The following is a 1,153,433-nucleotide window of genomic DNA, read 5'->3' on the forward strand; positions in this document are numbered from 1 at the left end:
GAATGGAATGGAATGGAATGGAATTCAAGGGAATGGAATGGAATGGAATGGAATGGAATGGAATGGAATGGAATGGAATCAACCCGAGTAGAACGGAACGGCACGCAACGGAACGGAACGGAACGGAACGGGACGGGACGGAACGGAATGGAATATAATGCAACGGAATTCAATGGAATGGAATGGAATGGAATGGAATTCAATGGAATCGAATGGAATCGAATGGAATCGATTGGAATCGAATGGAATCGAATAGAATGGAATGGAATAGAATTTAATCAACCCGAGTAGAACGGAACGGAACGCAACGGAACGGAACGGAACGGGACGGAACGGAACGGAATGGAATGGAATGGAACGGAATTCAATTGAATGGAATGGAATGGAATGGAATTCAATGGAATGGAATGGAATGGAATGGAATGGAATTCAATGGAATGGAATGGAATGGAATGGAATGGAATGGAATGGAATGGAATGGAATGGAATTCAATGGAATGGAATGGAGTGGAATGGAATGGAATCGAATGGAATTGAATGGAATCGAATGGAATCAAATGGGATCGAATGGAATGGAATGGAATAGAACGGAATCAACCCGAGTAGAACGGAATGGAATGGAATGGAATGGAATGGAATGGGATGGAAAGGAATGGAATGGAATGGAATGGAATGGAATTCAATGGAATGGAATGGAATGGAATGGAATGGAATGGAATGGAATGGAATGGAATTCCATGGAATGGAATGGAATGGAATGGAATGGAATGGAATGGAATGGAATGGAATTCCAAGGAATGGAATGGAATGGAATGGAATGGAATGGGATGGAAAGGAATGGAATGGAATGGAATGGAATGGAATTCAATGGAATGGAATGGAATGGAATGGAATGGAATGGAATGGAATGGAATGGAATGGAATGGAATTCAATGGAATGGAATGGAACGGAATGGAATTCAATGGAATGGAATGGAATGGAATGGAATGGAATTCCATGGAATGGAATGGAATGGAATGGAATGGAATGGAATGGAATGGAATTCCAAGGAATGGAATGGAATGGAATGGAATTCAATGGAATGGAATGGAATGGAATCGATTGGAATGGAATGGAATGGAATGGAATGGAATGGAATGGAATGGAATGGAATGGAATGGAATAGAATGGAATCAACCCGAGTAGAACGGAATGGAATGGAATGGAATGTAATGGAATAGAATGGAATGGAATGGAATGGAATGGAATGGAATGTACCAAAGTAGAACGGAATGGAATGGAATGGAATGGAATGGAATGGAATGGAATGGAATGGAATGGAATGGAATGTACCCGAGTAGAACGGAATGGAATGGAATGGAATGGATTGGAATGGAATGGAATGGAATGGAATGGAATGTAACCGAGTAGAACGGAATGGAATGTAATTGAATGGAATGTAACCGAGTTGAACGGAACGGAATGGAATGGAATGGAATGGAATGGAATGGAATGGAATGGAATGGAATTGAGTGCAATGCAATGCAATGGAATGCAATGGAATGGAAAGGAATGGAATGGAATGGAATGGAATGGAATCTACCCGAGTAGAACGGAATGGAATGGAATTGAATGGAATGTAACCGAGTAGAACGGAACGGAATGGAATGGAATGGAATGGAATGGAATGCAATGGAATGGAATGGAATGGAATGGAATGGAATGGAATGGAATGGAATGGAATGGACACCAGTAGAATGGAATGGAATGGAATGGAATGGAATGGAATGGAATGGAATGGAATCTACCCGAGTAGAACGGAATGGAACGGAATGGAATGGAAAGGAATGGACAGGAGCAGAACGGAATGGAATGCAATGGAATGGAATGGAATGTACCCGAGCAGAACGGAATGGAATGAAATGGAAATGGAAAGGGAATGGAAATAGAACGGGAAAGGAAATGGAACGGAATCTACCCGAGTAGAACGGAATGGAACGGAATGGAATGGAATGGAATGGACAGGAGCAGAACGGAATGGAATGCAATGGAATGGAATGGAATGTACCCGAGCAGAACGGAATGGAATGAAATGGAAATGGAAAGGGAATGGAAATAGAACGGGAATGGAAATGGAACGGGAACGGAAATGGAACGGGAATGGAAATGGAACGGGAACGGAAATGGAACGGGAATGGAAATGGAACGGGAACGGAAACGGAACGGGAACGGAAATGGAACGGGAATGGAAACGGAACGGGAACGGAAATGGAACGGGAATGGTAACGGAACGGGAATGGAAATGGAACGGGAATGGAAAAGGAACGGGAATGGAAATGGATCGGGAATGGAAATGGAACGGGAATGGTAATGGAACTGGAATGGAAATGGATCGGGAATGGAAAAGAAACGGGAATGGAAATGGAACGGGAATGGAAATGGAATGGGAATGGAAATGGAATGGAATGGAATGGAATGGAATGGAATGGAATGGAATGTACCGGAGTGGAGTGGAGTGGAGTGGAGTGGAGTAGAGTGCACTGGAACGGAATGGAATGGAATGGAATGGAATGGAACGGAACGGAATGTACCCGAGAAGCACGGAATGGAATGGAATGGAATGGAATGGAATGGAATGGAATGTACCGGAGTGGAGTGGAGTGGAATGGAGTGGAGTGGAGTGGAGTGGAGTGGAATGGAATGGAATGGAATGGAATGGAATGGAATGGAATGCAATGGAATGCAATGGAATGGAAAGGAATGGAATGGAATGGAATGGAATGGAATGGAATGGAATGGAATGGAATGGACACCAGTAGAATGGAATGGAATGGAATGGAATGGAATGGAATGGAATGGAATTCAATGGAATGGAATGGAATGGAATGGAATTCTATGGAATGGAATGGAGTGGAATCGAATGGAATCGAATGGAATCGAATGGAATGGAATGGAATAGAATGGAATCAACCCGAGTAGAACGGAACGGAACGCAACGGAACGGAACGGAACGGAACGGGACGGAAAGGAACGGAATGGAATGGAATGGAACGGAATTCCATGGAATGGAATGGAATGGAATGGAATTCAATGGAATGGAATGGAATGGAATGGAATGGAATGCAATGGAATTCAATGGAATGGAATGGAATCGAATGGAATGGAATGGAATGGAATGGAATGGAATGGAATGGAATGGAATTCAATGGAATGGAATGGAACGGAATGGAATTCAATGGAATGGAATGGAATGGAATGGAATGGAATTCCATGGAATGGAATGGAATGGAATGGAATGGAATGGAATGGAATGGAATGGAATGGAATGGAATGGAATGGAATGGAATTCCAAGGAATGGAATGGAATGGAATGGAATTCAATGGAATGGAATGGAATGGAATCGATTGGAATGGAATGGAATGGAATGGAATGGAATGGAATGGAATGGAATGGAATAGAATGGAATCAACCCGAGTAGAACGGAATGGAATGGAATGGAATGTAATGGAATAGAATGGAATGGAATGGAATGGAATGGAATGGAATGTACCAAAGTAGAACGGAATGGAATGGAATGGAATGGAATGGAATGGAATGGAATGGAATGGAATGTACCCGAGTAGAACGGAATGGAATGGAATGGAATGGATTGGAATGGAATGGAATGGAATGGAATGGAATGTAACCGAGTAGAACGGAATGGAATGTAATTGAATGGAATGTAACCGAGTTGAACGGAACGGAATGGAATGGAATGGAATGGAATGGAATGGAATGGAATGGAATGGAATTGAGTGCAATGCAATGCAATGGAATGCAATGGAATGGAAAGGAATGGAATGGAATGGAATGGAATGGAATCTACCCGAGTAGAACGGAATGGAATGGAATTGAATGGAATGTAACCGAGTAGAACGGAACGGAATGGAATGGAATGGAATGGAATGGAATGCAATGGAATGGAATGGAATGGAATGGAATGGAATGGAATGGAATGGAATGGACACCAGTAGAATGGAATGGAATGGAATGGAATGGAATGGAATGGAATGGAATGGAATCTACCCGAGTAGAACGGAATGGAACGGAATGGAATGGAAAGGAATGGACAGGAGCAGAACGGAATGGAATGCAATGGAATGGAATGGAATGTACCCGAGCAGAACGGAATGGAATGAAATGGAAATGGAAAGGGAATGGAAATAGAACGGGAAAGGAAATGGAACGGAATCTACCCGAGTAGAACGGAATGGAACGGAATGGAATGGAATGGAATGGACAGGAGCAGAACGGAATGGAATGCAATGGAATGGAATGGAATGTACCCGAGCAGAACGGAATGGAATGAAATGGAAATGGAAAGGGAATGGAAATAGAACGGGAATGGAAATGGAACGGGAACGGAAATGGAACGGGAATGGAAATGGAACGGGAACGGAAATGGAACGGGAATGGAAATGGAACGGGAACGGAAACGGAACGGGAACGGAAATGGAACGGGAATGGAAACGGAACGGGAACGGAAATGGAACGGGAATGGTAACGGAACGGGAATGGAAATGGAACGGGAATGGAAAAGGAACGGGAATGGAAATGGATCGGGAATGGAAATGGAACGGGAATGGTAATGGAACTGGAATGGAAATGGATCGGGAATGGAAAAGAAACGGGAATGGAAATGGAACGGGAATGGAAATGGAATGGGAATGGAAATGGAATGGAATGGAATGGAATGGAATGGAATGGAATGGAATGGAATGTACCGGAGTGGAGTGGAGTGGAGTGGAGTGGAGTAGAGTGCACTGGAACGGAATGGAATGGAATGGAATGGAATGGAACGGAACGGAATGTACCCGAGAAGCACGGAATGGAATGGAATGGAATGGAATGGAATGGAATGGAATGTACCGGAGTGGAGTGGAGTGGAATGGAGTGGAGTGGAGTGGAGTGGAGTGGAATGGAATGGAATGGAATGGAATGGAATGGAATGGAATGCAATGGAATGCAATGGAATGGAAAGGAATGGAATGGAATGGAATGGAATGGAATGGAATGGAATGGAATGGAATGGACACCAGTAGAATGGAATGGAATGGAATGGAATGGAATGGAATGGAATGGAATTCAATGGAATGGAATGGAATGGAATGGAATTCTATGGAATGGAATGGAGTGGAATCGAATGGAATCGAATGGAATCGAATGGAATGGAATGGAATAGAATGGAATCAACCCGAGTAGAACGGAACGGAACGCAACGGAACGGAACGGAACGGAACGGGACGGAAAGGAACGGAATGGAATGGAATGGAACGGAATTCCATGGAATGGAATGGAATGGAATGGAATTCAATGGAATGGAATGGAATGGAATGGAATGGAATGCAATGGAATTCAATGGAATGGAATGGAATCGAACGGAATGGAATGGAATGGAATGGAATGGAATTCAATGGAATGGAACGGAATGGATTGGAATGGAATGGAATAGAATGGAATCAACCCGAGTAGAACGGAACGGAACACAACGGAACGGAACGGAACGCAACGGAACGGAACGGAACGGAACGGAACGGAATGGAATGGAATGGAACGGAATTCAGTGGAATGGAATGGAATGGAATGGAATTCTATGGAATGGAATGGAATGGAATGGAATTCCATGGAATGGAATGGAATGGAATGGAATGGAATGGAATGGAATGGAATTCAATGGAATGGAATGGAGTGGAATGGAATGGAATCGAATGGAATTGAATGGAATCGAATGGAATCAAATGGGATCGAATGGAATGGAATGGAATAGAATGGAATCAACCCGAGTAGAACGGAATGGAATGGAATGGAATGGAATGGGATGGAATGGAATGGAATGGAATGGAATGGAATGGAATGGAATTCAATGGAATGGAATGGAATGGAATGGAATGGAATGGAATGGAATGGAATTCAATGGAATGGAATGGAACGGAATGGAATTCAATGGAATGGAATGGAATGGAATGGAATGGAATTCAATGGAATGGAATGGAATGGAATGGAATGGAATGGAATGGAATTCCATGGAATGGAAAGGAATGGAATGGAATTCAATGGAATGGAATGGAATGGAATCGAATGGAATGGAATGGAATGGAATGGAATGGAATAGAATGGAATCAACCTGAGTAGAACGGAATGGAATGGAATGGAATGGAATGGAATGGAATGGAATGGAATGGAATGGAATGCAATGAAATGGAATGGAATGGAATGGAATCGAATGGATTGGACTGGAATGAAATGGAATGGAATGGAATGGAATGGAATGGAATGGAATGGAATGGAATGGAATGGAATGGAATTCAATGGAATGGAATGGAATGGAATGGAATGGAATGGAATGGAATGGAATGGATTTCAATGGAATGGAATGGAATGGAATGGAATTCAATGGAATGGAATGGAATGGAATGGAATTCAATGGAATGGAATGGAATGGAATGGAATTCTATGGAATGGAATGGAGTGGAATCGAATGGAATCGAATGGAATCGAATGGAATGGAATGGAATAGAATGGAATCAACCCGAGTAGAACGGAACGGAACGCAACGGAACGGAACGGAACGGAACGGGACGGAACGGAACGGAATGGAATGGAATGGAACGGAATTCCATGGAATGGAATGGAATGGAATGGAATTCAATGGAATGGAATGGAATGGAATGGAATGGAATGGAATGGAATGGAATTCAATGGAATGGAATGGAATGGAATGGAATGGAATGGAATGGAATGGAATTGAATGGGATTCAATGGAATGGAATGGAATGGATTGGAATGGAATGGAATAGAACGGAATCAACCCGAGTAGAACGGAACGGAACACAACGGAACGGAACGGAACGCAACGGAACGGAACGGAACGGAATGGAATGGAATGGAATGGAATTCAGTGGAATGGAATGGAATGGAATGGAATTCTATGGAATGGAATGGAATGGAATGGAATGGAATTCCATGGAATGGAATGGAATGTAATGGAATGGAATGGAATGGAATTCAATGGAATGGAATGGAGTGGAATGGAATGGAATCGAATGGAATTGAATGGAATCGAATGGAATCAAATGGGATCGAATGGAATGGAATGGAATAGAATGGAATCAACCCGAGTGGAACGGAATGGAATGGAATGGAATGGAATGGGATGGAATGGAATGGAATGGAATGGAATGGAATGGAATTGAATGGGATGGAATGGAATGGAATGGAATGGAATGGAATGGAATGGAATTCAATGGAATGAAATGGAACGGAATGGAATTAAATGTAATGGAATGGAATGGAATGGAATGGAATGGAATGGAATTCAATGGAATGGAATGGAATGGAATGGAATGGAATTCAATGGAATGGAATGGAATGGAATGGAATGGAATCGATTGGAATCGAATGGAATCGAATGGAATCGAATGGAATCGAATGGAATCGAATGGAATGGAATGGAATAGAATGCAATCAACCCGAGTAGAATGGAATGGAATGGAATGGAATGGGATGGAATGGAATAGAATGGAATGGAATGGAATGGAATGGAATTCAAATGGAATGGAATGGAATGGAATTCTATGGAATGGAATGGAGTGGAATCGAATGGAATCGAATGGAATCGAATGGAATCGAATGGGATCGAATGGAATGGAATGGAATAGAATGGAATCAACCCGAGTAGAACGGAGCGGAACGCAACGGAACGGAACGGAACGGAACGGAACGGAAAGGAACGGAATGGAATGGAATGGAACGGAATTCAAAGGAATGGAATGGAACAGAATGGAATTCAATGGAAAGGAATGGAATGGAATGGAATGGAATTCCATGGAATGGAATGGAATGGAATGGAATGGAATGGAATGGAATGGAATGGAATGGAACGGAATTCTATGGAATGGAATGGAGTGGAATTCAATGGAATGGAATGGAATGGAATGGAATGGAATGGAACGGAATTCAATGGAATGGAATGGAATGGAATGGAATTCAATGGAATGGAATGGAATTCAATGGAATGGAATGGAATGGAATGGAATGGAATGGAATGGAATGGAATTCCAAGGAATGGAATGGAATGGAATGGAATTCAATGGAATGGAATGGAATGGAATCGATTGGAATGGAATGGAATGGAATGGAATGGAATGGAATGGAATGGAATGGAATGGAATGGAATAGAATGGAATCAACCCGAGTAGAACGGAATGGAATGGAATGGAATGTAATGGAATAGAATGGAATGGAATGGAATGGAATGGAATGGAATGTACCAAAGTAGAACGGAATGGAATGGAATGGAATGGAATGGAATGGAATGGAATGGAATGTACCCGAGTAGAACGGAATGGAATGGAATGGAATGGATTGGAATGGAATGGAATGGAATGGAATGGAATGTAACCGAGTAGAACGGAATGGAAAGTAATTGAATGGAATGTAACCGAGTTGAACGGAAAGGAATGGAATGGAATGGAATGGAATGGAATGGAATGGAATGGAATGGAATTGAGTGCAATGCAATGCAATGGAATGCAATGGAATGGAAAGGAATGGAATGGAATGGAATGGAATGGAATCTACCCGAGTAGAACGGAATGGAATGGAATTGAATGGAATGGAATGCAATGGAATGGAATGGAATGGAATGGAATGGAATGGAATGGAATGGAATGGAATGGACACCAGTAGAATGGAATGGAATGGAATGGAATGGAATGGAATGGAATGGAATGGAATGGAATGGAATGGAATGGAATCTACCCGAGTAGAACGGAATGGAACGGAATGGAATGGAATGGAATGGACAGGAGCAGAACGGAATGGAATGCAATGGAATGGAATGGAATGTACCCGAGCAGAACGGAATGGAATGAAATGGAAATGGAAAGGGAATGGAAATAGAACGGGAATGGAAATGGAACGGGAACGGAAATGGAACGGGAATGGAAATGGAACGGGAACGGAAATGGAACGGGAATGGAAATGGAACGGGAACGGAAACGGAACGAGAACGGAAATGGAACGGGAACGGAAACGGAACGGGAACGGAAATGGAACGGGAATGGTAACGGAACCGGAATGGAAATGGAACGGGAATGGAAAAGGAACGGGAATGGAAATGGATCGGGAATGGAAATGGAAAGGGAATGGTAATGGAACTGGAATGGAAATGGATCGGGAATGGAAAAGAAACGGGAATGGAAATGGAACGGGAATGGAAATGGAATGGGAATGGAAATGGAATGGAATGGAATGGAATGGAATGGAATGGAATGGAATGTACCGGAGTGGAGTGGAGTGGAGTGGAGTGGAGTAGAGTGCACTGGAACGGAATGGAATGGAATGGAATGGAATGGAACGGAACGGAATGTACCCGAGAAGCACGGAATGGATTGGAATGGAATGGAATGGAATGGAATGGAATGTACCGGAGTGGAGTGGAGTGGAATGGAGTGGAGTGGAGTGGAGTGGAGTGGAATGGAATGGAATGGAATGGAATGGAATGGAATGGAATGGAATGCAATGGAATGCAATGGAATGGAAAGGAATGGAATGGAATGGAATGGAATGGAATGGAATGGAATGGACACCAGTAGAATGGAATGGAATGGAATGGAATGGAATGGAATGGAATTCAATGGAATGGAATGGAATGGAATGGAATTCTATGGAATGGAATGGAGTGGAATCGAATGGAATCGAATGGAATCGAATGGAATGGAATGGAATGGAATGGAATCAACCCGAGTAGAACGGAACGGAATGCAACGGAACGGAACGGAACGGAACGGGACGGAAAGGAACGGAATGGAATGGAATGGAACGGAATTCCATGGAATGGAATGGAATGGAATGGAATTCAATGGAATGGAATGGAATGGAATGGAATGGAATGCAATGGAATTCAATGGAATGGAATGGAATCGAATGGAATGGAATGGAATGGAATGGAATGGAATTCAATGGAATGGAACGGAATGGATTGGAATGGAATGGAATAGAATGGAATCAACCCGAGTAGAACGGAACGGAACACAACGGAACGGAACGGAACGCAACGGAACGGAACGGAACGGAACGGAACGGAATGGAATGGAATGGAACGGAATTCAGTGGAATGGAATGGAATGGAATGGAATTCTATGGAATGGAATGGAATGGAATGGAATGGAATTCCATGGAATGGAATGGAATGGAATTCCATGGAATGGAATGGAATGGAATGGAATTCAATGGAATGGAATGGAGTGGAATGGAATGGAATCGAATGGAATTGAATGGAATCGAATGGAATCAAATGGGATCGAATGGAATGGAATGGAATAGAATGGAATCAACCCGAGTAGAACGGAATGGAATGGAATGGAATGGAATGGGATGGAATGGAATGGAATGGAATGGAATGGAATGGAATTCAATGGAATGGAATGGAATGGAATGGAATGCAATGGAATGGAATGGAATGGAATGGAATGGAATTCAATGGAATGGAATGGAACGGAATGGAATTCAATGGAATGGAATGGAATGGAATGGAATGGAATGGAATGGAATTCAATGGAATGGAATGGAAAGGAATGGAATGGAATTCAATGGAATGGAATGGAATGGAATGGAATGGAATCGAATGGAATCGAATGGAATCGAATGGAATCGAATGGAATCGAATGGAATCGAATGGAATGGAATGGAATAGAATGCAATCAACCCGAGTAGAATGGAATGGAATGGAATGGAATGGGATGGAATGGAATAGAATGGAATGGAATGGAATGGAATGGAATTCAAATGGAATGGAATGGAATGGAATTCTATGGAATGGAATGGAGTGGAATCGAATGGAATCGAATGGAATCGAATGGAATCGAATGGGATCGAATGGAATGGAATGGAATAGAATGGAATCAACCCGAGTAGAACGGAGCGGAACGCAACGGAACGGAACGGAACGGAACGGAACGGAAAGGAACGGAATGGAATGGAATGGAACGGAATTCAAAGGAATGGAATGGAACAGAATGGAATTCAATGGAATGGAATGGAATGGAATGGAATGGAATGGAATGGAATGGAATGGAATGGAATTCAATGGAATGGAATGGAATGGAATGGAATGGAATGGAATTCAATGGAATGGAATGGAGTGGAATCGAATGGAATCGAATGGAATCGAATGAGATCGAATGGAATGGAATGGAATAGAATGGAATCAACCCGAGTAGAACGGAATGGAATGGAATGGAATGGAATAGAATGGAATCAACCCGAGTAGAACGGAATGGAATGGAATGGAATGGAATGGAATGGAATGGAATGGAATGGAATTCAATGGAATGGAATGGAATGGAATGGAATGGAATGGAATGGAATGGAATGGAATCAACCCGAGTAGAACGGAACGGCACGCAACGGAACGGAACGGAACGGAACGGGACGGGATGGAACGGAATGGAATATAATGCAACGGAATTCAATGGAATGGAATGGAATGGAATGGAATTCAATGGAATCGAATGGAATCGAATGGAATCGATTGGAATCGAATGGAATCGAATAGAATGGAATGGAATAGAATTTAATCAACCCGAGTAGAACGGAACGGAACGCAACGGAACGGAACGGAACGGGACGGAACGGAACGGAATGGAATGGAATGGAACGGAATTCAATTGAATGGAATGGAATGGAATGGAATTCAATGGAATGGAATGGAATGGAATGGAATGGAATGGAATTCAATGGAATGGAATGGAATGGAATGGAATGGAATGGAATGGAATGGAATGGAATTCAATGGAATGGAATGGAGTGGAATGGAATGGAATCGAATGGAATTGAATGGAATCGAATGGAATCAAATGGGATCGAATGGAATGGAATGGAATAGAATGGAATCAACCCGAGTAGAACGGAATGGAATGGAATGGAATGGAATGGAATGGGATGGAAAGGAATGGAATGGAATGGAATGGAATGGAATGGAATTCAATGGAATGGAATGGAATGGAATGGAATGGAATGGAATGGAATGGAATGGAATGGAATTCCATGGAATGGAATGGAACGGAATGGAATTCAATGGAATGGAATGGAATGGAATGGAATGGAATTCCATGGAATGGAATGGAATGGAATGGAATGGAATGGAATGGAATTCCAAGGAATGGAATGGAATGGAATGGAATTCAATGGAATGGAATGGAATGGAATCGATTGGAATGGAATGGAATGGAATGGAATGGAATGGAATGGAATGGAATGGAATAGAATGGAATCAACCCGAGTAGAACGGAATGGAATGGAATGGAATGTAATGGAATAGAATGGAATGGAATGGAATGGAATGGAATGGAATGTACCAAAGTAGAACGGAATGGAATGGAATGGAATGGAATGGAATGGAATGGAATGGAATGGAATGTACCCGAGTAGAACGGAATGGAATGGAATGGAATGGATTGGAATGGAATGGAATGGAATGGAATGGAATGTAACCGAGTAGAACGGAATGGAATGTAATTGAATGGAATGTAACCGAGTTGAACGGAACGGAATGGAATGGAATGGAATGGAATGGAATGGAATGGAATGGAATGGAATTGAGTGCAATGCAATGCAATGGAATGCAATGGAATGGAAAGGAATGGAATGGAATGGAATGGAATGGAATCTACCCGAGTAGAACGGAATGGAATGGAATTGAATGGAATGTAACCGAGTAGAACGGAACGGAATGGAATGGAATGGAATGGAATGGAATGGAATGCAATGGAATGGAATGGAATGGAATGGAATGGAATGGAATGGAATGGACACCAGTAGAATGGAATGGAATGGAAAGGAATGGAATGGAATGGAATGGAATGGAATGGAATGGAATGGAATGGAATCTACCCGAGTAGAACGGAATGGAACGGAATGGAATGGAAAGGAATGGACAGGAGCAGAACGGAATGGAATGCAATGGAATGGAATGGAATGTACCCGAGCAGAACGGAATGGAATGAAATGGAAATGGAAAGGGAATGGAAATAGAACGGGAAAGGAAATGGAACGGAATCTACCCGAGTAGAACGGAATGGAACGGAATGGAATGGAATGGAATGGACAGGAGCAGAACGGAATGGAATGCAATGGAATGGAATGGAATGTACCCGAGCAGAACGGAATGGAATGAAATGGAAATGGAAAGGGAATGGAAATAGAACGGGAATGGAAATGGAACGGGAACGGAAATGGAACGGGAATGGAAATGGAACGGGAACGGAAATGGAACGGGAATGGAAATGGAACGGGAACGGAAACGGAACGAGAACGGAAATGGAACGGGAATGGAAACGGAACGGGAACGGAAATGGAACGGGAATGGTAACGGAACGGGAATGGAAATGGAACGGGAATGGAAAAGGAACGGGAATGGAAATGGATCGGGAATGGAAATGGAACGGGAATGGTAATGGAACTGGAATGGAAATGGATCGGGAATGGAAAAGAAACGGGAATGGAAATGGAACGGGAATGGAAATGGAATGGGAATGGAAATGGAATGGAATGGAATGGAATGGAATGGAATGGAATGGAATGTACCGGAGTGGAGTGGAGTGGAGTGGAGTGGAGTAGAGTGCACTGGAACGGAATGGAATGGAATGGAATGGAATGGAACGGAACGGAATGTACCCGAGAAGCACGGAATGGAATGGAATGGAATGGAATGGAATGGAATGGAATGGAATGGAATGTACCGGAGTGGAGTGGAGTGGAATGGAGTGGAGTGGAGTGGAGTGGAGTGGAATGGAATGGAATGGAATGGAATGGAATGGAATGGAATGCAATGGAATGCAATGGAATGGAAAGGAATGGAATGGAATGGAATGGAATGGAATGGAATGGAATGGAATGGACACCAGTAGAATGGAATGGAATGGAATGGAATGGAATGGAATGGAATGGAATTCTATGGAATGGAATGGAGTGGAATCGAATGGAATCGAATGGAATCGAATGGAATGGAATGGAATAGAATGGAATCAACCCGAGTAGAACGGAACGGAACGCAACGGAACGGAACGGAACGGAACGGGACGGAAAGGAACGGAATGGAATGGAATGGAACGGAATTCCATGGAATGGAATGGAATGGAATGGAATTCAATGGAATGGAATGGAATGGAATGGAATGGAATGCAATGGAATGGAATGGAATGGAATGGAATCGAATGGAATGGAATGGAATGGAATTCAATGGAATGGAACGGAATGGATTGGAATAGAATGGAATAGAATGGAAGCAACCCGAGTAGAACGGAACGGAACACAACGGAACGGAACGGAACGCAACGGAACGGAACGGAACGGAACGGAACGGAATGGAATGGAATGGAACGGAATTCAGTGGAATGGAATGGAATGGAATGGAATTCTATGGAATGGAATGGAATGGAATGGAATTCCATGGAATGGAATGGAATGGAATGGAATGGAATGGAATGGAATGGAATTCAATGGAATGGAATGGAGTGGAATGGAATGGAATCGAATGGAATTGAATGGAATCGAATGGAATCAAATGGGATCGAATGGAATGGAATGGAATAGAATGGAATCAACCCGAGTAGAACGGAATGGAATGGAATGGAATGGAATGGGATGGAATGGAATGGAATGGAATGGAATGGAATGGAATTCAATGGAATGGAATGGAATGGAATGGAATGGAATGGAATGGAATTCAATGGAATGGAATGGAACGGAATGGAATTCAATGGAATGGAATGGAATGGAATGGAATGGAATTCAATGGAATGGAATGGAATGGAATGGAATGGAATGGAATGGAATGGAATGGAATTCCATGGAATGGAAAGGAATGGAATGGAATTCAATGGAATGGAATGGAATGGAATGGAATGGAATGGAATGGAATGGAATGGAATGGAATGGAATGGAATCGAATGGAATCGAATGGAATCGAATGGAATCGAATGGAATCGAATGGAATGGAATGGAATAGAATGCAATCAACCCGAGTAGAATGGAATGGAATGGAATGGAATGGGATGGAATGGAATAGAATGGAATGGAATGGAATGGAATGGAATTCAAATGGAATGGAATGGAATGGAATTCTATGGAATGGAATGGAGTGGAATCGAATGGAATCGAATGGAATCGAATGGAATCGAATGGGATCGAATGGAATGGAATGGAATAGAATGGAATCAACCCGAGTAGAACGGAGCGGAACGCAACGGAACGGAACGGAACGGAACGGAACGGAAAGGAACGGAATGGAATGGAATGGAACGGAATTCAAAGGAATGGAATGGAACAGAATGGAATTCAATGGAATGGAATGGAATGGAATGGAATGGAATGGAATGGAATGGAATGGAATGGAATTCAATGGAATGGAATGGAATGGAATGGAATGGAATGGAATTCAATGGAATGGAATGGAGTGGAATCGAATGGAATCGAATGGAATCGAATGAGATCGAATGGAATGGAATGGAATAGAATGGAATCAACCCGAGTAGAACGGAATGGAATGGAATGGAATGGAATAGAATGGAATCAACCCGAGTAGAACGGAATGGAATGGAATGGAATGGAATGGAATGGAATGGAATGGAATGGAATTCAATGGAATGGAATGGAATGGAATGGAATGGAATGGAATGGAATGGAATGGAATCAACCCGAGTAGAACGGAACGGCACGCAACGGAACGGAACGGAACGGAACGGGACGGGATGGAACGGAATGGAATATAATGCAACGGAATTCAATGGAATGGAATGGAATGGAATGGAATTCAATGGAATCGAATGGAATCGAATGGAATCGATTGGAATCGAATGGAATCGAATAGAATGGAATGGAATAGAATTTAATCAACCCGAGTAGAACGGAACGGAACGCAACGGAACGGAACGGAACGGGACGGAACGGAACGGAATGGAATGGAATGGAACGGAATTCAATTGAATGGAATGGAATGGAATGGAATTCAATGGAATGGAATGGAATGGAATTCAATGGAATGGAATTCAATGGAATGGAATGGAATGGAATGGAATGGAATGGAATGGAATGGAATGGAATTCAATGGAATGGAATGGAGTGGAATGGAATGGAATCGAATGGAATTGAATGGAATCGAATGGAATCAAATGGGATCGAATGGAATGGAATGGAATAGAATGGAATCAACCCGAGTAGAACGGAATGGAATGGAATGGAATGGAATGGAATGGGATGGAAAGGAATGGAATGGAATGGAATGGAATGGAATGGAATTCAATGGAATGGAATGGAATGGAATGGAATGGAATGGAATGGAATGGAATGGAATGGAATTCAATGGAATGGAATGGAACGGAATGGAATTCAATGGAATGGAATGGAATGGAATGGAATGGAATTCCATGGAATGGAATGGAATGGAATGGAATGGAATGGAATGGAATTCCAAGGAATGGAATGGAATGGAATGGAATTCAATGGAATGGAATGGAATGGAATCGATTGGAATGGAATGGAATGGAATGGAATGGAATGGAATGGAATGGAATGGAATAGAATGGAATCAACCCGAGTAGAACGGAATGGAATGGAATGGAATGTAATGGAATAGAATGGAATGGAATGGAATGGAATGGAATGGAATGTACCAAAGTAGAACGGAATGGAATGGAATGGAATGGAATGGAATGGAATGGAATGGAATGGAATGTACCCGAGTAGAACGGAATGGAATGGAATGGAATGGATTGGAATGGAATGGAATGGAATGGAATGGAATGTAACCGAGTAGAACGGAATGGAATGTAATTGAATGGAATGTAACCGAGTTGAACGGAACGGAATGGAATGGAATGGAATGGAATGGAATGGAATGGAATGGAATGGAATTGAGTGCAATGCAATGCAATGGAATGCAATGGAATGGAAAGGAATGGAATGGAATGGAATGGAATGGAATCTACCCGAGTAGAACGGAATGGAATGGAATTGAATGGAATGTAACCGAGTAGAACGGAACGGAATGGAATGGAATGGAATGGAATGGAATGGAATGGAATGCAATGGAATGGAATGGAATGGAATGCAATGGAATGGAATGGAATGGAATGGAATGGAATGGAATGGAATGGACACCAGTAGAATGGAATGGAATGGAAAGGAATGGAATGGAATGGAATGGAATGGAATGGAATGGAATGGAATGGAATCTACCCGAGTAGAACGGAATGGAACGGAATGGAATGGAAAGGAATGGACAGGAGCAGAACGGAATGGAATGCAATGGAATGGAATGGAATGTACCCGAGCAGAACGGAATGGAATGAAATGGAAATGGAAAGGGAATGGAAATAGAACGGGAAAGGAAATGGAACGGAATCTACCCGAGTAGAACGGAATGGAACGGAATGGAATGGAATGGAATGGACAGGAGCAGAACGGAATGGAATGCAATGGAATGGAATGGAATGTACCCGAGCAGAACGGAATGGAATGAAATGGAAATGGAAAGGGAATGGAAATAGAACGGGAATGGAAATGGAACGGGAACGGAAATGGAACGGGAATGGAAATGGAACGGGAACGGAAATGGAACGGGAATGGAAATGGAACGGGAACGGAAACGGAACGAGAACGGAAATGGAACGGGAATGGAAACGGAACGGGAACGGAAATGGAACGGGAATGGTAACGGAACGGGAATGGAAATGGAACGGGAATGGAAAAGGAACGGGAATGGAAATGGATCGGGAATGGAAATGGAACGGGAATGGTAATGGAACTGGAATGGAAATGGATCGGGAATGGAAAAGAAACGGGAATGGAAATGGAACGGGAATGGAAATGGAATGGGAATGGAAATGGAATGGAATGGAATGGAATGGAATGGAATGGAATGGAATGTACCGGAGTGGAGTGGAGTGGAGTGGAGTGGAGTAGAGTGCACTGGAACGGAATGGAATGGAATGGAATGGAATGGAACGGAACGGAATGTACCCGAGAAGCACGGAATGGAATGGAATGGAATGGAATGGAATGGAATGGAATGGAATGTACCGGAGTGGAGTGGAGTGGAATGGAGTGGAGTGGAGTGGAGTGGAGTGGAATGGAATGCAATGGAATGGAATGGAATGGAATGGAATGCAATGGAATGCAATGGAATGGAAAGGAATGGAATGGAATGGAATGGAATGGAATGGAATGGAATTGAATGGACACCAGTAGAATGGAATGGAATGGAATGGAATGGAATGGAATGGAATGGAATTCTATGGAATGGAATGGAGTGGAATCGAATGGAATCGAATGGAATCGAATGGAATGGAATGGAATAGAATGGAATCAACCCGAGTAGAACGGAACGGAACGCAACGGAACGGAACGGAACGGAACGGGACGGAAAGGAACGGAATGGAATGGAATGGAACGGAATTCCATGGAATGGAATGGAATGGAATGGAATTCAATGGAATGGAATGGAATGGAATGGAATGGAATGCAATGGAATGGAATGGAATGGAATGGAATCGAATGGAATGGAATGGAATGGAATTCAATGGAATGGAACGGAATGGATTGGAATGGAATGGAATAGAATGGAAGCAACCCGAGTAGAACGGAACGGAACACAACGGAACGGAACGGAACGCAACGGAACGGAACGGAACGGAACGGAACGGAATGGAATGGAATGGAACGGAATTCAGTGGAATGGAATGGAATGGAATGGAATTCTATGGAATGGAATGGAATGGAATGGAATTCCATGGAATGGAATGGAATGGAATGGAATGGAATGGAATGGAATGGAATTCAATGGAATGGAATGGAGTGGAATGGAATGGAATCGAATGGAATTGAATGGAATCGAATGGAATCAAATGGGATCGAATGGAATGGAATGGAATAGAATGGAATCAACCCGAGTAGAACGGAATGGAATGGAATGGAATGGAATGGGATGGAATGGAATGGAATGGAATGGAATGGAATGGAATTCAATGGAATGGAATGGAATGGAATGGAATGGAATGGAATGGAATTCAATGGAATGGAATGGAACGGAATGGAATTCAATGGAATGGAATGGAATGGAATGGAATGGAATTCAATGGAATGGAATGGAATGGAATGGAATGGAATGGAATGGAATGGAATTCCATGGAATGGAAAGGAATGGAATGGAATTCAATGGAATGGAATGGAATGGAATCGAATGGAATGGAATGGAATGGAATGGAATGGAATGGAATGGAATGGAATAGAATGGAATCAACCTGAGTAGAACGGAATGGAATGGAATGGAATGGAATGGAATGGAATGGAATGGAATGGAATGGAATGGAATGCAATGAAATGGAATGGAATGGAATGGAATCGAATGGATTGGACTGGAATGAAATGGAATGGAATGGAATGGAATGGAATGGAATGGAATGGAATGGAATGGAATGGAATGGAATTCAATGGAATGGAATGGAATGGAATGGAATGGAATGGAATGGAATTCAATGGAATGGAATGGAATGGAATGGAATTCAATGGAATGGAATGGAATGGAATGGAATTCAATGGAATGGAATGGAATGGAATGGAATTCTATGGAATGGAATGGAGTGGAATCGAATGGAATCGAATGGAATCGAATGGAATGGAATGGAATAGAATGGAATCAACCCGAGTAGAACGGAACGGAACGCAACGGAACGGAACGGAACGGAACGGGACGGAACGGAACGGAATGGAATGGAATGGAACGGAATTCCATGGAATGGAATGGAATGGAATGGAATTCAATGGAATGGAATGGAATGGAATGGAATGGAATGGAATGGAATGGAATTCAATGGAATGGAATGGAATGGAATGGAATGGAATGGAATGGAATGGAATGGAATGGAATGGAATGGAATTCAATGGAATGGAATGGAATGGATTGGAATGGAATGGAATAGAATGGAATCAACCCGAGTAGAACGGAACGGAACACAACGGAACGGAACGGAACGCAACGGAACGGAACGGAACGGAATGGAATGGAATGGAATGGAATGGAATTCAGTGGAATGGAATGGAATGGAATGGAATTCTATGGAATGGAATGGAATGGAATGGAATGGAATTCCATGGAATGGAATGGAATGTAATGGAATGGAATGGAATGGAATTCAATGGAATGGAATGGAGTGGAATGGAATGGAATCGAATGGAATTGAATGGAATCGAATGGAATCAAATGGGATCGAATGGAATGGAATGGAATAGAATGGAATCAACCCGAGTAGAACGGAATGGAATGGAATGGAATGGAATGGGATGGAATGGAATGGAATGGAATGGAATGGAATTGAATGGGATGGAATGGAATGGAATGGAATGGAATGGAATGGAATGGAATGGAATGGAATTCAATGGAATGAAATGGAACGGAATGGAATTCAATGGAATGGAATGGAATGGAATGGAATGGAATGGAATGGAATGGAATTCAATGGAATGGAATGGAATGGAATGGAATGGAATTCAATGGAATGGAATGGAATGGAATGGAATGGAATCGAATGGAATCGAATGGAATCGAATGGAATCGAATGGAATCGAATGGAATGGAATGGAATAGAATGCAATCAACCCGAGTAGAATGGAATGGAATGGAATGGAATGGGATGGAATGGAATAGAATGGAATGGAATGGAATGGAATGGAATTCAAATGGAATGGAATGGAATGGAATTCTATGGAATGGAATGGAGTGGAATCCAATGGAATCGAATGGAATCGAATGGAATCGAATGGGATCGAATGGAATGGAATGGAATAGAATGGAATCAACCCGAGTAGAACGGAGCGGAACGCAACGGAACGGAACGGAACGGAACGGAACGGAAAGGAACGGAATGGAATGGAATGGAACGGAATTCAAAGGAATGGAATGGAACAGAATGGAATTCAATGGAAAGGAATGGAATGGAATGGAATGGAATTCCATGGAATGGAATGGAATGGAATGGAATCGAATGGAATTCCATGGAATGGAATGGAATGGAATGGAATGGAATGGAATGGAACGGAATTCTATGGAATGGAATGGAATGGAATTCAATGGAATGGAATGGAATGGAATGGAATGGAATGGAACGGAATTCAATGGAATGGAATGGAATGGAATGGAATTCAATGGAATGGAATGGAATTCAATGGAATGGAATGGAATGGAATGGAATGGAATGGAATGGAATTCCAAGGAATGGAATGGAATGGAATGGAATTCAATGGAATGGAATGGAATGGAATCGATTGGAATGGAATGGAATGGAATGGAATGGAATGGAATGGAATGGAATGGAATAGAATGGAATCAACCCGAGTAGAACGGAATGGAATGGAATGGAATGTAATGGAATAGAATGGAATGGAATGGAATGGAATGGAATGGAATGTACCAAAGTAGAACGGAATGGAATGGAATGGAATGGAATGGAATGGAATGGAATGGAATGGAATGTACCCGAGTAGAACGGAATGGAATGGAATGGAATGGATTGGAATGGAATGGAATGGAATGGAATGGAATGTAACCGAGTAGAACGGAATGGAATGTAATTGAATGGAATGTAACCGAGTTGAACGGAACGGAATGGAATGGAATGGAATGGAATGGAATGGAATGGAATGGAATGGAATTGAGTGCAATGCAATGCAATGGAATGCAATGGAATGGAAAGGAATGGAATGGAATGGAATGGAATGGAATCTACCCGAGTAGAACGGAATGGAATGGAATTGAATGGAATGGAATGCAATGGAATGGAATGGAATGGAATGGAATGGAATGGAATGGAATGGAATGGAATGGACACCAGTAGAATGGAATGGAATGGAATGGAATGGAATGGAATGGAATGGAATGGAATGGAATGGAATGGAATGGAATGGAATCTACCCGAGTAGAACGGAATGGAACGGAATGGAATGGAATGGAATGGACAGGAGCAGAACGGAATGGAATGCAATGGAATGGAATGGAATGTACCCGAGCAGAACGGAATGGAATGAAATGGAAATGGAAAGGGAATGGAAATAGAACGGGAATGGAAATGGAACGGGAACGGAAATGGAACGGGAATGGAAATGGAACGGGAACGGAAATGGAACGGGAATGGAAATGGAACGGGAACGGAAACGGAACGAGAACGGAAATGGAACGGGAACGGAAACGGAACGGGAACGGAAATGGAACGGGAATGGTAACGGAACGGGAATGGAAATGGAACGGGAATGGAAAAGGAACGGGAATGGAAATGGATCGGGAATGGAAATGGAACGGGAATGGTAATGGAACTGGAATGGAAATGGATCGGGAATGGGAAAGAAACGGGAATGGAAATGGAACGGGAATGGAAATGGAATGGGAATGGAAATGGAATGGAATGGAATGGAATGGAATGGAATGGAATGGAATGTACCGGAGTGGAGTGGAGTGGAGTGGAGTGGAGTAGAGTGCACTGGAACGGAATGGAATGGAATGGAATGGAATGGAACGGAACGGAATGTACCCGAGAAGCACGGAATGGATTGGAATGGAATGGAATGGAATGGAATGGAATGTACCGGAGTGGAGTGGAGTGGAATGGAGTGGAGTGGAGTGGAGTGGAGTGGAATGGAATGGAATGGAATGGAATGGAATGGAATGGAATGGAATGCAATGGAATGCAATGGAATGGAAAGGAATGGAATGGAATGGAATGGAATGGAATGGAATGGAATGGAATGGAATGGAATGGAATGGAATGGACACCAGTAGAATGGAATGGAATGGAATGGAATGGAATGGAATGGAATGGAATTCAATGGAATGGAATGGAATGGAATGGAATTCTATGGAATGGAATGGAGTGGAATCGAATGGAATCGAATGGAATCGAATGGAATGGAATGGAATAGAATGGAATCAACCCGAGTAGAACGGAACGGAATGCAACGGAACGGAACGGAACGGATCGGGACGGAAAGGAACGGAATGGAATGGAATGGAACGGAATTCCATGGAATGGAATGGAATGGAATGGAATTCAATGGAATGGAATGGAATGGAATGGAATGGAATGCAATGGAATTCAATGGAATGGAATGGAATGGAATGGAATTCAATGGAATGGAATGGAATGGAATGGAATTCCATGGAATGGAATGGAATGGAATGGAATTCTATGGAATGGAATGGAGTGGAATCGAATGGAATCGAATGGAATCGAATGGAATGGAATGGAATAGAATGGAATCAACCCGAGTAGAACGGAACGGAACGCAACGGAACGGAACGGAACGGAACGGGACGGAACGGAACGGAATGGAATGGAATGGAACGGAATTCCATGGAATGGAATGGAATGGAATGGAATTCAATGGAATGGAATGGAATGGAATGGAATGGAATGGAATGGAATTCAATGGAATGGAATGGAATGGAATGGAATGGAATGGAATGGAATGGAATGGAATTCAACGGAATGGAATGGAATGGATTGGAATGGAATGGAATAGAATGGAATCAACCCGAATAGAACGGAACGGAACACAACGGAACGGAACGGAACGCAACGGAACGGAACGGAACGGAATGGAATGGAATGGAATGGAATTCAGTGGAATGGAATGGAATGGAATGGAATGGAATTCTATGGAATGGAATGGAATGGAATGGAATGGAATTCCATGGAATGGAATGGAATGTAATGGAATGGAATGGAATGGAATTCAATGGAATGGAATGGAGTGGAATGGAATGGAATCGAATGGAATTGAATGGAATCGAATGGAATCAAATGGGATCGAATGGAATGGAATGGAATAGAATGGAATCAACCCGAGTAGAACGGAATGGAATGGAATGGAATGGAATGGGATGGAATGGAATGGAATGGAATGGAATGGGATGGAATGGAATGGAATGGAATGGAATGGAATTGAATGGGATGGAATGGAATGGAATGGAATGGAATGGAATGGAATGGAATGGAATGGAATTCAATGGAATGAAATGGAACGGAATGGAATTCAATGGAATGGAATGGAATGGAATGGAATGGAATTCAATGGAATGGAATGGAATGGAATGGAATGGAATGGAATTCAATGGAATGGAATGGAGTGGAATCGAATGGAATCGAATGGAATCGAATGAGATCGAATGGAATGGAATGGAATAGAATGGAATCAACCCGAGTAGAACGGAATGGAATGGAATGGAATGGAATGGAATTCCATGGAATGGAATGGAATGGAATGGAATTCAATGGAATGGAATGGAATGGAATGGAATGGAATGGAATGGAATGGAATGGAATCAACCCGAGTAGAACGGAACGGCACGCAACGGAACGGAACGGAACGGAACGGGACGGGACGGAACGGAATGGAATATCATGCAACGGAATTCAATGGAATGGAATGGAATGGAATGGAATGGAATGGGATGGAATGGAATGGAATGGAATGGAATGGAATGGAATGGAATGGAATGGACACCAGTAGAATGGAATGGAATGGAATGGAATGGAATGGAATGGAATGGAATTCAATGGAATGGAATGGAATGGAATGGAATTCTATGGAATGGAATGGAGTGGAATCGAATGGAATCGAATGGAATCGAATGGAATGGAATGGAATAGAATGGAATCAACCCGAGTAGAACGGAACGGAATGCAACGGAACGGAACGGAACGGAACGGGACGGAAAGGAACGGAATGGAATGGAATGGAACGGAATTCCATGGAATGGAATGGAATGGAATGGAATTCAATGGAATGGAATGGAATGGAATGCAATGGAATTCAATGGAATGGAATGGAATGGAATGGAATTCAATGGAATGGAATGGAATGGAATGGAATTCCATGGAATGGAATGGAATGGAATGGAATTCTATGGAATGGAATGGAGTGGAATCGAATGGAATCGAATGGAATCGAATGGAATGGAATGGAATAGAATGGAATCAACCCGAGTAGAACGGAACGGAACGCAACGGAACGGAACGGAACGGAACGGGACGGAACGGAACGGAATGGAATGGAATGGAACGGAATTCCATGGAATGGAATGGAATGGAATGGAATTCAATGGAATGGAATGGAATGGAATGGAATGGAATGGAATGGAATTCAATGGAATGGAATGGAATGGAATGGAATTCAATGGAATGGAATGGAATGGAATGGAATGGAATGGAATGGAATGGAATGGAATGGAATTCAATGGAATGGAATGGAATGGATTGGAATGGAATGGAATAGAATGGAATCAACCCGAATAGAACGGAACGGAACACAACGGAACGGAACGGAACGCAACGGAACGGAACGGAACGGAATGGAATGGAATGGAATGGAATTCAGTGGAATGGAATGGAATGGAATGGAATGGAATTCTATGGAATGGAATGGAATGGAATGGAATGGAATTCCATGGAATGGAATGGAATGTAATGGAATGGAATGGAATGGAATTCAATGGAATGGAATGGAGTGGAATGGAATGGAATCGAATGGAATTGAATGGAATCGAATGGAATCAAATGGGATCGAATGGAATGGAATGGAATAGAATGGAATCAACCCGAGTAGAACGGAATGGAATGGAATGGAATGGAATGGGATGGAATGGAATGGAATGGAATGGAATGGAATGGTATTCAAAGGAATGGAATGGAATGGAATGGAATGGAATGGAATGGAATGGAATGGAATGGAACGGAACGGAACGGAAAGAATGGAATGGAATGAACCCGAGTAGAACGGAATGGAATGGAATGCAATGGAATGGATTCGAATGGAATGGAATGGAATACAATGGAATCAACCCGAGTAGAATGGAATGGAATGGAATGGAATGGAGTGGAATGGAACGGAATGGAACGGAACGGAACGGAATGGAACGGAAAGGAACGGAATGGAACGGAATTCAAAGGAATGGAACGGAATTCAATGGAATGGAAAGGAATGGAACGGAATGGAACGGAATGGAACGGAATGGAATGGAATGGAATGGAACGGAATTCAATGGAATGGAATGGAATGGAATGGAATTCAATGGAATCGAATGGAATGGAATGGAGTGGAATGGAATTCAATGGAATCGAATGGAATGGAATGGAATGGAATTAAATGGAATGGAATTCAAAGGAATTCAATGGAATGTAATGGAATGGAATGGAATGGAATGGAATGGAATGGATTTCAATGGAATGGAATGGAATGGAATCGAATGGAATCGAATGGAATGGAATGGAATGGAATGGAATGGAATGGAATAGAATGGAATCAACCCGAGTAGAACGGAAAGGAATGCAACGGAACGGAACGGAACGGAACGGAACGGAACGGAATGGAATGGAATGGATCGGAATTCAATGGAATGGAATGGAAGGAAATGGAATTCAATGGAATGGAATGGAATGGAATGGAATGGAATTCAATGGAATGGAATGGAATGGAATCGAATGGAATCGAATGGAATCGAATGGAATTGATTGGAATGGAATGGAATCGAATGGAATGGAATGGAATATAATGGAATCAACCCGAGTAGAACGGAATGGAATGGAATGGAATGGAATGGAATGGAATGGAATGGAATGGATTGGAATTCAATGCAATGGAATGAAATGGAATGGAATCGAATGGAATGGAATGGAATAGAATGGAATCAACCCGAGTAGAACGGAATGGAATGGAATGGAATGGAATGGAATGGATTGGAATTCAATGGAATGGAATGGAATCGAATGGAATGGAATGGAGTGGAATTAAATGGAATGGAATTCAATGGAATTCAATGGAATGGAATGGAATGGAATGGAATGGAATGGAATGGAATGGAATGGAATGGAATTCAAGGGAATGGAATGGAATGGAATGGAATGGAATGGAATGGAATGGAATGGAATGGAATCAACCCGAGTAGAACGGAACGGCACGCAACGGAACGGAACGGAACGGAACGGGACGGGACGGAACGGAATGGAATATAATGCAAAGGAATTCAATGGAATGGAATGGAATGGAATGGAATTCAATGGAATCGAATGGAATCGAATGGAATCGATTGGAATCGAATGGAATCGAATAGAATGGAATGGAATAGAATTTAATCAACCCGAGTAGAACGGAACGGAACGCAACGGAACGGAACGGAACGGGACGGAACGGAACGGAATGGAATGGAATGGAACGGAATTCAATTGAATGGAATGGAATGGAATGGAATTCAATGGAATGGAATGGAATGGAATGGAATGGAATTCAATGGAATGGAATGGAATGGAATGGAATGGAATGGAATGGAATGGAATGGAATTCAATGGAATGGAATGGAGTGGAATGGAATGGAATCGAATGGAATTGAATGGAATCGAATGGAATCAAATGGGATCGAATGGAATGGAATGGAATAGAACGGAATCAACCCGAGTAGAACGGAATGGAATGGAATGGAATGGAATGGAATGGGATGGAAAGGAATGGAATGGAATGGAATGGAATGGAATTCAATGGAATGGAATGGAATGGAATGGAATGGAATGGAATGGAATGGAATGGAATGGAATTCAATGGAATGGAATGGAACGGAATGGAATTCAATGGAATGGAATGGAATGGAATGGAATGGAATTCCATGGAATGGAATGGAATGGAATGGAATTCCATGGAATGGAATGGAATGGAATGGAATGGAATGGAATGGAATGGAATTCCAAGGAATGGAATGGAATGGAATGGAATTCAATGGAATGGAATGGAATGGAATCGATTGGAATGGAATGGAATGGAATGGAATGGAATGGAATGGAATGGAATGGAATAGAATGGAATCAACCCGAGTAGAACGGAATGGAATGGAATGGAATGTAATGGAATAGAATGGAATGGAATGGAATGGAATGGAATGGAATGTACCAAAGTAGAACGGAATGGAATGGAATGGAATGGAATGGAATGGAATGGAATGGAATGGAATGGAATGTACCCGAGTAGAACGGAATGGAATGGAATGGAATGGATTGGAATGGAATGGAATGGAATGGAATGGAATGTTACCGAGTAGAACGGAATGGAATGTAATTGAATGGAATGTAACCGAGTTGAACGGAACGGAATGGAATGGAATGGAATGGAATGGAATGGAATGGAATGGAATGGAATGGAATGGAATTGAGTGCAATGCAATGCAATGGAATGCAATGGAATGGAAAGGAATGGAATGGAATGGAATGGAATGGAATCTACCCGAGTAGAACGGAATGGAATGGAATTGAATGGAATGTAACCGAGTAGAACGGAACGGAATGGAATGGAATGGAATGGAATGGAATGGAATGGAACGGAATGGAATGGAATGGAATGGACACCAGTAGAATGGAATGGAATGGAATGGAATGGAATGGAATGGAATGGAATGGAATTCAATGGAATGGAATGGAATGGAATGGAATTCAATGGGATGGAATGGAATGGAATGGAATGGAATGGAATGGAATGGAATGGAATGGAATGGAATGGAATTCAATGGAATGAAATGGAACGGAATGGAATTCAATGGAATGGAATGGAATGGAATGGAATGGAATGGAATGGAATGGAATTCAATGGAATGGAATGGAATGGAATGGAATGGAATTCAATGGAATGGAATGGAATGGAATGGAATGGAATCGAATGGAATCGAATGGAATCGAATGGAATCGAATGGAATCGAATGGAATGGAATGGAATAGAATGCAATCAACCCGAGTAGAATGGAATGGAATGGAATGGAATGGGATGGAATGGAATAGAATGGAATGGAATGGAATGGAATGGAATTCAAATGGAATGGAATGGAATGGAATTCTATGGAATGGAATGGAGTGGAATCCAATGGAATCGAATGGAATCGAATGGAATCGAATGGGATCGAATGGAATGGAATGGAATAGAATGGAATCAACCCGAGTAGAACGGAGCGGAACGCAACGGAACGGAACGGAACGGAACGGAACGGAAAGGAACGGAATGGAATGGAATGGAACGGAATTCAAAGGAATGGAATGGAACAGAATGGAATTCAATGGAAAGGAATGGAATGGAATGGAATGGAATTCCATGGAATGGAATGGAATGGAATGGAATCGAATGGAATTCCATGGAATGGAATGGAATGGAATGGAATGGAATGGAATGGAACGGAATTCTATGGAATGGAATGGAATGGAATTCAATGGAATGGAATGGAATGGAATGGAATGGAATGGAACGGAATTCAATGGAATGGAATGGAATGGAATGGAATTCAATGGAATGGAATGGAATTCAATGGAATGGAATGGAATGGAATGGAATGGAATGGAATGGAATTCCAAGGAATGGAATGGAATGGAATGGAATTCAATGGAATGGAATGGAATGGAATCGATTGGAATGGAATGGAATGGAATGGAATGGAATGGAATGGAATGGAATGGAATAGAATGGAATCAACCCGAGTAGAACGGAATGGAATGGAATGGAATGTAATGGAATAGAATGGAATGGAATGGAATGGAATGGAATGGAATGTACCAAAGTAGAACGGAATGGAATGGAATGGAATGGAATGGAATGGAATGGAATGGAATGGAATGTACCCGAGTAGAACGGAATGGAATGGAATGGAATGGATTGGAATGGAATGGAATGGAATGGAATGGAATGTAACCGAGTAGAACGGAATGGAATGTAATTGAATGGAATGTAACCGAGTTGAACGGAACGGAATGGAATGGAATGGAATGGAATGGAATGGAATGGAATGGAATGGAATTGAGTGCAATGCAATGCAATGGAATGCAATGGAATGGAAAGGAATGGAATGGAATGGAATGGAATGGAATCTACCCGAGTAGAACGGAATGGAATGGAATTGAATGGAATGGAATGCAATGGAATGGAATGGAATGGAATGGAATGGAATGGAATGGAATGGAATGGAATGGACACCAGTAGAATGGAATGGAATGGAATGGAATGGAATGGAATGGAATGGAATGGAATGGAATGGAATGGAATGGAATGGAATCTACCCGAGTAGAACGGAATGGAACGGAATGGAATGGAATGGAATGGACAGGAGCAGAACGGAATGGAATGCAATGGAATGGAATGGAATGTACCCGAGCAGAACGGAATGGAATGAAATGGAAATGGAAAGGGAATGGAAATAGAACGGGAATGGAAATGGAACGGGAACGGAAATGGAACGGGAATGGAAATGGAACGGGAACGGAAATGGAACGGGAATGGAAATGGAACGGGAACGGAAACGGAACGAGAACGGAAATGGAACGGGAACGGAAACGGAACGGGAACGGAAATGGAACGGGAATGGTAACGGAACGGGAATGGAAATGGAACGGGAATGGAAAAGGAACGGGAATGGAAATGGATCGGGAATGGAAATGGAACGGGAATGGTAATGGAACTGGAATGGAAATGGATCGGGAATGGGAAAGAAACGGGAATGGAAATGGAACGGGAATGGAAATGGAATGGGAATGGAAATGGAATGGAATGGAATGGAATGGAATGGAATGGAATGGAATGTACCGGAGTGGAGTGGAGTGGAGTGGAGTGGAGTAGAGTGCACTGGAACGGAATGGAATGGAATGGAATGGAATGGAACGGAACGGAATGTACCCGAGAAGCACGGAATGGATTGGAATGGAATGGAATGGAATGGAATGGAATGTACCGGAGTGGAGTGGAGTGGAATGGAGTGGAGTGGAGTGGAGTGGAGTGGAATGGAATGGAATGGAATGGAATGGAATGGAATGGAATGGAATGCAATGGAATGCAATGGAATGGAAAGGAATGGAATGGAATGGAATGGAATGGAATGGAATGGAATGGAATGGAATGGAATGGAATGGAATGGACACCAGTAGAATGGAATGGAATGGAATGGAATGGAATGGAATGGAATGGAATTCAATGGAATGGAATGGAATGGAATGGAATTCTATGGAATGGAATGGAGTGGAATCGAATGGAATCGAATGGAATCGAATGGAATGGAATGGAATAGAATGGAATCAACCCGAGTAGAACGGAACGGAATGCAACGGAACGGAACGGAACGGATCGGGACGGAAAGGAACGGAATGGAATGGAATGGAACGGAATTCCATGGAATGGAATGGAATGGAATGGAATTCAATGGAATGGAATGGAATGGAATGGAATGGAATGCAATGGAATTCAATGGAATGGAATGGAATGGAATGGAATTCAATGGAATGGAATGGAATGGAATGGAATTCCATGGAATGGAATGGAATGGAATGGAATTCTATGGAATGGAATGGAGTGGAATCGAATGGAATCGAATGGAATCGAATGGAATGGAATGGAATAGAATGGAATCAACCCGAGTAGAACGGAACGGAACGCAACGGAACGGAACGGAACGGAACGGGACGGAACGGAACGGAATGGAATGGAATGGAACGGAATTCCATGGAATGGAATGGAATGGAATGGAATTCAATGGAATGGAATGGAATGGAATGGAATGGAATGGAATGGAATTCAATGGAATGGAATGGAATGGAATGGAATGGAATGGAATGGAATGGAATGGAATTCAACGGAATGGAATGGAATGGATTGGAATGGAATGGAATAGAATGGAATCAACCCGAATAGAACGGAACGGAACACAACGGAACGGAACGGAACGCAACGGAACGGAACGGAACGGAATGGAATGGAATGGAATGGAATTCAGTGGAATGGAATGGAATGGAATGGAATGGAATTCTATGGAATGGAATGGAATGGAATGGAATGGAATTCCATGGAATGGAATGGAATGTAATGGAATGGAATGGAATGGAATTCAATGGAATGGAATGGAGTGGAATGGAATGGAATCGAATGGAATTGAATGGAATCGAATGGAATCAAATGGGATCGAATGGAATGGAATGGAATAGAATGGAATCAACCCGAGTAGAACGGAATGGAATGGAATGGAATGGAATGGGATGGAATGGAATGGAATGGAATGGAATGGGATGGAATGGAATGGAATGGAATGGAATGGAATTGAATGGGATGGAATGGAATGGAATGGAATGGAATGGAATGGAATGGAATGGAATGGAATTCAATGGAATGAAATGGAACGGAATGGAATTCAATGGAATGGAATGGAATGGAATGGAATGGAATTCAATGGAATGGAATGGAATGGAATGGAATGGAATGGAATTCAATGGAATGGAATGGAGTGGAATCGAATGGAATCGAATGGAATCGAATGAGATCGAATGGAATGGAATGGAATAGAATGGAATCAACCCGAGTAGAACGGAATGGAATGGAATGGAATGGAATGGAATTCCATGGAATGGAATGGAATGGAATGGAATTCAATGGAATGGAATGGAATGGAATGGAATGGAATGGAATGGAATGGAATGGAATCAACCCGAGTAGAACGGAACGGCACGCAACGGAACGGAACGGAACGGAACGGGACGGGACGGAACGGAATGGAATATCATGCAACGGAATTCAATGGAATGGAATGGAATGGAATGGAATGGAATGGGATGGAATGGAATGGAATGGAATGGAATGGAATGGAATGGAATGGAATGGACACCAGTAGAATGGAATGGAATGGAATGGAATGGAATGGAATGGAATGGAATTCAATGGAATGGAATGGAATGGAATGGAATTCTATGGAATGGAATGGAGTGGAATCGAATGGAATCGAATGGAATCGAATGGAATGGAATGGAATAGAATGGAATCAACCCGAGTAGAACGGAACGGAATGCAACGGAACGGAACGGAACGGAACGGGACGGAAAGGAACGGAATGGAATGGAATGGAACGGAATTCCATGGAATGGAATGGAATGGAATGGAATTCAATGGAATGGAATGGAATGGAATGCAATGGAATTCAATGGAATGGAATGGAATGGAATGGAATTCAATGGAATGGAATGGAATGGAATGGAATTCCATGGAATGGAATGGAATGGAATGGAATTCTATGGAATGGAATGGAGTGGAATCGAATGGAATCGAATGGAATCGAATGGAATGGAATGGAATAGAATGGAATCAACCCGAGTAGAACGGAACGGAACGCAACGGAACGGAACGGAACGGAACGGGACGGAACGGAACGGAATGGAATGGAATGGAACGGAATTCCATGGAATGGAATGGAATGGAATGGAATTCAATGGAATGGAATGGAATGGAATGGAATGGAATGGAATGGAATTCAATGGAATGGAATGGAATGGAATGGAATGGAATGGAATGGAATGGAATGGAATGGAATTCAATGGAATGGAATGGAATGGATTGGAATGGAATGGAATAGAATGGAATCAACCCGAATAGAACGGAACGGAACACAACGGAACGGAACGGAACGCAACGGAACGGAACGGAACGGAATGGAATGGAATGGAATGGAATTCAGTGGAATGGAATGGAATGGAATGGAATGGAATTCTATGGAATGGAATGGAATGGAATGGAATGGAATTCCATGGAATGGAATGGAATGTAATGGAATGGAATGGAATGGAATTCAATGGAATGGAATGGAGTGGAATGGAATGGAATCGAATGGAATTGAATGGAATCGAATGGAATCAAATGGGATCGAATGGAATGGAATGGAATAGAATGGAATCAACCCGAGTAGAACGGAATGGAATGGAATGGAATGGAATGGGATGGAATGGAATGGAATGGAATGGAATGGAATGGTATTCAAAGGAATGGAATGGAATGGAATGGAATGGAATGGAATGGAATGGAATGGAATGGAACGGAACGGAACGGAAAGAATGGAATGGAATGAACCCGAGTAGAACGGAATGGAATGGAATGCAATGGAATGGATTCGAATGGAATGGAATGGAATACAATGGAATCAACCCGAGTAGAATGGAATGGAATGGAATGGAATGGAGTGGAATGGAACGGAATGGAACGGAACGGAACGGAATGGAACGGAAAGGAACGGAATGGAACGGAATTCAAAGGAATGGAACGGAATTCAATGGAATGGAAAGGAATGGAACGGAATGGAACGGAATGGAACGGAATGGAATGGAATGGAATGGAACGGAATTCAATGGAATGGAATGGAATGGAATGGAATTCAATGGAATCGAATGGAATGGAATGGAGTGGAATGGAATTCAATGGAATCGAATGGAATGGAATGGAATGGAATTAAATGGAATGGAATTCAAAGGAATTCAATGGAATGTAATGGAATGGAATGGAATGGAATGGAATGGAATGGATTTCAATGGAATGGAATGGAATGGAATCGAATGGAATCGAATGGAATGGAATGGAATGGAATGGAATGGAATGGAATAGAATGGAATCAACCCGAGTAGAACGGAAAGGAATGCAACGGAACGGAACGGAACGGAACGGAACGGAACGGAATGGAATGGAATGGATCGGAATTCAATGGAATGGAATGGAAGGAAATGGAATTCAATGGAATGGAATGGAATGGAATGGAATGGAATTCAATGGAATGGAATGGAATGGAATCGAATGGAATCGAATGGAATCGAATGGAATTGATTGGAATGGAATGGAATCGAATGGAATGGAATGGAATATAATGGAATCAACCCGAGTAGAACGGAATGGAATGGAATGGAATGGAATGGAATGGAATGGAATGGAATGGATTGGAATTCAATGGAATGGAATGAAATGGAATGGAATCGAATGGAATGGAATGGAATAGAATGGAATCAACCCGAGTAGAACGGAATGGAATGGAATGGAATGGAATGGAATGGATTGGAATTCAATGGAATGGAATGGAATCGAATGGAATGGAATGGAGTGGAATTAAATGGAATGGAATTCAATGGAATTCAATGGAATGGAATGGAATGGAATGGAATGGAATGGAATGGAATGGAATGGAATGGAATGGAATTCAAGGGAATGGAATGGAATGGAATGGAATGGAATGGAATGGAATGGAATGGAATGGAATCAACCCGAGTAGAACGGAACGGCACGCAACGGAACGGAACGGAACGGAACGGGACGGGACGGAACGGAATGGAATATAATGCAAAGGAATTCAATGGAATGGAATGGAATGGAATGGAATTCAATGGAATCGAATGGAATCGAATGGAATCGATTGGAATCGAATGGAATCGAATAGAATGGAATGGAATAGAATTTAATCAACCCGAGTAGAACGGAACGGAACGCAACGGAACGGAACGGAACGGGACGGAACGGAACGGAATGGAATGGAATGGAACGGAATTCAATTGAATGGAATGGAATGGAATGGAATTCAATGGAATGGAATGGAATGGAATGGAATGGAATTCAATGGAATGGAATGGAATGGAATGGAATGGAATGGAATGGAATGGAATGGAATTCAATGGAATGGAATGGAGTGGAATGGAATGGAATCGAATGGAATTGAATGGAATCGAATGGAATCAAATGGGATCGAATGGAATGGAATGGAATAGAACGGAATCAACCCGAGTAGAACGGAATGGAATGGAATGGAATGGAATGGAATGGGATGGAAAGGAATGGAATGGAATGGAATGGAATGGAATTCAATGGAATGGAATGGAATGGAATGGAATGGAATGGAATGGAATGGAATGGAATGGAATTCAATGGAATGGAATGGAACGGAATGGAATTCAATGGAATGGAATGGAATGGAATGGAATGGAATTCCATGGAATGGAATGGAATGGAATGGAATGGAATGGAATGGAATGGAATGGAATGGAATGGAATGGAATGGAATGGAATTCCAAGGAATGGAATGGAATGGAATGGAATTCAATGGAATGGAATGGAATGGAATCGATTGGAATGGAATGGAATGGAATGGAATGGAATGGAATGGAATGGAATGGAATAGAATGGAATCAACCCGAGTAGAACGGAATGGAATGGAATGGAATGTAATGGAATAGAATGGAATGGAATGGAATGGAATGGAATGGAATGTACCAAAGTAGAACGGAATGGAATGGAATGGAATGGAATGGAATGGAATGGAATGGAATGGAATGGAATGTACCCGAGTAGAACGGAATGGAATGGAATGGAATGGATTGGAATGGAATGGAATGGAATGGAATGGAATGTTACCGAGTAGAACGGAATGGAATGTAATTGAATGGAATGTAACCGAGTTGAACGGAACGGAATGGAATGGAATGGAATGGAATGGAATGGAATGGAATGGAATGGAATGGAATGGAATGGAATTGAGTGCAATGCAATGCAATGGAATGCAATGGAATGGAAAGGAATGGAATGGAATGGAATGGAATGGAATCTACCCGAGTAGAACGGAATGGAATGGAATTGAATGGAATGTAACCGAGTAGAACGGAACGGAATGGAATGGAATGGAATGGAATGGAATGGAATGGAACGGAATGGAATGGAATGGAATGGACACCAGTAGAATGGAATGGAATGGAATGGAATGGAATGGAATGGAATTCAATGGAATGGAATGGAATGGAATGGAATTCAATGGAATGGAATGGAATGGAATGGAATTCAATGGAATGGAATGGAATGGAATGGAATTCTATGGAATGGAATGGAGTGGAATCGAATGGAATCGAATGGAATCGAATGGAATGGAATGGAATAGAATGGAATCAACCCGAGTAGAACGGAACGGAACGCAACGGAACGGAACGGAACGGGACGGAACGGAACGGAATGGAATGGAATGGAACGGAATTCCATGGAATGGAATGGAATGGAATGGAATTCAATGGAATGGAATGGAATGGAATGGAATGGAATGGAATGGAATGGAATTCTATGGAATGGAATGGAATGGAATGGAATGGAATGGAATTCAATGGAATGGAATTCAATGGAATTCAATGGAATGGAATGCAATGGAATGGAATGGAATGGAATGGAATGGAATGGAATTCAATGGAATAGAATGGAATGGAATGGAATGGAAAAGAATGGAATCGAATGGAATCGAATGGAATCGAATGGAATCGAATGGAATGGAATGGAATAGAATGGAATCAACCCGAGTAGAACGGAATGGAATGGAATGGAATGGAATGGAATGGAATGGAATGCAATGAAATGTTATGGAATGGAATGGAATGGAATTCAATGCAATTCAATTGAATGGAATGGAAGGGAATGGAATGGAGTGGAGTGGAGTGGAGTGGAGTGGAGTGCAGTGGAATGGAGTGGAGTGGAATGGAATGGAACGGAATGGAATGGAATGGAATGGAATGGAATTCAACTTAATGGAATGGAAGGGAGTGGAATGGAGTGGAGTGGAGTGGAGTGGAGTGCAGTGGAGTGGAATGGAATGGAGTGGAATGGAATGGAATGGAATGGAATGGAATGGAATGGAATGGAATTCAATGGAACGGAATGGAATGGAATGGAATGGAATGGAATGGAATGGAATGGAGTGGAATGGAATGCAATGGAATGGAATGGAATGGAATGGAATGGAATGGAATGGAGTCGAATGGAATCGAATGGAATGGAATGGAATAGAATGGAATCAACCCGAGTAGAACGGTACGGAACGGAACGGAACGGAACGGAACGGAACGGAATGGAATGATCAACCCGTGTAGAATGGAATGGAATGGAATTGAATAGAATGGAATCAACCCTAGTTGAACGGAACGGAACGCAACGGAACGGAACGGAACGGAACGGAATGGAATGGAATGGAAAGGAACGGAATTCAATGGAATGGAATGGAATGGAATGGAATGGAATTCAATGGAATGGAATGGAATGGAATGGAATGGAATCGAATGGAATCGAATGGAATCGAATGGAATCGAATGGAATCGAATGGAATCGAATGGAATGGAATGGAATAGAATGCAATCAACCCGAGTAGAATGGAATGGAATGGAATGGAATGGGATGGAATGGAATAGAATGGAATGGAATGGAATGGAATGGAATTCAAATGGAATGGAATGGAATGGAATTCTATGGAATGGAATGGAGTGGAATCGAATGGAATCGAATGGAATCGAATGGAATCGAATGGGATCGAATGGAATGGAATGGAATAGAATGGAATCAACCCGAGTAGAACGGAGCGGAACGCAACGGAACGGAACGGAACGGAACGGAACGGAAAGGAACGGAATGGAATGGAATGGAACGGAATTCAAAGGAATGGAATGGAACAGAATGGAATTCAATGGAATCGAATGGAATGGAATGGAATGGAATGGAATGGAATGGAATGGAATGGAATTCAATGGAATGGAATGGAATGGAATGGAATGGAATGGAATTCAATGGAATGGAATGGAGTGGAATCGAATGGAATCGAATGGAATCGAATGAGATTGAATGGAATGGAATGGAATAGAATGGAATCAACCCGAGTAGAACGGAATGGAATGGAATGGAATGGAATGGAATGGAATGGAATGGAATGGAATTCAAGGGAATGGAATGGAATGGAATGGAATGGAATGGAATGGAATGGAATGGAATGGAATCAACCCGAGTAGAACGGAACGGCACGCAACGGAACGGAACGGAACGGAACGGGACGGGACGGAACGGAATGGAATATAATGCAACGGAATTCAATGGAATGGAATGGAATGGAATGGAATTCAATGGAATCGAATGGAATCGAATGGAATCGATTGGAATCGAATGGAATCGAATAGAATGGAATGGAATAGAATTTAATCAACCCGAGTAGAACGGAACGGAACGCAACGGAACGGAACGGAACGGGACGGAACGGAACGGAATGGAATGGAATGGAACGGAATTCAATTGAATGGAATGGAATGGAATGGAATTCAATGGAATGGAATGGAATGGAATGGAATGGAATTCAATGGAATGGAATGGAATGGAATGGAATGGAATGGAATGGAATGGAATGGAATGGAATTCAATGGAATGGAATGGAGTGGAATGGAATGGAATCGAATGGAATTGAATGGAATCGAATGGAATCAAATGGGATCGAATGGAATGGAATGGAATAGAACGGAATCAACCCGAGTAGAACGGAATGGAATGGAATGGAATGGAATGGAATGGGATGGAAAGGAATGGAATGGAATGGAATGGAATGGAATTCAATGGAATGGAATGGAATGGAATGGAATGGAATGGAATGGAATGGAATGGAATTCAATGGAATGGAATGGAACGGAATGGAATTCAATGGAATGGAATGGAATGGAATGGAATGGAATTCCATGGAATGGAATGGAATGGAATGGAATGGAATGGAATGGAATGGAATTCCAAGGAATGGAATGGAATGGAATGGAATTCAATGGAATGGAATGGAATGGAATCGATTGGAATGGAATGGAATGGAATGGAATGGAATGGAATGGAATGGAATGGAATAGAATGGAATCAACCCGAGTAGAACGGAATGGAATGGAATGGAATGTAATGGAATAGAATGGAATGGAATGGAATGGAATGGAATGGAATGTACCAAAGTAGAACGGAATGGAATGGAATGGAATGGAATGGAATGGAATGGAATGGAATGGAATGGAATGGAATGGAATGGAATGTACCCGAGTAGAACGGAATGGAATGGAATGGAATGGATTGGAATGGAATGGAATGGAATGGAATGGAATGTAACCGAGTAGAACGGAATGGAATGTAATTGAATGGAATGTAACCGAGTTGAACGGAACGGAATGGAATGGAATGGAATGGAATGGAATGGAATGGAATGGAATGGAATTGAGTGCAATGCAATGCAATGGAATGCAATGGAATGGAAAGGAATGGAATGGAATGGAATGGAATGGAATCTACCCGAGTAGAACGGAATGGAATGGAATTGAATGGAATGTAACCGAGTAGAACGGAACGGAATGGAATGGAATGGAATGGAATGGAATGCAATGGAATGGAATGGAATGGAATGGAATGGAATGGAATGGAATGGAATGGAATGGAATGGACACCAGTAGAATGGAATGGAATGGAATGGAATGGAATGGAATGGAATGGAATGGAATCTACCCGAGTAGAACGGAATGGAACGGAATGGAATGGAAAGGAATGGACAGGAGCAGAACGGAATGGAATGCAATGGAATGGAATGGAATGTACCCGAGCAGAACGGAATGGAATGAAATGGAAATGGAAAGGGAATGGAAATAGAACGGGAATGGAAATGGAACGGGAACGGAAATGGAACGGGAATGGAAATGGAACGGGAACGGAAATGGAACGGGAATGGAAATGGAACGGGAACGGAAACGGAACGAGAACGGAAATGGAACGGGAACGGAAACGGAACGGGAACGGAAATGGAACGGGAATGGAAATGGAACGGGAACGGAAACGGAACGAGAACGGAAATGGAACGGGAACGGAAACGGAACGGGAACGGAAATGGAACGGGAATGGTAACGGAACGGGAATGGAAATGGAACGGGAATGGAAAAGGAACGGGAATGGAAATGGATCGGGAATGGAAATGGAACGGGAATGGTAATGGAACTGGAATGGAAATGGATCGGGAATGGAAAAGAAACGGGAATGGAAATGGAACGGGAATGGAAATGGAATGGGAATGGAAATGGAATGGAATGGAATGGAATGGAATGGAATGGAATGGAATGGAATGTACCGGAGTGGAGTGGAGTGGAGTGGAGTGGAGTAGAGTGCACTGGAACGGAATGGAATGGAATGGAATGGAATGGAACGGAACGGAATGTACCCGAGAAGCACGGAATGGAATGGAATGGAATGGAATGGAATGGAATGGAATGTACCGGAGTGGAGTGGAGTGGAATGGAGTGGAGTGGAGTGGAGTGGAGTGGAATGGAATGGAATGGAATGGAATGGAATGGAATGGAATGCAATGGAATGCAATGGAATGGAAAGGAATGGAATGGAATGGAATGGAATGGAATGGAATGGAATGGAATGGACACCAGTAGAATGGAATGGAATGGAATGGAATGGAATGGAATGGAATGGAATTCAATGGAATGGAATGGAATGGAATGGAATTCTATGGAATGGAATGGAGTGGAATCGAATGGAATCGAATGGAATCGAATGGAATGGAATGGAATAGAATGGAATCAACCCGAGTAGAACGGAACGGAACGCAACGGAACGGAACGGAACGGAACGGGACGGAAAGGAACGGAATGGAATGGAATGGAACGGAATTCCATGGAATGGAATGGAATGGAATGGAATTCAATGGAATGGAATGGAATGGAATGGAATGGAATGCAATGGAATTCAATGGAATGGAATGGAATCGAATGGAATGGAATGGAATGGAATGGAATGGAATTCAATGGAATGGAACGGAATGGATTGGAATGGAATGGAATAGAATGGAATCAACCCGAGTAGAACGGAACGGAACACAACGGAACGGAACGGAACGCAACGGAACGGAACGGAACGGAACGGAACGGAATGGAATGGAATGGAACGGAATTCAGTGGAATGGAATGGAATGGAATGGAATTCTATGGAATGGAATGGAATGGAATGGAATGCCATGGAATGGAATGGAATGGAATGGAATGGAATGGAATGGAATGGAATTCAATGGAATGGAATGGAGTGGAATGGAATGGAATCGAATGGAATTGAATGGAATCGAATGGAATCAAATGGGATCGAATGGAATGGAATGGAATAGAATGGAATCAACCCGAGTAGAACGGAATGGAATGGAATGGAATGGAATGGGATGGAATGGAATGGAATGGAATGGAATGGAATGGAATGGAATTCAATGGAATGGAATGGAATGGAATGGAATGGAATGGAATGGAATGGAATTCAATGGAATGGAATGGAACGGAATGGAATTCAATGGAATGGAATGGAATGGAATGGAATGGAATTCAATGGAATGGAATGGAATGGAATGGAATGGAATGGAATGGAATTCCATGGAATGGAAAGGAATGGAATGGAATTCAATGGAATGGAATGGAATGGAATCGAATGGAATGGAATGGAATGGAATGGAATGGAATGGAATGGAATAGAATGGAATCAACCTGAGTAGAACGGAATGGAATGGAATGGAATGGAATGGAATGGAATGGAGTCGAATGGAATCGAATGGAATGGAATGGAATAGAATGGAATCAACCCGAGTAGAACGGTACGGAACGGAACGGAACGGAACGGAACGGAACGGAATGGAATGATCAACCCGTGTAGAATGGAATGGAATGGAATTGAATAGAATGGAATCAACCCTAGTTGAACGGAACGGAACGCAACGGAACGGAACGGAACGGAACGGAATGGAATGGAATGGAAAGGAACGGAATTCAATGGAATGGAATGGAATGGAATGGAATGGAATTCAATGGAATGGAATGGAATGGAATGGAATGGAATCGAATGGAATCGAATGGAATCGAATGGAATCGAATGGAATCGAATGGAATCGAATGGAATGGAATGGAATAGAATGCAATCAACCCGAGTAGAATGGAATGGAATGGAATGGAATGGGATGGAATGGAATAGAATGGAATGGAATGGAATGGAATGGAATTCAAATGGAATGGAATGGAATGGAATTCTATGGAATGGAATGGAGTGGAATCGAATGGAATCGAATGGAATCGAATGGAATCGAATGGGATCGAATGGAATGGAATGGAATAGAATGGAATCAACCCGAGTAGAACGGAGCGGAACGCAACGGAACGGAACGGAACGGAACGGAACGGAAAGGAACGGAATGGAATGGAATGGAACGGAATTCAAAGGAATGGAATGGAACAGAATGGAATTCAATGGAATCGAATGGAATGGAATGGAATGGAATGGAATGGAATGGAATGGAATGGAATTCAATGGAATGGAATGGAATGGAATGGAATTCAATGGAATGGAATGGAGTGGAATCGAATGGAATCGAATGGAATCGAATGAGATTGAATGGAGTGGAATGGAATAGAATGGAATCAACCCGAGTAGAACGGAATGGAATGGAATGGAATGGAATGGAATGGAATGGAATGGAATGGAATTCAAGGGAATGGAATGGAATGGAATGGAATGGAATGGAATGGAATGGAATGGAATGGAATGGAATCAACCCGAGTAGAACGGAACGGCACGCAACGGAACGGAACGGAACGGAACGGGACGGGACGGAACGGAATGGAATATAATGCAACGGAATTCAATGGAATGGAATGGAATGGAATGGAATTCAATGGAATCGAATGGAATCGAATGGAATCGATTGGAATCGAATGGAATCGAATGGAATGGAATGGAATAGAATTTAATCAACCCGAGTAGAACGGAACGGAACGCAACGGAACGGAACGGAACGGGACGGAACGGAACGGAATGGAATGGAATGGAACGGAATTCAATTGAATGGAATGGAATGGAATGGAATTCAATGGAATGGAATGGAATGGAATGGAATGGAATTCAATGGAATGGAATGGAATGGAATGGAATGGAATGGAATGGAATGGAATGGAATGGAATTCAATGGAATGGAATGGAGTGGAATGGAATGGAATCGAATGGAATTGAATGGAATCGAATGGAATCAAATGGGATCGAATGGAATGGAATGGAATAGAACGGAATCAACCCGAGTAGAACGGAATGGAATGGAATGGAATGGAATGGAATGGGATGGAAAGGAATGGAATGGAATGGAATGGAATGGAATTCAATGGAATGGAATGGAATGGAATGGAATGGAATGGAATGGAATGGAATGGAATTCAATGGAATGGAATGGAACGGAATGGAATTCAATGGAATGGAATGGAATGGAATGGAATGGAATTCCATGGAATGGAATGGAATGGAATGGAATGGAATGGAATGGAATGGAATGGAATGGAATTCCAAGGAATGGAATGGAATGGAATGGAATTCAATGGAATGGAATGGAATGGAATCGATTGGAATGGAATGGAATGGAATGGAATGGAATGGAATGGAATGGAATGGAATAGAATGGAATCAACCCGAGTAGAACGGAATGGAATGGAATGGAATGTAATGGAATAGAATGGAATGGAATGGAATGGAATGGAATGGAATGTACCAAAGTAGAACGGAATGGAATGGAATGGAATGGAATGGAATGGAATGGAATGGAATGGAATGGAATGGAATGGAATGTACCCGAGTAGAACGGAATGGAATGGAATGGAATGGATTGGAATGGAATGGAATGGAATGGAATGGAATGTTACCGAGTAGAACGGAATGGAATGTAATTGAATGGAATGTAACCGAGTTGAACGGAACGGAATGGAATGGAATGGAATGGAATGGAATGGAATGGAATGGAATGGAATGGAATGGAATTGAGTGCAATGCAATGCAATGGAATGCAATGGAATGGAAAGGAATGGAATGGAATGGAATGGAATGGAATCTACCCGAGTAGAACGGAATGGAATGGAATTGAATGGAATGTAACCGAGTAGAACGGAACGGAATGGAATGGAATGGAATGGAATGGAATGGAATGGAACGGAATGGAATGGAATGGAATTGAGTGCAATGCAATGCAATGGAATGCAATGGAATGGAAAGGAATGGAATGGAATGGAATGGAATGGAATCTACCCGAGTAGAACGGAATGGAATGGAATTGAATGGAATGTAACCGAGTAGAACGGAACGGAATGGAATGGAATGGAATGGAATGGAATGCAATGGAATGGAATGGAATGGAATGGAATGGAATGGAATGGAATGGAATGGAATGGACACCAGTAGAATGGAATGGAATGGAATGGAATGGAATGGAATGGAATGGAATGGAATCTACCCGAGTAGAACGGAATGGAACGGAATGGAATGGAAAGGAATGGACAGGAGCAGAACGGAATGGAATGCAATGGAATGGAATGGAATGTACCCGAGCAGAACGGAATGGAATGAAATGGAAATGGAAAGGGAATGGAAATAGAACGGGAATGGAAATGGAACGGGAACGGAAATGGAACGGGAATGGAAATGGAACGGGAACGGAAATGGAACGGGAATGGAAATGGAACGGGAACGGAAACGGAACGAGAACGGAAATGGAACGGGAACGGAAACGGAACGGGAACGGAAATGGAACGGGAATGGTAACGGAACGGGAATGGAAATGGAACGGGAATGGAAAAGGAACGGGAATGGAAATGGATCGGGAATGGAAATGGAACGGGAATGGTAATGGAACTGGAATGGAAATGGATCGGGAATGGAAAAGAAACGGGAATGGAAATGGAACGGGAATGGAAATGGAATGGGAATGGAAATGGAATGGAATGGAATGGAATGGAATGGAATGGAATGGAATGTACCGGAGTGGAGTGGAGTGGAGTGGAGTGGAGTAGAGTGCACTGGAACGGAATGGAATGGAATGGAATGGAATGGAACGGAACGGAATGTACCCGAGAAGCACGGAATGGAATGGAATGGAATGGAATGGAATGGAATGGAATGTACCGGAGTGGAGTGGAGTGGAATGGAGTGGAGTGGAGTGGAGTGGAGTGGAATGGAATGGAATGGAATGGAATGGAATGGAATGGAATGCAATGGAATGCAATGGAATGGAAAGGAATGGAATGGAATGGAATGGAATGGAATGGAATGGAATGGAATGGACACCAGTAGAATGGAATGGAATGGAATGGAATGGAATGGAATGGAATGGAATGGAATTCAATGGAATGGAATGGAATGGAATGGAATTCTATGGAATGGAATGGAGTGGAATCGAATGGAATCGAATGGAATCGAATGGAATGGAATGGAATAGAATGGAATCAACCCGAGTAGAACGGAACGGAACGCAACGGAACGGAACGGAACGGAACGGGACGGAAAGGAACGGAATGGAATGGAATGGAACGGAATTCCATGGAATGGAATGGAATGGAATGGAATTCAATGGAATGGAATGGAATGGAATGGAATGGAATGCAATGGAATTCAATGGAATGGAATGGAATCGAATGGAATGGAATGGAAAGGAATGGAATGGAATTCAATGGAATGGAACGGAATGGATTGGAATGGAATGGAATAGAATGGAATCAACCCGAGTAGAACGGAACGGAACACAACGGAACGGAACGGAACGCAACGGAACGGAACGGAACGGAACGGAACGGAATGGAATGGAATGGAACGGAATTCAGTGGAATGGAATGGAATGGAATGGAATTCTATGGAATGGAATGGAATGGAATGGAATTCCATGGAATGGAATGGAATGGAATGGAATGGAATGGAATGGAATGGAATTCAATGGAATGGAATGGAGTGGAATGGAATGGAATCGAATGGAATTGAATGGAATCGAATGGAATCAAATGGGATCGAATGGAATGGAATGGAATAGAATGGAATCAACCCGAGTAGAACGGAATGGAATGGAATGGAATGGAATGGGATGGAATGGAATGGAATGGAATGGAATGGAATGGAATGGAATTCAATGGAATGGAATGGAATGGAATGGAATGGAATGGAATTCAATGGAATGGAATGGAACGGAATGGAATTCAATGGAATGGAATGGAATGGAATGGAATGGAATGGAATTCAATGGAATGGAATGGAATGGAATGGAATGGAATGGAATGGAATGGAATTCCATGGAATGGAAAGGAATGGAATGGAATTCAATGGAATGGAATGGAATGGAATCGAATGGAATGGAATGGAATGGAATGGAATGGAATGGAATGGAATAGAATGGAATCAACCTGAGTAGAACGGAATGGAATGGAATGGAATGGAATGGAATGGAATGGAATGGAATGGAATGGAATGCAATGAAATGGAATGGAATGGAATGGAATCGAATGGATTGGACTGGAATGAAATGGAATGGAATGGAATGGAATGGAATGGAATGGAATGGAATGGAATGGAATGGAATTCAATGGAATGGAATGGAATGGAATGGAATGGAATGGAATGGATTTCAATGGAAGGGAATGGAATGGAATGGAATTCAATGGAATGGAATGGAATGGAATGGAATTCAATGGAATGGAATGGAATGGAATGGAATTCTATGGAATGGAATGGAGTGGAATCGAATGGAATCGAATGGAATCGAATGGAATGGAATGGAATAGAATGGAATCAACCCGAGTAGAACGGAACGGAACGCAACGGAACGGAACGGAACGGAACGGGACGGAACGGAACGGAATGGAATGGAATGGAACGGAATTCCATGGAATGGAATGGAATGGAATGGAATTCAATGGAATGGAATGGAATGGAATGGAATGGAATGGAATGGAATGGAATTCAATGGAATGGAATGGAATGGAATGGAATGGAATGGAATGGAATGGAATGGAATTGAATGGAATTCAATGGAATGGAATGGAATGGATTGGAATGGAATGGAATAGAACGGAATCAACCCGAGTAGAACGGAACGGAACACAACGGAACGGAACGGAACGCAACGGAACGGAACGGAACGGAATGGAATGGAATGGAATGGAATTCAGTGGAATGGAATGGAATGGAATGGAATTCTATGGAATGGAATGGAATGGAATGGAATGGAATTCCATGGAATGGAATGGAATGGAATGGAATGGAATGGAATGGAATTCAATGGAATGGAATGGAGTGGAATGGAATGGAATCGAATGGAATTGAATGGAATCGAATGGAATCAAATGGGATCGAATGGAATGGAATGGAATAGAATGGAATCAACCCGAGTAGAACGGAATGGAATGGAATGGAATGGAATGGGATGGGATGGAATGGAATGGAATGGAATGGAATGGAATGGAATTGAATGGGATGGAATGGAATGGAATGGAATGGAATGGAATGGAATGGAATGGAATTCAATGGAATGAAATGGAACGGAATGGAATTCAATGGAATGGAATGGAATGGAATGGAATGGAATGGAATGGAATTCAATGGAATGGAATGGAATGGAATGGAATGGAATTCAATGGAATGGAATGGAATGGAATGGAATCGAATGGAATCGAATGGAATCGAATTGAATCGAATGGAATCGAATGGAATCGAATGGAATGGAATGGAATAGAATGCAATCAACCCGAGTAGAATGGAATGGAATGGAATGGAATGGGATGGAATGGAATAGAATGGAATGGAATGGAATGGAATGGAATTCAAATGGAATGGAATGGAATGGAATTCTATGGAATGGAATGGAGTGGAATCGAATGGAATCGAATGGAATCGAATGGAATCGAATGGGATCGAATGGAATGGAATGGAATAGAATGGAATCAACCCGAGTAGAACGGAGCGGAACGCAACGGAACGGAACGGAACGGAACGGAACGGAAAGGAACGGAATGGAATGGAATGGAACGGAATTCAAAGGAATGGAATGGAACAGAATGGAATTCAATGGAAAGGAATGGAATGGAATGGAATGGAATTCCATGGAATGGAATGGAATGGAATGGAATGGAATGGAATGGAACGGAATTCTATGGAATGGAATGGAGTGGAATTCAATGGAATGGAATGGAATGGAATGGAATGGAATGGAACGGAATTCAATGGAATGGAATGGAATGGAATGGAATTCAATGGAATGGAATGGAATTCAATGGAATGGAATGTAATTCAATGGAATGGAATGGAATGGAATGGAATGGAATGGAATGGAATGGAATTCCAAGGAATGGAATGGAATGGAATGGAATTCAATGGAATGGAATGGAATGCAATCGATTGGAATGGAATGGAATGGAATGGAATGGAATGGAATGGAATGGAATGGAATAGAATGGAATCAACCCGAGTAGAACGGAATGGAATGGAATGGAATGTAATGGAATAGAATGGAATGGAATGGAATGGAATGGAATGGAATGTACCAAGGTAGAACGGAATGGAATGGAATGGAATGGAATGGAATGGAATGGAATGGAATGGAATGTACCCGAGTAGAACGGAATGGAATGGAATGGAATGGATTGGAATGGAATGGAATGGAATGGAATGGAATGTAACCGAGTAGAACGGAATGGAATGTAATTGAATGGAATGTAACCGAGTTGAACGGAAAGGAATGGAATGGAATGGAATGGAATGGAATGGAATGGAATTGAGTGCAATGCAATGCAATGGAATGCAATGGAATGGAAAGGAATGGAATGGAATGGAATGGAATGGAATCTACCCGAGTAGAACGGAATGGAATGGAATTGAATGGAATGGAATGCAATGGAATGGAATGGAATGGAATGGAATGGAATGGAATGGAATGGAATGGAATGGACACCAGTAGAATGGAATGGAATGGAATGGAATGGAATGGAATGGAATGGAATGGAATGGAATGGAATGGAATGGAATGGAATGGAATCTACCCGAGTAGAACGGAATGGAACGGAATGGAATGGAATGGAATGGACAGGAGCAGAACGGAATGGAATGCAATGGAATGGAATGGAATGTACCCGAGCAGAACGGAATGGAATGAAATGGAAATGGAAAGGGAATGGAAATAGAACGGGAATGGAAATGGAACGGGAACGGAAATGGAACGGGAATGGAAATGGAACGGGAACGGAAATGGAACGGGAATGGAAATGGAACGGGAACGGAAACGGAACGAGAACGGAAATGGAACGGGAACGGAAACGGAACGGGAACGGAAATGGAACGGGAATGGTAACGGAACCGGAATGGAAATGGAACGGGAATGGAAAAGGAACGGGAATGGAAATGGATCGGGAATGGAAATGGAACGGGAATGGTAATGGAACTGGAATGGAAATGGATCGGGAATGGAAAAGAAACGGGAATGGAAATGGAACGGGAATGGAAATGGAATGGGAATGGAAATGGAATGGAATGGAATGGAATGGAATGGAATGTACTGGAGTGGAGTGGAGTGGAGTGGAGTGGAGTAGAGTGCACTGGAACGGAATGGAATGGAATGGAATGGAATGGAACGGAACGGAATGTACCCGAGAAGCACGGAATGGATTGGAATGGAATGGAATGGAATGGAATGGAATGTACCGGAGTGGAGTGGAGTGGAATGGAGTGGAGTGGAGTGGAGTGGAGTGGAATGGAATGGAATGGAATGGAATGGAATGGAATGGAATGCAATGGAATGCAATGGAATGGAAAGGAATGGAATGGAATGGAATGGAATGGAATGGAATGGAATGGAATGGAATGGACACCAGTAGAATGGAATGGAATGGAATGGAATGGAATGGAATGGAATGGAATTCAATGGAATGGAATGGAATGGAATGGAATTCTATGGAATGGAATGGAGTGGAATCGAATGGAATCGAATGGAATCGAATGGAATGGAATGGAATGGAATGGAATCAACCCGAGTAGAACGGAACGGAATGCAACGGAACGGAACGGAACGGAACGGGACGGAAAGGAACGGAATGGAATGGAATGGAACGGAATTCCATGGAATGGAATGGAATGGAATGGAATTCAATGGAATGGAATGGAATGGAATGGAATGGAATGCAATGGAATTCAATGGAATGGAATGGAATCGAATGGAATGGAATGGAATGGAATGGAATGGAATTCAATGGAATGGAACGGAATGGATTGGAATGGAATGGAATAGAATGGAATCAACCCGAGTAGAACGGAACGGAACACAACGGAACGGAACGGAACGCAACGGAACGGAACGGAACGGAACGGAACGGAATGGAATGGAATGGAACGGAATTCAGTGGAATGGAATGGAATGGAATGGAATTCTATGGAATGGAATGGAATGGAATGGAATGGAATTCCATGGAATGGAATGGAATGGAATGGAATGGAATGGAATGGAATTCAATGGAATGGAATGGAGTGGAATGGAATGGAATCGAATGGAATTGAATGGAATCGAATGGAATCAAATGGGATCGAATGGAATGGAATGGAATAGAATGGAATCAACCCGAGTAGAACGGAATGGAATGGAATGGAATGGAATGGGATGGAATGGAATGGAATGGAATGGAATGGAATGGAATTCAATGGAATGGAATGGAATGGAATGGAATGGAATGGAATGGAATGGAATGGAATGGAATTCAATGGAATGGAATGGAACGGAATGGAATTCAATGGAATGGAATGGAATGGAATGGAATGGAATTCAATGGAATGGAATGGAATGGAATGGAATGGAATTCAATGGAATGGAATGGAATGGAATGGAATGGAATCGAATGGAATCGAATGGAATCGAATGGAATCGAATGGAATCGAATGGAATGGAATGGAATAGAATGCAATCAACCCGAGTAGAATGGAATGGAATGCAATGGAATGGAATGGAATAGAATGGAATGGAATGGAATGGAATGGAATTCAAATGGAATGGAATGGAATGGAATTCTATGGAATGGAATGGAGTGGAATCGAATGGAATCGAATGGAATCGAATGGAATCGAATGGGATCGAATGGAATGGAATGGAATAGAATGGAATCAACCCGAGTAGAACGGAGCGGAACGCAACGGAACGGAACGGAACGGAACGGAACGGAAAGGAACGGAATGGAATGGAATGGAACGGAATTCAAAGGAATGGAATGGAACAGAATGGAATTCAATGGAATCGAATGGAATGGAATGGAATGGAATGGAATGGAATGGAATGGAATGGAATGGAATTCAATGGAATGGAATGGAATGGAATGGAATGGAATGGAATTCAATGGAATGGAATGGAGTGGAATCGAATGGAATCGAATGGAATCGAATGAGATCGAATGGAATGGAATGGAATAGAATGGAATCAACCCGAGTAGAACGGAATGGAATGGAATGGAATGGAATGGAATGGAATGGAATGGAATGGAATTCAATGGAATGGAATGGAATGGAATGGAATGGAATGGAATGGAATGGAATGGAATCAACCCGAGTAGAACGGAACGGCACGCAACGGAACGGAACGGAACGGAACGGGACGGGATGGAACGGAATGGAATATAATGCAACGGAATTCAATGGAATGGAATGGAATGGAATGGAATTCAATGGAATCGAATGGAATCGAATGGAATCGATTGGAATCGAATGGAATCGAATAGAATGGAATGGAATAGAATTTAATCAACCCGAGTAGAACGGAACGGAACGCAACGGAACGGAACGGAACGGGACGGAACGGAACGGAATGGAATGGAATGGAACGGAATTCAATTGAATGGAATGGAATGGAATGGAATTCAATGGAATGGAATGGAATGGAATGGAATGGAATGGAATTCAATGGAATGGAATGGAATGGAATGGAATGGAATGGAATGGAATGGAATGGAATTCAATGGAATGGAATGGAGTGGAATGGAATGGAATCGAATGGAATTGAATGGAATCGAATGGAATCAAATGGGATCGAATGGAATGGAATGGAATAGAATGGAATCAACCCGAGTAGAACGGAATGGAATGGAATGGAATGGAATGGAATGGGATGGAAAGGAATGGAATGGAATGGAATGGAATGGAATTCAATGGAATGGAATGGAATGGGATGGAAAGGAATGGAATGGAATGGAATGGAATGGAATGGAATGGAATGGAATGGAATGGAATTCAATGGAATGGAATGGAACGGAATGGAATTCAATGGAATGGAATGGAATGGAATGGAATGGAATTCCATGGAATGGAATGGAATGGAATGGAATGGAATGGAATGGAATTCCAAGGAATGGAATGGAATGGAATGGAATTCAATGGAATGGAATGGAATGGAATCGATTGGAATGGAATGGAATGGAATGGAATGGAATGGAATGGAATGGAATGGAATGGAATAGAATGGAATCAACCCGAGTAGAACGGAATGGAATGGAATGGAATGTAATGGAATAGAATGGAATGGAATGGAATGGAATGGAATGGAATGTACCAAAGTAGAACGGAATGGAATGGAATGGAATGGAATGGAATGGAATGGAATGGAATGGAATGGAATGGAATGGAATGTACCCGAGTAGAACGGAATGGAATGGAATGGAATGGATTGGAATGGAATGGAATGGAATGGAATGGAATGTAACCGAGTAGAACGGAATGGAATGTAATTGAATGGAATGTAACCGAGTTGAACGGAACGGAATGGAATGGAATGGAATGGAATGGAATGGAATGGAATGGAATGGAATTGAGTGCAATGCAATGCAATGGAATGCAATGGAATGGAAAGGAATGGAATGGAATGGAATGGAATGGAATCTACCCGAGTAGAACGGAATGGAATGGAATTGAATGGAATGTAACCGAGTAGAACGGAACGGAATGGAATGGAATGGAATGGAATGGAATGGAATGCAATGGAATGGAATGGAATGGAATGGAATGGAATGGAATGGACACCAGTAGAATGGAATGGAATGGGAAGGAATGGAATGGAATGGAATGGAATGGAATGGAATGGAATGGAATGGAATCTACCCGAGTAGAACGGAATGGAACGGAATGGAATGGAAAGGAATGGACAGGAGCAGAACGGAATGGAATGCAATGGAATGGAATGGAATGTACCCGAGCAGAACGGAATGGAATGAAATGGAAATGGAAAGGGAATGGAAATAGAACGGGAAAGGAAATGGAACGGAATCTACCCGAGTAGAACGGAATGGAACGGAATGGAATGGAATGGAATGGACAGGAGCAGAACGGAATGGAATGCAATGGAATGGAATGGAATGTACCCGAGCAGAACGGAATGGAATGAAATGGAAATGGAAAGGGAATGGAAATAGAACGGGAATGGAAATGGAACGGGAACGGAAATGGAACGGGAATGGAAATGGAACGGGAACGGAAATGGAACGGGAATGGAAATGGAACGGGAACGGAAACGGAACGAGAACGGAAATGGAACGGGAATGGAAACGGAACGGGAACGGAAATGGAACGGGAATGGTAACGGAACGGGAATGGAAATGGAACGGGAATGGAAAAGGAACGGGAATGGAAATGGATCAGGAATGGAAATGGAACGGGAATGGTAATGGAACTGGAATGGAAATGGATCGGGAATGGAAAAGAAACGGGAATGGAAATGGAACGGGAATGGAAATGGAATGGGAATGGAAATGGAATGGAATGGAATGGAATGGAATGGAATGGAATGGAATGTACCGGAGTGGAGTGGAGTGGAGTGGAGTGGAGTAGAGTGCACTGGAACGGAATGGAATGGAATGGAATGGAATGGAACGGAACGGAATGTACCCGAGAAGCACGGAATGGAATGGAATGGAATGGAATGGAATGGAATGGAATGGAATGTACCGGAGTGGAGTGGAGTGGAATGGAGTGGAGTGGAGTGGAGTGGAGTGGAATGGAATGGAATGGAATGGAATGGAATGGAATGGAATGGAATGCAATGGAATGCAATGGAATGGAAAGGAATGGAATGGAATGGAATGGAATGGAATGGAATGGAATGGAATGGAATGGACACCAGTAGAATGGAATGGAATGGAATGGAATGGAATGGAATGGAATGGAATGCAATGGAATGGAATGGAATGGAATGGAATTCTATGGAATGGAATGGAGTGGAATCGAATGGAATCGAATGGAATCGAATGGAATGGAATGGAATAGAATGGAATCAACCCGAGTAGAACGGAACGGAACGCAACGGAACGGAACGGAACGGAACGGGACGGAAAGGAACGGAATGGAATGGAATGGAACGGAATTCCATGGAATGGAATGGAATGGAATGGAATTCAATGGAATGGAATGGAATGGAATGGAATGGAATGCAACGGAATGGAATGGAATGGAATGGAATCGAATGGAATGGAATGGAGTGGAATGGAATGGAATTCAATGGAATGGAACGGAATGGATTGGAATGGAATGGAATAGAATGGAAGCAACCCGAGTAGAACGGAACGGAACACAACGGAACGGAACGGAACGCAACGGTACGGAACGGAACGGAACGGAACGGAATGGAATGGAATGGAACGGAATTCAGTGGAATGGAATGGAATGGAATGGAATTCTATGGAATGGAATGGAATGGAATGGAATTCCATGGAATGGAATGGAATGGAATGGAATGGAATGGAATGGAATGGAATTCAATGGAATGGAATGGAGTGGAATGGAATGGAATCGAAAGGAATTGAATGGAATCGAATGGAATCAAATGGGATCGAATGGAATGGAATGGAATAGAATGGAATCAACCCGAGTAGAACGGAATGGAATGGAATGGAATGGAATGGGATGGAATGGAATGGAATGGAATGGAATGGAATGGAATTCAATGGAATGGAATGGAATGGAATTGAATGGAATGGAATGGAATTCAATGGAATGGAATGGAACGGAATGGAATTCAATGGAATGGAATGGAATGGAATGTAATGGAATTCAATGGAATGGAATGGAATGGAATGGAATGGAATGGAATGGAATGGAATTCCATGGAATGGAAAGGAATGGAATGGAATTCAATGGAATGGAATGGAATGGAATCGAATGGAATGGAATGGAATGGAATGGAATGGAATGGAATGGAATAGAATGGAATCAACCTGAGTAGAACGGAATGGAATGGAATGGAATGGAATGGAATGGAATGGAATGGAATGGAATGGAATGGAATGGAATGCAATGAAATGGAATGGAATGGAATGGAATCGAATGGATTGGACTGGAATGAAATGGAATGGAATGGAATGGAATGGAATGGAATGGAATGGAATGGAATGGAATGGAATGGAATGGAATTCAATGGAATGGAATGGAATGGAATGGAATGGAATGGAATGGAATGGAATTCAATGGAATGGAATGGAATGGAATGGAATTCAATGGAATGGAATGGAATGGAATGGAATTCAATGGAATGGAATGGAATGGAATGGAATTCTATGGAATGGAATGGAGTGGAATCGAATGGAATCGAATGGAATCGAATGGAATGGAATGGAATAGAATGGAATCAACCCGAGTAGAACGGAACGGAACGCAACGGAACGGAACGGAACGGAACGGGACGGAACGGAACGGAATGGAATGGAATGGAACGGAATTCCATGGAATGGAATGGAATGGAATGGAATTCAATGGAATGGAATGGAATGGAATGGAATGGAATGGAATGGAATGGAATGGAATTCAATGGAATGGAATGGAATGGAATGGAATGGAATGGAATTGAATGGAATGGAATGGAATGGAATTCAATGGAATGGAATGGAATGGATTGGAATGGAATGGAATAGAATGGAATCAACCCGAGTAGAACGGAACGGAACACAACGGAACGGAACGGAACGCAACGGAACGGAACGGAACGGAATGGAATGGAATGGAATGGAATGGAATTCAGTGGAATGGAATGGAATGGAATGGAATTCTATGGAATGGAATGGAATGGAATGGAATGGAATTCCATGGAATGGAATGGAATGTAATGGAATGGAATGGAATGGAATTCAATGGAATGGAATGGAGTGGAATGGAATGGAATCGAATGGAATTGAATGGAATCGAATGGAATCAAATGGGATCGAATGGAATGGAATGGAATAGAATGGAATCAACCCGAGTAGAACGGAATGGAATGGAATGGAATGGAATGGGATGGAATGGAATGGAATGGAATGGAATGGAATTGAATGGGATGGAATGGAATGGAATGGAATGGAATGGAATGGAATGGAATGGAATGGAATTCAATGGAATGAAATGGAACGGAATGGAATTCAATGGAATGGAATGGAATGGAATGGAATGGAATGGAATGGAATTCAATGGAATGGAATGGAATGGAATTCAATGGAATGGAATGGAATGGAATGGAATGGAATCGAATGGAATCGAATGGAATCGAATGGAATCGAATGGAATCGAATGGAATCGAATGGAATGGAATGGAATAGAATGCAATCAACCCGAGTAGAATGGAATGGAATGGAATGGAATGGAATGGGATGGAATGGAATAGAATGGAATGGAATGGAATGGAATGGAATTCAAATGGAATGGAATGGAATGGAATTCTATGGAATGGAATGGAGTGGAATCCAATGGAATCGAATGGAATCGAATGGAATCGAATGGGATCGAATGGAATGGAATGGAATAGAATGGAATCAACCCGAGTAGAACGGAGCGGAACGCAACGGAACGGAACGGAACGGAACGGAACGGAAAGGAACGGAATGGAATGGAATGGAACGGAATTCAAAGGAATGGAATGGAACAGAATGGAATTCAATGGAAAGGAATGGAATGGAATGGAATGGAATTCCATGGAATGGAATGGAATGGAATGGAATGGAATTCCATGGAATGGAATGGAATGGAATGGAATGGAATTCCATGGAATGGAATGGAATGGAATGGAATGGAATGGAATGGAACGGAATTCTATGGAATGGAATGGAATGGAATTCAATGGAATGGAATGGAATGGAATGGAATGGAATGGAACGGAATTCAATGGAATGGAATGGAATGGAATGGAATTCAATGGAATGGAATGGAATTCAATGGAATGGAATGGAATGGAATGGAATGGAATGGAATGGAATTCCAAGGAATGGAATGTAATGGAATGGAATTCAATGGAATGGAATGGAATGGAATCGATTGGAATGGAATGGAATGGAATGGAATGGAATGGAATAGAATGGAATCAACCCGAGTAGAACGGAATGGAATGGAATGGAATGTAATGGAATAGAATGGAATGGAATGGAATGGAATGGAATGGAATGTACCAAAGTAGAACGGAATGGAATGGAATGGAATGGAATTGAATGGAATGGAATGGAATGGAATGTACCCGAGTAGAACGGAATGGAATGGAATGGAATGGATTGGAATGGAATGGAATGGAATGGAATGGAATGTAACCGAGTAGAACGGAATGGAATGTAATTGAATGGAATGTAACCGAGTTGAACGGAACGGAATGGAATGGAATGGAATGGAATGGAATGGAATGGAATGGAATGGAATTGAGTGCAATGCAATGCAATGGAATGCAATGGAATGGAAAGGAATGGAATGGAATGGAATGGAATGGAATCTACCCGAGTAGAACGGAATGGAATGGAATTGAATGGAATGGAATGGAATGGAATGGAATGGAATGGAATGGAATGGACACCAGTAGAATGGAATGGAATGGAATGGAATGGAATGGAATGGAATGGAATGGAATGGAATGGAATGGAATGGAATGGAATCTACCCGAGTAGAACGGAATGGAACGGAATGGAATGGAATGGAATGGACAGGAGCAGAACGGAATGGAATGCAATGGAATGGAATGGAATGTACCCGAGCAGAACGGAATGGAATGAAATGGAAATGGAAAGGGAATGGAAATAGAACGGGAATGGAAATGGAACGGGAACGGAAATGGAACGGGAATGGAAATGGAACGGGAACGGAAATGGAACGGGAATGGAAATGGAACGGGAACGGAAACGGAACGAGAACGGAAATGGAACGGGAACGGAAACGGAACGGGAACGGAAATGGAACGGGAATGGTAACGGAACGGGAATGGAAATGGAACGGGAATGGAAAAGGAACGGGAATGGAAATGGATCGGGAATGGAAATGGAACGGGAATGGTAATGGAACTGGAATGGAAATGGATCGGGAATGGGAAAGAAACGGGAATGGAAATGGAACGGGAATGGAAATGGAATGGGAATGGAAATGGAATGGAATGGAATGGAATGGAATGGAATGGAATGGAATGTACCGGAGTGGAGTGGAGTGGAGTGGAGTGGAGTAGAGTGCACTGGAACGGAATGGAATGGAATGGAATGGAATGGAACGGAAAGGAATGTACCCGAGAAGCACGGAATGGATTGGAATGGAATGGAATGGAATGGAATGGAATGTACCGGAGTGGAGTGGAGTGGAATGGAGTGGAGTGGAGTGGAGTGTAGTGGAATGGAATGGAATGGAATGGAATGGAATGGAATGGAATGGAATGCAATGGAATGCAATGGAATGGAAAGGAATGGAATGGAATGGAATGGAATGGAATGGAATGGAATGGAATGGAATGGACACCAGTAGAATGGAATGGAATGGAATGGAATGGAATGGAATGGAATGGAATTCAATGGAATGGAATGGAATGGAATGGAATTCTATGGAATGGAATGGAGTGGAATCGAATGGAATCGAATGGAATGGAATGGAATGGAATGGAATAGAATGGAATCAACCCGAGTAGAACGGAACGGAATGCAACGGAACGGAACGGAACGGAACGGGACGGAAAGGAACGGAATGGAATGGAATGGAACGGAATTCCATGGAATGGAATGGAATGGAATGGAATTCAATGGAATGGAATGGAATGGAATGGAATGGAATGCAATGGAATTCAATGGAATGGAATGGAATGGAATGGAATTCAATGGAATGGAATGGAATGGAATGGAATTCCATGGAATGGAATGGAATGGAATGGAATTCTATGGAATGGAATGGAGTGGAATCGAATGGAATCGAATGGAATCGAATGGAATGGAATGGAATAGAATGGAATCAACCCGAGTAGAACGGAACGGAACGCAACGGAACGGAACGGAACGGAACGGGACGGAACGGAACGGAATGGAATGGAATGGAACGGAATTCCATGGAATGGAATGGAATGGAATGGAATTCAATGGAATGGAATGGAATGGAATGGAATGGAATGGAATGGAATTCAATGGAATGGAATGGAATGGAATGGAATGGAATGGAATGGAATGGAATGGAATGGAATGGAATGGAATTCAATGGAATGGAATGGAATGGAATGGAATGGAATGGAATGGAATGGAATGGAATGGAATGGAATTCAATGGAATGGAATGGAATGGATTGGAATGGAATGGAATAGAATGGAATCAACCCGAGTAGAACGGAACGGAACACAACGGAACGGAACGGAACGCAACGGAACGGAACGGAACGGAATGGAATGGAATGGAATGGAATTCAGTGGAATGGAATGGAATGGAATGGAATGGAATTCTATGGAATGGAATGGAATGGAATGGAATGGAATTCCATGGAATGGAATGGAATGTAATGGAATGGAATGGAATGGAATTCAATGGAATGGAATGGAGTGGAATGGAATGGAATCGAATGGAATTGAATGGAATCGAATGGAATCAAATGGGATCGAATGGAATGGAATGGAATAGAATGGAATCAACCCGAGTAGAACGGAATGGAATGGAATGGAATGGAATGGGATGGAATGGAATGGAATGGAATGGAATGGAATTGAATGGGATGGAATGGAATGGAATGGAATGGAATGGAATGGAATGGAATGGAATGGAATTCAATGGAATGAAATGGAACGGAATGGAATTCAATGGAATGGAATGGAATGGAATGGAATGGAATTCAATGGAATGGAATGGAATGGAATGGAATGGAATGGAATGGAATTCAATGGAATGGAATGGAATGGAATGGAATGGAATGGAATGGAATGGAATTCCATGGAATGGAATGGAATGGAATGGAATTCCATGGAATGGAATGGAATGGAATGGAATGGAATGGAATGGAATGGAATGGAATAGAATGGAATCAACCCGAGTAGAACGGAATGGAATGGAATGGAATGGAATGGAATGGAATGGAATGGAATGGAATGTACCAAAGTAGAACGGAATGGAATGGAATGGAATGGAATGGAATGGAATGGAATGGAATGTACCCGAGTAGAACGGAATGGAATGGAATGGAATGGATTGGAATGGAATGGAATGGAATGGAATGGAATGTAACCGAGTAGAACGGAATGGAATGTAATTGAATGGAATGTAACCGAGTTGAACGGAACGGAATGGAATGGAATGGAATGGAATGGAATGGATTGGAATGGAATGGAATGGAATTGAGTGCAATGCAATGCAATGGAATGCAATGGAATGGAAAGGAATGGAATGGAATGGAATGGAATCTACCCGAGTAGAACGTAATGGAATGGAATTGAATGGAATGTAACCGAGTAGAACGGAACGGAATGGAATGGAATGGAATGGAATGGAATGCAATGGAATGGAATGGAATGGAATGGAATGGAATGGAATGGAATGGAATGGACACCAGTAGAATGGAATGGAATGGAATGGAATGGAATGGAATGGAATGGAATGGAATGGAATGGAATGGAATCTACCCGAGTAGAACGGAATGGAACGGAATGGAATGGAATGGAATGGACAGGAGCAGAACGGAATGGAATGCAATGGAATGGAATGGAATGTACCCGAGCAGAACGGAATGGAATGAAATGGAAATGGAAAGGGAATGGAAATGGAACGGGAATGGAAATGGAACGGGAACGGAAATGGAACGGGAATGGAAATGGAACGGGAACGGAAACGGAACGAGAACGGAAATGGAACGGGAACGGAAACGGAACGGGAACGGAAATGGAACGGGAATGGTAACGGAACGGGAATGGAAATGGAACGGGAATGGAAAAGGAACGGGAATGGAAATGGATCGGGAATGGAAATGGAACGGGAATGGTAATGGAACTGGAATGGAAATGGAACGGGAATGGAAAAGAAACGGGAATGGAAATGGAACGGGAATGGAAATGGAATGGGAATGGAAATGGAATGGAATGGAATGGAATGGAATGTACCGGAGTGGAGTGGAGTGGAGTGGAGTGGAGTAGAGTGCACTGGAACGGAATGGAATGGAATGGAATGGAATGGAACGGAACGGAATGTACCCGAGAAGCACGGAATGGAATGGAATGGAATGGAATGGAATGGAATGGAATGGAATGTACCGGAGTGGAGTGGAGTGGAATGGAGTGGAGTGGAGTGGAGTGGAGTGGAATGGAATGGAATGGAATGGAATGGAATGGAATGCAATGGAATGCAATGGAATGGAAAGGAATGGAATGGAATGGAATGGAATGGAATGGAATGGAATGGACACCAGTAGAATGGAATGGAATGGAATGGAATGGAATGGAATGGAATGGAATGGAATGGAATTCAATGGAATGGAATGGAATGGAATGGAATTCAATGGAATGGAATGGAATGGAATGGAATTCTATGGAATGGAATGGAGTGGAATCGAATGGAATCGAATGGAATCGAATGGAATGGAATGGAATAGAATGGAATCAACCCGAGTAGAACGGAACGGAACGCAACGGAACGGAACGGAACGGAACGGGACGGAACGGAACGGAATGGAATGGAATGGAACGGAATTCCATGGAATGGAATGGAATGGAATGGAATTCAATGGAATGGAATGGAATGGAATGGAATGGAATGGAATTCAATGGAATGGAATGGAATGGAATGGAATGGAATGGAATGGAATGGAATGGAATGGAATTCAATGGAATGGAATGGAATGGATTGGAATGGAATGGAATAGAATGGAATCAACCCGAGTAGAACGGAACGGAACACAACGTAACGGAACGGAACGCAACGGAACGGAACGGAACGGAACGAAACGGAATGGAATGGAATGGAACGGAATTCAGTGGAATGGAATGGAATGGAATGGAATTCTATGGAATGGAATGGAATGGAATCGAATGGAATTCCATGGAATGGAATGGAATGGAATCGAATGGAATTCCATGGAATGGAATGGAATGGAATGGAATGGAATGGAATGGAATTCAATGGAATGGAATGGAGTGGAATGGAATGGAATCGAATGGAATTGAATGGAATCGAATGGAATCAAATGGGATCGAATGGAATGGAATGGAATAGAATGGAATCAACCCGAGTAGAACGGAATGGAATGGAATGGAATGGAATGGGATGGAATGGAATGGAATGGAATGCAATGGAATGGAATGGAATTCAATGGAATGGAATGGAATGGAATGGAATGGAATGGAATGGAATGGAATGGAATTCAATGGAATGGAATGGAACGGAATGGAATTCAATGGAATGGAATGGAATGGAATGGAATGGAATTCAATGGAATGGAATGGAATGGAATGGAATGGAATGGAATTCAATGGAATGGAATGGAATGGAATGGAATTCAATGGAATGGAATGGAATGGAATGGAATTCAATGGAATGGAATGGAATGGAATGGAATTCTATGGAATGGAATGGAGTGGAATCGAATGGAATCGAATGGAATCGAATGGAATGGAATGGAATAGAATGGAATCAACCCGAGTAGAACGGAACGGAACGCAACGGAACGGAACGGAACGGAACGGGACGGAACGGAACGGAATGGAATGGAATGGAACGGAATTCCATGGAATGGAATGGAATGGAATGGAATTCAATGGAATGGAATGGAATGGAATGGAATGGAATGGAATGGAATGGAATTCAATGGAATGGAATGGAATGGAATGGAATGGAATGGAATGGAATTGAATGGAATTCAATGGAATGGAATGGAATGGATTGGAATGGAATGGAATAGAATGGAATCAACCCGAGTAGAACGGAACGGAACACAACGGAACGGAACGGAACGCAACGGAACGGAACGGAACGGAATGGAATGGAATGGAATGGAATTCAGTGGAATGGAATGGAATGGAATGGAATTCTATGGAATGGAATGGAATGGAATGGAATGGAATTCCATGGAATGGAATGGAATGTAATGGAATGGAATGGAATGGAATTCAATGGAATGGAATGGAGTGGAATGGAATGGAATCGAATGGAATTGAATGGAATCGAATGGAATCAAATGGGATCGAATGGAATGGAATGGAATAGAATGGAATCAACCCGAGTAGAACGGAATGGAATGGAATGGAATGGAATGGGATGGAATGGAATGGAATGGAATGGAATGGAATTGAATGGGATGGAATGGAATGGAATGGAATGGAATGGAATGGAATGGAATTCAATGGAATGAAATGGAACGGAATGGAATTCAATGGAATGGAATGGAATGGAATGGAATGGAATGGAATGGAATTCAATGGAATGGAATGGAATGGAATGGAATGGAATTCAATGGAATGGAATGGAATGGAATGGAATGGAATGGAATGGAATGGAATCGAATGGAATCGAATGGAATCGAATGGAATCGAATGGAATCGAATGGAATCGAATGGAATGGAATGGAATAGAATGCAATCAACCCGAGTAGGATGGAATGGAATGGAATGGAATGGGATGGAATGGAATAGAATGGAATGGAATGGAAAGGAATGGAATTCAAATGGAATGGAATGGAATGGAATTCTATGGAATGGAATGGAGTGGAATCGAATGGAATCGAATGGAATCGAATGGAATCGAATGGGATCGAATGGAATGGAATGGAATAGAATGGAATCAACCCGAGTAGAACGGAGCGGAACGCAACGGAACGGAACGGAACGGAACGGAACGGAAAGGAACGGAATGGAATGGAATGGAACGGAATTCAAAGGAATGGAATGGAACAGAATGGAATTCAATGGAAAGGAATGGAATGGAATGGAATGGAATTCCATGGAATGGAATGGAATGGAATGGAATGGAATGGAATGGAATGGAATGGAACGGAATTCTATGGAATGGAATGGAATGGAATTCAATGGAATGGAATGGAATGGAATGGAATGGAATGGAACGGAATTCAATGGAATGGAATGGAATGGAATGGAATTCAATGGAATGGAATGGAATGGAATGGAATGGAATGGAATGGAATGGAATGGAATGGAATTCTATGGAATGGAATGGAATGGAATGGAATGGAATGGAATTCAATGGAATGGAATGGAGTGGAATCGAATGGAATCGAATGGAGTCGAATGAGATCGAATGGAATGGAATGGAATAGAATGGAATCAACCCGAGTAGAACGGAATGGAATGGAATGGAATGGAATGGAATGGAATGGAATGGAATTCAATGGAATGGAATGGAATGGAATGGAATGGAATGGAATGGAATGGAATGGAATGGAATCAACCCGAGTAGAACGGAACGGCACGCAACGGAACGGAACGGAACGGAACGGGACGGGACGGAACGGAATGGAATATAATGCAACGGAATTCAATGGAATGGAATGGAATGGAATGGAATTCAATGGAATCGAATGGAATCGAATGGAATCGATTGGAATCGAATGGAATCGAATAGAATGGAATGGAATAGAATTTAATCAACCCGAGTAGAACGGAACGGAACGCAACGGAACGGAACGGAACGGGACGGTACGGAACGGAATGGAATGGAATGGAACGGAATTCAATTGAATGGAATGGAATGGAATGGAATTCAATGGAATGGAATGGAATGGAATGGAATGGAATGGAATGGAATTCAATGGAATGGAATGGAATGGAATGGAATGGAATGGAATGGAATGGAATGGAATGGAATTCAATGGAATGGAATGGAGTGGAATGGAATGGAATCGAATGGAATTGAATGGAATCGAATGGAATCAAATGGGATCGAATGGAATGGAATGGAATAGAATGGAATCAACCCGAGTAGAACGGAATGGAATGGAATGGAATGGAATGGGATGGAATGGAATGGAATGGAATGGAATGGAATGGAATGGAATTCAATGGAATGGAATGGAATGGAATGGAATGGAATGGAATGGAATGGAATTCAATGGAATGGAATGGAACGGAATGGAATTCAATGGAATGGAATGGAATGGAATGGAATGGAATTCAATGGAATGGAATGGAATGGAATGGAATGGAATGGAATGGAATTCCATGGAATGGAAAGGAATGGAATGGAATTCAATGGAATGGAATGGAATGGAATCGAATGGAATGGAATGGAATGGAATGGAATGGAATGGAATGGAATAGAATGGAATCAACCTGAGTAGAACGGAATGGAATGGAATGGAATGGAATGGAATGGAATGGAATGGAATGGAATGGAATGGAATGGAATGCAATGAAATGGAATGGAATGGAATGGAATCGAATGGATTGGACTGGAATGAAATGGAATGGAATGGAATGGAATGGAATGGAATGGAATGGAATGGAATGGAATGGAATGGAATGGAATGGAATTCAATGGAATGGAATGGAATGGAATGGAATGGAATGGAATGGAATTCAATGGAATGGAATGGAATGGAATGGAATTCAATGGAATGGAATGGAATGGAATGGAATTCAATGGAATGGAATGGAATGGAATGGAATTCTATGGAATGGAATGGAGTGGAATCGAATGGAATCGAATGGAATCGAATGGAATGGAATGGAATAGAATGGAATCAACCCGAGTAGAACGGAACGGAACGCAACGGAACGGAACGTAACGGGACGGAACGGAACGGAATGGAATGGAATGGAACGGAATTCCATGGAATGGAATGGAATGGAATGGAATTCAATGGAATGGAATGGAATGGAATGGAATGGAATGGAATGGAATTCAATGGAATGGAATGGAATGGAATGGAATGGAATGGAATGGAATGGAATGGAATGGAATGGAATGGAATTCAATGGAATGGAATGGAATGGATTGGAATGGAATGGAATAGAATGGAATCAACCCGAGTAGAATGGAACGGAACACAACGGAATGGAACGGAACGCAACGGAACGGAACGGAACGGAATGGAATGGAATGGAATGGAATTCAGTGGAATGGAATGGAATGGAATGGAATTCTATGGAATGGAATGGAATGGAATGGAATGGAATGGAATTCCATGGAATGGAATGGAATGTAATGGAATGGAATGGAATGGAATTCAATGGAATGGAATGGAGTGGAATGGAATGGAATCGAATGGAATTGAATGGAATCGAATGGAATCAAATGGGATCGAATGGAATGGAATGGAATAGAATGGAATCAACCCGAGTAGAACGGAATGGAATGGAATGGAATGGAATGGGATGGAATGGAATGGAATCGAATGGAATCGAATGGAATTGATTGGAATGGAATGGAATCGAATGGAATGGAATGGAATATAATGGAATCAACCCGAGTAGAACGGAATGGAATGGAATGGAATGGAATGGAATGGAATGGAATGGAATGGATTGGAATTCAATGGGATGGAATGAAATGGAATGGAATCGAATGGAATGGAATGGAATAGAATGGAATCAACCCGAGTAGAACGGAATGGAATGGAATCCAATGGAATGGAATGGAATGGAATGGATTGGAATTCAATGGAATGGAATGGAATCGAATGGAATGGAATGGAATGGAATTAAATGGAATGGAATTCAATGGAATTCAATGGAATGGAATGGAATGGAATGGAATGGAATGGAATGAAATTCTATGGAATGGAATGGAATCGAATGGAATCGAATGGAATCGAATGGAATCGAATGGAATCTAATGGAATGGAATGGAATAGAATGGAATCAACCCGAGTAGAACGGAACGGAACGCAACGGAACGGAACGGAACGGAACGGAACGGAATGGAATGGAACGGATTTCAATGGAATGGAATGGAATGGAATGGAATTCTATGGAATGAAATGGAATGGAATGGAATGGAATGGAATGGAATGGAATGGAATTCAATGGAATGGAATGGAATGGAATGGAATGGAATGGAATTCAATGGAATGGAATGGAATGGAATAGAATGGAATCGAATGGAATCGAAAGGAATCGAATGGGATCTAATGGAATGGAATGGAATGGAATGGAATTCAATGGAAAGGAATTCAATGGAATTCAATGGAATGGAATGGAATGGAATGGAATGGAATGGCATGGAATTCAATGGAATTGAATGGAATGGAATGGAATCGAATGGAATGGAATGGAAACGAATGGAATCGACTGGAATCGAATGGAATCGAATGGAATGGAATGGAATAGAATGGAATCAACCCAAGTGGAACGGAACGGAATGGAACGGAACGGAACGGAACGGAACGGAACGGAACGGAATGGAATGGAACGGAATTCAATGGAATGGAATGGAATGAAATGGAATTCAATGGAATGGAATGGAATGGAATGGAATGGAATGGAATGGAATTCAATGGAATGGAATGGAATGGAATGGAATGGAATGGAATGGAATGGAATGGAATTCAATGGAATTGAATGGAATGGAATTCAATGGAATGGAATTCAATGGAATTCAATGGAATGGAATGGAATGGAATAGAATGGAATCAACCCGAGTAGAACGGAACGGAACGGAACGGAAAGGAACGAAGCGGAACGGAATGTTATGATCAACCCGAGTGGAATGGAATGGAATGGAATGGAATGGAATGGAATAGAATGGAATCAACCCGAGTAGAACGGAACGGAATGCAACGGAACGGAACGGAACGGAACGGAACGGAACGGAATGGAATGGAATGTAACGGAATTCAATGGAATGGAATGGAATGAAATGGAATTCAATGGAATGGAATGGAATGGAATGGAATGGAATGGAATTCAATGGAATGGAATGGAATGGAAAGGAATGGAATGGAATGGAATGGAATGGAATTCAATGGAATGGAATGGAATGGAAAGGAATGGAATGGAATGGAATTCAATGGAATAGAATGGAATGGAATGGAATGGAATCGAATGGAATCGAATGGAATCGAATGGAATCGAATGAAAAGGAATGGAATAGAATGGAATCAAACCGAGTAGAACGGAATCGAATGGAATGAAATGGAATGGAATGGAATGGAATTCAATGGAATTCAATGGAATTCAATGGAATGGAATGGAATGGAATGGAGTGGAGTGGAGTGGATTGGAGTGGAGTGGAGTGGAGTGGAGTGGAGTGGAATGGAATGGAGTGGAATGGAATGGAATGGAATGGAATCGAATGTAATCGAATGGAATCGAATGGAATCGAATGGAATGGAATGGAATAGAATGGAATCAACAAGAGTAGAGCGGAACGGAACGGAACGGAACGGAACGGAATGGAATGGAATTCAAAGGAATGGAATTCAATGGAATTCAATGAAATGGAATTCAATGGAATTCAATGGAATGGAATGGAATGGAATGGAATGGAATGGAATTGAATGGAATGGAATTCAATGGAATGGAATGGAATGGAACGGAATGGAATTCAATGGAATGGAATGGAATGGAATGGAATGGAATGGAATTCAATGGAATGGAATGGAATGGAAAGGAATGGAATCGAATGGAATCGAATGGAATCGAATGGAATCGAATGGAATCGAATGGAATCGAATGGAATCAACCCGAGTAGAACGGAACGGAACGCAACGGAACGGAACGGAACGGAACGGAATGGAATGGAACGGAAATCAATGGAATGGAATGGAATGGAATGGAATGGAATGGAATGGAATGGAATGGAATCGAATGGAATCGAATGGAATCGAATGGAATCGAACGGAATGGAATGGAATAGAATGGAATCAACCCCAGTAGAACGGAAGGGAACGGAACGGAACGGAACGGAATGGAATGGAATAGAATGGTATCAACCCGATTAGAACGGAATGGAATGGAATGAATTGGAATGGAACGGAATGGAACAGAGTGGAATGGAACGGAACGGAACGGAAAGGAATGGAATGGAATGAACCCGAGTAGAACGGAATGGAATGGATTCGAATGGAATGGAATGGAATACAATGGAATCAACCCGAGTAGAATGGAATGGAATAGAATGGAATGGAAAGGAATGGAATGGAATGGAATGGAATGGAACGGAACGGAACGGAATGGAACAGAACGGAACGGAATGGAACGGAATTCAAAGGAATGGAACGGAATTCAATGGAATGGAACGGAATGGAACGGAATGGAACGGAATGGAACGGAATGGAATGGAATGGAATGGAACGGAATTCTGTGGAATGGAATGGAACGGAATGGAATTCAATGGAATCGAATGGAATGGAATGGAGTGGAATGGAATTCAATGGAATCGAGAGGAATGGAATGGAATGGAAATAAATGGAATGGAATTCAATGGAATTCAATGGAATGGAATGGAATGGAATAGAATGGAATGGAATGGAATGGAATGGAATGGAATTCAATGGAATGGAATGGAATGGAATTGAATGGAATCGAATGGAATCGAAAGGAATGGAATTCAATGGAATGGAATCGAATGGAATCGAATGGAATCGAATGGAATCGAATGGAATGGAATGGAATAGAATGGAATCAACCCGAGTAGAACGGAACGGAATGCAACGGAACGGAACGGAACGGAACGGAACGGAACGGAATGGAATGGAATGGAACGGAATTCAATGGAATGTAATGGAGTGTAATGGAATTCAACGGAATGGAATGGAATGGAATGGAATGGAATGGAATGGAATGGAATGGAATTCAATGGAATGGAATGGAATGGAATGGAATGGAATGGAATGGAATGGAATGGAATGGAATTCAATGGAATGGAATGGAAAGGAATCGAATGGAATCGAGTGGAATCGAATGGAATCGAATGGAATCGAATGGAATGGAATGGAATAGAATGGAATCCACCCGAGTAGAACGGAAAGGAACGCAACGGAACGGAAGGGAACGGAACGGAACGGAACGGAACGGAACGGAATGGAATGCAATGGAATTCAATGCAATGGAATGGAATGGAATGGAATGGAATGGAATGGAATGGAATGGAATCGAATGGAATCGAATGGAATCGAATGGAATGGAATGGAGTAGAATGGAATCAACCCCAGTAGAACGCAAGGGAACGGAACGGAATGGAACGGAACGGAATGGAATGGAATAGAATGGAATCAACCCGATTAGAACGGAATGGAATGGAATGGAATGGAATGGAACGGAATGGAACAGAATGGAATGGAACGGAACGGAACGGAAAGAATGGAATGGAATGAACCCGAGTAGAACGGAATGGAATGGAATGCAATGGAATGGATTCGAATGGAATGGAATGGATTACAATGGAATCAACCCGAGTAGAATGGAATGGAATGGAATGGAATGGAGTGGAATGGAATGGAATGGAACGGAATGGAACGGAACGGAACGGAATGGAACGGAACGGAACGGAATGGAACGGAATTCAAAGGAATGGAACGGAATTCAATGGAATGGAAAGGAATGGAACGGAATGGAACGGAATGGAACGGAATGGAATGGAATGGAATGGAACGGAATTCAATGGAATGGAATGGAATGGAATGGAATTCAATGGAATCGAATGGAATGGAATGGAGTGGAATGGAATTCAATGGAATCGAATGGAATGGAATGGAATGGAATTAAATGGAATGGAATTCAAAGGAATTCAATGGAATGTAATGGAATGGAATGGAATGGAATGGAATGGAATGGATTTCAATGGAATGGAATGGAATGGAATCGAATGGAATCGAATGGAATCGAATGGAATGGAATGGAATGGAATGGAATAGAATGGAATCAACCCGAGTAGAACGGAAAGGAATGCAACGGAACGGAACGGAACGGAATGGAACGGAACGGAATGGAATGGAATGGAACGGAATTCAATGGAATGGAATGGAAGGAAATGGAATTCAATGGAATGGAATGGAATGGAATGGAATGGAATTCAATGGAATGGAATGGAATGGAATCGAATGGAATCGAATGGAATCGAATGGAATTGATTGGAATGGAATGGAATCGAATGGAATGGAATGGAATATAATGGAATCAACCCGAGTAGAACGGAATGGAATGGAATGGAATGGAATGGAATGGAATGGAATGGATTGGAATTCAATGGAATGGAATGAAATGGAATGGAATCGAATGGAATGGAATGGAATAGAATGGAATCAACCCGAGTAGAACGGAATGGAATGGAATGGAATGGAATGGAATGGATTGGAATTCAATGGAATGGAATGGAATCGAATGGAATGGAATGGAGTGGAATTAAATGGAATGGAATTCAATGGAATTCAATGGAATGGAATGGAATGGAATGGAATGGAATGGAATGGAATGAAATTCAATGGAATGGAATGGAATCGAACGGAATCGAATGGAATCGAATGGAATCTAATGGAATGGAATGGAATAGAATGGAATCAACCCGAGTAGAACGGAACGGAACGCAACGGAACGGAACGGAACGGAACGGAACGGAATGGAATGGAACGGAATTCAATGGAATGGAATGGAATGGAATGGAATTCTATGGAATGAAATGGAATGGAATGGAATGGAATGGAATGGAATGGAATGGAATTCAATGGAATGGAATGGAATGGAATGGAATGGAATGGAATGGAATTCAATGGAATGGAATGGAATGGAATAGAATGGAATCGAATGGAATCGAAAGGAATCGAATGGGATCTAACGGAATGGAATGGAATGGAATGGAATGGAATGGAATGGAATTCAATGGAAAGGAATTCAATGGAATTCAATGGAATGGAATGGAATGGAATGGAATGGAATGGAATGGCATGGAATTCAATGGAATTGAATGGAATGGAATGGAATCGAATGGAATGGAATGGAAACGAATGGAATCGAATGGAATCGAATGGAATCGAATGGAATGGAATGGAATAGAATGGAATCAACCCAAGTGGAACGGAACGGAATGGAACGGAACGGAACGGAACGGAACGGAATGGAGTGGAATAGAATGGAATCAAACCGAGTAGAACGGAATGGAATGGAATGGAATTGAATGTAACGGAATGGAACAGAACGGAATGGAATGGAACGGAACGGAACGGAATGGATTGGAATGAACCCGAGTAGAACGGAATGGAATGGAATGGAATGGAATGGAATGGAATGGAATGGAATCGAATGGAATGGAATGGAATAGAATGGAGTCAACCAGAGTAGAACGGAATGGAACGGAATGGAACGGAATGGAACGGAATGGAACGGAATTCAATGGAATGGAACGGAATGGAATGGATTTCAATGGAATGGAACGGAATTCAATGGAAAGGAACGGAATGGAATGGAACGGAACGGAACGGAATGGAACGGAACGGAACGGAATGGAATTCAATGGAATGGAATGGAATGGAATGGAATGGAATGGAATTCAATGGAATGGAATTCAGTGGAATGGAATGAAATGGAATTCAATGGAATTTAATTCAATGGAATGGAATGGAATGGAACGGAATGGAATGGAATGGAATTTAATGGAATGGAATGGAACGGAATTCAATGGAATGGTATGGAATGGAATGGAATTCAATGGAATGGAATGGAATGGAAAGGAATGTAATGGAATGGAATGGAATGGAATCGAATGGAATCGAATGGAATCGAATGGAATCGAATGGAATCGAATGGAATCGAATGGAATGGAATGGAATAGAATGGAATCAACCCCAGTAGAACGCAAGGGAACGGAACGGAACGGAACGGAACGGAATGGAAGGGAATAGAATGGAATCAACCCGATTAGAACGGAATGGAATGGAATGGAATGGAATGGAACGGAATGGAACAGAATGGAATGGAACGGAACGGAACGGAAAGGAATGGAATGGAATGAACCCGAGTAGAACGGAATGGAATGGAATGGAATGGAATGGAATGGATTCGAATGGAATGGAAAGAAATACAATGGAATCAACCCGAGAAGAATGGAATGGAATGGAATGGAATGGAATGGAATGGAATGGAATGGAATGGAATGGAACGGAACGGAACGGAATGGAACGGAACGGAACGGAATGGAACCGAATTCAAAGGAATGGAACGGAAATCAATGGAATGGAACGGAAAGGAACGGAATGGAACGGAATGGAACGGAGTGGAATGGAATGGAATGGAATTCAATGGAATCGAATGGAATGGAATGGAGTGGAATGGAATTCAATGGAATCGAATTGAATGGAATGGAATGGAATTAAATGGAATGGAATTCAATGGAATTCCATGGAATGGAATGGAATGGAATGGAATGGAATGGAATGGAATTCAATGGAATGGAATGGAATGGAATCGAATGGAATCGAATGGAATCGAATGGAATGGAATGGAATGGAATGGAATAGAATGGAATCAACCCGAGTAGAATGGAACGGAATGCAATGGAACGGAACGGAACGGAACGGAATGGAATGGAACGGAATTCAATGGAATGGAATGGAATGGAATGGAATGGAATGGAATGGAATCGAATGGAATCGAATGGAATCGAATGGAATCGAATGGAATGGAATGGAATAGAATGGTATCAACCCCAGTAGAACGGAAGGGAACGGAACGGAACGGAACGGAACGGAGCAGAACGGAATGGAATGGAATAGAATGTTATCAACCCCAGTAGAACGGAAGGGAACGGAACGGAACGGAACGGAACGGAGCAGAACGGAATGGAATGGAATAGAATGGTATCAACACGATTAGAACGGAATGGAACGGAATGGAATGGAATGGAACGGAATGAAACAGAATGGAATGGAACGGAACGGAACGGAAAGGAATGGAATGGAATGAACCCGAGTAGAACGGAATGGAATGGAATGGAATGGAATGGAATGGAATGGAATGGAATGGATTCGAATGGAATGGAATGGAATACAATGAAATCAACCCGAGTAGAATGGAATGGAATGGAATGGAAAAGAATGGAATGGAATGGAATGGAATGGAATGGAATGGAACGGAACGGAACGGAATGGAACGGAATGGAACGGAATGGAACAGAATTCAAAGGAATGGAACGGAATTCAATGGAATGGAACGGAATGGAACGGAATGGAACGGAATGGAACGGAATGGAATGGAATGGAATGGAACGGAATTCAATGGAATGGAATGGAATGGAATGGAATGGAATTCAATGGAATCGAATGGAATGGAATGGAGTGGAATGGAATTCAATGGAATCGAATGGAATGGAATGGAATGGTATTAAATGGAGTGGAATTCAATGGAATTCAATGGAATGGAATGGAATGGAATGGAATGGAATGGAATGGAATTCAATGGAATGGAATGGAATGGAATCGAATGGAATCGAATGGAATCGAATGGAATCGAATGGAATGGAATGGAATAGAATGGAATCAACCCGAGTAGAACGGAACGGAATGCAACGGAACGGAACGGAACGGAACGGAACGGAATGGAACGGAATGGAATGGAATGGAACGGAATCAACCCGATTAGAACGGAATGGAATGGAATGGAATGGAATGGAACGGAATGGAACAGAATGGAATGGAACGGAACGGAACGGAAAGGAATGGAATGGAATGAACCCGAGTAGAACGGAATGGAATGGAATGGAATGGAATGGATTTGAATGGAATGGAATGGAATACAATGGAATCAACCCGAGTAGAATGGAATGGAATGGAATGGAATGGAATGGAATGGAATGGAACGGAACGGAACGGAATGGAACGGAACGGAACGGAATGGAACGGAATTCAAAGGAATGGAGCGGAATTCAATGGAATGGAACGGAATGGAACGGAATGGAACGGAATGGAATGGAATGGAATGGAACGGAATTCAATGGAATGGAATGGAATGGAATGGAATTCAATGGAATCGAATGGAATGGAATGGAGTGGAATGGAATTCTATTGAATCGAATGGAATGGAATGGAATGGAATTAAATGGAATGGAATTCAATGGAATTCAATGGAATGGAATGGAATGGAATGGAATGGAATGGAATGGGATGGATTTCAATGGAATGGAATGGAATGGAATGGAATGGAATCGAATGGAATCGAATGGAATCGAATGGAATGGAATGGAATAGAATGGAATCAACCAGAGTAGAACGGAAGGGAACGGAACGGAACGGAACGGAACGGAATGGAACGGAATGGAATGGAATAGAATGGAATCAACCCGAGTAGAAAGGAACGGAACGCAACGGAACGGAACGGAACGGAACGGAACGGAATGGAATGGAATGGAACGGAATCAACCCGATTAGAACGGAATGGAATGGAATGGAATGGAATGGAACGGAATGGAACAGAATGGAATGGAACGGAACGGAACGGAAAGGAATGGAATGGAATGAACCCGAGTAGAACGGAAGGGAATGGAACGGAATGGAATGGATTTGAATGGAATGGAATGGAATACAATGGAATCAACCCGAGTAGAATGGAATGGAATGGAATGGAATGGAATTGAATGGAATGGAATGGAATGGAATGGAATGGAATGGAATGGAATGGAATGGAACGGAAAGGAACGGAATGGAACGGAACGGAACGGAATGGAACGGAATTCAAAGGAATGGAGCGGAATTCAATGGAATGGAATGGAATGGAACGGAATGGAACGGAATGCAATGGAATGGAATGGAACGGAATTCAATGGAATGGAATGGAATGGAATGGAATTCAATGGAATCGAATGGAATGGAATGGAGTGGAATGGAATTCAATGGAATCGAATGGAATGGAATGGAATGGAATAAAATGGAATGGAATTCAATGGAATTCAATGGAATGGAATGGAATGGAATGGAGTGGAATGCAATGGAATGGATTTCAATGGAATGGAATGGAATGGAATCGAATGGAATCGAATGGAATCGAATGGAATGGAATGGAATAGAATGGAATAAACCCGAGTAGAACGGAAGGGAACGGAACGGAACGGAACGGAACGGAACGGAACGGAATGGAATGGAATAGAATGGTATCAACCCGATTAGAACGGAATGGAATGGAATGGAATGGAATGGAACGGAATGGAACAGAATGGAATGGAACGTAACGGAACGGAAAGGAATGGAATGGAATGAACCCGAGTAGAACGGAATGGAATGGAATGGAATGGAATGGATTCGAATGGAATGGAATGGAATACAATGGAATCAACCCGAGTAGAATGGAATGGAATGGAATGGAATGGAATGGAATGGAATGGAATGGAATGGAACGGAACGGAATGGAACGGAATGGAACGGAATGGAACGGAATTCAAAGGAATGGAACGGAATTCAATGGAATGGAACGGAATGGAACGGAATGGAACGGAATGGAACGGAATGGAATGGAATGGAATGGAACGGAATTCAGTGGAATGGAATGGAATGGAATGGAATTCAATGGAATCGAATGGAATGGAATGGAGTGGAATGGAATTCAATGGAATCGAATGGAATGGAATGGAATGGTATTAAATGGAGTGGAATTCAATGGAATTCAATGGAATGGAATGGAATGGAATGGAATGGAATGGAATGGAATCGAATGGAATCGAATGGAATCGAATGGAATGGAATGGAATAGAATGGAATCAACCCCAGTAGAACGGAAGGGAACGGAACGGAACAGAATGGAACGGAACGGAGCGGAACGGAATGGAATGGAATAGAATGGTAGCAAACCGATTAGAACGGAATGGAATGGAATGGAATGGAACGGAATGAAACAGAATGGAATGGAACGGAACGGAACGGAAAGGAATGGAATGGAATGAACCCGAGTAGAACGGAAAGGAATGGAATGGAATGGAATGGAATGGAATGCAATGGATTCGAATGGAATGGAATGGAATACAATGAAATCAACCCGAGTAGAATGGAATGGAATGGAATGGAATAGAATGGAATGGAATGGAATGGAATGGAATGGAATGGAACGGAAAGGAACGGAACGGAATGGAACGGAATGGAACGGAATGGAACGGAATTCAAAGGAATGGAACGGAATTCAATGGAATGGATCGGAATGGAACGGAATGGAACGGAATGGAACGGAATGGAATGGAATGGAATGGAACGGAATTCAATGGAATGGAATGGAATGGAATGGAATTCAATGGAATCGAACGGAATGGAATGGAGTGGAATGGAATTCAATGGAATCGAATGGAATGGAATGGAATGGTATTAAATGGAGTGGAATTCAATGGAATTCAATGGAATGGAATGGAATGGAATGGAATGTAATGGAATGGAATGGAATGGAATTCAATGGAATGGAATGGAATGGAATCGAATGGAATCGAATGGAATCGAAAGGAATCGAATGGAATGGAATGGAATAGAATGGAATCAACCCGAGTAGAACGGAACGGAATGCAATGGAACGGAACGGAACGGAACGGAACGGAACGGAACGGAATGGAATGGAATGGAACGGAATCAACCCGATTAGAACGGAATGGAATGGAATGGAATGGAATGGAACGGAATGGAACAGAATGGAATGGAACGGAACGGAACGGAAAGGAATGGAATGGAATGAACCCGAGTAGAACGGAAGGGAATGGAACGGAATGGAATGGATTTGAATGGAATGGAATGGAATACAGTGGAATCAACCCGAGTAGAATGGAATGGAATGGAATGGAATGGAATGGAATGGAATGGAATGGAATGGAATGGAACGGAACGGAACGGAATGGAACGGAACGGAACGGAATGGAACGGAATTCAAAGGAATGGAGCGGAATTCAATTTAATGGAACGGAATGGAACGGAATGGAACGGAATGGAACGGAATGGAATGGAATGGAATGGAACGGAATTCAATGGAACGGAATGGAATGGAATGGAATTCAATGGAATGGAATGGAATGGAATGGATTCTAATGGAATTCAATGGAATCGAATGGAATGGAATGGAATGGAATTATAGGGAATGGAATTCAATGGAATTCAATGGAATGGAAAGGAATGGAATGGAATGCAATGGAATGGATTTCAATGGAATGGAATGGAATGGAATCGAATGGAATGGAATGGAATAGAATGGAATCAACCCGAGTAGAACGGAAGGGAACGGAACGAAACGGAACGGAACGGAACGGAATGGAACGGAATGGAATTTAATAGAATGGTATCAACCTGATTAGAGCGGAATGGAATGGAATGGAACGGAATGGAACAGAATGGAATGGAACGTAACGGAACGGAAAGGAATGGAATGGAATGAACCCGAGTAGAACGGAATGGAATGGAATGGAATGGAATGGATTCGAATGGAATGGAATGGAATACAATGGAATCAACCCGAGTAGAATGGAATGGAATGGAATAGAATGGAATGGAATGGAATGGAACGGAATGGAACAGAATGGAATGGAACGGAACGGAACGGAAAGAATGGAATGGAATGAACCCGAGTAGAACGGAATGGAATGGAATGCAATGGAATGGATTCGAATGGAATGGAATGGAATACAATGGAATCAACCCGAGTAGAATGGAATGGAATGGAATGGAATGGAATGGAATGGAATGGAATGGAATGGAACGGAATGGAACGGAACGGAACAGAATGGAACGGAACGGAACGGAATGGAACGGAATTCAAAGGAATGGAACGGAATTCAATGGAATGGAAAGGAATGGAACGGAATGGAACGGAATGGAACGGAATGGAATGGAATGGAATGGAACGGAATTCAATGGAATGGAATGGAATGGAATGGAATTCAATGGAATCGAATGGAATGGAATGGAGTGGAATGGAATTCAATGGAATCGAATGGAATGGAATGGAATGGAATTAAATGGAATGGAATTCAAAGGAATTCAATGGAATGTAATGGAATGGAATGGAATGGAATGGAATGGAATGGAATGGAATGGATTTCAATGGAATGGAATGGAATGGAATCGAATGGAATCGAATGGAATCGAATGGAATGGAATGGAATGGAATGGAATAGAATGGAATCAACCCGAGTAGAACGGAAAGGAATGCAACGGAACGGAACGGAACGGAACGGAACGGAATGGAATGGAATGGAACGGAATTCAATGGAATGGAATGGAATGAAATGGAATTCAATGGAATGGAATGGAATGGAATGGAATGGAATTCAATGGAATGGAATGGAATGGAATCGAATGGAATCGAATGGAATCGAATGGAATTGATTGGAATGGAATGGAATCGAATGGAATGGAATGGAATATAATGGAATCAACCCGAGTAGAACGGAATGGAATGGAATGGAATGGAATGGAATGGAATGGAATGGATTGGAATTCAATGGAATGGAATGGAATGGAATGGAATCGAATGGAATGGAATGGAATAGAATGGTATCAACCCGATTAGAACGGAATGGAACGGAATGGAATGGAATGGAACGGAATGAAACAGAATGGAATGGAACGGAACGGAACGGAAAGGAATGGAATGGAATGAACCCGAGTAGAACGGAATGGAATGGAATGGAATGGAATGGAATGGAATGGAATGGAATGGATTCGAATGGAATGGAATGGAATACAATGAAATCAACCCGAGTAGAATGGAATGGAATGGAATGGAAAAGAATGGAATGGAATGGAATGGAATGGAATGGAATGGAACGGAACGGAACGGAATGGAACGGAATGGAACGGAATGGAACAGAATTCAAAGGAATGGAACGGAATTCAATGGAATGGAACGGAATGGAACGGAATGGAACGGAATGGAACGGAATGGAATGGAATGGAATGGAATGGAATTCAATGGAATGGAATGGAAAGGAATCGAATGGAATCGAGTGGAATCGAATGGAATCGAATGGAATCGAATGGAATGGAATGGAATAGAATGGAATCCACCCGAGTAGAACGGAAAGGAACGCAACGGAACGGAAGGGAACGGAACGGAACGGAACGGAACGGAACGGAATGGAATGCAATGGAATTCAATGCAATGGAATGGAATGGAATGGAATGGAATGGAATGGAATGGAATCGAATGGAATCGAATGGAATCGAATGGAATGGAATGGAGTAGAATGGAATCAACCCCAGTAGAACGCAAGGGAACGGAACGGAATGGAACGGAACGGAATGGAATGGAATAGAATGGAATCAACCCGATTAGAACGGAATGGAATGGAATGGAATGGAATGGAACGGAATGGAACAGAATAGAATGGAACGGAACGGAACGGAAAGAATGGAATGGAATGAACCCGAGTAGAACGGAATGGAATGGAATGCAATGGAATGGATTCGAATGGAATGGAATGGAATACAACGGAATCAACCCGAGTAGAATGGAATGGAATGGAATGGAATGGAGTGGAATGGAATGGAATGGAACGGAATGGAACGGAACGGAACGGAATGGAACGGAACGGAACGGAATGGAACGGAATTCAAAGGAATGGAACGGAATTCAATGGAATGGAAAGGAATGGAACGGAATGGAACGGAATGGAACGGAATGGAATGGAATGCAATGGAACGGAATTCAATGGAATGGAATGGAATGGAATGGAATTCAATGGAATCGAATGGAATGGAATGGAGTGGAATGGAATTCCATGGAATCGAATGGAATGGAATGGAATGGAATTAAATGGAATGGAATTCAAAGGAATTCAATGGAATGTAATGGAATGGAATGGAATGGAATGGAATGGAATGGATTTCAATGGAATGGAATGGAATGGAATCGAATGGAATCGAATGGAATCGAATGGAATGGAATGGAATGGAATGGAATAGAATGGAATCAACCCGAGTAGAACGGAAAGGAATGCAACGGAACGGAACGGAACGGAACGGAACGGAACGGAATGGAATGGAATGGAACGGAATTCAATGGAATGGAATGGAAGGAAATGGAATTCAATGGAATGGAATGGAATGGAATGGAATGGAATTCAATGGAATGGAATGGAATGGAATCGAATGGAATCGAATGGAATCGAATGGAATTGATTGGAATGGAATGGAATCGAATGGAATGGAATGGAATATAATGGAATCAACCCGAGTAGAACGGAATGGAATGGAATGGAATGGAATGGAATGGAATGGAATGGATTGGAATTCAATGGAATGGAATGAAATGGAATGGAATCGAATGGAATGGAATGGAATAGAATGGAATCAACCCGAGTAGAACGGAATGGAATGGAATGGAATGGAATGGAATGGATTGGAATTCAATGGAATGGAATGGAATCGAATGGAATGGAATGGAGTGGAATTAAATGGAATGGAATTCAATGGAATTCAATGGAATGGAATGGAATGGAATGGAATGGAATGGAATGGAATGAAATTCAATGGAATGGAATGGAATCGAACGGAATCGAATGGAATCGAATGGAATCTAATGGAATGGAATGGAATAGAATGGAATCAACCCGAGTAGAACGGAACGGAACGCAACGGAACGGAACGGAACGGAACGGAACGGAATGGAATGGAACGGAATTCAATGGAATGGAATGGAATGGAATGGAATTCTATGGAATGAAATGGAATGGAATGGAATGGAATGGAATGGAATGGAATTCAATGGAATGGAATGGAATGGAATGGAATGGAATGGAATGGAATTCAATGGAATGGAATGGAATGGAATAGAATGGAATCGAATGGAATCGAAAGGAATCGAATGGGATCTAACGGAATGGAATGGAATGGAATGGAATGGAATGGAATGGAATTCAATGGAAAGGAATTCAATGGAATTCAATGGAATGGAATGGAATGGAATGGAATGGAATGGAATGGCATGGAATTCAATGGAATTGAATGGAATGGAATGGAATCGAATGGAATGGAATGGAAACGAATGGAATCGAATGGAATCGAATGGAATCGAATGGAATGGAATGGAATAGAATGGAATCAACCCAAGTGGAACGGAACGGAATGGAACGGAACGGAACGGAACGGAACGGAATGGAGTGGAATAGAATGGAATCAAACCGAGTAGAACGGAATGGAATGGAATGGAATTGAATGTAACGGAATGGAACAGAACGGAATGGAATGGAACGGAACGGAACGGAATGGAATGGAATGAACCCGAGTAGAACGGAATGGAATGGAATGGAATGGAATGGAATGGAATGGAATCGAATGGAATGGAATGGAATAGAATGGAGTCAACCAGAGTAGAACGGAATGGAACGGAATGGAACGGAATGGAACGGAATGGAACGGAATTCAATGGAATGGAACGGAATGGAATGGATTTCAATGGAATGGAACGGAATTCAATGGAAAGGAACGGAATGGAATGGAACGGAACGGAACGGAATGGAACGGAACGGAACGGAATGGAATTCAATGGAATGGAATGGAATGGAATGGAATGGAATGGAATTCAATGGAATGGAATTCAATGGAATGGAATGAAATGGAATTCAATGGAATTTAATTCAATGGAATGGAATGGAATGGAACGGAATGGAATGGAATGGAATTTAATGGAATGGAATGGAACGGAATTCAATGGAATGGTATGGAATGGAATGGAATTCAATGGAATGGAATGGAATGGAAAGGAATGTAATGGAATGGAATGGAATGGAATCGAATGGAATCGAATGGAATCGAATGGAATCGAATGGAATCGAATGGAATCGAATGGAATCGAATGGAATGGAATGGAATAGAATGGAATCAACCCCAGTAGAACGCAAGGGAACGGAACGGAACGGAACGGAACGGAACGGAATGGAAGGGAATAGAATGGAATCAACCCGATTAGAACGGAATGGAATGGAATGGAATGGAATGGAACGGAATGGAACAGAAAGGAATGGAACGGAACGGAACGGAAAGGAATGGAATGGAATGAACCCGAGTAGAACGGAATGGAATGGAATGGAATGGAATGGAATGGATTCGAATGGAATGGAAAGAAATACAATGGAATCAACCCGAGAAGAATGGAATGGAATGGAATGGAATGGAATGGAATGGAATGGAATGGAATGGAATGGAACGGAACGGAACGGAATGGAACGGAACGGAACGGAATGGAACGGAATTCAAAGGAATGGAACGGAAATCAATGGAATGGAACGGAAAGGAACGGAATGGAACGGAATGGAACGGAGTGGAATGGAATGGAATGGAATTCAATGGAATCGAATGGAATGGAATGGAGTGGAATGGAATTCAATGGAATCGAATTGAATGGAATGGAATGGAATTAAATGGAATGGAATTCAATGGAATTCAATGGAATGGAATGGAATGGAATGGAATGGAATGGAATGGAATGGAATTCAATGGAATGGAATGGAATGGAATCGAATGGAATCGAATGGAATCGAATGGAATGGAATGGAATGGAATGGAATAGAATGGAATCAACCCGAGTAGAATGGAACGGAATGCAATGGAACGGAACGGAACGGAACGGAATGGAATGGAACGGAATTCAATGGAATGGAATGGAATGGAATGGAATGGAATGGAATGGAATCGAATGGAATCGAATGGAATCGAATGGAATCGAATGGAATCGAATGGAATGGAATGGAATAGAATGGTATCAACCCCAGTAGAACGGAAGGGAACGGAACGGAACGGAACGGAACGGAGCAGAACGGAATGGAATGGAATAGAATGTTATCAACCCCAGTAGAACGGAAGGGAACGGAACGGAACGGAACGGAACGGAGCAGAACGGAATGGAATGGAATAGAATGGTATCAACACGATTAGAACGGAATGGAACGGAATGGAATGGAATGGAACGGAATGAAACAGAATGGAATGGAACGGAACGGAACGGAAAGGAATGGAATGGAATGAACCCGAGTAGAACGGAATGGAATGGAATGGAATGGAATGGAATGGAATGGAATGGATTCGAATGGAATGGAATGGAATACAATGAAATCAACCCGAGTAGAATGGAATGGAATGGAATGGAAAAGAATGGAATGGAATGGAATGGAATGGAATGGAATGGAACGGAACGGAACGGAATGGAACGGAATGGAACGGAATGGAACAGAATTCAAAGGAATGGAACGGAATTCAATGGAATGGAACGGAATGGAACGGAATGGAACGGAATGGAACGGAATGGAATGGAATGGAATGGAACGGAATTCAATGGAATGGAATGGAATGGAATGGAATGGAATTCAATGGAATCGAATGGAATGGAATGGAGTGGAATGGAATTCAATGGAATCGAATGGAATGGAATGGAATGGTATTAAATGGAGTGGAATTCAATGGAATTCAATGGAATGGAATGGAATGGAATGGAATGGAATGGAATGGAATTCAATGGAATGGAATGGAATGGAATCGAATGGAATCGAATGGAATCGAATGGAATCGAATGGAATGGAATGGAATAGAATGGAATCAACCCGAGTAGAACGGAACGGAATGCAACGGAACGGAACGGAACGGAACGGAACGGAATGGAACGGAATGGAATGGAATGGAACGGAATCAACCCGATTAGAACGGAATGGAATGGAATGGAATGGAATGGAACGGAATGGAACAGAATGGAATGGAACGGAACGGAACGGAAAGGAATGGAATGGAATGAACCCGAGTAGAACGGAATGGAATGGAATGGAATGGAATGGATTTGAATGGAATGGAATGGAATACAATGGAATCAACCCGAGTAGAATGGAATGGAATGGAATGGAATGGAATGGAATGGAATGGAACGGAACGGAACGGAACGGAACGGAACGGAACGGAATGGAACGGAATTCAAAGGAATGGAGCGGAATTCAATGGAATGGAACGGAATGGAACGGAATGGAACGGAATGGAATGGAATGGAATGGAACGGAATTCAATGGAATGGAATGGAATGGAATGGAATTCAATGGAATCGAATGGAATGGAATGGAGTGGAATGGAATTCTATTGAATCGAATGGAATGGAATGGAATGGAATTAAATGGAATGGAATTCAATGGAATTCAATGGAATGGAATGGAATGGAATGGAATGGAATGGAATGGGATGGATTTCAATGGAATGGAATGGAATGGAATGGAATGGAATCGAATGGAATCGAATGGAATCGAATGGAATGGAATGGAATAGAATGGAATCAACCAGAGTAGAACGGAAGGGAACGGAACGGAACGGAACGGAACGGAATGGAACGGAATGGAATGGAATAGAATGGAATCAACCCGAGTAGAAAGGAACGGAACGCAACGGAACGGAACGGAACGGAACGGAACGGAATGGAATGGAATGGAACGGAATCAACCCGATTAGAACGGAATGGAACGGAATGGAATGGAATGGAACGGAATGGAACAGAATGGAATGGAACGGAACGGAACGGAAAGGAATGGAATGGAATGAACCCGAGTAGAACGGAAGGGAATGGAACGGAATGGAATGGATTTGAATGGAATGGAATGGAATACAATGGAATCAACCCGAGTAGAATGGAATGGAATGGAATGGAATGGAATTGAATGGAATGGAATGGAATGGAATGGAATGGAATGGAATGGAATGGAATGGAACGGAAAGGAACGGAATGGAACGGAACGGAACGGAATGGAACGGAATTCAAAGGAATGGAGCGGAATTCAATGGAATGGAATGGAATGGAACGGAATGGAACGGAATGCAATGGAATGGAATGGAACGGAATTCAATGGAATGGAATGGAATGGAATGGAATTCAATGGAATCGAATGGAATGGAATGGAGTGGAATGGAATTCAATGGAATCGAATGGAATGGAATGGAATGGAATAAAATGGAATGGAATTCAATGGAATTCAATGGAATGGAATGGAATGGAATGGAGTGGAATGCAATGGAATGGATTTCAATGGAATGGAATGGAATGGAATCGAATGGAATCGAATGGAATCGAATGGAATGGAATGGAATAGAATGGAATAAACCCGAGTAGAACGGAAGGGAACGGAACGGAACGGAACGGAACGGAACGGAACGGAATGGAATGGAATAGAATGGTATCAACCCGATTAGAACGGAATGGAATGGAATGGAATGGAATGGAACGGAATGGAACAGAATGGAATGGAACGTAACGGAACGGAAAGGAATGGAATGGAATGAACCCGAGTAGAACGGAATGGAATGGAATGGAATGGAATGGATTCGAATGGAATGGAATGGAATACAATGGAATCAACCCGAGTAGAATGGAATGGAATGGAATGGAATGGAATGGAATGGAATGGAATGGAATGGAACGGAACGGAATGGAACGGAATGGAACGGAATGGAACGGAATTCAAAGGAATGGAACGGAATTCAATGGAATGGAACGGAATGGAACGGAATGGAACGGAATGGAACGGAATGGAATGGAATGGAATGGAACGGAATTCAGTGGAATGGAATGGAATGGAATGGAATTCAATGGAATCGAATGGAATGGAATGGAGTGGAATGGAATTCAATGGAATCGAATGGAATGGAATGGAATGGTATTAAATGGAGTGGAATTCAATGGAATTCAATGGAATGGAATGGAATGGAATGGAATGGAATGGAATGGAATCGAATGGAATCGAATGGAATCGAATGGAATCGAATGGAATCGAATGGAATGGAATGGAATAGAATGGAATCAACCCCAGTAGAACGGAAGGGAATGGAACGGAACAGAATGGAACGGAACGGAGCGGAACGGAATGGAATGGAATAGAATGGTAGCAAACCGATTAGAACGGAATGGAATGGAATGGAATGGAACGGAATGAAACAGAATGGAATGGAACGGAACGGAACGGAAAGGAATGGAATGGAATGAACCCGAGTAGAACGGAAAGGAATGGAATGGAATGGAATGGAATGGAATGCAATGGATTCGAATGGAATGGAATGGAATACAATGAAATCAACCCGAGTAGAATGGAATGGAATGGAATGGAATAGAATGGAATGGAATGGAATGGAATGGAATGGAATGGAACGGAACGGAACGGAACGGAATGGAACGGAATGGAACGGAATGGAACGGAATTCAAAGGAATGGAACGGAATTCAATGGAATGGATCGGAATGGAACGGAATGGAACGGAATGGAACGGAATGGAATGGAATGGAATGGAACGGAATTCAATGGAATGGAATGGAATGGAATGGAATTCAATGGAATCGAACGGAATGGAATGGAGTGGAATGGAATTCAATGGAATCGAATGGAATGGAATGGAATGGTATTAAATGGAGTGGAATTCAATGGAATTCAATGGAATGGAATGGAATGGAATGGAATGTAATGGAATGGAATGGAATGGAATTCAATGGAATGGAATGGAATGGAATCGAATGGAATCGAATGGAATCGAAAGGAATCGAATGGAATGGAATGGAATAGAATGGAATCAACCCGAGTAGAACGGAACGGAATGCAATGGAACGGAACGGAACGGATCGGAACGGAACGGAATGGAATGGAATGGAACGGAATCAACCCGATTAGAACGGAATGGAATGGAATGGAATGGAATGGAACGGAATGGAACAGAATGGAATGGAACGGAACGGAACGGAAAGGAATGGAATGGAATGAACCCGAGTAGAACGGAAGGGAATGGAACGGAATGGAACGGATTTGAATGGAATGGAATGGAATACAGTGGAATCAACCCGAGTAGAATGGAATGGAATGGAATGGAATGGAATGGAATGGAATGGAATGGAATGGAATGGAACGGAACGGAACGGAATGGAACGGAACGGAACGGAATGGAACGGAATTCAAAGGAATGGAGCGGAATTCAATTTAATGGAACGGAATGGAACGGAATGGAACGGAATGGAACGGAATGGAATGGAATGGAATGGAACGGAATTCAATGGAATGGAATGGAATGGAATGGAATTCAATGGAATGGAATGGAATGGAATGGATTCTAATGGAATTCAATGGAATCGAATGGAATGGAATGGAATGGAATTATAGGGAATGGAATTCAATGGAATTCAATGGAATGGAATGGAATGGAATGGAATGCAATGGAATGGATTTCAATGGAATGGAATGGAATGGAATCGAATGGAATGGAATGGAATAGAATGGAATCAACCCGAGTAGAACGGAAGGGAACGGAACGGAACGGAACGGAACGGAACGGAATGGAACGGAATGGAATTTAATAGAATGGTATCAACCTGATTAGAGCGGAATGGAATGGAATGGAACGGAATGGAACAGAATGGAATGGAACGTAACGGAACGGAAAGGAATGGAATGGAATGAACCCGAGTAGAACGGAATGGAATGGAATGGAATGGAATGGATTCGAATGGAATGGAATGGAATACAATGGAATCAACCCGAGTAGAATGGAATGGAATGGAATAGAATGGAATGGAATGGAATGGAATGGAATGGAACGGAATGGAACAGAATGGAATGGAACGGAACGGAACGGAAAGAATGGAATGGAATGAACCCGAGTAGAACGGAATGGAATGGAATGCAATGGAATGGATTCGAATGGAATGGAATGGAATACAATGGAATCAACCCGAGTAGAATGGAATGGAATGGAATGGAATGGAATGGAATGGAATGGAATGGAATGGAATGGAACGGAATGGAACGGAACGGAACAGAATGGAACGGAACGGAACGGAATGGAACGGAATTCAAAGGAATGGAACGGAATTCAATGGAATGGAAAGGAATGGAACGGAATGGAACGGAATGGAACGGAATGGAATGGAATGCAATGGAACGGAATTCAATGGAATGGAATGGAATGGAATGGAATTCAATGGAATCGAATGGAATGGAATGGAGTGGAATGGAATTCAATGGAATCGAATGGAATGGAATGGAATGGAATTAAATGGAATGGAATTCAAAGGAATTCAATGGAATGTAATGGAATGGAATGGAATGGAATGGAATGGAATGGAATGGATTTCAATGGAATGGAATGGAATGGAATCGAATGGAATCGAATGGAATCGAATGGAATGGAATGGAATGGAATGGAATAGAATGGAATCAACCCGAGTAGAACGGAAAGGAATGCAACGGAACGGAACAGAACGGAACGGAACGGAATGGAATGGAATGGAACGGAATTCAATGGAATGGAATGGAATGAAATGGAATTCAATGGAATGGAATGGAATGGAATGGAATGGAATTCAATGGAATGGAATGGAATGGAATCGAATGGAATCGAATGGAATCGAATGGAATTGATTGGAATGGAATGGAATCGAATGGAATGGAATGGAATATAATGGAATCAACCCGAGTAGAACGGAATGGAATGGAATGGAATGGAATGGAATGGAATGGAATGGATTGGAATTCAATGGAATGGAATGAAATGGAATGGAATCGAATGGAATGGAATGGAATAGAATGGTATCAACCCGATTAGAACGGAATGGAACGGAATGGAATGGAATGGAACGGAATGAAACAGAATGGAATGGAACGGAACGGAACGGAAAGGAATGGAATGGAATGAACCCGAGTAGAACGGAATGGAATGGAATGGAATGGAATGGAATGGAATGGAATGGATTCGAATGGAATGGAATGGAATACAATGAAATCAACCCGAGTAGAATGGAATGGAATGGAATGGAAAAGAATGGAATGGAATGGAATGGAATGGAATGGAATGGAACGGAACGGAACGGAATGGAACGGAATGGAACGGAATGGAACAGAATTCAAAGGAATGGAACGGAATTCAATGGAATGGAACGGAATGGAACGGAATGGAACGGAATGGAACGGAATGGAATGGAATGGAATGGAACGGAATTCAATGGAATGGAATGGAATGGAATGGAATGGAATTCAATGGAATCGAATGGAATGGAATGGAGTGGAATGGAATTCAATGGAATCGAATGGAATGTAATGGAATGGTATTAAATGGAGTGGAATTCAATGGAATTCAATGGAATGGAATGGAATGGAATGGAATGGAATGGAATGGAATTCAATGGAATGGAATGGAATGGAATCGAATGGAATCGAATGGAATCGAATGGAATCGAATGGAATGGAATGGAATAGAATGGAATCAACCCGAGTAGAACGGAACGGAATGCAACGGAACGGAACGGAACGGAACGGAACGGAATGGAACGGAATGGAATGGAATGGAACGGAATCAACCCGATTAGAACGGAATGGAATGGAATGGAATGGAATGGAACGGAATGGAAGAGAATGTAATGGAACGGAACGGAACGGAAAGGAATGGAATGGAATGAACCCGAGTAGAACGGAATGGAATGGAATGGAATGGAATGGATTTGAATGGAATGGAATGGAATACAATGGAATCAACCCGAGTAGAATGGAATGGAATGGAATGGAATGGAATGGAATGGAATGGAATGGAATGGAATGGAACGGAACGGAACGGAATGGAACGGAACGGAACGGAATGGAACGGAATTCAAAGGAATGGAGCGGAATTCAATGGAATGGAACGGAATGGAACGGAATGGAACGGAATGGAATGGAATGGAATGGAACGGAATTCAATGGAATGGAATGGAATGGAATGGAATTCAATGGAATCGAATGGAATGGAATGGAGTGGAATGGAATTCAATGGAATCGAATGGAATGGAATGGAATGGAATTAAATGGAATGGAATTCAATGGAATTCAATGGAATGGAATGGAATGGAATGGAATGGAATGGATTTCAATGGAATGGAATGGAATGGAATGGAATGGAATCGAATGGAATCGAATGGAATCGAATGGAATGGAATGGAATAGAATGGAATCAACCAGAGTAGAACGGAAGGGAACGGAATGGAACGGAACGGAACGGAACGGAACGGAATGGAATGGAATAGAATGGAATCAACCCGAGTAGAACGGAACGGAACGCAACGGAACGGAACGGAACAGAACGGAACGGAATGGAATGGAATGGAACGGAATTCAATGGAATGGAATGGAATGAAATGGAATTCAATGGAACGGAATGGAATGGAATGGAATGGAATGGAATGGAATTCAATGGAATGGAATGGAATGGAATGGAATGGAATGGAATGGAATTCAATGGAATTGAATGGAATGGAATTCAATGGAATGGAATTCCATGGAATTCAACGGAACGGAATGGAATGGAATGGAATGGAACGGAATTCAATGGAATGGAATGGAATTGAATGGAATTCAATGGAATCGAATGGAATGGAATGGAATGGAAAGGAATAGAATGGAATCAACCCGAGTAGAACGGAACGGAATGCAACGGAAAGGAACGGAACGGAATGGAATGGAACAGAATGGAATGGAATGGAACGGAATTCAATGGAATGGAATGGAATGAAATGGAATTCAATGGAATGGAATGGAATGGAATGGAATGGAATGGAATGGAATTCAATGGAATGGAATGGAATGGAATGGAATGGAATGGAATTCAATGGAATTGAATGGAATGGAATTCAATGGAATGGAATTCAATGGAATTCAATGGAATGGAATGGAATGGAATAGAATGGAATCAACCCGAGTAGAACGGAACGGAACGGAACGGAACAGAACGAAACGGAACGGAATGTTATGATCAAACCGAGTGGAATGGAATGGAATGGAATGGAATGCAATGGAATAGAATGGAATCAACCCGAGTAGAACGGAACGGAATGCAACGGAACGGAACGGAACGGAACGGAACGGAATGGAATGGAATGTAACGGAATTCAATGGAATGGAATGGAATGAAATGGAATTCAATGGAATGGAATGGAATGGAATGGAATGGAATGGAACGGAACGGAACGGAATGGAACGGAACGGAACGGAATGGAACGGAATTCAAAGGAATGGAGCGGAATTCAATGGAATGGAACGGAATGGAACGGAATGGAACGGAATGGAATGGAATGGAATGGAACGGAATTCAATGGAATGGAATGGAATGGAATGGAATTCAATGGAATCGAATGGAATGGAATGGAGTGGAATGGAATTCAATGGAATCGAATGGAATGGAATGGAATGGAATTAAATGGAATGGAATTCAATGGAATTCAATGGAATGGAATGGAATGGAATGGAATGGAATGGATTTCAATGGAATGGAATGGAATGGAATGGAATGGAATCGAATGGAATCGAATGGAATCGAATGGAATGGAATGGAATAGAATGGAATCAACCAGAGTAGAACGGAAGGGAACGGAATGGAACGGAACGGAACGGAACGGAATGGAATGGAATAGAATGGAATCAACCCGAGTAGAACGGAACGGAACGCAACGGAACGGAACGGAACAGAACGGAACGGAATGGAATGGAATGGAACGGAATTCAATGGAATGGAATGGAATGAAATGGAATTCAATGGAACGGAATGGAATGGAATGGAATGGAATGGAATGGAATTCAATGGAATGGAATGGAATGGAATGGAATGGAATGGAATGGAATGGAATTCAATGGAATTGAATGGAATGGAATTCAATGGAATGGAATTCCATGGAATTCAACGGAACGGAATGGAATGGAATGGAATGGAACGGAATTCAATGGAATGGAATGGAATTGAATGGAATTCAATGGAATCGAATGGAATGGAATGGAATGGAAAGGAATAGAATGGAATCAACCCGAGTAGAACGGAACGGAATGCAACGGAAAGGAACGGAACGGAATGGAATGGAACGGAATGGAATGGAATGGAACGGAATTCAATGGAATGGAATGGAATGAAATGGAATTCAATGGAATGGAATGGAATGGAATGGAATGGAATGGAATGGAATTCAATGGAATGGAATGGAATGGAATGGAATGGAATGGAATTCAATGGAATTGAATGGAATGGAATTCAATGGAATGGAATTCAATGGAATTCAATGGAATGGAATGGAATGGAATAGAATGGAATCAACCCGAGTAGAACGGAACGGAACGGAACGGAACAGAACGAAACGGAACGGAATGTTATGATCAAACCGAGTGGAATGGAATGGAATGGAATGGAATGCAATGGAATAGAATGGAATCAACCCGAGTAGAACGGAACGGAATGCAACGGAACGGAACGGAACGGAACGGAACGGAATGGAATGGAATGTAACGGAATTCAATGGAATGGAATGGAATGAAATGGAATTCAATGGAATGGAATGGAATGGAATGGAATGGAATGGAATTCAATGGAATGGAATGGAATGGAAAGGAATGGAATGGAATGGAATGGAATGGAATTCAATGGAATGGAATGGAATGGAAAGGAATGGAATGGAATGGAATTCAATGGAATAGAATGGAATGGAATGGAATGGAATCGAATGGAATCGAATGGAATCGAATGGAATCGAATGAAAAGGAATGGAATAGAATGGAATCAACCCGAGTAGAACGGAATCGAATGGAATGAAATGGAATGGAATGGAATGGAATGGAATGGAATTCAATGGAATTCAATGGAATGGAATGGAATGGAATGGAGTGGAGTGGAGTGGATTGGAGTGGAGTGGAGTGGAGTGGAGTGGAGTGGAATGGAATGGAGTGGAATGGAATGGAATGGAATGGAATCGAATGTAATCGAATGGAATCGAATGGAATCGAATGGAATGGAATGGAATAGAATGAAATCAACCCGAGTAGAGCGGAACGGAACGGAACGGAACGGAATGGAATGGAATTCAAAGGAATGGAATTCAATGGAATTCAATGGAATGGAATTCAATGGAATTCAATGGAATGGAATGGAATGGAATGGAATGGAATGGAATGGAATGGAATTCAATGGAATGGAATGGAATGGAACGGAATGGAATGGAATGGAATGGAATGGAATGGAATGGAATGGAATGGAATGGAATGGAACGGAATGGAATTCAATGGAATTCAATGGAATGGAATGGAATGGAGTGGAGTGGAGGGGATTGGAGTGGAGTGGAGTGGAGTGGAATGGAATGGAATGGAATGGAATGGAATGGAATGGAATGGAATGGAATGGAATAGAATGGAATTCAATGGAATGGAATGGAATGGAATGGAATGGAATGGAATTCAATGGAATGGAATGGAATGGAATCGAATGGAATCGAATGGAATCGAGTGGAATGGAATGGAATGGAATGGAATAGAATGGAATCAAACCGAGTAGAACGGAACGGAATGCAACGGAACGGAACGGAACAGAACGGAACGGAACGGAATGGAATGGAACGGAATTCAATGGAATGGAATGGAATGGAATGGAATTCAATGGAATGGAATGGAATTCCATGGAATGGAATGGAACGGAATGGAATGGAACGGAATTAAATGGAATGGAATGGAATGGAATGGAATGGAATCGAATGGAATCGAATGGAATCGAATGGAATCGAATGGAATCGAATGGAATGGAATGGAATAGAATGGAATCAACCCCAGTAGAACGGAAGGGAACGGAACGGAACGGAACGGAACGGAACGGAGCGGAACGGAATGGAATGGAATAGAATGGTATCAACCCGATTAGAACGGAATGGAATGGAATGGAATGGAATGGAACGGAATGAAACAGAACGGAATGGAACGGAACGGAACGGAAAGGAATGGAATGGAATGAACCCGAGTAGAACGGAATGGAATGGAATGGAATGGAATGGAATGGAATGCAATGGATTCGAATGGAATGGAATGGAATACAATGAAATCAACCCGAGTAGAATGGAATGGAATGGAATGGAATAGAATGGAATGGAATGGAATGGAATGGAATGGAATGGAACGGAACGGAATGGAACGGAATGGAACGGAATTCAAAGGAATGGAGCGGAATTCAATGGAATGGAACGGAATGGAACGGAATGGAACGGAATGGAATGGAATGGAATGGAACGGAATTCAATGGAATGGAATGGAATGGAATGGAATTCAATGGAATGGAATGGAATGGAATGGAATTCAATGGAATCGAATGGAATCGAATGGAATCGATTGGAATCGAATGGAATCGAATAGAATGGAATGGAATAGAATTTAATCAACCCGAGTAGAACGGAACGGAACGCAACGGAACGGAACGGAACGGGACGGAACGGAACGGAATGGAATGGAATGGAACGGAATTCAATTGAATGGAATGGAATGGAATGGAATTCAATGGAATGGAATGGAATGGAATGGAATGGAATGGAATTCAATGGAATGGAATGGAATGGAATGGAATGGAATGGAATGGAATGGAATGGAATTCAATGGAATGGAATGGAGTGGAATGGAATGGAATCGAATGGAATTGAATGGAATCGAATGGAATCAAATGGGATCGAATGGAATGGAATGGAATAGAATGGAATCAACCCGAGTAGAACGGAATGGAATGGAATGGAATGGAATGGAATGGGATGGAAAGGAATGGAATGGAATGGAATGGAATGGAATGGAATTCAATGGAATGGAATGGAATGGAATGGAATGGAATGGAATGGAATGGAATGGAATGGAATTCAATGGAATGGAATGGAACGGAATGGAATTCAATGGAATGGAATGGAATGGAATGGAATGGAATTCCATGGAATGGAATGGAATGGAATGGAATGGAATGGAATGGAATTCCAAGGAATGGAATGGAATGGAATGGAATTCAATGGAATGGAATGGAATGGAATCGATTGGAATGGAATGGAATGGAATGGAATGGAATGGAATGGAATGGAATGGAATAGAATGGAATCAACCCGAGTAGAACGGAATGGAATGGAATGGAATGTAATGGAATAGAATGGAATGGAATGGAATGGAATGGAATGTACCAAAGTAGAACGGAATGGAATGGAATGGAATGGAATGGAATGGAATGGAATGGAATGGAATGTACCCGAGTAGAACGGAATGGAATGGAATGGAATGGATTGGAATGGAATGGAATGGAATGGAATGGAATGTAACCGAGTAGAACGGAATGGAATGTAATTGAATGGAATGTAACCGAGTTGAACGGAACGGAATGGAATGGAATGGAATGGAATGGAATGGAATGGAATGGAATGGAATTGAGTGCAATGCAATGCAATGGAATGCAATGGAATGGAAAGGAATGGAATGGAATGGAATGGAATGGAATCTACCCGAGTAGAACGGAATGGAATGGAATTGAATGGAATGTAACCGAGTAGAACGGAACGGAATGGAATGGAATGGAATGGAATGGAATGGAATGCAATGGAATGGAATGGAATGGAATGGAATGGAATGGAATGGAATGGACACCAGTAGAATGGAATGGAATGGAAAGGAATGGAATGGAATGGAATGGAATGGAATGGAATGGAATGGAATGGAATCTACCCGAGTAGAACGGAATGGAACGGAATGGAATGGAAAGGAATGGACAGGAGCAGAACGGAATGGAATGCAATGGAATGGAATGGAATGTACCCGAGCAGAACGGAATGGAATGAAATGGAAATGGAAAGGGAATGGAAATAGAACGGGAAAGGAAATGGAACGGAATCTACCCGAGTAGAACGGAATGGAACGGAATGGAATGGAATGGAATGGACAGGAGCAGAACGGAATGGAATGCAATGGAATGGAATGGAATGTACCCGAGCAGAACGGAATGGAATGAAATGGAAATGGAAAGGGAATGGAAATAGAACGGGAATGGAAATGGAACGGGAACGGAAATGGAACGGGAATGGAAATGGAACGGGAACGGAAATGGAACGGGAATGGAAATGGAACGGGAACGGAAACGGAACGAGAACGGAAATGGAACGGGAATGGAAACGGAACGGGAACGGAAATGGAACGGGAATGGTAACGGAACGGGAATGGAAATGGAACGGGAATGGAAAAGGAACGGGAATGGAAATGGATCGGGAATGGAAATGGAACGGGAATGGTAATGGAACTGGAATGGAAATGGATCGGGAATGGAAAAGAAACGGGAATGGAAATGGAACGGGAATGGAAATGGAATGGGAATGGAAATGGAATGGAATGGAATGGAATGGAATGGAATGGAATGGAATGTACCGGAGTGGAGTGGAGTGGAGTGGAGTGGAGTAGAGTGCACTGGAACGGAATGGAATGGAATGGAATGGAATGGAACGGAACGGAATGTACCCGAGAAGCACGGAATGGAATGGAATGGAATGGAATGGAATGGAATGGAATGGAATGGAATGTACCGGAGTGGAGTGGAGTGGAATGGAGTGGAGTGGAGTGGAGTGGAGTGGAATGGAATGCAATGGAATGGAATGGAATGGAATGGAATGCAATGGAATGCAATGGAATGGAAAGGAATGGAATGCAATGGAATGGAATGGAATGGAATGGAATGGAATGGACACCAGTAGAATGGAATGGAATGGAATGGAATGGAATGGAATGGAATGGAATTCTATGGAATGGAATGGAGTGGAATCGAATGGAATCGAATGGAATCGAATGGAATGGAATGGAATAGAATGGAATCAACCCGAGTAGAACGGAACGGAACGCAACGGAACGGAACGGAACGGAACGGGACGGAAAGGAACGGAATGGAATGGAATGGAACGGAATTCCATGGAATGGAATGGAATGGAATGGAATTCAATGGAATGGAATGGAATGGAATGGAATGGAATGCAATGGAATGGAATGGAATGGAATGGAATCGAATGGAATGGAATGGAATGGAATTCAATGGAATGGAACGGAATGGATTGGAATGGAATGGAATAGAATGGAAGCAACCCGAGTAGAACGGAACGGAACACAACGGAACGGAACGGAACGCAACGGAACGGAACGGAACGGAACGGAACGGAATGGAATGGAATGGAACGGAATTCAGTGGAAAGGAATGGAATGGAATGGAATTCTATGGAATGGAATGGAATGGAATGGAATTCCATGGAATGGAATGGAATGGAATGGAATGGAATGGAATGGAATGGAATTCAATGGAATGGAATGGAGTGGAATGGAATGGAATCGAATGGAATTGAATGGAATCGAATGGAATCAAATGGGATCGAATGGAATGGAATGGAATAGAATGGAATCAACCCGAGTAGAACGGAATGGAATGGAATGGAATGGAATGGGATGGAATGGAATGGAATGGAATGGAATGGAATGGAATTCAATGGAATGGAATGGAATGGAATGGAATGGAATGGAATGGAATTCAATGGAATGGAATGGAACGGAATGGAATTCAATGGAATGGAATGGAATGGAATGGAATGGAATTCAATGGAATGGAATGGAATGGAATGGAATGGAATGGAATGGAATGGAATTCCATGGAATGGAAAGGAATGGAATGGAATTCAATGGAATGGAATGGAATGGAATCGAATGGAATGGAATGGAATGGAATGGAATGGAATGGAATGGAATGGAATAGAATGGAATCAACCTGAGTAGAACGGAATGGAATGGAATGGAATGGAATGGAATGGAATGGAATGGAATGGAATGGAATGGAATGCAATGAAATGGAATGGAATGGAATGGAATCGAATGGATTGGACTGGAATGAAATGGAATGGAATGGAATGGAATGGAATGGAATGGAATGGAATGGAATGGAATGGAATGGAATTCAATGGAATGGAATGGAATGGAATGGAATGGAATGGAATGGAATTCAATGGAATGGAATGGAATGGAATGGAATTCAATGGAATGGAATGGAATGGAATGGAATTCAATGGAATGGAATGGAATGGAATGGAATTCTATGGAATGGAATGGAGTGGAATCGAATGGAATCGAATGGAATCGAATGGAATGGAATGGAATAGAATGGAATCAACCCGAGTAGAACGGAACGGAACGCAACGGAACGGAACGGAACGGAACGGGACGGAACGGAACGGAATGGAATGGAATGGAACGGAATTCCATGGAATGGAATGGAATGGAATGGAATTCAATGGAATGGAATGGAATGGAATGGAATGGAATGGAATGGAATGGAATTCAATGGAATGGAATGGAATGGAATGGAATGGAATGGAATGGAATGGAATGGAATGGAATTCAATGGAATGGAATGGAATGGATTGGAATGGAATGGAATAGAATGGAATCAACCCGAGTAGAACGGAACGGAACACAACGGAACGGAACGGAACGCAACGGAACGGAACGGAACGGAATGGAATGGAATGGAATGGAATGGAATTCAGTGGAATGGAATGGAATGGAATGGAATTCTATGGAATGGAATGGAATGGAATGGAATGGAATTCCATGGAATGGAATGGAATGTAATGGAATGGAATGGAATGGAATTCAATGGAATGGAATGGAGTGGAATGGAATGGAATCGAATGGAATTGAATGGAATCGAATGGAATCAAATGGGATCGAATGGAATGGAATGGAATAGAATGGAATCAACCCGAGTAGAACGGAATGGAATGGAATGGAATGGAATGGGATGGAATGGAATGGAATGGAATGGAATGGAATTGAATGGGATGGAATGGAATGGAATGGAATGGAATGGAATGGAATGGAATGGAATGGAATTCAATGGAATGAAATGGAACGGAATGGAATTCAATGGAATGGAATGGAATGGAATGGAATGGAATGGAATGGAATGGAATTCAATGGAATGGAATGGAATGGAATGGAATGGAATTCAATGGAATGGAATGGAATGGAATGGAATGGAATCGAATGGAATCGAATGGAATCGAATGGAATCGAATGGAATCGAATGGAATGGAATGGAATAGAATGCAATCAACCCGAGTAGAATGGAATGGAATGGAATGGAATGGGATGGAATGGAATAGAATGGAATGGAATGGAATGGAATGGAATTCAAATGGAATGGAATGGAATGGAATTCTATGGAATGGAATGGAGTGGAATCCAATGGAATCGAATGGAATCGAATGGAATCGAATGGGATCGAATGGAATGGAATGGAATAGAATGGAATCAACCCGAGTAGAACGGAGCGGAACGCAACGGAACGGAACGGAACGGAACGGAACGGAAAGGAACGGAATGGAATGGAATGGAACGGAATTCAAAGGAATGGAATGGAACAGAATGGAATTCAATGGAAAGGAATGGAATGGAATGGAATGGAATTCCATGGAATGGAATGGAATGGAATGGAATGGAATGGAATTCCATGGAATGGAATGGAATGGAATGGAATGGAATGGAATGGAACGGAATTCTATGGAATGGAATGGAATGGAATTCAATGGAATGGAATGGAATGGAATGGAATGGAATGGAACGGAATTCAATGGAATGGAATGGAATGGAATGGAATTCAATGGAATGGAATGGAATTCAATGGAATGGAATGGAATGGAATGGAATGGAATGGAATGGAATTCCAAGGAATGGAATGGAATGGAATGGAATTCAATGGAATGGAATGGAATGGAATCGATTGGAATGGAATGGAATGGAATGGAATGGAATGGAATGGAATGGAATGGAATAGAATGGAATCAACCCGAGTAGAACGGAATGGAATGGAATGGAATGTAATGGAATAGAATGGAATGGAATGGAATGGAATGGAATGGAATGTACCAAAGTAGAACGGAATGGAATGGAATGGAATGGAATGGAATGGAATGGAATGGAATGGAATGTACCCGAGTAGAACGGAATGGAATGGAATGGAATGGATTGGAATGGAATGGAATGGAATGGAATGGAATGTAACCGAGTAGAACGGAATGGAATGTAATTGAATGGAATGTAACCGAGTTGAACGGAACGGAATGGAATGGAATGGAATGGAATGGAATGGAATGGAATTGAGTGCAATGCAATGCAATGGAATGCAATGGAATGGAAAGGAATGGAATGGAATGGAATGGAATGGAATCTACCCGAGTAGAACGGAATGGAATGGAATTGAATGGAATGGAATGCAATGGAATGGAATGGAATGGAATGGAATGGAATGGAATGGAATGGAATGGAATGGACACCAGTAGAATGGAATGGAATGGAATGGAATGGAATGGAATGGAATGGAATGGAATGGAATGGAATGGAATGGAATGGAATCTACCCGAGTAGAACGGAATGGAACGGAATGGAATGGAATGGAATGGACAGGAGCAGAACGGAATGGAATGCAATGGAATGGAATGGAATGTACCCGAGCAGAACGGAATGGAATGAAATGGAAATGGAAAGGGAATGGAAATAGAACGGGAATGGAAATGGAACGGGAACGGAAATGGAACGGGAATGGAAATGGAACGGGAACGGAAATGGAACGGGAATGGAAATGGAACGGGAACGGAAACGGAACGAGAACGGAAATGGAACGGGAACGGAAACGGAACGGGAACGGAAATGGAACGGGAATGGTAACGGAACGGGAATGGAAATGGAACGGGAATGGAAAAGGAACGGGAATGGAAATGGATCGGGAATGGAAATGGAACGGGAATGGTAATGGAACTGGAATGGAAATGGATCGGGAATGGGAAAGAAACGGGAATGGAAATGGAACGGGAATGGAAATGGAATGGGAATGGAAATGGAATGGAATGGAATGGAATGGAATGGAATGGAATGGAATGTACCGGAGTGGAGTGGAGTGGAGTGGAGTGGAGTAGAGTGCACTGGAACGGAATGGAATGGAATGGAATGGAATGGAACGGAACGGAATGTACCCGAGAAGCACGGAATGGATTGGAATGGAATGGAATGGAATGGAATGGAATGTACCGGAGTGGAGTGGAGTGGAATGGAGTGGAGTGGAGTGGAGTGGAGTGGAATGGAATGGAATGGAATGGAATGGAATGGAATGGAATGGAATGCAATGGAATGCAATGGAATGGAAAGGAATGGAATGGAATGGAATGGAATGGAATGGAATGGAATGGAATGGAATGGAATGGAATGGAATGGACACCAGTAGAATGGAATGGAATGGAATGGAATGGAATGGAATGGAATGGAATTCAATGGAATGGAATGGAATGGAATGGAATTCTATGGAATGGAATGGAGTGGAATCGAATGGAATCGAATGGAATCGAATGGAATGGAATGGAATAGAATGGAATCAACCCGAGTAGAACGGAACGGAATGCAACGGAACGGAACGGAACGGATCGGGACGGAAAGGAACGGAATGGAATGGAATGGAACGGAATTCCATGGAATGGAATGGAATGGAATGGAATTCAATGGAATGGAATGGAATGGAATGGAATGGAATGCAATGGAATTCAATGGAATGGAATGGAATGGAATGGAATTCAATGGAATGGAATGGAATGGAATGGAATTCCATGGAATGGAATGGAATGGAATGGAATTCTATGGAATGGAATGGAGTGGAATCGAATGGAATCGAATGGAATCGAATGGAATGGAATGGAATAGAATGGAATCAACCCGAGTAGAACGGAACGGAACGCAACGGAACGGAACGGAACGGAACGGGACGGAACGGAACGGAATGGAATGGAATGGAACGGAATTCCATGGAATGGAATGGAATGGAATGGAATTCAATGGAATGGAATGGAATGGAATGGAATGGAATGGAATGGAATGGAATTCAATGGAATGGAATGGAATGGAATGGAATGGAATGGAATGGAATGGAATGGAATTCAACGGAATGGAATGGAATGGATTGGAATGGAATGGAATAGAATGGAATCAACCCGAATAGAACGGAACGGAACACAACGGAACGGAACGGAACGCAACGGAACGGAACGGAACGGAATGGAATGGAATGGAATGGAATTCAGTGGAATGGAATGGAATGGAATGGAATGGAATTCTATGGAATGGAATGGAATGGAATGGAATGGAATTCCATGGAATGGAATGGAATGTAATGGAATGGAATGGAATGGAATTCAATGGAATGGAATGGAGTGGAATGGAATGGAATAGAATGGAATTGAATGGAATCGAATGGAATCAAATGGGATCGAATGGAATGGAATGGAATAGAATGGAATCAACCCGAGTAGAACGGAATGGAATGGAATGGAATGGAATGGGATGGAATGGAATGGAATGGAATGGAATGGGATGGAATGGAATGGAATGGAATGGAATGGAATTGAATGGGATGGAATGGAATGGAATGGAATGGAATGGAATGGAATGGAATGGAATGGAATTCAATGGAATGAAATGGAACGGAATGGAATTCAATGGAATGGAATGGAATGGAATGGAATGGAATTCAATGGAATGGAATGGAATGGAATGGAATGGAATGGAATTCAATGGAATGGAATGGAGTGGAATCGAATGGAATCGAATGGAATCGAATGAGATCGAATGGAATGGAATGGAATAGAATGGAATCAACCCGAGTAGAACGGAATGGAATGGAATGGAATGGAATGGAATTCCATGGAATGGAATGGAATGGAATGGAATTCAATGGAATGGAATGGAATGGAATGGAATGGAATGGAATGGAATGGAATGGAATCAACCCGAGTAGAACGGAACGGCACGCAACGGAACGGAACGGAACGGAACGGGACGGGACGGAACGGAATGGAATATCATGCAACGGAATTCAATGGAATGGAATGGAATGGAATGGAATGGAATGGGATGGAATGGAATGGAATGGAATGGAATGGAATGGAATGGAATGGAATGGACACCAGTAGAATGGAATGGAATGGAATGGAATGGAATGGAATGGAATGGAATTCAATGGAATGGAATGGAATGGAATGGAATTCTATGGAATGGAATGGAGTGGAATCGAATGGAATCGAATGGAATCGAATGGAATGGAATGGAATAGAATGGAATCAACCCGAGTAGAACGGAACGGAATGCAACGGAACGGAACGGAACGGAACGGGACGGAAAGGAACGGAATGGAATGGAATGGAACGGAATTCCATGGAATGGAATGGAATGGAATGGAATTCAATGGAATGGAATGGAATGGAATGCAATGGAATTCAATGGAATGGAATGGAATGGAATGGAATTCAATGGAATGGAATGGAATGGAATGGAATTCCATGGAATGGAATGGAATGGAATGGAATTCTATGGAATGGAATGGAGTGGAATCGAATGGAATCGAATGGAATCGAATGGAATGGAATGGAATAGAATGGAATCAACCCGAGTAGAACGGAACGGAACGCAACGGAACGGAACGGAACGGAACGGGACGGAACGGAACGGAATGGAATGGAATGGAACGGAATTCCATGGAATGGAATGGAATGGAATGGAATTCAATGGAATGGAATGGAATGGAATGGAATGGAATGGAATGGAATTCAATGGAATGGAATGGAATGGAATGGAATGGAATGGAATGGAATGGAATGGAATGGAATTCAATGGAATGGAATGGAATGGATTGGAATGGAATGGAATAGAATGGAATCAACCCGAATAGAACGGAACGGAACACAACGGAACGGAACGGAACGCAACGGAACGGAACGGAACGGAATGGAATGGAATGGAATGGAATTCAGTGGAATGGAATGGAATGGAATGGAATGGAATTCTATGGAATGGAATGGAATGGAATGGAATGGAATTCCATGGAATGGAATGGAATGTAATGGAATGGAATGGAATGGAATTCAATGGAATGGAATGGAGTGGAATGGAATGGAATCGAATGGAATTGAATGGAATCGAATGGAATCAAATGGGATCGAATGGAATGGAATGGAATAGAATGGAATCAACCCGAGTAGAACGGAATGGAATGGAATGGAATGGAATGGGATGGAATGGAATGGAATGGAATGGAATGGAATGGTATTCAAAGGAATGGAATGGAATGGAATGGAATGGAATGGAATGGAATGGAATGGAATGGAACGGAACGGAACGGAAAGAATGGAATGGAATGAACCCGAGTAGAACGGAATGGAATGGAATGCAATGGAATGGATTCGAATGGAATGGAATGGAATACAATGGAATCAACCCGAGTAGAATGGAATGGAATGGAATGGAATGGAGTGGAATGGAACGGAATGGAACGGAACGGAACGGAATGGAACGGAAAGGAACGGAATGGAACGGAATTCAAAGGAATGGAACGGAATTCAATGGAATGGAAAGGAATGGAACGGAATGGAACGGAATGGAACGGAATGGAATGGAATGGAATGGAACGGAATTCAATGGAATGGAATGGAATGGAATGGAATTCAATGGAATCGAATGGAATGGAATGGAGTGGAATGGAATTCAATGGAATCGAATGGAATGGAATGGAATGGAATTAAATGGAATGGAATTCAAAGGAATTCAATGGAATGTAATGGAATGGAATGGAATGGAATGGAATGGAATGGATTTCAATGGAATGGAATGGAATGGAATCGAATGGAATCGAATGGAATGGAATGGAATGGAATGGAATGGAATGGAATAGAATGGAATCAACCCGAGTAGAACGGAAAGGAATGCAACGGAACGGAACGGAACGGAACGGAACGGAACGGAATGGAATGGAATGGATCGGAATTCAATGGAATGGAATGGAAGGAAATGGAATTCAATGGAATGGAATGGAATGGAATGGAATGGAATTCAATGGAATGGAATGGAATGGAATCGAATGGAATCGAATGGAATCGAATGGAATTGATTGGAATGGAATGGAATCGAATGGAATGGAATGGAATATAATGGAATCAACCCGAGTAGAACGGAATGGAATGGAATGGAATGGAATGGAATGGAATGGAATGGAATGGATTGGAATTCAATGGAATGGAATGAAATGGAATGGAATCGAATGGAATGGAATGGAATAGAATGGAATCAACCCGAGTAGAACGGAATGGAATGGAATGGAATGGAATGGAATGGATTGGAATTCAATGGAATGGAATGGAATCGAATGGAATGGAATGGAGTGGAATTAAATGGAATGGAATTCAATGGAATTCAATGGAATGGAATGGAATGGAATGGAATGGAATGGAATGGAATGGAATGGAATGGAATTCAAGGGAATGGAATGGAATGGAATGGAATGGAATGGAATGGAATGGAATGGAATGGAATCAACCCGAGTAGAACGGAACGGCACGCAACGGAACGGAACGGAACGGAACGGGACGGGACGGAACGGAATGGAATATAATGCAAAGGAATTCAATGGAATGGAATGGAATGGAATGGAATTCAATGGAATCGAATGGAATCGAATGGAATCGATTGGAATCGAATGGAATCGAATAGAATGGAATGGAATAGAATTTAATCAACCCGAGTAGAACGGAACGGAACGCAACGGAACGGAACGGAACGGGACGGAACGGAACGGAATGGAATGGAATGGAACGGAATTCAATTGAATGGAATGGAATGGAATGGAATTCAATGGAATGGAATGGAATGGAATGGAATGGAATTCAATGGAATGGAATGGAATGGAATGGAATGGAATGGAATGGAATGGAATGGAATTCAATGGAATGGAATGGAGTGGAATGGAATGGAATCGAATGGAATTGAATGGAATCGAATGGAATCAAATGGGATCGAATGGAATGGAATGGAATAGAACGGAATCAACCCGAGTAGAACGGAATGGAATGGAATGGAATGGAATGGAATGGGATGGAAAGGAATGGAATGGAATGGAATGGAATGGAATTCAATGGAATGGAATGGAATGGAATGGAATGGAATGGAATGGAATGGAATGGAATGGAATTCAATGGAATGGAATGGAACGGAATGGAATTCAATGGAATGGAATGGAATGGAATGGAATGGAATTCCATGGAATGGAATGGAATGGAATGGAATTCCATGGAATGGAATGGAATGGAATGGAATGGAATGGAATGGAATGGAATTCCAAGGAATGGAATGGAATGGAATGGAATTCAATGGAATGGAATGGAATGGAATCGATTGGAATGGAATGGAATGGAATGGAATGGAATGGAATGGAATGGAATGGAATAGAATGGAATCAACCCGAGTAGAACGGAATGGAATGGAATGGAATGTAATGGAATAGAATGGAATGGAATGGAATGGAATGGAATGGAATGTACCAAAGTAGAACGGAATGGAATGGAATGGAATGGAATGGAATGGAATGGAATGGAATGGAATGGAATGTACCCGAGTAGAACGGAATGGAATGGAATGGAATGGATTGGAATGGAATGGAATGGAATGGAATGGAATGTTACCGAGTAGAACGGAATGGAATGTAATTGAATGGAATGTAACCGAGTTGAACGGAACGGAATGGAATGGAATGGAATGGAATGGAATGGAATGGAATGGAATGGAATGGAATGGAATTGAGTGCAATGCAATGCAATGGAATGCAATGGAATGGAAAGGAATGGAATGGAATGGAATGGAATGGAATCTACCCGAGTAGAACGGAATGGAATGGAATTGAATGGAATGTAACCGAGTAGAACGGAACGGAATGGAATGGAATGGAATGGAATGGAATGGAATGGAACGGAATGGAATGGAATGGAATGGACACCAGTAGAATGGAATGGAATGGAATGGAATGGAATGGAATGGAATGGAATGGAATTCAATGGAATGGAATGGAATGGAATGGAATTCAATGGAATGGAATGGAATGGAATGGAATTCAATGGAATGGAATGGAATGGAATGGAATTCTATGGAATGGAATGGAGTGGAATCGAATGGAATCGAATGGAATCGAATGGAATGGAATGGAATAGAATGGAATCAACCCGAGTAGAACGGAACGGAACGCAACGGAACGGAACGGAACGGGACGGAACGGAACGGAATGGAATGGAATGGAACGGAATTCCATGGAATGGAATGGAATGGAATGGAATTCAATGGAATGGAATGGAATGGAATGGAATGGAATGGAATGGAATGGAATTCTATGGAATGGAATGGAATGGAATGGAATGGAATGGAATTCAATGGAATGGAATTCAATGGAATTCAATGGAATGGAATGCAATGGAATGGAATGGAATGGAATGGAATGGAATGGAATTCAATGGAATAGAATGGAATGGAATGGAATGGAAAAGAATGGAATCGAATGGAATCGAATGGAATCGAATGGAATCGAATGGAATGGAATGGAATAGAATGGAATCAACCCGAGTAGAACGGAATGGAATGGAATGGAATGGAATGGAATGGAATGGAATGCAATGAAATGTTATGGAATGGAATGGAATGGAATTCAATGCAATTCAATTGAATGGAATGGAAGGGAATGGAATGGAGTGGAGTGGAGTGGAGTGGAGTGGAGTGCAGTGGAATGGAGTGGAGTGGAATGGAATGGAACGGAATGGAATGGAATGGAATGGAATGGAATTCAACTTAATGGAATGGAAGGGAGTGGAATGGAGTGGAGTGGAGTGGAGTGGAGTGCAGTGGAGTGGAATGGAATGGAGTGGAATGGAATGGAATGGAATGGAATGGAATGGAATGGAATGGAATTCAATGGAACGGAATGGAATGGAATGGAATGGAATGGAATGGAATGGAATGGAGTGGAATGGAATGCAATGGAATGGAATGGAATGGAATGGAATGGAATGGAATGGAGTCGAATGGAATCGAATGGAATGGAATGGAATAGAATGGAATCAACCCGAGTAGAACGGTACGGAACGGAACGGAACGGAACGGAACGGAACGGAATGGAATGATCAACCCGTGTAGAATGGAATGGAATGGAATTGAATAGAATGGAATCAACCCTAGTTGAACGGAACGGAACGCAACGGAACGGAACGGAACGGAACGGAATGGAATGGAATGGAAAGGAACGGAATTCAATGGAATGGAATGGAATGGAATGGAATGGAATTCAATGGAATGGAATGGAATGGAATGGAATGGAATCGAATGGAATCGAATGGAATCGAATGGAATCGAATGGAATCGAATGGAATCGAATGGAATGGAATGGAATAGAATGCAATCAACCCGAGTAGAATGGAATGGAATGGAATGGAATGGGATGGAATGGAATAGAATGGAATGGAATGGAATGGAATGGAATTCAAATGGAATGGAATGGAATGGAATTCTATGGAATGGAATGGAGTGGAATCGAATGGAATCGAATGGAATCGAATGGAATCGAATGGGATCGAATGGAATGGAATGGAATAGAATGGAATCAACCCGAGTAGAACGGAGCGGAACGCAACGGAACGGAACGGAACGGAACGGAACGGAAAGGAACGGAATGGAATGGAATGGAACGGAATTCAAAGGAATGGAATGGAACAGAATGGAATTCAATGGAATCGAATGGAATGGAATGGAATGGAATGGAATGGAATGGAATGGAATGGAATTCAATGGAATGGAATGGAATGGAATGGAATGGAATGGAATTCAATGGAATGGAATGGAGTGGAATCGAATGGAATCGAATGGAATCGAATGAGATTGAATGGAATGGAATGGAATAGAATGGAATCAACCCGAGTAGAACGGAATGGAATGGAATGGAATGGAATGGAATGGAATGGAATGGAATGGAATTCAAGGGAATGGAATGGAATGGAATGGAATGGAATGGAATGGAATGGAATGGAATGGAATCAACCCGAGTAGAACGGAACGGCACGCAACGGAACGGAACGGAACGGAACGGGACGGGACGGAACGGAATGGAATATAATGCAACGGAATTCAATGGAATGGAATGGAATGGAATGGAATTCAATGGAATCGAATGGAATCGAATGGAATCGATTGGAATCGAATGGAATCGAATAGAATGGAATGGAATAGAATTTAATCAACCCGAGTAGAACGGAACGGAACGCAACGGAACGGAACGGAACGGGACGGAACGGAACGGAATGGAATGGAATGGAACGGAATTCAATTGAATGGAATGGAATGGAATGGAATTCAATGGAATGGAATGGAATGGAATGGAATGGAATTCAATGGAATGGAATGGAATGGAATGGAATGGAATGGAATGGAATGGAATGGAATGGAATTCAATGGAATGGAATGGAGTGGAATGGAATGGAATCGAATGGAATTGAATGGAATCGAATGGAATCAAATGGGATCGAATGGAATGGAATGGAATAGAACGGAATCAACCCGAGTAGAACGGAATGGAATGGAATGGAATGGAATGGAATGGGATGGAAAGGAATGGAATGGAATGGAATGGAATGGAATTCAATGGAATGGAATGGAATGGAATGGAATGGAATGGAATGGAATGGAATGGAATTCAATGGAATGGAATGGAACGGAATGGAATTCAATGGAATGGAATGGAACGGAATGGAATTCAATGGAATGGAATGGAATGGAATTCCATGGAATGGAATGGAATGGAATGGAATGGAATGGAATGGAATGGAATTCCAAGGAATGGAATGGAATGGAATGGAATTCAATGGAATGGAATGGAATGGAATCGATTGGAATGGAATGGAATGGAATGGAATGGAATGGAATGGAATGGAATGGAATAGAATGGAATCAACCCGAGTAGAACGGAATGGAATGGAATGGAATGTAATGGAATAGAATGGAATGGAATGGAATGGAATGGAATGGAATGTACCAAAGTAGAACGGAATGGAATGGAATGGAATGGAATGGAATGGAATGGAATGGAATGGAATGGAATGGAATGGAATGGAATGTACCCGAGTAGAACGGAATGGAATGGAATGGAATGGATTGGAATGGAATGGAATGGAATGGAATGGAATGTAACCGAGTAGAACGGAATGGAATGTAATTGAATGGAATGTAACCGAGTTGAACGGAACGGAATGGAATGGAATGGAATGGAATGGAATGGAATGGAATGGAATGGAATTGAGTGCAATGCAATGCAATGGAATGCAATGGAATGGAAAGGAATGGAATGGAATGGAATGGAATGGAATCTACCCGAGTAGAACGGAATGGAATGGAATTGAATGGAATGTAACCGAGTAGAACGGAACGGAATGGAATGGAATGGAATGGAATGGAATGCAATGGAATGGAATGGAATGGAATGGAATGGAATGGAATGGAATGGAATGGAATGGACACCAGTAGAATGGAATGGAATGGAATGGAATGGAATGGAATGGAATGGAATGGAATCTACCCGAGTAGAACGGAATGGAACGGAATGGAATGGAAAGGAATGGACAGGAGCAGAACGGAATGGAATGCAATGGAATGGAATGGAATGTACCCGAGCAGAACGGAATGGAATGAAATGGAAATGGAAAGGGAATGGAAATAGAACGGGAATGCAAATGGAACGGGAACGGAAATGGAACGGGAATGGAAATGGAACGGGAACGGAAATGGAACGGGAATGGAAATGGAACGGGAACGGAAACGGAACGAGAACGGAAATGGAACGGGAACGGAAACGGAACGGGAACGGAAATGGAACGGGAATGGTAACGGAACGGGAATGGAAATGGAACGGGAATGGAAAAGGAACGGGAATGGAAATGGATCGGGAATGGAAATGGAACGGGAATGGTAATGGAACTGGAATGGAAATGGATCGGGAATGGAAAAGAAACGGGAATGGAAATGGAACGGGAATGGAAATGGAATGGGAATGGAAATGGAATGGAATGGAATGGAATGGAATGGAATGGAATGGAATGTACCGGAGTGGAGTGGAGTGGAGTGGAGTGGAGTAGAGTGCACTGGAACGGAATGGAATGGAATGGAATGGAATGGAACGGAACGGAATGTACCCGAGAAGCACGGAATGGAATGGAATGGAATGGAATGGAATGGAATGGAATGTACCGGAGTGGAGTGGAGTGGAATGGAGTGGAGTGGAGTGGAGTGGAGTGGAATGGAATGGAATGGAATGGAATGGAATGGAATGGAATGCAATGGAATGCAATGGAATGGAAAGGAATGGAATGGAATGGAATGGAATGGAATGGAATGGAATGGAATGGACACCAGTAGAATGGAATGGAATGGAATGGAATGGAATGGAATGGAATGGAATTCAATGGAATGGAATGGAATGGAATGGAATTCTATGGAATGGAATGGAGTGGAATCGAATGGAATCGAATGGAATCGAATGGAATGGAATGGAATAGAATGGAATCAACCCGAGTAGAACGGAACGGAACGCAACGGAACGGAACGGAACGGAACGGGACGGAAAGGAACGGAATGGAATGGAATGGAACGGAATTCCATGGAATGGAATGGAATGGAATGGAATTCAATGGAATGGAATGGAATGGAATGGAATGGAATGCAATGGAATTCAATGGAATGGAATGGAATCGAATGGAATGGAATGGAATGGAATGGAATGGAATTCAATGGAATGGAACGGAATGGATTGGAATGGAATGGAATAGAATGGAATCAACCCGAGTAGAACGGAACGGAACACAACGGAACGGAACGGAACGCAACGGAACGGAACGGAACGGAACGGAACGGAATGGAATGGAATGGAACGGAATTCAGTGGAATGGAATGGAATGGAATGGAATTCTATGGAATGGAATGGAATGGAATGGAATTCCATGGAATGGAATGGAATGGAATGGAATGGAATGGAATGGAATGGAATTCAATGGAATGGAATGGAGTGGAATGGAATGGAATCGAATGGAATTGAATGGAATCGAATGGAATCAAATGGGATCGAATGGAATGGAATGGAATAGAATGGAATCAACCCGAGTAGAACGGAATGGAATGGAATGGAATGGAATGGGATGGAATGGAATGGAATGGAATGGAATGGAATGGAATGGAATTCAATGGAATGGAATGGAATGGAATGGAATGGAATGGAATGGAATGGAATTCAATGGAATGGAATGGAACGGAATGGAATTCAATGGAATGGAATGGAATGGAATGGAATGGAATTCAATGGAATGGAATGGAATGGAATGGAATGGAATGGAATGGAATTCCATGGAATGGAAAGGAATGGAATGGAATTCAATGGAATGGAATGGAATGGAATCGAATGGAATGGAATGGAATGGAATGGAATGGAATGGAATGGAATAGAATGGAATCAACCTGAGTAGAACGGAATGGAATGGAATGGAATGGAATGGAGTCGAATGGAATCGAATGGAATGGAATGGAATAGAATGGAATCAACCCGAGTAGAACGGTACGGAACGGAACGGAACGGAACGGAACGGAACGGAATGGAATGATCAACCCGTGTAGAATGGAATGGAATGGAATTGAATAGAATGGAATCAACCCTAGTTGAACGGAACGGAACGCAACGGAACGGAACGGAACGGAACGGAATGGAATGGAATGGAAAGGAACGGAATTCAATGGAATGGAATGGAATGGAATGGAATGGAATTCAATGGAATGGAATGGAATGGAATGGAATGGAATCGAATGGAATCGAATGGAATCGAATGGAATCGAATGGAATCGAATGGAATCGAATGGAATGGAATGGAATAGAATGCAATCAACCCGAGTAGAATGGAATGGAATGGAATGGAATGGGATGGAATGGAATAGAATGGAATGGAATGGAATGGAATGGAATTCAAATGGAATGGAATGGAATGGAATTCTATGGAATGGAATGGAGTGGAATCGAATGGAATCGAATGGAATCGAATGGAATCGAATGGGATCGAATGGAATGGAATGGAATAGAATGGAATCAACCCGAGTAGAACGGAGCGGAACGCAACGGAACGGAACGGAACGGAACGGAACGGAAAGGAACGGAATGGAATGGAATGGAACGGAATTCAAAGGAATGGAATGGAACAGAATGGAATTCAATGGAATGGAATGGAATGGAATGGAATGGAATGGAATGGAATGGAATGGAATGGAATGGAATTCAATGGAATGGAATGGAATGGAATGGAATGGAATGGAATTCAATGGAATGGAATGGAGTGGAATCGAATGGAATCGAATGGAATCGAATGAGATTGAATGGAGTGGAATGGAATAGAATGGAATCAACCCGAGTAGAACGGAATGGAATGGAATGGAATGGAATGGAATGGAATGGAATGGAATGGAATGGAATGGAATGGAATGGAATGGAATGGAATGGAATTCAAGGGAATGGAATGGAATGGAATGGAATGGAATGGAATGGAATGGAATGGAATGGAATCAACCCGAGTAGAACGGAACGGCACGCAACGGAACGGAACGGAACGGAACGGGACGGGACGGAACGGAATGGAATATAATGCAACGGAATTCAATGGAATGGAATGGAATGGAATGGAATTCAATGGAATCGAATGGAATCGAATGGAATCGATTGGAATCGAATGGAATCGAATAGAATGGAATGGAATAGAATTTAATCAACCCGAGTAGAACGGAACGGAACGCAACGGAACGGAACGGAACGGGACGGAACGGAACGGAATGGAATGGAATGGAACGGAATTCAATTGAATGGAATGGAATGGAATGGAATTCAATGGAATGGAATGGAATGGAATGGAATGGAATTCAATGGAATGGAATGGAATGGAATGGAATGGAATGGAATGGAATGGAATGGAATGGAATTCAATGGAATGGAATGGAGTGGAATGGAATGGAATCGAATGGAATTGAATGGAATCGAATGGAATCAAATGGGATCGAATGGAATGGAATGGAATAGAACGGAATCAACCCGAGTAGAACGGAATGGAATGGAATGGAATGGAATGGAATGGGATGGAAAGGAATGGAATGGAATGGAATGGAATGGAATTCAATGGAATGGAATGGAATGGAATGGAATGGAATGGAATGGAATGGAATGGAATTCAATGGAATGGAATGGAACGGAATGGAATTCAATGGAATGGAATGGAATGGAATGGAATGGAATTCCATGGAATGGAATGGAATGGAATGGAATGGAATGGAATGGAATGGAATTCCAAGGAATGGAATGGAATGGAATGGAATTCAATGGAATGGAATGGAATGGAATCGATTGGAATGGAATGGAATGGAATGGAATGGAATGGAATGGAATGGAATGGAATAGAATGGAATCAACCCGAGTAGAACGGAATGGAATGGAATGGAATGTAATGGAATAGAATGGAATGGAATGGAATGGAATGGAATGGAATGTACCAAAGTAGAACGGAATGGAATGGAATGGAATGGAATGGAATGGAATGGAATGGAATGGAATGGAATGGAATGGAATGTACCCGAGTAGAACGGAATGGAATGGAATGGAATGGATTGGAATGGAATGGAATGGAATGGAATGGAATGTAACCGAGTAGAACGGAATGGAATGTAATTGAATGGAATGTAACCGAGTTGAACGGAACGGAATGGAATGGAATGGAATGGAATGGAATGGAATGGAATGGAATGGAATTGAGTGCAATGCAATGCAATGGAATGCAATGGAATGGAAAGGAATGGAATGGAATGGAATGGAATGGAATCTACCCGAGTAGAACGGAATGGAATGGAATTGAATGGAATGTAACCGAGTAGAACGGAACGGAATGGAATGGAATGGAATGGAATGGAATGCAATGGAATGGAATGGAATGGAATGGAATGGAATGGAATGGAATGGAATGGAATGGACACCAGTAGAATGGAATGGAATGGAATGGAATGGAATGGAATGGAATCTACCCGAGTAGAACGGAATGGAACGGAATGGAATGGAAAGGAATGGACAGGAGCAGAACGGAATGGAATGCAATGGAATGGAATGGAATGTACCCGAGCAGAACGGAATGGAATGAAATGGAAATGGAAAGGGAATGGAAATAGAACGGGAATGGAAATGGAACGGGAACGGAAATGGAACGGGAATGGAAATGGAACGGGAACGGAAATGGAACGGGAATGGAAATGGAACGGGAACGGAAACGGAACGAGAACGGAAATGGAACGGGAACGGAAACGGAACGGGAACGGAAATGGAACGGGAATGGTAACGGAACGGGAATGGAAATGGAACGGGAATGGAAAAGGAACGGGAATGGAAATGGATCGGGAATGGAAATGGAACGGGAATGGTAATGGAACTGGAATGGAAATGGATCGGGAATGGAAAAGAAACGGGAATGGAAATGGAACGGGAATGGAAATGGAATGGGAATGGAAATGGAATGGAATGGAATGGAATGGAATGGAATGGAATGGAATGGAATGTACCGGAGTGGAGTGGAGTGGAGTGGAGTGGAGTAGAGTGCACTGGAACGGAATGGAATGGAATGGAATGGAATGGAACGGAACGGAATGTACCCGAGAAGCACGGAATGGAATGGAATGGAATGGAATGGAATGGAATGGAATGTACCGGAGTGGAGTGGAGTGGAATGGAGTGGAGTGGAGTGGAGTGGAGTGGAATGGAATGGAATGGAATGGAATGGAATGGAATGGAATGCAATGGAATGCAATGGAATGGAAAGGAATGGAATGGAATGGAATGGAATGGAATGGAATGGAATGGAATGGACACCAGTAGAATGGAATGGAATGGAATGGAATGGAATGGAATGGAATGGAATTCAATGGAATGGAATGGAATGGAATGGAATTCTATGGAATGGAATGGAGTGGAATCGAATGGAATCGAATGGAATCGAATGGAATGGAATGGAATAGAATGGAATCAACCCGAGTAGAACGGAACGGAACGCAACGGAACGGAACGGAACGGAACGGGACGGAAAGGAACGGAATGGAATGGAATGGAACGGAATTCCATGGAATGGAATGGAATGGAATGGAATTCAATGGAATGGAATGGAATGGAATGGAATGGAATGCAATGGAATTCAATGGAATGGAATGGAATCGAATGGAATGGAATGGAATGGAATGGAATGGAATTCAATGGAATGGAACGGAATGGATTGGAATGGAATGGAATAGAATGGAATCAACCCGAGTAGAACGGAACGGAACACAACGGAACGGAACGGAACGCAACGGAACGGAACGGAACGGAACGGAACGGAATGGAATGGAATGGAACGGAATTCAGTGGAATGGAATGGAATGGAATGGAATTCTATGGAATGGAATGGAATGGAATGGAATTCCATGGAATGGAATGGAATGGAATGGAATGGAATGGAATGGAATGGAATTCAATGGAATGGAATGGAGTGGAATGGAATGGAATCGAATGGAATTGAATGGAATCGAATGGAATCAAATGGGATCGAATGGAATGGAATGGAATAGAATGGAATCAACCCGAGTAGAACGGAATGGAATGGAATGGAATGGAATGGGATGGAATGGAATGGAATGGAATGGAATGGAATGGAATGGAATTCAATGGAATGGAATGGAATGGAATGGAATGGAATGGAATGGAATGGAATTCAATGGAATGGAATGGAACGGAATGGAATTCAATGGAATGGAATGGAATGGAATGGAATGGAATTCAATGGAATGGAATGGAATGGAATGGAATGGAATGGAATGGAATTCCATGGAATGGAAAGGAATGGAATGGAATTCAATGGAATGGAATGGAATGGAATCGAATGGAATGGAATGGAATGGAATGGAATGGAATGGAATGGAATAGAATGGAATCAACCTGAGTAGAACGGAATGGAATGGAATGGAATGGAATGGAATGGAATGGAGTCGAATGGAATCGAATGGAATGGAATGGAATAGAATGGAATCAACCCGAGTAGAACGGTACGGAACGGAACGGAACGGAACGGAACGGAACGGAATGGAATGATCAACCCGTGTAGAATGGAATGGAATGGAATTGAATAGAATGGAATCAACCCTAGTTGAACGGAACGGAACGCAACGGAACGGAACGGAACGGAACGGAATGGAATGGAATGGAAAGGAACGGAATTCAATGGAATGGAATGGAATGGAATGGAATGGAATTCAATGGAATGGAATGGAATGGAATGGAATGGAATCGAATGGAATCGAATGGAATCGAATGGAATCGAATGGAATCGAATGGAATCGAATGGAATGGAATGGAATAGAATGCAATCAACCCGAGTAGAATGGAATGGAATGGAATGGAATGGGATGGAATGGAATAGAATGGAATGGAATGGAATGGAATGGAATTCAAATGGAATGGAATGGAATGGAATTCTATGGAATGGAATGGAGTGGAATCGAATGGAATCGAATGGAATCGAATGGAATCGAATGGGATCGAATGGAATGGAATGGAATAGAATGGAATCAACCCGAGTAGAACGGAGCGGAACGCAACGGAACGGAACGGAACGGAACGGAACGGAAAGGAACGGAATGGAATGGAATGGAACGGAATTCAAAGGAATGGAATGGAACAGAATGGAATTCAATGGAATCGAATGGAATGGAATGGAATGGAATGGAATGGAATGGAATGGAATGGAATTCAATGGAATGGAATGGAATGGAATGGAATGGAATGGAATTCAATGGAATGGAATGGAGTGGAATCGAATGGAATCGAATGGAATCGAATGAGATTGAATGGAGTGGAATGGAATAGAATGGAATCAACCCGAGTAGAACGGAATGGAATGGAATGGAATGGAATGGAATGGAATGGAATGGAATGGAATTCAAGGGAATGGAATGGAATGGAATGGAATGGAATGGAATGGAATGGAATGGAATGGAATGGAATCAACCCGAGTAGAACGGAACGGCACGCAACGGAACGGAACGGAACGGAACGGGACGGGACGGAACGGAATGGAATATAATGCAACGGAATTCAATGGAATGGAATGGAATGGAATGGAATTCAATGGAATCGAATGGAATCGAATGGAATCGATTGGAATCGAATGGAATCGAATAGAATGGAATGGAATAGAATTTAATCAACCCGAGTAGAACGGAACGGAACGCAACGGAACGGAACGGAACGGGACGGAACGGAACGGAATGGAATGGAATGGAACGGAATTCAATTGAATGGAATGGAATGGAATGGAATTCAATGGAATGGAATGGAATGGAATGGAATGGAATTCAATGGAATGGAATGGAATGGAATGGAATGGAATGGAATGGAATGGAATGGAATGGAATTCAATGGAATGGAATGGAGTGGAATGGAATGGAATCGAATGGAATTGAATGGAATCGAATGGAATCAAATGGGATCGAATGGAATGGAATGGAATAGAACGGAATCAACCCGAGTAGAACGGAATGGAATGGAATGGAATGGAATGGAATGGGATGGAAAGGAATGGAATGGAATGGAATGGAATGGAATTCAATGGAATGGAATGGAATGGAATGGAATGGAATGGAATGGAATGGAATGGAATTCAATGGAATGGAATGGAACGGAATGGAATTCAATGGAATGGAATGGAATGGAATGGAATGGAATTCCATGGAATGGAATGGAATGGAATGGAATGGAATGGAATGGAATGGAATTCCAAGGAATGGAATGGAATGGAATGGAATTCAATGGAATGGAATGGAATGGAATCGATTGGAATGGAATGGAATGGAATGGAATGGAATGGAATGGAATGGAATGGAATAGAATGGAATCAACCCGAGTAGAACGGAATGGAATGGAATGGAATGTAATGGAATAGAATGGAATGGAATGGAATGGAATGGAATGGAATGTACCAAAGTAGAACGGAATGGAATGGAATGGAATGGAATGGAATGGAATGGAATGGAATGGAATGGAATGGAATGGAATGTACCCGAGTAGAACGGAATGGAATGGAATGGAATGGATTGGAATGGAATGGAATGGAATGGAATGGAATGTAACCGAGTAGAACGGAATGGAATGTAATTGAATGGAATGTAACCGAGTTGAACGGAACGGAATGGAATGGAATGGAATGGAATGGAATGGAATGGAATGGAATGGAATTGAGTGCAATGCAATGCAATGGAATGCAATGGAATGGAAAGGAATGGAATGGAATGGAATGGAATGGAATCTACCCGAGTAGAACGGAATGGAATGGAATTGAATGGAATGTAACCGAGTAGAACGGAACGGAATGGAATGGAATGGAATGGAATGGAATGCAATGGAATGGAATGGAATGGAATGGAATGGAATGGAATGGAATGGACACCAGTAGAATGGAATGGAATGGAATGGAATGGAATGGAATGGAATGGAATGGAATCTACCCGAGTAGAACGGAATGGAACGGAATGGAATGGAAAGGAATGGACAGGAGCAGAACGGAATGGAATGCAATGGAATGGAATGGAATGTACCCGAGCAGAACGGAATGGAATGAAATGGAAATGGAAAGGGAATGGAAATAGAACGGGAATGGAAATGGAACGGGAACGGAAATGGAACGGGAATGGAAATGGAACGGGAACGGAAATGGAACGGGAATGGAAATGGAACGGGAACGGAAACGGAACGAGAACGGAAATGGAACGGGAACGGAAACGGAACGGGAACGGAAATGGAACGGGAATGGTAACGGAACGGGAATGGAAATGGAACGGGAATGGAAAAGGAACGGGAATGGAAATGGATCGGGAATGGAAATGGAACGGGAATGGTAATGGAACTGGAATGGAAATGGATCGGGAATGGAAAAGAAACGGGAATGGAAATGGAACGGGAATGGAAATGGAATGGGAATGGAAATGGAATGGAATGGAATGGAATGGAATGGAATGGAATGGAATGTACCGGAGTGGAGTGGAGTGGAGTGGAGTGGAGTAGAGTGCACTGGAACGGAATGGAATGGAATGGAATGGAATGGAACGGAACGGAATGTACCCGAGAAGCACGGAATGGAATGGAATGGAATGGAATGGAATGGAATGGAATGTACCGGAGTGGAGTGGAGTGGAATGGAGTGGAGTGGAGTGGAGTGGAGTGGAATGGAATGGAATGGAATGGAATGGAATGGAATGGAATGCAATGGAATGCAATGGAATGGAAAGGAATGGAATGGAATGGAATGGAATGGAATGGAATGGAATGGAATGGACACCAGTAGAATGGAATGGAATGGAATGGAATGGAATGGAATGGAATGGAATTCAATGGAATGGAATGGAATGGAATGGAATTCTATGGAATGGAATGGAGTGGAATCGAATGGAATCGAATGGAATCGAATGGAATGGAATGGAATAGAATGGAATCAACCCGAGTAGAACGGAACGGAACGCAACGGAACGGAACGGAACGGAACGGGACGGAAAGGAACGGAATGGAATGGAATGGAACGGAATTCCATGGAATGGAATGGAATGGAATGGAATTCAATGGAATGGAATGGAATGGAATGGAATGGAATGCAATGGAATTCAATGGAATGGAATGGAATCGAATGGAATGGAATGGAAAGGAATGGAATGGAATTCAATGGAATGGAACGGAATGGATTGGAATGGAATGGAATAGAATGGAATCAACCCGAGTAGAACGGAACGGAACACAACGGAACGGAACGGAACGCAACGGAACGGAACGGAACGGAACGGAACGGAATGGAATGGAATGGAACGGAATTCAGTGGAATGGAATGGAATGGAATGGAATTCTATGGAATGGAATGGAATGGAATGGAATGGAATGGAATGGAATGGAATGGAATGGAATGGAATTCAATGGAATGGAATGGAGTGGAATGGAATGGAATCGAATGGAATTGAATGGAATCGAATGGAATCAAATGGGATCGAATGGAATGGAATGGAATAGAATGGAATCAACCCGAGTAGAACGGAATGGAATGGAATGGAATGGAATGGGATGGAATGGAATGGAATGGAATGGAATGGAATGGAATGGAATTCAATGGAATGGAATGGAATGGAATGGAATGGAATGGAATGGAATTCAATGGAATGGAATGGAACGGAATGGAATTCAATGGAATGGAATGGAATGGAATGGAATGGAATGGAATTCAATGGAATGGAATGGAATGGAATGGAATGGAATGGAATGGAATGGAATTCCATGGAATGGAAAGGAATGGAATGGAATTCAATGGAATGGAATGGAATGGAATCGAATGGAATGGAATGGAATGGAATGGAATGGAATGGAATGGAATAGAATGGAATCAACCTGAGTAGAACGGAATGGAATGGAATGGAATGGAATGGAATGGAATGGAATGGAATGGAATGGAATGCAATGAAATGGAATGGAATGGAATGGAATCGAATGGATTGGACTGGAATGAAATGGAATGGAATGGAATGGAATGGAATGGAATGGAATGGAATGGAATGGAATGGAATGGAATTCAATGGAATGGAATGGAATGGAATGGAATGGAATGGAATGGATTTCAATGGAATGGAATGGAATGGAATGGAATTCAATGGAATGGAATGGAATGGAATGGAATTCAATGGAATGGAATGGAATGGAATGGAATTCTATGGAATGGAATGGAGTGGAATCGAATGGAATCGAATGGAATCGAATGGAATGGAATGGAATAGAATGGAATCAACCCGAGTAGAACGGAACGGAACGCAACGGAACGGAACGGAACGGAACGGGACGGAACGGAACGGAATGGAATGGAATGGAACGGAATTCCATGGAATGGAATGGAATGGAATGGAATTCAATGGAATGGAATGGAATGGAATGGAATTCCATGGAATGGAATGGAATGGAATGGAATGGAATGGAATGGAATTCAATGGAATGGAATGGAATGGAATGGAATTCCATGGAATGGAATCGAATGGAATTGAATGGAATCGAATGGAATCAAATGGGATCGAATGGAATGGAATGGAATAGAATGGAATCAACCCGAGTAGAACGGAATGGAATGGAATGGAATGGAATGGGATGGGATGGAATGGAATGGAATGGAATGGAATGGAATGGAATTGAATGGGATGGAATGGAATGGAATGGAATGGAATGGAATGGAATGGAATGGAATTCAATGGAATGAAATGGAACGGAATGGAATTCAATGGAATGGAATGGAATGGAATGGAATGGAATTCAATGGAATGGAATGGAATGGAATGGAATGGAATTCAATGGAATGGAATGGAATGGAATGGAATCGAATGGAATCGAATGGAATCGAATTGAATCGAATGGAATCGAATGGAATCGAATGGAATGGAATGGAATAGAATGCAATCAACCCGAGTAGAATGGAATGGAATGGAATGGAATGGGATGGAATGGAATAGAATGGAATGGAATGGAATGGAATGGAATTCAAATGGAATGGAATGGAATGGAATTCTATGGAATGGAATGGAGTGGAATCGAATGGAATCGAATGGAATCGAATGGCATCGAATGGGATCGAATGGAATGGAATGGAATAGAATGGAATCAACCCGAGTAGAACGGAGCGGAACGCAACGGAACGGAACGGAACGGAACGGAACGGAAAGGAACGGAATGGAATGGAATGGAACGGAATTCAAAGGAATGGAATGGAACAGAATGGAATTCAATGGAAAGGAATGGAATGGAATGGAATGGAATTCCATGGAATGGAATGGAATGGAATGGAATGGAATGGAATGGAATGGAATGGAACGGAATTCTATGGAATGGAATGGAGTGGAATTCAATGGAATGGAATGGAATGGAATGGAATGGAATGGAACGGAATTCAATGGAATGGAATGGAATGGAATGGAATTCAATGGAATGGAATGGAATTCAATGGAATGGAATGGAATGGAATGGAATGGAATGGAATGGAATGGAATTCCAAGGAATGGAATGGAATGGAATGGAATTCAATGGAATGGAATGGAATGCAATCGATTGGAATGGAATGGAATGGAATGGAATGGAATGGAATGGAATGGAATGGAATAGAATGGAATCAACCCGAGTAGAACGGAATGGAATGGAATGGAATGGAATGGAATAGAATGGAATGGAATGGAATGGAATGGAATGGAATGTACCAAGGTAGAACGGAATGGAATGGAATGGAATGGAATGGAATGGAATGGAATGGAATGGAATGTACCCGAGTAGAACGGAATGGAATGGAATGGAATGGATTGGAATGGAATGGAATGGAATGGAATGGAATGTAACCGAGTAGAACGGAATGGAATGTAATTGAATGGAATGTAACCGAGTTGAACGGAAAGGAATGGAATGGAATGGAATGGAATGGAATGGAATGGAATGGAATGGAATTGAGTGCAATGCAATGCAATGGAATGCAATGGAATGGAAAGGAATGGAATGGAATGGAATGGAATGGAATCTACCCGAGTAGAACGGAATGGAATGGAATTGAATGGAATGGAATGCAATGGAATGGAATGGAATGGAATGGAATGGAATGGAATGGAATGGAATGGAATGGACACCAGTAGAATGGAATGGAATGGAATGGAATGGAATGGAATGGAATGGAATGGAATGGAATGGAATGGAATGGAATGGAATGGAATCTACCCGAGTAGAACGGAATGGAACGGAATGGAATGGAATGGAATGGACAGGAGCAGAACGGAATGGAATGCAATGGAATGGAATGGAATGTACCCGAGCAGAACGGAATGGAATGAAATGGAAATGGAAAGGGAATGGAAATAGAACGGGAATGGAAATGGAACGGGAACGGAAATGGAACGGGAATGGAAATGGAACGGGAACGGAAATGGAACGGGAATGGAAATGGAACGGGAACGGAAACGGAACGAGAACGGAAATGGAACGGGAACGGAAACGGAACGGGAACGGAAATGGAACGGGAATGGTAACGGAACCGGAATGGAAATGGAACGGGAATGGAAAAGGAACGGGAATGGAAATGGATCGGGAATGGAAATGGAACGGGAATGGTAATGGAACTGGAATGGAAATGGATCGGGAATGGAAAAGAAACGGGAATGGAAATGGAACGGGAATGGAAATGGAATGGGAATGGAAATGGAATGGAATGGAATGGAATGGAATGGAATGTACTGGAGTGGAGTGGAGTGGAGTGGAGTGGAGTAGAGTGCACTGGAACGGAATGGAATGGAATGGAATGGAATGGAACGGAACGGAATGTACCCGAGAAGCACGGAATGGATTGGAATGGAATGGAATGGAATGGAATGGAATGTACCGGAGTGGAGTGGAGTGGAATGGAGTGGAGTGGAGTGGAGTGGAGTGGAATGGAATGGAATGGAATGGAATGGAATGGAATGGAATGCAATGGAATGCAATGGAATGGAAAGGAATGGAATGGAATGGAATGGAATGGAATGGAATGGACACCAGTAGAATGGAATGGAATGGAATGGAATGGAATGGAATGGAATGGAATTCAATGGAATGGAATGGAATGGAATGGAATTCTATGGAATGGAATGGAGTGGAATCGAATGGAATCGAATGGAATCGAATGGAATGGAATGGAATGGAATGGAATCAACCCGAGTAGAACGGAACGGAATGCAACGGAACGGAACGGAACGGAACGGGACGGAAAGGAACGGAATGGAATGGAATGGAACGGAATTCCATGGAATGGAATGGAATGGAATGGAATTCAATGGAATGGAATGGAATGGAATGGAATGGAATGCAATGGAATTCAATGGAATGGAATGGAATCGAATGGAATGGAATGGAATGGAATGGAATGGAATTCAATGGAATGGAACGGAATGGATTGGAATGGAATGGAATAGAATGGAATCAACCCGAGTAGAACGGAACGGAACACAACGGAACGGAACGGAACGCAACGGAACGGAACGGAACGGAACGGAACGGAATGGAATGGAATGGAACGGAATTCAGTGGAATGGAATGGAATGGAATGGAATTCTATGGAATGGAATGGAATGGAATGGAATGGAATTCCATGGAATGGAATGGAATGGAATGGAATGGAATGGAATGGAATTCAATGGAATGGAATGGAGTGGAATGGAATGGAATCGAATGGAATTGAATGGAATCGAATGGAATCAAATGGGATCGAATGGAATGGAATGGAATAGAATGGAATCAACCCGAGTAGAACGGAATGGAATGGAATGGAATGGAATGGGATGGAATGGAATGGAATGGAATGGAATGGAATGGAATTCAATGGAATGGAATGGAATGGAATGGAATGGAATGGAATGGAATGGAATGGAATTCAATGGAATGGAATGGAACGGAATGGAATTCAATGGAATGGAATGGAATGGAATGGAATGGAATTCAATGGAATGGAATGGAATGGAATGGAATGGAATTCAATGGAATGGAATGGAATGGAATGGAATGGAATCGAATGGAATCGAATGGAATCGAATGGAATCGAATGGAATCGAATGGAATGGAATGGAATAGAATGCAATCAACCCGAGTAGAATGGAATGGAATGCAATGGAATGGAATGGAATAGAATGGAATGGAATGGAATGGAATGGAATTCAAATGGAATGGAATGGAATGGAATTCTATGGAATGGAATGGAGTGGAATCGAATGGAATCGAATGGAATCGAATGGAATCGAATGGGATCGAATGGAATGGAATGGAATAGAATGGAATCAACCCGAGTAGAACGGAGCGGAACGCAACGGAACGGAACGGAACGGAACGGAACGGAAAGGAACGGAATGGAATGGAATGGAACGGAATTCAAAGGAATGGAATGGAACAGAATGGAATTCAATGGAATCGAATGGAATGGAATGGAATGGAATGGAATGGAATGGAATGGAATGGAATGGAATTCAATGGAATGGAATGGAATGGAATGGAATGGAATGGAATTCAATGGAATGGAATGGAGTGGAATCGAATGGAATCGAATGGAATCGAATGAGATCGAATGGAATGGAATGGAATAGAATGGAATCAACCCGAGTAGAACGGAATGGAATGGAATGGAATGGAATGGAATGGAATGGAATGGAATGGAATGGAATTCAATGGAATGGAATGGAATGGAATGGAATGGAATGGAATGGAATGGAATGGAATCAACCCGAGTAGAACGGAACGGCACGCAACGGAACGGAACGGAACGGAACGGGACGGGATGGAACGGAATGGAATATAATGCAACGGAATTCAATGGAATGGAATGGAATGGAATGGAATTCAATGGAATCGAATGGAATCGAATGGAATCGATTGGAATCGAATGGAATCGAATAGAATGGAATGGAATAGAATTTAATCAACCCGAGTAGAACGGAACGGAACGCAACGGAACGGAACGGAACGGGACGGAACGGAACGGAATGGAATGGAATGGAACGGAATTCAATTGAATGGAATGGAATGGAATGGAATTCAATGGAATGGAATGGAATGGAATGGAATGGAATGGAATTCAATGGAATGGAATGGAATGGAATGGAATGGAATGGAATGGAATGGAATGGAATTCAATGGAATGGAATGGAGTGGAATGGAATGGAATCGAATGGAATTGAATGGAATCGAATGGAATCAAATGGGATCGAATGGAATGGAATGGAATAGAATGGAATCAACCCGAGTAGAACGGAATGGAATGGAATGGAATGGAATGGAATGGGATGGAAAGGAATGGAATGGAATGGAATGGAATGGAATTCAATGGAATGGAATGGAATGGGATGGAAAGGAATGGAATGGAATGGAATGGAATGGAATGGAATGGAATGGAATGGAATGGAATGGAATTCAATGGAATGGAATGGAACGGAATGGAATTCAATGGAATGGAATGGAATGGAATGGAATGGAATTCCATGGAATGGAATGGAATGGAATGGAATGGAATGGAATGGAATTCCAAGGAATGGAATGGAATGGAATGGAATTCAATGGAATGGAATGGAATGGAATCGATTGGAATGGAATGGAATGGAATGGAATGGAATGGAATGGAATGGAATGGAATGGAATAGAATGGAATCAACCCGAGTAGAACGGAATGGAATGGAATGGAATGTAATGGAATAGAATGGAATGGAATGGAATGGAATGGAATGGAATGTACCAAAGTAGAACGGAATGGAATGGAATGGAATGGAATGGAATGGAATGGAATGGAATGGAATGGAATGTACCCGAGTAGAACGGAATGGAATGGAATGGAATGGATTGGAATGGAATGGAATGGAATGGAATGGAATGTAACCGAGTAGAACGGAATGGAATGTAATTGAATGGAATGCAACCGAGTTGAACGGAACGGAATGGAATGGAATGGAATGGAATGGAATGGAATGGAATGGAATGGAATTGAGTGCAATGCAATGCAATGGAATGCAATGGAATGGAAAGGAATGGAATGGAATGGAATGGAATGGAATCTACCCGAGTAGAACGGAATGGAATGGAATTGAATGGAATGTAACCGAGTAGAACGGAACGGAATGGAATGGAATGGAATGGAATGGAATGGAATGCAATGGAATGGAATGGAATGGAATGGAATGGAATGGAATGGACACCAGTAGAATGGAATGGAATGGGAAGGAATGGAATGGAATGGAATGGAATGGAATGGAATGGAATGGAATGGAATCTACCCGAGTAGAACGGAATGGAACGGAATGGAATGGAAAGGAATGGACAGGAGCAGAACGGAATGGAATGCAATGGAATGGAATGGAATGTACCCGAGCAGAACGGAATGGAATGAAATGGAAATGGAAAGGGAATGGAAATAGAACGGGAAAGGAAATGGAACGGAATCTACCCGAGTAGAACGGAATGGAACGGAATGGAATGGAATGGAATGGACAGGAGCAGAACGGAATGGAATGCAATGGAATGGAATGGAATGTACCCGAGCAGAACGGAATGGAATGAAATGGAAATGGAAAGGGAATGGAAATAGAACGGGAATGGAAATGGAACGGGAACGGAAATGGAACGGGAATGGAAATGGAACGGGAACGGAAATGGAACGGGAATGGAAATGGAACGGGAACGGAAACGGAACGAGAACGGAAATGGAACGGGAATGGAAACGGAACGGGAACGGAAATGGAACGGGAATGGTAACGGAACGGGAATGGAAATGGAACGGGAATGGAAAAGGAACGGGAATGGAAATGGATCAGGAATGGAAATGGAACGGGAATGGTAATGGAACTGGAATGGAAATGGATCGGGAATGGAAAAAAAACGGGAATGGAAATGGAACGGGAATGGAAATGGAATGGTAATGGAAATGGAATGGAATGGAATGGAATGGAATGGAATGGAATGGAATGTACCGGAGTGGAGTGGAGTGGAGTGGAGTGGAGTAGAGTGCACTGGAACGGAATGGAATGGAATGGAATGGAATGGAACGGAACGGAATGTACCCGAGAAGCACGGAATGGAATGGAATGGAATGGAATGGAATGGAATGGAATGGAATGTACCGGAGTGGAGTGGAGTGGAATGGAGTGGAGTGGAGTGGAGTGGAGTGGAGTGGAATGGAATGGAATGGAATGGAATGGAATGGAATGGAATGGAATGCAATGGAATGCAATGGAATGGAAAGGAATGGAATGGAATGGAATGGAATGGAATGGAATGGAATGGAATGGAATGGACACCAGTAGAATGGAATGGAATGGAATGGAATGGAATGGAATGGAATGGAATTCAATGGAATGGAATGGAATGGAATGGAATTCTATGGAATGGAATGGAGTGGAATCGAATGGAATCGAATGGAATCGAATGGAATGGAATGGAATAGAATGGAATCAACCCGAGTAGAACGGAACGGAACGCAACGGAACGGAACGGAACGGAACGGGACGGAAAGGAACGGAATGGAATGGAATGGAACGGAATTCCATGGAATGGAATGGAATGGAATGGAATTCAATGGAATGGAATGGAATGGAATGGAATGGAATGCAACGGAATGGAATGGAATGGAATGGAATCGAATGGAATGGAATGGAGTGGAATGGAATGGAATTCAATGGAATGGAACGGAATGGATTGGAATGGAATGGAATAGAATGGAAGCAACCCGAGTAGAACGGAACGGAACACAACGGAACGGAACGGAACGCAACGGTACGGAACGGAACGGAACGGAACGGAATGGAATGGAATGGAACGGAATTCAGTGGAATGGAATGGAATGGAATGGAATTCTATGGAATGGAATGGAATGGAATGGAATTCCATGGAATGGAATGGAATGGAATGGAATGGAATGGAATGGAATGGAATTCAATGGAATGGAATGGAGTGGAATGGAATGGAATCGAAAGGAATTGAATGGAATCGAATGGAATCAAATGGGATCGAATGGAATGGAATGGAATAGAATGGAATCAACCCGAGTAGAACGGAATGGAATGGAATGGAATGGAATGGGATGGAATGGAATGGAATGGAATGGAATGGAATGGAATTCAATGGAATGGAATGGAATGGAATTGAATGGAATGGAATGGAATTCAATGGAATGGAATGGAACGGAATGGAATTCAATGGAATGGAATGGAATGGAATGGAATGGAATTCAATGGAATGGAATGGAATGGAATGGAATGGAATGGAATGGAATGGAATTCCATGGAATGGAAAGGAATGGAATGGAATTCAATGGAATGGAATGGAATGGAATCGAATGGAATGGAATGGAATGGAATGGAATGGAATGGAATGGAATGGAATAGAATGGAATCAACCTGAGTAGAACGGAATGGAATGGAATGGAATGGAATGGAATGGAATGGAATGGAATGGAATGGAATGCAATGAAATGGAATGGAATGGAATGGAATCGAATGGATTGGACTGGAATGAAATGGAATGGAATGGAATGGAATGGAATGGAATGGAATGGAATGGAATGGAATGGAATGGAATTCAATGGAATGGAATGGAATGGAATGGAATGGAATGGAATGGAATGGAATGGAATGGAATGGAATGGAATGGAATGGAATTCAATGGAATGGAATGGAATGGAATGGAATTCAATGGAATGGAATGGAATGGAATGGAATTCTATGGAATGGAATGGAGTGGAATCGAATGGAATCGAATGGAATCGAATGGAATGGAATGGAATAGAATGGAATCAACCCGAGTAGAACGGAACGGAACGCAACGGAACGGAACGGAACGGAACGGGACGGAACGGAACGGAATGGAATGGAATGGAACGGAATTCCATGGAATGGAATGGAATGGAATGGAATTCAATGGAATGGAATGGAATGGAATGGAATGGAATGGAATGGAATGGAATGGAATTCAATGGAATGGAATGGAATGGAATGGAATGGAATGGAATTGAATGGAATGGAATGGAATGGAATTCAATGGAATGGAATGGAATGGATTGGAATGGAATGGAATAGAATGGAATCAACCCGAGTAGAACGGAACGGAACACAACGGAACGGAACGGAACGCAACGGAACGGAACGGAACGGAATGGAATGGAATGGAATGGAATGGAATTCAGTGGAATGGAATGGAATGGAATGGAATTCTATGGAATGGAATGGAATGGAATGGAATGGAATTCCATGGAATGGAATGGAATGTAATGGAATGGAATGGAATGGAATTCAATGGAATGGAATGGAGTGGAATGGAATGGAATCGAATGGAATTGAATGGAATCGAATGGAATCAAATGGGATCGAATGGAATGGAATGGAATAGAATGGAATCAACCCGAGTAGAACGGAATGGAATGGAATGGAATGGAATGGGATGGAATGGAATGGAATGGAATGGAATGGAATTGAATGGGATGGAATGGAATGGAATGGAATGGAATGGAATGGAATGGAATGGAATGGAATTCAATGGAATGAAATGGAACGGAATGGAATTCAATGGAATGGAATGGAATGGAATGGAATGGAATGGAATGGAATTCAATGGAATGGAATGGAATGGAATTCAATGGAATGGAATGGAATGGAATGGAATGGAATCGAATGGAATCGAATGGAATCGAATGGAATCGAATGGAATCGAATGGAATCGAATGGAATGGAATGGAATAGAATGCAATCAACCCGAGTAGAATGGAATGGAATGGAATGGAATGGAATGGGATGGAATGGAATAGAATGGAATGGAATGGAATGGAATGGAATTCAAATGGAATGGAATGGAATGGAATTCTATGGAATGGAATGGAGTGGAATCCAATGGAATCGAATGGAATCGAATGGAATCGAATGGGATCGAATGGAATGGAATGGAATAGAATGGAATCAACCCGAGTAGAACGGAGCGGAACGCAACGGAACGGAACGGAACGGAACGGAACGGAAAGGAACGGAATGGAATGGAATGGAACGGAATTCAAAGGAATGGAATGGAACAGAATGGAATTCAATGGAAAGGAATGGAATGGAATGGAATGGAATTCCATGGAATGGAATGGAATGGAATGGAATGTAATTCCATGGAATGGAATGGAATGGAATGGAATGGAATTCCATGGAATGGAATGGAATGGAATGGAATGGAATGGAATGGAACGGAATTCTATGGAATGGAATGGAATGGAATTCAATGGAATGGAATGGAATGGAATGGAATGGAATGGAACGGAATTCAATGGAATGGAATGGAATGGAATGGAATTCAATGGAATGGAATGGAATTCAATGGAATGGAATGGAATGGAATGGAATGGAATGGAATGGAATTCCAAGGAATGGAATGTAATGGAATGGAATTCAATGGAATGGAATGGAATGGAATCGATTGGAATGGAATGGAATGGAATGGAATGGAATGGAATAGAATGGAATCAACCCGAGTAGAACGGAATGGAATGGAATGGAATGTAATGGAATAGAATGGAATGGAATGGAATGGAATGGAATGGAATGTACCAAAGTAGAACGGAATGGAATGGAATGGAATGGAATGGAATGGAATGGAATGGAATGGAATGTACCCGAGTAGAACGGAATGGAATGGAATGGAATGGATTGGAATGGAATGGAATGGAATGGAATGGAATGTAACCGAGTAGAACGGAATGGAATGTAATTGAATGGAATGTAACCGAGTTGAACGGAACGGAATGGAATGGAATGGAATGGAATGGAATGGAATGGAATGGAATGGAATTGAGTGCAATGCAATGCAATGGAATGCAATGGAATGGAAAGGAATGGAATGGAATGGAATGGAATGGAATCTACCCGAGTAGAACGGAATGGAATGGAATTGAATGGAATGGAATGGAATGGAATGGAATGGAATGGAATGGAATGGACACCAGTAGAATGGAATGGAATGGAATGGAATGGAATGGAATGGAATGGAATGGAATGGAATGGAATGGAATGGAATCTACCCGAGTAGAACGGAATGGAACGGAATGGAATGGAATGGAATGGACAGGAGCAGAACGGAATGGAATGCAATGGAATGGAATGGAATGTACCCGAGCAGAACGGAATGGAATGAAATGGAAATGGAAAGGGAATGGAAATAGAACGGGAATGGAAATGGAACGGGAACGGAAATGGAACGGGAATGGAAATGGAACGGGAACGGAAATGGAACGGGAATGGAAATGGAACGGGAACGGAAACGGAACGAGAACGGAAATGGAACGGGAACGGAAACGGAACGGGAACGGAAATGGAACGGGAATGGTAACGGAACGGGAATGGAAATGGAACGGGAATGGAAAAGGAACGGGAATGGAAATGGATCGGGAATGGAAATGGAACGGGAATGGTAATGGAACTGGAATGGAAATGGATCGGGAATGGGAAAGAAACGGGAATGGAAATGGAACGGGAATGGAAATGGAATGGGAATGGAAATGGAATGGAATGGAATGGAATGGAATGGAATGGAATGGAATGTACCGGAGTGGAGTGGAGTGGAGTGGAGTGGAGTAGAGTGCACTGGAACGGAATGGAATGGAATGGAATGGAATGGAACGGAAAGGAATGTACCCGAGAAGCACGGAATGGATTGGAATGGAATGGAATGGAATGGAATGGAATGTACCGGAGTGGAGTGGAGTGGAATGGAGTGGAGTGGAGTGGAGTGTAGTGGAATGGAATGGAATGGAATGGAATGGAATGGAATGGAATGGAATGCAATGGAATGCAATGGAATGGAAAGGAATGGAATGGAATGGAATGGAATGGAATGGAATGGAATGGAATGGAATGGACACCAGTAGAATGGAATGGAATGGAATGGAATGGAATGGAATGGAATGGAATTCAATGGAATGGAATGGAATGGAATGGAATTCTATGGAATGGAATGGAGTGGAATCGAATGGAATCGAATGGAATGGAATGGAATGGAATGGAATAGAATGGAATCAACCCGAGTAGAACGGAACGGAAGGCAACGGAACGGAACGGAACGGAACGGGACGGAAAGGAACGGAATGGAATGGAATGGAACGGAATTCCATGGAATGGAATGGAATGGAATGGAATTCAATGGAATGGAATGGAATGGAATGGAATGGAATGCAATGGAATTCAATGGAATGGAATGGAATGGAATGGAATTCAATGGAATGGAATGGAATGGAATGGAATTCCATGGAATGGAATGGAATGGAATGGAATTCTATGGAATGGAATGGAGTGGAATCGAATGGAATCGAATGGAATCGAATGGAATGGAATGGAATAGAATGGAATCAACCCGAGTAGAACGGAACGGAACGCAACGGAACGGAACGGAACGGAACGGGACGGAACGGAACGGAATGGAATGGAATGGAACGGAATTCCATGGAATGGAATGGAATGGAATGGAATTCAATGGAATGGAATGGAATGGAATGGAATGGAATGGAATGGAATTCAATGGAATGGAATGGAATGGAATGGAATGGAATGGAATGGAATGGAATGGAATGGAATGGAATGGAATTCAATGGAATGGAATGGAATGGAATGGAATGGAATGGAATGGAATGGAATGGAATGGAATGGAATTCAATGGAATGGAATGGAATGGATTGGAATGGAATGGAATAGAATGGAATCAACCCGAGTAGAACGGAACGGAACACAACGGAACGGAACGGAACGCAACGGAACGGAACGGAACGGAATGGAATGGAATGGAATGGAATTCAGTGGAATGGAATGGAATGGAATGGAATGGAATTCTATGGAATGGAATGGAATGGAATGGAATGGAATTCCATGGAATGGAATGGAATGTAATGGAATGGAATGGAATGGAATTCAATGGAATGGAATGGAGTGGAATGGAATGGAATCGAATGGAATTGAATGGAATCGAATGGAATCAAATGGGATCGAATGGAATGGAATGGAATAGAATGGAATCAACCCGAGTAGAACGGAATGGAATGGAATGGAATGGAATGGGATGGAATGGAATGGAATGGAATGGAATGGAATTGAATGGGATGGAATGGAATGGAATGGAATGGAATGGAATGGAATGGAATGGAATGGAATTCAATGGAATGAAATGGAACGGAATGGAATTCAATGGAATGGAATGGAATGGAATGGAATGGAATTCAATGGAATGGAATGGAATGGAATGGAATGGAATGGAATGGAATTCAATGGAATGGAATGGAATGGAATGGAATGGAATGGAATGGAATGGAATTCCATGGAATGGAATGGAATGGAATGGAATTCCATGGAATGGAATGGAATGGAATGGAATGGAATGGAATGGAATGGAATAGAATGGAATCAACCCGAGTAGAACGGAATGGAATGGAATGGAATGGAATGGAATGGAATGGAATGGAATGGAATGTACCAAAGTAGAACGGAATGGAATGGAATGGAATGGAATGGAATGGAATGGAATGGAATGTACCCGAGTAGAACGGAATGGAATGGAATGGAATGGATTGGAATGGAATGGAATGGAATGGAATGGAATGTAACCGAGTAGAACGGAATGGAATGTAATTGAATGGAATGTAACCGAGTTGAACGGAACGGAATGGAATGGAATGGAATGGAATGGAATGGATTGGAATGGAATGGAATGGAATTGAGTGCAATGCAATGCAATGGAATGCAATGGAATGGAAAGGAATGGAATGGAATGGAATGGAATCTACCCGAGTAGAACGTAATGGAATGGAATTGAATGGAATGTAACCGAGTAGAACGGAACGGAATGGAATGGAATGGAATGGAATGGAATGCAATGGAATGGAATGGAATGGAATGGAATGGAATGGAATGGAATGGAATGGACACCAGTAGAATGGAATGGAATGGAATGGAATGGAATGGAATGGAATGGAATGGAATGGAATGGAATGGAATCTACCCGAGTAGAACGGAATGGAACGGAATGGAATGGAATGGAATGGACAGGAGCAGAACGGAATGGAATGCAATGGAATGGAATGGAATGTACCCGAGCAGAACGGAATGGAATGAAATGGAAATGGAAAGGGAATGGAAATGGAACGGGAATGGAAATGGAACGGGAACGGAAATGGAACGGGAATGGAAATGGAACGGGAACGGAAACGGAACGAGAACGGAAATGGAACGGGAACGGAAACGGAACGGGAACGGAAATGGAACGGGAATGGTAACGGAACGGGAATGGAAATGGAACGGGAATGGAAAAGGAACGGGAATGGAAATGGATCGGGAATGGAAATGGAACGGGAATGGTAATGGAACTGGAATGGAAATGGAACGGGAATGGAAAAGAAACGGGAATGGAAATGGAACGGGAATGGAAATGGAATGGGAATGGAAATGGAATGGAATGGAATGGAATGGAATGTACCGGAGTGGAGTGGAGTGGAGTGGAGTGGAGTAGAGTGCACTGGAACGGAATGGAATGGAATGGAATGGAATGGAACGGAACGGAATGTACCCGAGAAGCACGGAATGGAATGGAATGGAATGGAATGGAATGGAATGGAATGGAATGTACCGGAGTGGAGTGGAGTGGAATGGAGTGGAGTGGAGTGGAGTGGAGTGGAATGGAATGGAATGGAATGGAATGGAATGGAATGCAATGGAATGCAATGGAATGGAAAGGAATGGAATGGAATGGAATGGAATGGAATGGAATGGAATGGACACCAGTAGAATGGAATGGAATGGAATGGAATGGAATGGAATGGAATGGAATGGAATGGAATTCAATGGAATGGAATGGAATGGAATGGAATTCAATGGAATGGAATGGAATGGAATGGAATTCTATGGAATGGAATGGAGTGGAATCGAATGGAATCGAATGGAATCGAATGGAATGGAATGGAATAGAATGGAATCAACCCGAGTAGAACGGAACGGAACGCAACGGAACGGAACGGAACGGAACGGGACGGAACGGAACGGAATGGAATGGAATGGAACGGAATTCCATGGAATGGAATGGAATGGAATGGAATTCAATGGAATGGAATGGAATGGAATGGAATGGAATGGAATTCAATGGAATGGAATGGAATGGAATGGAATGGAATGGAATGGAATGGAATGGAATGGAATTCAATGGAATGGAATGGAATGGATTGGAATGGAATGGAATAGAATGGAATCAACCCGAGTAGAACGGAACGGAACACAACGTAACGGAACGGAACGCAACGGAACGGAACGGAACGGAACGAAACGGAATGGAATGGAATGGAACGGAATTCAGTGGAATGGAATGGAATGGAATGGAATTCTATGGAATGGAATGGAATGGAATCGAATGGAATTCCATGGAATGGAATGGAATGGAATCGAATGGAATTCCATGGAATGGAATGGAATGGAATGGAATGGAATGGAATGGAATTCAATGGAATGGAATGGAGTGGAATGGAATGGAATCGAATGGAATTGAATGGAATCGAATGGAATCAAATGGGATCGAATGGAATGGAATGGAATAGAATGGAATCAACCCGAGTAGAACGGAATGGAATGGAATGGAATGGAATGGGATGGAATGGAATGGAATGGAATGCAATGGAATGGAATGGAATTCAATGGAATGGAATGGAATGGAATGGAATGGAATGGAATGGAATGGAATGGAATTCAATGGAATGGAATGGAACGGAATGGAATTCAATGGAATGGAATGGAATGGAATGGAATGGAATTCAATGGAATGGAATGGAATGGAATGGAATGGAATGGAATTCAATGGAATGGAATGGAATGGAATGGAATTCAATGGAATGGAATGGAATGGAATGGAATTCAATGGAATGGAATGGAATGGAATGGAATTCTATGGAATGGAATGGAGTGGAATCGAATGGAATCGAATGGAATCGAATGGAATGGAATGGAATAGAATGGAATCAACCCGAGTAGAACGGAACGGAACGCAACGGAACGGAACGGAACGGAACGGGACGGAACGGAACGGAATGGAATGGAATGGAACGGAATTCCATGGAATGGAATGGAATGGAATGGAATTCAATGGAATGGAATGGAATGGAATGGAATGGAATGGAATGGAATGGAATTCAATGGAATGGAATGGAATGGAATGGAATGGAATGGAATGGAATTGAATGGAATTCAATGGAATGGAATGGAATGGATTGGAATGGAATGGAATAGAATGGAATCAACCCGAGTAGAACGGAACGGAACACAACGGAACGGAACGGAACGCAACGGAACGGAACGGAACGGAATGGAATGGAATGGAATGGAATTCAGTGGAATGGAATGGAATGGAATGGAATTCTATGGAATGGAATGGAATGGAATGGAATGGAATTCCATGGAATGGAATGGAATGTAATGGAATGGAATGGAATGGAATTCAATGGAATGGAATGGAGTGGAATGGAATGGAATCGAATGGAATTGAATGGAATCGAATGGAATCAAATGGGATCGAATGGAATGGAATGGAATAGAATGGAATCAACCCGAGTAGAACGGAATGGAATGGAATGGAATGGAATGGGATGGAATGGAATGGAATGGAATGGAATGGAATTGAATGGGATGGAATGGAATGGAATGGAATGGAATGGAATGGAATGGAATTCAATGGAATGAAATGGAACGGAATGGAATTCAATGGAATGGAATGGAATGGAATGGAATGGAATGGAATGGAATTCAATGGAATGGAATGGAATGGAATGGAATGGAATTCAATGGAATGGAATGGAATGGAATGGAATGGAATGGAATGGAATGGAATCGAATGGAATCGAATGGAATCGAATGGAATCGAATGGAATCGAATGGAATCGAATGGAATGGAATGGAATAGAATGCAATCAACCCGAGTAGGATGGAATGGAATGGAATGGAATGGGATGGAATGGAATAGAATGGAATGGAATGGAATGGAATGGAATTCAAATGGAATGGAATGGAATGGAATTCTATGGAATGGAATGGAGTGGAATCGAATGGAATCGAATGGAATCGAATGGAATCGAATGGGATCGAATGGAATGGAATGGAATAGAATGGAATCAACCCGAGTAGAACGGAGCGGAACGCAACGGAACGGAACGGAACGGAACGGAACGGAAAGGAACGGAATGGAATGGAATGGAACGGAATTCAAAGGAATGGAATGGAACAGAATGGAATTCAATGGAAAGGAATGGAATGGAATGGAATGGAATTCCATGGAATGGAATGGAATGGAATGGAATGGAATGGAATGGAATGGAATGGAACGGAATTCTATGGAATGGAATGGAATGGAATTCAATGGAATGGAATGGAATGGAATGGAATGGAATGGAACGGAATTCAATGGAATGGAATGGAATGGAATGGAATTCAATGGAATGGAATGGAATGGAATGGAATGGAATGGAATGGAATGGAATGGAATGGAATTCTATGGAATGGAATGGAATGGAATGGAATGGAATGGAATTCAATGGAATGGAATGGAGTGGAATCGAATGGAATCGAATGGAGTCGAATGAGATCGAATGGAATGGAATGGAATAGAATGGAATCAACCCGAGTAGAACGGAATGGAATGGAATGGAATGGAATGGAATGGAATGGAATGGAATTCAATGGAATGGAATGGAATGGAATGGAATGGAATGGAATGGAATGGAATGGAATGGAATCAACCCGAGTAGAACGGAACGGCACGCAACGGAACGGAACGGAACGGAACGGGACGGGACGGAACGGAATGGAATATAATGCAACGGAATTCAATGGAATGGAATGGAATGGAATGGAATTCAATGGAATCGAATGGAATCGAATGGAATCGATTGGAATCGAATGGAATCGAATAGAATGGAATGGAATAGAATTTAATCAACCCGAGTAGAACGGAACGGAACGCAACGGAACGGAACGGAACGGGACGGTACGGAACGGAATGGAATGGAATGGAACGGAATTCAATTGAATGGAATGGAATGGAATGGAATTCAATGGAATGGAATGGAATGGAATGGAATGGAATGGAATGGAATTCAATGGAATGGAATGGAATGGAATGGAATGGAATGGAATGGAATGGAATGGAATGGAATTCAATGGAATGGAATGGAGTGGAATGGAATGGAATCGAATGGAATTGAATGGAATCGAATGGAATCAAATGGGATCGAATGGAATGGAATGGAATAGAATGGAATCAACCCGAGTAGAACGGAATGGAATGGAATGGAATGGAATGGGATGGAATGGAATGGAATGGAATGGAATGGAATGGAATGGAATTCAATGGAATGGAATGGAATGGAATGGAATGGAATGGAATGGAATGGAATTCAATGGAATGGAATGGAACGGAATGGAATTCAATGGAATGGAATGGAATGGAATGGAATGGAATTCAATGGAATGGAATGGAATGGAATGGAATGGAATGGAATGGAATTCCATGGAATGGAAAGGAATGGAATGGAATTCAATGGAATGGAATGGAATGGAATCGAATGGAATGGAATGGAATGGAATGGAATGGAATGGAATGGAATAGAATGGAATCAACCTGAGTAGAACGGAATGGAATGGAATGGAATGGAATGGAATGGAATGGAATGGAATGGAATGGAATGGAATGGAATGCAATGAAATGGAATGGAATGGAATGGAATCGAATGGATTGGACTGGAATGAAATGGAATGGAATGGAATGGAATGGAATGGAATGGAATGGAATGGAATGGAATGGAATGGAATGGAATGGAATTCAATGGAATGGAATGGAATGGAATGGAATGGAATGGAATGGAATTCAATGGAATGGAATGGAATGGAATGGAATTCAATGGAATGGAATGGAATGGAATGGAATTCAATGGAATGGAATGGAATGGAATGGAATTCTATGGAATGGAATGGAGTGGAATCGAATGGAATCGAATGGAATCGAATGGAATGGAATGGAATAGAATGGAATCAACCCGAGTAGAACGGAACGGAACGCAACGGAACGGAACGTAACGGGACGGAACGGAACGGAATGGAATGGAATGGAACGGAATTCCATGGAATGGAATGGAATGGAATGGAATTCAATGGAATGGAATGGAATGGAATGGAATGGAATGGAATGGAATTCAATGGAATGGAATGGAATGGAATGGAATGGAATGGAATGGAATGGAATGGAATGGAATGGAATGGAATTCAATGGAATGGAATGGAATGGATTGGAATGGAATGGAATAGAATGGAATCAACCCGAGTAGAATGGAACGGAACACAACGGAATGGAACGGAACGCAACGGAACGGAACGGAACGGAATGGAATGGAATGGAATGGAATTCAGTGGAATGGAATGGAATGGAATGGAATTCTATGGAATGGAATGGAATGGAATGGAATGGAATGGAATTCCATGGAATGGAATGGAATGTAATGGAATGGAATGGAATGGAATTCAATGGAATGGAATGGAGTGGAATGGAATGGAATCGAATGGAATTGAATGGAATCGAATGGAATCAAATGGGATCGAATGGAATGGAATGGAATAGAATGGAATCAACCCGAGTAGAACGGAATGGAATGGAATGGAATGGAATGGGATGGAATGGAATGGAATCGAATGGAATCGAATGGAATTGATTGGAATGGAATGGAATCGAATGGAATGGAATGGAATATAATGGAATCAACCCGAGTAGAACGGAATGGAATGGAATGGAATGGAATGGAATGGAATGGAATGGAATGGATTGGAATTCAATGGGATGGAATGAAATGGAATGGAATCGAATGGAATGGAATGGAATAGAATGGAATCAACCCGAGTAGAACGGAATGGAATGGAATCCAATGGAATGGAATGGAATGGAATGGATTGGAATTCAATGGAATGGAATGGAATCGAATGGAATGGAATGGAATGGAATTAAATGGAATGGAATTCAATGGAATTCAATGGAATGGAATGGAATGGAATGGAATGGAATGGAATGAAATTCTATGGAATGGAATGGAATCGAATGGAATCGAATGGAATCGAATGGAATCGAATGGAATCTAATGGAATGGAATGGAATAGAATGGAATCAACCCGAGTAGAACGGAACGGAACGCAACGGAACGGAACGGAACGGAACGGAACGGAATGGAATGGAACGGATTTCAATGGAATGGAATGGAATGGAATGGAATTCTATGGAATGAAATGGAATGGAATGGAATGGAATGGAATGGAATGGAATGGAATTCAATGGAATGGAATGGAATGGAATGGAATGGAATGGAATTCAATGGAATGGAATGGAATGGAATAGAATGGAATCGAATGGAATCGAAAGGAATCGAATGGGATCTAATGGAATGGAATGGAATGGAATGGAATTCAATGGAAAGGAATTCAATGGAATTCAATGGAATGGAATGGAATGGAATGGAATGGAATGGCATGGAATTCAATGGAATTGAATGGAATGGAATGGAATCGAATGGAATGGAATGGAAACGAATGGAATCGACTGGAATCGAATGGAATCGAATGGAATGGAATGGAATAGAATGGAATCAACCCAAGTGGAACGGAACGGAATGGAACGGAACGGAACGGAACGGAACGGAACGGAACGGAATGGAATGGAACGGAATTCAATGGAATGGAATGGAATGAAATGGAATTCAATGGAATGGAATGGAATGGAATGGAATGGAATGGAATGGAATTCAATGGAATGGAATGGAATGGAATGGAATGGAATGGAATGGAATGGAATGGAATTCAATGGAATTGAATGGAATGGAATTCAATGGAATGGAATTCAATGGAATTCAATGGAATGGAATGGAATGGAATAGAATGGAATCAACCCGAGTAGAACGGAACGGAACGGAACGGAAAGGAACGAAGCGGAACGGAATGTTATGATCAACCCGAGTGGAATGGAATGGAATGGAATGGAATGGAATGGAATAGAATGGAATCAACCCGAGTAGAACGGAACGGAATGCAACGGAACGGAACGGAACGGAACGGAACGGAACGGAATGGAATGGAATGTAACGGAATTCAATGGAATGGAATGGAATGAAATGGAATTCAATGGAATGGAATGGAATGGAATGGAATGGAATGGAATTCAATGGAATGGAATGGAATGGAAAGGAATGGAATGGAATGGAATGGAATGGAATTCAATGGAATGGAATGGAATGGAAAGGAATGGAATGGAATGGAATTCAATGGAATAGAATGGAATGGAATGGAATGGAATCGAATGGAATCGAATGGAATCGAATGGAATCGAATGAAAAGGAATGGAATAGAATGGAATCAAACCGAGTAGAACGGAATCGAATGGAATGAAATGGAATGGAATGGAATGGAATTCAATGGAATTCAATGGAATTCAATGGAATGGAATGGAATGTAATGGAGTGGAGTGGAGTGGATTGGAGTGGAGTGGAGTGGAGTGGAGTGGAGTGGAATGGAATGGAGTGGAATGGAATGGAATGGAATGGAATCGAATGTAATCGAATGGAATCGAATGGAATCGAATGGAATGGAATGGAATAGAATGGAATCAACAAGAGTAGAGCGGAACGGAACGGAACGGAACGGAACGGAATGGAATGGAATTCAAAGGAATGGAATTCAATGGAATTCAATGAAATGGAATTCAATGGAATTCAATGGAATGGAATGGAATGGAATGGAATGGAATGGAATTGAATGGAATGGAATTCAATGGAATGGAATGGAATGGAACGGAATGGAATTCAATGGAATGGAATGGAATGGAATGGAATGGAATGGAATTCAATGGAATGGAATGGAATGGAAAGGAATGGAATCGAATGGAATCGAATGGAATCGAATGGAATCGAATGGAATCGAATGGAATCGAATGGAATCAACCCGAGTAGAACGGAACGGAACGCAACGGAACGGAACGGAACGGAACGGAATGGAATGGAACGGAAATCAATGGAATGGAATGGAATGGAATGGAATGGAATGGAATGGAATGGAATCGAATGGAATCGAATGGAATCGAATGGAATCGAACGGAATGGAATGGAATAGAATGGAATCAACCCCAGTAGAACGGAAGGGAACGGAACGGAACGGAACGGAATGGAATGGAATAGAATGGTATCAACCCGATTAGAACGGAATGGAATGGAATGAATTGGAATGGAACGGAATGGAACAGAGTGGAATGGAACGGAACGGAACGGAAAGGAATGGAATGGAATGAACCCGAGTAGAACGGAATGGAATGGATTCGAATGGAATGGAATGGAATACAATGGAATCAACCCGAGTAGAATGGAATGGAATAGAATGGAATGGAAAGGAATGGAATGGAATGGAATGGAATGGAACGGAACGGAACGGAATGGAACAGAACGGAACGGAATGGAACGGAATTCAAAGGAATGGAACGGAATTCAATGGAATGGAACGGAATGGAACGGAATGGAACGGAATGGAACGGAATGGAATGGAATGGAATGGAACGGAATTCTGTGGAATGGAATGGAACGGAATGGAATTCAATGGAATCGAATGGAATGGAATGGAGTGGAATGGAATTCAATGGAATCGAGAGGAATGGAATGGAATGGAAATAAATGGAATGGAATTCAATGGAATTCAATGGAATGGAATGGAATGGAATAGAATGGAATGGAATGGAATGGAATGGAATGGAATTCAATGGAATGGAATGGAATGGAATTGAATGGAATCGAATGGAATCGAAAGGAATGGAATTCAATGGAATGGAATCGAATGGAATCGAATGGAATCGAATGGAATCGAATGGAATGGAATGGAATAGAATGGAATCAACCCGAGTAGAACGGAACGGAATGCAACGGAACGGAACGGAACGGAACGGAACGGAACGGAATGGAATGGAATGGAACGGAATTCAATGGAATGTAATGGAGTGTAATGGAATTCAACGGAATGGAATGGAATGGAATGGAATGGAATGGAATGGAATGGAATGGAATTCAATGGAATGGAATGGAATGGAATGGAATGGAATGGAATGGAATGGAATGGAATTCAATGGAATGGAATGGAAAGGAATCGAATGGAATCGAGTGGAATCGAATGGAATCGAATGGAATCGAATGGAATGGAATGGAATAGAATGGAATCCACCCGAGTAGAACGGAAAGGAACGCAACGGAACGGAAGGGAACGGAACGGAACGGAACGGAACGGAACGGAATGGAATGCAATGGAATTCAATGCAATGGAATGGAATGGAATGGAATGGAATGGAATGGAATGGAATGGAATCGAATGGAATCGAATGGAATCGAATGGAATGGAATGGAGTAGAATGGAATCAACCCCAGTAGAACGCAAGGGAACGGAACGGAATGGAACGGAACGGAATGGAATGGAATAGAATGGAATCAACCCGATTAGAACGGAATGGAATGGAATGGAATGGAATGGAACGGAATGGAACAGAATGGAATGGAACGGAACGGAACGGAAAGAATGGAATGGAATGAACCCGAGTAGAACGGAATGGAATGGAATGCAATGGAATGGATTCGAATGGAATGGAATGGATTACAATGGAATCAACCCGAGTAGAATGGAATGGAATGGAATGGAATGGAGTGGAATGGAATGGAATGGAACGGAATGGAACGGAACGGAACGGAATGGAACGGAACGGAACGGAATGGAACGGAATTCAAAGGAATGGAACGGAATTCAATGGAATGGAAAGGAATGGAACGGAATGGAACGGAATGGAACGGAATGGAATGGAATGGAATGGAACGGAATTCAATGGAATGGAATGGAATGGAATGGAATTCAATGGAATCGAATGGAATGGAATGGAGTGGAATGGAATTCAATGGAATCGAATGGAATGGAATGGAATGGAATTAAATGGAATGGAATTCAAAGGAATTCAATGGAATGTAATGGAATGGAATGGAATGGAATGGAATGGAATGGATTTCAATGGAATGGAATGGAATGGAATCGAATGGAATCGAATGGAATCGAATGGAATGGAATGGAATGGAATGGAATAGAATGGAATCAACCCGAGTAGAACGGAAAGGAATGCAACGGAACGGAACGGAACGGAATGGAACGGAACGGAATGGAATGGAATGGAACGGAATTCAATGGAATGGAATGGAAGGAAATGGAATTCAATGGAATGGAATGGAATGGAATGGAATGGAATTCAATGGAATGGAATGGAATGGAATCGAATGGAATCGAATGGAATCGAATGGAATTGATTGGAATGGAATGGAATCGAATGGAATGGAATGGAATATAATGGAATCAACCCGAGTAGAACGGAATGGAATGGAATGGAATGGAATGGAATGGAATGGAATGGATTGGAATTCAATGGAATGGAATGAAATGGAATGGAATCGAATGGAATGGAATGGAATAGAATGGAATCAACCCGAGTAGAACGGAATGGAATGGAATGGAATGGAATGGAATGGATTGGAATTCAATGGAATGGAATGGAATCGAATGGAATGGAATGGAGTGGAATTAAATGGAATGGAATTCAATGGAATTCAATGGAATGGAATGGAATGGAATGGAATGGAATGGAATGGAATGAAATTCAATGGAATGGAATGGAATCGAACGGAATCGAATGGAATCGAATGGAATCTAATGGAATGGAATGGAATAGAATGGAATCAACCCGAGTAGAACGGAACGGAACGCAACGGAACGGAACGGAACGGAACGGAACGGAATGGAATGGAACGGAATTCAATGGAATGGAATGGAATGGAATGGAATTCTATGGAATGAAATGGAATGGAATGGAATGGAATGGAATGGAATGGAATGGAATTCAATGGAATGGAATGGAATGGAATGGAATGGAATGGAATGGAATTCAATGGAATGGAATGGAATGGAATAGAATGGAATCGAATGGAATCGAAAGGAATCGAATGGGATCTAACGGAATGGAATGGAATGGAATGGAATGGAATGGAATGGAATGGAATTCAATGGAAAGGAATTCAATGGAATTCAATGGAATGGAATGGAATGGAATGGAATGGAATGGAATGGCATGGAATTCAATGGAATTGAATGGAATGGAATGGAATCGAATGGAATGGAATGGAAACGAATGGAATCGAATGGAATCGAATGGAATCGAATGGAATGGAATGGAATAGAATGGAATCAACCCAAGTGGAACGGAACGGAATGGAACGGAACGGAACGGAACGGAACGGAATGGAGTGGAATAGAATGGAATCAAACCGAGTAGAACGGAATGGAATGGAATGGAATTGAATGTAACGGAATGGAACAGAACGGAATGGAATGGAACGGAACGGAACGGAATGGATTGGAATGAACCCGAGTAGAACGGAATGGAATGGAATGGAATGGAATGGAATGGAATGGAATGGAATCGAATGGAATGGAATGGAATAGAATGGAGTCAACCAGAGTAGAACGGAATGGAACGGAATGGAACGGAATGGAACGGAATGGAACGGAATTCAATGGAATGGAACGGAATGGAATGGATTTCAATGGAATGGAACGGAATTCAATGGAAAGGAACGGAATGGAATGGAACGGAACGGAACGGAATGGAACGGAACGGAACGGAATGGAATTCAATGGAATGGAATGGAATGGAATGGAATGGAATGGAATTCAATGGAATGGAATTCAGTGGAATGGAATGAAATGGAATTCAATGGAATTTAATTCAATGGAATGGAATGGAATGGAACGGAATGGAATGGAATGGAATTTAATGGAATGGAATGGAACGGAATTCAATGGAATGGTATGGAATGGAATGGAATTCAATGGAATGGAATGGAATGGAAAGGAATGTAATGGAATGGAATGGAATGGAATCGAATGGAATCGAATGGAATCGAATGGAATCGAATGGAATCGAATGGAATCGAATGGAATGGAATGGAATAGAATGGAATCAACCCCAGTAGAACGCAAGGGAACGGAACGGAACGGAACGGAACGGAACGGAATGGAAGGGAATAGAATGGAATCAACCCGATTAGAACGGAATGGAATGGAATGGAATGGAATGGAACGGAATGGAACAGAATGGAATGGAACGGAACGGAACGGAAAGGAATGGAATGGAATGAACCCGAGTAGAACGGAATGGAATGGAATGGAATGGAATGGAATGGATTCGAATGGAATGGAAAGAAATACAATGGAATCAACCCGAGAAGAATGGAATGGAATGGAATGGAATGGAATGGAATGGAATGGAATGGAATGGAATGGAACGGAACGGAACGGAATGGAACGGAACGGAACGGAATGGAACCGAATTCAAAGGAATGGAACGGAAATCAATGGAATGGAACGGAAAGGAACGGAATGGAACGGAATGGAACGGAGTGGAATGGAATGGAATGGAATTCAATGGAATCGAATGGAATGGAATGGAGTGGAATGGAATTCAATGGAATCGAATTGAATGGAGTGGAATGGAATTAAATGGAATGGAATTCAATGGAATTCCATGGAATGGAATGGAATGGAATGGAATGGAATGGAATGGAATTCAATGGAATGGAATGGAATGGAATCGAATGGAATCGAATGGAATCGAATGGAATGGAATGGAATGGAATGGAATAGAATGGAATCAACCCGAGTAGAATGGAACGGAATGCAATGGAACGGAACGGAACGGAACGGAATGGAATGGAACGGAATTCAATGGAATGGAATGGAATGGAATGGAATGGAATGGAATGGAATCGAATGGAATCGAATGGAATCGAATGGAATCGAATGGAATGGAATGGAATAGAATGGTATCAACCCCAGTAGAACGGAAGGGAACGGAACGGAACGGAACGGAACGGAGCAGAACGGAATGGAATGGAATAGAATGTTATCAACCCCAGTAGAACGGAAGGGAACGGAACGGAACGGAACGGAACGGAGCAGAACGGAATGGAATGGAATAGAATGGTATCAACACGATTAGAACGGAATGGAACGGAATGGAATGGAATGGAACGGAATGAAACAGAATGGAATGGAACGGAACGGAACGGAAAGGAATGGAATGGAATGAACCCGAGTAGAACGGAATGGAATGGAATGGAATGGAATGGAATGGAATGGAATGGATTCGAATGGAATGGAATGGAATACAATGAAATCAACCCGAGTAGAATGGAATGGAATGGAATGGAAAAGAATGGAATGGAATGGAATGGAATGGAATGGAATGGAACGGAACGGAACGGAATGGAACGGAATGGAACGGAATGGAACAGAATTCAAAGGAATGGAACGGAATTCAATGGAATGGAACGGAATGGAACGGAATGGAACGGAATGGAACGGAATGGAATGGAATGGAATGGAACGGAATTCAATGGAATGGAATGGAATGGAATGGAATGGAATTCAATGGAATCGAATGGAATGGAATGGAGTGGAATGGAATTCAATGGAATCGAATGGAATGGAATGGAATGGTATTAAATGGAGTGGAATTCAATGGAATTCAATGGAATGGAATGGAATGGAATGGAATGGAATGGAATGGAATTCAATGGAATGGAATGGAATGGAATCGAATGGAATCGAATGGAATCGAATGGAATCGAATGGAATGGAATGGAATAGAATGGAATCAACCCGAGTAGAACGGAACGGAATGCAACGGAACGGAACGGAACGGAACGGAACGGAATGGAACGGAATGGAATGGAATGGAACGGAATCAACCCGATTAGAACGGAATGGAATGGAATGGAATGGAATGGAACGGAATGGAACAGAATGGAATGGAACGGAACGGAACGGAAAGGAATGGAATGGAATGAACCCGAGTAGAACGGAATGGAATGGAATGGAATGGAATGGATTTGAATGGAATGGAATGGAATACAATGGAATCAACCCGAGTAGAATGGAATGGAATGGAATGGAATGGAATGGAATGGAATGGAACGGAACGGAACGGAATGGAACGGAACGGAACGGAATGGAACGGAATTCAAAGGAATGGAGCGGAATTCAATGGAATGGAACGGAATGGAACGGAATGGAACGGAATGGAATGGAATGGAATGGAACGGAATTCAATGGAATGGAATGGAATGGAATGGAATTCAATGGAATCGAATGGAATGGAATGGAGTGGAATGGAATTCTATTGAATCGAATGGAATGGAATGGAATGGAATTAAATGGAATGGAATTCAATGGAATTCAATGGAATGGAATGGAATGGAATGGAATGGAATGGAATGGGATGGATTTCAATGGAATGGAATGGAATGGAATGGAATGGAATCGAATGGAATCGAATGGAATCGAATGGAATGGAATGGAATAGAATGGAATCAACCAGAGTAGAACGGAAGGGAACGGAACGGAACGGAACGGAACGGAATGGAACGGAATGGAATGGAATAGAATGGAATCAACCCGAGTAGAAAGGAACGGAACGCAACGGAACGGAACGGAACGGAACGGAACGGAATGGAATGGAATGGAACGGAATCAACCCGATTAGAACGGAATGGAATGGAATGGAATGGAATGGAACGGAATGGAACAGAATGGAATGGAACGGAACGGAACGGAAAGGAATGGAATGGAATGAACCCGAGTAGAACGGAAGGGAATGGAACGGAATGGAATGGATTTGAATGGAATGGAATGGAATACAATGGAATCAACCCGAGTAGAATGGAATGGAATGGAATGGAATGGAATTGAATGGAATGGAATGGAATGGAATGGAATGGAATGGAATGGAATGGAATGGAACGGAAAGGAACGGAATGGAACGGAACGGAACGGAATGGAACGGAATTCAAAGGAATGGAGCGGAATTCAATGGAATGGAATGGAATGGAACGGAATGGAACGGAATGCAATGGAATGGAATGGAACGGAATTCAATGGAATGGAATGGAATGGAATGGAATTCAATGGAATCGAATGGAATGGAATGGAGTGGAATGGAATTCAATGGAATCGAATGGAATGGAATGGAATGGAATAAAATGGAATGGAATTCAATGGAATTCAATGGAATGGAATGGAATGGAATGGAGTGGAATGCAATGGAATGGATTTCAATGGAATGGAATGGAATGGAATCGAATGGAATCGAATGGAATCGAATGGAATGGAATGGAATAGAATGGAATAAACCCGAGTAGAACGGAAGGGAACGGAACGGAACGGAACGGAACGGAACGGAACGGAATGGAATGGAATAGAATGGTATCAACCCGATTAGAACGGAATGGAATGGAATGGAATGGAATGGAACGGAATGGAACAGAATGGAATGGAACGTAACGGAACGGAAAGGAATGGAATGGAATGAACCCGAGTAGAACGGAATGGAATGGAATGGAATGGAATGGATTCGAATGGAATGGAATGGAATACAATGGAATCAACCCGAGTAGAATGGAATGGAATGGAATGGAATGGAATGGAATGGAATGGAATGGAATGGAACGGAACGGAATGGAACGGAATGGAACGGAATGGAACGGAATTCAAAGGAATGGAACGGAATTCAATGGAATGGAACGGAATGGAACGGAATGGAACGGAATGGAACGGAATGGAATGGAATGGAATGGAACGGAATTCAGTGGAATGGAATGGAATGGAATGGAATTCAATGGAATCGAATGGAATGGAATGGAGTGGAATGGAATTCAATGGAATCGAATGGAATGGAATGGAATGGTATTAAATGGAGTGGAATTCAATGGAATTCAATGGAATGGAATGGAATGGAATGGAATGGAATGGAATGGAATCGAATGGAATCGAATGGAATCGAATGGAATGGAATGGAATAGAATGGAATCAACCCCAGTAGAACGGAAGGGAACGGAACGGAACAGAATGGAACGGAACGGAGCGGAACGGAATGGAATGGAATAGAATGGTAGCAAACCGATTAGAACGGAATGGAATGGAATGGAATGGAACGGAATGAAACAGAATGGAATGGAACGGAACGGAACGGAAAGGAATGGAATGGAATGAACCCGAGTAGAACGGAAAGGAATGGAATGGAATGGAATGGAATGGAATGCAATGGATTCGAATGGAATGGAATGGAATACAATGAAATCAACCCGAGTAGAATGGAATGGAATGGAATGGAATAGAATGGAATGGAATGGAATGGAATGGAATGGAATGGAACGGAAAGGAACGGAACGGAATGGAACGGAATGGAACGGAATGGAACGGAATTCAAAGGAATGGAACGGAATTCAATGGAATGGATCGGAATGGAACGGAATGGAACGGAATGGAACGGAATGGAATGGAATGGAATGGAACGGAATTCAATGGAATGGAATGGAATGGAATGGAATTCAATGGAATCGAACGGAATGGAATGGAGTGGAATGGAATTCAATGGAATCGAATGGAATGGAATGGAATGGTATTAAATGGAGTGGAATTCAATGGAATTCAATGGAATGGAATGGAATGGAATGGAATGTAATGGAATGGAATGGAATGGAATTCAATGGAATGGAATGGAATGGAATCGAATGGAATCGAATGGAATCGAAAGGAATCGAATGGAATGGAATGGAATAGAATGGAATCAACCCGAGTAGAACGGAACGGAATGCAATGGAACGGAACGGAACGGAACGGAACGGAACGGAACGGAATGGAATGGAATGGAACGGAATCAACCCGATTAGAACGGAATGGAATGGAATGGAATGGAATGGAACGGAATGGAACAGAATGGAATGGAACGGAACGGAACGGAAAGGAATGGAATGGAATGAACCCGAGTAGAACGGAAGGGAATGGAACGGAATGGAATGGATTTGAATGGAATGGAATGGAATACAGTGGAATCAACCCGAGTAGAATGGAATGGAATGGAATGGAATGGAATGGAATGGAATGGAATGGAATGGAATGGAACGGAACGGAACGGAATGGAACGGAACGGAACGGAATGGAACGGAATTCAAAGGAATGGAGCGGAATTCAATTTAATGGAACGGAATGGAACGGAATGGAACGGAATGGAACGGAATGGAATGGAATGGAATGGAACGGAATTCAATGGAATGGAATGGAATGGAATGGAATTCAATGGAATGGAATGGAATGGAATGGATTCTAATGGAATTCAATGGAATCGAATGGAATGGAATGGAATGGAATTATAGGGAATGGAATTCAATGGAATTCAATGGAATGGAAAGGAATGGAATGGAATGCAATGGAATGGATTTCAATGGAATGGAATGGAATGGAATCGAATGGAATGGAATGGAATAGAATGGAATCAACCCGAGTAGAACGGAAGGGAACGGAACGAAACGGAACGGAACGGAACGGAATGGAACGGAATGGAATTTAATAGAATGGTATCAACCTGATTAGAGCGGAATGGAATGGAATGGAACGGAATGGAACAGAATGGAATGGAACGTAACGGAACGGAAAGGAATGGAATGGAATGAACCCGAGTAGAACGGAATGGAATGGAATGGAATGGAATGGATTCGAATGGAATGGAATGGAATACAATGGAATCAACCCGAGTAGAATGGAATGGAATGGAATAGAATGGAATGGAATGGAATGGAATGGAATGGAACGGAATGGAACAGAATGGAATGGAACGGAACGGAACGGAAAGAATGGAATGGAATGAACCCGAGTAGAACGGAATGGAATGGAATGCAATGGAATGGATTCGAATGGAATGGAATGGAATACAATGGAATCAACCCGAGTAGAATGGAATGGAATGGAATGGAATGGAATGGAATGGAATGGAATGGAATGGAACGGAATGGAACGGAACGGAACAGAATGGAACGGAACGGAACGGAATGGAACGGAATTCAAAGGAATGGAACGGAATTCAATGGAATGGAAAGGAATGGAACGGAATGGAACGGAATGGAACGGAATGGAATGGAATGGAATGGAACGGAATTCAATGGAATGGAATGGAATGGAATGGAATTCAATGGAATCGAATGGAATGGAATGGAGTGGAATGGAATTCAATGGAATCGAATGGAATGGAATGGAATGGAATTAAATGGAATGGAATTCAAAGGAATTCAATGGAATGTAATGGAATGGAATGGAATGGAATGGAATGGAATGGAATGGAATGGATTTCAATGGAATGGAATGGAATGGAATCGAATGGAATCGAATGGAATCGAATGGAATGGAATGGAATGGAATGGAATAGAATGGAATCAACCCGAGTAGAACGGAAAGGAATGCAACGGAACGGAACGGAACGGAACGGAACGGAATGGAATGGAATGGAACGGAATTCAATGGAATGGAATGGAATGAAATGGAATTCAATGGAATGGAATGGAATGGAATGGAATGGAATTCAATGGAATGGAATGGAATGGAATCGAATGGAATCGAATGGAATCGAATGGAATTGATTGGAATGGAATGGAATCGAATGGAATGGAATGGAATATAATGGAATCAACCCGAGTAGAACGGAATGGAATGGAATGGAATGGAATGGAATGGAATGGAATGGATTGGAATTCAATGGAATGGAATGGAATGGAATGGAATCGAATGGAATGGAATGGAATAGAATGGTATCAACCCGATTAGAACGGAATGGAACGGAATGGAATGGAATGGAACGGAATGAAACAGAATGGAATGGAACGGAACGGAACGGAAAGGAATGGAATGGAATGAACCCGAGTAGAACGGAATGGAATGGAATGGAATGGAATGGAATGGAATGGAATGGAATGGATTCGAATGGAATGGAATGGAATACAATGAAATCAACCCGAGTAGAATGGAATGGAATGGAATGGAAAAGAATGGAATGGAATGGAATGGAATGGAATGGAATGGAACGGAACGGAACGGAATGGAACGGAATGGAACGGAATGGAACAGAATTCAAAGGAATGGAACGGAATTCAATGGAATGGAACGGAATGGAACGGAATGGAACGGAATGGAACGGAATGGAATGGAATGGAATGGAATGGAATTCAATGGAATGGAATGGAAAGGAATCGAATGGAATCGAGTGGAATCGAATGGAATCGAATGGAATCGAATGGAATGGAATGGAATAGAATGGAATCCACCCGAGTAGAACGGAAAGGAACGCAACGGAACGGAAGGGAACGGAACGGAACGGAACGGAACGGAACGGAATGGAATGCAATGGAATTCAATGCAATGGAATGGAATGGAATGGAATGGAATGGAATGGAATGGAATCGAATGGAATCGAATGGAATCGAATGGAATGGAATGGAGTAGAATGGAATCAACCCCAGTAGAACGCAAGGGAACGGAACGGAACGGAACGGAACGGAATGGAATGGAATAGAATGGAATCAACCCGATTAGAACGGAATGGAATGGAATGGAATGGAATGGAACGGAATGGAACAGAATAGAATGGAACGGAACGGAACGGAAAGAATGGAATGGAATGAACCCGAGTAGAACGGAATGGAATGGAATGCAATGGAATGGATTCGAATGGAATGGAATGGAATACAACGGAATCAACCCGAGTAGAATGGAATGGAATGGAATGGAATGGTGTGGAATGGAATGGAATGGAACGGAATGGAACGGAACGGAACGGAATGGAACGGAACGGAACGGAATGGAACGGAATTCAAAGGAATGGAACGGAATTCAATGGAATGGAAAGGAATGGAACGGAATGGAACGGAATGGAACGGAATGGAATGGAATGCAATGGAACGGAATTCAATGGAATGGAATGGAATGGAATGGAATTCAATGGAATCGAATGGAATGGAATGGAGTGGAATGGAATTCCATGGAATCGAATGGAATGGAATGGAATGGAATTAAATGGAATGGAATTCAAAGGAATTCAATGGAATGTAATGGAATGGAATGGAATGGAATGGAATGGAATGGATTTCAATGGAATGGAATGGAATGGAATCGAATGGAATCGAATGGAATCGAATGGAATGGAATGGAATGGAATGGAATAGAATGGAATCAACCCGAGTAGAACGGAAAGGAATGCAACGGAACGGAACGGAACGGAACGGAACGGAACGGAATGGAATGGAATGGAACGGAATTCAATGGAATGGAATGGAAGGAAATGGAATTCAATGGAATGGAATGGAATGGAATGGAATGGAATTCAATGGAATGGAATGGAATGGAATCGAATGGAATCGAATGGAATCGAATGGAATTGATTGGAATGGAATGGAATCGAATGGAATGGAATGGAATATAATGGAATCAACCCGAGTAGAACGGAATGGAATGGAATGGAATGGAATGGAATGGAATGGAATGGATTGGAATTCAATGGAATGGAATGAAATGGAATGGAATCGAATGGAATGGAATGGAATAGAATGGAATCAACCCGAGTAGAACGGAATGGAATGGAATGGAATGGAATGGAATGGATTGGAATTCAATGGAATGGAATGGAATCGAATGGAATGGAATGGAGTGGAATTAAATGGAATGGAATTCAATGGAATTCAATGGAATGGAATGGAATGGAATGGAATGGAATGGAATGAAATTCAATGGAATGGAATGGAATCGAACGGAATCGAATGGAATCGAATGGAATCTAATGGAATGGAATGGAATAGAATGGAATCAACCCGAGTAGAACGGAACGGAACGCAACGGAACGGAACGGAACGGAACGGAACGGAATGGAATGGAACGGAATTCAATGGAATGGAATGGAATGGAATGGAATTCTATGGAATGAAATGGAATGGAATGGAATGGAATGGAATGGAATGGAATTCAATGGAATGGAATGGAATGGAATGGAATGGAATGGAATGGAATTCAATGGAATGGAATGGAATGGAATAGAATGGAATCGAATGGAATCGAAAGGAATCGAATGGGATCTAACGGAATGGAATGGAATGGAATGGAATGGAATGGAATGGAATTCAATGGAAAGGAATTCAATGGAATTCAATGGAATGGAATGGAATGGAATGGAATGGAATGGAATGGCATGGAATTCAATGGAATTGAATGGAATGGAATGGAATCGAATGGAATGGAATGGAAACGAATGGAATCGAATGGAATCGAATGGAATCGAATGGAATGGAATGGAATAGAATGGAATCAACCCAAGTGGAACGGAACGGAATGGAACGGAACGGAACGGAACGGAACGGAATGGAGTGGAATAGAATGGAATCAAACCGAGTAGAACGGAATGGAATGGAATGGAATTGAATGTAACGGAATGGAACAGAACGGAATGGAATGGAACGGAACGGAACGGAATGGAATGGAATGAACCCGAGTAGAACGGAATGGAATGGAATGGAATGGAATGGAATGGAATGGAATCGAATGGAATGGAATGGAATAGAATGGAGTCAACCAGAGTAGAACGGAATGGAACGGAATGGAACGGAATGGAACGGAATGGAACGGAATTCAATGGAATGGAACGGAATGGAATGGATTTCAATGGAATGGAACGGAATTCAATGGAAAGGAACGGAATGGAATGGAACGGAACGGAACGGAATGGAACGGAACGGAACGGAATGGAATTCAATGGAATGGAATGGAATGGAATGGAATGGAATGGAATTCAATGGAATGGAATTCAATGGAATGGAATGAAATGGAATTCAATGGAATTTAATTCAATGGAATGGAATGGAATGGAACGGAATGGAATGGAATGGAATTTAATGGAATGGAATGGAACGGAATTCAATGGAATGGTATGGAATGGAATGGAATTCAATGGAATGGAATGGAATGGAAAGGAATGTAATGGAATGGAATGGAATGGAATCGAATGGAATCGAATGGAATCGAATGGAATCGAATGGAATCGAATGGAATCGAATGGAATCGAATGGAATGGAATGGAATAGAATGGAATCAACCCCAGTAGAACGCAAGGGAACGGAACGGAACGGAACGGAACGGAACGGAATGGAAGGGAATAGAATGGAATCAACCCGATTAGAACGGAATGGAATGGAATGGAATGGAATGGAACGGAATGGAACAGAAAGGAATGGAACGGAACGGAACGGAAAGGAATGGAATGGAATGAACCCGAGTAGAACGGAATGGAATGGAATGGAATGGAATGGAATGGATTCGAATGGAATGGAAAGAAATACAATGGAATCAACCCGAGAAGAATGGAATGGAATGGAATGGAATGGAATGGAATGGAATGGAATGGAATGGAATGGAATGGAACGGAACGGAACGGAATGGAACGGAACGGAACGGAATGGAACGGAATTCAAAGGAATGGAACGGAAATCAATGGAATGGAACGGAAAGGAACGGAATGGAACGGAATGGAACGGAGTGGAATGGAATGGAATGGAATTCAATGGAATCGAATGGAATGGAATGGAGTGGAATGGAATTCAATGGAATCGAATTGAATGGAATGGAATGGAATTAAATGGAATGGAATTCAATGGAATTCAATGGAATGGAATGGAATGGAATGGAATGGAATGGAATGGAATGGAATTCAATGGAATGGAATGGAATGGAATCGAATGGAATCGAATGGAATCGAATGGAATGGAATGGAATGGAATGGAATAGAATGGAATCAACCCGAGTAGAATGGAACGGAATGCAATGGAACGGAACGGAACGGAACGGAATGGAATGGAACGGAATTCAATGGAATGGAATGGAATGGAATGGAATGGAATGGAATGGAATCGAATGGAATCGAATGGAATCGAATGGAATCGAATGGAATCGAATGGAATGGAATGGAATAGAATGGTATCAACCCCAGTAGAACGGAAGGGAACGGAACGGAACGGAACGGAACGGAGCAGAACGGAATGGAATGGAATAGAATGTTATCAACCCCAGTAGAACGGAAGGGAACGGAACGGAACGGAACGGAACGGAGCAGAACGGAATGGAATGGAATAGAATGGTATCAACACGATTAGAACGGAATGGAACGGAATGGAATGGAATGGAACGGAATGAAACAGAATGGAATGGAACGGAACGGAACGGAAAGGAATGGAATGGAATGAACCCGAGTAGAACGGAATGGAATGGAATGGAATGGAATGGAATGGAATGGAATGGATTCGAATGGAATGGAATGGAATACAATGAAATCAACCCGAGTAGAATGGAATGGAATGGAATGGAAAAGAATGGAATGGAATGGAATGGAATGGAATGGAATGGAACGGAACGGAACGGAATGGAACGGAATGGAACGGAATGGAACAGAATTCAAAGGAATGGAACGGAATTCAATGGAATGGAACGGAATGGAACGGAATGGAACGGAATGGAACGGAATGGAATGGAATGGAATGGAACGGAATTCAATGGAATGGAATGGAATGGAATGGAATGGAATTCAATGGAATCGAATGGAATGGAATGGAGTGGAATGGAATTCAATGGAATCGAATGGAATGGAATGGAATGGTATTAAATGGAGTGGAATTCAATGGAATTCAATGGAATGGAATGGAATGGAATGGAATGGAATGGAATGGAATTCAATGGAATGGAATGGAATGGAATCGAATGGAATCGAATGGAATCGAATGGAATCGAATGGAATGGAATGGAATAGAATGGAATCAACCCGAGTAGAACGGAACGGAATGCAACGGAACGGAACGGAACGGAACGGAACGGAATGGAACGGAATGGAATGGAATGGAACGGAATCAACCCGATTAGAACGGAATGGAATGGAATGGAATGGAATGGAACGGAATGGAACAGAATGGAATGGAACGGAACGGAACGGAAAGGAATGGAATGGAATGAACCCGAGTAGAACGGAATGGAATGGAATGGAATGGAATGGATTTGAATGGAATGGAATGGAATACAATGGAATCAACCCGAGTAGAATGGAATGGAATGGAATGGAATGGAATGGAATGGAATGGAACGGAACGGAACGGAATGGAACGGAACGGAACGGAATGGAACGGAATTCAAAGGAATGGAGCGGAATTCAATGGAATGGAACGGAATGGAACGGAATGGAACGGAATGGAATGGAATGGAATGGAACGGAATTCAATGGAATGGAATGGAATGGAATGGAATTCAATGGAATCGAATGGAATGGAATGGAGTGGAATGGAATTCTATTGAATCGAATGGAATGGAATGGAATGGAATTAAATGGAATGGAATTCAATGGAATTCAATGGAATGGAATGGAATGGAATGGAATGGAATGGAATGGGATGGATTTCAATGGAATGGAATGGAATGGAATGGAATGGAATCGAATGGAATCGAATGGAATCGAATGGAATGGAATGGAATAGAATGGAATCAACCAGAGTAGAACGGAAGGGAACGGAACGGAACGGAACGGAACGGAATGGAACGGAATGGAATGGAATAGAATGGAATCAACCCGAGTAGAAAGGAACGGAACGTAACGGAACGGAACGGAACGGAACGGAACGGAATGGAATGGAATGGAACGGAATCAACCCGATTAGAACGGAATGGAATGGAATGGAATGGAATGGAACGGAATGGAACAGAATGGAATGGAACGGAACGGAACGGAAAGGAATGGAATGGAATGAACCCGAGTAGAACGGAAGGGAATGGAACGGAATGGAATGGATTTGAATGGAATGGAATGGAATACAATGGAATCAACCCGAGTAGAATGGAATGGAATGGAATGGAATGGAATTGAATGGAATGGAATGGAATGGAATGGAATGGAATGGAATGGAATGGAATGGAACGGAAAGGAACGGAATGGAACGGAACGGAACGGAATGGAACGGAATTCAAAGGAATGGAGCGGAATTCAATGGAATGGAATGGAATGGAACGGAATGGAACGGAATGCAATGGAATGGAATGGAACGGAATTCAATGGAATGGAATGGAATGGAATGGAATTCAATGGAATCGAATGGAATGGAATGGAGTGGAATGGAATTCAATGGAATCGAATGGAATGGAATGGAATGGAATAAAATGGAATGGAATTCAATGGAATTCAATGGAATGGAATGGAATGGAATGGAGTGGAATGCAATGGAATGGATTTCAATGGAATGGAATGGAATGGAATCGAATGGAATCGAATGGAATCGAATGGAATGGAATGGAATAGAATGGAATAAACCCGAGTAGAACGGAAGGGAACGGAACGGAACGGAACGGAACGGAACGGAACGGAATGGAATGGAATAGAATGGTATCAACCCGATTAGAACGGAATGGAATGGAATGGAATGGAATGGAACGGAATGGAACAGAATGGAATGGAACGTAACGGAACGGAAAGGAATGGAATGGAATGAACCCGAGTAGAACGGAATGGAATGGAATGGAATGGAATGGATTCGAATGGAATGGAATGGAATACAATGGAATCAACCCGAGTAGAATGGAATGGAATGGAATGGAATGGAATGGAATGGAATGGAATGGAATGGAACGGAACGGAATGGAACGGAATGGAACGGAATGGAACGGAATTCAAAGGAATGGAACGGAATTCAATGGAATGGAACGGAATGGAACGGAATGGAACGGAATGGAACGGAATGGAATGGAATGGAATGGAACGGAATTCAGTGGAATGGAATGGAATGGAATGGAATTCAATGGAATCGAATGGAATGGAATGGAGTGGAATGGAATTCAATGGAATCGAATGGAATGGAATGGAATGGTATTAAATGGAGTGGAATTCAATGGAATTCAATGGAATGGAATGGAATGGAATGGAATGGAATGGAATCGAATGGAATCGAATGGAATCGAATGGAATCGAATGGAATCGAATGGAATGGAATGGAATAGAATGGAATCAACCCCAGTAGAACGGAAGGGAATGGAACGGAACAGAATGGAACGGAACGGAGCGGAACGGAATGGAATGGAATAGAATGGTAGCAAACCGATTAGAACGGAATGGAATGGAATGGAATGGAACGGAATGAAACAGAATGGAATGGAACGGAACGGAACGGAAAGGAATGGAATGGAATGAACCCGAGTAGAACGGAAAGGAATGGAATGGAATGGAATGGAATGGAATGCAATGGATTCGAATGGAATGGAATGGAATACAATGAAATCAACCCGAGTAGAATGGAATGGAATGGAATGGAATAGAATGGAATGGAATGGAATGGAATGGAATGGAATGGAACGGAACGGAACGGAACGGAATGGAACGGAATGGAACGGAATGGAACGGAATTCAAAGGAATGGAACGGAATTCAATGGAATGGATCGGAATGGAACGGAATGGAACGGAATGGAACGGAATGGAATGGAATGGAATGGAACGGAATTCAATGGAATGGAATGGAATGGAATGGAATTCAATGGAATCGAACGGAATGGAATGGAGTGGAATGGAATTCAATGGAATCGAATGGAATGGAATGGAATGGTATTAAATGGAGTGGAATTCAATGGAATTCAATGGAATGGAATGGAATGGAATGGAATGTAATGGAATGGAATGGAATGGAATTCAATGGAATGGAATGGAATGGAATCGAATGGAATCGAATGGAATCGAAAGGAATCGAATGGAATGGAATGGAATAGAATGGAATCAACCCGAGTAGAACGGAACGGAATGCAATGGAACGGAACGGAACGGATCGGAACGGAACGGAATGGAATGGAATGGAACGGAATCAACCCGATTAGAACGGAATGGAATGGAATGGAATGGAATGGAACGGAATGGAACAGAATGGAATGGAACGGAACGGAACGGAAAGGAATGGAATGGAATGAACCCGAGTAGAACGGAAGGGAATGGAACGGAATGGAATGGATTTGAATGGAATGGAATGGAATACAGTGGAATCAACCCGAGTAGAATGGAATGGAATGGAATGGAATGGAATGGAATGGAATGGAATGGAATGGAATGGAACGGAACGGAACGGAATGGAACGGAACGGAACGGAATGGAACGGAATTCAAAGGAATGGAGCGGAATTCAATTTAATGGAACGGAATGGAACGGAATGGAACGGAATGGAACGGAATGGAATGGAATGGAATGGAACGGAATTCAATGGAATGGAATGGAATGGAATGGAATTCAATGGAATGGAATGGAATGGAATGGATTCTAATGGAATTCAATGGAATCGAATGGAATGGAATGGAATGGAATTATAGGGAATGGAATTCAATGGAATTCAATGGAATGGAATGGAATGGAATGGAATGCAATGGAATGGATTTCAATGGAATGGAATGGAATGGAATCGAATGGAATGGAATGGAATAGAATGGAATCAACCCGAGTAGAACGGAAGGGAACGGAACGGAACGGAACGGAACGGAACGGAATGGAACGGAATGGAATTTAATAGAATGGTATCAACCTGATTAGAGCGGAATGGAATGGAATGGAACGGAATGGAACAGAATGGAATGGAACGTAACGGAACGGAAAGGAATGGAATGGAATGAACCCGAGTAGAACGGAATGGAATGGAATGGAATGGAATGGATTCGAATGGAATGGAATGGAATACAATGGAATCAACCCGAGTAGAATGGAATGGAATGGAATAGAATGGAATGGAATGGAATGGAATGGAATGGAACGGAATGGAACAGAATGGAATGGAACGGAACGGAACGGAAAGAATGGAATGGAATGAACCCGAGTAGAACGGAATGGAATGGAATGCAATGGAATGGATTCGAATGGAATGGAATGGAATACAATGGAATCAACCCGAGTAGAATGGAATGGAATGGAATGGAATGGAATGGAATGGAATGGAATGGAATGGAATGGAACGGAATGGAACGGAACGGAACAGAATGGAACGGAACGGAACGGAATGGAACGGAATTCAAAGGAATGGAACGGAATTCAATGGAATGGAAAGGAATGGAACGGAATGGAACGGAATGGAACGGAATGGAATGGAATGCAATGGAACGGAATTCAATGGAATGGAATGGAATGGAATGGAATTCAATGGAATCGAATGGAATGGAATGGAGTGGAATGGAATTCAATGGAATCGAATGGAATGGAATGGAATGGAATTAAATGGAATGGAATTCAAAGGAATTCAATGGAATGTAATGGAATGGAATGGAATGGAATGGAATGGAATGGAATGGATTTCAATGGAATGGAATGGAATGGAATCGAATGGAATCGAATGGAATCGAATGGAATGGAATGGAATGGAATGGAATAGAATGGAATCAACCCGAGTAGAACGGAAAGGAATGCAACGGAACGGAACAGAACGGAACGGAACGGAATGGAATGGAATGGAACGGAATTCAATGGAATGGAATGGAATGAAATGGAATTCAATGGAATGGAATGGAATGGAATGGAATGGAATTCAATGGAATGGAATGGAATGGAATCGAATGGAATCGAATGGAATCGAATGGAATTGATTGGAATGGAATGGAATCGAATGGAATGGAATGGAATATAATGGAATCAACCCGAGTAGAACGGAATGGAATGGAATGGAATGGAATGGAATGGAATGGAATGGATTGGAATTCAATGGAATGGAATGAAATGGAATGGAATCGAATGGAATGGAATGGAATAGAATGGTATCAACCCGATTAGAACGGAATGGAACGGAATGGAATGGAATGGAACGGAATGAAACAGAATGGAATGGAACGGAACGGAACGGAAAGGAATGGAATGGAATGAACCCGAGTAGAACGGAATGGAATGGAATGGAATGGAATGGAATGGAATGGAATGGATTCGAATGGAATGGAATGGAATACAATGAAATCAACCCGAGTAGAATGGAATGGAATGGAATGGAAAAGAATGGAATGGAATGGAATGGAATGGAATGGAATGGAACGGAACGGAACGGAATGGAACGGAATGGAACGGAATGGAACAGAATTCAAAGGAATGGAACGGAATTCAATGGAATGGAACGGAATGGAACGGAATGGAACCGAATGGAACGGAATGGAATGGAATGGAATGGAACGGAATTCAATGGAATGGAATGGAATGGAATGGAATGGAATTCAATGGAATCGAATGGAATGGAATGGAGTGGAATGGAATTCAATGGAATCGAATGGAATGGAATGGAATGGTATTAAATGGAGTGGAATTCAATGGAATTCAATGGAATGGAATGGAATGGAATGGAATGGAATGGAATGGAATTCAATGGAATGGAATGGAATGGAATCGAATGGAATCGAATGGAATCGAATGGAATCGAATGGAATGGAATGGAATAGAATGGAATCAACCCGAGTAGAACGGAACGGAATGCAACGGAACGGAACGGAACGGAACGGAACGGAATGGAACGGAATGGAATGGAATGGAACGGAATCAACCCGATTAGAACGGAATGGAATGGAATGGAATGGAATGGAACGGAATGGAAGAGAATGTAATGGAACGGAACGGAACGGAAAGGAATGGAATGGAATGAACCCGAGTAGAACGGAATGGAATGGAATGGAATGGAATGGATTTGAATGGAATGGAATGGAATACAATGGAATCAACCCGAGTAGAATGGAATGGAATGGAATGGAATGGAATGGAATGGAATGGAATGGAATGGAATGGAACGGAACGGAACGGAATGGAACGGAACGGAACGGAATGGAACGGAATTCAAAGGAATGGAGCGGAATTCAATGGAATGGAACGGAATGGAACGGAATGGAACGGAATGGAATGGAATGGAATGGAACGGAATTCAATGGAATGGAATGGAATGGAATGGAATTCAATGGAATCGAATGGAATGGAATGGAGTGGAATGGAATTCAATGGAATCGAATGGAATGGAATGGAATGGAATTAAATGGAATGGAATTCAATGGAATTCAATGGAATGGAATGGAATGGAATGGAATGGAATGGATTTCAATGGAATGGAATGGAATGGAATGGAATGGAATCGAATGGAATCGAATGGAATCGAATGGAATGGAATGGAATAGAATGGAATCAACCAGAGTAGAACGGAAGGGAACGGAATGGAACGGAACGGAACGGAACGGAACGGAATGGAATGGAATAGAATGGAATCAACCCGAGTAGAACGGAACGGAACGCAACGGAACGGAACGGAACAGAACGGAACGGAATGGAATGGAATGGAACGGAATTCAATGGAATGGAATGGAATGAAATGGAATTCAATGGAACGGAATGGAATGGAATGGAATGGAATGGAATGGAATTCAATGGAATGGAATGGAATGGAATGGAATGGAATGGAATGGAATTCAATGGAATTGAATGGAATGGAATTCAATGGAATGGAATTCCATGGAATTCAACGGAACGGAATGGAATGGAATGGAATGGAACGGAATTCAATGGAATGGAATGGAATTGAATGGAATTCAATGGAATCGAATGGAATGGAATGGAATGGAAAGGAATAGAATGGAATCAACCCGAGTAGAACGGAACGGAATGCAACGGAAAGGAACGGAACGGAATGGAATGGAACAGAATGGAATGGAATGGAACGGAATTCAATGGAATGGAATGGAATGAAATGGAATTCAATGGAATGGAATGGAATGGAATGGAATGGAATGGAATGGAATTCAATGGAATGGAATGGAATGGAATGGAATGGAATGGAATTCAATGGAATTGAATGGAATGGAATTCAATGGAATGGAATTCAATGGAATTCAATGGAATGGAATGGAATGGAATAGAATGGAATCAACCCGAGTAGAACGGAACGGAACGGAACGGAACAGAACGAAACGGAACGGAATGTTATGATCAAACCGAGTGGAATGGAATGGAATGGAATGGAATGCAATGGAATAGAATGGAATCAACCCGAGTAGAACGGAACGGAATGCAACGGAACGGAACGGAACGGAACGGAACGGAATGGAATGGAATGTAACGGAATTCAATGGAATGGAATGGAATGAAATGGAATTCAATGGAATGGAATGGAATGGAATGGAATGGAATGGAACGGAACGGAACGGAATGGAACGGAACGGAACGGAATGGAACGGAATTCAAAGGAATGGAGCGGAATTCAATGGAATGGAACGGAATGGAACGGAATGGAACGGAATGGAATGGAATGGAATGGAACGGAATTCAATGGAATGGAATGGAATGGAATGGAATTCAATGGAATCGAATGGAATGGAATGGAGTGGAATGGAATTCAATGGAATCGAATGGAATGGAATGGAATGGAATTAAATGGAATGGAATTCAATGGAATTCAATGGAATGGAATGGAATGGAATGGAATGGAATGGATTTCAATGGAATGGAATGGAATGGAATGGAATGGAATCGAATGGAATCGAATGGAATCGAATGGAATGGAATGGAATAGAATGGAATCAACCAGAGTAGAACGGAAGGGAACGGAATGGAACGGAACGGAACGGAACGGAATGGAATGGAATAGAATGGAATCAACCAGAGTAGAACGGAACGGAACGCAACGGAACGGAACGGAACAGAACGGAACGGAATGGAATGGAATGGAACGGAATTCAATGGAATGGAATGGAATGAAATGGAATTCAATGGAACGGAATGGAATGGAATGGAATGGAATGGAATGGAATTCAATGGAATGGAATGGAATGGAATGGAATGGAATGGAATGGAATGGAATTCAATGGAATTGAATGGAATGGAATTCAATGGAATGGAATTCCATGGAATTCAACGGAACGGAATGGAATGGAATGGAATGGAACGGAATTCAATGGAATGGAATGGAATTGAATGGAATTCAATGGAATCGAATGGAATGGAATGGAATGGAAAGGAATAGAATGGAATCAACCCGAGTAGAACGGAACGGAATGCAACGGAAAGGAACGGAACGGAATGGAATGGAACGGAATGGAATGGAATGGAACGGAATTCAATGGAATGGAATGGAATGAAATGGAATTCAATGGAATGGAATGGAATGGAATGGAATGGAATGGAATGGAATTCAATGGAATGGAATGGAATGGAATGGAATGGAATGGAATTCAATGGAATTGAATGGAATGGAATTCAATGGAATGGAATTCAATGGAATTCAATGGAATGGAATGGAATGGAATAGAATGGAATCAACCCGAGTAGAACGGAACGGAACGGAACGGAGCAGAACGAAACGGAACGGAATGTTATGATCAAACCGAGTGGAATGGAATGGAATGGAATGGAATGCAATGGAATAGAATGGAATCAACCCGAGTAGAACGGAACGGAATGCAACGGAACGGAACGGAACGGAACGGAACGGAATGGAATGGAATGTAACGGAATTCAATGGAATGGAATGGAATGAAATGGAATTCAATGGAATGGAATGGAATGGAATGGAATGGAATGGAATTCAATGGAATGGAATGGAATGGAAAGGAATGGAATGGAATGGAATGGAATGGAATTCAATGGAATGGAATGGAATGGAAAGGAATGGAATGGAATGGAATTCAATGGAATAGAATGGAATGGAATGGAATGGAATCGAATGGAATCGAATGGAATCGAATGGAATCGAATGAAAAGGAATGGAATAGAATGGAATCAACCCGAGTAGAACGGAATCGAATGGAATGAAATGGAATGGAATGGAATGGAATGGAATGGAATTCAATGGAATTCAATGGAATGGAATGGAATGGAATGGAGTGGAGTGGAGTGGATTGGAGTGGAGTGGAGTGGAGTGGAGTGGAGTGGAATGGAATGGAGTGGAATGGAATGGAATGGAATGGAATCGAATGTAATCGAATGGAATCGAATGGAATCGAATGGAATGGAATGGAATAGAATGAAATCAACCCGAGTAGAGCGGAACGGAACGGAACGGAACGGAATGGAATGGAATTCAAAGGAATGGAATTCAATGGAATTCAATGGAATGGAATTCAATGGAATTCAATGGAATGGAATGGAATGGAATGGAATGGAATGGAATGGAATGGAATTCAATGGAATGGAATGGAATGGAACGGAATGGAATGGAATGGAATGGAATGGAATGGAATGGAATGGAATGGAATGGAATGGAACGGAATGGAATTCAATGGAATTCAATGGAATGGAATGGAATGGAGTGGAGTGGAGGGGATTGGAGTGGAGTGGAGTGGAGTGGAGTGGAATGGAATGGAATGGAATGGAATGGAATGGAATGGAATGGAATGGAATGGAATGGAATAGAATGGAATTCAATGGAATGGAATGGAATGGAATGGAATGGAATGGAATTCAATGGAATGGAATGGAATGGAATCGAATGGAATCGAATGGAATCGAGTGGAATGGAATGGAATGGAATGGAATAGAATGGAATCAAACCGAGTAGAACGGAACGGAATGCAACGGAACGGAACGGAACAGAACGGAACGGAACGGAATGGAATGGAACGGAATTCAATGGAATGGAATGGAATGGAATGGAATTCAATGGAATGGAATGGAATTCCATGGAATGGAATGGAACGGAATGGAATGGAACGGAATTAAATGGAATGGAATGGAATGGAATGGAATGGAATCGAATGGAATCGAATGGAATCGAATGGAATCGAATGGAATCGAATGGAATGGAATGGAATAGAATGGAATCAACCCCAGTAGAACGGAAGGGAACGGAACGGAACGGAACGGAACGGAACGGAGCGGAACGGAATGGAATGGAATAGAATGGTATCAACCCGATTAGAACGGAATGGAATGGAATGGAATGGAATGGAACGGAATGAAACAGAACGGAATGGAACGGAACGGAACGGAAAGGAATGGAATGGAATGAACCCGAGTAGAACGGAATGGAATGGAATGGAATGGAATGGAATGGAATGCAATGGATTCGAATGGAATGGAATGGAATACAATGAAATCAACACGAGTAGAATGGAATGGAATGGAATGGAATAGAATGGAATGGAATGGAATGGAATGGAATGGAATGGAACGGAACGGAATGGAACGGAATGGAACGGAATGGAACGGAATGGAACGGAATTCAAAGGAATGGAACGGAATTCAATGGAATGGATCGGAATGGAACGGAATGGAACGGAATGGAACGGAATGGAATGGAATGGAATGGAACGGAATTCAATGGAATGGAATGGAATGGAATGGAATTCAATGGAATCGAATGGAATGGAATGGAGTGGAATGGAATTCAATGGAATCGAATGGAATGGAATGGAATGGTATTAAATGGAGTGGAATTCAATGGAATTCAATGGAATGGAATGGAATGGAATGGAATGGAATGGAATGGAATGGAATGGAATTCAATGGAATGGAATGGAATGGAATCGAATGGAATCGAATGGAATCGAATGGAATCGAATGGAATGGAATGGAATAGAATGGAATCAACCCGAGTAGAACGGAACGGAATGCAACGGAACGGAACGGAACGGAACGGAACGGAACGGAATGGAATGGAATGGAACGGAATCAACCCGATTAGAACGGAATGGAATGGAATGGAATGGAATGGAACGGAATGGAACAGAATGGAATGGAACGGAACGGAACGGAAAGGAATGGAATGGAATGAACCCGAGTAGAACGGAAGGGAATGGAACGGAATGGAATGGATTTGAATGGAATGGAATGGAATACAATGGAATCAACCCGAGTAGAATGGAATGGAATGGAATGGAATGGAATTGAATGGAATGGAATGGAATGGAATGGAATGGAATGGAATGGAATGGAACGGAAAGGAACGGAATGGAACGGAACGGAACGGAATGGAACGGAATTCAAAGGAATGGAGCGGAATTCAATGGAATGGAATGGAATGGAACGGAATGGAACGGAATGCAATGGAATGGAATGGAACGGAATTCAATGGAATGGAATGGAATGGAATGGAATTCAATGGAATCGAATGGAATGGAATGGAGTGGAATGGAATTCAATGGAATCGAATGGAATGGAATGGAATGGAATAAAATGGAATGGAATTCAATGGAATTCAATGGAATGGAATGGAATGGAATGGAGTGGAATGCAATGGAATGGATTTCAATGGAATGGAATGGAATGGAATCGAATGGAATCGAATGGAATCGAATGGAATGGAATGGAATAGAATGGAATAAACCCGAGTAGAACGGAAGGGAACGGAACGGAACGGAACGGAACGGAACGGAATGGAATGGAATAGAATGGTATCAACCCGATTAGTACGGAATGGAAAGGAATGGAATGGAATGGAACGGAATGGAACAGAATGGAATGGAACGGAACGGAGCGGAAAGGAATGGAATGGAATGAACCCGAGTAGAACGGAATGGAATGGAATGGAATGGAATGGATTCGAATGGAATGGAATGGAATACAATGGAATCAACCCGAGTAGAATGGAATGGAATGGAATGGAATGGAATGGAATGGAATGGAATTGAACGGAACGGAATGGAACGGAATGGAACGGAATGGAACGGAATTCAAAGGAATGGAACGGAATTCAATGGAATGGAACGGAATGGAACGGAATGGAACGGAATGGAACGGAATGGAATGGAATGGAATGGAACGGAATTCAGTGGAATGGAATGGAATGGAATGGAATTCAATGGAATCGAATGGAATGGAATGGAGTGGAATGGAATTCAATGGAATCGAATGGAATGGAATGGAATGGTATTAAATGGAGTGGAATTCAATGGAATTCAATGGAATGGAATGGAATGGAATGGAATGGAATGGAATGGAATCGAATGGAATCGAATGGAATCGAATGGAATCGAATGGAATGGAATGGAATAGAATGGAATCAACCCCAGTAGAACGGAAGGGAACGGAACGGAACAGAATGGAACGGAACGGAGCGGAACGGAATGGAATGGAATAGAATGGTAGCAAACCGATTAGAACGGAATGGAATGGAATGGAATGGAACGGAATGAAACAGAATGGAATGGAACGGAACGGAACGGAAAGGAATGGAATGGAATGAACCCGAGTAGAACGGAAAGGAATGGAATGGAATGGAATGGAATGGAATGCAATGGATTCGAATGGAATGGAATGGAATACAATGAAATCAACCCGAGTAGAATGGAATGGAATGGAATGGAATAGAATGGAATGGAATGGAATGGAATGGAATGGAATGGAACGGAACGGAACGGAACGGAATGGAACGGAATGGAACGGAATGGAACGGAATTCAAAGGAATGGAACGGAATTCAATGGAATGGATCGGAATGGAACGGAATGGAACGGAATGGAACGGAATGGAATGGAATGGAATGGAACGGAATTCAATGGAATGGAATGGAATGGAATGGAATTCAATGGAATCGAACGGAATGGAATGGAGTGGAATGGAATTCAATGGAATCGAATGGAATGGAATGGAATGGTATTAAATGGAGTGGAATTCAATGGAATTCAATGGAATGGAATGGAATGGAATGGAATGTAATGGAATGGAATGGAATGGAATGGAATTCAATGGAATGGAATGGAATGGAATCGAATGGAATCGAATGGAATCGAAAGGAATCGAATGGAATGGAATGGAATAGAATGGAATCAACCCGAGTAGAACGGAACGGAATGCAATGGAACGGAATGGAACGGAACGGAACGGAACGGAATGGAATGGAATGGAACGGAATCAACCCGATTAGAACGGAATGGAATGGAATGGAATGGAATGGAACGGAATGGAACAGAATGGAATGGAACGGAACGGAACGGAAAGGAATGGAATGGAATGAACCCGAGTAGAACGGAAGGGAATGGAACGGAATGGAATGGATTTGAATGGAATGGAATGGAATACAGTGGAATCAACCCGAGTAGAATGGAATGGAATGGAATGGAATGGAATGGAATGGAATGGAATGGAACGGAACGGAACGGAATGGAACGGAACGGAACGGAATGGAACGGAATTCAAAGGAATGGAGCGGAATTCAATTTAATGGAACGGAATGGAACGGAATGGAACGGAATGGAACGGAATGGAATGGAATGGAATGGAACGGAATTCAATGGAATGGAATGGAATGGAATGGAATTCAATGGAATGGAATGGAATGGAATGGATTCTAATGGAATTCAATGGAATCGAATGGAATGGAATGGAATGGAATTATAGGGAATGGAATTCAATGGAATTCAATGGAATGGAATGGAATGGAATGGAATGCAATGGAATGGATTTCAATGGAATGGAATGGAATGGAATCGAATGGAATGGAATGGAATAGAATGGAATCAACCCGAGTAGAACGGAAGGGAACGGAACGGAACGGAACGGAACGGAACGGAATGGAACGGAATGGAATTTAATAGAATGGTATCAACCTGATTAGAGCGGAATGGAATGGAATGGAACGGAATGGAACAGAATGGAATGGAACGTAACGGAACGGAAAGGAATGGAATGGAATGAACCCGAGTAGAACGGAATGGAATGGAATGGAATGGAATGGATTCGAATGGAATGGAATGGAATACAATGGAATCAACCCGAGTAGAATGGAATGGAATGGAATAGAATGGAATGGAATGGAATGGAATGGAATGGAACGGAATGGAACAGAATGGAATGGAACGGAACGGAACGGAAAGAATGGAATGGAATGAACCCGAGTAGAACGGAATGGAATGGAATGCAATGGAATGGATTCGAATGGAATGGAATGGAATACAATGGAATCAACCCGAGTAGAATGGAATGGAATGGAATGGAATGGAATGGAATGGAATGGAAAGGAATGGAATGGAACGGAATGGAACGGAACGGAACAGAATGGAACAGAACGGAACGGAATGGAACGGAATTCAAAGGAATGGAACGGAATTCAATGGAATGGAAAGGAATGGAACGGAATGGAACGGAATGGAACGGAATGGAATGGAATGGAATGGAACGGAATTCAATGGAATGGAATGGAATGGAATGGAATTCAATGGAATCGAATGGAATGGAATGGAGTGGAATGGAATTCAATGGAATCGAATGGAATGGAATGGAATGGAATTAAATGGAATGGAATTCAAAGGAATTCAATGGAATGTAATGGAATGGAATGGAATGGAATGGAATGGAATGGAATGGAATGGATTTCAATGGAATGGAATGGAATGGAATCGAATGGAATCGAATGGAATCGAATGGAATGGAATGGAATGGAATGGAATAGAATGGAATCAACCCGAGTAGAACGGAAAGGAATGCAACGGAACGGAACGGAACGGAACGGAACGGAATGGAATGGAATGGAACGGAATTCAATGGAATGGAATGGAATGAAATGGAATTCAATGGAATTTAATGGAATGGAATGCAATGGAATTCAATGGAATGGAATGGAATGGAATCGAATGGAATCGAATGGAATCGAATGGAATTGATTGGAATGGAATGGAATCGAATGGAATGGAATGGAATATAATGGAATCAACCCGAGTAGAACGGAATGGAATGGAATGGAATGGAATGGAATGGAATGGAATGGATTGGAATTCAATGGAATGGAATGAAATGGAATGGAATCGAATGGAATGGAATGGAATAGAATGGAATCAACCCGAGTAGAACGGAATGGAATGGAATCGAATGGAATGGAATGGAATGGAATGGATTGGAATTCAATGGAATGGAATGGAATCGAATGGAATGGAATGGAATGGAATTAAATGGAATGGAATTCAATGGAATTCAATGGAATGGAATGGAATGGAATGGAATGGAATGAAATTCTATGGAATGGAATGGAATCGAATGGAATCGAATGGAATCGAATGGAATCGAATGGAATCTAATGGAATGGAATGGAATAGAATGGAATCAACCCGAGTAGAACGGAACGGAACGCAACGGAACGGAACGGAACGGAACGGAACGGAATGGAATGGAACGGAATTCCATGGAATGGAATGGAATGGAACGGAATTCTATGGAATGAAATGGAATGGAATGGAATGGAATGGAATGGAATGGAATGGAATTCAATGGAATGGAATGGAATGGAATGGAATGGAATGGAATTCAATGGAATGGAATGGAATGGAATAGAATGGAATCGAATGGAATCGAAAGGAATCGAATGGGATCTAATGGAATGGAATGGAATGGAATGGAATGGAATGGAATTCAATGGAAAGGAATTCAATGGAATTCTATGGAATGGAATGGAATGGAATGGAATGGAATGGCATGGAATTCAATGGAATTGAATGGAATGGAATGGAATCGAATGGAATGGAATGGAAACGAATGGAATCGAATGGAATCGAATGGAATCGAATGGAATGGAATGGAATAGAATGGAATCAACCCAAGTGGAACGGAACGGAATGGAACGGAACGGAACGGAACGGAACGGAACGGAATGGAATGGAACGGAATTCAATGGAATGGAATGGAATGAAATGGAATTCAATGGAATGGAATGGAATGGAATGGAATGGAATGGAATGGAATGGAATGGAATTCAATGGAATGGAATGGAATGGAATGGAATGGAATGGAATGGAATGGAATTCAATGGAATTGAATGGAATGGAATTCAATGGAATGGAATTCAATGGAATTCAATGGAATGGAATGGAATGGAATAGAATGGAATCAACCCGAGTAGAACGGAACGGAACGGAACGGAAAGGAACGAAGCGGAACGGAATGTTATGATCAACCCGAGTGGAATGGAATGGAATGGAATGGAATGGAATGGAATAGAATGGAATCAACCCGAGTAGAACGGAACGGAATGCAACGGAACGGAACGGAACGGAACGGAAAGGAACGGAATGGAATGGAATGGAATGTAACGGAATTCAATGGAATGGAATGGAATGAAATGGAATTCAATGGAATGGAATGGAATGGAATGGAATGGAATGGAATTCAATGGAATGGAATGGAATGGAAAGGAATGGAATGGAATGGAATGGAATGGAATTCAATGGAATGGAATGGAATGGAAAGGAATGGAATGGAATGGAATTCAATGGAATAGAATGGAATGGAATGGAATGGAATCGAATGGAATCGAATGGAATCGAATGGAATCGAATGAAAAGGAATGGAATAGAATGGAATCAACCCGAGTAGAACGGAATCGAATGGAATGAAATGGAATGGAATGGAATGGAATTCAATGGAATTCAATGGAATTCAATGGAATGGAATGGAATGGAATGGAGTGGAGTGGAGTGGATTGGAGTGGAGTGGAGTGGAGTGGAGTGGAGTGGAATGGAATGGAGTGGAATGGAATGGAATGGAATGGAATCGAATGTAATCGAATGGAATCGAATGGAATCGAATGGAATGGAATGGAATAGAATGGAATCAACCCGAGTAGAGCGGAACGGAACGGAACGGAACGGAATGGAATGGAATGGAATTCAATGGAATGGAATTCAATGGAATTCAATGAAATGGAATTCAATGGAATTCAATGGAATGGAATGGAATGGAATGGAATGGAATGGAATGGAATGGAATTGAATGGAATGGAATTCAATGGAATGGAATGGAATGGAACGGAATGGAATTCAATGGAATGGAAAGGAATGGAATGGAATGGAATGGAATTCAATGGAATGGAATGGAATGGAAAGGAATGGAATCGAATGGAATCGAATGGAATCGAATGGAATCGAATGGAATGGAATGGAATAGAATGGAATCAACCCGAGTAGAACGGAACGGAACGCAACGGAACGGAACGGAACGGAACGGAACGGAATGGAATGGAACGGAAATCAATGGAATGGAATGGAATGGAATGGAATGGAATGGAATGGAATGGAATCGAATGGAATCGAATGGAATCGAATGGAATCGAACGGAATGGAATGGAATAGAATGGAATCAACCCCAGTAGAACGGAAGGGAACGGAACGGAACGGAACGGAATGGAATGGAATAGAATGGTATCAACCCGATTAGAACGGAATGGAATGGAATGGAATGGAATGGAACGGAATGGAACAGAGTGGAATGGAACGGAACGGAACGGAAAGGAATGGAGTGGAATGAACCCGAGTAGAAGGGAATGGAATGGATTCGAATGGAATGGAATGGAATACAATGGAATCAACCCAAGTAGAATGGAATGGAATGGAATGGAATGGAAAGGAATGGAATGGAATGGAATGGAATGGAACGGAACGGAACGGAATGGAACGGAACGGAACGGAATGGAACGGAATTCAAAGGAATGGAACGGAATTCAATGGAATGGAACGGAATGGAACGGAATGGAACGGAATGGAACGGAATGGAATGGAATGGAATGGAACGGAATTCAGTGGAATGGAATGGAATGGAATGGAATTCAATGGAATCGAATGGAATGGAATGGAGTGGAATGGAATTCAATGGAATCGAAAGGAATGGAATGGAATGGAAATAAATGGAATGGAATTCAATGGAATTCAATGGAATGGAATGGAATGGAATGGAATGGAATGGAATGGAATGGAATGGAATGGAATGGAATCGAATGGAATCGAATGGAATCGAAAGGAGTGGAATTCAATGGAATGGAATCGAATGGAATCGAATGGAATCGAATGGAATGGAATGGAATGGAATGGAATAGAATGGAATCAACCCGAGTAGAACGGAACGGAATGCAACGGAACGGAACGGAACAGAACGGAACGGAACGGAATGGAATGGAATGGAACGGAATTCAATGGAATGTAATGGAGTGTAATGGAATTCAATGGAATGGAATGGAATGGAATGGAATGGAATGGAATTCAATGGAATGGAATGGAATGGAATGGAATGGAATGGAATGGAATGGAATGGAATTCAATGGAATGGAATGGAAAGGAATCGAATGGAATCGAGTGGAATCGAATGGAATCGAATGGAATCGAATGGAATGGAATGGAAAAGAATGGAATCCACCCGAGTAGAACGGAAAGGAACGCAACGGAACGGAAGGGAACGGAACGGAACGGAACGGAATGGAACGGAATGGAATGCAATGGAATTCAATGCAATGGAATGGAATGGAATGGAATGGAATGGAATGGAATGGAATCGAAAGGAATCGAATGGAATCGAATGGAATGGAATGGAGTAGAATGGAATCAACCCCAGTAGAACGCAAGGGAACGGAACGGAACGGAACGGAACGGAATGGAATGGAATAGAATGGAATCAACCCGATTAGAACGGAATGGAATGGAATGGAATGGAATGGAACGGAATGGAACAGAATGGAATGGAACGGAACGGAACGGAAAGAATGGAATGGAATGAACCCGAGTAGAACGGAATGGAATGGAATGCAATGGAATGGATTCGAATGGAATGGAATGGAATACAATGGAATCAACCCGAGTAGAATGGAATGGAATGGAATGGAATGGAGTGGAATGGAATGGAATGGAACGGAATGGAACGGAACGGAACGGAATGGAACGGAACGGAACGGAATGGAACGGAATTCAAAGGAATGGAACGGAATTCAATGGAATGGAAAGGAATGGAACGGAATGGAACGGAATGGAACGGAATGGAATGGAATGGAATGGAACGGAATTCAATGGAATGGAATGGAATGGAATGGAATTCAATGGAATCGAATGGAATGGAATGGAGTGGAATGGAATTCAATGGAATCGAATGGAATGGAATGGAATGGAATTAAATGGAATGGAATTCAAAGGAATTCAATGGAATGTAATGGAATGGAATGGAATGGAATGGAATGGAATGGATTTCAATGGAATGGAATGGATTGGAATCGAATGGAATCGAATGGAATCGAATGGAATGGAATGGAATGGAATGGAATAGAATGGAATCAACCCGAGTAGAACGGAAAGGAATGCAACGGAACGGAACGGAACGGAACGGAACGGAACGGAATGGAATGGAATGGAACGGAATTCAATGGAATGGAATGGAAGGAAATGGAATTCAATGGAATGGAATGGAATGGAATGGAATGGAATTCAATGGAATGGAATGGAATGGAATCGAATGGAATCGAATGGAATCGAATGGAATTGATTGGAATGGAATGGAATCGAATAGAATGGAATGGAATATAATGGAATCAACCCGAGTAGAACGGAATGGAATGGAATGGAATGGAATGGAATGGAATGGAATGGATTGGAATTCAATGGAATGGAATGAAATGGAATGGAATCGAATGGAATGGAATGGAATAGAATGGAATCAACCCGAGTAGAACGGAATGGAATGGAATGGGATGGAATGGAATGGATTGGAATTCAATGGAATGGAATGGAATCGAATGGAATGGAATGGAATGGAATTAAATGGAATGGAATTCAATGGAATTCAATGGAATGGAATGGAATGGAATGGAATGGAATGGAATGGAATGAAATTCAATGGAATGGAATGGAATCGAATGGAATCGAATGGAATCGAATGGAATCTAATGGAATGGAATGGAATAGAATGGAATCAACCCGAGTAGAACGGAACGGAACGCAACGGAACGGAACGGAACGGAACGGAACGGAATGGAATGGAACGGAATTCAATGGAATGGAATGGAATGGAATGGAATTCTATGGAATGAAATGGAATGGAATGGAATGGAATGGAATGGAATGGAATGGAATTCAATGGAATGGAATGGAATGGAATGGAATGGAATGGAATGCAATTCAATGGAATGGAATGGAATGGAATGGAATGGAATGGAATTCAATGGAATGGAATGGAATGGAATAGAATGGAATAGAATGGAATCGAAAGGAATCGAATGGGATCTAACGGAATGGAATGGAATGGAATGGAATGGAATGGAATGGAATTCAATGGAAAGGAATTCAATGGAATTCAATGGAATGGAATGGAATGGAATGGAACGGAATGGCATGGAATTCAATGGAATTGAATGGAATGGAATGGAATCGAATGGAATGGAATGGAAACGAATGGAATCGAATGGAATCGAATGGAATCGAATGGAATGGAATGGAATAGAATGGAATCAACCCAAGTGGAACGGAACGGAATGGAACGGAACGGAACGGAACGGAACGGAATGGAGTGGAATAGAATGGAATCAAACCGAGTAGAACGGAATGGAATGGAATGGAATTGAATGTAACGGAATGGAACAGAACGGAATGGAATGGAACGGAACGGAACGGAATGGAATGGAATGAACCCGAGTAGAACGGAATGGAATGGAATGGAATGGAATGGAATGGAATGGAATCGAATGGAATGGAATGGAATAGAATGGAGTCAACCAGAGTAGAACGGAATGGAACGGAATGGAACGGAATGGAACGGAATGGAACGGAATTCAATGGAATGGAACGGAATGGAATGGATTTCAATGGAATGGAACGGAATTCAATGGAAAGGAACGGAATGGAATGGAACGGAACGGAACGGAATGGAACGGAACGGAACGGAATGGAATTCAATGGAATGGAATGGAATGGAATGGAATGGAATGGAATTCAATGGAATGAAATGGAATGGAATAGAATGGAATCGAATGGAATCGAAAGGAATCGAATGGGATCTAACGGAATGGAATGGAATGGAATGGAATGGAATGGAATGGAATTCAATGGAAAGGAATTCAATGGAATTCAATGGAATGGAATGGAATGGAATGGAATGGAATGGCATGGAATTCAATGGAATTGAATGGAATGGAATGGAATCGAATGGAATGGAATGGAAACGAATGGAATCGAATGGAATCGAATGGAATCGAATGGAATGGAATGGAATAGAATGGAATCAACCCAAGTGGAACGGAACGGAATGGAACGGAACGGAACGGAACGGAACGGAATGGAGTGGAATAGAATGGAATCAAACCGAGTAGAACGGAATGGAATGGAATGGAATTGAATGTAACGGAATGGAACAGAACGGAATGGAATGGAACGGAACGGAAAGGAATGGAATGGAATGAACCCGAGTAGAACGGAATGGAATGGAATGGAATGGAATGGAATGGAATGGAATCGAATGGAATGGAATGGAATAGAATGGAGTCAACCAGAGTAGAACGGAATGGAACGGAATGGAACGGAATGGAACGGAATGGAACGGAATTCAATGGAATGGAACGGAATGGAATGGATTTCAATGGAATGGAACGGAATTCAATGGAAAGGAACGGAATGGAATGGAACGGAACGGAACGGAATGGAACGGAACGGAACGGAATGGAATTCAATGGAATGGAATGGAATGGAATGGAATGGAATGGAATTCAATGGAATGGAATTCAATGGAATGGAATGAAATGGAATTCAATGGAATGGAATTCAATGGAATGGAATGGAATGGAACGGAATGGAATGGAATGGAATTTAATGGAATGGAATGGAACGGAATTCAATGGAATGGTATGGAATGGAATGGAATTCAATGGAATGGAATGGAATGGAAAGGAATGTAATGGAATGGAACGGAATTCAATGGAAAGGAACGGAATGGAATGGAACGGAACGGAATGGAATGGAACGGAATGGAACGGAATGGAATTCAATGGAATGGAATGGAATGGAATGGAATGGAATGGAATGGAATTCAATGGAATGGAATTCAATGGAATGGAATGAAATGGAATTCCATGGAATGGAATTCAATGGAATGGAATGGAATGGAACGGAATGGAATGGAATGGAATTTAATGGAATGGAATGGAACGGAATTCAATGGAATGGTATGGAATGGAATGGAATTCAATGGAATGGAATGGAATGGAAAGGAATGTAATGGAATGGAATGGAATGGAATCGAATGGAATCGAATGGAATCGAATGGAATCGAATGGAATCGAATGGAATCGAATGGAATGGAATGGAATAGAATGGAATCAACCCCAGTAGAACGCAAGGGAACGGAACGGAACGGAACGGAACGGAACGGAATGGAAGGGAATAGAATGGAATCAACCCGATTAGAACGGAATGGAATGGAATGGAATGGAATGGAACGGAATGGAACAGAATGGAATGGAACGGAACGGAACGGAAAGGAATGGAATGGAATGAACCCGAGTAGAACGGAATGGAATGGAATGGAATGGAATGGAATGGATTCGAATGGAATGGAAAGAAATACAATGGAATCAACCCGAGAAGAATGGAATGGAATGGAATGGAATGGAATGGAATGGAATGGAATGGAATGGAATGGAACGGAACGGAACGGAATGGAACGGAACGGAACGGAATGGAACGGAATTCAAAGGAATGGAACGGAAATCAATGGAATGGAACGGAAAGGAACGGAATGGAACGGAATGGAACGGAATGGAATGGAATGGAATGGAATTCAATGGAATCGAATGGAATGGAATGGAGTGGAATGGAATTCAATGGAATCGAATTGAATGGAATGGAATGGAATTAAATGGAATGGAATTCAATGGAATTCAATGGAATGGAATGGAATGGAATGGAATGGAATGGAATGGAATGGAATGGAATGGAATTCAATGGAATGGAATGGAATGGAATCGAATGGAATCGAATGGAATCGAATGGAATGGAATGGAATGGAATGGAATAGAATGGAATCAACCCGAGTAGAATGGAACGGAATGCAATGGAACGGAACGGAACGGAACGGAACGGAATGGAATGGAACGGAATTCAATGGAATGGAATGGAATGGAATGGAATGGAATGGAATGGAATCGAATGGAATCGAATGGAATCGAATGGAATCGAATGGAATCGAATGGAATCGAATGGAATGGAATGGAATAGAATGGTATCAACCCCAGTAGAACGGAAGGGAACGGAACGGAACGGAACGGAGCAGAACGGAATGGAATGGAATAGAATGGTATCAACCCGATTAGAACGGAATGGAACGGAATGGAATGGAATGGAACGGAATGAAACAGAATGGAATGGAACGGAACGGAAAGGAAAGGAATGGAATGGAATGAACCCGAGTAGAACGGAATGGAATGGAATGGAATGGAATGGAATGGAACGGAATGGATTCGAATGGAATGGAATGGAATACAATGAAATCAACCCGAGTAGAATGGAATGGAATGGAATGGAATGGAAAAGAATGGAATGGAATGGAATGGAATGGAATGGAATGGAATGGAACGGAACGGAACGGAATGGAACGGAATGGAACGGAATGGAACAGAATTCAAAGGAATGGAACGGAATTCAATGGAATGGAACGGAATGGAACGGAATGGAACGGAATGGAACGGAATGGAATGGAATGGAATGGAACGGAATTCAATGGAATGGAATGGAATGGAATGGAATGGAATTCAATGGAATCGAATGGAATGGAATGGAGTGGAATGGAATTCAATGGAATCGAATGGAATGGAATGGAATGGTATTAAATGGAGTGGAATTCAATGGAATTCAATGGAATGGAATGGAATGGAATGGAATGGAATGGAATGGAATGGAATGGAATGGAATGGAATGGAATTCAATGGAATGGAATGGAATGGAATCGAATGGAATCGAATGGAATCGAATGGAATCGAATGGAATGGAATGGAATAGAATGGAATCAACCCGAGTAGAACGGAACGGAATGCAACTGAACGGAACGGAACGGAACGGAACGGAATGGAACGGAATGGAATGGAATGGAACGGAATCAACCCGATTAGAACGGAATGGAATGGAATGGAATGGAATGGAACGGAATGGAACAGAATGGAATGGAACGGAACGGAACGGAAAGGAATGGAATGGAATGAACCCGAGTAGAACGGAATGGAATGGAATGGAATGGAATGGATTTGAATGGAATGGAATGGAATACAATGGAATCAACCCGAGTAGAATGGAATGGAATGGAATGGAATGGAATGGAATGGAATGGAACGGAACGGAACGGAATGGAACGGAACGGAACGGAATGGAACGGAATTCAAAGGAATGGAGCGGAATTCAATGGAATGGAACGGAATGGAACGGAATGGAACGGAATGGAATGGAATGGAATGGAACGGAATTCAATGGAATGGAATGGAATGGAATGGAATTCAATGGAATCGAATGGAATGGAATGGAGTGGAATGGAATTCTATTGAATCGAATGGAATGGAATGGAATGGAATTAAATGGAATGGAATTCAATGGAATTCAATGGAATGGAATGGAATGGAATGGAATGGAATGGAATGGAATGGGATGGATTTCAATGGAATGGAATGGAATGGAATGGAATGGAATCGAATGGAATCGAATGGAATCGAATGGAATGGAATGGAATAGAATGGAATCAACCAGAGTAGAACGGAAGGGAACGGAACGGAACGGAACGGAACGGAATGGAACGGAATGGAATGGAATAGAATGGAATCAACCCGAGTAGAAAGGAACGGAACGCAACGGAACGGAACGGAACGGAACGGAACGGAATGGAATGGAATGGAACGGAATTCAATGGAATGGAATGGAATGAAATGGAATTCAATGGAACGGAATGGAATGGAATGGAATGGAATGGAATGGAATTCAATGGAATGGAATGGAATGGAATGGAATGGAATGGAATGGAATTCAATGGAATTGAATGGAATGGAATTCAATGGAATGGAATTCAATGGAATTCAACGGAACGGAACGGAATGGAATGGAATGGAATGGAATTCAATGGAATGGAATGGAATGGAATGGAATTCAATGGAATCGAATGGAATGGAATGGAATGGAAAGGAATAGAATGGAATCAACCCGAGTAGAACGGAACGGAATGCAACGGAACGGAACGGAACGGAATGGAACGGAACGGAATGGAATGGAATGGAACGGAATTCAATGGAATGGAATGGAATGAAATGGAATTCAATGGAATGGAATGGAATGGAATGGAATGGAATGGAATTCAATGGAATGGAATGGAATGGAATGGAATGGAATGGAATGGAATTCAATGGAATTGAATGGAATGGAATTCAATGGAATGGAATTCAATGGAATTCAATGGAATGGAATGGAATGGAATAGAATGGAATCAACCCGAGTAGAACGGAACGGAACGGAACGGAACAGAACGAAACGGAACGGAATGTTATGATCAACCCGAGTGGAATGGAATGGAATGGAATGGAATGCAATGGAATAGAATGGAATCAACCCGAGTAGAACGGAACGGAATGCAACGGAACGGAACGGAACGGAACGGAACGGAACGGAATGGAATGGAATGTAACGGAATTCAATGGAATGGAATGGAATGAAATGGAATTCAATGGAATGGAATGGAATGGAATGGAATGGAATGGAATGGAATTCAATGGAATGGAATGGAATGGAAAGGAATGGAATGGAATGGAATGGAATGGAATTCAATGGAATGGAATGGAATGGAAAGGAATGGAATGGAATGGAATTCTATGGAATAGAATGGAATGGAATGGAATGGAATCGAATGGAATCGAATGGAATCGAATGGAATCGAATGGAAAGGAATGGAATAGAATGGAATCAACCCGAGTAGAACGGAATCGAATGGAATGAAATGGAATGGAATGGAATGGAATGGAATGGAATTCAATGGAATTCAATGGAATGGAATGGAATGGAATGGAATGGAGTGGAGTGGAGTGGATTGGAGTGGAGTGGAGTGGAGTGGAGTGGAGTGGAATGGAATGGAGTGGAATGGAATGGAATGGAATGGAATCGAATGTAATCGAATGGAATCGAATGGAATGGAATGGAATGGAATGGAATAGAATGGAATCAACCCGAGTAGAGCGGAACGGAACGGAACGGAACGGAACGGAATGGAATGGAATTCAATGGAATGGAATTCAATGGAATTCAATGGAATGGAATTCAATGGAATTCAATGGAATGGAATGGAATGGAATGGAATGGAATGGAATGGAATGGAATGGAATTCAATGGAATGGAATGGAATGGAACGGAATTCAATGGAATGGAATGGAATGGAATGGAATTCAATGGAATCGAATGGAATGGAATGGAGTGGAATGGAATTCAATGGAATCGAATGGAATGGAATGGAATGGAATTAAATGGAATGGAATTCAATGGAATTCAAAGGAATCGAATGGAATGGAATGGAATGCAATGGAATGGATTTCAATGGAATGGAGTGGAATGGAATCGAATGGAATCGAATGGAATCGAATGGAATGGAATGGAATGGAATGGAATGGAATGGAATGGAACGGAATGGAATTCAATGGAATTCAATGGAATGGAACGGAATGGAGTGGAGTGGAGGGGATTGGAGTGGAGTGGAGTGGAGTGGAGTGGAATGGAATGGAATGGAATGGAATGGAATGGAATGGAATGGAATGGAATAGAATGGAATTCAATGGAATGGAATGGAATGGAATGGAATGGAATGGAATTCAATGGAATGGAATGGAATGGAATCGAATGGAATCGAATGGAATCGAATGGAATGGAATGGAATGGAATGGAATAGAATGGAATCAAACCGAGTAGAACGGAACGGAATGCAACGGAACGGAACGGAACAGAACGGAACGGAACGGAATGGAATGGAACGGAATTCAATGGAATGGAATGGAATGGAATGGAATTCAATGGAATGGAATGGAATTCCATGGAATGGAATGGAACGGAATGGAATGGAACGGAATTAAATGGAATGGAATGGAATGGAATGGAATGGAATCGAATGGAATCGAATGGAATCGAATGGAATCGAATGGAATCGAATGGAATGGAATGGAATAGAATGGAATCAACCCCAGTAGAACGGAAGGGAACGGAACGGAACGGAACGGAACGGAACGGAGCGGAACGGAATGGAATGGAATAGAATGGTATCAACCCGATTAGAACGGAATGGAATGGAATGGAATGGAATGGAACGGAATGAAACAGAATGGAATGGAACGGAACGGAACGGAAAGGAATGGAATGGAATGAACCCGAGTAGAACGGAATGGAATGGAATGGAATGGAATGGAATGGAATGCAATGGATTCGAATGGAATGGAATGGAATACAATGAAATCAACCCGAGTAGAATGGAATGGAATGGAATGGAATAGAATGGAATGGAATGGAATGGAATGGAATGGAATGGAACGGAACGGAATGGAACGGAATGGAACGGAATGGAACGGAATGGAACGGAATTCAAAGGAATGGAACGGAATTCAATGGAATGGATCGGAATGGAACGGAATGGAACGGAATGGAACGGAATGGAATGGAATGGAATGGAACGGAATTCAATGGAATGGAATGGAATGGAATGGAATTCAATGGAATCGAATGGAATGGAATGGAGTGGAATGGAATTCAATGGAATCGAAAGGAATGGAATGGAATGGTATTAAATGGAGTGGAATTCAATGGAATTCAATGGAATGGAATGGAATGGAATGGAATGGAATGGAATGGAATGGAATGGAATGGAATTCAATGGAATGGAATGGAATGGAATCGAATGGAATCGAATGGAATCGAATGGAATCGAATGGAATGGAATGGAATAGAATGGAATCAACCCGAGTAGAACGGAACGGAATGCAACGGAACGGAACGGAACGGAACGGAACGGAATGGAATGGAATGGAACGGAATCAACCCGATTAGAACGGAATGGAATGGAATGGAATGGAATGGAACGGAATGGAACAGAATGGAATGGAACGGAACGGAACGGAAAGGAATGGAATGGAATGAACCCGAGTAGAACGGAAGGGAATGGAACGGAATGGAATGGATTTGAATGGAATGGAATGGAATACAATGGAATCAACCCGAGTAGAATGGAATGGAATGGAATGGAATGGAATGGAATGGAATGGAATGGAATGGAATGGAATGGAACGGAAAGGAACGGAATGGAACGGAACGGAACGGAATGGAACGGAATTCAAAGGAATGGAGCGGAATTCAATGGAATGGAACGGAATGGAACGGAATGGAACGGAATGCAATGGAATGGAATGGAACGGAATTCAATGGAATGGAATGGAATGGAATGGAATTCAATGGAATGGAATGGAATGGAAAGGAATGTAATGGAATGGAACGGAATTCAATGGAAAGGAACGGAATGGAATGGAACGGAACGGAACGGAATGGAACGGAATGGAACGGAATGGAATTCAATGGAATGGAATGGAATGGAATGGAATGGAATGGAATGGAATTCAATGGAATGGAATTCAATGGAATGGAATGAAATGGAATTCAATGGAATGGAATTCAATGGAATGGAATGGAATGGAACGGAATGGAATGGAATGGAATTTAATGGAATGGAATGGAACGGAATTCAATGGAATGGTATGGAATGGAATGGAATTCAATGGAATGGAATGGAATGGAAAGGAATGTAATGGAATGGAATGGAATGGAATCGAATGGAATCGAATGGAATCGAATGGAATCGAATGGAATCGAATGGAATCGAATGGAATGGAATGGAATAGAATGGAATCAACCCCAGTAGAACGCAAGGGAACGGAACGGAACGGAACGGAACGGAACGGAATGGAAGGGAATAGAATGGAATCAACCCGATTAGAACGGAATGGAATGGAATGGAATGGAATGGAACGGAATGGAACAGAATGGAATGGAACGGAACGGAACAGAAAGGAATGGAATGGAATGAACCCGAGTAGAACGGAATGGAATGGAATGGAATGGAATGGAATGGATTCGAATGGAATGGAAAGAAATACAATGGAATCAACCCGAGAAGAATGGAATGGAATGGAATGGAATGGAATGGAATGGAATGGAATGGAATGGAACGGAACGGAACGGAATGGAACGGAACGGAACGGAATGGAACGGAATTCAAAGGAATGGAACGGAAATCAATGGAATGGAACGGAAAGGAACGGAATGGAACGGAATGGAACGGAATGGAATGGAATGGAATGGAATTCAATGGAATCGAATGGAATGGAATGGAGTGGAATGGAATTCAATGGAATCGAATTGAATGGAATGGAATGGAATTAAATGGAATGGAATTCAATGGAATTCAATGGAATGGAATGGAATGGAATGGAATGGAATGGAATGGAATGGAATGGAATGGAATGGAATGGAATTCAATGGAATGGAATGGAATGGAATCGAATGGAATCGAATGGAATCGAATGGAATGGAATGGAATGGAATGGAATAGAATGGAATCAACCCGAGTAGAATGGAACGGAATGCAATGGAACGGAACGGAACGGAACGGAATGGAATGGAACGGAATTCAATGGAATGGAATGGAATGGAATGGAATGGAATGGAATGGAATGGAATCGAATGGAATCGAATGGAATCGAATGGAATCGAATGGAATCGAATGGAATGGAATGGAATAGAATGGTATCAACCCCAGTAGAACGGAAGGGAACGGAACGGAACGGAACGGAGCAGAACGGAATGGAATGGAATAGAATGGTATCAACCCGATTAGAACGGAATGGAACGGAATGGAATGGAATGGAACGGAATGAAACAGAATGGAATGGAACGGAACGGAAAGGAAAGGAATGGAATGGAATGAACCCGAGTAGAACGGAATGGAATGGAATGGAATGGAATGGAATGGAATGGAACGGAATGGATTCGAATGGAATGGAATGGAATACAATGAAATCAACCCGAGTAGAATGGAATGGAATGGAATGGAATGGAAAAGAATGGAATGGAATGGAATGGAATGGAATGGAATGGAATGGAATGGAACGGAACGGAACGGAATGGAACGGAATGGAACGGAATGGAACAGAATTCAAAGGAATGGAACGGAATTCAATGGAATGGAACGGAATGGAACGGAATGGAACGGAATGGAACGGAATGGAATGGAATGGAATGGAACGGAATTCAATGGAATGGAATGGAATGGAATGGAATGGAATTCAATGGAATCGAATGGAATGGAATGGAGTGGAATGGAATTCAATGGAATCGAATGGAATGGAATGGAATGGTATTAAATGGAGTGGAATTCAATGGAATTCAATGGAATGGAATGGAATGGAATGGAATGGAATGGAATTCAATGGAATGGAATGGAATGGAATCGAATGGAATCGAATGGAATCGAATGGAATCGAATGGAATGGAATGGAATAGAATGGAATCAACCCGAGTAGAACGGAACGGAATGCAACGGAACGGAACGGAACGGAACGGAACGGAATGGAACGGAATGGAATGGAATGGAACGGAATCAACCCGATTAGAACGGAATGGAATGGAATGGAATGGAATGGAACGGAATGGAACAGAATGGAATGGAACGGAACGGAACGGAAAGGAATGGAATGGAATGAACCCGAGTAGAACGGAATGGAATGGAATGGAATGGAATGGATTTGAATGGAATGGAATGGAATACAATGGAATCAACCCGAGTAGAATGGAATGGAATGGAATGGAATGGAATGGAATGGAATGGAACGGAACGGAACGGAATGGAACGGAACGGAACGGAATGGAACGGAATTCAAAGGAATGGAGCGGAATTCAATGGAATGGAACGGAATGGAACGGAATGGAACGGAATGGAATGGAATGGAATGGAACGGAATTCAATGGAATGGAATGGAATGGAATGGAATTCAATGGAATCGAATGGAATGGAATGGAGTGGAATGGAATTCCATGGAATCGAATGGAATGGAATGGAATGGAATTAAATGGAATGGAATTCAATGGAATTCAATGGAATGGAATGGAATGGAATGGAATGGAATGGAATGGGATGGATTTCAATGGAATGGAATGGAATGGAATGGAATGGAATCGAATGGAATCGAATGGAATCGAATGGAATCGAATGGAATGGAATGGAATAGAATGGAATCAACCAGAGTAGAACTGAAGGGAACGGAACGGAACGGAACGGAACGGAATGGAACGGAATGGAATGGAATAGAATGGAATCAACCCGAGTAGAAAGGAACGGAACGCAACGGAACGGAACGGAACGGAACGGAACGGAATGGAATGGAATGGAACGGAATTCAATGGAATGGAATGGAATGGAATTCAATGGAATGGAATTCAATGGAATTCAACGGAACGGAACGGAATGGAATGGAATGGAATGGAATTCAATGGAATGGAATGGAATGGAATGGAATTCAATGGAATCGAATGGAATGGAATGGAATGGAAAGGAATAGAATGGAATCAACCCGAGTAGAACGGAACGGAATGCAACGGAACGGAACGGAACGGAATGGAACGGAACGGAATGGAATGGAATGGAACGGAATTCAATGGAATGGAATGGAATGAAATGGAATTCAATGGAATGGAATGGAATGGAATGGAATGGAATGGAATTCAATGGAATGGAATGGAATGGAATGGAATGGAATGGAATTCAATGGAATTGAATGGAATGGAATTCCATGGAATGGAATTCAATGGAATTCAATGGAATGGAATGGAATGGAATAGAATGGAATCAACCCGAGTAGAACGGAACGGAACGGAACGGAACAGAACGAAACGGAACGGAATGTTATGATCAACCCGAGTGGAATGGAATGGAATGGAATGGAATGCAATGGAATAGAATGGAATCAACCCGAGTAGAACGGAACGGAATGCAACGGAACGGAACGGAACGGAACGGAACGGAACGGAATGGAATGGAATGTAACGGAATTCAATGGAATGGAATGGAATGAAATGGAATTCAATGGAATGGAATGGAATGGAATGGAATGGAATGGAATGGAATTCAATGGAATGGAATGGAATGGAAAGGAATGGAATGGAATGGAATGGAATGGAATTCAATGGAATGGAATGGAATGGAAAGGAATGGAATGGAATGGAATTCAATGGAATAGAATGGAATGGAATGGAATGGAATCGAATGGAATCGAATGGAATCGAATGGAATCGAATGGAAAGGAATGGAATAGAATGGAATCAACCCGAGTAGAACGGAATCGAATGGAATGAAATGGAATGGAATGGAATGGAATGGAATGGAATTCAATGGAATTCAATTGAATGGAATGGAATGGAATGGAGTGGAGTGGAGTGGATTGGAGTGGAGTGGAGTGGAGTGGAGTGGAGTGGAATGGAATGGAGTGGAATGGAATGGAATGGAATGGAATCGAATGTAATCGAATGGAATCGAATGGAATTGAATGGAATGGAGTGGAATGGAATAGAATGGAATCAACCCGAGTAGAATGGAACGGAATGGAACGGAACGGAACGGAATGGAACGGAATTCAAAGGAATGGAACGGAATTCAATGGAATGGAAAGGAATGGAACGCAATGGAACGGAATGGAACGGAATGGAATGGAATGGAATGGAACGGAATTCAATGGAATGGAATGGAATGGAATGGAATTCAATGGAATCGAATGGAATGGAAAGGAGTGGAATGGAATTCAATGGAATCGAATGGAATGGAATGGAATGGAATTAAATGGAATGGAATTCAATGGAATTCAATGGAATGGAATGGAATGGAATGGAATGGAATGGAATGGAATCGAATGGAATCGAATGGAATCGAATGGAATGGAATGGAATGGAATGGAATAGAATGGAATCAACCCGAGTAGAAAGGAAAGGAATGCATCGGAACGGAACGGAACGGAACGGAACGGAACGGAACGGAATGGAATGGAACGGAATTCAATGGAATGGAATGGAATGAAATGGAATTCAATGGAATGGAATGGAATGGAATGGAATGGAATCGAATGGAATCGAATGGAATCGATTGGAATGGAATGGAATGGAATGGAATCGAATGGAATGGAATGGAATAGAATGGAATCAACCCGAGTAGAACGGAATGGAATGGAATGGAATGGAATGGAATGGATTCGAATGGAATGGAATGGAATACAATGGAATCAACCCGAGAAGAATGGAATGGAATGGAATGGAATGGAATGGAATGGAATGGAATGGAATGGAACGGAACGGAACGAACGGAATGGAACGGAGCGGAACGGAAAGGAACGGAATTGAAAGGAATGGAACGGAATTCAATGGAATGGAAAGGAATGGAACGGAATGGAACGGAATGGAACGGAATGGAATGGAATGGAATGGAAACGAATTCAATGGTATGGAATGGAATGGAATGGAATTCAATGGAATCGAATGGAATGGAATGGAGTGGAATGGAATTCAATGGAATCGAATGGAATGTAATGGAATGGAATTGAATGGAATGGAATTCAATGGAATTCAATGGAATGGAATGGAATGGAATGGAATGGAATGGAATGGAATGGAATGGATTTCAATGGAATGGAATGGAATGGAGTCGAATGGAATCGAATGGAATCGAATGGAATGGAATGGAATTGAATGGAATCAACCCAAGTGGAACGGAACAGAACGGAACGGAGCGGAACGGAACGGAACGGAATGGAGTGGAACAGAATGGAATCAAACCGAGTAGAACGGAATGGAATGGAATGGAATTGAATGGAACGGAATGGAACAGAACGGAATGGAACGGAACGGAATGGAATGGAATGGAATGGAATGAACCCGAGTAGAACGGAATGGAATGGAATGGAATGGAATGGAATGGAATGGAATGGAATCGAATGGAATGGAATGGAATAGAATGGAGTCAACCTGAGTAGAACGGAATGGAACGGAATGGAACGGAATGGAACGGAATGGAACGGAATTCAATGGAATCGAACGGAATGGAATGGATTTCAATGGAATGGAACGGAATTCAATGGAGTGGAACGGAATGGAATGGAACGGAACGGAACGGAATGGAACGGAACGGAACGGAATGGAATTCAATGGAATGGAATGGAATGGAATGGAATGGAATGGAATGGAATGGAATCGAATGGAATCGAATGGAATCGAATGTTATCGAATGGAATGGAATGGAATAGAATGGAATCAACCCCAGTAGAACGGAAGGGAACAGAACGGAACGGAACGGAACGGAACGGAATGGAAGGGAATAGAATGGAATCAACCCGATTAGAACGAAATGGAATGGAATGGAATGGAATGGAACGGAATGGAGTGGAATCGAATGGAACGGAACAGAACGGAAAGGAATGGAATGGAATGAACCCGAGTAGAACGGAATGGAATGGAATGGAATGGATTGGAATGGATTCGAATGGAATGGAATGGAATACAATGGAATCAACCCGAGTAGAATGGAATGGAATGGAATGGAATGGAATGGAATGGAATGGAATGGAATGGAATGGAAGGGAATGGAACGGAACGGAACGGAATGGAACGTAACGGAACGGAATGGAACGGAATTCAAAGGAATGGAAAGGAATTCAATGGAATGGAACGGAAAGGAACGGAATGGAACGGAATGGAACGGAATGGAATGGAATGGAATGGAATTCAATGGAATCGAATGGAATGGAATGGAGTGGAATGGAATTCAATGGAATCGAACTGAATGGAATGGAATGGAATTAAATGGAATGGAATTAAATGGAATTCAATGGAATGGAATGGAATGGAATGGAATGGAATGGAATGGAATGGAATGGAATGGAATGGAATTCAATGGAATGGAATCGAATGGAATCGAATGGAATCGAATGGAATCGAATGGAATCGAATGGAATGGAATGGAATAGAATGGAATCAACCCGAGTGGAACGGAACGGAATGCAACGGAACGGAACGGAACGGAACGGAACGGAATGAAATGGAATGGATGGAATTCAATGGAATGGAATGGAATGAAATGGAATTCAACGGAACGGAATGGAATGGAATGGAATGGAATGGAATGGAATGGAATGGAATTCAATGGAATGGAATGGAATGGAATGGAATGGAATGGAATCGAATGGAATCGAATGGAATCGAATGGAATCGAATGGAATCAACCCGAGTAGAACGGAACGGAACGCAACGGAACGGAACGGAACGGAATGGAATGGAACGGAATTCAGTGGAATGGAATGGAATGGAATGGAATGGAATGGAATGGAATGGAATGGAATCGAATGGAATCGAATGGAATCGAATGGAATCGAATGGAATGGAATGGAATAGAATGGAATCAACCCCAGTAGAACGCAAGGGAACGGAACGGAACGGAACGGAACGGAATGGAATGGAATAGAATGGAATCAACCTGATTAGAACGGAATGAAATGGAATGGAATGGAATGGAATAGAACGGAATGGAACAGAATGGAATGGAACGGAACGGAACGGAAAGGAATGGAATGGAATGAACCCGAGTAGAACGGAATGGAATGGAATGGATTCGAATGGAATGGAATGGAATACAATGGAATCAACCCGAGTAGAATGGAATGGAATGGAATGGAATGGAATGGAATGGAATGGAATGGAACGGAACGGAACGGAATGGAACGGAACGGAACGGAATGGAACTGAATTCAAAGGAATGGAACGGAATTCAATGGAATGGAAAAGGAATGGAACGCAATGGAACGGAATGGAACGGAATGGAATGGAATGGAATGGAACGGAATTCAATGGAATGGAATGCAATGGAATGGAATTCAATGGAATCGAATGGAATGGAAAGGAGTGGAATGGAATTCAATGGAATCGAATGGAATGGAATGGAATGGAATTAAATGGAATGGAATTCAATGGAATTCAATGGAATGGAATGGAATGGAATGGAATGGAATGGAATGGAATGGAATGGAATGGAATCGAATGGAATCGAATGGAATCGAATGGAGTGGAATGGAATGGAATGGAATAGAATGGAATCAACCCGAGTAGAACGGAAAGGAATGCATCGGAACGGAACGGAACGGACCGGAACGGAACGGAATGGAATGGAACGGAATTCAATGGAATGGAATGGAATGAAATGGAATTCAATGGAATGGAATGAAATGGAATGGAATGGAATCGAATGGAATCGAATGGAATCGATTGGAATGGAATGGAATGGAATGGAATCGAATGGAATGGAATGGAATAGAATGGAATCAACCCGAGTAGAACGGAATGGAATGGAATGGAATGGAATGGAATGGAATGGATTCGAATGGAATGGAATGGAATACAATGGAATCAACCCGAGTAGAATGGAATGGAATGGAATGGAATGGAATGGAATGGAATGGAACGGAACGGAACGGAACGGAATGGAACGGAACGGAACGGAAAGGAACGGAATTCAAAGGAATGGAACGGAATTCAATGGAATGGAAAGGAATGGAACGGAATGGAACGGAATGGAACGGAATGGAATGGAATGGAATGGAACCGAATTCAATGGTATGGAATGGAATGGAATGGAATTCAATGGAATCGAATGGAATGGAATGGAGTGGAATGGAATTCAATGGAATCGAATGGAATGGAATGGAATGGAATTGAATGGAATGGAATTCAATGGAATTCAATGGAATGGAATGGAATGGAATGGAATGGAATGGAATGGAATGGAATGGAATGGAATGGATTTCAATGGAATGGAATGGAATGGAATCGAATGGAATCGAATGGAATCGAATGGAATGGAATGGAATTGAATGGAATCAACCCAAGTGGAACGGAACAGAACGGAACGGAACGGAACGGAACGGAATGGAGTGGAACAGAATGGAATCAAACCGAATAGAACGGAATGGAATGGAATGGAATTGAATGGAACGGAATGGAACAGAACGGAATGCAACGGAACGGAACGGAACGGAATGGAATGGAATGAACCCGAGTAGAACGGAATGGAATGGAATGGAATGGAATGGAATGGAATCGAAGGGAATGGAATGGAATAGAATGGAGTCGACCTGAGTAGAACGGAATGGAACGGAATGGAACGGAATGGAACGGAATGGAATGGAATTCAATGGAATCGAACGGAATGGAATGGATTTCAATGGAATGGAACGGAATTCAATGGAGTGGAACGGAATGGAACAGAACGGAATGCAACGGAACGGAACGGAACGGAATGGAATGGAATGAACCCGAGTAGAACGGAATGGAATGGAATGGAATGGAATGGAATGGAATCGAAGGGAATGGAATGGAATAGAATGGAGTCGACCTGAGTAGAACGGAATGGAACGGAATGGAACGGAATGGAACGGAATGGAATGGAATTCAATGGAATCGAACGGAATGGAATGGATTTCAATGGAACGGAATGGAATTCAATGGAATGGAATGGAATGGAATGGAATGGAATGGAATGGAATCGAATGGAATCGAATGGAATCGAATGGAATCGAATGGAATCGAATGTTATCGAATGGAATGGAATGGAATAGAATGGAATCAACCCCAGTAGAACGGAAGGGAACGGAACGGAACGGAACGGAACGGAACGGAATGGAAGGGAATAGAATGGAATCAACCCGATTAGAACGGAATGGAATGGAATGGAATGGAATGGAACGGAATGGAACAGAATGGAATGGAACGGAACGGAACGGAAAGGAATGGAATGGAATGAACCCGAGTAGAACGGAATGGAATGGAATGGAATGGATTGGAATGGATTCGAATGGAATGGAATGGAATACAATGGAATCAACCCGAGTAGAATGGAATGGAATGGAATGGAATGGAATGGAATGGAATGGAATGGAATGGAATGGAACGGAACGGAACGGAATGGAACGTAACGGAACGGAATGGAACGGAATTCAAAGGAATGGAAAGGAATTCAATGGAATGGAACGGAAAGGAACGGAATGGAACGGAATGGAACGGAATGGAATGGAATGGAATGGAATTCAATGGAATCGAATGGAATGGAATGGAGTGGAATGGAATTCAATGGAATCGAACTGAATGGAATGGAATGGAATTAAATGGAATGGAATTCAATGGAATTCAATGGAATGGAATGGAATGGAATGGAATGGAATGGAATGGAATTCAATGGAATGGAATCGAATGGAATCGAATGGAATCGAATGGAATCGAATGGAATCGAATGGAATGGAATGGAATAGAATGGAATCAACCCGAGTAGAACGGAACGGAATGCAACGGAACGGAACGGAACGGAACGGAACGGAATGAAATGGAATGGAACGGAATTCAATGGAATGGAATGGAATGAAATGGAATTCAACGGAACGGAATGGAATGGAATGGAATGGAATGGAATGGAATGGAATGGAATTCAATGGAATGGAATGGAATGGAATCGAATGGAATCGAATGGAATCGAATGGAATGGAATGGAATAGAATGGAATCAACCCGAGTAGAACGGAACGGAATGCAACGGAACGGAACGGAACGGAACGGAACGGAATGAAATGGAATGGAACGGAATTCAATGGAATGGAATGGAATGAAATGGAATTCAACGGAACGGAATGGAATGGAATGGAATGGAATGGAATGGAATGGAATGGAATTCAATGGAATGGAATGGAATGGAATCGAATGGAATCGAGTGGAATCGAATGGAATCGAATGGAATCGAATGGAATCGAATGGAATGGAATGGAATAGAATGGAATCAACCCTAGTAGAACGGAACGGAACGCAACGGAACGGAACGGAACGGAACGGAACGGAACGGAATGGAATGGAACGGAATTCAATGGAATGGAATGGAATGGAATGGAATGGAATGGAATGGAATGGAATCGAATGGAATCGAATGGATTCGAATGGAATCGAATGGAATCGAATGGAATGGAATGGAATAGAATGGAATCAACCCCAGTAGAACGCAAGGGAACGGAACGGAACGGAACGGAACGGAATGGAATGGAATAGAATGGAATCAACCTGATTAGAACTGAATGGAATGGAATGGAATGGAATAGAATAGAACGGAATGGAACAGAATTGAATGGAACGGAACGGAACGGAAAGGAATGGAATGGAAAGAACCCGAGTAGAACGGAATGGAATGGAATGGAATGGAATGGATTCGAATGGAATGGAATGGAATACAATGGAATCAACCCGAGTAGAATGGAATGGAATGGAATGGAATGGAATGGAATGGAATGGAATGGAACGGAACGGAACGGAATGGAACGGAACGGAACGGAATGGAACGGAATTCAAAGGAATGGAACGGAATTCAATGGAATGGAAAGGAATGGAACGGAATGGAACGGAATGGAACGGAATGGAATGGAATGGAATGGAACGGAATTCAATGGAATGGAATGGAATGGAATGGAATTCAATGGAATCGAATGGAATGGAAAGGAGTGGAATGGAATTCAATGGAATCGAATGGAATGGAAAGGAATGAAATTAAATGGAATGGAATTCAATGGAATTCAATGGAATGGAATGGAATGGAATGGAATGGAATGGAATCGAATGGAATCGAATGGAAACGAATGGAATGGAATGGAATGGAATGGAATAGAATGGAATCAACCAGAGTAGAACGGAAAGGAATGCATTGGAACGGAACGGAACGGAACGGAGCGGAACGGAATGGAATGGAACGGAATTCAATGGAATGGAATGGAATGAAATGGAATTCAATGGAATGGAATGGAATGGAATGGAATGGAATGGATTGGAATTCAATGGAATGGAATGGAATGGAATGGAATGGAATGGAATCGAATGGAATGGAATGGAATAGAATGGAATCAACCCGAGTAGAACGGAATGGAATGGAATGGAATGGAATGGAATGGAATGGAATGGATTGGAATTCAATGGAATGGAATGGAATCGAATGGAATGGAATGGAATGGAATTAAATGGAATGGAATTCAATGGAATTCAATGGAATGGAATGGAATGGAATGGAATGGAATGGAATGGAATGGAATGGAATGGAGTGGAATGTAATTCAATGGAATCGAATGGAATCGAATGGAATCGAATGGAATCGAATGGAATCGAATGGAATGGAATGGAGTAGAATGGAATCAACCCGAGTAGAACGGAACGGAACGCAACGGAACGGAACGGAACGGAACGGAACGGAACGGAACGGAATGGAATGGAACGGAACTCAATGGAATGGAATGGAATGGAATGGAATGGAATGGATTCGAATGGAATCGAATGGAATCGAATGGAATCGAATGGAATCAACCCGAGTAGAACGGAACGGAACGCAACGGAACGGAACGGAACGGAATGGAATGGAACGGAATTCAATGGAATGGAATGGAATGGAATGGAATGGAATGGAATCGAATGGATCGAATGGAATCGAATGGAATCGAATGGAATGGAATGGAATAGAATGGAATCAACCCCAGTAGAACGCAAGGGAACGGAACGGAACGGAACGGAACGGAATGGAATGGAATAGAATGGAATCAACCTGATTAGAACGGAATGGAATGGAATGGAATGGAATAGAATAGAACGGAATGGAACAGAATTGAATGGAACGGAACGGAACGGAAAGGAATGGAATGGAATGAACCCGAGTAGAACGGAATGGAATGGAATGGAATGGAATGGATTCGAATGGAATGGAATGGAATACAATGGAATCAACCCGAGTAGAATGGAATGGAATGGAATGGAATGGAATGGAATGGAATGGAACGGAACGGAACGGAAAGGAAAGGAACGGAACGGAATGGAACGGAATTCAAAGGAATGGAACGGAATTCAATGGAATGCAAAGGAATGGAACGGAATGGAACGGAATGGAATGGAATGGAATGGAACGGAATTCAATGGAATGGAATGGAATGGAATGGAATTCAATGGAATCGAATGGAATGGAAAGGAGTGGAATGGAATTCAATGGAATCGAATGGAATGGAAAGGAATGAAATTAAATGGAATGGAATTCAATGGAATTCAATGGAATGGAATGGAATGGAATGGAATGGAATGGAATGGAATGGAATGGAATCGAATGGAATCGAATGGAAACGAATGGAAAGGAATGGAATGGAATGGAATAGAATGGAATCAACCCGAGTAGAACGGAAAGGAATGCATCGGAACGGAACGGAACGGAACGGAACGGAATGGAATGGAACGGAATTCAACGGAATGGAATGGAATGGAATGGAATTCAATGGAATGGAATGGAATGGAATGGAATGGATTGGAATTCAATGGAATGGAATGGAATGGAATGGAATGGAATGGAATGGAATCGAATGGAATGGAATGGAATAGAATGGAATCAACCCGAGTAGAACGGAATGGAATGGAATGGAATGGAATGGAATGGAATGGAATGGAATGGATTGGAATTCAATGGAATGGAATAGAATCGAATGGAATGGAATGGAATGGAATTAAATGGAATGGAATTCAATGGAATTCCATGGAATGGAATGGAATGGAATGGAATGGAATGGAATGGAATGGAGTGGAATGAAATTCAATGGAATCGAATGGAATCGAATGGAATCGAATGGAATCGAATGGAATCGAATGGAATGGAATGGAATAGAATGGAATCAACCCGAGTAGAACGGAACGGAACGCAACGGAACGGAACGGAACGGAACGGAACGGAACGGAATGGAATGGAATGGAATGGAACGGAATTCAATGGAATGGAATGGAATGGAATGGAATTCTATGCAATGGAATGGAATGGAATGGAATTCTATGGAATGGAATGGAATGGAATGGAATTGAATGGAATGGAATTCCATGGAATGGAATGGAATGGAATGGAATGGAATGGAATGGAATTCAATGGAATGGAATGGAATGGAATGGAATGGAATGGAATAGAATGGAATCGAATGGAATCGAAAGGAATCGAATGGGATCTAATGGAATGGGATGGAATGGAATGGAATGGAATGGAACGGAATTCTATGGAATGGAATGGAATGGAATTCAATGGAATGGAATGGAATGGAATGGAATGGAATGGAATGGAATGGAATTCAATGGAAAGGAATTCAATGGAATTCAATGGAATGGAATTGAATGGAATGGAATGGCATGGAATTCAATGGAATTGAATGGAATGGAATGGAATGGAATCGAATGGAATGGAATGGAAACGAATGGAATCGAATGGAATCGAATGGAATCGAATGGAATGGAATGGAATTGAATGGAATCAACCCAAGTGGAACGGAACAGAACGGAACGGAACGGAACGGAACGGAATGGAGTGGAACAGAATGGAATCAAACCGAGTAGAACGGAATGGAATGGAATGGAATTGAATGGAACGGAATGGAACAGAACGGAATGGAACGGAACGGAACGGAACGGAATGGAATGGAATGAACCCGAGTAGAACGGAATGGAATGGAATGGAATGAAATGGAATGGAATGGAATCGAATGGAATGGAATGGAATAGAATGGAGTCAACCTGAGTAGAACGGAATGGAATGGAATGGAATGGAATGGGATGGAATGGAATGGAACGGAATGGAACGGAATGGAACGGAATTCAATGGAATCGAACGGAATGGAATGGATTTCAGTGGAATGGAACGGAATTCAATGGAGTGGAACGGAATGGAATGGAACGGAACGGAACGGAATGGAACGGAACGAAACGGAATGGAATTCAATGGAATGGAATGGAATGGAATGGAATGGAATGGAATGGAATCGAATGGAATCGAATGGAATCGAATGGAATCGAATGGAATCGAATGTTATCGAATGGAATGGAATGGAATAGAATGGAATCAACCCCAGTAGAACGGAAGGGAACGGAACGGAACGGAACGGAACGGAACGGAATGGAAGGGAATAGAATGGAATCAACCCGATTAGAACGGAATGGAATGGAATGGAATGGAATGGAACGGAATGGAACAGAATGGAATGGAACGGAACGGAACGGAAAGGAATGGAATGGAATGAACCCGAGTAGAACGGAATGGAATGGAATGGAATGGAATGGAATGGATTCGAATGGAATGGAATGGAATACAATGGAATCAACCCGAGTAGAATGGAATGGAATGGAATGGAATGGAATGGAATGGAATGGAATGGAATGGAATGGAACGGAACGGAATGGAACGGAACGGAACGGAATGGAACGGAATTCAAAGGAATGGAAAGGAATTCAATGGAATGGAACGGAAAGGAACGGAATGGAACGGAATGGAACGGAATGGAATGGAATGGAATGTAATTCAATGGAATCGAATGGAATGGAATGGAGTGGAATGGAATTCAATGGAATCGAACTGAATGGAATGGAATGGAATTAAATGGAATGGAATTCAATGGAATGGAATGGAATGGAATGGAATGGAATGGAATGGAATGGAATTCAATGGAATGGAATCGAATGGAATCGAATGGAATCGAATGGAATCGAATGGAATCGAATGGAATCGAATGGAATGGAATGGAATAGAATGGAATCAACCCGAGTAGAACGGAACGGAACGCAACGGAACGGAACGGAACGGAACGGAACGGAACGGAATGGAATGGAACGGAATTCAATGGAATGGAATGGAATGGAATGGAATGGAATGGAATGGAATCGAATGGAATCGAATGGAATCGAATGGAATCGAATGGAATCAACCCGAGTAGAACGGAACGGAACGCAACGGAACGGAACGGAACGGAATGGAATGGAACGGAATACAATGGAATGGAATGGAATGGAATGGAATGGAATGGAATGGAATCGAATGGAATCGAATGGAATCGAATGGAATCGAATGGAATGGAATGGAATAGAATGGAATCAACCCCAGTAGAACGCAAGGGAACGGAACGGAACGGAACGGAACGGAATGGAATGGAATAGAATGGAATCAACCTGATTAGAACGGAATGGAATGGAATGGAATGGAATGGAATAGAACGGAATGGAACAGAATGGAATGGAACGGAACGGAACGGAAAGGAATGGAATGGAATGAACCCGAGTAGAACGGAATGGAATGGAATGGAATGGAATGGAATGGAATGGAATGGATTCGAATGGAATGGAATGGAATACAATGGAATCAACCCGAGTAGAATGGAATGGAATGGAATGGATTGGAATGGAATGGAATGGAATGGAAGGGAATGGAACGGAACGGAACGGAATGGAACGGAACGGAACGGAATGGAACGGAATTCAAAGGAATGGAACGGAATTCAATGGAATGGAAAGGAATGGAACGCAATGGAACGGAATGGAACGGAATGGAATGGAATGGAATGGAACAGAATTCAATGGTATGGAATGGAATTGAATGGAATTCAATGGAATCGAATGGAATGGAATGGAGTGGAATGCAATTCAATGGAATGGAATGGAATGGAATGGAATGGAATTGAATGGAATGGAATTCAATGGAATTCAATGGAATGGAATGGAATGGAATTAAATGGAATGGAATGGAATGGAATGGAATGGATTTCAATGGAATGGAATGGAATGGAATCGAATGGAATCGAATGGAATCGAATGGAATCGATTGGAATGGAATGGAATCGAATGGAATCGAATGGAATGGAATGGAAGAGAATGGAATCAACCCGAGTAGAACGGAATGGAATGGAATGGAATGGAATGGAATGGAATGGAATGGATTGGAATTCAATGGAATGGAATGGAATGGAATCGAATGGAATCGAATGGAATCGAATGGAATCGAATGGAATGGAATGGAATAGAATGGAATCAACCCGAGTAGAACGGAACGGAATGCAACGGAACAGAACAGAACGGAACGGAACGGAACGGAACGGAATGGAATGGAATGGAACGGAATTCAATGGAATGGAATGGAATGAAATGGAATTCAATGGAATGGAATGGAATGGAGTGGAATGGAATTCAATGGAATCGAATTGAATGGAATGGAATGGAATTAAATGGAATGGAATTCAATGGAATTCAATGGAATGGAATGGAATGGAATGGAATGGAATGGAATGGAATGGAATGGAATTCAATGGAATGGAATGGAATGGAATCGAATGGAATCGAATGGAATCGAATGGAATCGAATGGAATGGAATGGAATAGAATGGAATCAACCCGAGTAGAACGGAACGGAATGCAACGGAACGGAACAGAACGGAACAGAACGGAACGGAACGGAATGGAATGGAATGGAACGGAATTCAATGGAATGGAATGGAATGAAATGGAATTCAATGGAATGGAATGGAATGGAATGGAATGGAATGGAATGGAATGGAATGGAATGGAATTCCATGGAATGGAACGGAATTCAATGGAATGGAACGGAATGGAATGGAACGGAACGGAACGGAATGGAACGGAACGGAACGGAACGGAATGGAATGGAATGAAACCGAGTAGAACGGAATGGAATGGAATGGAATGGAATGGAATGGAATGGAATGGAATGGAATCGAATGGAATGGAATGGAATAGAATGGAGTCAACCTGAGTAGAACGGAATGGAACGGAATGGAACGGAATGGAACGGAATGGAACGGAATTCAATGGAATGGAACGGAATGGAATGGATTTCAATGGAATGGAACGGAATTCAATGGAATGGAACGGAATGGAATGGAACGGAACGGAACGGAATGGAACGGAACGGAACTGAATGGAATTCAATGGAATGGAATGGAATGGAATGGAATGGAATGGAATGGAATTCAATGGAATGGAATGGAATTCAATGGAATGGAATGGAATGGAATGGAATGGAATGGAATGGAATCGAATAGAATCGAATGGAATCGAATGGAATCGAATGGAATCGAATGGAATGGAATGGAATAGAATGGAATCAACCCCAGTAGAACGGAAGGGAACGGAACGGAACGGAACGGAACGGAACGGAATGGAAGGGAATAGAATGGAATCAACCCGATTAGAACGGAATGGAATGGAATGGAATGGAATGGAACGGAATGGAACAGAATGGAATGGAACGGAACGCAACAGAAAGGAATGGAATGGAATGAACCCGAGTAGAACGGAATGGAATGGAATGGAATGGAATGGAATGGAATGGATTCGAATGGAATGGAATGGAATACAATGGAATCAACCCGAGTAGAATGGAATGGAATGGAATGGAATGGAATGGAATGGAATGGAACGGAACGGAACGGAACAGAACGGAACGGAATGGAACGCAATTCAAAGGAATGGAACGGAATTCAATGAAATGGAACGGAAAGGAACGGAATGGAACGGAATGGAACGGAATGGAATGGAATGGAATGGAAATCAATGGAATCGAATGGAATGGAATGGAGTGGAATGGAATTCAATGGAATCGAATTGAATGGAATGGAATGGAATTAAATGGAATGGAATTCAATGGAATTCAATGGAATGGAATGGAATGGAATGGAATGGAATGGAATGGAATGGAATGGAATGGAATGGAATTCAATGGAATGGAATGGAATGGAATCGAATGGAATCGAATGGAATCGAATGGAATCGAATGGAATGGAATGGAATAGAATGGAATCAACCAGAGTAGAACGGAACGGAATGCAACGGAACAGAACGGAACGGAACGGAACGGAATGGAATGGAATAGAACGGAATTCAATGGAATGGAATGGAATGGAATGGAATTCAATGGAATGGAATGGAATGGAATCGAATGGAATCGAATGGAATCGAATGGAATCGAATGGAATCGAATGGAATGGAATGGAATAGAATGGAATCAACCCGAGTAGAACGGAACGGAACGCAACGGAACGGAACGGAATGGAATGGAACGGAATTCTATGGAATGGAATGGAATGGAATGGAATGGAATGGAATGGAATGGAATCGAATGGAATCGAATGGAATCGAATGGAATCGAACGGAATGGAATGGAATGGAATGGAATAGAATGGAATCAACCCGAGTAGAACGGAACGGAATGGAATGGAATGGAATGGAACGGAATGGAACAGAATGGAATGGAACGGAACGGAACGGAAAGGAATGGAATGGAATGAACCCGAGTAGAACGGAATGGAATGGAATGGAGTGGAATGGAATGGATTCGAATGGAATGGAATGGAATACAATGGAATCAACCCGAGTAGAATGGAATGGAATGGAATGGAATGGAATGGAATGGAATGGAATGGAATGGAACAGAACGGAACGGAATGGAACGGAACGGAACGGAATGGAACGGAATTCAAAGGAATGGAACGGAATTCAATGGAATGGAACGGAATGGAACGGAATGGAACGGAATGGAACGGAACGGAATGGAATGGAATGGAACGGAATTCAATGGAATGGAATGGAATGGAATCGAATGGAATCGAATGGAATGGAATGGAATGGAATGGAATGGAATGGAATAGAATGGAATCAACCCGAGTAGAACGGAACGGAATGCAACGGAACGGAACGGAACGGAACGGAATGGAACGGAATGGAATGGAACGGAATTCAATGGAATGGAATGGAATGTAATGGAATTCCATGGAATGGAATGGAATGGAATGGAATGGAATTCTATGGAATGGAATGGAATGGAATGGAATGGAATGGAATTCTATGGAATGGAATGGAATGGAATCGAATGGAATCGAGTGGAATCGAATGGAATCGAATGGAATCGAATGGAATGGAATGGAATAGAATGGAATCAACCCGAGTAGAACGGAACGGAACGCAACGGAACGGAACGGAACGGAACGGAAAGAAACGGAATGGAATGGAACGGAATTCAATGGAATGGAATGGAATGGAATGGAATGGAATGGAATGGAATGGAATCGAATGGAATCGAATGGAATCGAATGGAATCGAATGGAATCGAATGGAATCGAATGGAATGCAATGGAATAGAATGGAATCAACCCCAGTAGAACGCAAGGGAACGGAACGGAACGGAACGGAATGGAATGGAATAGAATGGAATCAACCCGGTTAGAACGGAATGGAATGGAATGGAATGGAATGGAATGGAATGGAAAGGAATGGAACAGAATGGAATGGAACGGAACGGAACGGAAAGGAATGGAATGGAATGAACCCGAGTAGAACGGAATGGAATGGAATGGAATGGAATGAAATGGAATGGAATGGAATGGAATGGAATGGAATGGAATGGAATTCAATGGAATGGAATGGAATGAAATGGAATTCAATGGAACGGAATGGAATGGAATGGAATGGAATGGAACGGAATGGAACAGAATGGAATGGAACGTAACGGAACGGAAAGGAATGGAATGGAAAGAACCCGAGTAGAACGGAATGGAATGGAATGGAATGGAATGGAATGGATTCGAATGGAATGGAATGGAATACAATGGAATCAACCCGAGTAGAATGGAATGGAATGGAGTGGAATGGAATGGAATGGAACGGAACGGAACGGAATGGAACGGAACGGAACGGAATGGAACGGAATTCAAAGGAATGGAAGGGAATTCAATGGAATGGAAAGGAATGGAACGGAATGGAATCGAATGGAACGGAATGGAATGGAATGGAATGGAACGGAATTCAATGGAATGGAATGGAATGGAATGGAATTCAATTTAATCGAATGGAATGGAATGGAGTGGAATGGAATTCAATGGAATCGAATGGAATGGAATGGAATGGAATTAAATGGAATGGAATTCAATGGAATTCAATGGAATGGAATGGAATGGAATGGAATGGAACGGAATTCAATGGAATGTAATCGAATGGAATCGAATGGAATCGAATGGAATCGAGTGGAATGGAATGGAATGGAATGGAATAGAATTGAATCAACCCGAGTAGAACGGAACGGAATGCAACGGAACGGAACGGAACGGAATGGAACGGAACGGAATGGAATGGAATGGAACGGAATTCAATGGAATGGAATGGAATGAAATGGAATTCAATGGAATGGAATGGAATGGAATGGAATGGAATGGAATTCAATGGAATGGAATGGAATGGAATGGAATGGAATGGAATGGAACAGAATGGAATGGAACGGAACGGAACGGAAAGGAATGGAATGGAATGAACCCGAGTAGAACGGAATGGAATGGAATGGAATGGAATGGAATGGATTCGAATGGAATGGAATGGAATACAATGGAATCAACCCGAGTAGAATGGAATGGAATGGAATGGAATGGAATGGAATGGAATGGAATGGAACGGAACGGAACGGAATGGAACGGAACGGAACGGAATGGAACGGAATTCAAAGGAATGGAAGGGAATTCAATGGAATGGAAAGGAATGGAACGGAATGGAATCGAATGGAACGGAATGGAATGGAATGGAATGGAACGGAATTCAATGGAATGGAATGGAATGGAATGGAATTCAATTTAATCGAATGGAATGGAATGGAGTGGAATGGAATTCAATGGAATCGAATGGAATGGAATGGAATGGAATTAAATGGAATGGAATTCAATGGAATTCAATGGAATGGAATGGAATGGAATGGAATGGAACGGAATTCAATGGAATGTAATCGAATGGAATCGAATGGAATCGAATGGAATCGAGTGGAATGGAATGGAATGGAATGGAATAGAATTGAATCAACCCGAGTAGAACGGAACGGAATGCAACGGAACGGAACGGAACGGAATGGAACGGAACGGAATGGAATGGAATGGAACGGAATTCAATGGAATGGAATGGAATGAAATGGAATTCAATGGAATGGAATGGAATGGAATGGAATGGAATGGAATGGAATGGAATTCAATGGAATGGAATGGAATGGAATGGAATGGAATGGAATGGAATGGAATGGAATGGAATTCAATGGAATTGAATGGAATGGAATTCAATGGAATGGAATTCAATGGAATTCAATGGAATGGAATGGAATGGAATAGAATGGAATCAACCCGAGTAGAACGGAACGGAACGGAACGGAAAGGAACGAAACGGAACGGAATGTTATGATCAACCCGAGTGGAATGGAATGGAATGGAATGGAATGGAATGGAATAGAATGGAATCAACCCGAGTAGAACGGAACGGAATGCAACGGAACGGAACGGAACGGAACGGAACGGAATGGAATGGAATGTAACGGAATTCAATGGAATGGAATGGAATGAAATGGAATTCAATGGAATGGAATGGAATGGAATGGAATGGAATGGAATTCAATGGAATGGAATGGAATGGAAAGGAATGGAATGGAATGGAATGGAATGGAATTCAATGGAATGGAATGGAATGGAAAGGAATGGAATGGAATGGAATTCAATGGAATAGAATGGAATGGAATGGAATGGAATCGAATGGAATCGAATGGAATCGAATGGAATCGAATGAAAAGGAATGGAATAGAATGGAATCAACCCGAGTAGAACGGAATCGAATGGAATGAAATGGAATGGAATGGAATGGAATGGAATGGAATTCAATGGAATTCAATGGAATGGAATGGAATGGAATGGAGTGGAGTGGAGTGGATTGGAGTGGAGTGGAGTGGAGTGGAGTGGAGTGGAAAGGAATGGAGTGGAATGGAATGGAATGGAATGGAATCGAATGTAATCGAATGGAATCGAATGGAATGGAATGGAATGGAATGGAATAGAATGGAATCAACCCGAGTAGAGCGGAACGGAACGGAACGGAACGGAACGGAATGGAATGGAATTCAATGGAATGGAATTCAATGGAATTCAATGGAATGGAATGGAATGGAATGGAATGGAATGGAATGGAATGGAATGGAATTCAATGGAATGGAATGGAATGGAGCGGAATGGAATTCAATGGAATGGAATGGAATGGAATGGAATGGAATGGAATTCAATGGAATGGAATGGAATGGAAAGGAATGGAATCGAATGGAATCGAATGGAATCTAATGGAATCGAATGGAATGGAATGGAATAGAATGGAATCAACCCGAGTAGAACGGAACGGAACGCAACGGAACGGAACGGAACGGAACGGAACGGAACGGAATGGAATGGAACGGAAATCAATGGAATGGAATGGAATGGAATGGAATGGAATCGAATGGAATCGAATGGAATCGAATGGAATCGAACGGAATGGAATGGAATAGAATGGAATCAACCCCAGTAGAACGGAAGGGAACGGAACGGAACGGAACGGAACGGAATGGAATGGAATAGAATGGTATCAACCCGATTAGAACGGAATGGAATGGAATGGAATGGAATGGAATGGAACGGAATGGAACAGAGTGGAATGGAACGGAACGGAACGGAAAGGAATGGAATGGAATGAACCCGAGTAGAACGGAATGGAATGGAATGGAATGGATTCGAATGGAATGGAATGGAATACAATGGAATCAACCCGAGTAGAATGGAATGGAATGGAATGGAAAGGAATGGAATGGAATGGAATGGAATGGAATGGAACGGAACGGAACGGAATGGAACGGAACGGAACGGAATGGAACGGAATTCAAAGGAATGGAACGGAATTCAATGGAATGGAACGGAATGGAACGGAATGGAACGGAATGGAACGGAATGGAATGGAATGGAATGGAACGGAATTCAATGGAATGGAATGGAATGGAATGGAATTCAATGGAATCGAATGGAATGGAATGGAATGGAATGGAATTCAATGGAATCGAAAGGAATGGAATGGAATGGAAATAAATGGAATGGAATTCAATGGAATTCAATGGAATGGAATGGAATGGAATGGAATGGAATGGAATGGAATGGAATTCAATGGAATGTAATGGAATGGAATCGAATGGAATCGAATGGAATCGAAAGGAATGGAATTCAATGGAATGGAATCGAATGGAATCGAATGGAATCGAATGGAATCGAATGGAATGGAATGGAATAGAATGGAATCAACCCGAGTAGAACGGAACGGAATGCAACGGAACGGAACGGAACGGAACGGAACGGAACGGAACGGAATGGAATGGAACGGAATTCAATGGAATGTAATGGAGTGAAATGGAATTCAATGGAATGGAATGGAATGGAATGGAATGGAAAGGAATGGAATTCAATGGAATGGAATGGAATGGAATGGAATGGAATGGAATGGAATGGAATGGAATGGAATGGAATTCAATGGAATGGAATGGAAAGGAATCGAATGGAATCGAGTGGAATCGAATGGAATCGAATGGAATCGAATGGAATGGAATGGAATAGAATGGAATCCACCCGAGTAGAACGGAAAGGAACGCAACGGAACGGAAGGGAACGGAACGGAACGGAACGGAACGGAATGGAATGCAACGGAATTCAATGCAATGGAATGGAATGGAATGGAATGGAATGGAATGGAATCGAATGGAATCGAATGGAATCGAATGGAATGGAATGGAGTAGAATGGAATCAACCCCAGTAGAACGCAAGGGAACGGAACGGAACGGAACGGAACGGAATGGAATGGAATAGAATGGAATCAACCCGATTAGAACGGAATGGAATGGAATGGAATGGAATGGAATGGAACGGAATGGAACAGAATGGAATGGAACGGAACGGAACGGAAAGAATGGAATGGAATGAACCCGAGTAGAACGGAATGGAATGGAATGCAATGGAATGGATTTGAATGGAATGGAATGGAATACAATGGAATCAACCCGAGTAGAAAGGAATGGAATGGAATGGAATGGAATGGAATGGAATGGAATGGAATGGAACGGAATGGAACGGGACGGAACAGAATGGAACGGAACGGAACGGAATGGAACGGAATTCAAAGGAATGGAACGGAATTCAATGGAATGGAAAGGAATGGAACGGAATGGAACGGAATGGAACGGAATGGAATGGAATGGAATGGAACGGAATTCAATGGAATGGAATGGAATGGAATGGAATTCAATGGAATCGAATGGAATGGAATGGAGTGGAATGGAATTCAATGGAATCGAATGGAATGGAATGGAATGGAATTAAATGGAATGGAATTCAAAGGAATTCAATGGAATGTAATGGAATGGAATGGAATGGAATGGAATGGAATGGAATGGATTTCAATGGAATGGAATGGAATGGAATCGAATGGAATCGAATGGAATCGAATGGAATGGAATGGAATGGAATGGAATAGAATAGAATGGAATCAACCCGAGTAGAACGGAAAGGAATGCAACGGAACGGAACGGAACGGAACGGAACGGAACGGAACGGAACGGAATGGAATGGAATGGAACGGAATACAATGGAATGGAATGGAATGAAATGGAATTCAATGGAATGGAATGGAATGGAATGGAATGGAATGGAATTCAATGGAATGGAATGGAATGGAATCGAATGGAATCGAATGGAATCGAATGGAATTGATTGGAATGGAATGGAATCGAATGGAATGGAATGGAATATAATGGAATCAACCCGAGTAGAACGGAATGGAATGGAATGGAATGGAATGGAATGGAATGGAATGGAATGGAATGGATTGGAATTCAATGGAATGGAATGAAATGGAATGGAATCGAATGGAATGGAATGGAATAGAATGGAATCAACCCGAGTAGAACGGAATGGAATGGAATCGAATGGAATGGAATGGAATGGAATGGATTGGAATTCAATGGAATGGAATGGAATCGAATGGAATGGAATGGAATGGAATTAAATGGAATGGAATTCAATGGAATTCAATGGAATGGAATGGAATGGAATGGAATGGAATGGAATGAAATTCTATGGAATGGAATGGAATCGAATGGAATCCAATGGAATCGAATGGAATCGAATGGAATCTAATGGAATGGAATGGAATAGAATGGAATCAACCCGAGTAGAACGGAACGGAGCGCAACGGAACGGAACGGAACGGAACGGAACGGAATGGAATGGAACGGAATTCAACGGAATGGAATGGAATGGAATGGAATTCTATGGAATGAAATGGAATGGAATGGAATGGAATGGAATGGAATGGAATGGAATTCAATGGAATGGAATGGAATGGAATGGAATGGAATGGAATTCAATGGAATGGAATGGAATGGAATAGAATGGAATCGAATGGAATCGAAAGGAATCGAATGGGATCTAATGGAATGGAATGGAATGGAATGGAATGGAATGGAATTCAATGGAAAGGAATTCAATGGAATTCAATGGAATGGAATGGAATGGAATGGAATGGAATGGCATGGAATTCAATGGAATTGAATGGAATGGAATGGAATCGAATGGAATGGAATGGAAACGAATGGAATCGACTGGAATCGAATGGAATCGAATGGAATGGAATGGAATAGAATGGAATCAACCCAAGTGGAACGGAACGGAATGGAACGGAACGGAACGGAACGGAACGGAACGGAACGGAATGGAATGCAATGGAATTCAATGCAATGGAATGGAATGGAATGGAATGGAATGGAATGGAATGGAATGGAATCGAATGGAATCGAATGGAATCGAATGGAATGGAATGGAGTAGAATGGAATCAACCCCAGTAGAACGCAAGGGAACGGAACGGAACGGAACGGAACGGAATGGAATGGAATAGAATGGAATCAACCCGATTAGAACGGAATGGAATGGAATGGAATGGAATGGAACGGAATGGAACAGAATGGAATGGAACGGAACGGAACGGAAAGAATGGAATGGAATGAACCCGAGTAGAACGGAATGGAATGGAATGCAATGGAATGGATTCGAATGGAATGGAATGGAATACAATGGAATCAACCCGAGTAGAATGGAATGGAATGGAATGGAATGGAGTGGAATGGAATGGAATGGAATGGAATGGAACGGAACGGAACGGAATGGAACGGAACGGAACGGAATGGAACGGAATTCAAAGGAATGGAACGGAATTCAATGGAATGGAAAGGAATGGAACGGAATGGAACGGAATGGAACGGAATGGAATGGAATGGAATGGAACGGAATTCAATGGAATGGAATGGAATGGAATGGAATTCAATGGAATCGAATGGAATGGAATGGAGTGGAATGGAATTCAATGGAATCGAATGGAATGGAATGGAATGGAATTAAATGGAATGGAATTCAAAGGAATTCAATGTAATGTAATGTAATGGAATGGAATGGAATGGAATGGAATGGATTTCAATGGAATGGAATGGAATGGAATCGAATGGAATCGAATGGAATCGAATGGAATGGAATGGAATGGAATGGAATAGAATGGAATCAACCCGAGTAGAACGGAAAGGAATGCAACGGAACGGAACGGAACGGAACGGAACGGAACGGAATGGAATGGAATGGAACGGAATTCAATGGAATGGAATGGAATGAAATGGAATTCAATGGAATGGAATGGAATGGAATGGAATGGAATTCAATGGAATGGAATGGAATGGAATCGAATGGAATCGAATGGAATCGAATGGAATTGATTGGAATGGAATGGAATCGAATGGAATGGAATGGAATATAATGGAATCAACCCGAGTAGAACGGAATGGAATGGAATGGAATGGAATGGAATGGAATGGAATGGATTGGAATTCAATGGAATGGAATGAAATGGAATGGAATCGAATGGAATGGAATGGAATAGAATGGAATCAACCCGAGTAGAACGGAATGGAATGGAATGGAATGGAATGGAATGGATTGGAATTCAATGGAATGGAATGGAATCGAATGGAATGGAATGGAATGGAATTAAATGGAATGGAATTCAATGGAATTCAATGGAATGGAATGGAATGGAATGGAATGGAATGGAATGGAATGAAATTCAATGGAATGGAATGGAATTGAATGGAATCGAATGGAATCGAATGGAATCGAATGGAATCTAATGGAATGGAATGGAATAGAATGGAATCAACCCGAGTAGAACGGAACGGAACGCAACGGAACGGAACGGAACGGAACGGAACGGAATGGAATGGAACGGAATTCAATGGAATGGAATGGAATGGAATGGAATTCTATGGAATGAAATGGAATGGAATGGAATGGAATGGAATGGAATGGAATGGAATTCAATGGAATGGAATGGAATGGAATGGAATGGAATGGAATGGAATTCAATGGAATGGAATGGAATGGAATAGAATGGAATCGAATGGAATCGAAAGGAATCGAATGGGATCTAACGGAATGGAATGGAATGGAATGGAATGGAATGGAATTCAATGGAAAGGAATTCAATGGAATTCAATGGAATGGAATGGAATGGAATGGAATGGAATGGCATGGAATTCAATGGAATTGAATGGAATGGAATGGAATCGAATGGAATGGAATGGAAACGAATGGAATCGAGTGGAATCGAATGGAATCGAATGGAATGGAATGGAATAGAATGGAATCAACCCAAGTGGAACTGAACGGAATGGAACGGAACGGAACGGAACGGAACGGAATGGAGTGGAATAGAATGGAATCAAACCGAGTAGAACGGAATGGAATGGAATGGAATTGAATGTAACGGAATGGAACAGAACGGAATGGAATGGAACGGAACGGAACGGAATGGAATGGAATGAACCCGAGTAGAACGGAATGGAATGGAATGGAATGGAATGGAATGGAATGGAATCGAATGGAATGGAATGGAATAGAATGGAGTCAACCAGAGTAGAACGGAATGGAACGGAATGGAACGGAATGGAACGGAATGGAACGGAAATCAATGGAATGGAACGGAATGGAATGGATTTCAATGGAATGGAACGGAATTCAATGGAAAGGAACGGAATGGAATGGAACGGAACGGAACGGAATGGAACGGAACGGAACGGAATGGAATTCAATGGAATGGAATGGAATGGAATGGAATGGAATGGAATTCAATGGAATGGAATTCAATGGAATGGAATGAAATGGAATTCAATGGAATGGAATTCAATGGAATGGAATGGAATGGAACGGAATGGAATGGAATGGAATTTAATGGAATGGAATGGAACGGAATTCAATGGAATGGTATGGAATGGAATGGAATTCAATGGAATGGAATGGAATGGAAAGGAATGTAATGGAATGGAATGGAATGGAATCGAATGGAATCGAATAGAATCGATTGGAATCGAATGGAATCGAATGGAATCGAATGGAATGGAATGGAATAGAATGGAATCAACCCCAGTAGAACGCAAGGGAACGGAACGGAACGGAACGGAACGGAACGGAATGGAAGGGAATAGAATGGAATCAACCCGATTAGAACGGAATGGAATGGAATGGAATGGAATGGAACGGAATGGAACAGAATGGAATGGAACGGAACGGAACGGAAAGGAATGGAATGGAATGAACCGGAGTAGAACGGAATGGAATGGAATGGAATGGAATGGAATGGAATGGAATGGATTCGAATGGAATGGAAAGAAATACAATGGAATCAACCCGAGAAGAATGGAATGGAATGGAATGGAATGGAATGGAATGGAACGGAACGGAACTGAATGGAACGGAACGGAACGGAATGGAACGGAATTCAAAGGAATGGAACGGAAATCAATGGAATGGAACGGAAAGGAACGGAATGGAACGGAATGGAACGGAGTGGAATGGAATGGAATGGAATTCAATGGAATCGAATGGAATGGAATGGAGTGGAATGGAATTCAATGGAATCGAATTGAATGGAATGGAATGGAATTAAATGGAATGGAATTCAATGGAATGGAATGGAATGGAATCGAATGGAATCGAATGGAATCGAATGGAATGGAATGGAATGGAATGGAATAGAATGGAATCCACCCGAGTAGAACGGAAAGGAACGCAACGGAACGGAAGGGAACGGAACGGAACGGAACGGAACGGAACGGAATGGAATGCAATGGAATTCAATGCAATGGAATGGAATGGAATGGAATGGAATGGAATGGAATGGAATCGAATGGAATCGAATGGAATGGAATGGAGTAGAATGGAATCAACCCCAGTAGAACGCAAGGGAACGGAACGGAACGGAACGGAACGGAATGGAATGGAATAGAATGCAATCAACCCGATTAGAACGGAATGGAATGGAATGGAATGGAATGGAACGGAATGGAACAGAATGGAATGGAACTGAACGGAACGGAAAGAATGGAATGGAATGAACCCGAGTAGAACGGAATGGAATGGAATGCAATGGAATGGATTCGAATGGAATGGAATGGAATACAATGGAATCAACCAGAGTAGAATGGAATGGAATGGAATGGAATGGAGTGGAATGGAATGGAATGGAACGGAATGGAACGGAACGGAACGGAATGGAACGGAACGGAACGGAATGGAACGGAATTCAAAGGAATGGAACGGAATTCAATGGAATGGAAAGGAATGGAACGGAATGGAACGGAATGGAACGGAATGGAATGGAATGGAATGGAACGGAATTCAATGGAATGGAATGGAATGGAATGGAATTCAATGGAATCGAATGGAATGGAATGGAGTGGAATGGAATTCAATGGAATCGAATGGAATGGAATGGAATGGAATTAAATGGAATGGAATTCAAAGGAATTCAATGGAATGTAATGGAATGGAATGGAATGGAATGGAATGGAATGGATTTCAATGGAATGGAATGGAATGGAATCGAATGGAATCGAATGGAATGGAATGGAATGGAATGGAATGGAATGGAATAGAATGGAATCAACCCGAGTAGAACGGAAAGGAATGCAACGGAACGGAACGGAACGGAACGGAACGGAACGGAATGGAATGGAATGGAACGGAATTCAATGGAATGGAATGGAATGAAATGGAATTCAATGGAATGGAATGGAATGGAATGGAATGGAATGGAATTCAATGGAATGGAATGGAATGGAATCGAATGGAATCGAATGGAATCGAATGGAATTGATTGGAATGGAATGGAATCGAATGGAATGGAATGGAATATAATGGAATCACCCCGAGTAGAACGGAATGGAATGGAATGGAATGGAATGGAATGGAATGGAATGGATTGGAATTCAATGGAATGGAATGAAATGGAATGGAATCGAATGGAATGGAATGGAATAGAATGGAATCAACCCGAGTAGAACGGAATGGAATGGAATGGAATGGAATGGAATGGATTGGAATTCAATGGAATGGAATGGAATCGAATGGAATGGAATGGAATGGAATTAAATGGAATGGAATTCAATGGAATTCAATGGAATGGAATGGAATGGAATGGAATGGAATGGAATGGAATGGAATGAAATTCAATGGAATGGAATGGAATCGAATGGAATCGAATGGAATGGAATGGAAACGAATGGAATCGAGTGGAATCGAATGGAATCGAATGGAATGGAATGGAATAGAATGGAATCAACCCAAGTGGAACGGAACGGAATGGAACGGAACGGAACGGAACGGAACGGAATGGAGTGGAATAGAATGGAATCAAACCGAGTAGAACGGAATGGAATGGAATGGAATTGAATGTAACGGAATGGAACAGAACGGAATGGAATGGAACGGAACGGAACGGAATGGAATGGAATGAACCCGAGTAGAACGGAATGGAATGGAATGGAATGGAATGGAATGGAATGGAATCGAATGGAATGGAATGGAATAGAATGGAGTCAACCAGAGTAGAACGGAATGGAACGGAATGGAACGGAATGGAACGGAATGGAACGGAAATCAATGGAATGGAACGGAATGGAATGGATTTCAATGGAATGGAACGGAATTCAATGGAAAGGAACGGAATGGAATGGAACGGAACGGAACGGAATGGAACGGAACGGAACGGAATGGAATTCAATGGAATGGAATGGAATGGAATGGAATGGAATTCTATGGAATGGAATTCAATGGAATGGAATGGAATGGAACGGAATGGAATGGAATGGAATTTAATGGAATGGAATGGAACGGAATTCAATGGAATGGTATGGAATGGAATGGAATTCAATGGAATGGAATGGAATGGAAAGGAATGTAATGGAATGGAATGGAATGGAATCGAATGGAATCGAATGGAATCGAATGGAATCGAATGGAATCGAATGGAATCGAATGGAATGGAATGGAATAGAATGGAATCAACCCCAGTAGAACGCAAGGGAACGGAACGGAACGGAACGGAACGGAACGGAATGGAAGGGAATAGAATGGAATCAACCCGATTAGAACGGAATGGAATGGAATGGAATGGAATGGAACGGAATGGAACAGAATGGAATGGAACGGAACGGAACGGAAAGGAATGGAATGGAATGAACCCGAGTAGAACGGAATGGAATGGAATGGAATGGAATGGAATGGATTCGAATGGAATGGAAAGAAATACAATGGAATCAACCCGAGAAGAATGGAATGGAATGGAATGGAATGGAATGGAATGGAATGGAATGGAACGGAACGGAACGGAATGGAACGGAACGGAACGGAATGGAACGGAATTCAAAGGAATGGAACGGAAATCAATGGAATGGAACGGAAAGGAACGGAATGGAACGGAATGGAACGGAGTGGAATGGAATGGAATGGAATTCAATGGAATCGAATGGAATGGAATGGAGTGGAATGGAATTCAATGGAATCGAATTGAATGGAATGGAATGGAATTAAATGGAATGGAATTCAATGGAATTCAATGGAATGGAATGGAATGGAATGGAATGGAATGGAATGGAATGGAATGGAATGGAATGGAATGGAATGGAATGGAATTCAATGGAATGGAATGGAATGGAATGGAATGGAATGGAATGGAATTCAATGGAATGGAATGGAATGGAATAGAATGGAATCGAATGGAATCGAAAGGAATCGAATGGGATCTAACGGAATGGAATGGAATGGAATGGAATTGAATGGAATGGAATTCAATGGAAAGGAATTCAATGGAATTCAATGGAATGGAATGGAATGGAATGGAATGGAATGGCATGGAATTCAATGGAATTGAATGGAATGGAATGGAATCGAATGGAATGGAATGGAAACGAATGGAATCGAGTGGAATCGAATGGAATCGAATGGAATGGAATGGAATAGAATGGAATCAACCCAAGTGGAACTGAACGGAATGGAACGGAACGGAACGGAACGGAACGGAATGGAGTGGAATAGAATGGAATCAAACCGAGTAGAACGGAATGGAATGGAATGGAATTGAATGTAACGGAATGGAACAGAACGGAATGGAATGGAACGGAACGGAACGGAATGGAATGGAATGAACCCGAGTAGAACGGAATGGAATGGAATGGAATGGAATGGAATGGAATGGAATCGAATGGAATGGAATGGAATAGAATGGAGTCAACCAGAGTAGAACGGAATGGAACGGAATGGAACGGAATGGAACGGAATGGAACGGAAATCAATGGAATGGAACGGAATGGAATGGATTTCAATGGAATGGAACGGAATTCAATGGAAAGGAACGGAATGGAATGGAACGGAACGGAACGGAATGGAACGGAACGGAACGGAATGGAATTCAATGGAATGGAATGGAATGGAATGGAATGGAATGGAATTCAATGGAATGGAATTCAATGGAATGGAATGAAATGGAATTCAATGGAATGGAATTCAATGGAATGGAATGGAATGGAACGGAATGGAATGGAATGGAATTTAATGGAATGGAATGGAACGGAATTCAATGGAATGGTATGGAATGGAATGGAATTCAATGGAATGGAATGGAATGGAAAGGAATGTAATGGAATGGAATGGAATGGAATCGAATGGAATCGAATGGAATCGATTGGAATCGAATGGAATCGAATGGAATCGAATGGAATGGAATGGAATAGAATGGAATCAACCCCAGTAGAACGCAAGGGAACGGAACGGAACGGAACGGAACGGAACGGAATGGAAGGGAATAGAATGGAATCAACCCGATTAGAACGGAATGGAATGGAATGGAATGGAATGGAACGGAATGGAACAGAATGGAATGGAACGGAACGGAACGGAAAGGAATGGAATGGAATGAACCGGAGTAGAACGGAATGGAATGGAATGGAATGGAATGGAATGGAATGGAATGGATTCGAATGGAATGGAAAGAAATACAATGGAATCAACCCGAGAAGAATGGAATGGAATGGAATGGAATGGAATGGAATGGAACGGAACGGAACTGAATGGAACGGAACGGAACGGAATGGAACGGAATTCAAAGGAATGGAACGGAAATCAATGGAATGGAACGGAAAGGAACGGAATGGAACGGAATGGAACGGAGTGGAATGGAATGGAATGGAATTCAATGGAATCGAATGGAATGGAATGGAGTGGAATGGAATTCAATGGAATCGAATTGAATGGAATGGAATGGAATTAAATGGAATGGAATTCAATGGAATGGAATGGAATGGAATCGAATGGAATCGAATGGAATCGAATGGAATGGAATGGAATGGAATGGAATAGAATGGAATCCACCCGAGTAGAACGGAAAGGAACGCAACGGAACGGAAGGGAACGGAACGGAACGGAACGGAACGGAACGGAATGGAATGCAATGGAATTCAATGCAATGGAATGGAATGGAATGGAATGGAATGGAATGGAATGGAATCGAATGGAATCGAATGGAATGGAATGGAGTAGAATGGAATCAACCCCAGTAGAACGCAAGGGAACGGAACGGAACGGAACGGAATGGAATGGAATAGAATGCAATCAACCCGATTAGAACGGAATGGAATGGAATGGAATGGAATGGAACGGAATGGAACAGAATGGAATGGAACTGAACGGAACGGAAAGAATGGAATGGAATGAACCCGAGTAGAACGGAATGGAATGGAATGCAATGGAATGGATTCGAATGGAATGGAATGGAATACAATGGAATCAACCAGAGTAGAATGGAATGGAATGGAATGGAATGGAGTGGAATGGAATGGAATGGAACGGAATGGAACGGAACGGAACGGAATGGAACGGAACGGAACGGAATGGAACGGAATTCAAAGGAATGGAACGGAATTCAATGGAATGGAAAGGAATGGAACGGAATGGAACGGAATGGAACGGAATGGAATGGAATGGAATGGAACGGAATTCAATGGAATGGAATGGAATGGAATGGAATTCAATGGAATCGAATGGAATGGAATGGAGTGGAATGGAATTCAATGGAATCGAATGGAATGGAATGGAATGGAATTAAATGGAATGGAATTCAAAGGAATTCAATGGAATGTAATGGAATGGAATGGAATGGAATGGAATGGAATGGATTTCAATGGAATGGAATGGAATGGAATCGAATGGAATCGAATGGAATGGAATGGAATGGAATGGAATGGAATGGAATAGAATGGAATCAACCCGAGTAGAACGGAAAGGAATGCAACGGAACGGAACGGAACGGAACGGAACGGAACGGAATGGAATGGAATGGAACGGAATTCAATGGAATGGAATGGAATGAAATGGAATTCAATGGAATGGAATGGAATGGAATGGAATGGAATGGAATTCAATGGAATGGAATGGAATGGAATCGAATGGAATCGAATGGAATCGAATGGAATTGATTGGAATGGAATGGAATCGAATGGAATGGAATGGAATATAATGGAATCACCCCGAGTAGAACGGAATGGAATGGAATGGAATGGAATGGAATGGAATGGAATGGATTGGAATTCAATGGAATGGAATGAAATGGAATGGAATCGAATGGAATGGAATGGAATAGAATGGAATCAACCCGAGTAGAACGGAATGGAATGGAATGGAATGGAATGGAATGGATTGGAATTCAATGGAATGGAATGGAATCGAATGGAATGGAATGGAATGGAATTAAATGGAATGGAATTCAATGGAATTCAATGGAATGGAATGGAATGGAATGGAATGGAATGGAATGGAATGGAATGAAATTCAATGGAATGGAATGGAATCGAATGGAATCGAATGGAATGGAATGGAAACGAATGGAATCGAGTGGAATCGAATGGAATCGAATGGAATGGAATGGAATAGAATGGAATCAACCCAAGTGGAACGGAACGGAATGGAACGGAACGGAACGGAACGGAACGGAATGGAGTGGAATAGAATGGAATCAAACCGAGTAGAACGGAATGGAATGGAATGGAATTGAATGTAACGGAATGGAACAGAACGGAATGGAATGGAACGGAACGGAACGGAATGGAATGGAATGAACCCGAGTAGAACGGAATGGAATGGAATGGAATGGAATGGAATGGAATGGAATCGAATGGAATGGAATGGAATAGAATGGAGTCAACCAGAGTAGAACGGAATGGAACGGAATGGAACGGAATGGAACGGAATGGAACGGAAATCAATGGAATGGAACGGAATGGAATGGATTTCAATGGAATGGAACGGAATTCAATGGAAAGGAACGGAATGGAATGGAACGGAACGGAACGGAATGGAACGGAACGGAACGGAATGGAATTCAATGGAATGGAATGGAATGGAATGGAATGGAATTCAATGGAATGGAATTCAATGGAATGGAATGAAATGGAATTCTATGGAATGGAATTCAATGGAATGGAATGGAATGGAACGGAATGGAATGGAATGGAATTTAATGGAATGGAATGGAACGGAATTCAATGGAATGGTATGGAATGGAATGGAATTCAATGGAATGGAATGGAATGGAAAGGAATGTAATGGAATGGAATGGAATGGAATCGAATGGAATCGAATGGAATCGAATGGAATCGAATGGAATCGAATGGAATCGAATGGAATGGAATGGAATAGAATGGAATCAACCCCAGTAGAACGCAAGGGAACGGAACGGAACGGAACGGAACGGAACGGAATGGAAGGGAATAGAATGGAATCAACCCGATTAGAACGGAATGGAATGGAATGGAATGGAATGGAACGGAATGGAACAGAATGGAATGGAACGGAACGGAACGGAAAGGAATGGAATGGAATGAACCCGAGTAGAACGGAATGGAATGGAATGGAATGGAATGGAATGGATTCGAATGGAATGGAAAGAAATACAATGGAATCAACCCGAGAAGAATGGAATGGAATGGAATGGAATGGAATGGAATGGAATGGAATGGAACGGAACGGAACGGAATGGAACGGAACGGAACGGAATGGAACGGAATTCAAAGGAATGGAACGGAAATCAATGGAATGGAACGGAAAGGAACGGAATGGAACGGAATGGAACGGAGTGGAATGGAATGGAATGGAATTCAATGGAATCGAATGGAATGGAATGGAGTGGAATGGAATTCAATGGAATCGAATTGAATGGAATGGAATGGAATTAAATGGAATGGAATTCAATGGAATTCAATGGAATGGAATGGAATGGAATGGAATGGAATGGAATGGAATGGAATTCAATGGAATGGAATGGAATGGAATCGAATGGAATCGAATGGAATCGAATGGAATGGAATGGAATGGAATGGAATAGAATGGAATCAACCCGAGTAGAATGGAACGGAATGCAATGGAACGGAACGGAACGGAACGGAACGGAATGGAATGGAACGGAATTCAATGGAATGGAATGGAATGGAATGGAATGGAATGGAATGGAATCGAATGGAATCGAATGGAATCGAATGGAATCGAATGGAATCGAATGGAATCGAATGGAATGGAATGGAATAGAATGGTATCAACCCCAGTAGAAAGGAAGGGAAAGGAACGGAACGGAACGGAACGGAGCAGAACGGAATGGAATGGAATAGAATGGTACCAACCCGATTAGAACGGAATGGAACGGAATGGAATGGAATGGAACGGAATGAAACAGAATGGAATGGAACGGAACGGAACGGAAAGGAATGGAATGGAATGAACCCGAGTAGAACGGAATGGAATGGAATGGAATGGAATGGAATGGAATGGAATGGATTCGAATGGAATGGAATGGAATACAATGAAATCAACCCGAGTAGAATGGAATGGAATGGAATGGAAAAGAATGGAATGGAATGGAATGGAATGGAATGGAATGGAATGGAATGGAACGGAACGGAACGGAATGGAACGGAATGGAACGGAATGGAACAGAATTCAAAGGAATGGAACGGAATTCAATGGAATGGAACGGAATGGAACGGAATGGAACGGAATGGAACGGAATGGAATGGAATGGAATGGAACGGAATTCAATGGAATGGAATGGAATGGAATGGAATGGAATTCAATGGAATCGAATGGAATGGAATGGAGTGGAATGGAATTCAATGGAATCGAATGGAATGGAATGGAATGGTATTAAATGGAGTGGAATTCAATGGAATTCAATGGAATGGAATGGAATGGAATGGAATGGAATGGAATGGAATTCAATGGAATGGAATCGAATCGAATGGAATCGAATGGAATCGAATGGAATCGAATGGAATCGAATGGAATGGAATGGAATAGAATGGAATCAACCCGAGTAGAACGGAACGGAATGCAACGGAACGGAACGGAACGGAACGGAACGGAATGGAACGGAATGGAATGGAATGGAACGGAATCAACCCGATTAGAACGGAATGGAATGGAATGGAATGGAATGGAACGGAATGGAACAAAATGTAATGGAACGGAACGGAACGGAAAGGAATGGAATGGAATGAACCCGAGTAGAACGGAATGGAATGGAATGGAATGGAATGGATTTGAATGGAATGGAATGGAATACAATGGAATCAACCCGAGTAGAATGGAATGGAATGGAATGGAATGGAATGGAATGGAATGAAATGGAATGGAACGGAACGGAACGGAATGGAACGGAACGGAACGGAATGGAACGGAATTCAAAGGAATGGAGCGGAATTCAATGGAATGGAACGGAATGGAACGGAATGGAACGGAATGGAATGGAATGGAATGGAACGGAATTCAATGGAATGGAATGGAATGGAATGGAATTCAATGGAATCGAATGGAATGGAATGGAGTGGAATGGAATTCAATGGAATCGAATGGAATGGAATGGAATGGAATTAAATGGAATGGAATTCAATGGAATTCAATGGAATGGAATGGAATGGAATGGAATGGAATGGAATGGATTTCAATGGAATGGAATGGAATGGAATGGAATGGAATCGAATGGAATCGAATGGAATCGAATGGAATGGAATGGAATAGAATGGAATCAACCAGAGTAGAACGGAAGGGAACGAAACGGAACGGAACGGAACGGAACGGAACGGAATGGAATGGAATAGAATGGAATCAACCCGAGTAGAACGGAACGGAACGCAACGGAACGGAACGGAACGGAACGGAACGGAATGGAATGGAATGGAACGGAATTCAATGGAATGGAATGGAATGAAATGGAATTCAATGGAACGGAATGGAATGGAATGGAATGGAATGGAATGGAATGGAATTCAATGGAATGGAATGGAATGGAATGGAATGGAATGGAATGGAATTCAATGGAATTGAACGGAATGGAATTCAATGGAATGGAATTCCATGGAATTCAACGGAACGGAATGGAATGGAATGGAATGGAACGGAATTCAATGGAATGGAATGGAATGGAATGGAATTCAATGGAATCGAATGGAATGGAATGGAATGGAAAGGAATAGAATGGAATCAACCCGAGTAGAACGGAACGGAATGCAACGGAAAGGAACGGAACGGAATGGAACGGAACGGAATGGAATGGAATGGAACGGAATTCAATGGAATGGAATGGAATGAAATGGAATTCAATGGAATGGAATGGAATGGAATGGAATGGAATGGAATGGAATTCAATGGAATGGAATGGAATGGAATGGAATGGAATGGAATTCAATGGAATTGAATGGAATGGAATTCAATGGAATGGAATTCAATGGAATTCAATAGAATGGAATGGAATGGAATAGAATGGAATCAACCCGAGTAGAACGGAACGGAACGGAACGGAACAGAACGAAACGGAACGGAATGTTATGATCAACCCGAGTGGAATGGAATGGAATGGAATGGAATGCAATGGAATAGAATGGAATCAACCCGAGTAGAACGGAACGGAATGCAACGGAACGGAACGGAACGGAACGGAACGGAACGGAATGGAATGGAATGTAACGGAATTCAATGGAATGGAATGGAATGAAATGGAATTCAATGGAATGGAATGGAATGGAATGGAATGGAACGGAATGGAATGGAGTCGAATGGAATCGAATGGAATCGAATGGAATGGAATGGAATAGAACGGAATCAACCCCAGTAGAACGCAAGGGAACGGAACGGAACGGAACGGAACGGAATGGAATGGAATAGAATGGAATCAACCTGATTAGAACTGAATGGAATGGAATGGAATGGAATAGAATAGAACGGAATGGAACAGAATTGAATGGAACGGAACGGAACGGAAAGGAATGGAATGGAATGAACCCGAGTAGAACGGAATGGAATGGAATGGAATGGAATGGAATGGAATGGAATGGAGTCGAATGGAATCGAATGGAATCGAATGGAATGGAATGGAATAGAATGGAATCAAACCCAGTAGAACGCAAGGGAACGGAACGGAACGGAACGGAACGGAATGGAATGGAATAGAATGGAGTCAACCTGATTAGAACTGAATGGAATGGAATGGAATGGAATAGAATAGAACGGAATGGAACAGAATTGAATGGAACGGAACGGAACGGAAAGGAATGGAATGGAATGAACCCGAGTAGAACGGAATGGAATGGAATGGAATGGAATGGATTCGAAGGGAATGGAATGGAATACAATGGAATCAACCCGAGTAGAATGGAATGGAATGGAATGGAATGGAATGGAATGGAATGGAATGGAACGGAACGGAATGGAACGGAACGGAACGGAATGGAACGGAATTCAAAGGAATGGAACGGAATTCAATGGAATGGAAAGGAATGGAACGGAATGGAACGGAATGGAACGGAATGGAATGGAATGGAATGGAACGGAATTCAATGGAATGGAATGGAATGGAATGGAATTCAATGGAATCGAATGGAATGGAAAGGAGTGGAATGGAATTCAATGGAATCGAATGGAATGGAAAGGAATGAAATTAAATGGAATGGAATTCAATGGAATTCAATGGAATGGAATGGAATGGAATGGAATGGAATGGAATCGAATGGAATCGAATGGAAACGAATGGAATGGAATGGAATGGAATGGAATAGAATGGAATCAACCCGAGTAGAACGGAAAGGAATGCAACGGAACGGAACGGAACGGAACGGAACGGAACGGAACGGAATGGAATGGAATGGAACGGAATTCAATGGAATGGAATGGAATGAAATGGAATTCAATGGAATGGAATGGAATGGAATGGAATGGAATTCAATGGAATGGAATGGAATGGAATCGAATGGAATCGAATGGAATCGAATGGAATTGATTGGAATGGAATGGAATCGAATGGAATGGAATGGAATATAATGGAATCAACCCGAGTAGAACGGAATGGAATGGAATGGAATGGAATGGAATGGATTGGAATTCAATGGAATGGAATGAAATGAAATGGAATTCAATGGAATGGAATGGAATGGAATGGAATGGAATGGATTGGAATTCAATGGAATGGAATGGAATGGAATGGAATGGAATAGAATGGAATCAACCCGAGTAGAACGGAATGGAATGGAATGGAATGGAATAGAATAGAACGGAATGGAACAGAATTGAATGGAACGGAACGGAACGGAAAGGAATGGAATGGAATGAACCCGAGTAGAACGGAATGGAATGGAATGGAATGGAATGGATTCGAATGGAATGGAATGGAATACAATGGAATCAACCCGAGTAGAATGGAATGGAATGGAATGGAATGGAATGGAATGGAACGGAACGGAACGGAAAGGAACGGAACGGAACGGAATGGAACGGAATTCAAAGGAATGGAACGGAATTCAATGGAATGCAAAGGAATGGAACGGAATGGAACGGAATGGAACGGAATGGAATGGAATGGAATGGAACGGAATTCAATGGAATGGAATGGAATGGAATGGAATTCAATGGAATCGAATGGAATGGAAAGGAGTGGAATGGAATTCAATGGAATCGAATGGAATGGAAAGGAATGAAATTAAATGGAATGGAATTCAATGGAATTCAATGGAATGGAATGGAATGGAATGGAATGGAATGGAATGGAATGGAATGGAATGGAATCGAATGGAATCGAATGGAAACGAATGGAAAGGAATGGAATGGAATGGAATAGAATGGAATCAACCCGAGTAGAACGGAAAGGAATGCATCGGAACGGAACGGAACGGAACGGAACGGAACGGAATGGAATGGAACGGAATTCAACGGAATGGAATGGAATGGAATGGAATTCAATGGAATGGAATGGAATGGAATGGAATGGATTGGAATTCAATGGAATGGAATGGAATGGAATGGAATGGAATGGAATGGAATCGAATGGAATGGAATGGAATAGAATGGAATCAACCCGAGTAGAACGGAATGGAATGGAATGGAATGGAATGGAATGGAATGGAATGGAATGGATTGGAATTCAATGGAATGGAATAGAATCGAATGGAATGGAATGGAATGGAATTAAATGGAATGGAATTCAATGGAATTCAATGGAATGGAATGGAATGGAATGGAATGGAATGGAATGGAATGGAATGGAGTGGAATGAAATTCAATGGAATCGAATGGAATCGAATGGAATCGAATGGAATCGAATGGAATCGAATGGAATGGAATGGAATAGAATGGAATCAACCCGAGTAGAACGGAACGGAACGCAACGGAACGGAACGGAACGGAACGGAACGGAACGGAATGGAATGGAATGGAATGGAACGGAATTCAATGGAATGGAATGGAATGGAATGGAATGGAATTCTATGCAATGGAATGGAATGGAATGGAATTCTATGGAATGGAATGGAATGGAATGGAATTGAATGGAATGGATTTCCATGGAATGGAATGGAATGGAATGCAATGGAATGGAATGGAATGGAATTCAATGGAATGGAATGGAATGGAATGGAATAGAATGGAATCGAATGGAATCGAAAGGAATCGAATGGGATCTAATGGAATGGGATGGAATGGAATGGAATGGAATGGAACGGAATTCTATGAAATGGAATGGAATGGAATTCAATGGAATGGAATGGAATGGAATGGAATGGAATGGAATGGAATGGAATGGAATTCAATGGAAAGGAATTCAATGGAATTCAATGGAATGGAATTGAATGGAATGGAATGGCATGGAATTCAATGGAATTGAATGGAATGGAATGGAATGGAATCGAATGGAATGGAATGGAAACGAATGGAATCGAATGGAATCGAATGGAATCGAATGGAATGGAATGGAATTGAATGGAATCAACCCAAGTGGAACGGAACAGAACGGAACGGAACGGAACGGAACGGAATGGAGTGGAACAGAATGGAATCAAACCGAGTAGAACGGAATGGAATGGAATGGAATTGAATGGAACGGAATGGAACAGAACGGAATGGAACGGAACGGAACGGAACGGAATGGAATGGAATGAACCCGAGTAGAACGGAATGGAATGGAATGGAATGAAATGGAATGGAATGGAATCGAATGGAATGGAATGGAATAGAATGGAGTCAACCTGAGTAGAACGGAATGGAATGGAATGGAATGGAACGGAATGGAACGGAATGGAACGGAATTCAATGGAATCGAACGGAATGGAATGGATTTCAGTGGAATGGAACGGAATTCAATGGAGTGGAACGGAATGGAATGGAACGGAACGGAACGGAATGGAACGGAACGGAACGGAATGGAATTCAATGGAATGGAATGGAATGGAATGGAATGGAATGGAATGGAATGGAATCGAATGGAATCGAATGGAATCGAATGGAATCGAATGGAATCGAATGTTATCGAATGGAATGGAATGGAATAGAATGGAATCAACCCCAGTAGAACGGAAGGGAACGGAACGGAACGGAACGGAACGGAACGGAATGGAAGGGAATAGAATGGAATCAACCCGATTAGAACGGAATGGAATGGAATGGAATGGAACGGAATGGAACAGAATGGAATGGAACGGAACGGAACGGAAAGGAATGGAATGGAATGAACCCGAGTAGAACGGAATGGAATGGAATGGAATGGAATGGAATGGATTCGAATGGAATGGAATGGAATACAATGGAATCAACCCGAGTAGAATGGAATGGAATGGAATGGAATGGAATGGAATGGAATGGAATGGAATGGAACGGAACGGAACGGAATGGAAAAGAACGGAACGGAATGGAACGGAATTCAAAGGAATGGAAAGGAATTCAATGGAATGGAACGGAAAGGAACGGAATGGAACGGAATGGAACGGAATGGAATGGAATGGAATGTAATTCAATGGAATCGAATGGAATGGAATGGAGTGGAATGGAATTCAATGGAATCGAACTGAATGGAATGGAATGGAATTAAATGGAATGGAATTCAATGGAATGGAATGGAATGGAATGGAATGGAATGGAATGGAATGGAATTCAATGGAATGGAATCGAATGGAATCGAATGGAATGGAATGGAATAGAATGGAATCAACCCGAGTAGAACGGAACGGAACGCAACGGAACGGAACGGAACGGAACGGAACGGAACGGAATGGAATGGAACGGAATTCAATGGAATGGAATGGAATGGAATGGAATGGAATGGAATGGAATGGAATGGTATCGAATGAAATCGAATGGAATCGAATGGAATCGAATGGAATCAACCCGAGTAGAACGGAACGGAACGCAACGGAACGGAACGGAACGGAATGGAATGGAACGGAATACAATGGAATGGAATGGAATGGAATGGAATGGAATCGAATGGAATCGAATGGAATCGAATGGAATCGAATGGAATGGAATGGAATAGAATGGAATCAACCCCAGTAGAACGCAAGGGAATGGAACGGAACGGAACGGAACGGAATGGAATGGAATAGAATGGAATCAACCTGATTAGAACGGAATGGAATGGAATGGAATGGAATGGAATAGAACGGAATGGAACAGAATGGAATGGAACGGAACGGAACGGAAAGGAATGGAATGGAATGAACCCGAGTAGAACGGAATGGAATGGAATGGAATGGAATGGAATGGAATGGAATGGATTCGAATGGAATGGAATGGAATACAATGGAATCAACCCGAGTAGAATGGAATGGAATGGAATGGAATGGAATGGAATGGAATGGAAGGGAATGGAACGGAACGGAACGGAATGGAACGGAACGGAACGGAATGGAACGGAATTCAAAGGAATGGAACGGAATTCAATGGAATGGAAAGGAATGGAACGCAATGGAACGGAATGGAACGGAATGGAATGGAATGGAATGGAACCGAATTCAATGGTATGGAATGGAATGGAATGGAATTCAATGGAATCGAATGGAATGGAATGGAGTGGAATGGAATTCAATGGAATGGAATGGAATGGAATGGAATGGAATTGAATGGAATGGAATTCAATGGAATTCAATGGAATGGAATGGAATGGAATTAAATGGAATGGAATGGAATGGAATGGAATGGATTTCAATGGAATGGAATGGAATGGAATCGAATGGAATCGAATGGAATCGAATGGAATCGATTGGAATGGAATGGAATCGAATGGAATCGAATGGAATGGAATGGAATAGAATGGAATCAACCCGAGTAGAACGGAATGGAATGGAATGGAATGGAATGGAATGGAATGGAATGGAATGGAATGGAATGGATTGGAATTCAATGGAATGGAATGGAATGGAATCGAATGGAATCGAATGGAATCGAATGGAATCGAATGGAATGGAATGGAATAGAATGGAATCAACCCGAGTAGAACGGAACGGAATGCAACGGAACAGAACAGAACGGAACGGAACGGAACGGAACGGAATGGAATGGAATGGAACGGAATTCAATGGAATGGAATGGAATGAAATGGAATTCAATGGAATGGAATGGAATGGAGTGGAATGGAATTCAATGGAATCGAATTGAATGGAATGGAATGGAATTAAATGGAATGGAATTCAATGGAATTCAATGGAATGGAATGGAATGGAATGGAATGGAATGGAATGGAATGGAATGGAATTCAATGGAATGGAATGGAATGGAATCGAATGGAATCGAATGGAATCGAATGGAATCGAATGGAATGGAATGGAATAGAATGGAATCAACCCGAGTAGAACGGAACGGAATGCAACGGAACGGAACAGAACGGAACAGAACGGAACGGAACGGAATGGAATGGAATGGAACGGAATTCAATGGAATGGAATGGAATGAAATGGAATTCAATGGAATGGAATGGAATGGAATGGAATGGAATGGAATGGAATGGAATGGAATGGAATGGAATTCCATGGAATGGAACGGAATTCAATGGAATGGAACGGAATGGAATGGAACGGAACGGAACGGAATGGAACGGAACGGAACGGAACGGAATGGAATGGAATGAACCCGAGTAGAACGGAATGGAATGGAATGGAATGGAATGGAATGGAATGGAATGGAATGGAATCGAATGGAATGGAATGGAATAGAATGGAGTCAACCTGAGTAGAACGGAATGGAACGGAATGGAACGGAATGGAACGGAATTCAATGGAACGGAACGGAATGGAATGGATTTCAATGGAATGGAACGGAATTCAATGGAATGGAACGGAATGGAATGGAACGGAACGGAACGGAATGGAACGGAACGGAACTGAATGGAATTCAATGGAATGGAATGGAATGGAATGGAATGGAATGGAATGGAATTCAATGGAATGGAATGGAATTCAATGGAATGGAATGGAATGGAATGGAATGGAATGGAATGGAATGGAATCGAATAGAATCGAATGGAATCGAATGGAATCGAATGGAATCGAATGGAATGGAATGGAATAGAATGGAATCAACCCCAGTAGAACGGAAGGGAACGGAACGGAACGGAACGGAACGGAACGGAATGGAAGGGAATAGAATGGAATCAACCCGATTACAACGGAATGGAATGGAATGGAATGGAATGGAACGGAATGGAACAGAATGGAATGGAACGGAACGCAACAGAAAGGAATGGAATGGAATGAACCCGAGTAGAACGGAATGGAATGGAATGGAATGGAATGGAATGGAATGGATTCGAATGGAATGGAATGGAATACAATGGAATCAACCCGAGTAGAATGGAATGGAATGGAATGGAATGGAATGGAATGGAATGGAATGGAATGGAACGGAACGGAACGGAACAGAACGGAACGGAATGGAACGCAATTCAAAGGAATGGAACGGAATTCAATGAAATGGAACGGAAAGGAACGGAATGGAACGGAATGGAACGGAATGGAATGGAATGGAATGGAAATCAATGGAATCGAATGGAATGGAATGGAGTGGAATGGAATTCAATGGAATCGAATTGAATGGAATGGAATGGAATTAAATGGAATGGAATTCAATGGAATTCAATGGAATGGAATGGAATGGAATGGAATGGAATGGAATGGAATGGAATGGAATGGAATGGAATGGAATGGAATCAACCAGAGTAGAACGGAACGGAATGCAACGGAACAGAACGGAACAGAACGGAACGGAATGGAATGGAATGGAACGGAATACAATGGAATGGAATGGAATGGAATGGAATGGAATGGAATGGAATCGAATGGAATCGAATGGAATCGAATGGAATCGAATGGAATGGAATGGAATAGAATGGAATCAACCCCAGTAGAACGCAAGGGAATGGAACGGAACGGAACGGAACGGAATGGAATGGAATAGAATGGAATCAACCTGATTAGAACGGAATGGAATGGAATGGAACGGAATGGAATAGAACGGAATGGAACAGAATGGAATGGAACGGAACGGAACGGAAAGGAATGGAATGGAATGAACCCGAGTAGAACGGAATGGAATGGAATGGAATGGAATGGAATGGAATGGAATGGATTCGAATGGAATGGAATGGAATACAATGGAATCAACCCGAGTAGAATGGAATGGAATGGAATGGAATGGAATGGAATGGAATGGAAGGGAATGGAACGGAACGGAACGGAATGGAACGGAACGGAACGGAATGGAACGGAATTCAAAGGAATGGAACGGAATTCAATGGAATGGAAAGGAATGGAACGCAATGGAACGGAATGGAACGGAATGGAATGGAATGGAATGGAACCGAATTCAATGGTATGGAATGGAATGGAATGGAATTCAATGGAATCGAATGGAATGGAATGGAGTGGAATGGAATTCAATGGAATGGAATGGAATGGAATGGAATGGAATTGAATGGAATGGAATTCAATGGAATTCAATGGAATGGAATGGAATGGAATTAAATGGAATGGAATGGAATGGAATGGAATGGATTTCAATGGAATGGAATGGAATGGAATCGAATGGAATCGAATGGAATCGAATGGAATCGATTGGAATGGAATGGAATCGAATGGAATCGAATGGAATGGAATGGAATAGAATGGAATCAACCCGAGTAGAACGGAATGGAATGGAATGGAATGGAATGGAATGGAATGGAATGGAATGGAATGGAATGGATTGGAATTCAATGGAATGGAATGGAATGGAATCGAATGGAATCGAATGGAATCGAATGGAATCGAATGGAATGGAATGGAATAGAATGGAATCAACCCGAGTAGAACGGAACGGAATGCAACGGAACAGAACAGAACGGAACGGAACGGAACGGAACGGAATGGAATGGAATGGAACGGAATTCAATGGAATGGAATGGAATGAAATGGAATTCAATGGAATGGAATGGAATGGAGTGGAATGGAATTCAATGGAATCGAATTGAATGGAATGGAATGGAATTAAATGGAATGGAATTCAATGGAATTCAATGGAATGGAATGGAATGGAATGGAATGGAATGGAATGGAATGGAATGGAATTCAATGGAATGGAATGGAATGGAATCGAATGGAATCGAATGGAATCGAATGGAATCGAATGGAATGGAATGGAATAGAATGGAATCAACCCGAGTAGAACGGAACGGAATGCAACGGAACGGAACAGAACCGAACAGAACGGAACGGAACGGAATGGAATGGAATGGAACGGAATTCAATGGAATAGAATGGAATGAAATGGAATTCAATGGAATGGAATGGAATGGAATGGAATGGAATGGAATGGAATGGAATGGAATTCCATGGAATGGAACGGAATTCAATGGAATGGAACGGAATGGAATGGAACGGAACGGAACGGAATGGAACGGAACGGAACGGAACGGAATGGAATGGAATGAACCCGAGTAGAACGGAATGGAATGGAATGGAATGAAATGGAATGGAATGGAATCGAATGGAATGGAATGGAATAGAATGGAGTCAACCTGAGTAGAACGGAATGGAATGGAATGGAATGGAATGGGATGGAATGGAATGGAACGGAATGGAACGGAATGGAACGGAATTCAATGGAATCGAACGGAATGGAATGGATTTCAGTGGAATGGAACGGAATTCAATGGAGTGGAACGGAATGGAATGGAACGGAACGGAACGGAATGGAACGGAACGGAACGGAATGGAATTCAATGGAATGGAATGGAATGGAATGGAATGGAATGGAATCGAATGGAATCGAATGGAATCGAATGGAATCGAATGGAATCGAATGGAATCGAATGTTATCGAATGGAATGGAATGGAATAGAATGGAATCAACCACAGTAGAACGGAAGGGAACGGAACGGAACGGAACGGAACGGAACGGAATGGAAGGGAATAGAATGGAATCAACCCGATTAGAACGGAATGGAATGGAATGGAATGGAATGGAACGGAATGGAACAGAATGGAATGGAACGGAACGGAACGGAAAGGAATGGAATGGAATGAACCCGAGTAGAACGGAATGGAATGGAATGGAATGGAATGGAATGGATTCGAATGGAATGGAATGGAATACAATGGAATCAACCCGAGTAGAATGGAATGGAATGGAATGGAATGGAATGGAATGGAATGGAATGGAATGGAATGGAACGGAACGGAACGGAATGGAAAAGAACGGAACGGAATGGAACGGAATTCAAAGGAATGGAAAGGAATTCAATGGAATGGAACGGAAAGGAACGGAATGGAACGGAATGGAACGGAATGGAATGGAATGGAATGTAATTCAATGGAATCGAATGGAATGGAATGGAGTGGAATGGAATTCAATGGAATCGAACTGAATGGAATGGAATGGAATTAAATGGAATGGAATTCAATGGAATTCAATGGAATGGAATGGAATGGAATGGAATGGAATGGAATGGATTTCAATGGAATGGAATGGAATGGAATGGAATGGAATCGAATGGAATCGAATGGAATCGAATGGAATGGAATGGAATAGAATGGAATCAACCAGAGTAGAACGGAAGGGAACGAAACGGAACGGAACGGAACGGAACGGAACGGAATGGAATGGAATAGAATGGAATCAACCCGAGTAGAACGGAACGGAACGCAACGGAACGGAACGGAACGGAACGGAACGGAATGGAATGGAATGGAACGGAATTCAATGGAATGGAATGGAATGAAATGGAATTCAATGGAACGGAATGGAATGGAATGGAATGGAATGGAATGGAATTCAATGGAATGGAATGGAATGGAATGGAATGGAATGGAATGGAATGGAATTCAATGGAATTGAACGGAATGGAATTCAATGGAATGGAATTCCATGGAATTCAACGGAACGGAATGGAATGGAATGGAATGGAACGGAATTCAATGGAATGGAATGGAATGGAATGGAATTCAATGGAATCGAATGGAATGGAATGGAATGGAAAGGAATAGAATGGAATCAACCCGAGTAGAACGGAACGGAATGCAACGGAAAGGAACGGAACGGAATGGAACGGAACGGAATGGAATGGAATGGAACGGAATTCAATGGAATGGAATGGAATGAAATGGAATTCAATGGAATGGAATGGAATGGAATGGAATGGAATGGAATGGAATTCAATGGAATGGAATGGAATGGAATGGAATGGAATGGAATTCAATGGAATTGAATGGAATGGAATTCTATGGAATGGAATTCAATGGAATTCAATAGAATGGAATGGAATGGAATAGAATGGAATCAACCCGAGTAGAACGGAACGGAACGGAACGGAACAGAACGAAACGGAACGGAATGTTATGATCAACCCGAGTGGAATGGAATGGAATGGAATGGAATGCAATGGAATAGAATGGAATCAACCCGAGTAGAACGGAACGGAATGCAACGGAACGGAACGGAACGGAACGGAACGGAACGGAATGGAATGGAATGTAACGGAATTCAATGGAATGGAATGGAATGAAATGGAATTCAATGGAATGGAATGGAATGGAATGGAATGGAACGGAATGGAATGGAGTCGAATGGAATCGAATGGAATCGAATGGAATGGAATGGAATAGAATGGAATCAACCTGATTAGAACGGAATGGAATGGAATGGAATGGAATGGAATAGAACGGAATGGAACAGAATGGAATGGAACGGAACGGAACGGAAAGGAATGGAATGGAATGAACCCGAGTAGAACGGAATGGAATGGAATGGAATGGAATGGAATGGAATGGAATGGATTCGAATGGAATGGAATGGAATACAATGGAATCAACCCGAGTAGAATGGAATGGAATGGAATGGAATGGAATGGAATGGAATGGAAGGGAATGGAACGGAACGGAACGGAATGGAACGGAACGGAACGGAATGGAACGGAATTCAAAGGAATGGAACGGAATTCAATGGAATGGAAAGGAATGGAACGCAATGGAACGGAATGGAACGGAATGGAATGGAATGGAATGGAACCGAATTCAATGGTATGGAATGGAATGGAATGGAATTCAATGGAATCGAATGGAATGGAATGGAGTGGAATGGAATTCAATGGAATGGAATGGAATGGAATGGAATGGAATTGAATGGAATGGAATTCAATGGAATTCAATGGAATGGAATGGAATGGAATTAAATGGAATGGAATGGAATGGAATGGAATGGATTTCAATGGAATGGAATGGAATGGAATCGAATGGAATCGAATGGAATCGAATGGAATCGATTGGAATGGAATGGAATCGAATGGAATCGAATGGAATGGAATGGAATAGAATGGAATCAACCCGAGTAGAACGGAATGGAATGGAATGGAATGGAATGGAATGGAATGGAATGGAATGGAATGGAATGGATTGGAATTCAATGGAATGGAATGGAATGGAATCGAATGGAATCGAATGGAATCGAATGGAGTCGAATGGAATGGAATGGAATAGAATGGAATCAACCCGAGTAGAACGGAACGGAATGCAACGGAACAGAACAGAACGGAACGGAACGGAACGGAACGGAATGGAATGGAATGGAACGGAATTCAATGGAATGGAATGGAATGAAATGGAATTCAATGGAATGGAATGGAATGGAGTGGAATGGAATTCAATGGAATCGAATTGAATGGAATGGAATGGAATTAAATGGAATGGAATTCAATGGAATTCAATGGAATGGAATGGAATGGAATGGAATGGAATGGAATGGAATGGAATGGAATTCAATGGAATGGAATGGAATGGAATCGAATGGAATCGAATGGAATCGAATGGAATCGAATGGAATGGAATGGAATAGAATGGAATCAACCCGAGTAGAACGGAACGGAATGCAACGGAACGGAACAGAACCGAACAGAACGGAACGGAACGGAATGGAATGGAATGGAACGGAATTCAATGGAATAGAATGGAATGAAATGGAATTCAATGGAATGGAATGGAATGGAATGGAATGGAATGGAATGGAATGGAATGGAATGGAATTCCATGGAATGGAACGGAATTCAATGGAATGGAACGGAATGGAATGGAACGGAACGGAACGGAATGGAACGGAACGGAACGGAACGGAATGGAATGGAATGAACCCGAGTAGAACGGAATGGAATGGAATGGAATGAAATGGAATGGAATGGAATCGAATGGAATGGAATGGAATAGAATGGAGTCAACCTGAGTAGAACGGAATGGAATGGAATGGAATGGAATGGGATGGAATGGAATGGAACGGAATGGAACGGAATGGAACGGAATTCAATGGAATCGAACGGAATGGAATGGATTTCAGTGGAATGGAACGGAATTCAATGGAGTGGAACGGAATGGAATGGAACGGAACGGAACGGAATGGAACGGAACGGAACGGAATGGAATTCAATGGAATGGAATGGAATGGAATGGAATGGAATGGAATCGAATGGAATCGAATGGAATCGAATGGAATCGAATGGAATCGAATGGAATCGAATGTTATCGAATGGAATGGAATGGAATAGAATGGAATCAACCACAGTAGAACGGAAGGGAACGGAACGGAACGGAACGGAACGGAACGGAATGGAAGGGAATAGAATGGAATCAACCCGATTAGAACGGAATGGAATGGAATGGAATGGAATGGAACGGAATGGAACAGAATGGAATGGAACGGAACGGAACGGAAAGGAATGGAATGGAATGAACCCGAGTAGAACGGAATGGAATGGAATGGAATGGAATGGAATGGATTCGAATGGAATGGAATGGAATACAATGGAATCAACCCGAGTAGAATGGAATGGAATGGAATGGAATGGAATGGAATGGAATGGAATGGAATGGAACGGAACGGAACGGAATGGAAAAGAACGGAACGGAATGGAACGGAATTCAAAGGAATGGAAAGGAATTCAATGGAATGGAACGGAAAGGAACGGAATGGAACGGAATGGAACGGAATGGAATGGAATGGAATGTAATTCAATGGAATCGAATGGAATGGAATGGAGTGGAATGGAATTCAATGGAATCGAACTGAATGGAATGGAATGGAATTAAATGGAATGGAATTCAATGGAATTCAATGGAATGGAATGGAATGGAATGGAATGGAATGGAATGGATTTCAATGGAATGGAATGGAATGGAATGGAATGGAATGGAATCGAATGGAATCGAATGGAATCGAATGGAATGGAATGGAATAGAATGGAATCAACCCGAGTAGAACGGAAGGGAACGAAACGGAACGGAACGGAACGGAACGGAACGGAATGGAATGGAATAGAATGGAATCAACCCGAGTAGAACGGAACGGAACGCAACGGAACGGAACGGAACGGAACGGAACGGAACGGAATGGAATGGAATGGAACGGAATTCAATGGAATGGAATGGAATGAAATGGAATTCAATGGAACGGAATGGAATGGAATGGAATGGAATGGAATGGAATTCAATGGAATGGAATGGAATGGAATGGAATGGAATGGAATGGAATGGAATGGAATTCAATGGAATTGAACGGAATGGAATTCAATGGAATGGAATTCCATGGAATTCAACGGAACGGAATGGAATGGAATGGAATGGAACGGAATTCAATGGAATGGAATGGAATGGAATGGAATTCAATGGAATCGAATGGAATGGAATGGAATGGAAAGGAATAGAATGGAATCAACCCGAGTAGAACGGAACGGAATGCAACGGAAAGGAACGGAACGGAATGGAACGGAACGGAATGGAATGGAATGGAACGGAATTCAATGGAATGGAATGGAATGAAATGGAATTCAATGGAATGGAATGGAATGGAATGGAATGGAATGGAATGGAATTCAATGGAATGGAATGGAATGGAATGGAATGGAATGGAATTCAATGGAATTGAATGGAATGGAATTCAATGGAATGGAATTCAATGGAATTCAATAGAATGGAATGGAATGGAATAGAATGGAATCAACCCGAGTAGAACGGAACGGAACGGAACGGAACAGAACGAAACGGAACGGAATGTTATGATCAACCCGAGTGGAATGGAATGGAATGGAATGGAATGCAATGGAATAGAATGGAATCAACCCGAGTAGAACGGAACGGAATGCAACGGAACGGAACGGAACGGAACGGAACGGAACGGAATGGAATGGAATGTAACGGAATTCAATGGAATGGAATGGAATGAAATGGAATTCAATGGAATGGAATGGAATGGAATGGAATGGAACGGAATGGAATGGAGTCGAATGGAATCGAATGGAATCGAATGGAATGGAATGGAATAGAACGGAATCAACCCCAGTAGAACGCAAGGGAACGGAACGGAACGGAACGGAACGGAATGGAATGGAATAGAATGGAATCAACCTGATTAGAACTGAATGGAATGGAATGGAATGGAATAGAATAGAACGGAATGGAACAGAATTGAATGGAACGGAACGGAACGGAAAGGAATGGAATGGAATGAACCCGAGTAGAACGGAATGGAATGGAATGGAATGGAATGGAATGGAATGGAATGGAATGGAGTCGAATGGAATCGAATGGAATCGAATGGAATGGAATGGAATAGAATGGAATCAAACCCAGTAGAACGCAAGGGAACGGAACGGAACGGAACGGAACGGAATGGAATGGAATAGAATGGAGTCAACCTGATTAGAACTGAATGGAATGGAATGGAATGGAATAGAATAGAACGGAATGGAACAGAATTGAATGGAACGGAACGGAACGGAAAGGAATGGAATGGAATGAACCCGAGTAGAACGGAATGGAATGGAATGGAATGGAATGGATTCGAATGGAATGGAATGGAATACAATGGAATCAACCCGAGTAGAATGGAATGGAATGGAATGGAATGGAATGGAATGGAATGGAACGGAACGGAATGGAACGGAACGGAACGGAATGGAACGGAATTCAAAGGAATGGAACGGAATTCAATGGAATGGAAAGGAATGGAACGGAATGGAACGGAATGGAACGGAATGGAATGGAATGGAATGGAACGGAATTCAATGGAATGGAATGGAATGGAATGGAATTCAATGGAATCGAATGGAATGGAAAGGAGTGGAATGGAATTCAATGGAATCGAATGGAATGGAAAGGAATGAAATTAAATGGAATGGAATTCAATGGAATTCAATGGAATGGAATGGAATGGAATGGAATGGAATGGAATCGAATGGAATCGAATGGAAACGAATGGAATGGAATGGAATGGAATGGAATAGAATGGAATCAACCCGAGTAGAACGGAAAGGAATGCAACGGAACGGAACGGAACGGAACGGAACGGAACGGAACGGAATGGAATGGAATGGAACGGAATTCAATGGAATGGAATGGAATGAAATGGAATTCAATGGAATGGAATGGAATGGAATGGAATGGAATTCAATGGAATGGAATGGAATGGAATCGAATGGAATCGAATGGAATCGAATGGAATTGATTGGAATGGAATGGAATCGAATGGAATGGAATGGAATATAATGGAATCAACCCGAGTAGAACGGAATGGAATGGAATGGAATGGAATGGAATGGATTGGAATTCAATGGAATGGAATGAAATGAAATGGAATTCAATGGAATGGAATGGAATGGAATGGAATGGAATGGATTGGAATTCAATGGAATGGAATGGAATGGAATGGAATGGAATAGAATGGAATCAACCCGAGTAGAACGGAATGGAATGGAATGGAATGGAATAGAATAGAACGGAATGGAACAGAATTGAATGGAACGGAACGGAACGGAAAGGAATGGAATGGAATGAACCCGAGTAGAACGGAATGGAATGGAATGGAATGGAATGGATTCGAATGGAATGGAATGGAATACAATGGAATCAACCCGAGTAGAATGGAATGGAATGGAATGGAATGGAATGGAATGGAACGGAACGGAACGGAAAGGAACGGAACGGAACGGAATGGAACGGAATTCAAAGGAATGGAACGGAATTCAATGGAATGCAAAGGAATGGAACGGAATGGAACGGAATGGAACGGAATGGAATGGAATGGAATGGAACGGAATTCAATGGAATGGAATGGAATGGAATGGAATTCAATGGAATCGAATGGAATGGAAAGGAGTGGAATGGAATTCAATGGAATCGAATGGAATGGAAAGGAATGAAATTAAATGGAATGGAATTCAATGGAATTCAATGGAATGGAATGGAATGGAATGGAATGGAATGGAATGGAATCGAAAGGAATCGAATGGAAACGAATGGAAAGGAATGGAATGGAATGGAATAGAATGGAATCAACCCGAGTAGAACGGAAAGGAATGCATCGGAACGGAACGGAACGGAACGGAACGGAACGGAATGGAATGGAACGGAATTCAACGGAATGGAATGGAATGGAATGGAATTCAATGGAATGGAATGGAATGGAATGGAATGGATTGGAATTCAATGGAATGGAATGGAATGGAATGGAATGGAATGGAATGGAATCGAATGGAATGGAATGGAATAGAATGGAATCAACCCGAGTAGAACGGAATGGAATGGAATGGAATGGAATGGAATGGAATGGAATGGAATGGATTGGAATTCAATGGAATGGAATAGAATCGAATGGAATGGAATGGAATGGAATTAAATGGAATGGAATTCAATGGAATTCAATGGAATGGAATGGAATGGAATGGAATGGAATGGAATGGAATGGAATGGAGTGGAATGAAATTCAATGGAATCGAATGGAATCGAATGGAATCGAATGGAATCGAATGGAATCGAATGGAATGGAATGGAATAGAATGGAATCAACCCGAGTAGAACGGAACGGAACGCAACGGAACGGAACGGAACGGAACGGAACGGAACGGAATGGAATGGAATGGAATGGAACGGAATTCAATGGAATGGAATGGAATGGAATGGAATGGAATTCTATGCAATGGAATGGAATGGAATAGAATTCTATGGAATGGAATGGAATGGAATGGAATTGAATGGAATGGATTTCCATGGAATGGAATGGAATGGAATGCAATGGAATGGAATGGAATGGAATTCAATGGAATGGAATGGAATGGAATGGAATAGAATGGAATCGAATGGAATCGAAAGGAATCGAATGGGATCTAATGGAATGGGATGGAATGGAATGGAATGGAATGGAACGGAATTCTATGAAATGGAATGGAATGGAATTCAATGGAATGGAATGGAATGGAATGGAATGGAATGGAATGGAATGGAATGGAATTCAATGGAAAGGAATTCAATGGAATTCAATGGAATGGAATTGAATGGAATGGAATGGCATGGAATTCAATGGAATTGAATGGAATGGAATGGAATGGAATCGAATGGAATGGAATGGAAACGAATGGAATCGAATGGAATCGAATGGAATCGAATGGAATGGAATGGAATTGAATGGAATCAACCCAAGTGGAACGGAACAGAACGGAACAGAACGGAACGGAACGGAATGGAGTGGAACAGAATGGAATCAAACCGAGTAGAACGGAATGGAATGGAATGGAATTGAATGGAACGGAATGGAACAGAACGGAATGGAACGGAACGGAACGGAACGGAATGGAATGGAATGAACCCGAGTAGAACGGAATGGAATGGAATGGAATGAAATGGAATGGAATGGAATCGAATGGAATGGAATGGAATAGAATGGAGTCAACCTGAGTAGAACGGAATGGAATGGAATGGAATGGAATGGGATGGAATGGAATGGAACGGAATGGAACGGAATGGAACGGAATTCAATGGAATCGAACGGAATGGAATGGATTTCAGTGGAATGGAACGGAATTCAATGGAGTGGAACGGAATGGAATGGAACGGAACGGAACGGAATGGAACGGAACGGAACGGAATGGAATTCAATGGAATGGAATGGAATGGAATGGAATGGAATGGAATGGAATGGAATCGAATGGAATCGAATGGAATCGAATGGAATCGAATGGAATCGAATGTTATCGAATGGAATGGAATGGAATAGAATGGAATCAACCCCAGTAGAACGGAAGGGAACGGAACGGAACGGAACGGAACGGAACGGAATGGAAGGGAATAGAATGGAATCAACCCGATTAGAACGGAATGGAATGGAATGGAATGGAACGGAATGGAACAGAATGGAATGGAACGGAACGGAACGGAAAGGAATGGAATGGAATGAACCCGAGTAGAACGGAATGGAATGGAATGGAATGGAATGGAATGCATTCGAATGGAATGGAATGGAATACAATGGAATCAACCCGAGTAGAATGGAATGGAATGGAATGGAATGGAATGGAATGGAATGGAATGGAATGGAATGGAACGGAACGGAACGGAATGGAAAAGAACGGAACGGAATGGAACGGAATTCAAAGGAATGGAAAGGAATTCAATGGAATGGAACGGAAAGGAACGGAATGGAACGGAATGGAACGGAATGGAATGGAATGGAATGTAATTCAATGGAATCGAATGGAATGGAATGGAGTGGAATGGAATTCAATGGAATCGAACTGAATGGAATGGAATGGAATTAAATGGAATGGAATTCAATGGAATGGAATGGAATGGAATGGAATGGAATGGAATGGAATGGAATGGAATTCAATGGAATGGAATCGAATGGAATCGAATGGAATCGAATGGAATCGAATGGAATCGAATGGAATCGAATGGAATGGAATGGAATAGAATGGAATCAACCCGAGTAGAACGGAACGGAACGCAACGGAACGGAACGGAACGGAACGGAACGGAATGGAATGGAACGGAATTCAATGGAATGGAATGGAATGGAATGGAATGGAATGGAATGGAATGGAATCGAATGAAATCGAATGGAATCGAATGGAATCGAATGGAATCAACCCGAGTAGAACGGAACGGAACGCAACGGAACGGAACGGAACGGAATGGAATGGAACGGAATACAATGGAATGGAATGGAATGGAATGGAATGGAATCGAATGGAATCGAATGGAATCGAATGGAATCGAATGGAATGGAATGGAATAGAATGGAATCAACCCCAGTAGAACGCAAGGGAATGGAACGGAACGGAACGGAACGGAATGGAATGGAATAGAATGGAATCAACCTGATTAGAACGGAATGGAATGGAATGGAATGGAATGGAATAGAACGGAATGGAACAGAATGGAATGGAACGGAACGGAACGGAAAGGAATGGAATGGAATGAACCCGAGTAGAACGGAATGGAATGGAATGGAATGGAATGGAATGGAATGGAATGGATTCGAATGGAATGGAATGGAATACAATGGAATCAACCCGAGTAGAATGGAATGGAATGGAATGGAATGGAATGGAATGGAATGGAAGGGAATGGAACGGAACGGAACGGAATGGAACGGAACGGAACGGAATGGAACGGAATTCAAAGGAATGGAACGGAATTCAATGGAATGGAAAGGAATGGAACGCAATGGAACGGAATGGAACGGAATGGAATGGAATGGAATGGAACCGAATTCAATGGTATGGAATGGAATGGAATGGAATTCAATGGAATCGAATGGAATGGAATGGAGTGGAATGGAATTCAATGGAATGGAATGGAATGGAATGGAATGGAATTGAATGGAATGGAATTCAATGGAATTCAATGGAATGGAATGGAATGGAATTAAATGGAATGGAATGGAATGGAATGGAATGGATTTCAAAGGAATGGAATGGAATGGAATCGAATGGAATCGAATGGAATCGAATGGAATCGATTGGAATGGAATGGAATCGAATGGAATCGAATGGAATGGAATGGAATAGAATGGAATCAACCCGAGTAGAACGGAATGGAATGGAATGGAATGGAATGGAATGGAATGGAATGGATTGGAATTCAATGGAATGGAATGGAATGGAATCGAATGGAATCGAATGGAATCGAATGGAATCGAATGGAATGGAATGGAATAGAATGGAATCAACCCGAGTAGAACGGAACGGAATGCAACGGAACAGAACAGAACGGAACGGAACGGAACGGAACGGAATGGAATGGAATGGAACGGAATTCAATGGAATGGAATGGAATGAAATGGAATTCAATGGAATGGAATGGAATGGAGTGGAATGGAATTCAATGGAATCGAATTGAATGGAATGGAATGGAATTAAATGGAATGGAATTCAATGGAATTCAATGGAATGGAATGGAATGGAATGGAATGGAATGGAATGGAATGGAATGGAATTCAATGGAATGGAATGGAATGGAATCGAATGGAATCGAATGGAATCGAATGGAATCGAATGGAATGGAATGGAATAGAATGGAATCAACCCGAGTAGAACGGAACGGAATGCAACGGAACGGAACAGAACGGTACAGAACGGAACGGAACGGAATGGAATGGAATGGAACGGAATTCAATGGAATGGAATGGAATGAAATGGAATTCAATGGAATGGAATGGAATGGAATGGAATGGAATGGAATGGAATGGAATGGAATGGAATGGAATTCCATGGAATGGAACGGAATTCAATGGAATGGAACGGAATGGAATGGAACGGAACGGAACGGAATGGAACGGAACGGAACGGAACGGAATGGAATGGAATGAACCCGAGTAGAACGGAATGGAATGGAATGGAATGGAATGGAATGGAATGGAATGGAATGGAATCGAATGGAATGGAATGGAATAGAATGGAGTCAACCTGAGTAGAACGGAATGGAACGGAATGGAACGGAATGGAACGGAATGGAACGGAATTCAATGGAATGGAACGGAATGGAATGGATTTCAATGGAATGGAACGGAATTCAATGGAATGGAACGGAATGGAATGGAATGGAATCGAATGGATCGAATGGAATCGAATGGAATCGAATGGAATGGAATGGAATAGAATGGAATCAACCCCAGTAGAACGCAAGGGAATGGAACGGAACGGAACGGAACGGAATGGAATGGAATAGAATGGAATCAACCTGATTAGAACGGAATGGAATGGAATGGAATGGAATGGAATAGAACGGAATGGAACAGAATGGAATGGAACGGAACGGAACGGAAAGGAATGGAATGGAATGAACCCGAGTAGAACGGAATGGAATGGAATGGAATGGAATGGAATGGAATGGAATGGATTCGAATGGAATGGAATGGAATACAATGGAATCAACCCGAGTAGAATGGAATGGAATGGAATGGAATGGAATGGAATGGAATGGAATGGAAGGGAATGGAACGGAACGGAACGGAATGGAACGGAACGGAACGGAATGGAACGGAATTCAAAGGAATGGAACGGAATTCAATGGAATGGAAAGGAATGGAACGCAATGGAACGGAATGGAACGGAATGGAATGGAATGGAATGGAACCGAATTCAATGGTATGGAATGGAATGGAATGGAATTCAATGGAATCGAATGGAATGGAATGGAGTGGAATGGAATTCAATGGAATGGAATGGAATGGAATGGAATGGAATTGAATGGAATGGAATTCAATGGAATTCAATGGAATGGAATGGAATGGAATTAAATGGAATGGAATGGAATGGAATGGAATGGATTTCAATGGAATGGAATGGAATGGAATCGAATGGAATCGAATGGAATCGAATGGAATCGATTGGAATGGAATGGAATCGAATGGAATCGAATGGAATGGAATGGAATAGAATGGAATCAACCCGAGTAGAACGGAATGGAATGGAATGGAATGGAATGGAATGGAATGGAATGGAATGGAATGGAATGGATTGGAATTCAATGGAATGGAATGGAATGGAATCGAATGGAATCGAATGGAATCGAATGGAATCGAATGGAATGGAATGGAATAGAATGGAATCAACCCGAGTAGAACGGAACGGAATGCAACGGAACAGAACAGAACGGAACGGAACGGAACGGAACGGAATGGAATGGAATGGAACGGAATTCAATGGAATGGAATGGAATGAAATGGAATTCAATGGAATGGAATGGAATGGAGTGGAATGGAATTCAATGGAATCGAATTGAATGGAATGGAATGGAATTAAATGGAATGGAATTCAATGGAATTCAATGGAATGGAATGGAATGGAATGGAATGGAATGGAATGGAATGGAATGGAATGGAATTCAATGGAATGGAATGGAATGGAATCGAATGGAATCGAATGGAATCGAATGGAATCGAATGGAATGGAATGGAATAGAATGGAATCAACCCGAGTAGAACGGAACGGAATGCAACGGAACGGAACAGAACCGAACAGAACGGAACGGAACGGAATGGAATGGAATGGAACGGAATTCAATGGAATAGAATGGAATGAAATGGAATTCAATGGAATGGAATGGAATGGAATGGAATGGAATGGAATGGAATGGAATGGAATGGAATTCCATGGAATGGAACGGAATTCAATGGAATGGAACGGAATGGAATGGAACGGAACGGAACGGAATGGAACGGAACGGAACGGAACGGAATGGAATGGAATGAACCCGAGTAGAACGGAATGGAATGGAATGGAATGAAATGGAATGGAATGGAATCGAATGGAATGGAATGGAATAGAATGGAGTCAACCTGAGTAGAACGGAATGGAATGGAATGGAATGGAATGGGATGGAATGGAATGGAACGGAATGGAACGGAATGGAACGGAATTCAATGGAATCGAACGGAATGGAATGGATTTCAGTGGAATGGAACGGAATTCAATGGAGTGGAACGGAATGGAATGGAACGGAACGGAACGGAATGGAACGGAACGGAACGGAATGGAATTCAATGGAATGGAATGGAATGGAATGGAATGGAATCGAATGGAATCGAATGGAATCGAATGGAATCGAATGGAATCGAATGGAATCGAATGTTATCGAATGGAATGGAATGGAATAGAATGGAATCAACCACAGTAGAACGGAAGGGAACGGAACGGAACGGAACGGAACGGAACGGAATGGAAGGGAATAGAATGGAATCAACCCGATTAGAACGGAATGGAATGGAATGGAATGGAATGGAACGGAATGGAACAGAATGGAATGGAACGGAACGGAATGGAAAGGAATGGAATGGAATGAACCCGAGTAGAACGGAATGGAATGGAATGGAATGGAATGGAATGGATTCGAATGGAATGGAATGGAATACAATGGAATCAACCCGAGTAGAATGGAATGGAATGGAATGGAATGGAATGGAATGGAATGGAATGGAACGGAACGGAACGGAATGGAAAAGAACGGAACGGAATGGAACGGAATTCAAAGGAATGGAAAGGAATTCAATGGAATGGAACGGAAAGGAACGGAATGGAACGGAATGGAACGGAATGGAATGGAATGGAATGTAATTCAATGGAATCGAATGGAATGGAATGGAGTGGAATGGAATTCAATGGAATCGAACTGAATGGAATGGAATGGAATTAAATGGAATCGAATTCAATGGAATGGAATGGAATGGAATGGAATGGAATGGAATGGAATGGAATGGAATTCAATGGAATGGAATCGAATGGAATCGAATGGAATCGAATGGAATCGAATGGAATCGAATGGAATCGAATGGAATGGAATGGAATAGAATGGAATCAACCCGAGTAGAACGGAACGGAATGCAACGGAACGGAACGGAACGGAACGGAATGGAATGGAATGTAACGGAATTCAATGGAATGGAATGGAATGAAATGGAATTCAATGGAATGGAATGGAATGGAATGGAATGGAATGGAATGGAATGGAATCGAATGGAATCGAATGGAATGGAATGGAATAGAATGGAATCAACCCCAGTAGAACGCAAGGGAATGGAACGGAACGGAACGGAACGGAATGGAATGGAATAGAATGGAATCAACCTGATTAGAACGGAATGGAATGGAATGGAATGGAATGGAATAGAACGGAATGGAACAGAATGGAATGGAACGGAACGGAACGGAAAGGAATGGAATGGAATGAACCCGAGTAGAACGGAATGGAATGGAATGGAATGGAATGGAATGGAATGGAATGGATTCGAATGGAATGGAATGGAATACAATGGAATCAACCCGAGTAGAATGGAATGGAATGGAATGGAATGGAATGGAATGGAATGGAAGGGAATGGAACGGAACGGAACGGAATGGAACGGAACGGAACGGAATGGAACGGAATTCAAAGGAATGGAACGGAATTCAATGGAATGGAAAGGAATGGAACGCAATGGAACGGAATGGAACGGAATGGAATGGAATGGAATGGAACCGAATTCAATGGTATGGAATGGAATGGAATGGAATTCAATGGAATCGAATGGAATGGAATGGAGTGGAATGGAATTCAATGGAATGGAATGGAATGGAATGGAATGGAATTGAATGGAATGGAATTCAATGGAATTCAATGGAATGGAATGGAATGGAATTAAATGGAATGGAATGGAATGGAATGGAATGGATTTCAAAGGAATGGAATGGAATGGAATCGAATGGAATCGAATGGAATCGAATGGAATCGATTGGAATGGAATGGAATCGAATGGAATCGAATGGAATGGAATGGAATAGAATGGAATCAACCCGAGTAGAACGGAATGGAATGGAATGGAATGGAATGGAATGGAATGGAATGGATTGGAATTCAATGGAATGGAATGGAATGGAATCGAATGGAATCGAATGGAATCGAATGGAATCGAATGGAATGGAATGGAATAGAATGGAATCAACCCGAGTAGAACGGAACGGAATGCAACGGAACGGAACAGAACCGAACAGAACGGAACGGAACGGAATGGAATGGAATGGAACGGAATTCAATGGAATAGAATGGAATGAAATGGAATTCAATGGAATGGAATGGAATGGAATGGAATGGAATGGAATGGAATGGAATGGAATTCCATGGAATGGAACGGAATTCAATGGAATGGAACGGAATGGAATGGAACGGAACGGAACGGAATGGAACGGAACGGAACGGAACGGAATGGAATGGAATGAACCCGAGTAGAACGGAATGGAATGGAATGGAATGAAATGGAATGGAATGGAATCGAATGGAATGGAATGGAATAGAATGGAGTCAACCTGAGTAGAACGGAATGGAATGGAATGGAATGGAATGGGATGGAATGGAATGGAACGGAATGGAACGGAATGGAACGGAATTCAATGGAATCGAACGGAATGGAATGGATTTCAGTGGAATGGAACGGAATTCAATGGAGTGGAACGGAATGGAATGGAACGGAACGGAACGGAATGGAACGGAACGGAACGGAATGGAATTCAATGGAATGGAATGGAATGGAATGGAATGGAATGGAATGGAATGGAATCGAATGGAATCGAATGGAATCGAATGGAATCGAATGGAATCGAATGTTATCGAATGGAATGGAATGGAATAGAATGGAATCAACCCCAGTAGAACGGAAGGGAACGGAACGGAACGGAACGGAACGGAACGGAATGGAAGGGAATAGAATGGAATCAACCCGATTAGAACGGAATGGAATGGAATGGAATGGAATGGAACGGAATGGAACAGAATGGAATGGAACGGAACGGAACGGAAAGGAATGGAATGGAATGAACCCGAGTAGAACGGAATGGAATGGAATGGAATGGAATGGAATGGATTCGAATGGAATGGAATGGAATACAATGGAATCAACCCGAGTAGAATGGAATGGAATGGAATGGAATGGAATGGAATGGAATGGAATGGAATGGAATGGAACGGAACGGAACGGAATGGAAAAGAACGGAACGGAATGGAACGGAATTCAAAGGAATGGAAAGGAATTCAATGGAATGGAACGGAAAGGAACGGAATGGAACGGAATGGAACGGAATGGAATGGAATGGAATGTAATTCAATGGAATCGAATGGAATGGAATGGAGTGGAATGGAATTCAATGGAATCGAACTGAATGGAATGGAATGGAATTAAATGGAATCGAATTCAATGGAATGGAATGGAATGGAATGGAATGGAATGGAATGGAATGGAATTCAATGGAATGGAATCGAATGGAATCGAATGGAATCGAATGGAATCGAATGGAATCGAATGGAATCGAATGGAATGGAATGGAATAGAATGGAATCAACCCGAGTAGAACGGAACGGAATGCAACGGAACGGAACGGAACGGAACGGAATGGAATGGAATGTAACGGAATTCAATGGAATGGAATGGAATGAAATGGAATTCAATGGAATGGAATGGAATGGAATGGAATGGAATGGAATGGAATGGAATCGAATGGAATCGAATGGAATGGAATGGAATAGAATGGAATCAACCCCAGTAGAACGCAAGGGAATGGAACGGAACGGAACGGAACGGAATGGAATGGAATAGAATGGAATCAACCTGATTAGAACGGAATGGAATGGAATGGAATGGAATGGAATAGAACGGAATGGAACAGAATGGAATGGAACGGAACGGAACGGAAAGGAATGGAATGGAATGAACCCGAGTAGAACGGAATGGAATGGAATGGAATGGAATGGAATGGAATGGAATGGATTCGAATGGAATGGAATGGAATACAATGGAATCAACCCGAGTAGAATGGAATGGAATGGAATGGAATGGAATGGAATGGAATGGAAGGGAATGGAACGGAACGGAACGGAATGGAACGGAACGGAACGGAATGGAACGGAATTCAAAGGAATGGAACGGAATTCAATGGAATGGAAAGGAATGGAACGCAATGGAACGGAATGGAACGGAATGGAATGGAATGGAATGGAACCGAATTCAATGGTATGGAATGGAATGGAATGGAATTCAATGGAATCGAATGGAATGGAATGGAGTGGAATGGAATTCAATGGAATGGAATGGAATGGAATGGAATGGAATTGAATGGAATGGAATTCAATGGAATTCAATGGAATGGAATGGAATGGAATTAAATGGAATGGAATGGAATGGAATGGAATGGATTTCAAAGGAATGGAATGGAATGGAATCGAATGGAATCGAATGGAATCGAATGGAATCGATTGGAATGGAATGGAATCGAATGGAATCGAATGGAATGGAATGGAATAGAATGGAATCAACCCGAGTAGAACGGAATGGAATGGAATGGAATGGAATGGAATGGAATGGAATGGATTGGAATTCAATGGAATGGAATGGAATGGAATCGAATGGAATCGAATGGAATCGAATGGAATCGAATGGAATGGAATGGAATAGAATGGAATCAACCCGAGTAGAACGGAACGGAATGCAACGGAACAGAACAGAACGGAACGGAACAGAACGGAACGGAATGGAATGGAATGGAACGGAATTCAATGGAATGGAATGGAATGAAATGGAATTCAATGGAATGGAATGGAATGGAGTGGAATGGAATTCAATGGAATCGAATTGAATGGAATGGAATGGAATTAAATGGAATGGAATTCAATGGAATTCAATGGAATGGAATGGAATGGAATGGAATGGAATGGAATGGAATGGAATGGAATTCAATGGAATGGAATGGAATGGAATCGAATGGAATCGAATGGAATCGAATGGAATCGAATGGAATGGAATGGAATAGAATGGAATCAACCCGAGTAGAACGGAACGGAATGCAACGGAACGGAACAGAACGGAACAGAACGGAACGGAACGGAATGGAATGGAATGGAACGGAATTCAATGGAATGGAATGGAATGAAATGGAATTCAATGGAATGGAATGGAATGGAATGGAATGGAATGGAATGGAATGGAATGGAATGGAATTCCATGGAATGGAACGGAATTCAATGGAATGGAACGGAATGGAATGGAACGGAACGGAACGGAATGGAACGGAACGGAACGGAACGGAATGGAATGGAATGAACCCGAGTAGAACGGAATGGAATGGAATGGAATGGAATGGAATGGAATGGAATGGAATGGAATGGAATCGAATGGAATGGAATGGAATAGAATGGAGTCAAACTGAGTAGAACGGAATGGAACGGAATGGAACGGAATGGAACGGAATGGAACGGAATTCAATGGAATGGAACGGAATGGAATGGATTTCAATGGAATGGAACGGAATTCAATGGAATGGAACGGAATGGAATGGAACGGAACGGAACGGAATGGAACGGAACGGAACTGAATGGAATTCAATGGAATGGAATGGAATGGAATGGAATGGAATTCAATGGAATGGAATGGAATTCAATGGAATGGAATGGAATGGAATGGAATGGAATGGAATGGAATGGAATCGAATAGAATCGAATGGAATCGAATGGAATCGAATGGAATCGAATGGAATGGAATGGAATAGAATGGAATCAACCCCAGTAGAACGGAAGGGAACGGAACGGAACGGAACGGAACGGAACGGAATGGAAGGGAATAGAATGGAATCAACCCGATTAGAATGGAATGGAATGGAATGGAATGGAATGGAACGGAATGGAACAGAATGGAATGGAACGGAACGCAACAGAAAGGAATGGAATGGAATGAACCCGAGTAGAACGGAATGGAATGGAATGGAATGGAATGGAATGGAATGGATTCGAATGGAATGGAATGGAATACAATGGAATCAACCCGAGTAGAATGGAATGGAATGGAATGGAATGGAATGGAATGGAATGGAATGGAATGGAATGGAACGGAACGGAACGGAACAGAACGGAACGGAATGGAACGCAATTCAAAGGAATGGAACGGAATTCAATGAAATGGAACGGAAAGGAACGGAATGGAACGGAATGGAACGGAATGGAATGGAATGGAATGGAATGGAATCGAATGGAATGGAATGGAATAGAATGGTATCAACCCGATTAGAACGGAATGGAATGGAATGGAATGGAATGGAACGGAATGGAACAGAATGGAATGGAACGTAACGGAACGGAAAGGAATGGAATGGAAAGAACCCGAGTAGAACGGAATGGAATGGAATGGAATGGAATGGAATGGATTCGAATGGAATGGAATGGAATACAATGGAATCAACCCGAGTAGAATGGAATGGAATGGAATGGAATGGAATGGAATGGAACGGAACGGAACGGAATGGAACGGAACGGAACGGAATGGAACGGAATTCAAAGGAATGGAAGGGAATTCAATGGAAGGGAAAGGAATGGAACGGAATGGAATCGAATGGAACGGAATGGAATGGAATGGAATGGAACGGAATTCAATGGAATGGAAAGGAATGGAATGGAATTCAATTTAATCGAATGGAATGGAATGGAGTGGAATGGAATTCAATGGAATCGAATGGAATGGAATGGAATGGAATTAAATGGAATGGAATTCAATGGAATTCAATGGAATGGAATGGAATGGAATGGAATGGAACGGAATTCAATGGAATGTAATCGAATGGAATCGAATGGAATCGAATGGAATCGAGTGGAATGGAATGGAATGGAATGGAATAGAATTGAATCAACCCGAGTAGAACGGAACGGAATGCAACGGAATGGAACGGAACGGAATGGAACGGAACGGAATGGAATGGAATGGAACGGAATTCAATGGAATGGAATGAAATGGAATTCAATGGAATGGAATGGAATGGAATGGAATGGAATGGAATGGAATTCAATGGAATGGAATGGAATGGAATGGAATGGAATGGAATGGAACAGAATGGAATGGAACGGAACGGAACGGAAAGGAATGGAATGGAATGAACCCGAGTAGAACGGAATGGAATGGAATGGAATGGAATGGAATGGATTCGAATGGAATGGAATGGAATACAATGGAATCAACCCGAGTAGAATGGAATGGAATGGAATGGAATGGAATGGAATGGAATGGAATGGAACGGAACGGAACGGAATGGAACGGAACGGAACGGAATGGAACGGAATTCAAAGGAATGGAAGGGAATTCAATGGAATGGAAAGGAATGGAACGGAATGGAATCGAATGGAACGGAATGGAATGGAATGGAATGGAACGGAATTCAATGGAATGGAATGGAATGGAATGGAATTCAATTTAATCGAATGGAATGGAATGGAGTGGAATGGAATTCAATGGAATCGAATGGAATGGAATGGAATGGAATTAAATGGAATGGAATTCAATGGAATTCAATGGAATGGAATGGAATGGAATGGAATGGAACGGAATTCAATGGAATGTAATCGAATGGAATCGAATGGAATCGAATGGAATCGAGTGGAATGGAATGGAATGGAATGGAATAGAATTGAATCAACCCGAGTAGAACGGAACGGAATGCAACGGAACGGAACGGAACGGAATGGAACGGAACGGAATGGAATGGAATGGAACGGAATTCAATGGAATGGAATGGAATGAAATGGAATTCAATGGAATGGAATGGAATGGAATGGAATGGAATGGAATGGAATGGAATTCAATGGAATGGAATGGAATGGAATGGAATGGAATGGAATGGAATGGAATGGAATTCAATGGAATTGAATGGAATGGAATTCTATGGAATGGAATTCAATGGAATTCAATGGAATGGAATGGAATGGAATAGAATGGAATCAACCCGAGTAGAACGGAACGGAACGGAACGGAAAGGAACGAAACGGAACGGAATGTTATGATCAACCCGAGTGGAATGGAATGGAATGGAATGGAATGGAATGGAATAGAATGGAATCAACCCGAGTAGAACGGAACGGAATGCAACGGAACGGAACGGAACGGAACGGAACGGAATGGAATGGAATGTAACGGAATTCAATGGAATGGAATGGAATGAAATGGAATTCAATGGAATGGAATGGAATGGAATGGAATGGAATTCAATGGAATGGAATGGAATGGAAAGGAATGGAATGGAATGGAATGGAATGGAATGGAATTCAATGGAATGGAATGGAATGGAAAGGAATGGAATGGAATGGAATTCAATGGAATAGAATGGAATGGAATGGAATGGAATCGAATGGAATCGAATGGAATCGAATGGAATCGAATGAAAAGGAATGGAATAGAATGGAATCAACCCGAGTAGAACGGAATCGAATGGAATGAAATGGAATGGAATGGAATGGAATGGAATGGAATTCAATGGAATTCAATGGAATGGAATGGAATGGAATGGAGTGGAGTGGAGTGGATTGGAGTGGAGTGGAGTGGAGTGGAGTGGAGTGGAATGTAATGGAGTGGAATGGAATGGAATGGAATGGAATCGAATGTAATCGAATGGAATCGAATGGAATCGAATGGAATGGAATGGAATAGAATGGAATCAACCCGAGTAGAGCGGAACGGAACGGAACGGAACGGAACGGAATGGAATGGAATTCAATGGAATGGAATTCAATGGAATTCAATGGAATGGAATGGAATGGAATGGAATGGAATGGAATGGAATTCAATGGAATGGAATGGAATGGAGCGGAATGGAATTCAATGGAATGGAATGGAATGGAATGAAATGGAATGGAATTCAATGGAATGGAATGGAATGGAAAGGAATGGAATCGAATGGAATCGAATGGAATCGAATGGAATCGAATGGAATGGAATGGAATAGAATGGAATCAACCCGAGTAGAACGGAACGGAACGCAACGGAACGGAACGGAACGGAACGGAACGGAACGGAATGGAATGGAACGGAAATCAATGGAATGGAATGGAATGGAATGGAATGGAATGGAATGGAATCGAATGGAATCGAATGGAATCGAATGGAATCGAACGGAATGGAATGGAATAGAATGGAATCAACCCCAGTAGAACGGAAGGGAACGGAACGGAACGGAACGGAACGGAATGGAATGGAATAGAATGGTATCAACCCGATTAGAACGGAATGGAATGGAATGGAATGGAATGGAATGGAACGGAATGGAACAGAGTGGAATGGAACGGAACGGAACGGAAAGGAATGGAATGGAATGAACCCGAGTAGAACGGAATGGAATGGAATGGAATGGATTCGAATGGAATGGAATGGAATACAATGGAATCAACCCGAGTAGAATGGAATGGAATGGAATGGAAAGTAATGGAATGGAATGGAATGTAATGGAATGGAACGGAACGGAACGGAATGGAACGGAACGGAACGGAATGGAACGGAATTCAAAGGAATGGAACGGAATTCAATGGAATGGAACGGAATGGAACGGAATGGAACGGAATGGAACGGAATGGAATGGAATGGAATGGAACGGAATTCAATGGAATGGAATGGAATGGAATGGAATTCAATGGAATCGAATGGAATGGAATGGAGTGGAATGGAATTCAATGGAATCGAAAGGAATGGAATGGAATGGAAATAAATGGAATGGAATTCAATGGAATTCAATGGAATGGAATGGAATGGAATGGAATGGAATGGAATGGAATGGAATGGAATTCAATGGAATGTAATGGAATGGAATCGAATGGAATCGAATGGAATCGAAAGGAATGGAATTCAATGGAATGGAATCGAATGGAATCGAATGGAATCGAATGGAATCGAATGGAATGGAATGGAATAGAATGGAATCAACCCGAGTAGAACGGAACGGAATGCAACGGAACGGAACGGAACGGAACGGAACGGAACGGAACGGAATGGAATGGAATGGAACGGAATTCAATGGAATGTAATGGAGTGAAATGGAATTCAATGGAATGGAATGGAATGGAATGGAATGGAAAGGAATGGAATTCAATGGAATGGAATGGAATGGAATGGAATGGAATGGAATGGAATGGAATGGAATGGAATTCAATGGAATGGAATGGAAAGGAATCGAATGGAATCGAGTGGAATCGAATGGAATCGAATGGAATCGAATGGAATGGAATGGAATAGAATGGAATCCACCCGAGTAGAACGGAAAGGAACGCAACGGAACGGAAGGGAACGGAACGGAACGGAACGGAACGGAATGGAATGCAACGGAATTCAATGCAATGGAATGGAATGGAATGGAATGGAATGGAATGGAATCGAATGGAATCGAATGGAATCGAATGGAATGGAATGGAGTAGAATGGAATCAACCCCAGTAGAACGCAAGGGAACGGAACGGAACGGAACGGAACGGAATGGAATGGAATAGAATGGAATCAACCCGATTAGAACGGAATGGAATGGAATGGAATGGAATGGAATGGAACGGAATGGAACAGAATGGAATGGAACGGAACGGAACGGAAAGAATGGAATGGAATGAACCCGAGTAGAACGGAATGGAATGGAATGCAATGGAATGGATTTGAATGGAATGGAATGGAATACAATGGAATCAACCCGAGTAGAATGGAATGGAATGGAATGGAATGGAATGGAATGGAATGCAATGGAACGGAATGGAACGGAACGGAACAGAATGGAACGGAACGGAACGGAATGGAACGGAATTCAAAGGAATGGAACGGAATTCAATGGAATGGAAAGGAATGGAACGGAATGGAACGGAATGGAACGGAATGGAATGGAATGGAATGGAACGGAATTCAATGGAATGGAATGGAATGGAATGGAATTCAATGGAATCGAATGGAATGGAATGGAGTGGAATGGAATTCAATGGAATCGAATGGAATGGAATGGAATGGAATTAAATGGAATGGAATTCAAAGGAATTCAATGGAATGTAATGGAATGGAATGGAATGGAATGGAATGGAATGGAATGGATTTCAATGGAATGGAATGGAATGGAATCGAATGGAATCGAATGGAATCGAATGGAATGGAATGGAATGGAAAGGAATAGAATAGAATGGAATCAACCCGAGTAGAACGGAAAGGAATGCAACGGAATGGAACGGAACGGAACGGAACGGAATGGAACGGAATGGAATGGAATGGAACGGAATTCAATGGAATGGAATGGAATGAAATGGAATTCAATGGAATGGAATGGAATGGAATGGAATGGAATTCAATGGAATGGAATGGAATGGAATCGAATGGAATCGAATGGAATCGAATGGAATTGATTGGAATGGAATGGAATCGAATGGAATGGAATGGAATATAATGGAATCAACCCGAGTAGAACGGAATGGAATGGAATGGAATGGAATGGAATGGAATGGAATGGAATGGATTGGAATTCAATGGAATGGAATGAAATGGAATGGAATCGAACGGAATGGAATGGAATAGAATGGAATCAACCCGAGTAGAACGGAATGGAATGCAATCGAATGGAATGGAATGGAATGGAATGGATTGGAATTCAATGGAATGGAATGGAATCGAATGGAATGGAATGGAATGGAATTAAATGGAATGGAATTCAATGGAATTCAATGGAATGGAATGGAATGGAATGGAATGGAATGGAATGAAATTCTATGGAATGGAATGGAATCGAATGGAATCGAATGGAATCGAATGGAATCGAATGGAATCTAATGGAATGGAATGGAATAGAATGGAATCAACCCGAGTAGAACGGAACGGAACGCAACGGAACGGAACGGAACGGAACGGAACGGAATGGAATGGAACGGAATTCAATGGAATGGAATGGAATGGAATGGAATTCTATGGAATGAAATGGAATGGAATGGAATGGAATGGAATGGAATGGAATGGAATTCAATGGAATGGAATGGAATGGAATGGAATGGAATGGAATGGAATTCAATGGAATGGAATGGAATGGAATAGAATGGAATCGAATGGAATCGAAAGGAATCGAATGGGATCTAATGGAATGGAATGGAATGGAATGGAATGGAATGGAATTCAATGGAAAGGAATTCAATGGAATTCAATGGAATGGAATGGAATGGAATGGAATGGAATGGAATGGCATGGAATTCAATGGAATTGAATGGAATGGAATGGAATCGAATGGAATGGAATGGAAACGAATGGAATCGACTGGAATCGAATGGAATCGAATGGAATGGAATGGAATAGAATGGAATCAACCCAAGTGGAACGGAACGGAATGGAACGGAACGGAACGGAACGGAACGGAACGGAACGGAATGGAATGGAACGGAATTCAATGGAATGGAATGGAATGAAATGGAATTCAATGGAATGGAATGGAAAGGAATGGAATGGAATGGAATGGAATTCAATGGAATGGAATGGAATGGAATGGAATGGAATGGAATGGAATGGAATGGAATTCAATGGAATTGAATGGAATGGAATTCAATGGAATGGAATTCAATGGAATTCAATGGAATGGAATGGAATGGAATAGAATGGAATCAACCCGAGTAGAACGGAACGGAACGGAACGGAAAGGAACGAAGCGGAACGGAATGTTATGATCAACCCGAGTGGAATGGAATGGAATGGAATGGAATGGAATGGAATAGAATGGAATCAACCCGAGTAGAACGGAACGGAATGCAACGGAACGGAACGGAACGGAACGGAACGGAACGGAATGGAATGGAATGTAACGGAATTCAATGGAATGGAATGGAATGAAATGGAATTCAATGGAATGGAATGGAATGGAATGGAATGGAATGGAATTCAATGGAATGGAATGGAATGGAAAGGAATGGAATGGAATGGAATGGAATGGAATTCAATGGAATGGAATGGAATGGAAAGGAATGGAATGGAATGGAATTCAATGGAATAGAATGGAATGGAATGGAATGGAATCGAATGGAATCGAATGGAATCGAATGGAATCGAATGAAAAGGAATGGAATAGAATGGAATCAACCCGAGTAGAACGGAATCGAATGGAATGAAATGGAATGGAATGGAATGGAATTCAATGGAATTCAATGGAATTCAATGGAATGGAATGGAATGGAATGGAGTGGAGTGGAGTGGATTGGAGTGGAGTGGAGTGGAGTGGAGTGGAGTGGAATGGAATGGAGTGGAATGGAATGGAATGGAATGGAATCGAATGTAATCGAATGGAATCGAATGGAATCGAATGGAATGGAATGGAATAGAATGGAATCAACAAGAGTAGAGCGGAACGGAACGGAACGGAACGGAACGGAATGGAATGGAATTCAATGGAATTTAATTCAATGGAATTCAATGAAATGGAATTCAATGGAATTCAATGGAATGGAATGGAATGGAATGGAATGGAATGGAATGGAATGGAATTGAATGGAATGGAATTCAATGGAATGGAATGGAATGGAACGGAATGGAATTCAATGGAATGGAATGGAATGGAATGGACTGGAATGGAATTCAATGGAATGGAATGGAATGGAAAGGAATGGAATCGAATGGAATCGAATGGAATCGAATGGAATCGAATGGAATGGAATGGAATAGAATGGAATCAACCCGAGTAGAACGGAACGGAACGCAACGGAACGGAACGGAACGGAACGGAATGGAATGGAGCGGAAATCAATGGAATGGAATGGAATGGAATGGAATGGAATGGAATGGAATGGAATGGAATCGAATGGAATCGAATGGAATCGAATGGAATCGAACGGAATGGAATGGAATAGAATGGAATCAACCCCAGTAGAACGGAAGGGAACGGAACGGAACGGAACGGAACGGAATGGAATGGAATAGAATGGTATCAACCCGATTAGAACGGAATGGAATGGAATGGAATGGAATGGAACGGAATGGAACAGAGTGGAATGGAACGGAACGGAACGGAAAGGAATGGAATGGAATGAACCCGAGTAGAACGGAATGGAATGGATTCGAATGGAATGGAATGGAATACAATGGAATCAACCCGAGTAGAATGGAATGGAATGGAATGGAATGGAAAGGAATGGAATGGAATGGAATGCAATGGAACGGAACGGAACGGAATGGAACGGAACGGAACGGAATGGAACGGAATTCAAAGGAATGGAACGGAATTCAATGGAATGGAACGGAATGGAACGGAATGGAACGGAATGGAACGGAATGGAAAGGAATGGAATGGAACGGAATTCAGTGGAATGGAATGGAATGGAATGGAATTCAATGGAATCGAATGGAATGGAATGGAGTGGAATGGAATTCAATGGAATCGAAAGGAATGGAATGGAATGGAAATAAATGGAATGGAATTCAATGGAATTCAATGGAATGGAATGGAATGGAATGGAATGGAATGGAATGGAATGGAATGGAATGGAATGGAATTCAATGGAATGGAATGGAATGGAATTGAATGGAATCGAATGGAATCGAAAGGAATGGAATTCAATGGAATGGAATCGAATGGAATCGAATGGAATCGAATGGAATGGAATGGAATAGAATGGAATCAACCCGAGTAGAACGGAACGGAATGCAACGGAACGGAACGGAACGGAACGGAACGGAACGGAATGGAATGGAATGGAACGGAATTCAATGGAATGTAATGGAGTGTAATGGAATTCAATGGAATGGAATGGAATGGAATGGAATGGAATGGAATGGAATTCAATGGAATGGAATGGAATGGAATGGAATGGAATGGAATGGAATGGAATGGAATGGAATGGAATTCAATGGAATGGAATGGAAAGGAATCGAATGGAATCGAGTGGAATCGAATGGAATCGAATGGAATCGAATGGAATGGAATGGAATAGAATGGAATCCACCCGAGTAGAACGGAAAGGAACGCAACGGAACGGAAGGGAACGGAACGGAACGGAACGGAACGGAACGGAATGGAATGCAATGGAATTCAATGCAATGGAATGGAATGGAATGGAATGGAATGGAATGGAATCGAATGGAATCGAATGGAATCGAATGGAATGGAATGGAGTAGAATGGAATCAACCCCAGTAGAACGCAAGGGAACGGAACGGAACGGAACGGAACGGAATGGAATGGAATAGAATGGAATCAACCCGATTAGAACGGAATGGAATGGAATGGAATGGAATGGAACGGAATGGAACAGAATGGAATGGAACGGAACGGAACGGAAAGAATGGAATGGAATGAACCCGAGTAGAACGGAATGGAATGGAATGCAATGGAATGGATTCGAATGGAATGGAATGGAATACAATGGAATCAACCCGAGTAGAATGGAATGGAATGGAATGGAATGGAGTGGAATGGAATGGAATGGAACGGAATGGAACGGAACGGAACGGAATGGAACGGAACGGAACGGAATGGAACGGAATTCAAAGGAATGGAACGGAATTCAATGGAATGGAAAGGAATGGAACGGAATGGAACGGAATGGAACGGAATGGAATGGAATGGAATGGAACGGAATTCAATGGAATGGAATGGAATGGAATGGAATTCAATGGAATCGAATGGAATGGAATGGAGTGGAATGGAATTCAATGGAATCGAATGGAATGGAATGGAATGGAATTAAATGGAATGGAATTCAAAGGAATTCAATGGAATGTAATGGAATGGAATGGAATGGAATGGAATGGAATGGATTTCAATGGAATGGAATGGAATGGAATCGAATGGAATCGAATGGAATCGAATGGAATGGAATGGAATGGAATGGAATAGAATGGAATCAACCCGAGTAGAACGGAAAGGAATGCAACGGAACGGAACGGAACGGAACGGAACGGAACGGAATGGAATGGAATGGAACGGAATTCAATGGAATGGAATGGAATGAAATGGAATTCAATGGAATGGAATGGAATGGAATGGAATGGAATTCAATGGAATGGAATGGAATGGAATCGAATGGAATCGAATGGAATCGAATGGAATTGATTGGAATGGAATGGAATCGAATGGAATGGAATGGAATATAATGGAATCAACCCGAGTAGAACGGAATGGAATGGAATGGAATGGAATGGAATGGAATGGAATGGATTGGAATTCAATGGAATGGAATGAAATGGAATGGAATCGAATGGAATGGAATGGAATAGAATGGAATCAACCCGAGTAGAACGGAATGGAATGGAATGGAATGGAATGGAATGGATTGGAATTCAATGGAATGGAATGGAATCGAATGGAATGGAATGGAATGGAATTAAATGGAATGGAATTCAATGGAATTCAATGGAATGGAATGGAATGGAATGGAATGGAATGGAATGAAATTCAATGGAATGGAATGGAATCGAATGGAATCGAATGGAATCGAATGGAATCGAATGGAATCTAATGGAATGGAATGGAATAGAATGGAATCAACCCGAGTAGAACGGAACGGAACGCAACGGAACGGAACGGAACGGAACGGAACGGAATGGAATGGAACGGAATTCAATGGAATGGAATGGAATGGAATGGAATTCTATGGAATGAAATGGAATGGAATGGAATGGAATGGAATGGAATGGAATGGAATTCAATGGAATGGAATGGAATGGAATGGAATGGAATGGAATTCAATGGAATGGAATGGAATGGAATAGAATGGAATCGAATGGAATCGAAAGGAATCGAATGGGATCTAACGGAATGGAATGGAATGGAATGGAATGGAATGGAATGGAATTCAATGGAAAGGAATTCAATGGAATTCAATGGAATGGAATGGAATGGAATGGCATGGAATTCAATGGAATTGAATGGAATGGAATGGAATCGAATGGAATGGAATGGAAACGAATGGAATCGAGTGGAATCGAATGGAATCGAATGGAATGGAATGGAATAGAATGGAATCAACCCAAGTGGAACGGAACGGAATGGAACGGAACGGAACGGAACGGAACGGAATGGAGTGGAATAGAATGGAATCAAACCGAGTAGAACGGAATGGAATGGAATGGAATTGAATGTAACGGAATGGAACAGAACGGAATGGAATGGAACGGAACGGAACGGAATGGAATGGAATGAACCCGAGTAGAACGGAATGGAATGGAATGGAATGGAATGGAATGGAATGGAATCGAATGGAATGGAATGGAATAGAATGGAGTCAACCAGAGTAGAACGGAATGGAACGGAATGGAACGGAATGGAACGGAATGGAACGGAAATCAATGGAATGGAACGGAATGGAATGGATTTCAATGGAATGGAACGGAATTCAATGGAAAGGAACGGAATGGAATGGAACGGAACGGAACGGAATGGAACGGAACGGAACGGAATGGAATTCAATGGAATGGAATGGAATGGAATGGAATGGAATGGAATGGAATTCAATGGAATGGAATTCAATGGAATGGAATGAAATGGAATTCAATGGAATGGAATTCAATGGAATGGAATGGAATGGAACGGAATGGAATGGAATGGAATTTAATGGAATGGAATGGAACGGAATTCAAAGGAATGGTATGGAATGGAATGGAATTCAATGGAATGGAATGGAATGGAAAGGAATGTAATGGAATGGAATGGAATGGAATCGAATGGAATCGAATGGAATCGAATGGAATCGAATGGAATCGAATGGAATCGAATGGAATGGAATGGAATAGAATGGAATCAACCCCAGTAGAACGCAAGGGAACGGAACGGAACGGAACGGAACGGAACGGAATGGAAGGGAATAGAATGGAATCAACCCGATTAGAACGGAATGGAATGGAATGGAATGGAATGGAACGGAATGGAACAGAATGGAATGGAACGGAACGGAACGGAAAGGAATGGAATGGAATGAACCCGAGTAGAACGGAATGGAATGGAATGGAATGGAATGGAATGGATTCGAATGGAATGGAAAGAAATACAATGGAATCAACCCGAGAAGAATGGAATGGAATGGAATGGAATGGAATGGAATGGAATGGAATGGAATGGAATGGAACGGAACGGAACGGAATGGAACGGAATTCAAAGGAATGGAACGGAAATCAATGGAATGGAACGGAAAGGAACGGAATGGAACGGAATGGAACGGAGTGGAATGGAATGGAATGGAATTCAATGGAATCGAATGGAATGGAATGGAGTGGAATGGAATTCAATGGAATCGAATTGAATGGAATGGAATTCAATGGAATCGAATGGAATGGAATGGAGTGGAATGGAATTCAATGGAATCGAATTGAATGGAATGGAATGGAATTAAATGGAATGGAATTCAATGGAATTCAATGGAATGGAATGGAATGGAATGGAATGGAATGGAATGGAATGGAATTCAATGGAATGGAATGGAATGGAATCGAATGGAATCGAATGGAATCGAATGGAATGGAATGGAATGGAATGGAATAGAATGGAATCCACCCGAGTAGAACGGAAAGGAACGCAACGGAACGGAAGGGAACGGAACGGAACGGAACGGAACGGAACGGAATGGAATGCAATGGAATTCAATGCAATGGAATGGAATGGAATGGAATGGAATGGAATGGAATGGAATCGAATGGAATCGAATGGAATCGAATGGAATGGAATGGAGTAGAATGGAATCAACCCCAGTAGAACGCAAGGGAACGGAACGGAACGGAACGGAACGGAATGGAATGGAATAGAATGGAATCAACCCGATTAGAACGGAATGGAATGGAATGGAATGGAATGGAACGGAATGGAACAGAATGGAATGGAACGGAACGGAACGGAAAGAATGGAATGGAATGAACCCGAGTAGAACGGAATGGAATGGAATGCAATGGAATGGATTCGAATGGAATGGAATGGAATACAATGGAATCAACCCGAGTAGAATGGAATGGAATGGAATGGAATGGAGTGGAATGGAATGGAATGGAACGGAATGGAACGGAACGGAACGGAATGGAACGGAACGGAACGGAATGGAACGGAATTCAAAGGAATGGAACCGAATTCAATGGAATGGAAAGGAATGGAACGGAATGGAACGGAATGGAACGGAATGGAATGGAATGGAATGGAACGGAATTCAATGGAATGGAATGGAATGGAATGGAATTCAATGGAATCGAATGGAATGGAATGGAGTGGAATGGAATTCCATGGAATCGAATGGAATGGAATGGAATGGAATTAAATGGAATGGAATTCAAAGGAATTCAATGTAATGTAATGGAATGGAATGGAATGGAATGGAATGGATTTCAATGGAATGGAATGGAATGGAATCGAATGGAATCGAATGGAATCGAATGGAATGGAATGGAATGGAATGGAATAGAATGGAATCAACCCGAGTAGAACGGAAAGGAATGCAACGGAACGGAACGGAACGGAACGGAACGGAACGGAATGGAATGGAATGGAACGGAATTCAATGGAATGGAATGGAATGAAATGGAATTCAATGGAATGGAATGGAATGGAATGGAATGGAATTCAATGGAATGGAATGGAATGGAATCGAATGGAATCGAATGGAATCGAATGGAATTGATTGGAATGGAATGGAATCGAATGGAATGGAATGGAATATAATGGAATCAACCCGAGTAGAACGGAATGGAATGGAATGGAATGGAATGGAATGGAATGGAATGGATTGGAATTCAATGGAATGGAATGAAATGGAATGGAATCGAATGGAATGGAATGGAATAGAATGGAATCAACCCGAGTAGAACGGAATGGAATGGAATGGAATGGAATGGAATGGAATGGATTGGAATTCAATGGAATGGAATGGAATCGAATGGAATGGAATGGAATGGAATTAAATGGAATGGAATTCAATGGAATTCAATGGAATGGAATGGAATGGAATGGAATGGAATGGAATGGAATGAAATTCAATGGAATGGAATGGAATCGAATGGAATCGAATGGAATCGAATGGAATCTAATGGAATGGAATGGAATAGAATGGAATCAACCCGAGTAGAACGGAACGGAACGCAACGGAACGGAACGGAACGGAACGGAACGGAATGGAATGGAACGGAATTCAATGGAATGGAATGGAATGGAATGGAATTCTATGGAATGGAATGGAATGGAATGGAATGGAATGGAATGGAATGGAATGGAATTCAATGGAATGGAATGGAATGGAATGGAATGGAATGGAATGGAATTCAATGGAATGGAATGGAATGGAATAGAATGGAATCGAATGGAATCGAAAGGAATCGAATGGGATCTAACGGAATGGAATGGAATGGAATGGAATGGAATGGAATGGAATTCAATGGAAAGGAATTCAATGGAATTCAATGGAATGGAATGGAATGGAATGGAATGGAATGGCATGGAATTCAATGGAATTGAATGGAATGGAATGGAATCGAATGGAATGGAATGGAAACGAATGGAATCGAGTGGAATCGAATGGAATCGAATGGAATGGAATGGAATAGAATGGAATCAACCCAAGTGGAACGGAACGGAATGGAACGGAACGGAACGGAACGGAACGGAATGGAGTGGAATAGAATGGAATCAAACCGAGTAGAACGGAATGGAATGGAATGGAATTGAATGTAACGGAATGGAACAGAACGGAATGGAATGGAACGGAACGGAACGGAATGGAATGGAATGAACCCGAGTAGAACGGAATGGAATGGAATGGAATGGAATGGAATGGAATGGAATCGAATGGAATGGAATGGAATAGAATGGAGTCAACCAGAGTAGAACGGAATGGAACGGAATGGAACGGAATGGAACGGAATGGAACGGAAATCAATGGAATGGAACGGAATGGAATGCATTTCAATGGAATGGAACGGAATTCAATGGAAAGGAACGGAATGGAATGGAACGGAACGGAACGGAATGGAACGGAACGGAACGGAATGGAATTCAATGGAATGGAATGGAATGGAATGGAATGGAATGGAATTCAATGGAATGGAATTCAATGGAATGGAATGAAATGGAATTCAATGGAATGGAATTCAATGGAATGGAATGGAATGGAACGGAATGGAATGGAATGGAATTTAATGGAATGGAATGGAACGGAATTCAATGGAATGGTATGGAATGGAATGGAATTCAATGGAATGGAATGGAATGGAAAGGAATGTAATGGAATGGAATGGAATGGAATCGAATGAAATCGAATGGAATCGAATGGAATCGAATGGAATCGAATGGAATGGAATGGAATAGAATGGAATCAACCCCAGTAGAACGCAAGGGAACGGAACGGAAAGGAACGGAACGGAACGGAATGGAAGGGAATAGAATGGAATCAACCCGATTAGAACGGAATGGAATGGAATGGAATGGAATGGAACGGAATGGAACAGAATGGAATGGAACGGAACGGAACGGAAAGGAATGGAATGGAATGAACCCGAGTAGAACGGAATGGAATGGAATGGAATGGAATGGAATGGATTCGAATGGAATCGAAAGAAATACAATGGAATCAACCCGAGAAGAATGGAATGGAATGGAATGGAATGGAATGGAATGGAATGGAATGGAATGGAATGGAATGGAACGGAACGGAACGGAATGGAACGGAACGGAACGGAATGGAACGGAATTCAAAGGAATGGAACGGAAATCAATGGAATGGAACGGAAAGGAACGGAATGGAACGGAATGGAACGGAGTGGAATGGAATGGAATGGAATTCAATGGAATCGAATGGAATGGAATGGAGTGGAATGGAATTCAATGGAATCGAATTGAATGGAATGGAATGGAATTAAATGGAATGGAATTCAATGGAATTCAATGGAATGGAATGGAATGGAATGGAATGGAATGGAATGGAATGGAATTCAATGGAATGGAATGGAATGGAATTCAATGGAATGGTATGGAATGGAATGGAATTCAATGGAATGGAATGGAATGGAAAGGAATGTAATGGAATGGAATGGAATGGAATCGAATGGAATAGAATGGAATCGAATGGAATCGAATGGAATCGAATGGAATCGAATGGAATGGAATGGAATAGAATGGAATCAACCCCAGTAGAACGCAAGGGAACGGAACGGAACGGAACGGAATGGAATGGAAGGGAATAGAATGGAATCAACCCGATTAGAACGGAATGGAATGGAATGGAATGGAATGGAACGGAATGGAACAGAATGGAATGGAACGGAACGGAACGGAAAGGAATGGAATGGAATGAACCCGAGTAGAACGGAATGGAATGGAATGGAATGGAATGGAATGGATTCGAATGGAATGGAAAGAAATACAATGGAATCAACCCGAGAAGAATGGAATGGAATGGAATGGAATGGAATGGAATGGAATGGAATGGAATGGAATGGAATGGAACGGAACGGAACGGAATGGAACGGAACGGAACGGAATGGAACGGAATTCAAAGGAATGGAACGGAAATCAATGGAATGGAACGGAAAGGAACGGAATGGAACGGAATGGAACGGAGTGGAATGGAATGGAATGGAATTCAATGGAATCGAATGGAATGGAATGGAGTGGAATGGAATTCAATGGAATCGAATTGAATGGAATGGAATGGAATTAAATGGAATGGAATTCAATGGAATTCAATGGAATGGAATGGAATGGAATGGAATGGAATGGAATGGAATTCAATGGAATGGAATGGAATGGAATCGAATGGAATCGAATGGAATCGAATGGAATGGAATGGAATGGAATGGAATAGAATGGAATCAACCCGAGTAGAATGGAACGGAATGCAATGGAACGGAACGGAACGGAACGGAACGGAATGGAATGGAACGGAATTCAATGGAATGGAATGGAATGGAATGGAATGGAATGGAATGGAATGGAATCGAATGGAATCGAATGGAATCGAATGGAATCGAATGGAATCGAATGGAATCGAATGGAATGGAATGGAATAGAATGGTATCAACCCCAGTAGAACGGAAGGGAACGGAACGGAACGGAACGGAACGGAGCAGAACGGAATGGAATGGAATAGAATGGTATCAACCCGATTAGAACGGAATGGAACGGAATGGAATGGAATGGAACGGAATGAAACAGAATGGAATGGAACGGAACGGAACGGAAAGGAATGGAATGGAATGAACCCGAGTAGAACGGAATGGAATGGAATGGAATGGAATGGAATGGAATGGAATGGATTCGAATGGAATGGAATGGAATACAATGAAATCAACCCGAGTAGAATGGAATGGAATGGAATGGAAAAGAATGGAATGGAATGGAATGGAATGGAATGGAATGGAATGGAATGGAATGGAACGGAACGGAACGGAATGGAACGGAATGGAACGGAATGGAACAGAATTCAAAGGAATGGAACGGAATTCAATGGAATGGAACGGAATGGAACGGAATGGAACGGAATGGAATGGAATGGAATGGAACGGAATTCAATGGAATGGAATGGAATGGAATGGAATGGAATTCAATGGAATCGAATGGAATGGAATGGAGTGGAATGGAATTCAATGGAATCGAATGGAATGGAATGGAATGGTATTAAATGGAGTGGAATTCAATGGAATTCAATGGAATGGAATGGAATGGAATGGAATGGAATGGAATGGAATGGAATTCAATGGAATGGAATGGAATGGAATCGAATGGAATCGAATGGAATCGAATGGAATCGAATGGAATGGAATGGAATAGAATGGAATCAACCCGAGTAGAACGGAACGGAATGCAACGGAACGGAACGGAACGGAACGGAACGGAATGGAACGGAATGGAATGGAATGGAACGGAATCAACCCGATTAGAACGGAATGGAATGGAATGGAATGGAATGGAACGGAATGGAACAGAATGTAATGGAACGGAACGGAACGGAAAGGAATGGAATGGAATGAACCCGAGTAGAACGGAATGGAATGGAATGGAATGGAATGGATTTGAATGGAATGGAATGGAATACAATGGAATCAACCCGAGTAGAATGGAATGGAATGGAATGGAATGGAATGGAATGGAATGGAATGGAACGGAACGGAACGGAATGGAACGGAACGGAACGGAATGGAACGGAATTCAAAGGAATGGAGCGGAATTCAATGGAATGGAACGGAAAGGAACGGAATGGAACGGAATGGAATGGAATGGAATGGAACGGAATTCAATGGAATGGAATGGAATGGAATGGAATTCAATGGAATCGAATGGAATGGAATGGAGTGGAATGGAATTCAATGGAATCGAATGGAATGGAATGGAATGGAATTAAATGGAATGGAATTCAATGGAATTCAATGGAATGGAATGGAATGGAATGGAATGGAATGGAATGGATTTCAATGGAATGGAATGGAATGGAATGGAATGGAATCGAATGGAATCGAATGGAGTCGAATGAAAAGGAATGGAATAGAATGGAATCAACCCAAGTAGAACGGAATCGAATGGAATGAAATGGAATGGAATTGAATGGAATTCAATGGAATTCAATGGAATTCAATGGAATGGAATGGAATGGAATGGAGTGGAGTGGAGTGGATTGGAGTGGAGAGGAGTGGAGTGGAGTGGAGTGGAATGGAATGGAGTGGAATGGAATGGAATGGAATGGAATCGAATGTAATCGAATGGAATCGAATGGAATCGAATGGAATGGAATGGAATAGAATGGAATCAACAAGAGTAGAGCGGAACGGAACGGAACGGAACGGAACGGAATGGAATGGAATTCAATGGAATGGAATTCAATGGAATTCAATGAAATGGAATTCAATGGAATTCAATGGAATGGAATGGAATGGAATGGAATGGAATGGAATGGAATGGAATTGAATGGAATGGAATTCAATGGAATGGAATGGAATGGAACGGAATGGAATTCAATGGAATGGAATGGAATGGAATGGAATGGAATGGAATTCAATGGAATGGAATGGAATGGAAAGGAATGGAATCGAATGGAATCGAATGGAATCGAATGGAATCGAATGGAATGGAATGGAATAGAATGGAATCAACCCGAGTAGAACGGAACGGAACGGAATGGAATGGAACGGAAATCAATGGAATGGAATGGAATGGAATGGAATGGAATGGAATGGAATGGAATGGAATCGAATGGAATCGAATGGAATCGAATGGAATCGAACGGAATGGAATGGAATAGAATGGAATCAACCCCAGTAGAACGGAAGGGAACGGAACGGAACGGAACGGAACGGAATGGAATGGAATAGAATGGTATCAACCCGATTAGAACGGAATGGAATGGAATGGAATGGAATGGAACGGAATGGAACAGAGTGGAATGGAACGGAACGGAACGGAAAGGAATGGAATGGAATGAACCCGAGTAGAACGGAATGGAATGGATTCGAATGGAATGGAATGGAATACAATGGAATCAACCCGAGTAGAATGGAATGGAATGGAATGGAATGGAATGGAAAGGAATGGAATGGAATGGAATGGAATGGAACGGAACGGAACGGAATGGAACGGAACGGAACGGAATGGAACGGAATTCAAAGGAATGGAACGGAATTCAATGGAATGGAACGGAATGGAACGGAATGGAACGGAATGGAACGGAATGGAATGGAATGGAATGGAACGGAATTCAGTGGAATGGAATGGAATGGAATGGAATTCAATGGAATCGAATGGAATGGAATGGAGTGGAATGGAATTCAATGGAATCGAAAGGAATGGAATGGAATGGAAATAAATGGAATGGAATTCAATGGAATTCAATGGAATGGAATGGAATGGAATGGAATGGAATGGAATGGAATGGAATGGAATGGAATTCAATGGAATGGAATGGAATGGAATTGAATGGAATCGAATGGAATCGAAAGGAATGGAATTCAATGGAATGGAATCGAATGGAATCGAATGGAATCGAATGGAATCGAATGGAATGGAATGGAATAGAATGGAATCAACCCGAGTAGAACGGAACGGAATGCAACGGAACGGAACGGAACGGAACGGAACGGAACGGAATGGAATGGAATGGAACGGAATTCAATGGAATGTAATGGAGTGTAATGGAATTCAATGGAATGGAATGGAATGGAATGGAATGGAATGGAATGGAATTCAATGGAATGGAATGGAATGGAATGGAATGGAATGGAATGGAATGGAATGGAATGGAATGGAATTCAATGGAATGGAATGGAAAGGAATCGAATGGAATCGAGTGGAATCGAATGGAATCGAATGGAATCGAATGGAATGGAATGGAATAGAATGGAATCCACCCGAGTAGAACGGAAAGGAACGCAACGGAACGGAAGGGAACGGAACGGAACGGAACGGAACGGAACGGAATGGAATGCAATGGAATTCAATGCAATGGAATGGAATGGAATGGAATGGAATGGAATGGAATGGAATCGAATGGAATCGAATGGAATCGAATGGAATGGAATGGAGTAGAATGGAATCAACCCCAGTAGAACGCAAGGGAACGGAACGGAACGGAACGGAACGGAATGGAATGGAATAGAATGGAATCAACCCGATTAGAACGGAATGGAATGGAATGGAATGGAATGGAACGGAATGGAACAGAATGGAATGGAACGGAACGGAACGGAAAGAATGGAATGGAATGAACCCGAGTAGAACGGAATGGAATGGAATGCAATGGAATGGATTCGAATGGAATGGAATGGAATACAATGGAATCAACCCGAGTAGAATGGAATGGAATGGAATGGAATGGAGTGGAATGGAATGGAATGGAACGGAATGGAACGGAACGGAACGGAATGGAACGGAACGGAACGGAATGGAACGGAATTCAAAGGAATGGAACGGAATTCAATGGAATGGAAAGGAATGGAACGGAATGGAACGGAATGGAACGGAATGGAATGGAATGGAATGGAACGGAATTCAATGGAATGGAATGGAATGGAATGGAATTCATTGGAATCGAATGGAATGGAATGGAGTGGAAAGGAATTCAATGGAATCGAATGGAATGGAATGGAATGGAATTAAATGGAATGGAATTCAAAGGAATTCAATGGAATGTAATGGAATGGAATGGAATGGAATGGAATGGAATGGATTTCAATGGAATGGAATGGAATGGAATCGAATGGAATCGAATGGAATGGAATGGAATGGAATGGAATGGAATGGAATAGAATGGAATCAACCCGAGTAGAACGGAAAGGAATGCAACGGAACGGAACGGAACGGAACGGAACGGAACGGAATGGAATGGAATGGAACGGAATTCAATGGAATGGAATGGAATGAAATGGAATTCAATGGAATGGAATGGAATGGAATGGAATGGAATTCAATGGAATGGAATGGAATGGAATCGAATGGAATCGAATGGAATCGAATGGAATTGATTGGAATGGAATGGAATCGAATGGAATGGAATGGAATATAATGGAATCAACCCGAGTAGAACGGAATGGAATGGAATGGAATGGAATGGAATGGAATGGAATGGATTGGAATTCAATGGAATGGAATGAAATGGAATGGAATCGAATGGAATGGAATGGAATAGAATGGAATCAACCCGAGTAGAACGGAATGGAATGGAATGGAATGGAATGGAATGGATTGGAATTCAATGGAATGGAATGGAATCGAATGGAATGGAATGGAATGGAATTAAATGGAATGGAATTCAATGGAATTCAATGGAATGGAATGGAATGGAATGGAATGGAATGGAATGGAATGAAATTCAATGGAATGGAATGGAATCGAATGGAATCGAATGGAATCGAATGGAATCGAATGGAATCTAATGGAATGGAATGGAATAGAATGGAATCAACCCGAGTAGAACGGAACGGAACGCAACGGAACGGAACGGAACGGAACGGAACGGAATGGAATGGAACGGAATTCAATGGAATGGAATGGAATGGAATGGAATTCTATGGAATGAAATGGAATGGAATGGAATGGAATGGAATGGAATGGAATTCAATGGAATGGAATGGAATGGAATGGAATGGAATGGAATTCAATGGAATGGAATGGAATGGAATAGAATGGAATCGAATGGAATCGAAAGGAATCGAATGGGATCTAACGGAATGGAATAGAATGGAATGGAATGGAATGGAATGGAATTCAATGGAAAGGAATTCAATGGAATTCAATGGAATGGAATGGAATGGAATGGAATGGAATGGCATGGAATTCAATGGAATTGAATGGAATGGAATGGAATCGAATGGAATGGAATGGAAACGAATGGAATCGAGTGGAATCGAATGGAATCGAATGGAATGGAATGGAATAGAATGGAATCAACCCAAGTGGAACGGAACGGAATGGAACGGAACGGAACGGAACGGAACGGAATGGAGTGGAATAGAATGGAATCAAACCGAGTAGAACGGAATGGAATGGAATGGAATTGAATGTAACGGAATGGAACAGAACGGAATGGAATGGAACGGAACGGAACGGAATGGAATGGAATGAACCCGAGTAGAACGGAATGGAATGGAATGGAATGGAATGGAATGGAATCGAATGGAATGGAATGGAATAGAATGGAGTCAACCAGAGTAGAACGGAATGGAACGGAATGGAACGGAATGGAACGGAATGGAACGGAAATCAATGGAATGGAACGGAATGGAATGGATTTCAATGGAATGGAACGGAATTCAATGGAAAGGAACGGAATGGAATGGAACGGAACGGAACGGAATGGAACGGAACGGAACGGAATGGAATTCAATGGAATGGAATGGAATGGAATGGAATGGAATGGAATTCAATGGAATGGAATTCAATGGAATGGAATGAAATGGAATTCAATGGAATGGAATTCAATGGAATGGAATGGAATGGAACGGAATGGAATGGAATGGAATTTAATGGAATGGAATGGAACGGAATTCAATCGAATGGTATGGAATGGAATGGAATTCAATGGAATGGAATGGAATGGAAAGGAATGTAATGGAATGGAATGGAATGGAATCGAATGGAATCGAATGGAATCGAATGGAATCGAATGGAATCGAATGGAATCGAATGGAATGGAATGGAATAGAATGGAATCAACCCCAGTAGAACGCAAGGGAACGGAACGGAACGGAACGGAACGGAACGGAATGGAAGGGAATAGAATGGAATCAACCCGATTAGAACGGAATGGAATGGAATGGAATGGAATGGAACGGAATGGAACAGAATGGAATGGAACGGAACGTAACGGAATGGAACGGAATTCAAAGGAATGGAACGGAATTCAATGGAATGGAAAGGAATGGAACGGAATGGAACGGAATGGAACGGAATGGAATGGAATGGAATGGAACGGAATTCAATGGAATGGAATGGAATGGAATGGAATTCAATGGAATCGAATGGAATGGAAAGGAGTGGAATGGAATTCAATGGAATCGAATGGAATGGAAAGGAATGAAATTAAATGGAATGGAATTCAATGGAATTCAATGGAATGGAATGGAATGGAATGGAATGGAATGGAATCGAATGGAATCGAATGGAAACGAATGGAATGGAATGGAATGGAATGGAATAGAATGGAATCAACCCGAGTAGAACGGAAAGGAATGCATTGGAACGGAACGGAACGCAACGGAGAGGAACGGAATGGAATGGAACGGAATTCAATGGAATGGAATGGAATGAAATGGAATTCAATGGAATGGAATGGAATGGAATGGAATGGAATGGATTGGAATTCAATGGAATGGAATGGAATGGAATGGAATGGAATGGAATCGAATGGAATGGAATGGAATAGAATGGAATCAACCCGAGTAGAACGGAATGGAATGGAATGGAATGGAATGGAATGGAATGGAATGGATTGGAATTCAATGGAATGGAATGGAATGGAATGGAATGGAATGGAATGGAATGGAATGGAGTGGAATGTAATTCAATGGAATCGAATGGAATCGAATGGAATCGAATGGAATCGAATGGAATCGAATGGAATGGAATGGAGTAGAATGGAATCAACCCGAGTAGAACGGAACGGAACGCAACGGAACGGAACGGAACGGAACGGAACGCAACGGAACGGAATGGAATGGAACGGAATTCAATGGAATGGAATGGAATGGAATGGAATGGAATGGATTCGAATGGAATCGAATGGAATCGAATGGAATCGAATGGAATCAACCCGAGTAGAACGGAACGGAACGCAACGGAACGGAACGGAACGAAATGGAATGGAACGGAATTCAATGGAATGGAATGGAATGGAATGGAATGGAATGGAATCGAATGGATCGAATGGAATCGAATGGAATCGAATGGAATGGAATGGAATAGAATGGAATCAACCCCAGTAGAACGCAAGGGAACGGAACGGAACGAAACGGAACGGAATGGAATGGAATAGAATGGAATCAACCTGATTAGAACGGAATGGAATGGAATGGAATGGAATAGAATAGAACGGAATGGAACAGAATTGAATGGAACGGAACGGAACGGAAAGGAATGGAATGGAATGAACCCGAGTAGAACGGAATGGAATGGAATGGAATGGAATGGATTCGAATGGAATGGAATGGAATACAATGGAATCAACCCGAGTAGAATGGAATGGAATGGAATGGAATGGAATGGAATGGAACGGAACGGAACGGAAAGGAACGGAACGGAACGGAATGGAACGGAATTCAAAGGAATGGAACGGAATTCAATGGAATGCAAAGGAATGGAACGGAATGGAACGGAATGGAACGGAATGGAATGGAATGGAATGGAACGGAATTCAATGGAATGGAATGGAATGGAATGGAATTCAATGGAATCGAATGGAATGGAAAGGAGTGGAATGGAATTCAATGGAATCGAATGGAATGGAAAGGAATGAAATTAAATGGAATGGAATTCAATGGAATTCAATGGAATGGAATGGAATGGAATGGAAAGGAATGGAATGGAATGGAATGGAATCGAATGGAATCGAATGGAAACGAATGGAAAGGAATGGAATGGAATGGAATAGAATGGAATCAACCCGAGTAGAACGGAAAGGAATGCATCGGAACGGAACGGAACGGAACGGAACGGAACGGAATGGAATGGAACGGAATTCAACGGAATGGAATGGAATGGAATGGAATTCAATGGAATGGAATGGAATGGAATGGAATGGATTGGAATTCAATGGAATGGAATGGAATGGAATGGAATGGAATGGAATGGAATCGAATGGAATGGAATGGAATAGAATGGAATCAACCCGAGTAGAACGGAATGGAATGGAATGGAATGGAATGGAATGGAATGGAATGGAATGGATTGGAATTCAATGGAATGGAATAGAATCGAATGGAATGGAATGGAATGGAATTAAATGGAATGGAATTCAATGGAATTCAATGGAATGGAATGGAATGGAATGGAATGGAATGGAATGGAATGGAATGGAGTGGAATGAAATTCAATGGAATCGAATGGAATCGAATGGAATCGAATGGAATCGAATGGAATCGAATGGAATGGAATGGAATAGAATGGAATCAACCCGAGTAGAACGGAACGGAACGCAACGGAACGGAACGGAACGGAACGGAACGGAACGGAATGGAATGGAATGGAATGGAACGGAATTCAATGGAATGGAATGGAATGGAATGGAATGGAATTCTATGCAATGGAATGGAATGGAATGGAATTCTATGGAATGGAATGGAATGGAATGGAATTGAATGGAATGGATTTCCATAGAATGGAATGGAATGGAATGCAATGGAATGGAATGGAATGGAATTCAATGGAATGGAATGGAATGGAATGGAATAGAATGGAATCGAATGGAATCGAAAGGAATCGAATGGGATCTAATGGAATGGGATGGAATGGAATGGAATGGAATGGAACGGAATTCTATGGAATGGAATGGAATGGAATTCAATGGAATGGAATGGAATGGAATGGAATGGAATGGAATGGAATGGAATGGAATTCAATGGAAAGGAATTCAATGGAATTCAATGGAATGGAATTGAATGGAATGGAATGGCATGGAATTCAATGGAATTGAATGGAATGGAATGGAATGGAATCGAATGGAATGGAATGGAAACGAATGGAATCGAATGGAATCGAATGGAATCGAATGGAATGGAATGGAATTGAATGGAATCAACCCAAGTGGAACGGAACAGAACGGAACGGAACGGAACGGAACGGAATGGAGTGGAACAGAATGGAATCAAACCGAGTAGAACGGAATGGAATGGAATGGAATTGAATGGAACGGAATGGAACAGAACGGAATGGAACGGAACGGAACGGAACGGAATGGAATGGAATGAACCCGAGTAGAACGGAATGGAATGGAATGGAATGAAATGGAATGGAATGGAATCGAATGGAATGGAATGGAATAGAATGGAGTCAACCTGAGTAGAACGGAATGGAATGGAATGGAATGGAATGGGATGGAATGGAATGGAACGGAATGGAACGGAATGGAACGGAATTCAATGGAATCGAACTGAATGGAATGGATTTCAGTGGAATGGAACGGAATTCAATGGAGTGGAACGGAATGGAATGGAACGGAACGGAACGGAATGGAACGGAACGGAACGGAATGGAATTCAATGGAATGGAATGGAATGGAATGGAATGGAATGGAATGGAATGGAATCGAATGGAATCGAATGGAATCGAATGGAATCGAATGGAATCGAATGTTATCGAATGGAATGGAATGGAATAGAATGGAATCAACCCCAGTAGAACGGAAGGGAACGGAACGGAACGGAACGGAACGGAACGGAATGGAAGGGAATAGAATGGAATCAACCCGATTAGAACGGAATGGAATGGAATGGAATGGAACGGAATGGAACAGAATGGAATGGAACGGAACGGAACGGAAAGGAATGGAATGGAATGAACCCGAGTAGAACGGAATGGAATGGAATGGAATGGAATGGAATGGATTCGAATGGAATGGAATGGAATACAATGGAATCAACCCGAGTAGAATGGAATGGAATGGAATGGAATGGAATGGAATGGAATGGAATGGAATGGTATGGAACGGAACGGAACGGAATGGAAAAGAACGGAACGGAATGGAACGGAATTCAAAGGAATGGAAAGGAATTCAATGGAATGGAACGGAAAGGAACGGAATGGAACGGAATGGAACGGAATGGAATGGAATGGAATGTAATTCAATGGAATCGAATGGAATGGAATGGAGTGGAATGGAATTCAATGGAATCGAACTGAATGGAATGGAATGGAATTAAATGGAATGGAATTCAATGGAATGGAATGGAATGGAATGGAATGGAATGGAATGGAATGGAATGGAATTCAATGGAATGGAATCGAATGGAATCGAATGGAATCGAATGGAATCGAATGGAATCGAATGGAATCGAATGGAATGGAATGGAATAGAATGGAATCAACCCGAGTAGAACGGAACGGAACGCAACGGAACGGAACGGAACGGAACGGAACGGAACGGAATGGAATGGAACGGAATTCAATGGAATGGAATGGAATGGAATGGAATGGAATGGAATGGAATGGAATCGAATGAAATCGAATGGAATCGAATGGAATCGAATGGAATCAACCCGAGTAGAACGGAACGGAACGCAACGGAACGGAACGGAACGGAATGGAATGGAACGGAATACAATGGAATGGAATGGAATGGAATGGAATGGAATCGAATGGAATCGAATGGAATCGAATGGAATCGAATGGAATGGAATGGAATAGAATGGAATCAACCCCAGTAGAACGCAAGGGAATGGAACGGAACGGAACGGAATGGAATGGAATGGAATAGAATGGAATCAACCTGATTAGAACGGAATGGAATGGAATGGAACGGAATGGAATAGAACGGAATGGAACAGAATGGAATGGAACGGAACGGAAAAGAAAGGAATGGAATGGAATGAACCCGAGTAGAACGGAATGGAATGGAATGGAATGGAATGGAATGGAATGGAATGGATTCGAATGGAATGGAATGGAATACAATGGAATCAACCCGAGTAGAATGGAATGGAATGGAATGGAATGGAATGGAATGGAAGGGAATGGAACGGAACGGAACGGAATGGAACGGAACGGAACGGAATGGAACGGAATTCAAAGGAATGGAACGGAATTCAATGGAATGGAAAGGAATGGAACGCAATGGAACGGAATGGAACGGAATGGAATGGAATGGAATGGAACCGAATTCAATGGTATGGAATGGAATGGAATGGAATTCAATGGAATCGAATGGAATGGAATGGAGTGGAATGGAATTCAATGGAATGGAATGGAATGGAATGGAATGGAATTGAATGGAATGGAATTCAATGGAATTCAATGGAATGGAATGGAATGGAATTAAATGGAATGGAATGGAATGGAATGGAATGGATTTCAATGGAATGGAATGGAATGGAATCGAATGGAATCGAATGGAATCGAATGGAATCGATTGGAATGGAATGGAATCGAATGGAATCGAATGGAATGGAATGGAATAGAATGGAATCAACCCGAGTAGAACGGAATGGAATGGAATGGAATGGAATGGAATGGAATGGAATGGAATGGAATGGATTGGAATTCAATGGAATGGAATGGAATGGAATCGAATGGAATCGAATGGAATCGAATGGAATCGAATGGAATGGAATGGAATAGAATGGAATCAACCCGAGTAGAACGGAACGGAATGCAACGGAACAGAACAGAACGGAACGGAACGGAACGGAACGGAATGGAATGGAATGGAACGGAATTCAATGGAATGGAATGGAATGAAATGGAATTCAATGGAATGGAATGGAATGGAGTGGAATGGAATTCAATGGAATCGAATTGAATGGAATGGAATGGAATTAAATGGAATGGAATTCAATGGAATTCAATGGAATGGAATGGAATGGAATGGAATGGAATGGAATGGAATGGAATGGAATGGAATTCAATGGAATGGAATGGAATGGAATCGAATGGAATCGAATGGAATCGAATGGAATCGAATGGAATGGAATGGAATAGAATGGAATCAACCCGAGTAGAACGGAACGGAATGCAACGGAACGGAACAGAACGGAACAGAACGGAACGGAACGGAATGGAATGGAATGGAACGGAATTCAATGGAATGGAATGGAATGAAATGGAATTCAATGGAAGGGAATGGAATGGAATGGAATGGAATGGAATGGAATGGAATGGAATGGAATGGAATTCCATGGAATGGAACGGAATTCAATGGAATGGAACGGAATGGAATGGAACGGAACGGAACGGAATGGAACGGAACGGAACGGAACGGAATGGAATGGAATGAACCCGAGTAGAACGGAATGGAATGGAATGGAATGGAATGGAATGGAATGGAATGGAATGGAATCGAATGGAATGGAATGGAATAGAATGGAGTCAACCTGAGTAGAACGGAATGGAACGGAATGGAACGGAATGGAACGGAATGGAACGGAATTCAATGGAATGGAACGGAATGGAATGGAACGGAACGGAACGAAATGGAACGGAACGGAACTGAATGGAATTCAATGGAATGGAATGGAATGGAATGGAATGGAATGGAATGGAATTCAATGGAATGGAATGGAATTCAATGGAATGGAATGGAATGGAATGGAATGGAATGGAATGGAATGGAATCGAATAGAATCGAATGGAATCGAATGGAATCGAATGGAATCGAATGGAATGGAATGGAATAGAATGGAATCAACCCCAGTAGAACGGAAGGGAACGGAACGGAACGGAACGGAACGGAACGGAATGGAAGGGAATAGAATGGAATCAACCCGATTAGAACGGAATGGAATGGAATGGAATGGAATGGAATGGAATGGAATGGAATGGAATGGAATGGAATTCAATGGAATGGAATGGAATGGAATTGAATGGAATCGAATGGAATCGAAAGGAATGGAATTCAATGGAATGGAATCGAATGGAATCGAATGGAATCGAATGGAATCGAATGGAATGGAATGGAATAGAATGGAATCAACCCGAGTAGAACGGAACGGAATGCAACGGAACGGAACGGAACGGAACGGAACGGAACGGAATGGAATGGAATGGAACGGAATTCAATGGAATGTAATGGAGTGTAATGGAATTCAATGGAATGGAATGGAATGGAATGGAATGGAATGGAATGGAATTCAATGGAATGGAATGGAATGGAATGGAATGGAATGGAATGGAATGGAATGGAATGGAATGGAATTCAATGGAATGGAATGGAAAGGAATCGAATGGAATCGAGTGGAATCGAATGGAATCGAATGGAATCGAATGGAATGGAATGGAATAGAATGGAATCCACCCGAGTAGAACGGAAAGGAACGCAACGGAACGGAAGGGAACGGAACGGAACGGAACGGAACGGAACGGAATGGAATGCAATGGAATTCAATGCAATGGAATGGAATGGAATGGAATGGAATGGAATGGAATGGAATCGAATGGAATCGAATGGAATCGAATGGAATGGAATGGAGTAGAATGGAATCAACCCCAGTAGAACGCAAGGGAACGGAACGGAACGGAACGGAACGGAATGGAATGGAATAGAATGGAATCAACCCGATTAGAACGGAATGGAATGGAATGGAATGGAATGGAACGGAATGGAACAGAATGGAATGGAACGGAACGGAACGGAAAGAATGGAATGGAATGAACCCGAGTAGAACGGAATGGAATGGAATGCAATGGAATGGATTCGAATGGAATGGAATGGAATACAATGGAATCAACCCGAGTAGAATGGAATGGAATGGAATGGAATGGAGTGGAATGGAATGGAATGGAACGGAATGGAACGGAACGGAACGGAATGGAACGGAACGGAACGGAATGGAACGGAATTCAAAGGAATGGAACGGAATTCAATGGAATGGAAAGGAATGGAACGGAATGGAACGGAATGGAACGGAATGGAATGGAATGGAATGGAACGGAATTCAATGGAATGGAATGGAATGGAATGGAATTCATTGGAATCGAATGGAATGGAATGGAGTGGAAAGGAATTCAATGGAATCGAATGGAATGGAATGGAATGGAATTAAATGGAATGGAATTCAAAGGAATTCAATGGAATGTAATGGAATGGAATGGAATGGAATGGAATGGAATGGATTTCAATGGAATGGAATGGAATGGAATCGAATGGAATCGAATGGAATCGAATGGAATGGAATGGAATGGAATGGATTAGAATGGAATCAACCCGAGTAGAACGGAAAGGAATGCAACGGAACGGAACGGAACGGAACGGAACGGAACGGAATGGAATGGAATGGAACGGAATTCAATGGAATGGAATGGAATGAAATGGAATTCAATGGAATGGAATGGAATGGAATGGAATGGAATTCAATGGAATGGAATGGAATGGAATCGAATGGAATCGAATGGAATCGAATGGAATTGATTGGAATGGAATGGAATCGAATGGAATGGAATGGAATATAATGGAATCAACCCGAGTAGAACGGAATGGAATGGAATGGAATGGAATGGAATGGAATGGAATGGATTGGAATTCAATGGAATGGAATGAAATGGAATGGAATCGAATGGAATGGAATGGAATAGAATGGAATCAACCCGAGTAGAACGGAATGGAATGGAATGGAATGGAATGGAATGGATTGGAATTCAATGGAATGGAATGGAATCGAATGGAATGGAATGGAATGGAATTAAATGGAATGGAATTCAATGGAATTCAATGGAATGGAATGGAATGGAATGGAATGGAATGGAATGGAATGAAATTCAATGGAATGGAATGGAATCGAATGGAATCGAATGGAATCGAATGGAATCGAATGGAATCTAATGGAATGGAATGGAATAGAATGGAATCAACCCGAGTAGAACGGAACGGAACGCAACGGAACGGAACGGAACGGAACGGAACGGAATGGAATGGAACGGAATTCAATGGAATGGAATGGAATGGAATGGAATTCTATGGAATGAAATGGAATGGAATGGAATGGAATGGAATGGAATGGAATTCAATGGAATGGAATGGAATGGAATGGAATGGAATGGAATTCAATGGAATGGAATGGAATGGAATAGAATGGAATCGAATGGAATCGAAAGGAATCGAATGGGATCTAACGGAATGGAATAGAATGGAATGGAATGGAATGGAATGGAATTCAATGGAAAGGAATTCAATGGAATTCAATGGAATGGAATGGAATGGAATGGAATGGAATGGCATGGAATTCAATGGAATTGAATGGAATGGAATGGAATCGAATGGAATGGAATGGAAACGAATGGAATCGAGTGGAATCGAATGGAATCGAATGGAATGGAATGGAATAGAATGGAATCAACCCAAGTGGAACGGAACGGAATGGAACGGAACGGAACGGAACGGAACGGAATGGAGTGGAATAGAATGGAATCAAACCGAGTAGAACGGAATGGAATGGAATGGAATTGAATGTAACGGAATGGAACAGAACGGAATGGAATGGAACGGAACGGAACGGAATGGAATGGAATGAACCCGAGTAGAACGGAATGGAATGGAATGGAATGGAATGGAATGGAATCGAATGGAATGGAATGGAATAGAATGGAGTCAACCAGAGTAGAACGGAATGGAACGGAATGGAACGGAATGGAACGGAATGGAACGGAAATCAATGGAATGGAACGGAATGGAATGGATTTCAATGGAATGGAACGGAATTCAATGGAAAGGAACGGAATGGAATGGAACGGAACGGAACGGAATGGAACGGAACGGAACGGAATGGAATTCAATGGAATGGAATGGAATGGAATGGAATGGAATGGAATTCAATGGAATGGAATTCAATGGAATGGAATGAAATGGAATTCAATGGAATGGAATTCAATGGAATGGAATGGAATGGAACGGAATGGAATGGAATGGAATTTAATGGAATGGAATGGAACGGAATTCAATCGAATGGTATGGAATGGAATGGAATTCAATGGAATGGAATGGAATGGAAAGGAATGTAATGGAATGGAATGGAATGGAATCGAATGGAATCGAATGGAATCGAATGGAATCGAATGGAATCGAATGGAATCGAATGGAATGGAATGGAATAGAATGGAATCAACCCCAGTAGAACGCAAGGGAACGGAACGGAACGGAACGGAACGGAACGGAATGGAAGGGAATAGAATGGAATCAACCCGATTAGAACGGAATGGAATGGAATGGAATGGAATGGAACGGAATGGAACAGAATGGAATGGAACGGAACGTAACGGAATGGAACGGAATTCAAAGGAATGGAACGGAATTCAATGGAATGGAAAGGAATGGAACGGAATGGAACGGAATGGAACGGAATGGAATGGAATGGAATGGAACGGAATTCAATGGAATGGAATGGAATGGAATGGAATTCAATGGAATCGAATGGAATGGAAAGGAGTGGAATGGAATTCAATGGAATCGAATGGAATGGAAAGGAATGAAATTAAATGGAATGGAATTCAATGGAATTCAATGGAATGGAATGGAATGGAATGGAATGGAATGGAATCGAATGGAATCGAATGGAAACGAATGGAATGGAATGGAATGGAATGGAATAGAATGGAATCAACCCGAGTAGAACGGAAAGGAATGCATTGGAACGGAACGGAACGGAACGGAGAGGAACGGAATGGAATGGAACGGAATTCAATGGAATGGAATGGAATGAAATGGAATTCAATGGAATGGAATGGAATGGAATGGAATGGAATGGATTGGAATTCAATGGAATGGAATGGAATGGAATGGAATGGAATGGAATCGAATGGAATGGAATGGAATAGAATGGAATCAACCCGAGTAGAACGGAATGGAATGGAATGGAATGGAATGGAATGGAATGGAATGGATTGGAATTCAATGGAATGGAATGGAATGGAATGGAATGGAATGGAATGGAATGGAATGGAGTGGAATGTAATTCAATGGAATCGAATGGAATCGAATGGAATCGAATGGAATCGAATGGAATCGAATGGAATGGAATGGAGTAGAATGGAATCAACCCGAGTAGAACGGAACGGAACGCAACGGAACGGAACGGAACGGAACGGAACGCAACGGAACGGAATGGAATGGAACGGAATTCAATGGAATGGAATGGAATGGAATGGAATGGAATGGATTCGAATGGAATCGAATGGAATCGAATGGAATCGAATGGAATCAACCCGAGTAGAACGGAACGGAACGCAACGGAACGGAACGGAACGAAATGGAATGGAACGGAATTCAATGGAATGGAATGGAATGGAATGGAATGGAATGGAATCGAATGGATCGAATGGAATCGAATGGAATCGAATGGAATGGAATGGAATAGAATGGAATCAACCCCAGTAGAACGCAAGGGAACGGAACGGAACGAAACGGAACGGAATGGAATGGAATAGAATGGAATCAACCTGATTAGAACGGAATGGAATGGAATGGAATGGAATAGAATAGAACGGAATGGAACAGAATTGAATGGAACGGAACGGAACGGAAAGGAATGGAATGGAATGAACCCGAGTAGAACGGAATGGAATGGAATGGAATGGAATGGATTCGAATGGAATGGAATGGAATACAATGGAATCAACCCGAGTAGAATGGAATGGAATGGAATGGAATGGAATGGAATGGAACGGAACGGAACGGAAAGGAACGGAACGGAACGGAATGGAACGGAATTCAAAGGAATGGAACGGAATTCAATGGAATGCAAAGGAATGGAACGGAATGGAACGGAATGGAACGGAATGGAATGGAATGGAATGGAACGGAATTCAATGGAATGGAATGGAATGGAATGGAATTCAATGGAATCGAATGGAATGGAAAGGAGTGGAATGGAATTCAATGGAATCGAATGGAATGGAAAGGAATGAAATTAAATGGAATGGAATTCAATGGAATTCAATGGAATGGAATGGAATGGAATGGAAAGGAATGGAATGGAATGGAATCGAATCGAATGGAATCGAATGGAAACGAATGGAAAGGAATGGAATGGAATGGAATAGAATGGAATCAACCCGAGTAGAACGGAAAGGAATGCATCGGAACGGAACGGAACGGAACGGAACGGAACGGAATGGAATGGAACGGAATTCAACGGAATGGAATGGAATGGAATGGAATTCAATGGAATGGAATGGAATGGAATGGAATGGATTGGAATTCAATGGAATGGAATGGAATGGAATGGAATGGAATGGAATGGAATCGAATGGAATGGAATGGAATAGAATGGAATCAACCCGAGTAGAACGGAATGGAATGGAATGGAATGGAATGGAATGGAATGGAATGGAATGGAATGGATTGGAATTCAATGGAATGGAATAGAATCGAATGGAATGGAATGGAATGGAATTAAATGGAATGGAATTCAATGGAATTCAATGGAATGGAATGGAATGGAATGGAATGGAATGGAATGGAATGGAATGGAGTGGAATGAAATTCAATGGAATCGAATGGAATCGAATGGAATCGAATGGAATCGAATGGAATCGAATGGAATGGAATGGAATAGAATGGAATCAACCCGAGTAGAACGGAACGGAACGCAACGGAACGGAACGGAACGGAACGGAACGGAACGGAATGGAATGGAATGGAATGGAACGGAATTCAATGGAATGGAATGGAATGGAATGGAATGGAATTCTATGCAATGGAATGGAATGGAATGGAATTCTATGGAATGGAATGGAATGGAATGGAATTGAATGGAATGGATTTCCATGGAATGGAATGGAATGGAATGCAATGGAATGGAATGGAATGGAATTCAATGGAATGGAATGGAATGGAATGGAATAGAATGGAATCGAATGGAATCGAAAGGAATCGAATGGGATCTAATGGAATGGGATGGAATGGAATGGAATGGAATGGAACGGAATTCTATGGAATGGAATGGAATGGAATTCAATGGAATGGAATGGAATGGAATGGAATGGAATGGAATGGAATGGAATGGAATTCAATGGAAAGGAATTCAATGGAATTCAATGGAATGGAATTGAATGGAATGGAATGGCATGGAATTCAATGGAATTGAATGGAATGGAATGGAATGGAATCGAATGGAATGGAATGGAAACGAATGGAATCGAATGGAATCGAATGGAATCGAATGGAATGGAATGGAATTGAATGGAATCAACCCAAGTGGAACGGAACAGAACGGAACGGAACGGAACGGAACGGAATGGAGTGGAACAGAATGGAATCAAACCGAGTAGAACGGAATGGAATGGAATGGAATTGAATGGAACGGAATGGAACAGAACGGAATGGAACGGAACGGAACGGAACGGAATGGAATGGAATGAACCCGAGTAGAACGGAATGGAATGGAATGGAATGAAATGGAATGGAATGGAATCGAATGGAATGGAATGGAATAGAATGGAGTCAACCTGAGTAGAACGGAATGGAATGGAATGGAATGGAATGGGATGGAATGGAATGGAACGGAATGGAACGGAATGGAACGGAATTCAATGGAATCGAACTGAATGGAATGGATTTCAGTGGAATGGAACGGAATTCAATGGAGTGGAACGGAATGGAATGGAACGGAACGGAACGGAATGGAACGGAACGGAACGGAATGGAATTCAATGGAATGGAATGGAATGGAATGGAATGGAATGGAATGGAATGGAATCGAATGGAATCGAATGGAATCGAATGGAATCGAATGGAATCGAATGTTATCGAATGGAATGGAATGGAATAGAATGGAATCAACCCCAGTAGAACGGAAGGGAACGGAACGGAACGGAACGGAACGGAACGGAATGGAAGGGAATAGAATGGAATCAACCCGATTAGAACGGAATGGAATGGAATGGAATGGAACGGAATGGAACAGAATGGAATGGAACGGAACGGAACGGAAAGGAATGGAATGGAATGAACCCGAGTAGAACGGAATGGAATGGAATGGAATGGAATGGAATGGATTCGAATGGAATGGAATGGAATACAATGGAATCAACCCGAGTAGAATGGAATGGAATGGAATGGAATGGAATGGAATGGAATGGAATGGAATGGTATGGAACGGAACGGAACGGAATGGAAAAGAACGGAACGGAATGGAACGGAATTCAAAGGAATGGAAAGGAATTCAATGGAATGGAACGGAAAGGAACGGAATGGAACGGAATGGAACGGAATGGAATGGAATGGAATGTAATTCAATGGAATCGAATGGAATGGAATGGAGTGGAATGGAATTCAATGGAATCGAACTGAATGGAATGGAATGGAATTAAATGGAATGGAATTCAATGGAATGGAATGGAATGGAATGGAATGGAATGGAATGGAATGGAATGGAATTCAATGGAATGGAATCGAATGGAATCGAATGGAATCGAATGGAATCGAATGGAATCGAATGGAATCGAATGAAATGGAATGGAATAGAATGGAATCAACCCGAGTAGAAAGGAACGGAACGCAACGGAACGGAACGGAACGGAACGGAACGGAACGGAATGGAATGGAACGGAATTCAATGGAATGGAATGGAATGGAATGGAATGGAATGGAATGGAATGGAATGGAATCGAATGAAATCGAATGGAATCGAATGGAATCGAATGGAATCAACCCGAGTAGAACGGAACGGAACGCAACGGAACGGAACGGAACGGAATGGAATGGAACGGAATACAATGGAATGGAATGGAATGGAATGGAATGGAATCGAATGGAATCGAATGGAATCGAATGGAATCGAATGGAATGGAATGGAATAGAATGGAATCAACCCCAGTAGAACGCAAGGGAATGGAACGGAACGGAACGGAATGGAATGGAATGGAATAGAATGTAATCAACCTGATTAGAACGGAATGGAATGGAATGGAACGGAATGGAATAGAACGGAATGGAACAGAATGGAATGGAACGGAACGGAAAAGAAAGGAATGGAATGGAATGAACCCGAGTAGAACGGAATGGAATGGAATGGAATGGAATGGAATGGAATGGAATGGATTCGAATGGAATGGAATGGAATACAATGGAATCAACCCGAGTAGAATGGAATGGAATGGAATGGAATGGAATGGAATGGAAGGGAATGGAACGGAACGGAACGGAATGGAACGGAACGGAACGGAATGGAACGGAATTCAAAGGAATGGAACGGAATTCAATGGAATGGAAAGGAATGGAACGCAATGGAACGGAATGGAACGGAATGGAATGGAATGGAATGGAACCGAATTCAATGGTATGGAATGGAATGGAATGGAATTCAATGGAATCGAATGGAATGGAATGGAGTGGAATGGAATTCAATGGAATGGAATGGAATGGAATGGAATGGAATTGAATGGAATGGAATTCAATGGAATTCAATGGAATGGAATGGAATGGAATTAAATGGAATGGAATGGAATGGAATGGAATGGATTTCAATGGAATGGAATGGAATGGAATCGAATGGAATCGAATGGAATCGAATGGAATCGATTGGAATGGAATGGAATCGAATGGAATCGAATGGAATGGAATGGAATAGAATGGAATCAACCCGAGTAGAACGGAATGGAATGGAATGGAATGGAATGGAATGGAATGGAATGGAATGGAATGGATTGGAATTCAATGGAATGGAATGGAATGGAATCGAATGGAATCGAATGGAATCGAATGGAATCGAATGGAATGGAATGGAATAGAATGGAATCAACCCGAGTAGAACGGAACGGAATGCAACGGAACAGAACAGAACGGAACGGAACGGAACGGAACGGAATGGAATGGAATGGAACGGAATTCAATGGAATGGAATGGAATGAAATGGAATTCAATGGAATGGAATGGAATGGAGTGGAATGGAATTCAATGGAATCGAATTGAATGGAATGGAATGGAATTAAATGGAATGGAATTCAATGGAATTCAATGGAATGGAATGGAATGGAATGGAATGGAATGGAATGGAATGGAATGGAATGGAATTCAATGGAATGGAATGGAATGGAATCGAATGGAATCGAATGGAATCGAATGGAATCGAATGGAATGGAATGGAATAGAATGGAATCAACCCGAGTAGAACGGAACGGAATGCAACGGAACGGAACAGAACGGAACAGAACGGAACGGAACGGAATGGAATGGAATGGAACGGAATTCTATGGAATGGAATGGAATGAAATGGAATTCAATGGAAGGGAATGGAATGGAATGGAATGGAATGGAATGGAATGGAATGGAATGGAATGGAATTCCATGGAATGGAACGGAATTCAATGGAATGGAACGGAATGGAATGGAACGGAACGGAACGGAATGGAACGGAACGGAACGGAACGGAATGGAATGGAATGAACCCGAGTAGAACGGAATGGAATGGAATGGAATGGAATGGAATGGAATGGAATGGAATGGAATCGAATGGAATGGAATGGAATAGAATGGAGTCAACCTGAGTAGAACGGAATGGAACGGAATGGAACGGAATGGAACGGAATTCAATGGAATGGAACGGAATGGAATGGATTTCAATGGAATGGAACGGAATTCAATGGAATGGAACGGAATGGAATGGAACGGAACGGAACGAAATGGAACGGAACGGAACTGAATGGAATTCAATGGAATGGAATGGAATGGAATGGAATGGAATGGAATGGAATTCAATGGAATGGAATGGAATTCAATGGAATGGAATGGAATGGAATGGAATGGAATGGAATGGAATGGAATCGAATAGAATCGAATGGAATCGAATGGAATCGAATGGAATCGAATGGAATGGAATGGAATAGAATGGAATCAACCCCAGTAGAACGGAAGGGAACGGAACGGAACGGAACGGAACGGAACGGAATGGAAGGGAATAGAATGGAATCAACCCGATTAGAACGGAATGGAATGGAATGGAATGGAATGGAACGGAATGGAACAGAATGGAATGGAACGGAACGCAACAGAAAGGAATGGAATGGAATGAACCCGAGTAGAACGGAATGGAATGGAATGGAATGGAATGGAATGGAATGGATTCGAATGGAATGGAATGGAATACAATGGAATCAACCCGAGTAGAATGGAATGGAATGGAATGGAATGGAATGGAATGGAATGGAATGGAATGGAACGGAACGGAACGGAACAGAACGGAACGGAATGGAACGCAATTCAAAGGAATGGAACGGAATTCAATGAAATGGAACGGAAAGGAACGGAATGGAACGGAATGGAACGGAATGGAATGGAATGGAATGGAAATCAATGGAATCGAATGGAATGGAATGGAGTGGAATGGAATTCAATGGAATCGAATTGAATGGAATGGAATGGAATTAAATGGAATGGAATTCAATGGAATTCAATGGAATGGAATGGAATGGAATGGAATGGAATGGAATGGAATGGAATGGAATGGAATGGAATGGAATCAACCAGAGTAGAACGGAACGGAATGCAACGGAACAGAACGGAACAGAACGGAACGGAATGGAATGGAATGGAACGGAATACAATGGAATGGAATGGAATGGAATGGAATGGAATGGAATGGAATCGAATGGAATCGAATGGAATCGAATGGAATCGAATGGAATGGAATGGAATAGAATGGAATCAACCCCAGTAGAACGCAAGGGAATGGAACGGAACGGAACGGAACGGAATGGAATGGAATAGAATGGAATCAACCTGATTAGAACGGAATGGAATGGAATGGAATGGAATGGAATAGAACGGAATGGAACAGAATGGAATGGAACGGAACGGAACGGAAAGGAATGGAATGGAATGAACCCGAGTAGAACGGAATGGAATGGAATGGAATGGAATGGAATGGAATGGAATGGATTCGAATGGAATGGAATGGAATACAATGGAATCAACCCGAGTAGAATGGAATGGAATGGAATGGAATGGAATGGAATGGAATGGAATGGAAGGGAATGGAACGGAACGGAACGGAATGGAACGGAACGGAACGGAATGGAACGGAATTCAAAGGAATGGAACGGAATTCAATGGAATGGAAAGGAATGGAACGCAATGGAACGGAATGGAACGGAATGGAATGGAATGGAATGGAACCGAATTCAATGGTATGGAATGGAATGGAATGGAATTCAATGGAATCGAATGGAATGGAATGGAGTGGAATGGAATTCAATGGAATGGAATGGAATGGAATGGAATGGAATTGAATGGAATGGAATTCAATGGAATTCAATGGAATGGAATGGAATGGAATTAAATGGAATGGAATGGAATGGAATGGAATGGATTTCAAAGGAATGGAATGGAATGGAATCGAATGGAATCGAATGGAATCGAATGGAATCGATTGGAATGGAATGGAATCGAATGGAATCGAATGGAATGGAATGGAATAGAATGGAATCAACCCGAGTAGAACGGAATGGAATGGAATGGAATGGAATGGAATGGAATGGAATGGATTGGAATTCAATGGAATGGAATGGAATGGAATCGAATGGAATCGCATGGAATCGAATGGAATCGAATGGAATGGAATGGAATAGAATGGAATCAACCCGAGTAGAACGGAACGGAATGCAACGGAACAGAACAGAACGGAACGGAACGGAACGGAACGGAATGGAATGGAATGGAACGGAATTCAATGGAATGGAATGGAATGAAATGGAATTCAATGGAATGGAATGGAATGGAGTGGAATGGAATTCAATGGAATCGAATTGAATGGAATGGAATGGAATTAAATGGAATGGAATTCAATGGAATTCAATGGAATGGAATGGAATGGAATGGAATGGAATGGAATGGAATGGAATGGAATTCAATGGAATGGAATGGAATGGAATCGAATGGAATCGAATGGAATCGAATGGAATGGAATGGAATAGAATGGAATCAACCCGAGTAGAACGGAACGGAATGCAACGGAACGGAACAGAACGGAACAGAACGGAACGGAACGGAATGGAATGGAATGGAACGGAATTCAATGGAATGGAATGGAATGAAATGGAATTCAATGGAATGGAATGGAATGGAATGGAATGGAATGGAATGGAATGGAATGGAATGGAATTCCATGGAATGGAACGGAATTCAATGGAATGGAACGGAATTGAATGGAACGGAACGGAACGGAATGGAACGGAACGGAACGGAACGGAATGGAATGGAATGAACCCGAGTAGAACGGAATGGAATGGAATGGAATGGAATGGAATGGAATGGAATGGAATGGAATCGAATGGAATGGAATGGAATAGAATGGAGTCAACCTGAGTAGAACGGAATGGAACGGAATGGAACGGAATGGAACGGAATGGAACGGAATTCAATGGAATGGAACGGAATGGAATGGATTTCAATGGAATGGAACGGAATTCAATGGAATGGAACGGAATGGAATGGAACGGAACGGAACGGAATGGAACGGAACGGAACTGAATGGAATTCAATGGAATGGAATGGAATGGAATGGAATGGAATTCAATGGAATGGAATGGAATTCAATGGAATGGAATGGAATGGAATGGAATGGAATGGAATGGAATGGAATCGAATAGAATCGAATGGAATCGAATGGAATCGAATGGAATCGAATGGAATGGAATGTAATAGAATGGAATCAACCCCAGTAGAACGGAAGGGAACGGAACGGAACGGAACGGAACGGAACGGAATGGAAGGGAATAGAATGGAATCAACCCGATTAGAACGGAATGGAATGGAATGGAATGGAATGGAACGGAATGGAACAGAATGGAATGGAACGGAACGCAACAGAAAGGAATGGAATGGAATGAACCCGAGTAGAACGGAATGGAATGGAATGGAATGGAATGGAATGGAATGGATTCGAATGGAATGGAATGGAATACAATGGAATCAACCCGAGTAGAATGGAATGGAATGGAATGGAATGGAATGGAATGGAATGGAATGGAATGGAACGGAACGGAACGGAACAGAACGGAACGGAATGGAACGCAATTCAAAGGAATGGAACGGAATTCAATGAAATGGAACGGAAAGGAACGGAATGGAACGGAATGGAACGGAATGGAATGGAATGGAATGGAATGGAATCGAATGGAATGGAATGGAATAGAATGGTATCAACCCGATTAGAACGGAATGGAATGGAATGGAATGGAATGGAATGGAACGGAATGGAACAGAATGGAATGGAACGTAACGGAACGGAAAGGAATGGAATGGAAAGAACCCGAGTAGAACGGAATGGAATGGAATGGAATGGAATGGAATGGATTCGAATGGAATGGAATGGAATACAATGGAATCAACCCGAGTAGAATGCAATGGAATGGAATGGAATGGAATGGAATGGAACGGAACGGAACGGAATGGAACGGAACGGAACGGAATGGAACGGAATTCAAAGGAATGGAAGGGAATTCAATGGAAGGGAAAGGAATGGAACGGAATGGAATCGAATGGAACGGAATGGAATGGAATGGAATGGAACGGAATTCAATGGAATGGAAAGGAATGGAATGGAATTCAATTTAATCGAATGGAATGGAATGGAGTGGAATGGAATTCAATGGAATCGAATGGAATGGAATGGAATGGAATTAAATGGAATGGAATTCAATGGAATTCAATGGAATGGAATGGAATGGAATGGAATGGAACGGAATTCAATGGAATGTAATCGAATGGAATCGAATGGAATCCAATGGAATCGAGTGGAATGGAATGGAATGGAATGGAATAGAATTGAATCAACCCGAGTAGAACGGAACGGAATGCAACGGAACGGAACGGAACGGAATGGAACGGAACGGAATGGAATGGAATGGAACGGAATTCAATGGAATGGAATGGAATGAAATGGAATTCAATGGAATGGAATGGAATGGAATGGAATGGAATGGAATTCAATGGAATGGAATGGAATGGAATGGAATGGAATGGAATGGAACAGAATGGAATGGAACGGAACGGAACGGAAAGGAATGGAATGGAATGAACCCGAGTAGAACGGAATGGAATGGAATGGAATGGAATGGAATGGATTCGAATGGAATGGAATGGAATACAGTGGAATCAACCCGAGTAGAATGGAATGGAATGGAATGGAATGGAATGGAATGGAATGGAATGGAACGGAACGGAACGGAATGGAACGGAACGGAACGGAATGGAACGGAATTCAAAGGAATGGAAGGGAATTCAATGGAATGGAAAGGAATGGAACGGAATGGAATCGAATGGAACGGAATGGAATGGAATGGAATGGAACGGAATTCAATGGAATGGAATGGAATGGAATGGAATTCAATTTAATCGAATGGAATGGAATGGAGTGGAATGGAATTCAATGGAATCGAATGGAATGGAATGGAATGGAATTAAATGGAATGGAATTCAATGGAATTCAATGGAATGGAATGGAATGGAATGGAATGGAACGGAATTCAATGGAATGTAATCGAATGGAATCGAATGGAATCGAATGGAATCGAGTGGAATGGAATGGAATGGAATGGAATAGAATTGAATCAAACCGAGTAGAACGGAACGGAATGCAACGGAACGGAACGGAACGGAATGGAACGGAACGGAATGGAATGGAATGGAACGGAATTCAATGGAATGGAATGGAATGAAATGGAATTCAATGGAATGGAATGGAATGGAATGGAATGGAATGGAATGGAATGGAATGGAATTCAATGGAATGGAATGGAATGGAATGGAATGGAATGGAATGGAATGGAATTCAATGGAATTGAATGGAATGGAATTCAATGGAATGGAATTCAATGGAATTCAATGGAATGGAATGGAATGGAATAGAATGGAATCAACCCGAGTAGAACGGAACGGAACGGAACGGAAAGGAACGAAACGGAACGGAATGTTATGATCAACCCGAGTGGAATGGAATGGAATGGAATGGAATGGAATGGAATAGAATGGAATCAACCCGAGTAGAACGGAACGGAATGCAACGGCACGGAACGGAACGGAACGGAACGGAATGGAATGGAATGTAACGGAATTCAATGGAATGGAATGGAATGGAATGGAATTCAATGCAATGGAATGGAATGGAATCGAATGGAGTCAAATGGAATGGAATGGAATAGAATGGAATCAACCCGAGTAGAACGGAACGGAACGCAACGGAACGGAACGGAACGGAACGGAACGGAATGGAATGGAATGGAATGGAATGGAATGGAATGGAATGGAGTGGAATGGAATGCAATGAAATGGAATGGAATGGAATGGAATGGAATGGAATGGAACGGAGTCGAATGGAATCGAATGGAATGGAATGGAATAGAATGGAATCAACCCGAGTAGAACGGTACGGAACGGAACGGAACGGAACGGAACGGAACGGAATGGAATGATCAACCCGTGTACAATGGAATGGAATGGAATTGAATAGAATGGAATCAACCCTAGTTGAACGGAACGGAACGCAACGGAACGGAACGGAACGGAACGGAATGGAATGGAATGGAAAGGAACGGAAATCAATGGAATGGAATGGAATGGAATGGAATTCTATGGAATGGAATGGAATTCAATGGAATGGAATGGAATGGAATGGAATGGAATGGAATGGAATGGAATTCAATGGAATGGAATGGAATGGAATGGAATGGAATTCAATTGAATGGAATGGAATGGAATGGAATGGAATCGAATGGAATCGAATGGAATCGAATGGAATCGAATGGAATCGAATGGAATCGAATGGAATGGAATGGAATAGAATGCAATCAACCCGAGTAGAATGGAATGGAATGGAATGGAATGGGATGGAATGGAATAGAATGGAATGGAATGGAATGGAATGGAATGGAATTCAAATGGAATGGAATGGAATGGAATTCTATGGAATGGAATGGAGTGGAATCGAATGGAATCGAATGGAATCGAATGGAATCGAATGGGATCGAATGGAATGGAATGGAATAGAATGGAATCAACCCGAGTAGAACGGAACGGCACGCAACGGAACGGAACGGAACGGAACGGGACGGAACGGAACGGAATGGAATATAATGCAACGGAATTCAATGGAATGGAATGGAATGGAATGGAATTCAATGGAATCGAATGGAATCGAATGGAATCGATTGGAATCGAATGGAATCGAATAGAATGGAATGGAATAGAATTTAATCAACCCGAGTAGAACGGAACGGAACGCAACGGAACGGAACGGAACTGGACGGAACGGAACGGAATGGAATGGAATGGAACGGAATTCAATTGAATGGAATGGAATGGAATGGAATTCAATGGAATGGAACGGAATGGAATGGAATGGAATTCAATGGAATGGAATGGAATGGAATGGAATGGAATGGAATTCAATGGAATGGAATGGAGTGGAATGGAATGGAATCGAATGGAATTGAATGGAATCGAATGGAATCAAATGGGATCGAATGGAATGGAATGGAATAGAATGGAATCAACCCGAGTAGAACGGAATGGAATGGAATGGAATGGAATGGAATGGGATGGAATGGAATGGAATGGAATGGAATGGAATGGAATGGGATGGAATGGAATGGAATGGAATGGAATGGAATGGAATTCAATGGAATGGAATGGAATGGAATGGAATGGAATGGAATGGAATGGAATGGAATGGAATGGAATTCAATGGAATGGAATGGAACGGAATGGAATTCAATGGAATGGAATGGAATGGAATGGAATGGAATTCAATGGAATGGAATGGAATGGAATGGAATGGAATGGAATGGAATTCCAAGGAATGGAATGGAATGGAATGGAATTCAATGGAATGGAATGGAATGGAATCGATTGGAATGGAATGGAATGGAATGGAATGGAATGGAATGGAATGGAATGGAATAGAATGGAATCAACCCGAGTAGAACGGAATGGAATGGAATGGAATGTAATGGAATAGAATGGAATGGAATGGAATGGAATGGAATGGAATGTACCAAAGTAGAACGGAATGGAATGGAATGGAATGGAATGGAATGGAATGGAATGGAATGGAATGTACCCGAGTAGAACGGAATGGAATGGAATGGAATGGATTGGAATGGAATGGAATGGAATGGAATGGAATGTAACCGAGTAGAACGGAATGGAATGTAATTGAATGGAATGTAACCGAGTTGAACGGAACGGAATGGAATGGAATGGAATGGAATGGAATGGAATGGAATGGAATGGAATTGAGTGCAATGCAATGCAATGGAATGCAATGGAATGGAAAGGAATGGAATGGAATGGAATGGAATGGAATCTACCCGAGTAGAACGGAATGGAATGGAATTGAATGGAATGTAACCGAGTAGAACGGAACGGAATGGAATGGAAAGGAATGGAATGGAATGCAATGGAATGGAATGGAATGGAATGGAATGGAATGGAATGGACACCAGTAGAATGGAATGGAATGGAATGGAATGGAATGGAATGGAATGGAATGGAATGGAATGGAATGGAATGGAATCTACCCGAGTAGAACGGAATGGAACGGAATGGAATGGAATGGAATGGACAGGAGCAGAACGGAATGGAATGCAATGGAATGGAATGGAATGTACCCGAGCAGAACGGAATGGAATGAAATGGAAATGGAAAGGGAATGGAAATAGAACGGGAATGGAAATGGAACGGGAACGGAAATGGAACGGGAATGGAAATGGAACGGGAACGGAAATGGAACGGGAATGGAGATGGAACGGGAACGGAAACGGAACGGGAACGGAAATGGAACGGGAACGGAAACGGAACGGGAACGGAAATGGAACGGGAATGGTAACGGAACGGGAATGGAAATGGAACGGGAATGGAAAAGGAACGGGAATGGAAATGGATCGGGAATGGAAATGGAACGGGAATGGTAATGGAACTGGAATGGAAATGGATCGGGAATGGAAAAGAAACGGGAATGGAAATGGAACGTGAATGGAAATGGAATGGGAATGGAAATGGAATGGAATGGAATGGAATGGAATGGAATGGAATGGAATGTACCGGAGTGGAGTGGAGTGGAGTGGAGTGGAGTAGAGTGCACTGGAACGGAATGGAATGGAATGGAATGGAATGGAACGGAACGGAATGTACCCGAGAAGCACGGAATGGAATGGAATGGAATGGAATGGAATGGAATGGAATGTACCGGAGTGGAGTGGAGTGGAATGGAGTGGAGTGGAGTGGAGTGGAGTGGAGTGGAATGGAATGGAATGGAATGGAATGGAATGGAATGGAATGCAATGGAATGCAATGGAATGGAAAGGAATGGAATGGAATGGAATGGAATGGAATGGAATGGAATGGAATGGAATGGAATGGACACCAGTAGAATGGAATGGAATGGAATGGAATGGAATGGAATGGAATTCAATGGAATGGAATGGAATGGAATGGAATTCTATGGAATGGAATGGAGTGGAATCGAATGGAATCGAATGGAATCGAATGGAATGGAATGGAATAGAATGGAATCAACCCGAGTAGAACGGAACGGAACGCAACGGAACGGAATGGAACGGAACGGGACGGAAAGGAACGGAATGGAATGGAATGGAACGGAATTCCATGGAATGGAATGGAATGGAATGGAATTCAATGGAATGGAATGGAATGGAATGGAATGGAATGCAATGGAATTCAATGGAATGGAATGGAATGGAATGGAATGGAATGGAATGGAATGGAATGGAATGGAATTCAATGGAATGGAACGGAATGGATTGGAATGGAATGGAATAGAATGGAATCAACCCGAGTAGAACGGAACGGAACACAACGGAACGGAACGGAACGCAACGGAACGGAACGGAACGGAACGGAACGGAATGGAATGGAATGGAACGGAATTCAGTGGAATGGAATGGAATGGAATGGAATTCTATGGAATGGAATGGAATGGAATGGAATGGAATTCCATGGAATGGAATGGAATGGAATTCCATGGAATGGAATGGAATGGAATGGAATGGAATTCAATGGAATGGAATGGAGTGGAATGGAATGGAATCGAATGGAATTGAATGGAATCGAATGGAATCAAATGGGATCGAATGGAATGGAATGGAATAGAATGGAATCAACCCGAGTAGAACGGAATGGAATGGAATGGAATGGAATGGGATGGAATGGAATGGAATGGAATGGAATGGAATGGAATGGAATTCAATGGAATGGAATGGAATGGAATGGAATGGAATGGAATGGAATGGAATGGAATTCAATGGAATGGAATGGAACGGAATGGAATTCAATGGAATGGAATGGAATGGAATGGAATGGAATTCAATGGAATGGAATGGAATGGAATGGAATGGAATGGAATGGAATTCCATGGAATGGAAAGGAATGGAATGGAATTCAATGGAATGGAATGGAATGGAATCGAATGGAATGGAATGGAATGGAATGGAATGGAATGGAATGGAATAGAATGGAATCAACCTGAGTAGAACGGAATGGAATGGAATGGAATGGAATGGAATGGAATGGAATGGAATCGAATGGAATGGAATGTACCAAAGAAGAACGGAATGGAATGGAATGGAATGGAATGGAATGGAATGGAATGTACCCGAGTAGAACGGAATGGAATGGAATGGAATGGATTGGAATGGAATGGAATGGAATGGAATGGAATGTAACCGAGTAGAACGGAATGGAATGTAATTGAATGGAATGTAACCGAGTTGAACGGAACGGAATGGAATGGAATGGAATGGAATGGAATGGAATGGAATGGAATGGAATGGAATGGAATTGAGTGCAATGCAATGCAATGGAATGCAATGGAATGGAAAGGAATGGAATGGAATGGAATGGAATCTACCCGAGTAGAACGGAATGGAATGGAATTGAATGGAATGTAACCGAGTAGAACGGAACGGAATGGAATGCAATGGAATGGAATGCAATGGAATGGAATGGAATGGAATGGAATGGAATGGAATGGACACCAGTAGAATGGAATGGAATGGAATGGAATGGAATGGAATGGAATGGAATGGAATGGAATGGAATGGAATGGAATGGAATGGAATGGGATGGAATGGAATGGAATGGAATGGAATGGAATGGAATTCAATGGAATGGAATGGAATGGAATGGAATGGAATGGAATGGAATGGAATGGAATGGAATGGAATTCAATGGAATGGAATGGAACGGAATGGAATTCAATGGAATGGAATGGAATGGAATGGAATGGAATTCAATGGAATGGAATGGAATGGAATGGAATGGAATGGAATGGAATTCCAAGGAATGGAATGGAATGGAATGGAATTCAATGGAATGGAATGGAATGGAATCGATTGGAATGGAATGGAATGGAATGGAATGGAATGGAATGGAATGGAATGGAATAGAATGGAATCAACCCGAGTAGAACGGAATGGAATGGAATGGAATGTAATGGAATAGAATGGAATGGAATGGAATGGAATGGAATGGAATGTACCAAAGTAGAACGGAATGGAATGGAATGGAATGGAATGGAATGGAATGGAATGGAATGGAATGTACCCGAGTAGAACGGAATGGAATGGAATGGAATGGATTGGAATGGAATGGAATGGAATGGAATGGAATGTAACCGAGTAGAACGGAATGGAATGTAATTGAATGGAATGTAACCGAGTTGAACGGAACGGAATGGAATGGAATGGAATGGAATGGAATGGAATGGAATGGAATGGAATTGAGTGCAATGCAATGCAATGGAATGCAATGGAATGGAAAGGAATGGAATGGAATGGAATGGAATGGAATCTACCCGAGTAGAACGGAATGGAATGGAATTGAATGGAATGTAACCGAGTAGAACGGAACGGAATGGAATGGAAAGGAATGGAATGGAATGCAATGGAATGGAATGGAATGGAATGGAATGGAATGGAATGGACACCAGTAGAATGGAATGGAATGGAATGGAATGGAATGGAATGGAATGGAATGGAATGGAATGGAATGGAATGGAATCTACCCGAGTAGAACGGAATGGAACGGAATGGAATGGAATGGAATGGACAGGAGCAGAACGGAATGGAATGCAATGGAATGGAATGGAATGTACCCGAGCAGAACGGAATGGAATGAAATGGAAATGGAAAGGGAATGGAAATAGAACGGGAATGGAAATGGAACGGGAACGGAAATGGAACGGGAATGGAAATGGAACGGGAACGGAAATGGAACGGGAATGGAGATGGAACGGGAACGGAAACGGAACGGGAACGGAAATGGAACGGGAACGGAAACGGAACGGGAACGGAAATGGAACGGGAATGGTAACGGAACGGGAATGGAAATGGAACGGGAATGGAAAAGGAACGGGAATGGAAATGGATCGGGAATGGAAATGGAACGGGAATGGTAATGGAACTGGAATGGAAATGGATCGGGAATGGAAAAGAAACGGGAATGGAAATGGAACGGGAATGGAAATGGAATGGGAATGGAAATGGAATGGAATGGAATGGAATGGAATGGAATGGAATGGAATGTACCGGAGTGGAGTGGAGTGGAGTGGAGTGGAGTAGAGTGCACTGGAACGGAATGGAATGGAATGGAATGGAATGGAACGGAACGGAATGTACCCGAGAAGCACGGAATGGAATGGAATGGAATGGAATGGAATGGAATGGAATGTACCGGAGTGGAGTGGAGTGGAATGGAGTGGAGTGGAGTGGAGTGGAGTGGAGTGGAATGGAATGGAATGGAATGGAATGGAATGGAATGGAATGCAATGGAATGCAATGGAATGGAAAGGAATGGAATGGAATGGAATGGAATGGAATGGAATGGAATGGAATGGAATGGAATGGACACCAGTAGAATGGAATGGAATGGAATGGAATGGAATGGAATGGAATTCAATGGAATGGAATGGAATGGAATGGAATTCTATGGAATGGAATGGAGTGGAATCGAATGGAATCGAATGGAATCGAATGGAATGGAATGGAATAGAATGGAATCAACCCGAGTAGAACGGAACGGAACGCAACGGAACGGAATGGAACGGAACGGGACGGAAAGGAACGGAATGGAATGGAATGGAACGGAATTCCATGGAATGGAATGGAATGGAATGGAATTCAATGGAATGGAATGGAATGGAATGGAATGGAATGCAATGGAATTCAATGGAATGGAATGGAATGGAATGGAATGGAATGGAATGGAATGGAATGGAATGGAATTCAATGGAATGGAACGGAATGGATTGGAATGGAATGGAATAGAATGGAATCAACCCGAGTAGAACGGAACGGAACACAACGGAACGGAACGGAACGCAACGGAACGGAACGGAACGGAACGGAACGGAATGGAATGGAATGGAACGGAATTCAGTGGAATGGAATGGAATGGAATGGAATTCTATGGAATGGAATGGAATGGAATGGAATGGAATTCCATGGAATGGAATGGAATGGAATTCCATGGAATGGAATGGAATGGAATGGAATGGAGTGGAATGGAATTCAATGGAATGGAATGGAGTGGAATGGAATGGAATCGAATGGAATTGAATGGAATCGAATGGAATCAAATGGGATCGAATGGAATGGAATGGAATAGAATGGAATCAACCCGAGTAGAACGGAATGGAATGGAATGGAATGGAATGGGATGGAATGGAATGGAATGGAATGGAATGGAATGGAATGGAATTCAATGGAATGGAATGGAATGGAATGGAATGGAATGGAATGGAATGGAATGGAATTCAATGGAATGGAATGGAACGGAATGGAATTCAATGGAATGGAATGGAATGGAATGGAATGGAATTCAATGGAATGGAATGGAATGGAATGGAATGGAATGGAATGGAATTCCATGGAATGGAAAGGAATGGAATGGAATTCAATGGAATGGAATGGAATGGAATCGAATGGAATGGAATGGAATGGAATGGAATGGAATGGAATGGAATAGAATGGAATCAACCTGAGTAGAACGGAATGGAATGGAATGGAATGGAATGGAATGGAATGGAATGGAATCGAATGGAATGGAATGTACCAAAGAAGAACGGAATGGAATGGAATGGAATGGAATGGAATGGAATGGAATGGAATGTACCCGAGTAGAACGGAATGGAATGGAATGGAATGGATTGGAATGGAATGGAATGGAATGGAATGGAATGTAACCGAGTAGAACGGAATGGAATGTAATTGAATGGAATGTAACCGAGTTGAACGGAACGGAATGGAATGGAATGGAATGGAATGGAATGGAATGGAATGGAATGGAATGGAATGGAATTGAGTGCAATGCAATGCAATGGAATGCAATGGAATGGAAAGGAATGGAATGGAATGGAATGGAATCTACCCGAGTAGAACGGAATGGAATGGAATTGAATGGAATGTAACCGAGTAGAACGGAACGGAATGGAATGCAATGGAATGGAATGCAATGGAATGGAATGGAATGGAATGGAATGGAATGGAATGGACACCAGTAGAATGGAATGGAATGGAATGGAATGGAATGGAATGGAATGGAATGGAATGGAATGGAATGGAATGGAATGGAATGGAATCTACCCGAGTAGAACGGAATGGAACGGATTGGAATGGAATGGAATGGACAGGAGCAGAACGGAATGGAATGCAATGGAATGGAATGGAATGTACCCGAGCAGAACGGAATGGAATGAAATGGAAATGGAAAGGGAATGGAAATGGAACGGGAATGGAAATGGAACGGGAACGGAAATGGAACGGGAATGGAAATGGAACGGGAACGGAAACGGAACGAGAACGGAAATGGAACGGGAACGGAAACGGAACGGGAACGGAAATGGAACGGGAATGGTAATGGAACGGGAATGGAAATGGAACGGGAATGGAAATGGAACGAGAATGGAAATGGATCGGGAATGGAAATGGAACGGGAATGGTAATGGAAATGGAATGGAAATGGAACGGGAATGGAAATGGATCGGGAATGGAAATGGAACGGGAATGGTAATGGAACTGGAATGGAAATGGAACGGGAATGGAAAAGAAACGGGAATGGAAATGGAACGGGAATGGAAATGGAATGGGAATGGAAATGGAATGGAATGGAATGGAATGGAATGGAATGGAATGTACCGGAGTGGAGTGGAGTGGAATGGAGTGGAGTGGAGTGGAGTGGAGTGGAATGGAATGGAATGGAATGGAATGGAATGGAATGGAATGGAATGCAATGGAATGCAATGGAATGGAAAGGAATGGAATGGAATGGAATGGAATGGAATGGAATGGACACCAGTAGAATGGAATGGAATGGAATGGAATGGAATGGAATGGAATTCAAAGGAATGGAATGGAATGGAATGGAATTCAATGGAATGGAATGGAATGGAATGGAATGGAATTCAATGGAATGGAATGGAATGGAATGGAATGGAATGGAATGGAATGGAATGGAATGGAATGGAATGGAATTCAATGGAATGGAATGGAGTGGAATGGAATGGAATCGAATGGAATTGAATGGAATCGAATGGAATCAAATGGGATCGAATGGAATGGAATGGAATAGAATGGAATCAACCCGAGTAGAACGGAATGGAATGGAATGGAATGGAATGGGATGGAATGGAATGGAATGGAATGGAATGGAATGGAATTCCATGGAATGGAATGGAATGGAATGGAATGGAATGGAATGGAATGGAATGGAATGGAATGGAATTCAATGGAATGGAATGGAATGGAATGGAATTCCATGGAATGGAATGGAATGGAATGGATTTCCATGGAATGGAATGGAATGGAATCGAATGGAATGGAATGGAATGGAATGGAATGGAATGGAATGGAATGGAATGTACCAAAGTAGAACGGAATGGAATGGAATGGAATGGAATGGAATGGAATGGAATGGAATGTACCCGAGTAGAACGGAATGGAATGGAATGGAATGGATTGGAATGGAATGGAATGGAATGGAATGGAATGTAACCGAGTAGAACGGAATGGAATGTAATTGAATGGAATGTAACCGAGTTGAACGGAACGGAATGGAATGGAATGGAATGGAATGGAATGGAATGGAATGGAATGGAATGGAATTGAGTGAAATGCAATGCAATGGAATGCAATGGAATGGAAAGGAATGGAATGGAATGGAATGGAATCTACCCGAGTAGAACGGAATGGAATGGAATTGAATGGAATGTAACCGAGTAGAACGGAACGGAATGGAATGGAATGGAATGGAATGGAATGCAATGGAATGGAATGGAATGGAATGGAATGGAATGGAATGTAACCGAGTAGAACGGAATGGAATGTAATTGAATGGAATGTAACCGAGTTGAACGGAACGGAATGGAATGGAATGGAATGGAATGGAATGGAATGGAATGGAATGGAATTGAGTGCAATGCAATGCAATGGAATGCAATGGAATGGAAAGGAATGGAATGGAATGGAATGGAATGGAATCTACCCGAGTAGAACGGAATGGAATGGAATTGAATGGAATGTAACCGAGTAGAACGGAACGGAATGGAATGGAATGCAATGGAATGGAATGCAATGGAATGGAATGGAATGGAATGGAATGGAATGGAATGGAATGGAATGGACACCAGTAGAACGGAAAGGAATGGAATGGAATGGACAGGAGCAGAACGGAATGGAATGCAATGGAATGGAATGGAATGTACCCGAGCAGAACGGAATGGAGTGAAATGGAAATGGAAAGGGAATGGAAATAGAACGGGAATGGAAATGGAACGGGAACGGAAATGGAACGGGAATGGAAATGGAACGGGAACGGAAACGGAACGGGAAGGGAAATGGAACGGGAACGGAAACGGAACGAGAACGGAAATGGAACGGGAACGGAAACGGAACGGGAACGGAAATGGAACGGGAATGGTAACGGAACGGGAATGGAAATGGAACGGGAATGGAAAAGGAACGGGAATGGAAATGGATCGGGAATGGAAATGGAACGGGAATGGTAATGGAACTGGAATGGAAATGGAACGGGAATGGAAAAGAAACGGGAATGGAAATGGAACGGGAATGGAAATGGAATGGGAATGGAAATGGAATGGAATGGAATGGAATGGAATGGAATGGAATGTACCGGAGTGGAGTGGAGTGGAGTGGAGTGGAGTAGAGTGCACTGGAACGGAATGGAATGGAATGGAATGGAATGGAACGGAACGGAATGTACCCGAGAAGCACGGAATGGAATGGAATGGAATGGAATGGAATGTACCGGAGTGGAGTGGAGTGGAATGGAGTGGAGTGGAGTGGAGTGGAGTGGAATGGAATGGAATGGAATGGAATGGAATGGAATGGAATGCAATGGAATGCAATGGAATGGAAAGGAAAGGAATGGAATGGAATGGAATGGAATGGAATAGAATGGAATGGAATGGACACCAGTAGAATGGAATGGAATGGAATGGAATGGAATGGAATGGAATGGAATGGAATGGAATGGAATGGAATTCAATGGAATGGAATGGAATGGAATGGAATTCAATGGAATGGAATGGAATTCAATGGAATGGAATGGAATGGAATGGAATGGAATGGAATGGAATGGAATGGAATGGACACCAGTAGAATGGAATGGAATGGAATGGAATGGAATGGAATGGAATGGAATGGAATGGAATGGAATGGAATTCAATGGAATGGAATGGAATGGAATGGAATTCAATGGAATGGAATGGAATGGAATGGAATTCAATGGAATGGAATGGAATGGAATGGAATTCTATGGAATGGAATGGAGTGGAATCGAATGGAATCGAATGGAATCGAATGGAATGGAATGGAATAGAATGGAATCAACCCGAGTAGAACGGAACGGAACGCAACGGAACGGAACGGAACGGAACGGTACGGAAGGGAACGGAATGGAATGGAATGGAACGGAATTCCATGGAATGGAATGGAATGGAATGGAATGGAATGGAATGGAATGGAATGGAATGGAATGGAATTCTATGGAATGGAATGGAATGGAATGGAATGGAATGGAATGGAATGGAATGGAATGGAATGGAATGGAATGGAATTCTATGGAATGGAACGGAATGGATTGGAATGGAATGGAATAGAATGGAATCAACCCGAGTAGAACGGAACGGAACACAACGGAACGGAACGGAACGCAACCGAACGGAACGGAACGGAACGGAACGGAATGGAATGGAATGGAACGGAATTCAGTGGAATGGAATGGAATGGAATGGAATTCTATGGAATGGAATGGAATGGAATGGAATGGAATTCCATGGAATGGAATGGAATGGAATGGAATGGAATGGAAGGGAATGGAATTCAATGGAATGGAATGGAGTGGAATGGAATGGAATCGAATGGAATTGAATGGAATCGAATGGAATCAAATGGGATCGAATGGAATGGAATGGAATAGAATGGAATCAACCCGAGTAGAACTTAATGGAATGGAATGGAATGGAATGGGATGGAATGGAATGGAAAGGAATGGAATGGAATGGAATTCAATGGAATGGAATGGAATGGAATGGAATGGAATGGAATGGAATTCAATGGAATGGAATGGAACGGAATGGAATGGAATGGAATGGAATGGAATGGAATGGAATGGAATGGAATTCAATGGAATGGAATGGAATGGAATGGAATGGAATGGAATGGAATGGAATGGAATTCCATGGAATGGAATGGAATGGAATGGAATTCCATGGAATGGAATGGAATGGAATGGAATTCTATGGAATGGAATGGAATGGAATCGAATGGAATGGAATGGAATGGAATGGAATGGAATGTACCAAACTAGAACGGAATGGAATGGAATGGAATGGAATGGAATGGAATGGAATGGAATGGAATGTACCAAACTAGAACGGAATGGAATGGAATGGAATGGAATGGAATGGAATGGAATGGAATGGAATGGAATGGAATGTAATTGAATGGAATGTAACCGAGTTGAACGGAACGGAATGGAATGGAATGGAATGGAATGGAATGGAATGGAATGGAATGGAATGGAATTGAGTGCAATGCAATGCAATGGAATGCAATGGAATGGAAAGGAATGGAATTGAATGGAATGGAATCTATCCGAGTAGAACGGAATGGAATGGAATTGAATGGAATGTAACCGAGTAGAACGGAACGGAATGGAATGGAATGGAATGGAATGCAATGGAATGGAATGGAATGGAATGGAATGGAATGCAATGGAATGGAATGGAATGGAATGGAATGGAATGGAATGGAATGGAATGGAATGGACACCAGTTGAATGGAATGGAATGGAATGGAATGGAATGGAATGGAATGGAATGGAATCTACCCGAGTAGAACGGAATGGAACGGAATGGAATGGAATGGAATGGACAGGAGCAGAACGGAATGGAATGCAATGGAATGGAATGGAATGTACCCGAGCAGAACGGAATGGAAGGAAATGGAAATGGAAAGGGAATGGAAATGGAACGGGAATGGAAATGGAACGGGAACGGAAATGGAACGGGAATGGTAATGGAACGGGAATGGAAATGGAACGGGAATGGAAATGGAACGGGAATGGAAATGGATCGGGAATGGAAATGGAACGGGAATGGTAATGGAACTGGAATGGAAATGGAACGGGAATGGAAAAGAAACGGGAATGGAAATGGAACGGGAATGGAAATGGAATGGGAATGGAAATGGAATGGAATGGAATGGAATGGAATGGAATGGAATGTACCGGAGTGGAGTGGAGTGGAGTGGAGTGGAGTAGAGGACACTGGAACGGAATGGAATGGAATGGAATGGAATGGAACGGAACGGAATGTACCCGAGAAGCCCGGAATGGAATGGAATGGAATGGAATGGAATGGAATGGAATGCAATGGAATGCAATGGAATGGAAAGGAATGGAATGGAATGGAATGGAATGGAATGGAATGGAATGGAATGGAATGGAATGGAATGGAATGGAATAGAATGGAATCAACCTGAGTAGAACGGAATGGAATGGAATGGAATGGAATGGAATGGAATGGAATGGAATGGAATGGAATGGAATGTACCGAAGTAGAAAGGAATGGAATGGAATGGAATGGAATGGAATGGAATGGAATGGAATGGAATGGAATGGAATGGAATGGAATGGAATGGAATGGAATGGAATGTACCCGAGTAGAACGGAATGGAATGGAATGGAATGGATTGGAATGGAATGGAATGGAATGGAATGGAATGTAACCGAGTAGAACGGAATGGAATGTAATTGAATGGAATGTAACCGAGTTGAACGGAACGGAATGGAATGGAATGGAATGGAATGGAATGGAATGGAATGGAATGGAATGGAATGGAATGGAATGGAATTGAGTGCAATGCAATGCAATGGAATGCAATGGAATGGAAAGGAATGGAATTGAATGGAATGGAATCTACCCGAGTAGAACGGAATGGAATGGAATTGAATGGAATGTAACCGAGTAGAACGGAACGGAATGGAATGGAATGGAATGGAATGCAATGCAATGGAATGGAATGGAATGGAATGGAATGGAATGGACACCAGTTGAATGGAATGGAATGGAATGGAATGGAATGGAATGGAATGGAATGGAATGGAATCTACCCGAGTAGAACGGAATGGAACGGAGTGGAATGGAATGGAATGGACAGGAGCAGAACGGAATGGAATGCAATGGAATGGAATGGAATGTACCCGAGCAGAACGGAATGGAATGAAATGGAAATGGAAAGGGAATGGAAATGGAACGGGAATGGAAATGGAACGGGAACGGAAATGGAACGGGAATGGAAATGGAACGGGAATGGAAATGGAACGGGAAAGGAAACGGAACGAGAATGGAAATGGAACGGGAACGGAAACGGAACGGGAACGGAAATGGAACGGGAATGGAAATGGAACGGGAACGGAAACGGAACGGGAACGGAAATGGAACGGGAATGGTAATGGAACGGGAATGGAAATGGAACGAGAATGGAAATGGAACGGGAATGGAAATGGATCGGGAATGGAAATGGAACGGGAATGGTAATGGAACTGGAATGGAAATGGAACGGGAATGGAAAAGAAACGGGAATGGAAATGGAACGGGAATGGAAATGGAATGGGAATGGAAATGGAATGGAATGGAATGGAATGGAATGGAATGGAATGTACCGGAGTGGAGTGGAGTGGAGTGGAGTGGAGTAGAGTGCACTGGAACGGAATGGAATGGAATGGAATGGAATGGAACGGAACGGAATGTACCCGAGAAGCACGGAATGGAATGGAATGGAATGGAATGGAATGGAATGGAATGTACCGGAGTGGAGTGGAGTGGAATGGAGTGGAGTGGAGTGGAGTGGAGTGGAATGGAATGGAATAGAATGGAATGGAATGGAATGGAATGGAATGCAATGGAATGCAATGGAATGGAAAGGAATGGAATGGAATGGAATGGAATGGAATGGAATAGAATGGAATGGAATGGACACCAGTAGAATGGAATGGAATGGAATGGAATGGAATGGAATGGAATGGAATGGAATGGAATTCAATGGAATGGAATGGAATGGAATGGAATTCAATGGAATGGAATGGAATGGAATGGAATTCAATGGAATGGAATGGAATGGAATGGAATTCTATGGAATGGAATGGAGTGGAATCGAATGGAATCGAATGGAATCGAATGGAATGGAATGGAATAGAATGGAATCAACCCGAGTAGAACGGAACGGAACGCAACGGAACGGAACGGAACGGAACGGGACGGAACGGAATGGAATGGAATGGAATGGAACGGAATTCCATGGAATGGAATGGAATGGAATGGAATTCAATGGAATGGAATGGAATGGAATTCAATGCAATGGAATGGAATGGAATGGAATGGAATGGAATTCAATGGAATGGAATGGAATGGAATGGAATGGAATGGAATGGAATTCAATGGAATGGAATTCAATGGAATTCAATGGAATGGAATGCAATGGAATGGAATGGAATGGAATGGAATGGAATGGAATTCAATGGAATAGAATGGAATGGAATGGAATGGAAAAGAATGGAATCGAATGGAATCGAATGGAATCGAATGGAATCGAATGGAATGGAATGGAATAGAATGGAATCAACCCGAGTAGAACGGAATGGAATGGAATGGAATGGAATGGAATGGAATGGAATGCAATGAAATGTTATGGAATGGAATGGAATGGAATTCAATGCAATTCAATTGAATGGAATGGAAGGGAATGGAATGGAGTGGAGTGGAGTGGAGTGGAGTGGAGTGGAATGGAATGGAGTGGAATGGAATGGAATGGAATGGAATGGAATGGAATGGAATTCAATTTAATGGAATGGAAGGGAGTGGAATGGAGTGGAGTGGAGTGGAGTGGAGTGCAGTGGAGTGGAATGGAATGGAGTGGAATGGAATGGAATGGAATGGAATGGAATGGAATGGAATGGAATGGAATTCAATGGAGTGGAATGGAATGGAATGGAATGGAATGGAATGGAATGGAATTCAATGCAATGGAATGGAATGGAATCGAATGGAGTCAAATGGAATGGAATGGAATAGAATGGAATCAACCCGAGTAGAACGGAACGGAACGCAACGGAACGGAACGGAACGGAACGGAACGGAATGGAATGGAATGGAATGGAATGGAATGGAATGGAATGGAGTGGAATGGAATGCAATGGAATGGAATGGAATGGAATGGAATGGAATGGAATGGAGTCGAATGGAATCGAATGGAATGGAATGGAATAGAATGGAATCAACCCGAGTAGAACGGTACGGAACGGAACGGAACGGAACGGAACGGAACGGAATGGAATGATCAACCCGTGTAGAATGGAATGGAATGGAATTGAATAGAATGGAATCAACCCTAGTTGAACGGAACGGAACGCAACGGAACGGAACGGAACGGAACGGAATGGAATGGAATGGAAAGGAACGGAAATCAATGGAATGGAATGGAATGGAATGGAATTCTATGGAATGGAATGGAATTCAATGGAATGGAATGGAATGGAATGGAATGGAATGGAATGGAATGGAATTCAATGGAATGGAATGGAATGGAATGGAATGGAATTCAATGGAATGGAATGGAATGGAATGGAATGGAATCGAATGGAATCGAATGGAATCGAATGGAATCGAATGGAATCGAATGGAATCGAATGGAATGGAATGGAATAGAATGCAATCAACCCGAGTAGAATGGAATGGAATGGAATGGAATGGGATGGAATGGAATAGAATGGAATGGAATGGAATGGAATGGAATTCAAATGGAATGGAATGGAATGGAATTCTATGGAATGGAATGCAGTGGAATCGAATGGAATCGAATGGAATCGAATGGGATCGAATGGAATGGAATGGAATAGAATGGAATCAACCCGAGTAGAACGGAGCGGAACGCAACGGAACGGAACGGAACGGAACGGAACGGAAAGGAACGGAATGGAATGGAATGGAAAGGAATTCAAAGGAATGGAATGGAACAGAATGGAATTCAATGGAAAGGAATGGAATGGAATGGAATGGAATTCCATGGAATGGAATGGAATGGAATGGAATGGAATGGAATGGAATTCCATGGAATGGAATGGAATGGAATGGAATGGAATGGAATGGAATGGAACGGAATTCTATGGAATGGAATGGAATGGAATGGAATGGAATGGAATGGAATGGAATGGAATGGAACGGAATTCAATGGAATGGAATGGAATGGAATGGAATTCAATGGAATGGAATGGAATTCAATGGAATGGAATGGAATGGAATGGAATGGAATGGAATGGAATGGAATGGAATGGAATGGAATTCAATGGAATGGAATGGAATGGAATGGAATGGAATGGAATTCAATGGAATGGAATGGAGTGGAATCGAATGGAATCGAATGGAATCGAATGAGATCGAATGGAATGGAATGGAATAGAATGGAATCAACCCGAGTAGAACGGAATGGAATGGAATGGAATGGAATGGAATGGAATTCAATGGAATGGAATTCAATGGAATGGAATGGAATGGAATGGAATGGAATGGAATGGAATGGAATGGAATCAACCCGAGTAGAACGGAACGGCACGCAACGGAACGGAACGGAACGGAACGGGACGGAACGGAACGGAATGGAATATAATGCAACGGAATTCAATGGAATGGAATGGAATGGAATGGAATTCAATGGAATCGAATGGAATCGAATGGAATCGATTGGAATCGAATGGAATCGAATAGAATGGAATGGAATAGAATTTAATCAACCCGAGTAGAACGGAACGGAACGCAACGGAACGGAACGGAACGGGACGGAACGGAACGGAATGGAATGGAATGGAACGGAATTCAATTGAATGGAATGGAATGGAATGGAATTCAATGGAATGGAACGGAATGGAATGGAATGGAATTCAATGGAATGGAATGGAATGGAATGGAATGGAATGGAATGGAATGGAATGGAATTCAATGGAATGGAATGGAGTGGAATGGAATGGAATCGAATGGAATTGAATGGAATCGAATGGAATCAAATGGGATCGAATGGAATGGAATGGAATAGAATGGAATCAACCCGAGTAGAACGGAATGGAATGGAATGGAATGGAATGGAATGGGATGGAATGGAATGGAATGGAATGCAATGGAATGGAATTCAATGGAATGGAATGGAATGGAATGGAATGGAATGGAATGGAATGGAATGGAATTCAATGGAATGGAATGGAACGGAATGGAATTCAATGGAATGGAATGGAATGGAATGGAATGGAATTCAATGGAATGGAATGGAATGGAATGGAATGGAATGGAATGGAATGGAATGGAATTCCAAGGAATGGAATGGAATGGAATGGAATTCAATGGAATGGAATGGAATGGAATCGATTGGAATGGAATGGAATGGAATGGAATGGAATGGAATGGAATGGAATGGAATAGAATGGAATCAACCCGAGTAGAACGGAATGGAATGGAATGGAATGTAATGGAATAGAATGGAATGGAATGGAATGGAATGGAATGGAATGGAATGTACCAAAGTAGAACGGAATGGAATGGAATGGAATGGAATGGAATGGAATGGAATGTACCCGAGTAGAACGGAATGGAATGGAATGGAATGGATTGGAATGGAATGGAATGGAATGGAATGGAATGTAACCGAGTATAACGGAATGGAATGTAATTGAATGGAATGTAACCGAGTTGAACGGAACGGAATGGAATGGAATGGAATGGAATGGAATGGAATGGAATTGAGTGCAATGCAATGCAATGGAATGCAATGGAATGGAAAGGAATGGAATGGAATGGAATGGAATGGAATCTACCCGAGTAGAACGGAATGGAATGGAATTGAATGGAATGTAACCGAGTAGAACGGAACGGAATGGAATGGAATGGAATGGAATGGAATGCAATGGAATGGAATGGAATGGAATGGAATGGAATGGAATGGAATGGAATGGACACCAGTAGAATGGAATGGAATGGAATGGAATGGAATGGAATGGAATGGAATGGAATGGAATCTACCCGAGTAGAACGGAATGGAACGGAATGGAATGGAATGGAATGGACAGGAGCAGAACGGAATGGAATGCAATGGAATGGAATGGAATGTACCCGAGCAGAACGGAATGGAATGAAATGGAAATGGAAAGGGAATGGAAATAGAACGGGAATGGAAATGGAACGGGAACGGAAATGGAACGGGAATGGAAATGGAACGGGAACGGAAATGGAACGGGAATGGAGATGGAACGGGAACGGAAACGGAACGGGAACGGAAATGGAACGGGAACGGAAACGGAACGGGAACGGAAATGGAACGGGAATGGTAACGGAACGGGAATGGAAATGGAACGGGAATGGAAAAGGAACGGGAATGGAAATGGATCGGGAATGGAAATGGAACGGGAATGGTAATGGAACTGGAATGGAAATGGATCGGGAATGGAAAAGAAACGGGAATGGAAATGGAACGGGAATGGAAATGGAATGGGAATGGAAATGGAATGGAATGGAATGGAATGGAATGGAATGGAATGGAACGTACCGGAGTGGAGTGGAGTGGAGTGGAGTGGAGTAGAGTGCACTGGAACGGAATGGAATGGAATGGAATGGAATGGAACGGAACGGAATGTACCCGAGAAGCACGGAATGGAATGGAATGGAATGGAATGGAATGGAATGGAATGTACCGGAGTGGAGTGGAGGGGAATGGAGTGGAGTGGAGTGGAGTGGAGTGGAATGGAATGGAATGGAATGGAATGGAATGGAATGGAATGCAATGGAATGCAATGGAATGGAAAGGAATGGAATGGAATGGAATGGAATGGAATGGAATGGAATGGAATGGAATGGACACCAGTAGAATGGAATGGAATGGAATGGAATGGAATGGAATGGAATTCAATGGAATGGAATGGAATGGAATGGAATTCTATGGAATGGAATGGAGTGGAATCGAATGGAATCGAATGGAATCGAATGGAATGGAATGGAATAGAATGGAATCAACCCGAGTAGAACGGAACGGAACGCAACGGAACGGAACGGAACGGAACGGGACGGAAAGGAACGGAATGGAATGGAATGGAACGGAATTCCATGGAATGGAATGGAATGGAATGGAATGCAATGGAATTCAATGGAATGGAATGGAATGGAATGGAATGGAATGGAATGGAATGGAATGGAATTCAATGGAATGGAACGGAATGGATTGGAATGGAATGGAATAGAATGGAATCAACCCGAGTAGAACGGAACGGAACACAACGGAACGGAACGGAACGCAACGGAACGGAACGGAACGGAACGGAACGGAATGGAATGGAATGGAACGGAATTCAGTGGAATGGAATGGAATGGAATGGAATTCTATGGAATGGAATGGAATGGAATGGAATGGAATTCCATGGAATGGAATGGAATGGAATGGAATGGAATGGAATGGAATTCAATGGAGTGGAATGGAGTGGAATGGAATGGAATCGAATGGAATTGAATGGAATCGAATGGAATCAAATGGGATCGAATGGAATGGAATGGAATAGAATGGAATCAACCCGAGTAGAACGGAATGGAATGGAATGGAATGGAATGGGATGGGATGGAATGGAATGGAATGGAATGGAATGGAATGGAATTCAATGGAATGGAATGGAATGGAATGGAATGGAATTCAATGGAATGGAATGGAACGGAATGGAATTCAATGGAATGGAATGGAATGGAATGGAATGGAATTCAATGGAATGGAATGGAATGGAATGGAATGGAATGGAATGGAATTCCATGGAATGGAAAGGAATGGAATGGAATTCAATGGAATGGAATGGAATGGAATCGAATGGAATGGAATGGAATGGAATGGAATGGAATGGAATAGAATGGAATCAACCTGAGTAGAACGGAATGGAATGGAATGGAATGGAATGGAATGGAATGGAATGGAATGGAATCGAATGGAATGGAATGTACCAAAGTAGAACGGAATGGAATGGAATGGAATGGAATGGAATGGAATGGAATGGAATGTACCCGAGTAGAACGGAATGGAATGGAATGGAATGGATTGGAATGGAACGGAATGGAATGGAATGGAATGTAACCGAGTAGAACGGAATGGAATGTAATTGAATGGAATGTAACCGAGTTGAACGGAACGGAATGGAATGGAATGGAATGGAATGGAATGGAATGGAATGGAATGGAATTGAGTGCAATGCAATGCAATGGAATGCAATGGAATAGAAAGGAATGGAATGGAATGGAATGGAATGGAATCTACCCGAGTAGAACGGAATGGAATGGAATTGAATGGAATGTAACCGAGTAGAACGGAACGGAATGGAATGCAATGGAATGGAATGCAATGGAATGGAATGGAATGGAATGGAATGGAATGGAATGGAATGGAATGGAATGGACACCAGTAGAATGGAATGGAATGGAATGGAATGGAATGGAATGGAATGGAATGGAATGGAATGGAATGGAATGGAATGGAATCTACCCGAGTAGAACGGAATGGAACGGATTGGAATGGAATGGAATGGACAGGAGCAGAACGGAATGGAATGCAATGGAATGGAATGGAATGTACCCGAGCAGAACGGAATGGAATGAAATGGAAATGGAAAGGGAATGGAAATGGAACGGGAATGGAAATGGAACGGGAACGGAAATGGAACGGGAATGGAAATGGAACGGGAACGGAAACGGAACGAGAACGGAAATGGAACGGGAACGGAAACGGTACGGGAACTAAAATGGAACGGGAATGGTAATGGAACGGGAATGGAAATGGAACGGGAATGGAAATGGAACGAGAATGGAAATGGATCGGGAATGGAAATAGAACGGGAATGGTAATGGAACTGGAATGGAAATGGAACGGGAATGGAAATGGATCGGGAATGGAAATGGAACGGGAATGGTAATGGAACTGGAATGGAAATGGAACGGGAATGGAAAAGAAACGGGAATGGAAATGGAACGGGAATGGAAATGGAATGGGAATGGAAATGGAATGGAATGGAATGGAATGGAATGGAATGGAATGTACCGGAGTGGAGTGGAGTGGAATGGAGTGGAGTGGAGTGGAGTGGAGTGGAATGGAATGGAATGGAATGGAATGGAATGGAATGGAATGGAATACAATGGAATGCAATGGAATGGAAAGGAATGGAATGGAATGGAATGGAATGGAATGGAATGGAATGGACACCAGTAGAATGGAATGGAATGGAATGGAATGGAATGGAATGGAATGGAATGGAATGGAATTCAAAGGAATGGAATGGAATGGAATGGAATTCAATGGAATGGAATGGAATGGAATGGAATGGAATGGAATGGAATGGAATGGAATGGAATGGAATTCAATGGAATGGAATGGAGTGGAATGGAATGGAATCGAATGGAATTGAATGGAATCGAATGGAATCAAATGGGATCGAATGGAATGGAATGAAATAGAATGGAATCAACCCGAGTAGAACGGAATGGAATGGAATGGAATGGAATGGGATGGAATGGAATGGAATGGAATGGAATGGAATGGAATGGAATTCAATGGAATGGAATGGAATGGAATGGAATGGAATGGAATGGAATGGAATGGAATGGAATGGAATTCAATGGAATGGAATGGAACGGAATGGAATTCAATGGAATGGAATGGAATGGAATGGAATGGAATTCAATGGAATGGAATGGAATGGAATGGAATGGAATGGAATGGAATTCCATGGAATGGAATGGAATGGAATGGAATTCCATGGAATGGAATGGAATGGAATCGAATGGAATGGAATGGAATGGAATGGAATGGAATGGAATGGAATGGAATAGAATGGAATCAACCCGAGTAGAAGGGAATGGAATGGAATGGAATGGAATGGAATGGAATGGAATGGAATGGAATGGAATGTACCAAAGTAGAACGGAATGGAATGGAATGGAATGGAATGGAATGGAATGGAATGGAATGGAATGTACCCGAGTAGAACGGAATGGAATGGAATGGAATGGATTGGAATGGAATGGAATGGAATGGAATGGAATGTAACCGAGTAGAACGGAAAGGAATGTAATTGAATGGAATGTAACCGAGTTGAACGGAACGGAATGGAATGGAATGGAATGGAATGGAATGGAATGGAATGGAATGGAATTGAGTGCAATGCAATGCAATGGAATGCAATGGAATGGAAAGGAATGGAATGGAATGGAATGGAATCTACCCGAGTAGAACGGAATGGAATGGAATTGAATGGAATGTAACCGAGTAGAACGGAACGGAATGGAATGGAATGGAATGGAATGGAATGCAATGGAATGGAATGGAATTGAATGGAATGGAATGGAATGGAATGGAATGGAATGGAATGGAATGTAACCGAGTAGAACGGAATGGAATGTAATTGAATGGAATGTAACCGAGTTGAACGGAACGGAATGGAATGGAATGGAATGGAATGGAATGGAATGGAATGGAATGGAATTGAGTGCAATGCAATGCAATGGAATGCAATGGAATGGAAAGGAATGGAATGGAATGGAATGGAATGGAATCTACCCGAGTAGAACGGAATGGAATGGAATTGAATGGAATGTAACCGAGTAGAACGGAACGGAATGGAATGGAATGCAATGGAATGGAATGCAATGGAATGGAATGGAATGGAATGGAATGGAATGGAATGGAATGGAATGGAATGGAATGGACACCAGTAGAATGGAAAGGAATGGAATGGAATGGAATGGAATGGAATGGAATGGAATGGAATGGAATGGAATGGAATCTACCCGAGTAGAACGGAATGGAACGGAATGAAATGGAATGGAATGGACAGGAGCAGAACGGAATGGAATGCAATGGAATGGAATGGAATGTACCCGAGCAGAACGGAATGGAATGAAATGGAAATGGAAAGGGAATGGAAATGGAACGGGAATGGAAATGGAACGGGAACGGAAATGGAACGGGAATGGAAATGGAACGGGAACGGAAATGGAACGGGAATGGAAATGGAACGGGAACGGAAATGGAACGGGAAGGCAAATGGAACGGGAACGGAAATGGAACGAGAACGGAAATGGAACGGGAACGGAAACGGAACGGGAACGGAAATGGAACGGGAATGGTAACGGAACGGGAATGGAAATGGAACGGGAATGGAAAAGGAACGGGAATGGAAATGGATCGGGAATGGAAATGGAACGGGAATGGTAATGGAACTGGAATGGAAATGGAACGGGAATGGAAAAGAAACGGGAATGGAAATGGAACGGGAATGGAAATGGAATGGGAATGGAAATGGAATGGAATGGAATGGAATGGAATGGAATGGAATGTACCGGAGTGGAGTGGAGTGGAGTGGAGTGGAGTAGAGTGCACTGGAACGGAATGGAATGGAATGGAATGGAATGGAACGGAACGGAATGTACCCGAGAAGCACGGAATGGAATGGAATGGAATGGAATGGAATGGAATGGAATGTACCGGAGTGGAGTGGAGTGGAATGGAGTGGAGTGGAGTGGAGTGGAGTGGAATGGAATGGAATGGAATGGAATGGAATGGAATGGAATGGAATGCAATGGAATGCAATGGAATGGAAAGGAATGGAATGGAATGGAATGGAATGGAATGGAATAGAATGGAATGGAATGGACACCAGTAGAATGGAATGGAATGGAATGGAATGGAATGGAATGGAATGGAATGGAATGGAATGGAATGGAATGGAATGGAATTCAATGGAATGGAATGGAATGGAATGGAATTCAATGGAATGGAATGGAATTCAACGGAATGGAATGGAATGGAATGGAATGGAATAGAATGGAATGGAATGGACACCAGTAGAATGGAATGGAATGGAATGGAATGGAATGGAATGGAATGGAATGGAATTCAATGGAATGGAATGGAATGGAATGGAATTCCATGGAATGGAATGGAATGGAATGGAATTCAATGGAATGGAATGGAATGGAATGGAATTCTATGGAATGGAATGGAGTGGAATCGAATGGAATCGAATGGAATCGAATGGAATGGAATGGAATAGAATGGAATCAACCCGAGTAGAACGGAACGGAACGCAACGGAACGGAACGGAACGGAACGGGACGGAAGGGAACGGAATGGAATGGAATGGAACGGAATTCCATGGAATGGAATAGAATGGAATGGAATGGAATGGAATGGAATGGAATGGAATTCAATGGAATGGAATGGAATGGAATGGAATGGAATGGAATGGAATGGAATGGAATGGAATGGAATGGAATTCTATGGAATGGAACGGAATGGATTGGAATGGAATGGAATAGAATGGAATCAACCCGAGTAGAACGGAACGGAACACAACGGAACGGAACGGAACGCAACGGAACGGAACGGAATGCAACGGAACGGAATGGAATGGAATGGAACGGAATTCAGTGGAATGGAATGGAATGGAATGGAATTCTATGGAATGGAATGGAATGGAATGGAATGGAATTCCATGGAATGGAATGGAATGGAATGGAATGCAATGGAATGGAATGGAATTCAATGGAATGGAATGGAGTGGAATGGAATGGAATCGAATGGAATTGAATGGAATCGAATGGAATCAAATGGGATCGAATGGAATGGAATGGAATAGAATGGAATCAACCCGAGTAGAACGGAATGGAATGGAATGGAATGGAATGGGATGGAATGGAATGGAAAGGAATGGAATGGAATGGAATTCAATGGAATGGAATGGAATGGAATGGAATGGAATGGAATTCAATGGAATGGAATGGAACGGAATGGAATGGAATGGAATGGAATGGAATGGAATGGAATGGAATTCAATGGAATGGAATGGAATGGAATGGAATGGAATGGAATGGAATGGAATGGAATTCCATGGAATGGAATGGAATGGAATGGAATTCAATGGAATGGAATGGAATGGAATCGAATGGAATAGAATGGAATGGAATGGAATGGAATGGAATGGAATAGAATGGAATCAACCTGAGTAGAACGGAATGGAATGTAATGTAATGTAATGTAATGTAATGTAATGGAATGGAATGGAATGGAATGGAATGGAATGGAATGTACCAAAGTAGAACGGAAAGGAATGGAATGGAATGGAATGGAATGGAATGGAATGGAATGGAATGGAATGGAACGGAATGTACCCGAGTAGAACGGAATGGAATGGAATGGAATGGATTGGAATGGAATGGAATGGAATGGAATGGAAAGTAACCGAGTAGAACGGAATGGAATGTCATTGAATGGAATGTAACTGAGTTGAACGGAACGGAATGGAATGGAATGGAATGGAATGGAATGGAATTGAGTGCAATACAATGCAATGGAATGCAATGGAATGGAAAGGAATGGAATGGAATGGAATGGAATCTACCCGAGTAGAACGGAATGGAATGGAATTGAATGGAATGGAATGCAATGGAATGGAATGGAATGGAATGGAATGGAATGGAATGGAATGGACACCAGTAGAATGGAATGGAATGGAATTGAATGGAATGGAATGGAATGGAATGGAATGGAATTCAATGGAATGGAATGGATTGGAATGGAATGGAATGGAATGGAATGGAATGTAACCGAGTAGAACGGAATGGAATGTATTTGAATGGAATGTAACCGAGTTGAACGGAACGGAATGGAATGGAATGGAATGGAATGGAATGGAATGGAATGGAATGGAATTGAGTGCAATGCAATGCAATGGAATGCAATGGAATGGAAAGGAATGGAATGGAATGGAATGAAATCTACCCGAGTAGAAAGGAATGGAATGGAATTGAATGGAATGTAACCGAGTAGAACGGAACGGAATGGAATGGAATGGAATGGAATGGAATGCAATGGAATGGAATGGAATGGAATGGAATGGAATGGAATGGAATGGAATGGAATGGAATGGACACCAGTAGAATGGAATGGAATGGAATGGAATGGAATGGAATGGAATGGAATGGAATGGAATGGAATGGAATGGAATCTACCCGAGTAGAACGGAATGGAACGGATTGGAATGGAATGGAATGGACAGGAGCAGAACGGAATGGAATGCAATGGAATGGAAAGGAATGTACCCGAGCAGAACGGAATGGAATGAAATGGAAATGGAAAGGGAATGGAAATGGAACGGGAATGGAAATGGAACGGGAACGGAAATGGAACGGGAATGGAAACGGAACGGGAACGGAAACGGAACGAGAACGGAAATGGAACGGGAACGGAAACGGAACGGGAACGGAAATGGAACGGGAATGGTAATGGAACGGGAATGGAAATGGAACGGGAATGGAAATGGAACGGGAATGGAAATGGATCGGGAATGGAAATGGAACGGGAATGGTAATGGAACTGGAATGGAAATGGAACGGGAATGGAAATGGATCGGGAATGGAAATGGAACGGGAATGGTAATGGAACTGGAATGGAAATGGAACGGGAATGGAAAAGAAACGGGAATGGAAATGGAACGGGAATGGAAATGGAATGGGAATGGAAATGGAATGGAATGGAATGGAATGGAATGGAATGTACCGGAGTGGAGTGGAGTGGAATGGAGTGGAGTGGAGTGGAGTGGAGTGGAATGGAATGGAATGGAATGGAATGGAATGGAATGGAATGGAATGCAATGGAATGCAATGGAATGGAAAGGAATGGAATGGAATGGAATTGAATGGAATGGAATGGAATGGAATTGCATGGAATGGAATGGAATGGAATGGAATTCAATGGAATGGAATGGAATGGAATCGAATGGAATGGAATGGAATGGAAAGGAATGGAATGGAATGGAATAGAATGGAATCAACCCGAGTAGAACGGAATGGAATGGAATGGAATGGAATGGAATGGAATGGAATGGAATGGAATGGAATGTACCAAAGTAGAACGGAATGGAATGGAATGGAATGGAATGGAATGGAATGGAATGGAATGTACCCGAGTAGAACGGAATGGAATGGAATGGAATGGATTGGAATGGAATGGAATGGAATGGAATGGAATGTAACCGAGTAGAACGGAATGGAATGTAATTGAATGGAATGTAACCGAGTTGAACGGAACGGAATGGAATGGAATGGAATGGAATGGAATGGAATGGAATGGAATGGAATTGAGTGCAATGCAATGCAATGGAATGCAATGGAATGGAAAGGAATGGAATGGAATGGAATGGAATCTACCCGAGTAGAACGTAATGGAATGGAATTGAATGGAATGTAACCGAGTAGAACGGAACGGAATGGAATGGAATGGAATGGAATGGAATGCAATGGAATGGAATGGAATGGAATGGAATGGAATGGAATGGAATGGAATGGAATGGACACCAGTAGAATGGAATGGAATGGAATGGAATGGAATGGAATGGAATGGAATGGAATGGAATGGAATGGAATCTACCCGAGTAGAACGGAATGGAACGGAATGGAATGGAATGGAATGGACAGGAGCAGAACGGAATGGAATGCAATGGAATGGAATGGAATATACCCGAGCAGAACGGAATGGAATGAAATGGAAATGGAAAGGGAATGGAAATGGAACGGGAATGGAAATGGAACGGGAACGGAAATGGAACGGGAATGGAAATGGAACGGGAACGGAAACGGAACGAGAACGGAAATGGAACGGGAACGGAAACGGAACGGGAACGGAAATGGAACGGGAATGGTAACGGAACGGGAATGGAAATGGAACGGGAATGGAAAAGGAACGGGAATGGAAATGGATCGGGAATGGAAATGGAACGGGAATGGTAATGGAACTGGAATGGAAATGGAACGGGAATGGAAAAGAAACGGGAATGGAAATGGAACGGGAATGGAAATGGAATGGGAATGGAAATGGAATGGAATGGAATGGAATGGAATGGAATGGAATGTACCGGAGTGGAGTGGAGTGGAGTGGAGTGGAGTAGAGTGCACTGGAACGGAATGGAATGGAATGGAATGGAATGGAACGGAACGGAATGTACCCGAGAAGCACGGAATGGAATGGAATGGAATGGAATGGAATGGAATGGAATGGAATGTACCGGAGTGGAGTGGAGTGGAATGGAGTGGAGTGGAGTGGAGTGGAGTGGAATGGAATGGAATGGTATGGAATGGAATGGAATGCAATGGAATGCAATGGAATGGAAAGGAATGGAATGGAATGGAATGGAATGGAATGGAATGGAATGGACACCAGTAGAATGGAATGGAATGGAATGGAATGGAATGGAATGGAATGGAATGGAATGGAATGGAATTCAATGGAATGAAATGGAATGGAATGGAATTCAATGGAATGGAATGGAATGGAATGGAATTCTATGGAATGGAATGGAGTGGAATAGAATGGAATCGAATGGAATGGAATGGAATGGAATGGAATAGAATGGAATCAACCCGAGTAGAACGGAACGGAACACAACGGAACGGAACGGAACGGAACGGGACGGAACGGAACGGAATGGAATGGAATGGAACGGAATTCCATGGAATGGAATGGAATGGAATGGAATTCAATGGAATGGAATGGAATGGAATGGAATGGAATGGAATGGAATTCTATGGAATGGAATGGAATGGAATGGAATGGAATGGAATGGAATGGAATGGAGTGGAATTCAATGGAATGGAATGGAATGGATTGGAATGGAATGGAATAGAATGGAATCAACCCGAGTAGAACGGAACGGAACACAACGTAACGGAACGCAACGGAACGGAACGGAATGGAACGGAACGGAATGGAATGGAATGGAACGGAATTCAGTGGAATGGAATGGAATGGAATGGAATTCTACGGAATGGAATGGAATGGAATCGAATGGAATTCCATGGAAAGGAATGGAATGGAATGGAATGGAATGGAATGGAATTCAATGGAATGGAATGGAGTGGAATGGAATGGAATCGAATGGAATTGAATGGAATCGAATGGAATCAAATGGGATCGAATGGAATGGAATGGAATAGAATGGAATCAACCCGAGTAGAACGGAATGGAATGGAATGGAATGGAATGGGATGGAATGGAATGGAATGGAATGGAATGGAATGGAATTCAATGGAATGGAATGGAATGGAATGGAAAGGAATGGAATGGAATGGAATGGAATTCAATGGAATGGAATGGAATGGAATGGAATGGAATGGAATGGAATTCCATGGAATGGAAAGGAATGGATTGGACTGGAATGAAATGGAATGGAATGGAATGGAATGGAATGGAATGGAATAGAATGGAATCAACCTGAGTAGAACGGAATGGAATGGAATGGAATGGAATGGAATGGAATGGAATGGAATGGAATGGAATGGAATGGAATGCAATGAAATGGAATGGAATGGAATGGAATCGAATGGATTGGACTGGAATGAAATGGAATGGAATGGAATGGAATGGAATGGAATGGAATGGAATGGAATGGAATGGAATGGAATTCAATGGAATGGAATGGAATGGAATGGAATGGAATGGAATGGAATTCAATGGAATGGAATGGAATGGAATGGAATTCAATGGAATGGAATGGAATGGAATGGAATTCAATGGAATGGAATGGAATGGAATGGAATTCTATGGAATGGAATGGAGTGGAATCGAATGGAATCGAATGGAATCGAATGGAATGGAATGGAATAGAATGGAATCAACCCGAGTAGAACGGAACGGAACGCAACGGAACGGAACGGAACGGAACGGGACGGAACGGAACGGAATGGAATGGAATGGAACGGAATTCCATGGAATGGAATGGAATGGAATGGAATTCAATGGAATGGAATGGAATCGAATGGAATGGAATGGAATTCAATGTAATGGAATGGAATGGAATGGAATGGAATGGAATGGAATGGAATGGAATGGAATTCAATGGAATGGAATGGAATGGATTGGAATGGAATGGAATAGAATGGAATCAACCCGAGTAGAACGGAACGGAACACAACGGCACTGAACGGAACGCAACGGAACGGAACGGAACGGAATGGAATGGAATGGAATGGAATTCAGTGGAATGGAATGGAATGGAATGGAATTCTATGGAATGGAATGGAATGGAATGGAATGGAATTCCATGGAATGGAATGGAATGTAATGGAATGGAATGGAATGGAATTCAATGGAATGGAATGGAGTGGAATGGAATGGAATCGAATGGAATTGAATGGAATCGAATGGAATCAAATGGGATCGAATGGAATGGAATGGAATAGAATGGAATCAACCCGAGTAGAACGGAATGGAATGGAATGGAATGGAATGGGATGGAATGGAATGGAATGGAATGGAATGGAATTGAATGGGATGGAATGGAATGGAATGGAATGGAATGGAATGGAATGGAATGGAATGGAATTCAATGGAATGAAATGGAGCGGAATGGAATTCAATGGAATGGAATGGAATGGAATGGAATGGAATTCAATGGAATGGAATGGAATGGAATGGAATGGAATTCAATGGAATGGAATGGAATGGAATCGAATGGAATCGAATGGAATCGAATGGAATCGAATGGAATCGAATGGAATCGAATGGAATGGAATGGAATAGAATGCAATCAACCCGAGTAGAATGGAATGGAATGGAATGGAATGGGATGGAATGGAATAGAATGGAATGGAATGGAATGGAATGGAATTCAAATGGAATGGAATGGAATGGAATTCTATGGAATGGAATGGAGTGGAATCGAATGGAATCGAATGGAATCGAATGGAATCGAATGGGATCGAATGGAATGGAATGGAATAGAATGGAATCAACCCGAGTAGAACGGAGCGGAACGCAACGGAACGGAACGGAACGGAACGGAACGGAAAGGAACGGAATGGAATGGAATGGAACGGAATTCAAAGGAATGGAATGGAACAGAATGGAATTCAATGGAAAGGAATGGAATGGAATGGAATGGAATTCCATGGAATGGAATGGAATGGAATGGAATGGAATTCCATGGAATGGAATGGAATGGAATGGAATGGAATGGAATGGAATGGAATGGAACGGAATTCTATGGAATGGAATGGAATGGAATTCAATGGAATGGAATGGAATGGAATGGAATGGAATGGAACGGAATTCAATGGAATGGAATGGAATGGAATGGAATTCGATGGAATGGAATGGAATTCAATGGAATGGAATGGAATGGAATGGAATGGAATGGAATGGAATGGAATGGAATGGAATGGAATGGAATTCAATGGAATGGAATGGAATGGAATGGAATGGAATGGAATGGAATGGAATGGAATCAACCCGAGTAGAACGGAACGGCACGCAACGGAACGGAACGGAACGGAACGGGACGGGACGGAACGGAATGGAATATAATGCAACGGAATTCAATGGAATGGAATGGAATGGAATGGAATTCAATGGAATCGAATGGAATCGAATGGAATCGATTGGAATCGAATGGAATCGAATAGAATGGAATGGAATAGAATTTAATCAACCCGAGTAGAACGGAACGGAACGCAACGGAACGGAACGGAACGGGACGGAACGGAACGGAATGGAATGGAATGGAACGGAATTGAATTGAATGGAATGGAATGGAATGGAATTCAATGGAATGGAATGGAATGGAATGGAATGGAATTCAATGGAATGGAATGGAATGGAATGGAATGGAATGGAATGGAATGGAATTCAATGGAATGGAATGGAGTGGAATGGAATGGAATCGAATTGAATTGAATGGAATCGAATGGAATCAAATGGGATCGAATGGAATGGAATGGAATAGAATGGAATCAACCCGAGTAGAACGGAATGGAATGGAATGGAATGGAATGGAATGGGATGGAATGGAATGGAATGGAATGGAATGGAATGGAATTCAATGGAATGGAATGGAATGGAATGGAATGGAATGGAATGGAATGGAATGGAATTCAATGGAATGGAATGGAACGGAATGGAATTCAATGGAATGGAATGGAATGGAATGGAATGGAATTCCATGGAATGGAATGGAATGGAATGGAATGGAATGGAATGGAATGGAATGGAATTCCAAGGAATGGAATGGAATGGAATGGAATTCAATGGAATGGAATGGAATGGAATCGATTGGAATGGAATGGAATGGAATGGAATGGAATGGAATGGAATGGAATGGAATGGAATGGAATAGAATGGAATCAACCCGAGTAGAACGGAATGGAATGGAATGGAATGTAATGGAATAGAATGGAATGGAATGGAATGGAATGGAATGGAATGTACCAAAGTAGAACGGAATGGAATGGAATGGAATGGAATGGAATGGAATGGAATGGAATGGAATGGAATGGAATGTACCCGAGTAGAACGGAATGGAATGGAATGGAATGGATTGGAATGGAATGGAATGGAATGGAATGGAATGTAACCGAGTAGAACGGAATGGAATGTAATTGAATGGAATGTAACCGAGTTGAACGGAACGGAATGGAATGGAATGGAATGGAATGGAATGGAATGGAATGGAATGGAATTGAGTGCAATGCAATGCAATGGAATGCAATGGAATGGAAAGGAATGGAATGGAATGGAATGGAATGGAATGGAATCTACCCGAGTAGAACGGAATGGAATGGAATTGAATGGAATGTAACCGAGTAGAACGGAACGGAATGGAATGGAATGGAATGGAATGGAATGCAATGGAATGGAATGGAATGGAATGGAATGGAATGGAATGGAATGGAATGGACACCAGTAGAATGGAATGGAATGGAATGGAATGGAATGGAATGGAATGGAATGGAATGGAATGGAATGGAATCTACCCGAGTAGAACGGAATGGAACGGAATGGAATGGAATGGAATGGACAGGAGCAGAACGGAATGGAATGCAATGGAATGGAATGGAATGTACCCGAGCAGAACGGAATGGAATGAAATGGAAATGGAAAGGGAATGGAAATAGAACGGGAATGGAAATGGAACGGGAACGGAAATGGAACGGGAATGGAAATGGAACGGGAACGGAAATGGAACGGGAATGGAAATGGAACGGGAACGGAAATGGAACGGGAATGGAAATGGAACGGGAACGGAAACGGAACGAGAACGGAAATGGAACGGGAACGGAAACGGAACGGGAACGGAAATGGAACGGGAATGGTAACGGAACGGGAACGGAAATGGATCGGGAATGGAAATGGAACGGCAATGGTAATGGAACTGGAATGGAAATGGATCGGGAATGGAAAAGAAACGGGAATGGAAATGGAACGGGAATGGAAATGGAATGGGAATGGAAATGGAATGGAATGGAATGGAATGGAATGGAATGGAATGGAATGTACCGGAGTGGAGTGGAGTGGAGTGGAGTGGAGTAGAGTGCACTGGAACGGAATGGAATGGAATGGAATGGAATGGAACGGAACGGAATGTACCCGAGAAGCACGGAATGGAATGGAATGGAATGGAATGGAATGGAATGGAATGTACCGGAGTGGAGTGGAGTGGAATGGAGTGGAGTGGAGTGGAGTAGAGTGGAATGGAATGGAATGGAATGGAATGGAATGGAATGGAATGGAATGCAATGGAATGCAATGGAATGGAAAGGAATGGAATGGAATGGAATGGAATGGAATGGAATGGAATGGAATGGAATGGAATGGACACCAGTAGAATGGAATGGAATGGAATGGAATGGAATGGAATGGAATGGAATTCAATGGAATGGAATGGAATGGAATGGAATTCTATGGAATGGAATGGAGTGGAATCGAATGGAATCGAATGGAATCGAATGGAATGGAATGGAATAGAATGGAATCAACCCGAGTAGAACGGAACGGAACGCAACGGAACGGAACGGAACGGAACGGGACGGAAAGGAACGGAATGGAATGGAATGGAACGGATTTCCATGGAATGGAATGGAATGGAATGGAATTCAATGGAATGGAATGGAATGGAATGGAATGGAATGGAATGGAATGGAATTCAATGGAATGGAATGGAATGGAATGGAATGGAATGGAATGGAATGGAATGGAATGGAATTCAATGGAATGGAACGGAATGGATTGGAATGGAATGGAATAGAATGGAATCAACCCGAGTAGAACGGAACGCAACAGAACGGAACGGAACGGAAAGGAACGGAACGGAATGGAATGGAATGGAACGGAATTCAGTGGAATGGAATGGAATGGAACGGAATTCTATGGAATGGAATGGAATGGAATGGAATGGAATTCCATGGAATGGAATGGAATGGAATGGAATGGAATTCCATGGAATGGAATGGAATGGAATGGAATGGAATGGAATGGAATTCTATGGAATGGAATGGAGTGGAATGGAATGGAATCGAATGGAATTGAATGGAATCGAATGGAATCAAATGGGATCGAATGGAATGGAATGGAATAGAATGGAATCAACCCGAGTAGAAAGGAATTTAATGGAATGGAATGGAATGGGATGGAATGGAATGGAATGGAATGGAATGGAATGGAATTCAATGGAATGGAATGGAATGCAATGGAATGGAATGGAATTCAATGGAATGGAATGGAACGGAATGGAATTCAATGGAATGGAATGGAATGGAATGGAATGGAATGGAATTCAATGGAATGGAATGGAATGGAATGGAATGGAATGGAATGGAATGGAATGGAATGGAATTCCATGGAATGGAATGGAATGGAATGGAATGGATTGGAATGGAATGGAATGGAATGGAATGGAATGTAACCGAGTAGAACGGAATGGAATGTAATTGAATGGAATGTAACCGAGTTGAACGGAACGGAATGGAATGGAATGGAATGGAATGGAATGGAATGGAATGGAATGGAATTGAGTGCAATGCAATGCAATGGAATGCAATGGAATGGAAAGGAATGGAATGGAATGGAATGGAATCTACCCGAGTAGAACGTAATGGAATGGAATTGAATGGAATGTAACCGAGTAGAACGGAACGGAATGGAATGGAATGGAATGGAATGGAATGCAATGGAATGGAATGGAATGGAATGGAATGGAATGGAATGGAATGGAATGGACACCAGTAGAATGGAATGGAATGGAATGGAATGGAATGGAATGGAATGGAATGGAATGGAATGGAATCTACCCGAGTAGAACGGAATGGAACGGAATGGAATGGAATGGAATGGACAGGAGCAGAACGGAATGGAATGCAACGGAATGGAATGGAATATACCCGAGCAGAACGGAATGGAATGAAATGGAAATGGAAAGGGAATGGAAATGGAACGGGAATGGAAATGGAACGGGAACGGAAATGGAACGGGAATGGAAATGGAACGGGAACGGAAAGGGAACGAGAACGGAAATGGAACGGGAACGGAAACGGAACGGGAACGGAAATGGAACGGGAATGGTAACGGAACGGGAATGGAAATGGAACGGGAATGGAAAAGGAACGGGAATGGAAATGGATCGGGAATGGAAATGGAACGGGAATGGTAATGGAACTGGAATGGAAATGGAACGGGAATGGAAAAGAAACGGGAATGGAAATGGAACGGGAATGGAAATGGAATGGGAATGGAAATGGAATGGAATGGAATGGAATGGAATGGAATGGAATGTACCGGAGTGGAGTGGAGTGGAGTGGAGTGGAGTAGAGTGCACTGGAACGGAATGGAATGGAATGGAATGGAATGGAACGGAACAGAATGTACCCGAGAAGCACGGAATGGAATGGAATGGAATGGAATGGAATGGAATGTACCGGAGTGGAGTGGAGTGGAATGGAGTGGAGTGGAGTGGAGTGGAGTGGAATGGAATGGAATGGTATGGAATGGAATGGAATGCAATGGAATGCAATGGAATGGAAAGGAATGGAATGGAATGGAATGGAATGGAATGGAATGGAATGGAATGGACACCAGTAGAATGGAGTGGAATGGAATGGAATGGAATGGAATGGAATGGAATGGAATGGAATTCAATGGAATTGAATGGAATGGAATGGAATGGAATGGAATGGAATTCCATGGAATGGAATGGAATGGAATGGAATGGAATGGAATGGAATGGAATGGAGTGGAATTCAATGGAATGGAATGGAATGGATTGGAATGGAATGGAATAGAATGGAATCAACCCGAGTAGAACGGAACGGAACACAACGTAACGGAACGCAACGGAACGGAACGGAACGGAACGGAACGGAATGGAATGGAATGGAACGGAATTCAGTGGAATGGAATGGAATGGAATGGAATTCTATGGAATGGAATGGAATGGAATCGAATGGAATTCCATGGAATGGAATGGAATGGAATGGAATGGAATGGAATGGAATGGAATTCAATGGAATGGAATGGAGTGGAATGGAATGGAATCGAATGGAATTGAATGGAATCGAATGGAATCAAGTGGGATCGAATGGAATGGAATGGAATAGAATGGAATCAACCCGAGTAGAACGGAATGGAATGGAATGGAATGGAATGGGATGGAATGGAATGGAATGGAATGGAAAGGAATGGAATTCAATGGAATGGAATGGAATGGAATGGAAAGGAATGGAATGGAATGGAATGGAATTCAATGGAATGGAATGGAATGGAATGGAATGGAATGGAATGGAATGGAATTCCATGGAATGGAAAGGAATGGATTGGACTGGAATGAAATGGAATGGAATGGAATGGAATGGAATGGAATGGAATGGAATAGAATGGAATCAACCTGAGTAGAACGGAATGGAATGGAATGGAATGGAATGGAATGGAATGGAATGGAATGGAATGGAATGGAATGCAATGAAATGGAATGGAATGGAATGGAATCGAATGGATTGGACTGGAATGAAATGGAATGGAATGGAATGGAATGGAATGGAATGGAATGGAATGGAATGGAATGGAATGGAATGGAATGGAATGGAATGGAATGGAATTCAATGGAATGGAATGGAATGGAATGGAATGGAATGGAATGGAATTCAATGGAATGGAATGGAATGGAATGGAATTCAATGGAATGGAATGGAATGGAATGGAATTCAATGGAATGGAATGGAATGGAATGGAATTCTATGGAATGGAATGGAGTGGAATCGAATGGAATCGAATGGAATCGAATGGAATGGAATGGAATAGAATGGAATCAACCCGAGTAGAACGGAACGGAACGCAACGGAACGGAACGGAACGGAACGGAACGGAACGGAATGGAATGGAATGGAACGGAATTCCATGGAATGGAATGGAATGGAATGGAATTCAATGGAATGGAATGGAATCGAATGGAATGGAATGGAATTCAATGGAATGGAATGGAATGGAATGGAATGGAATGGAATGGAATGGAATGGAATGGAATGGAATTCAATGGAATGGAATGGAATGGATTGGAATGGAATGGAATAGAATGGAATCAACCCGAGTAGAACGGAACGGAACACAACGGAACGGAATGGAACGCAACGGAACGGAACGGAACGGAATGGAATGGAATGGAATGGAATTCAGTGGAATGGAATGGAATGGAATGGAATTCTATGGAATGGAATGGAATGGAATGGAATGGAATTCCATGGAATGGAATGGAATGTAATGGAATGGAATGGAATGGAATTCAATGGAATGGAATGGAGTGGAATGGAATGGAATCGAATGGAATTGAATGGAATCGAATGGAATCAAATGGGATCGAATGGAATGGAATGGAATAGAATGGAATCAACCCGAGTAGAACGGAATGGAATGGAATGGAATGGAATGGGATGGAATGGAATGGAATGGAATGGAATGGAATTGAATGGGATGGAATGGAAAGGAATGGAATGGAATGGAATGGAATGGAATTCAATGGAATGAAATGGAGCGGAATGGAATTCAATGGAATGGAATGGAATGGAATGGAATGGAATTCAATGGAATGGAATGGAATGGAATGGAATGGAATTCAATGGAATGGAATGGAATGGAATGGAATGGAATCGAATGGAATCGAATGGAATCGAATGGAATCGAATGGAATCGAATGGAATGGAATGGAATAGAATGCAATCAACCCGAGTAGAATGGAATGGAATGGAATGGAATGGGATGGAATGGAATAGAATGGAATGGAATGGAATGGAATGGAATTCAAATGGAATGGAATGGAATGGAATTCTATGGAATGGAATGGAGTGGAATCGAATGGAATCGAATGGAATCGAATGGAATCGAATGGGATCGAATGGAATGGAATGGAATAGAATGGAATCAACCCGAGTAGAACGGAGCGGAACGCAACGGAACGGAACGGAACGGAACGGAACGGAAAGGAACGGAATGGAATGGAATGGAACGGAATTCAAAGGAATGGAATGGAACAGAATGGAATTCAATGGAAAGGAATGGAATGGAATGGAATGGAATTCCATGGAATGGAATGGAATGGAATGGAATGGAATTCCATGGAATGGAATGGAATGGAATGGAATGGAATGGAATGGAATGGAACGGAATTCTATGGAATGGAATGGAATGGAATTCAATGGAATGGAATGGAATGGAATGGAATGGAATGGAACGGAATTCAATGGAATGGAATGGAATGGAATGGAATTCAATGGAATGGAATGGAATTCAATGGAATGGAATGGAATGGAATGGAATGGAATGGAATGGAATGGAATGGAATGGAATTCAATGGAATGGAATGGAATGGAATGGAATGGAATGGAATGGAATGGAATGGAATCAACCCGAGTAGAACGGAACGGCACGCAACGGAACGGAACGGAACGGAACGGGACGGGATGGAACGGAATGGAATATAATGCAACGGAATTCAATGGAATGGAATGGAATGGAATGGAATTCAATGGAATCGAATGGAATCGAATGGAATCGATTGGAATCGAATGGAATCGAATAGAATGGAATGGAATAGAATTTAATCAACCCGAGTAGAACGGAACGGAACGCAACGGAACGGAACGGAACGGGACGGAACGGAACGGAATGGAATGGAATGGAACGGAATTCAATTGAATGGAATGGAATGGAATGGAATTCAATGGAATGGAATGGAATGGAATGGAATGGAATTCAATGGAATGGAATGGAATGGAATGGAATGGAATGGAATGGAATGGAATGGAATTCAATGGAATGGAATGGAGTGGAATGGAATGGAATCGAATGGAATTGAATGGAATCGAATGGAATCAAATGGGATCGAATGGAATGGAATGGAATAGAATGGAATCAACCCGAGTAGAACGGAATGGAATGGAATGGAATGGAATGGAATGGGATGGAATGGAATGGAATGGAATGGAATGGAATGGAATTCAATGGAATGGAATGGAATGGAATGGAATGGAATGGAATGGAATGGAATGGAATGGAATTCAATGGAATGGAATGGAACGGAATGGAATTCAATGGAATGGAATGGAATGGAATGGAATGGAATTCCATGGAATGGAATGGAATGGAATGGAATGGAATGGAATGGAATGGAATTCCAAGGAATGGAATGGAATGGAATGGAATTCAATGGAATGGAATGGAATGGAATCGATTGGAATGGAATGGAATGGAATGGAATGGAATGGAATGGAATGGAATGGAATGGAATGGAATGGAATAGAATGGAATCAACCCGAGTAGAACGGAATGGAATGGAATGGAATGTAATGGAATAGAATGGAATGGAATGGAATGGAATGGAATGGAATGGAATGTACCAAAGTAGAACGGAATGGAATGGAATGGAATGGAATGGAATGGAATGGAATGGAATGGAATGGAATGTACCCGAGTAGAACGGAATGGAATGGAATGGAATGGATTGGAATGGAATGGAATGGAATGGAATGGAATGTAACCGAGTAGAACGGAATGGAATGTAATTGAATGGAATGTAACCGAGTTGAACGGAACGGAATGGAATGGAATGGAATGGAATGGAATGGAATGGAATGGAATGGAATGGAATGGAATTGAGTGCAATGCAATGCAATGGAATGCAATGGAATGGAAAGGAATGGAATGGAATGGAATGGAATGGAATCTACCCGAGTAGAACGGAATGGAATGGAATTGAATGGAATGTAACCGAGTAGAACGGAACGGAATGGAATGGAATGGAATGGAATGGAATGCAATGGAATGGAATGGAATGGAATGGAATGGAATGGAATGGAATGGACACCAGTAGAATGGAATGGAATGGAATGGAATGGAATGGAATGGAATGGAATGGAATGGAATGGAATGGAATGGAATCTACCCGAGTAGAACGGAATGGAACGGAATGGAATGGAATGGAATGGACAGGAGCAGAACGGAATGGAATGCAATGGAATGGAATGGAATGTACCCGAGCAGAACGGAATGGAATGAAATGGAAATGGAAAGGGAATGGAAATAGAACGGGAATGGAAATGGAACGGGAACGGAAATGGAACGGGAATGGAAATGGAACGGGAACGGAAATGGAACGGGAATGGAAATGGAACGGGAACGGAAATGGAACGGGAATGGAAATGGAACGGGAACGGAAACGGAACGAGAACGGAAATGGAACGGGAACGGAAACGGAACGGGAACGGAAATGGAACGGGAATGGTAACGGAACGGGAATGGAAATGGAACGGGAATGGAAAAGGAACGGGAATGGAAATGGATCGGGAATGGAAATGGAACGGGAATGGTAATGGAACTGGAATGGAAATGGATCGGGAATGGAAAAGAAACGGGAATGGAAATGGAACGGGAATGGAAATGGAATGGGAATGGAAATGGAATGGAATGGAATGGAATGGAATGGAATGTACCGGAGTGGAGTGGAGTGGAGTGGAGTGGAGTAGAGTGCACTGGAACGGAATGGAATGGAATGGAATGGAATGGAACGGAACGGAATGTACCCGAGAAGCACGGAATGGAATGGAATGGAATGGAATGGAATGGAATGGAATGTACCGGAGTGGAGTGGAGTGGAATGGAGTGGAGTGGAGTGGAGTAGAGTGGAATGGAATGGAATGGAATGGAATGGAATGGAATGGAATGGAATGGAATGCAATGGAATGCAATGGAATGGAAAGGAATGGAATGGAATGGAATGGAATGGAATGGAATGGAATGGAATGGACACCAGTAGAATGGAATGGAATGGAATGGAATGGAATGGAATGGAATGGAATTCAATGGAATGGAATGGAATGGAATGGAATTCTATGGAATGGAATGGAGTGGAATCGAATGGAATCGAATGGAATCGAATGGAATGGAATGGAATAGAATGGAATCAACCCGAGTAGAACGGAACGGAACGCAACGGAACGGAACGGAACGGAACGGGACGGAAAGGAACGGAATGGAATGGAATGGAACGGATTTCCATGGAATGGAATGGAATGGAATGGAATTCTATGGAATGGAATGGAATGGAATGGAATGGAATGGAATGGAATTCAATGGAATGGAATGGAATGGAATGGAATGGAATGGAATGGAATGGAATGGAATGGAATTCAATGGAATGGAACGGAATGGATTGGAATGGAATGGAATAGAATGGAATCAACCCGAGTAGAACGGAACGGAACACAACGGAACGGAACGGAACGCAACAGAACGGAACGGAACGGAAAGGAACGGAACGGAATGGAATGGAATGGAACGGAATTCAGTGGAATGGAATGGAATGGAACGGAATTCTATGGAATGGAATGGAATGGAATGGAATGGAATTCCATGGAATGGAATGGAATGGAATGGAATGGAATTCCATGGAATGGAATGGAATGGAATGGAATGGAATGGAATGGAATGGAATTCAATGGAATGGAATGGAGTGGAATGGAATGGAATCGAATGGAATTGAATGGAATCGAATGGAATCAAATGGGATCGAATGGAATGGAATGGAATAGAATGGAATCAACCCGAGTAGAAAGGAATTTAATGGAATGGAATGGAATGGGATGGAATGGAATGGAATGGAATGGAATGGAATGGAATGGAATTCAATGGAATGGAATGGAATGCAATGGAATGGAATGGAATTCAATGGAATGGAATGGAACGGAATGGAATTCAATGGAATGGAATGGAATGGAATGGAATGGAATTCAATGGAATGGAATGGAATGGAATGGAATGGAATGGAATGGAATGGAATGGAATGGAATGGAATGGAATGGAATGGAATGTACCAAAGTAGAACGGAAAGGAATGGAATGGAATGGAATGGAATGGAATGGAATGGAACGGAATGGAATGGAATGGAATAGAATGGAATCAACCTGAGTAGAACGGAATGGAATGGAATGGAAAGTAATGGAATGGAATGGAATGGAATGGAATGGAATGGAATGGAATGGAATGGAATGTACCAAAGTAGAACGGAAAGGAATGGAATGGAATGGAATGGAATGGAATGGAATGGAACGGAATGTACCCGAGTAGAACGGAATGGAATGGAATGGAATGGATTGGAATGGAATGGAATGGAATGGAATGTAACCGAGTAGAACGGAATGGAATGTAATTGAATGGAATGTAACCGAGTTGAACGGAACGGAATGGAATGGAATGGAATGGAAAGGAATGGAATGGAATGGAATGGAATTGAGTGCAATGCAATGCAATGGAATGCAATGGAATGGAAAGGAATGGAATGGAATGGAATGGAATCTACCCGAGTAGAACGGAATGGAATGGAATTGAATGGAATGTAACCGAGTAGAACGGAACGGAATGGAATGGAATGGAATGGAATGCAATGGAATGGAATGGAATGGAATGGAATGGAATGGAATGGAATGGAATGGAATAGAATGGACACCAGTAGAATGGAATGGAATGGAATGGAATGGAATGGAATGGAATGGAATGGAATGGAATGGAATGGAATGGAATGGAATCTACCCGAGTAGAACGGAATGGAACGGATTGGAATGGAATGGAATGGACAGGAGCAGAACGGAATGGAACGGAACGGAATGGAATGGAATGGAATGGAATGGAATGCAATGGAATGGAATGGAATGGAATGGAATGGAATGGAATGGAATGGAATGGACACCAGTAGAATGGAATGGAATGGAATGGAATGGAATGGAATGGAATGGAATGGAATCTACCCGAGTAGAACGGAATGGAACGGAATGGAATGGAATGGAATGGACAGGAGCAGAACGGAATGGAATGCAATGGAATGGAATGGAATGTACCCGAGCAGAACGGAATGGAATGAAATGGAAATGGAAAGGGAATGGAAATGGAACGGGAATGGAAATGGAACGGGAACCGAAATGGAACGGGAATGGAAATGGAACGGGAACGGAAACGGAACGAGAACGGAAATGGAACGGGAACGGAAACGGAACGGGAACGGAAATGGAACGGGAATGGTAACGGAAAGGGAATGGAAATGGAACGGGAATGGAAAAGGAACGGGAATGGAAATGGATCGAGAATGAAAATGGAACGGGAATGGTAATGGAACTGGAATGGAAATGGAACGGGAATGGAAAAGAAACGGGAATGGAAATGGAACGGGAATGGAAATGGAATGGGAATGGAAATGGAATGGAATGGAATGGAAGGGAATGGAATGGAATGGAATGTACCGGAGTGGAGTGGAGTGGAATGGAGTGGAGTGGAGTGGAGTGGAGTGGAATGGAATGGAATGGAATGGAATGGAATGGAATGCAATGGAATGGAATGGAATGGAATGGAATGGAATGGAATGGAATGGAATGGAATGGAATGGACAACAATAGAATGGAATGGAATGGAATGGAATGGAATGGAATGGAATGGAATGGAATGGAATGGAATGGAATGGAATGGAATTCAATGGAATGGAATGGAATGGAATGGAATGGAATGGAATGTACCAAAGTAGAACGGAATGGAATGGAATGGAATGGAATGGAATGGAATGCAATGGAATGTACCCGAGTAGAACGGAATGGAATGGAATGGAATGGATTGGAATGGAATGGAATGGAATGGAATGGAATGTAACCGAGTAGAACGGAATGCAATGTAATTGAATGGAATGTAACCGAGTTGAACGGAACGGAATGGAATGGAATGGAATGGAATGGAATGGAATGGAATGGAATGGAATGGAATTGAGTGCAATGCAATGCAATGGAATGCAATGGAATGGAAAGGAATGGAATGGAATGGAATGGAATGGAATGGAATGGAATGGAATCTACCCGAGTAGAACGGAATGGAATGGAATTGAATGGAATGTAACCGAGTAGAACGGAACGGAATGGAATGGAATGGAATGGAATGGAATGCAATGGAATGGAATGGAATGGAATGGAATGGAATGGAATGGAATGGAATGGAATGGAATGGACACCAGTAGAATGGAATGGAATGGAATGGAATGGAATGGAATGGAATGGAATGGAATGGAATGGAATGGAATCTACCCGAGTAGAACGGAATGGAACGGAATGGAATGGAATGGAATGGACAGGAGCAGAACGGAATGGAATGCAATGGAATGGAATGGAATGTACCTGAGCAGAACGGAATGGAATGAAATGGAAATGGAAAGGGAATGGAAATAGAACGGGAATGGAAATGGAACGGGAACGGAAATGAAACGGGAATGGAAATGGAACGGGAACGGAAATGGAACGGGAATGGAAATGGAACGGGAACGGAAACGGAACGAGAACGGAAATGGAACGGGAACGGAAACGGAACGGGAACGGAAATGGAACGGGAATGGTAACGGAACGGGAATGGAAATGGAACGGGAATGGAAAAGGAACGGGAATGGAAATGGATCGGGAATGGAAATGGAACGGGAATGGTAATGGAACTGGAATGGAAATGGAACGGGAATGGAAAAGAAACGGGAATGGAAATGGAACGGGAATGGAAATGGAATGGGAATGGAAATGGAATGGAATGGAATGGAATGGAATGGAATGGAATGTACCGGAGTGGAGTGGAGTGGAGTGGAGTGGAGTAGAGTGCACTGGAACGGAATGGAATGGAATGGAATGGAATGGAACGGAACGGAATGTACCCGAGAAGCACGGAATGGAATGGAATGGAATGGAATGGAATGGAATGGAATGTACCGGAGTGGAGTGGAGTGGAATGGAGCGGAGTGGAGTGGAGTGGAGTGGAATGGAATGGAATGGAATGGAATGGAATGGAATGGAATGGAATGGAATGCAATGGAATGCAATGGAATGGAAAGGAATGGAATGGAATGGAATGGAATGGAATGGAATGGAATGGACACCAGTAGAATGGAATGGAATGGAATGGAATGGAATGGAATGGAATGGAATGGAATGGAATGGAATTCCATGGAATGGAATGGAATGGAATGGAATTCCATGGAATGGAATGGAATGGAATGGAATTCAATGGAATGGAATGGAATGGAATGGAATGGAATGGAATGGAGTGGAATCGAATGGAATCGAATGGAATCGAATGGAATGGAATGGAATAGAATGGAATCAACCCGAGTAGAACGGAACGGAACGCAACGGAACGGAACGGAACGGAACGGGACGGAAAGGAACGGAATGGAATGGAATGGAACGGAATTCCATGGAATGGAATGGAATGGAATGGAATTCAATGGAATGGAATGGAATGGAATGGAATGGAATGGAATGGAATTCAATGGAATGGAATGGAATGGAATGGAATGGAATGGAATGGAATGGAATGGAATTCAATGGAATGGAACGGAATGGATTGGAATGGAATGGAATAGAATGGAATCAACCCGAGTAGAACGGAACGGAACACAACGGAACGGAACGGAACGCAACAGAACGGAACGGAACGGAACGGAACGGAATGGAATGGAATGGAACGGAATTCAGTGGAATGGAATGGAATGGAATGGAATTCTATGGAATGGAATGGAATGGAATGGAATGGAATTCCATGGAATGGAATGGAATGGAATGGAATGGAATTCCATGGAATGGAATGGAGTGGAATGGAATGGAATCGAATGGAATTGAATGGAATCGAATGGAATCAAATGGGATCGAATGGAATGGAATGGAATAGAATGGAATCAACCCGAGTAGAAAGGAATTTAATGGAATGGAATGGAATGGGATGGAATGGAATGGAATGGAATGGAATGGAATGGAATTCAATGGAATGGAATGGAATGGAATGGAATGGAATGGAATTCTATGGAATGGAATGGAACGGAATGGAATTCAATGGAATGGAATGGAATGGAATGGAATGGAATTCAATGGAATGGAATGGAATGGAATGGAATGGAATGGAATGGAATGGAATGGAATTCCATGGAATGGAATGGAATGGAATGGAATTCAATGGAATGGAATGGAATGGAATGGAATGGAATGGAATGGAATGGAATGGAATTCAATGGAATGGAATGGAATGGAATCGAATGGAATGGAATGGAATGGAATGGAATGTAATGGAATGGAATAGAATGGAATCAACCTGAGTAGAACGGAATGGAATGGAATGGAATGGAATGGAATGGAATGGAATGGAATGGAATGGAATGGAATGTACCAAAGTAGAACGGAAAGGAATGGAATGGAATGGAATGGAATGGAATGGAATGGAACGGAATGTACCCGAGTAGAACGGAATGGAATGGAATGGAATGGATTGGAATGGAATGGAATGGAATGGAATGTAACCGAGTAGAACGGAATGGAATGTAATTGAATGGAATGTAACCGAGTTGAACGGAACGGAATGGAATGGAATGGAATGGAAAGGAATGGAATGGAATGGAATGGAATTGAGTGCAATGCAATGCAATGGAATGCAATGGAATGGAAAGGAATGGAATGGAATGGAATGGAATCTACCCGAGTAGAACGGAATGGAATGGAATTGAATGGAATGTAACCGAGTAGAACGGAACGGAATGGAATGGAATGGAATGGAATGCAATGGAATGGAATGGAATGGAATGGAATGGAATGGAATGGAATGGAATGGAATAGAATGGACACCAGTAGAATGGAATGGAATGGAATGGAATGGAATGGAATGGAATGGAATGGAATGGAATGGAATGGAATCTACCCGAGTAGAACGGAATGGAACGGATTGGAATGGAATGGAATGGACAGGAGCAGAACGGAATGGAACGGAACGGAATGGAATGGAATGGAATGGAAAGGAATGCAATGGAATGGAATGGAATGGAATGGAATGGAATGGAATGGAATGGAATGGACACCAGTAGAATGGAATGGAATGGAATGGAATGGAATGGAATGGAATGGAATGGAATCTACCCGAGTAGAACGGAATGGAACGGAATGGAATGGAATGGAATGGACAGGAGCAGAACGGAATGGAATGCAATGGAATGGAATGGAATGTACCCGAGCAGAACGGAATGGAATGAAATGGAAATGGAAAGGGAATGGAAATGGAACGGGAATGGAAATGGAACGGGAACCGAAATGGAACGGGAATGGAAATGGAACGGGAACGGAAACGGAACGAGAACGGAAATGGAACGGGAACGGAAACGGAACGGGAACGGAAATGGAACGGGAATGGTAACGGAACGGGAATGGAAATGGAACGGGAATGGAAAAGGAACGGGAATGGAAATGGATCGGGAATGGAAATGGAACGGGAATGGTAATGGAACTGGAATGGAAATGGAACGGGAATGGAAAAGAAACGGGAATGGAAATGGAACGGGAATGGAAATGGAATGGGAACGGAAATGGAATGGAATGGAATTGAATGGAATGGAATGGAATGTACCGGAGTGGAGTGGAGTGGAATGGAGCGGAGTGGAGTGGAGTGGAGTGGAATGGAATGGAATGGAATGGAATGGAATGGAATGGAATGGAATGCAATGGAATGGAATGGAATGGAAAGGAATGGAATGGAATGGAGTGGAATGGAATGGAATGGAATGGACACCAGTAGAATGGAATGGAATGGAATGGAATGGAATGGAATGGAATGGAATGGAATGGAATGGAATGGAATGGAATGGAATGGAATGGAATTCCATGGAATGGAATGGAATGGAATGGAATTCAATGGAATGGAATGGAATGGAATGGAATGGAATGGAATGGAATGGAATGGAGTGGAATCGAATGGAATCGAATGGAATCGAATGGAATGGAATGGAATAGAATGGAATCAACCCGAGTAGAACGGAACGGAACGCAACGGAACGGAACGGAACGGAACGGGACGGAAAGGAACGGAATGGAATGGAATGGAACGGAATTCCATGGAATGGAATGGAATGGAATGGAATTCAATGGAATGGAATGGAATGGAATGGAATGGAATGGAATGGAATTCAATGGAATGGAATGGAATGGAATGGAATGGAATGGAATGGAATGGAATGGAATGGAATGGAATTCAATGGAATGGAACGGAATGGATTGGAATGGAATGGAATAGAATGGAATCAACCCGAGTAGAACGGAACGGAACACAACGGAACGGAACGGAACGCAACAGAACGGAACGGAACGGAACGGAACGGAATGGAATGGAATGGAACGGAATTCAGTGGAATGGAATGGAATGGAATGGAATTCTATGGAATGGAATGGAATGGAATGGAATGGAATTCCATGGAATGGAATGGAATGGAATGGAATGGAATGGAATGGAATTCCATGGAATGGAATGGAGTGGAATGGAATGGAATCGAATGGAATTGAATGGAATCGAATGGAATCAAATGGGATCGAATGGAATGGAATGGAATAGAATGGAATCAACCCGAGTAGAAAGGAATTTAATGGAATGGAATGGAATGGGATGGAATGGAATGGAATGGAATGGAATGGAATGGAATGGAATTCAATGGAATGGAATGGAATGGAATGGAATGGAATGGAATTCTATGGAATGGAATGGAACGGAATGGAATTCAATGGAATGGAATGGAATGGAATGGAATGGAATTCAATGGAATGGAATGGAATGGAATGGAATGGAATGGAATGGAATGGAATGGAATGGAATGGAATTCAATGGAATGGAATGGAATTCAATGGAATGGAATGGAATGGAATGGAATGGAATGGAATGGAATGGAATGGAATTCAATGGAATGGAATGGAATGGAATCGAATGGAATGGAATGGAATGGAATGGAATGTAATGGAATGGAATAGAATGGAATCAACCTGAGTAGAACGGAATGGAATGGAATGGAATGGAATGGAATGGAATGGAATGGAATGGAATGGAATGTACCAAAGTAGAACGGAAAGGAATGGAATGGAATGGAATGGAATGGAATGGAATGGAATGGAACGGAATGTACCCGAGTAGAACGGAATGGAATGGAATGGAATGGATTGGAATGGAATGGAATGGAATGGAATGTAACCGAGTAGAACGGAATGGAATGTAATTGAATGGAATGTAACCGAGTTGAACGGAACGGAATGGAATGGAATGGAATGGAAAGGAATGGAATGGAATGGAATGGAATTGAGTGCAATGCAATGCAATGGAATGCAATGGAATGGAAAGGAATGGAATGGAATGGAATGGAATCTACCCGAGTAGAACGGAATGGAATGGAATTGAATGGAATGTAACCGAGTAGAACGGAACGGAATGGAATGGAATGGAATGGAATGCAATGGAATGGAATGGAATGGAATGGAATGGAATGGAATAGAATGGACACCAGTAGAATGGAATGGAATGGAATGGAATGGAATGGAATGGAATGGAATGGAATGGAATGGAATGGAATGGAATCTACCCGAGTAGAACGGAATGGAACGGATTGGAATGGAATGGAATGGACAGGAGCAGAACGGAATGGAACGGAACGGAATGGAATGGAATGGAATGGAAAGGAATGCAATGGAATGGAATGGAATGGAATGGAATGGAATGGAATGGAATGGACACCAGTAGAATGGAATGGAATGGAATGGAATGGAATGGAATGGAATGGAATGGAATCTACCCGAGTAGAACGGAATGGAACGGAATGGAATGGAATGGAATGGACAGGAGCAGAACGGAATGGAATGCAATGGAATGGAATGGAATGTACCCGAGCAGAACGGAATGGAATGAAATGGAAATGGAAAGGGAATGGAAATGGAACGGGAATGGAAATGGAACGGGAACCGAAATGGAACGGGAATGGAAATGGAACGGGAACGGAAACGGAACGAGAACGGAAATGGAACGGGAACGGAAACGGAACGGGAACGGAAATGGAACGGGAATGGTAACGGAACGGGAATGGAAATGGAACGGGAATGGAAAAGGAACGGGAATGGAAATGGATCGGGAATGGAAATGGAACGGGAATGGTAATGGAACTGGAATGGAAATGGAACGGGAATGGAAAAGAAACGGGAATGGAAATGGAACGGGAATGGAAATGGAATGGGAATGGAAATGGAATGGAATGGAATTGAATGGAATGGAATGGAATGTACCGGAGTGGAGTGGAGTGGAATGGAGTGGAGTGGAGTGGAGTGGAGTGGAGTGGAATGGAATGGAATGGAATGGAATGGAATGGAATGGAATGGAATGCAATGGAATGCAATGGAATGGAAAGGAATGGAATGGAATGGAATGGAATGGAATGGAATGGAATGGAATGGAATGGACAACAATAGAATGGAATGGAATGGAATGGAATGGAATGGAATGGAATGGAATGGAATGGAATGGAATGGAATGGAATTCAATGGAATGGAATGGAATGGAATGGAATTCAATGGAATGGAATGGAATGGAATGGAATTCAATGGAATGGAATGGAATGGAATGGAATTCTATGGAATGGAATGGAGTGGAATCGAATGGAATCAAATGGAATCGAATGGAATGGAATGGAATAGAATGGAATCAACCGGAGTAGAACGGAACGGAACGCAACGGAACGGAACGGAACGGAACGGGACGGAACGGAACGGAATGGAATGGAATGGAACGGAATTCCATGGAATGGAATGGAATGGAATGGAATGGAATGGAATGGAATGGAATGGAATGGAATTCAATGGAATGGAACGGAATGGATTGGAATGGAATGGAATAGAATGGAATCAACCCGAGTAGAACGGAACGGAACACAACGGAACGGAACGGAACGCAACGGAACGGAACGGAACGGAACGGATGGAATGGAATGGAACGGAATTCAGTGGAATGGAATGGAATGGAATGGAATGGAATGGAATGGAATGGAATTCAATGGAATGGAATGGAGTGGAATGGAATGGAATCGAATGGAATTGAATGGAATCGAATGGAATCAAATGGGATCGAAAGGAATGGAATGGAATAGAATGGAATCAACCCGAGTAGAACCGAATGGAATGGAATGGAATGGAATGGGATGGAATGGAATGGAATGGAATGGAATGGAATGGAATTCAATGGAATGGAATGGAATGGAATGGAATGGAATGGAATGGAACCCGAGAAGCACGGAATGGAATGGAATGGAATGGAATGGAATGGAATGGAATGTACCGGAGTGGAGTGGAGTGGAATGGAGTGGAGTGGAGTGGAGTGGAGTGGAATGGAATGGAATGGAATGGAATGGAATGGAATGGAATGGAATGCAAAGGAATGCAATGGAATGGAAAGGAATGGAATGGAATGGAATGGAATGGAATGGAGTGGAATGGAATGGAATGGAATGGAATGGAATGGAATAGAATGGAATCAACCTGAGTAGAACGGAATGGAATGGAATGGAATGTAATGGAATGGAATGGAATGGAATGGAATGGAATGGAATATACCAAAGTAGAACGGAATGGAATGGAATAGAATGGAATGGAATGGAATGGAATGGAATGGAATGGAATGTACCCGAGTAGAACAGAATGGAATGGAATGGAATGGATTGGAATGGAATGGAATGGAATGGAATGGAATGTAACCGAGTAGAACGGAATGGAATGTAATTGAATGGAATGTAACCGAGTTGAACGGAACGGAATGGAATGGAATGGAATGGAATGGAATGGAATGGAATTGAGTGCAATGCAATGCAATGGAATGCAATGGAATGGAAAGGAATGGAATTGAATGGAATGGAATCTACCCGAGTAGAACGGAATGGAATGGAATTGAATGGAATGTAACCGAGTAGAACGGAACGGAATGGAATGGAATGGAATGGAATGCAATGGAATGGAATGGAATGGAATGGAATGGAATGGAATGGAATGGACTGGACACCAGTTGAATGGAATGGAATGGAATGGAATGGAATGGAATGGAATGGAATGGAATGGAATCTACCCGAGTAGAACGGAATGGAACGGAGTGGAATGGAATGGAATGGACAGGAGCAGAACGGAATGGAATGCAATGGAATGGAATGGAATGTACCCGAGCAGAACGGAATGGAATGAAATGGAAATGGAAAGGGAATGGAAATGGAACGGGAATGGAAATGGAACGGGAACGGAAATGGAACGGGAATGGAAATGGAACGGGAAAGGAAACGGAACGAGAACGGAAATGGAACGGGAACGGAAACGGAACGGGAACGGAAATGGAACGGGAATGGAAATGGAACGGGAACGGAAACGGAACGAGAACGGAAATGGAACGGGAACGGAAACGGAACGGGAACGGAAATGGAACGGGAATGGTAATGGAACGGGAATGGAAATGGAACGAGAATGGAAATGGAACGGGAATGGAAATGGATCGGGAATGGAAATGGAACGGGAATGGTAATGGAACTGGAATGGAAATGGAACGGGAATGGAAAAGAAACGGGAATGGAAATGGAACGGGAATGGAAATGGAATGGGAATGGAAATGGAATGGAATGGAATGGAATGGAATGGAATGGAATGTACCGGAGTGGAGTGGAGTGGAGTGGAGTGGAGTAGAGTGCACTGGAACGGAATGGAATGGAATGGAATGGAATGGAACGGAACGGAATGTACCCGAGAAGCACGGAATGGAATGGAATGGAATGGAATGGAATGGAATGGAATGGAATGTACCGGAGTGGAGTGGAGTGGAATGGAGTGGAGTGGAGTGGAGTGGAGTGGAGTGGAATGGAATGGAATGGAATGGAATGGAATGGAATGGAATGCAATGGAATGGAAAGGAATGGAATGGAATGGAATGGAATGGAATGGAATGGAATGGAATGGACAACAATAGAATGGAATGGAATGGAATGGAATGGAATGGAATGGAATGGAATGGAATGGAATGGAATTGAATTCAATGGAATGGAATGGAATGGAATGGAATTCAATGGAATGGAATGGAATGGAATGGAATTCAATGGAATGGAATGGAATGGAATGGAATTCTATGGAATGGAATGGAGTGGAATTGAATGGAATCGAATGGAATCGAATGGAATGGAATGGAATAGAATGGAATCAACCCGAGTAGAACGGAACGGAACGCAACGGAACGGAACGGAACGGAACGGGACAGAACGGAACGGAATGGAATGGAATGGAACGGAATTCCATGGAATGGAATGGAATGGAATGGAATGGAATGGAATGGAATGGAATGGAATTCAATGGAATGGAACGGAATGGATTGGAATGGAATGGAATAGAATGGAATCAACCCGAGTAGAACGGAACGGAACACAACGGAACGGAACGGAACGCAACGGAACGGAACGGAACGGAACGGAATGGAATGGAATGCAACGGAATTCAGTGGAATGGAATGGAATGGAATGGAATGGAATGGAATGGAATGGAATTCAATGGAATGGAATGGAGTGGAATGGAATGGAATCGAATGGAATTGAATGGAATCGAATGGAATCAAATGGGATCGAATGGAATGGAATGGAATAGAATGGAATCAACCCGAGTAGAAAGGAATTTAATGGAATGGAATGGAATGGGATGGAATGGAATGGAATGGAATGGAATGGAATGGAATTCAATGGAATGGAATGGAATGGAATGGAATGGAATGGAATTCAATGGAATGGAATGGAACGGAATGGAATTCAATGGAATGGAATGGAATGGAATGGAATGGAATTCAAGGGAATGGAATGGAATGGAATGGAATGGAATGGAATGGAATTCCATGGAATGGAATGGAATGGAATGGAATTCCATGGAATGGAATGGAATGGAATCGAATGGAATGGAATGGAATGGAATGGAATGGAATGGAATGGAATGGAATGGAATAGAATGGAATCAACCTGAGTAGAACGGAATGGAATGGAATGGAATGGAATGGAATGGAATGGAATGGAATAGAATGGAATCAACCTGAGTAGAACGGAATGGAATGGAATGGAATGGAATGGAATGGAATGGAATGGAATGGAATGGAATGTACCAAAGTAGAACGGAAAGGAATGGAATGGAATGGAATGGAATGGAACGGAATGTACCCGAGTAGAACGGAATGGAATGGAATGGAATGGATTGGAATGGAATGGAATGGAATGGAATGGAATGTAACCGAGTAGAACGGAATGGAATGTAATTGAATGGAATGTAACCGAGTTGAACGGAACAGAATGTAATGGAATGGAATGGAATGGAATGGAATGGAATGGAATGGAATTGAGTGCTTGCAATGCAATGGAATGCAATGGAATGGAAAGGAATGGAATGGAATGGAATGGAATTTACCCGAGTAGAACGGAATGGAATGGAATTGAATGGAATGTAACCGAGTAGAACGGAACGGAATGGAATGGAATGGAATGGAATGGAATGCAATGGAATGGAATGGAATGGAATGGAATGGAATGGAATGGAATGGAATGGACACCAGTAGAATGGAATGGAATGGAATGGAATGGAATGGAATGGAATGGAATGGAATGGAATGGAGTCTACCCGAGTAGAACGGAATGGAACGGAATGGAATGGAATGGAATGGACAGGAGCAGAACGGAATGGAATGCAATGGAATGGAATGGAATGTACCCGAGCAGAACGGAATGGAATGAAATGGAAATGGAAAGGGAATGGAAATGGAACGGGAATGGAAATGGAACGGGAACGGAAATGGAACGGGAATGGTAATGGAACGGGAATGGAAATGGAACGGGAATGGAAATGGAACGGGAATGGAAATGGATCGGGAATGGAAATGGAACGGGAATGGTAATGGAACTGGAATGGAAATGGAACGGGAATGGAAAAGAAACGGGAATGGAAATGGAACGGGAATGGAAATGGAATGGGAATGGAAATGGAATGGAATGGAATGGAATGGAATGGAATGGAATGGAATGTACCGGAGTGGAGTGGAGTGGAGTGGAGTGGAGTAGAGTGCACTGGAACGGAATGGAATGGAATGGAATGGAATGGAACGGAACGGAATGTACCCGAGAAGCACGGAATGGAATGGAATGGAATGGAATGGAATGGAATGGAATGTACCGGAGTGGAGTGGAGTGGAATGGAGTGGAGTGGAGTGGAGTGGAGTGGAATGGAATGGAATGGAATGGAATGGAATGGAATGGAATTGAATGCAATGGAATGCAATGGAATGGAAAGGAATGGAATGGAATGGAATGGAATGGAATGGAATGTAATGGAATGGAATGGAATGGAATAGAATGGAATCAACCTGAGTAGAATGGAATGGAATGGAATGGAATGTAATGGAATGGAATGGAATGGAATGGAATGGAATGGAATGTACAAAAGTAGAACGAAATGGAATGGAATAGAATGGAATGGAATGGAATGGAATGGAATGGAATGGAATGGAATGGAATGTACCCGAGTAGAACGGAATGGAATGGAATGGAATGGATTGGAATGGAATGGAATGGAATGGAATGGAATGTAACCGAGTAGAACGGAATGGAATGTAATTGAATGGAATGTAACCGAGTTGAACGGAACGGAATGGAATGGAATGGAATGGAATGGAATGGAATGGAATGGAATTGAGTGCAATGCAATGCAATGGAATGCAATGGAATGGAAAGGAATGGAATTGAATGGAATGGAATCTATCCGAGTAGAACGGAATGGAATGGAATTGAATGGAATGTAACCGAGTAGAACGGAACGGAATGGAATGGAATGGAATGGAATGCAATGGAATGGAATGGAATGGAATGGAATGGAATGGAATGGAATGGAATGGACACCAGTTGAATGGAATGGAATGGAATGGAATGGAATGGAATGGAATGGAATGGAATCTACCCGAGTAGAACGGAATGGAACGGAGTGGAATGGAATGGAATGGACAGGAGCAGAACGGAATGGAATTCAATGGAATGGAATGGAATGTACCCGAGCAGAACGGAATGGAATGAAATGGAAATGGAAAGGGAATGGAAATGGAACGGGAATGGAAATGGAACGGGAACGGAAATGGAACGGGAATGGAAATGAAACGGGAAAGGAAACGGAACGAGAACGGAAATGGAACGGGAACGGAAACGGAACGGGAACGGAAATGGAACGGGAATGGAAATGGAACGGGAACGGAAACGGAACGAGAACGGAAATGGAACGGGAACGGAAACGGAACGGGAACGGAAATGGAACGGGAATGGTAATGGAACGGGAATGGAAATGGAACGAGAATGGAAATGGAACGGGAATGGAAATGGATCGGGAATGGAAATGGAACGGGAATGGTAATGGAACTGGAATGGAAATGGAACGGGAATGGAAAAGAAACGGGAATGGAAATGGAACGGGAATGGAAATGGAATGGGAATGGAAATGGAATGGAATGGAATGGAATGGAATGGAATGGAATGGAATGGAATGTACCGGAGTGGAGTGGAGTGGAGTGGAGTGGAGTAGAGTGCACTGGAACGGAATGGAATGGAATGGAATGGAATGGAACGGAACGGAATGTACCCGAGAAGCACGGAATGGAATGGAATGGAATGGAATGGAATGTACCGGAGTGGAGTGGAGTGGAATGGAGTGGAGTGGAGTGGAGTGGAGTGGAATGGAATGGAATGGAATGGAATGGAATGGAATGGAATGGAATGGAATGGAATTCCATGGAATGGAATGGAATGGAATGGAATGGAATGGAATTCCATGGAATGGAATGGAATGGAATGGAATTTAATGGAATGGAATGGAATGGAATCGAATGGAATGGAATGGAATGGAATGGAATGGAATGGAATGCAATGGAATAGAATGGAATCAACCTGAGTAGAACGGAATGGAATGGAATGGAAAGTAATGGAATGGAATGGAATGGAATGGAATGGAATGGAATGGAATGTACAAAGTAGAACGGAAAGGAATGGAATGGAATGGAATGGAATGGAATGGAATGGAATGGAACGGAATGTACCCGAGTAGAACGGAATGGAATTGAATGGAATGGATTGGAATGGAATGGAATGGAATGGAATGTAACCGAGTAGAACGGAATGGAATGTAATTGAATGGAATGTAACCGAGTTGAACGGAACGGAATGGAATGGAATGGAATGGAAAGGAATGGAATGGAATGGAATGGAATTGAGTGCAATGCAATGCAATGGAATGCAATGGAATGGAAAGGAATGGAATGGAATGGAATGGAATCTACCCGAGTAGAACGGAATGGAATGGAATTGAATGGAATGTAACCGAGTAGAACGGAACGGAATGGAATGGAATGGAATTTAATGCAATGGAATGGAATGGAATGGAATGGAATGGAATGGAATGGAATGGAATGGAATGGAATGGAATAGAATGGACACCAGTAGAATGGAATGGAATGGAATGGAATGGAATGGAATGGAATGGAATGGAATGGAATGGAATGGAATGGAATCTACCCGAGTAGAACGGAATGGAACGGATTGGAATGGAATGGAATGGACAGGAGCAGAACGGAATGGAACGGAACGGAATGGAATGGAATGGAATGGAATGGAATGCAATGGAATGGAATGGAATGGAATGGAATGGAATGGAATGGAATGGACACCAGTAGAATGGAATGGAATGGAATGGAATGGAATGGAATGGAATGGAATGGAATCTACCCGAGTAGAACGGAATGGAACGGAATGGAATGGAATGGAATGGACAGGAGCAGAACGGAATGGAATGCAATGGAATGGAATGGAATGTACCCGAGCAGAACGGAATGGAATGAAATGGAAATGGAAAGGGAATGGAAATGGAACGGGAACGGAAATGGAACGGGAACGGAAATGGAACGGGAATGGAAATGGAACGGGAACGGAAACGGAACGAGAACGGAAATGGAACGGGAACGGAAACGGAACGGGAACGGAAATGGAACGGGAATGGTAACGGAACGGGAATGGAAATGGAACGGGAATGGAAAAGGAACGGGAATGGAAATGGATCGAGAATGAAAATGGAACGGGAATGGTAATGGAACTGGAATGGAAATGGAACGGGAATGGAAAAGAAACGGGAATGGAAATGGAACGGGAATGGAAATGGAATGGGAATGGAAATTTAAATGGAATGGAATGGAAGGGAATGGAATGGAATGTACCGGAGTGGAGTGGAGTGGAATGGAGTGGAGTGGAGTGGAGTGGAGTGGAATGGAATGGAATGGAATGGAATGGAATGGAATGCAATGGAATGCAATGGAATGGAAAGGAATGGAATGGAATGGAATGGAATGGAATGGAATGGAATGGACAACAATAGAATGGAATGGAATGGAATGGAATGGAATGGAATGGAATGGAATGGAATGGAATGGAATGGAATGGAATGGAATGGAATTCAATGGAATGGAATGGAATGGAATGGAATGGAATGGAATGTACCAAAGTAGAACGGAATGGAATGGAATGGAATGGAATGGAATGGAATGGAATGCAATGGAATGTACCCGAGTAGAACGGAATGGAATGGAATGGAATGGATTGGAATGGAATGGAATGGAATGGAATGGAATGTAACCGAGTAGAACGGAATGGAATGTAATTGAATGGAATGTAACCGAGTTGAACGGAACGGAATGGAATGGAATGGAATGGAATGGAATGGAATGGAATGGAATGGAATTGAGTGCAATGCAATGCAATGGAATGCAATGGAATGGAAAGGAATGGAATGGAATGGAATGGAATGGAATGGAATCTACCCGAGTAGAACGGAATGGAATGGAATTGAATGGAATGTAACCGAGTAGAACGGAACGGAATGGAATGGAATGGAATGGAATGGAATGGAATGCAATGGAATGGAATGGAATGGAATGGAATGGAATGGAATGGAATGGAATGGAATGGAATGGAATGGAATGGACACCAGTAGAATGGAATGGAATGGAATGGAATGGAATGGAATGGAATGGAATGGAATGGAATGGAATCTACCCGAGTAGAACGGAATGGAACGGAATGGAATGGAATGGAATGGACAGGAGCAGAACGGAATGGAATGCAATGGAATGGAATGGAATGTACCCGAGCAGAACGGAATGGAATGAAATGGAAATGGAAAGGGAATGGAAATAGAACGGGAATGGAAATGGAACGGGAACGGAAATGAAACGGGAATGGAAATGGAACGGGAACGGAAATGGAACGGGAATGGAAATGGAACGGGAACGGAAACGGAACGAGAACGGAAATGGAACGGGAACGGAAACGGAACGGGAACGGAAATGGAACGGGAATGGTAACGGAACGGGAATGGAAATGGAACGGGAATGGAAAAGGAACGGGAATGGAAATGGATCGGGAATGGAAATGGAACGGGAATGGTAATGGAACTGGAATGGAAATGGAACGGGAATGGAAAAGAAACGGGAATGGAAATGGAACGGGAATGGAAATGGAATGGGAATGGAAATGGAATGGAATGGAATTGAATGGAATGGAATGGAATGTACCGGAGTGGAGTGGAGTGGAATGGAGTGGAGTGGAGTGGAGTGGAGTGGAGTGGAATGGAATGGAATGGAATGGAATGGAATGGAATGGAATGCAATGGAATGGAAAGGAATGGAATGGAATGGAATGGAATGGAATGGAATGGAATGGAATGGACAACAATAGAATGGAATGGAATGGAATGGAATGGAATGGAATGGAATGGAATGGAATTCAATGGAATGGAATGGAATGGAATGGAATTCAATGGAATGGAATGGAATGGAATGGAATTCCATGGAATGGAATGGAATGGAATGGAATTCTATGGAATGGAATGGAGTGGAATCGAATGGAATCGAATGGAATCGAATGGAATGGAATGGAATAGAATGGAATCAACCCGAGTAGAACGGAACGGAACGCAACGGAACGGAACGGAACGGAACGGGACGGAACGGAACGGAATGGAATGGAATGGAACGGAATTCCATGGAATGGAATGGAATGGAATGGAATGGAATGGAATGGAATGGAATGGAATTCAATGGAATGGAACGGAATGGATTGGAATGGAATGGAATAGAATGGAATCAACCCGAGTAGAACGGAACGGAACACAACGGAACGGAACGGAACGCAACGGAACGGAACGGAACGGAACGGAATGGAATGGAATGGAACGGAATTCAGTGGAATGGAATGGAATGGAATGGAATGGAATGGAATGGAATGGAATTCAATGGAATGGAATGGAGTGGAATGGAATGGAATCGAATGGAATTGAATGGAATCGAATGGAATCAAATGGGATCGAATGGAATGGAATGGAATAGAATGGAATCAACCCGAGTAGAAAGGAATTTAATGGAATGGAATGGAATGGGATGGAATGGAATGGAATGGAATGGAATGGAATGGAATTCAATGGAATGGAATGGAATGGAATGGAATGGAATGGAATTCAATGGAATGGAATGGAACGGAATGGAATTCAATGGAATGGAATGGAATGGAATGGAATGGAATGGAATTCAAGGGAATGGAATGGAATGGAATGGAATGGAATGGAATGGAATTCCATGGAATGGAATGGAATGGAATGGAATTCCATGGAATGGAATGGAATGGAATCGAATGGAATGGAATGGAATGGAATGGAATGGAATGGAATGGAATAGAATGGAATCAACCTGAGTAGAACGGAATGGAATGGAATGGAATGGAATGGAATGGAATGGAATGGAATAGAATGGAATCAACCTGAGTAGAACGGAATGGAATGGAATGGAATGGAATGGAATGGAATGGAATGGAATGGAATGGAATGTACCAAAGTAGAACGGAAAGGAATGGAATGGAATGGAATGGAATGGAACGGAATGTACCCGAGTAGAACGGAATGGAATGGAATGGAATGGATTGGAATGGAATGGAATGGAATGGAATGGAATGTAACCGAGTAGAACGGAATGGAATGTAATTGAATGGAATGTAACCGAGTTGAACGGAACAGAATGGAATGGAATGGAATGGAATGGAATGGAATGGAATGGAATGGAATTGAGTGCTTGCAATGCAATGGAATGCAATGGAATGGAAAGGAATGGAATGGAATGGAATGGAATTTACCCGAGTAGAACGGAATGGAATGGAATTGAATGGAATGTAACCGAGTAGAACGGAACGGAATGGAATGGAATGGAATGGAATGGAATGCAATGGAATGGAATGGAATGGAATGGAATGGAATGGAATGGAATGGAATGGAATGGAATGGAATGGAATGGACACCAGTAGAATGGAATGGAATGGAATGGAATGGAATGGAATGGAATGGAATGGAATCTACCCGAGTAGAACGGAATGGAACGGATTGGAATGGAATGGAATGGACAGGAGCAGAACGGAATGGAATGCAATGGAATGGAATGGAATGTACCCGAGCAGAACGGAATGGAATGAAATGGAAATGGAAAGGGAATGGAAATGGAACGGGAATGGAAATGGAACGGGAACGGAAATGGAACGGGAATGGAAATGGAACGGGAACGGAAACGGAACGAGAACGGAAATGGAACGGGAACGGAAACGGAACGGGAACGGAAATGGAACGGGAATGGTAATGGAACGGGAATGGAAATGAAACGGGAATGGAAATGGAACGGGAATGGAAATGGATCGGGAATGGAAATGGAACGGGAATGGTAATGGAACTGGAATGGAAATGGAACGGGAATGGAAAAGAAACGGGAATGGAAATGGAACGGGAATGGAAATGGAATGGGAAAGGAAATGGAATGGAATGGAATGGAATGGAATGTACCGGAGTGGAGTGGAGTGGAGTGGAGTGGAGTAGAGTGCACTGGAACGGAATGGAATGGAATGGAATGGAATGGAACGGAACGGAATGTACCCGAGAAGCACGGAATGGAATGGAATGGAATGGAATGGAATGGAATGGAATGGAATGTACCGGAGTGGAGTGGAGTGGAATGGAGTGGAGTGGAGTGGAGTGGAGTGGAATGGAATGGAATGGAATGGAATGGAATGGAATGGAATGGAATGCAATGGAATGCAATGGAATGGAAAGGAATGGAATGGAATGGAATGGAATGGAATGGAATGGAATGGACACCAGTAGAATGGAATGGAATGGAATGGAATGGAATGGAATGGAATGGAATGGAATGGAATTCAATGGAATGGAATGGAATGGAATGGAATTCAATGGAATGGAATGGAATGGAATGGAATTCAATGGAATGGAATGCAATGGAATGGAATGGAATTCAATGGAATGGAATGGAGTGGAATGGAATGGAATCGAATGGAATTGAATGGAATCGAATGGAATCAAATGGGATCGAATGGAATGGAATGGAATAGAATGGAATCAACCCGAGTAGAACGGAATGGAATGGAATGGAATGGAATGGGATGGAATGGAATGGAATGGAATGGAATGGAATGGAATGGAATTCAATGGAATGGAATGGAATGAAATGGAATGGAATGGAATGGAATGGAATGGAATGGAATGGAATTCAATGGAATGGAATGGAACGGAATGGAATTCAATGGAATGGAATGGAATGGAATGGAATGGAATTCAATGGAATGGAATGGAATGGAATGGAATGGAATGGAATGGAATTCCATGGAATGGAATGGAATGGAATGGAATTCTATGCAATGGAATGGAATGGAATCGAATGGAATGGAATGGAATGGAATGGAATTGAATGGAATGGAATAGAATGGAATCAACCTGAGTAGAACGGAATGGAATGGAATGGAATGGAATGGAATGGAATGGAATGGAATGGAATGGAATGGAATGGAATGGAATGTACCAAAGTAGAACGGAATGGAATGGAATGGAATGGAATGGAATGGAATGGAATGGAATGGAATGGAATGGAATTGAATGGAATGTAACCGAGTTGAACGGAACGGAATGGAATGGAATGGAATGGAAAGGAATGGAATGGAATGGAATGGAATGGAATTGAGTGCAATGCAATGCAATGGAATGCAATGGAATGGAAAGGAATGGAATTGAATGGAATGGAATCTATCCGAGTAGAACGGAATGGAATGGAATTGAATGGAATGTAACCGAGTAGAACGGAACGGAATGGAATGGAATGGAATGGAATGCAATGGAATGGAATGGAATGGAATGGAATGGAATGGAATGGAATGGAATGGACACCAGTTGAATGGAATGGAATGGAATGGAATGGAATGGAATGGAATGGAATGGAATGGAATCTACCCGAGTAGAACGGAATGGAACGGAATGGAATGGAATGGAATGGACAGGAGCAGAACGGAATGGAATGCAATGGAATGGAATGGAATGTACCCGAGCAGAACGGAATGGAATGAAATGGAAATGGAAAGGGAATGGAAATGGAACGGGAATGGAAATGGAACGGGAACGGAAATGGAACGGGAATGGTAATGGAACGGGAATGGAAATGGAACGGGAATGGAAATGGAACGGGAATGGAAATGGATCGGGAATGGAAATGGAACGGGAATGGTAATGGAACTGGAATGGAAATGGAACGGGAATGGAAAAGAAACGGGAATGGAAATGGAACGGGAATGGAAATGGAATGGGAATGGAAATGGAATGGAATGGAATGGAATGGAGTGGAATGGAATGGAATCGAATGGAATTGAATGGAATCGAATGGAATCAAATGGGATCGAATGGAATGGAATGGAATAGAATGGAATCAACCCGAGTAGAACGGAATGGAATGGAATGGAATGGAATGGGATGGAATGGAATGGAATGGAATGGAATGGAATGGAATTCAATGGAATGGAATGGAATGGAATGGAATGGAATGGAATGGAATGGAATGGAATGGAATGGAATTCAATGGAATGGAATGGAACGGAATGGAATTCAATGGAATGGAATGGAATTCAATGGAATGGAATGGAATGGAATGGAATGGAATGGAATGGAATTCCATGGAATGGAATGGAATGGAATGGAATTCTATGGAATGGAATGGAATGGAATCGAATGGAATGGAATGGAATGGAATGGAATGGAATGGAATGGAATAGAATGGAATCAACCTGAGTAGAACGGAATGGAATGGAATGGAATGGAATGGAATGGAATGGAATGGAATGGAATGGAATGTACCAAAGTAGAACGGAATGGAATGGAATGGAATGGAATGGAATGGAATGGAATGGAATGGAATGGAATTGAATGGAATGTAACCGAGTTGAACGGAACGGAATGGAATGGAATGGAATGGAATGGAATGGAATGGAATGGAATGGAATGGAATGGAATTGAGTGCAATGCAATGCAATGGAATGCAATGGAATGGAAAGGAATGGAATTGAATGGAATGGAATCTATCCGAGTAGAACGGAATGGAATGGAATTGAATGGAATGTAACCGAGTAGAACGGAACGGAATGGAATGGAATGGAATGGAATGCAATGGAATGGAATGGAATGGAATGGAATGGAATGGAATGGAATGGAATGGAATGGAATGGACACCAGTTGAATGGAATGGAATGGAATGGAATGGAATGGAATGGAATGGAATGGAATGGAATGGAATCTACCCGAGTAGAACGGAATGGAACGGAATGGAATGGAATGGAATGGACAGGAGCAGAATGGAATGGAATGCAATGGAATGGAATGGAATGTACCCGAGCAGAACGGAATGGAATGAAATGGAAATGGAAAGGGAATGGAAATGGAACGGGAATGGAAATGGAACGGGAACGGAAATCGAACGGGAATGGTAATGGAACGGGAATGGAAATGGAACGGGAATGGAAATGGAACGGGAATGGAAATGGATCGGGAATGGAAATGGAACGGGAATGGTAATGGAACTGGAATGGAAATGGAACGGGAATGGAAAAGAAACGGGAATGGAAATGGAACGGGAATGGAAATGGAATGGGAATGGAAATGGAATGGAATGGAATGGAATGGAATGGAATGGAATGGAATGTACCGGAGTGGAGTGGAGTGGAGTGGAGTGGAGTAGAGTGCACTGGAACGGAATGGAATGGAATGGAATGGAATGGAACGGAACGGAATGTACCCGAGAAGCACGGAATGAAATGGAATGGAATGGAATGGAATGGAATGGAATGGAATGGAATGTACCGGAGTGGAGTGGAGTGGAATGGAGTGGAGTGGAGTGGAGTGGAGTGGAATGGAATGGAATGGAATGGAATGGAATGGAATGGAATGGAATGCAATGGAATGCAATGGAATGGAAAGGAATGGAATGGAATGGAATGGAATGGAATGGAATGGAATGGAATGGAATGGAATGGAATAGAATGGAATCAACCTGAGTAGAACGGAATGGAATGGAATGGAATGTAATGGAATGGAATGGAATGGAACGGAATGGAATGGAATGTACCAAAGTAGAACGGAATGGAATGGAATAGAATGGAATGGAATGGAATGGAATGGAATGGAATGTACCCGAGTAGAACGGAATGGAATGGAATGGAATGGATTGGAATGGAATGGAATGGAATGGAATGGAATGTAACCGAGTAGAACGGAATGGAATGTAATTGAATGGAATGTAACCGAGTTGAACGGAACGGAATGGAATGGAATGGAATGGAATGGAATGGAATGGAATTGAGTGCAATGCAATGCAATGGAATGCAATGGAATGGAAAGGAATGGAATTGAATGGAATGGAATCTACCCGAGTAGAACGGAATGGAATGGAATTGAATGGAATGTAACCGAGTAGAACGGAACGGAATGGAATGGAATGGAATGGAATGCAATGGAATGGAATGGAATGGAATGGAATGGAATGGAATGGAATGGAATGGAATGGAATGGACACCAGTTGAATGGAATGGAATGGAATGGAATGGAATGGAATGGAATGGAATGGAATCTACCCGAGTAGAACGGAATGGAACGGAGTGGAATGGAATGGAATGGACAGGAGCAGAACGGAATGGAATGCAATGGAATGGAATGGAATGTACCCGAGCAGAACGGAATGGAATGAAATGGAAATGGAAAGGGAATGGAAATGGAACGGGAATGGAAATGGAACGGGAACGGAAATGCAACGGGAATGGAAATGGAACGGGAAAGGAAACGGAACGAGAACGGAAATGGAACGGGAACGGAAACGGAACGGGAACGGAAATGGAACGGGAATGGAAATGGAACGGGAACGGAAACGGAACGGGAACGGAAATGGAACGGGAATGGTAATGGAACGGGAATGGAAATGGAACGAGAATGGAAATGGAACGGGAATGGAAATGGATCGGGAATGGAAATGGAACAGGAATGGTAATGGAACTGGAATGGAAATGGAACGGGAATGGAAAAGAAACGGGAATGGAAATGGAACGGGAATGGAAATGGAATGGGAATGGAAATGGAATGGAATGGAATGGAATGGAATGGAATGGAATGTACCGGAGTGGAGTGGAGTGGAGTGGAGTGGAGTAGAGTGCACTGGAACGGAATGGAATGGAATGGAATGGAATGGAACGGAACGGAATGTACCCGAGAAGCACGGAATGGAATGGAATGGAATGGAATGGAATGGAATGGAATGTACCGGAGTGGAGTGGAGTGGAATGGAGTGGAGTGGAGTGGAGTGGAGTGGAATGGAATGGAATGGAATGGAATGGAATGGAATGGAATGGAATGGAATGCAACGGAATGCAATGGAATGGAAAGGAATGGAATGGAATGGAATGGAATGGAATGGAATGGAATGGACACCAGTAGAATGGAATGGAATGGAATGGAATGGAATGGAATGGAATGGAATGGAATGGAATGGAATTCAATGGAATGGAATGGAATGGAATGGAATTCAATGGAATGGAATGGAATGGAATTCAATGGAATGGAATGGAATGGAATGGAATTCTATGGAATGGAATGGAGTGGAATCGAATGGAATCGAATGGAATCGAATGGAATGGAATGGAATAGAATGGAATCAACCCGAGTAGAACGGAACGGAAAGCAACGGAACGGAACGGAACGGAACGGGACGGAACGGAACGGAATGGAATGGAATGGAACGGAATTCCATGGAATGGAATGGAATGGAATGGAATTCAATGGAATGGAATGGAATGGAATGGAATGGAATGGAATGGAATGGAATGGAATTCCATGGAATGGAATGGAATGGAATGGAATTCTATGGAATGGAATGGAATGGAATGGAATGGAATGGAATGGAATGGAGTGGAATCGAATGGAATCGAATGGAATCGAATGGAATGGAATGGAATAGAATGGAATCAACCCGAGTAGAACGGAACGGAACGCAACGGAACGGAACGGAACGGAACGGGACGGAAAGGAACGGAATGGAATGGAATGGAATGGAATGGAATGGAATTCAATGGAATGGAATGGAATGGAATCGAATGGAATGGAATGGAATGGAATGGAATGGAATGGAATGGAATAGAATGGAATCAACCTGAGTAGAACGGAATGGAATGGAATGGAATGGAATGGAATGGAATGGAATGGAATGGAATGGAATGTACCAAAGTAGAACGGAAAGGAATGGAATGGAATGGAATGGAATGGAATGGAATGGAATGGAACGGAATGTACCCGAGTAGAACGGAATGGAATGGAATGGAATGGATTGGAATGGAATGGAATGGAATGGAATGGAATGGAATGGAATTCAATGGAATGGAATGGAATGGAATGGAATGGAATGGAATTCAATGGAATGGAATGGAACGGAATGGAATTCAATGGAATGGAATGGAATGGAATGGAATGGAATTCAATGGAATGGAATGGAATGGAATGGAATGGAATGGAATGGAATGGAATGGAATTCCATGGAATGGAATGGAATGGAATGGAATTCAATGGAATGGAATGGAATGGAATCGAATGGAATGGAATGGAATGGAATGGAATGGAATGGAATGGAATAGAATGGAATCAACCTGAGTAGAACGGAATGGAATGGAATGGAATGGAATGGAATGGAATGGAATGGAATGGAATGGAATGGAATGTACCAAAGTAGAACGGAAAGGAATGGAATGGAATGGAATGGAATGGAATGGAATGGAATGGAACGGAATGTACCCGAGTAGAACGGAATGGAATGGAATGGAATGGATTGGAATGGAATGGAATGGAATGGAATGTAACCGAGTAGAACGGAATGGAATGTAATTGAATGGAATGTAACCGAGTTGAACGGAACGGAATGGAATGGAATGGAATGGAAAGGAATGGAATGGAATGGAATGGAATTGAGTGCAATGCAATGCAATGGAATGCAATGGAATGGAAAGGAATGGAATGGAATGGAATGGAATCTACCCGAGTAGAACGGAATGGAATGGAATTGAATGGAATGTAACCGAGTAGAACGGAACGGAATGGAATGGAATGGAATGGAATGCAATGGAATGGAATGGAATGGAATGGAATGGAATGGAATGGAATGGAATGGAATGGAATGGAATGGAATAGAATGGACACCAGTAGAATGGAATTTAATGGAATGGAATGGAATGGAATGGAATGGAATGGAATGGAATGGAATGGAATGGAATCTACCCGAGTAGAACGGAATGGAACGGATTGGAATGGAATGGAATGGACAGGAGCAGAACGGAATGGAACGGAACGGAATGGAATGGAATGGAATGGAATGGAATGCAATGGAATGGAATGGAATGGAATGGAATGGAATGGAATGGAATGGAATGGACACCAGTAGAATGGAATGGAATGGAATGGAATGGAATCTACCCGAGTAGAACGGAATGGAACGGAATGGAATGGAATGGAATGGACATGAGCAGAACGGAATGGAATGCAATGGAATGGAATGGAATGTACCCGAGCAGAACGGAATGGAATGAAATGGAAATGGAAAGGGAATGGAAATGGAACGGGAATGGAAATGGAACGGGAACCGAAATGGAACGGGAATGGAAATGGAACGGGAACGGAAACGGAACGAGAACGGAAATGGAACGGGAACGGAAACGGAACGGGAACGGAAATGGAACGGGAATGGTAACGGAACGGGAATGGAAATGGAACGGGAATGGAAAAGGAACGGGAATGGAAATGGATCGGGAATGGAAATGGAACGGGAATGGTAATGGAACTGGAATGGAAATGGAACGGGAATGGAAAAGAAACGGGAATGGAAATGGAACGGGAATGGAAATGGAATGGGAATGGAAATGGAATGGAATGGAATTGAATGGAATGGAATGGAATGTACCGGAGTGGAGTGGAGTGGAATGGAGTGGAGTGGAGTGGAGTGGAGTGGAGTGGAATGGAATGGAATGGAATGGAATGGAATGGAATGGAATGGAATGCAATGGAATGGAAAGGAATGGAATGGAATGGAATGGAATGGAATGGAATGGAATGGAATGGACAACAATAGAATGGAATGGAATGGAATGGAATGGAATGGAATGGAATGGAATGGAATGGAATGGAATGGAATGGAATGGAATGGAATTCAATGGAATGGAATGGAATGGAATGGAATTCAATGGAATGGAATGGAATGGAATGGAATTCAATGGAATGGAATGGAATGGAATGGAATTCTATGGAATGGAATGGAGTGGAATCGAATGGAATCGAATGGAATCGAATGGAATGGAATGGAATAGAATGGAATCAACCCGAGTAGAACGGAACGGAACGCAACGGAACGGAACGGAACGGAACGGGACGGAACGGAACGGAATGGAATGGAATGGAACGGAATTCCATGGAATGGAATGGAATGGAATGGAATGGAATGGAATGGAATGGAATGGAATTCAATGGAATGGAACGGAATGGATTGGAATGGAATGGAATAGAATGGAATCAACCCGAGTAGAACGGAACGGAACACAACGGAACGGAACGGAACGCAACGGAACGGAACGGAACGGAACGGAATGGAATGGAATGGAACGGAATTCAGTGGAAAGGAATGGAATGGAATGGAATGGAATGGAATGGAATGGAATGGAATTCAATGGAATGGAATGGAGTGGAATGGAATGGAATCGAATGGAATTGAATGGAATCGAATGGAATCAAATGGGATCGAAAGGAATGGAATGGAATAGAATGGAATCAACCCGAGTAGAACGGAATGGAATGGAATGGAATGGAATGGGATGGAATGGAATGGAATGGAATGGAATGGAATGGAATTCGATGGAATGGAACGGAATGGAATGGAATGGAATGGAATGGAATTCTATGGAATGGAATGGAATGGAATGGAATGTACCAAAGTAGAACGGAAAGGAATGGAATGGAATGGAATGGAATGGAACGGAATGTACCCGAGTAGAACGGAATGGAATGGAATGGAATGGATTGGAATGGAATGGAATGGAATGGAATGGAATGTAACCGAGTAGAACGGAATGGAATGTAATTGAATGGAATGTAACCGAGTTGAACGGAACGGAATGGAATGGAATGGAATGGAATGGAATGGAATGGAATTGAGTGCTTGCAATGCAATGGAATGCAATGGAATGGAAAGGAATGGAATGGAATGGAATGGAATTTACCCGAGTAGAACGGAATGGAATGGAATTGAATGGAATGTAACCGAGTAGAACGGAACGGAATGGAATGGAATGGAATGGAATGGAATGGAATGCAATGGAATGGAATGGAATGGAATGGAATGGAATGGACACCAGTAGAATGGAATGGAATGGAATGGAATGGAATGGAATGGAATGGAATGGAATCTACCCGAGTAGAACGGAATGGAACGGAAAGGAATGGAATGGAATGGACAGGAGCAGAACGGAATGGAATGCAATGGAATGGAATGGAATGTACCCGAGCAGAACGGAATGGAATGAAATGGAAATGGAAAGGGAATGGAAATGGAACGGGAATGGAAATGGAACGGGAACAGAAATGGAACGGGAATGGAAATGGAACGGGAACAGAAACGGAACGAGAACGGAAATGGAACGGGAACGGAAACGGAACGGGAACGGAAATGGAACGGGAATGGTAATGGAACGGGAATGGAAATGAAACGGGAATGGAAATGGAACGGGAATGGAAACGGATCGGGAATGGAAATGGAACGGGAATGGTAATGGAACTGGAATGGAAATGGAACGGGAATGGAAAAGAAACGGGAATGGAAATGGAACGGGAATGGAAATGGAATGGGAAAGGAAATGGAATGGAATGGAATGGAATGGAATGTACCGGAGTGGAGTCGAGTGGAGTGGAGTGGAGTAGAGTGCACTGGAACGGAATGGAATGGAATGGAATGGAATGGAACGAACGGAATGTACCCGAGAAGCACGGAATGGAATGGAATGGAATGGAATGGAATGGAATGGAATGGAATGGAATGTACCGGAGTGGAGTGGAGTGGAATGGAGTGGAGTGGAGTGGAGTGGAGTGGAATGGAATGGAATGGAATGGAATGGAATGGAATGGAATGCAATGGAATGCAATGGAATGGAAAGGAATGGAATGGAATGGAATGGAATGGAATGGAATGGACACCAGTAGAATGGAATGGAATGGAATGGAATGGAATGGAATGGAATGGAATGGAATGGAATTCAATGGAATGGAATGGAATGGAATGGAATTCAATGGAATGGAATGGAATGGAATGGAATTCAATGGAATGGAATGGAATGGAATGGAATGGAATGGAATGGAATCTACCCGAGTAGAACGGAATGGAACGGATTGGAATGGAATGGAATGGACAGGAGCAGAACGGAATGGAATGGAATGGAATGGAATGCATTGGAATGGAATGGAATGCAATGGAATGGAATGGAATGGAATGGAATGGAATGGAATGGACACCAGTAGAATGGAATGGAATGGAATGGAATGGAATGGAATGGAATGGAATGGAATGGAATCTACCCGAGTAGAACGGAATGGAACGGAATGGAATGGAATGGAATGGACAGGAGCAGAACGGAATGGAATGCAATGGAATGGAATGGAATGTACCCGAGCAGAACGGAATGGAATGAAATGGAAATGGAAAGGGAATGGAAATGGAACGGGAATGGAAATGGAACGGGAACCGAAATGGAACGGGAATGGAAATGGAACGGGAACGGAAACGGAACGAGAACGGAAATGGAACGGGAACGGAAACGGAACGGGAACGGAAATGGAACGGGAATGGTAACGGAACGGGAATGGAAATGGAACGGGAATGGAAAAGGAACGGGAATGGAAATGGATCGGGAATGGAAATGGAACGGGAATGGTAATGGAACTGGAATGGAAATGGAACGGGAATGGAAAAGAAACGGGAATGGAAATGGAACGGGAATGGAAATGGAATGGGAATGGAAATGGAATGGAATGGAATTGAATGGAATGGAATGGAATGTACCGGAGTGGAGTGGAGTGGAATGGAGTGGAGTGGAGTGGAGTGGAGTGGAGTGGAATGGAATGGAATGGAATGGAATGGAATGGAATGGAATGCAATGGAATGGAAAGGAATGGAATGGAATGGAATGGAATGGAATGGAATGGAATGGAATGGACAACAATAGAATGGAATGGAATGGAATGGAATGGAATGGAATGGAATGGAATGGAATGGAATGGAATGGAATGGAATGGAATGGAATTCAATGGAATGGAATGGAATGGAATGGAATTCAATGGAATGGAATGGAATGGAATGGAATTCTATGGAATGGAATGGAGTGGAATCGAATGGAATCGAATGGAATCGAATGGAATGGAATGGAATAGAATGGAATCAACCCGAGTAGAACGGAACGGAACGCAACGGAACGGAACGGAACGGAACGGGACGGAACGGAACGGAATGGAATGGAATGGAACGGAATTCCATGGAATGGAATGGAATGGAATGGAATGGAATGGAATGGAATTCAATGGAATGGAACGGAATGGATTGGAATGGAATGGAATAGAATGGAATCAACCCGAGTAGAACGGAACGGAACACAACGGAACGGAACGGAACGCAACGGAACGGAACGGAACGGAACGGAATGGAATGGAATGGAACGGAATTCAGTGGAATGGAATGGAATGGAATGGAATGGAATGGAATGGAATTCAATGGAATGGAATGGAGTGGAATGGAATGGAATCGAATGGAATTGAATGGAATCGAATGGAATCAAATGGGATCGAAAGGAATGGAATGGAATAGAATGGAATCAACCCGAGTAGAACGGAATGGAATGGAATGGAATGGAATGGGATGGAATGGAATGGAATGGAATGGAATGGAATGGAATTCGATGGAATGGAATGGAATGGAATGGAATGGAATGGAATGGAATTCTATGGAATGGAATGGAATGGAATGGAATGTACCAAAGTAGAACGGAAAGGAATGGAATGGAACGGAATGGAATGGAACGGAATGTACCCGAGTAGAACGGAATGGAATGTAATGGAATGGATTGGAATGGAATGGAATGGAATGGAATGGAATGTAACCGAGTAGAACGGAATGGAATGTAATTGAATGGAATGTAACCGAGTTGAACGGAACGGAATGGAATGGAATGGAATGGAATGGAATGGAATGGAATTGAGTGCTTGCAATGCAATGGAATGCAATGGAATGGAAAGGAATGGAATGGAATGGAATGGAATTTACCCGAGTAGAACGGAATGGAATGGAATTGAATGGAATGTAACCGAGTAGAACGGAACGGAATGGAATGGAATGGAATGGAATGGAATGGAATGCAATGGAATGGAATGGAATGGAATGGAATGGAATGGAATGGAATGGACACCAGTAGAATGGAATGGAATGGAATGGAATGGAATGGAATGGAATGGAATGGAATGGAATCTACCCGAGTAGAACGGAATGGAACGGATTGGAATGGAATGGAATGGACAGGAGCAGAACGGAATGGAATGCAATGGAATGGAATGGAATGTACCCGAGCAGAACGGAATGGAATGAAATGGAAATGGAAAGGGAATGGAAATGGAACGGGAATGGAAATGGAACGGGAACGGAAATGGAACGGGAATGGAAATGGAACGGGAACGGAAACGGAACGAGAACGGAAATGGAACGGGAACGGAAACGGAACGGGAACGGAAATGGAACGGGAATGGTAATGGAACGGGAATGGAAATGAAACGGGAATGGAAATGGAACGGGAATGGAAATGGATCGGGAATGGAAATGGAACGGGAATGGTAATGGAACTGGAATGGAAATGGAACGGGAATGGAAAAGAAACGGGAATGGAAATGGAACGGGAATGGAAATGGAATGGGAAAGGAAATGGAATGGAATGGAATGGAATGGAATGTACCGGAGTGGAGTGGAGTGGAGTGGAGTGGAGTAGAGTGCACTGGAACGGAATGGAATGGAATGGAATGGAATGGAACGGAACGGAATGTACCCGAGAAGCACGGAATGGAATGGAATGGAATGGAATGGAATGGAATGGAATGGAATGTACCGGAGTGGAGTGGAGTGGAATGGAGTGGAGTGGAGTGGAGTGGAGTGGAATGGAATGGAATGGAATGGAATGGAATGGAATGCAATGGAATGCAATGGAATGGAAAGGAATGGAATGGAATGGAATGGAATGGAATGGAATGGACACCAGTAGAATGGAATGGAATGGAATGGAATGGAATGGAATGGAATGGAATGGAATGGAATGGAATGGAATGGAATTCAATGGAATTCAATGGAATGGAATGGAATGGAATGGAATTCAATGGAATGGAATGGAATGGAATGGAATGGAATTCAATGGAATGGAATGGAGTGGAATGGAATGGAATCGAATGGAATTGAATGGAATCGAATGGAATCAAATGGGATCGAATGGAATGGAATGGAATAGAATGGAATCAACCCGAGTAGAACGGAATGGAATGGAATGGAATGGAATGGGATGGAATGGAATGGAATGGAATGGAATGGAATTCAATGGAATGGAATGGAATGGAATGGAATGGAATGGAATGGAATGGAATGGAATGGAATGGAATTCAATGGAATGGAATGGAACGGAATGGAATGGAATAGAATGGAATCAACCTGAGTAGAACGGAATGGAATGGAATGGAATGGAATGGAATGGAATGGAATGGAATGGAATGGAATGTACCAAAGTAGAACGGAATGGAATGGAATGGAATGGAATGGAATGTAATTGAATGGAATGTAACCGAGTTGAACGGAACGGAATGGAATGGAATGGAATGGAATGGAATGGAATGGAATGGAATGGAATGGAATGGAATGGAATTGAGTGCAATGCAATGCAATGGAATGCAATGGAACGGAAAGGAATGGAATTGAATGGAATGGAATCTATCCGAGTAGAACGGAATGGAATGGAATTGAATGGAATGTAACCGAGTAGAACGGAACGGAATGGAATGGAATGGAATGGAATGCAATGGAATGGAATGGAATGGAATGGAATGGAATGGAATGGAATGGAATGGACACCAGTTGAATGGAATGGAATGGAATGGAATGGAATGGAATGGAATGGAATGGAATGGAATCTACCCGAGTAGAACGGAATGGAACGGAATGGAATGGAATGGAATGGACAGGAGCAGAACGGAATGGAATGCAATGGAATGGAATGGAATGTACCCGAGCAGAACGGAATGGAATGAAATGGAAATGGAAAGGGAATGGAAATGGAACGGGAATGGAAATGGAACGGGAACGGAAATGGAACGGGAATGGTAATGGAACGGGAATGGAAATGGAACGGGAATGGAAATGGAACGGGAATGGAAATGGATCGGGAATGGAAATGGAACGGGAATGGTAATGGAACTGGAATGGAAATGGAACGGGAATGGAAAAGAAACGGGAATGGAAATGGAACGGGAATGGAAATGGAATGGGAATGGAAATGGAATGGAATGGAATGGAATGGAATGGAATGGAATGGAATGGAATGTACCGGAGTGGAGTGGAGTGGAGTGGAGTGGAGTAGAGTGCACTGGAACGGAATGGAATGGAATGGAATGGAATGGAACGGAACGGAATGTACCCGAGAAGCACGGAATGGAATGGAATGGAATGGAATGGAATGGAATGGAATGGAATGTACCGGAGTGGAGTGGAGTGGAATGGAGTGGAGTGGAGTGGAGTGGAGTGGAATGGAATGGAATGGAATGGAATGGAATGGAATGGAATTGAATGCAATGGAATGCAATGGAATGGAAAGGAATGGAATGGAATGGAATGGAATGGAATGGAATGGAATGGAATGGAATAGAATGGAATCAACCTGAGTAGAATGGAATGGAATGGAATGGAATGTAATGGAATGGAATGGAATGGAATGGAATGGAATGGAATGTACCAAAGTAGAACGGAATGGAATGGAATAGAATGGAATGGAATGGAATGGAATGGAATGGAATGGAATGGAATGTACCCGAGTAGAACGGAATGGAATGGAATGGAATGGATTGGAATGGAATGGAATGGAATGGAATGGAATGTAACCGAGTAGAACGGAATGGAATGTAATTGAATGGAATGTAACCGAGTTGAACGGAACGGAATGGAATGGAATGGAATGGAATGGAATGGAATGGAATGGAATTGAGTGCAATGCAATGCAATGGAATGCAATGGAATGGAAAGGAATGGAATTGAATGGAATGGAATCTATCCGAGTAGAACGGAATGGAATGGAATTGAATGGAATGTAACCGAGTAGAACGGAACGGAATGGAATGGAATGGAATGGAATGCAATGGAATGGAATGGAATGGAATGGAATGGAATGGAATGGAATGGAATGGACACCAGTTGAATGGAATGGAATGGAATGGAATGGAATGGAATGGAATGGAATGGAATCTGCCCGAGTAGAACGGAATGGAACGGAGTGGAATGGAATGGAATGGACAGGAGCAGAACGGAATGGAATTCAATGGAATGGAATGGAATGTACCCGAGCAGAACGGAATGGAATGAAATGGAAATGGAAAGGGAATGGAAATGGAACGGGAATGGAAATGGAACGGGAACGGAAATGGAACGGGAATGGAAATGAAACGGGAAAGGAAACGGAACGAGAACGGAAATGGAACGGGAACGGAAACGGAACGGGAACGGAAATGGAACGGGAATGGAAATGGAACGGGAACGGAAACGGAACGAGAACGGAAATGGAACGGGAACGGAAACGGAACGGGAACGGAAATGGAACGGGAATGGTAATGGAACGGGAATGGAAATGGAACGAGAATGGAAATGGAACGGGAATGGAAATGGATCGGGAATGGAAATGGAACGGGAATGGTAATGGAACTGGAATGGAAATGGAACGGGAATGGAAAAGAAACGGGAATGGAAATGGAACGGGAATGGAAATGGAATGGGAATGGAAATGGAATGGAATGGAATGGAATGGAATGGAATGGAATGGAATGTACCGGAGTGGAGTGGAGTGGAGTGGAGTGGAGTAGAGTGCACTGGAACGGAATGGAATGGAATGGAATGGAATGGAACGGAACGGAATGTACCCGAGAAGCACGGAATGGAATGGAATGGAATGGAATGGAATGGAATGGAATGGAATGGAATGTACCGGAGTGGAGTGGAGTGGAATGGAGTGGAGTGGAGTGGAGTGGAGTGGAATGGAATGGAATGGAATGGAATGGAATGGAATGGAATGGAATGGAATGGAATGGAATTCCATGGAATGGAATGGAATGGAATGGAATTTAATGGAATGGAATGGAATGGAATCGAATGGAATGGAATGGAATGGAATGGAATGGAATGCAATGGAATAGAATGGAATCAACCTGAGTAGAATGGAATGGAATGGAATGGAAAGTAATGGAATGGAATGGAATGGAATGGAATGGAATGGAATGGAATGTACAAAGTAGAACGGAAAGGAATGGAATGGAATGGAATGGAATGGAATGGAATGGAACGGAATGTACCCGAGTAGAACGGAATGGAATGGAATGGAATGGATTGGAATGGAATGGAATGGAATGGAATGTAACCGAGTAGAACGGAATGGAATGTAATTGAATGGAATGTAACCGAGTTGAACGGAACGGAATGGAATGGAATGGAATGGAAAGGAATGGAATGGAATGGAATGGAATTGAGTGCAATGCAATGCAATGGAATGCAATGGAATGGAAAGGAATGGAATGGAATGGAATGGAATCTACCCGAGTAGAACGGAATGGAATGGAATTGAATGGAATGTAACCGAGTAGAACGGAACGGAATGGAATGGAATGGAATGGAATGCAATGGAATGGAATGGAATGGAATGGAATGGAATGGAATGGAATGGAATGGAATGGAATGGAATGGAATGGAATAGAATGGACACCAGTAGAATGGAATGGAATGGAATGGAATGGAATGGAATGGAATGGAATGGAATGGAATGGAATGGAATGGAATGGAATGGAATGGAATCTACCCGAGTAGAACGGAATGGAACGGATTGGAATGGAATGGAATGGACAGGAGCAGAACGGAATGGAACGGAACGGAATGGAATGGAATGGAATGGAATGGAATGCAATGGAATGGAATGGAATGGAATGGAACGGAATGGAATGGAATGGAATGGAATGGAATGGAATGGAATGGAATGGAATGGAATTCAATGGAATGGAATGGAGTGGAATGGAATGGAATCGAATGGAATTGAATGGAATCGAATGGAATCAAATGGGATCGAAAGGAATGGAATGGAATAGAATGGAATCAACCCGAGTAGAACGGAATGGAATGGAATGGAATGGAATGGGATGGAATGGAATGGAATGGAATGGAATGGAATGGAATTCAATGGAATGGAATGGAATGGAATGGAATGGAATGGAATGGAATTCAATGGAATGGAATGGAATGGAATGGAATGTACCAAAGTAGAACGGAAAGGAATGGAATGGAATGGAATGGAATGGAACGGAATGTACCCGAGTAGAAAGGAATGGAATGGAATGGAATGGATTGGAATGGAATGGAATGGAATGGAATGGAATGTAACCGAGTAGAACGGAATGGAATGTAATTGAATGGAATGTAACCGAGTTGAACGGAACAGAATGGAATGGAATGGAATGGAATGGAATGGAATGGAATGGAATTGAGTGCTTGCAATGCAATGGAATGCAATGGAATGGAAAGGAATGGAATGGAATGGAATGGAATTTACCCGAGTAGAACGGAATGGAATGGAATTGAATGGAATGTAACCGAGTAGAACGGAACGGAATGGAATGGAATGGAATGGAATGGAATGCAATGGAATGGAATGGAATGGAATGGAATGGAATGGAATGGAATGGAATGGACACCAGTAGAATGGAATGGAATGGAATGGAATGGAATGGAATGGAATGGAATGGAATGGAATCTACCCGAGTAGAACGGAATGGAACGGATTGGAATGGAATGGAATGGACAGGAGCAGAACGGAATGGAATGCAATGGAATGGAATGGAATGTACCCGAGCAGAACGGAATGGAATGAAATGGAAATGGAAAGGGAATGGAAATGGAACGGGAATGGAAATGGAACGGGAACGGAAATGGAACGGGAATGGAAATGGAACGGGAACGGAAACGGAACGAGAACGGAAATGGAACGGGAACGGAAACGGAATGGGAACGTAAATGGAACGGGAATGGTAATGGAACGGGAATGGAAATGAAACGGGAATGGAAATGGAACGGGAATGGAAATGGATCGGGAATGGAAATGGAACGGGAATGGTAATGGAACTGGAATGGAAATGGAACGGGAATGGAAAAGAAACGGGAATGGAAATGGAACGGGAATGGAAATGGAATGGGAAAGGAAATGGAATGGAATGGAATGGAATGGAATGTACCGGAGTGGAGTGGAGTGGAGTGGAGTGGAGTAGAGTGCACTGGAACGGAATGGAATGGAATGGAATGGAATGGAACGGAACGGAATGTACCCGAGAAGCACGGAATGGAATGGAATGGAATGGAATGGAATGGAATGGAATGGAATGTACCGGAGTGGAGTGGAGTGGAATGGAGTGGAGTGGAGTGGAGTGGAGTGGAATGGAATGGAATGGACACCAGTAGAATGGAATGGAATGGAATGGAATGGAATGGAATGGAATGGAATGGAATGGAATTCAATGGAATGGAATGGAATGGAATGGAATGGAATGGAATGGAATGCAATGGAATGCAATGGAATGGAAAGGAATGGAATGGAATGGAATGGAATGGAATGGAATGGAATGGACACCAGTAGAATGGAATGGAATGGAATGGAATGGAATGGAATGGAATGGAATGGAATGGAATTCAATGGAATGGAATGGAATGGAATGGAATTCAATGGAATGGAATGGAATGGAATGGAATTCAATGGAATGGAATGGAATGGAATGGAATGGAATTCAATGGAATGGAATGGAGTGGAATGGAATGGAATCGAATGGAATTGAATGGAATCGAATGGAATCAAATGGGATCGAATGGAATGGAATGGAATAGAATGGAATCAACCCGAGTAGAACGGAATGGAATGGAATGGAATGGAATAGGATGGAATGGAATGGAATGGAATGGAATGGAATGGAATTCAATGGAATGGAATGGAATGGAATGGAATGGAATGGAATGGAATGGAATGGAATGGAATTCCATGGAATGGAATGGAATGGAATGGAATTCTATGGAATGGAATGGAATGGAATCGAATGGAATGGAATGGAATGGAATGGAATGGAATGGAATGGAATAGAATGGAATCAACCTGAGTAGAACGGAATGGAATGGAATGGAATGGAATGGAATGGAATGGAATGGAATGGAATGGAATGGAATGGAATGGAATGTACCAAAGTAGAACGGAATGGAATGGAATGGAATGGAATGGAATGGAATGGAATGGAATGGAATGGAATGGAATTGAATGGAATGTAACCGAGTTGAACGGAACGGAATGGAATGGAATGGAATGGAATGGAATGGAATGGAATGGAATGGAATTGAGTGCAATGCAATGCAATGGAATGCAATGGAATGGAAAGGAATGGAATTGAATGGAATGGAATCTATCCGAGTAGAACGGAATGGAATGGAATTGAATGGAATGTAACCGAGTAGAACGGAACGGAATGGAATGGAATGGAATGGAATGCAATGGAATGGAATGGAATGGAATGGAATGGAATGGAATGGAATGGAATGGACACCAGTTGAATGGAATGGAATGGAATGGAATGGAATGGAATGGAATGGAATCTACCCGAGTAGAATGGAATGGAACGGAATGGAATGGAATGGAATGGACAGGAGCAGAACGGAATGGAATGCAATGGAATGGAATGGAATGTACCCGAGCAGAACGGAATGGAATGAAATGGAAATGGAAAGGGAATGGAAATGGAACGGGAATGGAAATGGAACGGGAACGGAAATGGAACGGGAATGGTAATGGAACGGGAATGGAAATGGAACGGGAATGGAAATGGAACGGGAATGGAAATGGATCGGGAATGGAAATGGAACGGGAATGGTAATGGAACTGGAATGGAAATGGAACGGGAATGGAAAAGAAACGGGAATGGAAATGGAACGGGAATGGAAATGGAATGGGAATGGAAATGGAATGGAATGGAATGGAATGGAATGGAATGGAATGGAATGTACCGGAGTGGAGTGGAGTGGAGTGGAGTGGAGTAGAGTGCACTGGAACGGAATGGAATGGAATGGAATGGAATGGAACGGAACGGAATGTACCCGAGAAGCACGGAATGGAATGGAATGGAATGGAATGGAATGGAATGGAATGTACCGGAGTGGAGTGGAGTGGAATGGAGTGGAGTGGAGTGGAGTGGAGTGGAATGGAATGGAATGGAATGGAATGGAATGGAATGGAATGCAATGGAATGCAATGGAATGGAAAGGAATGGAATGGAATGGAATGGAATGGAATGGAATGGAATGGAATGGAATGGAATAGAATGGAATCAACCTGAGTAGAACGGAATGGAATGGAATGGAATGTAATGGAATGGAATGGAATGGAATGGAATGGAATGTACCAAAGTAGAACGGAATGGAATGGAATAGAATGGAATGGAATGGAATGGAATGGAATGGAATGTACCCGAGTAGAACGGAATGGAATGGAATGGAATGGATTGGAATGGAATGGAATGGAATGGAATGGAATGTAACCGAGTAGAACGGAATGGAATGTAATTGAATGGAATGTAACCGAGTTGAACGGAACGGAATGGAATGGAATGGAATGGAATGGAATGGAATGGAATTGAGTGCAATGCAATGCAATGGAATGCAATGGAATGGAAAGGAATGGAATTGAATGGAATGGAATCTACCCGAGTAGAACGGAATGGAATGGAATTGAATGGAATGTAACCGAGTAGAACGGAACGGAATGGAATGGAATGGAATGGAATGCAATGGAATGGAATGGAATGGAATGGACACCAGTTGAATGGAATGGAATGGAATGGAATGGAATGGAATGGAATGGAATGGAATGGAATCTACCCGAGTAGAACGGAATGGAACGGAGTGGAATGGAATGGAATGGACAGGAGCAGAACGGAATGGAATGCAATGGAATGGAATGGAATGTACCCGAGCAGAACGGAATGGAATGAAATGGAAATGGAAAGGGAATGGAAATGGAACGGGAATGGAAATGGAACGGGAACGGAAATGGAACGGGAATGGAAATGGAACGGGAAAGGAAACGGAACGAGAACGGAAATGGAACGGGAACGGAAACGGAACGGGAACGGAAATGGAACGGGAATGGAAATGGAACGGGAACGGAAACGGAACGAGAACGGAAATGGAACGGGAACGGAAACGGAACGGGAACGGAAATGGAACGGGAATGGTAATGGAACGGGAATGGAAATGGAACGAGAATGGAAATGGAACGGGAATGGAAATGGATCGGGAATGGAAATGGAACGGGAATGGTAATGGAACTGGAATGGAAATGGAACGGGAATGGAAAAGAAACGGGAATGGAAATGGAACGGGAATGGAAATGGAATGGGAATGGAAATGGAATGGAATGGAATGGAATGGAATGGAATGGAATGTACCGGAGTGGAGTGGAGTGGAGTGGAGTGGAGTAGAGTGCACTGGAACGGAATGGAATGGAATGGAATGGAATGGAACGGAACGGAATGTACCCGAGAAGCACGGAATGGAATGGAATGGAATGGAATGGAATGGAATGGAATGGAATGTACCGGAGTGGAGTGGAGTGGAATAGAGTGGAGTGGAGTGGAGTGGAGTGGAATGGAATGGAATGGAATGGAATGGAATGGAATGGAATGGAATGCAATGGAATGCAATGGAATGGAAAGGAATGGAATGGAATGGAATGGAATGGAATGGACACCAGTAGAATGGAATGGAATGGAATGGAATGGAATGGAATGGAATGGAATGGAATTCAATGGAATGGAATGGAATGGAATGGAATTCAATGGAATGGAATGGAATGGAATGGAATTCAATGGAATGGAATGGAATGGAATGGAATTCTATGGAATGGAATGGAGTGGAATCGAATGGAATCGAATGGAATCGAATGGAATGGAATGGAATAGAATGGAATCAACCCGAGTAGAACGGAACGGAACGCAACGGAACGGAACGGAACGGAACGGGACGGAACGGAACGGAATGGAATGGAATGGAACGGAATTCCATGGAATGGAATGGAATGGAATGGAATTCTATGGAATGGAATGGAATGGAATGGAATGGAATGGAATGGAATGGAATGGAATTCCATGGAATGGAATGGAATGGAATGGAATTCCATGGAATGGAATGGAATGGAATGGAATGGAATGGAATGGAATGGAATGGAGTGGAATCGAATGGAATCGAATGGAATCGAATGGAATGGAATGGAATAGAATGGAATCAACCCGAGTAGAACGGAACGGAACGCAACGGAACGGAACGGAACGGAACGGGACGGAAAGGAACGGAATGGAATGGAATGGAACGGAATTCCATGGAATGGAATGGAATGGAATGGAATTCAATGGAATGGTATGGAATGGAATGGAATGGAATTCCATGGAATTCCATGGAATGGAATGGAATGGAATGGAATGGAATGGAATGGAATGGAATGGAATTCAATGGAATGGAACGGAATGGATTGGAATGGAATGGAATAGAATGGAATCAACCCGAGTAGAACGGAACGGAACACAACGGAACGGAACGGAACGCAACAGAACGGAACGGAACGGAACGGAATGGAATGGAATGGAATGGAACGGAATTCAGTGGAATGGAATGGAATGGAATGGAATTCTATGGAATGGAATGGAATGGAATGGAATGGAATTCCATGGAATGGAATGGAATGGAATGGAATGGAATGGAATGGAATTCAATGGAATGGAATGGAGTGGAATGGAATGGAATCGAATGGAATTGAATGGAATCGAATGGAATCAAATGGGATCGAATGGAATGGAATGGAATAGAATGGAATCAACCCGAGTAGAAAGGAATTTAATGGAATGGAATGGAATGGGATGGAATGGAATGGAATGGAATGGAATGGAATGGAATTCAATGGAATGGAATGGAATGGAATGGAATGGAATGGAATTCAATGGAATGGAATGGAACGGAATGGAATTCAATGGAATGGAATGGAATGGAATGGAATGGAATGGAATTCAAGGGAATGGAATGGAATGGAATGGAATGGAATGGAATGGAATTCCATGGAATGGAATGGAATGGAATGGAATTCCATGGAATGGAATGGAATGGAATCGAATGGAATGGAATGGAATGGAATGGAATGGAATGGAATGGAATAGAATGGAATCAACCTGAGTAGAACGGAATGGAATGGAATGGAATGGAATGGAATGGAATGGAATGGAATAGAATGGAATCAACCTGAGTAGAACGGAATGGAATGGAATGGAATGGAATGGAATGGAATGGAATGGAATGGAATGTACCAAAGTAGAACGGAAAGGAATGGAATGGAATGGAATGGAATGGAACGGAATGTACCCGAGTAGAACGGAATGGAATGGAATGGAATGGATTGGAATGGAATGGAATGGAATGGAATGGAATGTAACCGAGTAGAACGGAATGGAATGTAATTGAATGGAATGTAACCGAGTTGAACGGAACAGAATGGAATGGAATGGAATGGAATGGAATGGAATGGAATGGAATGGAATGGAATTGAGTGCTTGCAATGCAATGGAATGCAATGGAATGGAAAGGAATGGAATGGAATGGAATGGAATTTACCCGAGTAGAACGGAATGGAATGGAATTGAATGGAATGTAACCGAGTAGAACGGAACGGAATGGAATGGAATGGAATGGAATGGAATGCAATGGAATGGAATGGAATGGAATGGAATGGAATGGAATGGAATGGAATGGAATGGAATGGACACCAGTAGAATGGAATGGAATGGAATGGAATGGAATGGAATGGAATGGAATGGAATCTACCCGAGTAGAACGGAATGGAACGGATTGGAATGGAATGGAATGGACAGGAGCAGAACGGAATGGAATGCAATGGAATGGAATGGAATGTACCCGAGCAGAACGGAATGGAATGAAATGGAAATGGAAAGGGAATGGAAATGGAACGGGAATGGAAATGGAACGGGAACGGAAATGGAACGGGAATGGAAATGGAACGGGAACGGAAACGGAACGAGAACGGAAATGGAACGGGAACGGAAACGGAACGGGAACGGAAATGGAACGGGAATGGTAATGGAACGGGAATGGAAATGAAACGGGAATGGAAATGGAACGGGAATGGAAATGGATCGGGAATGGAAATGGAACGGGAATGGTAATGGAACTGGAATGGAAATGGAACGGGAATGGAAAAGAAACGGGAATGGAAATGGAACGGGAATGGAAATGGAATGGGAAAGGAAATGGAATGGAATGGAATGGAATGGAATGTACCGGAGTGGAGTGGAGTGGAGTGGAGTGGAGTAGAGTGCACTGGAACGGAATGGAATGGAATGGAATGGAATGGAACGGAACGGAATGTACCCGAGAAGCACGGAATGGAATGGAATGGAATGGAATGGAATGGAATGGAATGGAATGTACCGGAGTGGAGTGGAGTGGAATGGAGTGGAGTGGAGTGGAGTGGAGTGGAATGGAATGGAATGGAATGGAATGGAATGGAATGGAATGGAATGGAATGCAATGGAATGCAATGGAATGGAAAGGAATGGAATGGAATGGAATGGAATGGAATGGAATGGAATGGACACCAGTAGAATGGAATGGAATGGAATGGAATGGAATGGAATGGAATGGAATGGAATGGAATTCAATGGAATGGAATGGAATGGAATGGAATTCAATGGAATGGAATGGAATGGAATGGAATTCAATGGAATGGAATGCAATGGAATGGAATGGAATTCAATGGAATGGAATGGAGTGGAATGGAATGGAATCGAATGGAATTGAATGGAATCGAATGGAATCAAATGGGATCGAATGGAATGGAATGGAATAGAATGGAATCAACCCGAGTAGAACGGAATGGAATGGAATGGAATGGAATGGGATGGAATGGAATGGAATGGAATGGAATGGAATGGAATGGAATTCAATGGAATGGAATGGAATGAAATGGAATGGAATGGAATGGAATGGAATGGAATGGAATGGAATTCAATGGAATGGAATGGAACGGAATGGAATTCAATGGAATGGAATGGAATGGAATGGAATGGAATTCAATGGAATGGAATGGAATGGAATGGAATGGAATGGAATGGAATTCCATGGAATGGAATGGAATGGAATGGAATTCTATGCAATGGAATGGAATGGAATCGAATGGAATGGAATGGAATGGAATGGAATTGAATGGAATGGAATAGAATGGAATCAACCTGAGTAGAACGGAATGGAATGGAATGGAATGGAATGGAATGGAATGGAATGGAATGGAATGGAATGGAATGGAATGTACCAAAGTAGAACGGAATGGAATGGAATGGAATGGAATGGAATGGAATGGAATGGAATGGAATGGAATTGAATGGAATGTAACCGAGTTGAACGGAACGGAATGGAATGGAATGGAATGGAAAGGAATGGAATGGAATGGAATGGAATGGAATTGAGTGCAATGCAATGCAATGGAATGCAATGGAATGGAAAGGAATGGAATTGAATGGAATGGAATCTATCCGAGTAGAACGGAATGGAATGGAATTGAATGGAATGTAACCGAGTAGAACGGAACGGAATGGAATGGAATGGAATGGAATGCAATGGAATGGAATGGAATGGAATGGAATGGAATGGAATGGAATGGAATGGACACCAGTTGAATGGAATGGAATGGAATGGAATGGAATGGAATGGAATGGAATGGAATGGAATCTACCCGAGTAGAACGGAATGGAACGGAATGGAATGGAATGGAATGGACAGGAGCAGAACGGAATGGAATGCAATGGAATGGAATGGAATGTACCCGAGCAGAACGGAATGGAATGAAATGGAAATGGAAAGGGAATGGAAATGGAACGGGAATGGAAATGGAACGGGAACGGAAATGGAACGGGAATGGTAATGGAACGGGAATGGAAATGGAACGGGAATGGAAATGGAACGGGAATGGAAATGGATCGGGAATGGAAATGGAACGGGAATGGTAATGGAACTGGAATGGAAATGGAACGGGAATGGAAAAGAAACGGGAATGGAAATGGAACGGGAATGGAAATGGAATGGGAATGGAAATGGAATGGAATGGAATGGAATGGAGTGGAATGGAATGGAATCGAATGGAATTGAATGGAATCGAATGGAATCAAATGGGATCGAATGGAATGGAATGGAATAGAATGGAATCAACCCGAGTAGAACGGAATGGAATGGAATGGAATGGAATGGGATGGAATGGAATGGAATGGAATGGAATGGAATGGAATTCAATGGAATGGAATGGAATGGAATGGAATGGAATGGAATGGAATGGAATGGAATGGAATTCAATGGAATGGAATGGAACGGAATGGAATTCAATGGAATGGAATGGAATTCAATGGAATGGAATGGAATGGAATGGAATGGAATGGAATGGAATTCCATGGAATGGAATGGAATGGAATGGAATTCTATGGAATGGAATGGAATGGAATCGAATGGAATGGAATGGAATGGAATGGAATGGAATGGAATAGAATGGAATCAACCTGAGTAGAACGGAATGGAATGGAATGGAATGGAATGGAATGGAATGGAATGGAATGGAATGGAATGTACCAAAGTAGAACGGAATGGAATGGAATGGAATGGAATGGAATGGAATGGAATGGAATGGAATGGAATTGAATGGAATGTAACCGAGTTGAACGGAACGGAATGGAATGGAATGGAATGGAATGGAATGGAATGGAATGGAATGGAATGGAATGGAATTGAGTGCAATGCAATGCAATGGAATGCAATGGAATGGAAAGGAATGGAATTGAATGGAATGGAATCTATCCGAGTAGAACGGAATGGAATGGAATTGAATGGAATGTAACCGAGTAGAACGGAACGGAATGGAATGGAATGGAATGGAATGCAATGGAATGGAATGGAATGGAATGGAATGGAATGGAATGGAATGGAATGGAATGGACACCAGTTGAATGGAATGGAATGGAATGGAATGGAATGGAATGGAATGGAATGGAATGGAATCTACCCGAGTAGAACGGAATGGAACGGAATGGAATGGAATGGAATGGACAGGAGCAGAACGGAATGGAATGCAATGGAATGGAATGGAATGTACCCGAGCAGAACGGAATGGAATGAAATGGAAATGGAAAGGGAATGGAAATGGAACGGGAATGGAAATGGAACGGGAACGGAAATCGAACGGGAATGGTAATGGAACGGGAATGGAAATGGAACGGGAATGGAAATGGAACGGGAATGGAAATGGATCGGGAATGGAAATGGAACGGGAATGGTAATGGAACTGGAATGGAAATGGAACGGGAATGGAAAAGAAACGGGAATGGAAATGGAACGGGAATGGAAATGGAATGGGAATGGAAATGGAATGGAATGGAATGGAATGGAATGGAATGGAATGGAATGTACCGGAGTGGAGTGGAGTGGAGTGGAGTGGAGTAGAGTGCACTGGAACGGAATGGAATGGAATGGAATGGAATGGAACGGAACGGAATGTACCCGAGAAGCACGGAATGAAATGGAATGGAATGGAATGGAATGGAATGGAATGGAATGGAATGTACCGGAGTGGAGTGGAGTGGAATGGAGTGGAGTGGAGTGGAGTGGAGTGGAATGGAATGGAATGGAATGGAATGGAATGGAATGGAATGGAATGCAATGGAATGCAATGGAATGGAAAGGAATGGAATGGAATGGAATGGAATGGAATGGAATGGAATGGAATGGAATGGAATGGAATAGAATGGAATCAACCTGAGTAGAACGGAATGGAATGGAATGGAATGTAATGGAATGGAATGGAATGGAACGGAATGGAATGGAATGTACCAAAGTAGAACGGAATGGAATGGAATAGAATGGAATGGAATGGAATGGAATGGAATGGAATGTACCCGAGTAGAACGGAATGGAATGGAATGGAATGGATTGGAATGGAATGGAATGGAATGGAATGGAATGTAACCGAGTAGAACGGAATGGAATGTAATTGAATGGAATGTAACCGAGTTGAACGGAACGGAATGGAATGGAATGGAATGGAATGGAATGGAATGGAATTGAGTGCAATGCAATGCAATGGAATGCAATGGAATGGAAAGGAATGGAATTGAATGGAATGGAATCTACCCGAGTAGAACGGAATGGAATGGAATTGAATGGAATGTAACCGAGTAGAACGGAACGGAATGGAATGGAATGGAATGGAATGCAATGGAATGGAATGGAATGGAATGGAATGGAATGGAATGGAATGGAATGGAATGGACACCAGTTGAATGGAATGGAATGGAATGGAATGGAATGGAATGGAATGGAATGGAATCTACCCGAGTAGAACGGAATGGAACGGAGTGGAATGGAATGGAATGGACAGGAGCAGAACGGAATGGAATGCAATGGAATGGAATGGAATGTACCCGAGCAGAACGGAATGGAATGAAATGGAAATGGAAAGGGAATGGAAATGGAACGGGAATGGAAATGGAACGGGAACGGAAATGGAACGGGAATGGAAATGGAACGGGAAAGGAAACGGAACGAGAACGGAAATGGAACGGGAACGGAAACGGAACGGGAACGGAAATGGAACGGGAATGGAAATGGAACGGGAACGGAAACGGAACGGGAACGGAAATGGAACGGGAATGGTAATGGAACGGGAATGGAAATGGAACGAGAATGGAAATGGAACGGGAATGGAAATGGATCGGGAATGGAAATGGAACGGGAATGGTAATGGAACTGGAATGGAAATGGAACGGGAATGGAAAAGAAACGGGAATGGAAATGGAACGGGAATGGAAATGGAATGGGAATGGAAATGGAATGGAATGGAATGGAATGGAATGGAATGGAATGTACCGGAGTGGAGTGGAGTGGAGTGGAGTGGAGTAGAGTGCACTGGAACGGAATGGAATGGAATGGAATGGAATGGAACGGAACGGAATGTACCCGAGAAGCACGGAATGGAATGGAATGGAATGGAATGGAATGGAATGGAATGTACCGGAGTGGAGTGGAGTGGAATGGAGTGGAGTGGAGTGGAGTGGAGTGGAATGGAATGGAATGGAATGGAATGGAATGGAATGGAATGGAATGGAATGCAACGGAATGCAATGGAATGGAAAGGAATGGAATGGAATGGAATGGAATGGAATGGACACCAGTAGAATGGAATGGAATGGAATGGAATGGAATGGAATGGAATGGAATGGAATGGAATTCAATGGAATGGAATGGAATGGAATGGAATTCAATGGAATGGAATGGAATGGAATTCAATGGAATGGAATGGAATGGAATGGAATTCTATGGAATGGAATGGAGTGGAATCGAATGGAATCGAATGGAATCGAATGGAATGGAATGGAATAGAATGGAATCAACCCGAGTAGAACGGAACGGAAAGCAACGGAACGGAACGGAACGGAACGGGACGGAACGGAACGGAATGGAATGGAATGGAACGGAATTCCATGGAATGGAATGGAATGGAATGGAATTCAATGGAATGGAATGGAATGGAATGGAATGGAATGGAATGGAATGGAATGGAATTCCATGGAATGGAATGGAATGGAATGGAATTCTATGGAATGGAATGGAATGGAATGGAATGGAATGGAATGGAATGGAATGGAGTGGAATCGAATGGAATCGAATGGAATCGAATGGAATGGAATGGAATAGAATGGAATCAACCCGAGTAGAACGGAACGGAACGCAACGGAACGGAACGGAACGGAACGGGACGGAAAGGAACGGAATGGAATGGAATGGAACGGAATTCCATGGAATGGAATGGAATGGAATGGAATTCAATGGAATGGAATGGAATGGAATCGAATGGAATGGAATGGAATGGAATGGAATGGAATGGAATGGAATAGAATGGAATCAACCTGAGTAGAACGGAATGGAATGGAATGGAATGGAATGGAATGGAATGGAATGGAATGGAATGGAATGTACCAAAGTAGAACGGAAAGGAATGGAATGGAATGGAATGGAATGGAATGGAATGGAATGGAACGGAATGTACCCGAGTAGAACGGAATGGAATGGAATGGAATGGATTGGAATGGAATGGAATGGAATGGAATGGAATGGAATGGAATTCAATGGAATGGAATGGAATGGAATGGAATGGAATGGAATTCAATGGAATGGAATGGAACGGAATGGAATTCAATGGAATGGAATGGAATGGAATGGAATGGAATTCAATGGAATGGAATGGAATGGAATGGAATGGAATGGAATGGAATGGAATGGAATTCCATGGAATGGAATGGAATGGAATGGAATTCAATGGAATGGAATGGAATGGAATCGAATGGAATGGAATGGAATGGAATGGAATGGAATGGAATGGAATAGAATGGAATCAACCTGAGTAGAACGGAATGGAATGGAATGGAATGGAATGGAATGGAATGGAATGGAATGGAATGGAATGTACCAAAGTAGAACGGAAAGGAATGGAATGGAATGGAATGGAATGGAATGGAATGGAATGGAATGGAACGGAATGTACCCGAGTAGAACGGAATGGAATGGAATGGAATGGATTGGAATGGAATGGAATGGAATGGAATGTAACCGAGTAGAACGGAATGGAATGTAATTGAATGGAATGTAACCGAGTTGAACGGAACGGAATGGAATGGAATGGAATGGAAAGGAATGGAATGGAATGGAATGGAATTGAGTGCAATGCAATGCAATGGAATGCAATGGAATGGAAAGGAATGGAATGGAATGGAATGGAATCTACCCGAGTAGAACGGAATGGAATGGAATTGAATGGAATGTAACCGAGTAGAACGGAACGGAATGGAATGGAATGGAATGGAATGCAATGGAATGGAATGGAATGGAATGGAATGGAATGGAATGGAATGGAATGGAATGGAATGGAATGGAATAGAATGGACACCAGTAGAATGGAATTTAATGGAATGGAATGGAATGGAATGGAATGGAATGGAATGGAATGGAATGGAATGGAATCTACCCGAGTAGAACGGAATGGAACGGATTGGAATGGAATGGAATGGACAGGAGCAGAACGGAATGGAACGGAACGGAATGGAATGGAATGGAATGGAATGGAATGCAATGGAATGGAATGGAATGGAATGGAATGGAATGGAATGGAATGGAATGGACACCAGTAGAATGGAATGGAATGGAATGGAATGGAATCTACCCGAGTAGAACGGAATGGAACGGAATGGAATGGAATGGAATGGACAGGAGCAGAACGGAATGGAATGCAATGGAATGGAATGGAATGTACCCGAGCAGAACGGAATGGAATGAAATGGAAATGGAAAGGGAATGGAAATGGAACGGGAATGGAAATGGAACGGGAACCGAAATGGAACGGGAATGGAAATGGAACGGGAACGGAAACGGAACGAGAACGGAAATGGAACGGGAACGGAAACGGAACGGGAACGGAAATGGAACGGGAAAGGTAACGGAACGGGAATGGAAATGGAACGGGAATGGAAAAGGAACGGGAATGGAAATGGATCGGGAATGGAAATGGAACGGGAATGGTAATGGAACTGGAATGGAAATGGAACGGGAATGGAAAAGAAACGGGAATGGAAATGGAACGGGAATGGAAATGGAATGGGAATGGAAATGGAATGGAATGGAATTGAATGGAATGGAATGGAATGTACCGGAGTGGAGTGGAGTGGAATGGAGTGGAGTGGAGTGGAGTGGAGTGGAGTGGAATGGAATGGAATGGAATGGAATGGAATGGAATGGAATGGAATGGAATGGAATGGAATGGAATGCAATGGAATGGAAAGGAATGGAATGGAATGGAATGGAATGGAATGGAATGGAATGGAATGGACAACAATAGAATGGAATGGAATGGAATGGAATGGAATGGAATGGAATGGAATGGAATGGAATGGAATGGAATGGAATGGAATTCAATGGAATGGAATGGAATGGAATGGAATTCAATGGAATGGAATGGAATGGAATGGAATTCAATGGAATGGAATGGAATGGAATGGAATTCTATGGAATGGAATGGAGTGGAATCGAATGGAATCGAATGGAATCGAATGGAATGGAATGGAATAGAATGGAATCAACCCGAGTAGAACGGAACGGAACGCAACGTAACGGAACGGAACGGAACGGGACGGAACGGAACGGAATGGAATGGAATGGAACGGAATTCCATGGAATGGAATGGAATGGAATGGAATGGAATGGAATGGAATGGAATGGAATTCAATGGAATGGAACGGAATGGATTGGAATGGAATGGAATAGAATGGAATCAACCCGAGTAGAACGGAACGGAACACAACGGAACGGAACGGAACGCAACGGAACGGAACGGAACGGAACGGAATGGAATGGAATGGAACGGAATTCAGTGGAATGGAATGGAATGGAATGGAATGGAATGGAATGGAATGGAATTCAATGGAATGGAATGGAGTGGAATGGAATGGAATCGAATGGAATTGAATGGAATCGAATGGAATCAAATGGGATCGAAAGGAATGGAATGGAATAGAATGGAATCAACCCGAGTAGAACGGAATGGAATGGAATGGAATGGAATGGGATGGAATGGAATGGAACGGAATGGAATGGAATGGAATTCGATGGAATGGAACGGAATGGAATGGAATGGAATGGAATGGAATTCTATGGAATGGAATGGAATGGAATGGAATGTACCAAAGTAGAACGGAAAGGAATGGAATGGAATGGAATGGAATGGAACGGAATGTACCCGAGTAGAACGGAATGGAATGGAATGGAATGGATTGGAATGGAATGGAATGGAATGGAATGGAATGTAACCGAGTAGAACGGAATGGAATGTAATTGAATGGAATGTAACCGAGTTGAACGGAACGGAATGGAATGGAATGGAATGGAATGGAATGGAATGGAATTGAGTGCTTGCAATGCAATGGAATGCAATGGAATGGAAAGGAATGGAATGGAATGGAATGGAATTTACCCGAGTAGAACGGAATGGAATGGAATTGAATGGAATGTAACCGAGTAGAACGGAACGGAATGGAATGGAATGGAATGGAATGGAATGGAATGCAATGGAATGGAATGGAATGGAATGGAATGGAATGGACACCAGTAGAATGGAATGGAATGGAATGGAATGGAATGGAATGGAATGGAATGGAATCTACCCGAGTAGAACGGAATGGAACGGAAAGGAATGGAATGGAATGGACAGGAGCAGAACGGAATGGAATGCAATGGAATGGAATGGAATGTACCCGAGCAGAACGGAATGGAATGAAATGGAAATGGAAAGGGAATGGAAATGGAACGGGAATGGAAATGGAACGGGAACAGAAATGGAACGGGAATGGAAATGGAACGGGAACAGAAACGGAACGAGAACGGAAATGGAACGGGAACGGAAACGGAACGGGAACGGAAATGGAACGGGAATGGTAATGGAACGGGAATGGAAATGAAACGGGAATGGAAATGGAACGGGAATGGAAATGGATCGGGAATGGAAATGGAACGGGAATGGTAATGGAACTGGAATGGAAATGGAACGGGAATGGAAAAGAAACGGGAATGGAAATGGAACGGGAATGGAAATGGAATGGGAAAGGAAATGGAATGGAATGGAATGGAATGGAATGTACCGGAGTGGAGTCGAGTGGAGTGGAGTGGAGTAGAGTGCACTGGAACGGAATGGAATGGAATGGAATGGAATGGAACGGAACGGAATGTACCCGAGAAGCACGGAATGGAATGGAATGGAATGGAATGGAATGGAATGGAATGGAATGTACCGGAGTGGAGTGGAGTGGAATGGAGTGGAGTGGAGTGGAGTGGAGTGGAATGGAATGGAATGGAATGGAATGGAATGGAATGGAATGCAATGGAATGCAATGGAATGGAAAGGAATGGAATGGAATGGAATGGAATGGAATGGAATGGACACCAGTAGAATGGAATGGAATGGAATGGAATGGAATGGAATGGAATGGAATGGAATGGAATGGAATGGAATTCAATGGAATGGAATGGAATGGAATGGAATTCAATGGAATGGAATGGAATGGAATGGAATTCAATGGAATGGAATGGAATGGAATGGAATGGAATGGAATGGAATCTACCCGAGTAGAACGGAATGGAACGGATTGGAATGGAATGGAATGGACAGGAGCAGAACGGAATGGAATGGAATGGAATGGAATGCATTGGAATGGAATGGAATGCAATGGAATGGAATGGAATGGAATGGAATGGAATGGAATGGAATGGACACCAGTAGAATGGAATGGAATGGAATGGAATGGAATGGAATGGAATGGAATGGAATGGAATGGAATCTACCCGAGTAGAACGGAATGGAACGGAATGGAATGGAATGGAATGGACAGGAGCAGAACGGAATGGAATGCAATGGAATGGAATGGAATGTACCCGAGCAGAACGGAATGGAATGAAATGGAAATGGAAAGGGAATGGAAATGGAACGGGAATGGAAATGGAACGGGAACCGAAATGGAACGGGAATGGAAATGGAACGGGAACGGAAACGGAACGAGAACGGAAATGGAACGGGAACGGAAACGGAACGGGAACGGAAATGGAACGGGAATGGTAACGGAACGGGAATGGAAATGGAACGGGAATGGAAAAGGAACGGGAATGGAAATGGATCGGGAATGGAAATGGAACGGGAATGGTAATGGAACTGGAATGGAAATGGAACGGGAATGGAAAAGAAACGGGAATGGAAATGGAACGGGAATGGAAATGGAATGGGAATGGAAATGGAATGGAATGGAATTGAATGGAATGGAATGGAATGTACCGGAGTGGAGTGGAGTGGAATGGAGTGGAGTGGAGTGGAGTGGAGTGGAGTGGAATGGAATGGAATGGAATGGAATGGAATGGAATGGAATGCAATGGAATGGAAAGGAATGGAATGGAATGGAATGGAATGGAATGGAATGGAATGGAATGGACAACAATAGAATGGAATGGAATGGAATGGAATGGAATGGAATGGAATGGAATGGAATGGAATGGAATGGAATGGAATGGAATGGAATGGAATTCAATGGAATGGAATGGAATGGAATGGAATTCAATGGAATGGAATGGAATGGAATGGAATGGAATTCTATGGAATGGAATGGAGTGGAATCGAATGGAATCGAATGGAATCGAATGGAATGGAATGGAATAGAATGGAATCAACCCGAGTAGAACGGAACGGAACGCAACGGAACGGAACGGAACGGAACGGGACGGAACGGAACGGAATGGAATGGAATGGAACGGAATTCCATGGAATGGAATGGAATGGAATGGAATGGAATGGAATGGAATTCAATGGAATGGAACGGAATGGATTGGAATGGAATGGAATAGAATGGAATCAACCCGAGTAGAACGGAACGGAACACAACGGAACGGAACGGAACGCAACGGAACGGAACGGAACGGAACGGAATGGAATGGAATGGAACGGAATTCAGTGGAATGGAATGGAATGGAATGGAATGGAATGGAATGGAATGGAATTCAATGGAATGGAATGGAGTGGAATGGAATGGAATCGAATGGAATTGAATGGAATCGAATGGAATCAAATGGGATCGAAAGGAATGGAATGGAATAGAATGGAATCAACCCGAGTAGAACGGAATGGAATGGAATGGAATGGAATGGGATGGAATGGAATGGAATGGAATGGAATGGAATGGAATTCGATGGAATGGAATGGAATGGAATGGAATGGAATGGAATGGAATGGAATTCTATGGAATGGAATGGAATGGAATGGAATGTACCAAAGTAGAACGGAAAGGAATGGAATGGAATGGAATGGAATGGAACGGAATGTACCCGAGTAGAACGGAATGGAATGTAATGGAATGGATTGGAATGGAATGGAATGGAATGGAATGGAATGTAACCGAGTAGAACGGAATGGAATGTAATTGAATGGAATGTAACCGAGTTGAACGGAACGGAATGGAATGGAATGGAATGGAATGGAATGGAATGGAATTGAGTGCTTGCAATGCAATGGAATGCAATGGAATGGAAAGGAATGGAATGGAATGGAATGGAATTTACCCGAGTAGAACGGAATGGAATGGAATTGAATGGAATGTAACCGAGTAGAACGGAACGGAATGGAATGGAATGGAATGGAATGGAATGGAATGCAATGGAATGGAATGGAATGGAATGGAATGGAATGGAATGGAATGGAATGGACACCAGTAGAATGGAATGGAATGGAATGGAATGGAATGGAATGGAATGGAATGGAATCTACCCGAGTAGAACGGAATGGAACGGATTGGAATGGAATGGAATGGACAGGAGCAGAACGGAATGGAATGCAATGGAATGGAATGGAATGTACCCGAGCAGAACGGAATGGAATGAAATGGAAATGGAAAGGGAATGGAAATGGAAAGGGAATGGAAATGGAACGGGAACGGAAATGGAACGGGAACGGAAATGGAACGGGAATGGAAATGGAACGGGAACGGAAACGGAACGAGAACGGAAATGGAACGGGAACGGAAACGGAACGGGAACGGAAATGGAACGGGAATGGTAATGGAACGGGAATGGAAATGAAACGGGAATGGAAATGGAACGGGAATGGAAATGGATCGGGAATGGAAATGGAACGGGAATGGTAATGGAACTGGAATGGAAATGGAACGGGAATGGAAAAGAAACGGGAATGGAAATGGAACGGGAATGGAAATGGAATGGGAAAGGAAATGGAATGGAATGGAATGGAATGGAATGTACCGGAGTGGAGTGGAGTGGAGTGGAGTGGAGTAGAGTGCACTGGAACGGAATGGAATGGAATGGAATGGAATGGAACGGAACGGAATGTACCCGAGAAGCACGGAATGGAATGGAATGGAATGGAATGGAATGGAATGGAATGGAATGTACCGGAGTGGAGTGGAGTGGAATGGAGTGGAGTGGAGTGGAGTGGAGTGGAATGGAATGGAATGGAATGGAATGGAATGGAATGCAATGGAATGCAATGGAATGGAAAGGAATGGAATGGAATGGAATGGAATGGAATGGAATGGACACCAGTAGAATGGAATGGAATGGAATGGAATGGAATGGAATGGAATGGAATGGAATGGAATGGAATGGAATGGAATTCAATGGAATTCAATGGAATGGAATGGAATGGAATGGAATTCAATGGAATGGAATGGAATGGAATGGAATGGAATTCAATGGAATGGAATGGAGTGGAATGGAATGGAATCGAATGGAATTGAATGGAATCGAATGGAATCAAATGGGATCGAATGGAATGGAATGGAATAGAATGGAATCAACCCGAGTAGAACGGAATGGAATGGAATGGAATGGAATGGGATGGAATGGAATGGAATGGAATGGAATGGAATTCAATGGAATGGAATGGAATGGAATGGAATGGAATGGAATGGAATGGAATGGAATGGAATGGAATTCAATGGAATGGAATGGAACGGAATGGAATGGAATAGAATGGAATCAACCTGAGTAGAACGGAATGGAATGGAATGGAATGGAATGGAATGGAATGGAATGGAATGGAATGGAATGTACCAAAGTAGAACGGAATGGAATGGAATGGAATGGAATGGAATGGAATGGAATGGAATGGAATGGAATGTAATTGAATGGAATGTAACCGAGTTGAACGGAACGGAATGGAATGGAATGGAATGGAATGGAATGGAATGGAATGGAATGGAATGGAATGGAATGGAATTGAGTGCAATGCAATGCAATGGAATGCAATGGAACGGAAAGGAATGGAATTGAATGGAATGGAATCTATCCGAGTAGAACGGAATGGAATGGAATTGAATGGAATGTAACCGAGTAGAACGGAACGGAATGGAATGGAATGGAATGGAATGCAATGGAATGGAATGGAATGGAATGGAATGGAATGGAATGGAATGGAATGGACACCAGTTGAATGGAATGGAATGGAATGGAATGGAATGGAATGGAATGGAATGGAATGGAATCTACCCGAGTAGAACGGAATGGAACGGAATGGAATGGAATGGAATGGACAGGAGCAGAACGGAATGGAATGCAATGGAATGGAATGGAATGTACCCGAGCAGAACGGAATGGAATGAAATGGAAATGGAAAGGGAATGCAAATGGAACGGGAATGGAAATGGAACGGGAACGGAAATGGAACGGGAATGGTAATGGAACGGGAATGGAAATGGAACGGGAATGGAAATGGAACGGGAATGGAAATGGATCGGGAATGGAAATGGAACGGGAATGGTAATGGAACTGGAATGGAAATGGAACGGGAATGGAAAAGAAACGGGAATGGAAATGGAACGGGAATGGAAATGGAATGGGAATGGAAATGGAATGGAATGGAATGGAATGGAATGGAATGGAATGGAATGTACCGGAGTGGAGTGGAGTGGAGTGGAGTGGAGTAGAGTGCACTGGAACGGAATGGAATGGAATGGAATGGAATGGAACGGAACGGAATGTACCCGAGAAGCACGGAATGGAATGGAATGGAATGGAATGGAATGGAATGGAATGGAATGGAATGTACCGGAGTGGAGTGGAGTGGAATGGAGTGGAGTGGAGTGGAGTGGAGTGGAATGGAATGGAATGGAATGGAATGGAATGGAATGGAATTGAATGCAATGGAATGCAATGGAATGGAAAGGAATGGAATGGAATGGAATGGAATGGAATGGAATGGAATGGAATGGAATGGAATGGAATAGAATGGAATCAACCTGAGTAGAATGGAATGGAATGGAATGGAATGTAATGGAATGGAATGGAATGGAATGGAATGTAATGGAATGGAATGTACCAAAGTAGAACGGAATGGAATGGAATAGAATGGAATGGAATGGAATGGAATGGAATGGAATGGAATGGAATGTACCCGAGTAGAACGGAATGGAATGGAATGGAATGGATTGGAATGGAATGGAATGGAATGGAATGGAATGTAACCGAGTAGAACGGAATGGAATGTAATTGAATGGAATGTAACCGAGTTGAACGGAACGGAATGGAATGGAATGGAATGGAATGGAATGGAATGGAATGGAATTGAGTGCAATGCAATGCAATGGAATGCAATGGAATGGAAAGGAATGGAATTGAATGGAATGGAATCTATCCGAGTAGAACGGAATGGAATGGAATTGAATGGAATGTAACCGAGTAGAACGGAACGGAATGGAATGGAATGGAATGGAATGCAATGGAATGGAATGGAATGGAATGGAATGGAATGGAATGGAATGGACACCAGTTGAATGGAATGGAATGGAATGGAATGGAATGGAATGGAATGGAATGGAATCTGCCCGAGTAGAACGGAATGGAACGGAGTGGAATGGAATGGAATGGACAGGAGCAGAACGGAATGGAATTCAATGGAATGGAATGGAATGTACCCGAGCAGAACGGAATGGAATGAAATGGAAATGGAAAGGGAATGGAAATGGAACGGGAATGGAAATGGAACGGGAACGGAAATGGAACGGGAATGGAAATGAAACGGGAAAGGAAACGGAACGAGAACGGAAATGGAACGGGAACGGAAACGGAACGGGAACGGAAATGGAACGGGAATGGAAATGGAACGGGAACGGAAACGGAACGAGAACGGAAATGGAACGGGAACGGAAACGGAACGGGAACGGAAATGGAACGGGAATGGTAATGGAACGGGAATGGAAATGGAACGAGAATGGAAATGGAACGGGAATGGAAATGGATCGGGAATGGAAATGGAACGGGAATGGTAATGGAACTGGAATGGAAATGGAACGGGAATGGAAAAGAAACGGGAATGGAAATGGAACGGGAATGGAAATGGAATGGGAATGGAAATGGAATGGAATGGAATGGAATGGAATGGAATGGAATGGAATGTACCGGAGTGGAGTGGAGTGGAGTGGAGTGGAGTAGAGTGCACTGGAACGGAATGGAATGGAATGGAATGGAATGGAACGGAACGGAATGTACCCGAGAAGCACGGAATGGAATGGAATGGAATGGAATGGAATGGAATGGAATGGAATGGAATGTACCGGAGTGGAGTGGAGTGGAATGGAGTGGAGTGGAGTGGAGTGGAGTGGAATGGAATGGAATGGAATGGAATGGAATGGAATGGAATGGAATGCAATGGAATGCAATGGAATGGAAAGGAATGGAATGGAATGGAATGGAATGGAATGGAATGGAATGGACACCAGTAGAATGGAATGGAATGGAATGGAATGGAATGGAATGGAATGGAATGGAATGGAATTCAATGGAATGGAATGGAATGGAATGGAATTCAATGGAATGGAATGGAATGGAATGGAATTCAATGGAATGGAATGGAATGGAATGGAATGGAATTCAATGGAATGGAATGGAGTGGAATGGAATGGAATCGAATGGAATTGAATGGAATCGAATGGAATCAAATGGGATCGAATGGAATGGAATGGAATAGAATGGAATCAACCCGAGTAGAACGGAATGGAATGGAATGGAATGGAATAGGATGGAATGGAATGGAATGGAATGGAATGGAATGGAATTCAATGGAATGGAATGGAATGGAATGGAATGGAATGGAATGGAATGGAATGGAATGGAATTCCATGGAATGGAATGGAACGGAATGGAATTCAATGGAATGGAATGGAATGGAATGGAATGGAATTCAATGGAATGGAATGGAATGGAATGGAATGGAATGGAATTCCATGGAATGGAATGGAATGGAATGGAATGGAATGGAATTCCATGGAATGGAATGGAATGGAATGGAATTCTATGGAATGGAATGGAATGGAATCGAATGGAATGGAATGGAATGGAATGGAATGGAATGGAATGGAATAGAATGGAATCAACCTGAGTAGAACGGAATGGAATGGAATGGAATGGAATGGAATGGAATGGAATGGAATGGAATGGAATGTACCAAAGTAGAACGGAATGGAATGGAATGGAATGGAATGGAATGGAATGGAATGGAATGGAATGGAATTGAATGGAATGTAACCGAGTTGAACGGAACGGAATGGAATGGAATGGAATGGAATGGAATGGAATGGAATGGAATGGAATTGAGTGCAATGCAATGCAATGGAATGCAATGGAATGGAAAGGAATGGAATTGAATGGAATGGAATCTATCCGAGTAGAACGGAATGGAATGGAATTGAATGGAATGTAACCGAGTAGAACGGAACGGAATGGAATGGAATGGAATGGAATGCAATGGAATGGAATGGAATGGAATGGAATGGAATGGAATGGAATGGAATGGACACCAGTTGAATGGAATGGAATGGAATGGAATGGAATGGAATGGAATGGAATCTACCCGAGTAGAATGGAATGGAACGGAATGGAATGGAATGGAATGGACAGGAGCAGAACGGAATGGAATGCAATGGAATGGAATGGAATGTACCCGAGCAGAACGGAATGGAATGAAATGGAAATGGAAAGGGAATGGAAATGGAACGGGAATGGAAATGGAACGGGAACGGAAATGGAACGGGAATGGTAATGGAACGGGAATGGAAATGGAACGGGAATGGAAATGGAACGGGAATGGAAATGGATCGGGAATGGAAATGGAACGGGAATGGTAATGGAACTGGAATGGAAATGGAACGGGAATGGAAAAGAAACGGGAATGGAAATGGAACGGGAATGGAAATGGAATGGGAATGGAAATGGAATGGAATGGAATGGAATGGAATGGAATGGAATGGAATGGAATGTACCGGAGTGGAGTGGAGTGGAGTGGAGTGGAGTAGAGTGCACTGGAACGGAATGGAATGGAATGGAATGGAATGGAACGGAACGGAATGTACCCGAGAAGCACGGAATGGAATGGAATGGAATGGAATGGAATGGAATGGAATGTACCGGAGTGGAGTGGAGTGGAATGGAGTGGAGTGGAGTGGAGTGGAGTGGAATGGAATGGAATGGAATGGAATGGAATGGAATGGAATGCAATGGAATGCAATGGAATGGAAAGGAATGGAATGGAATGGAATGGAATGGAATGGAATGGAATGGAATGGAATGGAATAGAATGGAATCAACCTGAGTAGAACGGAATGGAATGGAATGGAATGTAATGGAATGGAATGGAATGGAATGGAATGGAATGTACCAAAGTAGAACGGAATGGAATGGAATAGAATGGAATGGAATGGAATGGAATGGAATGGAATGTACCCGAGTAGAACGGAATGGAATGGAATGGAATGGATTGGAATGGAATGGAATGGAATGGAATGGAATGTAACCGAGTAGAACGGAATGGAATGTAATTGAATGGAATGTAACCGAGTTGAACGGAACGGAATGGAATGGAATGGAATGGAATGGAATGGAATGGAATTGAGTGCAATGCAATGCAATGGAATGCAATGGAATGGAAAGGAATGGAATTGAATGGAATGGAATCTACCCGAGTAGAACGGAATGGAATGGAATTGAATGGAATGTAACCGAGTAGAACGGAACGGAATGGAATGGAATGGAATGGAATGCAATGGAATGGAATGGAATGGAATGGAATGGAATGGAATGGAATGGAATGGAATGGAATGGACACCAGTTGAATGGAATGGAATGGAATGGAATGGAATGGAATGGAATGGAATGGAATGGAATCTACCCGAGTAGAACGGAATGGAACGGAGTGGAATGGAATGGAATGGACAGGAGCAGAACGGAATGGAATGCAATGGAATGGAATGGAATGTACCCGAGCAGAACGGAATGGAATGAAATGGAAATGGAAAGGGAATGGAAATGGAACGGGAATGGAAATGGAACGGGAACGGAAATGGAACGGGAATGGAAATGGAACGGGAAAGGAAACGGAACGAGAACGGAAATGGAACGGGAACGGAAACGGAACGGGAACGGAAATGGAACGGGAATGGAAATGGAACGGGAACGGAAACGGAACGAGAACGGAAATGGAACGGGAACGGAAACGGAACGGGAACGGAAATGGAACGGGAATGGTAATGGAACGGGAATGGAAATGGAACGAGAATGGAAATGGAACGGGAATGGAAATGGATCGGGAATGGAAATGGAACGGGAATGGTAATGGAACTGGAATGGAAATGGAACGGGAATGGAAAAGAAACGGGAATGGAAATGGAACGGGAATGGAAATGGAATGGGAATGGAAATGGAATGGAATGGAATGGAATGGAATGGAATGGAATGTACCGGAGTGGAGTGGAGTGGAGTGGAGTGGAGTAGAGTGCACTGGAACGGAATGGAATGGAATGGAATGGAATGGAACGGAACGGAATGTACCCGAGAAGCACGGAATGGAATGGAATGGAATGGAATGGAATGGAATGGAATGGAATGTACCGGAGTGGAGTGGAGTGGAATAGAGTGGAGTGGAGTGGAGTGGAGTGGAATGGAATGGAATGGTATGGAATGGAATGGAATGGAATGGAATGCAATGGAATGCAATGGAATGGAAAGGAATGGAATGGAATGGAATGGAATGGAATGGACACCAGTAGAATGGAATGGAATGGAATGGAATGGAATGGAATGGAATGGAATGGAATTCAATGGAATGGAATGGAATGGAATGGAATTCAATGGAATGGAATGGAATGGAATGGAATTCAATGGAATGGAATGGAATGGAATGGAATTCTATGGAATGGAATGGAGTGGAATCGAATGGAATCGAATGGAATCGAATGGAATGGAATGGAATAGAATGGAATCAACCCGAGTAGAACGGAACGGAACGCAACGGAACGGAACGGAACGGAACGGGACGGAACGGAACGGAATGGAATGGAATGGAACGGAATTCCATGGAATGGAATGGAATGGAATGGAATTCTATGGAATGGAATGGAATGGAATGGAATGGAATGGAATGGAATGGAATGGAATTCCATGGAATGGAATGGAATGGAATGGAATTCCATGGAATGGAATGGAATGGAATGGAATGGAATGGAATGGAATGGAATGGAGTGGAATCGAATGGAATCGAATGGAATCGAATGGAATGGAATGGAATAGAATGGAATCAACCCGAGTAGAACGGAACGGAACGCAACGGAACGGAACGGAACGGAACGGGACGGAAAGGAACGGAATGGAATGGAATGGAACGGAATTCCATGGAATGGAATGGAATGGAATGGAATTCAATGGAATGGTATGGAATGGAATGGAATGGAATTCCATGGAATTCCATGGAATGGAATGGAATGGAATGGAATGGAATGGAATGGAATGGAATGGAATTCAATGGAATGGAACGGAATGGATTGGAATGGAATGGAATAGAATGGAATCAACCCGAGTAGAACGGAACGGAACACAACGGAACGGAACGGAATGCAACAGAACGGAACGGAACGGAACGGAATGGAATGGAATGGAATGGAACGGAATTCAGTGGAATGGAATGGAATGGAATGGAATTCTATGGAATGGAATGGAATGGAATGGAATGGAATTCCATGGAATGGAATGGAATGGAATGGAATGGAATGGAATGGAATTCAATGGAATGGAATGGAGTGGAATGGAATGGAATCGAATGGAATTGAATGGAATCGAATGGAATCAAATGGGATCGAATGGAATGGAATGGAATAGAATGGAATCAACCCGAGTAGAAAGGAATTTAATGGAATGGAATGGAATGGGATGGAATGGAATGGAATGGAATGGAATGGAATGGAATTCAATGGAATGGAATGGAATGGAATGGAATGGAATGGAATTCAATGGAATGGAATGGAACGGAATGGAATTCAATGGAATGGAATGGAATGGAATGGAATGGAATTCAATGGAATGGAATGGAATGGAATGGAATGGAATGGAATGGAATGGAATTCCATGGAATGGAATGGAATGGAATGGAATTCAATGGAATGGAATGGAATGGAATCGAATGGAATGGAATGGAATGGAATGGAATGGAATGGAATGGAATGGAATAGAATGGAATCAACCTGAGTAGAACGGAATGGAATGGAATGGAATGGAATGGAATGGAATGGAATGGAATGGAATGGAATGGAATGGAATGGAATGTACCAAAGTAGAACGGAAAGGAATGGAATGGAATGGAATGGAATGGAATGGAATGGAATGGAATGTACCCGAGTAGAACGGAATGGAATGGAATGGAATGGATTGGAATGGAATGGAATGGAATGGAATGTAACCGAGTAGAACGGAATGGAATGTAATTGAATGGAATGTAACCGAGTTGAACGGAACGGAATGGAATGGAATGGAATGGAAAGGAATGGAATGGAATGGAATGGAATTGAGTGCAATGCAATGCAATGGAATGCAATGGAATGGAAAGGAATGGAATGGAATGGAATGGAATCTACCCGAGTAGAACGGAATGGAATGGAATTGAATGGAATGTAACCGAGTAGAACGGAACGGAATGGAATGGAATGGAATGGAATGCAATGGAATGGAATGGAATGGAATGGAATGGAATGGAATGGAATGGAATGGAATGGAATGGAATAGAATGGACACCAGTAGAATGGAATGGAATGGAATGGAATGGAATGGAATGGAATGGAATGGAATGGAATGGAATCTACCCGAGTAGAACGGAATGGAACGGATTGGAATGGAATGGAATGGACAGGAGCAGAACGGAATGGAACGGAACGGAATGGAATGGAATGGAATGGAATGGAATGCAATGGAATGGAATGGAATGGAATGGAATGGAATGGAATGGAATGGAATGGACACCAGTAGAATGGAATGGAATGGAATGGAATGGAATGGAATGGAATGGAATGGAATGGAATCTACCCGAGTAGAACGGAATGGAACGGAATGGAATGGAATGGAATGGACAGGAGCAGAACGGAATGGAATGCAATGGAATGGAATGGAATGTACCCGAGCAGAACGGAATGGAATGAAATGGAAACGGAACGAGAACGGAAATGGAACGGGAACGGAAACGGAACGGGAACGGAAATGGAACGGGAATGGTAACGGAACGGGAATGGAAATGGAACGGGAATGGAAAAGGAACGGGAATGGAAATGGATCGGGAATGGAAATGGAACGGGAATGGTAATGGAACTGGAATGGAAATGGAACGGGAATGGAAAAGAAACGGGAATGGAAATGGAACGGGAATGGAAATGGAATGGGAATGGAAATGGAATGGAATGGAATTGAATGGAATGGAATGGAATGTACCGGAGTGGAGTGGAGTGGAATGGAGTGGAGTGGAGTGGAGTGGAGTGGAGTGGAGTGGAATGGAATGGAATGGAATGGAATGGAATGGAATGGAATGGAATGCAATGGAATGCAATGGAATGGAAAGGAATGGAATGGAATGGAATGGAATGGAATGGAATGGAATGGACAACAATAGAATGGAATGGAATGGAATGGAATGGAATGGAATGGAATGGAATGGAATGGAATGGAATGGAATGGAATTCAATGGAATGGAATGGAATGGAATGGAATTCAATGGAATGGAATGGAATGGAATGGAATTCTATGGAATGGAATGGAGTGGAATCGAATGGAATCGAATGGAATCGAATGGAATGGAATGGAATAGAATGGAATCAACCCGAGTAGAACGGAACGGAACGCAACGGAACGGAACGGAACGGAACGGGACGGAACGGAACGGAATGGAATGGAATGGAACGGAATTCCATGGAATGGAATGGAATGGAATGGAATGGAATGGAATGGAATGGAATGGAATTCAATGGAATGGAACGGAATGGATTGGAATGGAATGGAATAGAATGGAATCAACCCGAGTAGAACAGAACGGAACACAACGGAACGGAACGGAACGCAACGGAACGGAACGGAACGGAACGGAATGGAATGGAATGGAACGGAATTCAGTGGAATGGAATGGAATGGAATGGAATGGAATGGAATGGAATGGAATTCAATGGAATGGAATGGAGTGGAATGGAATGGAATCGAATGGAATTGAATGGAATCGAATGGAATCAAATGGGATCGAAAGGAATGGAATGGAATAGAATGGAATCAACCCGAGTAGAACGGAATGGAATGGAATGGAATGGAATGGGATGGAATGGAATGGAATGGAATGGAATGGAATGGAATTCGATGGAATGGAATGGAATGGAATGGAATGGAATGGAATGGAATTCTATGGAATGGAATGGAATGGAATGGAATGTACCAAAGTAGAACGGAAAGGAATGGAATGGAATGGAATGGAATGGAACGGAATGTACCCGAGTAGAACGGAATGGAATGGAATGGAATGGATTGGAATGGAATGGAATGGAATGGAATGGAATGTAACCGAGTAGAACGGAATGGAATGTAATTGAATGGAATGTTACCGAGTTGAACTGAACGGAATGGAATGGAATGGAATGGAATGGAATGGAATGGAATTGAGTGCTTGCAATGCAATGGAATGCAATGGAATGGAAAGGAATGGAATGGAATGGAATGGAATTTACCCGAGTAGAACGGAATGGAATGGAATTGAATGGAATGTAACCGAGTAGAACGGAACGGAATGGAATGGAATGGAATGGAATGGAATGGATTGCAATGGAATGGAATGGAATGGAATGGAATGGAATGGAATGGAATGGAATGGACACCAGTAGAATGGAATGGAATGGAATGGAATGGAATGGAATGGAATGGAATGGAATGGAATGGAATCTACCCGAGTAGAACGGAATGGAACGGATTGGAATGGAATGGAATGGACAGGAGCAGAACGGAATGGAATGCAATGGAATGGAATGGAATGTACCCGAGCAGAACGGAATGGAATGAAATGGAAATGGAAAGGGAATGGAAATGGAACGGGAATGGAAATGGAACGGGAACGGAAATGGAACGGGAATGGAAATGGAACGGGAACGGAAACGGAACGAGAACGGAAATGGAACGGGAACGGAAACGGAACGGGAACGGAAATGGAACGGGAATGGTAATGGAACGGGAATGGAAATGAAACGGGAATGGAAATGGAACGGGAATGGAAATGGATCGGGAATGGAAATGGAACGGGAATGGTAATGGAACTGGAATGGAAATGGAACGGGAATGGAAAAGAAACGGGAATGGAAATGGAACGGGAATGGAAATGGAATGGGAAAGGAAATGGAATGGAATGGAATGGAATGGAATGTACCGGAGTGGAGTCGAGTGGAGTGGAGTGGAGTAGAGTGCACTGGAACGGAATGGAATGGAATGGAATGGAATGGAACGGAACGGAATGTACCCGAGAAGCACGGAATGGAATGGAATGGAATGGAATGGAATGGAATGGAATGGAATGTACCGGAGTGGAGTGGAGTGGAATGGAGTGGAGTGGAGTGGAGTGGAGTGGAATGGAATGGAATGGAATGGAATGGAATGGAATGCAATGGAATGCAATGGAATGGAAAGGAATGGAATGGAATGGAATGGAATGGAATGGAATGGAATGGACACCAGTAGAATGGAATGGAATGGAATGGAATGGAATGGAATGGAATGGAATGGAATGGAATGGAATGGAATTCAATGGAATGGAATGGAATGGAATGGAATTCAATGGAATGGAATGGAATGGAATGGAATTCAATGGAATGGAATGGAATGGAATGGAATGGAATTCAATGGAATGGAATGGAGTGGAATGGAATGGAATCGAATGGAATTGAATGGAATCGAATGGAATCAAATGGGATCGAATGGAATGGAATGGAATAGAATGGAATCAACCCGAGTAGAACGGAATGGAATGGAATGGAATGGAATGGGATGGAATGGAATGGAATGGAATGGAATGGAATGGAATGGAATGGAATGGAATGGAATAGAATGGACACCAGTAGAATGGAATGGAATGGAATGGAATGGAATGGAATGGAATGGAATGGAATGGAATGGAATGGAATGGAATCTACCCGAGTAGAACGGAATGGAACGGATTGGAATGGAATGGAATGGACAGGAGCAGAACGGAATGGAACGGAACGGAATGGAATGGAATGGAATGGAATGGAATGCAATGGAATGGAATGGAATGGAATGGAATGGAATGGAATGGAATGGAATGGACACCAGTAGAATGGAATGGAATGGAATGGAATGGAATGGAATGGAATGGAATGGAATGGAATCTACCCGAGTAGAACGGAATGGAACGGAATGGAATGGAATGGAATGGACAGGAGCAGAACGGAATGGAATGCAGTGGAATGGAATGGAATGTACCCGAGCAGAACGGAATGGAATGAAATGGAAATGGAAAGGGAATGGAAATGGAACGGGAATGGAAATGGAACGGGAACCGAAATGGAACGGGAATGGAAATGGAACGGGAACGGAAACGGAACGAGAACGGAAATGGAACGGGAACGGAAACGGAACGGGAACGGAAATGGAACGGGAATGGTAACGGAACGGGAATGGAAATGGAACGGGAATGGAAAAGGAACGGGAATGGAAATGGATCGGGAATGGAAATGGAACGGGAATGGTAATGGAACTGGAATGGAAATGGAACGGGAATGGAAAAGAAACGGGAATGGAAATGGAACGGGAATGGAAATGGAATGGGAATGGAAATGGAATGGAATGGAATTGAATGGAATGGAATGGAATGTACCGGAGTGGAGTGGAGTGGAATGGAGTGGAGTGGAGTGGAGTGGAGTGGAGTGGAATGGAATGGAATGGAATGGAATGGAATGGAATGGAATGCAATGGAATGCAATGGAATGGAAAGGAATGGAATGGAATGGAATGGAATGGAATGGAATGGAATGGACAACAATAGAATGGAATGGAATGGAATGGAATGGAATGGAATGGAATGGAATGGAATGGAATGGAATGGATTGGAATTCCATGGAATGGAATGGAATGGAATGGAATTCAATGGAATGGAATGGAGTGGAATGGAATTCCATGGAATGGAATGGAATGGAATGGAATTCAATGGAATGGAATGGAATGGAATGGAATTCTATGGAATGGAATGGAGTGGAATCGAATGGAATCGAATGGAATCGAATGGAATGGAATGGAATAGAATGGAATCAACCCGAGTAGAACGGAACGGAACGCAACGGAACGGAACGGAACGGAACGGGACGGAACGGAACGGAATGGAATGGAATGGAACGGAATTCCATGGAATGGAATGGAATGGAATGGAATGGAATGGAATGGAATGGAATGGAATGGAATCAACCCGAGTAGAACGGAACGGAACACAACGGAACGGAACGGAACGCAACGGAACGGAACGGAACGGAACGGAATGGAATGGAATGGAACGGAATTCAGTGGAATGGAATGGAATGGAATGGAATGGAATGGAATGGAATGGAATTCAATGGAATGGAATGGAGTGGAATGGAATGGAATCGAATGGAATTGAATGGAATCGAATGGAATCAAATGGGATCGAAAGGAATGGAATGGAATAGAATGGAATCAACCCGAGTAGAACGGAATGGAATGGAATGGAATGGAATGGGATGGAATGGAATGGAATGGAATGGAATGGAATGGAATTCGATGGAATGGAATGGAATGGAATGGAATGGAATGGAATGGAATGGAATTCTATGGAATGGAATGGAATGGAATGGAATGTACCAAAGTAGAACGGAAAGGAATGGAATGGAATGGAATGGAATGGAACGGAATGTACCCGAGTAGAACGGAATGGAATGGAATGGAATGGATTGGAATGGAATGGAATGGAATGGAATGGAATGGAATGTAACCGAGTAGAACGGAATGGAATGTAATTGAATGGAATGTAACCGAGTTGAACGGAACGGAATGGAATGGAATGGAATGGAATGGAATGGAATGGAATTGAGTGCTTGCAATGCAATGGAATGCAATGGAATGGAAAGGAATGGAATGGAATGGAATGGAATTTACCCGAGTAGAACGGAATGGAATGGAATTGAATGGAATGTAACCGAGTAGAACGGAACGGAATGGAATGGAATGGAATGGAATGGAATGGAATGCAATGGAATGGAATGGAATGGAATGGAATGGAATGGAATGGAATGGACATCAGTAGAATGGAATGGAATGGAATGGAATGGAATGGAATGGAATGGAATGGAATCTACCCGAGTAGAAGGGAATGGAACGGATTGGAATGGAATGGAATGGACAGGAGCAGAACGGAATGGAATGCAATGGAATGGAATGGAATGTACCCGAGCAGAACGGAATGGAATGAAATGGAAATGGAAAGGGAATGGAAATGGAACGGGAATGGAAATGGAACGGGAACGGAAATGGAACCGGAATGGAAATGGAACGGGAACGGAAACGGAACGAGAACGGAAATGGAACGGGAACGGAAACGGAACGGGAACGGAAATGGAACGGGAATGGTAATGGAACGGGAATGGAAATGAAACGGGAATGGAAATGGAACGGGAATGGAAATGGATCGGGAATGGAAATGGAACGGGAATGGTAATGGAACTGGAATGGAAATGGAACGGGAATGGAAAAGAAACGGGAATGGAAATGGAACGGGAATGGAAATGGAATGGGAAAGGAAATGGAATGGAATGGAATGGAATGGAATGTACCGGAGTGGAGTGGAGTGGAGTGGAGTGGAGTAGAGTGCACTGGAACGGAATGGAATGGAATGGAATGGAATGGAACGGAACGGAATGTACCCGAGAAGCACGGAATGGAATGGAATGGAATGGAATGGAATGGAATGGAATGGAATGTACCGGAGTGGAGTGGAGTGGAATGGAGTGGAGTGGAGTGGAGTGGAGTGGAATGGAATGGAATGGAATGGAATGGAATGGAATGCAATGGAATGCAATGGAATGGAAAGGAATGGAATGGAATGGAATGGAATGGAATGGAATGGAATGGAATGGACACCAGTAGAATGGAATGGAATGGAATGGAATGGAATGGAATGGAATGGAATGGAATGGAATGGAATTCAATGGAATGGAATGGAATGGAATGGAATTCAATGGAATGGAATGGAATGGAATGGAATTCAATGGAATGGAATGGAATGGAATGGAATGGAATTCCATGGAATGGAATGGAGTGGAATGGAATGGAATCGAATGGAATTGAATGGAATCGAATGGAATCAAATGGGATCGAATGGAATGGAATGGAATAGAATGGAATCAACCCGAGTAGAACGGAATGGAATGGAATGGAATGGAATGGGATGGAATGGAATGGAATGGAATGGAATGGAATGGAATGGAATGGAATTCAATGGAATGGAATGGAATGGAATGGAATGGAATGGAATGGAATGGAATGGAATGGAATGGAATTCAATGGAATGGAATGGAACGGAATGGAATTCAATGGAATGGAATGGAATGGAATGGAATGGAATGGAATGGAATTCCATGGAATGGAATGGAATGGAATGGAATTCAATGGAATGGAATGGAATGGAATGGAATTCCATGGAATGGAATGGAATGGAATGGAATTCAATGGAATGGAATGGAATGGAATGGAATTCCATGGAATGGAATGGAATGGAATTCCATGGAATGGAATGGAATGGAATGGAATTCAATGGAATGGAATGGAATGGAATGGAATTCTATGGAATGGAATGGAGTGGAATCGAATGGAATCGAATGGAATCGAATGGAATGGAATGGAATAGAATGGAATCAACCCGAGTAGAACGGAACGGAACGCAACGGAACGGAACGGAACGGAACGGGACGGAACGGAACGGAATGGAATGGAATGGAACGGAATTCCATGGAATGGAATGGAATGGAATGGAATGGAATGGAATGGAATGGAATGGAATTCAATGGAATGGAACGGAATGGATTGGAATGGAATGGAATAGAATGGAATCAACCCGAGTAGAACGGAACGGAACACAACGGAACGGAACGGAACGCAACGGAACGGAACGGAACGGAACGGAATGGAATGGAATGGAACGGAATTCAGTGGAATGGAATGGAATGGAATGGAATGGAATGGAATGGAATGGAATTCAATGGAATGGAATGGAGTGGAATGGAATGGAATCGAATGGAATTGAATGGAATCGAATGGAATCAAATGGGATCGAAAGGAATGGAATGGAATAGAATGGAATCAACCCGAGTAGAACGGAATGGAATGGAATGGAATGGAATGGGATGGAATGGAATGGAATGGAATGGAATTCGATGGAATGGAATGGAATGGAATGGAATGGAATGGAATGGAATGGAATTCTATGGAATGGAATGGAATGGAATGGAATGTACCAAAGTAGAACGGAAAGGAATGGAATGGAATGGAATGGAATGGAACGGAATGTACCCGAGTAGAACGGAATGGAATGGAATGGAATGGATTGGAATGGAATGGAATGGAATGGAATGGAATGTAACCGAGTAGAACGGAATGGAATGTAATTGAATGGAATGTAACCGAGTTGAACGGAACGGAATGGAATGGAATGGAATGGAATGGAATGGAATGGAATTGAGTGCTTGCAATGCAATGGAATGCAATGGAATGGAAAGGAATGGAATGGAATGGAATGGAATTTACCCGAGTAGAACGGAATGGAATGGAATTGAATGGAATGTAACCGAGTAGAACGGAACGGAATGGAATGGAATGGAATGGAATGGAATGGAATGCAATGGAATGGAATGGAATGGAATGGAATGGAATGGAATGGAATGGAATGGACATCAGTAGAATGGAATGGAATGGAATGGAATGGAATGGAATGGAATGGAATGGAATGGAATGGAATCTACCCGAGTAGAACGGAATGGAACGGATTGGAATGGAATGGAATGGACAGGAGCAGAACGGAATGGAATGCAATGGAATGGAATGGAATGTACCCGAGCAGAACGGAATGGAATGAAATGGAAATGGAAAGGGAATGGAAATGGAACGGGAATGGAAATGGAACGGGAACGGAAATGGAACGGGAATGGAAATGGAACGGGAACGGAAACGGAACGAGAACGGAAATGGAACGGGAACGGAAACGGAACGGGAACGGAAATGGAACGGGAATGGTAATGGAACGGGAATGGAAATGAAACGGGAATGGAAATGGAACGGGAATGGAAATGGATCGGGAATGGAAATGGAACGGGAATGGTAATGGAACTGGAATGGAAATGGAACGGGAATGGAAAAGAAACGGGAATGGAAATGGAACGGGAATGGAAATGGAATGGGAAAGGAAATGGAATGGAATGGAATGGAATGGAATGTACCGGAGTGGAGTGGAGTGGAGTGGAGTGGAGTAGAGTGCACTGGAACGGAATGGAATGGAATGGAATGGAATGGAACGGAACGGAATGTACCCGAGAAGCACGGAATGGAATGGAATGGAATGGAATGGAATGGAATGGAATGGAATGTACCGGAGTGGAGTGGAGTGGAATGGAGTGGAGTGGAGTGGAGTGGAGTGGAATGGAATGGAATGGAATGGAATGGAATGGAATGCAATGGAATGCAATGGAATGGAAAGGAATGGAATGGAATGGAATGGAATGGAATGGAATGGAATGGAATGGACACCAGTAGAATGGAATGGAATGGAATGGAATGGAATGGAATGGAATGGAATGGAATGGAATGGAATTCAATGGAATGGAATGGAATGGAATGGAATTCAATGGAATGGAATGGAATGGAATGGAATTCAATGGAATGGAATGGAATGGAATGGAATGGAATTCCATGGAATGGAATGGAGTGGAATGGAATGGAATCGAATGGAATTGAATGGAATCGAATGGAATCAAATGGGATCGAATGGAATGGAATGGAATAGAATGGAATCAACCCGAGTAGAACGGAATGGAATGGAATGGAATGGAATGGGATGGAATGGAATGGAATGGAATGGAATGGAATGGAATGGAATTCAATGGAATGGAATGGAATGGAATGGAATGGAATGGAATGGAATGGAATGGAATTCAATGGAATGGAATGGAACGGAATGGAATTCAATGGAATGGAATGGAATGGAATGGAATGGAATGGAATGGAATTCCATGGAATGGAATGGAATGGAATGGAATTCAATGGAATGGAATGGAATGGAATGGAATTCCATGGAATGGAATGGAATGGAATGGAATTCAATGGAATGGAATGGAATGGAATGGAATTCTATGGAATGGAATGGAGTGGAATCGAATGGAATCGAATGGAATCGAATGGAATGGAATGGAATAGAATGGAATCAACCCGAGTAGAACGGAACGGAACGCAACGGAACGGAACGGAACGGAACGGGACGGAACGGAACGGAATGGAATGGAATGGAACGGAATTCCATGGAATGGAATGGAATGGAATGGAATGGAATGGAATGGAATGGAATGGAATTCAATGGAATGGAACGGAATGGATTGGAATGGAATGGAATAGAATGGAATCAACCCGAGTAGAACGGAACGGAACACAACGGAACGGAACGGAACGCAACGGAACGGAACGGAACGGAACGGAATGGAATGGAATGGAACGGAATTCAGTGGAATGGAATGGAATGGAATGGAATGGAATGGAATGGAATGGAATTCAATGGAATGGAATGGAGTGGAATGGAATGGAATCGAATGGAATTGAATGGAATCGAATGGAATCAAATGGGATCGAAAGGAATGGAATGGAATAGAATGGAATCAACCCGAGTAGAACGGAATGGAATGGAATGGAATGGAATGGGATGGAATGGAATGGAATGGAATGGAATGGAATGGAATTCGATGGAATGGAATGGAATGGAATGGAATGGAATGGAATGGAATGGAATTCTATGGAATGGAATGGAATGGAATGGAATGTACCAAAGTAGAACGGAAAGGAATGGAATGGAATGGAATGGAATGGAACGGAATGTACCCGAGTAGAACGGAATGGAATGGAATGGAATGGATTGGAATGGAATGGAATGGAATGGAATGGAATGTAACCTAGTAGAACGGAATGGAATGTAATTGAATGGAATGTAACCGAGTTGAACGGAACGGAATGGAATGGAATGGAATGGAATGGAATGGAATGGAATTGAGTGCTTGCAATGCAATGGAATGCAATGGAATGGAAAGGAATGGAATGGAATGGAATGGAATTTACCCGAGTAGAACGGAATGGAATGGAATTGAATGGAATGTAACCGAGTAGAACGGAACGGAATGGAATGGAATGGAATGGAATGGAATGGAATGCAATGGAATGGAATGGAATGGAATGGAATGGAATGGAATGGAATGGACATCAGTAGAATGGAATGGAATGGAATGGAATGGAATGGAATGGAATGGAATGGAATCTACCCGAGTAGAACGGAATGGAACGGATTGGAATGGAATGGAATGGACAGGAGCAGAACGGAATGGAATGCAATGGAATGGAATGGAATGTACCCGAGCAGAACGGAATGGAATGAAATGGAAATGGAAAGGGAATGGAAATGGAACGGGAATGGAAATGGAACGGGAACGGCAATGGAACGGGAATGGAAATGGAACGGGAACGGAAACGGAACGAGAACGGAAATGGAACGGGAACGGAAACGGAACGGGAACGGAAATGGAACGGGAATGGTAATGGAACGGGAATGGAAATGAAACGGGAATGGAAATGGAACGGGAATGGAAATGGATCGGGAATGGAAATGGAACGGGAATGGTAATGGAACTGGAATGGAAATGGAACGGGAATGGAAAAGAAACGGGAATGGAAATGGAACGGGAATGGAAATGGAATGGGAAAGGAAATGGAATGGAATGGAATGGAATGGAATGTACCGGAGTGGAGTGGAGTGGAGTGGAGTGGAGTAGAGTGCACTGGAACGGAATGGAATGGAATGGAATGGAATGGAACGGAACGGAATGTACCCGAGAAGCACGGAATGGAATGGAATGGAATGGAATGGAATGGAATGGAATGGAATGGAATGTACCGGAGTGGAGTGGAGTGGAATGGAGTGGAGTGGAGTGGAGTGGAGTGGAATGGAATGGAATGGAATGGAATGGAATGGAATGGAATGCAATGGAATGCAATGGAATGGAAAGGAATGGAATGGAATGGAATGGAATGGAATGGAATGGAATGGAATGGACACCAGTAGAATGGAATGGAATGGAATGGAATGGAATGGAATGGAATGGAATGGAATGGAATGGAATTCAATGGAATGGAATGGAATGGAATGGAATTCAATGGAATGGAATGGAATGGAATGGAATTCAATGGAATGGAATGGAATGGAATGGAATGGAATTCCATGGAATGGAATGGAGTGGAATGGAATGGAATCGAATGGAATTGAATGGAATCGAATGGAATCAAATGGGATCGAATGGAATGGAATGGAATAGAATGGAATCAACCCGAGTAGAACGGAATGGAATGGAATGGAATGGAATGGGATGGAATGGAATGGAATGGAATGGAATGGAATGGAATGGAATTCAATGGAATGGAATGGAATGGAATGGAATGGAATGGAATGGAATGGAATGGAATGGAATTCAATGGAATGGAATGGAACGGATTGGAATTCAATGGAATGGAATGGAATGGAATGGAATGGAATGGAATGGAATTCCATGGAATGGAATGGAATGGAATGGAATTCTATGGAATGGAATGGAATGGAATCGAATGGAATGGAATGGAATGGAATGGAATGGAATGGAATGGAATAGAATGGAATCAACCTGAGTAGAACGGAATGGAATGGAATGGAATGGAATGGAATGGAATGGAATGGAATGGAATGGAATGTACCAAAGTAGAACGGAATGGAATGGAATGGAATGGAATGGAATGGAATGGAATGGAATGGAATGGAATGTAATTGAATGGAATGTAACCGAGTTGAACGGAACGGAATGGAATGGAATGGAATGGAATGGAATGGAATTGAGTGCAATGCAATGCAATGGAATGCAATGGAATGGAAAGGAATGGAATTGAATGGAATGGAATCTATCCGAGTAGAACGGAATGGAATGGAATTGAATGGAATGTAACCGAGTAGAACGGAACGGAATGGAATGGAATGGAATGGAATGCAATGGAATGGAATGGAATGGAATGGAATGGAATGGAATGGAATGGACACCAGTTGAATGGAATGGAATGGAATGGAATGGAATGGAATGGAATGGAATGCAATGGAATGGAATGGAATGGAATGGAATGGAATGGAATGGAATGGACACCAGTTGAATGGAATGGAATGGAATGGAATGGAATGGAATGGAATGGAATGGAATGGAATGGAATGGAATCTACCCGAGTAGAACGGAATGGAACGGAATGGAATGGAATGGAATGGACAGGAGCAGAACGGAATGGAATGCAATGGAATGGAATGGAATGTACCCGAGCAGAACGGAATGGAATGAAATGGAAATGGAAAGGGAATGGAAATGGAACGGGAATGGAAATGGAACGGGAACGGAAATGGAACGGGAATGGTAATGGAACGGGAATGGAAATGGAACGGGAATGGAAATGGAACGGGAATGGAAATGGATCGGGAATGGAAATGGAACGGGAATGGTAATGGAACTGGAATGGAAATGGAACGGGAATGGAAAAGAAACGGGAATGGAAATGGAACGGGAATGGAAATGGAATGGGAATGGAAATGGAATGGAATGGAATGGAATGGAATGGAATGGAATGGAATGTACCGGAGTGGAGTGGAGTGGAGTGGAGTGGAGTAGAGTGCACTGGAACGGAATGGAATGGAATGGAATGGAATGGAACGGAACGGAATGTACCCGAGAAGCACGGAATGGAATGGAATGGAATGGAATGGAATGGAATGGAATGGAATGTACCGGAGTGGAGTGGAGTGGAATGGAGTGGAGTGGATTGGAGTGGAGTGGAATGGAATGGAATGGAATGGAATGGAATGGAATGGAATGGAATGCAATGGAATGCAATGGAATGGAAAGGAATGGAATGGAATGGAATGGAATTCCATGGAATGGAATGGAATGGAATGGAATGGAATGGAATGGAATGGAATAGAATGGAATCAACCTGAGTAGAATGGAATGGAATGGAATGGAATGTAATGGAATGGAATGGAATGGAATGGAATGGAATGGAATGGAATGTACCAAAGTAGAACGGAATGGAATGGAATAGAATGGAATGGAATGGAATGGAATGGAATGGAATGGAATGGAATGGAATGTACCCGAGTAGAACGGAATGGAATGGAATGGAATGGATTGGAATGGAATGGAATGGAATGGAATGGAATGTAACCGAGTAGAACGGAATGGAATGTAATTGAATGGAATGTAACCGAGTTGAAAGGAACGGAATGGAATGGAATGGAATGGAATGGAATGGAATGGAATGGAATTGAGTGCAATGCAATGCAATGGAATGCAATGGAATGGAAAGGAATGGAACTGAATGGAATGGAATCTACCCGAGTAGAACGGAATTGAATGGAATTGAATGGAATGTAACCGAGTAGAACGGAACGGAATGGAATGGAATGGAATGGAATGCAATGGAATGGAATGGAATGGAATGGAATGGAATGGAATGGAATGGAATGGAATGGACACCAGTTGAATGGAATGGAATGGAATGGAATGGAATGGAATGGAATGGAATCTACCCGAGTAGAACGGAATGGAACGGAGTGGAATGGAATGGAATGGACAGGAGCAGAACGGAATGGAATTCAATGGAATGGAATGGAATGTACCCGAGCAGAACGGAATGGAATGAAATGGAAATGGAAAGGGAATGGAAATGGAACGGGAATGGAAATGGAACGGGAACGGAAATGGAACGGGAATGGAAATGGAACGGGAAAGGAAACGGAACGAGAACGGAAATGGAACGGGAACGGAAACGGAACGGGAACGGAAATGGAACGGGAATGGAAATGGAACGGGAACGGAAACGGAACGAGAACGGAAATGGAACGGGAACGGAAACGGAACGGGAACGGAAATGGAACGGGAATGGTAATGGAACGGGAATGGAAATGGAACGAGAATGGAAATGGAACGGGAATGGAAATGGATCGGGAATGGAAATGGAACGGGAATGGTAATGGAACTGGAATGGAAATGGAACAGGAATGGAAAAGAAACGGGAATGGAAATGGAACGGGAATGGAAATGGAATGGGAATGGAAATGGAATGGAATGGAATGGAATGGAATGGAATGGAATGTACCGGAGTGGAGTGGAGTGGAGTGGAGTGGAGTAGAGTGCACTGGAACGGAATGGAATGGAATGGAATGGAATGGAACGGAACGGAATGTACCCGAGAAGCACGGAATGGAATGGAATGGAATGGAATGGAATGGAATGGAATGTACCGGAGTGGAGTGGAGTGGAATGGAGTGGAGTGGAGTGGAGTGGAGTGGAATGGAATGGAATGGAATGGAATGGAATGGAATGGAATGGAATGCAATGGAATGCAATGGAATGGAAAGGAATGGAATGGAATGGAATGGAATGGAATGGAATGGAATGGACACCAGTAGAATGGAATGGAATGGAATGGAATGGAATGGAATGGAATGGAATGGAATTCAATGGAATGGAATGGAATGGAATGGAATTCAATGGAATGGAATGGAATGGAATGGAATTCAATGGAATGGAATGGAATGGAATGGAATTCTATGGAATGGAATGGAGTGGAATCGAATGGAATCGAATGGAATCGAATGGAATGGAATGGAATAGAATGGAATCAACCCGAGTAGAACGGAACGGAATGCAACGGAACGGAACGGAACGGAACGGGACGGAACGGAACGGAATGGAATGGAATGGAACGGAATTCCATGGAATGGAATGGAATGGAATGGAATTCAATGGAATGGAATGGAATGGAATGGAATGGAATGGAATTCAATGGAATGGAATGGAATGGAATGGAATGGAATGGAATTCAATGGAATGGAATTCAATGGAATTCAATGGAATGGAATGCAATGGAATGGAATGGAATGGAATGGAATGGAATGGAATTCAATGGAATAGAATGGAATGGAATGGAATGGAAAAGAATGGAATCGAATGGAATCGAATGGAATCGAATGGAATCGAATGGAATGGAATGGAATGGAATGGAATAGAATGGAATCAACCCGAGTAGAACGGAATGGAATGGAATGGAATGGAATGGAATGGAATGGAATGCAATGAAATGTTATGGAATGGAATGGAATGGAATTCAATGCAATTCAATTGAATGGAATGGAAGGGAATGGAATGGAGTGGAGTGGAGTGGAGTGGAGTGGAGTGGAGTGGAATGGAATGGAGTGGAATGGAATGGAATGGAATGGAATGGAATGGAATGGAATGGAATTCAACTTAATGGAATGGAAGGGAGTGGAATGGAGTGGAGTGGAGTGGAGTGCAGTGGAGTGGAATGGAATGGAGTGGAATGGAATGGAATGGAATGGAATGGAATGGAATGGAATGGAATGGAATGGAATTCAATGGAACGGAATGGAATGGAATGGAATGGAATGGAATGGAATGGAGTGGAATGGAATGCAATGGAATGGAATGGAATGGAATGGAATGGAATGGAATGGAATGGAGTCGAATGGAATCGAATGGAATGGAATGGAATAGAATGGAATCAACCCGAGTAGAACGGTACGGAACGGAACGGAACGGAACGGAACGGAACGGAATGGAATGATCAACCCGTGTAGAATGGAATGGAATGGAATTGAATAGAATGGAATCAACCCTAGTTGAACGGAACGGAACGCAACGGAACGGAACGGAACGGAACGGAATGGAATGGAATGGAAAGGAACGGAATTCAATGGAATGGAATGGAATGGAATGGAATGGAATTCAATGGAATGGAATGGAATGGAATGGAATGGAATCGAATGGAATCGAATGGAATCGAATGGAATCGAATGGAATCGAATGGAATCGAATGGAATGGAATGGAATAGAATGCAATCAACCCGAGTAGAATGGAATGGAATGGAATGGAATGGGATGGAATGGAATAGAATGGAATGGAATGGAATGGAATGGAATTCAAATGGAATGGAATGGAATGGAATTCTATGGAATGGAATGGAGTGGAATCGAATGGAATCGAATGGAATCGAATGGAATCGAATGGGATCGAATGGAATGGAATGGAATAGAATGGAATCAACCCGAGTAGAACGGAGCGGAACGCAACGGAACGGAACGGAACGGAACGGAACGGAAAGGAACGGAATGGAATGGAATGGAACGGAATTCAAAGGAATGGAATGGAACAGAATGGAATTCAATGGAATCGAATGGAATGGAATGGAATGGAATGGAATGGAATGGAATGGAATGGAATTCAATGGAATGGAATGGAATGGAATGGAATGGAATGGAATTCAATGGAATGGAATGGAGTGGAATCGAATGGAATCGAATGGAATCGAATGAGATCGAATGGAATGGAATGGAATAGAATGGAATCAACCCGAGTAGAACGGAATGGAATGGAATGGAATGGAATGGAATGGAATGGAATGGAATGGAATTCAAGGGAATGGAATGGAATGGAATGGAATGGAATGGAATGGAATGGAATGGAATCAACCCGAGTAGAACGGAACGGCACGCAACGGAACGGAACGGAACGGAACGGGACGGGACGGAACGGAATGGAATATAATGCAACGGAATTCAATGGAATGGAATGGAATGGAATGGAATTCAATGGAATCGAATGGAATCGAATGGAATCGATTGGAATCGAATGGAATCGAATAGAATGGAATGGAATAGAATTTAATCAACCCGAGTAGAACGGAACGGAACGCAACGGAACGGAACGGAACGGGACGGAACGGAACGGAATGGAATGGAATGGAACGGAATTCAATTGAATGGAATGGAATGGAATGGAATTCAATGGAATGGAATGGAATGGAATGGAATGGAATTCAATGGAATGGAATGGAATGGAATGGAATGGAATGGAATGGAATGGAATGGAATTCAATGGAATGGAATGGAGTGGAATGGAATGGAATCGAATGGAATTGAATGGAATCGAATGGAATCAAATGGGATCGAATGGAATGGAATGGTATAGAACGGAATCAACCCGAGTAGAACGGAATGGAATGGAATGGAATGGAATGGAATGGGATGGAAAGGAATGGAATGGAATGGAATGGAATGGAATTCAATGGAATGGAATGGAATGGAATGGAATGGAATGGAATGGAATGGAATGGAATTCAATGGAATGGAATGGAACGGAATGGAATTCAATGGAATGGAATGGAATGGAATGGAATGGAATTCCATGGAATGGAATGGAATGGAATGGAATGGAATGGAATGGAATGGAATTCCAAGGAATGGAATGGAATGGAATGGAATTCAATGGAATGGAATGGAATGGAATCGATTGGAATGGAATGGAATGGAATGGAATGGAATGGAATGGAATGGAATGGAATAGAATGGAATCAACCCGAGTAGAACGGAATGGAATGGAATGGAATGTAATGGAATAGAATGGAATGGAATGGAATGGAATGGAATGGAATGTACCAAAGTAGAACGGAATGGAATGGAATGGAATGGAATGGAATGGAATGGAATGGAATGGAATGGAATGTACCCGAGTAGAACGGAATGGAATGGAATGGAATGGATTGGAATGGAATGGAATGGAATGGAATGGAATGTAACCGAGTAGAACGGAATGGAATGTAATTGAATGGAATGTAACCGAGTTGAACGGAACGGAATGGAATGGAATGGAATGGAATGGAATGGAATGGAATGGAATGGAATTGAGTGCAATGCAATGCAATGGAATGCAATGGAATGGAAAGGAATGGAATGGAATGGAATGGAATGGAATCTACCCGAGTAGAACGGAATGGAATGGAATTGAATGGAATGTAACCGAGTAGAACGGAACGGAATGGAATGGAATGGAATGGAATGGAATGGAATGGAATGGAATGGAATGGACACCAGTAGAATGGAATGGAATGGAATGGAATGGAATGGAATGGAATGGAATGGAATTCAATGGAATGGAATGGAATGGAATGGAATTCAATGGAATGGAATGGAATGGAATGGAATTCAATGGAATGGAATGGAATGGAATGGAATTCAATGGAATGGAATGGAATGGAATGGAATTCAATGGAATGGAATGGAATGGAATGGAATGGAATTCCATGGAATGGAATGGAGTGGAATGGAATGGAATCGAATGGAATTGAATGGAATCGAATGGAATCAAATGGGATCGAATGGAATGGAATGGAATAGAATGGAATCAACCCGAGTAGAACGGAATGGAATGGAATGGAATGGAATGGGATGGAATGGAATGGAATGGAATGGAATGGAATGGAATGGAATTCAATGGAATGGAATGGAATGGAATGGAATGGAATGGAATGGAATGGAATGGAATGGAATGGAATTCAATGGAATGGAATGGAACGGAATGGAATTCAATGGAATGGAATGGAATGGAATGGAATGGAATGGAATGGAATTCCATGGAATGGAATGGAATGGAATGGAATTCAATGGAATGGAATGGAATGGAATGGAATTCCATGGAATGGAATGGAATGGAATGGAATTCAATGGAATGGAATGGAATGGAATGGAATTCCATGGAATGGAATGGAATGGAATTCCATGGAATGGAATGGAATGGAATGGAATTCAATGGAATGGAATGGAATGGAATGGAATTCTATGGAATGGAATGGAGTGGAAAGGAATGGAATGGAATGGAATGGAATGGAATGGAATGGAATGTACCGGAGTGGAGTGGAGTGGAATGGAGTGGAGTGGAGTGGAGTGGAGTGGAATGGAATGGAATGGAATGGAATGGAATGGAATGGAATGCAATGGAATGCAATGGAATGGAAAGGAATGGAATGGAATGGAATGGAATGGAATGGAATGGAATGGAATGGAATGGAATAGAATGGAATCAACCTGAGTAGAACGGAATGGAATGGAATGGAATGTAATGGAATGGAATGGAATGGAATGGAATGGAATGTACCAAAGTAGAACGGAATGGAATGGAATAGAATGGAATGGAATGGAATGGAATGGAATGGAATGTACCCGAGTAGAACGGAATGGAATGGAATGGAATGGATTGGAATGGAATGGAATGGAATGGAATGGAATGTAACCGAGTAGAACGGAATGGAATGTAATTGAATGGAATGTAACCGAGTTGAACGGAACGGAATGGAATGGAATGGAATGGAATGGAATGGAATGGAATTGAGTGCAATGCAATGCAATGGAATGCAATGGAATGGAAAGGAATGGAATTGAATGGAATGGAATCTACCCGAGTAGAACGGAATGGAATGGAATTGAATGGAATGTAACCGAGTAGAACGGAACGGAATGGAATGGAATGGAATGGAATGCAATGGAATGGAATGGAATGGAATGGAATGGAATGGAATGGAATGGAATGGAATGGAATGGACACCAGTTGAATGGAATGGAATGGAATGGAATGGAATGGAATGGAATGGAATGGAATGGAATCTACCCGAGTAGAACGGAATGGAACGGAGTGGAATGGAATGGAATGGACAGGAGCAGAACGGAATGGAATGCAATGGAATGGAATGGAATGTACCCGAGCAGAACGGAATGGAATGAAATGGAAATGGAAAGGGAATGGAAATGGAACGGGAATGGAAATGGAACGGGAACGGAAATGGAACGGGAATGGAAATGGAACGGGAAAGGAAACGGAACGAGAACGGAAATGGAACGGGAACGGAAACGGAACGGGAACGGAAATGGAACGGGAATGGAAATGGAACGGGAACGGAAACGGAACGAGAACGGAAATGGAACGGGAACGGAAACGGAACGGGAACGGAAATGGAACGGGAATGGTAATGGAACGGGAATGGAAATGGAACGAGAATGGAAATGGAACGGGAATGGAAATGGATCGGGAATGGAAATGGAACGGGAATGGTAATGGAACTGGAATGGAAATGGAACGGGAATGGAAAAGAAACGGGAATGGAAATGGAACGGGAATGGAAATGGAATGGGAATGGAAATGGAATGGAATGGAATGGAATGGAATGGAATGGAATGTACCGGAGTGGAGTGGAGTGGAGTGGAGTGGAGTAGAGTGCACTGGAACGGAATGGAATGGAATGGAATGGAATGGAACGGAACGGAATGTACCCGAGAAGCACGGAATGGAATGGAATGGAATGGAATGGAATGGAATGGAATGGAATGTACCGGAGTGGAGTGGAGTGGAATAGAGTGGAGTGGAGTGGAGTGGAGTGGAATGGAATGGAATGGAATGGAATGGAATGGAATGGAATGGAATGCAATGGAATGCAATGGAATGGAAAGGAATGGAATGGAATGGAATGGAATGGAATGGACACCAGTAGAATGGAATGGAATGGAATGGAATGGAATGGAATGGAATGGAATGGAATTCAATGGAATGGAATGGAATGGAATGGAATTCAATGGAATGGAATGGAATGGAATGGAATTCAATGGAATGGAATGGAATGGAATGGAATTCTATGGAATGGAATGGAGTGGAATCGAATGGAATCGAATGGAATCGAATGGAATGGAATGGAATAGAATGGAATCAACCCGAGTAGAACGGAACGGAACGCAACGGAACGGAACGGAACGGAACGGGACGGAACGGAACGGAATGGAATGGAATGGAACGGAATTCCATGGAATGGAATGGAATGGAATGGAATTCTATGGAATGGAATGGAATGGAATGGAATGGAATGGAATGGAATGGAATGGAATTCCATGGAATGGAATGGAATGGAATGGAATTCCATGGAATGGAATGGAATGGAATGGAATGGAATGGAATGGAATGGAATGGAGTGGAATCGAATGGAATCGAATGGAATCGAATGGAATGGAATGGAATAGAATGGAATCAACCCGAGTAGAACGGAACGGAACGCAACGGAACGGAACGGAACGGAACGGGACGGAAAGGAACGGAATGGAATGGAATGGAACGGAATTCCATGGAATGGAATGGAATGGAATGGAATTCAATGGAATGGTATGGAATGGAATGGAATGGAATTCCATGGAATTCCATGGAATGGAATGGAATGGAATGGAATGGAATGGAATGGAATGGAATGGAATTCAATGGAATGGAACGGAATGGATTGGAATGGAATGGAATAGAATGGAATCAACCCGAGTAGAACGGAACGGAACACAACGGAACGGAACGGAACGCAACAGAACGGAACGGAACGGAACGGAATGGAATGGAATGGAATGGAACGGAATTCAGTGGAATGGAATGGAATGGAATGGAATTCTATGGAATGGAATGGAATGGAATGGAATGGAATTCCATGGAATGGAATGGAATGGAATGGAATGGAATGGAATGGAATTCAATGGAATGGAATGGAGTGGAATGGAATGGAATCGAATGGAATTGAATGGAATCGAATGGAATCAAATGGGATCGAATGGAATGGAATGGAATAGAATGGAATCAACCCGAGTAGAAAGGAATTTAATGGAATGGAATGGAATGGGATGGAATGGAATGGAATGGAATGGAATGGAATGGAATTCAATGGAATGGAATGGAATGGAATGGAATGGAATGGAATGGAATTCAATGGAATGGAATGGAACGGAATGGAATTCAATGGAATGGAATGGAATGGAATGGAATGGAATGGAATTCAAGGGAATGGAATGGAATGGAATGGAATGGAATGGAATGGAATTCCATGGAATGGAATGGAATGGAATGGAATTCCATGGAATGGAATGGAATGGAATCGAATGGAATGGAATGGAATGGAATGGAATGGAATGGAATGGAATAGAATGGAATCAACCTGAGTAGAACGGAATGGAATGGAATGGAATGGAATGGAATGGAATGGAATGGAATAGAATGGAATCAACCTGAGTAGAACGGAATGGAATGGAATGGAATGGAATGGAATGGAATGGAATGGAATGGAATGTACCAAAGTAGAACGGAAAGGAATGGAATGGAATGGAATGGAATGGAACGGAATGTACCCGAGTAGAACGGAATGGAATGGAATGGAATGGATTGGAATGGAATGGAATGGAATGGAATGGAATGTAACCGAGTAGAACGGAATGGAATGTAATTGAATGGAATGTAACCGAGTTGAACGGAACAGAATGGAATGGAATGGAATGGAATGGAATGGAATGGAATGGAATGGAATGGAATTGAGTGCTTGCAATGCAATGGAATGCAATGGAATGGAAAGGAATGGAATGGAATGGAATGGAATTTACCCGAGTAGAACGGAATGGAATGGAATTGAATGGAATGTAACCGAGTAGAACGGAACGGAATGGAATGGAATGGAATGGAATGGAATGCAATGGAATGGAATGGAATGGAATGGAATGGAATGGAATGGAATGGAATGGAATGGAATGGACACCAGTAGAATGGAATGGAATGGAATGGAATGGAATGGAATGGAATGGAATGGAATCTACCCGAGTAGAACGGAATGGAACGGATTGGAATGGAATGGAATGGACAGGAGCAGAACGGAATGGAATGCAATGGAATGGAATGGAATGTACCCGAGCAGAACGGAATGGAATGAAATGGAAATGGAAAGGGAATGGAAATGGAACGGGAATGGAAATGGAACGGGAACGGAAATGGAACGGGAATGGAAATGGAACGGGAACGGAAACGGAACGAGAACGGAAATGGAACGGGAATGGTAATGGAACTGGAATGGAAATGGAACGGGAATGGAAAAGAAACGGGAATGGAAATGGAACGGGAATGGAAATGGAATGGGAATGGAAATGGAATGGAATGGAATTGAATGGAATGGAATGGAATGTACCGGAGTGGAGTGGAGTGGAATGGAGTGGAGTGGAGTGGAGTGGAGTGGAGTGGAATGGAATGGAATGGAATGGAATGGAATGGAATGGAATGCAATGGAATGGAAAGGAATGGAATGGAATGGAATGGAATGGAATGGAATGGAATGGAATGGACAACAATAGAATGGAATGGAATGGAATGGAATGGAATGGAATGGAATGGAATGGAATGGAATGGAATGGAATGGAATGGAATGGAATGGAATTCAATGGAATGGAATGGAATGGAATGGAATTCAATGGAATGGAATGGAATGGAATGGAATGGAATTCTATGGAATGGAATGGAGTGGAATCGAATGGAATCGAATGGAATCGAATGGAATGGAATGGAATAGAATGGAATCAACCCGAGTAGAACGGAACGGAACGCAACGGAACGGAACGGAACGGAACGGGACGGAACGGAACGGAATGGAATGGAATGGAACGGAATTCCATGGAATGGAATGGAATGGAATGGAATGGAATGGAATGGAATTCAATGGAGTGGAACGGAATGGATTGGAATGGAATGGAATAGAATGGAATCAACCCGAGTAGAACGGAACGGAACACAACGGAACGGAACGGAACGCAACGGAACGGAACGGAACGGAACGGAATGGAATGGAATGGAACGGAATTCAGTGGAATGGAATGGAATGGAATGGAATGGAATGGAATGGAATGGAATTCAATGGAATGGAATGGAGTGGAATGGAATGGAATCGAATGGAATTGAATGGAATCGAATGGAATCAAATGGGATCGAAAGGAATGGAATGGAATAGAATGGAATCAACCCGAGTAGAACGGAATGGAATGGAATGGAATGGAATGGGATGGAATGGAATGGAATGGAATGGAATGGAATGGAATTCGATGGAATGGAATGGAATGGAATGGAATGGAATGGAATGGAATGGAATTCTATGGAATGGAATGGAATGGAATGGAATGTACCAAAGTAGAACGGAAAGGAATGGAATGGAATGGAATGGAATGGAACGGAATGTACCCGAGTAGAACGGAATGGAATGTAATGGAATGGATTGGAATGGAATGGAATGGAATGGAATGGAATGTAACCGAGTAGAACGGAATGGAATGTAATTGAATGGAATGTAACCGAGTTGAACGGAACGGAATGGAATGGAATGGAATGGAATGGAATGGAATGGAATTGAGTGCTTGCAATGCAATGGAATGCAATGGAATGGAAAGGAATGGAATGGAATGGAATGGAATTTACCCGAGTAGAACGGAATGGAATGGAATTGAATGGAATGTAACCGAGTAGAACGGAACGGAATGGAATGGAATGGAATGGAATGGAATGGAATGCAATGGAATGGAATGGAATGGAATGGAATGGAATGGAATGGAATGGAATGGACACCAGTAGAATGGAATGGAATGGAATGGAATGGAATGGAATGGAATGGAATGGAATCTACCCGAGTAGAACGGAATGGAACGGATTGGAATGGAATGGAATGGACAGGAGCAGAACGGAATGGAATGCAATGGAATGGAATGGAATGTACCCGAGCAGAACGGAATGGAATGAAATGGAAATGGAAAGGGAATGGAAATGGAAAGGGAATGGAAATGGAACGGGAACGGAAATGGAACGGGAACGGAAATGGAACGGGAATGGAAATGGAACGGGAACGGAAACGGAACGAGAACGGAAATGGAACGGGAACGGAAACGGAACGGGAACGGAAATGGAACGGGAATGGTAATGGAACGGGAATGGAAATGAAACGGGAATGGAAATGGAACGGGAATGGAAATGGATCGGGAATGGAAATGGAACGGGAATGGTAATGGAACTGGAATGGAAATGGAACGGGAATGGAAAAGAAACGGGAATGGAAATGGAACGGGAATGGAAATGGAATGGGAAAGGAAATGGAATGGAATGGAATGGAATGGAATGTACCGGAGTGGAGTGGAGTGGAGTGGAGTGGAGTAGAGTGCACTGGAACGGAATGGAATGGAATGGAATGGAATGGAACGGAACGGAATGTACCCGAGAAGCACGGAATGGAATGGAATGGAATGGAATGGAATGGAATGGAATGGAATGTACCGGAGTGGAGTGGAGTGGAATGGAGTGGAGTGGAGTGGAGTGGAGTGGAATGGAATGGAATGGAATGGAATGGAATGGAATGCAATGGAATGCAATGGAATGGAAAGGAATGGAATGGAATGGAATGGAATGGAATGGAATGGACACCAGTAGAATGGAATGGAATGGAATGGAATGGAATGGAATGGAATGGAATGGAATGGAATGGAATGGAATGGAATTCAATGGAATTCAATGGAATGGAATGGAATGGAATGGAATTCAATGGAATGGAATGGAATGGAATGGAATGGAATTCAATGGAATGGAATGGAGTGGAATGGAATGGAATCGAATGGAATTGAATGGAATCGAATGGAATCAAATGGGATCGAATGGAATGGAATGGAATAGAATGGAATCAACCCGAGTAGAACGGAATGGAATGGAATGGAATGGAATGGGATGGAATGGAATGGAATGGAATGGAATGGAATTCAATGGAATGGAATGGAATGGAATGGAATGGAATGGAATGGAATGGAATGGAATGGAATGGAATTCAATGGAATGGAATGGAACGGAATGGAATGGAATAGAATGGAATCAACCTGAGTAGAACGGAATGGAATGGAATGGAATGGAATGGAATGGAATGGAATGGAATGGAATGGAATGTACCAAAGTAGAACGGAATGGAATGGAATGGAATGGAATGGAATGGAATGGAATGGAATGGAATGGAATGTAATTGAATGGAATGTAACCGAGTTGAACGGAACGGAATGGAATGGAATGGAATGGAATGGAATGGAATGGAATGGAATGGAATGGAATGGAATGGAATTGAGTGCAATGCAATGCAATGGAATGCAATGGAACGGAAAGGAATGGAATTGAATGGAATGGAATCTATCCGAGTAGAACGGAATGGAATGGAATTGAATGGAATGTAACCGAGTAGAACGGAACGGAATGGAATGGAATGGAATGGAATGCAATGGAATGGAATGGAATGGAATGGAATGGAATGGAATGGAATGGAATGGACACCAGTTGAATGGAATGGAATGGAATGGAATGGAATGGAATGGAATGGAATGGAATGGAATCTACCCGAGTAGAACGGAATGGAACGGAATGGAATGGAATGGAATGGACAGGAGCAGAACGGAATGGAATGCAATGGAATGGAATGGAATGTACCCGAGCAGAACGGAATGGAATGAAATGGAAATGGAAAGGGAATGCAAATGGAACGGGAATGGAAATGGAACGGGAACGGAAATGGAACGGGAATGGTAATGGAACGGGAATGGAAATGGAACGGGAATGGAAATGGAACGGGAATGGAAATGGATCGGGAATGGAAATGGAACGGGAATGGTAATGGAACTGGAATGGAAATGGAACGGGAATGGAAAAGAAACGGGAATGGAAATGGAACGGGAATGGAAATGGAATGGGAATGGAAATGGAATGGAATGGAATGGAATGGAATGGAATGGAATGGAATGTACCGGAGTGGAGTGGAGTGGAGTGGAGTGGAGTAGAGTGCACTGGAACGGAATGGAATGGAATGGAATGGAATGGAACGGAACGGAATGTACCCGAGAAGCACGGAATGGAATGGAATGGAATGGAATGGAATGGAATGGAATGGAATGGAATGTACCGGAGTGGAGTGGAGTGGAATGGAGTGGAGTGGAGTGGAGTGGAGTGGAATGGAATGGAATGGAATGGAATGGAATGGAATGGAATTGAATGCAATGGAATGCAATGGAATGGAAAGGAATGGAATGGAATGGAATGGAATGGAATGGAATGGAATGGAATGGAATGGAATGGAATAGAATGGAATCAACCTGAGTAGAATGGAATGGAATGGAATGGAATGTAATGGAATGGAATGGAATGGAATGGAATGTAATGGAATGGAATGTACCAAAGTAGAACGGAATGGAATGGAATAGAATGGAATGGAATGGAATGGAATGGAATGGAATGGAATGGAATGTACCCGAGTAGAACGGAATGGAATGGAATGGAATGGATTGGAATGGAATGGAATGGAATGGAATGGAATGTAACCGAGTAGAACGGAATGGAATGTAATTGAATGGAATGTAACCGAGTTGAACGGAACGGAATGGAATGGAATGGAATGGAATGGAATGGAATGGAATGGAATTGAGTGCAATGCAATGCAATGGAATGCAATGGAATGGAAAGGAATGGAATTGAATGGAATGGAATCTATCCGAGTAGAACGGAATGGAATGGAATTGAATGGAATGTAACCGAGTAGAACGGAACGGAATGGAATGGAATGGAATGGAATGCAATGGAATGGAATGGAATGGAATGGAATGGAATGGAATGGAATGGACACCAGTTGAATGGAATGGAATGGAATGGAATGGAATGGAATGGAATGGAATGGAATCTGCCCGAGTAGAACGGAATGGAACGGAGTGGAATGGAATGGAATGGACAGGAGCAGAACGGAATGGAATTCAATGGAATGGAATGGAATGTACCCGAGCAGAACGGAATGGAATGAAATGGAAATGGAAAGGGAATGGAAATGGAACGGGAATGGAAATGGAACGGGAACGGAAATGGAACGGGAATGGAAATGAAACGGGAAAGGAAACGGAACGAGAACGGAAATGGAACGGGAACGGAAACGGAACGGGAACGGAAATGGAACGGGAATGGAAATGGAACGGGAACGGAAACGGAACGAGAACGGAAATGGAACGGGAACGGAAACGGAACGGGAACGGAAATGGAACGGGAATGGTAATGGAACGGGAATGGAAATGGAACGAGAATGGAAATGGAACGGGAATGGAAATGGATCGGGAATGGAAATGGAACGGGAATGGTAATGGAACTGGAATGGAAATGGAACGGGAATGGAAAAGAAACGGGAATGGAAATGGAACGGGAATGGAAATGGAATGGGAATGGAAATGGAATGGAATGGAATGGAATGGAATGGAATGGAATGGAATGTACCGGAGTGGAGTGGAGTGGAGTGGAGTGGAGTAGAGTGCACTGGAACGGAATGGAATGGAATGGAATGGAATGGAACGGAACGGAATGTACCCGAGAAGCACGGAATGGAATGGAATGGAATGGAATGGAATGGAATGGAATGGAATGGAATGTACCGGAGTGGAGTGGAGTGGAATGGAGTGGAGTGGAGTGGAGTGGAGTGGAATGGAATGGAATGGAATGGAATGGAATGGAATGGAATGGAATGCAATGGAATGCAATGGAATGGAAAGGAATGGAATGGAATGGAATGGAATGGAATGGAATGGAATGGACACCAGTAGAATGGAATGGAATGGAATGGAATGGAATGGAATGGAATGGAATGGAATGGAATTCAATGGAATGGAATGGAATGGAATGGAATTCAATGGAATGGAATGGAATGGAATGGAATTCAATGGAATGGAATGGAATGGAATGGAATGGAATTCAATGGAATGGAATGGAGTGGAATGGAATGGAATCGAATGGAATTGAATGGAATCGAATGGAATCAAATGGGATCGAATGGAATGGAATGGAATAGAATGGAATCAACCCGAGTAGAACGGAATGGAATGGAATGGAATGGAATAGGATGGAATGGAATGGAATGGAATGGAATGGAATGGAATTCAATGGAATGGAATGGAATGGAATGGAATGGAATGGAATGGAATGGAATGGAATGGAATTCCATGGAATGGAATGGAACGGAATGGAATTCAATGGAATGGAATGGAATGGAATGGAATGGAATTCAATGGAATGGAATGGAATGGAATGGAATGGAATGGAATTCCATGGAATGGAATGGAATGGAATGGAATGGAATGGAATTCCATGGAATGGAATGGAATGGAATGGAATTCTATGGAATGGAATGGAATGGAATCGAATGGAATGGAATGGAATGGAATGGAATGGAATGGAATGGAATAGAATGGAATCAACCTGAGTAGAACGGAATGGAATGGAATGGAATGGAATGGAATGGAATGGAATGGAATGGAATGGAATGGAATGTACCAAAGTAGAACGGAATGGAATGGAATGGAATGGAATGGAATGGAATGGAATGGAATGGAATGGAATTGAATGGAATGTAACCGAGTTGAACGGAACGGAATGGAATGGAATGGAATGGAATGGAATGGAATGGAATGGAATGGAATTGAGTGCAATGCAATGCAATGGAATGCAATGGAATGGAAAGGAATGGAATTGAATGGAATGGAATCTATCCGAGTAGAACGGAATGGAATGGAATTGAATGGAATGTAACCGAGTAGAACGGAACGGAATGGAATGGAATGGAATGGAATGCAATGGAATGGAATGGAATGGAATGGAATGGAATGGAATGGAATGGAATGGACACCAGTTGAATGGAATGGAATGGAATGGAATGGAATGGAATGGAATGGAATCTACCCGAGTAGAATGGAATGGAACGGAATGGAATGGAATGGAATGGACAGGAGCAGAACGGAATGGAATGCAATGGAATGGAATGGAATGTACCCGAGCAGAACGGAATGGAATGAAATGGAAATGGAAAGGGAATGGAAATGGAACGGGAATGGAAATGGAACGGGAACGGAAATGGAACGGGAATGGTAATGGAACGGGAATGGAAATGGAACGGGAATGGAAATGGAACGGGAATGGAAATGGATCGGGAATGGAAATGGAACGGGAATGGTAATGGAACTGGAATGGAAATGGAACGGGAATGGAAAAGAAACGGGAATGGAAATGGAACGGGAATGGAAATGGAATGGGAATGGAAATGGAATGGAATGGAATGGAATGGAATGGAATGGAATGGAATGGAATGTACCGGAGTGGAGTGGAGTGGAGTGGAGTGGAGTAGAGTGCACTGGAACGGAATGGAATGGAATGGAATGGAATGGAACGGAACGGAATGTACCCGAGAAGCACGGAATGGAATGGAATGGAATGGAATGGAATGGAATGGAATGTACCGGAGTGGAGTGGAGTGGAATGGAGTGGAGTGGAGTGGAGTGGAGTGGAATGGAATGGAATGGAATGGAATGGAATGGAATGGAATGCAATGGAATGCAATGGAATGGAAAGGAATGGAATGGAATGGAATGGAATGGAATGGAATGGAATGGAATGGAATGGAATAGAATGGAATCAACCTGAGTAGAACGGAATGGAATGGAATGGAATGTAATGGAATGGAATGGAATGGAATGGAATGGAATGTACCAAAGTAGAACGGAATGGAATGGAATAGAATGGAATGGAATGGAATGGAATGGAATGGAATGTACCCGAGTAGAACGGAATGGAATGGAATGGAATGGATTGGAATGGAATGGAATGGAATGGAATGGAATGTAACCGAGTAGAACGGAATGGAATGTAATTGAATGGAATGTAACCGAGTTGAACGGAACGGAATGGAATGGAATGGAATGGAATGGAATGGAATGGAATTGAGTGCAATGCAATGCAATGGAATGCAATGGAATGGAAAGGAATGGAATTGAATGGAATGGAATCTACCCGAGTAGAACGGAATGGAATGGAATTGAATGGAATGTAACCGAGTAGAACGGAACGGAATGGAATGGAATGGAATGGAATGCAATGGAATGGAATGGAATGGAATGGAATGGAATGGAATGGAATGGAATGGAATGGAATGGACACCAGTTGAATGGAATGGAATGGAATGGAATGGAATGGAATGGAATGGAATGGAATGGAATCTACCCGAGTAGAACGGAATGGAACGGAGTGGAATGGAATGGAATGGACAGGAGCAGAACGGAATGGAATGCAATGGAATGGAATGGAATGTACCCGAGCAGAACGGAATGGAATGAAATGGAAATGGAAAGGGAATGGAAATGGAACGGGAATGGAAATGGAACGGGAACGGAAATGGAACGGGAATGGAAATGGAACGGGAAAGGAAACGGAACGAGAACGGAAATGGAACGGGAACGGAAACGGAACGGGAACGGAAATGGAACGGGAATGGAAATGGAACGGGAACGGAAACGGAACGAGAACGGAAATGGAACGGGAACGGAAACGGAACGGGAACGGAAATGGAACGGGAATGGTAATGGAACGGGAATGGAAATGGAACGAGAATGGAAATGGAACGGGAATGGAAATGGATCGGGAATGGAAATGGAACGGGAATGGTAATGGAACTGGAATGGAAATGGAACGGGAATGGAAAAGAAACGGGAATGGAAATGGAACGGGAATGGAAATGGAATGGGAATGGAAATGGAATGGAATGGAATGGAATGGAATGGAATGGAATGTACCGGAGTGGAGTGGAGTGGAGTGGAGTGGAGTAGAGTGCACTGGAACGGAATGGAATGGAATGGAATGGAATGGAACGGAACGGAATGTACCCGAGAAGCACGGAATGGAATGGAATGGAATGGAATGGAATGGAATGGAATGGAATGTACCGGAGTGGAGTGGAGTGGAATAGAGTGGAGTGGAGTGGAGTGGAGTGGAATGGAATGGAATGGTATGGAATGGAATGGAATGGAATGGAATGCAATGGAATGCAATGGAATGGAAAGGAATGGAATGGAATGGAATGGAATGGAATGGACACCAGTAGAATGGAATGGAATGGAATGGAATGGAATGGAATGGAATGGAATGGAATTCAATGGAATGGAATGGAATGGAATGGAATTCAATGGAATGGAATGGAATGGAATGGAATTCAATGGAATGGAATGGAATGGAATGGAATTCTATGGAATGGAATGGAGTGGAATCGAATGGAATCGAATGGAATCGAATGGAATGGAATGGAATAGAATGGAATCAACCCGAGTAGAACGGAACGGAACGCAACGGAACGGAACGGAACGGAACGGGACGGAACGGAACGGAATGGAATGGAATGGAACGGAATTCCATGGAATGGAATGGAATGGAATGGAATTCTATGGAATGGAATGGAATGGAATGGAATGGAATGGAATGGAATGGAATGGAATTCCATGGAATGGAATGGAATGGAATGGAATTCCATGGAATGGAATGGAATGGAATGGAATGGAATGGAATGGAATGGAATGGAGTGGAATCGAATGGAATCGAATGGAATCGAATGGAATGGAATGGAATAGAATGGAATCAACCCGAGTAGAACGGAACGGAACGCAACGGAACGGAACGGAACGGAACGGGACGGAAAGGAACGGAATGGAATGGAATGGAACGGAATTCCATGGAATGGAATGGAATGGAATGGAATTCAATGGAATGGTATGGAATGGAATGGAATGGAATTCCATGGAATTCCATGGAATGGAATGGAATGGAATGGAATGGAATGGAATGGAATGGAATGGAATTCAATGGAATGGAACGGAATGGATTGGAATGGAATGGAATAGAATGGAATCAACCCGAGTAGAACGGAACGGAACACAACGGAACGGAACGGAATGCAACAGAACGGAACGGAACGGAACGGAATGGAATGGAATGGAATGGAACGGAATTCAGTGGAATGGAATGGAATGGAATGGAATTCTATGGAATGGAATGGAATGGAATGGAATGGAATTCCATGGAATGGAATGGAATGGAATGGAATGGAATGGAATGGAATTCAATGGAATGGAATGGAGTGGAATGGAATGGAATCGAATGGAATTGAATGGAATCGAATGGAATCAAATGGGATCGAATGGAATGGAATGGAATAGAATGGAATCAACCCGAGTAGAAAGGAATTTAATGGAATGGAATGGAATGGGATGGAATGGAATGGAATGGAATGGAATGGAATGGAATTCAATGGAATGGAATGGAATGGAATGGAATGGAATGGAATTCAATGGAATGGAATGGAACGGAATGGAATTCAATGGAATGGAATGGAATGGAATGGAATGGAATTCAATGGAATGGAATGGAATGGAATGGAATGGAATGGAATGGAATGGAATTCCATGGAATGGAATGGAATGGAATGGAATTCAATGGAATGGAATGGAATGGAATCGAATGGAATGGAATGGAATGGAATGGAATGGAATGGAATGGAATGGAATAGAATGGAATCAACCTGAGTAGAACGGAATGGAATGGAATGGAATGGAATGGAATGGAATGGAATGGAATGGAATGGAATGGAATGGAATGGAATGTACCAAAGTAGAACGGAAAGGAATGGAATGGAATGGAATGGAATGGAATGGAATGGAATGGAATGTACCCGAGTAGAACGGAATGGAATGGAATGGAATGGATTGGAATGGAATGGAATGGAATGGAATGTAACCGAGTAGAACGGAATGGAATGTAATTGAATGGAATGTAACCGAGTTGAACGGAACGGAATGGAATGGAATGGAATGGAAAGGAATGGAATGGAATGGAATGGAATTGAGTGCAATGCAATGCAATGGAATGCAATGGAATGGAAAGGAATGGAATGGAATGGAATGGAATCTACCCGAGTAGAACGGAATGGAATGGAATTGAATGGAATGTAACCGAGTAGAACGGAACGGAATGGAATGGAATGGAATGGAATGCAATGGAATGGAATGGAATGGAATGGAATGGAATGGAATGGAATGGAATGGAATGGAATGGAATGGAATAGAATGGACACCAGTAGAATGGAATGGAATGGAATGGAATGGAATGGAATGGAATGGAATGGAATGGAATGGAATCTACCCGAGTAGAACGGAATGGAACGGATTGGAATGGAATGGAATGGACAGGAGCAGAACGGAATGGAACGGAACGGAATGGAATGGAATGGAATGGAATGGAATGCAATGGAATGGAATGGAATGGAATGGAATGGAATGGAATGGAATGGAATGGACACCAGTAGAATGGAATGGAATGGAATGGAATGGAATGGAATGGAATGGAATGGAATGGAATCTACCCGAGTAGAACGGAATGGAACGGAATGGAATGGAATGGAATGGACAGGAGCAGAACGGAATGGAATGCAATGGAATGGAATGGAATGTACCCGAGCAGAACGGAATGGAATGAAATGGAAACGGAACGAGAACGGAAATGGAACGGGAACGGAAACGGAACGGGAACGGAAATGGAACGGGAATGGTAACGGAACGGGAATGGAAATGGAACGGGAATGGAAAAGGAACGGGAATGGAAATGGATCGGGAATGGAAATGGAACGGGAATGGTAATGGAACTGGAATGGAAATGGAACGGGAATGGAAAAGAAACGGGAATGGAAATGGAACGGGAATGGAAATGGAATGGGAATGGAAATGGAATGGAATGGAATTGAATGGAATGGAATGGAATGTACCGGAGTGGAGTGGAGTGGAATGGAGTGGAGTGGAGTGGAGTGGAGTGGAGTGGAGTGGAATGGAATGGAATGGAATGGAATGGAATGGAATGGAATGGAATGCAATGGAATGCAATGGAATGGAAAGGAATGGAATGGAATGGAATGGAATGGAATGGAATGGAATGGACAACAATAGAATGGAATGGAATGGAATGGAATGGAATGGAATGGAATGGAATGGAATGGAATGGAATGGAATGGAATTCAATGGAATGGAATGGAATGGAATGGAATTCAATGGAATGGAATGGAATGGAATGGAATTCTATGGAATGGAATGGAGTGGAATCGAATGGAATCGAATGGAATCGAATGGAATGGAATGGAATAGAATGGAATCAACCCGAGTAGAACGGAACGGAACGCAACGGAACGGAACGGAACGGAACGGGACGGAACGGAACGGAATGGAATGGAATGGAACGGAATTCCATGGAATGGAATGGAATGGAATGGAATGGAATGGAATGGAATGGAATGGAATTCAATGGAATGGAACGGAATGGATTGGAATGGAATGGAATAGAATGGAATCAACCCGAGTAGAACAGAACGGAACACAACGGAACGGAACGGAACGCAACGGAACGGAACGGAACGGAACGGAATGGAATGGAATGGAACGGAATTCAGTGGAATGGAATGGAATGGAATGGAATGGAATGGAATGGAATGGAATTCAATGGAATGGAATGGAGTGGAATGGAATGGAATCGAATGGAATTGAATGGAATCGAATGGAATCAAATGGGATCGAAAGGAATGGAATGGAATAGAATGGAATCAACCCGAGTAGAACGGAATGGAATGGAATGGAATGGAATGGGATGGAATGGAATGGAATGGAATGGAATGGAATGGAATTCGATGGAATGGAATGGAATGGAATGGAATGGAATGGAATGGAATTCTATGGAATGGAATGGAATGGAATGGAATGTACCAAAGTAGAACGGAAAGGAATGGAATGGAATGGAATGGAATGGAACGGAATGTACCCGAGTAGAACGGAATGGAATGGAATGGAATGGATTGGAATGGAATGGAATGGAATGGAATGGAATGTAACCGAGTAGAACGGAATGGAATGTAATTGAATGGAATGTTACCGAGTTGAACTGAACGGAATGGAATGGAATGGAATGGAATGGAATGGAATGGAATTGAGTGCTTGCAATGCAATGGAATGCAATGGAATGGAAAGGAATGGAATGGAATGGAATGGAATTTACCCGAGTAGAACGGAATGGAATGGAATTGAATGGAATGTAACCGAGTAGAACGGAACGGAATGGAATGGAATGGAATGGAATGGAATGGATTGCAATGGAATGGAATGGAATGGAATGGAATGGAATGGAATGGAATGGAATGGACACCAGTAGAATGGAATGGAATGGAATGGAATGGAATGGAATGGAATGGAATGGAATGGAATGGAATCTACCCGAGTAGAACGGAATGGAACGGATTGGAATGGAATGGAATGGACAGGAGCAGAACGGAATGGAATGCAATGGAATGGAATGGAATGTACCCGAGCAGAACGGAATGGAATGAAATGGAAATGGAAAGGGAATGGAAATGGAACGGGAATGGAAATGGAACGGGAACGGAAATGGAACGGGAATGGAAATGGAACGGGAACGGAAACGGAACGAGAACGGAAATGGAACGGGAACGGAAACGGAACGGGAACGGAAATGGAACGGGAATGGTAATGGAACGGGAATGGAAATGAAACGGGAATGGAAATGGAACGGGAATGGAAATGGATCGGGAATGGAAATGGAACGGGAATGGTAATGGAACTGGAATGGAAATGGAACGGGAATGGAAAAGAAACGGGAATGGAAATGGAACGGGAATGGAAATGGAATGGGAAAGGAAATGGAATGGAATGGAATGGAATGGAATGTACCGGAGTGGAGTCGAGTGGAGTGGAGTGGAGTAGAGTGCACTGGAACGGAATGGAATGGAATGGAATGGAATGGAACGGAACGGAATGTACCCGAGAAGCACGGAATGGAATGGAATGGAATGGAATGGAATGGAATGGAATGGAATGTACCGGAGTGGAGTGGAGTGGAATGGAGTGGAGTGGAGTGGAGTGGAGTGGAATGGAATGGAATGGAATGGAATGGAATGGAATGCAATGGAATGCAATGGAATGGAAAGGAATGGAATGGAATGGAATGGAATGGAATGGAATGGAATGGACACCAGTAGAATGGAATGGAATGGAATGGAATGGAATGGAATGGAATGGAATGGAATGGAATGGAATGGAATTCAATGGAATGGAATGGAATGGAATGGAATTCAATGGAATGGAATGGAATGGAATGGAATTCAATGGAATGGAATGGAATGGAATGGAATGGAATTCAATGGAATGGAATGGAGTGGAATGGAATGGAATCGAATGGAATTGAATGGAATCGAATGGAATCAAATGGGATCGAATGGAATGGAATGGAATAGAATGGAATCAACCCGAGTAGAACGGAATGGAATGGAATGGAATGGAATGGGATGGAATGGAATGGAATGGAATGGAATGGAATGGAATGGAATGGAATGGAATGGAATAGAATGGACACCAGTAGAATGGAATGGAATGGAATGGAATGGAATGGAATGGAATGGAATGGAATGGAATGGAATGGAATGGAATCTACCCGAGTAGAACGGAATGGAACGGATTGGAATGGAATGGAATGGACAGGAGCAGAACGGAATGGAACGGAACGGAATGGAATGGAATGGAATGGAATGGAATGCAATGGAATGGAATGGAATGGAATGGAATGGAATGGAATGGAATGGAATGGACACCAGTAGAATGGAATGGAATGGAATGGAATGGAATGGAATGGAATGGAATGGAATGGAATCTACCCGAGTAGAACGGAATGGAACGGAATGGAATGGAATGGAATGGACAGGAGCAGAACGGAATGGAATGCAGTGGAATGGAATGGAATGTACCCGAGCAGAACGGAATGGAATGAAATGGAAATGGAAAGGGAATGGAAATGGAACGGGAATGGAAATGGAACGGGAACCGAAATGGAACGGGAATGGAAATGGAACGGGAACGGAAACGGAACGAGAACGGAAATGGAACGGGAACGGAAACGGAACGGGAACGGAAATGGAACGGGAATGGTAACGGAACGGGAATGGAAATGGAACGGGAATGGAAAAGGAACGGGAATGGAAATGGATCGGGAATGGAAATGGAACGGGAATGGTAATGGAACTGGAATGGAAATGGAACGGGAATGGAAAAGAAACGGGAATGGAAATGGAACGGGAATGGAAATGGAATGGGAATGGAAATGGAATGGAATGGAATTGAATGGAATGGAATGGAATGTACCGGAGTGGAGTGGAGTGGAATGGAGTGGAGTGGAGTGGAGTGGAGTGGAGTGGAATGGAATGGAATGGAATGGAATGGAATGGAATGGAATGCAATGGAATGCAATGGAATGGAAAGGAATGGAATGGAATGGAATGGAATGGAATGGAATGGAATGGACAACAATAGAATGGAATGGAATGGAATGGAATGGAATGGAATGGAATGGAATGGAATGGAATGGAATGGATTGGAATTCCATGGAATGGAATGGAATGGAATGGAATTCAATGGAATGGAATGGAGTGGAATGGAATTCCATGGAATGGAATGGAATGGAATGGAATTCAATGGAATGGAATGGAATGGAATGGAATTCTATGGAATGGAATGGAGTGGAATCGAATGGAATCGAATGGAATCGAATGGAATGGAATGGAATAGAATGGAATCAACCCGAGTAGAACGGAACGGAACGCAACGGAACGGAACGGAACGGAACGGGACGGAACGGAACGGAATGGAATGGAATGGAACGGAATTCCATGGAATGGAATGGAATGGAATGGAATGGAATGGAATGGAATGGAATGGAATGGAATCAACCCGAGTAGAACGGAACGGAACACAACGGAACGGAACGGAACGCAACGGAACGGAACGGAACGGAACGGAATGGAATGGAATGGAACGGAATTCAGTGGAATGGAATGGAATGGAATGGAATGGAATGGAATGGAATGGAATTCAATGGAATGGAATGGAGTGGAATGGAATGGAATCGAATGGAATTGAATGGAATCGAATGGAATCAAATGGGATCGAAAGGAATGGAATGGAATAGAATGGAATCAACCCGAGTAGAACGGAATGGAATGGAATGGAATGGAATGGGATGGAATGGAATGGAATGGAATGGAATGGAATGGAATTCGATGGAATGGAATGGAATGGAATGGAATGGAATGGAATGGAATGGAATTCTATGGAATGGAATGGAATGGAATGGAATGTACCAAAGTAGAACGGAAAGGAATGGAATGGAATGGAATGGAATGGAACGGAATGTACCCGAGTAGAACGGAATGGAATGGAATGGAATGGATTGGAATGGAATGGAATGGAATGGAATGGAATGGAATGTAACCGAGTAGAACGGAATGGAATGTAATTGAATGGAATGTAACCGAGTTGAACGGAACGGAATGGAATGGAATGGAATGGAATGGAATGGAATGGAATTGAGTGCTTGCAATGCAATGGAATGCAATGGAATGGAAAGGAATGGAATGGAATGGAATGGAATTTACCCGAGTAGAACGGAATGGAATGGAATTGAATGGAATGTAACCGAGTAGAACGGAACGGAATGGAATGGAATGGAATGGAATGGAATGGAATGCAATGGAATGGAATGGAATGGAATGGAATGGAATGGAATGGAATGGACATCAGTAGAATGGAATGGAATGGAATGGAATGGAATGGAATGGAATGGAATGGAATCTACCCGAGTAGAAGGGAATGGAACGGATTGGAATGGAATGGAATGGACAGGAGCAGAACGGAATGGAATGCAATGGAATGGAATGGAATGTACCCGAGCAGAACGGAATGGAATGAAATGGAAATGGAAAGGGAATGGAAATGGAACGGGAATGGAAATGGAACGGGAACGGAAATGGAACCGGAATGGAAATGGAACGGGAACGGAAACGGAACGAGAACGGAAATGGAACGGGAACGGAAACGGAACGGGAACGGAAATGGAACGGGAATGGTAATGGAACGGGAATGGAAATGAAACGGGAATGGAAATGGAACGGGAATGGAAATGGATCGGGAATGGAAATGGAACGGGAATGGTAATGGAACTGGAATGGAAATGGAACGGGAATGGAAAAGAAACGGGAATGGAAATGGAACGGGAATGGAAATGGAATGGGAAAGGAAATGGAATGGAATGGAATGGAATGGAATGTACCGGAGTGGAGTGGAGTGGAGTGGAGTGGAGTAGAGTGCACTGGAACGGAATGGAATGGAATGGAATGGAATGGAACGGAACGGAATGTACCCGAGAAGCACGGAATGGAATGGAATGGAATGGAATGGAATGGAATGGAATGGAATGTACCGGAGTGGAGTGGAGTGGAATGGAGTGGAGTGGAGTGGAGTGGAGTGGAATGGAATGGAATGGAATGGAATGGAATGGAATGCAATGGAATGCAATGGAATGGAAAGGAATGGAATGGAATGGAATGGAATGGAATGGAATGGAATGGAATGGACACCAGTAGAATGGAATGGAATGGAATGGAATGGAATGGAATGGAATGGAATGGAATGGAATGGAATTCAATGGAATGGAATGGAATGGAATGGAATTCAATGGAATGGAATGGAATGGAATGGAATTCAATGGAATGGAATGGAATGGAATGGAATGGAATTCCATGGAATGGAATGGAGTGGAATGGAATGGAATCGAATGGAATTGAATGGAATCGAATGGAATCAAATGGGATCGAATGGAATGGAATGGAATAGAATGGAATCAACCCGAGTAGAACGGAATGGAATGGAATGGAATGGAATGGGATGGAATGGAATGGAATGGAATGGAATGGAATGGAATGGAATGGAATTCAATGGAATGGAATGGAATGGAATGGAATGGAATGGAATGGAATGGAATGGAATGGAATGGAATTCAATGGAATGGAATGGAACGGAATGGAATTCAATGGAATGGAATGGAATGGAATGGAATGGAATGGAATGGAATTCCATGGAATGGAATGGAATGGAATGGAATTCAATGGAATGGAATGGAATGGAATGGAATTCCATGGAATGGAATGGAATGGAATGGAATTCAATGGAATGGAATGGAATGGAATGGAATTCCATGGAATGGAATGGAATGGAATTCCATGGAATGGAATGGAATGGAATGGAATTCAATGGAATGGAATGGAATGGAATGGAATTCTATGGAATGGAATGGAGTGGAATCGAATGGAATCGAATGGAATCGAATGGAATGGAATGGAATAGAATGGAATCAACCCGAGTAGAACGGAACGGAACGCAACGGAACGGAACGGAACGGAACGGGACGGAACGGAACGGAATGGAATGGAATGGAACGGAATTCCATGGAATGGAATGGAATGGAATGGAATGGAATGGAATGGAATGGAATGGAATTCAATGGAATGGAACGGAATGGATTGGAATGGAATGGAATAGAATGGAATCAACCCGAGTAGAACGGAACGGAACACAACGGAACGGAACGGAACGCAACGGAACGGAACGGAACGGAACGGAATGGAATGGAATGGAACGGAATTCAGTGGAATGGAATGGAATGGAATGGAATGGAATGGAATGGAATGGAATTCAATGGAATGGAATGGAGTGGAATGGAATGGAATCGAATGGAATTGAATGGAATCGAATGGAATCAAATGGGATCGAAAGGAATGGAATGGAATAGAATGGAATCAACCCGAGTAGAACGGAATGGAATGGAATGGAATGGAATGGGATGGAATGGAATGGAATGGAATGGAATTCGATGGAATGGAATGGAATGGAATGGAATGGAATGGAATGGAATGGAATTCTATGGAATGGAATGGAATGGAATGGAATGTACCAAAGTAGAACGGAAAGGAATGGAATGGAATGGAATGGAATGGAACGGAATGTACCCGAGTAGAACGGAATGGAATGGAATGGAATGGATTGGAATGGAATGGAATGGAATGGAATGGAATGTAACCGAGTAGAACGGAATGGAATGTAATTGAATGGAATGTAACCGAGTTGAACGGAACGGAATGGAATGGAATGGAATGGAATGGAATGGAATGGAATTGAGTGCTTGCAATGCAATGGAATGCAATGGAATGGAAAGGAATGGAATGGAATGGAATGGAATTTACCCGAGTAGAACGGAATGGAATGGAATTGAATGGAATGTAACCGAGTAGAACGGAACGGAATGGAATGGAATGGAATGGAATGGAATGGAATGCAATGGAATGGAATGGAATGGAATGGAATGGAATGGAATGGAATGGAATGGACATCAGTAGAATGGAATGGAATGGAATGGAATGGAATGGAATGGAATGGAATGGAATGGAATGGAATCTACCCGAGTAGAACGGAATGGAACGGATTGGAATGGAATGGAATGGACAGGAGCAGAACGGAATGGAATGCAATGGAATGGAATGGAATGTACCCGAGCAGAACGGAATGGAATGAAATGGAAATGGAAAGGGAATGGAAATGGAACGGGAATGGAAATGGAACGGGAACGGAAATGGAACGGGAATGGAAATGGAACGGGAACGGAAACGGAACGAGAACGGAAATGGAACGGGAACGGAAACGGAACGGGAACGGAAATGGAACGGGAATGGTAATGGAACGGGAATGGAAATGAAACGGGAATGGAAATGGAACGGGAATGGAAATGGATCGGGAATGGAAATGGAACGGGAATGGTAATGGAACTGGAATGGAAATGGAACGGGAATGGAAAAGAAACGGGAATGGAAATGGAACGGGAATGGAAATGGAATGGGAAAGGAAATGGAATGGAATGGAATGGAATGGAATGTACCGGAGTGGAGTGGAGTGGAGTGGAGTGGAGTAGAGTGCACTGGAACGGAATGGAATGGAATGGAATGGAATGGAACGGAACGGAATGTACCCGAGAAGCACGGAATGGAATGGAATGGAATGGAATGGAATGGAATGGAATGGAATGTACCGGAGTGGAGTGGAGTGGAATGGAGTGGAGTGGAGTGGAGTGGAGTGGAATGGAATGGAATGGAATGGAATGGAATGGAATGCAATGGAATGCAATGGAATGGAAAGGAATGGAATGGAATGGAATGGAATGGAATGGAATGGAATGGAATGGACACCAGTAGAATGGAATGGAATGGAATGGAATGGAATGGAATGGAATGGAATGGAATGGAATGGAATTCAATGGAATGGAATGGAATGGAATGGAATTCAATGGAATGGAATGGAATGGAATGGAATTCAATGGAATGGAATGGAATGGAATGGAATGGAATTCCATGGAATGGAATGGAGTGGAATGGAATGGAATCGAATGGAATTGAATGGAATCGAATGGAATCAAATGGGATCGAATGGAATGGAATGGAATAGAATGGAATCAACCCGAGTAGAACGGAATGGAATGGAATGGAATGGAATGGGATGGAATGGAATGGAATGGAATGGAATGGAATGGAATGGAATTCAATGGAATGGAATGGAATGGAATGGAATGGAATGGAATGGAATGGAATGGAATTCAATGGAATGGAATGGAACGGAATGGAATTCAATGGAATGGAATGGAATGGAATGGAATGGAATGGAATGGAATTCCATGGAATGGAATGGAATGGAATGGAATTCAATGGAATGGAATGGAATGGAATGGAATTCCATGGAATGGAATGGAATGGAATGGAATTCAATGGAATGGAATGGAATGGAATGGAATTCTATGGAATGGAATGGAGTGGAATCGAATGGAATCGAATGGAATCGAATGGAATGGAATGGAATAGAATGGAATCAACCCGAGTAGAACGGAACGGAACGCAACGGAACGGAACGGAACGGAACGGGACGGAACGGAACGGAATGGAATGGAATGGAACGGAATTCCATGGAATGGAATGGAATGGAATGGAATGGAATGGAATGGAATGGAATGGAATTCAATGGAATGGAACGGAATGGATTGGAATGGAATGGAATAGAATGGAATCAACCCGAGTAGAACGGAACGGAACACAACGGAACGGAACGGAACGCAACGGAACGGAACGGAACGGAACGGAATGGAATGGAATGGAACGGAATTCAGTGGAATGGAATGGAATGGAATGGAATGGAATGGAATGGAATGGAATTCAATGGAATGGAATGGAGTGGAATGGAATGGAATCGAATGGAATTGAATGGAATCGAATGGAATCAAATGGGATCGAAAGGAATGGAATGGAATAGAATGGAATCAACCCGAGTAGAACGGAATGGAATGGAATGGAATGGAATGGGATGGAATGGAATGGAATGGAATGGAATGGAATGGAATTCGATGGAATGGAATGGAATGGAATGGAATGGAATGGAATGGAATGGAATGGAATTCTATGGAATGGAATGGAATGGAATGGAATGTACCAAAGTAGAACGGAAAGGAATGGAATGGAATGGAATGGAATGGAACGGAATGTACCCGAGTAGAACGGAATGGAATGGAATGGAATGGATTGGAATGGAATGGAATGGAATGGAATGGAATGTAACCTAGTAGAACGGAATGGAATGTAATTGAATGGAATGTAACCGAGTTGAACGGAACGGAATGGAATGGAATGGAATGGAATGGAATGGAATGGAATTGAGTGCTTGCAATGCAATGGAATGCAATGGAATGGAAAGGAATGGAATGGAATGGAATGGAATTTACCCGAGTAGAACGGAATGGAATGGAATTGAATGGAATGTAACCGAGTAGAACGGAACGGAATGGAATGGAATGGAATGGAATGGAATGGAATGCAATGGAATGGAATGGAATGGAATGGAATGGAATGGAATGGAATGGACATCAGTAGAATGGAATGGAATGGAATGGAATGGAATGGAATGGAATGGAATGGAATCTACCCGAGTAGAACGGAATGGAACGGATTGGAATGGAATGGAATGGACAGGAGCAGAACGGAATGGAATGCAATGGAATGGAATGGAATGTACCCGAGCAGAACGGAATGGAATGAAATGGAAATGGAAAGGGAATGGAAATGGAACGGGAATGGAAATGGAACGGGAACGGCAATGGAACGGGAATGGAAATGGAACGGGAACGGAAACGGAACGAGAACGGAAATGGAACGGGAACGGAAACGGAACGGGAACGGAAATGGAACGGGAATGGTAATGGAACGGGAATGGAAATGAAACGGGAATGGAAATGGAACGGGAATGGAAATGGATCGGGAATGGAAATGGAACGGGAATGGTAATGGAACTGGAATGGAAATGGAACGGGAATGGAAAAGAAACGGGAATGGAAATGGAAGGGGAATGGAAATGGAATGGGAAAGGAAATGGAATGGAATGGAATGGAATGGAATGTACCGGAGTGGAGTGGAGTGGAGTGGAGTGGAGTAGAGTGCACTGGAACGGAATGGAATGGAATGGAATGGAATGGAACGGAACGGAATGTACCCGAGAAGCACGGAATGGAATGGAATGGAATGGAATGGAATGGAATGGAATGGAATGGAATGTACCGGAGTGGAGTGGAGTGGAATGGAGTGGAGTGGAGTGGAGTGGAGTGGAATGGAATGGAATGGAATGGAATGGAATGGAATGGAATGCAATGGAATGCAATGGAATGGAAAGGAATGGAATGGAATGGAATGGAATGGAATGGAATGGAATGGAATGGACACCAGTAGAATGGAATGGAATGGAATGGAATGGAATGGAATGGAATGGAATGGAATGGAATGGAATTCAATGGAATGGAATGGAATGGAATGGAATTCAATGGAATGGAATGGAATGGAATGGAATTCAATGGAATGGAATGGAATGGAATGGAATGGAATTCCATGGAATGGAATGGAGTGGAATGGAATGGAATCGAATGGAATTGAATGGAATCGAATGGAATCAAATGGGATCGAATGGAATGGAATGGAATAGAATGGAATCAACCCGAGTAGAACGGAATGGAATGGAATGGAATGGAATGGGATGGAATGGAATGGAATGGAATGGAATGGAATGGAATGGAATTCAATGGAATGGAATGGAATGGAATGGAATGGAATGGAATGGAATGGAATGGAATGGAATTCAATGGAATGGAATGGAACGGATTGGAATTCAATGGAATGGAATGGAATGGAATGGAATGGAATGGAATGGAATTCCATGGAATGGAATGGAATGGAATGGAATTCTATGGAATGGAATGGAATGGAATCGAATGGAATGGAATGGAATGGAATGGAATGGAATGGAATGGAATAGAATGGAATCAACCTGAGTAGAACGGAATGGAATGGAATGGAATGGAATGGAATGGAATGGAATGGAATGGAATGGAATGTACCAAAGTAGAACGGAATGGAATGGAATGGAATGGAATGGAATGGAATGGAATGGAATGGAATGGAATGTAATTGAATGGAATGTAACCGAGTTGAACGGAACGGAATGGAATGGAATGGAATGGAATGGAATGGAATTGAGTGCAATGCAATGCAATGGAATGCAATGGAATGGAAAGGAATGGAATTGAATGGAATGGAATCTATCCGAGTAGAACGGAATGGAATGGAATTGAATGGAATGTAACCGAGTAGAACGGAACGGAATGGAATGGAATGGAATGGAATGCAATGGAATGGAATGGAATGGAATGGAATGGAATGGAATGGAATGGACACCAGTTGAATGGAATGGAATGGAATGGAATGGAATGGAATGGAATGGAATGCAATGGAATGGAATGGAATGGAATGGAATGGAATGGAATGGAATGGACACCAGTTGAATGGAATGGAATGGAATGGAATGGAATGGAATGGAATGGAATGGAATGGAATGGAATGGAATCTACCCGAGTAGAACGGAATGGAACGGAATGGAATGGAATGGAATGGACAGGAGCAGAACGGAATGGAATGCAATGGAATGGAATGGAATGTACCCGAGCAGAACGGAATGGAATGAAATGGAAATGGAAAGGGAATGGAAATGGAACGGGAATGGAAATGGAACGGGAACGGAAATGGAACGGGAATGGTAATGGAACGGGAATGGAAATGGAACGGGAATGGAAATGGAACGGGAATGGAAATGGATCGGGAATGGAAATGGAACGGGAATGGTAATGGAACTGGAATGGAAATGGAACGGGAATGGAAAAGAAACGGGAATGGAAATGGAACGGGAATGGAAATGGAATGGGAATGGAAATGGAATGGAATGGAATGGAATGGAATGGAATGGAATGGAATGTACCGGAGTGGAGTGGAGTGGAGTGGAGTGGAGTAGAGTGCACTGGAACGGAATGGAATGGAATGGAATGGAATGGAACGGAACGGAATGTACCCGAGAAGCACGGAATGGAATGGAATGGAATGGAATGGAATGGAATGGAATGGAATGTACCGGAGTGGAGTGGAGTGGAATGGAGTGGAGTGGATTGGAGTGGAGTGGAATGGAATGGAATGGAATGGAATGGAATGGAATGGAATGGAATGCAATGGAATGCAATGGAATGGAAAGGAATGGAATGGAATGGAATGGAATTCCATGGAATGGAATGGAATGGAATGGAATGGAATGGAATGGAATGGAATAGAATGGAATCAACCTGAGTAGAATGGAATGGAATGGAATGGAATGTAATGGAATGGAATGGAATGGAATGGAATGGAATGGAATGGAATGTACCAAAGTAGAACGGAATGGAATGGAATAGAATGGAATGGAATGGAATGGAATGGAATGGAATGGAATGGAATGGAATGTACCCGAGTAGAACGGAATGGAATGGAATGGAATGGATTGGAATGGAATGGAATGGAATGGAATGGAATGTAACCGAGTAGAACGGAATGGAATGTAATTGAATGGAATGTAACCGAGTTGAAAGGAACGGAATGGAATGGAATGGAATGGAATGGAATGGAATGGAATGGAATTGAGTGCAATGCAATGCAATGGAATGCAATGGAATGGAAAGGAATGGAACTGAATGGAATGGAATCTACCCGAGTAGAACGGAATTGAATGGAATTGAATGGAATGTAACCGAGTAGAACGGAACGGAATGGAATGGAATGGAATGGAATGCAATGGAATGGAATGGAATGGAATGGAATGGAATGGAATGGAATGGAATGGAATGGACACCAGTTGAATGGAATGGAATGGAATGGAATGGAATGGAATGGAATGGAATCTACCCGAGTAGAACGGAATGGAACGGAGTGGAATGGAATGGAATGGACAGGAGCAGAACGGAATGGAATTCAATGGAATGGAATGGAATGTACCCGAGCAGAACGGAATGGAATGAAATGGAAATGGAAAGGGAATGGAAATGGAACGGGAATGGAAATGGAACGGGAACGGAAATGGAACGGGAATGGAAATGGAACGGGAAAGGAAACGGAACGAGAACGGAAATGGAACGGGAACGGAAACGGAACGGGAACGGAAATGGAACGGGAATGGAAATGGAACGGGAACGGAAACGGAACGAGAACGGAAATGGAACGGGAACGGAAACGGAACGGGAACGGAAATGGAACGGGAATGGTAATGGAACGGGAATGGAAATGGAACGAGAATGGAAATGGAACGGGAATGGAAATGGATCGGGAATGGAAATGGAACGGGAATGGTAATGGAACTGGAATGGAAATGGAACAGGAATGGAAAAGAAACGGGAATGGAAATGGAACGGGAATGGAAATGGAATGGGAATGGAAATGGAATGGAATGGAATGGAATGGAATGGAATGGAATGTACCGGAGTGGAGTGGAGTGGAGTGGAGTGGAGTAGAGTGCACTGGAACGGAATGGAATGGAATGGAATGGAATGGAACGGAACGGAATGTACCCGAGAAGCACGGAATGGAATGGAATGGAATGGAATGGAATGGAATGGAATGTACCGGAGTGGAGTGGAGTGGAATGGAGTGGAGTGGAGTGGAGTGGAGTGGAATGGAATGGAATGGAATGGAATGGAATGGAATGGAATGGAATGCAATGGAATGCAATGGAATGGAAAGGAATGGAATGGAATGGAATGGAATGGAATGGAATGGAATGGACACCAGTAGAATGGAATGGAATGGAATGGAATGGAATGGAATGGAATGGAATGGAATTCAATGGAATGGAATGGAATGGAATGGAATTCAATGGAATGGAATGGAATGGAATGGAATTCAATGGAATGGAATGGAATGGAATGGAATTCTATGGAATGGAATGGAGTGGAATCGAATGGAATCGAATGGAATCGAATGGAATGGAATGGAATAGAATGGAATCAACCCGAGTAGAACGGAACGGAATGCAACGGAACGGAACGGAACGGAACGGGACGGAACGGAACGGAATGGAATGGAATGGAACGGAATTCCATGGAATGGAATGGAATGGAATGGAATTCAATGGAATGGAATGGAATGGAATGGAATGGAATGGAATTCAATGGAATGGAATGGAATGGAATGGAATGGAATGGAATTCAATGGAATGGAATTCAATGGAATTCAATGGAATGGAATGCAATGGAATGGAATGGAATGGAATGGAATGGAATGGAATTCAATGGAATAGAATGGAATGGAATGGAATGGAAAAGAATGGAATCGAATGGAATCGAATGGAATCGAATGGAATCGAATGGAATGGAATGGAATGGAATGGAATAGAATGGAATCAACCCGAGTAGAACGGAATGGAATGGAATGGAATGGAATGGAATGGAATGGAATGCAATGAAATGTTATGGAATGGAATGGAATGGAATTCAATGCAATTCAATTGAATGGAATGGAAGGGAATGGAATGGAGTGGAGTGGAGTGGAGTGGAGTGGAGTGGAGTGGAATGGAATGGAGTGGAATGGAATGGAATGGAATGGAATGGAATGGAATGGAATGGAATTCAACTTAATGGAATGGAAGGGAGTGGAATGGAGTGGAGTGGAGTGGAGTGCAGTGGAGTGGAATGGAATGGAGTGGAATGGAATGGAATGGAATGGAATGGAATGGAATGGAATGGAATGGAATGGAATTCAATGGAACGGAATGGAATGGAATGGAATGGAATGGAATGGAATGGAGTGGAATGGAATGCAATGGAATGGAATGGAATGGAATGGAATGGAATGGAATGGAATGGAGTCGAATGGAATCGAATGGAATGGAATGGAATAGAATGGAATCAACCCGAGTAGAACGGTACGGAACGGAACGGAACGGAACGGAACGGAACGGAATGGAATGATCAACCCGTGTAGAATGGAATGGAATGGAATTGAATAGAATGGAATCAACCCTAGTTGAACGGAACGGAACGCAACGGAACGGAACGGAACGGAACGGAATGGAATGGAATGGAAAGGAACGGAATTCAATGGAATGGAATGGAATGGAATGGAATGGAATTCAATGGAATGGAATGGAATGGAATGGAATGGAATCGAATGGAATCGAATGGAATCGAATGGAATCGAATGGAATCGAATGGAATCGAATGGAATGGAATGGAATAGAATGCAATCAACCCGAGTAGAATGGAATGGAATGGAATGGAATGGGATGGAATGGAATAGAATGGAATGGAATGGAATGGAATGGAATTCAAATGGAATGGAATGGAATGGAATTCTATGGAATGGAATGGAGTGGAATCGAATGGAATCGAATGGAATCGAATGGAATCGAATGGGATCGAATGGAATGGAATGGAATAGAATGGAATCAACCCGAGTAGAACGGAGCGGAACGCAACGGAACGGAACGGAACGGAACGGAACGGAAAGGAACGGAATGGAATGGAATGGAACGGAATTCAAAGGAATGGAATGGAACAGAATGGAATTCAATGGAATCGAATGGAATGGAATGGAATGGAATGGAATGGAATGGAATGGAATGGAATTCAATGGAATGGAATGGAATGGAATGGAATGGAATGGAATTCAATGGAATGGAATGGAGTGGAATCGAATGGAATCGAATGGAATCGAATGAGATCGAATGGAATGGAATGGAATAGAATGGAATCAACCCGAGTAGAACGGAATGGAATGGAATGGAATGGAATGGAATGGAATGGAATGGAATGGAATTCAAGGGAATGGAATGGAATGGAATGGAATGGAATGGAATGGAATGGAATGGAATCAACCCGAGTAGAACGGAACGGCACGCAACGGAACGGAACGGAACGGAACGGGACGGGACGGAACGGAATGGAATATAATGCAACGGAATTCAATGGAATGGAATGGAATGGAATGGAATTCAATGGAATCGAATGGAATCGAATGGAATCGATTGGAATCGAATGGAATCGAATAGAATGGAATGGAATAGAATTTAATCAACCCGAGTAGAACGGAACGGAACGCAACGGAACGGAACGGAACGGGACGGAACGGAACGGAATGGAATGGAATGGAACGGAATTCAATTGAATGGAATGGAATGGAATGGAATTCAATGGAATGGAATGGAATGGAATGGAATGGAATTCAATGGAATGGAATGGAATGGAATGGAATGGAATGGAATGGAATGGAATGGAATTCAATGGAATGGAATGGAGTGGAATGGAATGGAATCGAATGGAATTGAATGGAATCGAATGGAATCAAATGGGATCGAATGGAATGGAATGGTATAGAACGGAATCAACCCGAGTAGAACGGAATGGAATGGAATGGAATGGAATGGAATGGGATGGAAAGGAATGGAATGGAATGGAATGGAATGGAATTCAATGGAATGGAATGGAATGGAATGGAATGGAATGGAATGGAATGGAATGGAATTCAATGGAATGGAATGGAACGGAATGGAATTCAATGGAATGGAATGGAATGGAATGGAATGGAATTCCATGGAATGGAATGGAATGGAATGGAATGGAATGGAATGGAATGGAATTCCAAGGAATGGAATGGAATGGAATGGAATTCAATGGAATGGAATGGAATGGAATCGATTGGAATGGAATGGAATGGAATGGAATGGAATGGAATGGAATGGAATGGAATAGAATGGAATCAACCCGAGTAGAACGGAATGGAATGGAATGGAATGTAATGGAATAGAATGGAATGGAATGGAATGGAATGGAATGGAATGTACCAAAGTAGAACGGAATGGAATGGAATGGAATGGAATGGAATGGAATGGAATGGAATGGAATGGAATGTACCCGAGTAGAACGGAATGGAATGGAATGGAATGGATTGGAATGGAATGGAATGGAATGGAATGGAATGTAACCGAGTAGAACGGAATGGAATGTAATTGAATGGAATGTAACCGAGTTGAACGGAACGGAATGGAATGGAATGGAATGGAATGGAATGGAATGGAATGGAATGGAATTGAGTGCAATGCAATGCAATGGAATGCAATGGAATGGAAAGGAATGGAATGGAATGGAATGGAATGGAATCTACCCGAGTAGAACGGAATGGAATGGAATTGAATGGAATGTAACCGAGTAGAACGGAACGGAATGGAATGGAATGGAATGGAATGGAATGGAATGGAATGGAATGGACACCAGTAGAATGGAATGGAATGGAATGGAATGGAATGGAATGGAATGGAATGGAATTCAATGGAATGGAATGGAATGGAATGGAATTCAATGGAATGGAATGGAATGGAATGGAATTCAATGGAATGGAATGGAATGGAATGGAATTCAATGGAATGGAATGGAATGGAATGGAATTCAATGGAATGGAATGGAATGGAATGGAATGGAATTCCATGGAATGGAATGGAGTGGAATGGAATGGAATCGAATGGAATTGAATGGAATCGAATGGAATCAAATGGGATCGAATGGAATGGAATGGAATAGAATGGAATCAACCCGAGTAGAACGGAATGGAATGGAATGGAATGGAATGGGATGGAATGGAATGGAATGGAATGGAATGGAATGGAATGGAATTCAATGGAATGGAATGGAATGGAATGGAATGGAATGGAATGGAATGGAATGGAATGGAATGGAATTCAATGGAATGGAATGGAACGGAATGGAATTCAATGGAATGGAATGGAATGGAATGGAATGGAATGGAATGGAATTCCATGGAATGGAATGGAATGGAATGGAATTCAATGGAATGGAATGGAATGGAATGGAATTCCATGGAATGGAATGGAATGGAATGGAATTCAATGGAATGGAATGGAATGGAATGGAATTCCATGGAATGGAATGGAATGGAATTCCATGGAATGGAATGGAATGGAATGGAATTCAATGGAATGGAATGGAATGGAATGGAATTCTATGGAATGGAATGGAGTGGAAAGGAATGGAATGGAATGGAATGGAATGGAATGGAATGGAATGTACCGGAGTGGAGTGGAGTGGAATGGAGTGGAGTGGAGTGGAGTGGAGTGGAATGGAATGGAATGGAATGGAATGGAATGGAATGGAATGCAATGGAATGCAATGGAATGGAAAGGAATGGAATGGAATGGAATGGAATGGAATGGAATGGAATGGAATGGAATGGAATAGAATGGAATCAACCTGAGTAGAACGGAATGGAATGGAATGGAATGTAATGGAATGGAATGGAATGGAATGGAATGGAATGTACCAAAGTAGAACGGAATGGAATGGAATAGAATGGAATGGAATGGAATGGAATGGAATGGAATGTACCCGAGTAGAACGGAATGGAATGGAATGGAATGGATTGGAATGGAATGGAATGGAATGGAATGGAATGTAACCGAGTAGAACGGAATGGAATGTAATTGAATGGAATGTAACCGAGTTGAACGGAACGGAATGGAATGGAATGGAATGGAATGGAATGGAATGGAATTGAGTGCAATGCAATGCAATGGAATGCAATGGAATGGAAAGGAATGGAATTGAATGGAATGGAATCTACCCGAGTAGAACGGAATGGAATGGAATTGAATGGAATGTAACCGAGTAGAACGGAACGGAATGGAATGGAATGGAATGGAATGCAATGGAATGGAATGGAATGGAATGGAATGGAATGGAATGGAATGGAATGGAATGGAATGGACACCAGTTGAATGGAATGGAATGGAATGGAATGGAATGGAATGGAATGGAATGGAATGGAATCTACCCGAGTAGAACGGAATGGAACGGAGTGGAATGGAATGGAATGGACAGGAGCAGAACGGAATGGAATGCAATGGAATGGAATGGAATGTACCCGAGCAGAACGGAATGGAATGAAATGGAAATGGAAAGGGAATGGAAATGGAACGGGAATGGAAATGGAACGGGAACGGAAATGGAACGGGAATGGAAATGGAACGGGAAAGGAAACGGAACGAGAACGGAAATGGAACGGGAACGGAAACGGAACGGGAACGGAAATGGAACGGGAATGGAAATGGAACGGGAACGGAAACGGAACGAGAACGGAAATGGAACGGGAACGGAAACGGAACGGGAACGGAAATGGAACGGGAATGGTAATGGAACGGGAATGGAAATGGAACGAGAATGGAAATGGAACGGGAATGGAAATGGATCGGGAATGGAAATGGAACGGGAATGGTAATGGAACTGGAATGGAAATGGAACGGGAATGGAAAAGAAACGGGAATGGAAATGGAACGGGAATGGAAATGGAATGGGAATGGAAATGGAATGGAATGGAATGGAATGGAATGGAATGGAATGTACCGGAGTGGAGTGGAGTGGAGTGGAGTGGAGTAGAGTGCACTGGAACGGAATGGAATGGAATGGAATGGAATGGAACGGAACGGAATGTACCCGAGAAGCACGGAATGGAATGGAATGGAATGGAATGGAATGGAATGGAATGGAATGTACCGGAGTGGAGTGGAGTGGAATAGAGTGGAGTGGAGTGGAGTGGAGTGGAATGGAATGGAATGGAATGGAATGGAATGGAATGGAATGGAATGCAATGGAATGCAATGGAATGGAAAGGAATGGAATGGAATGGAATGGAATGGAATGGACACCAGTAGAATGGAATGGAATGGAATGGAATGGAATGGAATGGAATGGAATGGAATTCAATGGAATGGAATGGAATGGAATGGAATTCAATGGAATGGAATGGAATGGAATGGAATTCAATGGAATGGAATGGAATGGAATGGAATTCTATGGAATGGAATGGAGTGGAATCGAATGGAATCGAATGGAATCGAATGGAATGGAATGGAATAGAATGGAATCAACCCGAGTAGAACGGAACGGAACGCAACGGAACGGAACGGAACGGAACGGGACGGAACGGAACGGAATGGAATGGAATGGAACGGAATTCCATGGAATGGAATGGAATGGAATGGAATTCTATGGAATGGAATGGAATGGAATGGAATGGAATGGAATGGAATGGAATGGAATTCCATGGAATGGAATGGAATGGAATGGAATTCCATGGAATGGAATGGAATGGAATGGAATGGAATGGAATGGAATGGAATGGAGTGGAATCGAATGGAATCGAATGGAATCGAATGGAATGGAATGGAATAGAATGGAATCAACCCGAGTAGAACGGAACGGAACGCAACGGAACGGAACGGAACGGAACGGGACGGAAAGGAACGGAATGGAATGGAATGGAACGGAATTCCATGGAATGGAATGGAATGGAATGGAATTCAATGGAATGGTATGGAATGGAATGGAATGGAATTCCATGGAATTCCATGGAATGGAATGGAATGGAATGGAATGGAATGGAATGGAATGGAATGGAATTCAATGGAATGGAACGGAATGGATTGGAATGGAATGGAATAGAATGGAATCAACCCGAGTAGAACGGAACGGAACACAACGGAACGGAACGGAACGCAACAGAACGGAACGGAACGGAACGGAATGGAATGGAATGGAATGGAACGGAATTCAGTGGAATGGAATGGAATGGAATGGAATTCTATGGAATGGAATGGAATGGAATGGAATGGAATTCCATGGAATGGAATGGAATGGAATGGAATGGAATGGAATGGAATTCAATGGAATGGAATGGAGTGGAATGGAATGGAATCGAATGGAATTGAATGGAATCGAATGGAATCAAATGGGATCGAATGGAATGGAATGGAATAGAATGGAATCAACCCGAGTAGAAAGGAATTTAATGGAATGGAATGGAATGGGATGGAATGGAATGGAATGGAATGGAATGGAATGGAATTCAATGGAATGGAATGGAATGGAATGGAATGGAATGGAATGGAATTCAATGGAATGGAATGGAACGGAATGGAATTCAATGGAATGGAATGGAATGGAATGGAATGGAATGGAATTCAAGGGAATGGAATGGAATGGAATGGAATGGAATGGAATGGAATTCCATGGAATGGAATGGAATGGAATGGAATTCCATGGAATGGAATGGAATGGAATCGAATGGAATGGAATGGAATGGAATGGAATGGAATGGAATGGAATAGAATGGAATCAACCTGAGTAGAACGGAATGGAATGGAATGGAATGGAATGGAATGGAATGGAATGGAATAGAATGGAATCAACCTGAGTAGAACGGAATGGAATGGAATGGAATGGAATGGAATGGAATGGAATGGAATGGAATGTACCAAAGTAGAACGGAAAGGAATGGAATGGAATGGAATGGAATGGAACGGAATGTACCCGAGTAGAACGGAATGGAATGGAATGGAATGGATTGGAATGGAATGGAATGGAATGGAATGGAATGTAACCGAGTAGAACGGAATGGAATGTAATTGAATGGAATGTAACCGAGTTGAACGGAACAGAATGGAATGGAATGGAATGGAATGGAATGGAATGGAATGGAATGGAATGGAATTGAGTGCTTGCAATGCAATGGAATGCAATGGAATGGAAAGGAATGGAATGGAATGGAATGGAATTTACCCGAGTAGAACGGAATGGAATGGAATTGAATGGAATGTAACCGAGTAGAACGGAACGGAATGGAATGGAATGGAATGGAATGGAATGCAATGGAATGGAATGGAATGGAATGGAATGGAATGGAATGGAATGGAATGGAATGGAATGGACACCAGTAGAATGGAATGGAATGGAATGGAATGGAATGGAATGGAATGGAATGGAATCTACCCGAGTAGAACGGAATGGAACGGATTGGAATGGAATGGAATGGACAGGAGCAGAACGGAATGGAATGCAATGGAATGGAATGGAATGTACCCGAGCAGAACGGAATGGAATGAAATGGAAATGGAAAGGGAATGGAAATGGAACGGGAATGGAAATGGAACGGGAACGGAAATGGAACGGGAATGGAAATGGAACGGGAACGGAAACGGAACGAGAACGGAAATGGAACGGGAACGGAAACGGAACGGGAACGGAAATGGAACGGGAATGGTAATGGAACGGGAATGGAAATGAAACGGGAATGGAAATGGAACGGGAATGGAAATGGATCGGGAATGGAAATGGAACGGGAATGGTAATGGAACTGGAATGGAAATGGAACGGGAATGGAAAAGAAACGGGAATGGAAATGGAACGGGAATGGAAATGGAATGGGAAAGGAAATGGAATGGAATGGAATGGAATGGAATGTACCGGAGTGGAGTGGAGTGGAGTGGAGTGGAGTAGAGTGCACTGGAACGGAATGGAATGGAATGGAATGGAATGGAACGGAACGGAATGTACCCGAGAAGCACGGAATGGAATGGAATGGAATGGAATGGAATGGAATGGAATGGAATGTACCGGAGTGGAGTGGAGTGGAATGGAGTGGAGTGGAGTGGAGTGGAGTGGAATGGAATGGAATGGAATGGAATGGAATGGAATGGAATGGAATGGAATGCAATGGAATGCAATGGAATGGAAAGGAATGGAATGGAATGGAATGGAATGGAATGGAATGGAATGGACACCAGTAGAATGGAATGGAATGGAATGGAATGGAATGGAATGGAATGGAATGGAATGGAATTCAATGGAATGGAATGGAATGGAATGGAATTCAATGGAATGGAATGGAATGGAATGGAATTCAATGGAATGGAATGCAATGGAATGGAATGGAATTCAATGGAATGGAATGGAGTGGAATGGAATGGAATCGAATGGAATTGAATGGAATCGAATGGAATCAAATGGGATCGAATGGAATGGAATGGAATAGAATGGAATCAACCCGAGTAGAACGGAATGGAATGGAATGGAATGGAATGGGATGGAATGGAATGGAATGGAATGGAATGGAATGGAATGGAATTCAATGGAATGGAATGGAATGAAATGGAATGGAATGGAATGGAATGGAATGGAATGGAATGGAATTCAATGGAATGGAATGGAACGGAATGGAATTCAATGGAATGGAATGGAATGGAATGGAATGGAATTCAATGGAATGGAATGGAATGGAATGGAATGGAATGGAATGGAATCTACCCGAGTAGAACGGAATGGAACGGATTGGAATGGAATGGAATGGACAGGAGCAGAACGGAATGGAATGCAATGGAATGGAATGGAATGTACCCGAGCAGAACGGAATGGAATGAAATGGAAATGGAAAGGGAATGGAAATGGAACGGGAATGGAAATGGAACGGGAACGGAAATGGAACGGGAATGGAAATGGAACGGGAACGGAAACGGAACGAGAACGGAAATGGAACGGGAACGGAAACGGAACGGGAACGGAAATGGAACGGGAATGGTAATGGAACGGGAATGGAAATGAAACGGGAATGGAAATGGAACGGGAATGGAAATGGATCGGGAATGGAAATGGAACGGGAATGGTAATGGAACTGGAATGGAAATGGAACGGGAATGGAAAAGAAACGGGAATGGAAATGGAACGGGAATGGAAATGGAATGGGAAAGGAAATGGAATGGAATGGAATGGAATGGAATGTACCGGAGTGGAGTGGAGTGGAGTGGAGTGGAGTAGAGTGCACTGGAACGGAATGGAATGGAATGGAATGGAATGGAACGGAACGGAATGTACCCGAGAAGCACGGAATGGAATGGAATGGAATGGAATGGAATGGAATGGAATGGAATGTACCGGAGTGGAGTGGAGTGGAATGGAGTGGAGTGGAGTGGAGTGGAGTGGAATGGAATGGAATGGAATGGAATGGAATGGAATGGAATGGAATGGAATGCAATGGAATGCAATGGAATGGAAAGGAATGGAATGGAATGGAATGGAATGGAATGGAATGGAATGGACACCAGTAGAATGGAATGGAATGGAATGGAATGGAATGGAATGGAATGGAATGGAATGGAATTCAATGGAATGGAATGGAATGGAATGGAATTCAATGGAATGGAATGGAATGGAATGGAATTCAATGGAATGGAATGCAATGGAATGGAATGGAATTCAATGGAATGGAATGGAGTGGAATGGAATGGAATCGAATGGAATTGAATGGAATCGAATGGAATCAAATGGGATCGAATGGAATGGAATGGAATAGAATGGAATCAACCCGAGTAGAACGGAATGGAATGGAATGGAATGGAATGGGATGGAATGGAATGGAATGGAATGGAATGGAATGGAATGGAATTCAATGGAATGGAATGGAATGAAATGGAATGGAATGGAATGGAATGGAATGGAATGGAATGGAATTCAATGGAATGGAATGGAACGGAATGGAATTCAATGGAATGGAATGGAATGGAATGGAATGGAATTCAATGGAATGGAATGGAATGGAATGGAATGGAATGGAATGGAATTCCATGGAATGGAATGGAATGGAATGGAATTCTATGCAATGGAATGGAATGGAATGGAATGGAATGGAATGGAATGGAATGGAATTGAATGGAATGGAATAGAATGGAATCAACCTGAGTAGAACGGAATGGAATGGAATGGAATGGAATGGAATGGAATGGAATGGAATGGAATGGAATGGAATGGAATGGAATGGAATGTACCAAAGTAGAACGGAATGGAATGGAATGGAATGGAATGGAATGGAATGGAATGGAATGGAATGGAATGGAATTGAATGGAATGTAACCGAGTTGAACGGAACGGAATGGAATGGAATGGAATGGAAAGGAATGGAATGGAATGGAATGGAATGGAATTGAGTGCAATGCAATGCAATGGAATGCAATGGAATGGAAAGGAATGGAATTGAATGGAATGGAATCTATCCGAGTAGAACGGAATGGAATGGAATTGAATGGAATGTAACCGAGTAGAACGGAACGGAATGGAATGGAATGGAATGGAATGCAATGGAATGGAATGGAATGGAATGGAATGGAATGGAATGGAATGGAATGGACACCAGTTGAATGGAATGGAATGGAATGGAATGGAATGGAATGGAATGGAATGGAATGGAATCTACCCGAGTAGAACGGAATGGAACGGAATGGAATGGAATGGAATGGACAGGAGCAGAACGGAATGGAATGCAATGGAATGGAATGGAATGTACCCGAGCAGAACGGAATGGAATGAAATGGAAATGGAAAGGGAATGGAAATGGAACGGGAATGGAAATGGAACGGGAACGGAAATGGAACGGGAATGGTAATGGAACGGGAATGGAAATGGAACGGGAATGGAAATGGAACGGGAATGGAAATGGATCGGGAATGGAAATGGAACGGGAATGGTAATGGAACTGGAATGGAAATGGAACGGGAATGGAAAAGAAACGGGAATGGAAATGGAACGGGAATGGAAATGGAATGGGAATGGAAATGGAATGGAATGGAATGGAATGGAGTGGAATGGAATGGAATCGAATGGAATTGAATGGAATCGAATGGAATCAAATGGGATCGAATGGAATGGAATGGAATAGAATGGAATCAACCCGAGTAGAACGGAATGGAATGGAATGGAATGGAATGGGATGGAATGGAATGGAATGGAATGGAATGGAATGGAATGGAATTCAATGGAATGGAATGGAATGGAATGGAATGGAATGGAATGGAATGGAATGGAATGGAATGGAATGGAATTCAATGGAATGGAATGGAACGGAATGGAATTCAATGGAATGGAATGGAATTCAATGGAATGGAATGGAATGGAATGGAATGGAATGGAATGGAATTCCATGGAATGGAATGGAATGGAATGGAATTCTATGGAATGGAATGGAATGGAATCGAATGGAATGGAATGGAATGGAATGGAATGGAATGGAATAGAATGGAATCAACCTGAGTAGAACGGAATGGAATGGAATGGAATGGAATGGAATGGAATGGAATGGAATGGAATGGAATGTACCAAAGTAGAACGGAATGGAATGGAATGGAATGGAATGGAATGGAATGGAATGGAATGGAATGGAATTGAATGGAATGTAACCGAGTTGAACGGAACGGAATGGAATGGAATGGAATGGAATGGAATGGAATGGAATGGAATGGAATGGAATGGAATTGAGTGCAATGCAATGCAATGGAATGCAATGGAATGGAAAGGAATGGAATTGAATGGAATGGAATCTATCCGAGTAGAACGGAATGGAATGGAATTGAATGGAATGTAACCGAGTAGAACGGAACGGAATGGAATGGAATGGAATGGAATGCAATGGAATGGAATGGAATGGAATGGAATGGAATGGAATGGAATGGAATGGAATGGACACCAGTTGAATGGAATGGAATGGAATGGAATGGAATGGAATGGAATGGAATGGAATGGAATCTACCCGAGTAGAACGGAATGGAACGGAATGGAATGGAATGGAATGGACAGGAGCAGAACGGAATGGAATGCAATGGAATGGAATGGAATGTACCCGAGCAGAACGGAATGGAATGAAATGGAAATGGAAAGGGAATGGAAATGGAACGGGAATGGAAATGGAACGGGAACGGAAATCGAACGGGAATGGTAATGGAACGGGAATGGAAATGGAACGGGAATGGAAATGGAACGGGAATGGAAATGGATCGGGAATGGAAATGGAACGGGAATGGTAATGGAACTGGAATGGAAATGGAACGGGAATGGAAAAGAAACGGGAATGGAAATGGAACGGGAATGGAAATGGAATGGGAATGGAAATGGAATGGAATGGAATGGAATGGAATGGAATGGAATGGAATGTACCGGAGTGGAGTGGAGTGGAGTGGAGTGGAGTAGAGTGCACTGGAACGGAATGGAATGGAATGGAATGGAATGGAACGGAACGGAATGTACCCGAGAAGCACGGAATGAAATGGAATGGAATGGAATGGAATGGAATGGAATGGAATGGAATGTACCGGAGTGGAGTGGAGTGGAATGGAGTGGAGTGGAGTGGAGTGGAGTGGAATGGAATGGAATGGAATGGAATGGAATGGAATGGAATGGAATGCAATGGAATGCAATGGAATGGAAAGGAATGGAATGGAATGGAATGGAATGGAATGGAATGGAATGGAATGGAATGGAATGGAATAGAATGGAATCAACCTGAGTAGAACGGAATGGAATGGAATGTAATGTAATGGAATGGAATGGAATGGAACGGAATGGAATGGAATGTACCAAAGTAGAACGGAATGGAATGGAATAGAATGGAATGGAATGGAATGGAATGGAATGGAATGTACCCGAGTAGAACGGAATGGAATGGAATGGAATGGATTGGAATGGAATGGAATGGAATGGAATGGAATGTAACCGAGTAGAACGGAATGGAATGTAATTGAATGGAATGTAACCGAGTTGAACGGAACGGAATGGAATGGAATGGAATGGAATGGAATGGAATGGAATTGAGTGCAATGCAATGCAATGGAATGCAATGGAATGGAAAGGAATGGAATTGAATGGAATGGAATCTACCCGAGTAGAACGGAATGGAATGGAATTGAATGGAATGTAACCGAGTAGAACGGAACGGAATGGAATGGAATGGAATGGAATGCAATGGAATGGAATGGAATGGAATGGAATGGAATGGAATGGAATGGAATGGAATGGACACCAGTTGAATGGAATGGAATGGAATGGAATGGAATGGAATGGAATGGAATGGAATCTACCCGAGTAGAACGGAATGGAACGGAGTGGAATGGAATGGAATGGACAGGAGCAGAACGGAATGGAATGCAATGGAATGGAATGGAATGTACCCGAGCAGAACGGAATGGAATGAAATGGAAATGGAAAGGGAATGGAAATGGAACGGGAATGGAAATGGAACGGGAACGGAAATGGAACGGGAATGGAAATGGAACGGGAAAGGAAACGGAACGAGAACGGAAATGGAACGGGAACGGAAACGGAACGGGAACGGAAATGGAACGGGAATGGAAATGGAACGGGAACGGAAACGGAACGGGAACGGAAATGGAACGGGAATGGTAATGGAACGGGAATGGAAATGGAACGAGAATGGAAATGGAACGGGAATGGAAATGGATCGGGAATGGAAATGGAACGGGAATGGTAATGGAACTGGAATGGAAATGGAACGGGAATGGAAAAGAAACGGGAATGGAAATGGAACGGGAATGGAAATGGAATGGGAATGGAAATGGAATGGAATGGAATGGAATGGAATGGAATGGAATGTACCGGAGTGGAGTGGAGTGGAGTGGAGTGGAGTAGAGTGCACTGGAACGGAATGGAATGGAATGGAATGGAATGGAACGGAACGGAATGTACCCGAGAAGCACGGAATGGAATGGAATGGAATGGAATGGAATGGAATGGAATGTACCGGAGTGGAGTGGAGTGGAATGGAGTGGAGTGGAGTGGAGTGGAGTGGAATGGAATGGAATGGAATGGAATGGAATGGAATGGAATGGAATGGAATGCAACGGAATGCAATGGAATGGAAAGGAATGGAATGGAATGGAATGGAATGGAATGGAATGGAATGGACACCAGTAGAATGGAATGGAATGGAATGGAATGGAATGGAATGGAATGGAATGGAATGGAATTCAATGGAATGGAATGGAATGGAATGGAATTCAATGGAATGGAATGGAATGGAATTCAATGGAATGGAATGGAATGGAATGGAATTCTATGGAATGGAATGGAGTGGAATCGAATGGAATCGAATGGAATCGAATGGAATGGAATGGAATAGAATGGAATCAACCCGAGTAGAACGGAACGGAAAGCAACGGAACGGAACGGAACGGAACGGGACGGAACGGAACGGAATGGAATGGAATGGAACGGAATTCCATGGAATGGAATGGAATGGAATGGAATTCAATGGAATGGAATGGAATGGAATGGAATGGAATGGAATGGAATGGAATGGAATGGAATGGAATTCCATGGAATGGAATGGAATGGAATGGAATTCTATGGAATGGAATGGAATGGAATGGAATGGAATGGAATGGAATGGAATGGAGTGGAATCGAATGGAATCGAATGGAATCGAATGGAATGGAATGGAATAGAATGGAATCAACCCGAGTAGAACGGAACGGAACGCAACGGAACGGAACGGAACGGAACGGGACGGAAAGGAACGGAATGGAATGGAATGGAACGGAATTCCATGGAATGGAATGGAATGGAATGGAATTCAATGGAATGGAATGGAATGGAATCGAATGGAATGGAATGGAATGGAATGGAATGGAATGGAATGGAATAGAATGGAATCAACCTGAGTAGAACGGAATGGAATGGAATGGAATGGAATGGAATGGAATGGAATGGAATGGAATGGAATGTACCAAAGTAGAACGGAAAGGAATGGAATGGAATGGAATGGAATGGAATGGAATGGAATGGAATGGAACGGAATGTACCCGAGTAGAACGGAATGGAATGGAATGGAATGGATTGGAATGGAATGGAATGGAATGGAATGGAATGGAATGGAATTCAATGGAATGGAATGGAATGGAATGGAATGGAATGGAATTCAATGGAATGGAATGGAACGGAATGGAATTCAATGGAATGGAATGGAATGGAATGGAATGGAATTCCATGGAATGGAATGGAATGGAATGGAATGGAATGGAATGGAATGGAATGGAATTCCATGGAATGGAATGGAATGGAATGGAATTCAATGGAATGGAATGGAATGGAATCGAATGGAATGGAATGGAATGGAATGGAATGGAATGGAATGGAATAGAATGGAATCAACCTGAGTAGAACGGAATGGAATGGAATGGAATGGAATGGAATGGAATGGAATGGAATGGAATGGAATGTACCAAAGTAGAACGGAAAGGAATGGAATGGAATGGAATGGAATGGAATGGAATGGAATGGAACGGAATGTACCCGAGTAGAACGGAATGGAATGGAATGGAATGGATTGGAATGGAATGGAATGGAATGGAATGTAACCGAGTAGAACGGAATGGAATGTAATTGAATGGAATGTAACCGAGTTGAACGGAACGGAATGGAATGGAATGGAATGGAAAGGAATGGAATGGAATGGAATGGAATTGAGTGCAATGCAATGCAATGGAATGCAATGGAATGGAATGGAATGGAATGGAATGGAATGGAATCTACCCGAGTAGAACGGAATGGAATGGAATTGAATGGAATGTAACCGAGTAGAACGGAACGGAATGGAATGGAATGGAATGGAATGCAATGGAATGGAATGGAATGGAATGGAATGGAATGGAATGGAATGGAATGGAATGGAATGGAATGGAATAGAATGGACACCAGTAGAATGGAATTTAATGGAATGGAATGGAATGGAATGGAATGGAATGGAATGGAATGGAATGGAATGGAATGGAATCTACCCGAGTAGAACGGAATGGAACGGATTGGAATGGAATGGAATGGACAGGAGCAGAACGGAATGGAACGGAACGGAATGGAATGGAATGGAATGGAATGGAATGCAATGGAATGGAATGGAATGGAATGGAATGGAATGGAATGGAATGGAATGGACACCAGTAGAATGGAATGGAATGGAATGGAATGGAATCTACCCGAGTAGAACGGAATGGAACGGAATGGAATGGAATGGAATGGACAGGAGCAGAACGGAATGGAATGCAATGGAATGGAATGGAATGTACCCGAGCAGAACGGAATGGAATGAAATGGAAATGGAAAGGGAATGGAAATGGAACGGGAATGGAAATGGAACGGGAACCGAAATGGAACGGGAATGGAAATGGAACGGGAACGGAAACGGAACGAGAACGGAAATGGAACGGGAACGGAAACGGAACGGGAACGGAAATGGAACGGGAAAGGTAACGGAACGGGAATGGAAATGGAACGGGAATGGAAAAGGAACGGGAATGGAAATGGATCGGGAATGGAAATGGAACGGGAATGGTAATGGAACTGGAATGGAAATGGAACGGGAATGGAAAAGAAACGGGAATGGAAATGGAACGGGAATGGAAATGGAATGGGAATGGAAATGGAATGGAATGGAATTGAATGGAATGGAATGGAATGTACCGGAGTGGAGTGGAGTGGAATGGAGTGGAGTGGAGTGGAGTGGAGTGGAGTGGAATGGAATGGAATGGAATGGAATGGAATGGAATGGAATGGAATGGAATGGAATGGAATGGAATGCAATGGAATGGAAAGGAATGGAATGGAATGGAATGGAATGGAATGGAATGGAATGGAATGGACAACAATAGAATGGAATGGAATGGAATGGAATGGAATGGAATGGAATGGAATGGAATGGAATGGAATGGAATGGAATGGAATTCAATGGAATGGAATGGAATGGAATGGAATTCAATGGAATGGAATGGAATGGAATGGAATTCAATGGAATGGAATGGAATGGAATGGAATTCTATGGAATGGAATGGAGTGGAATCGAATGGAATCGAATGGAATCGAATGGAATGGAATGGAATAGAATGGAATCAACCCGAGTAGAACGGAACGGAACGCAACGTAACGGAACGGAACGGAACGGGACGGAACGGAACGGAATGGAATGGAATGGAACGGAATTCCATGGAATGGAATGGAATGGAATGGAATGGAATGGAATGGAATGGAATGGAATTCAATGGAATGGAACGGAATGGATTGGAATGGAATGGAATAGAATGGAATCAACCCGAGTAGAACGGAACGGAACACAACGGAACGGAACGGAACGCAACGGAACGGAACGGAACGGAACGGAATGGAATGGAATGGAACGGAATTCAGTGGAATGGAATGGAATGGAATGGAATGGAATGGAATGGAATGGAATTCAATGGAATGGAATGGAGTGGAATGGAATGGAATCGAATGGAATTGAATGGAATCGAATGGAATCAAATGGGATCGAAAGGAATGGAATGGAATAGAATGGAATCAACCCGAGTAGAACGGAATGGAATGGAATGGAATGGAATGGGATGGAATGGAATGGAATGGAATGGAATGGAATGGAATTCGATGGAATGGAACGGAATGGAATGGAATGGAATGGAATGGAATTCTATGGAATGGAATGGAATGGAATGGAATGTACCAAAGTAGAACGGAAAGGAATGGAATGGAATGGAATGGAATGGAACGGAATGTACCCGAGTAGAACGGAATGGAATGGAATGGAATGGATTGGAATGGAATGGAATGGAATGGAATGGAATGTAACCGAGTAGAACGGAATGGAATGTAATTGAATGGAATGTAACCGAGTTGAACGGAACGGAATGGAATGGAATGGAATGGAATGGAATGGAATGGAATTGAGTGCTTGCAATGCAATGGAATGCAATGGAATGGAAAGGAATGGAATGGAATGGAATGGAATTTACCCGAGTAGAACGGAATGGAATGGAATTGAATGGAATGTAACCGAGTAGAACGGAACGGAATGGAATGGAATGGAATGGAATGGAATGGAATGCAATGGAATGGAATGGAATGGAATGGAATGGAATGGACACCAGTAGAATGGAATGGAATGGAATGGAATGGAATGGAATGGAATGGAATGGAATCTACCCGAGTAGAACGGAATGGAACGGAAAGGAATGGAATGGAATGGACAGGAGCAGAACGGAATGGAATGCAATGGAATGGAATGGAATGTACCCGAGCAGAACGGAATGGAATGAAATGGAAATGGAAAGGGAATGGAAATGGAACGGGAATGGAAATGGAACGGGAACAGAAATGGAACGGGAATGGAAATGGAACGGGAACAGAAACGGAACGAGAACGGAAATGGAACGGGAACGGAAACGGAACGGGAACGGAAATGGAACGGGAATGGTAATGGAACGGGAATGGAAATGAAACGGGAATGGAAATGGAACGGGAATGGAAATGGATCGGGAATGGAAATGGAACGGGAATGGTAATGGAACTGGAATGGAAATGGAACGGGAATGGAAAAGAAACGGGAATGGAAATGGAACGGGAATGGAAATGGAATGGGAAAGGAAATGGAATGGAATGGAATGGAATGGAATGTACCGGAGTGGAGTCGAGTGGAGTGGAGTGGAGTAGAGTGCACTGGAACGGAATGGAATGGAATGGAATGGAATGGAACGGAACGGAATGTACCCGAGAAGCACGGAATGGAATGGAATGGAATGGAATGGAATGGAATGGAATGGAATGTACCGGAGTGGAGTGGAGTGGAATGGAGTGGAGTGGAGTGGAGTGGAGTGGAATGGAATGGAATGGAATGGAATGGAATGGAATGGAATGCAATGGAATGCAATGGAATGGAAAGGAATGGAATGGAATGGAATGGAATGGAATGGAATGGACACCAGTAGAATGGAATGGAATGGAATGGAATGGAATGGAATGGAATGGAATGGAATGGAATGGAATTCAATGGAATGGAATGGAATGGAATGGAATTCAATGGAATGGAATGGAATGGAATGGAATTCAATGGAATGGAATGGAATGGAATGGAATGGAATGGAATGGAATCTACCCGAGTAGAACGGAATGGAACGGATTGGAATGGAATGGAATGGACAGGAGCAGAACGGAATGGAATGGAATGGAATGGAATGCATTGGAATGGAATGGAATGCAATGGAATGGAATGGAATGGAATGGAATGGAATGGAATGGAATGGACACCAGTAGAATGGAATGGAATGGAATGGAATGGAATGGAATGGAATGGAATGGAATGGAATGGAATCTACCCGAGTAGAACGGAATGGAACGGAATGGAATGGAATGGAATGGACAGGAGCAGAACGGAATGGAATGCAATGGAATGGAATGGAATGTACCCGAGCAGAACGGAATGGAATGAAATGGAAATGGAAAGGGAATGGAAATGGAACGGGAATGGAAATGGAACGGGAACCGAAATGGAACGGGAATGGAAATGGAACGGGAACGGAAACGGAACGAGAACGGAAATGGAACGGGAACGGAAACGGAACGGGAACGGAAATGGAACGGGAATGGTAACGGAACGGGAATGGAAATGGAACGGGAATGGAAAAGGAACGGGAATGGAAATGGATCGGGAATGGAAATGGAACGGGAATGGTAATGGAACTGGAATGGAAATGGAACGGGAATGGAAAAGAAACGGGAATGGAAATGGAACGGGAATGGAAATGGAATGGGAATGGAAATGGAATGGAATGGAATTGAATGGAATGGAATGGAATGTACCGGAGTGGAGTGGAGTGGAATGGAGTGGAGTGGAGTGGAGTGGAGTGGAGTGGAATGGAATGGAATGGAATGGAATGGAATGGAATGGAATGCAATGGAATGGAAAGGAATGGAATGGAATGGAATGGAATGGAATGGAATGGAATGGAATGGACAACAATAGAATGGAATGGAATGGAATGGAATGGAATGGAATGGAATGGAATGGAATGGAATGGAATGGAATGGAATGGAATGGAATGGAATTCAATGGAATGGAATGGAATGGAATGGAATTCAATGGAATGGAATGGAATGGAATGGAATGGAATTCTATGGAATGGAATGGAGTGGAATCGAATGGAATCGAATGGAATCGAATGGAATGGAATGGAATAGAATGGAATCAACCCGAGTAGAACGGAACGGAACGCAACGGAACGGAACGGAACGGAACGGGACGGAACGGAACGGAATGGAATGGAATGGAACGGAATTCCATGGAATGGAATGGAATGGAATGGAATGGAATGGAATGGAATTCAATGGAATGGAACGGAATGGATTGGAATGGAATGGAATAGAATGGAATCAACCCGAGTAGAACGGAACGGAACACAACGGAACGGAACGGAACGCAACGGAACGGAACGGAACGGAACGGAATGGAATGGAATGGAACGGAATTCAGTGGAATGGAATGGAATGGAATGGAATGGAATGGAATGGAATGGAATTCAATGGAATGGAATGGAGTGGAATGGAATGGAATCGAATGGAATTGAATGGAATCGAATGGAATCAAATGGGATCGAAAGGAATGGAATGGAATAGAATGGAATCAACCCGAGTAGAACGGAATGGAATGGAATGGAATGGAATGGGATGGAATGGAATGGAATGGAATGGAATGGAATGGAATTCGATGGAATGGAATGGAATGGAATGGAATGGAATGGAATGGAATTCTATGGAATGGAATGGAATGGAATGGAATGTACCAAAGTAGAACGGAAAGGAATGGAATGGAATGGAATGGAATGGAACGGAATGTACCCGAGTAGAACGGAATGGAATGTAATGGAATGGATTGGAATGGAATGGAATGGAATGGAATGGAATGTAACCGAGTAGAACGGAATGGAATGTAATTGAATGGAATGTAACCGAGTTGAACGGAACGGAATGGAATGGAATGGAATGGAATGGAATGGAATGGAATTGAGTGCTTGCAATGCAATGGAATGCAATGGAATGGAAAGGAATGGAATGGAATGGAATGGAATTTACCCGAGTAGAACGGAATGGAATGGAATTGAATGGAATGTAACCGAGTAGAACGGAACGGAATGGAATGGAATGGAATGGAATGGAATGGAATGCAATGGAATGGAATGGAATGGAATGGAATGGAATGGAATGGAATGGACACCAGTAGAATGGAATGGAATGGAATGGAATGGAATGGAATGGAATGGAATGGAATCTACCCGAGTAGAACGGAATGGAACGGATTGGAATGGAATGGAATGGACAGGAGCAGAACGGAATGGAATGCAATGGAATGGAATGGAATGTACCCGAGCAGAACGGAATGGAATGAAATGGAAATGGAAAGGGAATGGAAATGGAAAGGGAATGGAAATGGAACGGGAACGGAAATGGAACGGGAACGGAAATGGAACGGGAATGGAAATGGAACGGGAACGGAAACGGAACGAGAACGGAAATGGAACGGGAACGGAAACGGAACGGGAACGGAAATGGAACGGGAATGGTAATGGAACGGGAATGGAAATGAAACGGGAATGGAAATGGAACGGGAATGGAAATGGATCGGGAATGGAAATGGAACGGGAATGGTAATGGAACTGGAATGGAAATGGAACGGGAATGGAAAAGAAACGGGAATGGAAATGGAACGGGAATGGAAATGGAATGGGAAAGGAAATGGAATGGAATGGAATGGAATGGAATGTACCGGAGTGGAGTGGAGTGGAGTGGAGTGGAGTAGAGTGCACTGGAACGGAATGGAATGGAATGGAATGGAATGGAACGGAACGGAATGTACCCGAGAAGCACGGAATGGAATGGAATGGAATGGAATGGAATGGAATGGAATGGAATGTACCGGAGTGGAGTGGAGTGGAATGGAGTGGAGTGGAGTGGAGTGGAGTGGAATGGAATGGAATGGAATGGAATGGAATGGAATGCAATGGAATGCAATGGAATGGAAAGGAATGGAATGGAATGGAATGGAATGGAATGGAATGGACACCAGTAGAATGGAATGGAATGGAATGGAATGGAATGGAATGGAATGGAATGGAATGGAATGGAATGGAATGGAATTCAATGGAATTCAATGGAATGGAATGGAATGGAATGGAATTCAATGGAATGGAATGGAATGGAATGGAATGGAATTCAATGGAATGGAATGGAGTGGAATGGAATGGAATCGAATGGAATTGAATGGAATCGAATGGAATCAAATGGGATCGAATGGAATGGAATGGAATAGAATGGAATCAACCCGAGTAGAACGGAATGGAATGGAATGGAATGGAATGGGATGGAATGGAATGGAATGGAATGGAATGGAATTCAATGGAATGGAATGGAATGGAATGGAATGGAATGGAATGGAATGGAATGGAATGGAATGGAATTCAATGGAATGGAATGGAACGGAATGGAATGGAATAGAATGGAATCAACCTGAGTAGAACGGAATGGAATGGAATGGAATGGAATGGAATGGAATGGAATGGAATGGAATGGAATGTACCAAAGTAGAACGGAATGGAATGGAATGGAATGGAATGGAATGGAATGGAATGGAATGGAATGGAATGTAATTGAATGGAATGTAACCGAGTTGAACGGAACGGAATGGAATGGAATGGAATGGAATGGAATGGAATGGAATGGAATGGAATGGAATGGAATGGAATTGAGTGCAATGCAATGCAATGGAATGCAATGGAACGGAAAGGAATGGAATTGAATGGAATGGAATCTATCCGAGTAGAACGGAATGGAATGGAATTGAATGGAATGTAACCGAGTAGAACGGAACGGAATGGAATGGAATGGAATGGAATGCAATGGAATGGAATGGAATGGAATGGAATGGAATGGAATGGAATGGAATGGACACCAGTTGAATGGAATGGAATGGAATGGAATGGAATGGAATGGAATGGAATGGAATGGAATCTACCCGAGTAGAACGGAATGGAACGGAATGGAATGGAATGGAATGGACAGGAGCAGAACGGAATGGAATGCAATGGAATGGAATGGAATGTACCCGAGCAGAACGGAATGGAATGAAATGGAAATGGAAAGGGAATGCAAATGGAACGGGAATGGAAATGGAACGGGAACGGAAATGGAACGGGAATGGTAATGGAACGGGAATGGAAATGGAACGGGAATGGAAATGGAACGGGAATGGAAATGGATCGGGAATGGAAATGGAACGGGAATGGTAATGGAACTGGAATGGAAATGGAACGGGAATGGAAAAGAAACGGGAATGGAAATGGAACGGGAATGGAAATGGAATGGGAATGGAAATGGAATGGAATGGAATGGAATGGAATGGAATGGAATGGAATGTACCGGAGTGGAGTGGAGTGGAGTGGAGTGGAGTAGAGTGCACTGGAACGGAATGGAATGGAATGGAATGGAATGGAACGGAACGGAATGTACCCGAGAAGCACGGAATGGAATGGAATGGAATGGAATGGAATGGAATGGAATGGAATGGAATGTACCGGAGTGGAGTGGAGTGGAATGGAGTGGAGTGGAGTGGAGTGGAGTGGAATGGAATGGAATGGAATGGAATGGAATGGAATGGAATTGAATGCAATGGAATGCAATGGAATGGAAAGGAATGGAATGGAATGGAATGGAATGGAATGGAATGGAATGGAATGGAATGGAATGGAATAGAATGGAATCAACCTGAGTAGAATGGAATGGAATGGAATGGAATGTAATGGAATGGAATGGAATGGAATGGAATGGAATGGAATGTACCAAAGTAGAACGGAATGGAATGGAATAGAATGGAATGGAATGGAATGGAATGGAATGGAATGGAATGGAATGTACCCGAGTAGAACGGAATGGAATGGAATGGAATGGATTGGAATGGAATGGAATGGAATGGAATGGAATGTAACCGAGTAGAACGGAATGGAATGTAATTGAATGGAATGTAACCGAGTTGAACGGAACGGAATGGAATGGAATGGAATGGAATGGAATGGAATGGAATGGAATTGAGTGCAATGCAATGCAATGGAATGCAATGGAATGGAAAGGAATGGAATTGAATGGAATGGAATCTATCCGAGTAGAACGGAATGGAATGGAATTGAATGGAATGTAACCGAGTAGAACGGAACGGAATGGAATGGAATGGAATGGAATGCAATGGAATGGAATGGAATGGAATGGAATGGAATGGAATGGAATGGACACCAGTTGAATGGAATGGAATGGAATGGAATGGAATGGAATGGAATGGAATGGAATCTGCCCGAGTAGAACGGAATGGAACGGAGTGGAATGGAATGGAATGGACAGGAGCAGAACGGAATGGAATTCAATGGAATGGAATGGAATGTACCCGAGCAGAACGGAATGGAATGAAATGGAAATGGAAAGGGAATGGAAATGGAACGGGAATGGAAATGGAACGGGAACGGAAATGGAACGGGAATGGAAATGAAACGGGAAAGGAAACGGAACGAGAACGGAAATGGAACGGGAACGGAAACGGAACGGGAACGGAAATGGAACGGGAATGGAAATGGAACGGGAACGGAAACGGAACGAGAACGGAAATGGAACGGGAACGGAAACGGAACGGGAACGGAAATGGAACGGGAATGGTAATGGAACGGGAATGGAAATGGAACGAGAATGGAAATGGAACGGGAATGGAAATGGATCGGGAATGGAAATGGAACGGGAATGGTAATGGAACTGGAATGGAAATGGAACGGGAATGGAAAAGAAACGGGAATGGAAATGGAACGGGAATGGAAATGGAATGGGAATGGAAATGGAATGGAATGGAATGGAATGGAATGGAATGGAATGGAATGTACCGGAGTGGAGTGGAGTGGAGTGGAGTGGAGTAGAGTGCACTGGAACGGAATGGAATGGAATGGAATGGAATGGAACGGAACGGAATGTACCCGAGAAGCACGGAATGGAATGGAATGGAATGGAATGGAATGGAATGGAATGGAATGGAATGTACCGGAGTGGAGTGGAGTGGAATGGAGTGGAGTGGAGTGGAGTGGAGTGGAATGGAATGGAATGGAATGGAATGGAATGGAATGGAATGGAATGGAATGGAATTCCATGGAATGGAATGGAATGGAATGGAATTTAATGGAATGGAATGGAATGGAATCGAATGGAATGGAATGGAATGGAATGGAATGGAATGCAATGGAATAGAATGGAATCAACCTGAGTAGAACGGAATGGAATGGAATGGAAAGTAATGGAATGGAATGGAATGGAATGGAATGGAATGGAATGGAATGTACAAAGTAGAACGGAAAGGAATGGAATGGAATGGAATGGAATGGAATGGAATGTAACGGAATGTACCCGAGTAGAACGGAATGGAATGGAATGGAATGGATTGGAATGGAATGGAATGGAATGGAATGTAACCGAGTAGAACGGAATGGAATGTAATTGAATGGAATGTAACCGAGTTGAACGGAACGGAATGGAATGGAATGGAATGGAAAGGAATGGAATGGAATGGAATGGAATTGAGTGCAATGCAATGCAATGGAATGCAATGGAATGGAAAGGAATGGAATGGAATGGAATGGAATCTACCCGAGTAGAACGGAATGGAATGGAATTGAATGGAATGTAACCGAGTAGAACGGAACGGAATGGAATGGAATGGAATGGAATGCAATGGAATGGAATGGAATGGAATGGAATGGAATGGAATGGAATGGAATGGAATGGAATGGAATGGAATGGAATGGAATAGAATGGACACCAGTAGAATGGAATGGAATGGAATGGAATGGAATGGAATGGAATGGAATGGAATGGAATGGAATGGAATGGAATGGAATGGAATGGAATCTACCCGAGTAGAACGGAATGGAACGGATTGGAATGGAATGGAATGGACAGGAGCAGAACGGAATGGAACGGAACGGAATGGAATGGAATGGAATGGAATGGAATGCAATGGAATGGAATGGAATGGAATGGAACGGAATGGAACGGAATGGAATGGAATGGAATGGAATGGAATGGAATGGAATGGAATTCAATGGAATGGAATGGAGTGGAATGGAATGGAATCGAATGGAATTGAATGGAATCGAATGGAATCAAATGGGATCGAAAGGAATGGAATGGAATAGAATGGAATCAACCCTAGTAGAACGGAATGGAATGGAATGGAATGGAATGGGATGGAATGGAATGGAATGGAATGGAATGGAATGGAATTCAATGGAATGGAATGGAATGGAATGGAATGGAATGGAATGGAATGGAATTGAGTGCTTGCAATGCAATGGAATGCAATGGAATGGAAAGGAATGGAATGGAATGGAATGGAATTTACCCGAGTAGAACGGAATGGAATGGAATTGAATGGAATGTAACCGAGTAGAACGGAACGGAATGGAATGGAATGGAATGGAATGGAATGCAATGGAATGGAATGGAATGGAATGGAATGGAATGGAATGGAATGGACACCAGTAGAATGGAATGGAATGGAATGGAATGGAATGGAATGGAATGGAATGGAATCTACCCGAGTAGAACGGAATGGAACGGATTGGAATGGAATGGAATGGACAGGAGCAGAACGGAATGGAATGCAATGGAATGGAATGGAATGTACCCGAGCAGAACGGAATGGAATGAAATGGAAATGGAAAGGGAATGGAAATGGAACGGGAATGGAAATGGAACGGGAACGGAAATGGAACGGGAATGGAAATGGAACGGGAACGGAAACGGAACGAGAACGGAAATGGAACGGGAACGGAAACGGAATGGGAACGTAAATGGAACGGGAATGGTAATGGAACGGGAATGGAAATGAAACGGGAATGGAAATGGAACGGGAATGGAAATGGATCGGGAATGGAAATGGAACGGGAATGGTAATGGAACTGGAATGGAAATGGAACGGGAATGGAAAAGAAACGGGAATGGAAATGGAACGGGAATGGAAATGGAATGGGAAAGGAAATGGAATGGAATGGAATGGAATGGAATGTACCGGAGTGGAGTGGAGTGGAGTGGAGTGGAGTGGAGTAGAGTGCACTGGAACGGAATGGAATGGAATGGAATGGAATGGAACGGAACGGAATGTACCCGAGAAGCACGGAATGGAATGGAATGGAATGGAATGGAATGGAATGGAATGGAATGTACCGGAGTGGAGTGGAGTGGAATGGAGTGGAGTGGAGTGGAGTGGAGTGGAATGGAATGGAATGGAATGGAATGGAATGGAATGGAATGGAATGCAATGGAATGCAATGGAATGGAAAGGAATGGAATGGAATGGAATGGAATGGAATGGAATGGAATGGACACCAGTAGAATGGAATGGAATGGAATGGAATGGAATGGAATGGAATGGAATGGAATGGAATTCAATGGAATGGAATGGAATGGAATGGAATTCAATGGAATGGAATGGAATGGAATGGAATTCAATGGAATGGAATGGAATGGAATGGAATGGAATTCAATGGAATGGAATGGAGTGGAATGGAATGGAATCGAATGGAATTGAATGGAATCGAATGGAATCAAATGGGATCGAATGGAATGGAATGGAATAGAATGGAATCAACCCGAGTAGAACGGAATGGAATGGAATGGAATGGAATAGGATGGAATGGAATGGAATGGAATGGAATGGAATGGAATTCAATGGAATGGAATGGAATGGAATGGAATGGAATGGAATGGAATGGAATGGAATTCCATGGAATGGAATGGAACGGAATGGAATTCAATGGAATGGAATGGAATGGAATGGAATGGAATTCAATGGAATGGAATGGAATGGAATGGAATGGAATGGAATTCCATGGAATGGAATGGAATGGAATGGAATGGAATGGAATTCCATGGAATGGAATGGAATGGAATGGAATTCTATGGAATGGAATGGAATGGAATCGAATGGAATGGAATGGAATGGAATGGAATGGAATGGAATGGAATAGAATGGAATCAACCTGAGTAGAACGGAATGGAATGGAATGGAATGGAATGGAATGGAATGGAATGGAATGGAATGGAATGGAATGTACCAAAGTAGAACGGAATGGAATGGAATGGAATGGAATGGAATGGAATGGAATGGAATGGAATGGAATTGAATGGAATGTAACCGAGTTGAACGGAACGGAATGGAATGGAATGGAATGGAATGGAATGGAATGGAATGGAATGGAATTGAGTGCAATGCAATGCAATGGAATGCAATGGAATGGAAAGGAATGGAATTGAATGGAATGGAATCTATCCGAGTAGAACGGAATGGAATGGAATTGAATGGAATGTAACCGAGTAGAACGGAACGGAATGGAATGGAATGGAATGGAATGCAATGGAATGGAATGGAATGGAATGGAATGGAATGGAATGGAATGGAATGGACACCAGTTGAATGGAATGGAATGGAATGGAATGGAATGGAATGGAATGGAATCTACCCGAGTAGAATGGAATGGAACGGAATGGAATGGAATGGAATGGACAGGAGCAGAACGGAATGGAATGCAATGGAATGGAATGGAATGTACCCGAGCAGAACGGAATGGAATGAAATGGAAATGGAAAGGGAATGGAAATGGAACGGGAATGGAAATGGAACGGGAACGGAAATGGAACGGGAATGGTAATGGAACGGGAATGGAAATGGAACGGGAATGGAAATGGAACGGGAATGGAAATGGATCGGGAATGGAAATGGAACGGGAATGGTAATGGAACTGGAATGGAAATGGAACGGGAATGGAAAAGAAACGGGAATGGAAATGGAACGGGAATGGAAATGGAATGGGAATGGAAATGGAATGGAATGGAATGGAATGGAATGGAATGGAATGGAATGGAATGTACCGGAGTGGAGTGGAGTGGAGTGGAGTGGAGTAGAGTGCACTGGAACGGAATGGAATGGAATGGAATGGAATGGAACGGAACGGAATGTACCCGAGAAGCACGGAATGGAATGGAATGGAATGGAATGGAATGGAATGGAATGTACCGGAGTGGAGTGGAGTGGAATGGAGTGGAGTGGAGTGGAGTGGAGTGGAATGGAATGGAATGGAATGGAATGGAATGGAATGGAATGCAATGGAATGCAATGGAATGGAAAGGAATGGAATGGAATGGAATGGAATGGAATGGAATGGAATGGAATGGAATGGAATAGAATGGAATCAACCTGAGTAGAACGGAATGGAATGGAATGGAATGTAATGGAATGGAATGGAATGGAATGGAATGGAATGTACCAAAGTAGAACGGAATGGAATGGAATAGAATGGAATGGAATGGAATGGAATGGAATGGAATGTACCCGAGTAGAACGGAATGGAATGGAATGGAATGGATTGGAATGGAATGGAATGGAATGGAATGGAATGTAACCGAGTAGAACGGAATGGAATGTAATTGAATGGAATGTAACCGAGTTGAACGGAACGGAATGGAATGGAATGGAATGGAATGGAATGGAATGGAATTGAGTGCAATGCAATGCAATGGAATGCAATGGAATGGAAAGGAATGGAATTGAATGGAATGGAATCTACCCGAGTAGAACGGAATGGAATGGAATTGAATGGAATGTAACCGAGTAGAACGGAACGGAATGGAATGGAATGGAATGGAATGCAATGGAATGGAATGGAATGGAATGGAATGGAATGGAATGGAATGGAATGGAATGGAATGGACACCAGTTGAATGGAATGGAATGGAATGGAATGGAATGGAATGGAATGGAATGGAATGGAATCTACCCGAGTAGAACGGAATGGAACGGAGTGGAATGGAATGGAATGGACAGGAGCAGAACGGAATGGAATGCAATGGAATGGAATGGAATGTACCCGAGCAGAACGGAATGGAATGAAATGGAAATGGAAAGGGAATGGAAATGGAACGGGAATGGAAATGGAACGGGAACGGAAATGGAACGGGAATGGAAATGGAACGGGAAAGGAAACGGAACGAGAACGGAAATGGAACGGGAACGGAAACGGAACGGGAACGGAAATGGAACGGGAATGGAAATGGAACGGGAACGGAAACGGAACGAGAACGGAAATGGAACGGGAACGGAAACGGAACGGGAACGGAAATGGAACGGGAATGGTAATGGAACGGGAATGGAAATGGAACGAGAATGGAAATGGAACGGGAATGGAAATGGATCGGGAATGGAAATGGAACGGGAATGGTAATGGAACTGGAATGGAAATGGAACGGGAATGGAAAAGAAACGGGAATGGAAATGGAACGGGAATGGAAATGGAATGGGAATGGAAATGGAATGGAATGGAATGGAATGGAATGGAATGGAATGTACCGGAGTGGAGTGGAGTGGAGTGGAGTGGAGTAGAGTGCACTGGAACGGAATGGAATGGAATGGAATGGAATGGAACGGAACGGAATGTACCCGAGAAGCACGGAATGGAATGGAATGGAATGGAATGGAATGGAATGGAATGGAATGTACCGGAGTGGAGTGGAGTGGAATAGAGTGGAGTGGAGTGGAGTGGAGTGGAATGGAATGGAATGGTATGGAATGGAATGGAATGGAATGGAATGCAATGGAATGCAATGGAATGGAAAGGAATGGAATGGAATGGAATGGAATGGAATGGACACCAGTAGAATGGAATGGAATGGAATGGAATGGAATGGAATGGAATGGAATGGAATTCAATGGAATGGAATGGAATGGAATGGAATTCAATGGAATGGAATGGAATGGAATGGAATTCAATGGAATGGAATGGAATGGAATGGAATTCTATGGAATGGAATGGAGTGGAATCGAATGGAATCGAATGGAATCGAATGGAATGGAATGGAATAGAATGGAATCAACCCGAGTAGAACGGAACGGAACGCAACGGAACGGAACGGAACGGAACGGGACGGAACGGAACGGAATGGAATGGAATGGAACGGAATTCCATGGAATGGAATGGAATGGAATGGAATTCTATGGAATGGAATGGAATGGAATGGAATGGAATGGAATGGAATGGAATGGAATTCCATGGAATGGAATGGAATGGAATGGAATTCCATGGAATGGAATGGAATGGAATGGAATGGAATGGAATGGAATGGAGTGGAATCGAATGGAATCGAATGGAATCGAATGGAATGGAATGGAATAGAATGGAATCAACCCGAGTAGAACGGAACGGAACGCAACGGAACGGAACGGAACGGAACGGGACGGAAAGGAACGGAATGGAATGGAATGGAACGGAATTCCATGGAATGGAATGGAATGGAATGGAATTCAATGGAATGGTATGGAATGGAATGGAATGGAATTCCATGGAATTCCATGGAATGGAATGGAATGGAATGGAATGGAATGGAATGGAATGGAATGGAATTCAATGGAATGGAACGGAATGGATTGGAATGGAATGGAATAGAATGGAATCAACCCGAGTAGAACGGAATGGAACACAACGGAACGGAACGGAATGCAACAGAACGGAACGGAACGGAACGGAATGGAATGGAATGGAATGGAACGGAATTCAGTGGAATGGAATGGAATGGAATGGAATTCTATGGAATGGAATGGAATGGAATGGAATGGAATTCCATGGAATGGAATGGAATGGAATGGAATGGAATGGAATGGAATTCAATGGAATGGAATGGAGTGGAATGGAATGGAATCGAATGGAATTGAATGGAATCGAATGGAATCAAATGGGATCGAATGGAATGGAATGGAATAGAATGGAATCAACCCGAGTAGAAAGGAATTTAATGGAATGGAATGGAATGGGATGGAATGGAATGGAATGGAATGGAATGGAATGGAATTCAATGGAATGGAATGGAATGGAATGGAATGGAATGGAATTCAATGGAATGGAATGGAACGGAATGGAATTCAATGGAATGGAATGGAATGGAATGGAATGGAATTCAATGGAATGGAATGGAATGGAATGGAATGGAATGGAATGGAATGGAATTCCATGGAATGGAATGGAATGGAATGGAATTCAATGGAATGGAATGGAATGGAATCGAATGGAATGGAATGGAATGGAATGGAATGGAATGGAATGGAATGGAATAGAATGGAATCAACCTGAGTAGAACGGAATGGAATGGAATGGAATGGAATGGAATGGAATGGAATGGAATGGAATGGAATGGAATGGAATGGAATGGAATGTACCAAAGTAGAACGGAAAGGAATGGAATGGAATGGAATGGAATGGAATGGAATGGAATGGAATGTACCCGAGTAGAACGGAATGGAATGGAATGGAATGGATTGGAATGGAATGGAATGGAATGGAATGTAACCGAGTAGAACGGAATGGAATGTAATTGAATGGAATGTAACCGAGTTGAACGGAACGGAATGGAATGGAATGGAATGGAAAGGAATGGAATGGAATGGAATGGAATTGAGTGCAATGCAATGCAATGGAATGCAATGGAATGGAAAGGAATGGAATGGAATGGAATGGAATCTACCCGAGTAGAACGGAATGGAATGGAATTGAATGGAATGTAACCGAGTAGAACGGAACGGAATGGAATGGAATGGAATGGAATGCAATGGAATGGAATGGAATGGAATGGAATGGAATGGAATGGAATGGAATGGAATGGAATGGAATAGAATGGACACCAGTAGAATGGAATGGAATGGAATGGAATGGAATGGAATGGAATGGAATGGAATGGAATGGAATCTACCCGAGTAGAACGGAATGGAACGGATTGGAATGGAATGGAATGGACAGGAGCAGAACGGAATGGAACGGAACGGAATGGAATGGAATGGAATGGAATGGAATGCAATGGAATGGAATGGAATGGAATGGAATGGAATGGAATGGAATGGAATGGACACCAGTAGAATGGAATGGAATGGAATGGAATGGAATGGAATGGAATGGAATGGAATGGAATCTACCCGAGTAGAACGGAATGGAACGGAATGGAATGGAATGGAATGGACAGGAGCAGAACGGAATGGAATGCAATGGAATGGAATGGAATGTACCCGAGCAGAACGGAATGGAATGAAATGGAAACGGAACGAGAACGGAAATGGAACGGGAACGGAAACGGAACGGGAACGGAAATGGAACGGGAATGGTAACGGAACGGGAATGGAAATGGAACGGGAATGGAAAAGGAACGGGAATGGAAATGGATCGGGAATGGAAATGGAACGGGAATGGTAATGGAACTGGAATGGAAATGGAACGGGAATGGAAAAGAAACGGGAATGGAAATGGAACGGGAATGGAAATGGAATGGGAATGGAAATGGAATGGAATGGAATTGAATGGAATGGAATGGAATGTACCGGAGTGGAGTGGAGTGGAATGGAGTGGAGTGGAGTGGAGTGGAGTGGAGTGGAGTGGAATGGAATGGAATGGAATGGAATGGAATGGAATGGAATGGAATGCAATGGAATGCAATGGAATGGAAAGGAATGGAATGGAATGGAATGGAATGGAATGGAATGGAATGGACAACAATAGAATGGAATGGAATGGAATGGAATGGAATGGAATGGAATGGAATGGAATGGAATGGAATGGAATGGAATTCAATGGAATGGAATGGAATGGAATGGAATTCAATGGAATGGAATGGAATGGAATGGAATTCTATGGAATGGAATGGAGTGGAATCGAATGGAATCGAATGGAATCGAATGGAATGGAATGGAATAGAATGGAATCAACCCGAGTAGAACGGAACGGAACGCAACGGAACGGAACGGAACGGAACGGGACGGAACGGAACGGAATGGAATGGAATGGAACGGAATTCCATGGAATGGAATGGAATGGAATGGAATGGAATGGAATGGAATGGAATTCAATGGAATGGAACGGAATGGATTGGAATGGAATGGAATAGAATGGAATCAACCCGAGTAGAACAGAACGGAACACAACGGAACGGAACGGAACGCAACGGAACGGAACGGAACGGAACGGAATGGAATGGAATGGAACGGAATTCAGTGGAATGGAATGGAATGGAATGGAATGGAATGGAATGGAATGGAATTCAATGGAATGGAATGGAGTGGAATGGAATGGAATCGAATGGAATTGAATGGAATCGAATGGAATCAAATGGGATCGAAAGGAATGGAATGGAATAGAATGGAATCAACCCGAGTAGAACGGAATGGAATGGAATGGAATGGAATGGGATGGAATGGAATGGAATGGAATGGAATGGAATGGAATTCGATGGAATGGAATGGAATGGAATGGAATGGAATGGAATGGAATTCTATGGAATGGAATGGAATGGAATGGAATGTACCAAAGTAGAACGGAAAGGAATGGAATGGAATGGAATGGAATGGAACGGAATGTACCCGAGTAGAACGGAATGGAATGGAATGGAATGGATTGGAATGGAATGGAATGGAATGGAATGGAATGTAACCGAGTAGAACGGAATGGAATGTAATTGAATGGAATGTTACCGAGTTGAACTGAACGGAATGGAATGGAATGGAATGGAATGGAATGGAATGGAATTGAGTGCTTGCAATGCAATGGAATGCAATGGAATGGAAAGGAATGGAATGGAATGGAATGGAATTTACCCGAGTAGAACGGAATGGAATGGAATTGAATGGAATGTAACCGAGTAGAACGGAACGGAATGGAATGGAATGGAATGGAATGGAATGGATTGCAATGGAATGGAATGGAATGGAATGGAATGGAATGGAATGGAATGGAATGGACACCAGTAGAATGGAATGGAATGGAATGGAATGGAATGGAATGGAATGGAATGGAATGGAATGGAATGGAATCTACCCGAGTAGAACGGAATGGAACGGATTGGAATGGAATGGAATGGACAGGAGCAGAACGGAATGGAATGCAATGGAATGGAATGGAATGTACCCGAGCAGAACGGAATGGAATGAAATGGAAATGGAAAGGGAATGGAAATGGAACGGGAATGGAAATGGAACGGGAACGGAAATGGAACGGGAATGGAAATGGAACGGGAACGGAAACGGAACGAGAACGGAAATGGAACGGGAACGGAAACGGAACGGGAACGGAAATGGAACGGGAATGGTAATGGAACGGGAATGGAAATGAAACGGGAATGGAAATGGAACGGGAATGGAAATGGATCGGGAATGGAAATGGAACGGGAATGGTAATGGAACTGGAATGGAAATGGAACGGGAATGGAAAAGAAACGGGAATGGAAATGGAACGGGAATGGAAATGGAATGGGAAAGGAAATGGAATGGAATGGAATGGAATGGAATGTACCGGAGTGGAGTCGAGTGGAGTGGAGTGGAGTAGAGTGCACTGGAACGGAATGGAATGGAATGGAATGGAATGGAACGGAACGGAATGTACCCGAGAAGCACGGAATGGAATGGAATGGAATGGAATGGAATGGAATGGAATGGAATGTACCGGAGTGGAGTGGAGTGGAATGGAGTGGAGTGGAGTGGAGTGGAGTGGAATGGAATGGAATGGAATGGAATGGAATGGAATGCAATGGAATGCAATGGAATGGAAAGGAATGGAATGGAATGGAATGGAATGGAATGGAATGGACACCAGTAGAATGGAATGGAATGGAATGGAATGGAATGGAATGGAATGGAATGGAATGGAATGGAATGGAATTCAATGGAATGGAATGGAATGGAATGGAATTCAATGGAATGGAATGGAATGGAATGGAATTCAATGGAATGGAATGGAATGGAATGGAATGGAATTCAATGGAATGGAATGGAGTGGAATGGAATGGAATCGAATGGAATTGAATGGAATCGAATGGAATCAAATGGGATCGAATGGAATGGAATGGAATAGAATGGAATCAACCCGAGTAGAACGGAATGGAATGGAATGGAATGGAATGGGATGGAATGGAATGGAATGGAATGGAATGGAATGGAATGGAATGGAATGGAATGGAATAGAATGGACACCAGTAGAATGGAATGGAATGGAATGGAATGGAATGGAATGGAATGGAATGGAATGGAATGGAATGGAATGGAATGGAATCTACCCGAGTAGAACGGAATGGAACGGATTGGAATGGAATGGAATGGACAGGAGCAGAACGGAATGGAACGGAACGGAATGGAATGGAATGGAATGGAATGGAATGCAATGGAATGGAATGGAATGGAATGGAATGGAATGGAATGGAATGGAATGGACACCAGTAGAATGGAATGGAATGGAATGGAATGGAATGGAATGGAATGGAATGGAATGGAATCTACCCGAGTAGAACGGAATGGAACGGAATGGAATGGAATGGAATGGACAGGAGCAGAACGGAATGGAATGCAGTGGAATGGAATGGAATGTACCCGAGCAGAACGGAATGGAATGAAATGGAAATGGAAAGGGAATGGAAATGGAACGGGAATGGAAATGGAACGGGAACCGAAATGGAACGGGAATGGAAATGGAACGGGAACGGAAACGGAACGAGAACGGAAATGGAACGGGAACGGAAACGGAACGGGAACGGAAATGGAACGGGAATGGTAACGGAACGGGAATGGAAATGGAACGGGAATGGAAAAGGAACGGGAATGGAAATGGATCGGGAATGGAAATGGAACGGGAATGGTAATGGAACTGGAATGGAAATGGAACGGGAATGGAAAAGAAACGGGAATGGAAATGGAACGGGAATGGAAATGGAATGGGAATGGAAATGGAATGGAATGGAATTGAATGGAATGGAATGGAATGTACCGGAGTGGAGTGGAGTGGAATGGAGTGGAGTGGAGTGGAGTGGAGTGGAGTGGAATGGAATGGAATGGAATGGAATGGAATGGAATGGAATGCAATGGAATGCAATGGAATGGAAAGGAATGGAATGGAATGGAATGGAATGGAATGGAATGGAATGGACAACAATAGAATGGAATGGAATGGAATGGAATGGAATGGAATGGAATGGAATGGAATGGAATGGAATGGATTGGAATTCCATGGAATGGAATGGAATGGAATGGAATTCAATGGAATGGAATGGAATGGAATGGAATTCCATGGAATGGAATGGAATGGAATGGAATTCAATGGAATGGAATGGAATGGAATGGAATTCTATGGAATGGAATGGAGTGGAATCGAATGGAATCGAATGGAATCGAATGGAATGGAATGGAATAGAATGGAATCAACCCGAGTAGAACGGAACGGAACGCAACGGAACGGAACGGAACGGAACGGGACGGAACGGAACGGAATGGAATGGAATGGAACGGAATTCCATGGAATGGAATGGAATGGAATGGAATGGAATGGAATGGAATGGAATGGAATGGAATCAACCCGAGTAGAACGGAACGGAACACAACGGAACGGAACGGAACGCAACGGAACGGAACGGAACGGAACGGAATGGAATGGAATGGAACGGAATTCAGTGGAATGGAATGGAATGGAATGGAATGGAATGGAATGGAATGGAATTCAATGGAATGGAATGGAGTGGAATGGAATGGAATCGAATGGAATTGAATGGAATCGAATGGAATCAAATGGGATCGAAAGGAATGGAATGGAATAGAATGGAATCAACCCGAGTAGAACGGAATGGAATGGAATGGAATGGAATGGGATGGAATGGAATGGAATGGAATGGAATGGAATGGAATTCGATGGAATGGAATGGAATGGAATGGAATGGAATGGAATGGAATGGAATTCTATGGAATGGAATGGAATGGAATGGAATGTACCAAAGTAGAACGGAAAGGAATGGAATGGAATGGAATGGAATGGAACGGAATGTACCCGAGTAGAACGGAATGGAATGGAATGGAATGGATTGGAATGGAATGGAATGGAATGGAATGGAATGGAATGTAACCGAGTAGAACGGAATGGAATGTAATTGAATGGAATGTAACCGAGTTGAACGGAACGGAATGGAATGGAATGGAATGGAATGGAATGGAATTGAGTGCTTGCAATGCAATGGAATGCAATGGAATGGAAAGGAATGGAATGGAATGGAATGGAATTTACCCGAGTAGAACGGAATGGAATGGAATTGAATGGAATGTAACCGAGTAGAACGGAACGGAATGGAATGGAATGGAATGGAATGGAATGGAATGCAATGGAATGGAATGGAATGGAATGGAATGGAATGGAATGGAATGGACATCAGTAGAATGGAATGGAATGGAATGGAATGGAATGGAATGGAATGGAATGGAATCTACCCGAGTAGAACGGAATGGAACGGATTGGAATGGAATGGAATGGACAGGAGCAGAACGGAATGGAATGCAATGGAATGGAATGGAATGTACCCGAGCAGAACGGAATGGAATGAAATGGAAATGGAAAGGGAATGGAAATGGAACGGGAATGGAAATGGAACGGGAACGGAAATGGAACGGGAATGGAAATGGAACGGGAACGGAAACGGAACGAGAACGGAAATGGAACGGGAACGGAAACGGAACGGGAACGGAAATGGAACGGGAATGGTAATGGAACGGGAATGGAAATGAAACGGGAATGGAAATGGAACGGGAATGGAAATGGATCGGGAATGGAAATGGAACGGGAATGGTAATGGAACTGGAATGGAAATGGAACGGGAATGGAAAAGAAACGGGAATGGAAATGGAACGGGAATGGAAATGGAATGGGAAAGGAAATGGAATGGAATGGAATGGAATGGAATGTACCGGAGTGGAGTGGAGTGGAGTGGAGTGGAGTAGAGTGCACTGGAACGGAATGGAATGGAATGGAATGGAATGGAACGGAACGGAATGTACCCGAGAAGCACGGAATGGAATGGAATGGAATGGAATGGAATGGAATGGAATGGAATGTACCGGAGTGGAGTGGAGTGGAATGGAGTGGAGTGGAGTGGAGTGGAGTGGAATGGAATGGAATGGAATGGAATGGAATGGAATGCAATGGAATGCAATGGAATGGAAAGGAATGGAATGGAATGGAATGGAATGGAATGGAATGGAATGGAATGGACACCAGTAGAATGGAATGGAATGGAATGGAATGGAATGGAATGGAATGGAATGGAATGGAATGGAATTCAATGGAATGGAATGGAATGGAATGGAATTCAATGGAATGGAATGGAATGGAATGGAATTCAATGGAATGGAATGGAATGGAATGGAATGGAATTCCATGGAATGGAATGGAGTGGAATGGAATGGAATCGAATGGAATTGAATGGAATCGAATGGAATCAAATGGGATCGAATGGAATGGAATGGAATAGAATGGAATCAACCCGAGTAGAACGGAATGGAATGGAATGGAATGGAATGGGATGGAATGGAATGGAATGGAATGGAATGGAATGGAATGGAATGGAATTCAATGGAATGGAATGGAATGGAATGGAATGGAATGGAATGGAATGGAATGGAATGGAATGGAATTCAATGGAATGGAATGGAACGGAATGGAATTCAATGGAATGGAATGGAATGGAATGGAATGGAATGGAATGGAATTCCATGGAATGGAATGGAATGGAATGGAATGGAATTCAATGGAATGGAATGGAATGGAATGGAATTCCATGGAATGGAATGGAATGGAATGGAATTCAATGGAATGGAATGGAATGGAATGGAATTCCATGGAATGGAATGGAATGGAATTCCATGGAATGGAATGGAATGGAATGGAATTCAATGGAATGGAATGGAATGGAATGGAATTCTATGGAATGGAATGGAGTGGAATCGAATGGAATCGAATGGAATCGAATGGAATGGAATGGAATAGAATGGAATCAACCCGAGTAGAACGGAACGGAACGCAACGGAACGGAACGGAACGGAACGGGACGGAACGGAACGGAATGGAATGGAATGGAACGGAATTCCATGGAATGGAATGGAATGGAATGGAATGGAATGGAATGGAATGGAATGGAATTCAATGGAATGGAACGGAATGGATTGGAATGGAATGGAATAGAATGGAATCAACCCGAGTAGAACGGAACGGAACACAACGGAACGGAACGGAACGCAACGGAACGGAACGGAACGGAACGGAATGGAATGGAATGGAACGGAATTCAGTGGAATGGAATGGAATGGAATGGAATGGAATGGAATGGAATGGAATTCAATGGAATGGAATGGAGTGGAATGGAATGGAATCGAATGGAATTGAATGGAATCGAATGGAATCAAATGGGATCGAAAGGAATGGAATGGAATAGAATGGAATCAACCCGAGTAGAACGGAATGGAATGGAATGGAATGGAATGGGATGGAATGGAATGGAATGGAATGGAATTCGATGGAATGGAATGGAATGGAATGGAATGGAATGGAATGGAATGGAATTCTATGGAATGGAATGGAATGGAATGGAATGTACCAAAGTAGAACGGAAAGGAATGGAATGGAATGGAATGGAATGGAACGGAATGTACCCGAGTAGAACGGAATGGAATGGAATGGAATGGATTGGAATGGAATGGAATGGAATGGAATGGAATGTAACCGAGTAGAACGGAATGGAATGTAATTGAATGGAATGTAACCGAGTTGAACGGAACGGAATGGAATGGAATGGAATGGAATGGAATGGAATGGAATTGAGTGCTTGCAATGCAATGGAATGCAATGGAATGGAAAGGAATGGAATGGAATGGAATGGAATTTACCCGAGTAGAACGGAATGGAATGGAATTGAATGGAATGTAACCGAGTAGAACGGAACGGAATGGAATGGAATGGAATGGAATGGAATGGAATGCAATGGAATGGAATGGAATGGAATGGAATGGAATGGAATGGAATGGAATGGACATCAGTAGAATGGAATGGAATGGAATGGAATGGAATGGAATGGAATGGAATGGAATGGAATGGAATCTACCCGAGTAGAACGGAATGGAACGGATTGGAATGGAATGGAATGGACAGGAGCAGAACGGAATGGAATGCAATGGAATGGAATGGAATGTACCCGAGCAGAACGGAATGGAATGAAATGGAAATGGAAAGGGAATGGAAATGGAACGGGAATGGAAATGGAACGGGAACGGAAATGGAACGGGAATGGAAATGGAACGGGAACGGAAACGGAACGAGAACGGAAATGGAACGGGAACGGAAACGGAACGGGAACGGAAATGGAACGGGAATGGTAATGGAACGGGAATGGAAATGAAACGGGAATGGAAATGGAACGGGAATGGAAATGGATCGGGAATGGAAATGGAACGGGAATGGTAATGGAACTGGAATGGAAATGGAACGGGAATGGAAAAGAAACGGGAATGGAAATGGAACGGGAATGGAAATGGAATGGGAAAGGAAATGGAATGGAATGGAATGGAATGGAATGTACCGGAGTGGAGTGGAGTGGAGTGGAGTGGAGTAGAGTGCACTGGAACGGAATGGAATGGAATGGAATGGAATGGAACGGAACGGAATGTACCCGAGAAGCACGGAATGGAATGGAATGGAATGGAATGGAATGGAATGGAATGGAATGTACCGGAGTGGAGTGGAGTGGAATGGAGTGGAGTGGAGTGGAGTGGAGTGGAATGGAATGGAATGGAATGGAATGGAATGGAATGCAATGGAATGCAATGGAATGGAAAGGAATGGAATGGAATGGAATGGAATGGAATGGAATGGAATGGAATGGACACCAGTAGAATGGAATGGAATGGAATGGAATGGAATGGAATGGAATGGAATGGAATGGAATGGAATTCAATGGAATGGAATGGAATGGAATGGAATTCAATGGAATGGAATGGAATGGAATGGAATTCAATGGAATGGAATGGAATGGAATGGAATGGAATTCCATGGAATGGAATGGAGTGGAATGGAATGGAATCGAATGGAATTGAATGGAATCGAATGGAATCAAATGGGATCGAATGGAATGGAATGGAATAGAATGGAATCAACCCGAGTAGAACGGAATGGAATGGAATGGAATGGAATGGGATGGAATGGAATGGAATGGAATGGAATGGAATGGAATGGAATTCAATGGAATGGAATGGAATGGAATGGAATGGAATGGAATGGAATGGAATGGAATTCAATGGAATGGAATGGAACGGAATGGAATTCAATGGAATGGAATGGAATGGAATGGAATGGAATGGAATGGAATTCCATGGAATGGAATGGAATGGAATGGAATTCAATGGAATGGAATGGAATGGAATGGAATTCCATGGAATGGAATGGAATGGAATGGAATTCAATGGAATGGAATGGAATGGAATGGAATTCTATGGAATGGAATGGAGTGGAATCGAATGGAATCGAATGGAATCGAATGGAATGGAATGGAATAGAATGGAATCAACCCGAGTAGAACGGAACGGAACGCAACGGAACGGAACGGAACGGAACGGGACGGAACGGAACGGAATGGAATGGAATGGAACGGAATTCCATGGAATGGAATGGAATGGAATGGAATGGAATGGAATGGAATGGAATGGAATTCAATGGAATGGAACGGAATGGATTGGAATGGAATGGAATAGAATGGAATCAACCCGAGTAGAACGGAACGGAACACAACGGAACGGAACGGAACGCAACGGAACGGAACGGAACGGAACGGAATGGAATGGAATGGAACGGAATTCAGTGGAATGGAATGGAATGGAATGGAATGGAATGGAATGGAATGGAATTCAATGGAATGGAATGGAGTGGAATGGAATGGAATCGAATGGAATTGAATGGAATCGAATGGAATCAAATGGGATCGAAAGGAATGGAATGGAATAGAATGGAATCAACCCGAGTAGAACGGAATGGAATGGAATGGAATGGAATGGGATGGAATGGAATGGAATGGAATGGAATGGAATGGAATTCGATGGAATGGAATGGAATGGAATGGAATGGAATGGAATGGAATGGAATTCTATGGAATGGAATGGAATGGAATGGAATGTACCAAAGTAGAACGGAAAGGAATGGAATGGAATGGAATGGAATGGAACGGAATGTACCCGAGTAGAACGGAATGGAATGGAATGGAATGGATTGGAATGGAATGGAATGGAATGGAATGGAATGTAACCTAGTAGAACGGAATGGAATGTAATTGAATGGAATGTAACCGAGTTGAACGGAACGGAATGGAATGGAATGGAATGGAATGGAATGGAATGGAATTGAGTGCTTGCAATGCAATGGAATGCAATGGAATGGAAAGGAATGGAATGGAATGGAATGGAATTTACCCGAGTAGAACGGAATGGAATGGAATTGAATGGAATGTAACCGAGTAGAACGGAACGGAATGGAATGGAATGGAATGGAATGGAATGGAATGCAATGGAATGGAATGGAATGGAATGGAATGGAATGGAATGGAATGGACATCAGTAGAATGGAATGGAATGGAATGGAATGGAATGGAATGGAATGGAATGGAATCTACCCGAGTAGAACGGAATGGAACGGATTGGAATGGAATGGAATGGACAGGAGCAGAACGGAATGGAATGCAATGGAATGGAATGGAATGTACCCGAGCAGAACGGAATGGAATGAAATGGAAATGGAAAGGGAATGGAAATGGAACGGGAATGGAAATGGAACGGGAACGGCAATGGAACGGGAATGGAAATGGAACGGGAACGGAAACGGAACGAGAACGGAAATGGAACGGGAACGGAAACGGAACGGGAACGGAAATGGAACGGGAATGGTAATGGAACGGGAATGGAAATGAAACGGGAATGGAAATGGAACGGGAATGGAAATGGATCGGGAATGGAAATGGAACGGGAATGGTAATGGAACTGGAATGGAAATGGAACGGGAATGGAAAAGAAACGGGAATGGAAATGGAACGGGAATGGAAATGGAATGGGAAAGGAAATGGAATGGAATGGAATGGAATGGAATGTACCGGAGTGGAGTGGAGTGGAGTGGAGTGGAGTAGAGTGCACTGGAACGGAATGGAATGGAATGGAATGGAATGGAACGGAACGGAATGTACCCGAGAAGCACGGAATGGAATGGAATGGAATGGAATGGAATGGAATGGAATGGAATGGAATGTACCGGAGTGGAGTGGAGTGGAATGGAGTGGAGTGGAGTGGAGTGGAGTGGAATGGAATGGAATGGAATGGAATGGAATGGAATGGAATGCAATGGAATGCAATGGAATGGAAAGGAATGGAATGGAATGGAATGGAATGGAATGGAATGGAATGGAATGGACACCAGTAGAATGGAATGGAATGGAATGGAATGGAATGGAATGGAATGGAATGGAATGGAATGGAATTCAATGGAATGGAATGGAATGGAATGGAATTCAATGGAATGGAATGGAATGGAATGGAATTCAATGGAATGGAATGGAATGGAATGGAATGGAATTCCATGGAATGGAATGGAGTGGAATGGAATGGAATCGAATGGAATTGAATGGAATCGAATGGAATCAAATGGGATCGAATGGAATGGAATGGAATAGAATGGAATCAACCCGAGTAGAACGGAATGGAATGGAATGGAATGGAATGGGATGGAATGGAATGGAATGGAATGGAATGGAATGGAATGGAATTCAATGGAATGGAATGGAATGGAATGGAATGGAATGGAATGGAATGGAATGGAATGGAATTCAATGGAATGGAATGGAACGGATTGGAATTCAATGGAATGGAATGGAATGGAATGGAATGGAATGGAATGGAATTCCATGGAATGGAATGGAATGGAATGGAATTCTATGGAATGGAATGGAATGGAATCGAATGGAATGGAATGGAATGGAATGGAATGGAATGGAATGGAATAGAATGGAATCAACCTGAGTAGAACGGAATGGAATGGAATGGAATGGAATGGAATGGAATGGAATGGAATGGAATGGAATGTACCAAAGTAGAACGGAATGGAATGGAATGGAATGGAATGGAATGGAATGGAATGGAATGGAATGGAATGTAATTGAATGGAATGTAACCGAGTTGAACGGAACGGAATGGAATGGAATGGAATGGAATGGAATGGAATGGAATGGAATGGAATTGAGTGCAATGCAATGCAATGGAATGCAATGGAATGGAAAGGAATGGAATTGAATGGAATGGAATCTATCCGAGTAGAACGGAATGGAATGGAATTGAATGGAATGTAACCGAGTAGAACGGAACGGAATGGAATGGAATGGAATGGAATGCAATGGAATGGAATGGAATGGAATGGAATGGAATGGAATGGAATGGACACCAGTTGAATGGAATGGAATGGAATGGAATGGAATGGAATGGAATGGAATGCAATGGAATGGAATGGAATGGAATGGAATGGAATGGAATGGAATGGACACCAGTTGAATGGAATGGAATGGAATGGAATGGAATGGAATGGAATGGAATGGAATGGAATGGAATGGAATCTACCCGAGTAGAACGGAATGGAACGGAATGGAATGGAATGGAATGGACAGGAGCAGAACGGAATGGAATGCAATGGAATGGAATGGAATGTACCCGAGCAGAACGGAATGGAATGAAATGGAAATGGAAAGGGAATGGAAATGGAACGGGAATGGAAATGGAACGGGAACGGAAATGGAACGGGAATGGTAATGGAACGGGAATGGAAATGGAACGGGAATGGAAATGGAACGGGAATGGAAATGGATCGGGAATGGAAATGGAACGGGAATGGTAATGGAACTGGAATGGAAATGGAACGGGAATGGAAAAGAAACGGGAATGGAAATGGAACGGGAATGGAAATGGAATGGGAATGGAAATGGAATGGAATGGAATGGAATGGAATGGAATGGAATGGAATGTACCGGAGTGGAGTGGAGTGGAGTGGAGTGGAGTAGAGTGCACTGGAACGGAATGGAATGGAATGGAATGGAATGGAACGGAACGGAATGTACCCGAGAAGCACGGAATGGAATGGAATGGAATGGAATGGAATGGAATGGAATGGAATGTACCGGAGTGGAGTGGAGTGGAATGGAGTGGAGTGGATTGGAGTGGAGTGGAATGGAATGGAATGGAATGGAATGGAATGGAATGGAATGGAATGCAATGGAATGCAATGGAATGGAAAGGAATGGAATGGAATGGAATGGAATTCCATGGAATGGAATGGAATGGAATGGAATGGAATGGAATGGAATGGAATAGAATGGAATCAACCTGAGTAGAATGGAATGGAATGGAATGGAATGTAATGGAATGGAATGGAATGGAATGGAATGGAATGGAATGGAATGTACCAAAGTAGAACGGAATGGAATGGAATAGAATGGAATGGAATGGAATGGAATGGAATGGAATGGAATGGAATGGAATGTACCCGAGTAGAACGGAATGGAATGGAATGGAATGGATTGGAATGGAATGGAATGGAATGGAATGGAATGTAACCGAGTAGAACGGAATGGAATGTAATTGAATGGAATGTAACCGAGTTGAAAGGAACGGAATGGAATGGAATGGAATGGAATGGAATGGAATGGAATGGAATTGAGTGCAATGCAATGCAATGGAATGCAATGGAATGGAAAGGAATGGAACTGAATGGAATGGAATCTACCCGAGTAGAACGGAATTGAATGGAATTGAATGGAATGTAACCGAGTAGAACGGAACGGAATGGAATGGAATGGAATGGAATGCAATGGAATGGAATGGAATGGAATGGAATGGAATGGAATGGAATGGAATGGAATGGACACCAGTTGAATGGAATGGAATGGAATGGAATGGAATGGAATGGAATGGAATCTACCCGAGTAGAACGGAATGGAACGGAGTGGAATGGAATGGAATGGACAGGAGCAGAACGGAATGGAATTCAATGGAATGGAATGGAATGTACCCGAGCAGAACGGAATGGAATGAAATGGAAATGGAAAGGGAATGGAAATGGAACGGGAATGGAAATGGAACGGGAACGGAAATGGAACGGGAATGGAAATGGAACGGGAAAGGAAACGGAACGAGAACGGAAATGGAACGGGAACGGAAACGGAACGGGAACGGAAATGGAACGGGAATGGAAATGGAACGGGAACGGAAACGGAACGAGAACGGAAATGGAACGGGAACGGAAACGGAACGGGAACGGAAATGGAACGGGAATGGTAATGGAACGGGAATGGAAATGGAACGAGAATGGAAATGGAACGGGAATGGAAATGGATCGGGAATGGAAATGGAACGGGAATGGTAATGGAACTGGAATGGAAATGGAACAGGAATGGAAAAGAAACGGGAATGGAAATGGAACGGGAATGGAAATGGAATGGGAATGGAAATGGAATGGAATGGAATGGAATGGAATGGAATGGAATGTACCGGAGTGGAGTGGAGTGGAGTGGAGTGGAGTAGAGTGCACTGGAACGGAATGGAATGGAATGGAATGGAATGGAACGGAACGGAATGTACCCGAGAAGCACGGAATGGAATGGAATGGAATGGAATGGAATGGAATGGAATGTACCGGAGTGGAGTGGAGTGGAATGGAGTGGAGTGGAGTGGAGTGGAGTGGAATGGAATGGAATGGAATGGAATGGAATGGAATGGAATGGAATGCAATGGAATGCAATGGAATGGAAAGGAATGGAATGGAATGGAATGGAATGGAATGGAATGGAATGGACACCAGTAGAATGGAATGGAATGGAATGGAATGGAATGGAATGGAATGGAATGGAATTCAATGGAATGGAATGGAATGGAATGGAATTCAATGGAATGGAATGGAATGGAATGGAATTCAATGGAATGGAATGGAATGGAATGGAATTCTATGGAATGGAATGGAGTGGAATCGAATGGAATCGAATGGAATCGAATGGAATGGAATGGAATAGAATGGAATCAACCCGAGTAGAACGGAACGGAATGCAACGGAACGGAACGGAACGGAACGGGACGGAACGGAACGGAATGGAATGGAATGGAACGGAATTCCATGGAATGGAATGGAATGGAATGGAATTCAATGGAATGGAATGGAATGGAATGGAATGGAATGGAATTCAATGGAATGGAATGGAATGGAATGGAATGGAATGGAATTCAATGGAATGGAATTCAATGGAATTCAATGGAATGGAATGCAATGGAATGGAATGGAATGGAATGGAATGGAATGGAATTCAATGGAATAGAATGGAATGGAATGGAATGGAAAAGAATGGAATCGAATGGAATCGAATGGAATCGAATGGAATCGAATGGAATGGAATGGAATGGAATGGAATAGAATGGAATCAACCCGAGTAGAACGGAATGGAATGGAATGGAATGGAATGGAATGGAATGGAATGCAATGAAATGTTATGGAATGGAATGGAATGGAATTCAATGCAATTCAATTGAATGGAATGGAAGGGAATGGAATGGAGTGGAGTGGAGTGGAGTGGAGTGGAGTGGAGTGGAGTGGAATGGAGTGGAATGGAATGGAATGGAATGGAATGGAATGGAATGGAATGGAATTCAACTTAATGGAATGGAAGGGAGTGGAATGGAGTGGAGTGGAGTGGAGTGCAGTGGAGTGGAATGGAATGGAGTGGAATGGAATGGAATGGAATGGAATGGAATGGAATGGAATGGAATGGAATGGAATTCAATGGAACGGAATGGAATGGAATGGAATGGAATGGAATGGAATGGAGTGGAATGGAATGCAATGGAATGGAATGGAATGGAATGGAATGGAATGGAATGGAATGGAGTCGAATGGAATCGAATGGAATGGAATGGAATAGAATGGAATCAACCCGAGTAGAACGGTACGGAACGGAACGGAACGGAACGGAACGGAACGGAATGGAATGATCAACCCGTGTAGAATGGAATGGAATGGAATTGAATAGAATGGAATCAACCCTAGTTGAACGGAACGGAACGCAACGGAACGGAACGGAACGGAACGGAATGGAATGGAATGGAAAGGAACGGAATTCAATGGAATGGAATGGAATGGAATGGAATGGAATTCAATGGAATGGAATGGAATGGAATGGAATGGAATCGAATGGAATCGAATGGAATCGAATGGAATCGAATGGAATCGAATGGAATCGAATGGAATGGAATGGAATAGAATGCAATCAACCCGAGTAGAATGGAATGGAATGGAATGGAATGGGATGGAATGGAATAGAATGGAATGGAATGGAATGGAATGGAATTCAAATGGAATGGAATGGAATGGAATTCTATGGAATGGAATGGAGTGGAATCGAATGGAATCGAATGGAATCGAATGGAATCGAATGGGATCGAATGGAATGGAATGGAATAGAATGGAATCAACCCGAGTAGAACGGAGCGGAACGCAACGGAACGGAACGGAACGGAACGGAACGGAAAGGAACGGAATGGAATGGAATGGAACGGAATTCAAAGGAATGGAATGGAACAGAATGGAATTCAATGGAATCGAATGGAATGGAATGGAATGGAATGGAATGGAATGGAATGGAATGGAATTCAATGGAATGGAATGGAATGGAATGGAATGGAATGGAATTCAATGGAATGGAATGGAGTGGAATCGAATGGAATCGAATGGAATCGAATGAGATCGAATGGAATGGAATGGAATAGAATGGAATCAACCCGAGTAGAACGGAATGGAATGGAATGGAATGGAATGGAATGGAATGGAATGGAATGGAATTCAAGGGAATGGAATGGAATGGAATGGAATGGAATGGAATGGAATGGAATGGAATCAACCCGAGTAGAACGGAACGGCACGCAACGGAACGGAACGGAACGGAACGGGACGGGACGGAACGGAATGGAATATAATGCAACGGAATTCAATGGAATGGAATGGAATGGAATGGAATTCAATGGAATCGAATGGAATCGAATGGAATCGATTGGAATCGAATGGAATCGAATAGAATGGAATGGAATAGAATTTAATCAACCCGAGTAGAACGGAACGGAACGCAACGGAACGGAACGGAACGGGACGGAACGGAACGGAATGGAATGGAATGGAACGGAATTCAATTGAATGGAATGGAATGGAATGGAATTCAATGGAATGGAATGGAATGGAATGGAATGGAATTCAATGGAATGGAATGGAATGGAATGGAATGGAATGGAATGGAATGGAATGGAATTCAATGGAATGGAATGGAGTGGAATGGAATGGAATCGAATGGAATTGAATGGAATCGAATGGAATCAAATGGGATCGAATGGAATGGAATGGTATAGAACGGAATCAACCCGAGTAGAACGGAATGGAATGGAATGGAATGGAATGGAATGGGATGGAAAGGAATGGAATGGAATGGAATGGAATGGAATTCAATGGAATGGAATGGAATGGAATGGAATGGAATGGAATGGAATGGAATGGAATTCAATGGAATGGAATGGAACGGAATGGAATTCAATGGAATGGAATGGAATGGAATGGAATGGAATTCCATGGAATGGAATGGAATGGAATGGAATGGAATGGAATGGAATGGAATTCCAAGGAATGGAATGGAATGGAATGGAATTCAATGGAATGGAATGGAATGGAATCGATTGGAATGGAATGGAATGGAATGGAATGGAATGGAATGGAATGGAATGGAATAGAATGGAATCAACCCGAGTAGAACGGAATGGAATGGAATGGAATGTAATGGAATAGAATGGAATGGAATGGAATGGAATGGAATGGAATGTACCAAAGTAGAACGGAATGGAATGGAATGGAATGGAATGGAATGGAATGGAATGGAATGGAATGGAATGTACCCGAGTAGAACGGAATGGAATGGAATGGAATGGATTGGAATGGAATGGAATGGAATGGAATGGAATGTAACCGAGTAGAACGGAATGGAATGTAATTGAATGGAATGTAACCGAGTTGAACGGAACGGAATGGAATGGAATGGAATGGAATGGAATGGAATGGAATGGAATGGAATTGAGTGCAATGCAATGCAATGGAATGCAATGGAATGGAAAGGAATGGAATGGAATGGAATGGAATGGAATCTACCCGAGTAGAACGGAATGGAATGGAATTGAATGGAATGTAACCGAGTAGAACGGAACGGAATGGAATGGAATGGAATGGAATGGAATGGAATGGAATGGAATGGAATGGACACCAGTAGAATGGAATGGAATGGAATGGAATGGAATGGAATGGAATGGAATGGAATTCAATGGAATGGAATGGAATGGAATGGAATTCAATGGAATGGAATGGAATGGAATGGAATTCAATGGAATGGAATGGAATGGAATGGAATTCAATGGAATGGAATGGAATGGAATGGAATTCAATGGAATGGAATGGAATGGAATGGAATGGAATTCCATGGAATGGAATGGAGTGGAATGGAATGGAATCGAATGGAATTGAATGGAATCGAATGGAATCAAATGGGATCGAATGGAATGGAATGGAATAGAATGGAATCAACCCGAGTAGAACGGAATGGAATGGAATGGAATGGAATGGGATGGAATGGAATGGAATGGAATGGAATGGAATGGAATGGAATTCAATGGAATGGAATGGAATGGAATGGAATGGAATGGAATGGAATGGAATGGAATGGAATGGAATTCAATGGAATGGAATGGAACGGAATGGAATTCAATGGAATGGAATGGAATGGAATGGAATGGAATGGAATGGAATGGAATTCCATGGAATGGAATGGAATGGAATGGAATTCAATGGAATGGAATGGAATGGAATGGAATTCCATGGAATGGAATGGAATGGAATGGAATTCAATGGAATGGAATGGAATGGAATGGAATTCCATGGAATGGAATGGAATGGAATTCCATGGAATGGAATGGAATGGAATGGAATTCAATGGAATGGAATGGAATGGAATGGAATTCTATGGAATGGAATGGAGTGGAATCGAATGGAATCGAATGGAATCGAATGGAATGGAATGGAATAGAATGGAATCAACCCGAGTAGAACGGAACGGAACGCAACGGAACGGAACGGAACGGAACGGGACGGAACGGAACGGAATGGAATGGAATGGAACGGAATTCCATGGAATGGAATGGAATGGAATGGAATGGAATGGAATGGAATGGAATGGAATTCAATGGAATGGAACGGAATGGATTGGAATGGAATGGAATAGAATGGAATCAACCCGAGTAGAACGGAACGGAACACAACGGAACGGAACGGAACGCAACGGAACGGAACGGAACGGAACGGAATGGAATGGAATGGAACGGAATTCAGTGGAATGGAATGGAATGGAATGGAATGGAATGGAATGGAATGGAATTCAATGGAATGGAATGGAGTGGAATGGAATGGAATCGAATGGAATTGAATGGAATCGAATGGAATCAAATGGGATCGAAAGGAATGGAATGGAATAGAATGGAATCAACCCGAGTAGAACGGAATGGAATGGAATGGAATGGAATGGGATGGAATGGAATGGAATGGAATGGAATGGAATGGAATTCGATGGAATGGAATGGAATGGAATGGAATGGAATGGAATGGAATGGAATGGAATTCTATGGAATGGAATGGAATGGAATGGAATGTACCAAAGTAGAACGGAAAGGAATGGAATGGAATGGAATGGAATGGAACGGAATGTACCCGAGTAGAACGGAATGGAATGGAATGGAATGGATTGGAATGGAATGGAATGGAATGGAATGGAATGTAACCGAGTAGAACGGAATGGAATGTAATTGAATGGAATGTAACCGAGTTGAACGGAACGGAATGGAATGGAATGGAATGGAATGGAATGGAATGGAATTGAGTGCTTGCAATGCAATGGAATGCAATGGAATGGAAAGGAATGGAATGGAATGGAATGGAATTTACCCGAGTAGAACGGAATGGAATGGAATTGAATGGAATGTAACCGAGTAGAACGGAACGGAATGGAATGGAATGGAATGGAATGGAATGGAATGCAATGGAATGGAATGGAATGGAATGGAATGGAATGGAATGGAATGGAATGGACATCAGTAGAATGGAATGGAATGGAATGGAATGGAATGGAATGGAATGGAATGGAATGGAATCTACCCGAGTAGAACGGAATGGAACGGATTGGAATGGAATGGAATGGACAGGAGCAGAACGGAATGGAATGCAATGGAATGGAATGGAATGTACCCGAGCAGAACGGAATGGAATGAAATGGAAATGGAAAGGGAATGGAAATGGAACGGGAATGGAAATGGAACGGGAACGGAAATGGAACGGGAATGGAAATGGAACGGGAACGGAAACGGAACGGGAACGGAAATGGAACGGGAACGGAAACGGAACGGGAACGGAAATGGAACGGGAATGGTAATGGAACGGGAATGGAAATGAAACGGGAATGGAAATGGAACGGGAATGGAAATGGATCGGGAATGGAAATGGAACGGGAATGGTAATGGAACTGGAATGGAAATGGAACGGGAATGGAAAAGAAACGGGAATGGAAATGGAACGGGAATGGAAATGGAATGGGAAAGGAAATGGAATGGAATGGAATGGAATGGAATGTACCGGAGTGGAGTGGAGTGGAGTGGAGTGGAGTAGAGTGCACTGGAACGGAATGGAATGGAATGGAATGGAATGGAACGGAACGGAATGTACCCGAGAAGCACGGAATGGAATGGAATGGAATGGAATGGAATGGAATGGAATGGAATGTACCGGAGTGGAGTGGAGTGGAATGGAGTGGAGTGGAGTGGAGTGGAGTGGAATGGAATGGAATGGAATGGAATGGAATGGAATGCAATGGAATGCAATGGAATGGAAAGGAATGGAATGGAATGGAATGGAATGGAATGGAATGGAATGGAATGGACACCAGTAGAATGGAATGGAATGGAATGGAATGGAATGGAATGGAATGGAATGGAATGGAATGGAATTCAATGGAATGGAATGGAATGGAATGGAATTCAATGGAATGGAATGGAATGGAATGGAATTCAATGGAATGGAATGGAATGGAATGGAATGGAATTCCATGGAATGGAATGGAGTGGAATGGAATGGAATCGAATGGAATTGAATGGAATCGAATGGAATCAAATGGGATCGAATGGAATGGAATGGAATAGAATGGAATCAACCCGAGTAGAACGGAATGGAATGGAATGGAATGGAATGGGATGGAATGGAATGGAATGGAATGGAATGGAATGGAATGGAATTCAATGGAATGGAATGGAATGGAATGGAATGGAATGGAATGGAATGGAATGGAATTCAATGGAATGGAATGGAACGGAATGGAATTCAATGGAATGGAATGGAATGGAATGGAATGGAATGGAATGGAATTCCATGGAATGGAATGGAATGGAATGGAATTCAATGGAATGGAATGGAATGGAATGGAATTCCATGGAATGGAATGGAATGGAATGGAATTCAATGGAATGGAATGGAATGGAATGGAATTCTATGGAATGGAATGGAGTGGAATCGAATGGAATCGAATGGAATCGAATGGAATGGAATGGAATAGAATGGAATCAACCCGAGTAGAACGGAACGGAACGCAACGGAACGGAACGGAACGGAACGGGACGGAACGGAACGGAATGGAATGGAATGGAACGGAATTCCATGGAATGGAATGGAATGGAATGGAATGGAATGGAATGGAATGGAATTCAATGGAATGGAACGGAATGGATTGGAATGGAATGGAATAGAATGGAATCAACCCGAGTAGAACGGAACGGAACACAACGGAACGGAACGGAACGCAACGGAACGGAACGGAACGGAACGGAATGGAATGGAATGGAACGGAATTCAGTGGAATGGAATGGAATGGAATGGAATGGAATGGAATTCAATGGAATGGAATGGAGTGGAATGGAATGGAATCGAATGGAATTGAATGGAATCGAATGGAATCAAATGGGATCGAAAGGAATGGAATGGAATAGAATGGAATCAACCCGAGTAGAACGGAATGGAATGGAATGGAATGGAATGGGATGGAATGGAATGGAATGGAATGGAATGGAATGGAATTCGATGGAATGGAATGGAATGGAATGGAATGGAATGGAATGGAATGGAATTCTATGGAATGGAATGGAATGGAATGGAATGTACCAAAGTAGAACGGAAAGGAATGGAATGGAATGGAATGGAATGGAACGGAATGTACCCGAGTAGAACGGAATGGAATGGAATGGAATGGATTGGAATGGAATGGAATGGAATGGAATGGAATGTAACCTAGTAGAACGGAATGGAATGTAATTGAATGGAATGTAACCGAGTTGAACGGAACGGAATGGAATGGAATGGAATGGAATGGAATGGAATGGAATTGAGTGCTTGCAATGCAATGGAATGCAATGGAATGGAAAGGAATGGAATGGAATGGAATGGAATTTACCCGAGTAGAACGGAATGGAATGGAATTGAATGGAATGTAACCGAGTAGAACGGAACGGAATGGAATGGAATGGAATGGAATGGAATGGAATGCAATGGAATGGAATGGAATGGAATGGAATGGAATGGAATGGAATGGACATCAGTAGAATGGAATGGAATGGAATGGAATGGAATGGAATGGAATGGAATGGAATCTACCCGAGTAGAACGGAATGGAACGGATTGGAATGGAATGGAATGGACAGGAGCAGAACGGAATGGAATGCAATGGAATGGAATGGAATGTACCCGAGCAGAACGGAATGGAATGAAATGGAAATGGAAAGGGAATGGAAATGGAACGGGAATGGAAATGGAACGGGAACGGAAATGGAACGGGAATGGAAATGGAACGGGAACGGAAACGGAACGAGAACGGAAATGGAACGGGAACGGAAACGGAACGGGAACGGAAATGGAACGGGAATGGTAATGGAACGGGAATGGAAATGAAACGGGAATGGAAATGGAACGGGAATGGAAATGGATCGGGAATGGAAATGGAACGGGAATGGTAATGGAACTGGAATGGAAATGGAACGGGAATGGAAAAGAAACGGGAATGGAAATGGAACGGGAATGGAAATGGAATGGGAAAGGAAATGGAATGGAATGGAATGGAATGGAATGTACCGGAGTGGAGTGGAGTGGAGTGGAGTGGAGTAGAGTGCACTGGAACGGAATGGAATGGAATGGAATGGAATGGAACGGAACGGAATGTACCCGAGAAGCACGGAATGGAATGGAATGGAATGGAATGGAATGGAATGGAATGGAATGGAATGTACCGGAGTGGAGTGGAGTGGAATGGAGTGGAGTGGAGTGGAGTGGAGTGGAATGGAATGGAATGGAATGGAATGGAATGGAATGGAATGCAATGGAATGCAATGGAATGGAAAGGAATGGAATGGAATGGAATGGAATGGAATGGAATGGAATGGAATGGACACCAGTAGAATGGAATGGAATGGAATGGAATGGAATGGAATGGAATGGAATGGAATGGAATGGAATTCAATGGAATGGAATGGAATGGAATGGAATTCAATGGAATGGAATGGAATGGAATGGAATTCAATGGAATGGAATGGAATGGAATGGAATGGAATTCCATGGAATGGAATGGAGTGGAATGGAATGGAATCGAATGGAATTGAATGGAATCGAATGGAATCAAATGGGATCGAATGGAATGGAATGGAATAGAATGGAATCAACCCGAGTAGAACGGAATGGAATGGAATGGAATGGAATGGGATGGAATGGAATGGAATGGAATGGAATGGAATGGAATGGAATTCAATGGAATGGAATGGAATGGAATGGAATGGAATGGAATGGAATGGAATGGAATGGAATGGAATTCAATGGAATGGAATGGAACGGAATGGAATTCAATGGAATGGAATGGAATGGAATGGAATGGAATGGAATGGAATTCCATGGAATGGAATGGAATGGAATGGAATTCTATGGAATGGAATGGAATGGAATCGAATGGAATGGAATGGAATGGAATGGAATGGAATGGAATGGAATAGAATGGAATCAACCTGAGTAGAACGGAATGGAATGGAATGGAATGGAATGGAATGGAATGGAATGGAATGGAATGGAATGTACCAAAGTAGAACGGAATGGAATGGAATGGAATGGAATGGAATGGAATGGAATGGAATGGAATGGAATGGAATGTAATTGAATGGAATGTAACCGAGTTGAACGGAACGGAATGGAATGGAATGGAATGGAATGGAATGGAATGGAATGGAATGGAATTGAGTGCAATGCAATGCAATGGAATGCAATGGAATGGAAAGGAATGGAATTGAATGGAATGGAATCTATCCGAGTAGAACGGAATGGAATGGAATTGAATGGAATGTAACCGAGTAGAACGGAACGGAATGGAATGGAATGGAATGGAATGCAATGGAATGGAATGGAATGGAATGGAATGGAATGGAATGGACACCAGTTGAATGGAATGGAATGGAATGGAATGGAATGGAATGGAATGGAATGCAATGGAATGGAATGGAATGGAATGGAATGGAATGGAATGGAATGGACACCAGTTGAATGGAATGGAATGGAATGGAATGGAATGGAATGGAATGGAATGGAATGGAATGGAATCTACCCGAGTAGAACGGAATGGAACGGAATGGAATGGAATGGAATGGACACGAGCAGAACGGAATGGAATGCAATGGAATGGAATGGAATGTACCCGAGCAGAACGGAATGGAATGAAATGGAAATGGAAAGGGAATGGAAATGGAACGGGAATGGAAATGGAACGGGAACGGAAATGGAACGGGAATGGTAATGGAACGGGAATGGAAATGGAACGGGAATGGAAATGGAACGGGAATGGAAATGGATCGGGAATGGAAATGGAACGGGAATGGTAATGGAACTGGAATGGAAATGGAACGGGAATGGAAAAGAAACGGGAATGGAAATGGAACGGGAATGGAAATGGAATGGGAATGGAAATGGAATGGAATGGAATGGAATGGAATGGAATGGAATGGAATGTACCGGAGTGGAGTGGAGTGGAGTGGAGTGGAGTAGAGTGCACTGGAACGGAATGGAATGGAATGGAATGGAATGGAACGGAACGGAATGTACCCGAGAAGCACGGAATGGAATGGAATGGAATGGAATGGAATGGAATGGAATGGAATGTACCGGAGTGGAGTGGAGTGGAATGGAGTGGAGTGGATTGGAGTGGAGTGGAATGGAATGGAATGGAATGGAATGGAATGGAATGGAATGGAATGCAATGGAATGCAATGGAATGGAAAGGAATGGAATGGAATGGAATGGAATTCCATGGAATGGAATGGAATGGAATGGAATGGAATGGAATGGAATAGAATGGAATCAACCTGAGTAGAATGGAATGGAATGGAATGGAATGTAATGGAATGGAATGGAATGGAATGGAATGGAATGGAATGGAATGTACCAAAGTAGAACGGAATGGAATGGAATAGAATGGAATGGAATGGAATGGAATGGAATGGAATGGAATGGAATGGAATGTACCCGAGTAGAACGGAATGGAATGGAATGGAATGGATTGGAATGGAATGGAATGGAATGGAATGGAATGTAACCGAGTAGAACGGAATGGAATGTAATTGAATGGAATGTAACCGAGTTGAAAGGAACGGAATGGAATGGAATGGAATGGAATGGAATGGAATGGAATGGAATTGAGTGCAATGCAATGCAATGGAATGCAATGGAATGGAAAGGAATGGAACTGAATGGAATGGAATCTACCCGAGTAGAACGGAATTGAATGGAATTGAATGGAATGTAACCGAGTAGAACGGAACGGAATGGAATGGAATGGAATGGAATGCAATGGAATGGAATGGAATGGAATGGAATGGAATGGAATGGAATGGAATGGAATGGAATGGACACCAGTTGAATGGAATGGAATGGAATGGAATGGAATGGAATGGAATGGAATCTACCCGAGTAGAACGGAATGGAACGGAGTGGAATGGAATGGAATGGACAGGAGCAGAACGGAATGGAATTCAATGGAATGGAATGGAATGTACCCGAGCAGAACGGAATGGAATGAAATGGAAATGGAAAGGGAATGGAAATGGAACGGGAATGGAAATGGAACGGGAACGGAAATGGAACGGGAATGGAAATGGAACGGGAAAGGAAACGGAACGAGAACGGAAATGGAACGGGAACGGAAACGGAACGGGAACGGAAATGGAACGGGAATGGAAATGGAACGGGAACGGAAACGGAACGAGAACGGAAATGGAACGGGAACGGAAACGGAACGGGAACGGAAATGGAACGGGAATGGTAATGGAACGGGAATGGAAATGGAACGAGAATGGAAATGGAACGGGAATGGAAATGGATCGGGAATGGAAATGGAACGGGAATGGTAATGGAACTGGAATGGAAATGGAACAGGAATGGAAAAGAAACGGGAATGGAAATGGAACGGGAATGGAAATGGAATGGGAATGGAAATGGAATGGAATGGAATGGAATGGAATGGAATGGAATGTACCGGAGTGGAGTGGAGTGGAGTGGAGTGGAGTAGAGTGCACTGGAACGGAATGGAATGGAATGGAATGGAATGGAACGGAACGGAATGTACCCGAGAAGCACGGAATGGAATGGAATGGAATGGAATGGAATGGAATGGAATGTACCGGAGTGGAGTGGAGTGGAATGGAGTGGAGTGGAGTGGAGTGGAGTGGAATGGAATGGAATGGAATGGAATGGAATGGAATGGAATGCAATGGAATGCAATGGAATGGAAAGGAATGGAATGGAATGGAATGGAATGGAATGGAATGGAATGGACACCAGTAGAATGGAATGGAATGGAATGGAATGGAATGGAATGGAATGGAATGGAATTCAATGGAATGGAATGGAATGGAATGGAATTCAATGGAATGGAATGGAATGGAATGGAATTCAATGGAATGGAATGGAATGGAATGGAATTCTATGGAATGGAATGGAGTGGAATCGAATGGAATCGAATGGAATCGAATGGAATGGAATGGAATAGAATGGAATCAACCCGAGTAGAACGGAACGGAATGCAACGGAACGGAACGGAACGGAACGGGACGGAACGGAACGGAATGGAATGGAATGGAACGGAATTCCATGGAATGGAATGGAATGGAATGGAATTCAATGGAATGGAATGGAATGGAATGGAATGGAATGGAATTCAATGGAATGGAATGGAATGGAATGGAATGGAATGGAATTCAATGGAATGGAATTCAATGGAATTCAATGGAATGGAATGCAATGGAATGGAATGGAATGGAATGGAATGGAATGGAATTCAATGGAATAGAATGGAATGGAATGGAATGGAAAAGAATGGAATCGAATGGAATCGAATGGAATCGAATGGAATCGAATGGAATGGAATGGAATGGAATGGAATAGAATGGAATCAACCCGAGTAGAACGGAATGGAATGGAATGGAATGGAATGGAATGGAATGGAATGCAATGAAATGTTATGGAATGGAATGGAATGGAATTCAATGCAATTCAATTGAATGGAATGGAAGGGAATGGAATGGAGTGGAGTGGAGTGGAGTGGAGTGGAGTGGAGTGGAATGGAATGGAGTGGAATGGAATGGAATGGAATGGAATGGAATGGAATGGAATTCAACTTAATGGAATGGAAGGGAGTGGAATGGAGTGGAGTGGAGTGGAGTGCAGTGGAGTGGAATGGAATGGAGTGGAATGGAATGGAATGGAATGGAATGGAATGGAATGGAATGGAATGGAATTCAATGGAACGGAATGGAATGGAATGGAATGGAATGGAATGGAATGGAGTGGAATGGAATGCAATGGAATGGAATGGAATGGAATGGAATGGAATGGAATGGAATGGAGTCGAATGGAATCGAATGGAATGGAATGGAATAGAATGGAATCAACCCGAGTAGAACGGTACGGAACGGAACGGAACGGAACGGAACGGAACGGAATGGAATGATCAACCCGTGTAGAATGGAATGGAATGGAATTGAATAGAATGGAATCAACCCTAGTTGAACGGAACGGAACGCAACGGAACGGAACGGAACGGAACGGAATGGAATGGAATGGAAAGGAACGGAATTCAATGGAATGGAATGGAATGGAATGGAATGGAATTCAATGGAATGGAATGGAATGGAATGGAATGGAATCGAATGGAATCGAATGGAATCGAATGGAATCGAATGGAATCGAATGGAATCGAATGGAATGGAATGGAATAGAATGCAATCAACCCGAGTAGAATGGAATGGAATGGAATGGAATGGGATGGAATGGAATAGAATGGAATGGAATGGAATGGAATGGAATTCAAATGGAATGGAATGGAATGGAATTCTATGGAATGGAATGGAGTGGAATCGAATGGAATCGAATGGAATCGAATGGAATCGAATGGGATCGAATGGAATGGAATGGAATAGAATGGAATCAACCCGAGTAGAACGGAGCGGAACGCAACGGAACGGAACGGAACGGAACGGAACGGAAAGGAACGGAATGGAATGGAATGGAACGGAATTCAAAGGAATGGAATGGAACAGAATGGAATTCAATGGAATCGAATGGAATCGAATGGAATGGAATGGAATGGAATGGAATGGAATGGAATTCAATGGAATGGAATGGAATGGAATGGAATGGAATGGAATTCAATGGAATGGAATGGAGTGGAATCGAATGGAATCGAATGGAATCGAATGAGATCGAATGGAATGGAATGGAATAGAATGGAATCAACCCGAGTAGAACGGAATGGAATGGAATGGAATGGAATGGAATGGAATGGAATGGAATGGAATTCAAGGGAATGGAATGGAATGGAATGGAATGGAATGGAATGGAATGGAATGGAATCAACCCGAGTAGAACGGAACGGCACGCAACGGAACGGAACGGAACGGAACGGGACGGGACGGAACGGAATGGAATATAATGCAACGGAATTCAATGGAATGGAATGGAATGGAATGGAATTCAATGGAATCGAATGGAATCGAATGGAATCGATTGGAATCGAATGGAATCGAATAGAATGGAATGGAATAGAATTTAATCAACCCGAGTAGAACGGAACGGAACGCAACGGAACGGAACGGAACGGGACGGAACGGAACGGAATGGAATGGAATGGAACGGAATTCAATTGAATGGAATGGAATGGAATGGAATTCAATGGAATGGAATGGAATGGAATGGAATGGAATTCAATGGAATGGAATGGAATGGAATGGAATGGAATGGAATGGAATGGAATGGAATTCAATGGAATGGAATGGAGTGGAATGGAATGGAATCGAATGGAATTGAATGGAATCGAATGGAATCAAATGGGATCGAATGGAATGGAATGGTATAGAACGGAATCAACCCGAGTAGAACGGAATGGAATGGAATGGAATGGAATGGAATGGGATGGAAAGGAATGGAATGGAATGGAATGGAATGGAATTCAATGGAATGGAATGGAATGGAATGGAATGGAATGGAATGGAATGGAATTCAATGGAATGGAATGGAACGGAATGGAATTCAATGGAATGGAATGGAATGGAATGGAATGGAATTCCATGGAATGGAATGGAATGGAATGGAATGGAATGGAATGGAATGGAATTCCAAGGAATGGAATGGAATGGAATGGAATTCAATGGAATGGAATGGAATGGAATCGATTGGAATGGAATGGAATGGAATGGAATGGAATGGAATGGAATGGAATAGAATGGAATCAACCCGAGTAGAACGGAATGGAATGGAATGGAATGTAATGGAATAGAATGGAATGGAATGGAATGGAATGGAATGGAATGTACCAAAGTAGAACGGAATGGAATGGAATGGAATGGAATGGAATGGAATGGAATGGAATGGAATGGAATGTACCCGAGTAGAACGGAATGGAATGGAATGGAATGGATTGGAATGGAATGGAATGGAATGGAATGGAATGTAACCGAGTAGAACGGAATGGAATGTAATTGAATGGAATGTAACCGAGTTGAACGGAACGGAATGGAATGGAATGGAATGGAATGGAATGGAATGGAATGGAATGGAATTGAGTGCAATGCAATGCAATGGAATGCAATGGAATGGAAAGGAATGGAATGGAATGGAATGGAATGGAATCTACCCGAGTAGAACGGAATGGAATGGAATTGAATGGAATGTAACCGAGTAGAACGGAACGGAATGGAATGGAATGGAATGGAATGGAATGGAATGGAATGGAATGGAATGGACACCAGTAGAATGGAATGGAATGGAATGGAATGGAATGGAATGGAATGGAATGGAATTCAATGGAATGGAATGGAATGGAATGGAATTCAATGGAATGGAATGGAATGGAATGGAATTCAATGGAATGGAATGGAATGGAATGGAATTCTATGGAATGGAATGGAGTGGAATCGAATGGAATCGAATGGAATCGAATGGAATGGAATGGAATAGAATGGAATCAACCCGAGTAGAACGGAACGGAACGCAACGGAACGGAACGGAACGGAACGGGACGGAACGGAACGGAATGGAATGGAATGGAATGGAATTCCATGGAATGGAATGGAATGGAATGGAATTCAATGGAATGGAATGGAATGGAATGGAATGGAATGGAATGGAATTCAATGGAATGGAATGGAATGGAATGGAATGGAATGGAATTCAATGGAATGGAATTCAATGGAATTCAATGGAATGGAATGCAATGGAATGGAATGGAATGGAATGGAGTGGAATGGAATTCAATGGAATAGAATGGAATGGAATGGAATGGAGAAGAATGGAATCGAATGGAATCGAATGGAATCGAATGGAATCGAATGGAATGGAATGGAATAGAATGGAATCAACCCGAGTAGAACGGAATGGAATGGAATGGAATGGAATGGAATGGAATGGAATGCAATGAAATGTTATGGAATGGAATGGAATGGAATTCAATGCAATTCAATTGAATGGAATGGAAGGGAATGGAATGGAGTGGAGTGGAGTGGAGTGGAGTGGAGTGGAGTGGAATGGAGTGGAGTGGAATGGAATGGAATGGAATGGAATGGAATGGAATGGAATTCAAATTAATGGAATGGAAGGGAGTGGAATGGAGTGGAGTGGAGTGGAGTGGAGTGCAGTGGAGTGGAATGGAATGGAGTGGAATGGAATGGAATGGAATGGAATGGAATGGAATGGAATGGAATGGAATTCAATGGAACGGAATGGAATGGAATGGAATGGAATGGAATGGAATGGAATGGAGTGGAATGGAATGCAATGGAATGGAATGGAATGGAATGGAATGGAATGGAATGGAGTCGAATGGAATCGAATGGAATGGAATGGAATAGAATGGAATCAACCCGAGTAGAACGGTACGGAACGGAACGGAACGGAACGGAACGGAACGGAATGGAATGATCAACCCGTGTAGAATGGAATGGAATGGAATTGAATAGAATGGAATCAACCCTAGTTGAACGGAACGGAACGCAACGGAACGGAACGGAACGGAACGGAATGGAATGGAATGGAAAGGAACGGAATTCAATGGAATGGAATGGAATGGAATGGAATGGAATTCAATGGAATGGAATGGAATGGAATGGAATGGAATCGAATGGAATCGAATGGAATCGAATGGAATCGAATGGAATCGAATGGAATCGAATGGAATGGAATGGAATAGAATGCAATCAACCCGAGTAGAATGGAATGGAATGGAATGGAATGGGATGGAATGGAATAGAATGGAATGGAATGGAATGGAATGGAATGGAATTCAAATGGAATGGAATGGAATGGAATTCTATGGAATGGAATGGAGTGGAATCGAATGGAATCGAATGGAATCGAATGGAATCGAATGGGATCGAATGGAATGGAATGGAATAGAATGGAATCAACCCGAGTAGAACGGAGCGGAACGCAACGGAACGGAACGGAATGGAACGGAACGGAAACGAACGGAATGGAATGGAATGGAACGGAATTCAAAGGAATGGAATGGAACAGAATGGAATTCAATGGAATCGAATGGAATGGAATGGAATGGAATGGAATGGAATGGAATGGAATGGAATTCAATGGAATGGAATGGAATGGAATGGAATGGAATGGAATTCAATGGAATGGAATGGAGTGGAATCGAATGGAATCGAATGGAATCGAATGAGATCGAATGGAATGGAATGGAATAGAATGGAATCAACCCGAGTAGAACGGAATGGAATGGAATGGAATGGAATGGAATGGAATGGAATGGAATGGAATTCAAGGGAATGGAATGGAATGGAATGGAATGGAATGGAATGGAATGGAATGGAATCAACCCGAGTAGAACGGAACGGCACGCAACGGAACGGAACGGAACGGAACGGGACGGGACGGAACGGAATGGAATATAATGCAACGGAATTCAATGGAATGGAATGGAATGGAATGGAATTCAATGGAATCGAATGGAATCGAATGGAATCGATTGGAATCGAATGGAATCGAATAGAATGGAATGGAATAGAATTTAATCAACCCGAGTAGAACGGAACGGAACGCAACGGAACGGAACGGAACGGGACGGAACGGAACGGAATGGAATGGAATGGAACGGAATTCAATTGAATGGAATGGAATGGAATGGAATTCAATGGAATGGAATGGAATGGAATGGAATGGAATTCAATGGAATGGAATGGAATGGAATGGAATGGAATGGAATGGAATGGAATGGAATGGAATTCAATGGAATGGAATGGAGTGGAATGGAATGGAATCGAATGGAATTGAATGGAATCGAATGGAATCAAATGGGATCGAATGGAATGGAATGGAATAGAACGGAATCAACCCGAGTAGAACGGAATGGAATGGAATGGAATGGAATGGAATGGGATGGAAAGGAATGGAATGGAATGGAATGGAATGGAATTCAATGGAATGGAATGGAATGGAATGGAATGGAATGGAATGGAATGGAATGGAATTCCATGGAATGGAATGGAATGGAATGGAATGGAATGGAATGGAATGGAATTCCAAGGAATGGAATGGAATGGAATGGAATGGAATGGGATGGAAAGGAATGGAATGGAATGGAATGGAATGGAATTCAATGGAATGGAATGGAATGGAATGGAATGGAATGGAATGGAATGGAATGGAATGGAATTCAATGGAATGGAATGGAACGGAATGGAATTCAATGGAATGGAATGGAATGGAATGGAATGGAATTCCATGGAATGGAATGGAATGGAATGGAATGGAATGGAATGGAATGGAATTCCAAGGAATGGAATGGAATGGAATGGAATTCAATGGAATGGAATGGAATGGAATCGATTGGAATGGAATGGAATGGAATGGAATGGAATGGAATGGAATGGAATGGAATGGAATGGAATAGAATGGAATCAACCCGAGTAGAACGGAATGGAATGGAATGGAATGTAATGGAATAGAATGGAATGGAATGGAATGGAATGGAATGGAATGTACCAAAGTAGAACGGAATGGAATGGAATGGAATGGAATGGAATGGAATGGAATGGAATGGAATGGAATGGAATGTACCCGAGTAGAACGGAATGGAATGGAATGGAATGGATTGGAATGGAATGGAATGGAATGGAATGGAATGTAACCGAGTAGAACGGAATGGAATGTAATTGAATGGAATGTAACCGAGTTGAACGGAACGGAATGGAATGGAATGGAATGGAATGGAATGGAATGGAATGGAATGGAATTGAGTGCAATGCAATGCAATGGAATGCAATGGAATGGAAAGGAATGGAATGGAATGGAATGGAATGGAATCTACCCGAGTAGAACGGAATGGAATGGAATTGAATGGAATGTAACCGAGTAGAACGGAACGGAATGGAATGGAATGGAATGGAATGGAATGCAATGGAATGGAATGGAATGGAATGGAATGGAATGGAATGGAATGGAATGGAATGGACACCAGTAGAATGGAATGGAATGGAATGGAATGGAATGGAATGGAATGGAATGGAATCTACCCGAGTAGAACGGAATGGAACGGAATGGAATGGAAAGGAATGGACAGGAGCAGAACGGAATGGAATGCAATGGAATGGAATGGAATGTACCCGAGCAGAACGGAATGGAATGAAATGGAAATGGAAAGGGAATGGAAATAGAACGGGAAAGGAAATGGAACGGAATCTACCCGAGTAGAACGGAATGGAACGGAATGGAATGGAATGGAATGGACAGGAGCAGAACGGAATGGAATGCAATGGAATGGAATGGAATGTACCCGAGCAGAACGGAATGGAATGAAATGGAAATGGAAAGGGAATGGAAATAGAACGGGAATGGAAATGGAACGGGAACGGAAATGGAACGGGAATGGAAATGGAACGGGAACGGAAATGGAACGGGAATGGAAATGGAACGGGAACGGAAACGGAACGGGAACGGAAATGGAACGGGAATGGAAACGGAACGGGAACGGAAATGGAACGGGAATGGTAACGGAACGGGAATGGAAATGGAACGGGAATGGAAAAGGAACGGGAATGGAAATGGATCGGGAATGGAAATGGAACGGGAATGGTAATGGAACTGGAATGGAAATGGATCGGGAATGGAAAAGAAACGGGAATGGAAATGGAACGGGAATGGAAATGGAATGGGAATGGAAATGGAATGGAATGGAATGGAATGGAATGGAATGGAATGGAATGTACCGGAGTGGAGTGGAGTGGAGTGGAGTGGAGTAGAGTGCACTGGAACGGAATGGAATGGAATGGAATGGAATGGAACGGAACGGAATGTACCCGAGAAGCACGGAATGGAATGGAATGGAATGGAATGGAATGGAATGGAATGTACCGGAGTGGAGTGGAGTGGAATGGAGTGGAGTGGAGTGGAGTGGAGTGGAATGGAATGGAATGGAATGGAATGGAATGGAATGGAATGCAATGGAATGCAATGGAATGGAAAGGAATGGAATGGAATGGAATGGAATGGAATGGAATGGAATGGAATGGAATGGACACCAGTAGAATGGAATGGAATGGAATGGAATGGAATGGAATGGAATGGAATTCAATGGAATGGAATGGAATGGAATGGAATTCTATGGAATGGAATGGAGTGGAATCGAATGGAATCGAATGGAATCGAATGGAATGGAATGGAATAGAATGGAATCAACCCGAGTAGAACGGAACGGAACGCAACGGAACGGAACGGAACGGAACGGGACGGAAAGGAACGGAATGGAATGGAATGGAACGGAATTCCATGGAATGGAATGGAATGGAATGGAATTCAATGGAATGGAATGGAATGGAATGGAATGGAATGCAATGGAATTCAATGGAATGGAATGGAATCGAATGGAATGGAATGGAATGGAATGGAATGGAATGGAATGGAATGGAATTCAATGGAATGGAATGGAACGGAATGGAATTCAATGGAATGGAATGGAATGGAATGGAATGGAATTCCATGGAATGGAATGGAATGGAATGGAATGGAATGGAATGGAATGGAATTCCAAGGAATGGAATGGAATGGAATGGAATTCAATGGAATGGAATGGAATGGAATCGATTGGAATGGAATGGAATGGAATGGAATGGAATGGAATGGAATGGAATGGAATGGAATAGAATGGAATCAACCCGAGTAGAACGGAATGGAATGGAATGGAATGTAATGGAATAGAATGGAATGGAATGGAATGGAATGGAATGGAATGTACCAAAGTAGAACGGAATGGAATGGAATGGAATGGAATGGAATGGAATGGAATGGAATGGAATGTACCCGAGTAGAACGGAATGGAATGGAATGGAATGGATTGGAATGGAATGGAATGGAATGGAATGGAATGTAACCGAGTAGAACGGAATGGAATGTAATTGAATGGAATGTAACCGAGTTGAACGGAACGGAATGGAATGGAATGGAATGGAATGGAATGGAATGGAATGGAATGGAATTGAGTGCAATGCAATGCAATGGAATGCAATGGAATGGAAAGGAATGGAATGGAATGGAATGGAATGGAATCTACCCGAGTAGAACGGAATGGAATGGAATTGAATGGAATGTAACCGAGTAGAACGGAACGGAATGGAATGGAATGGAATGGAATGGAATGCAATGGAATGGAATGGAATGGAATGGAATGGAATGGAATGGACACCAGTAGAATGGAATGGAATGGAATGGAATGGAATGGAATGGAATGGAATGGAATCTACCCGAGTAGAACGGAATGGAACGGAATGGAATGGAAAGGAATGGACAGGAGCAGAACGGAATGGAATGCAATGGAATGGAATGGAATGTACCCGAGCAGAACGGAATGGAATGAAATGGAAATGGAAAGGGAATGGAAATAGAACGGGAAAGGAAATGGAACGGAATCTACCCGAGTAGAACGGAATGGAACGGAATGGAATGGAATGGAATGGACAGGAGCAGAACGGAATGGAATGCAATGGAATGGAATGGAATGTACCCGAGCAGAACGGAATGGAATGAAATGGAAATGGAAAGGGAATGGAAATAGAACGGGAATGGAAATGGAACGGGAACGGAAATGGAACGGGAATGGAAATGGAACGGGAACGGAAATGGAACGGGAATGGAAATGGAACGGGAACGGAAACGGAACGGGAACGGAAATGGAACGGGAATGGAAACGGAACGGGAACGGAAATGGAACGGGAATGGTAACGGAACGGGAATGGAAATGGAACGGGAATGGAAAAGGAACGGGAATGGAAATGGATCGGGAATGGAAATGGAACGGGAATGGTAATGGAACTGGAATGGAAATGGATCGGGAATGGAAAAGAAACGGGAATGGAAATGGAACGGGAATGGAAATGGAATGGGAATGGAAATGGAATGGAATGGAATGGAATGGAATGGAATGGAATGGAATGGAATGTACCGGAGTGGAGTGGAGTGGAGTGGAGTGGAGTAGAGTGCACTGGAACGGAATGGAATGGAATGGAATGGAATGGAACGGAACGGAATGTACCCGAGAAGCACGGAATGGAATGGAATGGAATGGAATGGAATGGAATGGAATGTACCGGAGTGGAGTGGAGTGGAATGGAGTGGAGTGGAGTGGAGTGGAGTGGAATGGAATGGAATGGAATGGAATGGAATGGAATGGAATGCAATGGAATGCAATGGAATGGAAAGGAATGGAATGGAATGGAATGGAATGGAATGGAATGGAATGGAATGGAATGGACACCAGTAGAATGGAATGGAATGGAATGGAATGGAATGGAATGGAATGGAATTCAATGGAATGGAATGGAATGGAATGGAATTCTATGGAATGGAATGGAGTGGAATCGAATGGAATCGAATGGAATCGAATGGAATGGAATGGAATAGAATGGAATCAACCCGAGTAGAACGGAACGGAACGCAACGGAACGGAACGGAACGGAACGGGACGGAAAGGAACGGAATGGAATGGAATGGAACGGAATTCCATGGAATGGAATGGAATGGAATGGAATTCAATGGAATGGAATGGAATGGAATGGAATGGAATGCAATGGAATTCAATGGAATGGAATGGAATCGAACGGAATGGAATGGAATGGAATGGAATGGAATTCAATGGAATGGAACGGAATGGATTGGAATGGAATGGAATAGAATGGAATCAACCCGAGTAGAACGGAACGGAACACAACGGAACGGAACGGAACGCAACGGAACGGAACGGAACGGAACGGAACGGAATGGAATGGAATGGAACGGAATTCAGTGGAATGGAATGGAATGGAATGGAATTCTATGGAATGGAATGGAATGGAATGGAATTCCATGGAATGGAATGGAATGGAATGGAATGGAATGGAATGGAATGGAATTCAATGGAATGGAATGGAGTGGAATGGAATGGAATCGAATGGAATTGAATGGAATCGAATGGAATCAAATGGGATCGAATGGAATGGAATGGAATAGAATGGAATCAACCCGAGTAGAACGGAATGGAATGGAATGGAATGGAATGGGATGGAATGGAATGGAATGGAATGGAATGGAATGGAAAGGAATTCAATGGAATGGAATGGAATGGAATGGAATGGAATGGAATGGAATGGAATTCAATGGAATGGAATGGAACGGAATGGAATTCAATGGAATGGAATGGAATGGAATGGAATGGAATTCAATGGAATGGAATGGCATGGAATGGAATGGAATGGAATGGAATTCCATGGAATGGAAAGGAATGGAATGGAATTCAATGGAATGGAATGGAATGGAATCGAATGGAATGGAATGGAATGGAATGGAATGGAATAGAATGGAATCAACCTGAGTAGAACGGAATGGAATGGAATGGAATGGAATGGAATGGAATGGAATGGAATGGAATGGAATGCAATGAAATGGAATGGAATGGAATGGAATCGAATGGATTGGACTGGAATGAAATGGAATGGAATGGAATGGAATGGAATGGAATGGAATGGAATGGAATGGAATGGAATGGAATGGAATTCAATGGAATGGAATGGAATGGAATGGAATGGAATGGAATGGAATGGAATGGATTTCAATGGAATGGAATGGAATGGAATGGAATTCAATGGAATGGAATGGAATGGAATGGAATTCAATGGAATGGAATGGAATGGAATGGAATTCTATGGAATGGAATGGAGTGGAATCGAATGGAATCGAATGGAATCGAATGGAATGGAATGGAATAGAATGGAATCAACCCGAGTAGAACGGAACGGAACGCAACGGAACGGAACGGAACGGAACGGGACGGAACGGAACGGAATGGAATGGAATGGAACGGAATTCCATGGAATGGAATGGAATGGAATGGAATTCAATGGAATGGAATGGAATGGAATGGAATGGAATGGAATGGAATGGAATTCAATGGAATGGAATGGAATGGAATGGAATGGAATGGAATGGAATGGAATTGAATGGAATTCAATGGAATGGAATGGAATGGATTGGAATGGAATGGAATAGAACGGAATCAACCCGAGTAGAACGGAACGGAACACAACGGAACGGAACGGAACGCAACGGAACGGAACGGAACGGAATGGAATGGAATGGAATGGAATTCAGTGGAATGGAATGGAATGGAATGGAATTCTATGGAATGGAATGGAATGGAATGGAATGGAATTCCATGGAATGGAATGGAATGTAATGGAATGGAATGGAATGGAATTCCATGGAATGGAATGGAGTGGAATGGAATGGAATCGAATGGAATTGAATGGAATCGAATGGAATCAAATGGGATCGAATGGAATGGAATGGAATAGAATGGAATCAACCCGAGTGGAACGGAATGGAATGGAATGGAATGGAATGGGATGGAATGGAATGGAATGGAATGGAATGGAATGGAATTGAATGGGATGGAATGGAATGGAATGGAATGGAATGGAATGGAATGGAATTCAATGGAATGAAATGGAACGGAATGGAATTAAATGTAATGGAATGGAATGGAATGGAATGGAATTCAATGGAATGGAATGGAATGGAATGGAATGGAATTCAATGGAATGGAATGGAATGGAATGGAATGGAATCGATTGGAATCGAATGGAATCGAATGGAATCGAATGGAATCGAATGGAATCGAATGGAATGGAATGGAATAGAATGCAATCAACCCGAGTAGAATGGAATGGAATGGAATGGAATGGGATGGAATGGAATAGAATGGAATGGAATGGAATGGAATGGAATTCAAATGGAATGGAATGGAATGGAATTCTATGGAATGGAATGGAGTGGAATCGAATGGAATCGAATGGAATCGAATGGAATCGAATGGGATCGAATGGAATGGAATGGAATAGAATGGAATCAACCCGAGTAGAACGGAGCGGAACGCAACGGAACGGAACGGAACGGAACGGAACGGAAAGGAACGGAATGGAATGGAATGGAACGGAATTCAAAGGAATGGAATGGAACAGAATGGAATTCAATGGAAAGGAATGGAATGGAATGGAATGGAATTCCATGGAATGGAATGGAATGGAATGGAATGGAATGGAATGGAATGGAATGGAATGGAACGGAATTCTATGGAATGGAATGGAGTGGAATTCAATGGAATGGAATGGAATGGAATGGAATGGAATGGAACGGAATTCAATGGAATGGAATGGAATGGAATGGAATTCAATGGAATGGAATGGAATTCAATGGAATGGAATGGAATGGAATGGAATGGAATGGAATGGAATGGAATTCCAAGGAATGGAATGGAATGGAATGGAATTCAATGGAATGGAATGGAATGGAATCGATTGGAATGGAATGGAATGGAATGGAATGGAATGGAATGGAATGGAATGGAATGGAATGGAATAGAATGGAATCAACCCGAGTAGAACGGAATGGAATGGAATGGAATGTAATGGAATAGAATGGAATGGAATGGAATGGAATGGAATGGAATGTACCAAAGTAGAACGGAATGGAATGGAATGGAATGGAATGGAATGGAATGGAATGGAATGTACCCGAGTAGAACGGAATGGAATGGAATGGAATGGATTGGAATGGAATGGAATGGAATGGAATGTAATGTAACCGAGTAGAACGGAATGGAAAGTAATTGAATGGAATGTAACCGAGTTGAACGGAAAGGAATGGAATGGAATGGAATGGAATGGAATGGAATGGAATGGAATGGAATTGAGTGCAATGCAATGCAATGGAATGCAATGGAATGGAAAGGAATGGAATGGAATGGAATGGAATGGAATCTACCCGAGTAGAACGGAATGGAATGGAATTGAATGGAATGGAATGCAATGGAATGGAATGGAATGGAATGGAATGGAATGGAATGGAATGGAATGGACACCAGTAGAATGGAATGGAATGGAATGGAATGGAATGGAATGGAATGGAATGGAATGGAATGGAATGGAATGGAATCTACCCGAGTAGAACGGAATGGAACGGAATGGAATGGAATGGAATGGACAGGAGCAGAACGGAATGGAATGCAATGGAATGGAATGGAATGTACCCGAGCAGAACGGAATGGAATGAAATGGAAATGGAAAGGGAATGGAAATAGAACGGGAATGGAAATGGAACGGGAACGGAAATGGAACGGGAATGGAAATGGAACGGGAACGGAAATGGAACGGGAATGGAAATGGAACGGGAACGGAAACGGAACGAGAACGGAAATGGAACGGGAACGGAAACGGAACGGGAACGGAAATGGAACGGGAATGGTAACGGAACCGGAATGGAAATGGAACGGGAATGGAAAAGGAACGGGAATGGAAATGGATCGGGAATGGAAATGGAACGGGAATGGTAATGGAACTGGAATGGAAATGGATCGGGAATGGAAAAGAAACGGGAATGGAAATGGAACGGGAATGGAAATGGAATGGGAATGGAAATGGAATGGAATGGAATGGAATGGAATGGAATGGAATGGAATGTACCGGAGTGGAGTGGAGTGGAGTGGAGTGGAGTAGAGTGCACTGGAACGGAATGGAATGGAATGGAATGGAATGGAACGGAACGGAATGTACCCGAGAAGCACGGAATGGATTGGAATGGAATGGAATGGAATGGAATGGAATGTACCGGAGTGGAGTGGAGTGGAATGGAGTGCAGTGGAGTGGAGTGGAGTGGAATGGAATGGAATGGAATGGAATGGAATGGAATGGAATGGAATGCAATGGAATGCAATGGAATGGAAAGGAATGGAATGGAATGGAATGGAATGGAATGGAATGGAATGGAATGGACACCAGTAGAATGGAATGGAATGGAATGGAATGGAATGGAATGGAATTCAATGGAATGGAATGGAATGGAATGGAATTCTATGGAATGGAATGGAGTGGAATCGAATGGAATCAAATGGAATCGAATGGAATGGAATGGAATGGAATGGAATCAACCCGAGTAGAACGGAACGGAATGCAACGGAACGGAACGGAACGGAACGGGACGGAAAGGAACGGAATGGAATGGAATGGAACGGAATTCCATGGAATGGAATGGAATGGAATGGAATTCAATGGAATGGAATGGAATGGAATGGAATGGAATGCAATGGAATTCAATGGAATGGAATGGAATCGAATGGAATGGAATGGAATGGAATGGAATGGAATTCAATGGAATGGAACGGAATGGATTGGAATGGAATGGAATAGAATGGAATCAACCCGAGTAGAACGGAACGGAACACAACGGAACGGAACGGAACGCAACGGAACGGAACGGAACGGAACGGAACGGAATGGAATGGAATGGAACGGAATTCAGTGGAATGGAATGGAATGGAATGGAATTCTATGGAATGGAATGGAATGGAATGGAATGGAATTCCATGGAATGGAATGGAATGGAATGGAATGGAATGGAATGGAATGGAATGGAATTCAATGGAATGGAATGGAGTGGAATGGAATGGAATCGAATGGAATTGAATGGAATCGAATGGAATCAAATGGGATCGAATGGAATGGAATGGAATAGAATGGAATCAACCCGAGTAGAACGGAATGGAATGGAATGGAATGGAATGGGATGGAATGGAATGGAATGGAATGGAATGGAATGGAATTCAATGGAATGGAATGGAATGGAATGGAATGGAATGGAATGGAATGGAATGGAATGGAATGGAATTCAATGGAATGGAATGGAACGGAATGGAATTCAATGGAATGGAATGGAATGGAATGGAATGGAATGGAATGGAATTCAATGGAATGGAATGGAATGGAATGGAATGGAATTCAATGGAATGGAATGGAATGGAATCGAATGGAATCGAATGGAATCGAATGGAATCGAATGGAATCGAATGGAATCGAATGGAATGGAATGGAATAGAATGCAATCAACCCGAGTAGAATGGAATGGAATGGAATGGAATGGGATGGAATGGAATAGAATGGAATGGAATGGAATGGAATGGAATTCAAATGGAATGGAATGGAATGGAATTCTATGGAATGGAATGGAGTGGAATCGAATGGAATCGAATGGAATCGAATGGAATCGAATGGGATCGAATGGAATGGAATGGAATAGAATGGAATCAACCCGAGTAGAACGGAGCGGAACGCAACGGAACGGAACGGAACGGAACGGAACGGAAAGGAACGGAATGGAATGGAATGGAACGGAATTCAAAGGAATGGAATGGAACAGAATGGAATTCAATGGAATGGAATGGAATGGAATGGAATGGAATGGAATGGAATGGAATGGAATGGAATTCAATGGAATGGAATGGAATGGAATGGAATGGAATGGAATTCAATGGAATGGAATGGAGTGGAATCGAATGGAATCGAATGGAATCGAATGAGATCGAATGGAATGGAATGGAATAGAATGGAATCAACCCGAGTAGAACGGAATGGAATGGAATGGAATGGAATAGAATGGAATCAACCCGAGTAGAACGGAATGGAATGGAATGGAATGGAATGGAATGGAATGGAATGGAATGGAATTCAATGGAATGGAATGGAATGGAATGGAATGGAATGGAATGGAATGGAATGGAATCAACCCGAGTAGAACGGAACGGCACGCAACGGAACGGAACGGAACGGAACGGGACGGGATGGAACGGAATGGAATATAATGCAACGGAATTCAATGGAATGGAATGGAATGGAATGGAATTCAATGGAATCGAATGGAATCGAATGGAATCGATTGGAATCGAATGGAATCGAATAGAATGGAATGGAATAGAATTTAATCAACCCGAGTAGAACGGAACGGAACGCAACGGAACGGAACGGAACGGGACGGAACGGAACGGAATGGAATGGAATGGAACGGAATTCAATTGAATGGAATGGAATGGAATGGAATTCAATGGAATGGAATGGAATGGAATGGAATGGAATGGAATTCAATGGAATGGAATGGAATGGAATGGAATGGAATGGAATGGAATGGAATGGAATGGAATTCAATGGAATGGAATGGAGTGGAATGGAATGGAATCGAATGGAATTGAATGGAATCGAATGGAATCAAATGGGATCGAATGGAATGGAATGGAATAGAATGGAATCAACCCGAGTAGAACGGAATGGAATGGAATGGAATGGAATGGAATGGGATGGAAAGGAATGGAATGGAATGGAATGGAATGGAATGGAATTCAATGGAATGGAATGGAATGGAATGGAATGGAATGGAATGGAATGGAATGGAATGGAATTCAATGGAATGGAATGGAACGGAATGGAATTCAATGGAATGGAATGGAATGGAATGGAATGGAATTCCATGGAATGGAATGGAATGGAATGGAATGGAATGGAATGGAATTCCAAGGAATGGAATGGAATGGAATGGAATTCAATGGAATGGAATGGAATGGAATCGATTGGAATGGAATGGAATGGAATGGAATGGAATGGAATGGAATGGAATGGAATAGAATGGAATCAACCCGAGTAGAACGGAATGGAATGGAATGGAATGTAATGGAATAGAATGGAATGGAATGGAATGGAATGGAATGGAATGTACCAAAGTAGAACGGAATGGAATGGAATGGAATGGAATGGAATGGAATGGAATGGAATGGAATGTACCCGAGTAGAACGGAATGGAATGGAATGGAATGGATTGGAATGGAATGGAATGGAATGGAATGGAATGTAACCGAGTAGAACGGAATGGAATGTAATTGAATGGAATGTAACCGAGTTGAACGGAACGGAATGGAATGGAATGGAATGGAATGGAATGGAATGGAATGGAATGGAATTGAGTGCAATGCAATGCAATGGAATGCAATGGAATGGAAAGGAATGGAATGGAATGGAATGGAATGGAATCTACCCGAGTAGAACGGAATGGAATGGAATTGAATGGAATGTAACCGAGTAGAACGGAACGGAATGGAATGGAATGGAATGGAATGGAATGGAATGCAATGGAATGGAATGGAATGGAATGGAATGGAATGGAATGGAATGGACACCAGTAGAATGGAATGGAATGGAAAGGAATGGAATGGAATGGAATGGAATGGAATGGAATGGAATGGAATGGAATCTACCCGAGTAGAACGGAATGGAACGGAATGGAATGGAAAGGAATGGACAGGAGCAGAACGGAATGGAATGCAATGGAATGGAATGGAATGTACCCGAGCAGAACGGAATGGAATGAAATGGAAATGGAAAGGGAATGGAAATAGAACGGGAAAGGAAATGGAACGGAATCTACCCGAGTAGAACGGAATGGAACGGAATGGAATGGAATGGAATGGACAGGAGCAGAACGGAATGGAATGCAATGGAATGGAATGGAATGTACCCGAGCAGAACGGAATGGAATGAAATGGAAATGGAAAGGGAATGGAAATAGAACGGGAATGGAAATGGAACGGGAACGGAAATGGAACGGGAATGGAAATGGAACGGGAACGGAAATGGAACGGGAATGGAAATGGAACGGGAACGGAAACGGAACGAGAACGGAAATGGAACGGGAATGGAAACGGAACGGGAACGGAAATGGAACGGGAATGGTAACGGAACGGGAATGGAAATGGAACGGGAATGGAAAAGGAACGGGAATGGAAATGGATCGGGAATGGAAATGGAACGGGAATGGTAATGGAACTGGAATGGAAATGGATCGGGAATGGAAAAGAAACGGGAATGGAAATGGAACGGGAATGGAAATGGAATGGGAATGGAAATGGAATGGAATGGAATGGAATGGAATGGAATGGAATGGAATGTACCGGAGTGGAGTGGAGTGGAGTGGAGTGGAGTAGAGTGCACTGGAACGGAATGGAATGGAATGGAATGGAATGGAACGGAACGGAATGTACCCGAGAAGCACGGAATGGAATGGAATGGAATGGAATGGAATGGAATGGAATGGAATGTACCGGAGTGGAGTGGAGTGGAATGGAGTGGAGTGGAGTGGAGTGGAGTGGAATGGAATGGAATGGAATGGAATGGAATGGAATGGAATGCAATGGAATGCAATGGAATGGAAAGGAATGGAATGGAATGGAATGGAATGGAATGGAATGGAATGGAATGGACACCAGTAGAATGGAATGGAATGGAATGGAATGGAATGGAATGGAATGGAATTCTATGGAATGGAATGGAGTGGAATCGAATGGAATCGAATGGAATCGAATGGAATGGAATGGAATAGAATGGAATCAACCCGAGTAGAACGGAACGGAACGCAACGGAACGGAACGGAACGGAACGGGACGGAAAGGAACGGAATGGAATGGAATGGAACGGAATTCCATGGAATGGAATGGAATGGAATGGAATTCAATGGAATGGAATGGAATGGAATGGAATGGAATGCAATGGAATGGAATGGAATGGAATGGAATCGAATGGAATGGAATGGAATGGAATTCAATGGAATGGAACGGAATGGATTGGAATGGAATGGAATAGAATGGAAGCAACCCGAGTAGAACGGAACGGAACACAACGGAACGGAACGGAACGCAACGGAACGGAACGGAACGGAACGGAACGGAATGGAATGGAATGGAACGGAATTCAGTGGAATGGAATGGAATGGAATGGAATTCTATGGAATGGAATGGAATGGAATGGAATTCCATGGAATGGAATGGAATGGAATGGAATGGAATGGAATGGAATGGAATTCAATGGAATGGAATGGAGTGGAATGGAATGGAATCGAATGGAATTGAATGGAATCGAATGGAATCAAATGGGATCGAATGGAATGGAATGGAATAGAATGGAATCAACCCGAGTAGAACGGAATGGAATGGAATGGAATGGAATGGGATGGAATGGAATGGAATGGAATGGAATGGAATGGAATTCAATGGAATGGAATGGAATGGAATGGAATGGAATGGAATGGAATTCAATGGAATGGAATGGAACGGAATGGAATTCAATGGAATGGAATGGAATGGAATGGAATGGAATTCAATGGAATGGAATGGAATGGAATGGAATGGAATGGAATGGAATGGAATTCCATGGAATGGAAAGGAATGGAATGGAATTCAATGGAATGGAATGGAATGGAATGGAATGGAATGGAATGGAATGGAATGGAATGGAATGGAATGGAATCGAATGGAATCGAATGGAATCGAATGGAATCGAATGGAATCGAATGGAATCGAATGGAATGGAATGGAATAGAATGCAATCAACCCGAGTAGAATGGAATGGAATGGAATGGAATGGGATGGAATGGAATAGAATGGAATGGAATGGAATGGAATGGAATTCAAATGGAATGGAATGGAATGGAATTCTATGGAATGGAATGGAGTGGAATCGAATGGAATCGAATGGAATCGAATGGAATCGAATGGGATCGAATGGAATGGAATGGAATAGAATGGAATCAACCCGAGTAGAACGGAGCGGAACGCAACGGAACGGAACGGAACGGAACGGAAAGGAACGGAATGGAATGGAATGGAACGGAATTCAAAGGAATGGAATGGAACAGAATGGAATTCAATGGAATGGAATGGAATGGAATGGAATGGAATGGAATGGAATGGAATGGAATGGAATTCAATGGAATGGAATGGAATGGAATGGAATGGAATGGAATTCAATGGAATGGAATGGAGTGGAATCGAATGGAATCGAATGGAATCGAATGAGATCGAATGGAATGGAATGGAATAGAATGGAATCAACCCGAGTAGAACGGAATGGAATGGAATGGAATGGAATAGAATGGAATCAACCCGAGTAGAACGGAATGGAATGGAATGGAATGGAATGGAATGGAATGGAATGGAATGGAATTCAATGGAATGGAATGGAATGGAATGGAATGGAATGGAATGGAATGGAATGGAATCAACCCGAGTAGAACGGAACGGCACGCAACGGAACGGAACGGAACGGAACGGGACGGGATGGAACGGAATGGAATATAATGCAACGGAATTCAATGGAATGGAATGGAATGGAATGGAATTCAATGGAATCGAATGGAATCGAATGGAATCGATTGGAATCGAATGGAATCGAATAGAATGGAATGGAATAGAATTTAATCAACCCGAGTAGAACGGAACGGAACGCAACGGAACGGAACGGAACGGGACGGAACGGAACGGAATGGAATGGAATGGAACGGAATTCAATTGAATGGAATGGAATGGAATGGAATTCAATGGAATGGAATGGAATGGAATGGAATGGAATGGAATTCAATGGAATGGAATGGAATGGAATGGAATGGAATGGAATGGAATGGAATGGAATTCAATGGAATGGAATGGAGTGGAATGGAATGGAATCGAATGGAATTGAATGGAATCGAATGGAATCAAATGGGATCGAATGGAATGGAATGGAATAGAATGGAATCAACCCGAGTAGAACGGAATGGAATGGAATGGAATGGAATGGAATGGGATGGAAAGGAATGGAATGGAATGGAATGGAATGGAATGGAATTCAATGGAATGGAATGGAATGGAATGGAATGGAATGGAATGGAATGGAATGGAATGGAATTCAATGGAATGGAATGGAACAGAATGGAATTCAATGGAATGGAATGGAATGGAATGGAATGGAATTCCATGGAATGGAATGGAATGGAATGGAATGGAATGGAATGGAATTCCAAGGAATGGAATGGAATGGAATGGAATTCAATGGAATGGAATGGAATGGAATCGATTGGAATGGAATGGAATGGAATGGAATGGAATGGAATGGAATGGAATGGAATAGAATGGAATCAACCCGAGTAGAACGGAATGGAATGGAATGGAATGTAATGGAATAGAATGGAATGGAATGGAATGGAATGGAATGGAATGTACCAAAGTAGAACGGAATGGAATGGAATGGAATGGAATGGAATGGAATGGAATGGAATGGAATGTACCCGAGTAGAACGGAATGGAATGGAATGGAATGGATTGGAATGGAATGGAATGGAATGGAATGGAATGTAACCGAGTAGAACGGAATGGAATGTAATTGAATGGAATGTAACCGAGTTGAACGGAACGGAATGGAATGGAATGGAATGGAATGGAATGGAATGGAATGGAATGGAATTGAGTGCAATGCAATGCAATGGAATGCAATGGAATGGAAAGGAATGGAATGGAATGGAATGGAATGGAATCTACCCGAGTAGAACGGAATGGAATGGAATTGAATGGAATGTAACCGAGTAGAACGGAACGGAATGGAATGGAATGGAATGGAATGGAATGGAATGCAATGGAATGGAATGGAATGGAATGGAATGGAATGGAATGGAATGGACACCAGTAGAATGGAATGGAATGGAAAGGAATGGAATGGAATGGAATGGAATGGAATGGAATGGAATGGAATGGAATCTACCCGAGTAGAACGGAATGGAACGGAATGGAATGGAAAGGAATGGACAGGAGCAGAACGGAATGGAATGCAATGGAATGGAATGGAATGTACCCGAGCAGAACGGAATGGAATGAAATGGAAATGGAAAGGGAATGGAAATAGAACGGGAAAGGAAATGGAACGGAATCTACCCGAGTAGAACGGAATGGAACGGAATGGAATGGAATGGAATGGACAGGAGCAGAACGGAATGGAATGCAATGGAATGGAATGGAATGTACCCGAGCAGAACGGAATGGAATGAAATGGAAATGGAAAGGGAATGGAAATAGAACGGGAATGGAAATGGAACGGGAACGGAAATGGAACGGGAATGGAAATGGAACGGGAACGGAAATGGAACGGGAATGGAAATGGAACGGGAACGGAAACGGAACGAGAACGGAAATGGAACGGGAATGGAAACGGAACGGGAACGGAAATGGAACGGGAATGGTAACGGAACGGGAATGGAAATGGAACGGGAATGGAAAAGGAACGGGAATGGAAATGGATCGGGAATGGAAATGGAACGGGAATGGTAATGGAACTGGAATGGAAATGGATCGGGAATGGAAAAGAAACGGGAATGGAAATGGAACGGGAATGGAAATGGAATGGGAATGGAAATGGAATGGAATGGAATGGAATGGAATGGAATGGAATGGAATGTACCGGAGTGGAGTGGAGTGGAGTGGAGTGGAGTAGAGTGCACTGGAACGGAATGGAATGGAATGGAATGGAATGGAACGGAACGGAATGTACCCGAGAAGCACGGAATGGAATGGAATGGAATGGAATGGAATGGAATGGAATGGAATGTACCGGAGTGGAGTGGAGTGGAATGGAGTGGAGTGGAGTGGAGTGGAGTGGAATGGAATGGAATGGAATGGAATGGAATGGAATGGAATGCAATGGAATGCAATGGAATGGAAAGGAATGGAATGGAATGGAATGGAATGGAATGGAATGGAATGGAATGGACACCAGTAGAATGGAATGGAATGGAATGGAATGGAATGGAATGGAATGGAATTCTATGGAATGGAATGGAGTGGAATCGAATGGAATCGAATGGAATCGAATGGAATGGAATGGAATAGAATGGAATCAACCCGAGTAGAACGGAACGGAACGCAACGGAACGGAACGGAACGGAACGGGACGGAAAGGAACGGAATGGAATGGAATGGAACGGAATTCCATGGAATGGAATGGAATGGAATGGAATTCAATGGAATGGAATGGAATGGAATGGAATGGAATGCAATGGAATGGAATGGAATGGAATGGAATCGAATGGAATGGAATGGAATGGAATTCAATGGAATGGAACGGAATGGATTGGAATGGAATGGAATAGAATGGAAGCAACCCGAGTAGAACGGAACGGAACACAACGGAACGGAACGGAACGCAACGGAACGGAACGGAACGGAACGGAACGGAATGGAATGGAATGGAACGGAATTCAGTGGAATGGAATGGAATGGAATGGAATTCTATGGAATGGAATGGAATGGAATGGAATGGAATTCCATGGAATGGAATGGAATGGAATGGAATGGAATGGAATTCCATGGAATGGAATGGAATGGAATGGAATGGAATGGAATGGAATGGAATGGAATTCAATGGAATGGAATGGAGTGGAATGGAATGGAATCGAATGGAATTGAATGGAATCGAATGGAATCAAATGGGATCGAATGGAATGGAATGGAATAGAATGGAATCAACCCGAGTAGAACGGAATGGAATGGAATGGAATGGAATGGGATGGAATGGAATGGAATGGAATGGAATGGAATGGAATTCAATGGAATGGAATGGAATGGAATGGAATGGAATGGAATGGAATTCAATGGAATGGAATGGAACGGAATGGAATTCAATGGAATGGAATGGAATGGAATGGAATGGAATTCAATGGAATGGAATGGAATGGAATGGAATGGAATGGAATGGAATGGAATTCCATGGAATGGAAAGGAATGGAATGGAATTCAATGGAATGGAATGGAATGGAATCGAATGGAATGGAATGGAATGGAATGGAATGGAATGGAATGGAATAGAATGGAATCAACCTGAGTAGAACGGAATGGAATGGAATGGAATGGAATGGAATGGAATGGAATGGAATGGAATGGAATGGAATGCAATGAAATGGAATGGAATGGAATGGAATCGAATGGATTGGACTGGAATGAAATGGAATGGAATGGAATGGAATGGAATGGAATGGAATGGAATGGAATGGAATTCAATGGAATGGAATGGAATGGAATGGAATGGAATGGAATTCAATGGAATGGAATGGAATGGAATGGAATTCAATGGAATGGAATGGAATGGAATGGAATTCAATGGAATGGAATGGAATGGAATGGAATTCTATGGAATGGAATGGAGTGGAATCGAATGGAATCGAATGGAATCGAATGGAATGGAATGGAATAGAATGGAATCAACCCGAGTAGAACGGAACGGAACGCAACGGAACGGAACGGAACGGAACGGGACGGAACGGAACGGAATGGAATGGAATGGAACGGAATTCCATGGAATGGAATGGAATGGAATGGAATTCAATGGAATGGAATGGAATGGAATGGAATGGAATGGAATGGAATGGAATTCAATGGAATGGAATGGAATGGAATGGAATGGAATGGAATGGAATGGAATGGAATGGAATGGAATGGAATTCAATGGAATGGAATGGAATGGATTGGAATGGAATGGAATAGAATGGAATCAACCCGAGTAGAACGGAACGGAACACAACGGAACGGAACGGAACGCAACGGAACGGAACGGAACGGAATGGAATGGAATGGAATGGAATGGAATTCAGTGGAATGGAATGGAATGGAATGGAATTCTATGGAATGGAATGGAATGGAATGGAATGGAATTCCATGGAATGGAATGGAATGTAATGGAATGGAATGGAATGGAATTCAATGGAATGGAATGGAGTGGAATGGAATGGAATCGAATGGAATTGAATGGAATCGAATGGAATCAAATGGGATCGAATGGAATGGAATGGAATAGAATGGAATCAACCCGAGTAGAACGGAATGGAATGGAATGGAATGGAATGGGATGGAATGGAATGGAATGGAATGGAATGGAATTGAATGGGATGGAATGGAATGGAATGGAATGGAATGGAATGGAATGGAATGGAATGGAATTCAATGGAATGAAATGGAACGGAATGGAATTCAATGGAATGGAATGGAATGGAATGGAATGGAATGGAATGGAATGGAATTCAATGGAATGGAATGGAATGGAATGGAATGGAATTCAATGGAATGGAATGGAATGGAATGGAATGGAATCGAATGGAATCGAATGGAATCGAATGGAATCGAATGGAATCGAATGGAATGGAATGGAATAGAATGCAATCAACCCGAGTAGAATGGAATGGAATGGAATGGAATGGGATGGAATGGAATAGAATGGAATGGAATGGAATGGAATGGAATTCAAATGGAATGGAATGGAATGGAATTCTATGGAATGGAATGGAGTGGAATCCAATGGAATCGAATGGAATCGAATGGAATCGAATGGGATCGAATGGAATGGAATGGAATAGAATGGAATCAACCCGAGTAGAACGGAGCGGAACGCAACGGAACGGAACGGAACGGAACGGAACGGAAAGGAACGGAATGGAATGGAATGGAACGGAATTCAAAGGAATGGAATGGAACAGAATGGAATTCAATGGAAAGGAATGGAATGGAATGGAATGGAATTCCATGGAATGGAATGGAATGGAATGGAATGGAATGGAATTCCATGGAATGGAATGGAATGGAATGGAATGGAATGGAATGGAACGGAATTCTATGGAATGGAATGGAATGGAATTCAATGGAATGGAATGGAATGGAATGGAATGGAATGGAACGGAATTCAATGGAATGGAATGGAATGGAATGGAATTCAATGGAATGGAATGGAATTCAATGGAATGGAATGGAATGGAATGGAATGGAATGGAATGGAATTCCAAGGAATGGAATGGAATGGAATGGAATTCAATGGAATGGAATGGAATGGAATCGATTGGAATGGAATGGAATGGAATGGAATGGAATGGAATGGAATGGAATGGAATAGAATGGAATCAACCCGAGTAGAACGGAATGGAATGGAATGGAATGTAATGGAATAGAATGGAATGGAATGGAATGGAATGGAATGGAATGTACCAAAGTAGAACGGAATGGAATGGAATGGAATGGAATGGAATGGAATGGAATGGAATGGAATGTACCCGAGTAGAACGGAATGGAATGGAATGGAATGGATTGGAATGGAATGGAATGGAATGGAATGGAATGTAACCGAGTAGAACGGAATGGAATGTAATTGAATGGAATGTAACCGAGTTGAACGGAACGGAATGGAATGGAATGGAATGGAATGGAATGGAATGGAATGGAATGGAATTGAGTGCAATGCAATGCAATGGAATGCAATGGAATGGAAAGGAATGGAATGGAATGGAATGGAATGGAATCTACCCGAGTAGAACGGAATGGAATGGAATTGAATGGAATGGAATGCAATGGAATGGAATGGAATGGAATGGAATGGAATGGAATGGAATGGAATGGAATGGACACCAGTAGAATGGAATGGAATGGAATGGAATGGAATGGAATGGAATGGAATGGAATGGAATGGAATGGAATGGAATGGAATCTACCCGAGTAGAACGGAATGGAACGGAATGGAATGGAATGGAATGGACAGGAGCAGAACGGAATGGAATGCAATGGAATGGAATGGAATGTACCCGAGCAGAACGGAATGGAATGAAATGGAAATGGAAAGGGAATGGAAATAGAACGGGAATGGAAATGGAACGGGAACGGAAATGGAACGGGAATGGAAATGGAACGGGAACGGAAATGGAACGGGAATGGAAATGGAACGGGAACGGAAACGGAACGAGAACGGAAATGGAACGGGAACGGAAACGGAACGGGAACGGAAATGGAACGGGAATGGTAACGGAACGGGAATGGAAATGGAACGGGAATGGAAAAGGAACGGGAATGGAAATGGATCGGGAATGGAAATGGAACGGGAATGGTAATGGAACTGGAATGGAAATGGATCGGGAATGGGAAAGAAACGGGAATGGAAATGGAACGGGAATGGAAATGGAATGGGAATGGAAATGGAATGGAATGGAATGGAATGGAATGGAATGGAATGGAATGTACCGGAGTGGAGTGGAGTGGAGTGGAGTGGAGTAGAGTGCACTGGAACGGAATGGAATGGAATGGAATGGAATGGAACGGAACGGAATGTACCCGACAAGCACGGAATGGATTGGAATGGAATGGAATGGAATGGAATGGAATGTACCGGAGTGGAGTGGAGTGGAATGGAGTGGAGTGGAGTGGAGTGGAGTGGAATGGAATGGAATGGAATGGAATGGAATGGAATGGAATGGAATGCAATGGAATGCAATGGAATGGAAAGGAATGGAATGGAATGGAATGGAATGGAATGGAATGGAATGGAATGGAATGGAATGGAATGGAATGGACACCAGTAGAATGGAATGGAATGGAATGGAATGGAATGGAATGGAATGGAATTCAATGGAATGGAATGGAATGGAATGGAATTCTATGGAATGGAATGGAGTGGAATCGAATGGAATCGAATGGAATCGAATGGAATGGAATGGAATAGAATGGAATCAACCCGAGTAGAACGGAACGGAATGCAACGGAACGGAACGGAACGGATCGGGACGGAAAGGAACGGAATGGAATGGAATGGAACGGAATTCCATGGAATGGAATGGAATGGAATGGAATTCAATGCAATGGAATGGAATGGAATGGAATGGAATGCAATGGAATTCAATGGAATGGAATGGAATGGAATGGAATTCAATGGAATGGAATGGAATGGAATGGAATTCCATGGAATGGAATGGAATGGAATGGAATTCTATGGAATGGAATGGAGTGGAATCGAATGGAATCGAATGGAATCGAATGGAATGGAATGGAATAGAATGGAATCAACCCGAGTAGAACGGAACGGAACGCAACGGAACGGAACGGAACGGAACGGGACGGAACGGAACGGAATGGAATGGAATGGAACGGAATTCCATGGAATGGAATGGAATGGAATGGAATTCAATGGAATGGAATGGAATGGAATGGAATGGAATGGAATGGAATTCAATGGAATGGAATGGAATGGAATGGAATGGAATGGAATGGAATGGAATGGAATGGAATTCAATGGAATGGAATGGAATGGATTGGAATGGAATGGAATAGAATGGAATCAACCCGAATAGAACGGAACGGAACACAACGGAACGGAACGGAACGCAACGGAACGGAACGGAACGGAATGGAATGGAATGGAATGGAATTCAGTGGAATGGAATGGAATGGAATGGAATGGAATTCAATGGAATGGAATGGAGTGGAATGGAATGGAATCGAATGGAATTGAATGGAATCGAATGGAATCAAATGGGATCGAATGGAATGGAATGGAATAGAATGGAATCAACCCGAGTAGAACGGAATGGAATGGAATGGAATGGAATGGGATGGAATGGAATGGAATGGAATGGAATGGGATGGAATGGAATGGAATGGAATGGAATGGAATTGAATGGGATGGAATGGAAAGGAATGGAATGGAATGGAATGGAATGGAATGGAATGGAATTCAATGGAATGAAATGGAACGGAATGGAATTCAATGGAATGGAATGGAATGGAATGGAATGGAATTCAATGGAATGGAATGGAATGGAATGGAATGGAATGGAATTCAATGGAATGGAATGGAGTGGAATCGAATGGAATCGAATGGAATCGAATGAGATCGAATGGAATGGAATGGAATAGAATGGAATCAACCCGAGTAGAACGGAATGGAATGGAATGGAATGGAATGGAATTCCATGGAATGGAATGGAATGGAATGGAATTCAATGGAATGGAATGGAATGGAATGGAATGGAATGGAATGGAATGGAATGGAATCAACCCGAGTAGAACGGAACGGCACGCAACGGAACGGAACGGAACGGAACGGGACGGGACGGAACGGAATGGAATATCATGCAACGGAATTCAATGGAATGGAATGGAATGGAATGGAATGGAATGGGATGGAATGGAATGGAATGGAATGGAATGGAATGGAATGGAATGGACACCAGTAGAATGGAATGGAATGGAATGGAATGGAATGGAATGGAATGGAATTCAATGGAATGGAATGGAATGGAATGGAATTCTATGGAATGGAATGGAGTGGAATCGAATGGAATCGAATGGAATCGAATGGAATGGAATGGAATAGAATGGAATCAACCCGAGTAGAACGGAACGGAATGCAACGGAACGGAACGGAACGGAACGGGACGGAAAGGAACGGAATGGAATGGAATGGAACGGAATTCCATGGAATGGAATGGAATGGAATGGAATTCAATGGAATGGAATGGAATGGAATGGAATGGAATGCAATGGAATTCAATGGAATGGAATGGAATGGAATGGAATTCAATGGAATGGAATGGAATGGAATGGAATTCCATGGAATGGAATGGAATGGAATGGAATTCTATGGAATGGAATGGAGTGGAATCGAATGGAATCGAATGGAATCGAATGGAATGGAATGGAATAGAATGGAATCAACCCGAGTAGAACGGAACGGAACGCAACGGAACGGAACGGAACGGAACGGGACGGAACGGAACGGAATGGAATGGAATGGAACGGAATTCCATGGAATGGAATGGAATGGAATGGAATTCAATGGAATGGAATGGAATGGAATGGAATGGAATGGAATGGAATTCAATGGAATGGAATGGAATGGAATGGAATGGAATGGAATGGAATGGAATGGAATGGAATTCAATGGAATGGAATGGAATGGATTGGAATGGAATGGAATAGAATGGAATCAACCCGAATAGAACGGAACGGAACACAACGGAACGGAACGGAACGCAACGGAACGGAACGGAACGGAATGGAATGGAATGGAATGGAATTCAGTGGAATGGAATGGAATGGAATGGAATGGAATTCTATGGAATGGAATGGAATGGAATGGAATGGAATTCCATGGAATGGAATGGAATGTAATGGAATGGAATGGAATGGAATTCAATGGAATGGAATGGAGTGGAATGGAATGGAATCGAATGGAATTGAATGGAATCGAATGGAATCAAATGGGATCGAATGGAATGGAATGGAATAGAATGGAATCAACCCGAGTAGAACGGAATGGAATGGAATGGAATGGAATGGGATGGAATGGAATGGAATGGAATGGAATGGAATGGTATTCAAAGGAATGGAATGGAATGGAATGGAATGGAATGGAATGGAATGGAATGGAATGGAACGGAACGGAACGGAAAGAATGGAATGGAATGAACCCGAGTAGAACGGAATGGAATGGAATGCAATGGAATGGATTCGAATGGAATGGAATGGAATACAATGGAATCAACCCGAGTAGAATGGAATGGAATGGAATGGAATGGAGTGGAATGGAACGGAATGGAACGGAACGGAACGGAATGGAACGGAAAGGAACGGAATGGAACGGAATTCAAAGGAATGGAACGGAATTCAATGGAATGGAAAGGAATGGAACGGAATGGAACGGAATGGAACGGAATGGAATGGAATGGAATGGAACGGAATTCAATGGAATGGAATGGAATGGAATGGAATTCAATGGAATCGAATGGAATGGAATGGAGTGGAATGGAATTCAATGGAATCGAATGGAATGGAATGGAATGGAATTAAATGGAATGGAATTCAAAGGAATTCAATGGAATGTAATGGAATGGAATGGAATGGAATGGAATGGAATGGATTTCAATGGAATGGAATGGAATGGAATCGAATGGAATCGAATGGAATGGAATGGAATGGAATGGAATGGAATGGAATAGAATGGAATCAACCCGAGTAGAACGGAAAGGAATGCAACGGAACGGAACGGAACGGAACGGAACGGAACGGAATGGAATGGAATGGATCGGAATTCAATGGAATGGAATGGAAGGAAATGGAATTCAATGGAATGGAATGGAATGGAATGGAATGGAATTCAATGGAATGGAATGGAATGGAATCGAATGGAATCGAATGGAATCGAATGGAATTGATTGGAATGGAATGGAATCGAATGGAATGGAATGGAATATAATGGAATCAACCCGAGTAGAACGGAATGGAATGGAATGGAATGGAATGGAATGGAATGGAATGGATTGGAATTCAATGGAATGGAATGAAATGGAATGGAATCGAATGGAATGGAATGGAATAGAATGGAATCAACCCGAGTAGAACGGAATGGAATGGAATGGAATGGAATGGAATGGATTGGAATTCAATGGAATGGAATGGAATCGAATGGAATGGAATGGAGTGGAATTAAATGGAATGGAATTCAATGGAATTCAATGGAATGGAATGGAATGGAATGGAATGGAATGGAATGGAATGGAATGGAATGGAATTCAAGGGAATGGAATGGAATGGAATGGAATGGAATGGAATGGAATGGAATGGAATGGAATCAACCCGAGTAGAACGGAACGGCACGCAACGGAACGGAACGGAACGGAACGGGACGGGACGGAACGGAATGGAATATAATGCAAAGGAATTCAATGGAATGGAATGGAATGGAATGGAATTCAATGGAATCGAATGGAATCGAATGGAATCGATTGGAATCGAATGGAATCGAATAGAATGGAATGGAATAGAATTTAATCAACCCGAGTAGAACGGAACGGAACGCAACGGAACGGAACGGAACGGGACGGAACGGAACGGAATGGAATGGAATGGAACGGAATTCAATTGAATGGAATGGAATGGAATGGAATTCAATGGAATGGAATGGAATGGAATGGAATGGAATTCAATGGAATGGAATGGAATGGAATGGAATGGAATGGAATGGAATGGAATGGAATTCAATGGAATGGAATGGAGTGGAATGGAATGGAATCGAATGGAATTGAATGGAATCGAATGGAATCAAATGGGATCGAATGGAATGGAATGGAATAGAACGGAATCAACCCGAGTAGAACGGAATGGAATGGAATGGAATGGAATGGAATGGGATGGAAAGGAATGGAATGGAATGGAATGGAATGGAATTCAATGGAATGGAATGGAATGGAATGGAATGGAATGGAATGGAATGGAATGGAATGGAATTCAATGGAATGGAATGGAACGGAATGGAATTCAATGGAATGGAATGGAATGGAATGGAATGGAATTCCATGGAATGGAATGGAATGGAATGGAATTCCATGGAATGGAATGGAATGGAATGGAATTCCATGGAATGGAATGGAATGGAATGGAATGGAATGGAATGGAATGGAATTCCAAGGAATGGAATGGAATGGAATGGAATTCAATGGAATGGAATGGAATGGAATCGATTGGAATGGAATGGAATGGAATGGAATGGAATGGAATGGAATGGAATGGAATAGAATGGAATCAACCCGAGTAGAACGGAATGGAATGGAATGGAATGTAATGGAATAGAATGGAATGGAATGGAATGGAATGGAATGGAATGTACCAAAGTAGAACGGAATGGAATGGAATGGAATGGAATGGAATGGAATGGAATGGAATGTACCCGAGTAGAACGGAATGGAATGGAATGGAATGGATTGGAATGGAATGGAATGGAATGGAATGGAATGTTACCGAGTAGAACGGAATGGAATGTAATTGAATGGAATGTAACCGAGTTGAACGGAACGGAATGGAATGGAATGGAATGGAATGGAATGGAATGGAATGGAATGGAATGGAATTGAGTGCAATGCAATGCAATGGAATGCAATGGAATGGAAAGGAATGGAATGGAATGGAATGGAATGGAATCTACCCGAGTAGAACGGAATGGAATGGAATTGAATGGAATGTAACCGAGTAGAACGGAACGGAATGGAATGGAATGGAATGGAATGGAATGGAATGGAACGGAATGGAATGGAATGGAATGGACACCAGTAGAATGGAATGGAATGGAATGGAATGGAATGGAATGGAATGGAATGGAATTCAATGGAATGGAATGGAATGGAATGGAATTCAATGGAATGGAATGGAATGGAATGGAATTCAATGGAATGGAATGGAATGGAATGGAATTCTATGGAATGGAATGGAGTGGAATCGAATGGAATCGAATGGAATCGAATGGAATGGAATGGAATAGAATGGAATCAACCCGAGTAGAACGGAACGGAACGCAACGGAACGGAACGGAACGGGACGGAACGGAACGGAATGGAATGGAATGGAACGGAATTCCATGGAATGGAATGGAATGGAATGGAATTCAATGGAATGGAATGGAATGGAATGGAATGGAATGGAATGGAATGGAATTCTATGGAATGGAATGGAATGGAATGGAATGGAATGGAATGGAATTCAATGGAATGGAATTCAATGGAATTCAATGGAATGGAATGCAATGGAATGGAATGGAATGGAATGGAATGGAATGGAATTCAATGGAATAGAATGGAATGGAATGGAATGGAAAAGAATGGAATCGAATGGAATCGAATGGAATCGAATGGAATCGAATGGAATGGAATGGAATAGAATGGAATCAACCCGAGTAGAACGGAATGGAATGGAATGGAATGGAATGGAATGGAATGGAATGCAATGAAATGTTATGGAATGGAATGGAATGGAATTCAATGCAATTCAATTGAATGGAATGGAAGGGAATGGAATGGAGTGGAGTGGAGTGGAGTGGAGTGGAGTGCAGTGGAATGGAGTGGAGTGGAATGGAATGGAACGGAATGGAATGGAATGGAATGGAATGGAATTCAACTTAATGGAATGGAAGGGAGTGGAATGGAGTGGAGTGGAGTGGAGTGGAGTGCAGTGGAGTGGAATGGAATGGAGTGGAATGGAATGGAATGGAATGGAATGGAATGGAATGGAATGGAATTCAATGGAACGGAATGGAATGGAATGGAATGGAATGGAATGGAATGGAATGGAATGGAGTGGAATGGAATGCAATGGAATGGAATGGAATGGAATGGAATGGAATGGAATGGAGTCGAATGGAATCGAATGGAATGGAATGGAATAGAATGGAATCAACCCGAGTAGAACGGTACGGAACGGAACGGAACGGAACGGAACGGAACGGAATGGAATGATCAACCCGTGTAGAATGGAATGGAATGGAATTGAATAGAATGGAATCAACCCTAGTTGAACGGAACGGAACGCAACGGAACGGAACGGAACGGAACGGAATGGAATGGAATGGAAAGGAACGGAATTCAATGGAATGGAATGGAATGGAATGGAATGGAATTCAATGGAATGGAATGGAATGGAATGGAATGGAATCGAATGGAATCGAATGGAATCGAATGGAATCGAATGGAATCGAATGGAATCGAAGGGAATGGAATGGAATAGAATGCAATCAACCCGAGTAGAATGGAATGGAATGGAATGGAATGGGATGGAATGGAATAGAATGGAATGGAATGGAATGGAATGGAATTCAAATGGAATGGAATGGAATGGAATTCTATGGAATGGAATGGAGTGGAATCGAATGGAATCGAATGGAATCGAATGGAATCGAATGGGATCGAATGGAATGGAATGGAATAGAATGGAATCAACCCGAGTAGAACGGAGCGGAACGCAACGGAACGGAACGGAACGGAACGGAACGGAAAGGAACGGAATGGAATGGAATGGAACGGAATTCAAAGGAATGGAATGGAACAGAATGGAATTCAATGGAATCGAATGGAATGGAATGGAATGGAATGGAATGGAATGGAATGGAATGGAATTCAATGGAATGGAATGGAATGGAATGGAATGGAATGGAATTCAATGGAATGGAATGGAGTGGAATCGAATGGAATCGAATGGAATCGAATGAGATTGAATGGAATGGAATGGAATAGAATGGAATCAACCCGAGTAGAACGGAATGGAATGGAATGGAATGGAATGGAATGGAATGGAATGGAATGGAATGGAATTCAAGGGAATGGAATGGAATGGAATGGAATGGAATGGAATGGAATGGAATGGAATCAACCCGAGTAGAACGGAACGGCACGCAACGGAACGGAACGGAACGGAACGGGACGGGACGGAACGGAATGGAATATAATGCAACGGAATTCAATGGAATGGAATGGAATGGAATGGAATTCAATGGAATCGAATGGAATCGAATGGAATCGATTGGAATCGAATGGAATCGAATAGAATGGAATGGAATAGAATTTAATCAACCCGAGTAGAACGGAACGGAACGCAACGGAACGGAACGGAACGGGACGGAACGGAACGGAATGGAATGGAATGGAACGGAATTCAATTGAATGGAATGGAATGGAATGGAATTCAATGGAATGGAATGGAATGGAATGGAATGGAATTCAATGGAATGGAATGGAATGGAATGGAATGGAATGGAATGGAATGGAATGGAATGGAATTCAATGGAATGGAATGGAGTGGAATGGAATGGAATCGAATGGAATTGAATGGAATCGAATGGAATCAAATGGGATCGAATGGAATGGAATGGAATAGAACGGAATCAACCCGAGTAGAACGGAATGGAATGGAATGGAATGGAATGGAAAGGGATGGAAAGGAATGGAATGGAATGGAATGGAATGGAATTCAATGGAATGGAATGGAATGGAATGGAATGGAATGGAATGGAATGGAATGGAATTCAATGGAATGGAATGGAACGGAATGGAATTCAATGGAATGGAATGGAATGGAATGGAATGGAATTCCATGGAATGGAATGGAATGGAATGGAATGGAATGGAATGGAATGGAATTCCAAGGAATGGAATGGAATGGAATGGAATTCAATGGAATGGAATGGAATGGAATCGATTGGAATGGAATGGAATGGAATGGAATGGAATGGAATGGAATGGAATGGAATGGAATAGAATGGAATCAACCCGAGTAGAACGGAATGGAATGGAATGGAATGTAATGGAATAGAATGGAATGGAATGGAATGGAATGGAATGGAATGTACCAAAGTAGAACGGAATGGAATGGAATGGAATGGAATGGAATGGAATGGAATGGAATGGAATGGAATGGAATGGAATGTACCCGAGTAGAACGGAATGGAATGGAATGGAATGGATTGGAATGGAATGGAATGGAATGGAATGTAATGTAACCGAGTAGAACGGAATGGAATGTAATTGAATGGAATGTAACCGAGTTGAACGGAACGGAATGGAATGGAATGGAATGGAATGGAATGGAATGGAATGGAATGGAATTGAGTGCAATGCAATGCAATGGAATGCAATGGAATGGAAAGGAATGGAATGGAATGGAATGGAATGGAATCTACCCGAGTAGAACGGAATGGAATGGAATTGAATGGAATGTAACCGAGTAGAACGGAACGGAATGGAATGGAATGGAATGGAATGGAATGCAATGGAATGGAATGGAATGGAATGGAATGGAATGGAATGGAATGGAATGGAATGGACACCAGTAGAATGGAATGGAATGGAATGGAATGGAATGGAATGGAATGGAATGGAATCTACCCGAGTAGAACGGAATGGAACGGAATGGAATGGAAAGGAATGGACAGGAGCAGAACGGAATGGAATGCAATGGAATGGAATGGAATGTACCCGAGCAGAACGGAATGGAATGAAATGGAAATGGAAAGGGAATGGAAATAGAACGGGAATGGAAATGGAACGGGAACGGAAATGGAACGGGAATGGAAATGGAACGGGAACGGAAATGGAACGGGAATGGAAATGGAACGGGAACGGAAACGGAACGAGAACGGAAATGGAACGGGAACGGAAACGGAACGGGAACGGAAATGGAACGGGAATGGTAACGGAACGGGAATGGAAATGGAACGGGAATGGAAAAGGAACGGGAATGGAAATGGATCGGGAATGGAAATGGAACGGGAATGGTAATGGAACTGGAATGGAAATGGATCGGGAATGGAAAAGAAACGGGAATGGAAATGGAACGGGAATGGAAATGGAATGGGAATGGAAATGGAATGGAATGGAATGGAATGGAATGGAATGGAATGTACCGGAGTGGAGTGGAGTGGAGTGGAGTGGAGTAGAGTGCACTGGAACGGAATGGAATGGAATGGAATGGAATGGAACGGAACGGAATGTACCCGAGAAGCACGGAATGGAATGGAATGGAATGGAATGGAATGGAATGGAATGTACCGGAGTGGAGTGGAGTGGAATGGAGTGGAGTGGAGTGGAGTGGAGTGGAATGGAATGGAATGGAATGGAATGGAATGGAATGGAATGCAATGGAATGCAATGGAATGGAAAGGAATGGAATGGAATGGAATGGAATGGAATGGAATGGAATGGAATGGACACCAGTAGAATGGAATGGAATGGAATGGAATGGAATGGAATGGAATGGAATTCAATGGAATGGAATGGAATGGAATGGAATTCTATGGAATGGAATGGAGTGGAATCGAATGGAATCGAATGGAATCGAATGGAATGGAATGGAATAGAATGGAATCAACCCGAGTAGAACGGAACGGAACGCAACGGAACGGAACGGAACGGAACGGGACGGAAAGGAACGGAATGGAATGGAATGGAACGGAATTCCATGGAATGGAATGGAATGGAATGGAATTCAATGGAATGGAATGGAATGGAATGGAATGGAATGCAATGGAATTCCATGGAATGGAATGGAATCGAATGGAATGGAATGGAATGGAATGGAATGGAATTCAATGGAATGGAACGGAATGGATTGGAATGGAATGGAATAGAATGGAATCAACCCGAGTAGAACGGAACGGAACACAACGGAACGGAACGGAACGCAACGGAACGGAACGGAACGGAACGGAACGGAATGGAATGGAATGGAACGGAATTCAGTGGAATGGAATGGAATGGAATGGAATTCTATGGAATGGAATGGAATGGAATGGAATTCCATGGAATGGAATGGAATGGAATGGAATGGAATGGAATGGAATGGAATTCAATGGAATGGAATGGAGTGGAATGGAATGGAATCGAATGGAATTGAATGGAATCGAATGGAATCAAATGGGATCGAATGGAATGGAATGGAATAGAATGGAATCAACCCGAGTAGAACGGAATGGAATGGAATGGAATGGAATGGGATGGAATGGAATGGAATGGAATGGAATGGAATGGAATGGAATTCAATGGAATGGAATGGAATGGAATGGAATGGAATGGAATGGAATGGAATTCAATGGAATGGAATGGAACGGAATGGAATTCAATGGAATGGAATGGAATGGAATGGAATGGAATTCAATGGAATGGAATGGAATGGAATGGAATGGAATGGAATGGAATTCCATGGAATGGAAAGGAATGGAATGGAATTCAATGGAATGGAATGGAATGGAATCGAATGGAATGGAATGGAATGGAATGGAATGGAATGGAATGGAATAGAATGGAATCAACCTGAGTAGAACGGAATGGAATGGAATGGAATGGAATGGAATGGAATGGAGTCGAATGGAATCGAATGGAATGGAATGGAATAGAATGGAATCAACCCGAGTAGAACGGTACGGAACGGAACGGAACGGAACGGAACGGAACGGAATGGAATGATCAACCCGTGTAGAATGGAATGGAATGGAATTGAATAGAATGGAATCAACCCTAGTTGAACGGAACGGAACGCAACGGAACGGAACGGAACGGAACGGAATGGAATGGAATGGAAAGGAACGGAATTCAATGGAATGGAATGGAATGGAATGGAATGGAATTCAATGGAATGGAATGGAATGGAATGGAATGGAATCGAATGGAATCGAATGGAATCGAATGGAATCGAATGGAATCGAATGGAATCGAATGGAATGGAATGGAATAGAATGCAATCAACCCGAGTAGAATGGAATGGAATGGAATGGAATGGGATGGAATGGAATAGAATGGAATGGAATGGAATGGAATGGAATTCAAATGGAATGGAATGGAATGGAATTCTATGGAATGGAATGGAGTGGAATCGAATGGAATCGAATGGAATCGAATGGAATCGAATGGGATCGAATGGAATGGAATGGAATAGAATGGAATCAACCCGAGTAGAACGGAGCGGAACGCAACGGAACGGAACGGAACGGAACGGAACGGAAAGGAACGGAATGGAATGGAATGGAACGGAATTCAAAGGAATGGAATGGAACAGAATGGAATTCAATGGAATCGAATGGAATGGAATGGAATGGAATGGAATGGAATGGAATGGAATGGAATGGAATTCAATGGAATGGAATGGAATGGAATGGAATGGAATGGAATTCAATGGAATGGAATGGAGTGGAATCGAATGGAATCGAATGGAATCGAATGAGATTGAATGGAGTGGAATGGAATAGAATGGAATCAACCCGAGTAGAACGGAATGGAATGGAATGGAATGGAATGGAATGGAATGGAATGGAATGGAATTCAAGGGAATGGAATGGAATGGAATGGAATGGAATGGAATGGAATGGAATGGAATGGAATCAACCCGAGTAGAACGGAACGGCACGCAACGGAACGGAACGGAACGGAACGGGACGGGACGGAACGGAATGGAATATAATGCAACGGAATTCAATGGAATGGAATGGAATGGAATGGAATTCAATGGAATCGAATGGAATCGAATGGAATCGATTGGAATCGAATGGAATCGAATAGAATGGAATGGAATAGAATTTAATCAACCCGAGTAGAACGGAACGGAACGCAACGGAACGGAACGGAACGGGACGGAACGGAACGGAATGGAATGGAATGGAACGGAATTCAATTGAATGGAATGGAATGGAATGGAATTCAATGGAATGGAATGGAATGGAATGGAATGGAATTCAATGGAATGGAATGGAATGGAATGGAATGGAATGGAATGGAATGGAATGGAATTCAATGGAATGGAATGGAACGGAATGGAATTCAATGGAATGGAATGGAATGGAATGGAATGGAATTCCATGGAATGGAATGGAATGGAATGGAATGGAATGGAATGGAATGGAATTCCAAGGAATGGAATGGAATGGAATGGAATTCAATGGAATGGAATGGAATGGAATCGATTGGAATGGAATGGAATGGAATGGAATGGAATGGAATGGAATGGAATGGAATAGAATGGAATCAACCCGAGTAGAACGGAATGGAATGGAATGGAATGTAATGGAATAGAATGGAATGGAATGGAATGGAATGGAATGGAATGTACCAAAGTAGAACGGAATGGAATGGAATGGAATGGAATGGAATGGAATGGAATGGAATGGAATGGAATGGAATGGAATGTACCCGAGTAGAACGGAATGGAATGGAATGGAATGGATTGGAATGGAATGGAATGGAATGGAATGGAATGTAACCGAGTAGAACGGAATGGAATGTAATTGAATGGAATGTAACCGAGTTGAACGGAACGGAATGGAATGGAATGGAATGGAATGGAATGGAATGGAATGGAATGGAATTGAGTGCAATGCAATGCAATGGAATGCAATGGAATGGAAAGGAATGGAATGGAATGGAATGGAATGGAATCTACCCGAGTAGAACGGAATGGAATGGAATTGAATGGAATGTAACCGAGTAGAACGGAACGGAATGGAATGGAATGGAATGGAATGGAATGCAATGGAATGGAATGGAATGGAATGGAATGGAATGGAATGGAATGGAATGGAATGGAATGGACACCAGTAGAATGGAATGGAATGGAATGGAATGGAATGGAATGGAATGGAATGGAATCTACCCGAGTAGAACGGAATGGAACGGAATGGAATGGAAAGGAATGGACAGGAGCAGAACGGAATGGAATGCAATGGAATGGAATGGAATGTACCCGAGCAGAACGGAATGGAATGAAATGGAAATGGAAAGGGAATGGAAATAGAACGGGAATGGAAATGGAACGGGAACGGAAATGGAACGGGAATGGAAATGGAACGGGAACGGAAATGGAACGGGAATGGAAATGGAACGGGAACGGAAACGGAACGAGAACGGAAATGGAACGGGAACGGAAACGGAACGGGAACGGAAATGGAACGGGAATGGTAACGGAACGGGAATGGAAATGGAACGGGAATGGAAAAGGAACGGGAATGGAAATGGATCGGGAATGGAAATGGAACGGGAATGGTAATGGAACTGGAATGGAAATGGATCGGGAATGGAAAAGAAACGGGAATGGAAATGGAACGGGAATGGAAATGGAATGGGAATGGAAATGGAATGGAATGGAATGGAATGGAATGGAATGGAATGGAATGTACCGGAGTGGAGTGGAGTGGAGTGGAGTGGAGTAGAGTGCACTGGAACGGAATGGAATGGAATGGAATGGAATGGAACGGAACGGAATGTACCCGAGAAGCACGGAATGGAATGGAATGGAATGGAATGGAATGGAATGGAATGTACCGGAGTGGAGTGGAGTGGAATGGAGTGGAGTGGAGTGGAGTGGAGTGGAATGGAATGGAATGGAATGGAATGGAATGGAATGGAATGCAATGGAATGCAATGGAATGGAAAGGAATGGAATGGAATGGAATGGAATGGAATGGAATGGAATGGAATGGACACCAGTAGAATGGAATGGAATGGAATGGAATGGAATGGAATGGAATGGAATTCAATGGAATGGAATGGAATGGAATGGAATTCTATGGAATGGAATGGAGTGGAATCGAATGGAATCGAATGGAATCGAATGGAATGGAATGGAATAGAATGGAATCAACCCGAGTAGAACGGAACGGAACGCAACGGAACGGAACGGAACGGAACGGGACGGAAAGGAACGGAATGGAATGGAATGGAACGGAATTCCATGGAATGGAATGGAATGGAATGGAATTCAATGGAATGGAATGGAATGGAATGGAATGGAATGCAATGGAATTCAATGGAATGGAATGGAATCGAATGGAATGGAATGGAATGGAATGGAATGGAATTCAATGGAATGGAACGGAATGGATTGGAATGGAATGGAATAGAATGGAATCAACCCGAGTAGAACGGAACGGAACACAACGGAACGGAACGGAACGCAACGGAACGGAACGGAACGGAACGGAACGGAATGGAATGGAATGGAACGGAATTCAGTGGAATGGAATGGAATGGAATGGAATTCTATGGAATGGAATGGAATGGAATGGAATTCCATGGAATGGAATGGAATGGAATGGAATGGAATGGAATGGAATGGAATTCAATGGAATGGAATGGAGTGGAATGGAATGGAATCGAATGGAATTGAATGGAATCGAATGGAATCAAATGGGATCGAATGGAATGGAATGGAATAGAATGGAATCAACCCGAGTAGAACGGAATGGAATGGAATGGAATGGAATGGGATGGAATGGAATGGAATGGAATGGAATGGAATGGAATGGAATTCAATGGAATGGAATGGAATGGAATGGAATGGAATGGAATTCAATGGAATGGAATGGAACGGAATGGAATTCAATGGAATGGAATGGAATGGAATGGAATGGAATTCAATGGAATGGAATGGAATGGAATGGAATGGAATGGAATGGAATTCCATGGAATGGAAAGGAATGGAATGGAATTCAATGGAATGGAATGGAATGGAATCGAATGGAATGGAATGGAATGGAATGGAATGGAATGGAATGGAATAGAATGGAATCAACCTGAGTAGAACGGAATGGAATGGAATGGAATGGAATGGAATGGAATGGAATGGAATGGAATGGAATGCAATGAAATGGAATGGAATGGAATGGAATCGAATGGATTGGACTGGAATGAAATGGAATGGAATGGAATGGAATGGAATGGAATGGAATGGAATGGAATTCAATGGAATGGAATGGAATGGAATGGAATGGAATGGAATGGAATGGATTTCAATGGAATGGAATGGAATGGAATGGAATTCAATGGAATGGAATGGAATGGAATGGAATTCAATGGAATGGAATGGAATGGAATGGAATTCTATGGAATGGAATGGAGTGGAATCGAATGGAATCGAATGGAATCGAATGGAATGGAATGGAATAGAATGGAATCAACCCGAGTAGAACGGAACGGAACGCAACGGAACGGAACGGAACGGAACGGGACGGAACGGAACGGAATGGAATGGAATGGAACGGAATTCCATGGAATGGAATGGAATGGAATGGAATTCAATGGAATGGAATGGAATGGAATGGAATGGAATGGAATGGAATGGAATTCAATGGAATGGAATGGAATGGAATGGAATGGAATGGAATGGAATGGAATTGAATGGAATTCAATGGAATGGAATGGAATGGATTGGAATGGAATGGAATAGAACGGAATCAACCTGAGTAGAACGGAACGGAACACAACGGAACGGAACGGAACGCAACGGAACGGAACGGAACGGAATGGAATGGAATGGAATGGAATTCAGTGGAATGGAATGGAATGGAATGGAATTCTATGGAATGGAATGGAATGGAATGGAATGGAATTCCATGGAATGGAATGGAATGTAATGGAATGGAATGGAATGGAATTCAATGGAATGGAATGGAGTGGAATGGAATGGAATCGAATGGAATTGAATGGAATCGAATGGAATCAAATGGGATCGAATGGAATGGAATGGAATAGAATGCAATCAACCCGAGTAGAACGGAATGGAATGGAATGGAATGGAATGGGATGGGATGGAATGGAATGGAATGGAATGGAATGGAATGGAATTGAATGGGATGGAATGGAATGGAATGGAATGGAATGGAATGGAATGGAATGGAATTCAATGGAATGAAATGGAACGGAATGGAATTCAATGGAATGGAATGGAATGGAATGGAATGGAATGGAATGGAATTCAATGGAATGGAATGGAATGGAATGGAATGGAATTCAATGGAATGGAATGGAATGGAATGGAATCGAATGGAATCGAATGGAATCGAATTGAATCGAATGGAATCGAATGGAATCGAATGGAATGGAATGGAATAGAATGCAATCAACCCGAGTAGAATGGAATGGAATGGAATGGAATGGGATGGAATGGAATAGAATGGAATGGAATGGAATGGAATGGAATTCAAATGGAATGGAATGGAATGGAATTCTATGGAATGGAATGGAGTGGAATCGAATGGAATCGAATGGAATCGAATGGAATCGAATGGGATCGAATGGAATGGAATGGAATAGAATGGAATCAACCCGAGTAGAACGGAGCGGAACGCAACGGAACGGAACGGAACGGAACGGAACGGAAAGGAACGGAATGGAATGGAATGGAACGGAATTCAAAGGAATGGAATGGAACAGAATGGAATTCAATGGAAAGGAATGGAATGGAATGGAATGGAATTCCATGGAATGGAATGGAATGGAATGGAATGGAATGGAATGGAATGGAATGGAACGGAATTCTATGGAATGGAATGGAGTGGAATGGAATTCAATGGAATGGAATGGAATGCAATCGATTGGAATGGAATGGAATGGAATGGAATGGAATGGAATGGAATGGAATGGAATGGAATAGAATGGAATCAACCCGAGTAGAACGGAATGGAATGGAATGGAATGTAATGGAATAGAATGGAATGGAATGGAATGGAATGGAATGGAATGTACCAAGGTAGAACGGAATGGAATGGAATGGAATGGAATGGAATGGAATGGAATGGAATGGAATGTACCCGAGTAGAACGGAATGGAATGGAATGGAATGGATTGGAATGGAATGGAATGGAATGGAATGGAATGTAACCGAGTAGAACGGAATGGAATGTAATTGAATGGAATGTAACCGAGTTGAACGGAAAGGAATGGAATGGAATGGAATGGAATGGAATGGAATGGAATGGAATGGAATTGAGTGCAATGCAATGCAATGGAATGCAATGGAATGGAAAGGAATGGAATGGAATGGAATGGAATGGAATCTACCCGAGTAGAACGGAATGGAATGGAATTGAATGGAATGGAATGCAATGGAATGGAATGGAATGGAATGGAATGGAATGGAATGGAATGGAATGGAATGGACACCAGTAGAATGGAATGGAATGGAATGGAATGGAATGGAATGGAATGGAATGGAATGGAATGGAATGGAATGGAATGGAATCTACCCGAGTAGAACGGAATGGAACGGAATGGAATGGAATGGAATGGACAGGAGCAGAACGGAATGGAATGCAATGGAATGGAATGGAATGTACCCGAGCAGAACGGAATGGAATGAAATGGAAATGGAAAGGGAATGGAAATAGAACGGGAATGGAAATGGAACGGGAACGGAAATGGAACGGGAATGGAAATGGAACGGGAACGGAAATGGAACGGGAATGGAAATGGAACGGGAACGGAAACGGAACGAGAACGGAAATGGAACGGGAACGGAAACGGAACGGGAACGGAAATGGAACGGGAATGGTAACGGAACCGGAATGGAAATGGAACGGGAATGGAAAAGGAACGGGAATGGAAATGGATCGGGAATGGAAATGGAACGGGAATGGTAATGGAACTGGAATGGAAATGGATCGGGAATGGAAAAGAAACGGGAATGGAAATGGAACGGGAATGGAAATGGAATGGGAATGGAAATGGAATGGAATGGAATGGAATGGAATGGAATGGAATGGAATGTACCGGAGTGGAGTGGAGTGGAGTGGAGTGGAGTAGAGTGCACTGGAACGGAATGGAATGGAATGGAATGGAATGGAACGGAACGGAATGTACCCGAGAAGCACGGAATGGATTGGAATGGAATGGAATGGAATGGAATGGAATGTACCGGAGTGGAGTGGAGTGGAATGGAGTGGAGTGGAGTGGAGTGGAGTGGAATGGAATGGAATGGAATGGAATGGAATGGAATGGAATGCAATGGAATGCAATGGAATGGAAAGGAATGGAATGGAATGGAATGGAATGGAATGGAATGGAATGGACACCAGTAGAATGGAATGGAATGGAATGGAATGGAATGGAATGGAATGGAATTCAATGGAATGGAATGGAATGGAATGGAATTCTATGGAATGGAATGGAGTGGAATCGAATGGAATCGAATGGAATCGAATGGAATGGAATGGAATGGAATGGAATCAACCCGAGTAGAACGGAACGGAATGCAACGGAACGGAACGGAACGGAACGGGACGGAAAGGAACGGAATGGAATGGAATGGAACGGAATTCCATGGAATGGAATGGAATGGAATGGAATTCAATGGAATGGAATGGAATGGAATGGAATGGAATGCAATGGAATTCAATGGAATGGAATGGAATCGAATGGAATGGAATGGAATGGAATGGAATGGAATTCAATGGAATGGAACGGAATGGATTGGAATGGAATGGAATAGAATGGAATCAACCCGAGTAGAACGGAACGGAACACAACGGAACGGAACGGAACGCAACGGAACGGAACGGAACGGAACGGAACGGAATGGAATGGAATGGAACGGAATTCAGTGGAATGGAATGGAATGGAATGGAATTCTATGGAATGGAATGGAATGGAATGGAATGGAATTCCATGGAATGGAATGGAATGGAATGGAATGGAATGGAATGGAATTCAATGGAATGGAATGGAGTGGAATGGAATGGAATCGAATGGAATTGAATGGAATCGAATGGAATCAAATGGGATCGAATGGAATGGAATGGAATAGAATGGAATCAACCCGAGTAGAACGGAATGGAATGGAATGGAATGGAATGGGATGGAATGGAATGGAATGGAATGGAATGGAATGGAATTCAATGGAATGGAATGGAATGGAATGGAATGGAATGGAATGGAATGGAATGGAATGGATTTCAATGGAATGGAATGGAACGGAATGGAATTCAATGGAATGGAATGGAATGGAATGGAATGGAATGGAATGGAATTCAATGGAATGGAATGGAATGGAATGGAATGGAATTCAATGGAATGGAATGGAATGGAATGGAATGGAATCGAATGGAATCGAATGGAATCGAATGGAATCGAATGGAATCGAATGGAATGGAATGGAATAGAATGCAATCAACCCGAGTAGAATGGAATGGAATGCAATGGAATGGAATGGAATAGAATGGAATGGAATGGAATGGAATGGAATTCAAATGGAATGGAATGGAATGGAATTCTATGGAATGGAATGGAGTGGAATCGAATGGAATCGAATGGAATCGAATGGAATCGAATGGGATCGAATGGAATGGAATGGAATAGAATGGAATCAACCCGAGTAGAACGCAGCGGAACGCAACGGAACGGAACGGAACGGAACGGAACGGAAAGGAACGGAATGGAATGGAATGGAACGGAATTCAAAGGAATGGAATGGAACAGAATGGAATTCAATGGAATCGAATGGAATGGAATGGAATGGAATGGAATGGAATGGAATGGAATGGAATTCAATGGAATGGAATGGAATGGAATGGAATGGAATGGAATTCAATGGAATGGAATGGAGTGGAATCGAATGGAATCGAATGGAATCGAATGAGATCGAATGGAATGGAATGGAATAGAATGGAATCAACCCGAGTAGAACGGAATGGAATGGAATGGAATGGAATGGAATGGAATGGAATGGAATGGAATTCAATGGAATGGAATGGAATGGAATGGAATGGAATGGAATGGAATGGAATCAACCCGAGTAGAACGGAACGGCACGCAACGGAACGGAACGGAACGGAACGGGACGGGATGGAACGGAATGGAATATAATGCAACGGAATTCAATGGAATGGAATGGAATGGAATGGAATTCAATGGAATCGAATGGAATCGAATGGAATCGATTGGAATCGAATGGAATCGAATAGAATGGAATGGAATAGAATTTAATCAACCCGAGTAGAACGGAACGGAACGCAACGGAACGGAACGGAACGGGACGGAACGGAACGGAATGGAATGGAATGGAACGGAATTCAATTGAATGGAATGGAATGGAATGGAATTCAATGGAATGGAATGGAATGGAATGGAATGGAATGGAATTCAATGGAATGGAATGGAATGGAATGGAATGGAATGGAATGGAATGGAATGGAATGGAATTCAATGGAATGGAATGGAGTGGAATGGAATGGAATCGAATGGAATTGAATGGAATCGAATGGAATCAAATGGGATCGAATGGAATGGAATGGAATAGAATGGAATCAACCCGAGTAGAACGGAATGGAATGGAATGGAATGGAATGGAATGGGATGGAAAGGAATGGAATGGAATGGAATGGAATGGAATTCAATGGAATGGAATGGAATGGGATGGAAAGGAATGGAATGGAATGGAATGGAATGGAATGGAATGGAATGGAATGGAATGGAATGGAATGGAATTCAATGGAATGGAATGGAACGGAATGGAATTCAATGGAATGGAATGGAATGGAATGGAATGGAATTCCATGGAATGGAATGGAATGGAATGGAATGGAATGGAATGGAATTCCAAGGAATGGAATGGAATGGAATGGAATTCAATGGAATGGAATGGAATGGAATCGATTGGAATGGAATGGAATGGAATGGAATGGAATGGAATGGAATGGAATGGAATGGAATAGAATGGAATCAACCCGAGTAGAACGGAATGGAATGGAATGGAATGTAATGGAATAGAATGGAATGGAATGGAATGGAATGGAATGGAATGGAATGTACCAAAGTAGAACGGAATGGAATGGAATGGAATGGAATGGAATGGAATGGAATGGAATGGAATGGAATGTACCCGAGTAGAACGGAATGGAATGGAATGGAATGGATTGGAATGGAATGGAATGGAATGGAATGGAATGTAACCGAGTAGAACGGAATGGAATGTAATTGAATGGAATGTAACCGAGTTGAACGGAACGGAATGGAATGGAATGGAATGGAATGGAATGGAATGGAATGGAATGGAATTGAGTGCAATGCAATGCAATGGAATGCAATGGAATGGAAAGGAATGGAATGGAATGGAATGGAATGGAATCTACCCGAGTAGAACGGAATGGAATGGAATTGAATGGAATGTAACCGAGTAGAACGGAACGGAATGGAATGGAATGGAATGGAATGGAATGGAATGCAATGGAATGGAATGGAATGGAATGGAATGGAATGGAATGGACACCAGTAGAATGGAATGGAATGGAATGGAATGGATTGGAATGGAATGGAATGGAATGGAATGGAATGGAATGTACCCGAGTAGAACGGAATGGAATGGAATGGAATGGATTGGAATGGAATGGAATGGAATGGAATGTAACCGAGTAGAACGGAATGGAATGTAATTGAATGGAATGTAACCGAGTTGAACGGAACGGAATGGAATGGAATGGAATGGAATGGAATGGAATGGAATGGAATGGAATTGAGTGCAATGCAATGCAATGGAATGCAATGGAATGGAAAGGAATGGAATGGAATGGAATGGAATGGAATCTACCCGAGTAGAACGGAATGGAATGGAATTGAATGGAATGTAACCGAGTAGAACGGAACGGAATGGAATGGAATGGAATGGAATGGAATGGAATGCAATGGAATGGAATGGAATGGAATGGAATGGAATGGAATGGAATGGAATGGAATGGAATGGAATGGACACCAGTAGAATGGAATGGAATGGGAAGGAATGGAATGGAATGGAATGGAATGGAATGGAATGGAATGGAATGGAATCTACCCGAGTAGAACGGAATGGAACGGAATGGAATGGAAAGGAATGGACAGGAGCAGAACGGAATGGAATGCAATGGAATGGAATGGAATGTACCCGAGCAGAACGGAATGGAATGAAATGGAAATGGAAAGGGAATGGAAATAGAACGGGAAAGGAAATGGAACGGAATCTACCCGAGTAGAACGGAATGGAACGGAATGGAATGGAATGGAATGGACAGGAGCAGAACGGAATGGAATGCAATGGAATGGAATGGAATGTACCCGAGCAGAACGGAATGGAATGAAATGGAAATGGAAAGGGAATGGAAATAGAACGGGAATGGAAATGGAACGGGAACGGAAATGGAACGGGAATGGAAATGGAACGGGAACGGAAATGGAACGGGAATGGAAATGGAACGGGAACGGAAACGGAACGAGAACGGAAATGGAACGGGAATGGAAACGGAACGGGAACGGAAATGGAACGGGAATGGTAACGGAACGGGAATGGAAATGGAACGGGAATGGAAAAGGAACGGGAATGGAAATGGATCAGGAATGGAAATGGAACGGGAATGGTAATGGAACTGGAATGGAAATGGATCGGGAATGGAAAAGAAACGGGAATGGAAATGGAACGGGAATGGAAATGGAATGGGAATGGAAATGGAATGGAATGGAATGGAATGGAATGGAATGGAATGGAATGTACCGGAGTGGAGTGGAGTGGAGTGGAGTGGAGTAGAGTGCACTGGAACGGAATGGAATGGAATGGAATGGAATGGAACGGAACGGAATGTACCCGAGAAGCACGGAATGGAATGGAATGGAATGGAATGGAATGGAATGGAATGGAATGTACCGGAGTGGAGTGGAGTGGAATGGAGTGGAGTGGAGTGGAGTGGAGTGGAATGGAATGGAATGGAATGGAATGGAATGGAATGGAATGGAATGGAATGCAATGGAATGCAATGGAATGGAAAGGAATGGAATGGAATGGAATGGAATGGAATGGAATGGAATGGAATGGAATGGACACCAGTAGAATGGAATGGAATGGAATGGAATGGAATGGAATGGAATGGAATTCAATGGAATGGAATGGAATGGAATGGAATTCTATGGAATGGAATGGAGTGGAATCGAATGGAATCGAATGGAATCGAATGGAATGGAATGGAATAGAATGGAATCAACCCGAGTAGAACGGAACGGAACGCAACGGAACGGAACGGAACGGAACGGGACGGAAAGGAACGGAATGGAATGGAATGGAACGGAATTCCATGGAATGGAATGGAATGGAATGGAATTCAATGGAATGGAATGGAATGGAATGGAATGGAATGGAATGCAACGGAATGGAATGGAATGGAATGGAATCGAATGGAATGGAATGGAGTGGAATGGAATGGAATTCAATGGAATGGAACGGAATGGATTGGAATGGAATGGAATAGAATGGAAGCAACCCGAGTAGAACGGAACGGAACACAACGGAACGGAACGGAACGCAACGGTACGGAACGGAACGGAACGGAACGGAATGGAATGGAATGGAACGGAATTCAGTGGAATGGAATGGAATGGAATGGAATTCTATGGAATGGAATGGAATGGAATGGAATTCCATGGAATGGAATGGAATGGAATGGAATGGAATGGAATGGAATGGAATTCAATGGAATGGAATGGAGTGGAATGGAATGGAATCGAATGGAATTGAATGGAATCGAATGGAATCAAATGGGATCGAATGGAATGGAATGGAATAGAATGGAATCAACCCGAGTAGAACGGAATGGAATGGAATGGAATGGAATGGGATGGAATGGAATGGAATGGAATGGAATGGAATGGAATTCAATGGAATGGAATGGAATGGAATGGAATGGAATGGAATGGAATGGAATGGAATGGAATTCAATGGAATGGAATGGAACGGAATGGAATTCAATGGAATGGAATGGAATGGAATGGAATGGAATGGAATGGAATTCAATGGAATGGAATGGAATGGAATGGAATGGAATTCAATGGAATGGAATGGAATGGAATGGAATGGAATCGAATGGAATCGAATGGAATCGAATGGAATCGAATGGAATCGAATGGAATGGAATGGAATAGAATGCAATCAACCCGAGTAGAATGGAATGGAATGCAATGGAATGGAATGGAATAGAATGGAATGGAATGGAATGGAATGGAATTCAAATGGAATGGAATGGAATGGAATTCTATGGAATGGAATGGAGTGGAATCGAATGGAATCGAATGGAATCGAATGGAATCGAATGGGATCGAATGGAATGGAATGGAATAGAATGGAATCAACCCGAGTAGAACGCAGCGGAACGCAACGGAACGGAACGGAACGGAACGGAACGGAAAGGAACGGAATGGAATGGAATGGAACGGAATTCAAAGGAATGGAATGGAACAGAATGGAATTCAATGGAATCGAATGGAATGGAATGGAATGGAATGGAATGGAATGGAATGGAATGGAATTCAATGGAATGGAATGGAATGGAATGGAATGGAATGGAATTCAATGGAATGGAATGGAGTGGAATCGAATGGAATCGAATGGAATCGAATGAGATCGAATGGAATGGAATGGAATAGAATGGAATCAACCCGAGTAGAACGGAATGGAATGGAATGGAATGGAATGGAATGGAATGGAATGGAATGGAATTCAATGGAATGGAATGGAATGGAATGGAATGGAATGGAATGGAATGGAATCAACCCGAGTAGAACGGAACGGCACGCAACGGAACGGAACGGAACGGAACGGGACGGGATGGAACGGAATGGAATATAATGCAACGGAATTCAATGGAATGGAATGGAATGGAATGGAATTCAATGGAATCGAATGGAATCGAATGGAATCGATTGGAATCGAATGGAATCGAATAGAATGGAATGGAATAGAATTTAATCAACCCGAGTAGAACGGAACGGAACGCAACGGAACGGAACGGAACGGGACGGAACGGAACGGAATGGAATGGAATGGAACGGAATTCAATTGAATGGAATGGAATGGAATGGAATTCAATGGAATGGAATGGAATGGAATGGAATGGAATGGAATTCAATGGAATGGAATGGAATGGAATGGAATGGAATGGAATGGAATGGAATGGAATGGAATTCAATGGAATGGAATGGAGTGGAATGGAATGGAATCGAATGGAATTGAATGGAATCGAATGGAATCAAATGGGATCGAATGGAATGGAATGGAATAGAATGGAATCAACCCGAGTAGAACGGAATGGAATGGAATGGAATGGAATGGAATGGGATGGAAAGGAATGGAATGGAATGGAATGGAATGGAATTCAATGGAATGGAATGGAATGGGATGGAAAGGAATGGAATGGAATGGAATGGAATGGAATGGAATGGAATGGAATGGAATGGAATGGAATGGAATTCAATGGAATGGAATGGAACGGAATGGAATTCAATGGAATGGAATGGAATGGAATGGAATGGAATTCCATGGAATGGAATGGAATGGAATGGAATGGAATGGAATGGAATTCCAAGGAATGGAATGGAATGGAATGGAATTCAATGGAATGGAATGGAATGGAATCGATTGGAATGGAATGGAATGGAATGGAATGGAATGGAATGGAATGGAATGGAATGGAATAGAATGGAATCAACCCGAGTAGAACGGAATGGAATGGAATGGAATGTAATGGAATAGAATGGAATGGAATGGAATGGAATGGAATGGAATGGAATGTACCAAAGTAGAACGGAATGGAATGGAATGGAATGGAATGGAATGGAATGGAATGGAATGGAATGGAATGTACCCGAGTAGAACGGAATGGAATGGAATGGAATGGATTGGAATGGAATGGAATGGAATGGAATGGAATGTAACCGAGTAGAACGGAATGGAATGTAATTGAATGGAATGTAACCGAGTTGAACGGAACGGAATGGAATGGAATGGAATGGAATGGAATGGAATGGAATGGAATGGAATTGAGTGCAATGCAATGCAATGGAATGCAATGGAATGGAAAGGAATGGAATGGAATGGAATGGAATGGAATCTACCCGAGTAGAACGGAATGGAATGGAATTGAATGGAATGTAACCGAGTAGAACGGAACGGAATGGAATGGAATGGAATGGAATGGAATGGAATGCAATGGAATGGAATGGAATGGAATGGAATGGAATGGAATGGACACCAGTAGAATGGAATGGAATGGAATGGAATGGATTGGAATGGAATGGAATGGAATGGAATGGAATGGAATGTACCCGAGTAGAACGGAATGGAATGGAATGGAATGGATTGGAATGGAATGGAATGGAATGGAATGTAACCGAGTAGAACGGAATGGAATGTAATTGAATGGAATGTAACCGAGTTGAACGGAACGGAATGGAATGGAATGGAATGGAATGGAATGGAATGGAATGGAATGGAATTGAGTGCAATGCAATGCAATGGAATGCAATGGAATGGAAAGGAATGGAATGGAATGGAATGGAATGGAATCTACCCGAGTAGAACGGAATGGAATGGAATTGAATGGAATGTAACCGAGTAGAACGGAACGGAATGGAATGGAATGGAATGGAATGGAATGGAATGCAATGGAATGGAATGGAATGGAATGGAATGGAATGGAATGGAATGGAATGGAATGGAATGGAATGGACACCAGTAGAATGGAATGGAATGGGAAGGAATGGAATGGAATGGAATGGAATGGAATGGAATGGAATGGAATGGAATCTACCCGAGTAGAACGGAATGGAACGGAATGGAATGGAAAGGAATGGACAGGAGCAGAACGGAATGGAATGCAATGGAATGGAATGGAATGTACCCGAGCAGAACGGAATGGAATGAAATGGAAATGGAAAGGGAATGGAAATAGAACGGGAAAGGAAATGGAACGGAATCTACCCGAGTAGAACGGAATGGAACGGAATGGAATGGAATGGAATGGACAGGAGCAGAACGGAATGGAATGCAATGGAATGGAATGGAATGTACCCGAGCAGAACGGAATGGAATGAAATGGAAATGGAAAGGGAATGGAAATAGAACGGGAATGGAAATGGAACGGGAACGGAAATGGAACGGGAATGGAAATGGAACGGGAACGGAAATGGAACGGGAATGGAAATGGAACGGGAACGGAAACGGAACGAGAACGGAAATGGAACGGGAATGGAAACGGAACGGGAACGGAAATGGAACGGGAATGGTAACGGAACGGGAATGGAAATGGAACGGGAATGGAAAAGGAACGGGAATGGAAATGGATCAGGAATGGAAATGGAACGGGAATGGTAATGGAACTGGAATGGAAATGGATCGGGAATGGAAAAGAAACGGGAATGGAAATGGAACGGGAATGGAAATGGAATGGGAATGGAAATGGAATGGAATGGAATGGAATGGAATGGAATGGAATGGAATGTACCGGAGTGGAGTGGAGTGGAGTGGAGTGGAGTAGAGTGCACTGGAACGGAATGGAATGGAATGGAATGGAATGGAACGGAACGGAATGTACCCGAGAAGCACGGAATGGAATGGAATGGAATGGAATGGAATGGAATGGAATGGAATGTACCGGAGTGGAGTGGAGTGGAATGGAGTGGAGTGGAGTGGAGTGGAGTGGAATGGAATGGAATGGAATGGAATGGAATGGAATGGAATGGAATGGAATGCAATGGAATGCAATGGAATGGAAAGGAATGGAATGGAATGGAATGGAATGGAATGGAATGGAATGGAATGGAATGGACACCAGTAGAATGGAATGGAATGGAATGGAATGGAATGGAATGGAATGGAATTCAATGGAATGGAATGGAATGGAATGGAATTCTATGGAATGGAATGGAGTGGAATCGAATGGAATCGAATGGAATCGAATGGAATGGAATGGAATAGAATGGAATCAACCCGAGTAGAACGGAACGGAACGCAACGGAACGGAACGGAACGGAACGGGACGGAAAGGAACGGAATGGAATGGAATGGAACGGAATTCCATGGAATGGAATGGAATGGAATGGAATTCAATGGAATGGAATGGAATGGAATGGAATGGAATGGAATGCAACGGAATGGAATGGAATGGAATGGAATCGAATGGAATGGAATGGAGTGGAATGGAATGGAATTCAATGGAATGGAACGGAATGGATTGGAATGGAATGGAATAGAATGGAAGCAACCCGAGTAGAACGGAACGGAACACAACGGAACGGAACGGAACGCAACGGTACGGAACGGAACGGAACGGAACGGAATGGAATGGAATGGAACGGAATTCAGTGGAATGGAATGGAATGGAATGGAATTCTATGGAATGGAATGGAATGGAATGGAATTCCATGGAATGGAATGGAATGGAATGGAATGGAATGGAATGGAATGGAATTCAATGGAATGGAATGGAGTGGAATGGAATGGAATCGAATGGAATTGAATGGAATCGAATGGAATCAAATGGGATCGAATGGAATGGAATGGAATAGAATGGAATCAACCCGAGTAGAACGGAATGGAATGGAATGGAATGGAATGGGATGGAATGGAATGGAATGGAATGGAATGGAATGGAATTCAATGGAATGGAATGGAATGGAATGGAATGGAATGGAATGGAATGGAATTCAATGGAATGGAATGGAACGGAATGGAATTCAATGGAATGGAATGGAATGGAATGTAATGGAATTCAATGGAATGGAATGGAATGGAATGGAATGGAATGGAATGGAATGGAATTCCATGGAATGGAAAGGAATGGAATGGAATTCAATGGAATGGAATGGAATGGAATCGAATGGAATGGAATGGAATGGAATGGAATGGAATGGAATGGAATGGAATAGAATGGAATCAACCTGAGTAGAACGGAATGGAATGGAATGGAATGGAATGGAATGGAATGGAATGGAATGGAATGGAATGCAATGAAATGGAATGGAATGGAATGGAATCGAATGGATTGGACTGGAATGAAATGGAATGGAATGGAATGGAATGGAATGGAATGGAATGGAATGGAATGGAATGGAATGGAATTCAATGGAATGGAATGGAATGGAATGGAATGGAATGGAATGGAATTCAATGGAATGGAATGGAATGGAATGGAATTCAATGGAATGGAATGGAATGGAATGGAATTCAATGGAATGGAATGGAATGGAATGGAATTCTATGGAATGGAATGGAGTGGAATCGAATGGAATCGAATGGAATCGAATGGAATGGAATGGAATAGAATGGAATCAACCCGAGTAGAACGGAACGGAACGCAACGGAACGGAACGGAACGGAACGGGACGGAACGGAACGGAATGGAATGGAATGGAACGGAATTCCATGGAATGGAATGGAATGGAATGGAATTCAATGGAATGGAATGGAATGGAATGGAATGGAATGGAATGGAATGGAATTCAATGGAATGGAATGGAATGGAATGGAATGGAATGGAATTGAATGGAATGGAATGGAATGGAATTCAATGGAATGGAATGGAATGGATTGGAATGGAATGGAATAGAATGGAATCAACCCGAGTAGAACGGAACGGAACACAACGGAACGGAACGGAACGCAACGGAACGGAACGGAACGGAATGGAATGGAATGGAATGGAATGGAATTCAGTGGAATGGAATGGAATGGAATGGAATTCTATGGAATGGAATGGAATGGAATGGAATGGAATTCCATGGAATGGAATGGAATGTAATGGAATGGAATGGAATGGAATTCAATGGAATGCAATGGAGTGGAATGGAATGGAATCGAATGGAATTGAATGGAATCGAATGGAATCAAATGGGATCGAATGGAATGGAATGGAATAGAATGGAATCAACCCGAGTAGAACGGAATGGAATGGAATGGAATGGAATGGGATGGAATGGAATGGAATGGAATGGAATGGAATTGAATGGGATGGAATGGAATGGAATGGAATGGAATGGAATGGAATGGAATGGAATGGAATGGAATTCAATGGAATGAAATGGAACGGAATGGAATTCAATGGAATGGAATGGAATGGAATGGAATGGAATGGAATGGAATTCAATGGAATGGAATGGAATGGAATGGAATGGAATTCAATGGAATGGAATGGAATGGAATGGAATGGAATCGAATGGAATCGAATGGAATCGAATGGAATCGAATGGAATCGAATGGAATCGAATGGAATGGAATGGAATAGAATGCAATCAACCCGAGTAGAATGGAATGGAATGGAATGGAATGGAATGGGATGGAATGGAATAGAATGGAATGGAATGGAATGGAATGGAATTCAAATGGAATGGAATGGAATGGAATTCTATGGAATGGAATGGAGTGGAATCCAATGGAATCGAATGGAATCGAATGGAATCGAATGGGATCGAATGGAATGGAATGGAATAGAATGGAATCAACCCGAGTAGAACGGAGCGGAACGCAACGGAACGGAACGGAACGGAACGGAACGGAAAGGAACGGAATGGAATGGAATGGAACGGAATTCAAAGGAATGGAATGGAACAGAATGGAATTCAATGGAAAGGAATGGAATGGAATGGAATGGAATTCCATGGAATGGAATGGAATGGAATGGAATGGAATTCCATGGAATGGAATGGAATGGAATGGAATGGAATTCCATGGAATGGAATGGAATGGAATGGAATGGAACGGAATTCTATGGAATGGAATGGAATGGAATTCAATGGAATGGAATGGAATGGAATGGAATGGAATGGAACGGAATTCAATGGAATGGAATGGAATGGAATGGAATTCAATGGAATGGAATGGAATGGAATGGAATGGAATGGAATGGAATGGAATGGAATTCAATGGAATGGAATGGAACGGAATGGAATTCAATGGAATGGAATGGAATGGAATGGAATGGAATGGAATGGAATTCAATGGAATGGAATGGAATGGAATGGAATGGAATTCAATGGAATGGAATGGAATGGAATGGAATGGAATCGAATGGAATCGAATGGAATCGAATGGAATCGAATGGAATCGAATGGAATGGAATGGAATAGAATGCAATCAACCCGAGTAGAATGGAATGGAATGCAATGGAATGGAATGGAATAGAATGGAATGGAATGGAATGGAATGGAATTCAAATGGAATGGAATGGAATGGAATTCTATGGAATGGAATGGAGTGGAATCGAATGGAATCGAATGGAATCGAATGGAATCGAATGGGATCGAATGGAATGGAATGGAATAGAATGGAATCAACCCGAGTAGAACGCAGCGGAACGCAACGGAACGGAACGGAACGGAACGGAACGGAAAGGAACGGAATGGAATGGAATGGAACGGAATTCAAAGGAATGGAATGGAACAGAATGGAATTCAATGGAATCGAATGGAATGGAATGGAATGGAATGGAATGGAATGGAATGGAATGGAATTCAATGGAATGGAATGGAATGGAATGGAATGGAATGGAATTCAATGGAATGGAATGGAGTGGAATCGAATGGAATCGAATGGAATCGAATGAGATCGAATGGAATGGAATGGAATAGAATGGAATCAACCCGAGTAGAACGGAATGGAATGGAATGGAATGGAATGGAATGGAATGGAATGGAATGGAATTCAATGGAATGGAATGGAATGGAATGGAATGGAATGGAATGGAATGGAATGGAATCAACCCGAGTAGAACGGAACGGCACGCAACGGAACGGAACGGAACGGAACGGGACGGGATGGAACGGAATGGAATATAATGCAACGGAATTCAATGGAATGGAATGGAATGGAATGGAATTCAATGGAATCGAATGGAATCGAATGGAATCGATTGGAATCGAATGGAATCGAATAGAATGGAATGGAATAGAATTTAATCAACCCGAGTAGAACGGAACGGAACGCAACGGAACGGAACGGAACGGGACGGAACGGAACGGAATGGAATGGAATGGAACGGAATTCAATTGAATGGAATGGAATGGAATGGTATTCAATGGAATGGAATGGAATGGAATGGAATGGAATGGAATTCAATGGAATGGAATGGAATGGAATGGAATGGAATGGAATGGAATGGAATGGAATTCAATGGAATGGAATGGAGTGGAATGGAATGGAATCGAATGGAATTGAATGGAATCGAATGGAATCAAATGGGATCGAATGGAATGGAATGGAATAGAATGGAATCAACCCGAGTAGAACGGAATGGAATGGAATGGAATGGAATGGAATGGGATGGAAAGGAATGGAATGGAATGGAATGGAATGGAATTCAATGGAATGGAATGGAATGGGATGGAAAGGAATGGAATGGAATGGAATGGAATGGAATGGAATGGAATGGAATGGAATGGAATGGAATGGAATGGAATTCAATGGAATGGAATGGAACGGAATGGAATTCAATGGAATGGAATGGAATGGAATGGAATGGAATTCCATGGAATGGAATGGAATGGAATGGAATGGAATGGAATGGAATTCCAAGGAATGGAATGGAATGGAATGGAATTCAATGGAATGGAATGGAATGGAATCGATTGGAATGGAATGGAATGGAATGGAATGGAATGGAATGGAATGGAATGGAATGGAATAGAATGGAATCAACCCGAGTAGAACGGAATGGAATGGAATGGAATGTAATGGAATAGAATGGAATGGAATGGAATGGAATGGAATGGAATGTACCAAAGTAGAACGGAATGGAATGGAATGGAATGGAATGGAATGGAATGGAATGGAATGGAATGGAATGTACCCGAGTAGAACGGAATGGAATGGAATGGAATGGATTGGAATGGAATGGAATGGAATGGAATGGAATGTAACCGAGTAGAACGGAATGGAATGTAATTGAATGGAATGTAACCGAGTTGAACGGAACGGAATGGAATGGAATGGAATGGAATGGAATGGAATGGAATGGAATGGAATTGAGTGCAATGCAATGCAATGGAATGCAATGGAATGGAAAGGAATGGAATGGAATGGAATGGAATGGAATCTACCCGAGTAGAACGGAATGGAATGGAATTGAATGGAATGTAACCGAGTAGAACGGAACGGAATGGAATGGAATGGAATGGAATGGAATGGAATGCAATGGAATGGAATGGAATGGAATGGAATGGAATGGAATGGACACCAGTAGAATGGAATGGAATGGGAAGGAATGGAATGGAATGGAATGGAATGGAATGGAATGGAATGGAATGGAATCTACCCGAGTAGAACGGAATGGAACGGAATGGAATGGAAAGGAATGGACAGGAGCAGAACGGAATGGAATGCAATGGAATGGAATGGAATGTACCCGAGCAGAACGGAATGGAATGAAATGGAAATGGAAAGGGAATGGAAATAGAACGGGAAAGGAAATGGAACGGAATCTACCCGAGTAGAACGGAATGGAACGGAATGGAATGGAATGGAATGGACAGGAGCAGAACGGAATGGAATGCAATGGAATGGAATGGAATGTACCCGAGCAGAACGGAATGGAATGAAATGGAAATGGAAAGGGAATGGAAATAGAACGGGAATGGAAATGGAACGGGAACGGAAATGGAACGGGAATGGAAATGGAACGGGAACGGAAATGGAACGGGAATGGAAATGGAACGGGAACGGAAACGGAACGAGAACGGAAATGGAACGGGAATGGAAACGGAACGGGAACGGAAATGGAACGGGAATGGTAACGGAACGGGAATGGAAATGGAACGGGAATGGAAAAGGAACGGGAATGGAAATGGATCAGGAATGGAAATGGAACGGGAATGGTAATGGAACTGGAATGGAAATGGATCGGGAATGGAAAAGAAACGGGAATGGAAATGGAACGGGAATGGAAATGGAATGGGAATGGAAATGGAATGGAATGGAATGGAATGGAATGGAATGGAATGGAATGTACCGGAGTGGAGTGGAGTGGAGTGGAGTGGAGTAGAGTGCACTGGAACGGAATGGAATGGAATGGAATGGAATGGAACGGAACGGAATGTACCCGAGAAGCACGGAATGGAATGGAATGGAATGGAATGGAATGGAATGGAATGGAATGTACCGGAGTGGAGTGGAGTGGAATGGAGTGGAGTGGAGTGGAGTGGAGTGGAATGGAATGGAATGGAATGGAATGGAATGGAATGGAATGGAATGCAATGGAATGCAATGGAATGGAAAGGAATGGAATGGAATGGAATGGAATGGAATGGAATGGAATGGAATGGAATGGACACCAGTAGAATGGAATGGAATGGAATGGAATGGAATGGAATGGAATGGAATTCAATGGAATGGAATGGAATGGAATGGAATTCTATGGAATGGAATGGAGTGGAATCGAATGGAATCGAATGGAATCGAATGGAATGGAATGGAATAGAATGGAATCAACCCGAGTAGAACGGAACGGAACGCAACGGAACGGAACGGAACGGAACGGGACGGAAAGGAACGGAATGGAATGGAATGGAACGGAATTCCATGGAATGGAATGGAATGGAATGGAATTCAATGGAATGGAATGGAATGGAATGGAATGGAATGCAACGGAATGGAATGGAATGGAATGGAATCGAATGGAATGGAATGGAGTGGAATGGAATGGAATTCAATGGAATGGAACGGAATGGATTGGAATGGAATGGAATAGAATGGAAGCAACCCGAGTAGAACGGAACGGAACACAACGGAACGGAACGGAACGCAACGGTACGGAACGGAACGGAACGGAACGGAATGGAATGGAATGGAACGGAATTCAGTGGAATGGAATGGAATGGAATGGAATTCTATGGAATGGAATGGAATGGAATGGAATTCCATGGAATGGAATGGAATGGAATGGAATGGAATGGAATGGAATGGAATTCAATGGAATGGAATGGAGTGGAATGGAATGGAATCGAATGGAATTGAATGGAATCGAATGGAATCAAATGGGATCGAATGGAATGGAATGGAATAGAATGGAATCAACCCGAGTAGAACGGAATGGAATGGAATGGAATGGAATGGGATGGAATGGAATGGAATGGAATGGAATGGAATGGAATTCAATGGAATGGAATGGAATGGAATGGAATGGAATGGAATGGAATGGAATTCAATGGAATGGAATGGAACGGAATGGAATTCAATGGAATGGAATGGAATGGAATGTAATGGAATTCAATGGAATGGAATGGAATGGAATGGAATGGAATGGAATGGAATGGAATTCCATGGAATGGAAAGGAATGGAATGGAATTCAATGGAATGGAATGGAATGGAATCGAATGGAATGGAATGGAATGGAATGGAATGGAATGGAATGGAATAGAATGGAATCAACCTGAGTAGAACGGAATGGAATGGAATGGAATGGAATGGAATGGAATGGAATGGAATGGAATGGAATGGAATGGAATGCAATGAAATGGAATGGAATGGAATGGAATCGAATGGATTGGACTGGAATGAAATGGAATGGAATGGAATGGAATGGAATGGAATGGAATGGAATGGAATGGAATGGAATTCAATGGAATGGAATGGAATGGAATGGAATGGAATGGAATGGAATGGAATTCAATGGAATGGAATGGAATGGAATGGAATTCAATGGAATGGAATGGAATGGAATGGAATTCAATGGAATGGAATGGAATGGAATGGAATTCTATGGAATGGAATGGAGTGGAATCGAATGGAATCGAATGGAATCGAATGGAATGGAATGGAATAGAATGGAATCAACCCGAGTAGAACGGAACGGAACGCAACGGAACGGAACGGAACGGAACGGGACGGAACGGAACGGAATGGAATGGAATGGAACGGAATTCCATGGAATGGAATGGAATGGAATGGAATTCAATGGAATGGAATGGAATGGAATGGAATGGAATGGAATGGAATGGAATTCAATGGAATGGAATGGAATGGAATGGAATGGAATGGAATTGAATGGAATGGAATGGAATGGAATTCAATGGAATGGAATGGAATGGATTGGAATGGAATGGAATAGAATGGAATCAACCCGAGTAGAACGGAACGGAACACAACGGAACGGAACGGAACGCAACGGAACGGAACGGAACGGAATGGAATGGAATGGAATGGAATGGAATTCAGTGGAATGGAATGGAATGGAATGGAATTCTATGGAATGGAATGGAATGGAATGGAATGGAATTCCATGGAATGGAATGGAATGTAATGGAATGGAATGGAATGGAATTCAATGGAATGGAATGGAGTGGAATGGAATGGAATCGAATGGAATTGAATGGAATCGAATGGAATCAAATGGGATCGAATGGAATGGAATGGAATAGAATGGAATCAACCCGAGTAGAACGGAATGGAATGGAATGGAATGGAATGGGATGGAATGGAATGGAATGGAATGGAATGGAATTGAATGGGATGGAATGGAATGGAATGGAATGGAATGGAATGGAATGGAATGGAATTCAATGGAATGAAATGGAACGGAATGGAATTCAATGGAATGGAATGGAATGGAATGGAATGGAATGGAATGGAATTCAATGGAATGGAATGGAATGGAATGGAATGGAATTCAATGGAATGGAATGGAATGGAATGGAATGGAATCGAATGGAATCGAATGGAATCGAATGGAATCGAATGGAATCGAATGGAATCGAATGGAATGGAATGGAATAGAATGCAATCAACCCGAGTAGAATGGAATGGAATGGAATGGAATGGAATGGGATGGAATGGAATAGAATGGAATGGAATGGAATGGAATGGAATTCAAATGGAATGGAATGGAATGGAATTCTATGGAATGGAATGGAGTGGAATCCAATGGAATCGAATGGAATCGAATGGAATCGAATGGGATCGAATGGAATGGAATGGAATAGAATGGAATCAACCCGAGTAGAACGGAGCGGAACGCAACGGAACGGAACGGAACGGAACGGAACGGAAAGGAACGGAATGGAATGGAATGGAACGGAATTCAAAGGAATGGAATGGAACAGAATGGAATTCAATGGAAAGGAATGGAATGGAATGGAATGGAATTCCATGGAATGGAATGGAATGGAATGGAATGGAATTCCATGGAATGGAATGGAATGGAATGGAATGGAATTCCATGGAATGGAATGGAATGGAATGGAATGGAATGGAATGGAACGGAATTCTATGGAATGGAATGGAATGGAATTCAATGGAATGGAATGGAATGGAATGGAATGGAATGGAACGGAATTCAATGGAATGGAATGGAATGGAATGGAATTCAATGGAATGGAATGGAATTCAATGGAATGGAATGGAATGGAATGGAATGGAATGGAATGGAATTCCAAGGAATGGAATGTAATGGAATGGAATTCAATGGAATGGAATGGAATGGAATCGATTGGAATGGAATGGAATGGAATGGAATGGAATGGAATAGAATGGAATCAACCCGAGTAGAACGGAATGGAATGGAATGGAATGTAATGGAATAGAATGGAATGGAATGGAATGGAATGGAATGGAATGTACCAAAGTAGAACGGAATGGAATGGAATGGAATGGAATGGAATGGAATGGAATGGAATGGAATGTACCCGAGTAGAACGGAATGGAATGGAATGGAATGGATTGGAATGGAATGGAATGGAATGGAATGGAATGTAACCGAGTAGAACGGAATGGAATGTAATTGAATGGAATGTAACCGAGTTGAACGGAACGGAATGGAATGGAATGGAATGGAATGGAATGGAATGGAATGGAATGGAATTGAGTGCAATGCAATGCAATGGAATGCAATGGAATGGAAAGGAATGGAATGGAATGGAATGGAATGGAATCTACCCGAGTAGAACGGAATGGAATGGAATTGAATGGAATGGAATGGAATGGAATGGAATGGAATGGAATGGACACCAGTAGAATGGAATGGAATGGAATGGAATGGAATGGAATGGAATGGAATGGAATGGAATGGAATCTACCCGAGTAGAACGGAATGGAACGGAATGGAATGGAATGGAATGGACAGGAGCAGAACGGAATGGAATGCAATGGAATGGAATGGAATGTACCCGAGCAGAACGGAATGGAATGAAATGGAAATGGAAAGGGAATGGAAATAGAACGGGAATGGAAATGGAACGGGAACGGAAATGGAACGGGAATGGAAATGGAACGGGAACGGAAATGGAACGGGAATGGAAATGGAACGGGAACGGAAACGGAACGAGAACGGAAATGGAACGGGAACGGAAAAGGAACGGGAACGGAAATGGAACGGGAATGGTAACGGAACGGGAATGGAAATGGAACGGGAATGGAAAAGGAACGGGAATGGAAATGGATCGGGAATGGAAATGGAACGGGAATGGTAATGGAACTGGAATGGAAATGGATCGGGAATGGGAAAGAAACGGGAATGGAAATGGAACGGGAATGGAAATGGAATGGGAATGGAAATGGAATGGAATGGAATGGAATGGAATGGAATGGAATGGAATGTACCGGAGTGGAGTGGAGTGGAGTGGAGTGGAGTAGAGTGCACTGGAACGGAATGGAATGGAATGGAATGGAATGGAACGGAAAGGAATGTACCCGAGAAGCACGGAATGGATTGGAATGGAATGGAATGGAATGGAATGGAATGTACCGGAGTGGAGTGGAGTGGAATGGAGTGGAGTGGAGTGGAGTGTAGTGGAATGGAATGGAATGGAATGGAATGGAATGGAATGGAATGGAATGCAATGGAATGCAATGGAATGGAAAGGAATGGAATGGAATGGAATGGAATGGAATGGAATGGAATGGAATGGAATGGAATGGACACCAGTAGAATGGAATGGAATGGAATGGAATGGAATGGAATGGAATGGAATTCAATGGAATGGAATGGAATGGAATGGAATTCTATGGAATGGAATGGAGTGGAATCGAATGGAATCGAATGGAATGGAATGGAATGGAATGGAATAGAATGGAATCAACCCGAGTAGAACGGAACGGAATGCAACGGAACGGAACGGAACGGAACGGGATGGAAAGGAACGGAATGGAATGGAATGGAACGGAATTCCATGGAATGGAATGGAATGGAATGGAATTCAATGGAATGGAATGGAATGGAATGGAATGGAATGCAATGGAATTCAATGGAATGGAATGGAATGGAATGGAATTCAATGGAATGGAATGGAATGGAATGGAATTCCATGGAATGGAATGGAATGGAATGGAATTCTATGGAATGGAATGGAGTGGAATCGAATGGAATCGAATGGAATCGAATGGAATGGAATGGAATAGAATGGAATCAACCCGAGTAGAACGGAACGGAACGCAACGGAACGGAACGGAACGGAACGGGACGGAACGGAACGGAATGGAATGGAATGGAACGGAATTCCATGGAATGGAATGGAATGGAATGGAATTCAATGGAATGGAATGGAATGGAATGGAATGGAATGGAATGGAATTCAATGGAATGGAATGGAATGGAATGGAATGGAATGGAATGGAATGGAATGGAATGGAATGGAATGGAATTCCATGGAATGGAATGGAATGGAATGGAATGGAATGGAATGGAATGGAATGGAATGGAATGGAATGGAATTCAATGGAATGGAATGGAATGGATTGGAATGGAATGGAATAGAATGGAATCAACCCGAGTAGAACGGAACGGAACACAACGGAACGGAACGGAACGCAACGGAACGGAACGGAACGGAATGGAATGGAATGGAATGGAATTCAGTGGAATGGAATGGAATGGAATGGAATGGAATTCTATGGAATGGAATGGAATGGAATGGAATGGAATTCCATGGAATGGAATGGAATGTAATGGAATGGAATGGAATGGAATTCAATGGAATGGAATGGAGTGGAATGGAATGGAATCGAATGGAATTGAATGGAATCGAATGGAATCAAATGGGATCGAATGGAATGGAATGGAATAGAATGGAATCAACCCGAGTAGAACGGAATGGAATGGAATGGAATGGAATGGGATGGAATGGAATGGAATGGAATGGAATGGAATTGAATGGGATGGAATGGAATGGAATGGAATGGAATGGAATGGAATGGAATGGAATGGAATTCAATGGAATGAAATGGAACGGAATGGAATTCAATGGAATGGAATGGAATGGAATGGAATGGAATTCAATGGAATGGAATGGAATGGAATGGAATGGAATGGAATGGAATTCAATGGAATGGAATGGAATGGAATGGAATGGAATGGAATGGAATGGAATTCCATGGAATGGAATGGAATGGAATGGAATTCAATGGAATGGAATGGAATGGAATGGAATGGAATGGAATGGAATGGAATGGAATAGAATGGAATCAACCCGAGTAGAACGGAATGGAATGGAATGGAATGGAATGGAATGGAATGGAATGGAATGGAATGTACCAAAGTAGAACGGAATGGAATGGAATGGAATGGAATGGAATGGAATGGAATGGAATGTACCCGAGTAGAACGGAATGGAATGGAATGGAATGGATTGGAATGGAATGGAATGGAATGGAATGGAATGTAACCGAGTAGAACGGAATGGAATGTAATTGAATGGAATGTAACCGAGTTGAACGGAACGGAATGGAATGGAATGGAATGGAATGGAATGGATTGGAATGGAATGGAATGGAATTGAGTGCAATGCAATGCAATGGAATGCAATGGAATGGAAAGGAATGGAATGGAATGGAATGGAATCTACCCGAGTAGAACGTAATGGAATGGAATTGAATGGAATGTAACCGAGTAGAACGGAACGGAATGGAATGGAATGGAATGGAATGGAATGCAATGGAATGGAATGGAATGGAATGGAATGGAATGGAATGGAATGGAATGGAATGGAATGGACACCAGTAGAATGGAATGGAATGGAATGGAATGGAATGGAATGGAATGGAATGGAATGGAATGGAATCTACCCGAGTAGAACGGAATGGAACGGAATGGAATGGAATGGAATGGACAGGAGCAGAACGGAATGGAATGCAATGGAATGGAATGGAATGTACCCGAGCAGAACGGAATGGAATGAAATGGAAATGGAAAGGGAATGGAAATGGAACGGGAATGGAAATGGAACGGGAACGGAAATGGAACGGGAATGGAAATGGAACGGGAACGGAAACGGAACGAGAACGGAAATGGAACGGGAACGGAAACGGAACGGGAACGGAAATGGAACGGGAATGGTAACGGAACGGGAATGGAAATGGAACGGGAATGGAAAAGGAACGGGAATGGAAATGGATCGGGAATGGAAATGGAACGGGAATGGTAATGGAACTGGAATGGAAATGGAACGGGAATGGAAAAGAAACGGGAATGGAAATGGAACGGGAATGGAAATGGAATGGGAATGGAAATGGAATGGAATGGAATGGAATGGAATGTACCGGAGTGGAGTGGAGTGGAGTGGAGTGGAGTAGAGTGCACTGGAACGGAATGGAATGGAATGGAATGGAATGGAACGGAACGGAATGTACCCGAGAAGCACGGAATGGAATGGAATGGAATGGAATGGAATGGAATGGAATGGAATGTACCGGAGTGGAGTGGAGTGGAATGGAGTGGAGTGGAGTGGAGTGGAGTGGAATGGAATGGAATGGAATGGAATGGAATGGAATGCAATGGAATGCAATGGAATGGAAAGGAATGGAATGGAATGGAATGGAATGGAATGGAATGGAATGGACACCAGTAGAATGGAATGGAATGGAATGGAATGGAATGGAATGGAATGGAATGGAATGGAATTCAATGGAATGGAATGGAATGGAATGGAATTCAATGGAATGGAATGGAATGGAATGGAATTCTATGGAATGGAATGGAGTGGAATCGAATGGAATCGAATGGAATCGAATGGAATGGAATGGAATAGAATGGAATCAACCCGAGTAGAACGGAACGGAACGCAACGGAACGGAACGGAACGGAACGGGACTGAACGGAACGGAATGGAATGGAATGGAACGGAATTCCATGGAATGGAATGGAATGGAATGGAATTCAATGGAATGGAATGGAATGGAATGGAATGGAATGGAATGGAATTCAATGGAATGGAATGGAATGGAATGGAATGGAATGGAATGGAATGGAATGGAATGGAATGGAATTCAATGGAATGGAATGGAATGGATTGGAATGGAATGGAATAGAATGGAATCAACCCGAGTAGAACGGAACGGAACACAACGTAACGGAACGGAACGCAACGGAACGGAACGGAACGGAACGAAACGGAATGGAATGGAATGGAACGGAATTCAGTGGAATGGAATGGAATGGAATGGAATTCTATGGAATGGAATGGAATGGAATCGAATGGAATTCCATGGAATGGAATGGAATGGAATCGAATGGAATTCCATGGAATGGAATGGAATGGAATGGAATGGAATGGAATGGAATTCAATGGAATGGAATGGAGTGGAATGGAATGGAATCGAATGGAATTGAATGGAATCGAATGGAATCAAATGGGATCGAATGGAATGGAATGGAATAGAATGGAATCAACCCGAGTAGAACGGAATGGAATGGAATGGAATGGAATGGAATGGAATGGAATGGAATGGAATTCAATGGAATGGAATGGAACGGAATGGAATTCAATGGAATGGAATGGAATGGAATGGAATGGAATGGAATGGAATGGAATGGAATGGAATGGAATGGAATTCAATGGAATGGAATGGAATGGAATGGAATGGAATGGAATTCAATGGAATGGAATGGAATGGAATGGAATTCAATGGAATGGAATGGAATGGAATGGAATTCAATGGAATGGAATGGAATGGAATGGAATTCTATGGAATGGAATGGAGTGGAATCGAATGGAATCGAATGGAATCGAATGGAATGGAATGGAATAGAATGGAATCAACCCGAGTAGAACGGAACGGAACGCAACGGAACGGAACGGAACGGAACGGGACGGAACGGAACGGAATGGAATGGAATGGAACGGAATTCCATGGAATGGAATGGAATGGAATGGAATTCAATGGAATGGAATGGAATGGAATGGAATGGAATGGAATGGAATGGAATTCAATGGAATGGAATGGAATGGAATGGAATGGAATGGAATGGAATTGAATGGAATTCAATGGAATGGAATGGAATGGATTGGAATGGAATGGAATAGAATGGAATCAACCCGAGTAGAACGGAACGGAACACAACGGAACGGAACGGAACGCAACGGAACGGAACGGAACGGAATGGAATGGAATGGAATGGAATTCAGTGGAATGGAATGGAATGGAATGGAATTCTATGGAATGGAATGGAATGGAATGGAATGGAATTCCATGGAATGGAATGGAATGTAATGGAATGGAATGGAATGGAATTCAATGGAATGGAATGGAGTGGAATGGAATGGAATCGAATGGAATTGAATGGAATCGAATGGAATCAAATGGGATCGAATGGAATGGAATGGAATAGAATGGAATCAACCCGAGTAGAACGGAATGGAATGGAATGGAATGGAATGGGATGGAATGGAATGGAATGGAATGGAATGGAATTGAATGGGATGGAATGGAATGGAATGGAATGGAATGGAATGGAATGGAATTCAATGGAATGAAATGGAACGGAATGGAATTCAATGGAATGGAATGGAATGGAATGGAATGGAATGGAATGGAATTCAATGGAATGGAATGGAATGGAATGGAATGGAATTCAATGGAATGGAATGGAATGGAATGGAATGGAATGGAATGGAATGGAATCGAATGGAATCGAATGGAATCGAATGGAATCGAATGGAATCGAATGGAATCGAATGGAATGGAATGGAATAGAATGCAATCAACCCGAGTAGAATGGAATGGAATGGAATGGAATGGGATGGAATGGAATAGAATGGAATGGAATGGAATGGAATGGAATTCAAATGGAATGGAATGGAATGGAATTCTATGGAATGGAATGGAGTGGAATCGAATGGAATCGAATGGAATCGAATGGAATCGAATGGGATCGAATGGAATGGAATGGAATAGAATGGAATCAACCCGAGTAGAACGGAGCGGAACGCAACGGAACGGAACGGAACGGAACGGAACGGAAAGGAACGGAATGGAATGGAATGGAACGGAATTCAAAGGAATGGAATGGAACAGAATGGAATTCAATGGAAAGGAATGGAATGGAATGGAATGGAATTCCATGGAATGGAATGGAATGGAATGGAATGGAATGGAATGGAATGGAATGGAACGGAATTCTATGGAATGGAATGGAATGGAATTCAATGGAATGGAATGGAATGGAATGGAATGGAATGGAACGGAATTCAATGGAATGGAATGGAATGGAATGGAATTCAATGGAATGGAATGGAGTGGAATCGAATGGAATCGAATGGAATGGAATGGAATGGAATGGAATAGAATGGAATCAACCCGAGTAGAACGGAACGGAATGCAACGGAACGGAACGGAACGGAACGGGACGGAAAGGAACGGAATGGAATGGAATGGAACGGAATTCCATGGAATGGAATGGAATGGAATGGAATTCAATGGAATGGAATGGAATGGAATGGAATGGAATGCAATGGAATTCAATGGAATGGAATGGAATGGAATGGAATTCAATGGAATGGAATGGAATGGAATGGAATTCCATGGAATGGAATGGAATGGAATGGAATTCTATGGAATGGAATGGAGTGGAATCGAATGGAATCGAATGGAATCGAATGGAATGGAATGGAATAGAATGGAATCAACCCGAGTAGAACGGAACGGAACGCAACGGAACGGAACGGAACGGAACGGGACGGAACGGAACGGAATGGAATGGAATGGAACGGAATTCCATGGAATGGAATGGAATGGAATGGAATTCAATGGAATGGAATGGAATGGAATGGAATGGAATGGAATGGAATTCAATGGAATGGAATGGAATGGAATGGAATGGAATGGAATGGAATGGAATGGAATGGAATGGAATGGAATGGAATTCAATGGAATGGAATGGAATGGAATGGAATGGAATGGAATGGAATGGAATGGAATGGAATGGAATGGAATTCAATGGAATGGAATGGAATGGATTGGAATGGAATGGAATAGAATGGAATCAACCCGAGTAGAACGGAACGGAACACAACGGAACGGAACGGAACGCAACGGAACGGAACGGAACGGAATGGAATGGAATGGAATGGAATTCAGTGGATTGGAATGGAATGGAATGGAATGGAATTCTATGGAATGGAATGGAATGGAATGGAATGGAATTCCATGGAATGGAATGGAATGTAATGGAATGGAATGGAATGGAATTCAATGGAATGGAATGGAGTGGAATGGAATGGAATCGAATGGAATTGAATGGAATCGAATGGAATCAAATGGGATCGAATGGAATGGAATGGAATAGAATGGAATCAACCCGAGTAGAACGGAATGGAATGGAATGGAATGGAATGGGATGGAATGGAATGGAATGGAATGGAATGGAATTGAATGGGATGGAATGGAATGGAATGGAATGGAATGGAATGGAATGGAATGGAATGGAATTCAATGGAATGAAATGGAACGGAATGGAATTCAATGGAATGGAATGGAATGGAATGGAATGGAATTCAATGGAATGGAATGGAATGGAATGGAATGGAATGGAATGGAATTCAATGGAATGGAATGGAATGGAATGGAATGGAATGGAATGGAATGGAATTCCATGGAATGGAATGGAATGGAATGGAATTCAATGGAATGGAATGGAATGGAATGGAATGGAATGGAATGGAATGGAATGGAATAGAATGGAATCAACCCGAGTAGAACGGAATGGAATGGAATGGAATGGAATGGAATGGAATGGAATGGAATGGAATGTACCAAAGTAGAACGGAATGGAATGGAATGGAATGGAATGGAATGGAATGGAATGGAATGGAATGTACCCGAGTAGAACGGAATGGAATGGAATGGAATGGATTGGAATGGAATGGAATGGAATGGAATGGAATGTAACCGAGTAGAACGGAATGGAATGTAATTGAATGGAATGTAACCGAGTTGAACGGAACGGAATGGAATGGAATGGAATGGAATGGAATGGATTGGAATGGAATGGAATGGAATTGAGTGCAATGCAATGCAATGGAATGCAATGGAATGGAAAGGAATGGAATGGAATGGAATGGAATCTACCCGAGTAGAACGTAATGGAATGGAATTGAATGGAATGTAACCGAGTAGAACGGAACGGAATGGAATGGAATGGAATGGAATGGAATGCAATGGAATGGAATGGAATGGAATGGAATGGAATGGAATGGAATGGAATGGAATGGAATGGACACCAGTAGAATGGAATGGAATGGAATGGAATGGAATGGAATGGAATGGAATGGAATGGAATGGAATCTACCCGAGTAGAACGGAATGGAACGGAATGGAATGGAATGGAATGGACAGGAGCAGAACGGAATGGAATGCAATGGAATGGAATGGAATGTACCCGAGCAGAACGGAATGGAATGAAATGGAAATGGAAAGGGAATGGAAATGGAACAGGAATGGAAATGGAACGGGAACGGAAATGGAACGGGAATGGAAATGGAACGGGAACGGAAACGGAACGAGAACGGAAATGGAACGGGAACGGAAACGGAACGGGAACGGAAATGGAACGGGAATGGTAACGGAACGGGAATGGAAATGGAACGGGAATGGAAAAGGAACGGGAATGGAAATGGATCGGGAATGGAAATGGAACGGGAATGGTAATGGAACTGGAATGGAAATGGAACGGGAATGGAAAAGAAACGGGAATGGAAATGGAACGGGAATGGAAATGGAATGGGAATGGAAATGGAATGGAATGGAATGGAATGGAATGTACCGGAGTGGAGTGGAGTGGAGTGGAGTGGAGTAGAGTGCACTGGAACGGAATGGAATGGAATGGAATGGAATGGAACGGAACGGAATGTACCCGAGAAGCACGGAATGGAATGGAATGGAATGGAATGGAATGGAATGGAATGGAATGTACCGGAGTGGAGTGGAGTGGAATGGAGTGGAGTGGAGTGGAGTGGAGTGGAATGGAATGGAATGGAATGGAATGGAATGGAATGCAATGGAATGCAATGGAATGGAAAGGAATGGAATGGAATGGAATGGAATGGAATGGAATGGAATGGACACCAGTAGAATGGAATGGAATGGAATGGAATGGAATGGAATGGAATGGAATGGAATGGAATTCAATGGAATGGAATGGAATGGAATGGAATTCAATGGAATGGAATGGAATGGAATGGAATTCTATGGAATGGAATGGAGTGGAATCGAATGGAATCGAATGGAATCGAATGGAATGGAATGGAATAGAATGGAATCAACCCGAGTAGAACGGAACGGAACGCAACGGAACGGAACGGAACGGAACGGGACGGAAAAGAACGGAATGGAATGGAATGGAACGGAATTCCATGGAATGGAATGGAATGGAATGGAATTCAATGGAATGGAATGGAATGGAATGGAATGGAATGGAATTCAATGGAATGGAATGGAATGGAATGGAATGGAATGGAATGGAATGGAATGGAATGGAATTCAATGGAATGGAATGGAATGGATTGGAATGGAATGGAATAGAATGGAATCAACCCGAGTAGAACGGAACGGAACACAACGTAACGGAACGGAACGCAACGGAACGGAACGGAACGGAACGAAACGGAATGGAATGGAATGGAACGGAATTCAGTGGAATGGAATGGAATGGAATGGAATTCTATGGAATGGAATGGAATGGAATCGAATGGAATTCCATGGAATGGAATGGAATGGAATCGAATGGAATTCCATGGAATGGAATGGAATGGAATGGAATGGAATGGAATGGAATTCAATGGAATGGAATGGAGTGGAATGGAATGGAATCGAATGGAATTGAATGGAATCGAATGGAATCAAATGGGATCGAATGGAATGGAATGGAATAGAATGGAATCAACCCGAGTAGAACGGAATGGAATGGAATGGAATGGAATGGAATGGAATGGAATGGAATGGAATTCAATGGAATGGAATGGAACGGAATGGAATTCAATGGAATGGAATGGAATGGAATGGAATGGAATGGAATGGAATGGGATGGAATGGAATGGAATGGAATGGAATGGAATTGAATGGGATGGAATGGAATGGAATGGAATGGAATGGAATGGAATGGAATGGAATGGAATTCAATGGAATGAAATGGAACGGAATGGAATTCAATGGAATGGAATGGAATGGAATGGAATGGAATTCAATGGAATGGAATGGAATGGAATGGAATGGAATGGAATGGAATTCAATGGAATGGAATGGAATGGAATGGAATGGAATGGAATGGAATGGAATTCCATGGAATGGAATGGAATGGAATGGAATTCAATGGAATGGAATGGAATGGAATGGAATGGAATGGAATGGAATGGAATGGAATGGAATAGAATGGAATCAACCCGAGTAGAACGGAATGGAATGGAATGGAATGGAATGGAATGGAATGGAATGGAATGGAATGTACCAAAGTAGAACGGAATGGAATGGAATGGAATGGAATGGAATGGAATGGAATGGAATGTACCCGAGTAGAACGGAATGGAATGGAATGGAATGGATTGGAATGGAATGGAATGGAATGGAATGGAATGTAACCGAGTAGAACGGAATGGAATGTAATTGAATGGAATGTAACCGAGTTGAACGGAACGGAATGGAATGGAATGGAATGGAATGGAATGGATTGGAATGGAATGGAATGGAATTGAGTGCAATGCAATGCAATGGAATGCAATGGAATGGAAAGGAATGGAATGGAATGGAATGGAATCTACCCGAGTAGAACGTAATGGAATGGAATTGAATGGAATGTAACCGAGTAGAACGGAACGGAATGGAATGGAATGGAATGGAATGGAATGCAATGGAATGGAATGGAATGGAATGGAATGGAATGGAATGGAATGGAATGGAATGGAATGGACACCAGTAGAATGGAATGGAATGGAATGGAATGGAATGGAATGGAATGGAATGGAATGGAATGGAATCTACCCGAGTAGAACGGAATGGAACGGAATGGAATGGAATGGAATGGACAGGAGCAGAACGGAATGGAATGCAATGGAATGGAATGGAATGTACCCGAGCAGAACGGAATGGAATGAAATGGAAATGGAAAGGGAATGGAAATGGAACGGGAATGGAAATGGAACGGGAACGGAAATGGAACGGGAATGGAAATGGAACGGGAACGGAAACGGAACGAGAACGGAAATGGAACGGGAACGGAAACGGAACGGGAACGGAAATGGAACGGGAATGGTAACGGAACGGGAATGGAAATGGAACGGGAATGGAAAAGGAACGGGAATGGAAATGGATCGGGAATGGAAATGGAACGGGAATGGTAATGGAACTGGAATGGAAATGGAACGGGAATGGAAAAGAAACGGGAATGGAAATGGAACGGGAATGGAAATGGAATGGGAATGGAAATGGAATGGAATGGAATGGAATGGAATGTACCGGAGTGGAGTGGAGTGGAGTGGAGTGGAGTAGAGTGCACTGGAACGGAATGGAATGGAATGGAATGGAATGGAACGGAACGGAATGTACCCGAGAAGCACGGAATGGAATGGAATGGAATGGAATGGAATGGAATGGAATGGAATGTACCGGAGTGGAGTGGAGTGGAATGGAGTGGAGTGGAGTGGAGTGGAGTGGAATGGAATGGAATGGAATGGAATGGAATGGAATGCAATGGAATGCAATGGAATGGAAAGGAATGGAATGGAATGGAATGGAATGGAATGGAATGGAATGGACACCAGTAGAATGGAATGGAATGGAATGGAATGGAATGGAATGGAATGGAATGGAATGGAATTCAATGGAATGGAATGGAATGGAATGGAATTCAATGGAATGGAATGGAATGGAATGGAATTCTATGGAATGGAATGGAGTGGAATCGAATGGAATCGAATGGAATCGAATGGAATGGAATGGAATAGAATGGAATCAACCCGAGTAGAACGGAACGGAACGCAACGGAACGGAACGGAACGGAACGGGACGGAACGGAACGGAATGGAATGGAATGGAACGGAATTCCATGGAATGGAATGGAATGGAATGGAATTCAATGGAATGGAATGGAATGGAATGGAATGGAATGGAATTCAATGGAATGGAATGGAATGGAATGGAATGGAATGGAATGGAATGGAATGGAATTCAATGGAATGGAATGGAATGGATTGGAATGGAATGGAATAGAATGGAATCAACCCGAGTAGAACGGAACGGAACACAACGTAACGGAACGGAACGCAACGGAACGGAACGGAACGGAACGAAACGGAATGGAATGGAATGGAACGGAATTCAGTGGAATGGAATGGAATGGAATGGAATTCTATGGAATGGAATGGAATGGAATCGAATGGAATTCCATGGAATGGAATGGAATGGAATCGAATGGAATTCCATGGAATGGAATGGAATGGAATGGAATGGAATGGAATGGAATTCAATGGAATGGAATGGAGTGGAATGGAATGGAATCGAATGGAATTGAATGGAATCGAATGGAATCAAATGGGATCGAATGGAATGGAATGGAATAGAATGGAATCAACCCGAGTAGAACGGAATGGAATGGAATGGAATGGAATGGAATGGAATGGAATGGAATGGAATTCAATGGAATGGAATGGAACGGAATGGAATTCAATGGAATGGAATGGAATGGAATGGAATGGAATGGAATGGAATGGAATGGAATGGAATGGAATGGAATTCAATGGAATGGAATGGAATGGAATGGAATGGAATGGAATTCAATGGAATGGAATGGAATGGAATGGAATTCAATGGAATGGAATGGAATGGAATGGAATTCAATGGAATGGAATGGAATGGAATGGAATTCTATGGAATGGAATGGAGTGGAATCGAATGGAATCGAATGGAATCGAATGGAATGGAATGGAATAGAATGGAATCAACCCGAGTAGAACGGAACGGAACGCAACGGAACGGAACGGAACGGAACGGGACGGAACGGAACGGAATGGAATGGAATGGAACGGAATTCCATGGAATGGAATGGAATGGAATGGAATTCAATGGAATGGAATGGAATGGAATGGAATGGAATGGAATGGAATGGAATTCAATGGAATGGAATGGAATGGAATGGAATGGAATGGAATGGAATTGAATGGAATTCAATGGAATGGAATGGAATGGATTGGAATGGAATGGAATAGAATGGAATCAACCCGAGTAGAACGGAACGGAACACAACGGAACGGAACGGAACGCAACGGAACGGAACGGAACGGAATGGAATGGAATGGAATGGAATTCAGTGGAATGGAATGGAATGGAATGGAATTCTATGGAATGGAATGGAATGGAATGGAATGGAATTCCATGGAATGGAATGGAATGTAATGGAATGGAATGGAATGGAATTCAATGGAATGGAATGGAGTGGAATGGAATGGAATCGAATGGAATTGAATGGAATCGAATGGAATCAAATGGGATCGAATGGAATGGAATGGAATAGAATGGAATCAACCCGAGTAGAACGGAATGGAATGGAATGGAATGGAATGGGATGGAATGGAATGGAATGGAATGGAATGGAATTGAATGGGATGGAATGGAATGGAATGGAATGGAATGGAATGGAATGGAATTCAATGGAATGAAATGGAACGGAATGGAATTCAATGGAATGGAATGGAATGGAATGGAATGGAATGGAATGGAATTCAATGGAATGGAATGGAATGGAATGGAATGGAATTCAATGGAATGGAATGGAATGGAATGGAATGGAATGGAATGGAATGGAATCGAATGGAATCGAATGGAATCGAATGGAATCGAATGGAATCGAATGGAATCGAATGGAATGGAATGGAATAGAATGCAATCAACCCGAGTAGAATGGAATGGAATGGAATGGAATGGGATGGAATGGAATAGAATGGAATGGAATGGAATGGAATGGAATTCAAATGGAATGGAATGGAATGGAATTCTATGGAATGGAATGGAGTGGAATCGAATGGAATCGAATGGAATCGAATGGAATCGAATGGGATCGAATGGAATGGAATGGAATAGAATGGAATCAACCCGAGTAGAACGGAGCGGAACGCAACGGAACGGAACGGAACGGAACGGAACGGAAAGGAACGGAATGGAATGGAATGGAACGGAATTCAAAGGAATGGAATGGAACAGAATGGAATTCAATGGAAAGGAATGGAATGGAATGGAATGGAATTCCATGGAATGGAATGGAATGGAATGGAATGGAATGGAATGGAATGGAATGGAACGGAATTCTATGGAATGGAATGGAATGGAATTCAATGGAATGGAATGGAATGGAATGGAATGGAATGGAACGGAATTCAATGGAATGGAATGGAATGGAATGGAATTCAATGGAATGGAATGGAATGGAATGGAATGGAATGGAATGGAATGGAATGGAATGGAATTCTATGGAATGGAATGGAATGGAATGGAATGGAATGGAATTCAATGGAATGGAATGGAGTGGAATCGAATGGAATCGAATGGAGTCGAATGAGATCGAATGGAATGGAATGGAATAGAATGGAATCAACCCGAGTAGAACGGAATGGAATGGAATGGAATGGAATGGAATGGAATGGAATGGAATGGAATTCAATGGAATGGAATGGAATGGAATGGAATGGAATGGAATGGAATGGAATGGAATCAACCCGAGTAGAACGGAACGGAACGCAACGGAACGGAACGGAACGGAACGGGACGGGACGGAACGGAATGGAATATAATGCAACGGAATTCAATGGAATGGAATGGAATGGAATGGAATTCAATGGAATCGAATGGAATCGAATGGAATCGATTGGAATCGAATGGAATCGAATAGAATGGAATGGAATAGAATTTAATCAACCCGAGTAGAACGGAACGGAACGCAACGGAACGGAACGGAACGGGACGGTACGGAACGGAATGGAATGGAATGGAACGGAATTCAATTGAATGGAATGGAATGGAATGGAATTCAATGGAATGGAATGGAATGGAATGGAATGGAATGGAATGGAATTCAATGGAATGGAATGGAATGGAATGGAATGGAATGGAATGGAATGGAATGGAATGGAATTCAATGGAATGGAATGGAGTGGAATGGAATGGAATCGAATGGAATTGAATGGAATCGAATGGAATCAAATGGGATCGAATGGAATGGAATGGAATAGAATGGAATCAACCCGAGTAGAACGGAATGGAATGGAATGGAATGGAATGGGATGGAATGGAATGGAATGGAATGGAATGGAATGGAATTCAATGGAATGGAATGGAATGGAATGGAATGGAATGGAATGGAATGGAATTCAATGGAATGGAATGGAACGGAATGGAATTCAATGGAATGGAATGGAATGGAATGGAATGGAATTCAATGGAACGGAATGGAATGGAATGGAATGGAATGGAATGGAATTCCATGGAATGGAAAGGAATGGAATGGAATTCAATGGAATGGAATGGAATGGAATCGAATGGAATGGAATGGAATGGAATGGAATGGAATGGAATGGAATAGAATGGAATCAACCTGAGTAGAACGGAATGGAATGGAATGGAATGGAATGGAATGGAATGGAATGGAATGGAATGGAATGGAATGGAATGGAATGGAATGCAATGAAATGGAATGGAATGGAATGGAATCGAATGGATTGGACTGGAATGAAATGGAATGGAATGGAATGGAATGGAATGGAATGGAATGGAATGGAATGGAATGGAATGGAATGGAATACAATGGAATGGAATGGAATGGAATGGAATGGAATGGAATGGAATTCAATGGAATGGAATGGAATGGAATGGAATTCAATGGAATGGAATGGAATGGAATGGAATTCAATGGAATGGAATGGAATGGAATGGAATTCTATGGAATGGAATGGAGTGGAATCGAATGGAATCGAATGGAATCGAATGGATTGGAATGGAATAGAATGGAATCAACCCGAGTAGAACGGAACGGAACGCAACGGAACGGAACGTAACGGGACGGAACGGAACGGAATGGAATGGAATGGAACGGAATTCCATGGAATGGAATGGAATGGAATGGAATTCAATGGAATGGAATGGAATGGAATGGAATGGAATGGAATGGAATTCAATGGAATGGAATGGAATGGAATGGAATGGAATGCAATGGAATGGAATGGAATGGAATGGAATTCAATGGAATGGAATGGAATGGATTGGAATGGAATGGAATAGAATGGAATCAACCCGAGTAGAATGGAACGGAACACAACGGAATGGAACGGAACGCAACGGAACGGAACGGAACGGAATGGAATGGAATGGAATGGAATTCAGTGGAATGGAATGGAATGGAATGGAATTCTATGGAATGGAATGGAATGGAATGGAATGGAATGGAATTCCATGGAATGGAATGGAATGTAATGGAATGGAATGGAATGGAATTCAATGGAATGGAATGGAGTGGAATGGAATGGAATCGAATGGAATTGAATGGAATCGAATGGAATCAAATGGGATCGAATGGAATGGAATGGAATAGAATGGAATCAACCCGAGTAGAACGGAATGGAATGGAATGGAATGGAATGGGATGGAATGGAATGGAATCGAATGGAATCGAATGGAATTGATTGGAATGGAATGGAATCGAATGGAATGGAATGGAATATAATGGAATCAACCCGAGTAGAACGGAATGGAATGGAATGGAATGGAATGGAATGGAATGGAATGGAATGGATTGGAATTCAATGGGATGGAATGAAATGGAATGGAATCGAATGGAATGGAATGGAATAGAATGGAATCAACCCGAGTAGAACGGAATGGAATGGAATCCAATGGAATGGAATGGAATGGAATGGATTGGAATTCAATGGAATGGAATGGAATCGAATGGAATGGAATGGAATGGAATTAAATGGAATGGAATTCAATGGAATTCAATGGAATGGAATGGAATGGAATGGAATGGAATGGAATGAAATTCTATGGAATGGAATGGAATCGAATGGAATCGAATGGAATCGAATGGAATCGAATGGAATCTAATGGAATGGAATGGAATAGAATGGAATCAACCCGAGTAGAACGGAACGGAACGCAACGGAACGGAACGGAACGGAACGGAACGGAATGGAATGGAACGGATTTCAATGGAATGGAATGGAATGGAATGGAATTCTATGGAATGAAATGGAATGGAATGGAATGGAATGGAATGGAATGGAATGGAATTCAATGGAATGGAATGGAATGGAATGGAATGGAATGGAATTCAATGGAATGGAATGGAATGGAATGGAATGGAATGGAGTGGAATGGAATTCAATGGAATTGAGAGGAATGGAATGGAATGGAAATAAATGGAATGGAATTCAATGGAATTCAATGGAATGGAATGGAATGGAATAGAATGGAATGGAATGGAATGGAATGGAATGGAATTCAATGGAATGGAATGGAATGGAATTGAATGGAATCGAATGGAATCGAAAGGAATGGAATTCAATGGAATGGAATCGAATGGAATCGAATGGAATCGAATGGAATCGAATGGAATGGAATGGAATAGAATGGAATCAACCCGAGTAGAACGGAACGGAATGCAACGGAACGGAACGGAACGGAACGGAACGGAACGGAATGGAATGGAATGGAACGGAATTCAATGGAATGTAATGGAGTGTAATGGAATTCAACGGAATGGAATGGAATGGAATGGAATGGAATGGAATGGAATGGAATTCAATGGAATGGAATGGAATGGAATGGAATGGAATGGAATGGAATGGAATGGAATTCAATGGAATGGAATGGAAAGGAATCGAATGGAATCGAGTGGAATCGAATGGAATCGAATGGAATCGAATGGAATGGAATGGAATAGAATGGAATCCACCCGAGTAGAACGGAAAGGAACGCAACGGAACGGAAGGGAACGGAACGGAACGGAACGGAACGGAACGGAATGGAATGCAATGGAATTCAATGCAATGGAATGGAATGGAATGGAATGGAATGGAATGGAATGGAATGGAATCGAATGGAATCGAATGGAATCGAATGGAATGGAATGGAGTAGAATGGAATCAACCCCAGTAGAACGCAAGGGAACGGAACGGAATGGAACGGAACGGAATGGAATGGAATAGAATGGAATCAACCCGATTAGAACGGAATGGAATGGAATGGAATGGAATGGAACGGAATGGAACAGAATGGAATGGAACGGAACGGAACGGAAAGAATGGAATGGAATGAACCCGAGTAGAACGGAATGGAATGGAATGCAATGGAATGGATTCGAATGGAATGGAATGGATTACAATGGAATCAACCCGAGTAGAATGGAATGGAATGGAATGGAATGGAGTGGAATGGAATGGAATGGAACGGAATGGAACGGAACGGAACGGAACGGAATGGAACGGAATTCAAAGGAATGGAACGGAATTCAATGGAATGGAAAGGAATGGAACGGAATGGAACGGAATGGAACGGAATGGAATGGAATGGAATGGAACGGAATTCAATGGAATGGAATGGAATGGAATGGAATTCAATGGAATCGAATGGAATGGAATGGAGTGGAATGGAATTCAATGGAATCGAATGGAATGGAATGGAATGGAATTAAATGGAATGGAATTCAAAGGAATTCAATGGAATGTAATGGAATGGAATGGAATGGAATGGAATGGAATGGATTTCAATGGAATGGAATGGAATGGAATCGAATGGAATCGAATGGAATCGAATGGAATGGAATGGAATGGAATGGAATAGAATGGAATCAACCCGAGTAGAACGGAAAGGAATGCAACGGAACGGAACGGAACGGAACGGAACGGAACGGAATGGAATGGAATGGAACGGAATTCAATGGAATGGAATGGAAGGAAATGGAATTCAATGGAATGGAATGGAATGGAATGGAATGGAATTCAATGGAATGGAATGGAATGGAATCGAATGGAATCGAATGGAATCGAATGGAATTGATTGGAATGGAATGGAATCGAATGGAATGGAATGGAATATAATGGAATCAACCCGAGTAGAACGGAATGGAATGGAATGGAATGGAATGGAATGGAATGGAATGGATTGGAATTCAATGGAATGGAATGAAATGGAATGGAATCGAATGGAATGGAATGGAATAGAATGGAATCAACCCGAGTAGAACGGAATGGAATGGAATGGAATGGAATGGAATGGATTGGAATTCAATGGAATGGAATGGAATCGAATGGAATGGAATGGAGTGGAATTAAATGGAATGGAATTCAATGGAATTCAATGGAATGGAATGGAATGGAATGGAATGGAATGGAATGGAATGAAATTCAATGGAATGGAATGGAATCGAACGGAATCGAATGGAATCGAATGGAATCTAATGGAATGGAATGGAATAGAATGGAATCAACCCGAGTAGAACGGAACGGAACGCAACGGAACGGAACGGAACGGAACGGAACGGAATGGAATGGAACGGAATTCAATGGAATGGAATGGAATGGAATGGAATTCTATGGAATGAAATGGAATGGAATGGAATGGAATGGAATGGAATGGAATGGAATTCAATGGAATGGAATGGAATGGAATGGAATGGAATGGAATGGAATTCAATGGAATGGAATGGAATGGAATAGAATGGAATCGAATGGAATCGAAAGGAATCGAATGGGATCTAACGGAATGGAATGGAATGGAATGGAATGGAATGGAATGGAATTCAATGGAAAGGAATTCAATGGAATTCAATGGAATGGAATGGAATGGAATGGAATGGAATGGAATGGCATGGAATTCAATGGAATTGAATGGAATGGAATGGAATCGAATGGAATGGAATGGAAACGAATGGAATCGAATGGAATCGAATGGAATCGAATGGAATGGAATGGAATAGAATGGAATCAACCCAAGTGGAACGGAACGGAATGGAACGGAACGGAACGGAACGGAACGGAATGGAGTGGAATAGAATGGAATCAAACCGAGTAGAACGGAATGGAATGGAATGGAATTGAATGTAACGGAATGGAACAGAACGGAATGGAATGGAACGGAACGGAACGGAATGGATTGGAATGAACCCGAGTAGAACGGAATGGAATGGAATGGAATGGAATGGAATGGAATGGAATGGAATCGAATGGAATGGAATGGAATAGAATGGAGTCAACCAGAGTAGAACGGAATGGAACGGAATGGAACGGAATGGAACGGAATGGAACGGAATTCAATGGAATGGAACGGAATGGAATGGATTTCAATGGAATGGAACGGAATTCAATGGAAAGGAACGGAATGGAATGGAACGGAACGGAACGGAATGGAACGGAACGGAACGGAATGGAATTCAATGGAATGGAATGGAATGGAATGGAATGGAATGGAATTCAATGGAATGGAATTCAGTGGAATGGAATGAAATGGAATTCAATGGAATTTAATTCAATGGAATGGAATGGAATGGAACGGAATGGAATGGAATGGAATTTAATGGAATGGAATGGAACGGAATTCAATGGAATGGTATGGAATGGAATGGAATTCAATGGAATGGAATGGAATGGAAAGGAATGTAATGGAATGGAATGGAATGGAATCGAATGGAATCGAATGGAATCGAATGGAATCGAATGGAATCGAATGGAATCGAATGGAATGGAATGGAATAGAATGGAATCAACCCCAGTAGAACGCAAGGGAACGGAACGGAACGGAACGGAACGGAACGGAATGGAAGGGAATAGAATGGAATCAACCCGATTAGAACGGAATGGAATGGAATGGAATGGAATGGAACGGAATGGAACAGAATGGAATGGAACGGAACGGAACGGAAAGGAATGGAATGGAATGAACCCGAGTAGAACGGAATGGAATGGAATGGAATGGAATGGAATGGATTCGAATGGAATGGAAAGAAATACAATGGAATCAACCCGAGAAGAATGGAATGGAATGGAATGGAATGGAATGGAATGGAATGGAATGGAACGGAACGGAACGGAATGGAACGGAACGGAACGGAATGGAACCGAATTCAAAGGAATGGAACGGAAATCAATGGAATGGAACGGAAAGGAACGGAATGGAACGGAATGGAACGGAGTGGAATGGAATGGAATGGAATTCAATGGAATCGAATGGAATGGAATGGAGTGGAATGGAATTCAATGGAATCGAATTGAATGGAATGGAATGGAATTAAATGGAATGGAATTCAATGGAATTCCATGGAATGGAATGGAATGGAATGGAATGGAATGGAATGGAATTCAATGGAATGGAATGGAATGGAATCGAATGGAATCGAATGGAATCGAATGGAATGGAATGGAATGGAATGGAATAGAATGGAATCAACCCGAGTAGAATGGAACGGAATGCAATGGAACGGAACGGAACGGAACGGAATGGAATGGAACGGAATTCAATGGAATGGAATGGAATGGAATGGAATGGAATGGAATGGAATGGAATCGAATGGAATCGAATGGAATCGAATGGAATCGAATGGAATGGAATGGAATAGAATGGTATCAACCCCAGTAGAACGGAAGGGAACGGAACGGAACGGAACGGAACGGAGCAGAACGGAATGGAATGGAATAGAATGTTATCAACCCCAGTAGAACGGAAGGGAACGGAACGGAACGGAACGGAACGGAGCAGAACGGAATGGAATGGAATAGAATGGTATCAACACGATTAGAACGGAATGGAACGGAATGGAATGGAATGGAACGGAATGAAACAGAATGGAATGGAACGGAACGGAACGGAAAGGAATGGAATGGAATGAACCCGAGTAGAACGGAATGGAATGGAATGGAATGGAATGGAATGGAATGGAATGGATTCGAATGGAATGGAATGGAATACAATGAAATCAACCCGAGTAGAATGGAATGGAATGGAATGGAAAAGAATGGAATGGAATGGAATGGAATGGAATGGAATGGAACGGAACGGAACGGAATGGAACGGAATGGAACGGAATGGAACAGAATTCAAAGGAATGGAACGGAATTCAATGGAATGGAACGGAATGGAACGGAATGGAACGGAATGGAACGGAATGGAATGGAATGGAATGGAACGGAATTCAATGGAATGGAATGGAATGGAATGGAATGGAATTCAATGGAATCGAATGGAATGGAATGGAGTGGAATGGAATTCAATGGAATCGAATGGAATGGAATGGAATGGTATTAAATGGAGTGGAATTCAATGGAATTCAATGGAATGGAATGGAATGGAATGGAATGGAATGGAATGGAATTCAATGGAATGGAATGGAATGGAATCGAATGGAATCGAATGGAATCGAATGGAATCGAATGGAATGGAATGGAATAGAATGGAATCAACCCGAGTAGAACGGAACGGAATGCAACGGAACGGAACGGAACGGAACGGAACGGAATGGAACGGAATGGAATGGAATGGAACGGAATCAACCCGATTAGAACGGAATGGAATGGAATGGAATGGAATGGAACGGAATGGAACAGAATGGAATGGAACGGAACGGAACGGAAAGGAATGGAATGGAATGAACCCGAGTAGAACGGAATGGAATGGAATGGAATGGAATGGATTTGAATGGAATGGAATGGAATACAATGGAATCAACCCGAGTAGAATGGAATGGAATGGAATGGAATGGAATGGAATGGAATGGAACGGAACGGAACGGAATGGAACGGAACGGAACGGAATGGAACGGAATTCAAAGGAATGGAGCGGAATTCAATGGAATGGAACGGAATGGAACGGAATGGAACGGAATGGAATGGAATGGAATGGAACGGAATTCAATGGAATGGAATGGAATGGAATGGAATTCAATGGAATCGAATGGAATGGAATGGAGTGGAATGGAATTCTATTGAATCGAATGGAATGGAATGGAATGGAATTAAATGGAATGGAATTCAATGGAATTCAATGGAATGGAATGGAATGGAATGGAATGGAATGGAATGGGATGGATTTCAATGGAATGGAATGGAATGGAATGGAATGGAATCGAATGGAATCGAATGGAATCGAATGGAATGGAATGGAATAGAATGGAATCAACCAGAGTAGAACGGAAGGGAACGGAACGGAACGGAACGGAACGGAATGGAACGGAATGGAATGGAATAGAATGGAATCAACCCGAGTAGAAAGGAACGGAACGCAACGGAACGGAACGGAACGGAACGGAACGGAATGGAATGGAATGGAACGGAATCAACCCGATTAGAACGGAATGGAATGGAATGGAATGGAATGGAACGGAATGGAACAGAATGGAATGGAACGGAACGGAACGGAAAGGAATGGAATGGAATGAACCCGAGTAGAACGGAAGGGAATGGAACGGAATGGAATGGATTTGAATGGAATGGAATGGAATACAATGGAATCAACCCGAGTAGAATGGAATGGAATGGAATGGAATTGAATGGAATGGAATGGAATGGAATGGAATGGAATGGAATGGAATGGAATGGAACGGAAAGGAACGGAATGGAACGGAACGGAACGGAATGGAACGGAATTCAAAGGAATGGAGCGGAATTCAATGGAATGGAATGGAATGGAACGGAATGGAACGGAATGCAATGGAATGGAATGGAACGGAATTCAATGGAATGGAATGGAATGGAATGGAATTCAATGGAATCGAATGGAATGGAATGGAGTGGAATGGAATTCAATGGAATCGAATGGAATGGAATGGAATGGAATAAAATGGAATGGAATTCAATGGAATTCAATGGAATGGAATGGAATGGAATGGAGTGGAATGCAATGGAATGGATTTCAATGGAATGGAATGGAATGGAATCGAATGGAATCGAATGGAATCGAATGGAATGGAATGGAATAGAATGGAATAAACCCGAGTAGAACGGAAGGGAACGGAACGGAACGGAACGGAACGGAACGGAACGGAATGGAATGGAATAGAATGGTATCAAACCGATTAGAACGGAATGGAATGGAATGGAATGGAATGGAACGGAATGGAACAGAATGGAATGGAACGTAACGGAACGGAAAGGAATGGAATGGAATGAACCCGAGTAGAACGGAATGGAATGGAATGGAATGGAATGGATTCGAATGGAATGGAATGGAATACAATGGAATCAACCCGAGTAGAATGGAATGGAATGGAATGGAATGGAATGGAATGGAATGGAATGGAATGGAACGGAACGGAATGGAACGGAATGGAACGGAATGGAACGGAATTCAAAGGAATGGAACGGAATTCAATGGAATGGAACGGAATGGAACGGAATGGAATGGAATGGAATGGAACGGAATTCAGTGGAATGGAATGGAATGGAATGGAATTCAATGGAATCGAATGGAATGGAATGGAGTGGAATGGAATTCAATGGAATCGAATGGAATGGAATGGAATGGTATTAAATGGAGTGGAATTCAATGGAATTCAATGGAATGGAATGGAATGGAATGGAATGGAATGGAATGGAATCGAATGGAATCGAATGGAATCGAATGGAATGGAATGGAATAGAATGGAATCAACCCCAGTAGAACGGAAGGGAACGGAACGGAACAGAATGGAACGGAACGGAGCGGAACGGAATGGAATGGAATAGAATGGTAGCAAACCGATTAGAACGGAATGGAATGGAATGGAATGGAACGGAATGAAACAGAATGGAATGGAACGGAACGGAACGGAAAGGAATGGAATGGAATGAACCCGAGTAGAACGGAAAGGAATGGAATGGAATGGAATGGAATGGAATGCAATGGATTCGAATGGAATGGAATGGAATACAATGAAATCAACCCGAGTAGAATGGAATGGAATGGAATGGAATGGGATGGAATGGAATAGAATGGAATGGAATGGAATGGAATGGAATGGACACCAGTTGAATGGAATGGAATGGAATGGAATGGAATGGAATGGAATGGAATGCAATGGAATGGAATGGAATGGAATGGAATGGAATGGAATGGAATGGACACCAGTTGAATGGAATGGAATGGAATGGAATGGAATGGAATGGAATGGAATGGAATGGAATGGAATGGAATCTACCCGAGTAGAACGGAATGGAACGGAATGGAATGGAATGGAATGGACAGGAGCAGAACGGAATGGAATGCAATGGAATGGAATGGAATGTACCCGAGCAGAACGGAATGGAATGAAATGGAAATGGAAAGGGAATGGAAATGGAACGGGAATGGAAATGGAACGGGAACGGAAATGGAACGGGAATGGAAATGGAACGGGAACGGAAACGGAACGAGAACGGAAATGGAACGGGAACGGAAACGGAACGGGAACGGAAATGGAACGGGAATGGTAATGGAACGGGAATGGAAATGAAACGGGAATGGAAATGGAACGGGAATGGAAATGGATCGGGAATGGAAATGGAACGGGAATGGTAATGGAACTGGAATGGAAATGGAACGGGAATGGAAAAGAAACGGGAATGGAAATGGAACGGGAATGGAAATGGAATGGGAAAGGAAATGGAATGGAATGGAATGGAATGGAATGTACCGGAGTGGAGTCGAGTGGAGTGGAGTGGAGTAGAGTGCACTGGAACGGAATGGAATGGAATGGAATGGAATGGAACGGAACGGAATGTACCCGAGAAGCACGGAATGGAATGGAATGGAATGGAATGGAATGGAATGGAATGGAATGTACCGGAGTGGAGTGGAGTGGAATGGAGTGGAGTGGAGTGGAGTGGAGTGGAATGGAATGGAATGGAATGGAATGGAATGGAATGCAATGGAATGCAATGGAATGGAAAGGAATGGAATGGAATGGAATGGAATGGAATGGAATGGACACCAGTAGAATGGAATGGAATGGAATGGAATGGAATGGAATGGAATGGAATGGAATGGAATGGAATGGAATTCAATGGAATGGAATGGAATGGAATGGAATTCAATGGAATGGAATGGAATGGAATGGAATTCAATGGAATGGAATGGAATGGAATGGAATGGAATTCAATGGAATGGAATGGAGTGGAATGGAATGGAATCGAATGGAATTGAATGGAATCGAATGGAATCAAATGGGATCGAATGGAATGGAATGGAATAGAATGGAATCAACCCGAGTAGAACGGAATGGAATGGAATGGAATGGAATGGGATGGAATGGAATGGAATGGAATGGAATGGAATGGAATGGAATGGAATGGAATGGAATAGAATGGACACCAGTAGAATGGAATGGAATGGAATGGAATGGAATGGAATGGAATGGAATGGAATGGAATGGAATGGAATGGAATGGAATCTACCCGAGTAGAACGGAATGGAACGGATTGGAATGGAATGGAATGGACAGGAGCAGAACGGAATGGAACGGAACGGAATGGAATGGAATGGAATGGAATGGAATGCAATGGAATGGAATGGAATGGAATGGAATGGAATGGAATGGAATGGAATGGACACCAGTAGAATGGAATGGAATGGAATGGAATGGAATGGAATGGAATGGAATGGAATGGAATCTACCCGAGTAGAACGGAATGGAACGGAATGGAATGGAATGGAATGGACAGGAGCAGAACGGAATGGAATGCAGTGGAATGGAATGGAATGTACCCGAGCAGAACGGAATGGAATGAAATGGAAATGGAAAGGGAATGGAAATGGAACGGGAATGGAAATGGAACGGGAACCGAAATGGAACGGGAATGGAAATGGAACGGGAACGGAAACGGAACGAGAACGGAAATGGAACGGGAACGGAAACGGAACGGGAACGGAAATGGAACGGGAATGGTAACGGAACGGGAATGGAAATGGAACGGGAATGGAACAGGAACGGGAATGGAAATGGATCGGGAATGGAAATGGAACGGGAATGGTAATGGAACTGGAATGGAAATGGAACGGGAATGGAAAAGAAACGGGAATGGAAATGGAACGGGAATGGAAATGGAATGGGAATGGAAATGGAATGGAATGGAATTGAATGGAATGGAATGGAATGTACCGGAGTGGAGTGGAGTGGAATGGAGTGGAGTGGAGTGGAGTGGAGTGGAGTGGAATGGAATGGAATGGAATGGAATGGAATGGAATGGAATGCAACGGAATGCAATGGAATGGAAAGGAATGGAATGGAATGGAATGGAATGGAATGGAATGGAATGGACAACAATAGAATGGAATGGAATGGAATGGAATGGAATGGAATGGAATGGAATGGAATGGAATGGAATGGATTGGAATTCCATGGAATGGAATGGAATGGAATGGAATTCAATGGAATGGAATGGAATGGAATGGAATTCCATGGAATGGAATGGAATGGAATGGAATTCAATGGAATGGAATGGAATGGAATGGAATTCTATGGAATGGAATGGAGTGGAATCGAATGGAATCGAATGGAATCGAATGGAATGGAATGGAATAGAATGGAATCAACCCGAGTAGAACGGAACGGAACGCAACGGAACGGAACGGAACGGAACGGGACGGAACGGAACGGAATGGAATGGAATGGAACGGAATTCCATGGAATGGAATGGAATGGAATGGAATGGAATGGAATGGAATGGAATGGAATGGAATCAACCCGAGTAGAACGGAACGGAACACAACGGAACGGAACGGAACGCAACGGAACGGAACGGAACGGAACGGAATGGAATGGAATGGAACGGAATTCAGTGGAATGGAATGGAATGGAATGGAATGGAATGGAATGGAATGGAATTCAATGGAATGGAATGGAGTGGAATGGAATGGAATCGAATGGAATTGAATGGAATCGAATGGAATCAAATGGGATCGAAAGGAATGGAATGGAATAGAATGGAATCAACCCGAGTAGAACGGAATGGAATGGAATGGAATGGAATGGGATGGAATGGAATGGAATGGAATGGAATGGAATGGAATTCGATGGAATGGAATGGAATGGAATGGAATGGAATGGAATGGAATGGAATTCTATGGAATGGAATGGAATGGAATGGAATGTACCAAAGTAGAACGGAAAGGAATGGAATGGAATGGAATGGAATGGAACGGAATGTACCCGAGTAGAACGGAATGGAATGGAATGGAATGGATTGGAATGGAATGGAATGGAATGGAATGGAATGGAATGTAACCGAGTAGAACGGAATGGAATGTAATTGAATGGAATGTAACCGAGTTGAACGGAACGGAATGGAATGGAATGGAATGGAATGGAATGGAATGGAATTGAGTGCTTGCAATGCAATGGAATGCAATGGAATGGAAAGGAATGGAATGGAATGGAATGGAATTTACCCGAGTAGAACGGAATGGAATGGAATTGAATGGAATGTAACCGAGTAGAACGGAACGGAATGGAATGGAATGGAATGGAATGGAATGGAATGCAATGGAATGGAATGGAATGGAATGGAATGGAATGGAATGGAATGGACATCAGTAGAATGGAATGGAATGGAATGGAATGGAATGGAATGGAATGGAATGGAATCTACCCGAGTAGAACGGAATGGAACGGATTGGAATGGAATGGAATGGACAGGAGCAGAACGGAATGGAATGCAATGGAATGGAATGGAATGTACCCGAGCAGAACGGAATGGAATGAAATGGAAATGGAAAGGGAATGGAAATGGAACGGGAATGGAAATGGAACGGGAACGGAAATGGAACGGGAATGGAAATGGAACGGGAACGGAAACGGAACGAGAACGGAAATGGAACGGGAACGGAAACGGAACGGGAACGGAAATGGAACGGGAATGGTAATGGAACGGGAATGGAAATGAAACGGGAATGGAAATGGAACGGGAATGGAAATGGATCGGGAATGGAAATGGAACGGGAATGGTAATGGAACTGGAATGGAAATGGAACGGGAATGGAAAAGAAACGGGAATGGAAATGGAACGGGAATGGAAATGGAATGGGAAAGGAAATGGAATGGAATGGAATGGAATGGAATGTACCGGAGTGGAGTGGAGTGGAGTGGAGTGGAGTAGAGTGCACTGGAACGGAATGGAATGGAATGGAATGGAATGGAACGGAACGGAATGTACCCGAGAAGCACGGAATGGAATGGAATGGAATGGAATGGAATGGAATGGAATGGAATGTACCGGAGTGGAGTGGAGTGGAATGGAGTGGAGTGGAGTGGAGTGGAGTGGAATGGAATGGAATGGAATGGAATGGAATGGAATGCAATGGAATGCAATGGAATGGAAAGGAATGGAATGGAATGGAATGGAATGGAATGGAATGGAATGGAATGGACACCAGTAGAATGGAATGGAATGGAATGGAATGGAATGGAATGGAATGGAATGGAATGGAATGGAATTCAATGGAATGGAATGGAATGGAATGGAATTCAATGGAATGGAATGGAATGGAATGGAATTCAATGGAATGGAATGGAATGGAATGGAATGGAATTCCATGGAATGGAATGGAGTGGAATGGAATGGAATCGAATGGAATTGAATGGAATCGAATGGAATCAAATGGGATCGAATGGAATGGAATGGAATAGAATGGAATCAACCCGAGTAGAACGGAATGGAATGGAATGGAATGGAATGGGATGGAATGGAATGGAATGGAATGGAATGGAATGGAATGGAATGGAATTCAATGGAATGGAATGGAATGGAATGGAATGGAATGGAATGGAATGGAATGGAATGGAATGGAATTCAATGGAATGGAATGGAACGGAATGGAATTCAATGGAATGGAATGGAATGGAATGGAATGGAATGGAATGGAATTCCATGGAATGGAATGGAATGGAATGGAATTCAATGGAATGGAATGGAATGGAATGGAATTCCATGGAATGGAATGGAATGGAATGGAATTCAATGGAATGGAATGGAATGGAATGGAATTCCATGGAATGGAATGGAATGGAATTCCATGGAATGGAATGGAATGGAATGGAATTCAATGGAATGGAATGGAATGGAATGGAATTCTATGGAATGGAATGGAGTGGAATCGAATGGAATCGAATGGAATCGAATGGAATGGAATGGAATAGAATGGAATCAACCCGAGTAGAACGGAACGGAACGCAACGGAACGGAACGGAACGGAACGGGACGGAACGGAACGGAATGGAATGGAATGGAACGGAATTCCATGGAATGGAATGGAATGGAATGGAATGGAATGGAATGGAATGGAATGGAATTCAATGGAATGGAACGGAATGGATTGGAATGGAATGGAATAGAATGGAATCAACCCGAGTAGAACGGAACGGAACACAACGGAACGGAACGGAACGCAACGGAACGGAACGGAACGGAACGGAATGGAATGGAATGGAACGGAATTCAGTGGAATGGAATGGAATGGAATGGAATGGAATGGAATGGAATGGAATTCAATGGAATGGAATGGAGTGGAATGGAATGGAATCGAATGGAATTGAATGGAATCGAATGGAATCAAATGGGATCGAAAGGAATGGAATGGAATAGAATGGAATCAACCCGAGTAGAACGGAATGGAATGGAATGGAATGGAATGGGATGGAATGGAATGGAATGGAATGGAATTCGATGGAATGGAATGGAATGGAATGGAATGGAATGGAATGGAATGGAATTCTATGGAATGGAATGGAATGGAATGGAATGTACCAAAGTAGAACGGAAAGGAATGGAATGGAATGGAATGGAATGGAACGGAATGTACCCGAGTAGAACGGAATGGAATGGAATGGAATGGATTGGAATGGAATGGAATGGAATGGAATGGAATGTAACCGAGTAGAACGGAATGGAATGTAATTGAATGGAATGTAACCGAGTTGAACGGAACGGAATGGAATGGAATGGAATGGAATGGAATGGAATGGAATTGAGTGCTTGCAATGCAATGGAATGCAATGGAATGGAAAGGAATGGAATGGAATGGAATGGAATTTACCCGAGTAGAACGGAATGGAATGGAATTGAATGGAATGTAACCGAGTAGAACGGAACGGAATGGAATGGAATGGAATGGAATGGAATGGAATGCAATGGAATGGAATGGAATGGAATGGAATGGAATGGAATGGAATGGAATGGACATCAGTAGAATGGAATGGAATGGAATGGAATGGAATGGAATGGAATGGAATGGAATGGAATGGAATCTACCCGAGTAGAACGGAATGGAACGGATTGGAATGGAATGGAATGGACAGGAGCAGAACGGAATGGAATGCAATGGAATGGAATGGAATGTACCCGAGCAGAACGGAATGGAATGAAATGGAAATGGAAAGGGAATGGAAATGGAACGGGAATGGAAATGGAACGGGAACGGAAATGGAACGGGAATGGAAATGGAACGGGAACGGAAACGGAACGAGAACGGAAATGGAACGGGAACGGAAACGGAACGGGAACGGAAATGGAACGGGAATGGTAATGGAACGGGAATGGAAATGAAACGGGAATGGAAATGGAACGGGAATGGAAATGGATCGGGAATGGAAATGGAACGGGAATGGTAATGGAACTGGAATGGAAATGGAACGGGAATGGAAAAGAAACGGGAATGGAAATGGAACGGGAATGGAAATGGAATGGGAAAGGAAATGGAATGGAATGGAATGGAATGGAATGTACCGGAGTGGAGTGGAGTGGAGTGGAGTGGAGTAGAGTGCACTGGAACGGAATGGAATGGAATGGAATGGAATGGAACGGAACGGAATGTACCCGAGAAGCACGGAATGGAATGGAATGGAATGGAATGGAATGGAATGGAATGGAATGTACCGGAGTGGAGTGGAGTGGAATGGAGTGGAGTGGAGTGGAGTGGAGTGGAATGGAATGGAATGGAATGGAATGGAATGGAATGCAATGGAATGCAATGGAATGGAAAGGAATGGAATGGAATGGAATGGAATGGAATGGAATGGAATGGAATGGACACCAGTAGAATGGAATGGAATGGAATGGAATGGAATGGAATGGAATGGAATGGAATGGAATGGAATTCAATGGAATGGAATGGAATGGAATGGAATTCAATGGAATGGAATGGAATGGAATGGAATTCAATGGAATGGAATGGAATGGAATGGAATGGAATTCCATGGAATGGAATGGAGTGGAATGGAATGGAATCGAATGGAATTGAATGGAATCGAATGGAATCAAATGGGATCGAATGGAATGGAATGGAATAGAATGGAATCAACCCGAGTAGAACGGAATGGAATGGAATGGAATGGAATGGGATGGAATGGAATGGAATGGAATGGAATGGAATGGAATGGAATTCAATGGAATGGAATGGAATGGAATGGAATGGAATGGAATGGAATGGAATGGAATTCAATGGAATGGAATGGAACGGAATGGAATTCAATGGAATGGAATGGAATGGAATGGAATGGAATGGAATGGAATTCCATGGAATGGAATGGAATGGAATGGAATTCAATGGAATGGAATGGAATGGAATGGAATTCCATGGAATGGAATGGAATGGAATGGAATTCAATGGAATGGAATGGAATGGAATGGAATTCTATGGAATGGAATGGAGTGGAATCGAATGGAATCGAATGGAATCGAATGGAATGGAATGGAATAGAATGGAATCAACCCGAGTAGAACGGAACGGAACGCAACGGAACGGAACGGAACGGAACGGGACGGAACGGAACGGAATGGAATGGAATGGAACGGAATTCCATGGAATGGAATGGAATGGAATGGAATGGAATGGAATGGAATGGAATGGAATTCAATGGAATGGAACGGAATGGATTGGAATGGAATGGAATAGAATGGAATCAACCCGAGTAGAACGGAACGGAACACAACGGAACGGAACGGAACGCAACGGAACGGAACGGAACGGAACGGAATGGAATGGAATGGAACGGAATTCAGTGGAATGGAATGGAATGGAATGGAATGGAATGGAATGGAATGGAATTCAATGGAATGGAATGGAGTGGAATGGAATGGAATCGAATGGAATTGAATGGAATCGAATGGAATCAAATGGGATCGAAAGGAATGGAATGGAATAGAATGGAATCAACCCGAGTAGAACGGAATGGAATGGAATGGAATGGAATGGGATGGAATGGAATGGAATGGAATGGAATGGAATGGAATTCGATGGAATGGAATGGAATGGAATGGAATGGAATGGAATGGAATGGAATTCTATGGAATGGAATGGAATGGAATGGAATGTACCAAAGTAGAACGGAAAGGAATGGAATGGAATGGAATGGAATGGAACGGAATGTACCCGAGTAGAACGGAATGGAATGGAATGGAATGGATTGGAATGGAATGGAATGGAATGGAATGGAATGTAACCTAGTAGAACGGAATGGAATGTAATTGAATGGAATGTAACCGAGTTGAACGGAACGGAATGGAATGGAATGGAATGGAATGGAATGGAATGGAATTGAGTGCTTGCAATGCAATGGAATGCAATGGAATGGAAAGGAATGGAATGGAATGGAATGGAATTTACCCGAGTAGAACGGAATGGAATGGAATTGAATGGAATGTAACCGAGTAGAACGGAACGGAATGGAATGGAATGGAATGGAATGGAATGGAATGCAATGGAATGGAATGGAATGGAATGGAATGGAATGGAATGGAATGGACATCAGTAGAATGGAATGGAATGGAATGGAATGGAATGGAATGGAATGGAATGGAATGGAATCTACCCGAGTAGAACGGAATGGAACGGATTGGAATGGAATGGAATGGACAGGAGCAGAACGGAATGGAATGCAATGGAATGGAATGGAATGTACCCGAGCAGAACGGAATGGAATGAAATGGAAATGGAAAGGGAATGGAAATGGAACGGGAATGGAAATGGAACGGGAACGGCAATGGAACGGGAATGGAAATGGAACGGGAACGGAAACGGAACGAGAACGGAAATGGAACGGGAACGGAAACGGAACGGGAACGGAAATGGAACGGGAATGGTAATGGAACGGGAATGGAAATGAAACGGGAATGGAAATGGAACGGGAATGGAAATGGATCGGGAATGGAAATGGAACGGGAATGGTAATGGAACTGGAATGGAAATGGAACGGGAATGGAAAAGAAACGGGAATGGAAATGGAACGGGAATGGAAATGGAATGGGAAAGGAAATGGAATGGAATGGAATGGAATGGAATGTACCGGAGTGGAGTGGAGTGGAGTGGAGTGGAGTAGAGTGCACTGGAACGGAATGGAATGGAATGGAATGGAATGGAACGGAACGGAATGTACCCGAGAAGCACGGAATGGAATGGAATGGAATGGAATGGAATGGAATGGAATGGAATGGAATGTACCGGAGTGGAGTGGAGTGGAATGGAGTGGAGTGGAGTGGAGTGGAGTGGAATGGAATGGAATGGAATGGAATGGAATGGAATGGAATGCAATGGAATGCAATGGAATGGAAAGGAATGGAATGGAATGGAATGGAATGGAATGGAATGGAATGGAATGGACACCAGTAGAATGGAATGGAATGGAATGGAATGGAATGGAATGGAATGGAATGGAATGGAATGGAATTCAATGGAATGGAATGGAATGGAATGGAATTCAATGGAATGGAATGGAATGGAATGGAATTCAATGGAATGGAATGGAATGGAATGGAATGGAATTCCATGGAATGGAATGGAGTGGAATGGAATGGAATCGAATGGAATTGAATGGAATCGAATGGAATCAAATGGGATCGAATGGAATGGAATGGAATAGAATGGAATCAACCCGAGTAGAACGGAATGGAATGGAATGGAATGGAATGGGATGGAATGGAATGGAATGGAATGGAATGGAATGGAATGGAATTCAATGGAATGGAATGGAATGGAATGGAATGGAATGGAATGGAATGGAATGGAATGGAATTCAATGGAATGGAATGGAACGGATTGGAATTCAATGGAATGGAATGGAATGGAATGGAATGGAATGGAATGGAATTCCATGGAATGGAATGGAATGGAATGGAATTCTATGGAATGGAATGGAATGGAATCGAATGGAATGGAATGGAATGGAATGGAATGGAATGGAATGGAATAGAATGGAATCAACCTGAGTAGAACGGAATGGAATGGAATGGAATGGAATGGAATGGAATGGAATGGAATGGAATGGAATGTACCAAAGTAGAACGGAATGGAATGGAATGGAATGGAATGGAATGGAATGGAATGGAATGGAATGGAATGGAATGTAATTGAATGGAATGTAACCGAGTTGAACGGAACGGAATGGAATGGAATGGAATGGAATGGAATGGAATGGAATGGAATGGAATTGAGTGCAATGCAATGCAATGGAATGCAATGGAATGGAAAGGAATGGAATTGAATGGAATGGAATCTATCCGAGTAGAACGGAATGGAATGGAATTGAATGGAATGTAACCGAGTAGAACGGAACGGAATGGAATGGAATGGAATGGAATGCAATGGAATGGAATGGAATGGAATGGAATGGAATGGAATGGAATGGACACCAGTTGAATGGAATGGAATGGAATGGAATGGAATGGAATGGAATGGAATGCAATGGAATGGAATGGAATGGAATGGAATGGAATGGAATGGAATGGACACCAGTTGAATGGAATGGAATGGAATGGAATGGAATGGAATGGAATGGAATGGAATGGAATGGAATGGAATCTACCCGAGTAGAACGGAATGGAACGGAATGGAATGGAATGGAATGGACAGGAGCAGAACGGAATGGAATGCAATGGAATGGAATGGAATGTACCCGAGCAGAACGGAATGGAATGAAATGGAAATGGAAAGGGAATGGAAATGGAACGGGAATGGAAATGGAACGGGAACGGAAATGGAACGGGAATGGTAATGGAACGGGAATGGAAATGGAACGGGAATGGAAATGGAACGGGAATGGAAATGGATCGGGAATGGAAATGGAACGGGAATGGTAATGGAACTGGAATGGAAATGGAACGGGAATGGAAAAGAAACGGGAATGGAAATGGAACGGGAATGGAAATGGAATGGGAATGGAAATGGAATGGAATGGAATGGAATGGAATGGAATGGAATGGAATGTACCGGAGTGGAGTGGAGTGGAGTGGAGTGGAGTAGAGTGCACTGGAACGGAATGGAATGGAATGGAATGGAATGGAACGGAACGGAATGTACCCGAGAAGCACGGAATGGAATGGAATGGAATGGAATGGAATGGAATGGAATGGAATGTACCGGAGTGGAGTGGAGTGGAATGGAGTGGAGTGGATTGGAGTGGAGTGGAATGGAATGGAATGGAATGGAATGGAATGGAATGGAATGGAATGCAATGGAATGCAATGGAATGGAAAGGAATGGAATGGAATGGAATGGAATTCCATGGAATGGAATGGAATGGAATGGAATGGAATGGAATGGAATGGAATAGAATGGAATCAACCTGAGTAGAATGGAATGGAATGGAATGGAATGTAATGGAATGGAATGGAATGGAATGGAATGGAATGGAATGGAATGTACCAAAGTAGAACGGAATGGAATGGAATAGAATGGAATGGAATGGAATGGAATGGAATGGAATGGAATGGAATGGAATGTACCCGAGTAGAACGGAATGGAATGGAATGGAATGGATTGGAATGGAATGGAATGGAATGGAATGGAATGTAACCGAGTAGAACGGAATGGAATGTAATTGAATGGAATGTAACCGAGTTGAAAGGAACGGAATGGAATGGAATGGAATGGAATGGAATGGAATGGAATGGAATTGAGTGCAATGCAATGCAATGGAATGCAATGGAATGGAAAGGAATGGAACTGAATGGAATGGAATCTACCCGAGTAGAACGGAATTGAATGGAATTGAATGGAATGTAACCGAGTAGAACGGAACGGAATGGAATGGAATGGAATGGAATGCAATGGAATGGAATGGAATGGAATGGAATGGAATGGAATGGAATGGAATGGAATGGACACCAGTTGAATGGAATGGAATGGAATGGAATGGAATGGAATGGAATGGAATCTACCCGAGTAGAACGGAATGGAACGGAGTGGAATGGAATGGAATGGACAGGAGCAGAACGGAATGGAATTCAATGGAATGGAATGGAATGTACCCGAGCAGAACGGAATGGAATGAAATGGAAATGGAAAGGGAATGGAAATGGAACGGGAATGGAAATGGAACGGGAACGGAAATGGAACGGGAATGGAAATGGAACGGGAAAGGAAACGGAACGAGAACGGAAATGGAACGGGAACGGAAACGGAACGGGAACGGAAATGGAACGGGAATGGAAATGGAACGGGAACGGAAACGGAACGAGAACGGAAATGGAACGGGAACGGAAACGGAACGGGAACGGAAATGGAACGGGAATGGTAATGGAACGGGAATGGAAATGGAACGAGAATGGAAATGGAACGGGAATGGAAATGGATCGGGAATGGAAATGGAACGGGAATGGTAATGGAACTGGAATGGAAATGGAACAGGAATGGAAAAGAAACGGGAATGGAAATGGAACGGGAATGGAAATGGAATGGGAATGGAAATGGAATGGAATGGAATGGAATGGAATGGAATGGAATGTACCGGAGTGGAGTGGAGTGGAGTGGAGTGGAGTAGAGTGCACTGGAACGGAATGGAATGGAATGGAATGGAATGGAACGGAACGGAATGTACCCGAGAAGCACGGAATGGAATGGAATGGAATGGAATGGAATGGAATGGAATGTACCGGAGTGGAGTGGAGTGGAATGGAGTGGAGTGGAGTGGAGTGGAGTGGAATGGAATGGAATGGAATGGAATGGAATGGAATGGAATGGAATGCAATGGAATGCAATGGAATGGAAAGGAATGGAATGGAATGGAATGGAATGGAATGGAATGGAATGGACACCAGTAGAATGGAATGGAATGGAATGGAATGGAATGGAATGGAATGGAATGGAATTCAATGGAATGGAATGGAATGGAATGGAATTCAATGGAATGGAATGGAATGGAATGGAATTCAATGGAATGGAATGGAATGGAATGGAATTCTATGGAATGGAATGGAGTGGAATCGAATGGAATCGAATGGAATCGAATGGAATGGAATGGAATAGAATGGAATCAACCCGAGTAGAACGGAACGGAATGCAACGGAACGGAACGGAACGGAACGGGACGGAACGGAACGGAATGGAATGGAATGGAACGGAATTCCATGGAATGGAATGGAATGGAATGGAATTCAATGGAATGGAATGGAATGGAATGGAATGGAATGGAATTCAATGGAATGGAATGGAATGGAATGGAATGGAATGGAATTCAATGGAATGGAATTCAATGGAATTCAATGGAATGGAATGCAATGGAATGGAATGGAATGGAATGGAATGGAATGGAATTCAATGGAATAGAATGGAATGGAATGGAATGGAAAAGAATGGAATCGAATGGAATCGAATGGAATCGAATGGAATCGAATGGAATGGAATGGAATGGAATGGAATAGAATGGAATCAACCCGAGTAGAACGGAATGGAATGGAATGGAATGGAATGGAATGGAATGGAATGCAATGAAATGTTATGGAATGGAATGGAATGGAATTCAATGCAATTCAATTGAATGGAATGGAAGGGAATGGAATGGAGTGGAGTGGAGTGGAGTGGAGTGGAGTGGAGTGGAATGGAATGGAGTGGAATGGAATGGAATGGAATGGAATGGAATGGAATGGAATGGAATTCAACTTAATGGAATGGAAGGGAGTGGAATGGAGTGGAGTGGAGTGGAGTGCAGTGGAGTGGAATGGAATGGAGTGGAATGGAATGGAATGGAATGGAATGGAATGGAATGGAATGGAATGGAATGGAATTCAATGGAACGGAATGGAATGGAATGGAATGGAATGGAATGGAATGGAGTGGAATGGAATGCAATGGAATGGAATGGAATGGAATGGAATGGAATGGAATGGAATGGAGTCGAATGGAATCGAATGGAATGGAATGGAATAGAATGGAATCAACCCGAGTAGAACGGTACGGAACGGAACGGAACGGAACGGAACGGAACGGAATGGAATGATCAACCCGTGTAGAATGGAATGGAATGGAATTGAATAGAATGGAATCAACCCTAGTTGAACGGAACGGAACGCAACGGAACGGAACGGAACGGAACGGAATGGAATGGAATGGAAAGGAACGGAATTCAATGGAATGGAATGGAATGGAATGGAATGGAATTCAATGGAATGGAATGGAATGGAATGGAATGGAATCGAATGGAATCGAATGGAATCGAATGGAATCGAATGGAATCGAATGGAATCGAATGGAATGGAATGGAATAGAATGCAATCAACCCGAGTAGAATGGAATGGAATGGAATGGAATGGGATGGAATGGAATAGAATGGAATGGAATGGAATGGAATGGAATTCAAATGGAATGGAATGGAATGGAATTCTATGGAATGGAATGGAGTGGAATCGAATGGAATCGAATGGAATCGAATGGAATCGAATGGGATCGAATGGAATGGAATGGAATAGAATGGAATCAACCCGAGTAGAACGGAGCGGAACGCAACGGAACGGAACGGAACGGAACGGAACGGAAAGGAACGGAATGGAATGGAATGGAACGGAATTCAAAGGAATGGAATGGAACAGAATGGAATTCAATGGAATCGAATGGAATGGAATGGAATGGAATGGAATGGAATGGAATGGAATGGAATTCAATGGAATGGAATGGAATGGAATGGAATGGAATGGAATTCAATGGAATGGAATGGAGTGGAATCGAATGGAATCGAATGGAATCGAATGAGATCGAATGGAATGGAATGGAATAGAATGGAATCAACCCGAGTAGAACGGAATGGAATGGAATGGAATGGAATGGAATGGAATGGAATGGAATGGAATTCAAGGGAATGGAATGGAATGGAATGGAATGGAATGGAATGGAATGGAATGGAATCAACCCGAGTAGAACGGAACGGCACGCAACGGAACGGAACGGAACGGAACGGGACGGGACGGAACGGAATGGAATATAATGCAACGGAATTCAATGGAATGGAATGGAATGGAATGGAATTCAATGGAATCGAATGGAATCGAATGGAATCGATTGGAATCGAATGGAATCGAATAGAATGGAATGGAATAGAATTTAATCAACCCGAGTAGAACGGAACGGAACGCAACGGAACGGAACGGAACGGGACGGAACGGAACGGAATGGAATGGAATGGAACGGAATTCAATTGAATGGAATGGAATGGAATGGAATTCAATGGAATGGAATGGAATGGAATGGAATGGAATTCAATGGAATGGAATGGAATGGAATGGAATGGAATGGAATGGAATGGAATGGAATTCAATGGAATGGAATGGAGTGGAATGGAATGGAATCGAATGGAATTGAATGGAATCGAATGGAATCAAATGGGATCGAATGGAATGGAATGGTATAGAACGGAATCAACCCGAGTAGAACGGAATGGAATGGAATGGAATGGAATGGAATGGGATGGAAAGGAATGGAATGGAATGGAATGGAATGGAATTCAATGGAATGGAATGGAATGGAATGGAATGGAATGGAATGGAATGGAATGGAATTCAATGGAATGGAATGGAACGGAATGGAATTCAATGGAATGGAATGGAATGGAATGGAATGGAATTCCATGGAATGGAATGGAATGGAATGGAATGGAATGGAATGGAATGGAATTCCAAGGAATGGAATGGAATGGAATGGAATTCAATGGAATGGAATGGAATGGAATCGATTGGAATGGAATGGAATGGAATGGAATGGAATGGAATGGAATGGAATGGAATAGAATGGAATCAACCCGAGTAGAACGGAATGGAATGGAATGGAATGTAATGGAATAGAATGGAATGGAATGGAATGGAATGGAATGGAATGTACCAAAGTAGAACGGAATGGAATGGAATGGAATGGAATGGAATGGAATGGAATGGAATGGAATGGAATGTACCCGAGTAGAACGGAATGGAATGGAATGGAATGGATTGGAATGGAATGGAATGGAATGGAATGGAATGTAACCGAGTAGAACGGAATGGAATGTAATTGAATGGAATGTAACCGAGTTGAACGGAACGGAATGGAATGGAATGGAATGGAATGGAATGGAATGGAATGGAATGGAATTGAGTGCAATGCAATGCAATGGAATGCAATGGAATGGAAAGGAATGGAATGGAATGGAATGGAATGGAATCTACCCGAGTAGAACGGAATGGAATGGAATTGAATGGAATGTAACCGAGTAGAACGGAACGGAATGGAATGGAATGGAATGGAATGGAATGGAATGGAATGGAATGGAATGGACACCAGTAGAATGGAATGGAATGGAATGGAATGGAATGGAATGGAATGGAATGGAATTCAATGGAATGGAATGGAATGGAATGGAATTCAATGGAATGGAATGGAATGGAATGGAATTCAATGGAATGGAATGGAATGGAATGGAATTCAATGGAATGGAATGGAATGGAATGGAATTCAATGGAATGGAATGGAATGGAATGGAATGGAATTCCATGGAATGGAATGGAGTGGAATGGAATGGAATCGAATGGAATTGAATGGAATCGAATGGAATCAAATGGGATCGAATGGAATGGAATGGAATAGAATGGAATCAACCCGAGTAGAACGGAATGGAATGGAATGGAATGGAATGGGATGGAATGGAATGGAATGGAATGGAATGGAATGGAATGGAATTCAATGGAATGGAATGGAATGGAATGGAATGGAATGGAATGGAATGGAATGGAATGGAATGGAATTCAATGGAATGGAATGGAACGGAATGGAATTCAATGGAATGGAATGGAATGGAATGGAATGGAATGGAATGGAATTCCATGGAATGGAATGGAATGGAATGGAATTCAATGGAATGGAATGGAATGGAATGGAATTCCATGGAATGGAATGGAATGGAATGGAATTCAATGGAATGGAATGGAATGGAATGGAATTCCATGGAATGGAATGGAATGGAATTCCATGGAATGGAATGGAATGGAATGGAATTCAATGGAATGGAATGGAATGGAATGGAATTCTATGGAATGGAATGGAGTGGAATCGAATGGAATCGAATGGAATCGAATGGAATGGAATGGAATAGAATGGAATCAACCCGAGTAGAACGGAACGGAACGCAACGGAACGGAACGGAACGGAACGGGACGGAACGGAACGGAATGGAATGGAATGGAACGGAATTCCATGGAATGGAATGGAATGGAATGGAATGGAATGGAATGGAATGGAATGGAATTCAATGGAATGGAACGGAATGGATTGGAATGGAATGGAATAGAATGGAATCAACCCGAGTAGAACGGAACGGAACACAACGGAACGGAACGGAACGCAACGGAACGGAACGGAACGGAACGGAATGGAATGGAATGGAACGGAATTCAGTGGAATGGAATGGAATGGAATGGAATGGAATGGAATGGAATGGAATTCAATGGAATGGAATGGAGTGGAATGGAATGGAATCGAATGGAATTGAATGGAATCGAATGGAATCAAATGGGATCGAAAGGAATGGAATGGAATAGAATGGAATCAACCCGAGTAGAACGGAATGGAATGGAATGGAATGGAATGGGATGGAATGGAATGGAATGGAATGGAATGGAATGGAATTCGATGGAATGGAATGGAATGGAATGGAATGGAATGGAATGGAATGGAATGGAATTCTATGGAATGGAATGGAATGGAATGGAATGTACCAAAGTAGAACGGAAAGGAATGGAATGGAATGGAATGGAATGGAACGGAATGTACCCGAGTAGAACGGAATGGAATGGAATGGAATGGATTGGAATGGAATGGAATGGAATGGAATGGAATGTAACCGAGTAGAACGGAATGGAATGTAATTGAATGGAATGTAACCGAGTTGAACGGAACGGAATGGAATGGAATGGAATGGAATGGAATGGAATGGAATTGAGTGCTTGCAATGCAATGGAATGCAATGGAATGGAAAGGAATGGAATGGAATGGAATGGAATTTACCCGAGTAGAACGGAATGGAATGGAATTGAATGGAATGTAACCGAGTAGAACGGAACGGAATGGAATGGAATGGAATGGAATGGAATGGAATGCAATGGAATGGAATGGAATGGAATGGAATGGAATGGAATGGAATGGAATGGACATCAGTAGAATGGAATGGAATGGAATGGAATGGAATGGAATGGAATGGAATGGAATGGAATCTACCCGAGTAGAACGGAATGGAACGGATTGGAATGGAATGGAATGGACAGGAGCAGAACGGAATGGAATGCAATGGAATGGAATGGAATGTACCCGAGCAGAACGGAATGGAATGAAATGGAAATGGAAAGGGAATGGAAATGGAACGGGAATGGAAATGGAACGGGAACGGAAATGGAACGGGAATGGAAATGGAACGGGAACGGAAACGGAACGGGAACGGAAATGGAACGGGAACGGAAACGGAACGGGAACGGAAATGGAACGGGAATGGTAATGGAACGGGAATGGAAATGAAACGGGAATGGAAATGGAACGGGAATGGAAATGGATCGGGAATGGAAATGGAACGGGAATGGTAATGGAACTGGAATGGAAATGGAACGGGAATGGAAAAGAAACGGGAATGGAAATGGAACGGGAATGGAAATGGAATGGGAAAGGAAATGGAATGGAATGGAATGGAATGGAATGTACCGGAGTGGAGTGGAGTGGAGTGGAGTGGAGTAGAGTGCACTGGAACGGAATGGAATGGAATGGAATGGAATGGAACGGAACGGAATGTACCCGAGAAGCACGGAATGGAATGGAATGGAATGGAATGGAATGGAATGGAATGGAATGTACCGGAGTGGAGTGGAGTGGAATGGAGTGGAGTGGAGTGGAGTGGAGTGGAATGGAATGGAATGGAATGGAATGGAATGGAATGCAATGGAATGCAATGGAATGGAAAGGAATGGAATGGAATGGAATGGAATGGAATGGAATGGAATGGAATGGACACCAGTAGAATGGAATGGAATGGAATGGAATGGAATGGAATGGAATGGAATGGAATGGAATGGAATTCAATGGAATGGAATGGAATGGAATGGAATTCAATGGAATGGAATGGAATGGAATGGAATTCAATGGAATGGAATGGAATGGAATGGAATGGAATTCCATGGAATGGAATGGAGTGGAATGGAATGGAATCGAATGGAATTGAATGGAATCGAATGGAATCAAATGGGATCGAATGGAATGGAATGGAATAGAATGGAATCAACCCGAGTAGAACGGAATGGAATGGAATGGAATGGAATGGGATGGAATGGAATGGAATGGAATGGAATGGAATGGAATGGAATTCAATGGAATGGAATGGAATGGAATGGAATGGAATGGAATGGAATGGAATGGAATTCAATGGAATGGAATGGAACGGAATGGAATTCAATGGAATGGAATGGAATGGAATGGAATGGAATGGAATGGAATTCCATGGAATGGAATGGAATGGAATGGAATTCAATGGAATGGAATGGAATGGAATGGAATTCCATGGAATGGAATGGAATGGAATGGAATTCAATGGAATGGAATGGAATGGAATGGAATTCTATGGAATGGAATGGAGTGGAATCGAATGGAATCGAATGGAATCGAATGGAATGGAATGGAATAGAATGGAATCAACCCGAGTAGAACGGAACGGAACGCAACGGAACGGAACGGAACGGAACGGGACGGAACGGAACGGAATGGAATGGAATGGAACGGAATTCCATGGAATGGAATGGAATGGAATGGAATGGAATGGAATGGAATGGAATGGAATTCAATGGAATGGAACGGAATGGATTGGAATGGAATGGAATAGAATGGAATCAACCCGAGTAGAACGGAACGGAACACAACGGAACGGAACGGAACGCAACGGAACGGAACGGAACGGAACGGAATGGAATGGAATGGAACGGAATTCAGTGGAATGGAATGGAATGGAATGGAATGGAATGGAATTCAATGGAATGGAATGGAGTGGAATGGAATGGAATCGAATGGAATTGAATGGAATCGAATGGAATCAAATGGGATCGAAAGGAATGGAATGGAATAGAATGGAATCAACCCGAGTAGAACGGAATGGAATGGAATGGAATGGAATGGGATGGAATGGAATGGAATGGAATGGAATGGAATGGAATTCGATGGAATGGAATGGAATGGAATGGAATGGAATGGAATGGAATGGAATTCTATGGAATGGAATGGAATGGAATGGAATGTACCAAAGTAGAACGGAAAGGAATGGAATGGAATGGAATGGAATGGAACGGAATGTACCCGAGTAGAACGGAATGGAATGGAATGGAATGGATTGGAATGGAATGGAATGGAATGGAATGGAATGTAACCTAGTAGAACGGAATGGAATGTAATTGAATGGAATGTAACCGAGTTGAACGGAACGGAATGGAATGGAATGGAATGGAATGGAATGGAATGGAATTGAGTGCTTGCAATGCAATGGAATGCAATGGAATGGAAAGGAATGGAATGGAATGGAATGGAATTTACCCGAGTAGAACGGAATGGAATGGAATTGAATGGAATGTAACCGAGTAGAACGGAACGGAATGGAATGGAATGGAATGGAATGGAATGGAATGCAATGGAATGGAATGGAATGGAATGGAATGGAATGGAATGGAATGGACATCAGTAGAATGGAATGGAATGGAATGGAATGGAATGGAATGGAATGGAATGGAATCTACCCGAGTAGAACGGAATGGAACGGATTGGAATGGAATGGAATGGACAGGAGCAGAACGGAATGGAATGCAATGGAATGGAATGGAATGTACCCGAGCAGAACGGAATGGAATGAAATGGAAATGGAAAGGGAATGGAAATGGAACGGGAATGGAAATGGAACGGGAACGGAAATGGAACGGGAATGGAAATGGAACGGGAACGGAAACGGAACGAGAACGGAAATGGAACGGGAACGGAAACGGAACGGGAACGGAAATGGAACGGGAATGGTAATGGAACGGGAATGGAAATGAAACGGGAATGGAAATGGAACGGGAATGGAAATGGATCGGGAATGGAAATGGAACGGGAATGGTAATGGAACTGGAATGGAAATGGAACGGGAATGGAAAAGAAACGGGAATGGAAATGGAACGGGAATGGAAATGGAATGGGAAAGGAAATGGAATGGAATGGAATGGAATGGAATGTACCGGAGTGGAGTGGAGTGGAGTGGAGTGGAGTAGAGTGCACTGGAACGGAATGGAATGGAATGGAATGGAATGGAACGGAACGGAATGTACCCGAGAAGCACGGAATGGAATGGAATGGAATGGAATGGAATGGAATGGAATGGAATGGAATGTACCGGAGTGGAGTGGAGTGGAATGGAGTGGAGTGGAGTGGAGTGGAGTGGAATGGAATGGAATGGAATGGAATGGAATGGAATGGAATGCAATGGAATGCAATGGAATGGAAAGGAATGGAATGGAATGGAATGGAATGGAATGGAATGGAATGGAATGGACACCAGTAGAATGGAATGGAATGGAATGGAATGGAATGGAATGGAATGGAATGGAATGGAATGGAATTCAATGGAATGGAATGGAATGGAATGGAATTCAATGGAATGGAATGGAATGGAATGGAATTCAATGGAATGGAATGGAATGGAATGGAATGGAATTCCATGGAATGGAATGGAGTGGAATGGAATGGAATCGAATGGAATTGAATGGAATCGAATGGAATCAAATGGGATCGAATGGAATGGAATGGAATAGAATGGAATCAACCCGAGTAGAACGGAATGGAATGGAATGGAATGGAATGGGATGGAATGGAATGGAATGGAATGGAATGGAATGGAATGGAATTCAATGGAATGGAATGGAATGGAATGGAATGGAATGGAATGGAATGGAATGGAATGGAATGGAATTCAATGGAATGGAATGGAACGGAATGGAATTCAATGGAATGGAATGGAATGGAATGGAATGGAATGGAATGGAATTCCATGGAATGGAATGGAATGGAATGGAATTCTATGGAATGGAATGGAATGGAATCGAATGGAATGGAATGGAATGGAATGGAATGGAATGGAATGGAATAGAATGGAATCAACCTGAGTAGAACGGAATGGAATGGAATGGAATGGAATGGAATGGAATGGAATGGAATGGAATGGAATGTACCAAAGTAGAACGGAATGGAATGGAATGGAATGGAATGGAATGGAATGGAATGGAATGGAATGGAATGGAATGTAATTGAATGGAATGTAACCGAGTTGAACGGAACGGAATGGAATGGAATGGAATGGAATGGAATGGAATGGAATGGAATGGAATTGAGTGCAATGCAATGCAATGGAATGCAATGGAATGGAAAGGAATGGAATTGAATGGAATGGAATCTATCCGAGTAGAACGGAATGGAATGGAATTGAATGGAATGTAACCGAGTAGAACGGAACGGAATGGAATGGAATGGAATGGAATGCAATGGAATGGAATGGAATGGAATGGAATGGAATGGAATGGACACCAGTTGAATGGAATGGAATGGAATGGAATGGAATGGAATGGAATGGAATGCAATGGAATGGAATGGAATGGAATGGAATGGAATGGAATGGAATGGACACCAGTTGAATGGAATGGAATGGAATGGAATGGAATGGAATGGAATGGAATGGAATGGAATGGAATCTACCCGAGTAGAACGGAATGGAACGGAATGGAATGGAATGGAATGGACAGGAGCAGAACGGAATGGAATGCAATGGAATGGAATGGAATGTACCCGAGCAGAACGGAATGGAATGAAATGGAAATGGAAAGGGAATGGAAATGGAACGGGAATGGAAATGGAACGGGAACGGAAATGGAACGGGAATGGTAATGGAACGGGAATGGAAATGGAACGGGAATGGAAATGGAACGGGAATGGAAATGGATCGGGAATGGAAATGGAACGGGAATGGTAATGGAACTGGAATGGAAATGGAACGGGAATGGAAAAGAAACGGGAATGGAAATGGAACGGGAATGGAAATGGAATGGGAATGGAAATGGAATGGAATGGAATGGAATGGAATGGAATGGAATGGAATGTACCGGAGTGGAGTGGAGTGGAGTGGAGTGGAGTAGAGTGCACTGGAACGGAATGGAATGGAATGGAATGGAATGGAACGGAACGGAATGTACCCGAGAAGCACGGAATGGAATGGAATGGAATGGAATGGAATGGAATGGAATGGAATGTACCGGAGTGGAGTGGAGTGGAATGGAGTGGAGTGGATTGGAGTGGAGTGGAATGGAATGGAATGGAATGGAATGGAATGGAATGGAATGGAATGCAATGGAATGCAATGGAATGGAAAGGAATGGAATGGAATGGAATGGAATTCCATGGAATGGAATGGAATGGAATGGAATGGAATGGAATGGAATAGAATGGAATCAACCTGAGTAGAATGGAATGGAATGGAATGGAATGTAATGGAATGGAATGGAATGGAATGGAATGGAATGGAATGGAATGTACCAAAGTAGAACGGAATGGAATGGAATAGAATGGAATGGAATGGAATGGAATGGAATGGAATGGAATGGAATGGAATGTACCCGAGTAGAACGGAATGGAATGGAATGGAATGGATTGGAATGGAATGGAATGGAATGGAATGGAATGTAACCGAGTAGAACGGAATGGAATGTAATTGAATGGAATGTAACCGAGTTGAAAGGAACGGAATGGAATGGAATGGAATGGAATGGAATGGAATGGAATGGAATTGAGTGCAATGCAATGCAATGGAATGCAATGGAATGGAAAGGAATGGAACTGAATGGAATGGAATCTACCCGAGTAGAACGGAATTGAATGGAATTGAATGGAATGTAACCGAGTAGAACGGAACGGAATGGAATGGAATGGAATGGAATGCAATGGAATGGAATGGAATGGAATGGAATGGAATGGAATGGAATGGAATGGAATGGACACCAGTTGAATGGAATGGAATGGAATGGAATGGAATGGAATGGAATGGAATCTACCCGAGTAGAACGGAATGGAACGGAGTGGAATGGAATGGAATGGACAGGAGCAGAACGGAATGGAATTCAATGGAATGGAATGGAATGTACCCGAGCAGAACGGAATGGAATGAAATGGAAATGGAAAGGGAATGGAAATGGAACGGGAATGGAAATGGAACGGGAACGGAAATGGAACGGGAATGGAAATGGAACGGGAAAGGAAACGGAACGAGAACGGAAATGGAACGGGAACGGAAACGGAACGGGAACGGAAATGGAACGGGAATGGAAATGGAACGGGAACGGAAACGGAACGAGAACGGAAATGGAACGGGAACGGAAACGGAACGGGAACGGAAATGGAACGGGAATGGTAATGGAACGGGAATGGAAATGGAACGAGAATGGAAATGGAACGGGAATGGAAATGGATCGGGAATGGAAATGGAACGGGAATGGTAATGGAACTGGAATGGAAATGGAACAGGAATGGAAAAGAAACGGGAATGGAAATGGAACGGGAATGGAAATGGAATGGGAATGGAAATGGAATGGAATGGAATGGAATGGAATGGAATGGAATGTACCGGAGTGGAGTGGAGTGGAGTGGAGTGGAGTAGAGTGCACTGGAACGGAATGGAATGGAATGGAATGGAATGGAACGGAACGGAATGTACCCGAGAAGCACGGAATGGAATGGAATGGAATGGAATGGAATGGAATGGAATGTACCGGAGTGGAGTGGAGTGGAATGGAGTGGAGTGGAGTGGAGTGGAGTGGAATGGAATGGAATGGAATGGAATGGAATGGAATGGAATGCAATGGAATGCAATGGAATGGAAAGGAATGGAATGGAATGGAATGGAATGGAATGGAATGGAATGGACACCAGTAGAATGGAATGGAATGGAATGGAATGGAATGGAATGGAATGGAATGGAATTCAATGGAATGGAATGGAATGGAATGGAATTCAATGGAATGGAATGGAATGGAATGGAATTCAATGGAATGGAATGGAATGGAATGGAATTCTATGGAATGGAATGGAGTGGAATCGAATGGAATCGAATGGAATCGAATGGAATGGAATGGAATAGAATGGAATCAACCCGAGTAGAACGGAACGGAATGCAACGGAACGGAACGGAACGGAACGGGACGGAACGGAACGGAATGGAATGGAATGGAACGGAATTCCATGGAATGGAATGGAATGGAATGGAATTCAATGGAATGGAATGGAATGGAATGGAATGGAATGGAATTCAATGGAATGGAATGGAATGGAATGGAATGGAATGGAATTCAATGGAATGGAATTCAATGGAATTCAATGGAATGGAATGCAATGGAATGGAATGGAATGGAATGGAATGGAATGGAATTCAATGGAATAGAATGGAATGGAATGGAATGGAAAAGAATGGAATCGAATGGAATCGAATGGAATCGAATGGAATCGAATGGAATGGAATGGAATGGAATGGAATAGAATGGAATCAACCCGAGTAGAACGGAATGGAATGGAATGGAATGGAATGGAATGGAATGGAATGCAATGAAATGTTATGGAATGGAATGGAATGGAATTCAATGCAATTCAATTGAATGGAATGGAAGGGAATGGAATGGAGTGGAGTGGAGTGGAGTGGAGTGGAGTGGAGTGGAATGGAATGGAGTGGAATGGAATGGAATGGAATGGAATGGAATGGAATGGAATTCAACTTAATGGAATGGAAGGGAGTGGAATGGAGTGGAGTGGAGTGGAGTGCAGTGGAGTGGAATGGAATGGAGTGGAATGGAATGGAATGGAATGGAATGGAATGGAATGGAATGGAATGGAATTCAATGGAACGGAATGGAATGGAATGGAATGGAATGGAATGGAATGGAGTGGAATGGAATGCAATGGAATGGAATGGAATGGAATGGAATGGAATGGAATGGAATGGAGTCGAATGGAATCGAATGGAATGGAATGGAATAGAATGGAATCAACCCGAGTAGAACGGTACGGAACGGAACGGAACGGAACGGAACGGAACGGAATGGAATGATCAACCCGTGTAGAATGGAATGGAATGGAATTGAATAGAATGGAATCAACCCTAGTTGAACGGAACGGAATGCAACGGAACGGAACGGAACGGAACGGAATGGAATGGAATGGAAAGGAACGGAATTCAATGGAATGGAATGGAATGGAATGGAATGGAATTCAATGGAATGGAATGGAATGGAATGGAATGGAATCGAATGGAATCGAATGGAATCGAATGGAATCGAATGGAATCGAATGGAATCGAATGGAATGGAATGGAATAGAATGCAATCAACCCGAGTAGAATGGAATGGAATGGAATGGAATGGGATGGAATGGAATAGAATGGAATGGAATGGAATGGAATGGAATTCAAATGGAATGGAATGGAATGGAATTCTATGGAATGGAATGGAGTGGAATCGAATGGAATCGAATGGAATCGAATGGAATCGAATGGGATCGAATGGAATGGAATGGAATAGAATGGAATCAACCCGAGTAGAACGGAGCGGAACGCAACGGAACGGAACGGAACGGAACGGAACGGAAAGGAACGGAATGGAATGGAATGGAACGGAATTCAAAGGAATGGAATGGAACAGAATGGAATTCAATGGAATCGAATGGAATGGAATGGAATGGAATGGAATGGAATGGAATGGAATGGAATTCAATGGAATGGAATGGAATGGAATGGAATGGAATGGAATTCAATGGAATGGAATGGAGTGGAATCGAATGGAATCGAATGGAATCGAATGAGATCGAATGGAATGGAATGGAATAGAATGGAATCAACCCGAGTAGAACGGAATGGAATGGAATGGAATGGAATGGAATGGAATGGAATGGAATGGAATTCAAGGGAATGGAATGGAATGGAATGGAATGGAATGGAATGGAATGGAATGGAATCAACCCGAGTAGAACGGAACGGCACGCAACGGAACGGAACGGAACGGAACGGGACGGGACGGAACGGAATGGAATATAATGCAACGGAATTCAATGGAATGGAATGGAATGGAATGGAATTCAATGGAATCGAATGGAATCGAATGGAATCGATTGGAATCGAATGGAATCGAATAGAATGGAATGGAATAGAATTTAATCAACCCGAGTAGAACGGAACGGAACGCAACGGAACGGAACGGAACGGGACGGAACGGAACGGAATGGAATGGAATGGAACGGAATTCAATTGAATGGAATGGAATGGAATGGAATTCAATGGAATGGAATGGAATGGAATGGAATGGAATTCAATGGAATGGAATGGAATGGAATGGAATGGAATGGAATGGAATGGAATGGAATTCAATGGAATGGAATGGAGTGGAATGGAATGGAATCGAATGGAATTGAATGGAATCGAATGGAATCAAATGGGATCGAATGGAATGGAATGGTATAGAACGGAATCAACCCGAGTAGAACGGAATGGAATGGAATGGAATGGAATGGAATGGGATGGAAAGGAATGGAATGGAATGGAATGGAATGGAATTCAATGGAATGGAATGGAATGGAATGGAATGGAATGGAATGGAATGGAATGGAATTCAATGGAATGGAATGGAACGGAATGGAATTCAATGGAATGGAATGGAATGGAATGGAATGGAATTCCATGGAATGGAATGGAATGGAATGGAATGGAATGGAATGGAATGGAATTCCAAGGAATGGAATGGAATGGAATGGAATTCAATGGAATGGAATGGAATGGAATCGATTGGAATGGAATGGAATGGAATGGAATGGAATGGAATGGAATGGAATGGAATAGAATGGAATCAACCCGAGTAGAACGGAATGGAATGGAATGGAATGTAATGGAATAGAATGGAATGGAATGGAATGGAATGGAATGGAATGTACCAAAGTAGAACGGAATGGAATGGAATGGAATGGAATGGAATGGAATGGAATGGAATGGAATGGAATGTACCCGAGTAGAACGGAATGGAATGGAATGGAATGGATTGGAATGGAATGGAATGGAATGGAATGGAATGTAACCGAGTAGAACGGAATGGAATGTAATTGAATGGAATGTAACCGAGTTGAACGGAACGGAATGGAATGGAATGGAATGGAATGGAATGGAATGGAATGGAATGGAATTGAGTGCAATGCAATGCAATGGAATGCAATGGAATGGAAAGGAATGGAATGGAATGGAATGGAATGGAATCTACCCGAGTAGAACGGAATGGAATGGAATTGAATGGAATGTAACCGAGTAGAACGGAACGGAATGGAATGGAATGGAATGGAATGGAATGGAATGGAATGGAATGGAATGGACACCAGTAGAATGGAATGGAATGGAATGGAATGGAATGGAATGGAATGGAATGGAATTCAATGGAATGGAATGGAATGGAATGGAATTCAATGGAATGGAATGGAATGGAATGGAATTCAATGGAATGGAATGGAATGGAATGGAATTCTATGGAATGGAATGGAGTGGAATCGAATGGAATCGAATGGAATCGAATGGAATGGAATGGAATAGAATGGAATCAACCCGAGTAGAACGGAACGGAACGCAACGGAACGGAACGGAACGGAACGGGACGGAACGGAACGGAATGGAATGGAATGGAATGGAATTCCATGGAATGGAATGGAATGGAATGGAATTCAATGGAATGGAATGGAATGGAATGGAATGGAATGGAATGGAATTCAATGGAATGGAATGGAATGGAATGGAATGGAATGGAATTCAATGGAATGGAATTCAATGGAATTCAATGGAATGGAATGCAATGGAATGGAATGGAATGGAATGGAGTGGAATGGAATTCAATGGAATAGAATGGAATGGAATGGAATGGAGAAGAATGGAATCGAATGGAATCGAATGGAATCGAATGGAATCGAATGGAATGGAATGGAATAGAATGGAATCAACCCGAGTAGAACGGAATGGAATGGAATGGAATGGAATGGAATGGAATGGAATGCAATGAAATGTTATGGAATGGAATGGAATGGAATTCAATGCAATTCAATTGAATGGAATGGAAGGGAATGGAATGGAGTGGAGTGGAGTGGAGTGGAGTGGAGTGGAGTGGAATGGAGTGGAGTGGAATGGAATGGAATGGAATGGAATGGAATGGAATGGAATTCAAATTAATGGAATGGAAGGGAGTGGAATGGAGTGGAGTGGAGTGGAGTGGAGTGCAGTGGAGTGGAATGGAATGGAGTGGAATGGAATGGAATGGAATGGAATGGAATGGAATGGAATGGAATGGAATGGAATTCAATGGAACGGAATGGAATGGAATGGAATGGAATGGAATGGAATGGAATGGAGTGGAATGGAATGCAATGGAATGGAATGGAATGGAATGGAATGGAATGGAATGGAATGGAGTCGAATGGAATCGAATGGAATGGAATGGAATAGAATGGAATCAACCCGAGTAGAACGGTACGGAACGGAACGGAACGGAACGGAACGGAACGGAATGGAATGATCAACCCGTGTAGAATGGAATGGAATGGAATTGAATAGAATGGAATCAACCCTAGTTGAACGGAACGGAACGCAACGGAACGGAACGGAACGGAACGGAATGGAATGGAATGGAAAGGAACGGAATTCAATGGAATGGAATGGAATGGAATGGAATGGAATTCAATGGAATGGAATGGAATGGAATGGAATGGAATCGAATGGAATCGAATGGAATCGAATGGAATCGAATGGAATCGAATGGAATCGAATGGAATGGAATGGAATAGAATGCAATCAACCCGAGTAGAATGGAATGGAATGGAATGGAATGGGATGGAATGGAATAGAATGGAATGGAATGGAATGGAATGGAATGGAATTCAAATGGAATGGAATGGAATGGAATTCTATGGAATGGAATGGAGTGGAATCGAATGGAATCGAATGGAATCGAATGGAATCGAATGGGATCGAATGGAATGGAATGGAATAGAATGGAATCAACCCGAGTAGAACGGAGCGGAACGCAACGGAACGGAACGGAATGGAACGGAACGGAAACGAACGGAATGGAATGGAATGGAACGGAATTCAAAGGAATGGAATGGAACAGAATGGAATTCAATGGAATCGAATGGAATGGAATGGAATGGAATGGAATGGAATGGAATGGAATGGAATTCAATGGAATGGAATGGAATGGAATGGAATGGAATGGAATTCAATGGAATGGAATGGAGTGGAATCGAATGGAATCGAATGGAATCGAATGAGATCGAATGGAATGGAATGGAATAGAATGGAATCAACCCGAGTAGAACGGAATGGAATGGAATGGAATGGAATGGAATGGAATGGAATGGAATGGAATTCAAGGGAATGGAATGGAATGGAATGGAATGGAATGGAATGGAATGGAATGGAATCAACCCGAGTAGAACGGAACGGCACGCAACGGAACGGAACGGAACGGAACGGGACGGGACGGAACGGAATGGAATATAATGCAACGGAATTCAATGGAATGGAATGGAATGGAATGGAATTCAATGGAATCGAATGGAATCGAATGGAATCGATTGGAATCGAATGGAATCGAATAGAATGGAATGGAATAGAATTTAATCAACCCGAGTAGAACGGAACGGAACGCAACGGAACGGAACGGAACGGGACGGAACGGAACGGAATGGAATGGAATGGAACGGAATTCAATTGAATGGAATGGAATGGAATGGAATTCAATGGAATGGAATGGAATGGAATGGAATGGAATTCAATGGAATGGAATGGAATGGAATGGAATGGAATGGAATGGAATGGAATGGAATGGAATTCAATGGAATGGAATGGAGTGGAATGGAATGGAATCGAATGGAATTGAATGGAATCGAATGGAATCAAATGGGATCGAATGGAATGGAATGGAATAGAACGGAATCAACCCGAGTAGAACGGAATGGAATGGAATGGAATGGAATGGAATGGGATGGAAAGGAATGGAATGGAATGGAATGGAATGGAATTCAATGGAATGGAATGGAATGGAATGGAATGGAATGGAATGGAATGGAATGGAATTCCATGGAATGGAATGGAATGGAATGGAATGGAATGGAATGGAATGGAATTCCAAGGAATGGAATGGAATGGAATGGAATGGAATGGGATGGAAAGGAATGGAATGGAATGGAATGGAATGGAATTCCAAGGAATGGAATGGAATGGAATGGAATGGAATGGAATGGAATGGAATGGAATGGAATTCAATGGAATGGAATGGAACGGAATGGAATTCAATGGAATGGAATGGAATGGAATGGAATGGAATTCCATGGAATGGAATGGAATGGAATGGAATGGAATGGAATGGAATGGAATTCCAAGGAATGGAATGGAATGGAATGGAATTCAATGGAATGGAATGGAATGGAATCGATTGGAATGGAATGGAATGGAATGGAATGGAATGGAATGGAATGGAATGGAATGGAATGGAATAGAATGGAATCAACCCGAGTAGAACGGAATGGAATGGAATGGAATGTAATGGAATAGAATGGAATGGAATGGAATGGAATGGAATGGAATGTACCAAAGTAGAACGGAATGGAATGGAATGGAATGGAATGGAATGGAATGGAATGGAATGGAATGGAATGGAATGTACCCGAGTAGAACGGAATGGAATGGAATGGAATGGATTGGAATGGAATGGAATGGAATGGAATGGAATGTAACCGAGTAGAACGGAATGGAATGTAATTGAATGGAATGTAACCGAGTTGAACGGAACGGAATGGAATGGAATGGAATGGAATGGAATGGAATGGAATGGAATGGAATTGAGTGCAATGCAATGCAATGGAATGCAATGGAATGGAAAGGAATGGAATGGAATGGAATGGAATGGAATCTACCCGAGTAGAACGGAATGGAATGGAATTGAATGGAATGTAACCGAGTAGAACGGAACGGAATGGAATGGAATGGAATGGAATGGAATGCAATGGAATGGAATGGAATGGAATGGAATGGAATGGAATGGAATGGAATGGAATGGACACCAGTAGAATGGAATGGAATGGAATGGAATGGAATGGAATGGAATGGAATGGAATCTACCCGAGTAGAACGGAATGGAACGGAATGGAATGGAAAGGAATGGACAGGAGCAGAACGGAATGGAATGCAATGGAATGGAATGGAATGTACCCGAGCAGAACGGAATGGAATGAAATGGAAATGGAAAGGGAATGGAAATAGAACGGGAAAGGAAATGGAACGGAATCTACCCGAGTAGAACGGAATGGAACGGAATGGAATGGAATGGAATGGACAGGAGCAGAACGGAATGGAATGCAATGGAATGGAATGGAATGTACCCGAGCAGAACGGAATGGAATGAAATGGAAATGGAAAGGGAATGGAAATAGAACGGGAATGGAAATGGAACGGGAACGGAAATGGAACGGGAATGGAAATGGAACGGGAACGGAAATGGAACGGGAATGGAAATGGAACGGGAACGGAAACGGAACGGGAACGGAAATGGAACGGGAATGGAAACGGAACGGGAACGGAAATGGAACGGGAATGGTAACGGAACGGGAATGGAAATGGAACGGGAATGGAAAAGGAACGGGAATGGAAATGGATCGGGAATGGAAATGGAACGGGAATGGTAATGGAACTGGAATGGAAATGGATCGGGAATGGAAAAGAAACGGGAATGGAAATGGAACGGGAATGGAAATGGAATGGGAATGGAAATGGAATGGAATGGAATGGAATGGAATGGAATGGAATGGAATGTACCGGAGTGGAGTGGAGTGGAGTGGAGTGGAGTAGAGTGCACTGGAACGGAATGGAATGGAATGGAATGGAATGGAACGGAACGGAATGTACCCGAGAAGCACGGAATGGAATGGAATGGAATGGAATGGAATGGAATGGAATGTACCGGAGTGGAGTGGAGTGGAATGGAGTGGAGTGGAGTGGAGTGGAGTGGAATGGAATGGAATGGAATGGAATGGAATGGAATGGAATGCAATGGAATGCAATGGAATGGAAAGGAATGGAATGGAATGGAATGGAATGGAATGGAATGGAATGGAATGGAATGGACACCAGTAGAATGGAATGGAATGGAATGGAATGGAATGGAATGGAATGGAATTCAATGGAATGGAATGGAATGGAATGGAATTCTATGGAATGGAATGGAGTGGAATCGAATGGAATCGAATGGAATCGAATGGAATGGAATGGAATAGAATGGAATCAACCCGAGTAGAACGGAACGGAACGCAACGGAACGGAACGGAACGGAACGGGACGGAAAGGAATGGAATGGAATGGAATGGAACGGAATTCCATGGAATGGAATGGAATGGAATGGAATTCAATGGAATGGAATGGAATGGAATGGAATGGAATGCAATGGAATTCAATGGAATGGAATGGAATCGAATGGAATGGAATGGAATGGAATGGAATGGAATGGAATGGAATGGAATTCAATGGAATGGAATGGAACGGAATGGAATTCAATGGAATGGAATGGAATGGAATGGAATGGAATTCCATGGAATGGAATGGAATGGAATGGAATGGAATGGAATGGAATGGAATTCCAAGGAATGGAATGGAATGGAATGGAATTCAATGGAATGGAATGGAATGGAATCGATTGGAATGGAATGGAATGGAATGGAATGGAATGGAATGGAATGGAATAGAATGGAATCAACCCGAGTAGAACGGAATGGAATGGAATGGAATGGAATGGAATAGAATGGAATGGAATGGAATGGAATGGAATGGAATGTACCAAAGTAGAACGGAATGGAATGGAATGGAATGGAATGGAATGGAATGGAATGGAATGGAATGTACCCGAGTAGAACGGAATGGAATGGAATGGAATGGATTGGAATGGAATGGAATGGAATGGAATGGAATGTAACCGAGTAGAACGGAATGGAATGTAATTGAATGGAATGTAACCGAGTTGAACGGAACGGAATGGAATGGAATGGAATGGAATGGAATGGAATGGAATGGAATGGAATTGAGTGCAATGCAATGCAATGGAATGCAATGGAATGGAAAGGAATGGAATGGAATGGAATGGAATGGAATCTACCCGAGTAGAACGGAATGGAATGGAATTGAATGGAATGTAACCGAGTAGAACGGAACGGAATGGAATGGAATGGAATGGAATGGAATGCAATGGAATGGAATGGAATGGAATGGAATGGAATGGAATGGACACCAGTAGAATGGAATGGAATGGAATGGAATGGAATGGAATGGAATGGAATGGAATCTACCCGAGTAGAACGGAATGGAACGGAATGGAATGGAAAGGAATGGACAGGAGCAGAACGGAATGGAATGCAATGGAATGGAATGGAATGTACCCGAGCAGAACGGAATGGAATGAAATGGAAATGGAAAGGGAATGGAAATAGAACGGGAAAGGAAATGGAACGGAATCTACCCGAGTAGAACGGAATGGAACGGAATGGAATGGAATGGAATGGACAGGAGCAGAACGGAATGGAATGCAATGGAATGGAATGGAATGTACCCGAGCAGAACGGAATGGAATGAAATGGAAATGGAAAGGGAATGGAAATAGAACGGGAATGGAAATGGAACGGGAACGGAAATGGAACGGGAATGGAAATGGAACGGGAACGGAAATGGAACGGGAATGGAAATGGAACGGGAACGGAAACGGAACGGGAACGGAAATGGAACGGGAATGGAAACGGAACGGGAACGGAAATGGAACGGGAATGGTAACGGAACGGGAATGGAAATGGAACGGGAATGGAAAAGGAACGGGAATGGAAATGGATCGGGAATGGAAATGGAACGGGAATGGTAATGGAACTGGAATGGAAATGGATCGGGAATGGAAAAGAAACGGGAATGGAAATGGAACGGGAATGGAAATGGAATGGGAATGGAAATGGAATGGAATGGAATGGAATGGAATGGAATGGAATGGAATGGAATGTACCGGAGTGGAGTGGAGTGGAGTGGAGTGGAGTAGAGTGCACTGGAACGGAATGGAATGGAATGGAATGGAATGGAACGGAACGGAATGTACCCGAGAAGCACGGAATGGAATGGAATGGAATGGAATGGAATGGAATGGAATGTACCGGAGTGGAGTGGAGTGGAATGGAGTGGAGTGGAGTGGAGTGGAGTGGAATGGAATGGAATGGAATGGAATGGAATGGAATGGAATGCAATGGAATGCAATGGAATGGAAAGGAATGGAATGGAATGGAATGGAATGGAATGGAATGGAATGGAATGGAATGGACACCAGTAGAATGGAATGGAATGGAATGGAATGGAATGGAATGGAATGGAATTCAATGGAATGGAATGGAATGGAATGGAATTCTATGGAATGGAATGGAGTGGAATCGAATGGAATCGAATGGAATCGAATGGAATGGAATGGAATAGAATGGAATCAACCCGAGTAGAACGGAACGGAACGCAACGGAACGGAACGGAACGGAACGGGACGGAAAGGAACGGAATGGAATGGAATGGAACGGAATTCCATGGAATGGAATGGAATGGAATGGAATTCAATGGAATGGAATGGAATGGAATGGAATGGAATGCAATGGAATTCAATGGAATGGAATGGAATCGAACGGAATGGAATGGAATGGAATGGAATGGAATTCAATGGAATGGAACGGAATGGATTGGAATGGAATGGAATAGAATGGAATCAACCCGAGTAGAACGGAACGGAACACAACGGAACGGAACGGAACGCAACGGAACGGAACGGAACGGAACGGAACGGAATGGAATGGAATGGAACGGAATTCAGTGGAATGGAATGGAATGGAATGGAATTCTATGGAATGGAATGGAATGGAATGGAATTCCATGGAATGGAATGGAATGGAATGGAATGGAATGGAATTCAATGGAATGGAATGGAGTGGAATGGAATGGAATCGAATGGAATTGAATGGAATCGAATGGAATCAAATGGGATCGAATGGAATGGAATGGAATAGAATGGAATCAACCCGAGTAGAACGGAATGGAATGGAATGGAATGGAATGGGATGGAATGGAATGGAATGGAATGGAATGGAATGGAAAGGAATTCAATGGAATGGAATGGAATGGAATGGAATGGAATGGAATGGAATGGAATTCAATGGAATGGAATGGAACGGAATGGAATTCAATGGAATGGAATGGAATGGAATGGAATGGAATTCAATGGAATGGAATGGCATGGAATGGAATGGAATGGAATGGAATTCCATGGAATGGAAAGGAATGGAATGGAATTCAATGGAATGGAATGGAATGGAATCGAATGGAATGGAATGGAATGGAATGGAATGGAATAGAATGGAATCAACCTGAGTAGAACGGAATGGAATGGAATGGAATGGAATGGAATGGAATGGAATGGAATGGAATGGAATGGAATGCAATGAAATGGAATGGAATGGAATGGAATCGAATGGATTGGACTGGAATGAAATGGAATGGAATGGAATGGAATGGAATGGAATGGAATGGAATGGAATGGAATGGAATGGAATGGAATTCAATGGAATGGAATGGAATGGAATGGAATGGAATGGAATGGAATGGAATGGATTTCAATGGAATGGAATGGAATGGAATGGAATTCAATGGAATGGAATGGAATGGAATGGAATTCAATGGAATGGAATGGAATGGAATGGAATTCTATGGAATGGAATGGAGTGGAATCGAATGGAATCGAATGGAATCGAATGGAATGGAATGGAATAGAATGGAATCAACCCGAGTAGAACGGAACGGAACGCAACGGAACGGAACGGAACGGAACGGGACGGAACGGAACGGAATGGAATGGAATGGAACGGAATTCCATGGAATGGAATGGAATGGAATGGAATTCAATGGAATGGAATGGAATGGAATGGAATGGAATGGAATGGAATGGAATTCAATGGAATGGAATGGAATGGAATGGAATGGAATGGAATGGAATGGAATTGAATGGAATTCAATGGAATGGAATGGAATGGATTGGAATGGAATGGAATAGAACGGAATCAACCCGAGTAGAACGGAACGGAACACAACGGAACGGAACGGAACGCAACGGAACGGAACGGAACGGAATGGAATGGAATGGAATGGAATTCAGTGGAATGGAATGGAATGGAATGGAATTCTATGGAATGGAATGGAATGGAATGGAATGGAATTCCATGGAATGGAATGGAATGTAATGGAATGGAATGGAATGGAATTCCATGGAATGGAATGGAGTGGAATGGAATGGAATCGAATGGAATTGAATGGAATCGAATGGAATCAAATGGGATCGAATGGAATGGAATGGAATAGAATGGAATCAACCCGAGTGGAACGGAATGGAATGGAATGGAATGGAATGGGATGGAATGGAATGGAATGGAATGGAATGGAATGGAATTGAATGGGATGGAATGGAATGGAATGGAATGGAATGGAATGGAATGGAATTCAATGGAATGAAATGGAACGGAATGGAATTAAATGTAATGGAATGGAATGGAATGGAATGGAATTCAATGGAATGGAATGGAATGGAATGGAATGGAATTCAATGGAATGGAATGGAATGGAATGGAATGGAATCGATTGGAATCGAATGGAATCGAATGGAATCGAATGGAATCGAATGGAATCGAATGGAATGGAATGGAATAGAATGCAATCAACCCGAGTAGAATGGAATGGAATGGAATGGAATGGGATGGAATGGAATAGAATGGAATGGAATGGAATGGAATGGAATTCAAATGGAATGGAATGGAATGGAATTCTATGGAATGGAATGGAGTGGAATCGAATGGAATCGAATGGAATCGAATGGAATCGAATGGGATCGAATGGAATGGAATGGAATAGAATGGAATCAACCCGAGTAGAACGGAGCGGAACGCAACGGAACGGAACGGAACGGAACGGAACGGAAAGGAACGGAATGGAATGGAATGGAACGGAATTCAAAGGAATGGAATGGAACAGAATGGAATTCAATGGAAAGGAATGGAATGGAATGGAATGGAATTCCATGGAATGGAATGGAATGGAATGGAATGGAATGGAATGGAATGGAATGGAATGGAACGGAATTCTATGGAATGGAATGGAGTGGAATTCAATGGAATGGAATGGAATGGAATGGAATGGAATGGAACGGAATTCAATGGAATGGAATGGAATGGAATGGAATTCAATGGAATGGAATGGAATTCAATGGAATGGAATGGAATGGAATGGAATGGAATGGAATGGAATGGAATTCCAAGGAATGGAATGGAATGGAATGGAATTCAATGGAATGGAATGGAATGGAATCGATTGGAATGGAATGGAATGGAATGGAATGGAATGGAATGGAATGGAATGGAATGGAATAGAATGGAATCAACCCGAGTAGAACGGAATGGAATGGAATGGAATGTAATGGAATAGAATGGAATGGAATGGAATGGAATGGAATGGAATGTACCAAAGTAGAACGGAATGGAATGGAATGGAATGGAATGGAATGGAATGGAATGGAATGTACCCGAGTAGAACGGAATGGAATGGAATGGAATGGATTGGAATGGAATGGAATGGAATGGAATGTAATGTAACCGAGTAGAACGGAATGGAAAGTAATTGAATGGAATGTAACCGAGTTGAACGGAAAGGAATGGAATGGAATGGAATGGAATGGAATGGAATGGAATGGAATGGAATTGAGTGCAATGCAATGCAATGGAATGCAATGGAATGGAAAGGAATGGAATGGAATGGAATGGAATGGAATCTACCCGAGTAGAACGGAATGGAATGGAATTGAATGGAATGGAATGCAATGGAATGGAATGGAATGGAATGGAATGGAATGGAATGGAATGGAATGGAATGGACACCAGTAGAATGGAATGGAATGGAATGGAATGGAATGGAATGGAATGGAATGGAATGGAATGGAATGGAATGGAATCTACCCGAGTAGAACGGAATGGAACGGAATGGAATGGAATGGAATGGACAGGAGCAGAACGGAATGGAATGCAATGGAATGGAATGGAATGTACCCGAGCAGAACGGAATGGAATGAAATGGAAATGGAAAGGGAATGGAAATAGAACGGGAATGGAAATGGAACGGGAACGGAAATGGAACGGGAATGGAAATGGAACGGGAACGGAAATGGAACGGGAATGGAAATGGAACGGGAACGGAAACGGAACGAGAACGGAAATGGAACGGGAACGGAAACGGAACGGGAACGGAAATGGAACGGGAATGGTAACGGAACCGGAATGGAAATGGAACGGGAATGGAAAAGGAACGGGAATGGAAATGGATCGGGAATGGAAATGGAACGGGAATGGTAATGGAACTGGAATGGAAATGGATCGGGAATGGAAAAGAAACGGGAATGGAAATGGAACGGGAATGGAAATGGAATGGGAATGGAAATGGAATGGAATGGAATGGAATGGAATGGAATGGAATGGAATGTACCGGAGTGGAGTGGAGTGGAGTGGAGTGGAGTAGAGTGCACTGGAACGGAATGGAATGGAATGGAATGGAATGGAACGGAACGGAATGTACCCGAGAAGCACGGAATGGATTGGAATGGAATGGAATGGAATGGAATGGAATGTACCGGAGTGGAGTGGAGTGGAATGGAGTGCAGTGGAGTGGAGTGGAGTGGAATGGAATGGAATGGAATGGAATGGAATGGAATGGAATGGAATGCAATGGAATGCAATGGAATGGAAAGGAATGGAATGGAATGGAATGGAATGGAATGGAATGGAATGGAATGGACACCAGTAGAATGGAATGGAATGGAATGGAATGGAATGGAATGGAATTCAATGGAATGGAATGGAATGGAATGGAATTCTATGGAATGGAATGGAGTGGAATCGAATGGAATCAAATGGAATCGAATGGAATGGAATGGAATGGAATGGAATCAACCCGAGTAGAACGGAACGGAATGCAACGGAACGGAACGGAACGGAACGGGACGGAAAGGAACGGAATGGAATGGAATGGAACGGAATTCAATGGAATGGAATGGAATGGAATGGAATTCAATGGAATGGAATGGAATGGAATGGAATGGAATGCAATGGAATTCAATGGAATGGAATGGAATCGAATGGAATGGAATGGAATGGAATGGAATGGAATTCAATGGAATGGAACGGAATGGATTGGAATGGAATGGAATAGAATGGAATCAACCCGAGTAGAACGGAACGGAACACAACGGAACGGAACGGAACGCAACGGAACGGAACGGAACGGAACGGAACGGAATGGAATGGAATGGAACGGAATTCAGTGGAATGGAATGGAATGGAATGGAATTCTATGGAATGGAATGGAATGGAATGGAATGGAATTCCATGGAATGGAATGGAATGGAATGGAATGGAATGGAATGGAATGGAATGGAATTCAATGGAATGGAATGGAGTGGAATGGAATGGAATCGAATGGAATTGAATGGAATCGAATGGAATCAAATGGGATCGAATGGAATGGAATGGAATAGAATGGAATCAACCCGAGTAGAACGGAATGGAATGGAATGGAATGGAATGGGATGGAATGGAATGGAATGGAATGGAATGGAATGGAATTCAATGGAATGGAATGGAATGGAATGGAATGGAATGGAATGGAATGGAATGGAATGGAATGGAATTCAATGGAATGGAATGGAACGGAATGGAATTCAATGGAATGGAATGGAATGGAATGGAATGGAATGGAATGGAATTCAATGGAATGGAATGGAATGGAATGGAATGGAATTCAATGGAATGGAATGGAATGGAATCGAATGGAATCGAATGGAATCGAATGGAATCGAATGGAATCGAATGGAATCGAATGGAATGGAATGGAATAGAATGCAATCAACCCGAGTAGAATGGAATGGAATGGAATGGAATGGGATGGAATGGAATAGAATGGAATGGAATGGAATGGAATGGAATTCAAATGGAATGGAATGGAATGGAATTCTATGGAATGGAATGGAGTGGAATCGAATGGAATCGAATGGAATCGAATGGAATCGAATGGGATCGAATGGAATGGAATGGAATAGAATGGAATCAACCCGAGTAGAACGGAGCGGAACGCAACGGAACGGAACGGAACGGAACGGAACGGAAAGGAACGGAATGGAATGGAATGGAACGGAATTCAAAGGAATGGAATGGAACAGAATGGAATTCAATGGAATGGAATGGAATGGAATGGAATGGAATGGAATGGAATGGAATGGAATGGAATTCAATGGAATGGAATGGAATGGAATGGAATGGAATGGAATTCAATGGAATGGAATGGAGTGGAATCGAATGGAATCGAATGGAATCGAATGAGATCGAATGGAATGGAATGGAATAGAATGGAATCAACCCGAGTAGAACGGAATGGAATGGAATGGAATGGAATAGAATGGAATCAACCCGAGTAGAACGGAATGGAATGGAATGGAATGGAATGGAATGGAATGGAATGGAATGGAATTCAATGGAATGGAATGGAATGGAATGGAATGGAATGGAATGGAATGGAATGGAATCAACCCGAGTAGAACGGAACGGCACGCAACGGAACGGAACGGAACGGAACGGGACGGGATGGAACGGAATGGAATATAATGCAACGGAATTCAATGGAATGGAATGGAATGGAATGGAATTCAATGGAATCGAATGGAATCGAATGGAATCGATTGGAATCGAATGGAATCGAATAGAATGGAATGGAATAGAATTTAATCAACCCGAGTAGAACGGAACGGAACGCAACGGAACGGAACGGAACGGGACGGAACGGAACGGAATGGAATGGAATGGAACGGAATTCAATTGAATGGAATGGAATGGAATGGAATTCAATGGAATGGAATGGAATGGAATGGAATGGAATGGAATTCAATGGAATGGAATGGAATGGAATGGAATGGAATGGAATGGAATGGAATGGAATGGAATTCAATGGAATGGAATGGAGTGGAATGGAATGGAATCGAATGGAATTGAATGGAATCGAATGGAATCAAATGGGATCGAATGGAATGGAATGGAATAGAATGGAATCAACCCGAGTAGAACGGAATGGAATGGAATGGAATGGAATGGAATGGGATGGAAAGGAATGGAATGGAATGGAATGGAATGGAATGGAATTCAATGGAATGGAATGGAATGGAATGGAATGGAATGGAATGGAATGGAATGGAATGGAATTCAATGGAATGGAATGGAACGGAATGGAATTCAATGGAATGGAATGGAATGGAATGGAATGGAATTCCATGGAATGGAATGGAATGGAATGGAATGGAATGGAATGGAATTCCAAGGAATGGAATGGAATGGAATGGAATTCAATGGAATGGAATGGAATGGAATCGATTGGAATGGAATGGAATGGAATGGAATGGAATGGAATGGAATGGAATGGAATAGAATGGAATCAACCCGAGTAGAACGGAATGGAATGGAATGGAATGTAATGGAATAGAATGGAATGGAATGGAATGGAATGGAATGGAATGTACCAAAGTAGAACGGAATGGAATGGAATGGAATGGAATGGAATGGAATGGAATGGAATGGAATGTACCCGAGTAGAACGGAATGGAATGGAATGGAATGGATTGGAATGGAATGGAATGGAATGGAATGGAATGTAACCGAGTAGAACGGAATGGAATGTAATTGAATGGAATGTAACCGAGTTGAACGGAACGGAATGGAATGGAATGGAATGGAATGGAATGGAATGGAATGGAATGGAATTGAGTGCAATGCAATGCAATGGAATGCAATGGAATGGAAAGGAATGGAATGGAATGGAATGGAATGGAATCTACCCGAGTAGAACGGAATGGAATGGAATTGAATGGAATGTAACCGAGTAGAACGGAACGGAATGGAATGGAATGGAATGGAATGGAATGGAATGCAATGGAATGGAATGGAATGGAATGGAATGGAATGGAATGGAATGGACACCAGTAGAATGGAATGGAATGGAAAGGAATGGAATGGAATGGAATGGAATGGAATGGAATGGAATGGAATGGAATCTACCCGAGTAGAACGGAATGGAACGGAATGGAATGGAAAGGAATGGACAGGAGCAGAACGGAATGGAATGCAATGGAATGGAATGGAATGTACCCGAGCAGAACGGAATGGAATGAAATGGAAATGGAAAGGGAATGGAAATAGAACGGGAAAGGAAATGGAACGGAATCTACCCGAGTAGAACGGAATGGAACGGAATGGAATGGAATGGAATGGACAGGAGCAGAACGGAATGGAATGCAATGGAATGGAATGGAATGTACCCGAGCAGAACGGAATGGAATGAAATGGAAATGGAAAGGGAATGGAAATAGAACGGGAATGGAAATGGAACGGGAACGGAAATGGAACGGGAATGGAAATGGAACGGGAACGGAAATGGAACGGGAATGGAAATGGAACGGGAACGGAAACGGAACGAGAACGGAAATGGAACGGGAATGGAAACGGAACGGGAACGGAAATGGAACGGGAATGGTAACGGAACGGGAATGGAAATGGAACGGGAATGGAAAAGGAACGGGAATGGAAATGGATCGGGAATGGAAATGGAACGGGAATGGTAATGGAACTGGAATGGAAATGGATCGGGAATGGAAAAGAAACGGGAATGGAAATGGAACGGGAATGGAAATGGAATGGGAATGGAAATGGAATGGAATGGAATGGAATGGAATGGAATGGAATGGAATGTACCGGAGTGGAGTGGAGTGGAGTGGAGTGGAGTAGAGTGCACTGGAACGGAATGGAATGGAATGGAATGGAATGGAACGGAACGGAATGTACCCGAGAAGCACGGAATGGAATGGAATGGAATGGAATGGAATGGAATGGAATGGAATGTACCGGAGTGGAGTGGAGTGGAATGGAGTGGAGTGGAGTGGAGTGGAGTGGAATGGAATGGAATGGAATGGAATGGAATGGAATGGAATGCAATGGAATGCAATGGAATGGAAAGGAATGGAATGGAATGGAATGGAATGGAATGGAATGGAATGGAATGGACACCAGTAGAATGGAATGGAATGGAATGGAATGGAATGGAATGGAATGGAATTCTATGGAATGGAATGGAGTGGAATCGAATGGAATCGAATGGAATCGAATGGAATGGAATGGAATAGAATGGAATCAACCCGAGTAGAACGGAACGGAACGCAACGGAACGGAACGGAACGGAACGGGACGGAAAGGAACGGAATGGAATGGAATGGAACGGAATTCCATGGAATGGAATGGAATGGAATGGAATTCAATGGAATGGAATGGAATGGAATGGAATGGAATGCAATGGAATGGAATGGAATGGAATGGAATCGAATGGAATGGAATGGAATGGAATTCAATGGAATGGAACGGAATGGATTGGAATGGAATGGAATAGAATGGAAGCAACCCGAGTAGAACGGAACGGAACACAACGGAACGGAACGGAACGCAACGGAACGGAACGGAACGGAACGGAACGGAATGGAATGGAATGGAACGGAATTCAGTGGAATGGAATGGAATGGAATGGAATTCTATGGAATGGAATGGAATGGAATGGAATTCCATGGAATGGAATGGAATGGAATGGAATGGAATGGAATGGAATGGAATTCAATGGAATGGAATGGAGTGGAATGGAATGGAATCGAATGGAATTGAATGGAATCGAATGGAATCAAATGGGATCGAATGGAATGGAATGGAATAGAATGGAATCAACCCGAGTAGAACGGAATGGAATGGAATGGAATGGAATGGGATGGAATGGAATGGAATGGAATGGAATGGAATGGAATTCAATGGAATGGAATGGAATGGAATGGAATGGAATGGAATGGAATTCAATGGAATGGAATGGAACGGAATGGAATTCAATGGAATGGAATGGAATGGAATGGAATGGAATTCAATGGAATGGAATGGAATGGAATGGAATGGAATGGAATGGAATGGAATTCCATGGAATGGAAAGGAATGGAATGGAATTCAATGGAATGGAATGGAATGGAATGGAATGGAATGGAATGGAATGGAATGGAATGGAATGGAATGGAATCGAATGGAATCGAATGGAATCGAATGGAATCGAATGGAATCGAATGGAATCGAATGGAATGGAATGGAATAGAATGCAATCAACCCGAGTAGAATGGAATGGAATGGAATGGAATGGGATGGAATGGAATAGAATGGAATGGAATGGAATGGAATGGAATTCAAATGGAATGGAATGGAATGGAATTCTATGGAATGGAATGGAGTGGAATCGAATGGAATCGAATGGAATCGAATGGAATCGAATGGGATCGAATGGAATGGAATGGAATAGAATGGAATCAACCCGAGTAGAACGGAGCGGAACGCAACGGAACGGAACGGAACGGAACGGAAAGGAACGGAATGGAATGGAATGGAACGGAATTCAAAGGAATGGAATGGAACAGAATGGAATTCAATGGAATGGAATGGAATGGAATGGAATGGAATGGAATGGAATGGAATGGAATGGAATTCAATGGAATGGAATGGAATGGAATGGAATGGAATGGAATTCAATGGAATGGAATGGAGTGGAATCGAATGGAATCGAATGGAATCGAATGAGATCGAATGGAATGGAATGGAATAGAATGGAATCAACCCGAGTAGAACGGAATGGAATGGAATGGAATGGAATAGAATGGAATCAACCCGAGTAGAACGGAATGGAATGGAATGGAATGGAATGGAATGGAATGGAATGGAATGGAATTCAATGGAATGGAATGGAATGGAATGGAATGGAATGGAATGGAATGGAATGGAATCAACCCGAGTAGAACGGAACGGCACGCAACGGAACGGAACGGAACGGAACGGGACGGGATGGAACGGAATGGAATATAATGCAACGGAATTCAATGGAATGGAATGGAATGGAATGGAATTCAATGGAATCGAATGGAATCGAATGGAATCGATTGGAATCGAATGGAATCGAATAGAATGGAATGGAATAGAATTTAATCAACCCGAGTAGAACGGAACGGAACGCAACGGAACGGAACGGAACGGGACGGAACGGAACGGAATGGAATGGAATGGAACGGAATTCAATTGAATGGAATGGAATGGAATGGAATTCAATGGAATGGAATGGAATGGAATGGAATGGAATGGAATTCAATGGAATGGAATGGAATGGAATGGAATGGAATGGAATGGAATGGAATGGAATTCAATGGAATGGAATGGAGTGGAATGGAATGGAATCGAATGGAATTGAATGGAATCGAATGGAATCAAATGGGATCGAATGGAATGGAATGGAATAGAATGGAATCAACCCGAGTAGAACGGAATGGAATGGAATGGAATGGAATGGAATGGGATGGAAAGGAATGGAATGGAATGGAATGGAATGGAATGGAATTCAATGGAATGGAATGGAATGGAATGGAATGGAATGGAATGGAATGGAATGGAATGGAATTCAATGGAATGGAATGGAACAGAATGGAATTCAATGGAATGGAATGGAATGGAATGGAATGGAATTCCATGGAATGGAATGGAATGGAATGGAATGGAATGGAATGGAATTCCAAGGAATGGAATGGAATGGAATGGAATTCAATGGAATGGAATGGAATGGAATCGATTGGAATGGAATGGAATGGAATGGAATGGAATGGAATGGAATGGAATGGAATAGAATGGAATCAACCCGAGTAGAACGGAATGGAATGGAATGGAATGTAATGGAATAGAATGGAATGGAATGGAATGGAATGGAATGGAATGTACCAAAGTAGAACGGAATGGAATGGAATGGAATGGAATGGAATGGAATGGAATGGAATGGAATGTACCCGAGTAGAACGGAATGGAATGGAATGGAATGGATTGGAATGGAATGGAATGGAATGGAATGGAATGTAACCGAGTAGAACGGAATGGAATGTAATTGAATGGAATGTAACCGAGTTGAACGGAACGGAATGGAATGGAATGGAATGGAATGGAATGGAATGGAATGGAATGGAATTGAGTGCAATGCAATGCAATGGAATGCAATGGAATGGAAAGGAATGGAATGGAATGGAATGGAATGGAATCTACCCGAGTAGAACGGAATGGAATGGAATTGAATGGAATGTAACCGAGTAGAACGGAACGGAATGGAATGGAATGGAATGGAATGGAATGGAATGCAATGGAATGGAATGGAATGGAATGGAATGGAATGGAATGGAATGGACACCAGTAGAATGGAATGGAATGGAAAGGAATGGAATGGAATGGAATGGAATGGAATGGAATGGAATGGAATGGAATCTACCCGAGTAGAACGGAATGGAACGGAATGGAATGGAAAGGAATGGACAGGAGCAGAACGGAATGGAATGCAATGGAATGGAATGGAATGTACCCGAGCAGAACGGAATGGAATGAAATGGAAATGGAAAGGGAATGGAAATAGAACGGGAAAGGAAATGGAACGGAATCTACCCGAGTAGAACGGAATGGAACGGAATGGAATGGAATGGAATGGACAGGAGCAGAACGGAATGGAATGCAATGGAATGGAATGGAATGTACCCGAGCAGAACGGAATGGAATGAAATGGAAATGGAAAGGGAATGGAAATAGAACGGGAATGGAAATGGAACGGGAACGGAAATGGAACGGGAATGGAAATGGAACGGGAACGGAAATGGAACGGGAATGGAAATGGAACGGGAACGGAAACGGAAGGAGAACGGAAATGGAACGGGAATGGAAACGGAACGGGAACGGAAATGGAACGGGAATGGTAACGGAACGGGAATGGAAATGGAACGGGAATGGAAAAGGAACGGGAATGGAAATGGATCGGGAATGGAAATGGAACGGGAATGGTAATGGAACTGGAATGGAAATGGATCGGGAATGGAAAAGAAACGGGAATGGAAATGGAACGGGAATGGAAATGGAATGGGAATGGAAATGGAATGGAATGGAATGGAATGGAATGGAATGGAATGGAATGGAATGTACCGGAGTGGAGTGGAGTGGAGTGGAGTGGAGTAGAGTGCACTGGAACGGAATGGAATGGAATGGAATGGAATGGAACGGAACGGAATGTACCCGAGAAGCACGGAATGGAATGGAATGGAATGGAATGGAATGGAATGGAATGGAATGTACCGGAGTGGAGTGGAGTGGAATGGAGTGGAGTGGAGTGGAGTGGAGTGGAATGGAATGGAATGGAATGGAATGGAATGGAATGGAATGCAATGGAATGCAATGGAATGGAAAGGAATGGAATGGAATGGAATGGAATGGAATGGAATGGAATGGAATGGACACCAGTAGAATGGAATGGAATGGAATGGAATGGAATGGAATGGAATGGAATTCTATGGAATGGAATGGAGTGGAATCGAATGGAATCGAATGGAATCGAATGGAATGGAATGGAATAGAATGGAATCAACCCGAGTAGAACGGAACGGAACGCAACGGAACGGAACGGAACGGAACGGGACGGAAAGGAACGGAATGGAATGGAATGGAACGGAATTCCATGGAATGGAATGGAATGGAATGGAATTCAATGGAATGGAATGGAATGGAATGGAATGGAATGCAATGGAATGGAATGGAATGGAATGGAATCGAATGGAATGGAATGGAATGGAATTCAATGGAATGGAACGGAATGGATTGGAATGGAATGGAATAGAATGGAAGCAACCCGAGTAGAACGGAACGGAACACAACGGAACGGAACGGAACGCAACGGAACGGAACGGAACGGAACGGAACGGAATGGAATGGAATGGAACGGAATTCAGTGGAATGGAATGGAATGGAATGGAATTCTATGGAATGGAATGGAATGGAATGGAATTCCATGGAATGGAATGGAATGGAATGGAATGGAATGGAATTCCATGGAATGGAATGGAATGGAATGGAATGGAATGGAATGGAATGGAATGGAATTCAATGGAATGGAATGGAGTGGAATGGAATGGAATCGAATGGAATTGAATGGAATCGAATGGAATCAAATGGGATCGAATGGAATGGAATGGAATAGAATGGAATCAACCCGAGTAGAACGGAATGGAATGGAATGGAATGGAATGGGATGGAATGGAATGGAATGGAATGGAATGGAATGGAATTCAATGGAATGGAATGGAATGGAATGGAATGGAATGGAATGGAATTCAATGGAATGGAATGGAACGGAATGGAATTCAATGGAATGGAATGGAATGGAATGGAATGGAATTCAATGGAATGGAATGGAATGGAATGGAATGGAATGGAATGGAATGGAATTCCATGGAATGGAAAGGAATGGAATGGAATTCAATGGAATGGAATGGAATGGAATCGAATGGAATGGAATGGAATGGAATGGAATGGAATGGAATGGAATAGAATGGAATCAACCTGAGTAGAACGGAATGGAATGGAATGGAATGGAATGGAATGGAATGGAATGGAATGGAATGGAATGGAATGCAATGAAATGGAATGGAATGGAATGGAATCGAATGGATTGGACTGGAATGAAATGGAATGGAATGGAATGGAATGGAATGGAATGGAATGGAATGGAATGGAATTCAATGGAATGGAATGGAATGGAATGGAATGGAATGGAATTCAATGGAATGGAATGGAATGGAATGGAATTCAATGGAATGGAATGGAATGGAATGGAATTCAATGGAATGGAATGGAATGGAATGGAATTCTATGGAATGGAATGGAGTGGAATCGAATGGAATCGAATGGAATCGAATGGAATGGAATGGAATAGAATGGAATCAACCCGAGTAGAACGGAACGGAACGCAACGGAACGGAACGGAACGGAACGGGACGGAACGGAACGGAATGGAATGGAATGGAACGGAATTCCATGGAATGGAATGGAATGGAATGGAATTCAATGGAATGGAATGGAATGGAATGGAATGGAATGGAATGGAATGGAATTCAATGGAATGGAATGGAATGGAATGGAATGGAATGGAATGGAATGGAATGGAATGGAATGGAATGGAATTCAATGGAATGGAATGGAATGGATTGGAATGGAATGGAATAGAATGGAATCAACCCGAGTAGAACGGAACGGAACACAACGGAACGGAACGGAACGCAACGGAACGGAACGGAACGGAATGGAATGGAATGGAATGGAATGGAATTCAGTGGAATGGAATGGAATGGAATGGAATTCTATGGAATGGAATGGAATGGAATGGAATGGAATTCCATGGAATGGAATGGAATGTAATGGAATGGAATGGAATGGAATTCAATGGAATGGAATGGAGTGGAATGGAATGGAATCGAATGGAATTGAATGGAATCGAATGGAATCAAATGGGATCGAATGGAATGGAATGGAATAGAATGGAATCAACCCGAGTAGAACGGAATGGAATGGAATGGAATGGAATGGGATGGAATGGAATGGAATGGAATGGAATGGAATTGAATGGGATGGAATGGAATGGAATGGAATGGAATGGAATGGAATGGAATGGAATGGAATTCAATGGAATGAAATGGAACGGAATGGAATTCAATGGAATGGAATGGAATGGAATGGAATGGAATGGAATGGAATGGAATTCAATGGAATGGAATGGAATGGAATGGAATGGAATTCAATGGAATGGAATGGAATGGAATGGAATGGAATCGAATGGAATCGAATGGAATCGAATGGAATCGAATGGAATCGAATGGAATGGAATGGAATAGAATGCAATCAACCCGAGTAGAATGGAATGGAATGGAATGGAATGGGATGGAATGGAATAGAATGGAATGGAATGGAATGGAATGGAATTCAAATGGAATGGAATGGAATGGAATTCTATGGAATGGAATGGAGTGGAATCCAATGGAATCGAATGGAATCGAATGGAATCGAATGGGATCGAATGGAATGGAATGGAATAGAATGGAATCAACCCGAGTAGAACGGAGCGGAACGCAACGGAACGGAACGGAACGGAACGGAACGGAAAGGAACGGAATGGAATGGAATGGAACGGAATTCAAAGGAATGGAATGGAACAGAATGGAATTCAATGGAAAGGAATGGAATGGAATGGAATGGAATTCCATGGAATGGAATGGAATGGAATGGAATGGAATGGAATTCCATGGAATGGAATGGAATGGAATGGAATGGAATGGAATGGAACGGAATTCTATGGAATGGAATGGAATGGAATTCAATGGAATGGAATGGAATGGAATGGAATGGAATGGAACGGAATTCAATGGAATGGAATGGAATGGAATGGAATTCAATGGAATGGAATGGAATTCAATGGAATGGAATGGAATGGAATGGAATGGAATGGAATGGAATTCCAAGGAATGGAATGGAATGGAATGGAATTCAATGGAATGGAATGGAATGGAATCGATTGGAATGGAATGGAATGGAATGGAATGGAATGGAATGGAATGGAATAGAATGGAATCAACCCGAGTAGAACGGAATGGAATGGAATGGAATGTAATGGAATAGAATGGAATGGAATGGAATGGAATGGAATGGAATGTACCAAAGTAGAACGGAATGGAATGGAATGGAATGGAATGGAATGGAATGGAATGGAATGGAATGTACCCGAGTAGAACGGAATGGAATGGAATGGAATGGATTGGAATGGAATGGAATGGAATGGAATGGAATGTAACCGAGTAGAACGGAATGGAATGTAATTGAATGGAATGTAACCGAGTTGAACGGAACGGAATGGAATGGAATGGAATGGAATGGAATGGAATGGAATGGAATGGAATTGAGTGCAATGCAATGCAATGGAATGCAATGGAATGGAAAGGAATGGAATGGAATGGAATGGAATGGAATCTACCCGAGTAGAACGGAATGGAATGGAATTGAATGGAATGGAATGCAATGGAATGGAATGGAATGGAATGGAATGGAATGGAATGGAATGGAATGGAATGGACACCAGTAGAATGGAATGGAATGGAATGGAATGGAATGGAATGGAATGGAATGGAATGGAATGGAATGGAATGGAATGGAATCTACCCGAGTAGAACGGAATGGAACGGAATGGAATGGAATGGAATGGACAGGAGCAGAACGGAATGGAATGCAATGGAATGGAATGGAATGTACCCGAGCAGAACGGAATGGAATGAAATGGAAATGGAAAGGGAATGGAAATAGAACGGGAATGGAAATGGAACGGGAACGGAAATGGAACGGGAATGGAAATGGAACGGGAACGGAAATGGAACGGGAATGGAAATGGAACGGGAACGGAAACGGAACGAGAACGGAAATGGAACGGGAACGGAAACGGAACGGGAACGGAAATGGAACGGGAATGGTAACGGAACGGGAATGGAAATGGAACGGGAATGGAAAAGGAACGGGAATGGAAATGGATCGGGAATGGAAATGGAACGGGAATGGTAATGGAACTGGAATGGAAATGGATCGGGAATGGGAAAGAAACGGGAATGGAAATGGAACGGGAATGGAAATGGAATGGGAATGGAAATGGAATGGAATGGAATGGAATGGAATGGAATGGAATGGAATGTACCGGAGTGGAGTGGAGTGGAGTGGAGTGGAGTAGAGTGCACTGGAACGGAATGGAATGGAATGGAATGGAATGGAACGGAACGGAATGTACCCGACAAGCACGGAATGGATTGGAATGGAATGGAATGGAATGGAATGGAATGTACCGGAGTGGAGTGGAGTGGAATGGAGTGGAGTGGAGTGGAGTGGAGTGGAATGGAATGGAATGGAATGGAATGGAATGGAATGGAATGGAATGCAATGGAATGCAATGGAATGGAAAGGAATGGAATGGAATGGAATGGAATGGAATGGAATGGAATGGAATGGAATGGAATGGAATGGAATGGACACCAGTAGAATGGAATGGAATGGAATGGAATGGAATGGAATGGAATGGAATTCAATGGAATGGAATGGAATGGAATGGAATTCTATGGAATGGAATGGAGTGGAATCGAATGGAATCGAATGGAATCGAATGGAATGGAATGGAATAGAATGGAATCAACCCGAGTAGAACGGAACGGAATGCAACGGAACGGAACGGAACGGATCGGGACGGAAAGGAACGGAATGGAATGGAATGGAACGGAATTCCATGGAATGGAATGGAATGGAATGGAATTCAATGCAATGGAATGGAATGGAATGGAATGGAATGCAATGGAATTCAATGGAATGGAATGGAATGGAATGGAATTCAATGGAATGGAATGGAATGGAATGGAATTCCATGGAATGGAATGGAATGGAATGGAATTCTATGGAATGGAATGGAGTGGAATCGAATGGAATCGAATGGAATCGAATGGAATGGAATGGAATAGAATGGAATCAACCCGAGTAGAACGGAACGGAACGCAACGGAACGGAACGGAACGGAACGGGACGGAACGGAACGGAATGGAATGGAATGGAACGGAATTCCATGGAATGGAATGGAATGGAATGGAATTCAATGGAATGGAATGGAATGGAATGGAATGGAATGGAATGGAATTCAATGGAATGGAATGGAATGGAATGGAATGGAATGGAATGGAATGGAATGGAATGGAATTCAATGGAATGGAATGGAATGGATTGGAATGGAATGGAATAGAATGGAATCAACCCGAATAGAACGGAACGGAACACAACGGAACGGAACGGAACGCAACGGAACGGAACGGAACGGAATGGAATGGAATGGAATGGAATTCAGTGGAATGGAATGGAATGGAATGGAATGGAATTCAATGGAATGGAATGGAGTGGAATGGAATGGAATCGAATGGAATTGAATGGAATCGAATGGAATCAAATGGGATCGAATGGAATGGAATGGAATAGAATGGAATCAACCCGAGTAGAACGGAATGGAATGGAATGGAATGGAATGGGATGGAATGGAATGGAATGGAATGGAATGGGATGGAATGGAATGGAATGGAATGGAATGGAATTGAATGGGATGGAATGGAAAGGAATGGAATGGAATGGAATGGAATGGAATGGAATGGAATTCAATGGAATGAAATGGAACGGAATGGAATTCAATGGAATGGAATGGAATGGAATGGAATGGAATTCAATGGAATGGAATGGAATGGAATGGAATGGAATGGAATTCAATGGAATGGAATGGAGTGGAATCGAATGGAATCGAATGGAATCGAATGAGATCGAATGGAATGGAATGGAATAGAATGGAATCAACCCGAGTAGAACGGAATGGAATGGAATGGAATGGAATGGAATTCCATGGAATGGAATGGAATGGAATGGAATTCAATGGAATGGAATGGAATGGAATGGAATGGAATGGAATGGAATGGAATGGAATCAACCCGAGTAGAACGGAACGGCACGCAACGGAACGGAACGGAACGGAACGGGACGGGACGGAACGGAATGGAATATCATGCAACGGAATTCAATGGAATGGAATGGAATGGAATGGAATGGAATGGGATGGAATGGAATGGAATGGAATGGAATGGAATGGAATGGAATGGACACCAGTAGAATGGAATGGAATGGAATGGAATGGAATGGAATGGAATGGAATTCAATGGAATGGAATGGAATGGAATGGAATTCTATGGAATGGAATGGAGTGGAATCGAATGGAATCGAATGGAATCGAATGGAATGGAATGGAATAGAATGGAATCAACCCGAGTAGAACGGAACGGAATGCAACGGAACGGAACGGAACGGAACGGGACGGAAAGGAACGGAATGGAATGGAATGGAACGGAATTCCATGGAATGGAATGGAATGGAATGGAATTCAATGGAATGGAATGGAATGGAATGGAATGGAATGCAATGGAATTCAATGGAATGGAATGGAATGGAATGGAATTCGATGGAATGGAATGGAATGGAATGGAATTCCATGGAATGGAATGGAATGGAATGGAATTCTATGGAATGGAATGGAGTGGAATCGAATGGAATCGAATGGAATCGAATGGAATGGAATGGAATAGAATGGAATCAACCCGAGTAGAACGGAACGGAACGCAACGGAACGGAACGGAACGGAACGGGACGGAACGGAACGGAATGGAATGGAATGGAACGGAATTCCATGGAATGGAATGGAATGGAATGGAATTCAATGGAATGGAATGGAATGGAATGGAATGGAATGGAATGGAATTCAATGGAATGGAATGGAATGGAATGGAATGGAATGGAATGGAATGGAATGGAATGGAATGGAATTCAATGGAATGGAATGGAATGGATTGGAATGGAATGGAATAGAATGGAATCAACCCGAATAGAACGGAACGGAACACAACGGAACGGAACGGAACGCAACGGAACGGAACGGAACGGAATGGAATGGAATGGAATGGAATTCAGTGGAATGGAATGGAATGGAATGGAATGGAATTCTATGGAATGGAATGGAATGGAATGGAATGGAATTCCATGGAATGGAATGGAATGTAATGGAATGGAATGGAATGGAATTCAATGGAATGGAATGGAGTGGAATGGAATGGAATCGAATGGAATTGAATGGAATCGAATGGAATCAAATGGGATCGAATGGAATGGAATGGAATAGAATGGAATCAACCCGAGTAGAACGGAATGGAATGGAATGGAATGGAATGGGATGGAATGGAATGGAATGGAATGGAATGGAATGGTATTCAAAGGAATGGAATGGAATGGAATGGAATGGAATGGAATGGAATGGAATGGAATGGAACGGAACGGAACGGAAAGAATGGAATGGAATGAACCCGAGTAGAACGGAATGGAATGGAATGCAATGGAATGGATTCGAATGGAATGGAATGGAATACAATGGAATCAACCCGAGTAGAATGGAATGGAATGGAATGGAATGGAGTGGAATGGAACGGAATGGAACGGAACGGAACGGAATGGAACGGAAAGGAACGGAATGGAACGGAATTCAAAGGAATGGAACGGAATTCAATGGAATGGAAAGGAATGGAACGGAATGGAACGGAATGGAACGGAATGGAATGGAATGGAATGGAACGGAATTCAATGGAATGGAATGGAATGGAATGGAATTCAACGGAATCGAATGGAATGGAATGGAGTGGAATGGAATTCAATGGAATCGAATGGAATGGAATGGAATGGAATTAAATGGAATGGAATTCAAAGGAATTCAATGGAATGTAATGGAATGGAATGGAATGGAATGGAATGGAATGGATTTCAATGGAATGGAATGGAATGGAATCGAATGGAATCGAATGGAATGGAATGGAATGGAATGGAATGGAATGGAATAGAATGGAATCAACCCGAGTAGAACGGAAAGGAATGCAACGGAACGGAACGGAACGGAACGGAACGGAACGGAATGGAATGGAATGGATCGGAATTCAATGGAATGGAATGGAAGGAAATGGAATTCAATGGAATGGAATGGAATGGAATGGAATGGAATTCAATGGAATGGAATGGAATGGAATCGAATGGAATCGAATGGAATCGAATGGAATTGATTGGAATGGAATGGAATCGAATGGAATGGAATGGAATATAATGGAATCAACCCGAGTAGAACGGAATGGAATGGAATGGAATGGAATGGAATGGAATGGAATGGATTGGAATTCAATGGAATGGAATGAAATGGAATGGAATCGAATGGAATGGAATGGAATAGAATGGAATCAACCCGAGTAGAACGGAATGGAATGGAATGGAATGGAATGGAATGGATTGGAATTCAATGGAATGGAATGGAATCGAATGGAATGGAATGGAGTGGAATTAAATGGAATGGAATTCAATGGAATTCAATGGAATGGAATGGAATGGAATGGAATGGAATGGAATGGAATGGAATGGAATGGAATTCAAGGGAATGGAATGGAATGGAATGGAATGGAATGGAATGGAATGGAATGGAATGGAATCAACCCGAGTAGAACGGAACGGCACGCAACGGAACGGAACGGAACGGAACGGGACGGGACGGAACGGAATGGAATATAATGCAAAGGAATTCAATGGAATGGAATGGAATGGAATGGAATTCAATGGAATCGAATGGAATCGAATGGAATCGATTGGAATCGAATGGAATCGAATAGAATGGAATGGAATAGAATTTAATCAACCCGAGTAGAACGGAACGGAACGCAACGGAACGGAACGGAACGGGACGGAACGGAACGGAATGGAATGGAATGGAACGGAATTCAATTGAATGGAATGGAATGGAATGGAATTCAATGGAATGGAATGGAATGGAATGGAATGGAATTCAATGGAATGGAATGGAATGGAATGGAATGGAATGGAATGGAATGGAATGGAATTCAATGGAATGGAATGGAGTGGAATGGAATGGAATCGAATGGAATTGAATGGAATCGAATGGAATCAAATGGGATCGAATGGAATGGAATGGAATAGAACGGAATCAACCCGAGTAGAACGGAATGGAATGGAATGGAATGGAATGGAATGGGATGGAAAGGAATGGAATGGAATGGAATGGAATGGAATTCAATGGAATGGAATGGAATGGAATGGAATGGAATGGAATGGAATGGAATGGAATGGAATTCAATGGAATGGAATGGAACGGAATGGAATTCAATGGAATGGAATGGAATGGAATGGAATGGAATTCCATGGAATGGAATGGAATGGAATGGAATTCCATGGAATGGAATGGAATGGAATGGAATTCCATGGAATGGAATGGAATGGAATGGAATGGAATGGAATGGAATGGAATTCCAAGGAATGGAATGGAATGGAATGGAATTCAATGGAATGGAATGGAATGGAATCGATTGGAATGGAATGGAATGGAATGGAATGGAATGGAATGGAATGGAATGGAATAGAATGGAATCAACCCGAGTAGAACGGAATGGAATGGAATGGAATGTAATGGAATAGAATGGAATGGAATGGAATGGAATGGAATGGAATGTACCAAAGTAGAACGGAATGGAATGGAATGGAATGGAATGGAATGGAATGGAATGGAATGTACCCGAGTAGAACGGAATGGAATGGAATGGAATGGATTGGAATGGAATGGAATGGAATGGAATGGAATGTTACCGAGTAGAACGGAATGGAATGTAATTGAATGGAATGTAACCGAGTTGAACGGAACGGAATGGAATGGAATGGAATGGAATGGAATGGAATGGAATGGAATGGAATGGAATTGAGTGCAATGCAATGCAATGGAATGCAATGGAATGGAAAGGAATGGAATGGAATGGAATGGAATGGAATCTACCCGAGTAGAACGGAATGGAATGGAATTGAATGGAATGTAACCGAGTAGAACGGAACGGAATGGAATGGAATGGAATGGAATGGAATGGAATGGAACGGAATGGAATGGAATGGAATGGACACCAGTAGAATGGAATGGAATGGAATGGAATGGAATGGAATGGAATGGAATGGAATTCAATGGAATGGAATGGAATGGAATGGAATTCAATGGAATGGAATGGAATGGAATGGAATTCAATGGAATGGAATGGAATGGAATGGAATTCTATGGAATGGAATGGAGTGGAATCGAATGGAATCGAATGGAATCGAATGGAATGGAATGGAATAGAATGGAATCAACCCGAGTAGAACGGAACGGAACGCAACGGAACGGAACGGAACGGGACGGAACGGAACGGAATGGAATGGAATGGAACGGAATTCCATGGAATGGAATGGAATGGAATGGAATTCAATGGAATGGAATGGAATGGAATGGAATGGAATGGAATGGAATGGAATTCTATGGAATGGAATGGAATGGAATGGAATGGAATGGAATGGAATTCAATGGAATGGAATTCAATGGAATTCAATGGAATGGAATGCAATGGAATGGAATGGAATGGAATGGAATGGAATGGAATTCAATGGAATAGAATGGAATGGAATGGAATGGAAAAGAATGGAATCGAATGGAATCGAATGGAATCGAATGGAATCGAATGGAATGGAATGGAATAGAATGGAATCAACCCGAGTAGAACGGAATGGAATGGAATGGAATGGAATGGAATGGAATGGAATGCAATGAAATGTTATGGAATGGAATGGAATGGAATTCAATGCAATTCAATTGAATGGAATGGAAGGGAATGGAATGGAGTGGAGTGGAGTGGAGTGGAGTGCAGTGGAATGGAGTGGAGTGGAATGGAATGGAACGGAATGGAATGGAATGGAATGGAATGGAATTCAACTTAATGGAATGGAAGGGAGTGGAATGGAGTGGAGTGGAGTGGAGTGGAGTGCAGTGGAGTGGAATGGAATGGAGTGGAATGGAATGGAATGGAATGGAATGGAATGGAATGGAATGGAATTCAATGGAACGGAATGGAATGGAATGGAATGGAATGGAATGGAATGGAATGGAATGGAGTGGAATGGAATGCAATGGAATGGAATGGAATGGAATGGAATGGAATGGAGTCGAATGGAATCGAATGGAATGGAATGGAATAGAATGGAATCAACCCGAGTAGAACGGTACGGAACGGAACGGAACGGAACGGAACGGAACGGAATGGAATGATCAACCCGTGTAGAATGGAATGGAATGGAATTGAATAGAATGGAATCAACCCTAGTTGAACGGAACGGAACGCAACGGAACGGAACGGAACGGAACGGAATGGAATGGAATGGAAAGGAACGGAATTCAATGGAATGGAATGGAATGGAATGGAATGGAATTCAATGGAATGGAATGGAATGGAATGGAATGGAATCGAATGGAATCGAATGGAATCGAATGGAATCGAATGGAATCGAATGGAATCGAAGGGAATGGAATGGAATAGAATGCAATCAACCCGAGTAGAATGGAATGGAATGGAATGGAATGGGATGGAATGGAATAGAATGGAATGGAATGGAATGGAATGGAATTCAAATGGAATGGAATGGAATGGAATTCTATGGAATGGAATGGAGTGGAATCGAATGGAATCGAATGGAATCGAATGGAATCGAATGGGATCGAATGGAATGGAATGGAATAGAATGGAATCAACCCGAGTAGAACGGAGCGGAACGCAACGGAACGGAACGGAACGGAACGGAACGGAAAGGAACGGAATGGAATGGAATGGAACGGAATTCAAAGGAATGGAATGGAACAGAATGGAATTCAATGGAATCGAATGGAATGGAATGGAATGGAATGGAATGGAATGGAATGGAATGGAATTCAATGGAATGGAATGGAATGGAATGGAATGGAATGGAATTCAATGGAATGGAATGGAGTGGAATCGAATGGAATCGAATGGAATCGAATGAGATTGAATGGAATGGAATGGAATAGAATGGAATCAACCCGAGTAGAACGGAATGGAATGGAATGGAATGGAATGGAATGGAATGGAATGGAATGGAATGGAATTCAAGGGAATGGAATGGAATGGAATGGAATGGAATGGAATGGAATGGAATGGAATGGAATCAACCCGAGTAGAACGGAACGGCACGCAACGGAACGGAACGGAACGGAACGGGACGGGATGGAACGGAATGGAATATAATGCAACGGAATTCAATGGAATGGAATGGAATGGAATGGAATTCAATGGAATCGAATGGAATCGAATGGAATCGATTGGAATCGAATGGAATCGAATAGAATGGAATGGAATAGAATTTAATCAACCCGAGTAGAACGGAACGGAACGCAACGGAACGGAACGGAACGGGACGGAACGGAACGGAATGGAATGGAATGGAACGGAATTCAATTGAATGGAATGGAATGGAATGGAATTCAATGGAATGGAATGGAATGGAATGGAATGGAATTCAATGGAATGGAATGGAATGGAATGGAATGGAATGGAATGGAATGGAATGGAATGGAATTCAATGGAATGGAATGGAGTGGAATGGAATGGAATCGAATGGAATTGAATGGAATCGAATGGAATCAAATGGGATCGAATGGAATGGAATGGAATAGAACGGAATCAACCCGAGTAGAACGGAATGGAATGGAATGGAATGGAATGGAAAGGGATGGAAAGGAATGGAATGGAATGGAATGGAATGGAATTCAATGGAATGGAATGGAATGGAATGGAATGGAATGGAATGGAATGGAATGGAATTCAATGGAATGGAATGGAACGGAATGGAATTCAATGGAATGGAATGGAATGGAATGGAATGGAATTCCATGGAATGGAATGGAATGGAATGGAATGGAATGGAATGGAATGGAATTCCAAGGAATGGAATGGAATGGAATGGAATTCAATGGAATGGAATGGAATGGAATCGATTGGAATGGAATGGAATGGAATGGAATGGAATGGAATGGAATGGAATGGAATGGAATAGAATGGAATCAACCCGAGTAGAACGGAATGGAATGGAATGGAATGTAATGGAATAGAATGGAATGGAATGGAATGGAATGGAATGGAATGTACCAAAGTAGAACGGAATGGAATGGAATGGAATGGAATGGAATGGAATGGAATGGAATGGAATGGAATGGAATGGAATGTACCCGAGTAGAACGGAATGGAATGGAATGGAATGGATTGGAATGGAATGGAATGGAATGGAATGTAATGTAACCGAGTAGAACGGAATGGAATGTAATTGAATGGAATGTAACCGAGTTGAACGGAACGGAATGGAATGGAATGGAATGGAATGGAATGGAATGGAATGGAATGGAATTGAGTGCAATGCAATGCAATGGAATGCAATGGAATGGAAAGGAATGGAATGGAATGGAATGGAATGGAATCTACCCGAGTAGAACGGAATGGAATGGAATTGAATGGAATGTAACCGAGTAGAACGGAACGGAATGGAATGGAATGGAATGGAATGGAATGCAATGGAATGGAATGGAATGGAATGGAATGGAATGGAATGGAATGGAATGGAATGGACACCAGTAGAATGGAATGGAATGGAATGGAATGGAATGGAATGGAATGGAATGGAATCTACCCGAGTAGAACGGAATGGAACGGAATGGAATGGAAAGGAATGGACAGGAGCAGAACGGAATGGAATGCAATGGAATGGAATGGAATGTACCCGAGCAGAACGGAATGGAATGAAATGGAAATGGAAAGGGAATGGAAATAGAACGGGAATGGAAATGGAACGGGAACGGAAATGGAACGGGAATGGAAATGGAACGGGAACGGAAATGGAACGGGAATGGAAATGGAACGGGAACGGAAACGGAACGAGAACGGAAATGGAACGGGAACGGAAACGGAACGGGAACGGAAATGGAACGGGAATGGTAACGGAACGGGAATGGAAATGGAACGGGAATGGAAAAGGAACGGGAATGGAAATGGATCGGGAATGGAAATGGAACGGGAATGGTAATGGAACTGGAATGGAAATGGATCGGGAATGGAAAAGAAACGGGAATGGAAATGGAACGGGAATGGAAATGGAATGGGAATGGAAATGGAATGGAATGGAATGGAATGGAATGGAATGGAATGTACCGGAGTGGAGTGGAGTGGAGTGGAGTGGAGTAGAGTGCACTGGAACGGAATGGAATGGAATGGAATGGAATGGAACGGAACGGAATGTACCCGAGAAGCACGGAATGGAATGGAATGGAATGGAATGGAATGGAATGGAATGTACCGGAGTGGAGTGGAGTGGAATGGAGTGGAGTGGAGTGGAGTGGAGTGGAATGGAATGGAATGGAATGGAATGGAATGGAATGGAATGCAATGGAATGCAATGGAATGGAAAGGAATGGAATGGAATGGAATGGAATGGAATGGAATGGAATGGAATGGACACCAGTAGAATGGAATGGAATGGAATGGAATGGAATGGAATGGAATGGAATTCAATGGAATGGAATGGAATGGAATGGAATTCTATGGAATGGAATGGAGTGGAATCGAATGGAATCGAATGGAATCGAATGGAATGGAATGGAATAGAATGGAATCAACCCGAGTAGAACGGAACGGAACGCAACGGAACGGAACGGAACGGAACGGGACGGAAAGGAACGGAATGGAATGGAATGGAACGGAATTCCATGGAATGGAATGGAATGGAATGGAATTCAATGGAATGGAATGGAATGGAATGGAATGGAATGCAATGGAATTCAATGGAATGGAATGGAATCGAATGGAATGGAATGGAATGGAATGGAATGGAATTCAATGGAATGGAACGGAATGGATTGGAATGGAATGGAATAGAATGGAATCAACCCGAGTAGAACGGAACGGAACACAACGGAACGGAACGGAACGCAACGGAACGGAACGGAACGGAACGGAACGGAATGGAATGGAATGGAACGGAATTCAGTGGAATGGAATGGAATGGAATGGAATTCTATGGAATGGAATGGAATGGAATGGAATTCCATGGAATGGAATGGAATGGAATGGAATGGAATGGAATGGAATGGAATTCAATGGAATGGAATGGAGTGGAATGGAATGGAATCGAATGGAATTGAATGGAATCGAATGGAATCAAATGGGATCGAATGGAATGGAATGGAATAGAATGGAATCAACCCGAGTAGAACGGAATGGAATGGAATGGAATGGAATGGGATGGAATGGAATGGAATGGAATGGAATGGAATGGAATGGAATTCAATGGAATGGAATGGAATGGAATGGAATGGAATGGAATTCAATGGAATGGAATGGAACGGAATGGAATTCAATGGAATGGAATGGAATGGAATGGAATGGAATTCAATGGAATGGAATGGAATGGAATGGAATGGAATGGAATGGAATTCCATGGAATGGAAAGGAATGGAATGGAATTCAATGGAATGGAATGGAATGGAATCGAATGGAATGGAATGGAATGGAATGGAATGGAATGGAATGGAATAGAATGGAATCAACCTGAGTAGAACGGAATGGAATGGAATGGAATGGAATGGAATGGAATGGAATGGAATGGAATGGAATGCAATGAAATGGAATGGAATGGAATGGAATCGAATGGATTGGACTGGAATGAAATGGAATGGAATGGAATGGAATGGAATGGAATGGAATGGAATGGAATTCAATGGAATGGAATGGAATGGAATGGAATGGAATGGAATGGAATGGATTTCAATGGAATGGAATGGAATGGAATGGAATTCAATGGAATGGAATGGAATGGAATGGAATTCAATGGAATGGAATGGAATGGAATGGAATTCTATGGAATGGAATGGAGTGGAATCGAATGGAATCGAATGGAATCGAATGGAATGGAATGGAATAGAATGGAATCAACCCGAGTAGAACGGAACGGAACGCAACGGAACGGAACGGAACGGAACGGGACGGAACGGAACGGAATGGAATGGAATGGAACGGAATTCCATGGAATGGAATGGAATGGAATGGAATTCAATGGAATGGAATGGAATGGAATGGAATGGAATGGAATGGAATGGAATTCAATGGAATGGAATGGAATGGAATGGAATGGAATGGAATGGAATGGAATTGAATGGAATTCAATGGAATGGAATGGAATGGATTGGAATGGAATGGAATAGAACGGAATCAACCTGAGTAGAACGGAACGGAACACAACGGAACGGAACGGAACGCAACGGAACGGAACGGAACGGAATGGAATGGAATGGAATGGAATTCAGTGGAATGGAATGGAATGGAATGGAATTCTATGGAATGGAATGGAATGGAATGGAATGGAATTCCATGGAATGGAATGGAATGTAATGGAATGGAATGGAATGGAATTCAATGGAATGGAATGGAGTGGAATGGAATGGAATCGAATGGAATTGAATGGAATCGAATGGAATCAAATGGGATCGAATGGAATGGAATGGAATAGAATGCAATCAACCCGAGTAGAACGGAATGGAATGGAATGGAATGGAATGGGATGGGATGGAATGGAATGGAATGGAATGGAATGGAATGGAATTGAATGGGATGGAATGGAATGGAATGGAATGGAATGGAATGGAATGGAATGGAATTCAATGGAATGAAATGGAACGGAATGGAATTCAATGGAATGGAATGGAATGGAATGGAATGGAATGGAATGGAATTCAATGGAATGGAATGGAATGGAATGGAATGGAATTCAATGGAATGGAATGGAATGGAATGGAATCGAATGGAATCGAATGGAATCGAATTGAATCGAATGGAATCGAATGGAATCGAATGGAATGGAATGGAATAGAATGCAATCAACCCGAGTAGAATGGAATGGAATGGAATGGAATGGGATGGAATGGAATAGAATGGAATGGAATGGAATGGAATGGAATTCAAATGGAATGGAATGGAATGGAATTCTATGGAATGGAATGGAGTGGAATCGAATGGAATCGAATGGAATCGAATGGAATCGAATGGGATCGAATGGAATGGAATGGAATAGAATGGAATCAACCCGAGTAGAACGGAGCGGAACGCAACGGAACGGAACGGAACGGAACGGAACGGAAAGGAACGGAATGGAATGGAATGGAACGGAATTAAAAGGAATAGAATGGAACAGAATGGAATTCAATGGAAAGGAATGGAATGGAATGGAATGGAATTCCATGGAATGGAATGGAATGGAATGGAATGGAATGGAATGGAATGGAATGGAACGGAATTCTATGGAATGGAATGGAGTGGAATGGAATTCAATGGAATGGAATGGAATGCAATCGATTGGAATGGAATGGAATGGAATGGAATGGAATGGAATGGAATGGAATGGAATGGAATAGAATGGAATCAACCCGAGTAGAACGGAATGGAATGGAATGGAATGTAATGGAATAGAATGGAATGGAATGGAATGGAATGGAATGGAATGTACCAAGGTAGAACGGAATGGAATGGAATGGAATGGAATGGAATGGAATGGAATGGAATGGAATGTACCCGAGTAGAACGGAATGGAATGGAATGGAATGGATTGGAATGGAATGGAATGGAATGGAATGGAATGTAACCGAGTAGAACGGAATGGAATGTAATTGAATGGAATGTAACCGAGTTGAACGGAAAGGAATGGAATGGAATGGAATGGAATGGAATGGAATGGAATGGAATTGAGTGCAATGCAATGCAATGGAATGCAATGGAATGGAAAGGAATGGAATGGAATGGAATGGAATGGAATCTACCCGAGTAGAACGGAATGGAATGGAATTGAATGGAATGGAATGCAATGGAATGGAATGGAATGGAATGGAATGGAATGGAATGGAATGGAATGGAATGGACACCAGTAGAATGGAATGGAATGGAATGGAATGGAATGGAATGGAATGGAATGGAATGGAATGGAATGGAATGGAATGGAATCTACCCGAGTAGAACGGAATGGAACGGAATGGAATGGAATGGAATGGACAGGAGCAGAACGGAATGGAATGCAATGGAATGGAATGGAATGTACCCGAGCAGAACGGAATGGAATGAAATGGAAATGGAAAGGGAATGGAAATAGAACGGGAATGGAAATGGAACGGGAACGGAAATGGAACGGGAATGGAAATGGAACGGGAACGGAAATGGAACGGGAATGGAAATGGAACGGGAACGGAAACGGAACGAGAACGGAAATGGAACGGGAACGGAAACGGAACGGGAACGGAAATGGAACGGGAATGGTAACGGAACCGGAATGGAAATGGAACGGGAATGGAAAAGGAACGGGAATGGAAATGGATCGGGAATGGAAATGGAACGGGAATGGTAATGGAACTGGAATGGAAATGGATCGGGAATGGAAAAGAAACGGGAATGGAAATGGAACGGGAATGGAAATGGAATGGGAATGGAAATGGAATGGAATGGAATGGAATGGAATGGAATGGAATGGAATGTACCGGAGTGGAGTGGAGTGGAGTGGAGTGGAGTAGAGTGCACTGGAACGGAATGGAATGGAATGGAATGGAATGGAACGGAACGGAATGTACCCGAGAAGCACGGAATGGATTGGAATGGAATGGAATGGAATGGAATGGAATGTACCGGAGTGGAGTGGAGTGGAATGGAGTGGAGTGGAGTGGAGTGGAGTGGAATGGAATGGAATGGAATGGAATGGAATGGAATGGAATGCAATGGAATGCAATGGAATGGAAAGGAATGGAATGGAATGGAATGGAATGGAATGGAATGGAATGGACACCAGTAGAATGGAATGGAATGGAATGGAATGGAATGGAATGGAATGGAATTCAATGGAATGGAATGGAATGGAATGGAATTCTATGGAATGGAATGGAGTGGAATCGAATGGAATCGAATGGAATCGAATGGAATGGAATGGAATGGAATGGAATCAACCCGAGTAGAACGGAACGGAATGCAACGGAACGGAACGGAACGGAACGGGACGGAAAGGAACGGAATGGAATGGAATGGAACGGAATTCCATGGAATGGAATGGAATGGAATGGAATTCAATGGAATGGAATGGAATGGAATGGAATGGAATGCAATGGAATTCAATGGAATGGAATGGAATCGAATGGAATGGAATGGAATGGAATGGAATGGAATTCAATGGAATGGAACGGAATGGATTGGAATGGAATGGAATAGAATGGAATCAACCCGAGTAGAACGGAACGGAACACAACGGAACGGAACGGAACGCAACGGAACGGAACGGAACGGAACGGAACGGAATGGAATGGAATGGAACGGAATTCAGTGGAATGGAATGGAATGGAATGGAATTCTATGGAATGGAATGGAATGGAATGGAATGGAATTCCATGGAATGGAATGGAATGGAATGGAATGGAATGGAATGGAATTCAATGGAATGGAATGGAGTGGAATGGAATGGAATCGAATGGAATTGAATGGAATCGAATGGAATCAAATGGGATCGAATGGAATGGAATGGAATAGAATGGAATCAACCCGAGTAGAACGGAATGGAATGGAATGGAATGGAATGGGATGGAATGGAATGGAATGGAATGGAATGGAATGGAATTCAATGGAATGGAATGGAATGGAATGGAATGGAATGGAATGGAATGGAATGGAATGGAATTCAATGGAATGGAATGGAACGGAATGGAATTCAATGGAATGGAATGGAATGGAATGGAATGGAATGGAATGGAATTCAATGGAATGGAATGGAATGGAATGGAATGGAATTCAATGGAATGGAATGGAATGGAATGGAATGGAATCGAATGGAATCGAATGGAATCGAATGGAATCGAATGGAATCGAATGGAATGGAATGGAGTAGAATGCAATCAACCCGAGTAGAATGGAATGGAATGCAATGGAATGGAATGGAATAGAATGGAATGGAATGGAATGGAATGGAATTCAAATGGAATGGAATGGAATGGAATTCTATGGAATGGAATGGAGTGGAATCGAATGGAATCGAATGGAATCGAATGGAATCGAATGGGATCGAATGGAATGGAATGGAATAGAATGGAATCAACCCGAGTAGAACGCAGCGGAACGCAACGGAACGGAACGGAACGGAACGGAACGGAAAGGAACGGAATGGAATGGAATGGAACGGAATTCAAAGGAATGGAATGGAACAGAATGGAATTCAATGGAATCGAATGGAATGGAATGGAATGGAATGGAATGGAATGGAATGGAATGGAATTCAATGGAATGGAATGGAATGGAATGGAATGGAATGGAATTCAATGGAATGGAATGGAGTGGAATCGAATGGAATCGAATGGAATCGAATGAGATCGAATGGAATGGAATGGAATAGAATGGAATCAACCCGAGTAGAACGGAATGGAATGGAATGGAATGGAATGGAATGGAATGGAATGGAATGGAATTCAATGGAATGGAATGGAATGGAATGGAATGGAATGGAATGGAATGGAATCAACCCGAGTAGAACGGAACGGCACGCAACGGAACGGAACGGAACGGAACGGGACGGGATGGAACGGAATGGAATATAATGCAACGGAATTCAATGGAATGGAATGGAATGGAATGGAATTCAATGGAATCGAATGGAATCGAATGGAATCGATTGGAATCGAATGGAATCGAATAGAATGGAATGGAATAGAATTTAATCAACCCGAGTAGAACGGAACGGAACGCAACGGAACGGAACGGAACGGGACGGAACGGAACGGAATGGAATGGAATGGAACGGAATTCAATTGAATGGAATGGAATGGAATGGAATTCAATGGAATGGAATGGAATGGAATGGAATGGAATGGAATTCAATGGAATGGAATGGAATGGAATGGAATGGAATGGAATGGAATGGAATGGAATGGAATTCAATGGAATGGAATGGAGTGGAATGGAATGGAATCGAATGGAATTGAATGGAATCGAATGGAATCAAATGGGATCGAATGGAATGGAATGGAATAGAATGGAATCAACCCGAGTAGAACGGAATGGAATGGAATGGAATGGAATGGAATGGGATGGAAAGGAATGGAATGGAATGGAATGGAATGGAATTCAATGGAATGGAATGGAATGGGATGGAAAGGAATGGAATGGAATGGAATGGAATGGAATGGAATGGAATGGAATGGAATGGAATGGAATGGAATTCAATGGAATGGAATGGAACGGAATGGAATTCAATGGAATGGAATGGAATGGAATGGAATGGAATTCCATGGAATGGAATGGAATGGAATGGAATGGAATGGAATGGAATTCCAAGGAATGGAATGGAATGGAATGGAATTCAATGGAATGGAATGGAATGGAATCGATTGGAATGGAATGGAATGGAATGGAATGGAATGGAATGGAATGGAATGGAATGGAATAGAATGGAATCAACCCGAGTAGAACGGAATGGAATGGAATGGAATGTAATGGAATAGAATGGAATGGAATGGAATGGAATGGAATGGAATGGAATGTACCAAAGTAGAACGGAATGGAATGGAATGGAATGGAATGGAATGGAATGGAATGGAATGGAATGGAATGTACCCGAGTAGAACGGAATGGAATGGAATGGAATGGATTGGAATGGAATGGAATGGAATGGAATGGAATGTAACCGAGTAGAACGGAATGGAATGTAATTGAATGGAATGTAACCGAGTTGAACGGAACGGAATGGAATGGAATGGAATGGAATGGAATGGAATGGAATGGAATGGAATTGAGTGCAATGCAATGCAATGGAATGCAATGGAATGGAAAGGAATGGAATGGAATGGAATGGAATGGAATCTACCCGAGTAGAACGGAATGGAATGGAATTGAATGGAATGTAACCGAGTAGAACGGAACGGAATGGAATGGAATGGAATGGAATGGAATGGAATGCAATGGAATGGAATGGAATGGAATGGAATGGAATGGAATGGACACCAGTAGAATGGAATGGAATGGAATGGAATGGATTGGAATGGAATGGAATGGAATGGAATGGAATGGAATGTACCCGAGTAGAACGGAATGGAATGGAATGGAATGGATTGGAATGGAATGGAATGGAATGGAATGTAACCGAGTAGAACGGAATGGAATGTAATTGAATGGAATGTAACCGAGTTGAACGGAACGGAATGGAATGGAATGGAATGGAATGGAATGGAATGGAATGGAATGGAATTGAGTGCAATGCAATGCAATGGAATGCAATGGAATGGAAAGGAATGGAATGGAATGGAATGGAATGGAATCTACCCGAGTAGAACGGAATGGAATGGAATTGAATGGAATGTAACCGAGTAGAACGGAACGGAATGGAATGGAATGGAATGGAATGGAATGGAATGCAATGGAATGGAATGGAATGGAATGGAATGGAATGGAATGGAATGGAATGGAATGGAATGGAATGGAATGGACACCAGTAGAATGGAATGGAATGGGAAGGAATGGAATGGAATGGAATGGAATGGAATGGAATGGAATGGAATGGAATCTACCCGAGTAGAACGGAATGGAACGGAATGGAATGGAAAGGAATGGACAGGAGCAGAACGGAATGGAATGCAATGGAATGGAATGGAATGTACCCGAGCAGAACGGAATGGAATGAAATGGAAATGGAAAGGGAATGGAAATAGAACGGGAAAGGAAATGGAACGGAATCTACCCGAGTAGAACGGAATGGAACGGAATGGAATGGAATGGAATGGACAGGAGCAGAACGGAATGGAATGCAATGGAATGGAATGGAATGTACCCGAGCAGAACGGAATGGAATGAAATGGAAATGGAAAGGGAATGGAAATAGAACGGGAATGGAAATGGAACGGGAACGGAAATGGAACGGGAATGGAAATGGAACGGGAACGGAAATGGAACGGGAATGGAAATGGAACGGGAACGGAAACGGAACGAGAACGGAAATGGAACGGGAATGGAAACGGAACGGGAACGGAAATGGAACGGGAATGGTAACGGAACGGGAATGGAAATGGAACGGGAATGGAAAAGGAACGGGAATGGAAATGGATCAGGAATGGAAATGGAACGGGAATGGTAATGGAACTGGAATGGAAATGGATCGGGAATGGAAAAGAAACGGGAATGGAAATGGAACGGGAATGGAAATGGAATGGGAATGGAAATGGAATGGAATGGAATGGAATGGAATGGAATGGAATGGAATGTACCGGAGTGGAGTGGAGTGGAGTGGAGTGGAGTAGAGTGCACTGGAACGGAATGGAATGGAATGGAATGGAATGGAACGGAACGGAATGTACCCGAGAAGCACGGAATGGAATGGAATGGAATGGAATGGAATGGAATGGAATGGAATGTACCGGAGTGGAGTGGAGTGGAATGGAGTGGAGTGGAGTGGAGTGGAGTGGAATGGAATGGAATGGAATGGAATGGAATGGAATGGAATGGAATGGAATGCAATGGAATGCAATGGAATGGAAAGGAATGGAATGGAATGGAATGGAATGGAATGGAATGGAATGGAATGGAATGGACACCAGTAGAATGGAATGGAATGGAATGGAATGGAATGGAATGGAATGGAATTCAATGGAATGGAATGGAATGGAATGGAATTCTATGGAATGGAATGGAGTGGAATCGAATGGAATCGAATGGAATCGAATGGAATGGAATGGAATAGAATGGAATCAACCCGAGTAGAACGGAACGGAACGCAACGGAACGGAACGGAACGGAACGGGACGGAAAGGAACGGAATGGAATGGAATGGAACGGAATTCCATGGAATGGAATGGAATGGAATGGAATTCAATGGAATGGAATGGAATGGAATGGAATGGAATGGAATGCAACGGAATGGAATGGAATGGAATGGAATCGAATGGAATGGAATGGAGTGGAATGGAATGGAATTCAATGGAATGGAACGGAATGGATTGGAATGGAATGGAATAGAATGGAAGCAACCCGAGTAGAACGGAACGGAACACAACGGAACGGAACGGAACGCAACGGTACGGAACGGAACGGAACGGAACGGAATGGAATGGAATGGAACGGAATTCAGTGGAATGGAATGGAATGGAATGGAATTCTATGGAATGGAATGGAATGGAATGGAATTCCATGGAATGGAATGGAATGGAATGGAATGGAATGGAATGGAATGGAATTCAATGGAATGGAATGGAGTGGAATGGAATGGAATCGAATGGAATTGAATGGAATCGAATGGAATCAAATGGGATCGAATGGAATGGAATGGAATAGAATGGAATCAACCCGAGTAGAACGGAATGGAATGGAATGGAATGGAATGGGATGGAATGGAATGGAATGGAATGGAATGGAATGGAATTCAATGGAATGGAATGGAATGGAATGGAATGGAATGGAATGGAATGGAATTCAATGGAATGGAATGGAACGGAATGGAATTCAATGGAATGGAATGGAATGGAATGTAATGGAATTCAATGGAATGGAATGGAATGGAATGGAATGGAATGGAATGGAATGGAATTCCATGGAATGGAAAGGAATGGAATGGAATTCAATGGAATGGAATGGAATGGAATCGAATGGAATGGAATGGAATGGAATGGAATGGAATGGAATGGAATGGAATAGAATGGAATCAACCTGAGTAGAACGGAATGGAATGGAATGGAATGGAATGGAATGGAATGGAATGGAATGGAATGGAATGCAATGAAATGGAATGGAATGGAATGGAATCGAATGGATTGGACTGGAATGAAATGGAATGGAATGGAATGGAATGGAATGGAATGGAATGGAATGGAATGGAATGGAATGGAATTCAATGGAATGGAATGGAATGGAATGGAATGGAATGGAATGGAATTCAATGGAATGGAATGGAATGGAATGGAATTCAATGGAATGGAATGGAATGGAATGGAATTCAATGGAATGGAATGGAATGGAATGGAATTCTATGGAATGGAATGGAGTGGAATCGAATGGAATCGAATGGAATCGAATGGAATGGAATGGAATAGAATGGAATCAACCCGAGTAGAACGGAACGGAACGCAACGGAACGGAACGGAACGGAACGGGACGGAACGGAACGGAATGGAATGGAATGGAACGGAATTCCATGGAATGGAATGGAATGGAATGGAATTCAATGGAATGGAATGGAATGGAATGGAATGGAATGGAATGGAATGGAATTCAATGGAATGGAATGGAATGGAATGGAATGGAATGGAATTGAATGGAATGGAATGGAATGGAATTCAATGGAATGGAATGGAATGGAATGGAATTCTATGGAATGGAATGGAATGGAATGGAATGGAATTCCATGGAATGGAATGGAATGTAATGGAATGGAATGGAATGGAATTCAATGGAATGCAATGGAGTGGAATGGAATGGAATCGAATGGAATTGAATGGAATCGAATGGAATCAAATGGGATCGAATGGAATGGAATGGAATAGAATGGAATCAACCCGAGTAGAACGGAATGGAATGGAATGGAATGGAATGGGATGGAATGGAATGGAATGGAATGGAATGGAATTGAATGGGATGGAATGGAATGGAATGGAATGGAATGGAATGGAATGGAATGGAATGGAATGGAATTCAATGGAATGAAATGGAACGGAATGGAATTCAATGGAATGGAATGGAATGGAATGGAATGGAATGGAATGGAATTCAATGGAATGGAATGGAATGGAATGGAATGGAATTCAATGGAATGGAATGGAATGGAATGGAATGGAATCGAATGGAATCGAATGGAATCGAATGGAATCGAATGGAATCGAATGGAATCGAATGGAATGGAATGGAATAGAATGCAATCAACCCGAGTAGAATGGAATGGAATGGAATGGAATGGAATGGGATGGAATGGAATAGAATGGAATGGAATGGAATGGAATGGAATTCAAATGGAATGGAATGGAATGGAATTCTATGGAATGGAATGGAGTGGAATCCAATGGAATCGAATGGAATCGAATGGAATCGAATGGGATCGAATGGAATGGAATGGAATAGAATGGAATCAACCCGAGTAGAACGGAGCGGAACGCAACGGAACGGAACGGAACGGAACGGAACGGAAAGGAACGGAATGGAATGGAATGGAACGGAATTCAAAGGAATGGAATGGAACAGAATGGAATTCAATGGAAAGGAATGGAATGGAATGGAATGGAATTCCATGGAATGGAATGGAATGGAATGGAATGGAATTCCATGGAATGGAATGGAATGGAATGGAATGGAATTCCATGGAATGGAATGGAATGGAATGGAATGGAACGGAATTCTATGGAATGGAATGGAATGGAATTCAATGGAATGGAATGGAATGGAATGGAATGGAATGGAACGGAATTCAATGGAATGGAATGGAATGGAATGGAATTCAATGGAATGGAATGGAATGGAATGGAATGGAATGGAATGGAATGGAATGGAATTCAATGGAATGGAATGGAACGGAATGGAATTCAATGGAATGGAATGGAATGGAATGGAATGGAATGGAATGGAATTCAATGGAATGGAATGGAATGGAATGGAATGGAATTCAATGGAATGGAATGGAATGGAATGGAATGGAATCGAATGGAATCGAATGGAATCGAATGGAATCGAATGGAATCGAATGGAATGGAATGGAATAGAATGCAATCAACCCGAGTAGAATGGAATGGAATGCAATGGAATGGAATGGAATAGAATGGAATGGAATGGAATGGAATGGAATTCAAATGGAATGGAATGGAATGGAATTCTATGGAATGGAATGGAGTGGAATCGAATGGAATCGAATGGAATCGAATGGAATCGAATGGGATCGAATGGAATGGAATGGAATAGAATGGAATCAACCCGAGTAGAACGCAGCGGAACGCAACGGAACGGAACGGAACGGAACGGAACGGAAAGGAACGGAATGGAATGGAATGGAACGGAATTCAAAGGAATGGAATGGAACAGAATGGAATTCAATGGAATCGAATGGAATGGAATGGAATGGAATGGAATGGAATGGAATGGAATGGAATTCAATGGAATGGAATGGAATGGAATGGAATGGAATGGAATTCAATGGAATGGAATGGAGTGGAATCGAATGGAATCGAATGGAATCGAATGAGATCGAATGGAATGGAATGGAATAGAATGGAATCAACCCGAGTAGAACGGAATGGAATGGAATGGAATGGAATGGAATGGAATGGAATGGAATGGAATTCAATGGAATGGAATGGAATGGAATGGAATGGAATGGAATGGAATGGAATGGAATCAACCCGAGTAGAACGGAACGGCACGCAACGGAACGGAACGGAACGGAACGGGACGGGATGGAACGGAATGGAATATAATGCAACGGAATTCAATGGAATGGAATGGAATGGAATGGAATTCAATGGAATCGAATGGAATCGAATGGAATCGATTGGAATCGAATGGAATCGAATAGAATGGAATGGAATAGAATTTAATCAACCCGAGTAGAACGGAACGGAACGCAACGGAACGGAACGGAACGGGACGGAACGGAACGGAATGGAATGGAATGGAACGGAATTCAATTGAATGGAATGGAATGGAATGGTATTCAATGGAATGGAATGGAATGGAATGGAATGGAATGGAATTCAATGGAATGGAATGGAATGGAATGGAATGGAATGGAATGGAATGGAATGGAATTCAATGGAATGGAATGGAGTGGAATGGAATGGAATCGAATGGAATTGAATGGAATCGAATGGAATCAAATGGGATCGAATGGAATGGAATGGAATAGAATGGAATCAACCCGAGTAGAACGGAATGGAATGGAATGGAATGGAATGGAATGGGATGGAAAGGAATGGAATGGAATGGAATGGAATGGAATTCAATGGAATGGAATGGAATGGGATGGAAAGGAATGGAATGGAATGGAATGGAATGGAATGGAATGGAATGGAATGGAATGGAATGGAATGGAATGGAATTCAATGGAATGGAATGGAACGGAATGGAATTCAATGGAATGGAATGGAATGGAATGGAATGGAATTCCATGGAATGGAATGGAATGGAATGGAATGGAATGGAATGGAATTCCAAGGAATGGAATGGAATGGAATGGAATTCAATGGAATGGAATGGAATGGAATCGATTGGAATGGAATGGAATGGAATGGAATGGAATGGAATGGAATGGAATGGAATGGAATAGAATGGAATCAACCCGAGTAGAACGGAATGGAATGGAATGGAATGTAATGGAATAGAATGGAATGGAATGGAATGGAATGGAATGGAATGTACCAAAGTAGAACGGAATGGAATGGAATGGAATGGAATGGAATGGAATGGAATGGAATGGAATGGAATGTACCCGAGTAGAACGGAATGGAATGGAATGGAATGGATTGGAATGGAATGGAATGGAATGGAATGGAATGTAACCGAGTAGAACGGAATGGAATGTAATTGAATGGAATGTAACCGAGTTGAACGGAACGGAATGGAATGGAATGGAATGGAATGGAATGGAATGGAATGGAATGGAATTGAGTGCAATGCAATGCAATGGAATGCAATGGAATGGAAAGGAATGGAATGGAATGGAATGGAATGGAATCTACCCGAGTAGAACGGAATGGAATGGAATTGAATGGAATGTAACCGAGTAGAACGGAACGGAATGGAATGGAATGGAATGGAATGGAATGGAATGCAATGGAATGGAATGGAATGGAATGGAATGGAATGGAATGGACACCAGTAGAATGGAATGGAATGGGAAGGAATGGAATGGAATGGAATGGAATGGAATGGAATGGAATGGAATGGAATCTACCCGAGTAGAACGGAATGGAACGGAATGGAATGGAAAGGAATGGACAGGAGCAGAACGGAATGGAATGCAATGGAATGGAATGGAATGTACCCGAGCAGAACGGAATGGAATGAAATGGAAATGGAAAGGGAATGGAAATAGAACGGGAAAGGAAATGGAACGGAATCTACCCGAGTAGAACGGAATGGAACGGAATGGAATGGAATGGAATGGACAGGAGCAGAACGGAATGGAATGCAATGGAATGGAATGGAATGTACCCGAGCAGAACGGAATGGAATGAAATGGAAATGGAAAGGGAATGGAAATAGAACGGGAATGGAAATGGAACGGGAACGGAAATGGAACGGGAATGGAAATGGAACGGGAACGGAAATGGAACGGGAATGGAAATGGAACGGGAACGGAAACGGAACGAGAACGGAAATGGAACGGGAATGGAAACGGAACGGGAACGGAAATGGAACGGGAATGGTAACGGAACGGGAATGGAAATGGAACGGGAATGGAAAAGGAACGGGAATGGAAATGGATCAGGAATGGAAATGGAACGGGAATGGTAATGGAACTGGAATGGAAATGGATCGGGAATGGAAAAGAAACGGGAATGGAAATGGAACGGGAATGGAAATGGAATGGGAATGGAAATGGAATGGAATGGAATGGAATGGAATGGAATGGAATGGAATGTACCGGAGTGGAGTGGAGTGGAGTGGAGTGGAGTAGAGTGCACTGGAACGGAATGGAATGGAATGGAATGGAATGGAACGGAACGGAATGTACCCGAGAAGCACGGAATGGAATGGAATGGAATGGAATGGAATGGAATGGAATGGAATGTACCGGAGTGGAGTGGAGTGGAATGGAGTGGAGTGGAGTGGAGTGGAGTGGAATGGAATGGAATGGAATGGAATGGAATGGAATGGAATGGAATGCAATGGAATGCAATGGAATGGAAAGGAATGGAATGGAATGGAATGGAATGGAATGGAATGGAATGGAATGGAATGGACACCAGTAGAATGGAATGGAATGGAATGGAATGGAATGGAATGGAATGGAATTCAATGGAATGGAATGGAATGGAATGGAATTCTATGGAATGGAATGGAGTGGAATCGAATGGAATCGAATGGAATCGAATGGAATGGAATGGAATAGAATGGAATCAACCCGAGTAGAACGGAACGGAACGCAACGGAACGGAACGGAACGGAACGGGACGGAAAGGAACGGAATGGAATGGAATGGAACGGAATTCCATGGAATGGAATGGAATGGAATGGAATTCAATGGAATGGAATGGAATGGAATGGAATGGAATGCAACGGAATGGAATGGAATGGAATGGAATCGAATGGAATGGAATGGAGTGGAATGGAATGGAATTCAATGGAATGGAACGGAATGGATTGGAATGGAATGGAATAGAATGGAAGCAACCCGAGTAGAACGGAACGGAACACAACGGAACGGAACGGAACGCAACGGTACGGAACGGAACGGAACGGAACGGAATGGAATGGAATGGAACGGAATTCAGTGGAATGGAATGGAATGGAATGGAATTCTATGGAATGGAATGGAATGGAATGGAATTCCATGGAATGGAATGGAATGGAATGGAATGGAATGGAATGGAATGGAATGGAATGGAATGGAATGGAATGGAATGGAATGGAATTCAATGGAATGGAATGGAGTGGAATGGAATGGAATCGAATGGAATTGAATGGAATCGAATGGAATCAAATGGGATCGAATGGAATGGAATGGAATAGAATGGAATCAACCCGAGTAGAACGGAATGGAATGGAATGGAATGGAATGGGATGGAATGGAATGGAATGGAATGGAATGGAATGGAATTCAATGGAATGGAATGGAATGGAATGGAATGGAATGGAATGGAATGGAATTCAATGGAATGGAATGGAACGGAATGGAATTCAATGGAATGGAATGGAATGGAATGTAATGGAATTCAATGGAATGGAATGGAATGGAATGGAATGGAATGGAATGGAATGGAATTCCATGGAATGGAAAGGAATGGAATGGAATTCAATGGAATGGAATGGAATGGAATCGAATGGAATGGAATGGAATGGAATGGAATGGAATAGAATGGAATCAACCTGAGTAGAACGGAATGGAATGGAATGGAATGGAATGGAATGGAATGGAATGGAATGGAATGGAATGGAATGGAATGCAATGAAATGGAATGGAATGGAATGGAATCGAATGGATTGGACTGGAATGAAATGGAATGGAATGGAATGGAATGGAATGGAATGGAATGGAATGGAATGGAATGGAATGGAATTCAATGGAATGGAATGGAATGGAATGGAATGGAATGGAATGGAATGGAATTCAATGGAATGGAATGGAATGGAATGGAATTCAATGGAATGGAATGGAATGGAATGGAATTCAATGGAATGGAATGGAATGGAATGGAATTCTATGGAATGGAATGGAGTGGAATCGAATGGAATCGAATGGAATCGAATGGAATGGAATGGAATAGAATGGAATCAACCCGAGTAGAACGGAACGGAACGCAACGGAACGGAACGGAACGGAACGGGACGGAACGGAACGGAATGGAATGGAATGGAACGGAATTCCATGGAATGGAATGGAATGGAATGGAATTCAATGGAATGGAATGGAATGGAATGGAATGGAATGGAATGGAATGGAATTCAATGGAATGGAATGGAATGGAATGGAATGGAATGGAATTGAATGGAATGGAATGGAATGGAATTCAATGGAATGGAATGGAATGGATTGGAATGGAATGGAATAGAATGGAATCAACCCGAGTAGAACGGAACGGAACACAACGGAACGGAACGGAACGCAACGGAACGGAACGGAACGGAATGGAATGGAATGGAATGGAATGGAATTCAGTGGAATGGAATGGAATGGAATGGAATTCTATGGAATGGAATGGAATGGAATGGAATGGAATTCCATGGAATGGAATGGAATGTAATGGAATGGAATGGAATGGAATTCAATGGAATGGAATGGAGTGGAATGGAATGGAATCGAATGGAATTGAATGGAATCGAATGGAATCAAATGGGATCGAATGGAATGGAATGGAATAGAATGGAATCAACCCGAGTAGAACGGAATGGAATGGAATGGAATGGAATGGGATGGAATGGAATGGAATGGAATGGAATGGAATTGAATGGGATGGAATGGAATGGAATGGAATGGAATGGAATGGAATGGAATGGAATTCAATGGAATGAAATGGAACGGAATGGAATTCAATGGAATGGAATGGAATGGAATGGAATGGAATGGAATGGAATTCAATGGAATGGAATGGAATGGAATGGAATGGAATTCAATGGAATGGAATGGAATGGAATGGAATGGAATCGAATGGAATCGAATGGAATCGAATGGAATCGAATGGAATCGAATGGAATCGAATGGAATGGAATGGAATAGAATGCAATCAACCCGAGTAGAATGGAATGGAATGGAATGGAATGGAATGGGATGGAATGGAATAGAATGGAATGGAATGGAATGGAATGGAATTCAAATGGAATGGAATGGAATGGAATTCTATGGAATGGAATGGAGTGGAATCCAATGGAATCGAATGGAATCGAATGGAATCGAATGGGATCGAATGGAATGGAATGGAATAGAATGGAATCAACCCGAGTAGAACGGAGCGGAACGCAACGGAACGGAACGGAACGGAACGGAACGGAAAGGAACGGAATGGAATGGAATGGAACGGAATTCAAAGGAATGGAATGGAACAGAATGGAATTCAATGGAAAGGAATGGAATGGAATGGAATGGAATTCCATGGAATGGAATGGAATGGAATGGAATGGAATTCCATGGAATGGAATGGAATGGAATGGAATGGAATTCCATGGAATGGAATGGAATGGAATGGAATGGAATGGAATGGAACGGAATTCTATGGAATGGAATGGAATGGAATTCAATGGAATGGAATGGAATGGAATGGAATGGAATGGAACGGAATTCAATGGAATGGAATGGAATGGAATGGAATTCAATGGAATGGAATGGAATTCAATGGAATGGAATGGAATGGAATGGAATGGAATGGAATGGAATTCCAAGGAATGGAATGTAATGGAATGGAATTCAATGGAATGGAATGGAATGGAATCGATTGGAATGGAATGGAATGGAATGGAATGGAATGGAATAGAATGGAATCAACCCGAGTAGAACGGAATGGAATGGAATGGAATGTAATGGAATAGAATGGAATGGAATGGAATGGAATGGAATGGAATGTACCAAAGTAGAACGGAATGGAATGGAATGGAATGGAATGGAATGGAATGGAATGGAATGGAATGTACCCGAGTAGAACGGAATGGAATGGAATGGAATGGATTGGAATGGAATGGAATGGAATGGAATGGAATGTAACCGAGTAGAACGGAATGGAATGTAATTGAATGGAATGTAACCGAGTTGAACGGAACGGAATGGAATGGAATGGAATGGAATGGAATGGAATGGAATGGAATGGAATTGAGTGCAATGCAATGCAATGGAATGCAATGGAATGGAAAGGAATGGAATGGAATGGAATGGAATGGAATCTACCCGAGTAGAACGGAATGGAATGGAATTGAATGGAATGGAATGGAATGGAATGGAATGGAATGGAATGGACACCAGTAGAATGGAATGGAATGGAATGGAATGGAATGGAATGGAATGGAATGGAATGGAATGGAATGGAATGGAATCTACCCGAGTAGAACGGAATGGAACGGAATGGAATGGAATGGAATGGACAGGAGCAGAACGGAATGGAATGCAATGGAATGGAATGGAATGTACCCGAGCAGAACGGAATGGAATGAAATGGAAATGGAAAGGGAATGGAAATAGAACGGGAATGGAAATGGAACGGGAACGGAAATGGAACGGGAATGGAAATGGAACGGGAACGGAAATGGAACGGGAATGGAAATGGAACGGGAACGGAAACGGAACGAGAACGGAAATGGAACGGGAACGGAAAAGGAACGGGAACGGAAATGGAACGGGAATGGTAACGGAACGGGAATGGAAATGGAACGGGAATGGAAAAGGAACGGGAATGGAAATGGATCGGGAATGGAAATGGAACGGGAATGGTAATGGAACTGGAATGGAAATGGATCGGGAATGGGAAAGAAACGGGAATGGAAATGGAACGGGAATGGAAATGGAATGGGAATGGAAATGGAATGGAATGGAATGGAATGGAATGGAATGGAATGGAATGTACCGGAGTGGAGTGGAGTGGAGTGGAGTGGAGTAGAGTGCACTGGAACGGAATGGAATGGAATGGAATGGAATGGAACGGAAAGGAATGTACCCGAGAAGCACGGAATGGATTGGAATGGAATGGAATGGAATGGAATGGAATGTACCGGAGTGGAGTGGAGTGGAATGGAGTGGAGTGGAGTGGAGTGTAGTGGAATGGAATGGAATGGAATGGAATGGAATGGAATGGAATGGAATGCAATGGAATGCAATGGAATGGAAAGGAATGGAATGGAATGGAATGGAATGGAATGGAATGGAATGGAATGGAATGGAATGGACACCAGTAGAATGGAATGGAATGGAATGGAATGGAATGGAATGGAATGGAATTCAATGGAATGGAATGGAATGGAATGGAATTCTATGGAATGGAATGGAGTGGAATCGAATGGAATCGAATGGAATGGAATGGAATGGAATGGAATAGAATGGAATCAACCCGAGTAGAACGGAACGGAATGCAACGGAACGGAACGGAACGGAACGGGATGGAAAGGAACGGAATGGAATGGAATGGAACGGAATTCCATGGAATGGAATGGAATGGAATGGAATTCAATGGAATGGAATGGAATGGAATGGAATGGAATGCAATGGAATTCAATGGAATGGAATGGAATGGAATGGAATTCAATGGAATGGAATGGAATGGAATGGAATTCCATGGAATGGAATGGAATGGAATGGAATTCTATGGAATGGAATGGAGTGGAATCGAATGGAATCGAATGGAATCGAATGGAATGGAATGGAATAGAATGGAATCAACCCGAGTAGAACGGAACGGAACGCAACGGAACGGAACGGAACGGAACGGGACGGAACGGAACGGAATGGAATGGAATGGAACGGAATTCCATGGAATGGAATGGAATGGAATGGAATTCAATGGAATGGAATGGAATGGAATGGAATGGAATGGAATGGAATTCAATGGAATGGAATGGAATGGAATGGAATGGAATGGAATGGAATGGAATGGAATGGAATGGAATGGAATTCAATGGAATGGAATGGAATGGAATGGAATGGAATGGAATGGAATGGAATGGAATGGAATGGAATGGAATTCAATGGAATGGAATGGAATGGATTGGAATGGAATGGAATAGAATGGAATCAACCCGAGTAGAACGGAACGGAACACAACGGAACGGAACGGAACGCAACGGAACGGAACGGAACGGAATGGAATGGAATGGAATGGAATTCAGTGGAATGGAATGGAATGGAATGGAATGGAATTCTATGGAATGGAATGGAATGGAATGGAATGGAATTCCATGGAATGGAATGGAATGTAATGGAATGGAATGGAATGGAATTCAATGGAATGGAATGGAGTGGAATGGAATGGAATCGAATGGAATTGAATGGAATCGAATGGAATCAAATGGGATCGAATGGAATGGAATGGAATAGAATGGAATCAACCCGAGTAGAACGGAATGGAATGGAATGGAATGGAATGGGATGGAATGGAATGGAATGGAATGGAATGGAATTGAATGGGATGGAATGGAATGGAATGGAATGGAATGGAATGGAATGGAATGGAATGGAATTCAATGGAATGAAATGGAACGGAATGGAATTCAATGGAATGGAATGGAATGGAATGGAATGGAATTCAATGGAATGGAATGGAATGGAATGGAATGGAATGGAATGGAATTCAATGGAATGGAATGGAATGGAATGGAATGGAATGGAATGGAATGGAATGGAATTCCATGGAATGGAATGGAATGGAATGGAATTCAATGGAATGGAATGGAATGGAATGGAATGGAATGGAATGGAATGGAATGGAATAGAATGGAATCAACCCGAGTAGAACGGAATGGAATGGAATGGAATGGAATGGAATGGAATGGAATGGAATGGAATGTACCAAAGTAGAACGGAATGGAATGGAATGGAATGGAATGGAATGGAATGGAATGGAATGTACCCGAGTAGAACGGAATGGAATGGAATGGAATGGATTGGAATGGAATGGAATGGAATGGAATGGAATGTAACCGAGTAGAACGGAATGGAATGTAATTGAATGGAATGTAACCGAGTTGAACGGAACGGAATGGAATGGAATGGAATGGAATGGAATGGATTGGAATGGAATGGAATGGAATTGAGTGCAATGCAATGCAATGGAATGCAATGGAATGGAAAGGAATGGAATGGAATGGAATGGAATCTACCCGAGTAGAACGTAATGGAATGGAATTGAATGGAATGTAACCGAGTAGAACGGAACGGAATGGAATGGAATGGAATGGAATGGAATGCAATGGAATGGAATGGAATGGAATGGAATGGAATGGAATGGAATGGAATGGAATGGAATGGACACCAGTAGAATGGAATGGAATGGAATGGAATGGAATGGAATGGAATGGAATGGAATGGAATGGAATCTACCCGAGTAGAACGGAATGGAACGGAATGGAATGGAATGGAATGGACAGGAGCAGAACGGAATGGAATGCAATGGAATGGAATGGAATGTACCCGAGCAGAACGGAATGGAATGAAATGGAAATGGAAAGGGAATGGAAATGGAACGGGAATGGAAATGGAACGGGAACGGAAATGGAACGGGAATGGAAATGGAACGGGAACGGAAACGGAACGAGAACGGAAATGGAACGGGAACGGAAACGGAACGGGAACGGAAATGGAACGGGAATGGTAACGGAACGGGAATGGAAATGGAACGGGAATGGAAAAGGAACGGGAATGGAAATGGATCGGGAATGGAAATGGAACGGGAATGGTAATGGAACTGGAATGGAAATGGAACGGGAATGGAAAAGAAACGGGAATGGAAATGGAACGGGAATGGAAATGGAATGGGAATGGAAATGGAATGGAATGGAATGGAATGGAATGTACCGGAGTGGAGTGGAGTGGAGTGGAGTGGAGTAGAGTGCACTGGAACGGAATGGAATGGAATGGAATGGAATGGAACGGAACGGAATGTACCCGAGAAGCACGGAATGGAATGGAATGGAATGGAATGGAATGGAATGGAATGGAATGTACCGGAGTGGAGTGGAGTGGAATGGAGTGGAGTGGAGTGGAGTGGAGTGGAATGGAATGGAATGGAATGGAATGGAATGGAATGCAATGGAATGCAATGGAATGGAAAGGAATGGAATGGAATGGAATGGAATGGAATGGAATGGAATGGACACCAGTAGAATGGAATGGAATGGAATGGAATGGAATGGAATGGAATGGAATGGAATGGAATTCAATGGAATGGAATGGAATGGAATGGAATTCAATGGAATGGAATGGAATGGAATGGAATTCTATGGAATGGAATGGAGTGGAATCGAATGGAATCGAATGGAATCGAATGGAATGGAATGGAATAGAATGGAATCAACCCGAGTAGAACGGAACGGAACGCAACGGAACGGAACGGAACGGAACGGGACTGAACGGAACGGAATGGAATGGAATGGAACGGAATTCCATGGAATGGAATGGAATGGAATGGAATTCAATGGAATGGAATGGAATGGAATGGAATGGAATGGAATGGAATTCAATGGAATGGAATGGAATGGAATGGAATGGAATGGAATGGAATGGAATGGAATGGAATGGAATTCAATGGAATGGAATGGAATGGATTGGAATGGAATGGAATAGAATGGAATCAACCCGAGTAGAACGGAACGGAACACAACGTAACGGAACGGAACGCAACGGAACGGAACGGAACGGAACGAAACGGAATGGAATGGAATGGAACGGAATTCAGTGGAATGGAATGGAATGGAATGGAATTCTATGGAATGGAATGGAATGGAATCGAATGGAATTCCATGGAATGGAATGGAATGGAATCGAATGGAATTCCATGGAATGGAATGGAATGGAATGGAATGGAATGGAATGGAATTCAATGGAATGGAATGGAGTGGAATGGAATGGAATCGAATGGAATTGAATGGAATCGAATGGAATCAAATGGGATCGAATGGAATGGAATGGAATAGAATGGAATCAACCCGAGTAGAACGGAATGGAATGGAATGGAATGGAATGGAATGGAATGGAATGGAATGGAATTCAATGGAATGGAATGGAACGGAATGGAATTCAATGGAATGGAATGGAATGGAATGGAATGGAATGGAATGGAATGGAATGGAATGGAATGGAATGGAATTCAATGGAATGGAATGGAATGGAATGGAATGGAATGGAATTCAATGGAATGGAATGGAATGGAATGGAATTCAATGGAATGGAATGGAATGGAATGGAATTCAATGGAATGGAATGGAATGGAATGGAATTCTATGGAATGGAATGGAGTGGAATCGAATGGAATCGAATGGAATCGAATGGAATGGAATGGAATAGAATGGAATCAACCCGAGTAGAACGGAACGGAACGCAACGGAACGGAACGGAACGGAACGGGACGGAACGGAACGGAATGGAATGGAATGGAACGGAATTCCATGGAATGGAATGGAATGGAATGGAATTCAATGGAATGGAATGGAATGGAATGGAATGGAATGGAATGGAATTCAATGGAATGGAATGGAATGGAATGGAATGGAATGGAATGGAATTGAATGGAATTCAATGGAATGGAATGGAATGGATTGGAATGGAATGGAATAGAATGGAATCAACCCGAGTAGAACGGAACGGAACACAACGGAACGGAACGGAACGCAACGGAACGGAACGGAACGGAATGGAATGGAATGGAATGGAATTCAGTGGAATGGAATGGAATGGAATGGAATTCTATGGAATGGAATGGAATGGAATGGAATGGAATTCCATGGAATGGAATGGAATGTAATGGAATGGAATGGAATGGAATTCAATGGAATGGAATGGAGTGGAATGGAATGGAATCGAATGGAATTGAATGGAATCGAATGGAATCAAATGGGATCGAATGGAATGGAATGGAATAGAATGGAATCAACCCGAGTAGAACGGAATGGAATGGAATGGAATGGAATGGGATGGAATGGAATGGAATGGAATGGAATGGAATTGAATGGGATGGAATGGAATGGAATGGAATGGAATGGAATGGAATGGAATTCAATGGAATGAAATGGAACGGAATGGAATTCAATGGAATGGAATGGAATGGAATGGAATGGAATGGAATGGAATTCAATGGAATGGAATGGAATGGAATGGAATGGAATTCAATGGAATGGAATGGAATGGAATGGAATGGAATGGAATGGAATGGAATCGAATGGAATCGAATGGAATCGAATGGAATCGAATGGAATCGAATGGAATCGAATGGAATGGAATGGAATAGAATGCAATCAACCCGAGTAGAATGGAATGGAATGGAATGGAATGGGATGGAATGGAATAGAATGGAATGGAATGGAATGGAATGGAATTCAAATGGAATGGAATGGAATGGAATTCTATGGAATGGAATGGAGTGGAATCGAATGGAATCGAATGGAATCGAATGGAATCGAATGGGATCGAATGGAATGGAATGGAATAGAATGGAATCAACCCGAGTAGAACGGAGCGGAACGCAACGGAAAGGAACGGAACGGAACGGAACGGAAAGGAACGGAATGGAATGGAATGGAACGGAATTCAAAGGAATGGAATGGAACAGAATGGAATTCAATGGAAAGGAATGGAATGGAATGGAATGGAATTCCATGGAATGGAATGGAATGGAATGGAATGGAATGGAATGGAATGGAATGGAACGGAATTCTATGGAATGGAATGGAATGGAATTCAATGGAATGGAATGGAATGGAATGGAATGGAATGGAACGGAATTCAATGGAATGGAATGGAATGGAATGGAATTCAATGGAATGGAATGGAGTGGAATCGAATGGAATCGAATGGAATGGAATGGAATGGAATGGAATAGAATGGAATCAACCCGAGTAGAACGGAACGGAACGCAACGGAACGGAACGGAACGGAACGGGACGGAAAGGAACGGAATGGAATGGAATGGAACGGAATTCCATGGAATGGAATGGAATGGAATGGAATTCAATGGAATGGAATGGAATGGAATGGAATGGAATGCAATGGAATTCAATGGAATGGAATGGAATGGAATGGAATTCAATGGAATGGAATGGAATGGAATGGAATTCCATGGAATGGAATGGAATGGAATGGAATTCTATGGAATGGAATGGAGTGGAATCGAATGGAATCGAATGGAATCGAATGGAATGGAATGGAATAGAATGGAATCAACCCGAGTAGAACGGAACGGAACGCAACGGAACGGAACGGAACGGAACGGGACGGAACGGAACGGAATGGAATGGAATGGAACGGAATTCCATGGAATGGAATGGAATGGAATGGAATTCAATGGAATGGAATGGAATGGAATGGAATGGAATGGAATGGAATTCAATGGAATGGAATGGAATGGAATGGAATGGAATGGAATGGAATGGAATGGAATGGAATGGAATGGAATGGAATTCAATGGAATGGAATGGAATGGAATGGAATGGAATGGAATGGAATGGAATGGAATGGAATGGAATGGAATTCAATGGAATGGAATGGAATGGATTGGAATGGAATGGAATAGAATGGAATCAACCCGAGTAGAACGGAACGGAACACAACGGAACGGAACGGAACGCAACGGAACGGAACGGAACGGAATGGAATGGAATGGAATGGAATTCAGTGGATTGGAATGGAATGGAATGGAATGGAATTCTATGGAATGGAATGGAATGGAATGGAATGGAATTCCATGGAATGGAATGGAATGTAATGGAATGGAATGGAATGGAATTCAATGGAATGGAATGGAGTGGAATGGAATGGAATCGAATGGAATTGAATGGAATCGAATGGAATCAAATGGGATCGAATGGAATGGAATGGAATAGAATGGAATCAACCCGAGTAGAACGGAATGGAATGGAATGGAATGGAATGGGATGGAATGGAATGGAATGGAATGGAATGGAATTGAATGGGATGGAATGGAATGGAATGGAATGGAATGGAATGGAATGGAATGGAATGGAATTCAATGGAATGAAATGGAACGGAATGGAATTCAATGGAATGGAATGGAATGGAATGGAATGGAATTCAATGGAATGGAATGGAATGGAATGGAATGGAATGGAATGGAATTCAATGGAAATGAATGGAATGGAATGGAATGGAATGGAATGGAATGGAATTCCATGGAATGGAATGGAATGGAATGGAATTCAATGGAATGGAATGGAATGGAATGGAATGGAATGGAATGGAATGGAATGGAATGGAATAGAATGGAATCAACCCGAGTAGAACGGAATGGAATGGAATGGAATGGAATGGAATGGAATGGAATGGAATGGAATGTACCAAAGTAGAACGGAATGGAATGGAATGGAATGGAATGGAATGGAATGGAATGGAATGTACCCGAGTAGAACGGAATGGAATGGAATGGAATGGATTGGAATGGAATGGAATGGAATGGAATGGAATGTAACCGAGTAGAACGGAATGGAATGTAATTGAATGGAATGTAACCGAGTTGAACGGAACGGAATGGAATGGAATGGAATGGAATGGAATGGATTGGAATGGAATGGAATGGAATTGAGTGCAATGCAATGCAATGGAATGCAATGGAATGGAAAGGAATGGAATGGAATGGAATGGAATCTACCCGAGTAGAACGTAATGGAATGGAATTGAATGGAATGTAACCGAGTAGAACGGAACGGAATGGAATGGAATGGAATGGAATGGAATGCAATGGAATGGAATGGAATGGAATGGAATGGAATGGAATGGAATGGAATGGAATGGAATGGACACCAGTAGAATGGAATGGAATGGAATGGAATGGAATGGAATGGAATGGAATGGAATGGAATGGAATCTACCCGAGTAGAACGGAATGGAACGGAATGGAATGGAATGGAATGGACAGGAGCAGAACGGAATGGAATGCAATGGAATGGAATGGAATGTACCCGAGCAGAACGGAATGGAATGAAATGGAAATGGAAAGGGAATGGAAATGGAACAGGAATGGAAATGGAACGGGAACGGAAATGGAACGGGAATGGAAATGGAACGGGAACGGAAACGGAACGAGAACGGAAATGGAACGGGAACGGAAACGGAACGGGAACGGAAATGGAACGGGAATGGTAACGGAACGGGAATGGAAATGGAACGGGAATGGAAAAGGAACGGGAATGGAAATGGATCGGGAATGGAAATGGAACGGGAATGGTAATGGAACTGGAATGGAAATGGAACGGGAATGGAAAAGAAACGGGAATGGAAATGGAACGGGAATGGAAATGGAATGGGAATGGAAATGGAATGGAATGGAATGGAATGGAATGTACCGGAGTGGAGTGGAGTGGAGTGGAGTGGAGTAGAGTGCACTGGAACGGAATGGAATGGAATGGAATGGAATGGAACGGAACGGAATGTACCCGAGAAGCACGGAATGGAATGGAATGGAATGGAATGGAATGGAATGGAATGGAATGTACCGGAGTGGAGTGGAGTGGAATGGAGTGGAGTGGAGTGGAGTGGAGTGGAATGGAATGGAATGGAATGGAATGGAATGGAATGCAATGGAATGCAATGGAATGGAAAGGAATGGAATGGAATGGAATGGAATGGAATGGAATGGAATGGACACCAGTAGAATGGAATGGAATGGAATGGAATGGAATGGAATGGAATGGAATGGAATGGAATTCAATGGAATGGAATGGAATGGAATGGAATTCAATGGAATGGAATGGAATGGAATGGAATTCTATGGAATGGAATGGAGTGGAATCGAATGGAATCGAATGGAATCGAATGGAATGGAATGGAATAGAATGGAATCAACCCGAGTAGAACGGAACGGAACGCAACGGAACGGAACGGAACGGAACGGGACGGAAAAGAACGGAATGGAATGGAATGGAACGGAATTCCATGGAATGGAATGGAATGGAATGGAATTCAATGGAATGGAATGGAATGGAATGGAATGGAATGGAATTCAATGGAATGGAATGGAATGGAATGGAATGGAATGGAATGGAATGGAATGGAATTCAATGGAATGGAATGGAATGGATTGGAATGGAATGGAATAGAATGGAATCAACCCGAGTAGAACGGAACGGAACACAACGTAACGGAACGGAACGCAACGGAACGGAACGGAACGGAACGAAACGGAATGGAATGGAATGGAACGGAATTCAGTGGAATGGAATGGAATGGAATGGAATTCTATGGAATGGAATGGAATGGAATCGAATGGAATTCCATGGAATGGAATGGAATGGAATCGAATGGAATTCCATGGAATGGAATGGAATGGAATGGAATGGAATGGAATGGAATTCAATGGAATGGAATGGAGTGGAATGGAATGGAATCGAATGGAATTGAATGGAATCGAATGGAATCAAATGGGATCGAATGGAATGGAATGGAATAGAATGGAATCAACCCGAGTAGAACGGAATGGAATGGAATGGAATGGAATGGAATGGAATGGAATGGAATGGAATTCAATGGAATGGAATGGAACGGAATGGAATTCAATGGAATGGAATGGAATGGAATGGAATGGAATGGAATGGAATGGGATGGAATGGAATGGAATGGAATGGAATGGAATTGAATGGGATGGAATGGAATGGAATGGAATGGAATGGAATGGAATGGAATGGAATGGAATTCAATGGAATGAAATGGAACGGAATGGAATTCAATGGAATGGAATGGAATGGAATGGAATGGAATTCAATGGAATGGAATGGAATGGAATGGAATGGAATGGAATGGAATTCAATGGAATGGAATGGAATGGAATGGAATGGAATGGAATGGAATGGAATTCCATGGAATGGAATGGAATGGAATGGAATTCAATGGAATGGAATGGAATGGAATGGAATGGAATGGAATGGAATGGAATGGAATGGAATAGAATGGAATCAACCCGAGTAGAACGGAATGGAATGGAATGGAATGGAATGGAATGGAATGGAATGGAATGGAATGTACCAAAGTAGAACGGAATGGAATGGAATGGAATGGAATGGAATGGAATGGAATGGAATGTACCCGAGTAGAACGGAATGGAATGGAATGGAATGGATTGGAATGGAATGGAATGGAATGGAATGGAATGTAACCGAGTAGAACGGAATGGAATGTAATTGAATGGAATGTAACCGAGTTGAACGGAACGGAATGGAATGGAATGGAATGGAATGGAATGGATTGGAATGGAATGGAATGGAATTGAGTGCAATGCAATGCAATGGAATGCAATGGAATGGAAAGGAATGGAATGGAATGGAATGGAATCTACCCGAGTAGAACGTAATGGAATGGAATTGAATGGAATGTAACCGAGTAGAACGGAACGGAATGGAATGGAATGGAATGGAATGGAATGCAATGGAATGGAATGGAATGGAATGGAATGGAATGGAATGGAATGGAATGGAATGGAATGGACACCAGTAGAATGGAATGGAATGGAATGGAATGGAATGGAATGGAATGGAATGGAATGGAATGGAATGGAATCTACCCGAGTAGAACGGAATGGAACGGAATGGAATGGAATGGAATGGACAGGAGCAGAACGGAATGGAATGCAATGGAATGGAATGGAATGTACCCGAGCAGAACGGAATGGAATGAAATGGAAATGGAAAGGGAATGGAAATGGAACGGGAATGGAAATGGAACGGGAACGGAAATGGAACGGGAATGGAAATGGAACGGGAACGGAAACGGAACGAGAACGGAAATGGAACGGGAACGGAAACGGAACGGGAACGGAAATGGAACGGGAATGGTAACGGAACGGGAATGGAAATGGAACGGGAATGGAAAAGGAACGGGAATGGAAATGGATCGGGAATGGAAATGGAACGGGAATGGTAATGGAACTGGAATGGAAATGGAACGGGAATGGAAAAGAAACGGGAATGGAAATGGAACGGGAATGGAAATGGAATGGGAATGGAAATGGAATGGAATGGAATGGAATGGAATGTACCGGAGTGGAGTGGAGTGGAGTGGAGTGGAGTAGAGTGCACTGGAACGGAATGGAATGGAATGGAATGGAATGGAACGGAACGGAATGTACCCGAGAAGCACGGAATGGAATGGAATGGAATGGAATGGAATGGAATGGAATGGAATGTACCGGAGTGGAGTGGAGTGGAATGGAGTGGAGTGGAGTGGAGTGGAGTGGAATGGAATGGAATGGAATGGAATGGAATGGAATGCAATGGAATGCAATGGAATGGAAAGGAATGGAATGGAATGGAATGGAATGGAATGGAATGGAATGGACACCAGTAGAATGGAATGGAATGGAATGGAATGGAATGGAATGGAATGGAATGGAATGGAATTCAATGGAATGGAATGGAATGGAATGGAATTCAATGGAATGGAATGGAATGGAATGGAATTCTATGGAATGGAATGGAGTGGAATCGAATGGAATCGAATGGAATCGAATGGAATGGAATGGAATAGAATGGAATCAACCCGAGTAGAACGGAACGGAACGCAACGGAACGGAACGGAACGGAACGGGACGGAACGGAACGGAATGGAATGGAATGGAACGGAATTCCATGGAATGGAATGGAATGGAATGGAATTCAATGGAATGGAATGGAATGGAATGGAATGGAATGGAATTCAATGGAATGGAATGGAATGGAATGGAATGGAATGGAATGGAATGGAATGGAATTCAATGGAATGGAATGGAATGGATTGGAATGGAATGGAATAGAATGGAATCAACCCGAGTAGAACGGAACGGAACACAACGTAACGGAACGGAACGCAACGGAACGGAACGGAACGGAACGAAACGGAATGGAATGGAATGGAACGGAATTCAGTGGAATGGAATGGAATGGAATGGAATTCTATGGAATGGAATGGAATGGAATCGAATGGAATTCCATGGAATGGAATGGAATGGAATCGAATGGAATTCCATGGAATGGAATGGAATGGAATGGAATGGAATGGAATGGAATTCAATGGAATGGAATGGAGTGGAATGGAATGGAATCGAATGGAATTGAATGGAATCGAATGGAATCAAATGGGATCGAATGGAATGGAATGGAATAGAATGGAATCAACCCGAGTAGAACGGAATGGAATGGAATGGAATGGAATGGAATGGAATGGAATGGAATGGAATTCAATGGAATGGAATGGAACGGAATGGAATTCAATGGAATGGAATGGAATGGAATGGAATGGAATGGAATGGAATGGAATGGAATGGAATGGAATGGAATTCAATGGAATGGAATGGAATGGAATGGAATGGAATGGAATTCAATGGAATGGAATGGAATGGAATGGAATTCTATGGAATGGAATGGAATGGAATGGAATTCAATGGAATGGAATGGAATGGAATGGAATTCTATGGAATGGAATGGAGTGGAATCGAATGGAATCGAATGGAATCGAATGGAATGGAATGGAATAGAATGGAATCAACCCGAGTAGAACGGAACGGAACGCAACGGAACGGAACGGAACGGAACGGGACGGAACGGAACGGAATGGAATGGAATGGAACGGAATTCCATGGAATGGAATGGAATGGAATGGAATTCAATGGAATGGAATGGAATGGAATGGAATGGAATGGAATGGAATGGAATTCAATGGAATGGAATGGAATGGAATGGAATGGAATGGAATGGAATTGAATGGAATTCAATGGAATGGAATGGAATGGATTGGAATGGAATGGAATAGAATGGAATCAACCCGAGTAGAACGGAACGGAACACAACGGAACGGAACGGAACGCAACGGAACGGAACGGAACGGAATGGAATGGAATGGAATGGAATTCAGTGGAATGGAATGGAATGGAATGGAATTCTATGGAATGGAATGGAATGGAATGGAATGGAATTCCATGGAATGGAATGGAATGTAATGGAATGGAATGGAATGGAATTCAATGGAATGGAATGGAGTGGAATGGAATGGAATCGAATGGAATTGAATGGAATCGAATGGAATCAAATGGGATCGAATGGAATGGAATGGAATAGAATGGAATCAACCCGAGTAGAACGGAATGGAATGGAATGGAATGGAATGGGATGGAATGGAATGGAATGGAATGGAATGGAATTGAATGGGATGGAATGGAATGGAATGGAATGGAATGGAATGGAATGGAATTCAATGGAATGAAATGGAACGGAATGGAATTCAATGGAATGGAATGGAATGGAATGGAATGGAATGGAATGGAATTCAATGGAATGGAATGGAATGGAATGGAATGGAATTCAATGGAATGGAATGGAATGGAATGGAATGGAATGGAATGGAATGGAATCGAATGGAATCGAATGGAATCGAATGGAATCGAATGGAATCGAATGGAATCGAATGGAATGGAATGGAATAGAATGCAATCAACCCGAGTAGAATGGAATGGAATGGAATGGAATGGGATGGAATGGAATAGAATGGAATGGAATGGAATGGAATGGAATTCAAATGGAATGGAATGGAATGGAATTCTATGGAATGGAATGGAGTGGAATCGAATGGAATCGAATGGAATCGAATGGAATCGAATGGGATCGAATGGAATGGAATGGAATAGAATGGAATCAACCCGAGTAGAACGGAGCGGAACGCAACGGAACGGAACGGAACGGAACGGAACGGAAAGGAACGGAATGGAATGGAATGGAACGGAATTCAAAGGAATGGAATGGAACAGAATGGAATTCAATGGAAAGGAATGGAATGGAATGGAATGGAATTCCATGGAATGGAATGGAATGGAATGGAATGGAATGGAATGGAATGGAATGGAACGGAATTCTATGGAATGGAATGGAATGGAATTCAATGGAATGGAATGGAATGGAATGGAATGGAATGGAACGGAATTCAATGGAATGGAATGGAATGGAATGGAATTCAATGGAATGGAATGGAATGGAATGGAATGGAATGGAATGGAATGGAATGGAATGGAATTCTATGGAATGGAATGGAATGGAATGGAATGGAATGGAATTCAATGGAATGGAATGGAGTGGAATCGAATGGAATCGAATGGAGTCGAATGAGATCGAATGGAATGGAATGGAATAGAATGGAATCAACCCGAGTAGAACGGAATGGAATGGAATGGAATGGAATGGAATGGAATGGAATGGAATGGAATTCAATGGAATGGAATGGAATGGAATGGAATGGAATGGAATGGAATGGAATGGAATCAACCCGAGTAGAACGGAACGGAACGCAACGGAACGGAACGGAACGGAACGGGACGGGACGGAACGGAATGGAATATAATGCAACGGAATTCAATGGAATGGAATGGAATGGAATGGAATTCAATGGAATCGAATGGAATCGAATGGAATCGATTGGAATCGAATGGAATCGAATAGAATGGAATGGAATAGAATTTAATCAACCCGAGTAGAACGGAACGGAACGCAACGGAACGGAACGGAACGGGACGGTACGGAACGGAATGGAATGGAATGGAACGGAATTCAATTGAATGGAATGGAATGGAATGGAATTCAATGGAATGGAATGGAATGGAATGGAATGGAATGGAATGGAATTCAATGGAATGGAATGGAATGGAATGGAATGGAATGGAATGGAATGGAATGGAATGGAATTCAATGGAATGGAATGGAGTGGAATGGAATGGAATCGAATGGAATTGAATGGAATCGAATGGAATCAAATGGGATCGAATGGAATGGAATGGAATAGAATGGAATCAACCCGAGTAGAACGGAATGGAATGGAATGGAATGGAATGGGATGGAATGGAATGGAATGGAATGGAATGGAATGGAATTCAATGGAATGGAATGGAATGGAATGGAATGGAATGGAATGGAATGGAATTCAATGGAATGGAATGGAACGGAATGGAATTCAATGGAATGGAATGGAATGGAATGGAATGGAATTCAATGGAACGGAATGGAATGGAATGGAATGGAATGGAATGGAATTCCATGGAATGGAAAGGAATGGAATGGAATTCAATGGAATGGAATGGAATGGAATCGAATGGAATGGAATGGAATGGAATGGAATGGAATGGAATGGAATAGAATGGAATCAACCTGAGTAGAACGGAATGGAATGGAATGGAATGGAATGGAATGGAATGGAATGGAATGGAATGGAATGGAATGGAATGGAATGGAATGCAATGAAATGGAATGGAATGGAATGGAATCGAATGGATTGGACTGGAATGAAATGGAATGGAATGGAATGGAATGGAATGGAATGGAATGGAATGGAATGGAATGGAATGGAATGGAATACAATGGAATGGAATGGAATGGAATGGAATGGAATGGAATGGAATTCAATGGAATGGAATGGAATGGAATGGAATTCAATGGAATGGAATGGAATGGAATGGAATTCAATGGAATGGAATGGAATGGATTGGAATGGAATGGAATAGAATGGAATCAACCCGAGTAGAATGGAACGGAACACAACGGAATGGAACGGAACGCAACGGAACGGAACGGAACGGAATGGAATGGAATGGAATGGAATTCAGTGGAATGGAATGGAATGGAATGGAATTCTATGGAATGGAATGGAATGGAATGGAATGGAATGGAATTCCATGGAATGGAATGGAATGTAATGGAATGGAATGGAATGGAATTCAATGGAATGGAATGGAGTGGAATGGAATGGAATCGAATGGAATTGAATGGAATCGAATGGAATCAAATGGGATCGAATGGAATGGAATGGAATAGAATGGAATCAACCCGAGTAGAACGGAATGGAATGGAATGGAATGGAATGGGATGGAATGGAATGGAATCGAATGGAATCGAATGGAATTGATTGGAATGGAATGGAATCGAATGGAATGGAATGGAATATAATGGAATCAACCCGAGTAGAACGGAATGGAATGGAATGGAATGGAATGGAATGGAATGGAATGGAATGGATTGGAATTCAATGGGATGGAATGAAATGGAATGGAATCGAATGGAATGGAATGGAATAGAATGGAATCAACCCGAGTAGAACGGAATGGAATGGAATCCAATGGAATGGAATGGAATGGAATGGATTGGAATTCAATGGAATGGAATGGAATCGAATGGAATGGAATGGAATGGAATTAAATGGAATGGAATTCAATGGAATTCAATGGAATGGAATGGAATGGAATGGAATGGAATGGAATGAAATTCTATGGAATGGAATGGAATCGAATGGAATCGAATGGAATCGAATGGAATCGAATGGAATCTAATGGAATGGAATGGAATAGAATGGAATCAACCCGAGTAGAACGGAACGGAACGCAACGGAACGGAACGGAACGGAACGGAACGGAATGGAATGGAACGGATTTCAATGGAATGGAATGGAATGGAATGGAATTCTATGGAATGAAATGGAATGGAATGGAATGGAATGGAATGGAATGGAATGGAATTCAATGGAATGGAATGGAATGGAATGGAATGGAATGGAATTCAATGGAATGGAATGGAATGGAATGGAATGGAATGGAGTGGAATGGAATTCAATGGAATTGAGAGGAATGGAATGGAATGGAAATAAATGGAATGGAATTCAATGGAATTCAATGGAATGGAATGGAATGGAATAGAATGGAATGGAATGGAATGGAATGGAATGGAATTCAATGGAATGGAATGGAATGGAATTGAATGGAATCGAATGGAATCGAAAGGAATGGAATTCAATGGAATGGAATCGAATGGAATCGAATGGAATCGAATGGAATCGAATGGAATGGAATGGAATAGAATGGAATCAACCCGAGTAGAACGGAACGGAATGCAACGGAACGGAACGGAACGGAACGGAACGGAACGGAATGGAATGGAATGGAACGGAATTCAATGGAATGTAATGGAGTGTAATGGAATTCAACGGAATGGAATGGAATGGAATGGAATGGAATGGAATGGAATGGAATTCAATGGAATGGAATGGAATGGAATGGAATGGAATGGAATGGAATGGAATGGAATTCAATGGAATGGAATGGAAAGGAATCGAATGGAATCGAGTGGAATCGAATGGAATCGAATGGAATCGAATGGAATGGAATGGAATAGAATGGAATCCACCCGAGTAGAACGGAAAGGAACGCAACGGAACGGAAGGGAACGGAACGGAACGGAACGGAACGGAACGGAATGGAATGCAATGGAATTCAATGCAATGGAATGGAATGGAATGGAATGGAATGGAATGGAATGGAATGGAATCGAATGGAATCGAATGGAATCGAATGGAATGGAATGGAGTAGAATGGAATCAACCCCAGTAGAACGCAAGGGAACGGAACGGAATGGAACGGAACGGAATGGAATGGAATAGAATGGAATCAACCCGATTAGAACGGAATGGAATGGAATGGAATGGAATGGAACGGAATGGAACAGAATGGAATGGAACGGAACGGAACGGAAAGAATGGAATGGAATGAACCCGAGTAGAACGGAATGGAATGGAATGCAATGGAATGGATTCGAATGGAATGGAATGGATTACAATGGAATCAACCCGAGTAGAATGGAATGGAATGGAATGGAATGGAGTGGAATGGAATGGAATGGAACGGAATGGAACGGAACGGAACGGAACGGAATGGAACGGAATTCAAAGGAATGGAACGGAATTCAATGGAATGGAAAGGAATGGAACGGAATGGAACGGAATGGAACGGAATGGAATGGAATGGAATGGAACGGAATTCAATGGAATGGAATGGAATGGAATGGAATTCAATGGAATCGAATGGAATGGAATGGAGTGGAATGGAATTCAATGGAATCGAATGGAATGGAATGGAATGGAATTAAATGGAATGGAATTCAAAGGAATTCAATGGAATGTAATGGAATGGAATGGAATGGAATGGAATGGAATGGATTTCAATGGAATGGAATGGAATGGAATCGAATGGAATCGAATGGAATCGAATGGAATGGAATGGAATGGAATGGAATAGAATGGAATCAACCCGAGTAGAACGGAAAGGAATGCAACGGAACGGAACGGAACGGAACGGAACGGAACGGAATGGAATGGAATGGAACGGAATTCAATGGAATGGAATGGAAGGAAATGGAATTCAATGGAATGGAATGGAATGGAATGGAATGGAATTCAATGGAATGGAATGGAATGGAATCGAATGGAATCGAATGGAATCGAATGGAATTGATTGGAATGGAATGGAATCGAATGGAATGGAATGGAATATAATGGAATCAACCCGAGTAGAACGGAATGGAATGGAATGGAATGGAATGGAATGGAATGGAATGGATTGGAATTCAATGGAATGGAATGAAATGGAATGGAATCGAATGGAATGGAATGGAATAGAATGGAATCAACCCGAGTAGAACGGAATGGAATGGAATGGAATGGAATGGAATGGATTGGAATTCAATGGAATGGAATGGAATCGAATGGAATGGAATGGAGTGGAATTAAATGGAATGGAATTCAATGGAATTCAATGGAATGGAATGGAATGGAATGGAATGGAATGGAATGGAATGAAATTCAATGGAATGGAATGGAATCGAACGGAATCGAATGGAATCGAATGGAATCTAATGGAATGGAATGGAATAGAATGGAATCAACCCGAGTAGAACGGAACGGAACGCAACGGAACGGAACGGAACGGAACGGAACGGAATGGAATGGAACGGAATTCAATGGAATGGAATGGAATGGAATGGAATTCTATGGAATGAAATGGAATGGAATGGAATGGAATGGAATGGAATGGAATGGAATTCAATGGAATGGAATGGAATGGAATGGAATGGAATGGAATGGAATTCAATGGAATGGAATGGAATGGAATAGAATGGAATCGAATGGAATCGAAAGGAATCGAATGGGATCTAACGGAATGGAATGGAATGGAATGGAATGGAATGGAATGGAATTCAATGGAAAGGAATTCAATGGAATTCAATGGAATGGAATGGAATGGAATGGAATGGAATGGAATGGCATGGAATTCAATGGAATTGAATGGAATGGAATGGAATCGAATGGAATGGAATGGAAACGAATGGAATCGAATGGAATCGAATGGAATCGAATGGAATGGAATGGAATAGAATGGAATCAACCCAAGTGGAACGGAACGGAATGGAACGGAACGGAACGGAACGGAACGGAATGGAGTGGAATAGAATGGAATCAAACCGAGTAGAACGGAATGGAATGGAATGGAATTGAATGTAACGGAATGGAACAGAACGGAATGGAATGGAACGGAACGGAACGGAATGGATTGGAATGAACCCGAGTAGAACGGAATGGAATGGAATGGAATGGAATGGAATGGAATGGAATGGAATCGAATGGAATGGAATGGAATAGAATGGAGTCAACCAGAGTAGAACGGAATGGAACGGAATGGAACGGAATGGAACGGAATGGAACGGAATTCAATGGAATGGAACGGAATGGAATGGATTTCAATGGAATGGAACGGAATTCAATGGAAAGGAACGGAATGGAATGGAACGGAACGGAACGGAATGGAACGGAACGGAACGGAATGGAATTCAATGGAATGGAATGGAATGGAATGGAATGGAATGGAATTCAATGGAATGGAATTCAGTGGAATGGAATGAAATGGAATTCAATGGAATTTAATTCAATGGAATGGAATGGAATGGAACGGAATGGAATGGAATGGAATTTAATGGAATGGAATGGAACGGAATTCAATGGAATGGTATGGAATGGAATGGAATTCAATGGAATGGAATGGAATGGAAAGGAATGTAATGGAATGGAATGGAATGGAATCGAATGGAATCGAATGGAATCGAATGGAATCGAATGGAATCGAATGGAATCGAATGGAATGGAATGGAATAGAATGGAATCAACCCCAGTAGAACGCAAGGGAACGGAACGGAACGGAACGGAACGGAACGGAATGGAAGGGAATAGAATGGAATCAACCCGATTAGAACGGAATGGAATGGAATGGAATGGAATGGAACGGAATGGAACAGAATGGAATGGAACGGAACGGAACGGAAAGGAATGGAATGGAATGAACCCGAGTAGAACGGAATGGAATGGAATGGAATGGAATGGAATGGATTCGAATGGAATGGAAAGAAATACAATGGAATCAACCCGAGAAGAATGGAATGGAATGGAATGGAATGGAATGGAATGGAATGGAATGGAACGGAACGGAACGGAATGGAACGGAACGGAACGGAATGGAACCGAATTCAAAGGAATGGAACGGAAATCAATGGAATGGAACGGAAAGGAACGGAATGGAACGGAATGGAACGGAGTGGAATGGAATGGAATGGAATTCAATGGAATCGAATGGAATGGAATGGAGTGGAATGGAATTCAATGGAATCGAATTGAATGGAATGGAATGGAATTAAATGGAATGGAATTCAATGGAATTCCATGGAATGGAATGGAATGGAATGGAATGGAATGGAATGGAATTCAATGGAATGGAATGGAATGGAATCGAATGGAATCGAATGGAATCGAATGGAATGGAATGGAATGGAATGGAATAGAATGGAATCAACCCGAGTAGAATGGAACGGAATGCAATGGAACGGAACGGAACGGAACGGAATGGAATGGAACGGAATTCAATGGAATGGAATGGAATGGAATGGAATGGAATGGAATGGAATGGAATCGAATGGAATCGAATGGAATCGAATGGAATCGAATGGAATGGAATGGAATAGAATGGTATCAACCCCAGTAGAACGGAAGGGAACGGAACGGAACGGAACGGAACGGAGCAGAACGGAATGGAATGGAATAGAATGTTATCAACCCCAGTAGAACGGAAGGGAACGGAACGGAACGGAACGGAACGGAGCAGAACGGAATGGAATGGAATAGAATGGTATCAACACGATTAGAACGGAATGGAACGGAATGGAATGGAATGGAACGGAATGAAACAGAATGGAATGGAACGGAACGGAACGGAAAGGAATGGAATGGAATGAACCCGAGTAGAACGGAATGGAATGGAATGGAATGGAATGGAATGGAATGGAATGGATTCGAATGGAATGGAATGGAATACAATGAAATCAACCCGAGTAGAATGGAATGGAATGGAATGGAAAAGAATGGAATGGAATGGAATGGAATGGAATGGAATGGAACGGAACGGAACGGAATGGAACGGAATGGAACGGAATGGAACAGAATTCAAAGGAATGGAACGGAATTCAATGGAATGGAACGGAATGGAACGGAATGGAACGGAATGGAACGGAATGGAATGGAATGGAATGGAACGGAATTCAATGGAATGGAATGGAATGGAATGGAATGGAATTCAATGGAATCGAATGGAATGGAATGGAGTGGAATGGAATTCAATGGAATCGAATGGAATGGAATGGAATGGTATTAAATGGAGTGGAATTCAATGGAATTCAATGGAATGGAATGGAATGGAATGGAATGGAATGGAATGGAATTCAATGGAATGGAATGGAATGGAATCGAATGGAATCGAATGGAATCGAATGGAATCGAATGGAATGGAATGGAATAGAATGGAATCAACCCGAGTAGAACGGAACGGAATGCAACGGAACGGAACGGAACGGAACGGAACGGAATGGAACGGAATGGAATGGAATGGAACGGAATCAACCCGATTAGAACGGAATGGAATGGAATGGAATGGAATGGAACGGAATGGAACAGAATGGAATGGAACGGAACGGAACGGAAAGGAATGGAATGGAATGAACCCGAGTAGAACGGAATGGAATGGAATGGAATGGAATGGATTTGAATGGAATGGAATGGAATACAATGGAATCAACCCGAGTAGAATGGAATGGAATGGAATGGAATGGAATGGAATGGAATGGAACGGAACGGAACGGAATGGAACGGAACGGAACGGAATGGAACGGAATTCAAAGGAATGGAGCGGAATTCAATGGAATGGAACGGAATGGAACGGAATGGAACGGAATGGAATGGAATGGAATGGAACGGAATTCAATGGAATGGAATGGAATGGAATGGAATTCAATGGAATCGAATGGAATGGAATGGAGTGGAATGGAATTCTATTGAATCGAATGGAATGGAATGGAATGGAATTAAATGGAATGGAATTCAATGGAATTCAATGGAATGGAATGGAATGGAATGGAATGGAATGGAATGGGATGGATTTCAATGGAATGGAATGGAATGGAATGGAATGGAATCGAATGGAATCGAATGGAATCGAATGGAATGGAATGGAATAGAATGGAATCAACCAGAGTAGAACGGAAGGGAACGGAACGGAACGGAACGGAACGGAATGGAACGGAATGGAATGGAATAGAATGGAATCAACCCGAGTAGAAAGGAACGGAACGCAACGGAACGGAACGGAACGGAACGGAACGGAATGGAATGGAATGGAACGGAATCAACCCGATTAGAACGGAATGGAATGGAATGGAATGGAATGGAACGGAATGGAACAGAATGGAATGGAACGGAACGGAACGGAAAGGAATGGAATGGAATGAACCCGAGTAGAACGGAAGGGAATGGAACGGAATGGAATGGATTTGAATGGAATGGAATGGAATACAATGGAATCAACCCGAGTAGAATGGAATGGAATGGAATGGAATTGAATGGAATGGAATGGAATGGAATGGAATGGAATGGAATGGAATGGAATGGAACGGAAAGGAACGGAATGGAACGGAACGGAACGGAATGGAACGGAATTCAAAGGAATGGAGCGGAATTCAATGGAATGGAATGGAATGGAACGGAATGGAACGGAATGCAATGGAATGGAATGGAACGGAATTCAATGGAATGGAATGGAATGGAATGGAATTCAATGGAATCGAATGGAATGGAATGGAGTGGAATGGAATTCAATGGAATCGAATGGAATGGAATGGAATGGAATAAAATGGAATGGAATTCAATGGAATTCAATGGAATGGAATGGAATGGAATGGAGTGGAATGCAATGGAATGGATTTCAATGGAATGGAATGGAATGGAATCGAATGGAATCGAATGGAATCGAATGGAATGGAATGGAATAGAATGGAATAAACCCGAGTAGAACGGAAGGGAACGGAACGGAACGGAACGGAACGGAACGGAACGGAATGGAATGGAATAGAATGGTATCAAACCGATTAGAACGGAATGGAATGGAATGGAATGGAATGGAACGGAATGGAACAGAATGGAATGGAACGTAACGGAACGGAAAGGAATGGAATGGAATGAACCCGAGTAGAACGGAATGGAATGGAATGGAATGGAATGGATTCGAATGGAATGGAATGGAATACAATGGAATCAACCCGAGTGGAATGGAATGGAATGGAATGGAATGGAATGGAATGGAATGGAATGGAACGGAACGGAATGGAACGGAATGGAACGGAATGGAACGGAATTCAAAGGAATGGAACGGAATTCAATGGAATGGAACGGAATGGAACGGAATGGAATGGAATGGAATGGAACGGAATTCAGTGGAATGGAATGGAATGGAATGGAATTCAATGGAATCGAATGGAATGGAATGGAGTGGAATGGAATTCAATGGAATCGAATGGAATGGAATGGAATGGTATTAAATGGAGTGGAATTCAATGGAATTCAATGGAATGGAATGGAATGGAATGGAATGGAATGGAATGGAATGGAATCGAATGGAATCGAATGGAATCGAATGGAATGGAATGGAATAGAATGGAATCAACCCCAGTAGAACGGAAGGGAACGGAACGGAACAGAATGGAACGGAACGGAGCGGAACGGAATGGAATGGAATAGAATGGTAGCAAACCGATTAGAACGGAATGGAATGGAATGGAATGGAACGGAATGAAACAGAATGGAATGGAACGGAACGGAACGGAAAGGAATGGAATGGAATGAACCCGAGTAGAACGGAAAGGAATGGAATGGAATGGAATGGAATGGAATGCAATGGATTCGAATGGAATGGAATGGAATACAATGAAATCAACCCGAGTAGAATGGAATGGAATGGAATGGAATAGAATGGAATGGAATGGAATGGAATGGAATGGAATGGAACGGAAAGGAACGGAACGGAATGGAACGGAATGGAACGGAATGGAACGGAATTCAAAGGAATGGAACGGAATTCAATGGAATGGATCGGAATGGAACGGAATGGAACGGAATGGAACGGAATGGAATGGAATGGAATGGAACGGAATTCAATGGAATGGAATGGAATGGAATGGAATTCAATGGAATCGAACGGAATGGAATGGAGTGGAATGGAATTCAATGGAATCGAATGGAATGGAATGGAATGGTATTAAATGGAGTGGAATTCAATGGAATTCAATGGAATGGAATGGAATGGAATGGAATGTAATGGAATGGAATGGAATGGAATTCAATGGAATGGAATGGAATGGAATCGAATGGAATCGAATGGAATCGAAAGGAATCGAATGGAATGGAATGGAATAGAATGGAATCAACCCGAGTAGAACGGAACGGAATGCAATGGAACGGAACGGAACGGAACGGAACGGAACGGAACGGAATGGAATGGAATGGAACGGAATCAACCCGATTAGAACGGAATGGAATGGAATGGAATGGAATGGAACGGAATGGAACAGAATGGAATGGAACGGAACGGAACGGAAAGGAATGGAATGGAATGAACCCGAGTAGAACGGAAGGGAATGGAACGGAATGGAATGGATTTGAATGGAATGGAATGGAATACAGTGGAATCAACCCGAGTAGAATGGAATGGAATGGAATGGAATGGAATGGAATGGAATGGAATGGAATGGAATGGAATGGAACGGAACGGAACGGAATGGAACGGAACGGAACGGAATGGAACGGAATTCAAAGGAATGGAGCGGAATTCAATTTAATGGAACGGAATGGAACGGAATGGAACGGAATGGAACGGAATGGAATGGAATGGAATGGAACGGAATTCAATGGAATGGAATGGAATGGAATGGAATTCAATGGAATGGAATGGAATGGAATGGATTCTAATGGAATTCAATGGAATCGAATGGAATGGAATGGAATGGAATTATAGGGAATGGAATTCAATGGAATTCAATGGAATGGAAAGGAATGGAATGGAATGCAATGGAATGGATTTCAATGGAATGGAATGGAATGGAATCGAATGGAATGGAATGGAATAGAATGGAATCAACCCGAGTAGAACGGAAGGGAACGGAACGAAACGGAACGGAACGGAACGGAATGGAACGGAATGGAATTTAATAGAATGGTATCAACCTGATTAGAGCGGAATGGAATGGAATGGAACGGAATGGAACAGAATGGAATGGAACGTAACGGAACGGAAAGGAATGGAATGGAATGAACCCGAGTAGAACGGAATGGAATGGAATGGAATGGAATGGATTCGAATGGAATGGAATGGAATACAATGGAATCAACCCGAGTAGAATGGAATGGAATGGAATAGAATGGAATGGAATGGAATGGAATGGAATGGAACGGAATGGAACAGAATGGAATGGAACGGAACGGAACGGAAAGAATGGAATGGAATGAACCCGAGTAGAACGGAATGGAATGGAATGCAATGGAATGGATTCGAATGGAATGGAATGGAATACAATGGAATCAACCCGAGTAGAATGGAATGGAATGGAATGGAATGGAATGGAATGGAATGGAATGGAATGGAACGGAATGGAACGGAACGGAACAGAATGGAACGGAACGGAACGGAATGGAACGGAATTCAAAGGAATGGAACGGAATTCAATGGAATGGAAAGGAATGGAACGGAATGGAACGGAATGGAACGGAATGGAATGGAATGGAATGGAACGGAATTCAATGGAATGGAATGGAATGGAATGGAATTCAATGGAATCGAATGGAATGGAATGGAGTGGAATGGAATTCAATGGAATCGAATGGAATGGAATGGAATGGAATTAAATGGAATGGAATTCAAAGGAATTCAATGGAATGTAATGGAATGGAATGGAATGGAATGGAATGGAATGGAATGGAATGGATTTCAATGGAATGGAATGGAATGGAATCGAATGGAATCGAATGGAATCGAATGGAATGGAATGGAATGGAATGGAATAGAATGGAATCAACCCGAGTAGAACGGAAAGGAATGCAACGGAACGGAACGGAACGGAACGGAACGGAATGGAATGGAATGGAACGGAATTCAATGGAATGGAATGGAATGAAATGGAATTCAATGGAATGGAATGGAATGGAATGGAATGGAATTCAATGGAATGGAATGGAATGGAATCGAATGGAATCGAATGGAATCGAATGGAATTGATTGGAATGGAATGGAATCGAATGGAATGGAATGGAATATAATGGAATCAACCCGAGTAGAACGGAATGGAATGGAATGGAATGGAATGGAATGGAATGGAATGGATTGGAATTCAATGGAATGGAATGGAATGGAATGGAATCGAATGGAATGGAATGGAATAGAATGGTATCAACCCGATTAGAACGGAATGGAACGGAATGGAATGGAATGGAACGGAATGAAACAGAATGGAATGGAACGGAACGGAACGGAAAGGAATGGAATGGAATGAACCCGAGTAGAACGGAATGGAATGGAATGGAATGGAATGGAATGGAATGGAATGGAATGGATTCGAATGGAATGGAATGGAATACAATGAAATCAAACCGAGTAGAATGGAATGGAATGGAATGGAAAAGAATGGAATGGAATGGAATGGAATGGAATGGAATGGAACGGAACGGAACGGAATGGAACGGAATGGAACGGAATGGAACAGAATTCAAAGGAATGGAACGGAATTCAATGGAATGGAACGGAATGGAACGGAATGGAACGGAATGGAACGGAATGGAATGGAATGGAATGGAATGGAATTCAATGGAATGGAATGGAAAGGAATCGAATGGAATCGAGTGGAATCGAATGGAATCGAATGGAATCGAATGGAATGGAATGGAATAGAATGGAATCCACCCGAGTAGAACGGAAAGGAACGCAACGGAACGGAAGGGAACGGAACGGAACGGAACGGAACGGAACGGAATGGAATGCAATGGAATTCAATGCAATGGAATGGAATGGAATGGAATGGAATGGAATGGAATGGAATCGAATGGAATCGAATGGAATCGAATGGAATGGAATGGAGTAGAATGGAATCAACCCCAGTAGAACGCAAGGGAACGGAACGGAATGGAACGGAACGGAATGGAATGGAATAGAATGGAATCAACCCGATTAGAACGGAATGGAATGGAATGGAATGGAATGGAACGGAATGGAACAGAATAGAATGGAACGGAACGGAACGGAAAGAATGGAATGGAATGAACCCGAGTAGAACGGAATGGAATGGAATGCAATGGAATGGATTCGAATGGAATGGAATGGAATACAATGGAATCAACCCGAGTAGAATGGAATGGAATGGAATGGAATGGAGTGGAATGGAATGGAATGGAACGGAATGGAACGGAACGGAACGGAATGGAACGGAACGGAACGGAATGGAACGGAATTCAAAGGAATGGAACGGAATTCAATGGAATGGAAAGGAATGGAACGGAATGGAACGGAATGGAACGGAATGGAATGGAATGCAATGGAACGGAATTCAATGGAATGGAATGGAATGGAATGGAATTCAATGGAATCGAATGGAATGGAATGGAGTGGAATGGAATTCCATGGAATCGAATGGAATGGAATGGAATGGAATTAAATGGAATGGAATTCAAAGGAATTCAATGGAATGTAATGGAATGGAATGGAATGGAATGGAATGGAATGGATTTCAATGGAATGGAATGGAATGGAATCGAATGGAATCGAATGGAATCGAATGGAATGGAATGGAATGGAATGGAATAGAATGGAATCAACCCGAGTAGAACGGAAAGGAATGCAACGGAACGGAACGGAACGGAACGGAACGGAACGGAATGGAATGGAATGGAACGGAATTCAATGGAATGGAATGGAAGGAAATGGAATTCAATGGAATGGAATGGAATGGAATGGAATGGAATTCAATGGAATGGAATGGAATGGAATCGAATGGAATCGAATGGAATCGAATGGAATTGATTGGAATGGAATGGAATCGAATGGAATGGAATGGAATATAATGGAATCAACCCGAGTAGAACGGAATGGAATGGAATGGAATGGAATGGAATGGAATGGAATGGATTGGAATTCAATGGAATGGAATGAAATGGAATGGAATCGAATGGAATGGAATGGAATAGAATGGAATCAACCCGAGTAGAACGGAATGGAATGGAATGGAATGGAATGGAATGGATTGGAATTCAATGGAATGGAATGGAATCGAATGGAATGGAATGGAGTGGAATTAAATGGAATGGAATTCAATGGAATTCAATGGAATGGAATGGAATGGAATGGAATGGAATGGAATGGAATGAAATTCAATGGAATGGAATGGAATCGAACGGAATCGAATGGAATCGAATGGAATCTAATGGAATGGAATGGAATAGAATGGAATCAACCCGAGTAGAACGGAACGGAACGCAACGGAACGGAACGGAACGGAATGGAACGGAATGGAATGGAACGGAATTCAATGGAATGGAATGGAATGGAATGGAATTCTATGGAATGAAATGGAATGGAATGGAATGGAATGGAATGGAATTCAATGGAATGGAATGGAATGGAATGGAATGGAATGGAATGGAATTCAATGGAATGGAATGGAATGGAATAGAATGGAATCGAATGGAATCGAAAGGAATCGAATGGGATCTAACGGAATGGAATGGAATGGAATGGAATGGAATGGAATGGAATTCAATGGAAAGGAATTCAATGGAATTCAATGGAATGGAATGGAATGGAATGGAATGGAATGGAATGGCATGGAATTCAATGGAATTGAATGGAATGGAATGGAATCGAATGGAATGGAATGGAAACGAATGGAATCGAATGGAATCGAATGGAATCGAATGGAATGGAATGGAATAGAATGGAATCAACCCAAGTGGAACGGAACGGAATGGAACGGAACGGAACGGAACGGAACGGAATGGAGTGGAATAGAATGGAATCAAACCGAGTAGAACGGAATGGAATGGAATGGAATTGAATGTAACGGAATGGAACAGAACGGAATGGAATGGAACGGAACGGAACGGAATGGAATGGAATGAACCCGAGTAGAACGGAATGGAATGGAATGGAATGGAATGGAATGGAATGGAATCGAATGGAATGGAATGGAATAGAATGGAGTCAACCAGAGTAGAACGGAATGGAACGGAATGGAACGGAATGGAACGGAATGGAACGGAATTCAATGGAATGGAACGGAATGGAATGGATTTCAATGGAATGGAACGGAATTCAATGGAAAGGAACGGAATGGAATGGAACGGAACGGAACGGAATGGAACGGAACGGAACGGAATGGAATTCAATGGAATGGAATGGAATGGAATGGAATGGAATGGAATTCAATGGAATGGAATTCAATGGAATGGAATGAAATGGAATTCAATGGAATTTAATTCAATGGAATGGAATGGAATGGAACGGAATGGAATGGAATGGAATTTAATGGAATGGAATGGAACGGAATTCAATGGAATGGTATGGAATGGAATGGAATTCAATGGAATGGAATGGAATGGAAAGGAATGTAATGGAATGGAATGGAATGGAATCGAATGGAATCGAATGGAATCGAATGGAATCGAATGGAATCGAATGGAATCGAATGGAATCGAATGGAATGGAATGGAATAGAATGGAATCAACCCCAGTAGAACGCAAGGGAACGGAACGGAACGGAACGGAACGGAACGGAATGGAAGGGAATAGAATGGAATCAACCCGATTAGAACGGAATGGAATGGAATGGAATGGAATGGAACGGAATGGAACAGAATGGAATGGAACGGAACGGAACGGAAAGGAATGGAATGGAATGAACCCGAGTAGAACGGAATGGAATGGAATGGAATGGAATGGAATGGATTCGAATGGAATGGAAAGAAATACAATGGAATCAACCCGAGAAGAATGGAATGGAATGGAATGGAATGGAATGGAATGGAATGGAATGGAATGGAATGGAACGGAACGGAACGGAATGGAACGGAACGGAACGGAATGGAACGGAATTCAAAGGAATGGAACGGAAATCAATGGAATGGAACGGAAAGGAACGGAATGGAACGGAATGGAACGGAGTGGAATGGAATGGAATGGAATTCAATGGAATCGAATGGAATGGAATGGAGTGGAATGGAATTCAATGGAATCGAATTGAATGGAATGGAATGGAATTAAATGGAATGGAATTCAATGGAATTCAATGGAATGGAATGGAATGGAATGGAATGGAATGGAATTCAATGGAATGGAATGGAATGGAATCGAATGGAATCGAATGGAATCGAATGGAATGGAATGGAATGGAATGGAATAGAATGGAATCAACCCGAGTAGAATGGAACGGAATGCAATGGAACGGAACGGAACGGAACGGAATGGAATGGAACGGAATTCAATGGAATGGAATGGAATGGAATGGAATGGAATGGAATGGAATCGAATGGAATCGAATGGAATCGAATGGAATCGAATGGAATCGAATGGAATGGAATGGAATAGAATGGTATCAACCCCAGTAGAACGGAAGGGAACGGAACGGAACGGAACGGAACGGAGCAGAACGGAATGGAATGGAATAGAATGTTATCAACCCCAGTAGAACGGAAGGGAACGGAACGGAACGGAACGGAACGGAGCAGAACGGAATGGAATGGAATAGAATGGTATCAACACGATTAGAACGGAATGGAACGGAATGGAATGGAATGGAACGGAATGAAACAGAATGGAATGGAACGGAACGGAACGGAAAGGAATGGAATGGAATGAACCCGAGTAGAACGGAATGGAATGGAATGGAATGGAATGGAATGGAATGGAATGGATTCGAATGGAATGGAATGGAATACAATGAAATCAACCCGAGTAGAATGGAATGGAATGGAATGGAAAAGAATGGAATGGAATGGAATGGAATGGAATGGAATGGAACGGAACGGAACGGAATGGAACGGAATGGAACGGAATGGAACAGAATTCAAAGGAATGGAACGGAATTCAATGGAATGGAACGGAATGGAACGGAATGGAACGGAATGGAACGGAATGGAATGGAATGGAATGGAACGGAATTCAATGGAATGGAATGGAATGGAATGGAATGGAATTCAATGGAATCGAATGGAATGGAATGGAGTGGAATGGAATTCAATGGAATCGAATGGAATGGAATGGAATGGTATTAAATGGAGTGGAATTCAATGGAATTCAATGGAATGGAATGGAATGGAATGGAATGGAATGGAATGGAATTCAATGGAATGGAATGGAATGGAATCGAATGGAATCGAATGGAATCGAATGGAATCGAATGGAATGGAATGGAATAGAATGGAATCAACCCGAGTAGAACGGAACGGAATGCAACGGAACGGAACGGAAGGGAACGGAACGGAATGGAACGGAATGGAATGGAATGGAACGGAATCAACCCGATTAGAACGGAATGGAATGGAATGGAATGGAATGGAACGGAATGGAACAGAATGGAATGGAATGGAACGGAACGGAAAGGAATGGAATGGAATGAACCCGAGTAGAACGGAATGGAATGGAATGGAATGGAATGGATTTGAATGGAATGGAATGGAATACAATGGAATCAACCCGAGTAGAATGGAATGGAATGGAATGGAATGGAATGGAATGGAATGGAACGGAACGGAACGGAATGGAACGGAACGGAACGGAATGGAACGGAATTCAAAGGAATGGAGCGGAATTCAATGGAATGGAACGGAATGGAACGGAATGGAACGGAATGGAATGGAATGGAATGGAACGGAATTCAATGGAATGGAATGGAATGGAATGGAATTCAATGGAATCGAATGGAATGGAATGGAGTGGAATGGAATTCTATTGAATCGAATGGAATGGAATGGAATGGAATTAAATGGAATGGAATTCAATGGAATTCAATGGAATGGAATGGAATGGAATGGAATGGAATGGAATGGGATGGATTTCAATGGAATGGAATGGAATGGAATGGAATGGAATCGAATGGAATCGAATGGAATCGAATGGAATGGAATGGAATAGAATGGAATCAACCAGAGTAGAACGGAAGGGAACGGAACGGAACGGAACGGAACGGAATGGAACGGAATGGAATGGAATAGAATGGTATCAACCCGAGTAGAAAGGAACGGAACGCAACGGAACGGAACGGAACGGAACGGAACGGAATGGAATGGAATGGAACGGAATCAACCCGATTAGAACGGAATGGAATGGAATGGAATGGAATGGAACGGAATGGAACAGAATGGAATGGAACGGAACGGAACGGAAAGGAATGGAATGGAATGAACCCGAGTAGAACGGAAGGGAATGGAACGGAATGGAATGGATTTGAATGGAATGGAATGGAATACAATGGAATCAACCCGAGTAGAATGGAATGGAATGGAATGGAATGGAATTGAATGGAATGGAATGGAATGGAATGGAATGGAATGGAATGGAATGGAATGGAACGGAAAGGAACGGAATGGAACGGAACGGAACGGAATGGAACGGAATTCAAAGGAATGGAGCGGAATTCAATGGAATGGAATGGAATGGAACGGAATGGAACGGAATGCAATGGAATGGAATGGAACGGAATTCAATGGAATGGAATGGAATGGAATGGAATTCAATGGAATCGAATGGAATGGAATGGAGTGGAATGGAATTCAATGGAATCGAATGGAATGGAATGGAATGGAATAAAATGGAATGGAATTCAATGGAATTCAATGGAATGGAATGGAATGGAATGGAGTGGAATGCAATGGAATGGATTTCAATGGAATGGAATGGAATGGAATCGAATGGAATCGAATGGAATCGAATGGAATGGAATGGAATAGAATGGAATAAACCCGAGTAGAACGGAAGGGAACGGAACGGAACGGAACGGAACGGAACGGAACGGAATGGAATGGAATAGAATGGTATCAACCCGATTAGAACGGAATGGAATGGAATGGAATGGAATGGAACGGAATGGAACAGAATGGAATGGAACGTAACGGAACGGAAAGGAATGGAATGGAATGAACCCGAGTAGAACGGAATGGAATGGAATGGAATGGAATGGATTCGAATGGAATGGAATGGAATACAATGGAATCAACCCGAGTAGAATGGAATGGAATGGAATGGAATGGAATGGAATGGAATGGAATGGAATGGAACGGAACGGAATGGAACGGAATGGAACGGAATGGAACGGAATTCAAAGGAATGGAACGGAATTCAATGGAATGGAACGGAATGGAACGGAATGGAACGGAATGGAACGGAATGGAATGGAATGGAATGGAACGGAATTCAGTGGAATGGAATGGAATGGAATGGAATTCAATGGAATTGAATGGAATGGAATGGAGTGGAATGGAATTCAATGGAATCGAATGGAATGGAATGGAATGGTATTAAATGGAGTGGAATTCAATGGAATTCAATGGAATGGAATGGAATGGAATGGAATGGAATGGAATGGAATCGAATGGAATCGAATGGAATCGAATGGAATCGAATGGAATCGAATGGAATGGAATGGAATAGAATGGAATCAACCCCAGTAGAACGGAAGGGAACGGAACGGAACAGAATGGAACGGAACGGAGCGGAACGGAATGGAATGGAATAGAATGGTAGCAAACCGATTAGAACGGAATGGAATGGAATGGAATGGAACGGAATGAAACAGAATGGAATGGAACGGAACGGAACGGAAAGGAATGGAATGGAATGAACCCGAGTAGAACGGAAAGGAATGGAATGGAATGGAATGGAATGGAATGCAATGGATTCGAATGGAATGGAATGGAATACAATGAAATCAACCCGAGTAGAATGGAATGGAATGGAATGGAATAGAATGGAATGGAATGGAATGGAATGGAATGGAATGGAACGGAACGGAACGGAACGGAATGGAACGGAATGGAACGGAATGGAACGGAATTCAAAGGAATGGAACGGAATTCAATGGAATGGATCGGAATGGAACGGAATGGAACGGAATGGAACGGAATGGAATGGAATGGAATGGAACGGAATTCAATGGAATGGAATGGAATGGAATGGAATTCAATGGAATCGAACGGAATGGAATGGAGTGGAATGGAATTCAATGGAATCGAATGGAATGGAATGGAATGGTATTAAATGGAGTGGAATTCAATGGAATTCAATGGAATGGAATGGAATGGAATGGAATGTAATGGAATGGAATGGAATGGAATTCAATGGAATGGAATGGAATGGAATCGAATGGAATCGAATGGAATCGAAAGGAATCGAATGGAATGGAATGGAATAGAATGGAATCAACCCGAGTAGAACGGAACGGAATGCAATGGAACGGAACGGAACGGATCGGAACGGAACGGAATGGAATGGAATGGAACGGAATCAACCCGATTAGAACGGAATGGAATGGAATGGAATGGAATGGAACGGAATGGAACAGAATGGAATGGAACGGAACGGAACGGAAAGGAATGGAATGGAATGAACCCGAGTAGAACGGAAGGGAATGGAACGGAATGGAATGGATTTGAATGGAATGGAATGGAATACAGTGGAATCAACCCGAGTAGAATGGAATGGAATGGAATGGAATGGAATGGAATGGAATGGAATGGAACGGAACGGAACGGAATGGAACGGAACGGAACGGAATGGAACGGAATTCAAAGGAATGGAGCGGAATTCAATTTAATGGAACGGAATGGAACGGAATGGAACGGAATGGAACGGAATGGAATGGAATGGAATGGAACGGAATTCAATGGAATGGAATGGAATGGAATGGAATTCAATGGAATGGAATGGAATGGAATGGATTCTAATGGAATTCAATGGAATCGAATGGAATGGAATGGAATGGAATTATAGGGAATGGAATTCAATGGAATTCAATGGAATGGAATGGAATGGAATGGAATGCAATGGAATGGATTTCAATGGAATGGAATGGAATGGAATCGAATGGAATGGAATGGAATAGAATGGAATCAACCCGAGTAGAACGGAAGGGAACGGAACGGAACGGAACGGAACGGAACGGAATGGAACGGAATGGAATTTAATAGAATGGTATCAACCTGATTAGAGCGGAATGGAATGGAATGGAACGGAATGGAACAGAATGGAATGGAACGTAACGGAACGGAAAGGAATGGAATGGAATGAACCCGAGTAGAACGGAATGGAATGGAATGGAATGGAATGGATTCGAATGGAATGGAATGGAATACAATGGAATCAACCCGAGTAGAATGGAATGGAATGGAATAGAATGGAATGGAATGGAATGGAATGGAATGGAACGGAATGGAACAGAATGGAATGGAACGGAACGGAACGGAAAGAATGGAATGGAATGAACCCGAGTAGAACGGAATGGAATGGAATGCAATGGAATGGATTCGAATGGAATGGAATGGAATACAATGGAATCAACCCGAGTAGAATGGAATGGAATGGAATGGAATGGAATGGAATGGAATGGAATGGAATGGAACGGAATGGAACGGAACGGAACAGAATGGAACGGAACGGAACGGAATGGAACGGAATTCAAAGGAATGGAACGGAATTCAATGGAATGGAAAGGAATGGAACGGAATGGAACGGAATGGAACGGAATGGAATGGAATGCAATGGAACGGAATTCAATGGAATGGAATGGAATGGAATGGAATTCAATGGAATCGAATGGAATGGAATGGAGTGGAATGGAATTCAATGGAATCGAATGGAATGGAATGGAATGGAATTAAATGGAATGGAATTCAAAGGAATTCAATGGAATGTAATGGAATGGAATGGAATGGAATGGAATGGAATGGAATGGATTTCAATGGAATGGAATGGAATGGAATCGAATGGAATCGAATGGAATCGAATGGAATGGAATGGAATGGAATGGAATAGAATGGAATCAACCCGAGTAGAACGGAAAGGAATGCAACGGAACGGAACGGAACGGAACGGAACGGAATGGAATGGAATGGAACGGAATTCAATGGAATGGAATGGAATGAAATGGAATTCAATGGAATGGAATGGAATGGAATGGAATGGAATTCAATGGAATGGAATGGAATGGAATCGAATGGAATCGAATGGAATCGAATGGAATTGATTGGAATGGAATGGAATCGAATGGAATGGAATGGAATATAATGGAATCAACCCGAGTAGAACGGAATGGAATGGAATGGAATGGAATGGAATGGAATGGAATGGATTGGAATTCAATGGAATGGAATGAAATGGAATGGAATCGAATGGAATGGAATGGAATAGAATGGTATCAACCCGATTAGAACGGAATGGAACGGAATGGAATGGAATGGAACGGAATGAAACAGAATGGAATGGAACGGAACGGAACGGAAAGGAATGGAATGGAATGAACCCGAGTAGAACGGAATGGAATGGAATGGAATGGAATGGAATGGAATGGAATGGAATGGATTCGAATGGAATGGAATGGAATACAATGAAATCAACCCGAGTAGAATGGAATGGAATGGAATGGAAAAGAATGGAATGGAATGGAATGGAATGGAATGGAATGGAACGGAACGGAACGGAATGGAACGGAATGGAACGGAATGGAACAGAATTCAAAGGAATGGAACGGAATTCAATGGAATGGAACGGAATGGAACGGAATGGAACGGAATGGAACGGAATGGAATGGAATGGAATGGAACGGAATTCAATGGAATGGAATGGAATGGAATGGAATGGAATTCAATGGAATCGAATGGAATGGAATGGAGTGGAATGGAATTCAATGGAATCGAATGGAATGGAATGGAATGGTATTAAATGGAGTGGAATTCAATGGAATTCAATGGAATGGAATGGAATGGAATGGAATGGAATGGAATGGAATTCAATGGAATGGAATGGAATGGAATCGAATGGAATCGAATGGAATCGAATGGAATCGAATGGAATGGAATGGAATAGAATGGAATCAACCCGAGTAGAACGGAACGGAATGCAACGGAACGGAACGGAACGGAACGGAATGGAACGGAATGGAATGGAATGGAACGGAATCAACCCGATTAGAACGGAATGGAATGGAATGGAATGGAATGGAACGGAATGGAAGAGAATGTAATGGAACGGAACGGAACGGAAAGGAATGGAATGGAATGAACCCGAGTAGAACGGAATGGAATGGAATGGAATGGAATGGATTTGAATGGAATGGAATGGAATACAATGGAATCAACCCGAGTAGAATGGAATGGAATGGAATGGAATGGAATGGAATGGAATGGAATGGAATGGAATGGAATGGAACGGAACGGAACGGAATGGAACGGAACGGAACGGAATGGAACGGAATTCAAAGGAATGGAGCGGAATTCAATGGAATGGAACGGAATGGAACGGAATGGAACGGAATGGAATGGAATGGAATGGAACGGAATTCAATGGAATGGAATGGAATGGAATGGAATTCAATGGAATCGAATGGAATGGAATGGAGTGGAATGGAATTCAATGGAATCGAATGGAATGGAATGGAATGGAATTAAATGGAATGGAATTCAATGGAATTCAATGGAATGGAATGGAATGGAATGGAATGGAATGGATTTCAATGGAATGGAATGGAATGGAATGGAATGGAATCGAATGGAATCGAATGGAATCGAATGGAATGGAATGGAATAGAATGGAATCAACCAGAGTAGAACGGAAGGGAACGGAATGGAACGGAACGGAACGGAACGGAACGGAATGGAATGGAATAGAATGGAATCAACCCGAGTAGAACGGAACGGAACGCAACGGAATGGAATGGAATGGAACGGAATTCAATGGAATGGAATGGAATGAAATGGAATTCAATGGAACGGAATGGAATGGAATGGAATGGAATGGAATGGAATTCAATGGAATGGAATGGAATGGAATGGAATGGAATGGAATGGAATTCAATGGAATTGAATGGAATGGAATTCAATGGAATGGAATTCCATGGAATTCAACGGAACGGAATGGAATGGAATGGAATGGAACGGAATTCAATGGAATGGAATGGAATTGAATGGAATTCAATGGAATCGAATGGAATGGAATGGAATGGAAAGGAATAGAATGGAATCAACCCGAGTAGAACGGAACGGAATGCAACGGAAAGGAACGGAACGGAATGGAATGGAACGGAATGGAATGGAATGGAACGGAATTCAATGGAATGGAATGGAATGAAATGGAATTCAATGGAATGGAATGGAATGGAATGGAATGGAATGGAATGGAATTCAATGGAATGGAATGGAATGGAATGGAATGGAATGGAATTCAATGGAATTGAATGGAATGGAATTCAATGGAATGGAATTCAATGGAATTCAATGGAATGGAATGGAATGGAATAGAATGGAATCAACCCGAGTAGAACGGAACGGAACGGAACGGAACAGAACGAAACGGAACGGAATGTTATGATCAAACCGAGTGGAATGGAATGGAATGGAATGGAATGCAATGGAATAGAATGGAATCAACCCGAGTAGAACGGAACGGAATGCAACGGAACGGAACGGAACGGAACGGAACGGAATGGAATGGAATGTAACGGAATTCAATGGAATGGAATGGAATGAAATGGAATTCAATGGAATGGAATGGAATGGAATGGAATGGAATGGAACGGAACGGAACGGAATGGAACGGAACGGAACGGAATGGAACGGAATTCAAAGGAATGGAGCGGAATTCAATGGAATGGAACGGAATGGAACGGAATGGAACGGAATGGAATGGAATGGAATGGAACGGAATTCAATGGAATGGAATGGAATGGAATGGAATTCAATGGAATCGAATGGAATGGAATGGAGTGGAATGGAATTCAATGGAATCGAATGGAATGGAATGGAATGGAATTAAATGGAATGGAATTCAATGGAATTCAATGGAATGGAATGGAATGGAATGGAATGGAATGGATTTCAATGGAATGGAATGGAATGGAATGGAATGGAATCGAATGGAATCGAATGGAATCGAATGGAATGGAATGGAATAGAATGGAATCAACCAGAGTAGAACGGAAGGGAACGGAATGGAACGGAACGGAACGGAACGGAACGGAATGGAATGGAATAGAATGGAATCAACCCGAGTAGAACGGAACGGAACGCAACGGAACGGAACGGAACAGAACGGAACGGAATGGAATGGAATGGAACGGAATTCAATGGAATGGAATGGAATGAAATGGAATTCAATGGAACGGAATGGAATGGAATGGAATGGAATGGAATGGAATTCAATGGAATGGAATGGAATGGAATGGAATGGAATGGAATGGAATGGAATTCAATGGAATTGAATGGAATGGAATTCAATGGAATGGAATTCCATGGAATTCAACGGAACGGAATGGAATGGAATGGAATGGAACGGAATTCAATGGAATGGAATGGAATTGAATGGAATTCAATGGAATCGAATGGAATGGAATGGAATGGAAAGGAATAGAATGGAATCAACCCGAGTAGAACGGAACGGAATGCAACGGAAAGGAACGGAACGGAATGGAATGGAACGGAATGGAATGGAATGGAACGGAATTCAATGGAATGGAATGGAATGAAATGGAATTCAATGGAATGGAATGGAATGGAATGGAATGGAATGGAATGGAATTCAATGGAATGGAATGGAATGGAATGGAATGGAATGGAATTCAATGGAATTGAATGGAATGGAATTCAATGGAATGGAATTCAATGGAATTCAATGGAATGGAATGGAATGGAATAGAATGGAATCAACCCGAGTAGAACGGAACGGAACGGAACGGAACAGAACGAAACGGAACGGAATGTTATGATCAAACCGAGTGGAATGGAATGGAATGGAATGGAATGCAATGGAATAGAATGGAATCAACCCGAGTAGAACGGAACGGAATGCAACGGAACGGAACGGAACGGAACGGAACGGAATGGAATGGAATGTAACGGAATTCAATGGAATGGAATGGAATGAAATGGAATTCAATGGAATGGAATGGAATGGAATGGAATGGAATGGAATTCAATGGAATGGAATGGAATGGAAAGGAATGGAATGGAATGGAATGGAATGGAATTCAATGGAATGGAATGGAATGGAAAGGAATGGAATGGAATGGAATTCAATGGAATAGAATGGAATGGAATGGAATGGAATCGAATGGAATCGAATGGAATCGAATGGAATCGAATGAAAAGGAATGGAATAGAATGGAATCAACCCGAGTAGAACGGAATCGAATGGAATGAAATGGAATGGAATGGAATGGAATGGAATGGAATTCAATGGAATTCAATGGAATGGAATGGAATGGAATGGAGTGGAGTGGAGTGGATTGGAGTGGAGTGGAGTGGAGTGGAGTGGAGTGGAATGGAATGGAGTGGAATGGAATGGAATGGAATGGAATCGAATGTAATCGAATGGAATCGAATGGAATCGAATGGAATGGAATGGAATAGAATGAAATCAACCCGAGTAGAGCGGAACGGAACGGAACGGAACGGAATGGAATGGAATTCAAAGGAATGGAATTCAATGGAATTCAATGGAATGGAATTCAATGGAATTCAATGGAATGGAATGGAATGGAATGGAATGGAATGGAATGGAATGGAATTCAATGGAATGGAATGGAATGGAACGGAATGGAATGGAATGGAATGGAATGGAATGGAATGGAATGGAATGGAACGGAATGGAATTCAATGGAATTCAATGGAATGGAATGGAATGGAGTGGAGTGGAGGGGATTGGAGTGGAGTGGAGTGGAGTGGAGTGGAATGGAATGGAATGGAATGGAATGGAATGGAATGGAATGGAATGGAATGGAATAGAATGGAATTCAATGGAATGGAATGGAATGGAATGGAATGGAATGGAATTCAATGGAATGGAATGGAATGGAATCGAATGGAATCGAATGGAATCGAGTGGAATGGAATGGAATGGAATGGAATAGAATGGAATCAAACCGAGTAGAACGGAACGGAATGCAACGGAACGGAACGGAACAGAACGGAACGGAACGGAATGGAATGGAACGGAATTCAATGGAATGGAATGGAATGGAATGGAATTCAATGGAATGGAATGGAATTCCATGGAATGGAATGGAACGGAATGGAATGGAACGGAATTAAATGGAATGGAATGGAATGGAATGGAATGGAATCGAATGGAATCGAATGGAATCGAATGGAATCGAATGGAATCGAATGGAATGGAATGGAATAGAATGGAATCAACCCCAGTAGAACGGAAGGGAACGGAACGGAACGGAACGGAACGGAACGGAGCGGAACGGAATGGAATGGAATAGAATGGTATCAACCCGATTAGAACGGAATGGAATGGAATGGAATGGAATGGAACGGAATGAAACAGAACGGAATGGAACGGAACGGAACGGAAAGGAATGGAATGGAATGAACCCGAGTAGAACGGAATGGAATGGAATGGAATGGAATGGAATGGAATGCAATGGATTCGAATGGAATGGAATGGAATACAATGAAATCAACCCGAGTAGAATGGAATGGAATGGAATGGAATAGAATGGAATGGAATGGAATGGAATGGAATGGAATGGAACGGAACGGAATGGAACGGAATGGAACGGAATGGAACGGAATGGAACGGAATTCAAAGGAATGGAACGGAATTCAATGGAATGGATCGGAATGGAACGGAATGGAACGGAATGGAACGGAATGGAATGGAATGGAATGGAACGGAATTCAATGGAATGGAATGGAATGGAATGGAATTCAATGGAATCGAATGGAATGGAATGGAGTGGAATGGAATTCAATGGAATCGAATGGAATGGAATGGAATGGTATTAAATGGAGTGGAATTCAATGGAATTCAATGGAATGGAATGGAATGGAATGGAATGGAATGGAATGGAATGGAATGGAATTCAATGGAATGGAATGGAATGGAATCGAATGGAATCGAATGGAATCGAATGGAATCGAATGGAATGGAATGGAATAGAATGGAATCAACCCGAGTAGAACGGAACGGAATGCAACGGAACGGAACGGAACGGAACGGAACGGAACGGAATGGAATGGAATGGAACGGAATCAACCCGATTAGAACGGAATGGAATGGAATGGAATGGAATGGAACGGAATGGAACAGAATGGAATGGAACGGAACGGAACGGAAAGGAATGGAATGGAATGAACCCGAGTAGAACGGAAGGGAATGGAACGGAATGGAATGGATTTGAATGGAATGGAATGGAATACAATGGAATCAACCCGAGTAGAATGGAATGGAATGGAATGGAATGGAATTGAATGGAATGGAATGGAATGGAATGGAATGGAATGGAATGGAATGGAACGGAAAGGAACGGAATGGAACGGAACGGAACGGAATGGAACGGAATTCAAAGGAATGGAGCGGAATTCAATGGAATGGAATGGAATGGAACGGAATGGAACGGAATGCAATGGAATGGAATGGAACGGAATTCAATGGAATGGAATGGAATGGAATGGAATTCAATGGAATCGAATGGAATGGAATGGAGTGGAATGGAATTCAATGGAATCGAATGGAATGGAATGGAATGGAATAAAATGGAATGGAATTCAATGGAATTCAATGGAATGGAATGGAATGGAATGGAGTGGAATGCAATGGAATGGATTTCAATGGAATGGAATGGAATGGAATCGAATGGAATCGAATGGAATCGAATGGAATGGAATGGAATAGAATGGAATAAACCCGAGTAGAACGGAAGGGAACGGAACGGAACGGAACGGAACGGAATGGAATGGAATGGAATAGAATGGTATCAACCCGATTAGAACGGAATGGAAAGGAATGGAATGGAATGGAACGGAATGGAACAGAATGGAATGGAACGGAACGGAGCGGAAAGGAATGGAATGGAATGAACCCGAGTAGAACGGAATGGAATGGAATGGAATGGAATGGATTCGAATGGAATGGAATGGAATACAATGGAATCAACCCGAGTAGAATGGAATGGAATGGAATGGAATGGAATGGAATGGAATTGAACAGAACGGAATGGAACGGAATGGAACGGAATGGAACGGAATTCAAAGGAATGGAACGGAATTCAATGGAATGGAACGGAATGGAACGGAATGGAACGGAATGGAACGGAATGGAATGGAATGGAATGGAACGGAATTCAGTGGAATGGAATGGAATGGAATGGAATTCAATGGAATCGAATGGAATGGAATGGAGTGGAATGGAATTCAATGGAATCGAATGGAATGGAATGGAATGGTATTAAATGGAGTGGAATTCAATGGAATTCAATGGAATGGAATGGAATGGAATGGAATGGAATGGAATGGAATCGAATGGAATCGAATGGAATCGAATGGAATCGAATGGAATGGAATGGAATAGAATGGAATCAACCCCAGTAGAACGGAAGGGAACGGAACGGAACAGAATGGAACGGAACGGAGCGGAACGGAATGGAATGGAATAGAATGGTAGCAAACCGATTAGAACGGAATGGAATGGAATGGAATGGAACGGAATGAAACAGAATGGAATGGAACGGAACGGAACGGAAAGGAATGGAATGGAATGAACCCGAGTAGAACGGAAAGGAATGGAATGGAATGGAATGGAATGGAATGCAATGGATTCGAATGGAATGGAATGGAATACAATGAAATCAACCCGAGTAGAATGGAATGGAATGGAATGGAATAGAATGGAATGGAATGGAATGGAATGGAATGGAATGGAACGGAACGGAACGGAACGGAATGGAACGGAATGGAACGGAATGGAACGGAATTCAAAGGAATGGAACGGAATTCAATGGAATGGATCGGAATGGAACGGAATGGAACGGAATGGAACGGAATGGAATGGAATGGAATGGAACGGAATTCAATGGAATGGAATGGAATGGAATGGAATTCAATGGAATCGAACGGAATGGAATGGAGTGGAATGGAATTCAATGGAATCGAATGGAATGGAATGGAATGGTATTAAATGGAGTGGAATTCAATGGAATTCAATGGAATGGAATGGAATGGAATGGAATGTAATGGAATGGAATGGAATGGAATGGAATTCAATGGAATGGAATGGAATGGAATCGAATGGAATCGAATGGAATCGAAAGGAATCGAATGGAATGGAATGGAATAGAATGGAATCAACCCGAGTAGAACGGAACGGAATGCAATGGAACGGAATGGAACGGAACGGAACGGAACGGAATGGAATGGAATGGAACGGAATCAACCCGATTAGAACGGAATGGAATGGAATGGAATGGAATGGAACGGAATGGAACAGAATGGAATGGAACGGAACGGAACGGAAAGGAATGGAATGGAATGAACCCGAGTAGAACGGAATGGAATGGAATGGAATGGAATGGATTCGAATGGAATGGAATGGAATACAATGGAATCAACCCGAGTAGAATGGAATGGAATGGAATAGAATGGAATGGAATGGAATGGAATGGAATGGAACGGAATGGAACAGAATGGAATGGAACGGAACGGAACGGAAAGAATGGAATGGAATGAACCCGAGTAGAACGGAATGGAATGGAATGCAATGGAATGGATTCGAATGGAATGGAATGGAATACAATGGAATCAACCCGAGTAGAATGGAATGGAATGGAATGGAATGGAATGGAATGGAATGGAATGGAACGGAATGGAACGGAACGGAACAGAATGGAACGGAACGGAACGGAATGGAACGGAATTCAAAGGAATGGAACGGAATTCAATGGAATGGAAAGGAATGGAACGGAATGGAACGGAATGGAACGGAATGGAATGGAATGCAATGGAACGGAATTCAATGGAATGGAATGGAATGGAATGGAATTCAATGGAATCGAATGGAATGGAATGGAGTGGAATGGAATTCAATGGAATCGAATGGAATGGAATGGAATGGAATTAAATGGAATGGAATTCAAAGGAATTCAATGGAATGTAATGGAATGGAATGGAATGGAATGGAATGGAATGGAATGGATTTCAATGGAATGGAATGGAATGGAATCGAATGGAATCGAATGGAATCGAATGGAATGGAATGGAATGGAATGGAATAGAATGGAATCAACCCGAGTAGAACGGAAAGGAATGCAACGGAACGGAACGGAACGGAACGGAACGGAATGGAATGGAATGGAACGGAATTCAATGGAATGGAATGGAATGAAATGGAATTCAATGGAATGGAATGGAATGGAATGGAATGGAATTCAATGGAATGGAATGGAATGGAATCGAATGGAATCGAATGGAATCGAATGGAATTGATTGGAATGGAATGGAATCGAATGGAATGGAATGGAATATAATGGAATCAACCCGAGTAGAACGGAATGGAATGGAATGGAATGGAATGGAATGGAATGGAATGGATTGGAATTCAATGGAATGGAATGAAATGGAATGGAATCGAATGGAATGGAATGGAATAGAATGGTATCAACCCGATTAGAACGGAATGGAACGGAATGGAATGGAATGGAACGGAATGAAACAGAATGGAATGGAACGGAACGGAACGGAAAGGAATGGAATGGAATGAACCCGAGTAGAACGGAATGGAATGGAATGGAATGGAATGGAATGGAATGGAATGGAATGGATTCGAATGGAATGGAATGGAATACAATGAAATCAACCCGAGTAGAATGGAATGGAATGGAATGGAAAAGAATGGAATGGAATGGAATGGAATGGAATGGAATGGAACGGAACGGAACGGAATGGAACGGAATGGAACGGAATGGAACAGAATTCAAAGGAATGGAACGGAATTCAATGGAATGGAACGGAATGGAACGGAATGGAACGGAATGGAACGGAATGGAATGGAATGGAATGGAACGGAATTCAATGGAATGGAATGGAATGGAATGGAATGGAATTCAATGGAATCGAATGGAATGGAATGGAGTGGAATGGAATTCAATGGAATCGAATGGAATGGAATGGAATGGTATTAAATGGAGTGGAATTCAATGGAATTCAATGGAATGGAATGGAATGGAATGGAATGGAATGGAATGGAATTCAATGGAATGGAATGGAATGGAATCGAATGGAATCGAATGGAATCGAATGGAATCGAATGGAATGGAATGGAATAGAATGGAATCAACCCGAGTAGAACGGAACGGAATGCAACGGAACGGAACGGAACGGAACGGAACGGAATGGAACGGAATGGAATGGAATGGAACGGAATCAACCCGATTAGAACGGAATGGAATGGAATGGAATGGAATGGAACGGAATGGAAGAGAATGTAATGGAACGGAACGGAACGGAAAGGAATGGAATGGAATGAACCCGAGTAGAACGGAATGGAATGGAATGGAATGGAATGGATTTGAATGGAATGGAATGGAATACAATGGAATCAACCCGAGTAGAATGGAATGGAATGGAATGGAATGGAATGGAATGGAATGGAATGGAACGGAACGGAACGGAATGGAACGGAACGGAACGGAATGGAACGGAATTCAAAGGAATGGAGCGGAATTCAATGGAATGGAACGGAATGGAACGGAATGGAACGGAATGGAATGGAATGGAATGGAACGGAATTCAATGGAATGGAATGGAATGGAATGGAATTCAATGGAATCGAATGGAATGGAATGGAGTGGAATGGAATTCAATGGAATCGAATGGAATGGAATGGAATGGAATTAAATGGAATGGAATTCAATGGAATTCAATGGAATGGAATGGAATGGAATGGAATGGAATGGATTTCAATGGAATGGAATGGAATGGAATGGAATGGAATCGAATGGAATCGAATGGAATCGAATGGAATGGAATGGAATAGAATGGAATCAACCAGAGTAGAACGGAAGGGAACGGAATGGAACGGAACGGAACGGAACGGAACGGAATGGAATGGAATAGAATGGAATCAACCCGAGTAGAACGGAACGGAACGCAACGGAACGGAACGGAACAGAACGGAACGGAATGGAATGGAATGGAACGGAATTCAATGGAATGGAATGGAATGAAATGGAATTCAATGGAACGGAATGGAATGGAATGGAATGGAATGGAATGGAATTCAATGGAATGGAATGGAATGGAATGGAATGGAATGGAATGGAATTCAATGGAATTGAATGGAATGGAATTCAATGGAATGGAATTCCATGGAATTCAACGGAACGGAATGGAATGGAATGGAATGGAACGGAATTCAATGGAATGGAATGGAATTGAATGGAATTCAATGGAATCGAATGGAATGGAATGGAATGGAAAGGAATAGAATGGAATCAACCCGAGTAGAACGGAACGGAATGCAACGGAAAGGAACGGAACGGAATGGAATGGAACGGAATGGAATGGAATGGAACGGAATTCAATGGAATGGAATGGAATGAAATGGAATTCAATGGAATGGAATGGAATGGAATGGAATGGAATGGAATGGAATTCAATGGAATGGAATGGAATGGAATGGAATGGAATGGAATTCAATGGAATTGAATGGAATGGAATTCAATGGAATGGAATTCAATGGAATTCAATGGAATGGAATGGAATGGAATAGAATGGAATCAACCCGAGTAGAACGGAACGGAACGGAACGGAACAGAACGAAACGGAACGGAATGTTATGATCAAACCGAGTGGAATGGAATGGAATGGAATGGAATGCAATGGAATAGAATGGAATCAACCCGAGTAGAACGGAACGGAATGCAACGGAACGGAACGGAACGGAACGGAACGGAATGGAATGGAATGTAACGGAATTCAATGGAATGGAATGGAATGAAATGGAATTCAATGGAATGGAATGGAATGGAATGGAATGGAATGGAATGGAACGGAACGGAACGGAATGGAACGGAACGGAACGGAATGGAACGGAATTCAAAGGAATGGAGCGGAATTCAATGGAATGGAACGGAATGGAACGGAATGGAACGGAATGGAATGGAATGGAATGGAACGGAATTCAATGGAATGGAATGGAATGGAATGGAATTCAATGGAATCGAATGGAATGGAATGGAGTGGAATGGAATTCAATGGAATCGAATGGAATGGAATGGAATGGAATTAAATGGAATGGAATTCAATGGAATTCAATGGAATGGAATGGAATGGAATGGAATGGAATGGATTTCAATGGAATGGAATGGAATGGAATGGAATGGAATCGAATGGAATCGAATGGAATCGAATGGAATGGAATGGAATAGAATGGAATCAACCAGAGTAGAACGGAAGGGAACGGAATGGAACGGAACGGAACGGAACGGAACGGAATGGAATGGAATAGAATGGAATCAACCCGAGTAGAACGGAACGGAACGCAACGGAACGGAACGGAACAGAACGGAACGGAATGGAATGGAATGGAACGGAATTCAATGGAATGGAATGGAATGAAATGGAATTCAATGGAACGGAATGGAATGGAATGGAATGGAATGGAATGGAATTCAATGGAATGGAATGGAATGGAATGGAATGGAATGGAATGGAATGGAATTCAATGGAATTGAATGGAATGGAATTCAATGGAATGGAATTCCATGGAATTCAACGGAACGGAATGGAATGGAATGGAATGGAACGGAATTCAATGGAATGGAATGGAATTGAATGGAATTCAATGGAATCGAATGGAATGGAATGGAATGGAAAGGAATAGAATGGAATCAACCCGAGTAGAACGGAACGGAATGCAACGGAAAGGAACGGAACGGAATGGAATGGAACGGAATGGAATGGAATGGAACGGAATTCAATGGAATGGAATGGAATGAAATGGAATTCAATGGAATGGAATGGAATGGAATGGAATGGAATGGAATGGAATTCAATGGAATGGAATGGAATGGAATGGAATGGAATGGAATTCAATGGAATTGAATGGAATGGAATTCAATGGAATGGAATTCAATGGAATTCAATGGAATGGAATGGAATGGAATAGAATGGAATCAACCCGAGTAGAACGGAACGGAACGGAACGGAACAGAACGAAACGGAACGGAATGTTATGATCAAACCGAGTGGAATGGAATGGAATGGAATGGAATGCAATGGAATAGAATGGAATCAACCCGAGTAGAACGGAACGGAATGCAACGGAACGGAACGGAACGGAACGGAACGGAATGGAATGGAATGTAACGGAATTCAATGGAATGGAATGGAATGAAATGGAATTCAATGGAATGGAATGGAATGGAATGGAATGGAATGGAATTCAATGGAATGGAATGGAATGGAAAGGAATGGAATGGAATGGAATGGAATGGAATTCAATGGAATGGAATGGAATGGAAAGGAATGGAATGGAATGGAATTCAATGGAATAGAATGGAATGGAATGGAATGGAATCGAATGGAATCGAATGGAATCGAATGGAATCGAATGAAAAGGAATGGAATAGAATGGAATCAACCCGAGTAGAACGGAATCGAATGGAATGAAATGGAATGGAATGGAATGGAATGGAATGGAATTCAATGGAATTCAATGGAATGGAATGGAATGGAATGGAGTGGAGTGGAGTGGATTGGAGTGGAGTGGAGTGGAGTGGAGTGGAGTGGAATGGAATGGAGTGGAATGGAATGGAATGGAATGGAATCGAATGTAATCGAATGGAATCGAATGGAATCGAATGGAATGGAATGGAATAGAATGAAATCAACCCGAGTAGAGCGGAACGGAACGGAACGGAACGGAATGGAATGGAATTCAAAGGAATGGAATTCAATGGAATTCAATGGAATGGAATTCAATGGAATTCAATGGAATGGAATGGAATGGAATGGAATGGAATGGAATGGAATGGAATTCAATGGAATGGAATGGAATGGAACGGAATGGAATGGAATGGAATGGAATGGAATGGAATGGAATGGAATGGAACGGAATGGAATTCAATGGAATTCAATGGAATGGAATGGAATGGAGTGGAGTGGAGGGGATTGGAGTGGAGTGGAGTGGAGTGGAGTGGAATGGAATGGAATGGAATGGAATGGAATGGAATGGAATGGAATGGAATGGAATAGAATGGAATTCAATGGAATGGAATGGAATGGAATGGAATGGAATGGAATTCAATGGAATGGAATGGAATGGAATCGAATGGAATCGAATGGAATCGAGTGGAATGGAATGGAATGGAATGGAATAGAATGGAATCAAACCGAGTAGAACGGAACGGAATGCAACGGAACGGAACGGAACAGAACGGAACGGAACGGAATGGAATGGAACGGAATTCAATGGAATGGAATGGAATGGAATGGAATTCAATGGAATGGAATGGAATTCCATGGAATGGAATGGAACGGAATGGAATGGAACGGAATTAAATGGAATGGAATGGAATGGAATGGAATGGAATCGAATGGAATCGAATGGAATCGAATGGAATCGAATGGAATCGAATGGAATGGAATGGAATAGAATGGAATCAACCCCAGTAGAACGGAAGGGAACGGAACGGAACGGAACGGAACGGAACGGAGCGGAACGGAATGGAATGGAATAGAATGGTATCAACCCGATTAGAACGGAATGGAATGGAATGGAATGGAATGGAACGGAATGAAACAGAACGGAATGGAACGGAACGGAACGGAAAGGAATGGAATGGAATGAACCCGAGTAGAACGGAATGGAATGGAATGGAATGGAATGGAATGGAATGCAATGGATTCGAATGGAATGGAATGGAATACAATGAAATCAACCCGAGTAGAATGGAATGGAATGGAATGGAATAGAATGGAATGGAATGGAATGGAATGGAATGGAATGGAACGGAACGGAATGGAACGGAATGGAACGGAATGGAACGGAATGGAACGGAATTCAAAGGAATGGAACGGAATTCAATGGAATGGATCGGAATGGAACGGAATGGAACGGAATGGAACGGAATGGAATGGAATGGAATGGAACGGAATTCAATGGAATGGAATGGAATGGAATGGAATTCAATGGAATCGAATGGAATGGAATGGAGTGGAATGGAATTCAATGGAATCGAATGGAATGGAATGGAATGGTATTAAATGGAGTGGAATTCAATGGAATTCAATGGAATGGAATGGAATGGAATGGAATGGAATGGAATGGAATGGAATGGAATTCAATGGAATGGAATGGAATGGAATCGAATGGAATCGAATGGAATCGAATGGAATCGAATGGAATGGAATGGAATAGAATGGAATCAACCCGAGTAGAACGGAACGGAATGCAACGGAACGGAACGGAACGGAACGGAACGGAACGGAATGGAATGGAATGGAACGGAATCAACCCGATTAGAACGGAATGGAATGGAATGGAATGGAATGGAACGGAATGGAACAGAATGGAATGGAACGGAACGGAACGGAAAGGAATGGAATGGAATGAACCCGAGTAGAACGGAAGGGAATGGAACGGAATGGAATGGATTTGAATGGAATGGAATGGAATACAATGGAATCAACCCGAGTAGAATGGAATGGAATGGAATGGAATGGAATTGAATGGAATGGAATGGAATGGAATGGAATGGAATGGAACGGAAAGGAACGGAATGGAACGGAACGGAACGGAATGGAACGGAATTCAAAGGAATGGAGCGGAATTCAATGGAATGGAATGGAATGGAACGGAATGGAACGGAATGCAATGGAATGGAATGGAACGGAATTCAATGGAATGGAATGGAATGGAATGGAATTCAATGGAATCGAATGGAATGGAATGGAGTGGAATGGAATTCAATGGAATCGAATGGAATGGAATGGAATGGAATAAAATGGAATGGAATTCAATGGAATTCAATGGAATGGAATGGAATGGAATGGAGTGGAATGCAATGGAATGGATTTCAATGGAATGGAATGGAATGGAATCGAATGGAATCGAATGGAATCGAATGGAATGGAATGGAATAGAATGGAATAAACCCGAGTAGAACGGAAGGGAACGGAACGGAACGGAACGGAACGGAATGGAATGGAATGGAATAGAATGGTATCAACCCGATTAGAACGGAATGGAAAGGAATGGAATGGAATGGAACGGAATGGAACAGAATGGAATGGAACGGAACGGAGCGGAAAGGAATGGAATGGAATGAACCCGAGTAGAACGGAATGGAATGGAATGGAATGGAATGGATTCGAATGGAATGGAATGGAATACAATGGAATCAACCCGAGTAGAATGGAATGGAATGGAATGGAATGGAATGGAATGGAATTGAACGGAACGGAATGGAACGGAATGGAACGGAATGGAACGGAATTCAAAGGAATGGAACGGAATTCAATGGAATGGAACGGAATGGAACGGAATGGAACGGAATGGAACGGAATGGAATGGAATGGAATGGAACGGAATTCAGTGGAATGGAATGGAATGGAATGGAATTCAATGGAATCGAATGGAATGGAATGGAGTGGAATGGAATTCAATGGAATCGAATGGAATGGAATGGAATGGTATTAAATGGAGTGGAATTCAATGGAATTCAATGGAATGGAATGGAATGGAATGGAATGGAATGGAATGGAATCGAATGGAATCGAATGGAATCGAATGGAATCGAATGGAATGGAATGGAATAGAATGGAATCAACCCCAGTAGAACGGAAGGGAACGGAACGGAACAGAATGGAACGGAACGGAGCGGAACGGAATGGAATGGAATAGAATGGTAGCAAACCGATTAGAACGGAATGGAATGGAATGGAATGGAACGGAATGAAACAGAATGGAATGGAACGGAACGGAACGGAAAGGAATGGAATGGAATGAACCCGAGTAGAACGGAAAGGAATGGAATGGAATGGAATGGAATGGAATGCAATGGATTCGAATGGAATGGAATGGAATACAATGAAATCAACCCGAGTAGAATGGAATGGAATGGAATGGAATAGAATGGAATGGAATGGAATGGAATGGAATGGAATGGAACGGAACGGAACGGAACGGAATGGAACGGAATGGAACGGAATGGAACGGAATTCAAAGGAATGGAACGGAATTCAATGGAATGGATCGGAATGGAACGGAATGGAACGGAATGGAACGGAACGGAATGGAATGGAATGGAACGGAATTCAATGGAATGGAATGGAATGGAATGGAATTCAATGGAATCGAACGGAATGGAATGGAGTGGAATGGAATTCAATGGAATCGAATGGAATGGAATGGAATGGTATTAAATGGAGTGGAATTCAATGGAATTCAATGGAATGGAATGGAATGGAATGGAATGTAATGGAATGGAATGGAATGGAATGGAATTCAATGGAATGGAATGGAATGGAATCGAATGGAATCGAATGGAATCGAAAGGAATCGAATGGAATGGAATGGAATAGAATGGAATCAACCCGAGTAGAACGGAACGGAATGCAATGGAACGGAATGGAACGGAACGGAACGGAACGGAATGGAATGGAATGGAACGGAATCAACCCGATTAGAACGGAATGGAATGGAATGGAATGGAATGGAACGGAATGGAACAGAATGGAATGGAACGGAACGGAACGGAAAGGAATGGAATGGAATGAACCCGAGTAGAACGGAAGGGAATGGAACGGAATGGAATGGATTTGAATGGAATGGAATGGAATACAGTGGAATCAACCCGAGTAGAATGGAATGGAATGGAATGGAATGGAATGGAATGGAATGGAATGGAACGGAACGGAACGGAATGGAACGGAACGGAACGGAATGGAACGGAATTCAAAGGAATGGAGCGGAATTCAATTTAATGGAACGGAATGGAACGGAATGGAACGGAATGGAACGGAATGGAATGGAATGGAATGGAACGGAATTCAATGGAATGGAATGGAATGGAATGGAATTCAATGGAATGGAATGGAATGGAATGGATTCTAATGGAATTCAATGGAATCGAATGGAATGGAATGGAATGGAATTATAGGGAATGGAATTCAATGGAATTCAATGGAATGGAATGGAATGGAATGGAATGCAATGGAATGGATTTCAATGGAATGGAATGGAATGGAATCGAATGGAATGGAATGGAATAGAATGGAATCAACCCGAATAGAACGGAAGGGAACGGAACGGAACGGAACGGAACGGAACGGAATGGAACGGAATGGAATTTAATAGAATGGTATCAACCTGATTAGAGCGGAATGGAATGGAATGGAACGGAATGGAACAGAATGGAATGGAACGTAACGGAACGGAAAGGAATGGAATGGAATGAACCCGAGTAGAACGGAATGGAATGGAATGGAATGGAATGGATTCGAATGGAATGGAATGGAATACAATGGAATCAACCCGAGTAGAATGGAATGGAATGGAATAGAATGGAATGGAATGGAATGGAATGGAATGGAACGGAATGGAACAGAATGGAATGGAACGGAACGGAACGGAAAGAATGGAATGGAATGAACCCGAGTAGAACGGAATGGAATGGAATGCAATGGAATGGATTCGAATGGAATGGAATGGAATACAATGGAATCAACCCGAGTAGAATGGAATGGAATGGAATGGAATGGAATGGAATGGAATGGAATGGAATGGAACGGAATGGAACGGAACGGAACAGAATGGAACGGAACGGAACGGAATGGAACGGAATTCAAAGGAATGGAACGGAATTCAATGGAATGGAAAGGAATGGAACGGAATGGAACGGAATGGAACGGAATGGAATGGAATGGAATGGAACGGAATTCAATGGAATGGAATGGAATGGAATGGAATTCAATGGAATCGAATGGAATGGAATGGAGTGGAATGGAATTCAATGGAATCGAATGGAATGGAATGGAATGGAATTAAATGGAATGGAATTCAAAGGAATTCAATGGAATGTAATGGAATGGAATGGAATGGAATGGAATGGAATGGAATGGATTTCAATGGAATGGAATGGAATGGAATCGAATGGAATCGAATGGAATCGAATGGAATGGAATGGAATGGAATGGAATAGAATGGAATCAACCCGAGTAGAACGGAAAGGAATGCAACGGAACGGAACGGAACGGAACGGAATGGAATGGAATGGAACGGAATTCAATGGAATGGAATGGAATGAAATGGAATTCAATGGAATGGAATGGAATGGAATGCAATGGAATTCAATGGAATGGAATGGAATGGAATCGAATGGAATCGAATGGAATCGAATGGAATTGATTGGAATGGAATGGAATCGAATGGAATGGAATGGAATATAATGGAATCAACCCGAGTAGAACGGAATGGAATGGAATGGAATGGAATGGAATGGAATGGAATGGATTGGAATTCAATGGAATGGAATGAAATGGAATGGAATCGAATGGAATGGAATGGAATAGAATGGAATCAACCCGAGTAGAACGGAATGGAATGGAATCGAATGGAATGGAATGGAATGGAATGGATTGGAATTCAATGGAATGGAATGGAATCGAATGGAATGGAATGGAATGGAATTAAATGGAATGGAATTCAATGGAATTCAATGGAATGGAATGGAATGGAATGGAATGGAATGAAATTCTATGGAATGGAATGGAATCGAATGGAATCGAATGGAATCGAATGGAATCGAATGGAATCTAATGGAATGGAATGGAATAGAATGGAATCAACCCGAGTAGAACGGAACGGAACGCAACGGAACGGAACGGAACGGAACGGAACGGAATGGAATGGAACGGAATTCCATGGAATGGAATGGAATGGAATGGAATTCTATGGAATGAAATGGAATGGAATGGAATGGAATGGAATGGAATGGAATGGAATTCAATGGAATGGAATGGAATGGAATGGAATGGAATGGAATGGAATGGAATAGAATGGAATCGAATGGAATCGAAAGGAATCGAATGGGATCTAATGGAATGGAATGGAATGGAATGGAATGGAATGGAATTCAATGGAAAGGAATTCAATGGAATTCAATGGAATGGAATGGAATGGAATGGAATGGAATGGCATGGAATTCAATGGAATTGAATGGAATGGAATGGAATCGAATGGAATGGAATGGAAACGAATGGAATCGAATGGAATCGAATGGAATCGAATGGAATGGAATGGAATAGAATGGAATCAACCCAAGTGGAACGGAACGGAATGGAACGGAACGGAACGGAACGGAACCGAACGGAATGGAATGGAACGGAATTCAATGGAATGGAATGGAATGAAATGGAATTCAATGGAATGGAATGGAATGGAATGGAATGGAATGGAATGGAATGGAATTCAATGGAATGGAATGGAATGGAATGGAATGGAATGGAATGGAATGGAATTCAATGGAATTGAATGGAATGGAATTCAATGGAATGGAATTCAATGGAATTCAATGGAATGGAATGGAATGGAATAGAATGGAATCAACCCGAGTAGAACGGAACGGAACGGAACGGAAAGGAACGAAGCGGAACGGAATGTTATGATCAACCCGAGTGGAATGGAATGGAATGGAATGGAATGGAATGGAATAGAATGGAATCAACCCGAGTAGAACGGAACGGAATGCAACGGAACGGAACGGAACGGAACGGAAAGGAACGGAATGGAATGGAATGGAATGTAACGGAATTCAATGGAATGGAATGGAATGAAATGGAATTCAATGGAATGGAATGGAATGGAATGGAATGGAATGGAATGGAATTCAATGGAATGGAATGGAATGGAAAGGAATGGAATGGAATGGAATGGAATGGAATTCAATGGAATGGAATGGAATGGAAAGGAATGGAATGGAATGGAATTCAATGGAATAGAATGGAATGGAATGGAATGGAATCGAATGGAATCGAATGGAATCGAATGGAATCGAATGAAAAGGAATGGAATAGAATGGAATCAACCCGAGTAGAACGGAATCGAATGGAATGAAATGGAATGGAATGGAATGGAATTCAATGGAATTCAATGGAATTCAATGGAATGGAATGGAATGGAATGGAGTGGAGTGGAGTGGATTGGAGTGGAGTGGAGTGGAGTGGAGTGGAGTGGAATGGAATGGAGTGGAATGGAATGGAATGGAATGGAATCGAATGTAATCGAATGGAATCGAATGGAATCGAATGGAATGGAATGGAATAGAATGGAATCAACCCGAGTAGAGCGGAACGGAACGGAACGGAACGGAATGGAATGGAATGGAATTCAATGGAATGGAATTCAATGGAATTCAATGAAATGGAATTCAATGGAATTCAATGGAATGGAATGGAATGGAATGGAATGGAATGGAATGGAATGGAATTGAATGGAATGGAATTCAATGGAATGGAATGGAATGGAACGGAATGGAATTCAATGGAATGGAAAGGAATGGAATGGAATGGAATGGAATTCAATGGAATGGAATGGAATGGAAAGGAATGGAATCGAATGGAATCGAATGGAATCGAATGGAATCGAATGGAATGGAATGGAATAGAATGGAATCAACCCGAGTAGAACGGAACGGAACGCAACGGAACGGAACGGAACGGAACGGAACGGAATGGAATGGAACGGAAATCAATGGAATGGAATGGAATGGAATGGAATGGAATGGAATGGAATGGAATCGAATGGAATCGAATGGAATCGAATGGAATCGAACGGAATGGAATGGAATAGAATGGAATCAACCCCAGTAGAACGGAAGGGAACGGAACGGAACGGAACGGAATGGAATGGAATAGAATGGTATCAACCCGATTAGAACGGAATGGAATGGAATGGAATGGAATGGAACGGAATGGAACAGAGTGGAATGGAACGGAACGGAACGGAAAGGAATGGAATGGAATGAACCCGAGTAGAAGGGAATGGAATGGATTCGAATGGAATGGAATGGAATACAATGGAATCAACCCAAGTAGAATGGAATGGAATGGAATGGAATGGAAAGGAATGGAATGGAATGGAATGGAATGGAACGGAACGGAACGGAATGGAACGGAACGGAACGGAATGGAACGGAATTCAAAGGAATGGAACGGAATTCAATGGAATGGAACGGAATGGAACGGAATGGAACGGAATGGAACGGAATGGAATGGAATGGAATGGAACGGAATTCAGTGGAATGGAATGGAATGGAATGGAATTCAATGGAATCGAATGGAATGGAATGGAGTGGAATGGAATTCAATGGAATCGAAAGGAATGGAATGGAATGGAAATAAATGGAATGGAATTCAATGGAATTCAATGGAATGGAATGGAATGGAATGGAATGGAATGGAATGGAATGGAATGGAATGGAATGGAATCGAATGGAATCGAATGGAATCGAAAGGAGTGGAATTCAATGGAATGGAATCGAATGGAATCGAATGGAATCGAATGGAATGGAATGGAAAGGAATGGAATAGAATGGAATCAACCCGAGTAGAACGGAACGGAATGCAACGGAACGGAACGGAACAGAACGGAACGGAACGGAATGGAATGGAATGGAACGGAATTCAATGGAATGTAATGGAGTGTAATGGAATTCAATGGAATGGAATGGAATGGAATGGAATGGAATGGAATTCAATGGAATGGAATGGAATGGAATGGAATGGAATGGAATGGAATGGAATGGAATTCAATGGAATGGAATGGAAAGGAATCGAATGGAATCGAGTGGAATCGAATGGAATCGAATGGAATCGAATGGAATGGAATGGAAAAGAATGGAATCCACCCGAGTAGAACGGAAAGGAACGCAACGGAACGGAAGGGAACGGAACGGAACGGAACGGAATGGAACGGAATGGAATGCAATGGAATTCAATGCAATGGAATGGAATGGAATGGAATGGAATGGAATGGAATGGAATCGAAAGGAATCGAATGGAATCGAATGGAATGGAATGGAGTAGAATGGAATCAACCCCAGTAGAACGCAAGGGAACGGAACGGAACGGAACGGAACGGAATGGAATGGAATAGAATGGAATCAACCCGATTAGAACGGAATGGAATGGAATGGAATGGAATGGAACGGAATGGAACAGAATGGAATGGAACGGAACGGAACGGAAAGAATGGAATGGAATGAACCCGAGTAGAACGGAATGGAATGGAATGCAATGGAATGGATTCGAATGGAATGGAATGGAATACAATGGAATCAACCCGAGTAGAATGGAATGGAATGGAATGGAATGGAGTGGAATGGAATGGAATGGAACGGAATGGAACGGAACGGAACGGAATGGAACGGAACGGAACGGAATGGAACGGAATTCAAAGGAATGGAACGGAATTCAATGGAATGGAAAGGAATGGAACGGAATGGAACGGAATGGAACGGAATGGAATGGAATGGAATGGAACGGAATTCAATGGAATGGAATGGAATGGAATGGAATTCAATGGAATCGAATGGAATGGAATGGAGTGGAATGGAATTCAATGGAATCGAATGGAATGGAATGGAATGGAATTAAATGGAATGGAATTCAAAGGAATTCAATGGAATGTAATGGAATGGAATGGAATGGAATGGAATGGAATGGATTTCAATGGAATGGAATGGATTGGAATCGAATGGAATCGAATGGAATCGAATGGAATGGAATGGAATGGAATGGAATAGAATGGAATCAACCCGAGTAGAACGGAAAGGAATGCAACGGAACGGAACGGAACGGAACGGAACGGAACGGAATGGAATGGAATGGAACGGAATTCAATGGAATGGAATGGAAGGAAATGGAATTCAATGGAATGGAATGGAATGGAATGGAATGGAATTCAATGGAATGGAATGGAATGGAATCGAATGGAATCGAATGGAATCGAATGGAATTGATTGGAATGGAATGGAATCGAATGGAATGGAATGGAATATAATGGAATCAACCCGAGTAGAACGGAATGGAATGGAATGGAATGGAATGGAATGGAATGGAATGGATTGGAATTCAATGGAATGGAATGAAATGGAATGGAATCGAATGGAATGGAATGGAATAGAATGGAATCAACCCGAGTAGAACGGAATGGAATGGAATGGGATGGAATGGAATGGATTGGAATTCAATGGAATGGAATGGAATCGAATGGAATGGAATGGAATGGAATTAAATGGAATGGAATTCAATGGAATTCAATGGAATGGAATGGAATGGAATGGAATGGAATGGAATGGAATGAAATTCAATGGAATGGAATGGAATCGAATGGAATCGAATGGAATCGAATGGAATCTAATGGAATGGAATGGAATAGAATGGAATCAACCCGAGTAGAACGGAACGGAACGCAACGGAACGGAACGGAACGGAACGGAACGGAATGGAATGGAACGGAATTCAATGGAATGGAATGGAATGGAATGGAATTCTATGGAATGAAATGGAATGGAATGGAATGGAATGGAATGGAATGGAATGGAATTCAATGGAATGGAATGGAATGGAATGGAATGGAATGGAATGCAATTCAATGGAATGGAATGGAATGGAATGGAATGGAATGGAATGGAATTCAATGGAATGGAATGGAATGGAATAGAATGGAATAGAATGGAATCGAAAGGAATCGAATGGGATCTAACGGAATGGAATGGAATGGAATGGAATGGAATGGAATGGAATTCAATGGAAAGGAATTCAATGGAATTCAATGGAATGGAATGGAATGGAATGGAATGGAATGGCATGGAATTCAATGGAATTGAATGGAATGGAATGGAATCGAATGGAATGGAATGGAAACGAATGGAATCGAATGGAATCGAATGGAATCGAATGGAATGGAATGGAATAGAATGGAATCAACCCAAGTGGAACGGAACGGAATGGAACGGAACGGAACGGAACGGAACGGAATGGAGTGGAATAGAATGGAATCAAACCGAGTAGAACGGAATGGAATGGAATGGAATTGAATGTAACGGAATGGAACAGAACGGAATGGAATGGAACGGAACGGAACGGAATGGAATGGAATGAACCCGAGTAGAACGGAATGGAATGGAATGGAATGGAATGGAATGGAATGGAATCGAATGGAATGGAATGGAATAGAATGGAGTCAACCAGAGTAGAACGGAATGGAACGGAATGGAACGGAATGGAACGGAATGGAACGGAATTCAATGGAATGGAACGGAATGGAATGGATTTCAATGGAATGGAACGGAATTCAATGGAAAGGAACGGAATGGAATGGAACGGAACGGAACGGAATGGAACGGAACGGAACGGAATGGAATTCAATGGAATGGAATGGAATGGAATGGAATGGAATGGAATTCAATGGAATGAAATGGAATGGAATAGAATGGAATCGAATGGAATCGAAAGGAATCGAATGGGATCTAACGGAATGGAATGGAATGGAATGGAATGGAATGGAATGGAATTCAATGGAAAGGAATTCAATGGAATTCAATGGAATGGAATGGAATGGAATGGAATGGAATGGCATGGAATTCAATGGAATTGAATGGAATGGAATGGAATCGAATGGAATGGAATGGAAACGAATGGAATCGAATGGAATCGAATGGAATCGAATGGAATGGAATGGAATAGAATGGAATCAACCCAAGTGGAACGGAACGGAATGGAACGGAACGGAACGGAACGGAACGGAATGGAGTGGAATAGAATGGAATCAAACCGAGTAGAACGGAATGGAATGGAATGGAATTGAATGTAACGGAATGGAACAGAACGGAATGGAATGGAACGGAACGGAAAGGAATGGAATGGAATGAACCCGAGTAGAACGGAATGGAATGGAATGGAATGGAATGGAATGGAATGGAATGGAATGGAATGGAATGGAATAGAATGGAGTCAACCAGAGTAGAACGGAATGGAACGGAATGGAACGGAATGGAACGGAATGGAACGGAATTCAATGGAATGGAACGGAATGGAATGGATTTCAATGGAATGGAACGGAATTCAATGGAAAGGAACGGAATGGAATGGAACGGAACGGAACGGAATGGAACGGAACGGAACGGAATGGAATTCAATGGAATGGAATGGAATGGAATGGAATGGAATGGAATTCAATGGAATGGAATTCAATGGAATGGAATGAAATGGAATTCAATGGAATGGAATTCAATGGAATGGAATGGAATGGAACGGAATGGAATGGAATGGAATTTAATGGAATGGAATGGAACGGAATTCAATGGAATGGTATGGAATGGAATGGAATTCAATGGAATGGAATGGAATGGAAAGGAATGTAATGGAATGGAACGGAATTCAATGGAAAGGAACGGAATGGAATGGAACGGAACGGAACGGAATGGAACGGAATGGAACGGAATGGAATTCAATGGAATGGAATGGAATGGAATGGAATGGAATGGAATTCAATGGAATGGAATTCCATGGAATGGAATGAAATGGAATTCCATGGAATGGAATTCAATGGAATGGAATGGAATGGAACGGAATGGAATGGAATGGAATTTAATGGAATGGAATGGAACGGAATTCAATGGAATGGTATGGAATGGAATGGAATTCAATGGAATGGAATGGAATGGAAAGGAATGTAATGGAATGGAATGGAATGGAATCGAATGGAATCGAATGGAATCGAATGGAATCGAATGGAATCGAATGGAATCGAATGGAATGGAATGGAATAGAATGGAATCAACCCCAGTAGAACGCAAGGGAACGGAACGGAACGGAACGGAACGGAACGGAATGGAAGGGAATAGAATGGAATCAACCCGATTAGAACGGAATGGAATGGAATGGAATGGAATGGAACGGAATGGAACAGAATGGAATGGAACGGAACGGAACGGAAAGGAATGGAATGGAATGAACCCGAGTAGAACGGAATGGAATGGAATGGAATGGAATGGAATGGATTCGAATGGAATGGAAAGAAATACAATGGAATCAACCCGAGAAGAATGGAATGGAATGGAATGGAATGGAATGGAATGGAATGGAATGGAATGGAATGGAACGGAACGGAACGGAATGGAACGGAACGGAACGGAATGGAACGGAATTCAAAGGAATGGAACGGAAATCAATGGAATGGAACGGAAAGGAACGGAATGGAACGGAATGGAACGGAATGGAATGGAATGGAATGGAATTCAATGGAATCGAATGGAATGGAATGGAGTGGAATGGAATTCAATGGAATCGAATTGAATGGAATGGAATGGAATTAAATGGAATGGAATTCAATGGAATTCAATGGAATGGAATGGAATGGAATGGAATGGAATGGAATGGAATGGAATGGAATGGAATTCAATGGAATGGAATGGAATGGAATCGAATGGAATCGAATGGAATCGAATGGAATGGAATGGAATGGAATGGAATAGAATGGAATCAACCCGAGTAGAATGGAACGGAATGCAATGGAACGGAACGGAACGGAACGGAACGGAATGGAATGGAACGGAATTCAATGGAATGGAATGGAATGGAATGGAATGGAATGGAATGGAATCGAATGGAATCGAATGGAATCGAATGGAATCGAATGGAATCGAATGGAATCGAATGGAATGGAATGGAATAGAATGGTATCAACCCCAGTAGAACGGAAGGGAACGGAACGGAACGGAACGGAGCAGAACGGAATGGAATGGAATAGAATGGTATCAACCCGATTAGAACGGAATGGAACGGAATGGAATGGAATGGAACGGAATGAAACAGAATGGAATGGAACGGAACGGAAAGGAAAGGAATGGAATGGAATGAACCCGAGTAGAACGGAATGGAATGGAATGGAATGGAATGGAATGGAACGGAATGGATTCGAATGGAATGGAATGGAATACAATGAAATCAACCCGAGTAGAATGGAATGGAATGGAATGGAATGGAAAAGAATGGAATGGAATGGAATGGAATGGAATGGAATGGAATGGAACGGAACGGAACGGAATGGAACGGAATGGAACGGAATGGAACAGAATTCAAAGGAATGGAACGGAATTCAATGGAATGGAACGGAATGGAACGGAATGGAACGGAATGGAACGGAATGGAATGGAATGGAATGGAACGGAATTCAATGGAATGGAATGGAATGGAATGGAATGGAATTCAATGGAATCGAATGGAATGGAATGGAGTGGAATGGAATTCAATGGAATCGAATGGAATGGAATGGAATGGTATTAAATGGAGTGGAATTCAATGGAATTCAATGGAATGGAATGGAATGGAATGGAATGGAATGGAATGGAATGGAATGGAATGGAATTCAATGGAATGGAATGGAATGGAATCGAATGGAATCGAATGGAATCGAATGGAATCGAATGGAATGGAATGGAATAGAATGGAATCAACCCGAGTAGAACGGAACGGAATGCAACTGAACGGAACGGAACGGAACGGAACGGAATGGAACGGAATGGAATGGAATGGAACGGAATCAACCCGATTAGAACGGAATGGAATGGAATGGAATGGAATGGAACGGAATGGAACAGAATGGAATGGAACGGAACGGAACGGAAAGGAATGGAATGGAATGAACCCGAGTAGAACGGAATGGAATGGAATGGAATGGAATGGATTTGAATGGAATGGAATGGAATACAATGGAATCAACCCGAGTAGAATGGAATGGAATGGAATGGAATGGAATGGAATGGAATGGAACGGAACGGAACGGAATGGAACGGAACGGAACGGAATGGAACGGAATTCAAAGGAATGGAGCGGAATTCAATGGAATGGAACGGAATGGAACGGAATGGAACGGAATGGAATGGAATGGAATGGAACGGAATTCAATGGAATGGAATGGAATGGAATGGAATTCAATGGAATCGAATGGAATGGAATGGAGTGGAATGGAATTCTATTGAATCGAATGGAATGGAATGGAATGGAATTAAATGGAATGGAATTCAATGGAATTCAATGGAATGGAATGGAATGGAATGGAATGGAATGGAATGGAATGGGATGGATTTCAATGGAATGGAATGGAATGGAATGGAATGGAATCGAATGGAATCGAATGGAATCGAATGGAATGGAATGGAATAGAATGGAATCAACCAGAGTAGAACGGAAGGGAACGGAACGGAACGGAACGGAACGGAATGGAACGGAATGGAATGGAATAGAATGGAATCAACCCGAGTAGAAAGGAACGGAACGCAACGGAACGGAACGGAACGGAACGGAACGGAATGGAATGGAATGGAACGGAATTCAATGGAATGGAATGGAATGAAATGGAATTCAATGGAACGGAATGGAATGGAATGGAATGGAATGGAATGGAATTCAATGGAATGGAATGGAATGGAATGGAATGGAATGGAATGGAATTCAATGGAATTGAATGGAATGGAATTCAATGGAATGGAATTCAATGGAATTCAACGGAACGGAACGGAATGGAATGGAATGGAATGGAATTCAATGGAATGGAATGGAATGTAATGGAATTCAATGGAATCGAATGGAATGGAATGGAATGGAAAGGAATAGAATGGAATCAACCCGAGTAGAACGGAACGGAATGCAACGGAACGGAACGGAACGGAATGGAACGGAACGGAATGGAATGGAATGGAACGGAATTCAATGGAATGGAATGGAATGAAATGGAATTCAATGGAATGGAATGGAATGGAATGGAATGGAATTCAATGGAATGGAATGGAATGGAATGGAATGGAATGGAATTCAATGGAATTGAATGGAATGGAATTCAATGGAATGGAATTCAATGGAATTCAATGGAATGGAATGGAATGGAATAGAATGGAATCAACCCGAGTAGAACGGAACGGAACGGAACGGAACAGAACGAAACGGAACGGAATGTTATGATCAACCCGAGTGGAATGGAATGGAATGGAATGGAATGCAATGGAATAGAATGGAATCAACCCGAGTAGAACGGAACGGAAAGCAACGGAACGGAACGGAACGGAACGGAACGGAACGGAATGGAATGGAATGTAACGGAATTCAATGGAATGGAATGGAATGAAATGGAATTCAATGGAATGGAATGGAATGGAATGGAATGGAATGGAATGGAATTCAATGGAATGGAATGGAATGGAAAGGAATGGAATGGAATGGAATGGAATGGAATTCAATGGAATGGAATGGAATGGAAAGGCATGGAATGGAATGGAATTCTATGGAATAGAATGGAATGGAATGGAATGGAATCGAATGGAATCGAATGGAATCGAATGGAATCGAATGGAAAGGAATGGAATAGAATGGAATCAACCCGAGTAGAACGGAATCGAATGGAATGAAATGGAATGGAATGGAATGGAATGGAATGGAATTCAATGGAATTCAATGGAATGGAATGGAATGGAATGGAGTGGAGTGGAGTGGATTGGAGTGGAGTGGAGTGGAGTGGAGTGGAGTGGAATGGAATGGAGTGGAATGGAATGGAATGGAATGGAATCGAATGTAATCGAATGGAATCGAATGGAATGGAATGGAATGGAATGGAATAGAATGGAATCAACCCGAGTAGAGCGGAACGGAACGGAACGGAACGGAACGGAATGGAATGGAATTCAATGGAATGGAATTCAATGGAATTCAATGGAATGGAATTCAATGGAATTCAATGGAATGGAATGGAATGGAATGGAATGGAATGGAATGGAATGGAATGGAATTCAATGGAATGGAATGGAATGGAACGGAATTCAATGGAATGGAATGGAATGGAATGGAATTCAATGGAATCGAATGGAATGGAATGGAGTGGAATGGAATTCAATGGAATCGAATGGAATTGAATGGAATGGAATTAAATGGAATGGAATTCAATGGAATTCAAAGGAATCGAATGGAATGGAATGGAATGCAATGGAATGGATTTCAATGGAATGGAGTGGAATGGAATCGAATGGAATCGAATGGAATCGAATGGAATGGAATGGAATGGAATGGAATGGAATGGAATGGAACGGAATGGAATTCAATGGAATTCAATGGAATGGAACGGAATGGAGTGGAGTGGAGGGGATTGGAGTGGAGTGGAGTGGAGTGGAGTGGAATGGAATGGAATGGAATGGAATGGAATGGAATGGAATGGAATAGAATGGAATTCAATGGAATGGAATGGAATGGAATGGAATGGAATGGAATTCAATGGAATGGAATGGAATGGAATCGAATGGAATCGAATGGAATCGAATGGAATGGAATGGAATGGAATGGAATAGAATGGAATCAAACCGAGTAGAACGGAACGGAATGCAACGGAACGGAACGGAACAGAACGGAACGGAACGGAATGGAATGGAACGGAATTCAATGGAATGGAATGGAATGGAATGGAATTCAATGGAATGGAATGGAATTCCATGGAATGGAATGGAACGGAATGGAATGGAACGGAATTAAATGGAATGGAATGGAATGGAATGGAATGGAATCGAATGGAATCGAATGGAATCGAATGGAATCGAATGGAATCGAATGGAATGGAATGGAATAGAATGGAATCAACCCCAGTAGAACGGAAGGGAACGGAACGGAACGGAACGGAACGGAACGGAGCGGAACGGAATGGAATGGAATAGAATGGTATCAACCCGATTAGAACGGAATGGAATGGAATGGAATGGAATGGAACGGAATGAAACAGAATGGAATGGAACGGAACGGAACGGAAAGGAATGGAATGGAATGAACCCGAGTAGAACGGAATGGAATGGAATGGAATGGAATGGAATGGAATGCAATGGATTCGAATGGAATGGAATGGAATACAATGAAATCAACCCGAGTAGAATGGAATGGAATGGAATGGAATAGAATGGAATGGAATGGAATGGAATGGAATGGAATGGAACGGAACGGAATGGAACGGAATGGAACGGAATGGAACGGAATGGAACGGAATTCAAAGGAATGGAACGGAATTCAATGGAATGGATCGGAATGGAACGGAATGGAACGGAATGGAACGGAATGGAATGGAATGGAATGGAACGGAATTCAATGGAATGGAATGGAATGGAATGGAATTCAATGGAATCGAATGGAATGGAATGGAGTGGAATGGAATTCAATGGAATCGAAAGGAATGGAATGGAATGGTATTAAATGGAGTGGAATTCAATGGAATTCAATGGAATGGAATGGAATGGAATGGAATGGAATGGAATGGAATGGAATGGAATGGAATTCAATGGAATGGAATGGAATGGAATCGAATGGAATCGAATGGAATCGAATGGAATCGAATGGAATGGAATGGAATAGAATGGAATCAACCCGAGTAGAACGGAACGGAATGCAACGGAACGGAACGGAACGGAACGGAACGGAATGGAATGGAATGGAACGGAATCAACCCGATTAGAACGGAATGGAATGGAATGGAATGGAATGGAACGGAATGGAACAGAATGGAATGGAACGGAACGGAACGGAAAGGAATGGAATGGAATGAACCCGAGTAGAACGGAAGGGAATGGAACGGAATGGAATGGATTTGAATGGAATGGAATGGAATACAATGGAATCAACCCGAGTAGAATGGAATGGAATGGAATGGAATGGAATGGAATGGAATGGAATGGAATGGAATGGAATGGAATGGAACGGAAAGGAACGGAATGGAACGGAACGGAACGGAATGGAACGGAATTCAAAGGAATGGAGCGGAATTCAATGGAATGGAACGGAATGGAACGGAATGGAACGGAATGCAATGGAATGGAATGGAACGGAATTCAATGGAATGGAATGGAATGGAATGGAATTCAATGGAATGGAATGGAATGGAAAGGAATGTAATGGAATGGAACGGAATTCAATGGAAAGGAACGGAATGGAATGGAACGGAACGGAACGGAATGGAACGGAATGGAACGGAATGGAATTCAATGGAATGGAATGGAATGGAATGGAATGGAATGGAATTCAATGGAATGGAATTCAATGGAATGGAATGAAATGGAATTCAATGGAATGGAATTCAATGGAATGGAATGGAATGGAACGGAATGGAATGGAATGGAATTTAATGGAATGGAATGGAACGGAATTCAATGGAATGGTATGGAATGGAATGGAATTCAATGGAATGGAATGGAATGGAAAGGAATGTAATGGAATGGAATGGAATGGAATCGAATGGAATCGAATGGAATCGAATGGAATCGAATGGAATCGAATGGAATCGAATGGAATGGAATGGAATAGAATGGAATCAACCCCAGTAGAACGCAAGGGAACGGAACGGAACGGAACGGAACGGAACGGAATGGAAGGGAATAGAATGGAATCAACCCGATTAGAACGGAATGGAATGGAATGGAATGGAATGGAACGGAATGGAACAGAATGGAATGGAACGGAACGGAACGGAAAGGAATGGAATGGAATGAACCCGAGTAGAACGGAATGGAATGGAATGGAATGGAATGGAATGGATTCGAATGGAATGGAAAGAAATACAATGGAATCAACCCGAGAAGAATGGAATGGAATGGAATGGAATGGAATGGAATGGAATGGAATGGAATGGAACGGAACGGAACGGAATGGAACGGAACGGAACGGAATGGAACGGAATTCAAAGGAATGGAACGGAAATCAATGGAATGGAACGGAAAGGAACGGAATGGAACGGAATGGAACGGAATGGAATGGAATGGAATGGAATTCAATGGAATCGAATGGAATGGAATGGAGTGGAATGGAATTCAATGGAATCGAATTGAATGGAATGGAATGGAATTAAATGGAATGGAATTCAATGGAATTCAATGGAATGGAATGGAATGGAATGGAATGGAATGGAATGGAATGGAATGGAATGGAATGGAATTCAATGGAATGGAATGGAATGGAATCGAATGGAATCGAATGGAATCGAATGGAATGGAATGGAATGGAATGGAATAGAATGGAATCAACCCGAGTAGAATGGAACGGAATGCAATGGAACGGAACGGAACGGAACGGAATGGAATGGAACGGAATTCAATGGAATGGAATGGAATGGAATGGAATGGAATGGAATGGAATGGAATCGAATGGAATCGAATGGAATCGAATGGAATCGAATGGAATCGAATGGAATCGAATGGAATGGAATGGAATAGAATGGTATCAACCCCAGTAGAACGGAAGGGAACGGAACGGAACGGAACGGAGCAGAACGGAATGGAATGGAATAGAATGGTATCAACCCGATTAGAACGGAATGGAACGGAATGGAATGGAATGGAACGGAATGAAACAGAATGGAATGGAACGGAACGGAAAGGAAAGGAATGGAATGGAATGAACCCGAGTAGAACGGAATGGAATGGAATGGAATGGAATGGAATGGAATGGAACGGAATGGATTCGAATGGAATGGAATGGAATACAATGAAATCAACCCGAGTAGAATGGAATGGAATGGAATGGAATGGAAAAGAATGGAATGGAATGGAATGGAATGGAATGGAATGGAATGGAATGGAACGGAACGGAACGGAATGGAACGGAATGGAACGGAATGGAACAGAATTCAAAGGAATGGAACGGAATTCAATGGAATGGAACGGAATGGAACGGAATGGAACGGAATGGAACGGAATGGAATGGAATGGAATGGAACGGAATTCAATGGAATGGAATGGAATGGAATGGAATGGAATTCAATGGAATCGAATGGAATGGAATGGAGTGGAATGGAATTCAATGGAATCGAATGGAATGGAATGGAATGGTATTAAATGGAGTGGAATTCAATGGAATTCAATGGAATGGAATGGAATGGAATGGAATGGAATGGAATTCAATTGAATGGAATGGAATGGAATCGAATGGAATCGAATGGAATCGAATGGAATCGAATGGAATGGAATGGAATAGAATGGAATCAACCCGAGTAGAACGGAACGGAATGCAACGGAACGGAACGGAACGGAACGGAACGGAATGGAACGGAATGGAATGGAATGGAACGGAATCAACCCGATTAGAACGGAATGGAATGGAATGGAATGGAATGGAACGGAATGGAACAGAATGGAATGGAACGGAACGGAACGGAAAGGAATGGAATGGAATGAACCCGAGTAGAACGGAATGGAATGGAATGGAATGGAATGGATTTGAATGGAATGGAATGGAATACAATGGAATCAACCCGAGTAGAATGGAATGGAATGGAATGGAATGGAATGGAATGGAATGGAACGGAACGGAACGGAATGGAACGGAACGGAACGGAATGGAACGGAATTCAAAGGAATGGAGCGGAATTCAATGGAATGGAACGGAATGGAACGGAATGGAACGGAATGGAATGGAATGGAATGGAACGGAATTCAATGGAATGGAATGGAATGGAATGGAATTCAATGGAATCGAATGGAATGGAATGGAGTGGAATGGAATTCAATGGAATCGAATGGAATGGAATGGAATGGAATTAAATGGAATGGAATTCAATGGAATTCAATGGAATGGAATGGAATGGAATGGAATGGAATGGGATGGATTTCAATGGAATGGAATGGAATGGAATGGAATGGAATCGAATGGAATCGAATGGAATCGAATGGAATCGAATGGAATGGAATGGAATAGAATGGAATCAACCAGAGTAGAACGGAAGGGAACGGAACGGAACGGAACGGAACGGAATGGAACGGAATGGAATGGAATAGAATGGAATCAACCCGAGTAGAAAGGAACGGAACGCAACGGAACGGAACGGAACGGAACGGAACGGAATGGAATGGAATGGAACGGAATTCAATGGAATGGAATGGAATAAAATGGAATTCAATGGAACGGAATGGAATGGAATGGAATGGAATGGAATGGAATTCAATGGAATGGAATGGAATGGAATGGAATGGAATGGAATGGAATGGAATGGAATTCAATGGAATTGAATGGAATGGAATTCAATGGAATGGAATTCAATGGAATTCAACGGAACGGAACGGAATGGAATGGAATGGAATGGAATTCAATGGAATGGAATGGAATGGAATGGAATTCAATGGAATCGAATGGAATGGAATGGAATGGAAAGGAATAGAATGGAATCAACCCGAGTAGAACGGAACGGAATGCAACGGAACGGAACGGAACGGAATGGAACGGAATGGAATGGAATGGAATGGAACGGAATTCAATGGAATGGAATGGAATGAAATGGAATTCAATGGAATGGAATGGAATGGAATGGAATGGAATGGAATTCAATGGAATGGAATGGAATGGAATGGAATGGAATGGAATTCAATGGAATTGAATGGAATGGAATTCCATGGAATGGAATTCAATGGAATTCAATGGAATGGAATGGAATGGAATAGAATGGAATCAACCCGAGTAGAACGGAACGGAACGGAACGGAACAGAACGAAACGGAACGGAATGTTATGATCAACCCGAGTGGAATGGAATGGAATGGAATGGAATGCAATGGAATAGAATGGAATCAACCCGAGTAGAACGGAACGGAATGCAACGGAACGGAACGGAACGGAACGGAACGGAACGGAATGGAATGGAATGTAACGGAATTCAATGGAATGGAATGGAATGAAATGGAATTCAATGGAATGGAATGGAATGGAATGGAATGGAATGGAATGGAATTCAATGGAATGGAATGGAATGGAAAGGAATGGAATGGAATGGAATGGAATGGAATTCAATGGAATGGAATGGAATGGAAAGGAATGGAATGGAATGGAATTCAATGGAATAGAATGGAATGGAATGGAATGGAATCGAATGGAATCGAATGGAATCGAATGGAATCGAATGGAAAGGAATGGAATAGAATGGAATCAACCCGAGTAGAACGGAATCGAATGGAATGAAATGGAATGGAATGGAATGGAATGGAATGGAATTCAATGGAATTCAATGGAATGGAATGGAATGGAATGGAGTGGAGTGGAGTGGATTGGAGTGGAGTGGAGTGGAGTGGAGTGGAGTGGAATGGAATGGAGTGGAATGGAATGGAATGGAATGGAATCGAATGTAATCGAATGGAATCGAATGGAATTGAATGGAATGGAGTGGAATGGAATAGAATGGAATCAACCCGAGTAGAATGGAACGGAATGGAACGGAACGGAACGGAATGGAACGGAATTCAAAGGAATGGAACGGAATTCAATGGAATGGAAAGGAATGGAACGCAATGGAACGGAATGGAACGGAATGGAATGGAATGGAATGGAACGGAATTCAATGGAATGGAATGGAATGGAATGGAATTCAATGGAATCGAATGGAATGGAAAGGAGTGGAATGGAATTCAATGGAATCGAATGGAATGGAATGGAATGGAATTAAATGGAATGGAATTCAATGGAATTCAATGGAATGGAATGGAATGGAATGGAATGGAATGGAATGGAATCGAATGGAATCGAATGGAATCGAATGGAATGGAATGGAATGGAATGGAATAGAATGGAATCAACCCGAGTAGAAAGGAAAGGAATGCATCGGAACGGAACGGAACGGAACGGAATGGAATGGAACGGAATTCAATGGAATGGAATGGAATGAAATGGAATTCAATGGAATGGAATGGAATGGAATGGAATGGAATCGAATGGAATCGAATGGAATCGATTGGAATGGAATGGAATGGAATGGAATCGAATGGAATGGAATGGAATAGAATGGAATCAACCCGAGTAGAACGGAATGGAATGGAATGGAATGGAATGGAATGGATTCGAATGGAATGGAATGGAATACAATGGAATCAACCCGAGAAGAATGGAATGGAATGGAATGGAATGGAATGGAATGGAATGGAATGGAATGGAACGGAACGGAACGAACGGAATGGAACGGAGCGGAACGGAAAGGAACGGAATTGAAAGGAATGGAACGGAATTCAATGGAATGGAAAGGAATGGAACGGAATGGAACGGAATGGAACGGAATGGAATGGAATGGAATGGAAACGAATTCAATGGTATGGAATGGAATGGAATGGAATTCAATGGAATCGAATGGAATGGAATGGAGTGGAATGGAATTCAATGGAATCGAATGGAATGTAATGGAATGGAATTGAATGGAATGGAATTCAATGGAATTCAATGGAATGGAATGGAATGGAATGGAATGGAATGGAATGGAATGGAATGGAATGGATTTCAATGGAATGGAATGGAATGGAGTCGAATGGAATCGAATGGAATCGAATGGAATGGAATGGAATTGAATGGAATCAACCCAAGTGGAACGGAACAGAACGGAACGGAGCGGAACGGAACGGAACGGAATGGAGTGGAACAGAATGGAATCAAACCGAGTAGAACGGAATGGAATGGAATGGAATTGAATGGAACGGAATGGAACAGAACGGAATGGAACGGAACGGAATGGAATGGAATGGAATGGAATGAACCCGAGTAGAACGGAATGGAATGGAATGGAATGGAATGGAATGGAATGGAATGGAATCGAATGGAATGGAATGGAATAGAATGGAGTCAACCTGAGTAGAACGGAATGGAACGGAATGGAACGGAATGGAACGGAATGGAACGGAATTCAATGGAATCGAACGGAATGGAATGGATTTCAATGGAATGGAACGGAATTCAATGGAGTGGAACGGAATGGAATGGAACGGAACGGAACGGAATGGAACGGAACGGAACGGAATGGAATTCAATGGAATGGAATGGAATGGAATGGAATGGAATGGAATGGAATGGAATCGAATGGAATCGAATGGAATCGAATGTTATCGAATGGAATGGAATGGAATAGAATGGAATCAACCCCAGTAGAACGGAAGGGAACAGAACGGAACGGAACGGAACGGAACGGAATGGAAGGGAATAGAATGGAATCAACCCGATTAGAACGGAATGGAATGGAATGGAATGGAATGGAACGGAATGGAGTGGAATCGAATGGAACGGAACAGAACGGAAAGGAATGGAATGGAATGAACCCGAGTAGAACGGAATGGAATGGAATGGAATGGATTGGAATGGATTCGAATGGAATGGAATGGAATACAATGGAATCAACCCGAGTAGAATGGAATGGAATGGAATGGAATGGAATGGAATGGAATGGAATGGAATGGAATGGAAGGGAATGGAACGGAACGGAACGGAATGGAACGTAACGGAACGGAATGGAACGGAATTCAAAGGAATGGAAAGGAATTCAATGGAATGGAACGGAAAGGAACGGAATGGAACGGAATGGAACGGAATGGAATGGAATGGAATGGAATTCAATGGAATCGAATGGAATGGAATGGAGTGGAATGGAATTCAATGGAATCGAACTGAATGGAATGGAATGGAATTAAATGGAATGGAATTAAATGGAATTCAATGGAATGGAATGGAATGGAATGGAATGGAATGGAATGGAATGGAATGGAATGGAATGGAATTCAATGGAATGGAATCGAATGGAATCGAATGGAATCGAATGGAATCGAATGGAATCGAATGGAATGGAATGGAATAGAATGGAATCAACCCGAGTGGAACGGAACGGAATGCAACGGAACGGAACGGAACGGAACGGAACGGAATGAAATGGAATGGAACGGAATTCAATGGAATGGAATGGAATGAAATGGAATTCAACGGAACGGAATGGAATGGAATGGAATGGAATGGAATGGAATGGAATGGAATTCAATGGAATGGAATGGAATGGAATGGAATGGAATGGAATCGAATGGAATCGAATGGAATCGAATGGAATCGAATGGAATCAACCCGAGTAGAACGGAACGGAACGCAACGGAACGGAACGGAACGGAATGGAATGGAACGGAATTCAGTGGAATGGAATGGAATGGAATGGAATGGAATGGAATGGAATGGAATGGAATCGAATGGAATCGAATGGAATCGAATGGAATCGAATGGAATGGAATGGAATAGAATGGAATCAACCCCAGTAGAACGCAAGGGAACGGAACGGAACGGAACGGAACGGAATGGAATGGAATAGAATGGAATCAACCTGATTAGAACGGAATGAAATGGAATGGAATGGAATGGAATAGAACGGAATGGAACAGAATGGAATGGAACGGAACGGAACGGAAAGGAATGGAATGGAATGAACCCGAGTAGAACGGAATGGAATGGAATGGATTCGAATGGAATGGAATGGAATACAATGGAATCAACCCGAGTAGAATGGAATGGAATGGAATGGAATGGAATGGAATGGAATGGAATGGAACGGAACGGAACGGAATGGAACGGAACGGAACGGAATGGAACTGAATTCAAAGGAATGGAACGGAATTCAATGGAATGGAAAAGGAATGGAACGCAATGGAACGGAATGGAACGGAATGGAATGGAATGGAATGGAACGGAATTCAATGGAATGGAATGCAATGGAATGGAATTCAATGGAATCGAATGGAATGGAAAGGAGTGGAATGGAATTCAATGGAATCGAATGGAATGGAATGGAATGGAATTAAATGGAATGGAATTCAATGGAATTCAATGGAATGGAATGGAATGGAATGGAATGGAATGGAATGGAATGGAATGGAATGGAATCGAATGGAATCGAATGGAATCGAATGGAGTGGAATGGAATGGAATGGAATAGAATGGAATCAACCCGAGTAGAACGGAAAGGAATGCATCGGAACGGAACGGAACGGACCGGAACGGAACGGAATGGAATGGAACGGAATTCAATGGAATGGAATGGAATGAAATGGAATTCAATGGAATGGAATGAAATGGAATGGAATGGAATCGAATGGAATCGAATGGAATCGATTGGAATGGAATGGAATGGAATGGAATCGAATGGAATGGAATGGAATAGAATGGAATCAACCCGAGTAGAACGGAATGGAATGGAATGGAATGGAATGGAATGGATTCGAATGGAATGGAATGGAATACAATGGAATCAACCCGAGTAGAATGGAATGGAATGGAATGGAATGGAATGGAATGGAATGGAACGGAACGGAACGGAACGGAATGGAACGGAACGGAACGGAAAGGAACGGAATTCAAAGGAATGGAACGGAATTCAATGGAATGGAAAGGAATGGAACGGAATGGAACGGAATGGAACGGAATGGAATGGAATGGAATGGAACCGAATTCAATGGTATGGAATGGAATGGAATGGAATTCAATGGAATCGAATGGAATGGAATGGAGTGGAATGGAATTCAATGGAATCGAATGGAATGGAATGGAATGGAATTGAATGGAATGGAATTCAATGGAATTCAATGGAATGGAATGGAATGGAATGGAATGGAATGGAATGGAATGGAATGGAATGGAATGGAATGGAATGGAATGGATTTCAATGGAATGGAATGGAATGGAATCGAATGGAATCGAATGGAATCGAATGGAATGGAATGGAATTGAATGGAATCAACCCAAGTGGAACGGAACAGAACGGAACGGAACGGAACGGAACGGAATGGAGTGGAACAGAATGGAATCAAACCGAATAGAACGGAATGGAATGGAATGGAATTGAATGGAACGGAATGGAACAGAACGGAATGCAACGGAACGGAACGGAACGGAATGGAATGGAATGAACCCGAGTAGAACGGAATGGAATGGAATGGAATGGAATGGAATGGAATCGAAGGGAATGGAATGGAATAGAATGGAGTCGACCTGAGTAGAACGGAATGGAACGGAATGGAACGGAATGGAACGGAATGGAATGGAATTCAATGGAATCGAACGGAATGGAATGGATTTCAATGGAATGGAACGGAATTCAATGGAGTGGAACGGAATGGAACAGAACGGAATGCAACGGAACGGAACGGAACGGAATGGAATGGAATGAACCCGAGTAGAACGGAATGGAATGGAATGGAATGGAATGGAATGGAATCGAAGGGAATGGAATGGAATAGAATGGAGTCGACCTGAGTAGAACGGAATGGAACGGAATGGAACGGAATGGAACGGAATGGAATGGAATTCAATGGAATCGAACGGAATGGAATGGATTTCAATGGAACGGAATGGAATTCAATGGAATGGAATGGAATGGAATGGAATGGAATGGAATGGAATCGAATGGAATCGAATGGAATCGAATGGAATCGAATGGAATCGAATGTTATCGAATGGAATGGAATGGAATAGAATGGAATCAACCCCAGTAGAACGGAAGGGAACGGAACGGAACGGAACGGAACGGAACGGAATGGAAGGGAATAGAATGGAATCAACCCGATTAGAACGGAATGGAATGGAATGGAATGGAATGGAACGGAATGGAACAGAATGGAATGGAATGGAACGGAACGGAAAGGAATGGAATGGAATGAACCCGAGTAGAACGGAATGGAATGGAATGGAATGGATTGGAATGGATTCGAATGGAATGGAATGGAATACAATGGAATCAACCCGAGTAGAATGGAATGGAATGGAATGGAATGGAATGGAATGGAATGGAATGGAATGGAATGGAACGGAACGGAACGGAATGGAACGTAACGGAACGGAATGGAACGGAATTCAAAGGAATGGAAAGGAATTCAATGGAATGGAACGGAAAGGAACGGAATGGAACGGAAAGGAACGGAATGGAATGGAATGGAATGGAATTCAATGGAATCGAATGGAATGGAATGGAGTGGAATGGAATTCAATGGAATCGAACTGAATGGAATGGAATGGAATTAAATGGAATGGAATTCAATGGAATTCAATGGAATGGAATGGAATGGAATGGAATGGAATGGAATGGAATTCAATGGAATGGAATCGAATGGAATCGAATGGAATCGAATGGAATCGAATGGAATCGAATGGAATGGAATGGAATAGAATGGAATCAACCCGAGTAGAACGGAACGGAATGCAACGGAACGGAACGGAACGGAACGGAACGGAATGAAATGGAATGGAACGGAATTCAATGGAATGGAATGGAATGAAATGGAATTCAACGGAACGGAATGGAATGGAATGGAATGGAATGGAATGGAATGGAATTCAATGGAATGGAATGGAATGGAATCGAATGGAATCGAATGGAATCGAATGGAATGGAATGGAATAGAATGGAATCAACCCGAGTAGAACGGAACGGAATGCAACGGAACGGAACGGAACGGAACGGAACGGAATGAAATGGAATGGAACGGAATTCAATGGAATGGAATGGAATGAAATGGAATTCAACGGAACGGAATGGAATGGAATGGAATGGAATGGAATGGAATGGAATGGAATTCAATGGAATGGAATGGAATGGAATCGAATGGAATCGAGTGGAATCGAATGGAATCGAATGGAATCGAATGGAATCGAATGGAATGGAATGGAATAGAATGGAATCAACCCTAGTAGAACGGAACGGAACGCAACGGAACGGAACGGAACGGAACGGAACGGAACGGAACGGAATGGAATGGAACGGAATTCAATGGAATGGAATGGAATGGAATGGAATGGAATGGAATGGAATGGAATCGAATGGAATCGAATGGATTCGAATGGAATCGAATGGAATCGAATGGAATGGAATGGAATAGAATGGAATCAACCCCAGTAGAACGCAAGGGAACGGAACGGAACGGAACGGAACGGAATGGAATGGAATAGAATGGAATCAACCTGATTAGAACTGAATGGAATGGAATGGAATGGAATAGAATAGAACGGAATGGAACAGAATTGAATGGAACGGAACGGAACGGAAAGGAATGGAATGGAAAGAACCCGAGTAGAACGGAATGGAATGGAATGGAATGGAATGGATTCGAATGGAATGGAATGGAATACAATGGAATCAACCCGAGTAGAATGGAATGGAATGGAATGGAATGGAATGGAATGGAATGGAATGGAATGGAATGGAACGGAACGGAACGGAATGGAACGGAACGGAACGGAATGGAACGGAATTCAAAGGAATGGAACGGAATTCAATGGAATGGAAAGGAATGGAACGGAATGGAACGGAATGGAACGGAATGGAATGGAATGGAATGGAACGGAATTCAATGGAATGGAATGGAATGGAATGGAATTCAATGGAATCGAATGGAATGGAAAGGAGTGGAATGGAATTCAATGGAATCGAATGGAATGGAAAGGAATGAAATTAAATGGAATGGAATTCAATGGAATTCAATGGAATGGAATGGAATGGAATGGAATGGAATGGAATCGAATGGAATCGAATGGAAACGAATGGAATGGAATGGAATGGAATGGAATAGAATGGAATCAACCCGAGTAGAACGGAAAGGAATGCATTGGAACGGAACGGAACGGAACGGAGCGGAACGGAATGGAATGGAACGGAATTCAATGGAATGGAATGGAATGAAATGGAATTCTATGGAATGGAATGGAATGGAATGGAATGGAATGGATTGGAATTCAATGGAATGGAATGGAATGGAATGGAATGGAATGGAATCGAATGGAATGGAATGGAATAGAATGGAATCAACCCGAGTAGAACGGAATGGAATGGAATGGAATGGAATGGAATGGAATGGAATGGATTGGAATTCAATGGAATGGAATGGAATCGAATGGAATGGAATGGAATGGAATTAAATGGAATGGAATTCAATGGAATTCAATGGAATGGAATGGAATGGAATGGAATGGAATGGAATGGAATGGAATGGAATGGAGTGGAATGTAATTCAATGGAATCGAATGGAATCGAATGGAATCGAATGGAATCGAATGGAATCGAATGGAATGGAATGGAGTAGAATGGAATCAACCCGAGTAGAACGGAACGGAACGCAACGGAACGGAACGGAACGGAACGGAACGGAACGGAACGGAACGGAACGGAATGGAATGGAACGGAACTCAATGGAATGGAATGGAATGGAATGGAATGGAATGGATTCGAATGGAATCGAATGGAATCGAATGGAATCGAATGGAATCAACCCGAGTAGAACGGAACGGAACGCAACGGAACGGAACGGAACGGAATGGAATGGAACGGAATTCAATGGAATGGAATGGAATGGAATGGAATGGAATGGAATCGAATGGATCGAATGGAATCGAATGGAATCGAATGGAATGGAATGGAATAGAATGGAATCAACCCCAGTAGAACGCAAGGGAACGGAACGGAACGGAACGGAACGGAATGGAATGGAATAGAATGGAATCAACCTGATTAGAACGGAATGGAATGGAATGGAATGGAATAGAATAGAACGGAATGGAACAGAATTGAATGGAACGGAACGGAACGGAAAGGAATGGAATGGAATGAACCCGAGTAGAACGGAATGGAATGGAATGGAATGGAATGGATTCGAATGGAATGGAATGGAATACAATGGAATCAACCCGAGTAGAATGGAATGGAATGGAATGGAATGGAATGGAATGGAATGGAACGGAACGGAACGGAAAGGAAAGGAACGGAACGGAATGGAACGGAATTCAAAGGAATGGAACGGAATTCAATGGAATGCAAAGGAATGGAACGGAATGGAACGGAATGGAATGGAATGGAATGGAACGGAATTCAATGGAATGGAATGGAATGGAATGGAATTCAATGGAATCGAATGGAATGGAAAGGAGTGGAATGGAATTCAATGGAATCGAATGGAATGGAAAGGAATGAAATTAAATGGAATGGAATTCAATGGAATTCAATGGAATGGAATGGAATGGAATGGAATGGAATGGAATGGAATGGAATGGAATCGAATGGAATCGAATGGAAACGAATGGAAAGGAATGGAATGGAATGGAATAGAATGGAATCAACCCGAGTAGAACGGAAAGGAATGCATCGGAACGGAACGGAACGGAACGGAACGGAACGGAATGGAATGGAACGGAATTCAACGGAATGGAATGGAATGGAATGGAATTCAATGGAATGGAATGGAATGGAATGGAATGGATTGGAATTCAATGGAATGGAATGGAATGGAATGGAATGGAATGGAATGGAATCGAATGGAATGGAATGGAATAGAATGGAATCAACCCGAGTAGAACGGAATGGAATGGAATGGAATGGAATGGAATGGAATGGAATGGAATGGATTGGAATTCAATGGAATGGAATAGAATCGAATGGAATGGAATGGAATGGAATTAAATGGAATGGAATTCAATGGAATTCAATGGAATGGAATGGAATGGAATGGAATGGAATGGAATGGAATGGAATGGAGTGGAATGAAATTCAATGGAATCGAATGGAATCGAATGGAATCGAATGGAATCGAATGGAATCGAATGGAATGGAATGGAATAGAATGGAATCAACCCGAGTAGAACGGAACGGAACGCAACGGAACGGAACGGAACGGAACGGAACGGAACGGAATGGAATGGAATGGAATGGAACGGAATTCAATGGAATGGAATGGAATGGAATGGAATTCTATGCAATGGAATGGAATGGAATGGAATTCTATGGAATGGAATGGAATGGAATGGAATTGAATGGAATGGAATTCCATGGAATGGAATGGAATGGAATGGAATGGAATGGAATGGAATGGAATTCAATGGAATGGAATGGAATGGAATGGAATGGAATAGAATGGAATCGAATGGAATCGAAAGGAATCGAATGGGATCTAATGGAATGGGATGGAATGGAATGGAATGGAATGGAACGGAATTCTATGGAATGGAATGGAATGGAATTCAATGGAATGGAATGGAATGGAATGGAATGGAATGGAATGGAATGGAATTCAATGGAAAGGAATTCAATGGAATTCAATGGAATGGAATTGAATGGAATGGAATGGCATGGAATTCAATGGAATTGAATGGAATGGAATGGAATGGAATCGAATGGAATGGAATGGAAACGAATGGAATCGAATGGAATCGAATGGAATCGAATGGAATGGAATGGAATTGAATGGAATCAACCCAAGTGGAACGGAACAGAACGGAACGGAACGGAACGGAACGGAATGGAGTGGAACAGAATGGAATCAAACCGAGTAGAACGGAATGGAATGGAATGGAATTGAATGGAACGGAATGGAACAGAACGGAATGGAACGGAACGGAACGGAACGGAATGGAATGGAATGAACCCGAGTAGAACGGAATGGAATGGAATGGAATGAAATGGAATGGAATGGAATCGAATGGAATGGAATGGAATAGAATGGAGTCAACCTGAGTAGAACGGAATGGAATGGAATGGAATGGAATGGGATGGAATGGAATGGAACGGAATGGAACGGAATGGAACGGAATTCAATGGAATCGAACGGAATGGAATGGATTTCAGTGGAATGGAACGGAATTCAATGGAGTGGAACGGAATGGAATGGAACGGAACGGAACGGAATGGAACGGAACGAAACGGAATGGAATTCAATGGAATGGAATGGAATGGAATGGAATGGAATGGAATGGAATCGAATGGAATCGAATGGAATCGAATGGAATCGAATGGAATCGAATGTTATCGAATGGAATGGAATGGAATAGAATGGAATCAACCCCAGTAGAACGGAAGGGAACGGAACGGAACGGAACGGAACGGAACGGAATGGAAGGGAATAGAATGGAATCAACCCGATTAGAACGGAATGGAATGGAATGGAACGGAATGGAACAGAATGGAATGGAACGGAACGGAACGGAAAGGAATGGAATGGAATGAACCCGAGTAGAACGGAATGGAATGGAATGGAATGGAATGGAATGGATTCGAATGGAATGGAATGGAATACAATGGAATCAACCCGAGTAGAATGGAATGGAATGGAATGGAATGGAATGGAATGGAATGGAATGGAATGGAATGGAACGGAACGGAATGGAACGGAACGGAACGGAATGGAACGGAATTCAAAGGAATGGAAAGGAATTCAATGGAATGGAACGGAAAGGAACGGAATGGAACGGAATGGAACGGAATGGAATGGAATGGAATGTAATTCAATGGAATCGAATGGAATGGAATGGAGTGGAATGGAATTCAATGGAATCGAACTGAATGGAATGGAATGGAATTAAATGGAATGGAATTCAATGGAATGGAATGGAATGGAATGGAATGGAATGGAATGGAATGGAATGGAATTCAATGGAATGGAATCGAATGGAATCGAATGGAATCGAATGGAATCGAATGGAATCGAATGGAATCGAATGGAATGGAATGGAATAGAATGGAATCAACCCGAGTAGAACGGAACGGAACGCAACGGAACGGAACGGAACGGAACGGAACGGAACGGAATGGAATGGAACGGAATTCAATGGAATGGAATGGAATGGAATGGAATGGAATGGAATGGAATCGAATGGAATCGAATGGAATCGAATGGAATCGAATGGAATCAACCCGAGTAGAACGGAACGGAACGCAACGGAACGGAACGGAACGGAATGGAATGGAACGGAATACAATGGAATGGAATGGAATGGAATGGAATGGAATGGAATCGAATGGAATCGAATGGAATCGAATGGAATCGAATGGAATGGAATGGAATAGAATGGAATCAACCCCAGTAGAACGCAAGGGAACGGAACGGAACGGAACGGAACGGAATGGAATGGAATAGAATGGAATCAACCTGATTAGAACGGAATGGAATGGAATGGAATGGAATGGAATAGAACGGAATGGAACAGAATGGAATGGAACGGAACGGAACGGAAAGGAATGGAATGGATTGAACCCGAGTAGAACGGAATGGAATGGAATGGAATGGAATGGAATGGAATGGAATGGATTCGAATGGAATGGAATGGAATACAATGGAATCAACCCGAGTAGAATGGAATGGAATGGAATGGAATGGAATGGAATGGAATGGAAGGGAATGGAACGGAACGGAACGGAATGGAACGGAACGGAACGGAATGGAACGGAATTCAAAGGAATGGAACGGAATTCAATGGAATGGAAAGGAATGGAACGCAATGGAACGGAATGGAACGGAATGGAATGGAATGGAATGGAACAGAATTCAATGGTATGGAATGGAATTGAATGGAATTCAATGGAATCGAATGGAATGGAATGGAGTGGAATGGAATTCAATGGAATGGAATGGAATGGAATGGAATGGAATTGAATGGAATGGAATTCAATGGAATTCAATGGAATGGAATGGAATGGAATTAAATGGAATGGAATGGAATGGAATGGAATGGATTTCAATGGAATGGAATGGAATGGAATCGAATGGAATCGAATGGAATCGAATGGAATCGATTGGAATGGAATGGAATCGAATGGAATCGAATGGAATGGAATGGAATAGAATGGAATCAACCCGAGTAGAACGGAATGGAATGGAATGGAATGGAATGGAATGGAATGGAATGGATTGGAATTCAATGGAATGGAATGGAATGGAATCGAATGGAATCGAATGGAATCGAATGGAATCGAATGGAATGGAATGGAATAGAATGGAATCAACCCGAGTAGAACGGAACGGAATGCAACGGAACAGAACAGAACGGAACGGAACGGAACGGAACGGAATGGAATGGAATGGAACGGAATTCAATGGAATGGAATGGAATGAAATGGAATTCAATGGAATGGAATGGAATGGAGTGGAATGGAATTCAATGGAATCGAATTGAATGGAATGGAATGGAATTAAATGGAATGGAATTCAATGGAATTCAATGGAATGGAATGGAATGGAATGGAATGGAATGGAATGGAATGGAATGGAATGGAATTCAATGGAATGGAATGGAATGGAATCGAATGGAATCGAATGGAATCGAATGGAATCGAATGGAATGGAATGGAATAGAATGGAATCAACCCGAGTAGAACGGAACGGAATGCAACGGAACGGAACAGAACGGAACAGAACGGAACGGAACGGAATGGAATGGAATGGAACGGAATTCAAAGGAATGGAACGGAATTCAATGGAATGCAAAGGAATGGAACGGAATGGAACGGAATGGAATGGAATGGAATGGAACGGAATTCAATGGAATGGAATGGAATGGAATGGAATTCAATGGAATCGAATGGAATGGAAAGGAGTGGAATGGAATTCAATGGAATCGAATGGAATGGAAAGGAATGAAATTAAATGGAATGGAATTCAATGGAATTCAATGGAATGGAATGGAATGGAATGGAATGGAATGGAATGGAATGGAATGGAATGGAATCGAATGGAATCGAATGGAAACGAATGGAAAGGAATGGAATGGAATGGAATAGAATGGAATCAACCCGAGTAGAACGGAAAGGAATGCATCGGAACGGAACGGAACGGAACGGAACGGAACGGAATGGAATGGAACGGAATTCAACGGAATGGAATGGAATGGAATGGAATTCAATGGAATGGAATGGAATGGAATGGAATGGATTGGAATTCAATGGAATGGAATGGAATGGAATGGAATGGAATGGAATGGAATCGAATGGAATGGAATGGAATAGAATGGAATCAACCCGAGTAGAACGGAATGGAATGGAATGGAATGGAATGGAATGGAATGGAATGGATTGGAATTCAATGGAATGGAATAGAATCGAATGGAATGGAATGGAATGGAATTAAATGGAATGGAATTCAATGGAATTCAATGGAATGGAATGGAATGGAATGGAATGGAATGGAATGGAATGGAGTGGAATGAAATTCAATGGAATCGAATGGAATCGAATGGAATCGAATGGAATCGAATGGAATCGAATGGAATGGAATGGAATAGAATGGAATCAACCCGAGTAGAACGGAACGGAACGCAACGGAACGGAACGGAACGGAACGGAACGGAACGGAATGGAATGGAATGGAATGGAACGGAATTCAATGGAATGGAATGGAATGGAATGGAATTCTATGCAATGGAATGGAATGGAATGGAATTCTATGGAATGGAATGGAATGGAATGGAATTGAATGGAATGGAATTCCATGGAATGGAATGGAATGGAATGGAATGGAATGGAATGGAATTCAATGGAATGGAATGGAATGGAATGGAATGGAATAGAATGGAATCGAATGGAATCGAAAGGAATCGAATGGGATCTAATGGAATGGGATGGAATGGAATGGAATGGAATGGAACGGAATTCTATGGAATGGAATGGAATGGAATTCAATGGAATGGAATGGAATGGAATGGAATGGAATGGAATGGAATGGAATTCAATGGAAAGGAATTCAATGGAATTCAATGGAATGGAATTGAATGGAATGGAATGGCATGGAATTCAATGGAATTGAATGGAATGGAATGGAATGGAATCGAATGGAATGGAATGGAAACGAATGGAATCGAATGGAATCGAATGGAATCGAATGGAATGGAATGGAATTGAATGGAATCAACCCAAGTGGAACGGAACAGAACGGAACGGAACGGAACGGAACGGAATGGAGTGGAACAGAATGGAATCAAACCGAGTAGAACGGAATGGAATGGAATGGAATTGAATGGAACGGAATGGAACAGAACGGAATGGAACGGAACGGAACGGAACGGAATGGAATGGAATGAACCCGAGTAGAACGGAATGGAATGGAATGGAATGAAATGGAATGGAATGGAATCGAATGGAATGGAATGGAATAGAATGGAGTCAACCTGAGTAGAACGGAATGGAATGGAATGGAATGGAATGGGATGGAATGGAATGGAACGGAATGGAACGGAATGGAACGGAATTCAATGGAATCGAACGGAATGGAATGGATTTCAGTGGAATGGAACGGAATTCAATGGAGTGGAACGGAATGGAATGGAACGGAACGGAACGGAATGGAACGGAACGAAACGGAATGGAATTCAATGGAATGGAATGGAATGGAATGGAATGGAATGGAATGGAATGGAATCGAATGGAATCGAATGGAATCGAATGGAATCGAATGGAATCGAATGTTATCGAATGGAATGGAATGGAATAGAATGGAATCAACCCCAGTAGAACGGAAGGGAACGGAACGGAACGGAACGGAACGGAACGGAATGGAAGGGAATAGAATGGAATCAACCCGATTAGAACGGAATGGAATGGAATGGAATGGAATGGAACGGAATGGAACAGAATGGAATGGAACGGAACGGAACGGAAAGGAATGGAATGGAATGAACCCGAGTAGAACGGAATGGAATGGAATGGAATGGAATGGAATGGATTCGAATGGAATGGAATGGAATACAATGGAATCAACCCGAGTAGAATGGAATGGAATGGAATGGAATGGAATGGAATGGAATGGAATGGAATGGAACGGAACGGAATGGAACGGAACGGAACGGAATGGAACGGAATTCAAAGGAATGGAAAGGAATTCAATGGAATGGAACGGAAAGGAACGGAATGGAACGGAATGGAACGGAATGGAATGGAATGGAATGTAATTCAATGGAATCGAATGGAATGGAATGGAGTGGAATGGAATTCAATGGAATCGAACTGAATGGAATGGAATGGAATTAAATGGAATGGAATTCAATGGAATGGAATGGAATGGAATGGAATGGAATGGAATGGAATGGAATTCAATGGAATGGAATCGAATGGAATCGAATGGAATCGAATGGAATCGAATGGAATCGAATGGAATCGAATGGAATGGAATGGAATAGAATGGAATCAACCCGAGTAGAACGGAACGGAACGCAACGGAACGGAACGGAACGGAACGGAACGGAACGGAATGGAATGGAACGGAATTCAATGGAATGGAATGGAATGGAATGGAATGGAATGGAATGGAATCGAATGGAATCGAATGGAATCGAATGGAATCGAATGGAATCAACCCGAGTAGAACGGAACGGAACGCAACGGAACGGAACGGAACGGAATGGAATGGAATGGAATACAATGGAATGGAATGGAATGGAATGGAATGGAATGGAATGGAATCGAATGGAATCGAATGGAATCGAATGGAATCGAATGGAATGGAATGGAATAGAATGGAATCAACCCCAGTAGAACGCAAGGGAACGGAACGGAACGGAACGGAACGGAATGGAATGGAATAGAATGGAATCAACCTGATTAGAACGGAATGGAATGGAATGGAATGGAATGGAATAGAACGGAATGGAACAGAATGGAATGGAACGGAACGGAACGGAAAGGAATGGAATGGAATGAACCCGAGTAGAACGGAATGGAATGGAATGGAATGGAATGGAATGGAATGGAATGGATTCGAATGGAATGGAATGGAATACAATGGAATCAACCCGAGTAGAATGGAATGGAATGGAATGGAATGGAATGGAATGGAATGGAAGGGAATGGAACGGAACGGAACGGAATGGAACGGAACGGAACGGAATGGAACGGAATTCAAAGGAATGGAACGGAATTCAATGGAATGGAAAGGAATGGAACGCAATGGAACGGAATGGAACGGAATGGAATGGAATGGAATGGAACAGAATTCAATGGTATGGAATGGAATTGAATGGAATTCAATGGAATCGAATGGAATGGAATGGAGTGGAATGGAATTCAATGGAATGGAATGGAATGGAATGGAATGGAATTGAATGGAATGGAATTCAATGGAATTCAATGGAATGGAATGGAATGGAATTAAATGGAATGGAATGGAATGGAATGGAATGGATTTCAATGGAATGGAATGGAATGGAATCGAATGGCATCGAATGGAATCGAATGGAATCGATTGGAATGGAATGGAATCGAATGGAATCGAATGGAATGGAATGGAAGAGAATGGAATCAACCCGAGTAGAACGGAATGGAATGGAATGGAATGGAATGGAATGGAATGGAATGGATTGGAATTCAATGGAATGGAATGGAATGGAATCGAATGGAATCGAATGGAATCGAATGGAATCGAATGGAATGGAATGGAATAGAATGGAATCAACCCGAGTAGAACGGAACGGAATGCAACGGAACAGAACAGAACGGAACGGAACGGAACGGAACGGAATGGAATGGAATGGAACGGAATTCAATGGAATGGAATGGAATGAAATGGAATTCAATGGAATGGAATGGAATGGAGTGGAATGGAATTCAATGGAATCGAATTGAATGGAATGGAATGGAATTAAATGGAATGGAATTCAATGGAATTCAATGGAATGGAATGGAATGGAATGGAATGGAATGGAATGGAATGGAATTCAATGGAATGGAATGGAATGGAATCGAATGGAATCGAATGGAATCGAATGGAATCGAATGGAATGGAATGGAATAGAATGGAATCAACCCGAGTAGAACGGAACGGAATGCAACGGAACGGAACAGAACGGAACAGAACGGAACGGAACGGAATGGAATGGAATGGAACGGAATTCAATGGAATGGAATGGAATGAAATGGAATTCAATGGAATGGAATGGAATGGAATGGAATGGAATGGAATGGAATGGAATGGAATGGAATGGAATTCCATGGAATGGAACGGAATTCAATGGAATGGAACGGAATGGAATGGAACGGAACGGAACGGAATGGAACGGAACGGAACGGAACGGAATGGAATGGAATGAAACCGAGTAGAACGGAATGGAATGGAATGGAATGGAATGGAATGGAATGGAATGGAATGGAATCGAATGGAATGGAATGGAATAGAATGGAGTCAACCTGAGTAGAACGGAATGGAACGGAATGGAACGGAATGGAACGGAATGGAACGGAATTCAATGGAATGGAACGGAATGGAATGGATTTCAATGGAATGGAACGGAATTCAATGGAATGGAACGGAATGGAATGGAACGGAACGGAACGGAATGGAACGGAACGGAACTGAATGGAATTCAATGGAATGGAATGGAATGGAATGGAATGGAATGGAATGGAATTCAATGGAATGGAATGGAATTCAATGGAATGGAATGGAATGGAATGGAATGGAATGGAATGGAATCGAATAGAATCGAATGGAATCGAATGGAATCGAATGGAATCGAATGGAATGGAATGGAATAGAATGGAATCAACCACAGTAGAACGGAAGGGAACGGAACGGAACGGAACGGAACGGAACGGAATGGAAGGGAATAGAATGGAATCAACCCGATTAGAACGGAATGGAATGGAATTGAATGGAATGGAACGGAATGGAACAGAATGGAATGGAACGGAACGCAACAGAAAGGAATGGAATGGAATGAACCCGAGTAGAACGGAATGGAATGGAATGGAATGGAATGGAATGGAATGGATTCGAATGGAATGGAATGGAATACAATGGAATCAACCCGAGTAGAATGGAATGGAATGGAATGGAATGGAATGGAATGGAATGGAATGGAACGGAACGGAACGGAACAGAACGGAACGGAATGGAACGCAATTCAAAGGAATGGAACGGAATTCAATGAAATGGAACGGAAAGGAACGGAATGGAACGGAATGGAACGGAATGGAATGGAATGGAATGGAAATCAATGGAATCGAATGGAATGGAATGGAGTGGAATGGAATTCAATGGAATCGAATTGAATGGAATGGAATGGAATTAAATGGAATGGAATTCAATGGAATTCAATGGAATGGAATGGAATGGAATGGAATGGAATGGAATGGAATGGAATGGAATGGAATTCAATGGAATGGAATGGAATGGAATCGAATGGAATCGAATGGAATCGAATGGAATCGAATGGAATGGAATGGAATAGAATGGAATCAACCAGAGTAGAACGGAACGGAATGCAACGGAACAGAACGGAACGGAACGGAACGGAATGGAATGGAATAGAACGGAATTCAATGGAATGGAATGGAATGGAATGGAATTCAATGGAATGGAATGGAATGGAATCGAATGGAATCGAATGGAATCGAATGGAATCGAATGGAATCGAATGGAATGGAATGGAATAGAATGGAATCAACCCGAGTAGAACGGAACGGAACGCAACGGAACGGAACGGAAAGGAATGGAACGGAATTCTATGGAATGGAATGGAATGGAATGGAATGGAATGGAATGGAATGGAATGGAATCGAATGGAATCGAATGGAATCGAATGGAATCGAACGGAATGGAATGGAATGGAATGGAATAGAATGGAATCAACCCGAGTAGAACGGAACGGAATGGAATGGAATGGAATGGAACGGAATGGAACAGAATGGAATGGAATGGAACGGAACGGAAAGGAATGGAATGGAATGAACCCGAGTAGAACGGAATGGAATGGAATGGAGTGGAATGGAATGGATTCGAATGGAATGGAATGGAATACAATGGAATCAACCCGAGTAGAATGGAATGGAATGGAATGGAATGGAATGGAATGGAATGGAATGGAACAGAACGGAACGGAATGGAACGGAACGGAACGGAATGGAACGGAATTCAAAGGAATGGAACGGAATTCAATGGAATGGAACGGAATGGAACGGAATGGAACGGAATGGAACGGAACGGAATGGAATGGAATGGAACGGAATTCAATGGAATGGAATGGAATGGAATCGAATGGAATCGAATGGAATGGAATGGAATGGAATGGAATGGAATGGAATAGAATGGAATCAACCCGAGTAGAACGGAACGGAATGCAACGGAACGGAACGGAACGGAACGGAATGGAACGGAATGGAATGGAACGGAATTCAATGGAATGGAATGGAATGTAATGGAATTCCATGGAATGGAATGGAATGGAATGGAATGGAATGTAATGGAATTCCATGGAATGGAATGGAATGGAATGGAATGGAATTCTATGGAATGGAATGGAATGGAATGGAATGGAATGGAATTCTATGGAATGGAATGGAATGGAATCGAATGGAATCGAGTGGAATCGAATGGAATCGAATGGAATCGAATGGAATGGAATGGAATAGAATGGAATCAACCCGAGTAGAACGGAACGGAACGCAACGGAACGGAACGGAACGGAACGGAAAGAAACGGAATGGAATGGAACGGAATTCAATGGAATGGAATGGAATGGAATGGAATGGAATGGAATGGAATGGAATCGAATGGAATCGAATGGAATCGAATGGAATCGAATGGAATCGAATGGAATCGAATGGAATGCAATGGAATAGAATGGAATCAACCCCAGTAGAACGCAAGGGAACGGAACGGAACGGAACGGAATGGAATGGAATAGAATGGAATCAACCCGGTTAGAACGGAATGGAATGGAATGGAATGGAATGGAATGGAAAGGAATGGAACAGAATGGAATGGAACGGAACGGAACGGAAAGGAATGGAATGGAATGAACCCGAGTAGAACGGAATGGAATGGAATGGAATGGAATGAAATGGAATGGAATGGAATGGAATGGAATGGAATTCAATGGAATGGAATGGAATGAAATGGAATTCAATGGAACGGAATGGAATGGAATGGAATGGAATGGAACGGAATGGAACAGAATGGAATGGAACGTAACGGAACGGAAAGGAATGGAATGGAAAGAACCCGAGTAGAACGGAATGGAATGGAATGGAATGGAATGGAATGGATTCGAATGGAATGGAATGGAATACAATGGAATCAACCCGAGTAGAATGGAATGGAATGGAGTGGAATGGAATGGAATGGAACGGAACGGAACGGAATGGAACGGAACGGAACGGAATGGAACGGAATTCAAAGGAATGGAAGGGAATTCAATGGAATGGAAAGGAATGGAACGGAATGGAATCGAATGGAACGGAATGGAATGGAATGGAATGGAACGGAATTCAATGGAATGGAATGGAATGGAATGGAATTCAATTTAATCGAATGGAATGGAATGGAGTGGAATGGAATTCAATGGAATCGAATGGAATGGAATGGAATGGAATTAAATGGAATGGAATTCAATGGAATTCAATGGAATGGAATGGAATGGAATGGAATGGAACGGAATTCAATGGAATGTAATCGAATGGAATCGAATGGAATCGAATGGAATCGAGTGGAATGGAATGGAATGGAATGGAATAGAATTGAATCAACCCGAGTAGAACGGAACGGAATGCAACGGAACGGAACGGAACGGAATGGAACGGAACGGAATGGAATGGAATGGAACGGAATTCAATGGAATGGAATGGAATGAAATGGAATTCAATGGAATGGAATGGAATGGAATGGAATGGAATGGAATGGAATTCAATGGAATGGAATGGAATGGAATGGAATGGAATGGAATGGAACAGAATGGAATGGAACGGAACGGAACGGAAAGGAATGGAATGGAATGAACCCGAGTAGAACGGAATGGAATGGAATGGAATGGAATGGAATGGATTCGAATGGAATGGAATGGAATACAATGGAATCAACCCGAGTAGAATGGAATGGAATGGAATGGAATGGAATGGAATGGAATGTAATGGAACGGAACGGAACGGAATGGAACGGAACGGAACGGAATGGAACGGAATTCAAAGGAATGGAAGGGAATTCAATGGAATGGAAAGGAATGGAACGGAATGGAATCGAATGGAACGGAATGGAATGGAATGGAATGGAACGGAATTCAATGGAATGGAATGGAATGGAATGGAATTCAATTTAATCGAATGGAATGGAATGGAGTGGAATGGAATTCAATGGAATCGAATGGAATGGAATGGAATGGAATTAAATGGAATGGAATTCAATGGAATTCAATGGAATGGAATGGAATGGAATGGAATGGAACGGAATTCAATGGAATGTAATCGAATGGAATCGAATGGAATCGAATGGAATCGAGTGGAATGGAATGGAATGGAATGGAATAGAATTGAATCAACCCGAGTAGAACGGAACGGAATGCAACGGAACGGAACGGAACGGAATGGAACGGAACGGAATGGAATGGAATGGAACGGAATTCAATGGAATGGAATGGAATGAAATGGAATTCAATGGAATGGAATGGAATGGAATGGAATGGAATGGAATGGAATGGAATTCAATGGAATGGAATGGAATGGAATGGAATGGAATGGAATGGAATGGAATTCAATGGAATTGAATGGAATGGAATTCAATGGAATGGAATTCAATGGAATTCAATGGAATGGAATGGAATGGAATAGAATGGAATCAACCCGAGTAGAACGGAACGGAACGGAACGGAAAGGAACGAAACGGAACGGAATGTTATGATCAACCCGAGTGGAATGGAATGGAATGGAATGGAATGGAATGGAATAGAATGGAATCAACCCGAGTAGAACGGAACGGAATGCAACGGAACGGAACGGAACGGAACGGAACGGAATGGAATGGAATGTAACGGAATTCAATGGAATGGAATGGAATGAAATGGAATTCAATGGAATGGAATGGAATGGAATGGAATGGAATGGAATTCAATGGAATGGAATGGAATGGAAAGGAATGGAATGGAATGGAATGGAATGGAATTCAATGGAATGGAATGGAATGGAAAGGAATGGAATGGAATGGAATTCAATGGAATAGAATGGAATGGAATGGAATGGAATCGAATGGAATCGAATGGAATCGAATGGAATCGAATGAAAAGGAATGGAATAGAATGGAATCAACCCGAGTAGAACGGAATCGAATGGAATGAAATGGAATGGAATGGAATGGAATGGAATGGAATTCAATGGAATTCAATGGAATGGAATGGAATGGAATGGAGTGGAGTGGAGTGGATTGGAGTGGAGTGGAGTGGAGTGGAGTGGAGTGGAAAGGAATGGAGTGGAATGGAATGGAATGGAATGGAATCGAATGTAATCGAATGGAATCGAATGGAATGGAATGGAATGGAATGGAATAGAATGGAATCAACCCGAGTAGAGCGGAACGGAACGGAACGGAACGGAACGGAATGGAATGGAATTCAATGGAATGGAATTCAATGGAATTCAATGGAATGGAATGGAATGGAATGGAATGGAATGGAATGGAATGGAATGGAATTCAATGGAATGGAATGGAATGGAGCGGAATGGAATTCAATGGAATGGAATGGAATGGAATGGAATGGAATGGAATTCAATGGAATGGAATGGAATGGAAAGGAATGGAATCGAATGGAATCGAATGGAATCTAATGGAATCGAATGGAATGGAATGGAATAGAATGGAATCAACCCGAGTAGAACGGAACGGAACGCAACGGAACGGAACGGAACGGAACGGAACGGAACGGAACGGAATGGAATGGAACGGAAATCAATGGAATGGAATGGAATGGAATGGAATGGAATCGAATGGAATCGAATGGAATCGAATGGAATCGAACGGAATGGAATGGAATAGAATGGAATCAACCCCAGTAGAACGGAAGGGAACGGAACGGAACGGAACGGAACGGAATGGAATGGAATAGAATGGTATCAACCCGATTAGAACGGAATGGAATGGAATGGAATGGAATGGAATGGAACGGAATGGAACAGAGTGGAATGGAACGGAACGGAACGGAAAGGAATGGAATGGAATGAACCCGAGTAGAACGGAATGGAATGGAATGGAATGGATTCGAATGGAATGGAATGGAATACAATGGAATCAACCCGAGTAGAATGGAATGGAATGGAATGGAAAGGAATGGAATGGAATGGAATGGAATGGAATGGAACGGAACGGAACGGAATGGAACGGAACGGAACGGAATGGAACGGAATTCAAAGGAATGGAACGGAATTCAATGGAATGGAACGGAATGGAACGGAATGGAACGGAATGGAACGGAATGGAATGGAATGGAATGGAACGGAATTCAATGGAATGGAATGGAATGGAATGGAATTCAATGGAATCGAATGGAATGGAATGGAATGGAATGGAATTCAATGGAATCGAAAGGAATGGAATGGAATGGAAATAAATGGAATGGAATTCAATGGAATTCAATGGAATGGAATGGAATGGAATGGAATGGAATGGAATGGAATGGAATTCAATGGAATGTAATGGAATGGAATCGAATGGAATCGAATGGAATCGAAAGGAATGGAATTCAATGGAATGGAATCGAATGGAATCGAATGGAATCGAATGGAATCGAATGGAATGGAATGGAATAGAATGGAATCAACCCGAGTAGAACGGAACGGAATGCAACGGAACGGAACGGAACGGAACGGAACGGAACGGAACGGAATGGAATGGAACGGAATTCAATGGAATGTAATGGAGTGAAATGGAATTCAATGGAATGGAATGGAATGGAATGGAATGGAAAGGAATGGAATTCAATGGAATGGAATGGAATGGAATGGAATGGAATGGAATGGAATGGAATGGAATGGAATGGAATGGAATTCAATGGAATGGAATGGAAAGGAATCGAATGGAATCGAGTGGAATCGAATGGAATCGAATGGAATCGAATGGAATGGAATGGAATAGAATGGAATCCACCCGAGTAGAACGGAAAGGAACGCAACGGAACGGAAGGGAACGGAACGGAACGGAACGGAACGGAATGGAATGCAACGGAATTCAATGCAATGGAATGGAATGGAATGGAATGGAATGGAATGGAATGGAATGGAATCGAATGGAATCGAATGGAATCGAATGGAATGGAATGGAGTAGAATGGAATCAACCCCAGTAGAACGCAAGGGAACGGAACGGAACGGAACGGAACGGAATGGAATGGAATAGAATGGAATCAACCCGATTAGAACGGAATGGAATGGAATGGAATGGAATGGAATGGAACGGAATGGAACAGAATGGAATGGAACGGAACGGAACGGAAAGAATGGAATGGAATGAACCCGAGTAGAACGGAATGGAATGGAATGCAATGGAATGGATTTGAATGGAATGGAATGGAATACAATGGAATCAACCCGAGTAGAATGGAATGGAATGGAATGGAATGGAATGGAATGGAATGGAATGGAATGGAACGGAATGGAACGGGACGGAACAGAATGGAACGGAACGGAACGGAATGGAACGGAATTCAAAGGAATGGAACGGAATTCAATGGAATGGAAAGGAATGGAACGGAATGGAACGGAATGGAACGGAATGGAATGGAATGGAATGGAACGGAATTCAATGGAATGGAATGGAATGGAATGGAATTCAATGGAATCGAATGGAATGGAATGGAGTGGAATGGAATTCAATGGAATCGAATGGAATGGAATGGAATGGAATTAAATGGAATGGAATTCAAAGGAATTCAATGGAATGTAATGGAATGGAATGGAATGGAATGGAATGGAATGGAATGGATTTCAATGGAATGGAATGGAATGGAATCGAATGGAATCGAATGGAATCGAATGGAATGGAATGGAATGGAATGGAATAGAATAGAATGGAATCAACCCGAGTAGAACGGAAAGGAATGCAACGGAACGGAACGGAACGGAACGGAACGGAACGGAACGGAATGGAATGGAATGGAACGGAATACAATGGAATGGAATGGAATGAAATGGAATTCAATGGAATGGAATGGAATGGAATGGAATGGAATGGAATTCAATGGAATGGAATGGAATGGAATCGAATGGAATCGAATGGAATCGAATGGAATTGATTGGAATGGAATGGAATCGAATGGAATGGAATGGAATATAATGGAATCAACCCGAGTAGAACGGAATGGAATGGAATGGAATGGAATGGAATGGAATGGAATGGAATGGAATGGATTGGAATTCAATGGAATGGAATGAAATGGAATGGAATCGAATGGAATGGAATGGAATAGAATGGAATCAACCCGAGTAGAACGGAATGGAATGGAATCGAATGGAATGGAATGGAATGGAATGGATTGGAATTCAATGGAATGGAATGGAATCGAATGGAATGGAATGGAATGGAATTAAATGGAATGGAATTCAATGGAATTCAATGGAATGGAATGGAATGGAATGGAATGGAATGGAATGAAATTCTATGGAATGGAATGGAATCGAATGGAATCCAATGGAATCGAATGGAATCGAATGGAATCTAATGGAATGGAATGGAATAGAATGGAATCAACCCGAGTAGAACGGAACGGAACGCAACGGAACGGAACGGAACGGAACGGAACGGAATGGAATGGAACGGAATTCAACGGAATGGAATGGAATGGAATGGAATTCTATGGAATGAAATGGAATGGAATGGAATGGAATGGAATGGAATGGAATGGAATGGAATTCAATGGAATGGAATGGAATGGAATGGAATGGAATGGAATTCAATGGAATGGAATGGAATGGAATAGAATGGAATCGAATGGAATCGAAAGGAATCGAATGGGATCTAATGGAATGGAATGGAATGGAATGGAATGGAATGGAATTCAATGGAAAGGAATTCAATGGAATTCAATGGAATGGAATGGAATGGAATGGAATGGAATGGCATGGAATTCAATGGAATTGAATGGAATGGAATGGAATCGAATGGAATGGAATGGAAACGAATGGAATCGACTGGAATCGAATGGAATCGAATGGAATGGAATGGAATAGAATGGAATCAACCCAAGTGGAACGGAACGGAATGGAACGGAACGGAACGGAACGGAACGGAACGGAACGGAATGGAATGGAACGGAATTCAATGGAATGGAATGGAATGAAATGGAATTCAATGGAATGGAATGGAATGGAATGGAATGGAATGGAATGGAATTCAATGGAATGGAATGGAATGGAATGGAATGGAATGGAATGGAATGGAATTCAATGGAATTGAATGGAATGGAATTCAATGGAATGGAATTCAATGGAATTCAATGGAATGGAATGGAATGGAATAGAATGGAATCAACCCGAGTAGAACGGAACGGAACGGAATGGAAAGGAACGAAGCGGAACGGAATGTTATGATCAACCCGAGTGGAATGGAATGGAATGGAATGGAATGGAATGGAATGGAATAGAATGGAATCAACCCGAGTAGAACGGAACGGAATGCAACGGAACGGAACGGAACGGAACGGAACGGAACGGAATGGAATGGAATGTAACGGAATTCAATGGAATGGAATGGAATGAAATGGAATTCAATGGAATGGAATGGAATGGAATGGAATGGAATGGAATTCAATGGAATGGAATGGAATGGAAAGGAATGGAATGGAATGGAATGGAATGGAATTCAATGGAATGGAATGGAATGGAAAGGAATGGAATGGAATGGAATTCAATGGAATAGAATGGAATGGAATGGAATGGAATCGAATGGAATCGAATGGAATCGAATGGAATCGAATGAAAAGGAATGGAATAGAATGGAATCAACCCGAGTAGAACGGAATCGAATGGAATGAAATGGAATGGAATGGAATGGAATTCAATGGAATTCAATGGAATTCAATGGAATGGAATGGAATGGAATGGAGTGGAGTGGAGTGGATTGGAGTGGAGTGGAGTGGAGTGGAGTGGAGTGGAATGGAATGGAGTGGAATGGAATGGAATGGAATGGAATCGAATGTAATCGAATGGAATCGAATGGAATCGAATGGAATGGAATGGAATAGAATGGAATCAACAAGAGTAGAGCGGAACGGAACGGAACGGAACGGAACGGAATGGAATGGAATTCAATGGAATGGAATTCAATGGAATTCAATGAAATGGAATTCAATGGAATTCAATGGAATGGAATGGAATGGAATGGAATGGAATGGAATGGAATGGAATTGAATGGAATGGAATTCAATGGAATGGAATGGAATGGAACGGAATGGAATTCAATGGAATGGAATGGAATGGAATGGAATGGAATGGAATGGAATTCAATGGAATGGAATGGAATGGAAAGGAATGGAATCGAATGGAATCGAATGGAATCGAATGGAATCGAATGGAATGGAATGGAATAGAATGGAATCAACCCGAGTAGAACGGAACGGAACGCAATGGAACGGAACGGAACGGAACGGAATGGAATGGAACGGAAATCAATGGAATGGAATGGAATGGAATGGAATGGAATGGAATGGAATGGAATGGAATCGAATGGAATCGAATGGAATCGAATGGAATCGAACGGAATGGAATGGAATAGAATGGAATCAACCCCAGTAGAACGGAAGGGAACGGAACGGAACGGAACGGAACGGAATGGAATGGAATAGAATGGTATCAACCCGATTAGAACGGAATGGAATGGAATGGAATAGAATGGAACGGAATGGAACAGAGTGGAATGGAACGGAACGGAACGGAAAGGAATGGAATGGAATGAACCCGAGTAGAACGGAATGGAATGGATTCGAATGGAATGGAATGGAATACAATGGAATCAACCCGAGTAGAATGGAATGGAATGGAATGGAATGGAAAGGAATGGAATGGAATGGAATGGAATGGAACGGAACGGAACGGAATGGAACGGAACGGAACGGAATGGAACGGAATTCAAAGGAATGGAACGGAATTCAATGGAATGGAACGGAATGGAACGGAATGGAACGGAATGGAACGGAATGGAATGGAATGGAATGGAACGGAATTCAGTGGAATGGAATGGAATGGAATGGAATTCAATGGAATCGAATGGAATGGAATGGAGTGGAATGGAATTCAATGGAATCGAAAGGAATGGAATGGAATGGAAATAAATGGAATGGAATTCAATGGAATTCAATGGAATGGAATGGAATGGAATGGAATGGAATGGAATGGAATGGAATGGAATGGAATGGAATTCAATGGAATGGAATGGAATGGAATTGAATGGAATCGAATGGAATCGAAAGGAATGGAATTCAATGGAATGGAATCGAATGGAATCGAATGGAATCGAATGGAATCGAATGGAATGGAATGGAATAGAATGGAATCAACCCGAGTAGAACGGAACGGAATGCAACGGAACGGAACGGAACGGAACGGAACGGAACGGAATGGAATGGAATGGAACGGAATTCAATGGAATGTAATGGAGTGTAATGGAATTCAATGGAATGGAATGGAATGGAATGGAATGGAATGGAATGGAATTCAATGGAATGGAATGGAATGGAATGGAATGGAATGGAATGGAATGGAATGGAATTCAATGGAATGGAATGGAAAGGAATCGAATGGAATCGAGTGGAATCGAATGGAATCGAATGGAATCGAATGGAATGGAATGGAATAGAATGGAATCCACCCGAGTAGAACGGAAAGGAACGCAACGGAACGGAAGGGAACGGAACGGAACGGAACGGAACGGAACGGAACGGAATGGAATGCAATGGAATTCAATGCAATGGAATGGAATGGAATGGAATGGAATGGAATGGAATGGAATCGAATGGAATCGAATGGAATCGAATGGAATGGAATGGAGTAGAATGGAATCAACCCCAGTAGAACGCAAGGGAACGGAACGGAACGGAACGGAACGGAATGGAATGGAATAGAATGGAATCAACCCGATTAGAACGGAATGGAATGGAATGGAATGGAATGGAACGGAATGGAACAGAATGGAATGGAACGGAACGGAACGGAAAGAATGGAATGGAATGAACCCGAGTAGAACGGAATGGAATGGAATGCAATGGAATGGATTCGAATGGAATGGAATGGAATACAATGGAATCAACCCGAGTAGAATGGAATGGAATGGAATGGAATGGAGTGGAATGGAATGGAATGGAATGGAATGGAACGGAACGGAACGGAATGGAACGGAACGGAACGGAATGGAACGGAATTCAAAGGAATGGAACGGAATTCAATGGAATGGAAAGGAATGGAACGGAATGGAACGGAATGGAACGGAATGGAATGGAATGGAATGGAACGGAATTCAATGGAATGGAATGGAATGGAATGGAATTCAATGGAATCGAATGGAATGGAATGGAGTGGAATGGAATTCAATGGAATCGAATGGAATGGAATGGAATGGAATTAAATGGAATGGAATTCAAAGGAATTCAATGTAATGTAATGTAATGGAATGGAATGGAATGGAATGGAATGGATTTCAATGGAATGGAATGGAATGGAATCGAATGGAATCGAATGGAATCGAATGGAATGGAATGGAATGGAATGGAATAGAATGGAATCAACCCGAGTAGAACGGAAAGGAATGCAACGGAACGGAACGGAACGGAACGGAACGGAACGGAATGGAATGGAATGGAACGGAATTCAATGGAATGGAATGGAATGAAATGGAATTCAATGGAATGGAATGGAATGGAATGGAATGGAATTCAATGGAATGGAATGGAATGGAATCGAATGGAATCGAATGGAATCGAATGGAATTGATTGGAATGGAATGGAATCGAATGGAATGGAATGGAATATAATGGAATCAACCCGAGTAGAACGGAATGGAATGGAATGGAATGGAATGGAATGGAATGGAATGGATTGGAATTCAATGGAATGGAATGAAATGGAATGGAATCGAATGGAATGGAATGGAATAGAATGGAATCAACCCGAGTAGAACGGAATGGAATGGAATGGAATGGAATGGAATGGATTGGAATTCAATGGAATGGAATGGAATCGAATGGAATGGAATGGAATGGAATTAAATGGAATGGAATTCAATGGAATTCAATGGAATGGAATGGAATGGAATGGAATGGAATGGAATGGAATGAAATTCAATGGAATGGAATGGAATTGAATGGAATCGAATGGAATCGAATGGAATCGAATGGAATCTAATGGAATGGAATGGAATAGAATGGAATCAACCCGAGTAGAACGGAACGGAACGCAACGGAACGGAACGGAACGGAACGGAACGGAATGGAATGGAACGGAATTCAATGGAATGGAATGGAATGGAATGGAATTCTATGGAATGAAATGGAATGGAATGGAATGGAATGGAATGGAATGGAATGGAATTCAATGGAATGGAATGGAATGGAATGGAATGGAATGGAATGGAATTCAATGGAATGGAATGGAATGGAATAGAATGGAATCGAATGGAATCGAAAGGAATCGAATGGGATCTAACGGAATGGAATGGAATGGAATGGAATGGAATGGAATGGAATTCAATGGAAAGGAATTCAATGGAATTCAATGGAATGGAATGGAATGGAATGGAATGGAATGGCATGGAATTCAATGGAATTGAATGGAATGGAATGGAATCGAATGGAATGGAATGGAAACGAATGGAATCGAGTGGAATCGAATGGAATCGAATGGAATGGAATGGAATAGAATGGAATCAACCCAAGTGGAACTGAACGGAATGGAACGGAACGGAACGGAACGGAACGGAATGGAGTGGAATAGAATGGAATCAAACCGAGTAGAACGGAATGGAATGGAATGGAATTGAATGTAACGGAATGGAACAGAACGGAATGGAATGGAACGGAACGGAACGGAATGGAATGGAATGAACCCGAGTAGAACGGAATGGAATGGAATGGAATGGAATGGAATGGAATGGAATCGAATGGAATGGAATGGAATAGAATGGAGTCAACCAGAGTAGAACGGAATGGAACGGAATGGAACGGAATGGAACGGAATGGAACGGAAATCAATGGAATGGAACGGAATGGAATGGATTTCAATGGAATGGAACGGAATTCAATGGAAAGGAACGGAATGGAATGGAACGGAACGGAACGGAATGGAACGGAACGGAACGGAATGGAATTCAATGGAATGGAATGGAATGGAATGGAATGGAATGGAATTCAATGGAATGGAATTCAATGGAATGGAATGAAATGGAATTCAATGGAATGGAATTCAATGGAATGGAATGGAATGGAACGGAATGGAATGGAATGGAATTTAATGGAATGGAATGGAACGGAATTCAATGGAATGGTATGGAATGGAATGGAATTCAATGGAATGGAATGGAATGGAAAGGAATGTAATGGAATGGAATGGAATGGAATCGAATGGAATCGAATGGAATCGATTGGAATCGAATGGAATCGAATGGAATCGAATGGAATGGAATGGAATAGAATGGAATCAACCCCAGTAGAACGCAAGGGAACGGAACGGAACGGAACGGAACGGAACGGAATGGAAGGGAATAGAATGGAATCAACCCGATTAGAACGGAATGGAATGGAATGGAATGGAATGGAACGGAATGGAACAGAATGGAATGGAACGGAACGGAACGGAAAGGAATGGAATGGAATGAACCGGAGTAGAACGGAATGGAATGGAATGGAATGGAATGGAATGGAATGGAATGGATTCGAATGGAATGGAAAGAAATACAATGGAATCAACCCGAGAAGAATGGAATGGAATGGAATGGAATGGAATGGAATGGAACGGAACGGAACTGAATGGAACGGAACGGAACGGAATGGAACGGAATTCAAAGGAATGGAACGGAAATCAATGGAATGGAACGGAAAGGAACGGAATGGAACGGAATGGAACGGAGTGGAATGGAATGGAATGGAATTCAATGGAATCGAATGGAATGGAATGGAGTGGAATGGAATTCAATGGAATCGAATTCAATGGAATGGAATGGAATTAAATGGAATGGAATTCAATGGAATGGAATGGAATGGAATCGAATGGAATCGAATGGAATCGAATGGAATGGAATGGAATGGAATGGAATAGAATGGAATCCACCCGAGTAGAACGGAAAGGAACGCAACGGAACGGAAGGGAACGGAACGGAACGGAACGGAACGGAACGGAATGGAATGCAATGGAATTCAATGCAATGGAATGGAATGGAATGGAATGGAATGGAATGGAATGGAATCGAATGGAATCGAATGGAATGGAATGGAGTAGAATGGAATCAACCCCAGTAGAACGCAAGGGAACGGAACGGAACGGAACGGAACGGAATGGAATGGAATAGAATGCAATCAACCCGATTAGAACGGAATGGAATGGAATGGAATGGAATGGAACGGAATGGAACAGAATGGAATGGAACTGAACGGAACGGAAAGAATGGAATGGAATGAACCCGAGTAGAACGGAATGGAATGGAATGCAATGGAATGGATTCGAATGGAATGGAATGGAATACAATGGAATCAACCAGAGTAGAATGGAATGGAATGGAATGGAATGGAGTGGAATGGAATGGAATGGAACGGAATGGAACGGAACGGAACGGAATGGAACGGAACGGAACGGAATGGAACGGAATTCAAAGGAATGGAACGGAATTCAATGGAATGGAAAGGAATGGAACGGAATGGAACGGAATGGAACGGAATGGAATGGAATGGAATGGAACGGAATTCAATGGAATGGAATGGAATGGAATGGAATTCAATGGAATCGAATGGAATGGAATGGAGTGGAATGGAATTCAATGGAATCGAATGGAATGGAATGGAATGGAATTAAATGGAATGGAATTCAAAGGAATTCAATGGAATGTAATGTAATGGAATGGAATGGAATGGAATGGAATGGAATGGATTTCAATGGAATGGAATGGAATGGAATCGAATGGAATCGAATGGAATGGAATGGAATGGAATGGAATGGAATGGAATAGAATGGAATCAACCCGAGTAGAACGGAAACGAATGCAACGGAACGGAACGGAACGGAACGGAACGGAACGGAATGGAATGGAATGGAACGGAATTCAATGGAATGGAATGGAATGAAATGGAATTCAATGGAATGGAATGGAATGGAATGGAATGGAATGGAATTCAATGGAATGGAATGGAATGGAATCGAATGGAATCGAATGGAATCGAATGGAATTGATTGGAATGGAATGGAATCGAATGGAATGGAATGGAATATAATGGAATCACCCCGAGTAGAACGGAATGGAATGGAATGGAATGGAATGGAATGGAATGGAATGGATTGGAATTCAATGGAATGGAATGAAATGGAATGGAATCGAATGGAATGGAATGGAATAGAATGGAATCAACCCGAGTAGAACGGAATGGAATGGAATGGAATGGAATGGAATGGATTGGAATTCAATGGAATGGAATGGAATCGAATGGAATGGAATGGAATGGAATTAAATGGAATGGAATTCAATGGAATTCAATGGAATGGAATGGAATGGAATGGAATGGAATGGAATGGAATGGAATGGAATGGAACGGAACGGAACGGAATGGAACGGAACGGAACGGAATGGAACGGAATTCAAAGGAATGGAACGGAAATCAATGGAATGGAACGGAAAGGAACGGAATGGAACGGAATGGAACGGAGTGGAATGGAATGGAATGGAATTCAATGGAATCGAATGGAATGGAATGGAGTGGAATGGAATTCAATGGAATCGAATTGAATGGAATGGAATGGAATTAAATGGAATGGAATTCAATGGAATTCAATGGAATGGAATGGAATGGAATGGAATGGAATGGAATGGAATGGAATGGAATGGAATGGAATGGAATGGAATGGAATTCAATGGAATGGAATGGAATGGAATGGAATGGAATGGAATGGAATTCAATGGAATGGAATGGAATGGAATAGAATGGAATCGAATGGAATCGAAAGGAATCGAATGGGATCTAACGGAATGGAATGGAATGGAATGGAATGGAATGGAATGGAATTCAATGGAAAGGAATTCAATGGAATTCAATGGAATGGAATGGAATGGAATGGAATGGAATGGCATGGAATTCAATGGAATTGAATGGAATGGAATGGAATCGAATGGAATGGAATGGAAACGAATGGAATCGAGTGGAATCGAATGGAATCGAATGGAATGGAATGGAATAGAATGGAATCAACCCAAGTGGAACTGAACGGAATGGAACGGAACGGAACGGAACGGAACGGAATGGAGTGGAATAGAATGGAATCAAACCGAGTAGAACGGAATGGAATGGAATGGAATGGAATGTAACGGAATGGAACAGAACGGAATGGAATGGAACGGAACGGAACGGAATGGAATGGAATGAACCCGAGTAGAACGGAATGGAATGGAATGGAATGGAATGGAATGGAATGGAATCGAATGGAATGGAATGGAATAGAATGGAGTCAACCAGAGTAGAACGGAATGGAACGGAATGGAACGGAATGGAACGGAATGGAACGGAAATCAATGGAATGGAACGGAATGGAATGGATTTCAATGGAATGGAACGGAATTCAATGGAAAGGAACGGAATGGAATGGAACGGAACGGAACGGAATGGAACGGAACGGAACGGAATGGAATTCAATGGAATGGAATGGAATGGAATGGAATGGAATGGAATTCAATGGAATGGAATTCAATGGAATGGAATGAAATGGAATTCAATGGAATGGAATTCAATGGAATGGAATGGAATGGAACGGAATGGAATGGAATGGAATTTAATGGAATGGAATGGAACGGAATTCAATGGAATGGTATGGAATGGAATGGAATTCAATGGAATGGAATGGAATGGAAAGGAATGTAATGGAATGGAATGGAATGGAATCGAATGGAATCGAATGGAATCGATTGGAATCGAATGGAATCGAATGGAATCGAATGGAATGGAATGGAATAGAATGGAATCAACCCCAGTAGAACGCAAGGGAACGGAACGGAACGGAACGGAACGGAACGGAATGGAAGGGAATAGAATGGAATCAACCCGATTAGAACGGAATGGAATGGAATGGAATGGAATGGAACGGAATGGAACAGAATGGAATGGAACGGAACGGAACGGAAAGGAATGGAATGGAATGAACCGGAGTAGAACGGAATGGAATGGAATGGAATGGAATGGAATGGAATGGAATGGATTCGAATGGAATGGAAAGAAATACAATGGAATCAACCCGAGAAGAATGGAATGGAATGGAATGGAATGGAATGGAATGGAACGGAACGGAACTGAATGGAACGGAACGGAACGGAATGGAACGGAATTCAAAGGAATGGAACGGAAATCAATGGAATGGAACGGAAAGGAACGGAATGGAACGGAATGGAACGGAGTGGAATGGAATGGAATGGAATTCAATGGAATCGAATGGAATGGAATGGAGTGGAATGGAATTCAATGGAATCGAATTGAATGGAATGGAATGGAATTAAATGGAATGGAATTCAATGGAATGGAATGGAATGGAATCGAATGGAATCGAATGGAATCGAATGGAATGGAATGGAATGGAATGGAATAGAATGGAATCCACCCGAGTAGAACGGAAAGGAACGCAACGGAACGGAAGGGAACGGAACGGAACGGAACGGAACGGAACGGAATGGAATGCAATGGAATTCAATGCAATGGAATGGAATGGAATGGAATGGAATGGAATGGAATGGAATCGAATGGAATCGAATGGAATGGAATGGAGTAGAATGGAATCAACCCCAGTAGAACGCAAGGGAACGGAACGGAACGGAACGGAACGGAATGGAATGGAATAGAATGCAATCAACCCGATTAGAACGGAATGGAATGGAATGGAATGGAATGGAACGGAATGGAACAGAATGGAATGGAACTGAACGGAACGGAAAGAATGGAATGGAATGAACCCGAGTAGAACGGAATGGAATGGAATGCAATGGAATGGATTCGAATGGAATGGAATGGAATACAATGGAATCAACCAGAGTAGAATGGAATGGAATGGAATGGAATGGAGTGGAATGGAATGGAATGGAACGGAATGGAACGGAACGGAACGGAATGGAACGGAACGGAACGGAATGGAACGGAATTCAAAGGAATGGAACGGAATTCAATGGAATGGAAAGGAATGGAACGGAATGGAACGGAATGGAACGGAATGGAATGGAATGGAATGGAACGGAATTCAATGGAATGGAATGGAATGGAATGGAATTCAATGGAATCGAATGGAATGGAATGGAGTGGAATGGAATTCAATGGAATCGAATGGAATGGAATGGAATGGAATTAAATGGAATGGAATTCAAAGGAATTCAATGGAATGTAATGGAATGGAATGGAATGGAATGGAATGGAATGGATTTCAATGGAATGGAATGGAATGGAATCGAATGGAATCGAATGGAATGGAATGGAATGGAATGGAATGGAATGGAATAGAATGGAATCAACCCGAGTAGAACGGAAAGGAATGCAACGGAACGGAACGGAACGGAACGGAACGGAACGGAGTGGAATGGAATGGAACGGAATTCAATGGAATGGAATGGAATGAAATGGAATTCAATGGAATGGAATGGAATGGAATGGAATGGAACGGAATTCAATGGAATGGAATGGAATGGAATCGAATGGAATCGAATGGAATCGAATGGAATTGATTGGAATGGAATGGAATCGAATGGAATGGAATGGAATATAATGGAATCACCCCGAGTAGAACGGAATGGAATGGAATGGAATGGAATGGAATGGAATGGATTGGAATTCAATGGAATGGAATGAAATGGAATGGAATCGAATGGAATGGAATGGAATAGAATGGAATCAACCCGAGTAGAACGGAATGGAATGGAATGGAATGGAATGGAATGGATTGGAATTCAATGGAATGGAATGGAATCGAATGGAATGGAATGGAATGGAATTAAATGGAATGGAATTCAATGGAATTCAATGGAATGGAATGGAATGGAATGGAATGGAATGGAATGGAATGGAATGAAATTCAATGGAATGGAATGGAATCGAATGGAATCGAATGGAATGGAATGGAAACGAATGGAATCGAGTGGAATCGAATGGAATCGAATGGAATGGAATGGAATAGAATGGAATCAACCCAAGTGGAACGGAACGGAATGGAACGGAACGGAACGGAACGGAACGGAATGGAGTGGAATAGAATGGAATCAAACCGAGTAGAACGGAATGGAATGGAATGGAATTGAATGTAACGGAATGGAACAGAACGGAATGGAATGGAACGGAACGGAACGGAATGGAATGGAATGAACCCGAGTAGAACGGAATGGAATGGAATGGAATGGAATGGAATGGAATGGAATCGAATGGAATGGAATGGAATAGAATGGAGTCAACCAGAGTAGAACGGAATGGAACGGAATGGAACGGAATGGAACGGAATGGAACGGAAATCAATGGAATGGAACGGAATGGAATGGATTTCAATGGAATGGAACGGAATTCAATGGAAAGGAACGGAATGGAATGGAACGGAACGGAATGGAATGGAACGGAACGGAACGGAATGGAATTCAATGGAATGGAATGGAATGGAATGGAATGGAATTCAATGGAATGGAATTCAATGGAATGGAATGAAATGGAATTCTATGGAATGGAATTCAATGGAATGGAATGGAATGGAACGGAATGGAATGGAATGGAATTTAATGGAATGGAATGGAACGGAATTCAATGGAATGGTATGGAATGGAATGGAATTCAATGGAATGGAATGGAATGGAAAGGAATGTAATGGAATGGAATGGAATGGAATCGAATGGAATCGAATGGAATCGAATGGAATCGAATGGAATCGAATGGAATCGAATGGAATGGAATGGAATAGAATGGAATCAACCCCAGTAGAACGCAAGGGAACGGAACGGAACGGAACGGAACGGAACGGAATGGAAGGGAATAGAATGGAATCAACCCGATTAGAACGGAATGGAATGGAATGGAATGGAATGGAACGGAATGGAACAGAATGGAATGGAACGGAACGGAACGGAAAGGAATGGAATGGAATGAACCCGAGTAGAACGGAATGGAATGGAATGGAATGGAATGGAATGGATTCGAATGGAATGGAAAGAAATACAATGGAATCAACCCGAGAAGAATGGAATGGAATGGAATGGAATGGAATGGAATGGAATGGAATGGAACGGAACGGAACGGAATGGAACGGAACGGAACGGAATGGAACGGAATTCAAAGGAATGGAACGGAAATCAATGGAATGGAACGGAAAGGAACGGAATGGAACGGAATGGAACGGAGTGGAATGGAATGGAATGGAATTCAATGGAATCGAATGGAATGGAATGGAGTGGAATGGAATTCAATGGAATCGAATTGAATGGAATGGAATGGAATTAAATGGAATGGAATTCAATGGAATTCAATGGAATGGAATGGAATGGAATGGAATGGAATGGAATGGAATGGAATTCAATGGAATGGAATGGAATGGAATCGAATGGAATCGAATGGAATCGAATGGAATGGAATGGAATGGAATGGAATAGAATGGAATCAACCCGAGTAGAATGGAACGGAATGCAATGGAACGGAACGGAACGGAACGGAACGGAATGGAATGGAACGGAATTCAATGGAATGGAATGGAATGGAATGGAATGGAATGGAATGGAATGGAATCGAATGGAATCGAATGGAATCGAAAGGAATCGAATGGAATCGAATGGAATCGAATGGAATGGAATGGAATAGAATGGTATCAACCCCAGTAGAAAGGAAGGGAAAGGAACGGAACGGAACGGAACGGAGCAGAACGGAATGGAATGGAATAGAATGGTACCAACCCGATTAGAACGGAATGGAACGGAATGGAATGGAATGGAACGGAATGAAACAGAATGGAATGGAACGGAACGGAACGGAAAGGAATGGAATGGAATGAACCCGAGTAGAACGGAATGGAATGGAATGGAATGGAATGGAATGGAATGGAATGGATTCGAATGGAATGGAATGGAATACAATGAAATCAACCCGAGTAGAATGGAATGGAATGGAATGGAAAAGAATGGAATGGAATGGAATGGAATGGAATGGAATGGAATGGAATGGAACGGAACGGAACGGAATGGAACGGAATGGAACGGAATGGAACAGAATTCAAAGGAATGGAACGGAATTCAATGGAATGGAACGGAATGGAACGGAATGGAACGGAATGGAACGGAATGGAATGGAATGGAATGGAACGGAATTCAATGGAATGGAATGGAATGGAATGGAATGGAATTCAATGGAATCGAATGGAATGGAATGGAGTGGAATGGAATTCAATGGAATCGAATGGAATGGAATGGAATGGTATTAAATGGAGTGGAATTCAATGGAATTCAATGGAATGGAATGGAATGGAATGGAATGGAATGGAATGGAATTCAATGGAATGGAATCGAATCGAATGGAATCGAATGGAATCGAATGGAATCGAATGGAATCGAATGGAATGGAATGGAATAGAATGGAATCAACCCGAGTAGAACGGAACGGAATGCAACGGAACGGAACGGAACGGAACGGAACGGAATGGAACGGAATGGAATGGAATGGAACGGAATCAACCCAATTAGAACGGAATGGAATGGAATGGAATGGAATGGAACGGAATGGAACAAAATGTAATGGAACGGAACGGAACGGAAAGGAATGGAATGGAATGAACCCGAGTAGAACGGAATGGAATGGAATGGAATGGAATGGATTTGAATGGAATGGAATGGAATACAATGGAATCAACCCGAGTAGAATGGAATGGAATGGAATGGAATGGAATGGAATGGAATGAAATGGAATGGAACGGAACGGAACGGAATGGAACGGAACGGAACGGAATGGAACGGAATTCAAAGGAATGGAGCCGAATTCAATGGAATGGAACGGAATGGAACGGAATGGAACGGAATGGAATGGAATGGAATGGAACGGAATTCAATGGAATGGAATGGAATGGAATGGAATTCAATGGAATCGAATGGAATGGAATGGAGTGGAATGGAATTCAATGGAATCGAATGGAATGGAATGGAATGGAATTAAATGGAATGGAATTCAATGGAATTCAATGGAATGGAATGGAATGGAATGGAATGGAATGGAATGGATTTCAATGGAATGGAATGGAATGGAATGGAATGGAATCGAATGGAATCGAATGGAATCGAATGGAATGGAATGGAATAGAATGGAATCAACCAGAGTAGAACGGAAGGGAACGAAACGGAACGGAACGGAACGGAACGGAACGGAATGGAATGGAATAGAATGGAATCAACCCGAGTAGAACGGAACGGAACGCAACGGAACGGAACGGAACGGAACGGAACGGAATGGAATGGAATGGAACGGAATTCAATGGAATGGAATGGAATGAAATGGAATTCAATGGAACGGAATGGAATGGAATGGAATGGAATGGAATGGAATTCAATGGAATGGAATGGAATGGAATGGAATGGAATGGAATGGAATGGAATGGAATTCAATGGAATTGAACGGAATGGAATTCAATGGAATGGAATTCCATGGAATTCAACGGAACGGAATGGAATGGAATGGAATGGAACGGAATTCAATGGAATGGAATGGAATGGAATGGAATTCAATGGAATCGAATGGAATGGAATGGAATGGAAAGGAATAGAATGGAATCAACCCGAGTAGAACGGAACGGAATGCAACGGAAAGGAACGGAACGGAATGGAACGGAACGGAATGGAATGGAATGGAACGGAATTCAATGGAATGGAATGGAATGAAATGGAATTCAATGGAATGGAATGGAATGGAATGGAATGGAATGGAATGGAATTCAATGGAATGGAATGGAATGGAATGGAATGGAATGGAATTCAATGGAATTGAATGGAATGGAATTCAATGGAATGGAATTCAATGGAATTCAATAGAATGGAATGGAATGGAATAGAATGGAATCAACCCGAGTAGAACGGAACGGAACGGAACGGAACAGAACGAAACGGAACGGAATGTTATGATCAACCCGAGTGGAATGGAATGGAATGGAATGGAATGCAATGGAATAGAATGGAATCAACCCGAGTAGAACGGAAAGGAATGCAACGGAACGGAACGGAACGGAACGGAACGGAACGGAATGGAATGGAATGTAACGGAATTCAATGGAATGGAATGGAATGAAATGGAATTCAATGGAATGGAATGGAATGGAATGGAATGGAACGGAATGGAATGGAGTCGAATGGAATCGAATGGAATCGAATGGAATGGAATGGAATAGAACGGAATCAACCCCAGTAGAACGCAAGGGAACGGAACGGAACGGAACGGAACGGAATGGAATGGAATAGAATGGAATCAACCTGATTAGAACTGAATGGAATGGAATGGAATGGAATAGAATAGAACGGAATGGAACAGAATTGAATGGAATGGAACGGAACGGAAAGGAATGGAATGGAATGAACCCGAGTAGAACGGAATGGAATGGAATGGAATGGAATGGAATGGAATGGAATGGAGTCGAATGGAATCGAATGGAATCGAATGGAATGGAATGGAATAGAATGGAATCAAACCCAGTAGAACGCAAGGGAACGGAACGGAACGGAACGGAACGGAATGGAATGGAATAGAATGGAGTCAACCTGATTAGAACTGAATGGAATGGAATGGAATGGAATAGAATAGAACGGAATGGAACAGAATTGAATGGAACGGAACGGAACGGAAAGGAATGGAATGGAATGAACCCGAGTAGAACGGAATGGAATGGAATGGAATGGAATGGATTCGAATGGAATGGAATGGAATACAATGGAATCAACCCGAGTAGAATGGAATGGAATGGAATGGAATGGAATGGAATGGAATGGAATGGAACGGAACGGAATGGAACGGAACGGAACGGAATGGAACGGAATTCAAAGGAATGGAACGGAATTCAATGGAATGGAAAGGAATGGAACGGAATGGAACGGAATGGAACGGAATGGAATGGAATGGAATGGAACGGAATTCAATGGAATGGAATGGAATGGAATGGAATTCAATGGAATCGAATGGAATGGAAAGGAGTGGAATGGAATTCAATGGAATCGAATGGAATGGAAAGGAATGAAATTAAATGGAATGGAATTCAATGGAATTCAATGGAATGGAATGGAATGGAATGGAATGGAATGGAATCGAATGGAATCGAATGGAAACGAATGGAATGGAATGGAATGGAATGGAATAGAATGGAATCAACCCGAGTAGAACGGAAAGGAATGCAACGGAACGGAACGGAACGGAACGGAACGGAACGGAACGGAATGGAATGGAATGGAACGGAATTCAATGGAATGGAATGGAATGAAATGGAATTCAATGGAATGGAATGGAATGGAATGGAATGGAATTCAATGGAATGGAATGGAATGGAATCGAATGGAATCGAATGGAATCGAATGGAATTGATTGGAATGGAATGGAATCGAATGGAATGGAATGGAATATAATGGAATCAACCCGAGTAGAACGGAATGGAATGGAATGGAATGGATTGGAATTCAATGGAATGGAATGAAATGAAATGGAATTCAATGGAATGGAATGGAATGGAATGGAATGGAATGGATTGGAATTCAATGGAATGGAATGGAATGGAATGGAATGGAATAGAATGGAATCAACCCGAGTAGAACGGAATGGAATGGAATGGAATGGAATAGAATAGAACGGAATGGAACAGAATTGAATGGAACGGAACGGAACGGAAAGGAATGGAATGGAATGAACCCGAGTAGAACGGAATGGAATGGAATGGAATGGAATGGATTCGAATGGAATGGAATGGAATACAATGGAATCAACCCGAGTAGAATGGAATGGAATGGAATGGAATGGAATGGAATGGAACGGAACGGAACGGAAAGGAACGGAACGGAACGGAATGGAACGGAATTCAAAGGAATGGAACGGAATTCAATGGAATGCAAAGGAATGGAACGGAATGGAACGGAATGGAACGGAATGGAATGGAATGGAATGGAACGGAATTCAATGGAATGGAATGGAATGGAATGGAATTCAATGGAATCGAATGGAATGGAAAGGAGTGGAATGGAATTCAATGGAATCGAATGGAATGGAAAGGAATGAAATTAAATGGAATGGAATTCAATGGAATTCAATGGAATGGAATGGAATGGAATGGAATGGAATGGAATGGAATGGAATGGAATCGAATGGAATCGAATGGAAACGAATGGAAAGGAATGGAATGGAATGGAATAGAATGGAATCAACCCGAGTAGAACGGAAAGGAATGCATCGGAACGGAACGGAACGGAACGGAACGGAACGGAATGGAATGGAACGGAATTCAACGGAATGGAATGGAATGGAATGGAATTCAATGGAATGGAATGGAATGGAATGGAATGGATTGGAATTCAATGGAATGGAATGGAATGGAATGGAATGGAATGGAATGGAATCGAATGGAATGGAATGGAATAGAATGGAATCAACCCGAGTAGAACGGAATGGAATGGAATGGAATGGAATGGAATGGAATGGAATGGAATGGATTGGAATTCAATGGAATGGAATAGAATCGAATGGAATGGAATGGAATGGAATTAAATGGAATGGAATTCAATGGAATTCAATGGAATGGAATGGAATGGAATGGAATGGAATGGAATGGAATGGAATGGAGTGGAATGAAATTCAATGGAATCGAATGGAATCGAATGGAATCGAATGGAATCGAATGGAATCGAATGGAATGGAATGGAATAGAATGGAATCAACCCCAGTAGAACGGAACGGAACGCAACGGAACGGAACGGAACGGAACGGAACGGAATGGAATGGAATGGAATGGAACGGAATTCAATGGAATGGAATGGAATGGAATGGAATGGAATTCTATGCAATGGAATGGAATGGAATGGAATTCTATGGAATGGAATGGAATGGAATGGAATTGAATGGAATGGATTTCCATGGAATGGAATGGAATGGAATGCAATGGAATGGAATGGAATGGAATTCAATGGAATGGAATGGAATGGAATGGAATAGAATGGAATCGAATGGAATCGAAAGGAATCGAATGGGATCTAATGGAATGGGATGGAATGGAATGGAATGGAATGGAACGGAATTCTATGAAATGGAATGGAATGGAATTCAATGGAATGGAATGGAATGGAATGGAATGGAATGGAATGGAATGGAATGGAATTCAATGGAAAGGAATTCAATGGAATTCAATGGAATGGAATTGAATGGAATGGAATGGCATGGAATTCAATGGAATTGAATGGAATGGAATGGAATGGAATCGAATGGAATGGAATGGAAACGAATGGAATCGAATGGAATCGAATGGAATCGAATGGAATGGAATGGAATTGAATGGAATCAACCCAAGTGGAACGGAACAGAACGGAACGGAACGGAACGGAACGGAATGGAGTGGAACAGAATGGAATCAAACCGAGTAGAACGGAATGGAATGGAATGGAATTGAATGGAACGGAATGGAACAGAACGGAATGGAACGGAACGGAACGGAACGGAATGGAATGGAATGAACCCGAGTAGAACGGAATGGAATGGAATGGAATGAAATGGAATGGAATGGAATCGAATGGAATGGAATGGAATAGAATGGAGTCAACCTGAGTAGAACGGAATGGAATGGAATGGAATGGAACGGAATGGAACGGAATGGAACGGAATTCAATGGAATCGAACGGAATGGAATGGATTTCAGTGGAATGGAACGGAATTCAATGGAGTGGAACGGAATGGAATGGAACGGAACGGAACGGAATGGAACGGAACGGAACGGAATGGAATTCAATGGAATGGAATGGAATGGAATGGAATGGAATGGAATGGAATGGAATCGAATGGAATCGAATGGAATCGAATGGAATCGAATGGAATCGAATGTTATCGAATGGAATGGAATGGAATAGAATGGAATCAACCCCAGTAGAACGGAAGGGAACGGAACGGAACGGAACGGAACGGAACGGAATGGAAGGGAATAGAATGGAATCAACCCGATTAGAACGGAATGGAATGGAATGGAATGGAACGGAATGGAACAGAATGGAATGGAACGGAACGGAACGGAAAGGAATGGAATGGAATGAACCCGAGTAGAACGGAATGGAATGGAATGGAATGGAATGGAATGGATTCGAATGGAATGGAATGGAATACAATGGAATCAACCCGAGTAGAATGGAATGGAATGGAATGGAATGGAATGGAATGGAATGGAATGGAATGGAACGGAACGGAACGGAATGGAAAAGAACGGAACGGAATGGAACGGAATTCAAAGGAATGGAAAGGAATTCAATGGAATGGAACGGAAAGGAACGGAATGGAACGGAATGGAACGGAATGGAATGGAATGGAATGTAATTCAATGGAATCGAATGGAATGGAATGGAGTGGAATGGAATTCAATGGAATCGAACTGAATGGAATGGAATGGAATTAAATGGAATGGAATTCAATGGAATGGAATGGAATGGAATGGAATGGAATGGAATGGAATGGAATTCAATGGAATGGAATCGAATGGAATCGAATGGAATCGAATGGAATCGAATGGAATCGAATGGAATGGAATGGAATAGAATGGAATCAACCCGAGTAGAACGGAACGGAACGCAACGGAACGGAACGGAACGGAACGGAACGGAACTGAATGGAATGGAACGGAATTCAATGGAATGGAATGGAATGGAATGGAATGGAATGGAATGGAATGGAATGGTATCGAATGAAATCGAATGGAATCGAATGGAATCGAATGGAATCAACCCGAGTAGAACGGAACGGAACGCAACGGAACGGAACGGAACGGAATGGAATGGAACGGAATACAATGGAATGGAATGGAATGGAATGGAATGGAATCGAATGGAATCGAATGGAATCGAATGGAATCGAATGGAATGGAATGGAATAGAATGGAATCAACCCCAGTAGAACGCAAGGGAATGGAACGGAACGGAACGGAACGGAATGGAATGGAATAGAATGGAATCAACCTGATTAGAACGGAATGGAATGGAATGGAATGGAATGGAATAGAACGGAATGGAACAGAATGGAATGGAACGGAACGGAACGGAAAGGAATGGAATGGAATGAACCCGAGTAGAACGGAATGGAATGGAATGGAATGGAATGGAATGGAATGGAATGGATTCGAATGGAATGGAATGGAATACAATGGAATCAACCCGAGTAGAATGGAATGGAATGGAATGGAATGGAATGGAATGGAATGGAAGGGAATGGAACGGAACGGAACGGAATGGAACGGAACGGAACGGAATGGAACGGAATTCAAAGGAATGGAACGGAATTCAATGGAATGGAAAGGAATGGAACGCAATGGAACGGAATGGAACGGAATGGAATGGAATGGAATGGAACCGAATTCAATGGTATGGAATGGAATGGAATGGAATTCAATGGAATCGAATGGAATGGAATGGAGTGGAATGGAATTCAATGGAATGGAATGGAATGGAATGGAATGGAATTGAATGGAATGGAATTCAATGGAATTCAATGGAATGGAATGGAATGGAATTAAATGGAATGGAATGGAATGGAATGGAATGGATTTCAATGGAATGGAATGGAATGGAATCGAATGGAATCGAATGGAATCGAATGGAATCGATTGGAATGGAATGGAATCGAATGGAATCGAATGGAATGGAATGGAATAGAATGGAATCAACCCGAGTAGAACGGAATGGAATGGAATGGAATGGAATGGAATGGAATGGAATGGAATGGAATGGAATGGATTGGAATTCAATGGAATGGAATGGAATGGAATCGAATGGAATCGAATGGAATCGAATGGAATCGAATGGAATGGAATGGAATAGAATGGAATCAACCCGAGTAGAACGGAACGGAATGCAACGGAACAGAACAGAACGGAACGGAACGGAACGGAACGGAATGGAATGGAATGGAACGGAATTCAATGGAATGGAATGGAATGAAATGGAATTCAATGGAATGGAATGGAATGGAGTGGAATGGAATTCAATGGAATCGAATTGAATGGAATGGAATGGAATTAAATGGAATGGAATTCAATGGAATTCAATGGAATGGAATGGAATGGAATGGAATGGAATGGAATGGAATGGAATGGAATTCAATGGAATGGAATGGAATGGAATCGAATGGAATCGAATGGAATCGAATGGAATCGAATGGAATGGAATGGAATAGAATGGAATCAACCCGAGTAGAACGGAACGGAATGCAACGGAACGGAACAGAACGGAACAGAACGGAACGGAACGGAATGGAATGGAATGGAACGGAATTCAATGGAATGGAATGGAATGAAATGGAATTCAATGGAATGGAATGGAATGGAATGGAATGGAATGGAATGGAATGGAATGGAATGGAATGGAATGGAATTCCATGGAATGGAACGGAATTCAATGGAATGGAACGGAATGGAATGGAACGGAACGGAACGGAATGGAACGGAACGGAACGGAACGGAATGGAATGGAATGAACCCGAGTAGAACGGAATGGAATGGAATGGAATGGAATGGAATGGAATGGAATGGAATGGAATCGAATGGAATGGAATGGAATAGAATGGAGTCAACCTGAGTAGAACGGAATGGAACGGAATGGAACGGAATGGAACGGAATTCAATGGAATGGAACGGAATGGAATGGATTTCAATGGAATGGAACGGAATTCAATGGAATGGAACGGAATGGAATGGAACGGAACGGAACGGAATGGAACGGAACGGAACTGAATGGAATTCAATGGAATGGAATGGAATGGAATGGAATGGAATGGAATGGAATTCAATGGAATGGAATGGAATTCAATGGAATGGAATGGAATGGAATGGAATGGAATGGAATGGAATGGAATGGAATCGAATAGAATCGAATGGAATCGAATGGAATCGAATGGAATCGAATGGAATGGAATGGAATAGAATGGAATCAACCCCAGTAGAACGGAAGGGAACGGAACGGAACGGAACGGAACGGAACGGAATGGAAGGGAATAGAATGGAATCAACCCGATTAGAACGGAATGGAATGGAATGGAATGGAATGGAACGGAATGGAACAGAATGGAATGGAACGGAACGCAACAGAAAGGAATGGAATGGAATGAACCCGAGTAGAACGGAATGGAATGGAATGGAATGGAATGGAATGGAATGGATTCGAATGGAATGGAATGGAATACAATGGAATCAACCCGAGTAGAATGGAATGGAATGGAATGGAATGGAATGGAATGGAATGGAATGGAAAGGAACGGAACGGAACGGAACAGAACGGAACGGAATGGAACGCAATTCAAAGGAATGGAACGGAATTCAATGAAATGGAACGGAAAGGAACGGAATGGAACGGAATGGAACGGAATGGAATGGAATGGAATGGAAATCAATGGAATCGAATGGAATGGAATGGAGTGGAATGGAATTCAATGGAATCGAATTGAATGGAATGGAATGGAATTAAATGGAATGGAATTCAATGGAATTCAATGGAATGGAATGGAATGGAATGGAATGGAATGGAATGGAATGGAATGGAATGGAATGGAATGGAATCAACCAGAGTAGAACGGAACGGAATGCAACGGAACAGAACGGAACAGAACGGAACGGAATGGAATGGAATGGAACGGAATACAATGGAATGGAATGGAATGGAATGGAATGGAATGGAATGGAATCGAATGGAATCGAATGGAATCGAATGGAATCGAATGGAATGGAATGGAATAGAATGGAATCAACCCCAGTAGAACGCAAGGGAATGGAACGGAACGGAACGGAACGGAATGGAATGGAATAGAATGGAATCAACCTGATTAGAACGGAATGGAATGGAATGGAATGGAATGGAATAGAACGGAATGGAACAGAATGGAATGGAACGGAACGGAACGGAAAGGAATGGAATGGAATGAACCCGAGTAGAACGGAATGGAATGGAATGGAATGGAATGGAATGGAATGGAATGGATTCGAATGGAATGGAATGGAATACAATGGAATCAACCCGAGTAGAATGGAATGGAATGGAATGGAATGGAATGGAATGGAATGGAAGGGAATGGAACGGAACGGAACGGAATGGAGCGGAACGGAACGGAATGGAACGGAATTCAAAGGAATGGAACGGAATTCAATGGAATGGAAAGGAATGGAACGCAATGGAACGGAATGGAACGGAATGGAATGGAATGGAATGGAACCGAATTCAATGGTATGGAATGGAATGGAATGGAATTCAATGGAATCGAATGGAATGGAATGGAGTGGAATGGAATTCAATGGAATGGAATGGAATGGAATGGAATGGAATTGAATGGAATGGAATTCAATGGAATTCAATGGAATGGAATGGAATGGAATTAAATGGAATGGAATGGAATGGAATGGAATGGATTTCAATGGAATGGAATGGAATGGAATCGAATGGAATCGAATGGAATCGAATGGAATCGATTGGAATGGAATGGAATCGAATGGAATCGAATGGAATGGAATGGAATAGAATGGAATCAACCCGAGTAGAACGGAATGGAATGGAATGGAATGGAATGGAATGGAATGGAATGGAATGGAATGGAATGGAATGGATTGGAATTCAATGGAATGGAATGGAATGGAATCGAATGGAATCGAATGGAATCGAATGGAATCGAATGGAATGGAATGGAATAGAATGGAATCAACCCGAGTAGAACGGAACGGAATGCAACGGAACAGAACAGAACGGAACGGAACGGAACGGAACGGAATGGAATGGAATGGAACGGAATTCAATGGAATGGAATGGAATGAAATGGAATTCAATGGAATGGAATGGAATGGAGTGGAATGGAATTCAATGGAATCGAATTGAATGGAATGGAATGGAATTAAATGGAATGGAATTCAATGGAATTCAATGGAATGGAATGGAATGGAATGGAATGGAATGGAATGGAATGGAATGGAATTCAATGGAATGGAATGGAATGGAATCGAATGGAATCGAATGGAATCGAATGGAATCGAATGGAATGGAATGGAATAGAATGGAATCAACCCGAGTAGAACGGAACGGAATGCAACGGAACGGAACAGAACCGAACAGAACGGAACGGAACGGAATGGAATGGAATGGAACGGAATTCAATGGAATAGAATGGAATGAAATGGAATTCAATGGAATGGAATGGAATGGAATGGAATGGAATGGAATGGAATGGAATGGAATGGAATTCCATGGAATGGAACGGAATTCAATGGAATGGAACGGAATGGAATGGAACGGAACGGAACGGAATGGAACGGAACGGAACGGAACGGAATGGAATGGAATGAACCCGAGTAGAACGGAATGGAATGGAATGGAATGAAATGGAATGGAATGGAATCGAATGGAATGGAATGGAATAGAATGGAGTCAACCTGAGTAGAACGGAATGGAATGGAATGGAATGGAATGGGATGGAATGGAATGGAACGGAATGGAACGGAATGGAACGGAATTCAATGGAATCGAACGGAATGGAATGGATTTCAGTGGAATGGAACGGAATTCAATGGAGTGGAACGGAATGGAATGGAACGGAACGGAACGGAATGGAACGGAACGGAACGGAATGGAATTCAATGGAATGGAATGGAATGGAATGGAATGGAATGGAATCGAATGGAATCGAATGGAATCGAATGGAATCGAATGGAATCGAATGGAATCGAATGTTATCGAATGGAATGGAATGGAATAGAATGGAATCAACCACAGTAGAACGGAAGGGAACGGAACGGAACGGAACGGAACGGAACGGAATGGAAGGGAATAGAATGGAATCAACCCGATTAGAACGGAATGGAATGGAATGGAATGGAATGGAACGGAATGGAACAGAATGGAATGGAACGGAACGGAACGGAAAGGAATGGAATGGAATGAACCCGAGTAGAACGGAATGGAATGGAATGGAATGGAATGGAATGGATTCGAATGGAATGGAATGGAATACAATGGAATCAACCCGAGTAGAATGGAATGGAATGGAATGGAATGGAATGGAATGGAATGGAATGGAACGGAACGGAACGGAATGGAAAAGAACGGAACGGAATGGAACGGAATTCAAAGGAATGGAAAGGAATTCAATGGAATGGAACGGAAAGGAACGGAATGGAACGGAATGGAACGGAATGGAATGGAATGGAATGTAATTCAATGGAATCGAATGGAATGGAATGGAGTGGAATGGAATTCAATGGAATCGAACTGAATGGAATGGAATGGAATTAAATGGAATGGAATTCAATGGAATTCAATGGAATGGAATGGAATGGAATGGAATGGAATGGAATGGATTTCAATGGAATGGAATGGAATGGAATGGAATGGAATCGAATGGAATCGAATGGAATCGAATGGAATGGAATGGAATAGAATGGAATCAACCAGAGTAGAACGGAAGGGAACGAAACGGAACGGAACGGAACGGAACGGAACGGAATGGAATGGAATAGAATGGAATCAACCCGAGTAGAACGGAACGGAACGCAACGGAACGGAACGGAACGGAACGGAACGGAATGGAATGGAATGGAACGGAATTCAATGGAATGGAATGGAATGAAATGGAATTCAATGGAACGGAATGGAATGGAATGGAATGGAATGGAATGGAATTCAATGGAATGGAATGGAATGGAATGGAATGGAATGGAATGGAATGGAATTCAATGGAATTGAACGGAATGGAATTCAATGGAATGGAATTCCATGGAATTCAACGGAACGGAATGGAATGGAATGGAATGGAACGGAATTCAATGGAATGGAATGGAATGGAATGGAATTCAATGGAATCGAATGGAATGGAATGGAATGGAAAGGAATAGAATGGAATCAACCCGAGTAGAACGGAACGGAATGCAACGGAAAGGAACGGAACGGAATGGAACGGAACGGAATGGAATGGAATGGAACGGAATTCAATGGAATGGAATGGAATGAAATGGAATTCAATGGAATGGAATGGAATGGAATGGAATGGAATGGAATGGAATTCAATGGAATGGAATGGAATGGAATGGAATGGAATGGAATTCAATGGAATTGAATGGAATGGAATTCTATGGAATGGAATTCAATGGAATTCAATAGAATGGAATGGAATGGAATAGAATGGAATCAACCCGAGTAGAACGGAACGGAACGGAACGGAACAGAACGAAACGGAACGGAATGTTATGATCAACCCGAGTGGAATGGAATGGAATGGAATGGAATGCAATGGAATAGAATGGAATCAACCCGAGTAGAACGGAACGGAATGCAACGGAACGGAACGGAACGGAACGGAACGGAACGGAATGGAATGGAATGTAACGGAATTCAATGGAATGGAATGGAATGAAATGGAATTCAATGGAATGGAATGGAATGGAATGGAATGGAACGGAATGGAATGGAGTCGAATGGAATCGAATGGAATCGAATGGAATGGAATGGAATAGAATGGAATCAACCTGATTAGAACGGAATGGAATGGAATGGAATGGAATGGAATAGAACGGAATGGAACAGAATGGAATGGAACGGAACGGAACGGAAAGGAATGGAATGGAATGAACCCGAGTAGAACGGAATGGAATGGAATGGAATGGAATGGAATGGAATGGAATGGATTCGAATGGAATGGAATGGAATACAATGGAATCAACCCGAGTAGAATGGAATGGAATGGAATGGAATGGAATGGAATGGAATGGAAGGGAATGGAACGGAACGGAACGGAATGGAACGGAACGGAACGGAATGGAACGGAATTCAAAGGAATGGAACGGAATTCAATGGAATGGAAAGGAATGGAACGCAATGGAACGGAATGGAACGGAATGGAATGGAATGGAATGGAACCGAATTCAATGGTATGGAATGGAATGGAATGGAATTCAATGGAATCGAATGGAATGGAATGGAGTGGAATGGAATTCAATGGAATGGAATGGAATGGAATGGAATGGAATTGAATGGAATGGAATTCAATGGAATTCAATGGAATGGAATGGAATGGAATTAAATGGAATGGAATGGAATGGAATGGAATGGATTTCAATGGAATGGAATGGAATGGAATCGAATGGAATCGAATGGAATCGAATGGAATCGATTGGAATGGAATGGAATCGAATGGAATCGAATGGAATGGAATGGAATAGAATGGAATCAACCCGAGTAGAACGGAATGGAATGGAATGGAATGGAATGGAATGGAATGGAATGGAATGGAATGGAATGGATTGGAATTCAATGGAATGGAATGGAATGGAATCGAATGGAATCGAATGGAATCGAATGGAGTCGAATGGAATGGAATGGAATAGAATGGAATCAACCCGAGTAGAACGGAACGGAATGCAACGGAACAGAACAGAACGGAACGGAACGGAACGGAACGGAATGGAATGGAATGGAACGGAATTCAATGGAATGGAATGGAATGAAATGGAATTCAATGGAATGGAATGGAATGGAGTGGAATGGAATTCAATGGAATCGAATTGAATGGAATGGAATGGAATTAAATGGAATGGAATTCAATGGAATTCAATGGAATGGAATGGAATGGAATGGAATGGAATGGAATGGAATGGAATGGAATTCAATGGAATGGAATGGAATGGAATCGAATGGAATCGAATGGAATCGAATGGAATCGAATGGAATGGAATGGAATAGAATGGAATCAACCCGAGTAGAACGGAACGGAATGCAACGGAACGGAACAGAACCGAGCAGAACGGAACGGAACGGAATGGAATGGAATGGAACGGAATTCAATGGAATAGAATGGAATGAAATGGAATTCAATGGAATGGAATGGAATGGAATGGAATGGAATGGAATGGAATGGAATGGAATGGAATTCCATGGAATGGAACGGAATTCAATGGAATGGAACGGAATGGAATGGAACGGAACGGAACGGAATGGAACGGAACGGAACGGAACGGAATGGAATGGAATGAACCCGAGTAGAACGGAATGGAATGGAATGGAATGAAATGGAATGGAATGGAATCGAATGGAATGGAATGGAATAGAATGGAGTCAACCTGAGTAGAACGGAATGGAATGGAATGGAATGGAATGGGATGGAATGGAATGGAACGGAATGGAACGGAATGGAACGGAATTCAATGGAATCGAACGGAATGGAATGGATTTCAGTGGAATGGAACGGAATTCAATGGAGTGGAACGGAATGGAATGGAACGGAACGGAACGGAATGGAACGGAACGGAACGGAATGGAATTCAATGGAATGGAATGGAATGGAATGGAATGGAATCGAATGGAATCGAATGGAATCGAATGGAATCGAATGGAATCGAATGGAATCGAATGTTATCGAATGGAATGGAATGGAATAGAATGGAATCAACCACAGTAGAACGGAAGGGAACGGAACGGAACGGAACGGAACGGAACGGAATGGAAGGGAATAGAATGGAATCAACCCGATTAGAACGGAATGGAATGGAATGGAATGGAATGGAACGGAATGGAACAGAATGGAATGGAACGGAACGGAACGGAAAGGAATGGAATGGAATGAACCCGAGTAGAACGGAATGGAATGGAATGGAATGGAATGGAATGGATTCGAATGGAATGGAATGGAATACAATGGAATCAACCCGAGTAGAATGGAATGGAATGGAATGGAATGGAATGGAATGGAATGGAATGGAATGGAACGGAACGGAACGGAATGGAAAAGAACGGAACGGAATGGAACGGAATTCAAAGGAATGGAAAGGAATTCAATGGAATGGAACGGAAAGGAACGGAATGGAACGGAATGGAACGGAATGGAATGGAATGGAATGTAATTCAATGGAATCGAATGGAATGGAATGGAGTGGAATGGAATTCAATGGAATCGAACTGAATGGAATGGAATGGAATTAAATGGAATGGAATTCAATGGAATTCAATGGAATGGAATGGAATGGAATGGAATGGAATGGAATGGATTTCAATGGAATGGAATGGAATGGAATGGAATGGAATCGAATGGAATCGAATGGAATCGAATGGAATGGAATGGAATAGAATGGAATCAACCAGAGTAGAACGGAAGGGAACGAAACGGAACGGAACGGAACGGAACGGAACGGAATGGAATGGAATAGAATGGAATCAACCCGAGTAGAACGGAACGGAACGCAACGGAACGGAACGGAACGGAACGGAACGGAACGGAATGGAATGGAATGGAACGGAATTCAATGGAATGGAATGGAATGAAATGGAATTCAATGGAACGGAATGGAATGGAATGGAATGGAATGGAATGGAATTCAATGGAATGGAATGGAATGGAATGGAATGGAATGGAATGGAATGGAATTCAATGGAATTGAACGGAATGGAATTCAATGGAATGGAATTCCATGGAATTCAACGGAACGGAATGGAATGGAATGGAATGGAACGTAATTCAATGGAATGGAATGGAATGGAATGGAATTCAATGGAATCGAATGGAATGGAATGGAATGGAAAGGAATAGAATGGAATCAACCCGAGTAGAACGGAACGGAATGCAACGGAAAGGAACGGAACGGAATGGAACGGAACGGAATGGAATGGAATGGAACGGAATTCAATGGAATGGAATGGAATGAAATGGAATTCAATGGAATGGAATGGAATGGAATGGAATGGAATGGAATGGAATTCAATGGAATGGAATGGAATGGAATGGAATGGAATGGAATTCAATGGAATTGAATGGAATGGAATTCAATGGAATGGAATTCAATGGAATTCAATAGAATGGAATGGAATGGAATAGAATGGAATCAACCCGAGTAGAACGGAACGGAACGGAACGGAACAGAACGAAACGGAACGGAATGTTATGATCAACCCGAGTGGAATGGAATGGAATGGAATGGAATGCAATGGAATAGAATGGAATCAACCCGAGTAGAACGGAACGGAATGCAACGGAACGGAACGGAACGGAACGGAACGGAACGGAATGGAATGGAATGTAACGGAATTCAATGGAATGGAATGGAATGAAATGGAATTCAATGGAATGGAATGGAATGGAATGGAATGGAACGGAATGGAATGGAGTCCAATGGAATCGAATGGAATCGAATGGAATGGAATGGAATAGAACGGAATCAACCCCAGTAGAACGCAAGGGAACGGAACGGAACGGAACGGAACGGAATGGAATGGAATAGAATGGAATCAACCTGATTAGAACTGAATGGAATGGAATGGAATGGAATAGAATAGAACGGAATGGAACAGAATTGAATGGAACGGAACGGAACGGAAAGGAATGGAATGGAATGAACCCGAGTAGAACGGAATGGAATGGAATGGAATGGAATGGAATGGAATGGAATGGAGTCGAATGGAATCGAATGGAATCGAATGGAATGGAATGGAATAGAATGGAATCAAACCCAGTAGAACGCAAGGGAACGGAACGGAACGGAACGGAACGGAATGGAATGGAATAGAATGGAGTCAACCTGATTAGAACTGAATGGAATGGAATGGAATGGAATAGAATAGAACGGAATGGAACAGAATTGAATGGAACGGAACGGAACGGAAAGGAATGGAATGGAATGAACCCGAGTAGAACGGAATGGAATGGAATGGAATGGAATGGATTCGAATGGAATGGAATGGAATACAATGGAATCAACCCGAGTAGAATGGAATGGAATGGAATGGAATGGAATGGAATGGAATGGAATGGAATGGAACGGAACGGAATGGAACGGAACGGAACGGAATGGAACGGAATTCAAAGGAATGGAACGGAATTCAATGGAATGGAAAGGAATGGAACGGAATGGAACGGAATGGAACGGAATGGAATGGAATGGAATGGAACGGAATTCAATGGAATGGAATGGAATGGAATGGAATTCAATGGAATCGAATGGAATGGAAAGGAGTGGAATGGAATTCAATGGAATCGAATGGAATGGAAAGGAATGAAATTAAATGGAATGGAATTCAATGGAATTCAATGGAATGGAATGGAATGGAATGGAATGGAATGGAATCGAATGGAATCGAATGGAAACGAATGGAATGGAATGGAATGGAATGGAATAGAATGGAATCAACCCGAGTAGAACGGAAAGGAATGCAACGGAACGGAACGGAACGGAACGGAACGGAACGGAACGGAATGGAATGGAATGGAACGGAATTCAATGGAATGGAATGGAATGAAATGGAATTCAATGGAATGGAATGGAATGGAATGGAATGGAATTCAATGGAATGGAATGGAATGGAATCGAATGGAATCGAATGGAATCGAATGGAATTGATTGGAATGGAATGGAATCGAATGGAATGGAATGGAATATAATGGAATCAACCCGAGTAGAACGGAATGGAATGGAATGGAATGGAATGGAATGGATTGGAATTCAATGGAATGGAATGAAATGAAATGGAATTCAATGGAATGGAATGGAATGGAATGGAATGGAATGGATTGGAATTCAATGGAATGGAATGGAATGGAATGGAATGGAATAGAATGGAATCAACCCGAGTAGAACGGAATGGAATGGAATGGAATGGAATAGAATAGAACGGAATGGAACAGAATTGAATGGAACGGAACGGAACGGAAAGGAATGGAATGGAATGAACCCGAGTAGAACGGAATGGAATGGAATGGAATGGAATGGATTCGAATGGAATGGAATGGAATACAATGGAATCAACCCGAGTAGAATGGAATGGAATGGAATGGAATGGAATGGAATGGAACGGAACGGAACGGAAAGGAACGGAACGGAACGGAATGGAACGGAATTCAAAGGAATGGAACGGAATTCAATGGAATGCAAAGGAATGGAACGGAATGGAACGGAATGGAACGGAATGGAATGGAATGGAATGGAACGGAATTCAATGGAATGGAATGGAATGGAATGGAATTCAATGGAATCGAATGGAATGGAAAGGAGTGGAATGGAATTCAATGGAATCGAATGGAATGGAAAGGAATGAAATTAAATGGAATGGAATTCAATGGAATTCAATGGAATGGAATGGAATGGAATGGAATGGAATGGAATGGAATGGAATGGAATCGAATGGAATCGAATGGAAACGAATGGAAAGGAATGGAATGGAATGGAATAGAATGGAATCAACCCGAGTAGAACGGAAAGGAATGCATCGGAACGGAACGGAACGGAACGGAACGGAACGGAATGGAATGGAACGGAATTCAACGGAATGGAATGGAATGGAATGGAATTCAATGGAATGGAATGGAATGGAATGGAATGGATTGGAATTCAATGGAATGGAATGGAATGGAATGGAATGGAATGGAATGGAATCGAATGGAATGGAATGGAATAGAATGGAATCAACCCGAGTAGAACGGAATGGAATGGAATGGAATGGAATGGAATGGAATGGAATGGATTGGAATTCAATGGAATGGAATAGAATCGAATGGAATGGAATGGAATGGAATTAAATGGAATGGAATTCAATGGAATTCAATGGAATGGAATGGAATGGAATGGAATGGAATGGAATGGAATGGAATGGAGTGGAATGAAATTCAATGGAATCGAATGGAATCGAATGGAATCGAATGGAATCGAATGGAATCGAATGGAATGGAATGGAATAGAATGGAATCAACCCGAGTAGAACGGAACGGAATGCAACGGAACGGAACGGAACGGAACGGAACGGAACGGAATGGAATGGAATGGAATGGAACGGAATTCAATGGAATGGAATGGAATGGAATGGAATGGAATTCTATGCAATGGAATGGAATGGAATGGAATTCTATGGAATGGAATGGAATGGAATGGAATTGAATGGAATGGATTTCCATGGAATGGAATGGAATGGAATGCAATGGAATGGAATGGAATGGAATTCAATGGAATGGAATGGAATGGAATGGAATAGAATGGAATCGAATGGAATCGAAAGGAATCGAATGGGATCTAATGGAATGGGATGGAATGGAATGGAATGGAATGGAACGGAATTCTATGAAATGGAATGGAATGGAATTCAATGGAATGGAATGGAATGGAATGGAATGGAATGGAATGGAATGGAATGGAATTCAATGGAAAGGAATTCAATGGAATTCAATGGAATGGAATTGAATGGAATGGAATGGCATGGAATTCAATGGAATTGAATGGAATGGAATGGAATGGAATCGAATGGAATGGAATGGAAACGAATGGAATCGAATGGAATCGAATGGAATCGAATGGAATGGAATGGAATTGAATGGAATCAACCCAAGTGGAACGGAACAGAACGGAACGGAACGGAACGGAACGGAATGGAGTGGAACAGAATGGAATCAAACCGAGTAGAACGGAATGGAATGGAATGGAATTGAATGGAACGGAATGGAACAGAACGGAATGGAACGGAACGGAACGGAACGGAATGGAATGGAATGAACCCGAGTAGAACGGAATGGAATGGAATGGAATGAAATGGAATGGAATGGAATCGAATGGAATGGAATGGAATAGAATGGAGTCAACCTGAGTAGAACGGAATGGAATGGAATGGAATGGAATGGGATGGAATGGAATGGAACGGAATGGAACGGAATGGAACGGAATTCAATGGAATCGAACGGAATGGAATGGATTTCAGTGGAATGGAACGGAATTCAATGGAGTGGAACGGAATGGAATGGAACGGAACGGAACGGAATGGAACGGAACGGAACGGAATGGAATTCAATGGAATGGAATGGAATGGAATGGAATGGAATGGAATGGAATGGAATCGAATGGAATCGAATGGAATCGAATGGAATCGAATGGAATCGAATGTTATCGAATGGAATGGAATGGAATAGAATGGAATCAACCCCAGTAGAACGGAAGGGAACGGAACGGAACGGAACGGAACGGAACGGAATGGAAGGGAATAGAATGGAATCAACCCGATTAGAACGGAATGGAATGGAATGGAATGGAACGGAATGGAACAGAATGGAATGGAACGGAACGGAACGGAAAGGAATGGAATGGAATGAACCCGAGTAGAACGGAATGGAATGGAATGGAATGGAATGGAATGGATTCGAATGGAATGGAATGGAATACAATGGAATCAACCCGAGTAGAATGGAATGGAATGGAATGGAATGGAATGGAATGGAATGGAATGGAATGGAACGGAACGGAACGGAATGGAAAAGAACGGAACGGAATGGAACGGAATTCAAAGGAATGGAAATGAATTCAATGGAATGGAACGGAAAGGAACGGAATGGAACGGAATGGAACGGAATGGAATGGAATGGAATGTAATTCAATGGAATCGAATGGAATGGAATGGAGTGGAATGGAATTCAATGGAATCGAACTGAATGGAATGGAATGGAATTAAATGGAATGGAATTCAATGGAATGGAATGGAATGGAATGGAATGGAATGGAATGGAATGGATTTCAATGGAATGGAATCGAATGGAATCGAATGGAATCGAATGGAATCGAATGGAATCGAATGGAATCGAATGGAATGGAATGGAATAGAATGGAATCAACCCGAGTAGAACGGAACGGAACGCAACGGAACGGAACGGAACGGAACGGAACGGAATGGAATGGAACGGAATTCAATGGAATGGAATGGAATGGAATGGAATGGAATGGAATGGAATGGAATCGAATGAAATCGAATGGAATCGAATGGAATCGAATGGAATCAACCCGAGTAGAACGGAACGGAACGCAACGGAACGGAACGGAACGGAATGGAATGGAACGGAATACAATGGAATGGAATGGAATGGAATGGAATGGAATCGAATGGAATCGAATGGAATCGAATGGAATCGAATGGAATGGAATGGAATAGAATGGAATCAACCCCAGTAGAACGCAAGGGAATGGAACGGAACGGAACGGAACGGAATGGAATGGAATAGAATGGAATCAACCTGATTAGAACGGAATGGAATGGAATGGAATGGAATGGAATAGAACGGAATGGAACAGAATGGAATGGAACGGAACGGAACGGAAAGGAATGGAATGGAATGAACCCGAGTAGAACGGAATGGAATGGAATGGAATGGAATGGAATGGAATGGAATGGATTCGAATGGAATGGAATGGAATACAATGGAATCAACCCGAGTAGAATGGAATGGAATGGAATGGAATGGAATGGAATGGAATGGAATGGAAGGGAATGGAACGGAACGGAACGGAATGGAACGGAACGGAACGGAATGGAACGGAATTCAAAGGAATGGAACGGAATTCAATGGAATGGAAAGGAATGGAACGCAATGGAACGGAATGGAACGGAATGGAATGGAATGGAATGGAACCGAATTCAATGGTATGGAATGGAATGGAATGGAATTCAATGGAATCGAATGGAATGGAATGGAGTGGAATGGAATTCAATGGAATGGAATGGAATGGAATGGAATGGAATTGAATGGAATGGAATTCAATGGAATTCAATGGAATGGAATGGAATGGAATTAAATGGAATGGAATGGAATGGAATGGAATGGATTTCAAAGGAATGGAATGGAATGGAATCGAATGGAATCGAATGGAATCGAATGGAATCGATTGGAATGGAATGGAATCGAATGGAATCGAATGGAATGGAATGGAATAGAATGGAATCAACCCGAGTAGAACGGAATGGAATGGAATGGAATGGAATGGAATGGAATGGAATGGATTGGAATTCAATGGAATGGAATGGAATGGAATCGAATGGAATCGAATGGAATCGAATGGAATCGAATGGAATGGAATGGAATAGAATGGAATCAACCCGAGTAGAACGGAACGGAATGCAACGGAACAGAACAGAACGGAACGGAACGGAACGGAACGGAATGGAATGGAATGGAACGGAATTCAATGGAATGGAATGGAATGAAATGGAATTCAATGGAATGGAATGGAATGGAGTGGAATGGAATTCAATGGAATCGAATTGAATGGAATGGAATGGAATTAAATGGAATGGAATTCAATGGAATTCAATGGAATGGAATGGAATGGAATGGAATGGAATGGAATGGAATGGAATGGAATTCAATGGAATGGAATGGAATGGAATCGAATGGAATCGAATGGAATCGAATGGAATCGAATGGAATGGAATGGAATAGAATGGAATCAACCCGAGTAGAACGGAACGGAATGCAACGGAACGGAACAGAACGGTACAGAACGGAACGGAACGGAATGGAATGGAATGGAACGGAATTCAATGGAATGGAATGGAATGAAATGGAATTCAATGGAATGGAATGGAATGGAATGGAATGGAATGGAATGGAATGGAATGGAATGGAATTCCATGGAATGGAACGGAATTCAATGGAATGGAACGGAATGGAATGGAACGGAACGGAACGGAATGGAACGGAACGGAACGGAACGGAATGGAATGGAATGAACCCGAGTAGAACGGAATGGAATGGAATGGAATGGAATGGAATGGAATGGAATGGAATGGAATCGAATGGAATGGAATGGAATAGAATGGAGTCAACCTGAGTAGAACGGAATGGAACGGAATGGAACGGAATGGAACGGAATGGAACGGAATTCAATGGAATGGAACGGAATGGAATGGATTTCAATGGAATGGAACGGAATTCAATGGAATGGAACGGAATGGAATGGAATGGAATCGAATGGATCGAATGGAATCGAATGGAATCGAATGGAATGGAATGGAATAGAATGGAATCAACCCCAGTAGAACGCAAGGGAATGGAACGGAACGGAACGGAACGGAATGGAATGGAATAGAATGGAATCAACCTGATTAGAACGGAATGGAATGGAATGGAATGGAATGGAATAGAACGGAATGGAACAGAATGGAATGGAACGGAACGGAACGGAAAGGAATGGAATGGAATGAACCCGAGTAGAACGGAATGGAATGGAATGGAATGGAATGGAATGGAATGGAATGGATTCGAATGGAATGGAATGGAATACAATGGAATCAACCCGAGTAGAATGGAATGGAATGGAATGGAATGGAATGGAATGGAATGGAATGGAAGGGAATGGAACGGAACGGAACGGAATGGAACGGAACGGAACGGAATGGAACGGAATTCAAAGGAATGGAACGGAATTCAATGGAATGGAAAGGAATGGAACGCAATGGAACGGAATGGAACGGAATGGAATGGAATGGAATGGAACCGAATTCAATGGTATGGAATGGAATGGAATGGAATTCAATGGAATCGAATGGAATGGAATGGAGTGGAATGGAATTCAATGGAATGGAATGGAATGGAATGGAATGGAATTGAATGGAATGGAATTCAATGGAATTCAATGGAATGGAATGGAATGGAATTAAATGGAATGGAATGGAATGGAATGGAATGGATTTCAATGGAATGGAATGGAATGGAATCGAATGGAATCGAATGGAATCGAATGGAATCGATTGGAATGGAATGGAATCGAATGGAATCGAATGGAATGGAATGGAATAGAATGGAATCAACCCGAGTAGAACGGAATGGAATGGAATGGAATGGAATGGAATGGAATGGAATGGAATGGAATGGAATGGATTGGAATTCAATGGAATGGAATGGAATGGAATCGAATGGAATCGAATGGAATCGAATGGAATCGAATGGAATGGAATGGAATAGAATGGAATCAACCCGAGTAGAACGGAACGGAATGCAACGGAACAGAACAGAACGGAACGGAACGGAACGGAACGGAATGGAATGGAATGGAACGGAATTCAATGGAATGGAATGGAATGAAATGGAATTCAATGGAATGGAATGGAATGGAGTGGAATGGAATTCAATGGAATCGAATTGAATGGAATGGAATGGAATTAAATGGAATGGAATTCAATGGAATTCAATGGAATGGAATGGAATGGAATGGAATGGAATGGAATGGAATGGAATGGAATGGAATTCAATGGAATGGAATGGAATGGAATCGAATGGAATCGAATGGAATCGAATGGAATCGAATGGAATGGAATGGAATAGAATGGAATCAACCCGAGTAGAACGGAACGGAATGCAACGGAACGGAACAGAACCGAACAGAACGGAACGGAACGGAATGGAATGGAATGGAACGGAATTCAATGGAATAGAATGGAATGAAATGGAATTCAATGGAATGGAATGGAATGGAATGGAATGGAATGGAATGGAATGGAATGGAATGGAATTCCATGGAATGGAACGGAATTCAATGGAATGGAACGGAATGGAATGGAACGGAACGGAACGGAATGGAACGGAACGGAACGGAACGGAATGGAATGGAATGAACCCGAGTAGAACGGAATGGAATGGAATGGAATGAAATGGAATGGAATGGAATCGAATGGAATGGAATGGAATAGAATGGAGTCAACCTGAGTAGAACGGAATGGAATGGAATGGAATGGAATGGGATGGAATGGAATGGAACGGAATGGAACGGAATGGAACGGAATTCAATGGAATCGAACGGAATGGAATGGATTTCAGTGGAATGGAACGGAATTCAATGGAGTGGAACGGAATGGAATGGAACGGAACGGAACGGAATGGAACGGAACGGAACGGAATGGAATTCAATGGAATGGAATGGAATGGAATGGAATGGAATGGAATCGAATGGAATCGAATGGAATCGAATGGAATCGAATGGAATCGAATGGAATCGAATGTTATCGAATGGAATGGAATGGAATAGAATGGAATCAACCACAGTAGAACGGAAGGGAACGGAACGGAACGGAACGGAACGGAACGGAATGGAAGGGAATAGAATGGAATCAACCCGATTAGAACGGAATGGAATGGAATGGAATGGAATGGAACGGAATGGAACAGAATGGAATGGAACGGAACGGAACGGAAAGGAATGGAATGGAATGAACCCGAGTAGAATGGAATGGAATGGAATGGATTGGAATGGAATTCAATGGAATGGAATGGAATGGAAAGGAATGGAATCGAATGGAATCGAATGGAATCGAATGGAATCGAATGGAATGGAATGGAATAGAATGGAATCAACCCGAGTAGAACGGAACGGAACGCAACGGAACGGAACGGAACGGAACGGAACGGAACGGAATGGAATGGAACGGAAATCAATGGAATGGAATGGAATGGAATGGAATGGAATGGAATGGAATCGAATGGAATCGAATGGAATCGAATGGAATCGAACGGAATGGAATGGAATAGAATGGAATCAACCCCAGTAGAACGGAAGGGAACGGAACGGAACGGAACGGAACGGAATGGAATGGAATAGAATGGTATCAACCCGATTAGAACGGAATGGAATGGAATGGAATGGAATGGAATGGAACGGAATGGAACAGAGTGGAATGGAACGGAACGGAACGGAAAGGAATGGAATGGAATGAACCCGAGTAGAACGGAATGGAATGGAATGGAATGGATTCGAATGGAATGGAATGGAATACAATGGAATCAACCCGAGTAGAATGGAATGGAATGGAATGGAAAGTAATGGAATGGAATGGAATGTAATGGAATGGAACGGAACGGAACGGAATGGAACGGAACGGAACGGAATGGAACGGAATTCAAAGGAATGGAACGGAATTCAATGGAATGGAACGGAATGGAACGGAATGGAACGGAATGGAACGGAATGGAATGGAATGGAATGGAACGGAATTCAATGGAATGGAATGGAATGGAATGGAATTCAATGGAATCGAATGGAATGGAATGGAGTGGAATGGAATTCAATGGAATCGAAAGGAATGGAATGGAATGGAAATAAATGGAATGGAATTCAATGGAATTCAATGGAATGGAATGGAATGGAATGGAATGGAATGGAATGGAATGGAATTCAATGGAATGTAATGGAATGGAATCGAATGGAATCGAATGGAATCGAAAGGAATGGAATTCAATGGAATGGAATCGAATGGAATCGAATGGAATCGAATGGAATCGAATGGAATGGAATGGAATAGAATGGAATCAACCCGAGTAGAACGGAACGGAATGCAACGGAACGGAACGGAACGGAACGGAACGGAACGGAACGGAATGGAATGGAATGGAACGGAATTCAATGGAATGTAATGGAGTGAAATGGAATTCAATGGAATGGAATGGAATGGAATGGAATGGAAAGGAATGGAATTCAATGGAATGGAATGGAATGGAATGGAATGGAATGGAATGGAATGGAATGGAATGGAATGGAATTCAATGGAATGGAATGGAAAGGAATCGAATGGAATCGAGTGGAATCGAATGGAATCGAATGGAATCGAATGGAATGGAATGGAATAGAATGGAATCCACCCGAGTAGAACGGAAAGGAACGCAACGGAACGGAAGGGAACGGAACGGAACGGAACGGAACGGAATGGAATGCAACGGAATTCAATGCAATGGAATGGAATGGAATGGAATGGAATGGAATGGAATCGAATGGAATCGAATGGAATCGAATGGAATGGAATGGAGTAGAATGGAATCAACCCCAGTAGAACGCAAGGGAACGGAACGGAACGGAACGGAACGGAATGGAATGGAATAGAATGGAATCAACCCGATTAGAACGGAATGGAATGGAATGGAATGGAATGGAATGGAACGGAATGGAACAGAATGGAATGGAACGGAACGGAACGGAAAGAATGGAATGGAATGAACCCGAGTAGAACGGAATGGAATGGAATGCAATGGAATGGATTTGAATGGAATGGAATGGAATACAATGGAATCAACCCGAGTAGAATGGAATGGAATGGAATGGAATGGAATGGAATGGAATGCAATGGAACGGAATGGAACGGAACGGAACAGAATGGAACGGAACGGAACGGAATGGAACGGAATTCAAAGGAATGGAACGGAATTCAATGGAATGGAAAGGAATGGAACGGAATGGAACGGAATGGAACGGAATGGAATGGAATGGAATGGAACGGAATTCAATGGAATGGAATGGAATGGAATGGAATTCAATGGAATCGAATGGAATGGAATGGAGTGGAATGGAATTCAATGGAATCGAATGGAATGGAATGGAATGGAATTAAATGGAATGGAATTCAAAGGAATTCAATGGAATGTAATGGAATGGAATGGAATGGAATGGAATGGAATGGAATGGATTTCAATGGAATGGAATGGAATGGAATCGAATGGAATCGAATGGAATCGAATGGAATGGAATGGAATGGAAAGGAATAGAATAGAATGGAATCAACCCGAGTAGAACGGAAAGGAATGCAACGGAATGGAACGGAACGGAACGGAACGGAATGGAACGGAATGGAATGGAATGGAACGGAATTCAATGGAATGGAATGGAATGAAATGGAATTCAATGGAATGGAATGGAATGGAATGGAATGGAATTCAATGGAATGGAATGGAATGGAATCGAATGGAATCGAATGGAATCGAATGGAATTGATTGGAATGGAATGGAATCGAATGGAATGGAATGGAATATAATGGAATCAACCCGAGTAGAACGGAATGGAATGGAATGGAATGGAATGGAATGGAATGGAATGGAATGGATTGGAATTCAATGGAATGGAATGAAATGGAATGGAATCGAACGGAATGGAATGGAATAGAATGGAATCAACCCGAGTAGAACGGAATGGAATGGAATCGAATGGAATGGAATGGAATGGAATGGATTGGAATTCAATGGAATGGAATGGAATCGAATGGAATGGAATGGAATGGAATTAAATGGAATGGAATTCAATGGAATTTAATGGAATGGAATGGAATGGAATGGAATGGAATGGAATGAAATTCTATGGAATGGAATGGAATCGAATGGAATCGAATGGAATCGAATGGAATCGAATGGAATCTAATGGAATGGAATGGAATAGAATGGAATCAACCCGAGTAGAACGGAACGGAACGCAACGGAACGGAACGGAACGGAACGGAACGGAATGGAATGGAACGGAATTCAATGGAATGGAATGGAATGGAATGGAATTCTATGGAATGAAATGGAATGGAATGGAATGGAATGGAATGGAATGGAATGGAATTCAATGGAATGGAATGGAATGGAATGGAATGGAATGGAATTCAATGGAATGGAATGGAATGGAATAGAATGGAATCGAATGGAATCGAAAGGAATCGAATGGGATCTAATGGAATGGAATGGAATGGAATGGAATGGAATGGAATTCAATGGAAAGGAATTCAATGGAATTCAATGGAATGGAATGGAATGGAATGGAATGGAATGGCATGGAATTCAATGGAATGGAATGGAATGGAATGGAATCGAATGGAATGGAATGGAAACGAATGGAATCGACTGGAATCGAATGGAATCGAATGGAATGGAATGGAATAGAATGGAATCAACCCAAGTGGAACGGAACGGAATGGAACGGAACGGAACGGAACGGAACGGAACGGAACGGAATGGAATGGAACGGAATTCAATGGAATGGAATGGAATGAAATGGAATTCAATGGAATGGAATGGAAAGGAATGGAATGGAATGGAATGGAATTCAATGGAATGGAATGGAATGGAATGGAATGGAATGGAATTCAATGGAATTGAATGGAATGGAATTCAATGGAATGGAATTCAATGGAATTCAATGGAATGGAATGGAATGGAATAGAATGGAATCAACCCGAGTAGAACGGAACGGAACGGAACGGAAAGGAACGAAGCGGAACGGAATGTTATGATCAACCCGAGTGGAATGGAATGGAATGGAATGGAATGGAATGGAATAGAATGGAATCAACCCGAGTAGAACGGAACGGAATGCAACGGAACGGAACGGAACGGAACGGAACGGAACGGAATGGAATGGAATGTAACGGAATTCAATGGAATGGAATGGAATGAAATGGAATTCAATGGAATGGAATGGAATGGAATGGAATGGAATGGAATGGAATTCAATGGAATGGAATGGAATGGAAAGGAATGGAATGGAATGGAATGGAATGGAATTCAATGGAATGGAATGGAATGGAAAGGAATGGAATGGAATGGAATTCAATGGAATAGAATGGAATGGAATGGAATGGAATCGAATGGAATCGAATGGAATCGAATGGAATCGAATGAAAAGGAATGGAATAGAATGGAATCAACCCGAGTAGAACGGAATCGAATGGAATGAAATGGAATGGAATGGAATGGAATTCAATGGAATTCAATGGAATTCAATGGAATGGAATGGAATGGAATGGAGTGGAGTGGAGTGGATTGGAGTGGAGTGGAGTGGAGTGGAGTGGAGTGGAATGGAATGGAGTGGAATGGAATGGAATGGAATGGAATCGAATGTAATCGAATGGAATCGAATGGAATCGAATGGAATGGAATGGAATAGAATGGAATCAACAAGAGTAGAGCGGAACGGAACGGAACGGAACGGAACGGAATGGAATGGAATTCAATGGAATTAAATTCAATGGAATTCAATGAAATGGAATTCAATGGAATTCAATGGAATGGAATGGAATGGAATGGAATGGAATGGAATGGAATGGAATTGAATGGAATGGAATTCAATGGAATGGAATGGAATGGAACGGAATGGAATTCAATGGAATGGAATGGAATGGAATGGACTGGAATGGAATTCAATGGAATGGAATGGAATGGAAAGGAATGGAATCGAATGGAATCGAATGGAATCGAATGGAATCGAATGGAATGGAATGGAATAGAATGGAATCAACCCGAGTAGAACGGAACGGAACGCAACGGAACGGAACGGAACGGAACGGAATGGAATGGAGCGGAAATCAATGGAATGGAATGGAATGGAATGGAATGGAATGGAATGGAATGGAATGGAATCGAATGGAATCGAATGGAATCGAATGGAATCGAACGGAATGGAATGGAATAGAATGGAATCAACCCCAGTAGAACGGAAGGGAACGGAACGGAACGGAACGGAACGGAATGGAATGGAATAGAATGGTATCAACCCGATTAGAACGGAATGGAATGGAATGGAATGGAATGGAACGGAATGGAACAGAGTGGAATGGAACGGAACGGAACGGAAAGGAATGGAATGGAATGAACCCGAGTAGAACGGAATGGAATGGATTCGAATGGAATGGAATGGAATACAATGGAATCAACCCGAGTAGAATGGAATGGAATGGAATGGAATGGAAAGGAATGGAATGGAATGGAATGCAATGGAACGGAACGGAACGGAATGGAACGGAACGGAACGGAATGGAACGGAATTCAAAGGAATGGAACGGAATTCAATGGAATGGAACGGAATGGAACGGAATGGAACGGAATGGAACGGAATGGAATGGAATGGAATGGAACGGAATTCAGTGGAATGGAATGGAATGGAATGGAATTCAATGGAATCGAATGGAATGGAATGGAGTGGAATGGAATTCAATGGAATCGAAAGGAATGGAATGGAATGGAAATAAATGGAATGGAATTCAATGGAATTCAATGGAATGGAATGGAATGGAATGGAATGGAATGGAATGGAATGGAATGGAATGGAATGGAATTCAATGGAATGGAATGGAATGGAATTGAATGGAATCGAATGGAATCGAAAGGAATGGAATTCAATGGAATGGAATCGAATGGAATCGAATGGAATCGAATGGAATGGAATGGAATAGAATGGAATCAACCCGAGTAGAACGGAACGGAATGCAACGGAACGGAACGGAACGGAACGGAACGGAACGGAATGGAATGGAATGGAACGGAATTCAATGGAATGTAATGGAGTGTAATGGAATTCAATGGAATGGAATGGAATGGAATGGAATGGAATGGAATGGAATTCAATGGAATGGAATGGAATGGAATGGAATGGAATGGAATGGAATGGAATGGAATTCAATGGAATGGAATGGAAAGGAATCGAATGGAATCAAGTGGAATCGAATGGAATCGAATGGAATCGAATGGAATGGAATGGAATAGAATGGAATCCACCCGAGTAGAACGGAAAGGAACGCAACGGAACGGAAGGGAACGGAACGGAACGGAACGGAACGGAACGGAATGGAATGCAATGGAATTCAATGCAATGGAATGGAATGGAATGGAATGGAATGGAATCGAATGGAATCGAATGGAATCGAATGGAATGGAATGGAGTAGAATGGAATCAACCCCAGTAGAACGCAAGGGAACGGAACGGAACGGAACGGAACGGAATGGAATGGAATAGAATGGAATCAACCCGATTAGAACGGAATGGAATGGAATGGAATGGAATGGAACGGAATGGAACAGAATGGAATGGAACGGAACGGAACGGAAAGAATGGAATGGAATGAACCCGAGTAGAACGGAATGGAATGGAATGCAATGGAATGGATTCGAATGGAATGGAATGGAATACAATGGAATCAACCCGAGTAGAATGGAATGGAATGGAATGGAATGGAGTGGAATGGAATGGAATGGAACGGAATGGAACGGAACGGAACGGAATGGAACGGAACGGAACGGAATGGAACGGAATTCAAAGGAATGGAACGGAATTCAATGGAATGGAAAGGAATGGAACGGAATGGAACGGAATGGAACGGAATGGAATGGAATGGAATGGAACGGAATTCAATGGAATGGAATGGAATGGAATGGAATTCAATGGAATCGAATGGAATGGAATGGAGTGGAATGGAATTCAATGGAATCGAATGGAATGGAATGGAATGGAATTAAATGGAATGGAATTCAAAGGAATTCAATGGAATGTAATGGAATGGAATGGAATGGAATGGAATGGAATGGATTTCAATGGAATGGAATGGAATGGAATCGAATGGAATCGAATGGAATCGAATGGAATGGAATGGAATGGAATGGAATAGAATGGAATCAACCCGAGTAGAACGGAAAGGAATGCAACGGAACGGAACGGAACGGAACGGAACGGAACGGAATGGAATGGAATGGAACGGAATTCAATGGAATGGAATGGAATGAAATGGAATTCAATGGAATGGAATGGAATGGAATGGAATGGAATTCAATGGAATGGAATGGAATGGAATCGAATGGAATCGAATGGAATCGAATGGAATTGATTGGAATGGAATGGAATCGAATGGAATGGAATGGAATATAATGGAATCAACCCGAGTAGAACGGAATGGAATGGAATGGAATGGAATGGAATGGAATGGAATGGATTGGAATTCAATGGAATGGAATGAAATGGAATGGAATCGAATGGAATGGAATGGAATAGAATGGAATCAACCCGAGTAGAACGGAATGGAATGGAATGGAATGGAATGGAATGGATTGGAATTCAATGGAATGGAATGGAATCGAATGGAATGGAATGGAATGGAATTAAATGGAATGGAATTCAATGGAATTCAATGGAATGGAATGGAATGGAATGGAATGGAATGGAATGAAATTCAATGGAATGGAATGGAATCGAATGGAATCGAATGGAATCGAATGGAATCGAATGGAATCTAATGGAATGGAATGGAATAGAATGGAATCAACCCGAGTAGAACGGAACGGAACGCAACGGAACGGAACGGAACGGAACGGAACGGAATGGAATGGAACGGAATTCAATGGAATGGAATGGAATGGAATGGAATTCTATGGAATGAAATGGAATGGAATGGAATGGAATGGAATGGAATGGAATGGAATTCAATGGAATGGAATGGAATGGAATGGAATGGAATGGAATTCAATGGAATGGAATGGAATGCAATAGAATGGAATCGAATGGAATCGAAAGGAATCGAATGGGATCTAACGGAATGGAATGGAATGGAATGGAATGGAATGGAATGGAATTCAATGGAAAGGAATTCAATGGAATTCAATGGAATGGAATGGAATGGAATGGAATGGAATGGCATGGAATTCAATGGAATTGAATGGAATGGAATGGAATCGAATGGAATGGAATGGAAACGAATGGAATCGAGTGGAATCGAATGGAATCGAATGGAATGGAATGGAATAGAATGGAATCAACCCAAGTGGAACGGAACGGAATGGAACGGAACGGAACGGAACGGAACGGAATGGAGTGGAATAGAATGGAATCAAACCGAGTAGAACGGAATGGAATGGAATGGAATTGAATGTAACGGAATGGAACAGAACGGAATGGAATGGAACGGAACGGAACGGAATGGAATGGAATGAACCCGAGTAGAACGGAATGGAATGGAATGGAATGGAATGGAATGGAATGGAATCGAATGGAATGGAATGGAATAGAATGGAGTCAACCAGAGTAGAACGGAATGGAACGGAATGGAACGGAATGGAACGGAATGGAACGGAAATCAATGGAATGGAACGGAATGGAATGGATTTCAATGGAATGGAACGGAATTCAATGGAAAGGAACGGAATGGAATGGAACGGAACGGAACGGAATGGAACGGAACGGAACGGAATGGAATTCAATGGAATGGAATGGAATGGAATGGAATGGAATGGAATTCAATGGAATGGAATTCAATGGAATGGAATGAAATGGAATTCAATGGAATGGAATTCAATGGAATGGAATGGAATGGAACGGAATGGAATGGAATGGAATTTAATGGAATGGAATGGAACGGAATTCAAAGGAATGGTATGGAATGGAATGGAATTCAATGGAATGGAATGGAATGGAAAGGAATGTAATGGAATGGAATGGAATGGAATCGAATGGAATCGAATGGAATCGAATGGAATCGAATGGAATCGAATGGAATCGAATGGAATGGAATGGAATAGAATGGAATCAACCCCAGTAGAACGCAAGGGAACGGAACGGAACGGAACGGAACGGAACGGAATGGAAGGGAATAGAATGGAATCAACCCGATTAGAACGGAATGGAATGGAATGGAATGGAATGGAACGGAATGGAACAGAATGGAATGGAACGGAACGGAACGGAAAGGAATGGAATGGAATGAACCCGAGTAGAACGGAATGGAATGGAATGGAATGGAATGGAATGGATTCGAATGGAATGGAAAGAAATACAATGGAATCAACCCGAGAAGAATGGAATGGAATGGAATGGAATGGAATGGAATGGAATGGAATGGAATGGAATGGAACGGAACGGAACGGAATGGAACGGAATTCAAAGGAATGGAACGGAAATCAATGGAATGGAACGGAAAGGAACGGAATGGAACGGAATGGAACGGAGTGGAATGGAATGGAATGGAATTCAATGGAATCGAATGGAATGGAATGGAGTGGAATGGAATTCAATGGAATCGAATTGAATGGAATGGAATGGAATTAAATGGAATGGAATTCAATGGAATTCAATGGAATGGAATGGAATGGAATGGAATGGAATGGAATGGAATGGAATTCAATGGAATGGAATGGAATGGAATCGAATGGAATCGAATGGAATCGAATGGAATGGAATGGAATGGAATGGAATAGAATGGAATCCACCCGAGTAGAACGGAAAGGAACGCAACGGAACGGAAGGGAACGGAACGGAACGGAACGGAACGGAACGGAATGCAATGGAATTCAATGCAATGGAATGGAATGGAATGGAATGGAATGGAATGGAATGGAATCGAATGGAATCGAATGGAATCGAATGGAATGGAATGGAGTAGAATGGAATCAACCCCAGTAGAACGCAAGGGAACGGAACGGAACGGAACGGAACGGAATGGAATGGAATAGAATGGAATCAACCCGATTAGAACGGAATGGAATGGAATGGAATGGAATGGAACGGAATGGAACAGAATGGAATGGAACGGAACGGAACGGAAAGAATGGAATGGAATGAACCCGAGTAGAACGGAATGGAATGGAATGCAATGGAATGGATTCGAATGGAATGGAATGGAATACAATGGAATCAACCCGAGTAGAATGGAATGGAATGGAATGGAATGGAGTGGAATGGAATGGAATGGAACGGAATGGAACGGAACGGAACGGAATGGAACGGAACGGAACGGAATGGAACGGAATTCAAAGGAATGGAACCGAATTCAATGGAATGGAAAGGAATGGAACGGAATGGAACGGAATGGAACGGAATGGAATGGAATGGAATGGAACGGAATTCAATGGAATGGAATGGAATGGAATGGAATTCAATGGAATCGAATGGAATGGAATGGAGTGGAATGGAATTCCATGGAATCGAATGGAATGGAATGGAATGGAATTAAATGGAATGGAATTCAAAGGAATTCAATGGAATGTAATGGAATGGAATGGAATGGAATGGAATGGATTTCAATGGAATGGAATGGAATGGAATCGAATGGAATCGAATGGAATCGAATGGAATGGAATGGAATGGAATGGAATAGAATGGAATCAACCCGAGTAGAACGGAAAGGAATGCAACGGAACGGAACGGAACGGAACGGAACGGAACGGAATGGAATGGAATGGAACGGAATTCAATGGAATGGAATGGAATGAAATGGAATTCAATGGAATGGAATGGAATGGAATGGAATGGAATTCAATGGAATGGAATGGAATGGAATCGAATGGAATCGAATGGAATCGAATGGAATTGATTGGAATGGAATGGAATCGAATGGAATGGAATGGAATATAATGGAATCAACCCGAGTAGAACGGAATGGAATGGAATGGAATGGAATGGAATGGAATGGAATGGAATGGATTGGAATTCAATGGAATGGAATGAAATGGAATGGAATCGAATGGAATGGAATGGAATAGAATGGAATCAACCCGAGTAGAACGGAATGGAATGGAATGGAATGGAATGGAATGGAATGGATTGGAATTCAATGGAATGGAATGGAATCGAATGGAATGGAATGGAATGGAATTAAATGGAATGGAATTCAATGGAATTCAATGGAATGGAATGGAATGGAATGGAATGGAATGGAATGGAATGAAATTCAATGGAATGGAATGGAATCGAATGGAATCGAATGGAATCGAATGGAATCTAATGGAATGGAATGGAATAGAATGGAATCAACCCGAGTAGAACGGAACGGAACGCAACGGAACGGAACGGAACGGAACGGAACGGAATGGAATGGAACGGAATTCAATGGAATGGAATGGAATGGAATGGAATTCTATGGAATGGAATGGAATGGAATGGAATGGAATGGAATGGAATGGAATGGAATTCAATGGAATGGAATGGAATGGAATGGAATGGAATGGAATGGAATTCAATGGAATGGAATGGAATGGAATAGAATGGAATCGAATGGAATCGAAAGGAATCGAATGGGATCTAACGGAATGGAATGGAATGGAATGGAATGGAATGGAATGGAATTCAATGGAAAGGAATTCAATGGAATTCAATGGAATGGAATGGAATGGAATGGAATGGAATGGCATGGAATTCAATGGAATTGAATGGAATGGAATGGAATCGAATGGAATGGAATGGAAACGAATGGAATCGAGTGGAATCGAATGGAATCGAATGGAATGGAATGGAATAGAATGGAATCAACCCAAGTGGAACGGAACGGAATGGAACGGAACGGAACGGAACGGAACGGAATGGAGTGGAATAGAATGGAATCAAACCGAGTAGAACGGAATGGAATGGAATGGAATTGAATGTAACGGAATGGAACAGAACGGAATGGAATGGAACGGAACGGAACGGAATGGAATGGAATGAACCCGAGTAGAACGGAATGGAATGGAATGGAATGGAATGGAATGGAATGGAATCGAATGGAATGGAATGGAATAGAATGGAGTCAACCAGAGTAGAACGGAATGGAACGGAATGGAACGGAATGGAACGGAATGGAACGGAAATCAATGGAATGGAACGGAATGGAATGCATTTCAATGGAATGGAACGGAATTCAATGGAAAGGAACGGAATGGAATGGAACGGAACGGAACGGAATGGAATGGAACGGAACGGAATGGAATTCAATGGAATGGAATGGAATGGAATGGAATGGAATGGAATTCAATGGAATGGAATTCAATGGAATGGAATGAAATGGAATTCAATGGAATGGAATTCAATGGAATGGAATGGAATGGAACGGAATGGAATGGAATGGAATTTAATGGAATGGAATGGAACGGAATTCAATGGAATGGTATGGAATGGAATGGAATTCAATGGAATGGAATGGAATGGAAAGGAATGTAATGGAATGGAATGGAATGGAATCGAATGAAATCGAATGGAATCGAATGGAATCGAATGGAATCGAATGGAATGGAATGGAATAGAATGGAATCAACCCCAGTAGAACGCAAGGGAACGGAACGGAACGGAACGGAACGGAACGGAATGGAAGGGAATAGAATGGAATCAACCCGATTAGAACGGAATGGAATGGAATGGAATGGAATGGAACGGAATGGAACAGAATGGAATGGAACGGAACGGAACGGAAAGGAATGGAATGGAATGAACCCGAGTAGAACGGAATGGAATGGAATGGAATGGAATGGAATGGATTCGAATGGAATGGAAAGAAATACAATGGAATCAACCCGAGAAGAATGGAATGGAATGGAATGGAATGGAATGGAATGGAATGGAATGGAATGGAATGGAATGGAACGGAACGGAACGGAATGGAACGGAACGGAACGGAATGGAACGGAATTCAAAGGAATGGAACGGAAATCAATGGAATGGAACGGAAAGGAACGGAATGGAACGGAATGGAACGGAGTGGAATGGAATGGAATGGAATTCAATGGAATCGAATGGAATGGAATGGAGTGGAATGGAATTCAATGGAATCGAATTGAATGGAATGGAATGGAATTAAATGGAATGGAATTCAATGGAATTCAATGGAATGGAATGGAATGGAATGGAATGGAATGGAATGGAATGGAATTCAATGGAATGGAATGGAATTCAATGGAATGGTATGGAATGGAATGGAATTCAATGGAATGGAATGGAATGGAAAGGAATGTAATGGAATGGAATGGAATGGAATCGAATGGAATAGAATGGAATCGAATGGAATCGAATGGAATCGAATGGAATCGAATGGAATGGAATGGAATAGAATGGAATCAACCCCAGTAGAACGCAAGGGAACGGAACGGAACGGAACGGAATGGAATGGAAGGGAATAGAATGGAATCAACCCGATTAGAACGGAATGGAATGGAATGGAATGGAATGGAACGGAATGGAACAGAATGGAATGGAACGGAACGGAACGGAAAGGAATGGAATGGAATGAACCCGAGTAGAACGGAATGGAATGGAATGGAATGGAATGGAATGGATTCGAATGGAATGGAAAGAAATACAATGGAATCAACCCGAGAAGAATGGAATGGAATGGAATGGAATGGAATGGAATGGAATGGAATGGAATGGAATGGAATGGAATGGAATGGAACGGAACGGAACGGAATGGAACGGAACGGAACGGAATGGAACGGAATTCAAAGGAATGGAACGGAAATCAATGGAATGGAACGGAAAGGAACGGAATGGAACGGAATGGAACGGAGTGGAATGGAATGGAATGGAATTCAATGGAATCGAATGGAATGGAATGGAGTGGAATGGAATTCAATGGAATCGAATTGAATGGAATGGAATGGAATTAAATGGAATGGAATTCAATGGAATTCAATGGAATGGAATGGAATGGAATGGAATGGAATGGAATGGAATTCAATGGAATGGAATGGAATGGAATCGAATGGAATCGAATGGAATCGAATGGAATGGAATGGAATGGAATGGAATAGAATGGAATCAACCCGAGTAGAATGGAACGGAATGCAATGGAACGGAACGGAACGGAACGGAACGGAATGGAATGGAACGGAATTCAATGGAATGGAATGGAATGGAATGGAATGGAATGGAATGGAATCGAATGGAATCGAATGGAATCGAATGGAATCGAATGGAATCGAATGGAATCGAATGGAATGGAATGGAATAGAATGGTATCAACCCCAGTAGAACGGAAGGGAACGGAACGGAACGGAACGGAACGGAGCAGAACGGAATGGAATGGAATAGAATGGTATCAACCCGATTAGAATGGAATGGAACGGAATGGAATGGAATGGAACGGAATGAAACAGAATGGAATGGAACGGAACGGAACGGAAAGGAATGGAATGGAATGAACCCGAGTAGAACGGAATGGAATGGAATGGAATGGAATGGAACGGAATGGAATGGATTCGAATGGAATGGAATGGAATACAATGAAATCAACCCGAGTAGAATGGAATGGAATGGAATGGAAAAGAATGGAATGGAATGGAATGGAATGGAATGGAATGGAATGGAATGGAACGGAACGGAACGGAATGGAACGGAATGGAACGGAATGGAACAGAATTCAAAGGAATGGAACGGAATTCAATGGAATGGAACGGAATGGAACGGAATGGAACGGAATGGAATGGAATGGAATGGAACGGAATTCAATGGAATGGAATGGAATGGAATGGAATGGAATTCAATGGAATCGAATGGAATGGAATGGAGTGGAATGGAATTCAATGGAATCGAATGGAATGGAATGGAATGGTATTAAATGGAGTGGAATTCAATGGAATTCAATGGAATGGAATGGAATGGAATGGAATGGAATGGAATGGAATTCAATGGAATGGAATGGAATGGAATCGAATGGAATCGAATGGAATCGAATGGAATCGAATGGAATGGAATGGAATAGAATGGAATCAACCCGAGTAGAACGGAACGGAATGCAACGGAACGGAACGGAACGGAACGGAACGGAATGGAACGGAATGGAATGGAATGGAACGGAATCAACCCGATTAGAACGGAATGGAATGGAATGGAATGGAATGGAACGGAATGGAACAGAATGTAATGGAACGGAACGGAACGGAAAGGAATGGAATGGAATGAACCCGAGTAGAACGGAATGGAATGGAATGGAATGGAATGGATTTGAATGGAATGGAATGGAATACAATGGAATCAACCCGAGTAGAATGGAATGGAATGGAATGGAATGGAATGGAATGGAATGGAATGGAACGGAACGGAACGGAATGGAACGGAACGGAACGGAATGGAACGGAATTCAAAGGAATGGAGCGGAATTCAATGGAATGGAACGGAAAGGAACGGAATGGAACGGAATGGAATGGAATGGAATGGAACGGAATTCAATGGAATGGAATGGAATGGAATGGAATTCAATGGAATCGAATGGAATGGAATGGAGTGGAATGGAATTCAATGGAATCGAATGGAATGGAATGGAATGGAATTAAATGGAATGGAATTCAATGGAATTCAATGGAATGGAATGGAATGGAATGGAATGGAATGGAATGGATTTCAATGGAATGGAATGGAATGGAATGGAATGGAATCGAATGGAATCGAATGGAGTCGAATGAAAAGGAATGGAATAGAATGGAATCAACCCGAGTAGAACGGAATCGAATGGAATGAAATGGAATGGAATTGAATGGAATTCAATGGAATTCAATGGAATTCAATGGAATGGAATGGAATGGAATGGAGTGGAGTGGAGTGGATTGGAGTGGAGAGGAGTGGAGTGGAGTGGAGTGGAATGGAATGGAGTGGAATGGAATGGAATGGAATGGAATCGAATGTAATCGAATGGAATCGAATGGAATCGAATGGAATGGAATGGAATAGAATGGAATCAACAAGAGTAGAGCGGAACGGAACGGAACGGAACGGAACGGAATGGAATGGAATTCAATGGAATGGAATTCAATGGAATTCAATGAAATGGAATTCAATGGAATTCAATGGAATGGAATGGAATGGAATGGAATGGAATGGAATGGAATGGAATTGAATGGAATGGAATTCAATGGAATGGAATGGAATGGAACGGAATGGAATTCAATGGAATGGAATGGAATGGAATGGAATGGAATGGAATTCAATGGAATGGAATGGAATGGAAAGGAATGGAATCGAATGGAATCGAATGGAATCGAATGGAATCGAATGGAATGGAATGGAATAGAATGGAATCAACCCGAGTAGAACGGAACGGAACGGAATGGAATGGAACGGAAATCAATGGAATGGAATGGAATGGAATGGAATGGAATGGAATGGAATGGAATGGAATCGAATGGAATCGAATGGAATCGAATGGAATCGAACGGAATGGAATGGAATAGAATGGAATCAACCCCAGTAGAACGGAAGGGAACGGAACGGAACGGAACGGAACGGAATGGAATGGAATAGAATGGTATCAACCCGATTAGAACGGAATGGAATGGAATGGAATGGAATGGAACGGAATGGAACAGAGTGGAATGGAACGGAACGGAACGGAAAGGAATGGAATGGAATGAACCCGAGTAGAACGGAATGGAATGGATTCGAATGGAATGGAATGGAATACAATGGAATCAACCCGAGTAGAATGGAATGGAATGGAATGGAATGGAAAGGAATGGAATGGAATGGAATGGAATGGAACGGAACGGAACGGAATGGAACGGAACGGAACGGAATGGAACGGAATTCAAAGGAATGGAACGGAATTCAATGGAATGGAACGGAATGGAACGGAATGGAACGGAATGGAACGGAATGGAATGGAATGGAATGGAACGGAATTCAGTGGAATGGAATGGAATGGAATGGAATTCAATGGAATCGAATGGAATGGAATGGAGTGGAATGGAATTCAATGGAATCGAAAGGAATGGAATGGAATGGAAATAAATGGAATGGAATTCAATGGAATTCAATGGAATGGAATGGAATGGAATGGAATGGAATGGAATGGAATGGAATGGAATGGAATGGAATTCAATGGAATGGAATGGAATGGAATTGAATGGAATCGAATGGAATCGAAAGGAATGGAATTCAATGGAATGGAATCGAATGGAATCGAATGGAATCGAATGGAATCGAATGGAATGGAATGGAATAGAATGGAATCAACCCGAGTAGAACGGAACGGAATGCAACGGAACGGAACGGAACGGAACGGAACGGAACGGAATGGAATGGAATGGAACGGAATTCAATGGAATGTAATGGAGTGTAATGGAATTCAATGGAATGGAATGGAATGGAATGGAATTCAATGGAATGGAATGGAATGGAATGGAATGGAATGGAATGGAATGGAATGGAATGGAATGGAATGGAATTCAATGGAATGGAATGGAAAGGAATCGAATGGAATCGAGTGGAATCGAATGGAATCGAATGGAATCGAATGGAATGGAATGGAATAGAATGGAATCCACCCGAGTAGAACGGAAAGGAACGCAACGGAACGGAAGGGAACGGAACGGAACGGAACGGAACGGAACGGAATGGAATGCAATGGAATTCAATGCAATGGAATGGAATGGAATGGAATGGAATGGAATGGAATGGAATCGAATGGAATCGAATGGAATCGAATGGAATGGAATGGAGTAGAATGGAATCAACCCCAGTAGAACGCAAGGGAACGGAACGGAACGGAACGGAACGGAATGGAATGGAATAGAATGGAATCAACCCGATTAGAACGGAATGGAATGGAATGGAATGGAATGGAACGGAATGGAACAGAATGGAATGGAACGGAACGGAACGGAAAGAATGGAATGGAATGAACCCGAGTAGAACGGAATGGAATGGAATGCAATGGAATGGATTCGAATGGAATGGAATGGAATACAATGGAATCAACCCGAGTAGAATGGAATGGAATGGAATGGAATGGAGTGGAATGGAATGGAATGGAACGGAATGGAACGGAACGGAACGGAATGGAACGGAACGGAACGGAATGGAACGGAATTCAAAGGAATGGAACGGAATTCAATGGAATGGAAAGGAATGGAACGGAATGGAACGGAATGGAACGGAATGGAATGGAATGGAATGGAACGGAATTCAATGGAATGGAATGGAATGGAATGGAATTCAATGGAATCGAATGGAATGGAATGGAGTGGAATGGAATTCAATGGAATCGAATGGAATGGAATGGAATGGAATTAAGTGGAATGGAATTCAAAGGAATTCAATGGAATGTAATGGAATGGAATGGAATGGAATGGAATGGAATGGATTTCAATGGAATGGAATGGAATGGAATCGAATGGAATCGAATGGAATCGAATGGAATGGAATGGAATGGAATGGAATAGAATGGAATCAACCCGAGTAGAACGGAAAGGAATGCAACGGAACGGAACGGAACGGAACGGAACGGAACGGAATGGAATGGAATGGAACGGAATTCAATGGAATGGAATGGAATGAAATGGAATTCAATGGAATGGAATGGAATGGAATGGAATGGAATTCAATGGAATGGAATGGAATGGAATCGAATGGAATCGAATGGAATCGAATGGAATTGATTGGAATGGAATGGAATCGAATGGAATGGAATGGAATATAATGGAATCAACCCGAGTAGAACGGAATGGAATGGAATGGAATGGAATGGAATGGAATGGAATGGATTGGAATTCAATGGAATGGAATGAAATGGAATGGAATCGAATGGAATGGAATGGAATAGAATGGAATCAACCCGAGTAGAACGGAATGGAATGGAATGGAATGGAATGGAATGGATTGGAATTCAATGGAATGGAATGGAATCGAATGGAATGGAATGGAATGGAATTAAATGGAATGGAATTCAATGGAATTCAATGGAATGGAATGGAATGGAATGGAATGGAATGGAATGGAATGAAATTCAATGGAATGGAATGGAATCGAATGGAATCGAATGGAATCGAATGGAATCGAATGGAATCGAATGGAATCTAATGGAATGGAATGGAATAGAATGGAATCAACCCGAGTAGAACGGAACGGAACGCAACGGAACGGAACGGAACGGAACGGAACGGAATGGAATGGAACGGAATTCAATGGAATGGAATGGAATGGAATGGAATTCTATGGAATGAAATGGAATGGAATGGAATGGAATGGAATGGAATGGAATTCAATGGAATGGAATGGAATGGAATGGAATGGAATGGAATTCAATGGAATGGAATGGAATGGAATAGAATGGAATCGAATGGAATCGAAAGGAATCGAATGGGATCTAACGGAATGGAATGGAATGGAATGGAATGGAATGGAATGGAATTCAATGGAAAGGAATTCAATGGAATTCAATGGAATGGAATGGAATGGAATGGAATGGAATGGCATGGAATTCAATGGAATTGAATGGAATGGAATGGAATCGAATGGAATGGAATGGAAACGAATGGAATCGAGTGGAATCGAATGGAATCGAATGGAATGGAATGGAATAGAATGGAATCAACCCAAGTGGAACGGAACGGAATGGAACGGAACGGAACGGAACGGAACGGAATGGAGTGGAATAGAATGGAATCAAACCGAGTAGAACGGAATGGAATGGAATGGAATTGAATGTAACGGAATGGAACAGAACGGAATGGAATGGAACGGAACGGAACGGAATGGAATGGAATGAACCCGAGTAGAACGGAATGGAATGGAATGGAATGGAATGGAATGGAATCGAATGGAATGGAATGGAATAGAATGGAGTCAACCAGAGTAGAACGGAATGGAACGGAATGGAACGGAATGGAACGGAATGGAACGGAAATCAGTGGAATGGAACGGAATGGAATGGATTTCAATGGAATGGAACGGAATTCAATGGAAAGGAACGGAATGGAATGGAACGGAACGGAACGGAATGGAACGGAACGGAACGGAATGGAATTCAATGGAATGGAATGGAATGGAATGGAATGGAATGGAATTCAATGGAATGGAATTCAATGGAATGGAATGAAATGGAATTCAATGGAATGGAATTCAATGGAATGGAATGGAATGGAACGGAATGGAATGGAATGGAATTTAATGGAATGGAATGGAACGGAATTCAATCGAATGGTATGGAATGGAATGGAATTCAATGGAATGGAATGGAATGGAAAGGAATGTAATGGAATGGAATGGAATGGAATCGAATGGAATCGAATGGAATCGAATGGAATCGAATGGAATCGAATGGAATCGAATGGAATGGAATGGAATAGAATGGAATCAACCCCAGTAGAACGCAAGGGAACGGAACGGAACGGAACGGAACGGAACGGAATGGAAGGGAATAGAATGGAATCAACCCGATTAGAACGGAATGGAATGGAATGGAATGGAATGGAACGGAATGGAACAGAATGGAATGGAACGGAACGTAACGGAATGGAACGGAATTCAAAGGAATGGAACGGAATTCAATGGAATGGAAAGGAATGGAACGGAATGGAACGGAATGGAACGGAATGGAATGGAATGGAATGGAACGGAATTCAATGGAATGGAATGGAATGGAATGGAATTCAATGGAATCGAATGGAATGGAAAGGAGTGGAATGGAATTCAATGGAATCGAATGGAATGGAAAGGAATGAAATTAAATGGAATGGAATTCAATGGAATTCAATGGAATGGAATGGAATGGAATGGAATGGAATGGAATCGAATGGAATCGAATGGAAACGAATGGAATGGAATGGAATGGAATGGAATAGAATGGAATCAACCCGAGTAGAACGGAAAGGAATGCATTGGAACGGAACGGAACGGAACGGAGAGGAACGGAATGGAATGGAACGGAATTCAATGGAATGGAATGGAATGAAATGGAATTCAATGGAATGGAATGGAATGGAATGGAATGGAATGGATTGGAATTCAATGGAATGGAATGGAATGGAATGGAATGGAATGGAATCGAATGGAATGGAATGGAATAGAATGGAATCAACCCGAGTAGAACGGAATGGAATGGAATGGAATGGAATGGAATGGAATGGAATGGATTGGAATTCAATGGAATGGAATGGAATCGAATGGAATGGAATGGAATGGAATTAAATGGAATGGAATTCAATGGAATTCAATGGAATGGAATGGAATGGAATGGAATGGAATGGAATGGAATGGAATGGAATGGAGTGGAATGTAATTCAATGGAATCGAATGGAATCGAATGGAATCGAATGGAATCGAATGGAATCGAATGGAATGGAATGGAGTAGAATGGAATCAACCCGAGTAGAACGGAACGGAACGCAACGGAACGGAACGGAACGGAACGGAACGCAACGGAACGGAATGGAATGGAACGGAATTCAATGGAATGGAATGGAATGGAATGGAATGGAATGGATTCGAATGGAATCGAATGGAATCGAATGGAATCGAATGGAATCAACCCGAGTAGAACGGAACGGAACGCAACGGAACGGAACGGAACGAAATGGAATGGAACGGAATTCAATGGAATGGAATGGAATGGAATGGAATGGAATGGAATCGAATGGATCGAATGGAATCGAATGGAATCGAATGGAATGGAATGGAATAGAATGGAATCAACCCCAGTAGAACGCAAGGGAACGGAACGGAACGAAACGGAACGGAATGGAATGGAATAGAATGGAATCAACCTGATTAGAACGGAATGGAATGGAATGGAATGGAATAGAATAGAACGGAATGGAACAGAATTGAATGGAACGGAACGGAACGGAAAGGAATGGAATGGAATGAACCCGAGTAGAACGGAATGGAATGGAATGGAATGGAATGGATTCGAATGGAATGGAATGGAATACAATGGAATCAACCCGAGTAGAATGGAATGGAATGGAATGGAATGGAATGGAATGGAACGGAACGGAACGGAAAGGAACGGAACGGAACGGAATGGAACGGAATTCAAAGGAATGGAACGGAATTCAATGGAATGCAAAGGAATGGAACGGAATGGAACGGAATGGAACGGAATGGAATGGAATGGAATGGAACGGAATTCAATGGAATGGAATGGAATGGAATGGAATTCAATGGAATCGAATGGAATGGAAAGGAGTGGAATGGAATTCAATGGAATCGAATGGAATGGAAAGGAATGAAATTAAATGGAATGGAATTCAATGGAATTCAATGGAATGGAATGGAATGGAATGGAAAGGAATGGAATGGAATGGAATGGAATCGAATGGAATCGAATGGAAACGAATGGAAAGGAATGGAATGGAATGGAATAGAATGGAATCAACCCGAGTAGAACGGAAAGGAATGCATCGGAACGGAACGGAACGGAACGGAACGGAACGGAATGGAATGGAACGGAATTCAACGGAATGGAATGGAATGGAATGGAATTCAATGGAATGGAATGGAATGGAATGGAATGGATTGGAATTCAATGGAATGGAATGGAATGGAATGGAATGGAATGGAATGGAATCGAATGGAATGGAATGGAATAGAATGGAATCAACCCGAGTAGAACGGAATGGAATGGAATGGAATGGAATGGAATGGAATGGAATGGAATGGATTGGAATTCAATGGAATGGAATAGAATCGAATGGAATGGAATGGAATGGAATTAAATGGAATGGAATTCAATGGAATTCAATGGAATGGAATGGAATGGAATGGAATGGAATGGAATGGAATGGAGTGGAATGAAATTCAATGGAATCGAATGGAATCGAATGGAATCGAATGGAATCGAATGGAATCGAATGGAATGGAATGGAATAGAATGGAATCAACCCGAGTAGAACGGAACGGAACGCAACGGAACGGAACGGAACGGAACGGAACGGAACGGATTGGAATGGAATGGAATGGAACGGAATTCAATGGAATGGAATGGAATGGAATGGAATGGAATTCTATGCAATGGAATGGAATGGAATGGAATTCTATGGAATGGAATGGAATGGAATGGAATTGAATGGAATGGATTTCCATGGAATGGAATGGAATGGAATGCAATGGAATGGAATGGAATGGAATTCAATGGAATGGAATGGAATGGAATGGAATAGAATGGAATCGAATGGAATCGAAAGGAATCGAATGGGATCTAATGGAATGGGATGGAATGGAATGGAATGGAATGGAACGGAATTCTATGGAATGGAATGGAATGGAATTCAATGGAATGGAATGGAATGGAATGGAATGGAATGGAATGGAATGGAATGGAATTCAATGGAAAGGAATTCAATGGAATTCAATGGAATGGAATTGAATGGAATGGAATGGCATGGAATTCAATGGAATTGAATGGAATGGAATGGAATGGAATCGAATGGAATGGAATGGAAACGAATGGAATCGAATGGAATCGAATGGAATCGAATGGAATGGAATGGAATTGAATGGAATCAACCCATGTGGAACGGAACAGAACGGAACGGAACGGAACGGAACGGAATGGAGTGGAACAGAATGGAATCAAACCGAGTAGAACGGAATGGAATGGAATGGAATTGAATGGAACGGAATGGAACAGAACGGAATGGAACGGAACGGAACGGAACGGAATGGAATGGAATGAACCCGAGTAGAACGGAATGGAATGGAATGGAATGAAATGGAATGGAATGGAATCGAATGGAATGGAATGGAATAGAATGGAGTCAACCTGAGTAGAACGGAATGGAATGGAATGGAATGGAATGGGATGGAATGGAATGGAACGGAATGGAACGGAATGGAACGGAATTCAATGGAATCGAACGGAATGGAATGGATTTCAGTGGAATGGAACGGAATTCAATGGAGTGGAACGGAATGGAATGGAACGGAACGGAACGGAATGGAACGGAACGGAACGGAATGGAATTCAATGGAATGGAATGGAATGGAATGGAATGGAATGGAATGGAATGGAATCGAATGGAATCGAATGGAATCGAATGGAATCGAATGGAATCGAATGTTATCGAATGGAATGGAATGGAATAGAATGGAATCAACCCCAGTAGAACGGAAGGGAACGGAACGGAACGGAACGGAACGGAATGGAAGGGAATAGAATGGAATCAACCCGATTAGAACGGAATGGAATGGAATGGAATGGAACGGAATGGAACAGAATGGAATGGAACGGAACGGAACGGAAAGGAATGGAATGGAATGAACCCGAGTAGAACGGAATGGAATGGAATGGAATGGAATGGAATGGATTCGAATGGAATGGAATGGAATACAATGGAATCAACCCGAGTAGAATGGAATGGAATGGAATGGAATGGAATGGAATGGAATGGAATGGAATGGTATGGAACGGAACGGAACGGAATGGAAAAGAACGGAACGGAATGGAACGGAATTCAAAGGAATGGAAAGGAATTCAATGGAATGGAACGGAAAGGAACGGAATGGAACGGAATGGAACGGAATGGAATGGAATGGAATGTAATTCAATGGAATCGAATGGAATGGAATGGAGTGGAATGGAATTCAATGGAATCGAACTGAATGGAATGGAATGGAATTAAATGGAATGGAATTCAATGGAATGGAATGGAATGGAATGGAATGGAATGGAATGGAATGGAATGGAATTCAATGGAATGGAATCGAATGGAATCGAATGGAATCGAATGGAATCGAATGGAATCGAATGGAATCGAATGGAATGGAATGGAATAGAATGGAATCAACCCGAGTAGAACGGAACGGAACGCAACGGAACGGAACGGAACGGAACGGAACGGAACGGAATGGAATGGAACGGAATTCAATGGAATGGAATGGAATGGAATGGAATGGAATGGAATGGAATGGAATCGAATGAAATCGAATGGAATCGAATGGAATCGAATGGAATCAACCCGAGTAGAACGGAACGGAACGCAACGGAACGGAACGGAACGGAATGGAATGGAACGGAATACAATGGAATGGAATGGAATGGAATGGAATGGAATCGAATGGAATCGAATGGAATCGAATGGAATCGAATGGAATGGAATGGAATAGAATGGAATCAACCCCAGTAGAACGCAAGGGAATGGAACGGAACGGAACGGAACGGAATGGAATGGAATAGAATGGAATCAACCTGATTAGAACGGAATGGAATGGAATGGAATGGAATGGAATAGAACGGAATGGAACAGAATGGAATGGAACGGAACGGAACGGAAAGGAATGGAATGGAATGAACCCGAGTAGAACGGAATGGAATGGAATGGAATGGAATGGAATGGAATGGAATGGAATGGATTCGAATGGAATGGAATGGAATACAATGGAATCAACCCGAGTAGAATGGAATGGAATGGAATGGAATGGAATGGAATGGAAGGGAATGGAACGGAACGGAACGGAATGGAACGGAACGGAACGGAATGGAACGGAATTCAAAGGAATGGAACGGAATTCAATGGAATGGAAAGGAATGGAACGCAATGGAACGGAATGGAACGGAATGGAATGGAATGGAATGGAACCGAATTCAATGGTATGGAATGGAATGGAATGGAATTCAATGGAATCGAATGGAATGGAATGGAGTGGAATGGAATTCAATGGAATGGAATGGAATGGAATGGAATGGAATTGAATGGAATGGAATTCAATGGAATTCAATGGAATGGAATGGAATGGAATTAAATGGAATGGAATGGAATGGAATGGAATGGATTTCAATGGAATGGAATGGAATGGAATCGAATGGAATCGAATGGAATCGAATGGAATCGATTGGAATGGAATGGAATCGAATGGAATCGAATGGAATGGAATGGAATAGAATGGAATCAACCCGAGTAGAACGGAATGGAATGGAATGGAATGGAATGGAATGGAATGGAATGGAATGGAATGGATTGGAATTCAATGGAATGGAATGGAATGGAATCGAATGGAATCGAATGGAATCGAATGGAATCGAATGGAATGGAATGGAATAGAATGGAATCAACCCGAGTAGAACGGAACGGAATGCAACGGAACAGAACAGAACGGAACGGAACGGAACGGAACGGAATGGAATGGAATGGAACGGAATTCAATGGAATGGAATGGAATGAAATGGAATTCAATGGAATGGAATGGAATGGAGTGGAATGGAATTCAATGGAATCGAATTGAATGGAATGGAATGAAATTAAATGGAATGGAATTCAATGGAATTCAATGGAATGGAATGGAATGGAATGGAATGGAATGGAATGGAATGGAATGGAATGGAATTCAATGGAATGGAATGGAATGGAATCGAATGGAATCGAATGGAATCGAATGGAATCGAATGGAATGGAATGGAATAGAATGGAATCAACCCGAGTAGAACGGAACGGAATGCAACGGAACGGAACAGAACGGAACAGAACGGAACGGAACGGAATGGAATGGAATGGAACGGAATTCAATGGAATGGAATGGAATGAAATGGAATTCAATGGAATGGAATGGAATGGAATGGAATGGAATGGAATGGAATGGAATGGAATGGAATGGAATTCCATGGAATGGAACGGAATTCAATGGAATGGAACGGAATGGAATGGAACGGAACGGAACGGAATGGAACGGAACGGAACGGAACGGAATGGAATGGAATGAACCCGAGTAGAACGGAATGGAATGGAATGGAATGGAATGGAATGGAATGGAATGGAATGGAATCGAATGGAATGGAATGGAATAGAATGGAGTCAACCTGAGTAGAACGGAATGGAACGGAATGGAACGGAATGGAACGGAATGGAACGGAATTCAATGGAATGGAACGGAATGGAATGGATTTCAATGGAATGGAACGGAATTCAATGGAATGGAACGGAATGGAATGGAACGGAACGGAACGAAATGGAACGGAACGGAACTGAATGGAATTCAATGGAATGGAATGGAATGGAATGGAATGGAATGGAATGGAATTCAATGGAATGGAATGGAATTCAATGGAATGGAATGGAATGGAATGGAATGGAATGGAATGGAATGGAATCGAATAGAATCGAATGGAATCGAATGGAATCGAATGGAATGGAATGGAATGGAATGGAATAGAATGGAATCAACCCCAGTAGAACGGAAGGGAACGGAACGGAACGGAACGGAACGGAACGGAATGGAAGGGAATCGAATGGAATCAACCCGATTAGAACGGAATGGAATGGAATGGAATGGAATGGAACGGAATGGAACAGAATGGAATGGAACGGAACGCAACAGAAAGGAATGGAATGGAATGAACCCGAGTAGAACGGAATGGAATGGAATGGAATGGAATGGAATGGAATGGATTCGAATGGAATGGAATGGAATACAATGGAATCAACCCGAGTAGAATGGAATGGAATGGAATGGAATGGAATGGAATGGAATGGAATGGAATGGAACGGAACGGAACGGAACAGAACGGAACGGAATGGAACGCAATTCAAAGGAATGGAACGGAATTCAATGAAATGGAACGGAAAGGAACGGAATGGAACGGAATGGAACGGAATGGAATGGAATGGAATGGAAATCAATGGAATCGAATGGAATGGAATGGAGTGGAATGGAATTCAATGGAATCGAATTGAATGGAATGGAATGGAATTAAATGGAATGGAATTCAATGGAATTCAATGGAATGGAATGGAATGGAATGGAATGGAATGGAATGGAATGGAATGGAATGGAATGGAATGGAATCAACCAGAGTAGAACGGAACGGAATGCAACGGAACAGAACGGAACAGAACGGAACGGAATGGAATGGAATGGAACGGAATACAATGGAATGGAATGGAATGGAATGGAATGGAATGGAATGGAATCGAATGGAATCGAATGGAATCGAATGGAATCGAATGGAATGGAATGGAATAGAATGGAATCAACCCCAGTAGAACGCAAGGGAATGGAACGGAACGGAACGGAACGGAATGGAATGGAATAGAATGGAATCAACCTGATTAGAACGGAATGGAATGGAATGGAATGGAATGGAATAGAACGGAATGGAACAGAATGGAATGGAACGGAACGGAACGGAAAGGAATGGAATGGAATGAACCCGAGTAGAACGGAATGGAATGGAATGGAATGGAATGGAATGGAATGGAATGGATTCGAATGGAATGGAATGGAATACAATGGAATCAACCCGAGTAGAATGGAATGGAATGGAATGGAATGGAATGGAATGGAATGGAAGGGAATGGAACGGAACGGAACGGAATGGAACGGAACGGAACGGAATGGAACGGAATTCAAAGGAATGGAACGGAATTCAATGGAATGGAAAGGAATGGAACGCAATGGAACGGAATGGAACGGAATGGAATGGAATGGAATGGAACCGAATTCAATGGTATGGAATGGAATGGAATGGAATTCAATGGAATCGAATGGAATGGAATGGAGTGGAATGGAATTCAATGGAATGGAATGGAATGGAATGGAATGGAATTGAATGGAATGGAATTCAATGGAATTCAATGGAATGGAATGGAATGGAATTAAATGGAATGGAATGGAATGGAATGGAATGGATTTCAATGGAATGGAATGGAATGGAATCGAATGGAATCGAATGGAATCGAATGGAATCGATTGGAATGGAATGGAATCGAATGGAATCGAATGGAATGGAATGGAATAGAATGGAATCAACCCGAGTAGAACGGAATGGAATGGAATGGAATGGAATGGAATGGAATGGAATGGAATGGAATGGAATGGAATGGATTGGAATTCAATGGAATGGAATGGAATGGAATCGAATGGAATCGAATGGAATCGAATGGAATCGAATGGAATGGAATGGAATAGAATGGAATCAACCCGAGTAGAACGGAACGGAATGCAACGGAACAGAACAGAACGGAACGGAACGGAACGGAACGGAATGGAATGGAATGGAACGGAATTCAATGGAATGGAATGGAATGAAATGGAATTCAATGGAATGGAATGGAATGGAGTGGAATGGAATTCAATGGAATCGAATTGAATGGAATGGAATGGAATTAAATGGAATGGAATTCAATGGAATTCAATGGAATGGAATGGAATGGAATGGAATGGAATGGAATGGAATGGAATGGAATTCAATGGAATGGAATGGAATGGAATCGAATGGAATCGAATGGAATCGAATGGAATCGAATGGAATGGAATGGAATAGAATGGAATCAACCCGAGTAGAACGGAACGGAATGCAACGGAACGGAACAGAACGGAACAGAACGGAACGGAACGGAATGGAATGGAATGGAACGGAATTCAATGGAATAGAATGGAATGAAATGGAATTCAATGGAATGGAATGGAATGGAATGGAATGGAATGGAATGGAATGGAATGGAATGGAATGGAATTCCATGGAATGGAACGGAATTCAATGGAATGGAACGGAATGGAATGGAACGGAACGGAACGGAATGGAACGGAACGGAACGGAACGGAATGGAATGGAATGAACCCGAGTAGAACGGAATGGAATGGAATGGAATGAAATGGAATGGAATGGAATCGAATGGAATGGAATGGAATAGAATGGAGTCAACCTGAGTAGAACGGAATGGAATGGAATGGAATGGAATGGGATGGAATGGAATGGAACGGAATGGAACGGAATGGAACGGAATTCAATGGAATCGAACGGAATGGAATGGATTTCAGTGGAATGGAACGGAATTCAATGGAGTGGAACGGAATGGAATGGAACGGAACGGAACGGAATGGAACGGAACGGAACGGAATGGAATTCAATGGAATGGAATGGAATGGAATGGAATGGAATGGAATCGAATGGAATCGAATGGAATCGAATGGAATCGAATGGAATCGAATGGAATCGAATGTTATCGAATGGAATGGAATGGAATAGAATGGAATCAACCACAGTAGAACGGAAGGGAACGGAACGGAACGGAACGGAACGGAACGGAATGGAAGGGAATAGAATGGAATCAACCCGATTAGAACGGAATGGAATGGAATGGAATGGAATGGAACGGAATGGAACAGAATGGAATGGAACGGAACGGAACGGAAAGGAATGGAATGGAATGAACCCGAGTAGAACGGAATGGAATGGAATGGAATGGAATGGAATGGATTCGAATGGAATGGAATGGAATACAATGGAATCAACCCGAGTAGAATGGAATGGAATGGAATGGAATGGAATGGAATGGAATGGAATGGAATGGAACGGAACGGAACGGAATGGAAAAGAACGGAACGGAATGGAACGGAATTCAAAGGAATGGAAAGGAATTCAATGGAATGGAACGGAAAGGAACGGAATGGAACGGAATGGAACGGAATGGAATGGAATGGAATGTAATTCAATGGAATCGAATGGAATGGAATGGAGTGGAATGGAATTCAATGGAATCGAACTGAATGGAATGGAATGGAATTAAATGGAATCGAATTCAATGGAATGGAATGGAATGGAATGGAATGGAATGGAATGGAATGGAATGGAATTCAATGGAATGGAATCGAATGGAATCGAATGGAATCGAATGGAATCGAATGGAATCGAATGGAATCGAATGGAATGGAATGGAATAGAATGGAATCAACCCGAGTAGAACGGAACGGAATGCAACGGAACGGAACGGAACGGAACGGAATGGAATGGAATGTAACGGAATTCAATGGAATGGAATGGAATGAAATGGAATTCAATGGAATGGAATGGAATGGAATGGAATGGAATGGAATGGAATGGAATCGAATGGAATCGAATGGAATGGAATGGAATAGAATGGAATCAACCCCAGTAGAACGCAAGGGAATGGAACGGAACGGAACGGAACGGAATGGAATGGAATAGAATGGAATCAACCTGATTAGAACGGAATGGAATGGAATGGAATGGAATGGAATAGAACGGAATGGAACAGAATGGAATGGAACGGAACGGAACGGAAAGGAATGGAATGGAATGAACCCGAGTAGAACGGAATGGAATGGAATGGAATGGAATGGAATGGATTCGAATGGAATGGAATGGAATACAATGGAATCAACCCGAGTAGAATGGAATGGAATGGAATGGAATGGAATGGAATGGAATGGAAGGGAATGGAACGGAACGGAACGGAATGGAACGGAACGGAACGGAATGGAACGGAATTCAAAGGAATGGAACGGAATTCAATGGAATGGAAAGGAATGGAACGCAATGGAACGGAATGGAACGGAATGGAATGGAATGGAATGGAACCGAATTCAATGGTATGGAATGGAATGGAATGGAATTCAATGGAATCGAATGGAATGGAATGGAGTGGAATGGAATTCAATGGAATGGAATGGAATGGAATGGAATGGAATTGAATGGAATGGAATTCAATGGAATTCAATGGAATGGAATGGAATGGAATTAAATGGAATGGAATGGAATGGAATGGAATGGAATGGATTTCAAAGGAATGAAATGGAATGGAATCGAATGGAATCGAATGGAATCGAATGGAATCGATTGGAATGGAATGGAATCGAATGGAATCGAATGGAATGGAATGGAATAGAATGGAATCAACCCGAGTAGAACGGAATGGAATGGAATGGAATGGAATGGAATGGAATGGAATGGATTGGAATTCAATGGAATGGAATGGAATGGAATCGAATGGAATCGAATGGAATCGAATGGAATCGAATGGAATGGAATGGAATAGAATGGAATCAACCCGAGTAGAACGGAACGGAATGCAACGGAACAGAACAGAACGGAACGGAACGGAACGGAACGGAATGGAATGGAATGGAACGGAATTCAATGGAATGGAATGGAATGAAATGGAATTCAATGGAATGGAATGGAATGGAGTGGAATGGAATTCAATGGAATCGAATTGAATGGAATGGAATGGAATTAAATGGAATGGAATTCAATGGAATTCAATGGAATGGAATGGAATGGAATGGAATGGAATGGAATGGAATGGAATGGAATTCAATGGAATGGAATGGAATGGAATCGAATGGAATCGAATGGAATCGAATGGAATGGAATGGAATAGAATGGAATCAACCCGAGTAGAACGGAACGGAATGCAACGGAACGGAACAGAACGGAACAGAACGGAACGGAACGGAATGGAATGGAATGTAACGGAATTCAATGGAATGGAATGGAATTCAATGGAATGGAATGGAATGGAATGGAATGGAATGGAATGGAATGGAATGGAATGGAATCGAATGGAATCGAATGGAATGGAATGGAATAGAATGGAATCAACCCCAGTAGAACGGAAGGGAATGGAACGGAACGGAACGGAACGGAATGGATTGGAATAGAATGGAATCAACCTGATTAGAACGGAATGGAATGGAATGGAATGGAATGGAATAGAACGGAATGGAACAGAATGGAATGGAACGGAACGGAACGGAAAGGAATGGAATGGAATGAACCCGAGTAGAACGGAATGGAATGGAATGGAATGGAATGGAATGGAATGGAATGGATTCGAATGGAATGGAATGGAATACAATGGAATCAACCCGAGTAGAATGGAATGGAATGGAATGGAATGGAATGGAATGGAATGGAATGGAAGGGAATGGAACGGAACGGAACGGAATGGAACGGAACGGAACGGAATGGAACGGAATTCAAAGGAATGGAACGGAATTCAATGGAATGGAAAGGAATGGAACGCAATGGAACGGAATGGAACGGAATGGAATGGAATGGAATGGAACCGAATTCAATGGTATGGAATGGAATGGAATGGAATTCAATGGAATCGAATGGAATGGAATGGAGTGGAATGGAATTCAATGGAATGGAATGGAATGGAATGGAATGGAATTGAATGGAATGGAATTCAATGGAATTCAATGGAATGGAATGGAATGGAATTAAATGGAATGGAATGGAATGGAATGGAATGGATTTCAAAGGAATGGAATGGAATGGAATCGAATGGAATCGAATGGAATCGAATGGAATCGATTGGAATGGAATGGAATCGAATGGAATCGAATGGAATGGAATGGAATAGAATGGAATCAACCCGAGTAGAACGGAATGGAATGGAATGGAATGGAATGGAATGGAATGGAATGGATTGGAATTCAATGGAATGGAATGGAATGGAATCGAATGGAATCGCATGGAATCGAATGGAATCGAATGGAATGGAATGGAATAGAATGGAATCAACCCGAGTAGAACGGAACGGAATGCAACGGAACAGAACAGAACGGAACGGAACGGAACGGAACGGAATGGAATGGAATGGAACGGAATTCAATGGAATGGAATGGAATGAAATGGAATTCAATGGAATGGAATGGAATGGAGTGGAATGGAATTCAATGGAATCGAATTGAATGGAATGGAATGGAATTAAATGGAATGGAATTCAATGGAATTCAATGGAATGGAATGGAATGGAATGGAATGGAATGGAATGGAATGGAATGGAATTCAATGGAATGGAATGGAATGGAATCGAATGGAATCGAATGGAATCGAATGGAATGGAATGGAATAGAATGGAATCAACCCGAGTAGAACGGAACGGAATGCAACGGAACGGAACAGAACGGAACAGAACGGAACGGAACGGAATGGAATGGAATGGAACGGAATTCAATGGAATGGAATGGAATGAAATGGAATTCAATGGAATGGAATGGAATGGAATGGAATGGAATGGAATGGAATGGAATGGAATGGAATTCCATGGAATGGAACGGAATTCAATGGAATGGAACGGAATTGAATGGAACGGAACGGAACGGAATGGAACGGAACGGAACGGAACGGAATGGAATGGAATGAACCCGAGTAGAACGGAATGGAATGGAATGGAATGGAATGGAATGGAATGGAATGGAATGGAATGGAATCGAATGGAATGGAATGGAATAGAATGGAGTCAACCTGAGTAGAACGGAATGGAACGGAATGGAACGGAATGGAACGGAATGGAACGGAATTCAATGGAATGGAACGGAATGGAATGGATTTCAATGGAATGGAACGGAATTCAATGGAATGGAACGGAATGGAATGGAACGGAACGGAACGGAATGGAACGGAACGGAACTGAATGGAATTCAATGGAATGGAATGGAATGGAATGGAATGGAATTCAATGGAATGGAATGGAATTCAATGGAATGGAATGGAATGGAATGGAATGGAATGGAATGGAATGGAATCGAATAGAATCGAATGGAATCGAATGGAATCGAATGGAATCGAATGGAATGGAATGTAATAGAATGGAATCAACCCCAGTAGAACGGAAGGGAACGGAACGGAACGGAACGGAACGGAACGGAATGGAAGGGAATAGAATGGAATCAACCCGATTAGAACGGAATGGAATGGAATGGAATGGAATGGAACGGAATGGAACAGAATGGAATGGAACGGAACGCAACAGAAAGGAATGGAATGGAATGAACCCGAGTAGAACGGAATGGAATGGAATGGAATGGAATGGAATGGATTCGAATGGAATGGAATGGAATACAATGGAATCAACCCGAGTAGAATGGAATGGAATGGAATGGAATGGAATGGAATGGAATGGAATGGAATGGAACGGAACGGAACGGAACAGAACGGAACGGAATGGAACGCAATTCAAAGGAATGGAACGGAATTCAATGAAATGGAACGGAAAGGAACGGAATGGAACGGAATGGAACGGAATGGAATGGAATGGAATGGAATGGAATCGAATGGAATGGAATGGAATAGAATGGTATCAACCCGATTAGAACGGAATGGAATGGAATGGAATGGAATGGAATGGAACGGAATGGAACAGAATGGAATGGAACGTAACGGAACGGAAAGGAATGGAATGGAAAGAACCCGAGTAGAACGGAATGGAATGGAATGGAATGGAATGGAATGGATTCGAATGGAATGGAATGGAATACAATGGAATCAACCCGAGTAGAATGCAATGGAATGGAATGGAATGGAATGGAATGGAACGGAACGGAACGGAATGGAACGGAACGGAACGGAATGGAACGGAATTCAAAGGAATGGAAGGGAATTCAATGGAAGGGAAAGGAATGGAACGGAATGGAATCGAATGGAACGGAATGGAATGGAATGGAATGGAACGGAATTCAATGGAATGGAAAGGAATGGAATGGAATTCAATTTAATCGAATGGAATGGAATGGAGTGGAATGGAATTCAATGGAATCGAATGGAATGGAATGGAATGGAATTAAATGGAATGGAATTCAATGGAATTCAATGGAATGGAATGGAATGGAATGGAATGGAACGGAATTCAATGGAATGTAATCGAATGGAATCGAATGGAATCCAATGGAATCGAGTGGAATGGAATGGAATGGAATGGAATAGAATTGAATCAACCCGAGTAGAACGGAACGGAATGCAACGGAACGGAACGGAACGGAATGGAACGGAACGGAATGGAATGGAATGGAACGGAATTCAATGGAATGGAATGGAATGAAATGGAATTCAATGGAATGGAATGGAATGGAATGGAATGGAATGGAATGGAATTCAATGGAATGGAATGGAATGGAATGGAATGGAATGGAATGGAACAGAATGGAATGGAACGGAACGGAACGGAAAGGAATGGAATGGAATGAACCCGAGTAGAACGGAATGGAATGGAATGGAATGGAATGGAATGGATTCGAATGGAATGGAATGGAATACAATGGAATCAACCCGAGTAGAATGGAATGGAATGGAATGGAATGGAATGGAATGGAATGGAATGGAACGGAACGGAACGGAATGGAACGGAACGGAACGGAATGGAACGGAATTCAAAGGAATGGAAGGGAATTCAATGGAATGGAAAGGAATGGAACGGAATGGAATCGAATGGAACGGAATGGAATGGAATGGAATGGAACGGAATTCAATGGAATGGAATGGAATGGAATGGAATTCAATTTAATCGAATGGAATGGAATGGAACGGAACGGAATGGAATGGAATGGAACGGAATTCAATGGAATGGAATGGAATGAAATGGAATTCTATGGAATGGAATGGAATGGAATGGAATGGAATGGAATGGAATGGAATTCAATGGAATGGAATGGAATGGAATGGAATGGAATGGAATGGAATGGAATTCAATGGAATTGAATGGAATGGAATTCAATGGAATGGAATTCAATGGAATTCAATGGAATGGAATGGAATGGAATAGAATGGAATCAACCCGAGTAGAACGGAACGGAACGGAACGGAAAGGAACGAAACGGAACGGAATGTTATGATCAACCCGAGTGGAATGGAATGGAATGGAATGGAATGGAATGGAATAGAATGGAATCAACCCGAGTAGAACGGAACGGAATGCAACGGCACGGAACGGAACGGAACGGAACGGAATGGAATGGAATGTAACGGAATTCAATGGAATGGAATGGAATGAAATGGAATTCAATGGAATGGAATGGAATGGAATGGAATGGAATTCAATGGAATGGAATGGAATGGAAAGGAATGGAATGGAATGGAATGGAATGGAATGGAATTCAATGGAATGGAATGGAATGGAAAGGAATGGAATGGAATGGAATTCAATGGAATAGAATGGAATGGAATGGAATGGAATCGAATGGAATCGAATGGAATCGAATGGAATCGAATGAAAAGGAATGGAATAGAATGGAATCAACCCGAGTAGAACGGAATCGAATGGAATGAAATGGAATGGAATGGAAGGGAATGGAATGGAATTCAATGGAATTCAATGGAATGGAATGGAATGGAATGGAGTGGAGTGGAGTGGATTGGAGTGGAGTGGAGTGGAGTGGAGTGGAGTGGAATGTAATGGAGTGGAATGGAATGGAATGGAATGGAATCGAATGTAATCGAATGGAATCGAATGGAATGGAATGGAATGGAATGGAATAGAATGGAATCAACCCGAGTAGAGCGGAACGGAACGGAACGGAACGGAACGGAATGGAATGGAATTCAATGGAATGGAATTCAATGGAATTCAATGGAATGGAATGGAATGGAATGGAATGGAATGGAATGGAATGGAATGGAATTCAATGGAATGGAATGGAATGGAGCGGAATGGAATTCAATGGAATGGAATGGAATGGAATGAAATGGAATGGAATTCAATGGAATGGAATGGAATGGAAAGGAATGGAATCGAATGGAATCGAATGGAATCGAATGGAATCGAATGGAATGGAATGGAATAGAATGGAATCAACCCGAGTAGAACGGAACGGAACGCAACGGAACGGAACGGAACGGAACGGAACGGAACGGAATGGAATGGAACGGAAATCAATGGAATGGAATGGAATGGAATGGAATGGAATGGAATGGAATCGAATGGAATCAAATGGAATCGAATGGAATCGAACGGAATGGAATGGAATAGAATGGAATCAACCCCAGTAGAACGGAAGGGAACGGAACGGAACGGAACGGAACGGAATGGAATGGAATAGAATGGTATCAACCCGATTAGAACGGAATGGAATGGAATGGAATGGAATGGAATGGAACGGAATGGAACAGAGTGGAATGGAACGGAACGGAACGGAAAGGAATGGAATGGAATGAACCCGAGTAGAACGGAATGGAATGGAATGGAATGGATTCGAATGGAATGGAATGGAATACAATGGAATCAACCCGAGTAGAATGGAATGGAATGGAATGGAAAGTAATGGAATGGAATGGAATGGAATGGAATGGAACGGAACGGAACGGAATGGAACGGAACGGAACGGAATGGAACGGAATTCAAAGGAATGGAACGGAATTCAATGGAATGGAACGGAATGGAACGGAATGGAACGGAATGGAACGGAATGGAATGGAATGGAATGGAACGGAATTCAATGGAATGGAATGGAATGGAATGGAATTCAATGGAATCGAATGGAATGGAATGGAGTGGAATGGAATTCAATGGAATCGAAAGGAATGGAATGGAATGGAAATAAATGGAATGGAATTCAATGGAATTCAATGGAATGGAATGGAATGGAATGGAATGGAATGGAATGGAATGGAATGGAATTCAATGGAATGGAATGGAATGGAATTCAATGGAATGTAATGGAATGGAATCGAATGGAATCGAATGGAATCGAAAGGAATGGAATTCAATGGAATGGAATCGAATGGAATCGAATGGAATCGAATGGAATCGAATGGAATGGAATGGAATAGAATGGAATCAACCCGAGTAGAACGGAACGGAATGCAACGGAACGGAACGGAACGGAACGGAACGGAACGGAACGGAATGGAATGGAATGGAACGGAATTCAATGGAATGTAATGGAGTGAAATGGAATTCAATGGAATGGAATGGAATGGAATGGAATGGAAAGGAATGGAATTCAATGGAATGGAATGGAATGGAATGGAATGGAATGGAATGGAATGGAATGGAATGGAATTCAATGGAATGGAATGGAAAGGAATCGAATGGAATCGAGTGGAATCGAATGGAATCGAATGGAATCGAATGGAATGGAATGGAATAGAATGGAATCCACCCGAGTAGAACGGAAAGGAACGCAACGGAACGGAAGGGAACGGAACGGAACGGAACGGAACGGAATGGAATGCAACGGAATTCAATGGAATGGAATGGAATGGAATGGAATGGAATGGAATGGAATGGAATGGAATCGAATGGAATCGAATGGAATCGAATGGAATGGAATGGAGTAGAATGGAATCAACCCCAGTAGAACGCAAGGGAACGGAACGGAACGGAACGGAACGGAATGGAATGGAATAGAATGGAATCAACCCGATTAGAACGGAATGGAATGGAATGGAATGGAATGGAATGGAACGGAATGGAACAGAATGGAATGGAACGGAACGGAACGGAAAGAATGGAATGGAATGAACCCGAGAAGAACGGAATGGAATGGAATGCAATGGAATGGATTTGAATGGAATGGAATGGAATACAATGGAATCAACCCGAGTAGAATGGAATGGAATGGAATGGAATGGAATGGAATGGAATGGAATGGAATGGAACGGAATGGAACGGAACGGAACAGAATGGAACGGAACGGAACGGAATGGAACGGAATTCAAAGGAATGGAACGGAATTCAATGGAATGGAAAGGAATGGAACGGAATGGAACGGAATGGAACGGAATGGAATGGAATGGAATGGAACGGAATTCAATGGAATGGAATGGAATGGAATGGAATTCAATGGAATCGAATGGAATGGAATGGAGTGGAATGGAATTCAATGGAATCGAATGGAATGGAATGGAATGGAATTAAATGGAATGGAATTCAAAGGAATTCAATGGAATGTAATGGAATGGAATGGAATGGAATGGAATGGAATGGATTTCAATGGAATGGAATGGAATGGAATCGAATGGAATCGAATGGAATCGAATGGAATGGAATGGAATGGAAAGGAATAGAATAGAATGGAATCAACCCGAGTAGAACGGAAAGGAATGCAACGGAATGGAACGGAACGGAACGGAACGGAATGGAACGGAATGGAATGGAATGGAACGGAATTCAATGGAATGGAATGGAATGAAATGGAATTCAATGGAATGGAATGGAATGGAATGGAATGGAATTCAATGGAATGGAATGGAATGGAATCGAATGGAATCGAATGGAATCGAATGGAATTGATTGGAATGGAATGGAATCGAATGGAATGGAATGGAATATAATGGAATCAACCCGAGTAGAACGGAATGGAATGGAATGGAATGGAATGGAATGGAATGGAATGGAATGGAATGGATTGGAATTCAATGGAATGGAATGAAATGGAATGGAATCGAACGGAATGGAATGGAATAGAATGGAATCAACCCGAGTAGAACGGAATGGAATGGAATCGAATGGAATGGAATGGAATGGAATGGATTGGAATTCAATGGAATGGAATGGAATCGAATGGAATGGAATGGAATGGAATTAAATGGAATGGAATTCAATGGAATTCAATGGAATGGAATGGAATGGAATGGAATGGAAAGGAATGAAATTCTATGGAATGGAATGGAATCGAATGGAATCGAATGGAATCGAATGGAATCGAATGGAATCTAATGGAATGGAATGGAATAGAATGGAATCAACCCGAGTAGAACGGAACGGAACGCAACGGAACGGAACGGAACGGAACGGAACGGAATGGAATGGAACGGAATTCAATGGAATGGAATGGAATGGAATGGAATTCTATGGAATGAAATGGAATGGAATGGAATGGAATGGAATGGAATGGAATGGAATGGAATTCAATGGAATGGAATGGAATGGAATGGAATGGAATGGAATTCAATGGAATGGAATGGAATGGAATAGAATGGAATCGAATGGAATCGAAAGGAATCGAATGGGATCTAATGGAATGGAATGGAATGGAATGGAATGGAATGGAATTCAATGGAAAGGAATTCAATGGAATTCAATGGAATGGAATGGAATGGAATGGAATGGAATGGAATGGAATTCAATGGAATTGAATGGAATGGAATGGAATCGAATGGAATGGAATGGAAACGAATGGAATCGACTGGAATCGAATGGAATCGAATGGAATGGAATGGAATAGAATGGAATCAACCCAAGTGGAACGGAACGGAATGGAACGGAACGGAACGGAACGGAACGGAACGGAACGGAATGGAATGGAACGGAATTCAATGGAATGGAATGGAATGAAATGGAATTCAATGGAATGGAATGGAATGGAATGGAATGGAATGGAATGGAATTCATTGGAATGGAATGGAATGGAATGGAATGGAATGGAATGGAATGGAATGGAATGGAATTCAATGGAATTGAATGGAATGGAATTCAATGGAATGGAATTCAATGGAATTCAATGGAATGGAATAGAATGGAATCAACCCGAGTAGAACGGAACGGAACGGAACGGAAAGGAACGAAGCGGAACGGAATGTTATGATCAACCCGAGTGGAATGGAATGGAATGGAATGGAATGGAATGGAATAGAATGGAATCAACCCGAGTAGAACGGAACGGAATGCAACGGAACGGAACGGAACGGAACGGAACGGAACGGAATGGAATGGAATGTAACGGAATTCAATGGAATGGAATGGAATGAAATGGAATTCAATGGAATGGAATGGAATGGAATGGAATGGAATGGTATTCAATGGAATGGAATGGAATGGAAAGGAATGGAATGGAATGGAATGGAATGGAATTCAATGGAATGGAATGGAATGGAAAGGAATGGAATGGAATGGAATTCAATGGAATAGAATGGAATGGAATGGAATGGAATCGAATGGAATCGAATGGAATCGAATGGAATCGAATGAAAAGGAATGGAATAGAATGGAATCAACCCGAGTAGAACGGAATCGAATGGAATGAAATGGAATGGAATGGAATGGAATTCAATGGAATTCAATGGAATTCAATGGAATGGAATGGAATGGAATGGAGTGGAGTGGAGTGGATTGGAGTGGAGTGGAGTGGAGTGGAGTGGAGTGGAATGGAATGGAGTGGAATGGAATGGAATGGAATGGAATCGAATGTAATCGAATGGAATCGAATGGAATCGAATGGAATGGAATGGAATAGAATGGAATCAACAAGAGTAGAGCGTAACGGAACGGAACGGAACGGAACGGAATGGAATGGAATTCAATGGAATTTAATTCAATGGAATTCAATGAAATGGAATTCAATGGAATTCAATGGAATGGAATGGAATGGAATGGAATGGAATGGAATGGAATTGAATGGAATGGAATTGAATGGAATGGAATGGAATGGAACGGAATGGAATTCAATGGAATGGAATGGAATGGAATGGAATGGAATGGAATTCAATGGAATGGAATGGAATGGAAAGGAATGGAATCGAATGGAATCGAATGGAATCGAATGGAATCGAATGGAATGGAATGGAATAGAATGGAATCAACCCGAGTAGAACGGAACGGAACGCAACGGAACGGAACGGAACGGAACGGAATGGAATGGAGCGGAAATCAATGGAATGGAATGGAATGGAATGGAATGGAATGGAATGGAATGGAATGGAATGGAATCGAATGGAATCGAATGGAATCGAATGGAATCGAACGGAATGGAATGGAATAGAATGGAATCAACCCCAGTAGAACGGAAGGGAACGGAACGGAACGGAACGGAACGGAATGGAATGGAATAGAATGGTATCAACCCGATTAGAACGGAATGGAATGGAATGGAATGGAATGGAACGGAATGGAACAGAGTGGAATGGAACGGAACGGAACGGAAAGGAATGGAATGGAATGAACCCGAGTAGAACGGAATGGAATGGATTCGAATGGAATGGAATGGAATACAATGGAATCAACCCGAGTAGAATGGAATGGAATGGAATGGAATGGAAAGGAATGGAATGGAATGGAATGGAATGGAACGGAACGGAACGGAATGGAACGGAACGGAACGGAATGGAACGGAATTCAAAGGAATGGAACGGAATTCAATGGAATGGAACGGAATGGAACGGAATGGAACGGAATGGAACGGAATGGAATGGAATGGAATGGAACGGAATTCAGTGGAATGGAATGGAATGGAATGGAATTCAATGGAATCGAATGGAATGGAATGGAGTGGAATGGAATTCAATGGAATCGAAAGGAATGGAATGGAATGGAAATAAATGGAATGGAATTCAATGGAATTCAATGGAATGGAATGGAATGGAATGGAATGGAATGGAATGGAATGGAATGGAATGGAATGGAATTCAATGGAATGGAATGGAATGGAATTGAATGGAATCGAATGGAATCGAAAGGAATGGAATTCAATGGAATGGAATCGAATGGAATCGAATGGAATCGAATGGAATGGAATGGAATAGAATGGAATCAACCCGAGTAGAACGGAACGGAATGCAACGGAACGGAACGGAACGGAACGGAACGGAACGGAATGGAATGGAATGGAACGGAATTCAATGGAATGTAATGGAGTGTAATGGAATTCAATGGAATGGAATGGAATGGAATGGAATGGAATGGAATGGAATTCAATGGAATGGAATGGAATGGAATGGAATGGAATGGAATGGAATGGAATGGAATTCAATGGAATGGAATGGAAAGGAATCGAATGGAATCGAGTGGAATCGAATGGAATCGAATGGAATCGAATGGAATGGAATGGAATAGAATGGAATCCACCCGAGTACAACGGAAAGGAACGCAACGGAACGGAAGGGAACGGAACGGAACGGAACGGAACGGAACGGAATGGAATGCAATGGAATTCAATGCAATGGAATGGAATGGAATGGAATCGAATGGAATCGAATGGAATCGAATGGAATGGAATGGAGTAGAATGGAATCAACCCCAGTAGAACGCAAGGGAACGGAACGGAACGGAACGGAACGGAATGGAATGGAATAGAATGGAATCAACCCGATTAGAACGGAATGGAATGGAATGGAATGGAATGGAACGGAATGGAACAGAATGGAATGGAACGGAACGGAACGGAAAGAATGGAATGGAATGAACCCGAGTAGAACGGAATGGAATGGAATGCAATGGAATGGATTCGAATGGAATGGAATGGAATACAATGGAATCAACCCGAGTAGAATGGAATGGAATGGAATGGAATGGAGTGGAATGGAATGGAATGGAACGGAATGGAACGGAACGGAACGGAATGGAACGGAACGGAACGGAATGGAACGGAATTCAAAGGAATGGAACGGAATTCAATGGAATGGAAAGGAATGGAACGGAATGGAACGGAATGGAACGGAATGGAATGGAATGGAATGGAACGGAATTCAATGGAATGGAATGGAATGGAATGGAATTCAATGGAATCGAATGGAATGGAATGGAGTGGAATGGAATTCAATGGAATCGAATGGAATGGAATGGAATGGAATTAAATGGAATGGAATTCAAAGGAATTCAATGGAATGTAATGGAATGGAATGGAATGGAATGGAATGGAATGGATTTCAATGGAATGGAATGGAATGGAATCGAATGGAATCGAATGGAATCGAATGGAATGGAATGGAATGGAATGGAATAGAATGGAATCAACCCGAGTAGAACGGAAAGGAATGCAACGGAACGGAACGGAACGGAACGGAACGGAACGGAATGGAATGGAATGGAACGGAATTCAATGGAATGGAATGGAATGAAATGGAATTCAATGGAATGGAATGGAATGGAATGGAATGGAATTCAATGGAATGGAATGGAATGGAATCGAATGGAATCGAATGGAATCGAATGGAATTGATTGGAATGGAATGGAATCGAATGGAATGGAATGGAATATAATGGAATCAACCCGAGTAGAACGGAATGGAATGGAATGGAATGGAATGGAATGGAATGGAATGGATTGGAATTCAATGGAATGGAATGAAATGGAATGGAATCGAATGGAATGGAATGGAATAGAATGGAATCAACCCGAGTAGAACGGAATGGAATGGAATGGAATGGAATGGAATGGATTGGAATTCAATGGAATGGAATGGAATCGAATGGAATGGAATGGAATGGAATTAAATGGAATGGAATTCAATGGAATTCAATGGAATGGAATGGAATGGAATGGAATGGAATGGAATGGAATGAAATTCAATGGAATGGAATGGAATCGAATGGAATCGAATGGAATCGAATGGAATCGAATGGAATCTAATGGAATGGAATGGAATAGAATGGAATCAACCCGAGTAGAACGGAACGGAACGCAACGGAACGGAACGGAACGGAACGGAACGGAATGGAATGGAACGGAATTCAATGGAATGGAATGGAATGGAATGGAATTCTATGGAATGAAATGGAATGGAATGGAATGGAATGGAATGGAATGGAATGGAATTCAATGGAATGGAATGGAATGGAATGGAATGGAATGGAATGGAATTCAATGGAATGGAATGGAATGGAATAGAATGGAATCGAATGGAATCGAAAGGAATCGAATGGGATCTAACGGAATGGAATGGAATGGAATGGAATGGAATGGAATGGAATTCAATGGAAAGGAATTCAATGGAATTCAATGGAATGGAATGGAATGGAATGGAATGGAATGGCATGGAATTCAATGGAATTGAATGGAATGGAATGGAATCGAATGGAATGGAATGGAAACGAATGGAATCGAGTGGAATCGAATGGAATCGAATGGAATGGAATGGAATAGAATGGAATCAACCCAAGTGGAACGGAACGGAATGGAACGGAACGGAACGGAACGGAACGGAATGGAGTGGAATAGAATGGAATCAAACCGAGTAGAACGGAATGGAATGGAATGGAATTGAATGTAACGGAATGGAACAGAACGGAATGGAATGGAACGGAACGGAACGGAATGGAATGGAATGAACCCGAGTAGAACGGAATGGAATGGAATGGAATGGAATGGAATGGAATGGAATCGAATGGAATGGAATGGAATAGAATGGAGTCAACCAGAGTAGAACGGAATGGAACGGAATGGAACGGAATGGAACGGAATGGAACGGAAATCAATGGAATGGAACGGAATGGAATGGATTTCAATGGAATGGAACGGAATTCAATGAAAAGGAACGGAATGGAATGGAACGGAACGGAACGGAATGGAACGGAACGGAACGGAATGGAATTCAATGGAATGGAATGGAATGGAATGGAATGGAATGGAATTCAATGGAATGGAATTCAATGGAATGGAATGAAATGGAATTCAATGGAATGGAATTCAATGGAATGGAATGGAATGGAACGGAATGGAATGGAATGGAATTTAATGGAATGGAATGGAACGGAATTCAAAGGAATGGTATGGAATGGAATGGAATTCAATGGAATGGAATGGAATGGAAAGGAATGTAATGGAATGGAATGGAATCGAATCGAATGGAATCGAATGGAATCGAATGGAATCGAATGGAATCGAATGGAATCGAATGGAATGGAATGGAATAGAATGGAATCAACCCCAGTAGAACGCAAGGGAACGGAACGGAACGGAACGGAACGGAACGGAATGGAAGGGAATAGAATGGAATCAACCCGATTAGAACGGAATGGAATGGAATGGAATGGAATGGAACGGAATGGAACAGAATGGAATGGAACGGAACGGAACGGAAAGGAATGGAATGGAATGAACCCGAGTAGAACGGAATGGAATGGAATGGAATGGAATGGAATGGATTCGAATGGAATGGAAAGAAATACAATGGAATCAACCCGAGAAGAATGGAATGGAATGGAATGGAATGGAATGGAATGGAATGGAATGGAATGGAACGGAACGGAACGGAATGGAACGGAATTCAAAGGAATGGAACGGAAATCAATGGAATGGAACGGAAAGGAACGGAATGGAACGGAATGGAACGGAGTGGAATGGAATGGAATGGAATTCAATGGAATCGAATGGAATGGAATGGAGTGGAATGGAATTCAATGGAATCGAATTGAATGGAATGGAATGGAATTAAATGGAATGGAATTCAATGGAATTCAATGGAATGGAATGGAATGGAATGGAATGGAATGGAATGGAATGGAATTCAATGGAATGGAATGGAATGGAATCGAATGGAATCGAATGGAATCGAATGGAATGGAATGGAATGGAATGGAATAGAATGGAATCCACCCGAGTAGAACGGAAAGGAACGCAACGGAACGGAAGGGAACGGAACGGAACGGAACGGAACGGAACGGAATGGAATGCAATGGAATTCAATGCAATGGAATGGAATGGAATGGAATGGAATGGAATGGAATGGAATCGAATGGAATCGAATGGAATCGAATGGAATGGAATGGAGTAGAATGGAATCAACCCCAGTAGAACGCAAGGGAACGGAACGGAACGGAACGGAACGGAATGGAATGGAATAGAATGGAATCAACCCGATTAGAACGGAATGGAATGGAATGGAATGGAATGGAACGGAATGGAACAGAATGGAATGGAACGGAACGGAACGGAAAGAATGGAATGGAATGAACCCGAGTAGAACGGAATGGAATGGAATGCAATGGAATGGATTCGAATGGAATGGAATGGAATACAATGGAATCAACCCGAGTAGAATGGAATGGAATGGAATGGAATGGAGTGGAATGGAATGGAATGGAACGGAATGGAACGGAACGGAAAGGAATGGAACGGAACGGAACGGAATGGAACGGAATTCAAAGGAATGGAACGGAATTCAATGGAAGGGAAAGGAATGGAACGGAATGGAACGGAATGGAACGGAATGGAATGGAATGGAATGGAACGGAATTCAATGGAATGGAATGGAATGGAATGGAATTCAATGGAATCGAATGGAATGGAATGGAATGAAATGGAATTCAATGGAATGGAATGGAATGGAATGGAATGGAATTCAATGGAATGGAATGGAATGGAATCGAATGGAATCGAATGGAATCGAATGGAATTGATTGGAATGGAATGGAATCGAATGGAATGGAATGGAATATAATGGAATCAACCCGAGTAGAACGGAATGGAATGGAATGGAATGGAATGGAATGGAATGGAATGGATTGGAATTCAATGGAATGGAATGAAATGGAATGGAATCGAATGGAATGGAATGGAATAGAATGGAATCAACCCGAGTAGAACGGAATGGAATGGAATGGAATGGAATGGAATGGAATGGATTGGAATTCAATGGAATGGAATGGAATCGAATGGAATGGAATGGAATGGAATTAAATGGAATGGAATTCAATGGAATTCAATGGAATGGAATGGAATGGAATGGAATGGAATGGAATGGAATGAAATTCAATGGAATGGAATGGAATCGAATGGAATCGAATGGAATCGAATGGAATCTAATGGAATGGAATGGAATAGAATGGAATCAACCCGAGTAGAACGGAACGGAACGCAACGGAACGGAACGGAACGGAACGGAACGGAATGGAATGGAACGGAATTCAATGGAATGGAATGGAATGGAATGGAATTCTATGGAATGGAATGGAATGGAATGGAATGGAATGGAATGGAATGGAATTCAATGGAATGGAATGGAATGGAATGGAATGGAATGGAATTCAATGGAATGGAATGGAATGGAATAGAATGGAATCGAATGGAATCGAAAGGAATCGAATGGGATCTAACGGAATGGAATGGAATGGAATGGAATGGAATGGAATGGAATTCAATGGAAAGGAATTCAATGGAATTCAATGGAATGGAATGGAATGGAATGGAATGGAATGGCATGGAATTCAATGGAATAGAATGGAATGGAATGGAATCGAATGGAATGGAATGGAAACGAATGGAATCGAGTGGAATCGAATGGAATCGAATGGAATGGAATGGAATAGAATGGAATCAACCCAAGTGGAACGGAACGGAATGGAACGGAACGGAACGGAACGGAACGGAATGGAGTGGAATAGAATGGAATCAAACCGAGTAGAACGGAATGGAATGGAATGGAATTGAATGTAACGGAATGGAACAGAACGGAATGGAATGGAACGGAACGGAACGGAATGGAATGGAATGAACCCGAGTAGAACGGAATGGAATGGAATGGAATGGAATGGAATGGAATGGAATCGAATGGAATGGAATGGAATAGAATGGAGTCAACCAGAGTAGAACGGAATGGAACGGAATGGAACGGAATGGAACGGAATGGAACGGAAATCAATGGAATGGAACGGAATGGAATGGATTTCAATGGAATGGAACGGAATTCAATGAAAAGGAACGGAATGGAATGGAACGGAACGGAACGGAATGGAACGGAACGGAACGGAATGGAATTCAATGGAATGGAATGGAATGGAATGGAATGGAATGGAATTCAATGGAATGGAATTCAATGGAATGGAATGAAATGGAATTCAATGGAATGGAATTCAATGGAATGGAATGGAATGGAACGGAATGGAATGGAATGGAATTTAATGGAATGGAATGGAACGGAATTCAAAGGAATGGTATGGAATGGAATGGAATTCAATGGAATGGAATGGAATGGAAAGGAATGTAATGGAATGGAATGGAATCGAATCGAATGGAATCGAATGGAATCGAATGGAATCGAATGGAATCGAATGGAATCGAATGGAATGGAATGGAATAGAATGGAATCAACCCCAGTAGAACGCAAGGGAACGGAACGGAACGGAACGGAACGGAACGGAATGGAAGGGAATAGAATGGAATCAACCCGATTAGAACGGAATGGAATGGAATGGAATGGAATGGAACGGAATGGAACAGAATGGAATGGAACGGAACGGAACGGAAAGGAATGGAATGGAATGAACCCGAGTAGAACGGAATGGAATGGAATGGAATGGAATGGAATGGATTCGAATGGAATGGAAAGAAATACAATGGAATCAACCCGAGAAGAATGGAATGGAATGGAATGGAATGGAATGGAATGGAATGGAATGGAATGGAACGGAACGGAACGGAATGGAACGGAATTCAAAGGAATGGAACGGAAATCAATGGAATGGAACGGAAAGGAACGGAATGGAACGGAATGGAACGGAGTGGAATGGAATGGAATGGAATTCAATGGAATCGAATGGAATGGAATGGAGTGGAATGGAATTCAATGGAATCGAATTGAATGGAATGGAATGGAATTAAATGGAATGGAATTCAATGGAATTCAATGGAATGGAATGGAATGGAATGGAATGGAATGGAATGGAATGGAATTCAATGGAATGGAATGGAATGGAATCGAATGGAATCGAATGGAATCGAATGGAATGGAATGGAATGGAATGGAATAGAATGGAATCCACCCGAGTAGAACGGAAAGGAACGCAACGGAACGGAAGGGAACGGAACGGAACGGAACGGAACGGAACGGAATGGAATGCAATGGAATTCAATGCAATGGAATGGAATGGAATGGAATGGAATGGAATGGAATGGAATCGAATGGAATCGAATGGAATCGAATGGAATGGAATGGAGTAGAATGGAATCAACCCCAGTAGAACGCAAGGGAACGGAACGGAACGGAACGGAACGGAATGGAATGGAATAGAATGGAATCAACCCGATTAGAACGGAATGGAATGGAATGGAATGGAATGGAACGGAATGGAACAGAATGGAATGGAACGGAACGGAACGGAAAGAATGGAATGGAATGAACCCGAGTAGAACGGAATGGAATGGAATGCAATGGAATGGATTCGAATGGAATGGAATGGAATACAATGGAATCAACCCGAGTAGAATGGAATGGAATGGAATGGAATGGAGTGGAATGGAATGGAATGGAACGGAATGGAACGGAACGGAAAGGAATGGAACGGAACGGAACGGAATGGAACGGAATTCAAAGGAATGGAACGGAATTCAATGGAAGGGAAAGGAATGGAACGGAATGGAACGGAATGGAACGGAATGGAATGGAATGGAATGGAACGGAATTCAATGGAATGGAATGGAATGGAATGGAATTCAATGGAATCGAATGGAATGGAATGGAGTGGAATGGAATTCAATGGAATCGAATGGAATGGAATGGAATGGAATTAAGTGGAATGGAATTCAAAGGAATTCAATGGAATGTAATGGAATGGAATGGAATGGAATGGAATGGAATGGATTTCAATGGAATGGAATGGAATGGAATCGAATGGAATCGAATGGAATCGAATGGAATGGAATGGAATGGAATGGAATAGAATGGAATCAACCCGAGTAGAACGGAAAGGAATGCAACGGAACGGAACGGAACGGAACGGAACGGAACGGAATGGAATGGAATGGAACGGAATTCAATGGAATGGAATGGAATGAAATGGAATTCAATGGAATGGAATGGAATGGAATGGAATGGAATTCAATGGAATGGAATGGAATGGAATCGAATGGAATCGAATGGAATCGAATGGAATTGATTGGAATGGAATGGAATCGAATGGAATGGAATGGAATATAATGGAATCAACCCGAGTAGAACGGAATGGAATGGAATGGAATGGAATGGAATGGAATGGAATGGATTGGAATTCAATGGAATGGAATGAAATGGAATGGAATCGAATGGAATGGAATGGAATAGAATGGAATCAACCCGAGTAGAACGGAATGGAATGGAATGGAATGGAATGGAATGGATTGGAATTCAATGGAATGGAATGGAATCGAATGGAATGGAATGGAATGGAATTAAATGGAATGGAATTCAATGGAATTCAATGGAATGGAATGGAATGGAATGGAATGGAATGGAATGGAATGAAATTCAATGGAATGGAATGGAATCGAATGGAATCGAATGGAATCGAATGGAATCGAATGGAATCGAATGGAATCTAATGGAATGGAATGGAATAGAATGGAATCAACCCGAGTAGAACGGAACGGAACGCAACGGAACGGAACGGAACGGAACGGAACGGAATGGAATGGAACGGAATTCAATGGAATGGAATGGAATGGAATGGAATTCTATGGAATGAAATGGAATGGAATGGAATGGAATGGAATGGAATGGAATTCAATGGAATGGAATGGAATGGAATGGAATGGAATGGAATTCAATGGAATGGAATGGAATGGAATAGAATGGAATCGAATGGAATCGAAAGGAATCGAATGGGATCTAACGGAATGGAATGGAATGGAATGGAATGGAATGGAATGGAATTCAATGGAAAGGAATTCAATGGAATTCAATGGAATGGAATGGAATGGAATGGAATGGAATGGCATGGAATTCAATGGAATTGAATGGAATGGAATGGAATCGAATGGAATGGAATGGAAACGAATGGAATCGAGTGGAATCGAATGGAATCGAATGGAATGGAATGGAATAGAATGGAATCAACCCAAGTGGAACGGAACGGAATGGAACGGAACGGAACGGAACGGAACGGAATGGAGTGGAATAGAATGGAATCAAACCGAGTAGAACGGAATGGAATGGAATGGAATTGAATGTAACGGAATGGAACAGAACGGAATGGAATGGAACGGAACGGAACGGAATGGAATGGAATGAACCCGAGTAGAACGGAATGGAATGGAATGGAATGGAATGGAATGGAATCGAATGGAATGGAATGGAATAGAATGGAGTCAACCAGAGTAGAACGGAATGGAACGGAATGGAACGGAATGGAACGGAATGGAACGGAAATCAGTGGAATGGAACGGAATGGAATGGATTTCAATGGAATGGAACGGAATTCAATGGAAAGGAACGGAATGGAATGGAACGGAACGGAACGGAATGGAACGGAACGGAACGGAATGGAATTCAATGGAATGGAATGGAATGGAATGGAATGGAATGGAATTCAATGGAATGGAATTCAATGGAATGGAATGAAATGGAATTCAATGGAATGGAATTCAATGGAATGGAATGGAATGGAACGGAATGGAATGGAATGGAATTTAATGGAATGGAATGGAACGGAATTCAATCGAATGGTATGGAATGGAATGGAATTCAATGGAATGGAATGGAATGGAAAGGAATGTAATGGAATGGAATGGAATGGAATCGAATGGAATCGAATGGAATCGAATGGAATCGAATGGAATCGAATGGAATCGAATGGAATGGAATGGAATAGAATGGAATCAACCCCAGTAGAACGCAAGGGAACGGAACGGAACGGAACGGAACGGAACGGAATGGAAGGGAATAGAATGGAATCAACCCGATTAGAACGGAATGGAATGGAATGGAATGGAATGGAACGGAATGGAACAGAATGGAATGGAACGGAACGTAACGGAATGGAACGGAATTCAAAGGAATGGAACGGAATTCAATGGAATGGAAAGGAATGGAACGGAATGGAACGGAATGGAACGGAATGGAATGGAATGGAATGGAACGGAATTCAATGGAATGGAATGGAATGGAATGGAATTCAATGGAATCGAATGGAATGGAAAGGAGTGGAATGGAATTCAATGGAATCGAATGGAATGGAAAGGAATGAAATTAAATGGAATGGAATTCAATGGAATTCAATGGAATGGAATGGAATGGAATGGAATGGAATGGAATCGAATGGAATCGAATGGAAACGAATGGAATGGAATGGAATGGAATGGAATAGAATGGAATCAACCCGAGTAGAACGGAAAGGAATGCATTGGAACGGAACGGAACGGAACGGAGAGGAACGGAATGGAATGGAACGGAATTCAATGGAATGGAATGGAATGAAATGGAATTCAATGGAATGGAATGGAATGGAATGGAATGGAATGGATTGGAATTCAATGGAATGGAATGGAATGGAATGGAATGGAATGGAATCGAATGGAATGGAATGGAATAGAATGGAATCAACCCGAGTAGAACGGAATGGAATGGAATGGAATGGAATGGAATGGAATGGAATGGATTGGAATTCAATGGAATGGAATGGAATCGAATGGAATGGAATGGAATGGAATTAAATGGAATGGAATTCAATGGAATTCAATGGAATGGAATGGAATGGAATGGAATGGAATGGAATGGAATGGAATGGAATGGAGTGGAATGTAATTCAATGGAATCGAATGGAATCGAATGGAATCGAATGGAATCGAATGGAATCGAATGGAATGGAATGGAGTAGAATGGAATCAACCCGAGTAGAACGGAACGGAACGCAACGGAACGGAACGGAACGGAACGGAACGCAACGGAACGGAATGGAATGGAACGGAATTCAATGGAATGGAATGGAATGGAATGGAATGGAATGGATTCGAATGGAATCGAATGGAATCGAATGGAATCGAATGGAATCAACCCGAGTAGAACGGAACGGAACGCAACGGAACGGAACGGAACGAAATGGAATGGAACGGAATTCAATGGAATGGAATGGAATGGAATGGAATGGAATGGAATCGAATGGATCGAATGGAATCGAATGGAATCGAATGGAATGGAATGGAATAGAATGGAATCAACCCCAGTAGAACGCAAGGGAACGGAACGGAACGAAACGGAACGGAATGGAATGGAATAGAATGGAATCAACCTGATTAGAACGGAATGGAATGGAATGGAATGGAATAGAATAGAACGGAATGGAACAGAATTGAATGGAACGGAACGGAACGGAAAGGAATGGAATGGAATGAACCCGAGTAGAACGGAATGGAATGGAATGGAATGGAATGGATTCGAATGGAATGGAATGGAATACAATGGAATCAACCCGAGTAGAATGGAATGGAATGGAATGGAATGGAATGGAATGGAACGGAACGGAACGGAAAGGAACGGAACGGAACGGAATGGAACGGAATTCAAAGGAATGGAACGGAATTCAATGGAATGCAAAGGAATGGAACGGAATGGAACGGAATGGAACGGAATGGAATGGAATGGAATGGAACGGAATTCAATGGAATGGAATGGAATGGAATGGAATTCAATGGAATCGAATGGAATGGAAAGGAGTGGAATGGAATTCAATGGAATCGAATGGAATGGAAAGGAATGAAATTAAATGGAATGGAATTCAATGGAATTCAATGGAATGGAATGGAATGGAATGGAAAGGAATGGAATGGAATGGAATGGAATCGAATGGAATCGAATGGAAACGAATGGAAAGGAATGGAATGGAATGGAATAGAATGGAATCAACCCGAGTAGAACGGAAAGGAATGCATCGGAACGGAACGGAACGGAACGGAACGGAACGGAATGGAATGGAACGGAATTCAACGGAATGGAATGGAATGGAATGGAATTCAATGGAATGGAATGGAATGGAATGGAATGGATTGGAATTCAATGGAATGGAATGGAATGGAATGGAATGGAATGGAATGGAATCGAATGGAATGGAATGGAATAGAATGGAATCAACCCGAGTAGAACGGAATGGAATGGAATGGAATGGAATGGAATGGAATGGAATGGAATGGATTGGAATTCAATGGAATGGAATAGAATCGAATGGAATGGAATGGAATGGAATTAAATGGAATGGAATTCAATGGAATTCAATGGAATGGAATGGAATGGAATGGAATGGAATGGAATGGAATGGAGTGGAATGAAATTCAATGGAATCGAATGGAATCGAATGGAATCGAATGGAATCGAATGGAATCGAATGGAATGGAATGGAATAGAATGGAATCAACCCGAGTAGAACGGAACGGAACGCAACGGAACGGAACGGAACGGAACGGAACGGAACGGATTGGAATGGAATGGAATGGAACGGAATTCAATGGAATGGAATGGAATGGAATGGAATGGAATTCTATGCAATGGAATGGAATGGAATGGAATTCTATGGAATGGAATGGAATGGAATGGAATTGAATGGAATGGATTTCCATGGAATGGAATGGAATGGAATGCAATGGAATGGAATGGAATGGAATTCAATGGAATGGAATGGAATGGAATGGAATAGAATGGAATCGAATGGAATCGAAAGGAATCGAATGGGATCTAATGGAATGGGATGGAATGGAATGGAATGGAATGGAACGGAATTCTATGGAATGGAATGGAATGGAATTCAATGGAATGGAATGGAATGGAATGGAATGGAATGGAATGGAATGGAATGGAATTCAATGGAAAGGAATTCAATGGAATTCAATGGAATGGAATTGAATGGAATGGAATGGCATGGAATTCAATGGAATTGAATGGAATGGAATGGAATGGAATCGAATGGAATGGAATGGAAACGAATGGAATCGAATGGAATCGAATGGAATCGAATGGAATGGAATGGAATTGAATGGAATCAACCCATGTGGAACGGAACAGAACGGAACGGAACGGAACGGAACGGAATGGAGTGGAACAGAATGGAATCAAACCGAGTAGAACGGAATGGAATGGAATGGAATTGAATGGAACGGAATGGAACAGAACGGAATGGAACGGAACGGAACGGAACGGAATGGAATGGAATGAACCCGAGTAGAACGGAATGGAATGGAATGGAATGAAATGGAATGGAATGGAATCGAATGGAATGGAATGGAATAGAATGGAGTCAACCTGAGTAGAACGGAATGGAATGGAATGGAATGGAATGGGATGGAATGGAATGGAACGGAATGGAACGGAATGGAACGGAATTCAATGGAATCGAACGGAATGGAATGGATTTCAGTGGAATGGAACGGAATTCAATGGAGTGGAACGGAATGGAATGGAACGGAACGGAACGGAATGGAACGGAACGGAACGGAATGGAATTCAATGGAATGGAATGGAATGGAATGGAATGGAATGGAATGGAATGGAATCGAATGGAATCGAATGGAATCGAATGGAATCGAATGGAATCGAATGTTATCGAATGGAATGGAATGGAATAGAATGGAATCAACCCCAGTAGAACGGAAGGGAACGGAACGGAACGGAACGGAACGGAATGGAAGGGAATAGAATGGAATCAACCCGATTAGAACGGAATGGAATGGAATGGAATGGAACGGAATGGAACAGAATGGAATGGAACGGAACGGAACGGAAAGGAATGGAATGGAATGAACCCGAGTAGAACGGAATGGAATGGAATGGAATGGAATGGAATGGATTCGAATGGAATGGAATGGAATACAATGGAATCAACCCGAGTAGAATGGAATGGAATGGAATGGAATGGAATGGAATGGAATGGAATGGAATGGTATGGAACGGAACGGAACGGAATGGAAAAGAACGGAACGGAATGGAACGGAATTCAAAGGAATGGAAAGGAATTCAATGGAATGGAACGGAAAGGAACGGAATGGAACGGAATGGAACGGAATGGAATGGAATGGAATGTAATTCAATGGAATCGAATGGAATGGAATGGAGTGGAATGGAATTCAATGGAATCGAACTGAATGGAATGGAATGGAATTAAATGGAATGGAATTCAATGGAATGGAATGGAATGGAATGGAATGGAATGGAATGGAATGGAATGGAATTCAATGGAATGGAATCGAATGGAATCGAATGGAATCGAATGGAATCGAATGGAATCGAATGGAATCGAATGGAATGGAATGGAATAGAATGGAATCAACCCGAGTAGAACGGAACGGAACGCAACGGAACGGAACGGAACGGAACGGAACGGAACGGAATGGAATGGAACGGAATTCAATGGAATGGAATGGAATGGAATGGAATGGAATGGAATGGAATGGAATCGAATGAAATCGAATGGAATCGAATGGAATCGAATGGAATCAACCCGAGTAGAACGGAACGGAACGCAACGGAACGGAACGGAACGGAATGGAATGGAACGGAATACAATGGAATGGAATGGAATGGAATGGAATGGAATCGAATGGAATCGAATGGAATCGAATGGAATCGAATGGAATGGAATGGAATAGAATGGAATCAACCCCAGTAGAACGCAAGGGAATGGAACGGAACGGAACGGAACGGAATGGAATGGAATAGAATGGAATCAACCTGATTAGAACGGAATGGAATGGAATGGAATGGAATGGAATAGAACGGAATGGAACAGAATGGAATGGAACGGAACGGAACGGAAAGGAATGGAATGGAATGAACCCGAGTAGAACGGAATGGAATGGAATGGAATGGAATGGAATGGAATGGAATGGAATGGATTCGAATGGAATGGAATGGAATACAATGGAATCAACCCGAGTAGAATGGAATGGAATGGAATGGAATGGAATGGAATGGAAGGGAATGGAACGGAACGGAACGGAATGGAACGGAACGGAACGGAATGGAACGGAATTCAAAGGAATGGAACGGAATTCAATGGAATGGAAAGGAATGGAACGCAATGGAACGGAATGGAACGGAATGGAATGGAATGGAATGGAACCGAATTCAATGGTATGGAATGGAATGGAATGGAATTCAATGGAATCGAATGGAATGGAATGGAGTGGAATGGAATTCAATGGAATGGAATGGAATGGAATGGAATGGAATTGAATGGAATGGAATTCAATGGAATTCAATGGAATGGAATGGAATGGAATTAAATGGAATGGAATGGAATGGAATGGAATGGATTTCAATGGAATGGAATGGAATGGAATCGAATGGAATCGAATGGAATCGAATGGAATCGATTGGAATGGAATGGAATCGAATGGAATCGAATGGAATGGAATGGAATAGAATGGAATCAACCCGAGTAGAACGGAATGGAATGGAATGGAATGGAATGGAATGGAATGGAATGGAATGGAATGGATTGGAATTCAATGGAATGGAATGGAATGGAATCGAATGGAATCGAATGGAATCGAATGGAATCGAATGGAATGGAATGGAATAGAATGGAATCAACCCGAGTAGAACGGAACGGAATGCAACGGAACAGAACAGAACGGAACGGAACGGAACGGAACGGAATGGAATGGAATGGAACGGAATTCAATGGAATGGAATGGAATGAAATGGAATTCAATGGAATGGAATGGAATGGAGTGGAATGGAATTCAATGGAATCGAATTGAATGGAATGGAATGAAATTAAATGGAATGGAATTCAATGGAATTCAATGGAATGGAATGGAATGGAATGGAATGGAATGGAATGGAATGGAATGGAATGGAATTCAATGGAATGGAATGGAATGGAATCGAATGGAATCGAATGGAATCGAATGGAATCGAATGGAATGGAATGGAATAGAATGGAATCAACCCGAGTAGAACGGAACGGAATGCAATGGAACGGAACAGAACGGAACAGAACGGAACGGAACGGAATGGAATGGAATGGAACGGAATTCAATGGAATGGAATGGAATGAAATGGAATTCAATGGAATGGAATGGAATGGAATGGAATGGAATGGAATGGAATGGAATGGAATGGAATGGAATTCCATGGAATGGAACGGAATTCAATGGAATGGAACGGAATGGAATGGAACGGAACGGAACGGAATGGAACGGAACGGAACGGAACGGAATGGAATGGAATGAACCCGAGTAGAACGGAATGGAATGGAATGGAATGGAATGGAATGGAATGGAATGGAATGGAATCGAATGGAATGGAATGGAATAGAATGGAGTCAACCTGAGTAGAACGGAATGGAACGGAATGGAACGGAATGGAACGGAATGGAACGGAATTCAATGGAATGGAACGGAATGGAATGGATTTCAATGGAATGGAACGGAATTCAATGGAATGGAACGGAATGGAATGGAACGGAACGGAACGAAATGGAACGGAACGGAACTGAATGGAATTCAATGGAATGGAATGGAATGGAATGGAATGGAATGGAATGGAATTCAATGGAATGGAATGGAATTCAATGGAATGGAATGGAATGGAATGGAATGGAATGGAATGGAATGGAATCGAATAGAATCGAATGGAATCGAATGGAATCGAATGGAATGGAATGGAATGGAATGGAATAGAATGGAATCAACCCCAGTAGAACGGAAGGGAACGGAACGGAACGGAACGGAACGGAACGGAATGGAAGGGAATCGAATGGAATCAACCCGATTAGAACGGAATGGAATGGAATGGAATGGAATGGAACGGAATGGAACAGAATGGAATGGAACGGAACGCAACAGAAAGGAATGGAATGGAATGAACCCGAGTAGAACGGAATGGAATGGAATGGAATGGAATGGAATGGAATGGATTCGAATGGAATGGAATGGAATACAATGGAATCAACCCGAGTAGAATGGAATGGAATGGAATGGAATGGAATGGAATGGAATGGAATGGAATGGAACGGAACGGAACGGAACAGAACGGAACGGAATGGAACGCAATTCAAAGGAATGGAACGGAATTCAATGAAATGGAACGGAAAGGAACGGAATGGAACGGAATGGAACGGAATGGAATGGAATGGAATGGAAATCAATGGAATCGAATGGAATGGAATGGAGTGGAATGGAATTCAATGGAATCGAATTGAATGGAATGGAATGGAATTAAATGGAATGGAATTCAATGGAATTCAATGGAATGGAATGGAATGGAATGGAATGGAATGGAATGGAATGGAATGGAATGGAATGGAATGGAATCAACCAGAGTAGAACGGAACGGAATGCAACGGAACAGAACGGAACAGAACGGAACGGAATGGAATGGAATGGAACGGAATACAATGGAATGGAATGGAATGGAATGGAATGGAATGGAATGGAATCGAATGGAATCGAATGGAATCGAATGGAATCGAATGGAATGGAATGGAATAGAATGGAATCAACCCCAGTAGAACGCAAGGGAATGGAACGGAACGGAACGGAACGGAATGGAATGGAATAGAATGGAATCAACCTGATTAGAACGGAATGGAATGGAATGGAATGGAATGGAATAGAACGGAATGGAACAGAATGGAATGGAACGGAACGGAACGGAAAGGAATGGAATGGAATGAACCCGAGTAGAACGGAATGGAATGGAATGGAATGGAATGGAATGGAATGGAATGGATTCGAATGGAATGGAATGGAATACAATGGAATCAACCCGAGTAGAATGGAATGGAATGGAATGGAATGGAATGGAATGGAATGGAAGGGAATGGAACGGAACGGAACGGAATGGAACGGAACGGAACGGAATGGAACGGAATTCAAAGGAATGGAACGGAATTCAATGGAATGGAAAGGAATGGAACGCAATGGAACGGAATGGAACGGAATGGAATGGAATGGAATGGAACCGAATTCAATGGTATGGAATGGAATGGAATGGAATTCAATGGAATCGAATGGAATGGAATGGAGTGGAATGGAATTCAATGGAATGGAATGGAATGGAATGGAATGGAATTGAATGGAATGGAATTCAATGGAATTCAATGGAATGGAATGGAATGGAATTAAATGGAATGGAATGGAATGGAATGGAATGGATTTCAATGGAATGGAATGGAATGGAATCGAATGGAATCGAATGGAATCGAATGGAATCGATTGGAATGGAATGGAATCGAATGGAATCGAATGGAATGGAATGGAATAGAATGGAATCAACCCGAGTAGAACGGAATGGAATGGAATGGAATGGAATGGAATGGAATGGAATGGAATGGAATGGAATGGAATGGATTGGAATTCAATGGAATGGAATGGAATGGAATCGAATGGAATCGAATGGAATCGAATGGAATCGAATGGAATGGAATGGAATAGAATGGAATCAACCCGAGTAGAACGGAACGGAATGCAACGGAACAGAACAGAACGGAACGGAACGGAACGGAACGGAATGGAATGGAATGGAACGGAATTCAATGGAATGGAATGGAATGAAATGGAATTCAATGGAATGGAATGGAATGGAGTGGAATGGAATTCAATGGAATCGAATTGAATGGAATGGAATGGAATTAAATGGAATGGAATTCAATGGAATTCAATGGAATGGAATGGAATGGAATGGAATGGAATGGAATGGAATGGAATGGAATTCAATGGAATGGAATGGAATGGAATCGAATGGAATCGAATGGAATCGAATGGAATCGAATGGAATGGAATGGAATAGAATGGAATCAACCCGAGTAGAACGGAACGGAATGCAACGGAACGGAACAGAACGGAACAGAACGGAACGGAACGGAATGGAATGGAATGGAACGGAATTCAATGGAATAGAATGGAATGAAATGGAATTCAATGGAATGGAATGGAATGGAATGGAATGGAATGGAATGGAATGGAATGGAATGGAATGGAATTCCATGGAATGGAACGGAATTCAATGGAATGGAACGGAATGGAATGGAACGGAACGGAACGGAATGGAACGGAACGGAACGGAACGGAATGGAATGGAATGAACCCGAGTAGAACGGAATGGAATGGAATGGAATGAAATGGAATGGAATGGAATCGAATGGAATGGAATGGAATAGAATGGAGTCAACCTGAGTAGAACGGAATGGAATGGAATGGAATGGAATGGGATGGAATGGAATGGAACGGAATGGAACGGAATGGAACGGAATTCAATGGAATCGAACGGAATGGAATGGATTTCAGTGGAATGGAACGGAATTCAATGGAGTGGAACGGAATGGAATGGAACGGAACGGAACGGAATGGAACGGAACGGAACGGAATGGAATTCAATGGAATGGAATGGAATGGAATGGAATGGAATGGAATCGAATGGAATCGAATGGAATCGAATGGAATCGAATGGAATCGAATGGAATCGAATGTTATCGAATGGAATGGAATGGAATAGAATGGAATCAACCACAGTAGAACGGAAGGGAACGGAACGGAACGGAACGGAACGGAACGGAATGGAAGGGAATAGAATGGAATCAACCCGATTAGAACGGAATGGAATGGAATGGAATGGAATGGAACGGAATGGAACAGAATGGAATGGAACGGAACGGAACGGAAAGGAATGGAATGGAATGAACCCGAGTAGAACGGAATGGAATGGAATGGAATGGAATGGAATGGATTCGAATGGAATGGAATGGAATACAATGGAATCAACCCGAGTAGAATGGAATGGAATGGAATGGAATGGAATGGAATGGAATGGAATGGAATGGAACGGAACGGAACGGAATGGAAAAGAACGGAACGGAATGGAACGGAATTCAAAGGAATGGAAAGGAATTCAATGGAATGGAACGGAAAGGAACGGAATGGAACGGAATGGAACGGAATGGAATGGAATGGAATGTAATTCAATGGAATCGAATGGAATGGAATGGAGTGGAATGGAATTCAATGGAATCGAACTGAATGGAATGGAATGGAATTAAATGGAATCGAATTCAATGGAATGGAATGGAATGGAATGGAATGGAATGGAATGGAATGGAATGGAATTCAATGGAATGGAATCGAATGGAATCGAATGGAATCGAATGGAATCGAATGGAATCGAATGGAATCGAATGGAATGGAATGGAATAGAATGGAATCAACCCGAGTAGAACGGAACGGAATGCAACGGAACGGAACGGAACGGAACGGAATGGAATGGAATGTAACGGAATTCAATGGAATGGAATGGAATGAAATGGAATTCAATGGAATGGAATGGAATGGAATGGAATGGAATGGAATGGAATGGAATCGAATGGAATCGAATGGAATGGAATGGAATAGAATGGAATCAACCCCAGTAGAACGCAAGGGAATGGAACGGAACGGAACGGAACGGAATGGAATGGAATAGAATGGAATCAACCTGATTAGAACGGAATGGAATGGAATGGAATGGAATGGAATAGAACGGAATGGAACAGAATGGAATGGAACGGAACGGAACGGAAAGGAATGGAATGGAATGAACCCGAGTAGAACGGAATGGAATGGAATGGAATGGAATGGAATGGATTCGAATGGAATGGAATGGAATACAATGGAATCAACCCGAGTAGAATGGAATGGAATGGAATGGAATGGAATGGAATGGAATGGAAGGGAATGGAACGGAACGGAACGGAATGGAACGGAACGGAACGGAATGGAACGGAATTCAAAGGAATGGAACGGAATTCAATGGAATGGAAAGGAATGGAACGCAATGGAACGGAATGGAACGGAATGGAATGGAATGGAATGGAACCGAATTCAATGGTATGGAATGGAATGGAATGGAATTCAATGGAATCGAATGGAATGGAATGGAGTGGAATGGAATTCAATGGAATGGAATGGAATGGAATGGAATGGAATTGAATGGAATGGAATTCAATGGAATTCAATGGAATGGAATGGAATGGAATTAAATGGAATGGAATGGAATGGAATGGAATGGAATGGATTTCAAAGGAATGAAATGGAATGGAATCGAATGGAATCGAATGGAATCGAATGGAATCGATTGGAATGGAATGGAATCGAATGGAATCGAATGGAATGGAATGGAATAGAATGGAATCAACCCGAGTAGAACGGAATGGAATGGAATGGAATGGAATGGAATGGAATGGAATGGATTGGAATTCAATGGAATGGAATGGAATGGAATCGAATGGAATCGAATGGAATCGAATGGAATCGAATGGAATGGAATGGAATAGAATGGAATCAACCCGAGTAGAACGGAACGGAATGCAACGGAACAGAACAGAACGGAACGGAACGGAACGGAACGGAATGGAATGGAATGGAACGGAATTCAATGGAATGGAATGGAATGAAATGGAATTCAATGGAATGGAATGGAATGGAGTGGAATGGAATTCAATGGAATCGAATTGAATGGAATGGAATGGAATTAAATGGAATGGAATTCAATGGAATTCAATGGAATGGAATGGAATGGAATGGAATGGAATGGAATGGAATGGAATGGAATTCAATGGAATGGAATGGAATGGAATCGAATGGAATCGAATGGAATCGAATGGAATGGAATGGAATAGAATGGAATCAACCCGAGTAGAACGGAACGGAATGCAACGGAACGGAACAGAACGGAACAGAACGGAACGGAACGGAATGGAATGGAATGTAACGGAATTCAATGGAATGGAATGGAATTCAATGGAATGGAATGGAATGGAATGGAATGGAATGGAATGGAATGGAATGGAATGGAATCGAATGGAATCGAATGGAATGGAATGGAATAGAATGGAATCAACCCCAGTAGAACGGAAGGGAATGGAACGGAACGGAACGGAACGGAATGGATTGGAATAGAATGGAATCAACCTGATTAGAACGGAATGGAATGGAATGGAATGGAATGGAATAGAACGGAATGGAACAGAATGGAATGGAACGGAACGGAACGGAAAGGAATGGAATGGAATGAACCCGAGTAGAACGGAATGGAATGGAATGGAATGGAATGGAATGGAATGGAATGGATTCGAATGGAATGGAATGGAATACAATGGAATCAACCCGAGTAGAATGGAATGGAATGGAATGGAATGGAATGGAATGGAATGGAATGGAAGGGAATGGAACGGAACGGAACGGAATGGAACGGAACGGAACGGAATGGAACGGAATTCAAAGGAATGGAACGGAATTCAATGGAATGGAAAGGAATGGAACGCAATGGAACGGAATGGAACGGAATGGAATGGAATGGAATGGAACCGAATTCAATGGTATGGAATGGAATGGAATGGAATTCAATGGAATCGAATGGAATGGAATGGAGTGGAATGGAATTCAATGGAATGGAATGGAATGGAATGGAATGGAATTGAATGGAATGGAATTCAATGGAATTCAATGGAATGGAATGGAATGGAATTAAATGGAATGGAATGGAATGGAATGGAATGGATTTCAAAGGAATGGAATGGAATGGAATCGAATGGAATCGAATGGAATCGAATGGAATCGATTGGAATGGAATGGAATCGAATGGAATCGAATGGAATGGAATGGAATAGAATGGAATCAACCCGAGTAGAACGGAATGGAATGGAATGGAATGGAATGGAATGGAATGGAATGGATTGGAATTCAATGGAATGGAATGGAATGGAATCGAATGGAATCGCATGGAATCGAATGGAATCGAATGGAATGGAATGGAATAGAATGGAATCAACCCGAGTAGAACGGAACGGAATGCAACGGAACAGAACAGAACGGAACGGAACGGAACGGAACGGAATGGAATGGAATGGAACGGAATTCAATGGAATGGAATGGAATGAAATGGAATTCAATGGAATGGAATGGAATGGAGTGGAATGGAATTCAATGGAATCGAATTGAATGGAATGGAATGGAATTAAATGGAATGGAATTCAATGGAATTCAATGGAATGGAATGGAATGGAATGGAATGGAATGGAATGGAATGGAATGGAATTCAATGGAATGGAATGGAATGGAATCGAATGGAATCGAATGGAATCGAATGGAATGGAATGGAATAGAATGGAATCAACCCGAGTAGAACGGAACGGAATGCAACGGAACGGAACAGAACGGAACAGAACGGAACGGAACGGAATGGAATGGAATGGAACGGAATTCAATGGAATGGAATGGAATGAAATGGAATTCAATGGAATGGAATGGAATGGAATGGAATGGAATGGAATGGAATGGAATGGAATGGAATTCCATGGAATGGAACGGAATTCAATGGAATGGAACGGAATTGAATGGAACGGAACGGAACGGAATGGAACGGAACGGAACGGAACGGAATGGAATGGAATGAACCCGAGTAGAACGGAATGGAATGGAATGGAATGGAATGGAATGGAATGGAATGGAATGGAATGGAATCGAATGGAATGGAATGGAATAGAATGGAGTCAACCTGAGTAGAACGGAATGGAACGGAATGGAACGGAATGGAACGGAATGGAACGGAATTCAATGGAATGGAACGGAATGGAATGGATTTCAATGGAATGGAACGGAATTCAATGGAATGGAACGGAATGGAATGGAACGGAACGGAACGGAATGGAACGGAACGGAACTGAATGGAATTCAATGGAATGGAATGGAATGGAATGGAATGGAATTCAATGGAATGGAATGGAATTCAATGGAATGGAATGGAATGGAATGGAATGGAATGGAATGGAATGGAATCGAATAGAATCGAATGGAATCGAATGGAATCGAATGGAATCGAATGGAATGGAATGTAATAGAATGGAATCAACCCCAGTAGAACGGAAGGGAACGGAACGGAACGGAACGGAACGGAACGGAATGGAAGGGAATAGAATGGAATCAACCCGATTAGAACGGAATGGAATGGAATGGAATGGAATGGAACGGAATGGAACAGAATGGAATGGAACGGAACGCAACAGAAAGGAATGGAATGGAATGAACCCGAGTAGAACGGAATGGAATGGAATGGAATGGAATGGAATGGATTCGAATGGAATGGAATGGAATACAATGGAATCAACCCGAGTAGAATGGAATGGAATGGAATGGAATGGAATGGAATGGAATGGAATGGAATGGAACGGAACGGAACGGAATGGAACGGAATTCAAAGGAATGGAACGGAATTCAATGGAATGGAAAGGAATGGAACGGAATGGAACGGAATGGAACGGAATGGAATGGAATGGAATGGAACGGAATTCAATGGAATGGAATGGAATGGAATGGAATTCAATGGAATCGAATGGAATGGAAAGGAGTGGAATGGAATTCAATGGAATCGAATGGAATGGAAAGGAATGAAATTAAATGGAATGGAATTCAATGGAATTCAATGGAATGGAATGGAATGGAATGGAATGGAATGGAATCGAATGGAATCGAATGGAAACGAATGGAATGGAATGGAATGGAATGGAATAGAATGGAATCAACCCGAGTAGAACGGAAAGGAATGCATTGGAACGGAACGGAACGGAACGGAGAGGAACGGAATGGAATGGAACGGAATTCAATGGAATGGAATGGAATGAAATGGAATTCAATGGAATGGAATGGAATGGAATGGAATGGAATGGATTGGAATTCAATGGAATGGAATGGAATGGAATGGAATGGAATGGAATCGAATGGAATGGAATGGAATAGAATGGAATCAACCCGAGTAGAACGGAATGGAATGGAATGGAATGGAATGGAATGGAATGGAATGGATTGGAATTCAATGGAATGGAATGGAATCGAATGGAATGGAATGGAATGGAATTAAATGGAATGGAATTCAATGGAATTCAATGGAATGGAATGGAATGGAATGGAATGGAATGGAATGGAATGGAATGGAATGGAGTGGAATGTAATTCAATGGAATCGAATGGAATCGAATGGAATCGAATGGAATCGAATGGAATCGAATGGAATGGAATGGAGTAGAATGGAATCAACCCGAGTAGAACGGAACGGAACGCAACGGAACGGAACGGAACGGAACGGAACGCAACGGAACGGAATGGAATGGAACGGAATTCAATGGAATGGAATGGAATGGAATGGAATGGAATGGATTCGAATGGAATCGAATGGAATCGAATGGAATCGAATGGAATCAACCCGAGTAGAACGGAACGGAACGCAACGGAACGGAACGGAACGAAATGGAATGGAACGGAATTCAATGGAATGGAATGGAATGGAATGGAATGGAATGGAATCGAATGGATCGAATGGAATCGAATGGAATCGAATGGAATGGAATGGAATAGAATGGAATCAACCCCAGTAGAACGCAAGGGAACGGAACGGAACGAAACGGAACGGAATGGAATGGAATAGAATGGAATCAACCTGATTAGAACGGAATGGAATGGAATGGAATGGAATAGAATAGAACGGAATGGAACAGAATTGAATGGAACGGAACGGAACGGAAAGGAATGGAATGGAATGAACCCGAGTAGAACGGAATGGAATGGAATGGAATGGAATGGATTCGAATGGAATGGAATGGAATACAATGGAATCAACCCGAGTAGAATGGAATGGAATGGAATGGAATGGAATGGAATGGAACGGAACGGAACGGAAAGGAACGGAACGGAACGGAATGGAACGGAATTCAAAGGAATGGAACGGAATTCAATGGAATGCAAAGGAATGGAACGGAATGGAACGGAATGGAACGGAATGGAATGGAATGGAATGGAACGGAATTCAATGGAATGGAATGGAATGGAATGGAATTCAATGGAATCGAATGGAATGGAAAGGAGTGGAATGGAATTCAATGGAATCGAATGGAATGGAAAGGAATGAAATTAAATGGAATGGAATTCAATGGAATTCAATGGAATGGAATGGAATGGAATGGAAAGGAATGGAATGGAATGGAATGGAATCGAATGGAATCGAATGGAAACGAATGGAAAGGAATGGAATGGAATGGAATAGAATGGAATCAACCCGAGTAGAACGGAAAGGAATGCATCGGAACGGAACGGAACGGAACGGAACGGAACGGAATGGAATGGAACGGAATTCAACGGAATGGAATGGAATGGAATGGAATTCAATGGAATGGAATGGAATGGAATGGAATGGATTGGAATTCAATGGAATGGAATGGAATGGAATGGAATGGAATGGAATGGAATCGAATGGAATGGAATGGAATAGAATGGAATCAACCCGAGTAGAACGGAATGGAATGGAATGGAATGGAATGGAATGGAATGGAATGGAATGGATTGGAATTCAATGGAATGGAATAGAATCGAATGGAATGGAATGGAATGGAATTAAATGGAATGGAATTCAATGGAATTCAATGGAATGGAATGGAATGGAATGGAATGGAATGGAATGGAATGGAGTGGAATGAAATTCAATGGAATCGAATGGAATCGAATGGAATCGAATGGAATCGAATGGAATCGAATGGAATGGAATGGAATAGAATGGAATCAACCCGAGTAGAACGGAACGGAACGCAACGGAACGGAACGGAACGGAACGGAACGGAACGGATTGGAATGGAATGGAATGGAACGGAATTCAATGGAATGGAATGGAATGGAATGGAATGGAATTCTATGCAATGGAATGGAATGGAATGGAATTCTATGGAATGGAATGGAATGGAATGGAATTGAATGGAATGGATTTCCATGGAATGGAATGGAATGGAATGCAATGGAATGGAATGGAATGGAATTCAATGGAATGGAATGGAATGGAATGGAATAGAATGGAATCGAATGGAATCGAAAGGAATCGAATGGGATCTAATGGAATGGGATGGAATGGAATGGAATGGAATGGAACGGAATTCTATGGAATGGAATGGAATGGAATTCAATGGAATGGAATGGAATGGAATGGAATGGAATGGAATGGAATGGAATGGAATTCAATGGAAAGGAATTCAATGGAATTCAATGGAATGGAATTGAATGGAATGGAATGGCATGGAATTCAATGGAATTGAATGGAATGGAATGGAATGGAATCGAATGGAATGGAATGGAAACGAATGGAATCGAATGGAATCGAATGGAATCGAATGGAATGGAATGGAATTGAATGGAATCAACCCATGTGGAACGGAACAGAACGGAACGGAACGGAACGGAACGGAATGGAGTGGAACAGAATGGAATCAAACCGAGTAGAACGGAATGGAATGGAATGGAATTGAATGGAACGGAATGGAACAGAACGGAATGGAACGGAACGGAACGGAACGGAATGGAATGGAATGAACCCGAGTAGAACGGAATGGAATGGAATGGAATGAAATGGAATGGAATGGAATCGAATGGAATGGAATGGAATAGAATGGAGTCAACCTGAGTAGAACGGAATGGAATGGAATGGAATGGAATGGGATGGAATGGAATGGAACGGAATGGAACGGAATGGAACGGAATTCAATGGAATCGAACGGAATGGAATGGATTTCAGTGGAATGGAACGGAATTCAATGGAGTGGAACGGAATGGAATGGAACGGAACGGAACGGAATGGAACGGAACGGAACGGAATGGAATTCAATGGAATGGAATGGAATGGAATGGAATGGAATGGAATGGAATGGAATCGAATGGAATCGAATGGAATCGAATGGAATCGAATGGAATCGAATGTTATCGAATGGAATGGAATGGAATAGAATGGAATCAACCCCAGTAGAACGGAAGGGAACGGAACGGAACGGAACGGAACGGAATGGAAGGGAATAGAATGGAATCAACCCGATTAGAACGGAATGGAATGGAATGGAATGGAACGGAATGGAACAGAATGGAATGGAACGGAACGGAACGGAAAGGAATGGAATGGAATGAACCCGAGTAGAACGGAATGGAATGGAATGGAATGGAATGGAATGGATTCGAATGGAATGGAATGGAATACAATGGAATCAACCCGAGTAGAATGGAATGGAATGGAATGGAATGGAATGGAATGGAATGGAATGGAATGGTATGGAACGGAACGGAACGGAATGGAAAAGAACGGAACGGAATGGAACGGAATTCAAAGGAATGGAAAGGAATTCAATGGAATGGAACGGAAAGGAACGGAATGGAACGGAATGGAACGGAATGGAATGGAATGGAATGTAATTCAATGGAATCGAATGGAATGGAATGGAGTGGAATGGAATTCAATGGAATCGAACTGAATGGAATGGAATGGAATTAAATGGAATGGAATTCAATGGAATGGAATGGAATGGAATGGAATGGAATGGAATGGAATGGAATGGAATTCAATGGAATGGAATCGAATGGAATCGAATGGAATCGAATGGAATCGAATGGAATCGAATGGAATCGAATGGAATGGAATGGAATAGAATGGAATCAACCCGAGTAGAACGGAACGGAACGCAACGGAACGGAACGGAACGGAACGGAACGGAACGGAATGGAATGGAACGGAATTCAATGGAATGGAATGGAATGGAATGGAATGGAATGGAATGGAATGGAATCGAATGAAATCGAATGGAATCGAATGGAATCGAATGGAATCAACCCGAGTAGAACGGAACGGAACGCAACGGAACGGAACGGAACGGAATGGAATGGAACGGAATACAATGGAATGGAATGGAATGGAATGGAATGGAATCGAATGGAATCGAATGGAATCGAATGGAATCGAATGGAATGGAATGGAATAGAATGGAATCAACCCCAGTAGAACGCAAGGGAATGGAACGGAACGGAACGGAACGGAATGGAATGGAATAGAATGGAATCAACCTGATTAGAACGGAATGGAATGGAATGGAATGGAATGGAATAGAACGGAATGGAACAGAATGGAATGGAACGGAACGGAACGGAAAGGAATGGAATGGAATGAACCCGAGTAGAACGGAATGGAATGGAATGGAATGGAATGGAATGGAATGGAATGGAATGGATTCGAATGGAATGGAATGGAATACAATGGAATCAACCCGAGTAGAATGGAATGGAATGGAATGGAATGGAATGGAATGGAAGGGAATGGAACGGAACGGAACGGAATGGAACGGAACGGAACGGAATGGAACGGAATTCAAAGGAATGGAACGGAATTCAATGGAATGGAAAGGAATGGAACGCAATGGAACGGAATGGAACGGAATGGAATGGAATGGAATGGAACCGAATTCAATGGTATGGAATGGAATGGAATGGAATTCAATGGAATCGAATGGAATGGAATGGAGTGGAATGGAATTCAATGGAATGGAATGGAATGGAATGGAATGGAATTGAATGGAATGGAATTCAATGGAATTCAATGGAATGGAATGGAATGGAATTAAATGGAATGGAATGGAATGGAATGGAATGGATTTCAATGGAATGGAATGGAATGGAATCGAATGGAATCGAATGGAATCGAATGGAATCGATTGGAATGGAATGGAATCGAATGGAATCGAATGGAATGGAATGGAATAGAATGGAATCAACCCGAGTAGAACGGAATGGAATGGAATGGAATGGAATGGAATGGAATGGAATGGAATGGAATGGATTGGAATTCAATGGAATGGAATGGAATGGAATCGAATGGAATCGAATGGAATCGAATGGAATCGAATGGAATGGAATGGAATAGAATGGAATCAACCCGAGTAGAACGGAACGGAATGCAACGGAACAGAACAGAACGGAACGGAACGGAACGGAACGGAATGGAATGGAATGGAACGGAATTCAATGGAATGGAATGGAATGAAATGGAATTCAATGGAATGGAATGGAATGGAGTGGAATGGAATTCAATGGAATCGAATTGAATGGAATGGAATGAAATTAAATGGAATGGAATTCAATGGAATTCAATGGAATGGAATGGAATGGAATGGAATGGAATGGAATGGAATGGAATGGAATGGAATTCAATGGAATGGAATGGAATGGAATCGAATGGAATCGAATGGAATCGAATGGAATCGAATGGAATGGAATGGAATAGAATGGAATCAACCCGAGTAGAACGGAACGGAATGCAATGGAACGGAACAGAACGGAACAGAACGGAACGGAACGGAATGGAATGGAATGGAACGGAATTCAATGGAATGGAATGGAATGAAATGGAATTCAATGGAATGGAATGGAATGGAATGGAATGGAATGGAATGGAATGGAATGGAATGGAATGGAATTCCATGGAATGGAACGGAATTCAATGGAATGGAACGGAATGGAATGGAACGGAACGGAACGGAATGGAACGGAACGGAACGGAACGGAATGGAATGGAATGAACCCGAGTAGAACGGAATGGAATGGAATGGAATGGAATGGAATGGAATGGAATGGAATGGAATCGAATGGAATGGAATGGAATAGAATGGAGTCAACCTGAGTAGAACGGAATGGAACGGAATGGAACGGAATGGAACGGAATGGAACGGAATTCAATGGAATGGAACGGAATGGAATGGATTTCAATGGAATGGAACGGAATTCAATGGAATGGAACGGAATGGAATGGAACGGAACGGAACGAAATGGAACGGAACGGAACTGAATGGAATTCAATGGAATGGAATGGAATGGAATGGAATGGAATGGAATGGAATTCAATGGAATGGAATGGAATTCAATGGAATGGAATGGAATGGAATGGAATGGAATGGAATGGAATGGAATCGAATAGAATCGAATGGAATCGAATGGAATCGAATGGAATGGAATGGAATGGAATGGAATAGAATGGAATCAACCCCAGTAGAACGGAAGGGAACGGAACGGAACGGAACGGAACGGAACGGAATGGAAGGGAATCGAATGGAATCAACCCGATTAGAACGGAATGGAATGGAATGGAATGGAATGGAACGGAATGGAACAGAATGGAATGGAACGGAACGCAACAGAAAGGAATGGAATGGAATGAACCCGAGTAGAACGGAATGGAATGGAATGGAATGGAATGGAATGGAATGGATTCGAATGGAATGGAATGGAATACAATGGAATCAACCCGAGTAGAATGGAATGGAATGGAATGGAATGGAATGGAATGGAATGGAATGGAATGGAACGGAACGGAACGGAACAGAACGGAACGGAATGGAACGCAATTCAAAGGAATGGAACGGAATTCAATGAAATGGAACGGAAAGGAACGGAATGGAACGGAATGGAACGGAATGGAATGGAATGGAATGGAAATCAATGGAATCGAATGGAATGGAATGGAGTGGAATGGAATTCAATGGAATCGAATTGAATGGAATGGAATGGAATTAAATGGAATGGAATTCAATGGAATTCAATGGAATGGAATGGAATGGAATGGAATGGAATGGAATGGAATGGAATGGAATGGAATGGAATGGAATCAACCAGAGTAGAACGGAACGGAATGCAACGGAACAGAACGGAACAGAACGGAACGGAATGGAATGGAATGGAACGGAATACAATGGAATGGAATGGAATGGAATGGAATGGAATGGAATGGAATCGAATGGAATCGAATGGAATCGAATGGAATCGAATGGAATGGAATGGAATAGAATGGAATCAACCCCAGTAGAACGCAAGGGAATGGAACGGAACGGAACGGAACGGAATGGAATGGAATAGAATGGAATCAACCTGATTAGAACGGAATGGAATGGAATGGAATGGAATGGAATAGAACGGAATGGAACAGAATGGAATGGAACGGAACGGAACGGAAAGGAATGGAATGGAATGAACCCGAGTAGAACGGAATGGAATGGAATGGAATGGAATGGAATGGAATGGAATGGATTCGAATGGAATGGAATGGAATACAATGGAATCAACCCGAGTAGAATGGAATGGAATGGAATGGAATGGAATGGAATGGAATGGAAGGGAATGGAACGGAACGGAACGGAATGGAACGGAACGGAACGGAATGGAACGGAATTCAAAGGAATGGAACGGAATTCAATGGAATGGAAAGGAATGGAACGCAATGGAACGGAATGGAACGGAATGGAATGGAATGGAATGGAACCGAATTCAATGGTATGGAATGGAATGGAATGGAATTCAATGGAATCGAATGGAATGGAATGGAGTGGAATGGAATTCAATGGAATGGAATGGAATGGAATGGAATGGAATTGAATGGAATGGAATTCAATGGAATTCAATGGAATGGAATGGAATGGAATTAAATGGAATGGAATGGAATGGAATGGAATGGATTTCAATGGAATGGAATGGAATGGAATCGAATGGAATCGAATGGAATCGAATGGAATCGATTGGAATGGAATGGAATCGAATGGAATCGAATGGAATGGAATGGAATAGAATGGAATCAACCCGAGTAGAACGGAATGGAATGGAATGGAATGGAATGGAATGGAATGGAATGGAATGGAATGGAATGGAATGGATTGGAATTCAATGGAATGGAATGGAATGGAATCGAATGGAATCGAATGGAATCGAATGGAATCGAATGGAATGGAATGGAATAGAATGGAATCAACCCGAGTAGAACGGAACGGAATGCAACGGAACAGAACAGAACGGAACGGAACGGAACGGAACGGAATGGAATGGAATGGAACGGAATTCAATGGAATGGAATGGAATGAAATGGAATTCAATGGAATGGAATGGAATGGAGTGGAATGGAATTCAATGGAATCGAATTGAATGGAATGGAATGGAATTAAATGGAATGGAATTCAATGGAATTCAATGGAATGGAATGGAATGGAATGGAATGGAATGGAATGGAATGGAATGGAATTCAATGGAATGGAATGGAATGGAATCGAATGGAATCGAATGGAATCGAATGGAATCGAATGGAATGGAATGGAATAGAATGGAATCAACCCGAGTAGAACGGAACGGAATGCAACGGAACGGAACAGAACGGAACAGAACGGAACGGAACGGAATGGAATGGAATGGAACGGAATTCAATGGAATAGAATGGAATGAAATGGAATTCAATGGAATGGAATGGAATGGAATGGAATGGAATGGAATGGAATGGAATGGAATGGAATGGAATTCCATGGAATGGAACGGAATTCAATGGAATGGAACGGAATGGAATGGAACGGAACGGAACGGAATGGAACGGAACGGAACGGAACGGAATGGAATGGAATGAACCCGAGTAGAACGGAATGGAATGGAATGGAATGAAATGGAATGGAATGGAATCGAATGGAATGGAATGGAATAGAATGGAGTCAACCTGAGTAGAACGGAATGGAATGGAATGGAATGGAATGGGATGGAATGGAATGGAACGGAATGGAACGGAATGGAACGGAATTCAATGGAATCGAACGGAATGGAATGGATTTCAGTGGAATGGAACGGAATTCAATGGAGTGGAACGGAATGGAATGGAACGGAACGGAACGGAATGGAACGGAACGGAACGGAATGGAATTCAATGGAATGGAATGGAATGGAATGGAATGGAATGGAATCGAATGGAATCGAATGGAATCGAATGGAATCGAATGGAATCGAATGGAATCGAATGTTATCGAATGGAATGGAATGGAATAGAATGGAATCAACCACAGTAGAACGGAAGGGAACGGAACGGAACGGAACGGAACGGAACGGAATGGAAGGGAATAGAATGGAATCAACCCGATTAGAACGGAATGGAATGGAATGGAATGGAATGGAACGGAATGGAACAGAATGGAATGGAACGGAACGGAACGGAAAGGAATGGAATGGAATGAACCCGAGTAGAACGGAATGGAATGGAATGGAATGGAATGGAATGGATTCGAATGGAATGGAATGGAATACAATGGAATCAACCCGAGTAGAATGGAATGGAATGGAATGGAATGGAATGGAATGGAATGGAATGGAATGGAACGGAACGGAACGGAATGGAAAAGAACGGAACGGAATGGAACGGAATTCAAAGGAATGGAAAGGAATTCAATGGAATGGAACGGAAAGGAACGGAATGGAACGGAATGGAACGGAATGGAATGGAATGGAATGTAATTCAATGGAATCGAATGGAATGGAATGGAGTGGAATGGAATTCAATGGAATCGAACTGAATGGAATGGAATGGAATTAAATGGAATCGAATTCAATGGAATGGAATGGAATGGAATGGAATGGAATGGAATGGAATGGAATGGAATTCAATGGAATGGAATCGAATGGAATCGAATGGAATCGAATGGAATCGAATGGAATCGAATGGAATCGAATGGAATGGAATGGAATAGAATGGAATCAACCCGAGTAGAACGGAACGGAATGCAACGGAACGGAACGGAACGGAACGGAATGGAATGGAATGTAACGGAATTCAATGGAATGGAATGGAATGAAATGGAATTCAATGGAATGGAATGGAATGGAATGGAATGGAATGGAATGGAATGGAATCGAATGGAATCGAATGGAATGGAATGGAATAGAATGGAATCAACCCCAGTAGAACGCAAGGGAATGGAACGGAACGGAACGGAACGGAATGGAATGGAATAGAATGGAATCAACCTGATTAGAACGGAATGGAATGGAATGGAATGGAATGGAATAGAACGGAATGGAACAGAATGGAATGGAACGGAACGGAACGGAAAGGAATGGAATGGAATGAACCCGAGTAGAACGGAATGGAATGGAATGGAATGGAATGGAATGGATTCGAATGGAATGGAATGGAATACAATGGAATCAACCCGAGTAGAATGGAATGGAATGGAATGGAATGGAATGGAATGGAATGGAAGGGAATGGAACGGAACGGAACGGAATGGAACGGAACGGAACGGAATGGAACGGAATTCAAAGGAATGGAACGGAATTCAATGGAATGGAAAGGAATGGAACGCAATGGAACGGAATGGAACGGAATGGAATGGAATGGAATGGAACCGAATTCAATGGTATGGAATGGAATGGAATGGAATTCAATGGAATCGAATGGAATGGAATGGAGTGGAATGGAATTCAATGGAATGGAATGGAATGGAATGGAATGGAATTGAATGGAATGGAATTCAATGGAATTCAATGGAATGGAATGGAATGGAATTAAATGGAATGGAATGGAATGGAATGGAATGGAATGGATTTCAAAGGAATGAAATGGAATGGAATCGAATGGAATCGAATGGAATCGAATGGAATCGATTGGAATGGAATGGAATCGAATGGAATCGAATGGAATGGAATGGAATAGAATGGAATCAACCCGAGTAGAACGGAATGGAATGGAATGGAATGGAATGGAATGGAATGGAATGGATTGGAATTCAATGGAATGGAATGGAATGGAATCGAATGGAATCGAATGGAATCGAATGGAATCGAATGGAATGGAATGGAATAGAATGGAATCAACCCGAGTAGAACGGAACGGAATGCAACGGAACAGAACAGAACGGAACGGAACGGAACGGAACGGAATGGAATGGAATGGAACGGAATTCAATGGAATGGAATGGAATGAAATGGAATTCAATGGAATGGAATGGAATGGAGTGGAATGGAATTCAATGGAATCGAATTGAATGGAATGGAATGGAATTAAATGGAATGGAATTCAATGGAATTCAATGGAATGGAATGGAATGGAATGGAATGGAATGGAATGGAATGGAATGGAATTCAATGGAATGGAATGGAATGGAATCGAATGGAATCGAATGGAATCGAATGGAATGGAATGGAATAGAATGGAATCAACCCGAGTAGAACGGAACGGAATGCAACGGAACGGAACAGAACGGAACAGAACGGAACGGAACGGAATGGAATGGAATGTAACGGAATTCAATGGAATGGAATGGAATTCAATGGAATGGAATGGAATGGAATGGAATGGAATGGAATGGAATGGAATGGAATGGAATCGAATGGAATCGAATGGAATGGAATGGAATAGAATGGAATCAACCCCAGTAGAACGGAAGGGAATGGAACGGAACGGAACGGAACGGAATGGATTGGAATAGAATGGAATCAACCTGATTAGAACGGAATGGAATGGAATGGAATGGAATGGAATAGAACGGAATGGAACAGAATGGAATGGAACGGAACGGAACGGAAAGGAATGGAATGGAATGAACCCGAGTAGAACGGAATGGAATGGAATGGAATGGAATGGAATGGAATGGAATGGATTCGAATGGAATGGAATGGAATACAATGGAATCAACCCGAGTAGAATGGAATGGAATGGAATGGAATGGAATGGAATGGAATGGAATGGAAGGGAATGGAACGGAACGGAACGGAATGGAACGGAACGGAACGGAATGGAACGGAATTCAAAGGAATGGAACGGAATTCAATGGAATGGAAAGGAATGGAACGCAATGGAACGGAATGGAACGGAATGGAATGGAATGGAATGGAACCGAATTCAATGGTATGGAATGGAATGGAATGGAATTCAATGGAATCGAATGGAATGGAATGGAGTGGAATGGAATTCAATGGAATGGAATGGAATGGAATGGAATGGAATTGAATGGAATGGAATTCAATGGAATTCAATGGAATGGAATGGAATGGAATTAAATGGAATGGAATGGAATGGAATGGAATGGATTTCAAAGGAATGGAATGGAATGGAATCGAATGGAATCGAATGGAATCGAATGGAATCGATTGGAATGGAATGGAATCGAATGGAATCGAATGGAATGGAATGGAATAGAATGGAATCAACCCGAGTAGAACGGAATGGAATGGAATGGAATGGAATGGAATGGAATGGAATGGATTGGAATTCAATGGAATGGAATGGAATGGAATCGAATGGAATCGCATGGAATCGAATGGAATCGAATGGAATGGAATGGAATAGAATGGAATCAACCCGAGTAGAACGGAACGGAATGCAACGGAACAGAACAGAACGGAACGGAACGGAACGGAACGGAATGGAATGGAATGGAACGGAATTCAATGGAATGGAATGGAATGAAATGGAATTCAATGGAATGGAATGGAATGGAGTGGAATGGAATTCAATGGAATCGAATTGAATGGAATGGAATGGAATTAAATGGAATGGAATTCAATGGAATTCAATGGAATGGAATGGAATGGAATGGAATGGAATGGAATGGAATGGAATGGAATTCAATGGAATGGAATGGAATGGAATCGAATGGAATCGAATGGAATCGAATGGAATGGAATGGAATAGAATGGAATCAACCCGAGTAGAACGGAACGGAATGCAACGGAACGGAACAGAACGGAACAGAACGGAACGGAACGGAATGGAATGGAATGGAACGGAATTCAATGGAATGGAATGGAATGAAATGGAATTCAATGGAATGGAATGGAATGGAATGGAATGGAATGGAATGGAATGGAATGGAATGGAATTCCATGGAATGGAACGGAATTCAATGGAATGGAACGGAATTGAATGGAACGGAACGGAACGGAATGGAACGGAACGGAACGGAACGGAATGGAATGGAATGAACCCGAGTAGAACGGAATGGAATGGAATGGAATGGAATGGAATGGAATGGAATGGAATGGAATGGAATCGAATGGAATGGAATGGAATAGAATGGAGTCAACCTGAGTAGAACGGAATGGAACGGAATGGAACGGAATGGAACGGAATGGAACGGAATTCAATGGAATGGAACGGAATGGAATGGATTTCAATGGAATGGAACGGAATTCAATGGAATGGAACGGAATGGAATGGAACGGAACGGAACGGAATGGAACGGAACGGAACTGAATGGAATTCAATGGAATGGAATGGAATGGAATGGAATGGAATTCAATGGAATGGAATGGAATTCAATGGAATGGAATGGAATGGAATGGAATGGAATGGAATGGAATGGAATCGAATAGAATCGAATGGAATCGAATGGAATCGAATGGAATCGAATGGAATGGAATGTAATAGAATGGAATCAACCCCAGTAGAACGGAAGGGAACGGAACGGAACGGAACGGAACGGAACGGAATGGAAGGGAATAGAATGGAATCAACCCGATTAGAACGGAATGGAATGGAATGGAATGGAATGGAACGGAATGGAACAGAATGGAATGGAACGGAACGCAACAGAAAGGAATGGAATGGAATGAACCCGAGTAGAACGGAATGGAATGGAATGGAATGGAATGGAATGGATTCGAATGGAATGGAATGGAATACAATGGAATCAACCCGAGTAGAATGGAATGGAATGGAATGGAATGGAATGGAATGGAATGGAATGGAATGGAACGGAACGGAACGGAACAGAACGGAACGGAATGGAACGCAATTCAAAGGAATGGAACGGAATTCAATGAAATGGAACGGAAAGGAACGGAATGGAACGGAATGGAACGGAATGGAATGGAATGGAATGGAATGGAATCGAATGGAATGGAATGGAATAGAATGGTATCAACCCGATTAGAACGGAATGGAATGGAATGGAATGGAATGGAATGGAACGGAATGGAACAGAATGGAATGGAACGTAACGGAACGGAAAGGAATGGAATGGAAAGAACCCGAGTAGAACGGAATGGAATGGAATGGAATGGAATGGAATGGATTCGAATGGAATGGAATGGAATACAATGGAATCAACCCGAGTAGAATGCAATGGAATGGAATGGAATGGAATGGAATGGAACGGAACGGAACGGAATGGAACGGAACGGAACGGAATGGAACGGAATTCAAAGGAATGGAAGGGAATTCAATGGAAGGGAAAGGAATGGAACGGAATGGAATCGAATGGAACGGAATGGAATGGAATGGAATGGAACGGAATTCAATGGAATGGAAAGGAATGGAATGGAATTCAATTTAATCGAATGGAATGGAATGGAGTGGAATGGAATTCAATGGAATCGAATGGAATGGAATGGAATGGAATTAAATGGAATGGAATTCAATGGAATTCAATGGAATGGAATGGAATGGAATGGAATGGAACGGAATTCAATGGAATGTAATCGAATGGAATCGAATGGAATCCAATGGAATCGAGTGGAATGGAATGGAATGGAATGGAATAGAATTGAATCAACCCGAGTAGAACGGAACGGAATGCAACGGAACGGAACGGAACGGAATGGAACGGAACGGAATGGAATGGAATGGAACGGAATTCAATGGAATGGAATGGAATGAAATGGAATTCAATGGAATGGAATGGAATGGAATGGAATGGAATGGAATGGAATTCAATGGAATGGAATGGAATGGAATGGAATGGAATGGAATGGAACAGAATGGAATGGAACGGAACGGAACGGAAAGGAATGGAATGGAATGAACCCGAGTAGAACGGAATGGAATGGAATGGAATGGAATGGAATGGATTCGAATGGAATGGAATGGAATACAATGGAATCAACCCGAGTAGAATGGAATGGAATGGAATGGAATGGAATGGAATGGAATGGAATGGAACGGAACGGAACGGAATGGAACGGAACGGAACGGAATGGAACGGAATTCAAAGGAATGGAAGGGAATTCAATGGAATGGAAAGGAATGGAACGGAATGGAATCGAATGGAACGGAATGGAATGGAATGGAATGGAACGGAATTCAATGGAATGGAATGGAATGGAATGGAATTCAATTTAATCGAATGGAATGGAATGGAACGGAACGGAATGGAATGGAATGGAACGGAATTCAATGGAATGGAATGGAATGAAATGGAATTCTATGGAATGGAATGGAATGGAATGGAATGGAATGGAATGGAATGGAATTCAATGGAATGGAATGGAATGGAATGGAATGGAATGGAATGGAATGGAATTCAATGGAATTGAATGGAATGGAATTCAATGGAATGGAATTCAATGGAATTCAATGGAATGGAATGGAATGGAATAGAATGGAATCAACCCGAGTAGAACGGAACGGAACGGAACGGAAAGGAACGAAACGGAACGGAATGTTATGATCAACCCGAGTGGAATGGAATGGAATGGAATGGAATGGAATGGAATAGAATGGAATCAACCCGAGTAGAACGGAACGGAATGCAACGGCACGGAACGGAACGGAACGGAACGGAATGGAATGGAATGTAACGGAATTCAATGGAATGGAATGGAATGAAATGGAATTCAATGGAATGGAATGGAATGGAATGGAATGGAATTCAATGGAATGGAATGGAATGGAAAGGAATGGAATGGAATGGAATGGAATGGAATGGAATTCAATGGAATGGAATGGAATGGAAAGGAATGGAATGGAATGGAATTCAATGGAATAGAATGGAATGGAATGGAATGGAATCGAATGGAATCGAATGGAATCGAATGGAATCGAATGAAAAGGAATGGAATAGAATGGAATCAACCCGAGTAGAACGGAATCGAATGGAATGAAATGGAATGGAATGGAAGGGAATGGAATGGAATTCAATGGAATTCAATGGAATGGAATGGAATGGAATGGAGTGGAGTGGAGTGGATTGGAGTGGAGTGGAGTGGAGTGGAGTGGAGTGGAATGTAATGGAGTGGAATGGAATGGAATGGAATGGAATCGAATGTAATCGAATGGAATCGAATGGAATCGAATGGAATGGAATGGAATAGAATGGAATCAACCCGAGTAGAGCGGAACGGAACGGAACGGAACGGAACGGAATGGAATGGAATTCAATGGAATGGAATTCAATGGAATTCAATGGAATGGAATGGAATGGAATGGAATGGAATGGAATGGAATGGAATGGAATTCAATGGAATGGAATGGAATGGAGCGGAATGGAATTCAATGGAATGGAATGGAATGGAATGAAATGGAATGGAATTCAATGGAATGGAATGGAATGGAAAGGAATGGAATCGAATGGAATCGAATGGAATCGAATGGAATCGAATGGAATGGAATGGAATAGAATGGAATCAACCCGAGTAGAACGGAACGGAACGCAACGGAACGGAACGGAACGGAACGGAACGGAACGGAATGGAATGGAACGGAAATCAATGGAATGGAATGGAATGGAATGGAATGGAATGGAATGGAATCGAATGGAATCAAATGGAATCGAATGGAATCGAACGGAATGGAATGGAATAGAATGGAATCAACCCCAGTAGAACGGAAGGGAACGGAACGGAACGGAACGGAACGGAATGGAATGGAATAGAATGGTATCAACCCGATTAGAACGGAATGGAATGGAATGGAATGGAATGGAATGGAACGGAATGGAACAGAGTGGAATGGAACGGAACGGAACGGAAAGGAATGGAATGGAATGAACCCGAGTAGAACGGAATGGAATGGAATGGAATGGATTCGAATGGAATGGAATGGAATACAATGGAATCAACCCGAGTAGAATGGAATGGAATGGAATGGAAAGTAATGGAATGGAATGGAATGGAATGGAATGGAACGGAACGGAACGGAATGGAACGGAACGGAACGGAATGGAACGGAATTCAAAGGAATGGAACGGAATTCAATGGAATGGAACGGAATGGAACGGAATGGAACGGAATGGAACGGAATGGAATGGAATGGAATGGAACGGAATTCAATGGAATGGAATGGAATGGAATGGAATTCAATGGAATCGAATGGAATGGAATGGAGTGGAATGGAATTCAATGGAATCGAAAGGAATGGAATGGAATGGAAATAAATGGAATGGAATTCAATGGAATTCAATGGAATGGAATGGAATGGAATGGAATGGAATGGAATGGAATGGAATGGAATTCAATGGAATGGAATGGAATGGAATTCAATGGAATGTAATGGAATGGAATCGAATGGAATCGAATGGAATCGAAAGGAATGGAATTCAATGGAATGGAATCGAATGGAATCGAATGGAATCGAATGGAATCGAATGGAATGGAATGGAATAGAATGGAATCAACCCGAGTAGAACGGAACGGAATGCAACGGAACGGAACGGAACGGAACGGAACGGAACGGAACGGAATGGAATGGAATGGAACGGAATTCAATGGAATGTAATGGAGTGAAATGGAATTCAATGGAATGGAATGGAATGGAATGGAATGGAAAGGAATGGAATTCAATGGAATGGAATGGAATGGAATGGAATGGAATGGAATGGAATGGAATGGAATGGAATGGAATTCAATGGAATGGAATGGAAAGGAATCGAATGGAATCGAGTGGAATCGAATGGAATCGAATGGAATCGAATGGAATGGAATGGAATAGAATGGAATCCACCCGAGTAGAACGGAAAGGAACGCAACGGAACGGAAGGGAACGGAACGGAACGGAACGGAACGGAATGGAATGCAACGGAATTCAATGGAATGGAATGGAATGGAATGGAATGGAATGGAATGGAATGGAATGGAATCGAATGGAATCGAATGGAATCGAATGGAATGGAATGGAGTAGAATGGAATCAACCCCAGTAGAACGCAAGGGAACGGAACGGAACGGAACGGAACGGAATGGAATGGAATAGAATGGAATCAACCCGATTAGAACGGAATGGAATGGAATGGAATGGAATGGAATGGAACGGAATGGAACAGAATGGAATGGAACGGAACGGAACGGAAAGAATGGAATGGAATGAACCCGAGAAGAACGGAATGGAATGGAATGCAATGGAATGGATTTGAATGGAATGGAATGGAATACAATGGAATCAACCCGAGTAGAATGGAATGGAATGGAATGGAATGGAATGGAATGGAATGGAATGGAATGGAACGGAATGGAACGGAACGGAACAGAATGGAACGGAACGGAACGGAATGGAACGGAATTCAAAGGAATGGAACGGAATTCAATGGAATGGAAAGGAATGGAACGGAATGGAACGGAATGGAACGGAATGGAATGGAATGGAATGGAACGGAATTCAATGGAATGGAATGGAATGGAATGGAATTCAATGGAATCGAATGGAATGGAATGGAGTGGAATGGAATTCAATGGAATCGAATGGAATGGAATGGAATGGAATTAAATGGAATGGAATTCAAAGGAATTCAATGGAATGTAATGGAATGGAATGGAATGGAATGGAATGGAATGGATTTCAATGGAATGGAATGGAATGGAATCGAATGGAATCGAATGGAATCGAATGGAATGGAATGGAATGGAAAGGAATAGAATAGAATGGAATCAACCCGAGTAGAACGGAAAGGAATGCAACGGAATGGAACGGAACGGAACGGAACGGAATGGAACGGAATGGAATGGAATGGAACGGAATTCAATGGAATGGAATGGAATGAAATGGAATTCAATGGAATGGAATGGAATGGAATGGAATGGAATTCAATGGAATGGAATGGAATGGAATCGAATGGAATCGAATGGAATCGAATGGAATTGATTGGAATGGAATGGAATCGAATGGAATGGAATGGAATATAATGGAATCAACCCGAGTAGAACGGAATGGAATGGAATGGAATGGAATGGAATGGAATGGAATGGAATGGAATGGATTGGAATTCAATGGAATGGAATGAAATGGAATGGAATCGAACGGAATGGAATGGAATAGAATGGAATCAACCCGAGTAGAACGGAATGGAATGGAATCGAATGGAATGGAATGGAATGGAATGGATTGGAATTCAATGGAATGGAATGGAATCGAATGGAATGGAATGGAATGGAATTAAATGGAATGGAATTCAATGGAATTCAATGGAATGGAATGGAATGGAATGGAATGGAAAGGAATGAAATTCTATGGAATGGAATGGAATCGAATGGAATCGAATGGAATCGAATGGAATCGAATGGAATCTAATGGAATGGAATGGAATAGAATGGAATCAACCCGAGTAGAACGGAACGGAACGCAACGGAACGGAACGGAACGGAACGGAACGGAATGGAATGGAACGGAATTCAATGGAATGGAATGGAATGGAATGGAATTCTATGGAATGAAATGGAATGGAATGGAATGGAATGGAATGGAATGGAATGGAATGGAATTCAATGGAATGGAATGGAATGGAATGGAATGGAATGGAATTCAATGGAATGGAATGGAATGGAATAGAATGGAATCGAATGGAATCGAAAGGAATCGAATGGGATCTAATGGAATGGAATGGAATGGAATGGAATGGAATGGAATTCAATGGAAAGGAATTCAATGGAATTCAATGGAATGGAATGGAATGGAATGGAATGGAATGGAATGGAATTCAATGGAATTGAATGGAATGGAATGGAATCGAATGGAATGGAATGGAAACGAATGGAATCGACTGGAATCGAATGGAATCGAATGGAATGGAATGGAATAGAATGGAATCAACCCAAGTGGAACGGAACGGAATGGAACGGAACGGAACGGAACGGAACGGAACGGAACGGAATGGAATGGAACGGAATTCAATGGAATGGAATGGAATGAAATGGAATTCAATGGAATGGAATGGAATGGAATGGAATGGAATGGAATGGAATTCATTGGAATGGAATGGAATGGAATGGAATGGAATGGAATGGAATGGAATGGAATGGAATTCAATGGAATTGAATGGAATGGAATTCAATGGAATGGAATTCAATGGAATTCAATGGAATGGAATAGAATGGAATCAACCCGAGTAGAACGGAACGGAACGGAACGGAAAGGAACGAAGCGGAACGGAATGTTATGATCAACCCGAGTGGAATGGAATGGAATGGAATGGAATGGAATGGAATAGAATGGAATCAACCCGAGTAGAACGGAACGGAATGCAACGGAACGGAACGGAACGGAACGGAACGGAACGGAATGGAATGGAATGTAACGGAATTCAATGGAATGGAATGGAATGAAATGGAATTCAATGGAATGGAATGGAATGGAATGGAATGGAATGGTATTCAATGGAATGGAATGGAATGGAAAGGAATGGAATGGAATGGAATGGAATGGAATTCAATGGAATGGAATGGAATGGAAAGGAATGGAATGGAATGGAATTCAATGGAATAGAATGGAATGGAATGGAATGGAATCGAATGGAATCGAATGGAATCGAATGGAATCGAATGAAAAGGAATGGAATAGAATGGAATCAACCCGAGTAGAACGGAATCGAATGGAATGAAATGGAATGGAATGGAATGGAATTCAATGGAATTCAATGGAATTCAATGGAATGGAATGGAATGGAATGGAGTGGAGTGGAGTGGATTGGAGTGGAGTGGAGTGGAGTGGAGTGGAGTGGAATGGAATGGAGTGGAATGGAATGGAATGGAATGGAATCGAATGTAATCGAATGGAATCGAATGGAATCGAATGGAATGGAATGGAATAGAATGGAATCAACAAGAGTAGAGCGTAACGGAACGGAACGGAACGGAACGGAATGGAATGGAATTCAATGGAATTTAATTCAATGGAATTCAATGAAATGGAATTCAATGGAATTCAATGGAATGGAATGGAATGGAATGGAATGGAATGGAATGGAATTGAATGGAATGGAATTGAATGGAATGGAATGGAATGGAACGGAATGGAATTCAATGGAATGGAATGGAATGGAATGGAATGGAATGGAATTCAATGGAATGGAATGGAATGGAAAGGAATGGAATCGAATGGAATCGAATGGAATCGAATGGAATCGAATGGAATGGAATGGAATAGAATGGAATCAACCCGAGTAGAACGGAACGGAACGCAACGGAACGGAACGGAACGGAACGGAATGGAATGGAGCGGAAATCAATGGAATGGAATGGAATGGAATGGAATGGAATGGAATGGAATGGAATGGAATGGAATCGAATGGAATCGAATGGAATCGAATGGAATCGAACGGAATGGAATGGAATAGAATGGAATCAACCCCAGTAGAACGGAAGGGAACGGAACGGAACGGAACGGAACGGAATGGAATGGAATAGAATGGTATCAACCCGATTAGAACGGAATGGAATGGAATGGAATGGAATGGAACGGAATGGAACAGAGTGGAATGGAACGGAACGGAACGGAAAGGAATGGAATGGAATGAACCCGAGTAGAACGGAATGGAATGGATTCGAATGGAATGGAATGGAATACAATGGAATCAACCCGAGTAGAATGGAATGGAATGGAATGGAATGGAAAGGAATGGAATGGAATGGAATGGAATGGAACGGAACGGAACGGAATGGAACGGAACGGAACGGAATGGAACGGAATTCAAAGGAATGGAACGGAATTCAATGGAATGGAACGGAATGGAACGGAATGGAACGGAATGGAACGGAATGGAATGGAATGGAATGGAACGGAATTCAGTGGAATGGAATGGAATGGAATGGAATTCAATGGAATCGAATGGAATGGAATGGAGTGGAATGGAATTCAATGGAATCGAAAGGAATGGAATGGAATGGAAATAAATGGAATGGAATTCAATGGAATTCAATGGAATGGAATGGAATGGAATGGAATGGAATGGAATGGAATGGAATGGAATGGAATGGAATTCAATGGAATGGAATGGAATGGAATTGAATGGAATCGAATGGAATCGAAAGGAATGGAATTCAATGGAATGGAATCGAATGGAATCGAATGGAATCGAATGGAATGGAATGGAATAGAATGGAATCAACCCGAGTAGAACGGAACGGAATGCAACGGAACGGAACGGAACGGAACGGAACGGAACGGAATGGAATGGAATGGAACGGAATTCAATGGAATGTAATGGAGTGTAATGGAATTCAATGGAATGGAATGGAATGGAATGGAATGGAATGGAATGGAATTCAATGGAATGGAATGGAATGGAATGGAATGGAATGGAATGGAATGGAATGGAATTCAATGGAATGGAATGGAAAGGAATCGAATGGAATCGAGTGGAATCGAATGGAATCGAATGGAATCGAATGGAATGGAATGGAATAGAATGGAATCCACCCGAGTACAACGGAAAGGAACGCAACGGAACGGAAGGGAACGGAACGGAACGGAACGGAACGGAACGGAATGGAATGCAATGGAATTCAATGCAATGGAATGGAATGGAATGGAATCGAATGGAATCGAATGGAATCGAATGGAATGGAATGGAGTAGAATGGAATCAACCCCAGTAGAACGCAAGGGAACGGAACGGAACGGAACGGAACGGAATGGAATGGAATAGAATGGAATCAACCCGATTAGAACGGAATGGAATGGAATGGAATGGAATGGAACGGAATGGAACAGAATGGAATGGAACGGAACGGAACGGAAAGAATGGAATGGAATGAACCCGAGTAGAACGGAATGGAATGGAATGCAATGGAATGGATTCGAATGGAATGGAATGGAATACAATGGAATCAACCCGAGTAGAATGGAATGGAATGGAATGGAATGGAGTGGAATGGAATGGAATGGAACGGAATGGAACGGAACGGAACGGAATGGAACGGAACGGAACGGAATGGAACGGAATTCAAAGGAATGGAACGGAATTCAATGGAATGGAAAGGAATGGAACGGAATGGAACGGAATGGAACGGAATGGAATGGAATGGAATGGAACGGAATTCAATGGAATGGAATGGAATGGAATGGAATTCAATGGAATCGAATGGAATGGAATGGAGTGGAATGGAATTCAATGGAATCGAATGGAATGGAATGGAATGGAATTAAATGGAATGGAATTCAAAGGAATTCAATGGAATGTAATGGAATGGAATGGAATGGAATGGAATGGAATGGATTTCAATGGAATGGAATGGAATGGAATCGAATGGAATCGAATGGAATCGAATGGAATGGAATGGAATGGAATGGAATAGAATGGAATCAACCCGAGTAGAACGGAAAGGAATGCAACGGAACGGAACGGAACGGAACGGAACGGAACGGAATGGAATGGAATGGAACGGAATTCAATGGAATGGAATGGAATGAAATGGAATTCAATGGAATGGAATGGAATGGAATGGAATGGAATTCAATGGAATGGAATGGAATGGAATCGAATGGAATCGAATGGAATCGAATGGAATTGATTGGAATGGAATGGAATCGAATGGAATGGAATGGAATATAATGGAATCAACCCGAGTAGAACGGAATGGAATGGAATGGAATGGAATGGAATGGAATGGAATGGATTGGAATTCAATGGAATGGAATGAAATGGAATGGAATCGAATGGAATGGAATGGAATAGAATGGAATCAACCCGAGTAGAACGGAATGGAATGGAATGGAATGGAATGGAATGGATTGGAATTCAATGGAATGGAATGGAATCGAATGGAATGGAATGGAATGGAATTAAATGGAATGGAATTCAATGGAATTCAATGGAATGGAATGGAATGGAATGGAATGGAATGGAATGGAATGAAATTCAATGGAATGGAATGGAATCGAATGGAATCGAATGGAATCGAATGGAATCGAATGGAATCTAATGGAATGGAATGGAATAGAATGGAATCAACCCGAGTAGAACGGAACGGAACGCAACGGAACGGAACGGAACGGAACGGAACGGAATGGAATGGAACGGAATTCAATGGAATGGAATGGAATGGAATGGAATTCTATGGAATGAAATGGAATGGAATGGAATGGAATGGAATGGAATGGAATGGAATTCAATGGAATGGAATGGAATGGAATGGAATGGAATGGAATGGAATTCAATGGAATGGAATGGAATGGAATAGAATGGAATCGAATGGAATCGAAAGGAATCGAATGGGATCTAACGGAATGGAATGGAATGGAATGGAATGGAATGGAATGGAATTCAATGGAAAGGAATTCAATGGAATTCAATGGAATGGAATGGAATGGAATGGAATGGAATGGCATGGAATTCAATGGAATTGAATGGAATGGAATGGAATCGAATGGAATGGAATGGAAACGAATGGAATCGAGTGGAATCGAATGGAATCGAATGGAATGGAATGGAATAGAATGGAATCAACCCAAGTGGAACGGAACGGAATGGAACGGAACGGAACGGAACGGAACGGAATGGAGTGGAATAGAATGGAATCAAACCGAGTAGAACGGAATGGAATGGAATGGAATTGAATGTAACGGAATGGAACAGAACGGAATGGAATGGAACGGAACGGAACGGAATGGAATGGAATGAACCCGAGTAGAACGGAATGGAATGGAATGGAATGGAATGGAATGGAATGGAATCGAATGGAATGGAATGGAATAGAATGGAGTCAACCAGAGTAGAACGGAATGGAACGGAATGGAACGGAATGGAACGGAATGGAACGGAAATCAATGGAATGGAACGGAATGGAATGGATTTCAATGGAATGGAACGGAATTCAATGAAAAGGAACGGAATGGAATGGAACGGAACGGAACGGAATGGAACGGAACGGAACGGAATGGAATTCAATGGAATGGAATGGAATGGAATGGAATGGAATGGAATTCAATGGAATGGAATTCAATGGAATGGAATGAAATGGAATTCAATGGAATGGAATTCAATGGAATGGAATGGAATGGAACGGAATGGAATGGAATGGAATTTAATGGAATGGAATGGAACGGAATTCAAAGGAATGGTATGGAATGGAATGGAATTCAATGGAATGGAATGGAATGGAAAGGAATGTAATGGAATGGAATGGAATCGAATCGAATGGAATCGAATGGAATCGAATGGAATCGAATGGAATCGAATGGAATCGAATGGAATGGAATGGAATAGAATGGAATCAACCCCAGTAGAACGCAAGGGAACGGAACGGAACGGAACGGAACGGAACGGAATGGAAGGGAATAGAATGGAATCAACCCGATTAGAACGGAATGGAATGGAATGGAATGGAATGGAACGGAATGGAACAGAATGGAATGGAACGGAACGGAACGGAAAGGAATGGAATGGAATGAACCCGAGTAGAACGGAATGGAATGGAATGGAATGGAATGGAATGGATTCGAATGGAATGGAAAGAAATACAATGGAATCAACCCGAGAAGAATGGAATGGAATGGAATGGAATGGAATGGAATGGAATGGAATGGAATGGAACGGAACGGAACGGAATGGAACGGAATTCAAAGGAATGGAACGGAAATCAATGGAATGGAACGGAAAGGAACGGAATGGAACGGAATGGAACGGAGTGGAATGGAATGGAATGGAATTCAATGGAATCGAATGGAATGGAATGGAGTGGAATGGAATTCAATGGAATCGAATTGAATGGAATGGAATGGAATTAAATGGAATGGAATTCAATGGAATTCAATGGAATGGAATGGAATGGAATGGAATGGAATGGAATGGAATGGAATTCAATGGAATGGAATGGAATGGAATCGAATGGAATCGAATGGAATCGAATGGAATGGAATGGAATGGAATGGAATAGAATGGAATCCACCCGAGTAGAACGGAAAGGAACGCAACGGAACGGAAGGGAACGGAACGGAACGGAACGGAACGGAACGGAATGGAATGCAATGGAATTCAATGCAATGGAATGGAATGGAATGGAATGGAATGGAATGGAATGGAATCGAATGGAATCGAATGGAATCGAATGGAATGGAATGGAGTAGAATGGAATCAACCCCAGTAGAACGCAAGGGAACGGAACGGAACGGAACGGAACGGAATGGAATGGAATAGAATGGAATCAACCCGATTAGAACGGAATGGAATGGAATGGAATGGAATGGAACGGAATGGAACAGAATGGAATGGAACGGAACGGAACGGAAAGAATGGAATGGAATGAACCCGAGTAGAACGGAATGGAATGGAATGCAATGGAATGGATTCGAATGGAATGGAATGGAATACAATGGAATCAACCCGAGTAGAATGGAATGGAATGGAATGGAATGGAGTGGAATGGAATGGAATGGAACGGAATGGAACGGAACGGAAAGGAATGGAACGGAACGGAACGGAATGGAACGGAATTCAAAGGAATGGAACGGAATTCAATGGAAGGGAAAGGAATGGAACGGAATGGAACGGAATGGAACGGAATGGAATGGAATGGAATGGAACGGAATTCAATGGAATGGAATGGAATGGAATGGAATTCAATGGAATCGAATGGAATGGAATGGAATGAAATGGAATTCAATGGAATGGAATGGAATGGAATGGAATGGAATTCAATGGAATGGAATGGAATGGAATCGAATGGAATCGAATGGAATCGAATGGAATTGATTGGAATGGAATGGAATCGAATGGAATGGAATGGAATATAATGGAATCAACCCGAGTAGAACGGAATGGAATGGAATGGAATGGAATGGAATGGAATGGAATGGATTGGAATTCAATGGAATGGAATGAAATGGAATGGAATCGAATGGAATGGAATGGAATAGAATGGAATCAACCCGAGTAGAACGGAATGGAATGGAATGGAATGGAATGGAATGGAATGGATTGGAATTCAATGGAATGGAATGGAATCGAATGGAATGGAATGGAATGGAATTAAATGGAATGGAATTCAATGGAATTCAATGGAATGGAATGGAATGGAATGGAATGGAATGGAATGGAATGAAATTCAATGGAATGGAATGGAATCGAATGGAATCGAATGGAATCGAATGGAATCTAATGGAATGGAATGGAATAGAATGGAATCAACCCGAGTAGAACGGAACGGAACGCAACGGAACGGAACGGAACGGAACGGAACGGAATGGAATGGAACGGAATTCAATGGAATGGAATGGAATGGAATGGAATTCTATGGAATGGAATGGAATGGAATGGAATGGAATGGAATGGAATGGAATTCAATGGAATGGAATGGAATGGAATGGAATGGAATGGAATTCAATGGAATGGAATGGAATGGAATAGAATGGAATCGAATGGAATCGAAAGGAATCGAATGGGATCTAACGGAATGGAATGGAATGGAATGGAATGGAATGGAATGGAATTCAATGGAAAGGAATTCAATGGAATTCAATGGAATGGAATGGAATGGAATGGAATGGAATGGCATGGAATTCAATGGAATAGAATGGAATGGAATGGAATCGAATGGAATGGAATGGAAACGAATGGAATCGAGTGGAATCGAATGGAATCGAATGGAATGGAATGGAATAGAATGGAATCAACCCAAGTGGAACGGAACGGAATGGAACGGAACGGAACGGAACGGAACGGAATGGAGTGGAATAGAATGGAATCAAACCGAGTAGAACGGAATGGAATGGAATGGAATTGAATGTAACGGAATGGAACAGAACGGAATGGAATGGAACGGAACGGAACGGAATGGAATGGAATGAACCCGAGTAGAACGGAATGGAATGGAATGGAATGGAATGGAATGGAATGGAATCGAATGGAATGGAATGGAATAGAATGGAGTCAACCAGAGTAGAACGGAATGGAACGGAATGGAACGGAATGGAACGGAATGGAACGGAAATCAATGGAATGGAACGGAATGGAATGGATTTCAATGGAATGGAACGGAATTCAATGAAAAGGAACGGAATGGAATGGAACGGAACGGAACGGAATGGAACGGAACGGAACGGAATGGAATTCAATGGAATGGAATGGAATGGAATGGAATGGAATGGAATTCAATGGAATGGAATTCAATGGAATGGAATGAAATGGAATTCAATGGAATGGAATTCAATGGAATGGAATGGAATGGAACGGAATGGAATGGAATGGAATTTAATGGAATGGAATGGAACGGAATTCAAAGGAATGGTATGGAATGGAATGGAATTCAATGGAATGGAATGGAATGGAAAGGAATGTAATGGAATGGAATGGAATCGAATCGAATGGAATCGAATGGAATCGAATGGAATCGAATGGAATCGAATGGAATCGAATGGAATGGAATGGAATAGAATGGAATCAACCCCAGTAGAACGCAAGGGAACGGAACGGAACGGAACGGAACGGAACGGAATGGAAGGGAATAGAATGGAATCAACCCGATTAGAACGGAATGGAATGGAATGGAATGGAATGGAACGGAATGGAACAGAATGGAATGGAACGGAACGGAACGGAAAGGAATGGAATGGAATGAACCCGAGTAGAACGGAATGGAATGGAATGGAATGGAATGGAATGGATTCGAATGGAATGGAAAGAAATACAATGGAATCAACCCGAGAAGAATGGAATGGAATGGAATGGAATGGAATGGAATGGAATGGAATGGAATGGAACGGAACGGAACGGAATGGAACGGAATTCAAAGGAATGGAACGGAAATCAATGGAATGGAACGGAAAGGAACGGAATGGAACGGAATGGAACGGAGTGGAATGGAATGGAATGGAATTCAATGGAATCGAATGGAATGGAATGGAGTGGAATGGAATTCAATGGAATCGAATTGAATGGAATGGAATGGAATTAAATGGAATGGAATTCAATGGAATTCAATGGAATGGAATGGAATGGAATGGAATGGAATGGAATGGAATGGAATTCAATGGAATGGAATGGAATGGAATCGAATGGAATCGAATGGAATCGAATGGAATGGAATGGAATGGAATGGAATAGAATGGAATCCACCCGAGTAGAACGGAAAGGAACGCAACGGAACGGAAGGGAACGGAACGGAACGGAACGGAACGGAACGGAATGGAATGCAATGGAATTCAATGCAATGGAATGGAATGGAATGGAATGGAATGGAATGGAATGGAATCGAATGGAATCGAATGGAATCGAATGGAATGGAATGGAGTAGAATGGAATCAACCCCAGTAGAACGCAAGGGAACGGAACGGAACGGAACGGAACGGAATGGAATGGAATAGAATGGAATCAACCCGATTAGAACGGAATGGAATGGAATGGAATGGAATGGAACGGAATGGAACAGAATGGAATGGAACGGAACGGAACGGAAAGAATGGAATGGAATGAACCCGAGTAGAACGGAATGGAATGGAATGCAATGGAATGGATTCGAATGGAATGGAATGGAATACAATGGAATCAACCCGAGTAGAATGGAATGGAATGGAATGGAATGGAGTGGAATGGAATGGAATGGAACGGAATGGAACGGAACGGAAAGGAATGGAACGGAACGGAACGGAATGGAACGGAATTCAAAGGAATGGAACGGAATTCAATGGAAGGGAAAGGAATGGAACGGAATGGAACGGAATGGAACGGAATGGAATGGAATGGAATGGAACGGAATTCAATGGAATGGAATGGAATGGAATGGAATTCAATGGAATCGAATGGAATGGAATGGAGTGGAATGGAATTCCATGGAATCGAATGGAATGGAATGGAATGGAATTAAATGGAATGGAATTCAAAGGAATTCAATGGAATGTAATGGAATGGAATGGAATGGAATGGAATGGATTTCAATGGAATGGAATGGAATGGAATCGAATGGAATCGAATGGAATCGAATGGAATGGAATGGAATGGAATGGAATAGAATGGAATCAACCCGAGTAGAACGGAAAGGAATGCAACGGAACGGAACGGAACGGAACGGAACGGAACGGAATGGAATGGAATGGAACGGAATTCAATGGAATGGAATGGAATGAAATGGAATTCAATGGAATGGAATGGAATGGAATGGAATGGAATTCAATGGAATGGAATGGAATGGAATCGAATGGAATCGAATGGAATCGAATGGAATTGATTGGAATGGAATGGAATCGAATGGAATGGAATGGAATATAATGGAATCAACCCGAGTAGAACGGAATGGAATGGAATGGAATGGAATGGAATGGAATGGAATGGATTGGAATTCAATGGAATGGAATGAAATGGAATGGAATCGAATGGAATGGAATGGAATAGAATGGAATCAACCCGAGTAGAACGGAATGGAATGGAATGGAATGGAATGGAATGGAATGGATTGGAATTCAATGGAATGGAATGGAATCGAATGGAATGGAATGGAATGGAATTAAATGGAATGGAATTCAATGGAATTCAATGGAATGGAATGGAATGGAATGGAATGGAATGGAATGGAATGAAATTCAATGGAATGGAATGGAATCGAATGGAATCGAATGGAATCGAATGGAATCTAATGGAATGGAATGGAATAGAATGGAATCAACCCGAGTAGAACGGAACGGAACGCAACGGAACGGAACGGAACGGAACGGAACGGAATGGAATGGAACGGAATTCAATGGAATGGAATGGAATGGAATGGAATTCTATGGAATGGAATGGAATGGAATGGAATGGAATGGAATGGAATGGAATTCAATGGAATGGAATGGAATGGAATGGAATGGAATGGAATTCAATGGAATGGAATGGAATGGAATAGAATGGAATCGAATGGAATCGAAAGGAATCGAATGGGATCTAACGGAATGGAATGGAATGGAATGGAATGGAATGGAATGGAATTCAATGGAAAGGAATTCAATGGAATTCAATGGAATGGAATGGAATGGAATGGAATGGAATGGCATGGAATTCAATGGAATTGAATGGAATGGAATGGAATCGAATGGAATGGAATGGAAACGAATGGAATCGAGTGGAATCGAATGGAATCGAATGGAATGGAATGGAATAGAATGGAATCAACCCAAGTGGAACGGAACGGAATGGAACGGAACGGAACGGAACGGAACGGAATGGAGTGGAATAGAATGGAATCAAACCGAGTAGAACGGAATGGAATGGAATGGAATTGAATGTAACGGAATGGAACAGAACGGAATGGAATGGAACGGAACGGAACGGAATGGAATGGAATGAACCCGAGTAGAACGGAATGGAATGGAATGGAATGGAATGGAATGGAATGGAATCGAATGGAATGGAATGGAATAGAATGGAGTCAACCAGAGTAGAACGGAATGGAACGGAATGGAACGGAATGGAACGGAATGGAACGGAAATCAATGGAATGGAACGGAATGGAATGCATTTCAATGGAATGGAACGGAATTCAATGGAAAGGAACGGAATGGAATGGAACGGAACGGAACGGAATGGAACGGAACGGAACGGAATGGAATTCAATGGAATGGAATGGAATGGAATGGAATGGAATGGAATTCAATGGAATGGAATTCAATGGAATGGAATGAAATGGAATTCAATGGAATGGAATTCAATGGAATGGAATGGAATGGAACGGAATGGAATGGAATGGAATTTAATGGAATGGAATGGAACGGAATTCAATGGAATGGTATGGAATGGAATGGAATTCAATGGAATGGAATGGAATGGAAAGGAATGTAATGGAATGGAATGGAATGGAATCGAATGAAATCGAATGGAATCGAATGGAATCGAATGGAATCGAATGGAATCGAATGGAATGGAATGGAATAGAATGGAATCAACCCCAGTAGAACGCAAGGGAACGGAACGGAACGGAACGGAACGGAACGGAATGGAAGGGAATAGAATGGAATCAACCCGATTAGAACGGAATGGAATGGAATGGAATGGAATGGAACGGAATGGAACAGAATGGAATGGAACGGAACGGAACGGAAAGGAATGGAATGGAATGAACCCGAGTAGAACGGAATGGAATGGAATGGAATGGAATGGAATGGATTCGAATGGAATGGAAAGAAATACAATGGAATCAACCCGAGAAGAATGGAATGGAATGGAATGGAATGGAATGGAATGGAATGGAATGGAATGGAACGGAACGGAACGGAATGGAACGGAATTCAAAGGAATGGAACGGAAATCAATGGAATGGAACGGAAAGGAACGGAATGGAACGGAATGGAACGGAGTGGAATGGAATGGAATGGAATTCAATGGAATCGAATGGAATGGAATGGAGTGGAATGGAATTCAATGGAATCGAATTGAATGGAATGGAATGGAATTAAATGGAATGGAATTCAATGGAATTCAATGGAATGGAATGGAATGGAATGGAATGGAATGGAATGGAATGGAATTCAATGGAATGGAATGGAATGGAATCGAATGGAATCGAATGGAATCGAATGGAATGGAATGGAATGGAATGGAATAGAATGGAATCCACCCGAGTAGAACGGAAAGGAACGCAACGGAACGGAAGGGAACGGAACGGAACGGAACGGAACGGAACGGAATGGAATGCAATGGAATTCAATGCAATGGAATGGAATGGAATGGAATGGAATGGAATGGAATGGAATCGAATGGAATCGAATGGAATCGAATGGAATGGAATGGAGTAGAATGGAATCAACCCCAGTAGAACGCAAGGGAACGGAACGGAACGGAACGGAACGGAATGGAATGGAATAGAATGGAATCAACCCGATTAGAACGGAATGGAATGGAATGGAATGGAATGGAACGGAATGGAACAGAATGGAATGGAACGGAACGGAACGGAAAGAATGGAATGGAATGAACCCGAGTAGAACGGAATGGAATGGAATGCAATGGAATGGATTCGAATGGAATGGAATGGAATACAATGGAATCAACCCGAGTAGAATGGAATGGAATGGAATGGAATGGAGTGGAATGGAATGGAATGGAACGGAATGGAACGGAACGGAAAGGAATGGAACGGAACGGAACGGAATGGAACGGAATTCAAAGGAATGGAACGGAATTCAATGGAAGGGAAAGGAATGGAACGGAATGGAACGGAATGGAACGGAATGGAATGGAATGGAATGGAACGGAATTCAATGGAATGGAATGGAATGGAATGGAATTCAATGGAATCGAATGGAATGGAATGGAGTGGAATGGAATTCCATGGAATCGAATGGAATGGAATGGAATGGAATTAAATGGAATGGAATTCAAAGGAATTCAATGGAATGTAATGGAATGGAATGGAATGGAATGGAATGGATTTCAATGGAATGGAATGGAATGGAATCGAATGGAATCGAATGGAATCGAATGGAATGGAATGGAATGGAATGGAATAGAATGGAATCAACCCGAGTAGAACGGAAAGGAATGCAACGGAACGGAACGGAACGGAATGGAACGGAACGGAATGGAATGGAATGGAACGGAATTCAATGGAATGGAATGGAATGAAATGGAATTCAATGGAATGGAATGGAATGGAATGGAATGGAATTCAATGGAATGGAATGGAATGGAATCGAATGGAATCGAATGGAATCGAATGGAATTGATTGGAATGGAATGGAATCGAATGGAATGGAATGGAATATAATGGAATCAACCCGAGTAGAACGGAATGGAATGGAATGGAATGGAATGGAATGGAATGGAATGGATTGGAATTCAATGGAATGGAATGAAATGGAATGGAATCGAATGGAATGGAATGGAATAGAATGGAATCAACCCGAGTAGAACGGAATGGAATGGAATGGAATGGAATGGAATGGAATGGATTGGAATTCAATGGAATGGAATGGAATCGAATGGAATGGAATGGAATGGAATTAAATGGAATGGAATTCAATGGAATTCAATGGAATGGAATGGAATGGAATGGAATGGAATGGAATGGAATGAAATTCAATGGAATGGAATGGAATCGAATGGAATCGAATGGAATCGAATGGAATCTAATGGAATGGAATGGAATAGAATGGAATCAACCCGAGTAGAACGGAACGGAACGCAACGGAACGGAACGGAACGGAACGGAACGGAATGGAATGGAACGGAATTCAATGGAATGGAATGGAATGGAATGGAATTCTATGGAATGGAATGGAATGGAATGGAATGGAATGGAATGGAATGGAATTCAATGGAATGGAATGGAATGGAATGGAATGGAATGGAATTCAATGGAATGGAATGGAATGGAATAGAATGGAATCGAATGGAATCGAAAGGAATCGAATGGGATCTAACGGAATGGAATGGAATGGAATGGAATGGAATGGAATGGAATTCAATGGAAAGGAATTCAATGGAATTCAATGGAATGGAATGGAATGGAATGGAATGGAATGGCATGGAATTCAATGGAATTGAATGGAATGGAATGGAATCGAATGGAATGGAATGGAAACGAATGGAATCGAGTGGAATCGAATGGAATCGAATGGAATGGAATGGAATAGAATGGAATCAACCCAAGTGGAACGGAACGGAATGGAACGGAACGGAACGGAACGGAACGGAATGGAGTGGAATAGAATGGAATCAAACCGAGTAGAACGGAATGGAATGGAATGGAATTGAATGTAACGGAATGGAACAGAACGGAATGGAATGGAACGGAACGGAACGGAATGGAATGGAATGAACCCGAGTAGAACGGAATGGAATGGAATGGAATGGAATGGAATGGAATGGAATCGAATGGAATGGAATGGAATAGAATGGAGTCAACCAGAGTAGAACGGAATGGAACGGAATGGAACGGAATGGAACGGAATGGAACGGAAATCAATGGAATGGAACGGAATGGAATGCATTTCAATGGAATGGAACGGAATTCAATGGAAAGGAACGGAATGGAATGGAACGGAACGGAACGGAATGGAACGGAACGGAACGGAATGGAATTCAATGGAATGGAATGGAATGGAATGGAATGGAATGGAATTCAATGGAATGGAATTCAATGGAATGGAATGAAATGGAATTCAATGGAATGGAATTCAATGGAATGGAATGGAATGGAACGGAATGGAATGGAATGGAATTTAATGGAATGGAATGGAACGGAATTCAATGGAATGGTATGGAATGGAATGGAATTCAATGGAATGGAATGGAATGGAAAGGAATGTAATGGAATGGAATGGAATGGAATCGAATGAAATCGAATGGAATCGAATGGAATCGAATGGAATCGAATGGAATCGAATGGAATGGAATGGAATAGAATGGAATCAACCCCAGTAGAACGCAAGGGAACGGAACGGAACGGAACGGAACGGAACGGAATGGAAGGGAATAGAATGGAATCAACCCGATTAGAACGGAATGGAATGGAATGGAATGGAATGGAACGGAATGGAACAGAATGGAATGGAACGGAACGGAACGGAAAGGAATGGAATGGAATGAACCCGAGTAGAACGGAATGGAATGGAATGGAATGGAATGGAATGGATTCGAATGGAATGGAAAGAAATACAATGGAATCAACCCGAGAAGAATGGAATGGAATGGAATGGAATGGAATGGAATGGAATGGAATGGAATGGAATGGAATGGAACGGAACGGAACGGAATGGAACGGAACGGAACGGAATGGAACGGAATTCAAAGGAATGGAACGGAAATCAATGGAATGGAACGGAAAGGAACGGAATGGAACGGAATGGAACGGAGTGGAATGGAATGGAATGGAATTCAATGGAATCGAATGGAATGGAATGGAGTGGAATGGAATTCAATGGAATCGAATTGAATGGAATGGAATGGAATTAAATGGAATGGAATTCAATGGAATTCAATGGAATGGAATGGAATGGAATGGAATGGAATGGAATTCAATGGAATGGAATGGAATGGAATTCAATGGAATGGTATGGAATGGAATGGAATTCAATGGAATGGAATGGAATGGAAAGGAATGTAATGGAATGGAATGGAATGGAATCGAATGGAATAGAATGGAATCGAATGGAATCGAATGGAATCGAATGGAATCGAATGGAATGGAATGGAATAGAATGGAATCAACCCCAGTAGAACGCAAGGGAACGGAACGGAACGGAACGGAACGGAATGGAAGGGAATAGAATGGAATCAACCCGATTAGAACGGAATGGAATGGAATGGAATGGAATGGAACGGAATGGAACAGAATGGAATGGAACGGAACGGAACGGAAAGGAATGGAATGGAATGAACCCGAGTAGAACGGAATGGAATGGAATGGAATGGAATGGAATGGATTCGAATGGAATGGAAAGAAATACAATGGAATCAACCCGAGAAGAATGGAATGGAATGGAATGGAATGGAATGGAATGGAATGGAATGGAATGGAACGGAACGGAACGGAATGGAACGGAACGGAACGGAATGGAACGGAATTCAAAGGAATGGAACGGAAATCAATGGAATGGAACGGAAAGGAACGGAATGGAACGGAATGGAACGGAGTGGAATGGAATGGAATGGAATTCAATGGAATCGAATGGAATGGAATGGAGTGGAATGGAATTCAATGGAATCGAATTGAATGGAATGGAATGGAATTAAATGGAATGGAATTCAATGGAATTCAATGGAATGGAATGGAATGGAATGGAATGGAATGGAATTCAATGGAATGGAATGGAATGGAATCGAATGGAATCGAATGGAATCGAATGGAATGGAATGGAATGGAATGGAATAGAATGGAATCAACCCGAGTAGAATGGAACGGAATGCAATGGAACGGAACGGAACGGAACGGAACGGAACGGAACGGAATGGAATGGAAAGGAATTCAATGGAATGGAATGGAATGGAATGGAATGGAATGGAATGGAATCGAATGGAATCGAATGGAATCGAATGGAATCGAATGGAATCGAATGGAATCGAATGGAATGGAATGGAATAGAATGGTATCAACCCCAGTAGAACGGAAGGGAACGGAACGGAATGGAACGGAACGGAGCAGAACGGAATGGAATGGAATAGAATGGTATCAACCCGATTAGAACGGAATGGAACGGAATGGAATGGAATGGAACGGAATGAAACAGAATGGAATGGAACGGAACGGAACGGAAAGGAATGGAATGGAAAGAACCCGAGTAGAACGGAATGGAATGGAATGGAATGGAATGGAAAGGAATGGAATGGATTCGAATGGAATGGAATGGAATACAATGAAATCAACCCGAGTAGAATGGAATGGAATGGAATGGAAAAGAATGGAATGGAATGGAATGGAATGGAATGGAATGGAATGGAATGGAACGGAACGGAACGGAATGGAACGGAATGGAACGGAATGGAACAGAATTCAAAGGAATGGAACGGAATTCAATGGAATGGAACGGAATGGAACGGAATGGAACGGAATGGAACGGAATGGAATGGAATGGAATGGAACGGAATTCAATGGAATGGAATGGAATGGAATGGAATGGAATTCAATGGAATCGAATGGAATGGAATGGAGTGGAATGGAATTCAATGGAATCGAATGGAATGGAATGGAATGGTATTAAATGGAGTGGAATTCAATGGAATTCAATGGAATGGAATGGAATGGAATGGAATGGAATGGAATGGAATTCAATGGAATGGAATGGAATGGAATCGAATGGAATCGAATGGAATCGAATGGAATCGAATGGAATGGAATGGAATAGAATGGAATCAACCCGAGTAGAACGGAACGGAATGCAACGGAATGGAACGGAACGGAACGGAACGGAATGGAACGGAATGGAATGGAATGGAACGGAATCAACCCGATTAGAACGGAATGGAATGGAATGGAATGGAATGGAACGGAATGGAACAGAATGTAATGGAACGGAACGGAACGGAAAGGAATGGAATGGAATGAACCCGAGTAGAACGGAATGGAATGGAATGGAATGGAATGGATTTGAATGGAATGGAATGGAATACAATGGAATCAACCCGAGTAGAATGGAATGGAATGGAATGGAATGGAATGGAATGGAATGGAATGGAACGGAACGGAACGGAATGGAACGGAACGGAACGGAATGGAACGGAATTCAAAGGAATGGAGCGGAATTCAATGGAATGGAACGGAAAGGAACGGAATGGAACGGAATGGAATGGAATGGAATGGAACGGAATTCAATGGAATGGAATGGAATGGAATGGAATTCAATGGAATCGAATGGAATGGAATGGAGTGGAATGGAATTCAATGGAATCGAATGGAATGGAATGGAATGGAATTAAATGGATTGGAATTCAATGGAATTCAATGGAATGGAATGGAATGGAATGGAATGGAATGGAATGGATTTCAATGGAATGGAATGGAATGGAATGGAATGGAATCGAATGGAATCGAATGGAATCGAATGAAAAGGAATGGAATAGAATGGAATCAACCCGAGTAGAACGGAATCGAATGGAATGAAATGGAATGGAATGGAATGGAATTCAATGGAATTCAATGGAATTCAATGGAATGGAATGGAATGGAATGGAGTGGAGTGGAGTGGATTGGAGTGGAGAGGAGTGGAGTGGAGTGGAGTGGAATGGAATGGAGTGGAATGGAATGGAATGGAATGGAATCGAATGTAATCGAATGGAATCGAATGGAATCGAATGGAATGGAATGGAATAGAATGGAATCAACAAGAGTAGAGCGGAACGGAACGGAACGGAACGGAACGGAATGGAATGGAATTCAATGGAATGGAATTCAATGGAATTCAATGAAATGGAATTCAATGGAATTCAATGGAATGGAATGGAATGGAATGGAATGGAATGGAATGGAATTGAATGGAATGGAATTCAATGGAATGGAATGGAATGGAACGGAATGGAATTCAATGGAATGGAATGGAATGGAATGGAATGGAATGGAATTCCATGGAATGGAATGGAATGGAAAGGAATGGAATCGAATGGAATCGAATGGAATCGAATGGAATCGAATGGAATGGAATGGAATAGAATGGAATCAACCCGAGTAGAACGGAACGGAACGCAACGGAACGGAACGGAACGGAACGGAATGGAATGGAACGGAAATCAATGGAATGGAATGGAATGGAATGGAATGGAATGGAATGGAATGGAATGGAATGGAATCGAATGGAATCGAATGGAATCGAATGGAATCGAACGGAATGGAATGGAATAGAATGGAATCAACCCCAGTAGAACGGAAGGGAACGGAACGGAACGGAACGGAACGGAATGGAATGGAATAGAATGGTATCAACCCGATTAGAACGGAATGGAATGGAATGGAATGGAATGGAACGGAATGGAACAGAGTGGAATGGAACGGAACGGAACGGAAAGGAATGGAATGGAATGAACCCGAGTAGAACGGAATGGAATGGATTCGAATGGAATGGAATGGAATACAATGGAATCAACCCGAGTAGAATGGAATGGAATGGAATGGAATGGAAAGGAATGGAATGGAATGGAATGGAATGGAACGGAACGGAACGGAATGGAACGGAACGGAACGGAATGGAACGGAATTCAAAGGAATGGAACGGAATTCAATGGAATGGAACGGAATGGAACGGAATGGAACGGAATGGAACGGAATGGAATGGAATGGAATGGAACGGAATTCAGTGGAATGGAATGGAATGGAATGGAATTCGATGGAATCGAATGGAATGGAATGGAGTGGAATGGAATTCAATGGAATCGAAAGGAATGGAATGGAATGGAAATAAATGGAATGGAATTCAATGGAATTCAATGGAATGGAATGGAATGGAATGGAATGGAATGGAATGGAATGGAATGGAATGGAATTCAATGGAATGGAATGGAATGGAATTGAATGGAATCGAATGGAATCGAAAGGAATGGAATTCAATGGAATGGAATCGAATGGAATCGAATGGAATCGAATGGAATCGAATGGAATGGAATGGAATAGAATGGAATCAACCCGAGTAGAACGGAACGGAATGCAACGGAACAGAACGGAACGGAACGGAACGGAACGGAATGGAATCGAATGGAACGGAATTCAATGGAATGTAATGGAGTGTAATGGAATTCAATGGAATGGAATGGAATGGAATGGAATGGAATGGAATGGAATTCAATGGAATGGAATGGAATGGAATGGAATGGAATGGAATGGAATGGAATGGAATGGAATTCAATGGAATGGAATGGAAAGGAATCGAATGGAATCGAGTGGAATCGAATGGAATCGAATGGAATCGAATGGAATGGAATGGAATAGAATGGAATCCACCCGAGAAGAACGGAAAGGAACGCAACGGAACGGAAGGGAACGGAACGGAACGGAACGGAACGGAACGGAATGGAATGCAATGGAATTCAATGCAATGGAATGGAATGGAATGGAATGGAATGGAATGGAATCGAATGGAATCGAATGGAATCGAATGGAATGGAATGGAGTAGAATGGAATCAACCCCAGTAGAACGCAAGGGAACGGAACGGAACGGAACGGAACGGAATGGAATGGAATAGAATGGAATCAACCCGATTAGAACGGAATGGAATGGAATGGAATGGAATGGAACGGAATGGAACAGAATGGAATGGAACGGAACGGAACGGAAAGAATGGAATGGAATGAACCCGAGTAGAACGGAATGGAATGGAATGCAATGGAATGGATTCGAATGGAATGGAATGGAATACAATGGAATCAACCCGAGTAGAATGGAATGGAATGGAATGGAATGGAGTGGAATGGAATGGAATGGAACGGAATGGAACGGAACGGAACGGAATGGAACGGAACGGAACGGAATGGAACGGAATTCAAAGGAATGGAACGGAATTCAATGGAATGGAAAGGAATGGAACGGAATGGAACGGAATGGAACGGAATGGAATGGAATGGAATGGAACGGAATTCAATGGAATGGAATGGAATGGAATGGAATTCAATGGAATCGAATGGAATGGAATGGAGTGGAATGGAATTCAATGGAATCGAATGGAATGGAATGGAATGGAATTAAATGTAATGGAATTCAAAGGAATTCAATGGAATGTAATGGAATGGAATGGAATGGAATGGAATGGAATGGATTTCAATGGAATGGAATGGAATGGAATCGAATGGAATCGAATGGAATCGAATGGAATGGAATGGAATGGAATGGAATAGAATGGAATCAACCCGAGTAGAACGGAAAGGAATGCAACGGAACGGAACGGAACGGAACGGAACGGAACGGAATGGAATGGAATGGAACGGAATTCAATGGAATGGAATGGAATGAAATGGAATTCAATGGAATGGAATGGAATGGAATGGAATGGAATTCAATGGAATGGAATGGAATGGAATCGAATGGAATCGAATGGAATCGAATGGAATTGATTGGAATGGAATGGAATCGAATGGAATGGAATGGAATATAATGGAATCAACCCGAGTAGAACGGAATGGAATGGAATGGAATGGAATGGAATGGAATGGAATGGATTGGAATTCAATGGAATGGAATGAAATGGAATGGAATCGAATGGAATGGAATGGAATAGAATGGAATCAACCCGAGTAGAACGGAATGGAATGGAATGGAATGGAATGGAATGGATTGGAATTCAATGGAATGGAATGGAATCGAATGGAATGGAATGGAATGGAATTAAATGGAATGGAATTCAATGGAATTCAATGGAATGGAATGGAATGGAATGGAATGGAATGGAATGGAATGAAATTCAATGGAATGGAATGGAATCGAATGGAATCGAATGGAATCGAATGGAATCGAATGGAATCTAATGGAATGGAATGGAATAGAATGGAATCAACCCGAGTAGAACGGAACGGAACGCAACGGAACGGAACGGAACGGAACGGAACGGAATGGAATGGAACGGAATTCAATGGAATGGAATGGAATGGAATGGAATTCTATGGAATGAAATGGAATGGAATGGAATGGAATGGAATGGAATGGAATTCAATGGAATGGAATGGAATGGAATGGAATGGAATGGAATTCAATGGAATGGAATGGAATGGAATAGAATGGAATCGAATGGAATCGAAAGGAATCGAATGGGATCTAACGGAATGGAATGGAATGGAATGGAATGGAATGGAATTCAATGGAAAGGAATTCAATGGAATTCAATGGAATGGAATGGAATGGAATGGAATGGAATGGCATGGAATTCAATGGAATTGAATGGAATGGAATGGAATCGAATGGAATGGAATGGAAACGAATGGAATCGAGTGGAATCGAATGGAATCGAATGGAATGGAGTGGAATAGAATGGAATCAAACCGAGTAGAACGGAATGGAATGGAATGGAATTGAATGTAACGGAATGGAACAGAACGGAATGGAATGGAACGGAACGGAACGGAATGGAATGGAATGAACCCGAGTAGAACGGAATGGAATGGAATGGAATGGAATGGAATGGAATCGAATGGAATGGAATGGAATAGAATGGAGTCAACCAGAGTAGAACGGAATGGAACGGAATGGAACGGAATGGAACGGAATGGAACGGAAATCAATGGAATGGAACGGAATGGAATGGATTTCAATGGAATGGAACGGAATTCAATGGAAAGGAACGGAATGGAATGGAACGGAACGGAACGGAATGGAACGGAACGGAACGGAATGGAATTCAATGGAATGGAATGGAATGGAATGGAATGGAATGGAATTCAATGGAATGGAATTCAATGGAATGGAATGAAATGGAATTCAATGGAATGGAATTCAATGGAATGGAATGGAATGGAACGGAATGGAATGGAATGGAATTTAATGGAATGGAATGGAACGGAATTCAATCGAATGGTATGGAATGGAATGGAATTCAATGGAATGGAATGGAATGGAAAGGAATGTAATGGAATGGAATGGAATGGAATCGAATGGAATCGAATGGAATCGAATGGAATCGAATGGAATCGAATGGAATCGAATGGAATGGAATGGAATAGAATGGAATCAACCCCAGTAGAACGCAAGGGAACGGAACGGAACGGAACGGAACGGAACGGAATGGAAGGGAATAGAATGGAATCAACCCGATTAGAACGGAATGGAATGGAATGGAATGGAATGGAACGGAATGGAACAGAATGGAATGGAACGGAACGTAACGGAATGGAACGGAATTCAAAGGAATGGAACGGAATTCAATGGAATGGAAAGGAATGGAACGGAATGGAACGGAATGGAACGGAATGGAATGGAATGGAATGGAACGGAATTCAATGGAATGGAATGGAATGGAATGGAATTCAATGGAATCGAATGGAATGGAAAGGAGTGGAATGGAATTCAATGGAATCGAATGGAATGGAAAGGAATGAAATTAAATGGAATGGAATTCAATGGAATTCAATGGAATGGAGTGGAATGGAATGGAATGGAATGGAATCGAATGGAATCGAATGGAAACGAATGGAATGGAATGGAATGGAATGGAATAGAATGGAATCAACCCGAGTAGAACGGAAAGGAATGCATTGGAACGGAACGGAACGGAACGGAGAGGAACGGAATGGAATGGAACGGAATTCAATGGAATGGAATGGAATGAAATGGAATTCAATGGAATGGAATGGAATGGAATGGAATGGAATGGATTGGAATTCAATGGAATGGAATGGAATGGAATGGAATGGAATGGAATCGAATGGAATGGAATGGAATAGAATGGAATCAACCCGAGTAGAACGGAATGGAATGGAATGGAATGGAATGGAATGGAATGGAATGGATTGGAATTCAATGGAATGGAATGGAATCGAATGGAATGGAATGGAATGGAATTAAATGGAATGGAATTCAATGGAATTCAATGGAATGGAATGGAATGGAATGGAATGGAATGGAATGGAATGGAATGGAGTGGAATGTAATTCAATGGAATCGAATGGAATCGAATGGAATCGAATGGAATCGAATGGAATCGAATGGAATGGAATGGAGTAGAATGGAATCAACCCGAGTAGAACGGAACGGAACGCAACGGAACGGAACGGAACGGAACGGAACGCAACGGAACGGAATGGAATGGAACGGAATTCAATGGAATGGAATGGAATGGAATGGAATGGAATGGATTCGAATGGAATCGAATGGAATCGAATGGAATCGAATGGAATCAACCCGAGTAGAACGGAACGGAACGCAACGGAACGGAACGGAACGAAATGGAATGGAACGGAATTCAATGGAATGGAATGGAATGGAATGGAATGGAATGGAATCGAATGGATCGAATGGAATCGAATGGAATCGAATGGAATGGAATGGAATAGAATGGAATCAACCCCAGTAGAACGCAAGGGAACGGAACGGAACGAAACGGAACGGAATGGAATGGAATAGAATGGAATCAACCTGATTAGAACGGAATGGAATGGAATGGAATGGAATAGAATAGAACGGAATGGAACAGAATTGAATGGAACGGAACGGAACGGAAAGGAATGGAATGGAATGAACCCGAGTAGAACGGAATGGAATGGAATGGAATGGAATGGATTCGAATGGAATGGAATGGAATACAATGGAATCAACCCGAGTAGAATGGAATGGAATGGAATGGAATGGAATGGAATGGAACGGAACGGAACGGAAAGGAACGGAACGGAACGGAATGGAACGGAATTCAAAGGAATGGAACGGAATTCAATGGAATGCAAAGGAATGGAACGGAATGGAACGGAATGGAACGGAATGGAATGGAATGGAATGGAACGGAATTCAATGGAATGGAATGGAATGGAATGGAATTCAATGGAATCGAATGGAATGGAAAGGAGTGGAATGGAATTCAATGGAATCGAATGGAATGGAAAGGAATGAAATTAAATGGAATGGAATTCAATGGAATTCAAAGGAATGGAATGGAATGGAATGGAAAGGAATGGAATGGAATGGAATGGAATCGAATGGAATCGAATGGAAACGAATGGAAAGGAATGGAATGGAATGGAATAGAATGGAATCAACCCGAGTAGAACGGAAAGGAATGCATCGGAACGGAACGGAACGGAACGGAACGGAACGGAATGGAATGGAACGGAATTCAACGGAATGGAATGGAATGGAATGGAATGGAATGGAATGGAATCGAATGGAATGGAATGGAATAGAATGGAATCAACCCGAGTAGAACGGAATGGAATGGAATGGAATGGAATGGAATGGAATGGAATGGAATGGATTGGAATTCAATGGAATGGAATAGAATCGAATGGAATGGAATGGAATGGAATTAAATGGAATGGAATTCAATGGAATTCAATGGAATGGAATGGAATGGAATGGAATGGAATGGAATGGAGTGGAATGAAATTCAATGGAATCGAATGGAATCGAATGGAATCGAATGGAATCGAATGGAATCGAATGGAATGGAATGGAATAGAATGGAATCAACCCGAGTAGAACGGAACGGAACGCAACGGAACGGAACGGAACGGAACGGAACGGAACGGAATGGAATGGAATGGAATGGAACGGAATTCAATGGAATGGAATGGAATGGAATGGAATGGAATTCTATGCAATGGAATGGAATGGAATGGAATTCTATGGAATGGAATGGAATGGAATGGAATTGAATGGAATGGATTTCCATGGAATGGAATGGAATGGAATGCAATGGAATGGAATGGAATGGAATTCAATGGAATGGAATGGAATGGAATGGAATAGAATGGAATCGAATGGAATTCAATGGAATCGAATTGAATGGAATGGAATGGAATTAAATGGAATGGAATTCAATGGAATTCAATGGAATGGAATGGAATGGAATGGAATGGAATGGAATGGAATGGAATTCAATGGAATGGAATGGAATGGAATCGAATGGAATCGAATGGAATCGAATGGAATGGAATGGAATGGAATGGAATAGAATGGAATCCACCCGAGTAGAACGGAAAGGAACGCAACGGAACGGAAGGGAACGGAACGGAACGGAACGGAACGGAACGGAATGGAATGCAATGGAATTCAATGCAATGGAATGGAATGGAATGGAATGGAATGGAATGGAATGGAATCGAATGGAATCGAATGGAATCGAATGGAATGGAATGGAGTAGAATGGAATCAACCCCAGTAGAACGCAAGGGAACGGAACGGAACGGAACGGAACGGAATGGAATGGAATAGAATGGAATCAACCCGATTAGAACGGAATGGAATGGAATGGAATGGAATGGAACGGAATGGAACAGAATGGAATGGAACGGAACGGAACGGAAAGAATGGAATGGAATGAACCCGAGTAGAACGGAATGGAATGGAATGCAATGGAATGGATTCGAATGGAATGGAATGGAATACAATGGAATCAACCCGAGTAGAATGGAATGGAATGGAATGGAATGGAGTGGAATGGAATGGAATGGAACGGAATGGAACGGAACGGAACGGAATGGAACGGAACGGAACGGAATGGAACGGAATTCAAAGGAATGGAACGGAATTCAATGGAAGGGAAAGGAATGGAACGGAATGGAACGGAATGGAACGGAATGGAATGGAATGGAATGGAACGGAATTCAATGGAATGGAATGGAATGGAATGGAATTCAATGGAATCGAATGGAATGGAATGGAGTGGAATGGAATTCCATGGAATCGAATGGAATGGAATGGAATGGAATTAAATGGAATGGAATTCAAAGGAATTCAATGGAATGTAATGGAATGGAATGGAATGGAATGGAATGGATTTCAATGGAATGGAATGGAATGGAATCGAATGGAATCGAATGGAATCGAATGGAATGGAATGGAATGGAATGGAATAGAATGGAATCAACCCGAGTAGAACGGAAAGGAATGCAACGGAACGGAACGGAACGGAACGGAACGGAACGGAATGGAATGGAATGGAACGGAATTCAATGGAATGGAATGGAATGAAATGGAATTCAATGGAATGGAATGGAATGGAATGGAATGGAATTCAATGGAATGGAATGGAATGGAATCGAATGGAATCGAATGGAATCGAATGGAATTGATTGGAATGGAATGGAATCGAATGGAATGGAATGGAATATAATGGAATCAACCCGAGTAGAACGGAATGGAATGGAATGGAATGGAATGGAATGGAATGGAATGGATTGGAATTCAATGGAATGGAATGAAATGGAATGGAATCGAATGGAATGGAATGGAATAGAATGGAATCAACCCGAGTAGAACGGAATGGAATGGAATGGAATGGAATGGAATGGAATGGATTGGAATTCAATGGAATGGAATGGAATCGAATGGAATGGAATGGAATGGAATTAAATGGAATGGAATTCAATGGAATTCAATGGAATGGAATGGAATGGAATGGAATGGAATGGAATGGAATGAAATTCAATGGAATGGAATGGAATCGAATGGAATCGAATGGAATCGAATGGAATCTAATGGAATGGAATGGAATAGAATGGAATCAACCCGAGTAGAACGGAACGGAACGCAACGGAACGGAACGGAACGGAACGGAACGGAATGGAATGGAACGGAATTCAATGGAATGGAATGGAATGGAATGGAATTCTATGGAATGGAATGGAATGGAATGGAATGGAATGGAATGGAATGGAATTCAATGGAATGGAATGGAATGGAATGGAATGGAATGGAATTCAATGGAATGGAATGGAATGGAATAGAATGGAATCGAATGGAATCGAAAGGAATCGAATGGGATCTAACGGAATGGAATGGAATGGAATGGAATGGAATGGAATGGAATTCAATGGAAAGGAATTCAATGGAATTCAATGGAATGGAATGGAATGGAATGGAATGGAATGGCATGGAATTCAATGGAATTGAATGGAATGGAATGGAATCGAATGGAATGGAATGGAATTGAATGGAATGGAATTCAATGGAAAGGAATTCAATGGAATTCAATGGAATGGAATGGAATGGAATGGAATGGAATGGCATGGAATTCAATGGAATTGAATGGAATGGAATGGAATCGAATGGAATGGAATGGAAACGAATGGAATCGAGTGGAATCGAATGGAATCGAATGGAATGGAATGGAATAGAATGGAATCAACCCAAGTGGAACGGAACGGAATGGAACGGAACGGAACGGAACGGAACGGAATGGAGTGGAATAGAATGGAATCAAACCGAGTAGAACGGAATGGAATGGAATGGAATTGAATGTAACGGAATGGAACAGAACGGAATGGAATGGAACGGAACGGAACGGAATGGAATGGAATGAACCCGAGTAGAACGGAATGGAATGGAATGGAATGGAATGGAATGGAATGGAATCGAATGGAATGGAATGGAATAGAATGGAGTCAACCAGAGTAGAACGGAATGGAACGGAATGGAACGGAATGGAACGGAATGGAACGGAAATCAATGGAATGGAACGGAATGGAATGCATTTCAATGGAATGGAACGGAATTCAATGGAAAGGAACGGAATGGAATGGAACGGAACGGAACGGAATGGAACGGAACGGAACGGAATGGAATTCAATGGAATGGAATGGAATGGAATGGAATGGAATGGAATTCAATGGAATGGAATTCAATGGAATGGAATGAAATGGAATTCAATGGAATGGAATTCAATGGAATGGAATGGAATGGAACGGAATGGAATGGAATGGAATTTAATGGAATGGAATGGAACGGAATTCAATGGAATGGTATGGAATGGAATGGAATTCAATGGAATGGAATGGAATGGAAAGGAATGTAATGGAATGGAATGGAATGGAATCGAATGAAATCGAATGGAATCGAATGGAATCGAATGGAATCGAATGGAATCGAATGGAATGGAATGGAATAGAATGGAATCAACCCCAGTAGAACGCAAGGGAACGGAACGGAACGGAACGGAACGGAACGGAATGGAAGGGAATAGAATGGAATCAACCCGATTAGAACGGAATGGAATGGAATGGAATGGAATGGAACGGAATGGAACAGAATGGAATGGAACGGAACGGAACGGAAAGGAATGGAATGGAATGAACCCGAGTAGAACGGAATGGAATGGAATGGAATGGAATGGAATGGATTCGAATGGAATGGAAAGAAATACAATGGAATCAACCCGAGAAGAATGGAATGGAATGGAATGGAATGGAATGGAATGGAATGGAATGGAATGGAATGGAACGGAACGGAACGGAATGGAACGGAACGGAACGGAATGGAACGGAATTCAAAGGAATGGAACGGAAATCAATGGAATGGAACGGAAAGGAACGGAATGGAACGGAATGGAACGGAGTGGAATGGAATGGAATGGAATTCAATGGAATCGAATGGAATGGAATGGAGTGGAATGGAATTCAATGGAATCGAATTGAATGGAATGGAATGGAATTAAATGGAATGGAATTCAATGGAATTCAATGGAATGGAATGGAATGGAATGGAATGGAATGGAATTCAATGGAATGGAATGGAATGGAATTCAATGGAATGGTATGGAATGGAATGGAATTCAATGGAATGGAATGGAATGGAAAGGAATGTAATGGAATGGAATGGAATGGAATCGAATGGAATAGAATGGAATCGAATGGAATCGAATGGAATCGAATGGAATCGAATGGAATGGAATGGAATAGAATGGAATCAACCCCAGTAGAACGCAAGGGAACGGAACGGAACGGAACGGAACGGAATGGAAGGGAATAGAATGGAATCAACCCGATTAGAACGGAATGGAATGGAATGGAATGGAATGGAACGGAATGGAACAGAATGGAATGGAACGGAACGGAACGGAAAGGAATGGAATGGAATGAACCCGAGTAGAACGGAATGGAATGGAATGGAATGGAATGGAATGGATTCGAATGGAATGGAAAGAAATACAATGGAATCAACCCGAGAAGAATGGAATGGAATGGAATGGAATGGAATGGAATGGAATGGAATGGAATGGAACGGAACGGAACGGAATGGAACGGAACGGAACGGAATGGAACGGAATTCAAAGGAATGGAACGGAAATCAATGGAATGGAACGGAAAGGAACGGAATGGAACGGAATGGAACGGAGTGGAATGGAATGGAATGGAATTCAATGGAATCGAATGGAATGGAATGGAGTGGAATGGAATTCAATGGAATCGAATTGAATGGAATGGAATGGAATTAAATGGAATGGAATTCAATGGAATTCAATGGAATGGAATGGAATGGAATGGAATGGAATTCAAAGGAATGGAATGGAATGGAATCGAATGGAATCGAATGGAATCGAATGGAATGGAATGGAATGGAATGGAATAGAATGGAATCAACCCGAGTAGAATGGAACGGAATGCAATGGAACGGAACGGAACGGAACGGAACGGAATGGAATGGAAAGGAATTCAATGGAATGGAATGGAATGGAATGGAATGGAATGGAATGGAATCGAATGGAATCGAATGGAATCGAATGGAATCGAATGGAATCGAATGGAATCGAATGGAATGGAATGGAATAGAATGGTATCAACCCCAGTAGAACGGAAGGGAACGGAACGGAATGGAACGGAACGGAGCAGAACGGAATGGAATGGAATAGAATGGTATCAACCCGATTAGAACGGAATGGAACGGAATGGAATGGAATGGAACGGAATGAAACAGAATGGAATGGAACGGAACGGAACGGAAAGGAATGGAATGGAAAGAACCCGAGTAGAACGGAATGGAATGGAATGGAATGGAATGGAAAGGAATGGAATGGATTCGAATGGAATGGAATGGAATACAATGAAATCAACCCGAGTAGAATGGAATGGAATGGAATGGAAAAGAATGGAATGGAATGGAATGGAATGGAATGGAATGGAATGGAATGGAACGGAACGGAACGGAATGGAACGGAATGGAACGGAATGGAACAGAATTCAAAGGAATGGAACGGAATTCAATGGAATGGAACGGAATGGAACGGAATGGAACGGAATGGAACGGAATGGAATGGAATGGAATGGAACGGAATTCAATGGAATGGAATGGAATGGAATGGAATGGAATTCAATGGAATCGAATGGAATGGAATGGAGTGGAATGGAATTCAATGGAATCGAATGGAATGGAATGGAATGGTATTAAATGGAGTGGAATTCAATGGAATTCAATGGAATGGAATGGAATGGAATGGAATGGAATGGAATGGAATTCAATGGAATGGAATGGAATGGAATCGAATGGAATCGAATGGAATCGAATGGAATCGAATGGAATGGAATGGAATAGAATGGAATCAACCCGAGTAGAACGGAACGGAATGCAACGGAACGGAACGGAACGGAACGGAACGGAATGGAACGGAATGGAATGGAATGGAACGGAATCAACCCGATTAGAACGGAATGGAATGGAATGGAATGGAATGGAACGGAATGGAACAGAATGTAATGGAACGGAACGGAACGGAAAGGAATGGAATGGAATGAACCCGAGTAGAACGGAATGGAATGGAATGGAATGGAATGGATTTGAATGGAATGGAATGGAATACAATGGAATCAACCCGAGTAGAATGGAATGGAATGGAATGGAATGGAATGGAATGGAATGGAATGGAACGGAACGGAACGGAATGGAACGGAACGGAACGGAATGGAACGGAATTCAAAGGAATGGAGCGGAATTCAATGGAATGGAACGGAAAGGAACGGAATGGAACGGAATGGAATGGAATGGAATGGAACGGAATTCAATGGAATGGAATGGAATGGAATGGAATTCAATGGAATCGAATGGAATGGAATGGAGTGGAATGGAATTCAATGGAATCGAATGGAATGGAATGGAATGGAATTAAATGGATTGGAATTCAATGGAATTCAATGGAATGGAATGGAATGGAATGGAATGGAATGGAATGGATTTCAATGGAATGGAATGGAATGGAATGGAATGGAATCGAATGGAATCGAATGGAATCGAATGAAAAGGAATGGAATAGAATGGAATCAACCCGAGTAGAACGGAATCGAATGGAATGAAATGGAATGGAATGGAATGGAATTCAATGGAATTCAATGGAATTCAATGGAATGGAATGGAATGGAATGGAGTGGAGTGGAGTGGATTGGAGTGGAGAGGAGTGGAGTGGAGTGGAGTGGAATGGAATGGAGTGGAATGGAATGGAATGGAATGGAATCGAATGTAATCGAATGGAATCGAATGGAATCGAATGGAATGGAATGGAATAGAATGGAATCAACAAGAGTAGAGCGGAACGGAACGGAACGGAACGGAACGGAATGGAATGGAATTCAATGGAATGGAATTCAATGGAATTCAATGAAATGGAATTCAATGGAATTCAATGGAATGGAATGGAATGGAATGGAATGGAATGGAATGGAATGGAATGGAATTGAATGGAATGGAATTCAATGGAATGGAATGGAATGGAACGGAATGGAATTCAATGGAATGGAATGGAATGGAATGGAATGGAATGGAATTCCATGGAATGGAATGGAATGGAAAGGAATGGAATCGAATGGAATCGAATGGAATCGAATGGAATCGAATGGAATGGAATGGAATAGAATGGAATCAACCCGAGTAGAACGGAACGGAACGCAACGGAACGGAACGGAACGGAACGGAATGGAATGGAACGGAAATCAATGGAATGGAATGGAATGGAATGGAATGGAATGGAATGGAATGGAATGGAATGGAATCGAATGGAATCGAATGGAATCGAATGGAATCGAACGGAATGGAATGGAATAGAATGGAATCAACCCCAGTAGAACGGAAGGGAACGGAACGGAACGGAACGGAACGGAATGGAATGGAATAGAATGGTATCAACCCGATTAGAACGGAATGGAATGGAATGGAATGGAATGGAACGGAATGGAACAGAGTGGAATGGAACGGAACGGAACGGAAAGGAATGGAATGGAATGAACCCGAGTAGAACGGAATGGAATGGATTCGAATGGAATGGAATGGAATACAATGGAATCAACCCGAGTAGAATGGAATGGAATGGAATGGAATGGAAAGGAATGGAATGGAATGGAATGGAATGGAACGGAACGGAACGGAATGGAACGGAACGGAACGGAATGGAACGGAATTCAAAGGAATGGAACGGAATTCAATGGAATGGAACGGAATGGAACGGAATGGAACGGAATGGAACGGAATGGAATGGAATGGAATGGAACGGAATTCAGTGGAATGGAATGGAATGGAATGGAATTCAATGGAATCGAATGGAATGGAATGGAGTGGAATGGAATTCAATGGAATCGAAAGGAATGGAATGGAATGGAAATAAATGGAATGGAATTCAATGGAATTCAATGGAATGGAATGGAATGGAATGGAATGGAATGGAATGGAATGGAATTCAATGGAATGGAATGGAATGGAATTGAATGGAATCGAATGGAATCGAAAGGAATGGAATTCAATGGAATGGAATCGAATGGAATCGAATGGAATCGAATGGAATCGAATGGAATGGAATGGAATAGAATGGAATCAACCCGAGTAGAACGGAACGGAATGCAACGGAACAGAACGGAACGGAACGGAACGGAACGGAATGGAATCGAATGGAACGGAATTCAATGGAATGTAATGGAGTGTAATGGAATTCAATGGAATGGAATGGAATGGAATGGAATGGAATGGAATGGAATTCAATGGAATGGAATGGAATGGAATGGAATGGAATGGAATGGAATGGAATGGAATGGAATTCAATGGAATGGAATGGAAAGGAATCGAATGGAATCGAGTGGAATCGAATGGAATCGAATGGAATCGAATGGAATGGAATGGAATAGAATGGAATCCACCCGAGTAGAACGGAAAGGAACGCAACGGAACGGAAGGGAACGGAACGGAACGGAACGGAACGGAACGGAATGGAATGCAATGGAATTCAATGCAATGGAATGGAATGGAATGGAATGGAATGGAATGGAATCGAATGGAATCGAATGGAATCGAATGGAATGGAATGGAGTAGAATGGAATCAACCCCAGTAGAACGCAAGGGAACGGAACGGAACGGAACGGAACGGAATGGAATGGAATAGAATGGAATCAACCCGATTAGAACGGAATGGAATGGAATGGAATGGAATGGAACGGAATGGAACAGAATGGAATGGAACGGAACGGAACGGAAAGAATGGAATGGAATGAACCCGAGTAGAACGGAATGGAATGGAATGCAATGGAATGGATTCGAATGGAATGGAATGGAATACAATGGAATCAACCCGAGTAGAATGGAATGGAATGGAATGGAATGGAGTGGAATGGAATGGAATGGAACGGAATGGAACGGAACGGAACGGAATGGAACGGAACGGAACGGAATGGAACGGAATTCAAAGGAATGGAACGGAATTCAATGGAATGGAAAGGAATGGAACGGAATGGAACGGAATGGAACGGAATGGAATGGAATGGAATGGAACGGAATTCAATGGAATGGAATGGAATGGAATGGAATTCAATGGAATCGAATGGAATGGAATGGAGTGGAATGGAATTCAATGGAATCGAATGGAATGGAATGGAATGGAATTAAATGGAATGGAATTCAAAGGAATTCAATGGAATGTAATGGAATGGAATGGAATGGAATGGAATGGAATGGATTTCAATGGAATGGAATGGAATGGAATCGAATGGAATCGAATGGAATCGAATGGAATGGAATGGAATGGAATGGAATAGAATGGAATCAACCCGAGTAGAACGGAAAGGAATGCAACGGAACGGAACGGAACGGAACGGAACGGAACGGAATGGAATGGAATGGAACGGAATTCAATGGAATGGAATGGAATGAAATGGAATTCAATGGAATGGAATGGAATGGAATGGAATGGAATTCAATGGAATGGAATGGAATGGAATCGAATGGAATCGAATGGAATCGAATGGAATTGATTGGAATGGAATGGAATCGAATGGAATGGAATGGAATATAATGGAATCAACCCGAGTAGAACGGAATGGAATGGAATGGAATGGAATGGAATGGAATGGAATGGATTGGAATTCAATGGAATGGAATGAAATGGAATGGAATCGAATGGAATGGAATGGAATAGAATGGAATCAACCCGAGTAGAACGGAATGGAATGGAATGGAATGGAATGGAATGGATTGGAATTCAATGGAATGGAATGGAATCGAATGGAATGGAATGGAATGGAATTAAATGGAATGGAATTCAATGGAATTCAATGGAATGGAATGGAATGGAATGGAATGGAATGGAATGGAATGAAATTCAATGGAATGGAATGGAATCGAATGGAATCGAATGGAATCGAATGGAATCGAATGGAATCTAATGGAATGGAATGGAATAGAATGGAATCAACCCGAGTAGAACGGAACGGAACGCAACGGAACGGAACGGAACGGAACGGAACGGAATGGAATGGAACGGAATTCAATGGAATGGAATGGAATGGAATGGAATTCTATGGAATGAAATGGAATGGAATGGAATGGAATGGAATGGAATGGAATTCAATGGAATGGAATGGAATGGAATGGAATGGAATGGAATTCAATGGAATGGAATGGAATGGAATAGAATGGAATCGAATGGAATCGAAAGGAATCGAATGGGATCTAACGGAATGGAATGGAATGGAATGGAATGGAATGGAATGGAATTCAATGGAAAGGAATTCAATGGAATTCAATGGAATGGAATGGAATGGAATGGAATGGAATGGCATGGAATTCAATGGAATTGAATGGAATGGAATGGAATCGAATGGAATGGAATGGAAACGAATGGAATCGAGTGGAATCGAATGGAATCGAATGGAATGGAATGGAATAGAATGGAATCAACCCAAGTGGAACGGAACGGAATGGAACGGAACGGAACGGAACGGAACGGAATGGAGTGGAATAGAATGGAATCAAACCGAGTAGAACGGAATGGAATGGAATGGAATTGAATGTAACGGAATGGAACAGAACGGAATGGAATGGAACGGAACGGAACGGAATGGAATGGAATGAACCCGAGTAGAACGGAATGGAATGGAATGGAATGGAATGGAATGGAATGGAATGGAATGGAATGGAATCGAATGGAATGGAATGGAATAGAATGGAGTCAACCAGAGTAGAACGGAATGGAACGGAATGGAACGGAATGGAACGGAATGGAACGGAAATCAATGGAATGGAACGGAATGGAATGGATTTCAATGGAATGGAACGGAATTCAATGGAAAGGAACGGAATGGAATGGAACGGAACGGAACGGAATGGAACGGAACGGAACGGAATGGAATTCAATGGAATGGAATGGAATGGAACGGAATGGAATGGAATGGAATTTAATGGAATGGAATGGAACGGAATTCAATCGAATGGTATGGAATGGAATGGAATTCAATGGAATGGAATGGAATGGAAAGGAATGTAATGGAATGGAATGGAATGGAATCGAATGGAATCGAATGGAATCGAATGGAATCGAATGGAATCGAATGGAATCGAATGGAATGGAATGGAATGGTATTAAATGGAGTGGAATTCAATGGAATTCAATGGAATGGAATGGAATGGAATGGAATGGAATGGAATGGAATTCAATGGAATGGAATGGAATGGAATCGAATGGAATCGAATGGAATCGAATGGAATCGAATGGAATGGAATGGAATAGAATGGAATCAACCCGAGTAGAACGGAACGGAATGCAACGGAACGGAACGGAACGGAACGGAACGGAATGGAACGGAATGGAATGGAATGGAACGGAATCAACCCGATTAGAACGGAATGGAATGGAATGGAATGGAATGGAACGGAATGGAACAGAATGTAATGGAACGGAACGGAACGGAAAGGAATGGAATGGAATGAACCCGAGTAGAACGGAATGGAATGGAATGGAATGGAATGGATTTGAATGGAATGGAATGGAATACAATGGAATCAACCCGAGTAGAATGGAATGGAATGGAATGGAATGGAATGGAATGGAATGGAATGGAACGGAACGGAACGGAATGGAACGGAACGGAACGGAATGGAACGGAATTCAAAGGAATGGAGCGGAATTCAATGGAATGGAACGGAAAGGAACGGAATGGAACGGAATGGAATGGAATGGAATGGAACGGAATTCAATGGAATGGAATGGAATGGAATGGAATTCAATGGAATCGAATGGAATGGAATGGAGTGGAATGGAATTCAATGGAATCGAATGGAATGGAATGGAATGGAATTAAATGGAATGGAATTCAATGGAATTCAATGGAATGGAATGGAATGGAATGGAATGGAATGGAATGGATTTCAATGGAATGGAATGGAATGGAATGGAATGGAATCGAATGGAATCGAATGGAGTCGAATGAAAAGGAATGGAATAGAATGGAATCAACCCGAGTAGAACTGAATCGAATGGAATGAAATGGAATGGAATTGAATGGAATTCAATGGAATTCAATGGAATTCAATGGAATGGAATGGAATGGAATGGAGTGGAGTGGAGTGGATTGGAGTGGAGAGGAGTGGAGTGGAGTGGAGTGGAATGGAATGGAGTGGAATGGAATGGAATGGAATGGAATCGAATGTAATCGAATGGAATCGAATGGAATCGAATGGAATGGAATGGAATAGAATGGAATCAACAAGAGTAGAGCGGAACGGAACGGAACGGAACGGAACGGAATGGAATGGAATTCAATGGAATGGAATTCAATGGAATTCAATGAAATGGAATTCAATGGAATGGAATGGAATGGAATGGAATGGAATGGAATGGAATGGAATGGAATGGAATTGAATGGAATGGAATTCAATGGAATGGAATGGAATGGAACGGAATGGAATTCAATGGAATGGAATGGAATGGAATGGAATGGAATGGAATTCAATGGAATGGAATGGAATGGAAAGGAATGGAATCGAATGGAATCGAATGGAATCGAATGGAATCGAATGGAATGGAATGGAATAGAATGGAATCAACCCGAGTAGAACGGAACGGAACGGAATGGAATGGAACGGAAATCAATGGAATGGAATGGAATGGAATGGAATGGAATGGAATGGAATGGAATGGAATCGAATGGAATCGAATGGAATCGAATGGAATCGAACGGAATGGAATGGAATAGAATGGAATCAACCCCAGTAGAACGGAAGGGAACGGAACGGAACGGAACGGAACGGAATGGAATGGAATAGAATGGTATCAACCCGATTAGAACGGAATGGAATGGAATGGAATGGAATGGAACGGAATGGAACAGAGTGGAATGGAACGGAACGGAACGGAAAGGAATGGAATGGAATGAACCCGAGTAGAACGGAATGGAATGGATTCGAATGGAATGGAATGGAATACAATGGAATCAACCCGAGTAGAATGGAATGGAATGGAATGGAATGGAAAGGAATGGAATGGAATGGAATGGAATGGAACGGAACGGAACGGAATGGAACGGAACGGAACGGAATGGAACGGAATTCAAAGGAATGGAACGGAATTCAATGGAATGGAACGGAATGGAACGGAATGGAACGGAATGGAACGGAATGGAATGGAATGGAATGGAACGGAATTCAGTGGAATGGAATGGAATGGAATGGAATTCAATGGAATCGAATGGAATGGAATGGAGTGGAATGGAATTCAATGGAATCGAAAGGAATGGAATGGAATGGAAATAAATGGAATGGAATTCAATGGAATTCAATGGAATGGAATGGAATGGAATGGAATGGAATGGAATGGAATGGAATGGAATGGAATGGAATGGAACGGAATTCAATGGAATGGAATGGAATGGAATGGAATTCAATGGAATCGAATGGAATGGAATGGAATGGAATTAAATGGAATGGAATTCAAAGGAATTCAATGGAATGTAATGTAATGGAATGGAATGGAATGGAATGGAATGGATTTCAATGGAATGGAATGGAATGGAATCGAATGGAATCGAATGGAATCGAATGGAATGGAATGGAATGGAATGGAATAGAATGGAATCAACCCGAGTAGAACGGAAAGGAATGCAACGGAACGGAACGGAACGGAACGGAACGGAACGGAATTGAATGGAATGGAACGGAATTCAATGGAATGGAATGGAATGAAATGGAATTCAATGGAATGGAATGGAATGGAATGGAATGGAATTCAATGGAATGGAATGGAATGGAATCGAATGGAATCGAATGGAATCGAATGGAATTGATTGGAATGGAATGGAATCGAATGGAATGGAATGGAATATAATGGAATCAACCCGAGTAGAACGGAATGGAATGGAATGGAATGGAATGGAATGGAATGGAATGGATTGGAATTCAATGGAATGGAATGAAATGGAATGGAATCGAATGGAATGGAATGGAATAGAATGGAATCAACCCGAGTAGAACGGAATGGAATGGAATGGAATGGAATGGAATGGATTGGAATTCAATGGAATGGAATGGAATCGAATGGAATGGAATGGAATGGAATTAAATGGAATGGAATTCAATGGAATTCAATGGAATGGAATGGAATGGAATGGAATGGAATGGAATGGAATGAAATTCAATGGAATGGAATGGAATCGAATGGAATCGAATGGAATCGAATGGAATCGAATGGAATCTAATGGAATGGAATGGAATAGAATGGAATCAACCCGAGTAGAACGGAACGGAACGCAACGGAACGGAACGGAACGGAACGGAACGAAATGGAATGGAACGGAATTCAATGGAATGGAATGGAATGGAATGGAATTCTATGGAATGAAATGGAATGGAATGGAATGGAATGGAATGGAATGGAATTCAATGGAATGGAATGGAATGGAATGGAATGGAATGGAATTCAATGGAATGGAATGGAATGGAATAGAATGGAATCGAATGGAATCGAAAGGAATCGAATGGGATCTAACGGAATGGAATGGAATGGAATGGAATGGAATGGAATGGAATTCAATGGAAAGGAATTCAATGGAATTCAATGGAATGGAATGGAATGGAATGGAATGGAATGGCATGGAATTCAATGGAATTGAATGGAATGGAATGGAATCGAATGGAATGGAATGGAAACGAATGGAATCGAGTGGAATCGAATGGAATCGAATGGAATGGAATGGAATAGAATGGAATCAACCCAAGTGGAACGGAACGGAATGGAACGGAACGGAACGGAACGGAACGGAATGGAGTGGAATAGAATGGAATCAAACCGAGTAGAACGGAATGGAATGGAATGGAATTGAATGTAACGGAATGGAACAGAACGGAATGGAATGGAACGGAACGGAACGGAATGGAATGGAATGAACCCGAGTAGAACGGAATGGAATGGAATGGAATGGAATGGAATGGAATCGAATGGAATGGAATGGAATAGAATGGAGTCAACCAGAGTAGAACGGAATGGAACGGAATGGAACGGAATGGAACGGAATGGAACGGAAATCAATGGAATGGAACGGAATGGAATGGATTTCAATGGAATGGAACGGAATTCAATGGAAAGGAACGGAATGGAATGGAACGGAACGGAACGGAATGGAACGGAACGGAACGGAATGGAATTCAATGGAATGGAATTCAATGGAATGGAATGGAATGGAATTCAATGGAATGGAATTCAATGGAATGGAATGAAATGGAATTCAATGGAATGGAATTCAATGGAATGGAATGGAATGGAACGGAATGGAATGGAATGGAATTTAATGGAATGGAATGGAACGGAATTCAATCGAATGGTATGGAATGGAATGGAATTCAATGGAATGGAATGGAATGGAAAGGAATGTAATGGAATGGAATGGAATGGAATCGAATGGAATCGAATGGAATCGAATGGAATCGAATGGAATCGAATGGAATCGAATGGAATGGAATGGAATAGAATGGAATCAACCCCAGTAGAACGCAAGGGAACGGAACGGAACGGAACGGAACGGAACGGAATGGAAGGGAATAGAATGGAATCAACCCGATTAGAACGGAATGGAATGGAATGGAATGGAATGGAACGGAATGGAACAGAATGGAATGGAACGGAACGTAACGGAATGGAACGGAATTCAAAGGAATGGAACGGAATTCAATGGAATGGAAAGGAATGGAACGGAATGGAACGGAATGGAACGGAATGGAATGGAATGGAATGGAACGGAATTCAATGGAATGGAATGGAATGGAATGGAATTCAATGGAATCGAATGGAATGGAAAGGAGTGGAATGGAATTCAATGGAATCGAATGGAATGGAAAGGAATGAAATTAAATGGAATGGAATTCAATGGAATTCAATGGAATGGAGTGGAATGGAATGGAATGGAATGGAATCGAATGGAATCGAATGGAAACGAATGGAATGGAATGGAATGGAATGGAATAGAATGGAATCAACCCGAGTAGAACGGAAAGGAATGCATTGGAACGGAACGGAACGGAACGGAGAGGAACGGAATGGAATGGAACGGAATTCAATGGAATGGAATGGAATGAAATGGAATTCAATGGAATGGAATGGAATGGAATGGAATGGAATGGATTGGAATTCAATGGAATGGAATGGAATGGAATGGAATGGAATGGAATCGAATGGAATGGAATGGAATAGAATGGAATCAACCCGAGTAGAACGGAATGGAATGGAATGGAATGGAATGGAATGGAATGGAATGGATTGGAATTCAATGGAATGGAATGGAATCGAATGGAATGGAATGGAATGGAATTAAATGGAATGGAATTCAATGGAATTCAATGGAATGGAATGGAATGGAATGGAATGGAATGGAATGGAATGGAATGGAGTGGAATGTAATTCAATGGAATCGAATGGAATCGAATGGAATCGAATGGAATCGAATGGAATCGAATGGAATGGAATGGAGTAGAATGGAATCAACCCGAGTAGAACGGAACGGAACGCAACGGAACGGAACGGAACGGAACGGAACGCAACGGAACGGAATGGAATGGAACGGAATTCAATGGAATGGAATGGAATGGAATGGAATGGAATGGATTCGAATGGAATCGAATGGAATCGAATGGAATCGAATGGAATCAACCCGAGTAGAACGGAACGGAACGCAACGGAACGGAACGGAACGAAATGGAATGGAACGGAATTCAATGGAATGGAATGGAATGGAATGGAATGGAATGGAATCGAATGGATCGAATGGAATCGAATGGAATCGAATGGAATGGAATGGAATAGAATGGAATCAACCCCAGTAGAACGCAAGGGAACGGAACGGAACGAAACGGAACGGAATGGAATGGAATAGAATGGAATCAACCTGATTAGAACGGAATGGAATGGAATGGAATGGAATAGAATAGAACGGAATGGAACAGAATTGAATGGAACGGAACGGAACGGAAAGGAATGGAATGGAATGAACCCGAGTAGAACGGAATGGAATGGAATGGAATGGAATGGATTCGAATGGAATGGAATGGAATACAATGGAATCAACCCGAGTAGAATGGAATGGAATGGAATGGAATGGAATGGAATGGAACGGAACGGAACGGAAAGGAACGGAACGGAACGGAATGGAACGGAATTCAAAGGAATGGAACGGAATTCAATGGAATGCAAAGGAATGGAACGGAATGGAACGGAATGGAACGGAATGGAATGGAATGGAATGGAACGGAATTCAATGGAATGGAATGGAATGGAATGGAATTCAATGGAATCGAATGGAATGGAAAGGAGTGGAATGGAATTCAATGGAATCGAATGGAATGGAAAGGAATGAAATTAAATGGAATGGAATTCAATGGAATTCAAAGGAATGGAATGGAATGGAATGGAAAGGAATGGAATGGAATGGAATGGAATCGAATGGAATCGAATGGAAACGAATGGAAAGGAATGGAATGGAATGGAATAGAATGGAATCAACCCGAGTAGAACGGAAAGGAATGCATCGGAACGGAACGGAACGGAACGGAACGGAACGGAATGGAATGGAACGGAATTCAACGGAATGGAATGGAATGGAATGGAATTCAATGGAATGGAATGGAATGGAATGGAATGGATTGGAATTCAATGGAATGGAATGGAATGGAATGGAATGGAATGGAATGGAATCGAATGGAATGGAATGGAATAGAATGGAATCAACCCGAGTAGAACGGAATGGAATGGAATGGAATGGAATGGAATGGAATGGAATGGAATGGATTGGAATTCAATGGAATGGAATAGAATCGAATGGAATGGAATGGAATGGAATTAAATGGAATGGAATTCAATGGAATTCAATGGAATGGAATGGAATGGAATGGAATGGAATGGAATGGAATGGAATGGAATGGAGTGGAATGAAATTCAATGGAATCGAATGGAATCGAATGGAATCGAATGGAATCGAATGGAATCGAATGGAATGGAATGGAATAGAATGGAATCAACCCGAGTAGAACGGAACGGAACGCAACGGAACGGAACGGAACGGAACGGAACGGAACGGAATGGAATGGAATGGAATGGAACGGAATTCAATGGAATGGAATGGAATGGAATGGAATGGAATTCTATGCAATGGAATGGAATGGAATGGAATTCTATGGAATGGAATGGAATGGAATGGAATTGAATGGAATGGATTTCCATGGAATGGAATGGAATGGAATGCAATGGAATGGAATGGAATGGAATTCAATGGAATGGAATGGAATGGAATGGAATAGAATGGAATCGAATGGAATCGAAAGGAATCGAATGGGATCTAATGGAATGGGATGGAATGGAATGGAATGGAATGGAACGGAATTCTATGGAATGGAATGGAATGGAATTCAATGGAATGGAATGGAATGGAATGGAATGGAATGGAATGGAATGGAATGGAATTCAATGGAAAGGAATTCAATGGAATTCAATGGAATGGAATTGAATGGAATGGAATGGCATGGAATTCAATGGAATTGAATGGAATGGAATGGAATGGAATCGAATGGAATGGAATGGAAACGAATGGAATCGAATGGAATCGAATGGAATCGAATGGAATGGAATGGAATTGAATGGAATCAACCCAAGTGGAACGGAACAGAACGGAACGGAACGGAACGGAACGGAATGGAGTGGAACAGAATGGAATCAAACCGAGTAGAACGGAATGGAATGGAATGGAATTGAATGGAACGGAATGGAACAGAACGGAATGGAACGGAACGGAACGGAACGGAATGGAATGGAATGAACCCGAGTAGAACGGAATGGAATGGAATGGAATGAAATGGAATGGAATGGAATCGAATGGAATGGAATGGAATAGAATGGAGTCAACCTGAGTAGAACGGAATGGAATGGAATGGAATGGAATGGGATGGAATGGAATGGAACGGAATGGAACGGAATGGAACGGAATTCAATGGAATCGAACGGAATGGAATGGATTTCAGTGGAATGGAACGGAATTCAATGGAGTGGAACGGAATGGAATGGAACGGAACGGAACGGAATGGAACGGAACGGAACGGAATGGAATTCAATGGAATGGAATGGAATGGAATGGAATGGAATGGAATGGAATGGAATCGAATGGAATCGAATGGAATCGAATGGAATCGAATGGAATCGAATGTTATCGAATGGAATGGAATGGAATAGAATGGAATCAACCCCAGTAGAACGGAAGGGAACGGAACGGAACGGAACGGAACGGAACGGAATGGAAGGGAATAGAATGGAATCAACCCGATTAGAACGGAATGGAATGGAATGGAATGGAACGGAATGGAACAGAATGGAATGGAACGGAACGGAACGGAAAGGAATGGAATGGAATGAACCCGAGTAGAACGGAATGGAATGGAATGGAATGGAATGGAATGGATTCGAATGGAATGGAATGGAATACAATGGAATCAACCCGAGTAGAATGGAATGGAATGGAATGGAATGGAATGGAATGGAATGGAATGGAATGGTATGGAACGGAACGGAACGGAATGGAAAAGAACGGAACGGAATGGAACGGAATTCAAAGGAATGGAAAGGAATTCAATGGAATGGAACGGAAAGGAACGGAATGGAACGGAATGGAACGGAATGGAATGGAATGGAATGTAATTCAATGGAATCGAATGGAATGGAATGGAGTGGAATGGAATTCAATGGAATCGAACTGAATGGAATGGAATGGAATTAAATGGAATCGAATTCAATGGAATGGAATGGAATGGAATGGAATGGAATGGAATGGAATGGAATGGAATTCAATGGAATGGAATCGAATGGAATCGAATGGAATCGAATGGAATCGAATGGAATCGAATGGAATCGAATGGAATGGAATGGAATAGAATGGAATCAACCCGAGTAGAACGGAACGGAACGCAACGGAACGGAACGGAACGGAACGGAACGGAACGGAATGGAATGGAACGGAATTCAATGGAATGGAATGGAATGGAATGGAATGGAATGGAATGGAATGGAATGGAATCGAATGAAATCGAATGGAATCGAATGGAATCGAATGGAATCAACCCGAGTAGAACGGAACGGAACGCAACGGAACGGAACGGAACGGAATGGAATGGAACGGAATACAATGGAATGGAATGGAATGGAATGGAATGGAATCGAATGGAATCGAATGGAATCGAATGGAATCGAATGGAATGGAATGGAATAGAATGGAATCAACCCCAGTAGAACGCAAGGGAATGGAACGGAACGGAACGGAACGGAATGGAATGGAATAGAATGGAATCAACCTGATTAGAACGGAATGGAATGGAATGGAATGGAATGGAATAGAACGGAATGGAACAGAATGGAATGGAACGGAACGGAACGGAAAGGAATGGAATGGAATGAACCCGAGTAGAACGGAATGGAATGGAATGGAATGGAATGGAATGGAATGGAATGGATTCGAATGGAATGGAATGGAATACAATGGAATCAACCCGAGTAGAATGGAATGGAATGGAATGGAATGGAATGGAATGGAAGGGAATGGAACGGAACGGAACGGAATGGAACGGAACGGAACGGAATGGAACGGAATTCAAAGGAATGGAACGGAATTCAATGGAATGGAAAGGAATGGAACGCAATGGAACGGAATGGAACGGAATGGAATGGAATGGAATGGAACCGAATTCAATGGTATGGAATGGAATGGAATGGAATTCAATGGAATCGAATGGAATGGAATGGAGTGGAATGGAATTCAATGGAATGGAATGGAATGGAATGGAATGGAATTGAATGGAATGGAATTCAATGGAATTCAATGGAATGGAATGGAATGGAATTAAATGGAATGGAATGGAATGGAATGGAATGGATTTCAATGGAATGGAATGGAATGGAATCGAATGGAATCGAATGGAATCGAATGGAATCGATTGGAATGGAATGGAATCGAATGGAATCGAATGGAATGGAATGGAATAGAATGGAATCAACCCGAGTAGAACGGAATGGAATGGAATGGAATGGAATGGAATGGAATGGAATGGAATGGAATGGATTGGAATTCAATGGAATGGAATGGAATGGAATCGAATGGAATCGAATGGAATCGAATGGAATCGAATGGAATGGAATGGAATAGAATGGAATCAACCCGAGTAGAACGGAACGGAATGCAACGGAACAGAACAGAACGGAACGGAACGGAACGGAACGGAATGGAATGGAATGGAACGGAATTCAATGGAATGGAATGGAATGAAATGGAATTCAATGGAATGGAATGGAATGGAGTGGAATGGAATTCAATGGAATCGAATTGAATGGAATGGAATGGAATTAAATGGAATGGAATTCAATGGAATTCAATGGAATGGAATGGAATGGAATGGAATGGAATGGAATGGAATGGAATGGAATGGAATTCAATGGAATGGAATGGAATGGAATCGAATGGAATCGAATGGAATCGAATGGAATCGAATGGAATGGAATGGAATAGAATGGAATCAACCCGAGTAGAACGGAACGGAATGCAACGGAACGGAACAGAACGGAACAGAACGGAACGGAACGGAATGGAATGGAATGGAACGGAATTCAATGGAATGGAATGGAATGAAATGGAATTCAATGGAATGGAATGGAATGGAATGGAATGGAATGGAATGGAATGGAATGGAATGGAATGGAATTCCATGGAATGGAACGGAATTCAATGGAATGGAACGGAATGGAATGGAACGGAACGGAACGGAATGGAACGGAACGGAACGGAACGGAATGGAATGGAATGAACCCGAGTAGAACGGAATGGAATGGAATGGAATGGAATGGAATGGAATGGAATGGAATGGAATCGAATGGAATGGAATGGAATAGAATGGAGTCAACCTGAGTAGAACGGAATGGAACGGAATGGAACGGAATGGAACGGAATGGAACGGAATTCAATGGAATGGAACGGAATGGAATGGATTTCAATGGAATGGAACGGAATTCAATGGAATGGAACGGAATGGAATGGAACGGAACGGAACGAAATGGAACGGAACGGAACTGAATGGAATTCAATGGAATGGAATGGAATGGAATGGAATGGAATGGAATGGAATTCAATGGAATGGAATGGAATTCAATGGAATGGAATGGAATGGAATGGAATGGAATGGAATGGAATCGAATAGAATCGAATGGAATCGAATGGAATCGAATGGAATCGAATGGAATGGAATGGAATAGAATGGAATCAACCCCAGTAGAACGGAAGGGAACGGAACGGAACGGAACGGAACGGAACGGAATGGAAGGGAATAGAATGGAATCAACCCGATTAGAACGGAATGGAATGGAATGGAATGGAATGGAACGGAATGGAACAGAATGGAATGGAACGGAACGCAACAGAAAGGAATGGAATGGAATGAACCCGAGTAGAACGGAATGGAATGGAATGGAATGGAATGGAATGGAATGGAATGGAATGGAATGGAATGGAATACAATGGAATCAACCCGAGTAGAATGGAATGGAATGGAATGGAATGGAATGGAATGGAATGGAATGGAATGGAACGGAACGGAACGGAACAGAACGGAACGGAATGGAACGCAATTCAAAGGAATGGAACGGAATTCAATGAAATGGAACGGAAAGGAACGGAATGGAACGGAATGGAACGGAATGGAATGGAATGGAATGGAAATCAATGGAATCGAATGGAATGGAATGGAGTGGAATGGAATTCAATGGAATCGAATTGAATGGAATGGAATGGAATTAAATGGAATGGAATTCAATGGAATTCAATGGAATGGAATGGAATGGAATGGAATGGAATGGAATGGAATGGAATGGAATGGAATGGAATGGAATCAACCAGAGTAGAACGGAACGGAATGCAACGGAACAGAACGGAACAGAACGGAACGGAATGGAATGGAATGGAACGGAATACAATGGAATGGAATGGAATGGAATGGAATGGAATGGAATGGAATCGAATGGAATCGAATGGAATCGAATGGAATCGAATGGAATGGAATGGAATAGAATGGAATCAACCCCAGTAGAACGCAAGGGAATGGAACGGAACGGAACGGAACGGAATGGAATGGAATAGAATGGAATCAACCTGATTAGAACGGAATGGAATGGAATGGAATGGAATGGAATAGAACGGAATGGAACAGAATGGAATGGAACGGAACGGAACGGAAAGGAATGGAATGGAATGAACCCGAGTAGAACGGAATGGAATGGAATGGAATGGAATGGAATGGAATGGAATGGATTCGAATGGAATGGAATGGAATACAATGGAATCAACCCGAGTAGAATGGAATGGAATGGAATGGAATGGAATGGAATGGAATGGAAGGGAATGGAACGGAACGGAACGGAATGGAACGGAACGGAACGGAATGGAACGGAATTCAAAGGAATGGAACGGAATTCAATGGAATGGAAAGGAATGGAACGCAATGGAACGGAATGGAACGGAATGGAATGGAATGGAATGGAACCGAATTCAATGGTATGGAATGGAATGGAATGGAATTCAATGGAATCGAATGGAATGGAATGGAGTGGAATGGAATTCAATGGAATGGAATGGAATGGAATGGAATGGAATTGAATGGAATGGAATTCAATGGAATTCAATGGAATGGAATGGAATGGAATTAAATGGAATGGAATGGAATGGAATGGAATGGATTTCAATGGAATGGAATGGAATGGAATCGAATGGAATCGAATGGAATCGAATGGAATCGATTGGAATGGAATGGAATCGAATGGAATCGAATGGAATGGAATGGAATAGAATGGAATCAACCCGAGTAGAACGGAATGGAATGGAATGGAATGGAATGGAATGGAATGGAATGGAATGGAATGGAATGGAATGGATTGGAATTCAATGGAATGGAATGGAATGGAATCGAATGGAATCGAATGGAATCGAATGGAATCGAATGGAATGGAATGGAATAGAATGGAATCAACCCGAGTAGAACGGAACGGAATGCAACGGAACAGAACAGAACGGAACGGAACGGAACGGAACGGAATGGAATGGAATGGAACGGAATTCAATGGAATGGAATGGAATGAAATGGAATTCAATGGAATGGAATGGAATGGAGTGGAATGGAATTCAATGGAATCGAATTGAATGGAATGGAATGGAATTAAATGGAATGGAATTCAATGGAATTCAATGGAATGGAATGGAATGGAATGGAATGGAATGGAATGGAATGGAATGGAATGGAATTCAATGGAATGGAATGGAATGGAATCGAATGGAATCGAATGGAATCGAATGGAATCGAATGGAATGGAATGGAATAGAATGGAATCAACCCGAGTAGAACGGAACGGAATGCAACGGAACGGAACAGAACGGAACAGAACGGAACGGAACGGAATGGAATGGAATGGAACGGAATTCAATGGAATAGAATGGAATGAAATGGAATTCAATGGAATGGAATGGAATGGAATGGAATGGAATGGAATGGAATGGAATGGAATGGAATTCCATGGAATGGAACGGAATTCAATGGAATGGAACGGAATGGAATGGAACGGAACGGAACGGAATGGAACGGAACGGAACGGAACGGAATGGAATGGAATGAACCCGAGTAGAACGGAATGGAATGGAATGGAATGAAATGGAATGGAATGGAATCGAATGGAATGGAATGGAATAGAATGGAGTCAACCTGAGTAGAACGGAATGGAATGGAATGGAATGGAATGGGATGGAATGGAATGGAACGGAATGGAACGGAATGGAACGGAATTCAATGGAATCGAACGGAATGGAATGGATTTCAGTGGAATGGAACGGAATTCAATGGAGTGGAACGGAATGGAATGGAACGGAACGGAACGGAATGGAACGGAACGGAACGGAATGGAATTCAATGGAATGGAATGGAATGGAATGGAATGGAATGGAATCGAATGGAATCGAATGGAATCGAATGGAATCGAATGGAATCGAATGTTATCGAATGGAATGGAATGGAATAGAATGGAATCAACCACAGTAGAACGGAAGGGAACGGAACGGAACGGAACGGAACGGAACGGAATGGAAGGGAATAGAATGGAATCAACCCGATTAGAACGGAATGGAATGGAATGGAATGGAATGGAACGGAATGGAACAGAATGGAATGGAACGGAACGGAACGGAAAGGAATGGAATGGAATGAACCCGAGTAGAACGGAATGGAATGGAATGGAATGGAATGGAATGGATTCGAATGGAATGGAATGGAATACAATGGAATCAACCCGAGTAGAATGGAATGGAATGGAATGGAATGGAATGGAATGGAATGGAATGGAATGGAACGGAACGGAACGGAATGGAAAAGAACGGAACGGAATGGAACGGAATTCAAAGGAATGGAAAGGAATTCAATGGAATGGAACGGAAAGGAACGGAATGGAACGGAATGGAACGGAATGGAATGGAATGGAATGTAATTCAATGGAATCGAATGGAATGGAATGGAGTGGAATGGAATTCAATGGAATCGAACTGAATGGAATGGAATGGAATTAAATGGAATCGAATTCAATGGAATGGAATGGAATGGAATGGAATGGAATGGAATGGAATGGAATGGAATTCAATGGAATGGAATCGAATGGAATCGAATGGAATCGAATGGAATCGAATGGAATCGAATGGAATCGAATGGAATGGAATGGAATAGAATGGAATCAACCCGAGTAGAACGGAACGGAATGCAACGGAACGGAACGGAACGGAACGGAATGGAATGGAATGTAACGGAATTCAATGGAATGGAATGGAATGAAATGGAATTCAATGGAATGGAATGGAATGGAATGGAATGGAATGGAATGGAATCGAATGGAATCGAATGGAATGGAATGGAATAGAATGGAATCAACCCCAGTAGAACGCAAGGGAATGGAACGGAACGGAACGGAACGGAATGGAATGGAATAGAATGGAATCAACCTGATTAGAACGGAATGGAATGGAATGGAATGGAATGGAATAGAACGGAATGGAACAGAATGGAATGGAACGGAACGGAACGGAAAGGAATGGAATGGAATGAACCCGAGTAGAACGGAATGGAATGGAATGGAATGGAATGGAATGGAATGGAATGGATTCGAATGGAATGGAATGGAATACAATGGAATCAACCCGAGTAGAATGGAATGGAATGGAATGGAATGGAATGGAATGGAATGGAAGGGAATGGAACGGAACGGAACGGAATGGAACGGAACGGAACGGAATGGAACGGAATTCAAAGGAATGGAACGGAATTCAATGGAATGGAAAGGAATGGAACGCAATGGAACGGAATGGAACGGAATGGAATGGAATGGAATGGAACCGAATTCAATGGTATGGAATGGAATGGAATGGAATTCAATGGAATCGAATGGAATGGAATGGAGTGGAATGGAATTCAATGGAATGGAATGGAATGGAATGGAATGGAATTGAATGGAATGGAATTCAATGGAATTCAATGGAATGGAATGGAATGGAATTAAATGGAATGGAATGGAATGGAATGGAATGGAATGGATTTCAAAGGAATGGAATGGAATGGAATCGAATGGAATCGAATGGAATCGAATGGAATCGATTGGAATGGAATGGAATCGAATGGAATCGAATGGAATGGAATGGAATAGAATGGAATCAACCCGAGTAGAACGGAATGGAATGGAATGGAATGGAATGGAATGGAATGGAATGGATTGGAATTCAATGGAATGGAATGGAATGGAATCGAATGGAATCGAATGGAATCGAATGGAATCGAATGGAATGGAATGGAATAGAATGGAATCAACCCGAGTAGAACGGAACGGAATGCAACGGAACAGAACAGAACGGAACGGAACGGAACGGAACGGAATGGAATGGAATGGAACGGAATTCAATGGAATGGAATGGAATGAAATGGAATTCAATGGAATGGAATGGAATGGAGTGGAATGGAATTCAATGGAATCGAATTGAATGGAATGGAATGGAATTAAATGGAATGGAATTCAATGGAATTCAATGGAATGGAATGGAATGGAATGGAATGGAATGGAATGGAATGGAATGGAATTCAATGGAATGGAATGGAATGGAATCGAATGGAATCGAATGGAATCGAATGGAATGGAATGGAATAGAATGGAATCAACCCGAGTAGAACGGAACGGAATGCAACGGAACGGAACAGAACGGAACAGAACGGAACGGAACGGAATGGAATGGAATGTAACGGAATTCAATGGAATGGAATGGAATTCAATGGAATGGAATGGAATGGAATGGAATGGAATGGAATGGAATGGAATGGAATGGAATCGAATGGAATCGAATGGAATGGAATGGAATAGAATGGAATCAACCCCAGTAGAACGCAAGGGAATGGAACGGAACGGAACGGAACGGAATGGATTGGAATAGAATGGAATCAACCTGATTAGAACGGAATGGAATGGAATGGAATGGAATGGAATAGAACGGAATGGAACAGAATGGAATGGAACGGAACGGAACGGAAAGGAATGGAATGGAATGAACCCGAGTAGAACGGAATGGAATGGAATGGAATGGAATGGAATGGAATGGAATGGATTCGAATGGAATGGAATGGAATACAATGGAATCAACCCGAGTAGAATGGAATGGAATGGAATGGAATGGAATGGAATGGAATGGAATGGAAGGGAATGGAACGGAACGGAACGGAATGGAACGGAACGGAACGGAATGGAACGGAATTCAAAGGAATGGAACGGAATTCAATGGAATGGAAAGGAATGGAACGCAATGGAACGGAATGGAACGGAATGGAATGGAATGGAATGGAACCGAATTCAATGGTATGGAATGGAATGGAATGGAATTCAATGGAATCGAATGGAATGGAATGGAGTGGAAAGGAATTCAATGGAATGGAATGGAATGGAATGGAATGGAATTGAATGGAATGGAATTCAATGGAATTCAATGGAATGGAATGGAATGGAATTAAATGGAATGGAATGGAATGGAATGGAATGGATTTCAAAGGAATGGAATGGAATGGAATCGAATGGAATCGAATGGAATCGAATGGAATCGATTGGAATGGAATGGAATCGAATGGAATCGAATGGAATGGAATGGAATAGAATGGAATCAACCCGAGTAGAACGGAATGGAATGGAATGGAATGGAATGGAATGGAATGGAATGGAATGGATTGGAATTCAATGGAATGGAATGGAATGGAATCGAATGGAATCGCATGGAATCGAATGGAATCGAATGGAATGGAATGGAATAGAATGGAATCAACCCGAGTAGAACGGAACGGAATGCAACGGAACAGAACAGAACGGAACGGAACGGAACGGAACGGAATGGAATGGAATGGAACGGAATTCAATGGAATGGAATGGAATGAAATGGAATTCAATGGAATGGAATGGAATGGAGTGGAATGGAATTCAATGGAATCGAATTGAATGGAATGGAACGGAATTAAATGGAATGGAATTCAATGGAATTCAATGGAATGGAATGGAATGGAATGGAATGGAATGGAATGGAATGGAATGGAATTCAATGGAATGGAATGGAATGGAATCGAATGGAATCGAATGGAATCGAATGGAATGGAATGGAATAGAATGGAATCAACCCGAGTAGAACGGAACGGAATGCAACGGAACGGAACAGAACGGAACAGAACGGAACGGAACGGAATGGAATGGAATGGAACGGAATTCAATGGAATGGAATGGAATGAAATGGAATTCAATGGAATGGAATGGAATGGAATGGAATGGAATGGAATGGAATGGAATGGAATGGAATTCCATGGAATGGAACGGAATTCAATGGAATGGAACGGAATTGAATGGAACGGAACGGAACGGAATGGAACGGAACGGAACGGAACGGAATGGAATGGAATGAACCCGAGTAGAACGGAATGGAATGGAATGGAATGGAATGGAATGGAATGGAATGGAATGGAATCGAATGGAATGGAATGGAATAGAATGGAGTCAACCTGAGTAGAACGGAATGGAACGGAATGGAACGGAATGGAACGGAATGGAACGGAATTCAATGGAATGGAACGGAATGGAATGGATTTCAATGGAATGGAACGGAATTCAATGGAATGGAACGGAATGGAATGGAACGGAACGGAACGGAATGGAACGGAACGGAACTGAATGGAATTCAATGGAATGGAATGGAATGGAATGGAATGGAATTCAATGGAATGGAATGGAATTCAATGGAATGGAATGGAATGGAATGGAATGGAATGGAATGGAATGGAATCGAATAGAATCGAATGGAATCGAATGGAATCGAATGGAATCGAATGGAATGGAATGTAATAGAATGGAATCAACCCCAGTAGAACGGAAGGGAACGGAACGGAACGGAACGGAACGGAATGGAAGGGAATAGAATGGAATCAACCCGATTAGAACGGAATGGAATGGAATGGAATGGAATGGAACGGAATGGAACAGAATGGAATGGAACGGAACGCAACAGAAAGGAATGGAATGGAATGAACCCGAGTAGAACGGAATGGAATGGAATGGAATGGAATGGAATGGAATGGATTCGAATGGAATGGAATGGAATACAATGGAATCAACCCGAGTAGAATGGAATGGAATGGAATGGAATGGAATGGAATGGAATGGAATGGAATGGAACGGAACGGAACGGAACAGAACGGAACGGAATGGAACGCAATTCAAAGGAATGGAACGGAATTCAATGAAATGGAACGGAAAGGAACGGAATGGAACGGAATGGAACGGAATGGAATGGAATGGAATGGAATGGAATCGAATGGAATGGAATGGAATAGAATGGTATCAACCCGATTAGAACGGAATGGAATGGAATGGAATGGAATGGAATGGAACGGAATGGAACAGAATGGAATGGAACGTAACGGAACGGAAAGGAATGGAATGGAAAGAACCCGAGTAGAACGGAATGGAATGGAATGGAATGGAATGGAATGGATTCGAATGGAATGGAATGGAATACAATGGAATCAACCCGAGTAGAATGCAATGGAATGGAATGGAATGGAATGGAATGGAACGGAACGGAACGGAATGGAACGGAACGGAACGGAATGGAACGGAATTCAAAGGAATGGAAGGGAATTCAATGGAAGGGAAAGGAATGGAACGGAATGGAATCGAATGGAACGGAATGGAATGGAATGGAATGGAACGGAATTCAATGGAATGGAAAGGAATGGAATGGAATTCAATTTAATCGAATGGAATGGAATGGAGTGGAATGGAATTCAATGGAATCGAATGGAATGGAATGGAATGGAATTAAATGGAATGGAATTCAATGGAATTCAATGGAATGGAATGGAATGGAATGGAATGGAACGGAATTCAATGGAATGTAATCGAATGGAATCGAATGGAATCCAATGGAATCGAGTGGAATGGAATGGAATGGAATGGAATAGAATTGAATCAACCCGAGTAGAACGGAACGGAATGCAACGGAACGGAACGGAACGGAATGGAACGGAACGGAATGGAATGGAATGGAACGGAATTCAATGGAATGGAATGGAATGAAATGGAATTCAATGGAATGGAATGGAATGGAATGGAATGGAATGGAATGGAATTCAATGGAATGGAATGGAATGGAATGGAATGGAATGGAATGGAACAGAATGGAATGGAACGGAACGGAACGGAAAGGAATGGAATGGAATGAACCCGAGTAGAACGGAATGGAATGGAATGGAATGGAATGGAATGGATTCGAATGGAATGGAATGGAATACAATGGAATCAACCCGAGTAGAATGGAATGGAATGGAATGGAATGGAATGGAATGGAATGGAACGGAACGGAACGGAATGGAACGGAACGGAACGGAATGGAACGGAATTCAAAGGAATGGAAGGGAATTCAATGGAATGGAAAGGAATGGAACGGAATGGAATCGAATGGAACGGAATGGAATGGAATGGAATGGAACGGAATTCAATGGAATGGAATGGAATGGAATGGAATTCAATTTAATCGAATGGAATGGAATGGAGTGGAATGGAATTCAATGGAATCGAATGGAATGGAATGGAATGGAATTAAATGGAATGGAATTCAATGGAATTCAATGGAATGGAATGGAATGGAATGGAATGGAACGGAATTCAATGGAATGTAATCGAATGGAATCGAATGGAATCGAATGGAATCGAGTGGAATGGAATGGAATGGAATGGAATAGAATTGAATCAACCCGAGTAGAACGGAACGGAATGCAACGGAACGGAACGGAACGGAATGGAACGGAACGGAATGGAATGGAATGGAACGGAATTCAATGGAATGGAATGGAATGAAATGGAATTCAATGGAATGGAATGGAATGGAATGGAATGGAATGGAATGGAATTCAATGGAATGGAATGGAATGGAATGGAATGGAATGGAATGGAATGGAATGGAATTCAATGGAATTGAATGGAATGGAATTCAATGGAATGGAATTCAATGGAATTCAATGGAATGGAATGGAATGGAATAGAATGGAATCAACCCGAGTAGAACGGAACGGAACGGAACGGAAAGGAACGAAACGGAACGGAATGTTATGATCAACCCGAGTGGAATGGAATGGAATGGAATGGAATGGAATGGAATAGAATGGAATCAACCCGAGTAGAACGGAACGGAATGCAACGGCACGGAACGGAACGGAACGGAACGGAATGGAATGGAATGTAACGGAATTCAATGGAATGGAATGGAATGAAATGGAATTCAATGGAATGGAATGGAATGGAATGGAATGGAATTCAATGGAATGGAATGGAATGGAAAGGAATGGAATGGAATGGAATGGAATGGAATGGAATGGAATTCAATGGAATGGAATGGAATGGAAAGGAATGGAATGGAATGGAATTCAATGGAATAGAATGGAATGGAATGGAATGGAATCGAATGGAATCGAATGGAATCGAATGGAATCGAATGAAAAGGAATGGAATAGAATGGAATCAACCAGAGTAGAACGGAATCGAATGGAATGAAATGGAATGGAATGGAAGGGAATGGAATGGAATTCAATGGAATTCAATGGAATGGAATGGAATGGAATGGAGTGGAGTGGAGTGGATTGGAGTGGAGTGGAGTGGAGTGGAGTGGAGTGGAATGTAATGGAGTGGAATGGAATGGAATGGAATGGAATCGAATGTAATCGAATGGAATCGAATGGAATCGAATGGAATGGAATGGAATAGAATGGAATCAACCCGAGTAGAGCGGAACGGAACGGAACGGAACGGAACGGAATGGAATGGAATTCAATGGAATGGAATTCAATGGAATTCAATGGAATGGAATGGAATGGAATGGAATGGAATGGAATGGAATGGAATTCAATGGAATGGAATGGAATGGAGCGGAATGGAATTCAATGGAATGGAATGGAATGGAATGAAATGGAATGGAATTCAATGGAATGGAATGGAATGGAAAGGAATGGAATCGAATGGAATCGAATGGAATCGAATGGAATCGAATGGAATGGAATGGAATAGAATGGAATCAACCCGAGTAGAACGGAACGGAACGCAACGGAACGGAACGGAACGGAACGGAACGGAACGGAATGGAATGGAACGGAAATCAATGGAATGGAATGGAATGGAATGGAATGGAATGGAATGGAATCGAATGGAATCAAATGGAATCGAATGGAATCGAACGGAATGGAATGGAATAGAATGGAATCAACCCCAGTAGAACGGAAGGGAACGGAACGGAACGGAACGGAACGGAATGGAATGGAATAGAATGGTATCAACCCGATTAGAACGGAATGGAATGGAATGGAATGGAATGGAATGGAACGGAATGGAACAGAGTGGAATGGAACGGAACGGAACGGAAAGGAATGGAATGGAATGAACCCGAGTAGAACGGAATGGAATGGAATGGAATGGATTCGAATGGAATGGAATGGAATACAATGGAATCAACCCGAGTAGAATGGAATGGAATGGAATGGAAAGTAATGGAATGGAATGGAATGGAATGGAATGGAACGGAACGGAACGGAATGGAACGGAACGGAACGGAATGGAACGGAATTCAAAGGAATGGAACGGAATTCAATGGAATGGAACGGAATGGAACGGAATGGAACGGAATGGAACGGAATGGAATGGAATGGAATGGAACGGAATTCAATGGAATGGAATGGAATGGAATGGAATTCAATGGAATCGAATGGAATGGAATGGAGTGGAATGGAATTCAATGGAATCGAAAGGAATGGAATGGAATGGAAATAAATGGAATGGAATTCAATGGAATTCAATGGAATGGAATGGAATGGAATGGAATGGAATGGAATGGAATGGAATGGAATTCAATGGAATGTAATGGAATGGAATCGAATGGAATCGAATGGAATCGAAAGGAATGGAATTCAATGGAATGGAATCGAATGGAATCGAATGGAATCGAATGGAATCGAATGGAATGGAATGGAATAGAATGGAATCAACCCGAGTAGAACGGAACGGAATGCAACGGAACGGAACGGAACGGAACGGAACGGAACGGAACGGAATGGAATGGAATGGAACGGAATTCAATGGAATGTAATGGAGTGAAATGGAATTCAATGGAATGGAATGGAATGGAATGGAATGGAAAGGAATGGAATTCAATGGAATGGAATGGAATGGAATGGAATGGAATGGAATGGAATGGAATGGAATGGAATGGAATTCAATGGAATGGAATGGAAAGGAATCGAATGGAATCGAGTGGAATCGAATGGAATCGAATGGAATCGAATGGAATGGAATGGAATAGAATGGAATCCACCCGAGTAGAACGGAAAGGAACGCAACGGAACGGAAGGGAACGGAACGGAACGGAACGGAACGGAATGGAATGCAACGGAATTCAATGGAATGGAATGGAATGGAATGGAATGGAATGGAATGGAATGGAATGGAATCGAATGGAATCGAATGGAATCGAATGGAATGGAATGGAGTAGAATGGAATCAACCCCAGTAGAACGCAAGGGAACGGAACGGAACGGAACGGAACGGAATGGAATAGAATAGAATGGAATCAACCCGATTAGAACGGAATGGAATGGAATGGAATGGAATGGAATGGAACGGAATGGAACAGAATGGAATGGAACGGAACGGAACGGAAAGAATGGAATGGAATGAACCCGAGAAGAACGGAATGGAATGGAATGCAATGGAATGGATTTGAATGGAATGGAATGGAATACAATGGAATCAACCCGAGTAGAATGGAATGGAATGGAATGGAATGGAATGGAATGGAATGGAATGGAATGGAATGGAACGGAATGGAACGGAACGGAACAGAATGGAACGGAACGGAACGGAATGGAACGGAATTCAAAGGAATGGAACGGAATTCAATGGAATGGAAAGGAATGGAACGGAATGGAACGGAATGGAACGGAATGGAATGGAATGGAATGGAACGGAATTCAATGGAATGGAATGGAATGGAATGGAATTCAATGGAATCGAATGGAATGGAATGGAGTGGAATGGAATTCAATGGAATCGAATGGAATGGAATGGAATGGAATTAAATGGAATGGAATTCAAAGGAATTCAATGGAATGGAATGGAATGGAATGGAATGGAATGGAATGGAATGGAATGGATTTCAATGGAATGGAATGGAATGGAATCGAATGGAATCGAATGGAATCGAATGGAATGGAATGGAATGGAAAGGAATAGAATAGAATGGAATCAACCCGAGTAGAACGGAAAGGAATGCAACGGAATGGAACGGAACGGAACGGAACGGAATGGAACGGAATGGAATGGAATGGAACGGAATTCAATGGAATGGAATGGAATGAAATGGAATTCAATGGAATGGAATGGAATGGAATGGAATGGAATTCAACGGAATGGAATGGAATGGAATCGAATGGAATCGAATGGAATCGAATGGAATTGATTGGAATGGAATGGAATCGAATGGAATGGAATGGAATATAATGGAATCAACCCGAGTAGAACGGAATGGAATGGAATGGAATGGAATGGAATGGAATGGAATGGAATGGATTGGAATTCAATGGAATGGAATGAAATGGAATGGAATCGAACGGAATGGAATGGAATAGAATGGAATCAACCCGAGTAGAACGGAATGGAATGGAATCGAATGGAATGGAATGGAATGGAATGGATTGGAATTCAATGGAATGGAATGGAATCGAATGGAATGGAATGGAATGGAATTAAATGGAATGGAATTCAATGGAATTCAATGGAATGGAATGGAATGGAATGGAATGGAAAGGAATGAAATTCTATGGAATGGAATGGAATCGAATGGAATCGAATGGAATCGAATGGAATCGAATGGAATCTAATGGAATGGAATGGAATAGAATGGAATCAACCCGAGTAGAACGGAACGGAACGCAACGGAACGGAACGGAACGGAACGGAATGGAATGGAACGGAATTCAATGGAATGGAATGGAATGGAATGGAATTCTATGGAATGAAATGGAATGGAATGGAATGGAATGGAATGGAATGGAATGGAATGGAATTCAATGGAATGGAATGGAATGGAATGGAATGGAATGGAATTCAATGGAATGGAATGGAATGGAATAGAATGGAATCGAATGGAATCGAAAGGAATCGAATGGGATCTAATGGAATGGAATGGAATGGAATGGAATGGAATGGAATTCAATGGAAAGGAATTCAATGGAATTCAATGGAATGGAATGGAATGGAATGGAATGGAATGGAATGGAATTCAATGGAATTGAATGGAATGGAAAGGAATCGAATGGAATGGAATGGAAACGAATGGAATCGACTGGAATCGAATGGAATCGAATGGAATGGAATGGAATAGAATGGAATCAACCCAAGTGGAACGGAACGGAATGGAACGGAACGGAACGGAACGGAACGGAACGGAACGGAATGGAATGGAACGGAATTCAATGGAATGGAATGGAATGAAATGGAATTCAATGGAATGGAATGGAATGGAATGGAATGGAATGGAATGGAATTCAATGGAATGGAATGGAATGGAATGGAATGGAATGGAATGGAATTCAATGGAATTGAATGGAATGGAATTCAATGGAATGGAATTCAATGGAATTCAATGGAATGGAATGGAATGGAATAGAATGGAATCAACCCGAGTAGAACGGAACGGAACGGAACGGAAAGGAACGAAGCGGAACGGAATGTTATGATCAACCCGAGTGGAATGGAATGGAATGGAATGGAATGGAATGGAATAGAATGGAATCAACCCGAGTAGAACGGAACGGAATGCAACGGAACGGAACGGAACGGAACGGAACGGAACGGAATGGAATGGAATGTAACGGAATTCAATGGAATGGAATGGAATGAAATGGAATTCAATGGAATGGAATGGAATGGAATGGAATGGAATGGAATTCAATGGAATGGAATGGAATGGAAAGGAATGGAATGGAATGGAATGGAATGGAATTCAATGGAATGGAATGGAATGGAAAGGAATGGAATGGAATGGAATTCAATGGAATAGAATGGAATGGAATGGAATGGAATCGAATGGAATCGAATGGAATCGAATGGAATCGAATGAAAAGGAATGGAATAGAATGGAATCAACCCGAGTAGAACGGAATCGAATGGAATGAAATGGAATGGAATGGAATGGAATTCAATGGAATTCAATGGAATTCAATGGAATGGAATGGAATGGAATGGAGTGGAGTGGAGTGGATTGGAGTGGAGTGGAGTGGAGTGGAGTGGAGTGGAATGGAATGGAGTGGAATGGAATGGAATGGAATGGAATCGAATGTAATCGAATGGAATCGAATGGAATCGAATGGAATGGAATGGAATAGAATGGAATCAACAAGAGTAGAGCGTAACGGAACGGAACGGAACGGAACGGAATGGAATGGAATTCAATGGAATTTAATTCAATGGAATTCAATGAAATGGAATTCAATGGAATTCAATGGAATGGAATGGAATGGAATGGAATGGAATGGAATGCAATTGAATGGAATGGAATTCAATGGAATGGAATGGAATGGAACGGAATGGAATTCAATGGAATGGAATGGAATGGAATGGAATGGAATGGAATTCAATGGAATGGAATGGAATGGAAAGGAATGGAATCGAATGGAATCGAATGGAATCGAATGGAATCGAATGGAATGGAATGGAATAGAATGGAATCAACCCGAGTAGAACGGAACGGAACGCAACGGAACGGAACGGAACGGAACGGAATGGAATGGAGCGGAAATCAATGGAATGGAATGGAATGGAATGGAATGGAATGGAATGGAATGGAATGGAATGGAATCGAATGGAATCGAATGGAATCGAATGGAATCGAACGGAATGGAATGGAATAGAATGGAATCAACCCCAGTAGAACGGAAGGGAACGGAACGGAACGGAACGGAACGGAATGGAATGGAATAGAATGGTATCAACCCGATTAGAACGGAATGGAATGGAATGGAATGGAATGGAACGGAATGGAACAGAGTGGAATGGAACGGAACGGAACGGAAAGGAATGGAATGGAATGAACCCGAGTAGAACGGAATGGAATGGATTCGAATGGAATGGAATGGAATACAATGGAATCAACCCGAGTAGAATGGAATGGAATGGAATGGAATGGAAAGGAATGGAATGGAATGGAATGGAATGGAACGGAACGGAACGGAATGGAACGGAACGGAACGGAATGGAACGGAATTCAAAGGAATGGAACGGAATTCAATGGAATGGAACGGAATGGAACGGAATGGAACGGAATGGAACGGAATGGAATGGAATGGAATGGAACGGAATTCAGTGGAATGGAATGGAATGGAATGGAATTCAATGGAATCGAATGGAATGGAATGGAGTGGAATGGAATTCAATGGAATCGAAAGGAATGGAATGGAATGGAAATAAATGGAATGGAATTCAATGGAATTCAATGGAATGGAATGGAATGGAATGGAATGGAATGGAATGGAATGGAATGGAATGGAATGGAATTCAATGGAATGGAATGGAATGGAATTGAATGGAATCGAATGGAATCGAAAGGAATGGAATTCAATGGAATGGAATCGAATGGAATCGAATGGAATCGAATGGAATGGAATGGAATAGAATGGAATCAACCCGAGTAGAACGGAACGGAATGCAACGGAACGGAACGGAACGGAACGGAACGGAACGGAATGGAATGGAATGGAACGGAATTCAATGGAATGTAATGGAGTGTAATGGAATTCAATGGAATGGAATGGAATGGAATGGAATGGAATGGAATGGAATTCAATGGAATGGAATGGAATGGAATGGAATGGAATGGAATGGAATGGAATGGAATTCAATGGAATGGAATGGAAAGGAATCGAATGGAATCGAGTGGAATCGAATGGAATCGAATGGAATCGAATGGAATGGAATGGAATAGAATGGAATCCACCCGAGTACAACGGAAAGGAACGCAACGGAACGGAAGGGAACGGAACGGAACGGAACGGAACGGAACGGAATGGAATGCAATGGAATTCAATGCAATGGAATGGAATGGAATGGAATCGAATGGAATCGAATGGAATCGAATGGAATGGAATGGAGTAGAATGGAATCAACCCCAGTAGAACGCAAGGGAACGGAACGGAACGGAACGGAACGGAATGGAATGGAATAGAATGGAATCAACCCGATTAGAACGGAATGGAATGGAATGGAATGGAATGGAACGGAATGGAACAGAATGGAATGGAACGGAACGGAACGGAAAGAATGGAATGGAATGAACCCGAGTAGAACGGAATGGAATGGAATGCAATGGAATGGATTCGAATGGAATGGAATGGAATACAATGGAATCAACCCGAGTAGAATGGAATGGAATGGAATGGAATGGAGTGGAATGGAATGGAATGGAACGGAATGGAACGGAACGGAACGGAATGGAACGGAACGGAACGGAATGGAACGGAATTCAAAGGAATGGAACGGAATTCAATGGAATGGAAAGGAATGGAACGGAATGGAACGGAATGGAACGGAATGGAATGGAATGGAATGGAACGGAATTCAATGGAATGGAATGGAATGGAATGGAATTCAATGGAATCGAATGGAATGGAATGGAGTGGAATGGAATTCAATGGAATCGAATGGAATGGAATGGAATGGAATTAAATGGAATGGAATTCAAAGGAATTCAATGGAATGTAATGGAATGGAATGGAATGGAATGGAATGGAATGGAATGGATTTCAATGGAATGGAATGGAATGGAATCGAATGGAATCGAATGGAATCGAATGGAATGGAATGGAATGGAATGGAATAGAATGGAATCAACCCGAGTAGAACGGAAAGGAATGCAACGGAACGGAACGGAACGGAACGGAACGGAACGGAATGGAATGGAATGGAACGGAATTCAATGGAATGGAATGGAATGAAATGGAATTCAATGGAATGGAATGGAATGGAATGGAATGGAATTCAATGGAATGGAATGGAATGGAATCGAATGGAATCGAATGGAATCGAATGGAATTGATTGGAATGGAATGGAATCGAATGGAATGGAATGGAATATAATGGAATCAACCCGAGTAGAACGGAATGGAATGGAATGGAATGGAATGGAATGGAATGGAATGGATTGGAATTCAATGGAATGGAATGAAATGGAATGGAATCGAATGGAATGGAATGGAATAGAATGGAATCAACCCGAGTAGAACGGAATGGAATGGAATGGAATGGAATGGAATGGATTGGAATTCAATGGAATGGAATGGAATCGAATGGAATGGAATGGAATGGAATTAAATGGAATGGAATTCAATGGAATTCAATGGAATGGAATGGAATGGAATGGAATGGAATGGAATGGAATGAAATTCAATGGAATGGAATGGAATCGAATGGAATCGAATGGAATCGAATGGAATCGAATGGAATCTAATGGAATGGAATGGAATAGAATGGAATCAACCCGAGTAGAACGGAACGGAACGCAACGGAACGGAACGGAACGGAACGGAACGGAATGGAATGGAACGGAATTCAATGGAATGGAATGGAATGGAATGGAATTCTATGGAATGAAATGGAATGGAATGGAATGGAATGGAATGGAATGGAATGGAATTCAATGGAATGGAATGGAATGGAATGGAATGGAATGGAATGGAATTCAATGGAATGGAATGGAATGGAATAGAATGGAATCGAATGGAATCGAAAGGAATCGAATGGGATCTAACGGAATGGAATGGAATGGAATGGAATGGAATGGAATGGAATTCAATGGAAAGGAATTCAATGGAATTCAATGGAATGGAATGGAATGGAATGGAATGGAATGGCATGGAATTCAATGGAATTGAATGGAATGGAATGGAATCGAATGGAATGGAATGGAAACGAATGGAATCGAGTGGAATCGAATGGAATCGAATGGAATGGAATGGAATAGAATGGAATCAACCCAAGTGGAACGGAACGGAATGGAACGGAACGGAACGGAACGGAACGGAATGGAGTGGAATAGAATGGAATCAAACCGAGTAGAACGGAATGGAATGGAATGGAATTGAATGTAACGGAATGGAACAGAACGGAATGGAATGGAACGGAACGGAACGGAATGGAATGGAATGAACCCGAGTAGAACGGAATGGAATGGAATGGAATGGAATGGAATGGAATGGAATCGAATGGAATGGAATGGAATAGAATGGAGTCAACCAGAGTAGAACGGAATGGAACGGAATGGAACGGAATGGAACGGAATGGAACGGAAATCAATGGAATGGAACGGAATGGAATGGATTTCAATGGAATGGAACGGAATTCAATGGAAAGGAACGGAATGGAATGGAACGGAACGGAACGGAATGGAACGGAACGGAACGGAATGGAATTCAATGGAATGGAATGGAATGGAATGGAATGGAATGGAATTCAATGGAATGGAATTCAATGGAATGGAATGAAATGGAATTCAATGGAATGGAATTCAATGGAATGGAATGGAATGGAACGGAATGGAATGGAATGGAATTTAATGGAATGGAATGGAACGGAATTCAAAGGAATGGTATGGAATGGAATGGAATTCAATGGAATGGAATGGAATGGAAAGGAATGTAATGGAATGGAATGGAATGGAATCGAATGGAATCGAATGGAATCGAATGGAATCGAATGGAATCGAATGGAATCGAATGGAATCGAATGGAATAGAATGGAATCAACCCCAGTAGAACGCAAGGGAACGGAACGGAACGGAACGGAACGGAACGGAATGGAAGGGAATAGAATGGAATCAACCCGATTAGAACGGAATGGAATGGAATGGAATGGAATGGAACGGAATGGAACAGAATGGAATGGAACGGAACGGAACGGAAAGGAATGGAATGGAATGAACCCGAGTAGAACGGAATGGAATGGAATGGAATGGAATGGAATGGATTCGAATGGAATGGAAAGAAATACAATGGAATCAACCCGAGAAGAATGGAATGGAATGGAATGGAATGGAATGGAATGGAATGGAATGGAATGGAACGGAACGGAACGGAATGGAACGGAATTCAAAGGAATGGAACGGAAATCAATGGAATGGAACGGAAAGGAACGGAATGGAACGGAATGGAACGGAGTGGAATGGAATGGAATGGAATTCAATGGAATCGAATGGAATGGAATGGAGTGGAATGGAATTCAATGGAATCGAATTGAATGGAATGGAATGGAATTAAATGGAATGGAATTCAATGGAATTCAATGGAATGGAATGGAATGGAATGGAATGGAATGGAATGGAATGGAATTCAATGGAATGGAATGGAATGGAATCGAATGGAATCGAATGGAATCGAATGGAATGGAATGGAATGGAATGGAATAGAATGGAATCCACCCGAGTAGGACGGAAAGGAACGCAACGGAACGGAAGGGAACGGAACGGAACGGAACGGAACGGAACGGAATGGAATGCAATGGAATTCAATGCAATGGAATGGAATGGAATGGAATGGAATGGAATGGAATGGAATGGAATCGAATGGAATCGAATGGAATCGAATGGAATGGAATGGAGTAGAATGGAATCAACCCCAGTAGAACGCAAGGGAACGGAACGGAACGGAACGGAACGGAATGGAATGGAATAGAATGGAATCAACCCGATTAGAACGGAATGGAATGGAATGGAATGGAATGGAACGGAATGGAACAGAATGGAATGGAACGGAACGGAACGGAAAGAATGGAATGGAATGAACCCGAGTAGAACGGAATGGAATGGAATGCAATGGAATGGATTCGAATGGAATGGAATGGAATACAATGGAATCAACCCGAGTAGAATGGAATGGAATGGAATGGAATGGAGTGGAATGGAATGGAATGGAACGGAATGGAACGGAACGGAACGGAATGGAACGGAACGGAACGGAATGGAACGGAATTCAAAGGAATGGAACGGAATTCAATGGAATGGAAAGGAATGGAACGGAATGGAACGGAATGGAACGGAATGGAATGGAATGGAATGGAACGGAATTCAATGGAATGGAATGGAATGGAATGGAATTCAATGGAATCGAATGGAATGGAATGGAGTGGAATGGAATTCCATGGAATCGAATGGAATGGAATGGAATGGAATTAAATGGAATGGAATTCAAAGGAATTCAATGGAATGTAATGGAATGGAATGGAATGGAATGGAATGGATTTCAATGGAATGGAATGGAATGGAATCGAATGGAATCGAATGGAATCGAATGGAATGGAATGGAATGGAATGGAATAGAATGGAATCAACCCGAGTAGAACGGAAAGGAATGCAACGGAACGGAACGGAACGGAACGGAACGGAACGGAATGGAATGGAATGGAACGGAATTCAATGGAATGGAATGGAATGAAATGGAATTCAATGGAATGGAATGGAATGGAATGGAATGGAATTCAATGGAATGGAATGGAATGGAATCGAATGGAATCGAATGGAATCGAATGGAATTGATTGGAATGGAATGGAATCGAATGGAATGGAATGGAATATAATGGAATCAACCCGAGTAGAACGGAATGGAATGGAATGGAATGGAATGGAATGGAATGGAATGGATTGGAATTCAATGGAATGGAATGAAATGGAATGGAATCGAATGGAATGGAATGGAATAGAATGGAATCAACCCGAGTAGAACGGAATGGAATGGAATGGAATGGAATGGAATGGAATGGATTGGAATTCAATGGAATGGAATGGAATCGAATGGAATGGAATGGAATGGAATTAAATGGAATGGAATTCAATGGAATTCAATGGAATGGAATGGAATGGAATGGAATGGAATGGAATGGAATGAAATTCAATGGAATGGAATGGAATCGAATGGAATCGAATGGAATCGAATGGAATCTAATGGAATGGAATGGAATAGAATGGAATCAACCCGAGTAGAACGGAACGGAACGCAACGGAACGGAACGGAACGGAACGGAACGGAATGGAATGGAACGGAATTCAATGGAATGGAATGGAATGGAATGGAATTCTATGGAATGGAATGGAATGGAATGGAATGGAATGGAATGGAATGGAATGGAATTCAATGGAATGGAATGGAATGGAATGGAATGGAATGGAATTCAATGGAATGGAATGGAATGGAATAGAATGGAATCGAATGGAATCGAAAGGAATCGAATGGGATCTAACGGAATGGAATGGAATGGAATGGAATGGAATGGAATGGAATTCAATGGAAAGGAATTCAATGGAATTCAATGGAATGGAATGGAATGGAATGGAATGGAATGGCATGGAATTCAATGGAATTGAATGGAATGGAATGGAATCGAATGGAATGGAATGGAAACGAATGGAATCGAGTGGAATCGAATGGAATCGAATGGAATGGAATGGAATAGAATGGAATCAACCCAAGTGGAACGGAACGGAATGGAACGGAACGGAACGGAACGGAACGGAATGGAGTGGAATAGAATGGAATCAAACCGAGTAGAACGGAATGGAATGGAATGGAATTGAATGTAACGGAATGGAACAGAACGGAATGGAATGGAACGGAACGGAACGGAATGGAATGGAATGAACCCGAGTAGAACGGAATGGAATGGAATGGAATGGAATGGAATGGAATGGAATCGAATGGAATGGAATGGAATAGAATGGAGTCAACCAGAGTAGAACGGAATGGAACGGAATGGAACGGAATGGAACGGAATGGAACGGAAATCAATGGAATGGAACGGAATGGAATGCATTTCAATGGAATGGAACGGAATTCAATGGAAAGGAACGGAATGGAATGGAACGGAACGGAACGGAATGGAACGGAACGGAACGGAATGGAATTCAATGGAATGGAATGGAATGGAATGGAATGGAATGGAATTCAATGGAATGGAATTCAATGGAATGGAATGAAATGGAATTCAATGGAATGGAATTCAATGGAATGGAATGGAATGGAACGGAATGGAATGGAATGGAATTTAATGGAATGGAATGGAACGGAATTCAATGGAATGGTATGGAATGGAATGGAATTCAATGGAATGGAATGGAATGGAAAGGAATGTAATGGAATGGAATGGAATGGAATCGAATGAAATCGAATGGAATCGAATGGAATCGAATGGAATCGAATGGAATCGAATGGAATGGAATGGAATAGAATGGAATCAACCCCAGTAGAACGCAAGGGAACGGAACGGAACGGAACGGAACGGAACGGAATGGAAGGGAATAGAATGGAATCAACCCGATTAGAACGGAATGGAATGGAATGGAATGGAATGGAACGGAATGGAACAGAATGGAATGGAACGGAACGGAACGGAAAGGAATGGAATGGAATGAACCCGAGTAGAACGGAATGGAATGGAATGGAATGGAATGGAATGGAATGGATTCGAATGGAATGGAAAGAAATACAATGGAATCAACCCGAGAAGAATGGAATGGAATGGAATGGAATGGAATGGAATGGAATGGAATGGAATGGAATGGAACGGAACGGAACGGAATGGAACGGAACGGAACGGAATGGAACGGAATTCAAAGGAATGGAACGGAAATCAATGGACTGGAACGGAAAGGAACGGAATGGAACGGAATGGAACGGAGTGGAATGGAATGGAATGGAATTCAATGGAATCGAATGGAATGGAATGGAGTGGAATGGAATTCAATGGAATCGAATTGAATGGAATGGAATGGAATTAAATGGAATGGAATTCAATGGAATTCAATGGAATGGAATGGAATGGAATGGAATGGAATGGAATTCAATGGAATGGAATGGAATGGAATTCAAAGGAATGGTATGGAATGGAATGGAATTCAATGGAATGGAATGGAATGGAAAGGAATGTAATGGAATGGAATGGAATGGAATCGAATGGAATAGAATGGAATCGAATGGAATCGAATGGAATCGAATGGAATCGAATGGAATGGAATGGAATAGAATGGAATCAACCCCAGTAGAACGCAAGGGAACGGAACGGAACGGAACGGAACGGAATGGAAGGGAATAGAATGGAATCAACCCGATTAGAACGGAATGGAATGGAATGGAATGGAATGGAACGGAATGGAACAGAATGGAATGGAACGGAACGGAACGGAAAGGAATGGAATGGAATGAACCCGAGTAGAACGGAATGGAATGGAATGGAATGGAATGGAATGGATTCGAATGGAATGGAAAGAAATACAATGGAATCAACCCGAGAAGAATGGAATGGAATGGAATGGAATGGAATGGAATGGAATGGAATGGAATGGAATGGAACGGAACGGAACGGAATGGAACGGAACGGAACGGAATGGAACGGAATTCAAAGGAATGGAACGGAAATCAATGGAATGGAACGGAAAGGAACGGAATGGAACGGAATGGAACGGAGTGGAATGGAATGGAATGGAATTCAATGGAATCGAATGGAATGGAATGGAGTGGAATGGAATTCAATGGAATCGAATTGAATGGAATGGAATGGAATTAAATGGAATGGAATTCAATGGAATTCAATGGAATGGAATGGAATGGAATGGAATGGAATGGAATTCAATGGAATGGAATGGAATGGAATCGAATGGAATCGAATGGAATCGAATGGAATGGAATGGAATGGAATGGAATAGAATGGAATCAACCCGAGTAGAATGGAACGGAATGCAATGGAACGGAACGGAACGGAACGGAACGGAATGGAATGGAAAGGAATTCAATGGAATGGAATGGAATGGAATGGAATGGAATCGAATGGAATCGAATGGAATCGAATGGAATCGAATGGAATCGAATGGAATCGAATGGAATCGAATGGAATGGAATGGAATAGAATGGTATCAACCCCAGTAGAACGGAAGGGAACGGAACGGAATGGAACGGAACGGAGCAGAACGGAATGGAATGGAATAGAATGGTATCAACCCGATTAGAACGGAATGGAACGGAATGGAATGGAATGGAACGGAATGAAACAGAATGGAATGGAACGGAACGGAACGGAAAGGAATGGAATGGAATGAACCCGAGTAGAACGGAATGGAATGGAATGGAATGGAATGGAAAGGAATGGAATGGATTCGAATGGAATGGAATGGAATACAATGAAATCAACCCGAGTAGAATGGAATGGAATGGAATGGAAAAGAATGGAATGGAATGGAATGGAATGGAATGGAATGGAATGGAACGGAACGGAACGGAATGGAACGGAATGGAACGGAATGGAACAGAATTCAAAGGAATGGAACGGAATTCAATGGAATGGAACGGAATGGAACGGAATGGAACGGAATGGAACGGAATGGAATGGAATGGAATGGAACGGAATTCAATGGAATGGAATGGAATGGAATGGAATGGAATTCAATGGAATCGAATGGAATGGAATGGAGTGGAATGGAATTCAATGGAATCGAATGGAATGGAATGGAATGGTATTAAATGGAGTGGAATTCAATGGAATTCAATGGAATGGAATGGAATGGAATGGAATGGAATGGAATGGAATTCAATGGAATGGAATGGAATGGAATCGAATGGAATCGAATGGAATCGAATGGAATCGAATGGAATGGAATGGAATAGAATGGAATCAACCCGAGTAGAACGGAACGGAATGCAACGGAACGGAACGGAACGGAACGGAACGGAATGGAACGGAATGGAATGGAATGGAACGGAATCAACCCGATTAGAACGGAATGGAATGGAATGGAATGGAATGGAACGGAATGGAACAGAATGTAATGGAACGGAACGGAACGGAAAGGAATGGAATGGAATGAACCCGAGTAGAACGGAATGGAATGGAATGGAATGGAATGGATTTGAATGGAATGGAATGGAATACAATGGAATCAACCCGAGTAGAATGGAATGGAATGGAATGGAATGGAATGGAATGGAATGGAATGGAATGGAACGGAACGGAACGGAATGGAACGGAACGGAACGGAATGGAACGGAATTCAAAGGAATGGAGCGGAATTCAATGGAATGGAACGGAAAGGAACGGAATGGAACGGAATGGAATGGAATGGAATGGAACGGAATTCAATGGAATGGAATGGAATGGAATGGAATTCAATGGAATCGAATGGAATGGAATGGAGTGGAATGGAATTCAATGGAATCGAATGGAATGGAATGGAATGGAATTAAATGGATTGGAATTCAATGGAATTCAATGGAATGGAATGGAATGGAATGGAATGGAATGGATTTCAATGGAATGGAATGGAATGGAATGGAATGGAATCGAATGGAATCGAATGGAATCGAATGAAAAGGAATGGAATAGAATGGAATCAACCCGAGTAGAACGGAATCGAATGGAATGAAATGGAATGGAATGGAATGGAATTCAATGGAATTCAATGGAATTCAATGGAATGGAATGGAATGGAATGGAGTGGAGTGGAGTGGATTGGAGTGGAGAGGAGTGGAGTGGAGTGGAGTGGAATGGAATGGAGTGGAATGGAATGGAATGGAATGGAATCGAATGTAATCGAATGGAATCGAATGGAATCGAATGGAATGGAATGGAATAGAATGGAATCAACAAGAGTAGAGCGGAACGGAACGGAACGGAACGGAACGGAATGGAATGGAATTCAATGGAATGGAATTCAATGGAATTCAATGAAATGGAATTCAATGGAATTCAATGGAATGGAATGGAATGGAATGGAATGGAATGGAATGGAATGGAATGGAATTGAATGGAATGGAATTCAATGGAATGGAATGGAATGGAACGGAATGGAATTCAATGGAATGGATTGGAATGGAATGGAATGGAATGGAATGGAATTCCATGGAATGGAATGGAATGGAAAGGAATGGAATCGAATGGAATCGAATGGAATCGAATGGAATCGAATGGAATGGAATGGAATAGAATGGAATCAACCCGAGTAGAACGGAACGGAACGCAACGGAACGGAACGGAACGGAACGGAATGGAATGGAACGGAAATCAATGGAATGGAATGGAATGGAATGGAATGGAATGGAATGGAATGGAATGGAATCGAATGGAATCGAATGGAATCGAATGGAATCGAACGGAATGGAATGGAATAGAATGGAATCAACCCCAGTAGAACGGAAGGGAACGGAACGGAACGGAACGGAACGGAATGGAATGGAATAGAATGGTATCAACCCGATTAGAACGGAATGGAATGGAATGGAATGGAATGGAACGGAATGGAACAGAGTGGAATGGAACGGAACGGAACGGAAAGGAATGGAATGGAATGAACCCGAGTAGAACGGAATGGAATGGATTCGAATGGAATGGAATGGAATACAATGGAATCAACCCGAGTAGAATGGAATGGAATGGAATGGAATGGAAAGGAATGGAATGGAATGGAATGGAATGGAACGGAACGGAACGGAATGGAACGGAACGGAACGGAATGGAACGGAATTCAAAGGAATGGAACGGAATTCAATGGAATGGAACGGAATGGAACGGAATGGAACGGAATGGAACGGAATGGAATGGAATGGAATGGAACGGAATTCAGTGGAATGGAATGGAATGGAATGGAATTCAATGGAATCGAATGGAATGGAATGGAGTGGAATGGAATTCAATGGAATCGAAAGGAATGGAATGGAATGGAAATAAATGGAATGGAATTCAATGGAATTCAATGGAATGGAATGGAATGGAATGGAATGGAATGGAATGGAATGGAATGGAATGGAATTCAATGGAATGGAATGGAATGGAATTGAATGGAATCGAATGGAATCGAAAGGAATGGAATTCAATGGAATGGAATCGAATGGAATCGAATGGAATCGAATGGAATCGAATGGAATGGAATGGAATAGAATGGAATCAACCCGAGTAGAACGGAACGGAATGCAACGGAACAGAACGGAACGGAACGGAACGGAACGGAATGGAATCGAATGGAACGGAATTCAATGGAATGTAATGGAGTGTAATGGAATTCAATGGAATGGAATGGAATGGAATGGAATGGAATGGAATGGAATTCAATGGAATGGAATGGAATGGAATGGAATGGAATGGAATGGAATGGAATGGAATGGAATGGAATTCAATGGAATGGAATGGAAAGGAATCGAATGGAATCGAGTGGAATCGAATGGAATCGAATGGAATCGAATGGAATGGAATGGAATAGAATGGAATCCACCCGAGTAGAACGGAAAGGAACGCAACGGAACGGAAGGGAACGGAACGGAACGGAACGGAACGGAATGGAATGCAATGGAATTCAATGCAATGGAATGGAATGGAATGGAATGGAATGGAATGGAATGGAATCGAATGGAATCGAATGGAATCGAATGGAATGGAATGGAGTAGAATGGAATCAACCCCAGTAGAACGCAAGGGAACGGAACGGAACGGAACGGAACGGAATGGAATGGAATAGAATGGAATCAACCCGATTAGAACGGAATGGAATGGAATGGAATGGAATGGAACGGAATGGAACAGAATGGAATGGAACGGAACGGAACGGAAAGAATGGAATGGAATGAACCCGAGTAGAACGGAATGGAATGGAATGCAATGGAATGGATTCGAATGGAATGGAATGGAATACAATGGAATCAACCCGAGTAGAATGGAATGGAATGGAATGGAATGGAGTGGAATGGAATGGAATGGAACGGAATGGAACGGAACGGAACGGAATGGAACGGAACGGAACGGAATGGAACGGAATTCAAAGGAATGGAACGGAATTCAATGGAATGGAAAGGAATGGAACGGAATGGAACGGAATGGAACGGAATGGAATGGAATGGAATGGAACGGAATTCAATGGAATGGAATGGAATGGAATGGAATTCAATGGAATCGAATGGAATGGAATGGAGTGGAATGGAATTCAATGGAATCGAATGGAATGGAATGGAATGGAATTAAATGGAATGGAATTCAAAGGAATTCAATGGAATGTAATGGAATGGAATGGAATGGAATGGAATGGATTTCAATGGAATGGAATGGAATGGAATCGAATGGAATCGAATGGAATCGAATGGAATGGAATGGAATGGAATGGAATAGAATGGAATCAACCCGAGTAGAACGGAAAGGAATGCAACGGAACGGAACGGAACGGAACGGAACGGAACGGAATGGAATGGAATGGAACGGAATTCAATGGAATGGAATGGAATGAAATGGAATTCAATGGAATGGAATGGAATGGAATGGAATGGAATTCAATGGAATGGAATGGAATGGAATCGAATGGAATCGAATGGAATCGAATGGAATTGATTGGAATGGAATGGAATCGAATGGAATGGAATGGAATATAATGGAATCAACCCGAGTAGAACGGAATGGAATGGAATGGAATGGAATGGAATGGAATGGAATGGATTGGAATTCAATGGAATGGAATGAAATGGAATGGAATCGAATGGAATGGAATGGAATAGAATGGAATCAACCCGAGTAGAACGGAATGGAATGGAATGGAATGGAATGGAATGGATTGGAATTCAATGGAATGGAATGGAATCGAATGGAATGGAATGGAATGGAATTAAATGGAATGGAATTCAATGGAATTCAATGGAATGGAATGGAATGGAATGGAATGGAATGGAATGGAATGAAATTCAATGGAATGGAATGGAATCGAATGGAATCGAATGGAATCGAATGGAATCGAATGGAATCTAATGGAATGGAATGGAATAGAATGGAATCAACCCGAGTAGAACGGAACGGAACGCAACGGAACGGAACGGAACGGAACGGAACGGAATGGAATGGAACGGAATTCAATGGAATGGAATGGAATGGAATGGAATTCTATGGAATGAAATGGAATGGAATGGAATGGAATGGAATGGAATGGAATTCAATGGAATGGAATGGAATGGAATGGAATGGAATGGAATTCAATGGAATGGAATGGAATGGAATAGAATGGAATCGAATGGAATCGAAAGGAATCGAATGGGATCTAACGGAATGGAATGGAATGGAATGGAATGGAATGGAATGGAATTCAATGGAAAGGAATTCAATGGAATTCAATGGAATGGAATGGAATGGAATGGAATGGAATGGCATGGAATTCAATGGAATTGAATGGAATGGAATGGAATCGAATGGAATGGAATGGAAACGAATGGAATCGAGTGGAATCGAATGGAATCGAATGGAATGGAATGGAATAGAATGGAATCAACCCAAGTGGAACGGAACGGAATGGAACGGAACGGAACGGAACGGAACGGAATGGAGTGGAATAGAATGGAATCAAACCGAGTAGAACGGAATGGTATGGAATGGAATTGAATGTAACGGAATGGAACAGAACGGAATGGAATGGAACGGAACGGAACGGAATGGAATGGAATGAACCCGAGTAGAACGGAATGGAATGGAATGGAATGGAATGGAATGGAATGGAATGGAATGGAATCGAATGGAATGGAATGGAATAGAATGGAGTCAACCAGAGTAGAACGGAATGGAACGGAATGGAACGGAATGGAACGGAATGGAACGGAAATCAATGGAATGGAACGGAATGGAATGGATTTCAATGGAATGGAACGGAATTCAATGGAAAGGAACGGAATGGAATGGAACGGAACGGAACGGAATGGAACGGAACGGAACGGAATGGAATTCAATGGAATGGAATGGAATGGAACGGAATGGAATGGAATGGAATTTAATGGAATGGAATGGAACGGAATTCAATCGAATGGTATGGAATGGAATGGAATTCAATGGAATGGAATGGAATGGAAAGGAATGTAATGGAATGGAATGGAATGGAATCGAATGGAATCGAATGGAATCGAATGGAATCGAATGGAATCGAATGGAATCGAATGGAATGGAATGGAATAGAATGGAATCAACCCCAGTAGAACGCAAGGGAACGGAACGGAACGGAACGGAACGGAACGGAATGGAAGGGAATAGAATGGAATCAACCCGATTAGAACGGAATGGAATGGAATGGAATGGAATGGAACGGAATGGAACAGAATGGAATGGAACGGAACGGAACGGAAAGGAATGGAATGGAATGAACCCGAGTAGAACGGAATGGAATGGAATGGAATTTAATGGAATGGATTCGAATGGAATGGAAAGAAATACAATGGAATCAACCCGAGAAGAATGGAATGGAATGGAATGGAATGGAATGGAATGGAATGGAATGGAATGGAATGGAATGGAACGGAACGGAACGGAATGGAACGGAACGCAACGGAATGGAACGGAATTCAAAGGAATGGAACGGAAATCAATGGAATGGAACGGAAAGGAACGGAATGGAACGGAATGGAACGGAGTGGAATGGAATGGAATGGAATTCAATGGAATCGAATGGAATGGAATGGAGTGGAATGGAATTCAATGGAATCGAATTGAATGGAATGGAATGGAATTAAATGGAATGGAATTCAATGGAATTCAATGGAATGGAATGGAATGGAATGGAATGGAATGGAATGGAATGGAATTCAATGGAATGGAATGGAATGGAATCGAATGGAATCGAATGGAATCGAATGGAATGGAATGGAATGGAATGGAATAGAATGGAATCCACCCGAGTAGAACGGAAAGGAACGCAACGGAACGGAAGGGAACGGAACGGAACGGAACGGAATGGAATGCAATGGAATTCAATGCAATGGAATGGAATGGAATGGAATGGAATGGAATGGAATCGAATGGAATCGAATGGAATCGAATGGAATGGAATGGAGTAGAATGGAATCAACCCCAGTAGAACGCAAGGGAACGGAACGGAACGGAACGGAACGGAATGGAATGGAATAGAATGGAATCAACCCGATTAGAACGGAATGGAATGGAATGGAATGGAATGGAACGGAATGGAACAGAATGGAATGGAACGGAACGGAACGGAAAGAATGGAATGGAATGAACCCGAGTAGAACGGAATGGAATGGAATGCAATGGAATGGATTCGAATGGAATGGAATGGAATACAATGGAATCAACCCGAGTAGAATGGAATGGAATGGAATGGAATGGAGTGGAATGGAATGGAATGGAACGGAATGGAACGGAACGGAACGGAATGGAACGGAACGGAACGGAATGGAACGGAATTCAAAGGAATGGAACGGAATTCAATGGAATGGAAAGGAATGGAACGGAATGGAACGGAATGGAACGGAATGGAATGGAATGGAATGGAACGGAATTCAATGGAATGGAATGGAATGGAATGGAATTCAATGGAATCGAATGGAATGGAATGGAGTGGAATGGAATTCCATGGAATCGAATGGAATGGAATGGAATGGAATTAAATGGAATGGAATTCAAAGGAATTCAATGGAATGTAATGGAATGGAATGGAATGGAATGGAATGGAATGGATTTCAATGGAATGGAATGGAATGGAATCGAATGGAATCGAATGGAATCGAATGGAATGGAATGGAATGGAATGGAATAGAATGGAATCAACCCGAGTAGAACGGAAAGGAATGCAACGGAACGGAACGGAACGGAATGGAACGGAACGGAATGGAATGGAATGGAACGGAATTCAATGGAATGGAATGGAATGAAATGGAATTCAATGGAATGGAATGGAATGGAATGGAATGGAATGGAATTCAATGGAATGGAATGGAATGGAATCGAATGGAATCGAATGGAATCGAATGGAATTGATTGGAATGGAATGGAATCGAATGGAATGGAATGGAATATAATGGAATCAACCCGAGTAGAACGGAATGGAATGGAATGGAATGGAATGGAATGGAATGGAATGGATTGGAATTCAATGGAATGGAATGAAATGGAATGGAATCGAATGGAATGGAATGGAATAGAATAGAATCAACCCGAGTAGAACGGAATGGAATGGAATGGAATGGAATGGAATGGATTGGAATTCAATGGAATGGAATGGAATCGAATGGAATGGAATGGAATGGAATTAAATGGAATGGAATTCAATGGAATTCAATGGAATGGAATGGAATGGAATGGAATGGAATGAAATTCAATGGAATGGAATGGAATCGAATGGAATCGAATGGAATCGAATGGAATCGAATGGAATCTAATGGAATGGAATGGAATAGAATGGAATCAACCCGAGTAGAACGGAACGGAACGCAACGGAACGGAACGGAACGGAACGGAACGGAATGGAATGGAACGGAATTCAATGGAATGGAATGGAATGGAATGGAATTCTATGGAATGGAATGGAATGGAATGGAATGGAATGGAATGGAATGGAATGGAATTCAATGGAATGGAATTCAATGGAATGGAATGGAATGGAATGGAATTCAATGGAATGGAATGGAATGGAATAGAATGGAATCGAATGGAATCGAAAGGAATCGAATGGGATCTAACGGAATGGAATGGAATGGAATGGAATGGAATGGAATGGAATTCAATGGAAAGGAATTCAATGGAATTCAATGGAATGGAATGGAATGGAATGGAATGGAATGGCATGGAATACAATGGAATTGAATGGAATGGAATGGAATCGAATGGAATGGAATGGAAACGAATGGAATCGAGTGGAATCGAATGGAATCGAATGGAATGGAATGGAATAGAATGGAATCAACCCAAGTGGAACGGAACGGAATGGAACGGAACGGAACGGAACGGAACGGAATGGAGTGGAATAGAATGGAATCAAACCGAGTAGAACGGAATGGAATGGAATGGAATTGAATGTAACGGAATGGAACAGAACGGAATGGAATGGAACGGAACGGAACGGAATGGAATGGAATGAACCCGAGTAGAACGGAATGGAATGGAATGGAATGGAATGGAATGGAATGGAATGGAATCGAATGGAATGGAATGGAATAGAATGGAGTCAACCAGAGTAGAACGGAATGGAACGGAATGGAACGGAATGGAACGGAAATCAATGGAATGGAACGGAATGGAATGGATTTCAATGGAATGGAACGGAATTCAATGGAAAAGAACGGAATGGAATGGAACGGAACGGAACGGAATGGAACGGAACGGAACGGAATGGAATTCAATGGAATGGAATGGAATGGAATGGAATGGAATGGAATTCAATGGAATGGAATTCAATGGAATGGAATGAAATGGAATTCAATGGAATGGAATTCAATGGAATGGAATGGAATGGAACGGAATGGAATGGAATGGAATTTAATGGAATGGAATGGAACGGAATTCAATGGAATGGTATGGAATGGAATGGAATTCAATGGAATGGAATGGAATGGAAAGGAATGTAATGGAATGGAATGGAATGGAATCGAATGGAATAGAATGGAATCGAATGGAATCGAATGGAATCGAATGGAATCGAATGGAATGGAATGGAATAGAATGGAATCAACCCCAGTAGAACGCAAGGGAACGGAACGGAACGGAACGGAACGGAATGGAAGGGAATAGAATGGAATCAACCCGATTAGAACGGAATGGAATGGAATGGAATGGAATGGAACGGAATGGAACAGAATGGAATGGAACGGAACGGAACGGAAAGGAATGGAATGGAATGAACCCGAGTAGAACGGAATGGAATGGAATGGAATGGAATGGAATGGATTCGAATGGAATGGAAAGAAATACAATGGAATCAACCCGAGAAGAATGGAATGGAATGGAATGGAATGGAATGGAATGGAATGGAATGGAATGGAATGGAATGGAACGGAACGGAACGGAATGGAACGGAACGGAACGGAATGGAACGGAATTCAAAGGAATGGAACGGAAATCAATGGAATGGAACGGAAAGGAACGGAATGGAACGGAATGGAACGGAGTGGAATGGAATGGAATGGAATTCAATGGAATCGAATGGAATGGAATGGAGTGGAATGGAATTCAATGGAATCGAATTGAATGGAATGGAATGGAATTAAATGGAATGGAATTCAATGGAATTCAATGGAATGGAATGGAATGGAATGGAATGGAATGGAATTCAATGGAATGGAATGGAATGGAATCGAATGGAATCGAATGGAATCGAATGGAATGGAATGGAATGGAATGGAATAGAATGGAATCAACCCGAGTAGAATGGAACGGAATGCAATGGAACGGAACGGAACGGAACGGAACGGAATGGAATGGAACGGAATTCAATGGAATGGAATGGAATGGAATGGAATGGAATGGAATGGAATCGAATGGAATCGAATGGAATCGAATGGAATCGAATGGAATCGAATGGAATCGAATGGAATGGAATGGAATAGAATGGTATCAACCCCAGTAGAACGGAAGGGAACGGAACGGAACGGAACGGAACGGAGCAGAACGGAATGGAATGGAATAGAATGGTATCAACCCGATTAGAACGGAATGGAACGGAATGGAATGGAATGGAACGGAATGAAACAGAATGGAATGGAACGGAACGGAACGGAAAGGAATGGAATGGAATGAACCCGAGTAGAACGGAATGGAATGGAATGGAATGGAATGGAATGGAATGGAATGGATTCGAATGGAATGGAATGGAATACAATGAAATCAACCCGAGTAGAATGGAATGGAATGGAATGGAAAAGAATGGAATGGAATGGAATGGAATGGAATGGAATGGAATGGAATGGAACGGAACGGAACGGAATGGAACGGAATGGAACGGAATGGAACAGAATTCAAAGGAATGGAACGGAATTCAATGGAATGGAACGGAATGGAACGGAATGGAACGGAATGGAACGGAATGGAATGGAATGGAATGGAACGGAATTCAATGGAATGGAATGGAATGGAATGGAATGGAATTCAATGGAATCGAATGGAATGGAATGGAGTGGAATGGAATTCAATGGAATCGAATGGAATGGAATGGAATGGTATTAAATGGAGTGGAATTCAATGGAATTCAATGGAATGGAATGGAATGGAATGGAATGGAATGGAATGGAATTCAATGGAATGGAATGGAATGGAATCGAATGGAATCGAATGGAATCGAATGGAATCGAATGGAATGGAATGGAATAGAATGGAATCAACCCGAGTAGAACGGAACGGAATGCAACGGAACGGAACGGAACGGAACGGAACGGAATGGAACGGAATGGAATGGAATGGAACGGAATCAACCCGATTAGAACGGAATGGAATGGAATGGAATGGAATGGAACGGAATGGAACAGAATGTAATGGAACGGAACGGAACGGAAAGGAATGGAATGGAATGAACCCGAGTAGAACGGAATGGAATGGAATGGAATGGAATGGATTTGAATGGAATGGAATGGAATACAATGGAATCAACCCGAGTAGAATGGAATGGAATGGAATGGAATGGAATGGAATGGAATGGAATGGAATGGAATGGAATGGAACGGAACGGAACGGAATGGAACGGAACGGAACGGAATGGAACGGAATTCAAAGGAATGGAGCGGAATTCAATGGAATGGAACGGAATGGAACGGAATGGAACGGAATGGAATGGAATGGAATGGAACGGAATTCAATGGAATGGAATGGAATGGAATGGAATTCAATGGAATCGAATGGAATGGAATGGAGTGGAATGGAATTCAATGGAATCGAATGGAATGGAATGGAATGGAATTAAATGGAATGGAATTCAATGGAATTCAATGGAATGGAATGGAATGGAATGGAATGGAATGGAATGGATTTCAATGGAATGGAATGGAATGGAATGGAATGGAATCGAATGGAATCGAATGGAATCGAATGGAATGGAATGGAATAGAATGGAATCAACCAGAGTAGAACGGAAGGGAACGGAACGGAACGGAACGGAACGGAACGGAACGGAATGGAATGGAATAGAATGGAATCAACCCGAGTAGAACGGAACGGAACGCAACGGAATGGAACGGAACGGAACGGAACGGAATGGAATGGAATGGAACGGAATTCAATGGAATGGAATGGAATGAAATGGAATTCAATGGAACGGAATGGAATGGAATGGAATGGAATGGAATGGAATTCAATGGAATGGAATGGAATGGAATGGAATGGAATGGAATGGAATGGAATTCAGTGGAATTGAATGGAATGGAATTCAATGGAATGGAATTCCATGGAATTCAACGGAACGGAATGGAATGGAATGGAATGGAACGGAATTCAATGGAATGGAATGGAATGGAATGGAATTCAATGGAATCGAATGGAATGGAATGGAATGGAAAGGAATAGAATGGAATCAACCCGAGTAGAACGGAACGGAATGCAACGGAAAGGAACGGAACGGAATGGAACGGAACGGAATGGAATGGAATGGAACGGAATTCAATGGAATGGAATGGAATGAAATGGAATTCAATGGAATGGAATGGAATGGAATGGAATGGAATGGAATGGAATTCAATGGAATGGAATGGAATGGAATGGAATGGAATGGAATTCAATGGAATTGAATGGAATGGAATTCAATGGAATGGAATTCAATGGAATTCAATGGAATGGAATGGAATGGAATAGAATGGAATCAACCCGAGTAGAACGGAACGGAACGGAACGGAACAGAACGAAACGGAACGGAATGTTATGATCAACCCGAGTGGAATGGAATGGAATGGAATGGAATGCAATGGAATAGAATGGAATCAACCCGAGTAGAACGGAACGGAATGCAACGGAACGGAACGGAACGGAACGGAACGGAACGGAATGGAATGGAATGTAACGGAATTCAATGGAATGGAATGGAATGAAATGGAATTCAATGGAATGGAATGGAATGGAATGGAATGGAATGGAATTCAATGGAATGGAATGGAATGGAAAGGAATGGAATGGAATGGAATGGAATGGAATTCAATGGAATGGAATGGAATGGAAAGGAATGGAATGGAATGGAATTCAATGGAATAGAATGGAATGGAACGGAATGGAATCGAATGGAATCGAATGGAATTGAATGGAATCGAATGAAAAGGAATGGAATAGAATGGAATCAACCCGAGTAGAACGGAATCGAATGGAATGAAATGGAATGGAATGGAATGGAATGGAATGGAATTCAATGGAATTCAATGGAATGGAATGGAATGGAATGGAACGGAACGGAACGGAATGGAACGGAACGGAACGGAATGGAAAGGAATTCAAAGGAATGGAACGGAAATCAATGGAATGGAACGGAAAGGAACGGAATGGAACGGAATGGAACGGAGTGGAATGGAATGGAATGGAATTCAATGGAATCGAATGGAATGGAATGGAGTGGAATGGAATTCAATGGAATCGAATTGAATGGAATGGAATGGAATTAAATGGAATGGAATTCCATGGAATTCAATGGAATGGAATGGAATGGAATGGAATGGAATGGAATGGAATGGAATGGAATTCAATGGAATGGAATGGAATGGAATCGAATGGAATCGAATGGAATCGAATGGAATGGAATGGAATGGAATGGAATAGAATGGAATCAACCCGAGTAGAATGGAACGGAATGCAATGGAACGGAACGGAACGGAACGGAACGGAATGGAATGGAACGGAATTCAATGGAATGGAATGGAATGGAATGGAATGGAATGGAATGGAATCGAATGGAATCGAATGGAATCGAATGGAATCGAATGGAATCGAATGGAATCGAATGGAATGGAATGGAATAGAATGGTATCAACCCCAGTAGAACGGAAGGGAACGGAACGGAACGGAACGGAACGGAGCAGAACGGAATGGAATGGAATAGAATGGTATCAACCCGATTAGAACGGAATGGAACGGAATGGAATGGAATGGAACGGAATGAAACAGAATGGAATGGAACGGAACGGAACGGAAAGGAATGGAATGGAATGAACCCGAGTAGAACGGAATGGAATGGAATGGAATGGAATGGAATGGAATGGAATGGATTCGAATGGAATGGAATGGAATACAATGAAATCAACCCGAGTAGAATGGAATGGAATGGAATGGAAAAGAATGGAATGGAATGGAATGGAATGGAATGGAACGGAACGGAACGGAATGGAACGGAATGGAACGGAATGGAACAGAATTCAAAGGAATGGAACGGAATTCAATGGAATGGAACGGAATGGAACGGAATGGAACGGAATGGAACGGAATGGAATGGAATGGAATGGAACGGAATTCAATGGAATGGAATGGAATGGAATGGAATGGAATTCAATGGAATCGAATGGAATGGAATGGAGTGGAATGGAATTCAATGGAATCGAATGGAATGGAATGGAATGGTATTAAATGGAGTGGAATTCAATGGAATTCAATGGAATGGAATGGAATGGAATGGAATGGAATGGAATGGAATTCAATGGAATGGAATGGAATGGAATCGAATGGAATCGAATGGAATCGAATGGAATCGAATGGAATGGAATGGAATAGAATGGAATCAACCCGAGTAGAACGGAACGGAATGCAACGGAACGGAACGGAAAGGAACGGAACGGAATGGAACGGAATGGAATGGAATGGAATGGAATCAACCCGATTAGAACGGAATGGAATGGAATGGAATGGAATGGAACGGAATGGAACAGAATGTAATGGAACGGAACGGAACGGAAAGGAATGGAATGGAATGAACCCGAGTAGAACGGAATGGAATGGAATGGAATGGAATGGATTTGAATGGAATGGAATGGAATACAATGGAATCAACCCGAGTAGAATGGAATGGAATGGAATGGAATGGAATGGAATGGAATGGAATGGAATGGAACGGAACGGAACGGAATGGAACGGAACGGAACGGAATGGAACGGAATTCAAAGGAATGGAGCGGAATTCAATGGAATGGAACGGAATGGAACGGAATGGAACGGAATGGAATGGAATGGAATGGAACGGAATTCAATGGAATGGAATGGAATGGAATGGAATTCAATGGAATCGAATGGAATGGAATGGAGTGGAATGGAATTCAATGGAATCGAATGGAATGGAATGGAATGGAATTAAATGGAATGGAATTCAATGGAATTCAATGGAATGGAATGGAATGGAATGGAATGGAATGGATTTCAATGGAATGGAATGGAATGAAATGGAATGGAATCGAATGGAATCGAATGGAATCGAATGGAATGGAATGGAATAGAATGGAATCAACCAGAGTAGAACGGAAGGGAACGGAACGGAACGGAACGGAACGGAACGGAACGGAATGGAATGGAATAGAATGGAATCAACCCGAGTAGAACGGAACGGAACGCAACGGAACGGAACGGAACGGAACGGAACGGAATGGAATGGAATGGAACGGAATTCAATGGAATGGAATGGAATGAAATGGAATTCAATGGAACGGAATGGAATGGAATGGAATGGAATGGAATGGAATTCAATGGAATGGAATGGAATGGAATGGAATGGAATGGAATGGAATGGAATTCAATGGAATTGAATGGAATGGAATTCAATGGAATGGAATTCCATGGAATTCAACGGAACGGAATGGAATGGAATGGAATGGAACGGAATTCAATGGAATGGAATGGAATGGAATGGAATTCAATGGAATCGAATGGAATGGAATGGAATGGAAAGGAATAGAATGGAATCAACCCGAGTAGAACGGAACGGAATGCAACGGAAAGGAACGGAACGGAATGGAACGGAACGGAATGGAATGGAATGGAACGGAATTCAATGGAATGGAATGGAATGAAATGGAATTCAATGGAATGGAATGGAATGGAATGGAATGGAATGGAATGGAATGGAATTCAATGGAATGGAATGGAATGGAATGGAATGGAATGGAATTCAATGGAATTGAATGGAATGGAATTCAATGGAATGGAATTCAATGGAATTCAATGGAATGGAATGGAATGGAATAGAATGGAATCAACCCGAGTAGAACGGAACGGAACGGAACGGAACAGAACGAAACGGAACGGAATGTTATGATCAACCCGAGTGGAATGGAATGGAATGGAATGGAATGCAATGGAATAGAATGGAATCAACCCGAGTAGAACGGAACGGAAAGCAACGGAACGGAACGGAACGGAACGGAACGGAACGGAATGGAATGGAATGTAACGGAATTCAATGGAATGGAATGGAATGAAATGGAATTCAATGGAATGGAATGGAATGGAATGGAATGGAATGGAATTCAATGGAATGGAATGGAATGGAAAGGAATGGAATGGAATGGAATGGAATGGAATTCAATGGAATGGAATGGAATGGAAAGGAATGGAATGGAATGGAATTCAATGGAATAGAATGGAATGGAATGGAATGGAATCGAATGGAATCGAATGGAATCGAATGGAATCGAATGAAAAGGAATGGAATAGAATGGAATCAACCCGAGTAGAACGGAATCGAATGGAATGAAATGGAATGGAATGGAATGGAATGGAATGGAATTCAATGGAATTCAATGGAATGGAATGGAATGGAATGGAGTGGAGTGGAGTGGATTGGAGTGGAGTGGAGTGGAGTGGAGTGGAGTGGAGTGGAATGGAATGGAGTGGAATGGAATGGAATGGAATGGAATCGAATGTAATCGAATGGAATCGAATGGAATCGAATGGAATGGAATGGAATAGAATGAAATCAACCCGAGTAGAGCGGAACGTAACGGAACGGAACGGAATGGAATGGAATTCAAAGGAATGGAATTCAATGGAATTCAATGGAATGGAATTCAATGGAATTCAATGGAATGGAATGTAATGGAATGGAATGGAATGGAATGGAATGGAATTCAATGGAATGGAATGGAATGGAACGGAATGGAATGGAATGGAATGGAATGGAATGGAATGGAATGGAATGGAATGGAACGGAATGGAATTCAATGGAATTCAATGGAATGGAATGGAATGGAGTGGAGTGGAGGGGATTGGAGTGGAGTGGAGTGGAGTGGAGTGGAATGGAATGGAATGGAATGGAATGGAATGGAATGGAATGGAATGGAATAGAATGGAATTCAATGGAATGGAATGGAATGGAATGGAATGGAATGGAATTCAATGGAATGGAATGGAATGGAATCGAATGGAATCGAATGGAATCGAATGGAATGGAATGGAATGGAATGGAATAGAATGGAATCAAACCGAGTAGAACGGAACGGAATGCAACGGAACGGAACGGAACAGAACGGAACGGAACGGAATGGAATGGAAAGGAATTCAATGGAATGGAATGGAATGGAATGGAATTCAATGGAATGGAATGGAATTCCATGGAATGGAATGGAACGGAATGGAATGGAACGGAATCAAATGGAATGGAATGGAATGGAATGGAATGGAATCGAATGGAATCGAATGGAATCGAATGGAATCGAATGGAATCGAATGGAATGGAATGGAATAGAATGGAATCAACCCCAGTAGAACGGAAGGGAACGGAACGGAACGGAACGGAACGGAACGGAGCGGAACGGAATGGAATGGAATAGAATGGTATCAACCCGATTAGAACGGAATGGAATGGAATGGAATGGAATGGAACGGAATGAAACAGAACGGAATGGAACGGAACGGAACGGAAAGGAATGGAATGGAATGAACCCGAGTAGAACGGAATGGAATGGAATGGAATGGAATGGAATGGAATGCAATGGATTCGAATGGAATGGAATGGAATACAATGAAATCAACCCGAGTAGAATGGAATGGAATGGAATGGAATAGAATGGAATGGAATGGAATGGAATGGAATGGAATGGAACGGAACGGAATGGAACGGAATGGAACGGAATGGAACGGAATGGAACGGAATTCAAAGGAATGGAACGGAATTCAATGGAATGGATCGGAATGGAACGGAATGGAACTGAATGGAACGGAATGGAATGGAATGGAATGGAACGGAATTCAATGGAATGGAATGGAATGGAATGGAATTCAATGGAATCGAATGGAATGGAATGGAGTGGAATGGAATTCAATGGAATCGAATGGAATGGAATGGAATGGTATTAAATGGAGTGGAATTCAATGGAATTCAATGGAATGGAATGGAATGGAATGGAATGGAATGGAATGGAATGGAATGGAATTCAATGGAATGGAATGGAATGGAATCGAATGGAATCGAATGGAATCGAATGGAATCGAATGGAATGGAATGGAATAGAATGAAATCAACCCGAGTAGAACGGAACGGAATGCAACGGAACGGAACGGAACGGAACGGAACGGAACGGAATGGAATGGAATGGAACGGAATCAACCCGATTAGAACGGAATGGAATGGAATGGAATGGAATGGAACGGAATGGAACAGAATGGAATGGAACGGAACGGAACGGAAAGGAATGGAATGGAATGAACCCGAGTAGAACGGAAGGGAATGGAACGGAATGGAATGGATTTGAATGGAATGGAATGGAATACAATGGAATCAACCCGAGTAGAATGGAATGGAATGGAATGGAATGGAATGGAATGGAATGGAATGGAATGGAATGGAATGGAATGGAACGGAAAGGAACGGAATGGAACGGAACGGAACGGAATGGAACGGAATTCAAAGGAATGGAGCGGAATTCAATGGAATGGAACGGAATGGAACGGAATGGAACGGAATGCAATGGAATGGAATGGAACGGAATTCAATGGAATGGAATGGAATGGAATGGAATTCAATGGAATCGAATGGAATGGAATGGAGTGGAATGGAATTCAATGGAATCGAATGGAATGGAATGGAATGGAATAAAATGGAATGGAATTCAATGGAATTCAATGGAATGGAATGGAATGGAATGGAGTGGAATGCAATGGAATGGATTTCAATGGAATGGAATGGAATGGAATCGAATGGAATCGAATGGAATCGAATGGAATGGAATGGAATAGAATGGAATAAACCCGAGAAGAACGGAAGGGAACGGAACGGAACGGAACGGAACGGAACGGAACAGAATGGAATGGAATAGAATGGTATCAACCCGATTAGAACGGAATGGAATGGAATGGAATGGAATGGAACGGAATGGAACAGAATGGAATGGAACGTAACGGAACGGAAAGGAATGGAATGGAATGAACCCGAGTAGAACGGAATGGAATGGAATGGAATGGAATGGATTCGAATGGAATGGAATGGAATACAATGGAATCAACCCGAGTAGAATGGAATGGAATGGAATGGAATGGAATGGAATGGAATGGAATGGAATGGAATGGAACGGAACGGAATGGAACGGAATGGAACGGAATGGAACGGATTTCAAAGGAATGGAACGGAATTCAATGGAATGGAACGGAATGGAACGGAATGGAACGGAATGGAACGGAATGGAATGGAATGGAATGGAACGGAATTCAATGGAATCGAATGGAATGGAATGGAATTCAATGGAATCGAATGGAATGGAATGGAGTGGAATGGAATTCAATGGAATCGAATGGAATGGAATGGAATGGTATTAAATGGAGTGGAATTCAATGGAATTCAATGGAATGGAATGGAATGGAATGGAATGGAATGGAATGGAATGGAATCGAATGGAATCGAATGGAATCGAATGGAATCGAATGGAATGGAATGGAATAGAATGGAATCAACCCCAGTAGAACGGAAGGGAACGGAACGGAACAGAATGGAACGGAACGGAGCGGAACGGAATGGAATGGAATAGAATGGTAGCAACCCGATTAGAACGGAATGGAATGGAATGGAATGGAACGGAATGAAACAGAATGGAATGGAACGGAACGGAACGGAAAGGAATGGAATGGAATGAACCCGAGTAGAACGGAAAGGAATGGAATGGAATGGAATGGAATGGAATGCAATGGATTCGAATGGAATGGAATGGAATACAATGAAATCAACCCGAGTAGAATGGAATGGAATGGAATGGAATAGAATGGAATGGAATGGAATGGAATGGAATGGAATGGAATGGAACGGAACGGAACGGAACGGAATGGAACGGAATGGAACGGAATGGAACGGAATTCAAAGGAATGGAACGGAATTCAATGGAATGGATCGGAATGGAACGGAATGGAACGGAATGGAACGGAATGGAATGGAATGGAATGGAACGGAATTCAATGGAATGGAATGGAATGGAATGGAATTCAATGGAATCGAACGGAATGGAATGGAGTGGAATGGAATTCAATGGAATCGAATGGAATGGAATGGAATGGTATTAAATGGAGTGGAATTCAATGGAATTCAATGGAATGGAATGGAATGGAATGGAATGGAATGGAATGGAATTCAATGGAATGGAATGGAATGGAATCGAATGGAATCGAATGGAATCGAAAGGAATCGAATGGAATGGAATGGAATAGAATGGAATCAACCCTAGTAGAACGGAACGGAATGCAATGGAACGGAACGGAACGGAACGGAACGGAACGGAATGGAATGGAATGGAACGGAATCAACCCGATTAGAACGGAATGGAATGGAATGGAATGGAATGGAACGGAATGGAACAGAATGGAATGGAACGGAACGGAACGGAAAGGAATGGAATGGAATGAACCCGAGTAGAACGGAAGGGAATGGAACGGAATGGAATGGATTTGAATGGAATGGAATGGAATACAATGGAATCAACCCGAGTAGAATGGAATGGAATGGAATGGAATGGAATGGAATGGAATGGAATGGAATGGAACGGAACGGAACGGAATGGAATGGAACGGAACGGAATGGAACGGAATTCAAAGGAATGGAGCGGAATTCAATTTAATGGAACGGAATGGAACGGAATGGAACGGAATGGAACGGAATGGAATGGAATGGAATGGAACGGAATTCAATGGAATGGAATGGAATGGAATGGAATTCAATGGAATGGAATGGAATGGAATGGATTCTAATGGAATTCAATGGAATCGAATGGAATGGAATGGAATGGAATTATATGGAATGGAATTCAATGGAATTCAATGGAATGGAATGGAATGGAATGGAATGCAATGGAATGGATTTCAATGGAATGGAATGGAATGGAATCGAATGGAATAGAATGGAATCGAATGGAATGGAATGGAATAGAATGAAATCAACCCGAGTAGAACGGAAGGGAACGGAACGGAACGGAACGGAACGGAACGGAATGGAACGGAATGGAATTTAATAGAATGGTATCAACCTGATTAGAGCGGAATGGAATGGAATGGAATGGAATGGAACGGAATGGAACAGAATGGAATGGAACGTAACGGAACGGAAAGGAATGGAATGGAATGAACCCGAGTAGAACGGAATGGAATGGAATGGAATGGAATGGATTCGAATGGAATGGAATGGAATACAATGGAATCAACCCGAGTAGAATGGAATGGAATGGAATAGAATGGAATGGAATGGAATGGAATGGAATGGAACGGAATGGAACAGAATGGAATGGAACGAAACGGAACGGAAAGAATGGAATGGAATGAACCCGAGTAGAACGGAATGGAATGGAATGCAATGGAATGGATTCGAATGGAATGGAATGGAATACAATGGAATCAACCCGAGTAGAATGGAATGGAATGGAATGGAATGGAATGGAATGGAATGGAATGGAATGGAACGGAATGGAATGGAACGGAACAGAATGGAACGGAACGGAACGGAATGGAACGGAATTCAAAGGAATGGAACGGAATTCAATGGAATGGAAAGGAATGGAACGGAATGGAACGAAATGGAACGGAATGGAATGGAATGGAATGGAACGGAATTCAATGGAATGGAATGGAATGGAATGGAATTCAATGGAATCGAATGGAATGGAATGGAGTGGAATGGAATTCAATGGAATCGAATGGAATGGAATGGAATGGAATTAAATGGAATGGAATTCAAAGAAATTCAATGGAATGTAATGGAATGGAATGGAATGGAATGGAATGGAATGGAATGGATTTCAATGGAATGGAATGGAATGGAATCGAATGGAATCGAATGGAATGGAATGGAATGGAATGGAATAGAATGGAATCAACCCGAGTAGAACGGAAAGGAATGCAACGGAACGGAACGGAACGGAACGGAACGGAACGGAACGGAATGGAATGGAATGGAACGGAATTCAATGGAATGGAATGGAATGAAATGGAATTCAATGGAATGGAATGGAATGGAATGGAATGGAATTCAATGGAATGGAATGGAATGGAATCGAATGGAATCGAATGGAATCGAATGGAATTGATTGGAATGGAATGGAATCGAATGGAATGGAATGGAATATAATGGAATCAACCCGAGTAGAACGGAATGGAATGGAATGGAATGGAATGGAATGGATTGGAATTCAATGGAATGGAATGAAATGGAATGGAATCGAATGGAATGGAATGGAATAGAATGGAATCAACCCGAGTAGAACGGAATGGAATGGAATCGAATGGAATGGAATGGAATGGAATGGATTGGAATTCAATGGAATGGAATGGAATCGAATGGAATGGAATGGAATGGAATTAAATGGAATGGAATTCAATGGAATTCAATGGAATGGAATGGAATGGAATGGAATGGAATGAAATTCTATGGAATGGAATGGAATCGAATGGAATCGAATGGAATCGAATGGAATCGAATGGAATCTAATGGAATGGAATGGAATAGAATGGAATCAACCCGAGTAGAACGGAACGGAACGCAACGGAACGGAACGGAACGGAACGGAACGGAATGGAATGGAACGGAATTCCATGGAATGGAATGGAATGGAATGGAATTCTATGGAATGAAATGGAATGGAATGGAATGGAATGGAATGGAATGGAATGGAATTCAATGGAATGGAATGGAATGGAATGGAATGGAATTCAATGGAATGGAATGGAATGGAATAGAATGGAATCGAATGGAATCGAAAGGAATCGAATGGGATCTAATGGAATGGAATGGAATGGAATGGAATGGAATGGAATTCAATGGAAAGGAATTCAATGGAATTCAATGGAATGGAATGGAATGGAATGGAATGGAATGGCATGGAGTTCAATGGAATTGAATGGAATGGAATGGAATCGAATGGAATGGAATGGAAACGAATGGAATCGAATGGAATCGAATGGAATCGAATGGAATGGAATGGAATAGAATGGAATCAACCCATGTGGAACGGAACGGAATGGAACGGAACGGAACGGAACGGAACGGAACGGAACGGAATGGAATGGAACGGAATTCAATGGAATGGAATGGAATGAAATGGAATTCAATGGAATGGAATGGAATGGAATGGAATGGAATGGAATGGAATTCAATGGAATGGAATGGAATGGAATGGAATGGAATGGAATGGAATGGAATGGAATTCAATGGAATTGAATGGAATGGAATGGAATGGAATAGAATGGAATCAACCCGAGTAGAACGGAACGGAACGGAACGGAAAGGAACGAAGCGGAACGGAATGTTATGATCAACCCGAGTGGAATGGAATGGAATGGAATGGAATGGAATGGAATAGAATGGAATCAACCCGAGTAGAACGGAACGGAATGCAACGGAACGGAACGGAACGGAACGGAACGGAACGGAATGGAATGGAATGTAACGGAATTCAATGGAATGGAATGGAATGAAATGGAATTCAATGGAATGGAATGGAATGGAATGGAATTCAATGGAATTCAATGGAATGGAATGGAATGGAAAGGAATGGAATGGAATGGAATGGAATGGAATGGAATTCAATGGAATGGAATGGAATGGAAAGGAATGGAATGGAATGGAATTCAATGGAATAGAATGGAATGGAATGGAATGGAATCGAATGGAATCGAATGGAATCGAATGGAATCGAATGAAAAGGAATGGAATAGAATGGAATCAACCCGAGTAGAACGGAATCGAATGGAATGAAATGGAATGGAATGGAATGGAATTCAATGGAATTCAATGGAATTCAATGGAATGGAATGGAATGGAATGGAGTGGAGTGGAGTGGATTGGAGTGGAGTGGAGTGGAGTGGAGTGGAGTGGAATGGAATGGAGTGGAATGGAATGGAATGGAATGGAATCGAATGTAATCGAATGGAATCGAATGGAATGGAATGGAATGGAATGGAATAGAATGGAATCAACCCGAGTAGAGCGGAACGGAACGGAACGGAACGGAACGGAATGGAATGGAATTCAATGGAATGGAATTCAATGGAATTCAATGAAATGGAATTCAATGGAATTCAATGGAATGGAATGGAATGGAATGGAATGGAATGGAATGGAATGGAATGGAATTGAATGGAATGGAATTCAATGGAATGGAATGGAATGGAACGGAATGGAATTCAATGGAATGGAAAGGAATGGAATGGAATGGAATGGAATTCAATGGAATGGAATGGAATGGAAAGGAATGGAATCGAATGGAATCGAATGGAATCGAATGGAATCGAATGGAATGGAATGGAATAGAATGGAATCAACCCGAGTAGAACGGAACGGAACGCAACGGAACGGAACGGACCGGAACGGAACGGAACGGAATGGAACGGAAATCAATGGAATGGAATGGAATGGAATGGAATGGAATGGAATGGAATGGAATGGAATCGAATGGAATCAAATGGAATCGAATGGAATCGAACGGAATGGAATGGAATAGAATGGAATCAACCCCAGTAGAACGGAAGGGAACGGAACGGAACGGAATGGAATGGAATAGAATGGAATCAACCCCAGTAGAACGGAAGGGAACGGAACGGAACGGAACGGAACGGAATGGAATGGAATAGAATGGTATCAACCCGATTAGAACGGAATGGAATGGAATGGAATGGAATGGAACGGAATGGAACAGAGTGGAATGGAACGGAACGGAACGGAAAGGAATGGAATGGAATGAACCCGAGTAGAACGGAATGGAATGGATTCGAATGGAATGGAATGGAATACAATGGAATCAACCCGAGTAGAATGGAATGGAATGGAATGGAATGGAAAGGAATGGAATGGAATGGAATGGAATGGAATGGAATCGAATGGAATCGAATGGAATCGAATGGAATCGAATGGAATCGAATGGAATGGAATGGAATAGAATGGAATCAACCCCAGTAGAACGGAAGGGAACGGAACGGAACAGAATGGAACGGAACGGAGCGGAACGGAATGGAATGGAATAGAATGGTAGCAACCCGATTAGAACGGAATGGAATGGAATGGAATGGAACGGAATGAAACAGAATGGAATGGAACGGAACGGAACGGAAAGGAATGGAATGGAATGAACCCGAGTAGAACGGAAAGGAATGGAATGGAATGGAATGGAATGGAATGCAATGGATTCGAATGGAATGGAATGGAATACAATGAAATCAACCCGAGTAGAATGGAATGGAATGGAATGGAATAGAATGGAATGGAATGGAATGGAATGGAATGGAATGGAACGGAACGGAACGGAACGGAATGGAACGGAATGGAACGGAATGGAACGGAATTCAAAGGAATGGAACGGAATTCAATGGAATGGATCGGAATGGAACGGAATGGAACGGAATGGAACGGAATGGAATGGAATGGAATGGAACGGAATTCAATGGAATGGAATGGAATGGAATGGAATTCAATGGAATCGAACGGAATGGAATGGAGTGGAATGGAATTCAATGGAATCGAATGGAATGGAATGGAATGGTATTAAATGGAGTGGAATTCAATGGAATTCAATGGAATGGAATGGAATGGAATGGAATGGAATGGAATGGAATTCAATGGAATGGAATGGAATGGAATCGAATGGAATCGAAAGGAATCGAAAGGAATCGAATGGAATGGAATGGAATAGAATGGAATCAACCCGAGTAGAACGGAACGGAATGCAATGGAACGGAACGGAACGGAACGGAACAGAACGGAATGGAATGGAATGGAACGGAATCAACCCGATTAGAACGGAATGGAATGGAATGGAATGGAATGGAACGGAATGGAACAGAATGGAATGGAACGGAACGGAACGGAAAGGAATGGAATGGAATGAACCCGAGTAGAACGGAAGGGAATGGAACGGAATGGAATGGATTTGAATGGAATGGAATGGAATACAATGGAATCAACCCGAGTAGAATGGAATGGAATGGAATGGAATGGAATGGAATGGAATGGAATGGAACGGAACGGAACGGAATGGAACGGAACGGAACGGAATGGAACGGAATTCAAAGGAATGGAGCGGAATTCAATTTAATGGAACGGAATGGAACGGAATGGAACGGAATGGAACGGAATGGAATGGAATGGAATGGAACGGAATTCAATGGAATGGAATGGAATGGAATGGAATTCAATGGAATGGAATGGAATGGAATGGATTCTAATGGAATTCAATGGAATCGAATGGAATGGAATGGAATGGAATTATATGGAATGGAATTCAATGGAATTCAATGGAATGGAATGGAATGGAATGGAATGCAATGGAATGGATTTCAATGGAATGGAATGGAATGGAATCGAATGGAATCGAATGGAATCGAATGGAATGGAATGGAATAGAATGGAATCAACCCGAGTAGAACGGAAGGGAACGGAACGGAACGGAACGGAACGGAACGGAATGGAACGGAATGGAATTTAATAGAATGGTATCAACCTGATTAGAGCGGAATGGAATGGAATGGAATGGAATGGAACGGAATGGAACAGAATGGAATGGAACGTAACGGAACGGAAAGGAATGGAATGGAATGAACCCGAGTAGAACGGAATGGAATGGAATGGAATGGAATGGATTCGAATGGAATGGAATGGAATACAATGGAATCAACCCGAGTAGAATGGAATGGAATGGAATAGAATGGAATGGAATGGAATGGAATGGAATGGAACGGAATGGAACAGAATGGAATGGAACGAAACGGAACGGAAAGAATGGAATGGAATGAACCCGAGTAGAACGGAATGGAATGGAATGCAATGGAATGGATTCGAATGGAATGGAATGGAATACAATGGAATCAACCCGAGTAGAATGGAATGGAATGGAATGGAATGGAATGGAATGGAATGGAATGGAATGGAATGGAATGGAATGGAACGGAATGGAACGGAACGGAACAGAATGGAACGGAACGGAACGGAATGGAACGGAATTCAAAGGAATGGAACGGAATTCAATGGAATGGAAAGGAATGGAACGGAATGGAACGGAATGGAACGGAATGGAATGGAATGGAATGGAACGGAATTCAATGGAATGGAATGGAATGGAATGGAATTCAATGGAATCGAATGGAATGGAATGGAGTGGAATGGAATTCAATGGAATCGAATGGAATGGAATGGAATGGAATTAAATGGAATGGAATTCAAAGGAATTCAATGGAATGTAATGTAATGGAATGGAATGGAATGGAATGGAATGGAATGGATTTCAATGGAATGGAATGGAATGGAATCGAATGGAATCGAATGGAATGGAATGGAATGGAATGGAATAGAATGGAATCAACCCGAGTAGAACGGAAAGGAATGCAACGGAACGGAACGGAACGGAACGGAACGGAACGGAACGGAATGGAATGGAATGGAACGGAATTCAATGGAATGGAATGGAATGAAATGGAATTCAATGGAATGGAATGGAATGGAATGGAATGGAATGGAATTCAATGGAATGGAATGGAATGGAATCGAATGGAATCGAATGGAATCGAATGGAATTGATTGGAATGGAATGGAATCGAATGGAATGGAATGGAATATAATGGAATCAACCCGAGTAGAACGGAATGGAATGGAATGGAATGGAATGGAATGGAATGGATTGGAATTCAATGGAATGGAATGAAATGGAATGGAATCGAATGGAATGGAATGGAATAGAATGGAATCAACCCGAGTAGAACGGAATGGAATGGAATCGAATGGAATGGAATGGAATGGAATGGATTGGAATTCAATGGAATGGAATGGAATCGAATGGAATGGAATGGAATGGAATTAAATGGAATGGAATTCAATGGAATTCAATGGAATGGAATGGAATGGAATGGAATGGAATGAAATTCTATGGAATGGAATGGAATCGAATGGAATCGAATGGAATCGAATGGAATCGAATGGAATCTAATGGAATGGAATGGAATAGAATGGAATCAACCCGAGTAGAACGGAACGGAACGCAACGGAACGGAACGGAACGGAACGGAACGGAATGGAATGGAACGGAATTCCATGGAATGGAATGGAATGGAATGGAATTCTATGGAATGAAATGGAATGGAATGGAATGGAATGGAATGGAATGGAATGGAATGGAATTCAATGGAATGGAATGGAATGGAATGGAATGGAATTCAATGGAATGGAATGGAATGGAATAGAATGGAATCGAATGGAATCGAAAGGAATCGAATGGGATCTAATGGAATGGAATGGAATGGAATGGAATGGAATGGAATGGAATTCAATGGAAAGGAATTCAATGGAATTCAATGGAATGGAATGGAATGGAATGGAATGGAATGGCACGGAGTTCAATGGAATTGAATGGAATGGAATGGAATCGAATGGAATGGAATGGAAACGAATGGAATCGAATGGAATCGAATGGAATCGAATGGAATGGAATGGAATAGAATGGAATCAACCCATGTGGAACGGAACGGAATGGAACGGAACGGAACGGAACGGAACGGAACGGAATGGAATGGAACGGAATTCAATGGAATGGAATGGAATGAAATGGAATTCAATGGAATGGAATGGAATGGAATGGAATGGAATGGAATGGAATGGAATTCAATGGAATGGAATGGAATGGAATGGAATGGAATGGAATGGAATGGAATGGAATGGAATTCAATGGAATTGAATGGAATGGAATGGAATGGAATAGAATGGAATCAACCCGAGTAGAACGGAACGGAACGGAACGGAAAGGAACGAAGCGGAACGGAATGTTATGATCAACCCGAGTGGAATGGAATGGAATGGAATGGAATGGAATGGAATAGAATGGAATCAACCCGAGTAGAACGGAACGGAATGCAACGGAACGGAACGGAATGGAACGGAACGGAACGGAATGGAATGGAATGGAATGGAATGGAATGCAATGGATTCGAATGGAATGGAATGGAATACAATGAAATCAACCCGAGTAGAATGGAATGGAATGGAATGGAATAGAATGGAATGGAATGGAATGGAATGGAATGGAATGGAACGGAACGGAATGGAACGGAATGGAACGGAATGGAACGGAATGGAACGGAATTCAAAGGAATGGAACGGAATTCAATGGAATGGATCGGAATGGAACGGAATGGAACTGAATGGAACGGAATGGAATGGAATGGAATGGAACGGAATTCAATGGAATGGAATGGAATGGAATGGAATTCAATGGAATCGAATGGAATGGAATGGAGTGGAATGGAATTCAATGGAATCGAATGGAATGGAATGGAATGGTATTAAATGGAGTGGAATTCAATGGAATTCAATGGAATGGAATGGAATGGAATGGAATGGAATGGAATGGAATGGAATGGAATTCAATGGAATGGAATGGAATGGAATCGAATGGAATCGAATGGAATCGAATGGAATCGAATGGAATGGAATGGAATAGAATGAAATCAACCCGAGTAGAACGGAACGGAATGCAACGGAACGGAACGGAACGGAACGGAACGGAACGGAATGGAATGGAATGGAACGGAATCAACCCGATTAGAACGGAATGGAATGGAATGGAATGGAATGGAACGGAATGGAACAGAATGGAATGGAACGGAACGGAACGGAAAGGAATGGAATGGAATGAACCCGAGTAGAACGGAAGGGAATGGAACGGAATGGAATGGATTTGAATGGAATGGAATGGAATACAATGGAATCAACCCGAGTAGAATGGAATGGAATGGAATGGAATGGAATGGAATGGAATGGAATGGAATGGAACGGAAAGGAACGGAATGGAACGGAACGGAACGGAATGGAACGGAATTCAAAGGAATGGAGCGGAATTCAATGGAATGGAACGGAATGGAACGGAATGGAACGGAATGCAATGGAATGGAATGGAACGGAATTCAATGGAATGGAATGGAATGGAATGGAATTCAATGGAATCGAATGGAATGGAATGGAGTGGAATGGAATTCAATGGAATCGAATGGAATGGAATGGAATGGAATAAAATGGAATGGAATTCAATGGAATTCAATGGAATGGAATGGAATGGAATGGAGTGGAATGCAATGGAATGGATTTCAATGGAATGGAATGGAATGGAATCGAATGGAATCGAATGGAATCGAATGGAATGGAATGGAATAGAATGGAATAAACCCGAGAAGAACGGAAGGGAACGGAACGGAACGGAACGGAACGGAACGGAACAGAATGGAATGGAATAGAATGGTATCAACCCGATTAGAACGGAATGGAATGGAATGGAATGGAATGGAACGGAATGGAACAGAATGGAATGGAACGTAACGGAACGGAAAGGAATGGAATGGAATGAACCCGAGTAGAACGGAATGGAATGGAATGGAATGGAATGGATTCGAATGGAATGGAATGGAATACAATGGAATCAACCCGAGTAGAATGGAATGGAATGGAATGGAATGGAATGGAATGGAATGGAATGGAATGGAATGGAACGGAACGGAATGGAACGGAATGGAACGGAATGGAACGGATTTCAAAGGAATGGAACGGAATTCAATGGAATGGAACGGAATGGAACGGAATGGAACGGAATGGAACGGAATGGAATGGAATGGAATGGAACGGAATTCAATGGAATCGAATGGAATGGAATGGAATTCAATGGAATCGAATGGAATGGAATGGAGTGGAATGGAATTCAATGGAATCGAATGGAATGGAATGGAATGGTATTAAATGGAGTGGAATTCAATGGAATTCAATGGAATGGAATGGAATGGAATGGAATGGAATGGAATGGAATGGAATCGAATGGAATCGAATGGAATCGAATGGAATCGAATGGAATGGAATGGAATAGAATGGAATCAACCCCAGTAGAACGGAAGGGAACGGAACGGAACAGAATGGAACGGAACGGAGCGGAACGGAATGGAATGGAATAGAATGGTAGCAACCCGATTAGAACGGAATGGAATGGAATGGAATGGAACGGAATGAAACAGAATGGAATGGAACGGAACGGAACGGAAAGGAATGGAATGGAATGAACCCGAGTAGAACGGAAAGGAATGGAATGGAATGGAATGGAATGGAATGCAATGGATTCGAATGGAATGGAATGGAATACAATGAAATCAACCCGAGTAGAATGGAATGGAATGGAATGGAATAGAATGGAATGGAATGGAATGGAATGGAATGGAATGGAATGGAACGGAACGGAACGGAACGGAATGGAACGGAATGGAACGGAATGGAACGGAATTCAAAGGAATGGAACGGAATTCAATGGAATGGATCGGAATGGAACGGAATGGAACGGAATGGAACGGAATGGAATGGAATGGAATGGAACGGAATTCAATGGAATGGAATGGAATGGAATGGAATTCAATGGAATCGAACGGAATGGAATGGAGTGGAATGGAATTCAATGGAATCGAATGGAATGGAATGGAATGGTATTAAATGGAGTGGAATTCAATGGAATTCAATGGAATGGAATGGAATGGAATGGAATGGAATGGAATGGAATTCAATGGAATGGAATGGAATGGAATCGAATGGAATCGAATGGAATCGAAAGGAATCGAATGGAATGGAATGGAATAGAATGGAATCAACCCTAGTAGAACGGAACGGAATGCAATGGAACGGAACGGAACGGAACGGAACGGAACGGAATGGAATGGAATGGAACGGAATCAACCCGATTAGAACGGAATGGAATGGAATGGAATGGAATGGAACGGAATGGAACAGAATGGAATGGAACGGAACGGAACGGAAAGGAATGGAATGGAATGAACCCGAGTAGAACGGAAGGGAATGGAACGGAATGGAATGGATTTGAATGGAATGGAATGGAATACAATGGAATCAACCCGAGTAGAATGGAATGGAATGGAATGGAATGGAATGGAATGGAATGGAATGGAATGGAACGGAACGGAACGGAATGGAATGGAACGGAACGGAATGGAACGGAATTCAAAGGAATGGAGCGGAATTCAATTTAATGGAACGGAATGGAACGGAATGGAACGGAATGGAACGGAATGGAATGGAATGGAATGGAACGGAATTCAATGGAATGGAATGGAATGGAATGGAATTCAATGGAATGGAATGGAATGGAATGGATTCTAATGGAATTCAATGGAATCGAATGGAATGGAATGGAATGGAATTATATGGAATGGAATTCAATGGAATTCAATGGAATGGAATGGAATGGAATGGAATGCAATGGAATGGATTTCAATGGAATGGAATGGAATGGAATCGAATGGAATAGAATGGAATCGAATGGAATGGAATGGAATAGAATGAAATCAACCCGAGTAGAACGGAAGGGAACGGAACGGAACGGAACGGAACGGAACGGAATGGAACGGAATGGAATTTAATAGAATGGTATCAACCTGATTAGAGCGGAATGGAATGGAATGGAATGGAATGGAACGGAATGGAACAGAATGGAATGGAACGTAACGGAACGGAAAGGAATGGAATGGAATGAACCCGAGTAGAACGGAATGGAATGGAATGGAATGGAATGGATTCGAATGGAATGGAATGGAATACAATGGAATCAACCCGAGTAGAATGGAATGGAATGGAATAGAATGGAATGGAATGGAATGGAATGGAATGGAACGGAATGGAACAGAATGGAATGGAACGAAACGGAACGGAAAGAATGGAATGGAATGAACCCGAGTAGAACGGAATGGAATGGAATGCAATGGAATGGATTCGAATGGAATGGAATGGAATACAATGGAATCAACCCGAGTAGAATGGAATGGAATGGAATGGAATGGAATGGAATGGAATGGAATGGAATGGAACGGAATGGAACGGAACGGAACAGAATGGAACGGAACGGAACGGAATGGAACGGAATTCAAAGGAATGGAACGGAATTCAATGGAATGGAAAGGAATGGAACGGAATGGAACGAAATGGAACGGAATGGAATGGAATGGAATGGAACGGAATTCAATGGAATGGAATGGAATGGAATGGAATTCAATGGAATCGAATGGAATGGAATGGAGTGGAATGGAATTCAATGGAATCGAATGGAATGGAATGGAATGGAATTAAATGGAATGGAATTCAAAGGAATTCAATGGAATGTAATGGAATGGAATGGAATGGAATGGAATGGAATGGAATGGATTTCAATGGAATGGAATGGAATGGAATCGAATGGAATCGAATGGAATGGAATGGAATGGAATGGAATAGAATGGAATCAACCCGAGTAGAACGGAAAGGAATGCAACGGAACGGAACGGAACGGAACGGAACGGAACGGAACGGAATGGAATGGAATGGAACGGAATTCAATGGAATGGAATGGAATGAAATGGAATTCAATGGAATGGAATGGAATGGAATGGAATGGAATTCAATGGAATGGAATGGAATGGAATCGAATGGAATCGAATGGAATCGAATGGAATTGATTGGAATGGAATGGAATCGAATGGAATGGAATGGAATATAATGGAATCAACCCGAGTAGAACGGAATGGAATGGAATGGAATGGAATGGAATGGATTGGAATTCAATGGAATGGAATGAAATGGAATGGAATCGAATGGAATGGAATGGAATAGAATGGAATCAACCCGAGTAGAACGGAATGGAATGGAATCGAATGGAATGGAATGGAATGGAATGGATTGGAATTCAATGGAATGGAATGGAATCGAATGGAATGGAATGGAATGGAATTAAATGGAATGGAATTCAATGGAATTCAATGGAATGGAATGGAATGGAATGGAATGGAATGAAATTCTATGGAATGGAATGGAATCGAATGGAATCGAATGGAATCGAATGGAATCGAATGGAATCTAATGGAATGGAATGGAATAGAATGGAATCAACCCGAGTAGAACGGAACGGAACGCAACGGAACGGAACGGAACGGAACGGAACGGAATGGAATGGAACGGAATTCCATGGAATGGAATGGAATGGAATGGAATTCTATGGAATGAAATGGAATGGAATGGAATGGAATGGAATGGAATGGAATGGAATTCAATGGAATGGAATGGAATGGAATGGAATGGAATTCAATGGAATGGAATGGAATGGAATAGAATGGAATCGAATGGAATCGAAAGGAATCGAATGGGATCTAATGGAATGGAATGGAATGGAATGGAATGGAATGGAATTCAATGGAAAGGAATTCAATGGAATTCAATGGAATGGAATGGAATGGAATGGAATGGAATGGCATGGAGTTCAATGGAATTGAATGGAATGGAATGGAATCGAATGGAATGGAATGGAAACGAATGGAATCGAATGGAATCGAATGGAATCGAATGGAATGGAATGGAATAGAATGGAATCAACCCATGTGGAACGGAACGGAATGGAACGGAACGGAACGGAACGGAACGGAACGGAACGGAATGGAATGGAACGGAATTCAATGGAATGGAATGGAATGAAATGGAATTCAATGGAATGGAATGGAATGGAATGGAATGGAATGGAATGGAATTCAATGGAATGGAATGGAATGGAATGGAATGGAATGGAATGGAATGGAATGGAATTCAATGGAATTGAATGGAATGGAATGGAATGGAATAGAATGGAATCAACCCGAGTAGAACGGAACGGAACGGAACGGAAAGGAACGAAGCGGAACGGAATGTTATGATCAACCCGAGTGGAATGGAATGGAATGGAATGGAATGGAATGGAATAGAATGGAATCAACCCGAGTAGAACGGAACGGAATGCAACGGAACGGAACGGAACGGAACGGAACGGAACGGAATGGAATGGAATGTAACGGAATTCAATGGAATGGAATGGAATGAAATGGAATTCAATGGAATGGAATGGAATGGAATGGAATTCAATGGAATTCAATGGAATGGAATGGAATGGAAAGGAATGGAATGGAATGGAATGGAATGGAATTCAATGGAATGGAATGGAATGGAAAGGAATGGAATGGAATGGAATTCAATGGAATAGAATGGAATGGAATGGAATGGAATCGAATGGAATCGAATGGAATCGAATGGAATCGAATGAAAAGGAATGGAATAGAATGGAATCAACCCGAGTAGAACGGAATCGAATGGAATGAAATGGAATGGAATGGAATGGAATTCAATGGAATTCAATGGAATTCAATGGAATGGAATGGAATGGAATGGAGTGGAGTGGAGTGGATTGGAGTGGAGTGGAGTGGAGTGGAGTGGAGTGGAATGGAATGGAGTGGAATGGAATGGAATGGAATGGAATCGAATGTAATCGAATGGAATCGAATGGAATGGAATGGAATGGAATGGAATAGAATGGAATCAACCCGAGTAGAGCGGAACGGAACGGAACGGAACGGAACGGAATGGAATGGAATTCAATGGAATGGAATTCAATGGAATTCAATGAAATGGAATTCAATGGAATTCAATGGAATGGAATGGAATGGAATGGAATGGAATGGAATGGAATGGAATGGAATTGAATGGAATGGAATTCAATGGAATGGAATGGAATGGAACGGAATGGAATTCAATGGAATGGAAAGGAATGGAATGGAATGGAATGGAATTCAATGGAATGGAATGGAATGGAAAGGAATGGAATCGAATGGAATCGAATGGAATCGAATGGAATCGAATGGAATGGAATGGAATAGAATGGAATCAACCCGAGTAGAACGGAACGGAACGCAACGGAACGGAACGGACCGGAACGGAACGGAACGGAATGGAACGGAAATCAATGGAATGGAATGGAATGGAATGGAATGGAATGGAATGGAATGGAATGGAATCGAATGGAATCAAATGGAATCGAATGGAATCGAACGGAATGGAATGGAATAGAATGGAATCAACCCCAGTAGAACGGAAGGGAACGGAACGGAACGGAACGGAACGGAATGGAATGGAATAGAATGGTATCAACCCGATTAGAACGGAATGGAATGGAATGGAATGGAATGGAACGGAATGGAACAGAGTGGAATGGAACGGAACGGAACGGAAAGGAATGGAATGGAATGAACCCGAGTAGAACGGAATGGAATGGATTCGAATGGAATGGAATGGAATACAATGGAATCAACCCGAGTAGAATGGAATGGAATGGAATGGAATGGAAAGGAATGGAATGGAATGGAATGGAATGGAATGGAATCGAATGGAATCGAATGGAATCGAATGGAATCGAATGGAATCGAATGGAATGGAATGGAATAGAATGGAATCAACCCCAGTAGAACGGAAGGGAACGGAACGGAACAGAATGGAACGGAACGGAGCGGAACGGAATGGAATGGAATAGAATGGTAGCAACCCGATTAGAACGGAATGGAATGGAATGGAATGGAACGGAATGAAACAGAATGGAATGGAACGGAACGGAACGGAAAGGAATGGAATGGAATGAACCCGAGTAGAACGGAAAGGAATGGAATGGAATGGAATGGAATGGAATGCAATGGATTCGAATGGAATGGAATGGAATACAATGAAATCAACCCGAGTAGAATGGAATGGAATGGAATGGAATAGAATGGAATGGAATGGAATGGAATGGAATGGAATGGAACGGAACGGAACGGAACGGAATGGAACGGAATGGAACGGAATGGAACGGAATTCAAAGGAATGGAACGGAATTCAATGGAATGGATCGGAATGGAACGGAATGGAACGGAATGGAACGGAATGGAATGGAATGGAATGGAACGGAATTCAATGGAATGGAATGGAATGGAATGGAATTCAATGGAATCGAACGGAATGGAATGGAGTGGAATGGAATTCTATGGAATCGAATGGAATGGAATGGAATGGTATTAAATGGAGTGGAATTCAATGGAATGGAATGGAATGGAATGGAATGGAATGGAATGGAATGGAATGGAATTCAATGGAATGGAATGGAATGGAATCGAATGGAATCGAAAGGAATCGAAAGGAATCGAATGGAATGGAATGGAATAGAATGGAATCAACCCGAGTAGAACGGAACGGAATGCAATGGAACGGAACGGAACGGAACGGAACAGAACGGAATGGAATGGAATGGAACGGAATCAACCCGATTAGAACGGAATGGAATGGAATGGAATGGAATGGAACGGAATGGAACAGAATGGAATGGAACGGAACGGAACGGAAAGGAATGGAATGGAATGAACCCGAGTAGAACGGAAGGGAATGGAACGGAATGGAATGGATTTGAATGGAATGGAATGGAATACAATGGAATCAACCCGAGTAGAATGGAATGGAATGGAATGGAATGGAATGGAATGGAATGGAATGGAACGGAACGGAACGGAATGGAACGGAACGGAACGGAATGGAACGGAATTCAAAGGAATGGAGCGGAATTCAATTTAATGGAACGGAATGGAACGGAATGGAACGGAATGGAACGGAATGGAATGGAATGGAATGGAACGGAATTCAATGGAATGGAATGGAATGGAATGGAATTCAATGGAATGGAATGGAATGGAATGGATTCTAATGGAATTCAATGGAATCGAATGGAATGGAATGGAATGGAATTATATGGAATGGAATTCAATGGAATTCAATGGAATGGAATGGAATGGAATGGAATGCAATGGAATGGATTTCAATGGAATGGAATGGAATGGAATCGAATGGAATCGAATGGAATCGAATGGAATGGAATGGAATAGAATGGAATCAACCCGAGTAGAACGGAAGGGAACGGAACGGAACGGAACGGAACGGAACGGAATGGAACGGAATGGAATTTAATAGAATGGTATCAACCTGATTAGAGCGGAATGGAATGGAATGGAATGGAATGGAACGGAATGGAACAGAATGGAATGGAACGTAACGGAACGGAAAGGAATGGAATGGAATGAACCCGAGTAGAACGGAATGGAATGGAATGGAATGGAATGGATTCGAATGGAATGGAATGGAATACAATGGAATCAACCCGAGTAGAATGGAATGGAATGGAATAGAATGGAATGGAATGGAATGGAATGGAATGGAACGGAATGGAACAGAATGGAATGGAACGAAACGGAACGGAAAGAATGGAATGGAATGAACCCGAGTAGAACGGAATGGAATGGAATGCAATGGAATGGATTCGAATGGAATGGAATGGAATACAATGGAATCAACCCGAGTAGAATGGAATGGAATGGAATGGAATGGAATGGAATGGAATGGAATGGAATGGAATGGAATGGAATGGAACGGAATGGAACGGAACGGAACAGAATGGAACGGAACGGAACGGAATGGAACGGAATTCAAAGGAATGGAACGGAATTCAATGGAATGGAAAGGAATGGAACGGAATGGAACGGAATGGAACGGAATGGAATGGAATGGAATGGAACGGAATTCAATGGAATGGAATGGAATGGAATGGAATTCAATGGAATCGAATGGAATGGAATGGAGTGGAATGGAATTCAATGGAATCGAATGGAATGGAATGGAATGGAATTAAATGGAATGGAATTCAAAGGAATTCAATGGAATGTAATGTAATGGAATGGAATGGAATGGAATGGAATGGAATGGATTTCAATGGAATGGAATGGAATGGAATCGAATGGAATCGAATGGAATGGAATGGAATGGAATGGAATAGAATGGAATCAACCCGAGTAGAACGGAAAGGAATGCAACGGAACGGAACGGAACGGAACGGAACGGAACGGAATGGAATGGAATGGAACGGAATTCAATGGAATGGAATGGAATGAAATGGAATTCAATGGAATGGAATGGAATGGAATGGAATGGAATGGAATTCAATGGAATGGAATGGAATGGAATCGAATGGAATCGAATGGAATCGAATGGAATTGATTGGAATGGAATGGAATCGAATGGAATGGAATGGAATATAATGGAATCAACCCGAGTAGAACGGAATGGAATGGAATGGAATGGAATGGAATGGAATGGATTGGAATTCAATGGAATGGAATGAAATGGAATGGAATCGAATGGAATGGAATGGAATAGAATGGAATCAACCCGAGTAGAACGGAATGGAATGGAATCGAATGGAATGGAATGGAATGGAATGGATTGGAATTCAATGGAATGGAATGGAATCGAATGGAATGGAATGGAATGGAATTAAATGGAATGGAATTCAATGGAATTCAATGGAATGGAATGGAATGGAATGGAATGGAATGAAATTCTATGGAATGGAATGGAATCGAATGGAATCGAATGGAATCGAATGGAATCGAATGGAATCTAATGGAATGGAATGGAATAGAATGGAATCAACCCGAGTAGAACGGAACGGAACGCAACGGAACGGAACGGAACGGAACGGAACGGAATGGAATGGAACGGAATTCCATGGAATGGAATGGAATGGAATGGAATTCTATGGAATGAAATGGAATGGAATGGAATGGAATGGAATGGAATGGAATGGAATGGAATTCAATGGAATGGAATGGAATGGAATGGAATGGAATTCTATGGAATGGAATGGAATGGAATAGAATGGAATCGAATGGAATCGAAAGGAATCGAATGGGATCTAATGGAATGGAATGGAATGGAATGGAATGGAATGGAATTCAATGGAAAGGAATTCAATGGAATTCAATGGAATGGAATGGAATGGAATGGAATGGAATGGAATGGCACGGAGTTCAATGGAATTGAATGGAATGGAATGGAATCGAATGGAATGGAATGGAAACGAATGGAATCGAATGGAATCGAATGGAATCGAATGGAATGGAATGGAATAGAATGGAATCAACCCATGTGGAACGGAACGGAATGGAACGGAACGGAACGGAACGGAACGGAACGGAACGGAATGGAATGGAACGGAATTCAATGGAATGGAATGGAATGAAATGGAATTCAATGGAATGGAATGGAATGGAATGGAATGGAATGGAATGGAATGGAATTCAATGGAATGGAATGGAATGGAATGGAATGGAATGGAATGGAATGGAATGGAATGGAATTCAATGGAATTGAATGGAATGGAATGGAATGGAATAGAATGGAATCAACCCGAGTAGAACGGAACGGAACGGAACGGAAAGGAACGAAGCGGAACGGAATGTTATGATCAACCCGAGTGGAATGGAATGGAATGGAATGGAATGGAATGGAATAGAATGGAATCAACCCGAGTAGAACGGAACGGAATGCAACGGAACGGAACGGAATGGAACGGAACGGAACGGAATGGAATGGAATGTAACGGAATTCAATGGAATGGAATGGAATGAAATGGAATTCAATGGAATGGAATGGAATGGAATGGAATGGAATGGAATTCAATGGAATGGAATGGAATGGAAAGGAATGGAATGGAATGGAATGGAATGGAATTCAATGGAATGGAATGGAATGGAAAGGAATGGAATGGAATGGAATTCAATGGAATAGAATGGAATGGAATGGAATGGAATCGAATGGAATCGAATGGAATCGAATGGAATCGAATGAAAAGGAATGGAATAGAATGGAATCAACCCGAGTAGAACGGAATCGAATGGAATGAAATGGAATGGAATGGAATGGAATTCAATGGAATTCAATGGAATTCAATGGAATGGAATGGAATGGAATGGAGTGGAGTGGAGTGGATTGGAGTGGAGTGGAGTGGAGTGGAGTGGAGTGGAATGGAATGGAGTGGAATGGAATGGAATGGAATGGAATCGAATGTAATCGAATGGAATCGAATGGAATGGAATGGAATGGAATGGAATAGAATGGAATCAACCCGAGTAGAGCGGAACGGAACGGAACGGAACGGAACGGAATGGAATGGAATTCAATGGAATGGAATTCAATGGAATTCAATGAAATGGAATTCAATGGAATTCAATGGAATGGAATGGAATGGAATGGAATGGAATGGAATGGAATGGAATGGAATGGAATGGAATTCAATGGAATGGAATGGAATGGAACGGAATGGAATTCAATGGAATGGAAAGGAATGGAATGGAATGGAATGGAATTCAATGGAATGGAATGGAATGGAAAGGAATGGAATCGAATGGAATCGAATGGAATCGAATGGAATCGAATGGAATGGAATGGAATAGAATGGAATCAACCCGAGTAGAACGGAACGGAACGCAACGGAACGGAACGGACCGGAACGGAACGGAACGGAATGGAACGGAAATCAATGGAATGGAATGGAATGGAATGGAATGGAATGGAATGGAATGGAATGGAATCGAATGGAATCAAATGGAATCGAATGGAATCGAACGGAATGGAATGGAATAGAATGGAATCAACCCCAGTAGAACGGAAGGGAACGGAACGGAACGGAACGGAACGGAATGGAATGGAATAGAATGGTATCAACCCGATTAGAACGGAATGGAATGGAATGGAATGGAATGGAACGGAATGGAACAGAGTGGAATGGAACGGAACGGAACGGAAAGGAATGGAATGGAATGAACCCGAGTAGAACGGAATGGAATGGATTCGAATGGAATGGAATGGAATACAATGGAATCAACCCGAGTAGAATGGAATGGAATGGAATGGAATGGAAAGGAATGGAATGGAATGGAATGGAATGGAATGGAACGGAACGGAACGGAATGGAACGGAACGGAACGGAATGGAACGGAATTCAAAGGAATGGAACGGAATTCAATGGAATGGAACGGAATGGAACGGAATGGAACGGAATGGAACGGAATGGAATGGAATGGAATGGAACGGAATTCAGTGGAATGGAATGGAATGGAATGGAATTCAATGGAATCGAATGGAATGGAATGTAGTGGAATGGAATTCAATGGAATCGAAAGGAATGGAATGGAATGGAAATAAATGGAATGGAATTCAATGGAATTCAATGGAATGGAATGGAATGGAATGGAATGGAATGGAATGGAATGGAATGGAATGGAATTCAATGGAATGGAATGGAATGGAATCGAATGGAATCGAATGGAATCGAAAGGAATGGAATTCAATGGAATGGAATCGAATGGAATCGAATGGAATCGAATGGAATGGAATGGAATAGAATGGAATCAACCCGAGTAGAACGGAACGGAATGCAACGGAACGGAACGGAACAGAACGGAACGGAACGGAATGGAATGGAATGGAACGGAATTCAATGGAATGTAAAGGAGTGTAATGGAATTCAATGGAATGGAATGGAATGGAATGGAATGGAATGGAATTCAATGGAATGGAATGGAATGGAATGGAATGGAATGGAATGGAATGGAATGGAATTCAATGGAATGGAATGGAAAGGAATCGAATGGAATCGAGTGGAATCGAATGGAATCGAATGGAATCGAATGGAATGGAATGGAATAGAATGGAATCCACCCGAGTAGAACGGAAAGGAACGCAACGGAACGGAAGGGAACGGAACGGAACGGAACGGAATGGAACGGAATGGAATGCAATGGAATTCAATGCAATGGAATGGAATGGAATGGAATGGAATGGAATGGAATGGAATCGAATGGAATCGAATGGAATCGAATGGAATGGAATGGAGTAGAATGGAATCAACCCCAGTAGAACGCAAGGGAACGGAACGGAACGGAACGGAACGGAATGGAATGGAATAGAATGGAATCAACCCGATTAGAACGGAATGGAATGGAATGGAATGGAATGGAACGGAATGGAACAGAATGGAATGGAACGGAACGGAACGGAAAGAATGGAATGGAATGAACCCGAGTAGAACGGAATGGAATGGAATGCAATGGAATGGATTCGAATGGAATGGAATGGAATACAATGGAATCAACCCGAGTAGAATGGAATGGAATGGAATGGAATGGAGTGGAATGGAATGGAATGGAACGGAATGGAACGGAACGGAACGGAATGGAACGGAACGGAACGGAATGGAACGGAATTCAAAGGAATGGAACGGAATTCAATGGAATGGAAAGGAATGGAACGGAATGGAACGGAATGGAAAGGAATGGAATGGAATGGAATGGAACGGAATTCAATGGAATGGAATGGAATGGAATGGAATTCAATGGAATCGAATGGAATGGAATGGAGTGGAATGGAATTCAATGGAATCGAATGGAATGGAATGGAATGGAATTAAATGGAATGGAATTCAAAGGAATTCAATGGAATGTAATGTAATGGAATGGAATGGAATGGAATGGAATGGATTTCAATGGAATGGAATGGATTGGAATCGAATGGAATCGAATGGAATCGAATGGAATGGAATGGAATGGAATGGAATAGAATGGAATCAACCCGAGTAGAACGGAAAGGAATGCAACGGAACGGAACGGAACGGAACGGAACGGAACGGAATGGAATGGAATGGAACGGAATTCAATGGAATGGAATGGAAGGAAATGGAATTCAATGGAATGGAATGGAATGGAATGGAATGGAATTCAATGGAATGGAATGGAATGGAATCGAATGGAATCGAATGGAATCGAATGGAATTGATTGGAATGGAATGGAATCGAATGGAATGGAATGGAATATAATGGAATCAACCCGAGTAGAACGGAATGGAATGGAATGGAATGGAACGGAATGGATTGGAATTCAATGGAATGGAATGAAATGGAATGGAATCGAATGGAATGGAATGGAATAGAATGGAATCAACCCGAGTAGAACGGAATGGAATGGAATGGAATGGAATGGAATGGAATGGATTGGAATTCAATGGAATGGAATGAAATGGAATGGAATCGAATGGAATGGAATGGAATAGAATGGAATCAACCCGAGTAGAACGGAATGGAATGGAATCGAATGGAATGGAATGGAATGGAATTAAATGGAATGGAATTCAATGGAATTCAATGGAATGGAATGGAATGGAATGGAATGGAATGGAATGGAATGAAATTCAATGGAATGGAATGGAATCGAATGGAATCGAATGGAATCGAATTGAATCGAATGGAATCTAATGGAATGGAATGGAATAGAATGGAATCAACCCGAGTAGAACGGAACGGAACGCAACGGAACGGAACGGAACGGAACGGAACGGAATGGAATGGAACGGAATTCAATGGAATGGAATGGAATGGAATGGAATGGAATGGAATTCTATGGAATGGAATGGAATGGAATGGAATGGAATGGAATGGAATTCAATGGAATGGAATGGAATGGAATGGAATGGAATGGAATGGAATTCAATGGAATTCAATGGAATGGAATGGAATGGAATGGAATGGAATGGCATGGAATTCAATGGAATTGAATGGAATGGAATGGAATCGAATGGAATGGAATGGAAACGAATGGAATCGAATGGAATCGAATGGAATCGAATGGAATGGAATGGAATAGAATGGAATCAACCCAAGTGGAACGGAACGGAATGGAACGGAACGGAACGGAACGGAACGGAATGGAGTGGAATAGAATGGAATCAAACCGAGTAGAACGGAATGGAATGGAATGGAATTGAATGTAACGGAATGGAACAGAACGGAATGGAATGGAACGGAACGGAACGGAATGGAATGGAATGAACCCGAGTAGAACGGAATGGAATGGAATGGAATGGAATGGAATGGAATGGAATGGAATCGAATGGAATGGAATGGAATAGAATGGAGTCAACCAGAGTAGAACGGAATGGAACGGAATGGAACGGAATGGAACGGAATGGAACGGAATTCAATGGAATGGAACGGAATGGAATGGATTTCAATGGAATGGAACGGAATTCAATGGAAAGGAACGGAATGGAATGGAACGGAACGGAACGGAATGGAACGGAACGGAACGTAATGGAATTCAATGGAATGGAATGGAATGGAATGGAATGGAATGGAATTCAATGGAATGGAATTCAATGGAATGGAATGAAATGGAATTCAATGGAATGGAATTCAATGGAATGGAATGGAATGGAACGGAATGGAATGGAATGGAATTTAATGGAATGGAATGGAACGGAATTCAATGGAATGGTATGGAATGGAATGGAATTCAATGGAATGGAATGGAATGGAAAGGAATATAATGGAATGGAATGGAATGGAATCGAATGGAATCGAATGGAATCGAATGGAATCGAATGGAATCGAATGGAATCGAATGGAATGGAATGGAATAGAATGGAATCAACCCCAGTAGAACGCAAGGGAACGGAACGGAATGGAACGGAACGGAACGGAATGGAAGGGAATAGAATGGAATCAACCCGATTAGAACGGAATGGAATGGAATGGAACGGAATGGAACAGAATGGAATGGAACGGAACGGAACGGAAAGGAATGGAATGGAATGAACCCGAGTAGAACGGAATGGAATGGAATGGAATGGAATGGAATGGATTCGAATGGAATGGAAAGAAATACAATGGAATCAACCCGAGAAGAATGGAATGGAATGGAATGGAATGGAATGGAATGGAATGGAATGGAACGGAACGGAAAGGAATGGAACGGAACGGAACGGAACGGAATGGAACGGAATTCAAAGGAATGGAACGGAAATCAATGGAATGGAACTGAAAGGAACGGAATGGAACGGAATGGAACGGAATGGAATGGAATGGAATGGAATTCAATGGAATCGAATGGAATGGAATGGAGTGGAATGGAATTCAATGGAATCGAATTGAATGGAATGGAATGGAATTAAATGGAATGGAATTCAATGGAATTCAATGGAATGGAATGGAATGGAATGGAATGGAATGGAATGGAATGGAATGGAATTCAATGGAATGGAATGGAATGGAATCGAATGGAATCGAATGGAATCGAATGGAATGGAATGGAATGGAATGGAATAGAATGGAATCAACCCGAGTAGAATGGAACGGAATGCAATGGAACGGAACGGAACGGAACGGAACGGAATGGAATGGAACGGAATTCAATGGAATGGAATGGAATGGAATGGAATGGAATGGAATGGAATCGAATGGAATCGAATGGAATCGAATGGAATCGAATGGAATCGAATGGAATCGAATGGAATGGAATGGAATAGAATGGTATCAACCCCAGTAGAACGGAAGGGAACGGAACGGAACGGAACGGAACGGAGCAGAACGGAATGGAATGGAATAGAATGGTATCAACCCGATTAGAACGGAATGGAACGGAATGGAATGGAATGGAACGGAATGAAACAGAATGGAATGGAACGGAACGGAACGGAAAGGAATGGAATGGAATGAACCCGAGTAGAACGGAATGGAATGGAATGGAATGGAATGGAATGGAATGGAATGGATTCGAATGGAATGGAATGGAATACAATGAAATCAACCCGAGTAGAATGGAATGGAATGGAATGGAAAAGAATGGAATGGAATGGAATGGAATGGAATGGAATGGAATGGAATGGAACGGAACGGAACGGAATGGAACGGAATGGAACGGAATGGAACAGAATTCAAAGGAATGGAACGGAATTCAATGGAATGGAACGGAATGGAACGGAATGGAACGGAATGGAACGGAATGGAATGGAATGGAATGGAACGGAATTCAATGGAATGGAATGGAATGGAATGGAATGGAATTCAATGGAATCGAATGGAATGGAATGGAGTGGAATGGAATTCAATGGAATCGAATGGAATGGAATGGAATGGTATTAAATGGAGTGGAATTCAATGGAATTCAATGGAATGGAATGGAATGGAATGGAATGGAATGGAATGGAATTCAATGGAATGGAATGGAATGGAATCGAATGGAATCGAATGGAATCGAATGGAATCGAATGGAATGGAATGGAATAGAATGGAATCAACCCGAGTAGAACGGAACGGAATGCAACGGAACGGAACGGAACGGAACGGAACGGAATGGAACGGAATGGAATGGAATGGAACGGAATCAACCCGATTAGAACGGAATGGAATGGAATGGAATGGAATGGAACGGAATGGAACAGAATGTAATGGAACGGAACGGAACGGAAAGGAATGGAATGGAATGAACCCGAGTAGAACGGAATGGAATGGAATGGAATGGAATGGATTTGAATGGAATGGAATGGAATACAATGGAATCAACCCGAGTAGAATGGAATGGAATGGAATGGAATGGAATGGAATGGAATGGAATGGAATGGAATGGAATGGAATGGAACGGAACGGAATGGAACGGAACGGAACGGAATGGAACGGAATTCAAAGGAATGGAGCGGAATTCAATGGAATGGAACGGAATGGAACGGAATGGAACGGAATGGAATGGAATGGAATGGAACGGAATTCAATGGAATGGAATGGAATGGAATGGAATTCAATGGAATCGAATGGAATGGAATGGAGTGGAATGGAATTCAATGGAATCGAATGGAATGGAATGGAATGGAATTAAATGGAATGGAATTCAATGGAATTCAATGGAATGGAATGGAATGGAATGGAATGGAATGGAATGGATTTCAATGGAATGGAATGGAATGGAATGGAATGGAATCGAATGGAATCGAATGGAATCGAATGGAATGGAATGGAATAGAATGGAATCAACCAGAGTAGAACGGAAGGGAACGGAACGGAACGGAACGGAACGGAACGGAACGGAATGGAATGGAATAGAATGGAATCAACCCGAGTAGAACGGAACGGAACGCAACGGAACGGAACGGAACGGAACGGAACGGAATGGAATGGAATGGAACGGAATTCAATGGAATGGAATGGAATGAAATGGAATTCAATGGAACGGAATGGAATGGAATGGAATGGAATGGAATGGAATTCAATGGAATGGAATGGAATGGAATGGAATGGAATGGAATGGAATGGAATTCAATGGAATTGAATGGAATGGAATTCAATGGAATGGAATTCCATGGAATTCAACGGAACGGAATGGAATGGAATGGAATGGAACGGAATTCAATGGAATGGAATGGAATGGAATGGAATTCAATGGAATCGAATGGAATGGAATGGAATGGAAAGGAATAGAATGGAATCAACCCGAGTAGAACGGAACGGAATGCAACGGAAAGGAACGGAACGGAATGGAACGGAACGGAATGGAATGGAATGGAACGGAATTCAATGGAATGGAATGGAATGAAATGGAATTCAATGGAATGGAATGGAATGGAATGGAATGGAATGGAATGGAATTCAATGGAATGGAATGGAATGGAATGGAATGGAATGGAATTCAATGGAATTGAATGGAATGGAATTCAATGGAATGGAATTCAATGGAATTCAATGGAATGGAATGGAATGGAATAGAATGGAATCAACCCGAGTAGAACGGAACGGAACGGAACGGAACAGAACGAAACGGAACGGAATGTTATGATCAACCCGAGTGGAATGGAATGGAATGGAATGGAATGCAATGGAATAGAATGGAATCAACCCGAGTAGAACGGAACGGAATGCAACGGAACGGAACGGAACGGAACGGAACGGAACGGAATGGAATGGAATGTAACGGAATTCAATGGAATGGAATGGAATGAAATGGAATTCAATGGAATGGAATGGAATGGAATGGAATGGAATGGAATTCAATGGAATGGAATGGAATGGAAAGGAATGGAATGGAATGGAATGGAATGGAATTCAATGGAATGGAATGGAATGGAAAGGAATGGAATGGAATGGAATTCAATGGAATAGAATGGAATGGAATGGAATGGAATCGAATGGAATCGAATGGAATCGAATGGAATCGAATGAAAAGGAATGGAATAGAATGGAATCAACCCGAGTAGAACGGAATCGAATGGAATGAAATGGAATGGAATGGAATGGAATGGAATGGAATTCAATGGAATTCAATGGAATGGAATGGAATGGAATGGAACGGAACGGAACGGAATGGAACGGAACGGAACGGAATGGAACGGAATTCAAAGGAATGGAACGGAAATCAATGGAATGGAACGGAAAGGAACGGAATGGAACGGAATGGAACGGAGTGGAATGGAATGGAATGGAATTCAATGGAATCGAATGGAATGGAATGGAATGGAATGGAATGGAATTCAATGGAATGGAATGGAATGGAATTGAATGGAATCGAATGGAATCGAAAGGAATGGAATTCAATGGAATGGAATCGAATGGAATCGAATGGAATCGAATGGAATCGAATGGAATGGAATGGAATAGAATGGAATCAACCCGAGTAGAACGGAACGGAATGCAACGGAACGGAACGGAACGGAACGGAACGGAACGGAATGGAATCGAATGGAACGGAATTCAATGGAATGTAATGGAGTGTAATGGAATTCAATGGAATGGAATGGAATGGAATCCAATGGAATGGAATGGAATAGAATGGAGTCAACCAGAGTAGAACGGAATGGAACGGAATGGAACGGAATGGAACGGAATGGAACGGAATTCAATGGAATGGAACGGAATGGAATGGATTTCAATGGAATGGAACGGAATTCAATGGAAAGGAACGGAATGGAATGGAACGGAACGGAACGGAATGGAACGGAACGGAACGTAATGGAATTCAATGGAATGGAATGGAATGGAATGGAATGGAATGGAATTCAATGGAATGGAATTCAATGGAATGGAATGAAATGGAATTCAATGGAATGGAATTCAATGGAATGGAATGGAATGGAACGGAATGGAATGGAATGGAATTTAATGGAATGGAATGGAACGGAATTCAATGGAATGGTATGGAATGGAATGGAATTCAATGGAATGGAATGGAATGGAAAGGAATATAATGGAATGGAATGGAATGGAATCGAATGGAATCGAATGGAATCGAATGGAATCGAATGGAATCGAATGGAATCGAATGGAATGGAATGGAATAGAATGGAATCAACCCCAGTAGAACGCAAGGGAACGGAACGGAATGGAACGGAACGGAACGGAATGGAAGGGAATAGAATGGAATCAACCCGATTAGAACGGAATGGAATGGAATGGAACGGAATGGAACAGAATGGAATGGAACGGAACGGAACGGAAAGGAATGGAATGGAATGAACCCGAGTAGAACGGAATGGAATGGAATGGAATGGAATGGAATGGATTCGAATGGAATGGAAAGAAATACAATGGAATCAACCCGAGAAGAATGGTATGGAATGGAATGGAATGGAATGGAATGGAATGGAATGGAACGGAACGGAAAGGAATGGAACGGAACGGAACGGAACGGAATGGAACGGAATTCAAAGGAATGGAACGGAAATCAATGGAATGGAACGGAAAGGAACGGAATGGAACGGAATGGAACGGAATGGAATGGAATGGAATGGAATTCAATGGAATCGAATGGAATGGAATGGAGTGGAATGGAATTCAATGGAATCGAATTGAATGGAATGGAATGGAATTAAATGGAATGGAATTCAATGGAATTCAATGGAATGGAATGGAATGGAATGGAATGGAATGGAATGGAATGGAATGGAATTCAATGGAATGGAATGGAATGGAATCGAATGGAATCGAATGGAATCGAATGGAATGGAATGGAATGGAATGGAATAGAATGGAATCAACCCGAGTAGAATGGAACGGAATGCAATGGAACGGAACGGAACGGAACGGAACGGAATGGAATGGAACGGAATTCAATGGAATGGAATGGAATGGAATGGAATGGAATGGAATGGAATCGAATGGAATCGAATGGAATCGAATGGAATCGAATGGAATCGAATGGAATCGAATGGAATGGAATGGAATAGAATGGTATCAACCCCAGTAGAACGGAAGGGAACGGAACGGAACGGAACGGAACGGAGCAGAACGGAATGGAATGGAATAGAATGGTATCAACCCGATTAGAACGGAATGGAACGGAATGGAATGGAATGGAACGGAATGAAACAGAATGGAATGGAACGGAACGGAACGGAAAGGAATGGAATGGAATGAACCCGAGTAGAACGGAATGGAATGGAATGGAATGGAATGGAATGGAATGGAATGGATTCGAATGGAATGGAATGGAATACAATGAAATCAACCCGAGTAGAATGGAATGGAATGGAATGGAAAAGAATGGAATGGAATGGAATGGAATGGAATGGAATGGAATGGAATGGAACGGAACGGAACGGAATGGAACGGAATGGAACGGAATGGAACAGAATTCAAAGGAATGGAACGGAATTCAATGGAATGGAACGGAATGGAACGGAATGGAACGGAATGGAACGGAATGGAATGGAATGGAATGGAACGGAATTCAATGGAATGGAATGGAATGGAATGGAATGGAATTCAATGGAATCGAATGGAATGGAATGGAGTGGAATGGAATTCAATGGAATCGAATGGAATGGAATGGAATGGTATTAAATGGAGTGGAATTCAATGGAATTCAATGGAATGGAATGGAATGGAATGGAATGGAATGGAATGGAATTCAATGGAATGGAATGGAATGGAATCGAATGGAATCGAATGGAATCGAATGGAATCGAATGGAATGGAATGGAATAGAATGGAATCAACCCGAGTAGAACGGAACGGAATGCAACGGAACGGAACGGAACGGAACGGAACGGAATGGAACGGAATGGAATGGAATGGAACGGAATCAACCCGATTAGAACGGAATGGAATGGAATGGAATGGAATGGAACGGAATGGAACAGAATGTAATGGAACGGAACGGAACGGAAAGGAATGGAATGGAATGAACCCGAGTAGAACGGAATGGAATGGAATGGAATGGAATGGATTTGAATGGAATGGAATGGAATACAATGGAATCAACCCGAGTAGAATGGAATGGAATGGAATGGAATGGAATGGAATGGAATGGAATGGAATGGAATGGAATGGAACGGAACGGAACGGAATGGAACGGAACGGAACGGAATGGAACGGAATTCAAAGGAATGGAGCGGAATTCAATGGAATGGAACGGAATGGAACGGAATGGAACGGAATGGAATGGAATGGAATGGAACGGAATTCAATGGAATGGAATGGAATGGAATGGAATTCAATGGAATCGAATGGAATGGAATGGAGTGGAATGGAATTCAATGGAATCGAATGGAATGGAATGGAATGGAATTAAATGGAATGGAATTCAATGGAATTCAATGGAATGGAATGGAATGGAATGGAATGGAATGGAATGGATTTCAATGGAATGGAATGGAATGGAATGGAATGGAATCGAATGGAATCGAATGGAATCGAATGGAATGGAATGGAATAGAATGGAATCAACCAGAGTAGAACGGAAGGGAACGGAACGGAACGGAACGGAACGGAACGGAATGGAATGGAATAGAATGGAATCAACCCGAGTAGAACGGAACGGAACGCAACGGAACGGAACGGAACGGAACGGAACGGAATGGAATGGAATGGAACGGAATTCAATGGAATGGAATGGAATGAAATGGAATTCAATGGAACGGAATGGAATGGAATGGAATGGAATGGAATGGAATTCAATGGAATGGAATGGAATGGAATGGAATGGAATGGAATGGAATGGAATTCAATGGAATTGAATGGAATGGAATTCAATGGAATGGAATTCCATGGAATTCAACGGAACGGAATGGAATGGAATGGAATGGAACGGAATTCAATGGAATGGAATGGAATGGAATGGAATTCAATGGAATCGAATGGAATGGAATGGAATGGAAAGGAATAGAATGGAATCAACCCGAGTAGAACGGAACGGAATGCAACGGAAAGGAACGGAACGGAATGGAACGGAACGGAATGGAATGGAATGGAACGGAATTCAATGGAATGGAATGGAATGAAATGGAATTCAATGGAATGGAATGGAATGGAATGGAATGGAATGGAATGGAATTCAATGGAATGGAATGGAATGGAATGGAATGGAATGGAATTCAATGGAATTGAATGGAATGGAATTCAATGGAATGGAATTCAATGGAATTCAATGGAATGGAATGGAATGGAATAGAATGGAATCAACCCGAGTAGAACGGAACGGAACGGAACGGAACAGAACGAAACGGAACGGAATGTTATGATCAACCCGAGTGGAATGGAATGGAATGGAATGGAATGCAATGGAATAGAATGGAATCAACCCGAGTAGAACGGAACGGAATGCAACGGAACGGAACGGAACGGAACGGAACGGAACGGAATGGAATGGAATGTAACGGAATTCAATGGAATGGAATGGAATGAAATGGAATTCAATGGAATGGAATGGAATGGAATGGAATGGAATGGAATTCAATGGAATGGAATGGAATGGAAAGGAATGGAATGGAATGGAATGGAATGGAATTCAATGGAATGGAATGGAATGGAAAGGAATGGAATGGAATGGAATTCAATGGAATAGAATGGAATGGAATGGAATGGAATCGAATGGAATCGAATGGAATCGAATGGAATCGAATGAAAAGGAATGGAATAGAATGGAATCAACCCGAGTAGAACGGAATCGAATGGAATGAAATGGAATGGAATGGAATGGAATGGAATGGAATTCAATGGAATTCAATGGAATGGAATGGAATGGAATGGAACGGAACGGAACGGAATGGAACGGAACGGAACGGAATGGAACGGAATTCAAAGGAATGGAACGGAAATCAATGGAATGGAACGGAAAGGAACGGAATGGAACGGAATGGAACGGAGTGGAATGGAATGGAATGGAATTCAATGGAATCGAATGGAATGGAATGGAATGGAATGGAATGGAATTCAATGGAATGGAATGGAATGGAATTGAATGGAATCGAATGGAATCGAAAGGAATGGAATTCAATGGAATGGAATCGAATGGAATCGAATGGAATCGAATGGAATCGAATGGAATGGAATGGAATAGAATGGAATCAACCCGAGTAGAACGGAACGGAATGCAACGGAACGGAACGGAACGGAACGGAACGGAACGGAATGGAATCGAATGGAACGGAATTCAATGGAATGTAATGGAGTGTAATGGAATTCAATGGAATGGAATGGAATGGAATCCAATGGAATGGAATGGAATAGAATGGAGTCAACCAGAGTAGAACGGAATGGAACGGAATGGAACGGAATGGAACGGAATGGAACGGAATTCAATGGAATGGAACGGAATGGAATGGATTTCAATGGAATGGAACGGAATTCAATGGAAAGGAACGGAATGGAATGGAACGGAACGGAACGGAATGGAACGGAACGGAACGTAATGGAATTCAATGGAATGGAATGGAATGGAATGGAATGGAATGGAATTCAATGGAATGGAATTCAATGGAATGGAATGAAATGGAATTCAATGGAATGGAATTCAATGGAATGGAATGGAATGGAACGGAATGGAATGGAATGGAATTTAATGGAATGGAATGGAACGGAATTCAATGGAATGGTATGGAATGGAATGGAATTCAATGGAATGGAATGGAATGGAAAGGAATATAATGGAATGGAATGGAATGGAATCGAATGGAATCGAATGGAATCGAATGGAATCGAATGGAATCGAATGGAATCGAATGGAATGGAATGGAATAGAATGGAATCAACCCCAGTAGAACGCAAGGGAACGGAACGGAATGGAACGGAACGGAACGGAATGGAAGGGAATAGAATGGAATCAACCCGATTAGAACGGAATGGAATGGAATGGAACGGAATGGAACAGAATGGAATGGAACGGAACGGAACGGAAAGGAATGGAATGGAATGAACCCGAGTAGAACGGAATGGAATGGAATGGAATGGAATGGAATGGATTCGAATGGAATGGAAAGAAATACAATGGAATCAACCCGAGAAGAATGGTATGGAATGGAATGGAATGGAATGGAATGGAATGGAATGGAACGGAACGGAAAGGAATGGAACGGAACGGAACGGAACGGAATGGAACGGAATTCAAAGGAATGGAACGGAAATCAATGGAATGGAACGGAAAGGAACGGAATGGAACGGAATGGAACGGAATGGAATGGAATGGAATGGAATTCAATGGAATCGAATGGAATGGAATGGAGTGGAATGGAATTCAATGGAATCGAATTGAATGGAATGGAATGGAATTAAATGGAATGGAATTCAATGGAATTCAATGGAATGGAATGGAATGGAATGGAATGGAATGGAATGGAATGGAATGGAATTCAATGGAATGGAATGGAATGGAATCGAATGGAATCGAATGGAATCGAATGGAATGGAATGGAATGGAATGGAATAGAATGGAATCAACCCGAGTAGAATGGAACGGAATGCAATGGAACGGAACGGAACGGAACGGAACGGAATGGAATGGAACGGAATTCAATGGAATGGAATGGAATGGAATGGAATGGAATGGAATGGAATCGAATGGAATCGAATGGAATCGAATGGAATCGAATGGAATCGAATGGAATCGAATGGAATGGAATGGAATAGAATGGTATCAACCCCAGTAGAACGGAAGGGAACGGAACGGAACGGAACGGAACGGAGCAGAACGGAATGGAATGGAATAGAATGGTATCAACCCGATTAGAACGGAATGGAACGGAATGGAATGGAATGGAACGGAATGAAACAGAATGGAATGGAACGGAACGGAACGGAAAGGAATGGAATGGAATGAACCCGAGTAGAACGGAATGGAATGGAATGGAATGGAATGGAATGGAATGGAATGGATTCGAATGGAATGGAATGGAATACAATGAAATCAACCCGAGTAGAATGGAATGGAATGGAATGGAAAAGAATGGAATGGAATGGAATGGAATGGAATGGAATGGAATGGAATGGAACGGAACGGAACGGAATGGAACGGAATGGAACGGAATGGAACAGAATTCAAAGGAATGGAACGGAATTCAATGGAATGGAACGGAATGGAACGGAATGGAACGGAATGGAACGGAATGGAATGGAATGGAATGGAACGGAATTCAATGGAATGGAATGGAATGGAATGGAATGGAATTCAATGGAATTGAATGGAATGGAATGGAGTGGAATGGAATTCAATGGAATCGAATGGAATGGAATGGAATGGTATTAAATGGAGTGGAATTCAATGGAATTCAATGGAATGGAATGGAATGGAATGGAATGGAATGGAATGGAATTCAATGGAATGGAATGGAATGGAATCGAATGGAATCGAATGGAATCGAATGGAATCGAATGGAATGGAATGGAATAGAATGGAATCAACCCGAGTAGAACGGAACGGAATGCAACGGAACGGAACGGAACGGAACGGAACGGAATGGAACGGAATGGAATGGAATGGAACGGAATCAACCCGATTAGAACGGAATGGAATGGAATGGAATGGAATGGAACGGAATGGAACAGAATGTAATGGAACGGAACGGAACGGAAAGGAATGGAATGGAATGAACCCGAGTAGAACGGAATGGAATGGAATGGAATGGAATGGATTTGAATGGAATGGAATGGAATACAATGGAATCAACCCGAGTAGAATGGAATGGAATGGAATGGAATGGAATGGAATGGAATGGAATGGAATGGAATGGAATGGAACGGAACGGAACGGAATGGAACGGAACGGAACGGAATGGAACGGAATTCAAAGGAATGGAGCGGAATTCAATGGAATGGAACGGAATGGAACGGAATGGAACGGAATGGAATGGAATGGAATGGAACGGAATTCAATGGAATGGAATGGAATGGAATGGAATTCAATGGAATCGAATGGAATGGAATGGAGTGGAATGGAATTCAATGGAATCGAATGGAATGGAATGGAATGGAATTAAATGGAATGGAATTCAATGGAATTCAATGGAATGGAATGGAATGGAATGGAATGGAATGGAATGGATTTCAATGGAATGGAATGGAATGGAATCGAATGGAATCGAATGGAATCGAATGGAATGGAATGGAATAGAATGGAATCAACCAGAGTAGAACGGAAGGGAACGGAACGGAACGGAACGGAACGGAACGGAACGGAATGGAATGGAATAGAATGGAATCAACCCGAGTAGAACGGAACGGAACGCAACGGAACGGAACGGAACGGAACGGAACGGAATGGAATGGAATGGAACGGAATTCAATGGAATGGAATGGAATGAAATGGAATTCAATGGAACGGAATGGAATGGAATGGAATGGAATGGAATGGAATTCAATGGAATGGAATGGAATGGAATGGAATGGAATGGAATGGAATGGAATTCAATGGAATTGAATGGAATGGAATTCAATGGAATGGAATTCCATGGAATTCAACGGAACGGAATGGAATGGAATGGAATGGAACGGAATTCAATGGAATGGAATGGAATGGAATGGAATTCAATGGAATCGAATGGAATGGAATGGAATGGAAAGGAATAGAATGGAATCAACCCGAGTAGAACGGAACGGAATGCAACGGAAAGGAACGGAACGGAATGGAACGGAACGGAATGGAATGGAATGGAACGGAATTCAATGGAATGGAATGGAATGAAATGGAATTCAATGGAATGGAATGGAATGGAATGGAATGGAATGGAATGGAATTCAATGGAATGAAATGGAATGGAATGGAATGGAATGGAATTCAATGGAATTGAATGGAATGGAATTCAATGGAATGGAATTCAATGGAATTCAATGGAATGGAATGGAATGGAATAGAATGGAATCAACCCGAGTAGAACGGAACGGAACGGAACGGAACAGAACGAAACGGAACGGAATGTTATGATCAACCCGAGTGGAATGGAATGGAATGGAATGGAATGGAATGCAATGGAATAGAATGGAATCAACCCGAGTAGAACGGAACGGAATGCAACGGAACGGAACGGAACGGAACGGAACGGAACGGAATGGAATGGAATGTAACGGAATTCAATGGAATGGAATGGAATGAAATGGAATTCAATGGAATGGAATGGAATGGAATGGAATGGAATGGAATTCAATGGAATGGAATGGAATGGAAAGGAATGGAATGGAATGGAATGGAATGGAATTCAATGGAATGGAATGGAATGGAAAGGAATGGAATGGAATGGAATTCAATGGAATAGAATGGAATGGAATGGAATGGAATCGAATGGAATCGAATGGAATCGAATGGAATCGAATGAAAAGGAATGGAATAGAATGGAATCAACCCGAGTAGAACGGAATCGAATGGAATGAAATGGAATGGAATGGAATGGAATGGAATGGAATTCAATGGAATTCAATGGAATGGAATGGAATGGAATGGAACGGAACGGAACGGAATGGAACGGAACGGAACGGAATGGAACGGAATTCAAAGGAATGGAACGGAAATCAATGGAATGGAACGGAAAGGAACGGAATGGAACGGAATGGAACGGAGTGGAATGGAATGGAATGGAATTCAATGGAATCGAATGGAATGGAATGGAATGGAATGGAATGGAATTCAATGGAATGGAATGGAATGGAATTGAATGGAATCGAATGGAATCGAAAGGAATGGAATTCAATGGAATGGAATCGAATGGAATCGAATGGAATCGAATGGAATCGAATGGAATGGAATGGAATAGAATGGAATCAACCCGAGTAGAACGGAACGGAATGCAACGGAACGGAACGGAACGGAACGGAACGGAACGGAATGGAATCGAATGGAACGGAATTCAATGGAATGTAATGGAGTGTAATGGAATTCAATGGAATGGAATGGAATGGAATGGAATGGAATGGAATGGAATTCAATGGAATGGAATGGAATGGAATGGAATGGAATGGAATGGAATGGAATGGAATGGAATGGAATTCAATGGAATGGAATGGAAAGGAATCGAATGGAATCGAGTGGAATCGAATGGAATCGAATGGAATCGAATGGAATGGAATGGAATAGAATGGAATCCACCCGAGTAGAACGGAAAGGAACGCAACGGAACGGAAGGGAACGGAACGGAACGGAACGGAACGGAACGGAATGGAATGCAATGGAATTCAATGCAATGGAATGGAATGGAATGGAATGGAATGGAATGGAATGGAATCGAATGGAATCGAATGGAATCGAATGGAATGGAATGGAGTAGAATGGAATCAACCCCAGTAGAACGCAAGGGAACGGAACGGAACGGAACGGAACGGAATGGAATGGAATAGAATGGAATCAACCCGATTAGAACGGAATGGAATGGAATGGAATGGAATGGAACGGAATGGAACAGAATGGAATGGAACGGAACGGAACGGAAAGAATGGAATGGAATGAACCCGAGTAGAACGGAATGGAATGGAATGCAATGGAATGGATTCGAATGGAATGGAATGGAATACAATGGAATCAACCCGAGTAGAATGGAATGGAATGGAATGGAATGGAGTGGAATGGAATGGAATGGAACGGAATGGAACGGAACGGAACGGAATGGAACGGAACGGAACGGAATGGAACGGAATTCAAAGGAATGGAACGGAATTCAATGGAATGGAAAGGAATGGAACGGAATGGAACGGAATGGAACGGAATGGAATGGAATGGAATGGAACGGAATTCAATGGAATGGAATGGAATGGAATGGAATTCAATGGAATCGAATGGAATGGAATGGAGTGGAATGGAATTCAATGGAATCGAATGGAATGGAATGGAATGGAATTAAATGGAATGGAATTCAAAGGAATTCAATGGAATGTAATGGAATGGAATGGAATGGAATGGAATGGAATGGATTTCAATGGAATGGAATGGAATGGAATCGAATGGAATCGAATGGAATCGAATGGAATGGAATGGAATGGAATGGAATAGAATGGAATCAACCCGAGTAGAACGGAAAGGAATGCAGCGGAACGGAACGGAACGGAACGGAACGGAATGGAATGGAATGGAACGGAATTCAATGGAATGGAATGGAATGAAATGGAATTCAATGGAATGGAATGGAATGGAATGGAATGGAATTCAATGGAATGGAATGGAATGGAATAGAATGGAATCGAATGGAATCGAATGGAATTGATTGGAATGGAATGGAATCGAATGGAATGGAATGGAATATAATGGAATCAACCCGAGTAGAACGGAATGGAATGGAATGGAATGGAATGGAATGGAATGGAATGGATTGGAATTCAATGGAATGGAATGAAATGGAATGGAATCGAATGGAATGGAATGGAATAGAATGGAATCAACCCGAGTAGAACGGAATGGAATGGAATGGAATGGAATGGAATGGATTGGAATTCAATGGAATGGAATGGAATCGAATGGAATGGAATGGAATGGAATTAAATGGAATGGAATTCAATGGAATTCAATGGAATGGAATGGAATGGAATGGAATGGAATGGAATGAAATTCAATGGAATGGAATGGAATCGAATGGAATCGAATGGAATCGAATGGAATCGAATGGAATCTAATGGAATGGAATGGAATAGAATGGAATCAACCCGAGTAGAACGGAACGGAACGCAACGGAACGGAACGGAACGGAACGGAACGGAATGGAATGGAACGGAATTCAATGGAATGGAATGGAATGGAATGGAATTCTATGGAATGAAATGGAATGGAATGGAATGGAATGGAATGGAATGGAATTCAATGGAATGGAATGGAATGGAATGGAATGGAATGGAATTCAATGGAATGGAATGGAATGGAATAGAATGGAATCGAATGGAATCGAAAGGAATCGAATGGGATCTAACGGAATGGAATGGAATGGAATGGAATGGAATGGAATGGAATTCAATGGAAAGGAATTCAATGGAATTCAATGGAATGGAATGGAATGGAATGGAATGGAATGGCATGGAATTCAATGGAATTGAATGGAATGGAATGGAATCGAATGGAATGGAATGGAAACGAATGGAATCGAGTGGAATCGAATGGAATCGAATGGAATGGAATGGAATAGAATGGAATCAACCCAAGTGGAACGGAACGGAATGGAACGGAACGGAACGGAACGGAACGGAATGGAGTGGAATAGAATGGAATCAAACCGAGTAGAACGGAATGGAATGGAATGGAATTGAATGTAACGGAATGGAACAGAACGGAATGGAATGGAACGGAACGGAACGGAATGGAATGGAATGAACCCGAGTAGAACGGAATGGAATGGAATGGAATGGAATGGAATGGAATGGAATGGAATCGAATGGAATGGAATGGAATAGAATGGAGTCAACCAGAGTAGAACGGAATGGAACGGAATGGAACGGAATGGAACGGAATGGAACGGAAATCAATGGAATGGAACGGAATGGAATGGATTTCAATGGAATGGAACGGAATTCAATTGAAAGGAACGGAATGGAATGGAACGGAACGGAACGGAATGGAACGGAACGGAACGGAATGGAATTCAATGGAATGGAATGGAATGGAATGGAATGGAATGGAATTCAATGGAATGGAATTCAATGGAATGGAATGAAATGGAATTCAATGGAATGGAATTCAATGGAATGGAATGGAATGGAACGGAATGGAATGGAATGGAATTTAATGGAATGGAATGGAACGGAATTCAATCGAATGGTATGGAATGGAATGGAATTCAATGGAATGGAATGGAATGGAAAGGAATGTAATGGAATGGAATGGAATGGAATCGAATGGAATCGAATGGAATCGAATGGAATCAAATGGAATCGAATGGAATCGAATGGAATGGAATGGAATAGAATGGAATCAACCCCAGTAGAACGCAAGGGAACGGAACGGAACGGAACGGAACGGAACGGAATGGAAGGGAATAGAATTGAATCAACCCGATTAGAACGGAATGGAATGGAATGGAATGGAATGGAACGGAATGGAACAGAATGGAATGGAACGGAACGGAACGGAAAGGAATGGAATGGAATGAACCCGAGTAGAACGGAATGGAATGGAATGGAATTTAATGGAATGGATTCGAATGGAATGGAAAGAAATACAATGGAATCAACCCGAGAAGAATGGAATGGAATGGAATGGAATGGAATGGAATGGAATGGAATGGAATGGAATGGAATGGAACGGAACGGAACGGAATGGAACGGAACGCAACGGAATGGAACGGAATTCAAAGGAATGGAACGGAAATCAATGGAATGGAACGGAAAGGAACGGAATGGAACGGAATGGAACGGAGTGGAATGGAATGGAATGGAATTCAATGGAATCGAATGGAATGGAATGGAGTGGAATGGAATTCAATGGAATCGAATTGAATGGAATGGAATGGAATTAAATGGAATGGAATTCAATGGAATTCAATGGAATGGAATGGAATGGAATGGAATGGAATGGAATGGAATGGAATTCAATGGAATGGAATGGAATGGAATCGAATGGAATCGAATGGAATCGAATGGAATGGAATGGAATGGAATGGAATAGAATGGAATCCACCCGAGTAGAACGGAAAGGAACGCAACGGAACGGAAGGGAACGGAACGGAACGGAACGGAATGGAATGCAATGGAATTCAATGCAATGGAATGGAATGGAATGGAATGGAATGGAATGGAATCGAATGGAATCGAATGGAATCGAATGGAATGGAATGGAGTAGAATGGAATCAACCCCAGTAGAACGCAAGGGAACGGAACGGAACGGAACGGAACGGAATGGAATGGAATAGAATGGAATCAACCCGATTAGAACGGAATGGAATGGAATGGAATGGAATGGAACGGAATGGAACAGAATGGAATGGAACGGAACGGAACGGAAAGAATGGAATGGAATGAACCCGAGTAGAACGGAATGGAATGGAATGCAATGGAATGGATTCGAATGGAATGGAATGGAATACAATGGAATCAACCCGAGTAGAATGGAATGGAATGGAATGGAATGGAGTGGAATGGAATGGAATGGAACGGAATGGAACGGAACGGAACGGAATGGAATGGAACGGAACGGAATGGAACGGAATTCAAAGGAATGGAACGGAATTCAATGGAATGGAAAGGAATGGAACGGAATGGAACGGAATGGAACGGAATGGAATGGAATGGAATGGAACGGAATTCAATGGAATGGAATGGAATGGAATGGAATTCAATGGAATCGAATGGAATGGAATGGAGTGGAATGGAATTCCATGGAATCGAATGGAATGGAATGGAATGGAATTAAATGGAATGGAATTCAAAGGAATTCAATGGAATGTAATGGAATGGAATGGAATGGAATGGAATGGAATGGATTTCAATGGAATGGAATGGAATGGAATCGAATGGAATCGAATGGAATCGAATGGAATGGAATGGAATGGAATGGAATAGAATGGAATCAACCCGAGTAGAACGGAAAGGAATGCAACGGAACGGAACGGAACGGAATGGAACGGAACGGAATGGAATGGAATGGAACGGAATTCAATGGAATGGAATGGAATGAAATGGAATTCAATGGAATGGAATGGAATGGAATGGAATGGAATTCAATGGAATGGAATGGAATGGAATCGAATGGAATCGAATGGAATCGAATGGAATTGATTGGAATGGAATGGAATCGAATGGAATGGAATGGAATATAATGGAATCAACCCGAGTAGAACGGAATGGAATGGAATGGAATGGAATGGAATGGAATGGAATGGATTGGAATTCAATGGAATGGAATGAAATGGAATGGAATCGAATGGAATGGAATGGAATAGAATAGAATCAACCCGAGTAGAACGGAATGGAATGGAATGGAATGGAATGCAATGGATTGGAATTCAATGGAATGGAATGGAATCGAATGGAATGGAATGGAATGGAATTAAATGGAATGGAATTCAATGGAATTCAATGGAATGGAATGGAATGGAATGGAATGGAATGAAATTCAATGGAATGGAATGGAATCGAATGGAATCGAATGGAATCGAATGGAATCGAATGGAATCTAATGGAATGGAATGGAATAGAATGGAATCAACCCGAGTAGAACGGAACGGAACGCAACGGAACGGAACGGAACGGAACGGAACGGAATGGAATGGAACGGAATTCAATGGAATGGAATGGAATGGAATGGAATTCTATGGAATGAAATGGAATGGAATGGAATGGAATGGAATGGAATGGAATGGAATTCAATGGAATGGAATGGAATGGAATGGAATGGAATGGAATGGAATTCAATGGAATGGAATGGAATGGAATAGAATGGAATCGAATGGAATCGAAAGGAATCGAATGGGATCTAACGGAATGGAATGGAATGGAATGGAATGGAATGGAATGGAATTCAATGGAAAGGAATTCAATGGAATTCAATGGAATGGAATGGAATGGAATGGAATGGAATGGCATGGAATTCAATGGAATTGAATGGAATGGAATGGAATCGAATGGAATGGAATGGAAACGAATGGAATCGAGTGGAATCGAATGGAATCGAATGGAATGGAATGGAATAGAATGGAATCAACCCAAGTGGAACGGAACGGAATGGAACGGAACGGAACGGAACGGAACGGAATGGAGTGGAATAGAATGGAATCAAACCGAGTAGAACGGAATGGAATGGAATGGAATTGAATGTAACGGAATGGAACAGAACGGAATGGAATGGAACGGAACGGAACGGAATGGAATGGAATGAACCCGAGTAGAACGGAATGGAATGGAATGGAATGGAATGGAATGGAATGGAATCGAATGGAATGGAATGGAATAGAATGGAGTCAACCAGAGTAGAACGGAATGGAACGGAATGGAACGGAATGGAACGGAAATCAATGGAATGGAACGGAATGGAATGGATTTCAATGGAATGGAACGGAATTCAATGGAAAGGAACGGAATGGAATGGAACAGAACGGAACGGAATGGAACGGAACGGAACGGAATGGAATTCAATGGAATGGAATGGAATGGAATGGAATGGAATGGAATGGAATTCAATGGAATGGAATTCAATGGAATGGAATGAAATGGAATTCAATGGAATGGAATTCAATGGAATGGAATGGAATGGAACGGAATGGAATGGAATGGAATTTAATGGAATGGAATGGAACGGAATTCAATGGAATGGTATGGAATGGAATGGAATTCAATGGAATGGAATGGAATGGAAAGGAATGTAATGGAATGGAATGGAATGGAATCGAATGGAATCGAATGGAATCGAATGGAATCGAATGGAATCGAATGGAATGGAATGGAATGGAATGGAATAGAATGGAATCAACCCCAGTAGAACGCAAGGGAACGGAACGGAACGGAACGGAACGGAATGGAAGGGAATAGAATGGAATCAACCCGATTAGAACGGAATGGAATGGAATGGAATGGAATGGAACGGAATGGAACAGAATGGAATGGAACGGAACGGAACGGAAAGGAATGGAATGGAATGAACCCGAGTAGAACGGAATGGAATGGAATGGAATGGAATGGAATGGATTCGAATGGAATGGAAAGAAATACAATGGAATCAACCCGAGAAGAATGGAATGGAATGGAATGGAATGGAATGGAATGGAATGGAATGGAATGGAATGGAACGGAACAGAACGGAATGGAACGGAACGGAACGGAATGGAACGGAATTCAAAGGAATGGAACGGAAATCAATGGAATGGAACGGAAAGGAACGGAATGGAACGGAATGGAACGGAGTGGAATGGAATGGAATGGAATTCAATGGAATCGAATGGAATGGAATGGAGTGGAATGGAATTCAATGGAATCGAATTGAATGGAATGGAATGGAATTAAATGGAATGGAATTCAATGGAATTCAATGGAATGGAATGGAATGGAATGGAATGGAATGGAATTCAATGGAATGGAATGGAATGGAATCGAATGGAATCGAATGGAATGGAATGGAATGGAATGGAATGGAATGGAATAGAATGGAATCAACCCGAGTAGAATGGAACGGAATGCAATGGAACGGAACGGAACGGAACGGAACGGAATGGAATGGAACGGAATTCAATGGAATGGAATGGAATGGAATGGAATGGAATGGAATGGAATCGAATGGAATCGAATGGAATCGAATGGAATCGAATGGAATCGAATGGAATCGAATGGAATGGAATGGAATAGAATGGTATCAACCCCAGTAGAACGGAAGGGAACGGAACGGAATGGAACGGAACGGAGTAGAACGGAATGGAATGGAATAGAATGGTATCAACCCGATTAGAACGGAATGGAACGGAATGGAATGGAATGGAACGGAATGAAACAGAATGGAATGGAATGGAACGGAACGGAAAGGAATGGAATGGAATGAACCCGAGTAGAACGGAATGGAATGGAATGGAATGGAATGGAATGGAATTCAATGGAATGGAATGGAATGGAATGGAATGGAATGGAATTCAATGGAATGGAATGGAATGGAATAGAATGGAATCGAATGGAATCGAAAGGAATCGAATGGGATCTAACGGAATGGAATGGAATGGAATGGAATGGAATGGAATGGAATTCAATGGAAAGGAATTCAATGGAATTCAATGGAATGGAATGGAATGGAATGGAATGGAATGGCATGGAATTCAATGGAATTGAATGGAATGGAATGGAATCGAATGGAATGGAATGGAAACGAATGGAATCGAGTGGAATCGAATGGAATCGAATGGAATGGAATGGAATAGAATGGAATCAACCCAAGTGGAACGGAACGGAATGGAACGGAACGGAACGGAACGGAACGGAATGGAGTGGAATAGAATGGAATCAAACCGAGTAGAACGGAATGGAATGGAATGGAATTGAATGTAACGGAATGGAACAGAACGGAATGGAATGGAACGGAACGGAACGGAATGGAATGGAATGAACCCGAGTAGAACGGAATGGAATGGAATGGAATGGAATGGAATGGAATGGAATGGAATCGAATGGAATGGAATGGAATAGAATGGAGTCAACCAGAGTAGAACGGAATGGAACGGAATGGAACGGAATGGAACGGAATGGAACGGAAATCAATGGAATGGAACGGAATGGAATGGATTTCAATGGAATGGAACGGAATTCAATTGAAAGGAACGGAATGGAATGGAACGGAACGGAACGGAATGGAACGGAACGGAACGGAATGGAATTCAATGGAATGGAATGGAATGGAATGGAATGGAATGGAATTCAATGGAATGGAATTCAATGGAATGGAATGAAATGGAATTCAATGGAATGGAATTCAATGGAATGGAATGGAATGGAACGGAATGGAATGGAATGGAATTTAATGGAATGGAATGGAACGGAATTCAATCGAATGGTATGGAATGGAATTGAATTCAATGGAATGGAATGGAATGGAAAGGAATGTAATGGAATGGAATGGAATGGAATCGAATGGAATCGAATGGAATCGAATGGAATCAAATGGAATCGAATGGAATCGAATGGAATGGAATGGAATAGAATGGAATCAACCCCAGTAGAACGCAAGGGAACGGAACGGAACGGAACGGAACGGAACGGAATGGAAGGGAATAGAATGGAATCAACCCGATTAGAACGGAATGGAATGGAATGGAATGGAATGGAACGGAATGGAACAGAATGGAATGGAACGGAACGGAACGGAAAGGAATGGAATGGAATGAACCCGAGTAGAACGGAATGGAATGGAATGGAATTTAATGGAATGGATTCGAATGGAATGGAAAGAAATACAATGGAATCAACCCGAGAAGAATGGAATGGAATGGAATGGAATGGAATGGAATGGAATGGAATGGAATGGAATGGAATGGAACGGAACGGAACGGAATGGAACGGAACGCAACGGAATGGAACGGAATTCAAAGGAATGGAACGGAAATCAATGGAATGGAACGGAAAGGAACGGAATGGAACGGAATGGAACGGAGTGGAATGGAATGGAATGGAATTCAATGGAATCGAATGGAATGGAATGGAGTGGAATGGAATTCAATGGAATCGAATTGAATGGAATGGAATGGAATTAAATGGAATGGAATTCAATGGAATTCAATGGAATGGAATGGAATGGAATGGAATGGAATGGAATGGAATGGAATTCAATGGAATGGAATGGAATGGAATCGAATGGAATCGAATGGAATCGAATGGAATGGAATGGAATGGAATGGAATAGAATGGAATCCACCCGAGTAGAACGGAAAGGAACGCAACGGAACGGAAGGGAACGGAACGGAACGGAACGGAATGGAATGCAATGGAATTCAATGCAATGGAATGGAATGGAATGGAATGGAATGGAATGGAATCGAATGGAATCGAATGGAATCGAATGGAATGGAATGGAGTAGAATGGAATCAACCCCAGTAGAACGCAAGGGAACGGAACGGAACGGAACGGAACGGAATGGAATGGAATAGAATGGAATCAACCCGATTAGAACGGAATGGAATGGAATGGAATGGAATGGAACGGAATGGAACAGAATGGAATGGAACGGAACGGAACGGAAAGAATGGAATGGAATGAACCCGAGTAGAACGGAATGGAATGGAATGCAATGGAATGGATTCGAATGGAATGGAATGGAATACAATGGAATCAACCCGAGTAGAATGGAATGGAATGGAATGGAATGGAGTGGAATGGAATGGAATGGAACGGAATGGAACGGAACGGAACGGAATGGAACGGAACGGAACGGAATGGAACGGAATTCAAAGGAATGGAACGGAATTCAATGGAATGGAAAGGAATGGAACGGAATGGAACGGAATGGAACGGAATGGAATGGAATGGAATGGAACGGAATTCAATGGAATGGAATGGAATGGAATGGAATTCAATGGAATCGAATGGAATGGAATGGAGTGGAATGGAATTCCATGGAATCGAATGGAATGGAATGGAATGGAATTAAATGGAATGGAATTCAAAGGAATTCAATGGAATGTAATGGAATGGAATGGAATGGAATGGAATGGAATGGATTTCAATGGAATGGAATGGAATGGAATCGAATGGAATCGAATGGAATCGAATGGAATGGAATGGAATGGAATGGAATAGAATGGAATCAACCCGAGTAGAACGGAAAGGAATGCAACGGAACGGAACGGAACGGAATGGAACGGAACGGAATGGAATGGAATGGAACGGAATTCAATGGAATGGAATGGAATGAAATGGAATTCAATGGAATGGAATGGAATGGAATGGAAAGGAATTCAATGGAATGGAATGGAATGGAATCGAATGGAATCGAATGGAATCGAATGGAATTGATTGGAATGGAATGGAATCGAATGGAATGGAATGGAATATAATGGAATCAACCCGAGTAGAACGGAATGGAATGGAATGGAATGGAATGGAATGGAATGGAATGGATTGGAATTCAATGGAATGGAATGAAATGGAATGGAATCGAATGGAATGGAATGGAATAGAATAGAATCAACCCGAGTAGAACGGAATGGAATGGAATGGAATGGAATGCAATGGATTGGAATTCAATGGAATGGAATGGAATCGAATGGAATGGAATGGAATGGAATTAAATGGAATGGAATTCAATGGAATTCAATGGAATGGAATGGAATGGAATGGAATGGAATGAAATTCAATGGAATGGAATGGAATCGAATGGAATCGAATGGAATCGAATGGAATCGAATGGAATCTAATGGAATGGAATGGAATAGAATGGAATCAACCCGAGTAGAACGGAACGGAACGCAACGGAACGGAACGGAACGGAACGGAACGGAATGGAATGGAACGGAATTCAATGGAATGGAATGGAATGGAATGGAATTCTATGGAATGAAATGGAATGGAATGGAATGGAATGGAATGGAATGGAATGGAATTCAATGGAATGGAATGGAATGGAATGGAATGGAATGGAATGGAATTCAATGGAATGGAATGGAATGGAATAGAATGGAATCGAATGGAATCGAAAGGAATCGAATGGGATCTAACGGAATGGAATGGAATGGAATGGAATGGAATGGAATGGAATTCAATGGAAAGGAATTCAATGGAATTCAATGGAATGGAATGGAATGGAATGGAATGGAATGGCATGGAATTCAATGGAATTGAATGGAATGGAATGGAATCGAATGGAATGGAATGGAAACGAATGGAATCGAGTGGAATCGAATGGAATCGAATGGAATGGAATGGAATAGAATGGAATCAACCCAAGTGGAACGGAACGGAATGGAACGGAACGGAACGGAACGGAACGGAATGGAGTGGAATAGAATGGAATCAAACCGAGTAGAACGGAATGGAATGGAATGGAATTGAATGTAACGGAATGGAACAGAACGGAATGGAATGGAACGGAACGGAACGGAATGGAATGGAATGAACCCGAGTAGAACGGAATGGAATGGAATGGAATGGAATGGAATGGAATGGAATCGAATGGAATGGAATGGAATAGAATGGAGTCAACCAGAGTAGAACGGAATGGAACGGAATGGAACGGAATGGAACGGAAATCAATGGAATGGAACGGAATGGAATGGATTTCAATGGAATGGAACGGAATTCAATGGAAAGGAACGGAATGGAATGGAACAGAACGGAACGGAATGGAACGGAACGGAACGGAATGGAATTCAATGGAATGGAATGGAATGGAATGGAATGGAATGGAATGGAATTCAATGGAATGGAATTCAATGGAATGGAATGAAATGGAATTCAATGGAATGGAATTCAATGGAATGGAATGGAATGGAACGGAATGGAATGGAATGGAATTTAATGGAATGGAATGGAACGGAATTCAATGGAATGGTATGGAATGGAATGGAATTCAATGGAATGGAATGGAATGGAAAGGAATGTAATGGAATGGAATGGAATGGAATCGAATGGAATCGAATGGAATCGAATGGAATCGAATGGAATCGAATGGAATCGAATGGAATGGAATGGAATAGAATGGAATCAACCCCAGTAGAACGCAAGGGAACGGAACGGAACGGAACGGAACGGAATGGAAGGGAATAGAATGGAATCAACCCGATTAGAACGGAATGGAATGGAATGGAATGGAATGGGACGGAATGGAACAGAATGGAATGGAACGGAACGGAACGGAAAGGAATGGAATGGAATGAACCCGAGTAGAACGGAATGGAATGGAATGGAATGGAATGGAATGGATTCGAATGGAATGGAAAGAAATACAATGGAATCAACCCGAGAAGAATGGAATGGAATGGAATGGAATGGAATGGAATGGAATGGAATGGAATGGAATGGAACGGAACAGAACGGAATGGAACGGAACGGAACGGAATGGAACGGAATTCAAAGGAATGGAACGGAAATCAATGGAATGGAACGGAAAGGAACGGAATGGAACGGAATGGAACGGAGTGGAATGGAATGGAATGGAATTCAATGGAATCGAATGGAATGGAATGGAGTGGAATGGAATTCAATGGAATCGAATTGAATGGAATGGAATGGAATTAAATGGAATGGAATTCAATGGAATTCAATGGAATGGAATGGAATGGAATGGAATGGAATGGAATTCAATGGAATGGAATGGAATGGAATCGAATGGAATCGAATGGAATCGAATGGAATGGAATGGAATGGAATGGAATAGAATGGAATCAACCCGAGTAGAATGGAACGGAATGCAATGGAACGGAACGGAACGGAACGGAACGGAATGGAATGGAACGGAATTCAATGGAATGGAATGGAATGGAATGGAATGGAATGGAATGGAATCGAATGGAATCGAATGGAATCGAATGGAATCGAATGGAATCGAATGGAATCGAATGGAATGGAATGGAATAGAATGGTATCAACCCCAGTAGAACGGAAGGGAACGGAACGGAACGGAACGGAACGGAGCAGAACGGAATGGAATGGAATAGAATGGTATCAACCCGATTAGAACGGAATGGAACGGAATGGAATGGAATGGAACGGAATGAAACAGAATGGAATGGAACGGAACGGAACGGAAAGGAATGGAATGGAATGAACCCGAGTAGAACGGAATGGAATGGAATGGAATGGAATGGAATGGAATGGAATGGAATGGATTCGAATGGAATGGAATGGAATACAATGAAATCAACCCGAGTAGAATGGAATGGAATGGAATGGAAAAGAATGGAATGGAATGGAATGGAATGGAATGGAATGGAATGGAATGGAACGGAACGGAACGGAATGGAACGGAATGGAACGGAATGGAACAGAATTCAAAGGAATGGAACGGAATTCAATGGAATGGAACGGAATGGAACGGAATGGAACGGAATGGAACGGAATGGAATGGAATGCAATGGAACGGAATTCAATGGAATGGAATGGAATGGAATGGAATGGAATTCAATGGAATCGAATGGAATGGAATGGAGTGGAATGGAATTCAATGGAATCGAATGGAATGGAATGGAATGGTATTAAATGGAGTGGAATTCAATGGAATTCAATGGAATGGAATGGAATGGAATGGAATGGAATGGAATGGAATTCAATGGAATGGAATGGAATGGAATCGAATGGAATCGAATGGAATCGAATGGAATCGAATGGAATGGAATGGAATAGAATGGAATCAACCCGAGTAGAACGGAACGGAATGCAACGGAACGGAACGGAACGGAACGGAACGGAATGGAACGGAATGGAATGGAATGGAACGGAATCAACCCGATTAGAACGGAATGGAATGGAATGGAATGGAATGGAACGGAATGGAACAGAATGTAATGGAACGGAACGGAACGGAAAGGAATGGAATGGAATGAACCCGAGTAGAACGGAATGGAATGGAATGGAATGGAATGGATTTGAATGGAATGGAATGGAATACAATGGAATCAACCCGAGTAGAATGGAATGGAATGGAATGGAATGGAATGGAATGGAATGGAATGGAATGGAATGGAATGGAATGGAACGGAACGGAACGGAATGGAACGGAACGGAACGGAATGGAACGGAATTCAAAGGAATGGAGCGGAATTCAATGGAATGGAACGGAATGGAACGGAATGGAACGGAATGGAATGGAATGGAATGGAACGGAATTCAATGGAATGGAATGGAATGGAATGGAATTCAATGGAATCGAATGGAATGGAATGGAGTGGAATGGAATTCAATGGAATCGAATGGAATGGAATGGAATGGAATTAAATGGAATGGAATTCAATGGAATTCAATGGAATGGAATGGAATGGAATGGAATGGAATGGATTTCAATGGAATGGAATGGAATGGAATGGAATGGAATGGAATCGAATGGAATCGAATGGAATCGAATGGAATGGAATGGAATAGAATGGAATCAACCAGAGTAGAACGGAAGGGAACGGAACGGAACGGAACGGAACGGAACGGAATGGAATGGAATAGAATGGAATCAACCCGAGTAGAACGGAACGGAACGCAACGGAACGGAACGGAACGGAACGGAACGGAATGGAATGGAATGGAACGGAATTCAATGGAATGGAATGGAATGAAATGGAATTCAATGGAACGGAATGGAATGGAATGGAATGGAATGGAATGGAATGGAATGGAATGGAATGGAATGGAATGGAATGGAATTCAATGGAATTGAATGGAATGGAATTCAATGGAATGGAATTCCATGGAATTCAACGGAACGGAATGGAATGGAATGGAATGGAACGGAATTCAATGGAATGGAATGGAATGGAATGGAATTCAATGGAATCGAATGGAATGGAATGGAATGGAAAGGAATAGAATGGAATCAACCCGAGTAGAACGGAACGGAATGCAACGGAAAGGAACGGAACGGAATGGAACGGAACGGAATGGAATGGAATGGAACGGAATTCAATGGAATGGAATGGAATGAAATGGAATTCAATGGAATGGAATGGAATGGAATGGAATGGAATGGAATGGAATTCAATGGAATGGAATGGAATGGAATGGAATGGAATGGAATTCAATGGAATTGAATGGAATGGTATTCAATGGAATGGAATTCAATGGAATTCAATGGAATGGAATGGAATGGAATAGAATGGAATCAACCCGAGTAGAACGGAACGGAACGGAACGGAACAGAACGAAACGGAACGGAATGTTATGATCAACCCGAGTGGAATGGAATGGAATGGAATGGAATGCAATGGAATAGAATGGAATCAACCCGAGTAGAACGGAACGGAATGCAACGGAACGGAACGGAACGGAACGGAACGGAACGGAATGGAATGGAATGTAACGGAATTCAATGGAATGGAATGGAATGAAATGGAATTCAATGGAATGGAATGGAATGGAATGGAATGGAATGGAATTCAATGGAATGGAATGGAATGGAAAGGAATGGAATGGAATGGAATGGAATGGAATTCAATGGAATGGAATGGAATGGAAAGGAATGGAATGGAATGGAATTCAATGGAATAGAATGGAATGGAATGGAATGGAATCGAATGGAATCGAATGGAATCGAATGGAATCGAATGAAAAGGAATGGAATAGAATGGAATCAACCCGAGTAGAACGGAATCGAATGGAATGAAATGGAATGGAATGGAATGGAATGGAATGGAATTCAATGGAATTCTATGGAATGGAATGGAATGGAATGGAACGGAACGGAACGGAATGGAACGGAACGGAACGGAATGGAACGGAATTCAAAGGAATGGAACGGAAATCAATGGAATGGAACGGAAAGGAACGGAATGGAACGGAATGGAACGGAGTGGAATGGAATGGAATGGAATTCAATGGAATCGAATGGAATGGAATGGAGTGGAATGGAATTCAATGGAATCGAATTGAATGGAATGGAATGGAATTAAATGGAATGGAATTCAATGGAATTCAATGGAATGGAATGGAATGGAATGGAATGGAATGGAATGGAATGGAATGGAATTCAATGGAATGGAATGGAATGGAATCGAATGGAATCGAATGGAATCGAATGGAATGGAATGGAATGGAATGGAATAGAATGGAATCAACCCGAGTAGAATGGAACGGAATGCAATGGAACGGAACGGAACGGAACGGAACGGAATGGAATGGAACGGAATTCAATGGAATGGAATGGAATGGAATGGAATGGAATGGAATGGAATCGAATGGAATCGAATGGAATCGAATGGAATCGAATGGAATCGAATGGAATCGAATGGAATCGAATGGAATAGAATGGTATCAACCCCAGTAGAACGGAAGGGAACGGAACGGAACGGAACGGAACGGAGCAGAACGGAATGGAATGGAATAGAATGGTATCAACCCGATTAGAACGGAATGGAACGGAATGGAATGGAATGGAACGGAATGAAACAGAATGGAATGGAACGGAACGGAAAGGAATGGAATGGAATGAACCCGAGTAGAACGGAATGGAATGGAATGGAATGGAATGGAATGGAATGGAATGGATTCGAATGGAATGGAATGGAATACAATGAAATCAACCCGAGTAGAATGGAATGGAATGGAATGGAAAAGAATGGAATGGAATGGAATGGAATGGAATGGAACGGAACGGAACGGAATGGAACGGAATGGAACGGAATGGAACAGAATTCAAAGGAATGGAACGGAATTCAATGGAATGGAACGGAATGGAACGGAATGGAACGGAATGGAACGGAATGGAATGGAATGGAATGGAACGGAATTCAATGGAATGGAATGGAATGGAATGGAATTCAATGGAATCGAATGGAATGGAATGGAGTGGAATGGAATTCAATGGAATCGAATGGAATGGAATGGAATGGTATTAAATGGAGTGGAATTCAATGGAATTCAATGGAATGGAATGGAATGGAATGGAATGGAATGGAATGGAATGGAATTCAATGGAATGGAATGGAATGGAATCGAATGGAATCGAATGGAATCGAATGGAATCGAATGGAATCGAATGGAATAGAATGGTATCAACCCCAGTAGAACGGAAGGGAACGGAACGGAACGGAACGGAACGGAGCAGAACGGAATGGAATGGAATAGAATGGTATCAACCCGATTAGAACGGAATGGAACGGAATGGAATGGAATGGAACGGAATGAAACAGAATGGAATGGAACGGAACGGAAAGGAATGGAATGGAATGAACCCGAGTAGAACGGAATGGAATGGAATGGAATGGAATGGAATGGAATGGAATGGATTCGAATGGAATGGAATGGAATACAATGAAATCAACCCGAGTAGAATGGAATGGAATGGAATGGAAAAGAATGGAATGGAATGGAATGGAATGGAACGGAACGGAACGGAACGGAATGGAACGGAATGGAACGGAATGGAACGGAATTCAAAGGAATGGAACGGAATTCAATGGAATGGATCGGAATGGAACGGAATGGAACGGAATGGAACGGAATGGAATGGAATGGAATGGAACGGAATTCAATGGAATGGAATGGAATGGAATGGAATTCAATGGAATCGAACGGAATGGAATGGAGTGGAATGGAATTCAATGGAATCGAATGGAATGGAATGGAATGGTATTAAATGGAGTGGAATTCAATGGAATTCAATGGAATGGAATGGAATGGAAAGGAATGGAATGGAATGGAATGGAATTCAATGGAATGGAATGGAATGGAATCGAATGGAATCGAATGGAATCGAAAGGAATCGAATGGAATGGAATGGAATAGAATGGAATCAACCCGAGTAGAACGGAACGGAATGCAATGGAACGGAACGGAACGGAACGGAACGGAACGGAATGGAATGGAATGGAACGGAATCAACCCGATTAGAACGGAATGGAATGGAATGGAATGGAATGGAACGGAATGGAACAGAATGGAATGGAACGGAACGAACGGAAAGGAATGGAATGGAATGAACCCGAGTAGAACGGAAGGGAATGGAACGGAATGGAATGGATTTGAATGGAATGGAATGGAATACAATGGAATCAACCCGAGTAGAATGGAATGGAATGGAATGGAATGGAATGGAATGGAATGGAATGGAACGGAACGGAACGGAATGGAACGGAACGGAACGGAATGGAACGGAATTCAAAGGAATGGAGCGGAATTCAATTTAATGGAACGGAATGGAACGGAATGGAACGGAATGGAACGGAATGGAATGGAATGGAATGGAACGGAATTCAATGGAATGGAATGGAATGGAATGGAATTCAATGGAATGGAATGGAATGGAATGGATTCTAATGGAATTCAATGGAATCGAATGGAATGGAATGGAATGGAATTATATGGAATGGAATTCAATGGAATTCAATGGAATGGAATGGAATGGAATGGAATGCAATGGAATGGATTTCAATGGAATGGAATGGAATGGAATCGAATGGAATCGAATGGAATCGAATGGAATGGAATGGAATAGAATGGAATCAACCCGAGTAGAACGGAACGGAACGGAACGGAACGGAACGGAACGGAATGGAACGGAATGGAATTTAATAGAATGGTATCAACCTGATTAGAGCGGAATGGAATGGAATGGAATGGAATGGAACGGAATGGAACAGAATGGAATGGAACGTAACGGAACGGAAAGGAATGGAATGGAATGAACCCGAGTAGAACGGAATGGAATGGAATGGAATGGAATGGATTCGAATGGAATGGAATGGAATACAATGGAATCAACCCGAGTAGAATGGAATGGAATGGAATAGAATGGAATGGAATGGAATGGAATGGAATGGAACGGAATGGAACAGAATGGAATGGAACGGAACGGAACGGAAAGAATGGAATGGAATGAACCCGAGTAGAACGGAATGGAATGGAATGCAATGGAATGGATTCGAATGGAATGGAATGGAATACAATGGAATCAACCCGAGTAGAATGGAATGGAATGGAATGGAATGGAATGGAATGGAATGGAATGGAATGGAATGGAATGGAACGGAATGGAACGGAACGGAACAGAATGGAACGGAACGGAACGGAATGGAACGGAATTCAAAGGAATGGAACGGAATTCAATGGAATGGAAAGGAATGGAACGGAATGGAACGGAATGGAACGGAATGGAATGGAATGGAATGGAACGGAATTCAATGGAATGGAATGGAATGGAATGGAATTCAATGGAATCGAATGGAATGGAATGGAGTGGAATGGAATTCAATGGAATCGAATGGAATGGAATGGAATGGAATTAAATGGAATGGAATTCAAAGGAATTCAATGGAATGTAATGGAATGGAATGGAATGGAATGGAATGGAATGGAATGGATTTCAATGGAATGGAATGGAATGGAATCGAATGGAATCGAATGGAATGGAATGGAATAGAATGGAATCAACCCGAGTAGAACGGAAAGGAATGCAACGGAACGGAACGGAACGGAACGGAACGGAACGGAACGGAACGGAATGGAATGGAATGGAACGGAATTCAATGGAATGGAATGGAATGAAATGGAATTCAATGGAATGGAATGGAATGGAATGGAATGGAATTCAATGGAATGGAATGGAATGGAATCGAATGGAATCGAATGGAATCGAATGGAATTGATTGGAATGGAATGGAATCGAATGGAATGGAATGGAATATAATGGAATCAACCCGAGTAGAACGGAATGGAATGGAATGGAATGGAATGGAATGGATTGGAATTCAATGGAATGGAATGAAATGGAATGGAATCGAATGGAATGGAATGGAATAGAATGGAATCAACCCGAGTAGAACGGAATGGAATGGAATCGAATGGAATGGAATGGAATGGAATGGATTGGAATTCAATGGAATGGAATGGAATCGAATGGAATGGAATGGAATGGAATTAAATGGAATGGAATTCAATGGAATTCAATGGAATGGAATGGAATGGAATGGAATGGAATGAAATTCTATGGAATGGAATGGAATCGAATGGAATCGAATGGAATCGAATGGAATCGAATGGAATCTAATGGAATGGAATGGAATAGAATGGAATCAACCCGAGTAGAACGGAACGGAACGCAACGGAACGGAACGGAACGGAACGGAACGGAATGGAATGGAACGGAATTCCATGGAATGGAATGGAATGGAATGGAATTCTATGGAATGAAATGGAATGGAATGGAATGGAATGGAATGGAATGGAATGGAATGGAATGGAATTCAATGGAATGGAATGGAATGGAATGGAATGGAATTCAATGGAATGGAATGGAATGGAATAGAATGGAATCGAATGGAATCGAAAGGAATCGAATGGGATCTAATGGAATGGAATGGAATGGAATGGAATGGAATGGAATGGAATTCAATGGAAAGGAATTCAATGGAATTCAATGGAATGGAATGGAATGGAATGGAATGGAATGGCATGGAGTTCAATGGAATTGAATGGAATGGAATGGAATCGAATGGAATGGAATGGAAACGAATGGAATCGAATGGAATCGAATGGAATCGAATGGAATGGAATGGAATAGAATGGAATCAACCCATGTGGAACGGAACGGAATGGAACGGAACGGAACGGAACGGAACGGAACGGAACGGAATGGAATGGAACGGAATTCAATGGAATGGAATGGAATGAAATGGAATTCAATGGAATGGAATGGAATGGAATGGAATGGAATGGAATGGAATTCAATGGAATGGAATGGAATGGAATGGAATGGAATGGAATGGAATGGAATGGAATGGAATTCAATGGAATTGAATGGAATGGAATGGAATGGAATAGAATGGAATCAACCCGAGTAGAACGGAACGGAACGGAACGGAAAGGAACGAAGCGGAACGGAATGTTATGATCAACCCGAGTGGAATGGAATGGAATGGAATGGAATGGAATGGAATAGAATGGAATCAACCCGAGTAGAACGGAACGGAATGCAACGGAACGGAACGGAACGGAACGGAACGGAACGGAATGGAATGGAATGTAACGGAATTCAATGGAATGGAATGGAATGAAATGGAATTCAATGGAATGGAATGGAATGGAATGGAATGGAATGGAATTCAATGGAATGGAATGGAATGGAAAGGAATGGAATGGAATGGAATGGAATGGAATTCAATGGAATGGAATGGAATGGAAAGGAATGGAATGGAATGGAATTCAATGGAATAGAATGGAATGGAATGGAATGGAATCGAATGGAATCGAATGGAATCGAATGGAATCGAATGAAAAGGAATGGAATAGAATGGAATCAACCCGAGTAGAACGGAATCGAATGGAATGAAATGGAATGGAATGGAATGGAATTCAATGGAATTCAATGGAATTCAATGGAATGGAATGGAATGGAATGGAGTGGAGTGGAGTGGATTGGAGTGGAGTGGAGTGGAGTGGAGTGGAATGGAATGGAGTGGAATGGAATGGAATGGAATGGAATCGAATGTAATCGAATGGAATCGAATGGAATGGAATGGAATGGAATGGAATAGAATGGAATCAACCCGAGTAGAGCGGAACGGAACGGAACGGAACGGAACGGAATGGAATGGAATTCAATGGAATGGAATTCAATGGAATTCAATGAAATGGAATTCAATGGAATTCAATGGAATGGAATGGAATGGAATGGAATGGAATGGAATGGAATGGAATTGAATGGAATGGAATTCAATGGAATGGAATGGAATGGAACGGAATGGAATTCAATGGAATGGAAAGGAATGGAATGGAATGGAATGGAATTCAATGGAATGGAATGGAATGGAAAGGAATGGAATCGAATGGAATCGAATGGAATCGAATGGAATCGAATGGAATGGAATGGAATAGAATGGAATCAACCCGAGTAGAACGGAACGGAACGCAACGGAACGGAACGGACCGGAACGGAACGGAACGGAATGGAACGGAAATCAATGGAATGGAATGGAATGGAATGGAATGGAATGGAATGGAATGGAATGGAATGGAATGGAATGGAATGGAATCGAATGGAATCAAATGGAATCGAATGGAATCGAACGGAATGGAATGGAATAGAATGGAATCAACCCCAGTAGAACGGAAGGGAACGGAACGGAACGGAACGGAACGGAATGGAATGGAATAGAATGGTATCAACCCGATTAGAACGGAATGGAATGGAATGGAATGGAATGGAACGGAATGGAACAGAGTGGAATGGAACGGAACGGAACGGAAAGGAATGGAATGGAATGAACCCGAGTAGAACGGAATGGAATGGATTCGAATGGAATGGAATGGAATACAATGGAATCAACCCGAGTAGAATGGAATGGAATGGAATGGAATGGAAAGGAATGGAATGGAATGGAATGGAATGGAATGGAACGGAACGGAACGGAATGGAACGGAACGGAACGGAATGGAACGGAATTCAAAGGAATGGAACGGAATTCAATGGAATGGAACGGAATGGAACGGAATGGAACGGAATGGAACGGAATGGAATGGAATGGAATGGAACGGAATTCAGTGGAATGGAATGGAATGGAATGGAATTCAATGGAATCGAATGCAATGGAATGTAGTGGAATGGAATTCAATGGAATCGAAAGGAATGGAATGGAATGGAAATAAATGGAATGGAATTCAATGGAATTCAATGGAATGGAATGGAATGGAATGGAATGGAATGGAATGGAATGGAATGGAATTCAATGGAATGGAATGGAATGGAATCGAATGGAATCGAATGGAATCGAAAGGAATGGAATTCAATGGAATGGAATCGAATGGAATCGAATGGAATCGAATGGAATCGAATGGAATGGAATGGAATAGAATGGAATCAACCCGAGTAGAACGGAACGGAATGCAACGGAACGGAACGGAACAGAACGGAACGGAACGGAATGGAATGGAATGGAACGGAATTCAATGGAATGTAAAGGAGTGTAATGGAATTCAATGGAATGGAATGGAATGGAATGGAATGGAATGGAATGGAATTCAATGGAATGGAATGGAATGGAATGGAATGGAATGGAATGGAATGGAATGGAATTCAATGGAATGGAATGGAAAGGAATCGAATGGAATCGAGTGGAATCGAATGGAATCGAATGGAATCGAATGGAATGGAATGGAATAGAATGGAATCCACCCGAGTAGAACGGAAAGGAACGCAACGGAACGGAAGGGAACGGAACGGAACGGAACGGAATGGAACGGAATGGAATGCAATGGAATTCAATGCAATGGAATGGAATGGAATGGAATGGAATGGAATGGAATGGAATGGAATCGAATGGAATCGAATGGAATCGAATGGAATGGAATGGAGTAGAATGGAATCAACCCCAGTAGAACGCAAGGGAACGGAACGGAACGGAACGGAACGGAATGGAATGGAATAGAATGGAATCAACCCGATTAGAACGGAATGGAATGGAATGGAATGCAATGGAACGGAATGGAACAGAATGGAATGGAACGGAACGGAACGGAAAGAATGGAATGGAATGAACCCGAGTAGAACGGAATGGAATGGAATGCAATGGAATGGATTCGAATGGAATGGAATGGAATACAATGGAATCAACCCGAGTAGAATGGAATGGAATGGAATGGAATGGAGTGGAATGGAATGGAATGGAACGGAATGGAACGGAACGGAACGGAATGGAACGGAACGGAACGGAATGGAACGGAATTCAAAGGAATGGAACGGAATTCAATGGAATGGAAAGGAATGGAACGGAATGGAACGGAATGGAACGGAATGGAATGGAATGGAATGGAACGGAATTCAATGGAATGGAATGGAATGGAATGGAATTCAATGGAATCGAATGGAATGGAATGGAGTGGAATGGAATTCAATGGAATCGAATGGAATGGAATGGAATGGAATTAAATGGAATGGAATTCAAAGGAATTCAATGGAATGTAATGTAATGGAATGGAATGGAATGGAATGGAATGGATTTCAATGGAATGGAATGGATTGGAATCGAATGGAATCGAATGGAATCGAATGGAATGGAATGGAATGGAATGGAATAGAATGGAATCAACCCGAGTAGAACGGAAAGGAATGCAACGGAACGGAACGGAACGGAACGGAACGGAACGGAATGGAATGGAATGGAACGGAATTCAATGGAATGGAATGGAAGGAAATGGAATTCAATGGAATGGAATGGAATGGAATGGAATGGAATTCAATGGAATGGAATGGAATGGAATCGAATGGAATCGAATGGAATCGAATGGAATTGATTGGAATGGAATGGAATCGAATGGAATGGAATGGAATATAATGGAATCAACCCGAGTAGAACGGAATGGAATGGAATGGAATGGAATGGAATGGATTGGAATTCAATGGAATGGAATGAAATGGAATGGAATCGAATGGAATGGAATGGAATAGAATGGAATCAACCCGAGTAGAACGGAATGGAATGGAATGGAATGGAATGGAATGGAATGGATTGGAATTCAATGGAATGGAATGGAATCGAATGGAATGGAATGGAATGGAATTAAATGGAATGGAATTCAATGGAATTCAATGGAATGGAATGGAATGGAATGGAATGGAATGGAATGGAATGAAATTCAATGGAATGGAATGGAATCGAATGGAATCGAATGGAATCGAATTGAATCGAATGGAATCTAATGGAATGGAATGGAATAGAATGGAATCAACCCGAGTAGAACGGAACGGAACGCAACGGAACGGAACGGAACGGAACGGAACGGAATGGAATGGAACGGAATTCAATGGAATGGAATGGAATGGAATGGAATTCTATGGAATGAAATGGAATGGAATGGAATGGAATGGAATGGAATGGAATGGAATTCAATGGAATGGAATGGAATGGAATGGAATGGAATGGAATGGAATTCAATGGAATTCAATGGAATGGAATGGAATGGAATGGAATGGAATGGCATTGAATTCAATGGAATTGAATGGAAAGGAATGGAATCGAATGGAATGGAATGGAAACGAATGGAATCGAATGGAATCGAATGGAATCGAATGGAATGGAATGGAATAGAATGGAATCAACCCAAGTGGAACGGAACGGAATGGAACGGAACGGAACGGAACGGAACGGAATGGAGTGGAATAGAATGGAATCAAACCGAGTAGAACGGAATGGAATGGAATGGAATTGAATGTAACGGAATGGAACAGAACGGAATGGAATGGAACGGAACGGAACGGAATGGAATGGAATGAACCCGAGTAGAACGGAATGGAATGGAATGGAATGGAATGGAATGGAATGGAATGGAATCGAATGGAATGGAATGGAATAGAATGGAGTCAACCAGAGTAGAACGGAATGGAACGGAATGGAACGGAATGGAACGGAATGGAACGGAATTCAATGGAATGGAACGGAATGGAATGGATTTCAATGGAATGGAACGGAATTCAATGGAAAGGAACGGAATGGAATGGAACGGAACGGAACGGAATGGAACGGAACGGAACGGAATGGAATTCAATGGAATGGAATGGAATGGAATGGAATGGAATGGAATTCAATGGAATGGAATTCAATGGAATGGAATGAAATGGAATTCAATGGAATGGAATTCAATGGAATGGAATGGAATGGAACGGAATGGAATGGAATGGAATTTAATGGAATGGAATGGAACGGAATTCAATGGAATGGTATGGAATGGAATGGAATTCAATGGAATGGAATGGAATGGAAAGGAATATAATGGAATGGAATGGAATGGAATCGAATGGAATCGAATGGAATCGAATGGAATCGAATGGAATCGAATGGAATGGAATGGAATAGAATGGAATCAACCCCAGTAGAACGCAAGGGAACGGAACGGAATGGAACGGAACGGAACGGAATGGAAGGGAATAGAATGGAATCAACCCGATTAGAACGGAATGGAATGGAATGGAACGGAATGGAACAGAATGGAATGGAACGGAACGGAACGGAAAGGAATGGAATGGAATGAACCCGAGTAGAACGGAATGGAATGGAATGGAATGGAATGGAATGGATTCGAATGGAATGGAAAGAAATACAATGGAATCAACCCGAGAAGAATGGAATGGAATGGAATGGAATGGAATGGAATGGAATGGAATGGAATGGAACGGAACGGAAAGGAATGGAACGGAACGGAACGGAACGGAATGGAACGGAATTCAAAGGAATGGAACGGAAATCAATGGAATGGAACGGAAAGGAACGGAATGGAACGGAATGGAACGGAATGGAATGGAATGGAATGGAATTCAATGGAATCGAATGGAATGGAATGGAGTGGAATGGAATTCAATGGAATCGAATTGAATGGAATGGAATGGAATTAAATGGAATGGAATTCAATGGAATTCAATGGAATGGAATGGAATGGAATGGAATGGAATGGAATGGAATGGAATGGAATTCAATGGAATGGAATGGAATGGAATCGAATGGAATCGAATGGAATCGAATGGAATGGAATGGAATGGAATGGAATAGAATGGAATCAACCCGAGTAGAATGGAACGGAATGCAATGGAACGGAACGGAACGGAACGGAACGGAATGGAATGGAACGGAATTCAATGGAATGGAATGGAATGGAATGGAATGGAATGGAATGGAATCGAATGGAATCGAATGGAATCGAATGGAATCGAATGGAATCGAATGGAATCGAATGGAATGGAATGGAATAGAATGGTATCAACCCCAGTAGAACGGAAGGGAACGGAACGGAACGGAACGGAACGGAGCAGAACGGAATGGAATGGAATAGAATGGTATCAACCCGATTAGAACGGAATGGAACGGAATGGAATGGAATGGAACGGAATGAAACAGAATGGAATGGAATGGAACGGAACGGAAAGGAATGGAATGGAATGAACCCGAGTAGAACGGAATGGAATGGAATGGAATGGAATGGAATGGAATGGAATGGAATGGATTCGAATGGAATGGAATGGAATACAATGAAATCAACCCGAGTAGAATGGAATGGAATGGAATGGAATGGAAAAGAATGGAATGGAATGGAATGGAATGGAATGGAATGGAATGGAACGGAACGGAACGGAATGGAACGGAATGGAACGGAATGGAACAGAATTCAAAGGAATGGAACGGAATTCAATGGAATGGAACGGAATGGAACGGAATGGAACGGAATGGAATGGAATGGAATGGAACGGAATTCAATGGAATGGAATGGAATGGAATGGAATGGAATTCAATGGAATCGAATGGAATGGAATGGAGTGGAATGGAATTCAATGGAATCGAATGGAATGGAATGGAATGGTATTAAATGGAGTGGAATTCAATGGAATTCAATGGAATGGAATGGAATGGAATGGAATGGAATGGAATGGAATGGAATTCAATGGAATGGAATGGAATGGAATCGAATGGAATCGAATGGAATCGAATGGAATCGAATGGAATGGAATGGAATAGAATGGAATCAACCCGAGTAGAACGGAACGGAATGCAACGGAACGGAACGGAACGGAACGGAACGGAATGGAACGGAATGGAATGGAATGGAACGGAATCAACCCGATTAGAACGGAATGGAATGGAATGGAATGGAATGGAACGGAATGGAACAGAATGGAATGGAACGGAACGGAACGGAAAGGAATGGAATGGAATGAACCCGAGTAGAACGGAATGGAATGGAATGGAATGGAATGGATTTGAATGGAATGGAATGGAATACAATGGAATCAACCCGAGAAGAATGGAATGGAATGGAATGGAATGGAATGGAATGGAATGGAATGGAATGGAATGGAACGGAACGGAACGGAATGGAACGGAACGGAACGGAATGGAACGGAATTCAAAGGAATGGAACGGAAATCAATGGAATGGAACGGAAAGGAACGGAATGGAACGGAATGGAACGGAGTGGAATGGAATGGAATGGAATTCAATGGAATCGAATGGAATGGAATGGAGTGGAATGGAATTCAATGGAATCGAATTGAATGGAATGGAATGGAATTAAATGGAATGGAATTCAATGGAATTCAATGGAATGGAATGGAATGGAATGGAATGGAATGGAATTCAATGGAATGGAATGGAATGGAATCGAATGGAATCGAATGGAATCGAATGGAATGGAATGGAATGGAATGGAATAGAATGGAATCAACCCGAGTAGAATGGAACGGAATGCAATGGAACGGAACGGAACGGAACGGAACGGAATGGAATGGAACGGAATTCAATGGAATGGAATGGAATGGAATGGAATGGAATGGAATGGAATCGAATGGAATCGAATGGAATCGAATGGAATCGAATGGAATCGAATGGAATCGAATGGAATGGAATGGAATAGAATGGTATCAACCCCAGTAGAACGGAAGGGAACGGAACGGAACGGAACGGAACGGAGCAGAACGGAATGGAATGGAATAGAATGGTATCAACCCGATTAGAACGGAATGGAACGGAATGGAATGGAATGGAACGGAATGAAACAGAATGGAATGGAACGGAACGGAACGGAAAGGAATGGAATGGAATGAACCCGAGTAGAACGGAATGGAATGGAATGGAATGGAATGGAATGGAATGGAATGGATTCGAATGGAATGGAATGGAATACAATGAAATCAACCCGAGTAGAATGGAATGGAATGGAATGGAAAAGAATGGAATGGAATGGAATGGAATGGAATGGAATGGAATGGAATGGAACGGAACGGAACGGAATGGAACGGAATGGAACGGAATGGAACAGAATTCAAAGGAATGGAACGGAATTCAATGGAATGGAACGGAATGGAACGGAATGGAACGGAATGGAACGGAATGGAATGGAATGGAATGGAACGGAATTCAATGGAATGGAATGGAATGGAATGGAATGGAATTCAATGGAATCGAATGGAATGGAATGGAGTGGAATGGAATTCAATGGAATCGAATGGAATGGAATGGAATGGTATTAAATGGAGTGGAATTCAATGGAATTCAATGGAATGGAATGGAATGGAATGGAATGGAATGGAATGGAATGGAATTCAATGGAATGGAATGGAATGGAATCGAATGGAATCGAATGGAATCGAATGGAATCGAATGGAATGGAATGGAATAGAATGGAATCAACCCGAGTAGAACGGAACGGAATGCAACGGAACGGAACGGAACGGAACGGAACGGAATGGAACGGAATGGAATGGAATTGAACGGAATCAACCCGATTAGAACGGAATGGAATGGAATGGAATGGAATGGAACGGAATGGAACAGAATGTAATGGAACGGAACGGAACGGAAAGGAATGGAATGGAATGAACCCGAGTAGAACGGAATGGAATGGAATGGAATGGAATGGATTTGAATGGAATGGAATGGAATACAATGGAATCAACCCGAGTAGAATGGAATGGAATGGAATGGAATGGAATGGAATGGAATGGAATGGAATGGAATGGAATGGAACGGAACGGAACGGAATGGAACGGAACGGAACGGAATGGAACGGAATTCAAAGGAATGGAGCGGAATTCAATGGAATGGAACGGAATGGAACGGAATGGAACGGAATGGAATGGAATGGAATGGAACGGAATTCAATGGAATGGAATGGAATGGAATGGAATTCAATGGAATCGAATGGAATGGAATGGAGTGGAATGGAATTCAATGGAATCGAATGGAATGGAATGGAATGGAATTAAATGGAATGGAATTCAATGGAATTCAATGGAATGGAATGGAATGGAATGGAATGGAATGGAATGGATTTCAATGGAATGGAATGGAATGGAATGGAATGGAATCGAATGGAATCGAATGGAATGGAATGGAATGGAATGGAATAGAATGGAATCAACCAGAGTAGAACGGAAGGGAACGGAACGGAACGGAACGGAACGGAACGGAACGGAATGGAATGGAATAGAATGGAATCAACCCGAGTAGAACGGAACGGAACGCAACGGAACGGAACGGAACGGAACGGAACGGAATGGAATGGAATGGAACGGAATTCAATGGAATGGAATGGAATGAAATGGAATTCAATGGAACGGAATGGAATGGAATGGAATGGAATGGAATGGAATTCAATGGAATGGAATGGAATGGAATGGAATGGAATGGAATGGAATGGAATTCAATGGAATTGAATGGAATGGAATTCAATGGAATGGAATTCCATGGAATTCAACGGAACGGAATGGAATGGAATGGAATGGAACGGAATTCAATGGAATGGAATGGAATGGAATGGAATTCAATGGAATCGAATGGAATGGAATGGAATGGAAAGGAATAGAATGGAATCAACCCGAGTAGAACGGAACGGAATGCAACGGAAAGGAACGGAACGGAATGGAACGGAACGGAATGGAATGGAATGGAACGGAATTCAATGGAATGGAATGGAATGGAATGGAATTCAATGGAATGGAATGGAATGGAATGGAATGGAATTCAATGGAATTGAATGGAATGGAATTCAATGGAATGGAATTCAATGGAATTCAATGGAATGGAATGGAATGGAATAGAATGGAATCAACCCGAGTAGAACGGAACGGAATGGAACGGAACAGAACGAAACGGAACGGAATGTTATGATCAACCCGAGTGGAATGGAATGGAATGGAATGGAATGCAATGGAATAGAATGGAATCAACCCGAGTAGAACGGAACGGAATGCAACGGAACGGAACGGAACGGAACGGAACGGAACGGAATGGAATGGAATGTAACGGAATTCAATGGAATGGAATGGAATGAAATGGAATTCAATGGAATGGAATGGAATGGAATGGAATGGAATGGAAATCAATGGAATGGAATGGAATGGAAAGGAATGGAATGGAATGGAATGGAATGGAATTCAATGGAATGGAATGGAATGGAAAGGAATGGAATGGAATGGAATTCAATGGAATAGAATGGAATGGAATGGAATGGAATCGAATGGAATCGAATGGAATCGAATGGAATCGAATGAAAAGGAATGGAATAGAATGGAATCAACCCGAGTAGAACGGAATCGAATGGAATGAAATGGAATGGAATGGAATGGAATGGAATGGAATTCAATGGAATTCAATGGAATGGAATGGAATGGAATGGAACGGAACGGAACGGAATGGAACGGAACGGAACGGAATGGAACGGAATTCAAAGGAATGGAACGGAAAGGAACGGAATGGAACGGAATGGAACGGAGTGGAATGGAATGGAATGGAATTCAATGGAATCGAATGGAATGGAATGGAGTGGAATGGAATTCAATGGAATCGAATTGAATGGAATGGAATGGAATTAAATGGAATGGAATTCCATGGAATTCAATGGAATGGAATGGAATGGAATGGAATGGAATGGAATGGAATGGAATGGAATTCAATGGAATGGAATGGAATGGAATCGAATGGAATCGAATGGAATCGAATGGAATGGAATGGAATGGAATGGAATAGAATGGAATCAACCCGAGTAGAATGGAACGGAATGCAATGGAACGGAACGGAACGGAACGGAACGGAATGGAATGGAACGGAATTCAATGGAATGGAATGGAATGGAATGGAATGGAATGGAATGGAATCGAATGGAATCGAATGGAATCGAATGGAATCGAATGGAATCGAATGGAATCGAATGGAATGGAATGGAATAGAATGGTATCAACCCCAGTAGAACGGAAGGGAACGGAACGGAACGGAACGGAACGGAGCAGAACGGAATGGAATGGAATAGAATGGTATCAACCCGATTAGAACGGAATGGAACGGAATGGAATGGAATGGAACGGAATGAAACAGAATGGAATGGAACGGAACGGAACGGAAAGGAATGGAATGGAATGAACCCGAGTAGAACGGAATGGAATGGAATGGAATGGAATGGAATGGATTCGAATGGAATGGAATGGAATACAATGAAATCAACCCGAGTAGAATGGAATGGAATGGAATGGAAAAGAATGGAATGGAATGGAATGGAATGGAATGGAACGGAACGGAACGGAATGGAACGGAATGGAACGGAATGGAACAGAATTCAAAGGAATGGAACGGAATTCAATGGAATGGAACGGAATGGAACGGAATGGAACGGAATGGAACGGAATGGAATGGAATGGAATGGAACGGAATTCAATGGAATGGAATGGAATGGAATGGAATGGAATTCAATGGAATCGAATGGAATGGAATGGAGTGGAATGGAATTCAATGGAATCGAATGGAATGGAATGGAATGGTATTAAATGGAGTGGAATTCAATGGAATTCAATGGAATGGAATGGAATGGAATGGAATGGAATGGAATGGAATTCAATGGAATGGAATGGAATGGAATCGAATGGAATCGAATGGAATCGAATGGAATCGAATGGAATGGAATGGAATAGAATGGAATCTACCCGAGTAGAACGGAACGGAATGCAACGGAACGGAACGGAACGGAACGGAACGGAATGGAACGGAATGGAATGGAATGGAATGGAATCAACCCGATTAGAACGGAATGGAATGGAATGGAATGGAATGGAACGGAATGGAACAGAATGTAATGGAACGGAACGGAACGGAAAGGAATGGAATGGAATGAACCCGAGTAGAACGGAATGGAATGGAATGGAATGGAATGGATTTGAATGGAATGGAATGGAATACAATGGAATCAACCCGAGTAGAATGGAATGGAATGGAATGGAATGGAATGGAATGGAATGGAATGGAATGGAACGGAACGGAACGGAATGGAACGGAACGGAACGGAATGGAACGGAATTCAAAGGAATGGAGCGGAATTCAATGGAATGGAACGGAATGGAACGGAATGGAACGGAATGGAATGGAATGGAATGGAACGGAATTCAATGGAATGGAATGGAATGGAATGGAATTCAATGGAATCGAATGGAATGGAATGGAGTGGAATGGAATTCAATGGAATCGAATGGAATGGAATGGAATGGAATTAAATGGAATGGAATTCAATGGAATTCAATGGAATGGAAAGGAATGGAATGGAATGGAATGGATTTCAATGGAATGGAATGGAATGGAATGGAATGGAATCGAATGGAATCGAATGGAATCGAATGGAATGGAATGGAATAGAATGGAATCAACCAGAGTAGAACGGAAGGGAACGGAACGGAACGGAACGGAACGGAACGGAATGGAATGGAATAGAATGGAATCAACCCGAGTAGAACGGAACGGAACGCAACGGAACGGAACGGAACGGAACGGAACGGAATGGAATGGAATGGAACGGAATTCAATGGAATGGAATGGAATGAAATGGAATTCAATGGAACGGAATGGAATGGAATGGAATGGAATGGAATGGAATTCAATGGAATGGAATGGAATGGAATGGAATGGAATGGAATGGAATGGAATTCAATGGAATTGAATGGAATGGAATTCAATGGAATGGAATTCCATGGAATTCAACGGAACGGAATGGAATGGAATGGAATGGAACGGAATTCAATGGAATGGAATGGAATGGAATGGAATTCAATGGAATCGAATGGAATGGAATGGAATGGAAAGGAATAGAATGGAATCAACCCGAGTAGAACGGAACGGAATGCAACGGAAAGGAACGGAACGGAATGGAACGGAACGGAATGGAATGGAATGGAACGGAATTCAATGGAATGGAATGGAATGAAATGGAATTCAATGGAATGGAATGGAATGGAATGGAATGGAATGGAATGGAATTCAATGGAATGGAATGGAATGGAATGGAATGGAATGGAATTCAATGGAATTGAATGGAATGGAAAGGAATGGAATGGAATGGAATGGAATGGAATGGAATGGAATGGAATGGAATGGAACGGAATGGAATTCAATGGAATTCAATGGAATGGAATGGAATGGAGTGGAGTGGAGGGGATTGGAGTGGAGTGGAGTGGAGTGGAATGGAATGGAATGGAATGGAATGGAATGGAATGGAATGGAATGGAATAGAATGGAATTCAATGGAATGGAATGGAATGGAATTCAATGGAATGGAATGGAATGGAATCGAATGGAATCGAATGGAATCGAATGGAATGGAATGGAATGGAATGGAATGGAATAGAATGGAATCAAACCGAGTAGAACGGAACGGAATGCAACGGAACGGAACGGAACAGAACGGAACGGAACGGAATGGAATGGAACGGAATTCAATGGAATGGAATGGAATGGAATGGTATTCAATGGAATGGAATGGAATTCCATGGAATGGAATGGAACGGAATGGAATGGAACGGAATTAAATGGAATGGAATGGAATGGAATGGAATGGAATCGAATGGAATCGAATGGAATCGAATGGAATCGAATGGAATCGAATGGAATGGAATGGAATAGAATGGAATCAACCCCAGTAGAACGGAAGGGAACGGAACGGAACGGAACGGAACGGAACGGAGCGGAACGGAATGGAATGGAATAGAATGGTATCAACCCGATTAGAACGGAATGGAATGGAATGGAATGGAATGGAACGGAATGAAACAGAACGGAATGGAACGGAACGGAACGGAAAGGAATGGAATGGAATGAACCCGAGTAGAACGGAATGGAATGGAATGGAATGGAATGGAATGGAATGCAATGGATTCGAATGGAATGGAATGGAATACAATGAAATCAACCCGAGTAGAATGGAATGGAATGGAATAGAATAGAATGGAATGGAATGGAATGGAATGGAATGGAATGGAACGGAACGGAATGGAACGGAATGGAACGGAATGGAACGGAATGGAACGGAATTCAAAGGAATGGAACGGAATTCAATGGAATGGATCGGAATGGAACGGAATGGAACGGAATGGAACGGAATGGAATGGAATGGAATGGAATGGAATTCAATGGAATGGAATGGAATGGAATCGAATGGAATCGAATGGAATCGAATGGAATCGAATGGAATGGAATGGAATAGAATGGAATCAACCCGAGTAGAACGGAACGGAATGCAACGGAACGGAACGGAACGGAACGGAACGGAACGGAATGGAATGGAATGGAACGGAATCAACCCGATTAGAACGGAATGGAATGGAATGGAATGGAATGGAACGGAATGGAACAGAATGGAATGGAACGGAACGGAACGGAAAGGAATGGAATGGAATGAACCCGAGTAGAACGGAAGGGAATGGAACGGAATGGAATGGATTTGAATGGAATGGAATGGAATACAATGGAATCAACCCGAGTAGAATGGAATGGAATGGAATGGAATGGAATGGAATGGAATGGAATGGAATGGAATGGAACGGAAAGGAACGGAATGGAACGGAACGGAACGGAATGGAACGGAATTCAAAGGAATGGAGCGGAATTCAATGGAATGGAACGGAATGGAACGGAATGGAACGGAATGCAATGGAATGGAATGGAACGGAATTCAATGGAATGGAATGGAATGGAATGGAATTCAATGGAATCGAATGGAATGGAATGGAGTGGAATGGAATTCAATGGAATCGAATGGAATGGAATGGAATGGAATAAAATGGAATGGAATTCAATGGAATTCAATGGAATGGAATGGAATGGAATGGAGTGGAATGCAATGGAATGGATTTCAATGGAATGGAATGGAATGGAATCGAATGGAATCGAATGGAATCGAATGGAATGGAATGGAATAGAATGGAATAAACCCGAGAAGAACGGAAGGGAACGGAACGGAACGGAACGGAACGGAACGGAACAGAATGGAATGGAATAGAATGGTATCAACCCGATTAGAACGGAATGGAATGGAATGGAATGGAATGGAACGGAATGGAACAGAATGGAATGGAACGTAACGGAACGGAAAGGAATGGAATGGAATGAACCCGAGTAGAACGGAATGGAATGGAATGGAATGGAATGGATTCGAATGGAATGGAATGGAATACAATGGAATCAACCCGAGTAGAATGGAATGGAATGGAATGGAATGGAATGGAATGGAATGGAATGGAATGGAATGGAATGGAATGGAATGGAATGGAACGGAACGGAATGGAACGGAATGGAACGGAATGGAACGGAATTCAAAGGAATGGAACGGAATTCAATGGAATGGAACGGAATGGAACGGAATGGAACGGAATGGAACGGAATGGAATGGAATGGAATGGAACGGAATTCAATGGAATGGAATGGAATGGAATGGAATTCAATGGAATCGAATGGAATGGAATGGAGTGGAATGGAATTCAATGGAATCGAATGGAATGGAATGGAATGGTATTAAATGGAGTGGAATTCAATGGAATTCAATGGAATGGAATGGAATGGAATGGAATGGAATGGAATGGAATTCAATGGAATGGAATGGAATGGAATCGAATGGAATCGAATGGAATCGAATGGAATCGAATGGAATGGAATGGAATAGAATGGAATCAACCCGAGTAGAACGGAACGGAATGCAACGGAACGGAACGGAACGGAACGGAACGGAACGGAATGGAATGGAATGGAACGGAATCAACCCGATTAGAACGGAATGGAATGGAATGGAATGGAATGGAACGGAATGGAACAGAATGGAATGGAACGGAACGGAACGGAAAGGAATGGAATGGAATGAACCCGAGTAGAACGGAAGGGAATGGAACGGAATGGAATGGATTTGAATGGAATGGAATGGAATACAATGGAATCAACCCGAGTAGAATGGAATGGAATGGAATGGAATGGAATGGAATGGAATGGAATGGAATGGAATGGAATGGAACGGAAAGGAACGGAATGGAACGGAACGGAACGGAATGGAACGGAATTCAAAGGAATGGAGCGGAATTCAATGGAATGGAACGGAATGGAACGGAATGGAACGGAATGCAATGGAATGGAATGGAACGGAATTCAATGGAATGGAATGGAATGGAATGGAATTCAATGGAATCGAATGGAATGGAATGGAGTGGAATGGAATTCAATGGAATCGAATGGAATGGAATGGAATGGAATAAAATGGAATGGAATTCAATGGAATTCAATGGAATGGAATGGAATGGAATGGAGTGGAATGCAATGGAATGGATTTCAATGGAATGGAATGGAATGGAATCGAATGGAATCGAATGGAATCGAATGGAATGGAATGGAATAGAATGGAATAAACCCGAGAAGAACGGAAGGGAACGGAACGGAACGGAACGGAACGGAACGGAACAGAATGGAATGGAATAGAATGGTATCAACCCGATTAGAACGGAATGGAATGGAATGGAATGGAATGGAACGGAATGGAACAGAATGGAATGGAACGTAACGGAACGGAAAGGAATGGAATGGAATGAACCCGAGTAGAACGGAATGGAATGGAATGGAATGGAATGGATTCGAATGGAATGGAATGGAATACAATGGAATCAACCCGAGTAGAATGGAATGGAATGGAATGGAATGGAATGGAATGGAATGGAATGGAATGGAACGGAACGGAATGGAACGGAATGGAACGGAATGGAACGGAATTCAAAGGAATGGAACGGAATTCAATGGAATGGAACGGAATGGAACGGAATGGAACGGAATGGAACGGAATGGAATGGAATGGAATGGAACGGAATTCAATGGAATGGAATGGAATGGAATGGAATTCAATGGAATCGAATGGAATGGAATGGAGTGGAATGGAATTCAATGGAATCGAATGGAATGGAATGGAATGGTATTAAATGGAGTGGAATTCAATGGAATTCAATGGAATGGAATGGAATGGAATGGAATGGAATGGAATGGAATCGAATGGAATCGAATGGAATCGAATGGAATCGAATGGAATCGAATGGAATGGAATGGAATAGAATGGAATCAACCCCAGTAGAACGGAAGGGAACGGAACGGAACAGAATGGAACGGAACGGAGCGGAACGGAATGGAATGGAATAGAATGGTAGCAACCCGATTAGAACGGAATGGAATGGAATGGAATGGAACGGAATGAAACAGAATGGAATGGAACGGAACGGAACGGAAAGGAATGGAAAGGAATGAACCCGAGTAGAACGGAAAGGAATGGAATGGAATGGAATGGAATGGAATGCAATGGATTCGAATGGAATGGAATGGAATACAATGAAATCAACCCGAGTAGAATGGAATGGAATGGAATGGAATAGAATGGAATGGAATGGAATGGAATGGAATGGAATGGAATGGAACGGAACGGAACGGAACGGAATGGAACGGAATGGAACGGAATGGAACGGAATTCAAAGGAATGGAACGGAATTCAATGGAATGGATCGGAATGGAACGGAATGGAACGGAATGGAACGGAATGGAATGGAATGGAATGGAACGGAATTCAATGGAATGGAATGGAATGGAATGGAATTCAATGGAATCGAACGGAATGGAATGGAGTGGAATGGAATTCAATGGAATCGAATGGAATGGAATGGAATGGTATTAAATGGAGTGGAATTCAATGGAATTCAATGGAATGGAATGGAATGGAATGGAATGGAATGGAATGGAATGGAATTCAATGGAATGGAATGGAATGGAATCGAATGGAATCGAATGGAATCGAAAGGAATCGAATGGAATGGAATGGAATAGAATGGAATCAACCCGAGTAGAACGGAACGGAATGCAATGGAACGGAACGGAACGGAACGGAACGGAACGGAATGGAATGGAATGGAACGGAATCAACCCGATTAGAACGGAATGGAATGGAATGGAATGGAATGGAACGGAATGGAACAGAATGGAATGGAACGGAACGGAACGGAAAGGAATGGAATGGAATGAACCCGAGTAGAACGGAAGGGAATGGAACGGAATGGAATGGATTTGAATGGAATGGAATGGAATACAATGGAATCAACCCGAGTAGAATGGAATGGAATGGAATGGAATGGAATGGAATGGAATGGAACGGAACGGAATGGAACGGAACGGAACGGAATGGAACGGAATTCAAAGGAATGGAGCGGAATTCAATTTAATGGAACGGAATGGAACGGAATGGAACGGAATGGAACGGAATGGAATGGAATGGAATGGAACGGAATTCAATGGAATGGAATGGAATGGAATGGAATTCAATGGAATGGAATGGAATGGAATGGATTCTAATGGAATTCAATGGAATCGAATGGAATGGAATGGAATGGAATTATATGGAATGGAATTCAATGGAATTCAATGGAATGGAATGGAATGGAATGGAATGCAATGGAATGGATTTCAATGGAATGGAATGGAATGGAATCGAATGGAATCGAATGGAATCGAATGGAATGGAATGGAATAGAATGGAATCAACCCGAGTAGAACGGAAGGGAACGGAACGGAACGGAACGGAACGGAACGGAATGGAACGGAATGGAATTTAATAGAATGGTATCAACCTGATTAGAGCGGAATGGAATGGAATGGAATGGAATGGAACGGAATGGAACAGAATGGAATGGAACGTAACGGAACGGAAAGGAATGGAATGGAATGAACCCGAGTAGAACGGAATGGAATGGAATGGAATGGAATGGATTCGAATGGAATGGAATGGAATACAATGGAATCAACCCGAGTAGAATGGAATGGAATGGAATAGAATGGAATGGAATGGAATGGAACGGAATGGAACAGAATGGAATGGAACGGAACGGAACGGAAAGAATGGAATGGAATGAACCCGAGTAGAACGGAATGGAATGGAATGCAATGGAATGGATTCGAATGGAATGGAATGGAATACAATGGAATCAACCCGAGTAGAATGGAATGGAATGGAATGGAATGGAATGGAATGGAATGGAATGGAATGGAATGGAATGGAATGGAATGGAATGGAACGGAATGGAACGGAACGGAACAGAATGGAACGGAACGGAACGGAATGGAACGGAATTCAAAGGAATGGAACGGAATTCAATGGAATGGAAAGGAATGGAACGGAATGGAACGGAATGGAACGGAATGGAATGGAATGGAATGGAACGGAATTCAGTGGAATGGAATGGAATGGAATGGAATTCAATGGAATCGAATGGAATGGAATGGAGTGGAATGGAATTCAATGGAATCGAATGGAATGGAATGGAATGGAATTAAATGGAATGGAATTCAAAGGAATTCAATGGAATGTAATGGAATGGAATGGAATGGAATGGAATGGAATGGAATGGATTTCAATGGAATGGAATGGAATGGAATCGAATGGAATCGAATGGAATGGAATGGAATGGAATGGAATAGAATGGAATCAACCCGAGTAGAACGGAAAGGAATGCAACGGAACGGAACGGAACGGAACGGAACGGAACGGAATGGAATGGAATGGAACGGAATTCAATGGAATGGAATGGAATGAAATGGAATTCCATGGAATGGAATGGAATGGAATGGAATGGAATTCAATGGAATGGAATGGAATGGAATCGAATGGAATCGAATGGAATCGAATGGAATTGATTGGAATGGAATGGAATCGAATGGAATGGAATGGAATATAATGGAATCAACCCGAGTAGAACGGAATGGAATGGAATGGAATGGAATGGAATGGATTGGAATTCAATGGAATGGAATGAAATGGAATGGAATCGAATGGAATGGAATGGAATAGAATGGAATCAACCCGAGTAGAACGGAATGGAATGGAATCGAATGGAATGGAATGGAATGGAATGGATTGGAATTCAATGGAATGGAATGGAATCGAATGGAATGGAATGGAATGGAATTAAATGGAATGGAATTCAATGGAATTCAATGGAATGGAATGGAATGGAATGGAATGGAATGAAATTCTATGGAATGGAATGGAATCGAATGGAATCGAATGGAATCGAATGGAATCGAATGGAATCTAATGGAATGGAATGGAATAGAATGGAATCAACCCGAGTAGAACGGAACGGAACGCCACGGAACGGAACGGAACGGAACGGAACGGAATGGAATGGAACGGAATTCCATGGAATGGAATGGAATGGAATGGAATTCTATGGAATGAAATGGATTGGAATGGAATGGAATGGAATGGAATGGAATGGAATTCAATGGAATGGAATGGAATGGAATGGAATGGAATGGAATTCAATGGAATGGAATGGAATGGAATAGAATGGAATCGAATGGAATCGAAAGGAATCGAATGGGATCTAATGGAATGGAATGGAATGGAATGGAATGGAATGGAATTCAATGGAAAGGAATTCAATGGAATTCAATGGAATGGAATGGAATGGAATGGAATGGCATGGAGTTCATTGGAATTGAATGGAATGGAATGGAATCGAATGGAATGGAATGGAAACGAATGGAATCGAATGGAATCGAATGGAATCGAATGGAATGGAATGGAATAGAATGGAATCAACCCATGTGGAACGGAACGGAATGGAACGGAACGGAACGGAACGGAACGGAACGGAACGGAATGGAATGGAAAGGAATTCAATGGAATGGAATGGAATGAAATGGAATTCAATGGAATGGAATGGAATGGAATGGAATGGAATGGAATGGAATTCAATGGAATGGAATGGAATGGAATGGAATGGAATGGAATGGAATGGAATGGAATTCAATGGAATGGAATGGAATGGAATGGAATGGAATAGAATGGAATCAACCCGAGTAGAACGGAACGGAACGGAACGGAAAGGAACGAAGCGGAACGGAATGTTATGATCAACCCGAGTGGAATGGAATGGAATGGAATGGAATGGAATGGAATAGAATGGAATCAACCCGAGTAGAACGGAACGGAATGCAACGGAACGGAACGGAACGGAACGGAACGGAACGGAATGGAATGGAATGTAACGGAATTCAATGGAATGGAATGGAATGAAATGGAATTCAATGGAATGGAATGGAATGGAATGGAATGGAATGGAATTCAATGGAATGGAATGGAATGGAAAGGAATGGAATGGAATGGAATGGAATGGAATTCAATGGAATGGAATGGAATGGAAAGGAATGGAATGGAATGGAATTCAATGGAATAGAATGGAATGGAATGGAATGGAATCGAATGGAATCGAATGGAATCGAATGGAATCGAATGAAAAGGAATGGAATAGAATGGAATCAACCCGAGTAGAACGGAATCGAATGGAATGAAATGGAATGGAATGGAATGGAATTCAATGGAATTCAATGGAATTCAATGGAATGGAATGGAATGGAATGGAGTGGAGTGGAGTGGATTGGAGTGGAGTGGAGTGGAGTGGAGTGGAGTGGAATGGAATGGAGTGGAATGGAATGGAATGGAATGGAATCGAATGTAATCGAATGGAATCGAATGGAATGGAATGGAATGGAATGGAATAGAATGGAATCAACCCGAGTAGAGCGGAACGGAACGGAACGGAACGGAACGGAATGGAATGGAATTCAATGGAATGGAATTCAATGGAATTCAATGAAATGGAATTCAATGGAATTCAATGGAATGGAATGGAATGGAATGGAATGGAATGGAATGGAATGGAATTGAATGGAATGGAATTCAATGGAATGGAATGGAATGGAACGGAATGGAATTCAATGGAATGGAAAGGAATGGAATGGAATGGAATTCAATGGAATGGAATGGAATGGAAAGGAATGGAATCGAATGGAATCGAATGGAATCGAATGGAATCGAATGGAATGGAATGGAATAGAATGGAATCAACCCGAGTAGAACGGAACGGAACGCAACGGAACGGAACGGACCGGAACGGAACGGAACGGAATGGAACGGAAATCAATGGAATGGAATGGAATGGAATGGAATGGAATGGAATGGAATGGAATGGAATCGAATGGAATCAAATGGAATCGAATGGAATCGAACGGAATGGAATGGAATAGAATGGAATCAACCCCAGTAGAACGGAAGGGAACGGAACGGAACGGAACGGAACGGAATGGAATGGAATAGAATGGTATCAACCCGATTAGAACGGAATGGAATGGAATGGAATGGAATGGAACGGAATGGAACAGAGTGGAATGGAACGGAACGGAACGGAAAGGAATGGAATGGAATGAACCCGAGTAGAACGGAATGGAATGGATTCGAATGGAATGGAATGGAATACAATGGAATCAACCCGAGTAGAATGGAATGGAATGGAATGGAATGGAAAGGAATGGAATGGAATGGAATGGAATGGAATGGAATGGAACGGAACGGAACGGAATGGAACGAAACGGAACGGAATGGAACGGAATTCAAAGGAATGGAACGGAATTCAATGGAATGGATCGGAATGGAACGGAATGGAACGGAATGGAACGGAATGGAATGGAATGGAATGGAACGGAATTCAATGGAATGGAATGGAATGGAATGGAATTCAATGGAATCGAATGGAATGGAATGGAGTGGAATGGAATTCAATGGAATCGAATGGAATGGAATGGAATGGTATTAAATGGAGTGGAATTCAATGGAATTCAATGGAATGGAATGGAATGGAATGGAATGGAATGGAGTGGAATGCAATGGAATGGATTTCAATGGAATGGAATGGAATGGAATCGAATGGAATCGAATGGAATCGAATGGAATGGAATGGAATAGAATGGAATAAACCCGAGAAGAACGGAAGGGAACGGAACGGAACGGAACGGAACGGAACGGAACAGAATGGAATGGAATAGAATGGTATCAACCCGATTAGAACGGAATGGAATGGAATGGAATGGAATGGAACGGAATGGAACAGAATGGAATGGAACGTAACGGAACGGAAAGGAATGGAATGGAATGAACCCGAGTAGAACGGAATGGAATGGAATGGAATGGAATGGATTCGAATGGAATGGAATGGAATACAATGGAATCAACCCGAGTAGAATGGAATGGAATGGAATGGAATGGAATGGAATGGAATGGAATGGAATGGAACGGAACGGAATGGAACGGAATGGAACGGAATGGAACGGAATTCAAAGGAATGGAACGGAATTCAATGGAATGGAACGGAATGGAACGGAATGGAACGGAATGGAACGGAATGGAATGGAATGGAATGGAACGGAATTCAATGGAATGGAATGGAATGGAATGGAATTCAATGGAATCGAATGGAATGGAATGGAGTGGAATGGAATTCAATGGAATCGAATGGAATGGAATGGAATGGTATTAAATGGAGTGGAATTCAATGGAATTCAATGGAATGGAATGGAATGGAATGGAATGGAATGGAATCGAATGGAATCGAATGGAATCGAATGGAATCGAATGGAATCGAATGGAATGGAATGGAATAGAATGGAATCAACCCCAGTAGAACGGAAGGGAACGGAACGGAACAGAATGGAACGGAACGGAGCGGAACGGAATGGAATGGAATAGAATGGTAGCAACCCGATTAGAACGGAATGGAATGGAATGGAATGGAACGGAATGAAACAGAATGGAATGGAACGGAACGGAACGGAAAGGAATGGAATGGAATGAACCCGAGTAGAACGGAAAGGAATGGAATGGAATGGAATGGAATGGAATGCAATGGATTCGAATGGAATGGAATGGAATACAATGAAATCAACCCGAGTAGAATGGAATGGAATGGAATGGAATAGAATGGAATGGAATGGAATGGAATGGAATGGAATGGAACGGAACGGAACGGAACGGAATGGAACGGAATGGAACGGAATGGAACGGAATTCAAAGGAATGGAACGGAATTCAATGGAATGGATCGGAATGGAACGGAATGGAACGGAATGGAACGGAATGGAATGGAATGGAATGGAACGGAATTCAATGGAATGGAATGGAATGGAATGGAATTCAATGGAATCGAACGGAATGGAATGGAGTGGAATGGAATTCAATGGAATCGAATGGAATGGAATGGAATGGTATTAAATGGAGTGGAATTCAATGGAATTCAATGGAATGGAATGGAATGGAATGGAATGGAATGGAATGGAATTCAATGGAATGGAATGGAATGGAATCGAATGGAATCGAATGGAATCGAAAGGAATCGAATGGAATGGAATGGAATAGAATGGAATCAACCCGAGTAGAACGGAACGGAATGCAATGGAACGGAACGGAACGGAACGGAACGGAACGGAATGGAATGGAATGGAACGGAATCAACCCGATTAGAACGGAATGGAATGGAATGGAATGGAATGGAACGGAATGGAACAGAATGGAATGGAACGGAACGGAACGGAAAGGAATGGAATGGAATGAACCCGAGTAGAACGGAAGGGAATGGAACGGAATGGAATGGATTTGAATGGAATGGAATGGAATACAATGGAATCAACCCGAGTAGAATGGAATGGAATGGAATGGAATGGAATGGAATGGAATGGAATGGAACGGAACGGAACGGAATGGAACGGAACGGAACGGAATGGAACGGAATTCAAAGGAATGGAGCGGAATTCAATTTAATGGAACGGAATGGAACGGAATGGAACGGAATGGAACGGAATGGAATGGAATGGAATGGAACGGAATTCAATGGAATGGAATGGAATGGAATGGAATTCAATGGAATGGAATGGAATGGAATGGATTCTAATGGAATTCAATGGAATCGAATGGAATGGAATGGAATGGAATTATATGGAATGGAATTCAATGGAATTCAATGGAATGGAATGGAATGGAATGGAATGCAATGGAATGGATTTCAATGGAATGGAATGGAATGGAATCGAATGGAATCGAATGGAATCGAATGGAATGGAATGGAATAGAATGGAATCAACCCGAGTAGAACGGAAGGGAACGGAACGGAACAGAACGGAACGGAACGGAATGGAACGGAATGGAATTTAATAGAAAGGTATCAACCTGATTAGAGCGGAATGGAATGGAATGGAATGGAATGGAACGGAATGGAACAGAATGGAATGGAACGTAACGGAACGGAAAGGAATGGAATGGAATGAACCCGAGTAGAACGGAATGGAATGGAATGGAATGGAATGGATTCGAATGGAATGGAATGGAATACAATGGAATCAACCCGAGTAGAATGGAATGGAATGGAATAGAATGGAATGGAATGGAATGGAACGGAATGGAACAGAATGGAATGGAACGGAACGGAACGGAAAGAATGGAATGGAATGAACCCGAGTAGAACGGAATGGAATGGAATGCAATGGAATGGATTCGAATGGAATGGAATGGAATACAATGGAATCAACCCGAGTAGAATGGAATGGAATGGAATGGAATGGAATGGAATGGAATGGAATGGAATGGAATGGAACGGAATGGAACGGAACGGAACAGAATGGAACGGAACGGAACGGAATGGAAGGGAATTCAAAGGAATGGAACGGAATTCAATGGAATGGAAAGGAATGGAACGGAATGGAACGGAATGGAACGGAATGGAATGGAATGGAATGGAACGGAATTCAGTGGAATGGAATGGAATGGAATGGAATTCAATGGAATCGAATGGAATGGAATGGAGTGGAATGGAATTCAATGGAATCGAATGGAATGGAATGGAATGGAATTAAATGGAATGGAATTCAAAGGAATTCAATGGAATGTAATGTAATGGAATGGAATGGAATGGAATGGAATGGATTTCAATGGAATGGAATGGATTGGAATCGAATGGAATCGAATGGAATCGAATGGAATGGAATGGAATGGAATGGAATAGAATGGAATCAACCCGAGTAGAACGGAAAGGAATGCAACGGAACGGAACGGAACGGAACGGAACGGAACGGAATGGAATGGAATGGAACGGAATTCAATGGAATGGAATGGAAGGAAATGGAATTCAATGGAATGGAATGGAATGGAATGGAATGGAATTCAATGGAATGGAATGGAATGGAATCGAATGGAATCGAATGGAATCGAATGGAATTGATTGGAATGGAATGGAATCGAATGGAATGGAATGGAATATAATGGAATCAACCCGAGTAGAACGGAATGGAATGGAATGGAATGGAATGGAATGGATTGGAATTCAATGGAATGGAATGAAATGGAATGGAATCGAATGGAATGGAATGGAATAGAATGGAATCAACCCGAGTAGAACGGAATGGAATGGAATGGAATGGAATGGAATGGAATGGATTGGAATTCAATGGAATGGAATGGAATCGAATGGAATGGAATGGAATGGAATTAAATGGAATGGAATTCAATGGAATTCAATGGAATGGAATGGAATGGAATGGAATGGAATGGAATGGAATGAAATTCAATGGAATGGAATGGAATCGAATGGAATCGAATGGAATCGAATGGAATCGAATGGAATCTAATGGAATGGAATGGAATAGAATGGAATCAACCCGAGTAGAACGGAACGGAACGCAACGGAACGGAACGGAACGGAACGGAACGGAATGGAATGGAACGGAATTCAATGGAATGGAATGGAATGAAATGGAATTCTATGGAATGAAATGGAATGGAATGGAATGGAATGGAATGGAATGGAATGGAATTCAATGGAATGGAATGGAATGGAATGGAATGGAATGGAATGGAATGGAATTCAATGGAATTCAATGGAATGGAATGGAATGGAATGGAATGGAATGGCATGGAATTCAATGGAATTGAATGGAATGGAATGGAATCGAATGGAATGGAATGGAAACGAATGGAATCGAATGGAATCGAATGGAATCGAATGGAATGGAATGGAATAGAATGGAATCAACCCAAGTGGAACGGAACGGAATGGAACGGAACGGAACGGAACGGAATGGAGTGGAATAGAATGGAATCAAACCGAGTAGAACGGAATGGAATGGAATGGAATTGAATGTAACGGAATGGAACAGAACGGAATGGAATGGAACGGAACGGAACGGAATGGAATGGAATGAACCCGAGTAGAACGGAATGGAATGGAATGGAATGGAATGGAATGGAATGGAATGGAATCGAATGGAATGGAATGGAATAGAATGGAGTCAACCAGAGTAGAACGGAATGGAACGGAATGGAACGGAATGGAACGGAATTCAATGGAATGGAACGGAATGGAATGGATTTCAATGGAATGGAACGGAATTCAATGGAAAGGAACGGAATGGAATGGAACGGAACGGAACGGAATGGAACGGAACGGAACGGAATGGAATTCAATGGAATGGAATGGAATGGAATGGAATGGAATGGAATTCAATGGAATGGAATTCAATGGAATGGAATGAAATGGAATTCAATGGAATGGAATTCAATGGAATGGAATGGAATGGAACGGAATGGAATGGAATGGAATTTAATGGAATGGAATGGAACGGAATTCAATGGAATGGTATGGAATGGAATGGAATTCAATGGAATGGAATGGAATGGAAAGGAATATAATGGAATGGAATGGAATGGAATCGAATGGAATCGAATGGAATCGAATGGAATCGAATGGAATCGAATGGAATCGAATGGAATGGAATGGAATAGAATGGAATCAACCCCAGTAGAACGCAAGGGAACGGAACGGAATGGAACGGAACGGAACGGAATGGAAGGGAATAGAATGGAATCAACCCGATTAGAACGGAATGGAATGGAATGGAACGGAATGGAACAGAATGGAATGGAACGGAACGGAACGGAAAGGAATGGAATGGAATGAACCCGAGTAGAACGGAATGGAATGGAATGGAATGGAATGGAATGGATTCGAATGGAATGGAAAGAAATACAATGGAATCAACCCGAGAAGAATGGAATGGAATGGAATGGAATGGAATGGAATGGAATGGAATGGAATGGAATGGAACGGAACGGAAAGGAATGGAACGGAACGGAACGGAACGGAATGGAACGGAATTCAAAGGAATGGAACGGAAATCAATGGAATGGAACGGAAAGGAACGGAATGGAACGGAATGGAACGGAATGGAATGGAATGGAATGGAATTCAATGGAATCGAATGGAATGGAATGGAGTGGAATGGAATTCAATGGAATCGAATTGAATGGAATGGAATGGAATTAAATGGAATGGAATTCAATGGAATTCAATGGAATGGAATGGAATGGAATGGAATGGAATGGAATGGAATGGAATGGAATTCAATGGAATGGAATGGAATGGAATCGAATGGAATCGAATGGAATCGAATGGAATGGAATGGAATGGAATGGAATAGAATGGAATCAACCCGAGTAGAATGGAACGGAATGCAATGGAACGGAACGGAACGGAACGGAACGGAATGGAATGGAACGGAATTCAATGGAATGGAATGGAATGGAATGGAATGGAATGGAATGGAATCGAATGGAATCGAATGGAATCGAATGGAATCGAATGGAATCGAATGGAATCGAATGGAATGGAATGGAATAGAATGGTATCAACCCCAGTAGAACGGAAGGGAACGGAACGGAACGGAACGGAACGGAGCATAACGGAATGGAATGGAATAGAATGGTATCAACCCGATTAGAACGGAATGGAACGGAATGGAATGGAATGGAACGGAATGAAACAGAATGGAATGGAACGGAACGGAACGGAAAGGAATGGAATGGAATGAACCCGAGTAGAACGGAATGGAATGGAATGGAATGGAATGGAATGGAATGGAATGGATTCGAATGGAATGGAATGGAATACAATGAAATCAACCCGAGTAGAATGGAATGGAATGGAATGGAATGGAAAAGAATGGAATGGAATGGAATGGAATGGAATGGAATGGAATGGAATGGAACGGAACGGAACGGAATGGAACGGAATGGAACGGAATGGAACAGAATTCAAAGGAATGGAACGGAATTCAATGGAATGGAACGGAATGGAACGGAATGGAACGGAATGGAACGGAATGGAATGGAATGGAATGGAACGGAATTCAATGGAATGGAATGGAATGGAATGGAATGGAATTCAATGGAATCGAATGGAATGGAATGGGGTGGAATGGAATTCAATGGAATCGAATGGAATGGAATGGAATGGTATTAAATGGAGTGGAATTCAATGGAATTCAATGGAATGGAATGGAATGGAATGGAATGGAATGGAATGGAATGGAATTCAATGGAATGGAATGGAATGGAATCGAATGGAATCGAATGGAATCGAATGGAATCGAATGGAATCGAATGGAATGGAATGGAATAGAATGGAATCAACCCGAGTAGAACGGAACGGAATGCAACGGAACGGAACGGAACGGAACGGAACGGAATGGAACGGAATGGAATGGAATGGAACGGAATCAACCCGATTAGAACGGAATGGAATGGAATGGAATGGAATGGAACGGAATGGAACAGAATGGAATGGAACGGAACGGAACGGAAAGGAATGGAATGGAATGAACCCGAGTAGAACGGAATGGAATGGAATGGAATGGAATGGATTTGAATGGAATGGAATGGAATACAATGGAATCAACCCGAGTAGAATGGAATGGAATGGAATGGAATGGAATGGAATGGAATGGAACGGAACGGAACGGAATGGAACGGAACGGAACGGAATGGAACGGAATTCAAAGGAATGGAGCGGAATTCAATGGAATGGAACGGAATGGAACGGAATGGAACGGAATGGAATGGAATGGAATGGAACGGAATTCAATGGAATGGAATGGAATGGAATGGAATTCAATGGAATCGAATGGAATGGAATGGAGTGGAATGGAATTCAATGGAATCGAATGGAATGGAATGGAATGGAATTAAATGGAATGGAATTCAATGGAATTCAATGGAATGGAATGGAATGGAATGGAATGGATTTCAATGGAATGGAATGGAATGGAATGGAATGGAATCGAATGGAATCGAATGGAATCGAATGGAATGGAATGGAATAGAATGGAATCAACCAGAGTAGAACGGAAGGGAACGGAACGGAACGGAACGGAACGGAACGGAACGGAATGGAATGGAATAGAATGGAATCAACCCGAGTAGAACGGAACGGATCGCAACGGAACGGAACGGAACGGAACGGAACGGAATGGAATGGAATGGAACGGAATTCAATGGAATGGAATGGAATGAAATGGAATTCAATGGAACGGAATGGAATGGAATGGAATGGAATGGAATGGAATTCAATGGAATGGAATGGAATGGAATGGAATGGAATGGAATGGAATTCAATGGAATGGAATGGAATGGAATGGAATGGAATGGAATGGAATTCAATGGAATCGAATGGAATGGAATGGAATGGAAAGGAATAGAATGGAATCAACCCGAGTAGAACGGAACGGAATGCAACGGAACGGAACGGAACGGAATGGAACGGAACGGAATGGAATGGAATGGAACGGAATTCAATGGAATGGAATGGAATGAAATGGAATTCAATGGAATGGAATGGAATGGAATGGAATGGAATGGAATGGAAAGGAATTGAATGGAATGGAATTCAATGGAATGGAATGGAATGGAACGGAATGGAATTCAATGGAATGGAAAGGAATGGAATGGAATGGAATGGAATTCAATGGAATGGAATGGAATGGAAAGGAATGGAATCGAATGGAATCGAATGGAATCGAATGGAATCGAATGGAATGGAATGGAATAGAATGGAATCAACCCGAGTAGAACGGAACGGAACGCAACGGAACGGAACGGACCGGAACGGAATGGAACGGAATGGAACGGAAATCAATGGAATGGAATGGAATGGAATGGAATGGAATGGAATGGAATGGAATGGAATCGAATGGAATCAAATGGAATCGAATGGAATCGAACGGAATGGAATGGAATAGAATGGAATCAACCCCAGTAGAACGGAAGGGAACGGAACGGAACGGAACGGAACGGAATGGAATGGAATAGAATGGTATCAACCCGATTAGAACGGAATGGAATGGAATGGAATGGAATGGAACGGAATGGAACAGAGTGGAATGGAACGGAACGGAACGGAAAGGAATGGAATGGAATGAACCCGAGTAGAACGGAATGGAATGGATTCGAATGGAATGGAATGGAATACAATGGAATCAACCCGAGTAGAATGGAATGGAATGGAATGGAATGGAAAGGAATGGAATGGAATGGAATGGAATGGAATGGAACGGAACGGAACGGAATGGAACGGAACGGAACGGAATGGAACGGAATTCAAAGGAATGGAACGGAATTCAATGGAATGGAACGGAATGGAACGGAATGGAACGGAATGGAATGGAATGGAATGGAACGGAATTCAGTGGAATGGAATGGAATGGAATGGAATTCAATGGAATCGAATGGAATGGAATGTAGTGGAATGGAATTCAATGGAATCGAAAGGAATGGAATGGAATGGAAATAAATGGAATGGAATTCAATGGAATTCAATGGAATGGAATGGAATGGAATGGAATGGAATGGAATGGAATGGAATGGAATGGAATTCAATGGAATGGAATGGAATGGAATCGAATGGAATCGAATGGAATCGAAAGGAATGGAATTCAATGGAATGGAATCGAATGGAATCGAATGGAATCGAATGGAATCGAATGGAATGGAATGGAATAGAATGGAATCAACCCGAGTAGAACGGAACGGAATGCAACGGAACGGAACGGAACAGAACGGAACGGAACGGAATGGAATGGAATGGAACGGAATTCAATGGAATGTAAAGCAGTGTAATGGAATTCAATGGAATGGAAAGGAATGGAATGGAATGGAATGGAATGGAATTCAATGGAATGGAATGGAATGGAATGGAATGGAATGGAATGGAATGGAATGGAATTCAATGGAATGGAATGGAAAGGAATCGAATGGAATCGAGTGGAATCGAATGGAATCGAATGGAATCGAATGGAATGGAATGGAATAGAATGGAATCCACCCGAGTAGAACGGAAAGGAACGCAACGGAACGGAAGGGAACGGAACGGAACGGAACGGAATGGAACGGAATGGAATGCAATGGAATTCAATGCAATGGAATGGAATGGAATGGAATGGAATGGAATGGAATGGAATCGAATGGAATCGAATGGAATCGAATGGAATGGAATGGAGTAGAATGGAATCAACCCCAGTAGAACGCAAGGGAACGGAACGGAACGGAACGGAACGGAATGGAATGGAATAGAATGGAATCAACCCGATTAGAACGGAATGGAATGGAATGGAATGGAATGGAACGGAATGGAACAGAATGGAATGGAACGGAACGGAACGGAAAGAATGGAATGGAATGAACCCGAGTAGAACGGAATGGAATGGAATGCAATGGAATGGATTCGAATGGAATGGAATGGAATACAATGGAATCAACCCGAGTAGAATGGAATGGAATGGAATGGAATGGAGTGGAATGGAATGGAATGGAACGGAATGGAACGGAACGGAACGGAATGGAACGGAACGGAACGGAATGGAACGGAATTCAAAGGAATGGAACGGAATTCAATGGAATGGAAAGGAATGGAACGGAATGGAACGGAATGGAACGGAATGGAATGGAATGGAATGGAACGGAATTCAATGGAATGGAATGGAATGGAATGGAATTCAATGGAATCGAATGGAATGGAATGGAGTGGAATGGAATTCAATGGAATCGAATGGAATGGAATGGAATGGAATTAAATGGAATGGAATTCAAAGGAATTCAATGGAATGTAATGTAATGGAATGGAATGGAATGGAATGGAATGGATTTCAATGGAATGGAATGGATTGGAATCGAATGGAATCGAATGGAATCGAATGGAATGGAATGGAATGGAATGGAATAGAATGGAATCAACCCGAGTAGAACGGAAAGGAATGCAACGGAACGGAACGGAACGGAACGGAACGGAACGGAATGGAATGGAATGGAACGGAATTCAATGGAATGGAATGGAAGGAAATGGAATTCAATGGAATGGAATGGAATGGAATGGAATGGAATTCAATGGAATGGAATGGAATGGAATCGAATGGAATCGAATGGAATCGAATGGAATTGATTGGAATGGAATGGAATCGAATGGAATGGAATGGAATATAATGGAATCAACCCGAGTAGAACGGAATGGAATGGAATGGAATGGAATGGAATGGATTGGAATTCAATGGAATGGAATGAAATGGAATGGAATCGAATGGAATGGAATGGAATAGAATGGAATCAACCCGAGTAGAACGGAATGGAATGGAATGGAATGGAATGGAATGGAATGGATTGGAATTCAATGGAATGGAATGGAATCGAATGGAATGGAATGGAATGGAATTAAATGGAATGGAATTCAATGGAATTCAATGGAATGGAATGGAATGGAATGGAATGGAATGAAATTCAATGGAATGGAATGGAATCGAATGGAATCGAATGGAATCGAATGGAATCGAATGGAATCTAATGGAATGGAATGGAATAGAATGGAATCAACCCGAGTAGAACGGAACGGAACGCAACGGAACGGAACGGAACGGAACGGAACGGAATGGAATGGAACGGAATTCAATGGAATGGAATGGAATGGAATGGAATTCTATGGAATGAAATGGAATGGAATGGAATGGAATGGAATGGAATGGAATGGAATGGAATTCAATGGAATGGAATGGAATGGAATGGAATGGAATGGAATGGAATTCAATGGAATTCAATGGAATGGAATGGAATGGAATGGAATGGAATGGCATGGAATTCAATGGAATTGAATGGAATGGAATGGAATCGAATGGAATGGAATGGAAACGAATGGAATCGAATGGAATCGAATGGAATCGAATGGAATGGAATGGAATAGAATGGAATCAACCCAAGTGGAACGGAACGGAATGGAACGGAACGGAACGGAACGGAACGGAATGGAGTGGAATAGAATGGAATCAAACCGAGTAGAACGGAATGGAATGGAATGGAATTGAATGTAACGGAATGGAACAGAACGGAATGGAATGGAACGGAACGGAACGGAATGGAATGGAATGAACCCGAGTAGAACGGAATGGAATGGAATGGAATGGAATGGAATGGAATGGAATGGAATCGAATGGAATGGAATGGAATAGAATGGAGTCAACCAGAGTAGAACGGAATGGAACGGAATGGAACGGAATGGAACGGAATGGAACGGAATTCAATGGAATGGAACGGAATGGAATGGATTTCAATGGAATGGAACGGAATTCAATGGAAAGGAACGGAATGGAATGGAACGGAACGGAACGGAATGGAACGGAACGGAACGGAATGGAATTCAATGGAATGGAATGGAATGGAATGGAATGGAATGGAATTCAATGGAATGGAATTCAATGGAATGGAATGAAATGGAATTCAATGGAATGGAATTCAATGGAATGGAATGGAATGGAACGGAATGGAATGGAATGGAATTTAATGGAATGGAATGGAACGGAATTCAATGGAATGGTATGGAATGGAATGGAATTCAATGGAATGGAATGGAATGGAAAGGAATATAATGGAATGGAATGGAATGGAATCGAATGGAATCGAACGGAATCGAATGGAATCGAATGGAATCGAATGGAATCGAATGGAATGGAATGGAATAGAATGGAATCAACCCCAGTAGAACGCAAGGGAACGGAACGGAATGGAACGGAACGGAACGGAATGGAACGGAATTCAAAGGAATGGAACGGAAATCAATGGAATGGAACGGAAAGGAACGGAATGGAACGGAATGGAACGGAGTGGAATGGAATGGAATGGAATTCAATGGAATCGAATGGAATGGAATGGAGTGGAATGGAATTCAATGGAATCGAATTGAATGGAATGGAATGGAATTAAATGGAATGGAATTCAATGGAATTCAATGGAATGGAATGGAATGGAATGGAATGGAATGGAATGGAATGGAATTCAATGGAATGGAATGGAATGGAATCGAATGGAATCGAATGGAATCGAATGGAATGGAATGGAATGGAATGGAATAGAATGGAATCAACCCGAGTAGAATGGAACGGAATGCAATGGAACGGAACGGAACGGAACGGAACGGAATGGAATGGAACGGAATTCAATGGAATGGAATGGAATGGAATGGAATGGAATGGAATGGAATGGAATCGAATGGAATCGAATGGAATCGAATGGAATCGAATGGAATCGAATGGAATCGAATGGAATGGAATGGAATAGAATGGTATCAACCCCAGTAGAACGGAAGGGAACGGAACGGAACGGAACGGAACGGAGCAGAACGGAATGGAATGGAATAGAATGGTATCAACCCGATTAGAACGGAATGGAACGGAATGGAATGGAATGGAACGGAATGAAACAGAATGGAATGGAACGGAACGGAACGGAAAGGAATGGAATGGAATGAACCCGAGTAGAACGGAATGGAATGGAATGGAATGGAATGGAATGGAATGGAATGGATTCGAATGGAATGGAATGGAATACAATGAAATCAACCCGAGTAGAATGGAATGGAATGGAATGGAAAAGAATGGAATGGAATGGAATGGAATGGAATGGAACGGAACGGAACGGAATGGAACGGAATGGAACGGAATGGAACAGAATTCAAAGGAATGGAACGGAATTCAATGGAATGGAACGGAATGGAACGGAATGGAACGGAATGGAACGGAATGGAATGGAATGGAATGGAACGGAATTCAATGGAATGGAATGGAATGGAATGGAATGGAATTCAATGGAATCGAATGGAATGGAATGGAGTGGAATGGAATTCAATGGAATCGAATGGAATGGAATGGAATGGTATTAAATGGAGTGGAATTCAATGGAATTCAATGGAATGGAATGGAATGGAATGGAATGGAATGGAATGGAATGGAATGGAATTCAATGGAATGGAATGGAATGGAATCGAATGGAATCGAATGGAATCGAATGGAATCGAATGGAATGGAATGGAATAGAATGGAATCAACCCGAGTAGAACGGAACGGAATGCAACGGAACGGAACGGAACGGAACGGAACGGAACGGAATGGAATGGAATGGAACGGAATCAACCCGATTAGAACGGAATGGAATGGAATGGAATGGAATGGAACGGAATGGAACAGAATGGAATGGAACGGAACGGAACGGAAAGGAATGGAATGGAATGAACCCGAGTAGAACGGAAGGGAATGGAACGGAATGGAATGGATTTGAATGGAATGGAATGGAATACAATGGAATCAACCCGAGTAGAATGGAATGGAATGGAATGGAATGGAATGGAATGGAATGGAATGGAATGGAATGGAACGGAAAGGAACGGAAAGGAATGGAATGGAATGAACCCGAGTAGAACGGAATGGAATGGAATGGAATGGAATGGAACGGAATGGAACAGAATGTAATGGAACGGAACGGAACGGAAAGGAATGGAATGGAATGAACCCGAGTAGAACGGAATGGAATGGAATGGAATGGAATGGATTTGAATGGAATGGAATGGAATACAATGGAATCAACCCGAGTAGAATGGAATGGAATGGAATGGAATGGAATGGAATGGAATGGAATGGAATGGAATGGAACGGAACGGAACGGAATGGAACGGAACGGAACGGAATGGAACGGAATTCAAAGGAATGGAGCGGAATTCAATGGAATGGAACGGAATGGAACGGAATGGAACGGAATGGAATGGAATGGAATGGAACGGAATTCAATGGAATGGAATGGAATGGAATGGAATTCAATGGAATCGAATGGAATGGAATGGAGTGGAATGGAATTCAATGGAATCGAATGGAATGGAATGGAATGGAATTAAATGGAATGGAATTCAATGGAATTCAATGGAATGGAATGGAATGGAATGGAATGGAATGGATTTCAATGGAATGGAATGGAATGGAATGGAATGGAATCGAATGGAATCGAATGGAATCGAATGGAATGGAATGGAATAGAATGGAATCAACCAGAGTAGAACGGAAGGGAACGGAACGGAACGGAACGGAACGGAACGGAACGGAATGGAATGGAATAGAATGGAATCAACCCGAGTAGAACGGAACGGAACGCAACGGAACGGAACGGAACGGAACGGAACGGAATGGAATGGAATGGAACGGAATTCAATGGAATGGAATGGAATGAAATGGAATTCAATGGAACGGAATGGAATGGAATGGAATGGAATGGAATGGAATTCAATGGAATGGAATGGAATGGAATGGAATGGAATGGAATGGAATGGAATTCAATGGAATTGAATGGAATGGAATTCAATGGAATGGAATTCCATGGAATTCAACGGAACGGAATGGAATGGAATGGAATGGAACGGAATTCAATGGAATGGAATGGAATGGAATGGAATTCAATGGAATCGAATGGAATGGAATGGAATGGAAAGGAATAGAATGGAATCAACCCGAGTAGAACGGAACGGAATGCAACGGAAAGGAACGGAACGGAATGGAACGGAACGGAATGGAATGGAATGGAACGGAATTCAATGGAATGGAATGGAATGAAATGGAATTCAATGGAATGGAATGGAATGGAATGGAATGGAATGGAATGGAATTCAATGGAATGGAATGGAATGGAATGGAATGGAATGGAATTCAATGGAATTGAATGGAATGGAATTCAATGGAATGGAATTCAATGGAATTCAATGGAATGGAATGGAATGGAATAGAATGGAATCAACCCGAGTAGAACGGAACGGAACGGAACGGAACAGAACGAAACGGAACGGAATGTTATGATCAACCCGAGTGGAATGGAATGGAATGGAATGGAATGCAATGGAATAGAATGGAATCAACCCGAGTAGAACGGAACGGAATGCAACGGAACGGAACGGAACGGAACGGAACGGAACGGAATGGAATGGAATGTAACGGAATTCAATGGAATGGAATGGAATGAAATGGAATTCAATGGAATGGAATGGAATGGAATGGAATGGAATGGAATTCAATGGAATGGAATGGAATGGAAAGGAATGGAATGGAATGGAATGGAATGGAATTCAATGGAATGGAATGGAATGGAAAGGAATGGAATGGAATGGAATTCAATGGAATAGAATGGAATGGAATGGAATGGAATCGAATGGAATCGAATGGAATCGAATGGAATCGAATGAAAAGGAATGGAATAGAATGGAATCAACCCGAGTAGAACGGAATCGAATGGAATGAAATGGAATGGAATGGAATGGAATGGAATGGAATTCAATGGAATTCAATGGAATGGAATGGAATGGAATGGAACGGAACGGAACGGAATGGAACGGAACGGAACGGAATGGAACGGAATTCAAAGGAATGGAACGGAAATCAATGGAATGGAACGGAAAGGAACGGAATGGAACGGAATGGAACGGAGTGGAATGGAATGGAATGGAATTCAATGGAATCGAATGGAATGGAATGGAGTGGAATGGAATTCAATGGAATCGAATTGAATGGAATGGAATGGAATTAAATGGAATGGAATTCAATGGAATTCAATGGAATGGAATGGAATGGAATGGAATGGAATGGAATGGAATGGAATTCAATGGAATGGAATGGAATGGAATCGAATGGAATCGAATGGAATCGAATGGAATGGAATGGAATGGAATGGAATAGAATGGAATCAACCCGAGTAGAATGGAACGGAATGCAATGGAACGGAACGGAACGGAACGGAACGGAATGGAATGGAACGGAATTCAATGGAATGGAATGGAATGGAATGGAATGGAATGGAATGGAATCGAATGGAATCGAATGGAATCGAATGGAATCGAATGGAATCGAATGGAATCGAATGGAATGGAATGGAATAGAATGGTATCAACCCCAGTAGAACGGAAGGGAACGGAACGGAACGGAACGGAACGGAGCAGAACGGAATGGAATGGAATAGAATGGTATCAACCCGATTAGAACGGAATGGAACGGAATGGAATGGAATGGAACGGAATGAAACAGAATGGAATGGAACGGAACGGAACGGAAAGGAATGGAATGGAATGAACCCGAGTAGAACGGAATGGAATGGAATGGAATGGAATGGAATGGAATGGAATGGATTCGAATGGAATGGAATGGAATACAATGAAATCAACCCGAGTAGAATGGAATGGAATGGAATGGAAAAGAATGGAATGGAATGGAATGGAATGGAATGGAACGGAACGGAACGGAATGGAACGGAATGGAACGGAATGGAACAGAATTCAAAGGAATGGAACGGAATTCAATGGAATGGAACGGAATGGAACGGAATGGAACGGAATGGAACGGAATGGAATGGAATGGAATGGAACGGAATTCAATGGAATGGAATGGAATGGAATGGAATGGAATTCAATGGAATCGAATGGAATGGAATGGAGTGGAATGGAATTCAATGGAATCGAATGGAATGGAATGGAATGGTATTAAATGGAGTGGAATTCAATGGAATTCAATGGAATGGAATGGAATGGAATGGAATGGAATGGAATGGAATTCAATGGAATGGAATGGAATGGAATCGAAAGGAATCGAATGGAATCGAATGGAATCGAATGGAATGGAATGGAATAGAATGGAATCAACCCGAGTAGAACGGAACGGAATGCAACGGAACGGAACGGAACGGAACGGAACGGAATGGAACGGAATGGAATGGAATGGAATGGAATCAACCCGATTAGAACGGAATGGAATGGAATGGAATGGAATGGAACGGAATGGAACAGAATGTAATGGAACGGAACGGAACGGAAAGGAATGGAATGGAATGAACCCGAGTAGAACGGAATGGAATGGAATGGAATGGAATGGATTTGAATGGAATGGAATGGAATACAATGGAATCAACCCGAGTAGAATGGAATGGAATGGAATGGAATGGAAAGGAATGGAATGGAATGGAATGGAACGGAACGGAACGGAATGGAACGGAACGGAACGGAATGGAACGGAATTCAAAGGAATGGAGCGGAATTCAATGGAATGGAACGGAATGGAACGGAATGGAACGGAATGGAATGGAATGGAATGGAACGGAATTCAATGGAATGGAATGGAATGGAATGGAATTCAATGGAATCGAATGGAATGGAATGGAGTGGAATGGAATTCAATGGAATCGAATGGAATGGAATGGAATGGAATTAAATGGAATGGAATTCAATGGAATTCAATGGAATGGAATGGAATGGAATGGAATGGAATGGATTTCAATGGAATGGAATGGAATGGAATGGAATGGAATCGAATGGAATCGAATGGAATCGAATGGAATGGAATGGAATAGAATGGAATCAACCAGAGTAGAACGGAAGGGAACGGAACGGAACGGAACGGAACGGAACGGAACGGAACGGAATGGAATGGAATAGAATGGAATCAACCCGAGTAGAACGGAACGGAACGCAACGGAACGGAACGGAACGGAACGGAACGGAATGGAATGGAATGGAACGGAATTCAATGGAATGGAATGGAATGAAATGGAATTCAATGGAACGGAATGGAATGGAATGGAATGGAATGGAATGGAATTCAATGGAATGGAATGGAATGGAATGGAATGGAATGGAATGGAATGGAACTCAATGGAATTGAATGGAATGGAATTCAGTGGAATGGAATTCCATGGAATTCAACGGAACGGAATGGAATGGAATGGAATGGAACGGAATTCAATGGAATGGAATGGAATGGAATGGAATTCAATGGAATCGAATGGAATGGAATGGAATGGAAAGGAATAGAATGGAATCAACCCGAGTAGAACGGAACGGAATGCAACGGAAAGGAACGGAACGGAATGGAACGGAACGGAATGGAATGGAATGGAACGGAATTCAATGGAATGGAATGGAATGAAATGGAATTCAATGGAATGGAATGGAATGGAATGGAATGGAATGGAATGGAATTCAATGGAATGGAATGGAATGGAATGGAATGGAATGGAATTCAATGGAATTGAATGGAATGGAATTCAATGGAATGGAATTCAATGGAATTCAATGGAATGGAATGGAATGGAATAGAATGGAATCAACCCGAGTAGAACGGAACGGAACGGAACGGAACAGAACGAAACGGAACGGAATGTTATGATCAACCCGAGTGGAATGGAATGGAATGGAATGGAATGCAATGGAATAGAATGGAATCAACCCGAGTAGAACGGAACGGAATGCAACGGAACGGAACGGAACGGAACGGAACGGAACGGAATGGAATGGAATGTAACGGAATTCAATGGAATGGAATGGAATGAAATGGAATTCAATGGAATGGAATGGAATGGAATGGAATGGAATTCAATGGAATGGAATGGAATGGAAAGGAATGGAATGGAATGGAATGGAATGGAATTCAATGGAATGGAATGGAATGGAAAGGAATGGAATGGAATGGAATTCAATGGAATAGAATGGAATGGAATGGAATGGAATCGAATGGAATCGAATGGAATCGAATGGAATCGAATGAAAAGGAATGGAATAGAATGGAATCAACCCGAGTAGAACGGAATCGAATGGAATGAAATGGAATGGAATGGAATGGAATGGAATGGAATTCAATGGAATTCAATGGAATGGAATGGAATGGAATGGAGTGGAGTGGAGTGGATTGGAGTGGAGTGGAGTGGAGTGGAGTGGAGTGGAATGGAATGGAGTGGAATGGAATGGAATGGAATGGAATCGAATGTAATCGAATGGAATCGAATGGAATCGAATGGAATGGAATGGAATAGAATGAAATCAACCCGAGTAGAGCGGAACGTAACGGAACGGAACGGAATGGAATGGAATTCAAAGGAATGGAATTCAATGGAATTCAATGGAATGGAATTCAATGGAATTCAATGGAATGGAATGGAATGGAATGGAATGGAATGGAATGGAATGGAATTCAATGGAATGGAATGGAATGGAACGGAATGGAATGGAATGGAATGGAATGGAATGGAATGGAATGGAATGGAATGGAACGGAATGGAATTCAATGGAATTCAATGGAATGGAATGGAATGGAGTGGAGTGGAGGGGATTGGAGTGGAGTGGAGTGGAGTGGAGTGGAATGGAATGGAATGGAATGGAATGGAATGGAATGGAATGGAATGGAATAGAATGGAATTCAATGGAATGGAATGGAATGGAATGGAATGGAATGGAATTCAATGGAATGGAATGGAATGGAATCGAATGGAATCGAATGGAATCGAATGGAATGGAATGGAATGGAATGGAATAGAATGGAATCAAACCGAGTATAACGGAACGGAATGCAACGGAACGGAACGGAACAGAACGGAACGGAACGGAATGGAATGGAACGGAATTCAATGGAATGGAATGGAATGGAATGGAATTCAATGGAATGGAATGGAATTCCATGGAATGGAATGGAACGGAATGGAATGGAACGGAATTAAATGGAATGGAATGGAATGGAATGGAATGGAATCGAATGGAATCGAATGGAATCGAATGGAATCGAATGGAATCGAATGGAATGGAATGGAATAGAATGGAATCAACCCCAGTAGAACGGAAGGGAACGGAACGGAACGGAACGGAACGGAACGGAGCGGAACGGAATGGAATGGAATAGAATGGTATCAACCCGATTAGAACGGAATGGAATGGAATGGAATGGAATGGAACGGAATGAAACAGAACGGAATGGAACGGAACGGAACGGAAAGGAATGGAATGGAATGAACCCGAGTAGAACGGAATGGAATGGAATGGAATGGAATGGAATGGAATGCAATGGATTCGAATGGAATGGAATGGAATACAATGAAATCAACCCGAGTAGAATGGAATGGAATGGAATGGAATAGAATGGAATGGAATGGAATGGAATGGAATGGAATGGAATGGAACGGAACGGAATGGAACGGAATGGAACGGAATGGAACGGAATGGAACGGAATTCAAAGGAATGGAACGGAATTCAATGGAATGGATCGGAATGGAACGGAATGGAACGGAATGGAACGGAATGGAATGGAATGGAATGGAACGGAATTCAATGGAATGGAATGGAATGGAATGGAATTCAATGGAATCGAATGGAATGGAATGGAGTGGAATGGAATTCAATGGAATCGAATGGAATGGAATGGAATGGTATTAAATGGAGTGGAATTCAATGGAATTCAATGAAATGGAATGGAATGGAATGGAATGGAATGGAATGGAATGGAATGGAATTCAATGGAATGGAATGGAATGGAATCGAATGGAATCGAATGGAATCGAATGGAATCGAATGGAATGGAATGGAATAGAATGGAATCAACCCGAGTAGAACGGAACGGAATGCAACGGAACGGAACGGAACGGAACGGAACGGAACGGAATGGAATGGAATGGAACGGAATCAACCCGATTAGAACGGAATGGAATGGAATGGAATGGAATGGAACGGAATGGAACAGAATGGAATGGAACGGAACGGAACGGAAAGGAATGGAATGGAATGAACCCGAGTAGAACGGAAGGGAATGGAACGGAATGGAATGGATTTGAATGGAATGGAATGGAATACAATGGAATCAACCCGAGTAGAATGGAATGGAATGGAATGGAATGGAATGGAATGGAATGGAATGGAATGGAATGGAATGGAACGGAAAGGAACGGAATGGAACGGAACGGAACGGAATGGAACGGAATTCAAAGGAATGGAGCGGAATTCAATGGAATGGAACGGAATGGAACGGAATGGAACGGAATGCAATGGAATGGAATGGAACGGAATTCAATGGAATGGAATGGAATGGAATGGAATTCAATGGAATCGAATGGAATGGAATGGAGTGGAATGGAATTCAATGGAATCGAATGGAATGGAATGGAATGGAATAAAATGGAATGGAATTCAATGGAATTCAATGGAATGGAATGGAATGGAATGGAGTGGAATGCAATGGAATGGATTTCAATGGAATGGAATGGAATGGAATCGAATGGAATCGAATGGAATCGAATGGAATCGAATGGAATGGAATGGAATAGAATGGAATAAACCCGAGAAGAACGGAAGGGAACGGAACGGAACGGAACGGAACGGAACGGAACAGAATGGAATGGAATAGAATGGTATCAACCCGATTAGAACGGAATGGAATGGAATGGAATGGAATGGAACGGAATGGAACAGAATGGAATGGAACGTAACGGAACGGAAAGGAATGGAATGGAATGAACCCGAGTAGAACGGAATGGAATGGAATGGAATGGAATGGATTCGAATGGAATGGAATGGAATACAATGGAATCAACCCGAGTAGAATGGAATGGAATGGAATGGAATGGAATGGAATGGAATGGAATGGAATGGAACGGAACGGAATGGAACGGAATGGAACGGAATGGAACGGAATTCAAAGGAATGGAACGGAATTCAATGGAATGGAACGGAATGGAACGGAATGGAACGGAATGGAACGGAATGGAATGGAATGGAATGGAACGGAATTCAATGGAATGGAATGGAATGGAATGGAATTCAATGGAATCGAATGGAATGGAATGGAGTGGAATGGAATTCAATGGAATCGAATGGAATGGAATGGAATGGTATTAAATGGAGTGGAATTCAATGGAATTCAATGGAATGGAATGGAATGGAATGGAATGGAATGGAATGGAATCGAATGGAATCGAATGGAATCGAATGGAATCGAATGGAATCGAATGGAATGGAATGGAATAGAATGGAATCAACCCCAGTAGAACGGAAGGGAACGGAACGGAACAGAATGGAACGGAACGGAGCGGAACGGAATGGAATGGAATAGAATGGTAGCAACCCGATTAGAACGGAATGGAATGGAATGGAATGGAACGGAATGAAACAGAATGGAATGGAACGGAACGGAACGGAAAGGAATGGAATGGAATGAACCCGAGTAGAACGGAAAGGAATGGAATGGAATGGAATGGAATGGAATGCAATGGATTCGAATGGAATGGAATGGAATACAATGAAATCAACCCGAGTAGAATGGAATGGAATGGAATGGAATAGAATGGAATGGAATGGAATGGAATGGAATGGAATGGAACGGAACGGAACGGAACGGAATGGAACGGAATGGAACGGAATGGAACGGAATTCAAAGGAATGGAACGGAATTCAATGGAATGGATCGGAATGGAACGGAATGGAACGGAATGGAACGGAATGGAATGGAATGGAATGGAACGGAATTCAATGGAATGGAATGGAATGGAATGGAATTCAATGGAATCGAACGGAATGGAATGGAGTGGAATGGAATTCAATGGAATCGAATGGAATGGAATGGAATGGTATTAAATGGAGTGGAATTCAATGGAATTCAATGGAATGGAATGGAATGGAATGGAATGGAATGGAATGGAATTCAATGGAATGGAATGGAATGGAATCGAATGGAATCGAATGGAATCGAAAGGAATCGAATGGAATGGAATGGAATAGAATGGAATCAACCCGAGTAGAACGGAACGGAATGCAATGGAACGGAACGGAACGGAACGGAACGGAACGGAATGGAATGGAATGGAACGGAATCAACCCGATTAGAACGGAATGGAATGGAATGGAATGGAATGGAACGGAATGGAACAGAATGGAATGGAACGGAACGGAACGGAAAGGAATGGAATGGAATGAACCCGAGTAGAACGGAAGGGAATGGAACGGAATGGAATGGATTTGAATGGAATGGAATGGAATACAATGGAATCAACCCGAGTAGAATGGAATGGAATGGAATGGAATGGAATGGAATGGAATGGAATGGAACGGAACGGAACGGAATGGAACGGAACGGAACGGAATGGAACGGAATTCAAAGGAATGGAGCGGAATTCAATTTAATGGAACGGAATGGAACGGAATGGAACGGAATGGAACGGAATGGAATGGAATGGAATGGAACGGAATTCAATGGAATGGAATGGAATGGAATGGAATTCAATGGAATGGAATGGAATGGAATGGATTCTAATGGAATTCAATGGAATCGAATGGAATGGAATGGAATGGAATTATATGGAATGGAATTCAATGGAATTCAATGGAATGGAATGGAATGGAATGGAATGCAATGGAATGGATTTCAATGGAATGGAATGGAATGGAATCGAATGGAATCGAATGGAATCGAATGGAATGGAATGGAATAGAATGGAATCAACCCGAGTAGAACGGAAGGGAACGGAACGGAACGGAACGGAACGGAACGGAATGGAACGGAATGGAATTTAATAGAATGGTATCAACCTGATTAGAGCGGAATGGAATGGAATGGAATGGAATGGAACGGAATGGAACAGAATGGAATGGAACGTAACGGAACGGAAAGGAATGGAATGGAATGAACCCGAGTAGAACGGAATGGAATGGAATGGAATGGAATGGATTCGAATGGAATGGAATGGAATACAATGGAATCAACCCGAGTAGAATGGAATGGAATGGAATAGAATGGAATGGAATGGAATGGAATGGAATGGAACGGAATGGAACAGAATGGAATGGAACGGAACGGAACGGAAAGAATGGAATGGAATGAACCCGAGTAGAACGGAATGGAATGGAATGCAATGGAATGGATTCGAATGGAATGGAATGGAATACAATGGAATCAACCCGAGTGGAATGGAATGGAATGGAATGGAATGGAATGGAATGGAATGGAATGGAATGGAATGGAACGGAATGGAACGGAACGGAACAGAATGGAACGGAACGGAACGGAATGGAACGGAATTCAAAGGAATGGAACGGAATTCAATGGAATGGAAAGGAATGGAACGGAATGGAACGGAATGGAACGGAATGGAATGGAATGGAATGGAACGGAATTCAATGGAATGGAATGGAATGGAATGGAATTCAATGGAATCGAATGGAATGGAATGGAGTGGAATGGAATTCAATGGAATCGAATGGAATGGAATGGAATGGAATTAAATGGAATGGAATTCAAAGGAATTCAATGGAATGTAATGGAATGGAATGGAATGGAATGGAATGGAATGGAATGGATTTCAATGGAATGGAATGGAATGGAATCGAATGGAATCGAATGGAATGGAATGGAATGGAATGGAATAGAATGGAATCAACCCGAGTAGAACGGAAAGGAATGCAACGGAACGGAACGGAACGGAACGGAACGGAACGGAATGGAATGGAATGGAACGGAATTCAATGGAATGGAATGGAATGAAATGGAATTCAATGGAATGGAATGGAATGGAATGGAATGGAATTCAATGGAATGGAATGGAATGGAATCGAATGGAATCGAATGGAATCGAATGGAATTGATTGGAATGGAATGGAATCGAATGGAATGGAATGGAATATAATGGAATCAACCCGAGTAGAACGGAATGGAATGGAATGGAATGGAATGGAATGGATTGGAATTCAATGGAATGGAATGAAATGGAATGGAATCGAATGGAATGGAATGGAATAGAATGGAATCAACCCGAGTAGAACGGAATGGAATGGAATCGAATGGAATGGAATGGAATGGAATGGATTGGAATTCAATGGAATGGAATGGAATCGAATGGAATGGAATGGAATGGAATTAAATGGAATGGAATTCAATGGAATTCAATGGAATGGAATGGAATGGAATGGAATGGAATGAAATTCTATGGAATGGAATGGAATCGAATGGAATCGAATGGAATCGAATGGAATCTAATGGAATCTAATGGAATGGAATGGAATAGAATGGAATCAACCCGAGTAGAACGGAACGGAACGCAACGGAACGGAACGGAACGGAACGGAACGGAATGGAATGGAACGGAATTCCATGGAATGGAATGGAATGGAATGGAATTCTATGGAATGAAATGGAATGGAATGGAATGGAATGGAATGGAATGGAATGGAATTCAATGGAATGGAATGGAATGGAATGGAATGGAATGGAATTCAATGGAATGGAATGGAATGGAATAGAATGGAATCGAATGGAATCGAAAGGAATCGAATGGGATCTAATGGAATGGAATGGAATGGAATGGAATGGAATGGAATTCAATGGAAAGGAATTCAATGGAATTCAATGGAATGGAATGGAATGGAATGGAATGGAATGGCATGGAGTTCAATGGAATTGAATGGAATGGAATGGAATCGAATGGAATGGAATGGAAACGAATGGAATCGAATGGAATCGAATGGAATCGAATGGAATGGAATGGAATAGAATGGAATCAACCCATGTGGAACGGAACGGAATGGAACGGAACGGAACGGAACGGAACGGAACGGAACGGAATGGAATGGAACGGAATTCAATGGAATGGAATGGAATGAAATGGAATTCAATGGAATGGAATGGAATGGAATGGAATGGAATGGAATGGAATTCAATGGAATGGAATGGAATGGAATGGAATGGAATGGAATGGAATGGAATGGAATTCAATGGAATTGAATGGAATGGAATGGAATGGAATAGAATGGAATCAACCCGAGTAGAACGGAACGGAACGGAACGGAAAGGAACGAAGCGGAACGGAATGTTATGATCAACCCGAGTGGAATGGAATGGAATGGAATGGAATGGAATGGAATAGAATGGAATCAACCCGAGTAGAACGGAACGGAATGCAACGGAACGGAACGGAACGGAACGGAACGGAACGGAATGGAATGGAATGTAACGGAATTCAATGGAATGGAATGGAATGAAATGGAATTCAATGGAATGGAATGGAATGGAATGGAATGGAATGGAATTCAATGGAATGGAATGGAATGGAAAGGAATGGAATGGAATGGAATGGAATGGAATTCAATGGAATGGAATGGAATGGAAAGGAATGGAATGGAATGGAATTCAATGGAATAGAATGGAATGGAATGGAATGGAATCGAATGGAATCGAATGGAATCGAATGGAATCGAATGAAAAGGAATGGAATAGAATGGAATCAACCCGAGTAGAACGGAATCGAATGGAATGAAATGGAATGGAATGGAATGGAATTCAATGGAATTCAATGGAATTCAATGGAATGGAATGGAATGGAATGGAGTGGAGTGGAGTGGATTGGAGTGGAGTGGAGTGGAGTGGAGTGGAGTGGAATGGAATGGAGTGGAATGGAATGGAATGGAATGGAATCGAATGTAATCGAATGGAATGGAATGGAATGGAATGGAATGGAATGGAATAGAATGGAATCAACCCGAGTAGAGCGGAACGGAACGGAACGGAACGGAACGGAATGGAATGGAATTCAATGGAATGGAATTCAATGGAATTCAATGAAATGGAATTCAATGGAATTCAATGGAATGGAATGGAATGGAATGGAATGGAATGGAATGGAATGGAATTGAATGGAATGGAATTCAATGGAATGGAATGGAATGGAACGGAATGGAATTCAATGGAATGGAAAGGAATGGAATGGAATGGAATGGAATTCAATGGAATGGAATGGAATGGAAAGGAATGGAATCGAATGGAATCGAATGGAATCGAATGGAATCGAATGGAATGGAATGGAATAGAATGGAATCAACCCGAGTAGAACGGAACGGAACGCAACGGAACGGAACGGACCGGAACGGAACGGAACGGAATGGAACGGAAATCAATGGAATGGAATGGAATGGAATGGAATGGAATGGAATGGAATGGAATGGAATCGAATGGAATCAAATGGAATCGAATGGAATCGAACGGAATGGAATGGAATAGAATGGAATCAACCCCAGTAGAACGGAAGGGAACGGAACGGAACGGAACGGAACGGAATGGAATGGAATAGAATGGTATCAACCCGATTAGAACGGAATGGAATGGAATGGAATGGAATGGAACGGAATGGAACAGAGTGGAATGGAACGGAACGGAACGGAAAGGAATGGAATGGAATGAACCCGAGTAGAACGGAATGGAATGGATTCGAATGGAATGGAATGGAATACAATGGAATCAACCCGAGTAGAATGGAATGGAATGGAATGGAATGGAAAGGAATGGAATGGAATGGAATGGAATGGAATGGAACGGAACGGAACGGAATGGAACGGAACGGAACGGAATGGAACGGAATTCAAAGGAATGGAACGGAATTCAATGGAATGGAACGGAATGGAACGGAATGGAACGGAATGGAACGGAATGGAATGGAATGGAATGGAACGGAATTCAGTGGAATGGAATGGAATGGAATGGAATTCAATGGAATCGAATGGAATGGAATGTAGTGGAATGGAATTCAATGGAATCGAAAGGAATGGAATGGAATGGAAATAAATGGAATGGAATTCAATGGAATTCAATGGAATGGAATGGAATGGAATGGAATGGAATGGAATGGAATGGAATTCAATGGAATTGAATGGAATGGAATGGAATGGAATAGAATGGAATCAACCCGAGTAGAACGGAACGGAACGGAACGGAAAGGAACGAAGCGGAACGGAATGTTATGATCAACCCGAGTGGAATGGAATGGAATGGAATGGAATGGAATGGAATAGAATGGAATCAACCCGAGTAGAACGGAACGGAATGCAACGGAACGGAACGGAACGGAACGGAACGGAACGGAATGGAATGGAATGTAACGGAATTCAATGGAATGGAATGGAATGAAATGGAATTCAATGGAATGGAATGGAATGGAATGGAATGGAATGGAATTCAATGGAATGGAATGGAATGGAAAGGAATGGAATGGAATGGAATGGAATGGAATTCAATGGAATGGAATGGAATGGAAAGGAATGGAATGGAATGGAATTCAATGGAATAGAATGGAATGGAATGGAATGGAATCGAATGGAATCGAATGGAATCGAATGGAATCGAATGAAAAGGAATGGAATAGAATGGAATCAACCCGAGTAGAACGGAATCGAATGGAATGAAATGGAATGGAATGGAATGGAATTCAATGGAATTCAATGGAATTCAATGGAATGGAATGGAATGGAATGGAGTGGAGTGGAGTGGATTGGAGTGGAGTGGAGTGGAGTGGAGTGGAGTGGAATGGAATGGAGTGGAATGGAATGGAATGGAATGGAATCGAATGTAATCGAATGGAATGGAATGGAATGGAATGGAATGGAATGGAATAGAATGGAATCAACCCGAGTAGAGCGGAACGGAACGGAACGGAACGGAACGGAATGGAATGGAATTCAATGGAATGGAATTCAATGGAATTCAATGAAATGGAATTCAATGGAATTCAATGGAATGGAATGGAATGGAATGGAATGGAATGGAATGGAATGGAATTGAATGGAATGGAATTCAATGGAATGGAATGGAATGGAACGGAATGGAATTCAATGGAATGGAAAGGAATGGAATGGAATGGAATGGAATTCAATGGAATGGAATGGAATGGAAAGGAATGGAATCGAATGGAATCGAATGGAATCGAATGGAATCGAATGGAATGGAATGGAATAGAATGGAATCAACCCGAGTAGAACGGAACGGAACGCAACGGAACGGAACGGACCGGAACGGAACGGAACGGAATGGAACGGAAATCAATGGAATGGAATGGAATGGAATGGAATGGAATGGAATGGAATGGAATGGAATCGAATGGAATCAAATGGAATCGAATGGAATCGAACGGAATGGAATGGAATAGAATGGAATCAACCCCAGTAGAACGGAAGGGAACGGAACGGAACGGAACGGAACGGAATGGAATGGAATAGAATGGTATCAACCCGATTAGAACGGAATGGAATGGAATGGAATGGAATGGAACGGAATGGAACAGAGTGGAATGGAACGGAACGGAACGGAAAGGAATGGAATGGAATGAACCCGAGTAGAACGGAATGGAATGGATTCGAATGGAATGGAATGGAATACAATGGAATCAACCCGAGTAGAATGGAATGGAATGGAATGGAATGGAAAGGAATGGAATGGAATGGAATGGAATGGAATGGAACGGAACGGAACGGAATGGAACGGAACGGAACGGAATGGAACGGAATTCAAAGGAATGGAACGGAATTCAATGGAATGGAACGGAATGGAACGGAATGGAACGGAATGGAACGGAATGGAATGGAATGGAATGGAACGGAATTCAGTGGAATGGAATGGAATGGAATGGAATTCAATGGAATCGAATGGAATGGAATGTAGTGGAATGGAATTCAATGGAATCGAAAGGAATGGAATGGAATGGAAATAAATGGAATGGAATTCAATGGAATTCAATGGAATGGAATGGAATGGAATGGAATGGAATGGAATGGAATGGAATGGAATGGAATTCAATGGAATGGAATGGAATGGAATCGAATGGAATCGAATGGAATCGAAAGGAATGGAATTCAATGGAATGGAATCGAATGGAATCGAATGGAATCGAATGGAATCGAATGGAATGGAATGGAATAGAATGGAATCAACCCGAGTAGAACGGAACGGAATGCAACGGAACGGAACGGAACAGAACGGAACGGAACGGAATGGAATGGAATGGAACGGAATTCAATGGAATGTAAAGGAGTGTAATGGAATTCAATGGAATGGAATGGAATGGAATGGAATGGAATGGAATGGAATTCAATGGAATGGAGTGGAATGGAATGGAATGGAATGGAATTGAATGGAATAGAATTCAATGGAATGGAATGGAAAGGAATCGAATGGAATCGAGTGGAATCGAATGGAATCGAATGGAATCGAATGGAATGGAATGGAATAGAATGGAATCCACCCGAGTAGAACGGAAAGGAACGCAACGGAACGGAAGGGAACGGAACGGAACGGAACGGAATGGAACGGAATGGAATGCAATGGAATTCAATGCAATGGAATGGAATGGAATGGAATGGAATGGAATGGAATGGAATCGAATGGAATCGAATGGAATCGAATGGAATGGAATGGAGTAGAATGGAATCAACCCCAGTAGAACGCAAGGGAACGGAACGGAACGGAACGGAACGGAATGGAATGGAATAGAATGGAATCAACCCGATTAGAACGGAATGGAATGGAATGGAATGGAATGGAACGGAATGGAACAGAATGGAATGGAACGGAACGGAACGGAAAGAATGGAATGGAATGAACCCGAGTAGAACGGAATGGAATGGAATGCAATGGAATGGATTCGAATGGAATGGAATGGAATACAATGGAATCAACCCGAGTAGAATGGAATGGAATGGAATGGAATGGAGTGGAATGGAATGGAATGGAACGGAATGGAACGGAACGGAACGGAATGGAACGGAACGGAACGGAATGGAACGGAATTCAAAGGAATGGAACGGAATTCAATGGAATGGAAAGGAATGGAACGGAATGGAACGGAATGGAACGGAATGGAATGGAATGGAATGGAACGGAATTCAATGGAATGGAATGGAATGGAATGGAATTCAATGGAATCGAATGGAATGGAATGGAGTGGAATGGAATTCAATGGAATCGAATGGAATGGAATGGAATGGAATTAAATGGAATGGAATTCAAAGGAATTCAATGGAATGTAATGTAATGGAATGGAATGGAATGGAATGGAATGGATTTCAATGGAATGGAATGGATTGGAATCGAATGGAATCGAATGGAATCGAATGGAATGGAATGGAATGGAATGGAATAGAATGGAATCAACCCGAGTAGAACGGAAAGGAATGCAACGGAACGGAACGGAACGGAACGGAACGGAACGGAATGGAATGGAATGGAACGGAATTCAATGGAATGGAATGGAAGGAAATGGAATTCAATGGAATGGAATGGAATGGAATGGAATGGAATGGAATTCAATGGAATGGAATGGAATGGAATCGAATGGAATCGAATGGAATCGAATGGAATTGATTGGAATGGAATGGAATCGAATGGAATGGAATGGAATATAATGGAATCAACCCGAGTAGAACGGAATGGAATGGAATGGAATGGAATGGAATGGATTGGAATTCAATGGAATGGAATGAAATGGAATGGAATCGAATGGAATGGAATGGAATAGAATGGAATCAACCCGAGTAGAACGGAATGGAATGGAATGGAATGGAATGGAATGGAATGGATTGGAATTCAATGGAATGGAATGGAATCGAATGGAATGGAATGGAATGGAATTAAATGGAATGGAATTCAATGGAATTCAATGGAATGGAATGGAATGGAATGGAATGGAATGGAATGGAATGAAATTCAATGGAATGGAATGGAATCGAATGGAATCGAATGGAATCGAATGGAATCGAATGGAATCTAATGGAATGGAATGGAATAGAATGGAATCAACCCGAGTAGAACGGAACGGAACGCAACGGAACGGAACGGAACGGAACGGAACGGAATGGAATGGAACGGAATTCAATGGAATGGAATGGAATGGAATGGAATTCTATGGAATGAAATGGAATGGAATGGAATGGAATGGAATGGAATGGAATTCAATGGAATGGAATGGAATGGAATGGAATGGAATGGAATGGAATTCAATGGAATTCCATGGAATGGAATGGAATGGAATGGAATGGAATGGCATGGAATTCAATGGAATTGAATGGAATGGAATGGAATCGAATGGAATGGAATGGAAACGAATGGAATCGAATGGAATCGAATGGAATCGAATGGAATGGAATGGAATAGAATGGAATCAACCCAAGTGGAACGGAACGGAATGGAACGGAACGGAACGGATCGGAACGGAATGGAGTGGAATAGAATGGAATCAAACCGAGTAGAGCGGAATGGAATGGAATGGAATTGAATGTAACGGAATGGAACAGAACGGAATGGAATGGAACGGAACGGAACGGAATGGAATGGAATGAACCCGAGTAGAACGGAATGGAATGGAATGGAATGGAATGGAATGGAATGGAATGGAATCGAATGGAATGGAATGGAATAGAATGGAGTCAACCAGAGTAGAACGGAATGGAACGGAATGGAACGGAATGGAACGGAATGGAACGGAATTCAATGGAATGGAACGGAATGGAATGGATTTCAATGGAATGGAACGGAATTCAATGGAAAGGAACGGAATGGAATGGAACGGAACGGAACGGAATGGAACGGAACGGAACGGAATGGAATTCAATGGAATGGAATGGAATGGAATGGAATGGAATGGAATTCAATGGAATGGAATTCAATGGAATGGAATGAAATGGAATTCAATGGAATGGAATTCAATGGAATGGAATGGAATGGAACGGAATGGAATGGAATGGAATTTAATGGAATGGAATGGAACGGAATTCAATGGAATGGTATGGAATGGAATGGAATTCAATGGAATGGAATGGAATGGAAAGGAATATAATGGAATGGAATGGAATGGAATCGAATGGAATCGAATGGAATCGAATGGAATCGAATGGAATCGAATGGAATCGAATGGAATGGAATGGAATAGAATGGAATCAACCCCAGTAGAACGCAAGGGAACGGAACGGAATGGAACGGAACGGAACGGAATGGAAGGGAATAGAATGGAATCAACCCGATTAGAACGGAATGGAATGGAATGGAACGGAATGGAACAGAATGGAATGGAACGGAACGGAACGGAAAGGAATGGAATGGAATGAACCCGAGTAGAACGGAATGGAATGGAATGGAATGGAATGGAATGGATTCGAATGGAATGGAAAGAAATACAATGGAATCAACCCGAGAAGAATGGAATGGAATGGAATGGAATGGAATGGAATGGAATGGAATGGAATGGAATGGAACGGAACGGAAAGGAATGGAACGGAACGGAACGGAACGGAATGGAACGGAATTCAAAGGAATGGAACGGAAATCAATGGAATGGAACGGAAAGGAACGGAATGGAACGGAATGGAACGGAATGGAATGGAATGGAATGGAATTCAATGGAATCGAATGGAATGGAATGGAGTGGAATGGAATTCAATGGAATCGAATTGAATGGAATGGAATGGAATTAAATGGAATGGAATTCAATGGAATTCAATGGAATGGAATGGAATGGAATGGAATGGAATGGAATGGAATGGAATTCAATGGAATGGAATGGAATGGAATCGAATGGAATCGAATGGAATCGAATGGAATGGAATGGAATGGAATGGAATAGAATGGAATCAACCCGAGTAGAATGGAACGGAATGCAATGGAACGGAACGGAACGGAACGGAACGGAATGGAATGGAACGGAATTCAATGGAATGGAATGGAATGGAATGGAATGGAATGGAATGGAATCGAATGGAATCGAATGGAATCGAATGGAATCGAATGGAATCGAATGGAATCGAATGGAATGGAATGGAATAGAATGGTATCAACCCCAGTAGAACGGAAGGGAACGGAACGGAACGGAACGGAACGGAGCAGAACCGAATGGAATGGAATAGAATGGTATCAACCCGATTAGAACGGAATGGAACGGAATGGAATGGAATGGAACGGAATGAAACAGAATGGAATGGAACGGAACGGAACGGAAAGGAATGGAAAGGAATGAACCCGAGTAGAACGGAATGGAATGGAATGGAATGGAATGGAATGGAATGGAATGGATTCGAATGGAATGGAATGGAATACAATGAAATCAACCCGAGTAGAATGGAATGGAATGGAATGGAATGGAAAAGAATGGAATGGAATGGAATGGAATGGAATGGAATGGAATGGAACGGAACGGAACGGAATGGAACGGAATGGAACGGAATGGAACAGAATTCAAAGGAATGGAACGGAATTCAATGGAATGGAACGGAATGGAACGGAATGGAACGGAATGGAACGGAATGGAATGGAATGGAATGGAACGGAATTCAATGGAATGGAATGGAATGGAATGGAATGGAATTCAATGGAATCGAATGGAATGGAATGGAGTGGAATGGAATTCAATGGAATCGAATGGAATGGAATGGAATGGAATGGTACTAAATGGAGTGGAATTCAATGGAATTCAATGGAATGGAATGGAATGGAATGGAATGGAATGGAATGGAATGGAATTCAATGGAATGGAATGGAATGGAATCGAATGGAATCGAATGGAATCGAATGGAATCGAATGGAATGGAATGGAATAGAATGGAATCAACCCGAGTAGAACGGAACGGAATGCAACGGAACGGAACGGAACGGAACGGAACGGAATGGAACGGAATGGAATGGAATGGAACGGAATCAACCCGATTAGAACGGAATGGAATGGAATGGAATGGAATGGAACGGAATGGAACAGAATGGAATGGAACGGAACGGAACGGAAAGGAATGGAATGGAATGAACCCGAGTAGAACGGAATGGAATGGAATGGAATGGAATGGATTTGAATGGAATGGAATGGAATACAATGGAATCAACCCGAGTAGAATGGAATGGAATGGAATGGAATGGAATGGAATGGAATGGAATGGAATGGAATGGAACGGAACGGAACGGAATGGAACGGAACGGAACGGAATGGAACGGAATTCAAAGGAATGGAGCGGAATTCAATGGAATGGAACGGAATGGAACGGAATGGAACGGAATGGAATGGAATGGAATGGAACGGAATTCAATGGAATGGAATGGAATGGAATGGAATTCAATGGAATCGAATGGAATGGAATGGAGTGGAATGGAATTCAATGGAATCGAATGGAATGGAATGGAATGGAATTAAATGGAATGCAATTCAATGGAATTCAATGGAATGGAATGGAATGGAATGGAATGGATTTCAATGGAATGGAATGGAATGGAATGGAATGGAATCGAATGGAATCGAATGGAATCGAATGGAATGGAATGGAATAGAATGGAATCAACCAGAGTAGAACGGAAGGGAACGGAACGGAACGGAACGGAACGGAACGGAACGGAATGGAATGGAATAGAATGGAATCAACCCGAGTAGAACGGAACGGAACGCAACGGAACGGAACGGAACGGAACGGAACGGAATGGAATGGAATGGAACGGAATTCAATGGAATGGAATGGAATGAAATGGAATTCAATGGAACGGAATGGAATGGAATGGAATGGAATGGAATGGAATTCAATGGAATGGAATGGAATGGAATGGAATGGAATGGAATGGAATTCAATGGAATTGAATGGAATGGAATTCAATGGAATGGAATTCAATGGAATTCAACGGAACGGAATGGAATGGAATGGAATGGAACGGAATTCAATGGAATGGAATGGAATGGAATGGAATTCAATGGAATCGAATGGAATGGAATGGAATGGAAAGGAATAGAATGGAATCAACCCGAGTAGAACGGAACGGAATGCAACGGAACGGAACGGAACGGAATGGAACGGAACGGAATGGAATGGAATGGAACGGAATTCAATGGAATGGAATGGAATGAAATGGAATTCAATGGAATGGAATGGAATGGAATGGAATGGAATGGAATGGAATTCAATGGAATGGAATGGAATGGAATGGAATGGAATGGAATTCAATGGAATTGAATGGAATGGAATTCAATGGAATGGAATTCAATGGAATTCAATGGAATGGAATGGAATGGAATAGAATGGAATCAACCCGAGTAGAACGGAACGGAACGGAACGGAACAGAACGAAACGGAACGGAATGTTATGATCAACCCAAGTGGAATGGAATGGAATGGAATGGAATGCAATGGAATAGAATGGAATCAACCCGAGTAGAACGGAACGGAATGCAACGGAACGGAACGGAACGGAACGGAACGGAACGGAATGGAATGGAATGTAACGGAATTCAATGGAATGGAATGGAATGAAATGGAATTCAATGGAATGGAATGGAATGGAATGGAATGGAATGGAATGGAATTCAATGGAATGGAATGGAATGGAAAGGAATGGAATGGAATGGAATGGAATGGAATGGAATTCAATGGAATGGAATGGAATGGAAAGGAATGGAATGGAATGGAATGGAATGGAATTCAATGGAATGGAATGGAATGGAAAGGAATGGAATGGAATGGAATTCAATGGAATAGAATGGAATGGAATGGAATGGAATCGAATGGAATCGAATGGAATCGAATGGAATCGAATGGAAAGGAATGGAATAGAATGGAATCAACCCGAGTAGAACGGAATCGAATGGAATGAAATGGAATGGAATGGAATGGAATGGAATGGAATTCAATGGAATTCAATTAAATGGAATGGAATGGAATGGAGTGGAGTGGAGTGGATTGGAGTGGAGTGGAGTGGAGTGGAGTGGAGTGGAATGGAATGGAGTGGAATGGAATGGAATGGAATGGAATCGAATGTAATCGAATGGAATCGAATGGAATGGAATGGAATGGAATGGAATAGAATGGAATCAACCCGAGTAGAGCGGAACGGAACGGAACGGAACGGAACGGAATGGAATGGAATTCAATGGAATGGAATTCAATGGAATTCAATGGAATGGAATTCAATGGAATTCAATGGAATGGAATGGAATGGAATGGAATGGAATGCAATGGAATGGAATGGAATGGAATTCAATGGAATGGAATGGAATGGAACGGAATTCAATGGAATGGAATGGAATGGAATGGAATTCAATGGAATCGAATGGAATGGAATGGAGTGGAATGGAATTCAATGGAATCGAATGGAATGGAATGGAATGGAATTAAATGGAATGGAATTCAATGGAATTCAAAGGAATCGAATGGAATGGAATGGAATGCAATGGAATGGATTTCAATGGAATGGAATGGAATGGAATCGAATGGAATCGAATGGAATCGAATGGAATGGAATGGAATAGAATGGAATCAACCCGAGTAGAACGGAAGGGAACGGAACGGAACGGAACGGAACGGAACGGAACGGAACGGAATGGAATGGAACGGAATTCAATGGAATGGAATGGAATGGAATGGAATTCAATGGAATGGAATGGAATTCCATGGAATGGAATGGAACGGAATGGAATGGAACGGAATGGAACAGAATGGAATGGAACGTAACGGAACGGAAAGGAATGGAATGGAATGAACCCGAGTAGAACGGAATGGAATGGAATGGAATGGAATGGATTCGAATGGAATGGAATGGAATACAATGGAATCAACCCGAGTAGAATGGAGTGGAATGGAATGGAATGGAATGGAATGGAATGGAATGGAATGGAACGGAACGGAATGGAACAGAATGGAACGGAATGGAACGGAATTCAAAGGAATGGAACGGAATTCAATGGAATGGAAAGGAATGGAACGGAATGGAATGGAATGGAACGGAATGGAATGGAATGGAATGGAACGGAATTCAATGGAATGGAATGGAATGGAATGGAATTCAATGGAATCGAATGGAATGGAATGGAGTGGAATGGAATTCAATGGAATGGAATGGAATGGAATGGAATGGAATTAAATGGAATGGAATTCAATGGAATTCAATGGAATGGAATGGAATGGAATGGAATGGAATGGAATTCAATGGAATGGAATGGAATGGAATCGAATGGAATCGAATGGAATCGAATGGAATGGAATGGAATGGAATGGAATAGAATGGAATCAACCCGAGTAGAACGGAACGGAATGCAACGGAACGGAACGGAACGGAACGGAACGGAAAGGAACGGAATGGAATGGAATGGAACGGAATCAACCCGATTAGAACGGAATGGAATGGAATGGAATGGAATGGAACGGAATGGAACAGAATGGAATGGAACGGAACGGAACGGAAAGGAATGGAATGGAATGAACCCGAGTAGAACGGAATGGAATGGAATGGAATGGAATGGATTCGAATGGAATGGAATGGAATACAATGGAATCAACCCGAGTAGAATGGAATGGAATGGAATGGAATGGAATGGAATGGAATGGAATGGAATGGAACGGAACGGAACGGAATGGAACGGAACGGAACGGAATGGAACGGAATTCAAAGGAATGGAAGGGAATTCAATGGAATGGAACGGAATGGAACGGAATGGAATCGAATGGAACGGAATGGAATGGAATGGAATGGAACGGAATTCAATGGAATGGAATGGAATGGAATGGAATTCAATTTAATCGAATGGAATGGAATGGAGTGGAATGGAATTCAATGGAATCGAATGGAATGGAATGGAATGGAATTAAATGGAATGGAATTCAATGGAATTCAATGGAATGGAATGGAATGGAATGGAATGGAACGGAATTCAATGGAATGGAATGGAATGAAATGGAATTCAATGGAATGGAATGGAATGGAATGGAATACAATGGAATGGAATGGAATGGAATGGAATGGAATGGAATGGAATGGAATTCAATGGAATTGAATGGAATGGAATTCTACGGAATGGAATTCAATGGAATTCAATGGAATGGAATGGAATGGAATAGAATGGAATCAACCCGAGTAGAACGGAACGGAACGGAACGGAACGGAACGAAACGGAACGGAATGTTATGATCAACCCGAGTGGAATGGAATGGAATGGAATGGAATGGAATGGAATAGAATGGAATCAACCCGAGTAGAACAGAACGGAATGCAACGGAACGGAATGGAACGGAATGGAACGGAACGGAATGGAATGGAATGTAACGGAATTCAATGGAATGGAATGGAATGAAATGGAATTCAATGGAATGGAATGGAATGGAATGGAATGGAATGGAATTCAATGGAATGGAATGGAATGGAAAGGAATGGAATGGAATGGAATGGAATGGAATTCAATGGAATGGAATGGAATGGAAAGGAATGGAATGGAATGGAATTCAATGGAATAGAATGGAATGGAATTGAATGGAATCGAATGGAATCGAATGGAATCGAATGGAATCGAATGAAAAGGAATGGAATAGAATGGAATCAACCCGAGTAGAACGGAATCGAATGGAATGAAATGGAATGGAATGGAATGGAATGGAATGGAATTCAATGGAATTCAATGGAATGGAATGGAATGGAATGGAGTGGAGTGGAGTGGATTGGAGTGGACTGGAGTGGAGTGGAGTGGAGTGGAATGGAATGGAGTGGAATGGAATGGAATGGAATGGAATCGAATGTAATCGAATGGAATCGAATGGAATCGAATGGAATGGAATGGAATAGAATGAAATCAACCCGAGTAGAGCGGAACGGAACGGAACGGAACGGAATGGAATGGAATTCAATGGAATGGAATTCAATGGAATTCAATGGAATGGAATTCAATGGAATTCAATGGAATGCAATTCAATGGAATTCAATGGAATGGAATGGAATGGAATGGAATGGAATGGAATGGAATGGAATTCAATGGAATGGAATGGAATGGAACGGAATGGAATGGAATGGAATGGAATGGAATGGAATGGAATGGAATGGAATGGAACGGAATGGAATTCAATGGAATTCAATGGAATGGAATGGAATGGAGTTGAGTGGAGGGGATTGGAGTGGAGTGGAGTGGAGTGGAGTGGAATGGAATGGAATGGAATGGAATGGAATGGAATAGAATGGAATTCAATGGAATGGAATGGAATGGAATGGAATGGAATGGAATTCAATGGAATGGAATGGAATGGAATCGAATGGAATCGAATGGAATCGAATGGAATGGAATGGAATGGAATGGAATAGAATGGAATCAAACCGAGTAGAACGGAACGGAATGCAACGGAACGGAACGGAACAGAACGGAACGGAACGGAATGGAATGGAACGGAATTCAATGGAATGGAATGGAATGGAATGGAATTCAATGGAATGGAATGGAATTCCATGGAATGGAATGGAACGGAATGGAATGGAACGGAATTAAATGGAATTGAATGGAATGGAATGGAATGGAATCGAATGGAATCGAATGGAATCGAATGGAATCGAATGGAATGGAATGGAATAGAATGGAATCAACCCCAGTAGAACGGAAGGGAACGGAACGGAACGGAACGGAACGGAACGGAGCGGAACGGAATGGAATGGAATAGAATGGTATCAACCCGATTAGAACGGAATGGAATGGAATGGAATGGAATGGAACGGAATGAAACAGAATGGAATGGAACGGAACGGAACGGAAAGGAATGGAATGGAATGAACCCGAGTAGAACGGAATGGAATGGAATGGAATGGAATGGAATGGAATGCAATGGATTCGAATGGAATGGAATGGAATACAATGAAATCAACCCGAGTAGAATGGAATGGAATGGAATGGAATAGAATGGAATGGAATGGAATGGAATGGAATGGAATGGAATGGAATGGAACGGAACGGAATGGAACGGAATGGAACGGAATGGAACGGAATGGAACGGAATTCAAAGGAATGGAACGGAATTCAATGGAATGGATCGGAATGGAACGGAATGGAACGGAATGGAACGGAATGGAATGGAATGGAATGGAACGGAATTCAATGGAATGGAATGGAATGGAATGGAATTCAATGGAATCGAATGGAATGGAATGGAGTGGAATGGAATTCAATGGAATCGAATGGAATGGAATGGAATGGTATTAAATGGAGTGGAATTCAATGGAATTCAATGGAATGGAATGGAATGGAATGGAATGGAATGGAATGGAATGGATTTCAATGGAATGGAATGGAATGGAATCGAATGGAATCGAATGGAATCGAATGGAATCGAATGGAATGGAATGGAATGGAATGGAATAGAATGGAATCAACCCGAGTAGAACGGAACGGAATGCAACGGAACGGAACGGAACGGAACGGAACGGAATGGAATGGAATGGAACGGAATCAACCCGATTAGAACGGAATGGAATGGAATGGAATGGAATGGAACGGAATGGAACAGAATGGAATGGAACGGAACGGAACGGAAAGGAATGGAATGGAATGAACCCGAGTAGAACGGAAGGGAATGGAACGGAATGGAATGGATTTGAATGGAATGGAATGGAATACAATGGAATCAACCCGAGTAGAATGGAATGGAATGGAATGGAATGGAATGGAATGGAATGGAATGGAATGGAACGGAAAGGAACGGAATGGAACGGAACGGAACGGAATGGAACGGAATTCAAAGGAATGGAGCGGAATTCAATGGAATGGAACGGAATGGAACGGAATGGAACGGAATGCAATGGAATGGAATGGAACGGAATTCAATGGAATGGAATGGAATGGAATGGAATTCAATGGAATCGAATGGAATGGAATGGAGTGGAATGGAATTCAATGGAATCGAATGGAATGGAATGGAATGGAATAAAATGGAATGGAATTCAATGGAATTCAATGGAATGGAATGGAATGGAATGGAGTGGAATGCAATGGAATGGATTTCAATGGAATGGAATGGAATGGAATCGAATGGAATCGAATGGAATCGAATGGAATGGAATGGAATAGAATGGAATAAACCCGAGTAGAACGGAAGGGAACGGAACGGAAGGGAACGGAACGGAACGGAACGGAATGGAATGGAATAGAATGGTATCAACCCGATTAGAACGGAATGGAATGGAATGGAATGGAATGGAACGGAATGGAACAGAATGGAATGGAATGTAACGGAACGGAAAGGAATGGAATGGAATGAACCCGAGTAGAACGGAATGGAATGGAATGGAATGGAACGGATTCGAATGGAATGGAATGGAATACAATGGAATCAACCCGAGTAGAATGGAATGGAATGGAATGGAATGGAATGGAATGGAATGGAATGGAATGGAACGGAACGGAACGGAATGGAACGGAATGGAACGGAATTCAAAGGAATGGAACGGAATTCAATGGAATGGAACGGAATGGAACGGAATGGAACGGAATGGAACGGAATGGAATGGAATGGAATGGAACGGAATTCAATGGAATGGAATGGAATGGAATGGAATTCAATGGAATCGAATGGAATGGAATGGAGTGGAATGGAATTCAATGGAATCGAATGGAATGGAATGGAATGGTATTAAATGGAGTGGAATTCAATGGAATTCAATGGAATGGAATGGAATGGAATGGAATGGAATGGAATGGAATGGAATGGAATGGAATGGAATCGAATGGAATCGAATGGAATCGAATGGAATCGAATGGAATCGAATGGAATGGAATGGAATAGAATGGAATCAACCCCAGTAGAACGGAAGGGAACGGAACGGAACAGAACGGAACGGAACGGAGCGGAACGGAATGGAATGGAATAGAATGGTATCAACCCGATTAGAACGGAATGGAATGGAATGGAATGGAATGGAACGGAATGAAACAGAATGGAATGGAACGGAACGGAACGGAAAGGAATGGAATGGAATGAACCCGAGTAGAACGGAATGGAATGGAATGGAATGGAATGGAATGGAATGCAATGGATTCGAATGGAATGGAATGGAATACAATGAAATCAACCCGAGTAGAATGGAATGGAATGGAATGGAATAGAATGGAATGGAATGGAATGGAATGGAATGGAATGGAATGGAATGGAATGGAACGGAACGGAATGGAACGGAATGGAACGGAATGGAACGGAATGGAACGGAATGGAACGGAATTCAAAGGAATGGAACGGAATTCAATGGAATGGATCGGAATGGAACGGAATGGAACGGAATGGAACGGAATGGAATGGAATGGAATGGAACGGAATTCAATGGAATGGAATGGAATGGAATGGAATTCAATGGAATCGAATGGAATGGAATGGAGTGGAATGGAATTCAATGGAATCGAATGGAATGGAATGGAATGGTATTAAATGGAGTGGAATTCAATGGAATTCAATGGAATGGAATGGAATGGAATGGAATGGAATGGAATGGAATGGATTTCAATGGAATGGAATGGAATGGAATCGAATGGAATCGAATGGAATCGAATGGAATCGAATGGAATGGAATGGAATAGAATGGAATCAACCCGAGTAGAACGGAACGGAATACAACGGAACGGAACGGAACGGAACGGAACGGAACGGAATGGAATGGAATGGAACGGAATCAACCCGATTAGAACGGAATGGAATGGAATGGAATGGAATGGAACGGAATGGAACAGAATGGAATGGAACGGAACGGAACGGAAAGGAATGGAATGGAATGAACCCGAGTAGAACGGAAGGGAATGGAACGGAATGGAATGGATTTGAATGGAATGGAATGGAATACAATGGAATCAACCCGAGTAGAATGGAATGGAATGGAATGGAATGGAATGGAATGGAATGGAATGGAATGGAATGGAATGGAATGGAATGGAACGGAAAGGAACGGAATGGAACGGAACGGAACGGAATGGAACGGAATTCAAAGGAATGGAGCGGAATTCAATGGAATGGAACGGAATGGAACGGAATGGAACGGAATGCAATGGAATGGAATGGAATGGAATGGAATTCAATGGAATCGAATGGAATGGAATGGAGTGGAATGGAATTCAATGGAATCGAATGGAATGGAATGGAATGGAATAAAATGGAATGGAATTCAATGGAATTCAATGGAATGGAATGGAATGGAATGGAGTGGAATGCAATGGAATGGATTTCAATGGAATGGAATGGAATGGAATCGAATGGAATCGAATGGAATCGAATGGAATAGAATGGAATAGAATGGAATAAACCCGAGTAGAACGGAAGGGAACGGAACGGAACGGAACGGAACGGAACGGAACGGAATGGAATGGAATAGAATGGTATCAACCCGATTAGAACGGAATGGAATGGAATGGAATGGAATGGAACGGAATGGAACAGAATGGAATGGAACGTAACGGAACGGAAAGGAATGGAATGGAATGAACCCGAGTAGAACGGAATGGAATGGAATGGAATGGAATGGATTCGAATGGAATGGAATGGAATACAATGGAATCAACCCGAGTAGAATGGAATGGAATGGAATGGAATGGAATGGAATGGAATGGAATGGAATGGAACGGAACAGAATGGAACGGAATGGAACGGAATGGAACGGAATTCAAAGGAATGGAACGGAATTCAATGGAATGGAACGGAATGGAACGGAATGGAACGGAATGGAACGGAATGGAATGGAATGGAATGGAACGGAATTCAATGGAATGGAATGGAATGGAATGGAATTCAATGGAATCGAATGGAATGGAATGGAGTGGAATGGAATTCAATGGAATCGAATGGAATGGAATGGAATGGTATTAAATGGAGTGGAATTCAATGGAATTCAATGGAATGGAATGGAATGGAATGGAATGGAATGGAATGGAATCGAATGGAATCGAATGGAATCGAATGGAATCGAATGGAATCGAATGGAATGGAATGGAATAGAATGGAATCAACCCCAGTAGAACGGAAGGGAACGGAACGGAACAGAATGGAACGGAACGGAGCGGAACGGAATGGAATGGAATAGAATGGTAGCAACCCGATTAGAACGGAATGGAATGGAATGGAATGGAACGGAATGAAACAGAATGGAATGGAACGGAACGGAACGGAAAGGAATGGAATGGAATGAACCCGAGTAGAACGGAAAGGAATGGAATGGAATGGAATGGAATGGAATGCAATGGATTCGAATGGAATGGAATGGAATACAATGAAATCAACCCGAGTAGAATGGAATGGAATGGAATGGAATAGAATGGAATGGAATGGAATGGAATGGAATGGAATGGAACGGAACGGAACGGAACGGAATGGAACGGAATGGAACGGAATGGAACGGAATTCAAAGGAATGGAACGGAATTCAATGGAATGGATCAGAATGGAACGGAATGGAACGGAATGGAACGGAATGGAATGGAATGGAATGGAACGGAATTCAATGGAATGGAATGGAATGGAATGGAATTCAATGGAATCGAACGGAATGGAATGGAGTGGAATGGAATTCAATGGAATCGAATGGAATGGAATGGAATGGTATTAAATGGAGTGGAATTCAATGGAATTCAATGGAATGGAATGGAATGGAATGGAATGGAATGGAATGGAATGGAATTCAATGGAATGTAATCGAATGGAATCGAATGGAATCCAATGGAATCGAGTGGAATGGAATGGAATGGAATGGAATAGAATGGAATCAACCCGAGTAGAACGGAACGGAATGCAATGGAACGGAACGGAACGGAACGGAACGGAACGGAATGGAATGGAATGGAACGGAATCAACCCGATTAGAACGGAATGGAATGGAATGGAATGGAATGGAACGGAATGGAACAGAATGGAATGGAACGGAACGGAACGGAAAGGAATGGAATGGAATGAACCCGAGTAGAACGGAAGGGAATGGAACGGAATGGAATGGATTTGAATGGAATGGAATGGAATACAATGGAATCAACCAGAGTAGAATGGAATGAAATGGAATGGAATGGAATGGAATGGAATGGAATTCAATGGAATTCAATGGAATGGAATGGAATGGAATGGAGTGGAGTGGAGTGGATTGGAGTGGACTGGAGTGGAGTGGAGTGGAGTGGAATGGAATGGAGTGGAATGGAATGGAATGGAATGGAATCGAATGTAATCGAATGGAATCGAATGGAATCGAATGGAATGGAATGGAATAGAATGAAATCAACCCGAGTAGAGCGGAACGGAACGGAACGGAACGGAATGGAATGGAATTCAATGGAATGGAATTCAATGGAATTCAATGGAATGGAATTCAATGGAATTCAATGGAATGGAATTCAATGGAATTCAATGGAATGGAATGGAATGGAATGGAATGGAATGGAATGGAATGGAATTCAATGGAATGGAATGGAATGGAACGGAATGGAATGGAATGGAATGGAATGGAATGGAATGGAATGGAATGGAATGGAACGGAATGGAATTCAATGGAATTCAATGGAACGGAATGGAATGGAGTGGAGTGGAGGGGATTGGAGTGGAGTGGAGTGGAGTGGAGTGGAGTGGAATGGAATGGAATGGAATGGAATGGAATGGAATGGAATGGAATGGAATAGAATGGAATTCAATGGAATGGAATGGAATGGAATGGAATGGAATGGAATTCAATGGAATGGAATGGAATGGAATCGAATGGAATCGAATGGAATCGAATGGAATGGAATGGAATGGAATGGAATAGAATGGAATCAAACCGAGTAGAACGGAACGGAATGCAACGGAACGGAACGGAACAGCACGGAACGGAACGGAATGGAATGGAACGGAATTCAATGGAATGGAATGGAATGGAATGGAATTCAATGGAATGGAATGGAATTCCATGGAATGGAATGGAACGGAATGGAATGGAACGGAATTAAATGGAATTGAATGGAATGGAATGGAATGGAATCGAATGGAATCGAATGGAATCGAATGGAATCGAATGGAATCGAATGGAATGGAATGGAGTAGAATGGAATCAACCCCAGTAGAACGGAAGGGAACGGAACGGAACGGAACGGAACGGAACGGAGCGGAACGGAATGGAATGGAATAGAATGGTATCAACCCGATTAGAACGGAATGGAATGGAATGGAATGGAATGGAACGGAATGAAACAGAATGGAATGGAACGGAACGGAACGGAAAGGAATGGAATGGAATGAACCCGAGTAGAACGGAATGGAATGGAATGGAATGGAATGGAATGGAATGCAATGGATTCGAATGGAATGGAATGGAATACAATGAAATCAACCCGAGTAGAATGGAATGGAATGGAATGGAATAGAATGGAATGGAATGGAATGGAATGGAATGGAATGGAATGGAATGGAACGGAACGGAATGGAACGGAATGGAACGGAATGGAACGGAATGGAACGGAATTCAAAGGAATGGAACGGAATTCAATGGAATGGATCGGAATGGAACGGAATGGAACGGAATGGAATGGAATGGAATGGAACGGAATTCAATGGAATGGAATGGAATGGAATGGAATTCAATGGAATCGAATGGAATGGAATGGAGTGGAATGGAATTCAATGGAATCGAATGGAATGGAATGGAATGGTATTAAATGGAGTGGAATTCAATGGAATTCAATGGAATGGAATGGAATGGAATGGAATGGAATGGAATGGAATGGTATGGAATGGAATTCAATGGAATGGAATGGAATGGAATCGAATGGAATCGAATGGAATCGAATGGAATCGAATGGAATGGAATGGAATAGAATGGAATCAACCCGAGTAGAACGGAACGGAATGCAACGGAACGGAACGGAACGGAACGGAACGGAACGGAATGGAATGGAATGGAACGGAATCAACCCGATTAGAACGGAATGGAATGGAATGGAATGGAATGGAACGGAATGGAACAGAATGGAATGGAACGGAACGGAACGGAAAGGAATGGAATGGAATGAACCCGAGTAGAACGGAAGGGAATGGAACGGAATGGAATGGATTTGAATGGAATGGAATGGAATACAATGGAATCAACCCGAGTAGAATGGAATGGAATGGAATGGAATGGAATGGAATGGAATGGAATGGAATGGAACGGAAAGGAACGGAATGGAACGGAACGGAACGGAATGGAACGGAATTCAAAGGAATGGAGCGGAATTCAATGGAATGGAACGGAATGGAACGGAATGGAACGGAATGCAATGGAATGGAATGGAACGGAATTCAATGGAATGGAATGGAATGGAATGGAATTCAATGGAATCGAATGGAATGGAATGGAGTGGAATGGAATTCAATGGAATCGAATGGAATGGAATGGAATGGAATAAAATGGAATGGAATTCAATGGAATTCAATGGAATGGAATGGAATGGAATGGAGTGGAATGCAATGGAATGGATTTCAATGGAATGGAATGGAATGGAATCGAATGGAATCGAATGGAATCGAATGGAATGGAATGGAATAGAATGGAATAAACCCGAGTAGAACGGAAGGGAACGGAACGGAAGGGAACGGAACGGAACGGAACGGAATGGAATGGAATAGAATGGTATCAACCCGATTAGAACGGAATGGAATGGAATGGAATGGAATGGAACGGAATGGAACAGAATGGAATGGAATGTAACGGAACGGAAAGGAATGGAATGGAATGAACCCGAGTAGAACGGAATGGAATGGAATGGAATGGAACGGATTCGAATGGAATGGAATGGAATACAATGGAATCAACCCGAGTAGAATGGAATGGAATGGAATGGAATGGAATGGAATGGAATGGAATGGAACGGAACGGAACGGAATGGAACGGAATGGAACGGAATTCAAAGGAATGGAACGGAATTCAATGGAATGGAACGGAATGGAACGGAATGGAACGGAATGGAACGGAATGGAATGGAATGGAATGGAACGGAATTCAATGGAATGGAATGGAATGGAATGGAATTCAATGGAATCGAATGGAATGGAATGGAGTGGAATGGAATTCAATGGAATCGAATGGAATGGAATGGAATGGTATTAAATGGAGTGGAATTCAATGGAATTCAATGGAATGGAATGGAATGGAATGGAATGGAATGGAATGGAATGGAATGGAATCGAATGGAATCGAATGGAATCGAATGGAATCGAATGGAATCGAATGGAATGGAATGGAATAGAATGGAATCAACCCCAGTAGAACGGAAGGGAACGGAACGGAACAGAACGGAACGGAACGGAGCGGAACGGAATGGAATGGAATAGAATGGTATCAACCCGATTAGAACGGAATGGAATGGAATGGAATGGAATGGAACGGAATGAAACAGAATGGAATGGAACGGAACGGAACGGAAAGGAATGGAATGGAATGAACCCGAGTAGAACGGAATGGAATGGAATGGAATGGAATGGAATGGAATGCAATGGATTCGAATGGAATGGAATGGAATACAATGAAATCAACCCGAGTAGAATGGAATGGAATGGAATGGAATAGAATGGAATGGAATGGAATGGAATGGAATGGAATGGAATGGAATGGAATGGAACGGAACGGAATGGAACGGAATGGAACGGAATGGAACGGAATGGAACGGAATGGAACGGAATTCAAAGGAATGGAACGGAATTCAATGGAATGGATCGGAATGGAACGGAATGGAACGGAATGGAACGGAATGGAATGGAATGGAATGGAACGGAATTCAATGGAATGGAATGGAATGGAATGGAATTCAATGGAATCGAATGGAATGGAATGGAGTGGAATGGAATTCAATGGAATCGAATGGAATGGAATGGAATGGTATTAAATGGAGTGGAATTCAATGGAATTCAATGGAATGGAATGGAATGGAATGGAATGGAATGGAATGGAATGGATTTCAATGGAATGGAATGGAATGGAATCGAATGGAATCGAATGGAATCGAATGGAATCGAATGGAATGGAATGGAATAGAATGGAATCAACCCGAGTAGAACGGAACGGAATACAACGGAACGGAACGGAACGGAACGGAACGGAACGGAATGGAATGGAATGGAACGGAATCAACCCGATTAGAACGGAATGGAATGGAATGGAATGGAATGGAACGGAATGGAACAGAATGGAATGGAACGGAACGGAACGGAAAGGAATGGAATGGAATGAACCCGAGTAGAACGGAAGGGAATGGAACGGAATGGAATGGATTTGAATGGAATGGAATGGAATACAATGGAATCAACCCGAGTAGAATGGAATGGAATGGAATGGAATGGAATGGAATGGAATGGAATGGAATGGAATGGAACGGAAAGGAACGGAATGGAACGGAACGGAACGGAATGGAACGGAATTCAAAGGAATGGAGCGGAATTCAATGGAATGGAACGGAATGGAACGGAATGGAACGGAATGCAATGGAATGGAATGGAATGGAATGGAATTCAATGGAATCGAATGGAATGGAATGGAGTGGAATGGAATTCAATGGAATCGAATGGAATGGAATGGAATGGAATAAAATTTAATGGAATTCAATGGAATTCAATGGAATGGAATGGAATGGAATGGAGTGGAATGCAATGGAATGGATTTCAATGGAATGGAATGGAATGGAATCGAATGGAATCGAATGGAATCGAATGGAATAGAATGGAATAGAATGGAATAAACCCGAGTAGAACGGAAGGGAACGGAACGGAACGGAACGGAACGGAACGGAACGGAATGGAATGGAATAGAATGGTATCAACCCGATAAGAACAGAATGGAATGGAATGGAATGGAATGGAACGGAATGGAACAGAATGGAATGGAACGTAACGGAACGGAAAGGAATGGAATGGAATGAACCCGAGTAGAACGGAATGGAATGGAATGGAATGGAATGGATTCGAATGGAATGGAATGGAATACAATGGAATCAACCCGAGTAGAATGGAATGGAATGGAATGGAATGGAATGGAATGGAATGGAATGGAATGGAATGGAACGGAACAGAATGGAACGGAATGGAACGGAATGGAACGGAATTCAAAGGAATGGAACGGAATTCAATGGAATGGAACGGAATGGAACGGAATGGAACGGAATGGAACGGAATGGAATGGAATGGAATGGAACGGAATTCAATGGAATGGAATGGAATGGAATGGAATTCAATGGAATCGAATGGAATGGAATGGAGTGGAATGGAATTCAATGGAATCGAATGGAATGGAATGGAATGGTATTAAATGGAGTGGAATTCAATGGAATTCAATGGAATGGAATGGAATGGAATGGAATCGAATGGAATCGAATGGAATCGAATGGAATCGAATGGAATCGAATGGAATGGAATGGAATAGAATGGAATCAACCCCAGTAGAACGGAAGGGAACGGAACGGAACAGAATGGAACGGAACGGAGCGGAACGGAATGGAATGGAATAGAATGGTAGCAACCCGATTAGAACCGAATGGAATGGAATGGAATGGAACGGAATGAAACAGAATGGAATGGAACGGAACGGAACGGAAAGGAATGGAATGGAATGAACCCGAGTAGAACGGAAAGCAATGGAATGGAATGGAATGGAATGGAATGCAATGGATTCGAATGGAATGGAATGGAATACAATGAAATCAACCCGAGTAGAATGGAATGGAATGGAATGGAATAGAATGGAATGGAATGGAATGGAATGGAATGGAATGGAACGGAACGGAACGGAACGGAATGGAACGGAATGGAACGGAATGGAACGGAATTCAAAGGAATGGAACGGAATTCAATGGAATGGATCAGAATGGAACGGAATGGAACGGAATGGAACGGAATGGAATGGAATGGAATGGAACGGAATTCAATGGAATGGAATGGAATGGAATGGAATTCAATGGAATCGAACGGAATGGAATGGAGTGGAATGGAATTCAATGGAATCGAATGGAATGGAATGGAATGGTATTAAATGGAGTGGAATTCAATGGAATTCAATGGAATGGAATGGAATGGAATGGAATGGAATGGAATGGAATGGAATGGAATTCAATGGAATGGAATGGAATGGAATCGAATGGAATCGAATGGAATCGAAAGGAATCGAATGGAATGGAATGGAATAGAATGGAATCAACCCGAGTAGAACGGAACGGAATGCAATGGAACGGAACGGAACGGAACGGAACGGAACGGAATGGAATGGAATGGAACGGAATCAACCCGATTAGAACGGAATGGAATGGAATGGAATGGAACGGAACGGAATGGAACAGAATGGAATGGAACGGAACGGAACGGAAAGGAATGGAATGGAATGAACCCGAGTAGAACGGAAGGGAATGGAACGGAATGGAATGGATTTGAATGGAATGGAATGGAATACAATGGAATCAACCAGAGTAGAATGGAATGAAATGGAATGGAATGGAATGGAATGGAAAGGAATGGAATGGAATGGAACGGAACGGAACGGAATGGAACGGAACGGAACGGAATGGAACGGAATTCAAAGGAATGGAGCGGAATTCAATTTAATGGAACGGAATGGAACGGAATGGAACGGAATGGAACGGAATGGAATGGAATGGAATGGAACGGAATTCAATGGAATGGAATGGAATGGAATGGAATTCAATGGAATCGAATGGAATGGAATGGATTCTAATGGAATTCAATGGAATCGAATGGAATGGAATGGAATGGAATTATATGGAATGGAATTCAATGGAATTCAATGGAATGGAATGGAATGGAATGGAATGCAATGGAATGGATTTCAATGGAATGGAATGGAATGGAATCGAATGGAATCGAATGGAATCGAATGGAATGGAATGGAATAGAATGGAATCAACCCGAGTAGAACGGAAGGGAACGGAACGGAAAGGAACGGAACGGAACGGAACGGAACGGAATGGAATTTAATAGAATGGTATCAACCTGATTAGAGCGGAATGGAATGGAATGGAATGGAATGGAACGGAATGGAACAGAATGGAATGGAAAGTAACGGAACTTAAAGGAATGGAATGGAATGAACCCGAGTAGAACGGAATGGAATGGAATGGAATGGAATGGATTCGAATGGAATGGAATGGAATACAATGGAATCAACCCGAGTAGAATGGAATGGAATGGAATAGAATGGAATGGAATGGAATGGAATGGAATGGAACGGAACGGAATGGAACGGAATGGAACGGAATGGAACGGAATTCAAAGGAATGGAACGGAATTCAATGGAATGGAACGGAATGGAACGGAATGGAACGGAATGTAACGGAATGGAATGGAATGGAATGGAACGGAATTCAATGGAATGGAATGGAATGGAATGGAATTCAATGGAATCGAATGGAATGGAATGGAGTGGAATGGAATTCAATGGAATCGAATGGAATGGAATGGAATGGAATTAAATGGAATAGAATTCAATGGAATTCAATGGAATGGAATGGAATGGAATGGAATGGAATGGAATTCAATGGAATGGAATGGAATGGAATTCAATGGAATGGAATGGAATGGAATCGAATGGAATCGAATGAAATCGAAAGGAATCGAATGGAATGGAATGGAATAGAATGGAATCAACCCGAGTAGAACGGAACGGAATGTAACGGAACGGAACGGAACGGAACGGAACGGAAAGGAACGGAATGGAATGGAATGGAACGGAATCAACCCGATTAGAACGGAATGGAATGGAATGGAATGGAATGGAACGGAATGGAACAGAATGGAATGGAACGGAACGGAACGGAAAGGAATGGAATGGAATGAACCCGAGTAGAACGGAATGGAATTTAATGGAATGGAATGGAATGGATTCGAATGGAATGGAATGGAATACAATGGAATCAACCCGAGTAGAATGGAATGGAATGGAATGGAATGGAATGGAATGGAATGGAATGGAATGGAATGGAACGGAACGGAACGGAATGGAACGTAACGGAACGGAATGGAACGGAATTCAAAGGAATGGAAGGGAATTCAATGGAATGGAACGGAATGGAACGGAATTTAATCGAATGGAACGGAATGGAATGGAATGGAATGGAACGGAATTCAATGGAATGGAATGGAATGGAATGGAATTCAATTTAATCGAATGGAATGGAATGGAGTGGAATGGAATTCAATGGAATCGAATGGAATGGAATGGAATGGAATTAAATGGAATGGAATTCAATGGAATTCATTGGAATGGAATGGAATGGAATGGAACGGAATTCAATGGAATGGAATGGAATGAAATGGAATTCAATGGAATGGAATGGAATGGAATGGAATTCAATGGAATGGAATGGAATGGAATGGAATGGAATGGAATGGAATGGAATGGAATGGAATTCAATGGAATTGAATGGAATGGAATTCAATGGAATGGAATTCAATGGAATTCAATGGAATGGAATGGAATGGAATAGAATGGAATCAACCCGAGTAGAACGGAACGGAACGGAACGCAACGGAACGAAACGGAACGGAATGTTATGATCAACCCGAGTGGAATGGAATGGAATGGAATGGAATGGAATAGAATGGAATCAACCCGAGTAGAACGGAACGGAATGCAACGGAACGGAACGGAACGGAACGGAACGGAACGGAATGGAATGGAATGGAACGGAATCAACCCGATTAGAACGGAATGGAATGGAATGGAATGGAATGGAACGGAATGGAACAGAATGGAATGGAACGGAATGGAACGGAAAGGAATGGAATGGAATGAACCCGAGTAGAATGGAATGGAATGGAATGGAATGGAATGGAATGGATTTGAATGGAATGGAATGGAATACAATGGAATCAACCCGAGTAGAATGGAATGGAATGGAATGGAATGGAATCGAATGGAATCGAATGGAATCGAATGGAATCGAATGGAATGGAATGGAATAGAATGGAATCAACCCGAGTAGAGCGGAACGGAACGGAACGGAACGGAACGGAATGGAATTCAATGGAATGGAATTCAATGGAATTCAATGGAATGGAATGGAATGGAATGGAGTGGAGTGGAATGGAGTATAGTGGAGTGGAGTGGAGTGGAATGCAATGGAATGGAATGGAATGGAATGGAATGGAATGGAATGGAATGGAATGGAATTCAATGGACTGGAATGGAATGGAATGGAATGGAATGGAATGGAATGGAATTCAATGGAATAGAATGGAATGGAATGGAATGGAATCGAATGGAATCGAATGGAATGGAATGGAATAGAACGGAATCAACCCGAGTAGAACGGAATGGAATGGAATGGAATGGAATGGAATGGCATGGAATGGAATGGAATGGAATGGAATTGAACGGAAAGGAATTCAATGGAATTCAATGGA

This window comes from Gorilla gorilla, chromosome 16 (assembly GCF_029281585.2).
Source record: "Gorilla gorilla gorilla isolate KB3781 chromosome 16, NHGRI_mGorGor1-v2.1_pri, whole genome shotgun sequence".
Taxonomy (NCBI): domain Eukaryota; kingdom Metazoa; phylum Chordata; class Mammalia; order Primates; family Hominidae; genus Gorilla; species Gorilla gorilla.